At 38.7% G+C, this 912,657-nt stretch overlaps 7 protein-coding genes across 8 annotated transcripts; 1 reads left to right on the top strand and 6 right to left on the bottom strand.

Annotated features, from left to right (window-relative positions):
* Positions 1-6,400: 6,400 nt before the first annotated feature.
* Positions 6,401-10,943, bottom strand: FZD1 (frizzled class receptor 1). Its single transcript, XM_060157007.1, has one exon. The coding sequence runs from the start codon at positions 10,497-10,499 to the stop codon at positions 8,565-8,567; it is 1,935 nt and encodes a 644-aa protein (XP_060012990.1). The 5' UTR covers positions 10,500-10,943; the 3' UTR covers positions 6,401-8,564.
* A 42,392-nt stretch (positions 10,944-53,335) lies between these two features.
* On the bottom strand, positions 53,336-635,318 carry CDK14 (cyclin dependent kinase 14). Its single transcript, XM_060157002.1, has 15 exons — positions 635,189-635,318; positions 628,400-628,431; positions 490,897-491,142; positions 466,933-467,027; positions 433,745-433,824; positions 379,472-379,566; positions 350,727-350,789; positions 335,443-335,566; positions 281,970-282,090; positions 248,330-248,423; positions 185,627-185,690; positions 167,603-167,651; positions 139,808-139,947; positions 134,242-134,385; positions 53,336-56,712 (listed from the first exon to the last, which is right to left on the bottom strand). The coding sequence occupies exons 1-14, from the start codon at positions 635,277-635,279 to the stop codon at positions 134,270-134,272; spliced, it is 1,410 nt and encodes a 469-aa protein (XP_060012985.1). The 5' UTR covers positions 635,280-635,318; the 3' UTR covers positions 53,336-56,712; positions 134,242-134,269.
* A 29,167-nt stretch (positions 635,319-664,485) lies between these two features.
* On the bottom strand, positions 664,486-731,811 carry PTTG1IP2 (PTTG1IP family member 2). Its single transcript, XM_060156176.1, is given in 8 exon segments — positions 664,486-665,198; positions 716,387-716,452; positions 718,251-718,312; positions 720,983-721,076; positions 722,517-722,580; positions 722,582-722,611; positions 723,146-723,165; positions 731,664-731,811. Coding segments are annotated over 7 exon segments (432 nt in total). The 3' UTR covers positions 664,486-665,198; positions 716,387-716,438.
* A 24,258-nt stretch (positions 731,812-756,069) lies between these two features.
* Positions 756,070-766,685, bottom strand: CLDN12 (claudin 12). The gene is made up of 3 exons (XM_060157006.1): positions 766,590-766,685; positions 764,817-764,903; positions 756,070-759,356 (listed from the first exon to the last, which is right to left on the bottom strand). The coding sequence occupies exon 3, from the start codon at positions 759,321-759,323 to the stop codon at positions 758,589-758,591; it is 735 nt and encodes a 244-aa protein (XP_060012989.1). The 5' UTR covers positions 759,324-759,356; positions 764,817-764,903; positions 766,590-766,685; the 3' UTR covers positions 756,070-758,588.
* An 8,187-nt stretch (positions 766,686-774,872) lies between these two features.
* On the bottom strand, positions 774,873-794,728 carry GTPBP10 (GTP binding protein 10). 2 transcript variants are annotated; one of them, XM_060157005.1, is made up of 10 exons: positions 794,644-794,696; positions 791,734-791,927; positions 789,714-789,805; positions 789,145-789,289; positions 784,249-784,322; positions 782,635-782,687; positions 780,420-780,527; positions 779,783-779,860; positions 777,215-777,338; positions 774,873-775,362 (listed from the first exon to the last, which is right to left on the bottom strand). In XM_060157005.1, exons 1-10 carry the CDS (start codon positions 794,644-794,646, stop codon positions 775,100-775,102), a joined length of 1,134 nt encoding a protein of 377 aa, XP_060012988.1. In that variant the 5' UTR covers positions 794,647-794,696; the 3' UTR covers positions 774,873-775,099. The 2 variants fall into 2 exon arrangements, with proteins under 2 accessions (XP_060012988.1, XP_060012986.1); XM_060157003.1 differs by having other exon boundaries at positions 774,875-775,362; positions 794,614-794,728.
* A 4,089-nt stretch (positions 794,729-798,817) lies between these two features.
* On the top strand, positions 798,818-836,748 carry FAM237B (family with sequence similarity 237 member B). The gene is made up of 2 exons (XM_060156078.1): positions 798,818-798,845; positions 836,326-836,748. The coding sequence occupies exon 2, from the start codon at positions 836,329-836,331 to the stop codon at positions 836,746-836,748; it is 420 nt and encodes a 139-aa protein (XP_060012061.1). The 5' UTR covers positions 798,818-798,845; positions 836,326-836,328.
* Positions 836,749-842,486: 5,738 nt separating this feature from the next.
* CFAP69 (cilia and flagella associated protein 69) lies at positions 842,487-910,951 on the bottom strand. Its single transcript, XM_060156076.1, has 23 exons — positions 910,832-910,951; positions 894,094-894,153; positions 892,181-892,246; positions 889,811-889,920; positions 887,191-887,267; positions 884,318-884,416; positions 880,783-880,932; positions 880,497-880,674; positions 878,673-878,796; positions 876,367-876,415; positions 876,149-876,270; positions 873,683-873,899; positions 870,937-871,101; positions 867,950-868,068; positions 866,050-866,168; positions 852,447-852,528; positions 849,661-849,853; positions 848,520-848,657; positions 847,866-847,942; positions 846,476-846,673; positions 844,671-844,757; positions 843,270-843,374; positions 842,487-842,773 (listed from the first exon to the last, which is right to left on the bottom strand). The coding sequence occupies exons 1-23, from the start codon at positions 910,949-910,951 to the stop codon at positions 842,603-842,605; spliced, it is 2,826 nt and encodes a 941-aa protein (XP_060012059.1). The 3' UTR covers positions 842,487-842,602.
* Positions 910,952-912,657: the final 1,706 nt, after the last annotated feature.

The following is a 912,657-nucleotide window of genomic DNA, read 5'->3' as shown; positions in this document are numbered from 1 at the left end:
TCCTGCGTGCATTGTGAAATGGTTTGTAGCCTCCCTGGCCTCTACTCACTAGATGCCTGTAGAAACCCACCCACCCCCAGTCATGACAACCAAAAATGTGTGCAGATATTGCCACATGTCTCCTGGGGGGGCGAAAATTGCTCCCTATTGAGAACCAAGGTTTTAGAGTCTAATGTGTAGGTATCTCCTGAAATAACTACTTTATCTGCCCATCTTTTTTATTTCTTTACCTCGAGTTTAATTAAAAGATAGCAAGAATAGTGTTTTGTTTCAACAACAAAGGCAGTGAAATTTTATGTGCATTTATAAGAAGATTGAGAGGAATGGATGAATCAGAAGGATGACAAGAAGGATGAAGTCAATATAAAAAGGGGTGGACCCTGTGGAGAACAGTATGGAGGTGCCTTAGAAAACTACAAAAGAGCTACCATATGACCCAGCAATCCCACTACTGGGCATATACCCTACCCTGAGAAAACCATAATTCAAAGAGAGTCATGTACCACAATGTTCATTGCAGCTCTATTTACAATAGCCAGGACATGGAAGCAACCTACATGTCCATCGACAAATGAATGGATAAAGAAGATGTGGCACATACATACAATGGAATATTACTCAGCCATAAAAAGAAACTAAATTGAGTTATTTGTAGTGAGGTGGATGTACCTAGAGTCTTCCATACAGAGTGAAGTAAGTCAGAAAGAGAAAAACAAATACTGTGTGCTAACACATCTATATGGAATCTAAAAAGAAAAAAAAATGGTTCTGAAGAACCTAGGGGCAGGACAGGAATAAAGATGCAGAAGTAGAGAATGGACTTGAGGACACGGGGAGGGGGAAGGGTAAGCTGGGACAAAGTTAGAGTGGTAGTGTATATATGGATATATATACACTACCAAATGTAAAATAGATAGCTAGTGGGAAGCAGCTGCATAGCACAGGGAGATCAGCTTGGTGCTTTGTGACTACCTAGAGGGGTGGGAATAGGGAGGATGGGAGGGAGACGCAAGAGGGAGGAGATATGGGGATATATGTATATGTATAGCGGATTCACTTCATTATAAAGCAGAAACTAACACACCATTGTAAAGCAATTATACTCCAATAAATATGTTTAAGAAAAAAGAAAAATATGTGGAATATATATACAAAGAAATATTATACAGTAATGAAAATGAACAAAGTATTGACAAATTCAACAGTATAGATGACTTTCAGAAACATAATATTGAGTAAAAGAAGCCAGATAAAAAAGAACACATACTACAAGATTCTATGTATATGATATTCCAGATAGGCAGAACTACTTGATGATATAAGGATAGAGACTGTCTTTGGAGAGGGTTAGTAGTGCTCAGGAAAGTACATGAGAAGGATACTGGTTATGTTCAATTTACTTATGTGGGTCATGTTTTTAAAATTGTGTTACTTTGTGAAATTTGATCAAATACACACCTTATATGAGTATACGTTTCTTTATATGTTTTACTTTACTAAAATGTACCTATAAGTGAAACAGAAGTAAAATGGAGAAGTCATTAATTACAACAGAATTTATCCAATGATAAGATTTTGGAAATGAAATGGCCTAGAGCATCAGTTTTCAAAGTCTGAGACTGAGTCCAGAATCTGTATCTTTAATTAACTGGCTTCTGCTATAACTCAAATAGTAATATGTGATAAGTACTTGGAATTTGTAAATGGAAGTTTACTTTTTTTACAATAAAATTGTATAATCTTTTTAAAAATAAATAAATTAATTAAAAGGGGTGGACCAATTCTAATAGAAGAGTTTCATGCAAATAGAAACGTGAATGCCATGGATTGCTTGGTCCACACCCTACATCCTACAACTCCCAATAATCACTGTAGAATTTTAAGTTTATTTACTTCTTTTTCCTTTCTGTAGATACAACTTTTCATTTTGGGGAAAACATACGTGGTAAACCTACTTACCTCTGAGAAAAAGTATGACAGTTAAGTGCTGATATATAGCCATTAGGGATAAACCCTGCTTGAGTTTGTAATCTCATTACAGTGGACTGTTCCGACAGAGAAATAAAAGAGATCTAAACATAGGCAAAAACCTAACAGTTCCTTACAATCTGATAAACCTTAACATCAATTTAAAAAAATGCATTTTATTCCAAAGGAATACTTTTGAGAGTCTTCCATAAAAATAGCTACTTGACCTGGTTTCATAAGCAGCAAGAACAGGGCTCAGTGGCCACTTAGGTTCCTGTATCTATGCCTCATTTCTTCAGGAGGCAGAAGACAGAATGGCCAAGATATCAATGTGATTTATTCCATTATACCTTTATGTTGCACTCAGCTTCTGGTGATTGGTACTCACTGTCAAGATCAGTTACAGGGCTTCCCTGGTGGCGCAGTGGTTGAGAGTCTGCCTGCCGATGCAGGGGACACAGGTTCGTGCCCCGGGTCCGGGAAGATCCCACATGCCGCGGAGCGGCTGGGCCCGTGAGCCATGGCCACTGAGCCTGCGCGTCTGGAGCCTGTGCTCCGCAATGGGAAAGGCCACAACAGTGAGAGGCCCGCGTACCGCAAAAAAAAAAAAAAAAAAAAAAAAGATCAGTTTCAAAGGGCTTGTTCACTGGCTTTTCATCTGGTAATGAACGAGACGAAAACTACAGTGGAATATTTTTAGTGCTGGACCAGTGACCACTACAAAAGCTTTTACTCTATCTTGGAAGCTCAATTTAATCCATGGAATAGGGTGATTCATCTTTCCAGTTTGCCCAGGACTTTCCTGGTTTTACCACTGAAAATCCCACATCCCAAGGAACCCCTCAGTCCTGGACAAACCTAAACAGTGGGTTACCCTGTTTGAGTTATGAGTTTTTGACAGAATATTTATTGAAGTTAACTTTTAGAAAGTGTTTTCCAAGAGTTGGAAATATAAGGTCAAGAATAGTCTCTAAATCTACTTTTAAAGGAAAAAAAAATTCTGTTTTGTAACAATCAAGTAGCACTTGGCATTTGGAATATACATTTAACTAGCCTGTATGACTTCCAGGTATTTGCTGCTGCGTTTGTGAAGACGAGCATTTCAAGGGCAAAAGAACAATCTTTTTCTGAGTGCTTCCTTTAAGCAAGGACACGCTGCCAACTTGAAAGGAAATAAAGGCCACACTTTGTCTATGGGGGGATCCTACAGTTATTCCCCTGCAAATTTAATTCAAACAGGTCTTGAGATCTGAAACATGGAGATATCCACAAATTAGAGGATACTCGGATTTTAAAAAGGAAAGAAAAGAAATCCAGGCCACAGAGAACTATCTCAAAGCAGCAATAGTGTTTCATTTTCATGTTAATCACTCTAGTCCTGAGAACATGTTTTGAAAGTCTATATTGTGAATAAAATTTCTTGAGATTGTCTCTATATGAAATATGCATACTACAAATTTTAAAACCTAAGTTATTGTTTTCCAGCAAGTCAATTTCATTAAAAAAATAGCATGCATGTATAACATGTGCAAATCAATGTTATTCTAATACTTCGCTTTTAGAATTATTAATTATACAAATATGCCATTCAACTAATGTATTAATGATTCCTTTAGAAAATGCAGCATTATTTTAATTTTATCACTCAAAAATATTTAAAGAGGTAAATATACCTCTTTAGAATATCACTATCTTAAAATAAAAGGATTTATTTAGAGAAGTTGCTATTGGAAAATGTTATTTTACTTTTTCAAACAATTTTAAGAATCTGCTTGACTTATAAAACTGATAACCTTCAGAACATTTATTATATGTTCATTGTAGGATGTACTTATAGATTATACTTAATCCTGTCCATTACATGAGAAAGATTTGTGATAAATCCTTTTACTTGATCCGTTGTTAGGGTCCCAAATCAACTTATAAACAAAAATCCCCAACGTAAGTGTTATTGTATTTAAACAGGAAGTTGATTCTGTAATGGAGTAGAGACACTTGTCACTACAGATCATGATAAAACTTAAGAATATTAGTGTAGAGTCTGTTTTTATATCACCAGGTTACAAATAAGCTATTTTGTCACTATAGTTATGGTTTAACACATCCATTGTCAAAGGTATGACCGAAGTGAATAGAAATATTTAAGCCCCAAAAGTTTTAGGGAATTCTGAGTCATGAAGATAAAGTAATGTTTCTCAAATTCTAGGGGCTATTGGTATCTGCCAACAGTTCAAAAATATAGATATAAATCTTAGGAATCACCAAAATTAATTTTACCTTGTTTGGCACTTCCCTTGTAAGACCCCATTTCAAATGTAAGGGTCTTAAAAGTCTTGAATTTAAGGTGGTAGCACAATTCCTTTTTAGTAATGTAACTGGAGAACTCTTATATGTAGTCCACATCTTAGTTTGGCACCTACAGGTTAATCCTGCAAGACTTTGATGTTAGTATATTCCATGAAGTATTTTTTTTTCCTGTGAAGTATTTAATGACAATATTACTAGTGTCCACCTCAAGATGTATGTAATGGTCACATTTTGATTATCTCTCAGGCCCCAGTTAACACAGAACATTATAATCAGAAATGTATCAGAGACGTCCAGTGTCATGACACTGGTTTCAATTAATTGCATGTACATTGCGTAAAATCTGGTTTATAGCCAAAAGATGGATTATAAAGCAATAAAAGGAAGAGTAGCTGAAGTTGAACACAAACACACACACTGAAAATATGGCATCTTTAAAAAAAATAAATATGTACCAAGATCGAAACATGATACCAGGGAAAGTGATCTGAAGCCACCCAAGTCCTGAAATGGTTTGTGGTTTAGGCAATTTTTTTTTTAATTGGCCATCAACTCTTCACTGTCTTCTCCTTTCCTAGTTCAACGCTGGAGTTTGGGAATGATGCAACTACAGCGGAAGGCTTCAGTGCTCCGTGGAGACAAAAGAACCAAGACAGTTAACTCAGGCTAACAAGTGAGTGCCTCAGACTAACTGAAAAATCCGGTCCAGCTGTTTTGCATATGTTTGACACTAACTGGCTTTTAGATTAAAAATATGACTTTCTGCCCCCGCAGAAAGTTTAAGTAAAAAATGGCTTTTTTTTTTTTTAAAGAGCATCAGAAAGCTTTCATACTATGTATATATTTACTACAAAAGCTGAACCAAGCACACACACAGTAAGGGGGAAAATTGACTCCAATTGATAGCTGGTTTAAAAAAATAAAATAGGCAAACCAAATAATCTGAAAATAGGGTTTGTCATGGAAACAGCATATTAATGGGACCATATTCCCAGTAGCTTTATGGTTTTTCAGGCAAGTCTTATTTTGCCATCACTGTTGAAAGAAACAAAAGAATACACTGGCTTTCTATATGCTACACAATTTAAAACAAGTTGTTTTGTAAAAACAAAGCCTGCTGGTGGCTTAAAAATGTCTTTTCAAATTACTTAAATCCAGCATTTTAAAACCTGTCTGCATCGAATTTTATAGTTACATCATTTTAAGGACACCCACAATAAGAATGCTTTGTATTTATTCTTAGAATAGAGACTAATAATCTTAAAAATTTTTTTCCAGAAACTATTTGTTGAATAATCTAGTGAGAAGACCTGTTTTAATTTAGCCTAAGAATTGCTATTTTTTGTGTGCCTACACAATAAAACCTTCTCCAATATCTACTATATTAGATTAATGTAACAAAGAAAAAAAGAACATAAAGTTGCACCTTGCTAATTAAAACTGAATGCTCTATTTTCAATTAGATTTAAGTTTTTCATTTGCCTTAAAATAAATAATGATGATGACTTATAAGACAACTGCCTTATAACCATGAAAGTAACTCTATTTTATTAAAGGTCTTCATTTTAGCCCCTTGTCATTTTATCACAAAATGTTTTCATGGGAAAATTTAATATAGATATTTTTAGTGTATAAAGGAATAAGAGACTTGTCTTCCAAAGGTTTTTGAGGTTTTCCATCTGGCATTCTCCTTTTCTCATAACCTTATTTCCATATTGTAAAATATATAAGTAAACTTTGTAATTTTATAAAAATTAGTATGTGTATACTTATGTGTATATTTTATAGAGAGATATAGACATATGTATATATACAGTCTACATATTATACACTTACATTAATTCTAACTAAGAGTAGACCAACCAGATAATTCCTCTAGGGAAGGTTCCTTGAACAATATAAAAATGGATCTTCAGAAGCAAACAACAAAACAGCCTTATACACCCAACTGCTGCTTAAAATGCTTATAAACACACAGGCAGTTAACCATTTATTGATTGCCTATTTATGGTTTTGGAATATCCAAGATTATGGAAAGTATAAGATAATACTTCATAAAAATCGTGACAAAGATGATGGTTGATGATTTAAAAATAAACCTCCATATTATAGAAAGATACGTAAATTTACCCTTTAAAAGAAAAAAAGCTGTAATAAAATTAGAGTTCTCTTTTTAATAATCTTCTTTGAGTAAAGAAATAATTTGCAAACTTCTGTTTTATATTGTTACTGTCATGGAAACAGATCTTTCCTAGGGACTTCACAACATCAATCACTACATTGCAAGTCGGTTAATTCTTTGGAAGGACTGATCTGAAGGTTTAAAGATAGACTTTTTCGTTGAAATTCCTGAATTTGTATACTGTGGGATTGGCTATAGACACTATAAAATGTAAAGGTAGTTCATAGTGCATACAGTTCCAGCTCTATTATTTTCAGGCACAAAGACCATATAATTTTGTACAAAACTTTGATTTTTTTATTTGCGAAATTAAAAATATGGTATTATATATATAAACTTCTATTCCTCTATAAATATAGATGATTTTGTGATAATGAACAGAATAAATGCATACCAAATTCAAAGACCATTGTCATTTTAGGGTATGACAGACATAGATAGATTTAGGTCCTAAGTACCGGCATTTTGATAAACTCTTAAAGTTTAAAACAATACATCAGGAGGATTGCTTTTCTCGTCTTTTTCACAGAGAACTAAAGTGAATATTTTTAAATGGCTTTGAAAGATTTACATTTGACACATTTCTGTAAATCCAAAAAGGAGCACACAGGATTTAGTGCAGTAGACCTGCACACATTCTCCCTTTAGCATGCATGCCCATATTTTGTTTATTTCAGGAGCTAATCCCATCAATTATTCCACCTCCTTTACCTCCTGGAATCTTACCAGGTTATTATTAGTGATGTGGATTGTTTCTCCCTCAGAATGTGTTGTTGAATAATAATCGTAGTAATATGTTGAAAGTGTACAAGTTTTACATTTTAAAGTTTCTGATATATGTCTAATTATTATTTGATTGAAAATAAGAAAGTAGCACTTCATTTTGAGGACGTCCATTACACTGAAATCTCCTTCAAGTTTTCATATTCAGTTTACCGTTTTGCTGTCCTGTTAAGGAAAGCAAAGATCAGCTCCTTAACAAAGCTTTCCAGGTGACCTAACATTTCCATTTTACAGAACGGTACATCTTTATGCAGGCTGTCTCAATCCTAGAGGCACGTTGCCAGGCATCCGTATGCAATTAGAATTAACATTTTATAACTCCCATCTTCAGTCTCTCCCAACCCACACAAAGATTCATGCCTCTTCCCAAATCTCAGTAACCACATCTTTCCATGACGCTGGGCGAACCCATACCAGGTTTTAGACACTGGAGAATGAAATGAGCTCATCCACCAAAAATTAGACTTAAGAAAAGTTTGGCATTGGTTATCCCACTCACCCTCTAACCAACTTAGGTGGAAGAAGGGAGTGTCTGGGCGTTTGAGGCCAGAGCGAGGGAGGCTGCAGCTGCCAGTGCCCACATCCGTGGGCCTCCTCGAAGCTAGGGGTAAGGTTCTGGACAGTGAAAATTTCAGCTTCGGATAGTCTAAGGGACAGGCCTTTGCAATCTGGCCCCGGACAAGGGCTGACTTGGGATGGGCGGGGTTCCACTCTCGGACTTGCAAGCTTTGTGGAGTTCTGTACCTTAAGATCCCAGACCCCAGCAAGCATGGGGAGGGAGGGAGCAGACAGAGGAGCAGGAAAGTGATCCGGGCGGTGCAAACCCAAGCACTCCCCACCCCGCGTCAGGGAGGGGCGGGCCAGCACCAACAGAAGCAACGAGCAGTGAGCTCTGGTTTTCTCTCTGCGGTACTCTGCAAAGGGCAAGAAGAAAAAGTCTCAAATGGTTAAACCGCCCTAAATAATTACAATTTAAACCAAAAACAAAAAAGGAAAGTAAAAGAAAAACCCGTGAACGGTCGTCATTTAAATACAAATATACTTACAAAAATCTTACACAGGCTATTTACAATCATAAAAGCATACAGTCCCGGTACCAGAGCAAGAGAGGTCTGTCCATCCTGCTCTGGCAGTTGGGCCCTCGAGTCCCTTTGCCCCCAGGGACAGAGCTTTTGCAGGAGCCTTGTTGTTAAAAGGAGCCCGCGAAAGTGAATGGCTACTGAGAAAGCTTCGAGTAGCCAGACTTGGCAAGGATTCCATAGGGCCAGCATTTTGGGGTGGCTGGGACCAGGCTGAGGGCTGGGAATGGGCTGAGTCCCCAGTCTCAGACGGTGGTCTCCCCCTGTTTGCTATTGGTGAGCCTAGTGTAGAACTTCCTCCAGGAGTTGAGGGTCTTGCCGGACCAGATCCAGAAGCCTGACGTGATGCCCACGATCAGCGTCATAAGATACTTGATCATGAAGACTGTGAAGTCAGGGCTCATGGGCGGGTGCGGCGGGGCGCCGCCCGCCTGGAGGTGGGGGCAGGGGATAGCATAGCTCTTGCAGCTCTGGGCCACCCAGCTGCGCTCCCACTGGTCCCGGAAGGCCTGCTCGTAGAAGTAGCAGGCAATGACGATAGTGGCTGGCACCGTGTAGAGCACGCTGAAGACGCCGATGCGCACCATGAGCTTCTCCAGCTTCTCGGTCTTGGTGCCGTCGTGTTTCATGATAGTGCGAATGCGGAAGAGGGACACGAAGCCGGCCAGTAGGAAGGACGTGCCGATGAACAGGTACACGAAGAGTGGCGCCAGCACGAAGCCGCGCAGTGCGTCCACATTGTTGAGCCCCACGAAGCACACCCCGCTCAGCACATCGCCGTCCACCTGGCCCAGCGCCAGGATGGTGATGGTCTTAATGGCCGGCACGGCCCAGGCGGCCAGGTGAAAATACTGCGAGTTGGCCTCGATGGCCTCGTGGCCCCACTTCATGCCGGCCGCCAGGAACCAGGTGAGCGAAAGGATCACCCACCAGATGGAGCTGGCCATGCTGAAGAAGTAGAGCATCATGAAGAGGATGGTGCAGCCCTCCTTCTTGGTGCCCTGCGCCACTGTGCGCGCCCCGTCCTCCGCGAATTTGTCGTTACACACCACCCGGTCCTCCAGCAGGAAGCCGGCGATGTAGGCCACGGCCACTGCCGTGTAGCAGCCCGACAGGAAGATGATTGGCCGCTCCGGGTAGCTGAAGCGCCGCATGTCCACCAGGTACGTGAGCACCGTGAAGAGCGTGGAGGCGCAGCATAGCACTGACCAGATGCCGATCCAGGTGCGCGAGAAGCGCAGCTCCTCCGGCCCAAAATACATAAGCCCGTATACCTTGGTCGGCTCGCAGGGCGCGCCGCAGTCCTTCTCCCCCAGGAAGTGGTAGTTGAGGTAGGAGGGCACCTTGAGGGCGCGCGGGCACGAGAACTTGCCTCGTTCCGACGCGCCGGCGCCCCCCGCGAAGCCGCCCCCCCGGTACCCTCCGCCGCCGTGCTGTGGGTTGCTGGTCCAGAACTCAGGCAGCAGCGAGGGCGTCGGGGTGCCCTTGTCCGACGTGTTCTGGCCCACGCACAGCTCGCCAGCGCCGTGCACCGGGAACTTCTCGCACTTGAGCGTGTCAGGCCACTGGAAGCCGAACTTGTTCATGAGCGCCTCGCAGCCCTGGCGCGCGCGCTCGCACAAGGAGCGGCAAGGCGGCAGAGCCTGCTCCAGCACGGTGCACACGGGCGCGTACATGGAGCACAGGAAGAACTTGAGCTCCGCGGAGCACTGCACCTTCACTAGCGGGTAGAACTGGTGCACCTCGAGGCCCGCATCCTCCTGGTTCGTGTGGCCCAGCAGGTTGGGCATGATGGTCTGGTTGTACGCGATGTCCGTGCACAGCGGGATGGAGATGGGCTGGCAGTAGCCGTGGTCCGGTATGGAGATGCCCCGCTCGCCGTTGTACTGCTGCCCGCTCTGCTGCTGCTGAGGCGGCGGGGGCTGCTGCCCCGGCCCGGGCCCCTGGCCGGCCGCCTGCGCCCGGACCCCCAGCAGCAGCGGAGCCTCCAGCAGCCAAATCAGTAGTAGCACTCCGCGCGCCAAGCGCCCGGAGTCAACTCGGGGAGGACGGCGGCGGCTGCCCACGTCCCCGCTCCCCTCCGCCACCGGTCCAGTGCGGAGCGTCCCGGCACAAAGTTCCCAGCTTGCGCCGCTGGCGGCGGCGGCCCGAGACTTCTTAGGCGCCTCCTCCTCAGCCATACTTTCTCGGCTCCTTTCTTGGCGCCTCTCGGCTGGGGCTGGCTGTGGCGCGGCCGGCGGCTGCTTCCCCTGAGGCCGGGGCGATCTCCTCCCCGCCGGTGCCCTCCGTCGAGCCCGAGCAGTGCTCGGCCCTCTCCACCGGCTCCCGCTCTGCGTCCCGCAGCCGCCGCCGCCGCGGAAACTTGCGATTCATGAAGCGCGGGCTGCGGGGAGAGCCCGGGTGGCTCGGGCGCGCCGGGGTCGCGTCCCGCCTTCCTGGCCCTCGGCTAGCTGGCTCCCGGCTGGCGGCGCCGCGCTAGTGGCGGCGGCCGGGTAGAGCGCGCAACTCTCGGCAGCCCAGCAGCCTCGGCTCCCCCCTGCGCCTCCGCCTCCTCCTCCTCCGCCGCCGCCTGACCATTTGTGTCAATCCCTCAACTGGCTAGCTCTCCTCTCCCTCGCGCGCCCTCGGACCGGTTTCCAGGCGCCCCGCAGTCTGTCTTTCACCGGGAGGGAGGAGCCTTGAAACAGACGCGAAACTGGAGGCTCAGGGACCGTCGCCCAATCTCTGTACTGACTTGCCGGCGCAAAGGGCGCCAGCCGCGGTGTTCCCAGAGCGAAAGTCGGAGGCGGGCGGGTGAAGGAGGAGGCGGGAGAGGGAGGAAGTAGTATTGGTGCAGAGGCACCTCTCGGCACAAAGAGTGGGTTTGCTATGAAGCGGGACAGGCTTGGTTGCTTTTGCTTCTGCGGAAGAAAGGGCGAGGACAAGTAGGAGAATGGTCCCATATGCTGCTGGAGATAATGAATAGGAGTCGGCGGACCGCGCGATTTAGCTTTTCTTTTATCCATTTTTGTGTTTAAAAATTCTGCTCTTAGTGCTGGTTACAAACAGCAAACCAAGTGCTTCGATCAGAACAGATACCTTTGACTTAAGGAACGCAAGGCTTCCTTTGAGTTTATATCTGTCGAGGTTTTGTTTTAAATGTTACTCTCAAATCTAGAGCTCTCAGGCTGGGCTTGGCGGGCTTTGGACGCGCCATTTCCCCCAAGGAGAAGTTCACGGGATCGCTATCAAAGGAAGAAAAACAACAACCAAACACAAACTTTGATGGAATTTAAAAAGTAAAGTCAGATATACAGTCCGCTATTACTATCTTTTCTGTGGTCGAACTCCTTTTTCTCCTCTTTATCAATCCAGAAACAGAAGCAAAGAGAAACTGCCCGTTAAATATTTAGAGAGAAAAACTTGAGAACCCGACGACCTCTCTGAGGGAGCAGAGGAAGCCCGCGCTGCCTGAGACCCCAGAGGTGGTTCGGGGCCGGAACTGCGCCTGGGGGCAGCCTGGGCCCTGGGGGAGCTCCTGGGAGCCTTCCAAAGCCCGGAGACGCCCACGGACCTGTGGGAAATCCTGGGAGGGTCAGACCCGGGCCAGCTGGGTGCCACAGGCCGGGCTGCAGAGTGGTCTTCCACTCAGACGCAGAACTGCGGATGCCGGTTCACAAAACAAACAAAACAACACAATTCATCTCAGCCGACTTACATTCTTGTTGTTTTCGTGTAAGATTTTTTAAAGTGATGCTTTGACTATGTGACTCAGTTTTATCAATAAAATGCCACTGTATTATTAATTCTACCTAGGATTGGTTGACCTATGATTAGACTCTCTTGGGATACTTTTCTACAGTTATTTTCTATCTTTTGTTTATCCATTCATTTGTTTAATAAATACTTACCAAGCTCATATTATGCTATAAGCACTGTTAGGTAGTAGAATACAAAGATAAGCAAGACATGGGCTGGCCTTACAGGAAGGCATAGTGCAGTGGGGCACAGAGATGTAGATCAGTTCTCTTGATGCCCATCCCAAAGCTAAAGAAGCACTGGAAAGCAGCCAGCCAGTGGAAATGGGTAGGGAGGGTTCTGGTGGAGAAGTGGGTGGAAGGTGCAAAAGACAGGAGCTCTGAAGTGCTTAAATTGCTGCAGGGGAAGGGGGGTGGGTGTGGCTGACATATTATGAGAAAGGCAGGAGAAAAATTTTAATCCATGCTAAAAAGTCTGGGTTAAATTATATAGACAACAGGGCGCTGTTGAGGGTCACTTTTTCCCACATAAGCAGGGGGTGGCTGAACAATATTGTTATAATTTATATCTGTTTGGTATGTTAAACTCAACTAAAATGCAGCTTTTTTGGTCTTTTTTTAAAGAGCAATGCTCCTCAAACTGTGATCTCTGAACCAGCAGCAGCACCTGGGAACTTGTTAGAAATGCAGATTCTCCAGCCCCATCCATACCTACTGAGTCAGACATCCAGGTGAGTGTGATGCACTCAAAGTTTAAGGACCATGGCTCTAGAGAATAACTGTTGTATCCTTTTCTACACTGAGCACTATATTAATCATTTTGAGGTTAATTCTGTCTTGAAATTGTCATATTAGTGGATACCAAATGGTATTTTATATTGGGCCTGATCATTTACTGTCTAATCAATCTGGTCATCAGATCTACAAAATTGAATTGATCATCTAATTCCTGAGAATGAATCAGACCACCGAACTGCCTAAGGCCACAATGACTGAACATAGAGCCCTCATTCATAAATCATTTAAATCATGAAACAGGAAAGTCAACTGGAAGTAAAATTCTTCATTCTCACATAATTCATAGGATGGATTTTAAAAGACAATTCCAGCTGGATAATGTACCCACTAAAAAAAGTTCAGTTTATCAATATTCGCAGATACTCTCTTAAGAGCCCCAGAGTTTTTCAGAGCTTTGCAGTGGTTCAGCAGGTGGCTTCAGGATGATTGGGAAAAAGGGAAGCTGGGGCAAAATGTCATTGGGAAGCTTAAACATTAGTCTACATGTACTACTTTAGGTGAGTGTCACTTGTCGTACATACTAAAAGGTCACTGTAAATTTCATCACCGTGCATGTTGGTGTCTCTAAAGATTGTGCAGTCATATCTTTACCTGTTGAAATGAAATGACATCTATTTGTTTCAGATACATATATTATCATTTTTCAAATATTCATGGATGTAGTAAATTCATAAAATTCATATTTGTTTTAAAGCATTTCTGGATTCCTATTTTTTTAAAGAAAATGCAACAGATACCATAATGAATGTACAACAGCTATCATATGTGAATGAGTGTGTGTGTGTGTGTGTGTGTGTGTGTGTGTGTGTGTGTGTGTGTTGACAATAATTCATGAAAGATTTTGGTATTGAAAAGGAGGTTGGGAAGCACAGGTGCTCTCTGAGGTCCTTAGAGCACTCACCATTCATAACTATTCATTTTATCCTTCAGCATCCTGGCCCACAGTCTCCCGGGGACACCTTTCTCTAGCCTCTCACCCTGATGCTCTTTCTTCTGCTGATAACGTCCCATGCTTAGAAACTTTACCAAGCCATGTTTCTTCTGCCACTCCTCTTGTGTAAAGACTACTCTGTCTTGTGTTCCATTCTCTCAAGGTCATTCTTGGTGACTGGGCTTGGTGAAAAGTCAGTTTATTCTAGTGTATTAATTACCAAGAAACATCCAGTGTATTAAGCATCCACCATCGCCATCACTTCAGATGCTTCCTCTTCTCCCCCAAGGGGGTAGGGCACAGGGAGTTTAGCAGAATGCAGTTCTGTTTCCCAGAGTAGGTCTGTCCTGCTTCAAAAGTTGTTCTCTTGAAATACGTGAGCTTGTTTTATCTTCCACTGGACAGTGAAGTTTACTAGGGAGGAGGCTCAGAAGTGCAGTCGGAGCTAAAAAGAAAAAGAAAGTCATTTTTGCCAGATCATGGAACCGGAAGGAACCCAAAATACCATCTAAGGACTAGTTAATTTTCTCCAGTTTATAATTAAGAATACTAGACCCAAAAATGTTAAAGGAAGAGATACAGGTTAAATGGCCTTGTTTGGCATGAATTTTGTTAAATGCTTATTTTAATCCTTTCTATATTCTTTTGAGTAGCTATCATTCTTTTTATTTTTTAAAAAAATCAGTTTTCTGTAGAAGTTTTCTCTCAATGGATTGTGTAAAAAAAGACCTTGTCAAAAAATTGTTTTCTGAGAGTTATTTTCCAAAGTTAAAAAAAAAAAAACCTAGATTGTCTTATCTATTTTTTATACCAATACGTTATTTCATTTATCAAACCTACGTGATACAGAGGAAGGTATTAAAATCAGGAACAGTTCAGGGTGGTAACCAATAAAAATTAGTGTTATGGAAGGTCTTTTGGGGAGGTGATAATAGCAGTGGAAACAATGTAAGAAGGAAAATATGAGCAGCATATTTTGACATTAATCTAAAATATATTATTTTCTCATATATGGTGGAAGGGGTTGAGATCCACAGATAAAAATTACTAAGTAAGTATGAACTATTATGAACTTGGTAATAAAAATATTTCAATTAGGTAAAAGCTATAAGCATAACCCAATTCCTCCTTGATACTGATTCTTCAAGCATCAGTCAAGTTTTCTTATATCGAAGATTTTGTTTTATCAGCCCTTGCCCAAATCTTCTGAAGTTTCTCCAGACTGCTTATGTCAGGTTGAATATGGATAATTACCAGTTCCAATTACGTACAATTGGGTGCACATAGACTCGCCTGGAGTTAGGTGACTGTTCCAGGTGCAACCTGGCAGATCTAATGATAGTTTAAAACTCAACTTTATAAGGTTGGACTCACACCTCTGTATCACTTTTGTATGTTAGGAATGGAAAGTGAGAACTTGGTTTACTATGCTTTGAGTGTCTGATGCTTATCTTTGAATTCCTAGTGAAGAGATATTGATTGGTTCAGGAGCTGGTAGTGATTAAGAAAGGCTGGGCTATGCTATTCCCACCTTCCTCGGAGGCATCACCTGAGGTCTGTTATATTGTCTTTGTAGAGACACTTTATCTAAGCTTTCAGCATAGATTTCTACTTCTTTCTTCTTGAATTTCTAACCCAGGAATTATGGCAGAAGCTAATTCTTAACTTACAAAACATCCGTATTCTTTTGCAAAAACTCTAAAACTAAATGTCTTTTCTTTCTTAATTTTTTTCTTCACTCTTACACAAATCTGTTCTTGACATTGGTGAGATTGTTCTTGGATTCATTTATACACAGAACCTCAATTCATAGGCACTTTTTGAAAGGTCCATCTTTTGAGAACATATATTGCTTTCCCTAAAACAGCTTATCAAAGGGGACTATCAGTTTGACTATCCTGACGTTTATCTTACAGGGCACTTATAGCCGATTAATATTAAGATCCTAAACTAACTTAGCTTTTGTGAGTCAGCCGTAATTTGTTAGAATTTACATTTTAAACATGGTTAAGACTCAAAGGTTGAATATAGATGGGTATATTCAGTAGATCTAGGTTCTAATCATGGATTACTTATACACAAATCTCACAGAACACATTTTAAAAAAATAGAAGTATGAAAGGGAGATCACCATCACTGAATTATCATCAATAAGGTAGGGTAGTTATTACCCCCAAATCTTCTTATAGTTCAAAGATTAAACTGTAAAAGAAGATTTTGCTAAATATATTACTTAAATCTTAGTTTAAAATACAAAGAGCTATCTCATGACTCTGCTTTAATGAGTTCTGTTGTCATCATGCAATTGGAAGTAGTGTATACTATCTGGGAAAACTTTTGCAAAACATGTACACATTTGTATTTGATCTAAAATGCAGTCCTTCTCTGAGGCCCTGGGAAAGAAATATAGATGATCCCTTGTAAATTAAAATGTTATGTTTCTTAAAGAGGCCTCTCTGATTGGCTAAGATGTGGGGAGCATAGTTTGGAGTCATTTTGGTGCCGAAAGAGGTTTTTAAGAGTTCAAGTAAAACTTGTGCCTCTGGAAGTGAGCATGTCTGCTCTCCCTTCTGGATGACTTGACATTTTGTGTGTGGGGGGGAGAGATAATATTATACATCTTTTAACATCATAGTCTGATCAAATTGTGTTTTTTTTTGTTTGTTTACTTGCTTCTTGCTTTAACCTGAAATCCTCTGGCTGAAGATACAACGTGTAAGTCAATCCATGGTGTCTAAAGTATTAGTAAAAATTCTTTTTAAAATAACATCTTTGGAATTATGATTAAGAACAAATGGAACAGGCAACCAGACATTTTCATTGAGATCCGACATTTCTTTGGACAGAGTAAAGAAAAGCACTGGGCTATTTGTGCTCTACTAGACATCTAAGGCGAAAGAGATCCTAATACTTGAAAAAAAGTGGAAAAAGAAAAAAAGATCATTTTCTTCCATGCACGTTATCGTCATATCATGTACCTGACTTAATCTTCACAACAACGCTGATGCAGGTAGTTAGATGATGACCCGCAGTTCGGATGCAGAAATGGAGGCTAAGATGTTGCCTTGCTCACCCAGCTGGCCATGGCGGGAACTAGAATTCAAATGCAGCTACTACATGCATTACCATGGCAGCACACCCAGGGAAACAAGATAGATCCCATAGCTTCTGTAACCTAATTAAGTTCATTAGAAAATCCAAAACTCTGCCAAGAATCTACCTCTAAGACAGTTATTTGGATGTTTTAGTATAAAGGATATCGAACACCACAGGTCACTGTCAGATGGCCACCCATGATAAAACCCGAGAAATAATGGTACATTTTAGATGGGGGAAGGTGTCTGTAAGGCGGCAGAAAAATAGATTCAAAATGTAGCTTTCCTGTGATCTGATCTGATCCATGGGTAGACCTTTAGGGGATATACTCGCCATTCTTACATCTATTTTGCATCAGAAGAAAAGCCCGGACACTGGGGTATTCTTTGTGCTCAGCAAAAGGCACTGTCATTTCTTTTATCATGGTGAGTTTTCTTGCTTTCCCGAGACTCAGTTTCCTCATTTATAAAATTAGGATGTTAATCTAATGAATACCCATTAGATTGGGTATCTTGCTGGCTTTTGCATACTGTAATTCTGATCACAACAAAGAAGTATGCATGTTTATATTTAAAAGTCAGAGTATTAATCAATAGGCAAATGCATTTGGTAAAACTGCCTTAGCACATTGATTTTAGGAATCTCTGCATTATTGATCTGATAGGTTGGAATGCAATCGGGGTCCATTTAAACCAAGGGCTTTTCTTTTCAGCTTTCATTTTCCCTCAGTTCTCTCAAGAACAGAAGTAAGAGAAGTCCATGTTTACATGGGCTCATGAGCTTCCCCTTGGGGCTCTGCAGTGTGTGGAGTTTGTATGTCATTCTGTTTGCTGCAGGCCCTTCAGATTAACACAGACTTAGCTTAGAAAGAAGAAAGTAAACTTTGCCATCATTAAAAACTGATAGATATTTGAAAATTATGCACACAGATCAAGGTTGTATCTGATGATTTTGATATGGTTAATTTTCCCTTTTACTCCATTGTTTCCCCCCAGATCCATTATTTTATGAATGTTCCATGTACTTATTGCTATATAACAAACCACCTCAAATTTAGTGGCATAAAATAATAGCCATTTTACATGTTCACGAGTCAGAATTATTATGTTCATGGAGTCAGAAATTTGGACAGGGACAGAGAGAATGACTTGTCTGCATGCCATGAGGTCTGGGAACTCAGCTGGGAGGACTCCAGCAGCTAGAGGTGACTCAGGCAGTTGAGGGCTGGAACAGTCGAAGCTGGAGGATCTGCTTTCAAAGTGCTTGGCCCCTAGGCAGGGACGCTGGACTCTGATGGGACCATCAGCCAGAGTGCTGACGTGGCCTCTCTATCATGGAAGTCTTGGGGTAGTCAGACTGTACAGACTGTAGTCAGACTGTACTGGAACTGTTGTTCCAGCCAACAACACGGAAGCTGCATGTTCTTTCATGACCTAGCTTTGGAAGCCACATAGGGTCACTTCCAACTTATTCTAGAGCCAAAGCAGTCACAAGCCTGATCAGATTCAAATGGAGGAGACCTAGACACCACTTCAGTGGGAGCAGTGTCAAAGAATTTATAACAATTTTTAAAACTGCCACACTAAGAAATCTGAATTTATAAAATAATTTTATGTTATGAGGATTAAAGATAGCTACAATAATAACATTTGCTGAGTGCTTGCTCTGTGCTAGTTAATTCTCATATTCATTCTTTGAGGGATGTCCTATTATTATCTCCATTTCACAGAGGAGAAAAATGAGGCTTAGGGAGGATAAGGAACTGGCCACACCCTACTGAACAGGAGAATGGAGGTTGAACTGAGATTGTCTGGCTATAGACTATAGGAGCTTCACCACTGGGCTGTATCATTCCTTCTTAGCTAATTAGAGCAAAGCCTTTTAAGAACTGTTAAACAAAAAAATTAAAGCTATGGGCCCTCACCAAATATTAAGAAATGTTTTGCATACAATTGTTACTAAGACAATTGTTACTAAGATGTGGTGGTCTTGGACCAATAGCAATTGAACAAAATGTCTCACCTCTACATAGACACCTGTACATTGGCAGAGTATTTTCCTGGCAGGATTGGACAAGCTTAAACTGGTAGAGCTGGAAACTTCCCCAGGAAGAATGAGATGAGTCATGGAGTTTGAAGGTTACTGTATTGTGACTACTGGGAAATCAGGCTTTCGTCTTTTACTCGTAGTTGGATATCATTACAAAGTTCAGAGATAGTTTTGCATCCAGAATTTGGCTGTTATCAAGACATATTCTGACACAAAGTTATTTCATCTTTCAGGGCAATTAGAAAGTTGATAGCTAAAGCACAGAGATACAAAGCTCCTGTTTTTGACCTCAGTTTTTACACATCAGACCAAGTAATCTGGCAGGTTCATGTCCTCCAAAAAATGTAAAATTGCAGAGAGACCCACCTCTGTAATGAATTAAAAATCTGTGTCCTGCAGGAACCCTGCTTCTTACTAGAATACCTCAGCATGCAGGTCAGATAGTGTAACCCTTGTGACACCAGCCTGGAAATGCTAAGAGCTTGGGGTGTAGTGAGCAACCCCAGAGTTCTGTGGCTTTAGAACCAATGTGGATACTGAAATTTCAACCCTGCCTGCCCTGTTTCCAGGGAATTGGTGTAGACTGGAAATGGGATCTCCTCTAGCCTTTCATTTCCATCCACCCCCAGCCACTCTCCCTGCTGCAAATGGCTGTCATGGCTGCTCTGTCCACACCCTGACCACCAGAGACTTCTGGCATTGTTCCTGCTGCAGAGCTGCCCTCTCACCAGTCAGTCTCTGATGGGACACACAGCCCTGCAGGGTCCACTGCTTCACAGAGCTACCGTCCTCCTCTCCTGCTCTGCCCAAGTTTAAAGAGATTTTTTTCGACTATGGTAAGAAAGAGCCTTCATTTAATCTTGGCATCCAAAGGTAAACAGGGTCTTTGTACTTGACTCTTTCTACCATCAGGTAATATAGGATGTTTTCCAAAACCTGAGCAATTCAACCAAGAGTCTTCACTCAAAGCATTTCTCACCAACATGGAATCCAAACCCACCATGGTCCCTTAACCCTCCCGCCCAACCATAGTAAAGTCTCATTCTTTCCCAGGCACTTCCCAAAGAGCTGCATCAGTCTTATATTTCCATTTATTCATTCATTCAGTAATTATTTATGGACCACTTACCATGTGCCAACTACTTCACTTGGTGTTCAAAATACAGCACCAAGCAAGGCAGGCATCCTCCTGTCTTCACAGAGCCTTCATTCTAGCACTGAAAAGGACACAAAACAAATACACCATTCATTATACATGCATACCTGAGTTCATTCCAGTTGGTATAAATTATTTTAAGTCTTTGGTTGGGAATTATAGACAATTCTGGATAGTTTCAGGAAAGAACAGAATCCATGGGAAAGTCATAGAAGTGTCTAACAATACAAGGAGGAGATAAACTAGTGCAAGAGTCAAATTAGCTCTACCTCTTTGGCAAGAGTTTATGGGTCTTCCTTCTGATGTGCTTCATTAATGTAACTTAATCATCAAAGCTTCGAGTCTTTCAGTTCAAAAGGGAATGTCTTTGGTCCATCTTAAGGTTAGTGTCTGCTCCTGGACTAATGGATCAGAGCCAGGGAAGCTGGTCTTAGTGTACAGACACTGTTGAGGGGCACCGCTGAATAATGGGTTAAGACCCCAGAGAAGAGGTAAGGCAGCCTCTGCAAAATTATTTATACAACAGAAGTTGGAATGGCCCCAAGAGCATCTGACCTAATTTTGGGAAGGGGGTGGGTTCAAAGAAAATTTCATTGTGGATGACAAAAATAATCCCATCACCGAAAGGATGAAGAGGATTTAGCTAAGGCAAAAGGAAAAGTGTGGGAAGGAGAGAGAGTGGGGCATAATGATAAACAGGAATGGTATCTGTAACTCAGAGGTAAGAAGGAGTAAGACACATCTGAGGACCCATGAGAAGGCTGGATTATAGCCAACAGCGTATCTGAACTGGTGGACTGGAGGTCTTATCTTCAGCCTCACATACCTTTGATCAGCCCTCCCAGGAAGCCAGTGGGACACCGGGTGGCCAGTAAGGGCACTGCTGAGTACCTGGACAGGGCATCGAGAGCAGTCTCTTTGCTACTGTTTAGTAATAGACCTAGTTGACACCTCTGATTTATGACTATCCTTGCCTTTCAGAAAAATACTCATCTTCTTTACAGTGTCAACTACAAATTGGCACTTGCCATGGGCAGTTGCCATCTACCTCTACAAGGTTAAGTCACGTGATTCTGCAGCTGCTGACCTTCAACACCCCCTGAAGGGAATTCAGGGTGGAGAGCAGGAATGAGGCACTCTGTGCTCTGGAAAAACTGGCAGAACAGGTCTTCAGATAGTTAGATATTTTTAGGAGCTGATTTTATGAGTGCAATTCTTGCATCTCCTCATATCTAGAAAAGCACTAAATTCCTTCATGGTGACGTCTGCTCCTTGTGACTAGCAGAGCCCTTCTGCAAAAATATGTGCTTGATTGCATGTACTCCCCCTTCACCAAAATCACATATATTCTGACCTTCCCCCCTACCTCTGTGGAGCAGTTTCTCAGAGCTATCTGAAATGCTGTCTCCCGGGATATAGTCCTCATTTTGCCCCAGATAAAACTTAACTCGCAACTCTCACATTGTGCATTTTTTTAGTCATCAACAGAAATATATTGGCTTTTTTTTCCGAAAAAAAAAAAAAGATTAAAATTCACTTCACCTACTTTCTCTAGATTTTATAGATATGCTACCTGATCTTTGTATCTATAAAACAGACCTATATAAATTCTAGCTGAATTTTAAATAGTTCTTAAAGCAGCTCTTGAATTTTAAGAGTCTATAAAATTACTTTCCTATTAACCTAAGGCCAGAAATTGAGCTGTTTTGTTTTTTTGGAGAAATAATAACCCTAGGAGTTACATAAGATGATCTGACCAAGATTTATTAACACTTTAGGGAATAATTCCAAATAGCTATTGTGATAACAGTGGTGATTTGAGCTGAGCAAATGTGGAAGTCTGTGGTGGATTAAAGTGAGCCACAAATTCCTTGCCGTTCCTCTCATTAAGAGATGGAGTCTGTTTCCCCTCTCCTGAACCTGGGTTGGCCTGGAGAGTTGCTTTGACCAGTAGTGTAATGAAGGGGAAGCGCTACTGTGCTAGCTTCAGGCCTAAGCCTTCAAAAGGCAGGCAGTTTCTGCTTTGTGCTCTTGGAAGCCAGCTGCCATGCTGTCAGGAAGCTCCAGGACTACTGAATGGTGCGAGAGAACACAGACAGGTCCCAGAGGTTGAGATTCCAGCACCAGCCATGCTCCCAACTGAGTGCAGCTCCTGGTTGATCTAAGTTACACCCTGTGAGCTGGAGAACTGCCCAGCTCAACCCACAGAATTAATATATCATAAATTTTTGTGTCTTAAGCCATTCAGCTTTGGGGTGGTTTGTTACACAGCAATAGCCACTGAAGAGGTTCCATGTGGATTGCTTTTCCATTTTTTGGGGAGGTAGTGGATTTTTTTCTGTGACTCTAATGTCATAGAAGCCAGCAAAGAGAGTGTGCCATGAAGAATGGAACAGCCTTAGAGGAACTGAAAAGACTTAAACCTCTTGGTGGTTAAAGGGAAGTATTCCAGGAAAGAGAGAAAGGCTGAGGTACACAGTAGGATGGGAATGTCAGGGAGAGATGTTTGTAATTGATGGAGTGAAATTCTCAAAAGGTGGTAAGGGAGGGGTTTCTAGCAGAAGAAGGGGTTGATTTAGCCTTGGGAGGGAGGAGGTCACCTCGTCCCATGAAAGTGGGACTGACTGGGGAAGAAAATCCAGGAAATCCTGAGGTGGCAGGGAGAAAAACTGAAGAAGCTAACATCAGAGGATGGGATCCCAGTCAAGCAGAGGTAAAGATCATATGCAGAGGAGGAGGGAAGCCAATGATTGCAATAATGACCTGTTTGGAAGAATACCAATAATAAATAAATAGTAAGTAGGCAGACTAAGTATGAAAAATCTTAAATCACAGGTGGTGATTCACTGCAATTGTTCTAGCAGTTAGAAGAGAAAAGTAAACATTTAATAGAGAAAGTAAAAGCTGGCAGATTTGACCTCCAGGGCCCAATGCCTTTCCCATACGTAACTCATCCGAATGAATTGCCTTTTCATTCCTTCTTTAGTGGAACTAATCCTTAGCACAGTGTCCACAACCAGGGGAGAAGGGACACGTTCCTGCAACAAGGGAGATGGCTCTTCTGAGACCTAGAGATTCCCCTCACTCAGGAAGTGGGCAGCATCTGGGCAAATCAGCGGGTATGAGTCCCATGTTTGGTAGAAGTGGCCACATGGAAGCTCTTCTCTTTTTGATGACCCTGGAAAGTCTATTTCATGTTCTCTCGAAAAAGGAGAAGGGAGCTGAACGTGGAAATCATTAAATGTTCTCAAGTGTCCTGTCTGCACCCCTGAGGAGGAATCACTCTTATATTTAAGTGTGTGATTTTAGCAGTGGTATCACCAGAAGTGTTAAGCTAAATATGAGATGAGATAATTTATAGGGTTTAGTAACACATGACACTGGATGTATTCTGCTTCTGTAGCTCATTAGCTGGGTGACTTTGGACAAGTTTATTTAATGACGCTGAGCCTCAGTTTTATCATCTGCAAAATGGTGGTTATGAAAATAGCTTCTCCAATTATCTCACTGGCTGTTGTGTAAGGATCAAATGAGATAATATATAGGACACTTTGAAAGCACTCTCCAAATATAAGGTATATTGCATAAGTCACTTGTGAAAAATACCTTTGCTTACTGTAGAAACTCATCCGAATCCTGAGACAAACTAGTAGGAGAATTTTACTCTTCCTTCCCCAAAGCACAAATGAAGAAAGGATTTTTTAATACTTTCGGGCGATACCTTGTTGGACTCTGCATGGAACGGATTTGTGATTTGCTGAGCTTCTGAAACCTTCTTTTCCAGTCACTCTGCTAAAGTACCAGTGAGTCATCCACCTAGATTATAAGCGCAGTGGGGTTGGGGTCAGGATGATTGGCTACATGGGAAGATTCTGTCTGGAATAGGGTTAAGTGGATAACCACTGACATAGGAAAAAAGCCTTTGAGTGGCATGAGAAAGAAATAGTACATTTTCAGACAAATAACTATTATAAGTTTGATAGCTGCACAGTGTTCTGGTTTAAAGACATAAACTCAGGGACCAGATCATGTGCATTTGAATCTCAGCTCTGTCACTTACCAGCTGTGGGACCTTAGGCAAGTTGTCTAACTTCTTTGGTTTTCCTCCCTGTACAATGAGGAACATAATGGCGCCTCCTTCGTGGGGTTATTGGGAGGAGTCAAGGAGTTAATATTTATAAAACACTTGGAACAATGCCGGCCACATGCAAGTGCTACATTAACAATTTATTAAATAAGTTATGGGGCAGATGGTATTTAGTACATCAGACCCCACTTAGACCTCTATGTTTGTTTGCTAATTAGATACACTGAATACAAATTTTAAAGAGCCTGTGTGTTTACAGACCTAAATGTAAATATTTTCAGAGACATCCCCTGTATTTGGTGTGAAACCTTTACACGAACACATTACAGAGACTTTCTTAAGACATCAAACCAGGTTTGAGAACCGTGATTGCACATGTGCTCTCAGATTGGGCAATGTGTTTAACCTTCACGCCTCAGCTGCTCTCTCTGTAGTAATGCTATAAAAAATGCTTGCTTCACAAGGGTGTCATGAAGATGAAAATGAGATAATGTTTGTAAAACTCTTAGTGCTTGCCTGGAGAGGCGCCACCTAAATGCAGACTGTAATTATTAACATCATCTGATATCCTAATGGTGACTGGCTTAAAGGCCATTATCTTACTAAATGACTAAAGCCAATCTCAGAAATTACAGTGTTGGGTGGTTGGATAGTTAGGAACATAGCATCAGGCAGCTTCCTGCATGAAGGCTGTTGAGAAGGCACCACCGCTTTGCTGTGTTAAAACTCACTAGCAGCGCTATCTGGATTCCCCTGGGGCAGACTCTGAGAGCTTCACCAGTTTGCAAATATGGCTCTCTCTGGGTTACCCTCTGTCATTCCTGAGTGGTCCCAAGTCCACAGGAATCTGGAGCAGGAAGATTTGGAGCGTGAGTTTCCTTCCTGAAATTCATTAGCCACGTGGGCTCACAAAGCTTTTTAGAGTGGTTTAAAATTTTGTGGAACCAGTGATATCAATCTTCTCCTGCCTGTTCCAGGTTTACATGAGATAGACAGATAGGTGACAAATGCTTATTGAGTAAACTAATAAAAACTGATAGAGCCGGAAAATCTTTCTGTAAAATTCCGCTATCCCTGGGGGGCAGAACATTCCAAAATGGGAGACATATAATTGGTAATAGGCAAGGTGATTTTAGGTGGTACACAGATGAATATTATATATATGTATATATACACAAACACATATATAGACACATACATATACACTTCTACATGTGTGTCTGTATAAAAATTAAATACTAGGACATAAAACCTGTGCATTCATGGATATTATTGCTTTGCCTAGGCAAAGACAAAGTTGGTAATTGAAAAAGATGGTTGGTAGTAACTAAAAAAATCTATTTGACTTAAAGGAAAAGATTAGGTAATTAATAGTAATAGGAAATAATAATGCAGTTTTTATAGCAAAAATCATGACTAACGTTAAGGAAGCTCCATCTTAGAAGAAAGATGAGAGAGCCCCAGTTCGTTTCAGATTTCTGAGTGCGGGATTTAGATCTCAGGGCAGAATCTAGAGAACAGTGATTTCTCTGGATTGATGGCCACTGTCTGCAAAGTCCTTTTACATGCTTTTGCTTATTTTCAGATCAGGCATAATTATTTCTGTTTCACAGACGAGGAAACAGACAGTGTCCTTGAAAAGTTGTGCAAGAACAAGCTGGCAAGTGAATAAAAATCTGCACATGTTATAATACTGTTTAGGGAAAAGAATCATATGCTAAATGGTTTTTACGAAGTAGAAAACTAGTTACTAAAACTAGCGGTCATTCATTTAACTCCTTGGAAACCGACACTGCTAATGGTGGTCCTGTTCTTCTGGGATCTTTCATGGATCATGTGCTGAGCGCTGTGCTAGAGCTGAGGCCTCAGTGGGCATTACCTGGTCTCTTACTTCAGGGGCTTAAATCTGGTCGTAGGTTACCCACTACTAGCCCAATTGGGCCTCCAGTTATGTTTTGCTTGAATAGTAGAGTGTTACAGTTTTTAAAAAATGTGTTGTTAGTATTTAAGAAGCTGGAGATTTTACATAAATATCTGGTGCCCGGCGTTGCTTAAAACCATGTGAAGATCTGGCAAGACCAGGTCTCGGGTTCTTGCTTAGTTGGCCTTGGGCAGGGACTCTGTGCTCTCTGGGCCAACACAGTCACTTGCTGGACTCACGTTTCTTTCCCTCCTTTACCTTGGAGAGCCCAGGTGCAAAGAGCGGTACAGACAAGTCAGCAATTCTTAACAAATGAGCCCTCGCCAGGGAGCAGCAAAATGAGCACAGTGGACATTAGCCTAAAGTGTAAAAAACACAAGTTGGGAGAAATCAGCCATATTTTCATGGAACCTAGGGTTAAATATTAAAACAAATGATATATCATGGTGCCTGCAAAATATTTTTACTGCTTTGGCTGTTTCCAGAATTCTTCCACACAATTTGCCATTCACACCCCAACTTTGGGAAATAGACTAGGCGGGAATTATTATCCACATTTTATTGATTAGGAATTTGAATGTCTAAAATTGAAAGAAGTTTCCCAGAAACAGAACCTGAGACAGGGATTTGGGTGCTGTGATCTCTTGAGCAAGTGCTCTTCAGGAAAATCCTGTGGGGGAAGGAGTGAAGCAGGAGAGGCAGGGAGGCGATGTGGTCTCAGATCAAGACCACCAGGACCTGCAACGTGGGGGAGGGCTCTGGAACTTTAACCACCCACAGAATTGTTCCTTCCTGGGGCCGTGGTGCCAGCATTTTGTACCACTTCCCAATCAGTCATTGGCTGTGAACTCCCCCCACCAACCTCCTGAGTGAGGTGGCTCCTCTTTTTAGCCCAGGACAACCTTCCCAGAAATGGGGGCACCTGTGAGCCTTCAGCAGCCAGCACTCAGAGCAGCAAGGGACCCCAGTAAACAGGATCTGGGAGGGGGTACCGCAACAGCATCTTTGAAAATACTGAACATGCAGAATCACAGTGAGTTCAACTAACAGCACTATCTACTCAGGCAGTGCACACACACACATACCATGCACAGTGTGTTTCAGAAAATACACCAGGGTTCCTTCCAAAACCAGAAAGTTCTCAGTCTACATTTTTTGAGAAATTGAGAGGAGATGGGTCCCACTTCTAAAAAATCCAATTTCACAGCTTATTCTGTGTAAACTGTGGAAATGATTGAAAAATGAAGTCTTAGAGTTTATAAATCAATAGATTAAAATATACATATAGATATACATATACAGAATATATGCATATGGATATATAGTGTATGTATGGCTATAAATATAGCTATAAGGTGTGATGGTTAATGTTTGGGAAAAATATCTTGCCACAGAAAATGGAAAAGCTTTGTGTTCAAAGGGTTTAGAAAATAAATTATCCTTTGACAGAGCCTAGCCCCTTGAGATTTGTCATAAGAAGGAAGAAAGAATTTCCAAGAAATATCAGGTTGTACTTCTGGCATATTCGTACTTTGTTCTGAAACAATTTGAGTCAGAAGCACGTTTCATCAAGTATAGAAGTTGTAGGTTTTGCTAAGTGTGAACAGAAGAGAAAAAAAAATGAGATGCAGGGTTACATTTTTAACCTCTAAAATGTTTAGATAAAGATTTAATAGAATTCTCCTTATTAAAGGATGTGAATTATGTGTCCATCCTTCACAACCGATGGGACGTTGTCAATACCCACAACTGTGGCAAATCAGGGAGAAAATAAACTGGCAAAAGTCCGAGGTAAAATATATTTTATTTTATTATTTTTCTTCTCTGATTTTTTTCCATAACACCTTCAAGGTGCCATCCCAAAGCTATTATCATAACTGAATATTTTGCATAATGGAAAGCACAGGCACCTCAGATCTCCTTTTGCATGACAAATGCTTAATTAGAAAAATAATGGGATGGAAATGAAATTGGTATTTACTATGACTGGAACAGAGAATTGTCCTGGAGAAGAAAATTCAGTTTTAATTTACCAAAGGCAAAAAAGAAAAACAGATTAAAAAAATAAGCAAGCAAGCAAGAAAAGAATCTTACATGATGGAAATAAATCAGAGACTAAAGGGTATGGCTTGTGCCTGTAGTTGGGATGGAATTCCTCTCTCTCTCTGTCTCTCTCTCTCTCTGTCACATCCACCACACACACACATACACACACATACACATACACATCACATCATAAAGGCCAACACAATTTTTTAAAGTGTGATATTAAAGTCCTTTTTAATTGCTTGTGAAAAAAAGAATCAAGCCCTCTAAATGTTACATTTCCATCAGATTAGATAAAATATATACCAAATTAGTGTATCGTCTAATTCTGCACTGCATTAGCAACCTAATTATAACTGTGAAATAATTCAGTGTAAAACCATATGCTAAAATATGGTAATTGCTATTTTATGGTTTTTGAAGAACTAGTTGTATTTTCCTATGTCTCTTTGAGTTGTTGTTGCTGATTTGTTGCCTCCGGCTAGTGAGTCAGAGGCCATAGGATTCTACTTTACCACAGAATAGGAGAATTACATTAATTCCCCCCTTTGCATTTATTTGTAGATTTTCATTCTTTAACAGCAGTACATCTCGTCATACAAAAGACGATAGGGTCCCACACAAGTTGGGTGCCTGAATCCTTTGTCCATCTCAGGCTTGATCTTGTGAAGCTATCTAAAAATGTGCATGGGATGTACATAGGTTCTCAAGATTCTTTTTTTGGGAACATGTACAAAAAGTAGAAAGCCTTGAGTTATTTGTTTGAATCCTGGGCCAGAGAATATTATGTGCATTTCCCTCCATTGCAGCTGATGTCATCAAGTTCACGCTACCGTTGTTGTTTGTTCTGATTTTGTGTTTTTAAATTGTGATGTACTTCTTTAGAGCAGTTTAGATTCATTAAAAAATTGAGAGGGAAGTTCAGAGACTTCCCATCTAGCTCCTACACCACACAAGCGTAGCCTCCCCCATTATCAACATCACTCACCAGTTGGTACAGTTTTTAATAAGGGTGAAGCTACATGGATACATCACAATTACCCTGAGTCCACATTTACATTACAGTTCACTCTATGGGTTGGACAAATGTATAATGACATATATGCACCGTGATGATATCATACAGACTATTTTTACTGCCCTAAAAGCCCTCCGTGTTCTGCCTGTTCACTCCCTGACTCCACAACCACTGATTCTTTCTTTTCTTACTGTCTCCACAGTTTTGCCTTTTCTGAATGTTAGATAGCTGAAGTCATACAGTAATTAGCCATTTCACATTGGCTTCTTTTACTTAGTAATATACGTTTGAGTTTCCTCCATGTCTTTTCATCCCTTGGTAACTCCTTTCTTTTTAACACTGAATACTGTTCTGTTGTCTGGATGTACTACAGTGGATTTATCCATTCACCTACTGGAGGGCATCTTGGTTGCTTCCAAGTTTTGGCATTTATGATTTAAGTTGCTATAAACATCCATGTACAGCTTGTTTTCTTTTTCAGTTTTTTACTCCTTCTAGGACAAGGACAAATTAAGACTGTCAGATGGGAGAAGCTACTCAAATTTTTAGCTATGAATTGTGTTGCCTTCAAAATGCTGCACAGTAGGTCCTCAACTCATTGGAATGTCTCAGCCATCTGTGTGTGTGTGTGTGTGTGTGTGTGTGTGTGTGTGTGTGCACATGTGCATGTGCACCCAGTTCAACTTGTCACCATTCCACCAGACTTGGCCCAACTTTTAATTGGGAAAAATGTGAAGAGAGGGCTCATCCCTGCCTCTATATCTAGGTAAACAGGAATTTGCACTGAGTTCCACTTCTTTCTCTTCTTGCTAAGGGGTCTGAGGTACACACTGTTTGACATCTTTTTTTCCAGAGTCAAATCCAAGACAGAGGAAATGATACTATATATTAATCAAGGATCACTCACACTTCATGCTTAATCAGAACATCCATCCAGCTTTTGTATCACCTTTGAATAAAGATAGCAACAAGACTGCAATGGTCAGGACCATGAGTTTTATTAAACAGGAAATTGGAAACTGTTCCAGTTCATTCATTCCTCCCGTCAACATTCCTTTGCTAGGTACCCATCCCGGTACTAGGCTCTGGGAGTTGAAAACAACATGAGATGCAGTGTAGGGTTGGGGAGGGTAAGGTAACTGCAGACAGATGTGAAGATACCAGGTCACAAGCAGCCCTAGAGCCTGAGCTATAGGTGCAATGTCAGAAGTAGGCATCCAGCAGATGGAGCTTTGTGGGAAAAGCAGTGGGAGGTCCCTTCTTTTCCATCCCTATTGTCAATGCCCAAATTCAGGCCAATGTCACTTCTTACCAGGACTACTCACCGTGAGGGGCTTTTACCTGATCTCGGCCACCAGTTCTAGCTCCTTAAATCCACCCTCCTCACTGTTACCGGAAGTCTTCCCCAAATGCATATCAGACCATTTCCCAGCATTACTTACCACCCTTAAGCATCTTGCCCTCACCTTGCAGACCAAGGCCAAGCTCATCAGCAAGGGCCTCCATGAGCTGGCCATCCTGCTTCTGACCACGCTTCACCCCACACTCATGTTCTGGCAAAGCAACCGCTTGTGTGCCTGTCACACTAGAGCACTTGGGATTCCCTCCTTCCACTCGGCCTGTGCTTAAGATCCTGGATTCTACTGTCACACGGCTCTGGGTCTGACTGTGGGCTCTGCTGCTTCCTAGCTCTGTGACCAGGTGTGAGAAATTTTGACCCATGCGCCTCAGTTTGTAAAGTGGGGATGATAATGGAATCTGCTTCATAGGACACTGCTGTGGGAATTAAATTAAATAATGAATGTATATCACATGTCAAGTTCCTAGTCCATAGTAAGCGTTCAGCATACTTTACATTATTCCTACTATCTTTTTTTAAACTTTTAAGACAGTTAGGCTTAACCTTCTCCAGGAACTTTTTCCTGTTCTGCCTCTGGTTTCACAGGCTGTATTAGACCCTTCTTTTACGGGGTCCTCATTACCCTGGGTGTAGCTCCTATTGCAGTGTACTATAATTATCGTCCTGCACCCAAATTATTGTTTCAGACTGTGAACCTCATAAGGGTAGGGACTGTCACTTCACAGTCATTCCCAGACCCACAGTGTTTGACATCGTGCCTAGTGCCAAGTGGTGCTTTGTTTGTATTTGCCCATCAGGAGGCCCTAAGGAGCCAACTGAGGCAAGAAGGAGCCAGTATGTGCTTTGCCAGGCAGAGCGATGCCTCTGTAGCCACAGCGGGGAATGCAGGCCAGGAGGTGGAGCCGCAAAGGGTCAGGCACCCCGGTGTGCATCCAGGAAGTGAGATGGCAGAATCCATCAAAAACGTCTGGGTAACGGGCTCAGGACCCGGGGGCAGGACGGTGGGCCCAAGGCTTCCTGACGCACATCCCTTCTGCTCCTATGGAGGGCGGTTGCTTGAATTCATCCTGGCTAGAGTTAGGAAGAGGGGCAGGAAGCAGGGCAATTTCTCACAACAGACACGGAAAAAAAGATATCCTGGAAAATCAGCAAAGCTTTCTCTACTTGATGACCATTTTCTTTCTTTCTTTTCTTTTTTGTTTTTTGTAAATAAGATTTTAGCTATAGTTTTTTTTTTTTTTAATATATTTATTTATTTGGCTGTGCTGGGTCTTAGTTGCGGCACGCAGGATCTTCATTGCCACGTGTGAGATCTTCATTGCGGCATGAGAGCTCTTTTAGTTGTTTCATGCGGGGTCTAGTTCCTGACCAGGGATCGAACCCGGGCCCCCTGCATTGGAGGCTTGGAGTCTTAACCACTAGACCACCAGGGAAGTCCCCATTTTCTTTTTGTTATTAGAAATATTGTGGAAAGAAAGAAGGTCTTCTTTTTAGGGAAGTTCCATGTTTCCCACAGAGAAGGAACCATTTTGGTGATGTGTCCTGCATTATGGTTTTGTGGTTCCAGATTTTGACTCGAAAGGAAAAGAGTTCTGAGGTGGTCATGGACCTTTGCAGGTGCTCTGGTTTAGCCCTAACCACACAGAATAAGGCAGCCGGTTGAGAAAAGGAATGTGATCTCAGCAGAGACAAGCCTCCCTTCCACTTAGGGGTCATGATATATATGTGCATCTTTTCTGGGCAGGCTCGGTTTGGCCATCTTTTTCTATGTGACCAACAGAAAACAGACAGACAGAAAAGCAGGAAGTTCTGAGAGCTGCTTCATGATTATTGTTACTAAGGAAACCAATTCTTTAGTATTCATGTGTTCGGCAGATTGTTGCTCTGAATCTCTGAGGCTGAGGCGATATCACAGAATAGCACGAGGGAGAAGAAGGGATGAAAACAGCCAATCAATATGGAAGCTCTTTAAGACTATGTTCCTAATTTAGCCATCATTCGTGATTACTAATGGCTTTAAAAATGAGATCACTGCTAGCATCAAGTGATTTATATAGTGATCAGGAGTACGTTTTCCTGCTGCATTTGTATAATCATATTCCCATAGTATCCATGCACTGGAAAAGCCTCTCTGAAGGGGACAAAGATCCTTGAAATCTCGTTCCATTTTGAGAAAATCATCTTTGTGTGAAAAGGGCATCTGAAATTTATCTCCATCTCTTGTCCCTATTGCAAAACGCCTTTCCCTTAGTATCTGAAGTTGGAGGTGGCAAGTGTATCGTTAATGACCACAAAGGCAACATTTTCTCTAGCAGAGGATGAGAGCATTCACCACAGCTGAGCATCAGTTCCCAAATCTAAGAGAAGTCAATCCCGCAGAAGTCACAGTCCCAAAAGGACACTCGTAATCCTGCGGGTGGGCCTGTGGGTGGCAAAAGCCTTCAGAATATTAAAGAGCCAAGTCAGGGAATATGGAACCCCGTATTGCTGATCAGATAGAGTGAAAGAGAAGAGCTAGAACTAGGGAGAGACAATCCACTTCAAATCCCTACTTGCTCCAATCATCAGAATGATGATCAGTGAATTTTGCAGCTGAGACTGTGGCTCACTAGTAATTCTAGTAATTCTAGTAATTACTAGTAATTACTAGTAATTACTAGAAAACTAGTAATTCTCATGATGCGAATCCGAGCAAGGGGATCGCTAAGAACTCTTTCTCTCATAGAGAAATAGTATAAACGGAAACATTTAAGTTCAACACAGAGTGTCCCGCCCCTTCTCTTTCACCTGCACGGCCGAGGGGAAAACACTGGGGATTCTAGGAGCGTCTCTTGGTTTGGGGATAAAAGTATCCATTAACTAGATCTCGTTAACCTCCCAGTGCAAGGTTATGTCACTGGCATCCTTTTCACATGTTCAATCACCGTTAATTGAGCACCAGATTATTGCATTCAAAGCCCTCTGCTGGATGCGGTCAGAGATGTAAAAAGGAGTATGATGCAGCCTCATAACTCAAAGAACCCACAATCTAGTTGACGGTAATCAGAGTGAAAAGCATCAACCTGAGCTGATCACAATCCTCCTTAAGGATTTTAAAACTTCGTTATGTGTCGTGAGTTTCCCCGGCCCTGTGCAACTGCCCCCCTTCATCTCTGTGGGCTCCGCATCCCCTGTACTCCCACACCGGCTTCCTCAGTTCCCCGGCTCCTATCTCCTCCTCTCAAAGTTCAGAGCTCAATTCAAAAGTCACTCCTTCAAGGAAGTTTTCCTGATTCCCCAGGTCAGGCCCCCTGCCATATTTTCTTGTGTACCTCCTTTTGTTCCTTTCCTGCAGTAATTGCAGTCTGATTATGTATTTTATGTGACTGTTTGATACTGTCTGCGCTTCTCTGTGTTAGACTCCAAGTTTAAGGGAAGCAGAGGCTGAGGCAGGGTGGGCTCATCACAGAGTCCTCAGGGCCCATCACAGAGCCTGGTATAGAGCTGGCTCTTGACAAATGTTTCTTAAATAAATAAATTATTTAAATTTATGAACAAATGTGCACAATGAAGTAAGTTTGAAGATAAGAGAAACAAGATCCTGAGGCAGAGGGCCATTAAACGGTGTGACTGGGGGCTGGTTTCTCCCCCAAACATTTGCTATGTACACAGTGCCCTGCACATAGGATGCTTGTGGGATGAATAAAATGAATGAGTGAATGAATTGTGAGCTGGGAAAAGCCACCTCTCATTTTCTTTTCTTTGTTTGTTTGCTTACATGATTATATTTCACATAAATAGCAATGTTCAAAAACACATTTTTGTGTATGCCACAAACATGTGGAAAGATAGTTAAAAAATAAATAACCCAGGATCTGGCTGAGTGACCCCTTTTGGCCATTCCTGTAGTAAAGCAGAGGTTTATGGGCCAGAGTCTACTTTTGATGGAAATGGCAGAAAGGGGTCACTCAGCCAGATCGTGGGTTATGGACAGCTTCAGTGTTCTAAGGAAGAACTCCTGGCTGCTTTGGCTGTGAATGCTGACTTGAGAGGTTTCTGTTTCATATGTGCTTAGACCTGGAGCTACAGTTCATTTATTCATTTATTAGTTGACTCCTTCATTGATTCACTCAACACACATTTCTTGAGTATCTACCATATGCTAGTTTCTGAACTATGGGTATCTACCTCTTACCAGGAAAAAAGATAGTTAAAGCCTCTCATGGTTTACTTGGGAAACTAAAGCTGTAAAAAGTTGATTCCACCCTAGCGTGAGAGTTGAGAAACAGATGCCTTTAGCACTAGTACTTCCTCATCTGTAGCATTGATCAGACTCGTTTTTGCACTTTTAGTGGCTATGAGCTCCGCAAAGGCAAGCCTCATTTTATCTTATCCATCTTTGTACCTCCAGCAACTGGCACTATCCCTGGAACATAGTGGACCTTAGTAAATATTTAACTACTGACTAAGCGTAGCTAATGTTTATCATAGGAGCCAAGCCCTAAGTTCTGCATGTTAGAATGCAGTGCCTCATTTAATCCTCATAACACCACTAGGATGTACTTGCTATGATTATTTCCATTTTACACATGAGGAAACTGAGACGTGGAGAAGCCGAGGAGCTTGACTAGGACACACAGCAAGCGAAGTGACAGAGCCAGTCTTCAACCTTGGTCTGTCTGACATATACCCACCATGGGCTCCTGCTTTTCTGTTAGGTTGGACCATATGAAATTGCTGATATTTGGTCCTTTTGACCTACAGAAATAGCAAACGTGTAAGTAGATAAGTAGCATAAGTACTTATAACCTAATATAAGTAAGTGAAATAAAATAAAGGAAAGGTTATATATAAGGCACTGGGGAAGCAAAGCAGGGGAGGGGTCAGGGGTGGCTTCCTGGGGCCAGCCTTGCAGGATGGCCAGGGATGAATTGGCGTTTTAGGTGGAAGGAGGGACACAGCATGGGTACTGACCCACCCCCTCACTCAACCCATCTTCCTCATGGGCTCACCATGCGCCAGGTCTCACGCAAAGAGGAAGCAGAGCATGGAGTCGTGCAGGGAGGACAGTTATAATAAAATGGGCGTATTTATTATGCTCTAGTAAAATGCCCTGAGAATACACAACAAAGGCCCAGATGTGAGAGAGACCAAGAACAGGAGGATAGTGGCTGAGACCCATGGGAGCAAAGCATACCAGGCTGGGGAGCAAGATGAGGGCAAGTGGATGCCATTAGGAAGAGCCCTGATGCCTGGCATGAACTGGACACAGAACGCAGGAGAAACCAGTGGAGGGTGTGCGCCAGAAGAGGGCTCCAGAAGATTCCCTTGGCTACAGCATGGTGGAGTGTTTGGAGGGGGATGAATGGGAGGAAGGAAGCGCACTTAAAGCTCTTTGGGTGGGGCTTCCTTGGTGGTGCAGTGGTTGAGAGTCCGCCTGCCGATGCAGGGGACACGGGTTCGTGCCCCGGACTGGGAAGATCCCACATGCCGCGGAGCGGCTGGGCCCATGAGCCATGGCTGCTGAGCCTGCGCGTCCGGAGCCTGTGCTCCGCAACGGGAGAGGCCACAACAGTGAGAGGCCCGCGTACGGCAAAAAAAAAAAAAAAAAAAAAAAAAGCTCTTTGGGTGGAAATATTGAGAGCCTGAGGCTCAAAGAGGAAGCAGAAATACGGATGGTCAAGTCCAGTGAAGTTTAGAGCTGAGTAAACCCTGAGAATTATCAATTGCTCTAGGTAGTCTGTGAGACACAGGTGTTCTGATTCAGTTGGTTTAAATCTCTAGAAAGGCTCCACTATCTTTCTACACAAAGGATTCTGCGTGCCAGAGGGCTCTTTGTGCTAGCTCCTCTCCTTAAAATCCCTCTTTGGGTATGTTTAAATTCAGTTGGGGTTCTTGGCAGTTAGAGGTTGCTTGTTTTAACATTTATGTTCATGGAGGAAGAGGTTTTTTTTTTTTTAAATTTAATTTATTTATTTTTGGCTGCGTTGGGTCTTCGTTGCTGCTCGCGGGCTTTCTCTAGTTGTGGTGAGCGGGGACCACTCTTCGTTGTGGTGCGCGGGCTTCTCACTGCGGTGGCTTCTCTTGTTGCGGAGCACGGGCTCTAGAGCGCAGTCTCAGTAGTTGTGGCACACGGGCTTAGTTGCTCCGCGGCATGTGGGATCTTCCCGGATCAGGGCTAGAGCCCGTGTCCCCTGCACTGGCAGGTGGATTCTTAACCACTGCGCAACCAGGGAAGTCCCAGAGGAAGAGGTTTTAATCAAAGATTATGGAACTTCATCTCTTCTGAATCTAGATCTTTTTCTCACTCCCACATGCCTCCTTGAATAGTGTCAGGAATCTCTGCTCTGGCTTTTAATGTTTGCAGTATGATTTTTGAATTGACTGCCTCATGTTTTCTCTGTTCTATCTCCTGAGACAGACATGGGTCACTTTTGCTCCCCCACTGGCACTCAAAACAGCTGTCAACATCCCGGGCACCAGGAAATATCATGAAGCCCATTCAGAGTACTGACATAGCTCTGTAACTCTTCCTGACACGTCAAATGCAGTAAAAGCTGTTAATAATTACAGAAGATATGCAGATTTGGATTTTTAAAATCAACCACAGAAAATGTTTTTACATAGAACAGACTAAATCCTAGCTATATCTAAAAAAGTGTTAATGTTATAAAGTATTTAGTGAAGCTCAAGCAACCAAAAGTTGTCACAGAACAGAAAAATGGGACATTAAAAAAATTAAGACAGTTCAGCAAAAGGCCATATTCTGGTTAAGTGCAGGATCATAAATTCAAATACGATTTTTGAGATTCTCTGATCAAAAACAGGGCTGACCATTGGGCTTTCCCTTGCTATAATTAAGGCTGTCTGTTAGCCTGGCCACTCTGTATGATCACAGCCAAACCTTTTGGATAGAGGTGGCCAGATGTAACAACCACATCTATTGCCCTGGGAGGCTGAGCAGAAAGGAAGCTGTAGAGTTGCTAATTGGTAAATTTCATTCCAGCCTCAGCATTCTGTTGCTGTTGTAATTCCCACAATCGCAGCCGACAAAATTCCCCCTAAAACAATGAAGCATCTTTATTTCCTGCAGGTGAATCCAAAAGGAGCCCTTGTGGGAAATAGTCACCACTGATGTCCCATTTACCGCAGAGGGCAACAGCGCTGGGAATCCTCTAAGGAAGCAACAGTGGAGATTTATGTTACCATCTGTCCCTGGTAGATTTAAATGTTTATGTCTCCATAGCCATAGGGTTTGGGCAGCAATATTGTTGATACCCAAGAAGAAAAGATGTGATTAAAATTAAGGGACTAAGAGCGGGAAGTTTATCTGATCCAATATGATATTTTGTCATCATAGCTTACTGCTTCTCTTTCTCTCTCTTTCTGCTCCACTGTTGACTTTTTTTTCCACTCATCTAGACAAAATCAGTGATCTCGGTGATTTACCTTAGCTGAGTCTCTATCAAAACTTCCTAGAGTCCAAACAACACTTGTTAACTGTGGGAAAGAGAAAGTGAGCCAGGTGGTGTGGAATGAGCCCCCCCTGGAACAATAGAACCTCAGCGTTCAAAACAACATAAGGACACCACTGAAAAACTTTGAATGAAAACTCCCCCTCTTAGCTCCCTCCAAAGCTTTATGGATTTCAGTCGTTTCTCTTCTGGTCCCAGTACAGTAATCTCTGGATTATTCAAAGATTTTTCACATTTTCTGTACAATTTCTTTTCATATAAATTATTCACTGCATAAAAAATGTATATGAAATCTCTCCTTTTTTTTCCTCTGGAGTAACTCACTCTCCCTAAGGATGTGAACAATAGGATTTGTGTTTGAGCACGTTGTTAAAAATAAGTCTTAAGCTTTAGGAAGGAATCACGTGTGACTCAGTTAGTTCTAAAAATAAATAAATAAAGCCTGGGGAGAGTAGGGGGCAGAGAGAGAATGACTTAGGGGAAAAAGAACAAGCAACTCATTTTCACGAGTTGCAAGACATGGTCTAAATATAGAAGCGGAGACTCTAGTCATCTCTGAGGGATGAGCATCACTCCCTTGCACCACCCCCTACACTGAAATACACTTTCATTTGTCAGCCTGCAAAGAAAAATCTCTGCACCCCTAGAATTTCTCTACACTTGGAAAATTGATGGCACACCATCTTATAGCTATGGCCACAGAATCAAAACCTTGTAGGAAAGAGATTTTCTTGCCTTGAATGAGTGGGGTTGAAAACTAGAACATCTGTCCTAGAAGATGTTATTTTAGTCCCCTGCAAAACATTTAAAGCTAGACAAGTGTTTATTTAATTCTTTGGCATAGCAGGGTTTTAAAAAAATTAGTATTAAAAAACTACTTACTCAGGCTAAGTCAAATCCACGCATTAATAAGTCTTAGAGACTAGAGATGGAGGGCGTGCTGATTGTTGGCTACTTGAGGAGGGTTCTTTTTCCTTTGGGACAGTGGCTGCCTGGCTTGGGGACGGAGGAAACTAATGAGGGACAAAGAACAAAACTCCTCTGTATAACACATGGTTTCCTGTGAGGAAAGTGGGACGCCAGGCAGTTATCACCTCCAGATTCAAAAGCAAAGGTTTCCCAAGTGCTTATGGGGGATAACATGCAGTTGGAGATATTTTTTTTTTTTACATCTTTATTGGAGTATAATTGCTTTACAATGGTGTGTTAGTTTCTGCTTTATAACAAAGTGAATCAGTTATACATATACATATGTTCCCGTATCTCTTCCCTCTTGTATCTCCCTCCCTCCCATCCTCCCTATCCCACCCCTCCAGGCGGTCACAAAGCACCGAGCTGATCTCCCTGTGCTATGCCACTGCTTCCCACTAGCTATCTACCTTACGTTTGGTAGTGTGTATATGTCCATGCCTCTCTCTCGCTTTGTCACAGCTTACCCTTCCCCCCCCATATCCTCAAGTCCATTCTCTAGTAGGTCTGTGTCTTTATTCCTGTCTTACCCCTAGTTCTTCATGACATTTTTTTTCCCTTAAATTCCATATATATGTGTTAGCATATAGTATTTGTCTTTCTCTTTCTGACTTACTTCACTCTGTATGACAGACTCTAGGTCTATCCACCTCATTACAAATAGCTCATTTCGTTTCTTTTTATGGCTGAGTAATATTCCATTGTATATATGTGCCACATCTTCTTTATCCATTCATCCGATGATGGACACTTAGGTTGTTTCCATCTCCAGGCTATTGTAAATAGAGCTGCAATGAACATTTTGGTACATGACTCTTTTTGAATTATGGTTTTCTCAGGGTATATGCCCAGTAGTGGGATTGCTGGGTCATATGGTAGTTCTATTTGTAGTTTTTTAAGGAACCTCCATACTGTTCTCCACAGTGGCTGTATCAATTTACATTCCCACCAACAGTGCAAGAGGGTTTCCTTTTCTCCACACCCTCTCCAGCATTTATTGTTTCTAGATTTTTTGATGATGGCCATTCTGACTGGTGTGAGATGATATCTCATTGTAGTTTTGATTTGCATTTCTCTAATGATTAATGATGTTGAGCATTCTTTCATGTGTTTGTTGGCAGACTGTATATCTTCTTTGGAGAAATGTCTATTTAGGTCTTCTGCCCATCTTTGGATTGGGTTTTTTGGTTTTTTGTTATTGAGCTGCATGAGCTGCTTATAAATTTTGGAGATTAATCCTTTGTCAGTTGCTTCATTTGCAAATATTTTCTCCCATTCTGAGGGTTGTCTTTTGGTCTTGTTTATGGTTTCCTTTGCTGTGCAAAACCTCTGAAGTTTCATTGGGTCCCATTTGTTTATTTTTGTTTTTATTTGCATTTCTCTAGGAGGTAGGTCAAAAAGGATCTTGCTGTGATTTATGTCATAGAGTGTCCTGCGTATGTTTTCCTCTAAGAGTTTGATAGTTTCTGGCCTTACATTTAGGTCTTTAATCCATTTTGAGCTTATTTTTGTGTATGGTGTTAGGGAGTGATCTAATCTCATACTTTTACATGTACCTGTCCAGTTTTCCCAGCACCACTTATTGAAAAGGCTGTCCTTTCTCCACTGTACATTCCTGCCTCCTTTATCAAAGATAAGGTGACCATATGTGTGTGGGTTTATCTCTGGGCTTTCTATCCTGTTCCATTGATCTATCTTTCTGTTTTTGTGCCAGTACCATACTGTCTTGATTACTGTAGCTTTGTAGTATAGTCTGAAGTCAGGGAGCCTCATTCCTCCAGCTCCGTTTTTCGTTCTCAAGATTGCTTTGGCTATTCGGGGCCTTTTGTGTTTCCATACAAATTGTGAAATTTTGTGTTCTAGTTCTGTGAAAAATGCCAGTGGTAGTTTGATAGGGATTGCATTGAATCTGTAGATTGCTTTGGGTAGTAGAGTCATTTTCACAATGTTGATTCTTCCAATCCAAGAACGTGCTATATCTCTCCATCTATTTGTATCATCTTTAATTTCTTTCATCAGTGTCTTATAATTTTCTGCATACAGGTCTTTTGTCTCCTTAGGTAGGTTTATTCCTAGATATTTTATTCTTTTTGTTGCAATGGTAAATGGGAGCGTTTTCTTGATTTCACTTTCAGATTTTTCATCATTAGTGTATAGGAATGCCAGAGATTTCTGTGCATTAATTTTGTATCCTGCTACTTTACCAAATTCATTGATTAGCTCTAATAGTTTTCTGGTAGTAGCATCTTTAGGATTCTCTTTGTATAGTATCATGTCATCTGCAAACAGTGACAGCTTTACTTCTTCTTTTCCGATTTGGATTCCTTTTATTTCCTTTTCTTCTGTGATTCTGTGGCTAAAACTTCCAAAACTATGTTGAATAAGAGTGGTGTGAGAGTAGGCAACCTTGTTTTGTTCCTAATCTTAGTGGAAATGCTTTCAGTTTTCCACCATTGAGGACGATGTTGGCTGTGGGTTTGTCATATATGGCCTTTATTATGTTGAGGAAAGTTCCCTCTATGCCTACTTCTGCAGGGTTTTTATCATAGATGGGTGTTGAAAGCTTTCTCTGCATCTACTGAGATGATCATATGGTTTTTCTCCTTCAATTTGTTAATATGGTATATCACGTTGATTGATTTGTGTATATTGAAGAATCCTTGCACTCCTGGAATAAACCCCACTTGATCATGATGTATGATCCGTTAATGTGCTGTTGGATTCTGTTTGCTAGTATTTTGTTGAGGATTTTTGCATCTATGTTCATCAGTGATATTGGCCTGTAGTTTTCTTTCTTTGTGACATCCTTGTCTGGTTTTGGTATCAGGGTGATTGTGGCCTCGTAGAATGAGTTTGGGAGTGTTTCTCCCTCTGTTATATTCTGGAAGAGTTTGAGAAGGAGAGGTGTTAGCTCTTCTCTAAATGTTTGATAGAATTCGCCTGTGAAGCCATCTGGGCCTGGGCTTCTGTTTGTTGGAAGATTTTTAATCACAGTTTCACAGTGCTTGTGATTGTTCTGTTCATATTTTCTGTTTCTTCCTGATTCAGTCTTGGCAGGTTGTGCATTTCTAAGAATTTGTCCATTTCTTCCAGGTTGTCCATTTTATTGGCATAGAGTTGCTTGTAGTAATGTCTCACGATCTTTTGTATTTCTACAGTGTCAGTTGTTACTTCTTCTTTCTCATTTCTAATTCTATTGATTTGAGTCTCCTCCCTTTTTTCTTGATGAGTCTGGCTAATGGTTTATCACTTTTGTTTATCTTCTCAAAGAACCAGCTTTTAGTTTTATTGATCTTTGCTATCGTTTCCTTCATTTCTTTTTCATTTATTTCTGATCTGATTTTTATGATTTCTTTCCTTCTGCTAACTTTGCGGTTTTTTTTGTTCTTCTTTTTCTAATTGCTTTAGGTGCAAGGTTAGGTTGTTTATTCGAGATGTTTCCTGTTTCTTAAGGTAGGATTGTATTGCTATAAACTTCCCTCTTAGAACTGCTTTTGCTGCATCCCATAGATTTTGGGTCGTCGTGTCTCCATTGTTATTTGTTTCTAGGTATTTTTTAATTTCCTCTTTGATTTCTTCAGTGATCACTTCGTTATTAAGCAGTGTATCGTTTAGCCTCCATGTGTTTGTATTTTTTACAGATCCTTTCCTGTAATTGATATCTAGTCTCATAGCATTGTGGTCGGAAAAGATACTTGATACAATTTCAATTTTCTTAAATTTACCAAGGCTTGATTTGTGACCCAAGATATGATCTATCCTGGAGAATGTTCCATGAGCACTTGAGAAGAATGTGTATTCTGTTGTTTTTGGATGGAATGTCCTATAAATATCAATTAAGTCCATCTTGTTTAATGTATCATTTAAAGCTTGTGTTTCCTTATTTATTTTCATTTTGGATGATCTGTCCATTGGTGACAGTGGGGTGTTAAAGTCCCCTACTATGAATGTGTTACTGTCGATTTCCCCTTTTATGGCTGTTAGTATTTGCCTTATGTATTGAGGTGCACCTATGTTGGGTGCATAAATATTTACAATTGTTGTATCTTCTTGGATCAATCCCTTGATCATTATGTAGTGTCCTTCTTTGTCTTTTCTAATAGTCTTTATTTTAAAGTCTATTTTGTCTGATATGAGAATTGCTACTCCAGCTTTCTTTTGGTTTCCATTTGCATGGAATATCTTTTTCCATCCCCTTACTTTCAGTCTGTATGTGTCTCTAGGTCTGAAGTGGGTCTCTTGTAGACAGCATATATATGGGTCTTGTTTTTGTATCCATTCAGCCAATCTGTGTCTTTTGGTGGGAGCATTTAGTCCATTTACATTTAAGGTAATTATCGATATGTATGTTCCTATTTCCATTTTCTTAATTCTTTTGGGTTCGTTATTGTAAGCCTTTTCCTTCTCTTGTGTTTCTTGCCTAGAGAAGTTCTTTTAGCAGTTCTTGTAAAGCTGGTTTGGTGGTGCTAAACTCTCAGCTTTTGCTTGTCTGTAAAGGTTTTAATTTCTCCATCAAATCTGAATGAGATCCTTGCTGGGTAGAGTAATCTTGGTTGCAGATTTTTCTCCTTCATCACTTTAAATATGTCCTGCCAGTCCCTTCTGGCTTGCAGAGTTTCTGCTGAAAGATCAGCTGTTAACCTTATGGGGATTCCCTTGTGTGTTATTTGTTGTTTTTCCCTTGCTGCTTTTAATATGTTTTCTTTGTATTTAATATTTGACAGTTTAATATGTGTCTTGACATATTTCTCCTTGGATTTATCCTGTATGGGACTCTCTGTGCTTCCTGGACTTGATTAACTATTTCCTTTCCCATATTAGGGAAGTTTTCAACTATAATCTCTTCAAATATTTTCTCAGTCCCTTTCTTTTTCTCTTCTTCTTCTGGAACCCCTATAATTCGAATGTTGGTGCGTTTAATGTTGTCCCAGAGGTCTCTGAGACTGTCCTCAGTTCTTTTCATTCTTTTTTCTTTATTCTGCTCTGCAGTAGTTTTTTCCACTATTTTATCTTTCAGGTCACTTATCCGTTCTTCTGCCTCAGTTATTCTGCTATTGATCCTATCTAGAGTATTTTTAATGTCATTTATTGTGTTGTTCATCATTGTTTGTTTCATCTTTAGTTCTTCTAGGTCCTTGTTAAATGTTTTTTGCACTTTGTCTATTCTATTTCCAAGATTCTGGATCATCTTTACTATCATTATTCTGAATTCTTTTTCAGGTAGACTGCCTATTCCCTCTTCATTTGTTAGGTCTTGTGGGTTTTTATCTTGCTCTTTCAGCTGCTGTGTGTTTTTCTGTCTTCTCATTTTGCTTATCTTACTGTGTTTGGGGTCTCCTTTTTGCAGGCTGCAGGTTCGTAGTTCCCGTTGTTTTTGGTGTCTGTCCCCAGTGGCTAAGGTTGGTTCAGTGGGTTTTGTAGGCTTCCGGGTGGAGGGGACTAGTGCCTGTGTTCCTGTGGATGAGGCTGGATCTTGTCTTTCTGGTGGGCAGGTCCATGTCTGGTGGTGTGTTTTGGGGTGTCTGTGGCCTTATTATGATTTTAGGCCACCTTTGTGCTAATGGGTGGGATTGTGTTCCTGTCTTGCTAGTTGTTTGGCATAGGGTGTCCAGCACTGTAGCTTGCTGGTCGTTGAGTGAAGCTGGGTGCTGGTGTTGAGATGGAGATCTCTGGGAGATTTTTGCCGTTTGGTATTATGTGGAGCTGGGAGGTCTGTTGTGGACCAGTGTCCTGAAGTTGGCTCTCCCGCCTCAGAGGCACAGCACTGACTCCTGGCTGCAGCACCAAGAGCCTTTCATCCACACGGCTCAGAATAAAAGGGAGATAAAGTAGAAAGAAAGAATTAGTAGAAGTAGAAAGAAAGAAAGAGAGAAAGAAAGAAAAGAGGGAGGGAGGGAGGAAGGAAATAAAGAAAGAAGGAAGATAAAGTGAAATAAAATAAAGTAAGATAAAATATAATAAAGTTATTAAAATAAAAGAATAATTTTTAAGAGAAAAAAATTAAAAAAGAAAAACGGACGGATAGAACCCTACGACAAATGGTGGAAGCAAAGCTATACAGACAAAATCTCACACAGAAGCATACACATACACACTCACAAAAAGAGTAAATGGGGAAAAAAATCATAAATCTTCCTCTCGGAGTCCACCTCCTTAATTTGGGATGATTCGTTTTGTATTCATGTATTCCACAGATGCAGGGTACATCAAGTTGATTGTGGAGCGCTAATCCGCTGCACCTGAGGCTGCTGGAAGAGATTTCCCTTTCTCTTCTTTGTTCTCACAGCTCCCAGGTGCTTAGTTTTGGATTTGGCCCCGCCTGTGCGTGTAGGTCGCCGGAGGGCGTCTGTTTTTCGCTCAGACAGGACGGGGTTAAAGGAGCCGCTGACTGGGGGCTCTGGCTCACTCAGGCCAGGGGGCGGGGAGGGAGGGTCACGTAGTGCGAGGGGCGAGCCTGCGAGGGAGGGGCCCGTAGTGCGCGGCGAGCCTCCGAGGGAGGGGCACGGAGTGCGGGGCGGACCTGCGGCGGCAGAGGCCGGCGTGACGTTGCACCAGTGTGAGGCGCGCCGTGCGTTCTCCCGGGGAAGTTGTCCCTGGATCCCGGGACCGTGGCAGTGGCGGGCTGCACAGGCTCCCCGGAATGGGGGTGTGGATAGTGACCTGTGCTCGCACAGAGGCCCCTTGGTGGCGGCAGCAGCAGCCTTAGCGTCTCATGCCCGTCTCTGGGGTCCGCGCTTTTAGCCGCGGCTCGCGCCCGTCTCTGGAGCTCCTTTAAGCAGCGTTCTTAATCCCCTCTCCTCGCGCACCAGGAAACAAAGAGGGAAGAAAAAGTCTCTTACCTCTTCGGCAGGTCCAGACCTTTTTCCGGACTCCCTCCCGGCTAGCCGCGAGGCACCAACCCCCTGCAGGCTGTGTTCACGCTGCCAACCCCAGTCGTCTCCCGGCGCTCCACCGAAGCCCGAGCCTCAACTCCCAGTCCCGCCCGCCCCAGCGGGTGAGCAGACAAGCCTCTCGGCCTGGTGAGTGGTGGTCGGCACCGACCCTCTGTGCGGGAATCTCTCCGCTTTGCCCTCCGCACCCCTGTTGCTGTGCTCTCCTCCACGGCTCCGAAGCTTTCCCCCTCCGCCACCCGCAGTCTCCGCCTGCGAAGGGGCTTCTAGTGTGTGGAAAGCTTTCCTCCTTCACAGCTCCCTCCCACTGGTGCAGGTCCCATCCCTATTCTTTTGTCTCTGTTCTTTATTTTGCCCTACCCAGGTACGTGGGGGGTTTCTTGCCTTTTGGGAGGTCTGAGGTCTTCTGCCAGCGTTCAGTAGGTGTTCTGTAGGAGTTGTTCCACGTGTGGATGTATTTCTGGTGTATCTGTGGGGAGGAGGGTGATCTCCGCGTTTTACTCTTCCGCCATCTTCCCCAGTAATCGGAGATAATTTTTAAAACAGAGACCTAACTCCCAGAATTTCAAGAAGACTGCAGCCTTGGATTTTCTCCCATTGTACCAAACTCATCCAAATCAGTAAGCAAACGCATGCTAGGCCAGTGCCTGTAAGAGGTGCGGTGGTTTTAACACAAGGCTGCATATGATTTGAAACACCTCCCATCAATAGGCCTAATTCCCCTCCCTTTAAATATTGGGCTGGTCTTAGTGACTTGCTTCTAAGTAAGAGTAGGTAGCAGAAATGATTCTGTGTGGCTTTCGAGGCTAATTCATCAAAGGTGATACAGCTTCTACCTGGCTGTCTCTCTTGAGGTGTATTCCTTTGGAGCGTGGAAACCACCATGCCAGGGAAACCCCAGAGAGAGAGCATGTAGAGACAAACAGGAGATGCCTGTGGAGAGCCAGCAGTTCCGGCCGCCAGCCATTCAGGTCTTCCCAGCCCATGAGCCAGATACAGGAGCACAGGAGCCCTTGATTTGGCTCCAAGCCCAGCGACCGCCGAGATCTCGAGCCAGAACTACCCAAACAGGCTGATCCCGAATGCTGGATCCACAGAAACCAAGAAAGAGAACACAACTGAATACTGTTTTTAGGCTACCAGTTTGGGGGGTGATTTGTTTCACAATAGATAAGTAGAAATATTTTGGTACCTAGAAGTGAGCCACTGCCATAACAAAACTTAAAAACATGCAGCAGCGGTTCAGGGCCTAGGTAGAGGGTGGACATTGGAAGAGCTTTGAAGAGGCTGTTAGAGAGGAATTAAAGGAAAGCGAGGAAGGTGTGTTGGAAGCTGGAGGAAAGGATTCCCTGGTTATGAAATGGTGGAAAGTCTAGGAATACTTTCACCAGTGGTAACATGGAAAATAGAAAATATACGTAATAAACTCATGATCCAGTAGGATTTCCAGGAAGAATGTTCAAGGCGACCTGATTCTTCCCGCTGCCCATAGGAAATACGAGAGGAAAAAGACGAGCTAAAGAAAGAATTGTTAACTATAAAAGAGCCAAGACTTTGGGTGTTCAAAAAATAAAACTATTCCTCAGTTTCATCTTCTCCAGATGGCAAATGCAGCTAAAATTAAAATATGTAATTTCTATCTAAAGATGAAGGTGAAGAACCCTTTAAGACCTCAGCCAGATTTGAGGTAGTGCTGCATAGATTCTTTCAGACCATCAAAAGTCCCTCGAAAGATATGAAAGGCATGCCTTTTAGATGTCTCCGTTAAACAGAAGTGCTTATAAAAATCTTAAGGGCACAGTCCTGCAGTAGCCTTAGAGGAAGTCTAAGGTAGAGAAAAGCTTATCTTGAGATTTGAGATAAGCTTTGGATGGATTCGATGTTTGTTTAATGGAGTGAATCCTAACAAGATTGATGAGAAACAAAATATTAAGGAGACTTGTACTAACGAAAACATTGTCAGCTCAGACTAAGAGGGACAGAGGGTATAAAATGAACAGAGGTTTTTGGAATCCCAAAATTCTATGGGAAAGAAGCAGACTGAGAAAACTACACAGCTATATATCTCGTGCCCAAGATAGCAAACAGAGGCCCCCTCCCTTCCCATCCCAGATCGTCTCTGCATTGTGGGGATATGGGAGACACACACATCCAAGCTCCGTTTCTACCCCATGCAAACAGCTGCCTCTTGCCTATTCTCTAGTGTGGGCTCAGAAGGTGGGGCATGACCCCAGGCTTCCCAACAAATCCTCTGCCCGACCAAGCGGAGCAGAGGGTAGAGGGGAGACTTGAGAGGGAGGAAAATAGACTGGTTAAGAGGTTATGCATCTAAACTTCCCTAGAGTGATCATCACCATGGATGACCGTCAGAATCACTTCAGGAGATTTTTAAAAGTACACGTACCTGGGGCTTCCCTGGTGGCGCAGTGGTTGAGAGTCTGCCTGCCGATGCAGGGGAGACGGGTTCATGCCCCAGTCTGGGAAGATCCCACATGCCGCAGAGCATGGGCCCGTGAGCCATGGCTGCTGAGCCTGCGTGTCCAGAGCCTGTACTCCACAACGGTAGAGGCCACAACAGTGAGAGGCCCGTGTACAGAAAAAAAAAAAAAAAAAGTACACACACCTGGACTGCCACCCCTGTGGCTGCGATTCAGGAGAAATGTTCAGAAAGCTCCCCAGGTGATTTTGGTAGTCAGCCAAGTGTACGAACTGCTTCAGTGAACTCCTTGAGGAGATCTTTTCCTCTGTGGTTTCCCTTTCTCCCATAGAGCCGGGCCATACCTTGTATATAATTGCATGTCATAGCATTTAGTATACGTGTAGTATATTCACATTGTTTGCAGGCTTCTAAACCCTTTCTTAGGATGGTAAACTTGTTTAATCTGTATTTATCCTTTAATCATTGATTTATCTAAAAAAACCCACTGTTAAACGTCTGTGCCTCGGTCACCATTTTCAGGCTTGAGGAGATAGAGATTGTAAAAAGGCCTGTATTGTTACTATTTCCAAAGTGATATGGGAACATGGAAGAAGGAGAAACTGTTTTGAGGGGGAATTCTGGGATGTTTGGCAACAGAGATAGTTTTGGAACAGGGCTTTAAAAGGATTAGTGGGAACTTGTTTGCTCGAAAAATGGGAAAGGGCATTCCAATCAGATGGAACAGTGTGTGCAAAAGAACAGGGGCACGTAGAGGTCTGGGATATCCAGGGATCAATGGGAAGTTTAGGACTTGTGCGTGGAGAGGTACGGGATGAGCCTGGGGAGAAAGAGGTCAAGAAGCAATGCTGTGCTGGAAAACAGGCTCTCTTTCAAAAACAAAACAAAAAACAGCAACAAAAAACAAAACAAAACAAACCCCAAACCAAAACCAAAATCAAAACCACAAAGGAAAAAAAAAAACCCTGATATGTAGAGTTTGCCAATTTCTGTGGTGTAAATACTCCCATCTGATTTCAAGTTATTAACGATTTAAGAACTGGCTCACAAAATTCCTAGGTATACAGTTGGTTCTGGTGGCCTGGTATCAGCTAGTTCCAGCACATGACTAACAGGAGGCAGATCCTTTAATTCCAAGAGATGTGCTGAAACAATTTTTTGCCCTTCCCCTTACGATGTCTGCTTCCACAGGATCAGAGTAGAGTGGGCAGATGAAATGCCCCATGGACCTGAAAACTCACAGTAGCTAATTCTCAGCCTCCTATTGCCCACCGGCAGTGCCCTTAGACCCAGGCAAGAGGGAGCTCTGTTTTGGTTCCCATGTTTAAAGGGCCTGGCTCTGATCCTCGGCAGGCATAGCCCTCCTCCAGAGGATGAGGGATCCATGGTGCCATGCCCAACAGGAGCCAATCTCCCCCACTTCTATTCATATTCTCCAGATGCCTGGGACCCTGGAATCCTCTCTGCAATTGGAGTCTTCCCCAAAAACCCCCTCCATAAGTGTATGCAGCTGATACCCGCGGGCTGGCCAAGGAGGGGCTGTTTGCCATAGGTACGGACAGAGTGTGGATGCGGAGGGCAGGGCGGGGTGCCCACACATATGTATGCTACACGCCGCCAAGTTTTGGTGAACTTAGAGGAGTCTGAGAATTCTAAGTGCAACCCTGGCTTTTCTAGGTCATTATGAAGACATATTTGTCAAGGTAAAATAATAGAATTTATTTAACATTTTGTCAGCTGGATTTATAGTTTGAAATATTTAGCTATGTGGTACATGGGCTTCCATTTTGGCTCTGTCCTGGGCCTGGCAACTCTCAGGGGTGGTCCTGGCCTAACCCCATTACCAGGGCGCATTCTAAGCCAAGGTAAGCAAACAACAGCCCCCGGGCAAATCCCTGCCCACTGCCTGTTTTTATACAGGCTGCGAGCTACAAATAGGTTTTACTTTTAAAATAGCTTTTAAAAATCAAGAGCAAAATATTTCATGACCTGTGAAAATTATGAAATTCAAGCTTCAGTGCCCCATAAATTGTTTAATTGGAACACAGCCATGCTCATTCATTTATATATTGGGCATGGCTGCTTTCACACTCTGACAGTAGAGTGAGTCGTTTTGACAGAGACTGTATGGCTCAGAAAGCTGGATCTATTTACTATATGGCTCTTACAGCAAGTTTGCGTGCCTGGTCCCTGGAGGAGCAGACAGACAGGAGGAAGGCAAGAGGCTAGCAGTTCTCACGTGAGGTGCACGAGAGAAACACCTGTTGAGCTCCCAAACAGACCGGTGCCAGGGACCCACCCTCAGTATTTCTCGAATGAATTGGTCTGGGGTGGAGGTGTTTTCAAAACTTCCCCATGATTCTAATGAGAGCCGGGGCTGCTAGCTGCTGGGCTAAGGGGATTGGATACCAGAGGGTTTGGATTTCCCCAATGTTGGGCAGAATAAGGGACTTGTGCCTGCTTGCCCCAGGGATCCGCAAGGTACCCAGTTATTCGATTTGTTTTAAGATGGCAAGAGGGAAGAGTCATTGTTTCACACTGTAGTAGGATGTATAAGCTAAGTTGCATTTGAACCTAAATCATTGAACCGCTGCTTCAAACATATGTCCCTGGATGTCCCCAGCATTGTCTGCATCTGTCAGGCAGGCACACCTTCGCCAGGACCCCCGCTGGGTCACTTCTCAGGATACACTCCAACTGGGAACCCTTACCCCATCTTTGCAGCATGCCCTCCGTAATTATTGGTGGTCTCACAGGGAAGGAGAAAAAAGACGACTCTATCAGAATCCCATTCTCCACCGGCACAGTCAGCACCATTGGCAGAGGCTGGCTCTGGGGCTGCAAGGCTGCTCCGAGCTATTATTGTGCCTGGCTCTCTCTCAGCATGACTCAACGCAGACAATATAGCACACCGAGAGCATGGGGGATGAACAGTAAATACGAAGCCTTGGATTTTTTTTTTAATCTTGTCAGTTTTCTCCTGATTTGTGTCCTTTATCCTAGCCCCCTCTGCTGTATAAGCTTCTCAAAGCTAATGCCCATAACGCCACCACCCACTGGTAGCAGCAGGCTGCTGGGCCACGGCGGGGTCCTCATGGCGGAGCTTTACAATGCCCGCCATTCTTCAGCGACGGTACGCGTTAACCTAGTGGCACCGGGTTGCTCCGACACCTTCCCCTCTGGTTTCTCTTTCCTCTGGGGGCCAATGGCAAGGCTGGGAGTACCGCCCTCCTGACTCTAACTGCTTGCCTCTGCGAGCACACACCACATGCTCCAACCTGGCAGAGCTGGAACAACGGCCCTGCTGAAAAAGAGCAAGGCAACCCTGGGCAATTATGGAGCTGAGAGTTGACTGTCATCTCTACTTCCACATTAAAAAAGTTAGAACTATTTCTCCAAGCTATTTCTTTGGCCTCTGGTAGATACCAGCCCTCCCCGTCCTCTCTTTTCTCAAGAGCTAGTGGGATTAAATCAACCCAGGGATGCGGTCAAGCCCACCGCCGAGGCTGCTGGAAATGATGTCAGCAATGGGCATCTGCGCTGTCACTGAAGTGGGACGATGGCATACATTTTGCTCCCTTGAAACAGCTCCAAGGAACAAGTTATGCTTTTGACATCTTTCTAGTTCTAATCAGTTTCCAGGGTCACTTATGGCTCCCATTTAACTAAGAAATGTGCCTGTTATCTCTACCTTGGCTACTACGACGTCTGCCTCTACGCCATCTCCTATCTCAGAATCCACTGGTGGTGGCAAGGCTGTGTGGAAGTGCACGTGCCTTTGGCATAGGTGACTTGCTACTTTAGGGGAGACAGCAGGGGTGGTGGAGGCTGGAGATGCGGTGGCTCTCACGAGCTTTTGTGGAATGCAATATACATCAACTGAGAACACTTACATTCGGTTCTGTGAGAGTGTCAGCTTGTGAGGGCTTCCAAACTAGGAAATCACAGAGGTTATAGGAAAGGAGCAAGGGAAGGGAAACCTGAGGTGGGTGCTGCTGGGGTGAGGGTCTGTGCAGGGGAGGGCTGGGGGTCGTAGGTCTTCTTAACATGAGATATGAATTTTGATTTTTACCTTCAAGGAGAAACATTTTAAAATCACCAAATAGCATATCTAGAAGTTGATGACTGTACCTGGTATGAACTTTATCATCCATTGATGGGGCTTTGTTTGGGGTTATGAAGCTGACAGATCCGACAAGAAGAGGTGATGATAGAAATGAAACTGGCCTCCCCAAGTGGCACTGTCCATCCCAGTGCGGCTCCCAGCAGTGCTGGGTCAGGTGCAGGCGCCCACTAGGCCGTGTTCAGGGAAATGTGCTCAGCTTCGAGAACACTAACGCTTCTGGCAGAATGTCAGTGTGCTCAGGCTTTGATTTGTGTTCAATGGAGGGTAACCTACTCACCTCATCTTAGTATATGTGCAAAAAAAAAAAAAAAAAAAGAGAGGAAGAGGCAATAAAAGATACTAGTAAGATTGTCATTAAACAAAACCAGATTGGCTCCAATGCACAGAACATGTGGTGAATGTCAGTAAGGAGCTGGGGGAATTGGGAAGATCTTGGAGCTCACAAGATTTGTTTTGCACAACCTCTAGTCCTTTACCTGCATTTGGCATAGCAAATCAAGCAAAGGGAGGGTTTAACAAATTTCTGGAACATGCCAGCTAACTCACTCCTTCCCACATCCAAGAGCATTGTGTGTTTGGTCTCTTGTTTGCATTCTTTTTTTTTTTTTTTTTTTTTTTGCGGTATACGGGCCTCTCACTGTTGTGGCCTCTCCCGTTGCAGAGCAACAGGCTCCGGACGCGCAGGCTCAGCGGCCACGGCTCACGGGCCCAGCCGCTCCGCGGCATGTGGGATCTTCCCGGACCGGGGCACGAACCCGTGTCCCCTGCATCGGCAGGCGGACTCTCAACCACTGCGCCACCAGGTAAGCCCCTCTTGTTTGCATTCTTTAAGAATGGTTGTGTCTAAGAGTTTTTAAGACAATGTTTCTTTGATGGAGTATATGGTGTTATTTGGTACCCACCAAGAAGATGTAACAAGAAAATGTACAGAGATTCTGCTATACTTTATTCCATATCATGTTACAAGAAAACGACAGTGACAGCTGACAAACCATTACGTCTTTCATAATACAGACAAATTACAATTGGTAACAAATATGCAACATGTATTATTCCATTCTCCTTACTATGTGTCATTTTGAAGTATAATAATTTTCTGAATAATGCTAGCTCATTTCTTAGGTACCAACCCCCTGTTAGAAAGTACACATCTCAGTGTATCATACAAAAAAAAGATAAAAGAAAAAATTTTTAAATCCACTCCCAACTAGAGAGAATGTAGATTTTGTATGTGCCTCTAAAATATGCTGCTGTAGGAAGGGAATGAGAATAGGAGATTGCTTATTTTATTTGAATTTTGTTTGGTTTGGTTTTTGGTGTATGAGAAAATTGCAAGGCAGTAACTTATATGGTTTCTTCTGCCTACAAGCTGGTAAGGGAGATGGGAGTTATATGCAATTATGCAGCATATTCCTATGTATAGGGGCAGGCAATAATCTACCCCAGTATGTACAGCCTAAACATCCTCTTATATAACAAAGATTACAAAACCAGTAATATTCACAGATGATTATCTTGTATAGATGCATTACCTAGGGTATTGATTACACTGGCTATCATGTACACACTGAGGAAAGGATACCAAGAGACCTTGCTTTCTCCACAAGCCTGGAGGCTCCTCTGGAAACACTTCTCGTCACCCTTGGGAGGTAGAAATAGCTTCTCATCCTTGTGTCAGGGGACAGACAGCCACTCCCGCCTTATGCCCCCGTTTTTTTTATCTGAGCACTGCAAACATTTTTTTTTCATGTCCTATGTATCTTGTATTTATTTTTAAGTCAACCAAACTCTTCCTTTAAGAAAACGGACATGAAGTCCCAAGTTGCCTTTCAAAATACTGTGTGTGCAGTGACGTCACACGGACACAGCTACCATGCTAACGTGTTCTAACTATTCCAGCTGTTTGAATTCAAGCTACTCCTTCATATAAAAATAATCTCACAAAACATTCCAGTGCTTTCTCAATAGAATAGTAACTCTGTTCATGAACACAGTCTGTAGTGATTTTCATGGCTGTCCTCAGCGAGAGGAGGGGAAAAAAAAGAAGGTGTTCGCAAATGGGAGAGGAAAGAGAGAGACAAAGTAAACTTTGATGTTCTGCACCAATGGCAAGCATGGGGAACCTAAAACCTCCTAAATGAGACCCTTCTGAGACATATGTCTCTGTAATAAAACAGATTTACCCCCCCACTGAGAAGTATTACGTTTCATTTCCCAAGAGAAGCTGCCAATGACAGGGACATATATCTCTGAATAACTCTAACATTTCTAATTGAAGTCTTTAAACATTAAATATTTTCAAATTTCAAGTTAGAAAGCTTATTACATAGCAAGACTGAATCATCATCAGCCCTTGGTTTAAACTTCATTAAGTACAAAAGTTATGCCTCTCCCCCAAATGAATAATTCAAAATAAATCACAGGAAAGGCCGTTTTTTGATTGCACGTAAAGTTTTCTCTCCACATTTACTTTAAGAAATCCTAATGTAAATACATGTTAAATCAAAATACCTCTAAAGACTGCCAAAGAGTTGGAATGTATGAAAGGAGAATGGGAAGTATTTCTAGGTAGTGAGCAGTAAGCATTCTGGCCTTGGATAACTTTTCCACTCTTTAAAATCAATCAGTAAATAATTCCTCGCTTAGCACTTAGAAGCTTACAATGAATACTACTTTGGACAAGATGGATTGTGACCTGACATCTATGCTCACACCCCACTCCAGGGGAAGTACTGTTTTAATGTTTAGAAATTCTGGGTCCAATTTCCTAGGTATACTGGGTGACTATAGAAAAGCTTTTCCTTCACCTGACTCTCAGGGAAAGTTTTTGTCAAACTGGCTCATAATTCCTACTCTTGATCCTAGAAAGTGCGACACGTTTCAAGTTCTCAGCCTCTCCTCCTCTCTACTAGGAAATGTAAAACAATGTACACGAAGGTATTTCCATAAGAACTGGTGTCCTCAGGAGCTAGGTTTCATGCTCGAGATGAAGTTTCCTAGCTGCCCCAGTGTTATTTGGGGTCTGCAGTGAGGCCTGCCCCACCGGGAACAGACCTGCGCCAGGCAGCTCTCCCTCTGGATCAAAGCACGCGCATGCCCAATCCACCTTCCCCTCCACGTCACATACTCGCCTTTATCCTCCAAGGTCTCTCCTAAACAAGGGAAGCCGGGCCTTTCCTTTTTCCCTTTTCCATCTATAAAGCAAGACTCCTGCCTTGTTTCTAAAACCTGCATCCGAACAGTTATTCCTGGAGACTGCTTAAAGTTAGGGTACCCAATGATGCCTTCCAATTAGCCTGGAATGTTTAGAAAAATGTAGTTCAAAGGTGTTTTGGTGTAAATGAGCAAATTTCAAACTCTGGATAGCTTTGTAATTTGCTTTTTAAATGTTGACTAGTAAAGACAGCATTCAGGGCTCATCTAGCAGATACAATTGTTTTGCACCCGTGCCTTAAACATTCTGTTCCTCACTCTTTTCACCATTTAGAAAATACTCACAAAGCGTAACAAAGTGGATGGAAAAAAATAAGATGTTGACAAGACCCAGAAAGCATTTAAAAAGCTACCTCAATTTCTAGAGGTTCAAAAGGAAGTGATTTATCCCTGTCTTTGTTCTTAATGCTTCATATTTGTTTCTTCACTTCCAACCTGCTCGGAGAACAGTCATGCTATGTGGCTTGAAAATGCTAAGCAGATTCTGATATCCTATATAAGTGTGCAGTTATTTCCAAGAAAAAAAACAAAACAAAAACACACATTTGCCAATGTCCTTAAAGAGACAAGTGGGGTCCCATGGCCAGGGACCAAGGTGTCAAGTCAGTCAGAGAACATGGGTGTTTTTTAGCTATAGTTTTCCTTCCTGGTTGTTGCAAAATGTGCATTGCTCTCAAAGAAAACACACATTGTTTTATGCCACTATGTGGCTTTCAAGTACAGACATTACTGAAGAAGTGTGAACACTGAGTGTGTTGTCTTAATGTATTTAAGACATGGCTGGTGAAAGCATAAAAACCTTTACAGAGACGCCGTGGTGCAGAGGGAAATCAAAAAAAATCAAACACAAAAGACTGAGAAGAATACATGCCATGTATCAGTAAGCAAAACTTAATCTTCACATAGTTCTTGGAAATCACAAGGTATCCAAATGCGTGCAAGGTTTTAAATAAATTGCAGAGAAAACAGGTCTTGCCAGCTTCAATTTTCTTGTAAGTGAAATCCACCACAGGGAGTGAAAGGAGACTGATCCGTGATTCCCTTCGTATTATTGGCCACTTCATTAATGTTTTTTTTTCCTTCCCAGAATGATGACAACTTAATCCTGGAAGGAGGAAAAGAGAAAATTGTTATATGTTAAAAACAAAACAACCAGAAAAACCTTACATCATTCATTTTTCCTAAATTACATGAGACATCAGAATTGGTCAGGCCAAAGTGAGCCTATCCATTCTTTCCACAGTGGCCTCAAGCACACATGTTGGAAGCAGAGCAGTCTCCTTAACCAAAACAGTCCTTATAATACGATAAACAAATGCTCTGATTGCATTTTCTACTGTTAAAATAATTTAACTCCATGAATTTAAATGGTCTAACCTCCTCTTGGATTATTTAGAGAAAAAGAAATTCAGCAAATTTCCTTCCCCAAATCATTAGCACTAATACTGGTCTTAATTAAATGCCTGTAGCATCATACAGACCATTAAAAGGATGTATCGTGTTCATTTTTATGAACATGAAATAGAAAAACGGATCACATACATGTTTTTAAAAAAATCCAGCTGTGTATCATTCCACAGTGCCGATTATCAGACCTAGTTTCAGCAGAATGAAAATTGGCCCGCGTGACCTGAATTGCCAACTTCTTCCCAACATCCTGCATACAACTGTGCATTTCCGATGATGCCTGCTTAAATTCGGTAACTACTTCCATGTGAACGGTTCAAGAAGAAAGAAGGAATGTTCACTCTGCTTCTCTCTCCGTTTCTTTTTTGGCCCTTAAGCATTTTCATTGAGTTTCTAGGATGGGAAAATAATGTCTTGCCAGGAAGGGTGAAAAGAAACACTGTCAGGGTCAAGTCGCACAGCCCAGAGATTCGATCCATCAGCTCCACTGAATCCCAGAACCAACTCATTATCTCAGTTTAGAAGCTTGAGGTCACTGAGGCCTGGTCAGGCCTGCTTGTCCCCTTACACACTGCCACACAGGCATCTTCTCTGGCAGACAAGGAACAGTGGTCTTTTGTCAAGACTTTGCAGTGCAGTTGCCCTACTGCTGCCCTTGCAGGCTAGGGTACCAAGCACATCACCCCTGAATGGCACTACCTTGACCAAGGGAGCAACAAGTTCCAATCTTACAGTTAAGAACCATTAAAACAGCATCCTCTCCACCCTCTAACTCATTTCTGCCACTTACTATGATGATTTTTGGAAGGTTAACCTTCCACCCTTTTTTAAAAAATTGAGGCTAAATTCATATAACACAAAATTAACCATTTTAAAGCATATAATTAACTGGCATTTAGTGCATTCACAGTGTTGTGCAACCATCACTTCTGTCTAATTCCAAAACATTTCTGTCATCCCCAAAGGAGACCTTATATTCTTTATTTACATATCTTATATGCTTCATTCTCATTCTTCTCTTGCTCCAGGCTCCTTGGCAACAGTGAATCTGCTTTCTTGTCTGTGTGTATGAAATATCCATTCATGAGTTGATGTATATTTGGGTTATTTTCACCTTTTGGCTATTGTGAATAGTGCTGCTATGAACATTAATGTACAAATATTTGTCTGAGTACCTGTTTTCAATTCTTTTGGGTAACACTTGGTAGTGGAATTGCTGGGTCATATGGTGATTCTGTTTAATTTTCTGAGGAACTGGCAATCCATTTTCCACAGTGGCTGTGGAAAATCCATTTTATAATCCCCCCAGCAATATACAAATGTTCTAATTTCTCTACACCTTTGCAAACGTTTGTTATTTTCTGTTTTTTTGTTTTTGTTTTTTCTTGATCATAGATAGCCTAGTGGGTATGAACTGGTATGGCACTGTGATTTTGATTCACATTCTCCTAATAATTAGTGATGTTTGAGCTTGTTGGCCATTTGTATATTTACTTGAAGAAATATCTATCCAAGTCCTTCGCCCAGTTTTAAATTGGATTGTCTGTTGTTGAGTTGTAGGAGTTTTTTTTTAAAATATATTTTGGATATTAATCCCTTGATTTGCAAATATTTACTCCCATTCTGTGGGCTGCCTTTTCACCGTATTGATAGTGTCCTTTGATGCACAATTTTAATTTTGATGACGTCCAATTTATCCATATTTTTCTTTTGTTTCTTGTGGGTTTTGTGTCACAAAGTTATGAAGATTTTCCCCTATTGTTTTCTTCTAAGAGATGCCAGCTTTTCCAGGAAGCCTGCCCACCCTGGCCAAACAGGAGTCAGGGTTTGTCCTGACATCTGCTTGCCTAGACACAGAGTTCCTACAGCCATGCCCGAATGAACTAGTCATTGCCTGGCTCTCCTCCACTCCACCACTTTAATCAGTAGGATGCAGACCTGGCACCCAAGCCTGACCTTTCTGAACTACAGACTTCATGTAGTCCCTGTGGTCTGAGGGCGTTTGCTGTGAGGGAGCATGTAGGGTGGCAGGTGATTATATTCTTGATTAATCTTGGTTTTGTTCGCCATTGTGTCCCTAGAGCATAGCCCAGACCTAGCTCAGGTAGTCAGTAGACAGTTGTGGAATGAACAGGAAGGGGAAAGGTAGAATCTGAGAACTTGGGAGTGGAGTATGTTCTCAGATGTTATTCCCTCCTGGCATGGTGACCAAGGGCAAATGCTGTGCCTATGCTCTTGCTGAAAGAGCACAGTGCTGGGAACAGAGGTGGCCATCCACAGATACACTACAGGCTGAGAAAGGTGGGTATTAACACCTTCCTGTAGGTCAAACATTTTTTTTTTTAACTCCATGACATTCTATTTGAAAAAACTGATTTGATTTTCAATATATCTGATTTTATGTAACCATATGTGCACACCATCACCATAGCATGTTACTTTCCTATTGGGTTGATTTAAGACTTTCTTTTAGTCATTCCTGGTGTTTGTCCTTGCCTTTGCGCTGATTCTTTGGGTATAATCTCTAGGAGAATCATGTACCTAACCCAGGGCATAAGCAGAGTTGGATAATAAAGGATAATACAAAATAACAGTAATTGGATAATAAAATGTGAACAGAGTGATTATGAGATGTCTATTACTTAGGTTTAGGTTCAGACATTTAATGAAAGGAGCCAATAATACGAAAAGAAGGGAGATGCCGGTGAGAGCTAGACCCTTTCCCATCTCTGTGAGCAGCTGAGCCCAAACTGTGCCCACTACCCTGCCTAATATTGTTCACCGGCAGCATGGGATGTCCTTTCTTCCTCCTTGGGTGGCATCAGCATCTGTTTCAGTTTTCAAGGACTGCATATGAGGTAGGTGAGTTTACTGCTAGAAAAATTCTTTAAAATCTAAATGTAATCATGCATTTGACAGGTGGGGATATAGGTGGAAGGAGAGGGCACACAACATTCATAGGGAAGCAAAGTATAATAGCAAAATCCTTCCTTACATTTAATTGATTATTAAAATGCACCACACACACAATACAAATGAAACTGAATATAAATTATAAACTATGTGCACGTCAACTCGTAAGTATATAAACCATAAGATTAATGGATGCCATTTATATCTTGCTTTCTGTTTTTACAGTGTTCTTTCTCTAGAAATGAATGTTTTAAAGAATTGGATTTTTATTGATAAAATCCTTATTCAGAAATATCTACATAGAGCTTCTCAGCTATAAATATTAATTAATTGGATTGCTAGTACCCATAATGCAACTTTGTTCTGACCCATGTGCCCTATGAACTAGATATTTTTTGGATTCAATTTTCTTAAAACCAACTGTCAGCATCATGTGATGGAGGAGATGAAAAATGAAAATGAGCAGCCCTGCTGTGCAGGTGGGTGACCTGTGGGAGAGAGTCTGCCTGGTAGGATTTTTACACGAACCATCAGACACAGACCAATTGATTAGATCATCTCATACCCGCCACCAACTAGGCTCAAGAGACTAATTAGAGAGAGTACTGCCTGCGCAGGCACCCCATTGACACCTAATTTGCTCAGCCAAAGCCTTTGGGGAAAATGTATTATCTCTGCAGCTGCACTTCATGCATTTCTGATTTGAGGCATAAGCAAGGAGTGCTTCATCACTCTTTTGAGCAAACTGAATGTAGAAGCCCTTAAGTGCTAAATGCAAGCAAACAGACCCAAATTAAAAATGGGCCAGGCTCTTTCTAATTCCCTCTGTGCTCCCTGTTAAATCTCTATGTGTACACATACACACACACACCCTTACACATACACAAACACACGCAGTTTACACGCCAGTGGGACAACACAGCCCAGTACCCCAGCTCAGGGTGCTTCCATGTAATCAGATGGTCTCTCTTTTGCTGGCCTACTTACCCACTCTCAGGTTTTGTGTTTGTTTTACTCTTTACTTTTTTAACCCTGCTGCAGCACTGCCCCTCCACAAAGTATTCTTTTTTCTACAGGAAGACTCTGGCCCCCCCCCTTTTTTTTCTCTCTCTAAGCCTCACTGGAGAGAAGTGATTATTTTGCTTCCAAATTAAAACAACTGTAGGTTTTCTTTCATGGCCTAAATTGTGAACAGGATATTCACCAGGATGTATGTGAAGCTACACATAGGGTAATCCGCTCATTTCTGTTTGAGGGACTTCTGTGTAAACCTAACAGAAAGGGAAGCAATTTGATGTAAATAAAGCTACCGCCCAGTAGCAAAGACAGTATAGAATTATAAAATAGTTAACCTCTCTTCAAGAAAAACAATGTATATTATTTGACCACCTTTAGCTTTTATCTGTTTCTAACCTAGAATAAAATTAACTCCACATTTCCTTCTTTTCAAATGTGGAACCCAAAAGACTGGTATATAAGGAGGAATTTAAAGACAGGTGTATAATTAATCACATGCTTTAAAAAAAGAAATAAAAATGAAAAATCCAGACAATATGGAAAAACTAGAGTATCTCTGTGCCAAATCTAGTGGCTAGGGGGAATGAATTTCCTTAATGCTGGAAAAGGAAAAAAAAATAGGACCTGCTGCTATGGTGTGTTTTAGAGTGGACTTAATGATTTTATGCCTTTCCACTCCCATACTGGATGAATTATTTTACCCACGTGTTCTGGTAAATTACAATTCTGCTTTGTAATCTTCATGTTTATCTTATTCTTAAGAATTCGGTGAAGATTCTGGGGGCTCATTTTAGCTGTCTACTTTTGAAATCAGCATTCATAGTTGTCCTAAATTGGGTGTTCAGGTAGTCAGGATTCCAGTGGCCACTGGAGTGACTGTCTTTCTGAAGGTGTATAAAGAGTGGTTGCAGGGGAGATGTTTGAAAATGTTAAAGATGTTAAAGATGTTAAAAAATCAGGGCCTTAACTAACACACATAACCGTTTACAGAATTTATTCTGAGTTGGTGAAAGAAAAAGTCCAGAAAGCTTCTTTTCCCCAAGTATCATATTAATAAGACTTCACTTAAAAGTATCCAGGAAAAAAGAACTACCAGACTGTGTGAGTTTGAGTTTGCTTAAAATACTAATCAATATTCAGGCAGAATTTGCTACTGTAGAAAATTAAGTCCACATATAAGATTGCTAAACCCCAAGCACCTAGGCAACTACAAACCTCTCTGAAGTAAAAATATCATGTATATATACAAATATATACATATATGACACATATACTTATTTGTATATATAATCAAATTTTATACTGTAGATTTGACATGAATGTTGGACTGAAAATGATACGTTTTATACTTCATAATGATTTTCAAAAATTTGGGGACGGCTTTATTTCTTCATTTTTCTGTGAGTTTAATTATGTTATGATTTGGCTAGAAATATAGGTTTTCTTTGAGAACATCTGAAATCAGTGTTTTCCAGTTGTTCTGACATTGCATTGAAGCTCCTCGGGGGGTGGGGAGAAATGGGATGAAACAGAAGGAAGTAGAAAATTAGTTAAACCTACTTCTGTTGCTTATTTCTGATTTATGATAATCATGCTTCTCCCCCCCAGAAGAGAATACTTTGAGACCAGCAAGAGAATATTAATTAAAATGAATGCAGAAATAGTCGGGCTTTGTTTTAAGCTTAACAGAAGGTCCATCACTCAAATAGCCCAAATCCTTTAAATTGAAAGCTGTTTGGTAACATCCATATGGGTGCACAATGCACTAATTGCAGCGACTCTGCACATTTTAAGCTTCTTGCCAAAGTGGTGATCATAATTAAAAATTTTTAGGCAAAGCTTTAAGTCTAACATTTCAAAACAAAGCATTTCTTATACATTAACATATCATTTTAATAATCATCGTTATCAACAAACATTTATTGAAATCCTCGTTAAAGACCAGGCATTATATGATGTATAATTAGCTGTGATTGAAAAGAATCCTCTATTTTAATGGTATGACTGTTTATTAAATCAGATTTATGTAAATATAAAACACTGGTCGTATTTTAATCCACATGTAGATTAAAGGATGGCAAGCCTGGGAGTATGTCCTATCTCAATAAAGGCCAAAAGTGTGCAGGGAAAGTACTGATCTAGGTCTTCTAAGAGCCACCAATACATATTTTAATCTTTTAAAAAACATATGTATATATATATTCAATCACACATATAATCATTTATATATAATCATACATAATATATAAAAATCACACATATCATATACACACATATAATCTAAGGTTTGAAATAGCTCATAGAAATAATTTTAATGACAAAGAATAGGAAAGCCTTCACCAAAGTGGCTTATTTTTTTCAAGGATTTCTTATGTGAAGCTTTATTTGCTCAGCATACCTTTATAATTGACTGGTTCCCAAGTGGGTATAAGTTAATTAAATAGAATTCTGCCCTTTCACCTTCCTTATATATTACAGTCTTACTAAACTATATTTAAATAAACCAAAGTCATGTAACTCAGCAGTGTGTGCATTTTTTACAACTTAAAACACACACACACAAATCTCATAAAACCACTTCTAAGTATTTAGCAGTCAGAGAAACACGAGGGTTCATGTCTGACTTTAATTAAAAGATCTGAGAGCAGATGTGACTTCATTTTGGGTGGATTTTTCTTTCAAATTAAAAGTTGTCTACTATTACTGTCCAAAGTGTTGAAGCGCAAGAAAATTTCATGCTAAGGGTTTTGAATTCAATACATATGATCATCTACAACTTTAATCTGTCTCATGAACCATGAGACAGAAATTTGCAAAGCTAAGATTCAGCAGAAATTTGCAAAGCTAAGATGACTTTCTGTAGTGAAAACTAGATCACATATGATTGGTAAACAGAGAACAGCGTCAGCATAAACCAGAAGTCGTGTTGGTTCACATGAGAGAATTCGTGCTCATGTTAGTTTTGAGCCACTAAGTCACAGCAGCCATGTGCATGAGACATAAGCACAGTCGTGTGCAAGCTGAAGGGGTCTGCAGTACTGTACATGCTGCCCACTTACCTCACATATTTCATCTTGGCTTAGTTCGGCCACATGATGCTCTGTCTTGGAATTGTTTATTGTAAGGTTCTCCTAGAGCTCTGCACATTTTGCTGTTTCAGCCAAAATTCGGTAGCCTCAACCCTTCCACCAAACATTTCACCTGTAAACTGTGCTAGTATTTTTAGTAGTGTTTTTACTGCTCTTGTGGGTGCCATGTGCTACAGACTGAATGTTTATGTCCCCCCTCAAATTCATATGTTGAAAACTAAACCTAATGTGATGGTATTCTGAGGTGGAACCTTTGGGAGAAGATTAGTTCATAAGGGTGGAGCCCATGTGAATGGGATTAGTGCCCTTATATAAGAGACCCCAGAGAGGTCTCTTGCTCCTTCTTTCATGTTGAGGACACAGCAAGAAGAGGAAGAGGGTCCTCACCAGGCACTAGATCTCCTGGTGCCTTGGTCTTGGACTTCCAAGCCTCAAGAACGGTGAGAAATAAATTTCTATTGTTTATAAGTCACCCCGTCTACGGTATTCTGTTAGAACAGCTCAAACATACTAAAATACTATGTTGAATACAATTTGAGTGGTCTGCCCCTTACTCTATTTCTTCCCATAAACTACAATTTTTACTGTGGTAGTTTGCCAAACACATGTAGGAACACATATGTCATATTATAGCAGAAACACTGATTCTTATGGGGCACAATTTAACACTGTCACAAAGTGACACATTGTGGACACTACCGTAGCACATCGTTTCTACCAGGAAATGTCTGCTGACAGCGAGGAAGGTCCAACAAGGTCATGCTGAGGGATTCAAGACATTGGACACCCAGCTAAGCTCCCCACCAACTCTTTCCCGTGCAGCAGCTTCACAATATGAACAGTGCCAATGAACAACAAATCACTGAGGGCTGATTCATGGAAGTTAAGACTCTATCTGCGTGTAAAGTTATCTGAAATGTACTCCCCACAAAATCCTAATAGGCTATTTAAAGTATTTTGATACTGGTTATCCCATCATAGCAAGTTGCTATATTTCTCTTATACCCAAGATAAGTACGAAAATATGGGATAGTTATGGAACACGTATCATTATGAGAAATAAATAGCAACCTTTTGTGCACATGTAGCATTTTCTCCTATCCCAAGTACATTTCATTTACCCTCTCATTTTTCTTTTTTCTTGCAGTACACGGGCCTCTCACCACTGTGGCCTCTCCGTTGCGGAGCACAGGCTCCACACGCGCAGGCTCAGCGGCCATGGCTCCACAGCAGGTGGGATCTTCCCGAACCGGGGCACGAACCTGTGTCCCCTGCATCGGCAGGCGGACTCTCCACCACTGCGCCACCAGGGGCCACCAGGGAAGCCCTACCCTCTCGTTTAAAGAATGTGCCTGGGGTCTTCCCTGGAGGTCCAGTGGTTAAGAATCCGCTCTTCCACTGCAGAGGGCGTGGGTTCGATCCCTGGTTGGGGAACTAAGATCCCGCATGCTGAGAGGTGTGGCCAAAAAAATAAAATACATAAATAATGTGCCTGAAAGACAGGACCATAACCTTAAGAGGAGAACAGATTTTATAAACTGGGCTTTTAAAGAAGTTATGATCCTTTCAGTCACTGGTTCAATGTCTCCTGGCATAGCAGCTGTGCGAGGTATATTCCAGGTGTAAGTACCCATAGCATTCAGTACAGGAACCACACCTTTACAGCAACTGGGTTGGCCAACTGTCCCAGTTTGACTGAGGGGGTTTCCAGGGTGTGGGACTTTCAATTTTAAAACTTGGGTAAACCAAAAGGAGTTGGTCACCCTTACAGGAACAACAGGGTCGATGTGCTGTTATTTCCAAGTTGATTATAAAAACAGAGCTAGCCAGCTTGGCACTTTACTACATGAACTAAAATATGCTGACGTTCCAATCTCAAATTGTGAGTCACAAAAGTAAGACAAAGGCTCACATCAGGAACGGCAAAAGAGGGCTTCCCTGGTGGCGCCGTGGTTAAGAATCTGCCTTCCAGTGCAGGGGACACGGGTTCGAGCCCTGGGCTGGGAAGATCCCATATGCCGTGGAGCAACTAAGCCCATGCGCAACAGCTACTGAGCCTGCGCTCTAGAGCCCGCGAGCTACAACTACTGAGCCCGTATGCCACAACTACTGAAGCCCATGCGCCTAGAGCCCGTGCTCCACAAGAGAAGCCACCGCAATGAGAAGCCCGTGCACCACAACGAAGAGTAGCCCCCGCTTGCCCCAACTAGAGAAAGCCCGTGCGCAGCAACGAAGACCCAATGCAGCCAAAAATAAATAAATAAATAGATAAATATTTAAAATAAATAAAATGACAAAAGATTTGTTGAAACGATGTTGAGATCTGAGCCTATAGCATTCTCTCCTCCCTCAAAGAATTTGTCACTGATCTTCCCAAATCTGTGTCTTAGGCTTTCCTCTGTAAGTGTTTTATTGACGCCATGGTGGATCACATTCTGTTCTAATGAGGCTGCTGGATTCAAGACCATCAACTTGCTCCTCACTGCAGTTCTCAGTTGCACTTCCAATAAATCCATCTGTTTAAATTCACACGTGCCTGCGCACCGTGGCATGAGGGAGACGGCTAAGGCCACCACTCTCAAATGACAAGAGGTGCAAATATCCCCCGAATCTCTGTGCAAATGACACCCCACTCAATGAGCTGTGGCAGAGCCAAACTATCAGCTGGCTTGCCTATTTCAATCCAGAAAAACACTGAACATCTCTTTTTTAAGGAAAGCACAGCATTTAGCAGGGAAGAGGAGACTATTCCAAAGACTGTTAAAGCAAGGTCCCTCTCAGTGGTGGTCTGAAGCTAGCTTGAACTGGCTTGTGAGAGCCCGATGCTAAAATTTTCAAGAATTTTGCAAGCTGTTATTAAACACAGCCACCCTTGAAATTGGCAATGGAAGGAGGTATATTTACACCATGGGATACAGACAATTGACCAATCAGGGCTTTCCTGCTCTTTCTGGAGAGATGGCTGCTAAATATTTACCAGCGCACCACTGCCGTCCTCAGGAGCCTCAAGAGTTTGGAAGGGGACCACAGGACAACAGCAACCTCTAAGTCAAAATGGAGAATGGAAGTGTTATTCTAGAGGTACCAATGCAGTGAGGAAGAACTGGGCTTTGAAAGATAAATAAAAGTTCAATGTGTAGAAAGGAGGAAGGAGGGCATTCTCGAATAGCCTAGGGCTCTGGGAAGCAGTGAGTGGCCAGTGGGGCAGGCACATATTTGGAGGTCAGGAAACAAAGTGCAGGGGAAGCTGACAGGGTAGGGGAGGCTGGTGGAGTGGAGGGCCTTACGTGCCCTGCTTAGGGTTTGGGGCTTTATTCTGTATGTAGTGAGGAGGTCTTCGAGGCTTTTAAGCAGGGGAGTCGCCAGGGCAATCCCCAACCAAGGGCAGTTGTGTGCTTTCCACACAGATGAAGTCACAGCTGCCTCTGTGAAATCTGTGGGTAAATAGTTGTTTTTTTCAGGATGACATCAAATGAGATAATGCAGCAGGTTCTTCGAATGTCTTGTGACTGCTCACAAAGCACCAGATTTTGCAGCACTTAATGTGGAAAGGTCTTATTCTGCCCGTGAGAAATATCTAGAGTGTCCTGGACTCAGGATGACACAGAAACTAAGCTTCTTCCCCAGGACTGCAATTTTCAAAACGTAGCCCGTGGGGAGAATTTGGACATTTTCATGCACCAGAAAGATGCCTTAGGTCCTTGATAAATTGCCTGTTCACTTGAGTCTCTATATTTGTCTACACATTTAAAAGGAAAAGGAAAAGAATATGCACTAACTCTGAGTTCTACTACTCTGCTGACCTTTATAAGTCAAACATGATTTACTGTTTTTGATGAGCACACAACCTTAGACAGGCTTTCAAATTGTGGCGTTTAGAATTCTAAAATACTGTCAAATCTTTTAAAGAGCAACTGCAATAAATTCGAAAACGTCATCACGGCACTCTTGTCTTGATTCACTGCGGGTGCATGCTGGGGACTTGGAGTTTCAGCTCCTTAAAAATGTGAAGCCTGTAATGTCCGATGAATAAGACATTCACATCAACACAATTGGTTTCCTCCTGGTATAAAACCATTAAAGTGCCAACAGCTCAGTGGTTTGGTGGCAGAGCAAAGAACAGTGGTTGCAAGCCTGGGGTCCATCTCTCACTTCCACTGGCAACAGAGCTGGAGAATGCAGTGACAGGAGCCAGCACACACCAGGCTCATGGGATTAAGGGATGCTTCACGCTTTTTTAACGTCCGTTTGTGGACGACTGAAACAAAAGCATGGAGTTAAGTGAATCGAGCTCTTACTGTGAGAGACAATGCAATACCCTGTCGCCTTGCCCCAAATCAGAATCCCACCCACAATGTGGTGAGTTGGGAACTGACATCTTCTCTTCCACACCTGTGAGTGGAAGCACATCCCAGAAAGATCTGATTTCCTCTTCACACAGATGCTAAAGAAAAAAGTTATGTCTTGTCTGGGTTTATGCTGTTTGTTTTCCAGTCTGTTGGCATTAAAATTGCACCCTAAGCACCTATCACGTCTCATGATGCTCTGTTAAGTCCTTTTCAAAAGATCTGACTTTGAACACGGGGGTCATTAGAAAGAAAGAAGAAAACCCCAAAACAGATCTAGTGACTTAGTTGCTTCATTGTCATGGGGGGAAAAAAATCACCAGTTTTGCTTGAAACATAATAATTAACTATAATGTATACTGCATGAAGTATACAAGTGTGAAAACAAAACAGCTCATCAGCTCCAATAAGCTGCTTGGTTTTGCTCCTTTTGCAACTCTTGGATTCAGTGGCTCGAATGAGCTGTCACCTACAATGAGCCGGGCCTGCGATGCTAAAATGGAAAAACTCTTTTGTTTTTTAATTAGTAACCTCCCAAGTTTTAGTGCCAGAGTTTATATGGTTCTCATGATCAATTATTAAGCACGTTGGTCCAAGCAGGATGTAAAACTACTCATGCCTGGATTAACATGGTAAAGTTAAATCTCATCTCGTTTAGTACTCTCTTATTAAGAAAAATTCTAACAGGTTGATTTTTAGAGACTGATATATGCCTGGTAAAATGTAAAGAAGAACACTGCACCTCTTTCTTTCACTCGCTGGGGTGTAGTGTGTTAAGCCTGTCTACATTACTAGAGATGGGTGATTCAGATAAGATGTATCTGAAGCAGACAGGTAGAGGAAAATTACTAAGATTCATGGTGTGCAATCAAGCAAAGAAACAGACTAGAAAATAATTGAAGGCAAGAAGAGCTTTGTGTTAGAACAAGCTCCAAATAAAACTATGCAAACCCTACCAAATCTGGGGAAAATATGCAATCATGGTCACTGTTCAGAGGGCTGTCTTGCTAAGCACACAGATACATCACAGTAATTCCTCTTGACCATAAATTCTCTGCACTTGAAATTTGAACATTTGTAGATTTACTTCTGTGTACTAAAGAATTACCTCTAAATTGAATCAATAAATATCAAAGTTATAAAATCAACTTCCATTCATTTCTTTCGATCCTTATTCTGTCTTCTGTATCATATACAGTTGTATGCACTCTAAATATTATGATTATATATTTTTCCAACATTTTATTAAACTTTTCAAGTATACAGTAAAACAAAAGAATTGTACAGCGAACATCCATATACCCGCTACAAAGATTCTACAATTAACATTTTGATGTGTTTGCTTTGTAACATAGCTATTCATCTGCCTATGCTTCTATTCATCCATTAATCAATCCTATTATTTTGATGCTTTCAAAGTAAGTTGCTGATATCAGTATACTTCACCCCTAAATATACATATTGTTAATTTGAGTGCAATATGTATTTATGGTGTTCAGGTAAATTTTACTTACAGTAAAATGTACACATTTTGCATACATTATTTAATGTTTTTAATGGTACTGCATAGGAACTGTTGCATTGCTATGTAATGGAGAGATCAGTTTTAAGTCAGAATCTGAGATTATGATTTTTCTTACGAAAAAAATTTCTTTAATGTCCTCCCTATTTTTCTACTCTTACCAACTCCTCAGTGGACAAAACACTGATAAATACAACTGCCAACAAGAGAACAGACACAGAGCACTCAGATTATGATCATTCTTAAACCGAGTCACTGCCAAATCTGAGAACCAGATGAACACCAAGGAGTCCTCTCCAGAAAACTCCATCTACACATATAACTACAGGCAGCTTTTTTCATACAATTTCAGTTGGCTCACAGATCTTCTGCATTCCATTCATAGACCCATGGACCGCAGGTTAAGAACCTCAGGATTGGAGAGTCAGAATGCTGAAGCATTAAGCAGCATTTCCATCATCTAGCCACAATTCTAGAGCATACTGCAGAGGAAATAACCTTCCCTGAAAGTTAAGTCCTTGAAGGTAATTCCTTTTGAACAAGGGACACAGACTATGGACACTCCTGTTAAGAGTGGTTAGAGGCTTATGTGATTTCCTACACCCTCCCTAGATGACAAGAATACAACCAACCAAACAAAAACAAAATAAAAATGTCACCTAGTCCACGCATCATGTTTCATCAAGAGAGGTAGAACCTAGCCCACTCTATTTGATGAAGGCAACAGCCAACAGGAGAAGCACAAATGGGCATTCTTTAGATCCCTAAGTAGGGATCTAAAGAGATGACCTTCAGAGTCTCTTCTCACAGCTTTGCCAATGATGCCGAACTCTTATCTTCCCTATTGAGGTAAAAACAATATCAGCCAAGATTTTGCAATTGTTCTTAATATGGCCACTCATATTTTCCCCCTCAGAAAGGGTCACAGACAACTCATTTGAGCAGCTGAGGAGGATTTATTATGCCTCTGGTCCCCGCAGCAACCTTCAAGGCAGCATTTCATCTTATGGATGAGAAAGCTGAAGCTCAGAAACATGTGTTGGAAAAGTACATCCCACTCCAACCCTCTGGACAAACCTTTGTCTCTCTTGTCAATACCAGTGTTTCTTCTTAAGATCAGAAAACGAACTCATGGTCTTTTATATCTGCACTTCACAGGCTGATCTGGCTTCTATGGCCTCACTTTGGTTCTGTCATTTCAGAGTTGTGGCATTCCAGGACTTGGCCTGGAAGCTTGGCATTCTGATGATTCTTGCTCACTTTCATCTCTCTGGTTAAACCTTATTTACACTTGTACCCTGCTTATCTCAGGCACATGAATAACTTGTGCCTTCCTTGCCATTGCTAGGGGACAGCAACCTCTGGCTGCACGGTGTCTCTCTGTGACCTGCCTTGGTAGCACTGAGACCCCAAGGACTGCAAATCTTTAGGGGCCAGTTAAGAAGAGAAAAGGAAAATGTGGAGCCAGGGATGAATCACGATTCCTCAGTCTTATTCCAATCAGCACATGGTTGCCATAGCAACCACACCTAACCGTCCCTCTACCTTGCTCCTCCCACGGATCTGCGTGCTGGTTTGGGTGATCAAGGGAATCTGCACAGAATTGCTTCAGTTCTCTGATCCACATAATTTTACTTTTATACAGCTTAATTTTATAAAATTTATTCCTTTGAGCATAAGATAAAGAGACTGTTTCAAAAAAAAAAACAACACATTTTTTTGACCACGGTTTTCCACTGATTAAATGCAACAAGACCATTCCCCATTTCCTTTTTTGAAGCTTCGCATTTCCTCTTCCCTCATGCACCCTTCCCTCAGTGCACTCACACACACGAAAATACACACCCACACCGTCCGATGCCTGGTGGTGATATTTTTGAAGGAATATTCTGACCAGAGAAATTCTAAACATATAGATACGGGATCCTAACCCTCTTATAGATTTGTAACCCTTCTACAATTAAGCCAAAGTAGAGGAATTTTAGGAAAAACTGGACTTGGAATAATGAAATCTAAACTATTTCCACTTATGTTGACATGCCTTCCTTATACACAATAAGGGAGACTTCTTCCTTTACTTTAAAGCACCAAGAAAATAGGATGCTCTTCAGAGGTTCTGAGGGGATAGAAAAAAAACCTTGCTGTGACTGTTTTAGTGGCTTGTGAAGCCTGGTGGCCATGGTGTTGCCACCCCTGGATTGGGTAGTGATCTTCCATGATAAAGAGCCCCCAGGAGCTGTGCAAAGGCCAAAACAAGAACACAACGCTAACAGTGAGACCAGATAGTAGAGGCAATACCAGGAACTGAGCTCAAAGGTGGAGTGAAGTGGCTTTGAGGTCTTCTGTGTGAGGCAGGCATCCTACATCTAATGATATATGGAGGGGATTGAGGAAGAGTTCACCTAGGCTGCAGTTTGCAACCCTCTGCAGATCTAGAAGCGTGGGGCTCAGTCTCTAGTCACACGAGACCCAGCTTGCTTCACTTTGATGCTGTCCCTTCCCTCACTTTCTTTTCTTGTTGAATTCCTCACCCTATGTTCCTTTCCACCATGCCTGACTCCCACACAAGGCTCCCATTTTTGTCCCCAGACTTGTTTTCCTTCCTTGGAAATCTTTCTTGAATACCTTTGGGATCAAAGAAAATAACAAGGAATGACTTTTCACCCTTCCCTTGAAATGCTTTACATTATCTCTAATGTTTGCAAACATTAGTGGTCATTAGTGCTCTTCACTAAGTTCCAGCTCTCTGTCTTCTGGATCCTGGGTGGAATGCCCTTTACGTCTCCCTTGGAAGTTAGGCATGGCCATTCCACCTGCTCGGACCAACGAGATGTACATATCCATGTGGTTGCCTTAAGGGCCAGTATTCCTCTTGCCAGGTCTCTTCCCCCTGCCAAGGTGGCTGAGGAAGACTGTATAGAGATGCAGCCTCTGTTACCCTGCATCCCTGAGCAGAGCCTCTCATGACTCATATGGACAGACCATGTCAACAAGAAATAAACGTTTGTTATATTAAGCCACAGCAAAACTTAGTCCATCCTGAATGACACAATGCTTATCATGTCTAGTTTGGATTACAAGTCTCTACTCTTCAAAACAATCCTAGTGAGGTAGTTGGGTTTGCCATTCCTTATTCCAATGAGGAAAATGAGGGGTAGAGAATACACATAATTTACTTAAGGACTCACAGCTAGTAAGTGGCAAAGCTGGAACCTGTACCAGATTTTATTACTCCAAATCCCATACTCTTTCTACTGTATTGTAACGGTAGTAACTCTTAAATGATGTGGGCAGGAGAGAAGACTCAATTCTGAAAAGCAATAGAACAGAATTTGATAAGGTAAAGAGAAGAATACCACAAGCCATACAAGAAAATCCATGCTTTTATATTAAAAAATGAATAGTAGTACGGGATACGTCTGTCAAGCTTTACAGTATTCTATTTTTGCTTGTATTTCTTCCTGCTAGCAATAGGAAAGTTGCCAGATACCTGGTGCAAAAATTGGAATTCTCATATGAATATCACTCTCAGGTTGGGTAACTTGAATTTCACATAATTTGAATCTGAGTAAAATTTAAGTAATGGTATTCTTTGAAATTATAAGCATGAAATGTTATGTATATCAAAAAGCATCTGGAAAGATAATATACCAGCTATTAATAGTGGCTACCTCTGGAAGGAGATCAAGATCTTCTGCAGGTTGGGAAATTTAAAGTTTTACTAGATATTCCTTTGTGTTATTTGAATACTTTCCAATAAGAAAGTTTTATTATTGAAATTTAATTATTGGAATAAATAACTTACTATTTGTATAATGAACATACACACAATGTGATGCATAACTGCTGCATAACTGTGAGTTCGTGAGATGGTTAGTATTTGGCAACTGCAATGAAAAACTAAACTTGCTCAGCACTGTTTAAAGCCTTGCTAAATATACTTGTGTTTAAGAGAAAATTGTTCAGAAAAGGAAGGAAGAAGTAAAGTATATTTCCTGCTTCACATTCTATATCGAAATTGAATTATTTTGATTTTTTTGGGTAATATCTTTTCAATGCATTAATAATGAAGTGAAATGATAAAGAGGAAACAGAGAGCTACGATATCTAAATAGAAAATAATCACGAATGTCAAATGTTGCTCAACCACTTTAACTACAAACACATAAGACACATGTATGAAGAAAAAATCAAATAGGTACACACTTTTAGGCACTAAAATTTGGTTATTACTAAATTAAAGATAAACCCTTCAAATTTAAAATGCTTTAATTTTATCCTCTTATTTACAGAAAGGAAACAAGGTTTGAATCTCTTATTTTCTTATTTCTAAATTGATCAACAATTATACAACATGTGGATAAACTTGTTCCACAGTCACATCTGATTTTAAGGTATGATATAATGTTGACAATAAGGCAATGGAATTACCTTCTTCATCCAATGACTATTTTTTTTTACAATCATATTTTATACTGAGCACTGAGACAAAAGATTTGGACTTGGTAATTTTTATCTAAAATTTTAACTACAGATTTTGAAAATCTTACTCTAAACATAACAGCAGCATGTTTCTTATGATTATTTGTCTATCATCTGATTATCTTATATATATCTAAGCTACCTATTTATCTATCTGCACACACACTACACCTTGGTCCTGAGCGTCTAGCTCTTAGCTGGTGAATTCAGAATCCAAGGGGAGAAACTGACAACTGATTACAACTCTATCCCCAGATAGATATTCCACTACCACGGAGGGCTCTGTTTCGTCTGGATAGTGGTTCCAATTGCTTAGTGTGGGAGGGGATAAACAATATATTCCCTCTACTACTTCTTTCCTCTCAATTCCATTGAGGGTTGATCAACACTTGCATTTTGTCTCACTGTTTGTTCATCAGTAATAAAGGGTATGAGTTAAAGTACATGAGGAATGTTTAAGTGATATTCCTAAAAATATTTATTTAACTACTGGAAATCAAATTTCTTTTTGAAAAGAATTACAATGAATCACAGAATAAGTCTCAGCACTCAGGGATTACTCAATAGACACTGGTTCCCTCACTCTTCCTGATTTGAAAATTATTACCATCCTCAACAAATGAAAGTAATACTTCATAGTAAAAAGGAAGAAAATTACCAGATTAATGGGGAAGGGAACATTACCTTGTTCAGAAATATGTTTGGAAGAAGTTACTGACCATCTGTCCTAAGAGATTTCCACGTACTCCCTGTGATACTTGCCCTCACTAAAGTATGGATGTAAACCTAATGCTGAAGTGGTTGTTTATTGATTCTCATGTGTTTTGACTACAATATGAAAAAGAGAGGGATGTCTTAATTGTGGCAAAGAGCTTACCAGAGTACTTAACTATATATACATATTTTTTTTTGACGTAATACATATATTTATTTATTTATTTATTTTTTAGGCTTTTTATTGTCCAATCCCTGGCCTGAATTGTAATATCCTTCTTTTTTTTTAACATCTTTATTGGAGTATAATTGCTTTACAATGGTATGTTAGTTTCAGCTTCACAACAAAATGAATCAGTTATATATACACATATATTCCCATATCTCTTCCCGCTTGCGTCTCCCTCCCTCCCACCCTCCCTATCCCACCCCTCCAGGCGGTCACAAAGCACCGAGCTGATCTCCCTGTGCTACGCGGCTGCTTCCCACTAGCTACCTACCTTACGTTTGGTAGTGTATATATGTCCATGCCTCTTTATCGCTTTGTCACAGTTTACCCTTCCCCCTCCCCATAGCCTCAAGTCCATTCTCTAGTAAGTCTGTGTCTTTATTCCTGTTTCACCCCTAGGTTTTTCATGACATTTCTTTTTTTAAAATTCCATATATATGTGTTAGCATACAGTATTTGTCTCTCTCTTTCTGACTTACTTCACTCTGTATGACAGACTCTAGGTCTATCCACCTCATTACAAATAGCTCAATTTCGTCTCTTTTTATGGCTGAGTAATATTCCATTGTATATATGTGCCACATCTTCTTTATCCATTCATCCGATGATGGACACTTAGGTTGTTTCCATCTCTGGGCTATTGTAAATAGAGCTGCAATGAACATTTTGGTACATGACTCTTTTTGAATTATGGTTTTCTCAGGGTATATGCCCAGTAGTGGGATTGCTGGGTCATATGGTAGTTCTATTTGTAGCTTTTTAAGGAACCTCCATACTGTTCTCCACAGTGGCTGTATCAATTTACATTCCCACCAACAGTGTAAGAGGGTTCCCTTTTCTCCACACCCTCTCCAGCATTTATTGTTTCTAGATTTTTTGATGATGGCCATTCTGACTGGTGTGAGATGATATCTCATTGTAGTTTTGATTTGCATTTCTCTCATGATTAATGATGTTGAGCATTCTTTCATGTGTTTGTTGGCAGACTGTATATCTTCTTTGGAGAAATGTCTATTTAGGTCTTCTGCCCATCTTTGGATTGGGTTTTTTGGTTTTTTGTTATTGAGCTGCATGAGCTGCTTATAAATTTTGGAGATTAATCCTTTGTCAGTTGCTTCATTTGCAAATATTTTCTCCCATTCTGAGGGTTGTCTCTTTTGGTCTTCTTTATGGTTTCCTTTGCTGCACAAAAGCTTTTAAGTTTCATTAGGTCCCATTTGTTTACTTTTGTTTTTATTTCCATTTCTCTAGGAGGTGGGTCAAAAAGGACCTTGCTGTGATTTATGTCATAGAGTGTTCTGCCTATGTTTTCCTCTAAGAGTTTGATAGTTTCTGGCCTTACATTTAGGTCTTTAATCCATTTTGAGCTTATTTTTGTGTATGGTGTTAGGGAGTGATCTAATCTCATACTTTTACATGTAGCTGTCCAGTTTTCCCAGCACCACTTATTGAATAGGCTGTCCTTTCTCCACTGTACATTTATATATACATATTTTTGTTTGTTTGTTTGTTTTTTGTGGTACACGGGCCTCTCACTGTTGTGGCCTCTCCTGTTGCGGAGCACAGGCTCCGGACGCACAGGCTCAGCGGCCATGGCTCACGGGCCCAGCTGCTCCGCGGCATGTGGGATCTTCCCGGACCGGGACACAAACCCGTGTCCCCTGCATCGGCAGACGGCCTCTAAACCACTGCGCCACCAGGGAAGCCCAGATCTGGATTTTAGTATGAGGTAGGCACACCAGCTTTTGACTCTAAGGTTTCCCTTCCTCTGGTCTTGACTTGGCTCCCTTTGGACAACTTCCCTGGTCCCTCTAGACAAAATTGTCAGCCTGATTCCTCAGGTGGAATCAGCACTTTCCTCTTTGAACTTAACCAGCGCACTATACAACCCCTGAAGGAACCTTGATCATATCATATTATGTTGTTTCCTTACATATTTCCACCTTTAGACTTTTGGAGCTTCTCACAGAAAGAACCATATCATATTCTTAGGCACTTAGCGCTGTGCCTGGCATATATACAGCAGGTATACAGCACATCAGTATGGAGAAAATGAATAAATGAAACATGGAGACAGCATCCGATCTGAGTAGAGAAGTGGGACTTTGGGGGTAGATTCTAGTAGGATGGAGTCAGATTGTGAAAGGCCTTGAAATCTAAACAGAAGAGGCTAGACTTGTGGTGGAAAGAAATAAAGAGTCCCTTCAGATCTCTGAGAAGGGAAATGACGTGATGAAAACAACATTTCGGACGACTTATTATATGTCACCATTCTGGGTGGAGGGGAACAAGGGGGAACTTGTAGTCACAGCAAGCACTCTATAAATGTTTGCTGTGTGATTGGCTGAGCCCAGAGGATCTCTTACAGGGACACAGGTGTGAGGTGAGAGAATGGAGAAAAGCACAGACATTCAAGATACGGTTCAAGGCAAAGATGGGCAGGCCCTGGAGGCCGATAGGAGATGCAGACGAAAGGAGAGCTAGAGCTCCAGTGAGCAGTGGGACCAAGGATGAGAAGAGAAAAGCTGGGAGGGGAAGCCGACTTGTACGGGGAGAAGAACCCAGCTTCGAATGTACTGCGTTGCAGTGGCTGTGACACAATCCTTGTGCTGTTCCAGTAAGTCCTCCCTCCCACTGTGCACCACACTTGCCCCGGGTTTAGCTTTCTGCCAACAAAAACAAAATTACTCATAAGATTAATGGAAACAATCTGCTGTTTCCTTGCCATAGAGAAGATTTTTCTTAATCACTTTATTTTTTGTCCTTTGAATCATATATCCTGTAGCTTGATTAAATCCCTTAGACGTCACCTAGGCATTAGAGGTTTGCAGCGTGAATCTCCGAGCTGGTGTTTACTTAATTCCTGGAAACAGATCTGCCTTGGAAAGCAGAACTTCAGCTATGGTAATGTGAGGGCATGCTTTCCCTCTCTAGTGCAAAATTTATTCCTCAATATATATTTTTTAAAGACAGCATCTAGTTAAATTCTTTATTCATTTAATTTATTTATTTTTGGCTGCACTGGGTCTTCGTTGCTGCACGTGGGCTTTCTCTAGTTGGGGTGAGCGGGGGCTACTCTTCGTTGTGGTTTGCAGGCTTCTCATTGTGGTGGCTTCTCTTGTTGCAGAGCATGGGCTCTAGGCACTCAGGCTTCAGTAGTTGTGGCACGTGGGCTCAGTACTTGTGGCTCGTGGGCTCTAGAGAGCAGGCTCAGTAGTTGTGGCACAGGGGCTTGGTTGCTCTGCGGCATGTGGGATCTTCCAGGAACAGGGCTCAAACCCGTGTCCCCTGCATTGACAGGCGGATTCCTAACCACTGTGCCACCAGGGAGGCCCAATTCCTCAACATTTTCAAGGAAATGGAATCTGGTTAAAATGTCAGTAAAAACCAAGTCTCCGCAGTCTGGTACTGGCACAAAAACAGAAATACAGATCAATGGAACAGGACAGGAAGCCCAGAGATAAACCCACGCACATATGGTCACTTTATCTTTGATAAAGGCGGTAAGAATATACAGTGGAGAAAAGACAGCCTCTTCAATAAGTGGTGCTGGGAAAACTGGACAGCTACATGTAAAAGAATGAAATTAGAACACTCCCTAACACCATAAACAAAAATAAACTCAAAATGGATTAAAGACCTAAATGTAAAGCCAGACACCATCAAACTCTTAGAGGAAAACATAGGCAGAACACTCTATGACATACATCACAGCAAGATCCTTTTTGACCCACCTCCTAGAGAAATGGAAATAAAAACAAAAATAAACAAATGGGACCTAATGAAAATTAAAAGCTTTTGCACAGCAAAGGAAACCATAAACAAGACAAAAAGACAACCCTCAGAATGGGAGAAAATATTTGCAAATGAAGCAACTGACAAAGGATTAATCTCCAGAATTTACAAGCAGCTCATGTAGCTCAATATCAAAAGACAAACAACCCAATCCAAGAATGGGCAGAAGACCTAAATAGACATTTCTCCAAAGAAGATATACAGATTGCCAACAAACACATGAAAGAATGCTCAACATCATTAATCATTAGAGAAATGCAAATCAAAACTACAATGAGATATCATCTCACACCAGTCAGAATGGCCATCATCAAAAACTCTAGAAACAATAAATGCTGGAGAGGGTGTGGAGAAAAGGGAACCCTCTTACACTGTTGGTGGGAATGTAAATTGATACAGCCACTATGGAGAACAGTATGGAGGTTCCTTCGAAAACTAAAAATAGAACTACCATACAACCAGCAATCCCACTACTGGGCATATACCCTGAGAAAACCGTAAGTCAAAAAGAGTCATGTACCACAAAGTTCACTGCAGCTCTCCTTACAATAGCCAGGACATGGAAGCAACCTAAGTGCCCATCAACAGATGAATGGATAAAGAAGATGGAATATATACAATGGAATATTACTCAGCCATAAAAAGAAACGAAGTTGAGTTATTTGTAGTGAGGTGGATGGACCTAGAGTCTGTCATACAGAGTGAAGTTAGAAAGAGAAAAACAAATACCGTATGCTAACACATATATATGGAATCTAAGGAAAAAAAAAAAAGGTCATGAAGAACCTAGGCACAAGACAGGAATAAAGACGCAGACCTACTAGAGAATGGACTTGAGAATATGGGGAGGGGGAAGGGTAAGCTGGGACAAAGTGAGAGAGTGGCATGGACATGTATACACTACCAAATGTAAAATAGATAGCTAGTGGGAAGCAGCCACATAGCACAGGGAGATGAGCTCGGTGCTTTGTGACCACCTAGAGGGGTGGGATAGGGAGGGTGGGAGGGAGGGAGATGCAGGAGGGAAGAGATACGGGGATATATGTATATGTGTAACTGATTCACTTTGTTATAAAGCAGAAACTAACACACCATTTTAAAGCAATTATACTCCAATAAAGATGTTTAAAAAAAAACCCAAAAAACAAAAAACCAAGTCTCTGGATAATCTCTCAGTGTAAAGTTAGGTTTTCTAATATGAATCTCTTGTATTTGGATAGGTCTTTTCTTAAAAAAAAAAAGTGCCTCGTTCTTTTTCTGTCAAATTGTCATTTAAAGGAGGCATGGCAGGTGGTACAATCCCCATTTGAAAGATATTTTCTGATATAACTGAGACATTAAGGAACTTTCCAGATGACCTAGCTTGTAAGGGCTGGAGCCAGGCCTCGATGGCAAGACAAAGTTCTCTCCACAAGCTCCCTCCCCCTAAACTCCTGAGGGCAAAATGTCAAAATACTTTTCCATCGTTGGAAAAGTTGAGAGAAATATGGGACAGAGGCTCCAGAAAATGGGGCACTAGACCATATATGTAGACCTTGACTCGCCCTCCTTCAGGCAGGTGAGTCTGGAGGCTACAGAGGTCAAGGCCTAAAGTGTATGCCGCATAAGAGCTTCATGGGATGGTTCACTTCTGTCTCCAATCTTTCCTGGCTTGCCAGCAAGGATGGAACCTGTTGCCAGAGAACACCTAATGGAAGTGGATCTGATGAGAGTGAGTGGATGGGTGGCTGGCCCTCTCTTCAGGTACGATTACCTCCGCTCTGACCTCCAAAAATGATCTTAAGGGATGCAGGTTTTCCTGTTTGTCTTAATAGTCTGTTGTCCTGTTCACAGCCCATAGCCTCACACCTAAAACCTAGAGTCACCCCAGGCCCAATGACAACAGCTTTATTACCAAAGGGATCGCCTCATTGTAGAAGTTAAACTGCGCAAAAAGGCAGTTAAACTACCGCACAGTTCTACTTGATCAAGAAAGACAAGACTGTTAACATTTTGCTTATAATTTTACTTCCTTTTTTTCATGCATATATGTGTATACTTCAGTTACTGAAATGGGATTGTACTATGCACAGCTGTTTTGCAACCTGCTGTTTTCACTTAGTGATAGGCATAGACCATACTTAAATATGTCATTAAATATTACTTTAATGACTATTTAATAGCCCTGGCATGGACTGCATTATTATTTAAACTTTTCATCAAAACTAGAAAGTAAACTCCTTGAAGGCAGGAATGATGTGCATTTGTGATGCATTTTGCATCCCCAAGCATCTAGCAAAGATTCTTTCATGATAAATGTTGATGTTAACTCTGAGGTAATCATGTGGCTGTGCTTTTGGTATCTCAGCTGACAGGGGGAATCTGAAAACTGTGGATCCATTAAAAATGATCCTGTTACACATTTAACCCACTGTCCATGAGCTCCTGGTACGTGAGCGCAATAAAAAAATTCAAGGCTAGAAAGTTGTATGTTTAATGACAATGTTGGATGTCATTAATTTCTCAACTGTGTAATTCTAAATCCCAATAAGAACACTGAACTCTTGCCCCAGCTTCTTTCATGCTAGATCAGCAGCAAGGACAGGAATTAATAAAGTTGGGAAAGAGTAGTCATATGCTTACTGAAGAAATCCAGTAAGTTCTGTACCCACTGGAGATTAGCGGGGCCCTTTGGCATAGGCCCAGCTACAGAGATGTGCAAAAGCCCTGGGTCCTTGGTGGCTACTGAGTAGCCTTTGGATAATACTTATTGTTTAGCATAATTAGGAGGAAAGTTATCTCGCCTACTTGTCTATTAATAACACTAAAGTAAAATAATTGTAAAAAACATCCCTTTTAAAGGTATAGGGGATAAACATTCCATACATTTGCTCAGCGTTTCTAGGACTGGAATCCGATCAGTCTAACTGAATAGTCTTCAATGTTTTTTGCTTGACTACTCCATAAATGTTTTTGTTAAACTATGTACTTTTCTGCACATTTTAAAGCTGAAATAGGATATTTTGATCATAAATTTAATAGTAGCAAAGAATGTAATGTTTGGCTTATTGAAAATATTGACATTTTAAAATAAAGATTTTATATCATTCTTTAAACTTGGTCCATTGTAATGTAAATATATTTGATCTCATCGTCCATTTTTAAAAGTACGTGATTATTCTTTAACAGTTGGAAATTTTATATCATACTTTTTTCTCCTTTAGTACTTCCATCCCACTTCCCTAAATAGAATTATATCCTAATATAATACATTCTTATCATGGAATTTATTTATTGTTGTACAATACCCCATAGCATAAATATATACAGTAATTTAAATTTAAAAAATTTCCCAAGACAAATTGGTCAAAGTGCCAAAATACTACAAAATTGAAAATAAGTATTAAACATAAGACTAAACTTTTTATTGGAAATGCATCTCTTAATAAGGTAGATGAGGGTGGCCTCCCTTCTCCCCAAGTTAGTTGATATGTCCCTAGAAGCACAGCATTTATTATTAGAATGAGTCTGGGTGCTTTAATTAGAGGAGGCTTTCTGGGTACCTAAAGTGGGTCCATCGCTTTGTTTGTTACCTGGAGATCTGTACAGCTCACAACAATTCTACGCAGTAAGGTTGGGATGGATGAGAGGATGCTCTCTAAGCAGGGAGTGACTGATCAGATTGGTTTTTTGGAAAGAAAACTCTCTTGGCAGTAAGGAAGATGGATGGCGGTGAGGGACAGCATGGGGAGTAACTAGAGGCAGAGGAACAACTTAGGATGAGGGATAAAGAGGGTCTCAGCTAAGGCTAGAAGACAGTGTGGAGTGTCGAAGAGAAAATGGATTTTAAGATAATATTTAGGAGGGACTGACAGGTCTTGGTCATTCACTCAACATCTGGTTAAGAAACAGGGCACATCATGGAGGATGCTGAACTTTATAGTCTGGGCAACTGTGCTGCTGCTGATATAATTAATGGATAGGAAAGGGAATACAGAATCTTCCTTTGAAGACAGTTCTCACTGTTTCACTCATGTTTGTTTCTACACCACCTAACAGGTATTAATGAATACATGAATAAAACTATCAGTGCATTTGACCTCACTAATTCCAAGTTCTGTAAGATGGTACTTCTAGGCAGGTTTTAAATTTTGTTTTATGATAAAATTTGTGGACTACATATAACTGACCCTTAATAATAAAACAATAATCTAAAATCTAGTCCAGTTGTTGAAAATAATAGTACACATTAAAAAAAACACCTAAATATATTTTTAGAAGACTAAATATATCAAATGAGGCAGTTAAAATTAAGCAGTTTGGCCTAAAATTATACAATGTCAAGAAAGTTGATTCCATGTGTAACACTTTAAAAGAGACTATAGTTTAAAGTGGCATTCTAAAAAAAGATTTTATTAAAAAATGTGTTCTATTTACTTGTAGAAGCATCTTTTAGCTCATATAACAACAGTAGTCATGGTAAATAGAGAGGTAAGGCCTGCTTCAGTTGAAAAACCACTTTAAAAAACAAAAGACTTTTGGGCTTCTCTGGTGGAGCAGTGGTTGAGAGTCCGCCTGCTGATGCAGGGGACACGGGTTCGTGCCCTGGTCTGGGAAGATCCCACGTGCCACGGAGCGGCTAGGCCCGTGAGCCATGGCCGCTGAGCCTGCGCGTCCGGAGCCTGTGCTCCGCAACGGGAGAGGCCACAACAGTGAGAGGCCCGCATACCGCAAAAAAAAACCGAGAAACAAACAAAAAACTATCTTGCTATTTGGATGGTACCAAGGTGTCTAATATTGGAGTCTTTAAACTACGCTTAAAATATTATTTTAAGATTAGCAAGCCTGAAAACTTACAATGTATTTTATCTATTATGCATGCATACACACAAACACAATTTATTTCTGCCATCATCAGAACTAAGGGGTCAATTCTGACACAGTGGAATCACTTACGATACTGAAACAATAAAATACTTAAAAGCAAAATTTTTCTGTCTATGTAAAATTAAAACATAAGTATGTATTTTTTAAAGAGTCCCCAGTCCAGCACTTTGGGAAGAAATATGCCAAAATGAGCATTTATCATTATTTTTAGGCCGATGATGAAATTTGGACTCTGGTCCTTTCTGAATCTGTGAACTCAAAGGGAACAACTTATCATAGCACCACTATTTGACCTCTAAGGAACAGCTCATGTCATCACAGAGCAAAAGTGCTGGCGAACATTTATCTAGATGAAAGACCTCAAGCAGTTAACCTGCTCAGCAGAGGCAATGCAACCAGGCAACAGGATAATGACCTCTATCCAAATGTGGAAGGTACATCAGTTTAATACCCTGACAGCTTGACAAAAGATGATGGCAGCTCAGCAGGAAAACATTAGCCATGATAACACAGGGTACTGTATGTGAAGAGAATGAATTATAAAAGCACAATGCTATTTGGGCCGAGTAGGGATTTTTTTTTTTTTTAACCAACTTTATATTTAGGACAGTAGTCATGCCTAAAAGCTCCTTCCATTTCTTTCTACCTGAAGAATACCCTGATAAAAGTAAAAAGGCAGTGTGGATTAAACTGATAGCTTAAACACAAATCAAGCTTCCCAACAAACCCAGGAGATGCTGCACATCATTTCTGGCATGCTTGTTAATGTCTCAGAGTAGACAAACCTGGGCATTGATGAACTGGCTTAATCCATTTGAAAAAGATAGGTAACTCAAATATGTGTGGATGGGACCAGGCTCACTGTGTCTGTTATTTTGTTTTATTTTTAAAAGGAGAAGGTACTTGGTGCACTTTGGGATGACTTGGATCTTCAGCTGTAAAATTTCCCCACTGCAAATTCAGTTTAAAAAAAGCAATTTAATTTTAGAATAGTAGCATGATCATGCTTGTATGTTTATTCAAGGACCTTTACTCTGCGACAGGGTTTCAGCCTGTGAGGTTTTCTCTACACATGGCAGGCAGCTGTCAGAACCAGTGTGAAGGGTGAAAGGGCAGCCCGGCTGCTCTGTTAAATCACGGGGTTCCATCAACATCTCAGAATTCCTGCCGAGTAGGAGCTGGGAGACCACAGATTAGAGTACACTGGAGTGTGTATATTAGGTCACTCAGTGTCTATCAAAGCGATATCATGCCGGTGAGCCGTACAATAGATTTTACTGTGTTCTGTTCAAAGAAAATGTAAGGAAAGTGGACATGTGTGTAGCAGACCACAGCTGAACACTGAATTCTTCTTGTCTTTAAATGGATGGATTTATTATCCACAAGATGAATAAAGAATAGGGGCACAATCAATAGCTTTGGAAATCATGCAAAGCTGGTGGTTTTATTCAGTTCTTGGAAATGACTGTTGGGCAGATGGAAGATGAGGCAGATAGAGTCTCTGGCCCAGCACAGTCAAGGGGCTGAAATCAAGGCCCAGCACGACCCAGAACTAGGTTATGGTTGTGGCCCTGGACCATGAACTTGTTTTATGATCTTGGATGGTCACTTCACCTCGGTTATACAAAACTTCAGTGTCCTCTTTTGTAAATTTAAAATAATAAGACCTGTCTTGTCTACCTCCCCAAATGGGTCAACAAACAAAATTTCCTAACTGAGAAAAGACTTTTAAAAAGTTGAAAGGAATGCAGCATGATGGTATAATATGTGGTATTTAAGAAATATTTAAGAAATGAAATGTAAGTTTTATTAATGGATATTTTTGGTCTACATATAAAAATAGAAAATACTCCTTCAATGCTTATTGTTCAATTTTTTTCTTTTTTTAATATATATATATATTTAAAATTTTCTTTTTAACAGAGTAAAATGTATGTTCCCCAAGGAATCTTGCAGTCTTTAACAAGGTAATGGATATAATATGGTTAGCACCATGCCTGACAAGTAAAGAGAAATTTTAAAAAGCTTAAACATTTTGTTTAATATTTTACTTCTCAATTATGACTTCTGCAAGGTACTCCTTAAGTGTAATAAGCATACCCCTGAATTTACAGTAATAACAATAGCTGACACTAACAAAATATTTACTATGTGCCAGGCACGTTCTAACCGCTTTATAAGTTAATTTATTTAATTCACATGACCATATATAAAGTGGCCCCAATTATTAGTTTTTAGGCTCAATCACCATCTTACAAAAAATATCAGGCTCTGCATTATGATCTCCTTTTGAGATAAATCTATTTTCTAATCTTGTAAAATGTGAACAAGTCAACTACCTTCTGCAAAACAACTTCATTTTATACCCTATGATATAGATACTACTCTTTCCAAATTTTTTTTTGTAGATGAAAATACTACACCCCAAGAAGTTAAGTGATTTCCAAAGCAACCAAGTATCAGACCCAGGATTCACACCCAAGTAGCCTGGCTCCTACCACACTGTACTTCCTCTTTGCATCAGAGGGGCCCAAAGACCTTGTTACTTGGGGGCAATGTCATGATGCCCACTTGGCCGATTTGGAATCCAAAACTGAGACATCAGGTTGAGACCTAATTAGTCACCCAGAAAATAACTCAAAATGCATCACTGCATTGAGACTGGGTTCACATTCGAGGCACAGCCCTGCTTACATTATAGCAATCGGCTGGGCAGTTAGTCATTTCAGTGTAAATGCAGCAATGGCTGCCAGGTCAAAAGTGCACTTCCCAGGTGAGGGAGGTGAAAAGATACCTAATGGCCTTCTGTCCACATTCATCCAGGTGAACTCCTAACATCTGCCACTCCGAATGCTGAGAAGATACTATGTAATAGGACAAATGTGGGGGGCTTTGTCTTTTCTGTTTTTAAATTAGAAATATTTTTCCTCACTGTTTGGAAATAAGTCCTTGAAGAAAATCTTTAAAAGATGGTAAAGAAATTCTTAGACTGAATTCCATTTTGTTTGTTACTGGCTGACAAAAGACAGTGTGAAATACAAATAGGCATATACAGAGCTGCATATAACAGCTTTGTAGCTTTCCTTTCAATAAATTCAGAGATTGTCTTTGTATCCAGTGACCTTTTAGGGGGAATTTAAAATCAAACTCAAAAGACACAGTATAATTTGTCTATACGAAAGACCCAATTATAATTCTCAGCTTCATCTTTTATGGTTAGTTCTCAAAATTCAGCTTAGGTGGCAAGAAGTGAAAAATACTCCTCTTTTCTGAATAATATCCTCAAGTGAAGTAGGGATCTTGGTGCTTCCTTTCCAGCCCTTATAATGGATGCCTTCTCTGGTGATTCTTTAATGGGCTTCACTGGCAGGCCCACGAGCACAGAGGCTGCCCACCGCTCTAAATTTTAATAACTGATCAATTCAGACGCAGACTGAGCTGTGTCGTTAAGACAGGTTAAAGAAACCAGTGAGTATACTTTATGAACAACAAAAACTGAAATCGAGATGCTTTTACAAACCCATTCACACCTACTCAGAGAACTTACAGATTGAAAGGGAAAATGCCAAATTGCTTAAGTGTGAAAACAGCCCAAATCATTACCTTCTAGGCTGGATCAGCATCTTACCAAAAAATATAAGGCTCTGTATTATGATCCTATTATGGATTATATTCATTTTCTAATCTTGCAAAATGTGAACAATCCAACTGCCTTCTACCAAACAATTTCATTTCATAGATTTTGTCATCAGTAGGGCAGCTATGCACTGCTTTAAAAAAATTAAGAGGCATTTCCAGTTTAGCCTCTTTGCAAGGCCATCCTATTTATTTATAAATTTTATTAATTCTGAAGCCAGTCACTCCTCAATGGTGTATTTATGTTCAACTAGGTCAGGTCCGTTGGGATGATATTTGGTCTTTCAGAGCAGACACACAGAGCCTGTCTGGGCAGCAGGCTCAAGCTACCAAACACACTTCTGTTCCTAAGATTTGACTACATGAATTCGTTAGACTTTTGTGAATAAAAAAATCTATCTATAAATCGAGATTTGCCTTTCATGAGTCTTTCTGCATGAGACGTTCTACACATAAGGCTGTCATTAACACGTGGCTTCCTTATTAGGCAAACAGGCATTTGGCAAACAGTCCATTTGGGATGGCTTGTGGGGCTTGGTGTAGTTACCAGTAAAGGGTACCCACAAATACAAGTAGAGGGAAACACTGAAAACTGTTCTTTCACGTTACATTAGTTTGCTCAAAAAGTACGCACTTGCTGACCAAACCTACAAACCACAGATTTTCAAGCATGTTGCAATAGAATAAAATTTAGTATAGTAAAGACTTAGGTGAGATAAAAAAAAAAATCATGTTTATATTTCCCAAGAATGCTGTGATTAACTAACTTTGAGAATGATTCCTTAGAGAGAATTTAAAAAATAAAAACAATGCAGAGGCATTTGACATTTAAAATGTTCAAATGCACATTAGCATTCTCATTTCTCCTTTTAGAAAAGGGGATGCATGGCTTACTTGGAGAACTATCTGAGCCATCGCCAGTTGATGGGTGAAGATTACAAGCATCTAAGAGGTACACTTTCTTGGTCTTCCTGTTCTCTGATTTTACTCAAGTGGAATGTGATGAATGAACACCATTCCTGTTTGAAACTGTTATTAGCTGGAACTCAGTGATGCCTTATCACAGAATATTAGAGTTGAAAGGGCTTCTGGGGGCCCAAAACTCTATCATTATTTTACATAAAGGGAACCAGAGGCCTCGTAGAGATGAAGTGACATGCTCAAGGTCACAGCTAGTCAGTGACAAGGTTAGATTTACTCCCAAACCCATGTCTTTGGACTCCTAATACGGTGCTCATTCATCCTATCACCTAAATGTGATGAAAGACAGATAAATGACACTGATTCCTTACAGTTTCTATGTCAGCACATGATTATGAGATGTATGCTGTGGACCCTGAGTTTTCTGAGGTTAGAAGAAATGTGCAGCCATCTAAATGTCACAGGCCTGGAAGTAATCACAAGGAAGCCGAATGTTAGTTACTACTGTGCATGATGCTCGCAACGTATCTGTGGTCGGTGGCAATGTATTATTAGAGCTCGGGTTTTTGTTGTGACTGTATGAACCAAGCCGCATAGGGAACGCAGAAGAGTGATCACAAAAATACCTTTCTTTCCCTACTGTCCCTCAAGCAGCAGGGATCAAATAACTGTTTCTCAGCTGTCTGTCTCTTAAACAAAAAATACCTCCTTCACTCTACATGTATCTGTGGCAAGTTGGTGTTTGCTTCCTTTTCTCTGTTCTGTTCTATTTTTTTAGACCCCAACCTTGGATCACCAGGGGATACTGGGACTAGAAAGGGCCTGACATGATGTTTTACAAATGTATCTTGGATTCCTTCAGTACATCACAGTTTGTGTTCAATAAAGGCAGGCAGTGTAGAGCAGGCAGGCAAAAAAAATGGTCTGCAATTGGATATTAAGCTTGCAGAATCATTAGCCGCCAATCTGGATACCTGAAGGGCTTTCCACTCAAGAGTATGGCAGTTTCCATCTATATTTTGGGCGGCTGCTATGCTGCTATGCCAACACTGCAATGATGGTGTGTTTCATTCATTGGCAACACGGCCAAGTCTTTCTACATTTATCCAGGAAATCACAGAGCTAGATGAGGTGTGGAGGAGCCATCTTTAATCCACTCTTAACTGCACACACATTCCCCAATTCCTTTATATGAACTCTGACCTGGCCACTTACTGGCCGGATATGTTTTTTAATATTACTTTGCCCCAGTAGCCTCATGTAAAAAATGGGTATAGATAATAATAGTAGCTCTTTCTTATGGGTTGTTCTGAGGATTTCATGAGTAGTTATAAGTGCAAGACTTACATAGGATCTGGCATACCAGCACTATATAAATATTAGTTATTATAATTATTATTTCCATTCCACAAAGTTAAGACTTCCTCCTAGTTTTGGACCTCAGCTGGCTGTAATTACTTTTATATCAGTGAAGGAATGGCTTGTGAAACTAATGAACATCATATGGCTCTACCATAATTGGTTCAACCATTCACCTATTATTCGATATTTAGTGAGTTTCCAAAGTTCTGCTATGCAGATAATGCTGTATGTCATCTGCCATTTCTAGAAATCTATCCTTACAGCTTCCCTGTGAGGTAGTGTTTAATATTGCCATTTCCCAAGTGGGGAAACAAAGACTTAGACAATATAAATACGATATGCTCACACAACTAGTTAAGTGTTATATGCAAGACTCAAGCCCATGATTTGGATCCCAAAGCCTGAATCTATTCCCTACACAATGGATACAATAACAACAAGTTTGTGCACCTAAAGTTGCAAACTCCATTTATCTAAAATTTTTCTTACAGTGTGGACCATCTAATTCTTCAACAATTCAGAATAACTGCCGTGTTATTTTCCCCTTGGGCCCAAACTCCTCAATTTAAAACCCTTCACCTGCTGTTAAAAATGGTTACACTGCAACCCCCCCAGCAGCTTCACAAAGCACTGCACTGGCTTCTAAAGGACCCGGACACATCCTTGCACCAATTCAGTCCAGACTGCCTGGGCCAGCAAGACACAGAGTGGACATGAAGAGCAATTTCAGGGGCCCAAGGAGACAACATAATTACATTTCAGCAGGAAGATCTTCTTTGCTGCTTTCACCTGCTACAGACTTATTGTACAACACATTTCATAAAATGTGACTAAACACCTTGTTGGTCAGGGGTGAAATTCCTGTCCTCACTACTGTGAGCACTGGGAATGAAGCACACAGGTGCTACTTTTCGGATGTGTCCACTTTCTTGGTCTTCCTGCTCTCTGATTTTACTCAGTGGAATCTGATGAACACCATTCCTGTCTGAAACTGTTATTTGCCACTGATGCCTTAACACAGAACACTAGAGTTGAAAGGCTTCTGCGGGCCCAAAACTCTATCACTATTCTACAGAAAGGGAACCAGAGGCCTCATAGAGATGAAGTGACATGCTCAAGGTCACAGCTAGCTGGTGACAAGGTTAAATTTACTCCCAAACCCACGTCTTTGGACTCCTAACATGGTGCTCATTTACCCTATCACCTTAAATGTGATGGAAGACAGATAAATAACACCGATTCCTTACAGTTTCTGTGTCAGCACATGATTATGAGATGTATGTCCTCAACTCTGTATCTGTTGATACAGATAAATTTGTTTTTTGGAAGACAGAGATGATAATTGAGGGACAATGATGTAGGTATAATAAATGCACACCCTGTATGTACATTTCCTAGAGAAAGGGGTCTAGAGATGGCTTTGGCAACACCACCATCCCAGCTGAGGCTGTCCTCTCTGACTGCATGTCCCTTCTCTAAGGGACCTATGACCATAATAACAGCTAAAATTTATCGATCGCTTACTATGTGCCTAACACTATTCTAAGAACTTTATGTATATTGACTCCATTTAATCCTCCCAACAACCCTATGAGGTAGATACAATTATTATTATTATCATTATTTTCTCCATTTTATACATGAGGAACCAGAGGTGTAGAGAGGGTAAGTATCTTCTCCCAGTTAGAGTCAGTAAGTGGTAAGGCTGTGATTTGACCCTCTGATCCTGGGGCCTTTGCTCTTTGTCACTACCCTATGCCTATAGGTGTCCTTGGTCCTTGGCTCCCTTGCCCTCTGCCCTCCCAGCCCAGTTCACAGCAGTCCATTTGTCCTCAATGGGGACCTTCACAGGGCCACCCTCAAGCCTGTACTCCCCAGTCTCCTGCCTCCTACTTCTTCCCTCCCTTTTCAAAGTCTCTCTACCTGTTCCATGAAGCTTTCCCCAGGAATGCAGAGGTATCACTGAAACAACCACACACAAAAAAATCACTTCCCTTCAACACAAGGCTTAAATGATTACTAGAAATACACAGAGAATAGTTAATATAAAAATGAAAAAGTACTCATCAATACAAATACATATTTTTAGAGAAATCAGTGCTTAAGGAGACTGTTGCACCCAGTGCAATTTCTTGTACATATAAGAGGCGATAAATAAATACATATTGAGTGACTGAATGAATGAAGTTAACTTGGGACTATGGAATTTCAACAGAGGCTTTTGAAAACTGACACTTGGATGTTTTTGTTGGATTGCTTTAAGAAGATGCTCTTCTGCAAGAAAGACCATTTTGTCAGAATATGTACAATCTAATGTTGTCACGTGTTATAAAGTCCTCCGTTGAGGGTTTTCGAACAAGTCTGTTATGCTAATGCCACACGCCTACCAAAGAAGGCAGTGACTGTTCTCTTTCATGTGCCTCTTTCACAAGTTTTTTAAAAATAACAAACATTTGCGATACCAAGAGAAAAGTTAATCTTTCTTAAGTATCAAGGTTGGAGAAGGGAGAATAGCTAATTTGCTTTGTCGACTTCTGTGGAGATTTTATTACTTCAGTGTTTTATAAAAAAATGTACTTACATTTCATGTTGTCGTGCCATTTTATGAGCTGTTAATAGAAATTACTGACTCACAAATTGAAGGAAAAACTAAGACTAATATTTTATTTATTATGTTCTAGCCAAGTGCTGAACGCCAAGAAGAATTTAGCAGTATCTACAGCTTTGTTGTTTTAATATTCAGCTTAACTGTTTATTTTGTAATCACATCTTAGATTTAAAAAGCCATTTTAGGCTCATTTGGTTTTATTTATTAAATAGAAGTTGTCTTGCTCAAACTCTTTTGAAACAGTAAAGGTAAGGATTTATTAACAGGAGTATAATTAAAATAATGAAGAGGTTGAGTGACTCAATTGTAAAAGCATGATTTTGGTACCTTCACTCCATAGCTGTTTCAGGATTAGCCTATCACAGAAACAGCTTGTGCTGTTACCTAGAATCAAAATATAAACTCATTCCTCACTCAGCTCTGGTATTAAAGAAAAATGCACTGCTCTGAGCAAGAAAACTTGCATTTCAGGAACCTCACCAGTCAGGTTTTTCTCAGGAAATACGGTAACTTATACAGTGAATGTCTTGATTTCTAAAAGAAGTGAATTCAGTTTTTCAGTTTTACCTTCCACTCTTTCGAAGAAACCCACCCCTTAGCTACCTGCCTGTGCTGCCCTCAAAGCACACCCTGGCCATCCCACCACTGATCCTATGTCTGCAGCTCCTGGCTGAATCCTCTCTGTCCACCCATCCACTTTTTTTTTTTTACATCTTTATTGGAGTATAATTACTTTACAATGGTGTGTTAGTTTCTGCTGTATAATAAAGTGAATCAGCTATACATATACATATGTTCCCATATCTCTTCCCTCTTGCGTCTCTCTCCCACCCTCCCTATCCCACCCCTCTAGGTGGTCACAAAGCACCGAGCTGATCTCCCTGTGCTATGCAGCTGCTTCCCGCTAGCTATTTTCCATTTGGTAGTACAATAGCCTGGACTTACATATACCACCACCCACTTTTAACCCACAGTATCCATAATCCTGCCGACTCGTCCAGATCAAATTCCACCTCCATTATGAGCCTCCCAAGCCAGAGGCAGTGTTTCCCTGCTGAAAATATAGACACTGATTGTTCGTATGTCTTCATGTTACTTTTTTTGAATTGTCTTTCCGTGGTTTACGTGGGTCTCCATATCTCTGTCCCCAACTAGACTGTTAACTCCTGGAGACTGGGGATTCTGGAGACAGTCAATAATTTATTTTATCTTTTGTATCATATATACATTTATGAGTTGCCCTCAATCACATGACAAATGAACTGTGGCATAAGTGTATCATGCTTATGATAGGATTATGAAATAAAGAAGTGTGGGTATGTTATGTATGGCTTATAAAAGCAATTGCATTATTGTGTAGTGATACCTTCTACTCTGTAAAATCCATAGCATCTCTGTACCTAAGTGGAGTTGATAAATATAATAATGGAAATGAAAAAAGGAAATACCAAGAGTGGAATATAGTAAAAGGAGTTTGAAATAGACAAAGAAAATCTTTAAAAATATATACCGTGTATAGTGAAGATGTGATTACCTATAAACCCGGACAAATAAAATCAATAGATAATGAGAAGCTAAATGCAGGCTATAGGGTTCCATCACCTGTTAAACTAAACATTTTCATACAAGTATTTATAGGCCACAAGTTGATTATTTGGATTTATTCCCACTGCCTGTCATAGCACAACCTTTATATGTATAACACCCACATGGTGGCTGAGGACATTTCTGTCCTTTAAGTCTGAGTAGAACAGGTAGGGACCCTGCCAATTTCTCAAGCCATGGGAGTCCACAGCCTTCAAGATTTCTGAAAACTCCAGGGATGTGGGTGATACTTATGCTTTCAAGGCCCGGGGTCTGGCACGCTCCCCACCTACTAGGACACACGCACTGAAATGCACGCTGAAACTCAGCTCGAGACAGATGCCCTTAGTGGAGTTTGTTGAACATTTGAGGAAGGCAGGGTCAAGAGCACATGGCCTTATACCAGCCAGATGGCTCCTTCCTCCTATTATCTTCTGCTTTTTTCCCTTTTCATTCTCTCTGTCCTGGATAAAGTCATTCAGATTTTCTAGAGGAAATCTTGGCCCCATCTCAGTTCCCCAACCTAAATGGATTTCATCTAAATGTAATCTCTATAATCATTATTTCTTCAGACAAAAGTAGTATCCTTCTTGAGACTAATTCTGATCCCAGCTGGTTAAATACTGTAAAAATGTCTTCCCATTACACTCATGCATTAAACAAAAAAAAAAAACAAAAAGCAAACAAAAAAACAGTACGTGGTCAAAAAACTGGAAACTAGAGGAAAGCCAGGAGCTCATCTGACCTACTGCTCTGCCTCTACAGCTCCCTCACTACCCGTGACTGAAGCTGCAAGTGTCCTATAAACACCACCATGGGCATATTCCACACTCCACAACAAGCTGCCCTGGGAAACTTCTGTTCCAGGCTGGCAACCCCAGTATCAATCCCACTGCCTGTCTCTGGATTCTTCCCTTTTTCCATAATACTCTGAATTCTGATGCACAGACTTATGCCCAGTTTTGTTTCCTTTTCTCTCTTCTTGAGACCACCATGATCTTCCACCCATGGGCCAGTTTCATTCTCTTTGCTCTCAGCACAGCCTCAGCTCACATCTGTCCAGACAGCAGGCTTGGGACAGTGCTTTAGATGATATGGAATTTGGATAGCTGGCCTATCGGTAATGGGTAATTAGATCTACTTAATAGTTCAGATATCATTTCTGAATGTCCAAGTGTTCATGATCCTCATGATGCTAAGTTATTTATCTCTACAGAATGCTCTCTTTTTCACCACTGAGGCAACAGGCAGGAGGGTTAAGTAAGCGGACCACAGTGTTATCATGCTAAGTCCTTTAGTTAATAAACCAACCTATGGATATGAGCACCAGAAGTACCCCATTCCATACCTTCTAACCACCTTCATTTTTCTTGGCAAAACTGTGTCCACATTTCGTTTTTAATTAGAAAACACAGTATCCTATAGTTATGACACCAAGACAGCATTTTCTCTGTTTCCAGTTAAAGGAAATATAAAGATGCCAGAAAATATCTGCCCAAACTGTGCTGGTTTTCATTAGAAGGGTACTTTTAGAACCTAGTTACTACAATATCAAGTCCGTACTGTTCTAGCACAGAATTGAAGCACAGAATTGAAATAGGTGGGTTTTTTTGTTTTTTCTATCAACAGCACATCCCATTTGCTGGGTATTAAAGAAAATGTTCACAGATATTAAACGTTTTTCTCCTCCTTGGGAAAGGCACATCATTGAAAATGCAACGTAATTTCCATTCTCTTTTGGAGCCCTTGAAGTATAAGAGCATAATTTTTCTGAGTTGCTTCAAGATAACCAGGACATTGAATGCTCCCTCCCCCTGCCCTGATCCCCCCGCTCCCCGCCCCATGACCTGACTACATCAGAACTGGAGAAAGATGTCAACCCTTTGGCCATCAGTTCTTTCCATCTGTCATGTCAGAAGGATCACTCATGCATACATCTGCCCTGGAATGGCCTCTCCTCCTTTTCCAAGGCAATGTTCATTATAATGTAACCTATCGTGGAAAGAACACATTACTTTGCAGACAAAACTACTCAGAGATTACAGAATATCTCATATTTCATTAACATGTAAATTGTGATCAATTCCATATCTCCAATGTAACAAGTCTGGAGTGCCATAGCCTAACTGGGTGTCAAAAACTTCTGTGTTTGGCAAATGGCTATCAAAAGAGAAAAAGAAAGTTTCCTGGGAGCTGTGTAACTCATAATGGCTTTGGAGAAGGATCGTAGCATCACAGATGTTAATTTAAGCACCAGACTAGATGCTTCTGTGGCCACGATGAACCCCAGAGTGGAGAGCCAGAGGTGTCTAATCAAGCATGCTCCTCGCGAGGTGGGACTCCACGCTGGATGACTTTTACATGACAGGGACAGTAGCCTCTACTTACTGTTTGTTCATGATGTGCCAGGAATCACAGGCATTAACGCCCATCTACCTGACCATTCTGCAAGGTCAGCATATGAGAGTATTGAGCACCTTCCAAATACTGGGCCAGTACTGGTCTAAGTGTCTTACATGGATCATCTCTGTCACTTCTCATCACAGCTCTGTGAGATGTGAATGTGATTAGTAGGCTATGCTTCCAAGGCCACAGAGTTTTAGTAAGTGTCAGAACTCAGATGGCTGACTCTGAAACCTGAACTCCTAATGGCCATGGCACAGTGCCCTGATGCTTCTCAGGTAACATGAGGCACTTGACATTGGTCCTCTCTCAACTAATTCTCCAACAGCTTTGTAGGATCAGTGTTACTATGCATACCTGGAAATGAAGAAAACAAGCCTCTGAGAGATTTAGGGACTTGCCCATGGACACAAAGCAAGAAATGACGCTACTGGGATTTGAACCTGGTCTGAGTGAATCTGAAGTACAAGCGAACCCACTGTGTGGCTTCTGACAGTGAGTCTCTTGCTTGTCACGAATAAAAGCTGATCATGGCCAGAGTTTAGGTGCTCATATCCCCAAATCCCACGGGACATGAGATCATTTTTAGTTAGACACTGCCTTTCATACTTACATCTTTTCTTCTTACAGAGAAAACATGAAACGTGTGATTCAGCAAGTTCCTGGATGAACCTTATCCTCCATCCTAATGTGGGCTCAAATTCGAAACTCTCTTTCCACATGTTTCCCTGTTTGAAATGTTTTTGAGCACTTATGGTCCCTAAGTCACGAGGGTAGATATTAATCACTGGAGACATGTAATGCACAAAATATGGAGATAATAGCTGCTTAAAATAAAATATAGGTTGTCTCATCCAAATGAAGGCGATCCAAAAATGGCAAGTCAAACCACTAACATTTCCTTAAATGCTATTTGCATGTTCTCTCGTCTTGTCTACAGCTCTTTCGTGCGTCTGCTCAATGCTCCAAGTGCAGGTCGTGCCAAGAGGCTCGGCATAAACGGTTTCAAATGCACAGAATGTGATGGGAATCTCATTTGAAACCATATGGCCTTTCACAAATGCTCCAAATGGCCACTACTCAAAGGTACAAGATTTAAAAAATAATCCTGCCACCATTAAAAATATATGAATAAATAAATGATGGCAACAACTTCCTTTCCTCTACTGGATTCGTGGACAGGTTGGGGAGTATGAATTGCTTCCGCTCTGTGGCTGATTTTCAGTTCAGATAACTCATCTTTATTCATTTCCTTTCAGTCATGATAAGCCATATTGAGAGCAGCTGTGGGCAGGAGGAAAATAAAAAGGATCTCCTCACTCCCTCCTTCAAATCACTGTCAAACAGCCATTATAAAGAATCCATCTGGGCTCAGTGCTGTGCTGAGCACCCACGAAATAATAGAAAACAGGAGAAAAAACAGTTTAAGTTGACTCTAACAAAGAGATTTAAAAATTACCCAAACACATGTTTTCAGGCAAAATCAAACTCAGAAATGATTTAATGCAAAGTCAGGTAGACCAAGACTAAAGGAAAATTACACTTCAAATTAAATTCAAAACCCAAACAAAACAAAGTGTACTTTAATGCTGACGGGAAACACCAATCAAATGTCTTGTTACTAGGCAGGTAACTAGTAAGGAGTGGTCTGGTAGCCACATCTAGTAAGAGTTACGTATAAAGTTAAAAGGTGGTAAGTGAGTACCAATAAGCTAAGCCTTAAAATAGAAGAAGAATGAAATGATCATGAGAAAACAACTTGCACAAAGTGGAAAGAAATAAGAAATGATTTACATTAGTGACTGAGTTTTTATATCTGAAAAGTCTTTCCAGGTTTACAGCAAAGCAAATGAATTGGGCATCAAAACTCAGTTTCGTTTCGTTTTTAAAAATTTTGGATGAATGATGAATATTTTTTGGATCAGGCTTGGTCTGAATTAGGAAGTAAATGCTTTTAGCATTTTACTTAAAATGATTTCATCTGTTTTAATATATAAACGCAATAGAAATCTTGTTTATAGATCATTCTACTATACTTCAATGACATAAAAATGGCTTCAGTTTCAAAGGGGAGACATGGCAAGTGATTACTGCATAAAATACTCAGTCTTGTTTATTTTATAGCATTTTTGTTCATGCCGTTTTAATGGTTACATGAACCAAATGCTTAGGCAACTGTGCCGAAGATGATTATGAATGAGAAACAAAGATATCTTAGAGGGCAAGCTGGAAGACTAACTGCTTTGCAAGTTTTCATGAAATGTAACTTATAGGGTAAAAAAGAATTCTAAGTAGTGTTTGAAAATGACCAAGAACACATAGTGACTAAAACTCACAGAGAAAGTTTTAAGATGTTAGGAGAAAAACCAACAAAAAGACCATCATAGAACACACCAAGAAAATTCAAACTTTCCTACCTTCAATTTACTAACTAGAATTAGTAATGGTTTTTATTTCCTGTCAATCTCTGAACTCTCTGCCATTTTGACACTGATGAGTACCTGTTCCTTGGTGACAGTTACCCTTCTATGGCGTCCAAAATCTGATTCTCTGTCCACCCCTGCAATGCCATCTTTTCACTCTCCTTGGCTGGGCTGGTCTGTCTTCCTTCCTGCCCACTCTCTCTCTCCACTTACCTCCAGCAGTCCAAGATCCTAAGCTTTGCTCTCTCCTGGGGGCCCTCTCACGTATGTTGACAGGTCGCTTCTGATCATTCCCAAATCAACATATCCTTCCCTCAGTCTCCACACTGTAACTGACAGACACCAGCCTATGTCCCTCTCCCACTGTGTCAACTTCAGTATGGTCATAGCCACCTTACCACTGAGAGATCCACTCCTCCAGGCTTAAAAACTTTGACTCTTCAATTTTTTGAACTTTTTTCTCTCCTTTGGCCAATATAGCCATCAGTCATTGAGTCCTACTGATTTGTCTCTCTCTGTATTTTTCCTCTCAGTACAATGCAGGCTCTCATCACATCATACCTAAGTTATTACCATAATAACATTAACAACAGCTCAGTAATGTCAGCTATTATGTGCCAAGCATTGCTTTAATTGCTTTATATGAATTATCTCATTACACAGGAAGAAATCAAGGCACAGAAGTGAATTTATCTGACTGAGGTCACACAGCAAGCAGAACCAGGATATGAACCAAAGTTCTTCAGCGCTAGATTAAATTGCTCCTCAGAGAATCTCTCATCCAAGCCATGCTGCACACTACAGCCACTTTATTTTTCTCAAATAGTGTTTTAAATGTGACAGTATGTACTAGCAACCTCAATTACCCATACGTGTTGGCTCAAAATTTGAGTAAAAATTTCTGGAATTTTATCCTAAGAAAATAATTAGTAACATATGGAAAGATGTATATATAGGGATCTTCATTACAACATGATTTATAGTAGTTCAAAACTGGAGACAACTTTAATGTTCAATGGTTGACTACAGAGAACTGTGGCACATTCACATGAGGGACTATACACCGTTAACAGTGCCACTGCAGAAGAGTATTTGATGACATGGGAAAATGTTCAAGATTTACTAAGTGGGGGGTCGGGGGGGAAGCAGATTGTAAGTTATATAGAGCCATATAGAGTATGGATCCAATTTTGTTAAAAAAGGAAAAAGCCCAAACCCCAAACCAAAGCAAAACCAAAAAATCCAAAATATACCAAAATGTTAACCAAAATTGTTTCTAAGGTATTGGGACCCTAAGGGAGTTATTTTCATGCTTTTCCAAAATTTTATAATGAATATATATGATACCTTGTTATCAGAGCCCCATCTTACGATAAACGTTATTTTAAAAATAATATTCAAATCCCACTATTTCTGTAGTATCGTTTCCCTGCTCAAGGACGTGAAAATAAATACTTAATGTCTGTTACCCTAGGTTGAAAGTTTCTCTGCCTACAATTGAAGTTCCTTTGTCTAAGGCTTCTTGTTGGTTCTTCAGTCCCAACCTCTGAGTCCTTCTAGGAGACCATAGCCAAATTGATCTCTTCAGTATGCTTCTCTTACCCATCACCCACCAGCTAGCTCCGTGATGGGTAAGGCCGAGCCATAGCACTGCTCTATCACTCACACCTCACTGCTACAGGTGCATCAGTTCCTCCGTTGGATTCTTACAGTATAACTTGGATTTATTTAGAAACATTTGGTACTTCTTTCTAGTTTTACCATGTGTGGAAAATGACACTCAACCTGGCGGCCATACAGTTATTATAAAAAGTCATCATTACCATATACAAGCCAGGCCAGTGCTATTAATAACATTTCCCACATTTATGTGCTGCAGTTTTATTATTTACATGCTGGCCTTAGTTGCTCTTCAGTGTCTCCTACATCACATTGTTCACACTTGGGCTACAACACTTCCCACCTCAATTAAACAGATATATTTACATGTATGTTTCTCTTGCTCAATCGTCAGTTCCTTGAGCTCAGTAATAATATCTAAGTAAGCTTTACAGCTGTGGCACATAGCACATAGTAGTTACTCAATAAATATTTATTGGATGAATTACAGATTAGAGGAAATGAGTGAATCTGTATCTAAGTTGCTTGAGGAAAATCCAGGAAGCAACTTTCACATAACTGATGACCAGAATGCAACACCAAACACCAGAAATGATTAAAATCTCCATGAGTGATACTGTTAAAACTAAAAATATGTCCTATGCCCACTTAGCTTTGCCAGATATCTAAGAGATGCATAAAAGTTAACCTGAAAATGTACCCATCATATTAATTTCTTATATTACATGATTGTTACTACCTAGAGATTTAGTGATAAAATAGGTGAGGGGAGGAGGAAGAGAACAGAAGAATTTCTGCTGGTTGTGAAAATTCCCAAATGGTAACTCTAGTTGCTACTTTCCCCCCACTATATCCTTAATTACTCTTAAGTTGCTATGTATCTGCAGAAACCAAAAGATCATACCACGATTCACAAGACACAATGCTATATGAATAAGTGGTCTAGATGGGGAGCTATAATTTTCTTGTGGGGCTTTGGAGAAGCTGTAACCACATGAGGAAAGTCTGACTGGTTAATATAGCCAGTCAAACCATTGCTTGCATTTAAGAACACTGTAACCCCAAACACACAGACTTGGTTTTATATAATGCATGGGTATAACTCCAATGAGTCTGCACACTGCAAGGATTTTTCCATCTCATGTTGGCCCTAATTTCCATTTCTTTAGAGTACTTCACTTCTCTCTTTGAGCTCTATGGGTCCTAACATTACATCCTAAGTGGGCAAAACTGAGACTCCTCTTTCCATCTTAGCTACGACCATGAAATGTAGATATTTAGCTACCAGTGGATTCCGTCATCCAGCTAAACATGAACCTGAATCAAAGGGAGAATATGCAGAAAGAAAAGGGAAGCATTTTTCCTCTTCACCTGTGAATAATAAACAAAAGTACCCTTTTGGAACCCAATGGGTAACTCCAGGAGAGAAGCCATTCAAACCAGTTTTTATTTAGACTGTGGCAAAAGCATAGCAAACATTATTTAAAATACAACTCCTAAGAAACCAACCAGAGGAATAAAAACCAGGAAATTAAAAAGGTATAGTTTAAAATGAAACCCTATCATAACATAACTCTAGAGTCAGGGAAACTCAGGTCCAGTCCCCCACTTTATAGACTAACCTCATTCCCTCAGGCTTTTCACAGGTGAACTTATGTTTTGCATGAATGAGAGCACGATGAGATCCATAGTTACCTGGATTTGAGTAACAACGAGCCACTGTGAGTATGGCCATTCTGTATGGAGGATATGATGTGCAGTGAATGGACTCTGGGATGAGGATGCTCCCCCTGGACCTGTCACTATGTTAGCAAATCAGACTCACTTTGTAACTGGGAATTTGAGTTCTGTCCCAAATTATCAGCCTGAAGATTGGGGTACGAGCAAGATGGGGGTGAGAATAAGGGCTGAACAGTATAGCAGAAGCAAATGGAGGAGTCTCCACAAGGGAACTCCAGTCTTAAGAACAAATTATGCTTCATGGGATATATGATCCTCAGGACATTCAGGCACTGAATAGGAAATATTAATAATGATACCTGTGTCCTTTAGTGCAGAGCTTTCCACATAAAATAAAAATACTTTATGTATTAATGAGGCAAAAAAATCAAGAAATATGACTCTTGTGTTCATTATAATAAAACCTAATTTGGATGAATGGCCTGAAAGACATATCTGAATCAAAATCTAAGCTGCAACACTCTTTAAATAGATACAATTGTATTATCTTTAAATAAACCAGAAGAGGGCTAAATTTGTCAAGTAGGGGTGTTTCATGGGCTCACCTGGACTTAGCATATTAACAGTAACTTTAACGTGCTTGAAAACAGTTTTCTTAATAGGATAAACACTGTCCTTTGTGTTCCTCTTCAGAACCTTTATTGCCTTAGCAAACTACTTTCCATAGATGGAGGAAAGGCCAAATTCACCAGGCCGTCTGCCTTACCAAAAATTATTATATACTAAAATTTAAATGTCTTAAAAGTTGTATAAATTTAGTAGTTCCATAAGTGTGTGTGTGCACAAACGCACCCACGTAACAAAACTAGCACCTTAGGCCTTTCTAGTTATCTTAGACCAACATGCAAAAAAATCACCAGCTGTCTGAAAAATAATATAAAAAGATTACATTATTTTGCTACAACAGCAAAAGTAAATGGAATGACAAGACTTCACCTAAATAGATAACTCATTAGCTGACCTAATATATTTTAATCTAAAAGGAGACTTGGAAAAGGGAAAATACATTTTTTAAAATGCTTTAAACACAAACTGTCCCCTTGTAAACAACCAGCAATCAGGAGGTCTTACATCCCTGGCATTAGAGGGTTAAGACTCCACTAAATGTCTCTTCCACTTCCTCCCAACCAGAAGGTGTTGTAATTTTTTGGATTTATGAATTGGCCAGGCCAATCAGCATCTTGAACACAACAGACTCTGTCTAGACCTATACCTTACCTGCTGGGAAGAGACAAGTCCCCTCACACCTGGAACCCTGAAGCCCTTTAAGCTGCCTGCTCTGTAACCGTGGCAGCTGGGCCCTACACAGTTCTTCATCTCCTGCTACCAGGGCCTCACTAAATAAAGACTATAGTGCCTCGTTAACCAGCAACTGAGTGTGAAATCACTACATTGCAATTCCCTACTCCCTGAGTCAATCAAAATTTTTTTGCCCATTATAGATCTGGATGCATTGGGTCAATAAAGAGATGGGGAAAAATGGAGTTGAATAAAATGAATGTTTCAGGGCAATGGGAACACACTCAAATGACATATAGTGAAATTAGTTAGTGCATTCATATAAAACAGTTAAGAACTAGCTAACAAGAGACTTCTGTGGTGGCCCAGTGGTAAAGAAAACGCCTTACAATGCAGGGGATAAGGGTTCGATCCCTGGTCAGGGAACTAAGATCCCACATGCCACGGGGTCACTAAGCCCGCGCGCCACAACTACTGAGCTCGTGCGCCTCAACCTGAAAGCCTGCATGCTGCAAACTACAGAGCCCATGCGCTCTGGAGCCTGCACACCACAACTAGAGAGAGAAAACCCGCAGGTCACAACTAGAGAGAAGCCTGTGCACCACAACGAAGAGCCTGCGTGCTGCAACAAAAGATCCCGCACATCTCAACAAAGACCCGACGCAGACAACAATAAATAAAATAAATAAATAATAATTTTTAGAAAAGATCTAGCTAACAAAACCAAAACATGGTTCCTTAATGTCAACATGGTTACTTAATGTTGTTAATACTAAATGCCATCACTGTGCTTAGAACTTGCACAGGATATATAATGGAGAAAAGTAAAGAGAGATACGCAGCCAAGAACAAGCTTTTGTCAGGTCTACAATTGCTAACAGATTAGAGTGTGTTTGACAAGGCACTGAGATTGTAACATACGTTCTTTTGAAGGAGTTTTAACACTTTATGCATTAGCTACACGCTGACCCAGAGGGCACAAGACCTTGAACCGTTAAGAACTATCGGAACGTCATATGCAATAATCAACAGGTCTTCTCGCCGCTTGGAATCCTGTGTGTGCATGTGCCCGAGGATTGAAGATGCAAGGAAGCTTGGCACAAGAGGAGGAAAGTCAAAAAGGAATGAACACGAAGAAACAGGCTGTAATGTGTGCTGAACGCAGTGCTTTTTTCTTGAAGAAGCTCCCAATGCGAGGGGCATGTTCAAAAGAAGGTTTCAGAAGAGGGAAGGAATGTTTTGAAATAAAGCTCTTTTCAACTTTTCATCCCACCTAAATAACATCTCTTATCTAGTACTACTTCTCTAGTTGCAGGGCTACTTACTCAATATCCTTTAATATCCCTTTCACTTATATTCTCGAAGATTCTTTTTCAAGAGTGCAAAATTGTTGTATGGCAAAAGTCAGAGTGTTGAAAGAATATTACTGTTAAAAATGAATTAGGACTATTGGGTCCATCCAGAGCACTTGAAAATCATTAGGCCATTAATACAGCGCAGTCTCCCTAAGAGTAAATTTTCATATATGGTGTGTTATGTCTTTATATAAAATTTCAACAACTTTTGCTGTTAGTCTGCAGACTCCTTATAGACAGCAGCTATATCTTGTCTCCCACAATGCCTGGCAAATAGCAAGAATTGAATAAACATTTGTTGACTTGTATTGCTATAAAGGAAATGGACAGCATAACATAATACTTCTAAGCAGGAGTCCCACCAGCAGCCATGTTTACACTCCCCGCTTCATTGCTCCTCTGGGACTCCAGGGTGTCCCTGACCGGCCGCAGTCCTCATGACTCTGGCCAGACTCAATGACTGTTGTCTGTCTTCCCCACAAGACTGCACCAGCACCAAGACTTACTTGACATTGTAGTCTAAATATCCAGAACAGGACTGTACGTATAGGGGGCACTCTGCTTTCTACCCTAAGGCACCAAAGCTAATTATTACCTCACAAACTTCATATTCACCAAAGAAGCTGCCATCGTATCTTAGTAAAGGGACTGGAAATACAGAATTCCTATATGAGTAAAATGTAATTATGTGCACATCACTATGTGATTTGCAAATTCTCTCTTAAAATGAATTATTTTGTATCATACAACTTAATTTTATCATTCACAAGTTATTCAGAACCTGGAGACAATTATTAGTTATATATGAACATATGTATATACATATATATCTGTAGACAGATAGATTGATATAGAAAATTTAACAGATATAGAAAATTTAACCCTTAGGTCTCTTTTTACTTCTTGACTGATTTCCTGATGGTGATTTTAATGCTAAACATGCTCATTTTAAGGTCAGACATAATTAGAAACGTAGATTAGAAGAATAAAGAATTCTATGAAGTATTATCATACCAAAAGAGAAATAATTTCAGAGTTGGCTGTTTTCCTGGATTGTTTATCCATTATCCAGATTTTTAGGGGAAAAAAGAGAGTTCGGTTTGGAGCCTGAGACTCATAGCCTCACTTCATATATGGCAAGTTGGTAACATCTACAATAAAGTATAAGATATTTATCATATATGCAAACATAATCCATTAGGGGAAAGGCAACATGGTTTATATACAGAGGGGGCATGTCTCTCCAATCATTTTGAGTTATTTGACAGGGTAAATAAGCAGAGCACATAATTTATGTAAACTTTCAAAACTCTTTGACAAGGTTCCACATCAAAGACAGTTTATAAAAACGAAGTTAACATGGGATTGGGGAAAGTGTTTTCTCATGGAGAGAGGACTTGATTAAAGATGGGAAATAATAAGTAGAACCAACATTTTCCATCACACAAGTGTTAAAAGTAACTAGTGGGCTTCCCTGGTGGCGCAGTGGTTGAGAATCCGCCTGCCAATGCAGGGGACACGGGTTCGTGCCCCGGTCCGGGAAGATCCCACATGCAGCGGAGCGGCTGGGCCCGTGAGCCATGGCCGCTGAGCCTGCGCGTCTGGAGCCTGTTGCTCTGCAACAGGAGAGGCCACAACAGTGAGAGGCCCGCATACTGCAAAAACAAACAAACAAACAAACAAAAAAAAAACAAAAACTAGTAGCCAGCATCAGCTGCATTTTCTTTTTAATATTAAAAATTATCTTGAGGAGAGAGAGAGAGAGCACACTCAAAAAAAAAAACAAAGCTAATCTGCAGAATCCATTTTATCCTCTTTCAGGTGATAAAATGCTTAAAACCCTGGGAAAATCTGTGTGTGTGTGTGTGTGTGTGTGTGTGTGTGTGTGTGTGTGTGTGTGTGTGTGTGTGTGTGTGTGTGTGTGTGTGTGTGTGTGTGTGTGTGTGTGTGTGTGTGTGTCTATCTGTATGTGTGTGTGAGAGAGAGACAGACAGAGGCTGAGAAAGAGAGGTGCTGGTGGAGGTGGGCCTGTTGGGGGACCAGAAAAGTGATAAGTAAATGATGCTTTTTATACCAAACTGGCTTATCTGCACCTACCCAATACGCACCGGTTTGATTACTATGTCCCACAACATACTTGATTAAGAAAGTCCAGTGAAACTGAGGAAATAAAATATTCTAGGTATTATCTTGGAAAATGGAGGGAAAAAAATCTCAATATTATATATATATGTATATATATGTGTGTGTGTGTGTGTGTGAGAGAGAGAGAGAGAGAGAGAGAGAGAGAGAGAGAGAGAGATCAAAGAAAAACAGGCAGACAGAAGACAACAGAAAAATGGAGGTTGTTCGGTTGTTCAGCTTGGAAAAACAGAAGTTGAGAGGAGCGACTGGAAAAGTTTATAAAATCACGAAGGACTCAAGTGGGGGTAGCTATTATACTCACTGTCTGAACAGTAAAGCCAGGTAAACCCCTTTGAAGTTTAAAAGGCTCTTTCAGGACACCTGATAGGAAGGGCTTAGATTCACACAACAGGTGGCTTTTCAAGAGAAAGCATCTAGTGAAAAACTGAAATAGGCTTAAGACTTTCGGGACATCCAGGGAGGCTAGATTCTTAACACGTTAATAAAGGAAATGAGGAGTTTCTTGTTGCATCCCCACCTTTTGAACTTTCCCTCCCCTACACCCATCACAGACAGGGGCTGAAAAGTAGCCAGCCTGGTGAGCCATTGCTTCCTTTCGCTTCTATTAACCAGAAAATGGAGCATGAATTATGAATGCTGCATTACCTATTGCTGTTGTCAACATTAACCACTAATGACTCAATCTGTGGGGAAGAGGGGTAGAGGAGAGAAGGTACCAGCCAAACAACGGTACTATCTAAAGATGTAAACGATCTTTTCTGAGGTAATTAAAAAAATTTTTGGCTGACTTTAAAGACTGACTTTCTTACGTGCAGTGCGGCATAGAACATCTTGCAGGCTGCAGATCAATAAATTCCACCTAACTTTCAAGTCACGTTGGCGTGCAGACCCCGCTGGTTTATTAATTTAAATTTCAGCCCTCTAAAAAGATATGTCTAAAGAAATAAAGCACTATATAGATCGCAGTGAGATTGCTCAATCAGAACAGGTCTTCACATTTATTGGTTATTAACATCAGTGGGAAATCTTAAAACACTAAAGAGAAGAGGTCACCCCTCCTTCCGTCTCATTCAGTTAGTGTTTTTCTTAGGACCCATTCCTTTTTGTTTTTAAGAGTACTTGATATCTGAGCAGCAAAAACCTATGGCTTTCCTCAGGCAAGCTTCAGCAACTAGTTAATTAAGAATAAAAAGGGTGTAAACAAAAGGACAGTAACTCTATCTCAAATTCAATCTCCATGTTCGAAGGACTGTCTGCCGTGGTTGCTCCACTTGGCTTACGGGATCTTAGTTCCCTGACCAGGGATCAATCCCAGGCCCCCTGCAGTGGAAGCACAGAGTCCTAACTGTTGGACCGCCAGGGAATTCCTCCCTTTCTTTCTCTTTTCCTTGCCCCTCTGTACCCAACACCTATTTAACTATAAGGATATAACCTGAAAGTCTGAGAGTAGAAATGAAAAGCTAGAAATAGCTTATGTTTTTTTCTTTCAGTCATCTCTCCTGTGCTTCTTTTCTTATATTTGATACTGCACTTTGCTTTCAATTATACATTTTTAAAAGCCCTCAAATATGTGTCAGTGGATTATTCCTTTTGTGGACTTGTTCCAGGTAACAAGACATTCTGGAATTCCTGCTTCAAAATGGTTACCATTTTAAGAAGTATAAACTAATTTTACTATTAGGCTATGACAAAAATTACTGTGATAGTACAGCTGCATTTCAAACAATGCATCCTCAAACTAAATGATTTCTGAACTATCTGTGTCACTTCTCCCTTGTATTGACATAAATAAGGGAAAGCTGCCTGAATCTATGAAAACTGGTCAGAGACTAAAGCTGCAGCTGAATTCTACAATACCTACTGCATTTTTAATTCTGAAAGAAATATTTATGAAACAACAATACCATCTGAATATGGCCCATAATGATAGTATCTTAAGTATATGTTTTTTAAAACAAGTGCTTATGTGGAAATCTCACATGTTTTCAGACCAACTGTGTCTTCATGAAGTTTATACAGAACATTATCATTTTATTAATAACTGTGATATGTATTTTAAAAGCCAACTGAAACAATATGAAACTTATGCCACATTTTCATGTCGAGAATTTTAGATAAAAGACAGATTTATACTTTTTATTTCTGACTGCACTCAGTTTTAATCAAGGTTCCTGGAGCTTCTCACTAACAGTGAAATTGTATTTAAATAGGGCCTTTAGGGTGTCCGAGTTACAGATTAATTAACTCAACTTAGACAGGGTTTTGGGAGCACTGTAGTTCTTGCAGCTCTAATTTTATCTCCAGAGGTGGTCAAAGTTCCTCTAGACATTAGCAACTAAATACTTGCCTAGGCTTGGACTGACTGTGATTGAAACATCCAAAATAAAGCAGGCTTGTCAGAAATCAGAATAAGACCAGTGACGAGTGCAATGGGAGGACCCATGACTTGTTTATATTTCTAGCACATTGTTGCATTGGGCTAGGAATGCAGCTTCCACTCAGCTGCGGGATGGTGGGGCTGCCTCAGTCTCCTGGTCTGCAAAATGGTGATAAGAACACGTAGAGGGTTGTTATGAGGACTAAATGAGAGTATTCATGTAAAGTGCTCAACACAATGCCTGGCACACAGTAACTCAATAAGTGAGATGTTGTCACTATTATTATTATATATCTGACTAATGTGCTTTATGGTATAGCAGAATTTTCTAGAAATAAAAAAGAGAAAAGGTTAAGGAAAAGATAAGTTTGTGGCTGTTCAGACATTATAGTGAATGATCTTCAGTTAGATTTTCTTTCCTGCTCCTCCCCAGGCACTCCTGTACCTACTCATCTACCCTGCTGTCAAGGTCATCACATTTCTTGTCTGGCTGCAAACATGCCCTGGACTCTCCAGCCTTTCTGTGCCTTTTGATGCCCCCTCTCTGGAAGCCTATTCCTGACTGTAAATATCCCACCTCGGCTTCAAGCTTTAGCTCAGATGCTATTTTCTCCATGAAGCATCCCCTGACTCAGTGAGGTCTGTCCCTCCTCTGTTTTGATTGCATTTTATTTATGCTTGTATAATAGTACTTTTCACATTTTACCTTGAGTTAATCATCTGTATCATATGTCATTTATTGCACTGTAAACTGCTTGACAAGACTGACCACTGTAATGGACTGAATATGTCACCTCAAAATTCATGCTGAAGCCCTCAGCCCCAGTGTGGTGGTATTTGGAGTTGGAGCCTTTGGGAGATAATTAGGTTTAGAAGAATTCACAGGGGTGGGGCCCCCATGTTGGGATTCTTCTTATAAGAAGAGTCAGAGCTCTCCCTGCTCTCTCTCTGCCATGTGAGAACACAGTGAGAAGGTGGCTGTCTATAAGCCAGGAAGAGAGGAATCAAATCAGTCACTTAAACACACCCAGTCATGGTCTTTTGTTATGGGAGCCTGAGTTGACTAGTACAACCATGTCCTGATATCTCTCACAAATCCATCTGTGGGATTTGTTGGCACTTAATAAATGTTTGCCAGTTGTCTTCTCGTTCATCTCGGCTATTTATTTCCACAAATATCTTTCTTCCCTGGAAAACTGTTATATTCTTTTCATTTTGCTTCTGGTTCCCCAGAAACTATATGCAAACATAAACACATATAATAGTAAACCTGATTAATTGCTAAACAATTAGAAAAGATTCTAAGGCCCAATAAGGGCCAAGAAGGCAACAAGTGAATGAAGTGGGCTATGTTATTTACATAAAGAAATATGTTCTTGCCAATTCTTCTTGCAACAAAAGCCTCCTTCGGGCTATTTTTACATTGGTCATTTAGGACAGAGATACAGTTACAAGAAATATTTCACTTTTCTTTTCCCTCTGCCATAAGATAAACAACAGACAAAAGGTGAAGGTACATAGCAACTGCCGCTGAGCCTCAGAGGCAGGAGGGCAAGTTGTGAGTGGCAGGGGCTGTAGCAAATTTCAGAGCACAGCCTTTTCTAAAAAGGCAGCCTCTGCTCACCCCTGACCCATCACTGTGATTAGAGAATGATCAGAATGGCTCAATCATCCTTTTATTTTTTTAATGAGATGCAGAAAAATAGGGATTTTTATATAAGATCTGCATAGTTTTAAATGTTGACTCTTATCAAGATTTAAAACTACTGTTTTAGGCAAATACAATGTGTACGGGTAGTATCTATTAAAGGTTTCCAACTGACAGCCTCCACAAGTGCTTTGGAAAATCAGAGAAAGGCAATACAGTCGCAGCCTGGAAAGCGCTGGCTGGGCATCATGGAGAAGATGGTAACTGGGGTGCACCTCCAGCTTACTTCTGTCTTTCTTCTGACCTTTCTCTCTCTGCTGTCACTGCTGATCTTTACCCACAGCAGTTCAGGAACAGTGATCCAGCTTTGGAACATTTATGTGGAGCTCATCAGAGTGTTATCGGGCTGGAGAAGACCAAATACTCAGTTCTGCTTTTGATTCCTCACTCTCTCTCTAATGATACAGCAACCTAGACTACAGGGCACTTCTTTGCAACCCCAGACTTGGCCTAGCCCTCCTCACCCGTGGCTTACCCCTTCAGAGCTCTTCCAGGCCACCAGGGAAGGTGCCTTTTGGCCAATTCGTTAGTTCCGCAATGTGGAAGGCAATTTTAACTCTTCTCTGGCCTATCTCCTCCTGCTTCAACCACATGACTACATCACAGTACTGATTTCTTTGCAATGGTTTTCAACGACCCCTACCGGGACCACAAAACTTAAATAATTTTCCTTAAAGACTGCAGTCTCAAGGCCCAGGTGGCTGGTCCAAGTCAGAGATCTTCATCCCTACCCTACACAGCTTCCCTGAGTTAAAGAGAGCTGCCTGTAGACCACAAGTGAAGACCACTGCTAACAGGACAGGTGTTAATGCAATGAATGACTAATAAAATGTTCACCAACATAAGGTCACATTTTTGGTGTGTATGCAAATAGGCAAAACAGAACTCATAATTAAACAAAAGAGCTTAACATTAGATCCCAATTTTCAGGACAGTCTGTGTCACCATAGAGATCCCCTCAACAGTGTCAAGGGCAGAAAAAAAGTGATTGCTAAACCTATTTCAACTTGCCAAAGGAAGTTCTATAAAACACCCCTTTAAGGAAGTCAGCTTTTTTTCTAATTTAGTCTTGTTTTCTTTTTTTTTTTTTTTTGCAGTACGCGGGCCTCTCACTGTTGTGGCCTCTCCTGTTGCGGAGCACAGGCTCTGGACGCGCAGGCTCAGCGGCCATGGCTCACGGGCCCAGCCGCCCCGCTGGGGATCTTCCCGGACCAGGGCACGAGCCTGCATCCCCTGCATCGGCAGGCGGACTCTCAACCACTGTGCCACCAGGGAAGCCCTTGTTCTCTTACTACTGATTTCTATTAAAGAGACTGACTCTCCCCAGGATGCTCAGTTCTCTGAGGACCATGTGAGGGGGCTGCCACCTCCTCCTCCCTCGTGTCACCACTGCTCACTTCTGCCTTTCATCCCTCCCTAAAGAACTGGACAGGGAAAAGTGCAGGGAGAAGGACTTGCTGATTTTCCCTTTTTAAAATTATAAGGCTGCTTAAAGTCCATTCGGATTTAGTGTTGTCCTGGTCATATGCTAAGTCTCAAAGTCTTCTATGGGATTAAGTAGGGAAACTGCATTTCAGCGTTAGAAAGACAGGAAAAAAAGAACATGGAAAACAACTGAGGGCTGGATGGCTTCCCAGGCCGTCCTTCATACAGAAAACCAAAATAATTCCTGATCTGGTCCTGGCGACTATTGGACTTAGCTCTAAAAATCCCAAGAAGGGACCTGGGAAATCACTTATTCAAACTTCTTGCCGCTGCATCCTTTGTTTAAAAGATACCTTAGGTGGAAACATAAAGTATAAAGCAGATTAAAGCGGAGTTGCTTTGATGGGGAGAATGATGGGCTTGGAGCCCTGCCCAGTGTTTCTCTCCCTCCCTCCCTTCCTCCACCTCTCAAGAGAAACCCTGAAGGGGATCCGAGGAGCAGTCACTGGCTTGCAAACTTGTTTTGGGCACAACTCACTGTCAAAACACATTTTATTAAATGACTCAGTATAGGGGCACTTGCACACACACCAACACACATGCGTCGCTGAAACAAAACTTGCATGAAATAATATTTATTCTTACTACATGTCATCATTTCTGACATATTTTTTTCTCATCTAGTCTATTCCATTTAAGAAATACTATTTTTCAGTCCACTAGATTGATGTCACCACCCATGTGGGCAGTTGAAAAACACTGCATTAAACGACTTCATCCTCAAAAGAATTCTAAAGATGAGGAAACTTTTGCTCACATCTGAATTTCCTCCCTCTCCAAGAAACTGATGGAGAAAAAGTATGGTGAGAAGTGGCAAGTGGAGACACTAAAATTTGGATGTCGGGCTGATTCACTTGATCTAAGAAGGGCAGATTCCCTTTTCAGGGAATTGGGAATGCTGACCAAGAGTGATGTCTGGTCTTTTTTCTTATGACAAATCAAGGGACAAGTAAACTTCGTTTCCACTGCATGGACCAGAGAAGCAGGGAAAGTCAGAATCAAGGCAAGTAAAAGATGGAGAAGGAGAGAGAGTGTGTTTGTACTTCAGTCCCTCCTATGGGCTTCTAGTTTATGCCCAAGGCCCAGTTTTATTTTTGTTCTTGGTTCCATAAGCATCTTGTATCCTTTTACTCTCCCATTTTATTAAAATGAAGAAAGAAAGGACAAGAAACGTAGCACAGCCTCTTGCCTTTTGAGACAGAGCACATTCTGTCTATGGAATATGTAAATAATTCTACTCTCTAAATAATTCTACTTCTTACCTATCAAAAAGAAAAAAAAAAGAAATCTAGCACAGTCATGGCAATAAGTTTGAAAATAAGTTGTCATTAATATACATAAAATCTGCTCATGCTACAAAAGTATCACTAACATAAGAAAAAAAAACCTCTTTAAAAGAACAGTACAGACAGTATTTTTGGTGGGTTTAAAGAAAGTGAAAGAGAATACAAATATATGCATTTACGGAAAGAATTCCCAATGTCTACTACTTTTCTACCCTTAGGATTGTCAACTCACTATGTCAATCCGGTGGCAGCCACAGGATTTAAAGGTTTTATTGAACTTTCTTCACTAACTTAAAAGATAAATCTCAAATGCCATCTATTTAAATGTGTGCCCCTTTTTACGTTGCATTTTAGCAAGAGGTTGTAAGAAATACACCTTACAAAAAAATCTGGCCATGGCAAACCTATAACAGGACTTCAAACATATGTACTTCTCCACACCAAATCACCAAATGGGCTTTTATAAGTTTCTTTCTCCAAAAATAAATAAGAGAAAGTAATAAAAAAAGATAAAGCCTTCATACAGAATTGCAGCAATTATATCCCCACAGCTACACTATAACCCAAAAGTTTGCAAAGGCTTTGATTATTGAACCATGGCTGAAGTGAATAATTTGCTTTTCACTAGGAAAACAAGCACATTCATTCTCACCACAATGGAGAGAGGCAGTTTTAATTAAACCTTATCAAAAGATGAATAAAGAATAAACTCAATACCCATTCCACAGAACTCTATTTTCATCTGTTTAGTTTAAGCTTGCCATGTTCATGCAATAATTATCCACTGTCCAAGGAACGCTGCAGTTGTGTTAATGTTGGTAAAGATTTAATTAGCTCAATTATCTGGAGAATATTGAATTGAGGCTCAGCACAGTACAAATTTCTTCAGGCTTTATACATACCTCTGATCAAAATACATGAAACTGAAATCTCAGTGTACAAAAGACTCTAACTTCAACAATTCTACTATTGAAACAGTTCCATACTTCATAATTTTATTACTCCAATTAAAAAAAAACCACAATATAAGTCTTTAGAAGTAGAACTCATAAGTGAAGGCTTATCTTGGTGCAAGAGTGTATGTGTGTTTGTGCGCGCGCCTGTGCCGACACAGTGCATACAGTTAACTTCCTGAATGTGTAAATATGTTTTTAGAAAGTTAATTAAATTTTCCTTTTAGATAAATATTAACACCCAAAGTCCAGTCCTTTTGAAAAATTTTATCTTTTCAATGGAGTCTACATATATTATCTTTTTCTCGGAAAACGAGGCATTTAAAAAGCATTGAAAGCGCAATAACACAGACAACTGTTTCAATCTGTCAGACACCAGGGACAGACAGTAGGGTTCATTTCAGAGAACAGATTGGCCCCCAGCGGCCTGACCTTCCTGGTGGGAAAGAGAACATAGTGCTGTGCTTGACAAGCTCAGCAACAAAGAGGTATATTCAGGTCCCCCCAGTTCAGACACGCTTCTCACAGGGAAAAATGCAAAGCAGGAGAAAGAAATGCACCACTTCCAGCAAAGCAGAGTTTACTCAGATCAGAGACCAGCAACTCACCACAACAAAAAATAACGTATTTAGGAAAGTAGCAAGCACCATTTTATTCACTCATTTTTAACTTCAGAAAGCTCTTATCTGGCCATTGTCAACGTCTTAGCTTTCAACCTCACCTGTGATCCAAGCTCACTGGCATTATCACATCAATTGGAACTCCCAAATATGATTATCCTGATAAAGGTTTTCTTAATTACTCTACCCATTAAGACAGCACAAATTTTCTCTTAGAAGCTGGCTCATGCTAGTTTCAAAGTAAGCACGTCACAGGTTTTGCCTTTATTTTGAAACTCAGATGGATATTTCCTTGTCTTTTAGACCCTTAGATAAACAGACTTTTCATTACTCATTTTTATTTTGAATGTGTGCAGGGTCTTCTACGCAGGTCTCCAAGTGAGCCAAAAATCCAGCAAAAGGATCAACAACAATAAAAAAAAAATCCATAAAGCAATATCCTTAATTTAAAAAAAATCTGAAGCTAAATTCGTTGCTATGTGTAAATACACGTATGTTTCCTAATTTCTAAGGTCAAGTTTTATTGTATATCCTGCTTGATCAGCTACAAGCAATGTTTAGTTTGTATGTTTTCAATTATACATATAATGTGGTAAGATACCACATTTTTTGAAGCTTTAAGCTCCACATAGAAGACCATAAATTTAAAAGGCACTCACAACTGGCCACATTATCCTTATAAACAAATACATTGCTAATTTTTAAAACTCCCATTCTGTGTTTTGAGTACATACTTTCCTGAACTATAAGGATTATGGGTATTTAACTACAAACCAACTAGTGAAGTTGAAATGAGCCCTGATTTCTGACCCATGAATACTGTGATGATTTAATATATAAGCAGGTATTACAGATACACACTCCTCACTACAGACGTGTAGACTATTAGAAAAACTTACGGTGAAGAGTAGACCATTGCATACTATCTAGTTCTTCTTGGGTTAGGAAAGAAGGCATCTTTTTGAAAACTGGACACAGACCATAATCATAAACTCATGTTGCCAGATAAAGGATAACGTTGGTTGGGTGGTGAGAAAACTTGCTCTGCTTAGTGGTCTAAATAACTTGTCTTAACGTTAAACACTTCAACCTCAGAACATTTTGTAAGGAAACAGGGCAAAAATGATGCATGGCGATCACAAACTGTATCTGCCACTTTTTTTTTCTTTGAACCAGCTTTTCTGGGAATTACATTAAGGCCTTCGTTGAGGTGGCAAAGACAGACACAAGTACGGGTTGGTTTTACCTCATTTTTGCTAGTGTGCAAACGCTTTTATGGTGTGACTCACTCAGTGTGGCTCGAAAAGACACCCTTGGAACTTCAGAGTATTCTGTGCAAGAACAAAGGGTGCTTGGGTTCAGTCTGCAACACGAGTCATTTTTACCACACAAATTCCCTTCTTTTGTGCTGGCGAAGGGGGATACTTTGAGCCCTTTGGGTTTTGAAGATCTTCAAACAGACAATAGTGTGCAAACAACGCTCGAGAACATAACTTTACGAGAACAACCTCAAGGCTGAGACCAAGGCTTTGAGAAAGGCTCCTTCAGCAGATTTCCTTCTGCTCTTCACCCCGAACAAAGCCTGCCTGACAATACTGAAATCTCTTTCTTTCTTTGGATTAAACCCCCTTGGCAGGAAAAGTATGCAAATGCTATCTGTGGCTCCCCTGTCAAAGGCTACTCTCACCGGCTATCTTTTCTGTGTCTGGCTCTCCAGCAGACCATCTACCCCCTGACATGGAGTCCAGCCTTCCAATTCAACACCTTTCACTGCTCTGACAGTCAGCTCCCTGGGCCTGCCACTGCCTCTAAAAGGGGCTCATTTAGTCGTAATTAACGATTCCCTGCATATTTCCTAAGGTATGGTAATTGTGCTAAACGCCAACAAGTGAAGCATTCATTCTCCTTCTCATTTAAATCTTTTTTTCCCCCTCAGCAGTCTCCCTCCCTCTGCCTTCTTTTTACCTCACACCACCACAAACCCCTCGCCACACACACACTTTTCTTTTTTCTATTCCTCTCTGGTAACATTTCAAGTAAAGAGATGGAATGAAGGTGGAAATTAGAAACTACAGGAAAACAGTTCAAAAAGCAAAGCTGACTAAATGGTGAAGGAGCGCATGAGAAGTCACAAAGAAACTGAAAGAGAGTTAAAAATGAAAGATTGTTTTTGTTGACACAAATAAATATATGCAAATACATATATTTGAATATTATTTATGTAAAATGGCCACATCATAAGCTGGTTTCAGGTCCCAAATATGTTGTGTACACACAAAATATAAAAATCTTACAAATTCATTTTTGGACACATACATTTTCTTCTCAAAATTGATTTTCACCCTGCGTTGCAAATAAAAGGTACAAATAAAAGGTAATGATTTTGTCTTTGTCTCACCAGCCTCTCTTCTTTATCTTTAAGTCGCAGACGAGAGAGAGAGAAGGTCAAAAATCTTAATTTCTGACCTCTTGCAAACATTTCAAGTCCTGGCAAGTGGGCAGTGGGCCAATGAGGACTGTATTATGTTCTTTCAGGCTGACCAAGGCTACCGTGATCAGGAGATGTTTTCTCTGCTACACCGGGGAATATCAGTTTAATGTATTTCCTTTGTCATTTCCCCTTACACATAAATTTTACACATACAAGAAGAATTAGTTTACTTTTTTCACATTATCACATGTATTTCTCCATGTTATTTGCCTTTATGACCATCATTTTTTTATTCTTGAACTTTATTTATTTATTTTTACACAGCAGGTTCGTATTAGTTATCTATTTTATACACATTAGTGTATATATGTCAATCCCAATCTCCCAATTCAGACTGCGTAACATTCCATCCAGTTTGGTATACTTTAATCTACTTAGTAATTCCTTTTTAAAAATATTTAAGTGGTCTATTCTAAAAAACTTATGTTCAATCTGTCTTATTTTAGCTGTCTTAACATTTTTTCTTTGCCATTATCATCATCATCATCAAAAAAAGTTACTGAATTACTAAACATTAGGTGGTTTTAAGAACTTGGTTAGACTCACTTTAAGATCTTCAAATAATTAACAGTTTGTTTGGATTTAGGCAAAAATGGACATGAAAACTAGAGTTAACTCTTAAAGTTCATAAACATCAGTATGAATATATTCATGAAAACACTTTTGCACACCTACAGAGTGCTAAGCATATTACAAGTTAGACCATGACGATACTAAATTTTTTAAAATATTTATTCACTTATTTGGCTGCACTGGGTCTTAGCTGCAGCATGCAGGATCTTTTTAGTTGCAACATGTGAGATCTTTTTTTTTTTTTCAGTTGCGGCATGCGGGATCTAGTTCCCTGACCAGGTATTGAACCCAGGTCCCCTGCACTGGGAGAGCAGAGTCTTAACCACTGGACCACCAGTGGTTAAGAATTTAGTCCCAAGATACTAAATTCTTAAACATTTCTTTCAACTTCAAAAATTGTCTTAAATTTTTATCCTTGGAAAATCTGTTATCTCATTCTTTAGTTTTTGCATTTCCCCTAAATGTTGTCAATGTGTCTTAATATATGGAATTTTACATATCCACAGAAGTTAAATTAAGGGGGTCATTATTCATTTTACAAAAAATATGCTAACAAAGAAGGCATATTCTTTCAAATAAAATAATGAATTTATGCATAATTTTTCAAGAAACACATTTATGTACATGTTGAAAAATGTATACTAAAGGAGCCATACCCATAATAGATTCACAGAATTTCAGGGCTGGAGAATGAATAGGTTTTCACCAAAGAGAAGGGTAACTGTTGGTACAATTTCTAATATTCTGATATTATGTTAATATAAGTATGAATGGAGTTTTACACATTTCTTTACTTGTTTTCAAGACATGATCTACCATAATAAGAAGTTCAAAGAAAAGGAAAAATACCACGTCTTCTTTCAAGGTTATTATATGATCCCTAAAGGATCTACCAGCTTTAAGATATTTTGACTCTCCTATGTCTGACCAGGAAGTCATATATATCGCCCGCCCCCTGGGCAATCACATTAAAATCCAAACTCTTTAGCATGTCATTCCAGCCCTGTCACAATCTAGCTTCAAATCACTTTTCAGTCCCAACTCTTCTCACTCCACCATCCCCACATCTTTCAGCTTTATCAAACCCTTCCTTAGGATGCTGCACTTTGTGACATGGCTTTGCTCAAAGTGTTTCTCTAGTCCCTCCTTTTGTTCAACCTCTTTTTTCTTTTTTTTTTTAAAGGGACATTTGGTTGGGTTGGGTCTTTGTTGCTGTGCACAGGTTTTCTCTGGTTGCAGTGAGTGGTGGCTACTCTTTGTTGCAGTGCGCAGGCTTCTCATTGTGGTGGCTTCTCTTGTTGCGGAGCACAGGCTCTAGGCACGCCGACTACAGTAGTTTTTGCACGCAGGCTCAGTAGTTGTGGCTCGCGGGCTCTAGAGCGCAGGCTCAGTAGTTGTGGCGCACAGGCTTAGTTGCTCTGCAGCATGTGGGATCTTCCTGGACCAGGGATCGAACCCGCGTCCCCTGCATTGGCAGGTGGATTCTTAACCACTGTGCCACCAGGGAAGTCCCCCAAACCTCTTCTTTTGTGAAATTTTCTCAAGCCCCTCTCGCAGAATTAATTTTTACCTTATTTGTCCTCCCATGTAGCTTTATGAAAATATACTGTAGCCTTTATCACCCTTCAATTTAAATGTTTGTATCTATGTCTCTCAATTGTGATTGTCTTGAAGCTAAAAAACAGTTTTATTTACTACTACTTAGAACAGCACCAAGATAATGGCTACTGAAAAAATACTTGTTGAAAGAACAGAAGATTATGTTATGGTGAGTAAGGCAGACATTCACTCCATTTAAAAATATTTAAGGGACATAAATTATGTGCAATACTAGGTGATGGAGACAAAATTGGGAAATAAGGATAAATCAGTAAACAAATGCCTGTATTCTGAGACCTAGATGCTAATGGGTAAGATGGACAAATACCAGGGGTCTTCAATACAGAGGGGCTGAAACTCTAGCTTTGTTCTCAACATGTGTAAAATAGCCATACATTTATTTGTGGAATAAAGGTATGTGAAAATGTGCTCGACATTACTAATTATCAGGGAAATGCAAACCAAAATCACAATGAGACATCACTTCATACCTGTTAGAATGACTAGCATCAAAAAGAGATAACAGGGACTTCCCTGGTGGTGCAGTGGTTAAGAATCTGCCTGCCAGTGCAGGGAACATGGGTTTGATCCCTGGTTCAGGAAGATCCCACATGCTGCAGAAGAACTAAGCCTGTCTGCCACAACTACTAAGCCTGCACTCTACAGCCCACAAGCCACGACTACTGAAGCCCGCATGCCTAGAGCCCGTGCTCCGCAACAACAGAAGCCATCGCAGTGAGAAGCCCGCGCACTGCAACGAAGAGTAGCCCTTGCTCGCCGCAAATAGAGAAAGCCTGCGCACAGCAACGAAGACCCAACATAGCCAAAAAATAGATAGATAGATAAATAAATAAATTTATTTATTTAAAAAAAAAAGAGTTAAAAAAATACAACCCTAATCTGACTTCTACTCATGCTGAGTAGTTACTTTCAATTCTGAACCCCATAATGCACTCAGATTTCCATGAGCTATCTCAAGGTAGTGGGCAGGGAGGGAAAAGACCTGAGTCCATTCTCCTGAAAGAAGTTGAACGTACACTGAGTCAGCACGCTGTACAGAAAGTCCTCCCGAGTCCTATAAACAAGCTATGTAAAACAGCCTGATGATTCAGTACTGTAGGATCAGAGCGTCACCATTAGGTAAGGTCAAACCTGATGCATATAAAAAAGGGAAAGTTACAGCCCCCCAAAGTAATATACAGCAAAAGTCTTTTAAGAGTTAGCCTTCTAATCATCAAGGACACAGATTTAAATGGCACTCAACTGTAATTTTCAGATGACATCTGTGTGAACAAGAATTGGGATTTTATTCACTGTACTCCAGAAAAACTGAGATAGTCAATTAGACAGACAGAACGGGAATAACTCTGTTGAGCAAAACAAAAAAATTGCAATGAAGAGTAATTTATTCAAGGGGGAAAATGTTACCAGCAAAATTAGCATATTAGAGTTAATGCATGACACTATGGGTATAGAGCAGCAGCTCTCACACTTTTGGGTCTTAAGGACTCTTTATACACTTGAAAATTATAAAGGACACCCCCAGAGCGTTCGTTTATATGGATTACAGCTGTTGGTGTTTACCATATTTGATATTAAAATTGATAATTTAAAATATTTATTAATTCATTAAAACTAACCCAATTGCATGTTAACATAAAAGCACTATTTTAATAAAATAACCATATTTTCCAAACAGAATTAGCAAGAGGGGTGGCACTGCTTTACAATTATGCAAAACTTTTAAATATCTGGCTGAATAGCAGACAGATGGGTTCTCCTATCTGTTTCTGCATTCAGTCTGTTCTACGATATGTTATTATGGTTGATGCAACTGAAGAAAATACCGCCTCTCACAGATATGTAGTTGGAAAAGAAAGAAGTATTTTAATAGCCCTTTCAGATAATTGTGGATATATATTCTTTTATATTATAACAAAACTCAACAAGTGGTAGTTTCTTAAAGATTAGTTGCACTGGGAAATTAGAAACCGTATCCATGAATTCTTTGTACTCTGTTACTTTAAAATTTATTGGTTTATTTTGCACTTTCAGTGAGTATTTTACCCATGCAGTGATTTTCTACAATCACGCACTGGTCATTTGGAAAGTATTGATTCAATGGGTTATACAGCTCTTTTGAACGTTGACACATTTCACTATACAATTTCAAAAAAATCACATTTGCTTATGTCACTACCCATCTCACTTGAAAAATATTTGGAAAGTTGTCAAGCCCACAGTGGCAAATAAAAGTTTTCTATGGTTTCCCCAAATTCTAATTTTCTACTGAAAGCTTTAATTTTATCTTAGGCAGCAAATGCTATTGGTTGTTTTCCTGGGGTGACAGACTCACTTTTTGTTCATTTTTAAGAAACGTCTGCCAAATACCCAAGTCTGAAAAACCATAACCGATAACCACTGTCAGTCATCCCTTAAAGACCATGTTTCAGGGAAAAACAGCCAGTTCCCCTTGCAACTCAAACACCTGCCCACAGCTTTCCCTTGAGAAATCCAGAGTAATTAGGTACACAGTGGAGATGGTTTATGTAAACTTCCCATTTAGTCACACTGAATATTAAAAAGACATTTACTCAAAGGGTGAGCTTTAATAAAATTAATAATCTTAACTGCTTCATCAAGAACATTATTAAGTGAAACTGTGTTTTAAAAACAATTACCATTGTGTGGCGGTAGAGAAAACAGTGCCTAGGACGACAGTTTGGTGCCCCTGCCTTGATTCACGCTAAGGAGCCAGCGGTTTTACTTCCATTGCTTTTGCGCCATTAGTGCAAATGTCAACACAGTCCAAAAGGCAAAGACCAGTTTAATATTATTAAGGAAACAGTTTTGACCCCCATGGAACTTCTGGGGATCCCCAGGGTATATGGACCACACGTTGAGAACTACTGATAAAGAGGACAATTATAAGGATGCCATTTCTTTTCTTTGGAACTAGGGAACTTATCTAAGGGGAACCCATAAATCTGACTGTGAAACTTTCAACAACAAGGTCACTCAATCCATAGAGCTGTGGAAAGATTCAACAAAGGGAATGATAAATATAATGTCAGTATGTATCAGATATTATTTTAGTTGATGGAGAGGAGATTAACTGAGAAGAAGGCAAAATAGCGGAGAGTCTACAATGTCTGTGAATGCAGGGCTGACTTTGGAAAGCCAAGGTGAGGGCAGAGCATGGAGGAAAGAGTGAGAAATGAGACCAGGTATGAACAAAGGCCACTAGTCACCTCCGGCTCTGCATGGCTGGACTCCTTCATCTGGCCCATCTTGACAGGTAAGGGCATCTTACTTCAAGCTTCTGAGACTGTGAAGTCCTTGGGAAGACAACTAGACCCAATCCTCTTATTAAAAATTTTATTGACAGTGTTTTCTTTCAAAATAGTTGACTTATTCATTTTTCTAATAAATCTGTCAGTTATTAACAAATTGAGTTACTGTGGAAGAATAAAACATCTTAACTTTAGATGAGCTATTTCAAAAGTCTTTCATAATTTTTTTTTAAAGGCCAGCTCCTGGACCACACAATAAAGCTCCCAAATAAGGGGATGAGTGGATTCACACTGATGTTTAAATTTTTAGATTTGACAAAAGTAATGCAGTATATCTTGACAGCTATATTCAGTAGCTTAATGCTAAGCTTTTCATGCTGAATACAGAACAGAATGAATTTTCCACCAGTGTTTCCACTAGGAGATTTTAGGATTCCTATTCACTTAAGACAGCAATCTGAGGCCGCTTGATAAAACAAGCACTGGTTATTTCATAACTGCCTCATAAAATGTCTCAGTATTTAAGAGAAAAGAAAACTCAAGACAAAAACATTTTGAAAATATATGTTGTAATCAAAATCTGGATGCTAAGTAAACATCCTTTAGTGTTCAGCCAGAAAGACTTGCAGCTGTGGCATCTGTGACTTAAAATAACAGAATAAAGATCTCCATGTAAAGGATAAATGATATCGTAAAAGTTTCTTATCAAAAGAAAATACATTTTCTGATGGAATTTATGTAGGAAAAAGCTTTACACTAAAGCCCATTTAATGCATTGTAAAAAATACTGAAACCTTTAAATTTGGAGTTTGGTTCGAGTACATGCTAGGCAATATTATTTTCTGTTTCGCCACTACATTCTCTTTTTACAAATTGCAGATTAATTCTTCCTGTAAGGACACTTTTTTATTTTAGTTTTGTTTGTAACTATGCTACTGTAAGTTGTTGACTTTATGATAAAATATCAAATTCTATCCAGATGAACTGACAACTAGGCTCCAGTTTCATTACTGGAGAGCTGCTCCTTTAAAAAAAAGATTAAAGTTTTCACATTGTACCAAAATATGATATAGTCATATTCTAAAATATACATGTATATTTTAACATGGATTCAATCTAAATCTCCCAAAGGGCAAACGCTCTCCTCTATAAATGAGATTTCATGAGAATCTGGAACCCTGGTTTGATTGTGTAGCCTAGCTAAGCACTGAAGATAAACACCAAGCCTGTTATAATTCAGTATGCAACTGAGCTAGTCTTCCACACCAGCAGAGGAAAAAGAAAAAAAAAAAATCCCGTTATTTTCTAAAGTTGCCCATCTCTATCCGTTTGTCGAGCTGCCACAATTGCCCAGATAAAACATTTGAGAGTATGTCAGCTTTAATTAATGTAACATGACCTGATCATTTCCACAGTTAAGAATAAAGAAGTTTGCATTCTTTAAATCCAAAGCGCAACCTGGAGATTATGCTAAATTGCTTCATTCATAGTCCACACTCCTCTGCTCGTGTCAGAAGGACAGCATTTGTCCCCTCTAGTGATAAACAAATTATACATGAAATCAATTCCACTTCACAATCATTTTCCCTATTGGGTATTATCTTTCCTTCTCTGCTCCCTCCAGTTAAGCCCGCATCCTGTAACTTGCTAATGAGCTGGGGGCTTTCTGTTCCAGGTGGCACCCCCTGCCTCGAAGTCATGACATTTCCCATTTCGAATGCTGCTGGCATTTTTCGACAGCTCCTGCTAACTAGCCTTTTTGACCTGCACTAAGAGGAACTCATCTGATCGAATCCTCTAACCTGCCAATCATTCCAGCAAATGATCTTCACAGTCACTCCCAAGGCAGGAATGGAAAAAAAAAAAGGAAATGCGAGTGAGAGAATGAGGGAGTAGGCAAGCGGCTGCCTCTGCAGCTACCTAATGAGAATGCTTTAAGTCTCTGAGGCAGCGGAAACACTGAAAAACTGGTGGGAAAATTAGGACACAACTGAATGCCTGGCTCTGTAATTACTGACTTCTTTCCATCCTGAGATCATTTTGAGAGCAACACCTCTGAGATGTGCCAGTTTCTAAAGAACACACAAGAACACCCTACCTTATGTAGAGAAAATAGATTTATTTCTCCTGCCACTATCAATATGCAATTCTCATAATCCCACTCTGTCAAACAGCATCCTTTGCAGAATTAATTATGTGCTGTAAGCTTGTTAAGTGTGCATTTGTAAACTAGGGATGATTATCATGTTGGCCACAGTGAAGAAAGGACCTCTTTTTTTTTCCCCAGGCATATTTTAAATGTTGCCACCATTTAGGGGGTGTTGATTTTCACATGTTTACATAAAAACAAATAGGTATGGTGAAAGTTGGCATTGGGCTCAGGGAGGATTTAACACTGACAACATAGGATAATCTGGACATTCTTGATTTTAATGAAGGTAAAATAATTTTTGTTCCTTCCAGATTTTTCTTGCCTATGCACAATCAGTTTATTTAGTGGGTTCCCAGCCCACAGAATAACCCAATACTTTAGGAAAAAAGATCTACTACATGGACCTTTGGCAATGGATCACAATTCTAGATATCTTAACATGAAGTAGATTTGTTGACCAAGGAATGATACAATATAATTACATGTGATCATTACACCATTTATATAATAATGTAAAATAAATACTGTACATGATTTAATTGCACATGATAATCACACATCTTTCCCCATTTATAGTAATTAGGCCAATAGCCCCATTTACAGTAATTATTATATGTAATTGAGGGCATTTTACTAATTGCATTGAAAATGATAATCCAGAGCAATTAAAAATCCAAGGGCACTATACATAATGCAAACTACATTAAAAGAATGGTGGTAATTTAAAGGGAAAAAATTCAGCCAAGTATGGAATTTAAGTGTACAGTATTAGATTCCATGCTTGGCATGCCCGCTAATATTTTTTATGAGATCAATTTCTCAAACTTGTGTATTGTTTCTTTTCTAGATCTTGTACACTATTTCATCAGCTGGAGAAGTTATCCTTTGTTTAATCTAAGACATTATTCTAACAACTCTAGGACTGTTGAAAAATTATTCTATTTGGCTGTGTGAGTGTACAGTGTGTGTGTGTGTCTATGTGTGTGTGTGTGGGGTAGAGGAAACAGCTATCCTAAATTCCAAAGGAGACCCACTAAATTATTCATTTGCACAACCAATTTGATGTTCTTAAAAGCTTTATTCATTGAAGCATCTCAGAGTATTGCAAACATTTTGTTAAATATACTTGTAATAATTTAGCTAAAATGTTTAACTTTGTTAGACTTGAAATACATTCGGGTTGTGGTTTTCATCACATTTGCTATCTGTCTAGAATTTTAATGTGTCTAAGGACCGAATCCCTGGCTTTTGTCCCAGGGCCCCAGTGTCTATCTCTCCTCAATCCCACTCCCCTATTTCTACCCAGACAAAGCTTGTCTGTGAGGAGCATCTCAGGAGTGATGAGCATTTGTGGGACAATGGCAATAGTTTCAAGTTTTTGCCTTCTCTTCTCGACATTGTCATTTAGACATTGTCCTCTATGCATTCAAATGTCATCCCAGACCATCAGCCCACTTCAACTCAAACAGCCTCCTTTTATGCTCAGACACTTCTTAGAGTATCCGCAGACCACAAAGACTGTCTAGTGGGACTCAGCTGCTATCCTGGTATTAATAATACAATACAGTGCACTTAGGGCATAGACGATTCCCTCTGTATCCCAAATTCATAAGAATCAACATTAAATGAAAAGGAAAAATAGAGCACCTGAACTGATTATAGTTATATGTGATTGTTAACTTCATAATAGTTTGGCCAAGCATTCTAATAGATATCTTGCTAGTAGCCCTATCACATCTATGCCCACTACTTATAAGAAAGCGTCACTCGTGTTATGCTGCTGGCTAAATAGTCCCTAAGAAATTAATTTCGGTTTTAAAAAGACGGAAGATGCAAGTTGCAGTGCTATTCTCACCCCCCGCCCCCCACACCGGCCCATCATCCTCAGTTTGAAAGCTCATCTGACCTGGAAACATTGAATCTCAAAAACACAGCCGATTTTTGAGCATCTGTAGGCTGATGAACCAATTTGTGGAGCATCAAACAAGTTTCTTCTCTTTTAGCCGTTTTGCTTTTAAAAACTCTCAGAGAAGGGTAAAGGAAAAGCAAGGACAAAAACCCCTCTATTTTTAATGTAAAAAATATCACTCTGAATTCTTTGTTTTTAAGAAAAACACACTGAAATATTTAAAGGTAATGGAGCATCGTGTGAGGAAAAACTGTGTTATGTGCACACATTTGTGTGTCTGTGTGAGAAAGAGAGAGAGAGGGAGAAAGAATATGATAGAGCAAATGTAGTAAAATGCTAACATTTGGGGGAAGTGGATGTTGTGTATCAGCCATTCTTTGTACTACTCCTGCAACTTTTCTGTAAATCTGAAATTACGTCAATATAGAGAAAAGTAAATACTTTAAAAAATGCACTCTGGATGAATGAAGCATGATATATTAAACTTCCTTTTCATTCTGCTTTGTGACAACCCAGGACAGAATTAAGCAAATTAGATAGTAAAGGACTTAGTCTTTGGCGAACCCCTTCACAGGGCTGGTGGACGGGGTGTGGGGTACAGATCAGAGGAGACCCAAAGGAAGGGAAGGCCAGAGGGGCAGAGAAGGGACTGGGAGAAGAGTCAAACTTCCTTGGCCCATTATTTTGCTAAGTAGTGGATTTAGAGGACGTAATAGACTCTCTTGGGCAAAGGGGAAGCTAAGGAAAGGGGGGTGGAGAAACTAAACCACATTCCAGCCTTTTCTCAATCAAATGTTCACAAACGTAGTCTGCATGTGTATGGTTCGAAGCACTGTCAAGTTCCTGAATAATATATATTTCTTAATCTGCAGCAACGTAGAGGTAACGACAAAAACCAGGGATTCTTTAAATAAAACCTGCGAGGAACACTAAGGTTTGTTTCCCCCTCTGCCTGTTGTTATTTCCACAACTACTGCTGTCAACTACATGAGACAACAGAGATAATAAACAGAGATAAAACTGTAGTTTGATAGGAAAAAAATTTGCAGAGTCATGCAGAAAATAACAGTTCTAGCAGGAGAAAAATAATAAATCTTTCTGCTACTGAAAGAAAACTAGATCCAACACTTGAATTTCTTATACTGTGATAAGTACTAATGGGTGTTATCTCCTTTTGTGTCTACAGTTGAGAAGACGCAACATGGCTTAAAAAGACCGTTAGTCAAAAATAGCACATATTGAGGATGTTGTTACTCCATGAAAACTGGAGTTTCCCTCTATACTTGTCTGATTTTTCCCTTGGTAGTGTACAGGCCAAGCGAGTGCCTTCCATCTATACTGCTTGCTTTCCTAGAAGCTTCAGAGACTGCTAAGCCCAGAGCCCTCTTCTGAGGGGTTCCTTAAGGAAAGGTTGGCCACACAGTTCACAGCTCAGCTGACTGGACACACCCAACAGCCTTGCTCAAAGCCTTGTTCTCTCTCCATGATGATGGCCACACCAATCAGAGCTGTTCTGGACTGGAGGAGGGTCTGAATCTGAAGAAAAGAGCTTGGCTATAGACTGCCCCGGGAATAGAGGGACAAGAGAAGCAATGATAAGCAGGATTCATGAATAAGCAGAAACAAGTCAGCAAAAGCCACGAGATGAAGAGAAGATAAAAGTACTGTTAGTCAATGCAGGGACAGAAGAGGTCACAGCATGACGGAGAGCTAGAGGGCGCTGTTTCTCCAGGGGCAGGTACCAGAGTTGAGATGGCGGTTGAGTTTGACAGCAGACAAACCAAAGCTCCTGTGGATCCTGACGGCCATTCAGGATTTGTGAGGCCTGCCATGCAGCTTTAAGAAGTCTAAGGACTGTCCACCTGTTCTTCCTTACTTCCCTGAGCAATCTCAACACAGACCACCATCCCTGAGGAAACCGCACCATGTTTCCTTCCCCCGAAAGATCCCCACGCCCGCTTCCTCGTGATGGCTCCTGTCCCTGTGACACAGCGCTTTCTGTGGCTCTCAGTCAACCGTCTCTGTCCCTCTCACTTTGCCACCTGCCTCTTTCCTCACTTGAGTGTCTCTCTTCTGCAAACGTTTTGAGCTTCTCTGAAGTGGCTATATTCTAGAACTGAAACATATTTTTACTGATTGAATTCAGTTCAATTTTCCTGATTCCTCAAAGGCAGGCAGGAGAAACGCTCTTCACCCGTGCTGTCCAGTAGAACGTTCTGTGATGCTGGAAAGGTCCTCGCTCTGCCCTGTCTCTATGGTGGCCACTAGTCATGGTGGGTAATGAGCACTTGAAACGTGTACTGCTACTGGGGGAACAAGGTTGTAATTTAGTTTAATTGTTTTTTTTTTTTTTTTTTTTTTTGGCGGTACGCGGGCCTCTCACTGTTGTGGCCTCTCCCGTTGCGGAGCACAGGCTCCGGACGCGCAGGCTCAGCAGCCATGGCTCACAGGCCCAGCTGCTCCGCGGCATGTGGGATATTCCCGGACTGGGGCACGAACCCATGTCCCCTGCATCGGCAGGCAGACTCTCAACCACTGCGCCACCAGGGAAGCCCTAGTTTAATTTTAATTAATTAAAAATGAACTTAAAATAGCTACACGTGGCTAGTGGTTACCCTGCTGGACAGCACAACTTTATATTAATCTTCCTTAAAAAAAAGGGAAGGGAAAGGAAGGGATGGCTTTTCCTATTTTGTCTTTATCCAGTCCTAGCCCAAATAAGTTGATTATTTTACTTCATAAATGTACAATTCTTAAATAGTTACCGAACAGGTCATAATATGTGGTTCAAAGGTTACCTACATCAACATCCTTTGGGGTTCTTTAAAATGCGGAAGACCCCAGGACCCTGGATTTTTAAAAACTCACCAGGGGTTTTGGCACTGCCCCCCACTTCCCCAGGGTGTGTGAACACCTCTCTAATGAACGTTCAGTTAGCGATGCCAGAGAGTCTTAAGCACCAATGAATTATATTTTGCCTGGAGTTCGGTTTTTTAAAAAATCTTTCTCTTATTTAATTAAAATTCTTGAGCAATTTATGCATCCTACTGTTTACCTGGCAGCCTACTTTTAGGAAATTATTGCTTGATGACTGAGTCAGACAGAAAGAGTCTACCACATTTTTTTTTCATTTTCATATGATACTTAAATAACATTGATTAGCAAAGATAATATACTAGAAAGCAAGGAGAGGGTCACCAAAATATGCATGCAGTTAACTTCTTGCACTTGAACCAAATACAGTTTTTGCACGCACCAGACAGGTATTTCTATATTTATTATGAATTTAATAGGGTTTGAAGACCAATTGATTCATTAAAAAGAGATGTTCCATAATGAGCATATACCATTTCAGGAAAATTATAAAACATCTATCTAAAAGATTAGAGGCCATTCTTATCCCCTGTATTCAGCAAAAGGAGAGCAGACAAGAGTGACTGTGCACTTCCTCTCTCAATTCAGAATAACTGGAAAATTAAGCTCAGCCTGGGGGTGTATTCAGTATCACTGTGCACAAATATAAGTGATACTAGTGGATGTGATATTCAATATAGTTTCCGGTCTTTCCCTTAGGGAAAATTTGTATGCGTATTTAAGGCGCTCTCAGACTTTAGGAAAGTCCTATCCTTTAATGCTGATAAAAAGGGTGGGGACAATCTATGCAATCTGTAGTCTATTCATATCTTTAGAGGATAACAAACTGTAGGAAGCACAGCATCTTGATCATCCATTGGCTGCATTTTTAAACTTAGGTGCATGTGGTTTTCTTTTCGTTTCATTTGGTTACAAGACTCTGAAACCAAAATTGCTCTCTGTTGCAAAGAAAAATGCTTCTCATTAGCTTTTCCAGTAAGGCCAGTTTATGTAAATCCAGGATTATTAACTAAATAACTGAAGTGACCTTAGTATATTCAAGTTTAGAAACAATTTGGCATTGTGGTATAAGAGAAAACTTAGGACTTGAAACGCTCCTCTCTACTCAGTCCTCTGTCATTTCAAAACCAGAAGTGATACAATGCATTTTCCACATTTACCTCTGTAACTCCCCAGAGAGAGGTGGCTAAAATACTAGGTTACAGTCTTAGGCTCTCTGAGCCCTCAACCTCTTGCCGCTTCCTCTCCTTCCCAATCTCTCTGCTTTACAAAGAACTGGGGCATTTGAGGAAAATTTAAGATGCCTCAGCTTGTTCTAAACTGTTAATTAATTCATCAACAACAAAATCAAAATCTAGGGAATTACATATTTTCTTTATGAATACCCTTATTTATGTAGACTTTTTGTTTGTTTGTTTGTTTGTTTGCAGTACGCAGGCCTCTCATTGTTGTGGCCTCTCCTGTTGTGGAGCACAGGCTCTGGATGCGCAGGCTCAGCGGCCATGGCTCACGGGCCCAGCTGCTCCACGGCATGTGGGATCTTCCCGGACCGGGGCACGAACCCGTGTCCCCTGCATTGGCAGGCGGACTCTCAACCACTGCACCACCAGGGAAGCCCTATGTAGACTTTTGACTCTATAATGTCTACAATATAGACACTGGTATTCAGCTATTGATTAGAATCAGCTCCACTGTGCAGGATGTATTAGGCCAATATATAGGCTATGCTATTTCATCTCTAAGATGAACCCATTTGATTAAAAGAAAACCCTACAAAGGTGAAAAATTAAAATGATTTCCTTTTTTGCTGACTGACAGAAAACTCTTAAAATCCAGCTTCCATGCAGCTTTTCTAAGAAAAAGAAATTTAGATGTTTCCTTAATATAATGTTGAATCAAACTGAGGTATCTGGATTTTGAAGAAAACAACAAAGGCAGTAATAATATTAAAGCTTTAAAAGTTGATGTGAAAAAGACAAAATTCATAGAGAACATATTTCTAGTATTATTAGATAATTCTAGAGGAAGAGGTTCTAGATAATACCCTTGAATCTAGTTTTAAAAACATACTACAAAGAAAAAACATCTTTGTAAAGGCTTTTAAATACTGATGACTGTAGTTCCGAGCAGCTCTTTAAAATCTCTTTTTCACTTAGCAGTTTTTCAGACCTTATGGGCAATGCTTCTATCCAGTGAGCATGATTTGATTTACACGGAAAAGCTGACCTGAAACACATTCTAGCCGTTTTGACTGGCCAGGCTCAGGTCACAGAGATCTCAAAAGAGCAGAGAAGAAAGGGCACAGACCTGCGATGGAAATTCAAGCTTGCTTGTGTGTATGTGTGTATGTGTGTATGAGGCAGCAGCACAAATAAGGTCCAATTTTTGTTTTGTTCTACTGAATTGGCTAAGGGATTTATAAAGTCAGGGGCTCTCATTATGGTAATGCAGGTCAAATACTCTCAATAGCATCTGCTGCAACCCTCATGAATTAAAACCATTCTCAGAACCAGGAGGTAACTGGTCAAAAACTCAGCCCCACTCTTTGTCTGACCAATTGAAGTGAGAGTACAAATGCTACTGGGTGAATAAAGTTGTGCTTCCGGGTAACTTTTTATCCAATAGGGAGAAATAACCAGAAGAATGAAGAATCTTATGTATGAAATAGCAAGTCTACTAGTAACACTTCCCGACTGGCATTTATACACCATCTTTTATCAATCTGGGAATCTTTTCTCCAATCATTCATAAATCACCACCATACTCCTGAGAGGCCAAAATTGACCTCCACATTGAGCATACACAAAAGCTAAGTCCAAATGTATTGACTAATCACCCACAAGACAATGTGGACATGTAATCTGCTGACAGTTCAGCCTGTTAACATTTCACATTAAGAGAGAGAGGAAGGAAGAGGAGCCCTTGCGATGCTGTCTGTATCTTTCAATTCACTGGAACATTTAATTCCTGAACAGCCACACAAGCAAGTAACAATATGGGCTAGCAAATAAAAAGCCTTCCTCACAAAAAAGTTGGTTCTCTGTTTGCTTCAGAGTTATGTTGCATTAAATGAAAAGATACATATAGGCGTAAACTTCCAAAAAACCCAGACATTTCCAACTGGCACTAAAGACACAGCCTTTTCAGAAGTTGCCATCTTATGCTTTTTTCTGTAAAGCCTGTGTGATGACCGGGACAGGCCGACAGGCTCAGAGACTATCTCGTTTAGGTTCTGCTTTACATCTGCAGAATAGCAGAGGCCAAAGAATCGAATAGGAAAAAAATAAAATAAATGCTTCACCACAACAAGGTCTGTACTAGGGGCCACCCAGGAATCAGAAATGAGTGAAGTGGCCCAAAGGGCCACTAAACTAAACTAGGGAGCCCATGTCCTTTCCAAAGGAGGCAGCCACAGTTCAGTTACATACACAAACTTCTGGCAGGAATGTGAGTTTAGTGTTGCCAAAGCTGCTGATTTCTCGAGAAAAGCCGGAAACCCAGACTTTGTGTAAAATCTCCTCATTTTAAAATGGGAGCAATCAAGGAAAATAATTGTGTGGGCCACACAAAGCAGGTCTGTGGCTTAAATATCCTCCGAGGTTAACCATTTTCTAGCCTCTATGAAGGATGGGTGAGTAGTGAAATGATCTGCTTATGACTAAAATGGTTTGCTTATGACTACATAAATAAAGGACCATTGTGGTTAGACTCCAGCAAGTGCCTAAAAATACAGAAATGACTGACAGCACTCTGCCTCACTAGAATCTGTAATGAATGCCATAACAAACATAAGAGATTCATAAGATACTTAGGAAAAAATAAGTCTGAAATATTTCATTTGAAAGATTGACTCAATGTCTTTTCACAATTACTTTCCAAGTAAAGTAGGTCATCTTACCTGTGCTCTCTTGAGACTGCTGTGCGCATCAGTGCTTGCTATTTGATAGACTTTTGCCATAACTATTGTTTTTCCCAAAGGCCCGCATACTTTCTCCAGCTTCTGGTTGCAATCTTACATTTGGGACGGTAAAAATAGAAGACACTGTGGACAGAATGAAAAGTTTTCATTTACATATTTATAGGTGTATTTAGAATCTTTTCTTTCAAAATTGGAGGCTGAGATGCAATGCTGGATGTCCCGCACATAAAACATCATGGTATGCATTGGTCTTTGAAATGTCGTCACAGCCACACACACACACACTCACACAGATTTACACACACATACGACAGGATAGTCTGCCTTCCCCTCCAAGCCACAGCTCAGCTGATCTCTCATACTTCTCTGATCTAGAACAATAAGCCTGAATTTGGAAACAACATATTTTGCCCTTTCTTTGTGCATTCTTTCATTCATTCTTTGAAGAAATATTTATTGAGCCCCACACTGTTCTAGGTTTTCAGAATCCTGTAGTGTATCAATCAGAATGAAAAGAAACCCTGGTTTTTGTAGATTCCACTTAGGGGAGACAGATGATAAACACTCAGATGAATATATCAACTAGTTGTAAGTGTTCTGAAGAATAATAAAGCAGGAAGAGAAACAGGAAGTGCCTGGGTGGAAGCAGGTCAGTGAAGGCTTCCCAGGTAAAGGTACCTTTGAGCAGAGAGCCAAAAAGGTGAGAGGGCAAGTCATGCATATATCTAGAGCAAGAGCAAGCACGAACTGAAGAAAGAAGAAACAGCAAAGCCTCTCTAAGGAGCAAGAGAAGGAGCAGGCAAAACAGTTAGACGGCTATTGTAGAAACACAGGTGAAGGAAGATGGTGAGTGACATGGGGCAGTGATGGCAGTGGAGAAGTGATGATGGTCTATTGATCTATTTTGAAGGTAGCATCAACAGGGTCTACAGAAGAACCGGGTTTGGGTACGACAAAAGAAGAGGAGTCAAGGGTAACTTCCAACAACTGGAAGAATGACATTGCCCCTTATTAACGAGGTGAAGACTATAAAATGAGCAAGTCTAAGGGAAAAGATAAGGAACTCAGTTCTGGTAATATGAAGTTAGAAACGCCTACTAGACGTCCAAATGGAGATGTTAAGTAGTCAGCTGGTATATGCAAGTCTGGAGTCAGGGAAGATGGGACTGGAGATTGAAATTTGGAAGCTGTCAGTGTACACAGATGATATCTAAATCATGAGATTAAATGAGATCATCTAGGCTCTAGGGAGCATATGTAGATAGGAAGATCTGAGGATTAAGCCCCAGGGCACTCTAAGAATGAGAGGTCTGGCAGATGAGAAATCTGCAAAGGAGTATGAAAAGGAATGTTTAGGGAGGCAAAAGGAAAATGGCCTGTCCTGGAATCCAAGTGAAGGAAATGTTACTACGAGGAGACAGTGGTCAATTGTGTTGAATTATGCTGATGGATCAAGATGAGGGCTGGGGAAAGACCAATGGATAGAGACTAAAACCAGCAGTTGTGGAATCTTGGGTATAAAAGCTCAGCTCAAAAGGATTCAAGAGAGAATGGAAGTCTAGAAACCAGAGCAGCAAATATGTTAGAACAGGGTGTGTTTTCTTTTTAAAAAGATGGCATGGAGCTCCATTAATGGCATAATGTTGCTTTAGGATAATATATAGGACATATATAGGAATAAGAAACCCTACCAACATTAGAGCTGAAAGGTCCTTAGGGATCACTGTGTCTCTATATGAGAAATTGGGAACCCACAGAAACTAAGGCACTTCTCCAAAGCTGCCCAGCTAGTTAACAGCGGAGCTGAAGCTGGAATCCAGGTGGTCTGATTCCCAGTTCAGTGCTCTTCACACTGCACCAATTTGTTGGCCTTCTTTCACTGCAGATCTGAGTTTTGTGAATTAGCAAATGAATGTAATAAAATCAAGGACTCTACGCTATGAAGTGTATTTTGTTCATTTACTTTGACAAGGGTGGTTCAGCTTCAATAATTTATGTAACTTGATAGTATACACAGGAGAATGCCCTTTGGTGTATTTGGGAAAAATAATGAATTTCTTCTAAATCAGCCCTCCATTTACTTCCCTGCAATTAAATCTTTGTGAAGAAGTGGGGCAAGGCTGTTCGGGTTTTGGGATAGAGGGAGAATGACAGGGTGCCACTAGAATTAGCCAGCTTTAACCGCCAGATCTCCAGGTAACTGTAACATAATTCTTGCTTGATGAATTTATAATTCCTGCTTCAGTGGCACACTAATACATTGCTTCTAAATTTTGGCATTTTGTAAACTGGTGAGGTTTTAAGGACTAGTACAATTAAGAAAGATATTATATTGTTATATGTTCTTCCAAAGCAAGTAACAGTCTGGCATCAGCATACAACTTCATTTTTATAAGAATTCATGGAATGATTGCAGTGCTCTGTGTAACCAAGGTTCTAATAACACTTGATACTCTTCTCAAAAGGTCTGATATATTAAAGTAGCCAAGAAGACTGGAGCCCACTTTGAACTTACTTTTGTTACAATCTTCTCCTTTTACCTGGGTTTGCTTTCTGCTTGCATAAGATTTTCCCTTTGTGGACATTCTTTAAAAAAAAAAATGCCATGACCCATCTTTAAGAATGTGACTGCTATGGACTTAACTGTGTCCCTCCAAAATTCATATGCTGAAGCCTTAACCCCCCATGTGATAGTTTTTGGAGATGAGGCCTTTGGGTAGTATTTAGGGTTAGATGAAGTCATGAAGGTGAGGCCCTTAGGATGAAATTAGTGGCTTTATATGAAAAAAATGAGAGAGAGAGAGAGAGAGAGAGAGAGAGAGAGAAAGAGAAAGAGGGAGAGAGAGGTGTCACTGTTTCTCTCTCTCTGCCATGTGAAGATACAGGGAGGTGGCTGTCTCATCAGGAAACTTGATTTTGCCGACACCTTGATCTTTGACTTCCCAGCCTTCAGAACTGTGAGAAATAAATGTTTGTTGTTTAAGCCCCGGTCTAAGTTATTTTGTTACTGCATCCTGAATAGACTATGTATTAATGTGAGGCTCCTAAAACTGATTAACAGAAACCATGACTTGGTTGATAAGACAATCCATTTATTGGTTCTGCAACACTTCTTTTCAGATGGATCTCTTTCCAAATCTCCTTGAAAAGGAAGCATATGAGGATACTGGCACTGCTGCTGCTGCTGCCATTTGCCAGGTGGTGAACTTTTACAAGATTCCACACTAATGTAAAATTTAATTTTAAGAATTTCAAGACCTTTTAAATACAGTTTGCAGAATATTAACCTAGATAACAGAGTCACCAAAACCAGTCATTTCACTTAAAAGAACTAGTTCCCAAAGTCTCCAAAGCCTAGGAATTCTTTGTTGTGTAAACATGTTTACAAGAACTACCATGTTGTTCGAAATGGAAATGACTGTGGTATTTAATACTGGGATTGTCCTTTCTTGCGACTGGATTTATGCTTCATGATGATTATCTACTAGACACAGAAATAGCATTTCTGTAACGCAAAATTGTTACCGGAGGCGTTTAGCAGAATCTTGCTTTAAAAATATAATGATTTTTCATCTTTATTCTCCCCCCTTCAAAAGGTTTCACTGCTCCTGATGTTTAACGTTATGCAAAGACGTGTTTCTGCCAATGAATATCGCCTTATGGTTATGCTTCTGCAAATAGCCTGCTGTGAGCTGATAAAGGGATTAATGCAGCCAAAATTCTTAATCTGTGAAATTACAAATTAAATTCTCATATTAAAAATACCACCCTGAGGTATTTTTTGTGGTTTTAATTCCCCTCTGGTGTTCTGCATACATTGTGCTTGTTAATGACAGGGACAAGGCTGTCTCCATTGGCAGCCTGCTGCCGAGTGATAATGTGTAGGCATTTACTTACTGATAGAAACTGGATTTAACCACTGGCTGATAAACTAAGTGCCAAGTGGGTAATAAGTCCATATTAACAGAAAAGTACTACTACAGAATTCAGAATTCATAGACCATCAAAATCCCGGCTTAAACTCAATCATCAAGTCAGATGGGATTGAGATGTCACCAAGGAGGAGTGATATCAAGTTGCAAGTTATACTGAATGGGAAAACAAGCCATATGTTTGAGTCTGACGAGCAATAAACTAATGAGTCCACTGGCATCATTTTTTTTTTTTTTTCAGTATGGGAAGATGTGTTACCAATTCATTATTTTTCTATAGGGATTTCAACTTTAATTTTTTTTTTTAATGGGGATAGTTGTAGTAATGGTCAGTGGGTAGACTTTCAGAAAGGAAGTAGTGCAGAATATGGGATAAATATGGGCTTGGAATATATGAAATACTGAAGAAGATTTCAAAGCATGGGGGAGTAGTGGGTTAATATATCTATAGTTACTTTAGAGTAAAAAAAAAAAGTAATTAGAATTAAATATGAGGTATCAGAAAAGATTTAGTGTAGGAATACCCAAGAGTTGTTACTTGGGACTTAGTTCCAAAGTAAAAGGTTATTGTTGTCGAGGAGACTCCAATGCTATCATGGGTGGAAAAAGTCTAAGGGAATAAAGAAATAAATTTTATGTATGTCTATGGTAAGTGATGTGTACACAAGGATTAAAAATGATATATCCATCCATATATGCAGTATATTAATTTTTAAGGCAAAAAGAAAAGAGTATGAGGAGAAATATCTTTCACTGGCATTTGGAAAGAATGCATCACCATTGAACAAAAGTGTTCTTACTGCAGTAGTGTTTTGCAAAATTTCACAAGAATTTTGTTTCACACTTTGGAAGAAAGATGAGATCCTCCCAGTCATAAATCCTCCCCCAAATATTTAAAATGTAATTGAAAAAGGCTGTGTAAATATGAACACTTTTGTAAAAACAAAACAAAAACCCACCCAGGAATGTGCTTTGTTTTAAAAGATCCAGAGAAGAGCTCTGTATGAATACCAAGAGCATCTGTAGTTGAAATGAATTACATGTCTTCAGTTCTTACATGTCAATTCAGCGCATTAGCCAATTGCCAACTCTGTTCGTCAGCTCACTGCATAGCAGCCCTTTTTAAGGTTATTGTTACAACCAAGATTGTCTCTGAGAATCAAATAGAAATGAATCATTCCTACTCTGTGTACTGCAGCCAGCTAAAAAATACTATATGCATAAGGCACTAAATATGTAAATCATATTTTCCTTTTCCTTTATGACTGCTTATATCATTTTTTTGGACACACACATAATCAAATACAAAGACATGCAGCTGCTGACTGCAGAGCAGAGATAGCAAAAAAGGAATCCATTTTCTTCCTGTGTCTGGTAAGCTAGCAATTGAATGGCAGGATTCCACTAAATATATACACACACACTACCCCCCTCCCCCATTCTCTCTCGCTCTCTCTATACACACACGCGCGCGCGCGCAATGCATATACAAGCATACGTAATATTAGAGAGATGCACATATAAACATGTGGACCTCTCTACATGTGTATTACACATAGATGCTAAAATCATGTCCCTGCTTCGATTGGATGTTTTGAATTTGTCATACTCACTATCAGTCAGTTCCCATAGCCGTGGGGGCAGGTCACTAAAATACTCGTGGCTCAAGGCGGCCTGTGCTGACAGTCTGTTCTTTGGGGAACACTGTAGGAGTTTGGAGGCCAGATCCTCTGCATGACTCACATAGCTGAGCCTGAAAACACAAGCAAAAAAGAGAGAAATCAGAACAAACAAGAAAATCCCCTAAGTAAGACATAAGGCTCACCTAATTTTTCAGTATTTATTTATTCCTGGCCAAGAAAACAAGTTGCCTGTTGAAAATAAAAAGAAGCAGAATTCACATTAGTTCCTAGAGTATCCGTTACTGTAAACCAGCTTTTACTCTCACTTTCCTCATTGATGTAACATATTTTACTATAAGCAAAGGATTGATATTTTCAGGATAGAATTAGGTCCCAAGGTAGAAAATTTCAGAAGATAATTTATCAAATAGTTGCCAGAATTTGTTCATAGAATATAGGTACTGCATACACATCTGGATACATTTACAGGAAAATTAATACAAAATAACCAGGAGAATTAAAATAAATCTACTATTAAATTCTCTAGTTACTAAAGTTACTTTTTCCTTTAAGAATTTACATTTTCTTACATTGAACAAAAAATTATTGGAATAAGTACCCTTTCAAATATTAATCATAATATTAACACGCAGGTTAACAAAGGGGATAGGCTTAAACCATATGGGACTGAATCAATTCAAGATGACCTTTAAAACGACAGCAGAGAGAAAATATGTGTCTCAAGATTACCAAAAAAGCAGAGGAGTAAAATCTTTCATGTGGTACTACTTTCAAATGGGTAGCAGACCACACTGTCCAGCCCAGCCTTGTTTTCCATGGAAACTCTACTTCACTGCTCAGGGCAATCAAACCCAAATAGTTAACATAAAAATGATAATTAAAGTCTTCCTAATAATGATTACCATTTATGAGTAGCTGAACATGTGTCAAGCGCTCTCCTAGGCGCTTTTCACACACTCTCCTATTTACTATTCGGACAAGATAACTCTGTTTCTGTCTAACAGCAGGGGGAGCGAAGTGGAAGTCAGAGAAGGTAATGGTTTGCTCAGTTAGCAGGTTGAGCAGATTCAAACCCACCCAGTGGTTTTGCATGTGCAAAGCTCTCAGGTCATTCCTAAAGGCTTTTACCCACAGATTCCTGAGTTTCTACAACATGAAGTAAGTACAGTGACTCTTAAGCACCCAGAAGAATGTGAAGAAACGTTGCACCTGCTAGTGGGTATTCTTTCAAAAGCCTTGAAGCTACAAAACAAGCCATGAGCCAATAAACATCTTTTCTAGTGACCAACAATTCTCTCCCTTCCCCTCCTCAAGCTACTCTTTAGCATTGATTTAAAATTGTTATGGTGTGGGGGGAGGGGGATGGATTGGGAGTGAGGAAGAGGAAAGTAGGTCATGAATTTGGGCAGAGGAAGAAAAAGGGAGAAGCGAAGAAAAATATTACTCCAAAGATCCAATCTAAGAGACCTTCTCCCTAAATCTTCATAGGTGAAGGTCTCACTCATTGGTTCAGTGTCTGGCTGCTGTAATGCTGTTTTTTAAAAAACTGATCAGTATCTTGGTTTTAAATGTCTCTACCTGGCAAAGAGAAATTTGTCTACAGGAAACGGAGGCATTCTTAAAATTCTGTTTTCTTTTTTTTCTTCTTTCTTTCTTTTAATAGGGTCCAGGGCCATCCAAATTATTCCTTCCTCTTCCTAAGACTCTTTTGCTATTAAATTTTTTTCATTAATATGTTTCTAAATATCAAATGCAAAGTTTGAGATAGGTAGACTTCATGGCAAAAACTGCACTTATATTGAACATACAGTTTGTATGTAACCATGGTGAACACATTGGTATCCATTTTATACAGCTTTGATAAAACACAACGACAGTGCCAGCCAGACTGAGACTAGATCTAAGTTTTAGGCCTGACTCTGTTAAAGAGTGATGAACCACATTATGTCTGCAGTCCTTCCAGCTCCAACAAGCCGTAAGTCATCCTTGAAGCATGGTTTCACTATTTTGAAGAATTATAAATATTTAAAGTTGTATTTGTTTTTGCAGTTGATTGTTGATCACATTTAGATTTAACACATATAGACCTAAATATAAGGAATTACCAAGAAGACATTTCCCCTCCCCCAAACTGACTAAACTTGTTAATAAAGTCAATAAAATAATCAAATGCTTATTTGTGCTATCTGGTTTATACATAAACATCTGAATTATCACACAAAATTTTAATTTAGAAAGTTTGCTATATCTTGCGATGTATGGGGTTCTTTTGATTTAACCTGCTTGGTATTCATAGTGTTTCCTGAATTTGAGGTTTCATGTCTTTCATCAATTCTGGAAGAAGATCTCAGCCACTACTTTCCGAATATTGCCTTTGCTCAATTCTCTCTCTTCCGTCGTTTTATAACTCCAATGTAATACCATCTTATTAAATTTTCCATGTGTTCACTTGTTCTTTCATGTTTTCCATCTGTTAGTCTCTCTGTTCTCCATTCTGAGTAATTACTTCAGAGCCATCTTCTAACTCAACTAACTCTCTAATCAGGTGCATCTAATATGCTGTTTTCCTTATTCATTTTGTTCTTATAAGTTCTTTTAAAATCTCTGACAAATTTTCATTTTCAACTTTAATGGTTTCCTATTTAAGTTTTTAATTTGATCTTTTATTTCTTTACAATATTTTAAATACAGTTTTGTTCTATGTCTGATAATTCCCAATAGCTGAAGTTCTGGGTGAGGTGGAGGAGTCCAGTTTTGTTGCTTTTGCTACTGACTCTCACTCACAATGACTTTTTCACGTTTTATAATTCTGGATTTTGGGCTCATGCTTGGCTTTGATAATCTGTGGGAGTCTTGAAGCACCTGGGTTGAGACTATGTTCTCTATAGGGATTTTCTTTTGCTTCTGCTAGGAGCGCTGGAGCTCTCTCAACACCTATGTACTCCAAGTTCTTTCTGTTGGCTTCTGAGACCAAGTGAGTTATGTAAATTTAAACCTAAACTTGTAGAATTCTCAGGGGAGTCTTTTTCATCCCCATTCAGAGTCAAGGGCAACACAAACAATTGTCCTTGAAGTCTCTCTTTGCTGGAAGCAGATTTTTTCTTTTTTTTTTTTTAGCCAGCCCATTACTGGCTGAAGTGCTTTGAGGGTCTTGACTCTCTGTGGGGAATCTCAACTCCTATGCCCTCCTAACTTTCTCAGGCCCAAAGCCTTGATTCCCCACCGTCAAGCAGCTCCACGTTTCTGTTTTAGCAATACCTCGAGGGCAGCTGCAACTTCAGCACTTACTTATCATTCTGTTTTTTTCATTCTTGGCCCCTGGAAATTTCAGTTAATTTCTTCTTGGTTCAGCTATGCATATGCATTTGAACGGATGTGCTTGTATTTTATCCAACATTTTAGGTGATTTTTAGCAGTAGCAGAAGAGACTGTTTTTCCCCCTACAGATAAATATTTATAATCTCTATAATCTAATTAGTTACTATAAAATCATCCACACTTACAGTTTTTAGGTCTTTCTCCCTGGAATAAGCACTAAATTGGTGGTGTTGTCTTGCCTCTTTTTTTTAAAACTAATTCTTTTAGGTTACCTCTATTAAGTCTCAAAAACTAGATAACTGAAGTTATTTCAGGCTAATGTTCCTTCCTTCACCACTTACTTTATAGATGACTCTCAAATGCATTATCCTAAGTGAAAGAAGCCAAAGGCTACACACTATATACTTTCATTTAGATGACATTCTGAAAAACGCAAAATTATAGAAACAGAAAAGTGATCAGTGATTGTCTGAGGCTGGAGGTGGGAGGGGTTAAGAAAGGGGTCCAGAGAATTTTTTCAAATGGCTCTACATCTTGATCAATAGGAATGGAGATCAGGCCATCTAGACATGTGAAAGGGCAGGGGGACTGGTCAAGGAAATTCAGCACAGGGAGCCGTCTGGAGAGATGGGGTGTTGCAGGTTTTTCACAAGGAACATTCAGACATCAGGGGTGGAGGCTGGCCCTCTGTGAGTGACTGTCACTGGGACTTCTGTGTCCCAGGGGAGCCTCAAGGGATGTCCCAGCAAATGAGGAGATGCAACTGCTAATGGTGAGGCTCTCCTATGGATTTCAGTGCTGGATGCCAGGTCACCGAGTGGGGGTTGGCCTCAGGCGGTCAGAACTGTGCCTGTCAGCTCACAGGGTGAGTTCAGCCAGCTCTACGTTCCTGGAGGTTCACATAAATGGGGAAGGGTACGTGGGACAGAAACCTTCACGTTCATTCCATATTCATTGTTTTTTTGTGTGTGTGTGGTATGCGGGCCTCTAGCTGTTGTGGCCTCTCCCGTTGCGGAGCACAGGCTCTGGACGCGCAGGCTCAGTGGCCATGGCTCACGGGCCCAGCCGCTCTGCGGCATGTGGGATCTTCCTGGACCAGGGCACGAACCTGTGTCCCCTGCATCGGCAGGAGGACTCTCAACCACTGCGCCACCAGGGAAGCCCCATATTCATTGCTTTTAAAAGATGTTGTTTGCTGTTTGTGGAAACTCCCTGGGAAAAACCTTAAGGAATTTAAAAATTATAAATCTGTATGAAAATGAAGAGAAACAATCTCTACCGAATTCAGAGTATGTTTGTGGAGAGAATCTTATCAGTAACTTTCAAACAAATGCTTTTAATACAGTTGAAAATAATAGTATTCTGCTATTCTAATCATAACAAATTTCATCGTTTTCCTAGTCCTTATCTATGTAACACACACACACACACACACACACACACACACACATACACTTTACCTGAGTTTTTTAAAAAAAAATATGAAAGAATGTAACATGAATAGCAAAAACAGCTTTAAACCATGACTATAGAGCAGGATATTTTCTTTATTCCTTGTGCAGGTCAGATTTTTGTACCTCAGAAATGAGGAAGATGGAACATATGGTCATTAAGGGTTGTCTAGCTCTAACATTACATGTCCTCTGATCTAGGAAGAACCTGAGTGTGAACTGGAGGCAGGGAGGGTGAGCAGAGCCACACTGGCCTGCCATCGCTCACCCAACACAGCTCCCCTCTCTGCCATCAAGGCAGTGATCCAACAGTACCTCTCACTTGTCTTCACTCAACCTGTCAACTAAATGCTTTAAAAGGTCACCTAAGTTTCTAAGCCATCTTGAAAATAAAGAGCAAAGCAAAGCCAAAGTCTGTTGCCACACTAAGGAAGACTGTCAACGTTGGGTAGAGAAAACTGAAAGTAGAGGATGAAAATGGTGGCACGAGAAAGAGGAAAAACTGGGCAATGGCAAGCCAAAAAGGGCATTTCCTATGAGGCACGGTTCCTGGTACAGAGTGGGGACATGGCATTTGATGAATGGCTGAATTTTTGATTGAGAACTGACTATATTAATTTTTATACTTACAAGAGGTTTTACTTTACCTGCGACACATGAATTTAAAAGTAAACAATCATTTTGGGGTAAAAACATCTTAAGGTTAAATTCTGGTCCCTAAGGAACATCTTCAAAGTATACATGTCTCAGAGGATGACTTTTTTTTTTGAAGTGGGAAGGAAATTCATCCTTGTCTTTTTAAAGTTACTTTATAAACTGGGACTGCAAGGTTTTTTTGTTTGTTTTTTCACGTTGTAGTGCCAAAAGACTCCCTCTAAAACGGATGATACATCTGCTTGTAGAACTAAAACAAGTTACATTTTGTTCCTAAGAGTTGACTTCTAAATATGTCTATAAAAATCTTCGCTGCGATTTATTAATATTTTAGCTCATGAAAGCTGGACATAAAGGGTAGAGGTGTAGCAGGTTCAATCTACTTATTAAAGCATTCAATGGAGATACTGACTTCCATATAAAGGCTTAAAAGGAAATTAATAAAAAGAACAAAACGTTCTACAATACTCCTCACTTGCAATTTATGATGGGAAAAAACGACATACACTGTGGGCCTATGTCTGAAGCATAAGAGTGTGCTTTGTCTCACAGAGTTGGAAATAGAGCGACCTGGAGTGAAAGATGGGGAGGGTCTCTATATTCATGCTTTACTCACTGTCACACTCATCACAGAGCAAAGACAAATGGACTGGGTCCTTTTATTTGACAGTGCACATTTTGTCTCTGTGCCAAGGATGCCAACATGGGCACTGGCCACTGGGTTAGATAACAATTGATCTCTTGAAAATAATTTGTGAAGAAGTCCACCCACCAATAAAAACAAGTCTGATTGTTTCCTCAACTGTACCGACTAGAACTGTCAGATACAGCACTCTTGTATATATATATATATATGAAAAGCTAAATGTGCATTTAATCACCTTCTTGTCAAAGTTCCAACTTAGAGGGAAGACTGCAGTCATAAAACCACTCTGATTTTTCAAAAAGTGACTTATTTTTAAAAAACAGGCTTGAATTTATTCATTTTGCAAAGAGGGGCCAGTAATTGGTCAAGCAGAAGATGAAGGGAATCCCTGACACTGGAATAAACTCCTGGGGAAAATAAAGACTAATTTAAGGAAAGATTTAGGTCTGTGCAGTGAATCTCAAGTCCACGAGCTGGGCTGTGCAATGAAATGAGAGGCAAGACTCTTGGGTATGTTAATAATGAAGACAGAGTTGTTTTACACTGAGACTTTCTTTGTCAACACACTGCTGTTAAAAAAAAAAAATTAATGAGAGTCCTCCCCTCAAGGTAAACAGGTAACATTTTTATATTAGCTTCCAAAAACAGGTTGTGTTTTGTTGTGCATAGAAAATTGTTCAGTTCTCATTCATTTATTCTAGCTAAACTGTTTAATAACACAATCTCCCCGGAAGACACTCATTCCCATAACGGTCAGCTTACTTGATTGTTAAAATGCTGTATCATAGTGCTACTTGTAGAGTGTTCTACAGTCTACAAAGTGTTTTCACACATATTATTTTATTTGATCCAGATAATCAAAGGGCCATACTTACAAAATGGAACGTACAGAAATTTCTGACTCTTTAGTGCCGATTACATGTCATGCCAAAGATTTACTGTATGTATATATGTGTACATACATATAGAGATAGATTACACACACACACACACACAAAGCCGTATGTTACTCAGTTTGTAAAGGGATTATTGGATTACTTTAAAGTTGTTTTTAAAGATACCTTACATGTTTCTATATTTCTCTCTCTTCCTTTAATTCTGAACTCTATTGTTATAGAGACTATTCTCTCTATATTCTTTTTAACACCTCCAGTGCCCTATATTAAATAAAGACAACAGGGAGAGTCCAGCCTTAATGTGAACAAGATGAATAATCCCCAAAGCCAGTCATACTAATCTGCACTGCTGGGTCTTTCCTTCAGATCTAACCCTTACTCAACACATAGTTGCCCTTGCAGAAAACTCTATCTGGTGGAAAAGTACAGAAAGTGCTGTAGAGCCCTCAGCAGGGTGTAAATGAATTGAGCTTTTGAAAACGCTAGCACTGACACTCTTAAGAGTATTATAAACTGCCAAAAGGTGAGCAGAAAAAGGAAAACACTAAATTCTTGCTTTGGATTTCAGAGCTTAGCTAGATAATATTTACCCCAAATTTCCTAGCTTTGATTTTATTTATTATAATTTTCTACCCTCCCCCCAAAAAAGACATGTCTTTGAATGTTTAAGTTCAGTCTGAAATCAAATGAAGAGTGGTCTGGCTTTTAAAAAATTGGCTAACTTATGCAATTATACTAGCCTTTTCCATGTGCTAATACGGAGCTATAGATTTTCATATTTACATCTCATAAATCTATAGATGCAGATATTATCATAAAATATTCACAAAGAAAAGCTAATATAAGTGAACTTCTTGTTATATTCTTTTCAACAAAAGCCCTGTGTATTTAAACTTATTTTCCATAAAGGTGGATCATGCTTGCATGCAACTTGCTTATAGGAAAGAAACTGTTTCACTACATTGTTATTGCAGAGACTCCACTTTAATCTCCTTTTCAATTCTTCTCCAGTACCTAGTAGCAGTGATTTTTTTGAGTTGTAAAAATTGTGTTTTTTAGTAGCTTATATAAATCTAATCACTTATAATTCTACACAACTATATAATGTAATTTAAAAAAATTTCTCTAAGATTTGTTACAAGCTGCCAATCACTGACATTTTTTATATATAGGAATAGCACAAATCTATCAGGCATTATACCGATATTTTGGAAAAGGTTCCCAGATTTTGTTGACTAGTGATCATATGATTCTATATTTTTGTTTAGTATTTTACTTTAATAATGTGGTTAACAGCAGAAGAGGCAAAAATAATTACTTTTCAATCCTCTGACTGAAGGACATGGTAAAAAATGATGTATCTTATTTCAGTAAAATAAATAAATGAAATACAGAAATAACAATTAATCCTTGTAATCAGGATAAAACTTACAGAATATTTAAAACAAAATCAGTGTATAACATCTTCAAAACCCAAAGGATGTGCATTCAACAGAATTGATTTCCAACTTCCCAGTTACTTTGTTAACTGTTATATCTGATCATAAACACTAGACCTTCCTAACGACATGACCTTCCCCCATATGGAATTCCATTGTTAACTAAAGGACATCAACAACTCAAACTTTCTGACTTCTGGATACAGATCAGGATAAAATTAGTAGCCCTCTCCTCCACAGGACTGCTGTAAAGATTGACCTTTTCCTACCATAAGTTGTTTAAATCAATTAAAAGGATCATATAATTTCACAAGTTTTCAAAACATTTTTAGTAAATCAAGAGTGAAGCAGAGTAAATTGTTAATGAGTTTTCTACCCTTGTGATGTTTTTGATATTTATGTTATTTAGAGAAGAGCGATTATCCAATTTTCCTGAATTCAAAGTGGTTGATTAGAGCACTGTTTCATCTGAAAAAGACAACACTCATTTTTTGATGATAAAAGATTGTGTCAAGAATTTAAATTAAAATCTTCATCTATCAAAAAAGAAATCAATCCACATTAAAGTTTAGCAATGGCTTATATTTTTACATTTAAGATGAATCAGTTACAAATATTTAGTCCAATATGAAAAACATTTTCACTCTAAAAGACTCCTGCAAAGTAGTTTACCTTACTGGTGCATCAATATTAGGGTGACTTGGGTTAATGGAAAATGGTAACTTCACAGCCTTTCATGCCTCTGAAACCCTAGAGAAGTTACAAATCTCATCAACAGAGGCTGGTTTTGGAAGGTGATATCTGCTTCACCATAATGGAACGGGTGTGTCCTTTGACTGTAAACAATGCTAAGAATAGCTCCTGAAAGGTATAATTTTGTGTGATATTATTTCACCAAAAGAGAAGAAAAAATATTCTTTAATTCTGAACAAAACCTCTTCAAAGTTTACCTTTTCAAAACCTCTCAGTAAACCTTTCACTGAGAACTGAAAATATAACTTAGTAATGCAATAAATGCCCTAACAAATATATCAGATTTTTCACTTAATGCTTTTTACAGGCTTAAACAAAATGGACTAAAAGGAAATCACCTTTTACAGTCCGACTCCTACAGGAAGAATGCCTTGCTGTTATGCTTTTTAAAGAAGGCATGGTGAATTTATATCAACTTTGGCAAATCTCGAGGCATGATAAAAGGAAGAAAAATACCAGTGCAGTTAACATTCCACAGAACTCTTTCTTCACATGTTTATTTCCTTAGAGACTGGACATGATCCAAGATAACAAGAAAAATGTAAAAAGGAAAGTTTATTTTTTAAGGCAAACAACACACAGTTTAGCATCCTGAGCTGATATAGAAGGGAGAATGTTTCCTTACCCCTTAAAAATAAATAAATAAATAAAAGAATTGTTGTCTTGTAGGTTAAAGATATTAGATGGTTAGGATTGGAGAAAATCACCAAAACCAGTTCTCCCATTTAAATAAATATGAACGAAAATTCAGTTAGATCAGAGCTTATGGGTTATTAAAGTTTGGTTCTGGGCAAATGAAAAATATATTTTCTGTGGACTATCATTTCAGCTTCTTTATCTTGTGACATTGCATCTGGAATTTGAAAATATATGATTTCATTATGATACAAGAAGAACTGGCCTGTGTGTTTATGTGTAAAACAAGACTTGGATTAAGACTGAAGAGTTGGGTGTCCTCTACAAGGGCCTGCTGATCTTTAGGAAGAAAAGTCAAATAGCATTTAATACTTACTGCTCCTACAAAGGAGCCTCCTATCTTCCCCGTCACAGACTTTCTTGTAGGCTGCACACTGAACCAACTACCTGTTGAACTATCTGATTTCCCTTGATTATCACAAAGGACATGATCAGCCAGCAAATGACACCCTTGTTCTCAATACTATGAGAAGGTATACAAAGGAGATGAAGTATCTATTGAGGATTTACTGTGTGCTAGAGACTTTTCACAAGTCGTCTCCCTTATTCTGCATCCCCAGCTATGAGATGAACATCATTATCCCTCCTTATAGATGAGGGAACTGAGGCTCAGAGAGGAGAAGCCATACAGCCAGAGTCACACAGCAAATGAGGGTAGAGCATGTTATGTGCTTCAGATGCAGATGCTCTCTTCTCTGTATCATCGTTCTTAAAGCTCTGTTTATATCTTTTTTTTCCTCATTATAAAAGTATGACATGATCATTCTAGAGAATTTAGAAACATATAAGAGAAATCCTGAAACATATAAGAGAAAATAAAAACATCTCATAAGTCTATAATTCAGATAAATGATTTTTTTATCAACTCGATGTTTACTTCTATGTGTATAGGTCTGAGCAAACACATCATTTTCTTTGTAATTTTTATCACGGTGTACATTTTTTCCACATAAAATTTCCTTTCAAAACCTGCATTTAAAAAGCTCTCTTTAAATTTCTAAAAGTCAAACTTAAGCCCATATTGAGGTCATATTAGTTTCTGGGGTTCAGGAATCCTGAAACAGCTGAACTGGGTAGTTCTGGCTCAAGGTCTCTCACAGGGTTGCAGTCAAGGTGACGTCCAGGGCTACAGTCATTTGAAACTTGACTGGGCCTGGTGAATCCACTCCTAGGTGGCTCCCTCACATGGCTGTTGGCAGGAGACCTTAGTTCCTCACCATGGGGGCCTCTCCCAGATGGAGGAACTATTCACATGACATGGCAGCTAGCTTCCCCAGAGTCAGTGAACCAAGAAATAGGGAGACAGCTAAGATGGGAACCTCAATCTTTTAGAATCTAACCTTGGAAATAATGTGCCATCATTTCTGCCATATATTGGTCACCAAGACCAATCCTAGTAGAATGTGGGAGGGACTACCCAACGGTATGAAGACCAGAAGACAGGGACCACTGGGGGGCCATCTTGGAGGCTGCTACACCATAATGATGATTATAGAAGAGATCTGGGGTTTTTTTTAAACTGTGGTAAAATATATGTAACCTAAAATTTGCCATTTTAAGCATGTTCAAGTGTACAATTCAGTGGCATTAACAGCATTCACAATATTGTTCAACCATCACCAATATCCATTTCAAAATCCTTTCATAACCCCAAAAAGAAACTCTATACTAATTTAGCAACATATTTTTATTAAAATAATGTGACAATAATACTAAAGATAATTTTTGTAAAGCAGAAAAACAATCGCCCAAAATTCTGTTACCCTAACACAACTATTTTTATCTCTTATATTACATTTCGATCACAGTTCAGACAATTTTAGAGTTAATATGCTAGTATGCATAAAATGTTTTATTCTGCTTTTTTCAGAGAACATATGAAGCATTCCCTATGTTTTCAAAGTCTTCATAATACTGTCCTAACATTGTTGTGTAATATTCCACTGGGGTTCATGAACCATGATATACTAAATATTTCCCCATTCCCTTAATCTTGGTTAAGTTGGTGCCAAGTCTTTTTAAATAGTTTAATATACAACACAGTAATGAGCATCTTTGGGCAACTAGGTTTTTACTCCATTGATTTGTTTTCTTGGGAGAAACACTATAAAGAGTCAGATAACTAGGTCATAAACTTAATTCCCCAGGCTTCCTATATCGGAAGTAACATCGCAACTGTAGCCTACAAGGCCTTTCCTCACCCCCTTTGCCTCCAGTCTCCAATCTCATCTCCTCTCACTCTCCTTACACTCACTACACTCTTACCACCTTCATTCTTCAACACATATTTCTTGAGTACCTACTATGTGATGGGCTCTGTCATAGGTACAAAGGATATAAAGGTAAACAACATAGTCAAAATCCCAGCCTTCGTATGGCTTACAATTTTCCAATGCTATTCCTCTTTTTAAAAAGAAATCATACTGCCATGTGTACATGTACTTATCACTCTCTGAGATTGCTTATTTTATTACTTGTTTATTTTCCTAGATACTCTAGAAGGTAAAGCCCGTGAGAATGGGAACCTCATCTGTGCCTTCCCAAGCACCCAGAACTTTTAGATGATGCCAAATCATATTTCTTGAATGTGCCACAAATGAGTATCTTTACAGCTTTTAACGTTTCCATGAAGTTTTCTACATTGTTTATCAGTTTACAGTACCATTAGCAGTAAATAAATGCATCCATTTCTCTATAACCTGACCAGCACTGGGGTTTAGGAAGGAGGAGGTTATGGATCTGGGGGAACGGGTGCTAACGAAGGGTTGTTCGATGGACAGCATAGAAAACATTGAAGCTATCTTTTGGCTTTTTAAAATATTGCATTAAAATGTAATTTATCTTGATTACTATGTTTTTTTTGGAGGGGGGCATCACCTTAAATTCTGAACCCAAGCTGAGTACCTTAGTTGCCTCATCCTAGCCTCAGTCCTTCTGTGAATAAAATGGCAAATGAGGGATATATTTACAGATTTGCTCTTGAGACTACAATATAATTGAGGAAGGGAAATAGACTTTCTAAAATAAGCTGAAATGTTACTATCAGAAAACGCAGACAACTATCTGAGAGCTATTTTCAGGATTAAACGAGATAATGCGGACAGAGCATTTAGTATGGTAGAGGCACATCCATGTGTACCATGAGCAAGTGCAGCTGTTGATATTTATAATAAATATTACTGCTGCTGCTCTACCACTTCTATGCATGTAAAAAATTAAACTAACCCTACTAAATGCATAAAAGGAGTCTTTTAAGACTATAATATTCTTTCCCAAATCAGAGTATATCCCTAAAACTCCTTTGGTAGGAAACACCTCATTGGGAGACTTACAACTAATGGAAAAAAGAGGAGAATCAAAGTTATGAGTAAATTTATACAAAAAAGATCTCATAATTTTTAAATGCTCACTAAAATAAAACGAAGAGCACCTTAAGTAAAAATATTTTCAATATTATGTTACATACCTTAAGATGGAAACGTTTTCCTGTTAGATACGTTGCAGGATCTGCCTCTTATTTTAAGATTTTGTAAATGTGTTTTGCTGTGTTACATACCAAGGCATACTGCCTTCTTTGCCAGTCTCCCCCTTACTGACTATATGTGTCCTCTTTCTAAATGCCCAACGTCTTCCTTGTTTTATGGCTCACCATATGGCCTGTCTTATATGTCTTGATTTCCTTCTGCCTAGCAGCCCTAGGGTGCTGACCTCAATTTCAGATTTATCAAGACAACAAAGTGAAAACATTTCTGCTTCTCTACCATCCTCATTCCTCCTTTCCTCTTCCCAACCCTACTGTTCAAATGATCTCCAAGTAGAGTGACTCACCAACATCTGAACCAGGGCCCTCAGAGCTGTAGAACATCAAGCTGACATGTACTAAAATACTGAGTAACTACAACGCGTGTTTGGAGAGGGATTACTGTAATTATTTACGTGGCCAGGGCTGATGCTAAGGTTAGTATGAAGAAAACATTTTTTTGGTGTGCTTGTTTTCATTTTGAGGTTCAAGACCTGGAAAATGATTTATCCTACTCTGTGATGTAACGTGTGCTACAAATATGAGAGCCCTCAGAGGAGAGATTTTTTAAATTTTTAGAAAAAATATTTCATATATTTCCATCCAAAGACAGCATTTCCTCCTACATTAGAATGCAATTTAAGGAGTGATTTTTTAGTAATGAACCTGCAGAGTGAATTCCAACTTGAGAAGAGTTAAGAACTGGTACCTTACATTCTTCTTCTAGTTCCAAGCTCTTGCCTTTTACCCTTCATTTTCTCTCTCTATACCTATATGAACCTGCACATGATTGCATCACTATTATCAAATAGTCTAAAGTGCTTCTGGAGGTTGCAAATGGCTGTTCTCAGCATAGTTACTACATTAGAGAGACTTTAGTCTAATGACTTCCCTGCAGATAACTCACATGTCCATTAACAGGAAGCTGACCAAGTCTTAAAATGGCAGGGAACTGGCTTTGTGCACAGGAGTCCAGTCTTAAAGCTCATTACTAACAGAGTGTTGACAAGAACTTCATGATCCCTTCCTATTTTGCTCTCTTGTGCCCTGTGGTGTGGGGCTGCCTAGCCTTTTCCAAGAGGCTGGTCTCTTAAAGAATAATGTGGCTACCAATCATCCTTGCTTTCCTCTCTCATCATGTGAAGAGGTTGTGGATCTGGGGGCACGGGTGCTATAAAGACTGGTTTGATAGTGAGCATACAATACGCTGAGGCTGTCTTTATTGAAAGTGAGCACAGCTTTTGGGTTGCACATTCCTTTATTCTTGCCTTTAACTCTACATTTGCCTCTTTATAGAAAATGATTTAAAATGAAGGGTGCCATTCCATATCCATTTGGGCTCAGAGGTCCCCCAAATCGGCATAATTGCTGAGCTGTTTATCTTCTTGAGCACTAATTCTATCTTTTCAGCTGAAATAAAACTAAGGTAAAGGAATAGAATTAAAAAGCTGCATATTTATTATCATCTGGGGTCCAACTACTTGTATGTGCCAGGTATATGGAGGGTGTTTTCAGTCATGTCTCTAACATGAGGTAGAAGCTAGTGGCATGACACAAACCATTAAAAAAAAAGTCTGCCATGTCTTAAAACCAACAATACCAGCATACTGTGGAAAACTAAAACATGCATTTGCTGATCATGTGTAAAAATATGGAAGCATTTAAAAAATGATTACTTGGGAACTTATAAGAAAATTTAAAAAGAATATTGAGGTCACTTTAGAGTGGATGGAACAAACATAGGCTTTCTTTGTAGTCAGTGTAAATAACTGTTGCATATGTATATGGGGGAACATTCCAATTTAAGAAATATGCTAACTTGTGCCAAGCTTGTATGCAGTTTGACACATTTTAGCACGTTCTCAAGTTTTATTTCTATATTTAGGAAAAACCAGATCTAGAGGTAACAGAGCTTAGATGGTAAAATGGCCAGTGCCCCCAGAATCAGTGCTGTCCAAATGCCATGCTTTGAAACTCCATTCTGGATACCCAGGAGAGATATGTTCAATATTCAACAAAACTGAAGAATTTGAAAATTGAAAATCTCTCAGATGTTCTCAGAGAAAGAAAATCCTTGGTCAGAGTCAGAGGATTTGGATTTAAGCCTATAGCTATATGAGAAAGAAATAAGCGAGAGAATAAAAGCCTGGGCAGTAGGTTTTTAGCTGCAAAATCTAATCCCCCTCACAATATATTCTGGTAAAACATTTGTTATAAACTGATCAGAAGTTATGCTCTATTCTGCACTGTTCAATTTGGCAGCCACAAGCCACAGATGACTATTTAAATTTAAATTAATTAAAATTAAATAAGATAAAAATTCAGTTCCTCAATTGCACTAACCACAATTTTAAGTTACTCAATGGCCCCATATCGGACAGTGCAGATATAAAACATTCCTATCAATGCATAAAGATCTATTGGACAGTACTGCTCTATATCTTTCAAAGATCTGCTGCAGCTTCTAGAAATTCTAAAATTAAAGAAAAAGAACTGTGTAGTTTATACACTGGGAGAATTTATTCTTCGGATGAAGCATAGAGATTGGATTGAGAAAATCAGTGAATGTAGCTATAGAGAAGAGGGCTAGGTCAGGGATTACTCCAAAGGTTTGCTGGCTGGTAGGAGAAACAGCCTAAAATCACGATGGGTGGAAGATGTCCCCGTGGAAATGTGTTTCACTTCCTTGGGAAAAATAAGAGACATTAGAATTCTTTCAGCATTACAACCTAAACGTAAGAGACATGTAGCTGAATTCTAAGAAAGGAGAGTAAAGCCTGATTTGACTGCCAAATAAAATTAGAACTGTGGGTACAATTTAACCTTCAGTCAAGGGTGACAAGAAATGAGAGATAAATGGAAAAATCCCATTTGTATTCATCTTTATAAATATAATGAGGCATTTGGAGGCAAAGGCATGGAACCTGGTATAATCCTTAATTAAATAGCCTCCAAGGTAACTGGGCCAATTCATAAAAATTGTTGGCCATCCAAGTAGATGCCCAAAATGGCAGATGGGGCAGCCAATCAAACCATGGGGCAGCACTGATTTTTCTACTTGAGATAGCTTACTTGCTTTGCTAAAGGGGAAAAAAAAAAAAAAAATCAGTTGGTTATCTCACATATGTTATGGAGATCAGTAGCTGGCCTCTAACCTTCCCCCCCACCCTGAACATGCTGCCCTCTAGAGGCCACATGAATATACACATATGTAAAGATAACGTATAAATAAGGTTCAGTTACATCCAAATTAATAGGATATGATGATCCTATTAATAAAGATATGGTGAAAAAGAGGGGAGGTGGTTGATTATATCTATTGTCTGAAAGGCTTTAGGATAAAGATGAGAAACAATCAACATTTATAAGCCTCTAGTAAGCGTTACCTCTTCAGCTGACATAAATATGAGAAATCATAAATAGTTCTGTAGTCCTATAATTGAATTTATGATCAAATGTTTTCCATTGCAGGAAGAGTGGGAAATCACTTATGGGGAATTTGAATAATTTAAGGGAAGTTCTCTATTTGGCATTATGTTTGTATATCAGGTCTTGAGGGATTAAATTCAGCTGAGGACTAGATGAGAATTCACATACAGATATACAAAGATGCGCTGTATAATAATGCAGTGAGGGCCAGAATATTGATCTCTTCGTGTTAATATTTCTATTCATTTATATCTCATTTATGGTCTGGGTAATAACATGCACACACATATACACTCACTATGAGACTTCAACTGTAAACCACCACTTGATTTTTCTAATATCCCCAAAATGTTGAAATGATCTAAAAATGCTCTTTTAGGTAAGACAAAAAATAACTGATTTGCAGGATTGTATATGTGTGTGTTTAAGGCATTTTAATGTATTTTGTTGTTTTTGTCAAAGACAAAATAAAATCTATTGTTAAAGTCACTCCCATGACGAATATAACATGGGAGTGACTTTAACAATACAAAGTAACATGGGACTTGTGCCTTAGGGTATGGACTTGGCTCAGTGTCTGAAAGAAAAAAGCAGTTTCCTTTGGTGTCCCCTACCCACCTGCTTGTCAGTGATGATATGTGAACCAGAGTAAGGCTATGCTCCCAGCCTTTATTCTCTGTGATTCTAGAGATAAGTCATCTACCTTCCCCATTTAGGAGCCATAACCAACAAGGATAATTACCTTTAGTATCACGAATGAAACCCTCGGGGTCAAGTGGACACCCAAGCTCTATGCACCTGGTTTAGGCTTACCCATCAGTTCAGGTACAGAGTTCGTGTACATGTATGGCAAAGGTCTAAAAGATGCTTTGAACTTGGTAACAGTGTTTGTCTAAGGGCTTCTTTCAATTTAATTAGGAAAACTGTCTAATAGATGTGTTTCAAGACTTAGGGTAAACCACACTTTTACATGAATTATGTACAATGCTATTTGCTAACACATCACTCTTAGGAAGGAACTGCTGGAAGAGGAATCTTGTTTCTACACATGAAATATTTTTTAAAAATCATCTGGTGACCGAGAAATTCAGCGCATGCTCCTAGAAAGGTAGAAGGAATATTCCAGATGTTTGGGGGCCCTGTGTCACAGCGGTATTCATGTTCAAGGACAATTACTTATCTCAAAATGAATGAAATAGCTGGACTGGCAGGAGAGGGCAGGGCATGCCAAAAACCAGAAGGGGGATAAGCTAACATTCCTCACAATAATCCTGCCAAGGGTCTTAAAGACGGAAAATCTGGGCTCAGATTGGCTAGTGAGCTTCCTGAGTATTATATGGTTCAGTACTGGATCTGTGATTGGAACTTGGCCCCTATCATACCAAAGCTTATGTTACTTTCAGGTGTTTTCTTGCCATTTGTAGTAATAATGAGCTTTCTCAGGCATCTTTCCTCTTTTCTATTCTTTCTTGGTTTTTATCAACAATATTTATTGACCGTGTATTTTTACAGGGTCAGTAGGACCAGTGTCTATACAGCAGAAGTCAGATGCACTTGTCAACATGAATAGTTCATTAACTGTATCTTCACAATGAGTGGAAGTTGAGCCCCAGTTTTATAGAAAGTCTCCCCAAAGTATAAGGAGGACCCCCTGTCCCCACAAATGATTGGGCCCCTTATCCTATCCTAATTTTCATGAAAATCAACCAAGGTAAAGTGTGGAGTGGGTGACAGTGGATACAAAAGATGACATTGTTGTTCAAATCATCTCTCTCCAGTGACGACTTATGCTTGTCTTAATTCTGAGGCTGACAATTCACCAGATCCATAAACATTTTCTTAATCAAAAGGAAATGATAAAAATAAATGTTGAGGAAAGGGATCTCACAGCCAGTGTTATTTTAATAAATAAAGAGCAGTAAAAATTTCTGCATTTCTGTTCATGCTTCAGTTTTTTTAAATGTGGAAAATTTCAATGTCCGGAAGCTGAAGAGTTAACATATGTACCCAAGGGGCCCATGAGAGGCTTATTTATGAAATGGAGCTCCTCTTGGTAGCATCTTGTATGTGGTGAAGGGGAAGCTGAGACTTTTAGTATTTTCTGAGCAGAGTTAGGGGAGATCAAGGGGGCTGGGAACAACAGCAAAGAGGTGAATTCTTCAGGGAGTTGAAAAAGGGTAGACAGCTGTGTGTCTAACTCCTAGCAGTTCCCCGCGAAACGAGAGAGAGAGAGAGAGAGAGAGAGAGAGAGAGAGAGAGAGAGAGAACAGGAGGAGGAGAAAGGAATGGAGTCGCCTGAAATAGGCAGTGCCCCTCAAGAAGGAACACCATGGCTCTTGGAAGCGAGGGGGAGGGGAAGGCATGTCTGCTAGGTGTTCTCTGATACCTCCACTATTCCCTCCTCAGATTTATCTCTTACTGGGTCCTCCAGAGCTATTATCTTCTCAGAGTGTTTACATATAAAAGACAGAGGTGAGAAGCAAACACATCAAGCAAGATCCCCAGACACTTGAGTGCAAAATGCAAGGACTCTTGAGCATAGAATTTCCAAAGAATCGGACACCCACACTTGGATTACACTGTTGGGCACCTAAAATAAATGGATAGTTTACCTGTTGATCTACAGTTGTGCTGCCCAATTTGGTAGCCACCCACGCCGACTATTTACATTTAAATTAATTAAATTTAAATGAAATTTAAGATTCAGTTCCTAAGCCACATTTCTAGTGCTCAATAGCCACAGGGGGCTAGTGGCTGCTGCCCTGGGTGGTGAAGATACAGATTTTCATCAACAGAGAAGGTTCTGCTGGACAGCACTGATCTAGAGGGGGACATAAGTATCAAGCCAAACTTTTACCATCTCAGAGACATCAGCTTTCCTGAGAATAATCTCTTTGTTTCTCTCTACAGAGGTGGAAAATGATTTCTTCCTCATACATAATTTTGAGCGTAGCTAATGTGAACCAGGCAACGTGGAACCATCAGAATCAGGGGCCTATGCTTGTCACCTGATGGGCCAGAGATCAGGCAAAACGGGCTGTGTCTGACTGGATGAGGGCTGGGTTCACCCCCTCTGCTCTGCCTCACCCCATGCCTCCTCACTGAGTAGGAAACCCCACTACAACTCGTGAAAAGCAGAATGGCCCCAAAGATGTCCTCTCACCCATCCCTGAAGCCTGTGAATATGTTACTTTCCAAGGCAAAAGGGACTTGGCAGATGTAATTAAGGTTACAGATCTTAAAATAGAAAGGTGAACTTGGATTATAGAATTTAGAAGCAGAGAACTTTCTCCTACTGGAGGCAGAAGAGATGGGGCAGAAGGGGAAGAGAGAGACTCGAAGGATGAGAAACACTTGTTGAACTGATGCTGCTTTAAAGACGGAGGTGGCAGGGTGATATGGAATACACGTGGCCTTCAGGAGCTAGGGGAGGCTCTCAGCCGACAACCAGAAAGGAAACAGGACCTCAGCCCGACAGCCATAAGGAACTGAATTCTGCAAACTATCTGAATAAGCCTGTCAGCAGATTCCCCCAAGAGCCTCCAGACAGGGCCCAGGCTACCAATACCTTGATTTTGGCCTTGTCAGACCCAGATCAAAGAAACCAGCTAAGCCCATGTAGGCTCCTGCCCAATAGGAGATGATAAATTGTGGCAATTTGTTATGGCAGCCACAGAATACAAATGTACCATTTTATATTGTGGAGAAGAAGAGAACTTCCTCAGTTCACATGTCTAGCATCTGTTCTGGGGAACAGTCTGAGAAAACCTAATTCTATCGTCCTTCTTTCAGGGAAACGAGCAGCCCAGCTGCTCCTGGAAACTCTGTGCCGCTTCAGAAACATGGTTGGGTTTTATCCCTTAATGAGCTGGATAGCAGAAGGAAGGTTTTAGCTGCACCAGAAGTGTGTACTTTTGGATGAGGAGTCCAACACATAATCTGAAAGGATGAAAAACAATGGCTGTTGCCAACTCCCAAGCCTGGCACATACTGCCAATTAGTAAGCGAGAAGATGGATAGTTTCTGCCTATCAGAAGGGGAACAAAAAACTCATGCCTGAAAGATAGCAAACAGCATGGGGCCTGCCCTTGGCCATCACCAGGGGTTATTAATGTCAGCGAATTCTTTGCTACGAAAAGAAAAACATGGACAAGAAATCTGGCAATGACACAAAACGACAGAGCATAATTTCCTGGGGCAGTGGGAACTGTGTGGAATGGGCAACAGATCCCACTATCAGGGTCTGTGTGGGTGGCTGGCAGGCCTGTCATCTCCAGTACTTAGCTTGTCACAAACCTGCCTCTATCCCAATGGCACATTACCCAGCAATTACCTAGGACAGGCCCTAGTTGATGGTGTGGGTGGCCAGCCTGCTGCAAACACTGTTCCCCAGGAGAGAGGAAATCAGGTTTGTACTCTAGCCCAGCAATGAATGACGTCAGGTCCCAGAAGAGATCTCCCGACCCAAAGTCACAGTGAGAACAAAATAAAGTCAGGTAATGATAAGCCCACTTGAAGATCAGGGTTTTTTAAATGATATTTCTTTCACAAGATTCACTCTGGGGCATGCTCTCCACGTTGTAATTCTCAATAGCACTAATCATTCGACCTCAGCAGGTTTCTTATTTCAAGCTCTAAAATGGAGACAATAATATCTGCCCTGACTACCTCCCAAGATTGGTATAAAGATATGAAGATGTGACAACATATGTGAATCCTACAGAGCAGAAGGACATCCAATGGTTTACTACACCCCTGTCAAGCCAGGACTATGGATTAACAAGTATACGTCAGGCCTTTGACTAGGTACGTCTCGCGTGTTATCACATTTATGCTGTTGCTACTGTTAGTGATCAGGGTTAGAGCTCTGGCAGATTGTCCATCTCTCTCTTGGACAGCTTTCTCTTTGTCCTCCTGGCATCTGCGTCCAACCTGTGTCTCTGGACAGACCTTTATGCTGTCTTCTTTGACTCCCACCAAAGCCTGGAAAGCATCTCCTGTTTGAGGACCTCCTCTTTTTCCCCTTCAAGAATCCACTCTTCAATTTTCTAGAATTGCTCTCTGTTCAGTGGCAAGGGGTTTAATAGATCAGATAAACATCACACCTACCCAATGCTTTCAGTGACTGAACTAATGATTCATTCTTGTGAAACTGAATGACCCAAGAAATTACTCTGAACTGCGACTTTTAAGCAGGCAGGTGAGACTTAGGGGCTTCCAAACAATACCCTGTGTGGGTGTCCAAGGTCAGGACAAGAGACTGGCTTGGATCTGATTGTCCAAGTGTTGAAAACTATACTTTCAGGGGTGTGGTAAGGAGCTACACCCCACGTAGCCTCCCAATGCTGAACTCAAGTCCCCAGAGCTGGGCAGTCGACAACTGCAGCTCCAGCTCATCCTCTGAGTGAAAAGAAAGGCATTCCAAAATGTCTGCTTTACTGTCTGCTTTAGAGCTTGTCACCCTCATAAATCCACCCCTAAAAAAGTACATGGATGATGTAAAGAATAATTTCTTTGAAAATATGGTGAGAAGAAATCTTCAGGCACTAAATAAATTGAAACTGTTACTTTGAAGTAAACAGAATTATAACAAAAATGATCAACAATGAAAAAAACGTGAAACTGGAGAAAGAGGATTTAAAGATCTGGCTCAACTCAACGGCTCCTCCTAGCGTCAGTAACTGTACTTACCTTCCTCTAACATTTCTAAGCAACTGTAGAGAAACTGAAAGCTTGAACTTACTTTGCAATATATTATTACTTTACAAAATTTTTGATCAACCTAGAACAATAAGGCAGAGTAGGAAACAGGGCTTTTCTTTCTTGAGAAGGCACCTATTTAAATCTTAATGGAATGCAATCAGACATGACAAGAAAAATACAATAGAGAACCACCAATATTAGTATAGTGAAATTTATGTTATTTCTCTAAATATTATTTTAAATACATTATGCTTTATGCACATGTAGCATGACTTTCTAGCAAGTCATCTTTTTAAAAAATTAATTTATTTGTTTTTATTTTTGGCTGTGTTGGGTCTTCGTTGCTGCACACCGGTTTTCTCTAGTTGCGGCGAGCGGGCGCTACTCTTCTTTGCGGTGCGCGGGCTTCTCATTGCGGTGGTTTCTCTTGTTGGGGAACACGGGCTCTAGGCGCACAGCTTCAGTAGTTGTGGCACATGGGCTCAGTAGTTGTGGCTCGCGGGCTTAGTCACTGCACGGCATGTGGGATCTTTCCAGACCAGGGCTTGAACCCATGTTCCCTGCATTGGCAGGCAGATTCTCAACCACTGTGCCACCAGGGAAGCCCAAGTCATCTTTAAAATATGTTTTGGAAGTTAATCATCGAATTAGATAAAACATTCAAGGAAAGCTCAAGTACGCCAAGCTGGAAAACACTTCTAAAGCTCCTAAATTAAGGTTTGTGACCCTGCTGGTACCTTCCAATACATGCAGGCAAACGTCTTCTCTCTTTTTGCATTTCCATAAGGGTAGCCTCATTATAATGTCTCTGAATTTACTGCACATCTTAAAGTATCGTCTGTTTTTAATTCTTAGGAGCAATCCAGTTGGACTTGCTAACCAGAGGGCTTATAAGCAGAACTAGAGCACTGGGTGGAGGGGGCAGGACAAGCTGGCCTACACCTGTTCAAAGTCTACGGATGTGCTTTGCTTTATCAGCTATGACCTGTGTTTTCCAAATCTGTCTTCTGTGACTTGGTGGTTTATCCTTAGTTCTCTTTTTGCTACTTTCAAACCTCCAAAATTGTTCAGCTGCTAAAAAGTTCCAAAACAAGCAAATGCATTCCTGGAATCCTACCCTTAACTTTGCTGGAGAGCATACACTAAGGCTTCTTCTCCAGCCAAAATAATGAAAGATCTTTTAACTGGCTGAAATACTTGGTTGATTGCACATGCATGCCAATGTCAGACAACTATAAATAGAGAGATCAGGAAGAAAAATAGGGAGAGTCTTTATAACTCCAAGGAAATAAAATGGAATGTTTTGAAGGCCATCAGAAAGAACACATATTTATAAAATTAAGATTTGTCTCCCTTTAGTCTAAAATCCTCTTCAAGCAGGAGAGAACCCACATGGATCATGCACTTCCAGTAAGAGGAAATAAAAGGACCTTCTTTTCTTTTTGAATATGTATTTATTATTCTCAATCCTATAATTAAGACTTCTTTGTATTATCCTTTCGAGTTTAGATATCTGCTGGATCTTCTGATATTTTTCTCCTATCACTGCTTTGCTTCCCCAGAATACTAAAACATCCTTCAAAGGATAAAATTATGCCCCATGGTTACTGGTATAAATGAAGTCAGCAGGGAATTGCATGGGTGTTACTTAGGGCAGACTTGGTCCCGAAATAAACTGGGTCACTTGTTACAGCTGTTCAAAGAGACTTGAGGATTCATTTCGCAAGAAATTTTACTCTCGGGCTTCCCTGGCGGCACAGTGGTTAAGAATCAGCCTGCCAATGCAGGGGACACGGGTTCGAGCCCTGGTCGGGGAAGATGCCACATGCCGTGGAGCGACTAAGCCCATGCACCACGACTACTGAGCCTGCGCTCTAGAGCCCGCGAGCCACAACTACTGAAGCCCAAGCGCCTAGAGCCCATGCTCCGCAACAAGAGAAGCCACCGCAATGAGAAGCCCGCGCACCGCAATGAAGAGTAGCCCCCGATCGTCACAACTAGAGAAAGCCCGCGCGCAGCAACGAAGACCCAAAGCAGCCAAAAATAAATAAATAAAGTTATTAAAAAAAAAATTTTACTCTCTTAGGCAGGTTCATCTATCCACTAGCTTCAACAGCTGTGTTAATACATATTTTTAACATTGTTACTTAATTTTGAACAGCAATTTACATGTGTATATTAACCTGCCCATCTTATATTAACCTATCTAAATTGAATTCAAATTAGTCCTTGCAAATTAGTTCCCTTTATTTTGAACCTATTACTGCTGTACAAGAGAATTTACCGATCACTTTGGTTTCGTAATTGTGCTGTTGACAAACAGATTAGCTAGCAGTAGGAAGAAAGCTAGCACTTGCTTAATAGTCTTTAAATGCAATTCTTCCGAATCTAGACCCCACTCTGAAGTGAGAGTTGTTGAAATGTCAATGATGGTTACAAGGTCACAAGTCGGTCTGTAGGAAGAATCAATAATATAATTAATGTCTGAATTCTCACTTCTCCCTAAATTGCATTGGGTTAGAACTGGCTGGAGGCTATAGCTTCGCTTTAAGGGTTCAGTACAAAACAGATACTAGAAAGTCATATTTTTATAATATTTTTAGTGATGATTTTATTACTTAGCTTTTTCTGAAATAAATCCTTAAGGCAACAAAAGAATAAGACTTATGGGGACTTGAAAATAGCATGGTTCTAAACAAGTCATGTTTATAATTTTAAAACCTTACTTCAGGCTCAGCATTTAATATTTTCTTTAAAATATTTAATATTTTTAAAGAAATCGAAGGGTGGGACTCTCTTAAATGACTTTGAATTAATTCTCGGGTTTTTAAAAAGCATATGTGATGGTAGAAATTAAAAGAAAGATATTAAAATGTAATATTTCCTTCAGTATTTTACCTTGTTTTTGGTAGAAAAAAATATAAATCCTATGTTCACGGAAAATGCAAATAATAAATATCTCTGAAGTGATATCTTAAAGAGAAACCGTGTTCTTATTTTGTGAAAAATCATATTCTGATGAACTATCTGCCCTCAAAAGTAAAAGCGTATTTACTGAACCTAGCATCCTTTAAGAAAATTCAGAGATGGAGCACAATGCACACAGCTTTTAAAATTTCTAAAGCAGCAACACCAGAGGATCACACAGCCTGATTTTTGTCAATGAAGTTAACTACTTCTGTTGTGACACGAACAGTACCTCTCACAGAAAGGAAAGCATCAGGTCTTAGGCGGTCAGAATGAAGCAAAGCAACGCAAAGCTTGAATACTACTTCAGTTGTCTTTTTTTTTTGAAAGACATGAGATAACCTAGTTTCTCCTGATATAGAGTAATGTAAATGGACAAAAGCATCTTCTCTGAGAGGCATCCCACCAGTCACTTCCAATGGTTGAACAAGAAAGGCCATTCGTCTGGGCATACAGATGACAGGTGCTGAATACAAGTTGCGAAAATGAACAGCTGGAGTGGGCCAGGTGTAAATGCTGTTGGGGTCACATCCACAAGGGGACAGTGGACGAACTATCACTCAGCATCGTCTACAGACCTCCCCCTCCCCCATCCTGTCTTTTGTAGACTACTCTAAGTGGATAAAAATTGCCATTTATTTTTCTGGGTGATTTGGACATCATTCTAGTCCTGTCCCTCTGAAGGAAGGAAACAAGAGGGTTAGCTAAATTGGAGGCTATTCTCCACAAACGTCACTCTGCGTGGATTTGCCAGATTTTCCTGTTACTTCAGAGAAAGGGTTAGAGATTCAATGGCTTTGTCAAGAATTGTTTCATAAAGTGGTTAGTGGCACAAAACTTTTTGAGCAATTGTGAGAAATGTGTTTGATCATTTAACGAAGACAGGAACTGTTATATGTATATATTACCTGGTATATGAAAACACTTAATTAAAATGTGTTACCACTGATCAGTGAAGTTAGGGTGAAGGAGGATAAAAGGGTGAGGAACACATAGAGAATGTTCCCTCCCAGCCGACGGCATGCTTCCTGTGGGAGATTCTAGATATTAAGAACTGACCCTTCAAATGGAAAATACGAAGTCTTGTGTTAGACAAAAATAATTATACTGGTGTGTTCTTCTTAGTATGAATTTAATCAAAATAAACTGCCAAATCTTTCAAATAATCCATGGAAGATTTTAATGTATTCATTCCATGAGTTCCTCACAGTAAGCTATCTGCTGTTACCTACTGACAGCATTGATTAAAGGCATTTTTATTATCAAAAGTTTTTCTTAGGCTTCCCTGGTGGAGCAGTGGTTGAGAGTCCGCCTGCCGATGCAGGGGACACGGGTTCGTGCCCCGGTCCAGGAAGATCCCACATACCGCAGAGCGGCTATGCCCGTGAGCCACAGCCACGGAGCCTGTGTGTCCGGAGCCTGTGCTCCGCAACGGGAAAGGCCACAACAATGAGAGGACCACGTACAGCCAAAAAAAAAAAAAAAGTTTTTCTTATTTGTTCCATAATTGATGGCATCTAAAATTAAACATGGCATAACGGTAAAAAGGGAGACAATAACACTAAATTCCCCATAGACAAAATTTTGTTATGACAAATTATAGTTTACTTAATCAAAGCAGATCTAGTTACCTTTTCTCTAATATAATGCTTGAAATGTGATACAGTCAGAGTGACTCAATTACTCTGCTTCCCAACTTTCAATGATTTACTAGCAGTTTGGCTTGCTATAGAAGACCTCTGAATAACTTGAGACACCCAGATCTTCAGATGTCATCAAATTTAGAAACCAATAAATAAAGCTATTTCAACAAGGTCAGATGAGAGATTAAATAAACAGAGTCCATGTATTCCAAGTGATACGTGTGCTTAGCTTCCCAATAAGGCTCAGGGGAAAAATAGGTAAACTAAAAACATTTGAAAGATCAGTTTTATCTCGCTCAAAGGTTGTCACCAACATTATTTAGATTAGAAAGTCAGTTGATATATTGTACTTAAGAAATGCTATTTTGCTGATGCTAAAACATTTCTTGGAATCTAGTTAGAAGAAGAGTGAGCACAGTGAATTTCAGGATTAACAACTCTGGGAACCCAAATTCACAGAGTGTTGGCTCAGGTGGAACATGGGGGCTGGTACACAGTTAGGGCTTAATAACTGTTTAATGGTTAAACGAATGGATGAATAGACAACTGGGTGAACAAATGAAAGAATGTCATGACAAATTTATCAAGAGAGTTTTAAAAATTAAGAGAGAGAAAAAGAGAACGAGTATAAGCTGTATAAAAAAACTTACTTATTCCATGCTTGTCTGAGGTTTTTAGAGCTGTACAGGGTAAAGCGTTCTGAAATGAAAAAGAAAAATGATAAACAATCTTTGTTTCAAAAGTCTATATTGCCAGTATGTTAAAAAAAAACTTTTAAAAAGCTACTGTTCGATTTAGCCATAGCTATGCTAGACATGCTATGTCTTCACCTTAGATTAAACAAAAGAGTAAAACACGAAGAGCTAAACATTTTAAACAATGAAGCATTGTTTTCTTTTGTCTAGGGTGATTTGTTTCATAATTTGGTTTCCTAGTAATTATTTCTTAGAATAACTAAGTTTTAAATGGGTTGAAAAAAGAAATGCAAATTCCAAATATGCAAACTGTAGGTAGATTTATAGAAGAATATTGCCACATTGGTCCAGTGAAACCTGCTGTTTTTTCTATGAAGACATCTCTGACCAAACACAGTAGTGCTGGTTCTCCTTGCTTATACTATATGGCATTTACACATACTCAAAGCCAAACCACCAACGTCCTATAGTGTATACTTACATTTACCATTGAACAATCTTTATATTTTTAAAATGAAAACACAACATGTTTGTTTTACCAAGTTAGACAATAAAGTGGCATAGAATATACATTAATAATCTCTTCTCCTGCTCCCCATTTTTCACTCCTGATGATATAGCAATTGTTAATGGCTTTGTATGTCTCTTTCCACATATTTATGTTTATAAATACAAATCTATCCATATATACAAATATATATATATACTATTTTAATTTTTAAATGCATTGTACAATAAACATTCTCTGAAATTTTTTAGGCATCTAATAATATACAGTGAATAGTCCTTCGAATAAAATAATATGTAACAATTGTTTTAAATCTGTCTAATATTCCATAGGGTAGAAGTACATAAATTATTGGACCATTCTCCTACTGATGAAAATTTAGGTAGTTTCCAGCCCCTTTTTTTCTTAAAAACAATTTTTCAATAAATAATCCTTGCACATCTATGTCTATATACTGATGCTTTCTTTTCTGTCAAATAGATTCCCCAATATAGAACTGCCTGGCAAATGGTATGCATATTTCACATTTTAATAGCTGCTGACAGATTACTTTTCATTTTCCCACCAGCAATAAAAAAATAATGTCTCTTTTATATTATGCATCCCTGGGATGCAAGGATGGTTCAATATATGCAAATCAATAAATGTGATACATTATGTTAACAGAATGAAAGATAAAAATCACATGATCATCTCAATAGATGCAGAAAAAACATATGACAAAATTCAACATCCATTCATGATATAAACTCTCAATATTTTGGGTATAGATGGAACATACCTCAACACAATAAAGTCCATATATGACAAGCCCACAGCTAACATCATACTGGATGGTGAAAGGCAGAACTCTTAGTGGAAAAGACAAGGTGGCTACTCTCACCATTCCTGTTCAACACACTATTGGAAGTCCTAGTCAGAACAATCAAGCAAGAAATAAACAAAAAAAACCCAAACCCCAACCAACCAAACAAACAAAAAAAAACACATCTTAATTGGAAATGAAAAAGTAAAACTGTTGCTGTTTGCAGACATGATTTTTTTATATATAGAAGATCTTAATAAAGACTCCACCAAAAACTTGTTAGACCTAATCAACAAATTCAGGGAAGTTGCAGGACATAAATTCAATATACAAAAATCGGTTGCATTTCTATATACTAATAATGATTAATCTGAAAAGGAAATAATCCTATTTACAATACCATCAAAAAATATAAAATACCTAGGAATAAGTTCAGCAAAGTAGGTAAAAGATCTGTACACTGAAAACTGTAAGACATTGATGAAAGAAATTGAAGAAGACACAAATAAGTGGAAAGATAGTCCATACTCATCACTGGAAGAATTAATACATTGGTAAAATGTTCATACTACCCAAAGGCATCTATAGATTTAACTCAATCCCTATCAAGATTCCAATGGCATTTATTTTTTTACAGAAACAGAAAAAAGCAATCATAAAATTCATATGGAACCACAAAAGACCCTGAATAGCCAAGGCAATAATAAGAAGAACGAAGTTGGAGGTATTACACTTCCTGATTTCAAGCTATATCACAAAGCTATAGTAATATACATACTATGGTACATATATATGCCAGTATGATACTGGCATAAAAACAGACACATAGACTAATGGAACAGAATTGAGAGCCCAGAAATAAACTCATGCATATATATGGTCAACGTTTGACAAGGGAACCAAAATACTCAGTGGAGAAAAGATAGACTCTTTAATAAACGGTGCTGGGAAAATAATGATACTCACATGCAAAAGAATGAAACTGGACCTCTATCACTCACAAAACCTGGAAGAGGATTAAAGACTTACGTAAGACCTGAAACCACAGAAGAAAACCAGGAAAAATCTCTTTGACTTTCGTCTTCATAATGATTTTATGGATACAACACCCAAAACACAGGCAACAAAAGCAAAAATAAATAAGTGGAACTACATCAATCTAAAAAGCTTCTGCACAGCAAAAGAAACAATAAACAAAATGAACAGGCAAGGTACAGAATGGGAGAAAATATTTGCAAACCACATATCTGAAAAATAGCTAATATCTAAAATACAGAAGGGACTCATATAACTCATTAGCAAGAGAACAAATAATCCAATTAAAAAATGGGCAAAGGACCTGAAGAGACATTTTTCCAAGGAAGATATTCACATGTCCAAGTACATGAAAAGGTGCTTGATCTCACTAATCATCAGGGAAATGCAAATCAAAACCACAATAAGATATCATCTCACACCTGTTAGAATGGCTGTTATTGAAGGGATGAGATAACAAGTGCTTGTGAGAATGAGGAGAAAAGGGAACCCTTGGGCGCTGCTGGTGGGAACTTAAACTGGTACAGCCATTATGGAAAAGAGTATGGAGTTTTCTCAAAAAAAGTAAAACTAGAATTACCACATGACCCAGCAATTGGGTATATATCTGAAGGGAACTAAAGAGATTTCTGCACCCCTGTGTTCACTGCAGCATTATTTACAATAGCCAAGACATGGAAGCAACCTAAGTGTCCCCTGATGGATGAATGGATAAAGAAGATGTGGAGCATGTACACACCAGAATGTTACTCAGCCACAGAAAGGAAGGAAATTTTGCCACAACATGGATGGACCCTGAGGGCATTATGCTAAGAGAAATAAACCAGACAGAGAAAGACAGATACTGTATGGTCTCTCTTCTAGGTGGAATCTAAAGAATACTTAAACTCATAGAAGCAGAGGACAGGCAACAGAAGTGGTTGCCAGAGGTGGGGCATAGGGTTGGAGGTGGGGCAATAGGTGAAAGTAGTCAAAGGGTACAAACTGCCAGTAATAAGATGAATAAGTTCTGGGTATGTAATGTAAAGCATGGTGACTATAGTTAACAATACTGCACTGAATATTTGCAAGTTGCCAAGAGAGTAGATTTTAAAAGTTCTCACTCAAAAAAAAAAAAAAATTGAAACTATGTGAAGTAATGGATGTGTTAACTAAACTTATCGTGGCAATCATTTTGTAATATATACACATATAAAATCACTGTGCTGTACAACTTAGACTTACACAGTGCTTTATGTCAATTATAACTCAATAAAGCTGAGGGACAAGACAGTGTTCTAGCAAAATAAAACACGGAGGTATGATGTTGAGTGACTAGTGTGAGAGGGACACTTCAGGTTGGGTGATGAAGGAACATGAGTTGCAAATAAAAGTCAACCAACACAATAAACAAAGTTCCTACTGGAAATCTGGTTGGAGTTTCATTAAAATGTATATTTATCCGAAAAGGCTGATATAAAATCTTTGTACATAACAATATGTTGTGTCTTTCCATTTAGAAAGGATTTGTGTGTACATCCTCCAGTAAAATTAAATGATCTCCTTTTCATATTGATCTCATTTCTTCTTAATCATTTAATACTTAATAGGCTTAATTCTTCTTAGTATTAGTTGGTGCCTTTTGTTAGTGTTGTCTGCTTTGATTTATAAGCTTTTAAAGAAAAGAAAGTGATTTATATTGCTTTTGTTATGGTATGTTTCACGTATAAGAATACCATTAGATAAAAAGAACAAAAAGAAATTTAAGAACACACTCAGGTTCCTATCTCTAATTACAAAGTTTATTCAAAAGAAATCTCTGCAATGATTCATTCATTCAACTATTTACTGAGCAACTACTGTGAGCCAGGTACACCTCTTGGAGCTGAAGATACAGAGAAAGAACCAAACAGAAGACCTTCCTGCCTATAGGGAGCTCTCATTCCAGTAGGGCATGTGCAGGGCTAGAGTGAGCCTGGAGGATGGGGTGTCTGGAGCAGACAGACAGCCCAGGAGAGATGGGCAGAAGACCGGCTCACACAGACTTTGTGGCCTTTAAGATATAATTTAGAATTTTTTTTTTTTAAGGATCACTCTGGCTTCTGTTTGGAGAGTATACTACCAGGGGAAATAGTGTACATTAGCTGAAGAGCAGGCCTGATTACAAATATCCATTGTTCTACAGCTACAGGCAAAAGTGCTCACCAACAATTACGTATTTATTTGTTTCAAAAGAATGCCTAACATTTGAATTTATTCTCTACTAGATTGCATTATATAAGACCCAACATAATTCAGTCAGTTGGTGTAGAACAGAAATGTAAAGGCATATTCTAGGTTTGAGAATTAACTGACAAAGAAAGGAGAAATGGGAAGAATAGTTTTTTATAGAGGTTTAAGAAATTATTTTTATCTAAAAGTCTGGTATAAAAAGCAAGATATATTTTAAAAATAATTACATCAAATGTCCTTGTAAAACAAATTTGATCTCCTTAACTTTGTACTCCCCACAAAGCAATTTTAATAATTTGCTATGATTTCAGGGAAGAACAAGAATTCCATTACAGATAAAATTAATACAATCTTGGATTTACAAGTAAATTATTATTCTTAGCAATTAATGACTGCACATAAATATGAGTTCTAAGAATTGCCTCTATTTAGAGCTTGACAGGATATGCTAATAGAAATTTTTTTTTCAGAAATACAATATGTCAGTTTTAGCTACGCATAAAAGAGCCAAAATTGATAGAGAAACATGCCATATGAAAATAGAAAAAATAAGGAAGAACAAAGTCTTCCTACCTTTACCTTCTGTCACTACTCACATAAACTCTTAATTCTTTTAGCAGATGTCACCTGGGCACCTGCTTGTATGCCAGGCACTGCACTGGGCGATGGGCACACAAAAATGAGGACGTCCCGGTTACAGTTCAGTGGCCCAGAAATGTAACTACAGAATTACCAACACGGGGTGAAAATGCTACAATGTGGATATGGACGCAGTCCCCTGGAAGCACAGAGGCAGAGCCACTAACCCCATCTGTTTTCTTTTCCAAATGAAGACAGGATAAACTCAAATATCTGAAGCTGGCTCCAGTAACACACAGGACCTGATCTCTTGTATACAACATCTTTCAGATCTTAACTGTCCAAGTACACAATTTCAAATGGAGCCATTTCTAACATTTTCTGCAATGAGCATGCGTAACGTTTATAATTAGATTTTTTAAATTCTATTTTTAAAACGATTTCCATCATGAGTAAAAGCAATGTTCCATTAGAATGTAAGCAACCTAATTTCACTAGGTAAGTTTTGGAAACAAAAAGGTGCTTAAATTAGTGCCCCAAAACAGTAACAGGTGTATTTAATAAAATAGTCAACTGCTTATGAATAATTTTAACAGATTATTCGAGTATTTGATTAGGAGTGTTTTATACTGTTCTCCTCCAGTTAGGTTTATTTTGTCACTATTTTAATTTCAGCTTTCTCTTTCCAATTATGTTTAAACTAGAAGTTTAGAATGCCGTGATTTAAAGCATAGACTAACTCACAGCATAACAGAAGTGCAATTAATTTAAACCTGCAGGCTGATTTTCCCCTTCTCCTCTTATTGCAGGGACACTGCAGAGGATGGTCGCACACAGTGGGCGGCCAGGGAGGAGAGCTGGTAGAGAAGAAGAAATCACTAACTCTGTAACATGGTGGGGCCGGGGACAGAGGCTGGAAGGGTTTTGCTCGAACTGCCATGCTTATACACAGCAATTCGTTGAGATTCCACAGGAAAACACTGGAGAACAATGCTATATATTCTAAAGTTTCCTAGCTTAAAAGAGCTAAACCTGAAATGGCTTGAGGCAGTGTGAAAACAGATAAAACCTAAATTGGAATTTACTCATTTGCTTATATATATGTACTGTATACTCTAGGAAAGTAACTTTAATTTTTAATACCCTTATCCCCTTCTCACCAATGTTTTTTGGATCTTATAAGATACTGCTGTGTTTTTAACGTCAATAACAAGGAAACATATGAGTAAGTAGTCAAATCAAGCAATCAATTAAAACCCCCAAGTACTGGATTGGCCAAGAAGTTTGTTCGGGTTTTTCTGTAACATCTTACGGAAAAAAACAAACGAACTTTTTGCCTAACCCAATATGTTCAAAGGACTTGAAAGGCTAAAGCAGGATTTGTAAGAACACTTTTCTTTCTTTTTTTAGGGGGGAGGGGTGCATGGAAAGGAGGGGTGGCAACAGAGACAAGATCTTTAAAAGTCTCAAACTTGTAAAGCAACTATACTCTAATAAAAATTTTTTTAAAAGTCTCAAACTTTAGTACACCTTTTACAAATGGATTTAATAGCATCTGATTTTTAAATAATATCATGGAATAACTATAAGTCAATACAAAAATGAGTAATGTCCAGGGACTTCCCTGGTGGTGCAGTGGTTAAGAACCCGCCTGCCAATGCAGGGACATGGGTTCCAGCCCTGGTCTGGGAAGATCCCACATGCCGTGGAGCAACTAAGCCCGTGAGCCACAACTACTGAGCCTAAGTGCCTCAGCTACTGAAGCCCATGCGCCTAGAGCTTCTCTTGTGCTTTGCAACAAGAAAAGCCACCACAGTGAGAAGCGCGTGCACTGCAGCGAAGAGTAGCCCCGGCTTGCCACAACTAGAGAAAGCCCACGCACAGCAACGAAGACCCAACACAGCCAAAAAATAAATTAAAAGAAAGAGTAATGTCCAAAATGCCACAGTAAATGTTTGATTATTTTATAATGAACACCTCTAAACTATATATTCAACTACTCACTATTTAAATTCTTTAGGATTATTTTGCATTTTAACAAATGCATTTACTCTTTTCTCCTGAGTTTGTAAGAAAGTAGTAATGACTTAAGTCAAGAGCTGTGACCAGACTATCATCTGGTGGAGGTGTTGAACCTGAAGCCTTTCTCAGGATTGCTTCAGTGGAGGGAAAAGAGTCCGGTCCTTTATGAGGATGAACAATAAACACAGTCACGAATCACTCTGGTGATGCTTCCAACAATCACTTTAGTTACTTGTTTATGTAACAGATAATAGCCTTCAATCTTTTAAGGTTAGAAGACATGAGTATTCATTCATTCTCTCACTCATTCTACAAATATTTCTTGTGTGCCTGTTTGCCAGGCACTGTGGACCCAGCAGTGCACAAAACGTACAAGGTCATCTGTAGCCTACAATGAATCATGGGATCCAATACTAAGGGGCCAGCAATGGAAGAAAATCTATTTACAAGTATTCACAAGAATTTTTATGCAAATGTGACTTTCTTATGGTTATAAGGAAAACCAAGCCAGCAGTCAACATTTCAGCTGATATTCTGACCAAGACATAGAAAAGGTGGATTTAAACCATCTATGGTTCTCAGACCAGAGTAAAGCAGAATTCATGCACAGTAGACGACAGTTTATCCCAAACAGAGAGGGCTAGACTTGTTCCAAAATATGGGGATTTTAGATATGTCAATTCCAAAAAAGCATAGGGATCCAAACAGGCATTTTAGAAATAAGATGTATGTCTGCACAACTGTAATTCACAGCTTTAAAACTCTTGCTGTCCCTCATATATATAACGGCTGTGATTTCACACAGCTCCAGCGTTACCAGCGAGAGGCTCTGACGTGACATGCTAACATGTAACAGAATCTCACTGACCTGTTGCTGTCACCCAGAGGGGTTTCCTTAAAATGCTGAGTAGTCATCTTCAGTCCTGAAAATAGGAGACTGCAGCATCCTGCCCTGCCCTGGCTGCAGCAAATCATCCTTCGATTACCAACGGTGTGTGTTTTAAAATGAGCAATCTCTGAGCAACTTCTAGAAACAAACGTCTACTCTGTACGTTAAACGTTCTTACTTCCTATGGCATTTGGTTTTTCCAACAGACATACAAATGGGTTTGTGAGCGCATATTCCCAGCTGAGGTCTTCAAACCAACCACACCTTTCTCAACCTAAAAGTCATGGAACACTTCTCTTTTGGTAAGATGTTTTTCTTTAGAGAAGTAAAGTTTAATCAGTTAGGTATTTATCACAGTCTAAAGTGTACTATTCACAAATGAGACTGAATCTTTACGGCTCCCAGAAAAGAAAGGAGAAGAATGATTTTGTGTCTCACTCTCCATGCATCCCGACCCATCCCTCCATCCAAACTCTCCACAGGGAGAAAGAGATCAGGAAGACAGCACTCAGCACCTTCTAGGGGAAATGTGAGCAATCAGGTAGTCTGACCACTTCATTCTACAAATGACTAAGCTAAGGTTAGAAAGGTTGAGTTGACGAGCCCATGATCCAGGCTAGTGGCAGAGGCTGAATCAGGACTCTATTCCCGGTTTATCACTTGTTACCAAAAAGCTGGGTTACCCAAGCTCTTTGGTAACAGTTCTTTCAGTACCTTGAAAATGATCTGTATCTTCATTTATGCTGATTTCCACTCATAGGTTGAAACTCTAATTCTTTTCTTAGATATGATTGTAACCAAATCACACAAATTGGACACTATACAAGGATTTTAATCCTCTTGGGGTGGGAGGGAGCATAATTACTGAAGAAGTGTTTGTTTGGTGACTGGCATTCTATATCAACTTTGGCGCGATGAGGTGTGGATAACTCCCAAACTGAATTTTTCAAAATTGCAAGAGTAGAAGTAATGAAACCAGTATACCTAAGGATTTTTTTGTTTTTGCTTTTGTTTTCAATAAAGCTGCAATCAGAAGAACTTCATTTCTCTTTGAAAATTTAATCTCACTACATTTTCTCTGGCATTTTCTGGACACTGTTAGTCTCCATCATTTGTGATGCCCTCTAGTGAAAATAAATGGGAAATTCTTCAAGCAGATACAGAGAAAGTCAGTACAGATAGTCCCTGCTTTGCACTGAAATGAATTTCTACAATTTATAAAGATATCTCCCCCCATAGGTCTGCCCACTGGGGAAGAGCTGAATTATTATTTTACATTTTTCAGTAATTATCATGATTTTTGGCCATTTAAAATTTTTATTTTATAGCGTTGGCTATATGTATGACTTTTTGCATATCAAATCCTTGGTCGGTTATGGACCTGTTGGGAAAAACCTATGCCCCATGTCCATGGCATCACTGTTAACTGGTGTGAGAATAATTTCCCCTGAGCCAGGACTTGCTATTACAGACCATTCTCAGCCCAGAGCTGTGGGCAGAAACTACCAATCAAGAGGAGTTCACACTTGAGATGAAGCCCCTTACCATCTCTGAAATAGGTCTGTGACTTTTTGTAGACAGTAGGTCCCTTTGCAAACAAAACATCAATTTCCTCCCCCGCTCAAAAACCCTCCATTGATTCCTTTCGCACTTCAAATAAAATCCTAGCTCTTCACCTTGACGTTCAGTGACCCACCCCTGCTGCTCTGTCCGTGGCCAGCTTCTCCAGCCACACTGATTTGTAATTTGTCTACTATTTGTCTCCCCTCTAGCACGGAAGCCCCATAAGCAACGGCTTTATCTGCTTTGTTCACGACTGTGTCTTCAGCATCTACAATGCTGCCTGCCACCTAGCGAGTACTTATTAAGAATCTGAGCTCATGAGAGTATCTGGCGCATGGTTCCTGCTGCTTGAAACGTGGCCACTCAACTCCAGCATTTTCTCCCCTGCTCTCAGCCAGCAGTGACCCCCAGCATGATTGCCACAATCAGAAAGTATGAAAGTCAAGACAGCCTGACCTTCTTGTCACACTTAACGTTGTTTTAACTTCCTCTGCTCTATAAAGTTCACTTATTTTATAAATTTACTAATTAACTGGCTTTTTCACTATGTGACCAGAGTGGTATTTACTGGTAGGATGAAGAACGGCAGAGTTGAAGAAGGTGGTGGTTGATGCTTGAGGGAGAGAGCTCTAAATGTCCTGAGCCTTGGGACAGGCAGACCCATAAGGTTTTTAGCAATAAAATCTGAGATAAGGGCCATATATTTGCAGATTAATTTTTCAAGTCGATTTTTATAACCATCACATAGTTTTACCCTTGTACATTCAGATGTTACCCATGACCATTACATTTGCTATCAATCGCTCAAAAAAAAAAAAAGACATATAAAAAGATTCTTGAGGTAAAGCATAAAGTGGGAAAGAAAACACCGGGCAGAGGACACAGTATAAATGGTACAAAATATTACTTTGTATGTTACATGCCCCTAACAGTTTAAAAGCACTTTTATACCAATTACACAGCCAGCTCAAATCTTCTTAAAAATAGGTAAAGTATAAGTATGTAAAATGTAATGAAGAGGACGTAAAAATGGATTATCTCATTTAACGTCCATAGGAGTTCCATGAGCTGGAGGGAGCAGACGGGATGCTTCTGGAAGAGGAAGGAAGATGGCCCTGCATGTCCACAGGTGTCTCCTGACAGCAGGCGTGGTCTGTGCAGGGCAACATCATGGCACGAAACCACCCTCCTCTCAACCGCCCTGCACTGAATATCCCACCAAACAATTTCTACTGCTTCTGCAGTTTTTCTATCACCTTCTAACAGACTAGGGGAAGTCCAGAGTGTGAACAAAGGCTACAGGTTCAGATCTCCTCTGGTGTGCAAATCATGGAACTGGGCAATTCCCATAAAATGTACCAAGGACTGTACATTTAAAACTAAACACCCACAGACGGTGTTTGGAGTGGACAATTTATTGGAAGCACAAGTTTTAAAGAAGATACCCATATTTAGCAGGTGGAGGGTGGGTTCTGGTACCTACAAGAAGATATATAGAGATCTTTTCCAAGATGCCACCAGGCAGGGCTGAGAAGAGGCTGACAATTCTCCCTCATCATACTCCTATGTTTGCAGACGGGGAAGCTCTCTCAAAGAGACTGGCAGGCATCCGTAAGAATGGCAGGCCAGGGACTGCAGGCCTGGGTTTGCGTTTGGGCTCCGCTACATACTGCAGATGTGGCCTTGGACAAGCCACACAATCTCTCCAAGCCTCAGTCTCCCAGTTTCCTTGTCCATAAATTGGGATAACAGTATTAGGACAATAACATTATAATAACTCAGGAGTTATTCTAAATACCAACTGAGATAATATGTTGAAATGCTTTGTAAATAATAAAATACAACATAAAACGTAAGGTGTTATCATCATGGTATTCTGTTTCTTTTTAATTAAAAAAATTTTTTTTTTAATTCTTTTGGCTGCGTTGGGTCTTTGTTGCTGTGCGTGGACTTTCTCTAGCTGCGGCAAGCGGGGGCTACTCTTAGTTGTGGTGTGTGGGCTTCTCATTGTGGTGGCTTCTCTTGTTGTGGAGCATGGGCTCTAGGGCACGTGGGCTTCAGCAGTTGTGGCACATGGGTTCAGTAGTTGTGGCTCGTGGGTTCAGCAGTTGTGGCTCACGGGCCCTAGAGCGCAGGCTCAGTAGTTGTGGCGCATGGGCTTAGTTGCTCCGCAGCATGTGAGATCTTCCTGGACCAGGGCTCGAGCCCATGTCCCCTGCATTGTCAGGTGGATTCTTAACCACTGTGCCACCAGGGAAGTCCCATCATGGTATTCTGAAAAAATTTACATCTTCCCTCTGGAATTAAGAAGTCTGAATCTACTTAGTTTGGGGGCCTCAGTTAGGCCTGTGAATAGCTGGAATTGAGGAGAAGTTTTTTACCTCATTACAGAGTCTGAGTACAACTACGTCCATATTTATATGTTGCCTTCAAGATCAGTGTGTCTGTGAGCTTAGTTTGGGGCACAGAATGTTTAAAATACTCCCTTTTTGCAATTTGCCTCCAACGGCAAATTTGTTGCTAGAAATTCTGACTTTAACAAACTTTCCTTAATCAAACTGCTTTTTGGATTAGATAACTTTCTCTTCAGAATAATATAATCACTTTAGAAATACTCTGTTCCCTTGCTTGATTTGGGAAAAATAGAATTATTTCAGTCTAAATTTCATTACTTTTAATTGCTTCCTGTCTAGCAACATTTTTCTCTCCCTGAATTTTACAGTGCCTTCCTTTTCTGAACTCCTGAATAACAACTGGTCATTAAATAGTTGTTGAATGCCCCTTTTGTTGGAAGCACTTAAGAGATGAAAAAAGTTTCATACATGGACTCCACATGTTATTTTGGGGCCAAAGTATTTCATACAAAGTGATGTTTATGGGTCCATGTTTTACTAAGTACAGAGCTCAGATCCTTCCTACTTTTTTGCTACTTTCTTGATAGACTAATTGTCAGTAAACTGTTCATTAGAAGAAGGTCAACGAGAAATTGTAATACAGATGCAGTAGCATGGTCATCCATGATTCATGCTGCAAAAAAAGGGCACTGAAGTGAAACCCAGGGAGACCTCCTGGGATCTACTTTCATCTCTGACACTGACTTTGGGGAAGTCCTTTAACATCTCTGACCTCAGGTTCCTAGCCTTACAAAGGACTGAGCAGGGCTATATGCCCCCTGGAACTTCTTCCGGCTCTAATGTTCAATTTGCTTAAATAGTTACCGCACAACCGAAACACCGCTCTTACTCCCAGCTCAAGCAGCCCAACCGTTTTCCTTGACAGTAGGAAACTGCAAAATCTTCTCAGAATTCTCAGTCCCTCACCCTGATTCTACTAGTCTGGAGAACCTCAAATGCCTACCTATATTCTGCCCTGATCTGGGGCTACCACAATTCTACAAATCCCAAACAACCCCTCCAATACATACCCAAGATGTGTTTTTAAAAAATATTAAAGCTAAGTCTGTCTTATAACAAAGAATTCCAAGCACCACTTCACCAGAGGTGTATGAGCCATGTGGCCTCTGTTGACATAAAGTAGCCGAGGGCAAAGCAGGCAGGGCAAAGTGGTCCTGGGAGTCACACAGGGAAGGCTCTTCCCATCCCAGAAGGAAATGGAGCAGAGGGCATTACGCAAAAGCATCCCAGTAGTGAGTCATGAAACAAGTGAAAGGGAAAATGTAGTAATTTTGCAGTAGACTCTTACTTTCTGATAGAGAATGGGGTTTGGCCTGTGATGAATCTCATCGAAGGTGACAGAATTACTGAAGTGCTAAGAATACCACGGTGTCACCTTTCACCTCCGAGGCTGGCCCACAGCAAGCATCCTGAGGATAGAGATAGAAGGAGACACTCTAGTATGAGAGGTGGGGAGAAGGGGGAAAGAGGGGGAAGGAAGGACAGAGAGGGACTAGAGAGGGGGAGAGGGAGAGAGGGAGAGACCCCTAATTTTGAGACCATAAACCACAGAAACTGAGGGTGAGGAAAAAGAAGTGAGAAGGCAATCAGGTTCAAAGAAGACACAGACCCATTTCCCACTTCTTTTGAGAGAAATTTAAATAGAAGTCAATGATGGGGAAGTGGCAGCTCCCAAGGTTAGATTTCTTATTATATGTAACACACACGTGTGTGTGTACGTGCGCATGTGTGTGTTACACATATATTTATTTATTTTATGCAGCTGTGGCCTGTCCCAGCTGCCTGGTTGCTATGGGAATAAGCTGAAGTTAAGGAATTTTGTGTTAGCATAAATATAAGTGCAGAAGAGGACACATACAGGCTAAATTCTAAAGAATCAATCCCAGTTGTTATCTAGTTGTTCTTTTAAAATCTTAACAATTGTTCTAAGCCAACACAGAATTTTTTTCTCTTGAGGCAAAACAAGTTAAACAAGACTAGTAAGATATGAGAGTGAGGATTACTTTCAAAATTCCTTAAAAATTAGAGTCAATTTTTAAAATTCCAGAGAAGCAAAACTTGTTTATAGAAAAATGATACTTTCTCTAATATATAAAGAACCCCTAGAAATTAGTAAGAATATGACAAATGACACGTAACTCTACTGTAAATTGGCAAAAGATATTAGTTGCTCACAGAAAAGGAAATACAAGTGATCCTGAAACATATGAAAAGATGCTCAGCCTCGTCATAAAAGAAGCATGTAAATTTAAATTATATTAAGATTTTTTTTGTCACCTAACAGGCAAAATTGAAAAGTTTGGAGTGGAGAAGAAGCGTGGAGTGGAGAAGAAGCGTTCTCATGTATTGCTGGTAACAGAGCCAACTGGTACCATCCTTTTGGACAACAATTTGACAGAAGTGTTCAAAAGTATAATTGTATACAGTTGACCCCTGAACAACACAGGAGGTAGGGGCGTTGACTCTTCTGCAGTCGAAAATCTGCCTATAATTTATAGTCTGTACTTGGTATCTGTGGTTCCACATCCCTGATTCAATCAACCGCCATGGAGTACTGTAGCGGGTATTAATGAAAAAAGTCCACGTATGATGGATCCATACAGCTCAACCCGTGCTGTTCAAGGGTCACTGTATACTTATTAATTCTTCAACCCTACTTCTGGTACTTTATCCTTCAGATATACTTGTACAGATGTGATGCGCCTATTTATGTGTGTGTATACGGGTTATAATATTTATAATGGCAAAAACACTGGAAACAACCCAAATGTCCATAAGTAGGGACAGGTTAAATCCATACAATGTGAAACAATGTGGCTGCAGGAAAAGAGGGAAGCCACACTGGCCTCCTCTATACAGTGACATGAGAGGACCTACAGGATGCATTAATGAGAAAAGCAAGACCCAAAATTGTTTTTAATATGGAACTATGAAAATATATATTCATAATTTATTACATTTACATAAAGGAAAGAAACATAACAGAAACTAATAAGTGGGGGCCTGTGGTTGGGGCAATCGTTCTGGGGAAGTAGGCAGGTGGCAGACAGGGTGGGGAGGCTTAGTACTGTGCTCCTTTTTTATATGGTTTGATACTTTGAATTGCTTAAATTTATTATCTACTCAAAAATTGGACAAAGTATAATTTTTCCCATCTATCAATCACACTCCTTGGTATTTACCCAAAAGAGTTGAAATCCACTGCCAGTGATGTTTAGAGCATTTTTATCCATAAATGCCCAAACCTGGAACAATCAAGATGTCCTTCAGTACGTGAATGGATACATAAACAGTGGCGCATCCAGACAATGGAATATTATTCAGTGGTAAAAAGAAATGAGCTATCAAGCCATGAAAAGACCTGGAGGAACCTTAAATGCATATTAGTAAATGAAGGAAGTCAATCTGAAAAGGCAACATCCTTTCAGATGATTCCAATTATATGACATTCTGGAAAAGGCAAAACTATGGAGACAGTAAAAAGATTAGTGGTTGCCAGGGCTTAGAGAAGAGGGAGGGATAAACAGGCAGAACACAGAGGATTTTTAGGGCAGTGATGCTACTCTGTGTGATACTGTAATGGTGGATAAATGTCATTATACTTTGTACAGACCATAGACTGTGCAACACCAAGAACGAATCCTAATGTAAACTATGGACTTTGGGTGATAATGATGTGTCAGCTTAAGTTCATCAAACTGTAACGAATGTACCACTCTGGTGGCGGATGTTGATAAGGGGGGGAGGCTGCACATGTGTCAGGGCAGGGGATGTATGGGAAATCTCTGCACCTTCTGCTCAGTTTTGCTATGAACCTAAAACTGCTCTTAAAAAATGAAGTCTATCAAGCAAAGCAAAAAAAGTATGTCCTCATGGCTCAGACTTTCTTCTTTTCCCTCAGACTTTCTAAGGCACTCTTTGGGGGTAGAATAAGGAGGTGGAAAGTGGGGTGGGACAGGTGGACCCTGGCACTAATATTTTCTCCTCTGGGAACGTGTATCTTCTTCCCCAGCACTCCCCTGATGGGTCTGCTTAAGTGCTGCATGAAAAGGCTCGTAGATTTGCTCCCTTTGCCTCAGTCTATTATCTTGTCTCTCCTTGACTCCTCTCAGGGCAACTCAGGAAGCATTTACCACATCTACTCTCATCCACAAGCACCAAGCACTGCCTGGAGTATCTTTTTTGCTAGTCAGCACCCATGCCTTACATTCATCTAAACACGTTATTCTTTTGGACCCCCATTACCTTTTATATATTATGTGTCTGTGGTTGCACTTGTACATAATATTAATAACTTATATATATATATATATATATATATACACATACCCTAATTTATATATGCCTACCAGAAGAGTCACATAAATAATGTGTTTTAAACATTCAATAAAATTCAGAGCAGCAGACATTCATTGAACCAAAATACATACTAGTCACAGCCTCTGATCTCATGAAGTTCCCAATCTGTTAGTTCAATTTGCATTACATCATAGTACTTTCCAGACACATTTAAAAAATGCTTTTGTGTGTTGCTTATTAAGATAAATTCTATTCACACCAAAATAAACCAAATACTCCATGCTTTCTCCTCTAGAAACTTGGTGGGCCAAATGACTATCTTAATTGTTCCTTTCTGCATCAACTTTATTCATTTACACCCTTTTCATATTCTCCTCTGCTTTATTTCCCTAGGACTTAAGATTTTAGATATTAACATGAAGAAGTTAGGCTTCTTTATGAACCCACACCTGGAACGTTTATAAAGAGCTGTGTTCTCACTTAAAATCCATTAGTGAGAGCACTTAGAGGATGCTTCTTGTTTAGTTAAAAAAAAAGAAAAAGAAAAAAAATCCATCTTAAATTAAGTATCTATAGTCTTTCATAACACAGAAGTTATTTAGAATTTTCAGTAAAAGTGCAAAGGGTCCTTGGGGCAGCCAAAGAAAATAAAAGAATTCTCAGCACATGGTGTACTTTCAGAAGAAAAATATTAAGAGTAACAATAGTTTCTAAACTCAGTCATTCTTTGGGATTGATAACTTATTCCTGATGGTCCCCCAAAAGAGAGGAAGGAGAGAAAAAGAATATACTTGGATCCTGTAACAGTAATTATTCATAGCTCTTTTCCCTCATAAAATAATGGACTATTAGATCTTCCATAAAATCCGTTTCAGTAATTTAATGGTAGGTCTGCATTTTATAATCCATGTTTTGTAAACAAGAAAAAACAAAAAGATTATTTTACAATAATTCATTCCACTAATTTTTATTAAATTCCAAACCTTTCATCCCTCCTATAAAAATTAAATAGCCCATTTTGAGATTCTTCTTCCATTAAGCATAATTATTAAAACTGAAAGTTTCTTGACTGCCACCTACTGGTAAGAAAAAAGTGACAACTTATTTTATATAAAAGTTCTGCGTTTTCCCTCAGATTTTCTGGTTTAGGGGTTTAAATATTTAACATTAAAAAAGATGGAATGTTGAACATACAGAACATTTTATATGTTTAAACAAATTAATTGATCATGTATTACTAGAGTTTTAAAAAATAAATAAAAATATGATTTTTCCTTTTTACAATGTAATACTTTCCCTAGTATTATTACTAGAAGTCACACAGATGGATTACAGTAGCTTGATTTAAAGTTTGTCTTTATAGACATGGATGCTAGTCTAACTGATGATGAAATGAAAGGTTACTTCAAGATTAGCCAGTCAAATCAAACGAAGAACATAGGGTGGAAAACTCTCACGAGGGTTGTCATTCAGTCTATCTTTGCCAACAAATAAACTGTGAAAACCAAAGGACAACTCCAATAAGAGGTTGAATACACAATGGCAAAAGTAACCAGAATTTTCCCAGGTAATATATTAGCTCGAGGGGGAATATTTATATATTCACCCTTTTCATAGCAGAAGCACTTAGTCATTTGTAATTAGTGAAACATACCTGGCTTAAAATGTGGTAAAGAATGAACTCCAGGCCACGTGTCCTCATTTGGCGTTCCAAGAACCTAGTGGAGAGCAGGAAATTGTGGAAACAGACTTATTATTTCCAAAGCACTCAAGATTCTCCAGTGCAGAAAACAGTACACTGCATATGATGAAACTCTGGATTTTTTTTCCCATTATCGTGTGCCAGGGATTTTATTTCAGTAAAACAAACCCAGCTAAAGAGCCACCCAAGTTGAATGTCTGTGTTTTAACAAATGCAGCTGAATGCGGTAAGACAAGTTAAATCTGCTGCATTTTATCAACTCCAAACTTAGTAAGCAGGCTTACGACTCAAAGAATGAGCTGTCATCTTCGTGGAACTGAATAAAGTATGTATGTGTCCCTCATGATTCTTTCATGAGCTTTTATCCTTCACTCTAGTATCAGACGTGTCATCATTTAACAGTTCTAAGAATTCTGTCATTTCTTCCCCCACATCCTCTGTCTGGGCATCAGAATGTTTCAAAGAAGCAGAACAGACAGCTTGGGATGCTCACATTCTTCACTGGCCATACTATTTGTTAGAGTTAACATCTCTAGTCACATGATATATAGTTTCCTCATTCCCAAATACTGTTCTCCCTACACTGTCTCTCTCTATCCATACTTCCAGCTTCTTTCCGCATCTACTTTTCTATCCCCACAATGTTTGATCTGGTCAAAGGCATTAAAAGGCAATTCCGATTCACGTATAACGAGCACACTTTATTCAAATTTTCAGTTCCATCATCTATTGCTATTATACTCAATGATCATGGTAAATCACTGATGGAGAACAGTGGAGATGAAAGGTTTAAGAACCCAGATCATGGAGACAGACTCCTCTGATCCCCTACTTACTAGCCATGGGACTTCGAGCTTCAATTTCCTCCTTTGTAAACTAGGGATGATGATAACAGCACCTTTTTCATCTGTGTGAGAATACTACCTGGTATGCAGTAAGCACTATGTAAGGATCAGATACTATTCAAAGCACCCACAGAAAATGGGGTCAGGTCAAGGAGGTGCCGGCAATGGAGGAGAATCCAGCCCACCCACTTTTTCCATAGGGATTCCCTGATCTGGGGGTCAGTGCCAAATGCTGTAACTCAGACTACGATGGACCAATATGACAGTCAAATGAGTTAGAAAGGGGAAGAGATAAAGCCAGAAGCTGGCAAAACTGGAGGAATGGCAGACATCATGGGGGGAAATGACACCTATTCACTCATCTCTGAGGATTAGCAGATACTACTAGGCAATAAGGAAATACAGAGCTCTGGCTCTTTATGCATAGACTTCCTAGCGGGTACAGGGCTGTGAAGGCAAGGCGGGGCACACATACAGCAAGCGACTCACTCACTGCTTCCTGCTCTGGCGAATCAGGGTTAATAAACACATGTATTACGTTCCTCACTGAAACACGGAATTCACTGAAACACTGGGTGTGAACACAGTGTTCAGGGGATCAGACAATACAGTTCTTGCAAGCACTAATTAACACTAACAGGCAGATCTACATAAACAAGGTCACTCTATTGATGGGCTAGGTGGGGATGCAAGGCGCTAGGTGAGAGAGGGCTCTAAGAGTTGTAAGATAGGAAAAGAGACAAAGACAAGCCTGACATAAACAACTGTGACAACAGTGTCTCTGCAAAAGGCATGTCCTCCTTTCTTTCCACTAATTCTGATCATTATTTCAAGAGAGGGAGACAGTCAGGTGTGCGGGCAGCACACAGCTCATCTGGGGGATGCTCCTCTTTTGAGCTCCCACTGAATTCTACATGAAGGACAAAGGGGTTTGACAGTATTAAACTTTAGCAACTAAAGGGAGAAACTCTCAGCTCAAAATCACATCTTGATCATGACAAATCCATCACGTATGAAATAGACCCTCTAAGGTTTTATAAACAATGAAAAGTCCAGCCAGAACGTGAAACTTGTTCTCTCACTCCTAGTAAAAGTATGATTGATACCCTGACTGTACCTGTTTCTACAATGTTTATGTTAACAAAGCTTTTTCAAAGGCACTATCCTCATCCAGATCCAGTGTTCTGTTTCAAAGTAATTATCAAATACTATGGCCATCCCATAAAAATTACCTGCAAAGAAAAAATACATCAGACTTTTTTTGAGTTATTATAGCATTGACTGATGAGATTCCACACCTCAAATTATTCTCCTGTCAACAACTACTAGGCCATTTGCACAGGAAATAGAAAGTAGGCAAAGGAAAATAAGAATTAGAAGTCAATGTTGCTTCCTGTAAAAGCCTTTTTGGGAAAGGCAATTTGGGTTAAATGTATGCTTAGAGATGATAGGCTACTTGTGCACTAGGGAAAGTGGGTGTGTACTGCCTCTGATGTCAGATTTTCCTTTGTATTAATAACTAAGAAATTCCACTACCAAGATACTCTGAAGTTAGAAGGAAAAAGAGGTACTCTCTAAAAGTCAAAAATAATCCTTTGCAAAAAAAAAACCCAAAAAACAAAAAAACAGTGCAGAAGATAATTACATCTCAACATGTAAAATGTGTGCCTCAACATTTAAAGTGTGGTCCCCATATCTGTAAATAAGCAGGCTTCTAATATCTGAGGTCACCCTCAGTCTTGAAACAACATGCTGTGATATGCGAAAAAGTCCTCTATGTGTTCATTTAAGCTGCTTCGCCTTAAACCTGTGCCCGTGGCTTGTATGTCTCCCTGCCCCTTTGCTGGTTCATCTCTGCACTCAGTTAACATTTACTGTGTTCACCACAGAAGACAGAAGGATGAGACTGGGCTCTGCCTTGAGGCGCTCGCTCCTACTCTGGTGAGACTGAGGAGCGGGACGGTGATGAGCTGCCTTCGACATAAGAAGAGCTCTCTCAGAAGTGTGAGGAGAAGCGGGCAAGAGCCCAAAGCAGGGTGTGCTTGAGGCTACCTGGGGGCGGGGAAAAGCTGCCAGGGAGAGGATCTTTCAGTGGGAGACGGAACACAGAGTGATGGTTGCCCAAGTAAAGAAAGTGGGGGGGGGGCCCCAAGGGGAGAGACAGCTGAGTATTCTGGTTATAAGGAAAGGCTATATTAAAATAATCTTGGGCTTCCCTGGTGGCACAGTGGTTGAGAGTCCGCCTGCCAATGCAGGGGACGCGGGTTCGTGCCCCGGTGCGGGAAGACCCCACATGCCACGGAGCGGCTGGGCCCGGGAGCCACGGCTGCTGAGCCTGCGCGTCCGGAGCCTGTGCTCCGCAACGGCAGAGGCCACAGCAGAGAGACGCCCGCATACCGCAAAAAAAATAAAAATAAAAATAAAATAAATGTAACAGTAAACTGTAAAGTGCCCTAAAGATGTAACTGTCACTGGCAGAGCCCATTAACAATTCCCAGGGAATAAAAATAGTATCTAGGTAATGAAATAAACTCTAACCTTTTTTCTTCGCCTTGGCGCTTCGTCTAGTTTCACTTGCTCACAGGGAGCCACGGGCAGAGGCCTCACACCAGCCCTTCGGCCCAAAGTTCCTGGTGCAGAACCGCCCTGCCGACACCTCGGCTCGGGACCGTGTGCAGACGCGCCGAGCACGGAACGACGCACGAAAGACGTGATTCAAGATGGCGGTGGCGGGCTGTGTGCAGAGAGTCTGCGCCCAGCACCGTGATGATCTGGAGCCTGAGCCGTGCAGCCCCGCCTACCGCTCGAGAGCTCCGCCTCTTCCCCCCCCCCCGCCCCGCCCTATAAAGCAACCCTGCCGGCGGCCTGTCGGGGAGTGTGTGTGCTCTAGAGCCGGAGCTTATGCCTCTCCATTCTCCGATCAAAAGAGCTTTCCAGGCTTCCCTTGTGGCGCGGTGGTTGGGAGTCTGCCTGCCGACGCAGGGGACACAGGCTCGTGCCCCAGTCCGCGAGGATCCCACATGCCACGGAGCGGCTGGGCCCGTGAGCCATGGACGCTGGGCCTGCGTGTCCAGAGCCTGTGCTCCGCAATGGGAGAGGCCACAACAGTGAGAGGCTCGCGTACCGCAAAAACAAAAAACTCCATTGTTTAAGTTCTCATGATGCTCCTGACCCCATGCCTTCCCAAGGTGGTTTCCTCTTCCGGAATGCCCTGTCTCCACTGGCCAGGTTAACTCCTACCTCTGTTTCTAGCTTCATGGGTCACCTTTTCCTGAAAGACTTCCTGGACTCTGGTCCAAGTTACCTGCTATGATCTCTGTGTTCTCTGAGGGCTTTGTGCAGACTTCCATTATAGGACCACTCACTGCCTCATAAGCCTTAGATCTGTCTCTCCACCGGACCATGGACCTCCAAGTAGAGACCATGACATTTTTCTCTGGATCCCTAGCGCCTACCATGTGCCTGGTACCAAACATGCACACAGTAAATGTTGAATGAATGAAGGAACGAATGAATGGTGTGTCTGGGTAACAGCGCGAAGTTTCGTGGGCTTTATTGTTGGCTGGGTTATGGGATGGGAGGCTAGGGCCAGATACTGAATGCATGAAGACTGACTGCATTTTCTCTCTCTTTCAAGTTGTCACAAACTGCAGGTCACATGACCCACTGGAGGACAGTAAATTTCATTTAGAGTGTTGATATCAGCATTTTTCAAAAGATGAAATCCAAGAGAAGATGTCAGAGGGTAACAGACACAGTAAAGATGCATGTTGTTTTTATGAAGCAACATTTTATTCAACTTTTATTCATGTTATATCTGTGCATGTACATATGTATATGTGCATTGTGAGTCATGATGTAAAATGCATTTCTTACTGTTTAAGAGCCAGTCGATAGGGAACGAGAAAGCTGAAATCAAGAATGCAAGTTTGGGAGCTGAGGGCAATGAGTTTAGTTCTGGGCCTATTAAATGTCAGAAATACCTGCAGGTCAAGACAAAGGGCCTTTAAAGGACAGGTGGAAATACAGATATGGATCCTGAGAGAGGGATTTAAGATCAAGAAAAACATTTAGCGTATATACATTTGTAGAAAGCAAATACCAAAATAGCTCCAAAATGGTCTCCCTTCCCTATATTGACATGTATACAGTTCCCAAAGGGTGTCTCTGTGATTTCCTGGACTTTTAGCATCTGTTAAGAAAAACAAGGGGAGCCTGAACCAAGATTGCAGAGTAGAAGGACGTGAGTTCACTCCCTCTTGTGAGAACACCAGAATCACAACTAGCTGCTGGACAATCACTGACAGGAAGACACTGGAACTCACCAAAAAAGATACCCCACATCCAAAGACAGAGGAGAAGCCTCAATGAGATGGTAGGAGGGGTGCAATCACAGCAAAATCAAATCCCATAACTGCTGGGTGGGTGATGCACAGACTGGAGAACACTTATACCACAGAAGTCCACCCACTGGTGTGAAGGTTCGGAGCCCTACATCAGGCTTCCCAACCTGGGGGTTCAGCAATGGGAGGAGGAATTTCAAGAGAATCAGACTTTGAAGGCTAGAGGGATTTGACTGCAGGACTTGTAAAGGACTGGGGGAAACAGAGACTCCACTCTTGAAGGCACACACAAAGCAGTGTGCGCATGGGACCCAGAGGCAGGAGCAGTGAACCCAGGGGAGACTGAACCAGACCTACCTGCTAGTGTTGGAGGGTCTTCTGCAGAGGCGGGGGGTGGCTGTGGCTCACCATGGAGACAAGGACACTGGCAGAAGAAGTTCTGGGAAGTACTCCTTGGCGTGAGCCCTCCCAGAATCTGCCATTAGCCCCACCAAAGAGCCCACAGGCCAAACAACCAACAGGGAGCCCCACTCATCAGCAGTCAAGCGGATTAAAGTTTTACTGAGCTCTGCCCACCAGAGCAACACCCAGCTCTACTCGCCACCAGTCCTTCCCATCAGGAAACCTGCACAGGCCTCTTAGATAGCCTCATCCACCAGAAGACAGACAGCAGAAGCAAGAAGAATTACAATCCTGCAGCCTGTGGAACAAAAACCACATTCACAGATAGATAGACAAGATGAAAAGGCAGAGGGCTATGTACCAGATGAAGGAACGAGATAAAACCCCAGAAAAACAACTAAATGAAGTGGAGATAGGCAACCTTCCAGAAAAAGAATTCAGAATAATGATAGTGAAGATGACCCAGGACCTCGGAAAAAGAACGGAGGCAAAGACCGAGAAGATTCAAGAAATGTTTAACAAAGACCTAGAAGAATTAAGGAACAAACAAACATAGATGAACAATATAATAACTGAAATGAAAACTACACTAGAAGGAATCAATAGCAGAATAACTGAGGCAGAAGAACAGATAAGTGAGCTGGAAGACAGAATGTTGGAATTCACTGCTGCGGAACAGAATAAAGAAAAAAGAATGAAAAGAAATGAAGACAGCCTAAGAGACCTTGGGGACAACATTAAACGCAACAACATTCGTATTAAATGGGTCCCAGAAGGTGAAGAGAGAGAGAAAGGACCAGAGAAAATATTTGAAGAGATTATAGTCAAAAACTTCCCTAACATGGGAAAGGAAATAGCCACTCAAGTCCAGGAAGCACAGCGGGTCCCATACAGGATAAACCCAAGGAGAAATATGCTGAGACACATAGTAATCAAATTGGCAAAAATTAAAGACAAAGAAAAATTATTGAAAGCAACAAGGGAAAAATGACAAATAACATACAAGGGAACTCCCATAAGGTTAACAGCTGATTTCTCAGCAGGAACTCTACAAGTCAAAAGGGAGTGGCATGATATACTTAAAATGATGAAAGGGAAGAACCTACAACCAAGATTACTTTACCAGGCAAGGATCTCATTCAGATTTGATGGAGAAATCAAAAGCTTTGCAGACAAGCAAAAGCTAAGAGAATTCAGCACCACCAAACCAGCTCTACAGCAAATACTAAAGGAACTTCTCTAAGTGGGAAACACAAGAGAAGAAAAGGACCTACAAAAACAAACCCAAAACAATTAAGAAAATGGTCATAGGAACATACATATCGATAATTACCTAAAAAGTGAATGGATTAAATACTCCAACCAAAAGACACAGGCTTGCTGAACAGGATACAAAAACAAGACCCATATATATGCTACCTACAAGAGACCCATTTCAGACCTAGGGACACATACAGACTGAAAGTGAGGGGATGGAAAAAGATATTCCATGCAAATGGAAATCAAAAGAGAGCTGGAGTAGCAATACTCATATCAGATAAAATGGACTTTAAAAAAAAGAATGTTACAAGAGACAAGGAAGGACACTACATAATGATCAAGGGATCAATCCAAGAAGAAGATAAAACAATTACAAATATATATACACCCAGCATAGGAGCACCTCAATACATAAGGCAACTGCTAACAGCTATAAAAGAGGAAATCAACGGTAACACAATAATAGTGGTGGACTTTAACACCTCACGTACACCAATGGACAGATCATCCAAAATGAAAATAAATAAGGAAACAGAAGCTTTAAATGATACAATAGACCAAAAGATTTAATTGGTATTTATAGGACATTCCATCCAAAAACAGCAGATTACACTTTCTTCTCAAGGGCGCACGGAACATTCTCCAGGATAGATCACATCTTAGGTCACAAATGAAGCCTCAGTAAATTTAAGAAAATTGAAATCATATCATCTTTTCTGACCGCAATGCTATGAATTAGAAATGAATTTGAGGAGAAAAAATGTAAAAAACACAAACACATGGTGCCTAAACACTACGTTACTGAATAACCAAGAGATCACTGAAAAAAATCAGAGGAAACCAAAAAATACCTAGAGACAAATGACAATGAAAACACGACAATCCAAAACCTATGGGATGCAGCAAAAGCAGTTCTAAGAAGGAAGTTTATAGCTATATAAGCCTACCTCAAGAAACAAGAAAAATCTCAAATAAATAATCTAATCTTACACCTAAAGGAACTACAGAAAGAAGAACAAACAAAACAAAAAGTTAGTAGAAGGAAAGAAATCATAAAGATCAGAGCAGAAATAAATGAAATAGAAACAAAGAAAACAATAGCAAAGAACAGTAAAACTAAAAGCTGGTTCTTTGAGAAGATAAACAAAATTGATAAACCATTAGCCAGACTCATCAAGAAAAAGAGGGAGAGGACTCAAATCAATAAAATTAGAAATGAAAAAGGAGAAGCTACAACAGACACTGCAGAAATACAAAGCATCCTAAGAGACTACTACAAGCAACTCTATGCCAATAAAATGGACAACCTGGAAGAAATGGAATTCTTAGAAAGGTATAACCTTCCAAGACTGAACCAGGAAGAAATAGAAAATATGAACAGACCCATCACAAGTAATGAAATTGAAACTGTGATTAAAAATCTTCCAAAAAACAAAGGTCAAGGATCAGATGGCTTCACAGGTGAATTGTATGAAACATTTAGAGAAGAGCTAACACCCATCCTTCTCAAACTCATCCAAAATATTGCGGAGGAAGGAACACTCCCAAAGTCATTCTATGAGGCCACCATCACCCTGACACCAAAACCAGACAAAGATACTACAAAAAAAGAAAATTACAGACCAATATCACTGATGAATATATAGACTCAAAAATCCTCAACAAAATACTAGCAAACGGAATACAACAACACATTAAAAGGGTCATACACCATGATCAAGTGGGATTTAACCCAGGGATGCAAGGATTCTTCAGTATACACAATTCAATCAATGTGATACACCATATTAACAAACTGAAGAATAAAATCCATATGATTATCTCAATAGATGCAGAAAAAGCTTTTGACAAATTCAACACCCATTTATGATAAAAACTCTCCAGAAAGTGGGCATAGAGGGAACCTACCTCAACATAATAAAGGCCATATATGACAAACCTACAGCTAACATCATTCTCAATGTTGAAAAACTGAAAGCATTTCCTCTAATATCAGGAACAAGACAAGGACGTCCACTCTCACTACTATTATTCAACATAGTTTTGGAAGTCCTAGCCACATCAATCAGAGAAGAAAAAGAAATAAAAGGAATCCAAATAGGAAAAGAAGAAGTAAAGCTGTCACTGTTTGCAGATGACATGACACTATACTAGAGAATCCTTAAGATGCCACCAGAAAACTACTAGAGCTAATCAATGAATTTGGTAAAGTAGCAGGATACAAAATTAATGCACAGAAATCTCTTGCATTCCTATAAACTAATGATGAAATATCTGAAAGACAAATTAAGGAAACACTCCCATTTACCACTGCAACAAAAAGAATAAAGTACCTAGGAATAAACCTACCTAGGGAGACAAAAGACCTTTATGCAGAAAACTATAAGACATTGATGAAAGAAATTAAAGATGATACCAACAGATGGAGAGATATACCATGTTCTTGGATTGGAAGAATCAATATTGTGAAAATGACTATACTACTCAAAGTAATCCACAGATTCAGTGCAATCCCTATGTAATTACCAATGGCATTTTTTACGGAACTAGAACAAAAAATCTTAAAATTTGTATGGAGACACAAAAGACCCCGAATAGCCAAAGCAGTCTTGAGGGGAAAAAAAGGAGCTGGAGGAATCAGACTCCCTGACTTAAGACTATACTACAAAGCTACAGTAATCAATACAATATGGTACTGGCACAAAAACAGAAACATATATCAACTGAACAAGATAGAAAGCCCAGAGGTAAACCCACGCACCTATGGTCAACTAATCTATGATAAACGAGGCAAGGATATGCAATGGAGAAAAGACAGTCTCTTCAATAAGTGGTGCTGGAAAAACTGGACAGCTACATGTAAAAGAATGAAATTAGGGCTTCCCTGGTGGCACAGTGTTTAAGAGTCCACCTGCCGATGCAGGGGACATGGGTTCGTGCCCTCGTCCAGGAGGATCCTGCATGCCACGGAGTGGCTGGGCCCGTGAACCATGGCCACTGAGCCTGCGCGTCCAGAGCCTGTGCTCCACAACGGGAGAGGCCACAGTGGTGAGAGGCCCGCATACCGCAAAAAAAAAAAAAAAAGAATGAAATTAGAACACTCCCTAACACCATACAAAAAAATAAGCTCAAAATGGATTAAAGACCTAAATGTAAGACCGGGCACTATAAACTCTTAGAGGAAGACATAGGAAGAACACTCTTTGACATAAATCACAGCAACATCTTTTTTGATCCACCTCCTAAAGTAATGGAAATAAAAACAAAAATAAACAAATGGGACTTAATGAAACTTAAAAGCTTTTGCACAGCAAAGGAAACCATAAAGAAGATGAAAAGACAACCTTCAGAATGGGAGAAAACATTTCCAAACGAATCAATGAACAAAGGATTAATCTCCAAAATATATAAACAGCTCATGCAGCTCAATATTAAAAAAACATATTACCCAATCCAAAAATGGGCAGAAGACCTAAATAGACATTTCTCCAAAGAAGATATACAGACTGCCAACAAACACATGAAAGAATGCTCAACATCACTAATTATTAGAGAAATGCAAATCGAAACTACAATGAGGTATCACGTCACACCAGTTAGAATGGGCTTCATCAGAAAATCTACAAGCAACAAATGCTGGAGAGGGTGTGGAGAAAAGGGAACCCTCTTGCACTGTTGGTTGGAATGTAAACTGATACAGCCACTATGGAGAACAGCATGAAGGTTCGTTAAAAAACTAAAAATAGAATTACCACATGACCCAGCAATCCCACTACTGGGCATATACAGAGAGAAAACCACAATTCCAAAAGACATATGCACCCCAATGTTCATTGCAGCACTATTTACAATAGGCAGGTCATGGAAGCAACCTAAATGCCCATCGACAGACGAATGGATAAAGAAGTTATGGTTTATATATAATGGAATATTACTCAGCCATAAAAAGGAACGAAATTGGGTCATTTGTTGAGACGTGGATGGATCTACAGACTGTCATACAGAGTGAAGTAAATCAGAAAGAGAAAAACAAGTATCGTATATTAACGCATATATGTGGAACCTAGAAAAATGGTACAGATGAACCAGTTTTCAGGGCAGAAGTTGAGACACAGATGTAGAGAACAAACATATGGACACCAAGGCGGGAAGCGGCAGGGGGTGGTGGTGGTGGTGTGATGAATTGGGCGATTGGGATTGACATGTATACACTGATGTGTATAAAATGGATGACTAATAAGAACCTGCTGTATAAAAAAAAAAGTGATCAAATGTATTCTATTGGAAAGATGCAAACATAGAGCATATTCACTGTCTAAAAAAATATATATATATATTTGATCTCTGAAAAAAAAAATCAACAGAAATTAAAAATACACCTTTGACCTTAATCAAAGCTAGATCCCTCTCCTGAGTTAATTACTGGTTTATTATGTAGCTTTTAAAGACCTTTTCTAATGCATTCATATACTTCTGAATGTTTGAAATATTAAATATTATTTTGTTTTATTGAGGTGGGTCTTTTCATATGTATGGATACTATATGTATTTCTGGAAATTGCTGAACACAGTTTTACTCTGTCTCAGGTTATATTTTAATCAATGCAACAAGTTGAAATATTATAAGGAACAATGCTTGGACTACCATATATTTTTCTTTTATTTTTTTAATTGAATTTTTTATATGTAAAAGTGATTCCCAAAGTCACTTAAAAAAGTTAGTGCCAGTTTGTACCAGCTTTCTAGCGAACACCTGGGCAATTGCAAGCATTGATATCCAGACTCTGTAATTCTCAAAATTCTGGTTGCTTTGGGAATGTTCGGACTTTATTAAGTTGATGACAAGATAAACTGTTATTCACTGCATATTATTACACAGACATATTACTGACTTTATTACTCTATTATTAATAGTAGAATTGGCAGTTTTATAATAAATATTATAGGGATTCATGTTAAGTAATAAGAATTTTCTTCTGGAATCAAGATTTTTGAAGCAAATTATGATGTTATAGAGAGAAATTATGTAAATCATTATATACTATCTTAGAATATTAAGATGCTGAAAGGTGACTGTAAATAGTGTCGTAAATAAAACTGTTCACTTTGTTTCTCTAAAAAAAATAAAAAGTGTACAGTGTGACCAAAAAAAAGAAAAAAAAAAAGAAAAACAAGGGACTATCTCACCTTCTCAGTAGAGGTTTATACTATCTGACTCTGAGGAACTATAATTTAATGACCTCAAACTTACTCTTCTGGTCTTACCTATGTGCTCACAGGTACAGCATAAATCCCACCCATCATTTCAGCCCCTATGATGGGCAGAGGAAGATGCTGAGAAAAAGAGGGCCTCTCTGCTGAGACAGCAAATAACAGAAGAAAAGTGAATTCTAAACTTCCAGAGCTCAGAGTTCAAGAATTAGTGTCTGTCAGAAACATTGACTTGCCCTTCCAAATTATTAATAGTTCCACTAATTCTCACATTTGCTAGTCTTTGCTTTTGCACAGGCCCCAGGGCTGCTAAAAATGAGTCCCTGGGCTTTCCTTGAACAACGCCTGTGGTTGAAGTAGAACAAGGAATCCTAATAGCTTTCCTGCATCCAGAAGTCAGGGAGGTCTCTAACAGAGACTCTAGCGCAGGGGGATTCTGGCCTATCGAGTGTGGATAAACCCAGCTCACACACATCTATACTAATGAAGTGATGGGGATGGAACGTGCTGGGTTCCCAGCTTGGAGTTTTCTGTTTTCTGATCTGGGAGCTCTACTGTAGTGTTGAAGATTTCAAACTGACTTAGCAATGGCTCTAAGGAAATGGAGAACAACCAAGTAACTTCCATGATTTTGAAACTGACACTCTGAAAGTCCACACATACAACGTCTCTCAAATCATGATTGCTTCACAGCTGTACTACTTTAGGTTCTTGAAGATTTTTTTCTGGTTCCTCAGTGAGAAGTCCTAAATGAAAGTTGTGAAGAAACTCAGCAGAACTCAGCTTGGATGTTACACACTCTGCTCTGGTGTAAACTTCAAAGATGAGCCAGGGAGAAAGCAGAACTTCCTAACTCTTACCCTGCTTGTGCGCCCTCTAGAAAAATAATTTATCAAGTGGGTGGAGCTGGAATTCAAAATCAGGTTGGTTTGATTGGAGAGACTACGTTCTTAAGAGCTGTGCTATTATGCTCCCAGGAGGATCAGAGAATGTGGCTCAGATGGTGTTAAATGATTCACAGCCAACTAATCAGTCTCTAGAAGGAGATTCTAAGCATTAGGAGCAAGGCTTTTTTTTTTTTAATTCTCTCTCTCTAGTCCAACGTGTGTGCGCGCGTGCACACACACACACACAGTGCCAATTCCAACCTCTCTGGCATTTTCATCAGGGACTTAAAGGAAGACATAGAAAAATATCTTACATTCTCAGGTGACACAAAATAGAAGTGATATGTAATATCTCTTCTATTAAAAAATATTTAATCAGGTAGGAACAACTGGCTGAACCTAACAGGGAAACCCAATAGCAATAAACATAAAGTCCAGTATTTAGGTTCTACTAATTAATTGTTCAAGATGGGAAGACCTGGAAGGCAACAATTTGTATAAAAAAAGATCCAAGGCTTTTAGCTGAGTACAAATTCCATGAGACCATCCAGTGGAAATGAAAGATGGGGGTGGGCTGACTTGAAGGTGGCCCCTTAATCCCTGACTCCTGGTGTTCATGCCCTTCCCCTTGAGTGTGGATGGGACCAGTGACTTGCTTCTCACCAACAGAATACAGACAAAGTGATGAGATGCCACTTCTGTGATTACATTGTGTGAGATGCTGACTCCCATTTTGCTAGGAGGCTCTCTCCCTCGCTGGCTTTGAGGAAGCAAGCAGTCACATGAGGAGGGCTGCAGGACATGGAACTCAAGGCGGCCTCAGCCAACAGCCAGCAGGGACCTGAGGCCCTCTGTCCAGCAGCCTGCCAGAAGCTGAATGTTGTCCACAACCACATGAGCGTGGGGGCAAAGCCTTCCCCAGGAGACCCTCACATAAGACTGCAGGCCCAGCTGACACCTTGACTGGAGCCCTGGAAGACCCTGAAGCAGAGCACCCAGCTGAGCCAGGCCTGGACTCCTGACCCACAGCAATTGTGAGATGGTAAGTGTGCATTCAGTCACTAAGTTTGCGGTAATATTGTTATGCAGCGATACGCAACGAATACCAATTTCACCCTTGAATCATACTATACACTAGTCAGAGCCCATCTGGATTGTTGCACCAGCACCAGGTGCTACCTGTGAAGAGGAACAATAATAAATAAGGGATGTACCCAGAAAGGTCAGGAAGTGGTGGACCTGTGTCCCATGAGGTGGACTGGAAATGTTCACCCTTGAGAAAGAAACAGTTTGGGACGTCATAGATCAAGTAACTGCAATGCTGAGGGGGGCTGGTTTACGCTGTGCTGAGGGCCAATGGGGTAAGATACTAGTAAAAGACAAAGAAGGGCATACTAATGACAAGAGCTGTATAAAATGGAGTAGACAGCCTCATGAGGCTTCATCAGATGAAAGGGTGGGCTGCACCACATTTTGCATCCAGATATAATAAGAATCAACTTCTGTCTCCCTATACACAAGGGCCGTGTGCAGTGAAAGTCTGATGTAACACTATGACCAAGAGTTTGGGCCATAAGATGAGGTCATGCATTTACATCTACCTTCATTTGTATTTGGCCGTAATTATAACCTATGGGGCAGATAGGGAGAAATGAGTTGATAAGGAAAAGGGTATATATATGAAAGGGGGTAGAGAAGGTATGGATGAAAGCTTTCCTTCCCCATTTTCTATCCAAAGTATATATCAATGGCAGTTATTTTGCAGGGAACCAGCACAATCAATGGCTGATATCAGAATATTTTCTAGTAGCAAGATAAGCAAAATATATGCATGTATATGGTGTGTGTGTATTATGTGTGTATGTCTGTGCATACACACACACACGTATATACAGTTCCTTTCCTCCATCACGCCTTAGGCCTTACCTAAAGTGCCACCGGATAAGGGGTTAGCGTGTTAGGACTTCATTTTTGGCAAAGGCCAACGACATACAAGTTGAATTGAAGTGCGATTAGAAAAGCTGCTTTAACATGCTGTGTGATTCTGGGTTAGAGCCGCATAACCTGCAGTGAGATTCTGCAGAGCAGGGAGCTTTACCTAGGACAGGCCAGCAGGAGGAGCCACTGGACCAAGAAAATGAAAAGCTGCTGGGGCTTCAGAAAGCTGCTTGACTATTTAATCAGCTGCTCAACTGAAGTTGCTGGATTGAAAAAGATGATGTTTCCAAAATATCCTGCAGAGTTTTCAACATGACAAAGGTTTAGATGAGAAGGAACCCAAATACATAAAGGACAGCTCTTAAGCGTTTTATTTAAAGTGAGATCAGTTCACCGGCTAGAAGATAAAGGTCTGGCTGAGTGGTGCTTGGCTGCCAAGTGGGAAGCATTTGGGAAGCATGAAAAAAATACAGATAAAAAAGAATACTAAAGACTGGGACCCACCTCAAAGTTCTGATTTAATTGGTTCAAGGTGCAAGCTAGGTATGCGGAATTTTCCAAACCTCCCAGTGATTCTAATGTCACAGCAAGGGTTGGGCTCGCTGACTGGCCCCATCTAACTAGGCCATCTCTCAGAGGCCCTCAGTTTAGTTAGACGGTATATAGATTTTTTTTTTTTTTTTAAGTCTTCAGCCTGGGTCCAGAGGGCTACAAAAGATTTTCAGTAGATGAATGAACAAAACAAGCAGTTGGCTGTTATAGAAATTAGAGGATACCTAGAAACTATATTGGAAACTACTCCACGAAACGCTCTTAACTGGAAAATTCTGCAGTGAAAGCAGCTCATTTAAAATGTTTCCCTCCAACAAAATTTTCCTTCTTTTCCCTCTCCCTTTCCTCCTACCGTTTCTATTCCCTGTCTCTCTAAACACTGACTCCCTCATTGATTTCACTCGCATCTCAACGGCTTCTCTCTTCTTTTCACTGAGTGATGTTATTCTGACAGGGCTTCAGACTGCCAGCTCCCCGCTGTGGGAGCCACAGGGATGGAAATGTCCCTGCACGTTGTTCAGGAGCCTGAGGGTGGAGGCTGCTGAGGCTGAAGGGGGCGATGTTGCCAAGCAAATGCAGCAGAACTAGGCTGGCTGCCTGAAGCAGTGGTACAAAAAGCAAAAAAAGAAGGACACCCAGGGAGAGGCACTTGGAGGTAGGAACACTAGATGCTGGATGGAGCCTTGCTGTTCGAAGTGTGGTCCATAAACTAGCAGCATCAGCATCACCTACAGAAAGAAGCTCAGGGCCCACTCCCAACCTGATGAATCAGAATTTATAATTCAACACAAACCCTGGGTGATTCATACACATACTTAAGTTTCAGAAGCACTGCATTTAAAGAAGTCATTCTAACTGGATTTTTCAACCAAAAAAGAGCAAGCAGTAGGTGGGAAGTAATCACTACAGGTACACCTTCATTCAGAGTACCTGTGGAAGATTATTTGTTCAGATAGCATTTGGAAGAGAGGTGGGCATCTCATATCGGGAGCTAGTACAGATGACAATGATTTGCGTGGAGGACTGGCTCAGCGTTCTATAAGTCAGAGTTCGCCCACCAGCACCTGCTTTCCTGTCCTTACTTTTACAGTCTTATACCCCAGGTGTCCCTTTCAGCAAGAGGCTTCAAATCATTTCTCAAAACTGGCAGGATGTGAATAATAATAATCATAAAAGAAATACTCCATTCATCCACTGATGTTCTTTACTTGGGCTGCAAACTTGAGGCCAATTAAAACTCGATGGCAAATATATGTGTCATATATGACATATAACACATGCCCAGATTGATCGCCATCTTCTTTTTCTTGCATGAAAGTAGTTTTCCTATTTACTGAGCATTGACTCTGTGCAAGGCAGTGCACTGATTATTGGGAGACAGAAAAATGTGTAACTGTAACTTCTGCCCTCAAAAATGTAGTATTTTAAATATTCATTTTTATTACATTAAAATTAAAAAGGACAAAGCTATTGAACTAATTCATAACATTATGAAACTTGGACATCCTTCAGAGTGTTTTAGAAAATTATATAATTTTCAAAAACATGTTAATGTGAATGTATTAGATTCCTGTGGATGCTGTAACAAATAACCCCTAACTAGGTGGCTTAAAACAACAGAAGTTTAATCCTTTTGAGAGTCTTAAGTCAGAAGTCAGAAATCAGATTCATTGGGTTGAAGTTACTGTCAGCAGGGTTAACCTCCCTCTGGAGGCTCTAGGGGAGAATCCCTTTCTTGCCCCTTCCAGCTTCTGGTGGCTAAAGGCATTTTTCACTCTCATTTCTGCCTCTGTCTTCATGCTGTCTTCTCCTCTTCTGCATCAAATCTCCTTCTGGCTCACTCTTATAAGGACACTGATGACTGCATTTAGGGTCCTCCTGGATAATCCAGGATAATCTCCCCATTTCAAGGTCCTTAACTTAATCCCATCTGCAAAAATACCCATTTTCTAAATAAGGTATAATTACAGGTTCAGGGATTAAGGTCTAATGTCTTTCATGTTTGTTATTCAGCCTACTACAGAGTAAAATGACCATTTACAAAATATTATTTCTAAATGACACTCAAAGTGGATATTTTATACATATAAAACATGAAGGAAACAGAAAAAAACTGTGAAAGTAAGTCTACTTGCAGCAATAACTTCACATAAGCTGCCTGACAGTTTGTAATGTTACACCTATTATTTCATACGAGTTGTGATCAACACAGTAAAATAGGGCAATATTGGCTACTCTGCAGGTGAGAAAACCATACTGCAAAGCAAGGCACTTGCTTAGGTGCCCTTGAAGAGAGGAACAGAGCCAGGACACAACCCGGATTTGTGTCTGGTGCCCTTCCTACCTTGTCACTTGGATGCCAGAGCAATTAACAGGACTGTTAATTCCTCTCAGGTGACTCCTAAAACAACTTCCGTACGCAGGACCAGCAAAGACCGAAGCCCAGCGGTCAGCCAGGCCATCTCACTAGCTACGTGACCCCTCTCCCCACAGCAGGTGCTGCCATGCTTCTGCTGACCTACTGGATGTACTGAGATTGGTTGCAAAGTCAAGGAATGATTCTCTCACAGAGCTATTTACTAAGAAAACGGATATTGTCATTTATTCTTATTCGATTCTATCCGACAATAGTAATGGAAGTGCTTATCCCTCAAACCAAAAAGAAAAAAATAATGTATTATTTTTTTCTTTCTTTGGATGTAGTGTACAGAATTTTGTTTATATTAGCATAATAAGCACCCATGAGCTCACCACCCCAGACAAGAGCTAGATTATTTAAAAACAACAACGTCAAATCCTCAGGCCCCATACAATCACCCAGCATCTCCTGCTCCCCACCTGCCGTAAGCTCCATTCTGAACCATGTTCATCACTCTACCTTCCTTTTAAATATAATTTTATTGTCCTTATAAAGATTATAAAACATTTTAATTATTTAAAAATTTCTATACAAGATATAGGGCTGTAGCTAATCTTTTGAGATTTTTTTCCCCACTTAACGTTATATTGCTAAGATTCATCCAAACTCTTGTGTGACTATTATGTGAACAGAATATTATTCATCCACTCTCTTATTGATAGACATTTGTGTTGTTATCAGTTTCTGCCCAGGATTCAGGAAGGAAAACTGCATTACGTACAAATGGCAAGTTGAAAGCTCAGCAGTCATCTCATTATCCTTTCACCACCATAAAATTCCATAATACAAAAATAAAACACTGGCACCTACAATGGAGTTGTGTTCCAACAGTTTGAGAACTGTTTGGGACTCACAATATATTTCCCCAAAGAAACAATTCTCTACATGGTGGTTAGTCCCCTGGCTGCTGCACAAAAGCCTGTTGAATTCATAACAAACCAAATAGCACTACGGAGCCAAACCACTCTGCACAACGGGGCTTCCGATAAAAATGCAGCCACCATGGAAATCACAACACTTCCTATGGAGGTGGCCAGGGAGCAGGACAGGGCTCCTGTCCCCAAGACTCACCAAGCTCTAGCGTGGGGCAGCAAGGCCAGCCCAGAGGAGGAAGACCAGGCTGGTCCGAGGCTTCCAGGCCCACGGAGAGGCTGGGATGGGGACTGAAACCAAGAGGAAGGGAGCTCTGACTTGGGAGGAGTGACAAGCACTCTAGCAGAAGAGGTGAGGGGTCGTCAAAAAGGGAATCGTGGGCTTCCCTGGTGGCGCAGTGGTTGAGAGTCCGCCTGCCAATGCAAGGAACACGGGTTCGTGCCCCGGTCCGGGAAGATCCCACGTGCCGCGGAGCGGCTGGGCCCGTGAGCCATGGCCGCTGAGCCTGCGCGTCCGGAGCCTGTGCTCCGCAACGGGACAGGCCACAACAGTGAGAGGCCCGCGTACCGCAAAAGAAAACCCAAAAAACAAAAAAAACGGGAATCGTTTTCTCTGTGTCTTTTGCACTGGTTAATGGGGGTGGTGGTGGGCAACACAACAGTAAGGTGGGGTCCAGAGGTTGCCCTCACGGTGTCTCCAGTGGGTGAAAAGGCTTGGTTGGCTTTTCTTTCTCCTCTTCACAACCTTTGTATCTCTTCTTTCACAGAGGCACCTACTTGCACTGAGGATGGGACTTCGGAGAGGCAGAACTGGGGGCGGGGCAGGGGGAGCTCCTGGAGGAGGTGGAGAAAACTGAAAGGAGGTGGCACCTCCGCTGTGTTATGTCTGCAGTGCTGGAGCGGTGGGGGAAGGAGAGCATTAGAGCCTCCCGAGCTGTAGCAGGAGCAAGGGCTGTGTCTGTATCGAGAATATGTAGGTCAGGTCCTGCCTATCAAAAGGAAATCCATACATTTACCTGTTCTAAAAAAAGAGGCTATTATTTTTAGAGCTTTGAATGGGCTATGCAGGAATTATGAGTTACAGCTAAACCTCTGGTAAGTTTACTGGCAAAAAAAAGAGGCTGTTAAAAAATTTAGGTCAAGATAGTTCTATAGAATGTCCTACATATGCAGTATTTTATTATAGTTTTGGCAGCTGTGTATATACTATTCAGATATATACAGTTACAGTTTCAACAGATATGTATGTTATTACATATTATTCATAAAAAGTTATTGTGAACTTGTTATTGCCAAGGACCGACCATGCTAGAAGTTAGGATGCAATTATGGAAAAGATAGTCCTTGATAAAGGTAATCTTCATGATAAACTCTAGGTCATCCAGGGCCCCACGGGCCTGCTCCTTCCTGATCAAGAATAGATTCACTTCATTATAAAGTAGAAACTAACACACACATACACACACAAAACAATGATGTTGAAAAAAAACAGTAAAATAAAAGAGAAATTGTTCCTCAAAAAAAAAAAGAATAGATTCCCAATCCCAAAGCAATGTTCTCTTGGCAATTGATATGAAATACCACAGATTTTCCCCTACAAAAGGGGTTACTTATTCCTAACAGATTCAGTGGGTCAAGAACTGGTATTTAGAATACCGATGTTAAACTTTAGTATTCATAACCTAAAATTAGTAAATTACTTAGAGTTGAAAATGAGGTATTCTATCAGGAAGTATGACTGCCAATGAAGTCCTGACAACTCTGGATGCCCCTGACAACCACTGGCACATCAAGAGAGCTGGGATTCTGCAATTCTCTGGACAGCGCTGAGCTAAAGGTTCATCAGTGTTTTTTAAATTCTAAACTGGTATTAATTTAGCTTCATTAGTACCAGATTATTGTGAGCTATCTTATTAACTTCACATTATATTTAACGCATTTCTGCATCAAGGACATACGTAGCCTATTATTTTCCAATAACTAGAAATTATGACAGTTGTGCATTATGGGTTATATGTGAATCAGCCAAGAGACTAAGGCTAAAGCAGATACACCTAATTCTTCTTCACCCCTTAATCTGTGTTCTTCAAATACTCATTGCTATGGACTGAATCTTTGTGTCCCCCAAAACTCAGAGGTTGAAACCCTAACCCCCAATGTGATGGTATTTGGAGATTGAGTCTTTGGGAGATAATTAGAATTATATTAGGTCAGGAGGATGAGGGCTTCATGATGGGATTAAGGTCCTTATAAAAAGAGGAGGAGACAAAGGATCTCTCCATGCGCACACTCCAAGGAAGGCCATGTAAAGACATAAACAGGAAAAGGGCCCTCACCAAGACCTGACCATGCTGGCATCCTGATCTTGGACCTCCAGCCTCCAGAACTGAGAAGTAAACCTTTGTTGTGCAAGTCCCCCAGTCTATGGTATTCTGTCACAGCAGTCAGTAATGACGAAGACACTGACATTTACTGTTTTCTCCACAGTTAAACAGGAAAGGATGGGATTGGTAGGCCAAGAGTTTACAGGGTTCAGAGGGGTTGGGGGAGGGGCTTCAGCACCTATGAATATGAAATGTGGTATAATGAATAAAAGCCCTAAACGGGGATCCCTGATTTATACAAAGACATACAAATGGTGTCTGAAACAGGTTGAGTGATTTGCAACGGCCAAACAGCCAATGGTGTAGGTGTGGGGAGGGGAGACGGGATGGTCTCTGAACTCTAGAGATCTAATGGGCTCCCTCCCATTAAATTATACTGTAAAAATAATTTAAACACTCATGATGACCTCTGACCACAAAGTTTATCCTCATGTGAAGGACAAAGCGGAGATTAAAGATACCCAGATAAATCAGGGGTTGGGCTAACAATGGTATCTCTTCCTCTCCTCCACCACGCTTCTCTAAGACCATCCTGTTTTGTTATTTCTTGAGAAGTTGTTTTCACTCTGGATGATCAACACATCATAAAATATTGCCATCATGGTTTATTATTTTCAGTAAAGGATAAAGTTTCCCAAAAGTTTGGGATCTCGATGTTGACATGTGTCGCCTCCTCACACAGGGGAAGCTGTCAGCAGCTGCTTTAGCTCTCCTCTCTCAAGAAGGCAGCTTCTCATCATTCCCTCTCCGCTGTGCCCCATTCTCCTGCTGACAGGTTACAGGGGACAAAGGACAGCCTTGCAAGACTGCCTGTCAACAAAAGGAGCAAAGGGCCAGTCCAAATAAAGCACAAAGCCTTCTAATGATCACAGTCACTAAAAAGGCAGGGAACTTAGTTCTTTCAAAGAGCTCACCTAGATTTTCTAATATTCAGCCACCTCTGTCTGTGTCTTATGATTAAAATAGGCTCACAGCGCAACAAGCTGAGGAACAGAGATTGAGGGTGGATAGGCATTTTTGAAAGATAAAAAGTGAAGATGTTGGCCAATGGCGCTGCTGCCTAAGAGTCCTAGGGACTCATTCTTTTAGTATAAGTGAAATTAAATTAAAAGCGGAAGGAAACACTCACTGCCGCTCTTATTTTCCTACGTCGCTTTAGAGACAGTGCACACGCAGTTGGCTCAGAGTCTTACTTGCACAAGATTGTCCTCAGCACATGCGTTTTCAGACTACACTGTACTTTACAAACAGAGCCATTTGTGCCTTTCTTCCTCCTGCTAGCCTTGTCAAAAGAAGGCAGCAGCCGTATGATCAAGGTCATCTACAGTCCCTTAAAGCACCGGACTTGAATCCAAGTCAAATCACCATCATTTTCAGCACTTTCTCATTCCAGGTACCATGCTTACATGAGTGCAATTTAATGAGACTTAAGTCATAAAACTCACTGTCCTCTACTAGCTTATTCACTGCCTAAGGCTTAAACTACCTCCTCCTTGAACTGACAAGCTAGGTTTCCCCAAGATGCCTTTGAAAATATACTTTTCCATCTTTAGACAATCCCTTGGAAGAAACACATCTCTTCCTTAATTGGCTCTTCTGTCATTGATTTCATAATTAAAAGATCCAAACTGTGCCAAGCAATTCAGTTTTGTTATGGTGTATTCATAACATAAAACAGACTTTGATTCTCTTATTCACATGTACTATGAAAAGTTCTATTACTAGATTAGAAACAAACACTTTGAAAATACTCAGACTCAACCAAGACCTCGCTTATTTTAGATGATGCCAGTGGTGATACAGGTGGACAAACAAAATACCTCAAAACACATATTCCCAATTCTTAAGTTACTTTAAAATTACCCAACAGTATTTGCATTTGAGGCCAGGCTGGACTTTGTTTGAAGTGAGGGTAGGGTAGAAAACTCTTAGTTGGTTGAGTACAAGGAATGTTCATGGTTGTAGACTTCAGAGGGTATGAATGCAAGATGAGAGCATGAAGTATTCAGGGGCTGCTACTAGGAAGAGGTGTTTGGAGAGTGCCCGCTGAAGGCTGAGGGAAAGGAGGGTCTCTGTCCCATTGTCAAGTGCTCCTCTTGTGCAGGACATGTTGGAAATCACCTTATTTAATCCTCTCAACAAAGCCTCCATGTGGGTCATATCCCTCCATGTTACAGATGAGGAAACGGAGGCTTAGAGATACTGAGAGACTTGACTAAGGCCTCACCATGCAGACAGAAGAGGCAGGATTTTAAAGGGGTATCCGGATCCAAAGTCTACACTCCTTACTTAATATGACCCTGTTTCGAGGTTCTAGGCTCAGGCTGTATCCTTCCTTCTGGGATGAAACTGTCCACCCCCACTCAGTCATTCTTCTGGTTGGGAAGCCACCATCACATCCTGGAGGTGGCTGGGGGAATTGTCGGGGGGCAATCCTAACAGGATGAGTGAACTCATTTCTTCCTTATCCTTGATAACCTCTGCGTGCTTTCTATTTTTCCCCATTTAGCTCTGAAAAAAGTACATAACCACGTCACATTCTACCAGACAATCCATCAAATGGAATTACCTTAACTAATCAGCTATACTGCTCAGTGATTAAGAGACTGTCTACCAGATCTGAGTTTAGGTCTTGGTGTACCATTTACTTACCAACCACATGGTCTTGGTAGGTACTAGGACCTCCAAAATCAATCTATCTGTACTCAAATCTCTACTTAAATATTTTGAATGCTATAACTTAACTTCTTTTATTCTAGTTAGTTAACTTCCCTGTGCCTCAGTTTCTTCTTTGGTAAAATGGTGATAACAAAGAGTACCTACCTCATTGGGTTCTTGGTAAGAAGACTAACTAAGGTAATCCATGTAAAGTCCTTAGAGTCCCATGTGACACACACTGGCACTCAGTGAATGTTAGGGGCCACCACTATCATCACCATTATCATTTATATGGGTTGATTAGCTTCTTTAAGACACACTTTCCTTTTATAGTTATGGGATAATAGTAACACGATTTCACAACATTGTGAGAGTTAGTGAGATAATGCATAAAAATGCTTACCATGTCACTTTGTTTAGCTAACAGTAATAGTGGTAGTATTAGTAGTGATGAAAATATTTATATATTTCCTCACTGTTGGACTTTTCTATTCGGAAATCTTTGTGTCCTTGTGACTATTTAGCAACTCCAGGAAGTCTTGTTTCTAAGCCAAATAATACGAATATTTAACATTTTTTCTAACTTATTCTGTAGAATCATGCGTCAATTTATAATTCCATCAAGAGTACGAGAGTACATCTTGTCAAGAGTAGGATTATTTTGAAAAATCTTCCCTGAAGGATTATATATCTTGCTGAAGCTGTGGAAGTCAACATTATGTGGTGATCTCCACAACCATGACTAGGACCAACAAAAATCAAATTGAAATTCTGTGTCACTATAATACAGAAAATCGATGATGGAGAAGCAGGAGCTACAAGGCCTTTGTTATGAAGATTGTAAATCACACATGCTGATAAATGAACAAGCCTGATGAGAACATCGTCTTCCCCTGTGTGAGAAGGTGGTGCTGTGATGTGAAAACTACACCCTCACAAAGTACATTGTGTCCTCAACAGGACAAGGAAATCAATAAAGAGCACAGTTCACATACTCGCAACAAAAAACCAGGGTTAGTACTTTTGAAGTATTCAGTTGTTTCATTAGATGAAAAATGTCTACTTCGAGGGCTTAAAATATCGATGCCCCAAAGAGTTCTTCCTTACTGCCACATGGCATCAGTCTTAGACGAGATCATGGTGAGAGGCTCCCGAGGCCACGGGAATAAGTTAAGGGGATGCAGCTTCTCACTGTGCAGGAAATAATTCTTCTTAAGAGGCCATATATCAGTCCAGAAAGAGCTGAGAAGCTTTTTAAAAGATACATCAGAAACAAACTAAAAGAGATTCATTCCAGTCATTTTCTTTTCATCTTGAACACAAATGAAAAAAAAAGTTGCTAATAAAAATATAATACACTCGCCCGTGTATCTTACAATAACTAGACACCCAATCTGCATTTATATGAATTTCAGTGGAGATCTCTTGTGACCTAAATTATGGTAACATGTTTGCCTCTGGAGTAGAAACCTGGTACTGTGGTCCTGGGGTAAGAGACATGTTTTTTACTGTTTACTATTTTGTACTGTTTGAATTTTTTAAAATTATGCATGTTTTAATTATTTTAAAGAAACTCATGAATAACTATGTAAATAAATACATATATAAAATGTACCGGGACATTTGGCAACACCTGTAGACATTTTTGATTGTCACAAGTAGGGGTAGGGATTGCCACTGGCATTTAGAGACCAGGCCCACTGTTAAACATCCTACAATGCATAGGACCGTCTGCTAAGATGAAGAATATCCAGCTCAAAATGTTAACAGTGCTGCTGTTGAGAAAGCCTCTCTCTAAATGATGGGCCCTTACATAGAGAACATAAACACACAGAGTAGGAATTCTACAAACAACTACTGAAGCTGCCTCTTGGCTCATCACTACTCCAGACAGAGGATATCATCCAGAGACAGGGAATGGGGCTGATCCTACAGGTGGCACACCTCCCCCATGCCCAAGCAGTTTCCTGCCTGACTGAGGAGGAACAGCTTTCATCAGTGGCTCTTAGCAGAGGAAGCATTAACAGCAAGATCGGGACCTTTCCTGTTGCCTCAAGACATCTTGGAGAGATGACCATAACGTCCTCTCCTCATGGGCCTGTGTGGGTGGAGAGGCAATTAGGGGGTGTCCTACTCCAATTATTCTTGTTTAAGCAAGTTTGGATAAAAGCCATTCACACTTTTACATTTTAAATATATCACTAGCACCTATATTCAATGATAATCCAGTGGCATCAACCAATGGTCTATTTGAGACTCATAGGCTTCAATTAACTTAGGGACAGTATGGTAACTAAAGGAGGAAAGTTTCTTACACAGCACTATTTGCTTAGAGGGACACTGGTCCCCAAAAAGATCCCTTGACAAGACAACCAAAAAACTTCAAATAGGCAATACTTAGGGAGGTTTCACTGATGGCAAAATAAAAGAGGAATGGATGACTCTTGCCTCCTTGAAACATATCGTTTATTTAGGTTCATTTCAACTTATCCTAATATTGTGCCTTCCCTCCCTCTCTCTCTCAGTAGATGTCCTATCCTTGCTCAGTTTTGCATTACAGTATATTGTAATAAGACCACATGTTTGAGCTGAAAGGGACCTTAAAAATCACCCAACAAAATCCTCACATTTTATAGATAACAAAAGTAGCTGACACGTATAGGGATTTTTATGTACCCAGCATTTTTTTCAGTGATTTACTTCTATTAATTCCTTTAGTCCTCAAAACTACTTGGTGAGTTAGATATTATTATTATCATTCCCATTTTACTGATGGGAAAATGAGACACAGAGAGGTTAAGTAACATGTTGTCAGAATTCTAAAATGACCTTCAGTTAGTCATGCCCTTGTATAACCCCCTCCCACTGAATGCTGAAGAAGCTATGACTTGCTTCTAGCTAATAGTATATGGCAATGGTGATAGGAGGGTCACTCCTATGATTATAAGACTCTGTCTTAGTAGACTCAGTAGACTGGAGAGAGATTCTCCCACTGGCCTTGAAGAAGCAAGCTGCCATGTTGTGAGAGGTACTACAGGACAGCCACACGGCAAGGAACTGGGGGGCCTCTGGGAGCCAAGAGAAGCCCCTGACTGACAGCAATAAAACAAGGACATCATCCCTACAACCATAAGGAACTGAATTCTGCCAATCACCACGTGAAACTGAAAAAAGATCCCAAGGTCCAGAAAGAAACGCAGTCTAGTCAACACCTAGACTGCAGCCTTGTGACACCTTGATCAGAGGATCCAGTTATGCTGTGTCTGGACTCTTGACTCACACAAGCTATGAGGCAAAAATACATATTGCTTTCAGACACTAAGTTTATTGGAATTTATTAGGAATCAATGGAAAAATAACAGCCATGTCCAAGATCACAAAGCAAGTCAAAGGAAGAGCAAGGATTCAAACCCCAGTGGTAAGGCTCCACTATCCATCCCCCTAACCACAAACACCAAACTGTTAACAGTGGCCATCTCTGGGGCAGGGGGCAGGGAGAGGTGAATTATTTTACTTACCCTATTTAATTTTTCTTCATTGCACTTTTTACTCTCTGACCTGTAACACACTCATGAACACATGCACAAATACACAATTTACTGTCTGTTTCTCTGATTAGAATATGAGACCCATGTGGGCAAGATTTCTGATTTTTTTGTTCACTGTTGTATTCCCATCACCTAGAACAATGCCCAGCACTAAGTATATGGCAGAATTATTTGTTGAATTCCGTGAATGAATGAAATCATTGAGAAGTTGAGGCTTAGAGACTTGCTCAAAGTCCCTCAATGGTTAGCAGCAAAGCCAGATGTGATCAATTGTGTTACTGATCTTGATTCCTCACCCCTTCCTATAACTGCACCCTCTGTCATGTGACTCTGCAGTTCCTCCATGGCACTCTAACTTGTCTGGTTAATGGGATGGAGCTGGAAGTGAAAGGGGCAGTTACCAACTTAGGAGGTAGCACCTGTTTCCATTCGCCCTTCACGCCCTTCTGCCATTGCCACAGAAAAGCACACCTTGATTAGCCCACTGGTCCAAGGAGGATAAAAAATATGCGGAGCAAACCTGGACTTCGATGAGCTGATCTTGGATCAGCCAACCTAACTAACCCATATGAGCATTTGAACAAGAATAATTGTTTTAAGCTGCTGAATTCTGAGGCAGTTTGTTATGCAGCATTATCATGGAACAGAAAGAGTTCTTTTGCACTTTTAGCCTACCTGAGGTCTTATTAATGTGGAATTTTACAGCATTGGCATTCTGGGGAAGAAAGCCCTAGCAGTAAAGGAAGACAAAATTGATGCTTTAATAGTCCTTTTGTTGGCTATAGGATACTTTGTAACCATTATGTTAAAAGCAGATTTTTAGGCTAGAACACATCAAAGATCATAATTCTACTAAAATAACAAAACCAATACATAAATGCACTTCTGAAATTAAGGCATTACAAAAAAAGTCGTTTTAGATTAAAGGGAGAGTGAAGGTGTGAATTGGAGCCAAGAGTTCAATAGCTAAGAAAGCCCAAGTCAATGTACAGCTGACAATGGTTAATCATCCAGTTTCAAGATCTGAAAAGACTAAAAAGGGTTTGGATTTTTGTAGCCTGCAGTCTCTGTCTATACTTTAAAATATAGTATTATTGTCCATAATTTAGTCAAAATGGAAAATAGATCAAAGATAAGTCTATTTGGTGTAATTTTCCCTGGATAAGGGTGTAGAAGGAGTGTCAAAGCTTAATATTACAGACATAAAAGCAGAAGTACCAGGAAGCTGTTAGCTGGATGGAGCTGTCCTTTCACAGGGCTGAGCTAGCCCACGGGCGGTGATGCAGATGATAGGAGTGGAAGCAGGCTTAGCACCAGGCTGCTACATCTCTGCCAATAAGAACAGCCGAGTTATTCTTACTTATTGGGACCTACTCTATGCCAGGCTCCCTCTGCTAGAATATATATATCATATATATATAAGATATATATATATATATCATATATATACAATCTTCAATCATCACAGTGATCCCAGCAAGTTAGGTACTCTTGTGTTCATGATACAGACAAGGCTCAGGAAGTGAAGTTCGCTGTAAGAGGGCAAACTGGTAGTAAGTGGAGGTGAGGAAAAAGAAAACAGAGCCCTGACCTCAAGGCCTAGATCCTTTCTGCACCATCACCTGCTCCTCAGGTTTCTAAATAAGGTGGCTTCCTTTCCTTTCTGTTTTTTCTTGCTTCTTTTGAGTTTATCCAGTTTGTATCTAGTCATCATTAATATCATGACTTACAGAATAAATTTACTCAGCAATACCACTGTCCCCATGCCTCTGTTCAGGAAACAGTGCCACATTTATTTGTCTGTTGTTTGCCAGCACAACCCCTGGCTGATGCAAAGCCAATCTAATTTGATTTCATCCAAGCCCTGAAATTGGATGAAGCTGGTTAGCAGCACCATTCTTTACTTATGGAAATAATCTGGAAGGCTGGCTAGCTTCTGCACTCTGGTGGCCCTGTAATTCAAAATGCTCTGTTATCTTTCTGCACAGATTCACCTACTCACAGAACACAAGGAATAACAGAATACACCAGTGTTGGCCCTTCCTCCCAGAGCTCTTTGAATGCAGAGCCCTTCCAGAAGCACTGATACTCATTCATCATAGAGCATTGCCTATTTGCCCCACTTATGTCAAACACGAACACCCACTCAGGCAGATGAAGTCATCAATAACAGCAACACCCACCCAAAGTCCAGCATTTGAGGGAACATCACCAAGCAGCCAGTACTGCTGAGCTGAAAGTTTCTATGAAAGCTCACCAGGAGATATCTTGTTTTAAAGGACTTGCCTCTCTAAAATCTTTGTTTCTAACTTTCAACTGTAAAAAAAGTTATTATGGACGATCATATGCAAATAGATAAATAATAATAATAATTAACAGTATCGGACCATATTTGACAAAAAGTGAGTGTGCTAGCAGAGGCCCAGTCCTTAACCTTGTAGGAAACTACCATCTGGAAATGCTCCCTGCACGCCCTGGACATCATATTATGTCCATCTTATCAGCAGAACGTTCTCTTTTCCTTCCACTAACGGGCACTAAGAACTGTTTCATACTTTTCTTTTACATATCTTGAAAATCTTTCCATATGAGAGAAAACAGTGGGGAATAAAATCTTAGGTCAATCTCTATTGAAAGTGAAATGTTTCTCACTAAGAAGCATTAACTTCAGAGAAAACAGACCTGTGTCCTTAAACAATTTTTGCTCATTACAAATGGATTCCAGCAGATAAAGTGAAGAAAGGAAACATCACAGGACCCACGAGTAGACAAACAAGAGCCCTGTAGGGATTCCGCCTGCCTTCCTTCTCGATATTGGGATTTTGCTTCTTATTTCCTTTTCCTCTTTTTCTCAACAGGAACAATAGTCATATTGACATCTGTGGGAAGCTTAAACAAAGGTCCCTTCTAGGTCACGGTCTGTGCCTCTACAGTACTGGCGCATATGGAGTTACTGTAGACAAGGCTTTGTTAGTTTTGTTTGAAAGTTTGACTGACGAATAAAAATTCATTCACACAGGGCTTCCCTGGTGGCGCAGTGGTTGAGAGTCCACCTGCCGACGCAGAGGACACGGGTTCGTGCCCCAGTCCGGGAAGATCCCACATGCCGCGGAGCGGCTGGGCCCGTGAGCCATGGCCGCTGAGCCTGCGTGTCTGGAGCCCGTGCTCCGCAATGGGAGAGCCCACAACAGTGAGAGGCCCGTGTACCGAAAAAAAAAAAAAAAAAAATTCATTCACATACATGCCCTCCCCACCCTCCGCTCCTCCTATAGAATCCAGCCTCCAAAACCTTAAAACCTGCCATAAATGATGAATGTAAAAGGCATCTTACATATAGTACCACTGGATTTATCACAGCAAGGCCTGAGATAAACTATATGCTACTTAGATTTCAAACGCACCCCGCAATTCTGCTTCTGACCTAGACTGAAAATCTCTCTAGAAGTCCTTACTAAATATACATGATTGGAGCCTGGGTTGGGTGGGCTGAAGAGGAGCAGTAAAAATGCACAACTCACATTTCAGCAGAACTTGTTAGTCCAGATGGAGCCACAGACCACACACTGAACAATTAGAGTATAACCTATAAAGAGTACAAATTAACACGTATAAACTATCCACCCAGTTGACTGCGCCAGGTATGCTAATGGCTTGATGGATTTTCATTAACGCTTGAGAGCATGTTTGGAATAGTCTTCCTTAAAATTGAGGGATATACCACATTCAGTCCTCGAGGCCTGAAGGGCCAGCAGAAATCATGGTAAAATGAGAGGAATGTGTAGAGGGTGGCTGGTAGAAACATGCTGAGTATAATTTTCTTTTTTTGCGATACACAGGCCTCTCACTGTTGTGGCCTCTCCCGTTGTGGAGCACAGGCTCTGGACGTGCAGGCTCAGCGTCCATGGCTCACGGGCCCAGCCGCTCCGCGTCATGTGGGATCCTCCCGGACCGGGGCACGAACCCGTGTCCCCTGCATCGGCAGGCGGACTCCCAACCACTGCGCCACCAGGGAAGCCCTCAAGTATAATGTTTTTGCCAGCAGAGAAAACATGTCAGATTTCAAATATACCCAAATCAAAATTCACCAGGGCAGAGGCTCTAACCTGCAGGCACAGGTCTGTAGGTGGAGATTGGCTGAAGGGCTGCTTTTCCCATAGGCAGCTCTCTAGTTCCACATAGCACCATGCAGGGCAACAGTAGTAGGAATCTGTTTAGTAGTGGTTAGTATAAGAATTGCTCATGCTAGGTTGGTAATCCATTTCTGAAAAGTTCTGCATGAAATTCTGCATCCATTTCTGCATGAAAATGCTATTGAGAGCCTATTTCCCATTAATATAAGTGAGAGTGAGAGGAATTTTGACATGCTACATGTCAAAACCCCAACCCCCCAATTTCCCCAAATGTTATTACAACACTGGAGTCTACTAATACATGTCACCAACTATCACTTTAGGATACTTCCTGTAAAGGCAAACAAATGTTTTACAGATGCTCATATACATAGTCTTACCTATATTCCAGGAAGTAGAGTATGAAAAGCCAATACATGTTCTACTGGGATAAAACAAAATAAAACAAAACAAAATAAAAAAGCAACCCTGTTCATTGGGAACAGAAATGCTGCTGATGTATCTGTAATTATCGTGAGCAATGCTGGCTGCAGATGGCATATGGGATACAACCTGTGTGATCTGAATGGTGAGTAATGAGGAATTAGTGATGGAAGAGCATCCTGAGGCTGCAGACAGCATAGCCGTGAAGAATGTACAGAACATGGATAAGGGAGTAAAAATCAGGGAATGGCTGGAGGAAGGGGTGATGGTTGGAGAAAACAAGAGATAAGAATGAGCTTGGTAAATAAGGAGGTTCAATAAGGAGACCAACCATATTTGACGTAAAGGAACAATGGGCAAGTGAGCTTGAGTCAGATAAGAAGAGATTAAGGTGTCTGGACTTCACCTAATGCAGCAAGACAAGCAAAAGCACAAACAGACTAAGGCAAAGTCAAAGAACACATGAAGAGAACATTCTGTCAGATTGAGATAACACGCTAGAAGGAAAATTACTAAGCATATTAATAAATCTCAGTGACAGTGGAAAGAACTTTTTAAAACTTAGTTTCAAGGATGTTTTAATATGAATAAGAAACTCAAAGACTTTGAGAACTGAAAGGGGCTTTCACAGTTGTCCCGGTCAACAATGAATCTTCATAAAGGGCTGGTCTGCATAGCCAGGCAAGTGGGCACTCGGGCAGTGGAACCTGAGCTAGGTTGTCCCCTCACACATTTGGGGGCACATACCATAATGGAATTGGATACCTATATCTCATATCAAACAAGCCTCTATTAGTAACAATAATGACCACTAACCTTTACTGGCAGCTAATCCGGTTTAATGACAGTTAACCACTGGCAAGTTTCTTTAAAATATTAGTTTGTTTAGTGCTCACAAAATCCCTATGCTTGGGTAGTCTACTGCCGTCTCTCCATCACATGTAACCTGGTGACAATATTTTAAAAATGATGAGGAAAAAAATCACCATTGTTGTATGTGATGGCATATTTAATGCCATAGAGTTGGTAACAATTATTTTAAATCTTGGAGAAAAAGAAAAAACATGGGCTAGCCCATCATTCTAAACATGATCTCATGCTTTGACTCCAAGAAAAGAAGGAGGAATTCACAAAGTAATTTCCACTTCTGTTCTGGATGACCTTTGTGTTTCAGTTTTCCCGTGTCTATAATAAAAGTCAGCATTGGATTATACTTAAACCGAAGGTGAAGTTTGGTAATAGAACCAGCAGAAAGACATGTTGTTTAATGCAATGTTTTAAAGTTCTAATATCTTGACAACTAACAAAAATGTCATCAGCTTAAACACTAAAAGAGTTTCTGTGAGATAATCTCAGTTATAGTTTCTGTAACTATAAAAGAAAATAAAATTAGGTCACCTACTTTCCAGTCCAATTTTCCAACTCTGAAGATCCAGTTCACTAGTCACACAGATTCATGCAGGGCTGGAAACACTCTCTAGCATTTTCAGCTGTGCAGAGCTGACCCTCTTCAGATTGAGTCTTAATTACATGTTACCTCAAATTAATCCTGTTACATAAAGTTTGTGATTATTATAGTCAGACACAAAGATTCTCCTATCTTAGAAGTGCCTTTTCTTACCTCAAGGTAAGTTAAGGAGAAGAAGCAAGAGTAAAAACCACAAAGATAATGAGACCGTGTGGTCTACAGAAAGATCTTCCCTTAAAAACACTGGTAAATTGATAGGATAGGAACCTAGGCTTTCACCAGACTGGAGTTATTTATGAAGAAAAGTTCAAATAGTCTCAATGCCAGAGGGACATTTTAAAAGAAAGAGGAAGAAAGGTCTCATGTCGGAAACAACCTGGTAGGTTCCTTTGACGATTTCTAGAATGTCTTTCCGTAAATCTTGACTCAGTTTCTGGGCTTATAAAATTTTGAGAGGCACAGGTAATAAAATACAAAGAAGTTCTAATAATTGGTAGAAGCAAGTGGACATAAGCAAAGAACAATCCACTGCCTGAAAGCAAAACTCAAAAGTAGGAGGACAATGAAAATAGATTAATTCAGCAGTAGCTGATGTCTCTCATAGAAGAACAAATCAGAAGGTCATAAGACCTCCCTGAGGGAGGCACTGGACAGGAAGCTGGGAAGAGGACAGGAAGGGAACAAAGAAGGTAGCAATGAATTTGAATTTTGTTTACTATGGAAATCTGAGCTTGTGTTTGGGACTTTTCTGGGGCTGGGATGACTTGATGCCTCTCCTGTTGGCTTTGATCAATCACGTTAGGCAATAAATTAAGTAGTTACATGCCCGTGTTATTTCTGCTATTTGGCAGTGCTGGAAGCAGGTAAAGTTCAGAGGCACTGGTGTCCTGAGTGACTGGCCAGGGCATGGTGCAGTCCAGGAAAGCCCTGATCAGAAATGCTCTGGCATCTGACATTTTTTACTTACTGTCATACCCTTTCTACAAGTTACATTTTTTTTTTTTCCACTTACACACCAGCCAGTTATTTCTATGTGGATCTATGTAAGTGACTATAGTCAGTCTTTGAAGAATATTTACTATGTACCAGCATGCTGAATGCTCGGGGGCATGAAGAAACAGTCACAACTTCCAGCCAAGATCAAGTAATAAAGGCTGAATAAAGAAAATATATGAAATAACGGCTCTCAAGTATTTAAATATCAGGCAATGAAGGACAGTGATTGCTGAGAAACAGGAAACAAACAAGGTGAAATCTACGACTGCTCTAATTGACTGTCTGGAGAAAATTTCTAGGTCATAATGTAGAGAAAGGAAAACCAGGGAGAGCTTAGTAACCTCTCACAGTTTAAAATATGCAGCTGGGAGTCCCGGGAAGCACAGGCTGCTAGAATTTGCAGAGCAGACTCTCAGAGAGGAGAAATTCGTACTAAGAGAAAACTCTAAAGATCTTAACTGATGACTCAGTTAATTAGTGATCAGTGCATAAAGTTAAGGAGAACTACCCAATGCTAGGGAAAGAACCACCCAGATGATTAGAGGGAACAATGCCCAGAGTTCACACTGGGAGAATAGTGCATATTCCCAATAGCCAGAGTGGAAAACCTCATAATTTATAAGGCACTAAGTTGAGAGTACTAAGAAGGATTGTTGACTTTCAGTAAAGTTTCAAAGGCAATTCAGTGGAGAACGGATAAACTTTTCTATAAATTGTGCTGGGACAACTGGATAGCTATATAAGGAACTTTGATCTCTTCCTGGCACCACATACAACAAAAAATGAATCAGAGACCCACCTAAAGCTATAACTTCTAGAAGAAAACACAGAAAAATATCTTTGTGACCACAGGATAGATCAAGATTTCTTTGGACTTCATCAAAATTATGTACTTCTGCTCCTCAGAAGAAACTGTTAAGAAATATTTGCAAATCACACATTTGATAAAGTCCATATCTAGAATATATAAAGAACTCTGAAATCTCAATGATTGGGAAAAAAAGTAACCCAATAAAAAATGAACAAAAGATTTGAACAGACACTTTCTCAAAGAAGACATACGGATGGCATGAAAAAATGTCCAATATAGTCAGTCATTAGAAAAACACAAATTAAAACCACTGTGAGATATCATTACACTCCAACTAAAATGTCTAAAATTAAAGATGTGAAGCTGGAACTGTCATAAACTGCTGATAACAATGTAAAATGATATATCAACTTTTTAAAAAAAGATAAACATGCACTCACCATATGATCCAGGCTTTCCACTCCCAGGTACTAACACAAGGGAATAGATAACCTTTGCCAATACAAAGATTTATTCACAGCAGCTTAACTTGTAATAACCAGAAACAACAAAACTGGAAACAACCAAAATGTCAATCAACAGGTGAATGGAAAACAAAATGTGGTATATTCACACAATGGAATACCATTCAGCAATATAAAAGAATGAACTACCGACACTAACAACACAGAGGAATCTAAAAATAGTTATGCTCACTGAAAAAAACCAGACCCCCCTCACATATATTTCCACTTATATGAAATTTAATAACATGTAAACTTTTTGTCTGTAATGACAAAAAGCAGATCAGTGGTTGCTTGGAGATGGAGGGGTTAAAGAGAAAAGGGATGGAGGAATTACAAGGAGGTATAAAGAAACTTGCAGGGATGCTGCATATGTTCACTATCTTGATTGTGGTGATGGTTTCATGTGTGTATACACATGGCAAAGCTTATCATATTGTATACTTTAAACGTAGTATATCAATTATCCCTCAAAAGCAATTAAAATTCTTTTAAAAGAGCCTCAAAAGGCGAAAATTTAGCATAAAGTGAAACTTTGCACTTTTGTTCTAGGGTAGTGTTTCTAAAACTTTAGTTCACTCAGTATCCTCCTATAAAGACAAAATCCTCATGCCTTCCATAAATGTTATTTAACATTTCAGAAGTAATCAAGTATTCTAACAGGAACAAAGAATAGGTAACTGAACATGCTTTTCCAAACTGCAAATTCTCCTTCACTCACTTTGATATGATCCAGTCCCTTTGAGATTATAATTTTTAAGTTTTTGAGAAAAGAATTACTGCCAAATGGGCATTGGAAGATATAATGCAGATACAAGGAAGGGAGGAAGGGAGGGTGGGAGGGAAGGAGAAAATTAACAACTAACACCAAACACACAAGAAACTTTAAAGGATGACCTCAAATGTAGTTTCCATTTAAAAGTTTCGTTTTGGGCTTTATTCTAAACTTGAATCAAAAGCTGCAATGCTTGTTTAGGTAGCTGTTTGTTCATTTTTCCTCACCCGCCTGTCCTTCTCTCACCCTATATTACTCTGATTATCCCTCCAGCTACACTAAATTTACAATTTCAGTTGCTAGCTGGCTTCACCTTGAGGTGCAGAGCTTTGTGAAGTGTCAGACAACAAATTCCTGAGTGGAACTGTTGCAACTAATGCTGCTGCCACCAGCCCTGTTTTCTGGCCTTCTCCCTCCCCTGGCTCACATTCCCAGACTCTCTGTAAGGCTCTGCTGTGCCCAGAATGAGCAATTCTAGTTCAGTAGTAGGACATGTGGAGAAGCCTAGGTCTTTTCTGGGGAGGCCACCATCACCCTTACCTGAACTAACACACAACGACCACAAAGGCTGCAGCTATTGGAATATCTAACAAAAAGTCAGCTTTAAAGTGAAAACAAAATCAGAATGTAAAGTTGTATATATAAAAGAATTTCAACCATGAAAAATATTGACAGATGGATAAAAATTAGAAGGACACGTGTAAAAATGAAAATAAAGTAGTCGTTAGGGTTTTGTCCCCTCCTTCTTGTTTTCACTATCTTTACTGATGTTATACTGTCCTTATAGAGGAAAAAAATGGTTTATTGACAGCTGCTGGCTTGAAGGCTTTTTTCATTCTATCCAGCTGAAATGAATCTGAGGCTTCTATTCATCTGGGAAAAAAAGGAAAAATAACACATTTATTTTGCTCCTGTGGTGGGTGGTTATAGCTTGGATTTGCTTGACTGCCAATTACTGGTAACAGTTATCTGATTGTTATACATTTTATAAATGTGTCTAGCAGTGTTCTGTCTGGAAATGTATACCGTTTAGGAAAAAAAAACTATTATAACTTTATCTCCCATTCCACAGGATGAAGAAAACTGACCCTGCTTAATTTAGTGAGATGGCCGAGGCCTCACTACAAGCACGGTGTATGTTATAATAACTCCCAGGAAGGTCTGGTCTGAATATTGTCTCCAAGGAAGGATGCTACTGTGGCAATTATCTGAGATAGGAAATAAGCTTTTGTTGGGTTTATTCAGAAGGGTGCAGAACATGCCGCTCCAAAACATGCCACTTTGGCACATGGATTATTTTTTGAGCTGTAGGCACTTGAAAAACAGCAAATGCAGGGGGAGGCTTTGTCTGAACTCATGGCCTAAAGACAGATCTTCTAAAAGGAACTCAACTGTCATAAATCCCTTCCCCGGAAAGAAGTTTCATCAACCAGGGGAGAGTGACTCTTACCACAGGAGGGGAGATTAGAAGTGGACACCAAACACTGACAAACTTTGTCACAAACTATCGTACCACCCACCTACTCTTCTAAGGGCCCATTCATCTTTCCTAAAAATCATCCACTCTCCCCTAGGAGCCTTACATCTCTCCCCTTCTCCTACTAAGAAGGTATTTAGGTCTGAATTCAAAGCCATATCAGGGAGTTATTCACTTTCCCCTGGTTATCTCCCCGTATACATGAGGTATATATGTTAATAAACTTTTCTTTTTCTCTTGTTAATCTGTCTTTTATTGCAGGGGTCTCAGCTTAGAACTCAGAAGGGTAGAGAGAAAATTATTTTTCCTCCTGTACAATCCTATCTCAGAAAAGCAAATCATGGGCTGAACAATGACAAGTTGTTGACTCAAGTGCCAACCAGTCCCAGTGAAGGGGAGGGCAGCTTCTAGAGGGGGAATCAGTGATATCAGCATTTAAAGTGGGACAGGAGAGCACATGCACCGTTGCTAATGGAGTGCAAACTAGTTCAACATTTTTGGGGGATGGTTGGTCAAAATCTATAAAAATGTTCAAAGGACACTCAGCAGTCTTCTTCTAGGAATCGTTTCTGCAGAGCTAATGTCTGAGTGCATAAAATGCATAAAGCAGGTTCTTTCCCCCATGACAGTAAAAAACTGGGAAGTTTCAGGACTGGTGAGATAAACGTGTATAAGCCACAGAGGATCATCATGCAGTGGTTAAAACAAAATGGAGCAAGTTGAAAACAATGTTTGTAACATGTTTTGGTGAAACACATCACTCACAAATTCATACTATTTATGTGAATGACTGCATAGGAACAAAAAAAAGAATGTACATGAAGTTTTTAATAAAACTTACCAGGGAGGGGATTATGATGCTGGAGAGAATTTTAACTTTTACATGTACATGCTTTCATAATATAGGAATCTGGAGTGCTTCATAATTTAATAAACCAAAAAAGATGACAAGATCAAATAAATTTAAAATAAATGGGACAGGAGACTGACAAAGAGAATAAATGGAAAAAAAGGGGATGGGATCAAATTAAGACAATGATTTTGGTAATACAGATGTTGGGAGTAAGACATTTCTATCAAGGAGAATATACAATGCTTTTTTCTGGAAAAAGCGAGCACATGTTAAATGACTTTCTCTCTCCTCCCTAACCCCATCAACTAGCCAGCATCCAAGTTTCTGGATAAATGCAGTCTAATCGCAGACCATGGAATATTAAAGAACAATTAAAAGAGAGGACCTCTGGGGAAGGGGAGTTTCAACATTAAGTTACACTTTTAAGAACTAAAGAGCGCTGTGGGGAGAAAAAAGTTCCAACTTCCTTTCCACATTACAATAGGTAAGGTTATGCTAATTCTGAACATTACCAGCAGGCTGAGTTCCCAGCTGCCCTGCAGTCTAGTCTAGGGTGCTGCCAATCTGCAGGGTCCAGCAGTGTCTGCCTACAGGGACAGCGACACAACCTTGTTCCCTGGACCAGCCTGTAGCCATCACTGCCTCTAGGGAGGGACAAGGACAAGACTGGGTGTCTTCATGAACTGCCTCAGATCTTAAACCACAGCCGCCCACAGCACCATCTGCTTAGTGCCATGTGGACCCTAAAAGAAAAATCCGGTCTGGTCCTAAAAATACTATTTGCTTCACCAGGAACCATCTCCTAGGGCTCATGCCTCACGGGCCTCTGTTTTACATAACATTAACTAGGGATGCTAATTCTGTGTCAGAATGGTACAGTGGCCACACCCTGGAATGTGAAAATGTAAACTGTAAAATTCTGCCAAAATGTGCCATCTTCTCCAAGCGTAGCAAACGCAGTTTTATATGTTCTAAGGCTCGCTGACCACGAGTTATAACTGGACTGGAGCCATCATCTTGTTCTTCCTTTGACTCACAATGTGCAAGATGTTTTTCTCCTGTATTTAATAATAAAACTACCATTTAATAATAAAATTCGCATATGTATTAGCACATGTGACTTAGAAGGATATAAAATCCCTGAAATTGTTAATACGTACTCTGTACAGAAGTCCAGAACTGCTTCCTTTATCAATGTAATGCCACTCAGCTCCAAATGCACTTTCCATTGCCCACCTGTGATACTGGAATATTTCTCCCTTGCCAGCTGGCACGATGTAAATTCTGTCAGTAGATAGAGCTGGAGGGACCTTGGAGGAGGAAGGATCTTAGCGTGATTCAGTGGCACATGAGCCCCAGACATACACCCTCTCTGCCGCCTAGTGGTGCTCACCTTCCAGCTTTCCAGCCCTAGCCAGAAGTTCCCTGCTTGCCCCTCAGAAACCAGGAGGGATCTCCTCCTCACAATGCCCTGCCCACCAGACTAGGCCCGCTGGCAACCTGGAGGGGGGCCTCCCAACTAGCTAGTCTTGGCTGGCAGTTCCATATAACCAACCTCTGTCCCATGGCCATGGACCAGCTCTGGCCCGGAGCAACCCAGGGGGCTTCTCCGCAATCCAGTGGGTTGCAGACACACCTTTTCCAATGAGGTCTGAGCCCCAAACTTGGGGAAGGAGACCCTTTCCAAGTTTGTTCCTTTCTTGAGTTCTCTCCCTCAGTCTTAGAACATTCTTTAGAATTCTCTTTTCTACCCTTTTAAAAGCAAATCCCTTGTAAATAGTTAATAACTCTCTATATTAAACCACTCCTCTTCAAATTTCAGTGTGGTTTGTGACTCCAGACTTGATCCTAATTGATAACTATCAATTGAAGAAGATAGCGACTTTCAACCTCAAGTTGCCTCAATGCTGTGTGTTAATTTCAGCATTCATTTCTCACTGGTGGTCTGGCACATCACTCACCAGGTCGTTTCAGACCTTCTCTTGTGTTCTTTAGATTCCAATTCATTCAACTTACCAATAAATTACTAGTAGAAGATGACATCAATTAATATTCTTTAAGGAAAAGTGGGAGCTTCCTTCAGAATCCAAACTTTATAATCCCTGTATTGTCCTCCTATTGATTTTGCTCACATTCTTTTCCACTTAAAAGAAAGAGTTGAAATTGGCCCTCACCAATACCATACCCTCCAACTTGATACATAACATGCTTGTTCTGTATTCCAGATTTCATCAGTCAGGACCTTCCTTACAGTTAATTGCCCTATCTTTTCTTTCTCTCAACAGATGAAACCTGGAGATCAATTTTGGAAGACTTCACAACAATACTGAGTCTACTAGTTGATGAACATGGTATATCTCTCTATGCAAATCTTTTAAAATTTCATTCAGTAGTATTTTATAATTTGCAGAATACAAATGTTGAACACATTTTATTGGATATAGGTATTTCATTATTTGGATGCTATTATAAATGGTATTTAAAATTCAAAAAATTTCAAATTGTTTGTTACTAGTACACAAAAATACAGTTGATTTTGTACATTGTTTTTTCTAGTAGCTTTTTGTAGCTTCCTTAGGGTTTTCTACATAGGTGATCATGTCTGTGAATAAGGAGAGTTTTACTTATTTCTAACCTTTATGGCATTTATTCCTCTCCTCTCCCCTCCTCTTCCCTTCTCGCCTCTCCTCCCCTCTCCTTTCCTTTTCGTCTTATGGAACTTGCCTCCAGTCACATGCTGAATAGGACTAGAAGGAGTAGATGACATACTTGCTTTGTTCTGAACCTTACAGTTAAAACACTGAGAATGTTACCGTTAAGTACAATAGTTTTTTGTAGATATCTATAATCAGGTTAAGGAGGTTTTCTTGTATTTCTAGTTTTCTGAGAGTTTTGACCATGAATGGGTGTGGAATTTTGACTAATTCTTTTTCTCTGTCTAGTATGATGACCTCATGGACCCACCAGCTTATACATGAAAAAGAAAACCATATATTTTTCTCTAAGACATGCTATTTTTGCCTCTTTTGAAGCAGCCAAACTAACATGCTAACTAAAACACTTTCATTGCCATTTGAAAGTTGCAGGAGTATTGTCAAGGGTTGGGGGCAAGATAGAGGCCAGACGGAGACTACTGCATTGACCAGGTGAAACATAATGGTGACTTGGACTAGCATGGTAGAGAATCATGGATCAACTGAAGATCTATTTTAGAATAGAAGTAATAAAATTAGCTGATAAATTTAATGCATGGGATGAGGAAAGGGTAGAAATTAAGAATGACTTCTAGGGCTTCCCTGGTGGCACAGTGGTTGAGAATCTGCCTGCTAATGCAGGGGACACAGGTTCGAACCCTGGTCTGGGAGGATCCCACATGCCACGGAGCAACTAGGCCCGTGAGCCACAACTACTGAGCCTGCGCGTCTGGAGCCTGTGCTCTGCAACAAGAGAGGCCGCGATAGTGAGAGGCCCGCGCACCGCGATGAAGAGTGGCCCCTGCTTGCCACAACTAGAGAAAGCCCTCACACAGAAACGAAGACCCAACACAACAAAAATAAATAAATAAACTCCTACCCCCAACATCTTCTTTAAAAAAAAAAAAAAAAGAATGACTTCTAAACTGCTGGCTTGAACCACTGGATCACGGATACTACCATTTACGGACATCGGAAAACTTGGGGGGGAAAAGATTTGAATGATTTTGCTTGTGATATGTCAAGAGCCATGATTTAGATGGATTATATCTGATTTTCTTATTAGTCATCCAAGTGCATGGATTGATCAGGAAACTGGATACAGGCTGGCACTCAGCGCTTATCACACAGTATCATAACTATCTGTTTCCTTGTTTTTCTCCCTGGCCAGACTGTGAGTTCCTTGAAGGTGGGGACAATGTCTTACTTATTTTTACATCCTGGGTTCTAACACAGTACCTTTCGTAAGGTTCACATTCAATAAATACTGGTTAAATTAGTCCATGAATCCTTTGCTTTAGTGAAAGGCAATTCATACTATGAGCTATACAAAAACTTGCTATGGGATTATAATACTTATCTATACTTCACACTGACCAAAATAATTAACTAAATAACTAAAGGAAATCAGAAGACAAGAACAAATATTTTAATGAAGGCAATACACTTAAAACTATTGAGGCATAAAGGGACCCTTTATGACATTAATGTTAAAATGTATGAGAGATATTATGCAACAAAAATAACTACAGTGGAGAAAACTGAAAATTTGTGGCAATACCATAAAGATCATCTAGTCTAGTAGTTCTCATACTATTGTTCCTTGGAGTTGTACAATTTCTTGGAGGCACACCAGGGCTATCTTGGGGACAGAGCAAGGAGGTCAAGCAGGTGGGATTTGGGATTTCAGGATTATAGGTGACATTTCACTTCAAAAAAGAAATTATTTTACTAAAAATTTTTTTGGAAAGTTATGAGTACTCTAGCCTCATTCCATAGGTGAAGAAACTGAATCCTATTTAAGCATGTCAAAATTCAAATAGAGACAGGACTAGAAGTTGGGTATTCCAAGAACCAATCCAGAGATCGTGAGCTTTCATTCCAGAATTCATCTAAGAATATACTTGACATACTTTTATATTTACTATCTATCGCCTGGTACAGTCATAAGTTTCATAAATCTATTACTGATGGTTATATCACTTACACTGTGCTTAAACACAGTATAATGCAAAGAGAAAGAGCTTTGAGGACAACAGCTGGGTTTAAGCTCTGCTGGCTACAGTTACAGGAAAGACTTAATGTGCGAGTTATTTTAATGGACGCAGTACGGAGCATTCAGGTCAACTAACTTTGTTGCTCAAACATTGCTAGGAGGTGAATACGCAAATTACTGCAACATATCCTAACTTTCCCCCTGAGGTTTCAATGGAATTAATTAAATACTAATCAGAAGTAAAGGACAAAGCAACAGGACAAAAAGAAAATCTCTTTTTATATTTACATTTGAAAAAGGTATTACCTTTTCCAAGAAAGGAAAAAACAGAAAGCAAGGGTACTACTGAAGGTACCTTCATGTTTTGTTTTCATTATCACTATATTATTTCTCCAGCAGGTTATGCTGCAACACACTGTGGATAAAATCTCTTCATTTGCTTTCTTCTTTCTTTTCTGAGTGATTTTTTTTATCTTATCTGAAACGACAGGCTGGTATTATCAAAGCTGTGTATCCTGAGAGTCAGTAGCAGGCCTGCATTTCCTTTTTTCATTATTTTTGGCAGAACACACAGACCGTAGGGGTAAGCTATCAGTGCCGATATGTCTTCAAATTCTTACTAGGCTCCCTTAAGGGTAAAAGAAGGTAATTAATCTGTCATCTTAGACAGTGTACTGGTCCTTCACAATATTTAAAAGCCTATTTTTTAGGGATGAAATGTTATCATAAACAGATGAACCAGAACAAAAGAAAAGGAAACATTTTTAACCAAAAGCTGCTGAAGAGCATAAAGGTAAGTACTGAACTTTTAGGAATTCTAAGACTAAAAACCAAAACCAATAACAACAATAACAAACAAAAGCAATATTTTTGCCTGCTTATTTTTACTTGCTATCTCTGCATTTAGTTACATATTTCTGAAAACTAATCTGCCATATGACTACCTTGCTGCTGCCATAAACTTTATTCAAGTGAAGACCAAACAAATATGAATAAAAAGATTTAGAAACGCCTTGCTTTTTAAAATGCATAATCCTCTTAGTTACTATGTTGATGTCTTGAAGAGTTTCCTGAAGCTCACAGAAGCATTCTGAATCATTCCCTTTACAAGCTGCTCTTTTGAAGTTGTCACTAAATGTGCAGATTCCCACTTAGAATATCTCCTTTTTTAGGGTTTTGGGGAAAAGCCTCTTAAAATGAGTTCTTATCTTTGTCTTTTTCTGCTTTCTAAAACTTGTCCTAAATATTGTCATAGGCAGCCCTGAAGCATGAAAAATTATCAAAGAGCAGGCCTGGGGTATGTGGGAGGAAAAAAGTCAGGGTATCCTTCTTTGTCACTGGAGCAACACCTTAATGAACTACTTACACCAATGGGAATCTCAGCATCTTTTTCTGTACCTGCAGGGGTAGCCACGTCCTTCTAAGACTTTCTTGGATCCTATCCCACTGCAATAAACATAAGGCTTGGCTTGTCAGGCCTGGCTGACATCAGTGGAAACAATCTGGAAAAAGTGTGCACATCAGCAAGAAGGAAAGCACAGATGCTTTGGAGGCAGGCATGAGAAAGGACAGTAAAATATCGAGCAGTGAAATGGAAGTAGCCTATAGTGGACATATTTGTAGTTCTTTTTACTTTAATATATAGGCTTTTGAACACTAAATTCAAATTATAGGCTAGATTCTTGACATTTGTCAAACTCATGGGCTGTAGGCCTACCAGTGGATGGTAAGTCAAAAGGCAAGAGGAAATGAGCGTTCTGTTGTGGTTCATTCAGTTCCCTAACTTTCTGAGCAAAGGAATAGCAAGCAGTTGGCTTATTTAAAAATCACAGCTTGCTTCTTGAAGCATTTTCATGAATAAAATCATCACTTTGGAAACTCCAAGACAAAGAAACACATATATCAGTACAGAAAATGAAACCATCGCATCGTATGCCTGAGTCATTATTTTTTTCTCAAATTGGTATTAAAGAAATGCTAAAGTGGTGGTTGAGACAATAGTTTGCTAGTAAGTAATAATTCAATATTTGTAAGTCAGAAATATGTATGTTTTAACCAATAGGCCATTCTCTATCTTAAAGCTCAAAGGTAAAAGTTTCATTAATTGCTATTAACGTCACGGCATTTTGTGTGTTAGACAATATTCTGTAGCACCTCTTATCTTTTTTTTTAAAGTAATGTTGACACAGGTTTATTCAAATGAATGAATGCTCCCATTGTAACTAACTCATACCACCTTAAATACACAGGAAGAGGACTGATCACCAGCAATGTTCCCCAACCATACTCTCTACTCCCAAAGTACCGATTATAGGTTTTTTTTAATGTTACTAAGAACTTTTATTTCCTTTTTAGCCTAAACACATACAGCTAGCTGATGTAAACTAATAACAAACTGATTATAGGTTTTTAATGCCTCACCCTGACCTTGTTACTATCCTGCTAGCCACTCTACTTCAGGACCTGATACTTACTTATCTTTCCATCTCCCTGCTCCACCTACCACAGCTTCCATTAAATTGCCAGGAAATAAATATTTTTATTGCCTGTCTACTCTCTTCCACATAGTGGCTCATTGACAGAAAAAAAGGTATAATTCCTAGAAGGGGAATCTTACTATTGACTCAAAAGAGGTGAACAGATTTTGAGAACAGTATTCTGCTTTATTTTAAAATAAATTTATTTATTTATGTTGGGCTGCATTGGGTCTTTGTTGCTGCATGAGGGCTTTCTCTAGCTGCAGCAAGCAGGGGCTACTCTTCATTGTGGTATGCAGGCTTCTCACTGCGGTGGCTTCTCTTGTTGTAGAGCACGGGCTCTAGGTGCGCAGGCTTCAGTAGTTGTGGCTCGCGGGCTCTAGAGCACAGACTCAGTACTTGTGGTGCATGGGCTTAGTTGCTCTGTGGCATGTGGGATCTTCCTGGACCAGGGCTCAAACCCGTGTCCCCTGCATTGGCAGGCGGATGCTTAACCACTGCACCGCCAGGGAAGTCCCCAGTATTCTGCTTTGATTCATCTACAACATCTTTTTTTTTTCCTGATAGATTTTATTTTATGGAGCAGTTTCAGGTTCACAGCAAAACTGAGTGGAAGGTACAGAGATTTCCCATATAATAGCATCTTTTATGATTTGCAAAAATTGAGCTTAATATTTGGAAAGATGAACAAATACTGTATTACATTTGTTAATATATATATATTTTTGGCCAGATAGAAGGTTATAATTTCACTAAAGTTAGTGCCTTTTCCATTTCACATCCAATTTGACATCATGGTATATCAGGAAGATCACAGTTACGAGAAGAGTCACTGTACATACTACTTGATTATTTGTCTAAAAACAATTTTCACTATAAGGAAGAAAATTAATAAGGAATGGGCCATCAAATTTAGTTCTCTTATGATTTTAGCTTCCTGATTTCCTCAGAGTGGCACTCCCAGTGCAAAGTACTAAAAAGAAGATTCAATGAAAATTTTGTCAAACTTCTTCAAAATAGAAATTTACTGAAGCCCACTTCCGGGCATATAGTAGGCACTCACAACTGCTGAATGAATTGAATCACATTCCAAGAGTCAATAATCAGATTAAAATGTGCAAACATCACCATTCTGTGTGAGAGACAAACAATATTTCCTTTTATTGGGAATAGGATGGGATCCAAAAATGAGCCTAATATTACTCTCCAAAAAAGGTTTTATTAACAACTTTCAGCTATTTACTTTTCACTTGGCAAACATGAAACATTTTTAATATTGAATTTTACTTAGAGCAAATTGATAGTAATTTGTTCTACTGAGCTTCAATAAAATGAACTCTGCATTTGAATGTTAAATATCTGCTGTGAGTGATTTACATATTATTAGAACAATGAACTGCAAAAGAAGAAATTAAAGGAAAATATGAACTCAGATCTATTTTAAAACAAACAAACAAATGAAGGAAGGGAAACTGCCTTTAATTTTGAAAGTGGTTCTTAATGTCATCTCCACAGAGTTCCCTCAAAAGATGCATTTTAACAAGAACACAGTGAAGTTTTAAAAATGCAATAGTTCTCTCATCATGAGTTTATTCCTGCAGCGTCAGGGAACACACTAATTCTTGATTTGCACAAAGTACTCCTTTCTTCCGCATCCCTACTCCCAAATCCTAAACTCTATCAGGGGAATAGGAGCAAAAACAACTGCAAGGCAAGGTTGAAGTTGAAGGGAGACAGCAGAGAGGATCCGGTAAAGAAACCAAGAGGTCCAAAAGAAGGAGAGATAATTTGTAATTGGGAAAACAGAGAAAAATTCATTAGAGGGGAAAACATTTCTAATGTTTACAATGGGTTAGATTTAGACATTGGAGATTGGAGGAATTCCCGGCAGGTGTAAAGGCATAGAAGTTTGAGAGCATAGGATGTATCCTTCTACCAATTCTTGCATCTTTACAAAAGACTGGACAAGATGAAAGGCAAAGTATGACAAGACTGCCATTTGCTCTGGTCACAGAGAATAATATCCTCCCAAGCAGAGACTCAAGTTCACTGATAATTTTAATACGTAAAGTTATTCAAAACTAACAGAAGCCTGAGTTTATATTAGACACAATACAAGAATAAAATTCATTGAACGGTACATTTAAAATAGACAATTCTCAAGATAATGTGGTAATATATACAACAAAACATTATTCAGCCATAAAAATGAATGAAATCTGGCCATTTGTGACAATCTTGGACCTTGAGGGCATTATACTAAGTGAAGTAAATCAGACAGAGAAAGACAAATATTGTATGATCTCACTTATATGTGGAATCTAAAAAACAAAACAAAACAAAACAACAAACCAAGCTCACAGACACAGAGAACAGATTGGTGGTTACCAGAAATGGAGGGGGGGTGTAGTGGGGGAGGGGTGGGCAAAATGGGTGAAGGGGGTCAAACTGTACAAACTTCTAGTTATATAATAAACTAGGGATGTAAAATAAATAAATGGATAAAAAACAAAATAAAAGACAGTTCTCAACCCTTTTCCAGTACAACTAAACTCACAGATAAAGAGATTTTAGGAAGAATTAAAAAAAAAAATGCCATAGTCTACACACTACCTGGAAAATGTATGCCTGTCATTTTCAAAAGAGGTGAGTGAAATAAGAACAAATTCAGCTCCAAGGTCAGATAATCTGTTAACCTGACTTAGGAGAAAACCATTCTCTAGTGGACATGCTCCAATGACTTAGGTGTATTATTTTATGTGATAAATTTTAATCAACTAGCCATAGCTTTCTATCAAGATATAAAATAATGAGACATGAGATCGATTTAAAACAGAATGTTTTGAGGATGCTCTTTTTCCTTGCAGGGGGTTTTGCAGGAGATGATACAAGGTCAGGTTTTAAATGAATTCACACCTCACAAAAAGATTAACAGCCCGGACAGATTTATCCTTTTGGGTAAAGTCTTCTGAGGCATAAGAAAACATAGGCTGCAAAATGAGGGAGGAAACCAGAATGTTTATCAAGTAATCAGGCCAGATAAGAAGTTATAGCAGCTGGAATATGATGATTACATGTGACGATTACAGATAATTGCTTGTGTACACAATTCTAATAATAGTTACATAACATTATTAATATAAAGCCATGTGAAAGAAGCCCCGAAATATCCTCATTATAAGACATGCCGCTTGAGAATCATATCAAAAGTATCCCTGTAAGAAACACAGGACTTGGTTGGACTGAATTTCTATATTCTGGATAGTAAGCCCATACTACCTAGGTTTTTAGGTTGCCACATGAGGCCAGAAAATTTAAAACATGCATAACATTTCAAAGTATGACATGCATCTTTTAAAGTAAGAGTTTCTTCACCAGAAGGACTCATCAACCAGGGTCTGCTCGTTTGTCTGAACGCACAGAGTCCCATCCCTGGAAACCTGATTCTAAAGGCCCTGAGTGGGGCCTAAGAATGTGTATTCAAGAAATGATTCCCAACTTGGAGACTTTGCTGTGGTATTACTGAGACACTAAACCAATGCCAGCATTTGCCTACCCCAGATTTCTCATGACATGAGAAAAAATAAATTTTTATATTGTTTAAAAAATAAATTAAAAACATAAATAAAAATTAAAAAAAGAAATGATTCCCATGTCAACCTCCTGCACACTCATGGTTATGAATCAGAGCAAAAACAACCAAACAAACAACTACAAAACAAGAGTATTTTGGTGGAAGAGTCAGCAGACTTAGGGTATAGTCTCAGTTCTGGCACTTACTGAACATATCTTCTTAGGCAAGTTCATATAATCTCTGAAGACAGTTTTCTCAGCTATAAAACAACAGGTATAGCACCTACTCTTTCTTGGTCCTGGGATCAAAGGAGATGTATTAGTTATCGATCGCTGTGGAACAAGTTACTCCAGAACTTAGTGCCTTTAAATAACAAACACTTACTATCTCCATACTTTCTGTTGGTAGGAATCCAGGTGTACCTTTGTTGGGTTGTTAGGCAGACATAAGCTGATCCCCACCCCATCCTGGACCAGGTCCTCTTTCTCTTCCCCGGCCCCACCCCTGCACACTGGTGATCAGAACACGCCCAGAGATCCTCCCTTTTTGTACTCAAGGACCGAAAAGTTTCCAGCCTTATCAGGACCAAACAAAATAAAACCCACCAGCACAGGTTGGCGCAGACGCACCAAGACCTAAAAGGTGACTCAAAGTAACCCAGGGTTCACTATGCTGTACTTGTAATAAATTAGCATTGTGGTTTTTGCCCCCCATCCCCAGTGGATTTCACTTTGGTGCTTGTGGGTAAGTGCCTGCACACTAGGAGAACAGTTATATAACCTAAAGCTGTCAATCAACTTGTCAGTTAAATGATGCAGGACACAGCGAGGGACTTTCCACCACTCTGAAACACCAACCCGACCCTCACTGTGGGGCTGCTTCTGGTTTCCAGAGAGCTTGCTCTCCCTCTCTCTCTCAGAAGCACACTTTTGCTTTGCTTAATAAAACTCTTGCTACTTAAAACTGCTCTGTCTCTTGATTGAATTCTTTCCTTTGGGGGACAAGGACCAAGGAAATTGCCATTTTGGCGGTAACACCTTAACTGTGTGCCTCTGGCTCGGAGTCTCTCATAAGGCAGCAATTAAGGTGTTAACTATGGCTGTGGTCTCACATATAAAAAGTTCAACCAAGAGAGGGACCCACTTCCATGCTCACTCACACGGCTGTTGCCAAGTCTCAGGTCTTCAGCGGCTGCCGGCTAGAAACATCAGTTCCTTGACACAAAGGTCCCTCCACAGAACAACTTACAACATGGCAGCTGGCTTCTCTCAGAGTGAGCCAGTGAGACTGTAAGAGAGGGTGAGCAAGAAGGAAGTAGCAACCTTTCTGTAACTTAGTCGCGGAAGTAATATCCCAATCTCTTTTGTCACAGTCTGTTCATTAGAAGCAAGTCTTTAGGTCCAGCCCACACTCAAGGGGAGGGCATTACACAAGGGCATAAATACCAGCAGGTGGGGGTCACTGGGAGCCATCTTAGATGCTGTCTACCACAAGAGCTGACATGTGATGTTCTGAGCAATGAAAGACTTATATGTGGAAACACGTTCCAAATGAAAAAAAAATTAAGCTAGAATTTGAGTTATAGAAGTCTACTTTATGGATAACATTCTGAGAATTTGCTAAGAAGTGTCATCACCTCACTCACCTCAGATGTGTCACACTATGGCAGTATTTCACCATTTTTTTTTTCAGTCTGACACATCTGTGAACTTGTTAGTCAAAAAAGGAAGAAAAGGAGAGTGAGCAAATAAGGGACCTCATGACCCACCAATTAACACTCTGTGACAATTCACACTTTCATATTTATCATGGGAGGCAGTATGGTAATGGCTATAAAGAGTATGGGAAAAACAACAAAACTTTTAGAAGCTTGATAAAACTGTTTCCCAGACAGTTTTTTCCTACAAAGCTGTTTATCAGCTCAAAATGGTGATATGCCCTAATGGAACTGTATCAATACATAATCAATGTGGCAGTTTTAAAACATGGCCCCAGCATTCTTGACGCTCTTTCCATCTAGAACTGGGGTCTACGTCCCTTCCTCTTGACTCTAGGTGAGGGTTTGTGACTGCTTTGGCTGACACAGTCACTGGATGAATTCTGAAGCTAAGTTAAGAGAAACCATGCAGCTTCTATCTGGTCCTCTTAGGACACCCACCCTTGAAACACAACACCATCCCATGAGGAAGCCCAAACTAGCCCACATGGAGAAAACTCACGTAGGGCCTCAAAGACTACGAAGAGAGAGATCTGGCTAGTCCCCAACTGCTCCAGCTTCTGATTGCTTCTGCTCCAGCCACCATCTGTCTTCAACCATATATCTGCAACCATGTGAGAGACCCCCAAGTCCATAACTGCCTGGCCCATCCCTTACTGAATTCTTGACCCTAAAACTATGACAAATAATTTTAAAACATGACTGTTGTTGATTTAACCCAGAGTTTTTAGGTGGTTACATAACAAGAGATAACTGCAAAAGCCAGTAAGTAATCCCATACTGACAATAGGTTAAAACATTCTCAAAACATTTAAGACTGTTAGACTACAGATATGAACCATTGCCTCCAGAAAAGTCTTCGTAAAAACTATTACAATTGGGAAACATTTATAGCTAGGATGGATATGCCTAAAAGTAATCTTATGTTAATAGGAAAGTAAACTATTATACATCATAGAAATTGGAAACAAAGCATTTCTATTTCTATAATAGGGTCTCAGATCAACAGCTGATTAACAAATGTGGTCAGCAATGACCTCCTTCTCTTGTCATATCACATATCATAATACCATTTGGTATTACATCAGCTTTGCATATATTATCCATTTCCTTCAACATCTACCCCCGCAGATGCACATTACTGTCAGCCACATCCCCTCCCTTTCATTTAAGAATCATGCAGATCATGATATCTTCAAATTCCTTTTTTTCTCCTCTACAACATTTATTTAAATCTTCCTCTCCTTCCTTTCCTTTCTTCTTTCTTATCTTCGAGAAAATCTTTTCATCCACATTTTCAAGGCACTGTCTCTTCCACCCATCCACTCTTACCTCCCAATACCCTGATCTGTCAAATATGCTTTCTTATATCTTTAGTGTCCTTTACCTTCCAAACATCCTGGGCTTCGCTATTTAAAACAATATTTATGACACATAAAATTTATAAATCTTGACTTAAAAAATACCCTTAAGGTGACATCTAATCCTATGTACTCAGCCAATACTCAGATTGTCTATACTCAATGTTTTCATTTTTTCACTGCACACTTACTCTTTAAACCCATCGTAATCTGACTTTAAATATCCAACCCTACTGGAACTATTCCCTCAGAAGTTACCACCTGTGGCCTTTTTTCAGCACCATCCTCCACTGACTTCACTGTACTATTTGGTGCAGTTGATAAAGCTTTCCTTTTTGAAATTCTTCTACTTTTGACCAAAAAAAAGTGTTCTCTGGCTCCCCTTGAATTCTAGATATTCTTTCTCTGTTCTCTCCTCCAAAGCACTGTCTACTGTCCAAATCTGAAACATTTCCCACTTTCTTGTATCTACACCAACATTTCTGATGAACTAAATCAGGAAGCCCAAATCTCTTGCTGCAGCATAATTCCAACTTGCAACATGCACACAGGTGGACTTCAAACTCTCTTACTGATTTGCTCAATCTGATGTTTGAATATTAACCTATACAGGAATTTAATGCTTTACAAAAAGCAAGGACTTCTCATATAAGAAAATGCTTTCTAAAAAGGAGGTCAAAGTAATAAGAGTATTAGAAATCTCTTTGATGCAGCGGGAAGAGTGATCATTAATTTGACAAATTCAGGCCTGAGAACTCTGATTTTAATACTCTTATCATTAAGCACAAACAGGTTGCTATCCTCTCCACCTAAATGCTCTGAGCCCTAAATCTGCATGTCTTGTGGCTTGACTAACTTCACTCAATGCACAAGTATCAGGATCCTTGAGAGAGACTTCCCCAGTATGCCATATGTAAAGTGGCATTCCTCATGCAACACTCATGAGATACATTATATATTTATTTGCTCATTGTCTATCTTCCCTCACAGGAATATAGGTTCCACAAGAGCAGGGACTTTGTTTTGTGCAATGCTGTCTCCCCAGAACATGGAAGAGTATTGAGCCCATAGTAACCACATAATAAATATTTGCTGAAAAATGAATAACAACGAGAAAGTGAATGATTTAATGAAAATCTTCTCATTTTCCATTTACAGAAAGTTTGTAACACTATAAAGTGAATGTAAGAATCCTCAAGGTAAAAAAATATTTTTTTCACCATGTGAGCCTATTCAAATCTGTAGGTAACAGCCAGCTAATCTTCAAATAAATGTTTCTTTGTAAAAAGTAATGTGACTACCTATTCTGTAGTGAAATATCCCTCTGTCTTTGTTTTCTTCTCAAGACAAATGACCTTACTGAAGTTTACTACAAAACTTTCGATAGCTTACTGGCACAGAACTTTCTTTATTAGAATACACATCTAATGTCTCCATATATGAATCACCCGATTTTTATTTCTCTAACATCTTCATTTTCACTGGCTCTGCATCATTTTTCTTCCTCATGGACGTCTGTTTTTTCATAGAACACTTGACCTGGGAAGATCCTAAGACAGCGTTAGTCCAGGGGTTTCGAACCTTTCTTTCAGCAGCGAGATCTATCTCACATACAAAATCTTGATGAAAGCAGAGCCAGGAGTGGAGGGGTCGGAGCTGGCCTCCCTTGAGGCTACACTCACCTTGACTCCAGCATCCCTGAGACACTGAGGAGGATCGTAAGCCTCCTTTGAAAATTCATGGATAGTCTAAACTTCCCTAATTAAACTGAGAGGCATGTTCTGTGTCGACCCTTCCATTTCTCCAGAAGGAAACCCTTCTCATCCTCTGGGCTAAAAGCATTAGCTGCAAAAGTACAGGATGTGTGCCACATACTATACAGGCAGTGGAGGCACACGCTGAGGGAGCACAGAAAGGAAGGGCCCTGACCCCAAATTCCTCACCCACCAGCTAACCAGACCTGAGCTGATCCACAACCTCCCTCGAGGGAGTGATTATTTTTCTCCTATTTTATCCTCACTTCTCTGTTGCCTGCCCTTACCTTGACCTTCGTGTAATTGTCCTGATTCTCTCCTACTTTACCTCCCTACCCCCATCCCACCCCCACAAACTATGAGCATCCCTAAAGCCTAGGCAGTGTTCCTCTGCTCCTCCCCCACTTTCTCATTATTTAAGAACCAGTACAGTTTAGGTCCCAACATTGTCTGCTTTGGGTCAACAATCCCTTGATCCTCATTTTTCTCCTAATTCTGTTCAGTAAGAGTTGTGTACTGGACGTCTCCACCTGGGGTCACCTGCTATCATATAAAGTCCAGACCCTGAGCTCTCTTCTTCCTCTCCCTCCACTGGCACTCCTTTTCTTTCTTTTCTTTCTTTCTTCTTTCTTTCTTTTCTTTCTTTCCTCTTTTTCTTTCTTTCTTCTTTCTTTCTTTCTTTCCTTTCTTTCTTTCTTTTTTTTGATAATTATGCCATCACTTCCATTAATTTTTATTTTATTTTTTTATTAATTTTATGGCTATGTTGGGTCTTCACTGCTGCGCACAGGCTTTCTCTAGTTGCTGTGAGCGGGGGCTACTCTTCGTTGCAGAGCACGGGCTTCTCATTGCAGTGGCTTCTCTTGTTGCAGAGCATGGGCTCTAGGCACAGGGGCTCAGTAGTTGTGTCTCGTGGGCTCTAGAGTGCAGGCTCAGTAGTTGTGTCTTGTGGGCTCTAGAGCACAGGCTCAGTAGTTGTGGCACATGGGCTCAGTAGCTGTGGCTCAGGGGCTCTAGACTGCAGGCTCAGTAGTTGTGGTGCACAGGCTTAGTTGCTCCGTGGCATGTGGGATCTTCCCGGACCAGGGATCAAACCCATGTCCCCTGCACTGGCAGGCGGATTCTCAACTACTGCAGCACGAGGGAAGTCCCAGTGGCACTCCTTTTCAATGTCCCCATTATTTTCCATGACTTCATGGAGCACTTAGTTCCCCAAGCTTGAAACTCTGAAGTTATCTTTGACTCCTTTCTCTTCCAAATCATTTATGTACAAGATGTATTACAACAGTTTTGCAACAACATCCTCCTGACCTGACTGTCTGGAAGCTGTTCTAATGTAGCACAGCTAACAGTACATTTGAGGTGAGCAGGGACCGTGTCTGTTGGTTTTCCACTGCCTGTAGGCACAGAGCCTGGCACGGAATAGATGCCTAAAAATTCTTGTTGAAAGTATAACTGAATGGGATAAAATTTACTGTAGCATAAAAACCGTAAGCAAATTACCTAGTACTGTAATAGGGTAATGTGTTAGTACACTTGGGAACATTAATAAGATATTATAGCATAATTAAAATGATATTTTCAAGCACATATTAATGGCTTGGAAATTGCTCCCTATTATGCTTTTTTTTTTTTTTTTTTTTTTTTTTTTTTGCGGTACGTGGGCCTCTCACTGTTGTGGCCTCTCCCATCGCGGAGCACAGGCTCCGGACGCGCAGGCTCAGCGGCCACGGCTCACGGGCCCAGCCGCTCCGCGGCATGTGGGATCTTCCCGGACCGGGGCACGAACCCATGTCCCCTGCATCGGCAGGCGGACTCTCAACCATTGCACCACCAGGGAAGCCCCTGCTCCCTATTAAATGTGAAAATAAAAAGAAGCTGAATACAAAACCCATAAATCTATTATTAACCCAATGGTGAAAATCTAGAAAAGAAAATACAAAAATATTTAACACTGGTTATCTCTAAATGGTGGTTTTAATTTCTTTTCATACGGCTTTAAAATTTTTCTAGCTGCCTCATTTTTTATAAGCTTAAGACTCTGAAAAAGATTTGCCACCATGGAAATAACCAGGACTATTGATGAGATTTGAAAGAAACGTGTATTAAAAGAGGCATTTATTTCAGGGTAGGTGGTATTATAATCCATCTCCCCGACTTTGTTTTTCTAAAATCAGCTTTAAAAAACATTGCTTAATATTTTCAGTATCCTTCACTCCAACATGTATTGCTTAGTTCTCTCCTTCTGTCAGCCTTTATATAGTTGAGTTTATCATTATATCATATTACATTAATTTTGCTGAAATGCCACTTTAACTTTATTATTCTTTTGTTAAAAATTGTACTGTCTCCTTATTACTTATAGACAAAATAAAATTAAAAGTCCTCAATCTATCAAAGTCCAAACTTCAACATCCTATCTCACCTTCCATGCATACAGGACAGACTCCTACTGTGCCTACTCCACTCCTGGACCGTTGCCTGATGTTCCCCATATCCTTTACTCCACTTCAAATCTTATACTTCCTTCCAAGCTTAAAAAAAATGTTCTTAGAAATTTCCTTTGAACACCCACAGCCCTTACGCATAATCCTGTAATATGCATTTTTAGAATTAAAAAAGGTTAGAGCCGCAAGACACTATTGAAATCATTTAGTTCAATTCCTCCCTTTACAGATGCAGAAACTACAATCCAATTAGAAAAGGTGACTTGTTCAGGGAAGAAAAACAATCTAGGATTAGAATTCAATATTGAATGCTTAGAGTTTAGTATTTTAACTAATACAGGATCTACTATATTACTGGATCTCCCATCTGCTGATCAATTGCTCAGCAATTTTTCATGACTCCATTCCTAATGGTATGTCTTGCCTGTCTATCTTGATTGCCCTCATTTGCTCCAGGGCAGATACCCTGGCACAGAATTCCTTTCCATCTCCATTGTACCTAGTGTTGCAGAGGGAGTGCTGAAGAAGTATGGCGGACGTCCACCTCAAGCAACCCAATGATGGAAGTGAAGATACAAATCTGTGACAGCAATATTCCATCTTAACAATGAGGCTGCTACATCCAATTGGATGGTAATGACCATCAAAGGAGGTGGTGTCAACTTTCTTTTACATTCTATATGGCCGTTCTAGCCAATCATGAAACCTCAGGGTTATGGTTCCCATTAATATCCTGGAAAGAGAGCCAGGATGGGGAAACAAGGACTGGAACTGGGTCTACAGGTTACGTCTCGGCAGTCAGTTCAATTGTAAAACACAGAGGCTTAAGGAAGGATCTGACTCAAAAGCCAGGCTGAGTAGTAGATTTCAAAGTTGCCAGAGGCTCTTTTCACACACACACAAATACACACACACACTCTCTTTTAAATTCTGAATGATATATACACGGAAGAGAAACATTCTAACAACTGTACCAATCAAATAATGTACAATATGTTAACAAATAACTGGTGGATGAAACTCCGTTGCAAACCAGAAGACCAGGAGACAGGGAAAAGTGAGCCTCTTGGGGTTAATCAACATTCAAAGGCAGGGAGAACTAGAACAGGCCCCCGGAACACAATCATGCCAGCCCCTCTGTCGTGGCTGCTGTACTCTGGGGCCATGAGCCATACAAACCCAGAAGCATCTGTCAAAGGTTGCAGACAGCTGTGCAAGCACTCTCTGCCATTTGTTCAGCTGTTCTGAAGTGGCAGAAGAATGCTCCCAGGGTTCCATCAAGTAAAGCTCTTTTTCAATTCAGAACAATATGATTAGAATACGATTAGAATATTAGTTCTGATTTTGTCACTCTGAATATATATATTTACCTGGGTGAATACATCTACTGCTTATTTTTGCAGCTAACAAAGGTGAATAGAAAACATCGTGACACATTAAAAAACGAGTAACGCTGAAGAAATGATATAAATCACTCTTTTACTGTAATAGCAGAGTTACTGCTTAGAGAAGTAGGTGCCCGTTCACCTGGCAATTCAAAATGTCTTGAATATAATTTGTCAAAATTCTATCACTTTCCTTCCTTTCTTGTATATGAGCATCACAATTTCAAGGAAAATGATTTAATGGTGAAATCTCAGACTGCAGTATAGCCAGCTCACCTTACATAGAGCAACACAGTTACTATGTTGTGGAAGTGAATGCACTGGACTTGTTAAGAATGTGAACTGCTCCTTCCCACCAAAGGAAGGAAAAAGAAAAAACAAGAAAAAGAAAACCTTCAAAAGAAAGATATAAAGGCTCTAGTGACTGATCTTTGTTGCTTTTCACATAAAGACTCAGTGTGTAGGAGTTAATTATATTAGTTATCTTGGGTAACAAGCTTGAATTCTGTGCTTCAAAGTTATTAATCAACCACCTTTCTATATACAGTTCACAGGCAAATGAATGGACTTAATCCCTGTATTAAAACACAAAACAAAACGAACAATTCCATGTTTCGTGACTTTTCAAAGTTGATTATCTCCTTGGCAATGCTTTACAAGAGGCCAGATACACAACTGTTGCTTTAGAAAAGAGTCTCTGGCAGTTTACATGAGAAGCCCGTGAAAGTGGATTTAATCACATTTAAAAGTTATTCCTCTTCAGACCAGACATAAAAGGTCACCAAGAAAAAGCATTTTTTTCCCAGTGATTCAACCACATTGGGTTAGTAAAATTTCTACTTCCAATGATCGCACAACTCCTGAGAGAGTCTGCTTGTTTAATGTGTCATATGGCTAACATTTGCAAATTTAAACAGTTCAGGGGAGGAAATAAAATATTTAAGATGATAACATTTACTGTCAAAAGAAGTTTGCAGATTTCTCTCTCTCTTTTCTTTTTTGGTCATGTCTAATTCTTCAGGGTAAAACATAACATTATTTAATTCTAAAGCAGCAATTTTATATAGATGAGGATCTTTATCTCCTAATTACCAAAGGACATTTCACTTGTAAAAATCATTACATGTGTAAAATAAACTACAGTAAATGAAGGAGTTATTACCATAAATCATGATGCTTATCCGCATTTAAGCGTCTCTGTGGTCTAATAAGAGCAAACAGTAGCTTGGTGTATCAATATTCCCATAGACAATTTACAATGATGTATTTCTCTGATTTATTAAAAGCCTAGTCATGGCTCAAAGGTCTCTGAATACCCATAAAATTAGGAAATAATTGTCATAAAATTAAGAAATAATAACAAAATCTCCATACAAGAAGCAATTCAACAAGATAGTACCTATTGGAAATGACTTACATTATAAAAATAATATTGAAAATTATAACTTTGACTAAGCTATATCAATAAACTATGTTTTCATGAAACAAAATTTTTGGTACAACTGCTATAGAATATACCTCATTTATACAACCGTTTCTTTTTCTTTTAAATTTACCCTGAAATAATGTGTATGTAGGGATATTTCTTTCTATATAATTTCCCTTTGAAGTTTTCTGATTTCAAATATAGTAAATTAATGATTTTAGCATTAAAAATAGGTAATTTGACAAGGTTATATAAGTATTGTTCAATAGCTATCACAGTGAATAGTTAAGTGGAATCTAAAGTTTAGAAAATTATTATCAGAATATAATTAAGTGGTATTATTATATTTAAGCTTTAAATAAATTAAAAAGCTTAATATTTAAAGATATGTTTTGGCATAAAGATCTATATGATGCAAAGTATAGCCCATTAAAATTCCCTCTCCTGTCATGTTTTTCACAATATGTGAACAAGTTTATTGCATTTTGGGGAAAATAACTGTGGAAAGTTACTTAAAATAGCTGAATGAAAATAAAGGCTTGATTAGAAAAAAGGAAAAGAGAAATATGTTTATGTTAAATTTATGCTAAGGGCCATGAAATATGAATAAAGAGATATTATTTTTTCTTGGCTGGGAAAGTTCATTTTATATCATTTCTTTGTAATATAATCTATAGGCTCAATACAATCTCAATGAAATCAGTAAGCGACTTTCTTGACAACAGAGAGAAGGAAGTGTTTCATGAGTTTAGATGGAGGAAATGAAGTATAGAATGGTCAATAGACTTATGAAAATGAAACTATTCAATTCAGGACTTTCAATTCTAATAATTTTTCTTAACTAATAGGATAACTGTGCAAAGAATATTTCTGACAGCGCTTTATAATAGTTAAAGACTATAATATCAGGCTGATTAAGCAAATAATTCTCATCCATACTATGAAATACTCATCACTAAGAATGATGATAAGTTTCTGGATTTATTTTCCGATGAAAGGTGTTAACTACCTATTGTTAAGTGAAAAAAGAAAGTTACAAAATAGTATACAAGATACAATTTAATTTTTTTAACATGTGTTGAAATGGAAGATATATACCAAAATACTAAAAGTAATTTTCTCTGGGTAGTAGGACAAAGGGGTTTTTCAACTTTTATACTTTTTGACATTGTGGGAATTTTCCATTATAAGGCTGCATTATTATAATCATAAGACATTATTTTAACACTCTGTGTGGGAATTTATGGATAATAATAATTAAGTAAAACTGAAAGGAAGTGGATACAGACAGCCTCTGGGAGAAGAAACCAATAAGATAAGACTTTGAAGAAAGTTTCTATAATATTAGAGACTCTGCTGTTTGTCCACCCACTGTGAATACACCGGGATGCCTGGGGTATAGGATACTGCATGGTGGAATCACGTGTGCTTTGATTTTCTAGTTTTCATATTCCTTTTCTTATCATTTAATCCTGACATCAAGGTGAACACAGCAGTGATGGAGTCTCAATTCATATCACTATACCCTCCTGTGGTCCTTATACTTAATATGAAAGCTACATTTTAAGGGTGTACTTGCATAATCCAATAAGTGCATGTCTTCACAAGGTCCATTCTAAAATGTGTCCCAGTGATTTCACATGGGAGATTTATTTTTAAAAAGTATGATAATGTGGTTAACTGCTACAATGTATATAGTCTGACTCCTTTTAACAAAAAAAATTAATTTGTCTAGCTCTTATTCCATGTTTTAAATAATAAGTTTATATGAATATTAGCTAATGTGGAAGTTCCACTGAATGAAAATATCTGGTATAGAAATGATTTGATTAAAATAATAACAACACATCTATTGGGTATTTATTATGTGTCAGGCATAGTTCTAAAAGCACTTTATGTAATTAAGTTAATTATTCCTCAAAACAATCTATGAGGTAGGTGTTATCATTATCCCTTATTTTACCCACAGGAAAACTAAGGTTCAGAGAACTAAGTCCCTTGCCCAAAGTGACCAGAGCAGGTGACAAAACCAGCTCATCTGGCTACAGAACAAATTTTATTTTTATTTTTCACAGATTTACAAAATTTTTTTAATTTAAAATTTTAGAATAGTTTTAGATTTATAGAAAAGTTGTGAACAGTAATACAGACAGTTCCTATATACTCCTCACCAGTTTCCCTGATTGATGAAATCTTACATTACAGGGAACTTCCATCACACCTAAGGAGCACACACTGCTATGCTGATACTAACTAAACTGCACACTTCACTTGTATTTAACTCATTTTTCCCTAATGTTCTTCTTCTGTCTCAGGATTCCATGGAGGATACCACATTACATTATGCTGTCATGTCTCCCTAGCCTCCTCTGGGCTGTGACAGTTTTTCAGACTTTCCCTGTTTTTCATGACCTTGACAGCTTTGAAAAGTACTAGTCAGGTATTTTGTAAATGTCCCTCAGTTTGGGTTTGTGTGATGTGGCTTTCCAGATTAGGCTGGGGTTATGGTTTGCGGAGGAAGACTACAGAGGAGAAGTACCATTCTCAATACATTATACAAAGGGTACATACTACCAATGTGACTTATCTTTGATGATCTTAACCTTGAAGACCGGGCTAAAGTACCATTTGCCTGGTTTCTCCATTTTGAAGTTACTATCTTCCCTCCCCTTCTTTCCATGCTCTACTTTTTAGAAAAAAAGTTACCAATCAAAGCCCACATTTAAGTGGGTAGGAGTGGGAGGGAATAAGATACACCTACTTGAAGGGGGGATATCTATATAAATTATTTGGAATTTTTGTCAGAGCCTTTGTTTTTAACCCACTCTTCTATATTGCCTCTGACATCCTACCCTTTCTTACCATTTTGGCACATTATTCATGTGCAGTAGTTTAAAAACACAATTCTTCACTAATTTCCTGCTTTTGCAAAGATCCAAAAATATGTTAGAATTAAATGTGACAACCAACAAATTTGTTTGAAATTATTTTCCACTACCACTGTAGGATTTGTCACTGAGGGATGCATTCAAGTCCAATTTTTTTCAGAAGTATTCTGTAAATAACTTACCAGAAATATTCGTTCAAGTTGATCCTGAATGTCTTTCATTCCTGGAAAAGCAGCAACTCCTTGGATCATTTCAACAAAGATGCAGCCGACTCCCCTAAAGAGAGAAGAAAGAACTGTTACTAAAACATCAATATACTCTGCTAAGAATACTAAATCTGGAATTAGAACATCTAATTAGAACATCTAAATCTGAAATTAGAACATCTACTCCTACAAAGGAGAAACAATGAACAAATAATATTCTAAATAAGTATAAAGGGCTGTGCCACATGTACCTAGATCCCTTAACTTTCCTTTCCCTTCTCTGTCTACTGCCCAGAAAGGACTCCAAGTAGATGCAACTACATAGGCTCAGAAAATGGTGCAAACCAATACAATATAAGCCTCACTGACTACGTTACTCACAGGATATGGCAAAGAAACTCCTTAGCTTGATACAGAAAGCCTCCATAGTCTTGTTCTAACATCCTTTTCCAACTCTATTTCACAAATTCACAATGTATTATCCGCTATAGCTGTCCAGGGCTCAAAGCTCTCTTTGCAACAAAATCATTTGGGGAACTTTAAAAAAATGCAAATGATCTGAACACAAACCCCAGAGACTCTGTTTCAGTCAGTTAGAGGCAACGCATTGACTCGGGCTTCTCAGGTGATTTAGGGCAGCTACACTGAGGATCTCTGAGCCATACTGATCTGTCCACAGGCCAAGCATAAACCTATACAACTTGGCTCAAGTTACTCTAATACCTAGAACTCCCTTTTTCTTCATTTGTTTGCTCTTGACATGTAAATCCAACCCAACCTATATAATATAATTTAAATGTAATCTCTTCTACAAAGCCTTCCATGAACATTCTGCCAGACAGGACAGCTCCCTCTATGAGTTTATTTCTTAAGCTCTTATTCATTATCAGTCATCTACTATGGTCAAATTCTTCTGCCAGGCTCACAGTTCCTATCTGGTAAGGCAGTCGAGCATACCAGGAGACCTTGCCTCCCAGACCACAGAACCCAACAGGAACACCGAATCCATAGTACAGGCAGACAGCCAATCAGATACTTCTACTGAAAGTTTGGAGATAAAGTCACCTGGGACCAGGATGGAAAGAAACTAGCATATGTTGATGAAATAAGTCACATTAAAGGCAAAGAACTTGCAAGAATGGCCACCTTCCTGCAGATGAAGTTCCCTGAATTGACCTGGTTCCCACCTTCTTAAGGCCTGGATATTTTGATAAACCAGTGTTTTTGCTAGATCTCTCTAACTTCTAGCAATTCTCTAAGATTTTTTTTTTTAATGGTTCTACCTTTAATGGGTTTATGTTGCCTGAAAGGATACTAATAAAATAATCAACATATTGGGACACTTCGTCAACTGCTGCACTCGTATTCAATTTAGAGTGAGCAGTCCCTTGTGTATTTATTTCAGATCCTCTAGAGGTTAAAGACAATGCCTTACTTCTCTATACCTGCCCCAGTTGTATGTAAACAATACTTTGAATTAAAGAAGTAATCCATTAGCAGAAATCTCTTCTCTATTACACCACATAATTTTTATCCAAATTAAACACCAATAGTATATACAGTGAAAATGACTGAAAACAAATGGTACTTTATATCATTAAAAATTCCATTTAATAATGAATTAATTTCAAAATCAGTATTCTAGGGAGATGAGTTTTTATTTATTGTAACATCTTTATTGGAGTATAATTGCTTTACAAAGTTGTGTTAGTTTCTGCTGTATAACAAAGTGAATCAGCTATACATGTACATATATCCCGATATACCCTCCTTCTTGGGTCTCCCTCCCACTCTTCCTACCCCACCCATGCAGGTGGTCACAAAGCACTGAGCTGATCTCCTTGTGCTATGTGGCTGCTTCCCACTAGCTACCTATTTTACACTTGGCAGTGTATATATATCCATGCCACTCTCTCACTTCATCCCAGCTTACCCTTCCCCCCCTCCCCGTGTCCTCGAGTCTATTCTCTATGTCTGCGTGTTATTCCTGTCCTGCCCCTAGGCTCTTCAGAACCATTTTTTTTTTTAGATTCTATATGTATGTGTTAGCATATGGTATTTGCTTTTCTCTTTCTGACTTACTTCATTCTGTAAGACAGTCTCTAGGTCCATCCACCTCACTACAAATAACTCAATTTCCTTTCTTTTTATGGCTGAGTAATATTCCATTGTATATACGGGCCACATTTTCTTTATCCATTCATCGGCCGATGGCCATTTAGGTTGCTTCCATGTCCTGGCTACTGTAAACAGAGCTGCAATGAACACTGTGGTACATGACTCTTCTTGAAATACGGTTTTCTCAGGGTATATGCCCAGTAGTGGGATTGCTGGGTCATATGGTAGTTCTATTTTTAGTTTTTTAAGCAACCTCCATACAGTTCTTCATAGTGGCTGTATCAATTTACATTCCCACCAACAGTGCAAGAGGGTTCCTTCTTCTCCACACCCTCTCCAGCACTGTTTGTAGATTTTTTGAAGTTGGCCATTCTGACCAGTGTGAGGTGATACCTCATTGTAGTTTTGACTTGCATTTCTCTAATGATCAGTGATGTTGAGCATCTTTTCATGTGTTTGTCGGCAATCTGTATATCTTCTTTGGAGAAATGTCTATTTAGGTCTTCTGCCCATTTCTGGAGTGGGCTGTTTGATTTTTTGATATTGAGTCGTATGAGCTGCTTGTAAATTTTGGAGATTAATCCTTTGTCAGTTGCTTTGCTTGCAAATATTTTCTCCCATTCAAAAGACAAAGAGGGTTGTCTTTTCGTCTTGTTTATGGTTTCCTTTGCTGTTAAAAAGCTTTTAAGTTTCATGTGGTCCCATTTGTTTACTTATTTATTTATTTTTATTTATTTTATTATTTTTTTTGTGGTATGCAGGCCTCTCACTTTTGTGGCCTTTCCCGTCACAGAGCACAGGCTCCAAACGCGCAGGCTCAGAGGCCATGGCTCACGGGCCCAGCTGCTCCATGGCATGTGAGATCTTCCTGGACCGGGACATGAACCCGTGTCCCCTGCTTCGGCAGGCGGACTCTCAACCACTGTGCCACCAGGGAAGCCCCATTTATTTTTTATTTTAATTCCATTGCTCTAGGAGGTGAGTCGAAAAGGATCTTGCTGTGATTTATGTCATAGAGTGTTCTGCCTATGTTTTCCTCTAAGAGTTTTAGAGTGTCTGGACTTACATTTAGGTCGTTAATCCATTTTGAGTTTATTTTTGTGTATGGTGTTAGGGAGTATTCTAATTTCATTCTTTTACATGTAGTTGTCAAGTTTTCCCAGCACCACTTATTGAAGAGGCTGTCCTTTCTCCATTGTACATTCTTGCCTCCTTGATCAAAGATAAGGTGACCATATGTGCGTGGGTTTATCTCTGGGCTTTCTATCCTGTTCCATTGATCTATCTTTCTGTTTTTGTGCCAGTACCATACTGTCCTGTTTACTGTAGCTCTGTAGTATAGTCTGAAGTCAGGGAGCCTGATTCCTCCAGCTCCGTTTTTCTTGCTCAGATTCTTTTGGCTATTTGGTGTCTTTTGTATTTCCATACAAATTGTGCAGTTTTTGTTCTAGTTCTGTAAAAAATGCCGTTGGTAGTTAGATAGGGATTGCACTGAATCTGTAGATTGCTTTGGGAAGTAGAATCATTTTCACAATGTTGATTCTTCCAATCCAAGAACATGGTATATCTCTCCATCTGTTTATATCATCTTTAATTTCATCAGTGTCTTATAGTTTTCTGCATATAGGTCTTTTGTCTCCTTAGGTAGGTTTATTACTAGGTTTTTTTGTTGTTGTTGCTGCAATGGTAAATGGGAGTGTTTCCTTAATTACTCTTTTCAGATTTTTCATCATTAGTGTATAAGGGATTTCTGTGTATTAATTTTGTATCCTGCTACTTTACCAAATTCATTGATTAGCTCTAGTAGTTTTCTGATAGCATCTTTAGGATTCTCTATGTATAGTATCATGTCATCTGCAAACAGTGACAGCTTTACTTCTTCTTTTCCGATTTGGATTCCTTTTATTTCCTTTTCTTCTCTGATTGCTGTGGCTAAAACTTCCAAAACTATGTTGAATAAGAGTGGTGAGAGTGGGCAACGTTGTCTTGTTCCTGATCTTAGTGGAAATGCTTTCAGTTTTTCACCATTGAGGATGATGTTGCCTGTGGGTTTGTCATATATGGCCTCTATTATGCTGAGGAAAGTTCCCTCTATGCCTACTTTCTGCAGGATTTTTATCATTAATGGGTGTTGAATTTTGTCAAAAGCTTTCTCTGCATCTATTGAGATGATCATATGGTTTTTCTCCTTCAATTTGTTAATATGGTGTATCATGTTGATTGATTTGCATATATTGAAGAATCCTTGCATTCCTGGAATAAACCCCACTTGATCATGGTGTATGATCCGTATAATGTGCTGTTGGATTCTGTTTGCTAGTATTTTGTTGAGGATTATTGCATCTATGTTCATCAGTGATATTGGTCTGTAGTTTTCTTTTTTTGTGACATCTCTGCTTTTGGTATCAAGTTGATGGTGGCCTCGTAGAATGAGTTTGGGAGTGTTCCTTCCTCTGTTATATTTTGGAAGAGTTTGAGAAGGATAGCTGTTAGCTCTTCTCTAAATGTTTGATAGAATTCGCTATGAAGCCATCTAGTCCTGGGATTTTGTTTTTTGGAAGATTTTTAATCACAGTCTCAATTTCAGTTCTTGTGATTGGTCAGGTTAAATTTTCTATTTCTTCCTGGTTCAGTCTCCGAAGGTTGGGCTTTTCTAAGAATTTGTCCATTTCTTCCAGGTTGTGCATTTTACTGGCATATAGTTGCTTGTAGCAATCCCCTATGATTCTTTGTATTTATGCAGGGTCAGTTGTTACTTCTCCTTTTTCATTTCTAATATTATTAATTTGATCTTCTCCTTTTTTTTCTTTCTTGATGAGTCTGGCTAATGGTTTATGAATTTTGTTTATCTTCTGAAAGAACCAGCTTTTAGTTTCATTGATCTTTGCTATTGTTTCCATAATTTCTTTTTCATTTATTTCTGATCTGATCTTTGATGATTTCTTTCCTTCTGCTAACTTTGGGGTTTTTTTTGTTCTTCTTCCTCTAAATGCTTTAGGTGTAAGTTTAGATTGTTTATTTGAGATGTTTCTTGTTCCTTGAGGTACAACTGTATTGCTATAAACTTCCCTCTTAGAACTGCTTTTGCTGCATCCCATAGGTTTTGGGTCTTCGTGTTTTCATTGTCATTTGTTTCTAGGTATTTTTGGATTTCCTCTTTGACTTCTTCAGTGATCTTTTGGTTATTTAGTAGCATATTGTTTAGCCTCCATGTGTTTGCATTTTTCACAGTTTTTTTTCCTGTAATTGATATCTAGTCTCATAGTGTTGTGGTGGGAAAAGACACTTGATACTTCAATTTTCTCTAATTTTCCAGGTTCAAGTTGTGACCCAAGATATGATATAGCCTGGAGAATGGTCCATGAGCACTTGAGAAGAAAGTGTATTCTATTGTTTTTGGACGGATTGCCCTATAAATATCAATTAAGTCTATCTTGTTTAATGTGTCATTTAGAGCTTGTGTTTCCTTATTTATTTTCATTGGGGTATTAAAGTCCCCTACAATGATTGTGTTACTGTCGTTTTCCCCTTTTGTGGCTGTTAGCATCTGCCTTATGTATTGAGGTGCTCCTATGTTGGTGCATAAATATTTACAATTGTTATATCTTCTTCTTGGATTGATCCCTTGATTATTATGTACTGTTCTTCTCTCTTATAATAGTCTTTGCTTTAAAGTCTATTTTGTCTGATATGAGAATTGCTACTCCAGCTTTCTTTTGATTTCCATTTGCATGGAATATCTTTTTCCATCCCCTCACTTTCAGTCTGTATGTGTCCCTGGGTCTGAAGTGGGTCTCTTGTAGACAGCATATTTATGAGTCTTGTTTTTGTATCCATTCACCCAGTCTATGTCTTTTGATTGGGGCATTTAATCCATGTACATTTAAGGTAATTATCAATATGTATGTTCCTATTACCATTTTCTTAATTGTTTCGGGTTTGTTTTTGGAGGTCTTTTCCTTCTCTTGTGTTTCCTGCCTAGAGAAGTTCCTTTAGCATTTGTTGTAAAGCTGGTTTGGTGGTGCTGAATTCTCTTTAACTTTTGCTTGTCTATAAAGGTTTTGATTGCTTCATCGAATATGAATGAGATCCTTGCTGGTAGAATAATCTTGGTTATAGGTTTTTCCCTTTCATCACTTTAAATATGTCCTGCCACTCCCTTCTGGCTTGCAGAGTTTCTGTTGAAAGATCAGCTGTTAACCTTATGGGGATTCCCTTGTATTTATTTGTTCCTTTTCCCTGCTGCTTTTAATATTTTTTCTTTGTATTTAATTTTTGATAGTTTGATCAATATGTGTCTTGGCGTGTTTCTCCTTGGATTTATCCTGTATGGGACTCTCTGTGCTTCCTGGACTTGCCTATTTCCTTTCTTATATTGGGGAAGTTTTTGACTATAATCTCTTCAAATATTATCTCAGACCCTTTGTTTTTCTCTTCTTCTGGAACCCCTATAATTCGATTGTTGGTGTGTTTAATGTTGTCCCAGTGGACTCTGAGACTGTCCTCAATTCTTTTCATTTTTTTTTCTTTATTTTGTCCTGCAGTAGTTTTTCCCACTATTTTATATTTCAGGTCACTTATCCGTTCTTCTGCCTCAGTTATTCTGCTATTGATTCCTTCTAGAGAATTTTTAATTTCATGTATTGTGTTGTTCATCATTGTTTGTTTGCTCATTAGCTTTTCTAGGTCCTTGTTAAACATTTCTTTTATTTTCTCCATTCTATTTCCAAGATTTTGGATCCTCTTTACTATTATTACTCTGAATTCTTTTTCAGGTAGACTGCCTATTTCCTCTTCATTTGTTTGGTCTGGTGGGTTTTTACCTTGCTTCTTCATCTGCCACATATTTCTCTGTCTTCCCATTAACTTAACTTACTGTGTTTGGGGGTCTCCTTTTCGCAGGCTACAGGTTTGTAGTTCCCATTGTTTTTGGTGTCTGTCCCCAGTGGGTCAGGTTGGTTCAGTGGGTTGTGTAGGCTTCCCGGTGGAGGGGACTGGTGCCTGTGTTCTGGTGGGTGGGGCTGGATCTTGTCTTCTGGTGGGCAGGGCTGCACCTGGTGGTGTGTTTTGGGGTTTCTGTGAACTCAGTGTGATTTTAGGCAGCCTCTCTGCTAATGGGCGGGTCTGTGTTCCTGTCTTGCTAGTTGTTTGGCATGGAGCGTCCAGCACTGGAGCTTGCTGACCGTTGGGTGTAGCTGGGTCTTAGAGCTGAGACGGAGATCTCTGGGAGAGCTTTCTCCAATTGATGTCCTTAACTCTACTCTCCCATCTGAGAGGCTCAGGCCTGACACCAGGCTGGAGCACAAGACCCTGTCAGCCACACGGCTCAGAAGAAAAGGGAGAAAAAAATAAAAAGTAAAAACTAAATAAAATTTTAAAATTTTAAAAATTCGAAAGTAATTTAAAAAAAGGAGAGAGCAACCAAAGCAATAAGCAAATCCTCCAACAATAACAAGCACTAAAAACTGTACTAAGATAAACATAAAAATCAGAAACAAGTCAGTCACAGACAGCAAACCCCAAGCCTACAGTTGCTCCCAAAGTCTACCGCCTTAGTTTTGGGTTGATTCATTGTCTATTCAGGTATTCCACAGATGCAGGGTACATCAAGTTGATTGTGGAGATTTAATCCACTGCTCTTGAGGCTGCACAGAGAAATTTCCCTTTCTCTTCTTTGTTTGCACAGCTCCCAGGGTTCAGCTTTGGTTTTGGCCCCACCTGTGCATGTAGGGTGCCCTCATGTTCCTCATGTAGGGTGCCTCCTCATGTAGGGTGCCTTATGTTCCTACCCAGACAGGATGAGGTTAAAGCAGCGGCTGATTAGGGGGCCCTGGCTCACTCACGTGGGGGTGGGGAGAGGTACGGTAGTTATAAGTGGAATGCAGGGCAAGACTGCCACAGCAGAGGCGGGTGTGACATTGCAACAGCTTGAGGCGCATCGTGAGTTCTCCCAGGGAAGTTGTCTCTGGATCAGGGGACCCTGACAGTGGCGTGCTGCACAGGCTCCCGGGGGGGCTGTGGACAGTGACCTGTGCTCGCTCACAGGATTCTTGGTGGCGGCAGCAGCAGCATTAGCGTTTCATGCCTGTCTGTGGTGTCCAAGCTGATAGCCATGGCTCGTGCCCATCTCTGGAGCTCAATAAGGCAGTGCTGTGCCTTCTGTGGGCAGACAGGGAAGGAATCCCCTCTCCTTGCACACCCTGAAACAATGGTCTCTTGCCTCTTAGGCAGTTCCAGAGTTTTTCCGGACTCCCTCTTGGCTAGCTGTGGCGCACTGGCCCCCTTCAGGCTGTCTTCATGCAGCCAACCCCAGTCCTCTCCCTGGGGTCTGACCTCCGAAGCCCGAGCCGCAGCTCCCAGCCCCCACCCGCCCCACCGGGTGAGCAGACAAGCCTCTCAGACTGGTGAGTGCTGGTCAGCACTGATCCTCTGTGCGGGAATCTCTCCGCTTTGCTCTCTGCACCCCTGTTGCTGTGCTCTCCTCCGTGGCTCCGAAGCTTCCCCCCTCTACCACCCGCACTCTCCAACCGCAAAGGGGCTTCCTAGTGTGTGGAAACCTTTCCTCCTTCACAGCTCCCTCCCAGAGGTGCAGGTCCTAACCCTATGCTTTTGTCTCTGTTTTTTCTTTTTTCTTTTGCCCTACCCAGGTACGAGGGGATTTTCTTGCCTTTTCAGAAGTCTGAGGTCTTCTGCCAGTGTTCAGTAGGTGCTCTGTAGCAGTTGCTCCACACGTTTATGTATATTTGGTGTATTTGTGGGGAGGAAGGTGATCTCCACGTCTTACTCCTCCGCCATCTTGAAGGTCCCCCTTGGCAGATGAGTTGTAACACATTGTTTTCATCAAATTTGAAGGAGATTAAGAGCAAGAAGGTATACCAGGAAGACGTGGAACCCAACAAACACATCAAAAATATATATACACGTGGAGCAATTCTCACTGAAAACTAACTAAAAACTCGCAGAAAGACTTATACAACCCATAAGAGAGACAGATATGTAATCAGATAGGAAGGGAAGAGAAGCAGTCAGGTCGGGACCTGTGCTCTTGGGAGGGGACTCAGAAGAGGAGGGAGATCTTCCCTGGGGAGTGAGCTGTTAGAGCCACATATTGGGCCGCCAAGCCCTGAGTTCCAACAGTGGGAAGAAAGACTCCCCTCAGCTGGTTAGAAAACCAGTATGACTCACACAGGGGCTGTAAGAAACCTGGACTCCACTTGTGAAGTGTGAACACACACTTGCTTACTCACAAAACAAGGTGGAGAAAGCAAATTGAAACTACACCGGACTCTGGCCAGTTTCCCATGACCACTCTGGCGTGCGACCCACCTGAGCCAAGTGTTCATTCTGGCCCCACTTGCTTTGCAGTGCAGCTCCACACTAGGTGAGGGCTGCTACGGACAAGCAGAGTGAATTGTTGTGAAGGATGGAGCCAGCTCAGAGCCAGTCAGCTCAGATCCCAAATGGCACCTGAATGGGGTAACAGTGGCCACTTCTGGCACCTAAGGGGGCAATGCACCAGAAGCAGTTCAGTACTCTGCCACAACCCACATCCAGATCCACACAAAGAATCTAGCCAGCCCCTCTTGATCCAGCACTATGCCCTCCTGGGGCAAGGGTGCTAGTGCTGGAAGAGGGGAGAACACAGTCAGATGGAGTTGACCCAGCTCAGACCTGACCCTCACAGCTTCTGCTCCAGCAGCTTGGGACCTGACCTTGCCCCCAGTAGACTGGAGTTTGCCACTAAGAATAGGGGAAGCCCCAGCTCACACCTAGCTCTTGCTCTAGCCACTCCATCTCTAGTCCTTCCAAGTCCTACCAAGGTGATAGCTGCCAGTACGCTCTGGGGAAAGAGAAGACTCATGTTTACATCAGATCCAGTTCTCCCACCAAAGCCAATGGGCACAGACAGACTATATAAGGATGCTTCCACATAAGGACACCCCTTCAAGAACACAATAAGTAATGGTTTCACCTAATTTCAAAGAGATGGAGAAAGATAAGCAAAATGAGAAGACAGTGGAATTTGTCTTAATTAAAAGAACAAGAGAAAACCCCTGAAGAAAACAATAATGAAACAGAAATAAATGATTTATCAGATAAATAGTTCAAAGATTAGTAATAAGATTGCTAATAGAATTAGGGAAAAGAATAGATGAACACAGTGAGCATTTTAACAAGGAAGTAGAAAATATAAAAATAACCAGTCAGAAATGAAGAATACAATAACTGAAATGAAAAACACACTAGAAGGAAGTAACAGCAGACTAGGTGATACAGAAGAACACATAAGTGATCTGGAATATAGAATAATGGAAATAATCTAATCAGAACAGCAAAAAAATTTTTTTTTTCTTAAATGAGAATAGTTTAAGGGACCTCTGAGACGTCAAGCATACCAACATACACATTATAGGAGGACTAGAAGGAGTAGAGAGAGAGAAAAAAGGGTTGAAAATGTATTTGATGAAATTATGGCTGAAAAATTCCCAAACCTGAAGAAGGAAAACAGCTATCCAGGTACAGGAAGCACAGAGAATCACAAACAAGATGAACCCAAACAGACCCACACCAAGACATATCATAATTAAAATGCCAAAAGACAAAGAGAGAATTCTAAAGGCAGCAAGAGAAAAATAAAGAGTCCTATACAAGGGAACCCTCATAAGGTGATCAGGTGATTTTTCTGCAGAAACTTTGCAGGCCAAAAGGGAGTGGCATGATATATTTAAAGTGATGAAGAGAAAAACCTGCAACTCTACCCAGCAAGATTACCATTTAGAATCAAAAGAGAGATTAAAAAAAAAAATTCTCAGACAAGCAAAAACTAAGAGTTCATCAATACTAAAACTAGCCAAAAAAAAGTTAAAGGGTCTTCTCTAAGTGGAAAATAAAAGGCTACGTCAACAAGTAAGTATCCAGGAAAGGAAAAATCCCACTAGTAAAAGCAAATACTGTAAAGACTGGGGATCAACCACTTAAATAAGCTAGTAGGAAGATTAAAAGACAAAAATAATTGTAAAATCAAGTATAACTACAATAAACAGTAAAGGGATAAACATGAAGATGCAAATTATGACATCAAAAACACAAAATGTGAGGGAGTGGGGTAAAAAGATGTAGATTTTTTGAAAGGTGTTTGAACTTAAATGACTACCAGTTTAAAACAAGTAGATAGGGACTTCTCTGGTGGTCCAGTGGTTAAGAATCCACGCCAATGCAGGGGACATGGGTTCGAGCCCTGGTCTGGGAAGATCCACATGCCATGGAGCAACTAAGCCCGTGTGCCACAACTACTGAAGCCTGCATGCCTAGAGCCCGTACTACGCAACAAGAGAACTCACCACAATGAGAAGCCCATGCACCGCAACAAAGAGTAGCTCCCGCTCGGTGCAACTAGATAAAGCCCGCGCACAGCAACAAAGACCCAATGCAGCCCAAAATTTTTTAAAAATAAATTATAAAAATAATTAAAAAAAACATTTGCATTTCCATGGCAAGATCCTTTAAAACAAAAACAAGCAGATATAGTTATAGATCAACATATATGAACTCCATGGCAATCACAAACCAAAACCTACAATAGATACATGAAAAATAGAGAGAAAGGAACATAGGCATTCCACTAAAGAAAATCATCAAACTACCAGGAAGAAACTAAAAGAAGAAAAAAAGAACAGAGAAGAACTACATAAACAACCAAAAAAACAAGTAACAAAATGGCAATAAGTACATATCTATCAATAATCACTTTAAATGTCAATGGATTAAGTGCTTTGATCAAAAGACATAGAGTGGCTAACTGGATAAAATAACAAGACCCATCTATATGCTGCTTCCAAGAGACTCACTTCAGAGCTAAAGACACACACAGACTGAAAGTAAGGGGATGGAAAAAGATATTTCATACAAATACAAATGACAAGAAAGCAGGGGTAGTAATACTCATATGAGACAAAATAAACTTTAGCCTTTAACAAAGGCTAAAATGAAATACAAAGAAGGGCATTATATAATGATAAAGGGATCAATAAAAGAAGAGTTTATAACACTTGTTAACATATATGCACCTAATACAGGACCACCTAAATATATAAAGCAAATATTAACAGACATAAATGGAGAAATTGACAGTAATACAATATTAGTAGGGGACTTTTAGACCCCACTTACATCAATGGACAGATCATCATCTAGACAGAAAATCAATAAGGAAACAGTGGTCCTAAGTGACACATTAGACAAGTTGAACTTAATAGATATCTACAGGACATTACAACTGAAACCAGCAGAATACACATTATTTTCAAGTGCACATGGACTATTCTCCAGGACAGATCACATGCTAGGCCATAAAACAAGTCTCAACAAATTTAAGGGAATTACATAAAATATTTTTTCTGACTGCAGTATGAAACTAGAAATCAATAACAGGGAGAAAAGTGAAAAAAACACAAACACGTGGAGATTAAATAACATGCTACTGAAAACCAATGGGTCAATGAAGAAATCAAAGAGAAAATCAGAAAATACCTCAAGACAAATGAAAATAAAAACACAACTTTCCAAAATCTATGGGATGCAGCAAAAGCAGTTCTAAGAGGGAAGTTTATAGTGATACTGGTCTAACTCAAGAAATAAAAGAAAAATCTCAAATAAACCACCTAACCTACCATCTAAAGAATTAGAAAAGAAGAACATACAAAGCCTAGAGTCAGCAGAAGGAAGGAAATAATAAAGATCAGAGAGGAAATAAAATAGAAACACAACACACAATAGAGAAGATCAATGAAGCCAAGAGCTGGTTTTTTTGAAAAGATAAATAAAATTGATAAACCTTTAGAAAGGCTCATCAAGAAAAAAAGAGAAGATCCAAATAAGCAAAGTAAGAAATAAAAGAGGAGAAATAACAACTGATATCACAGAGATACAAAAAAATAATAAGAGAATACTACAGTCATATGCCAACAAATTGGACAACATAGAAGAAATGAACAAATTTCTAGGAACATACAAGCTTCCAAGACTGAACCAAAGAAAGAGAGAATCTGAACAGATCACTAGTAGTAAAAATGAATTTGTAATTAAAAAACAAAACAAAACAAACTCCCAGCAAACAAAACTCCAGGACTGGATAGCTTCACAGGAGAATTCTACCAAACATATAAAGAAGAGCTAATATATATTCTTCTCAAACTATTCCAAAAAATTGAAGAGGAGAAAAAAATAACAAAGCTCCCTGATATAAGACTATACTATAAAGCTACAGTAATCAAAGCAGCACGGTACTGGCACAAAAACAGACACTAGATCAATGGAACTGAATAGAGAGTCCAGAAATAAACCCATGCACTTACAGTGGGGTCTTTTTTTTTTTTTTTTGTACTTTGAATCTTTATAAATGAGTGGTTAATGAGGAAAAATTCAGTTTTCTTTAAAAATATATTTAAAGATATCCTTCCTGACTAATATTAATACATTTGCATCTTCACCAGAATATCTATCACATGCTTTAATTTCACTGTTTTTGACCAAATTGACTGAAACCAAGGTTATTAAAGAACTGGAGCCTCAGTTTGAAATAATCTATGACAAAGGAGGCAAGAATATACAATAGAGAAAAAGACGGTCTCTTCAATAAGTGGACAGCTGCATGTAAAAGAAGGAAATTAGAACCGTATATGAAAACAAAAGAAAACACCTCAAAATGGTTTAAAGACCTAAATGTAAAACCTGAAACCATGAAACTCCTAAAAGGGAACATAAGCACAACACTCGTTAACATAAATTATAGCAATTTTTTTTGGATCAGACTTCTCAGGGAAAGTAAACAGAAATAAAAATAAACAAATGGGACCTAATTAAAGTTAAAAGCTTTTGCGCAGCAAAGAAAATCAACAAAACAAAAAGGCAACTATGGAATGGGAGAAAATATTTGCAAATGATATGACTGATATGGGGTTAATATCCAAAATACATAAACAGCTCATACAACTCAATATCAAAAAAACCCCAAACAACCTGGTTAAAAATTGGCAGAAGAGCTGAATAGACATTTTTCCAAAGAAGATATACAGATCACCAACAGGCACATGAAAAGATGTTCAACATCACTAATCATCAGAGAAATGCAAATCAAAACCACAATGAGATATCACCTCACACCTGTCAGAGTGCCTATCATTGAAAAGTCTACAAACAACAAATGTTGGTGAGGATGTGGAAAAAAGAGAACCTAGCGCACTGTTGGTGAAAATGTAAATTGGTGCAGTCACTATGGAAAACATTATGGAAGTTCCTCAAAACACTAAAAATAGAACTACCCTATGATCCAACAATTCCATTCCCACGTATATATCTGAAGAAAACAAAAACTCTTATTGGAAAAGATACATGCACTCAATGTTTATAGCAGCATTATTTACAATAGCCAAGATATGGAAGCAACCTAAGTGTCCATCAACAGATGAATGGATAAAAGGGATATATATATATTTCACAGTATGTATGTACACATACTATGAAATAACCATATAAAGAATGAAATTCTGCCATTTGCAACAACATGGATGGATCACTAAGCATAATGGGTATTATGCTTAGTGAAATAAGTCAGAGAAAAACAAATACCCTATGTTATCACTTATGTGTGGAATCTAAAAAATAAAGCAAATAAATGTATGTAACAAAACAGAAACAGACTCACAGACACAGAGAACAAACTAGTGTTTTCCAGTGTGGAGAGGGAAGTGGGGGAGAGGCAGGATAATGGTATGGGATTAAGAGATACAAACTACAATGTATAAAATAAACTAGAAACAAAGATATATTGTACAACAAAGGGACATATAGCCATTATTTTGTAATGGAGTATAATATATAAAAATACTAAATCACTATGTTGTACATCTGTAAAACAATACTGTACATCAAGTACACTTTAAAAATATATAAAAAATAATGATAGTAATAATAATAATAAAACGTTAAAAAGATTTGAGAGACAAGAACTATTTTATTTGTGTATTTATTTATTTGTGTATTTATGTATTTTATTTGTGTATTTATTTATTTTGTGTATTAAAATGCAATGATATCCTTATAGATATTGGGGCTTCAGACATCCAGTTAGATCTAAAATTTCAATTTGATGGGTTTTTACATTTTTTATACCAAGAATTCTTTTCTAAGACTACTGAGCTACATTTCTATTGTTTTATTATTTCAGTTTACATAAAATATCTTGAATCTTTAATAGCTACTGGCACCTTCCTTTTCTCTATTCAGAATATACCCTCTATTCTCCACCTATCGGCCTTAGTCTTTCCCACCACAAGCTGCAACTCTGAGTGTGAAGACCTTCAGCAGAACCCACATCCACCCCCATGGTGCATCTGCTAAGCTGGCTGGTGAGGTAACCTTTACACTGTCAGAACCACTTATGGAAATTCTTTTACCACTACTTGTGCTTGGTCCATAACATCTCCATAATATGATACTTAAAACAAAAGATAAATCTATGCTGCAATTCTACTCAGTTGGAATGAGATGATATAGCATTTCTATAGGCACTTATCTGCTTAGCTGGCTAAGGGATTTGGACTTTCATTTCTCATGGATGTTTCCTATGCTGTCATTTTTCAAAGATGCTTGAGGGTATACTAATGAAGCTGAGAGAATTATATTTAGAGGATTTACAAAAAGAGATAGAAAGCACAAAAAATAAAAAAGTAGAAGTATAAAACATATCAACATCTTAACATAGCAGAATACTTTATTACTGGAGCTTCTTTATTGCTAAACAGCAATAAAAAGCCATTCAATTTAATATGGAGGGAGTATTGCCTGCTTTTCTTTTTCTTTCCCCCCCCCACCTTTTCTTTTGCTACCCTCCATTAACCCTGTGCTACCTCTCTCAATGGATTAAGTTGACTGCCCTGAGTGGTTTACTGAGAAAGAATTCATCCATGTAAGCTCTATACTTATGATATATAATTTTATTTCAGGAAATAAAATTTATGTATAAATAAAATAAATGTCTCCTTTAATCTGCTTCTATTGGGAATTTGAATCACTGTGTAATTATCAAGTGCTTAGACTAAATTTTTCAAGAAAAAGAACTGGTCACAAAAGCTTACAATTAAAGGTGTCACAGGATGCAGTGTGTTCAAAGTCTCATTTTAGGATTACTTACCAGGCAAGGTAATATATAAAACACCCACCCATGCTCACACATCTTTAATTCTTTTGAGCTCAAAATTTCCTAATTTAATTTATGCCACAACTGTGTAAATATTATTTTCATTATAATTCAAATCAAGATTTTAAGCAGAATTGATAACGCTTTGTCATTATGAGCAGAGACAGATAATTTTTTTAGTCCCGAAGGTCATACAATTTGGGAGTTCTCATTATGAATAAAAAATTAGGTACAAAAGTGAATTTAGGGTGAGAAAAAATAATAAAAAGAAACCATAAATTTTTTAAGGCTAACGAATATGGCAATAATACATAACTTGGAAAAATAATATAACATACTTATGAACTATCTGACATACCTCCCTAATACTTTTCTTTTTACAGTTTTGGCTGTATAATGTTCAATTACCTATTCTATGATAATTCTATAATATATTTTTCTATAAAAAGAACACAGAGATAATTTAGTCATTCCTCTAGCATAATGATAACTTTTATCTTTTCCTGATAGTATGGAAAAAGTGTGTGTGTGTTTTTTTTCTCCCATCTTCACTTATTATTGGTACAGTCATGTAAACGTTTAGGACTGTCATCAATTTGGGCAAAACGTCTATCACGTGTCTCTCAAGTATGTATGCTATAAACACAATAATTCTAAAACATTCTACACAATTCCCACGATATTGGGTAATGAGGTGATGGACCCAGGAATGGGACCTGTGCATTCCAGGTAGAGAAAACAGGAGCCAATAACTGAGGAATATTGAGAGAGCCAAGTGCTAGTGTTATGGCTCTGCATGGAAAATGGAAGAAAAAGTTAAAAAGAGAGCCATAGACCGTATTCTACTCTAAGAGGTTTGTGTCTTATTCCTAGGCTAGAAGTTCTCGATTTTTGTCTATATCCCAATATTCGTGGTGAATAAAGTTGGACATAACCGTGGAGAACCCAGTTGTTTTACTAGCTTTGAGGGCAGAAGCAATTACAACCACTAGTTGTCAAGCCACCAGAGTGACAGCTGAGCTTAGTGACCTGTTTCCAAAGAGTCAGGTGGGGGATGGAGAGTAACATTATAATGGAGGAACCAGAAAAACAGTACCTTAACCATGTGTTCAAGGTTAACATCATCAATGATAAGTCATGTTGATAGCATAGAGTCTTGACATGATGTGATGAGACTCATGTCACTTCACCTCTATGGTCTTCCTTCCCAAAACATGAGACAAACCCAAACTGAGGGACGTTCTACAAAATACCTGACTAATACACCTCAGAACTGTCAAGGTTAAGAAAAATAGGGAAAGCCTGAGAAACTATCATAACCCAGAGGAGGCTAAGGACACATGGCAACTACATGTAATGTGGTATCCTAAATGGGATCCTAAAACAGGAAAAGGAAATTAGGAAAAACTAGTGAAATAAAAATAAAGTTTGATTAATAGTAATGTACCATTGTGGGTTTCTTAGTTGTGACAAATGTACCATAGTAATGTAAGATATTATCAATAGGGAAACCAGGTGAGGAGTATGTAGGAACTCCTGTCTTTGCAAGTTTTCTAAATATAAAACTCCTCTAAAGTTAAAAGTTTATTTTAAAAAAGGCGAAATGAAGGAAGGCAGCCATCTCCTTGGGACCATATATAGAATCAGTCATTTTAAGTGGAAGAGCCATGGCATTTTGAGTTTTCCCTATATGAGAAAAAAAGAACCTGTGTACATTTTTATAAACTTTTTCTTGGAATCAACACGAGCTGTCTAGAACTGCAGGCTAGAATGCGAAATGTCAAAGTTCGATCTTAAATAACTTGGGCAGAAAACTAATTAAAGATTAAGTAAGCTAGATATGAAGGTATTTGAAAACTGATGTACAAGCTCTATGGCAAAAGAATTCAAAATGAAAACATTTATCTAAACTACTAAATTTGGGTCAATGGTGAGGAGAGTGGAACGCAGAGAAAAAAAAAAAAATTCCCAAGGAGGGGGCAAGAACTTCTCTCCATCAGAGTAGGAAACATCAAGTTTAATGTCACTTCCTTGGGAAGGTTTCCTGATCAACCACTAGGTTAGGTCCCCTAACTCCATACTTCTCATATGACTTCCTCCAACTGTAATTTATTTACTTGTAAATATAATGGGCACTATCATCTTTCTCAGAACAAGAATTTGGTCTTTCACTTTTAAAGATACAGTTTAAATGAATCAGAGAGGTTTTTGCAATATAGCAGCCCTCCCAGACCTGAATCAAACAGAGTTGGTCACTACAGTCCCCAGCTCAGATGCAGTGTAATGCATCTGATTATTAAAGTCCTGTTGGGATGATATGGTGCAAGATAACTTTATATCTTTCAACTAAAATAGGTATTAATTAGATCCATTACCTCCCATATTCAAATAATACCTGCATTTGACACATGACATTGCAAGTGGAGTATACTCAATTTTCCCAAAAAACATTGTTACAAGATGCTAAATAACCCAATAAGCAATTAACCCACATGAAGAAGTACAAAACAGAACCTAGAGGTTATTATTTATCTACTTGGCATGAACCTTATTTTGGTCATCAAAAAATAAAATGTTGCTCTCCTTCTTCCCTAAGTCTCAGGGCAACAGTTTGGTTGAACCTCAATAGATAATGTAGAAAGACTTTAATATTTTAAAATATGGTGCAATTAAAATCTCAAAAAGAAAAAAAACCCTCCTAAATTTTAGCTTCCAATTTCATCCATTTATTAGCAAAGGCTTGAGATTCCTTAGGATAGAGAGCTTTAGGCAGAGAGTAACAGTTTCACCCTCAAGTGGCAGCATTTAGCCACAGAGACCGGGAGGGATCACGACACAGCACAGCCCATGCACTGGAGAGGGTGCAGAGGGGACAGCGACCCACCCAGCTCACAGTATGACCATGAGGGAGACCAGCTCCTTCTCCTACAGACTTCCCTAATTGAAAGTTATGAGGCTTCAATCAAGTTATCATTTAGAGCCATTCAGAACCATCTGCACTGTCAAAACATTTGGAAAGAGGGCTGCAGATAAAGCCCGTGTCGGGCTGCATCTGACAGGAGGACAGCAGATGAACAGAACCATAACTCGCCACAAGTCAGTACTTTTGCCTTTCTCTTCTTCAGCACTATGATGGCACCAGAAATCTCCTCAAAGCCTATGTGTTCATTGAAAAAAAGCATCTGAAGTAGTGTTTCTCACCTTTTAATGTATATACCAATCACATGGGGATCTTGTCAGAATGCAGATTCTAGTCACCTAGGTCTGGGTTGAAGCCTGAGATCTTGCATTTTTAACAACCATCTCAGCAATGCCGATATTGCTGTTCAGAAGACCAGAAACTGAAGAGCAAGAATCTAAAGGAATCTAGGCTAAGTCTGTGTTGAAAGGAGTTTTATAACTCAGATGAATTCTCTAAATATGTATTCAGGCTCCATCCAAGGGAACCACAAAGAAACAGGAGACTAATAAAATAAGTTAGATTAAATGCTAAACACAATCTGAATTTAACACATAGGGATGCAATACTAACTCAGAAAGGTTTCATGTTAATTAACCTAATAGGTAATTTTATTTAGCCATGCTTCACTGAAATACATCATTATGTAATTAAAGGTAGTGCAATTTGATGCACAAGGTGGCCATTTATTTATCTTTTCTCTGTTGGAATATATATATTTGTAAAATAGAACAAAGAGGTTTTTTTCCCCCTAGTTTAGCGTCTAAAAGATCAAAGTTTTTTAAAAAGTGGGTTTTTTTGTTAAACTTGTATGAAAATGTATTACACATAACAAACATGATCTTTTCATTTTGGCATCTGCAGTATTTGAAAAGTGAAAGATTAAAAAATTACATTTCACATGTCCTTGGTAGCTACTGAAGGGACTGAACTGATTCAACTGTCACTCACCATTTACTGTGGTTAGTGCTTCATTAGGCACAGACAGGCACAATATATCTTAGTCAGATACTTCTATGGAGCACGCAGCTCTCAAGGAATGAAAACAAAACCAATCCAAACACTAGACTGTGGGTGAAAGCCCATCTCAGAGAACATTCAGTTCAAAACAATAAACTTTTTATATATGGAGATACATTAACATTTATTTTTCAAACTATGAAACAGAATTGTATCTCTAAGAATTGTACTTACAAATGAGGCATAAATAAAAGATAAATAAAAGATAAACAAAAGCAAAGAATGAAGTACAGGAACCTAACGTAGTTCCATAAAGCCAAGGCCCAGGGTGGCCCGCTGCTGACTGGAGAGGAGGGACCAGGCAGTGAGAGGGAGCCCCTTACCAGCATCCACATCTGAAATAACACTGACCAGAAAGATCTAGAAGCCTAACCACCTTAAAGTACCCACTGGCAACAATGCTCATTAAGTTACAATGATAACTCTTGCTCATACATTTTAATATGCAGACATCTATGTTGATATATTTTAGTGTATATATTTCAGTATACATATATTTTGGTACATATATATTTTAGTGTATATGCATGTGTGTACATATATACTTTATATATATTTATGCATAAATATATAATATAAAAAATGTATACTTAAAATATGTATATATATATGTGTGTGTGTGTGTGTGTATATATATATATATATCATATATATATATATATGATATATATATATAATTTTTTTTTTTAAATCACATTGCAAAGCTGTATTTTTGGTTTCTGGTGCAGTTACCTGAGCCAGAAATCCAGGAATCATCTGAAACCCTTGCCCTTCCCCTATCACTCTCATTCAATCGAGTTGTCACATCCTAACTATTCCTAAATATTCCTCCATTCTGGCTTCCAACCACTTTCCCCCACTCTCCATTTTTTCCTTTTTCTCTACCTGTTCTTAAACTCTGTCCCTCTTCCCTATCCACAAATATCAGCTGTTTCACCCCTTGGTGGGGTACTTTTGTCCATGGCCTGGCCAATGTGTCCTCAACTCTAGCTTTGTTAACTTTGAAAGATGGCTCTGACGAGTCGGGCCAACTAATTACCACTTGGTGACACCTTCCGTGACCATCCCCCCTAACCTATCCTCAACTATCCACCAAGGATAAATTTATCACCTTCCCCTCTGAGCCACCACTGTACTGACTGTATATCTGTGTTACAGCTTATTACACTGTTTTTCCTTCTGATCTTGAAGGCATGGAAGGATCTTTCTCATCTTTATAAGCCCCAGGACCTAACTGGCACCTGGTACAAAATAGGTGTTCAATAAATATCTTTCAAATAAAAGAATGAATGAATGAATGAATTATACAAACTATTCTGAGGAGTGTACACAAGAAACTGAAGTAGAGAAAGGAATTTGATTTAGAACTAATATCATCATATAAAATTAAACACTAGAAAAAATCAGTTCAGTCATTACATCAAAATATCTAAACCCTAACTTATTTATGTCACTCTGAAGGAATTCCAATGGTCTCCATGGAAACCTCTGGTTCAGCAGTACAATTTACTCGATTGTTAAAATTTAGAGATAGAGGGACTTTAGAGAGTGCCTAAGACAATGCCTTGATTTTTACATGTAAAGAAACCATATTACATGTTTAAATGTCAGCCCCAGAACCTGAAGCTGTGACTCAGAATCCTGGGCCAGTGAGCCTTCGTTATGCCATGCCGCCTCCCCAGTTAGAATGACGCGTCTTTATTTGATCAGTCTGGTCAGATTAAAAAAGAAGAAACGGATATGGCAAATTCGTTCTCATTCCTTGTGACACAAATGCTAACAAGGATAAAAATATCAAAAGAAAGTCTATAAAATTAAGGTTTGGGCAGAAAAAAACCAATAAAACTAATCCCTGAAGACTGAAGTCTATCACCATTGATAGTGTACTGAAAGAAGGATGGGTGTTTAAAGATGCTTGAAAATTTAAAACAGACTTCCATAGATAATGAAAACCCCAGAGATAAAGTCTTAAAATAACAGCCACACAGGACTTCCCTGGTGGCGCAGTGGTTAAGAATCCGCCTGCCAATGCAGGGGACACGGGTTCGACCCCTGGTCCAGGAAGATCCCACATGCCACGGAGCAACTAAGCCCGTGCACCACAACTACTGAGCCTGCAAACCACAACTACTGAGCCCATGCGCTGCAACTACTGAAGCCCGTATGCTCTAGAGCCCATGCTCCTCAACAAGAGAAGCCACCGCAATGAGAAGCCCACACACCACAAAGAAGAGTAGCCCCCACTTGCCATAACTAGAGAAAGCTCGTGCGCAGCAACGAAGACCCAACGCAGCCAATAAATAAATAAATAAAAGTAACAGCCACACGTTATATAGATACCTGGGAATATTCAGACAGGAACATCCAAAAACCATTAACAATTGATACAAAAATTTAAATAGGAAAGGCCCTTACTGAGGACTACAATAAGGAAAAAATATAAAACTCAACATATTGCATTGAATAGCCGAGAAATATTATTTCTTGCACTATGGAACAACAAAGGAAGAGAGAGGTTCCATTCGGTTAGTCATTTAAAATGCTACCACAGAAAGCACTTCTCCAAGGAATAACTGTAGACCAGGCAGGACAAGAAAAAACAAATTAATAAGCTTTGCACATCTTTAATTTCTGTTTATATGACAGCTGATGCAAAACAAGGAAGTCATATTATAAGATTCCTCCCTGCAAATTTATTAATCGTCCTGCAATAATGTGGGGAATTAGGAAAAAATCGTTCATGGGTAATTATCTTAAAGATCAGAGTAAATGACACATTCAAGCAATCTTTTTAGAGAAACATATCTAGCATATCACAAAGACAAATCACTGCTGAAATCATGTAAATTACTCTCCTGAAAGAAGAATTCTGAACTTCAGTTTACAGAGTGGTAAGTTGATACATTTAGTTCCAGTCATCAAATGGCATAGCTGTACTTTAGATGGTCTGTGGTTAAGAATGCTGGAATGAACACCACTAAGGTATACGACTAGATGGATGATACTTGACAGGGAAATGTTTGACACCCATCTGCTATGACAACCCTCTCAGATAACACATGGAAGACCTGAAGGCAAAAACCTTCCCACCCTAAATCCTCATTGTCCATTTTTTGGTGAAGTCTGTGGCCTTCTTGGAATACACTCAAGGGCTTGCCCTGGAATGTGGCTGTATAGATTAGACAATGCATACAGACTACAATGTGAAGGACGCCCCCGGAGTTGTGTGATGCTGTAACACTAGTGGGTGCTGCTGAAGGACAGGGACCAGGTCTTTTTCACTCTTGAACCTCTGGACATTCTGTAAGGTGTTGTTGAATGAATGAATGAATGGCTGAACATAATCATGTTGTGTAAGGGAGATCTTAGTGGGAAGGGGGCTGGCCCTGAGACTCTAGAGGTTCTTTTTCCCTCTGTGCCACCACCAACCAGGTAGTGTGAACAGCATAACCAAGAATCTTCAGATTTGGGAGGTTGGGGTATAAAATGGCCATAAAACCTAATAAAACAAAATTATGAATTGATTTCACTGGGTTGCTAAAATTCTGAAACAGTTTCTAAATTAAACATGTTAGGATTAAAAATGACAAACATGAAAATTTTTATAGTTGATATAATAAAGTTTTTCAATTTGTTGAGTCTACATTAGGCTATGAATATACTCTGTCTTCAGAAGCAAACATGCTGTAAGCTAGCTGTCAAGGAAGAACCACTGAATTTTCAATGAGAAAGAACAGAAATGCCTTGCCAGGCTCTACAGAAAATGCAATTATGTATCTCATTCTTAGAATCTACTGTCTCACATGGAAATACAGAGAAATATAAATGCCATACCAAAGATGAACAATCCACATGTGTACAGGAAAACAGGAAGCTACTCAGATTCTGTCCTTAGTAATTACTAAGTGCCTGTCACAGACTATAATTAAGTTTTGTTTTATATTTTAATGGAATTTAAAGCAGGCTGTTTCTTGGCCACTGATAGGCTAGTTTAGTTAAGTTTGACTTTCTTTTTCAATTATTGTACTATTTCTTTTTTTGCCCAATGTCATCTTTACCAATAGGAATCTAAGGACATTCAATTTGAAGAGCAAAACTGGAAAAAAAGAAAAACCCCAAATATCTAAGTTTATTGATTACATAATATAGTATCTAAAATCAAGAAAGCTACTAGTATATTTAAGTTACATTAATTCATAGAGCAGAATACCAGTAAATGAAAATGTGATGTCTAATTAAAGTACATGCTAGATAATGCAGTGTCCTGAGGAATTAAATCACAAACGTCACAATAGCACAGAGGTCCCCACTTGCGTCCTTCGATGAACAGTATGAAGTAGACACCCAAGTCCCTTTACCAACAATGATGTTTATATAAGCCCCTAGCTTCTCTCCAATCACATTGTCATTCAATCACATCTTCCCTGTGCATGCAAGATAACAATCTACTTTTTCACCTTCATTGGATTAGAAACTTCATATTGACTGGAACATTTGTTGAAAGAGTTTCACTGATTGCTTTTGCTTGTTTTAATAGTAAGCTCATGGTGGATTCACGCATTGCCATTGATCAGAGAACTACCTTCTGCAATCACTTCTTTCAATTCATGTAAAATTTTTATCTTTTAAAAAACTATCATTTCACATTCTATTCCTTTCCATCACTAGCTTATCAGAAAGTGCTCGGCTTTCTTTTCACATTTGTTTTCATAAATAAAGTTGTCATCACTACATTAACAGTTAAATGGTAAGGATTATAAATTTCCACAACCACACTAAGAAGCTGGCAGTCAAGATGCTCCTGCCTGCACCATGCTGTTGATTGGCTCCCACCCATCAGGACTTGCAACTCAAATCTGTGGCCAAGCAAAGTCACAATTTTCTCTAGGACAAGAACCTTAGCAGTCAACTGTCCATAAGTAAAGCCACGAATATTAAATTATCAACAAGAGTAGGACATTCGGTAAAATGTACACAAACTCCCCCTCCCTCCCAAAAGTGACTGAAGTGTCAGTTAAGGAGTAACATTTTAAACAAGGATAAAATAGATAGATGAGGACACACAAGAAGATGAGAGAGAATTTTTTTCATAAGTTGTGGATGAAGGTGTAGCAATCTAGGCAGACCATAGGCAGCTACAACTTCTCAAGTTATAGACTGAGTATTTACCTACAACAACTTAGAGAAGGCACACGACTTGGATACGTAAGTTCTAGAAAGTGTAAAGGTGAGTCTGACAACTGGAAATAGGGTGGAGGATTGAATGTTTGTACAAACCAATTGTCCCATAGGCCTTCTCTGACCATCTCTCACCCCAACCCACCAGCAGGACACTGAGTGTTTATCCTCTGGAGAAATTAAATCCAAAAGTCCTCAAATTGAGGATAAAAGGTGAGAGCAGAGTGAGGCACAGAGCTGAAAAAAGGGAAATTAAGTAAAAAATGTGTTTAATTGGTCTGTGTATCTAATTGGCACCAACAGAAAAAGATACAATCAAAGCTCATTATCAAGCAATTTCAGAATACCAGGGACAGATATAAGAAGCTAATACTTGCCAGGGAGAAAGTATGATGAGGCACACAAATGCTTGCAAATCTGAACGGAATCAGACTTTTCAGTAGCAATACTAGAAGCTCTAAAGAAAGTAAGCAATACATTCAAAATTCTGAGGGAAAAAAAACCCCTCATTATATACTCAACCAAAGTTTATCAATCATGTGTGGGAGCAGCATAAAGACATTTTGAGAAAACTAAGAATTTGAAACTTATATTTCTAACACATTCTTTCTTAGGAAACTAAAGGAGGAAGACAAGGAATCCAGGAAACAAGGAATCTATAATCAGTAAAGGTCAGAAGGAAAATGAATCCAACCCAGAACAGACTCTGATGAATTTACTACTTACAGAGGTGTAACAGAACTAATAAGACATACTGAAACACTAAGAGGCTAGCAACAGCAGGAAGTCATTACTTGCCTTAGAATTAAAAGCCGGGAATTCCCTGGAGGTCCAGTGGATAGGACTCCATACTCTCACTGCCGAGGACCCAGCTTGCCATGTGGCACAGCCAAACCCCCCCCCCCAAAAAAAAAACCTAAAAGCCATTATTGCCCCTAGGATCATAAAGGCCAAATGTTATGGAAATCTACTGACAGCTAGAGCCATGAAAAAGTGCTTCCGCACAGAAGCTGTCGTTAGCCATTCCGAGAAATACAGGTTAAAGCAGGGAAGAAGTAGGGATGAATATATTCAATCCTCATACTTTTCCATTGCCTGAACTCGATTGAGAAGCAGTAGCCAAGGCAGCTTGGAGGATGTATTCCCTAGGGGTTATTCATCCAGGACATAGGGCAGGGAAGAAGAGGGTAGAGAACAGATTTGTAGGGAAACAGAGAACAACTAGCTTAGGACCTACAACAACAGGAGAGGGGGGAAACGGAAGTCCTAAGATGACAGATGTTCAGCTGTGCTAAGGCAAGAAATCAGAGAGCCAAGAGAGGAAAGTTTCAAGGAAAAGGTTGAGGGAGGGAGATGTCAAGAAAATTAAATGGAATTGACAGATTTGCTGATGTGTTTGAGCATTTGGAAAATATTTTCCATATATAATCGACAGATCTTTTATGACTATAAATAACAGTACAGACAAAGACAACTAAACTAATAAAAAGCAGAGACAATCATAAAGTACAGGAAAAACCAAAGGTTATACAAGAAAGAATACATAATCATGAATACTACTTGACTTCACCATGAATAATATTAATATTTACATATTAATATTTCAAAATGTGATATAGATTCTATATTGGGAGAATGAGATGAAGGTGGAGTTGGGGGAAGGTTGATGGAAGAAAGTTAAATCTTTGTCTACTATACACCTACTTAGTAGCAATGTCTAAAATAGTAACTTAGAGATGGCAATATAAACAATTATTTAAGACATGTGGAGATAGATCTTAAAAGAGTTGAAAGTAGTAGTTACTTCTGAGAAATAGGATTAGAGGATGAGAATGAGTGAGGCAGGAGATTACTACTTTTGTTATTGTTACTACTGTGGCAGCTATTAGTAACTAGTTATATCTGAAATAGGTTTAATTATTAAAATTTTCTGATTTGGAAACTGAAGATAAGGATAGTTAAGCGATCTGATCAACTAAATTCACACAGGTAAGGAGTGGCAGAGCCTAATTTAGGCTTTCAACGTATTTTCTACCATAACATGGCCTCCTTTATACAGCAAACCACGGTTAGTTACCTTGTTCAGAGAATCAATAGCTACATGAAAAAATACACAACTTGTAAAACATAAAAGGCACTAGTGAACATCCAATGCTCTCCAAACTTGGAGTACTAACATATATTTCCGAATTAAACGCACGTGCACACACACACACACGCGTAAGATGAGAACATCCTGGGCCAAAATTTCTAATTCTCCAGATATAGACAGTATGTGAATCTCCCTAAAACCAAATACAACAGCTTCTATTTCTTTGATATATTCTATAGCACCCTTGGATTGTATACTTTAATAGAAATACAAAATATTTAGCTTGGCTGGTTGATGTTCCAAAAGCTGAATAAGAACACTATTTTCAACATTTATGGACTCATATATTTCTTAAAGAATTTCCGCATTTATCCATCTCTTACAGCTATGAACCAGTGAGGCAGCTAAGTATACCAAGGGCTATCTTAGTATCATGAAACTTAGTCATTGTGATTGGCTATTTAAATATTATCCAGGGCTTCCCTGGTGGCGCAGTGGTTGAGAGTCCGCCTGCCGATGCAGGGGACACGGGTTCGTGCCCCGGTCCGGGAAGATCCCACATGCCGCGGAGTGGCTGGGCCCATGAGCCATGGCCGCTGAGCCTGCACGTCCGGAGTCTGTGCTCCGCAACGGGAGAGGCCACAACAGTGAGAGGCCCGAGTATCACAAAAAAAAAAAAAAAATTATCCAAAAACCAGTTGTGGGTGACCAATTACTTTGCCAACTTTGATACAAGTGGGGGGATTTTTATTTGTTTTAAAAATATTTAGTAGTGAAAACTACATATACAATGTCTCATTTTATATGTTATGATTCAGCCAGCCCATCATTAACAAGTGACCAAAGACATCCATTGAAAACACACATACACTTTCTCTTACAAACACACACTGATAAACAACATGGGATGTAATAACCATAACCACGCTAAGCTTCTGATAGGATAAGAGAACAGGTTCCCTTAAGCATTCCAAAGCCATCACTAAATGCAGCACTGTGGCAGCCACTCCATGTCATAATAATCTAATATTAGAGAACTGTACTTCTGGAGACAATTTGTTATAAAGCAATGTAACAGAAGTTTTCCACAAGGAATAGTTTGTAGCCAGCACTCCTTCGGTGTGAATTAAGCACTCAAATGCATTGTCTCTTCTGACTACTAGTATTTAGCAAATTATTGCTCCAGTGCTTTATGAGTAAGAGGACCACACGTCACAGTTATATCCCTGTTTTACACCTATTGTCCTAGCAGAATTACTATTAACTCTAAAAAGTATCCTGGTATGGACAATATACTCTATGGTCATCGCAATTTTAAGGGACTTCAGTAGTGGGAGTGGCTCAGAAAGTACGGCTGCCACCAGGAGCTCAGCTTTTGTCCCCCAGACACCCTTCTGACTATCCCTGTTCTTTTGTCATGTTCCATTGCATTGTCAGTGGCTACACTGGCAAGTCATTTGGATCATGTATTATTTGAGCAGCTCTCAAGATCTCTTAAAGAGTTGTTACTTTTGAGAGTGACTAATCTGAATCCCCCTTGGTCTCATGACCTGATTAATTAGAAAATGTGTAAATAATGTTGATAGATGATTTTATGTAGCCCATGAACTCAAATTCTCAGTTTTTACTAGCATTCTTTTTTAAATGGACACATTCGTTTTAGCAGAAGCGGTAAATGAGTAATGGTTAGAAATTGTGAAAATACTTGCCAGTATAGATATTGGTCTCATGAAAATGTATTCAATCCAATGATTCATGTCTTAAGTTTATTTCAAAAAAACTCCACCCTGAATAAAATTATATAATATAGACTATTGATGTGAGGAGAAAAAGCAGTCTGCAAGGCTGTTGTGTGAGAGGGAAAGCCATCTACTTTGTTTGAAATATGCAAAGGATCCAACATGACTCAGATCATAACCTAAATTCTCAAAGAGGTATTTTACTTACTTGTGTTTTGGAATCACTTTACTAGTAAAATAAAAAACAATTGCTTATAAATCGTCTTAAGAGATTATGTAATATGTTATAAGGAGAAAGTGCTTTTGAGTAGGTTAGCTCTGAGTTTGAATGTCAGCTCTATTTACTAACTATGACCCTTACTCTCTTATTTGGTCTCCCTGGGTTTTGTTTTCTTTCACTGTATCATAGAACAGTAGGTAAGTAATTAAAATGCATAAGAGGACTTAGAATACAGTTTGTGTTCAGTAAAAGTATCTATTATTGTTACCATTGTTATTACTATTGCTTAAGACAATTTATGATTCTTTCTCTTAAAACACTGGTAAACAAGCCTGAGTCCTTAGGAAACTTTATTTTATTACATAAATTTCCTTGGTTCAGGAGAGATCATTAAGGATGATGGCAGAACTCTATATTGCCAGTATGTATGGTGATTACGCTTATTTAATAAAATGAAATGCTAAGTGGCCTTATAATACTCAATAAATAGGCAATTTCTTTTCTGATATATGCAAAATCAATTTTGATGCAGACATTTTTCTATATATCAAGATCGGTATGGAAATTTTTTTCTAACCACCCAGCTGCTACAATGTTAAATAAATTAATTTTAATCCTAAATCAGAAATGCTATAGAGAAAAGGGTGATTTAATATGCAATCTCATTACATTTGACAGGTTTATTTATAAATGATTTGCCCCACATTTTGACAAGCATAGTTAATATGTTAATTAGCTTTGAAAAAGATGATGAAAGGGAGAGACTGACATGCTATCATTCTTTACACACCATGTTGGGGAGCACTGGAACTGACACAAGGTGGTATCACTATATATTGTGCCCCCCCCAAAGCACCATGATGATGAGATATTTATTAGCTACAGATTAATTTAGTCACTATGCTAAAAATTAATCCCTTAAAATAATCCCAAGTGACCTTCTGCTTTAGAAAACAAATGCCATTCTAAACATATTTATGAGCTTCTATAAAGGAATATAAGGCTTATTAAGAGCAATGACCTCGACAGCTAGAGCAGAACTCCTTGACAAGGGAGGAACTACACAGATAAGCTCCTTTTCACATTTGCACTTCTCTTAATGTGGTTTTCAGTACTTGGTAAGCCTTTTTGGTTTAGAAGCTTAAAGATGATGTCCTATGCCTTGACTTTCAAAGAGTTATAAAATCCAAGAATTAAGGGAAGCTATACATGACACAAAGTCCAATTTGATTCCTCTGCTTAAACCCTCCTTCACAGAGGCAGACAAAGGTATCATAAAGCTATCTTTCTTGATGAGTTCTCAAATCACACACTATATTCATACATCACCACCATGCTGGAGACCTAGAGCAGTAAATCATAACAGGGAGAGCTCTGACTTCCATCACTTGCTGCCAATGTTAATGAATAAGTGTCTTCATTAATATGTTTATTGCCCGAAGCTATTTAAACAGAAAACTGGAAATTGTAACACTGTGTAGGGATCGTTAGTTTTTAGTTACTACCCCACTGCCCCAGGATGGTAAATGAACTGTAAAAATAGCCTGAAACCACTGCCACCTGCCCCCCTGCTACTGTCTATGGGTTAATATTTGTACTTCTCTTTGGTGCAGCTGAGCCATGACTAAATTATAGTCCCATTTCTAGATCTTTGAATACCCAGCATCAAGGTCACTAATTATGCAAAAATCATTGCCCTGTGAACTTTTCTCTAACTGGAAAAATACATACGTTTTACCTGACTCATAGGAAAATAACAAAATGGCTTTTAGAAAATGGCTTGGAATGAAATCAGATTCAGAGTGACAGGCATAGCACAGACATAACTCAGATTTTAGGGCTTAGAAATGTAGAGCCAATAAGCATGGGCAACTGCTCCAACATAACACATTTACTATTTGCTTTTGGCAATGAATAATATTGGCATGCAGACAAAAGGGCATTTGGGGTCTATTAGTTTATATCAGTTTTCCTCCCTTCCACTTAAATAACCATCTTCTTCTTATGCTTCATTATGTCTCTGCTTAAAGCAAATTGGCAGAAAGCAACCAAGCCTTCTTCCTTAAGAGAATGGACACCAACAGGCACATACATGTCACAGAAAGGTTGGGCGCAGGGCGAGTGGAGAGGCACAGACTGGAAGTCAAACATTATATATCACAAACAGACATATTAGCAAGTCCCAATCCATGCGGTTCTCTGTACTTTAAAGAGCACTTTCAAAGGTTTGGGAAAAATTAGCCACTAGTGTATAAAAAATAGCTTCTCCTCATTCTGAGGGTAGAGTCTTAACTGCACTGCCAAGCAACTAAGACAAAACTGGCTCCAAGCCACAAATATTTCCAAACTATGTTTTATTAGCAGAGTCCTTAACTGACCTCACTGAAAAACAATCTAGAATTTCCATTCTCAAAACGTAGAGAAAAACACTCTATAACTCATACAGATCTACACCACAGAAAAATAAATATATCCACGTGTACACAAAATGTTGCATATATTTTCAGTGGCTTTACAGATGCCCAAATCCCATTCCTAAGGGGTTGTTGGAATCTAAATTAAGTAAATCTACACTGTACCCTACATCACAAGGAACTTGATTATTTTCTCTCCATAAAATGTTCGGATCAGGGCTTCCCTGGTGGCACAGTGGTTAAGATTCCGCCTGCCAATGCAGGCAGAATGGGTTCAAGCCCTGGTCTGAGAAGATCCCACATACCACGGAGCAACTAAGCCCATGCACCACAGCTACTGAGCCTGTGCTCTAGAGCCCGTGAGTCACAACTACTGAGCCCACGTGCCACAGCTACTGAAGCCTACATGCCTAGAGCCTGTGCTCTGCAACAAAAGAAGCCACCGCAATGAGAAGCCTGCGCACCACAATGAAGAGTAGCCCCTGCTCGCTGCAACTAGAGAAAGTCCGCATGCAGCAACGAAGACCCAACGCAGACAAAAAGAAAGGAAGGAAGGAAGGAAGAGAGGAAGAGAGGGAGAGAGGGAGGGAGGGAGGGAGGGAGGGAGGGAGGAAGGGAGGAAGGGAGGAAGGGAGGAAGGAAGGAAGGAAGGAAGGGAGGAAGGAAGGAAGGAAGTTTGGATTAAAAATATCAGGGAAGAAGCCAAGCCTCATCACAGCCTAATTTACTAAAAGTCAAGATTATTTAGGGTAGAGCAGTGAAGTAAGTACAGGGCAAGAAGATAAATGACACATGCTGAAGCTTTACTGAGGTCATAAACATTATGTGAACATGTAGCTGAATTCTGTATGTAGGGCATCATCATTCATGGAAGATAATTCATGCTATCCAATAGCCATGTGCTATGTGAACTGTTTTACTCTGAACACAATTGTGACTCTAGAAAAGGGATTTTTCTATTAATAAATGACCTTTTCAACATTCACTATTAAGCCTTTCTGATTGCTAAAAAGAAGGTTATTCCCTTATTTGATTTAGATCACACTAGACTGGAAACTCATCATAGTTTATCATTAATAATAATTACACATTAAACCTTGCCACTCTTTGGGCCTCCTATAATAGAATTTTAAGTTTTGCTAAACCACTGTGTAAAACTGTGACTCTATTGAAATTAAACTTACTCTGATATTTTTAAAAAGTAATCATTTAATTTCATTTTGGATAATTGGTACCAACAGTTTTCAGGGGTATATTGTACCAAATTTAGTACCTTACAGTCACAGCAAAATTTTCAGACCACTTATCTGATTTCTGTTGTGAATTTAAACATGCTCCTACAACTTCCAGCCTATGCTGATGTTTGGAGATATACACTTCCTTGTTATAAAATAAATCTACAAACTAAGACCCTTAGGGAGAAAAATCACCAAACTGACAGCTAGAAAAATGTCTCTGCCCCTGTCCATCAAGAACCATTAGCAGACACCATCTGTAAGGGAGTCCCTGATTAGGGAACATTCCCAATTATGTTTTCAAAAACTCCAGTGGTATTGCCACACACAGGCCAACACTCCAGCACCATTAATCTTCATTCAGACTGTTAGGATGTTTGTCTAGGCTTGACCCAGACCAAGCACTATAGATAAATTAGCTAGAGTAAAGCTTCCATTTCTCACCACATGTCAAGGCAGGTGGAATATTCTGTCGAGCCCAGGAGGACATCTGGAGGTCTGTACCACAAGGTAACCACTTCATTGGAGTATGTGTGGCTAGGGACGGATTTTGCTCTTGCAAGACCTGTGGGTTACATGAAACATAAAGAAGTTTAATAGGCATTAATAAAACAAGGGAATTTAAATTTGAATGTTCACAGTTTTAAAAGGTCAAAGGTGATATTATAATACAGAATCACGAATGCAATGTCAAGGTTACTAGAAAGGTTGGGGAAAGCATTGTTGTGGTCTACCTGTTTCAAATACATGCTAATAACCAATAAATCATTTATATTTCCTAATACAGCACCAAGAATCTAAAAAAAAGTATCCCAGGAGAGTAAACAAACAATTCATAAACTATTTGATACTATGCAGAAGCTTGGAAATCTCCTGGACTTTCCAAAGAACGTCTCATGGTACTTTAGTTCTGAGAGTTACAAATAAGTGTGATATGGAAAAGTCCCAAGGTCAAATACCTTTGAGAAAAGATGGTTTAAAAAGTAAAACAGGTTTCCGTACTGTGAGACTTCTCAGTGCCCTTAATTTTTCTAATGTGTACGGTGAATCTGAAAGATAAGAATATGACTCTTTTCTCAAAGGGTTTTTCCAAAACTTCTTTTGGTTTTAGGGTTCTGTCAAACACTCACTAAGAAATGCTTATTCAGGAGGTTCACTTGAAAACCACATAAAAAATAATTATAAAGGAACAGTTAAATAAATCTGGTATGTGGAAATGATGAGATACCATATAATAAATTAAATTGTTTTCTAAGAATGTTTAAAAATTGGGAAAGTGGTCACAATAAAATGTTAAGTGATAAATTACATGCAGTTTGACCTCACAACCATAAATATTTATGCACTGAAAAAAGACTGGTGGAAAATATATTTGAATAACCTTAGTGGTTAGTTCTGGAATACAAGATTATCTGTTTGTTTTTTTTTTGCGGTACGCGGGCCTCTCACTGTTGTGGCCTCTCCCGTTGTGGAGCACAGGCTCCGGACGCGCAGGCTCAGCGGCCATGGCTCACGGGCCCAGCCGCTCCGCGGCATGTGGGATCTTCCCGGACCGGGGCACGAACCCGTGTCCCCTGCATCGGCAGGAGGACTCTCAACCACTGCGCCACCAGGGAAGCCCTGTTTTTTTAATTTAATAAGTTTTTCTGAGTTTTTTCCAAGTTTTCTACAATTAATACATAATTCCTTTAAAAAACACAAAATCTATAGATATTATTTTTTTAAGAGAAAAAATCTGTGATAGCTTTCTATCTGGGTATGTTCATTAATGACAAGTGTAAAGTATTATTTATCACTGTGATGCTCAAAGCGAATAAACATTTTTACAGTGAACCTACCATAACATATTTATTTTAATGTTCTGATTATTTAAATTTTTATGTAGTACTTAGGAACATAACTTTTCTCAGTTTATTAAACACGTGGTATTCCCTTTACTGTATTATATGTAAATGTTAAAATTAATAGAGCATCTGGTGAGAAGATGAATTTCTAATTAGTTCAACTATGGTTACAATAACTCGATTTTTCCTACCATGCAGTGTTTATAACAACACAATGGCATATTATAAATTGACTAATGTTTATAAGTATTCCATATTAAAATATACAGATTATACACACACAAACATACCTACACATGTACAGTCCCTAACTTTTCTGCACATGAATAGAATAACTATTTCTGATAACAGATTTCCATAATAACCTCTACTCCTTTTCTCTGCAAGGTTTTATCCTACCTCAAAGCAGGCAAAACTGAACAACAGATAAAACAGGGTGGTAAAGTGTTTCCAGAGTTTAGTAATCTCATCAAAAAGTTTAGTTCCTCAAATGAGCATGTTTCTATACAGACTAAAGAGCTAATAAGCACAAGTCCTGAAGTAGGTTCTGACTCGTTCCATATGCTGTTGTCAAGGCAAATGGGATGCCAAAAACATTCAGGCTGGATTCCCTTGGTTTTGCCAAGTCCCTGTTGACAGAAAGCTAGGCCAGAGGGATAGGAGAATTTAAGAATATGAGATTTTCTTTGACAGCTCAGAAGACCAGACTGGTTACAGAAAATTGTGATACCCCCAGTATTTTTTTTTTTTTTTTTTTTTTTTGCGGTATGCGGACCTCTCACTGCTGTGGCCTCTCCCGTTGCAGAGCACAGGCTCCGGACGCGCAGGCTCAGCGGCCATGGCTCATGGGCCCAGCCGCTCCGTGGCACGTGGCATCTTACCAGACCGGGGCACGAACCCATGTCCCCTGCATCGGCAGGCGGACTCTCAACCACTGCGCCACCAGGGAAGCCCAGATACCCCCAGTTTTAAAGGGAGAACCAGACCTCAAAATTACCTAGAAATAGTATAAATCTAAATAATGATATGTGACTTCAGGTCAGTTATGCCCACTCTGAATGTAAGTTTGTAAAACTGATTAAATATTTCTGAAAAATATAAACAGAAAAAGCTCTTCATCTACATTATTTTTCTCCATCTCATGTTTCAGTCAAGGACTGCCCAAACTCCATTCACATGGGTCACACAGCTTCCCAAATGAACAATGAAAATGAGTTTTCAATATCTAACTCTTCAATGTGTTAAGACAGTTTCTTAAAGTGGTTTGCATGTAAATGTGTCATATTAAAGCATGTTATTATATTTTTAAGATACATTCTTCTTTATCACTTGAGAAGAACTCTCATATCTCAATTTAATAGTCAATTAAAACATAATCTTGTAGAGAGTGTCCTGTATATTGTTAAACAAAAGGTTTTTACCCTAAAAATATTTCTGTTCAGTTAAAAAGATAAATAAATGCCAAAACTTTTCAGGGAGGGAGCACATTATTAAAACAATGACTCAAAAGAAAAAAAAGTACACCTTGAAGTAGAAATATACAACTGCATTTTTAAATAAATATATTTAGTAAAGATATTGCTATGTATTTATACAGTTCATGCATCAAAACATGCTCACTATGCAAAATCTATTAAACTGCATCCTCCGGCTGAAGGAAAACTGTAGGACAGGATTAATTATCACAGCATGTGTGAAAGCTTTCTTTCTCTGTTCCTTGTCAGTTGCTATGGTTACACTACAGGAAGAAAGCTACAATACCTTCTAAAAAGGATGAAGTTCATGGGTTATTATCAAAACTTCTTATATTAATGTTCAGTTTGAATTAAGAGTCAAAAAGCAACGTGAAATGCTAACTAGATGACTATAGGTTATTTATACACTGCTGCTGTGGCTGAGTGTGTACATATGAAAGGGTGCATGTTCCTTAGGGCACCTAAAATGGCTTGCCTAACGATTCAGAGTATCCAACTTGAAGATGTTACCACTTCTAACTAAGGAAAGACCCTAAGAGTGGAGTAAAAAATCCTATCATTCAAGCCCTCTTGCCAATTATTCAAAGTTGGACAACCTTGATTCTAGCTAGCATAGTAGAATCTTAGATTTCCAGAAGAGTTAAGAAGCTTTACAGGTAAGCTCTTACCCAAGGAAAGAATTCCTTTTCATATCTCTATAAGATGGTCTAACTTCTGCTGCCACCCTGAGCCTGGTTCTACCCTCTGGTAGGGACACAAAGTAAATCATGTGACAGTTCTTCCAACATTTGCCTCCAGAAGCCCAGCCCTTTGGCGCCAACCAATGGAGATTCTTCAGTCTTTATCTTAAAAGTTCTCTCAGCTGCAATGGATACAGCTGACCACTCCCATTCTTTTAAATTTACTCCCTTGACTTCTCAGTTATGGAAGAGATAATAGGAGTGACTTGGTCTGCTTCTGGAATCTTCCTCTATCTGCCCCATAACTGCTGGACTTGTCTAGAGTTATATATTTAAAACAGTGCTTTCTAAATGTATACACTCTGTGGGTAACTGGCTAATGCTATGTTTTAACTGTCATCCCTAGGTGACTTCTCTTAAGATTTTATCTCCAGCTCATACTTGTCTGTGGGCTTCAGATCTGGGTCTACCCAATTCCTCCCTAGACATAGGGATGAGGATGTCCTACAGGCACTAACCACAAGTTACAACCACTAACCACTGGACCCCAACCACAAGTCTCTATGGCCAATTGCACCGTTAATACAGGGAACATGCTGTGAGTCCAGGGTCAAATGCAATTTACTAGTAAACTGTTTTAGGTTCCCCAAACAGTAAAAGTTCTTTTAGCTGTACACTCATGTTCATTAGATTTCTATTCTATGCACATCTAATTATTCTTTCAAATTCTAATGCATCCTTTTGGCAGGCAGTAACATCGGTTGGAGACTTGAGTTATCCCTCTGACTCTATGGAGAAAATTGCTAAAACTAGCATTGGTGTCCAAGAATACTAATTCCCATGTCTTTGCTTTGACTAAGGAATTGAGGAAGAACTGGCAACACTGACTTGTTTCTTTTGAATTAAGTGGAATAATGGCAAAAGGTAGATGGACTTGCGAAAGCCAACTAAAATACAATATAAAGGAATATCTCTCACCACTTCAGTCTTTCCAGAGGATGTGCCACTGTTCTGTGCTTGTCAGTGGTTTTGTATTTTATATTAGAGCAACTCCCACACGTCTCTCTCACACCTTACCTCATTCCCCAAAGTGAATGATCAGAAAAAGAGTGTCTTGCTCTTAATCGCAAAATCAATATTTCTAGGAAAGGGGCTCCTTTCTTCACAGCTTGATACCACACAGACATGACATACTTGGGTAACAGTTTACCATTAGGCTGTCAGGCTGAAAAGGGGAAGACTTCTCTATTCTGTGAGCTAGTCCACGGAGTAAGGCTTTTATATTTCTTTCCCATTCCGCAGTCCTGAGAACTGGCCTGGAATTTATTTTAAATAGACATTTTTAATGGTGTCCTCTCCCTCCTAGAGGGTTTACATTAAGTATCTGATGATGTACTAAAGCTATTTTTAAAAATTCATTATTGCTGCTCTTACAGTGTATCAATAAACAACCATCAATCAAAACAAAACAAAAAAGCATTTTCTTCTGGTGTTGTCCAGAGTTTTGGCTTTAACCTTTTGTCTCTGCACTTGACAAGTTTTCCTGGAGGATCTGATTTACTCCCATGTGTTCAGTTACTATCTGTCTGCTGAAGATCCCAAATACGTATCTCTACTATCAATCTTCCCCTAAAACTTTAGATTTCTAAATAAAAAATGTCAACTTAGATCCTCCATATGTATCTTTAAGATTTTTATTGTCCCCAATTCTCCAACCATTACTACCCCCTCCAGTGTTCTATAACTCACCACTAAACATCACCATCCATCCATTCTCCAAAGCTGGAAGTCTTGTTTCGTTATAGGCTACTTTTGAAACAGGAGGGAAGGGGACAGGGCACAACCTTTAAAAGAATGACATAGCCAGAGGACACGACATAAACTGATTAGAACCAAGTAGGTCCAAGATGGCGGACTTCCACTAGACCTTGAGCCTCAGTATACGCTGATTGTAACACATCAGCAAGCTAAATGACACACCCACAGGTGCCATGACAGTTCCAAGGCTGACTCTAAAAGTCAAAGAGTGGGTAGTGGCCCAGTTCCTGGAAATTCCCACCCCTTCCCCCAAATAGTTGGAATACTCCCCCCACTCATTAGCCTATGAAATTACCCACCCCAATAAAAACTGACAACCCCATACCCTGGGCCGCTCTCCCCTTCTGAGATGGACCATACTCTGTCTGTGAGGTGTGTTTCTCTCTAAATAAATCTACTTCCTACCTATCAACTTTGTCTCTCACTGACTTCTCTCTGCAATGAGAGATCAAGAACCTGAACTTCATTAAGTCCTGAGACCAGGTGTGTGATCTCAGTTGAAAGAGCGTGGGTTCAAGTCCCAATCTCAGTTGCACAGTTTCACTTTCACTTAAAAATTTAAAAATTCAATGGATTTTACTTTATAATTGCTCTCTTTTCTTCCTTCTCCTTAGGTCCTCATCATCATCTCTTGCTAGAGTATTGCACTAGCCTCAGGTCTGTCCATGGCAAATAGTTATCAACTTCGAAAGACATCCTAGACAATAAATGACCTACATTTATTGAGATTAATTTTACTGAAAATTAAAGTTTAACTGGAACACTCTTCAGTGTGAATAATAAAAGACTTGAATGCCCAATCTTCCCCTATAAGCATCCTCCAAACCTCTTGCCCCATATTTGCCATAACAGAAAGCAGGAAGTGTGAGCATTTTAGGGACAGGTCTTTGTTTTTTATACACTTAATATCACATGGTGTTGCTTAAAGTGGAAAAAAAGTTTTGAGATAAGTTATAATCTCCTTTTCTTTCCTTTAAATGAAACATCTTTGTTTTTTTTTTTCTGTCCAGATTTCTACTTTAACAGAAGCTACTCTTTACAGAATACAAAAATCCCTTTAAAATGTTATGACTGGCATTTGTCAGAATCTTTCAACTGAATAAGAGTAACCTCTGAAAACAAACTCTAATTAAAATGAAATTAAGTCCAGAAGACATTAAAACATGTTAAGGCAACATTTTATTTTGTTCTGATTATATATATATATATATATATATATATATATATATATATTTTTTTTTTTTGCGGTACGCGGGCCTCTCCCTGCTGTGGCCTCTCCCGCTGCGGAGCACAGCCTCCGGACGCGCAGGCTCAGCGGCCATGGCTCACGGGCCCAGCCGCTCCGCGGCATGTGGGATCTTCCCAGACCGGGGCACGAACCCGTGTCCCCTGCATCGGCAGGCGGACTCTCAACCACTGTGCCACCAGGGAAGCCCTGAATTTTTTAAGTTAATAAATTATGCCTAACTTCTGTCTATCCTCAAGGGTACTTCTTTTATATCTTTCATTTGAAATAACAGAAATGATCATAATATTTTAATAAAGACATTCTAAACAAGAAAGGAAATTTTCAAAGAATTAAATTTTTTATATAGAAAGACTTTATTTTCTATTTTGCATAGAAGATAAAAACAATATATTCCTCTGGGAAATACTGCTTTACATGAAATTAATAGGAGTGGTGGTAAGACCAATTAGTCAGAGTTCTTTGGCTGCCTACCATATAAGAAACATGCTTTTGCTACCAGAGCAGTAGTCTGCATATCAGAAGACTTGTGATAAGAAAAAAACGAAATGCCTGACAGTCGTTCTGACACTAACGAGTTAGTTGTGTCTCCTTGATTAAGTCACTTAAGCTCTCTTGCTTATGTGTACAATAAGGGGGCTGAGATCAGAGTCATCAAACTACGGCCTATGAGCTGGCTACCTGTCCTTGTAAATAAATTTTGCTGGAACACAGCTACGTCTGTTCTTTCACATATTGTCTATGGCTGCTCTTGTGCTCAGCAGCAGAGTTGAGTAAGTACAACATGTAAAGCTACAAAATTTAGTATCTGTCCTTTAAGAAAAAGTTTGTTGACCCATGGGCAGACTAAGGAAACTTTAAAGTCCATCTGGGTACTAAAACTCAGTGATCCTAAGAAAATATTACTAAGAACCTTGTTCATTAAATGTATGAAGGTCATATATGCTCAACTTCTTAAAAAGCCCTTTTAAGTAAGTAATTCCACCTCACTGATCCCATCACATCACATCTGCATTAGCAGAAAAATGCAAAATCATTTTCAAGAGCGTATACATGAATATATCATCATTTTCACAGTTCACTGGTTTACATTTAATTTTCTAGTTTCTGCTTCTCAGTTAATGAAACTCATAGTTATTATTCCAATGCTAGATGACAACACAATATAGAAAATGAATTTCATAACCTGACTAAATTGGCAATTTTGATGAATTTCCATATCCATGATGATTTGTTTCCAGTTTTTAAAAATTAAAGGTAAAACATACTAAATTCATCATAAGAATCTAAGTTTTAAATCAAGACATAATACTCAGAACTTTTAGGCCATTTGCTTATAAATATGTATTTATATACCAAAAATATTATGAGCATGCATTTGTATATGTTAAAGAGAGATTATTTATTGAACTGTAACTATAATTAGGTCAAATAAACTAAGAATAATTACAATTTTCTGCCAGAGGTATGCTTTGTGCTTAGTATGAAAGAAGCCAATGTATAAAGATGAAATTATCATACATACATAACATTCGAAATAACAACCTATGCTCATTAATTTTTTTAGCTTTGAAGAAAAATAATAAATCAGAGTGAGTGTTCCTCTTGGAGACTTTATGAGAAAATCATTCCCATTTCCTTCCTAAACCACCTAAAATTTTGTAAAAAGGAGGGGGGACAATACCCTTACCTAGTCTTATCATAGGTAATATAAAAATATGAGAATCTGTGGATAATATGCTCGTGATTATAATAGAGGCAAACTTGATGAGAAATTCTTGAGCAGTTACAATCTGTTGGGTATTCTGAGGGTTTTAAAGGTGTGATGTCATTTAATCATTGCAATAACCTAGAAGGTAATATAATTATTAGTATCCCAATTATACAGACAGGAAACTAATTTACCCCTTGGTCGACAGTAATAAATGGCTATGCCCGGATGTGAATGCAGCCAGTGTCACCGCCTCCCCAGAAAGACTGGGCATCTGGGAACAAACATGCTCCTGGGCTCCAGATGGGCAGTGGCATAGACTGAGTGGGTCCAAAGCCCAGAGCGGTGACAGGTCAGTCTTGTGAGAGAGGGAGAGGGATGGGGTGAGGACAGGGGACAGAGGAAAGAGAAGTGGGGAGAAAACACAGCTGGTTTTACTGAAAGGAGGTTCCAAAAGAATAAGTAAACTCAAGAGAAAATGACTGACGTTGTCTAGAGGGCCTCATAGAACAACCAGACAAAAAGCCCTCAAGGAAAAGAGAAGTTTGATAAGAGAAATGCTCAGGAACCTTCAAATTAGGGTTTGGTTGCTTAAATAAGAACAGTTCTTATCAGCTGCTTTGTTTGTCTGTTTTAAAGTGGAAGTTGGCAGAAAGCAGTAGCCCCAGAAACGGACTAGTTAGCCAGAAGGCTGCGGTAACTTGGAGAGTAACTGCTAGGAATTCGATTGTTTTTGGGGGGGATGCTCTTTATCGTACAGGACCCCAAAGGCTCATTGTTTTTTTCCAGAAACCTCAAACTTGGGTGTGGTTAAAGCTAATCTGAAGTATATGCTCTTCTGAGGTGTCCTTACTGAAGTGAATTTTTTAAATGTTCCATGAGATGAAAATAGGCAACTATGCTCAAACTTGAACTAAGAGGTTTCTATGTTTTTATAAGGGTAAATGTCCAACTAAATCAGTCCAAATTAATGAGGGAATCATTGAGCCAATTCAAGGGAAAAAAAGGTTTAGGTCATGCTAAGTCATTATGATATTTTAAAAATTTTATGGTTGTTGCCCAATTTTTGTGAATTATTGTCTCCCATGCTTTTACTTTTCTTCTTTTCTCTTTTCATACTATTTGAACAGAGGTCAAGTTATAGTTTGGGGTCTCAACACTGTACTCAGTACAGGATTTCAGACATCATAATGAGAAGAAAATGTCTACTAAAAGACATGAACATTATTTTGATGATTTTCAAACTTTATTTGGATGATTTTAAAACATGTTTTGTGACATCTGGTGACAATCTTGGTTGTCCTGATACTGGAGTTGGGCATTACTAACATATAAATAAACTTTAAATCTCCAAAAGGAGGTATACTGAGCATTTGGGGAATATTTTCAAAGATACATTAATTCCATGAAACAAATATATATCACAATCACTGCAGAGATGAGTCATATAGCTTTTGTGCTGGAAAGAATCTAAGACAGTCTGTCATCTATATTATCATTTTTTATACGGAAGTTGAGGTCCACAGTTGTATCCATTCTGCCTCTACTGTTTCAAATCCATTCCCTTCTTTTTGTGCTCACTGCACTGTCATTTTAGGCCTTCATACTTATTCTTCTGGGTCTTGAATCTTAGAGCTCCTCACTGGTTTCCCAGCTGCCACGTTTGCCCTTCCTATTCCTTCTCCATAGTCTGAGGAAGAGACAGTTCCCTGTAGTGTGTAAGAGCTTCTTCCTCTGTGTGCTCATGTGGGACCACCACTTACAAGCTGTGTGATTTGGGGCAAGTGATTAACCTAGCTGACTTTTAGTTGCTTCACGTGTGAAATGCATGTGGTAACTTTGCTGGATATTCTCTATTTGCCTCTCCTGATGCATTTTTTTTTTTTTTTTTTTTTTTGCAGTACGCGGGCCTCTCATTGTTGTAGCCTCTCCCGTCGTGGAGCACAGGCTCCGGACGCGCAGGCTCAGCAGCCATGGCTCACAGGTCCAGCCGCTCCACAGCATGTGGGATCTTCCCGGACTGGGGCATGAACCCTTGTCCCCTGCATCGGCAGGTGGACTCTCAACCACTGCACCACCAGGGAAGCCCTCCTGATGCAGCCTTGACTCTTCCTCCTTCCTGTTCTCTGCTGACCTTAATGAGCTTGTAATTACAGAGTTGTTGGTCCCCTGGCCTCAAGTGCAGTTTGGCCAGTGGGAGGCACAAGGACCAAAAATCAGAGGGAAGGAAAAAAGTGAGGTTGGTGTACATTTTTACCCTTGGCTCCTTCCCAGCTGGACAGGAAAATGGCTGTGGCTAAGTACTCCCTTGGAAGGCTACCACTCTTTCTTTTCTTTTCTTTTCTTTTTTTGGCCACACTGTGCAGCAAGTGGGTGGGATCTTAGTTCCCTGACCAGGGATGGAACCCACGCCCCTGCAGTGGGAGCGCCGAGTCTTAGCCATTGGACTGCCAGGGAAGTCCCGGAAGGCTACCACTCTTGCTCAGTGGGTTCCAGAATCTATTTCTCTCATAATCCTGCAGAGCAGAATGGTAAAGGCTCCCCACTACTGCTAGCCTGGAGGGCTTTTACATCTTTAAACCTGCCCACAGTTTCATAAACAGTCCCTTCATCCAACTCTCCTCAATCACCCTGCTTGAGTTGCCCTTTGTTTTCTTCTAGGATCCCTGATACAATGACCACACCTGACTCCTAGGGCATTTGTGTGATTAAATGAGAAATGCATGGAAAGTGATGAATAGTGCACTTGGCCTATAATAACACAGTACATATTGGCTATTATCATTAACTAAAACACCAGCTGATCAGGTCACTCCTCTGCTATAGAGCTTAATGGATCCTCTGGGCTTTATTCTGAAAGTCCAAACTCTGAGAAATAACTTCCCCTGCTATTATTACCCCAGCCTTTTTTCTTCCCCTTCCTTTCTATGCTGTTATAGAACAGAACATAGGCAACTGTTACCTGCCTATCAAATTACCTGTAATTATCTGATTCCATGTCAGTTTCTTTGCACAACATGGTCTCATTCCTTGGAATGCCTTACTCAGCTGATGGATTCCTACATGTCCTTCATACCTATACTATGGCCAAGTCCTCCAGAAGCTTCCCTGACTTGCCCTCCCTCCCTGGTCCAGGCAGTGAGCCTTCCTCTGTTCTCTGAATGACAGCAGCCCTGAGCGTGCATGGACATCCCAAGTCATTCATTTACATATCAGCCCCCCAGACCCCCCGCCCCACATAAGACCGTAGTTTCCCTGAAAGAGGACCATGCATCATTCACCTTGGTAGCTCCAGCTCCTGGCAGGGCGTCAGCCCACAGTGAGTCTATTGTTGGACTGACATAGAGAAAGAGAACATCACCTATCATGAACCCCTGAGACAGTGTTCCCATAGCAGGTGGTACGTGTTTGTCATCCTGGCCAACAGGGTGAATAACCAAACCCACCTCATCCAGAGCACCTCTACTTTTACCTGTGTTATAGCTTGGGACTTTGTGTCAGATTTCAACAGAAAAATCTGTTCCTGGGTTTAAAAATTTTAAAAACCTAATGCAAGTAAGATTACATTACCTAAAAGCTCATGGTTTTTTTTTTTTTTTTTTTTTTTTTGCCACAGCATGCGGGATCATTGTTCTCCAATCAGGGATCAAACCCGTGCCCCCTGCAGTGGAAGTGTGGAGTCTTAACCACTGTACCGCCAAGGGAAGTCCCCTGATTCTTTTTTTTTTTTTGGTAAGAAGTAAACCCAATATATATATATAGTGCTTTAATCTCTTTATGATGTTCATAAATATGTTAAATAAAAATATAATATCATACCATAAGGCTATTAATATACAAGCTACTGGTTCTTAATATAAGTGATGAACTTATTTTCCTAACAAACTCCATGATGTCTCAAACTTTATCTAATGTGATATTTAAAATTTAGATGGGGATTTCCCTGGTGGTCCAGTGGTAAAGAATCCACCTTACAATGCAGGAAACGCTGGTTCAATCCCTGGTCAGGGAATTAAGATCCCACATGCCGCAGGGCAACTAAGCCTGTGTGCCACAACTACTGAGCTTGTGCATCTCAATTAGAGCCCGCGTGCTGCAAACTACAGAGCCCACGCCCCCTGGAGCCTGCACACCACAACCAGAGAAGAGAAAACCCGCACACCACAACTAGAGAGAAGCCCACGCACCACAAGGAAGAGCCTGTGCAGCACAACAAAAAGATCCCGTGTGCCTCAACGAAGATCCCTTAGTGCTGCCACTAAGACCCAACGCAGCCAAAAATAAATAAATAAATCTTAAAAAAAAAATTTAGATGAATGAAACCTCAAGAATTAATCAATCTCTCCTCCAAATTTTTATATCACATCTCATTCTCTATTCAACTCATTTGGCAGTAAGTACATAAAACTGTTTTATTCATCTGTTTATCTCTGTTTATCTCTCCATCTATATTATAAGCTCCCTATGAGCAATGATCATTTCTTATGATTGCCCCATTTCTTACCATCACGTCCCACCCCTTCTGCATCCCAATATAACAGTCTTTTGTAAAACATAGGACTTAGACAAGACGGTCTAAAGCACATTCAGACAGGAGATCAATTTGCCTCTACTTACTGGAATCCCTGCCTACGAACTGACGTGCTTATATGTGTGAAACCAGCTTAGATCCCAACTACAACAATAGCAGGTGTCTCTTATTCTGCATGGCACCTTAGCTGCCTCTCAAAGAGCTAACTTAAGCATAGAAAGAGGTGTGCCCAGACCTGAGAGTTTCTTATAAAAAACCTTGATGAGCAGAAGTACAAATACACTCATTTCAAAGCTTCCAGCTGTTTAGTTTTACTGACAGGAAGAGACCTGAATTTACCTTAGCTGCTGACTGTTCCTTTATTCTAAGAAAAGCAACTTAATAGCAATTTCTGTTATATAAATGTAAAGCAAGCCCCTACCACTGTTCTGGGGCAGGCTGTGAAATTAATTTGCATCTGGATGCTTCAAACAGACCAAAGGGTTTAATGTAAACTGGGTGCCTGTTTTGGCAGAGCTAATAGGTTTCTGCGGCTCTGCAGTTTATTTGAGGGAGACGTTTGCTGCCTCAAGGAACACAAAGGCAATGTACCAATGCCTCTCCCAGTTCTTGATCAGAGGTTTTCAGGAACCCAAAGGACTGAAGAAAGGGTAGGTGGTGAGAGCTATTCTTCACCCTACAAAGCACAGGACCAATTAAGCCCAACTTAATAACATTTAAGTCTAAATCCTACTGAGATTACTGATATTGGACTGTTGGTTGTGTTTTGGTGTAAATATTAAGTGCTATGATTGTTTATTTGGGCTGCAGGTCAGAGCACCCAGTCCTGTGGCTAGGGGATGCAAGGGGGACCCCAAGATCTGAAATTAGACCTCTCAGGAGACTTAGATTCTCACAAGGAGGAAAATTCCTCTTTCTGAAGCCTTAGGGCCTGAATTCCAGGTAGCATCACTGGGGTACACTCACTTCGGGGAGAGGAAAGCCAGTCCTAGGCAGAGAGAGGGACGAGCAAGAGATAAACAGAGAGAACCCTCTCTCCAATGCTAAGCAGGGGTCTCTAGGTTGTGAGCCAACCACTTGGAACAGAAGTGAGTAGTACCACTACCTTGCCCTTCCCCAAATTCTCCACTTTCATAATTGTTGTTGGAAATGATACCCTGATGGTGGCTGCACTGTAGCAGTCTAAGGGAAGGGCCTGTTTTGCCCTTGAGCAGATGGCAAAGGAGGCCAGAATGGCTGTGGGAGTGCCAGTCACCAGGGAGGAGCCAGCTGTGCCAGAGGCCATCGTAAGAGGCACTTCTACATGGTGGCACTGAGAGGAAGAGCAGAGCGCAGGAACATGAGGCACTGGACAAGACCTGGAGGGCATGGGCAAATAACCAGGGCCCACAGTGAGGAGCTCTGATGACCTGTGGGCATCCCTGCAAAGGGAGCAAGCCATCAAAAAATCTTGGTGAAGTATTACAGGCAGAAGGCACAGCAAGTGCCTGCATTCTGAGGCAGGAGGGGGCCTGGCACATGGCAACTGTGATGAGGAGGCCCTGTGTGGAGGGCGGCACACCCAGCATGTGCTTTGGTGCACCCACGCTTCCTGAACCCTCTCCCCATGCCTCCTCTGCCACTTCCCACATGGAATTCTAATTCCAACCCATCCTCAAATTCTTCCCTGATCCCCAAGATCAGAAGTCATTCCACCCTGTTGTGTGGATTTCCACAAGGTTCTGCTGCACTTCTGATCTGTCACCCAGCACTTTACCTTGAAGCAACAGTCACTGGAGAGCGACGCTACCTTATTTAAGGCAGGGACCACGTCTGATCCTTGAAAGTCCCCAGGACCAGCCTAGACAGGGCCCAGCCTAGACAGGATGAGTAATGTGTTCACCAAGCTGGCTGGCTGGACTGAACCTGGAAGTCACTGAGTGTGTTTCAGAAGTTTCAGAAAGTGATCAATGGCACCTTTAACCTGTATTTATACACAGAAAGACTTATGTGCATGGATACCTATTGTGACATTGTTTATAGCAAAAGACCAAAAATAACCATAAATTCCAGGAGGAAAATAGCTAAATAAATTATGGTACAGCTTCAAAATGCAGCCGATGAGGCCATTAAATCTGTATGTACTAATATGGAACCAACTATAATATACTGCTAAGGGAAAAGGCAAAATAAGGAACAGTGGGCATGATATATACTATTTGCATAAAAAGAAACATGCTTATACATGTGTATTATGTCTCTGAAAAGAAACGTAAGAAACAGGCCAAGGTGACCTGTCTGTGGGGAAAGAAACAAGGAAACAGAAGAAGGAGGATACAATTTTCACTATACTCCCATTTTGTAGTCTTGGAAATATCTATTACTGTTGTGCGCATGTTACCTACTCAACAAAAATACTTGTTTTTAAAAGAGAGAAAGAAAAGGGGTCATATAAGCCCTAACCCAGTCCTGTGCAGTCTTAGCACCCCCTCCCCCTTTTCCGCCTCCGCTGTAAGAACTCAGCGTATGTATTCTTTATACTTTATAGCGTGGGTCCTAAAATAGTCATGGTTTGTAAACAACAGGCTTTCCTGGTGCAGGGAACCTGATGGCTGGCAGCAGTGAGTTAATGACTGGGTAGAGCAGGCTGAAATAAACTATTATTTAAATATTCTCACCACTATAACCAAGTTGCCTTCTAAAGCCCTCGCTTGTCTGCATAATAACCAGTTTAGCTACTAAGACAGAGGATAAGCTTGCATGAGTAATCTGAATCATCAGGCAGTTCTGAAGTTACAAACAAAAAATCTTCCTTGAAGGGAAACATGCTTTTGCAAGTATAATACTTAGAACAGAGTTCCCTCAGATGAAAGTGTCAAGACTGCCCAAGGAGTTAGGATTTTATTTTAAATTTTTACAATTCATACAATAAAGGCTTCATTTCTATATCCAATGTAACCACATGAAGGCATGATGCTCTAAATAACTAAGAACTAACGGAGGTAAGACTATCAGGTAGATTTTGAGAAGTTCGAACTCAGAATCAGCAGCCTGACAATCTATTTATCCTCACTTGTCAGCAAACATCACACATGCTGAATTTGAGAGGACCAAGAGTGTTCCCAGAAGACTGCCATGGTTTTAAAAGAGCTGTCAGCAATAAAATGTAAACTCATCTTGTGCTATACTAGACAACTGTCTTATCCTTTAAGAATTAAAGACAGAAACCTAACATCTGAAGCACATGTCCTTTTTAGAATCTGTTAAATATACTTTAAATATCCCCATCTTGTCAGTCCAAATAACTTGTTCTTCAAGGCATTTATCTTCACCAGTGAAGCTTTATTTGAAATCTTACAATGTAACTGAAGGCATTTTAAATTTAGAAACTTTCTTCAAACCAAATGTGAGTTCCGGAATCATGAATTCCTCTCTATTTTGCTATCCATTCTTTTATTGATCCTACTCATTCCTTCATTAAACAGTTCATTAAAGGAGCACAGAGGGGTAACTATACTTGAAATATATGTCTGGTGGTTAAGTAAAATTTAGTACATGTATGGATTGACTCATCTTTGAAATGACTGTATATTGAAATCCAAAAGTATTTCAAATCCAAAAGTATGAGACAATACCTCATGGGCACTAAATGACTCTAAATGTATTAACATGTCATTAAAGATGAGACTACATAACATCAAATGTTATGAACAAATGCAGTATATATTTCTAAAAATAAATTTCAAGGGAATTAATCTTCAAAACAAAAAAAAGCCCCACAGACTTTTAAAAAACATATCCTTTACACTATATCATTTTCTATAAACTTGTTTTTTTGTCTTAAAAAATGGCAACTTGGGCTTCCCTGGTGGCGCAGTGGTTGAGAGTCCGCCTGCCGATGCAGGGGACACGGGTTCATGCCCTGGTCCGGGAAGATCCCACATGCCGCGGAGTGGCTGGGCCCGTGAGCCATGGCCGCTGAGCCTGCGTGTCCGGAGCCTGTGCTCCGCAACGGGAGAGGCCACAGCAGTGAGAGGCCAGCATACCACAAAAAAAAAAAAAAAAGGCAACTTTACACATTTCTCACTTTTAAGTAAAAAGGTAAGCCATCTTATGTAACACTTTTTTCCCAAAACACTTTTTCCTGTTAACATCCAGTTTTTGCAATGTTTCTATCATGAAGTCATAAATGACTATTTTCTATTACAAATTACTGACTTTACCTAGTTCCTATGATAAGCCCATTCTTCCTCAATGTGTGAATTAGCAAATTTGGGCTGGTTTTTTTTTACAATATTACTAGGTTTTAACTTAAAAATGGTTTGGTAAAGACAACATAACATTATAAAGTTGGATTTCTTAGGAAAGAAAAGATACATATGACAAAGGCCATATGTTCAGAGGTTAAAACTCCAACATGTAGAAGTGCTCTAATCACAGCCCAGTCTGTAGGTATGCTCAATTAGCCCAAAGTGTTCTTCTTCCACGATAAGCTCTCAAACCCTCAGGATTTATTTAGTAAGACTCTTCAAATGGGTATGAAACACTCACAAAACACAGGTAGATTAGTCATTAAAAAACAAACAAATAACTATGCCATTTAGAGCAACAATATTACAAGAAAATACAACATGACATATGTCAACATTTGTAAAACTTTTGTAGGTTAGTGCCATGATATAGGATCTACAATTTACGTTTCAGTTTTTGGTACTAATACTAATTTTAACTACTCTTTTTTTCATTAACTATTTGTTACTACACAAAAAGTTGGACAACATTATCTAGAGCATGGGTTGGCAAATTACATCTCATGGACCAAATCTGGCCACACCCATTTGTTGAAATAGTGTCTGTAGCTGCTTTTTCACTAAAACAATAGATTTGTGTAGTTGTGACAGAGACTTCATGGCCAAAAATATTTATTATCTGTCCTTTTAAAGAAAGTTTGAGAGCCCTGGTCTAGAATATCTCATAAGACAGAAATTTTGTTTTCCAAGCAGTGTTCTATTATTTGGGGTCCCACTCTTCCAGGCTGACTAAGGTCTAAAAACAATTTAAAAATAATAGTAAGAAAAATAATATTTACTTGACTGCTATAGCAAGGGGACTTTCTGAGGTGATGAAAGTGCTCTAAAACTTGATTGGGGGGGTGGTTTTACCATTACATACCTTTATCAAACTCATCAAATTGTAACTGGTAAATTTCATTTTACATAAAATACCGTGCAACAAACAAAGACACTAAAAGATAACATTTGAAGTAAATTCACCTCATTGTCACAGTTGGATAAAATATTAAAACTGAAAGGTATTAGAAGATCATAAAAAGGAAATCAGCTAATGATTTGATTTTGTGATTTCTGATAGGAATGTTTCTACAGTTTATGATATGAATTACTAAACACAACGCAATGTAGAATTATGAAAACTTATTCTTAACTATTATTTATTAATGCCCTACACTTTGAATTATTAAAAATACTTTAATTTAGATGCCAGACTCAACATGAGTATTCATCCATGTACCAGAAAGTAGATCAGCGAGTGGTAATTATTTTGTGATGAAGACTATTCTCTTCCTGAGGACACCCAAGCTAAAGTTTCAGAACTGAAGGGTTTAAAGAATTATTTAGCTTGAGATACACATTCAAAATTAAAATAATGACCATTTAACAAGACTGAACAAATCTATTATCTATTAACAGAATCTAATGACTACGGTGAGCTCAAAGGAAAAAAAGAGAGAAAAAGCATTAATAATAGGAGACCATCCAGGTTATCTGCACAAAAGTTTTCATTAAAAATCTGAGTAGTATGCTTTATGTATATGGATGTATAAGGTAGCAAAGGACCTATTTGTGTTGGAATACAATATTACTGAATTTCAATATAAAGCTTGTGACCATTTTAATGGAAAAACATTTGTCCATTTGTCTACTACATTTCTGATATGTCACATAAATCTCCACGTTACCAAAAACATCATTTTGGACAACTAATAAACTGGTGATTGTTGAGAAAATTCAACAAATTAATAAAATCATATGCCCTTAAAAAGCAATGTATGTGCCATTAAAAATTAAAGTAATTTACCTTTTTTAAGAAAAATATGTCATTATGTAAGTGTACAAGAAAAGCATTGAGTTATGTTAACAGGGGCTATATTATCGAAAAAGGATGTTAGATAATGTTTCTCTTCCTCTTTAAAGAAGTCCATAATGTCTATTTTAAAACAAAGAACATACATGACTTATAGCTATAAAAGTTAATACACAGGGGCTTCCCTGGTGGCACAGTGGTTGAGAATCCGCCTGCCAGTGCAGGGGACACGGGTTCAATCCCTGGTCCGGGAAGATCCCACATGCCGCGGAGCAGCTAAGCCCGTGCGCCACAACTACTGAGCCTGTGCTCTAGAGCCCGCAAGCCACAACTACTGAAGCCCGCACGTCCAGAGCCCATGCTCCACAATGACAGAGGCCACTGCAATGAGAAGCCCGCTCACCGCAACGAAGAGTAGCCCCACTCTCCCCAACTAGAGAAAGCCTGCGCGCAGCAACGAAGACCTAATGCAGCCAAAAATAAACAAATAAAATAAATAAATTTATTTAAAAAAAAGTTAATACACAAAATCAAAATACATGGGCTTCCCTGGTAGCACAGTGGTTAAGCATCTGCCTGCCAATGCAGGGGACATGGGTTCGAGCCCTGGTCCGGGAAGATCCCACATGCTGTGGAGCAACTAAGCGCGTGCACCACAACTACTGGGCCTGCGCTCTAGAGCCCGCAAGCCACAACTACTGAGCCTGCGCACCTAGAGCCCGCGCTCCACAACAAGAGAAGCCACTGCAATGAGAAGCCCGCGCACCGCAAAGAAGAGCAGCCCCCACTCACCGCAACTACAGAAAACCCACACGCAGCAACGAAGACCCAACACAGCCAAAAATAAATAAAATAAATAAATTTATTTTAAAAAATCAAAATATAAAAAATCTTGCTATGTTAGTGATTAAAAACAGAATCCATGTTATCAGTGATATAATTGCTACTATGTGAAGATATGCATGCATGTCATCAAAGAATTGAAGGTATTTAGAAAATTTTAAAATAGCTACTGTGACTAGGTTTACAAGTTTATGATTTTAGATTTGTTTCCTTTGGCATTGTTACCTTATTCTCAATGTTCAGAACAACAAATATAGAGAGGGAAAGAGGGAAAGGATTGCGCATTCTCTTTTGGTGCAGTGTAAAGATTTGCCTTGAATTTACTTTTAAAAATGAGACTTTCTACAAGCCTTAGAAGTTCTTTGTTCTTTTTCCTTATTTCCTAGTTACAGTCATTAGAATGATTACACTAAGAAAAGCAATAAAATCTCCACTCTAGATAAGGCTGGTAGTCAATTCTATATATGTTGGGTTTACATTTTCATGGGCAAAGCAGTTTACTTTGAAGTTGACAAAGGTATTTATAAGATAATGACCACAAACTGTACATAGATGATAGAGAATAGAGTAAACCTACTTAGAAGAACAGTTGTTAAGGGACATTTAAAAATATTAAAACCGGGAATTTAAAGCTTAAAGATCATTAAATCCAGTCTTACTTTTTTTTTAATTTTCAGAAAACAAAACTGCCTGTTTAAATGACTAGTCCAAAGTCAAACGTCTAGTTAGTAAAAATGTTGGAACAAGCGCTTGGACTTCTCACTCCTGCTACCATGCTCTTTTTATTAAATTTCACTGCTAAATGAGCAGAGCTGCCATCTCTGCCCAAGGGAGGGCTTCCAGAGAAGACACAAGTGTCGTAGTTTTTCACCCTCAGCCTTTGCTGTGGGCTTGGCTGCTACTCTTCTAGCCCAGAGGACTGGGAAACCAGACCAGGACTTACTCTCGGAGCTTGGGCCTCCCCAGATCTGTCAGGTGGCTCTGTGTGGCAAACTGAAGGTTGCAGGCAACTGGCTCATTGCCCTGCCACACTCCCAGGGGCCTATCTGTGCAGGGATGGGGCCTGGCCCAGGTCCTGGCTGACTGGCAGCAGGTTCTAGCTGACAGGAGCCAGAGAAACGAGTGTGCTGCAGCCCGGGAGGCCTCCGGGCCCTGGCACCAAGTGCCTTTCCAGATACATGTGACTGAACGTGAAACTTGGAGACCAAAACTGGAGAGGGGGAAGTGGATGGAAACAAGTCTGCCTAGAACAGCCTGCAGGCTAAAGAAGAATAAAGCAAGTGGACCATCAGATCAGCAGCTGTTTCAGCACCATTTTGGAAAGCGGCCTGGGATAAATAAATAATAAAAAATATAACCAAAGAGTTGCCATCTGCTGCTGTTGCCACCACTTAATTGACATTTAATCCACTCTCTGACTTTGTTGCCCATATGTCCACCATCATCTCTGCCCGTGGCTAAACAGTCAAAGCTCTGTCCTTTGTCATGGTACTTGTAGAGGGACTGTAAATATTACCATTATATAAACCTACTTATCTTTACTTATATTGAACCCTGTCCCTGTCCTTGTCTCAGAAACCTCATAAAATCCTACTCATCCTTTGAAAAGACTTCTTTACGTTGTCCCCTCTAAGTCTCCCAAGCAAAAAGTGTGGCACCCTTTTCTGGCCTCCCATTCTGTATAGAGAAGTCACCTATTGGAAAATATTATAATTAGTGGCATAAATTGTCTATTTTCTCAGTGAGCTGCTTGAGAACAACCTATAGACCTATTGTTTACTTAACTTTCTAATCTTCTATTTTGGTTTCTGGAAAAAGGAGGCTTATGTGAGGATCAAGTAAGATACTACAAGCAGAGGGCTCACCCAGTGTCTGACACAAGCACCAATCAATAAGGCTTACTTATCATCACCATTTATCATCATCATCATCACCATCACCATCACCAATATCCTTTAAACATCTTTACACCCTAGCATAAGGCTTTACATGCTCAGTTCATTACTCTTTATGGAAAATCATATCAAACAGTACAGCCACCATGAAATAACTGGATAGTACTTTTTACATCAGCAGTGGTTGGCAGGCTCTAAGGTAGTTCCCCTGACCCCCTAACTCCTGGTTTTATGCACTTGTGGAATCTCCTCCCCTTGAGCATTGGTGAAACCTGTTACTCGTTCCAAAAAAAAAAATGGAACATGGCATAGATAATGGCATATCATTTCTAATATTAGGTTTACATAAGACTATAACTTCTGTCTTGCTGTAGTCTCTCTTCATTGCCTTCTTGGTTTGCATGCTTTGGTGAAGCAAGTACCCACATTGGAGAGCTCCACACAGCAAAAAACTGAGGGTTGCCTCTGGCCTACAGCTAGCTTGGAACTAAGGCTCTCAGTCCTATAGGTGGCTAGCAACTGAATTCTGCCAACAACTATGTGAATTGGGTAGATCCTTTTCCAGTAGAACCTGCAGAAGACACTATGACTGCAGCCTCGTGAGAGGCCTTGGAGCAGAGGCACCTAGCTAAGCCATGCCCAGATTCTGAATCCACAGAAACAGTGAGATAATAAACTTGTGCAGTGTTAAAAAGCTTAGTTTGTGATAACTTGTTACACGGCAGTAAGTTAACTAGGACACCAACATTTCCCCAACGTACGTTCCATAAGTCAAAAAACTGTCCTTAATGAAATAAATCTTGGAGATATAATGTCAGACTTTAGTTTAACTGCAGCAAGGTCAAGGATCTTTAATCACTAGTTAATATATGCTGTGATTCCACTGGGTAGGGGGAAGTGGGGAAAACACACACATGCAGCTCACCTGAAACTGATCTGACCAAGAAAAATTTTTGTAACTTAAAAAATTATTTTTCATTAATGAATGTTCAATGGACCACAATTTTTTTAAACGTCTTTTCAGGTTTACAGAAGCAGTTGAAGAAATAGCAATCAAAAGCTCTCTCTGCCTTTTTACTGCCTCAGTAAAAAGAAGGCGAGTGTACAAAGGGGACAAGAGCCATCAACTAATTGAGGAAATAACTGTCTGGCTCCTTCAAGAAATAACACAAGGATGAAAAAGTTTCACTTCCAATATTTCTATAGTCTTTTCTGGTCTTTTATCACTCTAAGTATACCAAGCATGATATTTTTATGAGCAAAACAAATTATACACCTGTGTTTCTCAATAAAACAATTCACAGCTATAAAGAAGACCAAACAGTAGTTCTCATTCTTTCTTTCCTCATATTTCCCCATCACATCAGTGACGTACATCACCTGTTACCAGCATCCACAGTGTCTGTCAGTGAACTGACAGATTGAATGGGATAGGGCAGCTTGGAAAGAGGAAGGGAGGTGGTAGATGAAAGTCTAATGAGCACCTTGCTTGGTGTCGCATATGTTAAAAAAAAAAGGCTTTGAGTTTTGTTTTTGTTTTTGAATGCCCTTCTGATTTCCAGAAATTTTATCTTTGGCAATGAAAGGGCAAGTAGGCAGATAATAGAATGTTTTACTGCCTTTAATGTTTGTGTTTTCAATTTATAGATGACCCTTTAGAGCCAGTGGGCAAAAGTGCTACAATTATTTTGGCATTCACTTAGTGATTCAAAGACAATTTCAAATTTTCATTAAAATTTCTCTACTTCTCGGAGGGATACCAAAGAGTTTATTTATACCTATTCCCCTTGACAAGTGCTGGACAGCAAACTGTACTTATCTATAATTTTCAAATTTAGCAGATTACTGATCATAATAAGTCAGAACAACTTGAACACCCTTCACTTTGTTATTTAAAAGATATAAAAAGTCATATGATCTTACAAGATGATTTCAAGACAAATTATTTTCAAGCCTACAGACTCAACAGAAATGCCACTGTTACAATGTCAGTCATTCTGATATCCAAGTTGAGTTAATATTACAAGCACAAATCAATATTCCCATATTAAAAAGAGGGTAAAGAGACTTGTACCGTCTACTTCACAGGGTTATAAGAATGAAATAAGAGTTATGAAATCACTTCATGAACTATAAAGCACTGCTATTATTATTATTAGAAATAACAGAGGTTTGAATCAATTTCATTTCCTAAAAGCATTCTAATGTCAAGTGCATCAGATAAAATGTTTCAATGATTCAACCACTAGAATGCTTCAAATTGTTGAATTTACTATAAAAAAATAAGAATGCTTTCAGATACTGGAGTCTGCAATGACTTCTACATCTTATAATAGACAAAAATATCATCCTCTGCTTCAACACTGCACAGCACAAGTGCCCATACCCAAAGCATAGACATGTCACTCACAAAGAAGTTACAACAAGCAATTCTTAAAATTTAAGAAGTGACTGAGTTTGTTGTCATGGCCAAGGCTGACAAAATGTAAGGTATTGACATTTTTATTGGAATGAAGGATACATGCTACAATGCAATTGATTTATGAATTTGCTAAGGAATCTGCAATCTACCATTATCATAAATCATTCATTTTGACAACCTACACATACTCCTTTTTGACAATTACAAGTATATTCCTTAATTTATGCATATTTCTAGTTGTCTATATTTCCTCTTGAGATTTTTAAAAGATTGATCAAATGAACTTTGACATCAAGGCTAACTTTCAAAAAAGCTGCCACAAAAGTCTTAGAAGACAAGTTATAATGGTCCCACACAGTTTTCTTCTCAACTAATTTCACTGTTTTACAGAGCAGAAAACCTCTGAAGATGCTTAATAGATCAAAATGCCATTTTTCTTTTAGATTTCTGCATTACCTAACAATGTAAAAGTAATTCCTGCAGTAAGATCATCTCCTAAGAGACTCCCAACATTGACACTGGACCGAAGTAGTCTTCATTCTAGCAATTTCAAGGGTTCACTCATTCCTTTACTAAACTGTACGCTAAGGTGTAATTGTATTTTTCATTAGGACTGATTTTTCTTGTGGTTCATAAAATTTTCTCATCTCACAGGTCTCTCCTAATGATATATTTGACAGAAGCATTAAGATATTGTTTATGAAGAGAAAATGTATAACACCAGTGAATTTTTGGTTGGTTAACCAAGTGTTCTACCTCTTAAAGGAATTAACATGAAGTATAATTTTATTCTCAAAGAATGACACTAGTGCTACAAATCTATCATAAAATTTTTTATCATAAGATTCCCTTTTATTCAATTATCCTTAGTCCTTCTACCATGGAAGCTAAACATAATGGCACTGTGATAGAGATATTTTAAAATCTGAACTACAAACCACAGGAAGTTTTTAACTTTAGTTTGTAAATAATTATTTTTAAAATCTTACCTTAGCCGCTCATGCAGCTCAATATCAAAAAAAAACAAACAACCCAATCCAAAAATGGGCAGAAGACCTAAACAGACATTTCTCCAAAGCAGATATACAGATTGCCAACAAACACATGAAAGGATGCTCAACATCACTAACCATTAGAAAAATGGAAATCAAAACTACAGTGAGGTATCACCTCACACCAGTCAGAATGGCCATCATGAAAAAATCTACAAACAATAAATGCTGGAGAGGGTGTGGAAAAAAGGGAACCCTCTTGCACTGTTGGTGGGAACGTAAATTGATACAGCCACTATGGAGAACAGTATGGAGGTTCCTTAAAAAACTAAAAATAGAACTACCATATCATCCAGCAATCCCACTACTGGGCATATACCCTGAGAAAACCATAATTCAAAAAGAGTCATGTTCACTGCAGCACTATTTACAATAGCCAGGACTTGGAAGCAACCTAGTGTCCATCGACAGATGAATGGATAAAGAAGATGTAGCAGGCTTCCCTGGTGGCGCAGGGGTTGAGTGTCCACCTGCCGATGCAGGGGACATGGGTTCATGCCCCGGTCTGGGAAGATCCCACATGCCGCGGAGCGACTGGGCCCGTGAGTCATGGCCGCTGAGCCTGCGCGTCCGGAGCCTGTGCTCTGCGACGGGAGAGGCCGCAGCAGTGAGAGGCCTGCGTACCACCAAAAAAAAAAAAAAAAAAGAAGATGTACCACATATATACGATGGAATACTCCTCAGCCATAAGAAGAAACGAAATTGAGTTATTTGTAGTGAGGTGGATGCACCTAGAGACTGTCATACAGAGTGATGTAAGTCAGAAAGAGAAAAACAAATACCATATGCTAACACATATATATGGAATCTAAAAAAAAAAAAATTGGTTCTGAAGAACCTAGCTGGAGGACAGGAATAAAGACAAAGACGTAGAGAATGGACTTGAGGACACAGGGAGGGAGAAGGGTAAGCTGGGATGAAGTGAGAGAGTGGCATGGACATATATACACTACCTAGTGTAAAATAGATAGCTAGTGGGAAGCAGCCACATAGCACAGGGAGATCACCTCAGTGCTTTGTGACCACCTAGAGGGGTGGGATAGGGAGGGTGGGAGGGAGACGCAAGAGGGAGGAGATATGGGAATATATGGATGCGCATAGCTGATTCACTTTATTATACAGCAGAAACTAACATACCATTGTAAAGCAATTATACTCCAATAAAGATGTTAAAAAAAAAAAAAAGAAACTTACCTTGCCCAGTAATTACACTTTAAAATAGACAAATGAGGGACTTCCCTAGTGGCACAGTGGTTAAGAATCCGCCTGCCAATGCAGGGGACACGGATTAGAGCCCTTGTCTGGGAAGATTCCATATGCCTTGGAGCAACTAAGCCCGTGTGTCACAACTACTGAGCCTGTGTGCCACAATTACTGAAGCCCGCGTGCCTAGAGCTTGTGCTCCACAACAAGAGAAGCCACTGCAATGAGAAGCCCGCACACTGCAACGAAGAGTAGCTCCCGCTCGCCACAACTAGGGAAAGCCCGTGTATAACAACAAAGACCCAATGTGGCCAAAAGAAAAAAAAACCTTGAAATAAATAAATAAATAAAATACACAAATGATAATATCCATAAAATATATGAGACTGATTTAAAAATCAGATCCTTTAAAAAAGATTACTAGCCCCCAGGGCATCTCTGTACAATGCAATAATTAACATTCAAAATGCTGACTGCAAAACGGTAAGGAAAGCTTAGAGTGGGATTGTAAGAACCATGTTGCCTTGATTTACCACTGTATACTGAGCCATGAGCATAGCTGTGGGTATATAGTAGGCACTCAGTAAAAACTTGTTGAATGAACTATTGAATAACAGCACATATTATAACCTTGTTCAAGAAAGCATCTTATACATTTTAGGGAAATAAATCACATTAAAAATAAATAACATTTTGAACACTTAAACCCTTAACCCAACCTAAGTGTCCATCAGCAGATGAATGGATAAAGAAGCTGTGGTATATGTATACAATGGAACATTACTCAGCCATAAAAAAGAACGAAATTTTTCCATGTGCAGCAACATGTATGGACTCGGAGGGTATTATGCTAAGTGAATTAAGTCAGACAGAGAAAGACAAATACTATATGATATCACTTATGTGTGATATGTGAAATCTAAAAAATACAGCAAACTAGTGAATAAAACAAAAAAACAGACTCATAGGTATAGAGAACCAACTAGTGGTTACCAGTGGGTGGCGGGAAGGAGAGTGGGAGATACAAACTATTGGATGTAAGATAGGCTACAAAGACGTATTGTATCACATGGGGAATATAGCAAATATTTTGTAATAACTGTACATGGAATGTAACCTTTAAAAATTGTATTTTAAAAAATATATACAGAGAAAAAAAATTAAAAGCTTAAAAAAATTTTTAAATTAAAAAACCCCCCTAAACTCTAAAGGTTAAAAATAAACATGACATTTATATGGACTGTCTATAAGCCAGATACTGTCCTTTAATAATTTGTAAGTATTAACTTATTTAATTAATTCTTCTTATAATTTTGTGAGGTGCCCAGTATTACCATCATCATCCTCATTTTCAAACAGATAAATTAAGACAGAGAATTTCAGTAACTCACAATTTGTAAACAGCAGAGACAGGATTCAAACTCAGGCACCTGACTCCAGAATCTGCACGCTAACCATTCTGGGATATTTTACTTTATTTTGTTTTTTCGTGTGGTTGTATTTGCTTCCATATAAAAAGTTTTCTCTATCAGACTTAGTGTTTTACTTACTACTTCTGTTACAGCCCCACCTGCCCTGCAGTTGTGTACTGTTTCTTTCCAACCTTTGGAAAAGGTAAGATTTGAACAGAAGTTTCCCCCCACTGGGAGGCATCAAGTGTATTTTTCAGCCACTACCCAGCACTGCTGCGTTGTTAAGGGGAACACTGTTAAAACCAATTCAGCCTTCATTTGCCCACAGGGCTTCTCAATGCTTTAATTTATCCCAGGAATGTAATGAAAGAGGGTGGTTCCTTCTAATTCATAAATTACCAAGGCTTTATTCCAATTTGTGTTTCCAACAAGGCTTCCTACAGGTCTACTGTGAGAAACATTCTTTATGTTGTTTCTTGCAGTTTCCTCAAGACTCGTGTTCTAGTTCCAGTGTTTAGGACTGGGTGATCTCACTGTTCAGCTGACACAGGTCACCAGGCCAGCAGAGGCTATTTTGACCTGGACATTTGTTTAGCACTTCTACCTTCTCACATGTTTGGGCAACTAAGACCACCCATGCATGTGTTAAGTTATCAATAGTCTGTTGGAACTATACTAGAGCTGTAGAGACACCAGTGATAATAATATTAATAATAATTAAACACAACACTAAGTAACAGGCACAATGTTCACTTAATTTTCCATCTCTGGGCCAAAGTATATACATTTTTTAAATGAGAGGTTTGGACTAGATAATGTGAGGTTCCTTCAAAATCCAGAGAAAATCTAAAATAAAACATTCTGAAAATGTGAATGACAGGTTTTCCTTTTCTTTTATACAACTATAACAGATTTCAACTTTCCCCTCAGAGTTGTTACCTTTATTCTGAAAAACAATAACAAAATTCTCCCAATGATATGACTCTATGAACAGCTAGATGATGACTTCAACAATATTATACTCTGCTTCCAATTCTTTGAGCAAAATCCTTGCATATCGTATTTATTTTGTGTTGTTCTTGTAATCTTAATATTAGTGATTCTCATTAGATGCTCCCAACTTATTTTAAGTAGGTTGAGAGCTTACCGGTAACTTTTCAGAAACCATCATAAATATATTATCCTGAAATCGTCCAACTTTTCATGTGCCTCTCTTTACACCTCTGTGGTCCCATTCTATTGATGGGGGCACTTAATTGAGCCAACTCATTGATCCCTTTCACCCTCTGCTCTCCAATCTGTGACTTCCAGGCTGGTTCTAAGCACACTTTCCACATATAGGATGGGCTGGTCATTGTTTCACACAATAGATTTCTTTAGCTGACAACTCTACTCCAAGACTGGAATAAACACTTCAATCTGCCTTTGATATCAGTATCTTTCCAGATTAAAAATGAGAATGTCAAATAACTTGACAGATATTTAATAGAGCGATGCTCCATTTTTAAAGTTTGAATTTCTGCAAAAAGTTATATTTTAGATCTGTAAGCTTGATTACGCACATCAAGGTTATTTTATAGTATGTGATAAAATAAACAGATTTTTTTTAGACATGTATCTAAATTTCCTAAGCAGTACAGATCATTAGTTCTCAATTATATCTTATTTTTAAATTTTCTAGTACTTTATTTTTTCATTAAAATGAAAAAAGTCTTAGCTTCCTATGTTTATCTACTGTCAAGGAAGAAACCATTCTAGGTGAAAAGGAAATGTTTTTTCCAAATATATATGCCTTTTACTGAATGTTCTTTTAAAAATTATTATTAAAGAACATATTTGTGACCACCCCAGGAACTTTTGTCCAGCCCTCCCCGACTTCCAGTCACTACTCACCCCCAAGGGGAACCCCTGTCTTGATATCAAACAGTATTGATAAATAAAGAACAAAAAGAGACAAAACTTAAGTAGAATCATACAACATACACTCTTTTATATCTGGCTTCTTTCCTTTGTATCACTGTGCGTAGTTGTAAACTGTATATTGAAATTTTAAAATATTACTATGAATATGCACTATTTCAAAAGTAGTAAGCCAGCACACACGGCATTAAAAAACAAAAACCTTAGAGAACAAAAGAGGAAAGCAAACTAATATTGAACGGACAGTATTAAAGTAAGAAAAAAAATCAAAATCACAAATCTTTCAATTATGTCTAACCTTCAGAATTTACAGTATATCTTGGATTTTCCACAGTAGACAGTAAGTTTTTTTTGCTTCCAGTAAAATTTTTAGAAAACATGTGCTTTAGACTACAATGACTCACTGTCATCCATGATATTAGAGTAAATCAGCAGTATTGATATATGTATCAGTCAAGTCTGGTTTTAGCTGCATTTTAAAATGCTTCTTGGAGGGCTTCTGGGAAGACGGCGGAAAAGTAAGATGCGGAGATCACCTTCCTCCCCACAGATACACCAGAAATACATCTACACGCGGAACAACTCCTACAGAACACCTACTGAACGCTGGCAGAAGACCCCAGACCTCCCAAAAGGCAAGAAACCCCCCACGTACCTGGGCAAAAGAAAAAAGAATAAACAGAGACAAAAGAATAGGGAGGGGACCTGCACCAGTGGGAGGGAGCTGTGAAGGAGAAAAGGTTTCCATACACTAGGAAGCCACTTCGCGGGCAGAGACTGCGGGTGGCGGAGGGGGAAGGCTTTGGTGCCACGGTAGAGAGCGCAGCCACAGGTGTGCGGAGGGCAAAGCGGAGACATTTCCGCACAGAGGTTCAGGGCCGACCGGCACTCACCAGCCCGAGAGGCTTGTCTGCCTGCTCACCCGCCGGGGCGGGCAGGGCTGGGAGCTGAGGCTAGGGCTTCGGTCGGAGCGCAGGGAGAGGACTGGGGTTGGTGGCGTGAACACAGCCTGCAGGTGGTTAGTGCGCCACGGCTAGCCGGGAGGGAGTCCGGGGAAAAGTCTGGACCTACCGAAGAGGCAGGAGACTTTTTCTTACCTCTTTATTTCCTGGTGCACGAGGAGAGAGGATTGAGAGCGCTGCTTAAAGGAGATCCAGAGACGGGTGCGAGCGGCGGCTAAAACCGCGGACCCCAGAGACGGACATGAGACGCTAAGGCTGCTGCCGCCACCACAAAGAAGCCTGTGTGCGAGCACAGGTCACTATCCACACCCCGCTTCTGGAGAGCCTGTGCAGCCCGCCACTGCCAGGGTACCGGGATCCAGGGTCAACTCCTCCAGAAGAACGAACGGCGCGCCTCAGGTTGGTGCAACGTCACGCCGGCATCTGACGCGCAGGCCCGCCCCGCACGCCGTGCCCCTCCCTCCTCCCCGGGCTGAGTGAGACAGAGCCCCCGAGTCAGCGGCTCCTTTAACCCTGTCCTGTCTGAGCGAAGAACACACGCCCTCCGGCAACCTACACGCAGAGGCGGGGCCAAATCCAAAGCTGCGCCCCTGGGCGCTGTGAGAACAAAGGAGAGAAAGGGAAATCTCTCCCAGCAGCCTCAAAAGCAGCGGATTACAGCTCCACAATCAACTGGATATACCCTGCATCTGTGGAATACCTGAATAGACAACCAATCATCCCAAATTAAGGAGCCCTGTGGATGAAAGGCTCTTGGTGCAGCAGCCAGGTGTCAGTGCTGTGCCTCTGAGGAGGGAAGGCCAACTTCAGGACACTGGTCCACAAGAGACCTCCCAGCTCCACATAATATCAAAGGGCAAAAATCTCCCAGAGATCTCCATCTCAACACCAGCACTCAGCTTCACTCAACGACCAGCAGGCTACAGTGCTGGACATCCTATGCCAAACAACTAGCAAGACAGGAACACAAACCCACCCATTAGCAGAGAGGCTGCCTAAAATCATAATAAGTCCACAGACACCCCAAAACACACCACCAGACGTGGACCTGCCCACCAGAAAGACAAGATCCAGCCTCATCCACCAGAACACAGGCACTAGTCCCCTCCACCAGTACACATACACAACCCACTGAACCAACCTTAGCCACTGGGGACAGACACCAAAAACAACGGGAACTACGAACCTGCAGCCGACAAAAAGGAGACCCCAAACACAGTAAGATAGGCAAAATGGGAAGACAGAAAAACAACACAGATGAAGGAGCAAGATAAAAACCCACCAGACCTAACAAATGAAGAGGAAATAGGCAGTCTACCTGAAAAAGAATTCAGAATAATGATAGTAAAGATGATCCAAAATCTTGGAAATAGAATAGACAAAATGCAAGAAACATTTAACAAGGACCTAGAAGAACTAAAGATGAAAGAAACAATGATGAACAACACAATAAATGAAATGAAAAATACTCTAGATGGGATCAATAGCAGAATAACTGAGGCAGAAGAACGGATAAGTGCCCTGGAAGATAAAATAGTGGAAATAACTACTGCAGAGCAGAATAAAGAAAAAAGAATAAAAAGAACTGAAGACAGTCTCAGAGACCTCTGGGACAACATGTTTGACGCACCAACATTCGAATTATAGGGGTTCCAGAAGAAGAAGAGAAAAAGAAAGGGACTGAGAAGATATTTGAAGAGATTATAGCTGAAAACTTCCCTAATATGAGAAAGGAAATAGTTAATCAAGTCCAGGAAACACAGAGAGTCCCATACAGGATAAATCCAGGGAGAAATATGCCAAAACACATATTAATCAAACTGTCAAAAATTAAATACAAAGAAAACATATTAAAAGCAGCAAGGGAAAAACAACAAATAACACACAAGGGAATCCCCATAAGGTTAACAGCTGATCTTTCAGCAGAAACTCTGCAAGCCAGAGGGACTGGCTGGACATATTTAAAGTGATGAAGGAGATAAACCTGCAACCAAGATTACTCTACCCAGCAAGGATCTCATTCAGATCTGATGGAGAAATTAAAACCTTTACAGACAAGCAAAAGCTGAGACAGTTCAGCACCACCAAACCAGCTTTACAACAACTGCTAAAGGAACTTCTCTAGGCAAGAAACACGAGAAGGAAAAGACCTACAATAATGAACCCAAAACAATTTAAAAAATGGGAATAGGAAAATACATATCGATAATTACCTTAAATGTAAATGGACTAAATGCTCCCACCAAAAGACACAGATTGGCTGAACGGATACAAAAACAAGACCCATATATTTGCTGTCTACAAGAGACCCACTTCAGACCTAGAGACACATACAGACCGAAAGTGAGGGGATGGAAAAAGATATTTCATGCAAATGGAAACCAAAAGAAAGCTGGAGTAGCGATTCTCATATCAGACAAAATAGACTTTAAAATAAAGACTATTAGAGGAGACAAAGAAGGACACTACATAATGATCAAGGGATTGATCCAAGAAGAAGATATAACAATTGTAAATATTTATGCACCCAACATAGCACCTCAATACATAAGGCAAATACTAACAGCCATAAAAGGGGAAATCAACAGTAACATATTCATAGTATAGTTTCACCAATGGACAGATCATCCAAAATGAAAATAAAAAAGGTGACACAAGCTTTAAATGATACATTAAACAAGATAGACTTAATTGATATTTATAGGACATTCCATCCAAAAACAACAGAATACACATTTTTCTCAAGTGCTCATGGAACATTCTCCAGGATAGATCATATCTTGGGTCACAAATCAAGCCTTGGTAAATTTAAGAAAATTGAAATTGTATCAAGTGTCTTTTCTGACCACAACACTATGAGACTAGATATCAATTACAGGAAAAGATCTGTAAAAAATACAAACACATGGAGGCTAAACAATACACTACTTAATAACGAAGTGATCACTGAAGAAATCAAAGAGGAAATCAAAAAATACCGAGAAACAAATGACGATGACACGACGACCCAAAATCTATGGGATGCAACAAAAGCAGTTCTAAGATGGAAGTTTATAGCAATACAATCCTACCTTAAGAAACAGGAAACAGCTCAAATAAACAACCTAACCTTGCACCTAAAGCAATTAGAGAAAGAAGAACAAAAAAACCCCAAAGTGAGCAGAAGGAAAGAAATCATAAAAATCAGATCAGAAATAAATGAAAAAGAAATTAAAGAAACAATAGCAAAGATCAATGAAACTAAAAGCTGGTTCTTTCAGAAGATAAACAAAATTCATAAACCATTAGCCAGACTCATCAAGAAAAAAGGGAGAAGACTCAAATCAATAGAAATAGAAATGAGAAAGAAGGAGTAACAACTGACACTTCAGAAATACAAAAGATCATGAGAGATTACTACAAGCAACTCTATGCCAATAAGATGGACAACCTGGAAGAAATGGACAATTCTTAGAAATGCACAACCTGCCAAGACTGAATCAGGAAGAAACAGAAAATATGAACAGACCAATCACAAGCACTGAAATTGAAACTGTGATTAAAAATCTTCCAACAAACAAAAGCCCAGGACCAGATGGCTTCACAGGCGATTTCTATCAAACATTTACAGAAGAGCTAACACCTATCCTTCTCAAACTCTTCCAAAATATAGCAGAGGGAGGAAAACTCCCAAACTCATTATACAAGGCCACCATCACTTTGATACCAAAATCAGACAAGGATGTCACAAAGAAAGAAAACTACAGGCCAATATCACTGATGAACATAGATGCAAAAATCCTCAACAAAATACTAGCAAACAGAATCCAACAGCACATTATACGGATCATACACCATGATCAAGTGGGGTTTATTCCAGGAATGCAAGGATTCTTCAATATACGCAAATCAATCAACGTGATACACCATATTAACAAATTGAAGGAGAAAAACCATATGATCATCTCAATAGATGCAGAGAAAGCTTTCCACAAAATTCAACACCGATTTATGATAAAAACCCTGCAGAAAGTAGGCATAGAGGGAACTTTCCTCAGCATAATAAAGGCCATATATGACAAACCCACAGCCAACATCATCCTCAATGGTGAAAAACTGAAAGCATTTCCACTAAGATCAGGAACAAGACAACGTTGCCCACTCTCACCACTCTTATTCAACATAGTTTTGGAAGTTTTAGCCACAGCAATCAGAGAAGAAAAGGAAATAAAAGGAATCCAAATCGGAAAAGAAGAAGTGAAGCTGTCACTGTTTGCAGATGACATGATACTATACATAGAGCATCCTAAAGATGCTATCAGAAAACTACTAGAGCTAATCAATGAATTTGGTAAAGTTGCAGGATACAAAATTAATGCACACAAATCTCTGGCATTCCTATATACTAATGATGAAAAATCTGAAAGTGAAATCAAGAAAACACTCCCATTTACCACTGCAACAAAAAGAATAAAATATCTAGGAATAAACCTACCTAAGGAGCCAAAAGACCTATATGCAGAAAATTATAAGACACTGATGAAAGAAATTAAAGATGATACAAGTAGATGGAGAGATATACCATGTTCTTGGATTGGAGGAATCAACATTGTGAAAATGACTCTACTACCTAAAGCAGTCTACAGATTCAATGCAATCCCTATCAAACTACCACTGGCATTTTTCACAGAACTAGAACGAAAATTTTCACAATTTGTATGGAAACACAAAAGACCCCGAATAGCCAAAGCAATCTTGAGAACGAAAACGGAGCTGGAGGAATCAGGCTCCCTGACTTCAGACTATACTACAAAGCTACAGTAATCAAGACAGTATGGTACTGGCACAAAAACAGAAAGATACATCAATGGAACAGAATAGAAAGCCCAGAGGTAAACCCACACACATATGGTCACCTTATCTTTGATCAAGGAGGCAGGAATGTACAGTGGAGAAAGGACAGCCTCTTCAATAAGTGGTGCTGGGAAAACTGGACAGGTACATGTAAACGTATGAGATTAGATCACTCCCTAACACCATACACAAAAATAAGCTCAAAATGGATTAAAGACCTAAATGTAAGGCCAGAAACTATCAAACTCTTAGAGGAAAACATAGGCAGAACACTCTATGACATAAATCACAGCAAGATCCTTTTTGACCTGCCTCCTAGAGAAATGGAAATAAAAACAAAAATAAACAAATGGGACCTAATGAAACTTCAAAGCTTTTGCAAAGCAAAGGAAACCATAAGCAAGACCAAAAGACAACCCTCAGAATGGGAGAAAATATTTGCAAATGAAGCAACTGACAAAGGATTAATCTCCAAAGTTTGTAAGCAGCTCATGCAGCTCAATAACAAAAAACGAAACGACCCAATCCAAAAATGGGCAGAAGACCTAAACAGACATTTCTCCAAAGAAGATATACAGACTGCCAATAAACACATGAAAGAATGCTCAACATCATTAATCATTAGAGAAATGCAAATCAAAACTGCAATGAGATATCATCTCACACCAGTCAGAATGGCCATCATCAAAATATCTAGAAACAATAAATGCTGGAGAGGGTGTGGAGAAAAGGGAACCCTCTTGCACTACTGGTGGGAATGTAAATTGATATAACCACTGTGGAGAACAGTATGGAGGTTCCTTAAAAAACTACAAATAGAACTACCATATGACCCAGCAATCCCATTACTGGGCATATACCCTGAGAAAACCATAATTCAAAAAGATTCATGTACCAAAATGTTCATTGCAGCTCTATTTACAATAGCCAGGAGATGGAAACAACCTAAGTGTCCATCATCTGATGAATGGATAAAGAAGATGTGGCACATACATACAGTGGAATATTACTCAGCCATAAAAAGAAACGAAATTGAGCTATTTGTAATGAGGTGGATAGACCTAGAGTCTGTCATACAGAGTGAAGTAAGTTAGAAAGAGAAAGACAAATACCATATGCTAACACATATATATGGAATTTAAGAAAAAAATGTCATGAAGAATCTAGGGGTAAGCAGGAATAAAGACACAGACCTACTAGAGAATGGACTTGAGGATATGGGGAGGGGGAAGGGTAAGCTGTGACAAAGCGAGAGAGAGAGGCGCCAATCGTAAGGTAGATAGCTAGTGGGAAGCAGCCACATAGCACAGGGAGATCAGCTCGGTGCTTTGCGACTGCCTGGAGGTGTGGGATAGGGAGGGTAGGAGGGAGGGAGACACAAGAGGGAAGAGATATGGGAACATATGTATATGTATAACTGATTCACTTTGTTATAAAGCAGAAACTAACACACCATTGTAAAGCAATTATACTCCAATAAAGATGTAAAAAATATTAAAAATAATGAGAAAAATAAAATAAAATAAAATAAAATGCTTCTTGGAAGGTAAAGAGCAGAAGATGAAGGAAGATCCATAAATAAGGGACATTAGTGAATTGCTGAACTCTAAGCACTTCTACGCTTACCTAAAAGTTATGAAAACTCATGTTCAAGTGTAATCATAGTTGTCTTAAATAGCATGTGAGTGTTACATAATTTTAAGTTTCATTCCAGTGCTATTCTTGACAACATCACTTATAATTCTTCCACTCTGGTCATCATTGCCAGCACTTAGGTTTCCAGTCATCCCATATGCAGATTTTTAAAGGATATATTAGTGTATTTCAACTCATATCTGCATTACTTATCTGATTTGCTGCCTACAAGTTTGCCCTCATATTGTATAGAACAAAAAATATTTTGCATATTGAAATCTTTTTGCCCAGAAAGTTTCCATCAAGAGTAGAGAATGAGATGATCAGCCCTATTTGAAGCAGTCTGTTATGCATTTTAAGATGTCTCGTTACCTCACATGCATGATTTGGCTAAAAATGAACTAACGCTTTTGCATTTTCTCATTTACATGGAGTTTGAAGCTGCCATTCTTAGCAATCAACCCCTAACCACATTGCTTCAATCTGCTTTATGGTGACTGAACAGAGATTTCTCATACATAGAGTAGAATATGCTTATTAAGTGCAGTTCATATGTTTCTTTCTTGTCACCATTTACAACTTAAAAAGAAACAGCGGGGATATTTGTATAGCTGATTCAGTTTGTTATAAAGCAGAAACTAACACACCACTGTAAAGCAATTATACTCCAACAAAGATGTTAAAAAAAAAGAAAAAAACATATAGCTAACTTTTTTAGAAGATTTTTAGAGCAGTGAAACTCTTCTGTATGACACAATAACAGCAAATATATTAATGGCATTATAATCTTTCAAAACCCATAGAATGTACAACATCAAGAGTGAACCCTGGGCTTTTCTGGTGGTACAGTGGTTAAGAATCCGCTTGCCAATGCAGGGGACACAGGTACGAGCCCTGGTCTGGGAAGGATCGTACATGTCGCAGAGCAAGTAAGCCCGTGCGCCACAACTACTGAGCCTGCGCTCTAGAGCCCGTGAGCCACAACTACTGAAGCCTGTGCACCTAGGGCCCATGCTCTGCAACAAGAGAAGCCACTGCAATGAGAAGCCCGTGCACCGCAATGAAGAGTAGCCCCCACTCACTGCAACTAGAGAAAGCCCGCGTGCAGCAATGAAGACCCAATGCAGCCAAAAAATAAAATAAAAAATTTTTAAAAAGAGTGAACCCTAATGTAAATTATGAACTTTGGCTGATACTGATGTGTTAATTCAGGTTCAGCAATTGTAATGAATGTACCACTCTAGTGGGGGATGTTGATAATGGAGGAGGCTATGCATGTGTGTGTACAGGGGATGTATAGAAATCCTCTGTACTTTGTTAAATTTTACTGTGAATCTAAAACTGCTCTGAAAAATAAAGTCCATTTAGGCTTAAAGACTTAAATATAAGACATGACACCATAAAACTCTTAGAGGAGATCATAGGCAAAACATTCTCTGACATAAATCCACCGATGTTTTCTTATGTCAGTCACCCAAGGCAATAGAAATAAAAGCAAAAATAAAGAAATGGGACCTGTTCAAACTTACAAGCTTTTGTACAGCAAAGGAAACCATAAACAAAACAAAAAGACAACCTACAGACGGGGAGAAAATATTTGTAAATGATGTGACTGACAAGGGGTTAATTTCCAAAATATACAAACAGCTCAAACAACTCAACAACAAAAAAACAAACAACCTAATGGAAAAATGGGCAGAAGAACTAAACAGACATTTCTCCAAAGAAGGCATACAGATGGTCAACAGGCACATGAAAAGTTGCTCAACATTGCTAATTATTAGAGAAATGCAAATCAAAACTACAATGAGGTACCACCTCACACCAGTCAGAATGGCCATCATTAAAAACTCTACAACTAACAAATGCTGGAGAGGGTGTGCAGAAAAGGGAGCCCTCCTATGCTGTTGGTGGGAATGTAAGTTGCTGCAGCCACTGTGGAAAACAGTATGGAGGTTCCTCAAAAAACTAAAAATAGAGTTGTCATAAGATCCAGCAATCCCACACCTGGGCATATATCCAGATAAAACTATAATTGGAAAAGATAAGGGGAGACCTTCAAGATGGCGGAGGAGCAACATGTGGAGATCACCCTCCGCCCCACAAATACATCAGAAATATATCTACATGCGGAACAACTCCTATAGAACACCAACTAAACTCTGGCAGAAGACCTCAGACTTCCCAAAAGGCAAGAAACTCCCCACGTACCTGGGTAGGGCAAAAGAAAAAAGAAAAAACTGAGACAAAAGAATAGGGACAGGACCAGCACCTCTGGGAGGGAGCTGTGAAAGAGGAAAAGTTTCCACACACTAGGAAGCCCCCTCATTGGCGGAGATGGGGGGTGGGTGGGGGGAAAGCTTCAGAGCCATGGAGGAGAGCACAGCAACAGGGGTGCAGAGGGCAAAGCAGAGAGATTCCCGCACAAAGGATCACTGCCGATCAGCACACCAGCCTGAGAGGCATGTCTGCCCACCTGGTGGGGTGGGTAGGGCTGGGACCTGAGGCTCGGGCTTTGGAGGTCAGATCCTAGGGAGGTGACTGGGGTTGGCTGCGTGAACACTGCCTGAAGGGGGCTAGTGCGCCACAGCTAGCCGAGAGGGACTCTGGGAAAAAGTCTGGAGCTGCCGAAGAGGCAAGAGACCATTGTTTCGGGATGCGCAAAGAGAGGGGATTCAGAGTACCGCCTAAACGAGCTCCGGAGATGGGCGCAAGCCGTGGCTATCAGTGCAGACACCAGAGATGTGCATGAAATGCTAAGGCTGCTGCTGCAGGCACCAAGAAGCCTGTGTGCAAGCACAGGTCACTATCCACACCTTCCCTCCTGGGAGCCTGTGCAACCCACCACTGCAAGGGTCCCATGATCCAGGGACAACTTCCCCAGGAGAACACACCACGCGCTACAGGCTGCTGCAACGACACGCTGGCCTCTACCGCTGCAGGATCACCCTGCATTCCATACCCCTCCCTTCCTCTGGCGTGAGAGAGCCAGAGCCCCCTAATCAGCTGCTACTTTAACCCTGTCGTGTCTGGGAAGGGAACAGACGCCCTCAGGCGACCTACACGCAGAGGCGGGGCCCGATCCAAAGCTGAACCCCAGGAGCTGTGCAAAGAAAGAAGAGAAAGGGAAATCTCTCCCAGCAGCCTCAGGTGCAGCAGATTAAATCTCCACAATCAACTTGATGTACCCTGCATCTGTGGAATACCTGAATAGATAACAAATCATCCCAAAATTGAGGCAGTGGAGCTTGGGAGCAACTGCAAGACTTGGGATTTGCTTTCTGCATCTAATTTGTTTCTGGTTTTAGGTTTATCTTCGTTTAGCATTTAGAGTTTATTATCATTGGTAGATTTCTTTATTGATTTAGTTACTCTCTTCCTTCTTTTTTAATATAGATATATATATTTTTTTCCCTTTTCTCTTTTTGTGAGTGTGCATGTGTATGATTCTTTGTGTGATTCTGTCGGTATAGCTTTGCTTTTACCATTTTTCCTAGGGTTATTTCCAACCATCTTTTTTTCTCTTTTTTTATTACTTTTTAATTTCTCTTTACTAATTTTTTATTTTTATTTAAATACCTTTATTTTCTTTATTCCTTCCTTTCCTTCTTTCCTTCTTTCTTTCCTTTCCCTCCCTCCCTCCCTCCCTCCATCCATACTTTCCTTCCTTCCTTCCTTTCTTTCTTTCTTTTTTTCTCCATTTGCTTCTGAGCCATGTAGCTGACAGTGTCTTGGTACTCCAGCCAGGTGTCAGGCCTGTGCCTTTGACGTCGGAGATCCGAGTTCAGGACAATGATCCACCAGAGACCTCCAGGCTCCATGTAATATCAAATGGCAAAAGCTCTCCCAGATCTCCATCTCAATGCTAAGACCCAGATCCACTCAACGACCAGCAATTTACAGAGCTGGACACCCTATGCCAAACAACTAGCAAGACAGGAACACAAAAACACCCATCAGCAGAGAGGCTTCCTAAAATCATAATAAGGTCACAGACACCCCAAAACACACCACCGGATGCAGTCCTGCCCACCAGAAAGAAAAGATACAGCCTCATGCACCAGAACACAGGCACCAGTCCCCTCCACCAGGAAGCCTACACAACCCACTGAACCAACTTTAGCCACTGCGGGCAGACAACAAAAACAATGGGAACTATGAACCAACAGCCTGCGAAAAGGAAACCCCAGTAAAGTTAAGCAAAATGAGAACACAGAGAAACAGAGAGGAGATGAAGTAGCAGGTAAAAACCAACCAGACCAAACAAATGAAGAGGAAATAGGCAGTCTACCTGAAAAAGAATTCAGAGTAATCATAGTAAAGATGATCCATAATCATGGAAATAGAACACAAAAGATACAAGAAATGTTTAACAAGGACCCAGAAGAACAAACAAGCAAACAATGATGAACAACACAATAAATTAAATTAAAAATTCTGTAGAAGGAATCAATAGCAGAATGAGGCAGAAGAAAGGATGAGTGATCTCGAATATAAAATAGTGGAAATAACTACTCCAGAGCAGAATAAAGGAAAAAGAATGAAAAGAATTGAGGACAGTCTCAGAGACCTCTGGGACAACATTAAATGCACCAACATTCGAATTATAGGGGTCCCAGAAGAAGAAGAGAAAAAGAAAGGGACTGACAAAATATTTGAAGAGATCATAGTTGAAAACTTCCCTAATATGAGAAAGGAAACAACAGTCAGTCAAGTCCAGGAAGCACAGACAGTGCCATACAGGATAAATCCAAGGAGAAACATGCCAAGACACATGTTGATCAAACTATCAAAAATTAAATACAAAGAAAAGATATCAAAAGCAGCAAGGGAAAAACAACAAATAACACACAAGGGCATCCCCACAACAGGTGATCTTTCGGCAGAAACTCTGCAAGCCAGAAGGGAGTGGGAGGACATATATAAAGTGATGAAAGGGAAAAACCTACAACCAACATTACTCTACCCAGCAAGGATTTCATTCATATTCGATGGAGAATTTAAAAGCTTTACAGACAAGCAAAAGCTAACAGAATTCAGCACCACGAAACCAGCTTTACAACAAATGCTAAAGGAACTTCTCTAGGTAGGAAACACAAGAGAAAGAAAAGACCTCCAATAACAAGCCCAAAACAATTAAGAAAATGGTTAATAGGAACATACATATTGATAATTACCTTAAATGTAAATGGATTAAATGCTCCAAAGATATAGACTGGCTGATGAATACAAAAACAAGACCCGTATATATGCTGTCTACAAGAGACCCACTTCAGACCTAGGGACACATACAGACTGAAAGTGAGAGGATGAAAAAGATGTTCCATGCAAATGGAAATCAAAAGAAAGCTGTAGTAGCAATTCTCATATCAGACAAAACAGACTTTAAAACAAAGACTATTACAAGAGACAAAGAAGGACACTACATAATGATCAAGGGATCAATCCAAGAAGATATAACAATTGTAAATATTTATGCACCCAACATAGGAGCACCACAACACATAAGGCAGATGCCAACAGCCACAAAAGGGGAAATTGACACTATCACAATCATAGTAGGAGACTTTAACACCCCACCTTCACCAATGGACAGATCATCCAAAAATGAAAATAAATAAGGAAACACAAGCTTTAAATGATACATTAAAGAATAGGGACTTAAATGATATTGAAAGGACATTCCACGCAAAAACAACAGAATACACTTTCTTCTCAAGTGTTCATGGAACCTTCACCAGGATACACCATATCTTGAGTTACAAATCAAGCCTCGGTAAATTTAAGAAAATTGAAATTGTATCAAGTGTCTTTTCGACCACAATGGTATGAGAGTACATATCATTTACAGGAAAAAAACCTGTAAAAAATACAAATACATGGAGGCTAAACAATATACTACTAAATAACCAAGGGATCACTGAAAAAATCAAAGTGGAAATCAAAAAATTCCTAGAGACAAACAACAATGAAAACACGACAACCCAAAACCTATGGGATGCAGCAAAAGCCGTTCTAAGAGGGAAGTTTATAGCAATACAAGCCTACATCAAGAAACAAGAAAAATCTAAAATAAACATCCTAAACTTACACCTAAAGCAATTAGAGGAAGAAGAACAAAAACACCCCAAAGTTAGCAGAAGGAAAGAAATCATAAAGATCACATCAGAAATAAACGAAAAAGAAATGAAGGAAACAATAGCAATGATCAGTAAAACTAAAAGCTAGTTTTTTGAGAATATAAACAAAATTGATAAACCATTAGCCAGACTCATCAAGAAAAAAGGGGAGAAGACTCAAATCACTAGAATTATAAATGAAAAAGGAGAAGTAACAACCGACACTGCAGAAATGGAAAGGATCATAAGAGATTACCACAAGCAACTCTATGCCAATAAAATGGACAACCTGGAAGAAAGGACAAATTCTTAGAAAAGCACAACCTTCTGACACTGAACCAGGAAAAAATAGAAAATATAAACAGACCAATCACAAGCACTGAAATTGAAACTGTGATTAAAAATCTTCACACAGGGCTTCCCTGGTGGCACAGTGGTTGAGAGTCCTCCTGCCAATGCAGGGGACACGGTTCGTGCCCCGATCTGGGAAGATCCCACATGCCGCGGAGCAGCTAGGCCAGTGAGCCATGGCCGCCGAGCCTGGGCGTCCGGAGCCTGTGCTCCACAATGGGAGAGGCCACAACAGTGAGAGGCCCGTGTACCACAAAAAAGAAGTCTTCAAACAAACAAAAGCCCAGGACCAGATGGCTTCACAGGGGAATTCTATCAAACATTTACAGAAGAGCTAACACCTATCCTTCTCAAACTCTTCCAAAATATAGCAGAGGGAGGAACACTCCCAAACTCATTCTATGAGGCCACCATCACCCTGATACCAAAACCAGACAAAGATGTCACAAAGAAACAAAAGTACAGGCCAATGTCTATGATGAACATAGATGCTAAAATCCTCAACAAAATACTAGCAAACAGAATCCAACAGCACATTAAAAGGATCATACACCATGATCAAGCAGGGTTTATTCCAGGAATGCAAGGATTCTTCAATATACGCAAATCAATCAATGTGATAAACCATATTAACAAATTGAAGGAGAAAAACCATATAATCGTCTCAATAGATGCAGAAAAAGCTTTCCACAAAATTCAACACCCATTTATGATAAAAACCCTGCAGAAAGTAGGCATAGAGGGAACTTAACTCAACATAATAAAGCCCACATATGACAAACCCACAGCCAACTTTGTTCTCAATAGTGAAAAACTGAAAGCATTTCCACTAAGATCAGGAACAAGACAAGGTTGCCCACTCTCACCACTCTTATTCAACATAGTTTTGGAAGTTTTAGCCACAGCAATCAGAGAAGAAAAAGAAATAAAAGGAATCCAAATCGGAAAAGAAGAAGTAAAGCTGTCACTGTTTGCAGATGACATGATACTATACAAAGAGAATCCTAAAGATGCTACTACCAGAACACTACTAGAGCTAATCAATGAATTTGGTAAAGTAGCAGGATTCAAAATTAATGCATAGAAATCTCTTGCATTCCTATACACTAATGATGAAAAATATGAAAGAGAAATTAAGGAAACACTCCCATTTACCATTGCAACAAAAAGAATAAAATACCTGGGAATAAAGTTACCTAAGGAGACAAAAGACCTGTATGCTGAAAATTGTAAGACACTAATAAAGAAATTAAAGATGAAACAAACAGATAGAGAGATACACCATGTTCTTGGATTGGAAGAATCAACATTGTGAAAATGACTATACTACCCAAAGCGATCTACAGATTCAATGCAATCCCTATCAAACTACCAATAGCATTTTTCACGGAAATAGGAGAAGAAAACTGCACAATTTGTATGGAAACATGAAAGACTCCAAATAGCCAAAGCAATCTTGAGAAAGAGAAATGGAGCGGGAAGAATCAGGCTCCCAGATTTCAGACTATACTACAAAGCTACAGTAATCAAGACAGTATGGTACTGGCACAAAAACAGAAATATAGATCAATGCAACAGGATAGAAAGCCCAGAAATAAACCCACGCACCTGTGGTCACCTTATTTGTATTAAAGGAGGCAAGAATATACAATGGAGAAAAGACAGCTTCTTCAATAAGTGGTGCTGGGAAAACTGGACAGCTACATGTAAAAGAATGAAATTAGAACACTCCCTAACACCATACACAAACATAAACTCAAAATGGATTAGAGACCTAAATGTAAGGCCAGACACTATAAAACTCTTAGAGGAAAACATAGTCAGAACACTCTATGACATAAATCACAGCAAGATCCTTCTTGACCCACCTCCTAGAGAAATGGAAATAAAAACAAAAATAAATAAATGGAACCTAATGAACCTTAAAACCTTTTGCACAGCGAAGGAAACCATAAATAAGATGAAAAGACAACCCTCAGAATGGGAGAAAATATTTGTAAATGAAGAAAGTGTCAAAGGATTAATCACCAAAATTTATAAGCAGCTTATGCAGCTCAATACCAAAAGAACAAACAATCCAATCTAAAAATGGGCAGAAGACCTTAATAGACATTTCTCCGAAGAAGACATACAGATGGCCAACAAACACATGAAAGGATGCTCAACATCACTAATCATTAGAAAAATGCAAATCAAAACTACAATGAGGTATCACCTAACACCAGTCAGAATGGCCATCATCAAAAAATCTACAAAGAATAAATTCTGGAGAGAGTGTGGAGAAAAGGGAAAACTCTTGCACTGTTGGTAGGACATACATTGATACAGCCACTATGGAGAACAGTATGGAGGTTCCTTAAAAAACTAAAAATAGAACTGCCATATGACCCAGCAATCCCAGTACTGGGCATATACCCTGAGAAAACCATAATTCGAAATGAGTCATGTACCACAATGTTCATTGCAGCTTTATGTACAATAGCGAGGGCATGGAAGCAACCTAAGTGTTCACTGACAGATGAATGGATAAAGAAGATGTGGCATATATATACAATGGAATATTACTCAGCAATAAAAAGAAACGAAATTGAGTTATTTGTAGTGAGTTGGATTGACCTAAAGTCTGTCATACAGAGGTAAGGAAGTCAGAAAGAGAAAAACAAATAACGTATGCTAACATATATATGGAATCTAAAAAAAAAAGGAAAAAAAATGATTCTAAAGAACCTAGGGGCAGGACAGGAATAAAGATGCAGATGTAGAGAATGGACTTGAGGACACGGGGAGGGAGAAGGGTAAGCTGGGATGAAGTGAGAGAGTGGCATGGACTTATACATACTACAAATGTAAAATAGATAGCTAGTGGGAAGCAGCCGCATAGCACAGGGAGATCAGCTCGGTGCTTTGTGACCATCTAGAGGGGTGGGATCGGAGAGTGGGAGCGAGATGCAAGACTGAGGAGATATGCGGATATATGGATATGTATAGCTGATTCACTTTGTCATAAAGCAGAAACTAACACACTGTTGTAAAGCAATTATACTCCAATAAAGATCTTTAAAAAAAAAGAAAGTATACATGCACTACAATGTTCATTGTAGCACTATTTACTGTAGCTAAGACGTGGAAACAACCTAAATGTCCACTGACAGAGGAATGGATAAAGAAGATATGGCACATATATACAATGGAATATGACTCAGCCATAAAAAGAATAGAATAATGCCATTTGCAGCAACGTAGATGCAACTAGAGATTATTCTACTAAGTGAAGTAAATCAGGAAGAGAAAGACAAATATCATATGATATCACTTATGTGTGAAATCTAAAATATTACACAAATGAACTTATCTACAAAACAAAAACAGACTCACAGACATAGAGAACAGACTTTTGGTTGCCAAGGAGGAGGGGGTTGGGGGATAGATGGTCTGGGAGTTTGGGATTAGCAGATTCAAACTATTATATATAGAACGGATAAACAAGGTCCTACTGTAAAGCACAGGGAACTATATTCAATATCCTGTTTTAAACCATAATGGAAAAGAATATGAAAAAGAATGTATATATATGTATAACTGAATCACTTTGTGTACAGTAGAAATTAACACAACATTGTAAATCAACTATACTTCAATAAAATAAATTTTTAAAAAATAAAGTCCATTTAAATGGAGGAAAAACACAGGTATGTTAACATACCTGGGAAAAGTTACATTATGATAACACAAAACAGAAAGAACGATATAATGAAATGTCATCAACATCCCTTTTGAATCCAAGAAAACTTCTGAATGGATGAGCAGGGATATTAAACAAGATTTAAATAATGACGCTAAGTGATATTTCATGATCCTAGAGAAGACAATTTGAAGTATCAACACTCCTTTTCAAAAGGGTTACTACATCTTTAAAATAATGAGTCATGGGGATTAACTTTAATTCACATGTTAATCAAATTATTTCTAACATGGAATGTTGATAATGTATTTGATACATTTTAAGACATGTACATTTTGATTTGGAATTTTAATGAAGCCCAGAAAAATTAGGTAGAAAAACAGCCCTTTCTTTGGTTCATATTGCAGCACAAATTATTATAAAAATATTCTTTAGTTTTCAGAGCTTCATGAAAGCAACTGCCTAAACTTTGCATTAAAACTGCTTATGTTAAAATTCAAAGGACCTTTCTAAAAGTAGATTGATACCTCACGTTAGACAATAAAGATATTTTTGCTAATAGAAATTATATTCTAAACCAAATATACAGTAAAATTGAATCCTACCGGTCAAAGCATGGTTAGTTATATCTAACATTTAATTTATAACTATGGCTTCCATGGTGAATTTTATAGGCTAACGATAAAAAATAGTTAAAGGTTTGTAATTTGGGGACTAACAGGCTTTTATTCAGAGACTTTATATTTATCACACAGACAGACTCTACTCTGCATCTGAAAGCAGTTGGTTTCTTTCTGTTTTCTACTATTCCCTACATGAATTCTGAGAGACACATTACAAACAAACTCTGCACTCACCATGGCCTCTGCAGTTACATCTCTGGTGTGTTCTGCAAATTAATCTAAAATGTGATTTACAATAATTCCTTTTTCAAATTAAGACAAGGAACAGCCTGGAGGAGGAAACTACCAACATTAGGAAGGTAACATTTTAGACCTCTGGTGGGAAAGAGACCTGTGTAATTTTACTTGATTAAAACCACAGAGCTGTTTAACTTGGTTCCTACATTAGGAAAGCCAGTAAAATAAGCCAAGACCTTAAATGCTTACATTACAGAGTTTGCACTGTCTCTTTTTTTCAGGGGCAAATTTAACCCAGCTGTCTTTCCATGTAGCAAGGCCCTGACCCCTAAAAATAGCAGAAGAATGGCTGGAAAATGTGGGTGACACAATCATCAACATCTTGCAAGAACTGCAGAAAGCTGCAATTCTACAGACTCATCTATTTTGTTTTCATCTCATTTACATGGAAAAATACCTTTAAGTTTTCATACTATCATGCTGCAAATGAACATTAACTTCTTGGTGAGCTTATTTATGCATTTACTTGTCACACTACGATAATTTTCTTTTAATGTGATCTCAACACATATCATAAAAGTGTGGCTCTCATCTACTTGAATTTCTAGAAGCCAGAATAAAAAAATTAGACCATAGGAAGGGATGGTATAGCCTTGATTATGGATTCAATTGACTGATTTTTATCCAACAGTGAATATCTGATCATCAGAAAGTAAGTTAATAATTTCAGAAATGTACAACATAAAAAAACAACTCTGAGAAGAATCTTAGACAGTATCTGTTCAATGCACTTATTTTTTAGTTGAGGAGTATAAGCTCAGAGGGGATAAATGACTTCCTGAAAGTCGTAAGCTAGTTATAGACAGAGCCAGGTCTCCTAATTCAAGGCTCAACACACTTTGATTTCAACAATAGTACAACCAGACAATCATTTAAGGTCTGCAGAGTAGGAACTTCAAATCTTATACATCTTTTCTACATGTTTACGTTCACTCAGTGATATTTATTTCTGCAGCTTTAGGCTATAAATATAATACCAAGCAGATATGTAGAGCCAATGTATAATAGCCTCAAAGCAATCCTGAGACTCCAACACCATCTGAAGTCATCTAATTCCATCTGCACTCTTGACTATGCCAGGCCAGGACAGCACTGATGAAGAGAAAATTAATTTGTAAACTGTTGGTTTGCTAAAGCGAATCAAGCAGAAATTAGTAAATTCACTAGTAATTAGTAAATTAGTGGGTCTTGGTCTTTACATTAATACTCAATTTTGTTATGCATATTGTTTCTTCATTCAACCAATATTTACTGAGCATCTCCTATGATCTAAACATAGCACAGACAACAGTGAGCAAGACAGGACTTCCCTGGTGGCCCAGTGGCTGAGACTCTGCGCTCCCAATGCAGAGGGCCTGGGTTCCATCCCTGGTCAGGGAAATAGATCCCCCATGCATACTGCAACTAAAGATCCCTCATGCTGCAATGAAGATCCCGCATGCCACAACTAAGACCCAGCACAGCCAAATAAACAAATAAATATAAGAGTGAGCAAGACAGGCCATGTCCCTGCCCTCATGGAATTTACAATCAAGTAGCAGAAGCAGAAAATTAACCAATAAACAAATGACAAAATAATTTTATTGTGCCATAAATGCTACTGAAGAAGTTGAACTGGGTGATCATGGTGGTAAAATTCTATTTTTGGAAAGGTGGCCTTTTTGAACAGGTAACATATGATCTATGATATGTGTGATGAGAAAGAGGCAGCCACGTGAGAAGCAGGAAGAACAGTATTCCAGGCAAAGGGAAAGGCTAAGTAAGAGGCTCTGATGTGGGAATGCGTTTGGCGTTTGGTTGTACTACAGTAGGCAAGGAGGAGCAAGGTAGTGAAGACATAGGCTGGGTAAGGGATTTGAAATAGTTTTTCCTAAAAATAATGTAAACACGAACCCTTTTTTAGAAATGAGTCTAAACACTACACAATTTTATTATCTTATTATACACAGGTGGGACAAACTTCTGCATTAAGAAAGCCATAGTGATTCTAAATCATGTGTAATTTACTTATTTTTAAATGCATATAGAAAACAAGTCTCAGGTAAGTGCTTAAATATGATTTTGTTTACAAGGAAAAAAAATAGTACAGCATTTTGACCACCTGGAATTCAGAACTGCATTCCGTTTAAACATGAATGGGTCTATGGATACATTATCATCTGGTTTACCTTGTCCAGCAGGTAAAATCTCCAAAGGACTAAGGCTGAAATCACTCATTACTACTGAATTAGTCAAATGACAAAATGTTCTTTAAATTATGTGATGCATTTTTTTGGTATTAGTGCAATCTATTTTCGTAGCACGAGTGTCATATTTGTCATATGTATAAAATACATAGAATGGTTAATAATTTCCTATAATTATTAAAATATAAATATATACAATGAACAATAATTTACTGGAAGATTAGGCAGGTCTGTAAGATAAAATATCTATGTATATAAATACAAAGATCCTGGGCCACCTGAAATTGAAGGATGTGGATCAAGCATCTGAATTCCAGTTTTGTGAGCAGCTACCGTCATATAATCAAGCCTGTGAGAATTTCTAACCCTCTCTGAAACTCATGTCTCTCTCAAAAGTATAGGTTACTATACATTACTAGGTTTAAGAGACAATGAAACAAGAATTTCTAAGCGTCTGGCACACAGAATAAACTCAATAAATTTTAGTGCTTCTCCCTCCCCCCATATATTTCCTCTAATAAAAACAGTAGCATCAATGATACAGGAATTATACTCATACAGATTTCATTTGTACCTCTGAATCAAAATTTTATGATATTTTTCACATAAGAGATATAGGTAGGACAAAGGAACTGCTGCTAAAGCTCTTTACACATCAAACCTGAATTAAGACCTAGTGTTTCTAATTGTTCTGTTGCCTGGAACCGTCCCATTTTGACTGTCTAGCTCCTCCACCTCAGACTGTGTTTCCTTCATCTCAGACACAAACACGTGCCCGACCGCAGTAAATCACAGCTAATCGCATGTCTTAAATTAAAAGACAAAAATGATGCACAATTGGGAGAAACTGTCAGTTGGTGAATGAGTCTCCCTCATTACACTTCGTGCACAGGATGCATGCCAAGTCTGTGTTCCAGGCAAGAAGGTTCAGTCTATGACACTGAGGTACAACCTTTGTGCAGAGCAGTCTGGTCCAAAGAATCAAATGCTTTAAAACACGCAACACTGTAATTGCAGCATATATGGAACATTCAATACAGGACTGTGCATAATCATGAACAATTAGAAGGAACCAAAATATTCACTGATGAGGGACTCAATAAAAAGACTAGGTCTTGGCTATTAAAGGAAAAATCTATGCTGTTACAAATGATTTTTTCATATTGAATAACAGGAGAAAATGTCCATGAAATATTCTTATGTGAAAACTGCTTACAAAACAATGTGTTTTTTTTTTCAGGATTATCTAATTGATGGAAGAAGCAAGAAAAGAGAGAGAGAAGGAGGAGAAAGACACTGGGAAAATATACAACAAAAATGTTAACATTTGTTATCTCTGAATTGGTCATACTTTCTAAATTTTCTAATTTTCTAAAAAAGTCTTTCTAAGTTGTTTAAAATTACACTTGAATTTATCTCTGAATCTATTGCAAAATGTCAGTTTTAAAGATCCATAAGAATCTTTTAAGGTGAACTTACCTATTATAATAAAAACGTCATCGTAAAATTAAAAAATAATCCCCCAGTAAGCACTTGGATACAATTCTATTATTTCCTTGGTTATACAGACAAAATAAACTTTGTAAAAATGTATTCTATAAATACACAAGAAAACCATGTTCAGCAAAATTAAACGTTCAATACAATAATTTATTCCAACATATACCTTATATTAACATACTAGAAAAAAATCATTATAAATTCTTACTAATTTAATAGTAATACCGACAAACTATAAAATATGTTCACAGCAAACCCAACAGCCTTGAATTTGAGGAACTGAAAATCTTCTCTCCTCCACCCACCTACTCTCCCATTATTTTCTACACTGTAATAGAAAGACTTTACATCTAGCCACCTAGTATTATTCTGATGCTAAAACCTGACAGCAAACAACATATACACACACACAAATAAGATGAGAACAAATAAAGTTTTGCAGTATATCACCAATCATGCTAACTTTTGTTTCATTTCAATTTTAGAAGAAAAGAATATAAAAAACCCAAGAGTAGAGTCATTCCAAAGATACTGAACAGTCTACTAACCTTGAAATAAGAAATAAACATTTCCTGCTCTCTTTTATTTCTCAGGGGCTGGGGTGGGAAAAGATAATCATATTTCGGTAAAAGCCCATCTCTCAACCTCAGGCGTCTTTGTGTCCCAAGGGTAATATTTCCATTCCATTCTTAATGGAACAAATTTCTAATCAGAATATGTATTCAGAAATAATTGAGGCAATGCAATGTCAACACATCATGCTGCCATCAGCGTTCCTGGTGCTGGGAATTGACTTGGCACACTCTGGTGTGACAGGGAGTCAGGGCAGTGCAGACACATCAGACATGATGATGAAGTGAGGGGAGCCAGCAAGGACAACACAACAGCTCTGCTCCTCTTTGGGTGCTTAAGTCAGTGTTGGATGAAAGCTTCTAAGCTGTAAGAGGCCAACCTTAAAACCTTTAAGGAAGGGATGACTTTTAATGGATCCAGGCCAGGACCTCAACTTTTAAATCAGCATCAGTGTCTACTTTTATAAAGTTTTTGAGAATTTTTCAAACAACAGTCACTTTCAGAAAGGTTAACACTGCCCCTAGATTTTTAAATTATTAAAATCTCAGGACAACATACACTACTGAATATATTTTGTGATGCTCTGAAACAGTCCCAAGGTTTAAATCCAGGCTTCTTCAAGTTTGACAATATATTGGTAGTTGTTGAAGCCGGGTGATGGGTAATGGGGCTCCTTATCGTATCCTTCTACTTTTGACTGTGCTTGACATTTTCATAATAGAAAATGGAAAAAATAGATTTCTTTCAATGTATTTTATATTCAAAATTTTACTGACTTTTCCTTTGGAAATATATGAGATCTGATTTGTGCTTATGATTATTTAATGCTTTAACAAGCAATGTGGATTTTTAAAAAATCTACCAAGCATGATGTTGATCATAAAAAAAATTTTTTTTTCGCTCCTGAAAAAATGTTACCAGGATCTGGAATGATAGAAGTGCACCTAAACAAATGCAGTGCCACCATCTGCCTGGCATTCTCACAGTGTGACAAAATAGACTGGTAATTAACTGCTTTCCTACCGAAATCTGCCAGCTTTAACTCCCCCGTGTCACTGATCAGAAGGTTCTGTGGTTTCAGGTCTCTGTGCAAAATATAACGCTGGTGGATGTAAGACAGCCCTCGCAGCAACTGAAATAAAAACAACTGAAAAAATAGGGAGACAAAAGTTAAAATCTGAACACAGACAAATGCCAGTTTCTACATACAGTCTGCCAAGTACTTGTGTTTAGTGAAAATGGGTACCCATCACTAAATTTCCTACCAAACTATTTAACCAGAATTTGCATAAGGGTATGGAAATTCCTAATTCATTAAGAAGTAAATCTGAAAATTTCTAACCTATTATGTCAACCCAGAGTGATACCTCCTCAGCCAGAAAGATCTATAATCCAATCTGTGTTCTATAAATTAAGCACAATGTAAAGAATCATTTTTTAAATAATATTTTATTTCTTCAGGTCTAAATTGATGCTTGAGACAGAGGAAAAAAAATCTATCCAGAATATTATAAAAAGAAGCAGAATTTTTTACTAAGTTTATGTAAATGTGCATGTATTCAATTCCATAGAAATGACATAAACATGGTACCCAAGGATTCACCCATTAACATGCTTTAAGGAATGGAAAGATAAGATGATTTCAAGTAATTAAAACAAAAACAGTCACATGGTCCAATTATTACTGGATTGTAATTATATTGCTTTTGCATATATGGCCATAGAGATTAGGCTGTTGCCTAAAGACAGACAGGTACCTTCACTAATTACAGAACAGACCCATCCTAAAGGGAAAGGAAACACAGAAAACAGAGAAATCAAGGATTCAAGAGCAATGGTTTTATAAGAAATAATTTTAAGAAGTGACTGATGGCCTTCCCTCTTTAGTTTCATATTGGATCCTATCAAATGTTCCCAATTTTGATAACAAAAAATGTGAGTCACTAGGCTTTCCAATATTTATAAAAATGTTTATAAAAAAGAGACTATCTTTAAACAATTTACTTGCCAAAATAATTCTAATTGACATAGTTTTTAAAAATCAATCTCCTAAAACAAAAATAAAAACAAAAGGTTTTTTTTTGCATGTGGGAGCTTCCCTAACTAGGGCACAAACCCGTATTCCCTGCATCGGCAGGCGGACTCCCAACCACTACGCCACCAGGGAAGCCCAAAACAAAAGGTTTTAAGTGCCATCAATACCGGAGTCTATGTAATCAGCTGGTAACAAAATGCAGTTTCAGGGAAATTTTAAATGAATTAGATGCCAAGTGTGGGCAGTATAAGGATTCCAGGATCTTCAAATGGAAAAGACTGGCAACTCCTTGAGGGCCCTGGAAGCTAGCATTTCTGGAATATTTTCCAACTAACTAGGGGCTCTGAAAGCCAAGTAAATTTTTTAGAGAGTGGATACCTTGAAATAGCAGTAGATGAATTCATTTCAAAATCTCTGTATGTGATAATATGCTGTGGAGCAGTGAAGGCCTCGGATCATTATTTCCAGAATCTAAGTACCAGAAACTAAAAACCTGTTCTGTGTTAGCCTGGATTAAATTACTGGCTCAAGAACCTCGGGAAGCAAATGTCTCCTGGACTCCTCTTTTCAATCCTTTCTGTGTAGCAGATGGAAAGACTTAACGCCATCACCAGCAGCTTCCAGCCTCGTTCCTCACTTCTAATACCCCCTGCATCCTGAAGCTGAAAGCTTACAATTTGTAAGAAAATCCATATCCCTTCAGTTTAGAAGGGAGAAAGGATGAGCAAATAAAGCCGCTTTGCGTTTTCAAAATCTTTTCATCAATCAATCAATCACAGAGGCAGACCACATAACAAACTTAATTTCAAAAATAAACTGATTTTGAAAAGAAAGTTTGCATTCTGCAAGGTGCTAGCAGAGACTTACCAGACTGCGATTATCTATTTAACCACAGCAACACATCTTAGTTGAACAAGCAATGACACGAAGTGCCAGCTGCCGTCCTATGCATCACAGAATACGAACTCATTTGATCTCTGTAATAATTTTAGTGGTGAAGGTACCACTATTAAATCTGTATTAGTGATGAGGAAACTGGGATCAGTTTAAGTGGCAGAGCCAGGACTCAAACCCAACAAGTTTGACTCCAAACTCCATGCCCTTAACCACTCTACTACAGGAATCTTGGCCAGAACACAAGTAGGGAGTGTTGATATAGCAGCTGCTTCCTCCAACTAACAGGATAAAGTCTGGGCATCTAACAGCATGGCCTTCGAGGTTGCTGAGCTGAGCCCTGATTCCAGCTGGGTGCCCAGGCATCATCACTCTACATTCCCTGACTCCAAGCAGTCTCACGCACGCCCATACGCAGAGCATACTGCTCTTCAGCCCTTTACCTTTGTTCTTACCTATTCTCTGACAGAAAAGCGCTGTCTCACCTTTGCCTGCTAATCTCCGCGTATTTCTTAGGTCTCTCCTCAAAAACCACGCCTCCCTGGAGGCTTTCCTGACCCTAGGCCTTCCCTCTCCCTACAGGTCTGTGGGAGGGGTTCCTCCTCTGTGCTCCTGGGGCAGCCGCTACATCTGTCTATTGCAGTTATGGTATTACCCTATCTCCCTCAGACTGTGTGCCTTAACTACCTTCCTAACCTGGGTCCACAGCTGACACTCATACACCAGTAATGTGACGACTGAACAGAATTTAGGCACAGCTGGACGAAGTAGATACAGAAATAACAGACGCCTGGAATGGGAGTCTCTAGAAGCTAAGGGTAGAAGTGGGTAGTCTCAAAGGGCTCTTCTTTTAATACCTTTACCAATTAGTGAAAATATATAATCCTCATGCTAATCCAGAAGCTATTCAAATAGGGTAGCGTATTAAAGAGGATTAAGAAAATCAGTGATAGGAAAGGATGCAACCACACGCTCCAACTACAGTTGTATACATGACAAACTAAGCCCCAAACAAGACAAGTAGAACCCCAAACATTGAGTTGGAGCCCCAAACAAATTTTTAAATCTTTGATCAATGCACAAAGTCAGAACAAATCCCCACAGAAAAAATTCATTCAGGATTTACTAAGTGCCAACCATGTGCCAGGTGCTGTCATGTAAGAGGGATGCAAAGATGAACAGGATATAAGATGTAGTCCCTGGACTCGAGGAACTCACAGCCCACTGGGTATGACAGACACATAAACAGATAACTACCACCTGAAGAGGTCTGCACTGTGACAGCAACGTGAACTGAGTGTACTGAAGGCACAGAGGAGGGAGGAAACTTGTCACTCTGAAAACAGAATTCATTACACATAAAATTTTAATAGGAAAACAAGCATTCACTAGATGCACAAGATGAAGTGATGTATTATATGACAAACCTCTTGCTGTTCTGAGGGAAAAAATTGAGGAGACCAAGCAAGCAGATCACTAAGAAGACAAATTAAGAAGAAAATTTTAAATAAATGAAAAGAAGACAATATATGAAATAGTAAAATTATCAATGCACCATCATAATAGTAATGGTGGCAAGGGGGCAACAGTATACTTCACTGAAACCATTAGTAAACTTGGTGTTTTAGAAGTAACATTTTAATGTGTTTAACAGAAAATATACTGCTAGCTAGGGGTGGGAAGGCCACAAGGAATTAGCACTGAGTTTAACAGAATGTCCCATGGAATATTCTTGGAAGTGTTTTGAGAAAGGCAAGTCTTGGGCATTTCTTCCTTTAGGCAAACAGGCAAGTATCTAACTCGCCCATGTAAATTTTTCAGAAAGCCACTTCACTTGGTTGTTGTATACATCACCACATAACAAGCTATATTTGATCTCTGTGAAAACCAGAGGATACTATGAAAACAAGAAGGACCACCAAAGAGGGGGCCACATGCAGAGAAAGAGTAAAAATCAGCTTTGCTACTCGCTAATAAAACTTGGTGAACATCAATGCAATCTCAGGTACTGAGAAAAAAGGAAGGGAGAGTAATACTAATTGAAGGCTTACACTCATTTAAAGGCTGTTTTAAGTAATTTTACATATATTTTATAATCCTGTATTTTTCCTTTTCTTTTAAACAAATGAGAAAACTAAAGTTCTAAAAGCATGAGAAACTTAAAGTCATCCAACCATCACACAGCACTTGTGAACTTTCCACTACACTTCATTATCTTAAATGAGGTTGATGCTTACTAAACGCATGGATGAATACAGTTATACACCCAATATAATCAAAGTGCTCTGATTAAGTGAACCCAAGTTTGTAAGCCTCAATTAGCATATTATGTAATGAGCATATGATTCCTGAATGTCTATTTTTGCTACTTAAAATCCTCTTAGAAATAAATAACATGGCAGAAGACAGCTTTATGTCCTGAAGCTGATAAACTAACATATTTTCATTTCTATCTTCTTATTTTTCTACTGTAGTAGCCATAAGGTCTTCCTAAGAATACCTTGTCCCCTCAGGATATTCTATTCAACTTTGTAAAAGGAGATATCTTCAAATCCTACAGTATGATCACTGAAGAGTTATACTCTAGTTCGAATATATTCACTTTTTGCAATAAGAATCCCCATGGGAAAATGCCTTAAATAGCAACGATACGATGAACAGGGACACTTTTACCAGCAGCAGATCTATCTATAGCCACGTTGTCTTGCCATCCCCCGCAGAAAGCAGCTCATATTCTCAGGGCCATGGCATATACTTCTTGGGAATATCCTTTAATACTCCTTCTATTCCCTTCTGAAACTCTTTAGACTTTAAGTAGGTAAAGAATATGAAGATAAGGCTTTTTATCAAAACATTTAGAGCAAGCTGGTAAAAAGCACACACACACATCATTGGACTTAATATATTTGTTACTCAATAGAATTATTGCCACTTGCAGTGAGCAACAAATTTTATACTCCTCCACCCCCGTCAAAGTCTAAAGATGTATGATCAGATGCTCTTTGTCTCAGTGCTTACAGTCATGAGATTCCATGAATGGTCTGAAATCCAGGCATTATTTAATAAATGTGGTTCCATTTAATATAAGACTAAGCACAGTGAACATCTTGCAGATTTTCCAGGCTTGGGTCAACTATCTTCAAGGGATGTCCACTGTCTCTTAGGGCTTATTAGAGTGATTAGCAATGCACCCTATGCCTTATGGCACAGCAGCAATTCTTACAAAGAGAGTTAGTTAAGCTACTTTTCTGTCACCTGGGGACCAAGTTTAAATCTTTGTATCTTAGGTTTTTCATCTTAAAAATGAGATTGTCTCAGATGCCCTTAATATTCATTCATGCTGTAAAACTGTATCCTTTCATTTTATGAATAACAGAAATAGAAGGGACTCTACAAATTGAGCAGCTGTAATAACTGCCATTTACTAAATACCAGTAAATTAATCCTTCCAACACTTCTGCTAGGCAGATACTATTATCTTTATTTCACAGATAGAGAAATAAAGGCTCAGAGAAACTAAATGAATTGGGAAAAGGGACCCACAGCAAGTGTAGTAGAGGTAGTAGAGATAGTTCCCATTTTTGTCTTGCTCTGACACCCACAATTTAAAATACTGCTACCCAAAAACCACGTATACTATTTGATTAAAGTAGTTACACATTGTGTGAATCCAAGGCTAGAAAATGTGACATTGGCAAATAAACCAAAGTTGTACATGGCTAATACATGCTTCAAATAATATGCTCCATGTTTAGCACCACATCATTTAAAACTCCACAGGATGCACAAACATTAAATTACTCATGCATCAAACTTTCTAGAAATGAAAAATAATTAGAAAATTTGAGTCCTCAAAATATCTACTGAATGTAAAAATACATTAAAATATGCATCAGATAATGATTTTACTGCAGTACTAGGTCTTCTTCAACTTTCAAAAGTATGATTCATTCCATTTAGTTGAGTTTCAAATTTGCAAATACCTAATGCAAATATCAAATCATAATTTGTAATACAATGTACATAATACATTCCCAAATAGTTTATATTTTACAAAACATCATTGCAATTTTATGTGTTGAATTTTTTAAAAAGAATACTAAGAAGGTTATATGGAGATATAAGGGAGATAGAAATAAAAGCCCAGATAGTAAAACATTATGGTATAATTTACAGTATTAAGTGTACTACTGGGATAGTGTAAGACACAAACATTCATGACAGGGCATCAGGTCATAGATGTGTCCTTTTTTGCCCTGTACTACAGATAGATCTGGGTCTTAGAAAATCTGAGTAGTAAGGACAGTTTGTCTTGCCACGTTTTGCCCTTTTTGAGTTCTTTCATTTAACTTTCTGCTTCTTCATTCTACTCCCTCATAAGTCTTAGATATGGAACATGTTCCACCATTTCTAAATAATGTAACAAAAATTTAATTTTCAATCTCTATGTTATTTATACATTAATATTCTATTCTTAAAGATGATAACTTTCTGGAAGGGAATAACTCAAAAAATAAGAGTTTCAAATACTTGGGCAAACTCTTGGGAAAAAGCTCTTGCACGCTTTCTGTGATCCTTAAGTTGGCCTCCCATTCCGCCCTCTCCTCCTGCCTCAATACAATGGTGGATATCAACAAGGTGTTGCTCTAGGCACCGAGATGCCCACAGTGAGCAAGTTGACTGGAGCCATGGGAACCAGAACTGGGATACTTACAAGGAGTCAAATGGGGATTGTAAAACAGATCTGTGTTTTGCCATGTTCCTTGAAAGAAGCACATTAGCTTCTTTAGTATGTTAATATATTATAATAATATGTAATATTATATAATAATATACAATATATTATAATACTTAGTATACTAATACTAAGTAGATTTCCAAGTTATTAGAGTTTGTATGTATGATGAAGAAAATGTGGAGGGCTGAGGATGAGAAACTTCCATTTAATAAACTTGGTCAGCAGCCTAAAATTAGTGTTAGAAATATTCCTTAGCTGAGTAGAAACAAGATGATCAAATTTAAGCTACTGGCTTTAATAGTTGCCCAACATAATTTTCCAAGAGAAAAACTGAAACACTTATTCCAAGGAATTCTAATAATATAATAATATTAAGTATACAACTGACCTTACTGATAGGCACTTTTTGGAACCAAAAAGAAATAGCATGAAATACAAATATTTGCTCAACTTCATTTGTGAATGTATGCAACACTCCCCCAACTACAGGCCATTCTTTTTACACACAATGAAAAGGAATAAATAGAATTTAAAATGGTTGTATTGCCTAAAGTAACACCTTAAACACTATCAACATGAACTGTCTTAATATCAGTTGATAAGGCCAATGCAACTTTTTTTTTTAAATTGAGAGACAGATGCAGACTGAAAAACTGACAAAGGTGATGAATCTTGAGTGTAAGACTCTTAGAGAAAGATCACTTCTGCAAGCTATACAATAGAGAAAAATATGTTTCATATGGAATGCAGTAAAGACTCTGAGTTTGATAGGTATGATCAATAAACCTCTCTCTCTCTCTGCATCTTCTTAGAGAGATCTCAAGTAACAGGGATTTATATATTAATGAGAAAATATCTATGAAATGTACTGGCTACTCACATGAAGGCTGAACTTGTCTAGGACTTTCAGAAAAATCCCCGAAAGTGTGTACATACTCTGTTACTCAGCTAATTTCCCCCCTGGGTCCTCATGTTTGTCTTGGAAAACATGCAAACAAAGGGGTCGAGTGCAAGATCCATCTTAAATGGGAGAGAGGCAAGGTGAATGGCTTGAAGCTTGAAATCCAGGAGGGTATCTGTCCTATTTCCACTGGATACCACCGCCCCTGCCCCACCAAGCTGGGTAATTCCATCTAACAAATAAAATATCACAGGGCATACTTCTAACGACTATCTGTATTTCATCTACCTTTGGGGTGATTTCTTTTCAATCTGGGTTTTAAAGCACCGCTAGGAAAGAGTGGGCTGTTCAGTTAGCTGCCTTGATTCCTTTGTCTGATTCAAATCATTAACAAGCACATCAGCAGATGATGCCAAGCATACAAAAGACATGTTCTAAACAACGGAACGCACGCCCCACATCTTAACCAGAAATTCACTACTCAGACCCTCTCTGAACATCCAACACAATATGAATTGACACATGAATTTCACTTTCTTTTACTGTTAATCCTTCACTGTCTAGATATGGAAAATCATTTTGTTATAACAAAAATAGGATGAAAAGGCTCAAAAGAAAACTGGACAGGTGCTGAGACTAGGTGTCAAATTTTTAAAACACTCTTGAATGGCTCCATGAAATAACCGTATTTCCCAAAATACAGAATAATGAAAGGCTCTATAATATTCACTGTAATGCATAGTAGGAAATCATTACCAGCTAAATGAGAGTTCCAACGCAAAATATGGAGAAAATCAGGTGTTATCTGATTTTCTATCTCAACATTAGATTTTCTATCTCAACATCTATCTCATTCAGGAATCAATTCTCAGTGCCATCTGTATGAGACAGTCTTAATTTGGCATAACATTATTCTGACTGTTATACACCTGCTTGTTCTTGGAAAAATAGCAATTTTTCAACCTTAATAATCCTCATATCTTTTTAATTAATATAGATATTGAGATAAAAAATAAAACTCAGCTTTATGTCCAAAGAATTTCAGATACTTCAGAGAACAAGGCAGATAATTCAGAATTACTTTATTTTGGATTACAGTTCTTTAAAAAAAAAGACAAATGTTTTTACAAAAAAATCTTCTAGAAAAGTCATTAAGATGACATGGCAATGAAGGTAATTACATAAAAACACAGGAAGACCCAATGTCATCATGGTAATAAGATTCAAGCACCTATATTTCTGGATATGAGCTGGAGACAGCATCAATTAATCTTCCTTTTCTTTAATGAACCTTAATTTTCAGTCTCTCATGCTTATCACTTTTTAAAGAACACATGAAAAGCTGAATGAAAGACGGAATTTAGACTGTTATGGTCATTTTTTAAAAAACTGATCAATCTGTAAGTCACTGAGAATTATAAAATGAAGAACTCCAATACAAGTCTGCCTTCAATTCAGCTACGACAGTCAAAACCCAAGAAAATTCATAGTGAATGGTTTGTAAAGGGGGCAAAAATGAACTACCTTCTGCCCCAAATTCTAACCAGTTTCCTACATACCAATTATCATGTTCTAACAACTGGTTGTTATACCTTTAATCATCATAAATATTTACAACAAGGCCAATGTCCTCAGGCTTTCGATTCAGGCTTTAAATTGTCCTCTAAGTAATTAACTGCTAAAATTACCCATTTGTCTAAAACTGATATAATACAGACCATTAGTTAATAGTGAATATTTATTTCAGAAGGCCATACTGAGAACAGACACATTTTGTGGGCAATTAAAGTAGCAAAGTGATTACAGCAATTTAGTTAACACTGACAATTTTTCTTATGAGTTTATTCCAGTGCTTACAAGGAATATACAGCACGAAAGATAAAACTTTAACAGATGTTTTGCTGGGATTTAATACAAAATTACCATAGACTAGCCTATGCTTTACTATGAAATCATGAGTTATGTACTCTTTCAATTGTTCTTTTCTTCCCCCTCATTCTTCAGTGATGCATCACCTTTGTAACACTTGCAAGTCTACCTGATTCACAGTAAAGAACAATCACCTCAATTCTCAGATGCGTGGCAACCCACCTTTTCACAATAAACAAGTATATATGAAATCTAAACAGATATGTACATTTTTATAATCCAAGATGAATGTTTAAAATATTTCCATATACTGTCATGCTGCATAGTGATGAAACCAAAAGTCAAAACTGTCAAATTTAGAAGCAAAAGGACTTGATCGCTATGTTTTCCTTCTGTTCACCATAATAAATATTCAGTATTTATTACATTCCTATCCTTTAATGATCCATGAACTATTTAACCAAGTGCAGAGCTTCAGAGTTATTACAAGAACATGCTCTTTTAAAGATAATTGCTTATCTCACCTGGTTTTCACATCTTACATTTATAGAGAACCATTACAAGGTCTTATTTTAGCTCAACTGTTGTTTTTTTTGGTTAATCAGCATCTAGCACAGCATTATGAACAGTTGTTAACTTAGTAAATATTATTCTTATGTTCTTCATTTTGCATTCATCGATTTAAGTGACAAGAAGTATCACCACATGAAAAAAAATGTTAATCCATCACACAGCAATACCCATGGGACATCTGTCACTATGTCATAGTCAGACTTCTTTGAGAATAATTTCACCTGCAGTGCAGATCCTAAACGTAACCCTGGAGGAGTGCACTGTCTCTAAGCAGACAAAACTGTGAAGAAAAGCCAGTGCATGATTAGCTGAGTGGCCTCCCATGGAAACCAACATGGTAATGAGGGCTGTCTGCTTTCATGCACTACAATTCAGATGCCAAAACACAGGCATTAACAAGATGCATTCTATTTTTGAACTTCCCATACCCTCAGAGAAGGTATAACTATTATCTTCAACGTGAAAATGATGAAAAACCTATGTGAATGAGTACATATAAAGTCAGGTAAACAGGCTAATTACTGTAATTTAATATATGAATCATGCAATGTAAGGAAAAGAACATTGGACAAAGAATCAAAATGCTCTTTGACAAGTTCTTAATCTCAATGATTCTGATCTTTATATAAAAGGTGGCAGCTGAAATGGATGACTGCTTTAGGATGCTAATCCTGGAATGAGCCTGGCTATAGCAGAATCACTTAAAGAAGTGTTTTTCTAACTACATCAACATGTAATATTGATTACATATTATATTTTATAATATTACATATTGATCATAATATTGTACTGTATTATAATCATGTAAATGTTATTTACAGCTGAGCCATTAAGTTTTATATGACTACTTTCTTCCCCTGCACAATAATTGTTTTTCCTGGTGTTAGTAACTATCTAGTTCTTTTGTTGGTTGGTTTGCTTGCCTTTGTTGAATTTTCTTTGTGGTTATCACTAATTCAACACCAAATTCTTCTTCCATCTTATAAATCTGCTCAAACACATTTGGTATTCTATCTAACCCTTTCACCTTCTTAGAAATCTCTCCTGGAGACTTCTGACCTGTGCCAATCAGACTGACTGGTTACCCTTTCAGCTCGATGCACAGTTGTTATCCTGGGATTCTTTTCATCATTGTCTTGAGGATATCCATCTCTCTTTTGTGGTAGCCTCTACTACCTGGTTTCCTTTTCTTTTCTGCTTTGGTTTATTCCCTGAGTTATAGTGCAGTACATCTTCAAGTAGCTTCCTGAGAAAAGATGCAAGGTATGCAAACTTTTCGACTCCTTGAACACCTGAAAATAATTATCCTACTCTCACACTTCATTGATAGTTTGTATAGAATTGTAGATTGGAAACAATTTTACATTGGAATTTTCAAGTTGTTGTCCCACTTCCATCTCCATTCCAGTGCTGCTGTTGAAGTTTAACACCACTGTAATTCTTGATCTTTAGTAGTAAACCTGTTCCCTTTCAGTAGGATCTTTCTTTGAAATCAGTGTTCTGAAAATTTGCAACAATAAATGTTATCATTTATCTATTATCATTAAATTGTTCTGGGCATTTAATGGACCCTCTTAATCTTGAAGTTCACATCCTTCACATCTGGAAAAAGTATAGTTTAATGTTTATTGCTTTAATGACTCCCTCCTCTCTATTTTCTCCAGTCATTCAGATGGTTGATCCCCTGGACTGGACTCTAAATTTTCTGATACCTTCTTTCTCATGTTTCAGATTTGTATTTTATGCTCTATTTTCTGGCAAACTTCTCCAACTTTTTCTTCCATCCATTTTTACTGTTGTTTTTAATTTCTGTCATCATATTTTGAATTTCCAAAGCTACTTCATGTCCACTAATTTCTCCTTTTTAAAAATAACATAGCATTGTGTTTTATAGATGTACTATTTTCTTTTACCTCTTGGAGAATATTATTGATAATTTTTTTGAAGTTTTCTTTCTTTCTTTCTCTGTGTAATCAATGCAAGCAACTTTGCTTCCTCTGAGTTACTTATTTGTCAATTGGGGTCTTCATTGTAGAATCACCTAGATTCTTTAGGTCTTGGACTGATCAGATTCTCCACAAAGACACTTACAACTTTCTACCTTGAGGCGTGGGTCTGATACCTGTTTTCTGAAGCACCACAGTCCAGGCCCTGTCTCTCATATATATATATATTAAAGTTTTACAGAAGACTCTGCTGTGGAGCCTAGTTTGAAGACCTCTTTGATGATGACCAAAGTTTCTTGCACCCTTAAATATTCCAAGCACTGAGACAATCCAGTACATTTTGGCAAAACCTCAAAAAGCCAAGACGTCAATAGGTATGGGGAAATGGAAACTTATATACCAACACCTATCACTGCCTTTCAGTTATTCAGAAAGGTATAAAAAGAGGTAAATCACATCATGCACTTTTGGAGGCAAAAATGTAGTAGAGTATCAATCTGTAACCATGTGAAACAATTTCTTAGTGAGAGTAGTTCCTGCTCCATATGACTAATATCTAGACTCAGTGTTGGCATCATATCTAATTTCTGTGACATTATTTATGCTAACTGCACATCTCATTTACCAGTGAGTTTCCATCACACCTTAGGAGGTATGAGCTCCGGCAGTAATAAACCTTGCTTAATGCCCCAGTACAACCTGAACTTGAAATAGGTAGCAAACACTAAGTATTTTAAGTACGAGGAATGATCGTAGGGTAACAGCTGTTGAAACACAATTTCAAGGAGTGCAACCTAGTAACTGAAAACCAGTAACCTAGAAGCTCAATCTTTCCATGACCATTAAGAGATTAAGGAAAAATAAAATGTAACGGATGAAGCAGAATTTACAAAGGCTACAAAAATCACCAGTGATACTGGCAATGCTTTGTGGAATGAGCTCTCTTTATTTCACCAACTTGCCCATAACTCATGACACACAGTGTTGGTGAAAAGACCAAACAAGGATAATGGAAATCCAGTGATGCCATGGTTTTTTGAAAAGGCTCAGGCCAGTTCTTTAATCTTAATCCTGTCACTGAATTTAAAGTCTGGAAATCAAATTTAGCTCAAAGTAGCCTCTGATTTCCACTGAGGCTGGTAGGCCCTGGGCTTCCACTAGCTGGCCTCTCTACAGATTCCCCAGGCTAAAGTGGGAAAAGGGGGCGGGGAGGGGGGAAGGAATTTGGAGATTGGGGTTGACACATATACACTATTGATACTATGCATAAAATGGACAACTAATGAGAACATACTGTATAGCACAGGGAACTCTACTTAATGCACTGTGGTGACCTAAATGGGAAGGAAATCCAAAAAAAGGGGGATATATATATATATATATATGTATAGCTGATTTATTTTACTGTACAATAGAAACTAACACAACATTGTAAAGCAACTATACTCCAATAAAAATTAATTTAAAAAATAGATAAATAAAAATAAAGTGAGAAACAGGAGTAAGGATGTACTGTACTGTTGATTGTGAACCCAATCAACCCTAAGAAGAGAACATTAAATGCATAAATGAGACAATTTGAGATGTTTTAATGTTAAAAAAAAGAATTATGTATTAATTATAATACTAATGTTTAAAGTTAAATTTGAACATGAACAAGATTAAAAAACAAATCTCTTCATCTGTTAAAATTTCTTGCCCAATCTAACCACTAAAAAACTACCTATGTCAATGGATACAGATTTTTAAGAAAAGTGAATAGTCAAACAATTTAAAAGAAATCTAAATGAAACAAAAAATCACAACAACAAAAAAGGAGATATATGAAAAAATCAACAAATACTGTAAGTACCATATTGACTCTATTACTTATTTTAAAAACAATGTTTTGTCAGATTTCCTATAAGTTCCTACATTTTAAAATTGTACAACATAGATGACCACCATAAAAACCCTCATTATTAAGTTCATATTAAAAAGCACCTATAATTCATTAAAGAAAAAAACCAACCCAATAGAAAAATGAATATATAAGAACAGGTTAACTTGTAATAGCGGAATTACAAGTGGTCAAGAGACATGAAAAGATGCTCAATGTCACTAGCAGTCAAGAAAATGTCAACATAAAAAATATTTCATTTTTACTCATCAGAATGGCAAAAATCTAAATGACTGGTTAGTCAATCCTAGGGAATGTAGAGAAAAACAGTCCTTCTGTAATTTACAACCTTGTGGGCAAAGGTTCCAGTTAAATTCATTAAAACTGACATAACGTCTCTAATTAATAAAGAAAACCCATTAACTAGATATTCAAAAGAAATGAGTATAAAGGTTTTATACTAATATCTACTCTAGAATCATTTTTAATAGGAACATTTTGGAAACAACCTCAAGATCCATGAATAAAGAACAGTTGCAAATTATGGTTTATTCATACTATGGAATAATATGCAGTTATTAGAAAGACTGAACTACATAGTCATGTATTGATTTTAAAGGATATCTATGACATATTCTAAGAGGAAAAAAACCTTATACAATATATATATATTATTTTTATAAAGCAAAATGAAATAAACACATGTAATACCATACGTGCAAATATATCTCTCCTAGCAAACGGAAAAGTACAGAAGAAAAAATATGCCACATTGCAAGAAAGGTGCAGATAATGAATGGGACGAAATGGAGACAAATAATTTTACTTCAAATACATTTATAAGTTTAGCCTTCAGATAAACTTTGGTATCTTCTAACTCCCTAACATATGCCAAGAAAGAATCTCCTGTTTTAAGCTTGAAATTTTTGGACAATTTCCCAAGATGGTTGCTAGGTCAAATCTTAGAAAAACTTAGCTCTTTTTATACACAGTAATCCAATTTCTGGTAAAAGAAATGAAAAAAAAAGCAGTAGGAAAAACCATTTTTATCTGTTTGTACAAACAAGTGAAAAATATGCACCATGAATTCACCACAACACTGTTTTGGATCATAATAGTACTTTATCTTGAAACCAATTGGTACTGCAGTATGGAGCTCCAAGCTAGAGCTACTGGAGATTCCCCTCTTCTGAAAACAGTGTTATGACAGGATTCCAGTGGATTTTACTCATTACTGGCAAATGTTTCTCCATGAAGAAAAAACAGGATAAAGTCTAAATAATAATACCACAGTGAAAATATTTAATGTCAAAGCATGGCTTCCAATGTCAAACCATAGCAATGACTATGGTTCACTTCAATATTACTTCTCTTTACACAATTTTTTTAAGTTATAGTAGAGAGATTAGATTTTCGCTCAAAACATGCACATGAAGAATGCTAACCCTTGACTTAAAAAGATCTTTTCCTACCTTCACATTATCTGGATGCAGCCCCCCAGGGTGCTTGTCCATGTACTGACATAAATCAGTATGCTAGAAGAAAAAGGGGAAAATGTATTAACATCCCTCTGGCTGTAACACAGTGAATCAATATTTTTTTTACTTCAAAGTCATCATTACTTTCTAAACAAAGCAAATATAAGGCAAGTGGGTGGATTTTTTAGTGTATGCAGTTGCATGCTCCTCCGTCCCCTGTTTTAACCACAATCGAATCATTATCTTTGCCTCTAGGCTCTGTCTTACATTAAACATATCTGTGTATTAGAAGGAATTCATATCCACAACTTTTTACTTTGTTAAATGCCTAATTTTCTCCTCATTGAACATACATCTCTTAAATGGAAAAAAAAAAAACCCTACCTAAAAATATAAGCCTTAACTTAAAAAAACTAAAGCACATACACACACACAATTAACCAATCCAATTACAATTTCAATTATCTTGTATTTTCCAAGTGGAAACGCAGGTTATGATTATTTATGTTATATGAGATGAAAATACTACAAACAGATCATTACAGTAAAATTAATCATTGGTTTTATTTGAGTTTTTCATAACTATATTCACTAAAAAATAATTTTCAGATTCTCAGAACTCTTGAATATATTTGAGAAAATATTTATTTATAAAACTTTATAAAGATTTACTTTATAAATCAATACAAATACTTTCAAAATTATAAATTAAGACAAATACATCCAGATATAACTTAAAAGGAATATCCCTAGATAGCAACTTACGCTGTTATTCCTTCAAATATCCCAAGCTTAATTTGCACACAATTATATATTTTCTTTTTAATGCTTTTTCTGTTTATATTATGAGTTACATAAAACTTGGAAAAAAACATGTAGAGTTGCTATATAAATTTTTCTAATCTTATTGGAGGATACTGTAAGATTTGTGACATTGAAACATTTAATCATTCTGTAAAAGCCAGTGATCATGATTATTCATGACCCATTATCAGGCTTCAATTATTCAGGAATAATAAGGTTTTGATACCTTCAAGAACCTGTACCATGGCTATCGCCATGATGACAACAGTTCAGATTCCTTTACTGAGTTTTTATTGCATGCCAGGTGGTAACTCCCAAGGATACAAAGCAGAATTTAGCATTCATTCATTATTCATCACGTATTTCTTGAGTACTTATTATCTTCCAGGCACTACACTAATCACTAAAGGCATAGAATTCAATGAAATAGATGCTGGTGGAAAAAACCAGGCATGTCAGTAATTACAGTAGAGTATGTTGTATATTAAGAACAGTACTGGGTAATGTTTGAGGACATAGCAGGGGGGAACTTATTGTGGTCCAAAGATTTCAGAAAGGCCTCCAGAAAGCATTACTTCTAAGTAACACCTGAATAGAGAATGAAAAAGGTCAGCCAATGGAAGAACAAAGGGAAAGAAGATGGGACAGAAGAAATACTCTTAGATATATTTTGAGACAATATTGCCTTTATCTTGCACCACACCCAAGGTGTTTAGCTTCCAAATGAAAGTCAAGTTCCATGAGGACAGAAACTACATTTGATTTGGAAATTATTGTCTCTCTGGTCCAGTCAATGACAGCGAAGAAGAACTAAATAAATACAGGTGGAAACAGTTTTACATATAGTATAGCTCATTAAAAATGAGCCTAAAATATAATTATAATGGGTTCCATGGAGTTTTTCCTGACTATATTAAAGTTTTATTTCATGCATTTAATTAATTGAGGACTGATTTCTGGATCCCAAACTGCCACTTTGTAACTCCATACAATTAACCTCTCTGTCCTTTCAACTAAGGCTAACACCTTCCCTAGAGATTTCTGAAGAACATATAAAATAGTACATGAAGCACTGATATACATACACTACCAAATATAAAATGGATGGCTAGTGGGAAGCTCCTGCATAGCACAGGGAGATCAGATCGATGCTCTGTGATGACCTAGAGGGGTGGGATAGGGAGGGTGGGAGGGAGGCTCAAGAGGGAGGACATATGGGGATATATGTATACATATAGCTGATTCACTTTGTTTGCTGTACAGCAGAAACTAACACAACATTGTAAAGCAATTATACTCCATAGATATTAAATAAATAAATAAAACTAAATAAAATAGTACATGAGAAAGCAGTTTTTAATCAATAGCATGATACACAAAAATAAGGTAGTATTTAAGATACTGTCCATTATACAATAAGACCCGTGAGGGGAAGAACTGTAATTTGCTCATTGCTTCACACACAACAAATAAAGTGGTAAATAGAAAGTACACCCAATCATAACAATAATCATATAGCCACATGTTAAAATTCCTATTAAAAATATATATTTTCAGTTTACAAAACAAAATCAAACTCACACAAGCTAAATATACACAACAAAAAATAACGCAAAACCTGAAAATAAAGAAATAATACATCATATTATATATTACACATTTACATTATTTACGTTTTAGGATATTTATACTGGTAAATATCAATAAAAAAGCAAAAAATCAGCATATCAATATTAGACATATTAGAATTCAAGGAAAAAGTACTAAACATTTATGCACCTAGCAACATGGAATATCACTATGAAGCAAATATTGACCAAAATAAAAGAAGAAACTGAAAATTTCACAAAATCTTGAAGGGTTTAGCTTACCTCTTTCAAAAACCAACAAATGGAATTGACAAAAAAATAAGAATTCTATAAAGGATATGAGTAACACAGTTAAAAAGCATGTTTAATTTTGTGCCCAATAAACTTACGCTACACATGCTTAAAGAAGTGGTATGGTGTTGGGGACAACTTTCACCATATTTTATACTTGACATAAACGTATTAAATGCCGATTGTGCATAAATAAATAAGAAAAGTGTCTGCTCGCATAGAGCTTACATTCTGTGGATTTTTACATACTTGTGATTATTGTAATTTTTTTCCAAGATTAAAGTATTCAAGCTTTTTGTTTAAAAGTAAACAAACAAACAAATAAAAAACCCCACTAAACTATGAGGAAGGAAACATATCAGTAATGGGGAAAAAAGCTCCTGATGCTCATGGTACACATGACATCCTTCCGTGTATGTATGCATGCCCAATGACAGTGTAACATGAATTAAAGGAAGGAGGCCTCTCCAGAAATGAGATCTTGGGAAATTTAATAAAGATTTTTCCAAACCTTTTAAATTTTAAGATTCATATTTCCTTAGCTGTATAGCATGAAAATGTGTGTATGCATACACGCATGGCTATCTCTAGCTGTGTAGCCTTAGGTTACACAACCTCTGTGTATCAGTATCTTCATCTATGTAATGAAGATAATCCTAGTATACCTACCTCATATGGATATTGTGAAAATTAATAAGTAAATATCCATTACGGTTTTACTACACTGCCCAGTACATGGTAGATGCTACAGGTGATGATGATGATGATGATGATGATGATGATGATGATTTTCTGTAGTGTGTTTAGAGTAGGAAGGGATATTTGGGAGGACTGCAATTAAAAATGGAATGATAAATACCATCAGGAAACTGGAACTCTTAGAAGTAACATTTCATCCTTATATATGTGTTCTTCCTGTCTACATGCCCAGACATTCTCATTCAAACTCCACAGCTCTCTGCACACAACCTGAGACTACTTCTAGCAAATACACCATTAACCTCAGATTGCTCTGGGTGATTAGGGGCAAGAATCTGGAGAATCTCAAATGGAGGAAGAGACAAGAGGTAGTACCAGGTCTTATTTTTATACCCTAGCAAACTTCTGTTCTGCCTGCATTAAAAACTGTTTCTTTTCCCTCTCTCTTTTTTAATACACAGTACTATGCCTGGAACTGCATTAGATGTGCCTAAATTACAAATTTCATCACATCTCTTCTTTCTTTTTAACTTATCTCCTTAGTTCAACTCATTGGCTTATGTGACCTTTATGATTTGCACTGGTCCCGAAATACAGAACTAAACTTAACAATAAATCCTGGGAGGTACTTCTCTGTCATTCCATTTTTTAAAGTCATCCTACACATACAAGTTCTGAACAGAAGGCCCCTATGGCACATGACCAACAGATCACTATCCACTGATGAGACACAGATAATCTCAGGTCCATCTGACTTCATCTCTATTTCTTGTTCTAACACTAAAAGGAGTATCTTTAGACTAGGTGCCTGGTGACTATAGATCAAACCCAGTAACTCTTCCTCCTCCAATCTCTATCTTGGCTCTTGGCTAACATCGCTTCTTTCCCTCACTACATTACGCCTCACTTCATCTTCCTACACCCTCTTATTCACTCTATCACTGCTGCTGTTCTTCAGGGGAAGGCCTTCAGAAGCACTTGTGTCTGACAGGTTTATACCTGAATCCCTAAGAATACTTCATCAGTCTTCCGTGGAGTGCATGGTTTTAAACGAAGCTATCAAGTGTGGCTAGATTTGCAGACCAAGAAGAGGAGTGACAGTAAAAAGGAGCTGTTAAGGTTCAGTCCCCACACTTGCATACATTTCTTTCAAAATCAAGTTCCTCCTTCCTCACTGTTGATTACCCATCAAGTAGCATTTATTTGAGAATTTACATAGGTGCAGGAGTGTTTCAAGGGGAAGGAATCTGAAGAACGTATCTGAAACCATAACACCCTAAACATAAACATTCTCTGTAAAGGAGCCACATTTACAGTTTAGGTTTCTCCATGTTGATTTCATTACTCTGTGGCTGGATCAATTTAGAAGGCAGGAGACAGATCTCTCTTCGTAAAAAGGCAGGATACAGAAAGACCACAAAATATCGAAAAGACTTCTTACTCATAAGCACTTTCACACAGTAGAATCTGTTAATTTCAATCATATGTAGACCTGAGAACTGCATGACTAACAGTACACAGCCATGAGTCTTAAAGAGAAAGACATAAAAGGAAATTACAAAGATAAATTATAGATATGATGACAATTTCAAAACAGGCCTGAGTGGAGAACAGCCCTTCAAAAGAGTACCAGGAAAGAAAGTCCAGCCAAAGAAAAAGATGAGAAACTAGCTGGACCATGACATTCACCTTTTCATATTTTCCACTCTCCATTCCTTACTCTTTTTGAAACTGACTTTGGGTGAGGGAAAAGAAGCAATATACTGCCACTGAAAGCCACTGGTAAAAAGGCTCTCTGAAGACCACAGAGTCAGAAAAGCTCTTGGACATGAAAGTTTACCCATATTCCTGGGCAGAAACAAGTATAAGTCAATTATTAAGTAGGCTTCATCATTTAGTATGTGCTTATGTTTCTTTTTAATCAATGTATCATCCATGAAGTGAGGTTTTCCAATTTTTGGCCCTTCAAATGATCAGACCTCTTACTCAAGAGATATCAAGTTCCTCAGAGAAATTATGCTTTTGTATTAGCACTGGTCTTCAGACTGGACTTTTCTCATTAAGCAGGAATCTAAATAGAGCCCCTTCCCTAAAACATGCATTTTTTCCACTCTCTTATGCTAAGCATGGTGTCTACAATATTTGTCAGCTAATTTTGATGTTTTTCAGAAGCACTGACAAAATATGACATTGAAAATAGCACAGCCCTATTTTCCAGCATCTAGGCTAAAAATAAGGCTGTCTTTCCATGGGGATAACCATCAGAAATCCTCATTTTGCAGTTATGTTACACACAGCCTCCACATTCTTTACTTCTTTTCATTTAGTTTTCCATTTTGACAGCAAGAGAAGAGTCAGTATATTCAGGCTTAGTGTAATTTTTAAAACATTAAAAACAAAACTGCTTCGCAAGAATAAGAATATGGAAAGATTCCAGAAGATAATAAAACTAATTCTGAATTTCTTTCTTCTTAAGGAATAGGCTTATTTTATGAATAAATACCAAGCCTCGGCTATACTTTTATTTTGAAATTAATGAAAAGACTTATAAAACAAAAAACATTAAGTGAAAACACGTGATTTAAAAAAAAAAAGATGGGATATGTTAAGAACTAGTTGATAACATGTACAACTTGAAAGCATAAAAATATAGAGCCCGCCTTTTCCGGACTGACTTTGATTGTTTAAGGAGCTCCCTGGTCCTCATCTCAGTTTGATTACACTCCAATTTCTTCCTTATAATGAGTAAGTGACCCATTATAAAAAAACCTTTAAATAGTACTCTGACTGGTAAGAGAGCAAATCAAGAAATCTGCAAATATCTAAAGGACAAGAGCAATTATTTCCACTCTTCAGTGGTACCACACGGGGTCCCAAAATTAATGGCAACGATGGCAACTTTCGTGTCTCCAAGGCAGCAAGTGTGGCAGACGCTTACTTGTTATGCTTAATCTACTACTGGCTAATGTCACCTTAATTACCATTGTCCCATGTCTGGGACACACCACATGCACTCTAACTAAAACCACACTTTAAGAATAGTTGCGCATTTTGGTAGAACTCACTATGGTTTTAGTTTTTAATCTGTTTCACCTGTAGCTCATTAAAGTTGTGTGATTCACTGGGGAATAGCTGCTGCTAGAGGCAACTGAAGAAAACTTATAGAAGTTGAGCCCTCCTTCCTTCTACAGCAGTCAATGCCATTTCCTCTGGCTACAATCTCTGTTTTAATCAGACTGCATTGCTGTAAGAATTAATACATCAAATTACTGAGCAGCTAGTTTCAAACTGCTTTTATACGAAGTCCACAGGCTTAAACCGACTTTGCATTTTTTTCCGGTAAGCTTTATAGTACTCATTTATTTATTCCCAAATCATAATTAATAAAATTTTAATGTTGTGAGTTCCAATACATAAGCACTGTTCATTAGTGAGAAAAAATGGAAAGAAATATTAATCAACTTCCCCTTTAAAACAAAACCATAGCCGTTCAAGATGCTTTATAGAGAAGGTTTGTACCCGCTATATACCACAGGGACCCACTTTTAAAACAGTGGTTAAAAAATAATTTATTTTAAAGTTTGTAAGTATCCTATTAAATGTTATTTAGGCTTTTTGCAAATGCACTGAAATCCCTTTTCTTTAATGACAAAAACAAGACATTCATGAACAAGTACAAAAGTACTATCTCTTCCCTCAGAAATAAAAATTCTAATGATGATTACTGTGCCTTAAGTTGCATCATAGGACGTGGTATGACAATAGAGAAAATATGGTCTTCCAATCTGTTCCATATACCCCAAATTATGTTCTTAAATGGAATATTCTCAAATATTCTACTGTTCTTGTAAAGACTTATTTTATATATTCCAAAGCCTGTTTCTAGGTTATTTTATTTTCACCTGTTTTTACGCCACTTAGGAAATGTTTGAAATTCTGCCAGTAAACCACACACATATTTCCTGGGGAGGGCAAGGGTAGTTAACATAAACAAGAGTTAAAACTATATAAAAATCCTCTCATAGTAATCACACTGCCTTGGCTTATTCCTAATTAAATTAGTCATTTCTTTTTTTATCATATAATGTATTTTTCTCCTTTTGGGACATAACAAACCTAAATGTGACTTAGTGATCCCATCATTCTAACTAATTGGTTTCAGCTGTCATTTCTGAATCTAAAATGCATGGGCAGCCTGGGGATGGTGACTGGAACAGGAAGCATTTCCAACCACATTCCCATTGTGTAAAACCAGCAACCTGAAAGATCTTTTCCATTAAAACAAAAAACTTACTATTTGGCTTCTGGCAATGACACTACGGGTAGAGAGATTGTATAGGTCTACCCAGGCGGTAAGACTGTCATGAGTCATTTTTCTCACATAAAGAGAATGCAGACATTTATTTTCCAGTAGTTCAAGTGTCTGAAGTAGTTTCAATATTGTAGGGGGTAATTCATAAACCAAACACATATCTATATCCATATATCTATGTCCATATCACTTCATAATACTTATAGGGGGGTATAAATGATAGTCCTTTTTTAAATTAAATAAATTGAAAGTATAGATTTGGGAAGTTTCAAAAATGGTGGAAATCTTCTAGAAGAAGAACACTGTGGTTCTACAGAACCAAACGCTATTACTGCATTAGAAGACTGTATAAACGTGCTCTCTTGAAACAGTGAAGGAAAGACTACTCAGCATGGTTTATATGCCCTCTGGCACACCATTCACAAGCCTAAAACATATAATAAATTTTAACAGAGTCAAATAGACACTTTAAAAAGATTTTCATGCTATTCTGAAGCCACGTTTAAAAGGAAAAATAAAAGGCCAATGGGTATAAAGAATGGAAAGCTCTGATCATCCAACATCCTCAAGAATTTGAAAAAGAAAAGGTTAACAAAATGGGCCACAAAAAATTTTGTGGAGTCAAAGTATGAGATGGAAAAAAAAAAAAAAAAGGAACTGGAATAGTTCTCAGGAATATATTAACTCTGAAAACCCTTCTGGAGCTGCCCTGCTGGAAATATGAGAGATCCTGAAATTATAAGGTAAAAGTAACATGAGTGAAAAGATTAGAAACAGAGGAAAAGAGGAAAGAGGGAGGAGAAACAGAGGGAGAGAAGACAGAGGAATCAAAGGTGGCTATCCTGGAATAACTTTTTCTGGCTACAAAGTAGAAAAGACGAGCCTTTTTTATAATCTGGGTTCTAAGGGTTAAGAATAACACCCACATAGGGACTGATCATACCAGATGTGTGTTTCAGAAAACTTTATGAAATATACTGTATAATGAGCTTCAGGTACATCTTTTTTTTTTTAATTTTTATCGCAGTATAGTTGATTTACAATGTTACATGTTATTCTTCATTTTAAAAATAGTAATTCTGGAACACATAATCACAAGGAAAACATTAAACAATTATAACTTGGTAACGCTGTCACCCTGTCTTTTTTTTTGGCATACCAACTGATATTCAAAATATATTTTCAAACTTATGGTGGGTAAAGTATTGCAAATGTATAAAGACGGATAAACAGTATTCACTATTCAAGAGCTTACTGATGACCAGGGGGGAAACAAGAACGATAACTCAATAATAGTCTCTCTCTTACTTTAAATGAAACATTTATAGCTTTGTTCCTATCATTTGACCAAGTAGTGACAACTTTAGGTGTTTTTTTTCCCCAAGGAAATACAGAAGGATGTATTAGAAGGAATGTTATTAAGATTTTACAATGCAAAATACCTTAAAGTTATTAAACACGGTTATGAATATCTGATTATTTATGGAACAAGAGCTGTGTGCTACAGACTCCAAAATGGGACAAATCAAAATCTCTTGAGCGGGCGAAATAGTTTGAAAGATAAGTTTATACTACAAATGTAAAGCTCATTTATAGCTTCAATTAAATCCCTGGCTGGTGGGAATACAAATAATTTAGAATGATAAAGCTTTCGGGGAAAGTCCTGACAAACAGTGAAGTATACGAAATGTATGTTTGTTATATATGATGAAAGAGACAACTTATATTGCTATTCCTGTGGCACACCTGAAGCATAAGTACATTATAAGGTAATGTACTTACATTTAGCTAAGATCTATTTTCTTCATTAAGTTAAATTATTTCAATATAGTACATAAAGGGGCAAAGATAGTTTAGGTTTCCTCAAACTCTGTGAGTAAAAGGATCACACCAACATTATTTTTTTTAATGCAACTTTTTACCTACAGGGTCTAATGCTCTGAAGCATGAGAAATTGAAGGGTAGTGAAACATATTGTTAAGGATCCACAAAAAATTGTAAAAGTTTTGTTTGAAGTAGCTCTTTTAATAGCAAAGAATAAAAAGACCTCAGATCACAGAGGGGGTTAAAAAAAAAAAAACCCATGAATTCTTGTATTCTGAGTACCGCCAAAAGTTAAAATGAAGTAGAGATTCCAAAGTATCTTTTTTTTTAGCATCTACAGTCAAAAGTCAAATTGCTGGCTTACCTGACCTAAAAAAAATTTACCAAAGAGTAAATCATCACTCTTTTTCTTTTCTTTCACTACTTGCTTTTGCTCAATCCATGTACAAAGGAAATGTGCTTAATTCCTTGCCATGCATGAGTATTAAATTAAAGATACCCTGGAAAAAGAACTGCTTTATTTTTCTTTCTCCATCATTAGACACTTGCAAACTTGCCAAGATAATAACTTTCCCAGGAGCTTGACATATTTGCCAGATATAGTTGATATTCTGAATATGAATTCCGAAACTTCAAGAAGTGAAGACCAACATTATTGCTCCTCATGATGTTTTAAACTTTTATACCAAAATCTAGTTATATATTCAGTGAATCAGAGCTAAAAATATCTTTTCATTTTCCTGACTGTACAATTTGCCATAAAAAGGTTACTAAAAAATATTTCAAGAGAAAGAATAAAGTCTCACTGAGTTTGTCTGGGATGAATTCAGGAAGTGCTTTCCTGATGCTGTGGTTGAAAATACCATTTGAAAGTCAGTCTTAGCAAAATTTAATAGAAGTTATTGGAGCTTAAATTTTAAATCAGTCACTAAAAAATTGTTAGAAAATCATAGTGGAGAATTTTGGGCAAAACATTTCAATATTTACTTCAAAATAAATTAGTAGGCCTAGCACGTAATTATTATAATCAACATATAAAGTTGGTTGTCATAATTTGTATCAAGAAAAACATAGCAAACACCATTCTTGACATAGAAGGTGACCACATTTGTACTTGACCCTTGATGCTATGTATGATACAAAAGCTTGTCGTAAGCAAGCTGATTTAGTGCCCTTATTGATAAAACATGTAGTTTTTAAATGTTAAAAAACCAGAATCAAGTGTTTAATATTTTAAAATAATCATTATTTAAAGTTGTTTTATTAAGAATTTTAAATTTATCCAAAATTTAAAATGATATCAAAGAAAAGCACGGGATTTTTATACTAATGCAAAGGGTGCATGAATTTTAAAATGTGGATAAACTTTGGTACATAACTACATTTATTGATTTGGAACAATGGTAGCATTAACTTCTGTAAGTTTTTAAAAAGGTTAAAAAACAGCATATGTACTACATAAGTATAGTGTACACATAAATATGCATATATACATGCATACAACATGCATGTGAGTATGAATCATAAAAGGAGTCTTCAAAAGAAAAACACATGGTAGCACTGGCTTTCTCTAGAGTAGCTGAATACTAAGTAATCTGGGATATGTCCGTCAAGACAGGCCAACTTATGCTGCTGTGATAACAAATAACTCTTGTTCACAATTTATTGGCCAAAGCAATCCACAAGGCCATGCCCTAGTTTAACAGGGAAGGGAGGTATAATCTTCCTGCAGGGGTTGGGATCCAAATACCAGAAAACAGTAATACAGTCATTTACATTAAGCAAATTATACTCAATTTTTTTTTTTACTCTACAATAGTGAGAATGATAAATACATATACATATATATTTGCATTGAATTTTATTTTTAATACTTTTTTTTGATGTGGACCATTTTTTAAGTTGTTATTGAATTTGTTACAATATTGCTTCTGTTTTATGCTTTTTTTTTTTTTTGGTTTTTTGGCCCTGAGGCATGTGGGACCTTAGCTCCCTGACCAGGGATCGAACCCGCACACCCTGCATTGGAAGGTGAAGTCTTAACCACCAGGGAAGTCCCTTGCATTGAACTTTAAAAGAAACTTTTGTCAAGGATTTAATAACTTCAAAAAAGATGCTACAGTTTTATGAACTCAATTATTTCTCATCCAAAGTTAACTTTTCTAGAAATTCTTGCTATACCAGGTTATCTTTTTCCCCTCTGAACTCTGAAAATCTTTTGATTTTCTGGTATATGTCTGATATATTTGGATATGTAAATCAGAACCCCATATTTTAACAGTAACTTCCCTAAAAGATAACAAATCCCTATTAAATTAAAGGGTTAAATTGCATTTTAAAATTAATCTTGGGCTTCCCTGGTGGCGCAGTGGTTAAGAATCCACCTGCCAATGCAGGGGACACAGGTTCGGGCCCTGGTCCTGGAAGATTGCACTTGCCTCAGAGCTACTAAGCCGGTCTGCCACAGCTACCGAGCCTGCGCTCTAGAGCCCGCGAGCCACAACTGCTGAAGCCCGCACACCTAGCCCATGCTCCACAACAAGAGAAGCCACCGCAATGAGAAGCCTGCACACTGCAACGAAGAGTAGCCCCCGCTCACCGCAACTAAAGAAAACTTGTGCACAGCAACGAAGACCCAATGCAGCCAAAAATAAATAAATAAATAAATAATTTAATTAACTTTAAAAAAAATAAAATTAATCTTTATGACACTATGCCATAGGTTGGGTTCTCCAGGTGGAGTTTGGGGCTACAGTATGCATATTATGTAAAAGGAATGAAATGTTTATTAGGTGAAAGGAATGAAAAGAAAGCAGGATTGGACAAAGGACGTGAAAATGTGATGCAGGCCAATAAAGCCTCGGCCAACCTAGCCCCAGATTTGCCCTGTGTTCACCAGAAATGTCCAGGCCTTTATACCTCCTCCTCACATAGTCACCAGATACAGGATGCCTGTGGAAAGTCACGACCTCATTCAAGATGGGTCCCTGAAGCTGAACCAGATCCCTATTTGCTGACGGAGATGCATTCTGGTGACCATATAGCTATGCTTGCTGTAGCTAGGCAGCAAGTTCTCCTTTAAAGAGGATATGGACCCCATATCTTTGTGTCTGTTACGCTCTGTAAGGGTGTTTTAATGAAAACCTTGAAAAATGACTCTACATTTATAGTACACACACACACACACACACACACAATCATATCTGGTGCACCCACTTTATGGGAAAAAAATACCAATTTGGCAGAGATTTATAGAGTTCCTAGTGTAACTGTACTAAGAGACACACCAAATGAGAAATCAGCCCCTGCCCTCAGGAAACTAGCTGCCCATGCATCTTACACAGATGTCACAATGATAGAAAAATAATCAAGTTGTCCTGCTCACCCTTTGCAAGATACCACTCAGTTCACTGTATTTTTACTCAGGTAAAATCTGATTTAAAAAAAAACAAAAAAAACTTTAATCCTCTCTTCTTTTCTTCTAATAAATATTCCGTTACTAATCATCCCTCCCCACACCTCTTCTCCCCAGCATTGCTGACTTTATGTCTTGTTGTTAGAATTAGATACTGTTCCCCAATACATATCCTAAAAATCCTAGCTAAAATACTCAACATTTTGGCTTTCCCTGCTGCTTCTAACTTCCCTATCCAAGTAGAAAGGGCAGAGAAATATAAAGAGGAGAAAAGGGAACCAATTCAATCTTCCAAATGTTCCTGATGATGGCTGAAATGAGATTCAAAGCTTTAAAACAAAGATCACATATTCAAGAAAAAAGGAAAAACCCAGAAGAAGGAAAATTCCTATTTAGCAAATAGCTGCCATGACAAATTTGTTTTTCAGCTTCTCAATTATGAAATAAAAACGAGGCATGAGCATCTGTTGGGGATTTATAACTGGACTCCTATCTGCCAGGGAAAAAGGAGTAATTTACTCAGTTGAAATTGGAGGTTAACTTAGAACGATAAAGTTCATATTTTCAAAAGGAAGTTTCTAATCATACACAGCAATCAAAAGCCTAATGAACCTGCAAAATAAGCAACCTATACATTCTTAATAATTATGTTTTAAAATCAGAATGCGTCACAATTTTTTATTCCATATACATACACTTACATCGTAAAAAGCTTCTTATTGGCTTTAAAATGCTCTCAAATGTATGAGTGTGTGTTTATACAGCCCATCAACATCCCACAATCATCATAACAAACTATAAGAAAAAACAAACAAAATGACTAACTGACCAATTAACAATCATAAATATTTTCCATCAAGACAGGACATCCTAATAAAGGCATGGTCACACTTTAGACACTGCTTGTGTGCCTAAAACTTTACCGATGGGATGATAATCTAATAACAGTTCATTCAAATATCTTCACTCTCACTAGCCTTGTCACATCTGATAAACTCTGATAATTGATAAACAGCAAAGATTTATATACTTCACAACCATTAAAGTAAAAAAATTATCTAGTTACACAGTGGTTTACACAATGACAAGCTCAAGCATTTGCTCATGTTTAAACTTATTAAGAATGGATGCAATTCCAAGGTAAAGATGGCAAACTGGACATATGTACCCATCCTGTACTCTCTTGAATCCCCACTCACCAAAATTTTAGAAGCTCCAAAACAGATGGTAGCAAGTTTAGCATACAAAATGCAAACAAACAACAAATGATTATTAAACTGGCAGCAGGGAAAGCCTAAAAGCAGCCTTATTTATATGACAGAACAACCAAAAGGCTCAGGGCTGACACCAGGAAGTGGGAATGACCAGAAGGTCTATATATAGAGGTCTAAAATATGAAAGCGTGACTGGAAGTCTTTTCAGTAGATATTTAATCCTTATATCCCTTATCCCCCTCTGCTGACATAGGTAACTGCCTCTACCAAACCCAAAGAGGGTAAAACAGAGAACTGGGAAACCCAACCAGTTAGGAACAGGGATACCATCCTGCAACAGGAGGACTAAGTGGATTTCCATCTCCCACTCTGCTTCCAGAAGATTGTCAACTAGGACTCTATCTTCTAGGCAGGAGTTTAGGAGAATTTTTACCAGGACTCTTACAGCACTGCAGGAAAGATGGATAGTGATATATCAAGGGCTTCTCAACAAAACGGCTTCATCAGTTCCTACAGTGAAATTCATGGTGAACCAGCTACCCAGCACACTTGGAGCACCCAATCAGGTTGTTACTGCACCACTTTTAAGTTATGGCCAGACAACTAAGAATCACCAGTTATCACTCCACAGCCTCTAATATTAAAGACAGAGACCAAAACAAACCAGAAGAAAAAAAACTCAGTAGAAACAGAGAAAATACTATTAAAAAAGCTTCAAAAAAAGATCATTAATATTTTCAGTGAGTTAAGAAAACATATTGCAATCTTGAAACAAGAAAAGGATATTATAAAATGGAATATTCTGGGAACAAAAAGGTCTCTTAGAAATTAATAATATTAAAAATTTTAAATTTCAATAGAATAGGTGAAACACAAAGTTGAGAAAATGTCCCTTAATGATGAGCTAAAGGAAAAAATAATTAGAATATAAGAGAGAAAAGATAAGAAAATTAGAAGAGCAATCCAGGAGGTCCAACATTTACATAATAGAAGATCCAAAAAGAAAAGAAAAAGTGAAGGGAGGAACTCATAACAAAATAATTTAAGATACTTTCCTGGAACAGAAGGACATACGCACATTAAAAGAGCTTGACCTCATTAGTCACCAGTCAGGAGGGAAATACAAAACAAAATGACAAGAAGAAACTATTATACACCTCCTATCACCAAAAAGGCATACAATAACAAGTATTGGAGAGGGTGTGGAAAAATCGGAAACGCCACACACTGCTGGCTACATTGTAAAATGGTGCATGCAATTTGCAACATAGTTTAAGACAATCCCTCAAAAATTTAAAGATCGTCATCAGATGACTCAGCACTCCCATTCCTACGTATATACTCAAAAGAATTGAAAACAGGGACTCAAAACAAATGACTATACACAAATGTTCATAGCAGCACTATTCACAGGAGCCAAAAGGCGAAAACAACTCAAATGTACATCAGCTGATGAATGGATAAACAAATGTGATATTATCTTGTTAACCAAGATTTCAGAAATCGAAATCTAATTGAAATAGGCTTTATTTGGGGTGTCAGACTACATGTAGGAGACACAAATTCAAGAAACACTTGAATTGTGTTCTGTAGCACTACAAAATGGAGGAAGCTTATAAAGGCAGAAATTGCAAGGCCACAGTTAGCTACCTAAATTGTTTGTCAAGAATTATAATTGGAACAGGCAAGAAGTAAGGGTGCTTGTTAAGCAAGGACTGGTTGGGGTCTGAAGTGGTTGCATAGCTACAAGGGGTGGGGACCTTGAGACTATACAAAGTTGCAGCTGAGGGATGTTGTTCTAAACACAGCTGGTGGTATCATAGGGTTTGATATAGTTCAGAGCAAATTCAAATGCTCAGTGGGGCAGAGATGTGTCTGAAACCAGAACCTCAATGACTGCCTGACACCCTTTTTGTATGCCTGATCTATGATTATGCCATTATAATTTCAATTTGTCATCAATCCATATACCATGGACAATTATTCAGCCACAAAAAAGAATGAAGTACTGATACAGGCTACAACATGAATGAACTTTAAAAGCATTATACTAAGTGAAAGAAACCTGCACAAAAAGTCACATATTAATGATTCCATTTAGATAAAATGTCCAGGCAAATCTATAGAGATATAAAGTATATTAGTGATTGCTAGCAGTTAGAAGGGTAAAGAATTCAGGGTGACTGCTAATGGATATGGGACTTCTGTTTAGGGTGATGAAATTTTCTAAAATTAGGTAGCAGTGATGGTTCCCAAACTCTGAGAATATACTAAAAACCACCGAATTATACACTTTAAAAGAGTGAATTTTGTTATGTGAATTGTTGTATTAAAAAAAAGAGAATGGAAAGACATGAGTTTCCAGATTGAAAAGGTGCACTGAATGAAAACAAAGCTACATCTTGGTCAACTCTTTGCTTCATCATGAAATTTCAAAACACTGGAAATAAAGAGAAGTATTTTAACAGAAACAGTGGAAACTAGACAACAATGGAGCAATTTCATTGAAATTCTAATGAAATTATTTCCAACCAAGAAACCTATATCTAGCCAAAATGTCAATCGAACATAAGTGCAGAATAAAGATATTTTCAGCAATGCAATGTCTCAAATAAAAAAATGTCCCACACACTCTTTCCTAGAAAGCTACTAGAAATTGTGTTCACCCCAAAACAAAACAACATGAGATGGAGGAAAAAAGAGCTCCAGCCCAGTAGCGAGGGGAGGGGCACCGCAGGAAACTAGTGACAGGAGATGCACCAGGCAGAGGCTTGGGGAGGTCTTGAATTAATGGTAGAAATGAAAACTGGGCAATTATTAATTTCAGGGAAAACAAAAAAGCAATCACAGTATACTACATGCCTCAGCTATAAACAAGATTTATATTGACATAATAATGTAAATTTTGAATTTCTGATCTAATCAAAATTATAATATACCTATATTGAGAGGATGGAAGGTTGGGAGGGTGGCAGGATAGGATGTTCACTTGTTTCAAAGCGGAAACATTTTTTAAAAGACCACTAAATTCCCATTTTTCACTGTAGGAATCAATGGATGATGCCAAAAGGCGAATAATCAAGAAGTGGCAATAAAAGAAAGTCTTATTAAATATTCAGAGGAAAATCCGAAAGAATCAGTTAAAAGAGCTGAAAGCAAAAACTATTTTTCATAACAAACCACAGAATTAACTGACTCTTTGTATGCGTGTGATGTACAACTTGCATAAAAACAACAATCACAGCAACAAAATGAATGATTTAACCCTGGTGTGGGTTTAACTGCCCTTTACCAATGCATAAAGTGCATATTAAACTAAAATATTATGTGATGTTAACTGAATGAATTTGAAATAAATAAATGTAAGAAATAATAATAATCATATGAAAGAAGACCATTCATTATAATGGTCATTATAATGATATGCCTTTATCAAATTACTGATTTTGAAAATTGGTGAGAAGTTAGACACTCCATTTCGTATGATATATAATAATGTATACTTCGCTTAGAGAGAAATCTGCTAATGATTTTTTTCTCCAATTACTTCATGGTCTATTCAAACATAATGTGAAGGTAATTGGAATTATTGATCATCTTCATCCTGAACTTGGGCACTTTCATCAGACGGCAACTGTAGTACTTTAGCTGGAACGTTTGTCCAATTTCTCCAAGCTGATCATTACTGTCAGTCTTATTAATGCATCGCTCTCCTGCTTCCACCTGCCCCCTGAAGTATGCACAGTTTTTTTAAGATTATTATTTCCTTAACTAAGGAAACTTGGAAATGATTTTTGTGAGGAAAAACAAACGATTAATACGCGAAATATGTTTTTTCCTTTCTGAAGGAATTCTCTTTTTTTACTACTGTTATCTTCCCTATGACTTCCTTCTACAAATGAAGTCTTTTTTTTCAGTCCATTCTTTTCAAATATCACAGATTATACCAGCTTCACCATTAAACGTCTATAGTTTAAATGATTAAATTTGAAATTAAAGTAATAAAAATAATTTTTAAAGAAACCATAGGGGCATACTGTATTGTCATAAAAACAGTCTAATCTGTAGTGGAATGTACTCATAAACTGTGTGTCTTTGTAAATAAGCAGGCATTTACTATCACAACAGTTAAAGATCAGACACACTCCCATCTTAAATCATGTGGATTAAAATACTGAACTGTAATCAGGACTTCCGAATAAGGAAAGGCAACCATATGAAATAAAACTAGAACACAGAGAAGATAGGTATGATGTAAACAGAAAAAAATACACTAAAATCTCAGCACCCAACATGACAGTGAACAAACACAGTTTAAAGTGACTAAAGGAGACCATGACTCCCTATTAGATGAGAAAAAGCCATTAGGGAAAAGGATAGAAAAGAAGATAATTGACTTTGTCCTACCAATTAGAGAAATAAGACATTCATAACAGAGCACTGATTGAAAGCTGGCTTGTTTTCTTTTTCATTTCTTTAATTTCTCCTTATGGTTCAAAATTCTTTTATCTTTAGCTGCCTGCATGTTCTGTCATCCACAACGTTTACATCTGTTCACTTGCAGTACTTGGTTCTGCATGGCAACCCACCCCTTCAGAATATAAGATCATAGTATTACACTGCATAACTAGCTCTCCGTATATGAAACTAAAACATCCTTGAAAGTCTTCCATAAAGAAAAGTCCATGAGTCAAATCCAGTTTTCCTACTGTTGTCACTAAAACACAAATATATTCCAGTCCATGACATGTGAAGATCTATGACAGCGACTTATAACTCAAATGGCACATGAAGATTATCTAGTCTAAGATCACAGTCCTCCACCAGATTTCAACCTTGTTAAAAGTAAGGGCTATATATTTGTATCCCTAGAGCTTAAGGATAGTCCCTGGCACAGAGAAGACAGGCCACATACGTTGGAGGAAAAAAAAAATGAATGAATTATTAAACGAATGACCATAACAAGTTGTGTTTCTGCTTCCCAAAATTATGCCAAATGGGATGAGTTTAAATAACAGTGCAAAAACTTGGGCAGTCCTTTGCTATGTAAACTTGGAGCTATCCAGATTCACACTCGACACAGGAGATGATGCAGCTACTGGAAAGGGCATGCATGGAGTACTGAATATCTAAGCCTGAATTTCCTCATCTGCAGAATGGAGGCACCTTATATCCACTTCACGGTTTCAGTTGGCACTATATGACATAACATCTAAATGACATACTTCAATCCCTTGCATAAAGTACAGGTTAGGAACCCTCTCTACAATATTTCTGATGGAAATCCACTTATCCTCTACTGAATGTTCTTAGTGATAAGGTGTTCATTACACAAGGCACTGAATTTAATTTATGAGTAACACAAAACATTTGAACATTCTTCCCAGGATTAAACCAAAACTAGCCTCTCTAGAACTCTCACACTTGGCTTTCTTATCCTCTCTGGAATACTTATGTTACCTTTTCTCTACACTCTTCAGTATGGCTTCAATTCTCCTGAGTAAGTCTTCCTGGCACCTTTACTGGTTCCATGTTGTATCCGTTCACATGCCCTTCCAGGTGCACTCTCCTGTTTGCTTCAGCTCTTTGAGCCAAAGAAATTACTAGTCTTTTTCACATAAACTGTTTTTAAGTTAACTTTCCTCCACCCTGTTTATCCCTTTTTTTTTTTGATGTGGACCATTTTTAAAGTCTTTATTGAATTTGTTACAATATTGCTTCTTTTTTTTTTTTTTATGTATCGGTTTTTTGGCCACGAGGCGTGTGGGATCTTAGCTCCCTGACCAGGGATCGAACCCACACCCCCTGCATTGGAAGGTGAAGTCTTTAACCACTGGACTGCCAAAGAAGTCCCTGCACCCTGTTTTTCTGTATTAGGTTGGGCTGCCTTTTTTTTAAACCAAATACACTGTTTTACTTAGCCCCACAGCAATTCACCTTGTAGGTTCTGCTCATCATTTCACCAGATCTTTTTTCACCCCTGATTCCATCACTCCAAGTGTTAATTATGACTCCCAGCGACAACACATACACAAATAGGTCAAGCACATCATCTCAATGTCTTCATCTGAGTCATTAATAAAAATATCAAATAGGACAAGGTCAAGGACAATGCCCTCCAGCATACAGCGATAGACTTTTCTCCATCCCAGTGTCGATTCATTAATCAATAGGCTTTGGGTGAAGTTGTTCAACCAGCAATAAACTGAAAGAATAATCTTCTAACAACTGAATTTCAATTTTATGTTGATAAGGATCTCATGAGAGTCCCTGCCGCAACCTTTGCTGAAATAAGAACTAACACTGTTTCTTATTAAAAGGGAATGATTAGGGCTTCCCTGGTGGCGCAGTGGTTGAGAGTCCGCCTGCCGATGCAGGGGACGCAGGTTCGTGCCCCGGTCCGCGAAGATCCCACATGCCGTGGAGCGGCTGGGCCCGTGAGCCATGGCCGCTGAGCGTGCACGTCCAGAGCCTGTGCTCCGCAATGGGAGAGGCCACAACACTGAGAGGCCCGCGTACCGCAAAAAAAAAAAAAAAAAAAGGGATTGAATAGACTTGAATGTCTAAAAATCTTTTTTTGCATTTCACTAATGTTCTACAGTAAGCTTACATGTCTACAGATTCAGAGGTGTGTTCCCTACCACCTTTGAAAAACCAGCATTCCTTATATAACCTTCATTCTTGATGATTTCTCAAAGATTATATGCAATGGTTTTCTTTTCACATTCTAGATGTAATTTACCTGGAACTACATAATGAACTCATTGTAGTAGATGTTTATATGAGTGTGGGTTTTTTTGGAGGGGGGGTTGGGAAGAGCAGGGAACTAAGGAAAGCATGTCCTATATCTGAAATTATTCCCTATATTGGGAAAATCCCCTGCTTTATGAATTTTGGTGGGAGGCAAGACCAAACCGTCGTTACAAAAGTCAAAAGGCCAGACACTCACCTTCTCAGGGGCCTGTGCAGTCAAAACATGGGCATGGGACCTAGTGTCAGCTAACCAAACACAACCAACCCTCACTTAGCATTAGGAGCTAACAACCCAAAGAAGCAGGGAGAATGTCGACACCATTTTGACATCATCAGTGAAGGTAATAACATCCAGTCACACAGGGCAGCCACGCCAGTCAAGTAAGAGACAATATATCTGCAGCCAGCAGTCCTGGGGGCAGCAGGATGTGCAGTGGGCAGGTCCACGCATGATACTGGTTCTGGGTCTGGCTCTCCAGCCTCACACTGTTCCTGCCCATTTTTAAAGTCTTCTCAGCAGGTCTGTCAGCCACACGTTAACCTCTTGATAAACTTTTCAGATTAATTCAGCTAAAGAGGATGTCTGTTGCTTGAAATAGAGAACTCTGACTGGTACATTTTTCAGAGCAGCCAGGCACTTTAATTCCTTTGACACAACTAGGTGGTTTCTGACTATCTCATTGTCTGCGGTCTGCTCTACCCGTTATGGAGTAAGATTTGCTCTACATCTTCTGCTTGGAAGAGAATTGTTTTGAGAGAAAAAATAAAGACTACAAAATAGGAGCTAAAGATGGAATATAGATAAATAGAAAAATAAAGAAAAAAAGGTTAAATATGAATTAAGTAGTTCTGCTTTCCCTAGGTTGTTCGCAATAAGTAGTAAAACTATTAAGAGTCTCTTGCCCTTCCTGCTTCAAATGTCACTCATTCACTCATATAAAACTTACTGGCTAAGCACCTACTATGTGCCAGACACTCTGCTAGGCATTGGAGAGGCAGCCTCTGCTCTTGTGAAACCCCAGTCTATCTAGCTCAGAGTCTCAGGTGAAATAGTTTTATCTGGTTTCATAAATAATCTCCTTTCTTACAGGTACTTCCTTCTCAGTATCCTCTGTTGGTGTTCCTCATCACGTTACAGTGCCTTAATGTTATGCTGAATGTTGAAGTGTCCCAGTGTTCAGTCCATGAAACTCTCTTCCATTTCTATGTCCATTTGCTCATACAGTGTTTTAATTATTGATTGCTGGACAAGAAACTAACCCAAAACTTCGTGGCTTGAAACAACCACCGTTATATTATCTCTGACAATTCTTGGGTCGAAAATTCAGAAAAGGCATAGCAGAGGACAATCCATCTTGGCTCCATGTGACATCTGTGAGACTGGAATCTGCCCCTTACCCCCACCCAAGAAGCCTTCTTCAGTCACATGTCTGGCACTAGCCTGGAGGGGCAAATGGCTTGGCTGGGGTCCTATGTCTCAGGCCTAACTAACTTCACACTGTCTTCTGGGTTCTCAGTGCTCCTCCATGTAATCCAGGGCCTCTCCCCATGGTCTCTCCAGCAGGACAACTGGAATTCTAACATGGCTGATCAGGATGCTCAAGAGTGCAAAACAGAAGCTGTCAGGACCACAACTGGCAGAGTGTTCCTTCCACCATGCTCTTTTATTGGTTAGAGCAAGTCACAAGCCCAGCCTTAATTAAGGGGCAGGGACTACACAAGGGTGTGAATATCCAAAGGCATGGTTCATTTAGCGCCACCAAGGTAACAATGACCACACCTGGTGATCTCATCTAATCCCCTTGTTAAATATTATCTATGACCCAGACAACTTCCAAATCTCTACGTTGGACCTCTCTCCTAAATCCCAGACCCATATGTCTAACTGCCTTGTGACATCTTCACTTGCATATATAATAGGCATCTCAAAGTTAACCCCTTCAAGGCTGAGTTGCATCTTCCTGCAGTCTGCTTCATCTCTCCTCACAGCAGCTCCACTGTTACAGTTGTTTCAGCCAAAACAACTTGGGATCATCCCTGACTCTCCTTCATTTCTCAAATGCCACATCAAATGCTATCAGCTCAACCTTAGAAATACATCTAGAACCCAACCACTTCTCACAACCTCCACTGCTGACATCATCCCACGCTTAGACAGCTGTGACAGCCTCCTAACTGGTCTCTGTTTCAGAACTTGCCCATCTTCAATCTATTCTTGAGAAAGCAGCCAGAGAGATTCAATTAAAATATAAGCCAGATCAGATCATTTCTCTGTTCAGCATCCTTTAGTGGTTTCCCATCTCATTCTGAGCAAAAGAAAAGTTCATCAAAATAAAACTTTACAAGGCCCGACACAATCTGGACCCCATTGTGTCTTGGATTTTGTCTCCTCCTCCTGTCCTCCTTGCCTGCTCCATTCCAGCACAGAAGCCCCGCTGCTCCTCACATAAGTCTTCTATCTGGAATGTTCTTGCCTTGAATATATGTCTTCCTGCTACACCTCCCTCAGATTGTTACCTAAACACCTTCTCAGCGAGGCCTTCCCTGATCACTGTCATTTAAAGTTGTACGTGCATGCACGTGTGCACATATATCATATCTCATAGGAAAGCAGAAAACTTTTCAATTGCCTCAGGATACTTTAATCTGGAAACCAGAATACTGATGGAGAGCTACAGTTTTTGAGAACAGATGTGGTATAAAATCATGCAAATTAAAGCATTCTTTGTAGATTTAGAAATCAAAATGTATGAGGCATAGAAACCAAATAATTAGGTAAATTGTGTGGCACGGTGAAAAGACAGAACATAACTTTCAGCTGCCAGTCCCATATCCAGCATCACACATACCTCAGGCCATCAAATAAAACTATGAAGATGGTTAACACCAGCAGGCTGCAGAGTGAAATGGAGTAATGAGGAATTTTAGGCACAGCAGACTTGGGCTAAAGTCTTATCTTTACCTTTTTAACTTAACCAAATGATTTAGTAAATCTTAATTTCTCTAAGCATTCTTTTTCCTCATCGAGTATAAAAAAACTGGATAACAAAAACACTTGCCTTATGTACTTCATAGGGCTAAAGATGGAATCTAATGGAATAGCATTTATGAGAGAGTGCTCTGTAGAATGTAAAACACTATAAAAACATATTATGTGAAAAAAAAGAAGAAAAATACCTTATGTGATTTTTGGTGATTCATAAATCCCTTCATATGACTTTTGGTGACACAGTTTTTTTTCATGTGGAATATAGATTTTTGTATTACATAACGGTGCACATTAGCTTAGAATATTTCACAGTAGAAGAAATAAAATTATTGCTCCAAATAATCATGATCAGTTATAAGTTTGTTGCTTTTCTTCTTATATTTATATGTTATTAAATATGTAATTACATATTTAAATATGTAATGAAAAATGTAATGTATTATTAAATATGTAATGAAAAATGCTGCTATACACACTTTGCCCTCATGCAATTTAAAACAGAACAGAATGGTTATGCACTTTAACTAATGTAATATATATTTACATAATCATGTTTACTATTAATATTCTTATTTCCACTTACAGAATCTGTTTTAGATATTTCAGCATGGTGTTAAGCAGGGTAATGTGGCACTTATTAGTCTTTGGCAAAAAATAAAAACTAAATTGCTTAACTTTTTGTTTAAGTAGAAAAAAATTTTGCTAGCATTTTCACATTTTTTATATTTCTCTTCCATGTCTCAAACCCAGGCAGGAAAAAAAGATGGCTATAATAATATTTTAGACCATTATGAAACCACATACCTTTTCAAGCTAATAGAGCCACTGCTTGGATAAAGATACTCCTTCACATTTGACAACAACTGGAGAAAGGAAGTACCCAAAAGAGCCCCCATCACGAGGGCCCGAAGGTTACACCAATGAGCCATGAGCAGCTTGGGGGCACATTTCCCAGTGTGTGTCAGCCTTGCAGCTTGCAGACCACTATATCTACACATTTTGAAAGTGTGTAAGAAACTAAATTTCAGATGTTTCAGGAGTTTTACCCAGTACTTAAGAGATAGCCTACACAAACAATATCCTATTATACACTGAATCACTTTAATAGTGACCTCCAAAGTCATTTCCTCGAATATTCTTTCACATCAATAACTTCTCATCACTTATTTCATTATTCTGGCCCTCAGAAGGCTTTTATGTAATCTAAAATGTCATTCATGGCAATAATATAAAGCAGCCAGGCTTAGAGTTCTCTTTTAAAGCAAAAAAAACAGAAATATATTTATACGGTGTATACACTATCATAAATAAGAATCTCTTACATTGTGGAACCCAAATTACATAGGTACCTCAAAAAATGCTTGAATACTTAATTAATTCTAACGTCCAAAGGAAAAATTCAATAGTACCTAATGTATCTTAAATTATGTTACTTTTCCTGCATATCTAGGGTTTTCATGAGTATGAGGTATGAATTTTCCTATACTGTTTAACATACTCAGTCCCCTCCCTCAAAAAATATGCTGTTAATTACATGGAACTACAAAATCAACATTTTTTAGAAAATAACTTTGACGTTAACAATTTTTAAATATGGCAATATCATCATTAAGTTTGGGAAACTGTAGATTAAAATGTTTGATACTGATTTTAGGGCTTGCTAAATAACAAGATTCTGTGTGTGTTTGTGTGTGTGTGTGTGTGTGTATTTAAGTAGATCCCAGTGAAATAAATGGGGCAACACTCTAACTTACAAGTTTCCTTTATGGAAACTTAAAACATTTCATAATTAAAATAAAATTTTAAGTGGCTGGGTTTTCAACCAGTCTACAAAACTTATTCAACCTATAGAGCAGTTTAACTGTATTTAGGATTTAAATACAGTTACATCTTAAGTGCAGAAGAGGGAAGGTTGTGGAAAGAAAAGAGGAAGTTTCCTTTCCCCCTTCTGACCAAAAGCTCAACCTAAGTAAAGCTGAACATCAACAGGAGACACAATATTGCAATTAGGATTCAAAGTAAGATGAATCTGAGTCTATCTTTCATGCCACAAGACCCTAAAAAGCATTTCATCTCCCAAATCCTTAGGTTTCTCCTTTGTAGGGTGGTGACAGTCACAGATCCATAAGACTGTTGAGAACATCAAAAGTGAAAATGAATGCAAAACCCCCAGCACAGTGCCCAGCATAAAACTCAATACATTTTAGTTGTTGGTTTTTAGTATTGTGGTCATACTTGTCTTAAACATTATTTCAGCTCCCTTTCTGATCCCTCACTCATCATCTCAAATCCACAAGTGCCCTCCTGTTTCCTACCCTGTGCCCCTCCACTAGATCTGCTCTAATTCCCATGGCATGTCATGCTTTGAAACTTCTATCACCTTCCCACTGCTGTGAAACATGCAAGAAAAGAGTAGAATTTATTTCTGCTAGATACTGTGAGGAAAACAATCTGATTAAATTAATCCATTAAAGTATGTAAGAATCTTAATTTTCCTTGAGATACTGGCATATGTGGGGGAAAAAAAGGCAAGCAATGAAAAAGCAGTGTAAGAAAAGAGAAACTTTAGGAAATATTCAGGGAAGTTATTTTTGTACTGGGCAATAGCCACAGAGGCAGGTTAATACTGTCAGGGAGTCTACACCTTCCCCACTCTAACTGGGAAGACTCTGAAAGGAATTTCTACAGCATAGAGCTCCCCTGCTCCCACCTCCCCAACTCTGATTTCAGAGACTCACTGGACCATTTTACTTAAAATAAGCCAAACAGGGGCTTCCCTGGTGGCGCAGTGGTTGAGAGTCCGCCTGCTGACGCAAGGGACACGGGTTCATGCCCCGGTCTGGGAAGATCCCACATGCCGCGGAGCAGCTAGGCCCGTGAACCGTGGCCGCTGAGCCTGCGCGTCCGGAGCCTGCGCTCCGCAACGGGAGAGGCCACAGCAGTGAGAGGCCCACGTACCGCAAAAAAAAAAAAAAAAAAAAAAGCCAAACAAACAAGTGGTAGCAACAAAAAGCACTTCACTAGAGAGAGCAAAAGGATAGGAGATGAAGTAAATAGAAAAAGACAAAGAAAGTCGGGGATGAGAAAGGCAAAGAAATACTGGAAAAGTAAAGAAATAAAGGTGGAGTGGAGAAAGGAAGAAGAGGCAAGGCAGGGCAATCATAAGTCATGAATGACACCAGTGTACCTCATTCTCTAAAAGAGAACAGGTTAAACTATGCCTTAGCTCCCCCAGAGAAGTTAGGCATGAAATGCCCACAGAGTACTGCATATATGCACCCTATTTTGTGGTTTATTGAAGAGGACCTGGGATGTCTCCAGAAGAATTGGGACCAAGGGGAATTTCACTCGCACAAAGAATAATTTTAAAAGTCAGTCTTAATCAGTTGACAAATACTGCAGGACAGTGAATTTCTTTCCTTTTATGTGGCAACTTCCACAGAATATAAAATGATCAAATGACATCTGATATGCACATTTTTAGCTTCACAAATATATTTAATTTTCTTTTAAGATTTGAAAGACACGTTTTCACATTATTTTTGTTCATTTCTCTATCAATGTTACTGATTTTAGGGGCCAAACTAATTTTTCTTCCTCTCAATTTAATTAACCAGTTTCGAGGGAGGGAACAAGAATATTTTTGAAATCTCTTTTGTAATGTTTTGTGGAAAAGTTAGTCAAGTATACTAAGAAAAAATCTGGATTTAACTGAAATATTGCAACTAGACATACTACAAAATACGAAACAAAAACTCCAATTCTAAATCAGCTGAATACATTACTGACCCCCATATCATCAGTTAAACAAAAGAAATTATATTTGCATTGATGTGTGAATCTGCATCCATTCTTGGTAGCATGTAATATATGCAACTGCTTGGCTCTAGCTGTCCTTGTAGCCACATTACCATATTATTCAAATGTATCTATCATTTATATGTAAATAGACAAGATGAATGGCTTCTTCATAAGACAACAATTTTCAAATGACAAACAGACATAGGCAGACATTAGCAAGATAAAAATGTTGTAAATATTCATTCTATTATATATTTTTAAGGAAAAATGGACACTATTTCAAATGTTTTAAAAAGTAGGGTGGTAATTACAAAATGGGATCTTAATACATTCACAATACCAACAGCTATTCTTCTCAATAAAGGTCTCTACCAATGTCATTTGTATCTTGTAAATTACATGTTCTCAGATCCATCTGTGAAAATTGGGATGTTAATTATCATGGTTACATTTCATGGTTCCACAGTTAAATGCTGAAGTGGTGCTACACAAATACCATATGTTTTTCTAAGAGAAACGGAGGAAGATTAATTATGAGTTCAAGTCTAAGTCTCAACACAATAAGATCATTACATTGTGTGCTACGCAAATTGGAAGTTTTAATTAGTAGCTGAAATACTAACCGAGGGGAAAAACTATGCAGTCTAAATTGTATGTATCAGGCTTTTCTCCACAAAAATCATCCAAATAAGGATGCTTTTGAGAAACCAAGTTATAAATCCAAAGAAAAAAAATTTTTGTTGTCTGTGAACTTCCTTGATGGAGTGATCACCATCATGTTGTTTAATCCTATTTGATAAACCTACAAATTACAGTGTATACTAGTGACACATAGGTTATAGACAATATACCTGATGAAAATTCAACTGAACATTTTTTCTGGATTTTTCTTTAAGATACATTATCATTCAAAATTATGCAAAATTACAAGTCTCATGTACTCAGATAAAATACTCACTTCAGTATAGCTAACTAAAGACAAAACTCTATGATAATACTATAAGAATTTTATTCATATTTATAAAACCTGAATTCTCATTTTACTTACCACATATTCAAACACAAGTGTCAGTGTCTCCTTGGTGTGGATGATGTCATGAAGCAGCACTATGTTAGCATGTTTCAGTCCTTTTAACAGAGAAGCTGTAAAATAAAGTGGACATAGAGACAATTTATCATGGGTAACAAGCAACTGATTTGTTTCATTATCATTTTGGTACATCATCAGATGAAATATACCTATTTTCCAAGCCAATAACAATTCAGAATCAAGGGCAGAGGAACAAGGTTTTCATTTAGATTAAGTTAACTCAAATTAATTCACCTGTTATTTGTTATTAATCTTTAGTTAGATTCCATTATGGTCAGAGAACATACTTGGTTTGATTTCAATTGTTTTAAATTTGGGTTTGTTTAGTTACCTAGCATATGGTTTATCTCCATATGTATGAAAGATATATTCTGTTGATATTGGATGGAGAGTTCTATAAGTGTCGATTAGAGCCTGTTGGTTGCTGGTATCATTGAATTCTTCTACAGTATGTATTTGCTGATTTTTCTGAATAGTGGGTCTATCAATGACTGAGAGAGGGACGTTGACACCCCCAACTGCAACTGGCAATCTGTCAATTTCTTATTTGAGTTCTGCCAGTTTTTGCTTTGTGTGCTTTGAAGCTCTGTAGTTTACTATATATACATTTAAGATTGTTATGTTTTCTTTGTGAATTGGCCCCTTTTACCAAGATAATAATGCATCTCTTTGTCCCTGGTAATTTTCTTTACTCTGAAGTGTTTTGTCTGATATTAACACAGCCACTCCAGCTTGACTCTGATCAGTGTTCATATGATATATCTTTTTATATTTTTTTTCTTTTGGCCTACACCAATGGCCATTCAGGTAGAATACTCAAAGAACAGAAGCTTCCTCTATCATTGTTAATTATTTTAGTAGCACCGTGTCTTCGATTTTGGTTTTTGGTATACAACCTGAAGAGAAAAAAGAAACACAAAACACATTTTTGTGTGTGTGTTCTGTCAGGAACTTGTAACTGCTCATTTATTCATGAAATATTTATTGAGAACCTAGTTAAAAGCACAGGTGGCCCTGGACAAACCTCGAACTCTTGATAATAATACTGCAAGACCACCTCTTTAAAAAGAGATTTATAACACAAAGCATGAACCCTGCTGTAAACTCTGGACTTTGGGTGATAATCACGTGTCAAGGTAGGAGCATCGCTTGTAACAGATGTACCACTCTGATGACACATGTTGATAGTAGAGGAGGATTGGGGTGGAGGGTAGGGAACGGAGTATATGAAAACTCTCTGTACTTTCCACTCCATTTTGCTGTGAACCTTAAAACTGCTCTAAAAACTTAAGTCTATTTTAAAAAGTAAAAAGATATATCTATGTTTTAACATACTCAAAGAAAAAGCAAGTTTAGATTGTTTAATATTTTACTGAAATAAAATGGTATTTTAGATATGGAATAATCATGTAAAGAAGCTATACTGGGCAGTCCCCAGAGAAGGCAAAGACAAAGCCTGTAGACTGTTACATTCTCATATGACCCCAATTAATGTGAGCTCCTGTTTTTAGAGTTATTATTGCTATGAATTTCCACTGTCTTCACCAGGTAAACCTATTTCAGGACAATATAATATATCTTTAATCCAAAGATGAACTTCAACAAACACTTAATTGATCCAGAGAAGGCCATTCAGACTGAGAATACTTGGTGTGGCTGGTTCCAACACCAGAAGACAACAAGAAGTGTGTTTCCTCTGAAACTGAATCAGCAGCATCAGCGTGTCGTCCAAAGCCAGAGAGGTCTAAGCTAACTATCATGGGGAGGCCCTCTCTTCCGCCTCACATATATCTGCCGTGGGCAAGTTAGTTTTACACACTAAAAACCTTATAGTAAAAATATCTACAAATTTATTTTATCTGAGCTTTGTAAATTAGCACTCATGAGAAAATAATTACTAAAAATAACAATAACAATAAAATCACAGCACACAAACTTCGAAGAAACAACCACTACATAGACGTACGATAGAGTTTAGTACCGTTAATTCCAATAATTTACAATCTTCCTTCTTTTAATTATTCAAATATTTAATATTTTCATTATTCAACCGTCAGCCTCAAACAAGTAAAGCTTTATTACATAGCTAATCCCCAGGCATTAATCATTAATCCGTTGGGGAACCAACTGCACATGTGCTCAAGTTTTAAAAGGGACACTTGGACCTACGCTAGTCTTCTGAGGCAGACTCATCCTCAAAGATCAAGATTGCAAACCACAACAGGGTATTTGGAAGTGATGGTCAGGTACAGTACTTCACACCTAGCCTGTGCACGAATATGCATAAATGAAATGAATAAAGGACCTAATGAATATTATGTTTATGAAAGGAACCTAGCTTTGTGAGGCAAGTTTTGGAAAGATATAGTATCTTTTGTAATCCTGTCTGATTTCATTTTTCAAGTTATCCCTTCAGTTTGTCAAATTCAGTGATGATACTTATCAGCAACAACTCCAAAAAGGTACTGAAGCTTACAATTCATTGAATATCCCATCCCCAGAGAATCGTTTGTTGTTGTTTTTTTTTTTTTTACTTTTCTCCCATTGCCGCCTTTCCTCTCTTACCATTTAGACCTAAACTGTTTCTCAAAGTAACATCTTCACATCCATCATTTCCCATTGTGTTTTCCCTACAATTTCAGTAAAATCAATTCTCTGCCATTATTTATCCAGGGGAAAAAATACATCTTCCTGATGATGACCAATATTATAGCAAAAAAGTCATGTCATTTTTTACATCACATTTTTTGTGTGTGTGGTACGTGGGCCTCTCGCTGTTGTGGCCTCTCCCGTTGCGGAGCACAGGCTCCAGACGCGCGGGCTCGGCGGCCATGGCTCACGGGCCCAGCCGCTCCGCAGCATGTGGGATCTTCCCAGACCGGGTCACGAACCCATGTCCCCTGCATCGGCAGGCGGACTCTCAACCACTGCGCCACCAGGGAAGCCCTACATTACATTTTTGACCATTTCTACATGAAGACTCAAAGCCTCCACATTTCGTTCTATTAACTCTCAATTATTACAGATTTTAGATTTCTAACTATATTTACATACACTGCTAAAACCACACTATCAGTCAAATAACTACCAAGAACTGTATTTGAAAATAAGCGCTTTTTCTTTTGAGATTAACATAACAAATTTGTATTTGGAAAAGTCTAAAGCCACTAATTTCAAAGCTGATGGCAGAAAAATGACATTGAAGGGCAGAAAACCAACCACAATATCTACCAACATGAGGGTAGGTGACAGACCTGACTAACTTGGAGGCTGCCAAGGCAACAGCCGCTGCTCCAAGCCAGGTGCGAGATACTATCACTCCTGCTGTTACCAAGGCAAGTGAGTCTCCTGGGCTGCCAAGTCGGTCCAGCGATTAACACCTACAAGTCCTAGAGCCAGTATGTCTCCCTTTTCAAGACAAGCACTGTCAAAATACTACTCCATGTCATCCTAATAATATCTCAAATATACCACGTTATTTTCTCATCGTTTACATACAAAACAAATCCTGTAACACTGGCGTTAGTAATTCTAGCACGCTTCGTTTCCCCACAAGTTTTAAGCAAACATATGGCAAACATTTTAAATTCATTTCACCAGTGAGGCTTGAAAAGGTACAAACGTACACGACATAAAAGAATTGTAATTAAGGGTGAGGGTAAAAATGCTAACAATAATTCTGGGGCTGTGATGTCGAAATACAGAAACAGAAAAACACTTGCTCATAAAGATAACTGCCTTTGACAAAGTCCCAGTAGGACAGGCGGACAAAGGGAGTCCTCCCTTAGTGCAGTAGCAGGATTCAGACACCCACTGTCTGAAGGCATATAGAAACCCTGATCTCCCACTTTCAGAATAAACATCCTAGGTTTCCACTCTGAGGTGGAAGAGTTAAATTTCTTCTAAATGCTAATCTCATCATGATTAAAATAAAACCCTTCTTTACTATTTCCAACAGTCTTGTAGGTCATTATTTGACATCCTACTACCAGGAAAGGAGAGATCACAAGTAATCACAACCCATCCTTGCTCACTCTCCCTTAGCCTCTGGGAAGAACTAGTGCATTCACGTTTTCCTCTCATCATTTTTATGTTTTCTTTTTCAGTGGGGTAAAAGGGGCTGCTGAGGGGCTGCTACTTGATTTTTCTAGAAGACAAAGATTACTACCTATTAAACCCAAGAAGCCAACTGTATTTCAAGCTACAACCACAACAGACATAAACCTTTCCTTGAAGTCCACAGCTAGATAGCTCTAAGGCTGCTGAAATTCACTTTATACTAGAAATAATAGTATACTTTCTTTTTTAAATTGAAGTATAGTTAATTTACGATGTTGTGTTAGTTTCAAGTGTACAGTGAAGTGATTCAGTTATACATATATGTGTGTGTTATACATTCTTTTTCATATTCTTTTCCATTATAAGTTATTACAAGATATTGAGTATAGCTTCCTGTGCTATACAGTAGGTCCTTGTTGTTTATCTATCAATATAATATATAGTAGTGTGTATATGTTAATACCAAACTCCAAATGTATCTTTTTCCTTATTTCAATAAGTTCTACTTCTCACTTACTTGCTAGTGGATTCTGAATATTTTCATAGTGAAAATATTCTGAATGGGAAATACAAGGGTGAACAACAACAACAAAATACACAGAGAAAGACAAAAGTGCTTGTTTAACTGTGTCTGTGATGAGGAGGTGGTCTAGACAGAGAAAGGCACTTGTGCCTGCCCTGAAAACCAATACGAAGCTCCAGGTTAACTTATGCATGGTTCCAGAAGGTATGTTGCCCACTGTGGCTACATACTAGGAGAAATGCTGTAGTTCTACACATTTCTGGACCTTCCCCTAAATGAGATCTGATCTGATAAACACACACACACACACACACACACACACAACCATAAACTAATAAATGAAAAGGTAAGCAAATCAGGTTAAAAAATGGAATTGTATCTTTGACTCCATTTTTACTTTTTATACTTTTACATACATACATACAAAAGAGTCAACTCTTTGTTATGGGGAAAGAGGTCACAGCTAATCCAAAACACAAGGTTAAAACACATGTGATGTCGAATAAACTTAACTTAGCTAAAATCACATGAAGGATTTAGAGACATGTTTTTTGTTCACCACATGCTATCCAAATGTGGAAAGATAATACAAAAGGTCAGGAATACTTTATACATATCACATAACTTGTTTTCTATCCGCCACAAAGTCTACTGTTTTTACTTGCTCCGTAGCTGAGGTTTTCTATTTGAGGATGGACAGAACTTCAGTCCCACTGCATATCCCCCCTGCTCTGCTCCCCTCCTAATTTCCCCATCACAGACCTGAAAAGTGGTATTGGAATTACAGCCTCAGCCAGCCGCTCTGCCATCACTCCCTGTGCATCCACCACTTGACTACTGGCAAAGAGCAGTCAGCTGGGGGCTATTTCCATGTTGCAGCCTCATAGGACCACACTCACAGCTTGCTAAATCACTCTGAGAACAGGTTCCTCTAACAGTATAGCTTAACCACGTGAAACTGCCAATATTTGACATCTTTGACCTAACTAACACAGAAATTTCGAGTGGTTCAACCTAATAGAGTTTACCCGGTTCAAAGCAATTTTAAATTCTTCACAAATGCATGGTTACTCTTCCCACTGTTAATATTCAATTATTATTCATTTAATTATTAATATTCAATTAATCAGCCAAGAATTGACTCTGAATAGAAAGAAAAAAAAAAGGAAGAATCTGTTCATCAAACTATGGTTATAGATGAGGGGAGGGATATAGAAACAATTTAATTTTGTATGAGTACCTTTCTATATCATTTGAATTGTTTATGATAAAGATATATTCCTTTTATAATAAAAGAGATACCTGGAAAAGTTCTTTATTAGAGTGGATTGGCTAAAGAGAACTGAAATAACACTATAAAAGCTACACTGATGTTTACACAATTAATGTGCAGCTACAATAATGAATCATTATAACTACAGTGTGATCCTTCACCACTAATTCCTCTTCATGAAGGTACTGGTGCAAATCCTTGCATTATAAGGGTCTATTTTCCTGTTCTGGAACGTGACACGCCCTGTGTCAGCCTCTAATTTGCACTCATGTCACACATTAATCAAAAATGTTGAAACTGGGGGTTTCCCTGGTGGCGCAGTGGTTGAGAGTCCGCCTGCCGATGCAGGGGACACGGGTTCGTGCCCCGGTCCGGGAAGATCCCACATGCCGCGGAGAGGCTGGGCCCGTGAGCCATGGCCGCTGAGCCTGCGCGTCCGGAGCCTGTGCTCCGCAACCGGAGAGGCCACAACAGTGAGAGGCCCGCGTACCGCAAAAAAAAAAAAAAAAAAAAAAATGTTGAAACCATTTCTCGTCTAAATGGTTACTTCCCCGCATTAAGATTAATTTACTCGTTGCAAAGATTCCTAGTTTTGTCTCCAATTACTCCCAGTTGAACCTGTAAATGAGCCACCAGCTGCCTTTCCGTGCTCTAGCTAATCTTGTTCCGATTTGCCAGTGGAAAGATCCACACATATGTAGGCAGTACATGAATGCGAGATGTGGTTCTTCTCAAGTGTAAACATCTCACTAATAACTTCAGCAGAAACACATCTTGCCAAGCAACAGGGCTGGCGATAGTGGTAGTTATGCTCCATGGACTGTCTTTAGGCAGGAAAGAGACCATTTAGGAGCCGAGGGTTCCTGGAAGACTTGACAACGCAAGAGTTGTTTTTTGTCTGGCTGTAAAAACTAGGCTGAAAAGCTGTTAGGCAATTTACTTTATTTGAACTATTTTATACTTTGTTACAGTGGGTTACATGTACAGTCAGTAAGAATACTACAAAGTACGCAATAATTAAAAAAAAAGATAATGTGGTTTGGCACCAAGCCCCTTATGTATTCTGGTGAAGAAGAATAAACATTTGTATCATAATAGTTATCTCTGTTTGACTAGACTTAAACAACCTCTCCTTACATGAAACTATGTGAATAGCTATTATTGTATTCTTTTTCTTTTTAAAGACACCAATTGTACTTGAACATTTGTTACTTTTTTTTTTTAATTAATTAATTTATTTATTTTTGGCTGTGTTGGGTCTTCATTTCTGTGCGAGGGCTTTCTCTAGTTGTGGTGAGCGGGGGCCACTTTCATCACGGTGTGTGGGCCTCTCACTGTTGCGGCCTCTCTTGTTGTGGAGAACAGGCCCCAGACGCCCAGGCTCAGTAGTTGTGGCTCACGGGCCTAGTTGCTCTGTGGCATGTGGGATCTTCCTGGACCAGGGCTCGAACCCGTGTCCCCTGCATTAGCAGGCAGATTCTCAACCACTGCGCCACCAGGGAAGCCCATATTCTTTTACAAAAATAAGATAAGTTGAAAATCAGAAAATATATTCCTTGCCATGGCTGCAAGTCCCAGTGCCTAAGGGCCTGACCTTGAGAGACACCAGTCAGTCACTATCAGGCTCCTCCACAGAGCAGGGCAATTTTGCAGACACAGGAGGTTCCACCCCCTCCACCTCACAGCCACAGCCACAGGCCCGCCACGAGGTGCTTCTCAAAGTGTGGTCCTTCAACCACCCACATCAAAGTCAACTGAGGCGCCTGATATCAATGCCAATGCATCAGGTCCTATCCCAAACCTACCAAAGCCAAATTGATGGGGGTGGGGCCCAAGAATCATCCAACAAATACTTAATATCTCCCATGTGCCAATCACTAAGCACAGGAGAAACACAGACAACACTTTTGTTCCCATGAAACTTATATGCTGTATTTCCACAAAGCTTTCTATTCAATCCTTACGTATTCTAAAGTTTAAAAATCACTGCTATGTTATGGTTTTGTTATATAGGAATGGGTAACATACTTACGGAGTGAGTGTGTGTGTCTCTTTATGCACTTAGTTACACTGCAATTTACTCACTGTTCCACAAGCAAATCAATAGAAACAACCATTCAATCAATCATTTCATTTACCTAGTATCTACTTCTGTCTGTCTCTGTCTCTGTGCGTGTGTCTCTCTCTCTCTCACACACACACATGCACACAGCCAGTGAGATAGATTCCACTGAAAAATATAAACTCTTGGGCTAGAAGACAGAATTCTTTATTCTGAAAATTTGATGGTATTTGATGTGTGCGGATTTTCTCCTGCATTTCAAAAACCCCCAAACTGTGAGCTCATATTTGCAACATGAATAAAATGTTAAGGTCATGGTAATAAGACCTTTTCAATCCCACAAAAATTTCTAATATCTGTGAAAGAGTAAAGTTTTATGTAAAATGTCTGCAATACATACTGCCTCAGAACCAGTGCTTTGATAAACAGATACAATCAGCAGGTCTGGAGATACTGTAAACAGATTATGAGCAAAGAAGGAAGAGAAGTGAAGACTGAATGAATATGAATCTTGGTTGGGGTTAATTCCTACCCTTGAATATCCCCTGACTTGAAATTTCAAACATAATACCACTTCATTTGACTGAATAACAAAGTCAAAGCTATAAAAATGACAAATGAGAGCATAACTCAGTGGAAAGTGCACAGCCCCAGAGCACCATGTTTCTCACAGAATTAGTTCACCTTCAGGCAGTCACGTCACCTTCACTTCTACCTCCCCAGGACAGAACTGAGCCAGCTGTCCCTAGGCCTGGACGAAGCCTTGAATTCCTTCATGCGGCCTGTGATCCATGGTGGCCCAGGCGGGAACCCAAGTTCAACTCAGCAAAGTGAGCTCTGCCACTTCTGGGAAGGTCGCTAACACAACGAGTCCCAGATTGCTTCCCTCCCACCAGTGCTCCCTCCTGCTCAACGTCCGATGATGCTCAGCTGCTAATGACACAACATTTGGCCGGCTCTAGCACCACGTACATGTTCAGGAGTTTTACAAGATACTTAAAAAAAGCAATTAAGGATTCATTCAGGAATTGCCTTCCAACTGCATGGAGGCAGGACTGGCAAACGCCATCTCTGAGAGCTCTCACTGCTCTCTTGTTTCATATAACCTCAGCTATGGCAGCATTTGAAGGAGACTTTTCTATATTTGGAAATACATGAAAACAAGACAGGAAAACAAACATACCTATAAAAGGTAGAGTGACATCTTAAGTGTTCAGTATTCAGAATCCTATGATGATGATAATAAAACTGTTTATGCAAAATGGTATTTAATGAGTTTGGGGAGCAGTTCCCAAACTTTTCTGAAAATAAGAAACTTCTAAGTCTCTTCTACACTAGGGAAGTCACTTCAGTACAAAAATAGTAACTTTTAAAATTTTTATTAGTCTCATCTTTTTAAAGTCACTACTTGTCAGAAACTGGCAACATCTTAGAAGTATTAGATTTCATGCAATGTATCACAGTTGCTTAAGATAAAACACTAACCACTGTGATAACTATACAAGTCAAGTAAAAGACAAGTAAGTTGTACATGATATATTTTATGTTTCTAAATTAGCAAGGTAACTTCAGACTGTCACTATAGTTAAAAAAAAAAAAAAAGCCATGCAAGAAAATGACAAAGGGAAAGAAAACTAGTACCATGGTGTCAAATTTTCTAGGAAATTTGTATCTCTGTCTCCACCACCACCAGCCAGAGGAACTCGGGGAAGGGATAATTTGGCCCTGCATTTATCAAGGTAGGCTCAACATTTGAGCCTCAAATGTTGTGACTGTGGAGGGTTTTTGTTAGTGTCTTTTCAAGGTGTACACTTGTGACTGGTACCAACAATAGCTCCTGCTCATACAACCTGCCTTTCCATACATGAAGGCAACTCCTGAGGACTATGGAGAACATCCACCCATGATTAGCGTGACTGCCATTTTCTCAAATGTATTTTACCTCCTTTGACCCATATTTCCCTTTTTAATAAAACTTCATCTTGTTTCATATACATCATACACAAGCACATACACACACATATATATAAAACCTTAGTGCATTAAAGACATCTCTGTTTAACTTAATACAGGGTGACTGAATCATCACACACAATTCAAACAGTCCTCATAGAATTTCAAAGTGAGTGTCATCTTCAAAAGCATCTAAATCCAACCCTTCATTTGACAATTGAGGAAACTATAATAATACACAGAAGTGTGGTCATAGGATTCAAACCCTGGCCCCCTGACTCCTGATACAGGAGGATTCTGTTTCTGTCAAAGTAAGCATTATCCACTCTCATTGTCTTGGTTTCCTCCTCTTCATTCCTAGTGTTTTGCTGTGATTGTGGTTTCCCTTTATCTTTGTATCTTCCCAGGTGTTGGGGGCAGAAAAACCTGAAGCTAAGAAGACTAGAAGAACATCAGATATGACAGACATATCTGCACAACTCTTCACTTGTAGCAACACCACCTGGACTACAGAGGTTTCAAAAGAGAGTAAGAAGAAGAAAGCTGGGGGAGAAATGCTGTTCAACTTGGCTTTTTTAAATCGCCTTTATCTGATCAAGTCACTTCTCTTCTTGAAATCTTTCAATGGCTCCTTAACAGGACTGCCAAGGACCTGCGCAATAGGGCTCTTGATGGAGCTCCCCACGCCCCCAGCTGCTCCAACGCCCTCCACACTGTGAATTCCAGCTATGCAGCGCTTCCTAGAGATCTCCAATTCACCACTTCCTCTCAGACCTCTGGGATGTTGGCTCTTCTGCTCCCTCCCCCATAGCCTCTGAGCCTCACACATCCCTACCATGTCTTCAGATCTTAACTTAGCTATCACCTCCTTTGGAAGTCTCTGCTGACCCCAAGCTCAAGTTAGAAGTGTTTTCTATCAGTCCCTGAGCACCTTGAGTTGTCCTGTCCCAGTGTTATAATTACCTGATGACCTATCTCCACCTGTCTGTAACCCCCACTCACAATATGATTTGCTCTCAATCCTGCTGTGCTCATAGCACTCAATGCAGTGCTGAGTTTATAGAAGATGCCTATTAAGTGCAGCTTGAATAATGTATGCATGAACAAGAAAAATAAAATCCTTAAATGATCTTCCATAAGTCGCCGCCAGCAACGCAAGTTCTTAGGATTGCGCTCTGCTATGGATTGGTTATCTTTTTATAATGTGTTTAGTTCAGCCTGGATATGTGGATCAAAATAAATCCACTCTCAGTTTTGTAATAACTGACAAACACACTGAGGCTATATATTTCACTGAATTTAAAAAGAAGCAAAGAAACCTCTTACAGGGTGTTATTAGGAGTTTTCCCTTCGTAAGTAGGCAAAATGCTATATACAATGCTCTACGTAAAAAGGCATTTTATTTATTTCCACTCATATTTCAGATTATGGAAAGATGGTACAAGATGTGTTTGAAACTGTAATTTATTTCTAAAAACTCATATTAGAAACTAAAATTACATCCTAACACTTTTACCCAGCGTGAGATAAGTTCATAAGCAATAAGGTGGTAGCAATGAGAAAAGGAAGAAGATGTTCTCAACCATACGTGGGTTTACAGCAGAGTCAAATCCAACCCACGGACTTGGTTTGTTTGGTCTGTGCAATGTCTTAGATATTTATGAAGTATTTAAAAATTGGAGGATTTCATATAAAATGCACAACTTTGGCTCTTCAGAAATAACAGATGTGGGTAAATGTTCTGTGTCTGGAGCTACACAACTGGCCCCTTACACAAGACATCACTATAATGGTTCCCCATCCTCCTTTCTCCCCCAAAGTGATAGAGGCTCTTTCAGCCTGTTATTTGATGAGCCTCTACATTTGTGATCTCTGAATTAATATTTTGTGAGTAAAAATACAACATCACTTTGATTGCCTGAGCTAAAGTACAATTATGAGGAAACTGGAAGCAGTCAATTCAAAGAGGGTTTTATGAGTCCCACAAACCAACAGAGTAAGAAAGGGGACTAGAAGGAGAACAAGAAGTTGTTACTACAGGAAAATCACAATTACTACCAAAGAAGAATAGACGGAAATGAAATTATATCCATTTCAAATTGTTCATCTCAAAGCTCCAATGAGACCCACTAGGTGGAATAGGAACCCCTTAAGGTTAGCAGCACAGGACTTTCTTTTCACATCGTTTCAAACATAGATTCATTGACTGAAAGATCTAAACAGACTCTGGAGGACATTTAGTCCAACTGATGCACTTTTCTCAGGTAAAATTTTGTGGCCCAGAGAGACTGTCAAAAGCCATACAATTTGGTACATCACTTCCCCTCTCTAGCCCCTATTTCTCCAATTCATTCTCAGATACTGATAAAAAATGTCAGGTAGGCATTAAACGTCTGATATTTATATCCTAGGAAAATGAGAAATAAAGAAACAAAATGGACTTATTAAAGGTAGCAAGCTGGGCCAAGAGCCATATCTCTGATTCCCAAACCATTATGCCAGGCTTCTACCCATAAAACTGCAGAGACTAACGTCTGCCAGAACTACAGGCAATGCTCGTGATGGCCTGATAGCCCCTACCCACAACGCACAAACAAAAGGGCTGAATGGGGAGGGGGGCAATTATCAGGGAGGGAACCTAAAGCATGAATCTCAGAGCAAATTAATCCAAATAATATTTCATATTGACAAGGCTGTAAGGAAACAGATAGACTCATACTCTTTGAGGTCAGATGTTATAGGGGTGGGAAAGGAGATTGGTCAAAATCTATCAAAAGTTAAAATATTTCTCATGACAGGGAGCTTCAAGATGGCGGAAGAGTAAGACACGGAGATCACCTTCCTCCCCACAAATATATCAGAAATACATCTACATGTGGAACAACTCCTACAGAAAACCTACTGAATGCTGGAAGAAGACCTCAGACCTCCCAAAAGGCAAGAAACTCCCCACGTACCTGGGTAGGGCAAAAGAAAAAAGAAAAAACAGAGACAAAAGAATAGGGACGGGACCTGAACCCGTGAGATGGAGCTGTGAAGGAGGAAAGGTTTCCACACACTAGAGGCCCCTTCGTGGGCAGAGACTGCGGGTGGCGGAGGCGGGAAGCTTCGGAGCCTCGGAGGAGAGCGCAGCAACGGGTGCGGAGGGCAAAGCGGAGAGATTCCCGCACGGAGGATCGGGGCGAACCCGCACTCACCAGCCCAAGAGGCTTGTCTGCTCACCTGCCGGGGCGGGCAGGGGCTGAGAGCTGAAGCTCGGGCTTCGGTCAGAGCGCAGGGAGAGGACTGGGGCTGGCGGAGTGAACACAGCCTGCAGGGGGTTAGTGCACCACGGCTAGCCGGGAGGGAGTCCAGGGAAAAGTCTGGACCTGCCGAAGAGATAAGACACTTTTTCTTGCCTCTTTGTTTCCTGGTGCGCAAGGAGAGGGGATTAACAGCGCCGCTGAAAGGAGCTCCAGAGACGGGCACGAGCCACAGCTATCAGCGTGGACCCCAGAGACAAGCATGGGACGCTAACGCTGCCGCCACCAAGAAGCCTGTGTGCGAGCACAGGTCACTATCCACATGTCCTTTCCCGGGAGCCTGTGCAGCCCGCCACTGCCAGGGTCCCGTGATCCAGGAACAACTTCCCCAGGAGAGCACACGGCGCGCCTCAGACTGGTGAAACGTCATGTTGGCCTCTGCTGCCGCAGGCTCGCCCTGCATCCGTACCCCTACCTCCCCCCGGGCCTGAGTGAGCCAGAGCCCCAGAATGAGCTACTCCTTTAACCCTGGCCTGTTTGAGCAAAGAACAGACGCCCTCAGGCGACCTACACACAGAGGCGGGTCCAGATCCAAACGTGAACCCCAAGAGCTGTGCGAACAAAAAAGAGAAAGGGAAATCTCTCCCAGCAGCCTCAGAAGCAGCGGATTAAATCTCCACAATCAACTTGATGTACTGTGCATGTCTGGAATACCTGAATAAACAAGGAATCACCCCAAATTGAGGGGGTGGACTTTGGGAACAACGATACATATTTTTTTTCCCCTTTTTCTCTTTCTGTGAGTGTGTATGTGTATGTTTCTGTGTGTGATTTTGTCTGTATAGCTTTGCTTTTACCATTTGTCCTAGGGTTCTGTCTCTCTGTTTTTTTTTGTTTTGTTTTATTACTTAAAAATTATTTTCTTAATTATTTTTTATTTTAATAACTTTAATTTATTTTACTTTATTTTTATTTTATTTTATTTTCTTCTTTCTTTCTTGTTTTTCTCCCTTTTATTAAGAGCCATGTGAAGGACAGGCTCTTGGTGCTCCAGCCAGGTGTCAGGGCTGTGGCATTGAGGTGGGAGAGCCAAGCTCAGGACACTAGTCCACAACAGACCTCCCAGCTCCATGTAATATCTAACGGCGACAATCTCCCAGAGATCTCCACCTCAACACCAAGACCCAGATTCACTCAACGACCAGTAAGCTACAGTGCAGGACACCCTAGGCCAAACAACTAGCAAGACATGAACACAACCCCATCAATTAGCACAGAGGCTGCCTAAAATCATAATAAGGCCACAGACACCCCAAAACACACCACCAGACGTGGACCTGCCCACCAGAAAGACAAGATCCAGCCTCATCCACCAGAACACAGGCACTAGTCCCTGCCACCAGGAAGCCTACACAATTCACTGAACCAACCTTAGCCACTGGGGACAGACACCAGAAACAACGGGAACTAGGAACCTGCAGCCTGCAAAAAGGAGACCCCAAACACAGTAAGATAAGCAAAATGAGAAGACAGAAAAACACACAGCAGATGAAGGAGCAAGATAAAAACCCACAAGACCTAACAAATGAAGAGGAAATAGGCAGTCTACCTGAAAAAGAATTCAGAATAATGAGAGTAAAGATGATCCAAAATCCTGGAAACAGAATGGAGAAAATATAAAAAACGTTTAACAAGGACCTAGAAGAACTGAAGAGCACACAAACAGAGATGAACAACACAATAAGTGAAATTAAAAATTCTCTAGGAGGGATCAAGAGCACAATAACTGAGGCAGAAGAAGAGATAAGTGACCTGGAAGATAAAATACTGGAAATAACTACTGCAGAGCAGAATAAAGAAAAAAGAGTGAAAAGAATTGAGGACAGTATCAGAGACCTCTGGGACAATATTAAACGCACCAACATTCGAATTATAGGGGTCCCAGAAGAAGAAGAGAAAAAGAAAGGGACTGAGAAAATATTTGAAGAGCTTATACTTGAAAACTTCCCTAACATGGAAAAGGAAATAGTTAATCAAGTCCAGGAAGCACAGACAGTCCCATATAGGATAAATCCAAGGAGAAACACGCCAAGATACATATTAATCAAACAATCAAAAATGAAATACAAAGAACAAATATAAAAAGCAGCAAGGGAAAAAAACCAAGAAACACATAAGGGAATCCCCATAAGGTTAACAGCTGATCTTTCAGCAGAAACTCTGCAAGCTAGAAGGGAGTGGCAGGATATATTTAAAGTGATGAAAGAGAAAAACCTACAACCAAGATTACTCTACCCAGCAAGGATCTCATTCAGATTTGATGGAGAAATTAAAAGCTTTACAGACAAGCAAAAGCTAACAGAATTCAGCACCACCAAACCAGCTTTACAACAAATGCTAAAGGAACTTCACTAGGCAGGAAACACAAGAGAAGGAAAAGACCTACAATAATAAATCCCAAACAATAAGAAAATGGTAATAGGAACATACACATCAATAGGTACCTTAAATGTAAATCGATTAAATGCTCCAACCGAAAGACATAGACTGGCTGAATATATACAAAAACAAGACCCGTATATATTCTCTCCACAAGAGACCCACTTCAGACCTAGGGACACATACAGACTGAAAGTGAGAGGATGGAAAAAGATACTCCATGCAAATGGAAATCAAAAGAAAGATGGAGTAGCAATTCTCATATCAGACAAAATAGACTTTAAAACAAAGACTATTACAAGAGACAAAGAAGGACACCACATAATGATCAGGGGATCAATGCAAGAAGATATAACAATAGTAAATATTTATGCCCCGAGCATAGGAGCACCTCAATATATAAGGCAAATGCTAACAGCCATAAACTGGGAAATCGACAGTAACACAATCATAGTAGGGGACTTTAACACCCCACTTTCACTAATGGACAGATCATCCAAAATGAAAATAAATAAGGAAACACAAGCTTTAAATGATACATTAAACAAGATGGACTTAATTGATATTTATAGGACATTCCATCCAAAAACAACAGAATACACTTTCTTCTCAAGTGCTCATGGAACATTCTCCAGGGTCACAAATCAAGCCTTGGTAAATTTAAGAAAAGTGAAATCATATCAAGTATCTTTTCTGACCACAACGCTATGAGACTAGATATCAATTACAGGAAAAAATCTGTAAGAAATACAAACACATGGAGGCTAAACAACACACTATTTAATAACCAAGAGATCACTGAAGAAATCAAAGAGGAAATCAAAAAATACCTAGAAACAAATGTCAGTGAAAACACAACGACCCAAAACCTATGGGAGGCAGCAAAAGCAGTTCTACGAGGGAAGTTTATAGCTATACAAGCCTACTTTAAGACACAAGAAACATCTAAAATAAACAACCTAACCTTACACCTACAGCAATTAGAGAAAGAAGAACAAAAAAACCCCAAAGTTAGCAGAGGAAAGAAATCACAAAGATCACATCAGAAATAAATGAAAAAGAAATGAAGGAAAAGATAGCAAAGATCAATAAAACTAAAAGCTGGTTCTTTGAGAAGATAAACAAAATTGGTAAACCATTAGCCAGACTTATCAAGAAAAAAAGGGAGAAGACTCAAATCAATAGAATTAATATGAAAAAGGAGAATTAACAACTGACACTGCAGAAATACAAAGGATCATGAGAGATTACTACAAGCAAATCTATGCCAATAAGATGGACAACCTGGAAGAAATGGACAAATTCTTAGAAACGTACAACCTTCCGAGACTGAACCAGGAAGAAACAGAAAATATGAACAGACCAATCACAAGCACTGAAATTGAAACTGTGATTAAAAATCTTCAAAAAACAAAAGCCCAGGACCAGATGGCTTCACAGGCAAATTCTATCAAACATTTAGAGAAGAGCTAACACCTATCCTTCTCAAACTCTTCCAAAATATAGCAGAGGGAGGAACACTCCCAAACTCATTCTACGATGCCACCATCACTTTGATACCAAAATCAGACAAAGATGTCACAAAGAAAGAAAACTACAGGCCAATATCACTGATGAACATTGATGCAAAAATCCTCAACAAAGGATCTAACAAGCAGATCCAACAGCACATTAAAAGGAACATACACTATGATCAAGGGGGGTTTATTCCAGGAACGCAAGGATTCTTCAATATACACAAATCAATCAACGTGATATACCGTATTAACAAACGGAAGGAGAAAATCCATATGATCATCTTAATAGATGCAGAGAAAGATTTCGACAAAATTCAACACCCATTTATGATAAAAACCCTACAGAAGGTAGGCAGAGAGGGAACTTTCCTCAACAAAATAAAGGCCATATATGACAAACCCACAGCCAACATCGTCCTCAATGGTGAAAACCTGAAACCATTTCCACTAAGATCAGGAAAAAGAAAAGGTTGCCCACTCTCACCACTCTTATTCAACATAGTTTTGGAAGTTTTAGCCACAGCAATCAGAGAAGAAAAGGAAATAAAAGGAATCCAAATCGGAAAAGAAGAAGTGAAGCTGTCACTGTTTGCAGATGACACGATACTATACATAGAGAATCCTAAAAATGCTACCAGAAAACTACTACAGCTAATCAATGAATTTGGTAAAGTAGCAGGATACAAAATTAATGCACAGGAATCTCTTGCATTCCTATAGACTAATGATTAAAAACCTGAAAGTGAAACACTCCCGTTTACCATTGCAACAAAAAGAATAAAATATCTAGGAATAAACCTACCTAAGGGGACAAAAGACTGTATGCAGAAAACTATAAGACACAGATGAAAGAAATTAAAGATGATACAGACAGATGGAGAGATAGACCATGTTCTTGGATTGGAAGAAGCCGCATTGTGAAAATGACTCTACTACCCAAAGCAATCTACAGATTCAATGCAATCCCTATCAAACTACCACTGGCATTTTTTACAGAACTAGAAGAAAAAATTTCACAATTTGTATGGAAACACAAAAGACCCCGAAGAGTCAAAGCAATCTTGAAAAAGAAAAACGGAGCTGGAGGAATCAGGCTCCCTGACTTCAGATTATGCTACAAAGCTACAGTAATCAAGACAGTATGGTACTGGCACAAAAACAGAAATATAGATCAATGGAACAGGATACAAAGCCCAGAGATAAAGCCACACACATATGGTCACCTTATGTTTGACAAAGGAGGCAAGAATCTACAGTGGAGAAAAGACAGCCTCTTCCATAAGTGGTGCTGGGAAAACTGGACAGGTACATGTAAAAGAATGAAATTAGAACACTCCCTAACACCATACACAAAAATAAACTCAAAATGGATTAAAGACCTAAATGTAAGGCCAGATACCATCAAACTCTTAGAGGAAAACATTGGCAGAACACTCTATGACATCAATCACAACAAAATCCTTTTTGACCCACCTCCTAGAGAAAAGGAAAAACATAAATAAACCAATGGGACCTAATGAAAGTTAAAAGCTTTTGCACAGCAAAGGAAACCATAAACAAGATGAACAGACAACCCTCAGAATGGGAGAAAATATTTGCAAATGAAGCAACTGACAAAGGATTAATTTCCAAAACATACAAGCAACTCATGCAGCTCAATATCAAAAAAACAAACAACCCAATCCAAAAATGGGCAGAAGACTTAAATAGACATTTCTCCAAAGCAGATATACAGATTGCCAACAAACACATGAAAGAATGCTCAATATCATTAATCATTAGATAAATGCAAATCAAAACTACAATGAGAGAGCATCTCACACTGGTCAGAATGGGCATCATCAAAAAATCTACAAACAGTAAATGCTGGAGAGGGTGTGGGGAAAAGGGAACCCTCTTGCACTGTTGGTGGGAATGTAAATTGATACAGCCACTTTGGAGAACAGTACGGAGGTTCCTTAGAAAACCACAAATAGAACTACCATACGACCCAGCAATCCCACTACTGGGCATATACCCTGAGAAAACCATAATTCAGAAAGAGGCATGTACCAGAATGTTCATTGTAGCTCTATTTACAATAGCCAGGACATGGAAGCAACCTAAGTGTCCCTTGACAGATGAATGGATAAAGAAGATGTGGCACATATATACAATGGAATACTACTCAGCCATAAAAAGAAAAGAAATTGAGTTATTTGTAGTGAGGTGGATGGACCTAGATTCTGTCATACAGTGAAGTCAGTCAGAAAAAGAAAAACAAATACCATATGCTAACACATATATATGGAATCAAAAAAAGAAAAAAGAAAAGAAAATGGTCAGCGGAACCTAGGAGCAAGATGGGAATAAAGATGCAGACCTACTAGGGAACGGACTTGAGGATATGGGGAGGGGGAAGGGTAAGCTGGGACAAAGTGAGAGAGTGGCATGGACATATGTACACTACCAAACGTAAAACAGATAGCTAGTGGGAAGCAGCCGCATAGCACAGGGAGATTAGCTCGGTGCTTTGTGACCACCTAGAGCGGTGGGATAGGGAGGGTGGGAGGGAGGGAGACGCAAGAGGGAAGAGATATGCGGACATATGTATATGTATAACTGATTCACTTTGTTATAAAGCAGAAACTAACACACCATTGTAAAGCATTATACTCCAATAAAGATGTTAAATATATATATTTCTCATAGCCCCTGAACCAACATCTCTCCCAGGAATTCACAGACACAGATGCAGAAATAAGGAAAGATACATTACCAGAAATGTTCTCTTCAATGTTCTTAATAAACAGTGAAAAACTTGATACCAGCCAAAGAGCCCATTCCTTGTGTTCTGGTTAAATAAAATATGGCACATTCATATAACAAACGAATTGCAGAGCCATTAAAATGAATGCAATAATCTACTATAAGTAGTAATATTGAAATCCCTAAGATATATTTAGTGGGAAAAAAAAAATCAAGTTGAAAGTAGTCTGTATTTAAAAGGGGAGTGGAGGAATGGATAATACTCCACAAGCTATGTTACCTGTGCCAAATGGCACTGGGCTCAGTAGATGAAGTGTGGGCAGAATGGGAGTTTACTTTTCTCATATATTTATTATTGTTTAATGTTTTTTATCTAGATATCTAGTATTTTATATTATAATTGTAGGTAATAAAAAATCATTTAAATATTTTTCAAAATCCTTTTGTTCTCTACTCTCTTCTTAGGTGGGCATCTCTTTAACAAACTACTTATTCATTCATTCAACTAACATTTAGTAAATGCCTGTGATGTGTTTGTGACTATCCAACCTTGGAAGTCATACTATGTGTAGGTTAGGTATGCAGTAGACAAACATCCAAAACCAACTCCATATTGCTTGGTATGATGTGCCTAGAGAAAAGTTTTGATAAGTACAATTACTTGCTCTGCTTCTCAAAGTAAGATAAAGCAACTGAACCAAAAATAAATAAGTATCCTTGCCAGGCCCTTCCCCAGCCTTTCCCAAAAATTCTTTGATGGAGTCTTGGAAGGAAAGAAGGTAATGAGAAATTAGGTTCTGTTTGCCCTTCCTCCATTCATATACAACAGCTCTGAGGAAATGGACTAGCCAGAAAGCAAACTGCTCCTGACAAAGGGGAAGGGGAAGGAAGAGGTGGAAATGGCAAGAAATCAGTCTATATGTAAGTGGGGTCCCAAAGTGAGACTGCTGGGTACCATTTTGGTTATTCACATGATGCTCATTTCTTTCCCAATGAATCACCTCATAAAAACCAAGGTAAGTGATGGGCCTACAACCAGGTGATGACTGATCAAACCCACAGTTAGCCACACCTATCCTCTGCCCAGATCACAGTCCTAACCTACCCTGGTGTGGGAGACTGGGCAACTGATGTGTTTGTATCTTTTTCGCCTTTCCTGCTACTTCAATAGATGAACAGATTTCTTTTTCCCTTTTTAGCACCTGAAGTACTGCTCAGTTTGATGGAAATGTGCGGTAAGCTACCTTCGGCACACTGAGATGGCCTCCGGCCAACAGTCCTAGAACATTCTAGAGAATGTTCAGCAACAGCACAGACAGTGGCGTCTCCAAGAAGAATCTTACCTAGATCCTCACTTTAAGTAAAACTTCTACATGCAAGGGGATGAGAAGAAACACACAAGTTACCTTTACTACCACAGATCTGCATTAAGTGTCATGAAAGAGTAATAACTGAACAACTGAAATACTCAGGCAATGAAGAGGAAGGAGAGATAACTCCCAACTGGAGCAAAGTGTGGAATCTCATAAGATAGGTATCATACGGGTCACTCCAGAAGAGCCTATGGATGTGCTACGAGGAGATGGAACATTCTAAGCTCAAGGAACTTGAGTGTAGGGAAAGAACAAGACTCATAAATAGGGAAATAGTATATAGTTTATTTTGGCTGAAAAAGAAGATGTTTGAAGAAAAGTAATGGAGACAAGGTTAGAGACAAAGGTTTGGGTCCTCACAGCTTTTGTATATTATTGTATACAAAAAAGGGGGGAGGGTGAAAGAGGACCTGCACTTCTAAAAGATTCAGAAATAGAATGAACTGCCATCTGAAAAGAGGGAATCCTTTCACATAAAACTAACTTCTTGAATGTACTATTCTAGTGACAATTTGACAGAACAGCTGCTAATGGATAGAAACTAGATTACTAACTGCCATTCTAGCTCAGTGACATAACAGTGTCACCAAAGGGGAAAAGAATAATTCTCATTTTATTTTTTCAGAAAAATTCATATAGGTATTATATTAACTGAAATGAAAATGTACATGTCTAATAAAAGGTTAGCACTGAGTGGTGCTTGTTACTTGTCATATAAATAACATAACTTACTACAACAAGTCTTACGAGGTTTGTTGGCAATGTATTCAAATGAGTGGCACCAGAAAAGAAAGCTAGCAAAAACAATCTCCACTCGCCTACACATTGTACATTTGAAATTGGATGTATTATTTCCTGCTAGTTTTAAATTACCACTTCATTCTTGAAGAAAAATGGATTACAAAAGGAATTCAAAAAGGAGCCCACTCAATTTTGGGATGGAAATTTCCCCTAGAAAATAATGTTTCCATTTAATGCTTTTAAAAGATGAAGAATATAACGAAGCCTTAAGAATAAGTGGGATAAAAACACTGATGTCAAAAAATGTTTAACCAGATTTACTTAAAGTAATTTCTATCATTTAAATACCTTAAAATATAGAATACATGGCTTTAAGGCACAGAGATGTAATGCAATACTTGCTTATAAAATGTCACGTGAATTTATTCATTCACTCAATGAATGTTTATTGAGTGACTACTACATGAGAGGCACTGGAGACACAGCAGTGAGCAAAAGACAAAATGAGCAAAACTTCTGCTTTCATGATGCTTGTATTCTGTCGGGGAGAGAAAACGAAGAGAATAAAGAACAAGAAAAAGGGGAAACGTGTAAAATATGTAGTTTGTTAGAGTGTGATAAGCGCTAAGGAGAAAATGAAAGGACCTTAAATGGCTCTGAGACTTTCTCAGCCATCATTTGTTGACTTCAGAGAGGGCTAAGATCACATGAACCACGATCTAGAGCTCAGAAATGAAAACTGGTCATCATTCCTAACATCTCTTTACAAATTTGTGCAAACCCAGCACAGGAATTTAGAATCCTTGCCTCTTAACTTTAAGACCTGTACTCTTTTCACTATCTGTTCTAGATGAACACAATATGAGCTGAAAGGGAGCTTTCGGATGATTTAGACCAAGCTCTTCATTTTGTAGATTAAAACTTGAGATCCTGGGAAGTTAAATCCCTTGGCCAAAGTCAGGGTTTACTGAAAACACATTTCAAACTCACTTCTCCTAGCATCACCTCCTGACTATGCTTCCACAGGCCCACTCCCTCCAGGCTCCAGGATTAACTGCCTGTGCAATTAGCAATTAAAGTGCTTTTCTACTTTTTCAAAATCCTTCTGAATGAGCTTGCAGAGCCTGGCATTGCTCTGCTGCTCTGTTATATGCCAGTTGCGGAGGGTACTCCAAGGCTCAATGGGAATTTTTTTGAAAAACCCATTACATTTTTTTTTCTTTCACTTTTTTTTTTTTTTAACATCTTTACTGGGGTATAATTGCTTTACAATGGTGTGTTAGTTTCTGCTGTATAACAAAGTGAATCAGCTATACATACACATATATCCCCATATCTCCTCCCTCTTGCATCTCCCTCCCACCCTCCCTATCCCACCCCTCTAGGTGGTCACAAAGCACTGAACTGATCTCCCTGTGCTATGCAGCTGCTTCCCACTAGCTATTTTAAATTTAGTAGTGTATATATGTCCATGCCACTCTCTCACTTTGTCCCAGCTTACCCTACCCCCTCCCCGTGTCCTCAAGTCTATTCTCTAGAAGGTCTGGGTCTTTATTCCTGTCTTGCCCCTAGGTTCTTCATGACCTTTTTGTTTTTTTTTTAGATTCCATATATATATGTTAACATACGGTATTTGTTTTTCTCTTTCTGACTTACTTCACTGTATGACAGACTCTAGGTCCATCCACCTCATTACAAATAACTCAATTTCATTTCTTTCTATGGCTGAGTAGTATTCCATTGTATATATGTGCCACATCTTCTTTATCCATTCATCTGTCAATGGACACTTAGGTTGCTTCCATGTCCTGGCTATTGTAAACAGAGCTGCAATGAACATTCTGGTACATGCCTCTTTCTGAATTACGGTTTTCTCAGGGTATATGCCCAGTAGTGGGATTGCTGGGTTGTATGGTAGTTCTATTTTTAGTTTTTTAAGGAACCTCCATACTGTTCTCTAGTGGCTGTATCAATTTACATTCCCACCAACAGTGCAAGAGGGAAAAACCCATTACATTTTAAACTACAAAACCACAATCATAACTTGGTAGCTCTTTGAAAAGAGAGTGGAAACTCTTACCTTTTCTTGACTAAAAGTTTTCAAGATGCCATAACAATAGAAGATTGATGATGGGATATAGTTCTGCAAAAATTACACTATCCTATACATGTCATAGTCAAAAACTTCATTACCTGAGGCAGAAATAATATAGGAGCTGAACAGATTTATTCCAGGCTATTGGGTCTTCCTATACCATGCCTTCACAAGGATTTTCCTCCCTCTGATCAGGAGGTGAGCTTTGACTTCCATACCGGAAAGTTCCTGACAGACTCTCCTGGCTCTCTCATGCACAGGGGACCTCTTCATCTCCAGGGAACTGGGCTTCTGCTTCAGGCAGCCTCCCCTACCATCTGAGTCCACACAGATCCCCTGTCACCATCCCAGCACTAAGGAGGCCAGAGTTTCAGTCACTTTCACATCCAGATGCTTTTCATTCAAGAATATGTTTAGATATGCTGCTTTTCCTAACAAAGGTCATGCTTAAAATTCAGAGTCATACAAATATCTCTCTATATAGCTCATATATATACATATACGAGATATAGTCAATCTACTCAGGTGGAGACAGTTAGTTCCTAGGGGCTTAAGAATGTCACCATCAATTAACTTTAGAGAATAAAATAATCGCATCATTCATCAATCTTCTGAGAAAGCTGCAAAATTAATCTCATAATATCAAGATAAATCACTACTTTTAAAATTGAAACTTGCATCTCTCTGTGTGACAAGTACATATGACTTACATTAAACTAAGAATGTACTTTTTAAAGGAAAAAAGGACTGAGACTAATGACCGCTGAGCTGAAATATTAGGACTGAAAGAGAAATCGCATTATTTGGTGTCAACCTTTTGGTTTATATCAAATGCCTATGACCTCTAACCAAATATCAGCAGCTCCCATTCTTGATGAAGAAAATATATGTTTAAGGAGCTATTACAATTTGCCTCACCTACTTAAAACAAGCAAAATAAGTAACCAACAGCAGAACACGCCTTACAATACAATAATAATGCCTTGGTCCAATAAAACCAAGTGGGAAAATTACCATCGCTGCGAAAAATCTCTCCAATAAAAGCAACATTAGCGATAAGGCTGTTTGGTTTTCCTGTGAAAGTTCTGTGCTACGACCCAGCAATGTCACGACACTTCTTCCCTCAGATCCTCATCCAATGCAGACACTAACAGAAGGATTAACGGGTTTACAAGGTAGGGTTTCAGGTCCTAACTGTTATCTTCTGGTTAGCCACTTGTTAACTGTGATACCAGCTTTTATTAGAGAGTGCCAATTGTGTGCGTGTGTGTGTGTGCAAGTGCATGTACAGACACAAACAGATATGTGTGTTTAACTATCAGATTGTGTCTAACACAGTCTGATTCTTCCGAGTGAGAAACTTCTTTTTGTTCCAAAAGCCTTTTCTAGCAGCTACTGCTTTCTCTAATTTGTGTCACTTGTTTCTAACTCCCTTCCTTTCTGCCTTCATTTTCCTTAGCTGTGTTACCAAGTATTAGCTGGCCCTCCACTCTCAATTCCTTCTTTTGCACAGCTCACTATTAAGTGAGCATTTCCCTCCTTAAGCTGGCTTCTTTCAAACTCTTCACAGAGTCCCCTGGTTGCCTAGTGGTTAGGATTCTGGGCTTTCACTGCTGTGGGCTGGGTTTAATCCCTGGCCAGGGAACTGAGATCCCACAAGTCCCGCAGCCAAAAAAAAAAGGAACCAGCAAACTCATCACAAAGCCCTAACATTATTGCCAAAACATCAAATGATTGTTTTGTAGGATCAAAATGGCATCTTGTAAGAAAATACATAATAAAAGGTGCTAAATTTGGCTAGTACACAACTACGAATTAGAACTATAATAAGTCAAAAGAACTAGGGTGGGATAGATCTGAATTTTAGGCTCTGGTCTCTGCTAGCTTATGACCTTGCTAAAGTTCTTCCTCATCTCTAACAGAGTATAATAATATCTATATCACAAGACTGCTACACAGGCTACCTGAAGACATGGGCAACACCTAGCACAGTACCCAGTATGGAGTGGGCACTCTGTAAAAATTAGTTTCCTCCTTCCTATAAGCAGGTGTCTGGAACTACCACAGGTATAAGAAGTACCCTCAACTAACCACAATCCAGCTTCTAATCCTTCCAGCTCCCTTCATTCCACTGAGAAAAGCTGATAGCATAATTTTCATTGTGTACAATGAAAATACCATTACCCCACCAGAAATTTCACATATAAGTGCTACTGTGGGTGAAGTTCCGTAACAGAGGCAACTAAGCAACATGTTCGGTTACCAACAAAAATGTAACGAAATTCTATAATACTTTCATTTTTAAATAATGGACTTTATATTTTAGGTAGTTTTCGGTTTATAGAAAAATTGAGCAGAATGTTCAAAGGCTTCCTGTAGACCCCTTCTTCTCCCCCAACTTCCCACAATTTCTCCTATTATTAACATCTTGCATTAGTGGGCTACGTTTGTTACAACTGATGAACTACTATTGAGTATCATTATAAATTAAGGTCCATAGATCACATTCACTCTTTTGTTGCACATTCTGTGGGTTTTGACAAATGTGTCCACCATTACAGTATCACACAGAATAGTTTCACTACCCTAAAAATCCCCTGTGCCTTTAACTTTTAAAATAAGAATATGTTTTACTCTGGTTATGAAAGTAAAATATAGTCACTGCAAAAAAATTTTTTTTCAACAATTTCAGAAGGTAAAAAAGCAAAAAGATCCATCATAATCCCAGCTGGTATATAACCATAATTAAGTTCCTTTCCGCCTTTTTTTCCTATATGCCACCATATACGTATGTAGGTGTGTGTGTGTGTGTGTGTGTGTGTGTGTGTGTGTGTGTGTGTGTGTGTGTGTGTGTGTGTGTGTGTGTGTGTGTGTGTGTACGTACTCTCTTGTATATTCTCTTTATTCACTGTAAGTTAAACAGACATAATGTCTATAAAAAAGGAAAGGAAAATTCCTCAGAATTTCTACAGTCTTGGTTAAATCTCTCAAAGGAGACCAGCTGTAGTCCTTCAGTATATGAGAATCCATTTGTTAAGTGGCCTGACTCAGTCACAACTCTTCAGAGCTTCTGCACCGTCCTACTTTGATCTCAGGCCACAAATTTCCATGTTGTTTCCAATTCCCTAACCCACCAGCCCTACCTCAACAAAGCAAGGGATAAGACAGACCACAGTTAAAAGACAAGGAGTTATTTCAAGTCCTGTCCTTCCTGCCTTCCTAAGTCTCAATATATCAAAAGGTGTTTATAATTAATTTTAGGAGAGTGCCCTGTTCTGGTTGTTCTGCTGGACACTTTTGGCAAATCACTATAAGGCTTTAAAGAAAACTAAAAGCCTTCTTATATTTTTATTTTTAAGGATCATAAACTTTCCAAACTTTACAGTTCAAGTGACAGGTAAGACTTGAGTTCCAATCATCCCTTCGTTCTTGAAAATCACTCTGCCAATCTACCCAGTGGGGATAACTGCACTCGCTATCTTTTTTACTCATTTAAAATAAAACAGGGCTTTGAAAGGAAGATAGGGAGGCGCTAGTCTAGAAGAGACAGGAGCAAAGAACATCTTAGCTTGAAAGACTGACAGCTTCCGGTGACAGTAACAAGGTAATAAGTCCTTCTTAGCAGGAAAATAGATGTAGCCTGTCCTCTGAAACAAGTTATTTCTAGCCTCTCATCCATCTATCCCAAAGTTTAAATGACAGCTTAACTCTCACCCTTCATTCTTTTTATATCTTTCCAGATGTCTATAGTAGGTACACAATAAGTATTGGCTGCATTGAACTGAATGTCCCAGCAAGCAAACCTGTGTGTCAGTACAGAAAGGAGGGATGAAGAATCACCATAACGCTAGGACACAATTTCAAAAGGGGAAAAAATTCACTATCCACAAGCATTCAGGAACACATTTCACTTTGATTCTGAATGAAAACAGTGCATAGAACTCTACTGTCTATAATAAATTACATTTCAGTAAAACCAATGGTTTATGTTAGATACATAAAAGTAAGCATAGCATCCAGTGATGTTATTTGGAAGAAGTCTAAAAGATGACCAGAAAATACAAGTGTTTGTTTCTTACATGTAATACATAAGGTTTCTATCAGTACAAGACCTCTCTAAGACTCCTGAGGCACAAATATGCCATTCGTTTCTGAATCTTGAGACATACCTTGCAGCAAGTAGAGACCATTAAAGTACTGCGCTCTAAGGAAATGAACAGTTGGGGTGCGAGGAAATAAGCAAATGGGCTTCCCCGCTTATGACCTTTGTTACTAGAAAGCTATCTTGCTGTGGATTCCACCACATTGGAAGAGCAAGTTCATTATGACTAATGAACTTCGCCATAGGGAGGCAAGGGCATAAGCAGAGTGGGAAAAAGCACAGGGCTAGAACTCTGGAGGCTAAGCTATAGTCTCCATTCTATACTATTGGCTATGGAATCTCGGGTAAGTCAGTGCACCTCTGAGACTTGATTCATTTCCTCACTTCTTAATATGAATGGGTGGGACCAGAGCTCAACATTTTTTTCATCCAAACTTTCTGCCAAACTTTCTCACTTGACTGCCAGCACATCTGTCACAGCCAAGGGAATTCTGATCAGTGTATGTTCTGTAATTTATATTATGGAAACAGGCACACTACACAGTAAGTTCTATTAGTAGTACCACCAAAATACATCCAGACTCCATTCACTTTTCCCCTTCTCCACACTATCACCCTAATTTAAACTACCAACATTTAAATTTACCAATATTTAAACTTCCTGGTCTACTAAAAATACAAATGCAAAGTAGTCTCTTAAAACTTAAATCTGGTTATACCATTCCCCTGTAAACAAACAAACAAATCCTTCAATTTCTTCCCAATTACTCCAGTGGCTTCGCATTGCACTGATAATAAAGTCATAACTTTTTACACACAAGGTCCTACTTTACCTGACCTGTCCCTCTGCCTCATTCTCTACACTTTACCTCCAGCCTACTTGCTTTTCACTAATCTTCAAACAAATCAATCCATATCTATATTCAGACATATTCCTATTATTTTAACAAACTAAATCTATGTGATAAATCAAGGTTTTGTTCTCAGAGAACACCTATTAGCATCTTTGATTAATATATTTTTCAAAGTAATTTCTAGGAAGATACATTAATTATATATGCTAAGTAAGAGATACAAAGTAGAAATATGACCTCTAATTGATTCCATCTCATTTTCAGATCACTTGCTTATAAAAGCCCTTACATTAAAGCTTCATAAAATCACTGATCTTTTTAACCATAAGGACAAACACCAACAACTAATAATTGATTTCATTACCACCGAGGGGTCTTTTAGTCACTGCCTGAACAGTTCATAATAAAGCAACTGGGTAAAACAGTCTCCACAGTTTTAAATTGTTGTTAAGATCATGGCAACTATTATACAATATCCAAAGTTCACATTCTTAAGGAATCTGAAAGGAGATGCAACTTAAATCTATAAAACATGTGGGGAGGGGTATTTATTTTCACAACAAAAACAGATTTAACTAAATGACTGGGTCTATTTCTAAGTCCTTCTTGAAAAATCTTACCGGCTTTGGGAGGGGCGGGGATATTAATACTTAAAAGTCTACTAAACAATATACATGCTTGGAAGCCAAACTAATGATTGACATACTAAACTAAATCTTGCTATACCAGTCAAACCATCTGGTACATTTCTACCCAAACTCTCTACCCCACCAATAAATCAAGGACACCCAAACCCAAGCTGTCTTATCTAGACTTCCCTCCATTCACATCAATCAAATAAACAAAAAAATCAACTCCATTACATTGTTTAATTATGCCATTCATGTTCATTTTCATTTTCTAACTAGATACAAGCATCTTGAATGCCGAGATTATTCCTTAAAATTCTTGTTCTGTCCCCAGAACAGTGGTTTCAAACTTCAAAACTTTACAAATGAGATCCCTTGTTCATAAGCCTCCAAGATTCTGGTTCAGCATAGCTGGGGTGAGCCATGGAATCTGTGCAGAGCCATATTCCCATTTCCCCAAGGGATTCTGATGTGTGGGATGTTGGCGAATCAAAGCCACAGAGCCCTTACATTGCGCTCATATCATGGCCAGTTTCACAAATTTTAGAAATGAGGTGGTTTCCAATATCAGTCAACTAATAGTTGGGAGGGAATCCCATCTTTACAGAACATGAAGGAGATCTGAAACGGAAATAAGCCTGTGAAATGGTAAGTGGTAGAGCTGAAGCCATACCCAGGCCCAGTGATTGTGAGTCCCACAATCTCACTGCTCAGCTACTTCTCCAGAGAAAAGACAAGGGCAGTGTTCAGAGCTAAGCACTGACATGGTGGATGACAAGGTGAGGGTAGGAGGTGTGGGAAGCAGATGGCTAAGAGCACAAGAAGAGACTGTACAGGCACGACTGACAGCTCTAGAAAGTTCACCAAGTCCTAACCCATGCGACCCTTCTCATCTCCACTGACCACCCTAGGGATACGAGCCAGATACTAGCCCACTACTCTGAGTACCTTCCTCTAAAAGAACTTCTTCAAAGTCTTTTATATAAGCTCCTCTTCATGACCTACATTCTGAAGTGAAAGCATTTTTATCATACTTGATCTCAGGCCCATATCTGCTTAAGATAAAGTAGAGGAGAGTGCTTCATGCACTGTACAGCACTATTAAAACATACTTCGATACTTAGCAACACATTCTTTTTTTTTTCATCTGAGGTGCTATTTTAAAAATTCAAATTTATTTAAGGGATTTTCAGGTATATATTTTAAGCACTGTTATCTTTTTTAAAATACTAGGTATTTTACTATAAACTACTCCGTATGTAAAGTGACTTTTAAAAAAAAACTATAAATGGCAATGTCTAATGTACATTCCATGCTGAGGATGACAAGTTACTTTAGCAATTCTAAGTCCTCAAATAATTTCAAGTATTCCATTTTATTCTCAGCTTTGTGCTTACGCCACTAATTTTACTTCTGTTTTTTTTATTATTATTATTTTTTTTTTTTTGCGGTACGCGGGCCTCTCACTGTTGCGGCCTCTCCCGTTGCGGAGCACAGGCTCCGGACGCACAGGCTCAGCGGCCATGGCTCACGGGCCCAGTCGCTCCGCGGCATGTGGGATCTTCCCGGACCGGGGCACGAACCCGCGTCCCCTGCATCGGCAGGTGGACTCTCAACCACTGCGCCACCAGGGAAGCCCTACTTCTGGTTTTATATAACATAAAACAGCACAAGAGGAAAATGAAATCAATCAGCTAAGGGCCCACTGGCAAGTGTTTCAATTAGGCTCTCTTATGTGTAGCTTACAAAAGACTCCCTTCAGCCACTTCATCATTCGGGAGGGGTGCAAGCAGTAAGGGAGGTGGGGAGGAAGGTCACTGTCAATAAGTAAGACATGGGGCTTCCCTGGTGGCGCAGTGGTTGAGAGTCCGCCTGCCGATGCAGGGGACACGGGTTCATGCCCTGGTCCAGGAAGATCCCACATGCCGCGGAGCGGCTGGGCCCGTGAGCCATGGCCGCTGAGCCTGCGCGTCCAGAGCCTGTGCTCCGCAACGGGAGAGGCCGCAACAGTGAGAGGCCCGCGTACGGCAAAAAAATAAATAAACAAAATAAGTAAGACATGGTCAAGGGAATCTAAGACCAGGAATTGAAATGCCTCACAGAGACTTGAACCCAAATCAGTCCATCATTCACTCAATAAATATTTATCTAGTGTGTGCTATGCGTCAAGCCCTGGGGATGCAGCTATAACTCAAGCCAGGCATAGCCCTTACTTTTATTGGGCTTTCATTCTAATGAGAAAGTCATTCATTCATTCATTCAGTATGTTGTATTACAAGTGTTACTGAGCACTTACTTGTGCCAGGAACTATTCTAGGTGCTGGGGTTATAGTAATGAACTTGTAACAATAAATGAATAAATAGACAGGACAATGCCAATTGCTGGTGAGGACTATGAATAAAAATTAATCAGTAAGAGACCATAGTGACGGGGACTACGGTACAGTGCCGGTGCCAGGGGAGTGAGCAGGGATAGGGAGGTAGTTGAAATCAGAAAGGGTGATCAGATGGTCAGATGTACTCCCTGAATACGTCTCTGAGGAGGTAATTTTTGATGTGAGGGACATGTTAATATTACAGAGTAGAGAGTTGCAGGAAGAGGCACAGTTAAGTACAAAGGTCCTGTGGGAGAACCTCAGGTCAAGGAATAGCAAGGAGGCCAGTCTGGCTACGGACACTTATTGGGCACGAGGCTGGAGAGAAGCCAGGATCTAGGACATATAGGTAAAGAATCTGGATTTCAGTCTATTATGATTAAAGCCATACGAGGGCTGATAGTGGTACCTATCTGATTTATGTTTTCAGATCAAGCCAACTGCTGTGTGGAAGACAGACGATGGACAGGAGTGGGGGTAACTGTGGAAGCAAAAACAAACAAATAAACAAGAAAAAAAACCACTAAGAGGCTATTTAACAATAGAGCTCAAGCTAGATATAACAACAGCTGAGGTGGTGGTGAGAAGCTGTTAGATTCCAGATCTGATCTGCAAGTGGAGCCAAAAAAATTTATCAATGGACTAGATGTAGGAGGTGAGAGAAAGAGGCAAGTCAATCCTAATACCCTCATCTCAAAATTGTCCTTCACGATGAATCTTTTGTGAAAAGCCTTTAGTTGTACTTGAAATTCACCCTGCCACATTTATTTTTTTATTTTCATTTTTTATAAATTTATTTGTTTGTTTATTTTTGGCTGAGTTGGGTCTTTGTTGCTGCACGCGGGCTTTCTCTTGTTGCGACGAGTGGCGTCTACTCTTCGTTGCGGTGCATGGGCTTCTCACTGCGGTGGCTTCTCTTGTTGCTGAGCACGGGCTCTAGGGCACGTGGGCTTCAGTAGCTGTGGCAGGCGGGTTCAGTAGTTGTGGCTCGCGGGCTCTAGAGCGCAGGCTCAGTGTTGTGGCACCACACGGGCTTAGTTGCTCCACGGCATGTGGGATCTTCCCTGACCAGGGCTTGAACCCGTGTCCCCTGCATTGGCAGGTGGTTTCTTAACCACTGTGCCACCAGGGAAGCCCCCTGCGACTTTTAGAACAATACATTTACATGTAATATAAATGTCACACAAGACCTCAAATATCTGAACTCTAAAAGGATACTACTTTACCTTTCCTTACCATGATTCACGGTCACTGTTTTGTCAGTGAGTCATTCAATAAGCAGATAAGTATCTCAGTCAGACATAGCTGGAAACTCAGCATAGCTGTCATGAGCCAGATTCTAGTGTTGCGGCTTGAGACAGACAGGTATGAGAGATACAGAGAATTCAGTAGTAGTAGATCAAAACAGCTTTAAGAGTTCTGACCTAACCAGACAAGAAAAGTATGAAAAGAATATAAAATTCCACAACAAGCAGAAGAGATTAGCTGAAAGAAGTTAAGTGCCTCTGATTTGTAGGACTGCAGATTCAAATGAGGTAAAAGAATTATTTAAGAATAGAGACCTGGAATCCTCCAGGTGTGGTACTGACTATACAAAATTGTGTAGCATGTCCTCCGGTGGCTGGGGAGGAATATCCGTGACATCCATGCCCTCCACCAGGTCTCAGACCTCTGGCTGGTAAATTACTTAAGTCGCTTTATATAATGAACCTGCTCATCCTGGGATGACAATTCTAAATCACTCTGGGTGAGAAGAACTCCAGGAATGTTTAGTTTTAAATAGAGACACAGGACTTCCCTGGTGGCGCAGTGGTTAAGAATCTGCCTGCCAATGCAGGGGACATGGGTTTGACCCTGGTCCGGGAAGATCCCACATGCCGTGGAGCAACTAAGCCTGTGCGCCAGTAGTTGTACTGAGCCTGCACTCTGGAGCCATGAGCCACAACTACTGAAGCCCGCGCTCCTAGAGCCCATGCTCCGCAACAAGAGAAGCCACTGCAGTGAGAAGCCTGCATACTGCAATGAAGAGTAGCCCCCGCTCGCCGCAACTAGAGAAAGCCCTCACGCAGCAAGGAAGACCCAATGCAGCCAAAAATTAATTAATTAATTTAAAAAATAAATAAATAGAGACACAATGATCAAATCGAACCCGTAGTATTAAAATCTCTGATGTTAAGTTTAGGAATCATTGTGTAATCATCTGGACAAAGTTCAATATTTAACTGATAAAATGTTTATTATGTTTAAGACAGTTTGATATATTAACAGACTATACTCGTAATTTCAAATTAATTTATTTTAAATTTGTGATTTTAAACTGAAAGGTGTAAGAGAATTTTACTAGGTTCTCCTTAGTATTGGAATTCTTAAGATTAACTTTATAAATTTTGTATTATTGGGTTTACGAGAATAGTTTAGGTACTTCGAGAAGTTCTGGTTATTAGATCAAGGCACTCGAATGCTTAAAAAGAACAAAATACATTAAATTTATACATGCAATTTAAAAGTGTTTATGGGAATTTAATTAACTAGGTCTGTAATTGGGACTGATTAAGGCTGTTTATTAGTACTCCTCTCGATTGTTTTGAATGGTAACCAAGCAGGAAAACATCCTTCCAGCTTCTCCCCGAAGCCCGCTTACCCACTGGCAGGAGAAAGGCTGGAGTTCGCAAACTTTGCTGGACTCATACTTTAAAGTGAACAATCTTCCCCCCTCCTAGCCTCCCACTCGCATAAGAATGGTGTGTTTATCTTGACTTTCATCTATATACTCGGTGTCTACTTGTTCTCTAGGTAAAAAGAACTGAAGTACCCAAAGGAGTTGAAAACTCATGTCTGCACAAAACCCTGCACAAGAATGCCTACAGCAACTTTATTCATAGTTGCCAAAAGTTGGAAGCAACTAAGATGTCCTTCAGTAGGTGAATGGTTAACTATATGTTATATCCATACAATGGAATATTATTTAGTGCTAAAAACAAATGAGCAATCAAGTCCTGAAAAGGCATAGAGGAAATTTAAATGCGTATTAGTAAATGAAGGAAGCCAATCTGAAAAGGCTACATACACTATGGTTCCAACTATAGGACATTCTGGAAAAGGCAAAACTATAGGGACGGTAAAAGATCAGTTACTGCCAAGGGTTGGATGGGAGTGAAGGTAGTGAGGTGATTAACAGAGCACAGGGGATTTTTCAAGGCAGTGAAACCATTCCGTAGAAGACTGTAATCATGGATACATGTCATTATGCATTTGTCAAAACCCATAAACCTGTACAACACAAAGTAAGGTCTAATGTAAGCTATGGACTTTAGTTAATAATGTGCATTTATCAATTTAACAAATTTTGTGCCACGGGAGAAGGGTGTATGGGAACTCTCTGTATTTTATGCTCAATTTTTTCTGTAGGCTTAAAACTATACTAAAAAAGCAAAGTATGTTAATTTTTAAAACACACGCAAAAAAGAAAAAACACATGCGTAAGTAACTGAGTATTCAAGTTTAGAGAAAAAGAAAATTTTAAAACAATAAAAAATTTACAAATTAAGCCTTTCTTTTTCTCTCTCTTTTCTTTCTTTCTTTCTTTTCTTTCTTCTTTCTCTCTCTCTCTCTCTCTCTCTCTCTCTCTCTCTCTCTCTCTCTCTCTCCCCCCCCTCCCCTTCCTTCCTTCTTTCCTCCCTCCCTCCCTTCCTTCTTTCTTTCTTTCTTTGACCTTCCCCAATTTTGCCTTCAAACTTCTCCACAGATATGGCCAGCAGTGCCAGGGATACTGAGCTCATAAAAAAAGAAATGAAGAAATCAGTGCTTCATTTAAGAATTTAATCAAGTAAGTGGACAATGGCATACAAGGCTTTTGGGTTGCTAAATTATAGCATTTAAGAGCTTCCCCCTAAGTTCCTAGAACTTGAACTCAGACATTCACATACAGTTCACTCCAACAGCTGGAATTAATTGGCATCCTTGCTCAATTTCTCTGAAAGGAATTCTCCTAAGATAGCTATAATTGCAAAAGCAGTTTCTTGAAATTTCTATCCAGATGACTAATCAGGTCTTTAATTTAAAAAATAAAACTGCTAAGAGTTTTGACTAACAGAAACATAACTACCACACTCTGTGTGATCATTCTGATGTTAATTTACCCTTAAGGGGTCCTTTCCAAAATATAAGTAATAAAAGTTTTAAACAATGATAAATTTATGATATAGAAATTTAGTCAAACAGAAGTAGTCCTATTAGCAAAAAAATCCATTAAAAATAATTCACACTTATTTCCCAAGTCCCTAATATTAAAATTCATCCTATGTGAAAAATTCTGTTAGTAAGAACTATATTTGCTATACTTTGTGTATCAAGCTATCTTTTTTTTAAAAAAGTCATCCAAAAAATTTTGATCTAAAAATAATCACTTCTAAGTTATCAGCTTTATACACGTCTCCACTACTTATACCACAGCAAGAAAGGCAAGGTCAACCAAAACAATAAGTATGAAATGTTTTCTAGCTCTGAAAAATTCCCTCTAAGAGTACTTGAATTTAATTTTTAGAAATAATTATATGGTTTTAGTGGTTTTCATAAGGCATTTTACTTAAAAGAGATGATTTTCAAATGACTAAAATGTTACCATTATCTCTCATTTATACAAAAATTTTCCTGGAGGGCCCTAGGGACCCATTACAAATCTCAATTGCTAAATTGGAGGCATCCTCCACTAAATTAGCAAGCTCCGGCCCAAATCAGATGCTCACTTACATATAAACACAACTGCAGACTCACTCAGATGACTACATTTCAGCCTGTGACTTGTAGTACAAAGTACAGAAGTAGTCTCTACCTCCTGGCTACACTGTGAAACTCACACTTAACAGCTAAGTACATAAACTTTAGTTGTGTACATAATCCTATTCTTTATGAATAGACCTTAAGTGATTCAGATATTAATCTGGCCATGAATTGTGAACTGAAGCCAAAATTTCAACAGCATAGGCTATACAACCAAAGGTAACCTTTCATGATTTCCTGAGGAGAATATAATTGCTTGTTTGAGCCAAGAAGGGCATAAACTGCAAATCCACCAAAACAACTTAATCAGCAAATATTTGACATATTGCCAGCAAAGGGCAGTTCAATCCTTGTGGCCATTTGATGCAAAGCTGTTACTGTCTATTTTTATTACTATTTTAAATTATTATTATTATTATTATTGGTATTATATCATCATCACCATATTATTATTATCACCACCATGTGTATTTCTTTACACTGTTAACAAACATAACTTCTTCTGTAGCACCTGACAATTCATAAACCCAGGAGAACGTTACAGTAGTCCCAGAGGGCAAAACGGAAAAGTACGGTATTTCTCAACCCTTTTTAAAGATACTTTAAAGAAACTGATGCCCTGCTTTGCTGAGTACCTTGTCCAGGACTACTGAAAAGCTAACCAGTGGCAAGGGCTTGACACCAGTTCTTCTCACTCCACACCCACATCCTTTCCACGAAACCATGCTACCTTTTATTAGCTACTGTTCCACTGGGATTTAAAAGAGCAGAGGTAGAATTATTGAGAAGGTAGCTTCCCTCAGAGCAGTTGTTTCCAAAACAATTGTGGTACTATCCTCTACAAATACGTGTTCACTCTTAGGATGATGCAGACAGCTACAAGGGTTTTGGACACCTGTCCCACTCCCTCACTAACTGTGTGGCTCTGGGCAAGCTGCATCCCTTTTCCTGAAGCTTTGTTTTTTTCACCTATAAAATGGAGGTTATGGCAGTAGCTATACCTCACAGGGTAGTTGTGTGGATTCGATAACATATAAAGTAGGTAGTCAAGTGCCCAGCTCAGAGTCCGTGCAGAATTCCTAAAAGGGGAAGAGAATCACAGGGAAGGAACTCCAGGCTGCGCTGGCCCCAGTACAGTGAGAGAGACTGAACTGGGAGAAGAGGATAAGGAAACTGCTATTAATTCATATTGTACTAAAGCTCATCCACTAAGGAGCCACACAAACTCTGTGACTCTGAAACTCTGAAACTTTCTTTCAGAAAATTTCATCCCTTGAGCTCAAATACAATCTTTCTGGCAAACTCCTTCCATCTCATCACCCTCAGTATTAATTTTTTCGGCTGTGTCACCTACAAAAATAATCAAGGAATAAAACAGCCACTCTCTGATCCTCTACTATGAGGCTAGCATTCTGCTGGATTCTGCCAAGAATACTAAAGAAATGAAATACTACGTGCCACCTTCCAAAATAATACAGCATTGAAGACAAGAACAGCTCACACAAAGCTGCTGAAGAAATGTGATAAAATATACAATGAAGTACAGAATTGTACAGTACTAACTATAAGCAGGGCTAATAGATTGGGTATGAAAGAACAGAAGACTTGGAGGAAGGGACATTGCAGGTGGGGGGACAACAGAAGCCAAGGCCTGAGGGTGACAGTGGGCAGTGGAGGTTGTGGGCAGGGATCTCAAGGAGGCTACAGAGCAGACTCTACACCGAGGATAATCCTTACTGCACTGGAGGGCAGGCAGGGGATGGTGAGAAACCGAGTTCAGCAATAGGTATGGTAGGGCCAGATAATGGACGGCCCTTCATAGTCAGGCAGAGACATTGACCCTGATGAAGCAGACAGGAGGGAAGCACTTCAGGTTCCTACACAGGGAAGGGCAATGTTGAATGTGGTTGGAGCGAACCCCGTAGGGCTCAGCTCACAGCCCTCCTCACTGTCAACACACCCATCTCTCAGCTACTGCTCCACCGCTGTGTACTTTAGTGGGAAGAGCCCTTGGCTGCAGGAACAGCCTCCCCCAGTTCATGCCTCCTCTCAGGGGGTGACTTGCTCAGAACCAGGCACTTGGGGAGGCAGAAAGGGAGAGAATAACACATGGTTACAGGGAAAAGGAGAATCATACAGGAGAGGAAATCAGAGACTGTGAAATGAGTCACATCAGGCGCCTCTTGGTAGAGCTGAGGGTGTTGAAGGGTCTGGCCCTTTGCCTCCATTTGTGAGAGCTCTGAAGACCCATCCCAGCTCTGAAGCACTCTATAGGATCAGTTACACATTCATTGCAAGTGAACTTCTCTCTGTTCAACCTGCCTTCCTTACTTCCTTGCAGGTGAAAGTACCTGCACTTCCCATTAACCTGCATTCAGCCCTGCCGCTGAGCCTGTTTCCAGGGAACCTGACCTAAGACTGTGCTTAAAGAGGATGAATCCAACAGCAGAATGTAGAAGAAACTGAAAGGCTGGACCCATGAATCAGAGGAGCCCAGAATGAAAGTTATTTCAAGACCTTCACTACTTTATATCTGGATAGGAAAACAGTAAGGAAGATGGAAAAGTAGAGGATGAAAGCGGAAGTCATTTTGATGAAACTCTGCAAACATGGAGACCGATTACATATATGGAGAGAGAGGAGTCTAACGTAACATGACCCCAGCACAGATAAACGAATTTCTCTCAGTCAGTGAAAATACTGTTATGCCTGAACACAATGAGATAATTGGTCCTGGGGCATCCAAAACACTTTGGTTGAGTTGGGTTGAGTTGGAGAGAGTAGCAGCACATTCAATGAGTTATACTAGGTTGCCTGAATTTGGGGGCATGAATAGTCAAGGCTAGAGATGTGGTTTGGGAAATCGGCACAGAGAAGTGACAGCTGGTACCATAAGGGTCATGAACTCTCGTGAGGAAGTGAGGAGAGTCCAAACCATGGATTTCAGGATGCCCTCAGGAAGCACAAAGATAAGGCCTCTGCAGAGAAGAAAGGGGTCTTCAAGATGCCAGATTTAGCAGATAAAAATACAACAGAATGCCCAGTGAAATGCTGCAAGGGACACACAATTCTTCAGTGATAGCAGCAAACAGTGTCAAATAACAAAATAGTGTTAAAGATGACCAAGAATTTGAAAAGGTCATGAGTTTTTGCTAAGTGGAATTCACTCGTAACCTTTAAGGGAAAACATTCTAGTTTTTATTTGAAAAATCCTATAAAAGATTTGATTCCTGTGTTTGAACAACCGTGTGCGCTTTCTTAGCATTTTGATTTCTGGTTAAATTATTCTTTTACCAAAACTGCTTCCAAGGGGGGAATTTCACTGCTCCTCAAGAGAAAGGACAAATGTTCAGCATTAGAAATCCTCCTCTTCCAACTGAGAGAAGGTTAACATTCCTCAAAAATCTGGCAGCTCTCAAAAGGCTGGTTTTCTACATTAATATATGCATTTTAAATGACCATTTAAAACCTTTAAAAAATGTCTTCTCTCTCTTCTCTAAAAACTACAAGTTGCTTCGAGTGATTCCATGAACTCAGGGGACCCACAGCAATTAAAAGGAAGACAGTTCCCTACATGTTTATGTCTATGTCTTTTTTTAAAAAATCACACTCACCAGGGAAATGAAAAACATGAATTGCACTTATTAAACAACATGAGTTACCTAAAATAAGCTTTAATTCGGAGGGATGTTTCGATGTGTATTTTCATGTGCACGTATACAGAAAGGGTTGTAGTCTGGAAATATTAGCATTGAAGAAAGCTTCCTAGATATCCTATGGGCCACATATGCATAACAAATCATTTCAGTTACTTACTTGCAAGCAAAGAAAAATAAACATTCTTCATAAGAAAAGTCTATAGGTTTGAAAACCTTAGCTCTTGACTGTCATCTCAAATTTGCTTTTGCATTATAGCCCATCTCTGAAATACAAAAGGCCATGTACTGCCCTCCAATGACGCATAAAGCTTCCACTAACAACTCCATGCAAAGACCAAGGCAATATATCACCATACTTAAGGATTTGCCTAGATGCTTTATGAAGGCCAAAAGCAATACACGGGTTTATCAAATCACTGAAATATTTCTCTGGTCATATTTTTGCTCCAAGTACAGCAATATGTATAATAACACAACAACAAATAAAGAAGTTGGGTAACAAATTATACGTCTATACACACACACACAAAAAAAACTGTCCATTTGTTCTTTGTGGGTTTTAAGATTTTTCTTTACTCAGAACATTATAGATTGAAGAAGGTTTTACTTAAAGAAGGCAGGAACTTGTCAGCCGAGTATTTTCAATAATCTACTACTGAGGTAAAAATCTTCTGGAAACATAAGAAGTATCTGAAAGTATAGTTTTTCAAGCTGTAGTTAAGCTACCAGCGCTAATTCTGAAAACTTTCAAGCCTGCATTTGAAAACAAAATTGTATCATAAGCAGCTGTGTTTTCATGTTTTTCTATTTTCAGTTTGATTTAGCTCCCCTGATAGAGCAACATTTTAAAAATATTTTCTTTTGCACTAATTATTCCACGATGAGCAGTATCAATAAGTTCTGCAATATTAATCAACTTAAAATTAGCAGGATGTCTAGTATTTGGTTAATCTATGTTCCAACAGTTAATAGGTTATGGGTGAATCCTGCCAGGCAAATTTCGATTGTTTTCTAACACATTCATGATTCTGCTAGAGACGGCTGCATGTGTTAAGCTAAGAAAGGAAGTTTGGAGCATGAATTGGGTACTGATCTATGGCTCTGGGCCAGTCAAGTACAAATCACTTAAGGGTTAAGTCTTAATCTCTCCGATCCTGCCTCTAGCAAGTGGTACATCCTCGTGTTAAGAGCTGTGCTGTAGGGTCAGACGCACATGCATTCGAATCCATCTGGTTATCAACTCTGTGGTTTACAATCTGCTGGTTAGAATGGGTCAGTGGTGGAAGTTACTGGTTCCCTATAACACCATCAACCATCTGTAATATTCCAAATGTATTAATATAACAGGGGCAGAGGGAAAGAACTACTCCAGATGCACATCAACCCTGGAAGTCCCAGGGAAAGTAGAAATGTTTAACTGTTTCCCACAGGCTTACAATTATTTTAATACATTTAAAGGCACTTGGAGGGGTTTCCCTGGTGGCATAGGGCTTAAGAATCCACCTGCCAATGCAGGGGACATGGGTTCGAGCCCTGGTCTGGGAAGATCCCATATGCCGCGGAGCAACTAAGCCTTTGTGCCACAACTACTGAACCCGTGCGCCTGGAGCCCGTGGTGCACAACAGGAGAAGCCACCGCAGTGAGAGGCCCGCGCACCGCAATGAAGAGTGGCTCCCGCGTGCCACAACTAGAGAAAGCTGGTGCACAGCAACGAAGACCCAACACAACAACAAAAAATAAATAAATTAAAAAAAAGTTTAAAGGCACTTAGAAAGTCATGTAATAGATAACTGTTTATTAAATGCCTATTATGCATTTAGAATTTTTAAAATACTACCCAGGCCATCTTAAATAAACAAACCCAACAATCTGCTGCTCATCATGGAAACTGCCTCAAATCTCCAGAAAAAAAAAAAAAATGCCCCTCCAGAAAAATTAATCCTGGCCTTCAACAAGAAAATTTTATAATCATAAGTACTTCTGTGAAACCAAGTTGTCATCATTAAAACTGACCCCTGCTGCTGGTTCCTGCCCATACTAGCCCTAAACTTCAGGACAGAAGGAAGAAGTATCAGCTCACAGACAACAGAACCACTGCCAATTTCTTGCTTATTATTTCCTTTAATTCTTTTTCTTGGGCCCTGTTCAAATTGTTACCACTTTTAAAAAGTGCTATTATCAATTCAATTCTTGTGAGTATACTCAGGGACTTGACTGAGATGGCATGTATCCAAAAATACAAATGTCCTACACTAAAATTTCCTTTAACTTTCTACTTCTAAACTTTTCCCACAATAAACCGTATGGTACATTTTCTCCACATATGGTATTAATCTGCTTTTTTAAAAATTAAAATAGGAATTATTTGATGGGTCTTCTGAAGAGTTCTACCACATTCCAAAATGTCAGAAGAAAATGAGAAATAGAGAAAAACCAAAATGATGTATCTTTTTGGCACTTCCCACTGAGATCAGTTATAATCTGTGGTGAGAGCTGCATTTTCAAGATGTGATTCACCGCCAGATCTCCGACCATCTTCTCTACAATGATGATTCAACATGACTTTCACTCCAGGCCTAGCTCTCCTGATCCTGGTAGTTCAAACTACCTACTGAACTCTCTAGGACGCAGTTTGTTCTTTTGTAAAATGAAGGAACCAGATGACATGGTCACTAAAATTCTTCTCAGCTCTAAAATCCTATGGTTTGGTGACTTCTAACTGGTATAAATGGCTATCACCTCAAGTTCAGCATATGTAACATCTATTCAACCCCTCTGACCATAAAACTGCTGCCACCTCTGGCTTCCTGTTTCTATAAATGGTTCTGTCAACCTCAAACTCACTCTAAGACACTCAAATTGTTCTTAGCTCCTTATTAATCCCCCTCAACTGGACACAGTCTTCCTTTTCAGTATCTTGTTCTAGCTCCCCTTTCTCAGGCTTCATGGCATTCTCTTGCAGATCCCTGGGTCTCTTGGTTTTTTTCCTCACCAATTATCCCAGATGCCCCAGCCACATTAATGATTCAGGGTCAACAATGAAACACATAGTAACAAATATTACAGTAACAACAACAAAAAGTTAAGAAAAAAAAAAACCAGAAGTTTCCAGAACAATATCCAAATTATCTTTTTAGTAGACTATCAAAGAACACAGGAACAGCTAGACTTTTCATAAGAAAACATTTAGGAACTACCTACACACCCCACTGTCAAGAGATTTACTTCCTCAATGGCTGTCAAACTGGTGATGGGATTGAGGTGGAGGGGAAGAAGTGATATTTACCTTAGTCAGCTACACTAGCGGGCATGCCTTTCTCTGTTCATTTCTCCTTACATGAATCCTACCTATCTGCTATGGTCTAAATGTTTGTATCTCCTCCACCCCTAACAAATTCATATTTTGTAGTCCTAATCCCCAAAGCCGATAGTACTAGTAGGTGAGGCCTTTGGGAGGTGGTTAGGTCATGAGGGTGTTGTTGCCCTCATGAATGGGATTAATGTTCTTTAATTTTTTTTTTTTAATTTTTTGGCTGTGCCACACGGCACGCAGAATCTTAGTTCACCAAAGATCAAACTCGTGCCCCCTGCAGTGGAAGCCCAGAATCCTAACCACTGGACTGCCAGGGAATTGGGATTAATGTTCTTTAAAAAGAGCTTCCACAGAGCTCTCTAGCCAATTCCACCACATGCGGATACAGTGCAAAGTCTCGACCTGGAAGAGGGCCTTCACCCAACCATCCTGCCACCCTGATCTGGGACTTCCAGCCTCCAGAAATGTAAGCAATAAATTTCTGCTGTTTATGAGCTATGCAGTCTCTGTATTTTGTTATAGCGGCCCAAACCAACTACGACACTATAATTTAAGCTCAGCCCAAATCTCTTCCATGTCCACACCAGAGCTCTCTTTCTTTTTAATCCAGAAACCACTATGGTCCTTTTCATTACTGTTTAAATTCCATTCAAACACTAACTGGACTCTTGGTTAGTTCCATTTTGGTGGCAGCAGAGAAAGAGCTGGGACATGACTAGTCAATGCTGGCTTCATACCACAACCCTCAGAATACAAAGGCCCCAGAGGTTATCAATAGTTTACAACTGAACACAACTGAGCACATCATAAAGTATAATGCAGAAAGTGCTAAGAGATAAGTTTATAAAGGAGAAAACAACAACAACAACAAAAGCAGAGCAAGCAAAAAGAGCAGAAAAGGAAAAAGATTATTTCTGTGAAAGCCAAAAAAGTTTCAGGGAAAAGATAGGACTTAAATAAGGTCTTAGGGTTTCCATGGTGGCACAGTGGTTGAGAGACCGCCTGCCGATGCGGGGGACATGGGTTCGTGCCCCGGTCCGGGAAGATCCGACATGCCACGGAGCGGCTGGGCCTGTGAGCCATGGCCGCTGAGCCTGTGCGTCCGGAGCCTGTGCTGCGCAACGGGAGAGGCCACAACAGTGAGAGGCCCGCGTACCGCAAAAAAAAAAAAAAAAAAAAAAGTCTTAAAAGATGGTCAGAGCAGAGTTGGGGAAGGATCGGGAGGACGCAGGCTTGAAAAGGGTAAAGGACGTTCCTTCCTCCAATATATAGCTGCTCTGGCTGCTTCTCCACTATGGAGTCACAAAAGTTCAACCTGTCGATCGCCATTTACAATAAGCTTCTTGGCTGCATAAATTATACAACGACTTTTTGCTTCTGTTGGGTTATTTTATCTCACTGAACAAATAGTGTGTTGTGATTAAAGCTATTTGTCAAAAACTGACAGCAATGACATGTGGCTTCAAAGGTTCTTTAGCACAGCTCTATAGGCTGTCTCTTTCCTTCTTCCATGTGCTTAGGGCAGCTCAGTTCAGCACACAGAGACAGCTCCTATCCCTCACCCTCTGCCTTCCTGGAATAATGAAACATCCAACATCGCTGATGTCAACACTGTTAACTAGAAGACAATTTCTGGCACGTGAGTAGGAGTAATTTTTTTTTAAGTTCTGATGTAGAAGTGGCCCATGTTTCTTGTAATGACAGGACAGGCTGGGTAACACCAACAGAAGACCCTCAAAATCTTCCTTGTGACTGTCTGAACAACATCACTCAGGCACCACCTCTTCCATCATTAATTTAAAGGCTCTTTGACTTATCAACAGTTTCCCTCTCACTCTTTCCCCTCTATAGACATTTATAATTAGATCCTATAATTCAACTGATAACGTATTTATCTTTCTCCACTAATCAATTTTAAGATCTTTGAGAATAGGAGGTGTCAGTTTTTATATTCAACAAAATAAGTTTTATTTCTGATAGTAAAAATAACAGAGTTTAGAGAAGTTGGGATAAAGAGGAATAAAGATTTTCTAGATTTAACAATTTAATGATTAACTTATTATTAATTAATAATTAAAGATTTAATCATCACTAGTGTTATATTAATTTTCTTCTATTTTTTAGCTAAGTGTATAAATATACATTTCAACAGAATTAGGAAAACATTTATTTGAGGTATAATATAAACCATAAAAGATACCCACTGTAAATATAAAATAAAATGACTTTTAGTACATCTGTAGGGCTCTGCAGCCATTACCATATCTCAGATTTGTCCAGCCATAATCAAAATCCAGTACTGGAATAATTTTGTCTCACCAGACAGTGGTGACAGTTTGCAGTCAGTCCCCTCTTCCAAACCCAGCCCCAGGCAACCACTGATCTGCTGTCTTTATAGATTTGCCTTTTCTGGGAATTTTATGTATATACAACCAGGCTTATATAACTGAGCATAAATGTTTTCAAGGTTCAAATGTGTTTGGTTGTTTTTTTAAAAATATTTATTTATTTATTTTTATTTTTGGCCGCATCAGGTCTTAGTTTCGGCATGCAGGCTCTTCGTTGCGGTGCGCGGACTTCTCTCTAGTCGTGGCGTGGGCTCCAGAGTATGCAGGCTCAGTAGTTGCGGTGCACAGACTTAGTTGCCTCGCAGTATGTGGGATCTTAGTTTCCTGACCAGGGATGGAACCTGTGCCCCCTGCATTGGAAGGCGAAGTTTTAACCACTGGACCACCAGGGAAGTCCCTCAAGGTTCAAACATGTTGAAGCATATTATCAGTAGGTAGCTCCTTTTTATTGCTATATGAATGTTTGACATTTTGTGTATCAATTCAACAGTTGATGGACATTTAGGTTGTTTCTTGATTTTGCCTATTCTGCATAGTAACATTAGAAACATTCATGTGTACGTGTCTTTGCGTGGAAGTGTTTTCCTTTCTCCTGGATAGATTTCCGGGAGTGAAAATGCTGGGTCATATGGTAATTTAATATTCCACTTTTAAAAAAGCTGTCAAGGGCTTCCCTGGTGGCACAGTGGTTAAGAATCCGCCTGCCAATGCAGGGGACACGGGTTCGAGCCCTGGCCCGGGAAGATCCCACATGCTAAGAAGCAACTAAGCCCGTGAGCCACAACTACTGGGCCTGCACTCCAGAGCCTGCGAGCCACAACTACTGAAGCCCGCACGCCTAGAGCCGGTGCTCTGCAACAAGAGAAGCCACCACAATGAGAAGCCTGCTCACCGCAACTAGAGAAAGCCCACTCGCAGCAATGAAGACCCAACACAGCCAAAAATAAAGTAAATTTATTTAAAAAATAAAAAGCTGTCAACATGTTTTCCAAAGTGAGTATACCACTTGATATTCCCACTAGCAATGTATGAGGGTTCCAGTTACTCCACATTTTTGAAATATTTGGTATTATCTGTCTTTTCTATTACAGCCATTGGATTAGGTGTACAGTCACATCACACTGTGGTTTTAATTTTCATTTTGTTTATGACTAACAACTTTGAGCTTTATTTCATGGGCTAATCAGCCACTGCTATATCTTCTTTGGTGAAATATCTATTCAAATCATCCATTTAAAAAATTTGGGGGAGTTTTCAATTATTGAGTTTTGGACCTCTTTATATATTTTATGTATTTTGGAGATAAATCTTTTATCAGATATATTATTTGGAAATATTTTCTCCCAATTTGTGGCTGATGTGAAAATGTCTTTAGCCTTCATTTTTGAAGGACAGTTTTGCTGGATACAGAATTTTTGGTTGACAGGCTTTTTGTCTTGTCTTTGAACATTTTAAATATGTCATTACATTGCTTTCTTGCCTCCACTGGTCTGGATGGGAGATTAGATCTTAAACGTATTTTTTTCTCCTGCACGTAATGAGTTGCTTTACTCCTGTTGCTTTCAAGATTTTCTTTTTGTCTTTGTCTTCCAACAGCTGGACAATGATGGGTCTAGGTATGGGTCTCTTTATGTTTCTCCTAATTTTGGTTCATTTATCTTCTTGGATAACAGATTAATCATATTTTTCAATAACTTTAGTAAGTTTGGGCAATTATTTCTTCAAATATGTTTTTGCTCCTTTCTCTATCCTCTCTTTCTGGTACTGTCAAATTCCTTTCTAATATACATGACCTATCAATTTTTTTTAATGAATATTAAAAAGTCTCCTTGGGCTTCCCTGGTGGCGCAGTGGTTGAGAATCTGCCTGCCAATGCAGGGGACACGGGTTCGAGTCCTGGTCCGGGAAGATCCCACATGCCGCAGAGCAACTAAACCCGTGTGCCACAGCTACTGAGCCTGCCCTCTAGAGCCCGTGAGCCACAACTACTGAGCCGTGTGCCACAACTACTGAAGCCCGCGTACCTAGAGCCCACACCCTGCAACAAGAGAAGCCACTGTAATGAGAAGCCCGCACACCACAGGAAGAGTAGCCCCTGCTCGTCACAACTAGAGAAAGCCCACGTGCAGCAATGAAGACTCGATGCAGCCAAAAATAAAATTTAAAAATAACAGATAAATAAATTTTTTAAAAAAAGAAAAAAAAGTCTCCTTGTTTTCTGTCATCCTTTAAAGTTCCTTCAACATTCAGGAAATTTATCTTAAATTACAGCTCAAAGGTAAATAATACTAAATCCTGTCAGTGATCATGACAGTGGTCATGAATTAATTACTGTTTAAAGTTTGCCATCTTTTGACTATTTCTAAGTCACTAGATTAGAACATAGCTTAAGCAGCAAAACGGTATAACAGTTTCTCAAATACTGAGAAGTAACAAAGGTATACCAATGGATTGTATTTTTATAAAGCAACTGATAGTAGCTATGATAATTACTATCATGACACGTAGTTGATATGTAGATTATGGATTCCCATCACTTTTTAAAAATTAGCCAAGAAATTTTGAAGGGAGGAAGGTATCACCTTTGAAACAAACTCTTCACTTAAAAGACCCCAGTTAAAACCCAAACTTAGCTGTTTCCTAGTAAACTGTGTGACACAGGATAATTTACTTATCTCTAGGCTTCAATTATCTCATCGGTAATATGGAGATACTAACATCTATATTTAACACAGGATTATTGTGGGAATTAAATGAGGTAGCATCTTTAAAATGTTATTAGCATGACAGGTACCAAAAAAGCCTATAAAGATTTTTAGCCAGTTATAAATGCCTTCAAATTAGAACTAGTTACATAGTTCTTCTAAATGTGTTTTAAATATAAATGTATCAGAGCTTAATTTATATTTCCAATAAAATACTTATGTTTTCAAATACAAGTTGGAAACTGTATTTCCAAATAAAATAAGACATAATACAAAATTTTTTACAAATTTAAAGCAGACAAGAAATAAGTTATTTCATTAAAAAAACTTTATCCTTTAAAATTAAAAACATGAAAAAGAAAATACATGATTTTTATAGTTTTTAAAGTCACATCATCTGAGAGCTTGGAAATTTTTTGTTGATATCAATTGGCAGACATCCATCAAATTACTCAGACTTACAAAGAATAACAATTTTGGCAATTTACATAAGCTTACTTACAATCAAAGTCTAGACTCACAGATTTTTATCTTCCACCTAAAAAATTTTTGTCAATTGTTAAATGCTCTGAAGCAATTCATGTTAATTTCTTCAGTGACAGACATAAAGGGTTATTATTAGAAAGTTTAAAAGAAATATTCTAAGCACAGTAATGTGCATCACACTAGAGCAGGTGTGAATGAGGAATACTGATGATACAATTATAGATCCTTTATCCAGGAAAAGATCCACGCTGGTACTATTATTTTAATCATGAAGATATAAGATCATATAGTCCAACCCCTCCATTTCCAAGAGAAAGAAACTAAAGACAAAATATGTTAAGTGACTTGCTCACCATCACATAGCTAGTTGCACAGTCTTCATCAAGACTCAGAATTTTGCTGTATGGTGCTTTCCCAACTTCACCTGTCTGCTTCTTAACAGCCGGAAAGTCTCTATATACAATTTTGATCGTACAGGTTTCTGTGTCAACAGTAATGCAGTATAGTAGAAGAAAAAGTAAGGATTTGGAATTTATTCACTCATTCATTCACTTATTCATTCAACACATACTGAATGGCTAGCATGTGTCAGCGTACTAGGTAGAAGACGCAAGCTGAACTCCATACCTACCACATAATTATTTGTGTGACTTTGGACAAAAATTTCTTTAGATCCCAGCTTCATAATTATTAACATGAAGATAGTAACATCAACCTTTCTCACAATGTTGAAAGATTGAATGAGATCATGTACTGGGAAGTGCCAAGTAAGGTCCCCAATTTACGTACAACTGGCCTATTATCTGTATTGCACACCATATGAACAATTGCCACATGAATGTTCAACCTCAAACTTAACATGTTGAGATTGAACTTACTATCTTTCCCTTCCTGTAACTGCTACCTTTCTTGTATCCTAAGACATTTCATCTACTTCCTTTCAAACCTTTCTTGTATCTCCTGACTCTTTATCAGTACCATCAAAAACCATGATGATATCATATAAAGATTTTAAGTTAAAATAGAAAAGCTGGCCTCAGCATGGCTACTTAATTTCTCTAAGCTCCCATCAAAGACAGAACAAGTTTCAAAGCACCTGAACCTGAATTAAGCCATTAAGCACTCTAGCTCTATAAGATAAAATTCAAAGTCCATCTTTAGACATAAAGCTGGTAAGATTAGGGTTGCTTACAAGTGTTTCCACTTTAGGTGGAAATTATGTGTTAACATCTGAATTCCCAGGAAAGGTTAGAAGTGGCAAGCAGCCACTTGAAAGCTACTTTACTATGCACAGTGCTTTCCTACTTTGAAATCTTCCTTCTATTGACGTTTTGTGAATGAGGAAACTGACCAAGCAGCAGAAAAAAGGCAAACTCAAATTAAAGTGCTTCCTCTCAACTGAACAAGCCATGCCACTCCCTCATCAATGTAAAAAATGTAAAAATGAATATATCCCAAGCATCTACCACCCTCATCCTAAATATTTCAAGTTCTACCACTAGGTACACAGAGGAGTTATTGTGCATGGATTTCTAGTATTAATAATAGCAAAAGAGAGTGAGCAATGGTGCTAGCTTTTGCTTCCACACATAAATAGCAGAAAAATAAGACTTATGAAAGGCAAGAGAGCAACAAATAACCAAAACTGCCCAGAGTTTCTTCTTCTTACTATATGGTCATTTATCTCCATTAAAAATCACTCGGAAGTCAGATTTTATTAGGAAAAACGTAAAATATTTTATTCAAAGGAAAATACAATGTCTTGTTGTGATCAGTTCCTTCAGGCCTCAACAATTCTTGTACCATTCATCTCCAGAGCATTCAGAACTCTGAGTTTAAAGACTCCTTGGGAAATCAAAACCATAATGCAGAGGTAGATGGTTCCTGATGGCACAAACCAACCCCTGTGTTCTGCAAGTAGGGTTACTGAGGCCCAACACCATTAGGTGATGTTACAGATTGAATTGTGTCTCCCAAAATGTATATGTTGAAGTCCTAACTCCACCACCTCAGGATATGATGGTATTTGAAATCGAATTTTTTTCAGAGGTAATTAAGTGAGGTCATTGGACCCTAATCCAATATGACTGGTGTCCTTATAAGAAAAGGAAATTTGGACAAAGGCACAGAGAGAAGATGATGTGAAGACACAGGGAAAAAACAGCCATCTATTCACCAAGAAAGGCTTGAAACAAATCCTTTCTTCATGGCCATCAGAAGGTGGGCCCTGACACCTTGACCTCAGACTTCTAGCCTCCGGAACCATGAGATGCTGTTTGAGCCACTCAGTCTGTGGTACTGTGTTATGGCAGCCCTAGCAAACTAGCATGGTGATGAAAAACTGTCAGGATCAAAACCCAGCTTTCCAGACTCTAATATGAGGCTTTCTAACTCACTACACTGTCTTGCAATTTAGCTCTCTGTTTTCACTCAAAGTTCTCTCCCATAAAAATCTTACCACTTGCTCAACTTGTTAAAGACCATGTTAATATATACTGTTCATGCTGGCCTCTTGTGAGCTACACTTCCACATCACAAAAAGACATTTTTGTATAGATGTCTCGTGAACTCAAGCCCCAATGTGTAAAACCCCAATCAACTACTCCACAAAGTTAGTATGGACACTGTTTCATAATCTAAGAAAGTCTAGGTCCAAGATTCAAGTCCTTGGACAAGTCATCTAACCTCTCTGAGCCTCAATTCCATATTAGTAATACGAATTCACAAACAATATAAATTCTACACCCCCGAAAAAAGAACCTTCAAAAGGCTAATGTGAAGGTTAAATTGGATAATTGCCCTTTCAAACTGCAAAGTATTAAAAGCAATTCTCCATGCAATCAAAAACTATTTCTCTCTCTGGCACCACTGTTTTTACTCATTCAAACTCAAAACCATTGATATTTCCCTCTCAAATTGCCTATAACTAATAATTCACCTAGGTTTGGCATTTCTTTCTCAGCAACATCATTTTTTCTCACTGCTTTCTAATAAATCCTCATGATTTCAAATCTGCACTGCTCTGAATGACTGATTTTTCAGCTTCTGGCTTCCTCCTTATCTAATCTATATCACATCCTAATATCAGATTTATCCTCCTAATACACTCAGCTCAAAACTCTTCAGAGGCTCTCTAACCCACAGAACCAGGTCCCACCTACAGAGCCCTGCAAGCTTATCTCAAGGTTTACCATGTGCCCAAGGGCCTTGCCTCATACCCAGCCAGTATGAACAGACAGATCATCAAAAACTTTAATATAACCCTACTTGCTTCTTCCCTTGAGCTTCCCACTGATGGACCCAACTGTCAAAGCCGGATCCTCTAATATCATTAGGAACTTCCTCTTAACCTTGAATCTGGGAAGGCACCATTAACAAGGTTAGGCTGGTTAATTCTAGTGCACACCCCACATGCTAAGGAGCATGCCTGCTGCCCAGTATCATTTTCCTTCTGCTTCTCTCTTGGCCCAGCAACTCTTTGCCCCTCTCCTACTCTTTAACATTGAGGGTCTACCATAATCAAATTCACAGCTCAATGGGAACCCATTGCTCCATCTCAGCCAGTGGTTTCCAATCCCATCAGACCAAATACAAATATTTTATTCCTGGAATAAACCTCACTTGAGAGTGATATATTATCATTTTTATATATTACTGGATTCAAGAGGAAATGCCAGGTAGGCAGAAGGATGTGTGAGAATGGAAACAAAGACAGGGTCTTAGCTAAAGAGAGGCATGTGTAGGTCATCATGTTATAGCTGCTATTTAATTCATGAATAAAATCACATGGGAAAGAGTGCTGATTAGAGAAAAGAAGGCCCCTTCCCTGTCCTAAAACTCCATAATATTTAGAGAAGGAGACAACACAAGAGAGAGAGAAAAGCTACCCACTTGGAAAATCTGATGTTAGCTAAACAGGAATGATAGAAACTAAACTGAAGTGGTATGAAAAGGAGAATGAAAGGTGAGAAAGTGAAACAGAAAGTAGACTTCTTGGGAGTTCCCTGGTGGCCTAGTGGTTAGAATACCAGGCTTCCACTGCTGTGGTCCAGATTCAATCCCTGGTCAGGGAAACAAATCAGACCAGTGACAGACTACATTTAGTTCATCAATATCTTAACAATACTATTGAAGTAAATCTCTGTTATTTATCTTGCTCTGGAGCAGCAGAAAAGTAACTGTGGTTCCTTCAATGCAAAAATAAACTGAAGTCTTATTTCAAGATTTGTACTTTTAAAAATGTAGTAGAGGTGAAGTTATTAATACTAAAATTTCTGAAAGTGAACTGAAAAGATCCCACTAATAAAAGAAGGTATTTCATTCTCTTGAAGTAGAGAAACTATGCAGGAAGTAATAAAGCAACAGACAGAGCAATTTCATCTCATAAATATTTAAAATTCATATGTATCAAATAACCGTTAAAAAGACTTTTTAGAAAAATGACAGAATGGAAGAAAATATTACAACATACACGATGCTGATATATAAAGAGCATCTATAAATCAGTAAGAAAAACCAATAGAAAATATATTAAAGAACAGGAACAAAAATCAAGAAAGAAGAAATACAAAAGACTAATAAGGTAGCATAATCCCCTCATTTTTAAGAACTTTCCTTAAAAGTCATGAATATAGAGTAACTCTAGATTAATATGTGCGTGGAGCTCTGCAAACAAAATCAGACATGTAAGATTCCTCAGTTAGTGACAGTCTCACCATCAATGCACAGCAGTTTTTTTCTCCACACCTCAGTATACAGCAGGATAGTTTTATTTTATTTAACATGAATTGCTATGATCGTAAGAGGTACTGATTTTTAAATTTCAGTTTACACATTCCAATTAGAAATATAACTATGTAATTTAGAAATGCAGCATATTCAGAGGTGCATAATAGTTAAACAGCTATGGGCATCATGCAAACACAAAAGCAAAGATAACAAGCGAAAATGCCTACCTTCCCTGATAGCTGTGAAAGGTGTACCTTCTTCTTCTTGCAGCCTGATCACCTTCAGGGCTACCAACTTCCCATTTACCCTGGAGAAACAAAACAAAAGATGAGAAGCAAATCCGTGAAAATATGTTCCCGTTATGGTTCTAATTGTCTTCCTTACAATTTATATGTTATGCATTTTTGCACTGAAAATGTCAGGACTCAATTATGCCACCACAACAAGATTAATTTCAGTAAGGCTGGGAATCCTGTATCATCATCATAAATAGTCACACTTTAAATATTCACATTTTAAATATTCGCACTTGCATAGTCCAAGATTTAACTGAAGTTTTCTGTGATTCACTCTGTGTTCTTTCCAAAATGAAACTAGTGCTTAACAAAAACACCATGTTCGATCAATTATTCACAGATTAATTAAAACTCAAGTCGTCAAAATAACACTCTCCCTTTGTTTCTCCAATAGCGCCTCTGTTTCTTTTGCTGAAATGTCTTTATCTTCAGTCTTAAGTTGAAGTCATTCAATCCCCAAGGACGGAAACCTGACACTCAGTCTTCTTCCTTCTCTCTTCCCTCTTCTTTCTCTGTCTGTCTCTGTCTGTCTCTCTCTCAACATCACCCATTCCTCCCTTTTTCACTATTTTTTTTTTACTAGAGCCTCCTAAAATTACATTAGTCTGATTATGTTTTATAATGCAGTATATCATCAAAATAAAAGTTAAGAATATTTTACTATTACAAAATTACACAAGACCTATCCAAAGCAGATGTTTCTTCTAGACACATTCCAAATGTGTATTAGCTCTAATTAAAAGTAAGATTACGCTAGGCAGGTAACTTTTTATCCAATCTATTCTGTTAATAAAATAAAGACATGATTATCTATATTGGTCTTCTAGTTGACTGCTCTACTTTCTACCTTGACTAGGCTTACCAACATACTTCCTTAATTAAAATAAGTAAAAGAAACACAAAGCATTTAATGAAAAGTAAATCTCCCCGCCACACCCAGTTCCCACCCTCTGAGGTCACCACTTACCTCAGAGAGGTAACTTAGCTTAACATATATACTTAACACACACACACACACAAATGGTAATATGGCATACAGGGTACAGTGTATATTATTTTTATCACTCGATATACTTTGGTGACTTCCTCATAAATTCATAGAAAATTGTCTCTTGCTTTTCAAAGACCACAGGGTGTTCCTTTGTATGAGTGTAGTATGCTTAATTTAACGCCAGTCCTCTACTGATAGGCATTTAGCAGGTTCCCAATTTTTGGCCATAAAACAATGATATAATAAATATTCTTGGACATAATTTCATCCATGTAAAAATACATCTGTAAGACAAATTCCTAAAAGTAAAATGTGGATGGACCTAGAGTCTGTCATACAGAGTGAAGTGAGTCAGAAAGAGAAAAACAAATATCGTATGCTAACACATATATATGGAATCTAAAAACAAAAAAAAAAGGTCACGAAGAACCTAGGGGCAGGACAGGAATAAAGTCGCAGACCTACTAGAGAATGGACTTGAGGACACGAGGAGGAGGAAGGGTAAGCTGGGACGAAGTGAGAGAGTAGCATGTACATATATACACTACCAAATATAAAATAGATAGCTAATGGAAAGCAGCCGCATAGCACAGGGAGATCAGTTCAGTGCTTTGTGACCACCTAGAGGGGTGGGATAGGGACGGTGGGAGGGAGGGAGACACAAGAGGGAAGAGATAATGGGGATATATGTATATGTATAGCTGATTCACTTTGTTATAAAGTAGAAACTAACACACCATTGTAAAGCAATTATACTCCAATAAAGATGTTGGGAAAAAAAAAAAAAACAAAGTAGGGTGTGGACAGCCAAAAAAAAAAAAAATGTGTATCTCTAAATTCTAACTCTGATGACACTGAGAAATTATCCTACGTACAGGCTGTACCAATTTATACAACCTATAGAAGATAGGAGCTCCTGTTTCCCCTTTACCAGTATATACTATGTTATCAACCATTGATTTTGCCAATCTGATAGGTGAAAAATGGTTTCTTACTGCAATTTAAATTGCAACCAAAAATCTTTAGAGGCTATGGAATCAGCAAAGGAGAGCTCGTGTGGCCCAGAGAATCCAGTGCCTGAGTCTGAAATAAAGAATTTGAATGTCTCTTTGTAAAGAACTGCAACCAATTGGTCTGTTTTCGATAAAAAACAAACAAACAAAAAAGCAACTGCCACAGGCACAAAGGTCAAGGGAATCATCACAGCCCAACCATCCTAGTGGCATCCCTCATCAAACGGATTGTTGAAATATATTATTGGTTACAGTAGTCAAAGGACATCCAGTTATAACGCTCCACAATGTGCCGTCTCCTCAAGGCTAGGAGTCATGTTTATTTTCCCCTGTGTCTCTCAGCTGGGAGGACAGGCCTGCCGCTTTTCTGCTCTGCAACTCTCCTCTCATGAGTACATCACCTTGATTTTCTTCTAATCCTGATTATGCTCTAGGTACCCAGGTGCAAGCAAAAAATTAATATTCACATGGGGTTCAACTGGTGAGTGTGACTTGTGCTGGCCATTTTGCCCTTTATGACTAAGGGAGGCCTCTGGCAGGGCTTGGGGCTGGGATGCAGTCAGTACTCACATCTGCACAGATTTTCTCAGCCCAGCTGAGCTCGTCACTGGCTCCCTGAGGAGGCAGGAACTGATTCCAGGAACTGCTTGGAATTTTGCCTTCATTTATCGATATTCTCCCCTCACCCATAAAAAACACATACAAACTTCTTCCCACAAAGCTTTTCCCTTTCCCTTGAGATCACTGGCTTGCATATACCATGAACTGAATTCTAGAATACAGGAATTTGTGATTTTGGAAGGCTATCTGCTTAAAACACACTCTGAGACCATGAAACTATGAGTCCCCTGTAATACACTGAAAGGAGAAGAGCCTTTAATTGAACCAGCACTCATGCTTTAAATGCAACTAGAGAAGGAACACCTTTAAGCAATCTCGTAGGCTAGTGTGCATTATTTTTGTGGCGAAAAAAATTTTGAACATATTTACTATGATAAACTGCATAAAAGAATAAGATCCAAGTTAATGGGATCCTGATTCTGAAGCACAACTCTCCGTGAGTTAAAACCTCCAACTATCAATTTCTTATAGTTACGATAATCACAGCAGTTAAAGGCATTTAGATTTTATGTATTACATCATATGAAACTAAAAAATTCCTTAAAATTTATACTAGATTATTAGCTCCAGGAGAATACAGAAAAGGAACTCTTTTTCTGTTTTGTTAACTGTTACATGCCCAATGCCTAAAACTGTCTGGCACAGAGTAGACTCTCAAAATACTTTTTTTTTTTTTTTTTGCGGTACGTGGGCCTCTCACTGTTGTGGCCTCTACCGTTGGCGGAGCACAGGCTCCGGACGCACAGGCTCAGTGGCCATGGCTCACGGGCCTAGCCGCTCCGTGGTATGTGGGATCTTCCCGGACCGGGGCACGAACCCGTGTACCCTGCATCGGCAAGCAGACTCTCAACCACTGCGCCACCAGGGAAGCCCTCAAAATACTTTATTGACTGAATATTAATAATGTTAATATACTGATATTTCTTTCCTCATACCTATAAGTATCTCAAGAATAAAGTATAAAATTATTTTCAATAATTTCAAAAATATAAAATTTATAAAAAGATTTCAATATCTTCTTTCATGTTTATTTGTTTTCTTTTTTCAAATTAAAGGTTCAGTCTCTTTGTTTTTGATGATGCATGAAGATATAGAAAGTTTTCATTTCCTTAAGATTTTAGAATTTATAGAATGCTTTGTTAATTAACCTTTTTCACCCAACAGACATGTTTCAGAACCCTCACTATCTTTAATAATCTGAGCCCAGACTAGTAACCAGTATTTCCCTCTTCTCCAACTGCTTCATTGGTTTCCCATTAAGAACCATATTGATTATCAAATAGCCTCTAACCTAAGAGTCATTGTGACTCTCTTTTCTTAATTAGTTTTTCTCTACATGTCTAGACACTCACCAACTACTGAATCCCTCAGTTATAAAGTCTAGAAAAAACATAAGTCACTGGCTCCACTTTTGGAAAAGGTACCTTTTGAAAAAATAACATTACACATTTTCTAATAGTCTACCTTTGGGGCATATTTTTTTAACTTTAGTACCGACTGAAACACTTCAAATTCTAAGTGACGAACTCTAACAAAATGTCATTTTTTTAGAGATATCAAAAGAAGATACCTATTATTCTATGAAAAAATAAACATGGTATCTAATAATTACCTTGTATGGTTTAAACTATTTTATTAAGTATTCAAAACACATACTTCAAACACTGAAGTTCTTTAGAATAATTACAAAATTCAAATTGAATCAATAAATTAGAGCTGTTTACAGGAAAACACTGAAGATTTCTCTTTAACAGTTTTATTAATTAAATCAAAGGCTAATAAATAGAAGGTAATCAAGGCTTGATTGGCAATGGAAACATTAATTCAGGTAAATAATATAGCAAAAAAAATGCTTTCAATTGTGTTAATATCACCACAGAACTTTCTATTGGAGATATTGCCAGGTTTGTGTCTAGTTATTCTAAGCTATCTAGGGAGCTGTTTTAATTTCAGAGATTCTTTACTATTTTCTAATTCTTCCAACCACTGCCTTTCCCAGCGTGTCCTCACTGTGAAGCTCACTTCAGGCCCAAGGACAAGTGACACTGCTTTAGTCCGCATGTCACACAGGAACAGCTGTCAACTGCATCAGGAGGAAAAGCCAGGGGAACGTCCGAGCACAGAGCTATCCACGCACAGACATGGAGAGGCTGGCTGTCCTGGCAAAGCCACACTAGAGTGGATCCAGCTTTCAAACCGGTCCTAGCCACAGATCCAAATCTCTGCCAACTTCAGAAATTCTGTCCACAAATCTATGTGCCCTAAGTTTGTAAATAATAAAATGATCTTGTGTGGATTACGCACGATCGAGAAGTTGTGAATAAGGAGCACAGCCTACTCATTTTTTCATGCATTTGTTACTTTAACATTTTGTGAACCCTATAAAGGAAAACTCGCCACTTAGGGTAAACTTGTCCGGCTCAAAAGACGATGCACAAAGAGAATTTCCTTACAGACAGTCCTCAAAGGAAAGCCTAAAGGTTTTCTATCACATTAGTTACCTCAAATTCATAAGATAACTTAGTACAATAAAACAAAATAACAAATATTATCTAGGTCATCTTTGAAAATAGTGTTCATGTGCTTACACCTAGAAGAAATTATGTGTAGAGGACATAAAGGAAATTAAGGCAATACACCTAAAAGAAATTTAATATACTCTGGTAAATTTAATATATTCTGCCTCTCTCTTCCATTATGATTTTCTCAAGAGAAACTGCTATGGAAAACAATACTGAGTGCAGGGAGATACAATGGTTTTGTTTCCTTACTGTATTGGTTTAGAAGCAATACAAGGAAATGTAGTTACTACTGAGGGAGTGACAATGGCAAGGCGGAGTACGTCAAGGACAATATTTTGAGCTGAACTTATGAATTTTTGGCAAAGTCATTAAAAACATTTTAAAGGTTTTACCATTAGTGCTTCTTTTATTAATTCCCTCTTAGGACACTGTTGGAACGCTGACTATACTGTCTCACATACACACTTCAAAAATTAAAAACAACTAAATATTCATGGCCTTGCTATTTCCACCTAAATTCAATTTATATTCAGGTATAAATGAGAAATCATCTCAATACTATTTAACCTCTGATATTCTGAAATATTCTAAAAGTGTTATCTACAATACTTTATTCTGGAAAAGTAAATTTAGAATTTCAAGGTAATTTGTCAGTAATCACACCTCACCCTAATTTTTTTTTTTTTTTGCGGTACGCGGGTCTCTCACTGTTGTGGCCTCTCCTGTTGTGGAGCACAGGCTCCGGACGCGCAGGCTCAGCGGCCATGGCTCACGGGCCCTGCCACTTGGCGGCATGTGGGATCTTCCCGGACCAGGGCACGAACCTGCGTCCCCTGCATTGGCAGGCGGACTCTCAACCACTACGCCACCAGGGAAGCCCTCACCCTAATCTTTATCAATATAATGCAGAGAGAAGAGGAAAAAGACTAATGCCATTTCTGTTAAATTAATTTCTTTAAAAAAAAATCCAAAGATTTATAAGAGAATAGCATAATGGCTACTTATTAGGATGTGATTAATAATGCAAAAAGTCTAATGATTTAATGTACTGAGAAACAGGGTGTGCTCAACCAACAATTATTATGAGTTTGTACATTTGACAAAATATTGATAATGATGTTTTATTAAATGTAAAACCTCATAATACTTTGAAACATAAAATTAGAGGAATATATATTGTTCATGGGAGAAAATAAAATAATTACATTTCAATAATTTAAAACTTGTACCTTTCCAAAAATAAAATCTGTCAATAAAGGATTTGAGAGTCGTATTACCTTAAAAAGTAGAAGTAACCTCAGTGATCATTCAAGCTCCTAAACAGACAAAAAAATCCTAACTGGCTGGATTGTCTTTGTCCTCCCACTCCCTGGAGCAAAGTAGCTCCTCAAGACTTTGGTGGAACTCAACCCCTCTAAAATACCCAAATTACTTAGTCCTTTTTTATGCTGAGCCAAAATTTGCTTCCTGTAACTTCTACTCTCTGATTCCAGGTCTGAGTACACCAAGACTAAACTAAATGCTCTTCCACAAGACAGTCCTGCCCTTAATTAAGTTTTAATATCCTGCCTCCTAGTCAACAAATACTAATTGAGAGACTGTGATTTTGTGCTTGGGATAAAGAATAAACAACCCAGACATGGTCCCTGCACTTAAGTCTCACCGAGGAGACAGACGTAAAACATGTAACTACAAAGACGGCTGACATACACCAAAGGGAGACAGGAGGTGCTCGCTCTTCAAACAGGGGACAATTTAAGCATCACTAAACTAATACCTGTGATTGAAAGGAATTAAATGTTTAAATCAATAAGTTTATAATGAGACTTTAAAAGAAACTCATGAGTCACATTTGGAGAGTACTACGGAACCATCTCATTAGTTTAAAAACTGTTAAAGAGAATATGTCAAGCATTTACCTTCCCTTTTCATATACTTTCGCATACACTGTACCTCAGTGTAAACAGATAGTTCATAAGTGAAGTTTCTCTGCATAGATGCACTGCATGTAACAAATGAAGAGGGAATGACAGAATTTGAATATCACCATTAATGGTTGCTAAAGTCACAAAAAAAAGCTACCAGATATTATGTGCCCCCTGATGGAAGTATTCATCCCCCTCAATGGAATCAATCCAACTGGAATCTGACCACATCCAAATCTAACTACTTATTTCAAGGAGATAAGGGAACAAGTTAAATAACACCATTGGGATATAATCAGAAAACTCCGGACTACAGGAAACCATAGGGAAATGAACCTGTTTCTTCAACAAATGAATTTCAAGAAAAAAAGGAGGGGAGAACCCATAGATTAAAAGAGAGAGATGAACTAATGGCAATTAATTGCAATGTATGGACCCGATTTTATCTTGATTCCAACAAAGTTTATTTTAACACTGACTATATATTTGATGATAAAGAAATCGTTAAATTTTTTACATGTGATAATGGCATTATGGTTCGGTGTTTTAAAATAGAGGCCTTATCTGTTAAAGAAAAAATTATAAAATGAAATAATATGATGTTTGGGGTTTGTTTCAAAATAATTGGAAGGAATGAATACAGATGAAACAAGATTAGACACAGGTTGTCAGTGTTGGAAACTGATGGGGGTTTATCAAAACTCCATAAGAAGTTCTTTAAAAATTAAAAAACATACCCAATACAAGTTGGGATAAATGCAATGAAGGAAAATCACAGCATGCCATAAAAAAGATAAAGAACCTATTTTAATGATACTAATGAACTTATTTACAAAACAGAAATAGACTCACAGACACAGAAAACAAACTTATGGTTACCAAAGGGGAAGAGGGGGTGGACAGGGATAAATTAGGAGTTTGGCATTAACATATACACACTACTATGTATAAAATAGATAACCAACAAGGACCTACTGTATAACACAGGGAACTATATTCAATATCTTATAATAACCTATAATGGAAAAGAATCTGAAAAAGAATATATATACGTGTGTACAACTGAATCTCTTTGCTGTACACCCGAAACATTGTAAGTCAACTATACTTCAATTAAAAAAAAAAAAAGAAGAACCTATTTTAGATTAGACAGGGAAGGATTCTCTGAAAATGTGACATTTAAGCTGAAACAAGAAATATAGAAGAGTAAGCAAAGAACATTCCAGGCAGATGGAACAACCTGTACAAAAGCCCAGGGGCAGAGAACACAATGTGTTAATAAACAAAGCTTATAAGAAAGAAAGAGTGGCTGGAGCTTGTTGGCCGGCAGGGGGTAGGAGAGGGGGACGTGCAGAGAGGGACAGGAGAGCCAGATCATGCAGGCCCTTAAGGGCCACAGAAAGGACTGATTTAAAAAAAAATCACCGGGAAATCTTAAGAAAGGGGATAATATGATTAAATTGTGTGTCTGCAGCTCCCTCACTATCGTGTAGAGAACAGCCTGAAGGAGCACAATAGCGGGAGCAGGGAGGGCGGTCAGGCAGCTACTACAGTGGTCCAGGGGAAAGATGGTGGTCACAAAGTACCAGGGTATTGGTAAGAGCAATGGGGAAAAGGAAAACAATATTCTGAAGACAGAATCAAGAGACTGTTAGGATAAACTGAATTGGGCATAGGGCAAGTGGTAAAGGATGACTCCAAACGTCCTGACTTTAGTTTCTGTGTGGATGGAGGCACGTGTACTGACTCAAGGGAAACTAAAGAAGAAGAGATTTAGACAGAGAATCAAGAGTCCTATTTGGGAGGATCTTAGTCTAGACATAGAAGTTTAGGCTAGACATAAAAACTTGTGAGCCATTTGGAGGACTTCAAGGGAAGCAATAACTTCAAGAGACAGCCAATTTTCTGTTAAAGCAGAAGTAAACACTCAGAAGAAAGTCGAACACACGTAAGCACTTGTAAATCAGAAAACAGTATTCTAGATCTAGATCTAGGCAACATAAAAAGAGCCTGAAGGACATGCGGACGGGACAGAGTAGGAGATACAGTGCGAAACACGGGGGGTGAGGTCTGAAAGATAATAAACCACCAGGGCGTTTTATACCATGCCTGTGGTAAACAGTGGTGTGAGGCAGAGGAGATTCCATCCTGACAGCCTCTGGAAGCAGGTAGAGCAGGGACTGCTGTTTTGGCTGCCCTCTGCGGGCATCAGGCAAGGCCTGGAGCTGGCACCTGCCTCTGTGGCTGCACAGAAACCAAGGTACAGGTTCTCACCCGACTACATCTTTAAATCAACTGGAAAGCTTTAAAACATACCCATGCCTGGCTCCACCCCGATTTAGTTGGTGCAGTGTGGGGTCCTAGCACCCGTATTTTTTAAAAACATCCTGGGTGACTGTAAAGTGTAACCAGGGTTGAGAACCACTGTGTTAAATAAGCCTTCAGGTTCCGACATCACGTGCTCGTTGTCTTTCTTCCTTTGTCTGGTCTCTCCAACACTGAAGTCTCCTTTTTCTCGGTAAACGTTCAAATTTTTTCAACTATTTTGAGCGCCCTCACAGTCCTAGTTGCAAGCCTTTGGTAAGTCGGGGCTGGTTAACCCCTTGTGAAATGTGCTTGCCAAGGTGTACACACTACCAGATGTGGTCTGATAAGTGCTGAGTGGACTGGGAGACTACCCTGCCCCATTCCAGAAACTCGACTGGTACTCATTTGGCCTCAGCATGTATTCGCCTGTGATCAGCACAAAACACTATTAACTCATGGATCTTGCCAACAATTACAACCCCTGAGTTTTCTTCATGGGCCCCGCAATCACACCATCTCTAACTTGCCCTAGGCCTAATAATTCACTTTTTAAACATAATTTCAGGAGTTTGATTTATTCCTAATAAGATTCCAACTTGTCAGCAGCAACCAACTGCTCCAACCTCTCCTGTCTAAATTCTAATCTTGTTTTTGACAAGCACTGGCTAACTATCCTTCTGTGTGTCCTTCTCTGAGGTAGCACAGAAACACTGAACAGGATGAGGTCCAGGGCAGTGCTCTTGGACACCACACTCTTGACACATACACCATCCACCTTTGGGGGACGTGGCTTCATTGACTGTCTTCTCTTTCTCTCTCTTTTCCCCCCTGCCTCCTTCCCTTTTCACTTTCAAACTCTCTAATCCAGCCCTTCCTCTCCATGGCCCTCTGTCCCAAACCACTGCACTGACCTTCTGCCTCTACCATTGGACTGTGCTGGAAAAGCTGCATCTGGCACACAGTTAGAGCTCCATGGTGAACAAATGAGTCAACCCTTTACCATGTAACAGAGGTACTAAGAAACCCTACCACTCTTACCAACCTGTTTTAAATCCACCGCCAGAAACAGCGCATCACTCAACTGTCGATGGCTCTCTTACCTACCAGAACATAATCAGAACATTTACCCGTGTTTGAAAAACAAGCAGATACCCAGCATCTACAGTGTTCCAGTCCACTAGCTTAACAATCTCATCAGAAGAGGAATTAAGGTTATTTAGGTATGACATAATTTTTTTATGAACTCCTAGATCATTATTTTTCTTCCTATTTTGATTTACTCAGAAATAATCTGAGTGATAATCTGTCCTAAAATTTTCCACTGGAGGAGGGGAAATGAGAAGAGCATGCAGGGAGGAAGCCACACCATTTCCATCTTCTTCTGTGAACATTTGGACATCTCAAGGCTGCTAATGTCTCTACAATTTTTCATAGTTCCTCAAAGATGACTAACAATTATGGGACAATCTCAACTCCCAATTTCTTTAAAAGTCTGTGAAACAGTCATCTCAGGTCTTAAATCAGAACTCCTTAGAAAAACACAGTACTGTCAGACTTCCTAAGACATTTGATAATTTAATTCACTCCTATGTTTGCTTTGCACTTCAGTGCTTAAAGCAAACTCTCCTTGGTAGCAATGATGTAAGCAAAACAGAAGGTAATTTGTACTGGTTTCTATCCCAATAGCATCTTTTGTGTGTAAACTTCAACCTAAGCTTTTCCTGAGTTACTGATGCTTCCTCTCCTTCCCTCACTCAGCTGGACTGTACTGTGGTTATCTGGTCCGATATTTGTTTGCATTTGAGAGACTTTTATCATCCATGTTCATCCATGTTCATACATTAACCTTCCAGAGTTTTAGGGCAAGGGGCTGTACACGTGTCGGTATTCTTCTGGAATACCTCCAGGAACCATTCTGGGGAGAGCAAAAAGTAACATGCATACAGCCCTTGAGGAGATTACCAGCCAAAGAAGAAATAAGATAGTATCAAACAACTAAAATGCATAATAAACAAAGGTAAGTTTCTTTAAAAAAAAAAAAAAGATAAGCAAAGTTATCAAAGACAAAGAATGGAAGAATTGTTAACTTATCAAGAAAAGGCAGGAAGCATAGAAAAGATGCCCAGGACACCCATAGATGTAAAGGTGGTTGGTTATACTACCCCTAAAAGTACTAGAGAAGAGCCGTATTTATTTGATGAGATGGGAGGGTTTCATAAAAAGTAAGTAGGGCTTCCCTGCTGGCGCAGTGGTTGAGAGTCCGCCTGCCGATGCAGGGGACACAGGTTCGCGCCCCGGTCCAAGAAGATCCCACATGCCGCAGGGCGGCTGGGCCCGTGAGCCATGGCCGCTGAGCCTGCGCGTCCGAAGCCTGTGCTCCGCAACGGGAGAGGCCACAACAGTGAGAGGCCCGCGTACCACAAAAAAAAAAGTAAGTAAAATGTAGTTTATTATGAGAAGTTTTTAGAGATTGATTTTTCACACATAGTGAGATTTGAAGCTTCCTGTATTAGTTAGTTCTATAAGTTTTCAGCTGTAACATACAACAATTCATATCCCTAAACATACATCTCTATACACTCATATGCACTGAAAACTAGGAATTAAAGGATAGTGTGAAGGTAAAGAAAAAGAAGAAGTAGGAGAGTTTTTTTGTGTTGTTTTTCTCTAGTCCCGTTTTCAAGCACACTTGTGTGGGGAAACATATTACTGAGGTCTTTGGAAAGGCTGCATTTTATATTTCTAGAGAAATCAAATGTTCTACTTCTGAGGTCAAGTTGCCACTTCAAATAGATTTTTATCTTCAGTAGCTTTTTTCCCCCATAGAAAATGCTTCAAACAAGCAGAAAAGAAATGGATATACTTCTTGATGATATTATCATTTTTCCCTATCTTGGATTACCTATTATCTTCTGGGTAATTCTTACATGCTATACCTTATACTACATCCAAAAATAAAAATAATTCACAATTCTCTGTTTTAAAAGTCTAACTACAGCACCACAATCACAGTGAGTCATTACATGAGCTGGGATTAAAGAAAAGAGGATGAAGTCCGATGCTCAACCTTAGAGCATTTCAAGCTTCCTGGTTCAAAGGTATGTTTAAAGCATGATGTTCCCATTTCTCTAGCAGAGTTGTAAATGTTCCCCTTCCTCTAGTAGAGACATACATATTCAGCATCATGAGAGAGAGGTCAAGCTTCCACTCTCAGGAAAAAAGCATCTCCAAATAAGTTAATTGAGATGCACCAAAAAGCATGTCACTGATTCACCAAGAGACTTTGAAGAGTCCCCAAATACTCACTGCCAAGTAATGTTAACCACAGAGATCTTGCATTTTCCATTCAAACACAGCCTCACAAAATCAAGTGAAGTTTGGAACAGCAGGATAAAACAAAGCAGCCCAGGAGAGCCATTAAGGTAGGGGTATTCAGAGTTCAACCCATTCTCAACCCATTCTCCCATTCTAATAAAGATGCACGCACGCACACGCACACACACACACGCACACACACACACACACGCACACACACACACACACACACACACACACACACACACACCTCCAGTTTATGTTACAAACAGGACAGCAAGTTACCGTTTTCTTTTTTCATTTGGCTGCAATGGCCCATGAAGAATCAACAAAGAAAATTATTATAAATACACAGCAGCTTGGTTAAAGGACTAGGGGACTTATATCAAGTCATAAGGATTATGAGCGACTTTAATTTGCTCCAATTAAAATATATTACTTTCATAATTATAGAACATATGTCATTGTTAAATACCTTTTAAATGAAACTTTAAGATAATATCAAGCGAAGCCAAATGTATCTAGTTTGATTTGTCTTTTATGACAAAAAGGACTGGAGAAAAATGCTATAGCATCATGAATTACCTAAAAGACTGTACTCCAAAAATAAAAGTGACACACTAAGGTGGACTGCTTTATATGCAAGCAGAGTGTCAAACTAAAAAATGATTCGATTAACTATAAAGTTGAAAACAATCGACCTACACATGTTGAAGAGCAGGGTTTATATTAACTCATATATAAGTAAAGAGCTGATTACATAAAGAAAGACCTTTATAAAAATCATATATAATTGGTATGATAAGATCTATGCTAGTATTACTTCCAAACCCTAGCAATAGAGCCAGAGTACAAATTAGTCAGTCTGATTTGGAGTAAGATGACTTTATACACAGCCAATAAGTTTAAGATCAAGACAGTTGTCTTTAATTCAAAACTAGCACTCATGTTAAATAGCCCTATTGTTAAAGCACCTATAGTGTGGCAGGCCTTCAACAAGGACTTTATTTACACTAATGTGATCACTACAGCACCTCTGTGTGGTAGATACTATGGCTATCTCCACTTTATGAAGAATCTGAGGCACAGTTCTACATCACACAGCTAGAAGCAGTAGATCCACAGTTTGGTCCTAGGAGACTGGGCTTCACAGCCATACTCATAAATTCTCTGTGGAGTAGCAATAATTAAAGTGTGAACCACAGAAGAAAGGTGTGTGGTTCACACCCTCCTATTTCCCCTTCATTCAAAAGAGGCACTCTGCTTATACCAGACACTTGTGATCAAATTACTTACTCTCAAAGCAATGTCATTCTTCTTTGCGTTTTCTAATAATGTTTTATAAAACTCAAAATAAATCAATATATTTTAGAATGGCATTAATAAGTCTTACTCTAATTATAAAAGTAATGCATGCTTATGGCAGAATAGTTGGAAAATACAGAAAAAAATTATTTTAAAGAAAGTTTTTTATTTTATTTTATTTATTTATTTATGGCTGCATTGGGTCTTTGTTGCTGTGCACGGGCTCTCTCTAGTTGCAGCAAACGGGGGCTACTCTTTGTTGCGGTGCATGGGTTTCTCATTGCACTGCCTTCTCTTGCTGCGGTGCACCAGCTCTAGGCGTGCGGGCTTCAGTAGTTGTAGCACACAGGCTCAGTAGCTGTGGCTTGTGGGCTCTAGAGCGCAGGTTCAGTAGTTGTGGCTCATGGGCTTAGTTGCTCTGCGGCATGTGGGATCTTCCCAGACCAGGGATCAAACCCATGTCCCCTGCCGCGGCAGGCGGATTCTTAACCACTGTACCACCAGGGAAGTCCCAGAAAAATTTTTACATCAACAATAATCCTACTATTCAGTGATAAATTCTTCAACATATGTATGTATCTTTTAGACTTTTTTTCCTATGTGTAGATTTTTATAAATGGTATCCTACCATATTTGGTCATCTACTTTTTTGTTATGGTTTAATAATATATCTTTTTACTGGATGGGCTGAGAAAAGAACCCAGGAAGCCTCAAGTTCAAACAAGCTCACACTTTCCTTTTAAGGAAAATGGCCCCAGGACTTCTTTATTTCATAAAATCTCATGACTCTTGTATTTTGATTTATTGGTGAAAGCAACCCTGCTAGCCAAGCAATAGAGGCCTGAATGTGGAGACAGTATATGGGGCTGACAGCCACAGGGGGGCAGAGGTGGGGTGGTCAGCAGGGCCTATGGGGCACAGGATCTCTGAGTCGCCCTGGCCGGAATTCAGTCTTCTGGGAGTGCTGCAACCCAGTGACAGGAAACAATCACTCAAATCATCTCCAGGATAGACACTCTAGCAGATTTTACTCTATGAACCCAGATATATAACCTTACACTCAGAAAAACTGAAACCCATGATAATCAAATGTATAGCTGAAGAAAGAACTTCATATGTCCTGACTACAAATCTCTACTCCCAAGGGCCATATGTCAAAGTCTCTTCTCACACTTAAAGGGCCTGATGAGAGCATTCCTAAACATTTTCCCCAATCATTACATAGTTAATGTTTGTTAAGCATCTATTAATAGCACTGTAACAGGTGCTGAAGAATAAGTTATATACATATGATAATATGTTACATACATATGAGGTAAAGGAGATATCAAGCAAGGCAGTAGCTGAATTAGGAAAAAGAAGAAAAAAAATATTCTGACATTTGTTAAAACAGTAAGATTTTATTCAAGACTATTGCAACAGTGGAGACAGATACAGGGCTCAACTCTGAATACCACAAGAACAAGTGGAGATTTATAGCCAAGTAGCAGGTTAGGGGATCACTGGTGGATGGAAAATTACTAAGAAGAGAGATCACAGGTAGGGGATTCTTGCTAAACTCACCTAACAAGATTCCGGCTGCATACAGGCCAGAGCCATCAGATATCAAGGATGGGGGGATTTTCTCTAAATTGACTTAGCAGGATTCTTGCTAAAACTGGGTTATGCAAGCCTGGCAAGGACAGGGGTGGAGGGGTGGGGGTGAGGCAAAGTCAGGGCCTAGTCAAGAAGAGGGCTTAGAGGAGTATAACTGAAGTTTATTCAAAGAGAGTATCTTGTCAGAAGCCAGGAAAGTTTCATAATATGAGTGGGACTTGAAGATGGGATAGGATGTGGACATGTAGAAAGGGGAGGCAAGCTAGTTACATAGAGGGATCTATCATAAACAGAGATACAGAAGGGGTGGGGACAGGCACATTTAAAGTACAGAGAGTAGAAACTAGGGAAGCAGTAGGACATAAGGAAAGAAAAGTAGACTCGAGAGGGATTTTGATGCCAGGTCCACTACAAAATTGATCCAATAAAGTAATTAGATATTTGATCTTGTTAGACACCAATATTTTCATTACCTGCCTACATTTTTTTTAGGGTAGAGCTCTGAATGAAGCAAAAGCTAATATGTCAACAACGTTCTTTTGAAGCTAAACATACATTTTTATTCCTAATCAACAAAGGTAAATTAACTGAGCTTATAAGTCTACTAACTATAGCTCCATGATATAAGCAGATTAAAGCAGACTATAAAGTGAATATATTTACAAATATAAATTAAAACACACTAAAAATTAATAAATTTCCAGGATTTACATATTATAGTTACATATACATATATAACTATAAAATATTTGGTGGCAAATCTTTACTGTAATGACAAAGAAAGCTGAATACACAATTTGTTAAATCCAATTATGCTACTTCCAGGGCTTTCCAAGCAATAACATGTGTGTTTAACACATCAAACAGGACATTAGCATCCTTTTTTCTACAGAGCAATTTGTTTTGCTAGGTTTAGGGGTACAAAGTAAGGAAAACTGACAAAGTCTTAAAAGGCTATTCAGTCATGCTAAGGCTCGGCCACCAAATCTAGTTCCAAGAAATCTAATTTCTACTCAGTGAGACGACATAATTTAGCCATTTTGGGGAGAAACCATGTTTCATGGCTTTAGTGGAGTCTGGCTTCAATAACTGCACGCATGAATGAATGAAGTCAACCATCTCAAACAAGGACTAAACAAGTAACAGCTAGCTAGAGATAGGACAGATTACATCAGCCCTCCCTGATAGAACAATTTCTGGAACTACTAAGAAATCCCCAAACTCAGCTTTCCTAAATGTCTCTCCTTTGTGTTACCAATCTTCTCAGTCCTTATAGAAAGCCGTCTGAAATGATTTTCATTTAAGATCAAGGTGAGTGTTAAAGGGTAAAGTCCCTGACTTCAGGGGAAACATACACTCAAAAGCAATTAAATATTTGCTGGGTTTTCACCTAAAATGAGGGATGAATGCAACTGCCATGACTCTTTTCCAACTGAAGCAGATGGGAAATCATCAGTAGTCATCCAATTGAAGAACTCTTCCATAACAGCACCTTATTTACAAATCCTAGCCCAGAACATAAAAGAGACTTTAGCTAGTGTAACATGTTACCTTAAAGTGAGTTTAAAAAATAGTATGTCTGTAAATTGGGTAAATTAAATACATACACCTAAATCTTTCTGTCAAAGAGCTGCAGATATTTGTTCACTTGTAACTATCATTTTCCTCTTTTCTAAGATTTATATTCTTTTCTTCTTTAAAAAAATAGAATGTAGCTATATAAAAAATGCAAGTAAAATGGACCCTAGAAAACTAATGTCCTGTGTCCGTGGTAGATAAACAACTTGGTCTGGTTATAACCCACAGGATTGCCTTTCCTTTTTTCTTTGTTTTTAAATACTCAAATATTTAAAGAAAAATTTTTCTTCTTTTTAACCATGATCTGAAAAATCCAGAGCTAATTAGTCAGCTGGACTCAGTTTATGAACTTCAGAAAGTGAGAGAACATAATTAATCATGTATCAGGTAAGCATTCAATCATTATGCTCATAGCTTACTCATTTTGAGTGACTAAGGAGAAAATATGACCAAATTATATGAGACTTGAAAAAACAGGGAGATTTACTCATTTTGGATATACGGAATGACTCCAACTCTGAAGTACAGTAAGAAAGTGACAGATGAGAAATGGAGACATCCAAGTTTTCAGCGCAGCATGTTACTACTCAGGGGTATAAACTTACACCCATCTTTCAACCTGTCAACTCAACTTTCTCCAACTTTCAAAGACAATCTCTGCTACCTCTTTGTATTTTCTTTTTCATATATACACACATATATGAATATCTGTATATTCATATGCTACGTGAATATATATAATACAAAGGAAAGGTTTTGAAAAGTAGAAAGGGAAATAAAACTATACAGGCTGATTAAGTAGCTACTGACATTGTCTCTACATAGAAATCTGGCCATGTCAGCTTCAATAATTGCATTTGTGATGAACCATCATCCACATAACCATACTTATTAGACAAAATAACCTTAACTACAGTTGTTCTCTCCAGGTCTTATTAATTAAACAAGCCTTTTTTAACAGATGGGTCAACGGTAAATTACCTCAGGTCATGTCAACCATCACAAAAATCATTTAAAATTAATGAAGTCATCTGAAAGTTTGTGTGAGTAAATACATACAAACGATATAAAGGAACCTGCTTAGATACAAATCCATAAGGAAGTGACTAAATATAAGAAAAAGGACCATGAAAATTTGACAAGACTTTCAAAGGACATAACAGGTAGAGAGAATCATTTTCTCCTCTTAATTCAACGTTGAATGCTTAACTGCATTTAAAACTGGTGCCGGGAGTACACTTTGGATGGGGGCACAAGGGTACCGAGTTTCTGATTTACTCAAAAACCCATCTGAAAGCATTTTATTTTGTTAAGGTACAATTCTTACTATAATATTAGTTCCTCCATTATTTATGAGAAGGATCAAGGGGTTGTAAATGTACTGGCAGATCAGGAATTACGTTTGCCATATGAATAGAATAAAAGAAGTAGTAAGAGAAATGGGTACCATCAAATCTTGAGCTGAGGTCCGCAATGAAAAGGTAGCAATGGCAACAGTGTTGTTTCATTAGCTACATAGGACCCTGGAAAGAATCTAAAAAAGAGTGGATATATGTGTATGTATAAGTCATTCACTTTGCTGAAAGTAACACAACACTGTAAATCAACTATACTCCAATAAAAAAATTTTTTAATTAGCCAGACTCTTCAAGAAAAAAAGGGAGAAGACTCAAATCAACAGAATTGGAAATGAAAAAGGAGAAGTAACAACTGACACTGCAGAAATACCAAAGATCATGAGAGATTACTACAAGCAACTCTATGACAATAAAATGGACAACCTGGAAGAAGTGGACAAATTCTTAGAAATGCACAACCTGCCAAGACTGAATCAGGAAGAAATAGAAAATATGAACAGACCAATCACAAGCACTGAAATTGAAACTGTGATTAAAAATCTTCCAACAAACAAAAGCCCAGGACCAGATGGCTTCACAGGCGAATTCTATCAAACATTTAGAGAAGAGCTAACACCTATCCTTCTCAAACTCTTCCAAAATATAGCAGAGGGAGGAAAACTCCCAAACTCATTCTATGAGGCCACCATCACCCTGATACCAAAACCAGACAAGGATGTCACAAAGAAAGAAAACTACAGGCCAATATCACTGATGAACATAGATGCAAAAATCCTCAAAAAAATACTAGCAAACAGAATCCAACAGCACATTAAACTGATCATACACCATGATCAAGTGGGGTTTATTCCAGGAATGCAAGGATTCTTCAATATACGCAAATCAACCAACGTGATACACCACATTAACAAATTGAAGGAGAAAAACCATATGATCATCTCAATAGATGCAGAGAAAGCTTTTGACAAAATTCAACACCCATTTATGATAAAAACCCTGCAGAAAGTAGGCATAGAGGGAACTTTCCTCAACACAATAAAGGCCATATATGACAAAGCCACAGCCAACATCGCCCTCAACGGTGAAAAACTGGAAGTATTTCCACTAAGATCAGGAACAAGACAAGGTTGCCCACTCTCACCACTCTTATTCAACACAGTTTTGGAAGTTTTAGCCACAGCAATCAGAGAAGAAAAGGAAATAAAAGGAATCCAAATCGGAAAAGAAGAAGTAAAGCTGTCACTGTTTGCAGATGACATGATACTATACATAGAGAATCCTAAAGATGCTACCAGAAAACTACTAGAGCTAATCAATGAATTTGGTAAAGTTGCAGGATACAAAATTAATGCACAGAAATCTCTGGCATTCCTATACACTAATGATGAAAAATCTGAAAGTGAAATCAAGAAAACACTCCCATTTACCTTTGCAACAAAAAGAATAAGATACCTAGGAATAAACCTACCTAAGGAGACAAAAGACCTGTATGCAGAAAATTATAAGACACTGATGAAAGAAATTAAAGATGATACAAATAGATGGAGAGATATATCATGTTCTTGGATTGGAAATATCAACATTGTGAAAATGACTCTACTATCCAAAGCAATCTACAGATTCAATGCAATCCCTATCAAACTACCACTGGCATTTTTCACAGAACTAGAACAAAAAATCTCACAATCTGTATAGAAACACAAAAGACCCCGAATAGCCAAAGGAATCTTGAGAACGAAAACGGAGCTGGAGGAATCAGGCTCCCTGACTTCAGAGTATACTACAAAGCTACAGTAATCAAGACAGTATGGTACTGGCACAAAAACAGAAAGATAGATCAATAGAACAGGACAGAAAGCCCAGAGATAAACCCACGCACATATGGTCACCTTATCTTTGATCAAGGAGGCAGGAATGTACAGTGGAGAAAGGACAGCCTCTTCAATAAGTGGTGCTGGGAAAACTGGACAGCTACATGTAAAAGAATGAGATTAGATCACTCCCTAACACCATACACAAAAATAAGCTCAAAATGGATTAAAGACCTAAATGTAAGGCCAGAAACTATCAAACTCTTAGAGGAAAACATAGGCAGAACACTCTATGACATAAATCACAGCAAGATCCTTTTTGACCCACCTCCTAGAGAAATGGAAATAAAAACAAAAATAAACAAATGGGACCTAATGAAACTTAAAAGCTTTTGCACAGCAAAGGAAACCATAAACAAGACCAAAAGACAACTCTCAGAATGGGAGAAAATATTTGCAAATGAAGCAACTGACAAAGGATTAATCTCCAAAATTTATAAGCAGCTCATGCAGCTCAATAACAAAAAAACAAACAACCCAATCCAAAAATGGGCAGAAGATCTAAACAGACATTTCTCCAAAGAAGATATACAGAGTGCCAACAAACACATGAAAGAATGCTCAACATCATTAATCATTAGAGAAATGCAAATCAAAACTACAATGAGATATCATCTCACACCAGTCAGAATGGCCATCATCAAAAAATCTTGAAACAATAAATGCTGGAGAGGGTGTGGAGAAAAGGGAACCCTCTTGCACTGTTGGTGGGAATGTGAATTGATACAGCCACTGTGGAGAACAGTATGGAGGTTCCTTAAAAAACTACAAATAGAACTACCATATTACCCAGCAATCCCATTACTGGGCATATACCCTGAGAAAACCATAATTCAAAAAGAGTCATGTATCAAAATGTTCACTGCGGCTCTATTTACAATAGCCCGGAGATGGAAACAACCTAAGTGTCCATCATCGGATGAATGGATAAAGAAGATGTGGCACATATATACAGTGGACTATTACTCAGCCATAAAAAGAAACGAAATTGAGCTATTTGTAATGAGGTGGATAGACCCAGAGTCTGTCATACAGAGTGAAGTAAGTCAGAAAGAGAAAGACAAATACCATATGCTAACACATATATATGGAATTTAAGAAAAAAAATGTCATGAAAAACCTAGGGGTAAGACAGGTATAAAGACACAGACCTACTAGAGAATGGACTTGAGGATATGGGGAGGGGGAAGGGTAAGCTGTGACAAGGCGAGAGAGAGGCATGGACATTTATACACTACCAAACGTAAGGTAGATAGCTAGTGGGAAGCAGCCGCATAGCACAGGGAGATCAGCTGGGTGCTTTGTGACCACCTAGAGGGGTGGGAGGGAGGGAGACGCAAGAGGGAAGAGATATGGGAACATATGTATACGTATAACTGATTCACTTTGTTATAAAGCAGAAACTAACACACCATTGTAAAGCAATTATACTCCAATAAAGATGTTTAAAAAAAAAAGTAGCAATGGAATGGAAATCTTGTCCAAAATAAATTTATCCAATAGAAAAGGGAAGGGGAGCAGTGAGTGTTCTATTTCATGCAGGCACCTCCTATATGGAAAGCCACAAATCACTTTGGTGAAATAAGGGGAAAAATAACTATGATGTCACCTGTGAAGTTGCTTAGAATAGTGGAGAATACAAATGATAAACAACTAAAGAGAAACTACAATACTGGCACAGAGGAAAGACATGAGAATCACAGGGAAAAAATGGCTATGTACCCCTAGAGTTTATCATTAACAAAGGGCATAGTAAGCATAGATTTTAAGAAAGCAGATTATAACAATTTCCCCCCCCCAAAAATAAAAGGAGATAAAAATTAAGAACTCAGCTCTGGAGTTGGACTGACTGTATCTAAATCCTGGCTCTGCCCCTTAGCTGTGTGACTGTGGGGAAGTTACTCAAACTTTATGGGCCTCAGTTTCTACATCTATAAAATGAGGGAAATAATCTCATCCCAAAGCTTTTCCAGAACTGGTAAAAGAAACAAAGGAAAAAGTAATAGGTGACATTCATTTAGCACGTGAGACACGGTTCTAAGCGCTGCAAAGGTATTCGTTCATAAATACTCTTCACAGCTGTGTGAAACCAATTCCATTATCAGCCCTATTTTAATAGGTGAGAAAATTGAGCTTAACCTAGAGTTCAATAAATATCAGCTTTATTTCATGACCCTAATTGCCAAGGGAAAGCACCAAGAGAGACAGAAGATTCACATAAATAGACGTTATTTTAAAATTACAACTAGTATCAATGAAGAAAAAGTGGCCAAGAGGAGAAACCAATGTGTTACACAGAAAGTTTAATGGTGTGTTTGAAGTTTTAAAGAACACCAATAAAAAGAGAAGAGATATTTAAGATGGATAATGTTCTCTTAGGACTAAGTCCTAAATGAGATGAAGCTGGCAAGAAAAATGATTTCAGATTTATATATTATCAGAACAAGAAAGGGGGAGACCAATTGTCAGGGACATATGAATAGAGATCAAGTGACAGAGAAAGGAGAGCTCCTCAAATTTCTTCATCCAGAATATATTTCAAGTGTTTTCTTAATCATTTTCTCTCTCCCTAAAAAGAGAGTAAAATCCGACTCCCTTGTTATAATCCATATACGTACTCAATCCCCTCCCATTTAGTTTAAAGCCAAAACAACAAAAACACTTTTGCCCCTTCTTCTTGTTCTCCTTTCCTCCTCTGCCTCACTCCTCAAAAGAATAGCTTGCATTTCAGCCTCCATTTTTTTTCCCTTTCTCTCTTGACCCAAAGCAATAAGGTCTCCAGCCCCACCAGCTCCCTGCACATACTTAAGAAAAACCTTCCTAATTGCAAATTTAATGGGTCCTTTTCAGGACTCATCTGATTTGTCTTTGCTGAATATCTGACACCATCATCTGCATTTTCAGCAACTCTCTTCCTTCCTTGGTGCTTGGATGGTTTTCTTGTGCTCTCCCTAGGCAATCCCTCTCATACTATTTGATTCTTCCTTTGTCCAACTCTGTTGGTGTTCTATTCTTTCATCTCTTCTATTTCACTCAGAGATGAGATATATTCTATTTTAATTTAACCATCTTCCGTGCTTTACTTTGAGCAGTGTCCCAGGTGCACTCAACTCTCCAGAGCTTAACACTGAAAGTTTCCCAGGACATAAAGTGGGGAAAAAAAAAGTGTCACTGTTTAACCCAGCCCATTGCCTTCTCATTAGGAATTCAGCTTCCTCTAGGATCCCCAACAGGCCTCGTTTGTAACATTTACTTAGTTTCCCAGTATCTCTTCTTTCTCCTAAGAGGTTTAATCAGACACACAACAAAAGCCATTGGTTCCTTTTCTGCTTCCTCAGGGGCTTTTTTGTCTGTCAGTACCTGTGCTGCGCGCTAAGCTGCTTCAGAATTCACTCTCTTGTCTCACCCATCAGGCCAACTAGGAATGACGTCTATCTTATTCTCAGTTGAGTTACAACAGGGCTTTCGACTGTTAACCAAAGTTCCTAGTGTTTACAATTTTCCTTGGCTCAGTCTGTGCTGGTGGATCTGTAGGATCATTGATTAAAATCCCTGAAAACAGAGATAGTTAAAAACACAGCAATCCCAAGGAGACCATTTTGAACTAGAGACAGAACTATCTTTTAAATTTTCAAATAATTTGTTTATACAGGGAAATATATGTTTCCTTGAACCACAGAAGGAAGGGAGCACATATTTGCTTGGAATCAAACATTAAGCATGAAAAATGTCTCATGCCTGAGATCTTTAAAATAATTTCCGGTCTATTTGTTGAGCTCAGATATTTTTCTGAATAAAAGCCACTGAGCATGTATTATCTTTCCAGTTGTCAGATTTTAGTGACAAAGGAAGATATCACTCTCCAGTTCATTATGATGGGGCAACAAACAAGAGCCTGAAGTTAAACTTCGGGGGCAACCCAAGCATACTTAGGGAAAGAATCAGATCAAACCCCACTCCTTTTTTCCAAAGACTTCCTTTTTGATCCTGGCCTACCAGATCTCATATTCCTTAAAAAGCAGCCCAAATCGACAGTGTCTACAATCCAATTTTGCACTTGATTACCCTATGCAATTTGGAGTCCTAAATTTTCAAATACATGCCATCTCTCCATTATTATAATTGCTCCTAATGGTATAGTATACTCCTTTTGTATGCATCAGTGCTAAACAGACTGCAAGCATTTGACTAAAATTCACTGACACTACAACGCATTAGCTTTGGGCTCTAAAAGCTCCTGGTTTCACCCAAGCCCCGGCTTACTCATTAATTCATGTTTCAACTTTCCAATATTTCTGCTACCTTGAGTTACTCTGAGCCTATCATTTATGTCATGAGTAGTAAGGGATCTGGTTAAGTCATCTGCATTTTAGACTGATCAGCTGCTATTTCACAAACTTCCTGAAGTCTAGTCTCCATACCTTGCTGTCCAAGAGCATGTGCTGTACCTGAAACTCATTAATTGGCCACAAAACTTTTTAAATTAATTGACAAATCTTCATTAGAGGTTCAATGATAATCACAAACAATTCAAAAAATCTCCCAAACGTTCACTACAATTAATGCTTCTAAATACTCGATTGGTCTCCATAGTACAACACTTTAATCAAATTTTGTTTTTTGGCAAAATGTTTTAGCAAGTTCTAGAGGAATAAAGCACTACATAAGGAAGGTGATCATACATTTTATCATCCAAATGGAGACACCAAATAGTAAAAACACTGAATTAGCAAAAAGGAGCGCTATTAATAATTACACAAAGACAACAAGCATAAACCAGGACTGTCCCAAGCAAACCATTACATAAGGTCCCCCTCTACACAAAGCACCTTATACCAAACTGGATCTTTATCCTTCTTGGGAATATCATGTAAAAGAGTGAGGTTAATCCAAGAAGTAGTCAATGAATATGTGGTCAGAAAAGATAAGTGAAAGAGCTCTGTGCAAAGGTAAGAGCAAAGATTTAATTCCCAACTAAAATGAAATCCAAACTGTATTGTGAGGTATTAAAACATGGCCCAAAGATTATTTGACATTCTTCACTAAGAGGTACAGTCTGTGTTCCCCTCCCCTTGAATCTGGTCTCTTCAAATACTTGATAAATAAAGTAGGTGAAAGTGACACTGTGCCAGTTCTGGGCACAGGCCTTAAAATATAGGCAGCTTCCACTTTCTGTACCTTGGGATCTTCCCAGACCGGGGCACGAATCCGCGTCCCCTGCGTCGGTAGGCAGACTCTCAACCACTGCGCCATCAGGGAAGCCCTATCACTTTACTTTTAACCTAAGTCTTTATACTTAAGGTGGGTTTTTGGTAAACAACATATAGTTGGGTCTTGTTTTTTATCTACTTTGACAATATCTGTCTTTTAATTGGTGTATTTAGACCAATTACATTCTAAGTGATTTTCATATAAGTGTATTAATAGCTATCCTGTTTGTAAACTGTTTTCTATTCATTGTACGTCCTTTTCCTTCTTTTTCTGCCCCCTCTGATTTTAATTGAGCATTTTATATGATTCCATTTTATATCTTTTTAGTGAATCATATATGGATCCCTCATATCCCAGTCCAGCTGTGCAAAATGATACCACATGGAGCAAAAACAAGCTTTTCCTGTCCGGCCCTTTCCCAAGAGTAGGTTCATGAACAAAATAAATGATAGTTGTTGTTTTAACTCTCTAAGCTTTGGGGCGGTTCATCTTGCAGTAATATGTAAGCAGAACATTCCTAAGACGGTCCTCAAGGCCTTGCCAACTTTTCAAAACTCAGTTCATACCGATCTCCCCTGAACTCCCAGTCACATGGGGCTCTCCAAGTCTGTAGAAAATACCAAGCTCTTCTTAGGGGTCTGGCCTGAAACACTCTTATCCGTGCTCTTTACCTGGTTGGTCACATCTCCTCCTTCAGATCTAAGTGTAAATGTCCCCTCATCAGCAAGGCTTCCACTGTCCATCCAACTAAGGTATACTCATTGCCCACCTCTCTCCCTCACATAAACATATATAACCCACCGCTCTCTTAGTTATTTTTCATAGCTCTCTTTTCCTCTTTGCAATTTAAAATTACAGATGTATCTGCTGACTCGAGTAATCTTTGCCTTCCCCACTAGATGACAGGTTCCATGGAAAGAGAAACTCAGTTTTGCCCACCATTACATATCCATTGCCTGGCCCAGTACACAGAACACAGTATGGGCTCAGTAAATGTCTCCGACGGAAAGAGCTCTTTTAAATGCGCAATGCCTCTCTGCATTGCTTGTTTAGACCAGGGCTTCTCAACTTTGGCACTATTGACACTTTGGACCAAACAATTCTTTGTTGCGGGAGACTGTCCTGTTCATTTGTACGATGTTTCACAACATCCCTGGCCTCTAGATGCCAGTAACACCACTACCGCTCCCTGAGTTATGAAACCAAAAATGTCTCCAGATAGCAGCAAATGTATCCTGGTTTAAAATAAAAGGATGACAGTAACAATGAACAACTCAGGAATGTGGGTTTGCTTTAAACTGAAACCAATCTTATCGTCATGTCCTTCCCCTGGTCCTCCTCAAAAACCACTTAAACTGAACTAAGTGGTTTAAGTGGGAGAGAGATTCTAGGAGCCCTGACATTATGATAATTGGAAATTTCTACACTAACTCTTTCAAAATATTCCTCCACTATCCAAGGAATGCCTCCATTTTCACCAGCTGGACTACAACTCTGAAGACAGGAAATATCACTGATTGTTTTGAGGGTCTCCCAATCAAATGATCAAAGACCCTGATAATAAAAATGGCTAACAGAGGCCAACATTAAAACACTGTCTAATACAAAAGTTATCCCTGTACAGTTTGGTCTAATAATTGAAATCATGGTTCTTGCTTAAACAATATACTCATTGTCACTTTTGTCAAAAAGATTAGGTATTGTTTGTTTATCTGCTGCAAGCTAAATGGAACCAGCTGTACCCATGAACCAGCTCCTAATGCCTTACATTCTTCCTGAAAAGGAAGTCAGGGCTGAATCTGCAATTTGAATAGGCTTTAAGGTTTTTGAAAATAAAATTAGCAGATGTTGGTGGGTGGGCTATTATCCTCCTTGGAGTAGGTAAGGATAAGAACTCTACTTTCATCTGTACACAAGGAGCACCAGATCTGAAAATCACATGACACAAAGTCCATTCATTTCATTAGGTTTTTTTTAAAAATCCAGTTTCTCTTGCACACTGTAATGCCATATTTTATGCATTAAATTACAAAGTTAACACTGATTGTATTATCATAGTATGATGCCATTTTCATATCCTGTGACTAATAGTGTGGTTACAGGCTTGATCTTTGAAGTGAGCTGTGATAATAAGCCTATGGACCCAAAGTCTAAAAGAAATCAGAGCAGACCTAATGAGAAACAGAGAGTGCAGCAGAGCCCGTAAAATGTAATCAGATTTGCCTCTCTTTTGTACAGAGTTCCTGTTTCTGGGTAGATAACCTCTCAGGATGCTGGAAGTCGGCATGACAGTCCAGGTGTCAACACTTAAGATTGAAACGTCAGTGAACCAGGAGTCCAGTGTTTTCCATCTGGGGATTTCTGACTTTCAGAATTCTTCAAACTCCTCCTGATAGTGTTTCAGTGGAGCTGACCTTCAGGGCCAGCAGTAAGAGCCACCTCTTCAATCTCACAGATTCTGAAAAGGTGGGTGACTGCTGCTGCCTTTCTTCTTGCTGCTGCTTGTTTTAATTAGCAGTATTTCTTCCTCCTATTTCTCAGGCGGCTTTGAAGAGCTCTTTGAAATGTATTTAGTGTATTTCAGTCTTGGTTTGGCCTAGTCTCTCAATTTATGAGGTCGCTGAATTCAAGTTCAATGATTCAGCACACACTGGCAGAATGAAATGCTAAGAGAAGACTGGCATTTTCAGTCACATAAATCTCGTGTTACATAAAGTGACCAAATTCCTCCATTGCTCTTATGGACCTGAGATAACAATTTACAGCTGGCATAGACCAGTTTGGGCCGGCTCCTCTGTTTAGCGGGCTCCCGCAGGAGTAAGGTTTTGGCATCTTCACCTCAACAGAAACTGAAGATAAGCAGGAAAAAATGACCAGAAATCAGGATCATCTGTGGGAGGACTTAGTCTGAGTAAGTCCAATACTCTAATTCCAGAGACGGAACAAAGAGCAAACTTTTTCTTTCTGTAAATGACACTAGAAGCATGAGAAAGGCAAAGCAAGCAGCTGCAGCCTCACGATCCTTTACAGTAGGAAGGAAAAGAGAGGAGTCTGTCCCAGGCAAGAGTAAAGGTTTATAGCTTCTCACCACTCGGGGAAGGGTGTAGAACCCGGGAGAACTGGGGGTTCAGGCATGGGGTCGGGAGGAACTCGGGTGCACTCCAACTGCAGATCCCAGTGCGCTGAGGAACACACAGGTCCCACCGTACTCCGAGTTTGGGAGTTGAGATGGCTGGTGCTCATAGCTCTTAACTACAACAGCCAGGCATCCGTGGGTGCTCACATATAAACAACCCACCAACCTGTCCAAATTATATTGTCTAATGCCAATCCCACTTGAACACTCAAACATAACACTTTCGCTTTTATCAAAATTTGCACAATAATTCAAATAAATAATTAATTTTACTTTAAGGCCCTCAGGCTTTAACAGATTTTGTGAAGAGTCTGGTGAAAATTTCATTATACGTGGTTAGAGGACCAAGTCCCAAAAGGGAACTCTCCCAAGGAGTCCTACAAATATACACAGTGATGAGGGAGGCTTGATTTAAAAGCACATGAGGCTGTGAATTCAGTCACCACTGGAGAGCACACATTTAAAATACTTTATTCAACCTCATCTTCTCTTCCTTCCTTTTGAAACCCCACAGCATTTTACCTGGGCCTTTCTTACTGCATTCTATCTTATATAGAATACACTACGTTCTAACTCATACAGAGTTCTTTACATATAGGGACCGTCTCCCGTCCAGACTGTTAAGTTTCCTGAGGGCAGAATCTGTATCTAAATTCCCTCTTTTTCACCTACAGCATAGAAGGGGCATAAAAACAACATAACAAACACTCGTCATTAATTAAATAAGCTAAAAAACTGTTAACCAGTCTCTTAATGTATTGATACAAATGTCCTTGGGAAACAGATGATTTCAAGGGGCTGAACTAAAGACATTTTTAAATGCCACATGTTTTAAAATGTAGCATATTATACACTGCATGATTTTTTAAAATCCTAAATTAAATGCTACAGGGATTTAGAAGAGAGAACATAACCAGGAAATCAAACTAGGATAAAGATTAGTAGCAAGAGTGATGATAAACTGCCTCCCTTCCCCAGACAGAAACACACACATGCACAAAGAAAGTATTAAGAAGCTGGAGAACACTGGTTTCAAAACAAAACAAAACAAATCTCTACTCAAATATAAAACCGTGGGAAGTTCAAAGCTTTTTTTTTTTAAATAGGAAAACTTATTTGTGAGTGTTGTATGTTGAAATGGTTGCAGTTAACCAGCCACATTCTTCAGAGGCAAGCTCATTACCAAGAGGGCTACACAGTACAGGAATCTCAGTCAACTTCTCCCCAACCTATGTATCCCTACAGGAATAAGAAACTCAAGAGAATTCAAGAGTAATAAAAAGTCTTTGTACTTCTTCTCAGGTTTCTAAACAATGGCTGGCAGCAACTGTATCAAAGTCAACAATTACACAAATCTTTTGATGGGGGGATATCCTTTGCTCATATATTTGAACCATGAAATAAAAGACGACTTACATATATCATAAATGGAGATGAAGAAGAATATTATCATGAACACAATGCCAAATTAGTGAGGTTTGAAATTAATGAGTGTTATAGATTGAACTGTATCCTCCAAAAAAGAAATGTTGAAGTTCTAACCCCTAAAACCTCAGAATGTGACCTTATTTGGAAATAGGGTCTTTATAGAAGTAATCAAGCTAAAGTGAGGTCATTACAGTGGGCCCTAATCCAAAATGACTAGTAGTCTTATAAAAAGGGGAAATTTGGATGTGGAGACAAACACACCAAGAGAGAGAACACCATGTGACCACAAAGGCAGACATCAGGGTGATGCATCTACGAGCCAGGAATGCCAAAGATTGCCAGTACACCGCAGAAGCTAGGAGAGAGGCATGGAACAGATTCTCCCTTACAGGACCAACCCTCAGAAAGAAACCAACTCTGCCAATACCTTGATCTTAGATCTAGCCTCCAGAACTAAGAGATGATAAATTTCTGTTGTTTTAGCCACCCACTCTATGGTATTTGTTTTAGCAGTCCTAGCAAACGAATACAATGAGGTTTATTGCAAAATCCAAACTTGACACCTGTAATTCAATACACATATATATAAAATGCTCACCAACTGAGTATCATGGGTATCTCTACAAATGCCATGCAGCTTTGTTGCAAGATAATGATAGCTGCTCTTGGGGTAGATGCTAAATATAACGTTTAAAGATGGAGGCAGGGATGCAGACAGCTATGGGAAAGTGGTGAGGCGTACTGGAACAGGGATCCTAACATTCAGTTGACTCTTTAAATTACATAGTGCTTTAGGAGACACACCAAATTCAGCTCTCTTAATGTTGCTAGATGGCACGTAACTGTTGTTCTTTGGCCTGACCTTGCCACCATAAAGCAAATAAGCACAAGCAGCCTGCCATCTCCTAAAGCAGGTGAGTGGTCAATGGCTTTCATCTCCAGCTGGAGGAAATTAAATAGTACATGTGACCAGCAAGATTTAAACTGCTTGAGAAATGCTGACAAGATACATTGAGACCTGATGGAGTGAAAAGTATTAACTGTCCAGAACTATCCTTCTCAAAGATTGCAGTCTTTCTTTTATTTGGGCATAATAAATGGAGAATGTTTCAACTATCTTTCAAGATTTTGTCATAAATCTTAAAGTTAAACATTTAATAGTTATTATCTTGCATCTGGAAATTAGCTGAGCATATCTCTGGTGGGAAGGCACTTCAAAATGACTGGTTTGTTTCCTTATAATGAAATAGTACGTTTGCTTCTGTTTGATCCACCATTAAAACAAATCAGAGCATCTGGGAGAACCATCTGGAATACTCAACAAGGACCAAGTCTTTCCAAGAAGGCCTTATCCTGTGGAAGCAGTATGTAAAATGGTTAGGAAAAGATGACCTCAAACCATAAAGACATGAGCCAAGACAAGTTCTGTCACTAATAACCTGTACTGACTTGGACAAGTGACTAAATTTCTCTAAGCACCAAGATGTCTGGTCCAGCAGAGATTATAATAATATAAAAATGGGACCTTTCTTATAGAGTATTGTGAAGAATAAATGAGACAATGAATACAACATATTTTACACAAAGTAATTGCTTAATCCAGTGTAGTTATCTTCACCTTATTAACATGAAAGGTTCAAGTAATTTTTACACAGTAGAGTACTATTTTTCCTTAGGAAAAAATACAAAAACTTGGGACACCACCACTATTGAAATTAACTCAACCATTTATGCCATTACCATGACATTCCATAATGCTTAAGAGACACAGTGAAGTCATTAACAGCCCTCTAGATTTTTTTTTTCCTTCCCCATCATATTTTTCTTCTATTCAAATTTTTTAAAGGCTTTTTTTTGGGCAAATGTCTAAGAGTCAAAATTAATACTCAATTTTGATCTACAGCATTTCTGAATTTCCTTACTTACATATCTTCCTTTATCAGGAATGTTGCTTCATCTTAACTTGAAAACTATGAACAAAGGTATAAGACTGCATTCCAGAAAAGCCAAAGAATACCTAAATAAGCACATAGTCAAAATTTCCAATTATGTGTTTAAAATGATCCTTCAGAGAATTGTCTTCTCTCTTTAATTACTTAGCTTAGTTAGTAATTCAATTACTGCTGAGTAATTAGTTAGAATTTCCTATCTTACACAATGACTTAAAAGGGAGACAATAACAAGGATAGTTTAGAAAAAAATTTCTCAACACTGCTTGGTACTGTTATTAAGGTAAAATGAGGCTTTTGTCTCCTGTAGTTATTTCAGGAAGAGTATTAAAAGTTTCTACAAGCTACATGCCACCAAATCTGTGCTCTTATTCAATATGGGAGAGGGAGGAGGCCTATCAGAAACATATAGGGGCAAGCTTTTTAAGAACCCAAATCTGTGCCCTGACCCTGAGAGAATGTGGGGGAAGAGGACAAAGGGGGGAAGAGTTGTTTCTCTGTGTGGAAATATATGCGGCATGACGCCAAAGGACACAGGAAGAAAGAGTTTGCAGTTTGTTTAATTAAGTGACTTCTGAAAGATGGAGTAAAAGCTCAAGTTAAAAAGATGTCAGGAATAATCAATACATTTGGCTTTGTCAAATCAGTACTCTTATTCTTAAGCAAATGCTAAACCTCCATGAGAAATTAATCACATCATTCACCTGGAAATGAATTCTCATTTGAGGGTTCCAATGAGAGAAAGAGAAAACAAAGTTGGAAGAGAGGAAGGACAGAAAAGATAAATTGGACAGGTCTGCAAAACTGTTTGCTCACGGAGAAAAGCAATTCTTTTACAACTGTTAAAACAATGACAACAACGATAACAACAAAAAACCTGAGGGAGGAAAATCTATTGTGTATTAAATAAAAATTATTTAAACATACTGTTACTTATTAGTAAGAGAACAGGTATATTTTACATGTGAAATATTCAAAAATTTATGAACTTACTTGCTTTTTCCTTTGTATACTGTAGCATAAGATCCTTCTCCTAGTTTTTCCAGTTTTTCATATGAGTCAGCTTTTCCAAATTTGGGACTTGTTGGCTAAAAATGAAGCAGAGGGTAAACAAAATAGATTGTATCAGACAAATTAACAATGAATAGGGGGGACGAGGGGAAGATGGCGGAAGAGTAAGACGCAGAGATCACCTTCCTCCCCACAGATACACCAGAAATACATCTACACGTGGAACAACTCCTACAGAACACCTACTGAACGCTGGCAGAAGACCTCAGACCTCCCAAAAGGCAAGAAACTCCCCCACGTACCTGGGTAGGGCAAAAGAAAAAACAGAGACAAAAGAATAGGGATGGGACCTGCACCAGTGGGAGGGAGCAGTGAAGGCCGAAAAGTTTCCACACACTAGGAAGCCCCTTCGCGGGCGGAGACTGCGGGTGGCGGAGGGGGAAAGCTTCGAAGCGGCAGAGGAGAGCACAGCAACAGGGTGCGGAGGGAAAAGTGCAGAGATTCCCGCACAGAGGATCCATGCCGACCAGCACTCACCAGCCCGAGAGGCTTGTCTGCTCACCCGCTGGGGCGGGCGGGGCTGCGAGCTGAGGCTCGGGCTTTGGTCGGAGCGCAGGGAGAGGACTGGGGTTGGCGGCGTGAACACAGCCTGAAGGGGTTAGTGCACCACGGCTAGCCCGGAGGGAGTCCGGGAAAAGGTCTGGAGCCGCGGAAGAGGCAAGAGACTTTTTCTTCCTTCTTTGTTTCCTGGTGCGCGAGGAGACAGGATTGAGAGCGCTGCTTAAAGGAACTCCAGAGACAGGCGCGAGCCGCGGCTAAAAGCACGGACCCCAGAGACGGGCGAGAGACATTAAGGCTGCTGCTGCCGCCAGCAAGGGGACTCTGTGCGAGCACAGGTCACTATCCACATCCCCCTTCCAGGGAGCGTGTGCAGCCCGCCACTTCCAGGTTCCTGGGATCCAGGGACAACTTCCCCGGGAGAACGCACGGCGAGCCTCAGGTTGGTGCAACGTCGCGCCGGCCTCTGACGCGCAGGCCCGCCCCGCACTCCGTGCCCCTCCCACCACCACCCCCACCCCCACCCCCGGCCTGAGTGAGCCAGAGCCTCCTAATCAGCGGCTCCTTTAACCCCGTCCTGTCTGAGCGAAGAACAGACGCCCTCCAGCGACCTGAACGCAGAGGCGGGGCCCAATCCAAAGATGAGCCCCTGGGAGCTGTGCCAACAAAGAAGAGAAAGGGAAATCTCTCCCAGCAGCCTCAGAAGCAGCGGATTAAAGCTCCACAATCAACTTAATGTGCCCTGCATCTGTGGAATACCTGAATAGACAACGAATCATCCCAAATTGAGGTGGACTCCGAGAGCAAGATTAATTATTTTTTCTCCTTTTCCTATTTTTCTGAGTGTGTATATGTATGCTTCTGTGTGAGATTTCGTCTGTATAGCTTTGCTTCCACCATTTGTCCCAAGATTCTATCCGTCCATTTTTTTAAATTTTTTTCTTAATAATTATTTTTTAATTTAATAACTCTATTATATTTTACTTTATTTTACTTTATCTTCCTTCTTTCTTTTTTCCTTCCTTCCTGCCTTCCTCCCACCGTCCCTCCCTCCCTCCCTCCTTTCTTTCTTTCTTTCTTCTTTCTTCCTTCCTTCCTTCCTTCTTTCTTTCTTTCTTTCTTCCTACTTCTACTAATTCTTTCTCTCTACTTTTTCTCCCTTTTATTCTGAGCCACGTGGATTAAAGGCTCTTGGTGCTGCAGCCAGGAGTCAGTGCTGTGCCTCTGACGTGGGAGAGCCAACTTCAGGACACTGGTCCACAAGAAACCTCCCATTTCCACATAATATCAAACAGCAAAAATCTCCCAGAGATCTCCATCTGAACGCCAGAACCCAGCTTCACTCAACGACCAGCAAGCTACAGTGCTGGACACCCTATGTCAAACAACTAGCAAAACAGGAACAGAACCCCACCCATTAGCAGAGAGGCTGCCTAAAATCATAATATGTCCACAGACACCCGAAAACACACCACCAGACGTGGACCTGCCCACCAGAGAGACAAGATCCAGCCTCATCCACCAGAACACAGGCACTAGTCCCCTCCACCACAAAGCCTACACAACCCACTGAACCAACCTTAGCCACTAGGGACAGACACCAAAAACAAAGGGAACTAGGAACCTGCAGCCTGCAAATAGGAGACCTCAAACACAGTAAGATAAGCAAAATGGGAAGACAGAAAAACCGCAGATGAAGGAGCAAGATAAAAACGCACCAGACCTAACAAATGAAGAGGAAATAGGGAGTCTGCCTAAAAAAGAATTCAAAATAATGATAGTAAAGATGATCCAAAATCTTGGAAATAGAATAGACAAAATGCAAGAAACATTTAACAAGGACCTAGAAGAACTAAAGATGAAACAAACAGTAATGAACAACACAATAAATGAAATGAAAAATACTCTAGGTGGGATCAATAGCAGAATAACTGAGGCAGAAGAACGGATAAGTGACTTGGAAGATAAAATAGTGGAAATAATTACTGCAGACCAGAATAAAGAAAAAAGAATGAAAAGAACTGAGGACAGTCTCAGAGACCTCTGGGACAACATCAAACGCACCAACATTCGAATTATAGGGGTTCCAGAAAAAGAAGAGAAAAAGAAAGGGACTGAGAAAATATTTGAAGAGATTATAGTTGAAAACTTGCCTAATATGGGAAAGGAAATAGTTAATCAAGTCCAGGAAGCACAGAAAGTCCCATACAGGATAAATCCAAGGAGAAATACGCCAAGACACATATTAATCAAACTGTCAAAAATTAAATACAAAGAAAGCATATTAAAAGTAGCAAGGGAAAAACAACAAATAACACGCAAGGGAATCCCCATAGGGTTAACAGCTGATCTTTCAGCAGAAACTCTGCAAGCCAGAAGGGAGTGGCAGGACATATTTAAATTAATGAAGGAGATAAACCTGCAACCAAGATTACTGTACCCAGCAAGGATCTCATTCAGATTTGATGGAGAAATTAAAACCTTTACAGACAAGCAAAAGCTGAGACAGTTCAGCACCACCAAACCAGCATTACAACAAATGCTAAAGGAACTTCTCTAGGCAAGAAACACAAGAGAAGGAAAAGACCTACAATAACGAACCCAAAACAAATTAAGAAAATGGGAAAGGAACATACATATTGATAATTACCTTAAATGTAAATGGACTAAATGCTCCCACCAAAAGACACAGACTGGCTGAATGGATACAAAAACAAGACCCATATATATGCTGTCTACAAGAGACCCACTTCAGACCTAGAGACACATACAGACTGAAAGTAAGGGGATGGAAAAAGATATTCCATGCAAATGGAAACCAAAAGAAAGCTGGAGTAGCGATTCTCATATCAGACAAAATAGACTTTAAAATAAAGACTATTACAAGAGACAAAGAAGGACACTACATAATGATCAAGGGATCGATCCAAGAAGAAGATATAACAATTGTAAATATTTATGCACCCAACATATGAGCACCTCAATACATAAGGCAAATACTAACAGCCATAAAAGGGGAAATCGACAGTGACACATTCATAGTAGGGGACTTTAACACCCCACTTTCACCAATGGACAGATCATCCAAAATGAAAATAAATAAGGAAACACAAGCTTTAAATGCTACATTAAACAAGATGGATTTAATTGATATTTATAGGACATTCCATCCAAAAACAACAGAATACACATTTTTCTCAAGTGCTAATGGAACATTCTCCAGGATAGATCATATCTTGGGTCACAAATCAAGCCTTGGTAAATTTAAGAAAATTGAAATTGTATCAAGTATCTTTTCCGCCCACAACGCTATGAGACTACATATCAATTACAGAAAAAGATATGTACAAAATACAAACACATGGAGGCTAAACAATACACTACCTAATAACGAAGTGATCACTGAAGAAATCAAAGAGGAAATTAAAAAATACCTAGAAACAAATGACAATGGAGACATGACAACCCCAAACCTATGGGATGCAACAAAAACAGTTCTAAGAGGGAAGTTTATAGCAATACAAGCCCAACTTAAGAAACAGGAAACATCTCGAATAAACAACCTAACCTTGCACCTAAAGCAATTAGAGAAAGAAGAACAAAAAAACCCGCAAAGTTAGCAGAAGGAAAGAAATCATAAAAATCAGATCAGAAATAAATGAAAAAGAAATGAAGGAAACGATAGCAAAGATCAATAAAACTAAAAACTGGTTCTTTGAGAAGATAAACAAAATAGATAAACCACTGGCCAGACTCATCAAGAAAAAAAGGGGAAAAACTCAAATCAACAGAATTAGAAATGAAAAAGGAGAAGTAACAACTGACACTGCAGAAATACCAAAGATCATGAGAGATTACTACAAGCAACTCTATGACAATAAAATGGACAACCTGGAAGAAGTGGACAAATTCTTAGAAATGCACAACCTGCCAAAACTGAATCAGGAAGAAATAGAAAATATGAACAGACCAATCAACAAGCACTGTAATTGAAACTGTGATTAAAAATCTTCCAACAAACAAAAGCCCAGGACCAGATGGCTTCACAGGCGAATTCTATCAAACATTTAGAGAAGAGCTAACACCTATCCTTCTCAAACTCTTCCAAAATATAGCAGAGGGAGGAAAACTCCCAAACTCATTCTACGAGGCCACCATCACCTTGATACCAAAACCAGACAAGGATGTCACAAAGAAAGAAAACTACAGGCCAATATCACCGATGAACATAGATGCAAAAATCCTCAAAAAAATACTAGCAAACAGAATACAACAGCACATTAAAAGGATCATACACCATGATCAAGTGGGGTTTATTCCAGGAATGCAAGGATTCTTCAATATACGCAAATCAATCAACGTGATACACCACATTAACAAATTGAAGGAGAAAAACCATATGATCATCTCAATAGATGCAGAGAAAGCTTTTGACAAAATTCAACACCCATGTATGATAAAAACCCTGCAGAAAGTAGGCATAGAGGGAACTTTCCTCAACACAATAAAGGCCATATATGACAAAGCCACAGCCAACATCGTCCTAAACGGTGAAAAACTGGAAGTATTTCCACTAAGATCAGGAACAAGACAAGGTTGCCCACTCTCACCACTCTTATTCAATATAGTTTTGGAAGTTTTAGCCACAGCAATCAGAGAAGAAAAGGAAATAAAAGGAATCCAAATCAGAAAAGAAGAAATAAAACTGTCACTGTTTGCAGATGACATGATACTATACATAGAGAATCCTAAAGATGCTACCAGAAAACTACTAGAGCTAATCACTGAATTTGGTAAAGTTGCAGGATACAAAATTAATGCACAGAAATCTCTGGCATTCCTATACACTAATGATGAAAAATCTGAAAGTGAAATCAAGAAAACACTCCCATTTACCATTGCAACAAAAAGAATAAGATACTAGGAAAAAACCTACCTAAGGAGAAAAAAAGACCTGTATGCAGAAAATTATAAGACACTGATGAAAGAAATTAAAGGTGATACAAATAGATGGAGAGATATACCATGTTCTTGGATTGGAAGAATCAACATTGTGAAAATGATTCTACTATCCAAAGCAATCTACAGATTCAATGCAATCCCTATCAAACTACCACTGGCATTTTTTACAGAACTAGAACAAAAAATCTCACAATTTGTATGGAAACACAAAAGACCCCGAATAGCCAAAGCAATCTTGAGAACGAAAAATGGAGCTGGAGGAATCAGGCTCCCTGACTTCAGACTATATTATAAAGCTACAGTAATCAAGACAGTATGGTACTGGCACAAAAACAGAAAGATAGATCAATGGAACAGGATAGAAAGCCTAGAGATAAACCCACGCACATATGGTCACCTTATCTTTGATCAAGGAGGCAGGAATGTACAGTGGAGAAAGGACAGCCTCTTCAATAAGTGGTGCTGGGAAAACTGGACAGCTACATGTAAAAGAATGAGATTAGATCACTCCCTAACACCATACACAAAAATAAGCTCAAAATGGATTAAAGACCTAAATGTAAGGCCAGACTCTATCAAACTCTTAGAGGAAAACATAGGCAGAACACTCTATGACATAAATCACAGCAAGATCCTTTTTGACCCCCTCCTAGAGAAATGGAAATAAAAACAAAAATAAACAAATGGGACCTAATGAAACTTAAAAGCTTTTGCACAGCAAAGGAAACCATAAATAAGACGAAAAGACAACCCTCAGAATGGGAGACAATTATTTGCAAATGAAGCAACTGACAAAGGATTAATTTCCAAAATTTACAAGCAGCTCATGCAGTTCAATAACAAAAAAACAAACAACCCAATCCAAAAATGGGCAGAAGACCTAAACAGACATTTCTCCAAAGAAGATATACAGACTGCCAACAAACACATGAAAGAATGCTCAACATCATTAATCATTAGAGAAATGCAAATCAAAACTACAATGAGATATCATCTCACACCAGTTAGAATGGCCATCATCAAAAAATCTAGAAACAATAAATACTGGAGAGGGTGTGAAGAAAAGGGAACCCTCTTGCACTGCTGGTGGGAATGTGAATTGGTACAGCCACTACAGAGAACAGTATGGAGGTTCCTTAAAAAACTACAAATAGAACTACCATATGATGCAGCAATCCCACTACTGGGCATATACCCTGAGAAAACCATAATTCAAAAAGAGTCATGTACCAAAATGTTCATTGCAGCTCTATTTACAATAGCCCGGAGATGGAAACAACCTAAGTGTCCATCATCAGATGAATGCATAAAGAAGATGTGGCACCTATATACAATGGAATATTACTCAGCCATAAAAAGAGACGAAATTGAGCTATTTGTAATGAGGTGGATAGACCTAGAGTCTGTCATACAGAGTGAAGTAAGTCAGAAAGAAAAAGACAAATACCGTATGCTAACACATATATATGGAATTTAAGAAAAAAAAAATGTCATGACGAACCTAGGGGTAAGACAGGAATGAAGACCCAGTCCTACTAGAGAACGGACTTGAGGATATGGGGAGGGGGAAGGGTGAGCTGTGACAAAGCGAGAGAGAGGCATGGACATATATACACTACCAAATGTAAGGTAGATAGCTAGTGGGAAGCAGCCGCATAGCACAGGGAGATCAGGTGGGTGCTTTGTGATCGCCTGGAGGGGTGGGATAGGGAGGGTGGGAGGGAGGGAGACACAAGAGGGAAGAGATATGGGAACATATGTATATGTATAACTGATTCACTTTGTTATAAAGCAGAAACTAACACACCATTGTAAAGCAATTATACACCAATAAAGATGTTTAAAAAAAACCCAAAAAAACAATGAATAACCCAATTTTGCTGAAAATGTAGATTCTGTCAGTTTTTAAATAACTTTTTTCTGATACAAGAATGTTTATTTTTAAAAACAACATAATAAATATTCAGGGTACAAAACTCAGAAAATGCAAATGAACACAGTACAGAAGTTTAACTTTACCCATAATCTAATCACCAACAGGAAGCCACAATTAATATTTTGATAGCTCTTCTTCTACTGCTATCTGTATACTGATGATTGCTTTTTAACATAAATTTATTGCTTTTTAACATAAATTTGTAACCTGCTATTTATTAACTCAATATATTATAAATATTTTCCATGTTATTATACAGTCTAAATTAGGGGCTGGAAACCAGCCACTACCGATGTTCATATATCCCATAAACTTAGAAAGGTTTTTATATTTTTTTAATGGGGGGATATCTAAAAAAGAATAAAATTTCATAGCATGTGAAAATTATATGAAAAACAAGTTTTAGTGTCCTGAAGTTTACTGGAACACAGTCACACTCATTCATTTACATATTGTCTTATGACTTTCAAGCTACAAGAAAATTATACTTGCAACAGAGATCATATAGCCAACAAAGCTGAAAATATTTACCTGACCCCTGTCGTAAATCATGACTATAAAATTCAGTCATACAAAGTTACTCCTCTGTTACCTTTTAGCAGTAATGCAAACAAATAATCAAAATATTCAGATAACACTAATTAATACAAAAGAAACTCTCTTATGCTTACATACACCAATCCTTAAGCTGCAACAAAATCCCTCTTCCTTAAGAAACTGTACATTCCATCATGACCACAAAAGTGCTAAGAGTGAGTGGTCTCAGAACTCTTGCTGTGCTAAACTCCCATCCCAACGTTCACCAGAGAGCAAGAAAAAGGGAGTATTGTCCTCCATGAGGACAAATTGCCTATTATTTTAATGTCACTATAAAAAGATAATATCAAAGCATATTAAAAATGATAATTGTATAAGGAATTAATAACATTTTTAAAGGATTATGTAATCACAGTTATAACTATATTTATAAAAAGTTACTAATGCTTATGATGCTCCGTGAGAAACCAATTTTAGAAACTTAAGGAAAGAACTCCTTGCAGAAAGTTTATAGTACACTATTCTTGACCCTGAGCTCTTATACCACTTACGAAAAAACACAACATACTCACAATGCATCTGACTCCCATGGTTTATAAGGATTCTATTTGGCAAATTGAGCAATGCTGCTTACCTTCGTCCCCCCGCCCCCCGCCCAATGCCACATAGTGAATGAAAAGATATTTTTCAAAAATAATAAATTAGGAATAGGAATGTGAAACAAAAGAGTGTCAATATCTAACCAGATATTTAGAGGAATTCTAAAAGATAAAAAGTAATCAGAATGAAAACTTCAGAGAAAAGAATGGGGGAATTTAAAGCCCTAACATGTAGGGGAAGACTAGTACAGATAAAAGAAGCAGGAGTCTCTAGGTAAATATGAGACTTATCAACACAGGAGAACACATGATGTCCTCCCAAGCAAACTGCAGGAACTTGTGAAGAGGAGACAGCAGAGAATGTAGGTATTCAGGCTAGAAGGGCAGAGCAAGGACTCAAGTAGCCAATACCAGAGAAAGGATGACATATCCCATCCCCAAACTACAATCCCTGCCTCTCTCACACAATCACTAGAGACAATTTACAGAAAACAGAATTAGCTGATAGCAATTCTAAAATACAAAAATGAGTACACAAGCAAAAATCACGAATCATTTCAGGAACACCAACAACTTGAAAGAAAAGTATAAAATTCAATGGGCAAAGAGATAAACCCTCGCACCTATGGTCACCTAATCTATGACAAAAGAGGCAAAAATATACAATGGACAAAGACAGCCTCTTCAATGAGTGGTTCTGGGAAAACTGGACAGCTACATGTAAAAGAATGAAATTAGGACACTCCCTAACACCATTCACAAAAATAAACTCAAAATGGATTAAAGACCTAAATGTAAGACCAGACACTACAAGACTCTTAGAGGAAAAAGTAGGCAGAACACTTTTTGACATAAACCACAGCAACACCTTTTTTGACCAACCTCCGGGAGTAATGAATATTAAAACAAAAATAAACAAATGGGACCTAATGAAACTTAAAAGCAAATAAACAAAAGCATATAAACAAAATTGATAAACCATTAGCCAGACTCATCAAGAAAAAAAGGGAGAAGACGCAAATCAATAGAATTAGAGGGGCTTCCCTGGTGGTGCAGTGGTTGAGAATCTGCCTGCTAATGCAGGGGACACGGGTTTGAGCCCCGGTCTGGGAAGATCCCACATGCCGCGGAGCAACTAGGCCCATGAGCCACAACTACTGAGCCTGCACGTCTGGAGCCTGTGCTCCGTACAAGAGAGGCCGTGATAGTGAGAGGCCCGCGCACTGCAATGAAGAGTGGCTCCTGCTTGCCACACCTAGAGAAAGCCCTCGCACAGAAACGAAGACCCAACACAGCAAAAATAAAATAAATTAATTAATAGAATTAGAAATGAAAACAGAGAAGTAACAACTGACACTGCAGAAATACAAAGGATCATGAGAGATTAATACAAGCAACCATATCCAATAAAATGGACAACCTGGAAGAAATGGACAAATTCTTAGAAAAGCACAACCTTCCAAAACTGAACCAGGAAAAAATACAAAATATAAACAGACCAATCACAAGCACTAAAATTGAAACTGTGATTTAAAATCTTCAAACAAAAAAAGCCCAGGACCAGATGGCTTTACAGGCAAATTCTATCAAACACTTAGAGAAGAGCTTACACCTATCCTTCTCAAACACTTCCAAAATGTAGCTTTTGACAAAATTCAACACCCATTTATGATAAAAACCTTCCAGAAAGTAGGCATAGAGGTAACCTACCTCAACATAATAAAGGCCACATATGACACATCCACAGCCAACATCGTTCTCAATGGTGAAAAACTGAAACCATTTCCACTAAGATCAGGAACAAAACAAGGTTGCTCACTCTCACCACTATTATTCAACATAGTGTTGGAACTTTTAGCCACAGCAGTCAGAGAAGAAAGGAAATAAAAGGAATCCAAATCAGAAAAGAAGAAGTAAAACTGTCACTGTTTGCAGATGACATGATCCTATACATAGAGAATCCTAAAGATGCCACCAGAAAACTACGAGAGTTAATCAATGAATTTGGTAAAGTAGCAGGATACAAAATTAATGTACAGAAATCTCTTGCACTCCTGTACACTAATGATGAAAAATCTGAAAGAGAAATTAAGGAAACACTCCCATTTACCATTGCAACAAAAAGAATAAAATACCTAGGAATAAACCTACCTAAGGAGACAAAAGACCTGTATGCAGAAAACTATAAGACACTGATAAAGAAATTAAAGATGATACAAACAGATGGAGAGATACACCATGTTTTTGCACTGGAAGAAGCAACACTGTGAAAATGACTATACTACCCAAAGCAATCTACACATTCAATGCAATCCCTATCAAACTACCAATGGCATTTTTCACAGAACTAGAATAAAAATTTTCACAATTTGTATGGAAACACAAAGGACCCCGAATAACCAAAGCAATCTTGAGAAAGCAAAACGGAGCTGGAGGAATCAGGCTCCCGGACTTCAGACTATACTACAAAGCTACAATAATCAAGACAGTATGCTACTGGCACAAAAACAGAAATATAGATCAATGGAACAGGATAGAAAGCCTAGAGATAAACCCACACAGATATGGTCACCTTATTTTTGATAACGGAGGCAAGAATATACAATGGAGAAAAGACAGCCTCTTCAATAAGTGGTGCTGGGAAAACTGGACAGCTACATGTAAAAGAATGAAATTAGAACACTCGCTAACACCATACACAAAAATAAACTCAAAATGGATTAAAGACCTAAATGTAAGGCCAGACACCATCAAACTCTTAGAGGAAAACATAGGCAGAACACTCTATGACATAAATCACAGCAAGATCCTTTTTGACCCACTTCCTAGAGAAATGGAAATAAAAACAAAAACAAACACATGGGACCTGATGAAACTTAAAAGGTTTTTCACAGCAAAGGAAACCATAAACAAGACGAAAAGACAACTCTCAGAATGGGAGAAAACATTTGCAAACGAAGCAACTGACAAAGGATTAATTTCCAAAATATACAAGCAGCTCATGCAGCTCAATATCAAAACAAGAAACAACCCAATCCAAAAATGGGCAGAAGACCTAAGTAGACATTTCTCCAAAGAAGATATACAGATTGCCAACAAACACATGAAAGGATGCTCAACATCACTAACAATTAGAGAAATGCAAATCAAAAATACAATGAGGTATCACCTCACACCGATCTGAATGGCCATCATCAAAAAATCTACAAACAAAAAATGTTGGAGAGGGTGTGGAGAAAAGGCAACCCTCTTGCACTGTTGGTGGGAATGTAAATTGATACAGCCACTATGGAAAACAGTATGGAGATTCCTTAAAAAACTAAAAATAGGGCTTCCCTGGTGGTGCAGTGGTTGAAAGTCCGCCTGCCAATGCAGGGGATACGGGTTCGTGCCCCAGTCCGGGAAGATCCCACATGCCGTGGAGCGGCTGGGCCCGTGAGCCATGGCCGCTGAGCCTGCGCATCCGGAGCCTGTGCTCCGCAACGGGAGAGGCCACAGCAGTGAGAGGCCCGGGTACCGCAAAAAAAAAAAAAAAAAACACTAAAAAAAACTAAAAATAGAACTACCATATCACGCAGCAATCCCACTACTGGGTATATACCCTAAGGAAACTATAATTCAAAAAGAGTCATGTGCCACAATGTTCTTTGCAGCTCTGTTTACAATAGCCAAGACATGGAAGCAACCTAAGTGTCCATCGACAGATGAATGGATAAAGAAGATGTGGCACATATATACAATGGAATATTACTCAGCCATAAAAAGAAATGAAATTGAGTTATTTGTAGTGAGTTGGATGGAGCTGGAGACTGTCATACAGAGTGAAGTTAAGTCAGAAAGAGTAAAACAACTACCATACACTAACACATATATATGGAATCTAAAAAAAGAAAAAAATGGTTCTGAAGAACCTTGGGGCAGGACAGGAATAAAAATACAGACTTAGAGAATGGACTTGAGGACACGGGTAGGGGGAAGTGTAAGATGGGATGAAGTGAGACACATGTGAGACGCATGGACACATATACACTACCAAATATAAACTAGATAGCTAATGGGAAGCAGCCGCATAGCACAGGGAGATCAGCTCAGTGCGTTGTGTCCACCTAGAGGGGTTGGATAGGGAGAGTGGGAGGGAGACACAAGAGGGAGGAGATATGGGGAGATATATATATATATGTATACGTGATTCACTTTGTTATACAGCAGAAACTAACACACCACTGTAAAGTAATTATACTCCAATAAAGAACTTTAAAAAATAAATAAATAAAGATATCAGGTATATCCTAACTCTAAAAAACAAAGGCCATGAAACTGGGTCATTTGTGAGACGTGGATGGACCTAGAGAGTGTCATACAGAGTGAAGTAAGTCAGAAAGAGAAAAGCAAATATTATATGATAACGCGTACATGTGGAATGTAGAAAAATGTTATAGATGATCTAAGTTGCAAAGCAAAGAGACAGAGACGTAGAGAACAAATGTATATGTATATGTAAATGTATATACCAAGGGGGGAAAGGGTGGGGTGGGAGGCATTGGGAGGCTGGGATTGACACATATACATTATTGACACTATGTATAAAATGGACAACTGATGGAAACATGCTGTATAGCACAGGGAACTCACCTAGCACACTGTGGTAACCTAAATGGGAGGGAGGTCCAAAAGGGAGGGGATATCTTTATGTGTATGGCTGATTCATTTTGTTGTGCAGTGGAGTCTAACACAACATTGTAAAGCAACCATACTCTATTAAAAAAAAAAAAAATTCAGGGACTTCCCTGGTGGCGCAGTCGTTAAGAATCTGCCTGCTGATGCAGGGGACACAAGTTTGAGCCCTGGTCCGGGAGGACCCCACATGCCGCCGAGCAACTAAGCTCGTGAGCCACGACAACTGAGCATGTGCTCTAGAGCCCACGAGCCACAACTACCAAGCCCGTGCACCACAACTACTGAAGCCTGTGCGACTAGAGCCCATGCTCCACAACACGCGAAGCCACCACAATGAGAAGCCTGCACACAGCAACTAAGAGCAGCTCCTGCTCGCTGCAACTAGAGAAAGCCAGTGCGCAGCAATGAAGACCCAACGCAGCCAAAATTAATTAATTAATTAATTTTAAAATTCAATGGGCAAATGAGTTAAACCCTGGTAAGAGAGTTGACACTGCAAAAGTAATAATAACTTTGAATAAAAATAACCAGTATTTTTTTTTTTTTTTGCGGTACGTGGGCCTCTCACTGTTGTGGCCTCTCCCATTGTGGAGCACAGGCTCCGGACGCGCAGGCTCAGCGGCCATGGCTCATGGGTCCAGCCGCTCCACGGCATGTGGGATCTTCCTGGACCAGGGCACAAACCCGTGTACCCTGCATTGGCAGGTGGACTCTCAACCACTGTGCCACCAGGGAAGCCCAATAGCCAGTATCTTAGAGATTTAAGAAGATATTATATCCTTTGAAAAGAAACAGAGATTTAGAGATTAAATATTTCATCAGCGAAATAAAACATGTATGGTCAGTGACTAAAAGAACGTACATAGCTGAAAAAGGAAAAAGTTCAATGGTTGAACAGAATTTTCCCAGAAAGCTCTAGGGAGAGGTTACATCTAAACAGAAAAAGTATTCAACAGGCATAATATTTTTATACACAACAATGGCTGCAAAAAAGACAACTAAGCAATACTTTTAAAATGAAAAGGGAAAATGGTTTTGGATTACTAATACTCAAGATAGTTCCTCATTTGGGATGGGAACGTTGCAGTTTTACCACCTACAGGAAGAAAATAGGTATAAAATTCCATTTTATCTCAATATAAGATATAGTTGGAGTGATGGGTGAAGTGCAGGAAGGCAAATAACAGTAGAAAAAGAGAATAAAAGCATGTTGGGATTTATTGGATTGTTAAGGACAGACTGCAGATACTGATTAACTCCACATTCATAAATTTTAGTGTATTTCTTAACACTTAAAAAGTAATTACTAGAATAAATATGATGTACAAATCCCAAACAAATTAAGGAAGGAAAGAATGGAAAAGTGCAAGGAAGAAGGGGGAAGAGGGTAAGGGATGGGAGAGTTAGAGAAGGGGCATACTCAGTAAGAAAGCATACAAAGTAGAAAATCACAAAATAAGGAAGTTAAGTCCAAATATATCAATGCTTACAATAAATATAAATTTTAAAATTTCTCTATTAATATAAAGTTCTCAGATTGGAAAGACAAAGAAAATCTAGCAATGCGCTATTGAGAAGAGACAAAAAAATTAAGACAAAAGAGTAAATCTGAAAATAAAAGGGAAAATATAGCAAAAAAAAGTATTTTTGCGAAATCACGCATTATAGCAATACTGATGGCAGAGAAGACAGAATTTACAAAACAGCAAATAGATTAAATTAGTACAGCCCATTAAAATCCACCAAGAAATTTAATAATCACAAACTAGTATGAGCCAAACAACATAGTTTTGTGGTGTATGAAACAAATGCTGGTAGCAATAAAATGAGAAATTGTCAAATCCACAGTGATAATGGGAGACAGGCATACATCACTCAGACATCAACAGAGCAAGCAAATGACCAATAAGTGAGATATATGGGCTTGAATAGTAGAATTAATATTTTAACCTAATACGTATATTAATATATATTCTTTTCAAGTACACATTAAACATTCACAAAAAATGGCCATAGATTAGGCCACCAAAAAAACCTCAATATTCAAAACTGAAGAAACATTTCAAGTTACTTTTTCTGAACACAATGCAATAAATTAAAAATTAAGAATAAAAGGAAAACTAAATAGTCTAGCCATATGGGTTAAAAAGAAAATCAAAATTGAAAATTCATAAATAAATATGTGGCACGGAGGACATGACATTTTAAGACCCATGGGATGCAGCTAAATCAATACATAAAATAAAATTTAAATAAATGTGCACATACTAGAAGAGAAGAAAGGTTGAAAGTATTATGATTTTAGACATTTAACTGCAGCTAGAAAAAGAACAACAAGGGACACTGTAGGAAGGAATTAATAGACAATGGACTACCTATTCTTTTCTTCAAGAAACTTGTGAAGTACCAACCATGTGTTGAGTTGAATCAAGTAAAACTTAATGGAAAACTACATTCAAAAGAGCCTGACTAGTCCTGTGTGGGTTACGTTCTCATGCATTTTTCATCACCAAGAAACAGCTTGTGAATGTCGCACTTTACCATCACCCTCCTGAGCCCAAGTTTTAAATAGAAATTTTTAAACCTATATTAAACTTCAGTATAAAATGATCTTCAATGGGGAAAATATTGTGTTCACAGTTCCATTCTAAATTATTTAAAATCATAATGAGAAGTCTGTATGTTTGCTTTTGTGCTCCTTTAAGAATAAATTCAATCTAAATTAAAGAAAAAAAGCAGCAGCAGAAAATGACCTGTTTAGTCTTATTAGAAGATAAACTGCTAATGCATATTTACAGCAAGGACAAGACACAATCACACAAAATTGGTAATAGATTAGGAAGTTATTATTTTCTCTTCCTAGAAAGGCACAAATAATTTTCTAAAAATGATATATTTTACTCTTCGTAAACTGCCTTATATAAGCTTATGTAATCATTTTAAGACTTAGACCATACTAAAATTACTACCTGAAGAAACTGAATTGAGGAAATTAGAAAAGCAAGGATAATACTCTTTTTTAGAATATATCCCATTTATCCACTAGAAAAATAAAGAGATGCTAATGGCATCTAACTGAATGATTTGGAGGTATTAACTGCCATCGTTAAAGTACATCCTATTAACAATGTGATGGCAGAAAATTAATATTTTGTCTCATTTAGTGGAAAAACAGTCAATGTGATCTGCCTTTGAAACTGATATGTACACACTGTGGAAATATACTGTAAGTTACAGATCTGTAAAATAAGAAGAATCACACACATGTAATGCCTCTCTAAAAGTTATTCTGGTCAATGAAAGAATGGGTCTATGGAACAGGACATGTCTATGAGATAGTCTGCGCTTTAAGAGTTAGATTCTTGTAAAGTTCATCTCCTATTTTAAATACACAGAAATGTTCTGATCTGTAATTACTATGCATATAAATAAGGAAGCTAAATGCCAAGTGTTTAAAGAGGCCAATAATAAAATCCTTCCAATCAAATGACTAAGAATAATTCAGAAGGAGAGGTCCTATTTTGTTTGATAATTGAAGTGCAGGCCTTTGGTTTGCCTTTCTTTTTTCTTGCAACTTTATTAAATCATCACATTTAACTAAAGATGCTAGATCAAGCCAATAGGTAGTCAACCCTAACATTATCTTTGGCTCTTTGATATCAGGTGCATGCATGGATGGGAAACAGATTTATGGAGCCACTATTCTCTGCTTACCACTTCCCTACTTAGACTGCAGGTTTGAGACAGCACTTTAGAGAAATGGAAATACAGAGAGCTAATCAGCAATTATTAACAGACACTAACTGCAAGAAGATGTAGAATTTAATGAGATAATGTTAATACATTTTTTTAACAGAATAAAGGTACAGAGAACTGTCAATTGTCTGGACCAGTGGAGGGGAACATTGGCATGGATAATGAAAAAGCCAAGATAATATTCCAGCTGAATGGTGTTTGTCACCCTGCCCTGAAGGAGATGCTCCTGGCGTGCTCCAATTCATTGTTTGTGCAATCAACAGAAACAACCAGCTAATATCAAGTGTTTACTGTGTTCCATGCTTTGAGTTTATCACTTTAAATACATCACCTAAGTTTAATCCCTATAACACCACCCTAAGGTTGGTTCTATTAGTGTTCCTATTTGAACATGAAGAATTTAAGACTGGAGAAGTAAAGTTACTCATCTAAGATCCTACAGCTAATGGCAGAGTTACAATTCAAGCCAAGTTGATTGGAATTGAGAACATATTTTCTTTACCACTACTACATTGGCAGACACTTTCCATGGAGACCTAACTCCCACCCAAATGGAGGAGTTATTAAGTCATGCTTGTCTATCGTCCACTGAAACCCCACTCCTAGAAACAAGGATGGGGTTTTTTAGTCAATTTTTATAAACTGCATGAGTATACCTCAGTGTTCACTATAATGATACCATGATATGGTTACAAGAATGTCAACAGTTTTACACTGAATTCATTGAAAATTTACTTTAACCTTCATACATAACCCCTTACTTAAGATTGTTGATGACCCCCTGAATTGTAGGAAAACCACAAGTAAGAACCACTTCTCTATCACATTATACTAATAATTGTGAGAGTGGGTGTGAGGGTAAGGTGGAAAGGACTCAGTCAGAACTATCTGACCTCATCAAACAACAAGGATTTTTGAAGTCAAACCTTCCTGGGCTAATTTTTCTTCTGCCTTTGATCTTCACAACAGGCTCTATCATCCTGCATTTCTAACCCTTTTAGACACAGCCACACTGAGATAATTCATAGTTGATGGATAACTTGGTTACAAAATAGATCTAGATCTAGACAGAGGGAGAGACCCAACCACCACACATGCTAACAACCTGACAAGCGGCTAGTCCCCACAAGAAGGAAGCAATGCCAAAATGAGATCCCCAAGGATGAGCATCTGAGGACTGAAGCGGGCCTCTCATTTTCAAGTCCGCACCATCCTCCTCTCTCTCCAAATTGAGCCTGACTGTCATGGGATGCACATTTTTTTTTGGTAAGGAAGAGAGGTAAATTTGGAGAAATTTACAGAATGTATAGAGGACCTCAATCTAAACCTGAATTTCTGAAAATATGGTCTCTTGAAGCACAGCTCAATGAAATCCCTTCTAAATTGGGCCAGCAAGACAGGCGAGACTCTCCTACAGCACTGCCCATAGTTCTCGCTGTTGAAGGGCACAGCTGAGTCGGAGGAGATGGTAGGAAAAGGGGAGCAAAAGCCTGTCCTGTCAGTGACAGTGCTAAGTATGACCCAGGGACTAGGCCCAGGAAGAGTAGGCACTCAAAAATCATCCGAAACAAATAGGATCTGTCAAACACCTCTTGAAATATACCAATTTAAATAAAATCACATTCTTTACATTCTGCCTGAATTTTGAAATGCCACCGTCTGGACAAAATCAGGAAGTCCAGATGATTGTGATGGTCACTGAGGCCAAGGCACTCTTGATTCCTTGATTTGAGGCATGACTCCTCACATAGACACGACCAGTATGTGAACAGCAGAGAGATGTACACACAGTTGGGAAGATGTGATATTGTACAGTAGTTTCTACCACAGTATTCCAAGAAACAAGAGTGACTATCCTGAGTTCCTCACCAAAACAGGGGCCGGATTGCCACACTGCTACTCATTTTCTCCTTCCTTCTCAACTGTACTCTTGGAGCCTATTCAAGATAACTAATACTTTCAAAGAAATAACAATAAAATAAAGCTATAACATTAATCCTGGTTGCCCTTAGGTAAAGGGTTTCCTTTGATGCTTATCAGCCTTTAAAAAATCTTTAAAAATAACAAAACCTATGTCATAAAACTCTCATGCCACTGAGTATGAAATGATCAAACCCATACACTGCTGGACAGGATGTAAAATGGTGTTGCACAAGAAGTGTAATCACGTCCATTTTCGGCCCAATGAGGAATCGAAAGGAAAATAGTCTTTCCATGAAAAAGAGTATAATAAAATCCCCCCCTCCCCCGTCACTGCAATAGGGGAGAGAACAAAAAGGCAGTAGACAGAAAGGACTCAGAATAAAACAGAATACTGTAGCATCGTGCTAAAAGAGAAAAAGAAACTATTTCCAGCTTGATCAGGAAAGAGCAAAGACCTTTTTCCAGGGCATACTGAATGGAAGCAAAAGTTCCCAAAATGAAAAGAAAGCAAAGCACTTTCCACACAAAATAATATAAGCGCCCTGATATACAAGACAGACATCCCAGATTGGATCAGAAAAGGGTAAACCCAATAAGAAACTCTCAGGAAAGAGGATCTAAAGGAAGTTAATATAATAGGAGAGAAACAGTGGACATTTCCAGTTCAACATGGGGGCTTGAATACAAGTATTTATCTCTCCCCCTTACCAATCTGTACTAAAATGACAGTACTAAGTTATAACTCAGAAGGGCAAATAAAATGAATAAGGAGAAGACTGAAGACAAGATACAAACAAAAATTTTGAGATGGGAAACAAATGGACAGGAGGTCACTGACAAGGATGATGACTAAAGGTAGAAACCAGTAAGAACTAAGTCAATTCATACTTCAGAATCCCAGAAACACTCAAGAATTGGAAGTTGAACTTTAAGGAGGGGCTAAAACCAAAATGATAAGTTAGAGTGGATTTAAGGAACAGGTCCTTTCCCCTAGACTCTCCCAGTCAGGTGTCTGCCTATCAGTGATCCCAGCAGAGGTTTAGTCTCTGAAGAGGTTGAACTTGAGAGGCTCAGAATTAGGACATCAAGCATAATGAAAACCAGGATGAACAGTGAGACTGAACAAAAATGAAGCATAAAAAAGGCACTGAGCCCCATCTTGATCATCTCATGAAACAAACTGCAGCTAGGCTTACCTATCCTCAAAACTAGATTGGTCCATCAGCTTTGGAGGAATGAAGGGATGTCTCCTGACAGCAATTTGGAGATCAACCAGTCCAGATTGGATTAGGACAATGGAGAACCACAAGGAAAATTTCAGGGGGAAGAAAAACTGACAGATTATCTGATTCTGGTTTATTTCAGAGGAGTTTTCTAGTTTTATCAAATAGTTTGAGGCCTCAATTTGTGATTAAAATTCTATTAATTGTATTAATTATGAACAAATGAAGAGGCAATTATAACTAGGAAAATCAAAAATTTTTGCAAGGAAAGAAAGTTAATCATAGTACACTATGTGATCTCACTAAGAATAGTATTTACATCATCTTAAGATTGTAAATACTGTATACAAATTAAAGCCAAAAAGTAGGGTAAACATACTTGGGGATAGGAATAGAGCAGAGAAAATCCCGTCTCGATGTGTTCCTTTGTACCCTGTAACTCAGGTAGTTACATCTAGAGCCTTGTTCAGATTCAGGCTTAATTCTATTGGTGGTTATTGCATACTCCCATGAGGACATCATAACCTCTGGATGTCCCTCTTTTGAGGATGTTAGCAGGTATTGATAATCTTTGCCTAGATGTATTAATTCTTCAGAGGTTGCCAAATGGTGATTCCTAAATCTATTATTCTTTCTTGATTTATTAGTGGGATTACTCCTAAAAGAGAAATTTCCCTTCATCAATGACTAGATTACCATGAGGTGAATTTCATATAGAAGTCACTGAAAATAAATGCTTAGTTATTTGATTTATTTGCCAGTTTTCAACACTACTTCTTATTTGTTTTTATAACGGTATCTATTGGGTTTTGTATATTAATGTTATAACCTGCAATTTGGCTAACTTCTCTCACTGTTTGTAGTATTTCCACTGATTCTTTTGGTTTTTCTAGATATATCATCATAAATCTGCAATAACGATAATTTTGCCCCCCTCTAGCTTGCTTTCATTATCTGTAGAGATGGTATGCTACTCGTTACTCTCTCTCTCTTTTTTTCATAGTTTTGTATGGGATTCAACCAATAATTTTTCTATTGGTTATTTTTAAGTAAAATGAATTTTTCAGTAATTTGAGAGGCATATGGCCAAGATAGCTTTTCTAGCTTTATGGAATGAAATTCTTTTCTCTGTTCCATGAATTGAAAAAGAAAAAAATGACAATCTCATACACACTGAGCTTTCCCCATTTGTTTCACTTCAACACTTCTTTCTGGACTTTCTCTTTCCCTTTTGCCCTACTGAACCTTCCCTGCACAGAAGTCTACTCCAGCACTTTCTACTCAGTGCAGGGCTTTGTCCTGAAAAGGTGCTTCAATCTGATGTTCTAGGGAAGTCACAGGAGGAAGACCAGCAGACACCCCATGGTCTCCGTGCACTCATGCACTCACAGGTGCCATCCAAGTCCCCACCCAGGTGCTGTTGCTGTCCTAAGAATGGCCCAATGAGCCACCAGTATGTACCTGATGGCAATTTTGGGGTTTCCTGGATCTGAGAGTAGGCCCTAGTCCCCTGGCCTTCCCTGAGCTTCCTCCCTCTCACTTTCTGATACCACATGGTTCTTAAAATTGTTCATGGTTTGTTCCCCTCACTCCTAGTTTGAGGTTCATGGAGAAACCTCGTCACCTATATTTGTTGTTGATGTTATCCATTGGTTTTGGTTTTACTGCACTAGTTGCTCTCTCTAATTATATGAAGGGGTTTCTAACCCTATGCCACTGCCATGCTCCCTGAGTCCTCTCCTATCTGACGTGTACACACTGCTATATTTAAAATGGATAACCAACAAGGACCTACTGTATCGCACAGGGAACTCTGCTCAATATTATCTGACAATCTAAATGGGAAAAGAATTTGAAAAAGAATAGATACATGAATATGTATAACTGAATCACTCTGCTGTACACCTGACACTGACACATTGTTAACAATCACCTATACTCCAGTATAAAATAAATGAATAAATACAGAGAGAAATACAGAACGCATCAGACAAGTCTCAGCTTTCTTTGACAAGTATTTTAATTAACTCCTTATTAAACATTAAAAATAAGTATCAAAAAAAAAATAAGTATCAAAATCCCACTGTTATTATTCATACTATGATGTACACACTGACTTGATGACCCCCAGTAGCAGTAAGCACACCCAGCACACAGTCTTAGTTTCTAAATACCACTCTTCAATCAAAGGAGACAGGGATCTCTGGAGAAATGGCTGATTCGAGGTCTGGGGCTGGAAAAACACAGTGTAAGCCAAGAGCAACTTGTAGGACAAGAAAGTAAGAAAGTGTTCAAAAAACAAAGGGATGAAGACATCTCAAAAGGACACAGGGGCCAAGCTAAAAGAGCTCCCAGTGACCAAAGCAGGAACAATTTGAGTAACAAAAGAAATAATGTACCACTGGATAATAACTAGGATTGCAGGTACAATACAGGATAACTAGCTAAATTTGATTTTCATATAAACAGTGAATCATTTTTTAGTATAAGTATGCTTCGTTGCAATATCTCAAGTGCCAATTTCTATATATCACGTAGACTGACATATAATAATATTAAGATAACTATATAGTAAAATGTATGTAATTCTCTTTCCATTACAGAAGCTTAATTATTCTTCAATGATTCTTTTCATTTCTTCTAAATGATACTAAATCTAAAAGTTCTCCCAGGAGTTAGTGCTGTATCTGTGACCTAAATGGACACTACCTTGCAATCATAGACAAGATTACAGGGGCCAATTTGGGGAAAGCCAAGATAATCAATTCTCCTCATAAATGTTGCATTAACGAATTTATTTTCGATTCATTAACAAAAAAATGTGACACAGGATTTGTGAGGTATCACACACTTTAATTAAACTGAATTAAACTGTCAATATTCTCCCAGCAGCTGACATCTCTTGCTCTGTTTCGGCCCTCATGGAATTTAATATTTAAAATTTGTGAAGGAGTATGTTTCTTAGCAAGATGACAGAATCAAAATTCTCTTAGCTTTCTTCACTTACCCTTTAAACTCTTAGACCATCTATGTCAAGAAGTTCTTAAGTGTGGGTTAAATTAGAAAATTACTTAATTTCAAAAGATCATAAGTTTTTTTTTTTACAAAAAACTGTTAAATGCAGGCCAGTCTTGGAAATATGAGTTTCAGTAAAACTTCTACAGTCAAAAAGCAGCAATCACCTCAGAACTTTATACCTCCTTGGGTCCAAAGGCAAGACTTGCTTTGATATAGTTTGGGTGTAGAAAATTTCACTGTGATGAAAAGGATTTCTCTTTAAGAAGATCAGTTTCAATGTCTAGCTCCTAATTTGTAGACTATTGACAATGAGAACAAACTGGAGTAAGACAAGTGAACACATTCTAACATGCACCCTGGAATGAAATTCTTTGTGAATCTGCCAAATTCAAAACGACCCTTACTGCCCGCAAACACAGTGAAGTTCAAACATCCTGTCCAGGTGTTCAAAATAGCAAAGGATTTTTAATTATAAATTCCTCTAACTAGAAACAACTAGAAAGAAAATAATCTTTCCCAAAATAAGTTGAATCATTTCTCATTTGCTTGTTGGGTGCTTATGAATAAAGAGTCTGTATATAGTTGGCACTTGCGCGTGCCTGCGCTCTTTCTTCCAAAAACATTAAACCACCTAAGGAGACAATGCATAATAATGTACTGATAAAGCCACCTGCTGTCTTCCTGCACAGCATGCCACTATTATAAGAGGGACACTTGTTCTGTTCACCCACTGATAAGTGACCAAGACTGCACTTACCGAGCTGGGGCTGGAGTGCCGCCGAACTTTAGGAGACTCTTTGCCAGTGGAGGAGGCCTTAAAGTTAATGCAAGCATTGTTCTCAGAATGCACCCTCTTAACTTGATTAGTTGGTTTCTCAAATGGGTCAAAAGTGCTCTGTGTCCTCTGAACCCTGACTTTTTTATCCTCAGGAATTGTGTCCAGGGGTTTGATCACTGAGTCCATTCCCGGGCAGTTCCGTGTAGACATCTTTGTGACACATATCTGGGAAAAAAAAGAAATTAAACTCAACCTCTCCACTGAAACTTTAATATCACTAAACATGCTGATTTGTTATCCTAGAAAGCATGCCAATTTTGATTCCAGGAAATACCCCGAAAGGCCACAGTTTAAAAGCTACACTAGCTTAAACCTCAATATGAAAAATTCCTCAAAATCATTCTGCTTATACTCACTTAGGGCTGACACTAAAATTGCTATCCCTAAAACAGGAAGCTTAAGGTCTCTACTGCTAGCGCCCTAAGGTGGTTCTTGAACTCTGTCACACATTTTACCATCTGACTGCAACTCGGATTATTTCTGAATCATTAAAAGTTGGATAAGTTGCCTTAAAACAAACAAACAAAAACAGCTGAACTAAATCAGATGGGCATTTTAACTGATGCGCCACCATGGAAGCAGCTAACACAGCTAGAGAAAGTCATTATGTTTGTCAACACTTTAATGCTTGAATACATGTTTAAAATCTATTCCCATCTTGATTTCATCTCCAAACTAGAATGGAGCATATGAAAAGGCTAAAAGGTAGAGATAGTAAAAGTTGAAAACAATGTTTATTCTTTTTTCTTTTTTTTTTAACATCTTTATTGGAGTATCATTGCTTTACAGTGATGTGCTAGTTTCTGCTGTATAACAAAGTGAATCCGCTATACGTATACATATATCCCCACATCCCCTCCCTCTTGTGTCTCCCTCCCACCCTCCCTATCCCACCCCTCTAGGTGGTCACAAAGCACCGAGCTGATCTCCCTGTGCTACGCGGCTGCTTCCCACTAGCTATCAGTTTCACATTTGGTAGTGTATATATGTCCATGCCACTCTCTCACTTTATTTTGTTCATATTACTCCACTAAACTCCGATTTCCTTCTCAACTTCATTCATTCTCTTACTGCATAGTCTGCCCCCCTCTCTCATTTTATTTCAGTCTCTTTGACTTTTGCTCCTTGTTTTCCACTTTACGTTCTAACTCTTTCATTCTCCCTGTATTCTGGAGACTTTGTTTTTCTTTTTAAGTAATTTTATGGCCTCTAGCTTGCCTGTAAAGCTAGGTAACTTTATTATGCTGGTTAGAGAAAAGACAACTCTGAAAATGCTTTTAAAGTTTTTTTCTTCTCGTGTAAAGTTTCCATATCCTTATTTAAGAAGGCAGGAAAACAGAAAGTATCTAAGAAAACCCCATATTGTTAAAATAAACATATGAAGTGTCTGAGTAATATGTATAAGATGATTCCATATCGGAAAGAAACGTATGTGTATGGATAGATATAGATACAAATATACATACAGACATAGATATAGATATTTGTATGTGTATGTATGAGCACATAGAAAGGTATACAAGGAAACACACCAAAGTGTTAACATAAGATACCGCCAGATATGTAGAACTGAACAGATAAAGGGTAAGATCACTTATTTTTTACATACCCCTATATTGTTTGAATTGTATAATTAACATGTCTGACAATGTAATTTTTGAAAATACTAAAGTGGGAAAGTATGTATAATAAATTAAGGTCTTTTAAGTTTTTGAAACAAACAAAAAAATTTTAATTAAATATTAAGCATCAACTCTGTCCTATGAGTGTGTCTCAACTACTGCTTAGTAGTTGAACTTTAATTAAATCAAATAAGAAGGATATCATCACACCTTTTAGCATACCACAAAATTGCTGAAGATATCTTTAAAAGACTTAAGGCAGAGTCCTCTAGTCATGATCAAAAACTAACAATTTATCACAAGATTAGATGCACTGACGTGTTTCACTCAATTTTCACTCAAGAGTTCACGTGTTTCTCTTACAGATGTGAAAGCAAGAGGCAATAGATGTGATATGGATACAAAACCACCCACACCACTGAGACAACTGAATTATAACTATAAAATATAAACACACGAACCTGAGGAGTCAATGAACCCTAAACACAAGAAATACAAAGAAAATAACATGTAGGCACACCAAAATCAAGTTGCTTAAAACCAGTGATAAAGAGAATATCTTAAAAGGGAGCCAGAGGGAAAAAAGTTACTTTAAAAGATAAGTAAGACAGCAAATATTTGGAAACTAAACAATACAAAAGGGGAATTAGAAAGTATCTTGAACTAAATGAAAATAGTTAAACAGAATATCAAAATGGCAGATACAGCTTAAATAGTACTTTAGCTGTAGAAAAACTTAAAATGGTAAATGCATATAGTGGAAAAAAATTCAAATCAATAAGATTACACCTTAAAATACTAGTAGAAGAAGAAGGGAAATTAAAACCTAAAATAAGCAGAGAATTAAAATGATGAAAAAATATCATTATGGAAATAAATGAAATAGAAAACGAAAAACAATAAAGAAAATCAATGAAACTGAAAGCTAGTTTTCAGAGAAGATTAAAAAAAAAAAAAAATGATACTCCTCTAGCCAGACTGATAAGAGCAGAAAGGTAAAGAACTTATACTGCCAATAACAGATATGAGAGAGATGACATCACTACAGATTCCACAGATATCATCAACAGCTTTATGCCAATAGGTTCAGCAACTTAGATGAAGCAAATTCCGTGAAAGATGAAAACAACCCAAGCTCACTTGAGAATAAATAGATAAGTTGAATAGTCCTATGTCTACCTATGTCTATTAAAGAAATTAAAAGTGTAACCAAAAATGTTATCACAAAGAAAATGCCAGGGCCAGACAACATTACTGGTGAAGTAAACCAAACATTTAAGGGAAAAAATAACATCAATTCCACAGAAATGCTTCCAAAATATTAAAGAGAAGGGGATACTTCCCCACTCACTATATGAAGCCAGCATCATTCCAACACCAAAACCAGACAAAAGCATTAGAAGAAAACTACAGATCAATTTCTCTCATGAATAAAGATGCAAAACTTACTGGCAATTTTTAAAAAGTTGAATCCAATAATATATAAAAAGGATAATAAATAATGAAAAAGTAGTATTAATCCCAGGAATGCAGGGTTGGCTTAACACTCTAAAATATGTAATTCACCACTTTAGTATACAATGTCAGGCAATCTCTAAAATGGCTCCCAGTGATAGCCACTTCCAGATAGTCACATTCTTACTTATACACAGATCTTGAGTTTGGGTTGTATTTGTTGACTTATATCCAATAAACAGAATATGGCAGAAATCATGGGCTATCACTTCTGAGAAAAGATTATAAAAAAACTGTGGTTTCTGTGCTGGTACACTCTCAGTCCTATTCCCTTTCTCTTAGATCACTATCCCAAGACAAAAGCCAACTGCCATGTTAGGAGGCAGCTCTGTGGAGAGGCACATTTATGGAAGGACTGAGGACTGCAAACAACCACAAGAGTTGAGCCTTCAAATGCAACCACAGCCCCAGCCTCCTGCTTGACTGGAACCTCATACAACACGCTGAGCCACAGGCACCCAGCTAAGGCGCCCTGGATTCTAAACCCACAGTAACTGTTAAACTGAATGCCTTTCTCCTAAGTACAGGAACAAATCAAGGATATCCACTCATTATGTTGACTCAACATTGTATTACAAGTTCCAGACAATGCCACAAGGCAAGAAAAAAAAAAATCTACACTGGAAAGGAAGAAATAAAACCAACTTTATTCACAGAAGACATTATCATCTCTGTTGAAAATCCAATGAAATCTACCCCCCCCAAAAAAAACACTAGAATTAATAAGTTTATCAAGGGTACAAGATATAAGATCAATATACAAAAATCATTTGTATTTCCAGATACTAACAACAATCAGAAATTTAAATTTTAAAAACACAATTTACAACAGCTTCAAACAATTTAAAATATTTACTGATAAATCTGACAAAATATGTGCAATATCTGTACACAGAAACTATGAAGTATGGCTGAGAAAAAGAAAAAAAAAACAAAGGAGCCAATCAGGGACTTCCCTGGTGGCTCAGTGGTTAATAATCTGCCTGCCAACACAGGGGACACGGGTTTGAACCCTGGTCCGGGAAGATCCCACATGTCGCGGAGCAACTAAGCCAGTGTGCCACAACTACTGAGCCTGCGCTCCAGAGCCCAAGAGCCACAACTACTGAGAGAAGCCACCACAATGCAAAGTGCACACACTGCAATGAAGAGTAGCCCCCCTTGCTGCAACTGGAGAAAGCCTGTGCACAGCAATGAAGACTGAACACAGCCAAAAATAAATAAAATAAAAATAAATTTATTTTAAAAACCCAGCAATCTTGACACAAAAATAATAAACACATATATTCATAAAATGCTATCATAAAAGTATTTTTAAACTACAAGTTCATTGTGACAGGCAGAATTCTACAATGACACCCAATGTCCAGCCTTTGAATAATCCCCTCCCCTTTGAGAGTGAATATGTTGAGATATCACATCATGATTCTATTATGTGATATGGCAAATGGGCGATTACCCTGGGTGGGCCTGACCTAATCAGGTGAGTTCTTTCTTTTTTAAAAAAAATTTGTTTATTTATTTATGGCTGTGTTGGCCTTTGCTTCTGTGCCCAGGCTTTCTCTAGTTGTGGCAAGTGGGGGTCACTCTTCATCGCAGTGCGCGGGCCTCTCACTGTCGCGGCCTCTCTTGTTGCAGAGCACAGCCCCCAGACGCGCAGGCTCAGTAATTGTGGCTCACAGGCCCAGTTGCTCTGCGGCATGTGGGATCCTCCCAGACCAGGGCTCGAACCCGTGTCCCCTGCATTGGCAGGCAGATTCTCAACCACTGTGCCACCAAGGAAGCCCCTTAGGTGAGTTCTTTAAAAGCAGAGCATTTTCTCTAGTTGGTCGCAGAAGAGAAAGTCAGAGGTGTGATCTGGCTAGCCTGGAAGAAAGCCAACATTTCATGCTGTGATCTTCCTATGGGGGCCACACGGCACAGAAACGGGGGGCAGGCTCTAAAGGCTGAGAGTAGTCACTGGCTGACAACCCGCAGGAAAACGGGACCACTGTCCTACAACCACAAGAAAATGAGTTCTGCCAACAGCTACAAGTTCTGCTTGTAGGAGGATCTTGAGCCCCAGGTGAGACCAACACCTTGATTTCAGTCCAGTAAGACCTAGGGCAAAGAAACCAGGTATGCCGTGCCTAGCCTTTTAAACTACAGAAACTGTGAGATAATAAGCTACTAAGTACATGGTCATGTGTTACACACCATTGAAAACTAATACACTCACTTTACTGAAATTGCCTATAAGCACTCTGATATTTGAGCACAATGTTCTTAGGAACATGTTGCAGATACCACTTTCTGTATTTGATACACTGTATCAGATCCAGGATAGATAAGCAATGATTCCTAGGACTGCTATCAATAAATGACCATGTACTGAGAGTTTTCTGCACGACATAACTCCATCAGCACTATAAAGCCCACGAACAAATTCTCCACATAATTAAATTTATACGCAATTTATGGTCTCCACTTCGCCTTGGTTTGTGCGAATAAAACCAGTATCAGGGACGAGGGGAAGATGGCGGAAGAGTAAGACGCGGAGATCACCTTCGTCCCCACAGATACACCAGAAATACATCTACACGTGGAACAACTCCTACAGAACACCTACTGAACGCTGGCAGAAGACCTCAGACCTCCCGAAAGGCAAGAAACTCCCCCACGTACCTGGGTAGGGCAAAAGAAAAAACAGAGACAAAAGAATAGGGACGGGACCTGCACCAGTGGGAGGGAGCTGGGAAGGAAGAAGGGTTTCCACACACTAGGAAGCCTCTTCGCGGGCAGAGACTGCGGGTAGCGGAGGGGGGAAGCTTCCGAGCCACGGAGGAGAGCTCAGCAACAGGTGTGCGGAGGGCAAAGCGGAGAGATTCCCGCACAGAGGATCGGTGCCGACCAGCACTCACCAGCCCGAGAGGCTTGTCTGCTCACCCGCTGGGGCGGGCGGGGCTGCGAGCTGAGGCTCGGGCTTTGGTCGGAGCGCAGGGAGAGGACTGGGGTTGGCGGCGTGAACACAGCCTGAAGGGGTTAGTGCGCCACAGCTGGCCGGGAGGGAGTCCGGGGAAAAGTCTGGACCTGCCAAAGACGCCAGAGACTTTTTCTTACCTCTTTATTTCCTGGTGCGCGAGGAGAGGGGATTCAGAGCGGTGCTTAAAGGAGCTCCAGAGACGGGCGCAAGCTGCGGCTAAAAGCGCGGACCCCAGGGACGGGCATGAGACGCTAAGGCTGCTGCTGCCGCCACCAAGAAGCCTGTGTGCGAACACAAGTCACTATCCACACCCCTCTTCCGGGGAGCCTGTGCAGCCCGCCACTGCCAGGTTCCTGGGATGCAGGGACAACTTCCCCAGGAGAACGCACGGCGAGCCTCAGGCTGGTGCAACGTCACATCCGCCTCTGCCGCCGCAGGCCCGCCCCGCACGCCGTGCCCCTCCCTCCCCGGCCTGGGTGAGCCAGAGTCCCCGAATCAGCGGCTCCTTTAACCCCGTCCTGTCTGAGCGAAGAACAGACGGCCTCCGGAGACGTACACGCAGAGGCGGGGCCAAATCCAAAGCTGAGCCCCTGGGAGCTGTGAGAGCAAAGAAGAGAAAGGGAACTATCTCCCAGCAGCCTCAGGTGCAGCGGATTAAAGCTCCACAATCAATTTGATGTACCCTGCATCTGTGGAATACATGAATAAACAACGAATCATCCCAAATTGAGGAGGTGAACTTTGAGAGTAAGATTTATGATTTCTTCCCCTTTTCCCCTTTTTGTGAGTGTGTATGTGTATGCTTCTGTGTGAGATTTTGTCTGTATAGCTTTGCTTCCACCATTTGTCCTAGGGTTCTTTCCATCCGTTTTTTTGTTTTAATTTTTTTTCTTAATAATTAATTTTAATAACTTTATTTTACTTTATCTTCTTTCTTTTTTTCTTTCTTCCTTCCTCCCTTTCTTTCTTCCTTCCTCCCTTTCTTTCTTTCTTTCTTTTCTTCCCTTCCCTCCTTTAGACAACAAATCATCCCACATTGAGGAGGTGGACTTTAAGAGCAAGATTTATGATTTTTTTCCCCTTTTCCCCTTTTTGTCACCGTGTATGTGTATGCTTCTGTGTGAGATTTTGTCTGTATTGCTCTGCTTCCACCATTTGTCCTAAGGTTCTATCCGTCTGGGTTTCTTTAAATTTTTTTTCTTAATAATTATTTTTTAATTTAATAACTTTATTATATTTTACTTTATCTTCTATCTTTCTTTTTTCCTTCCTTCCCTCCCTCCCTTCCTTCCTTCCTCCCACCGTCCCTCCCTTCCTCCCTCCTTTCTTTCTTTCTTTCCTTCTTTTCTTCCTTCTTTCTTCCTTCCTTCCTTCCCTCCTTTCTTCCTTTCTTTCTTTCTTTCTTCCTACTTCTACTAATTCTTTCTCTCTACTTTTTCTCCCTTTTATTCTGAGCCATGTGGATGAAAGGCTCTTGGTGCTGCAGCCAGGAGTCAGTGCTGTGCCTCTGAGGCGGGAGAGCCAACTTCAGGGCACTGGTCAACAAGAGACCTCCCAGCTCCACATAACATCAAACGGCGAAAATCTCCCAAAGATCTCCATCTCAACACCAGCACCCAGCTTCACTCAATGACCAGCAAGCTACAGTGCTGGACACCCTATGCCAAACAACTAGCAAAACAGGAACACAACCCCACCCATTAGCAGAGAGGCTGCCTAAAATCATAATAAGTCCACAGACACCCGAAAACACAACACCAGACGTGGACCTGCCCACCAGAGAGACAAGATCCAGCCTCATCCACCAGAACACAGGCACTAGTCCCCTCCACCACAAAGCCTACACAACCCACTGAACCAACCTTAGCCACTAGGGACAGACACCAAAAACAACGGGAACTAGGAACCTGCAGCCTGCAAAAAGGAGACCCCAAACACAGTAAGATAAGCAAAATGAGAAGACAGAAATACACACCGCAGATGAAAGAGCAAGATAAAAACCCACCAGACCTAACAAATGAAGAGGAAATAGGGAGTCTACCTAAAAAAGAATTCAGAATAATGATAGTAAAGATGATCCAAAATCTTGGAAATAGAATAGACAAAATGCAAGAAACATTTAACAAGGACCTAGAAGAACTAAAGATGAAACAAACAGTAATGAACAACACAATAAATGAAATGAAAAATACTCTAGATGGGATCAATAGCAGAATAACTGAGGCAGAAGAACGGATAAGTGACCTGGAAGATAAAATAGTGGAAATAACTACTGCAGAGCAGAATAAAGAAAAAAGAATGAAAAGAACTGAGGACAGTCACAGAGACCTCTGGGACAACATCAAACGCACCAACGTTCAAATTATAGGGGTCCCAGAAGAAGAAGAGAGAAAGAGAGGGACTGAGAAAATATTTGAAGAGATTATAGTTGAAAACTTCCCTAATATGGGAAAGGAAATAGTTAATCAAGTCCAGGAAGCACAGAGAGTCCCATACAGAATAATCCAAGGAGAAATATGCCAAGACACATATTAATCAAACTGTCAAAAATTAAATACAAAGAAAGCATATTAAAAGCAGCAAGGGAAAAACAACAAATAACACACAAGGGAATCTCCATAAGGTTAACAGCTGATCTTTCAGCAGAAACTCTGCAAGCCAGAAGGGAGTGGCAGGACATATTTAAAGTGATGAAGGAGATAAACCTGCAACCAAGATTACTCTACACAGCAAGGATCTCATTCAGATTTGATGGAGAAATTAAAACCTTTACAGACAAGCAAAAGCTGAGACAGTTCAGCACCACCAAACCAGCTTTACAACAACTGCTAAAGGAACTTCTCTAGGCAAGAAACACAAGAGAAGGAAAAGACCTACAATAACGAACCCAAAACAATTAAGAAAATGGGAATAGGAACATACATATTGATAATTACCTTAAATGTAAGTGGACTAAATGCTCCCACCAAAAGACACAGACTGGCTGAATGGACACAAAAACAAGACCCATATATATGCTGTCTACAAGAGACCCACTTCAGACCTAGCGACACATACTGACTGAAAGTAAGGGGATGGAAAAAGATATTCCATGCAAATGGAAACCAAAAGAAAGCTGGAGTAGCGATTTTCATATCAGACAAAATAGACTTTAAAATAAAGACTATTAGAAGAGACAAAGAAGGACACTACATAATGATCAAGGGATTGATCCAAGAAGAAGACATAACAATCGTAAATATTTATGCACCCAACATATGAGCACCTCAATACATAAGGCAAATACTAACAGCCATAAAAGGGGAAATCAACAATAACACAATCATAGTAGGGGACTTTAACACCCCACTTTCACCAATGGACAGATCATCCAAAATGAAAATAAATAAGGAAACACAAGCTTTAAATGATACATTAAACAAGATGGACTTAATTGATATTTATAGGACACTCCATCCAAAAACAACAGAATACACATTTTTCTCAACTGCTCATGGAACATTCTCCAGGATAGATCATATCTTGGGTCACAAATCAAGCCTTGGTAAATTTAAGAAAATTGAAATTGTATCAAGTATCTTTTCCGACCACAATGCTATGAGACTAGATATCAATTACAGGAAAGATATACAGACTGCCAACAAACACATGAAAGAATGCTCAATATCATTAATCATTAGAGAAATGCAAATCAAACCTACAATGAGATATCATCTCACACCAGTCAGAATGGCCATCATCAAAAAATCTAGAAACAATAAATGCTGGAGAGGGTGTGGAGAAAAGGGAACACTCTTGCACTGCTGGTGGGAATGTAAATTGGTACAGCCACTATGGAGAACAGTATGGAGGTTCCCTCAAAAACTACAAATAGAACTACCATATGACCCAGCAATCCCACTACTGGGCATATACCCTGAGAAAACCATAATTCAAAAAGAGTCATGTACCAAAATGTTCATTGCAGCTCTATTTACAATAGCCCGGAGATGGAAACAACCTAAGTGTCCATCATCGGATGAATGGATAAAGAAGATGTGGCACCTATATACAATGGAATATTACTCAGCCATAAAAAGAAACGAAATTGAGCTATTTGTAATGAGGTGGGTAGACCCAGAGTCTGTCATACAGTGTGAAGTAAGTCAGAAAGAGAAAGACAAATACCGTATGCTAACACATATATGGAATTTAAGAAAAAAGAATGTCATGAAGAACCTAGGGGTAAGACAGGAATAAAGACACAGTCCTACTAGAGAACGGACTTGAGGATATGGGGAGGGGGAAGGGTGAGCTGTGACAAAGCGAGAGAGAGGCATGGACATATATACACTACCAAACGTAAGGTAGATAGCTAGTGGGAAGCAGCCGCATAGCACAGGGAGATCAGCTGGGTGCTTTGTGATCGCCTGCAGGGGTGGGATAGGGAGGGTGGGAGGGAGGGAGACGCAAGAGGGAAGAGATATGGGAACATATGTATATGTATAACTGATTCACTTTGTTATAAAGCAGAAACTAACACACCATTGTAAAGCAATTATACCCCAATAAAGATGTTAAAAAAAAAAAAACAGTATCAGGCCTGCTTTATGTAGGCATCTTCATCCAGGAAAGTCATCTATACTTGAGTTTTCCACATACGGCAAAGTGACTGTTCTGGAAAAGTTTCAAGTTTCCAATATTTGGGACAAACAACTTAAACATGATCTGGCCATCTCTGTTAACCACAAGCACAACAGAAAGCAGACTCCAGGCCCTTCATAAGGCTATGGGGAAACAGCCTCACTGACCTCATGGGCTTGTCAGACCCTGAAGAGAAGAGGGAGGGCTTGGGTGTGGGGAAGGATCCAGACAAGGCGAAGTAAGAATGGCACTCATTCCCCTTAGCTGCAATCTCTGGCATACTATAGAATAAAATTATTGAAGTGCACAGGGTACGTGAAGAGAAGAGTGAGCTGACTAGAGTCCTAGCAATGAAAGAGGGTTCTAGATAGCAGATTATACATTGGTGCTACTCCCCAGTGCCCAGATCTTCATTTGAATCTTTCCATCAACCTGTCAGCAATCTAAATAAACATTTCCCCTCCCCAAATAGAATCTTTCTTCCTACAACAAGATGCTTGTGGTCAGTGCAGATACAATCTCATAATATAAGAAAACTAGAGGACAAAAGCATGTATGTCAAATTGGAAAAAAATCAGTAGGAACCCATAACCTCAAAAAGGCAGATTTTTTCAACCACCCAATAGTAGCCCTTTGATCCACTGCTAACTTTCATGTGTACCCCCAGTGCCTAGATTCTGGTCTATGTTCCAGTTCCCCACTATGAAAAAAGAGGAATCCTTGGAAGTAACCTGAGTCCAGTTCACAGGGCAGGAAGCGCAAAACAGCTGTGAAATATCCAGCTGTTACCAGAAAACTAGGATCCTTTCAAAAATGTCAGTGACCATGCTAGAAGGACAAAGGAATCTGGCTATAGGGATTCCTACTGGCCAAACTGTGATTACATATTTGAGCATCAAAAGGAAAATAAAATTCTGGTTAAATGGAACAAGAGAGTTATTGAAAGACCCTGAGTTCATTATGATTTTGAGAAAGAAAAGTCAATATAAACGACAAATGGCAGTTATATGGAAGGATGAATATAACAGGATATATAGTTGGTTTTCACACATAGAACTGTGAGTAAGCCAAGTAGTGCCAGAAAAAGTAGGAATTGCACCAAGAATAGGAATGATTGCTCAAAGCTTGTGGAGAGGGGGTCTACACAGCGCAAGTGTAGAAAGAACAGCAACACGGATGTTCCACTAACAGACCAGGTCAATATAACACAGTAATAAACAAAGGGTATGTGATGTTGCCTAAGCAACATTTTACAAAGAATACATTTAGTGGAGAGACACCAGATTGTAAAGAAAATGTATTGTGAAGTCAATGTGGAATGCATTTTTTGGAAATAAGTTAAATTTTAGTAACTAAGTGAAATTTAACCCTTAAATAGAAAATTCAACTTGACTGCTAACCAATGACTTAGATCTGAATCACTTTGGAAAAATCAACCAAGGCCCCAACAGTCTACAACTCAGATCCTGTAATCCCAGCTATTCGGAGAAGGCATTGTTTTACTTGTGGATTTGTAAAGATTACACAACTCCAAGAAGATTCAAAAATATTACTAGTGAAACCCCTGGAAGGAATCTACTAATTAGATCTATAACCCTAGGAAGGCATAAAAAGAAATATAGAAGTAATATGAAATTAATTAAACCCACAGTGTTGGTGTTTTAAAATAGGATGAGTGTAAGTGTAGTAATATTATGTGCAATAATCATATTTGTGCATGTTTTCTTTGTTTAAAGTATCTGAAATATGTTAAAATAATCAGTCACACTAAATTAGTATTTGAAATTAAGGGAATTTAGTTAAGTCAGTCATCCATGCTTAAGTAGACTGAGACAAATTGTTTTCCAAAATTACATTTATTAGCTACATATATTTTTAAGGATGTGGGCACTAGCTGTGGATGTTCCAGGCACAGAATACTCTTGGACATGACATTCACCATCAGCTTTCACTGTCCTTTACACATAGTTTATTAGTGCCCTCTGCACAGGGCACAACAAGCCATAGACTTCCCCCTACACCAAGCCATGGACCAAGCCAGTCACAATAAATAGCTATAGTAGCAGTACTGCCTGAAAACCACAGACATTCCAGTATCAACGGGAAACAGGATATGTTTTCTCTATAATGGCATTTTTTCACACTTCCTTGATCCATTTAGAAACTGAAGTGACAAGATTTATAAAAGCAGGGATGTCTGATGGTACTTGAAAACCATCAGACATAAAAAGAAGAAATAAAAAGATAAAAAGAAGAAATCATCACAAATACCAACATAAACTTCTGTTCCTTTATTTTTTCCAGTAAATTCAATAGAACCTAGAATTTCAAACATGGTTAGAGATGCACCCACACGTTTAGGTGTTCATCTGAATCAATTATTTTGGTTCACTCATCATTAACAGGGGTCTGTACATTACCTGGCAGACTCAAAACTCAGTAAAAATTGTTAGCAATTCAAACAGTGTTGGAGGCTCCAAATGTCACAGTTTGACCTACAATTTTAGCTTGGAGCTATGTAAAATCCAGACAACTGTCCCCCAAACTCACAGCAGTGGATTTGAACGAGCACAACTTAATTCAGTTAAGGTTGGCACTCATTTCCGGCAAATTCATTGGGGCTGAAAATTGTCCCTTTGAATCAACCATTTTCTGATGATTGGCATTTTACTGGGTTCAGAGTGTGATCTTCTGTACTTCTTCACTCCACCCTCTTCATGAAGGCAAACACCATAACAAGAATCGGTTTAAGTCATGATCTTTTGCCATTCATGAAAGGAATATCCGTGACAGGCCAATGCAAAACTAAAACAGCAAAATTCTTGACACTGAAACAACCTCTTATAATTGTTTTCCCCTCATCTGTTACCTGATGAGGGCCTGACAGACAGCTTTCTCTTACTCAATATCTTCTCTCAAAATCTGTTCCCAATTAAAAAGCCACCATCTGTCATTTACAAGTTTGTGAACACTTAAATCAGAGCATTACCTCTCCCTGGATTATCTGAACTTGAAGCATTATAGCATTAAAAAGCTCCACCCCTTATAAAAGAAATTCAGCTTTCAGGGGTAAGTGGACAAGGTGTTTTGGTAGGAGCGGGGAATGAAGGGGGTGAGGGTAGGAGAAATTTCTAATGCCACTAGAATCATAACCCATGACAGCTGCCTTCGCCTCTAACCTAAACCTGCAAGATCTAAAAGTACCTTGTCCTCTCTTTGGTTGTAGTCTTCTCTTTTCTCACCCGTGTGTGTGTGTCTGTGTGTGTACAGAGGTGGCAGTGTGAATAGCTACATGGAACAAAAAAATAGAATGTGTTGTCTATGTATATAAAGGGATATATGCCTGAATGTACTTTTACTTATAGCTATGTTTTATCAGAACAAACATCTTGCCTAAAATCACCTTCAGAACATTAGCGAATATACGGGCAAGCCTGCGGCCCATATTATGTCAGAACTAAGTGACTCAGAACAAGTCACTACAACTCTCTGGGTCTCAGTCTTTTCATCTGTAAAAAGACACAGCTGGAGTAAACAGCTCTTCAGGCCTTTCAAAGCTCAACTACTACAAACTCCAGGCAGCAGCTTACAGCTGGTAAATGATTTTAAATAGAGCAACTAGAGAGCTAAGACCAGACACATAAATTCACTTCTTTGTGCTTCCTTTTACTTCCCCTTTGCCTTAGGATTTTAGGGTTTAGAGAGGAGGCAGTCAGGTTCACACCATAAACACCTCTCCTGAGAGCTCCAGCCTCTGCGGGTGTTCCTTAACTCTAAAATCCTGGCATTGTCTCTCAGTGATGGCATCCTGGGCCTTTTGACTGAGGGATTATTTGTGAGCAGCATGGGGTAGCAGTCACACTGTGGGACGCTGGCAACACTAGTTCTGTCTACTAAACACCAGTCATGCCCCTATGTCACTGTCACCGTCGCAACCAAAAAAGCCCTAAGAACTACATCGTTTTTAGACTGTACCTCATAACCCATCACTTAAATATACACTGTCTTACGTGCTTTCATATAAGCTACTGTGGAGTTTGTTTTGATGCGTTTGGTTTATCTGCTGGGGTGGGAGAAGGTCTTTGTCTTGCTCTGTTTCTCATGTGTTTGTATTTCCACAACCAGACTGTAAACACCAGAGCACAGAAACCGCGTCTTCCATTTCTTTCACGTTCCCAAAGCTCAAATGGCAGCACAAAACTGGGTGCTCTGGTAATATTTACTCAAAGATGGATTGTTTTCCTTATTATAAGCCTTCCCCTTTAACTAAACATGGACCATTACAAAAATGAGTCCTAAGAAACTACGTAACGATGAGGCACCTTCTGAGCCGAGATCGTTTCCAGTCAACAAAAAGGCTTAACCAGCTGTTCCCACTTACCAGAATTCAATGTCCACTACTGGGATTTAATTTTAAAATGCTTATTTTTCTACTGACTGGTTTCTTTGGGGTCTGACCTAATTTCATTCAATCCTGAATCCATCAGCTAATGGACACAGTTGAATGGAGAACTCTTGAGGACATCACATTCCTTACATTCCTTTATGCCGCTTCAGTGACTGTAGTTTTGTTACAACCTTACTGGGCTTCAGTGCTTATCACCAAGAGACTTGATCGTTGTTTTGCTGATTCTATTATGAAATATTTAGGTGGTCTTCCCAGGAGCTTGTACTTTAATATGCATTACTAAAATAATTTTATTTAGTTGCTTTCCCTTCTGTTACAGTGAGACACTTGATTTAGATATAAGAGATACAGTTTGCTTAAAGGCTGGCATAGATAGATGCATATATTTACTGACCTCTAGGTTCTTTATTTTACACTACTTCCACTAAAAAGTAGTCCATGGGCTTCCCTGGTGGCGCAGTGGTTCAGAGTCCGCCTGCCGATGCAGGGGACATGGGTTCGCGCCCCAGTCCGGGAAGATCCCACATGCCGCGAAGCGGCTGGGCCCGTGAGCCATGGCCGCTGAGCCTGCGCGTCCGAAGCCTGTGCTCCGCAACGGGAGAGGCCACAACAGTGAGAGGCCCGCGTACCACAAAAAAAAAAAAAAGTAACTAACCCAAAAAGGTAAGGGAAGAAAGAAGATATGTGAAATTTTCTCACTCCCACTTGGCATCCATAATTATATGCTGATTAAAATTCCATGATTTCATAATGATAAATTTAACATGAAGTTTAATGAATACTCACAGTAAGGGTTGAAATGCCCTCACTCTGTTGTTAGTTGTGGCCTATTTAGGTTTTTTGGAATGTAGTTATTTTGGGCGATCAGGATTTCATCAGGAATTCTTCTTTAACCCCTGACTGCCTTTGGACCAGCAGCACAGTCATCACCCAGGATCACAGCCCTCACCTCACCTCAGTCCTACTGAGTCAGAATCTGCATTTTAACAAGATCCCAGAGGATTTGTATGCACACTGAACTTTGACATGCAGTGCTCTAAACCATATAATAATAATAGGTTCCGCTACTACGGTCAAATAAAGAGTTGAGATTGTGAAAGAGGCAAAATTTGTTTGTCTCTGGGTACAACATGAGTGATAATCATTTCAACATTCCTTGGGTAGCATTTTTGCTCAAACTTCCCACAAAAGATCATGGTAATTTCAGATAATTCTTTAATATAATTTTGAACTCTGAAATAAAATTTTCCAATAAGCTACCCCCAATATATTCAGGAATTTTTAAAAAGCAATGGGATTGGAGTGTGTGAGGAGTAGAGAAAGAAGACTATACATAGGTTATAATAACATATGTAACATTACTTCCTGCATAGAAACTTTTATTTGTTTCTAATACAGAAGCATTGTTTTACCATGGACCACCATATCTATAAAAAAAAAATGACCACAAAATTATTCTAAGGCGAAGTGAACCCAGAATTTTGCTTTACTCTTTATTTACCAGAGTTTATGTAGTAGCTTTGAAAAAAAAAATTCAAAGGAAGTCACTTCAGGATCCAGAAATGAAATTTTAGAAGGAACTTACATGCATGAAGAGTGCCATGTACTGTAAAACAGGTCCTCCCTTGCCTGAGAGGCATAACTGAACATTTCCCACCCTGGTCTGGACAAGGACCCAAACCCCTACTCCCAAGCAGAAGGACAGGGCAATTCTGTGGAATTCTGGGCCTCTTTCAGTCACTGCTTCCACTAAAAACTTACTAAATATCCCCAAGAAGTCAAGGGGAAAAAGAAGACGATGTGTGAGTTTTCTCATTCATGCATTGACATCCATAATCATATGCTGGTTAAAATTTCATCATGGAAAAAAAGAGAGTCAGGAGTATAGCAGTCATATCATATGGCCCAATGAACATACTGGGAGGTGAAATATTAGAATCGACATCTACATTACTGCCCCCCTCTCATTTAGAGCCAGAGGGCTCAGAAATGGGGCTCATGACACAAGAATCCCCACACACAGCACAGGAGTGGCTTTGTTGAGATTCCACAAAGCAAAAGCCTATTCCAACTTACGAAATCCCCATAACTGCAGTGGGGAACTGGAATCCCCATTCTCAACACAACAGAAGACTCGAGCTACAGAAAGTGGCTCACGCTGCATGGCTAATTAGTTTCTTCATCAAGACAATATTCCCTTATAGCTCTTGCTCTAGAAAAGAACAAGTCTGTTCCTGCAAATAGGGACTTTTCCCCCTCTCTCATAGATTTACAGTTTAAATATAGCTTTTCTTTTTATTAGGTTTTGTTTTGGGTCCTATCTGAGAAGGAGAAACCAGGGTGTTTTCAAAGGACCCCACACCATGCAGAGGTACAAAATAACCTGGGAGGGGAGCTGACTAATATTAACTAGGGCAATTTTAAAACATCCACTGTGTCAGAGCACTAATAACCAATAAACAGATCAGGCTGAACTTAGATTCACAGATGTTTAAAATCAGTAACATGGTCCAGAATGCTTTCTGTACACATATGCTTAGCGTTTGAGGGCTTTTTTTTTTTTTAACATCATGAGGACAAGAGAAACTGTCATTTGTCTCAGAGGCTGTGCAAACAAGAGTCTCGGGTGCCTTCTGAATTCTGTTTTCTGTTCCTAGTTTCACTGCACCACCCACAGCTTCTTTGTACTAAAGTAGCCTAGTTCTTCCTTCATGTTTATGCCTTTCAAATATCTGTAGCTCACTGTTCTGTCCCTCATGTAAGATAAAGCATCCAGAAGGTAAAATAACATTAAAAATTGGAAACTTGTAAAGAAGACACTACTGGAGGTTCTGACTGATCCATTAAGACCTGAATTTCTTTCCCCTGGTAACCACATGAACAGCGTTTAAAAATAAAGATTGTAAATATTTTTAAATTCCTTCCCTGAAGGAGAAATAAAATTGTGTACTCTCTTCTTACTCTGAAACAGATGGTTATATAAATAAATACAACCTTTATCTCCTCACCTATATTAACCATCTTTTTAATAACATTTAACTGCATTATTAATGCTTGTAAAATAACAGTGATTAATGTCAAGAGTGATGTTAGAAAGTTTAAAAGTTTAATAGTTTTATTCTAATAAAATAAATCTAGATGCAAACCCCACCAAAGAATTCAGAAAAATATAGGGCACCACTCAATATAGGATTGACTTTTGAAGCTCTTAAAATTTTCAGAGAATCATATATGGGTCACTAACCACACAGAGCTTATGAAGAGAAACACAGGGAACAAAGAACGCGTGGGGAGAAAATGGAAGTATCTTTCAATGTAGCTTTAACAACTGGCCCATCTATTGTAAAGAGCTAAAATTTCAGTGATAATAAATTTGACAGAAATCCATTAATAATAAAGTCCTAACTGCTTCCATGAGGAGTGGTTCTTTAAACCTTGCCTATGACTGAGAAAATTCAATAGTGAATCCTAACTGAGATATCCAAGGTGAACAGAGCAGAACAGTGGGATACACATACCCTGCTGTTTGTCTGCCACCTGAAAACAAACCCCAGTGCTTCCAGGAGCATTTTACAGTCATCTTTGTATCTTTAGCAAGATCTCATTTAGCTGTGGAATAAGCCACTGGGGCAAGCTTGTATCAGTTGGGCCGAAGAGGAAGTCTATAGAACATATAATCCTTCCCAAACCTGCCAGATGATAACTAGAATACTGGAGCATTCTTTCACACCCTCCTTTTATCCACTCAAACCCAATAACATTAAGAAATTGTCATATATGCTCCATAAACAAGCAAACTGGAGAAGAATCTTGGGCAAGATATAAGTTGATAGAAAAGAGAGATGGAAATTAAGGACTTCTAGATGACCATGACAATGATGATGATAGCTATTATTGAGCTCTTATTATATGAGTTACTATTAAAAATACTTTATAAGTAATTTCTCAATTAATCTCTACAACAACCCCATGAGGTATTATTATTGTCCCAATCTTACGGATGATTAAATTGAGGCACACAAGAGTTAAGTAACATGTCCAAGACCACAAGAGAATTCGCACAGGAAACGGGATTTATTCCAAGACTCTGATTACAAAGCCCAAGCTCTTGACCACCAGGCTGTCTTCCTTACATGTCCCCTGGGACTTACATACTGCGAGAAATAAGGAAAGCAGAGACCTGATCTGCAACACTTCTCTCATTCTTTCTTCTCCTGATGCAAAAGAAAAGCATTTTTAAAACTGAGCAAAATCACCGCTCTGTGTTTTAAGGTTTTCTGACCCATCCTCCCTGCCTGCTCACCACTTCCAGAATGTAAATTTAACATGCTTTTGACTAATCTGACTCTCAATCAGCCTCATATCAAAAGTCAAGCCTGAACATCAAAGTATTAGGGGGTGGGGCAAGGGCAGAAAGCAAAAAGATTTCTTTAGAAGGACAGGCTGACGGGGAAGATGGGAAGTCTCAGGCATTAGACACTGCCATGTTGAATCTTCCTCTTCTCATATATGTTTGTGTTTCCTGAATAGTATGTTAAAGGCGTGGATATAAACTGCTGATTGATCCCATCTAAGAATCATCAAATCAGTCAATGATAGATAGACAGCTCTAGGGCCTTAGCTTGGCTTTCTAAAAAGGACCTTCTATCAGAAAACCATCTGGATTTAAAAGCAGCAACAGGAAGAAATATGAGAAAGAGAATGCTATATTGATGAAGCCAGGCTTACCTCATCCAATGGAAATCTGCTTAAGACGGCATCAAGCTAATACCCTCTCTCACTCCCCTCTAAGTCAGAGGATACCTGGGATTTGGGGATTGAGTGTCCACTGAAAACAGCAGTGGGGAGTGACAGAACGCTTGCAGTGGGCGTCAGGAGACTGAGTGGAATCTCGCTCTCCAACTGGCCAAATGAAATGAAGATGAGCCAATCAGATAACACAATTGCTGAAAAACCTCCCAGTCCTAAGAGTCTCTGATTCTGCAAGAGGACTTCAACATGATCAGTCTTTGCTCATAAAGTTAGATAAAGTAAAAGACTAGAAGTAGAGTGGGTAAAGTGAATGTTAATGACAAAAGCTACAGTCCAGACTTCCATTGAATATTTCAGCTGATAGTTGCTTTCTATAAGCAAAGAAGTGACATGAAAATCTAACTAGCCCAATTACCATGCTCAATTACTAGCCCACGTAAAGAATCCAAATGAATACATCCTTAGATCATTCCCTCAGTGCATTTCTATTCTTCATTCCTTTCCCTTCCCCCCCAGACTTTTATTTTTAGTATCTCTAAATTATCCGTATTTATTAGATGTCTGTAGAGGTCCACATGGGAACTTGATTCAGTGAAATCATAAGGGGGGTGGGGAACTGCTGTCTTTTCCATATAAAAAAATCAAAGCATACATTAAAAAGGAATGAAATTCTGATACATGGTACAACATGGATGAACCTTGAAAACATGCTGAATGAAATAAACCAAACACAAAAGGACAAATACTGTATGATTCCTCTTGATATGATATGAGATACCAAGAAGAGGCAAATTCTTAGACCCAGAAAGTAGACTGGAGAGATTACCAGGGGCTGGGGAGACGGAGAATGGGGAGTTATCATTTAATGGACACAGAATTTCTATTAGGGATGATGAAAAGTTCTGCAAGTGGGCAGCGATGATGGCAGCCAAACACTGTGAATGTACTTATGCCAATAAATTATATACCTAAAAATGGTTAAAATGGAAAATTTTGTGTTATGTATATTTTATACCACAATTTTTAAAATGGAAAAAATCTAAGCATATAGCGTCTGTTTCATAATTGCTCAAAATGAAAAAAACTTGCCTCCAAATTCTTCTTGAAATATTTTAAAAATAAGTAGATTGTAAGTTTTATGAGGGCAGGGACCAGCTCTGTTTTACTTACTGTTACACAGCAGTTACACTGTTACACATTAGCCTCTCCATAAATGTTTGTATAATAAATAAATGATTAAAAGAAAATAGAGGACGGAGTCTCCTAAGGAGGAAAATATAAAAAACATCAAATTTACTTATTCATGAGAAAGTATAATGGGGCATATTCCTGAGAAAAATACCAAAGCTACTATATCTAAGCTCCTTCAGGGAAGGGAGTGTATCTATTTCATCTATACTTCCTTCACAGCACATCTTATGATGTCTTAGAGTAGATGAGTGATAAATGTTTGCACAATGAGGAATAAAAACCTGACTGTAAAATCAATGTCATATTAATGCTCTACTACCCCTTTTTTAAAATTACTTACTTTTTGCAAATGTACAACTCCTTTTGTCACAGGGTGAAAAAAATAAACCTCACAGCTTACACAAAGTGAAGGTAAAAATATAAATAGCCAGAAACATCACTCTCAGAAAAAGAAACAGCAAACACACGGCACATCATCTTCTGAGTAGAAAAAAAGTTTGTTTTTTTAAGGAACAATTGAAGTATAGAAAAGAATAGTTTATAGATCATCTTGATATTTTAGGAAATAGTAAATGGTCAAAATAAAAGAAAATTTGAACTCTCTTTGGAAGAAAATCCAAATATTCATTCCCTAAAATCAATGTCCAACCTTTACAATAAATAGTTGAGTGAATACAGAAAAATATTTAAGGCTCCTTCACTCCTCCAAAAAAATTCTAGTGAACCCAAACATTATCAATATTTCTCTCAATAAGCCTATCAAGTAATCAGGAGTTCTTTCTTAAAAATACTTATGTCACAAAATTATATACAACTGGCTTGTGGCCAACATGCCACATCAAGTTACTGATGCTTTTCTCAACTAATATTCACTAGCTACATCATTTACATTTTACACGAAGTACTCAGTTCTAGTATACATAAGAAGAATATTTTTAAAGCAAAAAAAGAAATCAAATGCTGACATCCTTAACATTCAGTACCTGTATAATAGATGGATCCTTATAAACTCACCAGGACCACGTAATGTAGTAGTCTCACTTTGAACAGTATTAAAACACGTCCTTCAACTTCAACCACCTCCAACCCCAACACAGTGTGCCCATTAACAAAGGATATAAGGAATTCACCCTCTGCAGATATCAAGGTTTACATTTCTGTCTCTCAACTGTTATCTTCTCCGCGAGCAGGTAAGCATCATTTTGGAGGAGGCTGTCTGCTGCCCCGGTCCTTCATGCATGCAGGAGTTCTCCATTAGCATACAAAACGCTAACAGTCCACTCTTTGAGTCAGCACTTCAAGCAGAACTGCATGAAGGATTATCACTTCTGTACACGAAAGCATAACCACTACAGGTGTAATGATGCAAAATACCAGCACACTGACCTCTGCCAGGCAGCACACACTTAAAGCAGGTGCCTTTCTGTGCCAGAAGGGAGGGGGCGGGAGAAGCAGGGAGGAAGCCCCAGATCCCTAATATATTAGAGATGTTTATTGCGCTCAGAGCCAGTCCAGCTAATTCATGGACATCAGTTTACCCAAATGAGAAAAGTCGTATCCCGTCCTTCACTGGCTTGACTCAGAGGGCATTCGGCCAAGCATAGCCAGGCAAAACAATCTGTCAGATCTCTTTAAGCTATAATAAATAAGACGAATCTCAGAAGAAATAAGATTCAGCTATGGCAAAGAAGCACAGTCGCAAACCTTTTCTTCATCTTATCGCTGCTACTGGTGTTTACAAACTACAGGCAGCAGCCTCGGGAACCTCAAGAGACTTCCGTGGGTAACCTCCTGTCAGATCTTTAGTTTAAATAGCCCCTTGATCAATCTGTGATGTTTTGGGCAGTTAAATAGAAGGGGGTGAGTAAAATGACATGCACAAAATGAATCCTTTTCAAGTTGTAAATGAGTGAGTCAGGATTCAGTCTTGCTGAGATGCTCCAAATTAAAACCCCTGCTCTGATTTTAAGCATGCTCGGTCTTACCGTTTTGCTGTTGTCTCTCTCAGGCTCGAATCACCTGGAACTCTTTAACATGTCTCTAGCAATGTGCTTGCACCAGACCAGGCCCATACAGCAACTGAATTCACATCTTTCTGCACTAGCAAGCTGAAATGGTACGGCCGTACTACAACCAAGAAAGGGGGAAGCAAAAGCAAAAAAAAAAAAAAATTCACCCAGAAACCACCTACAGAAGCTAATCTCCATGGAATAAGACCAAATATGGTTCAGAAGAACACAAAGGACATGCTAACATTCAGTATCAATAGCTTTAAGAGTTCAATTTTTTCCGAAAAGAATCTTTTTTCTTTTTCTCCAAACACGATGGACTTGCCTCTGGAGTTCCCAGGAAGGCAGTGTAACCAGGCTCTGCAGCAACATTGCAGCCAAAGTAACCGTGCATATGCTGTCCAGGCAATTCACAACACACTGTCCCTTCCGAAAGATATTGATTTGTAATGCAGGGCTGCTTCAAAAGAATACAGAATGGGAGCCAAACAGCTAATGGTGATTGCATAGGAGGAAAAACATTTAATCAAGGGGATGCACCTCATCATGCTCAATTCAATTTTTTAAAAGCACTGGTGAAAGCCAGTAAGTGTCTTGAGTGACAACCCCATTAAACAGTAATCTGAGGTCCTATAGAAGGCCAAGTTTAGGATACCATCATTCATGCTGCAAAGCCACTAAAATGGTTTAATATGTCTATGTGCATAGATTTCTCATATGCAAATGGGGCATGATGAGAACTCTAAAATAACCATGCGCCAAATACGTGAGGTAAAAAAAAAAAATGCACAGGTGTAGCATTTACGGAACCAAAGTGATAAAATACATAGTTATGAGCCTGCAGAATTCTTGATGGAGTTAGAGCTCATATCACCCTCAAAAGTAAAATATCAACACAAACCAGAGCTCACAATCCTTAGACTAATTGTGTCAAGTCATACCACAGGGTGCTGAGTGGCAAGGAAGGATGCCAAATTGCTACTCTCATAGCGGCCCCTACAGGAGAGTGGTTGATCTACAATTCATCCTTGCTTAAAGTTATTTCCTATCCTTAGAGAACAGAATCACAAAAGGGCACAAATTAGATTAAGACATAAGGATACAATTGAAAAATACATTAGGCAAGAAATCAAAAAAGTCAGGCATGAAATATGACCTCACAGATATTCATTTAATTAAGAAATTAAGTACAAGAAGAGGTAACTACGGTGTCAAATATTCATTTAGCTCCCAGGACTAGGTGCACACTTATAATCAGAAATCTCAAGGAAAAGCGCTTTCCTTTCACATCGTAATTGGTTTAAGGGAATCATCTCCCGCATCCCCTATTTCCAAACCATCTTCACTTTCATCCTTTTGAATGCCACTGGGAAGATACTGAACTTTATTTTTTTCTGCAACACAAAAGCTCAGCCCTCAGTACTTGTTATATACATAAATATTAGGAGGATCTGCTGATGATAATAGTTCAAACAAATTCTGTGGACTCCTGTAGAGTGGAAATGGATGGGGAGCTTGAGAAATGTGTGAGAAGAATGTGTGGGGAAAAAAGAGTGTCGACAAATGTATAGAATTATACAAGAAGTTTGACCATAGGACAGAAGTAAAGATAGAGGCTGACGGTGAAGCTGTGGGAAATAATCACTATGTTCATGTCTTAGAAGCTTTGCCACCTACTGCTATTAAGAATATCTTGGGCTTCCCTGGTGGCACAGTGGCTGAGAATCCGCCTGCCAATGCAGGGCATATGGGTTCGAGCCCTGGTCCGGGAAGATCCCACATGCCACGGAGCAACTAGGCCTGTGTGCCACAACTACTGAGCCTGTGCTCTAGAGCGCACGAGCCACAACTACTGAGGCTGAGTGCCACAACTACTGAAGCCCGTGCGCCTAGAGCCCGTGCTCCGCAACAAGAGAAGCCACCACAAGGAGAAGCCCGCACACCATAATGAAGAGTAGCCGGGCTTCCCTGGTGGCGCAGTGGTTGAGAGTCCGCCTGCCGATGCAGGGGACGCGGGTTCGTGCCCCGGTCCGCGAAGATCCCACATGCCGCGGAGCGGCTGGGCCCGTGAGCCATGGCCGCTGAGCCTGCGCGTCCGGAGCCTGTGCTCCGCAATGGGAGAGGCCACAACAGTGAAAGGCCCGCGTACCGCAAAAAAAAAAAAAAAAAAGAGTAGCCGCCACTTGCTGAAACTAGAGGAAGCCCGTGCACGGCAACAAAGACCCAACGCAGCTGAAAATAAATAAATTAAATTAATTAATTAAAAAAGAAAAGAATATCTTTATTAGGGGACATTGAGATGTATATAAAACCACACCACAGAAGAACAATAGTAGAGATTAAAATAAGGGGTCCATCTTCAAAGAGAAGAGACAAAAAGTCTTTTGTAAAAACACCATCTCAGTGGATATAGAGAAGAAGATGGGAAAGAAACTGACAAAAATACTAGATACTAATATCTACTTCGGTCATTTTTGCAAGTAAACAAAATTTGATCCCTTGAAATGCCTGCTTTTATAATTTTTTTTTAATTCTAAAAAGTATTATGCACTTCTCTGACATTTTAAATGGCTTATAATAAACAACATCTAATCTTCAATTGATGATGGAGTCAATTACGAATACCAGTGACAACCATGAGGGTCTAAAGGCGGGTATACAGGAGCACTGTCTCCTAATCTCAATAACCAACATATGTGAGTTCCACCGCTTCATTGTGATGGTCCAGCCTCTCTTTGCCTTCAGTCTTTCCTTCTTATGGCTGTAAATGTGCCACTTCCTTCTAACACCACCACACCCTTCTCAGTCTTGCCACAGCTTCTTCAACCATCCCTGTCCTGGGCATCCTAGATAAATAGACTGATTAGAAGACTGTGTGAATAAAGGTCTGAGTCAAATGGTGGGTTCAAAGCAGAACTAGGAACTTTCTCCTGAGTGGAGAAATACTAGCCTAGGCACCCAATGACCACGGCTTTACCATACAGGCTTTGTGGTACTTCTCATCTGTGCAGAAACCCTTTGTTTCCTATCATCCTACATGGAGCTATCTCAGACTTATGAGGCTGCCAGATGTCTGACCTTCACAGACAGATGGGGCCAAAGAAAACTAAACCTGGAGAAAAAAGTACTTGGAAAAAGGGACAGAGAAGGGCTCTTTTTTTTTTAACTGAAAAAAGACAAGAAAACATTAAATAAGAAAACTTTTCAAAGGTTAGGAAAGGGGTAAGAGAAAAGGCTACTTTACACATATACATTTAATACAATAAGTCACCTACGTTATGAATTAATTTCATTAAATCTTTAAGTCTAAAGGAGGGAATATATTTTATTTTATTCTGGAAAGTGATAGAGAAAAGATTGAAATTTCCCCAAGAGGTTCAATTTCAAATTATAATAGTTCCATGTAACCCTAGCAATTTCTTCTGATTGTAAACTTTTACAGTGAAATGTTTACATTATGATTTATTTTTAAATATTCATAATGTTCTAGTAAACCTAAACCCTAATTTTTTAATAAGCCCTAAAATTTTTGACTTAATTTTTCTCAGCTGGTGTCAGTCATTACTTATATTCCCATATATTCAGAGAAATGTTATTCACTTAAAATGCTTTCTCAAATGATGTTACTGACAAGGGATTAATCTCCAAAATATACAACAGCTCATACAACTCAGTATCAAAAAAAAAACCAAACAACCCAATCAAAAAATGGGCAGAAGATCTAAACAGACATTTCTCCAAAGGAGACATATGGATGGCCAAAAGGCACATAAAAAGATGCTCAACATCGCTAATTATTAGAAAAATGCAAATCAAAACTACAATGAGGTATCACCTCACACCAGTCAAAATGGCCAACATCAAAGAGTCTACAAATAAGAAATGTTGGAGGGGGTGCAGAGAAAAAGGAACACTACTACATTGTTGGTGGGAATATAAATTGGTAGAGCCACTATAGAAAACAGTTTGGAGGTTCCTTAAAAAAACTAAAAACAGAGCTACCATATGATCCTGGAATCCCACTCCGGGGCATATATCCAGAGAAAAACATAATTTGAAAAGACACATGCACCCCAATGTTCACTACAGCACTATTTACAATAGCCAAGACATGGGAGCAACCTAAACGTCCATCAACAGATGAATGGATAAAGAAGATGTGATATCCATACATACATATATACATACATATATACATATATATATATACACACACACAATGGAATACTACTCAGCCGTAAAAAAGAATGAAATAATGCATTTGCAGTAACACTGATGGACCTCAAGATGATCATACTAAGTGAAGTAAGCCAGACAAAGACAAATATCATATGATACTGCTTATGTGTGGAATCTGAAAAAAAAAATGATACAAGTGAACTTACATACAAAACAGAAATAGACCCACAGACATAGAAAACAAACTTATGGTTACCAAAGGGGAAGATGGGGAGGGATAAATTAGGAGTTTGGGATTAACATATATACACTATTATATATAAAATAGATAACCAACAAGGACCTACTGCATGTCACGGGGAACTATACTCAATATTTTGTAATAACCTATAAAGGAAAAGAATCTGAAAAAAATCGATATGTATGTATGTATAACTGAATCACTTTGCTGTACACCTGAAACTAACACAATATTGTATATCAACTATACTTCAATTAAAAAACAAATTTCTCAAAACACTGTGAAATTCTGGAGGAGTTTGAATTGCATGTTTAAAAGCCATTTCTTAACCACATACCAAAAACATCCACATGTCATTCATGGCATTTCATGGAAACTTTGGGATTTTCTTCTTAACACTACACAATTTTCAGTGTTTTCTAGATTCTGGAGGGAAAAAAATGAACTAATTTTATCAGTAAATATGAATAATTCTATCAACCAATATATTTGTTCCTGAGAAACGCTGCATTCTATTAAATTGCACCCTGAAAGCAAGGTAATTTACTGGGAAAATAAGACTGGGGGCAGACCATTCAAAACCCATGCATCCAGAGCACTAATTAAAAAAAAAAAAAATCCTTACAAACACACCCACACAGGCCATATCCTCTTCATCTCTGCATTCCCTACGGGGCTGATATTAGGTCCTGCATACAATAGATGCACTATAAGTGTTTCTTGGCTAGAGATAAATCCTGTGCTGATCCCTGTGAACTGCAGAAAACATGTCCAGGTGAAGAAAGTTCAGTTATGAACTTCACTCTAGGTTGGAAATTAAAAGTCCAAAAATAGAGAAGGGGAGCTTTAGATTGTGTTTGTTAAAAAGTGGCATGGAAGGTTGAGAATCATGAATCTAAGAACAGAAACAGATAGATGCAGGTTACAATAGTTAAAAGACAGACCTTATTTTTGCCTATATTCCAAAAATCAGATATCTGTTCACAGTTCTGCTTCTATTCAAGGTTTCAGCCTAATTCTTTTTAGGGAACAATTTTCCTCCTTCCTGTATGTTGTGTTTCCTGGTTGTGTGTCCTGAATTACCCTGGGTAACAACCTGTTTGCATCTCAGTCTTTGCTTCTCCTTTTCCAATCCCTGTCACATAAGACTTGTATTTGCACTAAAACATATATTACATGGCTTCTACATACATATACATACACATTTATGTACTCAATAATTATTAAGGTGATATATAAAAAGCATGGGCATTTACATGGCCCACTATAGTTTTTTCTATTAACACACAAGCAGAAACATAACAGGATTTTGATGTGGTGTGAAATAGAGCAGAGGAACCCAGATGTAAAAGAGATTTTATTATGACCGCGTTCACAAAAGGACAGTATCAGAGAGTTCCAAACATGTACAACGTATATGTTCTGACAAATGTGAATTAAATTACAAGATTTCAGAGGCCGACACAAAATCCTCAGGTAGCAGCAAGAAGAAAGGCAAAGGCACTGAGAAAAGATGTGAGGGTTTTCTCTCTTCATGATGCCAAGATTCCACTAAGGACAGAGACTACAAATCCATGATTATCTGAAGCTTCTTAAGGAGCTAACTCTCTTTTTTTTTCTTTTTTTAACTTCTCCAAGTTTTTTAGCTAACCATAAAAAGAAGAGAACAAGTTTTCTAGTTCAGGGTTATAAGTCAGCTTTATTATTTTAGGGACTTTATCCCAGCTTTCTAAAATTTCACTTGGTTAGAAAATCAGAAAAATCCCAAAAGGAAGAAAATTTTCTTAAAAGAGCTTGCCAAATAGACATACAGAAATAACTTTAATGAATACTTTTTTTAAATTATGTTTTGCATTTTTAAATCTAGAAATACCCTACCACTGATCTAGTAAGTACTTTAAAATATTAAAACAAAAGGTATTCATTAAATAATTTGCTCCCTTTGTCTCATCTACACACTTAAGAACTAAAATGAAATAGGATGCTGGACCATGGGAAAGAATGGATAACAATGCTGTACATTCAACAATAAACACTCATGACAATGAAAAGATAACCAACTGAAGAAACTCACAATTAAAATGAAAATATGTGCTCCTATGTAATCTAAATAACTTTCCTGTAGAAAATGTCTTAGTATTTGCCATTTCAAGCCAATACAGCTATAGTTTAGATAATTCTAAAACCACATGGACACCACCCTCAAAGAAGAGAAAGCAAACCAAAGTGATCATTTGTCTAAGGAAGAATCATCATGAGACCATATAACCAGTCCAATCTCACTGGTGCAACAGAGGATGAGGTTTGCTGCAAAAATGCATGAGTAACAGGGATATTAACAACTCTGAAAGGCTTTAACTTCCCCCTACACTCATTTTGTATCCAGTAAAACAGTGACAACAGCAGCACGCAAATATTGGTTGAATCCTTTCTACTACTCCTAGTGAAATGTTTTTCTTGAGTGGTTATTAAAATAAGATAGGTTCCTATTTCTAAAAAGAAGTAGCACCAATTGTTCTGAATGGTCAGCACATCTTTTCTCTTTGCCTGGAATGACTCCTGCCCTGATGCCATCCACCACAGTCTAGGGAGGGCTGAGCCCTGTCTAGGAGCAGACAAGGGATCCAACGTAGGCCACTCATTCCCTGGGACTTTTCCAACCAGAACTGCACCCCACCTCTGCACCCCTGATGGTGGCAAAACAGAGAAAACACCAGCTTAGAAGCAAGTGTCTCTAGCTCTGTAGAGAAACTGGACAGGGATCCTGAACTACCAAGTACTAAGAGTAAAAATGAGGATAAGAAAGACAGCACAGATAACATGGGATCCTTGGTCCTAGCCCTTGAGGACCAACTGCCTGGTTGCCTGACTTTCTAAAGCGTGGCTGTCAAGTTCCTATTTCTATTCTGTCACATTATCCTCCCAATAAATTCCATTTTTTTCTTAGTGACTTCAAGTTGATTTTCAGTTATTTGTAACCCAGAGTGCTAACGTTGGTATACGTGAAAATACATGTACAAAAGGATGCAGAGCTACTGTGAAGCACTAATGTCAGAGCTAGAGCTAAGTAACAATAGATGTGTTGTTTTAAAATCTAAGAAAAGAGGATTTAAGGTTGATTTTGACTTATATGATGGCAGGAAAGGAGGGTTTAATAGTAGTTAAAGGTTTCACAAAGCTACCTCACAAACCTACTATATATAATATTCTATAAATTTTTACTAAATTATCATATATTAAAATTATTTATTTATTCTTATAATTTACAGGGGAATTTATATAACTGCCATAAGTCATGCAGCATGACCTATTAATCAGTTATCTGCACCTGTAGGATGCCTGAATGCTTGGACCAATTACTTTAATCTGGCATCCAAGTTGCTATGATAGCATGTATTCAAATTTTAGGCATAGCACCTAGAGGGAAACAAACTGACTTGGCCTTGTAGACACCACTTATAAATTGATGGCACCCATAAGCAGCCAAGAAATGTCATAGGAATTACGAGAGGGAAATCAGTTTGTTACACCAACACTGGCTTTAAAGATTTCTGGCCATGAGGGAAAGAGGGTTATTAAAAATTAAAGAACTAACAGCAAGGGGATTTTGGAAAAAGCCACAAAAGTACACTAGGGACTGATGGAATATGTAAAGAAACTGCTAAGAAGACATAAAGTAAACTACATTTTCTGTATTTCATTACCAAAGGATTTTTTTTCATGTTCAGTTCATTTACCAACCATTTATTGAACTTGATATTAAGCATTATGGGGGATATCAAGATGAATGAGACACAACTGATACTCTCACAGATACTTACACAAATAAATACAATACAAGAAGTAATTGCCAAAGAACAAGTAAAATACTATGGGAGTTCAGAATGAGAGAGACCTCAGAAAGAGGGAGGCCTCTGAATGATGGATCAAGCAAAACTGGAAGACTTTCATTTTAGATAATCAAATTCTGAATACTAGAGTCACAAAGAATTCAATAGGTAAGATGTTGGGGGGAAATGTATATCCAAAGACCAGCAAAGACCACTCGTAGCATAATAATTGTTATCGATATTTGGATGTAATTTGTTAATTTAACAAAGAACCTTTGTAATATTGTAGGAGCACAGCCTAGAAGAGTTGAACAATTTCCATGATTTGAACCCTCATGAACAATGGTTCTTTTCTACACTCTGGTGGAAGATTATTTGGATGGACTCCAGGGACTCCATGTACACTGCCTGCCCATACGGTTCAAAGATGTGTTTTTTCCTAGTTACCCTGGACACAGACAACCAAACTCTTTCTTCATATTGCTTAAGGAAAACTGAGCTTTGAGAATTGTTGCAACAGCAAGTCACAGGGAACTGAGAGATCATCTTTACTTATCATTCCTCTCTCCAATATTGATTCTAGTTTAGGGAAGGTGGGGTTTTACTCATTCAAACACAAAGGCCCAATCGATCAACTTAGTTTTATCAATCCTCCCCTGAAGCACCTGATTCCCTCAATAGTCACTGTTTCTCCTAATCATTCAAGGAAGACTCAATCCATATAAAAGTTTTTAAAAAATAATAATTCAATTCATACTTCTTGACTGACCCCATCACAATTAGTTCCTTCTATGGGCACAGAGTAACTACGGCATCGGCAGGACCACCTGACTTTAAGGAACGACAACCAGGTGGCTATCCACCCCGGTTCAAATGTTTCCTCTCATATCAACCACAGGCCCTTTAATTCAGACCCCTGAGAGATAAAACAGGTTTAATAAGGTCGAAAGAGACAGCATCATAGATGAAACCATATAAACAGACACACTGAAGCATAATTTCAACATAAGCTGCAGAACAGCTACATGGAGAACATGAGCTCAAGAAGCAGACAAACCAGGTCTTGGGCAAGAAACTTAGGCGGATGATAATAGTTTGTATACTTTAGAGGGTGGTCGTGAGGCTAACTCGTGTACAAACTGCTTAGAATAGTGTCCAGTAAAACAAAGGCTTTTACAACCCAGTGATAAGGATAACGTATATTTAGAGGGACCAGGTACTAAGCCTTTAGGCATCACAGACAATCCTTTATCCTGGGGCTCCGACTCTGCCTGAGGTCTGGTACTGGTCTTGGTTCTCTTGGTTCAGATCAACGTGGGCATTTCATTCTGTATCAGCTGTGGGCTGTTAGGCTCCTTTGCTCATTCACTTCTTAGGTCCATCAGTTCCTATTGATTCTTCTCCAGTACTTCTATTTCTGTTGTGGCTTATACTGTGCTTTTGCACCATTCCATGAAATTCAACCACTTATTCAAACACTTTTTTTTAACAGCTATAGGTACTACCCTACAGCCTTTCTTGATACTTCCTTTGGCTAAAGTAAAAGGAGCTATGTATTTACAGTTCTTTATGCGTTTTACTGAGAATGTTTAGTTCATTCCCTATCTACCTATGTATCTATCTCTATCAATTTTCTTCTCTTTCTCACTATCTATCATATTTCTCCATCGTAACTACAAAGCTGCCTCTAAAGAATCAAATCAGAACAGAGAGCCCATGGTTACATACTGACACTTTCAACATAAAGTTTATTGAACAAGTGTCCTTGTCCCCATGGTGAGCCATAGCCACCCCCCACCTCTGCAGAAGCCCGTCCAACACTAGCAGCTGTGTGGCTAACAGGGTCTTAGTGCTCCAATCTGGTGTCAGGCCTGAGCCTCTGAGGTGGGAGAGACAAGTTCAGGACACTGATCCACCAGAGACCTCCCAGGCCCACATAATATCAATTGGCAAGAGATCTCCCAGAGATCTCCATCTCAACGCTAAGACCCAGCTACATCCAACAGCCAGCAAGCTCCAGTGCTGGACACCCTATGCCAAACAACTAGCAAGACAGGAACACAACCCCACCCATTAGCAGAGAGGCTATCTAAAGTCATAATAACTTCACAGACACCCCAAAACACACAACCAGCTGAGGCCGTGCCCACCAGAAAGACAAGATCCACCCCACCCACCAGAACACAGGCACCAGTCCCCTCCACAAAGAAGCCTGCACAAGCCACTGAACCAACCTCACCCACTGGGTGCAGACACCAAAAACAACAGGAACTGCAAACATGCAGCCTGCAAAGAAGAGACTGCAAACACAGTACGTTAAGCAAAATGAGAAGACAGAGAAATATGCAGCAGATGAAGGAGCAATGTACAACCCCACCAGGCCAAACAAATGAAAGGAAATAGGCAGTCTACCCGAAAAAGAATTCAAAGTGATGATACTAAAGTTCCAAACCTTGGAAATAGAATGGAGGAAATACAAGAAATGTTTAACAAGGACCTAGAAGAACTAAAGAGCGAACAAACACTGATGAACAACACAATAAATGAAATTACAAATTCTTTAGAAGGAATCAATAGCAGAATAACTGAGGCAGAAAAACGGATAAGTGACCTGGAAGATAAAAGAATGGAAATAACTACCGCAGAGCAGAATAAAGAAAAAAGAATGAAAAGAATTGAGGACAGTCTCAGAGACATCTGGGACAACATTAAACACACCAACATTCAAAGTACGGGGTCCCAGAAGAAGAAGAGAAAAAGAAAGTGTCTGAGAAAATATTTGAAGAGATTATATTCGAAAACTTCCCTAACATGGCAAAGGAACTACTCAATCAAGTCCAGGAAGCACAGAGAGCCCCATACAGGATAAATGCAGGGAAAAACATGCCAAGACACATATTGATCAACTATCAAAAAATAAATACAAGGAAAAAATATTAAAAGCAGCAAGAGAAAAGCAACAAATAACATACAAGGGAATACCCATGAGGTTAACAGCTGATCTCTCAGCAGAAACTCTGCAAGCCAGAAGGGAGTAGCAGCACATATTTAAAGTGATGAAAGGGAAAAATCTACAACCAAGATTACTCTACCCAGCAAGGATCTCATTCAGATTCGATGGAGAAATTAAAAACTTTACAGACAAGCAAAAGATAAGACAATTCAGCATCACCAAAGCACCTTTACAAAAAATGCGAAAGGAACTTCTCTAGGAAGGAAACACAAGAGAAGGAAAAGACCTACAATAACAAACCCAAAACAATTAAGAAAATGGTAATAGGAACATACATATCAATAACTACCTTAAATGTAAATGGATTAAATGCTCTAGCCAAAAGACATAGACTGGCTGAATGGATACAAAAACAAGACGTGTATATATGCTGTCTACAAGAGACCCACTTCACACCTAGGGACAGATACAGACTGAAAGTGAGGGGATGGAAAAAGATATTCCATGCAAATGGAAATCAAAAGAAACTGGAGTAGCAATTCTCATATCAGCAAAACAGACGTTAAAATAAAGACTAACAGAAGAGACAAAGAAGGACACTACATAACGATCAAGGGATTAATCTAAGAAGAAGATATAACAATTGTAAATATATATGCACCCAACATAGGAGCACCTCCATACATAAGGCAAATACTAACAGCCATAAAAGAGGAAATCGACAGTAACACAATCATAGTATGGGACATTAACACCCCATTTTCACCAATGGACAGATGATCCAAAATGAAAATAAATAAGGAAACACAAGCTTTCACGATACATTAAACAAGATGGACTTAATTGATATTTATAGGACATTCCATCCAAAAAAAACAGAATACAGTTTCTTCCCAAGGGTTCATGGAACATTCTCCAGGATAGATCATACCTTGGGTCACAAATCAAGCCTTGGCAAATTTAAGAAAATAGAAATCGTATCAAGTATCTTTTCCAACTACAACACTATGAGACTAGATATCAATTACAGAAAAAATCTGCAAAAATTACAAACACATGGACGCTAAACACTACACTACTAAATAAGCAACAGATCACTGAAGAAATCAAAGAGGAAATCAAAAAATACCTAGAAACAAATGACAATGAAAACACAATGACCCAAAACCTATGGGATGCAGCAAAAGCAGTTCTAAGAGGGAAGTTTAAAGCAATACGATCCTACCTCAAGAAACAAGAAACATCTCAAATAAAAAACCTAACCTTACACCTAAAGCAATCAGAGGAAGAAGAACAAAAAATCCCCAAAATTAGAAGGAGAGAAATCATAAAGATCAGATCAGAAATAAATGAAAAAGAAATGAAGAAAACAATATCAAAGATCAATAAAACTAAAAGCTAGTTCTTTGAGAAGATAAACAAAATTGATAAACCATTAGCCAGACTCATCAAGAAAAAAAGGGAGAAGACTCAAATCAATAGAATTAGAAATGAAAAAGGAGAAGTAACAACTTACACTGCAGAAATACAAAGAATCATGAGAGATTAATACAAGCAACTATATCCCAATAAAATGGACAACCTGGAAGAAATGGACAGATTCTTAGAAAAGCACAACCTTCCGAAACTGAACCAGGAAGAAATCGAAAATATAAACAGACCAATCACAAGCACGGAAATTGAAACTGTGATTAAAAATCTCCAGATGGTTTCACAGGTGAATTCTATCAAACTCCTTCTCAAACTCTTCCAAAATATAGCAGAGGGAGGAACACTGCCAAACTCATTCTACTAGGCCACCATCATCCTGATACCAAAAGCAGACAAAGATGTCACAAAAAAAGAAAACTACAGGCCAATATCACTGATGAACATAGATGCAAAAATTCTCAACAAAACCCTAGCAAACAGAATACAACAGCACATTAAAAGGATTATACACCATGATCAAGTGGGGTTTATCTCAGGAATACAAGGATTCTTCAATATACGCAAATCAATCAATGTGATAAACCATATTAACAAATTGAAGGAGAAAAAAAATAGGATCATCTCAATAGATGCAGAAAAAACAAAATTCAACACCCATTTATGATAAAAACCATCCAGAGTAGGCATAGAGGGAATGTACCTCAACATAATAAAGGCCATATTTGACAAACTCACAGCCAACATCATCCTCAATGGTGAAAAGCTGAAACCATTTCCACTAAGATCAGGAACAAAACAAGGTTGCCCACTCTCACCACTATTATTCAACATAGCTTTGGAAGTTTTAGCCACAGCCATCAGAGAAGAAAAGGAAATAAAAGGAATCCAAATCAGAAAAGAAGAAATAAAACTGTCACTGTTTGCAGATGACATGATACTATACATAGAGAATCCTAAAGATGCTACCAGAAAACTACTAGAGCTAATCAATGAATTTGGTAAAGTAGCAGGATACAAAATTAATGCACGGAAATCTCTTGCATTCCTATACACTAATGATGAAAAATCTGAAAGAGAAATTAAGGAAACACTCCCATTTACCATTGCAACAAAAAGAATAAAATACCTAGGAATAAACCTACCTAAGGAGACAAAAGACCTGTATGCAGAAAACTATAAGACATTGATAAAGAGATTAAAGATGATACAAACACATGGAGAGATATACCACATAATAGGACTGGAAGAATCAACACTGTGAAAATGACCATACTACCCAAAGCAACCTACAGACTCAGTGGAATCCCTATCAAACTACCAATGGCATTTTTCACAGAACTAGAACAAAAAATTTCAAAATTTGTGTGGAAAGACAAAAGACCCCGAATAGCCAAAGCAATCTTGAGAAAGAAAAACGGAGCTGGAGGAATCAGGCTCCCAGACTTCCGACTATACTACAAAGCTACAGTAATCAAGACAGTATGGTACTGGCACAGAAACAGAAATATAGATCAATGGAACAGGATAGAAAGCCCAGAGATAAACCCTTGCACATATGGTCACCTTATCTTTGATAAAGGAGGCAAGAATATACAATGGAGAAAAGACAGCCTCTTCAATAAGTGGTGCTGGGAAAACTGGACAGCTACATGTAAAAGAATGAAATTAGAACACTCTCTAACTCTGTATACAAAAATAAACTCAAAATGGATTAAAGACCTAAATGTAAGGCCAGACGCTATAAAACTCTTAGAGAAAAACATAGGCAGAACACTCTATGACATAAATCCCAGCAAAATCCTTTTTGACCCACCTGCTAGAGAAATGGAAATAAAAACAAAAATAAACAAACGGGACCTAATGAAACTTAAAAGGCTTTTGCACAGCAAAGTAAACCATAAACGAGATGAAAAGACAATCCTCAGAATGGGAGAAAATATTTGCAAATGAAGCAACTGACAAAGGAGTAATCACCAAAATGTACAAGCAGCTCATGCAGCTCAACATTCAAAAAACGAACAACCCCATCCAAAAATGGGCAGAAAACCTAAACAGACAATTCTCCAAAGAAGATATACAGATTGCCAACAAACACATGAAAGGATGCTCAACATCACTAATCATTAGAGAAATGCAAATCAAAACTACAATGAGGTATCACCTCACACCAGTCAGAATGGCCATCATCAAAAAATCTACAAACGATAAATGCTGCAAAGGGTGTGGAGAAAAGGAAATCCTCTGACACTGTTGGTGGGAATGTAAATTGATACAGCCACTATGGAGAACAGTATGGAGGTTCCTTAAAAAGCTAAAAATAGAACTACCATATGACCCAGCAATCTCACTACTGGGAATATACCCTGAGAAATCTATAATTCAAAACCAGAAATGTACCACAATGTTCATTGCAGCACTATTTACAATAGCCAGGACATGGAAGCAACCTAAGTGTCCATCGACAGATGAATGGATAAAGAAGATGTGGCACATATATGCAATGGAATATAACTCAGCCATAAAAAGAAACGAAACTGAGTTATTTGTAGTGAGGCGGATGGACCTAGAGTCTGTCATACAGAGTGAAGTAAGTCAGAAAGAGAAAAACAAATACCGTATGCTAACATATATATATGGAATCTAAAAAAGAAAAGGTTCTGAAGAACCTAGCAGCAGGACAGGAATAAAGACTCAGAGGTAGACGATGGACTTGAGAACATGGGGAGGGGGAAGGGTAAGCTGGGACCAAGTGAAGGAGTAGCACTGACATATATACACTACCAAATGTAAAATAGCTAGTGGGAAGCAGCTGCATGGCACAGGGAGATCAGCTCTGTGCTTTGTGATCACATAGAGGGGTGGGATAGGGAGGGTGGGAGGGAGACACAACGCAGAGGGCATATGGGGATATATGTCTACGTATAGCTGATTCACTTTGTTATACAGCAGAAACTAACACAACTTTGTAAAGCAATTATAACCAATAAAGACGTTAAAAATTAAATAAAATAAAGTTTATTGAACAAGTTAGAACAATAATATAAGATTGTACCTTCGGGACACACAAGAGAAACTATGAAGCAGCGAATGCTAAAAGAAAACTTTACATTTACTAACAGGATAATCAGCCACATGATGTATCCACACCTGGCTGCTATCCAAAACTGGACAAGAGAAGATTTTAAAACAAACAAACAAACAAACAAAAAACCCCATCAAGAATCAATTTGCCAGTAGCAACCAGGTAACTTTTCAAATAAACAGTACTAAATTGGAAGGTGCACATTTCAAAAAAAATTGGGGGCGTTTTAAGATAACTGATGCCAATCAGGAAGCAGTCTTCTGAGACTGTCTTCTGAGACTGTACTAAACAAAATGTTCCATCTGATCAAAGAAGGAATAAAATTCTGAGGCATCAGCTTTCAAAATACACACAAATAATTGCCTTTCTTATAAAAGTCTGGGAAATCATCCATGATAATATCTATGTAGAAGCAGAGTCTACCCACATGTGCTAAATCTCAGTCAGAGGAACCCACCACCATTCTGCTCTTTCTCACATTTGCGAAAGTATTTTCCTTCTATGCGCACTAAAGTAGCATAAGATAGTACAACTAAGAAACTGTATTTTAATAGTAAAATGGAGAGCTAGTGGGAAGCAGCCACATAGCACAGGGAGATCAGCTCAGTGGTTTGTGACCACCTAGAGGGTGGGATAGGGAGGGTGGGAGGGAGGGAGGGGGACGCAAGAGGGAAGAGATATGGGAACATATGTATATGTATAACTGATTCACTTTGTTATAAAGCAGAAACTAACACAGCATTGTAAAGCAATTATACTCCAATAGAGATGTAAATAAATAAATAAATAGTAGGTAAGAAATTTATAGGTAGAATTCAATATTGTGCTATCATTTCAATTAGCATGAAATTAAAATGAAAATATAAACACTAGTAAAAAGCAATTAGTGGTAGAACAGTATATGCAAGTACAGGTGAAAATACCAGCACCACAGCGATTCCGAAGAAGACCTCTTCTCCAAGAGATCCACCCCCCCAACACTGAAAATGTGAGATAAGCGTGTAAGTGTGGAGGCAATTAATTTTAACTAAAACTAATCCTTCCTATCAGAACAAATATCAAGTAGCATGTATCAGATAATTTTCTTCAAGTATTTAAGTACTTCTCAATTTTTTTTTTTAACAATTGGCACATCCATCCAACACTTCTTTTTATTGGGAAAATGTTTGATTCTTTTAATCCATGTAGTTATTCTAAAAGAACTAGAATATTACTATAACTGCCACCAATTTTGTTTCAGACATAGAAGTCCTAAAATTTTTATTCTGAAATTACTTCTGGCTCACAGAAAATCTCACACAGGGCAGTTGAGCTTTATACCAGTTCAAAGATACCATCTGACATCTGAAAAGTTACAGAAGAAAGCCCTGAAATCTGATACTTTATTAAAGATTTTAACACCATAGAGAACGTAAAAAGCTCTCTCTCTTTCCATGACAATTTTTGTCATGTTTATAGGGACTGTAAATATTAAAGCTAAGGAGTGCTTCAGCTATGCATGTCTTCTTGTTGTTGAACAAAAGAAGAGGTGAGGGAAAGAAATTGTAATTATTCCCAAAGTTATCTTCTACCTTAAATCTCCCTTGATCTCTGAACCCCTCCCCCTTTCACTTCTCTGTTCCCTTTACACCAAAATTCCTCAAAAAGTGTAGTTAATCCTAATTGGCTCCACGGCCTCTTCTCACTGTCATTCTTTTTTTGTTTGTTTGTTTTTTAAATTGAGATATAATTGACATATGACATTTTATTAATTTTAGGTTTATAACAGAATGTGTGTGTGTGTGTGTGTGTGTGTGTGTGTGTGTGTGTGTGTGTGTGTGTGTGTATAAGGCAAAACAGTTACCACACATCAGTATTGGCAATGATTTTTGACACCGAAAGTAAATGCAACAATCATTTCATTCTTAAACTTATTTTAATCAGGCCTCTGTCCTCTCACTCCACCAATGGTCAGCAACGGCCTCACTCTGCCAATTCCATGAGCACTTCCCTGGATCTCTCAGCAGCAACTGACACACCTGACCACCCCCCTCCATCCTTGGACTCTTCACTTAGGCTCCAAGGCTAGTTTTCTTCCTACCTCACTGGCTCTGCCTTCTCAGTCTCCTTTGCTAGAGGCTTCTCTTCCCAACTTCTAAAGATGGAGTTGTCCCAGGAATGGGACCTTGGACCTCTTTTCATCTCTGTCTATACTCCTTCCTTAGGTGATTCAAAAGTCATGTCTCAAATGGTTTGAATGCCATCAATGCACTGAGTGTTCCCAAAGTTATACCTCCAGGCCCTACCTTTCCTTCATCCTCAGACTCATATATCCAACTACTTATCAATGCACTGACAATTCCTTACAGATATCTGATAAGAATCTCAAACTTGACAAGTCCAAAACCAAATTCCTGATTTCATACCTTCCCAACCCTGCTCCTCCCCCCACCATTCTCCTTTAGGCTCTACCATTAACACACTCGATGATGTCTCTAGTCCAAACCTTGAGAATCCTTGATTGCTCTGTCCTATATCCTACATCCAATCCAATGGCCAGTTCTCTTAGGTCTACTTTCAGAACATATTCCAAATCCAACCAGTTCACAGCACCTCCACTGCTTTCCTCCTAGTCCAAGCCACAATGTATCTCTGGATGATCACAACAGCTTCTCAGCTTGTATTTCTGCTGCTACTCTCCTACTCTTTCCCCTGCCCCAATCTACACACAGCAATCAGTTTTTGAAAATACCACTGCCTTGACGAAAACCTCAGTTTCTGACTTAGAATAAAATGCTACACTCTAACCATGACCAGCAAGGTGCTATCTTTCTCACCAGTCCCCTTGTTTTCCGTATCTATGCTCCTTCTTGTTTCTTAAGAACATTAAGCCCCTCTAGACCTGCACTCTTTTCCTCCAGATACTCCCAAAGTTTACTCCCTCCCTTCTTACGTATCTGCACTCAAACATCACTGCAGAAGCACCTTCCCTGACCATTTTACCAACACTCCCCTCCATGTTGCTCTTTCCCCTTACCTTGCTTTCTTTGGTTTATATTCCTTGCACTTCTGCCTGACCATTATATTATAGGTGTTTATTATCTGCTTCTCATCCCCACTAAAGTAAAAGTTCCATGGTGACAGGGATTTCTCTATTTGCTCACTCTTAAATGTCCAGGGCCAAGAACAATGCCTGGCAAATAGTAGGTGCTCAAAAAATATTTATTGAATGAATACATGAATGAATCATTTCTATACTCTTACTCATTTCTTACTGGGGTAGAGAATATATATTTCAATTTTTATTACTTTAATACATACAGTATAATGCCAAAAGGAGCCATTAAATATTTTCAAGTTATATTTTTAGAGCCTCATAATGATAGCAAGGGGATTTTTAGACAGAAAGAAGAGCATGGGTGCAACAAATAAGGTAGGAAATATTATAACATATTTATGGGAAGATAAGTAGTGCCCTACAGGAAATCTGGGGAAAGTTGGGGGAGAAGAAAGCAAGGTAGGTAAAAGGTGAGGCTTGGAATAAGGCTGAAAGCAGACAAAGGGCAATCATGAAGGGTCCTATGTGCTGGCCTGAGTTTTGAGTGTTATCTTGTAGGCGATAGAGAGTCATTAAGCAGGGAAACAGCAATTAGAATTTCATCTGAAAAAAATTACTCTGGTCACATAGTTTACATGACCCACATAACCATGTCTGTTCTTAGTTGAGGTAGCAATTTTGCTGCTCGAGGTCTACACAGAAATAAGACATGCCACATAAGTCTTAAATAATTATTTAACCTATTTTCATACCGAAAAGGTATTCATAGTTTCTTGATCACAAACCTTTAACTAATTTTCCTAATGAAACATTTTCTCAACATGTTCCTATTTGAATATTTTCAACTTTAAATCAATTAGCTCTCCAATTCAAGAACACTTACATGACAGTCTTTAATTAACGCACACAGAGCCTCATGTATACACAGTGAATCAGTTAACTTACAACACTAAATGTTAATACTATATTGGGTATTCAACAAGAAAATTCAGTTATGGCTTTTTTTAATGAGTGAAAAACTGGCATCTGATCATTCAGATAACAAAACAGTCTAAACTTTATCCAATACAAAACTCCAGACTAAAGTAAAAGAGGGCTTTCCTGGTGGCGCAGTGGTTGAGAGTCCGCCTGCCGATGCAGGGGACACGGGTTCGTGCCCCGGTCCGGGAAGATGCCACATGCCGCGGAGCGGCTGGGCCCGTGAGCCATGGCCGCTGAGCCTGCGTGTCCGGAGCCTGTGCTCCGCAACGGGAGAGGCCACGACAGTGAGAGGCCCGCATATCGCAAAATAAATAAATAAATTAAATAAATAAAGTAAAAGAGAACTCAGTTGGTCTAGACAAAGGCATATAAAAAGTCCTGTTTTTTTTTAGATTAAAACAGCACCTTGATTTAAATGTTCAAGAAGTAAAAGAACTTTAATATTCAAGGAAGCAAAATAACTTAGCTAAATGAACAATGTACGGTATCAGAGCCAGCTTAAATATCTTTTCTCTGCTTAGTAAGCAGGTTTATGATTAATACCAAGTCAGAGAGGATCTAGAAAGGGAATCATTAGGAAGAATAAACAAAGACAGGACCCAAAGTCCATGAGCAAGTGGATATTCTCTCACTGGGACTTCTTCATGTGTGCCTAGGACATTCACTGAATTGAGTCTAGGGACAAAGAAGTAACACACCACAGTTACGCCGTAGCGCAAACTAGCTCAATGTCTGCCTTCCCCATCCACTTTCTTAATAAGCCTTTTCTGGAAGTTCCCAACAATACAACCATGAGTGTACGGCTCTGCATAGCTATTCATTACAAAGATTCAAATTACAGGAGAATGGGGAAACCCCTAAAGATGTCTGTCCCCAGCTGGGAACACTCACAGAGTAGGTGTTAATCTTGGCCCGTTTCCTCCAACTCTATGTGGGCATCACAGACGAGGGTCTATTCCAGGACTCACCACCAGTTTATATAACTTATACAACTTCTGTTCCATAAATAAATTTAAGTATGAAGGAGCGGCATAGACGTTTTAAATTTTAAAAATGACCTTTAGACATCAACCTTAATATTTACATTCCTCAGAAGTCATCACATTTTAAATACCTTTGGCAAGAGGACACAGAGCAACCATTTCAAAATGGAAAAAAGCAAATATGTACAAAATCTGAAATACTTCCTATAATAGCATGAAAAGGAAATCTGGCTTTTCACACACAGGCTAAATGAACTATTCTTTCCTTCACGTGCTTCACATTTTCATGAACCCTTTCCTAGTACACCCCACAAGCTGTAGAACCCTGCTGGCAAAATGCTTCTCTCTGGGGAGAATTTTTTTTTAACTTGATAGAAAAAAGGCCTTGAATTTAAAGCAGTTTTTCTTTCACATCATAACAGTGCAGTGACCTCTATGCAAAATATGATGAAAAATGCAAGTCAGTGCTATTATATAAGGTAGAAAATGAAACTTGGGTTTGTGTCTACAAAGATATCAGATCTATAACTTTAGAGTTCACACTAGTGAAACAAAGAAAATATAAAATAATCCTATGAATGTAGGAACCCCTCCTGATCTCAAGGGAGACCCATATACTGCTGGGAAGCCAATTCTGATTACCAGCCTTCATCCCAAATTTCCTATATTGTCAAAAGAGATACATAGAAATGCTGGTGGAATCAAAATAAGATAAAAATAACTAGTACATAAACTGTACGTGCTATAACATTCCAATAAAATTTCCAACCCACAGTAAATTCAAAAATTATTTAAATGAAAAGGGCATCAGACTGAGATTCAGAAAGAACAAGTCTAGTCTAATTTGTGAAATTCATGGCCAATAGTCCATAAATGCTTACTGACTTGGCTAAAGAGCTGTATGACCATGAGCAGGGAGGAGGTATCAAGATCATTATCTCTCCTTCATAAGACTGGAAAACGTAGCAATGAGGAGTGCTCAGTGGTTGACTTTATGATCTAAAATGTAGCAAGGAAGCAGAACCCTTTGTCCCTTTCTCCAAGACTGTGAATGGCAGTCTGTAATAGCTGAAAATAACCACCTGGGGCTTAAACCTAAGGAGAGACTCTCCTCCTGCAACTATGAGAAAGATCACCTTTATCTTGAAGGCTATAAAAAACACTGAAAGGGATTTAGCAGTGAGGGGCAATGTCACATTTGAGTTTTAAAGTGATTACTAGCTAGAATTTTGAGGATGGATTTCAGAGGTACGGAATGAGTCACTGAAGCCAGACAAGACATTACTGCAGCAGTATAGGTGAGAGATGAAAACTAAGACTGAGGTGACAGGGGAGAAAAGAAATTTGAGAAACACTTGCAAATGAAATCAACAGGGTGAGTATGTGAAGGAGAGGGAGATGTTGCTGCTGATGATGACGATGATTGCAGCTAATACTATTATCACTAAAATGTACTGTGTTTCAATGTGTCAGTCATTGTACTACATGCTTATTCATATTATCTCATTTAATCATATTGACATCCTAGGAGGTCTATACTATTATTCTCTCCATTTAACAGATGAGAAGAATGAAGCTTAGAGTGGTCGAGCAGCATGTCCAAGGTCACATTAAGTGGTGGAGCCAGGATTCAAGCCTGAGTCGGCTGATGCCAAAGCCTGCAGGCCAAATCGTTCCTTATACTCCAAACCTCCCAGGATTCTGAATTTGTGGGTAACTGGAAAGTATTATTTACCTAAACATACCTAGTTTTTATTGTAAAACACTTAATCTCATACTATTTTTCATATTCTGTTCTTTCCTATGAGTATCTTGATGGTGCGATCTTTCAGGATCATGTTAGTCTCTCCTTAACACAGCACATAGCGGGCGCCATGCTGGCTTTAGACACAAACAGGGGTATTCTGTATTTCTGTCTGAGCCCTGTGAACTTGTAGCTATAGCTGCTCTGGGATTAAATTGTGGAGAGTCTTCAATCCAACATACTCTTATCTTCTAACGTAGGAACCAGATAATCTGCATTCCCTCACTGCCTAGAATGCTTTTTAGTTTTCTCCAGGTTGATACAAGATCTGAGTAATCCTGATATTTACTGCAGCCCTACAAATGCGGGAAGGATCCACCATCATGCTATCAAAGTCTAATGCCTATGTGCACATATTAGGACCTCACAAAGAGAAAATAAAAATATTCCAAGTTGAAGGCATGAAAGTTTCTTTTATCACTTCTGAAAAATGTGCTCTTCAATCCATTCTCTCCTAGTCAGACAATGCGGATGGTTACAGAGAGAGTAGAGTGTAACCCTGTGCTAAAGGAACCCATTAGGTTTTGGTCAACAATAAATACCTTTGAGATATTTAAGGAGTCACACCTCCTGCCTTCTGTGTGGTTCACTGCCTATGGAGGGATAAAAAAATCTGCCAGGTTACCACCAAACGAGATTTGGTTCTGTCTGCTTTTAAGATATCCAAAGGGTCTCAATAATTACTAAGAAGGAGTCCTGTCTCCATGAGTACTAGCTGAAATCACAGTAGAACTGCTGAGTAGTACCTGCTCTATACCCTTCCTACGTCCAGAGAGGTTTTATAGATATAAATAGTTTAGACAGGTTCCTGCTTTCCTTTTTCAGGATCATTAAATGTAAAGTTTGACATGGTTCTTTGTCATCTTTGTTGTACTAGCACCAAGACAGTCAATAGGCTTGGAGTTTTTTTGTTTTGCTTTTTCTTTTGGTAGGCTTTTACTTTACTTGGAATCTTACGGCTACTCCACAACTTCTTTAATGAATATCATGGTTCAGATAAAGACTTGAAGGGGAGCTGTAACAGCTTTATGTTGACACAGAGTGATCATTCTGGTATGAGTTACTATTTTATTTCATAGTGGTCAAGACCATGGACTCGGGAACTAGACTGCCTGGGTTCACATCATGACTCTCGTTTACCAGCTGTGTGACTTCCAACAAGTTCCTTCACCTCTCTGAGATTTCCTAACCAGAAAATGGAGATAATAACAGTACCAACTTCAGACAACTGTTGTAAGAATTAAATTAGTTGATCTTTGTAAAGAACTTAGAATAATGCCTTGAACTTTGGTAACACTATATATGTATTTATTACATAAAATAAAAATAAAAATACCTCTGGCCAAATACTGAGCTTTCGCCAATGCACTATGCAGTGAGATGGAAAATCCAATTACAATGTGCTCAAGAGCTAATTAACCTTCAAATAAAATGTTTTACATCTATATATCATTATAAGAAATACACTCCAGCAAGGAAACTGCTCTTGAATAAATGCATTACTCCCTGTTTAGGAGATGTATACAAAAATGTACTAAATCTACTTAATGTATAGAAAACAAATATAAGGAGGATTTGGTCTATTTATTATTAGACTCCATATAAGTAGATAACCTCAGTTACCCTATTTGAGAAAACACAAATATAAAATAGTTCTTGTACAATTTCACTTGCCTACCTAAATTTAAGTCACATGACACCAAAGATTAAATTTATCTCTGAAAATTAACAGGGTCATAATTCATCACTGTGAACTTTCATGGAATAGTTCTGTCAAAAATAAAAATACATACAGATCAGACCTAGAAACTACAAAACCTGAATTCTTTTTATTTTACAATCTATTTTTAGTAATAGAAAAAATTATAGTGGTCACCAAAAATATCACACTGCTATTTGTCAAAATCCCCACATCTCTAAAGTACTCACAAAGCAGGGAAAGAGAGGGAGCAATGGAAACAAAATGTGCCTGAGAGGCATACTCTATTATTCTTTGGCATTTTTTCCCTTTTTTTTTTTTTTTTTTGAAGATAGCCTGGGTAGAAGGAATGGTGATAACATACTTCAGACAACTAAAACTACAAAGGTTGTCTTTAATTATACTAAATTCTGTTCACTATATATCACTATCTTAAGGTTTCATGGAACTCTCAATTCTGTGTTCTGTTGCATCTTGAAGTTTCATACCCACTCACAGCACTATCCTTTAAAAGGAGCTTTTAAAGCATTCTGTACCCAGCTGTATTCCAGAAATGACTTTTAAGGTAGATAGTAAAATACTTAGACTATAGCAAGATAAAATGAAAATTTTAATAGTTGAGTAGGACATCTGATAAAACATGGCAGATTAACCACCCAGACCTTCTGTCTTCTCTCCCTCTCAAAATACATGCCAGTAAAGGAAGAGAAAGTATGTACACCCACCAGGACAAAGAGAAAGTCAGAAACATTCAAAAATGCCGGAGAAACAATTACAGGTTTGACAGAGCTTAGAAAGCTGCTGGTCAAGTGCCTGTCAGGGGGAAACCAGTGAGATGTGAGCCAATTCACACACAAAACGCGGACAGGCCAGGTTAACCAAAGACAGAGTGAGGAGCAGAAGTGTAAGCAGGAGGGCTGGGTAAAGTCTCCCTATGGAGCACATGAAACCCCCAGGCCTCCACCCTTAGTCAATGCAGCCAGCTTATTCTCTGGAGAAAATAACCTTTACAGGCTTGAAGATCAGAGTTATCATCAAGTGAGAGAGGATTGAGAATCAGCATTGAACAAAGAGGGACCGAGTGAAAATTTGCAAATGGAAAAACACTAGAACTCTCAGATCAACTCCCTTGATCTGCTTCAACACATAGGGCCCAACTTCCCCATCTAAGAGGTTAAAAGAGTCTCCTCTAGAAAAATTAAATCTTTCTAAGAAAAAACAGTCTTTACATACTGACATTTAAGAGTCCCCTGATGAAGCACCTTGCTTACCACTTCATCACCAGCCAGAATGACCTGCCAATAACCTGTACGCAAAAAGAGGGGCGCTAGTCATGTCAGGACTCACTCTTAAAAAACACCTGAGACTTCCCTGGTGGTGCAGTGGTTAAGAATCCGCCTGCCAAAGCAGGAGACATGAGTTCGGGCCCTGGTCCAGGGAGATCCCACATGCCGCGGAGCAACTAAGCCCGTGCACCACAACTACTGAGCCTGTGCTCTGGAGCCCACGAGCCACAACTACTGAAGCCCGTGCACCTAGAGCCCGTGCTCTGCAACAAGAGAAGCTACCGCAATGAGAAGCCGGCACCCTGCAACGAAGAGTAGACCCCACTCACCGAAACTAGAGAAAGCCCTCGCGCAGCAGCAAAGACCCAACGTACCAATAAATAAATAAACAGATAAATAAATAATTTTATTTATTTAAAAAAAAGGGAAAGAAATTATAGGGAATATTGAAGAGAGGTGATTAGCAAAGTAATAAAACCAAAAAATTCCCAGAAGTCTCCAGATTCATCCCAGAACCAAATGTTATTATAAGTCTCCAGATTCAAAGAGCTCACCAAGTGTTCAGCAGAACAAATGAAACAAAAAGAGACCTATGATAAGGAAAATTACTATGAAATTGTACCATACCAGAAATAATAATATACAAAAGACTCCAAGAGCGTCCAAAGAAAAGAAAATGTAAAATACATATATACATATCTAATTAGCAATCACAATGGCAAAGATCTTTGAAAGTAAAAATGGAATCTGGAAGACAATATAGAACAATGATTTTTAAATTCTATAGGAAAAAATTACTTTCAACGTAGAATTCTATTTCCAGCCAAACTATCATTTAAGTGTGAGAACATAAATATAGGTAGCTTTAGCCATTTAAGGAACAAAAAATTAGCGTCCAATATTCCTTTCCTTAGGAAACTACTGATTGAGTGTTCTATCAAACAAGAAAGCACAAGGCATGGAATCTTATTCAGGCAATCCAACCTGACAGAGCCTGAAGGAAGTCCCAGAGTAATGAATATTCTTCTGATCTAAGGGATAAGGCATCTAGCCTGGTGCTAGAAAAGTGGGAGCTATGAGACAGAGGTCCTCAAAAGCATTTAATCATTTAAAAGATTGCCATCACATTTGGTGGGAAAAAAGAAGGGTAGGGATTTAGAAAAGTAACCAAATGGGCAACAGAGTCTTAATTATTAACAAATTGAAACAAGGAGTTGTACAAGAATGGCAACATATCACAGTCTACCATTGCACTGGATAGTAAATACTAATGTAGTCTTCATAATGAAAATATACGCTAATTATTTAAGTAAGAATGGTGATATAAGCTAAAAATACTTGAGAAACAACATAAAAAGTGTTGAATTTAATTGTCTACATAGATTAAGAACTAGTAGAGGAAGACAGTAAACTATAGATATATGGAATATACCTATACATGGAAAATAGGAAATTACTGTTTTTTTCACAGTCATCTGATATTTAGTATGTATGATTTCACACATTTTAATGCTCTGTGTACATGTGTTAGATTTTTTTTTTTAAGTAATCCTTAAAACTAAGTGGATGAGAGGGAGGGGGAAAATGGGAATTGTTCAACAGATGAGAGTTTCTGTTTTGCAATTTGAAAAAGTTCTAGAGATCCTTTGCACAGCAATGTGAATAGAGATAACACAACTGGACTGTACACTTAAAAAAAGTTACGATGGTAAGTTTTATGTTATGTGTTTTTTTACCACAATTAAAAACTAAAATTAAATTGAAAAATAACTGCATGAGAAAATTAAGTCAAAGGAAAAGTATTTCACATTTTCTAGGTGACAAATTTGACTAGGCTTTTTAGCAGCCATGATAAGTGACATGATTTAGTGTCCATAAAGATTTTTTAAATAAAGACATAAAGCCATTATTTTCAAGAGAATTGTTAACTAAATCCTGATATAGGAAATTAAAAAAATTTGTGGCAAGGATTCCACCAAGATGATACTATATAATTAAAGAATCATACAAACGTAGCAGTATGCCTCACTTACTTTAAAAGAATCTACTGGGAGTAAACAGATTTTTAATATATAATATCCATTTCAGAGAAATAAGAAGGTATTAAATGCCGAGTAACAGTTCCTGCAGACCCCCTCTATCCTTGGCCCCAGAGATGAGAATAGTCCTGGTGCCCAGCAGTCCTGGGGCAGGAGGCAGAGGGCAGGAAGGGCCCAGCACCTTCCCCAGCACAGGCTCCAGCAGGCAGCGTCTCATGCAGGCTCATCTGTGCACATCATTAGGCTACTGATGAGTTTAAGACTGAACTTGGCACATGAAAAGTTGTCGGCTCGTAAGGAGTATCAATGTACAATGTGCCAAAGCAGAGGTTGAATGAAAGTCAATGTCCAATAACTGAAACTCTCTTTAAAAGACCAATTTTCCTGAGTGGTTTATAAGCTAGTTGTGAATTAATATAAGAACAGAATTCCAAAAATATTTGAACAATTATGGCATCATTTGGGGATAAACACACAGCTATCCAACGTAGATCATACTTGAAAGATAAGTCCGTGAAAGATAAATATGCAGTGGAATGTTTGGGTATATTTGTCTAAAACCACACAAACAAAAACATACACTCTTGGCTTACAAAAAAAGGAAGTGTTGGAACAATGACATAAGGAAGCAAACCAGAAGAAATATGGCTTCCTAAATATCTGCAATCAAGTGAAGCTTTAAATCTTTAAAATAATTCCAAATATAAGATGCATATATTTCTCAAATTGGAGCATGCCGTATCACACTTTATTTTTTAATACCTCTAAGTGTAACAACACATGTGCTATGGGATTATACACAGAAACCTGCACCTCTCCCATCAAACTCAACACATCTGACACTAAAATGCTGAGCCCCTGCCCCACAACAATCCTAAAACAGACTCCTCCAACAGTTTTCCAAAAGGTCCATTAATAGTCATTCCATCGTTCAAGCTGTTCAGACCTAAAGCTTTGATAATTCTAATTTGATATCCAATCTGTTAGCAAATCCTGTTGACTCTACATCCAAAATCAAGACTCCAACCGCTTCTCAATATCTTCAGAGCAGCCAGCCTAGTTGGATGGGGATGTGATCCACCATCATTTTAACAGATTACTACAGGGGCCTCTCAACCAGGCTCCTGTTGCTCCCTACCGTCTTTTCTCAGAATAGCTCACAAAGTGATTCTTTTAAAACGGAAGCCAAATCACTTTACTCTGCTCAAAAACTTCCAATCGTTTTCCATTTCATTAAGAGTAAAAGTCAGTTTTACAATGGCCTACAAGGCTCTATACAATGTTGCTTATTTTTCTGATCTCATTCCTACTACTCTCCCCTTCGTTCACGCTGTTCCACCCACAGAGACCTCCCTGCTGTTTCCTCTACCTGAAATACTCTTCCCCCATGTACCCACATGGCTCCATCTCTCATGGCCTCCAAGTCTATGCTTAAAAGTCACATTTTCTGTTGAGGCCTTCTTCGACCATCCTAATTAAAATTACCACCTTTCCTATGTACTCCCCTGCTTTATTTCTCCCCATAGTACTTACGCCATCAGACAGACAAAGTTTACCTATGGATTTATTATCTGCCTCCCTTCACAATTCAGTTCCATCATGGCAGGGATTTTTGTCTGCTTTGTGCACTGCTGTACCCTTCTTGTTCAGCACTGAGATAAACATATACTAGATGTTCAATAAATATCTGTGAATGAAGTAATTTCTATCTGCAAATCACCAAACTGCATGTGAGTACATTTTAGAGGGTTATTTTAATATTTTCAAGTAATTATTACCATGAATAAAAATAAAATAGAAAAATCACAATACAGAGTACACTGAGGGGCTTCCCTGGTGGCGCAGTGGTTGAGAGTCCACCTGCTGATGCAGGAGACACGGGTTCGTGCCCTGGTCCGGGAAGATCCCACATGCCGCGGAGCGGCTGGGCCCGTGAGCCATGGCCGCTGAGCCTGCGCGTCCGGAGCCTGTGCTCCGCAACGGGAGAGGCCACAACAGTGAGAGGCCCGCGTACCGCAAAAAACAAAAAACAGAAAAACAGAGTACACTGAGGACTTAGAAATCTGAGTTGAGCATCAAGAGTATCATGGTCACCTTTATAATCAAACTTGCAGGTTTTTTCTGTTTTTGCTTTTATTTGCTTACTTTCTAAAGTAATCTTTGTCAAAATAAGCCCTTACAAGTGTAATTATTTTAATGCTTTTTTTTAACATCTTTATTGGGGTATAATTGCTTTACAATGGTGTGTTAGTTTCTGCTTTATAACAAAGTGAATCAGTTATACATATACATATGTTCCCATATCTCTTCCCTCTTGCATCTCCCTCCCTCCCACCCTCCCTTAATGCATCTTTTTGATGCTCTTAAAATACGAAAATGCAAAAATAATTATTTACAACTGAGTGGAAAATTCTATACAGTTGCCATTATCGATTTTTTAATTCCATATTAATTTCATTTGAAAATAATGTATGTGATTGCTCCTAAGATGACACACAGCTAAAGGATTCTTTATTCTGTAGCTAGAGAACGCCATCTGGCTCAATGTGAGAGAAACCACACTATTATACTGAATATTGCCATAAGTACAGTATTTAGTGTTTCTAAAAGAATTTCCTTCTAAGATGAAATAAATTACATTGTGGTATTTTATTTAATTCATTAAATAAACACTTTCTAAATAACAATTACATAGATACATAGCAAAAGAAGTTAATAATAATATTAATAATAACAATATTAGGTAGTTCTAAGCATTTTACATTAATTGCCATTCTTAATCTGTACAACAATCCTCTGAGGTAGGTAGGTACTACTGTTTTTCTCATTTTATAGATGAGGAAACTAGAGCACTGAAAAAATAAGCTACTTAATTGGAATCCTTGTAGAGCTAGAATTCAAATTGGAGCACACCATATCTGGAGCCAGGGAGTTTGGCTCCAGAGCCCACAGACTTAACTGTTACAGCATCTGCCTCTTCTAAGACAGCAAATACCAAGCAAAACCACCTTGCATGCCCTTCAGAGCATTAAAAATAGGCTGAGATCTACCTTAGAGGGTTTGTAGTCTAAAGATGTGGGCCTTCAATTTTGGTGACACATAGCTTTATCAAAAAGTAAGATGTGGGGCTTCCCTGGTGGTGCAGTGGTTGAGAGTCCGCCTACTGATGCAGGGGACGCGGGTTCATGCCCTGGTCCGGGAAGATCCTACATACTGCGGAGCGGCTGGGCCCATGGGCCGTGGCCACTGAGCCTGTGCGTCCGGAGCCTGTTTTCCGCAAAGGGAGAGGCCACAACAGTGAGAGGCCCGTGTACCGCAAAAAAAAAAAAAAAAAAAAAGTAAGATGCTCAGAACAAATGATCAGATTCTTCTAACGCAGTTTCATATGTATCCATAAAAAAGTACATTAACTTCAGAAATTTTAAATAAAAACCAAAACTGTAGGTTCAAGCATCAAGAGAGCAGTTATATAAAAAAAAAAAAAAAGAGAGCAGTTATACTACATAATCTCCTATAACAATCATGAATTCTAAAATTCTATAAAAATTTTCTTAAAGAAGACCAAAAGTTTCTCTTCTTTTTGGATCATCAAAAACTGACTTCCAAGTGATCTGCAATTTATTAGCAACCTTCAAATTCTTCCATCCGTTCAGCAAACAATGATAAGTGCCTAGAACTTACCTAGGGAGGAATCTGAAAATAAGTAAGACTACTTTATGTTTTCAAAGTAACTGAAGCAAATACCATAGGTTTTCAAATATTTTGAGATAAGACGCATTTCATGTCTTCAAAGTAATTGAAGCAAATTCTGTAGATTTTCAAAAATTCCCTAAGTTATGGAAACCAAGTTTCTGAACACTGAATACACAAAAGCAGTCTGTCCCCAACAACCATGAACTTGCTATGCTTTCGCAAGGCAACTAAATGACTCTGGGTTAACAGTTCTCCCTCAGGGCCAGAAGGCGAAGATCTGAATAGTAAAAATGCCTTCAGTCTATCTCCTCAAAGGAGACCAGGGACTCAAAGACCACAGGCCACTTAACTAAACATTTTTATTTTAATTCCTGCGTACCCTCTTACTGTAATATAATCCCTTTCCTCCATTCTCTGTCATTTCTTGCTTAACAACCTAAACAGCTTCTCTACCCATGCCCAGCCTCCCTAAACACCCCTTCAGGCCATATATAAAACAATAAATGATCCTGATGACAACAGATAAAAATAAAGGTAGTGTTTAATCTGTACCAATACCAAAATTTTTAAAAATCATAAAGTTGAGATTAAATTAGTCATTAAAACCAGCACCATCATCTTCTATGGTTCCCCTAAGTATCCACAGGTCCCTTTTAAGAACTCTACAAGTCTCTTGCTAGCTTTTCAAGCACATTTAGGCATACTTGCTTCTCCTAGAGTGCCAGAATTCAACATGATTATATAAATGACTCCAATACTCATGTTAGCGTGAACCAAGAAAAACAAAGAGCGTTGCTCACCACACAGTTCTAGAAGGGTTAAGTTGTAACCCACTGCAGCTGCCCACTGGCAGTGCACCCTGAGAGGAATTCAGGATGAGAGGATGAGGCATCCTGTGCTTTCCATACACAGGCCCCATAAATAGTTAGATGTAGATCTCAGGAAGAATTTCAATGACCCCCAGATTCTTACATCTGCCCATGCATAGAAAAGCACTAACATCAGTAACTTGAGATATCTGTTCTTTAGGATTAGCAGCAATTTTTTTTCTACCAAGATGTATGCCCAGCCATTTTGATGGGTGGGACAGAGGAAAGGAAAGAGGGAAGGGGGGGGGGAGGGAAGGACTCTGCAAATTCACTATGGCATACAGGTTGATATAATAATATAATCACATTGTAAATATTGTTCCTACACATGAATGCTATTCTAAACTGTCTCTGAAGTCATCACTGACTCCACCAATGTAGGTATTTATGTCTGCAGTCTCAGAAATCCCGTGTTAGGGGCTTCCCTGGTGGCGCAGTGGTTGAGAGTCCGCCTGCTGATGCAGGGGACACAGGTTCGTGCCCCGGTCCGGGAAGATCCCACATGCTGTGGAGCGGCTGGGCCCGTGAGCCATGGCCGCTGAGCCTGCGCGTCCAGAGCCTGTGCTCCGCAACGGGAGACGCCACAACAGTGAGAGGCCCACGTACCACAAAAAAAAAAAGAAGAAGAAGAAATCCCGTGTTAGGACACTCTTCCACTAGGTCACTATGTAGGACATTTTTTACTACATGATAATAAGACATTTTCAATATATCACGTTTACTTGCAATATATTGTATTCTCCAGTTTACTTCTGCAATAATCTGTTAGCAGTGGGGCTTTTTTTTTAACATCTTTATTGCAGTATAATTGCTTTACAATGGTGTGTTAGTTTCTGCTTTGTAACAAAGTGAATCAGTTATACATATGTTCCCATATCTCTTCCCTCTTGCATCTCCCTCCCTCCCACCCTCCCTATCCCACCCCTCTAGGTGGTCACAAAGCACTGATCTCCCTGTGCTATGTGGCTGCTTCCCACTAACTATTTATTTTACGTTTGGCAGTGTATATATGTCTATGCCGCTCTCTCTCTTTGTCACAGCTTACCCTTCCCCCTCCCCATATCCTCAAGTCCATTCTCTAGTAGGTCTGTGTCTTTATTCCCATCCTACCCCTAGGTTCTTCATGACCTTTTTTTTTTTCTTAGATTCCATATACATGTGTTAGCATACACTATTTGTTTTTCTCTTTCTGACTTACTTCACTCTGTATGACAGACTCTAGGTCCATCCACCTCACTACAAATATCTCAATTTCGTTTCTTTTTATGGCTGAGTAATATTCCATTGTATATATGTGCCACATCTTCTTTATCCATTCATCCGATGATGGACACTTAGGTTGCTTCCATGTCCTGACTATTGTAAATAGAGCTGCAATAAACACTTTGGTACATGACTCTTTTTGAATTATGGTTTTCTCAGGGTATATGCCCAGTAGTGGGATTGCTGGGTCATATGGTAGTTCTATTTTTAGTTTTTTAAGGAAACTCCATACTGTTCTCCATAGTGGCTGAACCAATTCACATTCCCACCAGCAGTGCCAGAGGGTTCCCTTTTCTCCACACCCTCTCCAGCATTTATTGTTTCTAGATTTTTTGATGATGGCCATTCTAGGAGTGGGTTTTTTATTAATGCTGTTCTTATCATTGCCATGAGTTATTCACTTGGTGCTTTAACACATACGATTGTTATGCCATTTCCATGTGCTATATAAACAATGAAAAACAATTTTTTTATTAAAACCAATTATTAAACAGATTTTAATTAAGTAATTTAATAGTAGTGACATATGGGGAAGGCTAATTATGACATAAGTGAAAAAGATTAAGTCTTTAGATTGTTAGGTTTTTTTTAATATGATCACAAGAGACATGCTATTTCCACTTATATGTCTATTTCTTATTTATTTTCTTAGGTGTCATTACTGACTTCCATTAGAAATCTGTATTCACTGGTCTATTACTGATCCCAGGTGTCAAAACCAGATATTGGATGTCCACAGGAAATGTGTGAAGCAGTAATTGTATTCAGTTCATTTTAGATTCAGGAAAGGGCCATAGGAATGTGTTATACATGTGTATTCTGACTGTTCTGTGATTACCACAATCCAACCTGGATTTCGTGAACTTCCTTCCTAATACCTCCCTTGCGGCCTAAGCTTTTTAACTTTATACTTTGTTATTCTAATATTGTTGGTATTGATTCAGGTGACACTGAGAGAAAAGAAATCATAATTCTAAGTCATATTTCTCGGTTGTTAAATCTGGTGACTTAAATCAAGTGTTAATTGGCTGTCTTTTCTGTCCTTCAGCAGTTATTGCTTTAAGCTGCAGCAACTGTTCCTATTTGTTTTAGATCATCAGAAAAAGACCCCACCATTTCACAATTTTATTTATCAGAGTATCTCAGAAATTGCTTTTTTAAAGCAAGTTAAGTTTCTTTGTGACTAATAATGTCTTTCTCTTTCAAATTCCTTTGGAATAAGTTAATTAAATTTTAAAGGTAAAATGTTATGCTTAAATAACTGCCTAAATCCTTCTTTGGGGGTTGGGAGCGGGGAGCTGCTACCCAAAGTACCACGGGTAAAAAACCTTCCTGGCAATCAAGACACTCCAAAAATCTAGTACATGGCTTCCCCATCTCCCCATCCCATTACACATTTAGTTGTTAATATGCATCTAAATAGATGTGTGCTCTGATGCACCATTATTCCTTCTACTTTCAGTATCATCACCCCCAACTTTTCCCCTTGGCCAAAAAGCCCCCCTTTTCCACCTTCTACCCAAATCCTGCTCAACCTTCAGAACCCAATTTAAATCCCATCTCCTAAGTAAAGCCTTTTTTTTTTCCTCACAGTTCTTGGTTTAATTAGCCTCCCTCAACCCCAAAATTCACTATCGCACAGCTTCTTCTTACCCAGCCTGTCTTTGAAACCCTTAACAATGGATGACGGACTTCCCTTGTGGAGCAATGGTTAAGAATCCGCCTGCCAATGCACAGGACACGGGTTGGAGCCCTGGTCCAGGAAGATCCCACATGCCGCGGAGCAACTAAGCCCATGTGCCACAACTACTAAGCCTGCGCTCTAGAGCCCGCAAGCCACAACAACTGAACCCGTGTGCCACAACTACTGAAGCTCGGGTGCCTAGAGCCTGTGCTCTGCAACAAGAGAAGCCACCGCAATGAGAAGCCCACGTACCACAAAAAAGACCCAAAGTAGCCAAAAATAAATAAAGTTAAAAAAAAAATGGGTGAGTAACATAACAGACCCATGTTGAAGATGATATCTTTGGTCTATAGGAAAAAAAAAAAAGGAACACATTCCACTGCTCTAGCCATCCCTTAAATCTTCCTATTTCTCATGTTTACATGGGGTTTGCAACCCACCCAGATCATGGATTGAGAAATACTGAAATCCATTTTTGAATAAATGATCCCTTCTGCCCTGATGCGGATGGTTTGATTCAGTTGCAAGTTAATGTTTCTAAATTGCATAAGTCACAGCTGCTGCTTTAAAAAAAAAATTCATTCACAATTAGATCATGCATTCACTCATGAGAGGCAATCATGAGGAATGGATTTTTAAGTCAGTCTTCCTTCCTTGTCTTTAGTTCACGAACAGTTTGGTATCTGGTTAGAGTTTTTCATTTTCTCTTCTTCATACAATATAGTGGAACTGCATTACTCACTTAAAATTCACTTTAAGCATGACAGAATGTTTAACACATGGAAGATTTTAATTGGAGACAAAATAATATTCCGCTGACTTTCTCAACAAATCTGTCTCAGGATTGATGGCTTTAGGAGCAATCTGAATTTATCATCTTTTCCACATCTTACTTTTAGAAAATAATAACAAATAATTTTATATCATCTTATGCACCCCATATAATAATTTTCTGGTTAATCCATTTAGTTGATAAGATTTACCAGTACTCATGAAGGGATATGAGATACAAACAAGGGAACAAAACAGAGTCCTTCTCTTTTAATAAGATAATGTTGCCTTCAGCTTTTAACTAGGGCATTCTGGAGAGCACACTTGCTTACAGACCATCTCTTCCAAAAGCTTCTCGAAGAAATAAACAAAGCCAAATTATATAATTCATTTATCACAAGTTAATTCCCCAAATTCATTCACATTAAGAGATGGCTGACATTTTGATCAGTAAGTCAAAGACAACTGAAAATGGTAATGATCCAGGACACCTTTTCCCTGAATTAAACTGCTTTGCAGAAAGGTTCTTTGAAATCTTACCTAACTGGAAAGAGAAGGCAAAAGATTTATATAGGAGTAAGTGACTAAATATTTGGAAATTATCAAAAATCAACTGAAAGAAACTACTGGAAACAATAAGAAAATGCAGAAAGAAACCTGTCAAAAACTAAAAATCCTAATAACAGCAGTTAACATTTGTTGAGAACTACCATGTGCAAATTCCTTTTAAATATCATCTCATTTAAACTTTAAACAATTCTTATTAAGCAGTTACAACTATTAAAGATGAGAAAGTTGGAGCAAGTAACCCAAAGACACACACTATGCTCTACCGTTTATTAAAATTCATATGTAGACTAAAACAGCTTTCAACATTAAAACAGACAAAAAAGATAATTGAGTAAAAAGTACAATCAAAATATCAAGAAAAGGAAGCATAGACTATCAGGGAGTAAATATTAATAAAAAATCCATAGTACCTACTTGAGGAAAACTAGAAAATACAAATAAGAAACAGAGAAGAAAACAGATAGTTGGAAAGATAACTTAGTTTTGAACAGAAAGTTTTCAATACTTTTAATTCTTCCTAAGTTAATTTCCAAATTCAATGCCACACTAATCAAAATCTCAGTAGGAAATGTTTTCTATTTTGAAGAAAATATTCTAATGTTCACTTGAAGACTAAATGTATGATAAATGTATTATCATGCTTCGGTAATTAAAAGAGTGGTACTCACACAGGTAGAGAAAGACAAATCAATGTAGTATCATCACCAAGACATAGGCCCAAGTATATATTGAAAATTAATTTATGATAATGGTGGCACTTCAAAGCAGCGGGGAAAAAATGGATTATTCAGTAAATGCTACTGAGGCAACTGAAAAGCAGTCTGAAAGAAAGGAAAAGATGAGTTCCCTCCTCAAACGTTATACTAAACTAAATTTCAGATAATTAAAAAATATAAATGTAAAAAATGAAATTATCAGAAGAAAATAAGAGTGAATATTATTCTCATATAGTATAGGGAAAACTTTTATAAACATGATCCCAATACCAGAAACCATAATAGGAATGACAGATATGATTCCCTTAAAATGAAAAAAAAATTGTACATTAAAAACATTATAGGGCTTCCCTGGTGGCGCAGTGGTTGAGAGTCTGCCTGCCGATGCAGGGGACGCGGGTGCGTGCCCCGGTCCGGGAGGATCCCGCATGCCGCGGAGCAGCTGGGCCCGTGAGCCATGGTCGCTGAGCCTGCGCGTCCAGAGCCTGTGCTCCGCAATGGGAGAGGTCACAGCAGTGAGAGGCCCGCGTACCGCAAAAAAAAAAAAAAAAAAAAAAAACATTATATAGGACTTCCCTGGTGGCGCAATAGTTAAGAATCCTCCTGCCAATGCAGGGGACATGGGTTCAAGTCCTGGTCCAGGAAGATCCCACATGCTGCGGAGCAACTAAGCCCGTGCGCCACAACTACTGAGCCTGTGCTCTAGAGCCCGCGAGTCACAACTACTGAGCCCACGTGCCACAACTACTGAAGCCCGCGCACCTAGGGCCCGTTCTCCGCAACAAGAGAAACCACTGCAATGAGAAGCCCGCGCATGCAACGAAGAGTAGCCCCGCTCGCAGCAACTAGAGAAAGCCCGCGTGCAGCAACAAAGACCCAACACAGCCAAAAATAAATAAATAAAAAATAAATTTCAAAACAAAACTAAACTACATTAAAAAAACATTATATATATTTGAAGGCAAGATGACAAACTGTAAAAAAATTATTCGCTATACAAATATGGAAAGCAAAGATCGCTGTCCCTAGAAAAACAATTAGCTCTTAAAGTAATAAGAAAAAGTACTACCCCAATGGAAAAATTGGCAAAGGTTAGGAACAGACTAGTCACACACACATACACACACATAAAAGCAAATGACCAATAAGCAGTTGAAAATAACTTCAACCTCAGTAGAAATCAAGGTAATACAAATAAAAACTAAATATTTTCATCACATCAATTTAGGCAAAGAAAAAGAAGATCCAGAAATTGCAATGGTATGAGGCTCCCATACAATTAACTTGGTACAATCTTTCTGGAGAACAATTTGGGTATTTCCATTAAAATATAATTTCACGTTGACTTAAAAATTTTATTCTGAGAGATGAAACATATATAAACATATATGGATGCATATTTACAGCCTTGATTTTAATAGCAAGAAAAGCAAAAAGAATCTAATTGTCCACGATCAGGGAATTAGCTAAATAAATCATGATGCATCACAATTGTGACTTTAAAATGAAGTATTCACTGGCTTTAAAAAATACGCTTGGCATTTCTGACAAAAAAGCAGATCTCTAGCTATTATATACAATGAAAGTTACACCCAAACAAGTAGGTGGGAGGATAATGGAGTAAAAAAGAAAAAAACAGAAGCAGAATTTAATGGATTTGAAAGGAAAAAGAAAAAAAAAATACAAGAAACACTAAGTACTAAACTTTGGGGAAGAAAAGTAGAAATAATAGATTAAATGGAGGAGACTGCAAGAATATAAATTGCCAGAATTAATCCAAGAGACGTAAAAAAGTTGGTATATAAGAAATTGTAAAGTCATCAAATATCTATCTTCCTAAAGGATACTTTGGGGGCAAGTGCTATTGAATCTTCATGGAACAGATAATCCCTTAGTCACTACCAGAGCCCTCATATCCAAACATGATAAAAGTAATGCAAATTTTTAAAACTCTAAACCAATCTCATTTATGAATATGAATACAAAATTCCTAAAAACACTGGCAAATCAAATTAAGGTGAAATAGGATGTACTTTACAGCTGTCCAACATTAGGTAATACATCAAAATAATATATTACACTAATAGGCCAAATCAGAAAAATCATAGGGCATCCAGAAGTGTAAAAACGGCATTTGGAAACTTTCAAGATAGTCCTGCTACTTCAAAAAATAATCAGTCAACTAGTAATAAAAAGAAACTTATTTAACATGATGAAAAGACGTATAAGAAAACAATAGCAAACATCCTACTTAAAGATGATAGCAGAACAAAGTTTAGTTGTGGGAACACTAGTTCCTTAGGAAAATTTTTAGAAGTTAAGGGTGGGGTAGGGAGAAATTTTATGGTCAAGGTCATTTTAAAAACTTGAGATTTAATTCTAAAAAGTTTCTCAGAAACTTTAATATGCTCATGTGCGCAGTACATTATAAATTTTAAAAAGCAGGTATAGGACATAGATAATCTCATTTGTGTTACAGGACATAGATGACCTCATTGGGTATATGTGTGTACGATTGGAATCTGAAATTAAACAGACTGTACTAGATAGACAAGTCTTAAAGAATCATAAACACAGTATGGTGGTTTTAAAATATGTCCCGCAACTCTTTGACATGCTTCCCTTCAAACAGTAGATCCTAATTCCACTCCCCTTCAGCGTGGACCACACCAGAAAACAAGAAGCTGGTTGCTTATATGGGGGTTGAGGGGTAGGAACAGAATGGAAAGGATGCTAGAGGGGGTGGAACTTTTCTGAGTGTACCTTTTTGTGTAGTTTTGACTTTGGGAAGCACGTTAATGTTACTGACATTTGAAAAATAAAATTAACAAGGATGAGGAGGGAGGAGTAAAACTGAAAGCAAACCAGAACAAATCAACCCTAAGTGTATTTGAAATGAATAATATAAGCACACTACAAACATCAAAAAAGAAGGAAGAAGAGGAGGAGAAGGAGGAAGATTTATATAATGTATGATCACGGAATTCTTGGTTGGAGGGAGGGAAGCGGCAGAGAACTGTAAACAACCCTAAACTCTTTTATTAGGAGTGATTTGTAGAGTTATGGCAAAACAATTCTGAAACTATTTCAGATACATTACAGATTTTAGCAAATTAGCAAGTACACTGAAGTCATTAGGAGCTAGGTTCTCACCATGGAAGAAGAGAGATACAAATAGGAAATGGGAGAAGACAAAGAAAAACTCCGTGGGGATGGATTAGAATTGGGATTTGGTATGGACTCAGGATTTCTATATGTATGCTTGAAGAGGCTCCCATTGCTGATTCAGACAATTGGAGCACCAAAATAATTTTTAAAATAGGAATGAATTATGAACCATTGACGAAAAATGGAAATCTATGAGTTCACACCAATAATAAATGGATAAAGAAATAAAAGAGAAAAATAAAAGAAGGGTTCTTGCTTACATGAGAAGGTGAAGTATTGATGGGTCAGTATGGGGGAAAAATCATCATTTTGCAACCTCCACAGTAAAGGATAATCCATGAATGCTAAATCTAGGGGGGAGTATTTTGATAAGAAGAAAGATATTTATATAGAACTAAAATGTCTTCCTACATATTGCCTATTAGTAGGAAGGGGAAAAGATAGTATACAGAAATCAGCTAACACCTTGACTGGATGATCAAAATTAACATCCAAAGTAAGGTGCAGATGGATATCACATGCCTCCAGGTGTGAGACCCTGAGGACACACCAGTTATGAAATATTCCAGCAGGGAACAGAACATGTAACCTGAATTTAAACAAAAGGAAACATCACACAGACATAATGTGAGGGATATTCCATTGGGGGGGGGAAAATGCCTATTATTAAAAATGTCATTGTCATAAAATATAGAAGTTGAAGAACTGTTCCAGGTTAAAGGAGACTAAAAAGATATGGCAACTAAATGCAATGTGTGATTCTAGGCTTGGTTTTGCACTGGAGGGGAAAAATGCCATAAGAAGATGTTACTGGATCAACTGGCAAAATCAGAAAACAGACCGTAGATTAGATAAAAACTATTATATCAATGTTAAATATGCTGAAGTTGATAACTGCACTGGGGTGATGTAAGAGAATATCTTTATTCTTAGGAAATATACACTATCTTATATGTATCTTACTCTCAGATAGTTCAGAAAAAGAGAGAGAGACAGCGAGAGAGTGTGTGAGAGAGAGAAAGAGAGTGATTGTTGTGTGCATCTATATTTATCTATCCATCTATTTATAGACAGACAGGCAGGAGAAATAACAAAGCAAATGGTAAATGCTATTTAAATATTCTTTGTACTATTCTTACAACTTTTCTATAAATTTAAATTATTTCCAAATAAAAAGTTTTAAAATGTATTTGTCTTGCTTTTACACATACAAGAAAAGCCTTCTTTTAGATATTTATACATTCTCCCTACAGGTTTAATATATTTTTTTAGGTTATTGCTGTTTTCTAGGTATTTTCTCACTAGATAGTGAAATGTAAACTTCAGTATTTGGGGGCTCTATATGAATTATTAAAAGCAACCAATGAATGAGACTCAAATACAAACTCAGGGCATAAAAAGACAGAGGTATATTAATGTGAAGCAATAATCTACCACTAGTGGATGCTGCTACTAAAGGTACACAGCAAAAATGTTATTTAAAGTAGCAGTTCACCCAGAAAAAAAAGTATAATATATGCTTAAACATTTTACCTAACTTAAGTCTTATAAATACACATTCACCCAAGTATTTTTCAAAATAGAGTGAAGTAATTTTCTTTGAAGACGATCCAGAATTCAGTCTTTTTCCCCCCACATTAACCATAACCGTATAGCATCATCTACAAATTCCAGTATTGAGTTTCATAAGGGGAAGATTTAAAGACACTTGGGCAAAAGTCTTCTAAATTGGTACATTCTTTAGAGCTGTCTCTCCCACACCAGAGTCAACAGGGGGAAAAAAAAGTTTAGAACATGCCTGTGTCATATCTTTCCAACGTGTTTAATTTACTTTTCATAAAACAACCACACTCTATCTTTATGCACTTATATTTTACCAGTTTATTGTTACTCCTTTATATTGTATTATTACAAACACAAGGATGATTAGCAAAAATAAGCAGCTCGACCAATAAAAGCAGAGGGCATGGGCATCCTAGACGGTAGCTGAGCACTGCCAGTCAGAATGTTCTCAGAAGCAACAGACAGTATCTATCAGTCCCACGATACTACTAGGTAGAGTTCGGTTATGAGAGTGTCTGATGAATATCCAATTGGACTCACCTCTACCAGGTAATTAAAATACTCATCTCAAACAAGTGAACTAAGCACTTCATAAATAGCTCTTAGTTTGTCAGACGTGTACAGGGATTAAAGTGACATTTGATCAAGTTTATACATAAGTAGGTTCAATTTAAGACCCTCCCTGTTTTCTTTATAGACCAGCAATATGAGAGAGCAGAAATGTCTGGTGCTAGATAATATACAATAGTTTGAAATTCATACCCCAACTAGCCAAGTCTTAAAGTAGCTCGTTAAAAATAAATATACAAATCAAAAATGAATAACAAGAACATAGGACAAGAGGAGAGTTAAAACTCTGACCTTGATACTCTCTTACAAAACAAATCCAAACATCCATACTTTTGACATGTACACTACTTCCAAATGCAGGAATTTACCTCTTTGCAGAATCCATAAAAGACGCTTTAATTTTCCAACAGGGTTTTCAGAAAACGTGTTACTTGCATACATGGTCACATTCTAAAGCATACCCAGGCATGGCTGAAATCTGGTTGGCCCTACAAAGTTTCAAACCTTTAAAATTTAGTCTTCTAATTTGGGATCACAATTGTATCTCCATTAGAAATGTGTCAATAAAATAATGATCACCGTCAGAGTAACTGGAGCTAACTTCTATCACACCCACCTCTTCTCCATCTTCAAGGACCCAAAGGAACAAAAGTGTCCAAACACTCCAGCAGCTGATCTGAAACACTACATATTATGCATATCTGATACGTGATGACAACAAGACATGCAACTTAATGCACTGCCTTGTTATGAAGAGCCGACAGAGAGAATTTGATTAACTTACCCAACAGATTTCCATATAACATATAACAGGGCCTCCGAGAGCAAAACAAATAGAAACTCATTTTGTCTGACCCCAAGTCTCATCTGGCTGCTTCTATACTGTGATTTTAAATGTATTATTCTTGCTATATTTTATTTCTCCAACCAATGAAAAATTGGTGCTCTTCTGTCCACATTATTTCATGGATGGAGAATTTTAATTATATTAAATAATACTTGATAACCTAAGATAACATCGAAATAAACTATTTTTAAATCAGATATCAGAAAATATATCTAGGACTTCCTTGGAGGTGCAGTGGTTAAGAATCCGCCTGCCAGTTCAGGGGACATGGGTTCGAGCCCTGGTCCAAGAAGATCCCACATGCCGTGGAGCAACTAAGCCGGTACGCCACAACTACTGAGCCTGTACTCTAGAGCCCGCGAGCCACAACTACTGAGCCCGTGTGCCACAACTACTGAAGCCTGCGCGCCTAGAGCCTGTGCTCCACAACAAGAGAAGCCAGCGCAATGAGAAGCCTACGCACAGCAACGAAGAGTAGCACCACAACGAAGAGTAGCCCTCGCTCGCCGCAACTAGAGAAAGCCCGCGCACAGCAACAAAGACCCAACACAGCCAAAAATAAAATAAATAAATAAATTTTAAAAAGAAAATGTATCTGGGCTTCCCTGGTGGCGCAGTGGTTGAGAGTCCGCCTGCCGATGCAGGGGACACGGGTTCGTGCCCTGGTCCGGGAAGATCCCACATGCCGCGGAGCGGCTGGGCCCGTGAGCCATGGCCGCTGAGCCTGCGCGTCCGGAGCCTGTGCTCCGCAACGGGAGAGGCCACAATGGTGAGAGGCCTGCATACCACAAAAAAAAAAAAAAAGAAAATGTATCTAACAATACAACAAAATTCCATTTCACCTCAAAGAGGTTGTCATAAAATCCACAGCCGATATAAACTGGTGTCCTTCTAATGTCATTAGTTGAGCTAATATTTCACAATATAAAGTCAGATGCTATGAGATTGCTATCTTAATATAGACACTCTATTTAGTCCTCAAATTTCTCTATATATATGTATGTATATGTAGTGTATTTGTGTACACACAAATATATATATAATATACATAAACATATATACAAATATATATAAACTAAACATATAAATAAAAATTATATTTTATATATATGTATATATATAAAAGGGGAATACTAATGCTATAAACCCCTCATACTCAATTACACAGAATCATATTTAATCACATCTAAAGCACTAGGAGAAAAATAATGAAGATAATGGCCTCTGAGAGCCACCACACATTACTGAGTTGTAGACATCCATCCTCACTATGAGGCAGCCTCTTTAATAGCCTGCGGTGACTATGAATCTATATGACAAAAGATCACTTTAAAGAGTCATTCTTAAAAATGAGAGCTTCACAGCTGCATAATAGCACAGGGAAATCAGCTCGGTGCTTTGTGACCACCTAGAGGGGTGGGATAGGGAGGGTGGGAGGGAGACGCAAGAGGAAGGGGATCTGGGGATATATGTATACGTATAGCTGATTCACTTTGTTATAAAGCAGAAACTAACACACCATTGTAAAGCAATTATACTCCAATAAAGATGTTAAAAAAAAAGAGAGCTTCAATGATTTATAAAACAAATCATATAACAGCTGCACTATGCCAACAAAAATGGGTTGACTTGTTAAAAAAATAATAATAAAAGAAAATATTTTTTAAAAACCACCTGCCTTCTCTCATCCAGTAAAACTACTGGGGTCACTTAATAGTATTTCTTGCATATCCACAATATACAGAGTATTTTAAGAGGTTAAAAAAATTAAATCAGTTGGATTTCTCACCATTCTTTGCAACATTACCTATAATTCTCTTTTAAAAGAAACTGCTTTGGATGAAGGTAGTCAAAAGACACAAACTTCCAGTTATAAGATTAAAAAAAAGTACTAGGGATGTAATGCAGGGGACACGGGTTCGAGCCCTGGTCCACAAAGATCCCACATGCTGCGGAGCAACTAAGCCCGTGCACCACAACTACTGAGCCTGCGCTTTAGAGCCCGCGATCCACAACTACTGAGCCCGCATGCCACAACTACTGAAGCTCACGAGCCACAACTACTGAAGCCTGTGCGCCTAGAACCCACTCCACAACGAGAAGCCACCGCAATGAGAAACCCGCACACTACAACGAAGAGTAACCCCCACTCGCCGCAACTAGAGAAAGCCCATGTGCAGCAACGAAGATCCAACAGTCAAAAATAAATAAATAAATAAACTTATTTTTTTAAAAAAAAGTAAATCTTAAGAATTCTCATCACAAGGAAAAAAACTTTTTTCTATTTCTTTAATTCTGTATCTATGTGAGATGATGGACATTCACTAAACTTACTGTGATAATCATTTCATAATGTATGTAAGTCAAATCATTACGCTGTACACCTTAAACTTACGCTGTGCTATATCTCAATTATATCTCAATAAAACTGGAAGAGAAAAAAAAGACAGAAACTGCTCTGGGGACTGGTGTTTCTAGAGGTCTTTGTAAGAAGTAAATGATTAACAATTTGACAGTGCTTCCCTGGTAGCACAGTGGTTAGGAATCCGCCTGCTAATGCAGAGGACACAGCTTCGAGCCCTGGTCCGGGAAAATCCCACATGCCACGGAGCAACTAAGCCCGTGCGCCACAACGACAAAGCCTGCGCTCTAGAGCCCATGAGCCACAACTACTGAGCCTGCATGCCACAACTACTGAAGCCTGTGTGCCTAAAGCCCGTGCTCAGCCACAAGAGAAGCTAACACAGTGAGAAGCCCGCGCACCGCAACAAAGAGTAGCCCCCGCTCACCGCAACTAGAGAAAGCCTGTGTGCAGCAACAAAGGCCCAACGTGGCCAAAATAAATAAATAAAATAAATTTATTTAAAAAAAAACAATTTGACAGAATACACATTTATTCAGTTTCGAATAACTTCCATTACAGGTTTTTAAAGAGACAATATATTACCTACCCTAATAAGTCATTAGTTTTATTATACAAAAAGAAGTACTTTGAGTAAATTATCAGAAAAATTTATCTAAAGTAACAAGCTTTAAAATGTTACGTCTAAATATGTAACTGAAATTATTTTGTTAATTCAAGTTGCTATCAGTTAATACATTTTAAGCTGATCACACAAAATATCTCTGAGCTACATTTAAGAACTGTTCCCGACTCTCCTTCAACTCTACATAATACAATTCCTTTGGAGATAATTTAGGTGGATAATTATTCTCTTGCTCTTTTTATTTCAAATAAAGAAACCTGTGAGCTCCTTCGTAAGCCACTGATAAGGCTGTGTTTTGTATCCCCAGCACCTGGCACTTAATAGGTACTATCCAGTATATGTCTGATGAATGAATGAATGAATGAATGAATGAATGGATTGATGTACAATGAACCAATGATAATTTCTTCATTTATATAAAGATGCTCTTTATATAAATGCAATCCTCTGCTCTTGCGCAACCCTTCATCATTAAATCTCGTACCTTTTAAAAGGGACAAAAGTAAATTTACACACTGTGGCCTCCTCAGAACATATCTGAATAACAAGTTATCCTCAAATGGAAGAGGTTAAAAAAACGACATTAAAAAGAGAAATTCATCCCACCCTTCAGTTCATTTCAGTAAACAATGCTGATATAAGATGAATATGCACGATCACCACTCTGAAGGCATCCGTAGTCCAGGGCAGGAGACAAAAACAAATAATAATACTGATACATGCATGTGGCCACTGTACCCTCAGTTCCTGCTCCTCCTCCTCTCCCCTAAAGCTTTGGGTCAAGTTAATCCATTCGTGTAGCACAACTAGTGTGACTGTGAAGGGTCTTGGCAACCAACACCCTGCTTTCAGCCCAAGCATTGGCCAAAAATGCCAGGCAAACCACTTCCACTCTCTCCTGTCTGCTATCCTTCTACTCAGCCTTGTTGAACCCACCAAGAGCCTGTCCTCCAACACTGTGGCTTTGCTTGATATTCTGAACGTAAGTGGCTTCCCTTAAAGCCCCTGCATTATTGGCTTCTAACAGCACTGTTCTCCAAAAAGGGCTGCAGCTTTCCTCCACTTCACTCTTATAATCAGCTAATAACAGAAGACCAGAAGCTTTGCTCCTAATCATTCAAACTAAACGAATGTTTACACTCATTGCTGATTCACAGCCTTTCTGGCCCAACTGTTGACTCCGCCAAAGAGGCGCCTCCGCGGTCCAGCTGCTTGCCAGCCACACAGCTGGCACCGCTGGGCATCTTCCTAACCCATTCCCCTGACAGCCTAAAACAACAACACGGCCTGGAGTGGGGCACTAATGCTCAACCACAGAGACCTGACATTTCCAACACTCGCCCCCATCTCCCCTTTCCATAAACAAAGTAATAAACTCCTCCTATTCACATGAAGAAAGAACAGCTTCCAAGCCGTTCTTACCTTATGTATTCCTCCCCCATCACCTCGAAAATGCCAAGTGATGTGATGTTTTCCTCCTTAGTGAATACATGGAGGAGACCTCAGTAAAGTGACTACCAGGTTAGATTCTGGAACCAAAACCATGATTTTATAAACCTTGCTCTATTTTCTTTACATAAGCAGATAACAAACAGCCAACAACACAATGAGACAGTGTGAAAATGACTACAGGACTTGAACAACATAATCTGTCTGGAAAAAAGTATAAAATTAGTCTGAAATTGACTGTTACAAGCATCTTGAGTTTCACAGTAAGTTTTATAGGAACCCATAAATTTAGAGGGAAATTGGCAGGTAGGTGAATGACAGGAAATTATATTTCAGGGATCATTATTTGCAATTCTGACTGTTTAAACAAGATTGCAAACCACAGAGTTCACCAGCTTAGAGCACAATACTCTCTTAGTGGGTATTCATAATGTCAAATAGATCCAGAAAGGTCTTTTCTTATTTGCTTCCAAAAGAAACAGTGATGTACCAAATGTAGAAGTACATCCTAAAATGTCTGCTAAAATTTCAAAATGGTCTATGTCGAAGTAAATAGAAAAGAAATTGTAAACCTGTACCTGTACACATCATTACCTCTTTTCATTCTTCAGTTAGAAATTCTGAGCACATAAAAAACTTGATATATAACTGAATAAAAATTAGAAAGTTTGGCAAGGCTAATTTCCTTGCTTTTATTTGTGGCCCTGCCCTTTCCTACCCAAAAAACCTTGAAGGCATCCAGGCCTGGTCCTGGGGTTGCAGGTGCTAACCATGACCCCTGCCTCCCTCTATCCAGGCTCTTCTCCCTCCATGCTCCTTCAAAGACACCAGGGCCTTTGCACTAACTGCTCCCTCTGCCAGCACCTTCCCCTGACATCCCTACCGCTCCTTCATGGCCTTCTGGCCATTTTTCCAAAGTCAGTATCTCAGGGACACCCTCCCTGACCACTCCATCAAAAAGGTAAGCACCCTCCCTAACCTCCTACCTCCCTTCCATGTTTTATTTTTTCTTCTCAGCTATTATTAATATCTAACATTCCACATAGATTATATATTTTGACTACTATGGCTCCTCCATTAAAATGTAAGCTCTATGAGGGCAGGGATTTGTGCCTGATTTGCTCACTATTCTATTTCCAATGCCTAATGAGTGACAGGCATATAGCAGGTGCTCAATAGATATTTCTTGAATAAATGAACGAATCTGCATAAAGATTGTCCTTAGACTGGTGTACCAGTTTGCCTTCTAGACAAGCTGTAAAGTTTGCTAACTCCACTTCACAGGACCTTTGCCTAGCCAAAAGTTCTTGATAGCCTCACCACTCACTCCTTCCTCTTCCAGTTTTCTTCTTCTTTCATGCAGTCATTGTTTTAGGTCTTATTGAAAATGAACTTTCATTGTAAGCAACCTGAAATTGTTGGTGAAAGAAAGCGGGATATAAAGAAATCAATAAATAGAAGAAAGATCATGGTTGGCATGGAAGGTTCTCTCTCTCTCTGTGCCTTTTTGCAATTTTTGAATCATTTTATAAAAGTTCACCAAGAGGTGGCTGATACATAACTGATGTAGAAAACAGCTGATTTGTATATATGCTTACACATATAGAAAAGAGAATAAATTGCGTTGGTGCATTGAATCAGTTCTATTTCTGAGTGTAATTCAAGAAGGTGCTGATTAAAAGTGAAGCGTAAAAGACCTTTAATAGAGTTACAGCTGGGATAGTTAGGGAGTTTGGCTGGTTATTTTATAGAGCACGTCCCTTCCTATCAACTTCACGATACCCCCAAATTGGCTAGTGTTACTTTGCTAGCAATAGCTAAATTTATATTTCAAGAAAAAAGCTCTAAATAGTCTAGATCAACATTCACTTGGCATGGTGGGGGGGCCTATATTCAGACCTTAAAAGCAAAGCATTCAAACAGATGAAAATAGTTAAAAGAAGTCTGAAAACAGAATGAATTAAGGCCAGCCTGGCCATACCAGATATCAGAATGTCTTATACGCCTACAATAAACAGCACAGTATTGGGACAAGAACATACAAGCAGATAAATTGAAAATAATATCTCAAGGGGGAAAAAAAACCCTACTATATATATAAAAGGTTAATATATGGAAAAAGAAGGTTGAATGGACAGGATTCCAAGCTTTCTGATCCTCAAAGCCATCCCCAACCCCAAACCATCTCAATATTAATAAGATCTACATTGTTGATAAGTCAGTATGGTTTCCCCACCACAGCCAAAAACACCACATAATGAGAATGAACTATACTCAATAAATGGGGCTCCCTAAAATTGACTATTGCCTGGGGGGTGGGGGGATGGGGGAGATGAACCTATTTAAATCTTCTACACCGTATATCAAAATAAATCCCAGATGGACAGGGCTGGGCTCTACCTTCAGACTGGGGTGGCATGCCCCATCCCAGTGGGGAAGGATTGGTAAGAGAAGCGAAATGTCTGGGTTGGTTGCACAGCCAGATTGGGAGTGCAGGGAGGGGTCTCGGCCTGCCCCAGGAGGTCTGGAGCTGCCAGTGTGCAGGGTAGGAGTGGGCGGTGCTTCCTCAGTGGAGGCAAGCGTGTCACTGTGGTTTCTACCCACCATTTGTAAAACTGCTTAGACAAAATGTTTTGGAAAAAAGATCCTTGCACAAACCATAATTATGCATTTTAAGATATTTTCTTAGCCCTCTGAGAAGAGAACCATCCCTTAAACAGCTAAATCTAAGGGTTTAAACGTGTTTTACCTTCCCATTTCCAAGTATAAATATGGAAGTAAATTAAGCTGCTGAGGTTAGTCAATAGTTCGTTTCTCTTCTCACCTTGAACATGCCTTCATCTGCAGAAATTCATCTTTCATATTCTTCTAGAGGAATTTGTGGTCCCACCTTTCCTAACTGATTGGTTTTCTCTAGCTATGACTAGGCTCTCTCTACACTGATATGATTTGTTCAGGCTGAAACTACTAATCCAAACTCTGACAATCCCACCAAGTGATCCCCAGCCACCTCCATTAGCCAGAGGTCTCCCTCGTGATCCTACCCTGGTGGACCCATCACCCATTAACACGTGACTGTGTTTTTCTTCTTGCTACACAGATAACTATATTCTTAAAAATACTGTTCCATCTTTGGAAGCAGCCCTTTCATAAGACTCATTCAAAATTTCCTCACAATTTTATATCCTTCTTAATTACGAACAATAGGCCATCTCACTAAGGAACTAGGGCCCAATACAGCCAACTTCGTTAAATGCCCAAATGTCAAAGAGTGTTTCCATAACTAAACATTTATCCCAATGCAATCAGAGTGATTGAACATTCTATAAAGGCAATAAGTGGCATGTATTTGGAGTAACAAACAAGCTGTTAATTCAGTTTATTAGATTCTTGGTATCTACATAAAAATAAGTCTTAACTTTGATATAAAGTTAGTGGATGCCAGAATACTTAAAAATACATCAGTTACAGTATTCCATCATTTTACTGGTGCAATCAGTAGTAACCATGAAAGAAAAGTAAGGATGTGTTACATAACAAATAAGGCCTGATATTTATAGTTTTGTGATTTATAAAAGATGGATTTGTGGTTATTCACATACAAATTATTCTCAGTGCAATGATGCATGTTGGAATAATTATCATACTGAAGTCAGAAGACTTCTGGAGAAAATTTTGTTAATAAGCACCATCTACTGTGTCTCTGGGCAATGAATTAATCAATTTTAAGAGTTTCTTCCAAATTCCATAGCTTTTAATATAACGAAATAAGCAATTTTCATAGCATCTATAAATAAGACAATAATTAATTGTTCTTTAAAAACTAACCCAGACTTCAAAATATCATTTGTGTAGTAAAAATATACTGAGAAAACTTATGCAAAAATTTGTATTAATTATAACCCTAGAACTAACATTTTAAACTCTAGTAAAATATATGATTTCAACACTAAAAAGTCACCTTTCCACATAAAGCTCCACCTATTCTACTCCATTAATATCCAAGTTTTCTGTTCAATAGATGGATAAAAAAAACAAAAAAGCTTATCAAAATATAAACATAAAATAGCTCAGAAGAAAGGAGCAATAACAGAAGTTCATAGAAAAAAATTTTTAATTCTGTGCACCTGACAAGGTTTGGTAGTTTATGTGAGCATGATTTATTTTATTTTGTTTCCCTAATAAAAAGGGGAAGGGTGGTATTAGAAAAAATAAAACATGTTGAGTGCTAAACAATAGTGATTATTATGATGGTAACAACAAAGTAGAGAGCAAAAATATAAACTGTTTTATATTGTGGCAAAAAAACCAACAACATATAAAAAAAACAAAAACAGATTCTCATTCATTTTTGAAAAATTCAAATTTGAATGTGACCACATCTGTGAAGTGCAGTCTTCACTGATCCTTCCAGGATGAAGCCATCAACCCTCTTCTTTCTCCAATAATGGCTTCCCACAATGCTATCTAACACACTGAAGTCTATGCATGTGTTCGTTCCTCTACTTACTGCTCCTCCGTGCTCCTGGAGCATCACTAGCACAGAGCCAGCCCTAGTGTCTGACGGGAGAAGGTCCTATCCCTTAGGCAGAGTGATATGATAGGAGTGTGAGAACCACTGTCTTGAAAGTGATGTGTCTGAAGGAACAAATTTAATAATTCCTTAAAAGAGAACCAGTTGAAAAGTTCCAGCTCCATAACTTGAACTAAAACCAGACTTCTGAATTTTTTATAACTCCTTAGAAGTAAATACACAATTTCCGTGTTATAAAAGGTCAACCAGAATTTAAACCATGGTAAGCTAAAATGCTTCTGACATCTTTGTTACAATAATTTCCCACTGACCTGTGTACTACATCTGTGCAAAAATAAAATGTATAAATAAACGCTTAGAGCAACATTATTCCTAATAGCCAAAAGGTGAAAACAACACAAATGTGCATCAACTGATGAATGGATAAACAAAATATGATATATCTAAACAATGAAATATTATTCAGCCATAAAAAGGAATAAAATACTGATGCCTGCTTCAACATGGAAGAATCTTGTAAACGTTAAGAAAAAGAGGCCAGAAATATATAAATGTGTCCGGAATAGGGAAATCCATACACAAAGAAAGTATATTAGTGATTGCTTAGGGTTGCAGGGTAGGGCAGGGAGAGCAATAGAGGGGTGATAGGTAAAGCATACAAGGCTTCTTTCTGAGGTGATGCAACATTCTAAAATTGACTAGGGAAGTGGTTGCACAACTCTGTGAATATACTAAAAACCACTGAACTGTATACTTTAAACGGGTGAATTGTATGGTATGTGAATTATATCTCAATAAAGCTATTACTTTAAAGAATATAGGATTTTCTATATTCTTATACTCTATATTCTATATGCCTATATTCTTCTCCCCCAGCTTCACTCAGATTTCACCTCTCCCAGTCACCTTTCTATACTAGGCCCAAGTAATTCCAAAAGTTGTACTTTCCTCCCACTTCACTTATTCCCCAAAATAAACTACATTCGGCGGTGAGTATAACTGACAGGCTATTCTATTTCCCAAGCTCTGGCAAATGGTTCCTGGACACCAAAGGGAACAAAATAATTTGCAGCTAGCTTAAACACAGTTGTCTGTTTGTGTCATCTTCAGTTTTAGACAGCAAACTTTTAGTGAATGTACGTCATGTTATTTCATTTTTCTTTTGACATACTACTAGTAAATGTGCCAAAGGAACTTCCTGTTTGTTAGGCTTAGAGCAAGTTTCATAACCACAATAGCGGCAAATTCACTAGAAACAATTCCATTGAGCAACAGGAAAGATATGAAAAAATAACCAGTGGTGTTAAATACCAAAGTCTGCTGGAGGAGAGGGAGGGAAGAGCATTGTCACCCTTCCTCCCAAGATTCCATCAGTTGCCCCCTATTCAGCCACCCCACATAACGTACAAAATAAGAAATTATGGGCTTGCTGTCCAAATGAAACTTCAAGACTTGTCATCTTGACTGCTACACAAACAGATTTCCCCTTCTTTTCTTTGTTTTTTTAATATCTTTATTGGAGTATAATTGCTTTACAATGGTGTGTTAGTTTCTGCTTTATAACAAAATGAATCAGCTATACATATACATATATCCCCGTATCTCCTCCCTCTTGCATCTCCCTCCCACCCTCCCTATCCCACCCCTCTAGGTGGTCACAAAGCACCGAGCTGATCTCCCTGTGCTATACGGCTGCTTCCCACTAGCTATCTATTTTACATTTGGTAGTATATATAAGTCCATGCCACTCTCTCACAGATTTCCCCTTCTGAGCCTATTCTATGTAAAGATTTTGAGTGCCCACTAGAAAGGAGCAAATATTAGCATCAACTTTTCTTAAGAAAAAAAAATTCTAACTTTATTTTGTCTGCTTACATCTTAATAGTTTCATACTTACCTCTGATAATCTTATTCGAAGCTACAGTGAGTCTGTACAACCTTCTTATTACAGAAGTTGCAGAGGGGAGGAGACAGTGGCTCAGTAAAGAAGATCAGAAAAATCATCTCCCGAGAGTTAGAGAAAAAGAATATGTAACTTCTAATAATTGCTTGATCTCAAATTCAGTATGCTGGAAATCCTGAATGCTGGAAATAGGTGTGCTGAGAATCTGCACAAGGACCACAGCTTCCCGCCTGAATTAACAGACACAGGGAGCACCATCTGGATGAAAGGTGGCAGCCATCCAGCCATTCCAGCGGAGTCTGGGTACCAAACTCAGAATGATGAAAACATCCAGCTGGCAATCTGCGAAACAAAAGGCTCATCCACATAAAAACCTCCCCTATTCTTTACTTTTTCCTCAAGAATTTTACTGCAAGCCCCACCAGCTTCTGTTCTTAAGGAAGTGATTCTTTCTTCAGAAGAAGCCTCAATAGGAGAAGGTATGAAATAGAAGAAAGACTGCACTAGGAATAAAGAAACCAAGATTACAGTTCCTTCCCTGCTGTGTGACTTTGGATACATTCTATAGTCTATATGAGCTATAATTTTTTTCTCTGTGAAATGAATGAGTTGGACTGAATGATCTTAAGTCTACAGAGTTAGAACAACATAAAGCACAATACTACACTGGGCCTTTATCTCAAAAATACACTAAATAAACATAATTAGGTTCTGAAAACCTTAACGCCACTTCCCAAATTATGAATTTTCTAACTACCTGCTAGGTTAGTTCCCACCTTCTCTTCGTGGCTGTTAGAAAAGTGCCATGGTATGGCCCATCTGACGGTCAGTTCCATACCATTGATAGAGTGTAACAACGTGTCCTTCTTCGACAGCAAAATGGAAGTGACTTCTTTAAGCCACAGTGGAAAAATCGGTTTTGTTATCTGTAGAAAGACTTAGTGAATGTCAATTCATTTTTCAACCCCAAGTCAGTAATTATTTTTTGAAGACTTTTTCCAGTTCCCTAACCCCTCCCTAATAGTTGTGCTGTTTGCCTATTTTATTCAGATGTCTAATCTTGCATTTGCCATATATTTATTTATTTGTCTCTCTGTTTCCCTTCTAGGTTGTCAAGTCCACGAAGGCACAAAGCATCTCATATATCTTGTGTCTTCAGCTTCTATCATTCTATCTGCGTCAGAACCACAACTCTTTCAGCTGCGAATCTAGAAAGGAATATACATGTATCTCATGTATTTGAAAGGTCCAGAAATAGTCTAAACTTCAGGCAAAGCTGGATTCTGCTGTTCAATGGATAGTTAAGATCCAATCTCTCAGCTCACCTTTCCTCATGTTGGTTTTATAAACAGACAGACACTGCTTTCTGGTGATAAGACATCAGAATTTCCAGGCTATACCAGTTAACTTTCCCACTAATTCCCCATATGTCTCTGACCCTTTTTGGGTCTGTATTCATCTCTGAACCAATCACGATGGCTCTAGAGATAAAATTCTCATTTGTCAAGTCAGTACAATTTGCCCACTCCTTGAGCAGGAGTATGTGTTGTAAGTTCAGCCTACAGACAGAGACTGTGGGAAGCGGACTCCACAAACCAAGTGCCATTTCCAAAAAAACAGAAAGAGTAGGCAAGTAAGGCAAAAACACCAGATGTCTATTACAACTTGGTTGTTTGCTTAATTAAATGCAATCCCATTTGTAATAAAGACTTTGTCCTCTCATATACTCTGATTATACTACTCCCTAGTACACAGACAGATTCTAATAAATTATGTCATGATTAGCTAAGGATGGAGGAGTTGGAGTGGGGGATGGGGTCCACAAGTACATGCAGGCAGAGGGAAAGCAACTGTCTTTCTAGGTCACCCTGAAAGTTGAAACTAAAATTTTACTTTTAAAAGTGTGACCCCTTCCTTACATCATAAGTGAGCTTGAAATGTATCAAAGGCCTAACTAAATAAGAGCTAAAACTATAAAACTCTCAGAGAAAAACAGGCATAAATTTATATGACCTTGAATTAGACAATGGTTTCTTAGGTATAACACCAAAACCACAAGCAACAAAAAAATCGGTAAATTGGACTTGACCAAAATTTGAAATTTTTGCTATTCAAAGGACACCATCAAGAAAGTGAAAGACAACTCGAAGAATGGGATTAAGTACTTGCAACTAATATATCTGATCAGGGACTAGTATTTAGAATATATAAAGAACTCTTGCAATTCAATAATAAAAAGACAAACAACCCACTTAAAAGCTAGGGAAGGATTTGAATAGATATTTCTCCAAAGAAGAAATACAAATGGCCAATACCCAAATGAAAAGCTGCTTAATATTCGTCATTAGGGAAATATATAAAATCAAAACCACCATGAGATACCACTTTGCACCCACTAAGATGGCTAAAATCTAACAGACAGACAATAAATAACAGGTATTGGTGAGGATGTGGAGAAATTGGAACCCTCATAAGTTGCTGATGGTAATGTAAAATGTTGCCATCACTTTGAAAACAGTTTGGCAGCTCCTCAAAAAGTTATATATAGAGTTACCATATGACCCAGCAATTTCACCCTTAGGGATATACACAGAAGAAATGTAAACATATGTCAACACAAAAACTTGTACATGAATGTTCATAACGGCATGTCTCGTAATAACCAAAACATAGAAACATCCCAAGTGTCCACCAACTGGTGAATAGATAAACAAAATGTGACATATCCATACCATGGGACATTACTCAGCCACAGAAAAGAATAAAGTACCAATACATGCTACAGTGTGAAGAAACTTGGAAAACATTAAGCTAAATGAAAGAAGCCTGTCATAAAAGACTACATAATGACCAGAATAGGCAAAATCTAGAGACAGGAATTAGATTAGTGGGGGGAGGAGAAAATGGGGAGTGACTATTATGAGTATGGGTTTCTCTGGGGGGTGATAAAAAGGTGCTGGAATTAGGGGTGATGGTTGCATAGGTTTTTGAATATCCTACAAACCACTGAATTGGCCATTAAAAGACTGAATTTTATGTTATGTGCATTATATCTCAATATTTTTCAAAGTTTGAATATGGACTGGGTAATAGACATTACCAAGAAATTATTATAATTTTGATAAGTGCAACATTATTGCAGTAATGTAAGGCAATGCCCCCTTTTGTGAAGACGCACACTGAAACAGTGTAAGAGTGAAATGATATGATGTCTTAGATATGCTTTAGAACAGTTCAGCAAAAAAGGAGGGTAGACAATAAAGAAAAGAATGAAGCAAAATTTTAATAACTGTTGAATCTGGGTAATAAGTATATGAGAGTTTAATATACCCTCCTCTCTACTTTTGGGTGTGTGTGAAATTTTTCAAATAAAAAATTATTAGATGAGATTGTGATACAAATTTTCATTTCTTGTGGTTGGACTATGTGACAATTAGGCAAGCCATGACTTTAAAGGACCTGCACTAATAATGGTGTAAATATTGAAATACTGAAAGCAAGTTGGGAAATCCATTCAGAGAAATGGACAATACTTCCATTACTTTGAAGACATTCTTTCCTAAGATATTTCCTCTTATTAAGTAAAACCATGTTGTAAGGCAAGATTTTCCCCAAACTACCTTCCCAAATCAGACTTTCCTCAAGACTTTAACAGATGTTCTCAAACAAAAGTGTTCCATTGTCAAATAAGTTTGAGAAACAGTGAATCAAACAAAGCTAATGCATTTGCTACATTCCGAGTTGTTAATATGCTCACATGCACTGTGAGTCGTCCCAAAGGAGCTATAATATGCCTCATTTGGGAAACTCCTGTAAATCCATTTATTTATACAGCACATCTATTAAGCTTATGAAATACTTATGTTGCAACCCTGGCAGAGAGACAGAATCACTTCTAGTGCCTGATATAAATACAATTTTCTCTGTTTTTTTAAGATCCACTTGAACCAGAGTTTATGAAATGCTAGTTTAGAGATAAGAAAGTTTTTGCTTAAGAAAAGGTATTTGAGCTGAGTCTGGAAATCAGAGAAGCTGATCAGGCAACATTATATTCAAGACAAAGGGAATAACAAGAATAGGGATGCAAAAGCAAGAAGCATTTGGGAACTGAGAGTAGCCCCCTGTTACTGGGAAACAGGAATATACGAGGGCAAGAGGGCTGGCAGAAGATGAGGTTGAAGAGGCAGGCAGAGGCCAGGCTGGGAGGGACTTTGCTAGGCTACTGAGTTTAATGTGTGAGCAGTGGAAAGCCACTGAATGACTAAACAGAGGAGTGATGTGGTAAAACATGCAATTCCTTTCAGTGTCCCCAAATGTAGATGCACCCACCCTGAAGCATGATGATTTGCTCTGGATAAGTCACGTATCTGTATTAAAACTGATATGCCAAATGAAGTAATTCCCCAGTCCACATTGCCAATTATTCCAACTTCAGCCTAGGCACGATTCACTTACGCAATACTACTACTGTTCCAACTCATCCTACTATTGGCTGCAAATGCAAAAAATTTTTAATGTGTGATTCTCCTGTATTGCACACATGGAAAATACGTCTCCAAAAATCTCTCTTTTTTTTCTCTGATGCTTGGATTTCTAGAAAAAAGAGAAAGCTTCAAGGATATGCTGCAACTTGAAAGAATTTCCCCTCATTACTTAAAAGCTACTCTGCAATCATTTCCCAAGTTGCACTTTCAATTATCGACCCAGACTGCAGCTGAGGTTAAAAACGGTCCCCTTACTGCGTGGCTGGGGAATTGTTTTTTAACTGGTTTGTTTGCCATCCTGTGTGCTCTTAAAAATAATCATCATCATCATCATCATCACCATCATCATCAAAGTATTTAAAGATCTAGTGATTTAACATAAAGTCTGGATTTCGAGAGTTCCCTGATATTTTTATAGACCTGACAACACTGAGCTTGGATTTGTGTAGGATACAATCAGCTAGAGATGAACATAACAGCACCCCCTTAGATGAGCCTTCCAAACACACCAAGCACCCACCCACCCTGCACTTGGCACATTCACATTCATGCAGTACGGATTGTGCTGCCTGGTTTCATTTTTATTACATAGGTTTATACTGACTTACATTACATGCAAAAAAAATTAAGCAGTTTATCAAATTAAATACATAACATAGGATCATTAACAATAAAAACAATACCCACCAATTAAATGGAACAAGCAAATAGATTTTCCAGGCATCGGGTGAATGTAATTAGGTAAAATGCAGTAAGTAATTACTGCAGTTGAATCCTGACTTTGCCTAAGTAAAATATTTTTTTAACATCTTTATTGGAGTATAATTGCTTTTCAATGCTGTGTTAGTTTCTCCTTTATAACAAAGTGAATCAGCTATACATATACATATATCCCCATATCTCCTCCCTCTTGCATCCCCCTCCCACCCTCCCTATCCCACCCTTCTATGTGGTCACAAAGCACCGAGCTGATCTCCCTGTGCTATGTGGCTGCTTCCCACTAGCTATCTATTTTACGTTTCGTAGTGTATTTATGTCCATGCCACTTTCCCCTTTTGTCCCAGCTTACTCTTCCCCCTCCCCATGCCCTCAAGTCCATTCTCTACATCTGCGTCTTTATTCCAGTCCTGTCCCTAGGTTCTGCAGAACCTTTTTTTTTTTTAGATTCCATATATATGTGTTACCATACAGTATTTGTTTTCCTCTTTCTGACTTCCTTCACTCTGTATGACAGTCTCTAGGTCCATCCACTTCACTACAAATAACTCGATTTCACTTCTTTTATGGCTGAGTAATATTCCATTGTATATATGTGCCACATCTTCTTTATCCATTCATCTGTCGATGGACACTTAGGTTGCTTCCATGTCCTGGCTATTGTAAATAGAGCTGCAATGAACACTGTGGTACATGACTCTCTGAATTATGGTTTTCTCAGGGTATATGCCCAGTAATGGGATTGCTGGGTCATATGGTAGTTCTATTTTTAGTTTTTTAAGGAACCTCCATACTGTTCTCCATAGTGGCTGTAACAATTTACATTCCCACCAACAGTACAAGAGGGTTCTCTTTTCTCCACACCCTCTCTAGCATTTACTGTTTGTAGAAGTTTTGATGATGGCCATTCTGACTGGTGTGAGGTGATACCTCACTGTAGTTTTGATTTGCATTTCTCTAATGATTAGTGATGTTGAGCATTCTTTCATGTGTTTGTTGGCAATCTGTATATCTTCTTTGGAGAAATGTCTATTTAGCTCTTCTGCCCATTTTTGGATGGGGTTGTTTGTTGTTTTGATATTGAGCTGCATGAGCTGCTTCTAAATTTTGGAGGATAATCCTTTGTCAGTTGCTTCATTTGCAAATATTTTCTCCCATTCTGAGGGTTGCCTTTTCGTCTTATGGTTTCCTTTGCTGTGCAAAAGCTTTTAAATTTCATATGGTTCCATTTGTTTATTTTTGTTTTTATTTCCATTTCTCTAGGAAGTGGGTCAAAAAGGATCTTGCTGTGATTGATGTCATAGAGTGTTCTTCCTATGTTTTCCTCTAAGAGTTTTAGAGTGTCTGGCCTTACATTTAGGTCTTTAATCCATTTTGAGTTTATTTTTGTGTATGGTGTTAGGGAGTGTTCTAATTTCATTCTTTTACATGTAGCTGTCCAGTTTTCCCAGCACCACTGATTGAAGAGGCTGTCTTTTCTCCACTGTATATTCTTGACTCCTTTATCAAAGATAAGGTGACCATATGTGAGTGGGTTTATCTCTGGGCTTTCTATCCTATTCCATTGATCTATATTTCTGTTTTTGTGCCAGTACCATACTGTCTTGATTACTGTAGCTTTGTAGTATAGTCTGAAGTCTGGGAGCCTGATTCCTCCAGCTCTATTTTTCTTTCTCAAGATTGCTTTGGCTATTCGAGGTCTTTTGTGTTTCCATACAAATTTTGAAATTTTTTGTTCTAGTTCTGTGAAAAATGCCATTGTTGGTTTGATAGGGATTGCATTGAATCTGTAGATTGCTTTGGGTAGTAGAGTCATTTTCACAATGTTGATCCTTCCAATCCAATAATACGGTATATCTCTCCAACTGTTTGTATCATCTTTAATTTGTTTCATCAGTGTCCTATTGTTTTCTGCATACAGGTCTTTTGTCTCCTTAGGTAGGTTTATTCCTAGGTATTTTATTCTTTTTGTCGCAATGATAAATGGGAGTGTTTCCTTAATTTCACTTTCAGATTTTTCATCATTAGTGTATAGGAATGCAAGAGATTTCTGTGCATTAATTTTGTATCCTGCTACTTTACCAAATTCATTGATTAGCTCCAGTAGTTTTCTGGTAGCATGTATAGGATTCTCTATGTATAGTATCATGTCATCTGCAAACAGTGACAGCTTTACTTCTTTGCTGATTTGGATTCCTTTTATTTCTTTTGCTTCTCTGATTGCTGTGGCTAAAACTTCCAAAACTGTGTTGAATAACTGTGGTGAGAGTGGACAACCTTGTCTTGTTCTTGATCTTAGTGCCTAAGTAAAATATGATTTCAGATTCTTTTTCCTCAAGTAAAAGATTTTAGGATTCCAAGATAGAGCTGAGCTGATCATCAACTGAGATTTACCAGAATTTTCCCCCAAGACTATAGTTCCTTCAACTAGCTTTACTCTTCAGATCTTTACAATTTCTCTCAAGCACAGAGCAGACTCCATATTTCTTTGATCTTGCCATGGGTTACCAATCTGAACCATGTAGGTAATGTCTAATAAAAGATAAAGGCCATAAATCATTTATGATTGGTAAACTTTATCAAATGTGTTAAGTTCTGTTGGCTCTTCCTTTAGCTAACTCAGTCTTAATAGTCAATCCTCCTAACTGCTTTCAAAAAAGTGAAAGAAAACATTTTACACTGGATGTGTATATAGCTTTCATAATATCATCAAGCTGTGAAGAAACAGGGGAACTTGGAGAAATTATTTGCTCATGCTTTTTTGCCTTCAGGAGGGTAACTGTCTGTGATAATTCAGCATTATAATTATCAGATAAATCTAGCACAGAGTAAAGGCATCCAAAATTTCATCTAAATGTGGAGTTGGGGACTTCCTTGGTGGTGCAGTGGTTGAGAATCTGCCTGCCAATGCAGGGGACATGGGTTTGAGCCCTGGTGTGGGAAGATCCCATATGCCATGGAGCAACTAAGCCCGTGCGCCACAACTATTGAGCCTGCGCTCTAGAGCCCACAAGCCACAACTACTGCAGCACGCATACCTACAGCCCAAGCTCTGCAACAGGAGAAGCCACTGCAATGAGAAGCCTGCACACCATAATGAAGAGTAACCCCCATTCACCGCAACTAGAGAAAGCCCATACGCAGCAACGAAGACAACAATGAAGACCCAATGAAGCCATAAATAAATAAATTTATTAAATGTGGGGTTGTCCATTTTCTGATGGAAACAGAAGAGTCACCTGGTCTCTCCCTGTGGTCTTGTGTTTTATAGAAAGATGCTTTTTCCTTTCCCTTGATTTGCTTCACAGTGAAGCTCAAACACTCTGCTTCAAGGGGTTAAATTTGTTGTAGATGTCAGATGGCCACACGATAATGTCTAAAACCCTTCGGGTTCTGTGCCACATAAAGTTTACAGATAATTTATTACAGTCCTTGCAAAAGTAAACAATCACAGAGGGGAAATGTATTCGTCTTGACCTATTTTCACAGTCCATCACATCTTGAACGCTTTTTAAAAGTATTCATTAGTTTCAGTAGTAGTATAATTTAGCAACTTCTGCTGACTTTAACCCTTCCTTACCCATTACTTCATTTGAAAGCTACTTTTTTTCCTACTTTCCGCTAGATTGTAAACTCCTCAAGGGCTAAAACCAAGTTTGTGTCATTCGCTATTATATTCCCAGAATCCAGCATAGCACCTGCCATAGAATGCATAATAAATACTGAAGGAATGAATGTTCCTTAAATACTATTAACAATATAATTTTAAGCAACATTCAGAGAAAAAGATGCATTTAGAAAGTTTTTAAGCAAAATATGAGAAATAAAATGTAAAAATTTATTACAAAAAATATTTAGAAAATACTATATTTAAAAGCACTCCAGATTGAGAATGTACCTACTTTCTCCACCGGCTTCAGACTCTGCAACTGTAAAAACCCAATAGTTTTTAGAAAGCAATTTCTATTCTGCAGAGAAAAGGTTCTATAAAGTGCAAGCATTACCAAGGAGCTCCTGAACCATGAAAATGACGGAAATTTGGTTTTGTTTTATTAAAGGTGACTAAAGGTTGCAATGAATTTTTAGAGAGACTTTCTGAATAGAAGACTATGGCCAAAAATCTTACACAGAAATTTTTCTATTAACAAGTCAGTGACTGAGAACATCTCTAGTTTCTTACACTAGAAAAACAGAGACAAAGAAACAATGGCTTCTCAGAGATCAGAAGCAGAAAGCACTAACATAGAGGTACTAAGATTAAAAATAGTGACTGAGAAAAAGAAAGCTGAAGAGGGCAGGTTCTCAATATGCTGGCAGAAGAAGAGCCACTCCCTGCTTACTTCGATGAACTTTTCCATCAACATCAACAGTTCCTTCCTGAGCAACTATTACACACTCAGTACTGAGGTGAGTGTGATGCAAAATAAGCACAAATCTTTTTTTTTGGCTGTGTTGGGTCTTCATTGCAGTGAGCGGGCTTCTCATTATGGTGGCTTCTCTTGTTGCTGAGCTCAGGCTCTAGGCTTGCAGGCTTCAGTAGTTGTGGCATGCAGGCTCAGTAGTTGTGGCACACGGGCTTAGTTGCTCTGCAGCATGTGGGATCTTCCCGGACCAAGGATCGAATCCATGTCCCCTGCACTGGAAAACAGATTCTTAACCACTGTGCCACCAGGGAAGTCACCAAAATAAGAACAAATCTTAATGCTCTTTCTCAGAGAGAGAAAGTGGATACACGACAAACTTTTTAAATAATTCAAGACAATATACATGAAGTGAAAGAAAGCGAGGCAGGTGTGTTATAGTTTATATGAAGAGAGATTTATGAAAGTTGGAGAGTAATGGGGAAAGGGGGACATCATAGAAGAAACAGAACTCCACCTGAGTGTATGTGTGTGTGTGTGTGTAGACATTCCACTCAATGCAAAGGGAACAAAAAGCACCTGCCACCTGTGTGCTAAGGCTGGTTTCACATCCACTTCCTCTAACCTTCACAACCTCATGAGCATATATCCCCTTAGGAGATGAACAAACTGAACAGGTGGCATGAGATGAATCAGTTTGCATGGCTAGAAAGTCAAGGAGCTCCGACTGAAATCTACAGTTATCTGGTGCCAAGGTCTCTCCCCTCCTCAACCTCCTAATACAAACAAAGTCTCAAGATGACTGTTTAAGCTTCTCTACAGATACTTCCTCTCTTACACATGGGTTTTAAAAAATTAAAAAGGGGGCTTCCCTGGTGGCGCAGTGGTTGAGAGTCCGCCTGCTGATGCAGGGGACACGGGTTCGTGCCCCGGTCCGGGAAGATCCCACATGCCGCCGAGCGGCTGGGCCCATGAGCCATGGCCGCTGAGCCTGCGCGTCTGGAGCCTGTGCTCCGCAACGGGAGAGGCCACAACAGTGAGAGGCCCGCTTACCGCAAAAAAAAAAAAAATTAAAAGGAAACTTTCAACACATAATCCTATCAGCTCATGATTGCATAGCACCTACTCTATGCCAAACGTTGTAGTAAGTACTTTACAAGTATTCACGCACAGCATCCTTTCATCTGTATGAGGATGGAAATACGATTTTTCAGATTAGAAAACTGAAGCACAAAGAGGTTAACTAACCAACCGAGGTCACTCTTCTATTAAGTGACAGGGCCTTTTATAAGCATACTCCACACCATTCCCATAAAGTGTTCAAATGAGAATCACCTCAATTGCACATTGGGGTTCCATAAGTAACCCCTGGCAGGTCTCTGGCTTCTCCAAGGGCACCTGACCCAGGAGAGAAATGAGCAGGACTTGCGTCTCCCTGGCACAGCATGGCCTGAGTGCTGGTTGAGATTCTACCACCCATCAGTTCTGTCACTTTTGCACAGTTATTTAGCTTCTCAAGGTCTCAGCTTTGACACCTGTAAAATGAGGAGCTTTTGATAAATGATACCAGAATTCCTTCCAGTTCTAAACTTGTCTGTGGTTTAAATCAACCAGACTTTGCTTTATACCAACACTCCTAACTACCAAACATGTGAAAAAGAAAAAAGAAGGAAGGAAGGAAGGAAGGAAGGGAGGGAGGAATCAGGGCATAAACAGTGACCTAACTAGTGGATGAGTAAAGACAAATTCATAATAACCTACATGAACAAAATGTATCATCCTGGTTCCAATCACCCCAAAGTTAATAGAGTTATTTTTCTAATCCCTCTGTTAGAATCACAAACTTAAAGTATTCCTCAAAGTACCTAGAAAATTGGTTAAAATAAGGAGAACACAAACTTTCTGTCCCGAGTGAAGTGACCTCATGGAGATAAGTGCCAACATTTCTTACTCCTTTGTGGAAATACAATTTTGCTTTTCTTTCCTGGAAGTGTTCTAAGACTCTTAGCAGACACAGCTCTAGCAGATAGCATATTTAATCCTTGTGCAATGCAGGAGAGTGCTTTGCAGACTCCTAGGCCAGCTGTTGCAGCTGCTCGAGACCCCGCCTGGAGCAGCTGGAGGCAGGGCTGGCCTTGTATGAGAAACAGCAGCCTCTTACACAACCATCAATACATTTATAACCTCGCAGACCTTCGAGAAGGATCGATCCCAGCAACAACGGCCGTAGGAACACAAATCAGGCTTACAAGTGAAGAATGCTTAGTGAAGTCCTGGCACACAAGGGTTAGAATTCCTTTAAACCAGTCACCAGATGACTTACAGTGATAAGACATGTCATAATAACCTGGGTGATAACAGTGAGAGTTTGGGTTAATGCCAAACCAGACATGGAAGGCACGTGGGTTATCTGAGTATTTGGAGTTCAAGACCTTGAACTTGTCCTTAACAAGACCTTGAACAAGACCTTAACTTGTCCAGTTAAAGGTCCAATTTCATCCATAAGACCAGGACACATTCCAAAGAACTTGTAACAACAGGTTCTAAGAACAAAACTAAGAGTCAAATTCAGCACTAGGTCTGTCTTTAGCAGCTGTGCAGCCTATGTTCTGCACAATTTCAGGGAGTGCACTTTACATAAACTATCTAATAAATATTGTCCCCTGGAGTTGTGTACTGCAGTGGCCCTGCTCAGCACACTTCTAAAATAGCAACAAAGCCAGAAAAAGAGCAGCAGCAGCTACGAGCACCTTTGGCCAACAGAAATTTTGCAAAATACATCGGTTCTTAATTTCACCTTAAGAAGACCTCAATAGGCAAATCTTGGCCTCTCGAGTTTTCACAGGATTCCGGTAGCAGACACAGAATTCAATTTATCTGTGTCTCAACATTCTATCATGAAAGGTTTCAGAATCCTTGGAAAATGACTCAATGACCAATGTATGTCCCGTCTCTAGGTGCCAAGTGGTATGGCTGCGGGCACCTCAGGCAGTGGCTTCACTCCATGGTTTTGCCAGTTTCCACTTCCTTAGACTCAGGAGCCACTGTTTTGCAGCTGGGCTGTAAAACAACAGTCAAGAAACATGAGCATCGCCTCCTAATTGGTACATTCACCAGAGACATAAGGGTAAAAGTTAGTGTGCATTTCCCCAGTGGGCCAAATAGTCCAATTTCAGTAAATCAATCCAACTAGGAGAAGGTCATCAGAACTTATGGAAAAGTCTAAACCACAGAACATGTTATAAGAAAAGTTATTACTTTTATGTTGTCTGAAGGGATTCAAACTAGGTTTTTGAAAGTCCACTGAATTAATTATAATTGTTAAATTGCAAACTAGAAAGAAAATATGCACCTGTCTGTATTGTATTGAAGATGTATATACATTATATATCAATATATGTTATGTTACCTGCTAGTCTGAAAGATCTCTGACACCAGAAATTCTCTTATATCTCCCCACTGCACTTAGCACAGTGCTAGGAACACATTATAATAGTCAATACTTAATGAGTGTTTATCAGGCACGAAACTCGGATCTAAGCATTTTACATTCAATCCTCACAGAAATGCTACAAGGTAAGCAAAACTGTTGTTCCCCCCTTACAGAACAAGAAACTGAGCCTCAGAGAGGTTAAGTAATTTGCCCAAGCCACAGAGCTAGACAATAGTAGAGCCGTATTTGAATCCAGGGAGTCTGATGCTAGAATCTATGCTCTTAGTCATCACACTATTCTTTCTCAACATTCTACATACTCAATAAATGTTGCTGGAATGCTTATGTATGGGTCCTTCATTACAGAAGTACTTTAAACCATTATCTTCTCCTAAATAGGTTAAACATTCACTTTATGTCATTGATGCTATTAATTTCTTGGAAAATCCTATCTAAAGTTCAATCCTTACCCAATATTTCACAAAAATTTCCTAATTAGTGGAGTGCAAACTAATGAGGTTGTGCTTTTACTGTAAAGAGTCAATTCAGTGTTCCTTCTGGTAAAAAAAAAAAAAAAATGTACCATTTTGGTGAGTGATGTTGATAATGAGGGAGGCTATGTGTGGATGGGGACAGGGGGAGTGGTTTGCGGGAAATCTCTGTAGCTTCCTCTCAATTTTATTGTAAATCTAAAACTGCTCTAAAAAGAGTCAATCCAAAAGATTTACAAACACACACTGTTCCCAGCTCCAGGATTCCATCCCCTCCAAGGACCCCAGACTGCTGAGCTCTTTCTGAACTACTGAAACTTTCCCACAGCCCTCCGTAACATTTGTGGAGCCTTTCTTCACTTCTGCTTTATATCATTATTTGCATAAGCTCCTTGAAGACAAGAACAACATATACAGGGACTTCCCTGGCAGTCCAGTTGTAAAGACTGCGAGCTTCCATTGCCGGTGGCACAGGTCCGATCCCTGGTCGGGGAACTAAAATCCCACATGCCACAAGGTGCAGCCAAAAAAAAAAAAAAAAAGAACAACAACAACATATACACTTTTATGGTCTCCTTAACACCTAGCATACCAAAATAGCAAATATTTGGATGAAACAGGGGAAATCGAAGCAATATCACAAGTGTGAAGATTCTTATCACAAGACTTTTTTTTTTAACCAACTGTACTGTAATGCAGGGCAATATTCTTGCAGGCCAGAGGACTTCATAACCGTATTTTAATAAGATTACTTCTGGCAACATTCACAGAGTTAAACTACGTGTATTTTTAAAGAGTAGTTTCAGACTTCTGTCATCCCAGCAAGAAATGTCTATTTACTGAACCAGAAAAAGCTATGTTGCTTTACAATTCTGCTGTTTCTTGCAGACAGATCAGCAGGGGGGCATGCAGTCCAACCCTTTAGGGTCTGAACATAATAATGCCTAGGAAATGCCATAAACTAACAGAGATTATCCCCAGCTATCGTTAATACTCAAAAGTGCAGAATCTTATTTCAACTGGTGTTCTACCAACAATCTGTAGACTCCAGTTGTCCATATTACATTAGGACCACACATATAAATACCAACATATATATATATATATACACACACACATATATATTTTCAAATGTTAAAAAAGACGTAAGAAGGAAGACTGTCATGCATTTTTAAAAATCTCAAATGTATGTGCAGAAATCTGAAAATAAGTATTAATTATTTTTATAAATGTTTTACCTGGCGCTAAGGGAGAATACGAGATACACTATTATTGTTGTCTTGAATCTAAGTCCACTGTAACCCTAATTCACTAGTGGATAGAAACCACAAGAAACAATAAAGAATCAAACACATTTATCAAAAAGGAACCACCCCTACCTCAGAAATGCTAAACACAGTTACCATATGACCCAGCAATTCCACTCTTAGGTATACACCCAAGCAAAATGAAACCATATGTCCCCACAAAAACTTGTACGTGAACACTTATAGCAGCATTATTCATAACTAAAAAGTGGTAACAACCGAATTCTCTACCAACTGATTAATGAATAAACAAAAGACATCATATCCATATAATGGAATATTATTCGACCATAAAAAGGAACTAAGTACTGGTACTGACATACTTCAACAGGATGAACCTTGAAAACATGTTAAATGAAAGAAGCCAGTCACAAAGACCAATATAGTGTATGATTCCATTTATGTGAACTCTCTAGAATAGGGATATCTATAGAGATAGAAAGTAGATTCCTGGTTGCGAGGGGCTGGAGGGAGGGGAAGATGGGCAGTTTCTGCTAATAGGTACAGGGTTTCATTTTAGGGTGATGAAAATATTACAAAACTTCAATCCAATCATAAGAAAACAGCATACAAACCCAAATTGAGAGATTTCTACAAAATAACTGATGCTACAGTTTGAACCAAAATTAGATCCTGTGACAAAATAGAAAGAGCATGCCTGGTGCACTAGCTGTATGACTTCTGCCAATACTTATGCTCCCCGGGCCTTGCTTTCCTCACAGTGAAACAGGAGCTCACAGGGTTGTTGTAAGTTGTGAAAAGTAAATACCCAGTGACATCTCCAGCACAAAGTAAACAGATGCTCAATAAATTTTTATTTTTGTTGTTGTTGTTAAGTATGCCAGGACGTTAAGATAAATTAGAGACGAGCCTTTAGCAACCAAATGACTCGCTTGAGCTGTGCTGTCCAATACAGTAGCCACTAGCCACATGTGGTTATTTAAATCCAAATTAATTGAAATAAAAAATTCAGTTCCTCAGTTCCAGGAGCCACTTTTCACGTGCTTAATAGTCACAAAAGTCTAGTAAGTACAGTAACAGCACAGATCCATAAAAATATCAAAAGATGAATTTCTGTAGATCTAGAATATGATTATCATCACTGCACTAGAGACCTGAAGACACTCCAATGAACACACGTTAAACCTAAAAATAAATAAATAAACAAACTTTACATCCAGCTTTAAACTTTCACATTTAGCCTAAAACACTGTAAGCAACAACTACAAAAAGTTCTCTCAAGACAATTATAAGATGGAGGGAAAATTAAGTTAAGGAATGTTCACAGAAAATATTTGCAAAATATATTTCAAACTAGAAGAAATAATGATAAATCAAACTGCAACCAAAGTCCTTATCACAGTGAATGGTCCGGGCTGTTAAATAAGCACTTTCCAAGTGTGAAAGTATGACAGTCTACTACTATTACAAAGTGAAAAGGAGAAGGAATAAAGTAAATGAGCAACAGCGAGCTCTGAAATCAACTAAATGTTTGTGACACCAATTTCTCATACATAAATTACATTTTTTAGAAAATATTTTAAATACCTATTTCTCTGCAACTATTTCCAATTCATTCTATCAGTTGATGTCAACATAAGGAGGCTTAAATCTCCACGAGATGCTGTGTCATATTTTTAAATACAACAGTATTTAAAAATGCTTTAAAAACATGGGCTCATCACCCTTTATAATATCCCCAGGCAGCAGAGAGGCTTGGTACTCTTGACAACACAAAAAAGTTGAAGTGATTTCCCTGACATTATACCATTCAGACTTTGGTGATTCAAGATGGGAATTTATATGCTCTGGCTCAGCACCCACATACCCTGAACCAGAAGCTTTAAACAGACCACTAGAAACTCTAAGGGCATGAGTCAAAATCTCTGAAGAAAGACTAGTAAATTCCCAGTCATTTTCTATGAAACAAAAAATAGATACGATTTACAGACATAAAAATCTTGTTTATGATTTTTATTAATAATTGAAAGAAATTAAAAAGTCATTCCTCAATGTTTCTCACTTTTATTATCACACCAGATGTAGTTCAACTACATGGAGAATCTGCAGACTGGAATGGTTCCCCTAAACAGGCAAAACCAGATCAAGAAGCTTAGTCTACTAGTACTCTTCAGAAACAGGAAGGAAAAACACCTGTCCACTTTAGATTAAGGAAGATTCTGGGCACTGTGTATGATGCCTTTACGTTCAGATACCAAAATGATAATGAGTCCAAATTTTTGATGAAATGTTCAATAATAATTAAAATCTCTCCCACTGCAACTCAAATGCTCTCACATTCAAAATATATTACCCCTATGAAGGAACTAAATGGAGTCCTCAGAAGAAAAGGGTCGAGCATTTGGCTTTAAAGTGACTGCACTTTGCTTGCCTTATTCCAGCTGGAATACACCCAGTAATTATGCCTGGAAGTTGCAAGGCACTTTCCCCTGGGGAGCTTTAAGTGCTTTAAAAACATGGGCCAATCCACCTTTATAATATACCCGGCAGCAGCAGAAAGAGGCTTGTGGTACTCTCAAAAACACAAAAAAGCTCAAGTGATTTTTATGAAGTTACACCACTCAGAGTTAGGTGATTCGAGATGGGAATTTGTATGTTCTGCCTCAGCATTCAAATACCCTAAACCAGAAGATTTAAACAGACCACTAGAAGCTCTGAAGGGTGTTTCAGAATGAGTCAAAGTCTCTGAAGAAAGACTGGCAAATTCCCAGGACGTCAGACCCTTTGGCAGAATTATTGGTGCCCACAGGAAGTCTGGAAAGAATGGCTCTTTGCTTACTCAAAAGCAAGGGAGAGCCACATTAACATCCCAAAGATGTGTTCATACGTCAGATACGCATTTGTAATGTGTCTACTTTCCTCAATTAGAAATAAAAGTCATTGGGTAAATTCCTCTTATAAAATTATAAAACAGGTAAGTATTTTATACTTGATTTATTATGTCAGATATTCAGTTTGTATTTCCCCTCTAATTCTCAGGTCATACGTAAGCATGTGATTAATTAAGTGATTAATTAAGACTCAGTGTGTCTGGCAAAGAAGCCAGTATCTGCCCTTGGCTCTGACTAGTTCAAAGAAACCCATTTTCAGGATTACTGCCTGGACTTTACATCTGAGAACAGGTAGTATACTTCCTTTTCCTGTGTTATCTTTTGATGTTATGTCTTTGCCTTAGTGCTTGTTTAATCAGCCAAACCATTATAACAGGGTAAAAACTGAACGTTAGCAGAGGAATAATGGCATTTCTCCTGGCTGTTAAAAAAAATAAATAAAAACACCTGATAGACCTTCCCAAACTCCAGTTACATCTTAAATCCTGGGACACCAGTTCAAAACTTAGGTCCACACAAAAATCTACACACAAATGTTTACAACAGCTTTATTCATAGTTGCCAAAATTTGGAAGCAACCAAGATGTCTTTCAATAGGTAAATGGTTAAACAAACTGTGGTACATCCAGACAATGGAATGTCATTCAGCGATAAAAATAAATGAGTTGTCAAGCCACACAAAGACATGGAGGAACCTTAAGTGCATATGGCTTAGTGAAAGAAACCCATCTAGAAAGGCTACATGCTGTATGATTCTAACTGCGTGACATTCTGGAAAAAGCAAAAGTACGGAGACAGTAAAAAGATCAGTGGTTGCCAGGGGTTCAGGGGAAGAGGAGAAGGAATGAATAGGTGGAGCACAGAGGATATTTAGGGCAGTGAAACTATTCTGTATGATGCTGTAACAGTGGATACATGTCATTATACATTTGTCAAAACCCATAAAACTGTACAACGCAGTGAACCCTAATGTGAACTATGGACTTTAGTTAATGAGTTAATATTGGCTCATCAGTTGTAATAAATGTACCACACGAATGCAAGATGTTATTAGCAAAAGGGGAAATTGGAGAGAGAGGGGATATAAAAACTATTTTCTATAAACTTAACATTGCTCAAAAAAATAGTCTATTACTTTAAAAAAACAAAAACAAAAACCTGATAGACTTTCCCAAACTTCATATGCATCTTAAATCCAGGGACACAAGTAGATAATTTTATTTGATTGACAACTCTTATGGTGAACTTAGCTTTTTAGTGAATATGGTGAGTTCTAAAAACCACACTTCCGGTTACTTTTTGAAAAAGATTTTGTCCCCTCCTTGATGTTCTTCTAGTAAACTTAATAAAGATGAGTTTTTCAAAATTCTGGGCAAGGGACAAAGCTAACATACAGGTAGAAAGAATAAGCGACCAGTTTGTGAATTGCTGGTGACATTTCACCTTCAGTAAAACAACTCATTTTATGTGCTAGATTGTCTCTTCGGTCACTCAGCTTCTCAAATCCATTACAAGTTTCTTTTCCATTACTATTAATTGAATTTTAACCTACACTATAAGTTCCCTGAGGGCAGGGGCCATGTCTTAGCTATTTCTTTTTTTTTTTTTAATTTTTATTGGCGTATAGTTGCTTTACAATGTTGTGTTAGTTTCTCCGGTACAGCAAAGTGAATCAGCTATACGTGTACATATATCCCCTCTTTTTTTGGATTTCCTTCCAATTTAGGTCACCACGGAGAACTGAGAAGAGTTCCCTGTGCTATACAGTAGGTTCTCATTAGCTATCTATTTTATACATAGTAGTGTATATATGTCAATCCCAATCTCCCAATTCATCCCACCCCCCTTCCCCCTTGTTATCCATATGTTTGTTCTCTACATCTGTGTCTCTATTTCTGCTTTTGTACCCCAATGTTCATTGCAGCACTATTTACAATAGCCAGGACATGGAAGCAACCTAAATGTCCATCAACAGAGGAATGGATAGAGAAGATGTGGTACATATATACAGTGGAATATTAGCCATTAAAAGGAACGAAATTATGCCATTTGCAGAGATGTGGATGGACCTGGAGACTGTCATACACAGTGAGATAGTCAGAAAGAGAAAAACAAATATTGTATAATATCGCTTATATGTAGAATCTAGAAAAATGGTACAGATGAACTTACTTGCAAAGCTATTTCTTATCCTCAATGCTGAACATACTGAGAAAAGACAGAAGCAGGAAACCAGGAAGAAAGGAAGGGATGCTTTGCAAATATTTGCCCATACCAGTCTCAACAGGAAACATATCACACACACACTCAAACTGAGTCTAATACATTCAAATTGAGTTTGATCAAGAGACAACTTTTAAAGTCAGGGCAGGGTTAGCGCTACGTTACCCACCCTGTGGGTAGGGAAGGGTCAAGGAGTGAGAGTGATTCCTGGAATTCAGAGAAAGAGAGAGAGAAAGACAAAGAGGGGAGGGAGGCAGGAAGCAGCGGAGGGAAAGAGAAGTATGGCGCCAACAGGCTGGGACCCAGTAGAGAAGAGCTGAAGGAATAAACACCCAATATCACTCTCGACCTGCCCTCAGATCTCCTGATTTCTTCCCACTGTTCGAATCTGTCTGGAAGCAGAAAGGCAAGGGTGTTCACTAGTGTAATCCAGGTCAGCCACCCAGGGCACAGAGCAGGATGGAAAGGATGGACCCAGAATCTAGGGGAGTAAACAGAAGATACCCAGCACATCTCAAAACACACATGCACAGGAGCATGACCCAAGTGCTCCCAACCTCCGCTTCTACCTATTATAGTCTTTAGACTCAGACCAATCTAGGGTTCAAATCCTAACTTCTGTCACTTTGTAGATGAGCATCTGTGGGCAAGTGATTTAACCTCTAAGACTCAGATTCACCACTTGCAAAACAGGACTCACTAGAGGAACTGCTTGAGGGTTATAAGGATTAAATGAGACAACAAAGAGTGCTTAGTGGCTGTGTACAGGAAGCACCGTTACTACATGTCCCACAACACACACTTAAGTACAGTTTCCAGCACATCATCTTCCACTTATTTTGGTCCCTTAGCTGTTTAATGTATGTGTTCTATCTCCCCGGGTACACAGCATAGTCTTTCAAGACAGGCAAAAGGGACTTCCCTGGTGGTCCAGTGGTTAAGAATGCAGGGGACGTGGGTTCGGGCTCTGGTCCGGGAAGATCCATGTGCCACGGAGCAGCTGGGCCCATGCGCCACAACTACTGAGCCTGTGTTCTCGAGCCCGCGAGCCACAACTACTGAGCCCACGTCCCACAACTACTGAAGCCCACAGCCCGTGCTCCACAACAAGAGAAGCCACCGCAATGAGAAGCCCATGCACCACAACAAAGAGTAGCCCCCGCTCAGTGCAACTAGAGGAAGCCCATGCACAGCAACAAAGACCCAACGCAGCCAAAAATAAATAAATAAATAATAAAAATAAATTAATTATTAAAAAAAAGAAACAGGCAAGAGCTGGGTCATTTTACTCCTTTGCTACCCCCCAATGCACCTACCTGATATAGTGCTGTGTAAACAGGGCAACAAAATAAATATTTACTAAAGAAACACATAACCCCTCCAATAAAAGTAGAAAGGCTTAATTAATTTATTAACCTGCAGAACAGAAGTATCACTAATGAAATCACTTTCTGTCTCCTCTGGTCTATAAAGTGCTCACTTGATTCATAAGTGGATATACCTTTTCAGCATGTGCTTCAAATTTTAATATACACAAACTTGGCATCATTCCAATCGGGGATAATAAGAAAAAAAGGGACCTCGAATTGGGAATAGAAACAGAAAACAAAGCAGACGGCAGAGCAGGAGTAACAGTCTTGGGAAAAATTAAGGAAGATGAGGGAAGATAAGTGCGGGTCTCACAGGTGCCCACTGGTGGGCAGCGTCTGCGAGGATGGAGGCCACTAAGAAGTGTGCAGAAAAGGCTCAAACAGCTGGTGCTCAGGCAAGACCTGTTAGAGCCAAGGCTATTCAGTGGATACACCTTTGTATTGGGAGGGAAAGAGAAAAGTACTGGGGTTAAATAGATTAAACTACTCAGGCATCTCTGATAATTCCCATCTCTAAGACCACTATGGAAACAAGGAAGTAGGATCCCAGAGGCCTGCCCATGCGTGCAGATCCATAAAATGAAGTCAACAGCTATAAGCACTAAAAACCAGAAAAACACTAAACATCTGGACAAAGAACCAGATGAAGAAAAACAGCGGCCTCCAGCTCTGACCTTGCAAGCAAGAAAATAACTACAAACAGATCACAACAACTGTGAGGGAGGACATATCTAGCAACCCGAGTGACTGTTTCAGTCAGTGAGAATGCCGAAACATTAGGTATTTTAGAGGTCAGAGAGTTAATAGAAGAAATTACATGGGTATTGAAAGACTAAAAAAGTAAAAAGGGGACACAGAGATAACCATGATATTAGTTACTGCAAGAAGCAGCCACAACCTTAGGGCTGAAGAAACAAAAGGGAAGATGTGGGGTTACCAGGACCTGGGTGCTCAAAGGAGGGACTGATAACAGGTCTCAAAGCAGGGTGGGGAGAACAGGACACACACAGTATAACTGATACTTGGACCTTGGTTGGCGCCATGGCAGACTTGATGCCAAAAATTCTTAAATAAACTACAGACTAGAGCTGTAGCGACCACAGGAGAAACGCTGACAGGAGCTGAAAACAGCAAAGCCCTTTCTCCCCCTTGCTCCTACATTTCAGTCTTCTGCCAGTGCCTCCTACTGCCAGAAACCAACAGGAATCTAGCTGGCAAGGGAATCTGGGAGATGGATTTTGCAGAGCTCCAGCCCCAGCCTCACAAAAAAAGGCAGAAAATGGTGGGCTTGAAGCTGAAACCACAAATAAACAGCCGGCGCAGTTTGATATCCACATTTTCCCTATTAGGTTTCAAGTTCCTCGACTGAAAACTCTCCAATATTGGTTTTCCAGGAACCTAACCTTGAGAACCAGTGAATGTCATGAAGCTTTTCTGACTAACAATAAGTTGAAATACTTCACTAAAAGTCCTTTCCTCTGTCCGGACTGTAAATATTTCCTATCTATTTGGGACAGAAATTTCATAGGATAGAGCATAAAGAAAGATTTATAATTGAGAACACTGGCCAAATACAACAATTTCTTCCAACATAGGAAAATTCTTCATAGACTCCTAGCATTTCCAAAATCTGTTTAAATGCATGTCTCCTAATTCTCCTACACAAAGAGTTGGCCTCTGTATTGGGATGAGATTTGGGGGTGCTGAGAGGAACGAATGTATTTGCTTGGCAGGTTAGAGAGGTGTGAATCTTTGGGGCCCAGGAGGTGAGTAGTCACTCCGAGAAAGCTTCCAGTGACCCCAGTCTCCTAGAGCTCAGACTTGTGGAGGCCTCTGCCATACTAAATAGGGCTGACCTGTGTAACCACAAGGATATTACAGAAACAACCACGTGTGATTTCCGCCGGAAAGCTGTAGCTGCCATCTTGCTTTCTCTCTGATTACTCACTCTGGAAGAAGCCAGCCACCAGAATGTGAGAACCTTCTCTGTAGCTCTACAAAGACATTTATTTAAATGGCAAGGAACTGAGGCTTTCTGCCAACAGCCATGGTACAAGCACACCCTCCAGGCCCAATCAAGCCTTCAGATGACTACAGTTCCAACAGCTTAACTACAACCTCTGAAACACCCAGAGCCAGCACCATCCAGCTAGGTTGATTGCAAATTCCTGACCCCCAGAAACTCTGTGAGATAACAGATGTTTATTGTTGTTTGAAGGCATTAAGATCAGAGGCAACCTATTATGGAGCAATAGATGACTAACATACTCTCAAAGAGCCCTCCCTGGGACTTCCCTGGTGGTGCAGTGGTTAAGAATCCACCTGCCAATGCAGGAGACATGGGTTCAAGCCCTGGTCTGGGAAGATCCCACATGCCACAGAGCAACTAAGCCCATGCGCCACAACTATTGAGCTCACGAGCCATAACTGCTGAGCTCACAAGCCTCAACTACTGAGCCCACATGCTGCAACTACTGAAGCCCATGTGCCTAGAGCCCGTGCTCCACAACAAGAGAAGCCACCGCAATAAGAAGCCTGTGCACTGCAACGAAGAGTAGTCCCCACTCGCCACAACTAGAGAAAGCCCACATACAGCAATGAACACCCAATGCGGCCAAAAAATAAATAAAATTTAAAAAACAAAAGGATCCACCTGCCAATGCAAGGGACACGGGTTCGACCCCTGGTCCAGGAAGATCCCACATGCCACGGAGCAACTAAGCTTGTGTGCCACAACTAGTGAGCCTGCAGTATAGAGCCCGCGAGCCACAACTACTGAGCCCGTGTGCTGCAACTACTGAAGCCCACGTGCCTATAGCCCATGCTCCGCAACAAGAGAAGCCACCGCAGTGAGAAGGCCGGGCACCGCAGTGAGAAGGCCAGGCACTGCAATGAAGAGTAGCCCTTGCTTGCTGAAACTAGAGAAAGCCTGCGTGCAGCAACGAAGACCCAACGCAGCCAAATAATAATAAAAAATAAATAAAAATTTTTAAAAGAAGAGCTCTCCTTAGTCATATTCTCTCATTCCTTAGTCAAGTGGACAAGAATTCGTTTCACATGCATTGCTCCTGGTCCCCTGATTGGGCCTGAAAGCATCTTCTAGTTTCATTAATGTGGTTTATTTAAAGAGTCCAGCTGCTCCCACCCTCTACACTAGTCTTTTAACATATCTTGAATTTTCTGTCAACTAAGCCAACGGAGGAATTAGATGACCATGAGGTTTTAAGCCCCTTTAATACTGGAAGCATTCAAGCAGATGATCGAAGGTTATAAAGTACTTCCTATACCAACTGGAAGGTGGGACTAGATGACCGGCAAGGTTTCTAATCACACTAAGAAGGTTCTAAGACACAAGTCTCTGGGTGTGCCCCCTAAAACTGTGCAGTAATTCTCATCAGGTATAACTCATCAGGTATAACTAAGTATTGAAAGTAGCCTTTTTTTCACAGGAAAAAAAAAAAAGAATTAAAATGGCTTATAAACTTAAAAAGAAAAGATGCTCAGACTAATAATTAAAGTAATGCAAATGTAAGAGAACTAGTAAAGCATTAATTTACATGTGCCAGATTGGAAAAATCTACAAGTTTCAGAAAAGACATCAGGGCAAAGGGTAGAGAAACAGACATGGGGTGTGGGGGAGTGAATCAGTGCAAGCTCTTTGAAAGGCAATTTGGGCAATATTAAAATTTTAATTCCCCTTAGCCTGAGTGAGTCAGCACTTTCAGTTGAAATTATCTATTCTGTGTGTAAGGACAAAATCCTATAAATGACGTAAATGGTGACCAATTTTAAAAACGGGTAAATAAATTTTAGTGCAACTATGCAATGAATAGCATGCAACCTATGAACAGAATGAGTTGTATCTATATATGGGCTGATATGAAACATTCTCAAGATATATCGTTAGAAAGAAAAATAAGATACGTCTTAGTATAAAACTTCTGCAAGGAGTTTTTAAAATGCTGTTCATATTTGCCACTAGGAAGGGGTACTAGGGACTTGGGAGAAGGAAACCTCTTTGCTGTATGCTCATTTGTTCTGCATGAGTACACTCTATTTTTAATTTTTTTAAAGTGGCAGGGGGAAGTTTAATGCAGAGAAAAAGAACAAAAGAAAAAAATACAGGGTTAAGTTATAGCTACTTTGCAAGTAATTTAAAATGCAGTCCATCAAAGTAGCCAGAGTCTGGCTTTGGGCTTAAGACACTCACATGCACATTCAACCGTTGAAAATCATCGCGGAGAAGAAAGGTCCTTCGCACTGTCAGTGTGCCTCTCACTAATTGGGGAATGAGAGCTCTCTAGCCATCATAATGCAAACCACTAACTCAATGACTGGAGGGATACATGAGATGAACACCTTCCTGCCCTCAGCTTTGTAAATCATGAAATGTGATAAAATTGCCTTTCTTTGAATGTTTAGGCAAAGAATGGCAAGGTTAAAGAAATAAAAAGTAGTCAGCCTTCATTTTACTGACTGGTGGGGGTCATCCAGAGCACACAACTGCTGTTAAAAAGCTGGCTGCCCCCCCACCCCCCCACCCCCGCCGACTGCCTCTGCCCATAAATGTCAGCCGTGATTTTCTTCTCCATTGACCAAACCCTTCCTGAGACTAAGCGAGCACTTCCCAGATCAGTGATCTGCGTAAAAGAAGTCTAGTAAGTGGCGGTTAATTATTCTCAGGGTGTGTGACACAGAAGGGAAACTGCATTCAAAAAGAACATTCTTTTTCTCTTTGGGCCAATATGTTAAAGATGAGACCTTCGTGTCTTAGAATGGGCTTGTATTTGCTAACAGGTGAGGCACTTTTGTTCATCTCGTGACAAATAAATTGTAACTGTCTAAAAACATTCATTTAAATGTTATCAAATATGACCTATGTTATGACCTATTTAAAAAAGAGGAAAATACCCAGAGTTTCCTAAAAACTTATTGAAGCAATGCTATCGTGAGACTAGACTGAACCCTCCCAAAAACAACTTTACCAAGGCCTTCACCCAGATGTTCAGATTCTTTTTCAATTCAAACCTGACAAATGTCTAGAATTTTAAAAACTCGTTTTGAGTTACAGAAAAAGAGGGGGGAAAGGTGTAGAACCAGTTTTAACCAGTCTCTCTGGAGATTTTTAATCATTTTAAGATTTAAAGAAAAATCATTCTTTTAATAATTAGAAATAAGTTTTAGTTGTAGATGATAAACTGTCAACCAAGCACAGGCCCAAAGTTAGTTTCTGTAATCAAAACACTAATACCTGAACTGAAGACTTATTTATCCAGAAGAGGCCAAGTGCCCAAAGTCGTAATAAGTAGAGAACCTTCCAACTATAAGAATTTGTCAATATGTATATAAACATGTTAAAAAGGACACATGTAACCCCTAATCACCACATCTCTGTACAATGTAAATTCCATAAGATCGGGACCCTCATCCTTTCCTACAAAATGCCTAGCCCATGCAGGTGCTCACTAAAATCAAAGGAGCTCATTTTCATAAAGGTATCTACTTTCTTTTCTTAGAATTAGGATCTTGAAAGTTCACAACTATGTACCTTGTGAGTTTTGCCTAATCTTTATGCAAAAATAAAAGCTAAATTCAACTGAATTTTTCAAAGTAACATGAACTTTTAGTCTCATTATATGTTTAAATTCAGTAAGTTGTAATGTGTCCATGATCATCATTTAGGTACATTAGAAATTAAACAGGCCTTTGGTGACCACTGCAGGAATCTGATGACCACTCTGGGCTGCACTGCCCAAATGGGTGCCCATAGAATGTTCCTCCACATTGAATCACTGGGGGTGCCTCTATGAAGTGATCTAAGGGACATGAGAGTAAGGTTAAAACCAGTTTCCTCACTGAAGAATTTCTCAGAAATTTGAACATTAAATGTGCATCCATCAAGCAGAGGAGGTAAGTTTCCCAAGATTTGAACAGGAAACACTTTGTAATCTATGTGTGGTTATTGTTGGGTCTTTTTTCCCCTTAACATATATAAATGAATTATAGAGCTGTTTCCTCAAATTGGACGTAAGCTCAACAGGGATCCACAGATTCCCTTCCCAGCATTGAGACCTGAGACAAGTTATTTAGTCATCAGATTCCCCACCTGTAAAATGGAAATAAAGATATGACTTAATTCATACTTTGCTGTAAGGAAATCAAAAACTAAAATATATTAATCAATCAATAATTGTTTTGACTATATCATCATTCCTGTTTTAGACTGCTTGGACTGCCATAAGAAAATACCAAGACTGGGTGGCCTAAACAACAGAAATTTATTGTCTCAGAGTTCTGGAGGCTGGAAAGTCCAAGACCAAGATCAGGCAGGGTTCAGTTTCTGGTGAGGGCTCCCTTCCTGGCTTGTACCTTCTCATTGTGTCCTCACGTGGTAGAGAGAACAAGCTCTCTGGTGTTTCTATAAGGACACCAATCCTACAAGATCAAGGCTTACCCTTATGCCCTCATTTAACCTTAATTACTTCCATAAAGGCTCCATCTACAAATACAGTCACATTGGAGGTAAGGCTTCAATTTAGGAATTTAGGGAGGACACAATTCAATCCATAGCAATTCCTCTTCCATTTGATTTCTATTCTTTCACTCCTTAGTATCTACTACATTGCTGAAAGAATAAAAATCTCAGGCTGTTGAGGCGTGAACAGGTTTGTCCCTTTACTGTTGCCACAGACCCATACAGAGTAAGGCTGTTGGTTTGACTCTCTGGGTCAAATAAATGAAGCCACTCGACCTTGAGAAGACAGAAGAAAAAAGAGAGAGAGAGAAAGTATCCCCTGGCTTCCTGACTCAGCCATCAGAAGAATATCAGGCTGTACAGCAAAGTGATTCAGTTGTACATTAAATCAACTATACACCAATAAAATTAAAATATTTTTTTAAAAAAAGAAGAATATCAGGCTGTTTATCATAAAGGGATCAGACATGGAAAGAGTTGGGTGTGGGAAACATGGGCTCCACATACATTTTACAACTCCTCTCATCACCTAGTGGGGAAACCACTTTCAGACACAAGATTTTGCTGCTGTTGTAGCTGCTGGATCAGCCAAATCCATAATTTTATGAATTAAGAAATTTCCATATGGTGCCCATCAAAACAAGTAATCATAATCCTATGTGATGAGAATGTAAAAATGAAAAGTAACTAAAATTAAAAGCCAAAAAACAGACTAAAATAAAATGTTTGTCTTAAGCGTGACAATAACACTAATATTAACATTTGAAAGGAATACAAAGAATGGAAGCATATTAAAAACAAAAACAACTGCATGTACTAATGAACAAATAGGAAACACCAAGGAGCCAACAACTCTTCAGCCAGAGGGAACCTCTGGGAACTCCTTGTCGGCACCACAGTGTTTGATGGCTGTGTCCATAATTCACACTCTCCTTAGGATGCCCTCCCTTTGCCCCTCATCCTTCCTCCAGGCAAAGACTGGTCCATCTTTCAAGCTGCACATATATATAACCTCGCTCCTATACTGGCCACATCCCCCAGGTTCCTCCTCAAACACCTTTTTATACTTTAATTGAAGCACTCATTTTACCTACTGTAATTAATTATCTCCTCATGAGATGCGGAATTTTTTTGAGTGCATGGGCTAAATAAGTCTTTCTCATCTTGTACCTCTAGTATCTGGCACAAGGCCTGACAAAGAGTGGCTATTCAGTAAATGTTCATTGAATAAATAAAAATGTCCATCTGGGACTTCCCAGGCAATCCAGTGGTAAAGGCTCTACGCTTCCAATGCAGGGGCGTGGGTTCAATCCCTGGTGGGGAACTAAGATCCCACATGCTGAGCCGTGTGGCCAAATAAATAAATAAATAGAAATAATTTTAGGGACCTCTCTGGTGGTGCAGTGGTTAAGAATCTGCCTGTCAATGCAGGGGACACAGGTTCAATCCCTGGTCTGGGAAGATACCACATGCCGCAGAGCAACTAAGCCCATGGGCCACAACTACTGAGCCCATGGGCCACAACTACTGAAGCCTGTGTGCGTAGAGCCCATGCTCCACAGCAGGAGAAGCCACCACAATGAGAGCCCATGCACTGCTATGAAGAGTAGCCCCTGCAACTAGAGAATAAATTTATTTTTTAATAATTAATTTAATAATAAAAATAAAAATGCCCATCATTAATGAGGTAACTGCAGGAAACAAACCCAAGTTTAAAAACAATTTATTTAGTCAAAGAAATACCATTTAAAGCAACTTTGACTATGGTAGGGGACACTGTACTTAACAAAGCAGTAAAATTTTATTTTAAATGTTAAATATTGTTCAACCCTTCAGAAAAATAACATGGCACTACTTATTTAAAGTCTCAGCAATCTATTAATTCCTGAGAGTCAGCTAGAATTTTATCCAAGGAAAACAGCCAATAGGGGAAAAAAAAAAAACTCGTACAGAAATTTTCATTATTTAAAATATCAAAATATGAGAAAATCCTTACATAGGAGGAGAATGAGCAAAGTATCCTTCATCAACTCAATGAAATATTATGCAACAAAAAAACTGATAATTTAAGATTGCAGAAATATGGGGCTTTTTCTTTTCAGTGTCTAAGGTTACATCTGGAACAGTTCACCATAAATTTATGTAAAGGATAAAAAGTATGTCATTTCTGGCATACTGCAACCATTGACATTTTAAAAATAGAACTGTTACATTATTGTTTAAGCAGCTCTATTGAGTTATAATTCATATGCCATACAAATTACTAATTTAAAATATACAACTCCAAATACATTCACAAAGTTGTGCAAACATCAACATAATAAATTTTAGAACATTTTCATTGCCTCAAAAAGAAACCCCACACTCCCTAGCTGTCAGCCCCCAATCCTCCCATCACTCTCCTACCCAGCCCTAGGCAACCATTAATCTACTTCCTGTATCTACAGGTTTACCTATTTTGGAAATTTTGTATAAGTGGAAACATAAAATATGTAGTCCTTTGTGACTGGCTTCTTTCTTTTAGCCTAATGTTATCAAAGCTCATTCATGTTTTAGCATCTATCAGTACTTCACTTCTTTTTATTAACAAATAACATTCCACTGTACAGGTATATCACTTTTTATTTATCCTATCAGTTGACAGACATTTGGATTGTTCTCATTTCTTATTATGAACAATGCTGCTGTGAACATTTGTATAGATGTTTGTGTGTGGACATGTTTTCATTTCTTTTGTGTATATACTGAGGAGTGGAATTACTGGACCATACCATAACTTTATGTTTAACAATTTGAGGAACTACAGACTGTTTGCAAAAGCAGCTGAATCACACGTCTTCGCCAACACTTGTAATTATCTGTAGTTTTTATTCTAGTCATCATAGTAGGTGTAAGGTGGACTCTCACTGCGATTTTTACTTGCAATTCTGATAGCTAATGATGTTGAGCATCTTTTTATATGTTTATTGACCATTTGTATATCTCCTTTGGAGAAATGTCTACTCAGATCCTTTGACAATTTTTAATATGATTATTTGTCTTTTTATCATTGAGTTGTAATAGTTCTTTATATTTTCTGGATACTCACCCCTTATCAGACATATGATGTGCAAAAACTTTCTCCCATTCTGCGGGCTGCCTAAATATCATGGAGATTTCATTCCCACCATAATCCATATAAAACATACATGAATAAGGACTAGGAAATTTTACATCATACCCTTTTCTCTTTGAAACGATATTTCATTCCTCTTTTCCCTCAGAATTTCAACTAACATATTTATGCTTGAAAGTCTTCTTATTTATTAATTCTCTATTGTACTTCTCTGCAACAAAGAGTTTCATACGTACTTTAAAATTTTAAATGCCTTTGATCTCCTGTGACCACAAAACTCTAAGCTTTAATGTTTTTCTTCTGGATTCAATTATAATTATTTTTATATTTTTTGTGTTTTTATTATAATTACTTATAATTATTGTATAATTATTAATAGGACACAGTAAGCATAATATTTACCACGATAAATACTTATTAAGTATAAGGAATAAATTTCATTGGTAATGCATCGCTTAATAAGGTGAATGGGATTGGGGAAAATTAAGAGGCATTAAGATTCACCTGACATCAAAACTATGAACTGGTCCTTTGTTTGATTATCAGGGCTTTGAAAATCTTAGATCAATATGCCAATAGTAAGATTAGAGATGGAGGAGAGTGTTTTTTGTAAAACAGAAGGCTATAGTAGAAGAAAAGGTGAGAAAGAAGATTCTGCATCATGCCCAGACCATGGATGTGTTTTCAGGGAGAGGAGTTTCCCGAAAGAATACATCAGAAGTTAAAGATCTGGAAAGAAAGTCCCTGGATAGTTTTATCCAGGCCTACATACCTCTTGGAAAGTCTTTTCGTAAGTGTACATGTTACCCAGTTGGGAGACAGCTGCATCAGAGGGTCTTGTGCTCCTTCGGATGATTATGCATAATAAATACTTACTATATCACACAAAGTCTCTCTTTGCTAACACCTCTTTCTATACAGGATAGAAGTGGTACCTTAGGTGGAGAACGCAGCTTACTTTCTCCAGTATTTCTTAATAAAATACGATGGGTCAAAGCAGTCAAGATAATTCAAATAATCAAGAAGGTTTATGTTAAGCAGTTGGTAAGAAAAGATCCAAATGCTGATTAATTTTATGTAATTTTCTTTTACTCTAAAGTTTGATGGCTTCAAATCAGTTGCTACACTAGACAACAACATATAATAAGCCTAAAATAGCTAATTTTAAAATCAGGCTTAAGTTTGACAAGAGCTTATGAGTGGATTAATATTGCTTACACTCACTTTGACAAACTACATGTTTGTCTTGATGACATCTCCCCCAGGCATATGGCGCTTCCATTAACTCTGGTGTTATCTTTGCAGCAGGAGAATATGCCTAATTGTTTTCAGAATATTCATAAATTACAAGGCCTCTCGTTGGTCATGATTCATAATTGCTTATAATATTGAGGGGAAAGATCCCTACACAGATGCTATCCAGTGTGTGGGTTTTTCTTTTTTAATTATTATTAATTTCAAAGAACAAACTGTTCTCTTTGAGGCAAACATTTAACAGTCATGATCCAAATTTTAGATGAAAATGTTACCTTATAAAATGTAACACAAAAAAGATGTTAGGCTGAATTTTATCATGGCAACCTTGGGCAACTGAGAGAAACTGCAAATATGAAGTCAAAGAAGAATATAAATTCATGATATTCAAAACAATTCCATTCAAAAAGTATTTATTAGTAACTCTCCTTGCATAATACTCTATGATAAACATACGCAAGATAAACACACTTCAGCCCTTGATTATATCACCTAACTGGCAACATGAAATACACAAAGAATGTGAGGATTATAAGGGGATGTGTGATCCAAATATTCATCCCCAAACTCAGGTCATCATAATGCAGAACTATCCTCTGGGGAACGGATGACTCATAAAATCAGTTCCATGGTCATATTCCTCCCCATCCACCTTTCCTGCAGCAACACAAAAATTCAAACAAATCAACTACAAATCCTGCCAAATAGACAATCTTTCATGAGATTAATTAAAGTAACTTTGGAAAACTGCTTGTCACACACAAGACCACAGAAAATGATGATCTCGAGATCCTCTTTATAATTATCAAAGATTTTTAAATCTACAAGTTTACAGATGCTTTAAAAGGGAATGAAATGACTATCAACTTTTTTTTTTTTTTTTGGCCACACCACGCGGCTTGCAGGATCTTAGTTCCCCGACCAGGGATTGAACCCGGGGCCCTGCCAGTGGAAGCTCGGAGTCCTAACCAGTGGACCACCAGGGAATTCCCATTATCAGATTTTTTAATCCCCTGGAAAAATATAAATAAATAAATAGGACCCTCTTTATGATTATACGTAAACAAAAGATAGCATATGTGTTATACAATTTCAGAAATGATTATTCCCAAAAAACTTAATTCATTTCTTTTTTTCTAATTATTCGCACATTTTTTCTAATTAGTTGCAAACAAAAACTAGAATGAACTTAATCTTATGATTATCAGTTAACTTTCTAAAAGACCAAATCCCAATCAAGCCTTATGTGCATAGTAATCATGAAATGTTGTTCTTCATTGTAAGTGGATTCACCTTCAGTAAACTTTTTCCAGTGCCAATCATCCTTGAGCCTCCTATATCTTTCTAGTTCCAATTAATGAGCAACATTCTAGCCAGATCTAAGCCTACTCGAATTATCTGGGCTTAAAGGGGTTTTCTGCTGCAGAACCTGCTGCCATCTTTCTCCAACGCAGTCCCAGGAGCCCTTCCTGGCACCAAGTGTATGCTGTGTACTCCTCCCCCACCAACTTTGGCCTTTGTGCCCAGTGGCCCACACAACCCAACCACTGAGCAAGACACACAAGCCTCCCCAGACCATGAGTCTTCATGGATTCCGTTGTTAATCACTCTGGAGTAGACAAATGTATAACTGTCAAAAATTCTTACAACAGTGGACCCTGGTCTAAGAATCTTAAATTCTTCCTGGAAAGCTAAAACATATTCTACTTTTACTCACTTGACATGCTTGAACTTTAATTCACAAAACTACCCCCCTACCACCACTACCAGCACTCTCCACCCCTTCACACCTCAGCATTTTGCTAATCCCTTTCTCCAAGGTGGTCTGTCTTCCCAAACTAAAACCACAAGGGAAGCAAAACAGTGGGTCTCAGGTAGGCACTCTGCCTTTCTGAGGAGCTCCAGGCAAGAAGTCACCAAGTAAGCTAGGGCACTTTACCACATGTTCAGTCATTCACAAATCATTTACCACAACTTGTATGATACACAGCATCTAGTGAATTCAGAGATGTTAAATGAGCAGCTTGGAGAAATAAGCCAAAGCCAGAATGTAAGAATCCTTGATTCCATGATGTTCCCATAAGAACAGGGATTTTTGACCCTACCAGACCACAGCCACATTTTGATAGCAACCTTTGGAATCCATAGACACGGTAGACACAGAGAAAGAGAGAAAACTGTAGTATAAAGGCAAATAAACAGGAGTAGTTTTTACCATCTTTCATATGTGTAAATTATGTGTATACATATTTTAAGATACAAATAGGCATGACTACACTAAATGATTTAATGATGTAAGATGCTTGCAACTATCTTTAATGAGTAAATTTGAATTTAAAAAGAGTAAAATTCATTCACCGGACTGTTCAACACTTTTTATTGGATATTTTAAAATAAAGGCAAAGTGTGTGTGTGTGTGGGGGGTGTATTCATAATCATATATTGCCCACAGTGTGTACTGGTACAATTCAAATACCACAAGCAGGGCTTCCCTGGTGGCGCAATGGTTGAGAGTCTGCCTGCCGATGCAGGGGACACGGGTTCGTGCCCCGGTCCAGGAAGATCCCACATGCCGCGGAGCGGCTGGGCCCGTGAGCCGTGGCCGCTGAGCCTGCGCGTCCGGGGCCTGTGCTCCGCAACGGGAGAGGCCACAGCAGTGAGAGGCCCACGTACCACAAAAAAAAAAAAAAAAAAAAAAAAAACAAATACCACAAGCAGCACTGCTACAGGTGAAGGGATTTGCCAAAATGGTGGACATGTCTTTGAAAAGTTGCCAATAAATCAAAGTACAACTTTTGAAGTATTCAGCAGTTATATTTCTGAAAATTTCAGGATATATTAAAACTGGGTCAAAAAAAATTTTTGTATGTTAAATGGGGTTAGGTTTTTGGCTCAGATAATTATAGACAGATATTTCACCAACAGAAGCTCTGATTGGGCTATTCTAAGATTTTGCAGGATGCACAGGATAAGCTTTCACTTGTTTGGTATTGTTCTGTATACTACAGAATGTCTAGCACCTCTGGTCCTCCACCCACCAAACACCAATAGCGCACTCCATTCTTTTGGACAACTGAAGTCAGTTCCCACCAATTTCCAAAACACTACTTGTGAAAGCAGTGCCCCCCCACTGAGACCCACTGAATAAAGCTGTTCGAAAAGTACCGGCTGGGGACTAACAGGCACCAGACCCAGTGAGAGGCACTAGGGACAAAGTGGTGAAAAAAACAGAGCTTAGAGCATAGTGGAGAAAGTGACATTAAACAACATCCAAGGGCTTCCCTGGTGGCGCAGTGGTTAAGAATCCACCTGCCAATGCAGGGGACACGGGTTCGAGCCCTGGTCCAGGAAGATCCCACATGCCGCGGAGCAACTAAGCCCGTGCACCACAACTACTAAGCCTGTGTTCTAGAGCCCATGAGACACAACTACTGAGCCCGTGTGCCACAACTGCTGAAGCCCACATGCCTAGAGTCCATGCTCCGCAACAAGAAAAGCCACCACGATGAGAAGCCCGCGCACCGCAACGAAGAGTAGCCCCCGCTCGCCACAGCTAGAGAAAGCCCGCGTGCAGCAATGAAGACCCAACGCAGTCAAAAATAAAATAATTAATTAAATAAATAAATGTATTTTTTTAAAAAAACCCAAGTAATTATGTCAATACAAAACATTCTAAGTACTATGAAAGAAAATTAATAAACTAATAGTTTAGATGGTGGGGTGGCATCTGACTTCAGAAGTTTGTGGATCAGTGGAAATATTCTATTAACTTGGAGACATAAATAGGGTTGTCAGCTTTTTGATTTTGTTATGAAAGATCATTTTTTTAAAAAAATAAGAACTACCATTTACAATCACCGTGGTAACAAGAAGGCAGGAAAATTATTTCTGAATTTTAAAAAGTGGATAAAACAAGAACACTTTTAGTGTAGTGGAAAGCCTCACTCACTACATTATTATTTTTCTCTTTTTGTTGCAGGCTAATAAAAACTTATCAAAGATTGGCATTTTTGTGACCATAGCACAAAATCCTTGCTGCTCCAAGTGTGGTCTGTGGACCAGCAAAATCAGCATCACCAGAACATTTTTGAGAAATGCAAAATCTCAGGCCCCACCTCAGACCTACAGCATCAAAATCTGTTAACAAGACCCCCAGGTGATTCACATCCACATTAAAGTTTGAGAAACACTGTCCTAGAATAGACACTGACCCTCCAATGGCTGAAAATCAGCCATACCCATCTACACTGAAGATTCAAAAATGATCTTTAACACTCGAGAACCATTTTTCTCAAGGAAGGTAACGGAAGGATCCTGGAAAAACCAGGGCACAGGATGAAATATAAAGCAGATGAGCTGGCATCCTAAGGATCAAACATCTTTCACCTTTTAAACTTGATGATCTTGAAAAGTAATGGGGGGCATGGTCAATCACAAAAAAAAAACAACAGTCACAGCTTTGCACTAGACTTCAGGAGCGTGAAACAGAGTTCCCCAGCTTCCGTGCAAGATAGCGCACCCAGGGAGTGTGCTAAATGCTGAATCTTGTTAGGACTGCTAAGTCTTGCCATAAGACAAAGCAATTTTTATCACTAGCTATCAACAAGTCAACCAACTGTTTACGTAGGTTGACACCTGCTACATTTTAATTCATGTTTTAGGATATTTTATCCCACAACTGGTTTTTCTAACAAAGAAAATCTCTCTAGATACGTGTTAATTACCGGCAAAGACATGAGGCACAGACTCATGCCTCTTTTCTCAGCCACTTGGTTGGGAAAATAATTGCCAGTACAGTGCAGCGCTTTTTCAAGACAAAAGGAGAGTTTAAGTATAGATCCCTGCTAACCAATAAGGCAGCTGTGAGTCACATATGGCTACTAACCACCTGAAATGTGGCTAGTCCAAACTGAAACATGCTGCAAGTGTAAAATACATACATGGATTTTTAAAACTTGCTCCCCCAAAAAGTTAAATAACACAATAATAATTTTTATACTGATTACATGTCCAAATTATGATACTTTAATATATCGGGTTAAATAACATAAAATTAAAGTAACCTATTCCTTTTACAGTTTTAATGTGACTACTAAAAATTTTTCATTTTCTAGTAAATTTTAATGTGGCTTGTATTATAGTTCCACTGGATAGTACAGGTCTAGAAGCACATGAGATTTACACATGCATTGACCTTAAGTTTAAAGAAAGTATGGAGATAACTGCAGAAAACATGTATTTAGGAGGTAGTCAAATTTAAAAGGGGAAAGTGTTCAGCAGATCTTTTTTATTTTAACAACTGCTGAGCAAGAGAGCCCTTTCTGAAATGGGGGGAGGTCCCTGAATTTACATCCAAAGAAGAGAGAAATAAAAATAATATTTAATAAAAATAAAGTATTAATATTTAATAAAAATAGAGAAAGGGGAGGAGTTCATACAAACTGAAGCGCAATCCCAGTGATGATGAGTTCTCTCAGAGTCTAGGAATGCAGAGGAGTGGAAAAGATAAACAAATTCCACTGACAAGAGCCAATAATTTCCTGGCCTGAGCCACGCAAATCACTAAACTTTCCCAGCCCTACATGGGGAAGGTAAAACCACAATCTCAATACTTGAGTCAGATCAAGAAAGGTGCTACATGTGGAGCACAGCCAGGGGCTAACCATGTTGGTTTGCAGAGATGACACTATAAATGGAAGTGAACTCACACTTCTTCTTCCGTTGTACAAAGAAAAGCAGAAAAACTTCCATGAGCTTAAAAAGTAGATTCAAAACTTACTTTTTTTTAACACGAAGACCTTACATACCTGCGTTAAAACAGCATCCCCAACAACTGGAAAACGGTGCTGGTCGGTTAGTTCAGGGACGAGGCTACGAATATGAAACAAGCAAAGGAGCTGAAACCATCTCCAATCTGGGCAGATTCCTCTCATTCCTGTCTCGGGAACAATCCCATCACTTAGGAAATCTGGATCTCTGCCAACATACTGCCTGTGCAGTCGGCTGGGGGATGGGGGAGGAGGGTGGAAATGTCTGGGCAGCTGGCTTTTATCACAAAGCCTTCTCTCTTTGAAAGGCTTACAATGAATTTCCTAGACATGATATAACACAATATTTTAAGGGTTTAGTAGTACAAAAATATCACATTTAAAAAAAAAATGTATCCAAGGTATAAGAGGCCAATAACGACATAAACAGAGTCTGATGCAAATTCCAGCGGTTTTTAAATTCCTTTCATTAGGCTTAACCTCAACACATCTATATGGGAGAAAAAGAAACTAATATATTGAGAGCTTAATAGAGGCACCAAGTACTTCCCTACCTTATCCCACTTAAGAATGACTAACTTCTGACAGGAAATTTACTGTGAGCCATTCATGTATTGAAACTCACGTGAACCTAACAACCCTATGAGGTAGGTATTATTAGTATCCCCCTGTTTCAAGATACACGGAGAGGTTAACTATCACACAACCAAGAGGTGTTGGAGCCTGGACAGGACTGCAGGTTTATGACGTCAGGCAGCTGGGCACCAGCACCCTGAATTCTCACCTAACACATGAAACTGCCTCACAGCCTTCACTCTCAGAGAAGGAGACTGAGGCTCAGAGAGATTAAGAGACGTCTGTTCATCGTAACAAAGGGACTGCATGGTGGAGCACGGACTCGAATCCATATCTAACGCTGAATTCTCATAAGCAGCTTCCTGTTTTCACCAAACCTTTGCCCCAGCTTGCAATACTGTCAGAAGTCATTTATCCCTATTCCTCAAGGGAGGGTTGCTAGCCAGGTCGTCTCCCTTCTCTTCTCTTAGCCAAACTGCCAATATTCCTACTGTAGTATGAGCTTTTGGCCCTTGAGGCATCTGAAAAATACAAAATAGGATTTACGCTCTTCACAGCTATGTAAAATTAAGTATTCAGGTCTATAAATCTGTGATGGAATACGGAAAATCAAATGCATTTGTCTGAATGGAGAAATTAGTGGCTGATTCATATTATTTCTCATTAATATTATAATATTCAGGAAATTAAGTACTATTTTGAAATCCACATTATTAGAGCTTTTAGGTCACACACCTTGCCTGATTTGATCCTCAATGCACTGTCCTTAAATCCTGACTTTCTTGGGTGAAGCAGAATAATGGGGTCAAGGTAGGAGGACAGGAAACTTTGGTTCCAGACCCAGCTCCACTGTAAGAATAGAAAATTGTGGCTTGGGGCACCGCACTCACCTTCTTGGAAGGCAATTTCCCCCTCTACAAAACAGGGATGAAAATATTTATCCACTACCTCACAGGGCTGTTGCAAGAACTGACTGAGATAACATGTGAAATTGTTCTGTGAACTCTGAAGCCCTGCAAAATCTGTTATGAATATGCAGTGACGCTCTTGCCTGACGTTAGCCAGCAGGAGAAGGGGCTTCAGGACCTCTGATGATGGCAAAGAGGGAGACAGCAGTCTGTCCCCCTAATCCCACATGCCCAATAATTCACCCTCCAGGTGAAATCATCACTGGATTTTCAGGGTCAGGAGCTGTGTTCTTAAACAACAGTGAGAGATAATAAGCACTGATTTAAATAAAAGCTTGAGAACTCCTGGAAGGCACAATCACCACTGCAACTCTTATCCAAACAAGTCTCCAAGGGACATCTGAGGATGCTCTAGGGGAGCTTTCATTGCTAAACCCTTTGATCAAGTGCAAGATGGGTGAAGATTTTAACCTTAAAATTACTCAAAAATGAATTGACATGCATAATTGCTTAGGTGTCTTACTTTTTTTTTTTAATCCACTGGAAAAAAAAACTTAAGAAAAACAAACCTAATACCTTAAAATCTAATGTTCAGAACACTTCAGATATTCCTTTTCAGATGTTTTTACTTTCCCTTCTTGTGTCACATTATCGACATGCCAGTATCCAAGTCTATTACCAAACCTGCCAAAGAGATGCATATATGGAGAATAGCCCTTTTTTAAAAAGGCGCGAAATAGCTAAAGATCTTCAAATTCAACTACAGTAACAGCTGCCCCTCTCTTAAAATAAAAGATGCCTAATTATTGGTATTCATGTGGTTAGACTATACCCTCAGAAGACACAGAGCCACCCTTTCAGACCACAACAGAAATCCTTTTAAGCCATTTGACATCTTGCACAGTACAGTTTTAGACCTGCACATATGTCTCAGTTAAGGGCAGAAAATTCACATGATTACAAACCCTAGAAAAAAAAATGTTTAAGACAAAGAGGCCAAAATTTTGAAAATAAATACATAAAAGAAACAGAATTTTTAAAAATTATAGTACAAGGAAGCCAGTGCACTGACGAATGGCACATTACTACATTAATGATGGAAACTATGAATATTCATTGCACAATAGTCATAAATAGAATGAAGGGATACCAGAGAGTGCAGATGGGGCAAAAACTCAGATAGCTTTTAAAAGAAAAAAAAGAAGAAGAAAGAAGGAAAGAAAACACATACAGCCTTAGACAATGCTATTTAAGTAAGGGTCCCTGGGTGGAAACTTTGATCTAAGATAAGATAGGACAGTAAGGAAGGAATTTCCTTTCAAAAAGGTAAATAAATAAACAGTATAAAATACCCAGAATGACAGGAAGAGCTTTCAGTAAAAACACACTCAGGGTAGTCTTTGCTTAGGATGTTTGGGATAATCACTACTAAGGTTAGTAAGTACTGCCACACCCCCTCACATCCCCAACTCCCCACTTAGAGAAGGAACAACCCCAGATAAAAATCCAACGCACTGATGTGCAATCTTGAATGTTTAATTTGTATGTATCTTGGGAATAAGGAGGAAAAACCAAAGATGCAAATAGAATTAACCCCAAAACACGTGCTCATGAATCACAGATTGTGTTTCTCCCATTAGAAGCTAGAGACTTCTGGGAAAAGTTACCACACTGGACAGACAGTTGTTCTAAAGGACAGTTTCAAGACATGGACAGAAACCCCATAAGCTCTAGATGAGCAAAAACACTACCACACAAATGGACAGTCGTTACCTGTTTTTAAAATATGTGCACAGATTATTCTAAATTGCTGTCTCCAAACTAACCATAGGGGCAAAAAGACATGGGTACTAAATTATTGAGAACACATAACATCTGGCCTGTACTGTTTAATTAGATGAGAAAGAATCCTTCCGGCAAATGCCACAGGATGGATGGGACTGGAGGAAGCACCTACTCTAAGTAGGAAAATCCATTTGTTTGCAGCACTTTCATTTTGTTTCTCAATTAGTCCCACAGCCAAGGGCTACCCTAATACACTCTTAGCATTCATTTGCAACTTCAGAGTCACAGAATTCAAGTAAATATAATTCAATCGTCATTTAAATGCAAGGAACTTTCAGCGTTCCTTTCAGAAGGCCAACGATCCAGCAGGTCCCTTCCAGCGGCTACTTTAGCCGTCAGGAAGGGGGCTGTCTAGGTTACCCACAGTTCTGCCACTTCACCAGCCCTGGAACCCTGGGCTGGTTTCTTAACTTCTCTAAACCTTAGTTTCCCCGTCTGTAAAAGTAGAAATACTAATGCCAATTATGGGGAAGACTAAATAATGTGCACAAAGAAAAATCATTTAAGGGTTTATCATTTATTTTTTCAAGTCTCATCACCAATAAATGACTGGTGGGACTTCCCTGGCAGTCCAGTGGTTAAGACTCCATGCTTCCAAGGCAGGGGGCGTGGGTTTGATCCCTTGTCAGGGAACTAGGATCCCGCACGCCACAGAGCGAGGCCAAAGGATTAAAAAAAAAAAAAAAAAAAGTTTGAAAAACATTTTTTAAAAAATGATTGGTGGGCTTCCCTGGTGGCGCAGTGGTTGAGAGTCTGCCTGCTGATGCAGGGGACACGGGTTCGTGCCCCGGTCCGGGAAGATCCCACATGCTGTGGAGTGGCTAGGCCCGTGAGCCATGGCCGCTGAGCCTGCGCGTCCGGAGCCTGTGCTCCACAACGGGAGAGGCCACAACAGTGAGAGGCCCGCGTACCACCAAAAAAAAAAGATTGGTGAATTCTAAAAAAGAGAGGGAGAAAGAAAAAAGAAATGTTATGTCTGAATTATGGAAATAAATTCACCAAAAAGACCAAAAATATGTTCTGTTTATTCTTTCAAGCAACATTTATTCAGCACATACTAGGTGCAAAGCACTAAGCTGAACAAACGAGTATAGAGAAAGGAAAAAATGATCTCTGCCCCCAGGAACCAAACACCCCCGTTAAGGAAATAAAAGATGATTTTAAGGACGCGAATATCTGCTCAGACAACAGGTCCCAAGATCTTGATATGCAGCGCCTATGAGGGGATAACATACTGATGGGGAGAAAAAAAAAAACACCAAAAAACAATTCCTCAATACATGGGCACAGGACACACAGATAGGGACAAGGGGTCTACCCCTGCCAAGACAATGAATAGGTTCCAGGAAAAATGTTGGTAACCAAGAAAGAAGAACCAAATAGACATCACCAGGAGAACCTACAGGGGAGGCATCGACCCAGAAGTGAGAAAGCACGGGATGATTTTCCTCCCTCTATATAAGAGGTAATTACCGTAGATCTTTCTGGCAACTCCTGTCAACAGATGCACACTGTAGATGTGATGTATGTGAGCACTGTTTCCTACTAAAACATTAGTTAAGAATGCTCACAAATGGACTTCCCTGGTGGTGCAGTGGTTAAGAATCCGCCTGCCAATGCATGGGACACAGGTTCGTAGCCCTGGTCTGGGAAGATCCTACATGCCACAGAGCAACTAAGCCCGGGCACCACAACTACTGAGCCTGCGCTCTAGAGCCCACAAGCCACAACTACTGAAGCCCGTGTGCCACAACTACTGAGCCTGCGCTCTAGAGCCCACAAGCCACAACTACTGAAGCCCGTGCGCCACAACTACTGAGCCCACATGCCTAGAGCCCGTGTTCTGCAACAAGAGAAGCCACCACAACGAGAAGCCCGTGTACCGCAAGGAAGAGTAGCCCCCGCTCACCACAACTAGAGAAAGCCCGCACGCAGCAACAAAGACCCAACTCAGCCAAAAATAAATTAATTATTTAAAAAAATAATAATGCTCCCAAATGCAGAGCCCCTGACTGTCTCCTAAAATCCCATCCACGCATGGAGCTGACAAACCCCACCAGTGGACATTCCTTTCCGCCAGATCCAGTCAACACAGGGTCATGGCAAGGCCACTGAGATGGGGGAGAAGGGGAGCAGTGGCAGGAGGAAGACTCAGCTTGGACTTCACAGTTTCCCCATCTTTAAAATGAGGAGGTTCCTAAAATTTGATCACTGGTGTTCCACGACCAAGTCAGCCATCATGTGACCTACAGACGTGTGAGGGCTCACATGGAGAGAAGCATGACACAAATGTCACTGAGCATGAGGGACGGTGGCCCGCTATGTGCCAAATCTGTTATAGGGTTTACAAGCGTTATCTGATTAATCATAATAACATTGCCAGGTACATGATCCTTGATGTACAGATAAGGAAAAGGAAGTGCACAAAGATTGTCTGGAGGGTGGGAGTGGGGAACCCCAGCTGGACTACAGGAGAAGTGAGATCCCAAAGCTCCTGTTGTGTTTTCCTGCTCTCCACCCAGCTTCAGAGAGAGCTCAGGGTGGAGATGTGCAGCTACACAGCCCTGGAGGGCACACAGAGTAACAACCAGGACAGCCAGCACCAACCACTTGAAAATAAAAGGAATCTCGGGAAAAAAAAAAATACCCAACGCATCAACCATTGAATCAAAAGTTCCTGACACTCATCTCCAAACTGGTGCTCTTCGCTGACCCCCAAAACAGTGGTAGGGGTCCCACTAAAAGTTCATAAACATTTTTCAGGTTTCTAAAAATACCCTGCGCTAACGGCAACATCTTGCAGGACACACTTGTGGCTTTCATCACAGAAACATTTAACATGCAGACTTTTAAGACCAAAGGAATGTCAAGAAGATAACGAATAGAAAGGCATCTCTCGATCTTTCAAAAATAAATGTAAGAATTCCTCAATACAACCTTCAACTCATTAAACATAATTGGCAGTTCTCTAACACAGAAGGCTTAAAGAACTCACCAACAAAAACTATGACATGTATCTGAGGACCCTCTGATTATTAAATATCTAGAGAAGTAGAAATAATCACTAGCTTATGCTCATTAAATTTTTTAATTTGAAAAAACACTCATCTGAGACCTAATAAAAATGATAGCCTTCATTTAGAAAGTAACAAGCATCAAGAGGAAAAAAAAATGATAAAATCATTCTGTGTAATACTGGAAAGTAAGAGCTAAAAAAAATCATTTGCAGATGACATGATTATATACCAAGAAAACCCAAAGGAAACCTCTGAAAAACAGTGGAGCTAATACAGTTGAGTAAAATAACAAAACGCAAAATAAACATGTCAAAATCTACAGGAGCAAAGCAGAAACAAGAGAAATTCATTCTCATCCTTAGTTAGCAATTATTTTCTAAAAGATGTCTCAAAATAGCATTATTGACAAATACAAAAAGCAGGTCATAAAAATTTTTAAAACTACAATGCTTTACAAAGAGATCTTTAGCTTTAAAAAAAGGCTTAAACGATAATAAGAATATCCTATGTTCCGGGATGAAAAAAAAAATGCAAACTTATGGAAAGGATATTTTTTAATAGCACTGAAAGAAAACTTTTTACTAAATGTACAACTTAAGTTTTTAAACTTCAATTTTTTTATATCATCTGTATTTTTTTAACTTTTTCATTAACGACCAGGTGTTGTTTTACAATGTAAAAATATAACAGTGTTAGAATTAATAACAATAAAAACACCAAAAGTTTTCAAATGCAATCTTTGAGTTTTGAGGCTGTATTTTAATCGAATTTCCAGTTTCCTTAAACCCCTAAATATGTGTCAATTGAGTTATTAGAAATCAGTTTAACAAGACTGAGCAGCAGGCACAAAGAAACAGGGAAGAACTAAGTTTCACTTCTTTCTCTTCCTTTAGTCTCAAGATAAATGTAATTTGAAGTTTAAAAAAAAAGACAGGTGTTAAAACAAGGAGCAGCACATCATACTAGTCACTGGCCTCCGAGGTCACTAGTCACTAGTCACTAGTCACTCCACCTCCACTGGAAGTGGAAACCAGTTAGAGGCTCTCACATGTGAGTTAAATGGTCCCCAAGCAAACAGCAGGAAGGGCTGGCAAATACATTCATTTTAAAAGTAAATATTAACTTAATGAGCTTGCTGACCGGAAAACTGATACTGCTCTCCTGAGATTTGCACTTCCCTGCGCCTTCTCATCAAAAAAGAAATAAATACTAAGAAGGCACACATACTCCTATTTCTGAGCCCACTGACAAGTACCAGGGAAGAATCTAAAAATCACTCTTTATGTCTGTGTCCGCAAAACTTCCCATCTCGACTGGTTGTAAAAGCAGAAAGACAAAGTAAATCAGACAATATACATGCCACAACTAGTCCATGAAACGCAGTAGGGAGCATAAGGAAGTTCAGGTCTCTTTTTAGGGGCCATAATTCTGCTATCCCATTGCAGAACCAGGGCCAGTCATTATAAAGCATCTGTCTTGCTTGCCTGCCTGCCTCTTTGCCCTTCTTCTACCCTTACCTGTACCAGTCACGCACCAGAAAAGAATCATGTCTGTCACAATGGAAGGATGGCACAGGCAGCCACAAAGGTCACTACATTGGCTGGACCCAGTGCATGGATTGTGAAAAAAGCTCAGGGCAAAAAAAGCCCAGTGGCTGGCAGCTAGACCATTTGCTTCAGAGAAGATGGACATGACTGTCCCCACCAAGATCAAGCAGTTTCAGGATAAAAAGGAAAAAAAAGAAAAAGAAAACACAATGATATTGGAAGCATAAGGAAGAGGAGAAAGAAAGAAATGCTCTGTTTCTTTTCTCAGCACCCACCCTACCAATAAAATGGAATAAGAAGCATTCAATGTCTCTCTCCATGCCCACCTACTAGTTTTTTTTTTCTTACTAAGATATAACTATTGAAAAGATCTGCCTGTTTCCTCTATAGTTTTAACCTTCACAAACATTTCAGTTGTCACAATATGAAATAAAAATGAAGCTAGAGTCACTTCACATGCATGAGCTAATAATCCAAGCGTATACATAGCCAGGCCTTGAAGTAAAGAAATGAATTTCTCATCTGACACTTTCTGTTCAATATTAACTTTTTACCTTGTTTAAGGAAGGCAATGTACACCCATTGAAAGATGTCCTGACATTATGTTCTGAACATGCCACTTAAAACACACACTCTCATAATGCCTCCCAGCTCCAACCAACCTGTAGGCAGGCCGGTTGGTGATCCAGGATACCTCATCCAAGAGTTAACGTTCCATAACCTTCACTGTGGGCAGTGCCCTAATGTCTAACTGGAAATTTGTATTAAACGACCAAGGATCAAGCTTGTATCTCAAAACAATTCCACCCAATCCCCATCCATATACATATAAAAATGGCAATACAAGCACAGTTTTAACATAAGCATGAAATTGAAATCTAAAATGTAAAGAGTAATTGAGAGAAAAGACCTCCTTGATCTCACACTAACCAACCACATTCTCTTTGGCAACTTATTTAATCTGCCTGGATGGACCTCACTTTCCTCTCTGTAAAATGAGTATAACTTGACTCAAAAATGACCTAGCTCCACTGAAGGAATCTTTTAGGTTCACTCACTCTTGTGCCTTATTAGGAAAACCATTCAACTGTTAGAATTATTACCAAACATCAGTTGCATCTTTGTAAGAACGCTGGGTCCTTTCTCCATCTACCCGCCATACACCACACCGTACCACCCGTGTATTGTTTCTCCCTTCTCCTGGGAAGCAGCCTAGTAAAATGCCAAGCACACACTGCAGTCAGAGTGACTAGGCTGGAATCGCGGATTAATGGGCTTTCTAGCTGAGGGGCTTTGAGCAAGTCGCAACTTCAATGAACCTCAATTTCCATATTATCCTTCTGTTGTTTTTCCTTTTTTCAGATGTTTCCCCCACGCAGAGGAAACATATGCTTTACAAAGCTGAGATCATACTTACAGTTGCTTTCACTTAACATTGTAATTTTTATTTTTTGCTTTTTAATATTCTATAAATTTTCTGCAATGTGCATACTTACTTTTCTTAATAGCAAATATTTAAATTATTCAGTGAAAAATATGTAATTGTGATAGAAAGGGAAAATTCTGAACCAGAAAAAAAGTCCAGGGTGATGCCAATATGCTGTGTTGCCTGAAAAAAAATATTCAAATGGAGAGAAATGTGTGTGTGTGTGTGTGCGTGTGTGTGTGTTCATATAATAACATAATAAGTGAAAGAAAAGGAACACTGTAGATACTAAAAGTGAATCACCCAAAATTGTGGTCATCCAATGTCATTCACATGGGTTTTAAGATTTTTATTTTCTAATAACTGTAGAGAAAGTAATGTAAAGGCAGACTTGTGTATCTTGCAAAGTACATATTTATTTATTTTTTCCTTTTATGACCAAAGCACCTTTTTGTTGTACATGTAACACACCATCTAGATAAAGTAATGCAAACCTCTGGGGAAAGTTCTGAGCTAAATTAGGGCACCTGGGGACAGGCCATATGTTACCAAGCCTTCTGCACACCTGAACCCCAATATCTAAAGACCCAAGGATGCTCATTTATAAAATTAAATAGTCTGCCTTTTAGGAGAAGAGAATCAAGCACTACAGAACGTTCTCCACCATGTTCATTTGAAGACAATATAAGGAGAGCTATAGAGCTGAAGAAGATTTAAAATAAATGAGCAACTATAACACAAAAGATGCTGTAATTCATGCCCTGAATGACTATTACTAACATACTATTTTATCTCATCAATCTTACCTCTTCTTTACCTATAATGTTTTTAATTAATGCAATTTCCATTAAAATTGAAAAATAATCGTTACTGTTATTCATTTTTATCTGTTGTAGAATATTATCTACCTAGCCCCTTCTTTGTTAAACATTTCTTTATCACTGTCTGAGTTTTTCATTTAGCTAAAATACCTAAAAAAATAAATGTGATATTAAGAAATATACAATTGTAGAACTAGGACTATATTTTCGGAACCAAAAATCAGGATGCGTGATCTGAAATCAAGAGCTGCTCAAAAAAATTCAGACTGCATGTGATTGTACCAATATCTATCTTCAACTCACTTCTAATAGTTAGTAACAGATATGTTAGAAGAGTGGTCCTCAATCATTTTTATCATCAAACCCACTTGCAGGATATGACACACTGTCAAAAAATAACCTGTGCTAAGCTAACTGCAGGAGCAATATTCTTAAGGTGTGTGATTTGGGGTAGGGGGAAGAACCCTGCACCAAAATCTTCATTCAGGGAGCATTTAGAAAACTTCCACCCTCCACACCATCACTGTTTTATAGAGCGGGTGCAATTCCCTATTTTGAAAATCGTTTAAAATAGAACAAATAATGCTCTGAGGTAACTAAGTTATGGCCACAGCCCAGCCTTAAGGCAAGGAACAGGCGAGAGGAACATAGTTCATTTTGTTTCCACCAAGACATATGTCATGCGTGATCATTTCATACTTGGTACATCACCATGGGCAAACTCTGGAATATGCCAAATTCCTGGTACTCTAACTGCAACTCAGCCCCTTTCTTTCCCACTCAAGAAAATATATCAAAATACAATTGAGAGACTGACATCAATCTGCTCTATATTTTTTTAAAGGAAATGATTTGCATACTTCAATATTTCAGCTGATGGAACACAGAGTTGTAACAACGTGTTTGACGCAGGCTAGGCTGCACTGAATATGAAGATACATTCTAGACATCACACTTTATAGACATCTCACATGAGGGTATCCATAGATTGAGAAAACACAATCAGCAGATTGAAAAACACATGGAATTGACGACTCCAAGAGACTTCCACGTTCTCGGTCCAATTCCAAGTCCCTTTCAATACTTAAAAGTCTGATTTGCCAGGCTGGAAAAAACTATCAGTGGAAAGTTAAATAAGTACTCTACCTGATACAATTTAGGCTGAGTATACAATTACGTGTTGAAGCAGTTTTTTCTACTTTAACTATATGGCCATGAAAGCCTTAAAGTTTTTCCCCACACATCCATTAGCATGCATATAAGATTTAATATCATGGAATTTAGAGTAGCTATTTAAAAGACACAAGAAAAAACTATTAACCTCATTATTAAAAATTAAGCATATAATGTTGTGGTGCAAGACAGCGAAACACTGTAGTAAGAGTACTGTCATACTTTCAGATCATAAAAAATACATATTTTTAAGAAAATCCCCAGGCTCATATGCTGGGAAGGAAGGAAGGAAGGAAGGAAGGGAGGGAGAGAGGGACACAGGGAGGGAGGGAGGAGGGAGGAAGGGAAGAGGAGAGAGACAGGGGCAGGGAGAGGAGAAGAGGAGGAGACAGGGAAAGAAAGAGAGAGAGGAAGGAAGGAGGGAGGAAAAGAAAGAAGGGAGGAAGGCAGAAAAAAGTAAAAGAGAAAATAAAATTTAGAAACTAAATAAAGAATTGAAGAATAAGCAGAACCAACTTTATACATTGAAAATAAGATAGATTCAGAAGGAAAAAGTGAGTATTCCTTCAATTACTGTCTTTACATGGGAAGAGCTCCTTCAGGAAGCCTGACATTGATGCATTCTGGAGAAATCAAGCTTGCAAAATTAAGAGCATTTTGCTGGTTCCAATTTTTGGTAACTGTGCCTTTTGTAAATTTTATGACACAGAGAATAAGAAGAGTTAAGTGTGTTTTGAACTATAAAAAAATATTTAATAAATGTATCCCTCAGAGAAGGATCATTTAGAAAGGAATGTCTGTCACAATGCCCTAAAGGTCATCACACTCCAGATCGAGTGGAGACCACGATTCCAGTCCTCAGAGAACCCTCACCCCCTGACTTAGCTGATTTCAATTATCATTATGGCTCCATGAAAAACGGGCCATCTCAAACACAACCAAGCAATTTAAGGATTTGAGGATTATGAATCAGTGGCTCAATTTCAGTCAGAAGGAAAATGGGTATAATGTGCTGCCTATAGCTGGATTCATTTTGTACCTGTTGAAGAAAATCCTAAGTACTTGGGTTACGTAGAGAGACTTCCTAAGCCAAAGGTCGGCTTTCTGCAAATGAATTCAAACATGCAAATGAAAGCACTGCCTAGAAGGGAACACCAGCCACCTTACAAGAGAGGCTTCCTACACCCTAATGGGCCTACTTCTCAGGATATGCACTGCCCACAAGAGAGACAGGACGCTACTCAATGCTTTCAACTTCTGTAACATTCTGTCTTTGGGGAATGAAGAATATAAATGTGACTGGTTCTCCCAAATGTCATACATTTTGCATTTTGTGACAGGCACCTCCTCTCTGAATCTTTAAAGCACTACCCAGACATTTTAGCCACTGTCTGGGACTAGATATAATTATGGTAATTATGTCTACCATAATTAGGGAGAGGGTAAATATGATCAAACATTTATAGAAAGGAAAAACTGAAGTGCAGAAAGTTTTAAGAATCAGAAAATTTCAACTAAATTTCCAAAGAGAGAATTAAGGAGGAAGTGAGGTTCTTTCTCAGCCATCCAAAATGTTGAATTTTAAATATAATGACTTACCAGATTACTGGCATGATCAGAGAACAGTCTGTTAATTTCTAGACCTCTCTCACGCGATGGGTTCATATCATCCAGGGTTGGCAAACATGACCATCGTAAGAGTAAAATAGAATATAAAGTAATGTAAAATCTTACTATAAAGAGAAAGTGAGATTGAATCTGTGCCCAGGCCCAACGCTGCAAGATGACCAGAGCTGGTCAACCTGCGAATGCCAGCGCGATGAAGTCTTGTGAGACTGACTAGACTGAGAGTCAGGTTCTGAGCATATCCAGAGACTAACATAAAACAGACATCAATACAGTTGTCCCTCAGTATCAGCATGGATGTTCAAGACCCTTATATAAAATGGCACAGTATTTGCACATAACCTACACACATTTTTCCATATACTTTATATTTTTATACATCTTTATTGGAGTATAATTGCTTCACAATGCTGTGCTAGTTTCTGTTGTACAACAAAGTGAATCAGCCATATGCATACATATAGCCCCATATCCCCTCCCTCTTAAGCCTCCCACCCACCCTCCCTATCCCACCCCTCTGAGTCGTCACAAAGCACCAAGCTGATCTCCCTGTGCTACACTGCTGCTTCCCACTAGCTATCTATTTTACATTTGGTAGTGTATATATGTCAATGCTACTCTCACTTCCCCCTCAGCTTCCCCCTCCTTCCCCTTTAAATCATCTCTAGATTACTTATAATACCTAATACAATGTAAATGATATGTAAATAGTTGTAAATACAATGTAAATATTATGTAAATAGTTGTATATACAATGTAAATATTTTGTAAATACAATGGAAATGCTATATAAATAGTTGCCACCATGCAACAAATTCAAGTTTTGCTTTTTGGAACTTTCTGGAATTTTTTTTTCCAAATATTTTCAATCTAAGGTTGGTTGAATCCATGGACACAAAAGCCACGGATAGCGAGGGCTGACTGTAAATACCTGATGTACAAATCTCTGATTAGGTAAGGATAATGACAAGAAAGATGTTTTGGGAAGGCTGGAGTGGAGGACTGAGAGATGGAACAGCAAGACCAATTAAGAGGTTATTGGGATAAAACAGGTAAAAGCGATAAAGTTCTGAACTGAAGTGCTGGCAGCTGGAATGATGATAAAGGTGTTAAAATAAGAGATTACTGTTTGATAAGGGTAGAAAGGTAGGCGAGAGATGGATGATGAAAGGCCTTGAAAGCCAAGCTAGGAATTTAGACTTGAACCTGCAGTTGACAGGGAGTTGTTCTTTTTGGTTTTTTTTTTAATTTTTATTGGAGTATAATTGCTTTACAATGTTGTGTTAGTTTCTGCTGTACAGCAAAGTGAATCAGCTATACGTATACATATATCCCCTCTTTTTTGGATTTCCTTCCCATTTAGGTCACCACACAGTAGAGCACTGAGTAGAGTTCCCTGACAGGGAGCTTTTAAAGTATTACGCAGGAGAATAGCACGATCTGTATTTCAGATCCGTCATTCTGTTGGAATAGGAGGCAAGCTGTAGGCAGGGACGCCAGTTAGAACACTACCGCAGTCCAGACAAGAGAGGCTGAATGTGCACTTCAGCAGTGGGAATGGGCATGACGGAGGGAACAAGAACTAAGCCAAAGCTTGGATGTGGGGCTTGGAGGAACATTTAGGATGGTATCAGGTTTTTGCCTTGAAAAATCATGTGGTTGTGAAAGCCAATCACTGAGATAGGAAAGAGAAAAGGTGCATGTTTAGAGAATATAGGAACTAGTAATACAGATGACCCTTGAACAACTCAGTGGTCAGGGATGCCAACCCTCCGTGCAAAAATTTGAGTATAACTTTACAGTTGGCCCTCTGTATCCACAGTTATGCATCCACAGATTCAACCAACTGCATTTGTTGAAAACAAATCCACGTATGAACCAACCTGCACAGTTCAAACCCATGTTGTTCAAGGGTCAACTGTACTTTATTTATTTATTTATTTATTTTTGGTTGCACAGGGTCTTCGTTGCTGCACGCGGGCGTTCTCTAGCTGTGGCAAGCAGGGGCTACTCTTTGTTGCAGTGCGCAGGCTTCTCATTGCAGTGGCTTCTCTTCTTGCAGAGCATGGGCTCTAGGCATGCAGGCTTCAGCAGTTGTGGCACACGGGCTCAGTAGTTCTGGCTCGTGGGCTCTAGAGCGCAGACTCAGTAGTTGTGCCCCACGGGCTCTAGAGTGCAGGCTCAGTAGTTGTGCCCCACGGGCTTAGTCGCTCCACGGCATGTGGGATCTTCCTGGACCAGGGCTCGAACCTGTGTCCCCTGCATTGGCAGGCAGATTGTTAACCACTGTGCTACCAGGGAAGTCCCAATGGTCAACTGTTTTTTGTATGCACTGAAATCAAGGTGACTATAAGATACAGAGGCAGAAACATCTAATGGGCAGCTAGATATCTGGGTTTGGAGTTCAGAACAGGAAGCTGAGCCATCCACACTGACGTGAGTATAATAACAGAGCAGCCAAAACCAAGGGACAAACTACTAAAGGAGAGCAAGAAAAAATGACCACAGAGCACAGGGGTTTCCATTACAATGGAAGAGACGGGGAAGACTTAACTACGCTCAGAGCCTCGGCTGAAATACCTGTAAAGGGGAAGAGACAGGAAACGTAGATAAGAAAGGAAAGAATCAATTACACAAGCTTCTGGAGTGGAAAGGAGGGAAAGGAATCAAGAGGATAGGAGGAGGAACCAGGCCAGCAGAGGAAAAGACACATCCTCCTCTCAGGGAAAAAAAAGAAGTATGATTAGAGCAAATAAGGTATATATGTAGGCAAGGAGCTGATGTGTAATATTATTGTGTTCTAAGGTGAAGGCTGTTATCAGTTGAATTGTATCTACCAAAAATTCCTATGTTTAAGTCTTAAGTTACCCCAGTACCTCTGAATGTGATCCTATTTGAAAACAGGATCACTGCAGATACAATTAGTTAAATTAAGATGAGGTCATACTGGAGTAGGGTAAGCCCCTAATTCAATATGATTGATGTCCTTATAAAAAGGGGAAATTTGGATACACAGACACTCACTGAGTGAAGATGATGTGAAAACACATGGAGAAGATAGCCATCTACAAGCTAAGGGAAGAGGCCTGAAATAGATCCTTTCCTCACAGCCCTCAGAAGGAACCAAACCTGCCAACACTTTGATTTCGGACTTCTGGTCTACAGAATTGTGAGAAAATAAATGTCTGTTGTTTAAGCCACCTAGTCTGTGGTATTTTTCTATGGCAACTCTAGCAAATTAATAGAGAGGAAAAGTCATCTAGTAAAGGAAGGAGGGGTGGAGGAGGGTAGCTAGAATGTTTGAGGGAAGTGGAAATGTTTCAGCAGGAAACAGCCCAGCCACACAGTGCAAGACTGTGCACAGTTGCCTCGGGTTCCAGCGAAGGCTGGAAATGATAAATTTATTTGCAGAGTGATTTCCTCAAGCAGCTTTTGGCAGCCACTGGGTAAAGAAGGAAAAGATGCCAGGTCAAAATCGAGACCTGGCAGAGTAGATTACAAGCAAAATACAAAGGGGTAAGGCCACTGAGGATACTGTCAAGGGAGTGATATATCATGAGTGAACAGAAAAGGAAATCAAAGAGGGAGGATGGGTTGTGGGACAGAAGAATGGGACAGGGCAGGCAGAGGAGGGGTCCTCTGGAAACTGAGAGCCAGCAAAGAAGAGATAGAGGGAGTATAACAGGAGCAAGAGGGCTAAGGAATGACTGTTACTGAGATTTAATATTTTAGATGAGCAAGTCAGGGAAGTCTGAAGCTGGAACACTGTATACAACAAATACATCATTCACAAGACACTGAGGCCTCCAGTGATGAAGACAGTTAGGGTGAGAAAAGACTGCAACAGCTTCCACCATCCTCAAAAGATGGAAAAGAATGACCAGGAATATCCCCAAATCATATTTGTACCTAACCCCTAGACTTTGGTTCTCATAAAAATCACTGCCGTATTTATCATCTTGGGTATTAGTTATCTCTTTATACAAAATAACAAAGAGGGACATGGACTAGAAACTGAGCTCAGTGTACATTGCCCGCATCTATCTCCCAATCTGGGTTGGCTGAATCCGTGGATGTGGAACCCCAGATATAGAGGGATGACTGTAAAGTTCTGTGTGGATTTTTGACTGTGCGGGGGTCAGTGCCCCTCACCTTCACATTGTTTAAGGGTAAACTTTATGCAGAGACTAAACAACATACTACTGAACAACCCCAATGGATCAATGAGAAAAGCAAAAGTGAAATAAAAAAACACCTTGAGACAAACAGAAAAGAAAATACAACATATCAAAACTTATGTGATGCAGAAAAGGCAGTTATAAAAGAGAAGGTGGGGAGGGGTAAGGGTAAGCTGGGATGAAGTGAGAGAGTGGCATGGACTTATATATACTACTAAATGTAAAATAGATAGCTAGTGGGAAGCAGCCGCATAGCAGAGGGAGATCAGCTCGGTGCTTTGTGACCACCTAGAGGGGTGGGATAGGGAGGGTGGGAGGGAGGGAGATGAAAGAGGGAAGAGATATGGGGATATATGTATATGTGTAGCTGATTCACTTTGTTATAAAGCAGAAACTAACACACCATTGTAAAGCAATTATACTCCAATAAAGATGTTAAAAAAAAACAAGGCAAGGATGGCCCTTTTCACCACTCTTATTCAACATAGTACTGAAAGTCCTAACCAGAGCAATTAGGCAAGAAAAAGAAATAAAAAGCATTAATTGGAAAGGAAGTAAAGCTTTCACTACTTGCAGATGACATAATGCTAGATATGGAAAACTCTAAAGACTCCACCAAAAAACTGTTAGAAGTAATAAATGAATTCAGTAATGTTGCAGGATACAAAATCAATGTCCAGAAATCTGCTGTTTCTATATACAAATAATGAACTATCAGAAAGAGAAATTAAGAAAACAATCCCATTTACAATTGCATCAAAAATTAAAAATGTTGAGGAATAAATTTAACCAAGGAGGTGAAAAGACCTGTACACTGATAACTATAAGACACTGATGAAAGAAATAAATGGAAAGATATTCTATGCTCATGATTGGAAGAATTAATATGTTAAAATGTCCATATCACCCAAAGCAATCAATGGACTCAAATTCCATTGGCATTTCTCACAGAAATAGTATGAACAATTCTAAAATTTTTATGGAACCACAAAAGACCCTGAATAGCCAAAGTAATCTTGAGAAAGAAGAACAAAACTGGAGGTATCATGCCCCCTGATTTCAAACTGTATTACAAAGTTATAGTAATCAAAACAGTATGGCATAAAAAGAGACACATAGATCAATGGAACAGAACAGAGAGCTCAGAAATCAACCCACACATATATGGTCAATTAATGTACATCAAAGGAGCCAAGAATATACAGTGAGGAAAGGACAGTCTCTTCAATAAATAATGTTGGGAAAACTGGGCAACTACATGCAAAAGAATGAAACTGGACCCCAATCTTATACCATACACAAAAACTAACTCAAACTGATTAAAGACTTAATATAAGACCTGAAACCATAAAATTTCTAGATGAAAACACAGGCAGTAAGCTCCTTGACATTAGTCTTTACAGTAATTTTTGGATTTGACACCAAAAGGAATAAAAGCAAATATAAACAAGTGGGACTACATCAAACTAAATAGCTTCTGCACAGCAAAGGAAAACATCAACAAGGCAATTGGATTGTTGAATTTGCCAGCAAAGGAAACCATCAACAAGGCAACTGGATTGCTGAAAGGAATTAAAAGGCAATCCACTGAATGAGAGAAAATATTTGCAAATTGTGTATCCAAAAGGGATCAGTATCCAAAATATATGAAGATCTTATACAACTTAATGGCAAAAATCAATCCTATTAAAAAATGTGCAGAGAATCTGAATAAACACTTTTCTAAAGAAGACATACAGATTACCAACAGATATAATGTAGAGCGTTGTGACTATAGTTAATAATACTGTTCTGCATATTTGAAAGCTGCTAAGAGAGTAGATCGTAAAAGTGCTCATCACAAGAAAAAAATTCTGTAACTATGTATAGTGACAGACATGAACTAGACTTATTGTGGTGATCATTTTGCAGTATATACAAATATCGAATCATTAACTGAAACTAATATAATGTATTATACTTTAATAAAGAAAGAAGGAAGGTAAGGAGAGAGAGAGGGAGGGAGGGAAGGAAAAGGAAAAATAAATAAATAGTTCTTTCAAACAGGTCCATAATTCTTTTTCTCTTCTGTTCAAAGTCAAACATTTACATACACCTAGAGAAATCCTCTACATGAGTCAGGAAATAGCAACTACACTCCCTCTCCAGGCACTCTGGAGAAAGCCACTCCTTGAGATAAGGGGCCCTCCAGCTCATAAATACTGAGTTAGGAGTTGCCACACCTCCATGCATATCTAAGAAGCTGACCCAGCCTCCAGATTCCAAGACTCAAATCTTAACTGGATTCCAATGGACTGTAAGGTCCTCCAACTCTGACAGGAAAAGTAGAAGACCAAGAAACGAATTCAAGAAAACATCTACCATTATAATATGAAGATGATCACAGAAGAACTCAGTGACTTCCTGTTCATGTAATCACAGATCTAGTACTCATTTCTGATCTTGGTAAAATTGTAATTTTATGTTGATTGTTTTGTATGCTGCATTTAAAGACAGAAAGCAACTTGAAGATCATAGTTTTACTGATTGGTTTTACAAATGAGAAAACTGAGTCTTGGGTAAAGTAAATGACCTGCACAAACAGCTAGGAAGTGGCCAATGAGAATCCACATTGGCTGACCCTGGGATGAACACTCTCTCTTCATTTGCAACAGATATTCATTCATATTCAATAGATATTTATTGAATATTAACCATGTGCAAGACACGGAGGGACTACAAAGCAGAACGCAGGCAGTCATTCTCTCAAGGAATCTAAAAACTGGTGTGTTTTAGTCAATATTTTTTACAGTTTTAATATGCAAATCATCACATGAAGTCTTACATGGAATTTTAGGGGAATATCTGAAAAGCAATTCTCCTCAGATCTAATACTTAACTTTGAACTAAATCTTTCCATCCTCCTTGCAGCCCTTCAACTACAGAAGGCAGATGTCACGGTAAGAGCATCAATAATGATGGCGAGGACAAACACAAGGACAATGACAAGACCAAATATAAGACATTTACTGTGTGCCAGCGACTATTCTGGTACCTTTATACACTTAGCTTATCTAATCCTCTCAGTAACCTCAGAAGGGAGGTATTATTACACCTCTATTTTTTATAAAAGGCCTGGGGAAAGGAAGTCGATTGCCCTTGAGAGGGTGGTTGAGTTGGGGTTCACACTCAAGCATGTCTTTACTAAGACTGTCTCTCAGGCTCCTGGCCCTGGGCCTTCCCTGATTAACTGCAAATCACCTGTCCCCCCGCCCCCGACCTCAGTGCCTTCACCTTTGAAATGCTGAAATCGGTCACATGATTTCCAGGGTCCCTTCCAGATGGAACATTCTGTGATTTACTGACTTGAGGTATCTAACAAATCTCTTTCCTTTAGCCGAGGAAGGAAAACACTTTATAAAAGCTAAGGATAATTTTGCCCCAAATTACAAAATCCAGGCCTTCAGCTTTACAGAAGTTTGGGGGTAAGGGAGGGCAGGTAGTTACGGGTTTGACTCATACATTCTTAACTTCCATCTAGGTTCCGGCCTCAGGTGTTTTTGAAAGCTGATGTCACAGCCACGTGGCAGAATAACATACAATCATTAATGGTGGTGTTTAAACAAGACAAAAAGTTTTTTAAATTCCTAATAATGATTAGGAGTCATCTGTAAAAACATGCAAAAATGTATTATAGGTTAAAAGAAAAAAGTAGGATGTAATACATGGGCTATAGTTTGGGTGGGGGGGTTGATTTTGTTTGTTTTTTACATGAGGAAAGAGGCAAGAAGGACATTCAACAGTGGTTGTAATTGGATAATAGGATTTGGGAGTTTTTTTCTTTTCCTTTTCCTTATTTTTTTTAATGTAAACTTAAATTACCTACATAATTAAAGGGGAGACTTTTCCTTATGAAGAGAGAAAAGGTGCCCAAAATTCTCACACTGAATTCTTCTGAGAAGAAAGAAAATACTCTCCTAAAAACATCTCAGTAACACTGCAGAAATTCCAGAAATACAGGTTTAGAGGGGAACATCATTATTACCCACTACAGATGGGAAAGAAAAGACTCCTTTATTGCTTCAGGTCTAGAATCACTAAGTTTCACAGGATGTTTCAGGAATGCTGGCAGGGGAAGTTGCTTTGGAGTCCAGGGACACACAGCTTTGTAGAGCTGGACCCGGGGGAAAAAAGAACAGGTGCAGCAGACAAAGCAGCAGACCATGAGAGCCAAATGTCATGGGCCCCGTCCAGAAATCCCAGTCTGGAGCAGGTTCCCCCTCAGTGCTCTTGCCCTGCACCACAGCCAGCCACATGGCCAAGGGGACTTTCCATGAGCACAAATGTTCTTTCCTCTCTGAAGCACTGCAGCAGAGGGAGGACAGGTAGCGTATTTCATGGAATCTGCAACTGTTAAAACAAATCAAACCACAACCAAACTAATCTATGCTTTCATCAAGCTGCAGGATAAGCACATTGTGTAGATACATCTGTGTTCATACATAAACACTCAATATATATACATATATATAAATACGTGGCCCAGTTTACAACACAGATCAGTGACTGTGGCTTTGGATGGCGACAATCAAACACTTCACTCTACAGCACTCTTGAGAACATTCTGTAAACACATTATTCCTCTGGTGATTCCCACTGATACTACCAAAAACTCAGGAAAGAGTACAATTGAAAAATCACATTCAGAATGTTATTAATTACATAGGAACCCTCTGCCTTTCTTGAACAGGCTTTTTTGCTACTTTGTGGCAAGTAGATAAAGACAGATCTGATATACAAAGAATAGGAAAACTGGAACAGGAAAAGTCAGCTCCTCCTTTGGGAGTCTGACAGACAATATGTGGCGTCAACATCGTATCATACCCTAGTTCAGAGGAGGACTGCAAGGGAGCCGTGGAGCCCAACTTGCCACAGCTCCAGACATGCCCTGAGTACACACATCACACTGGGCTTCACCAGCACTAACAACATCAAGAAAGGAACAAAACAAAGGCCTGCGGGTGCCTTTTGTTTATTAATTTCAAAAGACACATTTCTGTTGATTGATACCAAAATTCAATTTGAACAGTTATTTAAAACTGGAAAATAACATAATGTAACTAAATAAAGAGATGCCATGGCTTGTTTTTTGTTTTAGGGCATTTTTTTGTTTGTTTGTTTCTAAGTGCAAAGTTGGCACCTACTGACTTTACCTGGCCGTAATTAAATACTTCTAACATTAGATAAAGAAATTTAACCTACCTCATCAAAGGTGTTGTCGTCTTTCTTCAAAGCTATAAAATAAAAGGGGAAAGGAAACAGTTATTGTGAAACATCTCAAAGACACTAAGTATCTAAGTTCTAAAAAACAGAAAAAAAAAACCCAAAGCAATATGGTGTTTTCATTTCAAAAAGTAAAATCATACCCCAACCTGAATAACAATGTTATGATACAAATGTGAAAATTGCAAATGAGAGAGAGAATTGCACAGCACGCATCTTTGTGAGACAGTTTCATAAATATGTAAATGGAACTATCCTCCCAGCTGTGGAAAAGAAGTATGCATATCTTTCCTCTATTTCTTCTTTAGTAGGAAAATGTTTTAATGAAAGTATTAAAGAATCAAAAAGTAATCTTAAAAAAATTTCCCCTTAAACTTCTGGTGTTTGTTGGTCTATCATTAAGCATGGTGGCTGGACCTCCCAAACCAGTTGTCAGGAAGACATCCACTCTGCACAGTGCCCGGAATGAGATTTTCATACTGAGAGAAGTTTAAGTTTGATGATGAAAGATCAAGCGTGTAAAATAAGCACTGCAGAAACATAATTCAAACAGTTTCAACATGATAACTATTCTAACAAAGTATCACCAAAGGAAACAATACATGTGGAATATTTTATAGGTACTAGCAAATACTTAAAATTTATTTTAAATATTCATGACTTCAGAATTGAAATTTTATTACTCTAAAGAGAAAGAGAAGTATTTCATATATATAGTTGGCAAACACCTAGTTCCTTAAACCCTACAATTATTTAGAATGTTTCAGATTAAGGAGAATGCACAAAGGAGTGAATTTAGCTGAAAACACAAGTTGGAGAAATGTTTCAGAGGTACAGAATTGTGCATAAGTGCCTCCTGGTCTATACTGGATAGTTCTATTCAGGATAGAAGTGCTTGGGTAGCTCTTACTTGGAAAGCTATGTTCTGACCAAAGCAATGGAAAACAAATAGTTTGGGCAGTTAAGCTCTGAGAGAAGTCCTGTGCCTAAACTGAAGCCATCACATCAAAGCTTATATTATACTGTCTAGCAATCTTGCAAAGGTTCTTTTCTCTGTGTCATACTATAAATTTGTCTTTTTAAAACATCAAGAAGTCTGTGGTTGTGGTGATGAGTTAAGGCAGAAAAGGGTAGGTCAAGAGAGATAAAATGTTTCTCAAAGTTTAATTCTTAGTCTTCCCCTTTTGCCTAAGAAACTGATCTTGTAATAATTTTCTCTACTTCCTTCATTAGAGAACCATTTCTTCCGAATGGAAAATAAAAAGACAGATCTTTGTCCCAGTTTCAAATGGTTTATCTTGCATCCAATTACTCACCCATATTACATAATGTATTTGACTTAATTTATATTAAATCTAAAATAACCTACTTTGGGGAATTCCCTGGTGGTCCAGTGTTTAAGATTTAAGACTCCATGCTTTCACTGCCAAGGGCACAGGTTCAATCCCTGGTGGAAGAACTAAGATCCCACAAACTGCTTGGTGTGGCCAAATAAATAAATTAAATTAAATAATCTACTTGGATAGAAAGGTAGAAGATCCTAGGTGATTCTTAATGGTGACATTTTAAATTCACAATATAAAACTTCTAATCCAGAAGGCTTTCTTTAAATATCAGCCAACAATGTTACTAGACTATACCCCTCACTCTCTCAACCCAAGGCGTGTCCTTTAATTAACATACTTGACTAGTGATTCCTTTATAAAATATTAGTGACCTACGTAAATATAAACAAGTTGTTCCATCTAAAAAAAGAACAATTTTTTAGAATAAGAAATGATTAGCTCACTGATTTCAAATACAAAGTGAATTATTGTACAGCCTCATACCTCACTCATTTAACAAAGATTAAGGTAAAACACATTACGTTGTTGCCATGCAAAGTGCAAAGCTACAGCAGCAAGCTTATCATTCACAGCACAGACGTTTAAATATATCTTCTTTACTTGGGACATGATAAAAGTTCTGGAGATTGAGCCATGGGTTTTCCTAAGCAAAGTAACCAGTAAGAACTACAGTTGATAACTTCTCTCAGGGAATTTGCAAACAAGGAACGAAGACCCTCAAGTTGAGAGATTAGGAGAGTAGAAACTAGAATGTCTTTAACACCCAGACTGGACTATTTCTCTCTTGCCACCTAAGTCCTGCCAATTCCTCCAACATTCTGGATAAAGGGGTGGGATCAGTAGGTAGAAAGAAAAGGAGGAAATAGAAGGGTCATTGCAGGTGTATTTCCTAAGATATAAAGAGCAGGAAGCCAGATTATCTCCCCTGTACACTATTCTCAAGCCCAGGACACCAAAGGGGAGAATATTTTAAGACCAAGAAGTCTACCCTTTCATTGAATTCTTCATTGCCAGATTGACACCTCGCATAGTTTCTTTAAATATTGTATCCTTTCCCTGAACAGCAGTCAGTGGTAACAAAAAAGACCAATTAAAGATATCTTTGCCAAATATTTATCAGGTCATTGATGAATAAACTCTGACCTAGACAAGCACACAACATCTCCTTATTGATTACATTCTCTGATTGTCATTAATTATTCATGTAAATACAAACCCACAATTGTCTTCAAGGATATCATGGAATAACAAGCATATTACATTTTTCTGGGTTAACAAAGGGGCATATATTAAGCCATCTAAGATAATCAGATATTCTATTCAGTCCTCTGCTCAGACATTGCTCCCAGCAGAAGTTTTTCCATGATCTCACCAAGACTAAAATGGTATCCCCTCCTATGTTCTTCAACAGCAAGTTATGCTAATCTTCATGGTAGAATGTGTCCATGCTCATTCATTGGCCTGTCTTCCCTTAAAGTCCTTGAGGACAGGGACCAGTAACAATGGTCACTGAATCTGAATTCCAGCACAATATCTAGCACATAGGAGGTACTCGATAATTACTGGCAGAATTAATGAGTTGCACTTCAAAGGCAAAAGGATAGCATCTTACCCTTTGAGATACACTAAAGTTTTGGCATATGAAAACCATGTACTATTCTCTCTTATGAAAGAATCATAAATTCCATTTCACAGTTTTCAAATTAAAATCTTTTGAAACTACATTGGGAGAGGATATGGCACAATAGTTAAATTTTGCCTCTGAACCTTTAACCTTACATTTTTCTTTTTGACAGAATGGATTTATCAGGTGACAGCTGGACTCTAAAATTACACTCTTACAGAACAAGGTAACAAACTCCCAAATTCAGTGTAACCACAGCCTCTTCCTTTTATTCAGTTATCTCACAAACTGCATCTTTCAAAGAAATGGTATACGTAGGGTTCATCTCGTATATCGCAGAGTATAAACTTCCTTTCTCTGGAAGATCATCCAACTAAGTGTGAAGAAATGCATTCAAATGAATATGAAGAAATGTCAGTTCGACCTTAATCTTACACGGGATATTACAGAAAGCCTTTCTCCTTCTAGGCAATCATTCAAAAATAAAAAAGAAACAATGAAAGAAAAGAGGAAATGAATTTTAATATAAATTTTTTAAACAATTTCCCATTTGTCTTTGTTTATGCTAACCTAAATTTTAAAAAAAAAGCATGAGACAACTATAGTAATTCCTAATAAGTGAACACACTGACACTATTTAGCAGAAAACCATAAATACTCACTCCTGAAATCAATGGATGACTTTGAAATTCAATTACACCCATCTTATAAAAGAACCATAGCTGTGTTATAGTCACTCCCTGGCAGATGTAGTAAATCAGAGTGCTATGGCTTGAAAGCCAGTGTGTTTTTATAATATAGTAATCTCAGATCAGCTGCATTTGAGGTGGGCAGTGACAAAGTTGGCCTGAGCTTTCATGTGTGAGTAAATTAAACATTAGCATTGTCGCTTTTATATAGTTAGAATTATTATTAATCTTTTATAATAATGATTAATCCATAATTAATGAATATCATAGACTTTCAAAAATTGTCCTCATTTTCTATAGATGATCACTAATTTTTCATGGCTAAACAATGATACTGTATATTTTACCATTTAACAAACTACACTTCTGAATCATACTAAAAAAGCAAAATAAAGTCAGTATGTTTATTTCAAAAGCCGGAGTAGATTGGTTAAAGGGAATGAATATACTGAGATGTTGGATTACTCAGCAGGAATAAACCATTCACTCTTTGATCTCCTCATGAAGTACCAACGAAGAAATGAGGAAGATAGGAGATAAACAGAGAAATCAGAAGGAATAATAGCCTCCAATACTGATCTTCACCATGTGACAGATATTGCACTAGATATTTTATGTATTTTATCTGATATAATCTTCACAACAACCTTAAGAAAACTAACAGATAAGAACTCTAGGATCTAAGGAAATTCTGCTAGTTGTTGCCCAAGGCACACAGCAGGCAAGGAAAATGGGATTCGAACCCAGATCAGCCTAACTCCAAAACCCATCCTGTTTTCAGGTTAGCCACACTGTAAAGTCAGTGGTCACTTCTCTTACTTCTCTTGCTTTCCACCTAGAAGATCCATACGTCAGCATGTTGTAATCACCAATAATGATAATAACACATTATGAACATCTATTGAGTCTTTATTCCATACAACACAGGACATCATATGCATTATTTCACTAAGTGCCAATAACAAAACTGACCTGAAAAACTGAAGCTCAGAAGGTGAGGGACCTGTCCAAGGTCACTCCACTACAAGTGGCAACACCAGAAATCCTAGTCCATCTGACACACAGCCCACACCTTTAAATCCATGCACTACGTAATCCCACAGTAAAGCCTCAATTCAACAGCCTCCAGCACCTTAAAAATCCTTAAATAATCAGATTGATTGCATGCTTTTTGATTTTACAAATAAAACTTCAAAAAATAAATAGATAACAAAGACTTATTTTCTGTAATGCTACTCTAATGAATGTCTTGAGCTTGTTATACAATCATAATCATTTAAAACCTCTTTATCTCCTTTTACAGTATTCCGGAATGAGATTTGCTATTCGAATCATGACCCTCCATCAATACGAGAAATAATCAGTTATGATCACTTCACTGTACTGTTTCTGAAAGGGAGGAAGTAAAATCTACTAGAACTTAGAAGACGTTTTAACAAGAGTTGTAATCAAAAGGAGTTTCATATCACTAAATCTCTGTAAGCTAGAAAATCCAATTAACTATAATACCCCATTTGCCAGCATTGTAGTTAATCTAAATTTTACTGATTGTCCATCAAAACCTTGAAATTACCTAAACATAAGGAATTTTTATATTAATGTCCTTGGTTTCTTACTGAGATTCAATTGCAATGAATTATTTAACACAAAACTGGAAGAGTTCCAACAGAGTCATTAGCATTAGTAAATATACAGTTAATGCCTTATAGAACAGGGCTTAATGGACTCCAGAACCCGCCTCTGTGATAGTTTGGGTCAGGGACTGAAACATCCTCCTTAATAAAGCACAGCTACTCAACACCTTGCTTTCTCACACTCTTCTTAACTTCAAACTTCATTTGAAAGCAGGGGCTCTTCATACACATCCCTAACTCCTAAGAGTAAAATTGCAAATATCCCATACACAAAATAAATAAAACCAGGGCTAAATATTGGTTTCACACCATAACTTTACAGTCATCTTGGGAAAGATTATGTATACCAATATGGAATTTTCAGTTTAAAAACAACAAAGAAAAGTAGGCTAAACATTTTTTTGACTTGAGGAAAGTTTGCATATTTCACGATGCACTTATACAATGATTTTTAAATGAATGGATGGAAGGACAAGGACAATACTCATATGCACTCCAGGGTTTTATTTTAAGGAATTAAGCACCTTATGCTTAATTTCCATTAACACCTTCATTAACATGGATGACATGTTAAACAAGTGAAACAAAGGCTAGAGGCTCCTTAGGGACTCTGAGGGGTTATTTTGTACGATTTTCTTGCTGAAAGCAGTTACCTGTGTAAATGAAAGTTAAGATGTTAGAGAAGATAGCTACCGTCTTAAGGTTAAAAGGGGTTTTTATGGCCAACCCTAGAAATCTAACCACCCATTCCACGTGACACTGTTGTCACCCTGTTATAGTCCGTGACATGGATTTATTCTTAAATGTCCTAAACATTTCTCGGTCGGTTATCTGTCGGTCAATTGGTTGGCTGAGTTAAAGACAATAGCCTTGGTCTAGTAAATGGAAGAAGTTTGGGAGACTTATTCCTAAATGTTCAGACAAGTTCACGGCGCGAATTTCTCTGCAGCAATGGAAAGATTCAGAGGACTCGAGACTGAACGCCCAAATCTCGCTTTCGAGGACCCGAAGTACCGAACAAAAGGTCCCAAGGTATCTGTCCCACTTCTCTTTAGGTTGGATGTGTTAAACAATACCAAGGTACAAACTCAACATTTCACCAATTTCCAAAGCTAAATTATTGACCAAACACCCAATACCAAAGCCTGCGTGCAAAAAAATAGGTGACCCAGGCGGCCGCGCCGCCTGTCCCCGGCGTACGCGAAAGCAGGAGCGCTAGTGGCGAGGAGAGGGAACCCAAATTGTAGGCTTAAGACCATGCACAAATGAACCCTCAGGTCCTGAGGGAAAGAGGTGTCTCTCGTTTTTGTCGTCGCCCTCCCGCAGGTCCTGGGCACTGTTCCCTCCACCCTCCGCGCGCAACGCCCCCCACGCCAGTCCCGGGTGGCCGCTGCACCGCCAGTGCCAGAAGCGCGGGGCCGAGGGCGCGGGCATGGGGGCGCCGGGCCGGGTGCCCGGCACAGCACGCCACTCACCAATGCGGCTGAAACTATCCGACAAAGTTCTCCGCAACTTCTTCATCTTGCCGATCTTCTCGGGCGGCTGCGGCTCAATGAGGTCGCACATCTGGGCGACACGGGGCTCGACCAACTTCCCCAAACTGGTCCAGAGCGAGCGCAGACAACGGCGAGGACGCGCGGCGCGGCGAAGGCGGCGCCTCCTCCTCCTCCTCCTCCTCCACCTCCTCCTCCTCCTCCACCTCCTCCTTCTCCGGCCGCGAGGCGACGCGCAGGGCTGGGGAGGCGAGCGGCGAGAGGCAGGCTGCACTCCGGCCTGGGCCGCGGCTGGACGAACGGGGGCGTTCTACGTGGTGCCGGGGGCGGCTGCGATAGCCGCCGCAGTGGTGGCCCAGCGCCGTGCCGCCGCCGCTGCCGCCGCCCGGCTCATTTTCCCTCCTTTGTAACCGAGAGAAGCGCGGCCGGCGGCCGGCTGTGGGGGTGGCGCGGGCGGAGGCGGGCCGGGGGCGGGCCGGGGACTAGGTGCGAGAGCTTGGGGTCGCCGAGGGCGCGGGGCGCGGGCGGGAAGAGTTTCGGGCGCTCGGGAGAAAGAGCCGCGGCGCGTAACCGCCAGCCGCCCCGCCCTCAACCCCCTCCCGCCGCCGCCGCCGCCGCCCCGCCTCCCCCTAGGCCCCCGGGCGCGGGACCCCGGAGCGACCTCGGCCCCCCGCTCGGAGCCCGAGTCCTCTGCCACCGTCCCTGGCCTGCTCGCGACCCCGCGCTGCTCCCTCGTTTGCCAGCACAGCCCGCGCGCTCGAGGACCCGGGCCTGCGGAGGGCCGCGAACGGGCAAGGCTGGGAGCGGGCCGCCACTGGGGACCCGGTTCTCGCGCTGTGGGGAGGCCCTGAAAGGAAAGGGGCTGAGCCTAGGTCGTTCATCGTAGTGGTTTTCTCCCTGCTGCGATCGCGTGTGAAAAGAGCTTGTAATTGGGGGTGGGGGGTTGGCCGAGACCAATGCCTCCGGGTCAGGGGAGTGGAAAGGCCTCGGGGATGCGCTCAGGTTTGACGTTGACTTTTTGTTTTTCTTCAGTTTTGCCAAGGAAACTGAAGCGAAAGAGCTAAAGGGAAAGATGGGCCCGTTTCTTAGGAGAGTCAAGTGCAAAAGCAGAAGCGTCAACTGTAACTCCCCAAGGCAGGGCTAGTGCTCTGTTTCCTTCATCCCTCTGTCACACTGAGTGACGGACGGTAATGTAGCTGATTTCTGAAATGAATACCCAGTTCTATAGTAAATAGCAAACAGAAGCCCTTAGTCTATTTACCATTTTTAGAATATATTTCTAAACTGGAAGACTCAGAGGCATAAACATTCTGACCTCCTCGTCCCCTACCACAAAAAAGCAACTTTAAAAAGCGGGGCTGGGGGGAAGCTTTATAAAATCCCAGAACCTACAGTTCGGGCAGCAAACACACATCGTCTTCATTCGGCTAAAACACGATGCAGCAAGCCTCCAAAAGTCAGTCTCCCAGGGGAGAGAGAAGGAAGATGGGGGAAAGCCTGAATGTGTTGATTTGGGGCCAGCAAACTCCTTATGAATAGAAATGTAGTAATCTTGAGTCATCTGGCTGTGTAAGTAAAAAGAGCTTGTGAGCGTGTGACAATGTTGTTTGGTTTAAAGGAAGTTTTGGGGAGTTTATGTTTTATTAATAGATTTTTATCTGAAAACAAAAACTAGCCCCCTGCCTTCCTTAAATTGTGAGGTAGAACACTGATTTGTTCTGCTCTGCACTGAGCACATTATAGGGACTTGATAAATTGCAGCTGATTAAAGCCAGGAAGTCAAGCCAAGTGGGGGCAGAGGAGGGTGGGGAATTCCTCAAGAAAGTCCGTATGACTTAAAATGGATGTTGAGTCCTGGGGACTATAACTAGATATCACTGACAGCACCAAGCATGGCCTCAGAAAGGAAAAAGGTTGACTTTCACCACTTACTCAGGTTAGTTAGGGAGAAAGGTATCAGCTGCTTTGAATGAAAAGACAAAAGCAACCAGTCAAAATACTGATGGGCTCTACCTATCCATCAACAAAGATGAAGAAGTAGTCATTAACTGAATGAACTTTGACAACTATATATCTGTGGTTATCCTATTAATCATATTATTCACTCTGATAATGGCTGTTTCATATATACATGTGTGTATGTGAGAATATATATAATATATTCATATTCTGTTTTACCTTCCCAGTGTTTAGTATTATTGACCTTTTAAAAGATAAACTTCTGTTTGAATAAATTATGGTATATGCATACTATGGTACACAGGTAAACATTTTCAAAAATGAGATAGATCAATATGTATTGTGTAAATATGTCTAGAGTAAGTGAAAAAATATTTACCATTAACCCGTTTTCATATTTATAAGAAAAAATTAGACATGTATATGTTTCTATATGCTTAGAAATTTTCTGAAAAAGAAGAGAACAACAAACTGTAAGTGTGTACACCCAGAATACAGTAAGTCCCCTACATATGAACAAGTTCCATTCCGAGACCACATTTGTAGGTCCAATTTGTTCGTAAGTCCAATGAACTTGGACTTGGAGGAAGAGGAGGTGAGAGATGGTACAGCTGAAGGATCGTTTGCAATAGGAGATGGAGGGCAAGATGCAATTTCACTCATGCCTGATGTTGACAGCACTGGTTTTGGTTCCTTGCTGGATTCAATTCTATCTACCCTCTTGAAAAAATGATCCAGTGATGTCTGGGTAGAAGCTCTTTTTCTTGTCATAGATGATGTGGTAGCACTGGATTGCATTCTGAAGAGCTGCTGCAACCTTCGTGTATCCTCCTATGTTCAGGTCATGTGCCTCAAGGACTAACAGTGCCTCCTCAAATAAAGAAAATCCCCTTGCCATTTCCTGCATCATGAATCTCTTTGGTTCTTCAGTTACTTCTCCTTCCTCTTGTCTCTCTTTGTACCTTCTCTGGGCCTCCAATTCCATCAGTAAGCTCCTCATGCTGCACAGCAAGGAGTTCAATGAAATCATCCTCTTACAGATCTAGCTTGAAATAAAGATACTGTACTACTGTACTCTATACGGTACTGTACGGTAAAGTACACAAAAGCACAACCACTTGTAGAGGATGCACACACGTGACAATGTATGCCAGACACATGAACTAACTTACATGATTAGACATGCAAATACATGTTTGCATCTTTGAAAGTTCAGAACTTGAAGGTTCGTATGTAGGGGACTTACTGTAGAGAGACCATTTTCTTTGTACCTTTAAGTATAATTTGAATGTTTTATCCCCCCAAAATGCATTGTTTATAATAATACAAATAGTAATTTAAAACATAAACATAATATTTACTTCATTTTAACCTATCCCACTCCACCTAATTACAATGGTATACCTTGCAGGAGAAACAGTTGTTAGTAATGGACCAAGTAAACCTTGGCAATTATGAATAACCAACTCCCAGCACATGCTTATCTGCTTCCTTTGTTGGTTATAAATTAAAATGGCTAATTTTGCAAGAAACTGTGATACAAAGAAGGAAATTTTTAACTGGATGCTTTTAATATATGTACACTTATGTTATAGGATTCAACTTTTTTTTTTTGGCCATGCCGCCCAGATTGTGGGATCTTAGTTCCCCAACCAGGGATAGAACCTGTGTCCCCTGCATTGGAAGCCTAGAGTCCTAACCACTGGACCACCAGAAAATTCTCAGATTCAACTCTTTATATGGTTATTCGTTTCACATTTGCCTTCATCTTAGATTGTAAGTTCCCTGAGGGCAAGAGCCCTAGATACAAAAGGTATAATGCCTGTTTCATAGTGGACGTAAATTAAATGTTTGTCAAATGATTAGAGAATATATTGCTGCCACTGAGAAGTAATGTGTTGTCCTCAGAAACAAAGATGACTATTCAGCATCTGTGTGGCATATGTATTTTCAGTGGGAGGATGGATCTGTGCCAGTTCTCCCTCTGAACTTCTCATTCACAAGGTTATAGTTTTGGCTGGCCTGAATTAAAGGTGCAGTGTCTGCCTATAAACAGATAAACTTACCGAGGGGCTGAACCCAGCATGGGTTGAACTGAATCGAATTCATCAATTAAAGCATGTGTGTGTATTAATTAGGCCTAGAGTGATAGCAGCAGTGGCTGGAGACCCAGGACTCATGGGTTTTCGTCCCTACTCTATCACAAAGTGTTGTGTGGCCTTAGACAAATAAGTGATTTACCCACTTCCTTATCTGTAAAATGAGAGTCTTGAACTAGCTGACCTCTAGGGTTATCCATAGCGGCCAAATTCTAAGTTGAATGGTGAAATTTCTGCTCTCCCAGCTTAAACACTGGGATATATTAATGAACAGTAATTAATACACAAATAAGAGAGACAAGGATCCAATGATAAAAATTATGAGAAATTTAAGATACATTATTTCTACTCATGTTATACATAAATTATGCTTTTCTTATGAATGGATCTTGTCCATGTAAGAAAAATAGCAGGCTCATATGCTGGCAGTAAATTTTAAGGGAATGAATCCTAATCTAAATCAGATGAAATATAGAGGATTTGATTAGAATCTAAAGTACCAACAAAAGCAGAAGCAGATTTACTGACCTGAAATAGTATCAAAAGATATTATCAGAGAAAAGAAATCTATGAAAAAATGATGCCAAGGATGTGGGGACTAGAGTTGGGAAGTGAAGTTAAAGTGAAAACATATGTTAATTAATGTAAAATTTTAGAATTTAGCCAGTGTAGATAGCTAAAGATTAAGACATATTGTTGACTGTAATTACTAAAGTGGTAGAAACTAACGTAATTCAATATCCTCTTAGAACTCTAAACAGTTACCCCAGTTAATTATTTTAACACTTTATTTTTTAATTTTCTTTTACTAAATAGAAATCTAATTAGTCCAATTACTAAAATGCAAGCATTTACATTAGAAAACGAGTTCTCTTCAATCAAAATTATGTAACAAGAATTTAGCACTTTACAAAATTCTGTAATATGTCACATGACATACATAGCTATAACTTTTTATGTTGTAGCAACAGGTACTTACGTCAAGACTTCAGATTTTATTAAAGGACAATCTAAAACAATAGTAGAGTACAGATATAAGAAATGAAAAGGACCTCATGAATGGCAGTTAAAATAGATAACAGGACAAAAGCAGGTAAAATATAATGCTCCAACTGGCCTCTACATTTTGGTAAAAGATAGAACTATCTGAGAAAAATTATTTTTACTTTGAAGAAAGTTATAAAATTACATTAATTTAAAAACGTTAACAGATGCATGATGTATGCAACTTACTTTCAAACAGTTCAGAAAAAAACAGACATACGTAGAGTGGAAAGATCAATAGAGAAAGCATACAAAAATGATAAAGCCAACAGTACAAAATGTTAATAGGCAAATCTAGGTAAAGGGTATATGTACGTTCTTTGTGCTATTCTTTTTTTTTTCTTATTAGTCATCAATTTAATACACATCAGTGAATACATGTCAATCTCACTCCCCCAATTCATCACACCACCACCACCACCACCCCCGCGGCTTTCCACCCTTGGTGTCCATACGTTTGTTCTCTACATCTGTGTCTCCATTTCTGCCCTGAAAACTGGTTCATCTGTAGCAATTTCTAGGTCCCACATATATGTGTTAATATACGATATTTGTTTTTCTCTTTCTGACTTACTTCACTCTGTATGACAGTCTCTGGATCCACGTCTCAACAAATGACCCGATTTCATTCCTTTTTATTGCTGAGTAATATTCCATTATATATATGTATGACAACTTCTTTATCCATTCATCTGTCAATGGGCATTTAGGTTGCTTCCATGACCTAGCTATTGTAAATAGTGCTGCAATGAACATTGGGGTGCATATATCTTTTTGAATTATGGTTTTCTCTGGGTATGTGCCAAGTAATGGGATTGCTGGTCATCTATGGTAATGGCAATTCTATTTTTAGATTTTTAAGGAACCTCCATACTGTTCTCCATAGTGGCTGTATCAATTTACATTCCCACTAACAGTGCAAGAGGGTTCCCTTTTCTCCACACCCTCTCCAGCATTTGTTGCTTGTACATTTATTAAGGATGCCCATTCTACCTGGTGTGAGGTGATACCTCATTGTAGTTTTCATTTGCATTTCTCTAATAATTAGTGATGTTGAGCAGCTTTTCATGTGCTTCTTGGCCATCTGTGTGTCTTCATTGGAGTAATGTCTATTTAGGTCTTCTGCCCAGTTTTGGATTGGGTTGTTTGTTTCTTTAATATTGAGCTGTGTGAGCTGTTTATATATTTTGGAGATTAATCCTTTGCCCGTTGATTCGTTTGCAAATATTTTCTCCCATTCTGAGGGTTGTCTTTTTGTCTTGTTTATGGTTTCCTTTGTTGTGCAAAAGCTTTCAAGTTTCATTAGGTCCCATTTGTTTATTTTTGGTTTTATTTCCATTACTCTAGGAGGTGGATCAAAAAAGATCTTGCTGTGATTTACATCAAAGAGTCTTCTTCCTATGTTTTCCTCTAAGAGTTTTATAGTGTCCAGCCTTACTTTTAGGTCTGTAATCCATTTTGAGTTTATTTTTGTGTATGGTGTTAGGCAGTGTTCTAATTTCATTCTTTTACATGTAGCCATCCAGTTTTCCCAGCACCACTTATTGAAGAGACTGTCTTTTCTGCATTGTATATCCTTGCCTCCTTTGTCATAGATTAGTTGACCATAGGTGCGTGGGTTTATCTCTAGGCTTTCTGTCTTGTTCCATTGATCTATGTTTCCGTGTTTGTGCCAGTACCATACTGTCTTGATTACTGTAGCTTTGTAGTATAGTCTGAGGTCAGGGAGTTTGATTTCTCCAGCTCCGTTTTTTTCCCTCAAGACGGCTTTGGCAATTTGGGGTCTTTTGTGTCTCCATACAAATTTTAAGATTTTTTGTCCTACTTCTGTAAAAGAATGCCATTGGTAATTTGATAGGGATTGCATTGAATCTGTAGATTGCTTTGGGGAGTATAGTCATTTTCACAATATTAATTCTTCCAATCCAAGAACATGGTATATCTCTCCATCTGTTGGTACCATCTGTAATTTCTTTCATCAGTGCCTTATAGTTTTCTGCATATAGGTCTTTTGTCTCCCTAGGAAGGTTTATTCCTAGGTATTTTATTCTTTTTGTTGCAATGGTAAATGGGAGTGTTTCCTTAATTTCTCTTTCAGATGTTCCATCATTAGTGTATAGGAATGCAAGAGATTTCTGTGCATTGATTTTGTATCCTGAAACTTTACCAAATACATTGATTAGCTCTAGTAGTTTTCTGAAGGCATCTTTAGGATTCTCTATGTATAGTATCAAGTCATCTGCAAACAGTGACAGTTTTACTTCTTCTTTTCCAATTTGTATTTCTTTTTCTTCTCTGATTGCCATGGCTAGGACTTCCAAAACTCTGTTGAATAATACTGGTGAAAGTGGACATCTTTGTCTTGTTCCTTATCTTAGAGGAAATGCTTTCAGTTTTTCACCATTGAGAAAGATGTTTGCTGTGGGTTTGTCGTATATGGCCTTTACTATGTTGAGGTAGGTTCCCTCTATGCCCACTTTCTGGAGAGTTTTTATCATAAACCGTTGTTGAATTTTGTCAAAAGCTTTTTCTGCATCTATTGAGATGATCATATGGTTTTTCTCCTTCAATTTGTTAATATGGTGTGTCACATTGATTGATTTGCATATATTGAAGAATCCTGCATCCCTGGGATAAATCCCACTTGATCATGGTGTATGATCCTTTTAATGTGTTGTTGGATTCTGTTTGCTAGTATTTTGTTGAGGATTTTTTCATCTATATTCATCAGTGATATCGGTCTGTAATTTTCTTTTTTTGTAGTATCTTTGTCTGCTTTTGGTATCAGCGTGATGGTGGCCTCATAAAATGAGTTTGGGAGTGTTCCTTCCTCTGCAATTTTTTCAAAAATTTGAGCAGGATGGGTGTTAGCTCTTCTCTAAATGTTTGACAGAATTCACCTATGAAGCCATCTGGTCCTGGACTTTTGTTTGTTGGAAGATTTTTAATCACAGTTTCAATTTCATTACTTGTGATGTGTGTTCATATTTTCTATTTCTTCCTGGTTCATTCTTGGAAGGATATACCTTTCTAAAAATTTGTCCATTTCTTCCAGGTTGTCCATTTTATTGGCATAGAGTTGCTTGTAGTAGTCTCTTAGGATGCTTTGTATTTCTATGGTGTTTGTTATAACTTCTCCTTTTTCATTTCTAATTTTATTGATTTGAGTCCTCTACCTGTTTTTCTTGATGAGTCTGGCTAATGGTTTATCAATTTTGTTTATCTTCTCAAAGAAACAGCTTATAGTTTTATTGATCTTTGCTACTGTTTTCTTTGTCTCTATTTCATTTATTTCTGCTCTGATCATTATGATTTCTTTCCTTCTGCTAACTTTGGGTTTTGTTTGTTCTTCTTTCTCTAGTCCTTTAGGTGTAAGGTTAGATTGTTTATTTGAGATTTTTCTTGTTTCTTGAGGTAGGCTTCTATAGCTATAAACTTCCCTGTTAGAACTGCTTTTGCTGCATTGCATAGGTTTTGGATCATCATGTTTTCATTGTCATTTTTCTCTAGGTATTTTTTGATTTCCTCTTTGATTTCTTCAGTGATCTCTTGGTTATTTAGTAACATATTGTTTAGCCTCCATGTGTTTGTGTTTTTTATGTTTTCTTCCCTGTAATTCATTTCCAGTCTCATAGCGTTGCGGTCAAAAAAGATGCTTGATATGATTTCAATTTTCTTAAATTTACTGAGGCTTGATTTGTGACCCAAGATGTGATCTATCCTGGAGAATGTTTCATGTGCACTTGAGAAGAAAGTGGAATCTGCTGTTTTGGGATGGAATGTCCTATAAATATCAATTAAATCTATTGGTCTATTGTGTCATTTAAAGTTTCTGTTTCCTTATTTATTTTCCTTTTGGATGATCTGTCCATTGGTGTATGTGAGGTGTTAAAGTCCACCACTATTATTGTGTTACTGTTGATTTCCTCTTTTAGAGCTGCTAGCAGTTGCCTTATGTATTGAGGTGCTCCTATGTTGGGTGCTATGTTATAGCTTCTTCTTGGATTGATCCCTTGATCATTATGTAGTGTCCTTCCTTGTCTCTTGTAACATTCTTTACTTTAAAGTCTATTTTATCTGATATGAGTATGGCTACTCCAGCTTTCTTTTGATTTCCATTGGCATGGAATATCTTTTTCCATCCCCTCACTTTCAGTCTGTATGTGTCCCTAGGTCTGAAGTGGGTCTTTTGTAGACAGCATATATATGTGTCTTGTTTTTGTATCCATTCAGCAAGCCTGTGTCTTTTAGCTGGAGCATTTAATCCATTCACGTTTAAGGTAATTATTGATATGTATGTTCCTATTACCATTTTCTTAATTGTTTTGGGTTTGTTTTTGTAAGTCCTTTTCTTCTCTTGTGTTTCACACTTAGAGAAGTTCCTTTAGCATTTGTTGTAAAGCTAGTTTAGTGGTGCTGAATTCTCTTAGCTTTTGCTTGTCTGTAAAGCTTTTGATTTCTCCATCAAACTGAATGAGATCCTTGCTGCGTAGAGTAATCTTGGTTGTAGGTTCTTCCCTTTCATCACTTTAAGTATATCATGCCACTCCCTTCTGGCTTGTAGAGTTTCTGCTGAGAAATCAGCTGTTAACCTTATGGGAGTTCCCTTGTATGTTATTTGTTGTTTTTCCCTTGCTGCTTTCAATAATTTTTCTTTGTCTTTAATTTTTGCCAATTTGATTACTATGTGTCTCGGTGTGTTTCTCCTTGGGTTTATCCTGTATGGGACTCTCTGCGCTTCCTGGACTTGGGTGACTATTTCCTTTCCCATGTTAGGGAAGTTTTCGATTATAATCTCTTCAAATATTTTCTCTGGTCCTCTCTCTCTCTCTTCTCCTTCTGGGACCCCTATAATGCGAATGTTGTTGCATTTAATGTTGTTCCAGAGGTCTCTTAGGCTGTCTTCATTTATTTTCATTCTTTTCTCTTTATTCTGTTCTGCAGCAGTGAATTCCACCTTTCTGTCTTCCAGGTCACTTATCTGTTCTTCTGCCTCAGTTATTCTGCTATTGATTCCTTCTAGTGTAGTTTTCATTTCAGTTATTGTATTGTTCATCTCTGTTTGTTTGTTCCTTAATTCTTCTAAGTCTTTTTTAAACATTTCTTGCATCTTTTCGATCTTTGCCTCCATTCTTTTTCCGAGGTCCTGGATCATCTTACTATCATTATTCTGAATTCTTTTTCTGGAAGGTTGCCTATCTCCACTTCATTTAGTTGTTTTTCTGGGGTTTTATCTTGTTCCTTCATCTGGTACATAGCCCTCTGCCTTTTCACTTTGTATATCTTTCTGTGAATATGGTTTTTGTTCCACAGGCTGCAGGATTGTAGTTCTTCTTGCTTCTGCTGTCTTTCCTCTGGTGGATGAGGCTATCTAAGAGGGTTGTGCAAGTTTCCTGACGGGAGGGACTGGTGGTGGGTAGAGCTGGATGTAGCTCTGGTGGGCAGAGCTCAGTAAAACTTTAATACGTTTGACTGCTGATGGGTGGGGCTGGGTACCCTCCCTGTTGGTTGTTTGGCCTGAAGCAACCCAACACTGGAGCCTCCCTGGGCTCTTTGGTGGGGCTAATGGCAGACTCTGGGAGGGCTCATGCCAAGGAGTACTTCCCAGAACTTCTGCTGCCAGTGTCCTTGCCCCCCCCCCCCCCCCCCCCGTGAGCCACAGCCACACCCATCTCTGCAGGAGACACTCCAACACTATCAGGTAGGTCTGTTTCAGTCTCCCCTGGGGTCACTGCTTCTTCCCCTGGGTCCTGATGCACACACTACTTTGTGTGTGCCCTCCAAGAGTGGAGTCTCTGTTTCCCCCAGTCCTGTCAAAGTCCTGCAATCAAATCCCACTAGCCTTCCAAGTCTGATTCTCTAGGAATTCCTCCTCCCATTGCTGGACCCCCAGGTTGGGAAGCCTGACGTGGGGCTCAGAACCTTCACTCCAGTGGGGGACTTCTCTGGTATAAGTGTTTTCCAGTCTGTGAGTATCCACCCAGCAGTTATGGGATTTGATTTTACTGTGATTGCACCCCTCCTACCATCTCATTGTGGCTTCTCCTTTGTCTTTGGATGTGGGGTATCTTTTTTGGTGAGTTCCAGTGTCTTCCTGTCGATGATTGTAGAGCAGCTAGTTGTGATTCTGGTGTTCTCTCAAGAGGGAGTGAGAGTACGTCCTTCTACTCCGCCATCTTGGTTCCAATCCTCACCCTAGTTAATTATTTTTAGGATCAAATACTATCCTTCTTTTTTGAACACATCCAGGAACTGAAATAGTACAAGGTTAGGTGACCTATACCAAGTTCCCAGTGAGTCATCAGTGAAACTGGTACATGGAATTCAAAACTCTTGTCACCAACTTTTATGTTCCAACTGTTGGATAACGTCCAGTCTTAAGGATTTCTTTTTGTTGTTGTTATTGTTGTTGTTTTGACAATGAGAAATTTAAAATCAAAAAGGGAGGCAAATGGAAGATTGGAGAAACCAGTGTATTCTCACAGGTAAATGGAGGCTCTCCCACTTCTTTCCTCCCTGTTCTATCAGCCATCTGTTGCCTAGTCACTCATAATTCAAATCCTTTTCACTTTTACAGAAATCACTCACTGCTGACACAAATCTCCAGGCTTGTTCAGGAATAAGGCCTGACTGTTTTATAGGGAATTCTATATTTTTTCATCATATATTTCAAGAGACCTTGGGATGTAAGTAAATTGACCTACTTGCAAATGACTGTAGGAAGAACAAAGAAGTTGCAAACCCATCCAAACGGTGTCAAGTATAAATTAGCTCAGAATAGTTTTGAAGAAAATAGACTACCAAGGTCAAAGTGTGCATTGAAATACTGGTAAATTCCCCTCTCCTACTAAATCATACTTAAATATTACAATGGCCTATCATTCCTGTTTTTCATTTTGTATAATTTGTAAATAGAATTTTATATGAGAAAACATCTACTACCATTTCAAACTAACATACAATTCACTCAGTTATCCCTTTGGTGTTATTTGTGTGTGTGGAGAGATGTGTCATTACTAAAGGGTCCTCATTTATGATTGTCATCAATTTCAATGCATCATTTTGCACCCAGAAGAATTAAAATTCAGAGGCCAGTCCTGTAATTGAACTGTGGACATGGATGGAAAAGTGGTCAGAAGCTAATACTTCAGGGAAACCAAAACTTTTGGTCAGTCTAGACAAGTCCTGTTAGGAGCAATTAAATTCAGAAATGTAGCTTTCTATCAAAAACATCCTAGTCTTTCTTCCCAATGCCCTTGACAGTTCATCTGCATTCACACGCCTATTCTTTATTTTTTTTTAATTTATTTTTGGCTGCATTGGATCTTCGTTGCTGCATGTGGGCTTTTTCTCTGGTTGCGGCCAGTGGGGGCTACTCTTCGTTGTGGTGCACAGGCTTCTCATTGTGGTGGCTTCGCTTGTTGCGGAGCACAGGCTCTAGGCATGTGGGCTTCAGTAGTTGCAGCACGCGGGCTCAGTAGTTGTGGCTCACGGGGTCTAGAGCACAGGCTCAGTAGTTGTGGCTCACAGCTTAGTTGCTCCATGGCATGTGGGATCTTCCCGGACTAGGGATGGAACCCGTGTCCCCTGCATTGGCAGGTAGATTCTCAACCACTGCGCCACCAGGGAAGCCCCACATGCCTGGTTTTTTTATTAATTTTTTTTTTTTTTGGCTGCATTGGGTCTTCATTGCTGCACGCGGGCTTTCTCTAGTTATGGTGAGTGGGGGCTACTCTTCGTTATGGTGTGTGGGCTTCTCATTTCAGTGGCTTCTCTTGTTACTGAGCACAGGCTCTAGACACGTGGGCTTCAGTAGTTGTGGCGCACGGGCTTAGTTGCTCCGTGCCCACATGCCTATTCTAATCAAGTGCTTACAAGCCAGAAAATGTATCCATAGGATAACTATATTGATGATGTTGTTGGATATATCATGTTCCCTAGTTAAAATGGCTTACTATTTATAATTTTAAAATGTAACTAGAATAACTTGTGGCTTTATAATGGGCTACAAATTGATGATCTCATCTTATTTTAACCCATACTACTCCAAGAGACATTATCATTATCACTATGTCACAGAAAGGAAATGGGCATAGACATGCCAAGAGACTATCCCCAAGAGGTTCCAGTTTTAGACTGAGACACACTTTGGTTACCAAAATCTTTTCTTCAATAAAGCATTTTTGTAGCACGATGTATGGCATTTTCTTTTTCTTTTGATATATTTTGGGTATAATTATTATTGTCCTTATTGTATAGAAAGGAACTATTCTGAAGCAGAGAGAGTGCAAGGAACTGGCCAAACTCAAACAGGTTTATGGATGGGTCAAAACTCCTAAACTCTAGCACTGTAATTTGCCTTTTTTTAACCTTATGGGAAGAAATTAGAAGGGTGCAATTAAAAGACGTACAATTGGGGCTTCCCCCCGTGGTGCAGTGGTTAAGAATCCACCTGCCAATGCAGGGGACATGGATTCGAGTCCTGGTCCGGGAAGATCCCACATGCCGCGGAGCAACTAAGCCCGTGCGACACAACTACTGAGCCTGCACTCTAGAGCCCGTGAGCCACAACTACTGAAGCCGGCGTGCCCTAGAGCCCATGCTCCGCAACAAGAGAAGCCACCACAATGAGAAGCCCGTGCACCACAACGAAGACTAGTCCCCGCTCGCTCGTCGCAACCAGAGAAAAGCCCGAGCACAGCAACAGAGACCCAATGCAGCCAAAATTAAAATAAATAAAAATTTTTAAAAAGATGTACAATTGACTTTGAAAAAGAGGCTCCTTTCTACTCTAATTGGTGTTTGTAAATGAACTAAACATTCTAAAACTATCACTTGAACCACCGTGGCATGTGTCATAAATGGATTAGTGCATTTTTGCTCATAACTAATATTTAATCCAACATTCCTCACCTATGAAGATTAGTCATATCAAAATTAGTTGGTGTCTTAGTCTGTTCGGGCTGCTATAACAAAATACCATAGACTGGGTGGCTTATAAACAACAAAAATTAATTTGCCACAGTTCTGGAGGCTGGAAGGCCAAGATCAGGGTGCCAGCATGGCTGAGTTCTGGTGAGAGCCCTCTTCTGGGTTGGAGATTGCCGACTTCTCACTGTGTTCTCACATGGCATGGCAAAAGGGGTGAGGGAGCTCTTCAGGGCCTCTTTTATAAGGACACTAATCCCATTCATGACAGCTTCACTCTCATAACCAAATCATCTCTCAAAGACCCTTCAAAGTCACATTGGGAATTAGTTTTCATTGTATGAATTTTGGGTGGCGGGAGCAGGGAGGTGACACAAATATTCAGTCTATAGCACTTGGGTAGCATTTTCAAAGAACCACTATAGAACACCTTAGGCAGGGACTGGAGGGACAGGAGGAGGAAGGGGTACATATGGATGGATCCAAGGTGATTCTTGTACAACCCCCACCAAGTGAGAATCGCTGATTTTGTCCCTTAAATAGCAACATGATAGTTACTTGATGAAAGACAGATATAGAGAACAACACAGAAATACCCGTGAAGCATAAAAGACAATAAGGTTGGAGACGTAACGTCCTAGATGTGTTTCAAACAGTAAAAAAGAAAACAGTATTAGGAGCCAGAAGATACTAATTCTCAGTTCTAGAACCTTCTCTCATGCGTTGTATAATATCACTAATCCTCTGCTTCCTAACTTATAAACCAGAGATAGACAATTATCCTGGTACGAACCACCTACAAATTTACGAGATCATTACCTCCTTTTCCTAATCAAGACTATCTTGATTTCTTCTAATTGCAAACCAAGAAAACAGGGATAGGCCGATACAGTTGAACAGAAAGGATTGATTGAATCAGTTTCCAGTACTATCTCTGTTTTCTTATCATAAGCAAGTCCTTTCACTTGTCTTCATTTGTTTATTCATCAAATGCACATTGAGCACCTACTATGTCCTCGGCACTCTGCTAATGGCTGGATATACTGCAGTGAAAGAAGTGGAGCATGGTCACAACACCTACCTCCACAGAGCTTACAGACTAGTGGGGAAAAATAAAAGGTGACCCATTTTAAAATAGGGGAAGGACTGAGTGGTATGGATACCCCACAGCAGGGAGATTTCACCCTAATATGAGGGTCAGAGACATCCACTCTGAGCAATCACACCTAAACTGAGACCTGAAAGATCCATAGAGGCAGTCGGGGGGCAAACAGGAGCTCCTGGCAGAGGTATCAGCACTTGTGGGGGCCAGATGGCAAAGGCAGAATGTGGTGCACTCAAGAAACTGAAAAGGTAGTCTGAATATAGAATGGACATGAGATAAGGTTGGTGAATTCGACAAGGGCCAAAAAGTAGACACTTCAATAATCATACAGTAAAGACTCTGTATGCTTTAATTCCTATTAGAAATGTCAGACAACACTCATGGGAGTTTCTGTTCCTCCTGACAACCCACTAAAACAATAATGAATGGATTTTTTTTAAAGTAGAAATCCCCAAGCACATAGATAATAAAAGAAGAAACAGCACCAACACAATTTTGGAAGCTGGAAAAATTATGGTTGAGTAGTAACTCACCTGTCCATCCCAAGAAAGCTGAATCCTAAGCCAGCAGTTGGCAAGGCTGGAAGGCAACCTACTGAAAGTTTATAACTGACTGTCAAGACACCTAACCTTCTTTCTTCACTTTCTTCCCATACTTCTGACCAACAGATTGCCCTACAGTGAAACCCACAGTTGACAAGCCAACCATGTAAATTGAGCTTGCCCAAAGCTTTCTAGTGCCTCTCTTCTAGATATGGGCAGACAGTCAAGGATCTCTATAGACAGTTGATGGAATATTCTAATAAGAAAGACAGAGGCCAAAACAAACTAACATAGAAAAGCAACAAAGAAGAAATAAAGACTATGCAGGAGGAAAAAAATAACCTACTATTAATATCTTCAAAGATTCAAAAATAGTGAAATATTATAAGATATTGCAGTCATCAAACAAGAACCAGATGGTATTAGTGTTTTTAAAAGTAGCAGCCAGAGGGCAAAAATGAACTCTTGGATATTAAAAATATCACAGTATAAAAGAAAACTTCCAGTGAAAGTTTAAAATATAAAGTTCAGGAAACCTCCCAGGAAGTAAAACAAAAAGATAGAAAGAGAAGAAAAGATAAAAGATGAAAAAGGTACAGACTAGTCCAGGAAGTACAATATCTGAAAGTTCTGGAAAGAAAGAACAGAGAAAATGAAGGGGGGAAACTATCAAAGAACCAATTCAAGAAAATTTCCTACAATGAAAGGACATGACTTTCCAAATTAAAAGAGCCTATCGAGCTCCCAAGACAATGGATGTCTTGGAGCTACATTGAGACACATCACAAACCTACATTGAGACACATCATTATGAAATTGCAAACCCTGTGGACAAAGATAATATTCTAGAAACTTTCAGGAAAGAAAAACAGGATTCTAAAAAGAATCAGGTATCAGAATGGCTTCAGATTTCTCAACAGCTGCACTGGATGCTAGAAAATAGTAGAAGGAAATGATTTCTAATGTAGAGTTCCCCAGCCAAATTATTAATTAAGTGGGAGGGCAGAATATAGATTTTTTTTCAGACATGAAAGGTCAAAAACAGTATCTGACAGGTCCATTTCTCAGGGAGCTATGAGAGAATTTATTCAACTAAAATAAGAAAAGAGAAAATGGAATCCAGGGAATGGGATTCTGATACATGAGAAAGTCAGGGTGATGGTGAAGGGAAAATCTAAGACCACAGCTCCGAAGGAAGCCTAAAGATCAACCAATCTGCTGGACTGGAGCAGGGCAGATGCCCTGGAGAAAGATCACCAAGAAAATGACATGGATAGAATGACTGGCATTTAAAGAATGTTGAAGGAAGATTTCTTAAAACTGGGGGTGGGGCAATTTGGGAATGTATTGATGATAAGTATATATCAATACATAGATCAGTCTGCCCAGAGGTGAGCGTGATCTCCCACTTAGGAATTTATTTGGATGTCCAGACACATGACACAATGCATCCACCCATGACTATAAATAAAGTATACTTAGTACTAATACTAAGCTAGGGGTTCCCAGCAGGGAAAGGGCTCATGCAGGAGTTTGATGAGAAAATGACAAAGGATGAGGGGTGATTTGGGGCTTTCACTGTGGTTAAAAGGTGGAGCCAGCATGGTGGGGAATTACCCTAACATGGGCTAAAGTCTGCCCTGTTTGAAATTCCCATCAGCTCTTAGAGGTAAAGGCCTACACAAGTCTTCTCATCTTGGCTGCCCAGATGTGGGAAGATAGGGAAGAGGGATGGAGGTTGAAAGCTTCCAATAGTCAAATATCAAAAATGGAGTTAAGCCTCTTTATTACAAAAACCAAGTTACAGGGGGGAAAAGTTATTAACTCAAAAAAAAAGTTATAAAGAAAAAGTATTTGTAGCATAGTATTCTTTGGCTCAGATGTGAATAACATTTACAAAGTCATATCAGTGTAACTACTGAAGGCAACATAGTTAAGTCATGGCCATGTTGAGAAGATGAGGAATAAAAAGTGTTTATGTATGTGGTGGGTATCATAGGGTTTCATGAAAATAAGCTAAATCTTCATCTTCTAGAGTGGAAGTCACTGAAATTTTTTTAAAATAGCAATGTAAACAAATTCTTTTGAGATACGGAGATAATCCCAAAAGAATCAGGTAAAATAGTTGATAGCGGTTGCCCCCGGGGAGGCTGAAGCACGAGAAATAGTGAACAGTGCTGTAGGAGAGGGTATGCTGGAGGAATGCTGTTTTGTTTGTTTGTAACAAGCCTGCCAGTATAACTTCTCAAACATATATAATTAAATTGCCCCCCAGATTTGACTTTATCTTAAAGGCAATAGGGAGCTACCCATCACCTTGGAGCTCTAAGCAATGAGGCTCTGAGCATGATAGTGAGATCAGATTTGCATTTTATTAAGATTACTCTTGGGGCCTCCCTGGTGGCGCAGTGGTTAAGAATCCGCCTGCCAATGCAGGGGACATGGGTTCGAGCGCTGGTCTGGGAAGATCCCACATGCCCATGCACCACAACTACTGAGCCTGCACTGAGCCCACGAGCCATAACTACTGAGCCCGTGTGCCACAACTACTGAAGTCCGTGCGCCTAGAGCCCGTGCTCCACAACAAGAGAAGCCACCGCAAGGAGAAGCCTGCGCACCACAACAAAGAGTAGCCCCTGCTCACCACAACCACAGAAAAGCCCACGTGCAGCAACGAAGACCCAACGCAGCCAAAAATAGAAAATAGAAAAAAGATTACTTTTGTTACTTTGTGGAGAAGTAGAGGAAGGAAAGAATGGACACAGTGGTGTCTATAAGGAAGCTTAGCTAGTCTAGCCTGGAATCTAGACAGGAAATTGGCCTGGACTCAGGTATGGCAACAGGGGTAGGTAGAAGTATGCAGATTGCGACTGATTGGATTGTGGGATGGAAGAGGGAGGACTCAAGATTGATACACACTGCATTTTCTGGTTTGAACAATGGGTGAGTGGGGAGCCGTTTATTAAAATAGGAAATTCAGAAGAGGAGCAGGTTTGGATGAAGTAGAATGATTTTAGCATTGGATATTCAATAGCTGAATGGCTATAAGGCCATTGCAGATACAGCCTGGAGCTCAGGAGAGAAAGCCAGGCTGGTGATGGAGATTTGGAATCAGCAGCATAGAAATGACAATTGAAGTCCTGGGAGTGGGTGAGATTGTTCAGGGAGTGGGCGTAGAGTAACCAGCATCAAAGACAGAGACTGAACTAATATAAACAAGGGAAGGGGAAGAGCAGTCAGCAAAGGGGAGTAAAAGGGAGTAGGCAGAGAGGCAGTAGAAAGTTCTGTGTACTACAGAAGTCAGGCTGGAGAATGTTCAACAGTATCCAAGGAGCCGAAAGGGAACACATACACTGGAGAGGCAAAGAGGAGGGACTGTTAGTAACCGTGACAAGAGCAGTGTCTGTGAAGCAGTGGGGCAGGTTGAAGAATACATGGGAGCCAAGGCACTCATTTTAATCACTGTTTAAAAGATAATAACAGGAAATTTTCTTGAGTGCTTTTTATGGGTGGGATACTGAATTAGGTACTTAACCTACTTTATCTCATTTAATTCTCAAAACAACATCATCTCTACAAAATGGATGCTACTGTTGACAACCACATTTTTCAGATGAAGCACCTAAAGTTTAAAGAAGTTAAGTAGTTACTCAAAAGGACAGAGACAGTAAGCAGACAGTCTGGAATTTGATCTCAAAGAGCCTGACTCCAGATTGTACACTCTTAAACACTGCACTATACCCTCTAAATGATCTGCCAAAGAAAACATTATCACTCATCTATTCAACACACCTGCTGTGTGCCAGGCACTATTCCAGGTGTTGGTGATCCAACAGTGTACAAGACAACGCTCCTGCCCTCATAGATCTTACTTTCTAGTGGAGGAGATAGATAGTAAACAAATTTTAAAATGCATGTGTACTTTCAGTGTTTAGTGTAATGAATACCAAGAGATGACTCTGGAGAGTGGCTAGAGAGGAGAGCAATTTTAGGTCACAGGCCTTCCTGAGATGACATTTTGGCAAAAACCTAAACGAATTCAGGGACTGAGGCAGGAGAAGATGCATTCCAAGCTGAAGGAGGCGGAAGTACCACAATCCTGAGATGGGGGCGGGGACAGGGGGGCGCAGAATGAGTGAGGGGGAAATTGGTAGGTCAGATAGTTGTTAAGGAAGGTGGGGCTGCATCATGCTCAGCCTCAGAGATAAGAGTTTAGCTGTTGTTTTGGGAGTGATAAGAAGTCAGGAGGATTTTGAGCAGGATAATGACAAACTCTGACTCACATTATATTGATATTAGCTTGCAATAAAGCCCGGACTTTGGATTCTATGACCATCACCCTTTCCATATTCTCTAGAATTGAGATGCTATGTGGCTACTGAGCCCTTGAAATGTGACCAGTCCAAACTGAGATGTGCTCTAAATGTTAAATGCACACCAGATTTCAAAGACTTAGTACCAACAAAAGAATGGTATAGCTCTCATGGCCAAATTTTACATTCATTATATGTTGATACGATAACATTTTAGATATATTGGGTAAAATATAATATTCAAATTAATTTCACCTATTCTTCTTACTTTTTTTAAAAAGATGTGGCTACTAGAAAATTTTTAATTACTATTTATGTGGCTCATATTTCTTTCGGATAGCACTGGTCTAGACAACTTCCCTTCTGCTTTTGGCTTCAGCATGTTATAAAGAAAATGACATAACTTGTGTAGGGCTCTTTGAGTTTTCTTAAGGAAACATATTATGTAACAACAAGACAAATTATCGAGGATGATAGTCGGCCAAAAAATGTACTGTTCTTTATAGGCCAAAGATAACGTTATTGACTTGATCGTGGTTTTGTGTTGTTTTTCCAACAGTGCTGATGAGTTTACACAAAGTCTTCTGTAATGTTTCTCTCCCTACCCATTCCACCCCCTCCTTGTGCTCTCTTACGACCGAAACAGCATGTTTTTGAAATACCTGGCCCAGGTTAAGAATGCAGTTCTCAGTCATGGAAATTTTTCCCTGTGCAAAGCATTCAGTCTTGTATAGGTTTGAACCTCAGCTTATTTAACATGATATTCTAATTATCTGGTCCACTCAAGCAAGCAGATTCCAAATATCAGTGATTATATCTGTAATCATAGTTATAGAATACTTTGGCTCTTTTATATTTAATTCTAAATATGGTCAATTAGAATGTACTATTTAGGACTTCCCTGGTGGCGCAGTGGTTAAGAATCCGCCTGCCAATGCAGGGAACACGGGTTCGAGCCCTGGTCCAGGAAGATCCCACATGCCGCGGAGCAACTAAGCCCGCGCACCACAACTACTGAGCCTGCGTTCTAGAGCCCACGAGCCACAAGTACTGAGCCTGCCTGCCACAACTACTGAAGCCCGCACACCTAGAGCCCGTGTTCCATAGCAAGAGAAGCCACCACAATGAAGAGCAGCCCTTGCTCGCCACAACTAGAGCAAGCCCATGCACAGCAACAAAGACCCAACACAGCCAAAAATTAATTAATTAATTAATTATTTTTAAAAGGGGAAGGACACCTAATTAACTCATCAAGATGAGAGATTACTAAAAATAATCTTGATGATATATTACCATGTAATTTTTGGTATATAACTGAGAAGAATTCAAAGAACTGAGTCCCATTGCTATCACAAAACTCCATCAGGGACTTCCCTGGTGGTCCAGCAGTGAAGACTCTACACTCCCAATGCAGGGTGCCCGGATTCAATCCCTGGTCAGGGAACTAGATCCCACATGCATGCCTCAACTAAGGACCCCACAAGCTGCAACTAAAGATCCCACATCCCGCAACTAAAAGAAAAAAGATCCTGCACGCAGCAACGAAGATCCTGCATGCCACAACTAAGACCCTGCACAGCCAAATAAATAAATAAATATTAAAAAAAAAAAAAAACTCCATCATTCCTATTTACTTATTTAGGTGAAGAGCTTCTCAGCACCTCTATTTGCCAAATCATACATTCAACATTGACACTAAATCCTGTATATTTATCCCTGGATACATGGGGGAGAAAGGCTTTACTCATGTCATTAAGATCTGCAATTCCAATACAATTTTACATTTTATGTTTAATAATTATTCATCAGTATTTGCAATATATTTATGATGTTTTGAGAAATTGTGCAGAATTTTCTAACACTTAGAACCTTATGATCACAGGAAATTTTAAATTATTTCCCTATTTCTGTTGCATAGAAGTATGTTATTCATGAAATACTTTAAAGTATAAAATATATATTAGGAAATGGAATGGAAATACAATTTCAAGAAGAAAAACGAACAAAGAAGAACTTATTTTTGTGTATTTTAAAAGTATTATGGGGCATCAAATTGTTATAATATTTAGATTCTACTGGATAGATTCAAATAGAGATGTGACAGTTTATTTTTAAATGTCATTATTCATAATGTACTGGAATATATATATATATATATATGTAACCTAACATGATAAAAATTTTAGGCATCAACTTAAAAATGTGGTGAGGAATGTATTACTTCTTAAAATATTTTAGGAGTACTTGAATGAACATGTCTGGAGACAATGAAAGGAGAAAATTGTGTTAGACAAGAAAATGATGAAGGAAAGAACAGGCCAGCTGTTGAGACTGACTGCACAATGAAATATGATGACAAAGGACCTGTCTCCTCACATTTGCTTTTGTGTCCTTTATTAAAGAGAAAGATCTAACGAGAATGATTGAATGGACATTGTGAAAGAGGAAGAGAAGTTCAAGATGGAAAAAGAAATTGTAACAGTGTACCCATCTCTTTGGCAGCCAACAGAAGGTGGTGAGACTAGCAAGGATTTGAGTCCACCAGGACTGACTCAGAATTCTGACTCTGCCAGTATTAATGATGTGACCATGGCATGATGCTTAACCCACCTCATCTGTATAATGGGCATAAAGCGATTTACCACATAGGGTTAAATTTCATAAATTTCAATGTCAAGTGCTTTGCATAGAGTCAAGCATAGCCATACATAAATAGTGGCTATTTTAATTATTATGTAGCTGTGGGCCTTGGAGCAACTTATCCTACTTAAGTCTCACTTTCCTCCTCCATAACACAGGAATAATAACATCAGCCTCCTAGGATTACTATGAGGATTAAATTGATAATAAACCTGAGAGCACTTATAACACAAAGAAGGCATTCAATAAATATCAGTTCTTTCCGCACCCCTTCCTTCTAGCTTCCTATTGATTTAGACAATCCTATGGTACACCTGATGGGACGTGATGAAAAAGAGTCTAATTCCAAATACCTGTTTCTAGAATAGTACATTACTTTTATTGTGTCTACTAATAAAAAGACTAAAACTGAAATGATTCTCTTTCTTGTTAAGAGACCAGGGTCTCATATTACAAATGACTCTGTCCTTGTGGATATGACCTTTCTGTTTTACTAGCAAATCTCATTAATGACAAAATTATTTTCCTGAAGTTGTGGAAGATAAATATACTGCTGATCTATGACCATGTAATCAATCCTCTCACAAAGAGGACTGCCTCACAAAGAAAAAATTCTTTCCAAGTGTTTCCTTTTCTCTCATGAGTGAAAGGACAAAGCATTTATTAATCTATGGGAATAAACACTGTTGATTAATGTGATTCACATATTTTGAACGGTACCAAGTATGCCCTCTCTTTGCAGCTTTGTGTACGAAACAAAGCCTGGTTTAAGATGAGCTAGGATGCCCGGGAGGGAGTCAGGGAACCAAGTTTCACTGAACAGGCAGGAAATATGTCTAAAGCCACTTCCTCCATTTTAATCTGTGGGATAATTTGGTTCTTTTCAGAAATAATCTGAATAGTTGCTGTCCCTGTTGAAGAGAGGGGTGTAATGACTCTGAATAGTAGTCCAAATGCATAGGAAGGCCCTATATCAGCCAGGATCCCAGCAAGAAACAGATGGCACACTCCAAAGGAGTGAAAGAAGTATCGCTGAACCCGGATAATGGCTATGTGGGCATCTATTATACTAGTTTCTCTATATATGTCTATGTTTGAAATTGTCTACAGTAAAATATATGAAAACAGAGGCGTGTAAAAGAGGGACTGATGGGGCTTCCCTGGTGGCACAGTGGTTGAGAGTCCGCCTGCCGATGCAGGGGACACGGGTTCATGCCCCGGTCCGGGAAGATCCCACATGCCGCGGAGCGGCTGGGCCCGTGAGCCATGGCCGCTGCGCCTGCGCGTCCGGAGTCTGTGCTCCACAACGGGAGAGGCCACAACAGTGAGAGGCCCGCGTACCACAAAAAAAAAAAGAGGGAATGATGAAAGTGATTTACAAAGGTGTGGGCAGAGGTTAAAAGAAAACAAGGGAAGGCGATATCTCCCTCTTTTCCCTCCATACCCCTTCCCTCTCACCCGCACCGGACTGCAAGAGTGGCAGGTGCTACCAGCCGCAGGCTTGAAGGAGCAAGGGAGAGGGACCAGCTCTGGGCACCCAAGGAGACCTGTAGCTGTAGAAAAGGGCCACCATCAGGAATTGTGGCCTTGGGTGGAGGAACGCAGACACCGTTAACCAAGTACATAAATTTGTGAAGCCCAGTGCAAACTGAAAAATCAAGAAAAAAATGTAATTAAAGGTCCTGAAATATAAAACTTTAGCTTTTCTTCCACAGTCTTTCTTTCCCTCTCACTTGACTGGTCATGTTTTAAATTTTTTCCATTTAACACCATTTAAAGTAAAGAAAAGAATTAAAAGTTTAAATTATCAGCACAAACTTTACCACTTACATTGTGCAATGTCAGTTTTAAATGCAATATAAGAGCATTTAACTTGTATGCAGCAGAATCACCAAAATTATCCAATTCACATTTCAAAGTTCATACATAACATATGCATTTGTTTTCTTGCTGGAACAGTGGAAACACCCCTCAGAACTAACTCAACTATTCCATTTAACTTCTTTATACACACACATTGTACCAACCCTGTCTGCCTTTGGCTTACTAATGAGTAAAGAGGGACTGAAAGGAAAAGGAACTATGGATTGTCCTGTCCTCCCTTTCCTTCTATGGCATCATTTTTAGTGTAAGTGGTTGGCTAATATAGGGACGTAACATGAGTAAGAAAGGATATGATAGAGTTCCTTGGTTAGTTGGGTTTCTTAGCATGCCACAGCCTTTTGTTTGTTTGTTTGTTTGTTCTGGTTCAAGTGGAAGGAGAGGCATTTCGGGCTTAATCAGTCGCAGAGGTTTACCTTGACTTTGCTCTGAGTCTCAGTGAACTCCCAAGTGTCATGGATGCACAGGAATGCTATGCCCGTGGAGCACTGGAAATGCTGTATGCAAATGGGGCAATCAGAAATGGCATAACGTGTATCACGTGTATCTCCTCTTTAGTAATCAGACTTTACTAACGAAACACACATTCAGAGATAAAATTAAGAATTTCAAAATGGTGTCAGCAAAGCATTAAATCAAATGCAGGACCCCTCTGAGTATGGGGCCCTATTGACTGCAGAGGTCACACACCCATGAAAGCTGCCCTGCTGCCAACCCATGGTCAGGCAAGGAAGAAGCCAGGAGAATTAATGTTCTTTCCTTCAGTCCTCCCACCTCCTGCACCACTTACAATAGGTCTTCGTACATGTGAGATATAACAGAAAATATACATATATTGGTCTCTACCCCTAGTTCATGGTACAGAGCTCCTAAAACACTTGTAATTTCCTAAGTGATAAGAGCTTAGGAGCATCTTTTGCTCTAAAATTTGGTCTTTGACCCCAGTTCCTGACACCGATCTCCTAAATCCTTTGGAATTTCCTGGATGATAGCAATGTCCTTTGTTCTAAGAAGGTGACTCTTTTTTTTTTTTAAAACAACTCTGAATTTTTTTTAAATAAATTTATTTATTTATTTTTGGCTGCATTGGGTCTTCATTGCTGTGCAGGCCTTTCTCTAGTTGTGGTGAGCGGGGGCTACTCTTCGTTGCGGTGCATGGGCTTCTCATTGTGATGGCTTCTCTTGTTGTGGAGCACGGGCTCTAGGTGCATGGGCTTCAGTAGTTGTGGCATGAAGGCTCAGTAGTTGTGGCTCGTGGGCTCTAGAGTGCAGGCTCAGTAGTTGTGGTGTACAGGCTTAGTTCTCTGCGGCATGTGGGATCTTCCCGGACCACGGCTCGAACCCGTGTCTCCAGCGTTGGCAGGAGGATTCTTAACCACTGCACCACCAGGGAAGGCCCTAAAAAGTTGACTCTTGGTGGGCTCTTGGATGGGGCCTGGTCACCAGAAAGACCAAGCCATGATTAGAAGCTTGGAATTTTCAGCTCACCTCCCATTCTCTAGAGAGGGGAGAAGGGCTGGAAATGGAATTAATGGTCCATCATGCCTACATGATGGGGCCTCCATAAAAATCCCAAAATATGAGGTTCTAGAAAGCTTCTATTCTAAGTTGTTGAATACGTGGAGGTGCTGGGAGATGGAGCATTGGGAGAGGGCATGGAAGCTCCGTTCCCCTTTCCACATGCTTTGCCCTTCATATCTCTTCCATCTGGATGTTCATCTGTATCCTTTATCATACCCTTTAATAAACTGGTAAACATAAGTGTTTCCCTGAGTTCTGTGAGCTATTCGAGCAAATAATCGAATCTAAGGAGGTCACGGGAATCTCTGATTTGTAGCCAAGTTGAACACAAGTTGTGGGTAACCTGGGGACCTACTACTTGCGATTGGCATCTAAAGTGGTGGGGAGGGGGGCAGTCTTGTAGGACTGAGTCCTTATCCTGTGGCATCTGATGCCATCTCCAGGTAGATAGTGTCAGAATTGAGTTACACTGTAGGACACCTAGCTGGTGTCTCAGAAAACCCACATGTCTGGTGTCAGAAGTGTTGTGAGTGTGGCAGTAGTGTGAGAACAAAACAGATATGCAGGAGAAGTGTAGGTTTTGCCTACACAGTACACAATTAGCGCTTGGTAAAAGTGAGAAATTATTATTATGCAATGGCTCGAAATATAGCACTTATACACATTTGGGCAATATTGAAGTTGTAACATTTCTGCAACAGATGAAGACTATGATCCATTAGTTTTTACTATGTATAATTTTACAAAAACTATGATTATGAATGGGTGGATCTTTCCACGTTTAATCTCTAGCCAAAGATAAGTATTGTGAAGTTTTCATTAACAAAACACAGTCACTTCTGAACTTTTCTCACCAAAAAGCAGAGGTACACCTTACCTTTTTATACCTTGCAGATAAATTGTCCTACTCCACCATTCCCAAACATTGAGGAAAGATTTTTTTCTCTTTAACCTTGGTCAATTTATACACTAACATAAGGAGATTAGATGGAATACCAGATCCCACTGAGCAAGTAGCTAGGTGGGGCTCTTTTCTCTTTAAAGGCAACTTTAGATTAGAATCAAGTGTGAATAAAATAAACAGTTTAGAAAATGTTAGAGAGGTTTGGTCGTCAGTCTTTCTTACTTCTAGAGGTCAAGTTGAAATAAAATAGTAAGAGTCAGACTTTCTGCATTCCTGTGCATATCCAAGCAAGCCCATCACACAACCTCACTAATTTCCATGTCCTCATCCACAGAAGAATCATGTGGAAAGTGCTGCCCAGCCGCACTCCTAAGGTTCTTGTGAGGATTTTAAAAGATTTTTTGTTCGTTAAAAATATCCTGAGAAACAAAAGCACTCTACAAATGCAAAAAAAAATTTATTCAAATAACTTTCTTCTTACCCAATTTCTTTTTTGCACATCATTCAATAGCAGGTAGACTGGCTTATCTGTCAGGAACAACAGTCCTGAATTAATCCCATTCACGTCTTTGAAGTGTTCTTACCAGTATCTGTAAGAAAAAAATCATACTTGATTAACCAAATAGTGTTCTTTAATGTTCATTATAAATAAATGGTGTCTGGTCAATAACAGGTTCTCAATAAAAATTTGTTGAATGAATTCGGAAGTTCTATAACGTAAACCATTTGACATGATTTTACTCCCAAGGCTGTTAAAAGTCAAAACAATGGCTAAAACAATTTAGTTACTAGGGAGACCTAATTTTCATGTAGAGAGAGTTGAATAATAACAAGAACCAGAGCCTTGCAGTAAACACTCTTCTTCTGGCCGACTTGATCACTGTGGTGACTGTCCAGCATGAATGTGTAATAGCAACATATTTATTTAGTATTTCTGTTTAAAAAAACAGTGAATGGTAAAAGTAAAAATCTGAAATGGTATCAAACTCTTAATTGAAACATATTACAGCATAACGTTGGCAAAAAAAAATGCACGTGGATTTCATAAACTCTGTGAATAAGCAGGACATTTGTAATGTGAACAGTGGAAGAAGAAGGGAGAAAAGGGTCAAAGGAGTCATTATAGATTCAAGATATTGGTAAATGCTGTCTATAATTCATATAGAAGGCTGAGAAAGGAAACAGGGATTCTTTGTGTTTTATTTCTTTGGTTTTTTAACATCATATTAGCAGAGACTTTCTACCATCTGTCTTTCTTCAATATTTGTCTCAACATTTTGCTATTTGTTAGCATTTTTCTTTCTTTAAACAGTTTTATTGAGATACCATTCTCACATACCACATAATTCACCCATTTGGAGTGTACAGTCCAATGGTTTTTAGTATATTCACAAGATTGTACAACCACTACCACCATTTAATTCCAGAATATTTTCACCACCCCTAAAGAAGCCCCTACCTATTAGCAGTCACTCCCCATTTCCACCCCTTCCCCCAGGACAACCATTAGTTTACTCTCTTACCTCTATAAATTTGCCTATTCTGGACATTTCACACAGATGGAATCATACAATATGTGGTCTTTTGTGATTGGCTTCTTTCACTTAGATAATGTTTTCAAGGTTCATTCTGTTGCAGGATGTATCTGTGTTTCATTTCTCTTTGTTGCTGAGTAATATTCCATTGTGTGGAAATACCACATTTTATTAATTCTTTCATCAAGTAATAGACATTTGGGTTGTTTTCATTTTAAAGCTGTTTTGAATAATACTGCTGTGAACCTTCGTGTGCAAGTTTTTGGGAGTATACATCTAAGAGTGGAATGGCTGGGTCATATAGCAGCACTGTGCCAACTTTTTAAATCAACTTTTAAAAATTTGAGATACAATTCACATACCACAAAATCCACCATTTTAAAGTGTACACTTTACTGGGTTTTAGTATATACACAAGGCTATGCAACCATCATCAACATCTAATTCTAGAAAAATTTCACCACTGCAAATAATGTACACATTACCCTTGAATTAACATTGGATCAGTAAGCCTAGATGCCTCTGATCTTTCTTTTGCCTTGGAAAAATGATTTAAAACACATTGTCATTTTTATTAAAATCAAAATTTCAAGTGGGTATTTGAAAAATAAGCACACTGACTTTCTAAAATAATGGGTTTATTGAGATGTAATTCACATACCATAAAATTCATACGTTTAAAGTGTACAATTTAGTGGTTTATAGTACATTCACAAAGTTGTGCAATCATTACCACTGTCTAATTCCAGAACATTTTCATCGTGCCAAAAAGAAACCCTTTACCCACTACCAGTCATTCCCCATTCTCCCCTTCCTCTAGCCTCTGGCAACCACTAATTTACTTTCTGTCTCTGTAGATTTTCCTATTCTGGACTATGTTTAACTTTCTGAAGTGTAAAAAAGAATTTTTATACCATTGTCCATTAACCACTTCTTTGAAGCATAAATCATTTGGCTACACACACGTGCATTCACACATACACATGCACACACACCTATTGTTTTTGTCACTACTGACATTTTCGCACCTCCATCCCACTTTGTTGTACTCACAGGTGAGCTCAGCACCTGTTAAAATACCAAAGTGGGGAAAATACAAGCAGCATATGGCAAATTATTGGTATCCTCAATAGAGAGATTTACTCATCTCTCCAGTGACCATATAATTACAAACTAAAACAAGATAATTTTTCTTTTTTAATATATTTATTTATTTTTGGCTGTGTTGGGTCTTCGTTGCTGTGCGCGGGCTTTCTCTAGTTGTGGTGAGCGGGGGGGCTACTCTTCGTTGCGGTGCGCAGGCTCCTCATTGTGGTGGCTTCTCTTGTTGCGGAGTACGGGCTCTAGGCACACGGGCTTCAGTAGTTGTGGCATGTGGGCTCAGTAGTTGTGGTTCGTGGGCTCTAGAGTGCAGGCTCAGTAGCTGTGGTGCATGGGCTTAATTGCTCCGCGGCACGTGGGATCTTCCGGGAGCAGGGCTCGAACCCATGTCTCCTGCATTGGCAGGCGGATTCTTAACCACTGCACCACCAGGGAAGTCCAAAACAAGACAATTTTTAAATCAAAAACACCTCTTCCAAAAGATAATCTAAACACTATAATACCCAGAATTGCTGAGGATGTAAACAAAGAGGCACTCTCATACACTGTCAATTGGAATTTAAAGTTTTATAACACTTCTCAAGCCCAATTTGGCCACATGTGTCAAAAACCTTTAACATATGTGTCTTTTTGACCCAGAAATTCCACTTTAAGGGATTTATTATTAGGAAATTATCTTAGGAACCCTTAAAGATGTGTGTGTGTGTGTGTGTGTGTGTGTGTGTGTGTGTGTGTGTAGGGTTGTTCATTATCTCATTGATATTTAAAATATCAGAAAACAGGAAAAAATTCTAAATATTTTTTAAGAGAAAGAGGTTAGTTACTTAGCTTACCAAAGAGCCATATGATCAATTACCAAGCTGCTGATAAAAATTATATTGAGGACCAGTGATGAACAGTGGATTTTAAATAAAAACCACATCATCATTTACATTAGCACCCCGCAAAATGAAATACTTAGGTATAAATCTAACAAAATATGTACAAGAGCTATTTGAGAATAACTCCCAAACTCTAATGAATGAAATCAAATAAATGGAGAGATAGTCTGTGTTCCTGAATAGGAAGAGTCAGTATCATCAAGATGTCAGTTCTTCCCAACTTGATTTATAGATTCATTGCAATCCCAATCAAAATCCCAACAAGTTCATGTGTGGATATTGGCAAACAGATTCTAAAGTTTATATGCAGAGGGAAAAGATACAGAATAGCCAGCACAGTATTGAAGAACAAAGTTGGAGGACTAATACTATAGATTTCAAAACTTACTACAGTAAAGCTACAGTAATTAAGACTGTGTGAAATTGGCAAAAGAATAGACAAATAGATCAGCGAAACAGAATAGACAGTCCAGAAATAGACTCACATAAATATAGTCAACTGATCTTTGACAAAGAAGCAAAGGCAATACAATAGAGCAAAGACAGTCACTTCGACAAATGGTGCTGGAACAACTAGACATCCACACACAAAAAATGAATCAAGACATAGACTTTAGGCCCTTCACAAAAATTAATTCAAAATGGATCACAGACCTAAACATAAAATGCAAAATTATAAACTCCTATAAGATAACATAGGAGAAAACCTAGGTGGCTTTTCTGATACACAAAAGGCACAATCCATTAAAGAAATAATTAATACTGGATTTTATTAAAATTAAAAACATTTGCTTTGTGAAAAATGATGTCAAGATAATGAGAAACAAGCCACAGACAAGAGAAAATATTTATGAAAGACACAACTGATAAAGAACTGTTATACAAAATATACAAAGAATTCTTAAAATACAACAATAAGAAAACAAACAACCCAGTTAAAAAATGGGCCGAAGAATTTAACAGACACCTTGCCAGAGAAGATATACAGATGGCAAATAAGCTATGAAAAGATGCTTCACATCATATGTCATTAGGGAAATGCAAATTAAAACAACAACGAGATAGCACTACGCATCTATTTAGAGTGGCCAGAATGTGGAACACTTACAACGCCAAATGCTGGCAAGAATGTGAAGCAACAGGAACACTCATTCATGCTGGTGGGAATGCAAAATGGTACAGCCACTTTGGAAGACAGTTTGGTGGTCTCTTACAGAAGTAAACCTACTCCTACTATATCATCCATCAATCATGCTCCTTGGTGTTTATCCAAAGGAGTTGAAAGTAAATGTCCATACAAAAACCTGCACATGGATGTTTATAGCAGCTTTACTTATAATTGCCCAAACTTGGAAGCTACCAAGATGTCCTTCAGCATGTGAATGGATAAATAAACTGTGGTACATCCAGACAATCGAATAGTATTCTGCAATAAAAAGAAATGAGCTATCAAGCCACGAAAAGACATGGAGGAACCTTAAATGTATATTACTAAGTTAAAGAAATTAACCATATAAGTTAACTATTTATATTTGTTCTCTATGTAATATTGTATTTTAATTTTTAAAATATTATGCAACTTAGCAATAAATACTTTTATAGTTAAAAAATGCCACAAAAGTGGCAATGAATTTTTTTTAAACTCTGAAATATTACAAGATAAATAACATAAATCTTGTGAAAGAGGAAAGGCTTCATCTTTCACTTTGTCAAAAAGTAGTTACTAAAAAGCAACCAGAGGTTTCAAGAGGGAAAAAAAGGAAAATAAGTCCTTATGTACCCTTTTGCCATGGCATTGACCTACAGGAAGAACTGAGGAAGACTGTCAGTCTTTTTAAAACGACGCAGCCCCCGCGGTAAAGACTATTCAAGCGATTTTATGTGTTCTCGGAGGAAGTCTTTGAACTAGGGATTCTTCCCTGAGAAAGTTCCTTTTTCAATCACCAAATAGAAAGGAACCCTTTCTGAAGATTGTCTTGGAGGATTAGATGTCTGTGGGGAGGGAGGGATGGATAGATGGATGGATGGATGAATTGATAGGTGGATGGATGGGCAGATGGACAAGTGGACAGATGGACAGATGGATGGATGGATGGAGGGATGGACAGATGGACAGACACAGGGATAGATGGATGATGAATGGATGGGTGGATAGGTGGGTGGATGGGTGAATAGAAAGCATAGCTGTTGACTACATGAAAACATGGAATAGTCTCTAGAAATGTTACTCCCTTAATAATTTACAGTTAATTACATAATTAAATCAACAAATAATTATTGAAAGCCAACTGCTGGACACTGCATTTGGCAAGGTCCCTGAAGTACATGTCCTTGACCTCATGAAGCATTCAAACTAGAGGCAGAGACAAAGAGCATGCAAATTAATACATCAATTATTAAAAATTATGAAAAGTACTTTCAAGAGAATTATCATTATCATCCTAATTTTTAATTCCATTAAATTAGAAACAAGTTAGAGGTGCCAATTCCTTCTTACAGGAGGAACATTGGCCACCACAGAGAGAGGGGGACCTAAGATCACATTTTAAAAATGTGAATATTGGCCAAGTTGCTTGACCTCTGGGCCAACTTTGCTGCTGCCAAAAAAAAAAAAAAAAAGTGAGAAAGATAAATTTAATTCACATTTGTATTTGAAGATCAACTAAAAAAGTGCACTGCATATAAAATATATTGCATATATATCAACTCAGAAATATTTATTATAACTGAAATTTTAAAATATTTTTATTAAATATATCTCTTTTCACTTTGTATATCTATAATATCTAACTCTTGGAATTATTTTTAAAATACTGCTACCATACTTAAAAGTATTCAATCACTATTGTATTAAGCTGCCCTCTGCTGGCTTTTAATTTAGTATATATCTTTAACTACATTAGTATCTGATGTGAAGTATATTTAAGGTACTGTAGTTTGTTTAGTACCATATTAATTCCTACTTTCTAAATGTACTTATTTGGCAGAGGCTTTGAAATTTTCATTTAATAAAAATAGACACTGGCTAATGTCTAGAACAGGGAAAAACAGTTAGAAAATTCATGAAGCAGAGTTTCTACATCCAGTGCAATGAATCATCACTTATTAGCATTGTTTCTCTTATTATCATTATAGTACAGGAGTGACTGATATGAGCCTCAATCATAAAGCACAGAATATAACAATCAAAAATGCCTGAAAACTAAAATACATTTATTAAGTAATGGTCCCTCATACATACTAAAGGCTCTCGTATCACACAATACAGTTAGCCTTGGCAATGAACGTATAGAATATTCTCATTAATGAATTGGCTAAATGTTTGTCACTGCCCCAAATAATTTTATAGAGCTGTCTTTTAACTTCCTGCCAAAGATAAACGTGATGTACCTGTTGAAAAGATACTTTTGGTCAAACCAGTCTCGTCTTTTGATAATAAAATGGAAACTGTCAATCACTTTTGTTTTATTTTGTTGAACTTTCTCTAGTATAATGATTGTAATGTACAAAATGACCTTGATTACAAGAACAATATATTTAACCATAAGTGTTTGAAAGTTAGAGTATCATTCAAATTTTCCTATTATTATTCTTTTTAGATAAGGCAAGATCTATTTGGACACAAATTATTTATCTTACATGTATACTCTTTAGATCAGGGAAAGGAGATCCACATGACATGAGATTAAACATTTTTTAAGTTCAGATGTTTATTTAGGTATTTGAGTACCTTCTGTGTGCCTAACCCTGCACTCTAGAAAAAATGTCCATTCCAGAATAGAAGCTCCAAATACATTTTAAGCTGTTGCAAGATCATGGGAATTAGCACTTGAGAGGAAAAGTGCTCCAATGGTTCAGGAAAGAATTGAGAGCTATATTAGCTGCAGGGGGGAATAAAAGCCTCTAGAGGAAATGGCACTTGAACTGGGCTGTGATAGATTGATGGGATTTTGGTGGCAAAGAATCAAATGTTGAACACATTTCAGATCAGAAAATAAAGATGAACAAAAAGATGTAAGGGGATCACATGTTGGTGAAAAACGTTGAGGGAACTGAGCTGAACATCAGTCATCTTTTAAAACAAATCTACACAGTGTTGTAGTTGAATACAGAAATAAATCTGCAGCTATGTTTAGCAAAATTCAGAAGATTCAAAGCAACAATAGTTTTACCTAATTAGGTAACACATATGAACTGCTATTCGTCAACACCATTGAGCAATTGACCATTATTAGTAGAATTAGTAGGATCTATGGATCAATGGTTATAACAGAGACTAAGTGCAATTATTATGTTATTTTAAGCTGCTTAAGTTTTTCAGAACTGAGATACCATTTAAACAGAGAAATGCACAGATCTTATGTGTACAATTTGGTCAGTTTTCACAAAACTGACACAGGTTTCTGTTCTGACACCTGTGCTCATCCACACTCCCATCAAGATAAAGACTGTTCTATCACAGCAGAAAGTTCTCTCAGCTCATTCCCAGTTATCCCCATCACCACCACCTGCAAGCAACTGCTGTTCTGATTTCTGTAACCATAGATTAGTTTTGCCTGTTCTTGAACTTCATGTAAGTGAAATCATAAAGTATGTACTCTTCTCAGTCTGGATTCTTTTACTCCGCACAATGTTTGTGAGACTCATCCTTGTGGTTGTATCAGTAGTTAGTCCCTTTTTATTGCTGAGTTGCATTCCACTGTATGAATATATCACAGTTTATCTACTATCCTCTTTATGGATACCTGAGCTGGTTCCAAGTTAAGGCTACCAGGAATAAAGCTGCTATGAACACTTACGTATAGGTCTTTGTGTAGTCATCTTTTCATTTCACTAGGGTACATATTTAGGAGTGGGATTGCTGAATTGTATGGTAAGTATATGTTTAACTTTATAAGAAACTGCCTAACAATTTCCCAGAGTGGTTATATCATTTTATACTTCCATTAGCAAAACATGAGGGTCTATAGAGTTTTTATTCTCTTTAGTTTCAGTCATTCTAGAGGGTGTACAGTATCTCATTGTGGTTTAAAATTGTATTTTTATAAGAACTTAATGATGTTGAGCATTTTTCAAGTGGCTATTGGCCATTTCTTGTCTTTTTTGTGAAATGACTGTTTAAACATTTTTAACTGTTTTTTTTCTTTAATATTTTTTATTTTATTTTTTGCTGCGTAGGGTCTTAGTTGTGGCATGCGGGATCTTCTGTTGCGGCACACAGGCTCCTTGCTACGCTGGGTGGGCTTCTCTCTAGTTGCGGCATGCAGGCTCCAGAGCACATGGGCTCTGTAGTTGAGGCACACAGGCTCTCTAGTTGTGGCCCGTGTGCTCATTAGTTACAGTGTGCGGGCTTAGTTGCCCCGCAGCATGTGGGATCTTAGTTCCCTGACCAGGGATCAAACCCGCAACCCCTGCATTGGAAGGAGCATTCTTAACCCCTGGACCACCAGGGGAGTCCTTTGACTATTTTTAAGATTGGATTTTTTAATATTCTTATCAAGTTGCAGGTATTCTTCATATATTTAGGGTGCAGGTGTTTGGTCAGACACGTGTTGTAAACGTTTTCTCCCAGCCTGTAGCTTATCTATTTGGTCTCTTAACATTGTCTTTTTGAAAATGTTTATTTGTGTATTTATTTATTTATTTGCCATGCTGCATGGCTTGTGGGATCTTATTTCCCTCACCAGGGATCGAACCTGGGCCCACAGTAGTGAAAGCGCTGAGTTTTAACCACTGGACCACTGGGGAATTCCCTGCAAGTGTTTAATTTTGATGAAGTCCAATTTACCAATTTTTTTTTCCTTTTGTGGTCAGTGTTGTTTTCCTCAGGAAATCTTTGCCTACCCCAAGGTTGCAAAGATATTGTCCTATGATTTCTTCTAGAAGCTTTATCGTTTTAGATTTTATGTTTAGGTCTATAATCCATCTTGAATTAATTTTTGTGTATGGTGTGAGGTGAGTTGAGTTCCATTTTTCCCAACATGAATATCTAGTTGTTTCAGCACTGATGAAATGACTTTATTAAGTTTAATTTCTCTGAAATTATGTCAAGACACAGGAAACTTTTAAAAGATTACTGAAAAAAGGGAAATTAGGAGTAAAAAGGGCACTTGACTCATACTTGAGTCATTCTTTGAACTCATATAGAAAACATGCACAAATGACTGTTAATATTTTTAAAAATACAGCCACCACACATATGAATTTCTGACAGCTCTATTCCCTGAATGAACTAACAAAACTATTTTATATGGAAAGGGTGCTCAATCTGTAGGAGAATCCTGACTTGTTTGAAAATTTGCAGCATCTTTCTATTTCACTAAGTGCCTCTGAAGCCAGTTAAATATTTTGGAGGTAGGGAGGAACCTTGAGTGGACCTTTTGACCGTGCAAAAATAAAACCCAAATCTCTCTAAATAGAAGTGTTAAGGACTCCTAGGAGCTAGACTGCACATGATGACACACAATGGGCTGGGGCAGGCTTTAGACCAGGACAAGACAAGAAAACTAGATTTTTCTCTCTCTTTGGTCCTCAGATGAGATGGAGGTTTGTGTTCTGGGTAGGTGGTAATTTGGAGGAGGCATAAACATGGAGTAGAAGGAAGGGGTCGAGGGTAGGGTCGGTGAGCAGCATTTTATCAACAAGTCAAGGAATAAAATCAAAGGTCAGAATCCCCCCTTGGGAAAGGTTTAGCTGTGAACCCCTGAATTACTCATTTCCAGTGGCTGGTTTCCTGCATGTTTTTCCATTCCATAGACTCCCAAGTTCCTGGTAAAGTTATAGCTAGATCTTGCTTAGGGAAGTTAAGAGAGGGGCTGTGCTTCAGCTTGGAGTGAAATTGAAAGGGTAGGGGGCAGCAACCTCAAAAAAGTGACCTGTGAGAAGCTGAAAGAATAAACGGAAAAGCTTTGCAAGCAGAATATAAACCACAGAGAGAATACCAAGTGTTTGTTTTAGATGTAACATATTCCAACTTATATGAGGCACCATGTATTTACTGTGAGGATTTCTATGTTTTCAAGTAGAAAATTTAGATTTAGAGAAGGATTAATTAATGAAGCAAAGAGTAGGGTCACACACGATTTGACTCTTTTTTAAAAAAGCAGTTTGAAAGATGAAAGCTAAATGAAGGTATGAGTGTAATTCTACAGCACAAAAGTTATATTCATGGGGTCACCTTGGAATTGTCTGACTTACACAAAATCATCTAAATGAGTGCTTCTCAAATTTTAATGTTCATTCTGAAACGAATATACGTCAATTATACCTCAATAAATTAAAAAAAGAACTTTAATGTTCATACAAATAATCTGTAGATTCTGATTCAGAAGAACAAGGATGGGACCTAGGAGTCTATATCTTTAACAAGTCTAAAGCAGCGCTTCTTCAAGTTCTGTGCCTAGACCAGCAGCATCAGTACCACTTGGGAACTGGTCAGAATCAAAATTCTCAGACCACACTTCAGAACAGCTGTCCTGACAACTCTTGAGGTGGGGCCCAGCAATCTGACTGAACAAGCCCTCCCGGTGATTCTGATGCACACTCAAGTTTGAAAGCCAATGCTCTAGAGCTGCACTGTCAGTCATATGTATAAATTCAAAATGTATAAAATTAAATAAAAGTAAAAATTCACTTCTTCAGCATCATTAGCCACATTTCAAATACTCAATAGCCACATGGGGTAATGGCTACCCTATTGGGCAAAGAAGACATAGAACATTTCCATCATTGTAAGAAGTTCTATGAGACACGGCTGCTCTAGAGTACTATGTATTTGCAATGCTGGCTTCACATGAGAATCACACAGTGGGATTTTTTTAAAGTACCATTTCTTGGGCCCACACCAGACCAACTGAGTCAGAATCTCTGGGAGTGAGATCTTAATCCTCAAAAATTCCTTCTGCACTTGCCCTAAGCTATGAAGATCACCAGCAGCAGAAGTGAGAATAGGAGGTTGGGTAGATAATCCCATCTACTGCAGTATCAAGGAATGAGAGATGGGTTTTTCTAAAATCCCACACTGGGACTTTGAATGTTTTACCTCCATAAACTTCCTTCCTATGAACAAAACAGAAACAGTACCTTCCTTCAGAGAGTTTATAATTTAGCTGGGAAGTCAGTCCTCAAGTAAACTATAAATAATACAGAGAAACAAGAGTTATGAAATGAGGTATACTATGTGCTTTAGGAACCCACAGCAGAGGAATCTAGGGGTCAGGAAGGATCTTCCCAGACAAGGGACATTTAAGTTGAGTCCATAAGGATGAATAGGAATCTTTCAGAAGAATAGGAGGGGTGGAAAGTTTCCCAGGCAAAAACAACAATATGTCCAAAACCTCGAAAGCAAGAGAGACTCTATGGTGAGTTCAAGGAACTGAATGAAGTTCAGAATGACTGGAGTGTGTGGTAACACAGGAGATGGGCTGCAGAGATTGTTGGGGACCAGACATTACAGGTCTTTATAAATAAGGTGATCTTTTATCCCATTTTCTCAGACAGTCTCAGCTTACACACCTGTTCCTTCATAATTATTAACAGCACTCCCTTTCACTCTCCAAAGTGCCCCGTTTGGACGATAAATTAAATGGTCATATTTCCTACAGGTAAAACTTCAACTTTATCCTAATGGGAACATATTGACGAATTTTAGGCAGAGAATTGACATTGTTAAAGTGTTTTGAAACAATTCCTTTGGCTGCAGAGAGAACAATGAATTGAAGACCAGTTAGAAGGCTGTTAAAATTATACAGGCAAGAGACGATAGTGTCCTGGAGTTGTGGCATTGTGCATGGAGAAAAGTGGACAGAACTGTGAACTACTAAGAAAAGAGGAAGATAACAATTGAGTGTATGGACAGATGGGAGTCAAGTTGACCACTTTTCTACCTTGGGCAGAGAGTAATATCATTTGCTATGACAGAAGAGGAAGAAGGAAGGAAAACATTTTTGAGAGAAATGAGGTGTGCTGAATGATTCAAAAATGTCAAGTAAAATGAGGTCTGAAAATTCACTGGCCACACTGATGAGAGAAGTTTTTCTGGATTTTATGGGGCTAATGACTACATTGCAATGGGATGAATAGGAGGTGAATGGAATGGAAGGGAAATGAAGGGAAGAAATTGAGTGGAGGTAACTCAAGAAGCTTGGCTTTAAAGAGCAGGGGAGGGCCTTCCCTGGTGGTGCAGTGTTTAAGAATCCGCCTGCCAACGCAGTGGTCATGGGTTCGAGCCCTGGTCCGCGGAGCAACTAATCCCGTGCACCACAACTACTGAGCCTGTGTTCTAGAGCTCGCGAGCCACAACTCCTGAAGACCGCATGCCTAGAGCCTGTGCTCCACAACAAGAGAAGCCACCGCAATGAGAAGCCCGCGCACTGCAACAAAGAGGAGCCCCCGCTCACCGCTAGAGGAAGCCTGCGCACAGCAACGAAGACCCAGCACAGCCAAAAAATAAATAAATTTATTTTTAAAAAATAATTTTAAAAAAATTAAGAGGAGGGGAGAAATTTAGCTGTGGGAAATTGAAATTGGAGGTTTCCTTTCTTTTAAATAGTTTTTCCATGTGTAATTGCTAATTAGAAGGATCAGATAGAGAAGATTTGAAGATGTGGAAAAGAGAAGCAAGAGAGAAGGATCCAGAGCATAAATGAAGGTTTATTAGTTATCTATTGCTACATATGAACTTATCCCCAAATTTAGCAGCATAAAACAGTAAATATTTATTATCTCACAGTTCCTGTGTGTCAGAAACCAGGGCACAGCTTAACTGGCACTTCTGGCTCAAAATCTCTCATGAAGTTGCTGTCAGGCTATTTGCTGGGTCTGTGGTCTCATCTGATGACAACAATGGGGGAAGAGGAGGGAAGAGGATCTGCTTCTATATTTCCTCATGTATTATTGTCACCATTCAGCTTCTCACAGGCTGTTGGGCTAAGAGCCTCAGTTCCTTGTTGGCTGTCAGCCAGTGGCCTCCCTTAGTCCATGAACCTCTCCATAGGGCACCTCACAACATAGCAGCTGGCTTCCTTCAGGGTCAGTAAGTGAGAGAGGAAGAGGGAGCTAGAAAGTACCCAAGACAGAAGTCATAATGTTTGTTAACCTAACCTCAGAAGTTACATTCTATTACTTTCACTGTATTCTATTTTGGCGGAGAAGTCACCTATGTCCAACCTTCATTCAGGGGGAGGGAATTTCACAGGGTATGAATAACGTTAAGTGAGAGTCATTGGGAGCCATTTTACAGACTGTCTGCCACAGAGTAATAAAGTATCAACAGAAGAGGGAGACCTCTTCTCCGGTAATAGAAAGAGGAAAGAGTTGGATGTAGACTGGGCAGTTTTGGATAATTGTAGTGCGAATGGAGAGAGTACTTTTCAGATGGCTTCTATTTTCTATGCCAAGTAAGAGGCACCATTTTTTTAAAAATTTATTTATTTATTTTATTTATTTAGTTTTGGCAGCGTTTGGTCTTCCTTGCTGCGTGCATGCTTTCTCTAGTTGCGGCGAGCGGGGGTTAATCTTCGTTGCGGTGCATGGGCTTCTCATTCCATTGGTTTTTCTTGTTGCGGAGCAACAAGGCACGTGGGCTTCCGTAGTTGTGGCTCGTGGGCCTTAGAGCTCAGTCTCAGTAGTTGTGGCGCACGGGCTTCGTTGCTCCGCAGCATGTGGAAACTTCCCAGACCAGGGCTTGAACCCGTGTCCTCTGCACTGGCAGGCAGATTCTTAACCACTGTGCCACCAGGGAAGCCCCACACCATCTTTTTTTGAGAATTAAGAGGAAATTGTTGTTTTGATAGTAGAAAAGCTTTGAAACAACCACTGTTGGGTATAAGAGAAAGAAGTGAGCTGAGAAACAGAGGACTGACTGGGAATATTATGGGCCCAGCTGAAGTGGAGATCCACAAAATTATAGTAAAATCAATGTGCCCAGAAGGGTGATTTTTCTCCAGCAGCACTTAATAATAGGCAAGAGGAAGTTCTCCATGGCTACTTTCTGATGATTGCCCACTTTCCCTTAGGGTGACATGGAAAGCATGAAAAATTGCTGAGGCTGACACCAAAATTTATATAACCATAAAACTGAGCAAAATAGCTTCCAGTGTCAGAGTCTAAAAAAGGAAACTGTCACACAGAGTTTCATTTGCCACGAAATTCATGGAGAGTCAGGTTAGCACAAAATAGGCCAGGTTGCTAAGTTATTGGGTTAGCCAAAAAGTTCGTCGGGTTTTTCCATAACATCTTATGGAAAACCCCAATCTAACTTTTTGGCCAACCCAATATATGCCATAAAGTTGATTATCTGCCTTCACTGGAATTCATGCTTGCTAAAGATAGTTAAACCCATCGACCACAGGAGAGTGTTATAAGTCTTTCATTGCTTATTTTGGAAAAGATTTTTTTTTTAATGAAAAATTCCCAAAATGAATTCTTGAGAAACAGGTTCACTGGTTTACTCTGCCTTCTGAACAAAACCTAATTAAAGCTCTACTCTGATGCTTCTATTTCTTATATATAAAACTTGACCTATTCTAAGAAGAATGAGAACCTTTCCCTAGACTGGAGGCCTGCCTAGTGTCTGGGAGGGGCTATCAACCTGTCACGGTTGGCCCTCTGCCAAGTGAGCTAATCATGTGTCAGCTGCCTTGCCGACACTTGGCCACTGCAGTGGAGGGAAGGCCCTGACAAAAACAGGCATATACAGCACCATCTCCCACCCTTGTGTGCATGTGTTGTTGGACCATGAAAGTGAAGATATTCAGGTTCCCTAGGCTGACTCCACTCAGCCTTGCCTCACCTCTTTCTTTATATTCTAGTACCTAGGGAACAAAGGACGTCCAAAGAATAGAACATAAAAAGGCAACATGGGACTTCCCTGGTGGCGCAGTGGCTAAGAATCTGCCTGCCAATGCAGGGGACACAGGTTCGATCCCTGGTCCGGGAAGATCCCACATGCCGCGGAGCAACTAAGCCCGTGCACCACAACTACTGAGCCTGCGCTCTAGAGCCCGTGAGCCACAACTACTGAGCCCATGTGCCACAACTAGTGAAGCCCGTGTGCCTAGAGCCTGTGCTCCGCAACAGGAGAAGCCACCGCGATGAAAAGCCCGTGTGCCTCATCAAAGAGTAGCCCCTGCTCGTGCAACTAGAGAAAGCCCACACGCAGCAATGAAGACCCAACACAGCCAAAAATAAATAAGTAAAATAAATAAACTTATATTAAAAAAAGCAACGTAAGGCAGGAGATAAACTTTTGCTACTCCAGAGACAGTTCAAAGCCAGAACACAAACATGTTGAGATGATAGGCGTTGGATTTCTCCATAGTTGAGATTTTCTCAGACAGGAGAGTCTGAACAGCAGAGAAACAAGGAAGTTTAGGGTTAGCCAATAAGCATGGTTGACACATTGACCGTGATAGGGTAGGATCTGGAGACCGGAGGGCCTGAGAGATGTGAAGAGGGCAGTATTGTCGATGAGTGGGTGGTGTTGATAAAGCAGACCAGAGGTGCCAAGGGTGACTGAACCACTGAGCTAGAAGGAGAAGCAGTTGTAGCCCTAAACTGGGCTTTGAATTCACTCCCTCTGGGAGGTTTACAGTGTTATCATGGTATAATGGCTTTTGCCCACTAACTGCTATGCATGACATGATTTATACAGTAGAATGCTTTCCAGATTCCAGTGTTTTTACAGAGATTTAGTCACCTCTCTTCTGTAGAGTGGAGACTCCTACCTAGATCTTGTGGGAGGAACAGAGCAGCCGAAACACGCCTGGGTAATCACTAGATATGACAACTGAGAGAGATTAAGTTATGTAACAGGTAAAAGTCCTTCCTGGTACAAGATTGCCCTTCAAGCAACAGATTCCTTCTAAATATCTTTTCCTTACTATTGAAGGGGAAATGCTCGCTGTAGAAAACTTAGGAAACTGATCCATCCACTTACCCATTCATTCAGTGAAAACACAGAGAGCCTTGGTGGCTTTGTTGGAGTCACAGTGATACAACAACAAATATGGCAGATAAGGTCCCTGCTTTCATGGGCCCTGCTTCCTAGTGAGGGAGACTGCTAATTAAAAAGCATATTTTAGTTAAGGAAAAAATGATCAGGGCAATGAGATGAAGAATGACTGCTGGGTGGGGTGGGGAGTGGAGAGACAGCAGATGGGGTGCTCAGAAAAGGCCTCCTACAGGAGATGACAGTTGAACTGAGATCTGAATAACGAGAAGGGATCAGTCAGAACTGGGAGAAGGGCATGTTAAGTGAAAGTAATACTTGCCAAGCCCTTAAAATGGGAGAGATGTTAGCCAAGGCTAGGAACTGACCACAGCCCACTGGGGCTGGAGTTGAATGAGCCAAGCAAAGAGCTGTCGGAGATTCAGTTAGAGTAGTCGGCAAAAGCAGGACTGTGAAAGACCCTGCGGATGGTGGGAAGGATTAGCATTTTGTTCCAGATGCAATGGAAAGTCAAGTTGGGATTTTAGTCAAGGAAGACACATGATTTTTCTACATTTTTAAAAGATGACTTTGGAGAAAGGAGGGGGGATAAATTAGGAGTTTGGGAGTAAAATATATATACTACCATATATAAAATAACCAACAAGGACCTATTTTTATATATGTAAATAAACTGAATAACTGTGCTGTACACCTGAGACTAACACAACATTTTAAATCAGCTATACTTCAACAAAAATTTTTTTTTAAAAAGATGACTTTGGCTGCTTTGTGAACAATGAATAGGGAAGGTATAAGAAAGTATTAAAAAGAAAACAAAATCTATGAATATGTTTCCAGAATCATAATTCCAATGCACGTACAGTTTTTCTGTGTTTGTTTTTATGGGGCTTTGTTTGTTTGTTTGTTTTTGCTCCAGAAAGCTTTATTGTTTCCATTTGGTCCCTGGCTTGGGAAAGGAGCAGGTACAGTTTTGTGTCTACTTTTATCATTCTATATCATAAGGATATGACCATGTCATTAAAAGTGATATGAAATAATTTTTCAAGTGAATGCATGAAACTCTTGTCTGTGTCTTACCTTAATTTGTTTCACCAGTCCCCTATTGCTGGGCAATTAACTTATTTCCAATTTTGCCTGTTTTAACTATGGCAGCTATAGTGATCTTTTTATTTAATCTTCGGCTACATTTTCCACCTCATTAGGATCCATTCCTATATGTGGAATGGGACTATAGGATCAAAAGATACGAGTGCTGGATTGTTCTATTTTCAACTTGGTGAAGCTGGGAACTACAGTGCCCAGAATTCCTTTCCCTGCATGCTTAGAGGTCCAGTTGGCCAAGAGAGGAACTCATGTGAGAGGAACTCACCAGGAGTGAGGCAGCAGCTTTGCTTACTCCTTGGAGGTCTCTGTTGTCAGAAGCTGGGCTGCCTGGTGGGCTCCAGGTTGTCCTCACTCTTCTCTTGGCATCCAGTTCTTTTTCCTGACTGCTGGCCCTGCTGATGGACAGTGGCCCTAGATTGGCTGCCCAATGCCCAGCTGCAGATCCCAAGAGTCAATGGCCTCCCAGAGACCTCCCAATGGATCCGAATCCCCTTTTGCATGCCCACAACAGTGTCTCAGATCTCCTCTCCCTTGTTCACTCACCCCAGTTCTTGAGGGTTGGTGTGTCGCTCTGACTCAAACCCGTGTCAGGGCTTCACTTCCCCAGCTCTCCCCACAGCTGTATAAGGTCCATTCATATAATAAATCCCATACTCTGTAACACTCATAGTTCTGCTTGCCTGACTAGTACAATATATGAGTATTTTGATGGTTCTTGTGACATATCGCCACATTGCTTTCCTGAAAACTCATGACCAGTTATACACTCACCAGAAGTTTATGAAAATGCTCATCTCATCACCTTCTCAACAGTATTGATATTTTCAATCACTTTCAATTTTATGGGGAAAAGTTGGTATCTAGTTTTAGTTTACTTCTCTTTGATCACTAATGACATTGAACTTTTTGTGTGTGTGATACTTTGATACTTTCCCTTTTCTTTCCTACTAGGGACAGTTACCATGTTTGTAAAGATTTTTGAAAAATTTGAGAAAACTTAGTAGCAACTTTATACTTCTCCCCTTTTGTCCATTTTGTTGGCACTTCCTGCCTAAGTTTGTTCAGATTATAGACTATAGGTTATTGTTGGTGGTGGTGGTGGCAGTGGGGTGTATGTGTGTTTTAGTCTTATATCATAGCTCAGTATGGTCAATTTATAGATCAGTACAGAAAAATGAATCAGTTAGGGCTTTCAGATTAAAAACAACAGACATCTTATCTGCTGGAATTAAGGAAAATGGAATTATATGGGAACTCATGGAATTTATGCAAATCTTTAGAGGCCTAGGCCTAAGTTTAGTGATCAGAGTGCTAGTGAAGGAATGAGTAAATTCTACCAATGTCAGTTTCATTTTCACTCTGTTCTAGATTTAAATTCCCAGGAGTGAGCTTGAAATTGACCTAGCTTACACTGGAGCACTGGCCCCTAGTTCCATCTGGTTGTTGAGTGAAAGGATCTGGGTGAAAGAACATCCAAAGGCCCCTTTCTCATCCATAGTGGGAGGGAAGGCACTTGAATTTACCATTTTACCAAAAGTATTTCCAAAGCAGCGGGAGTAATTTCCCAAGGAAAACTGAAGTGTTTTTAAGAAGCACCCCAGTGCTTCCTGAATGTTGGGTGGCCAAAGTCCAAATACACATAAGCAAAATCTAGCAGTGTCGGGTGAATTTTCACTGACATTGATTATGTAGTGAACGCATTCTGGAATCTCATATTTCTTTTTAACTACCAGTATTCTATGAACCATCATTTATAAACCTATCTTGGAAATATACAAGTGAATTTCCCTTTTAAATTTTTATAATATTATCTGAGCTTTATGGCTTTCAACAACCACTAGTAGATCAAGACTTTTGATTGGGACGTATTACCTGTATTTATCATCCCATATAGGAAAGGCTTATTGCTTAAAAAACTATACAGTCCTGGAGTAGCAATTTTTAATATGTGTGAAACCTTTTCCATGAGGATTATTTCTTTAGAAATATGTTTTACTAAAAAATAGAAGGGATTAACAGAAAGCCCTACCAACAACTTTCAGCATCTTTTACACATGCTTTTAAAAATATATACATACCTTCTTTTGTGGTTATACAGTTAAAATACCAATATATATTATCAAGCAATTGTGGAGCTGACTTCTGTCCCATTTGCTTTTATGGCAATTACTCTCCAGTAAAAACTCTCCTAGTTTTCTGAATTGCTGGTTGAAAGCAAGTACTTGTTTGGCTGGTAAGTGGGCATTGTAAATAGGAAAGCCACTTTGAAAAAAACTAAAACATGAATTTATAAGCAATTTAGGACTAAAAAATAAGGAACAAGAAAGTGCTCCCATAATATAAGGGATTCGAATCAGAATCTAAAAAGCTCTGGGAACCCAGGCAACTTCCTTCTCAACTGCCCTCTCTGGTCTTGGGTCTCTGGTTTCCACTTTTCTGGACTTCTCTGACTTTTTCCATTTCTTTCTTTATAACAGCCTTTTCTGCTTCTGTACATAGTAGCCCCTTCTCACTTACTACACTATATGAAGTCATTGCCTGTGATTATAGTCTCTGTCTCCATTAATTGTCCTCTAATATTCATTTGCCCTTTTATCTACAGTAAATCATGTTTTAGCTAGGCCCATGACTACTTAGATACACACTACATTTTTCAACCTTCCTTGCAGCCACCTGTGGATTTATGACTCTCTTTTGACCAGAAATAATAAGTAAAAATTCTAGGTCAAACTCTTAAAAGGAATGTGCATTTACCTTTCCACCTTCCCGTTGGTTGTGAGGTAGAGATGTTGAGAGCTAGAGAAGCTGACCTGTGCCTAGAGAGGAAGCTGGGTCAAGATGCACAGCCATCCTGTAGGCCTGGCTGTCTACCTCAGGGCTCCAACGTGGGAAAGAAATTTCCACTTCTTCTACTCTGGGGTCTCTCTGTCACAGAGGCTTACATAGCATTCTAGATAGAATACACCCTTCAAGATTTGAACCTCTGCAAGGGTGGGTGGCAGGACTTTTCTTTTTCATAGTTGTCCCCAATCTTTAGAACAGATCATATTTGGCACTCAAAAAATGTTGGTTAAATGTTGTTAGGAGTTGAATTGTGTCCTCCCAAAATTAGTATGTTGAAGTCCTAACCCTCAAGTACTGCAGAATGTGACTGTGTTTGGAGACAAGGTGTTTAAAGAGATAATTAAGGTTAAATGATGTCATTAGGGTGAGCCCTGATCCAAAATGACTGATGGTCCTTAGAAGAGGACATTTGGACACAGGCACAGGGGAAAGACCATATAAAGATACAAGAAGAAAACAGCCATCTACACCAGCTACAAGTCAAGGAGAGAAGCCTCAGAAGAAACCAACCCCACTGACACCTTGATTTCAGACTTCTAGCCTCCAGAATTGTGAGAAAATAAATTTCTGTTGTTTAAGCCATCCCGTCTGTGGTTCTCTGTTATGGTAGCCCCAGACAACTAATACAAATGTTTAAATGCTAGGGAAGTTTTTATAAAAGTTTTGTTTTGTTTTGTTTTGTGTTTTAATAAAAGAAGACCTGGGGGATTAATCAAGGTTAGAAAAAATAGGTAGATAGAAAATGTTTTTCTTCTTTTACTCAAGGATAACTTCAATGTGTGCTAGAATCACTTGAAGTAAAAAGAGACCATTAAAGCTAAAAGGCAAAGTTCAATATTTTCAAGTTTGCTGATGATTTGAGTCACTATGGACTTAGCAATTGACTAGAAATCTAATTACTGCTAAGAAATTCAGAGGAAAGATCATTCTGTATTTTAAAATCCCCAAGAACATTGCAAATTGCACCACTCACATTATCCACAGTAAAAACGACTGCTTTAAATAGAAATTTCTTATGTAGCTGAAGAGCAAATTCTTATTCAAGCAACAGTAATAGCAGAATTTCAAGATGTGCTCAGACCAAAAAAAGTTACCCCTAAGATTTTCTTTAGAGCTTAATGAGCTAAAAATCTATGACTGCACTCAAGTTAGAAGATAAACTTTTATAAAGTATGTGTTTGTTAAGAACTTTCATTTAAAGTAGTAAAAACCTAAAGAGTAAACAAAAAACATATTTTACTCGAAAGTTACGGGGAGTCTCTCAGAACCAGTAGGCAGAAACCGAAGGTGGCCTCAGGTGAGAGTGGAACCAGGAACTGGATAGTAGTCAAGATCTTCGGCCATCACTCTTACTTTGTGTGTGTGTCTCTTTCTCTGGGCCCTCTTGGTCTCTCACTTCTGTTCCTTTATTCACTTTACTCCCACTCCTATCCTCTTCCTTCTCTCTTGCTCTCTGTGGCCAAAGGTGAAAGTAGTAGTGGTGAGGCATGTTATATAAATAGAGCAGACATACCTTCCATCTACAGGAGCAGGGAAAGTTGTTTCTTGGAGAACTGGGGATGAGTTGTTTTCAGGCTAATATATGTTATCATATTCACTTTAAAAAAATCCACTTGACTTCTCATCCTTGACATTTTCCTTGATTAGAAAAATCACACACTTTTGGTACCTGAATATAAATACTTTAAAAAAATTCACATCATTGTCTTCCTGTTTTCTTAATGAATTGTGATTTGAAACAAGATGAAAATGAGCCAGGCATTCTAAAAGATCTTGCTTACAAATTAAGAATTTTATCTTAAACCAAATAAGAGATTAAATAGAAGAAAAATTAATTTAGCTTGCATTTCTGTTACCCGATATCAAGAACAGAAGGTAGGAGAAGGCAGTCTACATTTATGATACCTGTAGGCAAAACATGAGGAAAATACTATGTTTTGGAAAAAAAAAAGTGAAGTCCCATTTAGAGTTCACTGAGGAGTCTATATTTAGAACTTTTTCCCAAGGCAATTTCAATTGTATTTATGAGGTGGTTTTGTTTTGTTTTGTTTTTATCATCTCAGTGTGTGTTTTAAGTGTCTTTTATGTAATGCTAAATATGAACTTTTGGACAGTTTCAAGAATTTAAAAGACTAAGTGGCACTGTATTTTTATAACGTCACTGAGAAGACTAATGAAATATCATACCAATTTGTTTACACTTTTCTTATGCTTCAAACAATAAAGGCATTTTACCTTTTAAAAAAACCACACACTTCATTAGGGCATGATTTTATAGGGAACATAGTGATTAGTCATTGAAGTTGATAAAGCTCTATTCTCATGTAGTGTTCCATATGACCTTAAGAAGTTAGTTTCTGGGGTTTAGAGTCTCTGCTAGGGGACTAGAATTCTGAGCTGAACCTTCTTAATCGGTACTAAAATCAGACAGGCCTGGAGATGGGGAATGAGAAACAAAGCTCTTTGTACACATATATACATCTTAAATGTTGACACAAACAGAATAACCAGTTTTCAAAGTAGGAGTATTTCCTTCCCACATGTTTAGACTGTCCTTACTGAAGAAGCTGATGATGAAGAATTGATGCTTTCAAGAATACAGAGTTTGGGGCTTCCCTGGTGGAGCAGTGGTTGAGAGTCTGCCTGCCGATGCAGGGGACATGGGTTCGTGCCCCGGCCCGGGAAGATCCCACATGCTGTGGAGCGGCTAGGCCCGTGAGCCATGGCCGCTGAGACTGCGCGTCCGGAGCCTGTGCTCCGCAACGGGAGAGGCCACAGCAGTGAGAGGCCCGCATACCGCAAAAAAAAAAAAAAAAAAAGAATACAGAGTTCATTAAATTGTTTGAGTCTTTCTCTCACATTTATCACATTGTAGCATATTTTCAATTGGCCCAACTGTTGGGTGTTATAAATTTAGCAATAATTTCATGAGTAGATTATTGTTTGGCGGTTTATAGCTCCTTCTCCTTGGAAACTAGGAGGATGCAGATATGAGGCAGGTTGGTACCTAGGTAAAATGGGGCTGACAAAGAAGAGAATTTACACTGACATAGGACCCCTCCCTACCAGGGTGCAGGGGAGGGAGATGGGGGAGCTAATCCACATCCTTAGGAAGCAGAGCAGCCCAGACATGGGTCATTCACAGAATACCATCAAGAAGCCTATCAGACATGATTCTTTCAGTCATCAAGTGACAGAAACCTCAGCCCAAATTGGCTTGAGCAAAACCCAAATGAATTAGCTCATAAAACTGGACAGTCCCAGGAGAGTGTTGGCTGTAGGTGTGGCTTATGTGGAAACTTACATGATATAACCATAACCCAGTTCTCTCTATCTCTTGGCTTGGTTCTTCTCTGATGTGTTGGATTTATTCTAAGACAGGTCCTACCCTCATGGTTGTGAGATAGTTGTCTGAAGCAGTGCCATCCTTCAATCCAGATAAAAGGGATCCTCCTGTGGACCCTGTACTATAGGGAGTTCTTCTCTGGCTCTCCTTCAGCCATGCCCCTCCCCATGGGGCAAAGAGCCTCAGGAGCCAAAGGCACATACTCCCCCAAAACCCTCTCACATCCCTCTAGATCACACTCTGGATACCACAGACCAAAGGATTCCCTGCCCAAAATCTCCAAGCTAGTTCTCAGCCCTCAGTGGACCTCTCCTTTTAGCCCATCCCCCTGAAGGTGAACTAAACTGACAATCTGCATACCTTTGGGCCCAAGAGTGCGCTGTTTGCAGATGATGTGTATGGAATTTAGATGAGCAGGCTGCGGTGTTCATACATATCTTATGAGTCCCCTTTTGGCAGAGAATTGAGGCTGGAGTGAGAAGAGAAGGAGTTGGGCCAAAATGTGTGTGATCCCTTCATCCAGCCACGTTCCAGAGCAGAAATCTGAAGAGTCTGAGAATTTGAACATTGCCTTCTGGGCCATTATGAAAGTATATTCGTCCAGGTAGGAGAAAAGAACAATTTGTATATAACATTGTGTTGGATTTTATAATTTTTACATTTTTAAGCATATGGTTCTATGCTTAGAACATAGGCCTCCATTTGTTTCCTTGCTCTGTGAGCTACAAATATTAGAGTCAAATCTGATTAGGTTACAACCTTATAGGTTTAAGTTTAACCAAAGAAGAGGGAACAACTATCCTACAACTTCCAGAGGAAGTCCTGACATTTTCTCTGCTTGGGTCATTTTAGGTCACATTCCCACCTTTGAACCAATCACTGTGGAAATAGGATATCTTGGGTCCCAAACTCCATCCCTAGGGCTTAGAACAAAGGCCCACCCAGTCTACTTGAACTAAAATGGGGGAAGGCTGAATTCCAAGCAAAAGTTGGAACTGTCGCTAGAAGGAGGAATGGGTGTTTAAGCTAGAAGGCCAGCCATGATCCTGGGAAATTTTATCTGGTTCTCAGTTGTAAGATATTGATGACTTGTTTTACAGGATGGCCTGGCAGGAATTGTTTGATCCTAGGAGGAGGGCCATCACTATTAGGTAAGGAAGGTGAGAAGGCAGACAGGGCAACTGAGGCAGACCCTGTACACATGAGAAGCAGGAAGGGGAGAAAGAAAGCTCTAGATAAGGAGTGCCTAGGCATCCAAGGCACACCAGAGACTCTAGGTTTGTCAGAGCAGCCCAGGGATCCAGATCTGGTACGATGAGTTAATTTTGAAAGTTTGCAGATAGTCTGAGGAACCTATGATTGGACAGAAATGGGTGAAACTGTGCCTATGAGTAGAGGGCATCTGTGGAAAAGACAAAGGAAAGGAGATGAGGCAGGGAGGTGAAACCAGTCTGGCTTTCCCTAACATTACTTCCAGAGAGAAAACTGTTCAAAGAAAAGCTGGTCTCTTGAGTGTGATATTTGCAATACTAGAACCATTAAGACCAAAACAGAGTTTATACACTTTTTTAAAAAGCATTAGATGAGAATATTATTAGTTTTAAGATCTCCAAATCATGTTTATGTTTGCTCTGCCATAATTCATAAAGTTCTAAGCCCTTTATAAACAGGTGGTTTTTATTAATAATCAAATATATTCAATTTACTATCATTACATAGATGGGGAACTAAAGCACAACTTAATTTAAGTCACAAATTGCAGGATTTACTCCCAACCCCTTCCCTATCACTTGCTTTCTTTGCAGGGTTTCTAACGACGTTTCCATTTCTATTGGCTTAATTTTCTGGTTATAACGTTTTAAATGTTTCATGAAATAAAAGCATAGTACCTCATATATTATAGGGACTCATCACATATATGATTTATATGGAAGAAAGTAAGATAGCCTTTACTAATGTCCTAATTCATATCATATTGACTCATAGAAATTTGAACCTAGAAAAATATTTGCCTTAACACAGGCATTTCAAACGCAGGTACTGGATAATGGGAACATCCCAAGATACCTGAAAATCAACCACTTCTTTGTCAACACATAAGAGTGGCTTTAGATGGGTGAAGGCTAAAAGACTTCCTTTTCTATCAATAACTGAGAAACATTAATAGTTGTTTGTGAAAATAGAAAAAATTCTATTGGGAGAAAATATTTACTTCTCAGGAAGTCAAGGCCTGGGAGATCAGTTAACTTAAAACCCCATTTGATGCAAGAATCCTTTTTCCTCTTTTTTTTTTTTTTTTTTTTTTTTTGTGGTACGCGGGCCTCTCACTGTTGTGGCCTCTCCCGTTGCAGAGCACAGGCTCCGGACGTGCAGGCTCAGCGGCCATGGCTCACGGGCCCAGCCGCTCCGCGGCATGCAGGATCTTCCCGGACCGGGGCACGAACCCGTGTCCCCTGCATCGGCAGGCGGACTCTCAACCACTGCGCCACCAGGGAAGCCCCCTTTTTCCTCTTTTATTGCCTTGACAATAAATAAATTATTGCAAGGTCAGGCAATTCTGAAACATCATTAACAAAGAGCAAATGGCTATGAAACACTGGATGTAAGTTAACAGTCAGGTAGTAGCAGCAACACCACAGAAAGCAAAAGAGATAGACTGGTCCTGGAATGTTGGGAGTCCCAGTCTAGATTCTGCTACTCGGCACTTACTCAAGTTTCTTACCAATTATTTCTCACATTATATCAACACTGGGCACATATCAGCTTTTGATATTTGAAATGCCTGGAAATCTTTTAATAGCTTGGCCCTAGGCAACTTTTAAAACTTGTGTTCCTAGAAATTACACTGAAAATTATATTAGCACTCACTGATGTTTTCATTTTCCAGGTTATATATTTTCACCAGTAAGAAGTGCTCAGTAACTTCACTGCCATGGTTTATGGATTTCAAGAAGCATGGAATGATGATAGAGCTGAAGGGTCCCAGATGGATCAAATCAAAAAATCATCTTTCTCATTTTATAGTTGAGGAAACTCAGGCCTAGATCACTTGGCTGGTTAATAGCAACCCCAAGGATGGGTAAATTAGTGGCTTAATGACACCACTTAAGGACTTAGGTAATTTCCAGTTTTCAGTTCTGCCTCCTTCAGGGTATCACCTTTTTCCACATGCTTATCTCAGGATAGGAAAGTAGCTGAAGCAGCTCTGGGAATCACACCTAGATATAATATTACCCAACTAAAGATGAGGAAGCTGTCCTTCTTGTGTCTTGTTTAAGTGTAAGAAAGCCTTTCCTAGAGGCTTCTAACAGATTTCTCATTTCTGACTGGGTCACGTGTCCTTTCTAAAACAATGGCAAGTAAAATAAGAATGCCATAGAGCAATTAGGATTTACTTTCTGGGGCTGGAATAGGGCCAGCCTCTCACTAGTATGTGGCCACATGGAGGAGAGTGGCTATTTGAACAAAATCAGAGTCATGGTTTTAGCACATGTGTGTAGAGAAATAGATATTGAGTAGGCAACCAATAAAATCTTCTGTAATTAGGAGCCCAAAGCCTCAAGTAACAGCTAGAGATCACTGGAAATGATTTATTTTAGAACCTACAGAGCATTTCTTCTGCTGTCTCTTGCTCTACTGCACCTACATTTTCCCTCCTCTTTTCTGTCTGCCTTATCATCTTCTCCTTCCCTATCCTTTCCCTAAACTGGCTATGAACTAAAATTAGTCTACTCCACTTTGAGGGCCTACCGTATGCAAAGCTTCTTACTAATATAACAATCTTTGGGGAGTGTATATTAAAATGCTATAAGCCATATTTCTTAAGTCAGTTTAATTATTTTATCATATTAATCAATTTCTAAACTAAATTGCTATTTAACGTCAAAGACTTGTTTCTTTTTCCTTTTTTTTTTTTTTTTTTTCTTAAACCGGGGTAATCAAAGATCTTCCAAGAGAAAAGATTTACACTGAGTTGCTGCCACCAAAATACAGAAAAATCCACATCAATGCATGGAGTTTTTTCTTAAGTGTTCACTGTATCTCAAAAGGCTGATGAATATATTATTTTCTCTACTGGTCATTTCATCCTATGATCAGAATGACATTCTCCACTAGTGGGAGGTCTTTTGTTTCCTTAAAATCCTTTTTTATTACAGTTGATTTTCCCGAAGACCATATTGGTACCATTGTACTAACTGAGAAGGGGTCAGTTGCTTTGTTTTCCAAAATTTGCTATAAATATTGAAATGAATATTATTCTTTAGCTCTGAAGGAATCTAATGTAATCATCATGAATTATGATATAAATGTATAAGGGATGACTATAAAAGAATAAGGCCTGTTATTTTTATTTTTATTTTTTGGCGGTACGCGGACCTCTCACCGTTGTGGCCCCTCCCGCTGCGGAGCACAGGCTCCGGACGTGCAGGCCCATTGGCCATGGCCCACGGGCCCAGCCGCTCCGCGGCACGTGGGATCCTCCCGGACCGGGGCACAAACCCGCGTCCCCTGCATCGGCAGGCGTGCTCCCAACCACTGTGCCACCAGGGAAACCCGGCTTGTTATTTTTTAACATAACAAACCTTTGTTAAAGATAAGCCAGTTTGTTCACTGGGCAGAAAAGCATAGGAAAGCACCTAGATTTTTCAGGAAAGAAAAACCTATCTGAAGTCTCCACTGAAATATTTACTATTTTTGTGGCTTTTTACAAGGTGTTTCTAACTCTTAGTTTTCTTTTCTCTAAAGCAGAAAAATTAAAAACACAAATAGGGTCAGCCTATAATTTATTGTCCAACTGGGACACTTTCTGCATGTTGCCCTCAGAAATTCTTTCAGGTCCTTTGCAGGGAAGTTTTGGTTGAAGTTTAACATATACACAGAAAAGTGTACATATCATAAATGGATTTTCAAAAACTGAATAAATCTATGAAAACAATAACCAGATTTAAAATCTATAAAATTGGAGGGGAAGGAGGAGAGAAGGGCTGAGAGCCACGGTGAGAGGTGGCATTCCTGAATTGGTTGTATGGACGCCTCCCCTTGGGTCCTAGCCCAGCCGAAGCCCCCTGCCTCAGCGGGGAAGGTTCTTTCCCTGTTGGATTCCCACTGCCATCAAGGAAACCTAGGCTGAGATACTAACAGCACATGCCTGAGTCAATGGCCAGAGAATGGAGAAGCAGGAACTTGGTTGGCAAATCAACTTCGCCTCCGGGGGCTCACAAGGAAGGAAGTTTAAAGCCATGTGGCTGACAGGGTCTTGGTGCTCCGGCCTGGTGTCAGGTCTGAGCCTCTGAGGTGGGAGACCTGAGTTCAGGACACTGGACCACCAGAGATCTCCTGGCCCCACATAATATTAATCGGCGAGAGCTCTCCCAAAGATCTCCATCTCAACACTAAGACCCAGCTCCACCCAATGGCCAGCAAGCTCCAGTGCTGGACAGCCTGTGCCAAATAACTAGGAAGACAGGAACACAACCCCACCCGCTAGCAGAGAGGCTGCCTAAAATCATACTAAGTTCAAAGATACCACAAAACACACCACCACTGGGTGTGGCTCTGCCCACCAGAAAGACAAGATCCAGCCCCACCCACCAGAACACAGGCACCAGTCCCTTCAACCAGGAAGCCTACACAAGCCACTAAACCAACCTCACCCACTGGGGGCAGACACCAAAAACAAAAGGAACTATGAACCTGCAACCTGCGAAAAGGAGACCCCAAATACAGTAAGTTAAAGAAAATGAGAAGACAGAGAAATATGCAACAGATGAAGAAGCAAGGTAAAAACTCACTAGACGAAACAAATGAAGAAGAAATAGGCAGTCTACCTGAAAAAGAACTTAGAGTAATGGTAGTAAAGATGATTCAAAATCTTGGAAATAGAATGGAAAAAATACAAGAAATGTTTAACAAGGACCTTGAAGAACTAAATGCAAACAAACAATGATGAACTACACAATAAATGAAATTAAAAATTCTCTAGAAGGAACCAATAGCAGAGTAACTGAGGCAGAAGAATGGATAAGTGACCTGGAAGATAAAAGAGTGGAAATAACTACCACAGAGCAGAATAAAAAAAAAGAATGAAAAAATTGAGGACAGTCTCAGAGACCTCTGGGACAACATTAAGCATGCCAATATTCAAGTTACAGGGGTCACAGAAGAAGAAGAGAAAAAGAAAGTAGAGACGTAGAAGAAATGACTTGACTGACATAAAGAATGGACTTGAGGACATGAGAAGGGGGAAGGGTAAGCTGGGACAAAGTGAGAGAGCGGCATGGACTTATATATACTACCAAATGTAAAATAGCTAGCTAGTGGGAAGCAGCCGCATAACACAGGGAGATCAGCTCAGTGCTTTGTGACCACCTAAAGGGGTGGGATAGGGAGGGGGCGGTTAGGAGATGCAAGAGAGAAGGGATATGTGGATATATGTATATGTATAGCTGATTCACTTTGTTATAAAGCAGAAACTAACACACCATTGTGAAGCAATTATACTACAGTAAATGTTAAAAAAAACAATCTAAGGAGAAGGTGAGAGGTGGTGTAAGTTATTTCATGCAAGAATTTTTCTTAGCTTAATGTGTGAATAAACATGTACTATCTAGGGGGCTTCCCTGGTGGTGCAGTGGTTGAGAGTTTGCCTGCCGATGCAGGGAGCACGGGTTCGTGCCCCGGTCCGGGAGGATCCCACGTGCCATGGAGCGGCTGGGCCCATGAGCCATGGCCGCTGGGCCTGCGCATCCGGAGCCTGTGCTCCGCAACAGGAGAGGCCACGGCAATGAGAGGCCCGCGTACCGCAAAAAAATAAAAATTAAAAAAAACATGTACTATCTAAAGAAAAAAAAAAGGAAAGCGTCTGAGAAAATATTTGAAGACATTATAGTCGAAAACTTCCCTAACATGGGAAAGGAAATAGTCAATCAAGTCCAGGAAGCACAGAGAGTACCATATAGGATAAATCCAAGGAGAAACACACCAAGACACATATTAATCAAACTATCAAAAATTAAACACAAAGAAAAAATATTAAAAGCAGCAAGGGAAAAGCAACAAATACCATACAAGGGAATCCCCATAAGGTTAACAGCTGATCTTTTGGCAGCAACTCTGCAAGCCAGAAGGGAGTGGCAGGACATATTTAAAGTGATAAAAGGTAAAAACCTACAACCAAGATTACTCTATCCAGCAAGGATCTCATTCAGATTTGACAAATTAAAATCTTTACAGACAAGCAAAAGTTAAGAGAATTCAACATCACCAAACCATCTTTACAGCAAATGCTAAAGGAACTTCTCTAGGCAGGAAACACAAGAGAAGGAAAAGACCTACAAAAACAAACCCAAAACAATTAAGAAAATGGTAATAGAAACATACATATCGATAATTACCTAAAATGTAAATAGATTAAATGCTCCAACCAAAAGACATAGCCTGGCTGAACGGATACAAAAACAAGACCCGTATATACGCTGTCTACAAGAGACCCACTTCAGATCTAGGGACACATACAGACTGAAAGTGAGGGGATGGAAAAAGATATTCCATGCAAATGGAAATCAAAAGAGAGCTGGAGTAGCAATTTTCATGTCAGACAAAATAGACTTAAAATAAAGACTATTACAAGAGACAAAGAAGGACACTACATAATGATCAAGGGATCGATCCAAGAAGATATAACAATTGTAAATATTTATGCACCCAACATATGAGCACCTCAATACATAAGGCTAATGCTAACAGCCATAAAAGGGGAAATTGACAGTAACACAATCATAGTAGGGGACTTTAACACCCCACTTTCACCAATGGACAGATCAACCACAATGAAAATAAATAAGGAAACACAAGCTTTAAATGACATATTAAACAAGATGGACTTAATTGATATTTATAGGACATTCTATCCAAAAACAACAGAATACACTTTCTTCTCAAGTGCTCATGAAACATTCTCCAGGATAGATCATATCTTGGGTCACAAATCAAGCGTTGGTAAATTTAAGAAAACTGAAATTGTATCAAGTATCTTTTCCAACCACAATGCTATGAGACTAGATATCAATTACAGGAAAAAAAACTGTAAGAAATACAAACACATGGAGGCTAAACAATATGCTACTAAATAACCAAGAGGTCACTGAAGAAATCAAAGAGGAAATCAAAAAATACCTAGAAACAAATGACAATGAAAACATGATGACCCAAAACCTATGGGATGCAGCAAAAGAAGTTCTAAGAGGGAAGTTTATAGCAATACAATCCTACCTCAAGAAACAAGAAAAATCTCAAATAAACAATCTAACCTTATACCTAAAGCAATTAGAGAAAGCAGAACAAAAAGACCCCAAAGTTAGCAGAAGGAAAAAACTCATAAAGATCAGATCAGAAATAAATGAAACTTGAGGACATGGGGAGGGGGGAGGGTTAGCTGGGACAAAGTGAGAAAGTAGCATTAACATATATACACTACCAATGTAAAATAGATAGCTAGTGGGAAGCAGCTGCATAGCACAGGGATATAAGCTCGGTGCTTTGTGACGACCTATAGGGGTTGAATAGGGAGGGTGGGAAGGAGACACAAGATGGAGGGGATATGGGGATATATGTATACATACAGCTGATTCACTTTGTTATACAGCAGAAACTAACACAACATTAAGAAGCAATTATACTCCAATAAAGATGTTTAAATAAAAGAAATAAATGAAAAAGAAATGAAGGAAACAATAGCAAAGATCAATAAAACCAAAAGCTGGTTCTTTGAGAAGGTAAACAAAATTGATAAACCATTAGCCAGACACATCAAGAAAAAAAGGGAGAAGACTGAAATCAACAGAATTAGAAATGAAAAAGGAGAAGTAACAACTGACACGCAGAAATACAAAGGTTCATGAGAAATTACTACAAGTGACTATATGCCAATAAAATGGACAACCTGGAAGAAATGGACAAATTCTTAGAAAAGCACAATCTTCCAAGACTGAACCAGGAAGAAACAGAAAATATAAACAGACCAATCACAAGCACTGAAATTGAAACTGTGATTAAAAATCTTCCAACAAACAAAAGTCCAGGACCAGATAGCTTCACAGGCAAATTTTATCAAACATTTAGAGAAGAGCTAACCCTTATCCTTCTCAAACTCTTCCAAAATATAGCAGAGGGAGGAACACTCCCCAACTCATTCTATGAGGCCACCGTCACCCTGATACCAAAAGCAGACAAAGATGTCACAAAAAAAGGAAACTACAGGCCAATATCACTGATGAACATAGATGCAAAAATTCTCAACAAAATATGAGCAAACAGAATCCAACAACACATAAAAAGGATCATACACCATGATCAAGTGGAATTAATCCCAGGGATGCAAGGATTCTTCAATATATGCAAATCAGTCAATGTGATACACCATATTAACAAATTGAAGGATAAAAACAATATGATAATCTCAATAGATGCAGAAAAAGCTTTCAACAAAATTCAACACCCATTTATGATAAAAACTCTCCTGAAGCAGGCATAGAGGGAACCTACCTCAACATAATAAAGGTCATATATGACAAACCCAACGCTAATATTATTCTCAATGGTGAAAAACTGAAACCATTTCCTCTAAGATCAGGAACAAGACAAGGTTGCCCACTCTCACCACTATTATTCAACATAGTTTTGGAAGTTTTAGCCACAGCAATCAGAGAAGAAAAAGAAATAAAAGGAATCCAAATCGGAAAAGAAGAAGTAAAGCTGTCACTGTTTGCAGATGACATGATACTATACATAGAGAATCCTAAAGATGCTACCAGAAAACTACTAGAGCTAATCACTGAATTTGGTAAAGTAGCAGGATACAAAATTAATGTACAGAAATCTCTTGCATTCCTATACACTAATGATGAAAAATCTGAAAGAGAAATTAAGGAAACACTCCCATCTACCACTGCAACAAAAAGAATAAAATACCTAGGAATAAACCTACCTAAGGAGACAAAAGACCTGTAGGCAGAAAACTATAAGACACTGATGAAAGAAATTAAAGAGTATACAAAAGTTTCAAAAAGTTTCCTACACATACACACAGATACAGTATGTATCAAGTAGTATACATAGTATATATGAAATAGTACAATACAGTAACTATCTCATAACACTGTACTTAAAATGGCTCACTTTCATAGGACATTGTAAATGGTTCCTCCTCCTAAAACAATTCTAGCCTTTCTTTTTCCCTTAGTGCAACAAATCAGAAAGTGTAATATTATAGAATGCTGAGGGCTCTTTTGGAGAAAGTTTGCCAGTCATCTTTGAGACAATTGGGAGAGAATGAAAGACACTTGATTATGCATTTTGTTTTTTCTCTTTGCAGTACGCGGGCCTCTCACTGTTGTGGCCTCTCCCTTTGCAGAGCACAGGCTCCGGACGTGCAGGCTCAGCAGCCATGGCTCACGGGCCCAGCCGCTCTGCGGCATGTGGGATCTTCCTGGACCGGGGCATGAACCCGTGTCCCCTGCATCGGCAGGCAGACTCTCAACCACTGCGCCACCAGGGAAGCCCTTGATTATGCATTTTGAACTATGGATGCTTTGTTTTTCTGCCCTCTTCTTTTAAAAAACAAAACAAATATTGGCTTTTTAAAAAAAATAATTTTTCCCCTTCTAGTTTTTTTTTTAATTGAGGTATAGTTGTTTTACAATGTTGTGTTAGTTTCAGGTGTACAGCAAAGTGATTCAGTTATACATATCTATTCTTTTTCAGATTCTTTTCCATTATAGGTTATCATAAGATCCTGAATATAGTTTCCAGTGCTATACAGTATATCCTTGCTGTTTATCTATTTTATAATATATAGTAGTATCTGTTTTAAAAAATTTGATTTAACTCTCATTTCTCAACATAAAAGTTGATACAAGATTAGGAAAAAAAAACATTCCAGTTGTGAAAAGACTGAGACTAGCCACAGTCTTTATTTGTTGTGTTTGTTTTTTTATGAAAATCTTGGAAGAATTTTCAAGTAAGAAAAATCAAGTCAATAAGATTTCAGAATTTAAAAAAAGGGAGTTATATGCAACAAAATGTCTTTATTATTAGCTAAAAATACATAAAATTAGAAAAAAATATTGGCAATTGCTAATGTTTATATATACTCCATTGATTTTTTTCTATTGTAATTATCTTTTCAAATGAAACAACCTCTGTCTGCAGGATAGAGCATGAAGTTTATCCAAGAGAACATGAAAACATCCTATTAGCTAGAATCTGTATCTACAGTAAAAGATGTCCAGGGGTATTGTGTCATAGTTTTATATGAAGTGTTGTTATTGCGATTATTCTGAATAACCTATAATGCTCTGTACAGAGTAGGGTCTCAAATGTTAGGATTAAACACTGGACACAAAATTATTCTTAAAAATGGAACCTGTTTCCCTAAGGTTTTAGTATTTGATTTCCAGATGACTAGAAGACTGCCTTTGTATAATCTTATGTGATTTGGGATTTTCACCGTGATGAACAAAGTAAACATTTGAGCTGGAAAGCAGTGGAAGTGTTTGAACCAACTAAAAGGATAATAAAAAGCATACTTAACTTTAAAACCAAGCATGGGTTTTTCTGGTTTACTGTGGTACAGTTGAAAAAGCATTTTCCTCCAGAATTGTTCAGTTTCACTGACAGGGATGCCTTTTCTAGCACAGTAACCTCTTTCTTGTATGATTTTAGACAAATTGAAAGAAAATTTCTGAGCTATTATCTCACAGAGAAGCAGCTTTTTTATGAGACAAAAGTTGTATCCTTCCAAGCCTACCTCCATGTCTTAAACCCATTATGATCTTGGACAATTCATTTTGCTGTGGCTGGCTTGTTTAAATTCCTTATCTAACTCAAAAGATCAATTTAGAAAATGAGAAAAACACCATTTTCTTTAATTTGTCACGATCACAAATACTTTAGGGTCAGAACTGAAATTAGGACTAGGTTTCCTAAATCTAAGACTTGATCTCCTCTTCCAAGCATACCACTCAATCTCATGAGGTAAGACATAGAGAAACTTCGATAATTAGTATGAAATTTCAGTTAGCAGCTTGTATTAAGTTGCTCATTTTTGATCCCTCTCCAGATCGTATCTTCCTAAGGTGAAAACCACCCAAAGTTCTGGTTAGAATGCAGACTCTCTCTGAATCCAGGCTCCTTTCCTCTTTTCTAAATTTACTTTGCTTCCTCTGTTCAAAGCTGACGTTTCCTGAAGCCATCTTGATTCAGCATTATCTATACAACTCAAGAGTTTTCAGAAACTCAACAAAATCTAAGATGTGGGAATTCCCTAGTGGTCCAGTGGTTAGGACTCAGGCTTTCATTGCCATGGGCCCGGGGTTTGACCCCTGGTCAGGGAACTAAGATCCCGCAAGCCGAGCAGCACAGCCTAAAAAAATAAATAATTAATTTTTTAAAAAAACCACAAAGCTGCCTTCCCAGTAAGAACCAAACAGGATGGTACAAGGTGGAGAATAAGGCTTTTGTCCAGACTGATGCCAGATGAGTGAAAGAGCCTTAGGAAGAATTAATCAGATTCAGTTTTGAGTTATATGCTGTTTACTTTAAATCCCAAAATGGATATGAGCTCAGAAGTACAAATGAAAATCATATAAAACCTCAGTGCTTCAGGGGCTGCCAGTACTTCCAAATGTTTGCATTCTTTCAAAACAGTCACCATGGAAAATTCAAGGAGTTTTTCAACAACTGCTAAAATCTTTTTGAATTTTTCTTTTCAAATTGCTATCCTATCATAATCAATTTGGGCCCCTCCTTTTCCTCCCTGCCTTTTCATTTTTTCTCTCCCAAACACACAACGAGTTCTTTATAGCATATCCCTGACTTGGACCAAAAATGGATTATCTGAAACAATCAGTTACCTGTTCTCATCACATATGGCTCTGAATGCCTGTCTGCCATCTCTCAACCATCCATAAAAAATGAAGATGTATTTTATATGTTCTGCCGGTTTTTAAAGACATTTCAAAGGAATAGGTCCAAAGACATTTTAAGTAATATCAGCAGGAGTGAAATAAGTGAATAACTTCAAATGGTGAATATTCTCAAGGGAGAAAATTAATTTTGGTTTAGTGTTTGTTAAAAGATGAGTCAGATTAAATTATAGCTATACTTTATATATGTATACACACAAACTACGTGTGTGTGTGTGTACATAATCTTGAAATCTCTTGTGTAGTTTTAGAAGGAAAGTTAAAATTGAAAGACAGCAAGAGAAGAAAAATCAGCATGTAAAATGCCATGGGAGGAAACACCTGCTGGGAAAACATAAATGTAAAAAAGATCTGACAGGCTTCTTTCATAATTTCACCCAGTAAAGCAGTAATATTTAGTAATAAAAATGTGCGGAAAAGCAGTAACATTTCAATACTTTAACACATTTAAAGGCTCTGGTTCCATTGTCAACTTGTCAGGAATCTAAAAACCTTTAAGAAAACCTTCTGTTTTTCCAATAATCAATTTCAATATGCATTTTACTCCATTATTTTACTTGTTTTATTTGAATCAGTGAATTTTTAAGAATAAGTTTTAACTTTATAAACCTCAAATTTTGTCTTACTGATATGCTTGTAAAAACTGCATTTATACTTTATCTAGGTGTTTCATTTTGTTACATACTACTGAAAATCCAGTAATCATAAATGCACAACCTTTTATTCCTGAAGCACACACGCAGGGTCTCTTTAATAATTCAAAGTGCTTTCTATAATGATGAAGTCATACTGATGGACTCAGTAGGAAAATTCTAATACTATTAAGTATAACTTAAATAATTCACTGTAGAAACCAGGCATAATAGAGCAAGAAAAATAAATTCTAAGTGCTCAAAACATTTTGCTTTTTCTTACACCAATGTATATTTCTTAAATCACAGTGACAGCTCTCCTCTCTTTTGTTGGAGTACATGACAGCTATTCATATACTGGAGCAGGTGCAAAAGATAAATGCTTTCCTATTAAAGTCAAGAATGTCAGCATTCTGTGTGCAGTGATGGGCAGACCTCCATCATTTTTGCATAAGATGTCTCCTGGGAAAGCTATCACGAGACCATTACTACACTATCAACTTACTCTCATTTCAAATTATTCTTCTTCAAAGACAGCCAGCTGAGTTGCACTTTACTTTTTTAGATTTCCTGATAGGTGATGAAAGGAAAATGTCAAACAGAGCACAGAGAACAAGGTTATTCATAATTTCACTTAACACCAAACAACTCCAAAATCATTAATCCTATAAATATAGTATTGTTCATTTTGGAATTATGATATATTGATAATTATTCAATCTGACTATATAAAATAAGTGATTGATAAAAAAGTTTAAAAAAATAGTCAGTAAATTTTTTTTTTTTTTTTTGCGGTACGCGGGCTTCTCACTGTTGTGGCCTCTCCCGTTGCGGAGCACAGGCTCCGGACGCGCAGGCTCAGCGGCCATGGCTCACGGGCCTAGCCGCTCCGCGGCATGTGGGATCTTTCCGGACCAGGGCACGAACCCGTGTTCCCTGCCTCGGCAGGCGGACCCTCAACCACTGCACCACCAGGGAAGCCCGGTAAATAATTTTTGTAAATACAGAATTATGGCAAATTCTAAAATGAATTAATTAGGACCAGTAATGAAGAAATTAATTGAAACAATCTATTAAAATTAAAATAAAATAAATTAAATATGGCTTAATATTTTATTATTTCCTTTGGTATTTATTTATAAAAGCCTTCTTTTTTTAAAACTAGATTAAAAATATTTTAATTGTTTATTTTTGTTTCACAGAGATATCTTAAGTGTACACACACAAAACATTAACTTACATTTCTTAAGTGCTACATTTCCTAAATGTTACAGGTAAAGAAAAAAAAATGTAGGCTGATTCATTCAGTTATTCTTGTGCTCATTCTATAACTTAAAAACAAACAAACAAATAAACAAACAACAAACAAAAAACTACTGTATAAATTGCAAAGGCCCAGGTCTTGAAGATCAACATTGAGCAAACAGGATTAGTTATAAACCTTATAGAGATTAACTTGTTATTTTAATAAACTGATAAATGCTATGATATAAGCAGTGTGGGTACTGGGGGGAAATACTACAAAAGTACCTCTCTTAGTCTAAGGAGGATCAGAAAACCTTCCTGGAGGAAATAACTGAGAACTAAGGAATAAGTAGAAGTAAAACTCCATGGTGTTGGGGAGGGAGTAAGGGGAAAGGATATTCTGATCAGAGGGAAGTAAATGTGTGGAAGATGAGAGCAAAAGACAACTTGACTGACAGAAGAAACTAAGTGAGGTTCAATGTGGCTAGAGCATAGAAAGAAGAGAGTAGGGTGATTTGAGGAGGCTGAGGGGAAAGAGACTAAATGACAAGTTAAGGAAAGAATAATGTTACTAGGGTTGATGTAATTTAGAGTTTCTCAACTTGGGCAATATTGAAATGTTGGGATTAAAAGTCCTCTTTTGGATGATTGAAAATCAAAAGCCATACTCAGGTTACATAACTAAAACATGGGGCTTCCCTGGTGGCGTAGTGGTTGAGAGTCCGCCTGCCGATGCAGGGGACACGGGTTTGCGCCCCGGTCTGGGAAGATCCCACATGCCGTCGAGCGGCTGGGCCCATAAGCCATGGCCACTGAGCCTGCGTGTCTGGAACCTGTGCTGCGCAACAGGAGAGGCCACAGCAGTGAGAGGCCCGCATACCAGAAAAAACAAAACAAAACATGATTTGTTTTTCACAATTTAGTAGCGGTGACATGACATATAGAAGACAACACAGCCTATACTGAATTGTTTTGAACAAAGAAGCAAATTAGAATTTATCTTTGTGAAAGGAGAAAAAAAAGAAACTCTCCCCAAAATATGAATTAATGAGATTTTAAAAGATTTGTGAAAATGCCCATATGTATTAACAAAAAATGAATATATTTTTAACATTCTGAAACTTAGCATGCTATTGAGATATGAATCCCTCTAATGAAAAAGATATATTTAAATCTGGCAAGTGTAATTTTATAAATACTCAATATATGTTATATGTGTGTGTTATGTGATATGTATATATTATATATGTACATATAACAATGGAATATTATTCAGTCATGAGAAAGAAGGAAATCCTGCCATCTGTGATAACATGGATGAACCTGGAAGATATTATGCTACATAAAATAAGCCAGACAAAGACAAATACTGTCTTGTATTATCTCACTTATATGTTGAATCTTAAAAAAAAAGTCAAACTCATAGAAACAGAGAGTAGAATGGTGGTTACCAGAGGCTAGGGGTGGGGGGAGGTCCTCATCAAAGGATACAACCCTTCAGTCATAAGATGAATAAATTCTGTGGATATAACGTACAGTATGGTGACTATTTAATAATACTGTATTTTAACTTGAAATTTGCTAAAAGAGTAGTCTTAAGCATTCCCATCACACACACACGCACATACACACGTCACTATGTGAGGTGATGGATATATGAATTAACTTGATTATGGTAATCATTTCACAATATATATGCATATCAATCATCATGCTGTACTCTTTTATACAATTTTTTTTTTTGGCCATCCCACCCAGCTTGTGGGATCTTAGTTCCCCAAAGAGATTGAACCTGGGCCCTCGGCAGTGAAAGCACAGAGTCCTAACCACTGGACCGCCAGGGAATTCCCTATATATGTAATTTTATTTGTCAATTATACCTCAGTAAAGCTGGGTTGAAGGGAATAAAGTGAGGACAAACACCGGGAAACAAGCTAAAGTGCAAAGAAAGAGACAGACAGGAACAAGCTTAGGCTTATTACTTCATGGGAAAAAAGACAGGACGTTCTCAGATTTTGGTGGAACAAAAGAGATTACTTATTTCTGCATTGCTGTTTCAGTTCTCTAATCAAAGTCAAATTTTCTGCCTAGCATAGAAATCAATCTTTGATCAAGTGTAAGGTCTGTCTTGCTGGAGTTACAGCCACCTCAACTTAAACAAATTTGGTTTTTCCTAGCTCAAGTTATTCCAGCCTTGATAGCATGGGAGAACACTTCTTTTTTGCTTTTTTTTTTTATGTGTCTTTCTTGGCAATTTTACATCTTTATTGGAGTATAATCGCTTTCCAATGTTGTGTTAGTTTCGGCTGTATAACAAAGTGAATCAGCTATATGTACACGTATATCCCCATATCCCCTACCTCTTGCGTCTCCCTCCCACCCTCCCTATCCCACCCCTCTAGGTCAAGCATGGGAGAACACTTCTAAATATATATAGAACCAAGTTCTATTCCCCCCATTGTGATAATCGATTATTTTCTTCACAATTTTTGGTATCACATCTCCCACCCCCAGTTTAACTGAAGCCATATTAGTTTTATATTAAAGTACTAAAAGTAACAAAAATATCAAATATAAGTTTATGCCTTCTTTTTCCAAATTTTGCCCAACAGGGAGAGGTTAAAAAAAAAAAAACTGGTGAAACATACTTATTAATGAATATATCAGATCATTACTGAATTTTAATGAAGAAATTATTTGGTATTGAAAGAAGCCTGGCATAATTTGGCTGTATTAAAAAACCCTCTAGTATTTTTCTTACATTGTTAATAATCATTACCTCTTTTATTTGAAGCTATCTATAGCATTAAAAATATATTATCATTGATATATATTCATCAACACAGATTCTAATAATATTGATCATTACCTAAAATTTACTATTGTACGGAAGATTCTGAATAGTGGTGCATTTTTTTAATAATAAATGTAAACAGATAAGAGTATTTATTTATCGTCTGGTCATACTGATGAGAAAACAGCAACGTCAGACATAATCATGGGGTGTAGCCTCTAATCCTTCTGCCATATATAAATTTATATGCCAGGTGCTTGCACATTCTATTTTTATACCGCTTTATGTTCAAAGGGAAGAATATTAAGATTGTAAAGCTAGCTAGGAAGGAGATTATTCAAAAGTTTTTAAAAAATCTTTTAAACTAACCATAAAATCTTGTTTCAAGAGCTTTTTAACCCTTATAATCACAAATTACTGCACAAGTCACAATGTAAAAGTAATGAAATACTCTACAAAAACGTTCAATAGAATTTAAAATTTTAACTTAAGGGAATTTGGAAGTTCAGTCATTCTCAAAGAGACTGTAAGGATTATTAAAATCCTGAAGGAAATCTGAAAGAAAAAGGACACAGTCATTACTGGAAATGTAATACAGCATTAACTCTCAGGTTTCACGTTTAGACTAGAAAGCTTAAGTTCAAGGCCATTACACCAATCTTTATAGAAACGTAATGTTCTCCGACTCATGGTCCTTCCCTTGAAAAGCTGTGAGTGGGTAACCGTGATTATCAACTCAAATTAGTCACACACACTGGGGTAAATTGGAAATGAAAAGCTGCTACAATTACTCGAGCCAACATAAATGATTTATTTCCTTCTGCTGACATGAAAGGAAAAGAGTTGAATGCTCGTGAAGGATAGCATTTACCCACCCTGTACTAAGGTCAAAGAGCTCACTCAGCACAAATATTCCCAGAAAAGGTTCAACCTGGCAGAAAAGAAACCATCTATTCCAAAAGGTCACCACATCAGCTTAACTTTTCGTCTGCTGTGAGAAAAATCTGTCAAAGTCCATTACTGTAAGGCAGCAGCTGTTCTGTAGAATGATAGCCTCCAAAAGAGAATAGTTTCTCATATGCCCCCATGCAACTCCTCCACTTCACAGACTACTTGTCTCCTCCTACACCATTCTCCCTCACAACCCCATGGCTTTGCTCTTCCACCTCAGATGCCTACTCCCAAATATTTCTCTACATTTTACAGTCTTAAACCCAGCTGAAAATCCAACCCTCTCAGTCAAGTCTAATGCAACCCACACTGCTTTTAGCGGCATATAAATCTCTCCATAGTCTGACCCCTGCCTATGTATCCAGCTCAACCCTTGCTCACTCCAGCCACACTGAACTTCAGTTTCTCCAACACCCCAAGCTCTGGCTCACCTTGGAGCCTCCACCTGGTACTTCCTTCGCCTCACTCTGCTGCTGACTGACTCCTCATCATATTTGGGTCTTTGCTCAAACTCCACTCCCTCGATGCCTTTGTTATTTATCTCAAGTACGTTCCCTACCTTCCTTTCCCCCAATTTAAGTCCTTTTGTTTCTTTCCAGCAGTGTCACAATTTTTAAATTATTTTCCTTTGCTCCTCACTTCTTTTGTATTTATACTGGGATCATTATCTTTTTTTTCCCATTATTGAGATATAATTGACATATAACATAGTGTAAGTTTAAGGTATACAATGTGTTGATTTGATACACTTACATATTGCAAAATGATGATTACCATAGCATTAGTTAATACGTCCATCACCTCACATAATTATCATTTCTTTTTTTTTTTTTTGGCGGAGGGGTAAGAACATTGCAGATCTACTCTCTTAGTAACTTTCCAGTATATAATATGGTCTTACTAGCTATAATCACCATACTGTATATGAGATCCTCAGAACTTATTCTCTTTTAACTGGAAGTTTGTACCCTTTGACCAACATCTCCCCTTTTCCCTGATGTTGTCTGTCTTGTTCACATTGTATCCCCAGTGCCTGGCACAAAGCAAAATGCAATAAATGCTTATTCAATCAAATCCACCCTACCCTGATCTTTTTCTAACTCCCTTTGCTCTTACTGGAATCAGAGCAAAATGAACTCATCATTTACTCAATTTTATCATTATTATTCAAATCAAAACATACACCCTACTATATGCCAGGAACTGTAAGCTGTTGCCAGAACAGTCATTATTTACTGAGTATTCATTACGTGTTAGGCACTGTTATAAGTACTTTACATATGTTATCTCATCGTATCACCACAGCTATGTAAACAAGCAATTATTTTTATCCCTATTTTAAAGATGAGGAAGCTGAGACAGAAAGAGTTTAATATGTGCTCCAGATATCACAAACGATGACAGAGCCAAGATTCTGTACTCTATCCAATAAAACACCATTTCCACCTTAAGATAAGTACCAAGAGAGAGCGGAAAGGAAAGTGATCTGAAAAAAGACATAACAGTTGCTTAAGGGAGATCAGGAAAATGTGTTTGAAGGTGGCATTGAAGATGAGATTCGAAAAAAAAAAAAAGTTAGCATTTTGACAAATGAATATCAGGAATTGGTACAAGAGCCCCTCACCAGAAAAATAAATAACAGTGAGAACAGAAATACAGGGAAAGAGACAGTAAGTGTGCAAAGGAGATAGTAATAGTAGAGTTACTATATGTTGTCATATCTCTTGAAAGTCCTTGCCTACATCATTGAGAATTTATCTGTGGCTGAAGAAGGAATGAAAATGAAATCAAGGTTTTGAAATATCAATTACTGTGGACCTATTCTCTAAGTTATTAATTACCTCCTTTGTTCATTATCTATTTCTGGTGACTATTCTCTCAGCAACCGGATTTTAAGTTTTTTGATGGCAGATACCATGTCCCACACCTTCATCAGAGGGGTTATGAAAGCTGACTCTTGAAAATGTTAGTGGACAGGAAGAAAAGTCAGAGGAGACTAGGGACAGGCACTACACATAGCGATGTCAATGGTATAGTGATGAAATACTGCCCTTGCCCTCAAGGAGTTATATTATGACACAGAGATGAAATGATTTGTGTAAATTCATATAATACAGTAGATATGTTAGAAGAAATACAAAGGGCTACAGCTCTAGGATTCTGCAAAGCAAAATTGTTTTTAAAATTAATTCCAATAGGTATTTAAATTACAATGGCATTTTCCAAAAGTGTTTATGGACAACTTTTTCAAGACTAAGAACAGTAAATTTCTATGATAATGAATACTTATAAAATAAAAGCTTCTCTGCAATAGTTATTTACATACAACAGTGAAGAGGCTCATCTAAAACTTTATTAATGTGGTTACTATGAATTCTCCTCAGTGAATAATCCAGCTCAGCATTGGCTTTTTATGTTCCCCGCCTGTGGCTTTCTATAATCAAAGTTCTTGACTGGAGAAATTTAAATAACTTTTTCCCTCTTTCTGTAAAAAGCAATTACTTTCAATTCCTTCACATATTACCACCATACTCCCATTAGAACATTTATCTGAAGTCCCAAACAACTGAATACACACACACACACACACACGGTAACCCTTTTATTAGGAACCAGCTGAGTTGAAGGTGTGTGGTGACTTTTCCTTATTTACCCTATTGAATGCACATAATTTTTCTTCATTCATTCACTCTAGAGTACCTGACATTCAGTCTCATTTTGCAAGCCTCATTGGAAAATTGTGCTACAAAATCATGAGGAGTCATTTGCCTTTTTTAAAAAGGTTGATGTGTATGATAAACTAGGCTCTGATGATCACAGAAACTTAGAGCTTTAACAATACCTTAGGAAGCATCTAATCCAGAAAAGACCAACTTTGACACAGTATTCCCCACTCCCACCACAGAGGGTCAATATTGCTAATAGATTCTAATGTTCTTTCCCACCGAGCCAGGGCATTACTCAGATTTCTTCTCTACATGATGCTCCAGGCAACCTCTGTCCTGTAAGATAAATCATTTATTACACATGACCCTTCTCATAGGATAGAAAATGCACTATAGAAAGCTACAATCTATTTTCAGCTACCATAGTACCTAATATGCACCAAAGTGCTCCTTAGTACCCTGAAACATCCTAATTGTTTAAAGGCATTGTTGCAGTTTACAAAATAGATTATGTGTATGAGCAACTTTGCCTGTGCCACACATTTGGTGTTCCTGACCACCCCTGTCCTATACCTTAGCTCTGCTCTATTCTGACTTGATTACTCTGGGCCGCTGCTCCATCTTCTTGGGTGACACCATAACTTCTTTCCACACTCTAGATTAAGGCTATCCTGAAGGATCCTTTCTTGTCCTGCTGTTCTCTTGACATACTCCACAATTGCTCTCACCCACACCCATGGCTTCATGTAGACTCTTTCTTCATTTAGCTCTTCAGCTCAAATTTCCCCAGCTCCACACCCACAGTCCTAACTCTTGGTTGGAGTTTCTACATGCATGTCTTGCCATTACTACAAATTCAACATGAAAACTTTATCCTTCTCACCAAAATGTCCTTGCCCTTCCTCCTGTTTTCCTTCTTTATCTTAACAGCATCATTGTTTTCCAATTACCCAAGTTGGAAGCCTTGAAATCTCCTTCAGCTCCTCCTTTTGACACTCTACTTCTAAATCAAGAGGGTCTGTGAATTCTAATCTAAAATGTCATTCAAGGCTCCTCCCAATTTCATGCCACCATTCGCATTTGGGCTTTCACCTGTGCCCACTTGAATGACTGGCACTCTCCTAACTTGTCTTCCTGCCTGAATCTCCCCTCTCTAAATCATCCACCCATCCCATTTCCCTGTCCCCACCCCAATAATACCATCGATATATTTCCTAACAAATAAATGATTGTTATTCCTCACCTTTGCTAAAAAGTGCCTCTACGTTTCTTCAAAATAAAGTCAATGTCTCCTTTTACTTTTAAAACAAAGCTCAAATTCCTAAGTGGGGATTTCAAGATTACCCACAAATAAGGACCAGGTACCTTTCTCATCACATAGCATCATGATTAAAAGCTCAGACCCTGGACCCAGATTGCTCAGCTTTAAGACACTAAGCAGGACTGCTGCACGCACTAGTGTAGGCTGAGGGGTCCTGAGTGAAGCATCTGGCTGAGGGTGAGGGGTGAGCGGGGGTAGAAGTGTAGCCCATGCACCACTCACCAAGCTGTGTCTCAGCACAGGGCTGCTACAGGCTCAGAAGAAAGGACATCATCTTCTATTTCACATATAGGCACTATAAAGGCTCTATTTCCTTATCTATGAAGTACTAAGACTTTTCTCATGGGACTGTTGTGAGGACTCAATGAATTAAAGCCCTTAGAACAGTGCCAGGCACATGAGTGCCCAGTAAGTATCAGCCATTAATCCTGCACCTTCCCTGTTCCTTATACTTTAAAGAAATAGCAGAATTTATTTACTATCTTACTCATGTATAACTGCGCTTATTCACCTTCATGACTTTCATTGCTCCTTCTGCTTCCTTTCTCCCAAACTCCCTCCCCCAACAGCTTTAATCTCTGTCTGTTGATAATTCTGACCACTCTTCAAACTCAGCTGAGCTGACATGACTGCTTCCATGAAGTCTTACTTGACCCCTATGAATATGAGTTATATAGACTTTAACTCAACACTTAGGCACATGTGGACCCCTGTTGTGGAACTTACTATACTATATTTTGTACTACCTAAACATACTTATCTCAAGGCCTTCTCTTCCTTGAAAGATTTTAAGTGCCTAAAGGTAACCTGTAAGGTTCCTCTATATGTTCCCATAGTGCCTACAGACCTACAGTGACATAACAGGCAATAATAGAACCGTTTACTGAGTACCTACTATATGCTAAGCACTATAAAAAATTACTTCTCACACAACCTTTATAGTATTGTTATTTCCCTTTCATATGGGGCGACAGTAGATAAATAATTTGCTTAGCATTAAACAGTTCAAAAGTGGTAGGCAGAGATTAGAACCTAGGATCTTGCTGGTTCAGGGACTAGACTCCTACTTCATTGTAGTATCTTGCCTGGCTCCTTCCCTTGCCCAGGAGCTACCACATATTGACTGTATATTATATTCCAAGAGCTTTTCCTACATTTTTCCTCAATTTCCTTGCAAAGTGGTTATTATTACTCCTATATGCATGAGGAAATCAAGGCTCAGAGGTATTAAGCAATTTACCTGAGATCTTACAGTGAGTAAATTCCAGATGCATCTTATAAACCTGACCACAGAACTCCCCCATCTTCCAGAAAGCACTTGTCACATTTTAGGAGGAGTCCCTTGAGAAAAATGTTATTGCCTTCACTAATTTTTAAGAATTACTCACAGGGTCTCATTTATATGGTTCTATCTCATTTAGATACCATTCTGACAGAAATCATCACTATATACACTTATAAAAAAAAGTTATTCCTACATTATATTTTATCAATGTTTATCTTTGTATAACTATTAATCCTACCTATTATAAATAACTTGGCAAAAAATGCTTGTTCCCCAAAGAATTTGATGGAGGTTTACATAAAAATAATCTTGATATCAGAAAGACAAAAGTTACTGATATAAAATGATTGCTTAAATAAGTACTAGGTCAGGAATATGTTGAGATTCATATTTAATACTTGTCATTATTAATTTCACCAGATCATTAGGTTTTGTCTGGTATTTCTATTGCATTCAAGTTATTTGGAAGGTCAAGATAAAATATTAAACCTAATGAAACAAGTAGGCACTGATTTGAATACCAAAATGAATCTTGAACTAAATACCAAGCACAGAGAGAAGAGGGGAAAAAGGAAAGATGCAGGATCAGAGTTAACCATAGATTTTTTTTTAATTTATATTTTATTTTTGGCTGCGTTGGGTCTTCATTGCTGTGCGCGGGCTTTCTCTAGTTGCGGCAAGCGGGGGCTACTCTTTGTTGTGGTGTGCGGGCTTCTCATTGCGGTGACTTCTCTTGCTGTGAAGCAGGGCTCTAGGCTCACAGGCTTCAGTAGTTGTGGCATGCAGGCTCAGTAGTTGTGGCTTGTGGGCCCTACAGCGCAGGCTCAGTAGGTGTGGTGCACGGGTTTAGTTGCTCCACAGCATGTGGGATCTTCCTGGACCAGGGCTCAAACCCGTGTCCCCTGCACTGGCAGGTGATTCTTAACCACTGCGCCACCAGGGAAGGCCCTATCCATTAGATTTTTCAAAAATATAAGAATATAATTTTGAAAAGGGAAAAATGGGCAGGGGGGGATTTTACTGGAAATTAGTCTGATTTATTTTTGGGAAAACAATAATACCAAATTAATATGCAACTACCAAGGTAATTAAAAGATATTTAAAATAAAGATATTATTTAAAGTTACATGACTTGAATATCATTATTCAATTTTGCCAGGGCTCACTATTTGATTGGAAAAATCCTATTGGTTTTGAGGGAAACAAAAAAAAAAAGGACAAGTGAAAGTAGAAAAAAATTAATAGAACCAAGATCTTCCCAAGCAAAGAAATAACTCCAAAAGAGTATCCCTCATTATGAAAGCACTAGTTTCTAGAGCTCCCAGAGGATTCTGAGTAAAACTGGACATAATTGCAATGCATTATAAATGTGTAATTACCATTTAAATGGAGGGAGAAACTGGTGAGTGAAATGAGAAAAAGGCATTTTCTTACAGCCAACCAGAAGCTGGCATTTTGGGCAATGATCATCTAATCTACAGAGTCAGGTTAACAAAGCTATTGTCATTCTGCCACTCACCCTCAGCCTTTTAACTGTTTGTTCTCCTCTACCAGGAGGAAACAGAAGGTTAAGTCTGTCTCCACGATTTTCAGTCACAAATTTTCTCATTAGCCTCTGGCATGCTCAACAGATAACTCAACAGCATGTGTTTACCAAAAAACACAAGCAACATAAACGCGTCTCTTTAATTCTCCCTTTTTATTGTTTGGGCACCCAATTTGTAAGAGTAAATGAAATTTTGGAATAAATTTCTATTGGTTGTACAGTCGTGTCGATTAGGGTCATCTCATCTCACCTACAGTCCAATGAAGACTTTCCTTAATAACATCCCTGTTTGTGGATTTGGCCAGGCAGCAACTTGGATGTGGAAAATACTGCCTTACTCCAAAAAGGCAATGAACATCCTTTTCAAAGAAGTTTAAAATTTGTCATGTAGATTTCAAAACTCTGGAAAAGTATCAAAGGTGTTTTTATTGGACAGCTGCATAATAAATGATAAAGGGTAAAAGATTTGTCAAGAATCCACACCAATTTCCACACAAATTAAGTGGAAAGACCCCTGTCACATGTATATTTCAGAAGTCTAATCTATTCCTTTTGGATTACTGCTACATTTCTCATGAGATTAGTTACTTTTTATGATGTGTTTCTCAAAACCCCTTTGGATTTATCAGGATGGCATATGTTGGCTGGATTAATTGTTGCTTCCATCTCAAAAAACTCAGTATTTAGAAATAAGAATATAAATGTGAAGGATGAAAAAATTAGTGAAAGGCTGTGCATACTGTGATCAACCATGTGACAAAAGTGATGGGATTATTAGTTACATAATGGTTACTTTATTCTAGCTTTCCCTTTGTATCTTCTTTTGGATATTTTATTTGGAATCTTTAAACACATTTGTTACAAGTCAGCGTAACAAGATAGGCAAACACCAGTTAGCCATTCAATGGTCTTTTTCATCATCTAAACCAGGGTTCCACAAACTATGGCTCACAAACCAAATCTGGCCCTCTCATGTTTTTGTAAATAAAATTTTATTGGAACACAGTCACATACATTCGATTATGTATTGTCTATGGCTGATTTTACACGACAGGTGAGTAGACCAGAAGACCCCAAAAGCCTAAAACATTTACTATCTGGCGCTTTATAAGAAAGTTTGCCAATTCCTGACCGAAGCTGTTCCATCTCCTAGTGTTCTAGGAGAAGTTTTATTCTCTGGCGACAACCTTCTACTTCACCATTTTCTGTCCCATTAGATCTGCTTTTTTCTACTTCTCCAAGACAACCATTTTTCAATTACCTTCTTTTCTTTATAAATCTACCATCTTCTGTTTGTATATTTTTCCCTTCTTGGTTACCATCACAATTAATTCTATTCCAAAATTTATTTAACCCAGAAATAAAGCCGGTCACATATGGCCCAATCTCTGCATAGGGTCAATCAAATAATAATAATAATAATAATTTCAACAACAATGGAAAGATATAATTGAAAGAAATATTAATGTTCACTTCGGTTGTAAAGAAAATGCTAAAGTGGAGAGGGAAGAGTGTGCTCTTAACAAGTAGTAGAACATTTCAAATCCTATCTTCCTAGCATCACTATTCTCAATATTCCCCCAAATGAATGACAGCTGCTGTGGTAGATGCCTGGACTTCCCTTTCCAGAAGAAGGCACTCATTCCTCCAGCTGCCAGGCTCTCTTTGATAATTGCCCTCAGTCAAAGGGAGCTGCTGCACTCAAAGTTAAGTCTCCTTTTGGAGAGCATCCCACATATAATGATAGTTGATATGAAGGTTTGGGCCCCTTTGCCTCAATTAGGGAGGCCATCTAGATTCCAGAACTCTCCATTAAATTTACTGAGGTCTCTGTTGTGACTATATGACAATTCAATTATTCCCCCTGCCCAAGTCTGCTTCTCTCTCTCTCCCTTATGTGTGTTATTCCTAAGAGCATTCTCCAATAAATTCTTGCAGGCAAAGCTCTGCCTTGGAGCCCACTTCCCAATTTAAGATAGTTCTCCCTTCAAATACTCTTTCCCTCATTCCATTCTCATCACTCAAACAAAGCCTTTCCTGAATCCCAGTCTTTCCAGCTCTTTATTCCTCTCTCCTCACAGCCCTGTTTCCTCAGAATCCTGGGTGAAAACTCTCAATAGAGTTCACTACCTTTTCTTTAAATATACTGATTAGATATGAACAAGAATAGAAAACTAGGTTCCATAATCTGTCCTAGTATATTTTTATGTCTTATTCTAAGATTTCAAAATATTGTTTTATAGAAGACAGTTTTGGGCTGGAATGTCAGGTCTATTTTTTTAAATGCTTCACTGTTTTATTTTTAACAGAATATGTAAGCAAAAAGCATTAAAAATTATAACTTTTACATTATGCATTTGAAAGTCTTTCTATGATTATTATATGGTCAACTGTATAGTAAAAGCTTTCCTGCAACATTTTCCCCCTGCAGTAGCATTTTATTCAAAATGAAATTCTCTGGTACAAAAGTTGGACAGCAAGGCAGCATATGAAGACATAAATTTTTTAAAAAAATACTAATATCATCAAGTTCTTCTTTGGTAAGTCTGCTCTAGAAGGAAGAGATGAAGGAAGTAAGGGAAAAGAAGACAGAAAGAAGAAAAAGAGAAAGAGGAAGAGGAAGAAAGACAGGACGGGGAGGGGAGGACAACCAAGATGAAACAAATCAAGAGGAAATCACTGTAAATTCATGAATTACTTTACATGGAGAACCTCTGAAGTTCTAGAATGATTATCTTTTCCGGAGAACAAATGTTTAACTTTCTGAAATTTCCAGCATTGGCACAAGTTAGAATAAACAACTCATCTTTATTATGCTTGAACTTAAAATTAAGAAAAAATGGAAACAAAAAGAATAATGTGAGGTGGGAAGAAGTTTAATACATTTTCCAGATATTAAAATAATTTATACATCCTCCATAATTAATTATGGTGTTAGGGAATGATTAGCCAGACAAACCAATGGCAGTGAATAGAATAAAAATATACTCAAATGTGTATGGAAATTTAATTTATGAAAAAAATTCCATCTCATCACTTGCGTAAAGATGGGCTTTTAAAATAAATTGTGCTTGATAGCCATTTGGAAAAAGATAAAATTGGAACTGAATCTCACACCATATATCATGCTTAATTCCTAATGGATCATAGAGCTACATGTTAAAAATGAAACTATTTTAGATTATTTTCATAGGATAAATTCCTAAAAGTGACATTATTGGGATTTAAAGAGTAAAAAAGGGTTCATGCTCTTGATTCATATTAGCAGACTAATTTTTAGAATTCTTTTTTTTTTTTTTTTTTTTTTTTTTTTTTGCGGTATGTGGGCCTCTCAGTGTTGTGGCCTCTCCCGTTGCAGAGCACAGGCTCCGGACACGCAGGCTCAGTGGCCATGGCTCACGGGCCCAGCCGCTCTGCGGCATGTGGGATCTTCCCGGACCGGGGCACGAACCCGTGTCCCCTGCATCGGCAGGCGGACTCTCAACCACTGCGCCACGAGGGAAGCCCTAATTTTTAGAATTCTTATACTAATTTATACCCCCAAATGTATGACAGTTCCATTCTTATTCAAGTCTAGACAAGAATGTGTGTGATGTGTGTGTCCTATTTTTAAAATATTTAATAAAAGATGTGTGGTATAGCTTAAGCTTTAGGAGCCCTCATTTGCCCTAGGCCTTTTAAGGTTCTGGGAATATGTGTTATCAGAGTCAAACATTTTTGTAAAATTAACAAAAAGAAGATTTAAAAACAATTTTTACGAGGGTCTCAAAATTTCATAAGCTTCAGGTCCCACAACACATAAATCAACTCCTGACAATTTTATTAGTTTGAACTGTATGAAATTGTATGTCACAAATGGACAAATCTAGAAATTCATCTCATTCAACTAATACACATAATTTTGGTGACTCATAAGGGGAAAAAATCTCTAATAACAGAATTACCAGGTCAAAGAGTACCCAAAAGATGTTTTAATAGACACTGTCAGATTGCCTTTTTAAAAGTTTGTATAGATACCCAATCCCTCCAACTGCAAATAAATGCACACATTTCCCTCACAACAGTGGGTGTTAACCAGCGTGACTACATGTTCTCATTTGCGCAAACTCCTGGTTTATAACTTTTCTCCCAGAATAATTATTAATAGTACCCCCTTTTACTCTCAAAATGGTCCCAGTTTGGATGACAGATGGTCATCCTAGCGTCACTGATCTTTTAAACTCTAATTTCTCTCCTGGAGATCATTCTGGCCTCTAGGGGCCTGCAGGCTTCTGGGAGTTACCTGCATTCTCCTTCCTCTCATTTCTTATTCACCTGCACTGACAACTTCAGGAGCCATACAATTATGGAGCATGCCTCTAGCTAGGGTCTTCCTTTCTGTGTAGGTGGATGTAGGAAGTGGCAATAAAAGTATGCCTGTGTGTTTACCCTGTTGAAAATCAAGCACCTGTGCGTGCACACAATATTCATATACACACGCGTGCACACATATACAAAGCCAAATTAGTCATTGTTTTCATACAAGTGACAGTCTCCAGCTGTTCACCATCAAACATGCCAGAGATACAGGCAAGAGGGTCCTAGCACTGGAGGAGGGGTTGGGCAGGTAACCTTCATATGCCTCCAAGGGCTGAGATTCTGTACTCCAGGAGTAACGATTAACATTTATTAAGAACTTACTGTCAGGGAAATTCTAAAAATTTTGCCCATAAAATCTCATTTTGTCCCTCAGAGCTACCCACTGATTTATTCACTATTACTGGAGAATATTAACAAATGAGTAAACTAAGACACAGACAGGTTAAGTTAGTTGTCCAATGTGACATACTTAGTAAATGAAGCCCAGATTTCAACTAAGGCAGCCTGACTGAGGAGCTGTTACAGCTCCATTTTCTGCTGCCTTCTATTACATGTGTCAGGCATTGAATATCAGTTTACATTTTACAGATTTATTTCCACTTCCTTTCTTAATGATTCTGATTACATTTCTGAAAAGTTACATAATAGGAGGGAGGGAAGTCATGCAGAAAATTCATGCAATATAATTTGAAAGCTTACCATTGAAGAAACTTCCTTCTTCTCTCTCTGGATGATCTAGCTTTTCAGTTATCTATTCATTATATACTATGAGAAGAGAGAATCAATTTACCTTTTCAAAGTCTTTCTAAGAAAAGTCAGTGATGACTTACCTAATTTTTAAAAAGTGCTTAACATAAAATATCTAGAAATAATCATATGATTTCTATTCTGATACTGCAATATTACTGCTATTTTAATATTTAGGGCTCAAATGACTTAAGGTATTATCAACTTGGGTATGAGTTTAACAAAGAGGAAAAGGGCAAACATTTGGTGGTGACCACAAGACTAGTTGTCTCTGCTGACAGAAAACCTGTGGATGCTCAATGATTCCCTAATCCCTTCAAATCATCTTCTGAATTCATTTTCTAGAGAAGTTTGGACCAAGGACCAAGAGGGGCGATATTACTATCACTCCAGGAAAATAACTCTGTGGGTGAGAGGCATCGTGGTCAAATGTGCATAGTGTATGACATTTTTCAGGTTCCATATTTTCTTCTTCCACAAGTCAGAAGTCTGTTTATACTGTGTCTCGAATAAACACTCCTAAGACTACCACATGCAGTTAGGGTATCAGTAACCTCCCAATTTGTAAGTCTAAAGGACACTCATACATTCAGACCCTCCTTTCTTGATCTCTATGACACCACGCTTCCACTTTCCATCTTCTTCTCAATTCCTTTTGAAGAATCTTGTTTCCTTTATTCAACCTTTTAATATAGGCTATCCCTTGGGCTTGAGATTTTTCTCCTGGGTGGAAAATAATCCTGCTTTCTGAATTTGATCACATTTTATTCCCTACAATGAATCTAGTGTAACTAACTGCTCTCAATCTGTGACTAGATAACGGTTTCTATCTGAAATGAATAAATATCCAACCCTGTGCTCTCTTCAAAGCACTTCTCCTGGTTCACTTTGCTGTGGAATTGAATATGGAGGGAGACAAGTTGAAATGCCGCATCGTCCTCTGCAGCCCTCTGGTGTGATTTCAATCCTAGGAAGCAGCAATCACCCTGTACTTCAGCTCCTCTCCTCAAATAGCTTTTTGAAACAGTTCGTGATCCTGTTACCATCAAAACAATTTCTACGTAACAAGATCTAGAAGTTAGCAATGGAGTATGTACATGCTTGACAGTTCATCCTTGCCCCTACAAGGTTTACCCTGCTTCTCATTCAGATTTAGTATCATGTCCCAGAGGCCCAGAGCAGCACAATAATATGGATATCCCCTGATGTTATTTTTAATGGAAATTATAGAGGACCTTGCAGTACCCTTTCATCAGTCAATACTTCATGGTTCAATTACCCAGGTGAACAAGGGGGCTATGGTTCTGACTTCAGTTGGGTTCCCAGGATCTAGGCCTGGAGGAGTGTGAGGATCTGCCCAGAGCTGTGCATGTTGAGCTGAAGGGAGCGAAGATCTGAGTTCTGGGTAAGCAGGAGCCTTGTAAGTACAGGAAGGTTTAAAGAATCAAGCTGAAAAGAGTGGAGAGAGGGTCAGTCAACTAGGTAGGATGAATTGATTTGGGAAAAGGCTTCAAGGATTCCTTAAAGCAAAGTGAAACTTTTGTTGAGTTGCTTTTGTGGAGTGGGAGTTGGGGTAACTGGGAAAGGTATTAATATCCAATTTAGGCTGGAAATTTTAAACTCTTCTCTATCAATATTATGGTTTTTACCCATCCTACACTAGCTACTGAGGTTATAAGAATGTGTTTTAGAAATGAGAACAGTGTTTCCTACTCATACTTTAATTTTGATGCCTGGGATAAGTAAGAGGAAGACTTCCAGCTGTGAGTTACTGAAAGGGTCTGGGGCACCTCATCAAACAAATTATAATACTTGCCAGGAGCAGTCCCACGAGGAATGTAAATCGTGTGTGGTCTTCCAGCAATATAGACTTGAGTTCTGTTCAAAAGGATGGTAAACTTAGAGTTAGTGAGGCTTATTTTCAGAATAAAGTTATAATTGGAATTATCTTATTAGATAGACTACATTTATGTAACTTTTTATTACCATTGCTTTATTACATTAAGTTCTCCTTTTATTTATCCACCAGGAGAATTAAAGTGTTTGATTAAGAATACAGTAATACAATTAAAATAAATGAAATATCAGTAAGTTAGCAATAGAATTAACAATTGCTTGTTTATTTCTCTGTGTCTTCTGTTAGTAGGATGTAAGCTCCACGAAGGCAAGGATTTATCTTTCTTGTTATAATTATGTCCCTAGTGACAACCACACTACTTAAGGCATAATAAATACTCAGTAAATATTTACTAAAATAGATGAGAGTCAAAGGAGGCAGTGAGTACACGAGCGGTTAAACATTTATGTTCTCTAACACTTGGAACTTTAAAAAGTGCTTTAACTTAAAATCATATCTGCTAAATAACAAGACTATTAGATCAGATGTAGTAATCAATCTTTTGATGCCCCATTAGTCATTCATTTTTTTTTTAATGAAAGATGGATGTTTCTGGAACCCAAGCAGCATCTTTGGATTATGAAATACAAGAAGCCCTTAATAAGACAAATTCCTCTAACAGAATGCAGTGCTCATGGAATTAACAAGGTCTAGGAGATCTCTAGAAGAAATCAAAAAAGAAGAGATAGCAGATGAATAGCAGAGCTAAACCAGAACTGAGGGCAGTTGTTGGCCCATGTTTGCAGAGATACTTCAGAGTTTTCCTTCTAAACTGCAGAAACTTCAGTGATGGATTATTTGCTCAGGCCCCTATTCTCTTCTGGGAATAATTAGCCACTTTACTGATAAGCACTATGCAAAAAAGTGATAACACTTATAAGAGACCAGGATCCTGGGGTGGGTTGGGGGGGAATATATATATATATGTAAAGCAACATGTTTGTCACAGACTCTTGCCACATATGTAATGTACCCTTACTGGTTCTTCCTTCTGGGTATATATTTTTTCTAAGATGTAAAGAATAAGGAATTATCTTCCATCTTACTCTTTCTTTTATCTTTATATGTTAATAAGAAAAGGATATAAGGTCTCATAGCCAGAAAAATACAAAGTCCTAGACAAAGAAGTGGTCTTAAGTAAGCAAACAGAACATTTGGCCAACACTTATCTTTTCATACAGGCACATTTTACTTACAGATGGGCCTATTAAAATGCCTCTGCCTCATCTATGGATCTTTCTATCTTGTCTCTGGGTCCTTCTTGAAAAAGGTATACAATTTAAAGAAAGAAAATAATACTGTGTTGGCCTGAAGGAGAATGAAGAAAAACAAACTTCTCAACGTGTATGGACTATGAAAATATTTTCCATACCTCTGTGAACTCCTTTTGAAAAAGTTACTTGAGAATATACTCCAGTAAAAGGGAAAAAAAATGAATCTTAAAAGAAAGGAAGATATGGGATCCAAAAATTTCTTCTCAGTAGAGCAGTGAAAAGAAACTAATTTTTGTAAATTATAACAGGAAGTCACAGGACTTTTAAAAAAATATCTATAAGAAGACAATGAATATATTTTACCAAATACTAGATGAGTAATCACAGTGATAGGAATAAAGATACCGGTGTCCTGTGTCCTTCTTGACAAGAAATAATGGGGCTTCCCTGGTGGTGCAGTGGTTGAGGGTCCGCCTGCCGATGCAGGGGACACGGGCTCATGCCCCGGTCCGGGAAGATCCCACATGCCACGGAGCGGCTGGGCCCGTGAGCCATGGCCGCTGAGCCTGCACGTCCGGAGCCTGTGCTCCGCAACGGGAAAGGCCACAACAGTGAGAGGCCTGCGTACCACAAAAAACAAAAACAAAAAACAAAAAAAAACAAGCAAAATAATAATATCCCCTAACAGCAAAATAACAAAAAAATATGGATAGTGCAAGACAAATTTTTCAGCTTTCATGATGGGGAGTTGATAGATACCATGTAAAGTTAAGAAATCATGAAAAGGAGATAAAACCATATTGTTCAAACACATGGAGGTAGCCAAAAAAAGAAATACAAATAGAATCATATTAAAAGGATTCTTTTTGGAGAGGAGGTGTCAGAGGTGGAGTGGGGAGTGGGAAAAACAAACTTTTTTTTTTAATAAGGTAAGGAGTTTACTTTTTAAATATTTATTTATTTTTGGCTGTGTCAGGTCTTAGTTGAGGCACGTGGGATATGCAGCACGCGGGATCTTTTGCTGCGGCATGCAGGCTTCTCTCTAGTTGTGGCACGCAGGCTCAGTAGTTGTGGTGTGCGGGCTCTCTAGTTGTGGCACACGGGCTCCAGAGCACGCAGGCGCAGGCTCTCTAGTTGTGGCATGCAGGCTTAGTTGTCCCGCGGCATGTGGGATCCTAGTTCCCCAACCAGGGATTGAACCCGTGTCCCCTGCATTGGAAGGTGGATTCTTATCCACTGGACCACCAGGAAAGTCCTGGAATAACCTTTTTATTTTATAATTTTCTGTACCTTTTGAAAATTTTTTCCTTATCATATGGATGCATATACTATTTTTATTACATAAAAAAGGTAAAACATTTCCTGATTACTAGCTTAGCATTCTCTTCAATGATACTATCCTAAAGTGCATTCTTACTAAGGATAAAAGGAACATACATCTGCAGGTAATATTGATAGATGAAGCATTGACAAATGAACACTATAATCAATACTGCAATGAGTAGAAGCATCAGGAATCCAAACATGTCAACTGAAATGTATGAAAAGAAAAGAAATATATTTTAAGCTAACAGAAGGTTAATAATTTCTCATAGTTTCATCGTTCCTAATATCATGCAGTCTGATTCTTAAATACAAATGCACTGGTCATTATTAAAAATGATACAGTAACATACATCATACGCTCCAATAAAACTACTCTTAATGCAATAATCACTAACATTTGAAAATAATCTGGGTTGCTAAAAAGAGGAAACATTTAATGTCCTTTATCTCCAGATAGGTAAACTATTAGGCCACAGGCTTATTTTTTCCTTTATTTTGTCTCTAGACTCATTCCAGGCAATATCTCAACAGAAAGAATAGATCTCTCAGGTTGCTGTTTCTATGAAGATAAAATAGTAGGTAGCAGGGGATGGTTTGTTGTTTGAGTTTCAGCAGTTCCTTATCAAAAAGGCAGCCAACGCTTGCTGGGAAAGCAGATTTCCAGCACACCTGTAAACTGTATCCCCTCTCAATACTATTTAACTTATCAGCCTGGTGTACCTGTAAAATGAAACTAGCAGGGCAGAAGATGAAGTAGGAGACTAGGGTTCCCCATTCATACTAAATACATGAAGTGTCACTTGCTATATATAGGTTCTTTGCTACAACTATGATTTAAATTTACCTGATGGTTTCTGAAGAAAACATGGATTTGTGAGCAAAATTTATATTTTTTCACTTCAATTTTTTAAAAAAAGCAAAAATACAACATTACAGATATAAAATTAAAGATTCTTTAATGATTGAGATGAGTTCAGTCCCAGGGAGTCATTGTTCTGAATGTCAATTCTCAGTATTGAACACATTAGCTGAGGAAATATAAGTTATTAATAATGCTATTGGGCTCAATATGTCCTCAGGACTAGCTTACAAGAAACTCCTGGAGTTTCTAAAACAACTTAAGAACACAAACCTCCCTTTACTGGGTTATGGTTATTGTACATCAGAGTACTTTAGAGATGAAATTTAAAGTATTTAACAATTGGTATGGTAAGGCACCCACAAATCAGAATGAATGTTGACCTAGTTTGAACCAACACTGGCTGGAAACAATCAGTATCAGTCTGTATCAGAGGAAACACCAATGAACAGACTTGCTATATTTTAATAAAGCAAATATAATAATTTATAATTCTTCAATTGTAGCAAATCACTAGTTTGCAAATCAATTGTAAAAAGTACAGGGCTTCCCTGGTGGCGCATTGGTTGAGAGCCCGCCTGCTGATGCAGGGGACATGGGTTTGTACCCCGGTCCGGGAAGATCCCACATGCCGCGGAGTGGCTAGGCCTGTGAGCCATGGCCGCTGAGCCTGCGCGTCTGGAGCCTGTGCTCCCCAACGGGAGAGGCCACAACAGTGAGAGGCCCGCATACCGCAAAAAAAAAAAAAAAAAAAAAGTACATAAAATTCAAATAAGGACAACTCACCACGACAGTTCAACCAAAATATAGAACTGAAATGACACCCGAAATATGGAAAACAAATTTTTTTTGCAAGCCCTTTCTTCACTGCACCAAAAACACTGTATTTGGAAAGAAAAAAAATAAAAGCAGTGTCCAAGTATAATAACCACAATCCCAGTAAGTTTCTAGTACTAGTTCAATAAGTATTCAATATATAATAGCCATCATCATCATCATCATTATATTATTATTATTTGTAGTTGATGCTGTTGGTGGTCTGCCGCTTTACCAGATCCACTTTACCAGGCCCATGCACACAAACCTAGCTGCAATGAGTGCTGACTGCCAACGGCTCAAGCTGCCCTTCTTCTTGCAATGATCTTGTGGATAGGGACCATCTTGCCTGTGGTCAAGAATTGACCTCTGTCAGGAATTAACCAGTATATGGGGTTCCAAACAATGGACATCCTTGCCTCAAGGCAGGCACAACTCTGCTACGTAACTTTTTGCCCCAGGGCTGCCCATGGTTCAGGCCAGTGTAGGCTTTGGCTGAGATCACATCTTTGCTTGGCTCTTGTCCCTTAGTTTCTCTGGGTCCCGTACTCCTTCATAGAATTTTGCTGAACAGCAGTCACTCAAGAAATCACATGTACCTGAATCACTTTCTCAGGCTCTGTAGTTAGAGAACAAAATTTAAGACATTATTTCACAAAGTAGTAATAATGACTTCAGAAGATAGGGTGTTTTTTGTTGTTGTTGTTGGTTTTTCCCCCTCTCTCTTTCTAACACTCTTTCCCATTCCCCTTGTCTGCAGCATTCACACTTTCCTCTGGGGATTCCTCTTCTGTTACATGTGGGCCTGGTGGTGCTCTCAACCAGCCTTGCTTTACCCCCTTTCCCCTTTTTGCTCACTGGTGGCCAGATGATCATGTGGAAATAGGAATATTGAATTCTAAGTCTCTTGCTGAAGCAAGCAAAAGCAAGGTACAATGGTGGTAACCACCGTGGAAGATAAGACTAGAACCTGGAAGAGTAAAAAAACTGAGGACAGAGTGGTAAAAATGGCTGTCACTTACATAGGACCTACCACGTGACAGGCACCGTTCTGAGCCCTTTATATATATTAGCTCATTTCATCTTCATGACAACCCTGTAAGCTAGGTACTGTTATATCCACTTTATAGAGGAGGATACTAAGGCACAGAGCAGTCAAATGACTCTCATAAGGTCACATACCTAGTAAATAGGGAAGCTTAGGTTCTAATGTAATCAATGTGGTTCTATGCTGGTAACCAATCCTATAAGACTGATCCCAGACCCCTCCCAATCACTTCTTGCTGTATATCCTGAGACCAGCAGGATACACATTCCATTGTAAAAAGTCACCCCTTAGACACTGCCTGAGAGCAAGAGATATATCACAGGCCAACTTTTGTTTCATGTTAACCAAGATCAAAGGTCAAATGAAGGCAAATTTAAGATTGAAGCCATTTTGGCTAAATGGATCCTGTCCTCTTAGACTACTGCTTAAAGACTGGAACTTCAAAGTCAAAGTCTACATTCAAGGATTACAGCCCAGAGGCTTCAGGCCTTGGTTATTAGATCTCAGAGTTTTTAGGAATCAAGTTCATGCCATCTAGCAGGGTTTTAAGGGAGATGAAACGCCAGAAAAAACCTGAACCTGTCAGAGAAGAGTTTGTGGTCACTTAGTGCTAAGCTGATTCCCTGGCCCCGATAACCAGGTTCACAGCACATGAGCTCCTGAAGCAGTGCAGTCCCCAGAAGAGACATTCTTCCCTGTGCCTCTCTCTGATAGGAGCTCAGAGAACAACGGAAAAGGGAGCTCCTTCGCAGGTTAAGCCTGGGGCAGCCAGATTGGTGACCAATAACTCACTGCTTGGCCAGGGAAACTCAACAGAGCATCTGCACACCACGTACATCTCTCTGACATTCCAAAGTTATAGCTGGGGGGCAATAACTGACAACGACTCTGGGTAAGTACAATTTTACTTGAGGGTTGGTTGCATTAATTAACAGGAGCATTTTTTTAAATGTAGGGATGGAGAAAATACTTCCTGAAAGGTCAAAGGGTGAAACACAGTAGCCTAAGGTAGTTTATTTTTTTACTCTCTGTCTGCCCAGATTGTGTCACCATCCTTCTTCCTATGGTAACCCACACCCTCTTACCTTTTCGGATCTCTTCCCCACCTTTATGTGGGTCTGCAGCTATCAGTCAGCTATGCTCCACCACTTTCCTCCTCCTGGAATCACCTGACCCAGGCAATGGCACTCAGAGTAGCCCATGCCTCTGGCTCAGTAACTAGTGCGGGACTGGACATAAGACCCAAATAGGGTCAATCAGAATCCTCTGTGCAATTGTATACAGGCATTGGGAGAGGTCTGCTGGGAGCCTGCCTCTTCCCCAGCTATATGGAAAATGTTCATTTGCCATAGAAGAAAATGAGGTCAATACCCAGAGTGAGGCAGAGCTGGGAGATGAAAAGAGAGAGAGGAAATGGGAATAACATCCTTTAAGACTCAGCTGTGCATGATGTCAAGGCCACACTGGACTTACCAGTTTTGTGAGTTAATAAATTCTCTTTTTTAATAAAGTAGTTTGAGTTGGGTGTCTGTCAGTTACCTCAAAAAGATTTGACCAATTCCTTTTATTTTTTTTAAGATTATTTTTTTATGTGGACCATTTTTAAAGTCCTTATTGAATGTGTTACAGTATTGCTTCTGTTTTATGTTTTTTTTTGCCTGGAGGCATGTGGGATCTTAGCTCCCCATCCAACGATCGAACCTGCACCCCCTGCACTGGAAGGTGAAGTCTTAACCACTGGACCGCCAAGAAAGTCCCTGACTAATTCCTTAATTAAGGCTAAAAAGTCTTCAAAGAGAAGAACTTCAAATTAACCAGAGGAACAGTAGAATATATTCAACATCTCTAAATTAGTAATGCGTAATTTAAGACAAATTACATGAATTTTTTTCTTGTAGCTAAGGAAGATGACCCATATAAATACAAAGCCATGCTAACCTCAGACCCTTAAGAGAGTGAGAAGTGAGAAGTCAGCTAACAGACTTTAGAATGATGGTTAATATCATTAAAATGAAAAAATGCAGAAGGGGGGAAGGTACATAGTAATGTTTAATGGTTTGTTAACATTGTATAAACTAAATGGTTTAATACTTATACTGGCCAAAAATATTAAATAAGTGTTATTGTGCAAAGAGGGATTTTAAAGTAGTGGACATAGAGAGGATAAAAAGAGCATTTACTAATTATGGGCAAATGCTAGATATAATGGAAGTTAGGTTACATTGATATATAAAGCATTGTTTTCTAGAGGTTGAAAATTTAACTGGCAGGTATAATATTTCCACTGTATAAAAAACAAATGTTTCTAAATGGAAGAATATTAGAATTTCAAAAGGAGTGGAACAGATCATAAATGTAATAGGAGTTCATAGCGAAAGTACTCACTTCTAGTTGATTGGTTAAGATTTTTTTCAGAGAATAGGAAGAATTTGTCTGAGCTTTGAAGAAAAGGTAAAATCTGTGCAGGAAGGAAGGGCTTTAGATACAGAAGCTATGGTAGAATAAAGAACAGGTTTCCACTGTGGCAGGAGTGAAATCCGTCGGCATGAAATTTTGTGGAATTATTTGGAAAGGTAAACTTTTCTCAGATTGTGATGGGTTTTGAACCAGACTAAAGAGTGTGTTTTTTCTTTTCTTTTTTTTAAATTGAAGTATAATTTTTTCAAACAAAAAATTGTTTTGTTTTTGAAGTACAATTTTCTAGAAGCAAGTACATGTTTGCACTAAACTTTTCCTTTATTTCTAGATTCTCAAGGAACGGTTTGAAATGCAGAAATACTTCTTAATAACCACTATTAGTCATTCCTACTATCAAAAAATTGTGTAAAACAAAGTTTGGCATATCTTTTAGACTACAACTGTAAACTGTGTGACTTTATAATGTTCCCAAGACAATTTCCTCACATAAAAGTTAACTTACTTTATTATTTTCTGTGCACAATTGACAATTTTTCCATACAGTACATGCTGCAAAAAAATTAAGTACAAAAATATAAATACAAAGCCTATTTATTGCTCAACTTTATATAAAATGCGTTTCATTAAGTCATTCCTGTTTCATGGCAAATGTATCCATACCCTGAGCATTTTCCTTTATTATTTTCATATGTCTAGACACTTTCTCATTGATACCATTTCTCACTAATCCTAACTCCTTACTTTCTCCTGTTACTCAGAAAAATATGAAATAGCATCATCCAACTTGGATTAGCCAAGTAAGTTCTAAAAATTAACTTTCCTCTCCTAAACTAACTCCCTGGTCCCAACCAGGCATCTAAAGCTACGCACCTGAATCAAACTGGGCTAATCCCACACCACACTCATTGATCCAGGGAGAAGCAATCTGAGCAAGTCAGCCCAATCAGAATCCTCCTTCCACGATTTACAGATTGGAACTTGAGGGTTAGGGGTAGTGCGGAGACTCTGTCTCCAACTTTTCAAAAATTTAAACAGGATTGTCTTTATGTAGTTATAAAAGTGACGCATGTTCAATATAAGAAATAAGTATACATAAAAAAATAAAAATCAGCTGAAATTCCACCATCCAGAGAAACTCTGATGCTTCATCTTACTTTAAACAAATTATTTCCATGATCTAAACTTGGATTTTGCCATCATTCCAAATGACTGCAACCATGAAATCTTAAATACCAATATTCTAGTCTCTGACTAGAATCTTCTCTCCTTTCCTCTCTTGTTTGCCTTTTGACATGACTCAGACCTTCACTCTTCTTGACCTTTCCATTGTTTTCCAAATCTGTTTGCCCCTCATGGCCTCATTCCCTTCTCTTTAGCCTGAACTTCATGTCAGTGAATGACCCAATCTGGGTCCATCTCAGAGATTTAGACTGAGTATTTGTATAACTAACCAGCAATCTTTCTTATAGTCTTTCTTGCTATTACTGAAGAACCAATGAGGGACAGCTGACCTACATGACAATGTGCTACATGAAGCAATAGTTTCTTTTCTTCTTTTACTCTGTTCCTGAAGAAAGAGGTACTAGCTATTTCCACAGCATTCTCAGGACCAGATTCTTCCTATACCCTCTTAAAGACCCAATTTTTTTGTGTATTTTTCTCTCCAGTCACTTCCTTCCTCTTGATTACATTTTCATAATTTCTGCAGCATCATTCTCTCCTAGTTCTCTTGGAACATCTCTAGCCATTCCTTTTTGAGTTTCCTGACTGGTTCCATTCCCTCTATCAATGTCTAAAATATTGTTATTACATAAAATTCCATCCTTGTTCCTCTTCTCTTCTTCCATGAGGGATCACAATTTCAAATACCTAGAGATGCCAGGCGTCAATGTATATTATACCAGATATCAAAACAAAAACTTTCTTTTTGATTGGCAGTGCAAAGAATTAATTAATAATTTTAAAAAATAGAACAACTGAATCAGACAAGCTGATTCTAAAGTTTATCTGGAATTAAAATTTTTTGATGAACAGCTAAGAGAAAAATTTGGGGGGAAGATAACAAGATTTCATATATTACTATTCTCTATATTACATCCTTACATTTACTTTGTTGATTTCTGATATAGGCATGTAAAATGAGTCCATATGGCTTTTAATTTGTTAAATGTTCTTTTTATTTCTATCACCTTTGACTGCATCTATTTCAAAACTATGTTGTTAGGTGAACAAAGTTTCATAATATGTCATCTTCATGTATTGTGCTGTACATCAGTATGGAATATCACTTATTCGTCTACTTAAAGATTTTTTTTTAAATTCGATGTTATCTAACATTAATATTGCTACACTTGCTTTATTTTTCATTAGCATTTGCAAGGTATATATTATTCCATCAATTTATTCTTTGTTGCTTTATTTCCTCTAGTCACACCCTGAAGTCACCCCTGTTTCTGTTTCTATATGAGCGGTTCCTTAAAAATTTTTGAGAGATATATTTTATCTTCTTCTTTCTATTGCTTAATCAGGATCTACATTCTCTACCTATATAAGGATCCTAATATGCTTTAACTTTCTTCCTTTCCCTTCCCACACCATTCCCCAGGTAGGAATCATCTGGAATTTTAATTATTATTAAGTCCTTATCAATTATTATTAGACTGTTAATGTATTTAAATTGCTATTGACTTGTAATCAATCATTTATAAACGTTTTACTGGTTTCTTTGCTTACTAATCTTTCTTGAATCCCACATTTCCCCTTAGTTTATATTCGTTTGCTGAATAATATCCATGAGTACACCTTTCTCAGAAAGGGTCTGTGAGTGACAGAAATCACTCTGATTATATATAACATAGGGAACTTAGTACTGGGAATCAGGTATGCAGGTGATAGAAGAGACTGAGAAATCTACCAGGGGAAAGACAATGTAGCCCCACCTCCCCCCAGATATCAGCACACGCTAGGCTAGAGGGCAGAGGAAGGAGGCAGCTTCCAGAGTCCAATACAATAAGTATATGTAGAGTCTGCATGACAAATATTCTTGGTGTGTTCACCATTACAGAAATAAACAAATGGGTACTACAGAAATAAAGAGAAAACCTGGAAGCCTTGCCTCATGTTCAAATTACTTAGCCTTCATCTCCTTGGAGAAATCTGCCTTTTCATCTCATTCTGATATCTTGACTTTGACATATGTTTCACGGAATCTATTTCTCATTTGGTGGTTCTCTAGCTCAGCACTTGTGGGGAAATTTTCATCTGTTCCTTGAGTTCTGTTTTCTTCTAGGACAGATTAGCTGTTTTTCTGCATGGGAGTATATATATACTCAATTATTTATTCTGTTAGCTATGCAGTGTTTGCATAGGTTCTATATTGTCTATTTTCATCTTACTAATGATTAGATAGTTCTGTTCAGACCTTCTATTTGTGTTGACACAGTAGAAGTGACATTTTGACCACCTTACCACTGTCCTTGAAATTTTTTTTCTGACAAACTACAGTTTTACTGTATTTTATGCTCTATTCACTTGGTCGTTCTCAGTATTTGACAAAGGGAGAGAACTCAGGTGAGTCTGTGCCAGACTGTGTTAGACTATCTGGGCTCTACACTCTCTTCTGAGGTTTTATCATTTTCCACTGCCAAGGTTCACGCTAGCTAATTGGAGATATATCCCATTTCCATACAGGGAATATTTCTGGATTGTAGATCTGCCCCTAAATCCAGTTTGTAGCCCAGGAACTTGTGTTTCCATCAGAGTCAGATCCACTGTTCAGTTTCTCTGTTTTTCTTATTTCTCCTCCGAAACCATTTCTCTGTAGATCTTCAGAACAGGTGAAGAACAGGACACCCACTCAATTTGCATGTCTCTAGATCTGGGAGTACTAATGAAAATTCTTGGAATTTAGTGACAGTCATTTCTAAGGGGTGATGGTGGCATTTGGAGTGTTACCATGCTGTGCTATTCTATTTTGATCTAGAATCTTCTATTTCTTTCCTAGTTTGCCACTTGCTTTTTAGGCCATACCCCTTTGTTTTCTGGTTGCTCCCAGTAAGAGAATTTCTCTACATTTTAGTATTTTTTAATGCATTCATTAGGTATTGGAAAAGAAGATTCTTAACCCAAAGTTCCAAGAGCAAACTACAACTTCTTGGGATATTGCTTACTAAGCTCTCAAATATAAATAAAACATCAGGCTTAAAAGCCTGGGGAATCAAAGCAACCCGCTTAGTAGGGGATCTCACTTGACGTGGTATTATTAACAAAGTTCTGTGGGTTGCCTGTGGGAAAGGTCTATCACTCAGACCACCAGCAGGGATGTAGGTGGAGATCTCAGTGAAAGGTTAGAATCCCTTTCGCAGTTTTGGAAGTGAAAGAATCGTAATGTCTAAGAAACCATATCCTTATAAAATAGGAAGGTTGAGTGCAAGTTCAAAGGGGAAGTTACCCCAGGCTAGGAAGCAAACACTCAGGGGAGGCCCAGGACAGGCTGACCAGGCTTTCCCTCCCAAAGGGAAGCTGTTTCCTCAGAAACACTGACTGGGTTCTTCAGCCCTAGAACTAAGCTAGCTAGAAGACCAGACTATGTTATCCATGATTCTTGATTTATTTTTGTTTACTCCCTTTTTGTTCTTCCTCAACATTTTAACAAGGTTTTTTGAAAAATTCTAGTATGACTCCAATTTGTTAGGGAACAAAAGGAGGGATTTGTATCTATGTTTGGCCTGTTTTTAGGCACTTTTCCTGGGAAGAACATGGCAAGGGATGGTATGAGAACGTTGTTCCTCTTGAAGTATGTATGGGAATGACTGAGAGGTTAAATGAGAGAAAAATGTATGGGAAAGATAAAACCAAAGGAAACAAGCCAGATCTTTTGATTCAGCCTCTCCTTATCCTCCACCCTCTCAAAGGAGAGTCTCATTTCAGTGCAAAGCTAAGAGCTTTGGGTTTGGATTTAGGAAGGAAGACACTCACAGATACTATCTTTTTGACTCTGAAAACCAGAAAGCGGTAATTATTCTGTCTTAGAGTCTTCATAAAAATGGCAGTCTTGGCTTTACAGGGCATTTTCCAAGTAGTTCAAATCCTGTCCTTATTCTATCTATACAATTCCAGTTTAGGATACTGAAGACATTATCTCCAGGTTCATGAATTTAACTCAGTACAGCTTTTAATGTTTCAGAATTTCTTCAGTTGGGGAGGGGAACAAAAGAAAGTCCCCAAACCAAGTAATTATTTCTTAAGATAAGACCCAAATTAAGTACTTTATTAACTAAAACCGTACAACACTCAGAAAGACTAGCTATGGCCATTAAGTGGGGTCTGATTAGAACAAAACCCAACACCTTATTCACAGCACAAAGCTTTGGGCTATAGGTCATGCAAAATGAAGGGGGTGGGGAACATGCTTTCCACATTTAAAACTGTTTTAATCCACTTTTCACACTTCAGATAAAGCAAATGAATTTGAGTCCAATTTAACTGGATTTCACCAAAAACGTTAAGATCCTTTAAAAATGTCTTCCTGCCAACACCAAAAGGCAACTTTAGAGATGAAAATCTCAGCCTGCCAGCGTGCCACAACCAGTAGGAAATACAACGGCGGCCGCACACCTGGGGCAGCAGCTTCTGGGCTCAGGATGGCTTACCGTCATCCATAGATTTTGGTCTGTGCTTGTTCTTGTGTCTGGAGACTTGGGAAAAACTATTCTCTGAGAAGCTGATAAACAGTTGGACGAGAAAGAGGGAGAAGAATACTGGCAGGAGGATTTGACTCCACGACTGCAGCCGGCACATGGCTCCTTGGCCCTGGGTTCCACCGGTTGCCGGCCAGTGGGATTGCGGTGGGCACCAGGTACCGAGCTGGACCCGCGGACCCACTCATGGACTGTGACCTGTCCCAATTCCAGCCCCTTCTGAGGCAGCCCCTTCCGAGCCCTGGACCCCAGCATAATTCGAAGAATTTTAGTACCCCTCATGTTCCGGCCAGAACGCGAAATGTTTGTAATGCAACCCTGGTCCGCACTGGCCTCGGGCTCGCGAGGGCCCTGACCACCGCCTACAGTTTGTCCACTGGTCTGGATGGAGGTCTATTTCCCTCCAAAGCCCACAGCTTTTCCCTGCTTGGCCGTTGCTTTTGAAGAAGGCCTGGATTCTAATTTCCACCATTCAATAGCTGGAAAGCAGTAGCAGCTTTCTGGGCCGCTTTCCTCAGATGTAAGGGAACCTACCATCTACCACGCACCATGGGAGTTATCGTGCGATTGATAAGTGATGAGGTCCTGAAACTCACAACTCTCTCAATCCTTGATCTTGTCTTTGACTAGTATGTGGCCCTGTGGCATGCTCTAATGTAGTTTCCCAAAGTATGGTGTATTTTCAGTGGTACGCAGATGAGTATCTTTTATTTTCATAGTTATGAATTTGGTTTTAATGTGTATGGGGAAAAATATAACTAGTAGTTATAATGATATAATGGCAACAATATATGCTTTTCTTTTAAAGTAAATCTATGTAAAAATGTCAGGTTTCAGAAATGTAAATAGTAGCATAATTTAAAGGGTAAGGCAAAATTGTGAAGGTGGTTCCAGAATGACTGAAATTTGAGCAACACTGCCTCATTGTGGACGGGGTATGGTAGGGAGGAACAGGGCACAGAGGTTTGTCCTTGCCCGGGGTCTATCTTGGTCTGTTTTTTAAGGCCGAATGATGGAGTTGTCCCACGGCACCTTTGACACATTGATCTAGACTGCACCCTGAGGACTATGGATCCAGTACTGACAATAAAGATGGTGAAGGGGAAGATGTACAGAGTCCCAGGCTGCCTTTTCCTTGCCTCTCTGTAATGCAGAGGACAGACAGAGCTATAATATGAAAAGTGCTCTTATAAACTGACAAAAGGACAAAAAGAAAAACAATAGTCATTTCAGAAGAAGAAACATGTTCCTGCTGATCCTTTTGGACACTGTATCAGACTGTCCCTGGAATCAAATTCTTCTATCATCTAAGTCAATAATTCCCCTTTTGCTTAAGCCAGTTTGAGTTACGTTTTCTGTCTCTTTGAGCATTCCTCAACAGCAACATATCAAGATTCCTCATAGGAGGACTTCCCTGGTGGTTAAGAATCTGCCTGCCAACGCAGGGGACACGGGTTTGAGCCCTGGTCCGGGAAGATCCCACATGCCACGGAGCAACTAAGCCCATGTGCCACAACTACTGAGCCTGCGCTCTAGAGCCCACGAGCCACAACTACTGAAGCCCGCGCGCCACAACTACTGAAGCCTGCGCACCTAGAGCCCATGCTCCGCAACAAGAGAAGCCACCACAATGAGAAGCCCGTGCACCACAATGAAGAGTAGCCCCTGCTCGCTACAACCAGAGTAGAGCCCGCACACAGCAACATTTATTTAAAAAAAAAAAAAAAGACCCCTCATAGGAAGGAAAAATGGTGATAACATATTTGTGATAATCGTTCTTAAGCGAAGTCCCTGTACTCCTTCCTGGTGCTGATGTAAATATCTGCAATGAGGAAAGGGAATATTTAAGTCTACAAATCCCGTGTATAAAGCTCAGTCTACCATAACAAAATACTAGACTGGTGGCCTAAACAACAGTTAATTTCTCACATTTCTGGAAGCTGGAAGTCCAAGCTCAAGGTGCCAGCAGGGTTTGTCTCTCCTGAGGCCCCTCTCCTTGGCTTGTACATGGCCACCTTCATACTGTGTCCTCATATGGCCTTTCCTCCCTGTGTGCACACACCTGGTGTCTATTCCTCTTCCCATAAGGACACCAGTCCTACTGGATTAGTGCCCCACCCTTACGACCTCATTTAACCTCAAAGGCCCTATCTCCAAATACAGTCACATTAGGATTAGGGCTTCAACATATGGATTCTGGGGGGCACATTCAGTCCCTAACAGTCAGGCATAGCACTTTTCCCTCATCACGAGATTCACTCTTTGTCCTTCAGAATTATTCCTGACAAAAAAATTCATTCCTTGTGCACATGCAAACTTTGTTGTTTTCTCTCTACTTTGCATTTTTTCCAAATCATCATCATTCTTGCCTTTATCAAAAGCAAATGTGTGCCTATTAAAATAGTTTTTTCAGTACTTTCACTGCTTTTGTGTTTATCGGGTAGAGAGTAAATGTTTGTAAAACATTTAAAAAATAGTAAAAAAAAAAAAAAACAACTCTTAGGGTTTGGTAACTAATTTCAACATGTGTTGCTGGGGGATTCCCCACACAACAATGCTCTGGACGACTGCTGGGTGTCCCTCAATTCAACTAAATTCTGATGCTGTCTACCCAGACGTAGCATTAGATTCTACAGGGTAAGGGTTTAGTCCCACACGACTGCACCCCTACCCCTGACACACTTCTGACACCAGCTGAAAGTCCACATTATCACCTAAGTTACTGACCAACCCACGATAAACTCGAGGTTCCGACAACCTTCTCCTCAGGTTCAATTAATTTGCTAGAGTGGCTCACAGAATGCAGAGGAACATTTTACTTTCAAAATCACCAGTTTATTTTAAAGGGACACAACTCAGGAGCAGCCAGATGGGAGAGATGCATAGGGCAAGGTATGGGGAAAGGGTGAGGAGCTTCCATGTGCTCTCCAGGAGTACCACTCTCCTTGCATTTCCTTGTGTTCACCAACTAGGAAGATCTTCAAACCTAGTCCTTTTCCATTTTTATGGAGGCTTCATTACATAGGTGTGCTTGATTCAATCACCGGCCACGGGCAACTGATTGAACCTCCAGCCTCTCTCTTCGGATGGGGCGGGGGGGGGGTAGGGGTAAGGGATGACTGGCAATCAGCCCCCATCCTTCAATGGGGGCTCCAAAAGTCACCTCATCAACATAACAAAAGACACCTTTATCACTGTCCTCACTTAGGAAATTTCAAGGGATTGACTGAAGTACAGTTGAGTTCCAATAGTATGTTAGTTTCAGGGATACAGCATAGTGAGTATTTTTATAGATTATACTCCATTAAAACTTGAGTATTTTTATAGATTATACTCCATTAAAACTTATCATAAAATAATGGCTGTAGGAAATTCCAAGGGTTTTAGGAGCTCTGTGCCAGAAATGGGATGAAGACCAAATATGTATTTCTTATTATAAATCACAGTATCACAAGAGCCAACAGACTCAAGAACAATGCACAGCCCTAAAGGACTGACATGACTGCTAATGCCATCTGTTGGTGGCAACAGAAATGACATGTTTATAGTCTGGATAATAGCTTTGCTCAGATCTATCAAAGTGTATACACTGAACATTTGAAGGTAAAGGAACGTCTATATTATCTTTCTTGACCTTCTGTATTTTGTTCTGTGTTAATCAAGGGCCCAGGAAGGCTAACTGAAGGGAATTCAATGAAGGAGTAACGAAAACAAATAAAGGATGGTGGAGCACACTGGGACATCAAAGGGAAGCTATTACCAGAGAGGCTGATATCCAGAGAGAACTGAAGAGAAGCTACCTGACAGGAGCTGTGGCCATAAGGTAGAGAAAATACAGTTTGGCTGAGTAGTGAGAATAAATACCCTGACCCCTCTTTTCTCCTACTAGCTAGGCTCCCAGAGTCAAAGAGGTAAAGAAACTAAGGTAATGCAAACTATAGAGGTCAGGGCAGGGCAGAGAAGGGTGGAGAATGGATTTGGAAGGTTGGCTGGTGAATAATCCACAGCTTTCCTTCACAAAATAAATAGCCCTCTCCTCTGATATACATTTATACACAAATATGTATTTGCATATAAAATCACCTCGTATTATGGATACTCATTTTATGTGTTTGGCTCCCTATACTAAACCAAGGTTGAATTCTTAAGTGTCTCATTCATGGCGTTAAGTATTCCATTATAGAAGGAACTCATAAATAAATGAGTGAATACTTATTGTCTGTCCCCGTGGCTTAAAATTTTGCTGGGGGAAAAAAGGGCAAACGTACCCTATTTTATGTTATGTCTTAATGCCCTCCTAAGTATAATAAGGACATCAATAACACAAACAGGGGCTTCCCTGGTGGTGCAGTGGTTAAGAATCCGCCTGCCAATGCAGGGGACGTGGGTTCGAGCCCTGGTCCGGGAAGATCTCACATGCCGTGGAGCGACTAAGCCTGTGCACCACAACTACTGAGCCTGCGCTCTAGAGCCTGCGAGCCACAACTACTGAGCCTGTGTGCCACAACTACTGAAGCCCGTGTGCCTAGAGCCTGTGCTCCACAACAAGAGAAGCCATTGCAATAAGAAGCCCATGCACTGCAACGAAGAGTAGCCCCTGCTCGCCACAACTAAAAAAAGTCCGCATTCAGCAATGAAGACCCAATGCAGCCAAATATAAATACATAAATTTATTTTTTTTAATTTTAAATTTTATTTATTTTTTTATACAGCAGGTTCTTATTAGTCATCCATTTTATACACATCAGTGTATACATGTCAATCCCAATCTCCCAATTCATCCCACCACCATCCCCACCCCCCCACAGCTTTCCCCCCTTGGTGTCCATACGTTTGTTCTCTACATCTGTGTCTCCATTTCTGCCCTGCAAACTGGTTCATCTGTACCATTTTTCTAGGTTCCACATATATGCGTTAATATACTATATCTGTTTTTCTCTTTCTGATTTACTTCACTCTGTATGACAGTCTGTAGATCCATCCACGTCTCAACAAATGACCCAATTTCATTCCTTTTTATAGCTGAGTAATATTCCATTGTATATATGTACTACAACTTCTTTATCCATTCGTCTGTCGATGGGCATTTAGGTTGCTTCCATGACCTGGCTATTGTAAATAGTGCTGCAATGAACACTGGGGTGCATGTGTCTTTTTGAATTATGGTTTTCTCCGGGTATATGCCCAGTAGTGGGATTGCTGGATCATATGGTAGTTCTATTTTTAGCTTTTTAAGGAACCTCCATACTGTTCTCCGTAGTGGCTGTATCAACTTACATTCCCACCAACAGTGCAAGAGGGTTCGTCTGTCGATGGGCATTTAGGTTGCTTCCATGACCTGGCTATTGTAAATAGTGCTGCAATGAACACTGGGGTGCATGTGTCTTTTTGAATTATGGTTTTCTCCGGGTATATGCCCAGTAGTGGGATTGCTGGATCATATGGTAGTTCTATTTTTAGCTTTTTAAGGAACCTCCATACTGTTCTCCGTAGTGGCTGTATCAACTTACATTCCCACCAACAGTGCAAGAGGGTTCCCTTTTCTCCACACCCTCTCCAGCATTTGTTGCTTGTACATTTTCTGAGGATGCCCATTCTAACTGGTGTGAGGTGATACCTCATTGTAGTTTTGATTTGCATTTCTCTAATAATTAGTGATGTTGAGCAGCTTTTCATGTGCTTCTTGGCCATTTGTATGTCTTCTTTAGAGAGATGTCTATTTAGGTCTTCTGCCCATTTTTGGATTGGGTTGTTTGTTTCTTTAATATTGAGCTGCATGAGCTGTTTATATATTTTGGAGATTAATCCTTTGTCCACTTGCAAATATTTTCTCCCATTCTGAGGGTTGTCTTTTCAATGTGTTTATGGTTTCCTTTGTTGTGCAAAAGCTTTGAAGTTTCATTAGGTCCCATTTAAATTTATAAAAATTTGTAAATTTATAAATTTATTAAAAAAAGGATCAGTCATGGCTATATACTAGGAATTAAAAAAAAAAACACAAACAGGATAATTTTTCCTGACTGCTGGCTATAAGTGTACATGAGAAACAAATTCAAATAGCAGAATCTAAGAGATTTTCCACCAGAATTTAGCTTTTAAAAATTAAATTTGCAATATTTAAAAAATAATAAGACCAGTTCACTTATCTTTGCTTTGCTTTTGGCTTTGGAAGTCCACACTTTTATTTTTTATTTGTTTAATTTAATTTTTTATTTTATATTGGAGTATAGTTGATTTACAATGCTGTGTTAGTTTCAGGTGTACAGCATAGTGATTCAGTTATACATATATCCAGTCTTTTTTCATATACTTTTCCCATATAGGTTATTAATGGAAGTGAATTGAGTTTATCTCCAATAGAAACACTGAAGTCAAAATTTATAGCATTTGAATGTTGTCTAACAGCTGAACTTTAATAACTAAACAGCCTGTTGAAGGCAAGCAGATGAAAAGTCCCCAGGATACTACAGATTAATTAGTGAGTACTGTCAAACCTGGTGTCTATGCCCCTTTCCCCCAAACACATAGAGAAATTATGTTTTGGTGACCAATGTTCTTTTGTTATTTTTATTTTTTATTTTATTTATTTATTTATTTTTACATCTTTTTTGGAGTATAATTGCTTTACTATGGTGTGTTAGTTTCTGCTCCATAACAAAGAGAATCAGCCATACATATACACATGTTCCCATATCTCTTCCCTCTTGCGTTTCCCTCCCTCCCACCCTCCCTATCCCACCCCTCCAGGCGGTCACAAAGCACCGAGCTGATCTCCCTGTGCTATGCGGCTGCTTCCCACTAGCTATCTACCTTACGTTTGGTAGTGTATATATGTCCATGCCTCTCTCTCGCTTTGTCACAGCTTACCCTTCCCCCTCCCCATATCCTCAAGTCCATTCTCTAGTAGGTCTGTGTCTTTATTCCTGTCTTAACCCTAGGTTCTTCATGACATTTTTTTTTCTTAAATTCCATATATATGTTAGCATAGGGTATTTGTCTTTCTCTTTAACATCATATCGGACAACGTTTACAGCTCAGTGGTCTGCAGGTAAAATGGCCTGAACAAAAGAACAATGGTGTTTTGGTGACCAATGTTCTTTTGTTCAGGCCATTTTACCTGCGGGCCACTGAGCTGTAAACGCTGTCCGATATGACGTTTAAGACAAACCCGCAACTGTACTCATCGCTTGCTGTCTAATTACTACAGTTGGCTTAATGACAGGGCTGCCATCAATATTTCAGTAGTATTGCAGTAATAGAGCAGATAGTTCTCCAAATGTCACATTCTTTTTTATGTGCTCAACCAGGGGAAAGAAAGCATGGTGGGGATTGATTTCTTGGTACTTTGTTGTTATAGAAAAAAGGAATGTTTATAATCTATTAGACATTTCTGAGGGCACGTATAACATGAAAAGGGCATTTCAAGGGAAAATGTACATTCTGATTGGTCATTGTTATTAAGTGCATTGTTCAGCAAATGTTCCGCGATATTGAGTTTCAGGCATCAGTTGAATTGTATTATGGTGAAATTTGTGATTAAGGTAAGCTAACTCAAAATGACAAGCCAAGGGCTTTTAAAACCCACATTTCAATGAAATCTGGCAGCACAAAAACAGCTGCTCTAAGTCTGCTCCTCTAATATTTCAAAGGAAGAATAGCAATGGATTTCTGATACCATATGTGCCAACTGCAGAAATTCTAGAACAGCCTGAGAGACCCTGGGTGAAAGGTCACACTCTGCCTTATACAGATGGCACATTTAATTATTAAAGAGCAATTTTAATCATTTAATCATTTCAAGCCCTGAAATGAAAGGTCTTCTCGGATACCTCGAAGCTTGTTGCAACCTAAACTCTGCTGTCATACTTCTATGGAACCAGTAAGAAGCATATGTGATTTCATATCCTAACTTGATTTACATTCTCATGTGAGTTGAATTTGTTTTGCGGGATCTAAAAGACATTTCTCAGAAAAAAAGAAAAAAAAAACTGAAGGTCATGTCTTTGGCAGAGAATTTACCTACCCCTAGCAGGAAAATTAAATCTAAATCCTTGCTTCAGACTTAAATCAGGCTCAGATTCCTCAGGAGGATGGCTGAATGGCCCCTTCTTTCAGCAGACTGTTTGCAGTTCTGCTGGAAATTTTTGCATCTAGCCTCGAAAAATTTTTCAGAAAAATCTCCTTAGCTTTTGTTCATATCGTTGCATATCTGGTATGCAATGTTCCGTCAATGTTAGGCCCTCCTCTCATCCTCTCACCAAATGCGTGCACGCACAGGTTTGCATGCATACATTGGAATTTAAGTTTATGTGACTTGGCAAGAACCATGGAATAAAATCAAGGATAATTCCACCAATTGATAAAGGCAAAATGAAATGCAAATCTTAGAATTAGCATGTCCATTAGATAAAGAAAATGATACTAGCACTGAACCAATAATAATAGCAAATATTTATTGATTATTTATTATGTGTCAGGCACTGTCCTAAGCTCTTTACATGTTAAAACCATAACAGTTTGATGGAAAGGTGTTATAATTATCTCTATTTTACAAATGAGGAAACAGGCACAGATAGGTTAAGATGTCTATAAGGTCATATGGCTGGTAAGTGGTGGAGCCAGGATGCCAAACCAGGCCACTGAAATTTCAAAACCCATGAGTGTGTCAATACTCTCCAGTTAAAGCCCACCAGGAACACATCTGTAGTTGAACAAGTTGGGTTTATTTCTTATTACAGAGAGGGAGGATGCACAGTATGGGGAAGCATGGGGTATCTCAGTGAGTGTGTGTTTAAAAGGACTTATTAAAGGATCTGGCCTTGGGAAGAGCTTAAGGAAGCAGGATTTTTCTCTGGATTGGATGCTATCAGGAAATGGGGGTAATTCTATGATTGGCTATCTTAATAAATCTTATGTAGAAAGGAGGAGATTAGAGAGCTGTAGGTGGTAAAGCAGCAGCAGTCACTCATATTAGCCAAGATAGGGGCACTGAAGGTCACCCAGAAAATAGGTAGAGGAGTCTGGATTTGAACCCAGGCAGTCCACTCTGGAGTCTCCACATTTACCTGCTCTACAGGCAAAGGCAACAGGAGCAGCAGCAGAAGCAAAACAGGGGTGATGGGAGAGAAGTTTTAGGAAGAACCTTGGCTATATCGTCAAGCCGAGTGTCAAAGTGGGAGACGAGCACCACAGAAGTCTCCTATGGTAGCTAACTGCTCTAACAATAGGCTGAAGTGTTTTGTTTTTTCTTAAGTCCCTTTAGGGTACCTCTTTGCTTTCCTGGAAGCCTTACAGTTCAGCCTAACCATAAGTACTCACCGAATGGGCTCTTCTCAGTTTTGAAAGCTCAGTCCCATTATTCATGTGCGTCATAAGGCTACTTCCTCTAAAAGGACTAAGGTCCATGCTGATGGCCTGATGTCCCCAGTGGACTTGATGGAGGCTCCCTTCCCAGCATCCTCAAGCCTATTTTCCACAGGAGTCATCTCCTTCTGGGGTCCTATATGCCTTTCCTGCAATTGCCAGGAGGTTCTGCCGGGAGACTGCTATATTAAGCTTTCATAAAAAGCAGACTAAGGAGGAATGAAATGGACATCTGTTGTGTGCTCCTGTACAGCGATTTTCCTCCTTTCTTGGGTAAGAAAACCCTGATTTCCCTTGGGAACTTCCCCAGTACGTGTAGTCCTGGAAGGACTTGGAAGTGAAGGTGACCTCCCTACTACCCTCCTTCGGCCACCAACACACATACCACCTGGCACAAGTCAGGCAAATCGGTCTCTCTTTTCCAGGGGTCTGGATCTTGAGTGGAGTGACACAGACAGGAATATGTGTAAAGCTGACACGTGGCAGTTATCTGCAGAGACTGTCCGTTCGTGCCTGTTACCCAGATCCCCAGAGCTGCCTTCATCCCTTTCCTTCCTGAAGCCTAACTGTTCAACATTTTCTTTGACTCTCTGAGCTACCTAGGATATTTCCAATAACTTTTTCCCTTAAGTTAGTCAGTTCCTATTGTTTGCATCCAAAGAATTCTAATGGACACACAGAGTTTATTAGACAATATTTTCTATTGAGTAAAGTTTGGGGGGAAATGTCCTTTAACAATGTCAGTTCAGGGCTTCCCTGGTGGTGCAGTGGTTAAGAATCTGCCTGCCAATGCAGAGGACACAGGTGCAAGCCCTGGTCCGGGAAGATCCCACATGCCGCGGAGCAACTAAGCCCGTGTGCTACAACTACTGAGCCTGCGCTCTAGAGCCCGCGAGCCACAAATACTGAGCCCGCGCACCACAACTACTGAAGCCCGCGAGCCTAGAGCCTGTGCTCCACAACAAGAGAAGCCACTACAATGAAAAGCCCGCGCACCGCAACTAAGAGTAGCCCCCGCTCGCCACAACTAGAGAAAGCCCGTGCACAGCAGCGAAGACCCAACACAGCCAAAAATAAAATAAATTAAAAAACAATGTCAGTTCAAAATAATAAGAAAGGACATACAGTTAAATCTCTGGCTTCCAGTTCACATGGAAACCAGACTATGTTCTCCCAGGAGACTCTTGCTTTATTAAGACTACTGATCATTTTGCCCAGCACTGATAGGTGGTCAGAATAAACGGCCACAAAGATAATGGGTCTTTGACCTTGATTTTCATTATGTGACTATTTTTCTTCTCAATGGGAACAGATGATGTTGACTTCACAGCTCTTCTCCAACTTGTTTTTACTGACAAACAAAAAGAGAACAGCTTTGTTTCATTCTGTTTACAGAGAAATGTGATTAGGAGCTTCATAAATCTAAAGACGATTTCTCCACAAAGTCCACTGTTCTATAAAAATCACAGATATTAAGTGGGAAACTATGCTCTTCCTGAAATAAAAGTCACCCATTTGCTTCCAATTCTTTGGCCTTGTGGTGCTCCACTTGTAGTCACACCAAGGAATAAAGCCTTTGGGCAACACAGCAAGAAAAGAACATGGTTATAACTATACTTCTAGAAAGACATTTGGGATGGGGACTAGAAAGCACTTCCTGAATATCTGCATTGGAACATATGCTTGTAGATACTGGAGACTGATTTTATTTTAGAAATCAGATATCCTTAGGAGCTCTTTATTCTGCAAAACAGCAGGTCACACTGAGAAATATGATCATTCTAAAAATGCTTGCCTGTTCTTATTTTCAGATGATTGCCCACATGGAAAATCCAAGAGAATCTACAAGCTACGAGAATAAATGAGTTCAAAAAGTTTTCTTGATTCCAAATCAATAGTGTTCTCATATGCTAGTCATAACCAATTGGAAAATGTAATTGAAACGAAGGTCCCATCTACAATATCATAAAAGCTAAAGGTATAAATCTATCAGCTTCAAATATCAACATAATTCCCAAAGCAACACTGAATGTAAAAAATAAACTGCAGAATGGTAGATACAAGATATTTATATAAATGATAATTTATCTTTTTACATAGATACAAAACATATTTAAAAATTTAAATGCTACAGTATTATATAAACATTTATGGATTAATGTAAAAATTTTAGGTTGCTGGTTACCTCTGAGCAGTGCAAGAAAAGAATGGGACGGGGGAAACATTCACTGGGACTTTATTACTTAAGAAAAAACCTGAAGCAAACATATGGTAAAATGATAAGGTGTGTTGTAGCTGGATGGTGAATATCATTATTATTTTCTTCAGGGGATCATCATTATTTACTATAACTTTATTTATATGTTATAAAAAATGTTTTTAAATGCCACTGTAATTGTAAGGAATAGGACAAAATTTTTTTTATTGTTCTCTTTTGCCAAGTGGAGAATCCAAGTATGAAGATGTGAATGGTTTTGTTTTCCTTAGGCACTTAACCAGCAATTTAGTCAGAGATGAAACATGCAACAAGTTGGAACCTACGTAACCAGAGTTGATGCTCTTTAGACAAATAACCTTCTAAAAATTCCCCTTATTGAGAAAATTATCTCTCCAGCTTTTTTAAAACAGAAGTGGTTTTCGTGGCCCTGGACTAGGGAGAAAAATGTCCTGAGTCCTGGTGCCAATTTTACCACTATTTGGTGACCTTGGAAAAGTTACTGTCTCTCATCCTCAGTTTCTTCTTTTGTACAATAAAATGCAGGCTTCTCACAGGCTTGCTGTGCAGAATAAATGAGGTAATGCAAATGTGAGACTGTTTACTGTTGTAAAAATGTTAGAGCATCCTGTGTACACAGTTTTCATTGACTCTCAGACTGAATGTTATGAAAAGCCATGTAGTTAAGACGTTGGGGGAGTGCAAACACAATCACTTTTGGGGGAAAAAGAGTAAACTCTGCCTAATATCAAAGGCTCGATATCAGGGGAATGATAATATACAAAGAAGATTTAATCCTAAGGATTCTCTTTAGAAGAAAGTGTACAGAGATGTTATTTTAGTGCTTTTTTTCCTAAGTTACTAGAGGATATTATTTGAAAAATTTCATTCTTCTCTTATCAGACTGAGATGTTTGGTAGAAATTAAGATGATTTAGGTTATTTTTGTTGGGATAAAGGCTATCCTCTGGGAGTTACTTTAACTGGAAAGAGAATGTCAACTATTTTTAAATTTTTATCTACAGATGTAGAAAGGCAGTGGTTAAAAGCAAGTACTCAGTAGTTCCACTGTCTGGGTTTGAATCCAGACTCTGCCACTTGTAACTGATGCCAACTTATTAACCTCTTTCCCTCAGTCTCTTCCTAAGTAAAATGGAGATGATGACGGTACCTAACTTTAGGCTATCGGGGTTTTAGAGAAGGCAATCGTACCTCTCCCCAGGGGTGGACCTAGGTTTTGTGGGGTCTGAAGTTTATATTTTTGAGGGATCTCTTTAAGAATATAAAATTATAAATACACAGTTATAGGGCCACAGAAGGAGCCCTGAAACTTAAGCTTTATTACCTTCGTGGTATATCTACCTCTACCTTTCTCTACCCTCCAAGCCAGGAACCAACTGAGAAAGTAGACACAGTTGGAGATCAAAATACAGCCAAACAATCCTTTATCTACAATTCAAAATTCGAAAAGTTCTAAAAACCAGAAGTGTTTTTGTAACTCATTTGGCAGCAAAATCCAACATCATCTGAACTCATTTGACAATAAAATCTGATCTGACTTAATATGATATAGTCTTAATTTATCCAACTCTGTGTGAGTATTCATACCTTTTATTGCAGAAATAACAATCGGTTTGACAATGAGGAGTTGTCCCAGAACCTATAAGTGAAACATATAACCTTTCTAAAATCTGAAAATTTCTCAAATTTGAGACCCACCTGGTCCCAGGAGTTTCAGATAAGGAATTGTGTACAGTGTCAGGCATATTACAGATAAAGCTGAATTGAGGAACACACTGGAACCCCAGGAGTACAGGGGCAGGGTTCTCCAGTGTGTACGGAGGGGCAGAGAACCCCCTGGACTAGGGAACAGGTCTCCCTGGGGAATGAGCTGCTGCTGCTTTTCCTTCTCTCAAACTTACCAACTCTCCCAAGCTCGTCCTGAGGAGGAAGGAGTTACATGAGGGGCACATTTGAGAAGCCCAAAGAGGCACTTCCAAGGAAGAACCTGGAGAGTGGAGAAGAAACATGGCAAACAGGAAAAAATGTCCCCCACTGAGAATAGGGTTATTGCGAAGACGAAATAAAACCATGACTTAAAGAGCTTAGCCTTGTTCCTGACCCATAGGAAGCCTCAGTACAAGCTGGGGGCACTGTTATCGTCATACATAAACCTCATGCACCGAGTAATGTCCCTTTGGCCTCACTCTCAGGATAGCTTGACCCTTCCCAACTCTGGTCTCTTTCTTGGAGGGTGAGGGAGCTATTTAGAACAGTTAGATCACCCTCAAAACAGTGACGGCTCTTAAGGGATAGATTTCATCTTGTGGTTTCATTTTTTTTTCTCCTTCTCTCATATTTTCTTTGTCCTGATTTCTTCATCCACTTATTTTATATTTTACTTTATCTGGTTACATTTTACTTATTTTTAAACTTTGTGTGTTTTTACTAATGATTTTAAATCCTTTCTGGAACAAGGCTGAGCATAATTATATATATAATTTTAAAAGAATTCAAAGAACGTCAAAAGTATTTGCTACTTATTCCACATAAAGTATAGATGAAATCAGTCACGTACAGAGGAGAAATCCTAGGATTAAGAGGTCTTGCATGACTGAAATTTGGTGGAGGAAATAACCTTCATGTCAGATATTTTTGTATCCAATTATCTCCTGGCTCCATGAACCAGAAATTTCTCCTTTTAAAACTATTAAGGAGTATATCATCTTATTTTATAAGAAATGCCTGATGAATCAAACTTCTTAATGATAAAATAGGTTGTTGGAGTAGGGAAGAGAGAGTGGACAGTGCTAGGCTTTTGGGTAAGTAAATCATAAGCTACACGAAATTACAGTTAATGTATCTTACAGAGATCTGTACACAGGAATTAATCAACTCTAGTATAGATATATTTTTTTACTTTTTATAATCACAAATATAATATGTGTCCACTGTAAAGTATTTGGGAAGTAGAAATTAGTACAACAGAAAGCAATAAAAATTACCCAAATCCTTCAACTCTGAGATCACTGTTAACATTTTGGTGTATATCCACCCAGTCTTTTTTCTTTACACAGACATTCTTCTATTTTCTAAAGTGGGATCATGTTTTACTTATCATTTATAACTTGGTTTTCAGTTAACTACAGATCCTAAGATATCTTCCCATGTTACTATTACTTTAAAATAATTTTTATAACATACATAATACATGTTCATGGTGATATGTTCAAGTTGTAGAAAACTGTGCCATAGAGACAAAAGTAAAATTCTACTTATCTCACCAATATCTCATGTGCACTCCCTAGAAGTGTCCACTGCTAATAGTTGTATGTGTGCACATGTCTAAATGTGTGTACTATATATCCTTTCAGATATTTTCTGTGCCTTTGCAGGGAAATAATTTTTCTACATAAAATGAATCATATTATCAATATTATTCTACCCTTTGCATATTTTTGACACCTTTTCTCATCAGTATGGATACCTACCTCAATATTAAGAGCTATATTTACATTTACCAATCTCCTTTACATTGTTCGGGGAAAACAAAGTTACCTACTTTACTAAAATACCACATAGATAAAAGACTAAATGTAAAAAACAAAACAAAAAACTATAAGTAACATACATGAGTATGTTCCATAACTAAACGTACACAATTTTTAATTTTTATCCTCTGGGAGAGGAGACAGCCTTTTAAAATATGACATAAAACAAAAATTATAAAGGAAAAAACTGATATACCTGACTACATAAATATTAAACCTTTCCAAAGCAAAACAAACAAACAAAAAAATCACAAAGTATAAATAATAAATGACAAACTGGGAAAAATATTTTCAATGCAAATTACAGATAAATGACTAATTTCCTCAATGTGTGCTGGCACTTCACTGATAAAGAAAAAAAAGGCCATACGAAATAAAAAACAAAAGAAAGAAAAAGGAAAAAGAGCCATAAAAAGATGAACTGCCCATTCATAAAGAAACGAAAATTAAAACAAAAATGAACTTTTGGTAATTGTCATTGTTGGTATGATGTGAAGAACTATGTATTCACAGTTACAGTAGGAGTATAAATTGGTGCAACCTTCTTTGGAGGGTGAATTGATAATATCAACATTCTAAATACACACATCTTTTCACTCAGGAATTCCATTCCTTTGTCTTTATCCCATATAATTAAGTATGTAAAAGGTGTGTATAAGAATATTTGTTATAGTGTGGTTTATATAGCAAGTTCTCACATTTAAATGAATTTAAGGAAAACATGTGAAACCATTTCTTAGAATTACTTAGAATAACCACTAGATGTCACAATTGTTCCACAAAAATAAAGCTATAGCCAAGGTAGATCAATCAAATTTGAAGGCTAGAAAGAACTTTCTATATATAGTCCTTCACTTTAAGATAATTGGTATGTATACATGCCACCCAGTGCAACTCTACAACAAGGACAATTTAATATATCACAAAGTACTTTGCAAAACAGAACATTTCACAAAGTGATCTTCAAATTACTTTTTTTTTTTTTTTTGGTACGCGGGCCTCTACTGCTGTGGCCTCTCTCGCTGCGGAGCACAGGCTCCGGAGGCGCAGACCCAGCGGCCACGGCTCACGGGCCCAGCCGCTCCGTGGCACGGGGGATCCTCGCAGACCGGGGCACGAACCCGCGCCCCCTGCATCGGCAGGCGGACTCCCAACCACTGCGCCACCAGGGAAGCCCCTTCCAATTATCTTTTTAAAAAATGTTTTTCTCATAAATAAGTCTCAATGAATTTTAATATGTTTTTACAAAATTTTAGCCCAAAATGCACTAAAATGAGGTAGGCTTATATGATGTGATTTGGGAGCTTCCAGGAGGAACTCAGGCTTCAAAGAATCTCACCACAGACATGCATAATACCTTAAATTCCACCACTGAAGATTAATTTTGAAGAGTTTAAGATTTTCCAATCTTTAAAAGTGTTAACTGTAAAATACCTCTGGATGAGGTGACCCTTCAAGTACTATTGCTGAATAGTTTTAAAGATTCATTGGGTTTAAACAAGAACAAGGCCCACTGTGAAAGAACCATAAAAAGAGTGCCTAGAAAAAGAGATGGGGTGGGGTGACAGCACACTAGAAAGCAGTGGCTCTTAGCCTGGGCTCTGCATGTCCACTCTATTGTCCTTTAAGCTAAATACAACACAATTCAGTGTGATCTTACTTCTGAGAAATGTGAATACTTTGGGGAACCTATGACCCTAGCTACCATTTGGCTTATCAAAATCTGTATTGTCACAGATATTTCCTAATGCTCTTATATCGAGCTGTATTATTTTATGTTGATAAGAAAATAAGCACAAATATATTAGTAAACAGATATCATTTATTTGTTTCTGTACTCATAAACTAACAGCTAAAGCAAATATTGAAACCAAATCCACATTTAGTTCCAATTAAGAAGTTCCATATATAAGCAACTGCGTGTAGACATAGGGCTAAATAAATGTTTGGCTTTAAAATAAGAATTCATCAAAGAAAGAAGCAGGAGATGCAAATTAAACAGGAAAGTGAATCAACAGTGTTAGGTGTTAACTTTTACAAATAGTTGCTCATTAATTTAGTTTTATATCAAATATAAAATACAATCATAGTAATGAAAAGGGCTAAGAAGATCTCACCTTGCCAAAACAAAATATGGAATATCAAACCTGAAGATGCAGCTGCTTTTTAAAAATCTTTCATTTGCAAGGAATTACATTAACAAAGTGATATGTGTAAGGGTATTTAGCTATAGATACCAGTCAGTTCCTAATACCTTCAGTCCATGGTGCTTTCTATAATTTTCAAAGCAGGTTTACATACTTTATGTGATTTTCTCCTATAGAATTACTTTTTTTGGATTGGTATAAAAAATACTAACAGCCTATTATCAATTTTCTCTATCCAATCTACGGGTCAAACTAAATTAAGTATCTTTAACCTTAGGCACTTCAAAGAGAGGAAAATAAGTCTGCCTATTGAGTTTGTGGACAAATTTTTTAAAGCTAGAGATAACATCAGCACCCAGGCCCCTAGCCACCTACCCCCCAGCTCAGAGTAGAACCCACTCACAGATCTGGCACGTGTCTCTTTCAGATGGACATAGTTTATAACTGATGAAATAGTAATACCTTTTCCTGGACCATGCCATGTTCCATTTTTCCTGTCCTAGAACTAAAGGGTAAGGGCTGCATCTTTATCCTAACATGATGGAAGAACAGTGTGGTAGCTCTATACTGTTCAAGGGACAGGTCTCTTTTTTCCCCTAATTTATTTTATGTCATATTATTGGAGAACTGTGCAAATACACACCCTTCTCTCTTATAGACCAGGGGTCTTCTAAGTGGGATGCACCCATGATGATCCACTAGGGCAGTGGTCCACAAATTCCAACCCAGCCAAGTCCAGCCTACCACTTTTCTTTTCTCAAAATGTTTTATTGAGGTAAAATACACATAACATAAAATTTACTATCTAAACCATGGTTAAGTGGACAGTGCAGTGGTATTAAATACATCCTAATGTTGTGCAACCGACACCAAGGGCTGAGTTATTTGTAGTGTCTCCTCCACCCACTCAAATTCCTGTCCATCAAAGCAGTGTCAACTTTTCACTGGGCCCCTTCCCCAAGTTAAGTAAGTTGTTTCTCATTACCATATTTGCCCCTAAAATTGTAGTAAAAGCCCCAACATTCGGTAAGAGTGAGCAGAACTTAAAGAAAAATCCATTGCACCCTCACAACCACCTTTTAAAAGAAGTAAGGTGGGCCTTCCCTGGTGGCACAGTGGTTGAGAATCTGCCTGCCAACGCAGGGGACACGGGTTCGAGCCCTGGTCTGGGAAGATCCCACATGCCGTGGAGCAACTAGGCCCAAGCGCCACAACTAATGAGCCTGCGCTCTAGAGCCAACGAGCCACAACTACTGAGCCTGCACGTCTGGAGCCTGTGCTCCACAACAAGAGAGGCCATGACAGTGAGAGGCCCGCGCACCGCGATGAAGAGCGGCCCCCGCTCGCCGCAACTACAGAAAGTCCTCGCACAGAAACGAAGACCCAACACAGCCAAAAATAAATAAATAAATAAATAAATTTATAAAAAAAAAAAAGAAGTAAGGTGGATGTTACTGGTCTCAATGTACAGATGTAGAAACTGAGAAACAGAAGCAGGGATTTTCATATGCCTGCGCAAGGTTGCCCACTTAGTGAGACAAGACCTGGAACTATAGAGATCTCAGCGCTCCTGACTCCACATCCAATGCTCTCTCTGCTACATCCCACTGGAACAAATTAAGAATTTCAAAACAGCAACCAGACTATTAAACCAAGGGTAGCGCCCTGCTGAGCACAGGGCCTCACGTGACTGCACAGGTCCCATGAAGCCAGTCCTGCCCTCATGACACAATTCCTTCCAAAAGCACAGATCCAGCGGGAGCTGGGGGAGCGCAGGGGGGTGCTTCTTATATGTCCTTGGTATAATTTGTCTCTATGCCATAGTAAAAGCATTGCTAATTTCTCTTGGCAGTGAGAGTGACTTTGCTTCTAACAAAAAATTCAGAGGCATCTGTAGAAACAAAAACAAATATATAAACACAGAAAAAAAAGGCTGCCAGTCTCTTAATAAGTGACTGACAATAGCAGGCTTTCTAAGTAAAGATGATTTTTCTTTTTTCTTTGCCATTTTTCTCTTTGGAACATCTTAAACTTTGATTCCTTTACTTCCTTAACAATCACATACTTTTGTTCTCTGAATAAACTGAATTTCTGTTCATCACTCTTTCATGGTATCACTTCTAAAAGCAAGAATTTCACTTGAGCTGAACTACAGATAATTCTCATTTACCACAAGGTGTTAGGTCTTCCTTAATTCTTGCTCTGTTCCTTGTCAAAGCTAGTTTAATTCCACTGGCATTGCGGTTCCACCCGGGGCGGGGGGCGGGGGGGAATTTACTAGTCTCTCCCTACTCCACTTTAGCATTAATGGCTTTCTCCACCTTAGTGCCTGACAAGTTGTACAGGCTGGGTGGGGAGAGAAGCAACCTAAAAAGAGTAGGGAAAGTTGGCTTCTGATGCTTTCCATTGCTGAGCCATCCACTGCCGCCCGCCATCCCCAACCCGGGTCTCATTTTCTCCTCTGAATCTCTTTTATTCCCCAACCAAGGAGCTCAGTGTCCTTAGGCTCCTGCCCTCTGGGCATCCTAAGCCACCTAGCTTGCCCCCTTTACAGGCCAAGTGTTAGGAAAGCAATCAGATTAACTTTACTGCACTGAAATATCAATACAATTCAGCTTCCCTCTCCCAACGCTTATCTCACAATTGCTGCCACAGGCTTTTATCTTGTTATTTGTTCTACCAAAGGGAGGTATTACTTGTCAACTCAACAGCCTAATGAGTCTATTTCCTCATCTACCTAGGAAACTATCAGTTTTATGTTCTTCCTGAAGGGCTGACCCCAGAAATAATTGGACAGTTAGATAAAAACAAATGATTTTTTTACAGGTATGGTTTAGTTGTTCCTGGTAACCAGAGAACAACATAACCACTATGTATATCAGATTGACTGTAAGTGCATTTAACATCTATTCCAAACTCCATGAATGTTTATTCTTCAGTTTATTTCCCTGACAACCAAGGCAGTCACTTATAACCTTACCACAATTAGAGAGAACTCTGCTCCCAACCTAAGCTCAGATCTTTCTCACCTCCCACCCCCAACATACACACTTCAGATTAGGCTCTTTTACCACATTTTGGCAAAAAATATTCAGCACTTTCCAAGGGAATCTGGGATCATGAGAGAGATTTTTTTCTGATATGGAGCAAGGAAATCTCACAATACCTCCTCATAGCATAAAAACAAATATTCCTCAAGATTGCCCCCCTGCATTTGCTTTATGCTCTTTGTATTAGTCATCTATTGCTGTATAACAAATTGCCCCCCAAACACAGCATCTTAAAACAACAATAAGCATTATTTCACACAGGGTGTGTGGGTCAGGAAGTTGGGGGCAGCTTGGCTGGGTGTTTCTGGCTTGGGATCCTTCAATCAGGTTGCAGTCAAGATGCTGGCCAGGGCTGCAGTGATCTGAAATCTGCTTCCAACATGGCTTTCTTACATGGCTGGCAAATTGGTACTGGCTGTTGGTAGGAGGCCTTGGTTCTTCCTAAATTAGCCATAGGGCTGTGTATGTCCTCACAACATGGCAGCTGGCTTCCCCTCAGAGCAAGTGATCCAAGATAGAGAGGCAGAAGCTACAACATCTTTTATGACCTATAACCTCAGAAGTCAGAGACTATTATTTCTGCAAAATTTTATTGGTAACACATGTCAGCCCTGTTCAGTGGGATAGGACTGCATAAGGATATGAATATCAGGAAGCAGGGATCATTGGGGGCCATCTTAAAGGCTAGCTATCACATTCATCATGCCATACAGGAAAGAGAAATTCCTTGAATAAGCTATGTAACCAATCTAGAGGTCCCTGAGAAGGGATATTCCCTATTATTTATTCTTGAATTTGCATTGTTACACATTACACTTGTGAGATATTGTGTCAATAATTGCTAAAAGTCTGATCAGCTGTGGACACAGTGAAAAAAGTCCTCTTTCTAGATAACTTGTGTGGCTGTGCTATGCCAGGCAGTTTGTTTTTCCTGGCTCTATATTCTTGGATGTACTCTTACCTGTTCTACTGCACAAGACCTACCACTCAGACTTAAAACAAGAGTTTAGACTCTGTTCTGAGAGGTAATTGCTGAATTATTTTAAGTAGAGGGGAGACTAGGTCATACTTGCATTCATTAGGTTCCTTCTGTTGTCTGTGTACAGGATGGGTTGGTGGTGGGGAGGGACACAGAGCAATACTGGAGGTAGAGAGACCCATTGAAAATCTATTTCAGAGAGTCCCTTTCTCACAGATAAGGTTTTACAGCTCTCAGCACTTGCTATAATTCCCAGTTTCCCAGGAGAGGAGGGCAGGGAGGGAGGGAGGGAGGGAGAGAGGAAAGAAAAAAAAAAAGGAAAAAAAACCCAAACTCTAACTTGTAGCATTTGCCCATTTCTGTGGCATCAATACTTCCACCATGGCCAATTTCAAACTACCAACATGATGTCATAGGGCGAGGAGTTGGGAAGAGATGTGCACAACCAGCCAGTACAACCGGGCTCCAGCATCCACTGCTACCTTCGAGCTGTTAAAGCAGAAGCAGCCAGGAGCAAGTTAGCAGGTCAAAACATGAGCCAAAGCCCTCGTTCACGTGGCTAGCAAAGGGAAAGACAGGCTTCCTAGGCGCCTGCTCACCCCAGAGGGGGACTGCCAGGACCCAGGGTCCCCACTATCTGCAGAAACCTCCTGGTGCTAAACTCCCCACCTGGACTGTCCAGAACACAGGATTAGCCTGAGAGTGAGGACAAGAAAAGGCACATGGGGAGAGAGGCAAAAATTATTTTTAAATTTAAATGAATTATCTGGATTTATTTACTACAAGTACCCTTTCAAACTGTTAAAGAGTGAATCTTGGAGCGAGGCCACTATATATAAAGCAGTTGATGTATCAATAATGCCTTTTCTCTTAATGAGAAGCTGTTAACTTTTTTCTATAAAGCAAAACCCTGGAGACATGAATCTATATTTTTTTTCTATAGAGGATTTTAATGAACAAGGACCACTCAAAATCATGATTACTACATTCCTGCTAACAGGACCCAGTCATACCGGGTTTTTCATACAAAATAAGAAAAAATTTCTCTCCTCATTCACCATCTCATTTTCTTCGTCAAAATTTGCTGAAGGATTTGTTTCACATAACAGTCTGGAAAGCTGGAATATTTCCAAACAAATTAAAACAAACCCAAATTTCCTGTTAATAGCAGATTTGGATATGACTATTAGGCAGGCTATAGTTGTGCTTTTTCTCTCTGAGTTCCACAGTCCTGCGGTGAGGTTTTAAAGGGCTCTGGCATGCTATGTCACTGACAGAGAACCTTCCTGGGCTGGAGGGTGGTGAGACACCCACCAGGGACAGGGAGAATGACCTTCTCCTAGAAAGGTTACTCCAGTGTGGGGGAGGGGAAAGAAGGGGAGAGAGCCCTTAGGCTAACCTATCAGTATACTTCAGGACTGAAGATACTGCTAAGCAATGAAATGGCACAGCTAATTAAGATCCCATGAGTCCTGTGGTTCTGTCACTTTGATTTACATCTCTTCTGCAAGGACCTTTCCTTTTTTCTTCCCAGAGAAACCTGACACAAGCTCTTCAAATTCTCTCCTAAAAGAGTTACTGTAGGAAATATTTTAGAGACAACTTAGACTGTAAGGTTTTATGCTTTTCTATTAAAATGAAGAGGTGTGAGATGAGGAGAGGTAGAGAAGGAGGCAAAAAGTAAAAGTGGAACTGACAAACTGCACGTTTCCTCAAGATTAGTCTCAAGCTATGTACTTTTAATGGAAACACCACAAAAGCAATGATCTGACCTTCTTGTTGCATCATATTAGAAGGTGCATGGTGTTGGTTTGTTGTACTGGTGATAAATTTAATCACTTGGTTAAGGCTGCGTCTGCCAAGTTTATCCACTAATAAAGTTACTACTTTTCCCTCCGAAATTAGTAATTTGCGGAGCAGTATTTTGAGACAATGTAAATATCCTCTTTCTCATCAAACTTTCATCAACTAGTTTCAATTCTATTGATGTTTTCCGAACTCCATCTATTTTTCCATATTTATTATTTGGTATTTTACTGTAAGAAACAACTTTTCTTTCTTCCCATTTGTATCAGTAGGGATGCATGGATTTTTGCTTTATTCAATGGATTATAACCCATTACTATTATTTATTTTGATGCTCAGATTGTCCCAGATTTGGCCAGTGGGAACCTCTTTAAGCCGGCTTCTGTGCAATTGGGTAAATCCCCATCATTCTTTGACCGTTTTCTTTACGGAAGACGCTGGGCTAATCTTGTACTTTCCCTACCCCAGGAGTAGAATCAGTCCTTTCTCCAAGGAGCTCTGTGTAGGGCGTATTTTTAAAACACTGGTCTTGGATAGTGGTTGCAAGGCATCTATATTTCTCACTTCTGGTTGGTAAATCAGTCTCTTGTGAATTTGGTTAGCATGAAGAGTTTCTCTGGCATTTCAGCCACCCTCAGTGAGACTGTGCAACCAAGGGGCAGACTCCGGACTGTGGTACGTTAGTATAATCAGCTATGGGGATGGCCAGCTTGAAGCAGCTTTGGATTTCCAGTGCAACGTACGGCTCTGGCATCTAATCTCCCACCAGAGAGCCTTGGGTTCAGTGAGGAGTGCTTGTGAATGCTCTCACCAGGAGGCAGAAAACTAAGAGCTCATTCCAGGCTCCAGAAATTGAGGTGACTTACCTGTTAGGACTGCTTTTCCTGTTAACCTCAGGTTCTGAAGAATAAGGAAAGATCTGCCACTTAACCATCTGAGAAATCCCAATCTCCAAGATCACAGGTCGCTGAAACACTCCATTGATGAGGCAAGTCTGGCACATTTGACTTTATTTGGTGTTTTTTTTGTGGAATGTTGAAATAGTCCAGTAAACTCCTAAGACCACTCTTAGAAATGAAGGGTCCTGATGCTCCTGAGATAATAATGCCAAGTTTTCCAATTCTGTTCCAATTGCTATTCTACAGGGCTTTAAGTGGTGCTGTCTTTTTCAATTTGCACATATTTGAGAAACATGTCTCGAAATATTTCAACTTAAAGCACTGACGAAATGAGGATAGAAACAGAAACTTGTAAAAATACATCTTTTAATAAACATCAAGTACAGTGCAGTTTTATCGAGGTTTTACATTGCAGTTTACAGCAAACATATTATCTATTATAGTGTATATTTATTTACAAGTAAAGTAAGCTCAGGGTTTTGTTTTCTCCCATGGTTGGATAAACCAGACCTGGTGGATCACACTACATTTAAGGTTTTCCAAACTTCTGTAAAAGGCCTTTAACATTAAGAGACTTGTAACAACAAAAAAAGATATCCCGCATCACAATGATAGACTGATGAATGCTCAAAAGTTATTAAAAAGAATGATAAATACTTGATTTCCTTTGATAGCTTTGAAGAATAGCTCCTGATAGCAAATCTGAAATATTAACAACAATAAGGGAAACTGTTTCTTTTGCCAAGTGAATCTATAATAAATACTAATTAGAGGCTACAGATTATGAAAAGAATCCGAAAGATTCTTACAGGAAAAGTTTAACATTTTATATACATGATCCCATGGACTAAAAACTGTCTAGAATATTAATGGCTGAGTCTGCTTTTAACATTGTTTATACAAAGAATGGTGGAACTCTTGACACTTTTGGACAACTTCAGTGAGAGAGGGGACAGAAATTAATTAGCAAAGGGGGAAATTAATATTAATCTCAAAATTCTACCTGCCGCTGTCTTGGAATGATCAAGACTCAGCTATATCAGAGAAGAATTAAAAGAACTGAAGGAAATCAGAAGCTATAGCTAAGAAAACCATAGTTTTGCGTGCTTTCAACTGATGGCATTTAAAAATTATACAACTGTATTTACTTGCTATATACATAAACTAGTGTTTGTAATTAGAAACAAAAGTACCATTTACATCCACAGAAGTACCAGAAGCATACTCAGATTTGCAAAAGAGGCACAATAATCTGTTAGCCATGCAACTAGCTGTCTGTGAATTTTGTAATGGGTAATAGAACAAAATCCCCATGAACATAGCACTAATGTGTAGCAAATTACATCAAATAAACAGCTCAAATTCGTAAGGGTAAACACCCAATATCCCTGAATTTCTAAGCATTCATCTCGGTGTTAACATGGTTTCCTCTAAATGTTACCCCATTAGAAGAGAGATTTTAAATATTCCTCCCTCTTTAATACATCGTCATACTTTCAGAGGTGAAAAGGGAACAATTTAATCTTTACCACTTTTGCCCATCCATTCTTATGAATCTGATATCATGTTATTACAGTGTCTAGGCTAATGTAGGTGCTCTAAAGGAGCTAACAAACTGAATTTCTGGGTTCTAAATATTGCTGGTATTGTACAATAAGCCTGTCTGCCAGAAAGCCATGTCTCTGGGTGAAATATATTCCTAGATCAATGATTGAGAAGTGAAGACCAGCTGTCACTGAAGTCAGACTGTTCCCTAATTGTCAGATAACAGTTTGATCTTCTCTATTAAATTAAAATTTCTTAGTAGATGGGACCAGATCTCATTCTTTGCATGTATCCTCTATAGCACCTAGTAAAGTGTTGGGCAAAGATATATCCGCAAGGAAATAATCAGTGATGGGGGCAGGAACTGAATCAAGGGTGAATGCAGTCATGGTGAAGTCATGCCTCACTTCACCCAAAAGGCAGTCACCAGAATGAATCTCTGATGTTGTCACTGAAGAACAGATGCTTGTCCCCTACCACTGTCTAAAGGAGAACTAACCACTCGGGCCTCTTTATTTCTTTCTCTTAGTCACTAAGAGATTATACGTGGGCATGAGTACCCCTTGGTGGATGATATCTGGGGAAAAGTTTTTCTGACTCAGAGGAAGCACCAATCCATCGCATGGCACACTTTAATAATACAACTTATAGAACTATTAACTTTTAAAATTATGTTAAATGTTATCCATACTAATAGATATTTTAAATGTTAGGTTTATTCTCTCTGACATCATTTAAAATACATTTTATTTTTAAACACAGGCATGAGGTAGAAGATAAGAACTCACAAAAGAAAGTCATCTTCAAAATACCGAACTCTATTCAATACATTTTGCCCCGAGAAAGAAGTAAGAAAAGTTACAGCCTAAGCTGGTAGACTGGCTACTGTTAAAATATTACCCTTACGTGAAAAAAAATTTTTATTTTGAAATTGCCCTTTTTTCCCAATTTAAGGTATTATAGCAAAAGGACAAAACACATTCTGAAATGCTCATAAGGATCGCTTATAAGAGCTTCTCTTAGAAATCATTTTTTACTATGTTGCTCTAAATCACCTCAATTGAGACACAGGTCCTTTCCACCGAAATAACTGATCAGATATCAACCTGGAGGTTAAAAATCCTTCTAGCATAAGAAGATAAAAGGAATGATTCACATTTAAATATTGTACTTTTCATAAAAACTAGCAGCACTTCATCCTACTAAGACATACTAATTTGGCTTCACTGACTGTGATCAAAGGAAAATGTATATAGGTCCAAAATAGCTCCTTGCACAAGGGAAATGTGAGGCTACAAGTTTTCTTTAGCAACTATTTCCCCACTAGGTGCTGTGTGAAACTACTGGAATGTCGATTTCTATGGCAGAGAGGCGGGAGCGTGCTGAATAGGGCTGTGAATATGTATGCATACTGGGAGGATGGGAGTACAGCGGTTGCCAGAAAGGAGAAGGCAAAGATTTGCATGCACAGTACCAAATAAACAGTAGAAGGGAAGTCGTAAACAAGCCCCCAGCACTAGCAATAGTGACATACACTGCATAGTCAAACATAAAGACTGGCTCGAACTTCCTGTTCAGATGGATATTATAAAAGATGACCCAGATGGATGGGGAGAGGCTCACAGTTCCTGCCAGGAAAAACAGCAGCCCGGCCACCAGATGGCAGCCGGCACTATTGACCAGACACTTGGCCAGTTTGATGTTGGGCACCGAGGACCTGAAGGCGGTGTTACACATTCCAATCAGGCAGAGCAGCAGGGCCCCCATTGCAATCAGGATGCTGAGGGGCAGGGCAAACTGGAGGACCCGCAGGTCCAGCTGGTCAACTGATGAGTACCAAGTAGTGTCGTACATCAGGCAGTCATTGCCCCCGTCGTACCGGGCACACTTCACCCACAGGCCTGTGTAAACAGTCAGGTTCTTCTCATTTCTGTTGAACGAGATCAGTCGTAATTTTCTCCAGTTGGGAAGCAGAGTCCCCGCAAAGAGGCCTGCTACCGAGGCGATTCCACACAGGAAGGAGAGGACCGTGGCTGCATGGACATCCCGACAGCCCATGGCAGGCAGGCTTGTGCAGTGCTGCCAGTCAGACTAGGGGGTGACACACAAGAGGACAAATCATGAGGGGACAATAGGAGAGCATGGTGCTGACTGGAAACACAACCAATGACATCAATGCAAACAGGGAAATTCTGTCCCTTGTCTCCCCTCCATGTACAATATCAATGTATATAAGCACACATGCATGTGACCTCAGAGCACAGCTGCACACACACACGATCGCTTACTACTGCCTGGGTCATATAGCAACTAAAGTCTTCACACATGAGTATTTTTCTACAGTGAATCAGAGGAACAACCAAAAGAATTTCAGATTCTCTTAACGTCGCATCAGGAATTCTCTCAGTTGTCCAAAATCACTCATTCGACAACCACGTATCAAGCACTTTGATGTGTCAGACACTCAAATATATAGGGTCAAAGCACTCATCAACCGTCAACTACAAACAACACAAATTCGGCTTCAAATGCTCACGCAAATGTAAAATGAGACCAGCATAAAAGACAAAGGCATAGGGGAAGAAGCACTACAGGGCAGCAGAGTGGTTGAGGGCAGACTCTGAGCCAGACTGCTTGGGTTCCAATCCGCAATTACTCACTTACTAGCCAAGTGACCAAAGTCACCTTGGGTCAACAATACTTCTGTGTGCCTCATTTTCCTCATCTGTAAAATGGGAAAAGTAACTGTGCCTACCTCACAGGGTTTTCTAAGTATTCAATGAGTTAATATAATGTCAAATGCTTAAAGTTACATCTGACGCCTTATAAGTGTGATGCAAGCGTTAACTACGTCTTAACACTCAGTGATCAGCTCAGTGCCTGGCATCCTGGAGCAGTTCAAAGAACATCTGTTGAATAAACGTTAAATTTAAAAAAAGCAAACATCTCATTCCTATATACCAGGCATACCAGAAAATCACAAAACATAAATAGACTCCTCTCCAATGAGTTACTCAAACGAAAAAGAGAACAAAGGTCCCTGAAATTATTCTACTCATCTACTTCCTGACTGGTTCAAGATGACGGGCATGCATTTCAGGTTATTAAACTATTGGTTATTGGTTATTATACTAATATACTATGATTGGTTAGTCTACTATTACTGCTCATATAAAATGAACACAGAGATTTCTGAAGTAATGACAACCTATCTCTATTAATGCTATTATAAGGAAAAAGAAAAAAAGTAGCCAGGCCTTTCATCTCAAATTAAAAGGCTGTGTTCTTTTTCTGTATATGACAAATTATAAAAACCAGTATATTATTCAGCTTTATTTATTCAAGAGTTTGAAACTCACTCTCCAAACACCACTCAAATGTATTTTCTCTGCCTTCCATCATGCCTCCTATGAGACAACAGAACAGACTATTTTAATTTACTATATATTTAATGCAATCACATGAACTAGGAATAATTTTACTAGCAGAAAACATACACGTATGTGTACATACCTATACACACACACATATATATAAGTGTACAATATAAAAATCAGAGTTTAAGCACAAGTGACCATTTTTTAAAGTCCTCAAGTTAAGCATAACTAGTTCTAAGTTTCTCTGTTCTTAGTTTACTACTTGTTTATCGTGTTGTCTTCTGTCAATATCACCAAAAGTAGTAATTGTTTAAGAAAATGTTATGGATGAAAATACTTCAGAGGAATTATGGTCCTAATTTATTTTTTTCCTGCAAATTTTAAATGCTTAATTTTAGCAACCAACCGACCACCTTAGTCCAACAATGGAAACTCTGGTGCAAGTTTGAGGATGTTTACCCTGGAAAATGCCACTACTGTTGTCAGTCTCTAGAATCCAGCTTCCTGTTGGTTTCTGCTCATTCGCCTGTCCCCCCAGTATACTGTAAGTAACCTGCACAGTGCCTGGCACAAGAGTCATTTTAGGAATATGTGAATAAATAAATACTGGGCCCCGACCCAAGGCCACAGCAACTCACAAAGGTAGGCTATTAATGACGCAGAACTGGACAAGGAAGTAGCCATTACTAAGCAATCATTCATTCAACAGGTATTTACTGAGTATCTAGCACATGCAAAACACTCTGTTAGGCCCTAGAGGGACACTGAGGCCATTAAGATCTGGACCTTGCCCCAGTGTGTTAACAGTCAGACTGAGGGAAAAAATATGCTGTTTTATAAGAACTCAAAATGCTGATAATGAAAGAGATGTCTGATTATTACACATCAAGTGATTATTGTTAGGTATTAAGCAAAGTGACCCAATAAGATACCTGTTCATAAAAATGTATCATTCAGTGTTAGAGAAAAACTGAGCAATGAAAGAGAATGAAGATTTAATCAATGTTGTGAAGACGTAAGGAAAAAGGTTCCCCCCGTTTCTTTCAAAGCTTCAGAACTCCTTCACATAACCCATACAAAGTCCTAACCCAATCACAATTCCTTCCTGCTTTCAGAGGTAGGGGACAAATACTTGGAGTATCAATGTAATTGAGATTTCTTCAATCAAGCTGCCCTGTACCCCTAATTCCTACAACGCAACTGAAATGAGAAACAAGATCAGTATGAATGACTTTGTTATTGATAAATAATTTCTGTAGTTCTTAGCCTACAGACTATCAAATGACACTAATAAACAGAGGTGGGTCAATAGTCAATATCTATTTCAGTATCAAGTATGTTCAAATTTATCCTGCATCAAATCAATACAAGTGTTATATCAGTCCCCTGAACTTGTGTCTGCTGAAGTATTCTTAGCTCAGATCCCAGAGACTAACGAACAGTCCTGTTTTATTTTATTTTTATTTATTTTTTTTTTTTTGCGGTACGCGGGCCTCTCACTGTCGTGGCCTCTCCCGTTACGGAGCACAGGCTCCAGACGCGCAGGCTCAGCGGCCACAGCTCATGGGCATAGCTGCGCCATGGCATGTGGGATCTTCCCAGACCGGGGCACAAACCCGTGTCCCCTGCATCAACAGGCGGACTCTCAACCACTGTGCCACCAGGGAAGCCCAACAGTCCAGCAAGTATTCCATGGCATTTCTCAGAAGGGAAATACTATTAACCTCTATTTAACTAAATTTCAGTCTCAGTGCTGGAATTAATGTCCTTGCTCTTTGTAACTTTCTTTGGCTGCTGTACTTTTTATACCCTGCTCTTAACTCCACATATGTATGATTTGATGGTAAGTAGCATATCTCACTAGAGGGATTAAGTAACAATTTTATAGGGATAGTTGGGAAAAGGAATATGTTTAGTGATTTAAAACTGAAAGATAATGCTGACTCTTAGAGCTATACCAATTAATTTCGAATCTGGTATAATTTTTTCAAATGCAAATCTGATCATTTCACTTCATTTCTTACCATTCAATAGCTTCCTATTGAAGAGCTTCCTCAGAATAAAGTTTTAAATCTTTCCCATAGTTTCCAAAGTTTTAAATCCCACCATTTGGTTCCTGCCAGATTCTCAGTCTCCTTATTGTGTCATTCTCCCACCTTACATATTACAGTCTATGCAGCCATACTGCTTTTCCTTTAACTTCTCAAATTTTGTTTTTCAATTTGGCTAAGGGCTTTTTCTCATGCTGTTTTTCCTCCTAGAACTTTCTTAATCCCATCCTATTCTTTGCTTAGCTAACTCGTACTCATCTTTCTGGTTTCCAGGGAGTCTGACCCTAAACCTCCTCTCTCTTCCCACACCCTTCACCTTCCGCCTGCCCCTAGTTACACCTTCGTACTTTTTCTCTGGTAGCAGTGATTATACTTATATTCCCTGTTCAGTGTTTATCTTCCTCACCAGACTGTAAATTTCAGGACAGAGAGCCTTCTGTTTTTTTCACTGTGTCCAACACTGGCACATAGAAGGCACTCAATTATTTGTTGAATGAATGAACAAACAAATGGAAGGTCCATGTGAGTATGGTCAGGACACAGAAAGTTAAAAATTTGCTCTAGGATCAGTTCCACTCATTTCATTCATTCATACTCTGTGTGTTGAAGCCTTCAAACTGCTTCTAGAATGTGCCCCTGCTCTCCATTCTTTATTGGCCAAAGCCTCTCATTTTTAAAAATAAAGTTCATTTTCTTCCCCCAGAAACTTCCCAAGAAAGATGAGGCCATTCCCAGGTATTTATATACAGTCTATGCTTGTAGAAACACATATCTAAGTTTGGCAACACTGGTTAACTTCCACAGTGGTTAGAGATTCGATCAATTATGGCTCTGTTGATTCTCATGTTTTCAACTTAACAGGTATGTTACATACGGGATTCGCCCCTTGCCACTAAGACTGGTTCATATATCAAATTAATGTTTGCTTATCAAAGTTAAACAATTTATTATATTTTTATTTCCTCTTTAAAATATTTCTCCCAATGAGGAAAAAAACATCTTTTTGCCATATGAAAACCCCTTATTAGCGACTGCAGCAAATGTGCAAGGCTAAGAACACAGTTTAACAATCTGAGGAGCACCCATGAACACTAGCTGGTTGACAGTCTTGAGCTGGGTTGTACATACAGATGTATCAGCTTGCTGTTTCCATCTGGGAGGCAGCTTGGTATTGTAACCCAGGCAACCCCAAGACTCATATGCCAGTCATAAACTACTATTTGCAAACTGGGAAAGTCACCTATGTCCTCTGCATCTTAAATTTCTCAAATGTCCCTCAAGGTAGCTGTGAGATCATAAATAGTAAAGCCCTTTGTAAAGCAGAATAGGGTCAGGAATTTAAGTCTGTAATGATTATTGGTAGGTTTATCTGAGAGCATTCTCTTTGAGAGTAGTTACTGACCAAATCAGACAAGAACTCTGTTCAAAACACCCACTTCACATTTGTCATCTAACTGTTCCACAATGACTTGCAGAGAAGTAGACGGATAAATTTTTGTACACAATTAAAGGTTATCAAAGATATTTCAAATAAAAATATTTTCAAAAGAATATCTTTCCTGTGGTTTGGAATAGAGTTCAAAGAAGTTTGGAGCAGGAATAGTGGCTAAGAGCTTAAAGAATTACCAGATCCACTATTATTATTTTTTTTTTTTTTGGTACGCGGGCCTCTCACTGTTGTGGCCTCTCCCGTTGTGGAGCACAGGCTCCGGACGCGCAGGCTCAGCGGCCATGGCTCACGGGCCCAGCCGCTCTGCGGCATGTGGGATCTTCCCGGACCGGGGCACGAACCCGTGTCCCCTGCATCGGCAGGCGGACTCTCAACCACTGCGCCACCAGGGAAGCCCCAGATCCATTATTGTATTGTTTCAGGAACAATTCTAAGGAATAGCTACGTAAGAATACATCTGTGATAGCAGCTACATTAATCCTTGGTAGTAACACTAGCAGTCCCTTCTACCGTAATTCTACCGTAATTTGGGTTTTCTTAGAAACTGTAGATCATCAACATAGCACTTGCAATGGAGGTCTGTCCTATAACTTTATTTTGTTAAACAAGAGAAAAAAGTGTCATCTGATATATGGTAGCAAAAGGAAGAGATATAATCAAGGAATGTACTTACTCTTTGAGGTACTTGATAGTTCTAAAACTTTAATCAACTTAGAAGAAATATATGCACATCTGAACACACAGCACAGATGATCTGGACCTAAAGAAATAGGAAAAGTACTTCAGATTAAAATGGTACTAGTTTAAAAACTCAATTTGAATTCACAGAGCATTAGGAGAAATAATTAGCAATCATCTGAAATCAATGAAATCTTAAACCAAAAAAGGTGGTCAATGAGTTAAAAAAAAAGGCAGTTTATTCTTAAATTCACACAATATCTATATGTGAGATACAGAAGAAAAAATTAACCCTCATTTTGTGATTCGAGAAGATAGGAAAAATGAGGATAAAAGTCACTTTACTATCCTAGAAATAGATGATCAATATTTAATGAATTTTTTAGATCCTTTCATGACTATAGTGAAAGAATGGAGGGCCAATGAAACACTGTGTGATTAGTTGTCTTGGCATAAAAGACATTCATGATGTGTTTTTTTTTTTTGCGGTACGTGGGCCTCTCACTGTTGTGGCCTCTCCCGTTGCGGAGCACAGGCTCCGGACGCGCAGGCTCAGCGGCCATGGCTCACGGGCCCAGCTGCTCCGTGGCATGTGGGATCTTCCCGGACCGGGGCACGAACTCGTGTCCCCTGCATCAGCAGGCAGACTCTCAACCACTGCGCCACCAGGGAAGCCCCCATGATGTTTCTTTAATACCTTTAAAAAGGATACTGACAACAAAACTAGTCCAAGCTGATTCGCACTGTGCCTACTAAGATTTGCATCTAGAATGTTTTTTTGAGTTTATAGCTCCACCAATAGCTCAACCCGCCATTTAAACGTTTCCATATATCTTTCTTAAGCATCAACAACTTCATCTTCAAATACTATTTACCTCAAATAGGAGGATGAGAAAGAAAACTTGTAAACACCTGAAAACTTCCTGGGTTAAGGCTGTATCACTAGCCCTACTACGCTCATTAAGTAGAATGATGTTCCCAACAGTCTGCACAGAAGTGATTTCAATCAGGGGGTTTTTTTGCTTTTGTTTTTGTTCTTCTCTTTTCCAGATGTATGTCTAGGTTGGTTTCAAGCACAACTGCTCAATCCAAAGTTAAGTGAAATCATTTTTACAATAGAAAACACACAACAGGATCTCTGAGCAATCATTTTTAAGTGGGGTCACCAAGTCTGGCTTTCTAATGTCATGACTAGCCTCTTGCAAAGCCTATAACACAGAACTTGGGCTTCAGAGGAAAGCAAATCAAGCTTCCAGAGAAGCCTCCCCTCCCCCACACCCTCCTCTCACTCCCTTTGAGCTGTGTCCTCAGGAGCACCAGAGCGAGCAGAAAAAAAGAGAGAGAAAAAAAAAAGAGCTTTCCAGGTTAGAACCAATGGAAAGAGACCGCAACAGTGACCATGAACGCTCTCAGAAAAACCCATCTCTGCAACACTGAGTGGGCTGAACAGTGAACAGGTCATCATTACACAACCAGCATGAGCTGCTGATTCAAAAATAGCAACCTGCAGCTCCACACCGCACACCCGGCCAAGCAAGCCCCAAGCCCCTGGCTGCCCCGACCAGACACCTAGACATTTTCATACTCCTGGGTCCAAAATAATTTTTTAGAGCTCTACCAAATACCTCCTCACTCAGTGTTCACGTCCGCAAATGTGGTCAGCATTTTTCAAGGCTAAATGACTCCCGTCGTTTAAGCAACCTTACACAAAATCCTCAGCTACTTATGCAAAAGACCCAGAAATTGTAACATTCTTGACCAGACCTACCTGTTTCTCACATCCAGAGCATTTTACTCGCCCACACTGAGGAAGCTCTTAGAGCGTCTACCTCTCCGCGTCCCAGGAAGTGCGTTCCCAGTGAGCCACACCGGAGGCTTCTGGGACTCGTAGTCAGGTTCCCTAAACCAGCATGTCCTGGATGACTGGGAGACTACAATTCCCAAAATCCACTGGGCCGGCAGTCCCAGGCAATATCCTGGGACCACCTCCCGCCCTCTGCTCCGCTTCCCACCTCCACCATTCCTCTAGCACCTTCAGTTCCGTCCAGATTTGTGTTACAGGTCTAAAAAACAGTTAAAGGAAACAAAACTAAAAATAGTTTTGAGTTGGGTCCCCAAGTAAATATTTCCCACTAAATGATTTATTTACCACTTTCAGTGGGAAAGGGGGAGGGTCAGAGTGTTTTTTTGTTTTTATATCATTTTTTTTTCCACCTGCTGTTTCTCAAGTAACTTTAATTCAAAACAATCAATATGCCATTGAGGCATATTTGGAGGTGGCCTTGCCCTGGGCAGATGCTGAAGTGTCATGATCACACATACACATAAATGGAGATAAAGTAAATGTGGTAAATATTGATAATCGTTAAATCTAGAGAGAGTAAGTATACGGGTGTTCATTGTACTATTCAAATTCTCTGTACCTTTGAACATTTTCAAAATAAAAAGTTTGAGAGAAAGCATCATAGTTTTAAATGAAAGTAAAGGATGGCATCCATCCCTATCCCACTCTGCCGCTGTATGACCTTGGGCAAGTTAAATAACCTCTTTGTAGCTCAGGATCTCATCTGTAATAATAATGTATTTATATCAGAAACTATGGTGAGGATTAAATGAGTTACTATACATAGACAGTATACGTGTCTAACACACAATAAGGACTTTACATATTTGCTATTTCCATTTGATATTTTTGTGTTGCTCTAGTAACGGGACTATGTGTTAGTAATGAAAAAGGCTACTATCTCTGCACTGCTACCACTTTCTCATCTTCCATACTGCTTCAGAGGATGTAAGGTGATTTAAGGCCAGAAGCAATCCGATCCCAAAGCCAGACCTAGAGATGTAACAATGAGAAAGAGGGACAGCATTGGGTGGTAAAAGGATCTCTGGGTACAAAAAGGCTCTGGGCTCCAGGCCACCTCTGGCAATAGCAGATGGATGATGACGATATGACACAGGATTCTTTGCTCTGAACTTCAGTTCTCTAATCTATAAAACTGAATTGAATCAAATAACTGTGTACAAAATCATTTTATAATTTATTTCCCAGTCATTGATGACTACCTTGTTAGCAGACTTTAGCTGAGATGTATATGTAGTTGATAATATGTTTTTTTAAAGCTATAAAAGGAAGGGAAGACAACCCTATTTTTAGACTTATTGATCAAGTTCAGGTCTATGTTTAGCCTGCCTTTGGTATGGAAAAGATGAAGTGAAATACTTACATGCCCTAGTGGGACTAGAATGTTGGAATATCATTCTCAGAAGTACTTTAGGTAAGACTTTGAGCAATTAACAATCCTGGCTTCCAAGTTCACTGCAATATACCGTTCATCTCCAAAATTCTACTAAGATTCTCATTTATTCTATTAGTTTCCTATTGCTGCTTCAACAAATTACCACAAACTCAGTGGCTTATAAAACACCACAAATTTATTATCTTACAGTTCTGGAGGTCAGAAATCTGACAGGGTCTACCCTGGGCTAGAATCAAGGTATCAGCTGTGTTTTTTTCTGGAAGCAAGAGCTCTGTTTTTTTCTGGAAGCTCCAGGGAAATCTCCTTTTCCTTCTACTTCTCCAGTTCCTGAGGACACCTTCATTCCTTAGCTTGTGGCCCCCTTCCATCTTCAAACCCAGCAATACTGGTTGAGTCTTTCAACATCTAAATCATTTCACCCTACATTCTTCTGCCTCCCTCTTGTAGCTTTTAAGAACCTTTGTGATTAAAATTGACCCATCTAGACTACCCAGGATAATTTTTCTATTTTATGGTCATCTGACTTGCAACCTTAATTCTGTAACAGAGCATTTTCAGATTCCAGAGAGGAGAAGGAGGACATCTTTAGGGGACTATTATTCTGCCTACTACAGTCACTAATAACCTCTTTCTGCTTGAATTCAAAGGCTTCTTTTTGGTCCTAATTCTCTTCCACCGGCTTCAGGTCCACATTACACAATTCAGACCACCTTTTTTCCCTAAACTTGTCTTCCTTGAATATGGAAACATCAACATTTCTACCTTTCTTCTAGTTTATCTGATTAATTCACTGTCCACCAGCTGCTTTCACTTCTTCACATAAAGATATTTTAACAGTTTCCTTACATATATTATCAATTAAAAAAATAATAGATAACACTGAATATATACCAAGCACTTTTTCATTTAATTACCATAACCTCATATTAATGACAAAGAAATTGAGATGCAGAAAGGTTAAATAATTTGCCCAAAGTCAAGAAGTCGTTAAGTGGTAGATCTTCCTAAAAGATGGCTGTCACTATTCAGAATTCTCCAGACTCAGGACAGTTTCCTATTTTTGGATTTCTGCCTCTAAGATCTTACTTAAATCTAACTGCTCATTGAAGCTATTCCTGAACTTGAAATGACCTCATACTATCCTCTTTGCTCACTCAAATCCTACCTACCTCCCCACTGCTCTGAATATTTGTATCTTCACTAAACTACATAGTAAACTACACAGTTCAACCTCAAATTGTAAATTAACTTGCACACACTGTTCCTTTTCCATGTTAGTCATATCTCACCATAGTATTTCTCCAACTCCATGACTGAAATTCAGCAAACTTAGGTTAACGAAAAAACCCATAAACTTGTTTTTAGACGAGACTGTCAAATAAAAGTAATAGATAACATTATAATTGGGAAGTTGGCAAGTATAGTTGGGAAGTAAATTTATACTATCAGTTGGGAAGTGTAGAAAGAAAAGAAGGGAAGCATTGTGGGTTGAATATGTCCCTCAAAAATTCATCTACTGAGGTCTTAACTCCCTCAGCATACATCAGGATATAACGTTATTTGGAGATAGGGTCTTTACAGAGGTAATCAAGTTAAAAAGAGGTCCTTAGTATTAGCCTTAATCCAATATGACTGGTTTCCTTAGGAAGAGGGGAAATCTGAAGACAACCTCACACACAGAATGCCATGCAAAGATGAAGGCAGAAATTGGGGTGATGCTTCTATAGGCCAAGGAATGCCAAAGATTGCCAGCTAACCACTACATGCTAGGTGAATGGCATGGAAGATTCTCTTTCCACAGCTCTCTGAAGGAATTAACCCTGTTGGCACCTTTATCTCCAACTTCCAGCTTCTAGAACTGGAAGAGACAGAAGATTTCTGCTGTTTAAGTCCTCAGTTTGTGGTACTTTGTTATGGCAGCCTTAGCAAGCTAATACAGGAAATAAGGGAAGAAGGTTCTGGATAAATCAAGCAGTGAGATGTCACTTTAAAAACTGTTAGGCGAGCGAGCAAGGGCACCTGTTTCTTGTTTTCGGTTCCTCCTGCTGCAGCACACAGAATGAGCTCCCCCTTGCTTGAAAAAAAAAACTGTTAGGAATGTGTCGTCTACTATAACATAGCTAGGACGACAGCACTTGTTCCTGATCTTTAATAAAGTTACTAGTGAAGAGGGGAGGGAGCCAGAAGGGGATGGAACTGTACAACAGAATTGGCTTAAAGTACAATAACTGAAGACTTTTTCCTGGAATCGCTTGCAGGTGTTTTAAATCTTTTGTCTTTTAACATGCCTATTACCCCTCCTCCCACCACCACTATTATTTGTATGGATTTTTTTTTTAACATCTTTATTGGAGTATAATTGCTTTACAATGGTGTGTTAGTTTCTGCTTTATGGGAAGCCCATATACCCCATTTTTAAAGAGAAACGTGTATGTTAAACATTTGATGAACGTGTTACAAATTTGGGATTATGACATTAATGGTTCTTTTGTGAGTTTTCTGGTTCATATTTTTATAGGAAAGGCCATGTGTGCTCAGTATTGTTCTTACTATTTCTCTTGACCCTGGGAGTAGTACCAGTTCACAGAAAGATTTGTTTTTGAAGCTGAGGCTCAATTATTATGCAGTACTCTTATTTCCCTCCATTAGGATTTGGTTGACCAGGGGCTTTTATTTACTCTATCATTTAATCATGCTTCAAATCCATCCAAAGCCATAAGCTTTTACTCAATGTCTGCTCTTGATTTAAGATATTTTCAATCTCCCTCAATTTGTAGCACACCATAAACAAATAAAACTGAAGGTATGTTTTAGCTTTATAATCATATCCTTTTTCTTAATATAAGAATATTACACCATGGCCTTTCTAAAGCCTTTTATATAGAAATAATACCAATAACAATGTTTGACAACAAATCAGAAAATGAAGGCACTGGTCAGAAGATACTAACAATTTCAGAAAAATGTATTGAAATAGGTCCCATTAACAAAGGAAGCTCTTGTCCTTTGCTTTCAACTTTCAATGCACTCAGAGTTTACAAAATAAATAGGAAAAAACTGCCTTGCTATATTTGCTCCAGAGTTAGTTGTAATATAAATTGCATATCCTGTTCTTCAAATTCCAAGTATTTCAAAGGAAAGGACATGATTCAGATAACACCTATGCTTCACATAGCTTGGTATCTGGGTACCCCAAAAGATTTCATTTCTATTATGAACACATTAATAATATACACAAAGGAGATTACTTCCTTTGAAGTCTTCCAAATACCCAACAACTATTAATTAAGCAACTGTCTTACAATGAGAAACAGAAAAATTTTTTTTTTAAATTAGGACACCCTAAAATTAGTGGTTATAGTCAGAAAAGGTAGTTGAAATTGCTGCTGGCTTCTCATCCAACTAAGGCAATGAGCCCATCTTTTACTCCTAAGTTATCCACAAGGAAATACTCCAACTTTCCAACATACATACTTTTCTTTCTCCTTTTCTCATTTCTATTACCTATTTGATTTTGCTTTTCCTTCAGCTGGCTTGTGACACTCAAGCTAAAAAGCTAAAAAGAGTCCTGTGATACTTTCCTTGTACTTGCTACCTCCGATCACAAAACAGGAAATAAATAGAACGCTTCCCTGAAATATCTCTAAGAAAAAAAAATAGATATTTTTCATTATTAAACTCTGCAGTAAAGATTGTAGCATGTTGTCTGCCAATATTTATCAACTATGTTTACCTCTTAATTCCCAAGGTATATAAACTTTTGTAAGGCAAATACTTTTTTGTAATTATAAAATATTTTAGATCACAAAAAGGTTAAAAAAAAACCCCAAACACTCATGTACCTACCATCCAACTTAACAATTTGGACTTCAAAAAAAAGTTGCCATATTTTTGAAATTGTCTTTTGTATAAAGTTTACCAATTTATATTATTCCTCATTTCATTTTGTTTTTTAAGCTATAACTTGTAAGTATACTTCTATGCTGTTGCTTTGAAACTTTTTTTTTTTTTTTTGGCAGTACGCGGACCTGTCACTGTTGTGGCCTCTCCCGTTGCGGAGCACAGGCTCCGGACGCGCAGGCTCAGCGGCCATGGCTCACGGGCCCAGCCGCTCCGCAGCATGTGGGATCTTCCCGGACCAGGGCACGAACCCGTGTCCTCTGCATAGGCAGGCGGACTCTCAACCATTGCGCCACCAGGGAAACCCTGAAACATTATTTTTAATGTACCTTAATGGTATTACAAATTTCTTGATGGAACTTAACTTTGTTAACTGAATATTTTATCTGAACTTTGCAAAAACCCTATGAAACCACTTGGAAAATACTCCACATCTTTGTGTACTTTTAGCAAGAAAAACAAATCTGTAGCTTTCATTAACCTTCTCTGACCTCTATCCTCACAAAGCAAATGAACACTGAGCTAAAAGAAAACATAACTTTACAGGAAAACTAACTGGATAAATCCTGAAATAAAACACCCTTGACCTAATTTTACCCATTATGAAAGCAGATTTTCCCTCTTGATTATATAATACATGTTTACCACTTAAAAGAAAACATTTATTTTACAAAAAGGTCATTTCGCTATGATAAATAATATGGATATATATTACAAAAAGAACAATAGGTTTCTGAAATTTTTTTTTTCATAGGTGAAATCTTCAGAGCACAGATCCAACCTCACAGTTGGATACTTGACAGTGTCTGGTAGCATAAATTTGTAATTTATGATGGTAAATGACTCTGAAATAGCAAGCTCTGCAAGAATGACTGGGACTTGGTAAAAATTTGTTAAACACAGTGTATTGATACCCTGGCCATTCAGTACTATAACAATTAAGGATACAATTAAGGATTCAGTACTACAACAATACTTTTTAACAAAAAAGTATTAAGGACAAAATAAATGGCAGTTAAAATATTTATTTCAAAATAAATCTTTAAGTGTTTAAAATTTATTTTTTATAAAATAAAAAAGGAATTCAGATTTTCTTCTTTCATTTAGAATAAAAATCAACTATCAGAAAAAGGTACATAGAGTACACTTTTGGTAAGAAGAAAATACAAATAATGGAACATTTTAGTGAGTTACATAAAATGTTTCAGTTAGTTGTGGAGTAGTAACCTGGGCAATACAGACACAACAAATAAGCTACAATTCCTCTTAGTCCTCAACACACATCTACTATCCTTTGCCTTTGCCTATCCTTTTCCTTTGCAAAAAATAAGATTATCATGTCAGAACTTCAGAAATTCACCTGATCAAACTGTCATCACACTGCTACTTGTTCATACTTAGGAAATAATAGAAGTGAAAAAGAGAAAAATGACACTCAAGTTATAAATGTAAAACATACCCAATATGAAACATGGTCACTATGATCAGTAAAGATGTTCAAATTCCAAATGCTTTCCTCACTCTTACTCCTTTGCTGTAAAGTGCTCTAATCCCCTGCATCTTCTGATGTTGAACGTGAGATCCATGAGGGCAGCAGGTCCTGTCTATTCTCCTTAACACTGTACCTGCAGCGCCCCGCACAGTGCCTGGCACAGGGGAGACACTCAATAAATAGCCGTGCAATGAAAAGAAACACAAGAAAAGCCAGTGATCTGGGGACTGGGATGGGAGGTGGGAGTGGGGAATAGAAAACAGAACAAATAAAAGTGAAATAACAATTGTAAGAAGTCACTCACATTGTCATATCAGAAGAAATTTAAGTAGAATGATAGTGCCATTTTTATTTAATACTTACAGCCACATGTTAAGGCTTCACTTAGCCTTAAATTCCAAGACAATTCCTAATAGTTTAAAAGTAGCACTGAAGAGTAATTTTTAGAAGCTCATTAACTTGCTCCTATTTTGTAAAAACCAAAAAACCTTGGAAAGTCTTATATAATGAACTCATTTAGGCAAAAAGATATATGCATTAAAAAATTCTGCAAGAACATGTGGTTTTCTCTGAGAACTGGAGAGCCTGATGCAGAAAGATGGGAACTTTTCTTTTTTACTTTATATGCTTTTGCACTGTTTAAATTTTATTTTATTTTACAATTAACATGTATATTTTATAATAAAATGCATTAAGAGAAAATGTATAATATGTAAGTATTTTTGAAAGTCAGGCAGAAATTTAGAAATTATAATCTCCTGAGAATATACTGATGATGGATAATACTGTTTAATATTGTACTTCCTATTTATTCTCCTTACTAAAATATGAAAGTAGACAGTGAAACGACTAGGACACAATAAAATGAGACATACATCAGTGTGTCCAAAGCAAGAAAAAAACACTCTTATACTTGGGGCTTCCCTGGTGGCGCAGTGGTTGAAAGTCTGCCTGCTGATGCAGGGGACATGGGTTCGTGCCCAGGTCTGGGAAGATCCCACATGCCGCGGAGCAGCTGGGCCCGTGAGCCATGGCCGCTGAGCCTGCGCATCTGGAGCCTGTGCTCCGCAACGGGAGAGGCCACAACAGTGAGAGGCCCGCATACCACAAAAAAAAAAAAAATACTCTTATACTTAAGAAAGAAAAATTTCCAAAAGCTGAAATCGCAAAGATCTATCTACTGATTATCAATGGTCTTTATTATCACTGAATATGTTCAAATTTAGGGTTTGAGGTTTTCCAAAAAAGAGAACTATTATATATTTAGTAGAACCAGGTACATGACAGACTTAAAGACAAACAAACAAAACCTAGTTGCTCATAAGGAATCCTTTATATAATTAAAAAAATGATCTCACTAGAGACATACGTACAGGAGTATTATAGGATTTTATTACAGGTGAATTGGCCATAAAATTATAAACTGTCTTTTTTAACCCTCAGTTACTTTTTTTTTCCAGTTACTTTTTTTTTTACTGTTGATAGACTTAAGTACAAAACATCTTTAAAAAGTATGGTTTTTGAATGATGGCATATACACCAGGTTAGTAACAACTAACCTTCTAAAAAGTATGTCTGTGGAAAAGCTTCCAAATGAATGCAATTTCAATATCACTTTTAACAGATTCAAGTTATATCTATTCTGGCACTAGTAACAGCATTCTTTGATGGTAGCTCACTATAAGATATTGTATTGGAAATACGTAAATTAAGCAACTGCTTCTTATGATATGCATCATTTTCCTGGTTGGTGTGTTCATCTAGAGATTTCCTTATACAGTTCTTTAGTTCACCAATTCCTTCTCCAGTAACTGCAGAGATGGGGATGATGTGTTGGAACTCCACGGTCCTCTCTGGAATCATGTTTTTTTCAAATAAATGCAAAAAATCTGAAACAAAGAACACAAAACTAGGCTGATTTTCACTGTCTCTGAAAGTAAGTCAAAACTATGCTAGAGGTTTGATTTTGGAACCAGTGAACCAAAAACTAAGCATTTTAAATTTCTTTTTTCCTTCTCTTTCTAATAAGGTCTCAGAACCTTTGGTTTTTACTAGTGACAATGGTAAGGTTCTTGGCACATGACAGTTACTTAATAAATATTTGTTGCATGAATATATTTTAAACAAAATTAAGTGTAAGTAAAAGATGAATCACAGAAGATGATTTACTTACAGAAGCAATAAATTTTGTTTTGGGGCGGTTCAATAAAGTAAGACAGCATAGATTTTCTGAAAGAACTTTCCTATAACATAACATCATTTGTGATTTGGGATATTCTAGCTTGCTTCAGCACACAGGTGGCCTTTAATTTGCCTAATGGCTTATCATCACTGGTGCTATGAGCCATACTAAAATTGAAAAGAGTTCAAGGAGTTCAATTCATCATTTTAGATGAATCCAATCTATCACCCCACAGTGATATAATGGCTGACAGCCATTATATAACTTTTCGTTCTTCCCTGCCACCAAGGCAACAGAAGTAGGGATGCCATACTGATGGGATGGATCAACACTGACATGAACTGGAAAGGCTGCCTAAAAGAGGTTAGCCAAACAAACACAGAGCTTGGATTCTGAGATTCATTTACCCCCAAGGAAGTCTGAGAGGCTAACTCAGGAATTATCACTGAGGGGACTACATTGTTTTATGATGGTCCAAAATAGCCGCAAACTCCTGAATTACCCTCCCTTGTGGTACCTCCTCTGAAAGTTCCCTTTTCTGCAAGACCAGCCAGCAAATAGATCTAATGACCTCATAAAGCAAATGACATTAAGGAATAAAGGTTTATTTATAAATATTCCAGAGAATATTTATATCCCAAAGTAACTTATTAACTCAAGGACAGCCCAATATATAAATTATACGGGCTGTGGGGTAGATTTTGAGAGGGGAGAGAGGATCTTCTGGTGCTGCCTGGTAGTCCTAGTACATTATAATTTAGTTTCCCCAATTTTTATCCCAAGGATAAAAAGAGAGATTAGGTCTATTTAAAAACATGTTAACTACTTACCTTCCACCCTACTTTCCTCATTTGTGCAAAAGGTCCTCTACTAGACTCAGAAAAATGAAAGCGTCATCACTGTACGACAGAGACTGTTCTGCAAAGGTCAATACTCAAAACTATGGAGAATCCCTTTAAATTTCTTTACACATAATGGTCCATTTAGGAACAAATTTCAAACAAATCCTTTTGGAGTAACAGCATCTATTATTCTGTACCACACATACATAGTGACTCAAGTTCTTTTTAGAAGATTAGTACTCTTCGGAGATCTACAGACCTGGCACTGCAAAGATACATACCTCTTTTTAGAACTACTAGCTCTGTTTTAAAATTCATGATGTACTAGGGGAATGAAGTTCTAGAACTGGTGAAATATGTTAACAGACTTCACAGGTAGATGCTGACTTTATTCTCTTCTGATCCAAATTCCATTAACTCTTTAAGAGCTCACTTTAAGTTTTACCTCTTGATGATGCCTGACATTTTCAGCTCAAATTAATCTTTCTTTCCTTCCGTCTCCTCTAACTTATTGTCCATATCACACATTCTGAAATGGGATATTATTTTTTACAGTGTTATTTAGAAGTTTCATATGGTATGTGTTCTTTCTTCAAACATACTTTTTTTTTAAGAGTAGCAACTCTCAGTTTTCTTTTCCACTGATTATAGTACCTAGCACTCTCTGCAAATAGCAGGTATTCATTAAATTGGCACTAAATGAATGAATGGGTTTACCTTTAGGATTCTGGAGTTGGTTCATCAGTACATGGAATTTATCTTGGGCATCTGGCAAGTCCATTTTATTAACTGCCAGGAGCACAGGTTTTGTCTGAAGTTCCTCTCTGTACAACTCCAACTCCTTTAAGCCAAAGAGAAAAACCAAATAATTTTATTAAAATATCTATATAAATGACCTATTTGGTAATGTCTTTCTTTACTTTATAGGCCTGGGTAATCTAGGGCCCATTCTCACCTCTGAAATGCAGTAAGTCCCAATAACCACAAAACTAATTAACAAAGAAAATGCAGAAAATGCTTACTAGTTAAGTCATATGTTAATACATTTTAGCTCATATGACATCCTAGAGACAGTTGTGATTTTGTGCCTAGAGCCAAATACAGATATCTGGACGTCTAGTAAGCACATAAATAAAATTCAGAACTAGATAGTGACAGCTTAATGCTATACCTGTATTATTCTTGGAAAAAGTTAAGTATGCTTAGAAATAAATCTTTGTGACTATGGATTACACAGTGGTTTCGTATATCTGACAAAAAGCATGAGCAAAAGAAAAAATAAACAAAGGGGACTTCATTAAAATTTAAAATTCTGTACTTCAAAAGACAACCTAAGGAAAGTGAAAAGACAACTGAAAGAATAGGAGAAAATATTTGCAAATCATGTATCTGATAAGGGATTTGTATCTAAATTATAAAGATCTCCTACAACTCAACAATTAAAAGACAACCCATTTTAAAAATGGGCAAAGAATGTGAATAGATATTTCTCCAAAGACATACAAATGCCTAATGAGCACATAAAAAGATGCTCAACATCATTAGTCACATTTCTCAACATCATTTCTCATTAAAGAAATGCAGGGCTTCCCTGGTGGCGCAGTGGTTGAGAGTCTGCCTGCCGATGCAGGGGATGCGGGTTCGTGCTCCGGACCGGGAGGACACCACATGCCGCGGAGCGGCTGGGCCCGTGAGCCATGGCCGCCGAGCCTGCGTGTCCAGAGCCTGTGCTCCACAACAGGAGAGGCCACAACAGTGAGAGGCCCGCGTACCGCAAAAAAAAAAAAAAAAAAGAAAGAAATGCAAATCACAACCACAATGAAATACCACTTCATTCCTACTAGGAAGGCTAAAAGAAAAAGACAATAATGAGTATTGACATTAAAGTGGAAAAATTGGAAACTTCATACATTGCTAGTAAGATTGTAAAATGGTATAATGCTGCAGTCACTCTGGAAAACAGTTTGGCAGTTCCCCAAAAATGTTAAACATAGAATAACCATATTATCCAGCAACTCCACTCCTAGGTATATACCCAAGAGAAATGAAAACATATCCACACAAAAACCTGTACACAAATGTTCACAGCAGTGTTATCAATAACAGGCAAAAAGTAGCAAATGAAATAGGATATAAAAGTCCTGAAGATAAACAACATCATGTTGTGTTAGAGAGAAATCATTGGCTGGATATAGAATGTATGGGGTGTGGCCAGGGGTGGGGGGAGGGAGGAGAACAATAGAGATAAAGTGCTTGGTAAGAACCCAACCTTGCCAGACCTCGTAAACCATGTTCATGTTAGACTTAACCTAACAGCAATGGGAGACCATCAAAGTGTTTTAAGCAGGGAACAAACATTTGCTTGGTTCTTTAACAAAGATCACTCTAGCTGTGATATAAAACATGGCCTGGAGAGAACTAAGACTGGAAGCAGGGAGACAAGCTGGAGGGACTTAGAACATTCTAGCAAGAGGGGTTGATGATTATGACAGTGTGGGTGAAGACAAGTAGTTGCATTTCAGAGAAATTTAGGATATAAAACTGTCAGGGCTTGATACAGGTGGTAAGAAAGATAGAATCACTACCACCGAGGTTTCTGGCTTACATATTCAGTAAAGTTCTGGGGGAGGCTGGAGAATTAAAAAAATAATAATAATAAATAAAGGAGTTCAGTTCTATACATATTACATTTGAGAAGTTAATGGGACATCCAATCAAAGATGTCCAATAGGCAGCTGATCTAAAACATAGCAAAATATCTGAGTATCAGAGAACCTAAAAAGTAGACTGAGAAATAGTCTAAGAAGTAGGAATAAAAGTTAAGCAAGATACAGTCTGAGACGTATGTAACAGGGATTTGGAATCAAGGAAGGTTTTAATGATTACACCACTTTGAGGAACAGGTGAACATCGCAAAACTGGAGACAGCAAGTTTAGATAATTTTTTAATTAACATCAAAGCTTTAAAAAGTAGAGGCAGGGCTTCCCCGGTGGCGCAGTGGTTGAGAGTCTGCCTGCCGATGCAGGGGACACGGGTTCGTGCCCCGGGCCGGGAAGATCCCACATGCCGCAGAGCAGCTGGGCCCGTGAGCCATGGCCGCTGAGCCTGTGCGTCCGGAGCCTGTGCTCCGCAACGGGAGAGGCCACAACAGTGAGAGGCCCGCGTACCGCAAAAAAAAAAAAAAAAGGTAGAGGCAGACTATATATTCATTCGAATTATCATACGTTATTCCATACAGTCCTATGTGCCTACGTATTAGACCAGATATAAAACAGAAAACCTACTTTTGAAAGCAGTAGTATGGTTTCAAAGGCAGTTCTGTACTGAGTTTGGGAAGAAAGCTGAAATCCAGAAACATCAACCTAAAAAAAAAAAAGGGAAAAAGACTGCTTTTAACATAAGAACAACAGCTATACAATTCTGTTTTGAAATGTTTTACTTGCTCAAGCTAAAAATAATTTCTCAATCTATACTCTACTGGTAATTTAGTAATTCGAAATGAGAGAAACTGATGTTTTAAGATAATTATAATTATTCTGATAAAACCACAATCATTAATGAGAAACTAGTACAGATTAAACAATTGATACCAATACAGACAATCTCATATATAACTGAACACCAGAAATGAAGTAGGAAATTGATCCTATATAATTTAGTAGTATATTGAAAATCTTAATGAATTAAACCTGCCAAGTATGGCGAAACTTTAATCTGACATAGTAAACAATGCCACTTCCATCCCCATATTATAAATAAAGATTACTAACTGTATCTGACCCCTATCTAAATAGATTTAGTGGAATAATATATGCTGCTACTTTATCTTTAAATGTTATTATTATAAAAAATTTCTAGGAAAACTAAATTCACTGGTTCTCACATTCATTTAAACATTACATTGATATGCATATGACTTACAACAAAAAGTAGTTGTTTAGTTCTTTCTATATGTTTGAGGAATTTGTGGCCCATTCCTTTGTTCATGTGTGCTCCTTCTATTAAACCAGGAAGATCAGCTACTGATATCTAACACAAAATTAAATGGTATGATAATAAAAAAAAATGAAAACCACAAATACAATTACATCCAACAATTTTCATGATATTTCAATTATAAACAGTTCTTAATTTGTGATTACCACTGCATCTCTGTAAAGTCAGGATACCTTTATAACAAAATAAATGTATTAAGAATCAAAGTCCTTTGTTATCAGAAATTAGTCCCATTTTTTACTTTAACAATCTAGGAATTTTATGGCTTAGTTTAACATTTACTAATTACATAAATTCTTTTTAGAATTCCATAAATTATATTGTTCAGTATGAACTTTTCAAAGAATTTCAATTTTCTAAATTCTTAAAAATATACAAGGATATTAATTCAGAAGACATTGACTTAGTATAGCTCTGTAGTTTTAAGTTTTATTCTATATGTAAATGGTTATTTGGTACCATTGTTTCTTTATTGTTCATATTCTACCAGAACTATTAACCACTCTTAAAAAGTAAGGGAAATAGTGTTACTATACTCCTTTTGGAGGTTATAAGAGTTACTAACCATTATTCTACACTTGTGGTTTTCAAACCTCACTGCACATCATAATTATCTAAGAAACTTTTCTAAACTACAGATGCTCAAGCCCTATCCCCAAGGGGTTTGGTTTCAAATCACTGGGGCCCAGGCTTCATTTATCATTGTTATTCTTAAGCTACCCAGATGATTCTGATGTACGGTAAGGGATGAGAAACACTGCTCTACACATACTGCCTGTGTGGTTAAAAATTTCAGTTTTAAAGAAAGTTGGAGCTATGTGACAAAGCAATGTACATGTAGGTCTCATGTCCTGAAATTCTCTTCAGAGGTTTTCTACTGATTTCCCTTAAAAATTACCAATAATGTTGTCTTTTCCTCTAAATATTGTTCTCTAAATTCATATTATCCTGTACTTATAATTTTAATTATTATTTAACATTCTATATAATTGTCGAAGTTTTAAAAAATTTTTACTGTTATACCACTATTATAAATATACATCTTCTATGTCTTTTGAATTATGTCAATGGATTATATGAAAGTATACTGATACATCATCACTTTAAGCCCATACTTTACATTAGGGTTCACCCTTGGTTTTACACATTCCATGGGTTTTGACAAATGTACGACATGTATCTAGTATCATACAGAATAGTTTCGCTGCCCTAAAAATCCTGTGTGCTGCTTGTTCAACCTTTCTTTCCTCCTAATCCTTGGCAACCGTTGACCTTTCTGCTATTTCCATAGTATTGCCTTTTTCCAGAATGACATATAGTTGAAATCATACAGTATGTAGCCTTTACAGATTGGCTTCTTTCACTTAGTAATACACATTGGAGGTTCCTTTGTGTCCTTTCATGGCTTGATGGCTCATTTCTTTTTAGTGTGAATGACATTCCATTATTGAGATGTACACAGTTTATTTATCCATTCACCTACTGAAGGACATCTTGGTTGTTTCCAAGTTTTGGCAATTATGAACAAAGCTGCTGCAAACATCCGTGTGCAGGCTTTTGAGTGGACGTAAGTTTTCAGTTTATTTGGGTAAATACCAAGGGATGCACCTGCTGATCATACATTAAACATTTTTAAAATTTTGTTACTTTCCTTTTTAATTTGTTTTTATTCTAATTATTCAAAAGTTCTTCCGTAGCAGGGAAAAATAAATTTTAATAGCTAGTTAAGACGAGGATCCTATTCAATTAAAAAAAAATTTTTTTTAAACAGTAAGTTGGAGTAAAATTACATCCATGAACTTTAGAAAATGTTTTTAGGAAATGAAAATCAATAATCAAATATGGCAGTAAAATACGGACTTGCAATGAGGACAAACTGATTAAGGCAATTAAGATACAATAAATGTTGTAACGACAAACTAGACCCAAACTTTAGAAGAACAAGAAATTATATTCTAATACAATATTTTTACTCTGATAGTGGTCAGCAGAATTGATTTGATCATGGTTTCACTTATCAAAAACAAAATCCTGCTACTTTTGCCCCTAACACCACAGAAACTCCCAAATATTATAAAATCTAAGCACTAAGGCAAGTACTTTCATTACTAACCAAGTGTCTTATTTTAAAAATACCCACCTGTTTGAAATCATTATACATAATTTTTCCGAGTTCAGGCTTTAATGTTGTAACTAAAAGAAAAACAATAATAAATTGAGGCTAGAATAAAGGTTTATACTCTCAAAATTGTCTTAGCGTCATGTATAAAATAAATAATATTTCGTTTCTGTGAACAACCTAATTCAGATTATGTTCTCATTTGTTGAAGTTAAAGGTATAATTATCTTTGCTATTTATCATATACTTGGAAAAGGACAAAATATAGATTTTTATAATCTTCGAAAGCACAGGTGTAACTTAATTAGTGGGCCTCAAAGTCCCTGTCTCAAACTTTAAGGAGCATGGTAAAGGTGCTGAGGGTGGGGGCAGAATTTAGGTTTCTATCACTTGGGCTGTGGGTGAAATCTCTCTATGGTCCTTTCTCATTTAGTTATCCTCACGCTTCATCAATCCTGCCCTAGCCTCCTTCCTAGGACTTTTGGCTTTTCTTCTTCTTTCCTTCTCAAGAATCCCCTGTATTGTAACAATAAATATTGGCCATGTGATTTATAGCAGTTAGTACAAAATTAACTCTACTTTATCAATTTTAGAATGGTTTAATTTTATTTTCCATGTTAATGTCATTCTGTGCCATTTTGTTTAATGATGGCAAAGATCCTATCATATTCATTCACTACTCTTAGTCTAAGCTTCCATTATATCTCATCCAGCTACTGCAATAGCCAGTTCTACTAACTGTTCTTTCCAGATCCATTTATGTCCCACACCAATCCATGTTCTACATTACACGCCAATAGATCTTTTTTGAAAAGCATATCTAATCACTGTTTTCCCTTGTTAAAAAGCTATCAACTGCTCTTAAGCCACAGAGATCAAATACAGCCTATATGGCCTATATCACAGGTCTCCACCTGCATCTCTAGCCTCATCTTGATTCCCTCTTCCCCTTACTACATGTTCTCTAGACAAACAAATCTACTCCCTGCCACCACAGAGTCTTTGTGTACATGCTATTTCCTTTGACTGAAAGACTCTCACCTCCATTGTCTGTCACCAATTAACTCATATTTATTGCTCATATCTCAGCCCCACCATCACACTTCCCCAAAGAAATCTAAAGCAGTCACCTACACTCTTTCATAGAACCATATTATATTCTCTTATATTCATTAGTGAGATATGTGCCTTCCCCCACTTGTCTGTAAGTTCAATAAAAATCAAAACAAAAGAAGTATTCACTTCTGCTTACCAGCCTTTGTAACTCCAGAATTTATTGTTATTGATAGTTCCTAGAAATAAATACTTGCTAAATGAATGAAAGAATTGATCTCTGCCTTCGTAGCATTTATCACAGTGTTTGATAAAGGGTAGGTGCTCATAAAATTGTTAACTAAACTGAATAATGATTATACAATAGACAAATAAATGCAACAAAGTGTCTAATAAGCAGTACTAGGAACTCTGCTGAGAGCTATAAAGGTTTCAAAGATTAATGGGAAATACATGTACTCTGTCTGCCAAGAGTTTTCAAACTAAGGTTACCCCAGTTATCATTTTTTTCACACTCAAAGAAAGATTAGTCGTTAAAAATTTGCCTCTACACATTAAAAAAACAAAGCAAATTATACTTACATGCATAATCTGCAATTGCAGGTTTTGCATGAGAAATCTTACTTAGCAAAGAGGATTTTCCAGCATTTGGGAATCTGAAACAAGAAAATAAATTTATACATTACAACAAATATCAGCATTATAAATACTTGCTTATCTCTGAATTCCTAACATTTCAAGAAGCAGACTTCTTGAATATTGCTGGGATTAAAAGTAGACTATAAATTTAAAATAATCTTGAAAAACTTGAGGAACAAAATATACTTATAGAAAAGGTAAAGATAAATTTATGGTGAACACTAAGGATGTTTCAGTATTGACAGTAAATAAAATAATGTGAAAAAAAACAGCTTGTAAATCATAGAAAAACATAAAGAAACTAATAAAAATACCTGCAATTCACTATCTCTAGCCAAATACTGACAAAATATTTCATATATTGTTTTTTGTATTTTTTAAAACAAACATTTTATATGGACATTTCACTAGCAAAGTAATGAATCCTATTTAGCCATCACCTAGCTTAAACAAATATTAATACATTCTTAATAATTTTTCTAAAGTTGGTTTCTTTAAACAGAGACCCAAATAAGGTCTGCATATTACAGTTGGTTGATGTGCCTTTTAAATTTCTTTTGGTACAGGCTCCCTCTCCAGGTTTTTCCCCTTTGCAATTTTATTTTTAAAGAAACTGGGCCATTTGTCCTGTAGCTTCTTTGCCATAGTCTGGATTTTTCTGCTGATGCCCATGATGTCAGTTAACATGCTCCTATAAATTGGTAGATATGAAGCCTTGATCAGATTCAGCTTTGATTCCTTTTTTTGCTGAAAGACTATTCACAGTTGGTCGGCCTCCTTTTAAACTGAATTATATAAGGTGAATGCATTTCAAGGGTGTAGTGCAATTTACTTAACTAATTTCTTATTGTTAGGCATTTAGGTGGTCTCAAATTTTTTACTGTTATAAATAACTGCAAAAAATACGCATACAGCTAGAAAGACATACACCAATGTTAAGTCACCTTAACATCAAATGGTGCGATTTTAACATTCAACTCTTTTTTTTCTTTCTGCAAATGAGCACTAATTATTTGTCAAGCTTTTTTTTTTTTGCAGTATGCGGGCCTCTCACTGTGGTGGCCTCTGCCGTTGCGTGCTCCAGAAGCGCAGGCTCAGCGGCCACGGCTCACGGGCCCAGCCGCTCCGCGGCATGTGGGATCTTCCCGGACCGGGGCACGAACCCGTGTCCCCTGCATTGGCAGGCAGACTCTCAACCACTGCGCCACCAGGGAAGCCCTGTCAAGCTTTTTTAAAAAAACTTTAAACGCTGAAGTGAACCTTTACATATACCTTTAATTTCTTTCTTGAGGTAAATTTCTAGATAAGGAAATACTAGATTAAACTACCTGGCTGTTTTAAAGGCCTTGATTTTATTGCTAAATATCCCTCAAGAAAGGCCCACACTACATGAAAGAAAGTACTAGGAATGGGGGCCACTTAAGAGATGATTTCCTAAATTTCATTCAGATATTTTCATTAAATTTATTCAACCAATGGGAATGTAAATTGGTGCAGCCACTATGGAAAACAGTATGGAGGTTCCTCAAAAAATTAAAAATAGAACTACCATATGATCCAGCAATTACACTTCTGGATGTTTATCCAAAAAAAATTTAAAAAAACACTAACTCAAAAAGATATATGCACCTCATGTTTACTGCAGCATTATTTACAACAACCAAGATGTGAAAGCAATCTAAGTGTCCATCAATGGATGAATGCATACAGAAAATGTGTGTGTGTGTGTGTGTGTGTGTGTGTGTGTGTGTGTGTGTCAGCGGTGGGGGGAGAGGGTTACAAAGTGGGCAAAGGTGGTGAAAAGATAAAAAAAAAAATCCAGTTGTGGGGAATTTCCTGGCAGGCCAGTGGCTAGGAGTTTGCACTTCCACTGCTGAGGGCTTGGGTTCGATCCCTGTTTGGGGACCTAAGATCCCGCAAGCCACATTGTGTGGCCAAAAAAAAAAAAAAAAAAAAATCTAGTTGTAAAAAAAATATCATGGGGATATAATGTACAGCATGGTGATTATAGTTAATAATACAATATTGTAGGTCTTCCCTGGTGGCACAGTGGTTGAGAGTCCGCCTGCCGATTCAGGGGACACGGGTTCATGCCCCGGTCCGGGAAGATCCCACATGCCGCAGAGCGGCTGGGCCCGTGAGCCATGGCCGCTGAGCCTGTGCGTCCAGAGCCTGTGTTCCGCAACGGGAGAGGCCACAACAGTGAGAGGCCCGCGTACTGAAAAAAAAAACAAATAATAATATAATATTGTATATTTTAAAGTTGCTAAGACAGTAAATCTTAAAAGTTCTCATCACAAGAAAAAAAATTTGTAACTATACATGGTGTCAGATGTTAACTAGATTTATGGTGGTGATCTTTCTGCAACATATACAAATGTCAAATCATTACACTGTACACCTGAAACTTATATAATGTTACACATCAATTATATCTCAATTTGAAAAAATTATCCAACAAATATTTATTGAGCACTGCCTTGGGCCAGGCAATATACTAGGCAGGAGAAATATAGCAATCAATAAGACAGACGTGATCCCTGTCTTCACAGTTTTCATTCAAATCAAGATTTTTCAAAACTCTGCCACATTTTCATTTGGAATAATGGTGCAATATTTTACAAATATTAATTTGGAATTCTATAAAAATGTATATGCTCTTAATGGAGATCTTTAAACAATTTTTCTCATTAAAATATTTCTATAATAAATTTAGAATAAAACTATGTGAGATTTCTTAATGACTCGTTTCCCCTAGAAATACAGTATTTTCTTATATCCTGTTACACTTAGGCTCTTGTAATTTTTTGAAAAGCAAATTGCAATCATTTTTGCCATGATTATCATTAGTTGGACTTGCTTATTTCTTTCTAATATCCTCATATTTTCATAACAATGATTAAACACAGAAAAATGCAAGCAACTATTTCCAAAGATATCAAAATATAAGAAGAAAAAGGAAGCTACCAGGTGAAGAACAGATACCTGAGATTTTTATTGACAAGTACCTAACGAAAATTTTAGAGGCTGAAATCCAACCTATGCAAAGACCAGATTTGAAAACAGCGGTACAAGTGTATTAGTTATATGATATCTTTCTTCTAATGTTCAGTTCATTCCTGAAACCGGCTAAAAGGACATCTGCTTATGCTGGTATTCACATTAGCAACTTTTTAAGAATAGTTACCTAATTTAAAAGCACTAGCATACATGTTAAACATTGTGCTCTAGAATCATGATGCTTGCTATTGACTAATATCAAGTCCACTTCTGAAAAGCTTAGTGTATCACTATATGTGGTCTCCAATAAGTTGGCAATGATGATGATAATAGCAGCTACCATTCATTCATTGAGCATTCATAAATCCAAGGCATGTATTATGCTGCAAATGCAATATCTTACTCAGCAATAACATTTTAAGGTGAGAACTACTGCCATCCACTATTAAAGATGAGAAAAAAAAAAAAAAAGGCTTTAGAGAGACTGTATCCAAAACCATCCAGCCAGCCTCCAGAGGATTTGAGATTCTAACCCAAACAGTCTCACTTGAGTCTGCCATCACCATCCCACTTCTATTCACTACTCAGCCTTGCTATGTTCTTCTTAGGCTGTAAAGGTGTCTCTATGGAACCTGAAATACATTTTCCTACAAAATAAGAAAGTGAATGGCTGGATTCTCAGTCTTATCCACAAAACCCTATTAAGTCCATAATGTTCCTAACAATATATATTATTACAGAACCTATGACTCATAACCCTCATAACTATGTTTCATTGAAAATATTAAATGCGAATGGCAAGCTTAAATGCCAGGATCACATCTTTCTCTGTTACAATTTCAGCAGGAATGAGGCCTCTGTGAACTCTAAGCCACTGCTAGTAAGACCTAAACAGGCATGGAAAGAGGTGAGGGATTCAGAGTGAAGAGTGTGGTAAAGAAGCAGTGAGATGCGGGAAGAGGAAGATGAAAGAGCTTAGAAAGAAGCTATGGAAAAGCAAGGCATGGAACTGGCAGCTGGAGTAGAGCGGCTGTTTCCCCTCCCTTTTCCCAAGGCCTTCCATCTGTCTATTGTGTAATGCTATAGTGGGACTTGGGAGAGGAAGACAGAGAGGGAGGGGAGACATGCAAAGCTGAAGTTTTCCCTTCCTTTATCTACTTTCTATCTTGCTATTTATCTCCCTCCATTTATGTGCCAGCACTGCAAACCCTATAGCTAAGTAGCATTGTTTGATGAAAGAATGGAGGCTGGTGGAAGAGGAGAACATTGGAAGGTCTGCAGCACCGAGAATGGACAGCTCCTAAACAGAGAGTGAAGGATAGGGAAACGGTCATAGCAAGATCCAGCTTAGTGCTCAATAGTGTGTAAAGTTGATGGTTGAGATCATCTGTACCGGCCTTTAGCCATCTGATTAATGATACTTCAATACCTCTATTAAGACTTGTAAGAATATCTTGGTCATTTTTCCCCTACTTTTTATTTCCTCCATACACTTTTTAATATGTGGCTTGTTTGGATTTCTAATTTTATTCTTTAATACTTGGTAACATTCTTTTGTATTTGATTGACTTTTCTGTGTTTATTTATTTTCTAACATTTCCACTGCCCTATTCAATTGCTATGATCTTCGACAAATGAATAGTGACTATGAAACTCTATGTTGGCAATATTAGCAGCATATTCTTTTTTTTTTAAGCAGCATTTTCTTAAAGTACACAAACAATACACAAATTCCATGAACTAGAAATAATGCTAGCCCCAAATTAACATTTATATTTACTTCCTATTCATGTACTATCTCTCTGAAAGTATAAAAATAAAAATATGAATGATACTTACCCTACCAAGCCTATATCAGCTATAAGTTTTAGATCAAGGTGAATTACTCGTTTCTGGCCTTTCAATGGTAAGAAATTTGTAAGTAATTTACCACCAAGACCTCCTTCAGCTACCAAAATTCTGTCTTTCTCTTTATTGAGTTCTCCTTAAAAAGAGAGATAAAGATACTTAAAGCAAAGATTAGTAAGTGGAGCTAATCACTAATGACATTTTTCTTTTAGAAACAGATGCCAGGAAATTCCAGTTTACAAATCTAAAGGGCTAAACGATAGCATCAAGTTTCTATTAAAAATCTGACTCCAAGAAAACACTTTTGCAAGTGGTTGAAAAAATGCTAGTTATTTGTTTTAAAACCGAGTAAATACTCTTACATCTTTAAAATAATTTTAAATCTAGCAGCTAATTCTGAACTGTTATATAATGTTTTTAAAAGCTGTTTTATAAACTAGCAGCTAAAATACTTAATGTTTAAAAAAAATCCTGAAACTTAAGAGGTGCTATTCCCCACAGATCTCAATTTTAGAAAACGTGCACATTTTTCACAACCTTAGAATCTACAATACACTTACCTATAATTTTACCATTTTCATCAGTTATTGAAATACCCAAAGGTACAGGAATTTCACAGTCTTTTCCTTTGGAGCCTTTCAGTGCACTAACTCTATAAAAAAATAAAGCTAAATTAACATAAAGAAAATCTGCTAGATTAAATGGTTGATGTTTCAAGCAAATACAATGGTATACAAAGAAGACTAGCAACCAATTCTTATAATGCAATGTTAAATGGCGAAATAATGGAGAAAAAACAAAATTATCCCTATTTATTTATTTGCATTTTAGACTACTGTATCTCAATAAAAATAATATTAAGTAATGATTTAAGTTACTAAGCTAACTACCAAAAGTCATTTTAACTCATAATGAACTAAAATATTGTACGTTTGAAAGGAAGAGATCATTGCAACATGAATAAACTAGAAAAAAAAAGGAAAATCCAGTGAATAACAAGGCTTTTTAAAAAATGACCTGAAATGAGAGTACTTTAATTATAGGAGGCTCATATGGCGATTCTTAAACTGCTCAAGAGAGGATAAAGTGGTACAAGCTTCTAACTAGTAATTCCACTTCTGGGAATTTATCCTAAAAAAAAAAATTGAACAACCATGTAAACTATTATATACACAAGGATGTGTACTGCATTGTGACAATAACAGTAAAAAAAAAACAATACCTAAATAGGTGAATGACAAAATAATTTATTTTATTTCCAATATATCTTTCCTATAATGCTTTTTCCTCCCCTTCATCCAGTTGGCTCCTATTGATCCTTTAGATTTAAGCCTCTACATTCTAAAAATTCCAACACACAATCGCAGTAACTGTTCTATTTAAATCTTTCTTAACATTTAAACGTTATACACCATCTTTAGCATACCACTTATCTAAACACAGAATAAGGTTGGAATCACAGCAACCTTAATTTTCAAAAGAAATTATAAAATGATGAAAAATTTTACTTTAGGATATAAACTGCAGTTATTTTCTACCGGTAACATCAAAATAATAAAACAACATTCTGATCTTAAAGCTTTGATTACTGAATTCTAATATAGGGCTCTCAAAATTTGCCCTGTAAAGATTATTCATAAACAAAAATGCTCAAAAGAAATTTAAGGGGTTTCTCCAAGCATTCCTTTACCAGCAGAGGATGCTGCTAGATATTTGGGGCAAGATAATTTGTTGTTGTTGTTGGGGGCATTCCTCACCCTGCGTTACAGGGTGTTTAGCCTATATCCAGGCTCTATCCTTTGCTTACACTCATCCCCCAAGCAAGCGACACATTCCATCCTCTACGACTGTGACAAAAAAATATACCCGAACACTTCCTTGGGAAGGGGAAAGAAAAAAGGAACAGAAAGCCTAACTTTTATACCAACACCTCCTAAGGAACAACAGAATGACAGAGGCCTGAGGAACCATAGACTGCATTTTGATGGAAGCTTTAAGAATTTTTTTTCTTCTTTTTCTTCACAATGAAAGAAAAAATTCTTCTCATATTTTGAGGTGAACATAATATGTTCCACAGAAAATAGCAAACATTAACAAAAAACAAAGGGAAGATTTTGCTGTCAGAGAGAAAATCAAAACAAAGTCAAAAGGAAAACATTCAAGAGATGTAGTAGCAAACAGGCTCTAAATTTTAAGTACTGCCTACAAGATGCTGGCAGAACTATGGGTGGCAGTGGGGTGGAGTAGCCAGTTAAGATTCTAGAAAGTTTCCTAAAGACTGTCAAAGATAATTTTAGAAGAAAACAGTGGGGATTCAGATCATTTTCTGGTTCTACAAAGGAAGTATAAAAGAATATAAACAGACACTGGGAGAAGAAAAGGATAAAAAGTTTAAAAACGTCAAAACATTCCATAGTACCTATCTTTTATATTTACTAGAGACAAAAATAGTAGATTTTTGCTCAGTTACAAATCCAGGATATTATTTACTTCAAATTACCAATTAAACTTTTATCTCAACTTTTTTTCTTCTTCCGGGGGCAATTAATTTCATACAAAACCATTCAGTTAAATACTTACCGACTGTTTGCTCCTTCTCCAGCCACAAACCGTTTCTGAGGATATTTATCTTTAAGTTGTTTTAAAGTCATTTTGTTATGGGCTACAACCCAGACGTCACCACCTTTTCCACCTTCTCCACCTAAGCGAGGGTAGCCCATTCCACCACTTCCTCCCCTGGTGAAGAGTCTCAGGTTATCAATGAAGTCTCCATACTTAAAAAGAGAAAGAGGACATTTGTATACCACATGTGCTTACCAATTTTGAATTCCTTTCTAGTTCTTTGTTGCCACTAAAACTCCTAAAAAAAAAAAAAATGGCTTTCCGTATGCCACATTTATTGTCTTTTCTTAGTTTACCTCCTGTCTGACCTCACTTTCCCATTAGATTAACTCTCTTAAGACCCTGTTTTTCACTATCAATTGTTGTCCTTCCAATCCTGAAGGTCTCTGACACTGGCCCTCTTTTCAATCTAGACTTTCCCCCCTGGGTGATCTCAGTTTGTACCAGTAACTATCACCTAGGTGAGATATTCTCTATCCCAGTTAGTTGGACATCTCCACCAGATGTGAGCTTAACAGTCTAAAGCAACTGAGAACGAGATCAGTATTTAACTTATATTTGAAACCCCTCAAATATATAACTTCTTAGGTATTGAAAGGATAATAGTCACCTAAATACATGTTATATAACAAAACCAAACTTTTCCCTAGGTAAATTCTGTTCCTCCAATGTTCTCACAAATAATGAAACGATAGTTTATCTACTCACTGAGACCACACGTGGGGATCTTAGACTATACCTGCTTCTCTTCCTGAAGCCCTACTATCTTTCCTTTTTTGGCACAACTAACTACCCTAGTATCTTGATCATTACATTAGCTCCTAACTGGTCTTTCAATGTCTAGTCATTCCTTCCTCAACACATCCTCTGTCTCACTGCCTGAGCGATTTTTCTGACAATGGATCTGATCTCTCAACATGTTTCTCCCTTACTCAAAAACCATTCATGGTTTTTTGCTGTTTATGAAATAAAGTCTAAAATTCTCAACGCTATATTCAAATCTCTTAACCTACCCTTCATGTTTCATTTCCATTCATTCAACCCCTCCTATATCCTCTTCCTCTCTTTGCTCTATGCTACACAATATACTGTCACTTCTCCATGGCATTCTGCTCATGCTTTTTCATCTACTTACAATGTCATTTGTTCTTTTCTATCATAAACCCACCTGAATGTCATATTTTCCGATGTCTTTAATTCCTTTAACCAACACTTACCATTGATTTTCCTGGGCTCTCAGTAATTGGATTATATCTCTATTATTAGATCTCTAGAAATCATACACTGTATTTAGGGTGTATTTCTGTTTCCCTCACTAAATCAAGAACTTCTTGCAGGTAAGATCCTATGTCTTAACCCCCTGGGCTGTCAAAATTCCTCACAAAGTAATTTCTTAAATTCATAATCTTCACATCTTTAATCATTTAGGATAGTTTTAAGTATCGAAAACATCTGGGAACTTTTTTCAAAAATGCATACACTCCACTGACCATTCTGATACTCTGGAGGAGGGGATGAGAATAGGGTAAGCCAGCACATTTATCAAAAGCTCCTTTGCTGGTTCTGATAAATCTGTCTAGACTTGAGATTGCAGTGGATAGTTACACAGCAAAGATTCAAAGCACAGCTTTTCATTTGAGTATGCAAATATAATCACGAAACAGAGTATTGTAAGGGTGGAAGGAATATAAAAAACATGAACTTAAGCGCTAGCCAGAGTATTTTTCTCTGGAGGCTGACGAACTTATGCTTTGGCTGGGTAGAGCTAGATCAGAAATGCATCACAGGTAAGTGAAGACGTAGATTCCCCTTGCAAACAACATTGACTGGAAGTGACTGTTATGGCAGTAAAGTTACACAGCTAGCATTTAAAAACGTATCCAGCAAAAAATGCAGTAGTTCATTTTTTTAGCTTACAGATTAGTTATCCTATATGCCCAAGTACTATCCTTCACAAGTCTCTCTTCTTCTGACCACCTATTTTCTGGAAAATAGAGGGTTAAATAAAGTAAAACTTTACTAACCATGGTATTACTAACCATGCCTTTCCTCCGACAAAAAGAAACCTCCTGTTTTTGAAGTTCCTTTCAATATGTGACACATTTTTTACTGCTCTAGATTTATCAGATTCATAGATTTAGAACTCAAACTCAAAAGTAATATCTCAATCTCGTCCTTAGTAATAAGGTAATGACCAAACCTGATGACAGCAGGTTTCAAAAAACATTGCTAGTAAGGATCTTAAAGAGGTTTTTAAATTTGAAAAGCAACTGTAAATTTTTTACAGAAACGATTCTAAAACCCGCACTGCACAAAAGCTGACCTAGTTTCTTGCAAGAAGGCAAGTCAGTTACCTATTTTCGTTTACTGATGAAAAGTTGTCTTCAGAAAGCTCTTAATAACAATGTACTCAACGAAAAAATATGTAAAAACAAGTTATGGATATTATTATTTAAAAGGAGGAAAATACACTATTTGAGCCAAAAGAAAAAGTCAAACCTACACTTCACATACACCGTATTGCATGTATAAACAGCAAGCAGTTACCCCAGCTCTTCATCCCACGTGCGCACAATTCCCTTGAAAAATCTCAAACCCTGTTCCAAACAACCGTCCTAACCATGCCCGGTAGACTAGACACGCCCTTCTCACCCCTACAGGCCAAGCCCGACTCCCTGAGGAGCGAAAAGGAGAGGACTATGGTAGGAAAGAAGCAGGAAAGAGGCCCCCAGGAAGAAAACAGTAGGGAGGGATGGAGGCGAAGGAGAACCAGAGCCCTCAGGTGGGGCTAGAGGCACCAGGTGTCGGACATCAGGCTGAGGGGCACCAATCACGGACCTTTCTGAGCAACACCCGACTGCAGCTCACCATGCCCGCGACGGTCGAGAATTCACTCCCGCGGAAGCTGTTCGCACCGAAGTGCGGCGCGCTCTTCTAACGTCACCACCACCCGCCGCTGCTATTTTGTATCCGCACGCTGCCGCAGGTTAGCCTCAGCGGCCGTAAGGCGCGCGCGCTCACGGAAACGTGCGCATGCGTTTTGCTGTGCCCCACGGGAAGGGGAAGGTGGTGTCTGTTAAGAAGCAAGCGGAGTGAAACGCTGAGGAAATGTTGAGCGGCAATGTGACAGGGGACAGTCAGGTGCGGAGTAAGTGCCTCAGGAATATTTTGAATAGGATGGCACTGGAGACTCTACTGCCTTGGAGGAGTTTTTACGCTAATTAAGGAAACCACAAGATACCTCAATCTTTACTCTCGGCGAAGCAGAGTGGAAAAACTAAACAAAACGCCTCCCACGGACAGTAAAAGCAAACTCGTAAAAGACTCAGAAATTCAACTGGGAAAAAAGCTGTTAATTCATTGACCAGCTGAGTAATATCCAGCAAAATCTTCCAAGAGACAATGAATTTAAAATTTGGGACCCAAAGGTCAGGATCTGAGATCTGTAAGAATTTCACTGTGTTCTGTGGGGAAGGAATCTTGTAACTGTTTGTCAGATAGTAGCTTCTAGGGGTCCGGTAGATACTATGGGTCATTATTCAACTCTCATTTGCAGCGCGCCTTTGTGAGAATTAGATTCCCTTTTCTCGAGCTGGGCAGGACCAGCAGAGTGACTGGGTCTCCGTCCGCCCCACCCACCCTGTCTCCCCCTGCCCTCGCGCGGTGGACAGAGGTACACAGCCCTGCTAGGCGGCCCTGCACTACGCTGCCAGCCTAATAATCTTTCTGAACTCAAAACTGAGAATCCTTCTCCTATTTCTACCCCTCACTTATGACAGTAATTGTTAGGAAATACACGGTGTAAGAACTATCCCTTTCAGTCTTGATTCCCTTCCTGCTACTGAACCTCCCTCTACCCCACCCCCATCAATAAAACTATAATTGTCACTTAACCTGTAATGATTAATTAAGCAGGAAATTAGGATGGGAATTCCCTGGCGGTCCAGTGGTGAGGGCTCGGCGCTTTCTCTGCCGAGGGACCGGGTTCAACCCCTGGTCAGGGAACTAAGATCCCACAAGCCACGCGGCAGGGGAAAGAAAGAAAGAAAGAAAGGGAGAGAGGGAGCGGGAGGGAGAGGGAGAGGGAGGAAGGAAGGAAGGAAGAAATTAGGTTGTTACTAAGTAGGTGTTTAGTTTAATCTTAATAACATTTGCTGCCATTTGGATTATTATCTTTACTAGGTCTTACAATCTCAGAATTATGCTGAGCCCAATCTGTTTATTTATTTTCTAAGGTTTATTTTTTTTATTAGTGAACACAAGCCCAAACTGTTTTCCTTGTCATAACATTTACATGGGAACATAATAACAGCAGATAAAAATAAATGGGAAGTTGATATAAAAACATCTCAAAATACTGAGGAACATTAGGTACTATAAACAAATAAGAAAACATAATATTTTTCTTGAACAAAACACCATCAGTGCCTGAAATATTTATTACAGCTCAGGTTACCAGATAGTAAAAGAAACATGAAATGTAAATCATCCCCTTTAAATGTTCGGCTAAAATGAACATGAGGTGAAATGACCCTGATGCATAAGTCATTACTGACAGAAACTATTATTACTTCTGCCACTGAATGGATAGAATGCCTTCCCCATGGCTGCTCAGATTAAAGTACAGGCAAACCATTAAACTCAGGCACTAGAGAATTTTGCATAATAAGCGATAGTCTCAAATGAGCCAGTGGCATACATACAATTTGATTTTTTTTAATGTTGTAAACTAGAGTTATTCTAATAAAAATAACTAATAAGCATTCTAATAATCATTTTATTTTGGAATAATTTAAATTTACAGGAAAGTTACAGATAGCCCAGAGTCCTATATACCCTTTACTCAGCTTGCCCTAAAGTTAACGTCTTATATAACCATTTGTCAGAACTAGGAAATTAATGTTGCTACAGTGCTCTTAACCAAACTATAGACTTTATTTGATCTCACTAGTTTTTCAACAATAACCTTTTTCTGTTCCAGGACTCAATCCTGAATACCACATTACATTTAATCTAATAAACATTTTAGTGTAGCTTATTACTTTAAGCATAAAATGAACAAATATAATTAAGAAGTCTACCACTTTATAATGCTGTTTTATAATCATCCCGCTTCTCTCTGTTAATATAGTTACTCAAGAGGTAATTTACCTCAGCATTTGCTGTGATATTAACTTTCTGATACTCTTCATCATCTGTAGTTTTGGTTATAATGATATAGGTTAGCAAGAAGTAATCATTAAATTGGATTTACTAGTACGTCCTAAGAAAATGCTTCTTCTCTGCAGTTCCTCTTCTGGAGCCACCCCAAGGATAGAACGCTGAAATAATTGGGGTTTTTTTTTAGTTCTTAACCTCCCTTTTCTGCATCCCCCACTCCCTTTCTTTTAATTGCCTCTTCTTACTACAGGTACTAAGTACCCTTCTGCTTTCCCCTCACAGTACCTATCAAAACTGGATCTCGGGCATAGCTTCGATACCTGCATTTTACAAGCTGATGTGATTTTAAGTCAGTGTGTTGATTCTCAGGGCATTTACTTTTAGTTTTTATCTCTAATTGTGAAATGAATAAAAGGCTCTAGCTTCTAGTAAAAAAATTCAAGCGTGGGTGTGGGAGATCCTTCCATGGGGGGGAATATGTGAAAGAAGCGGAGGCTTTTTGGTATCCTTTGTATAAGAGAAGGTAGCAGCTGACATTGTTTCTATAAGATTCAGTCTAACTTTAATTACTTTATTGATTCTATAACCCAACTTAGCAGGTTTCACTAGCTTTCATGTACAAAGAAAATAATACAACACAACGGTCTTGTTCACTATAGTCCTTTATCCGTATGATCTCCAGAGGAGTGTGGGGTTTTTTTTTCCCTTTAAACATACAGATTTAATCAGATCACTGAATTCAAGATCCCCTCAGGGGCTCAGCATGACTGCTGTATCCATGTCTCAGATGGGAACATTTATAAAGTTCCTTTCTTGGACATTCCATCTTTATATCTTATTGCCACCTTGATCTTGAAAAGATTTTTTTTTAAGGGGGATATTTTACCATCAACTATTCAGATGTCTACACCTTACCCTTTTTTATATTTCCTAATAGGTCCTTTGGCTCAATATGTACTCTCTGAATATTTGTTAGTTAATTTATTTTTTTTAGGAAAGACAATAGCTGGATTGCTAATTCCTATGACATATGAATTACCTGAAGTGGGGCATAAAGTTATTCTCACTCACAGCCTTATAATCCCCAAAACTAACGTCAAATATTCTTTTAGTTTCATACTGTTAAAAATATTGTTACTCTGAGAATCATTATAAATTGGGGTCTTACACTCTACGATAAAACAAAGTTCTCCTAGATGATGAAAGTAAATGGACTGAACGAATGAGAGCTATATACCATCTAAGTTCTTCATCTCTAAGTTAAAATGTAGTATTGTCAAAGTAAGGGCCTCAGATCATGTAATGATTGTCCTGAAACAAGGCCTATGTGAAGAAAAAAAAAAAGTGGATTTATTGCCTTTCTTCCTAAGGATCTATAGTTTCTTCATTTATTCATTCATGTAACAATTACCAAGTTCCTAATTTGTCCCACACACTCAGCTATGTGCTAGAACACTGCCTTGGTTACTGGAATAACTAAGTAAGAATAATTAAGCACAGTAGTTGTGTTAATGAAAGAAGCAAATTTTAATATTATTGATACCTGAATTCATAGTGAGTGGAAAAAACTTATTTCTATTAAACATGATTTTGCTTTGCTTTTAATGCACCCTGTTTTTAATTTGAAGGGTATCACTGAAAGGTTATTTTCTTAGAAATATATATATAGAAATCCTAAGAAATAGTTGAATCATGTTTTGAAGACCCCCATTGTCAACCATTTGTACTAGAGTAAGAAAAATGTTTTAAGGGGCTTCTGCTATACTATGAGTCACTGAGTGCTCTTTTTTTTTATACTTTCTTTTAATCATTTACAGGTATAAGAATGGCAGTGGAATTATCAGAAGGGCCTTTGATAATGATGCTTCCTGCTTGTCCAAAACAAGGGTACTCATGCAGCAGGAAAGTTGGTAGTGTATTGAATTCTCATTTACCTAAACCATTTTCTTTGTTACTTATTACTGATATTTCATAAAGCAGTAACCACTTACTGAGAAACAGAATTCTCAGATAATTTGAATAGTAATTCAAAATAAGGAAATTAATGTTTATATTAGCTTATTCCTGTATTATTTTGTTTATTACTACCACATCATAAATTAATCAGCTAAAATATTCTCTTCTAGAAAAAGGTATTGTAAGAATATGTAAATCATTGTCCTAGGCATGTGTGTTAGACTATCACTCTGTACATGGTAAGCTAAGCTACAGCTTTGGAATGAAACAGCATTTGTACACATTGCACTCATTATATAGCCTACTTGGACTCATGGCAGAGAATATACTCTGAGATGGTGCAGAACACATAACTTATTGGAGGATATGGTTGGAAATGAAGTTTATTGAGAACTCATTTTGTTCAAGAGTTTTATAGAGTATAACTACCAAATATAGAATGGATGGCTGGTGGGAAGTAGCTGCATAGCACAGGGAGATCAGCTCGGTGCTTTGTGACCACCTAGAGGGGTGGGACAGGGAGGGTGGGAGGGAGACGCAAGAGGGAGGGGATATGGGGATATGTGTATATGTATGGCTGATTCACTTTGTTATATAGCAGAAGCTAACACACCATTGTAGAGCAATTATACTCCAATAAAGATGTTAAAAAATAGTTTTATAGAGTACAAAATATATACAGTTTTTTGAACCTTTCTTAAGGGTCATAGACACTTAAAAGAGATATACTTTTAAAAAATTAAATCGGTAATAATTCCTTTTGACCTTTGAATTCATTTACTCATTCAGTCTAGTTCTTGCAACAGCACTAAATCTTTCATTTGGTTACTGCAGAGCTCCCAGATATTTTAGTATTAATTTCTTATATCTATTTCCTTATCTCCTATTCAGTCTTTAACTCACTAGAACTTTAATTCTGTTCTTACTTTTTCACAAAAATTGCAGTCACTAGGTCCTTTTCTCAGACCGTATTTTATTTGACTTGGAAATATCTATTAGAGAGGATATTAGATATATTAGATATACCCCATTTTTGTTGACCAAACTCAATGCTAACAAAGGAGAAAAAAATGAAGATATCAAAAGCTAATATAATCCATAGAACTTTTTATTCTGTGTAATGCTTTTACATACTTCTTAGTAAGAAAGGTTAGGCTCAAACCCTTGTATGTGACAGTACTTAGGCTGGGGGAAACCCACAATGTTTTGCAATTACACTAAGCATAGCGCCCCCCCCCCCCCGCCATCCCTTGACCTAACAGAATGCTAAGACAGTTTCTGATGAGTTAGAAGGACATGGCAGTAGTTGAACAAAGGAGAGGATAAGGCTATGTCTAGAGAGAGTAAAGAATAAGTTGTTTACTCTAGGGAGCATTATAGGATAGAGCTGGTATAAGCTTTATATGTGAATGATTTTTTTAAATTACTTTAACATCGAACAAATCCTAAGCATAAAACCGAATAAAACACATTTTTTGGCTTCCCATTATCTCTTTAAATTAAATATTTTACGCTTTCATTACATTTTACATTGAGCAAGCCCTAAGCATAAGACCTAATAAAACATATATATATATATATATATGGGGGGTTTTTTTGCTTCCCATTATCTCTTTAAATTTTTTCAATGATGGAAGCTTCCCCCCACCATTTAATTAGAGTTCTAAGATTTCCACTCACTCTTAGATAATAAGCATTCCTGAAGACACTTGAAGGCCCCAAACACTGTATGGATTCAGAAATTAGAGTGTTGGCTCCTGTATAATAATTGAAACTCTGCATTTAACTTGAGTTACATCTTTTCCCCTCTCTCAGCTATTGCTGGATTTAGTTGCCAGCTTGCTAACCTTGGCTTTAGACCTTTCCAGGTTTGGTTGGAGCATGAAAGGGAGAAAGAAAAAGATAATAAGAAAATCCTTACTTGAACTTTGGTGGGCTAGATATGAGGTCCTGGGATCAAGAAATATTTAGGGTTGACTCTTATAGGTGCTTTTGTGGGTACTTGGAAGAGTCCCATCACTGGAGCCTCTCACCTCGGGTTTCCTAATGGATAGATCTCTATTTGAGTGGTAGATTTAGACTCTCCTTGCCCTTGCTACCTCCAGAAATCGGGGTTCCTCATAAATCTTATCCTTGTGGATCACGCCCCTTGATCCCTTTCTGTAGCCCTGTTGGACTGAATCCAAGGTGAGCTCTTCCTCATATACTACCCACCTCCAGGCCATGGGAAACCCTCATGTAGACTTTACCTGGGCAAATTCGAGAGTGCAGGCCAATCCCCAAACAAAAGAAACTCTCCGCCATTACCATCAAAGCAGTTGGTGAGCCAATCTCTTGGCTGCTTGACTTCTCTGGACAGGAGTCAAGACTACAGTCATTTTGCCTCACCACTGCAGAGGCAAGGCAGTAAGTTCTCTCGGTAGGCTTCTCGGAGGCACATCCAAATGAGTATGAGGAAAGGGAACAGGCACTCTAATCCCTGCCCATCGGGGATGGAGGACCTGAGAGGTCCAGGAATTTTGTGAACGTTTCCTTTAAAAATCTGAATTTGGGTCTGGCACCTTACTTTGGTAAGAAGTATCTCCGTTCCCTTGATGTGTCAGCTGTAACTTGTCATTCAATATCCTAAGATATTCCCTTTTTGAAAAATAAGAAATTGGGGGCTGGAATTGAGTTTGACTAAAACATTAACACATTATTTTCTATTCTTTCTTGCTTCTCTGAGTGATCCAAACGTTGTCATTTCTCTTCTTAGTTAATTAATAATTTAGTTACAGGGAGCTGGAGAAGGAATTAATATGAATTTTTCTCTTTACAACTTTTGTATTATAATAACTGATATATATTTGGGGGATGATATTTCCCACCTCTTTTATTATTTTTCCCCTTCTGATATGTAAAAGAAATAATAATAATCCTTCAAGTAAACCTCTGAGGGCTGATCTTGGACTGTGAAAACTGCTCTCGTGTGCCATTCATTTCAAATTTGGACTTCTCTTTAGCTACTGTGTAAATTGTCTTTCCAACAGATAGGAATGATTGCATAACTTCATTAAGGAAATCATCTCACATGAGATGTCATCTTAGAAAATAATGTTAATATTATCAATCTTGCCATATAATATTTTTGACAGAAAGTTGAGTTCATTGAGTTATTTTGTCCCATCACACTCCATATACTTAAATACATCCAACCTCATTTCATGTCTTTTTTTTTTTTTTTTTTTTTTTTTGCGGTACTCAGGCCTGTCACTGTTGTGGCCTCTCCCATTGCAGAGCACAGGCTCCGGACGCGCAGGCTCAGCGGCCATGGCTCACGGGCCCAGCTGCTCCGCGGCATGTGGGATCTTCCCAGACCAGGGCACGAACCCGCGTCCCCTGCATCGGCAGGTGGACTCTCAACCACTGCACCACCAGGGAAGCCCACTTCATGTCTTTTTAAGTAGGGCCATAATTGGGGTCAAAGTGAATCACTGCCTTCTTTCTCATGGTATGTTTGGTGAAGAACATGACTGTGGTAATTTAGTACTGTGTCAAATCATCAGGAACTATGGCTCCCAGAATTCCCTTCCCTTTAGTAGTTTCAGTTTAGAGTTGGCCATTAGAGAAATTTGCACGAGATTTGGAAGGGAGAAGCAGCAGTCGTTACTCAGGAGGTTACTGCAGGGTCCCAGGCATTGCTCAACACATGCTTGCATATGTGCACACACCTCAGTGTGTGTGTGTATGTGTGGTTCCTGATGTTCTGGCTCACCTTGTTCACATGGAGCAGCACCCAGGCCCATAGCTTCTCTTATTCCTATGAGATCTCCTCCTTCAGCTTTTCCAGTTCCTGGGCAAGTAGCATGTGTAGCAAGGCCGTCAAAAGCATCAACTTTTTCTGCAGGTGGCCTGCATCCTTGGAGTTTGACATAATGAGTGACCAGTGTAGGTTCCAGTTTGTCCTTGTGGAAGAAAAATGTGCCCGTGCTCTACCCAACTGTCTGTCCAACTTTTCTTCCTGACTCTCTGACTTACTAACTTATGGTGACTTCAGGCCCACTGCCAGATGCAGGGGCAACAGCCTTCCACAGCTCTCTTTATGGTCCCTTGTTATTGGCTTTTCTCTAATCCTCCAGGTATTCACATTCACACCTGTATTTCCTCAGCTTCTCACACAATCGTGTAAGTTCTAATACCCATATTAGTCCCTTACTCCATTCTATTCATTGTGTTGTTTCCTTGGCTGAACCTCATCTGATAAAATGCCTATTTATAGAAAGGAGTGCAAGAGTTACCCTTAGCTGTACCTCAGTGGGAGAGCTCAAAACACCCAAGGTATAAGATGTCCCTTGGACATGGCAAAGAAGGAGAAGATATGTGTTTGGCCTAGTAGGAGAGCCCAGGAATGCTACAGACTAGCCTACACCTAGGACTGCCAAGGGATCTTAAATGTAGCAAGGAAATTAAAATGGAATCCAGAAATCTTTTCAAGTCTACCCTGTATATGTACTTATATTCTCAATGAAGTAAAATTAAAAAGAGAGCTAACTTTCAAAATGTGTCCTTTTCTTTACATATATTTTTCTTTACTAACAATTCAGTCTCTACTCTCTTTTCTGCTTTTACATAATTATAAACAGAAAAGAAAGGAAGAAGAAAAAGAAAATCCAGAGGGTAATATGTTAGGAATTGCCTAACTTTGCTTTCTGGAGATAACTTTTCAAATTCTCTTAAGAATTTGATGAAACTTGTGTATGCTCCCAACCTGAAGTCCCTGTGAATATATGCCAAAAATTTTCGTTCCACTTAAGGGCATTCAAGGCTCCTGCAAAACTCATCCATGTAAGCATAGGTAGTTTATGGACCCCAACTCCCACCACTTCCATAACATCATCTTTCCCCAGTTATCCCCATCTTAGTTATTAGAATCATCATAACTAACTGATGAAGCCCAAACCCTCAGAATCAACCTCAGTTCCACTCTTCCTGATTTCTCATATCCAATCCTGATTTCTCATATCCAATCCTGATTTCTCATATCCAATCCATCAAGAATCTAGTTGGCCAAACCTCCTAAATATTGCCCAGTTCCAATACCCTCTTACCATCTTCACTCTTACCTTTATTTATCCTCTGCCTGGACTGTAGTAAAAACCTCTCAATTGATTCCTGCTTACACCCTTGACCTCTTTGGTTCATACTCCACAGAGTAGCCTGTGGGATCCTTTGAAAACATAAATCAGATTATTTTCTTTTGTAGCTTAAAATTCACCAATATCTACTCATTGCTATTAGAGTAAAATCCAGAGCTATAAAGCCTCACATGACTTGGTCCCTGAAAATTTTTTCATGACGTTCTCTTGACACACTAAACATGTACCGAATTTAAGGCCTTTCTGCTAGCTGTTCCCTCTGCCTGACATCTTCTTATCTTCTTGGCCAACTTTTTCATATCATTTTAGTCCCTGCTGAAATGTCATCTCTTCAGAGGTGTCTTCCGGACCACCACGTCTAAGATAGTAGCCACCTCTTGGTCATCTTCTATTTTATTATTTTCATAACACTTGACACTATCTGAAACAATCCCTTTTCTTTATGTATCTGTTTACTTATTTACTGTCTGTCTCCCACCTCTAGGGCCTTGTCTACTTGTTTTCCACTGCAACTCCAAACCTAGCTCAGCACCTGACAAGCAGTGAGGGCTCATCAGATACTTGTTGAATGAAGCATGTGATGGCTTTATTTTGTAAAAACATTATGAAATTAGTTGATGTCACAATTATACTCCTAGTTTTTATAACATATGCTTATAGAAACATTTACTGTGAAGACATATATTGCATGCCTGAATTGTACATGAATCTGGATTGCTTGGATCGCAGTGATGAGAAGTAACAATAATCCATAATGCCCTTTTCCAACTGCTCTCTCAATGCCTGCCGTACCAGCGTACCATTCTTTCTGTAACTGTCCCCTTCAGGAAGCTGGTCCCTCATTATGGTAAATATCTAACCCCCTGAGCCCTAAAACTTTCCTTTGGCTTCTCTACCCTTAAATTCTCCATGGTGTTGCCTGGCCCACAGTAATCCCCAATTAGTCATATGTTATTTTTATTGGCTGTGTTTTTGATGATGTCCAGTTTACCTCGGGTCTTCTAAATGGTGTAAATAACACCCCCAAGCTAGATGTAGGGGGCCAAATGTGCTGTGATTCTAGCTAAAAATTAACAATAAGATACAGATTTAAAAACATATTTCCTCTAATCTCAAAAGGACGAAGCATCAAATTGTCCTATATCTCTGTAGAATTTAGAGGAATAATAGTCTACAAAGCAGTTCCAGAAAGCTTCTCTATATCTATTATTTCAGAATTCACAGGTGGATCTACACCCCAGTTACCCCTAAGAAAATCCTCCACATCTAATAGGGAAACTCCAATATAAAGCACACTATTCTTATTAGTGTAACAGAGATAAAATTATTAACTAATTGTGTAAGGAAGTCATAATTACTAATTTACGGACATTCATAGCCTCCCTCTTCTCCTTGACAGTCCACCTACACTTAAAAGAAAGGATTCTGTCTTTTTGGCCTCTTGGGGCTATTGTTTGCTATCCAAAATTCAATTATAAGTCTAAACAAATAAACAAAACAAATGAAACCAGAAAGGCTACATGGAGCTACATAATAATAAGCTACAGAAGAAGGAAAGAGAGAAGATAGAGAGGAAAGGCATATGGGGAAGCTGTCAGAGAAGTTTTGGAGGGCAGGGAACTCTGAAAAGTTAGAGTTTCTGGGAGTAGCTATGGTGCTAGAGAATATTAAGAGGAATGATGATGGTCTGAGAAGATTTTAAAGATGTGCTGTTTATTAAGAATGCACCAAGACCCCGAATAGACAAAGCAATCTTGAGAAAGAAAAATGGAGCTGGAGGAATCAGGCTCCCTGACTTCAAATTATACTACAAAGCTACAGTAATCAACGCAGTATGGTACTGGCACAAAAACAGAAATCTAGCTCAATGGTACAGGATAGAAAGCGCAGAGATAAACCCACCCACATATGGTCACCTAATTTATGACAAAGGAGGCAAGAACATACAATGGAGAAAAGGCAGCCTCTTCAACAAGTGGTGCTGGGAAAACTGGACAGCTACATGTAAAAGAATGAAATTTGAACACTACCTAACACCATATACAAAAATAAACTCAAAATGGATTACAGACCTAAATATAAGACCAGACACTATAAAACTCTTAGAGGAAAACATAGGAAAAACACTCTTTGACATAAACCACAGCAAGATCTTTTTTGACCCACCTCCTAGAGTAATGGAAACAAAAACAAAAATAAATAAATGGGACCTAATGAAACTTCAAAGCTTTTGCACAGCAAAGGAAACCATAAACAAGACGAAAAGACAGCCCTCAGGATGGGAGAAAATATTTGCAAATGAAACAACGGACAAAGGATTAATCTCCAAAATATACAAACAGCACGTGGAGCTCAATATCAAAAAAACAAACAATTCAATTAAAAAATGGGCAGAAGACCTAAATAGACATTTCACCAAAGAAGACATCCAGATGGCCAAGAAGCACATGAAAAGATGCTCAACATGACTAATTATTCGAGAAATGCAAATCAAAACTACAATGAGGTGTCACCTCACACTGGTCAGAATGGCCATTATCAAAAAAATCTAGAAACAATAAATGCTGGAAAAGGTGTGGTGAAAAAGGAACCCTCCTGCACTGTTGGTGGGAATGTAAATTGATACAGCCACTATGGAGAACAGTATGGAGGTTGCTTAAAAACTAAAAATAGAACTACCATATTACCCAGCAATCCCACTACTGGGCATATACCCTGAGAAAACCATAATTCAAAAAGAGTCATGTACCACAGTGTTCATTGCAGCTGTTTTTACAATAGTCAGGACATGGAAGCAACCTAAGAGTCCATTGACAGATGAATGGTTAAAGAAGATGTGGTACATATATACAATGGAATATTACTCAGCCATAAAAAGAAACGAAATTGAGTTATTTGTAGTGAGGTGGATGTACCTAGAGTCTGTCATACAGAGTGCAGTAAGTCAGAAAGAGAAAAACAAATACCGTATGCTAACACATATATATGGAATCTAAAAAAAAACAAAAAATGGTACTGATGAACCTAGGGGCAGGGCAGGAATAAAGACGTAGACGTAGAGAAAAGACTTGAGGACATAGCGGGGCAGGGAAGGTGGGGTGAAATGAGAGTAGCATCGACATATATACACTACCAAATGTAAAATAGTTGGCTGGTGGGAAACAGCAGCATAGCACAGGGAGATAGGCTTGGTGCTTTGCCATGACCTAGAGGGGTGGGATAGGGAGGGTGAGTGGGAGGGAGGCTCGAGAGGGAGGGGATATGGAGATACATGTATGCATATGGCTGATTCACTTTGTTGTACAACACAAACTAACACAGTATTGTGAAGCAATTATACTCCAATAAAGATTTATTAAAAAAAAAAAGAATGCACCCTCCCTTCTCCCTTTGACATTCCTGTCAGAAGACCTATAATACTTCTAATTATTTTTTGGTTACTGAATGTGTACCTGTTCTGAGTCATGTGGAGTACCGATGACCTAATCCAACCAAAATAAATGTGGTCTTCATGTTGTTAGTTTGCCTTTTGATTTTGCAGAATAGGTCTTTGTGCCTGGCATATTTTTCTGTTGCTGGACCGTGTTCTTTAGTATTTTGCACTGTTTTTCATTCTCTCTATGGTTCCTGCTGTACAGCATTCTCTTGCTCCTGCACTATGGGCTTACTCAGAGGGTGTATGAAGGGAGCTGCATCCCTCAGGGTATAGAGGCTTCCCTTTCCAGAGTACTGGTTGGTACATTCTATTTTCAATCCTTATAGTTCTAAACAGATTTAGCAGCAAAGGAAGGTTCTAGGAAATTATTTTATTCTTATACAATATTTGCAGTTTTTTAGACATTTCCCCAGAAAATACCATCTACTTCTCATTAGTTCTCTCCTGTTTAATTCAAATAATTATGTTTTAACTACCTTTTATAAATGGGTCATTTACTGCCCTGAATTCTCTACCTCATCATGCTGGAAAATAATCCAGATCTCCAATGTTTATTAAATATGGACATAAAGATTTAATTGTTTCAATAAAATGAGAAAAGAGGCACAAATAAAGGCCCCTGGAACCAATATTCATCTTTGTATCTCTCCGGTTCAGTGTGTGGCTGAACTCAGAGCAGGTGCTGGATACCAGTTTGAAGGAGAGAGAATTGGAAGGAAAGCTAGATGGAAGGAAACGTAGAAAGAAAGACAAAAGGGAAGGAGAAAATCGAGGAGGCTGTGAGGGGCACCTGGTGGGTGTACTTTTAAAAATGTGAAGAGCGTCTGAAGATGGAGTGAAAAGGCTGTCACACCTGGGAAATGTGGCCTGACTGACATTCACCTGAGTACTGGCTTCTGCAGGCCCACAATTGAGTGAGTGTTATTTGTAAATTTCACCTTGCCCACCTTGCCACAACATGGGATTCTCTTGGTCATACCCATTTATAGGACATAGTTATTAATTATTGTGCAGGACAAAGTGAGGTGTAATGTTATGTCTTTATATTTGTATTTAATAATAATTAAAATAAAATCAATAAAATATGTATATATTTGTATAAAAAAAGATTTGTTTCTTACTGAACATTGCATAGAGTTGGATTTTCCAGTAGAAAGGAAAGTTCGATTGTGGTAAATATGGAGATGTAACACCAAGAGCCCCCTTCAAGGAAAGACTTAGCTCACCTGCTGGAATTGATGTTAACAAGCAGCTTTTAGCAGTAGGCTCCTTCAAGAATTGTCTCAGCTGCAAGAAGCCGCACCCTTCTGGGGGTGGTCCTCCATTGACTAACAGAGGAGAGAATACAGGGCCGACCAGCTTGACACAATGTGAACAAATCTGACAGACCTTTCCAGCTTCAGCACTCCCTGTGGGGTTCTCTGAGGACTTCACTGGAAATTCATCACAGCTCAGCTTCTCTCTCTGCTTAATCCTGCTTCCTTCCCCTCTCTTCTGCAGGTATGGATCCCAGATTCTTATTTCTCTAAGAAATATTGTGCCCCCTAAATGCTATCACAGAACCTGCTTCCTGGAGAAGCCAGCCTATGGTAATGATCCTTAAAGCTTAAAAAATATTCTACTAGTTGGAAAGAAATGTAAAGCCTGAAGTTTTCTTCAAAATCTAGAAGTTATTATTAACTTTTGAGTACAACTAGAAGGTTAAAATGTTACTAATAGAGATCTTTGCTTTCAGAACATCTGCTTATTTACTTTTACATTATTCTCCATATTTTTCTTACATATAACATTTTTCCTATAAAAATTAAGCATCTTAATCCTTTCACTGTTTAAAGATTTTATGGTATAAGGACATAATTAACTGCAAATATCTCAGATGTTTGCTTTTATTTTAGTAGTATTTTCAAAACCCATAGTAATTTAGAATTTCTAGTGATTTGGATGGAGCATTAAATGCACAACCTATGAGAAAAGCAGGATAAAATTTTTAAATGCTTTAACGGGAATAAAATTTTTTATGATTTATTTTATTTTTAAATCACTCTTTTCCTTATTGCAAAGCAATACAGGCTCAAAGTTGCAAACAAAGGGGAAAAAAACACCCTAAATTCTATCATCCAAAGAAGTGATTATTGTTTGTTTTTGTGTGTATTATTTTAGCGTTTTTTTAACATCTTTATTGGAGTATAATTGCTTTACAATGGTGTGTTAGTTTCTGCTTTATAACAAAGTTAATCAGCTATACATATACATATATCCCCATATCTCCTCCCTCTTGGGTCTCCCTCCCACCCTCCCTATCCCACCCCTCTAGGTGGTCACAAAGCACCAAGCTGATCTCCCTGTGCTATGCGGCTGCTTCCCATTAGCTATCTATTTTACCCTTGGTAGTGTATATATGTCCATGCCACTCTCTCACTTCATCCCAGCTTACCCTTCCCCCTCCCCGTGTCCTCAAGTCCATTATTCATGTCTGTGTCTTTATTCCTGTCCTGCCCCTAGGTTCTTCACAAGCATTTTTTTTCTTTTTTTTAGATTCCATATATATGTGTTGGCATACGGTATTTGTTTTTCTCTTTCTGACTTACTTCACTCTGTATGACAGACTCTAGGTCCATCCCCCTCACTACAAATAACTCAATTTCATTTCTTTTTATGGCTGAGTAATATTCCCTTGTATGTATGTGCCACATCTTCTTTATCCATTCAACTGTTGATGGAAACTTAGGTTGCTTCCATGTCCTGGCTATTGTAAATAGTGCTGCAATGCACATTGTGCTACATGACTCTTTTTGAATTATGGCTTTCTCAGGGTATATGCTCAGTTGTGGGATTGCTGGGTCATATACTAGTGCTCTTTTTAGTTTTTAAGGGACTTCCATGTTCTCCATAGTGGTTGTATCAATTTACATTCCCACCAACAGTGCAAGAGGGTTCCTTCTTCTCAACACCCTCTCCAGCATTTACGGTTTGTAGATTTTTTGATGATGTCCATTTTGCCTGGTGTGAGGTGATACCTCATTGTAGTTTTGATTTGCATTTCTCTAATTATTAGTGATGTGGAGCGTTCTTTCACGTGTTTGTTGGCAATCTGTATATATTCTTTGGAGAAATGTCTATTTAGGTCTTCTGCCCATTTTTGGATTGGGTTGGGTTTTTTTGATATTTAGTTGCATGAGCTGCTTGTAAATTTTGAAGCTTAATCGTTTGTCAGTTGCTTCACTTGCAAATGTTTTCTCCCATACTGAGGGTTGTCTTTTCATCTTGTTTATGGTTTCCTTTGCTGTGCAAAAGCTTTTAAGTTTCGTTAGGTCCCATTTGTTTATTTTTGTTTTTATTTCCATTTCTCTAGGAGGTGGGTCAAAAAGGACCTTCCTGAGATTTATGTCATAGAGTGTTGGGCTTATGTTTTCCTCTAAGAGTTTTAGAGTGTCTGGCCTTACATTTAGGTCTTGAATCCATTTTGAGTTTTTTTTTTCTTTTGTGGTACGCGGGCCATTCACTGTTGTGGCCCCTCCCGTTGCGGAGCACAGACTCCGGACGCACAGGCTCAGCAGCCATGGCTCACGGGTCCAGCCGCTCCGTGGCATGTGGGATCTTCCCAGACCGGGGCACGAACCCGTGTCCCCTGCATTGGCAGGCAGACTCTCAACCACTGCGCCACCAGGGAAGCCCTTGAGTTTATTTTTTGTATATGGTGTTAGGTAGTGTTCAAATTTCATTCTTTTACATATAGCTGTCCAGTTTCCCCAGTACCACTTATTGAAGAGGCTGTCTTTTCTCCATTGTATATTCTTGCCTCCTTTATCAAAGATAAGGTGACCATATGTGCGTGGGTTTATCTCTGGGCTTTCTATGCTGTTCCATTGATCTGTATTTCTGGTTTTGTGCCAGTACCATATTGTGTTAATTACTGTAGCTTTGTAGTAGTCTGAAGTCCAGGAGCCTGATTCCTCCAGCTCTGTTTTTCTTTCTCAAGGTTGCTTTGGCTATTCAGGATTTTTTGTGTTTCCATACAAATTGTGAAATTTTTTGTGAAAAATGCCAGTGGTAGTTTGATAGGGATTTCACTGAATCTGTAGATTGCTTTGGGTAGTAGAGTCATTTTCACAAAGTTGATTCTTCCAATGCAAGAACATGGTATATCTCTCCATCTGTTTGTATCCTCTTTAATTTCTTTCATCAGTGTCTTATAGCTTTCTGAATACAGGTGTTTTGTCTCCTTAGGTAGGTTTATTCCTAGGTGTTTTATTATTTTCGTTGCAGTGGTCAATGGGAGTGTTTCCTGAATTACTCTTTCAGATTTCTCATCCTTACTGTATAGGAATGCAAGAGATTTCTGTGAATTAATTTTGTACCCTGCTACTTTACCAAATTCGTTGATTAGCTCTAGTAGTTTTCCGGTAGCATCTTTAGGATTCTCTGTGTATAGTATCTTGTCATCTGCAAACAGTGACAGCTTTACTTCTTTTCCAATTTGGATTCCTTTTCTTTCTTTTTCTCTTCTGATTGCTGTGGCTAAAACTTCCAAAACTATCTTGAATAATAGTGGTGAGAGTGGACAACCTTGTCATGTTCCTGATCTTAGTGGAAATGGTTTCAGTTTTTCACCATTGAGAACGATGTTGCTGTGGTTTTGTCATATATGGCCTTTATTATGTTGAGGTAAGTTCCTCTATGCCTACTTTCTGGATGGTTTTTATCATAAATGGGTGTTGAATTTTGTCAAAAGCTTTATTGAGATGATCATATGGTTTTTCTCCTTCAATTTGTTAATATGGTGTATCACATTGATTGATTTGCGTATATTGAAGAATCCTTGCACTCCTGTAATAAACCCCACTTGATCATGGTGTATGATCCTTTTAATGTGCTGTTGGATTCTGTTTGCTAGTATTCTGTTGAGGATATTTGCATCTCTATTCATCAGTGATATTGGCCTGTAGTTTTCTTTCTTTGTGACATCTGTGTCTGGTTTTGGTATCAGTGTGATAGTGGCCTCGTAGAATGAGTTTGGGAGTGTTCCTACCTCTGCTGTATTTTGGAAGAGTCTGAGAAGGATAGGTGTTAGCTCTAAATGTTTGATACAATTTGCCTGTGAAGCCATCTGGTCCTGGGCTTTTGTTTGTTGGAAGATTTTTAATCACAGTCTCAAATTCAGTGCTTGTGATTGGTCTGTTAATATTTTTTATTTCTTCTTGGTTCAGTCTTAGAAGGTTGTACTTTTCTAAGAATTTGTCCATTTCTTCCAGGTTGTCCTTTTTATTGGCATATAGTTGCTTGTAGTAATCTCTCATGAACCTTTGTATTTCTGCAGAGTCAGTTGTTACTCCTTTTTCATTTCTAATTCTATTGATTTGAGTCTTCTCTCTTTTTTTCTTGATGAGTCTGGCTAATGGTTTATCAATTTTGTTTACCTTCTCAAAGAACCAGCTTTTAGTTTTATTGATCTTTGCTATTGTTTCCTTCATTTCTTTTTCATTTATTTCTGATCTGATCTTTATGATTTCTTTCCTTCTGCTAACTTTGGGGGGATTTTTTTTGTTCTCCTTTCTCTAATTGGTTTAGATGTAAGGTTATGTTGTTTATTTGAGATGTTTCTTGTTTCTTGAGGTGGGAATATATTGCTATAAACTCCCCTCTTAGAACTCTGCTTTTGCTGCATCCCATAGATTTTGGGTTGTCGTGTTTTCATTGTAATTTGTTTCTAGGTATTTTATTATTTCCTGTTTGATTTCTTCAGTGATCTCTTGTTTATTAAGTAGCATATTGTTTAGCCTCCATGTATTTGTATTTCTGACAGATTATCTCCTGTAATTGATATGTAGTCTCATAGTGTTGTGGTTGGAAAGATACTTGATACGATTTCAATTTTCTTAAATTTACCAGCACTTGATTTGTGACCCAAGATATGATCTATTCTAGAGAATGTTCTATGAACACTTGAGAAGAAAGTGTATTCTGTTGTTTTTTGATGGAATGTTCTATAAATATCAATTAAGTCCATCTTGTTTAATGTATCATTTAAAGCTTGTGTTTCCTAATTTATTTTCATTTTAGATGATCTGTCCATTGGTGAAAGTGGGGTGTTAAAGTGCCCTACTATGAATGTGTTACTGTCAATTTCCCCTTTTATGGCTGTTAGCATTTGCCTTATGTATTGAGGTCCTCCTATTTTGGGTGCATATATATTTACAATTGTTATATCTTCTTCATGGATTGATCCCTTGATCATTATGTAGTGTCCTTCTTTGTCTCTTGTAATAGTCTTTATTTTAAAGTCTATTTTGTCTGATATGAGAATTGCTACTCCAGCTTTCTTTTGATTTCCATTTGTATGGAGATCCCCTCACTTTCAGTCTGTATGTGTCCCTAGGTCTGAAGTAGGTCTTTTGTAGACAGCATATATATGAGTCTTGTTTTTGTATCCATTCAGCCAGTCTGTGTCTTTTGGTGGGACATTTAATCCATTTACATTTAAGGTAATTATCAATATGTATGTTCCTATTACCATTTTCTTAATTGTTTTGGTTTTGTTATTGTAGGTCTTTTCCTTCTCTTGTTTCCTGCCTAGAGAAGTTCCTTTAGCATTTGTTGTAAAGCTGGTTTGATGGTGCTGAATTCTCTTAGCTTTTGCTTGTCTGTAAAGGTTTTAATTTCTCCATCAGATCTGAATGAGATCCTTGCTGGGTAGAGTAATCTTGGGTGTAGGTTTTTCCCTTTCAGCACCTTAAGTATGTCCTGCCACTCCCATCTGGCTTGCAGAGTTTCTGCTGAAAGATCAGCTGTTAACCTTATGGGGATTCCCTTGTGTGTTATTTGTTGTTTTTCCCTTGCTGGTTTTAATATTTTTTCTTTGTATTTAATTTTTGATAGTTTGATTAATATGTGTCTTGGCATGTTTCTCCTTGGATTTATCTTGTATGGGACTCTCTGCTCTTCCTTGACTTGATTGACTATTTCCTTTCACATATTTTCTCAGTCCCTTTCTTTTTCTCCTCTTCTTCTGGGACCCCTATAATTCGACTGTTGGTGCGTTTAATGTTGTCCCAGAGGTCTCTGAGACTGTCCTCAATTGTTTTCCTTCTTTATTCTGCTCTGCGGTAGTTATTTCCACTATTTTATCTTCCAGGTCACTTATCCATTCTACTGCCTCAGTTATTCTGCTATTGATTCCTCTAGAGAAGTTTTAATATCATTTATTGTGTTGTCCATCATTGTTTGTTTGCTTTTTAGTTCTTCTAGGTCCTTGTTAAATGTTTCTTGTATTTTCTCCATTCTATTTCCCAGATTTTGGATCATCTTTACTATCATTATTCTGAATTCTTTTTCAGGTAGACTGCCTGTTTCCTCTTCATTTGTTTGGTCTGGTGGGTTTTTACCTTGCTCCATCATCTGCTGTGTGTTTCTTTGTCTTCTCATTTTGCTTCACTTACTGTGTTTGGTGTCTCCTTTTCACAGGCTGCAGGTTCATAGTTCCCGTTGTTTTTGGTGTCTGCCCCCAGTGGCTAAGGTTGGTTCAGTGTGTTGTGTAGGCTTCCTGGTGGAGGTCACTAGTGCCTGTGTTCTGGTGGATGAGGCTGGATCTTGTCTTTCTGGTGGACAGGACCACATCCGGTGGTGTGTTTTGTGGTGTCTGTGACCTTATTATGATTTTAGGTAGCCTCTCTCCTAATGGGTAGGGCTGTGTTCCTGTCTTGCTAGTTGTTTGGCATAGGGTGTCCAGCACTGTAGCTTGCTGGTCATTGAGTGGAGCTGGGTCTTTGCGTTGAGATGGAGATCTCTGGGAGAGTTTTTGCCGTTTCATATTACATGGAGCCAGGAGATCTCTGGTAGACCAATATCCTGGACTTGGCTCTCCCACCTCAGAGGCACAGGCCTGACACCCAGCCGGAGCACCAAGACCCTGTCAGCCACACGGCTCAGAAGAAAAGGGAGGAAAAAAGAAAGAAAGAAAGAAGAGAGCAGCCAAACCAAAAAATAAATCCATCAATGATAACAAGCGCTAAAAACTATACTGAAAAAAACAAGAAAAAAAAAAGAACCCTAGGACAAATGGTAAAAGCAAAGCTATACAGACAAAATCACACAAAGAAGCATATGCATACACACTCACAAAAAGAGAAAAAGGAAAAAAAATATATATATATATATTAAGAAAAAAAAGGAGGAAGAGAGCAATCAAATCAATAAACAAATCTACCAATGATAATAAACTCTAAATACTAAACTAAGATAAACATAAAGCCAGGGATAAATTAGATGTAGAAAGCAAACCCCAAGTCTACAGTTACTCCTAAAGTCCACCACCTTAGTTTTGGGATGATTCGTTGTCTATTCAGGTATTCCAGAGATGCAGGGTACATCAAGTTGATTGTGGAGGTTTAATCCGCTCCTCCTGAGGCTGCTGGGATAAATTTCCCTTTCTCTTTGTTCGCACAGCTCCTGGGATTCAGCTTTGGATTTGGCCCCGCCTCTGCGTGTAGGTCACCTGAGGGCATCTGTTCTTCGCTCAGACAGGATGGGGTTAAAGTAGCAGCTGATTCGGGGGCTCTGGCTCACTTAGTGGGGGAGGGAGAGGGCAGGGTAAGGAATGCGGGCTGAGCCTGTGATGTTGCAACAGCCTGAGGCACACCGTGTGTTCTTCCGGGGGAGTTGTCCCTGGATCACGGGACCCTGGCAGTGGCGGGCTGCACAGACTCCCGGGAGGGGAGGTGTGGATAGTGACCTGTGCTTGCACACAGGCTTCTTGGTGGCAACAGCAGCAGCCTTAGCGTTTCATGCTCGTCTCTGGGGCCCACACTGATAGCCGCGGCTCGCACCCATCTCTGGACCTCGTTTAGGCGGTGCTCTGTATCCCCTCTCCTCGCGCACCGCACAATGGTCTCTTGCCTCTTCGGCAGCTCCAGACCTTTTCCTGGACTCCCTCTCTGCTAGCTGTGGCGCACTCGCCCCCTTCCAGCTGTGTTCACGCAGCCAACCCCAGTCCTCTCCCTGGAATCTGACCTCCGAAGCCCAAGCCTCAGCTCCCAGCCCCCACCTGTCCCGGCGGGTGAGCAGACAAGCCTCTCGGGCTGGTGAGTGCTGGTCGGCACCGATCCTCTATGCGGGAATCTCTCCGCTTTGCCCTCCGCACCCCTGTTGCTGCGCTCTCCTCCACGGCTGCGAAGCTCCCCGCCTCCGCCAGCCGCAGTCTCCACCTGCGAAGGGGCTTCTAGTGTGTGGAAACCTTTCCTCCTTCACGGCTCCCTCCCACTGGTGCAGGTCCTGTCCCTATTCTTTTGTCTCTGTTTATTCTTTTTTCTTTTGCCCTACCCAGGTACGTGGGGGAGTTTCTTGCCTTTGGGGAGTTCTGAGGTCTTCTGCCAGCTTTCAGTAGGTGTTCTGTAGGAGTTGTTTCACACGTAGATGTATTTCTGATGTATCTGTGGGGAGGAAAGCGTTCTCTGTGTCTTACTCCTCCTCCACCTTGAAGGTCTCCTTTTATTTTAGCTTTTGAAATAAACATTTATGTTAGATTTTTTGGTTTGCATAGGTGTAGATACTAATTTCAAACAGTTTTTAGATCCTCAATAAAACATATCTTTTAGGAACTTTTACTTTTAGCACTTTGCTAGCCAAGTCCTTTAAAAATAATAAAAAGTTATAACATTTCTTTTACAATATTTTAAAATATAGAATTTTGATTAACATTGACTGTGTGTAATGCCAATGAATTCAAACTAGTGATGTTTATTAAAATTAAGGAAATTGCCCGATAACATCTATCTTACTACAACAACTCAGCTCTCATGGTGGCAAGCCCCAATTCCAATAAATTCCTTATGAACCGGGAAACACCTCCTTAGGACTCAGTTTTCTTAACCTACAAAATGAGGGTGATGGAGGAATTCTGACATAAGTTGCTCTTGTCAGATGATGCTTCTACATATAACAATGATAAACTGTAAGTTTATCCTTAGAATGACCAAAAGTAAGCAGATTCTGGAGGGCCGTTGGCTGTTTGTAAGAAGGGAGATACTCAGATCCCTGTTTTCACAGTTTCTAGCCTAAGAACTGGCCTCAGTCTGCTCCCTGCAGGTTGGCTAAAGTTCTGCTGCAAAACGCCGGGTATTTTGGCTTGAAGAATGAGAGGTATGAGTTTGGGATAAGTATAGTTGCTGGAAAGTAAGTGGAAGATCCAAGGTAGGAGGGATCCAGAGAAGGGAATCCTAAAATCTTTTTAATAAATCTTCTGCTGATGCCTGAACCATGCCTGCTCAGGACAAACTTTAAGCAACCAAGCCCAAAAGATATAGTCCAATTAAGTCAATTGCATGCTAAACCAAACCAACCAAACATACAAAAAAACTAACTTTCTTTGGGAAAGTATTACAGACTCCAAGATGTCTGGAAAATAACATTTACAATGTTAAGGATACAACCTAAAATTACTTAATAAATCTTAAGAAATATAAATATAAATACTTAAGAAATATGGGAATGTGACTCATTTTTGAGACAAAAGACGATCAACAAAGATCAACCCGGGGATGCCCCAGATGTTGAAGCTAGCAGACAAAGATTTAAAGCAGTTACTATAAAACAGCAGTCTCCAACCTTTTTGGCACCAGGGACCGGTTTCATGGAAGACAGTTTTTCCTCAGGGGGGTGGGGGTGGATGGTTCCGGGATGATTCAAGCACTTTACATTTATTGTGCACTTTATTTCTGTTATTATTACACTGTAATATATAATGAAATAATTATACAACTCACTATAATGCAGAATCAATGGGAGCCCTCAGCTTGTTTTTCTGCAACTAGATGGTCCCATCTGGGGGTGATGGGAGACAGTAACACCCGAAGTGTGTTGCTTATATCCAGTCTACTCTGTAATCTTGTTTTGGTGGCTGTTGCTGCAGAAAACCCTGCTTCACAAAGATAGGATATTGGAAATGGAAGCAGGCTTTTCAGTGCTTTTGTGGCAGTCTCAGGATATTCCGTCTTGACTTTAATCCAGAACATATGGAGATTTGAAGTTGTCTCAAACATACTTTTAAGGCCACCATCATTTGCAATCTCAAGCAGTTGATCCTCTTCTAGCATGGACAAAGTCGATTCACCTGGCTTATTTACAAATGGGTTGCGGATCCATTCCTTCCCAGTTCGGGGGTCTTTGCAGTTGGGAAGTAATGCTCAAACTCTTTTGAAAGCTGAGACAGGTGATCATGCACCAGCTGGGAGAAAGAAGGCCCTGGTTGAGTCCCTTTCAAAATCTCTGCTAATGTTTGAAACATGTCAAAAATCCCAGTGTTCACTCATCACCCACATAATTTCAGTTTGGCTTTGAATGGAGCCACTTTATCTGCAGACTTGAACACAGTTGTTGTTCTCCCTTGAAGTGACAGATTGAGTTCGTTCAGCAGGTTGAATATGTCACACAAATAAGCAAGTTTTGCAACCCATTCAGTATCACTGAAATGTGTTGCCAGTGGTGACTGTTTTTCTAAAAGAAATCTCTGGAGTGGCTCTTATAACTCAGATACTCTGGCCAGTGATCTACCTTTAGAAAGCCACCTCACTTCTGTGTATAAGAGAAGACGTGTGTGCTCTGCGTCCATCTCCTCACAGAGCTGCGTGAACAGATGTGAGTTAAGGGCGTGTAGTTTAATGTGGTTGATAATTTTAATCACCTCCTACAAAACGTTGTTAAGTTCAGGTGACATTTTTCAGCTGGCCAGCATTTCTCTATGGATGACACAGTGCATAGACTCACGTTCAGAAGCAACCTCTTTGATCCAAGTAGTGAAACCAGAAAACCGTCCAGTCATGGCAGCCGCTCCGTCCGTGCATATACCAACACAAAATGACCAATTCAGTTTTCCTGATATGTAATCATTCAAAGACTTGAATAGTTCTGCAGCTGTGGTGTTGCTTGGCAACAAAAGAGCACAAAACATATCCTCCTGCACATCCTCCTGAAAAATATATCACACAAATACAAGCATTGTTGCCTTATTGCCAACAATGGTAGACTCGTCAACCTGGACTGCATACCACGGTGACTCATTAATCCTCTCTAACAATTGTGCCTCAATATCCTCTGCTATTTCCTCAATTCGTCTAGTTATGGTGCTAGCTGAAAGAGGAACATGTGCCACCTTTTGAACTGCAGCCTTTCCTAAAAGTTGTCCTTAGCAGCAGGCAGGATCAACTCTTCACCAGTAGTGAAGGGCTTCTTAGCTTTAGCAATGCAGTTAGCCACTAAGAATGATGCTCTCAGGGCAGACACATTTGATGAAGTGGTGGCCTTCAATAATTGCTTCTGTTCTTTGTGTGCACGTTTTTTTCTTTTGAAAAACTCCAAAGGCTTGTCTTTTAATGCAGGGTGCTTGGTCTCCATGTTGCAAAGCAGTTTTTAAGGTTTCATGTCTTCGTTGGATAGCTGGTTGCCACATATTATACAAAGCAGGCTTGGAAAATGTGAATCACCTGTTGCAATGAACCCATAATTTAAGTAGGACTCTTGGTATTTTCTTTTAAATGCAGCTTTCTTTTTGTTGGCAGTCTTAGAGTCTTCTATCTCATCACTGGGTCTTTCCCCCTTTTCAAAGAAGCTCTCCAGAGGTGTTTGTTTTTTACTCATTTTGGCTAGGGTTAACTTATGGGGTTACCAAAACTGTGAGTGAGACAAGTGCACAGTGTGGGGAAAGAGGCACAGATGGAAGTGATAAATAAAATAATGGGCGGGCCCTGCATGGACTAAAATAAGTGTCAGATTCTGACTTAAAGACTGCCTCCAGATGTAGCTTAATTGTCATTTGCCACTCACTGATAGGGTTTTGATATGAGTCTGCAAGCAATTGATTTATTATGGTCTCTCTGCAGTCAAACCTCTCTGCTAATGATAATGTGTATTTGCAGCCGCTCCCCAGCACTAGCTAGCCTCACCACCTCAGTTCCACTTGAGATCATCAGGCATTAGATTCTCATAAGGATTGCACAACCTAGATCTCTCACATGCACAGTTCACAGTAGGATTGCACTCCTATGAGAATCTAATGCAGCTGCTGATCTGACAGGAGGTGGAGCTCAAGTGGTAATGCGAGTGATGGGGAGGGGCTATAAATACAGATGAAGCTTTGCTCACTCACCCACCGCTCACCTCCTGCTGTGCAACCCTGTTCCTAACAGGCCACGGACCAGTAGCGGTCTGTGACCTGGGGGTTGGGGACCCCTACTATAAAACATATTCAAGGATGTAAAAGAAAATATGTGCATTATGAATGAAATATAGGATATTTAACAGAGAAAGAGAAACTATAAAAAAGAAACAAATGGAAATTCCAGAACTAAAAAATGTACTATCTGAAATAAAAACGTACCAGATGTATTTAACAGCAGAATGCAAACGAAGAAAGAGTCAGCAAAGCTGAAGATATATTAATAGGAATTATTGGGACTTCCCTGGCAGTCCAGTGGTTAGGACTCCACGCTTCCAACACAGGGGGCAAGAGTTCGATCCCTGGTCAGGGAACTAAGATCCCGTATGCTGCACAGTGAGGCCAAAAAAAGAAAAAATTAATTAATTAATAGAAATTATCTAACCTGAAGAACACAGAGAAAAAATATTGAAGTAAAAATGAACAAGCCTCAGGGACCATATTGAAAGCTCTAAGAATGTGTAATTAGAGTCCCAGAAGGAGATGAGAGAAAGGAATAATGGGCAGAAATAATATCGAAAGAAAACATGGCTGAATATTTTCCAAATTTGGTGGAAGATGTAACTGTACATTTTCAAGAAGCTTAACAAACCTGAAATGAGATAGAAACAAAGAAAACCACACTGTTGTATAATAAAGAATTTGGCTGGTCTTTGTCCCTAGTTCCTGGGAAATAACCTCTAAATCTCTGGAATTTCTTGGAGTGATAGAAATGTCTTTGTTACTCATGGTGAGCCTCTAGACCCACACCTGAGTTTATGCTAATGAGATGACTCAAAATGGGGGCTAGCCACGCCAGAAAGACCAACCAGGTAATTACAGGGTTGGGGCTTTTTAGTCATGTGATATGAGCCCAGCCTCTGAAGAGGGCAGAATTGGCTGGAGATTGAGTTCAAGCACATGGCCAATGATTCAATCAACAAAGTCTATGTAATGAAACTCCAGTAAAATCTCTGGGCACTGAGGTGAGAGAGCCTGACTGGTATTTATACCTTAATGTGCCTGGAAGTTGAGGCATTCTGAGGACACAAAAGCTTTGTGTGTGGGACCCCCAGACCTCACTCTATGGGTCTTTTCACTTAGCTGCTCCTGATTTACATTCTTTATAATAAAACTATAATTATAAATGTAGTACTTTCCTGAGTTCTGTGAGTCATTCTAGTGAATTATAATACTTCAGGGAGTACTTGGAACCCCTGAATTTGTAGCCAGTTGATCAGAAGAATGGTGACCTGAGAACTCTGGAATTTACATCTGGCTTCTGAAGTGAGGGTAGAATTATGCTCCTAACTTCTGAAATTTGACCTAATTCTAGCTGGTTAACATCAGAATTGCACTGCACACACCTAGGCACATTATCATCAAATTTGATAAAACTAAAGGTGTTTTGAAAGCTGTCAGAGAAAAATGACACATTGCATACGAGGGAACTATGATTTGAATTATTGACGACCAGAACGCAGTGGAACAACATCTTTAAAGTGCTGGAGAGGAAGGGAGAACAAGCCCACATCAAACCAGAATTCTACATCCAGTGAAAATGATCTTCCAAGAATGAAATGCGTTTTCAGAAAAAGAAAGCTAAAAGGATATATTGACAGTGGGCATGTACTATAAGAAATACTAAGGGTCTTCCCTGGTGGTGCAGTGGTTGAGAGTCCGCCTGCTGATGCAGGGGACATGGGTTCGTGCCCCAGTCTGGGAAGATCCCACATGCCGCGGAGCGGCTGGGCCCGTGAGCCATGGCTGCTGAGCCTGTGCATCCGGAGCCTGTGCTCCACAATGGGAGAGGCCACAACAGAGAGAGGCCCAAGTACCGCAAAAAAAAAAAAAAAAAAAGAAATACTAAGGAAGTTCTACACACTAAAGAGAAATAAAAACAGATGAAAATTCAGATCTTGACTGTGGGGGGGATGAGAGCACTGGAAATTATAACATTGTATCATAGAGTTTTAATGTATGTAGATGTTATACATTTGACAACTTTACCAAAAACAGGCAAGGGTGAGTAAATGAACTCCTACCTTGCAAGATTTCTGTATTTGACATGAATTGATTCAATATTAACCCTAAGTAGGCTGTTAAAAGTATATATATTGTGATCCTTAAAGCAACCACTAAAAAATAATGCAAAGAGGTAAAGTAAGGATCCTGGAATACATAATGTTTATACATATGCTATGTTTCAGCTAAACTAAAGGTAAACAAACCTAAGCTAAACTTTTTATTTCTTGTTCTTCTTAAATGATGACAACAAACTATTTCTATTAATGGTCTTTTTTCTCAGGGGTAAGGATTATATGATATTTTTTCGACTTCTCTCTTGAACACTTTTTCTCCTGTCTCAGAGTCAGTATTTTGTTCTTCTTTGTCTCCCGTGTTCCTGAAAAATATAATGTCTACTTTCCCTTCAATTACTCAGCAGTCAACTAGTGCTTGTTTTCTCTGCAGGGTACTTGTTTGTTTCAACTTCATTTCCTGCCCTCTTTCTCCCCAAGGTCATTGAATCACACTTTGATAAATACATTGTTATTAAGGATTACTAGAGGCAATTGCAATCATAGATTTTTTAAATTAATGTCTTTCATTATAATGAGTCAGAAAGTCAGTGAATTGAAAAATTATTCTTTTTGTGGGTATTCAGCATTAGTCAACATGTCCTTGCTGTCTGTGGCATGCTCTTCTGAATTCTCTGGGGGTGTGATTATGGCAGTATTTCCTGGAGAAACAAGCTGTATAAAGAAGAAATGGGATAAATAGATAGCTAGTGGGAAGCAGCCGCATAGCACAGGGAAATCAGCTCTGTGCTTTGTGACCACCTAGAGGGGTGGGTTAGGGAGGGTGGGAGGGAGATGCAAGAGGGAGGAGATAAGGGGATATATGTATATGTATATCTGATTCACTTTGTTATACAGCAGAAACTAACACACCATTGTAAAGCAATTATACTCCAATAAAGATGTTAAAAAATAAAAAAAAAAAGAAAAGAAACGGGATAAACAAAAGTGTGACAGAACTTCAGCTAAGTGACTGGAAGGTAGGAAGAATGGGGGCAAATGAATAGGCCACTGGCCTGACTAACCCAGGAAGTCTTCACAGGGAGCACTAGAGTTCTGAAAGACTTGGGTTTGCCTTGTGTAAAGCTGACAAAACTCCCTAAGTGGAGGGAATATCATGGATATGAAGTAGAAATCAGCTAAAGATATTTATTGAGTGCCGATTGTGTCATATGCCAGTCACTAGAAGAACAGGAAGTAAAGATAGTATTATTATAAACTAGTAGGGAAGATTACATGTTCTCATAGAAAGAAAAAAAAAGACAACCAACGTAGTAATAGATGCCAAATATTGTAGTGAAAACGAATACCTAATTGCAGAAGAAAGGCTGAATTAAATGGAAGGGACTTAGAAGTGGGATCAGTGCCTAAATCGACAGAGAAAAGGAGAGATATGATATAACTCAGAGATGAAATCTGGGGACAATGGGAATATTCTGGGAACAGAAGTATCATGATAGGGTGGTGATGAATATGTTGCTGCTGGTGAAGATGATTTTATTTATTTATTTTTAAAAATACTTATTGGTCATCCATTTTATACACATCAGCGTATACATGTCAATCCCAATCTCCCAAATCATCACATCACCACCCACAGCCCCGCCACTTTGCCCCCTTGGTGTCCAGACGTTTGTTCTCTACATCTGTGTCTCAATTTCTGCCCTGCAAACCAGTTCATCTGTACCATTTTTCTAGGTTCCACATATATACATTAAGATACGATACTTGTTTTTCTCTTTCTGACTTACTTCACTCTGTATGACAGTCTCTAGATCCATCCACATCTCTACAAATGACCCAATTTTGTTCCTTTTTATGGCTGCGTAATATTCCATTGTCTATATGTACCACATTTCTTTATCCATTTGTCTGTTGATGGGCATTTAGGTTGCTTCCATAACCTGACTATTGGAAATAATGCTGCAATGAACATTAGGGTGCATGTGTCTTTTTGAATAATGATTTTCTCTGGGTATGTGCCCAGTAGTGGCATTGCTGGGTCATATGGTAATTCTATTTTTAATTTTTTAAGGAACCTCCATACTGTTCTCCATAGTGGCTGTATCAATTTACATTCCCACCAACAGTGCAGGAGGGTTACCTTTTCACCACACCCTCTCCAGCATTTGTTGTTTATAGATTTTCTGATGATGCCCATTCTAACTGGTGTGAGGTGATACCTCATTGTAGTTTTGATTTGCATTTCTCTAATAATTAGTGATGTTGAGCAGCTTTTCATGTGCCTCTTGGCCATCTGTATGTCTTCTTTGGAGAAATGTCTATTGAGGTCTTCTGCCCATTTTTGGATTGGATTATCTGTGTTTTTAATATTGAGCTGCATGAGCTGTTTATATATTTTGGAGACTAATCCTTTCTTCATTGGTTCATTTACAAATATTTTCTCCCATTCTGAGAAGTGTCTTTTCGTCTTGGTTTATGGTTTCCTTTGCTGTGCAAAAGCTTTGAAGTTTCATTAGGTCGCATTTGTTTATTTTTGTTTTTATTTCCATTACTCTAGGAGGTGGATCAAAAAATATCTTGCTGTGATTTATGTCAAAGAGTGTTCTTCCTATGTTTTCCCCTAAGGGTTTTATAGTGTCTGGTCTTACATTTAGGTCTCGAATCCATTTTGAGTTTATTTTTGTGTATGGTGTTAGGGAGTGTTCTAATTTCATTCTTTTACATGTAGCTGTCCAGTTTTCCCAGCACCACTTATTGAAGAGACTGTCTTTTCTGCATTTTATATCCTTGCCTCCTTTGTCATAGATTAGTTGACCATAGGTGCGTGGGTTTATCTCTGAGCTTTCTATCTTTTTCCATTGATCTATGTGTCTGTTTTTGTGCCAGTACCATATTGTCTTGATTACTGTAGCTTTGTAGTACAGTCTGAAGTCAGGGACTCTGATTCCTCCAGCTCCGTTGTTTGCTCTCAAGACTGCTTTGGCTATTCGGGGTCTTTTATGTCTCCATATAACTTTTAAGATTTTTTGTTCTGGTTCTGTAAAAAATGCCATTGGTAATTTGATAGGGATTGCATTGAATCTCTAGATTGCTTTGGGGAGTATAGTCATTTTCACAATATTGATTCTTCCAATCCAAGAACATTGTATATCTCTCCATCTGTTTGTATCCACTTTAATTTCTTTCATCAGTGTCTTATAGTTTTCTGTATACAGGTCTTTTGTCTCCCTAGGTAGGTTTATTTCTAGGTATTTTATTCTTTTTGTTGCAATGGTAAATGGGAGTGTTTCCTTAATTTCTCTTTCAGATTTTTCGTCATTAGTATATAGGAATGCAAGAGATTTCTGTGAATTAATTTTGTGTCCTGCAACTTTACCAAATACATTGATTAGCTCTAGTAGTTTTCTGGTGGCATCTTTAGTATTCTCTATGTATAGTATCATGTCATCTGCAAACAGTGACAGTTTTACTTCTTCTTTTCCAATTTGGATTCCTTTTCTTTCTTTTTCTTCTCTGATTGCTGTGGTTAGGACTTCCAAAACTATGTTGAATAATAGTGGTGAGAGTGGACATCCTTGTCTTGTTCCTGATCTTAGAGGAAAAGCTTTCAGTTTTTCACCACTGAGAATGATGTTTGCTATAGGTTTGTTGTATATGGCCTTTATTGTGTTGAGGTAGGTTCCCTCTATGCCCACTTTCTGGAGAGTTTTTATCATAAATGGGTGTTTAATTTTGTCTAAAGCTTTTTCTGCATCTATTGAGATGATCATATGGTTTCTATTCTTCAGTTTGTTAATATGGTGTATCACATTGATTTGCGTATATTGAAGAATCCTTGCATCCCTGGGATAAGTCCCACTTGATCATGGTGTATGATCCTTTTAATGCGTTGTTTGATTCTGTTTGCTAGTATTTTTTTGAGGAGTTTTGCGTCTATATTCATCAGTGATATCGGTCTGTAATTTTCTTTTTTTGTAGTATCTTTGTCTGGTTTTGGTATCAGGGTGATGGTGGCCTCATAAAATGAGTTTGGGAGTGTTCCTTCCTCTGCAATTTTTTGTAAGAGTTTGAGAAGGATGGGTGTTAGCTATTCTATAAATGTTTGATAGACTTCACCTGTGAAGCCATCTGGTCCTGGACTTCTAATCTAATCCTGGATTTCTAATCTCATAGCATTGTGGTCAGAAAAAATGCTTGATATGATTTCAATTTTCTTAAATTTACTGAGGCTTGATTGGTGACCCAAGATGTGGTTTATCCTCTAGAATGTTCCATGCACACTTGAGAAGAAAGTGTAATCTGCTATTTTAGGACGGGATGTCCTATAAATATCAATTAAATCTATCTGGTCTATTGCGTCATTTAAAGCTTCTGTTTCCTTATGAATTTTCTGTGTGGATTATCTGTCGATTGATGTATGTTAGGTGTTAACATTCCCTACTATTATTGTGTTGCTGTCGATTTCCTCTTTTATAGCTGTTAGCAGTTGCCTTATGTATTGAGGTGCTCCTATGTTGGGTGAATATATATTTATAATTGTTTTATCTTCTTCTTGGATTGATACCTTGATCATTATGTAGTATTCTTCCTTGTTTCTTGTAACATTCTTTATTTTAAAGTCTATTTTATCTTATATGAGTATCACTACTCCAACTTTCTTTTGATTTCCATTTACGTGGAATATCTTTTTCCATCCTCTCACTTTCAGTCTGTATGTGTCCCTAGGTCTGAAGTGGGTCTCTTTTAGACAGCATATATATGGGTCTTGTTTTTGTATCCATTCAGCAAGCCTGTGTATTTTGGTTGGAGCATTTAATCCATTCACGTTTAAGGTTATTATCGATATGTATGTTCCTATTACCATTTTCTTAATCATTTTGTGTTTGTTTTTGTAGGTCCTTTTCTTCTCTTGTGTTTCACACTTAGAGAAGTTCCTTTAGCATTTGTTGTAGAGCTGGTTTGGTGGTGCTGAATTCTCTTGGCTTTTGCTTGTCTGTAAAGCTTTTGATTTCTCCATTCAATCTGAATGAGATCCTTGCTCAGTAGAGTAATCTTGGTTGTAGGTTTTCCCTTTCATCACTTTAAGTATGTCATGCCATTCCCTTGTGGCTTGTACGGTTTCTGCTGAGAAATCAGCTGTTAACCTTATGGGAGTTCCCTTGTATGTTATTTGTCATTTTTCCCTTGCTGCTTTCAATATTTTTACTTTGTCCTTAATTTTTGACAATTTGATTACTATGTGTCTCAGCATGTTTCTCTTTGGGTTTATCCTGTATGGGACTGTCTGTACTCCCTGGACTTGGGTGTCTGTTTCCTTTCCCATGTTAGGGAAGTTTTTGACTATAATCTCTTCAAATATTTTCTCAGGTCCTTTCTCTCTTTCTTCTTCTGGGACCCCTATAATGCGAATGTTGTTGTGTTTCATGTTGTCCCAGAGGTCTCTTAGGCTGTCTTCATTTCTTTTCATTCTTTTTTCTTTATTCTGTTCTGCAGCAGTGAATTCCACCATTCTGTCTTCCAGGTCACTTATCTGTTCTTCTGCCTCAGTTATTTTGCTATTGATTCCTTCTAGTATAGTTTTCATTTCAGTTATTGTATTGTTCATCTCTGTTTGTTTGTTCTTTAATTCTTCTAGGTCTTTGTTGTACATTTCTTGCATCTTCTCGATCTTTGTCTGCATTCTTTTCCCGAGGTCCTGGATCATCTTCACTATCATTATTCTGAATCCTTTTTCTGGATCCTTTTTCTCCACTTCATTTAGTTGTTTTTCTGGGGTTTTATCTTGTACCTTCATCTGGTACATAGCCCTCTGCCTTTTCATCTTGTCTATCTATCTGTGAATGTGGTTTTTGTTCCACAGGCTGCAGGATTGTAGTTCTTGCTTCTGCTGTCTGCCCTCTGGTGGATGAGTCTATCTAAGAGGCTTGTGCAAGTTTCCTGATGGGAGGGACTTGTGGTGGGTAGAGCTGGCTTTTGCTCTGGTGGGCAGAGCTCAGTAAAACTTTAATCCGCTTGACTGCTGATGGGTGGGCTGGGTTGCCTCCCTGTTGGTTGTTTGTCCTAACGTGATCCAACACTGGAGCCTACCCAGGCTCTTTTGTGGGGCTAATGGCGGACTCTGGGAGGGCTCACGCCAAGGAGTACTTCCCAGAACTTCTGCTGCCAGTGTCCTTGTCCTCACGGTGAGACAGAGCCACCCCCCACCTTTGTAGGAGACCCTCCAACACTAGCAGGTCAGTCTGGTTCAGTGTCCCCTGGGGTCACTGCTCCTTCCCCTGGGTCCCGATGCACACACTACTTTGTGTGTGCCCTCCAAAGAGTGGAGTCTCTGTTTCCCCCAGTCCTGTCGAAGTCCTGCAATCAAATCCCAGTAACCTTCAAAGTCTGTTTCTCTCGGAATTCCTCCTCCCATTTCCGGACCCCCAGGTTTCAAAGCTTGACGTGGGGCTCAGAACCTTCACTCCAGTGGGTGGATTTCTGTGGTATAAGTGTTCTCCAGTTTGTGAGTCACCCACACAGCAGTTATGGGATTTGATTTTATTGTGATTGCACCCCTCGTACTGTCTCATTGTGGCTTCTCCTTTGTCTTTGGATGTGGGGTGTCTTTTCTGGTGAATTCCAGTGTCTTCCTGTCAATGATTGTTCAACAGTTAGTTGTGATTCTGGTGTTCTCGCAAGAGGGAGTGAGAGCATGTCCTTCTACTCCACCATCTTCGAAGATGATTTTAATAAAAATGGTACATAGCGTGGAAAACATAGTTGCTTATTACTTAGGGATTGTTTTAGATATAATGATAATTAGATGGATTAGTTAACTTGACCTTAACCACCTGTTAAATCTAAGCTTCCACATGAATTTATCATGGCTATTTTTAAAGGTACTGTGTACTTTTGAGTTTCACCACTACACCTTCTTTTTGCCAAATGAAAAATATTATTTCAAGACCAATTCTCCAAGTGTTTGACCTATAGCAGTCTTCTGATTCTTCAGCTGTATCTTCTGTCTTAGTCTATTCAGGATAACATAACAAAATACCAGAGACTGTGTAGCTTATAAACAAGAGAAATTTATTTTTCATTGTTCTAAAGTCTAGAAGTCCAAGATCAGGGTGCCTGCATGGCTGGGTTTTAGTGAAGGCCCTTTTCTGGATTGCAGACTACCTACTTCTTGCTGTGTCCTCACCTGGTAAAAGGGTCTGGGGATCCCTCTGGAACCTCTTTTATAAAGCACTGATCGCATTCAGGAGGGTTCCACCTGCATGACTTAAACACTTCCCACTTGCTCTACCTCCTAATACCATCACCTTTGGGGATTAGAATTTCAACATATAAATTTTTTGGAGGACACAAACATTCAGACCATAGCATCCTCCCTTTAGTTCTGTGATATCATACCACCCTGGAGCTTGTATAGACTGATTGTTCTATCTCTTCTTCCTTCACTGATTCTATCTGCAGTTCATGGACCCCTAAATTTGGACATAGTCTTCCATCTTCATCTCAACTTTCTTTTATCAATGTATACTCTCATAGCAAAAGTAATTTTCTATTAAAACAGAGACCTTTCAACTTAAATTTCTAGCTAAATTTTAGATACTTCAGAAGATCCAGAATCAAATCTAATGCAACACATCCTGAATCAAATTTATCCTCCCCACTAGTCTTCCTTTCCATTTTTCATATTGTCACTGTCACCCCCATAAGGATACATGCCAAAAATGTTAGTTCTCTTTTCTTTCCATCTTGTATCAATATGACCAGTCACCAAGCTTTGTCTTTATGTATTTGAAATATGTCTTGTCACTATCCTAGAAGTTTTGACATGCATTATTTGACAGTAGAAAAGAATATACCTAACACATATTTGTTGGCAACTGTAATCATAAAGACTAGTAAATTTACCATCCATAGAAGCTCTCTGTGCGTTCTTCTACATCTCATTCCCTCAAACGTAACCACTCTCCTGAATTTTGTGTTAATCACTTCCTTACCATTAAAATTACATTATCATATATATGTATTTATAGAGAACATGTGGTTTCATTTTGCTTGTCTTTGAAATTTATAAAAATGGTATCTTCTGCAATTTGCTTTTTTCGTCTATAATGCATATAGCTGCAGTCTATTCATTTTCACTGCCGAATTACATCCCATTTTGTGAATGTACCATGGTTAATTTATCTATTCTCCTGTTAACCATTAGGTCATTATGATTGTTTCCATGTTTCTGGCTTTTATGAAGAGTGCTACTATGAACATTCCATTATAGTGTATGTCTCTTGGTGCCCATGTACAAGAGTTTCTTCAAGATCTTTCCTGGGAGTAAAAAGATTTATTGCAGATTGTGTGCTTGTTCAGACTCACAAGATAGTGCCAATTTGTGCTCTAGACTAATTGAACTAATTTACACTCCGCCTAGCACTGTGTAAGAAGAGTCCCTGTTGTTTCATGTGATGGTTAAGTATATATGTCACCTTGACTGGGCCATGGAGTACCCAGATATTTGGTTAAATAGTATTTCTGGGTATGTCTGTGATGGTACTTTTGGATGAGATTAGCATTTGAATTAGCAGACTGAACGAAGATGGCCCTCCCTTGCTCTCTCTGCCTGACTGTTGATCTGGGACGTTGGTCTTCTCTTTAACTTGGACTATGATTTACATCATTGGCTCTCCTGGTTCTCAGGCCTTTGGACTTAGACTGGAACTACACCACCAGATTTCCTGGGTCACGAGCTTGCAGACAGCTGATCATGGGACTTCCCAGCCTCCATAATCATGTGAGCTAATTCCTTATACTAAATCAGTCTCTCTCTCTCTGTCTCTCTCTCTCTCTCTGTCATCTCTCTGTTTATTTAGCCCATGTTTCTCTAGATAACCCTGACTAATACCCTTCATATGCTCACCAACACTTGATTTTGCTAGACTTCTTAATTTTTGACGACCTGATGGGTGTGAGTTCATATCTTATTATGGTCTTTCACTATTTGAACTTCCTTGCTTGCAATGAGGTTATGAATATACTTATTCAATCATTCATTATTTATGTTTCCTTATTTATGAAATGGCCCTCTAAGCCTTTTGCCTAGTTTTCTGTTGTGGTATTTGTCTTTTTCTTGTTGATTCCTTGGAAGATTCTTATATCTTGGATCCTAATTCTAATCCATTTGTGGTTATATGTGCTGTAAATGTCTTCTCCCAGATTATACTTATCTTTTATCTTTATTTATGGTGTCTTGTGATTAACAGATTTAATTTTAATGTAGTCAAATGTATTAATTTTTCTTTTATGCTTAGCACTACTTGTATTTTGTGTAATGCTTGCCAACCTCAAGATCAGAAAGTTATTCTGAATTTCTTCTTAAAGTTGTAATGCTTTGCTTTTCACATTGAAATTCTTAATCTACTTGGGATTGATTTTTGCGATTGTATGAGGTAGGAATCTACTTTTTTTTGGCCACACTGCAGAACTTGCAGGATCATCGTTCCCCAACCAGGGATCGAATCTGAGCCCTTGGCAGTGAAAGCAGAGTCCTAACCACTGGACCTCCAGGGGATTCCCAGGAATCCACTTTTTTTTTTTTTTTCTCTGTATGGATAACCAATCTTCTTAGCCTCAGTTAGTGAAAAAGACACTGTTGCCTTACAGATCTGCAATGCTGGTTCTGTCACATATAAGTCTATAAATGTATACGTCTGTTTTTAGGCTCTCTAATCTACTCAGTTGGTTAATTTCTCTTTTCCTGAGCCAATGACCTCCTGTTTAATCACCAGTGAGTCCCCTTTCCTTATTGTTATTCTTTAGGAAAAGCTTAGCTATTTTGGATCTTTTCTCTACCATATACCTTTTAGAATAACTTTTCATTAACCCTGGTATGATTTTGGTTGAAAATTTGTGTATTATTTTGGGAAGATAGATATCTTTAGACCACATATTAGCATTCTTTTTGCTGAAATTTTTTTAATGCCTTTCAAGAAAAAAATTCTCCATAAAGGATTTAATGTCCTCGTTGCATTTATTTCTAGATATCTTATATTTTTTTCTTATTATAAATAACATCTCTTTTCTAATTTATATTGTTTGTTTCTCAGGTATAGAGATGCAGTGGATATTTTAGATTGAGCTTATATTCAGACACCTTACAAAACCTTACAAAACTCTTGTAAAATAGTTTGTGGATATAATTTATTATTTAAAAAAACAAACACATACATAGCATTCTTACTATGTGTAGGCACTATTCCAAACACTTCACAAATATTTATTTAATTATCTCAACATCCCTATGAAACAGGTTTATTTATTATTTATTTATTTATTTATTTATTTTGCAGTATGTGGGCCTCTCACTGTTGTGGCCTCTCCCATTGCGGAGCACAGGCTCCGGACGCGCAGGCTCAGTGGTCATGGCTCACGGACCTAGCCGCTCCGCGGCATGTGGGATCTTCCCAGACTAGGGCACGAACCTGTGTCCCCTGCATCGGCAGGAGGACTCTCAACCACTGTGCCACGAGGGAAGCCCCAGGTTTATTTTTTAATCCCCATTTTACCGGTAAGGAAACTAAGTCACAAAGAGATTAAGTAACTGCCCAAAGTCACAAATTTTCATTTGAACCTAGAAGGTGGGATTTAAATCCAGGCAGTTGATCTCTAAGCTCCATGCTAAACCAATAGCTTTGCTGCCTCCCCACTAGACTGAAAAGTTCTGTTTCTTCCTTTCTAATCCTTATCTTCCCTCCTTTTTTTTTTTAACCTTTCTTTGAGAGTGTTGTTTTGAATGTTAACAAAGATAATCCTTGTCTTGTTATTAATTTAAAAGATAATACTTTTATTTATTTATTTATTTTTAACATCTTTTTTGGAGTATAATTGCTTTTACAATGGTGTGTTAGTTTCTGCTTTACAACAAAGTGAATCAGTTATACATATACATATGTCCCCATATCTCTTCCCTCTTGCATCTCCCTCCCTCCCACCATCCCTATCCCACCACTCCAGGTGGTCACAAAGCACAGAGCTGATCTCCCTGTGCTATGTGGCTGCTTCCCACTAGCTCTCTATTTTACGTTTGGTAGTGTATATATGTCCATGCCACTCTCTCACTTTGTCACAGCTTACCCTTCCCCCTCCCCATATCCTCAAGTCCATTCTTTGGTAGGTCTGTGTCTTTATTCCCATCTTGCCCCTAGGTTCTTCAGCACCTTTTTTTTTTTTTTTTTTTTTAGATTCCATATATATGTGTTAACATACGGTATTTGTTTTTCTCTTTCTGACTTACTTCACTCTGTATGACAGACTCTAGGTCCATCCACCTCACTACAAGTAACTCAGTTTCGTTTCTTTTTATGGCTGAGTAATATTCCATTGTATATATGTGCCACATCTTCTTTATCCATTCATCTGTTGATGGACACTTAGGTTGCTTCCATGTCCTGGCTATTATAAATAGAGCTGCAATGAACATTTTGGTACCTGACTCTAAAAGAGAATACTTTTAATGATTTACCATAGAAAGATGCTTGCTGTAGGGTTTTGGTGGATAACATTTGAGAGGTTAAGGAAATTCACTTCTATTCTTAGTTTACTAAGAGGTTTTTTATTGTTTTTTATCTTGAATGGGTGTTGCGTTTAATCAAGTGGTTTCTCTCTTCAGTTTGTTTTTGTGGTGAATCCACTAATTGATTTTCATATGTTGATCTTTGCATCCCTGGGATAATCCCAGCTTGATACTGATGTGTATTTTCCTAAATCCTGCTGAATTTGGTTTGATAATATTTTGTTTAGGATTTTTCATCTATCATCATTAGTGAGATACTCTTGTGACTTTACTCTTTTTCACACTGTCCTTGTTCCTGGGTCTCGGGACTGGGGAGGTGGGCAAGGTGAGGGCGGGGCCTTGAGAGCGGCCACACACTCTGCCCCCTCACTCAGTCTCTAGAAGGGGAGCGTGGTTCGGGCTGCAGGGCTGACTTCGAGCCCCCAGCGGCTGCAGCAGATTCCTCAGCGGCGGCAGCAGATTCCGCAGCGCCGCTCCCGGGGAGCCTGAGCCGCTTGGCTCCGGAGCGCGGTGCGGCCGAGACGGTTCCCTAGGTCGAGTTCAGGGCGCCCGGGGTGCGCTGGCGGCAGGTCGCAGAGCACCGCTTCCACCTGTCACCAGCCTGTAGGGGTGGGTTCGGCTGGGCAGGGGTTGGGAGTCCGCTCAGAGACCTCTTGTCCCTTCCAGTCAAGAGCCGCCCTCATCCCTCGAGGGAGCGCAGCGCACGCACGACATCGCACCCGGACGCTCGCCTCCGCTGCCTAAGAGAGGTACCATTCCCCGCGGGCTCCCTGTCTGCGTCCAGGTGACCCGACCCGGCAGGAGAGCACTGATGCGGAGGGTAACCTGAAATTCTTGAGGAATAAAATTCTCTGGTCCCACTCAGTCCTTTGTATTATAAACTGACCACTGTCAGCTCTGTTTGGGAAACCTGCACAATTTTCCACAATGTGAAACGACCCGACTAACCTAAGTTTAAATTTGTTTCGTTGAGTTTGTCTCTTTAACCTAACTTCTTTTTTTTTTGGGGGGGGGTGGTGGTTAGGGAGGAGTGGAGGACGGTGGTTTACGGGGAAGAAGGTGAGTACTGTCTTCTGGGTCTGTCCTCGCCGCTCCACTCCTCCGACCTGGCTGTCAAGGTTGTGTCAGGGACATTTCCAATGCCAGCCTGGAATGGTAGGGCCATTCAAAGCGAATTTAGACCTTGACTTCACCTATAGGCTTCAGGCCGATTTACTGAGCAATCAGTTTTCAGGGAAACTTGTGCAAAGAATCGTGAGAAAATACCTAGATTTTGCTGAATGTTATTGGTGCTGCACCATGTCATATTGGCTTATATCACTTTTCTTGTCTTCGTGCTCCTTTGTGTATGTATGTTAATCTTCTCTAACCAGCTCCTGAACAACCTGAGAAAAGTCAGGGATCCACCAGATATCAGTGTATAACAAATATTTTTTCAATGAATAAATTTCATCAGTAACTTTGAAACCTAAAATGGTGCTTGAGCATCCAACACTTGATAGATTGGAAAGCGTCAATTTAAAGAAAACCGCACACACCATTTTTTATGGTTACCTGTAGAAAGGGCTGCATTTTGATCTTCTTGGTTGAAATGTATTGTGGTAGGAGTCTTGGATAGAGAGACAGGAGACCTGAGAACTTGCTGAATCGTATCACTGAGAATTTTTCTAATCTGTGAAAGTAGAAGGTTGGAACACATGCTTTTTAGAGTTTCTTTCCGCTCCAAAGGTCTTTGATGAAATGAATGTATCACAACTTCATAAACGTGTTGGATTTCAGTGGCTTCTGAAGACTGTTTATCAGAATGTTGGTAAAGCTGTTTGTTATATCCTTTCGAAGGAAAGTCTGAGAGTCAGCAACTTAGAGGAAAACCAATAAATACATAGTAGGCAAATTTGACTTGATCAAAACCAAATATGTATTTATAATTTTTTAGGTTTGATAAAAACCAAATACATAAGTAGTTATAACTTTTTAGGTTTAAACAGATCATCAAGTAATTGAATAAATATTATTATTCAATTTATAATATTTAACTTAAAATAAGTTAAAAATATATCTTCATTTTTTTTTCTGTATAGAATATGAATTTTGCCACAGGAAGATGGTTCTACCTACCTCTGGGCTGCATGATGCTGATAAATCTGATTAACGCGGATTTTGAATTTCAAAAGGGGGTGCTTGCCAGCAACAGCCCAGGGATCATGGAAGACATTGATCTCCAGTGCTGGAATGCTTGCTCTTTGACACTGATAGATCTCAAGGAAATCAAGATAGAGCACACTGTGGATTCTTTCTGGAATTTCATGTTGTTCCTGCAAAAATCCCAGCAGCCTAGACATTATAATGTCTTCTTAAGCATAGCTCAGGATTTCTGGGACATGTATGTAGACTGCTTGCTTTCAAGATCCCATGGAATGGGCAGAAGACAGGTGATGCCTCCCAAGTATAATTTTCCACAGAAGATAACAGGAGGTAATTTAAATGTGTACTTAAGAGACTAGCAGTTTAGTTTTCTTAAAAATTCAATATTTAATCTTTCTGATTTTTAAAGTTTATCTAATAAGCTAACAAATTTTCCATATTTTTTCCTAATATGATCAGCTTTGATTTTCATTTTTACTGATTTTTATATTATTTAGAAACCAGAGGAGCTCTGATGTGCGAATACTAGATTCTAAATGATCTTGGAATGATATATTTTTGTAGATCATTAGATTATCATCTTATTTTTTCCCCATGAGTAGTTCATAAGAAAGCCATTTAGCCATGTAATTATTCATATTACATTTGTTGAAAAAAATTTTAAACATCCACATGTATTTAGGCTTTTGAAATTAATTGTTTCAATAGGGTTGTTTAAAGGGAGGGAATCTTAAGAGTTCATATTAGAACAAATGTTAACAATTTTTCTTCTCTAAACTTACAGGACTGGCTTTTACAAAACATGAATTTTACATTTAAGAGAACACAGAAAATACCTCAAGCAAGATGACACCAACCTGAAAATTTAACCCTGTGTCAGTATTTATGAGCTCGAATATTTCCTGTAGCATTTATCAAAATTTTTTCTAATTCTTTAATATTGATGAAGATTGTATTTTTGTTGATATGTAATTGTTTTATGGCTATTGAATTATCATTTCCATATTTTGGGGTATTTTGTCAATAATTTTTTACTTAGAAGGCATCTTTGTAAAGCTTTTTTTTTTAAAGAAAAAACCACTTAAAATGCAAATACAACATATTTTTTAATACAACAATCAGTGCAGTAAAATTGTAACCAGTTTTATCAGGTATCTTCTACATAATTTAGACTTCAAAACTGTGCCAAAACTAATGCCAGTATTATCCTAAAAAGTAATATTTAATCTTGATGTAGTGTACTGTGTGGCTTCTGATATATGTATCCCATCACCAAGCTATATATTATTTTTCTATGCATTAAGGCCTAAAATTTTGTTTTATGTTCTCATTTTTATAGTCCTCATTTAAAAAAAGGAATAACAAGCAGAAAAGCAGTTAATTTTATTTCTTATTTTATTTATTTATAAATTTATTTATTTATTTATTTTTGGCTGTGTTGGGTCTTCGTTGCCGCATGCGTGCTTTCTCTAGTTGCAGCGAGCAGGGGCTACTCTTTGTTGCAGTGCGAGGGCTTCTCATTGTGGTGGCTTCTCTTGTTGCGGAGCTCAGGCTCTAGGCACGCGGGCTTCAGTAGTGGTGGCACGAGGGCTCTAGAGTGCAGGCTCAGTAGTTGTGGCGCACGGGATCAGTTGCTCCGTGGCATGTGGGATCTTCGCAGACCGGGCTCGAACCCACGTCCCCTGCATAGGCAGGTGGGTTCTTAACCACTGCGCCACCAGGGAAGTCCCCATCTTAAACCTTTTTGATGGTACTTAGATATAATGTTCTGTTAAATCCCCCCAGTTTTGGGCACAAATCATGTCATTTGTATATAGAAAATTTTATTCTTTTTTCATCATTTATTCATTCAAAAAAATTCATTGAGCTTGGAGGTACACTGCTGAGCAATCCAGACACAATCCTTGACTCCCAGAGTTGTCATTGCTGTGGGACAAAGATGCAGCAGGAAATAATATAATTCAAAAGCACTATTATGATGTCAAAATATGTTTTTTTTCCAAGAAAGAGGAATTGTAGCCAACATAGGGTTGAGTGGGGAACAATATGTATTTCTCTTTTGCCCTATTCAAAATCATCAAACTAGATCAGACAGATCATCCAAAAAAAACAAAACCCCAAAACCCACCAATTCTTGCAGTGCTATTATGGTAAAGACTCAGTCAGTTTCTCAGTTTGGGGTTTATGCTGAACTCATATAGCTTAACTTATAACCAGTTATTTTCCAGAGCACTGAAAGCTGAAAAAAGACAGCGAATCATCTAATATTGCTCCCAAAATATTTCTTCATGAGGTGATACAATGGATAAAAATTGAGCATCTATGCTTAAAGTTCCTCTGCTCTTCCTATAGAATTTTTTTTTCTTTAAATAAAATTTTTACTTTAGAATAGTTTTAAGTTTGCAGAAAAGTTGCAAGGCTAGTGCAAAGACTTCTTGTATATGCCTCACCCATTTTTTCTTATTGTTAACATCTTACGTTAGTCATATGTTTGTCATAACTAATGAACCAATACTGATACATTTTAAATTAAACTTCATATTTTATTTGAATTTCACTAGTTTTTCCCCTAATGTCCTTTTTCTGTTCCAGGATCCTATCCAGGACACCACTTACAATGAGTTAGGCTCTAAGAAGATGTTTTTGATGACCTTGACACTTCCCGATGCTGGTCAGTTGTATTGCAGAACGTCCCTCAATTTGGGTTTGCCTAATGTTTTTCTCATGGTTAGACTGGGGTCATAGGATTTTTGGGGAAAACTACAGGAGTAAAGCACTGTTCTCAGCACTTCCTATCAAGGGTACATGCTGTCAACCTGACATAACACAGATGGCGTTGAACCCTGGCTGAGGTAGTATCTGCCAAGTTTCTTGGCTGTAAAGTTACTTTCCCTTCTCTTTCTATGTTGTATGCTTTGGAAGCGAGGCACTAAGCATTACCCACACTTTAGGGAATGGGGAGTTATGTTCCACCTCCTTGAAAAGGAAATATCTACATAAATTAAAATAAATACAAGCGATTATGAAACATGGTTGCCAATGAAACTAATGTAAGCCCACGTTATGTTGGCAGAAGGTGTGTAAAAATGAGAGGGACTAGTTTCATTATACCCTCCATGTGTCCTGTTACACCTGTAAATTGTTGCTCGGTTCTGTTGGTCTCAGTATAGAGGAATAATCACAAACTGTAGCACTTCAGAAAGGGCTGGCCAGGTTCATAGTCTGGAATGACTAAATAAACTGGATATTTGACCCAGAAAGACTGAGGGTGAACATTATAGTTTTTTCCTGTGATATGAAAGGTACCCTGTGTTTCAGAAGGCAGACTGAGAACCAGATGAACAAAAGTTGTTCAGCTAATTATTCACTGGTTTTCATCCAATATGAGCAAGCACTGGCTAACAGGGTCTAATCATGGAATGAACTCCTCCCTCATGTGTTAAAAATCTCATTACCGAAGAGTGTTGAAGCCACTTTCATCTGTGCTCACTCAACTCCGTTTTTATTTTCTTGACTTTCTTTTCGTTTAGTTTATTAGCAGAAGTCTGGGAGCTGAAATTTTGTATCAGTTGACTCATGGAAGGAAATATACTGCCCACCTTTCAGCCAGGCTGGATGGGAGAGGCACAAATCCCCTAGGGCTTAGAAGTGGTATGGTGGGAGCACAGGATGTGAGGAGAAATGGAGACGTGTTAGAATTAGTGACCCTGTCAGACAGAGGGACTGATTTCACTGGCTCGCTGCCGGGTAGCTGGAATTGTAATATGCGAACTTGGGTATTGTCTGTCTACCAAGTGCAAGTGTCTGGATTAAGCAACCTTACTACCCTCCATCTGTGTACATTTCTTCCTCTGTTAAATGGCTGCTAGGTAATAACCTGCCCTATTTTACCTTTCCTCTTCCTGATGGGTAAGAGCTACAACAGCAGGGAGAAGTTCTACAGAACTCACAGATTATTTTGACTGCAGTCAGTCCTAATCAGTCTGGAGATACCAAGTTGTACTACATACAAAAAATAATGTTCAGCCAAGAAATATCAATTCTGTTTCTACCCACTGGTTATATTAATGTAATAGTATTTATGCCTCATTTTAGAGAAAGTCTATCACTGTTACGAAGCACATACATTTGAACTACTTTAACATGTCCATGTTTAGCATTCCCGGTATAGTATTTTGTTGGCTGAACCTTCCCTTTGAGCTCAGGACTTTGCTGCCTTTGCAGAAGTTGAGGGGAAGGTTGCCAGGAGCTGAGGCCACCATCACACTTATTCAATAATTTATTTACTGAGGTGTTGGTTACAGTAATGAATGAGATGTGGTTTCTATCTTGTCTTTACGGAGCTTAGAATCTGAGGAAGGAACTTATAGTCTACAAATTGGAGTAAACATTCATTGCTTTTAGCCATGGACACTTCATCTCGATTCTACGTGTATCTCAGATGTAACTGAACGTGTATCTGGTGCTTTTTGTATGGGCATCTCATCGTTGCATGTTCCTACCCACATCCATTCTTGTGTCTCAGTAACTCCCCTTTACATGGAACCTTTGTGCTTAGGGCTGCCTGTGAAGAAGAGGAACAAATTATGCTGTCTACTATCTTCTTGGGGGTGGTGGTAATAGAGAAAGGGATTCAAGAGAGCACAAAGTTCACTGATAAGCTGATGCACATTATGTACTCCTGTGAGCCACAAGGAGAATGGGCAGCTGGGCCAGGGTGAGAGGCCGCTCGTAACTCATTCTAATTAGAACAATAACAACAATTGCAATTTCTCCTCTCATGGCAGATGCTACTATCCTCAGAGACAGAATAATGAAAAATTCCTGGAGGAATGTGAATTGGGGGAGGAGGGGTGAGGGGAAGAGGGAGGAGAAAGTAAGAGAAGGTGGGCCCAGTGGGGTGTTGGAGCCGTCTTTTATCTGATAATGAAAGTGGATTCTATGCATGTCTTCCCAACTCTGCATTCAGTAGCACCATGTTGGTAGCTTGAAACTGGTCATAGTGGGATTGGCAAACACTACAAATAAGGGTCTTTTCCCCTTGCAGAGCTGGTTGTTATACATTTAACCAGTACACTGCTGTGTGCACACTATGGGCCTAGAGTCTAGACTCAAATTCCAGTATATTTTCCTTTCTGAGAAAACAGATTCTTGTCTCTCCCAGCCCTGGACATGAACTCAATTTTGCAGCTTCCTGAGTGGAGAAGGGGGTTGACGGAAATGGATACAGGCTGTGGAAACCGCATAATGCCATACAGTGACACAGACACTTTGCTCTACATCTAGCATTAAGGCATCTACCTCCTATTTGGCAAGATACCTCCACCACCAAAAGAGTTTCTCCCTACTCCCCCTTTTCCTTCCCCATTAAGGAAGAGAAGTAGCATTAGAATTTATTTATATATTAAGAGTTAAAACATGTTTATTTTAGTTTTATTGTTTAGCTTATGAATAACATTTGCTTTTTATAGGAGAACTTATTTTACTTTGACCAACACATTTGTTGCAAATATTTTTGCTGCCCAGTATTTATATATACTTATAACAACATATATTAATAATATCCTGATTCCCTACTCCATCCATATGCTTTGGATGGGATTGGCTTCCTTCTGTCTCTGAGTGCAGGCAGTTCTCAGATCTGGCCAAAGTCGTGATGAATGGTTCAGGAGTGGGCATATGGCCAATCAGGGGTCCCAAGATGCAGAGACAGTTGCAGAGACTGTTGAGAGATAGGCATGCACTCTTTTCTACTGGATATCAACCTGGGAGAATATAATTCAGGAGCTGCTAGGGAAGGAGAAGAGCCTACTCACAGAGTTTCAGTTCCTAGATCCAACAATGCCTGTAGTTTTAATCAGTCCTAGATTTGATAGCCCCAGAGCCTGTAAAAGTTGGTTTTTTTTGTTTTTGTTTGGTTTTGTTTTTTGGCTTAAACCAGTTGGAGTAGTTCACATCAATTGAAAGAGTCAACTGATACAACATGTTTTACAATTTTCAGTTAAGAGAATTGTAATCTTTAGAAAGTAATTGATGATAACTCTTCTCACAGTATGTGTTGATATTTTCAATAAAAATACATTATATGTGCTTTTATTTTAATAGTATTTTACTAAGATATTTATTCTAAAATATTTGCTTTACATTTATATATACAGATATTTAACTAAAAAATTATAAGCAGAATTTATTTCAAAAAGTCTCCAGAGTATTTTATGCGGGAACGCTCTTCTCTGGCTCATTCACAGTTTTTACTGCTTTTACTCTCTGTAAGGCTCCTCCTCGAATAGGAAGTTTTTTAAGAGCAATATCTGTATCAGCCAGAGGTCCTCCCACTAATCGGGCAGGAGTGCTTTCCACTGTTACTACATCACCAGAGGGCACCTAAAAAAAGCAAAAGTAAATATTTACGAGTCCATTTACAAAATTTTTCACTAAGAGGAAAACCCACTCATCCTTCAGCTAACTTTGGAAGAGACACAAAATGTACATAGTAACTAGGAGACAGCATGGACTAATGGAAAAATAAGGGCTTTGGAGCCTTTGCAATCAGGGCCAAATTATGTCCATAATAGGACACCAGGAACACTGGAATATGGCATGGATCTATTTGCCAGGCAAAGGACGCACTGCACACTTTCTGTCAAAGAGATGTAGAGATATATTTTGACTAGTGTTTATAGCAGTTTCTTGGGAATCCTGGAGGGCTGGGTCTGGTCTAAACCAGAACTAGGCAAGGGTAGAGATAAATATGCCTTAACTATTTGATATTTGAACAGCAAAAAGAAAAAATATGAGACAAAACCCCATAGAAATAACACTCTTTGGGGATTAAATTTAATATCTACTAAGAAAAGTTATGGAGAAAAAAAAATCTTACTGTTGTGTGAAGGCCTTTAATATCTGTCGGGTGAAATACTGCATTTGGTGGATGCTCACTGTATCTAGAGGATTCTATACCTTTCTCTTGAAGTCTTTTTGCTTTCTGAAGATTTTTAAATTAGAAAGAAAATAAATTAATTGCTATTAAAGCATTAACTATGGTACTTACAATGAAGTATACAAAATATATTTAATTGTGTCTGTTTTATGCTTTATTAGTTAGCACTAGCATTTACTCATTTACTCATTTAGGCTAAGAAAATAGTTATTAACAAGTTATATCCTTTGTACATTGCAGAAAACACCTGAAAATGTTACTGAGATTTCCATAGGTACTGGTAATATATGACCAAGGGATAAAGCAGGTCCTAAGGAAATCAGGTTCAATTTTTTGTACATAATTGAATAAGCTACTAAATTTACAATAGATGATACATGTTTTCAAATTATTTTGCATAAATTAAATACTAATTCAGTACACTTAAATGTTTCAAGCATTCAGGATAATGCAAACTATATAATTTGCTGCAGTTACAGTCAAGCTCAATAGTTGAGGCACTAGAACAGGCTAAATTCGAGGTAACAAATTATCTGCATGGAGGGGGCTGATTTTAAAGTTGGGAAGAACTTTTAGTGACAAAGGGGAGACATGGTACCTTGAATAAGCTTGTTCTTAATTTTGGTTTTGCTATTTTAATGATTCCACTATTTTCGTGTGCTAATATAACATTTAACAATTTCATATCTAGAGGAAGAATTGTAACATTATATAAAAGTGTATCCCAAGTATTAATGAAAAAGTTGGGAAAAAAGTAATGAGATTTTGGAAATCTATGCTGCTTCTTACATATTTCAAGTGAACAATTAGCATTATAAACTGTTTAGATTAGTTTCCAGTTTATTGCTGAAGCAGGTTATCACATTTTCCCAAAGGGGTGTTTATCCCAAATTCCCACTTAAGCTTTAATATAATGTTTCTTTTGGTGGTCACAGAGGGGAAGCATCCTTGAAGGAGAGAGTAATATGGACAGTTGTTTTTTGTGTCCTTCACTCTGCTTCTTACAGAAAGGATCAGTAAATAAGAAGGCTCAGAATGGAAAGTAGGAGCACATTTCTCCTGCTTATTCCTGGCTAACTCTCATCTCTTTTATGGAAACCAGGAACACCATCCTTGCTTCGCTCCCCCCCACTGCTAAGCCAAATGAAACTCAGAGTGGTATCTTCTGTAACTGTGAAAAATGCAGAGTTTCAGTTAACGCCCTAAACTGGAAATGAGGATCAATAGTGTTGGTATTCCACAGAAAGATCAACAGAAAAAGGTGAATGAATAGTTATCCCTGAAAAAGTCTGTCAGAGTTGACTGTTTGTTGTGGATATTGTAATATTTTAAAAATCCTACCTTTAAAGTTTTAACATTTGATGTTCTAGCCAAGAAATTTTCCCATGATTTATTAGCCAATTCTCTTTGCTTGTGTGTGGCTTGTACCTGAAATAAGAAAGATAATTAAGAGTTCCAGTTTCTATGAAAGGATACCAAAGGGCTTGAATACTTGTATTTTGAAGGAAGACCTAGTTTTTGCCAACGTAAATTTTAAGGTCAACTAGCAAAAGGGTTAGAGTTTAACAACTTAAAAAACCAAAGTCTTAAAATGGAAAAAAACTCCTTCCCGCACTATGTGGCCAAGGTTTGAACTGCTTCCCATGAAACGTAATGCAAAACTGTTGCTATAAAAATACAAAATATGAAAATAACAATAATCCTTCTCAGCAAGACTGATTGTTTCATGTGATTATCACTTGTGAAGACAGATTATAACCCAGAACAAGCTACATAAATGACCCAAGAGCAAATTCACAGGAGAAAATAAAGAGTTTTCTGCTGCCACTGATAAAAGTTTAGGCAAGATTATATTGGTAAAAGTGCTTCTAATTTACACCTTCAGCAAGACAGCAATTTTGTGAGAGTGCTGAGTTTGTTGTCGTGATGCAGTCTAGGGAGGTAACTACTGACAAAGGACAAAGACTATGGTTCACAACAGGCTCTCCACTAAATATATATATATAATCCGAGGACACATGCCCTTGGTTGGTATATAATAGACTATTAAGTTTAAATTATGAACCTAAGAGTATTTAATTAAACAACTGCTAAAAAATAAACTGGGTCAGAGCCATGATAACAAATCAACGATAACCAACAAATCAGCAATAGCTAGCCCACACAGCAGAATCCTGCCAATTCAATAGAACGAATGAGGAGCAAGAACTTCTAACGGGGTACTCCACTTAAAAGCAAATGAATGGGTTAAACGGCAGCATCCTGGGAATAAAAACTCTTCACAAACAAAACTTTTAAGCAGGGAGTTATCTAAGAATTTATAGGTGGATGCTAAGTTCCACTAGACTGAAGATGTAGACATTTAATAGTAGATGTAAAAAGATCAGGCAATAGAAAACACTTTGGAAATCACCTTAAAGTGTTTTAAATACTTAAGTTTAATCATAAAAGATCACCAAGCAGAAGTGGAGAATCTACATCATCTTTGTATCTGTGGACAAGTTCACTTAAATAGTCACTTAACCTATTTGCTCAAAAACTTCTGATGTGTTGTTTCTTACCTGTGTAAAGCTTTGGGAAAATGGCTTATATTTTCCTGACAGGCTTTTTCTGATTAGCTAAAGTCAGAGACCAGATTTGTAGAGTGCTCACAGTATGTTTTGGCACTGAGGTGAGGAGAGGCTTGTCGGTGTGCCTATGATTGGCATGCTAGTAAGGGCCTATCACAGAGTGAGGGACGAGGGCCAACTTTCTCAATGAGGTTATACATACAGTCACAGAGAAACACCATTTGTCAGAATTTGCTAAGTGTATACATTTAAATAGACCACAATTTTTGGAACTCTGTTTGACCTTTCAAAAAATGGAAATGTCTCAGGTGTCTACCTTTTAAAATGTAAGCCTGTAGAAATCAAATTATAATGCCATAAAGCAGCACTGAGTATAGTAATTGAATTTCAAGCTATTAATTCCATGTTTTCTTTAAAAACTATACAAAGACACTGAAAGTAACTATAAAAGAAAATTACAAGGTAACTCTAAGTGCTGAAGCATTCACAAGTAAGGCAAATACAACTTATGGATAACTTCAACTAGTTTATACATTGAAATTATTTTCTTGTGCCTCAATGGCATCTGTGGCTTACTTTTGTATATACTTTTTGTTCATTTTGCACATCTTGGCATGCTTGGCTTTCAATCATCTCGCTTTGCAGAGAAGCAACCATCTTTCCAATATTTTCTGATGCTGTTATAATAGATTCCAAAATTTTTTTGTCTGTAGTGACTGGTCTTAACTTTTCTAATTTTATTTCTTCATATATTTCATTCCATATTTCTCCAATCTGTTATAGCAAAGTTTAAAAGAGTTTTAAAAAGTTAAATTAACCAAAAATAAATAATATAATTTTACATAACCTAAAATTTATTTGGGTGATCATTCCAAAGTTAACACTTAACTGAACCAGCTTCTCCTAACTTACTCCTTGGGAATAAGTTAAATGCATTGACAATGATTTGGGGCAACAGTTACATTTGAGTATTCAGAAGTAATTTACCTAGTGTTTTTCAATGATAGGTACTCACGGGTAAGGTTCCACTACCTAAGTGTAGTTTATTGCTATCATCACTGCCCTCTCCTTTATAGACACTGTTTTCACAGCTGCACAAGTTGTTGCTTTAGTCTCATCCTCCTGAAGTACAGATGCTTTCCTTCCTAAAGCCCTGTTTGAAGGCTAGGTCAAGCTGAATTTGTAGAACAATGAACATGGGGATTCCCGGGACTCTAGTACCCAGCCACCCTGAGAAATAGGGCCTTGTCCCTCACTTTCCAGCTAAGGTAATACTTGAATCTAAAACTCTTAGCATGTTGGTTTCATCATGCTGTAGCTCCATCTCATATTCTGGGTTATCTGGAAATTACTGTGCTTGAGTATGTTTAAATTTAGAGAAAAAACATACATCCAGAATATGGATAAAATTCAGCCTTGTTTTCCTTTCTTATAGAGGTTTATTCATTTACAGCATTCAAATACATAGTACTAATACTAGTAGAAGAGAATGTTTACTTGGAAAGACTTTCCTAAAATTTCAAAGGCATTTATTTACCAAAAAGTATATAACCAGCAAAGTAAGCAACTCCTTAACTGATATTTGATCATCATACAATGTACTGATAAAATAATACTTTAATAAGTATAAATCATTTATTTTAATAAGTAATAATTCATTCAATTCTACCTCTTAATACCCTAGCTCTTAATGCCCTCTAAAGAGAAGAAATTATATTTTAAAGATTCTGTTAGGCTTCTATGTCAGTAACTTCCATCTTCTTTTATAAATTAATAGTTGGATGAAATCTTATCCCATGGAAAATACCCAATCAGTTAATTGTATGTTCTTTGAATAGTATCAGATGTAAAATGAGAAATAAAAACTACACAGTTCATGGATGATTGCTCACAAATAAAAACAGATCTTTCCCAACTGATGTCTTGCCATACTAGATTTTAATAACAAGGTTAAGAAGGTACTCACTTTAAAATCAAGGTATCTATGTATGATACAGAGGGTAACAAAATCTTCAGCAGATAAGCCAGGTAAATTTTCAAAATCTAAAGGAAGTTTATAAAGAGAGATTTACTTTAACAGAGCAAGTGATTCCAAAAGGCATATATTTATCATAAAAACAAATGCAAATGATTGCTTTTGATTTCATCCTGATTTATGAAAAAGTTACTTCTGTGAGCTTCTGGCTTCCTCCTATAACAAACAGCTGCCAGGTCATCCTTATCTAGTCATTAGAAGAGGAATACTTTCTGTGCTGTGGTCAGACCATGATATTGTACTTTCACAATCTGAAGAGTGAGGACTTTTTCTTTAATAAGAAGCAAGGTCAAGTCCTCAGGTGATTCAGAATTCTAGTGTTTAAGCCTAACCATCTAAAACTAACTGCCTTTAATCCTGGCTGCACTCTGGAATTACCTGGGGAGCTTAAAAAATACTGATGCCTGGCCCCAAACCCAGAGCTTAAGGGAGTAGCCTGCGTATTGGGATAACAATAGAATATGCATTTATCTGTATAAAGGGAATTTGTTCATCATATATGAAAAATGGACTCCAAAGTGAAATCAATTTACAACACTCAGCAAAAAAGAGAGGCTCTTGTGCATTTGACGAGTAACTTCTTACCTAGTTTGCCCAACACAGCATAAATTTTTGCTCTGATATTCTCAGCAACATCCATAACTGCAATGGTTGGGCAGTTAGCAGGCAGTGGTGTGATTTTTTGCTCTTCTTGAAAACTAGTAAATAGAGGTTTCTTTGTATCTAATCATTGGATATCATGAAAATATAGAAAGGACAGATAAAAACTGTAGTAAATTAATACTTCATTTTAAGATTTTAGTCTAGACATCATAAAATATATAAAAATATTGTAAGAGTACAATACTGCCTGATACATGGTTACTCCTTTAAAAGCATAAATAATCAATAATTTCTTCCCCATTCTGTTGCAAAACTTAAAGCTTTCATTTTTAACTATTTATGTAAAATATAAAAATTTCACAAAATTACTTTTTTTAAAGTAAAACTTTCACATAAAAAACTTTTCTAATTTTGAGATCCAGAAATTGAACACTGTCAGTTTAACAATGATGTAATTTGCTTTTGGTTTCTATATATTATGCTATGAATATAAAAACTATTTTATGATGTTATAGATCAAAAGTTAGAAACAATAAAAATGGTTTGAAGGTAGAAATCATCAGAAGTTAAAGGAGAAAGTATTTTCACTTAAAAATAAACAATACTAACAGATGAAACTATAATAAGAATTGTAAGAGGTTTAGAAAATATAATGTAGCATTATAAAATAGATAAATGAAATATAAATTCTGGTACTATTAACTTCATTAATTTAGAGTCTAGTAATTAAAATTTATGACCATTGGATTTATTTTTATTTAAAAGTTTCTTCTTTCATATAAAAAGTAAACTGTATAAATATGAATCAACAGAAATGTACAAAATACAATAAAAATTGTTCTCAAGCACTCAACTTATGTCCCAAATTTTATTGGTAAATGAAATATTACTGAATATACTTACAAAAGCAGGTAACTCAAAGAAAGTTCTTTAAGAAGTATTGTTAAGTTTTTTATTTTCAATTTAAAGAATATAATCAAATACCATTTCCTGAAAATATTCTATAAAAATATGAACCTGCTACTAATTTACTTAGTATGGTGTAAGGCCCCATACTTTCCTAAGATTGCTTTTTAAAAATACGGATCTAATTGCTTTTACAAACAATTATAAATACACTTACCAACGATCTTCCCATGTTTATCACGTTTTACTCCTAGTTCTTTCTCTTCCTTTCTCCACAATTTAATTAAAAGACTAGCAGCTGTTTGATCCTTCTTCCCTCGCCAAGCATTGACATAAGCCACAGTTTTGGGATTATCACAAAATTCAACCATTATTCCAAGTATTAGATTACAGAATTTTTTTTGGTTCAACTTTTGCAAGGAAACAGAAAAAGAAAAATGTTGCAATTAATATTTAGAATTATTGTCTTAAAAAAGAAAGGAGAAACTTTTATATTAATCAGTTGGATTCTTCTAAATGACTGCCTTATAAAATTAAGACTCTAAGTATGATTTGTGACCATCTCCTATTAAAATAAATACCATTGTAATGAGTCCATTTTCAAACATTAGGGATTCTTAAAAAATAGAAAGAAAAAGATTCCATATAATTCTGATGTAGTCATAAACATATGTCATGAACAAAAATGTAATTGATTTAGCTGAGTAGGAAAAAGAGAGATTGTCAAAATAAGTGAAAATGTTCATTTTAAGTGGAGCAAGGTAAATGGTGCTATGCATAGGACTCTGTAATTACAGGATCTTTCCAGTTTACCTGCTTAATTAAAGTTTGTAAAGTTGTCTCATCCTAGCTATAACCTCATTGTTACTAAGATACCAACTGATGGTAACTCCAAGTGGCAGTCACATGTGAAAATAAATCAAAATGAGGTATAATTTTGTATTTTGAAACTCAGCATCCATAAAAGAGTATTTAAGCACTTAAGAAAAATTATCGTATTAAGCATATTTCCTCTGTTTTCCTGCAAACAGTTTTCAGCAAACCAAAATTTAGGTATAGAGAAGTCCAACCAGAGCAATGGCCTCCACACAGTAATGGTTTCTGTGTGAAATATTTTTGATTGATTAACTCCTACAGTATACTGCTAATAGAATATAGTAAAGGAAACATGTAACCTGTTGTCTGAATTGCAAACATTATCAGTTTCCTCTTTCATTAAATTAAGGGTAATAATATTACCTGCTTTAGAGAGTTATTATGATGAGTTATATGAGACTGCCTGTCACACAGTAAACGCTCAATGATATTTAACCTTTACTAGCAACTACCATTTCACACTGAATAAATATTTTAGCAGATTGTATTAAGCAGAATCCTCAATCAAATGAGTTTTTTACTCCGATACTTCACATTCAGGAGGAAGAGGCAAATGTCAAGGGTTGAAGTTTATACAGGAACTTCAGTAAAGAAGATTTGTAATTTGTAGTTAACTTGGTTGGTTTAATCCATGTTAAGTGCAATCTAATAATTACATTCATAACTATAGAAAACACAACAAAAATATCTGTCAGGAACTATTCTAACTAATGCATGTATATGTGTACACACACACACATAATCACTCACATAATCCTTCCACCAATGCATAAGGTAGATAAATGTTATCTCTGAAGAAATTGGTAGCAGAGATGTTAAATAATTTTTCAAAGTTACACAGCTAACAACTATTAGAGGCTTCAGTCAGACTGATTCCAACCTGTGCTCACAACCACTGTGTTATATGGCCTCTCCTACCAGCCTTCATGCCTTTCCATCCAAGAAACCCTGATGGTGAAGGAGAGTGGACACAAGTAAGAAATGTCTTTTATGTCTTCTATATAATATTAAAATAAAATATAATTGTTTATTATGTACATGCATAATATCATTCCTTGCTTCCAAATCTTAAGTATAAGTTAGATTCCAGAACGATATGCCAAATTAATGTTGTAGCTTTGAGAATCCCTGACACTGACCATGTGCCTCTGGGCATACTTGTACACTAGTCAGAGAAACACGGTGAGCTGTATGTCATTTAGGACTACATACGTCCTTCTGTATTATGTTCAATTTTCTGAACTTTCAAAGGGTTTCTGGTTATGACTCATTCAAGGTGGGTTATTTTTATTATTATCATTATTATTTACTTGTTTTTTGTTTGTAGTGTTTTATATCTAATGAGTTCACTCTCATCTCTAGTGTAAACTAATTTTCTTTCAGAGTTAAAAGGACACAGATAACTTTAGTATCTTTGCTAAGTCAAAGTAGGTTTGTTATTCTGTTAATAAAATCAAGAATGGTGGCAATCATAGGCAGTGACATAGCTAGAACTCTGCATGAGAATATCTCCCAGAGTTTTACTGAAACAAAAGTATACTTTCTCTTTCATATCATCTTAACTATGGACCCACTTAGAATTGAGGCTAGTAGGGGATTACTGTAAGGATCTTTGCCATTCTTCTCAGCTGCCTTCCTGGAAGGCTTAATATGCTCACTTCTGCTCATTCTGTAAAACAGTATATGACACACTAGATTCTTCACATTACCTACAAACTATACACAGTTTTTTAAAAATGCTGGTCTTTACTCCTTTGTCTAAGGTGACCCTTTTAATACTAAGAGAAGAAGCTAGAAGTTATTAATAAATGATTATTGATTTTTAAATAATCTAGCTGTTACTTTAAAGTTTCATGGGGAAAAACAAAACAAGACAGAACAAATTCTCGGCTGTCATGTGTTTGGGAACACTGACCTAAGTAAACTGGTTTCTTCACTGGAGGAATTTTCAGACTCTACTATGCCAATGCATACTATGAAACTCCAGGAGGGATTTTTGTTTAAAACAAATATTTGAACACTATTTGAGGGCACATTTAATCACAGAGTAGTGTTCTGTGATACTCAGTTTGGAAAGTTAATAAAGACATTTATTTTTTGTTTCACAATTGTTATAATCATACTTACTGCCATTAAATCCAAAAGGAGAAAAATGCCTTCCTTTTCAAGAAAGTAATCCTCTGAGGGGTAACATCCCAAAATGCAGCACCTTAAGTAAAAAGAAAGTTATTCATTTAACAAGGCTTTATTGTTCAATTCAAGTTGTGAGTCTATTTCTATTAAAAAATCTTCTCAAAGAATATTTTTTCTTCATTTCCTTAAATCAAGTAGTTAATTTCTTTGCTTAAAAAATTGAACTTTGGGGCTTCCCTGGTGGCACAGTGGTTGAGAGTCCGCCTGCCGATGCAGGGGACACGCGTTCGTGCCCCGGTCCGGGAAGATCCCACATGCCGCAGAGTGGCTGGGCCCATGAGCCATGGTCGCTGAGCCTGCGCGTCCAGAGCCTGTGCTCCACAACGGGAGGGGCCATGGCAGTGAGAGGCCCACGTACCGCAAAAAAAAAAGAAAAAAAAAATTGAACTTTAAAGAGACTTTGTCAGTGTAGTTTAATTTCAACTATTTAAACACTAATATTGTTTAATTATTTTTCATAACTGCCTATTTCTTTTCTGTAGATGCAATATTCTCCTCTGCTTTCCTGATATTAATTATTCTTAAAGGTCTCCCCTGTTGCTCTATTAACTTTTTCTTCAAGATTTATTCACTTACTGTCTATCTTTTACAGTGCTAGCATGCCTGAAACATTTGTTGTTTTTAATTACATCCCTTCTTTGCGTATGATATTATTTGCTGAAGTGCCTGCTGCTTAGGCCTGTGCAGCTCATATGGAGTGAGGGACTGAAGCTGCTGTCAGGGCTACTTTCACTGTTTTCCTGGGTGGGGGGTGGATATGGGCTGAATAGGCTGGTGCTGGTGGTGGTGTTGGTAAACAGAGCCTAATCTCCCTCTAGCCCTCCCAGGCCTTGCAAGCCTGCTGGGGTCAAACTGTATTGTATACCCTTCCTATTTAACATAGTATCTATCTATCTATCATTCAATAATAATGTGATAATTATTTAACATGGATCCCTCTTCAAAAAAAAAAAGAGACCCGGGCTTCCCTGGTGGCACAGTGGTTGAGAGTCCGCCTGCCGATGCAGGGGACACGAGTTCGTGCCCCGGTCCGGGAAGATCCCACATGCCGCAGAGCGGCTGGGCCCGTGAGCCATGGCCGCTGAGCCTGCGTGTCCGGAGCCTGTGCTCCACAACGGGAGAGGCCACAACAATGAGAGGCCCACGTACCGCAAAAAAAAAAAAAAAAGAGACGCTGTTTCTGCTGGCTGTTTTGTGACGGTGGTTGTGTGAGGGTCAGTGCATAAAGGCCATCAGCTTGGCCCCTCTCACTCTGGTGCTTCCAGGTTTTACAATCTATGGCTATGAATCACACTTTTTTTTTTCCCACTTTTGAAGTAGTACTGTCTGATGCCTATCATGGGCTGCCTTTAGACTCTTTAATTCATAACAATTACAAAAAGAGAAAAAAATAGAACATGCTTCTCTGTTCAGAAATTAAATAATATACTTCTAAAATTCACATAGATTGAAAAAAAAATCACACTGAAAATAGTTTGAACATAATGATAATACAAATAGAACATATGGAAACTCGGCTTACAGGAGATTTTACAGCCTTAGATGGATATATTAGAACAGAAGAAAGGTTGAAAACCAATGATCCTGGCATCTATCTCAAGAAATAGAAAAGGTTGAGATTGGTTCAAGATGGTGGAGAGGAAGGACGTGCTCTCACTCCCTCTTGCAAGAACACTGGAATAAAAACTAACTGCTGAACAGTCATTGACAGGAAGACACTGGAACTCACCAAAAAACATACCCCACATCCAAAGACAAAGGAGAAGCCACAATGAGATGGTAGGAAGGGCGCAATCACAATAAAATCAAATCTCACAACTGCTGGGTGGGTGACCCACAAAGTGGAGAACACATTCCACAGAAGTCCACCCACTGGAGTGAAGGTTTTGAGCCCCATGTCAGCCTTCTGAAACTGGGGGTTGGGCAACAGGAGGAACAATTCCTAGAGAATCAGAATTTGAAGGCTAGCAGGATTTGACTGCAGGACTTTGACAGGACTGGGGGAAACAGACTCCACCCTTGGAGGGCACACACAAAGTAGTGTGTGCATCGGGACCCAGGGGAAGGAGCAGTGACCCCACAGAGACTGAACCAGACCTACTGCTACTGCTGGGGGGTCTCCTGCAGAGATGGGGGCAGGTCTGTCTCACCGTGAGGACAAGGACACTGGCAGCAGAAGTTCTGGGAAGTACTCCTTGGCGTGAGCCCTCCCAGAGTCCGCCATTAGCCCCAAAAAAGACCCTGGGTAGGCTCCAGTGTTGGGTTGCCTCAGGGCAAACAACCAACAGGGAGGGGACCCAGCCCCACCCATCAGCAGGCAAGCGGATTAAAGTTTTACTGAGCTCTGCCCACCAGAGCAAAAGCCAGCTCTACCCACCACTAGTTCCTCCCATCGGAAAACTTGCACAAGCCTCTTAGATAGCCTCATCCACCAGAGGGCAGACAGCAGAAGCAAGAACTACAATCCTGCAGCCTGTGAAACAAAAACCACATTCATAGAAAGACAGACAAGATGAAAAGGCAGAAGGCTAGGTACCAGATGAAGGAACAAGATAAAACCCCAGAAAAACAACTAAATGAAGTGGTGATAGGCAACCTTCCAGAAAAAGAATTCAGAATAATGATAGTGAAGATGATCCAGGACCTTGGAAAAAGAATGCCGGCAGAGATCGAAAAGATGCAAGAAATGTATAACAAAGACCTAGAAAAATTAAAGAACAAACAGAGATGAACAATATAATAAATGAAATGAAGACTACATGAGAAGGAATCAATAGCAGAATAACTGAGGCAGAAGAACGGATAAGTGACCTGGAAGACAGAATGGTGGAATTCACTGCTGCAGAACAGAATAAAGAGAAAAGAATGAAAAGAAATGAAGACAGCCTAAGAGACCTCTGGGACAACAATAAACGCAACTACATTTGCATTATAGGGGTCCCAGAAGGAGAATAGAGACAGAAATGACCTGAGAAAATATGTGAAGAGATTATAGTCCAAAACTTTCCTAACATGGGAAAGGAAATAGCCACCCAAGTCCAGGAAGCGCAGAGAGTCCCATACAGGATAAACCCAAAGAGAAACACGCTAAGACACATAGTAATCAAATTGTCAAAAATTAAGGACAAAGTAAAAATATTGAAAGCAGCAAGGGAAAAATGACAAATAACATACAAGGGAACTCCCATAAGGTTAACAGCTGATTTCTCAGCAGAAACTGTACAAGCCACAAGGGAGTGGCATGACATACTTAAAGTGATGAAAGGGAAAACCTACAACCAAGATTACTCTACCCAGCAAGGATCTCATTCAGATTGAATGGAGAAATTAAAAGCTTTACAGACAAGCAAAAGCCAAGAGAATTCAGCACCACCAAACCAGCTCTACAACAAATGCTAAAGGAACTTCTCTAAGTGTGAAACACAAGAGAAGAAAAGGACCTACAAAAACAAACACAAAATGATTAAGAAAATGGTAATAGGAACATACATATCGATAATAACCTTAAACATGAATGGATTAAATGCTCCAACCAAAATACACAGGCTTGCTGAATGGATACAAAAACAAGACCCATATATACGCTGTCTAAAAGAGACCCACTTCAGACCTAGGGACACATACAGACTGAAAGTAAGGGGATGGAAAAAGATATTCCATGCAAACAGAAATCAAAAGACACCTGGAGTGGCAATACTCATATCAGATAAAATACACTTTAAAATAAAGAATGTTACAAGAGACAAGTAAGGACACTACATTATGGGGAAGGGATCAATCCAAAAAGAAGATATAACAATTATAAATATATATGCACACAACATAGGAGCATCTCAATACATAAGGCAACTGCTAACAGCTATAAAAGAGGAAATCGACAGTAACACAATAACAGTGGGGGATTTTAACACCTTACTTACACCAATGGACAGATCATTCAAAATGAAAATAAATAAGGAAACAGAAGCTTTAAATGACACAATAGACCAGATAGATTTAATTGATATTTATAGAACATTCCATTATACTTTCTTCTCAAGTGCGCAAGGAACATTCACCAGGATAGATCACAACCTGGGTCACAAATCAAGCCTCAGTAAATTTAAGGAAATAGAAATCATATCAAGCATCTTTTCTGACCACAACACTATGTGATTAGAAATCAATTACAGGGAAAAAAACGTAAAAAACACAAACACATGGAAGCTAAACAATACGTTACTGAATAACCAAAAGACCACTGAAGAAATCAAAGAGGACATCAAAAAATACCTAGAGACAAATGAAAATGAAAACACGACGATCCAAAACCTACGGGATGCATCAAAAGCAGTTCAAAGAGGGAAGTTTTTAGCTATACAAGCCTACCTCAAGAAACAAGAAAAATCTCAAACAATCTAACCTTACATGTAAAGGAACTAGAGAAAGAAGAACAAACAAAACCCAAAGTTAGCAGAAGGAAATAAATCATAAAGATGAGAGCAGAAATAAATGATATAGAAACAAAGAAAACAATAGCAAAGATCAATAAAACTAAAAGCTGGTTCTTTGAGAAGATAAACAAAATTGATAAACCATTAGCCAGACTCATCAAGAAAAAGAGGGAGAGGACTCAAATCAATAAAATTAGAAATGAAAAAGGAGAAGTTACAACAGACACCGTAGAAATACAAAGCATCCTAAGAGACTACTACAAGCAACTCTATGCCAATAAAATGGAAAACCTGGAAAAAATGGACAAATTCTTAGAAAGGTATAACCTTCCAAGACTGAACCAGGAAGAAGTAGAAAATATGAATAGACTAATCACAAATAATAAAATTGAAACTCTGATTAAAAATCTTCCAACAAACAAAAGTCCAGGACCAGATGGCTTCACAGGTGAATTCTACCAAACATTTAGAGAAGAGCTAACAGCCATCCTTCTCAAACTCTTACAAAAAATTGCAGAGGAAGGAACACTCCCAAACTCATTTTATGAGGCCACCATCACCTGATACCAAAACCAGACAGATACTACAAAAAAAGAAAATTACAGACCAATATCACTGATGAATATAGATGCAAATATCCTCAACAAAATACTAGCAAACAGAATCCAACAGCACATTAAAAGGATCATACACCATGATCAAGTGGGACTTATCCCAGGGATGCAAGAATTCTTCAATATATGAAAATCAATCAATATGATACACCATATTAACAAACTGAATAAAAACCACATGATCATCTCAATAGATGCAGAAAAAGCTTTTGACAAAATTCAACAACTATTTATGATTAAAACTCTCCAGAGAGTGGGCATAGAGGGAACCTACCTCAAAATAATAAAGGCCATATATGACAAACCCATAGCAAACATCATTCTCAATGGTGAAAAATTGAAAGCATTTCCTCTAAGATCAGGAACAAGACAAGGATGTCCACTCTCACCACTATTATTCAACATAGTTTTGGAAGTCTTAACCACAGCAATCAGAGAAGAAAAAGAAAGAAAAGGAATCCAAATTGCAAAAAAAGAAGTAAAACTGTCACTGTTTGCCAATGACATGATACTATACATAGAGAATACTAAAGATGCCACCAGAAAACTACTAGAGCTAATCAATGTATTTGGTAAAGTTGCAGGATACAAAATTAATGCACAGAAATCTCTTGCATTCCTATATACTAATGATGAAAAATCTGAAAGAGAAATTAAGGAAACACTCCCATTTACCATTGCAACAAAAAGAATAAAATACCTAGGAATAAACCTACCTAGGGAGACAAAAGACCTGTATGCAGAAAGCTATAAGACACTGATGAAAGAAATTAAAGAGGATACAAACAGATGGAGAGATATACCATGTTCTTGGATTGGAAGAATCAATATTGTGAAAATGACTATACTCCCCAAAGCAATCTAGAGATTCAATGCAATCCCTATCAAATTACCAATGGCATTTTTTACAGAACTAGAATAAAAAATTTAAAATTAGTATGGAGACAAAAAAGACCCCGAATAGCCAAAGCAGTCTTGAGGGAAAAAAACGGAGCTGGAGGATTCAGACTCCGTGACTTCAGACTGTACTACAAAGCTACAGTAATCAACACAGTATGGTACTGGCACAAAAACAGATACATAGATCAATGGAACAAGATAGAAAGCCCAGAGATAAACCCACGCACCTATGGTCAACTAATCTATGACAAAGGAGGCAAGGATATACAATGCAGAAAAGACAGTCTCTTCAATAAGTGGTGCTTATTGTGGTGCTTAAAACTGCACAGCTACATGTAAAAGAATGAAATTACAACACTCCCTAACACCATACACAAAAATAAAGTCAAAATGGATTAGAGACCTAAATGTAAGGCCGGACACTATAAAACTCTTAGAGGAAAACATAGGAAGAACACTCTTTGACATAAACCACAGCAAGATCTTTTTTGATCCACCTCCTAGAGTAATGGAAATAAAAACAAAAATAAACAAATGTGACCTAATGAAACTTCAAAGCTTTTGCACAGCAAAGGAAACCATAAACAAGACGAAACGACAACCCTCAGAATGGGAGAAAATATTTCCAAATGAATCAACAGACAAAGGATGAATCTCCAATGTATATAAACAGCTCATGCAACTCAATATTAAAGAAACAAACAACCCAATCCAAAAATGGGAAGAAGACTTAAATAGACATTTCTCCAAAGAAGACATACAGATGGTCAAGAAGCACATGAAAAGCTGCTCAACATCACTAATTATTAGAGAAATGCAAATCAAAACTACAATGAGGTATCACCTCACACCAGTTAGAATGGGCATCATCAGAAAATCTGCAATCAACAAATGCTGGAGAGGGTGTGGTGAAAAGCGGACCCTCTTGCACTGTTGGTGGGAATGTAAATTGATACAGCCACTATGGAGAACAGTATGGAGGTTCCTTAAAAACCTAAAAGTAGAATTAACATATGATCCAGCAATCCCACTACTGAGAAAACCATAATTCAAAAAGACACATTCACCCCAATATTCATTGCAGCACTATTTACAATAGCCAGGTCACGGAAGGAACCTAAATGCCCATCGACAGACAAATGGATAAAGAAGCTGTGGTAAATATTGACAATGGAATATTACTCAGCCATAAAAAGGAACGAAGTTGAGTCATTTGTAGAGACATGGATGGGTCTAGAGACTGTCATACAGAGTGCAGTAAGTCAGAAAGAGAAAAACAAATATCATTTATTAACACATATATGTTGAACCTAGAAAACTGGTACAGATGAACCAGTTTGCAGGACAGAAATGGAAACACAGATGTAGAGAACAAATGTATGGATACTAAGGGGGGACAGCGGCAGGGGCATGGGGGTGGTGGTGTGATGAATTGGGAGATTTGGATTGACATGTATACACTGAGGTGTATAAAACGGATGACTAACAAGAACTGCTGTATAAAAAAATAAATAAAATTAAATTCCAGAAAAACAAAAGAAATAGAAAAGGTGAAATTGAATGAAAGAAAAAAACCTACAGAAATTAATTAAATATAAAACAAAATAAAATAGAAATAATAATGCACACAAATTGATTCTTTAAAAAGACTAATAGGGCTTCCCTGGCGGTGCAGTGGTTGAGAGTCCGCCTGCCGATGCAGGGCACATGGGTTCGTGCCCTGGTCTGGGAAGATCCCACATGCCACGGAGCAGCTAGGCCCGTGAGCCATGGCCGCTGAGCCTGCGCGTCTGGAGCCTGTGCTCCGCAACGGGAGAGGCCACAGCAGTGAGAGGCCCGCGTACCAAAAAAAAAAAAAAAAAGACTAATAATATTGATCAACTCCTGGTGAAACCCATCAAGAAAAAAGCCAGAAGGAGAAGGCAGAAATGATTAATACCAAGAAAGGAAAAGAAAGCATCACTTGGTATCCTACAGACATTAAAAATCCTAAGAGGATATTACAAATAGCCTTATGAGAGTAAATATGAAATTTCAGACAAAATAAATGAGTGCCTAGGAAAAGACATCAGAGCCTATGCTAGAAAACCTTAATAGACACACACATATTAAAGAAATGAAATCTATACTTCAGAATCTTTCTACAAAGAGAACTCCAGGCACAGATATGAAATCTATACTTCAGAATCTTTCTACAAAGAGAACTCCAGGCACAGATGACTTAATTGGTGAATTCCACAAATTATTTAAGAAAGATATGAAAACAATCTTACACAAACTCTTTCTAGAAAAAATATTTCCTGTTTTCTGAGGTCAAAATAAACTAAATACCAAAACCATCCATGGAACATTAATAAAAAGGAAAATTAAACTCACATTACATGGTACCAAAAAAAAAAATCTAAAAACATTAGCTAATTGAATCCAACAACATAGAAAAAGAAATAATACACCATAACCAGATCAGACTTATTCAAGGCATACAATGTGATGGACCACATTAACAGAATAAAGGAGAAATACTATATGATATCTCAATAGAAGTAAAAGTGTTCGATAAAATGTAAAGTCCTTTCATGATGCAAACGAATAGACAAGAACTCCTCAGTTAAGTTCCTAAGAAAAGGAAAAAGATCCGATGCCCAGTGTTACTAATTAAACATTGGACTTATTACTTATCTCTTAGCCAAAGGGATTTGAGTTGTGCTGTAATAAAAGACACAGATAAATAAAATTATTTATCTTTATCTTAGTATAACTGTGAGGTATTAAATAAAAAAGGGATAAAACATCAAGTCATTTTCTGCAGTAACTACTGAATCCCAATGTACTGGTAGATAGTAAGGATGGTACTCATTAATATTCATCTCTAAATTTTTTACTATGCTTAATACAGCACTTTGGTCAATAAGACTTTGCTATTGAAACCTAAGATCAGGTTATCATTTTATCACTATATCCCTCTCTTCTCTGCAGTAAAAAAGAAACTAGATATTTGATTAGCCCCATTGTTTATGTGTATCTGGAAGAGAGCTGAGTATTCTAGCTCTCTATATAAACAGAGAATTTGCAGGGGATAAATCTAGTTACTTCATCTTATGGAAAGTAATATTCATCAGAGTTTCCCCCCACCCCATGTTTACTGAAGTATAACTGGAATTTTTTAATCTGCATATAATTATTATATATAATTTGGTGAGTTTCCACATACGTATATACTTGTGTTACTATCACCACAATCCAGGTAATAAAAATATTCATCACCTCTAAAAGTTTCCTTGTATCCCTTTGTGGTATTTTTTTTTTTTTTTTTTTTAGTAGTAAGACCACTGAACATACTAGATCCATGCACTTAACAAATGTTTAAGTACACACAACACCTTACCTTAATTATAGCCGCTATATTATAGAGCAGATCTATGGGCAGTGTTGTACTGCAGATCTCTGGAATTTACTAATCTTGTATGACTATAACATTATACCTAGTGAACGATAACACCTCATGCCTCCCTCACTCCATCATTCCACTGTCTACGTACTGTTATCTACTTCTACACTTTTGACTATTTTAGATGCTTTTTTTTTTTTTTTTTTTTGGCGGTACGCGGGCCTCTCACTGTTGTGGCCTCTCCTGTTGCAGAGCACAGGCTCCGGACGCGCAGGCTCAGTGGCCATGGCTCACGGGCCCAGCTGCTCCGTGGCATGTGGGATCTTCCCGGACGGGGCACGAACCCGTGTCCCCTGCATCAGCAGGCGGACTCTCAACCACTGCACCACCAAGGAAGCCCTTAGATGCCTTTTATAAGAGAAATTATGTATAAGAGATATCCTTCTGTGAATGACTTATTTCACTTAGCATAATGTCTTCTAGGTCCATCCATGTTCTTGCAAATGGTAGCATTTCCTTCTCTTTTAAAGCTGAGTAATATTCCATTGTATGCATATACCACATTTTCTTTATTCATTCATCTGTTGATGGACATTTGGGTGGTTTCTGTATCTTTGCTATTGTGAATAATGCTTCAGTGAACATAAGATCTCTTCAAGATCCTGATTTTAATTCTTCTGGATATATACCCAGAAATGAATTACTGGATCATATGGTAGTTCTAGCTTTCATTTTCTGAGGAACCTCCATACTGTTTTCCACAGTGGCTGTACCACTATGTCTTTCACCCCTTGGTTATGTTTAAGTATTTTATTCTTAGAAGTTGCAAATGTGATTATTTTCCTAATTTCCTTTTTTTGGAGTAGTTCATTATTGGTGTATAGAAATGCAACTGATTTTTATATGTTAATTTTGTATCCTACAAATTTACTGAATTCATTTATTAGTTCTAACAGTTTCTTGGTGGAGTCTTTAGTGTTTTTTACGTATAAGATCATGTCATCTGCAGAGATAATTTTACATTTTTCTTTCTGATTTGGATGCCTTTTATTTATTTATTTTTTCTTGCCTAACTGCTCTGGGTAGGACTTATAGTACTATATTGAGTAGAAGTGGTGAGAGTAGGCATCCTTGCCTTATACAGATCTTAGAGAAAAAGCTTTCAGCTTTTCACCATTCAGTGTGATATTAGCTGTGGCCTTTTCACATACAGCCTTTATTGTGTTGAGGTAAATTCCTTCTCCACCTAATTTATTGAGAGTTTTTATCATGAAAGGGTGTTGAATTCTGTCAAATGCTTTTTCTATATACATTGAGATAATTATGTGATTTTTGTCCTTTTGTGATATACCACATTAATGTGGTATATCACATTGACTAATATGCATATATAGAACTATTCTTGCTTTCCAGGGATAAATTCCACTTGGTCATGGTGTGTAATCCTTTTAATGTGCTGTTGAATTCAGTTTACTAATATTTTCTAGAGGATTTTTGCTTTCATGTTCATCAGGGATATTGGTCTGTAGTTTTTTCTGTTTTTTTTGGCCACACTGCATGGCTTGCAGGATCTTATTTCCCTGACCAGGGATCAAACCCAGGCCCATGGCAGTGAAAGTGCTAAGTCCTAACCCCTGGACTACCAAGGAACTCCCAATTCTTTTTTACGATGTCTTTGTCTGGCTTTGGTATTATGGTGATGCTGGCCTCATAAAATGAGTTCAGAAGTGTTCCCTATTCTCCTACCTTTCAGAATAATTCTTCTTAAAATTTTTGGTAGAAATCACATGTGAAGCTCTCTGGACGTGGGCTTTTTTGGCTGGGAGGTTCTTGATTACTGATTCAATCTCCTTATTGTTATTGATCTGTTCAGGCTTTTTATTTCCTCTTGATTCAGTGTCAGTACATTGTATATTTCTAGGAATTTATCCATTTCTTCTATGTTCTCCAATTTGTTGGCAGATGGTTTATAACGGTCCCTTATGATCTTTTTTATTTCTGTGTTATCTGTTGTGATGTCTTCTCTTTCATTTATATTTTTATTTCAGTCTTCTTTTTCTCTTTGTTTAGCTAAAGTTTTGTCAATTTTCAAAAAAGTTTTATCTCTTCAGAGAGGCAACTCTTGGTTTTGTTGAGTTTTTCTATTCTCTATTTCATTTATTTCTGCTGTAATTGTTATCATTTCCTTTGTTCTGATAACTTTGGGCTTGGTTTGTTCTGTTTTATAGTTCATTAAGGTGTAAAGTTAGAATGTTTGACTCTTTTTAAACATAGGGATTTTTCACTATAAACTTCCCTCTTAGTGCTGCTTTTGCTGTATCACGTAAGTTTAGGTATGCTGTGTTTTCATTTTAGTTTTTCTTGAGAAATTTTCTAATTTCCCTTTTATTTTTGTCTTTGACCCAATGGTTGTTCAAGACTGTGTTGTTTGATTTCCATGCATTTGTGAGTTTTTCTGGTTTCCTTTTGTTATTGATTTCTAGTTGTATTCAGTTGTGGTCAGAAAGGAATGATTTCAGTCTTCTTAAATTTCTCAAGACTTGTTTTATGACCTTACATGTGATTTACCCTAGAGAATGCTCCATTTGTGTTTATAAAAAAAAAAGAAAAAAAACTCTGTGTCTCCTCTGAAAACTACTCTAAATACTTCACTTAGGGCCACCAAATGTGTAGGTTTTTCCTATACAAACCAATTCTTCAATTCTCAGTGGACATTAACTGGGTGTCCTAACAATTCAGTTCAATTCAGAAACTATCTACCTAGGTTAGCATCAGATCTCACAGGTTAAGGGTTCAGTCCCACAAGACTGTGCTTTCCTTCCCAAACCTTAAATTCCGGTCCAGTTTGTCACCTGTGCTTCTGATAAAACAGCTATAGAGTAGCTCACAGATCTCAGGAAAATAGTTTACTTACTAGATTACTAGTTTATTATAAAATGATCCAACTTGGGAACAGCCTGATGGAGGAGATGATCAGGGCAAGGTATATGGGGAAGGGGCATGGAGCTTCCATGACCTCTCTCAGCACCTCCAAGTGTTCACCAACCTGGAAGCTCTCTCAATCTCATAGTTTAGGATTTTTATGGAGGCTTCATTATGTAGGTGTAATTGATGAAATCAGTGGCCATTGATGGTTAAACTCAATTTTCAGCCTCTCTCCCCTCCCTGGAGGTTGAGGGTGGAGCTGAAAGTTACAACCCTTTAATTAACCATATAGTTAGTTCCCCTGGCAACCAGGCTCCCATCCTGTGGTTATCTAGGGGCTTTCCAAAAATCACCTCATTAACAAACTCAGATGTAGTTGAAAGGGGCTTGTTATGAATAACAAAAGATACTACTTTCATCTTTATTACTCTGAAACTATTATAGGAACTGAGGATAAAAGAGCAAATATTGTAACAAAAGATGTTCCCATTGTTCTTATTAATTAAGAAATTATAAGAATTTTAGGAGCTCTGTACTAGAAATGGACCAAATACATATTTTAAAATTATAAATCACAATATCACAGTGATTAAAAAAATGTGTTTTCTGCTGTTATTGGTAGAATGTTCTACATACATCTGTTAGGCCCATTTGGTCTATAGTCATGAGGGTTTTTTTTGGTTTGTTTTTAAACTAATGTGTTGTAGTGTGGCTCTCATGAATTCTACCCAAATAGAAGAAATGTGTTAAGTGTTAATGATATAGGAAACTCAACTAATTTTCCCAAAGGCAAAATTTCATAAATTAATGTTAAGAAAAGTAGTATATATATATATATATATATATATATATATATATATATATATATTTGCCCTTTGGAATGCTAAAATGTTTGGGAAACAATATTGATTAGGAAATACCTAATCAACTGGTTTTCCACTTTTTAAGATAAGATGAGTGAGGAATTCAGCAGTCTTCAAGAATAAGAATAGTGTATGAGTAATAGTAGATGCTTGTGTTTTCCCAGGCCAGGGCAAAATGGAACACATTCAAATCACAAAAAACAAGGATTTAAGTTTAGATACAAGAATGGTTTTATATTTGAGTGATGGACAAGACTACTTTCCAAAGGATAGTGTCATTTCTGGACTACTGAAAAGAAAAAGGCTTATCTTTCTGCTGTAGTTTTGAGGGAAGAAAATTGGCATACATAGCTACCAAAAGAGGTAATTTTCTTTTACTGTGATTCTATCTAACATGGGTACAGTAATACTCACCAAATGCTGTCCAATGTACTAAAAAGAAGTACATTATAGCCTAATCCACTCTGTAACTTCTTGGGGTCTGTTTTCATTACATGAAGAATTATATCCACTCCTTCAGTTCCAAAAATTTCCTAAGAGATTTATTTAAAAGTATTTCTTGAAATAAATAAATAATCCTTTCCTTTCCCATTTCATCCTGTCCCCTAAAAGTTTTTCTACCAGAAAAATACAACATTTTTAGGAAAATAGTACTGTAATACAATTTTTCTTTTTAAAATTTGTACTCACTTGTTCTCAGGAATTTAAGACAAATTGCTGTAAAGCTAGTCATTTTAGAGAGGATATCAATCAACATGCCAGCTTAATGCCCCTTTATATTTTTTCCCTTTCTCTTTCTTTAAAAAAAAGTAAACCATAAGACTTATCCCATGGTTTTCTTCCACATTGTAATGAATGTAATCTAACATCATGTCAGATGAGTACTAGATAGCAACAACTAATTTAAGGGGTTAAAATTCTATCATGGAAGATTTTCCAATGTTCCCAAGAGAGAAATAAATTTATAAATAGCAGTTAAAACCTTTAATAATTTATGTGATGCTTTCACCAATTAATATTTGTCTGTTACCAAGTACCTTTCCTATTGTCTTGTCGTTCAGTTCTGGTTCCCAGTAAGCAAGACTATGAGTATTTTCCAGAAGAACACAGGCGCAGGGTGATAGAATATAAGAAGTTCCACGAAAGCTTGGAGCTAAGTATGTGTTTACTGTTCTTTTTGCCTCTCCCTCAAATCACTCTATTGAAATCTTCATAATTCTTAATTTTTATCTTTCCAAATCTATGTCTTGCTATTTAAGTTATTAATCTCTGAGACTCAGAGTTTGCTATGGCATTAAAAAGATCAAAGGGAATTAAGCTCTTTTTCTAACTTTTAATTTTAGGTATGAACCGAATTCAAACCCTAAACATCATTTATAATGGTACAGCCTCTCTGGAAAACTATTTGCCAGTTTCTTCAAAACATACACCTACCTTATGATCCATTAGTTGCACTCCTAGGTATTTATCCAAAAGAAATGAAAGCATTATGTCCACAAAAAGACTAGTACAAGAATGTTAATTAAATTTTAAACATAGTAGTCCCAAATGGAATCAACCTAAGTGTTTATCAATAAGGGAATAGAGAAACAAATTTTGTTGTATTCATACAATACTATTCAGCAATAAAAAGGAATGAATTATTGATACATGCAACAACATGGATATATTTCAGAAATATGGTGCTGGCTGATAGAAACCAGAACTAATAGAGTAAATAATTATGTGATTCCATTCATATAAAGTTAAAAAATAGGCAAAACTAATTTATGGGAATAGAAATCAGAAAAGTGGTTGCCTGTAGGCAAGTGGGGGCATGGCTGCTAAGCGGCATGAAAGAATTTTACAGGGAGATAAAAATATTCTATATTTGGGGCTTCCCTGGTGGCGCAGTGGTTGAGAGTCCGCCTGCCGATGCAGGGGACACAGGTTCGTGCCCCAGTCCAGGAAGATCCCACATGCTGCAGAGCAGCTAGGCCCATAAGCCATGGCCCCTGAGCCTGTGCGTCTGGAGCCTGTGCTCCACAACGGGAGAGGCCACAACAGTGAGAGGCCCGCATACCGAAAAAAAAAAAAAATTCTATATTTTAATTGTGATATTGGTTAAATGGATGTATATATTTGTCAAAACCTATCAAACTATATACTTAAGATCTATATACTTTACTGTATGTAATTATACTCTTAAAAAAGAATATTAAATCTTCATAAGATTAAAAAAACACCAACATTTATGGACATTTACTAAGAAAAAGTTCATAGTGTCATGTGATTGAGAGATCTGAACAAAACTTTGATTCACAGGCATACATACCTTCCTAGGAATATGATGTTCACAAAGACCAGATAAAATAAGTAAAATATCAGATTCAATTTCCAAAAGAATGGCCTCTTCCTTATCATTATACTTGCTTATTATATTTTTAAAGATTCCTGATTGAAAAAAGTTAAAGAATGTAAAGTTATTGAACATTGTATTTTTATTTTGATCAATTACTGTTCTGAAATTCTTTCTTATAAAATTTCAACTAGAAAAATTACTTTTAAAAGGGCTATTTTCATTGTATGTTTTCCTAGAAGCTGTAGACAGAAGATGATAAATGGATTCGTTGGGCTCTCAATACAATCAGTAGCCCCATATATATAGAATTTCTAGTACATAATTAATGGCGTGTCATTAAAAGAAGCCCTTAACAACCTGATACTTCACCAAGCAAACAAAACTGTTTGAAAATATGCAGTTTCATGAGGCAAAGATGTGTGCCTTTGCAAATATATGACCAAAATGCCTGATCATAGCTTGCCTCATCTCTTCTTGTCCTTGTGGTTAACAGGGTCAATCTTAAGCAAAGGTGGAAGACATCCCTAAGTACGTTTTCTATTCCTGTTACTTCTTTCTGCATTGTCTCCTTATGTCCACTCGAAGGCATCTTCAACAACTTAGGTAGCAATATTCCCATGTTCTTTAAAAGCTCTTCTTCCAATCAAAATTTTAAAAGACTTGAAAATAGCCACTTACACTGATGGAATGTCATTCACAATAAAATTTTGCCTCAAAAAAGGACTTTTCCTTTAAGCTTTGTATAAGGAACAAAAGTCATTTTTCCTCAGTTACTAAGGGATCACTGGCATTAGCAGGAAGGTGTGGAGCTATATTTCAAAGTAAAAGGACCATGGAAATCACAGCCTATTTCCACTGTTGGCTCTGAATTCTTGGTCCTGTTAGGATGAATTACAGCAGGTGAAGGATCAGAGGCTAGGAAGGCTAGGTGAGCATGCTGGAGGCCAGGGCAGAGGCATGCCATGGACAGAGGGCCTATGGTCCCTTATTAGGACACCTTCTAGGAATCCAACCTGGCTGGCCTTGCATCTGCTTCTCCTTTCTAGATTATCTCCTCTTCTTCCTACCTGTGTACAGGGATGTCACTTTCCCTGTTGTCTGTAATAAATGTTATGTTAATACTGAATTATTTTCTTAATATTTTGGTATCCTTTAACTCCCTACATTTACCTTCTCCTTGCTCTATTCTAACCATTGGATATATTTTTCAGATTTCCTCTTTCTAAAATAGCATTGCACATATAAATTCCCTAATCCAAACCACTAATAGCTCCCCATGCTTAAAGAGAATGAAGTTCAAACTCTATTATGGTATGCCATTCAAAACTCTTTCTAGCTTGGCCTCTGACTAGACAATTAACTTTATCTCATATTATTTGTCTTCATAAAACTTTGACTCCACTTAAGCTAGCTCTGAACACATCATCATGTATATTTTGGCTTCATGTCTCTGTTTATGCTGTCCCCTTGCTTGAAAGACCATCTCTCTCTCTCTCTCTCTCTCTCTCTCTCTCTCTCTCTCTCTCTTTCTCTCTTTCCTCTTGAAACCAGCCTTACCCTCACACCCTAACTCATAAAGATTCTTGTTAAGATTGCCCAGCATTGAAAACTACCCTGTGGCATTTACTCGCTGTATTACTCACTAGGTGCCTTACTAACAGTGCAGGGTAATGCATGCTATCTTTCTATGGCATACATCTTTCCTTTTGTTTTCATTAAGGCAAGGTCCTGAGAGTTCTGTTCTATACATGTTTATGACACCAGTGCCTACACAACAGGTGTATAAACATTTACATTTACAGTGCAATTACTATTTGTTGAGCTTATTTCTACTATAGAGCCTCTGTTAGACTCTGTAAGAGAAGGTTCCTGCCCCTAGGAACTCACATAATAAAGATCAGCTTCTTTCAAGTTAAAGGGAAAGGTCCTGAGAAGAAAAGAACCCTTGCTATTTGCTTTCCCTTCCCCACTTGCTACCCAGGTAAGATTAAGACTTCTTCTTGGATATATGGAAAACTGTATTCATCCATTTAGGCTGGGGCCTTCACACTGAGTTCTGTATCATGAAATGTGCACAGAAGTGATAAAATCTACTTTCAGGTTTGGTCATCCCCCCGTAAACTCATCAAGAAAGTGAATGTTTTTGCCTAGCCCCCTTTTCAGTATCCTCATTTTGCTTACTAGTATTATTATTAGAGGGCACCACCCCAATCCACTAATGATGGAAGAGCAGGCACTGAACAGGTAGAAGAGTTTTTGAGTAAGCATTTGTGATTAATTGACATCCAGCAAATGATATCACCTTCTCATAAGGCAGTCACTGAACATGGATATGACAAATATAGCTCTTACTTCTCAAAGTCAGGAAAGATTAGGGCCAGAGAACTATTTATTTTTTAAATAACAAAAGGTAGAAAGCTTTTGCTTAGGGGTTCTGAATTTTACACTGAGCTCGCATGTATGTATGTTGGAGATAAAGTGACTTAGCACAGTCAACTCTTTAAGCTGAAAATTAAGGATATCCTGATATTTCACATCAGAAAACCTATGTACATTTCTGTATACACCAGTGTACCAGTGTTCTGGTAATGTCAAATGCACTGGAAAATGTAATGTTATCCTCTTTTAAAATGACTCCAAAAGGCCTGGCCAAAAAGTGGTGATCTTACTCCTAGAAGAGTGAAATATAACACTAGCCCATTAAAAAAAAAAAAAGATAAAGATAATCCTAAATGAAACAGTATCTGAATTAAGTAAACAAATGTTTAAAGGATAAGTGATCATGATGTTTCAGTAAAGACAAACTAATTTATAGCAACAGTATGAAACAAAAATCAAGAAAATATTCAGGAGTTTGTCAGATATAGGACAAAATAAATGTGTAGAAAAACATTTCAAACAAAAGTTCTAATTTATAAACATTCTACTTTCATCAGGACACAAACATGTTACGTTTTTACCTATCAGTTGCTGAATTGCTCTCTTTTCACAAAGATCCTTGTGTATGGTCTCATGCTCAAGGTAGACCATGGCTCTCAAGAGTCTTAAACTGTAACGCATCTGGGCAAACTTGTTTCCACGGCCACCTGTACCATGAAAACTGTTCCCATGACTAAAGAAGGAATCTGTAGAGAAATATTAATAGTTACTTTACATCAAGAAATTTAGATTAGACATCTTTTATATCTATATAAGTTTAAAGAGATGTTAAAATTTTGTCATACTTTAGGGGTTTTTTTTAGAGATGTAAATATGATTCCATCCCCCTCCTCTTTCTATTTCCAGTACAGAAATATGTTTTTAAATTTTACTCAAATGTATCATTATTGTATGTATCTTCTGTAAGTTGTTTCTGTTACTCAATGTTGTTTTTTGTTTTTTTTTTTTTTTTCTGTACGCGGGCCTCTCACTGTTGTGGCCTCTCCCGCTACGGAGCACAGGCTCCGGACGCGCAGGCTCAGCGGCCATGGCTCACGGGCCTAGCCGCTCTGCGGCATGTGGGATCTTCCTGGACCAGGGCACAAACCCGTGTCTCCTGTATCGGCAGGCGGACTCTCAACCACTGCGCCACCAGGGAAGCCCTCAACGTTGTATTTTTAAAATTATTCACATTGTTACAAGTAGATCTAGGTCACTCAGTTTTAACTGCTTTCTACATCCAGTTTATAAATAAGTTTATCCATTCACTAGTACAAATTGCTACAATGAACATTCTAGTTCATGTCCTCTTGTTCCCACTGAGAAGTGTTTCGCCTGTGACACCAGAATCATATACCCACATGGAATTTTATTAAAGTTGCCAAATTGTTCCCCAAAGTGGTTATATGGATACAATGTATAAGAAATAGATTTTTTCCCAATCTATTAAATGTGAAATGGTAGTTCATTGTTATCTTAATTTGCAGAGTGATTACATTTCTCTGATTACCAGTGGGGTTGAGTGTCTTTTAATTTTTTTTGAAAATTTGAAATTTTCTCCAAAAATTTTGAAGAATTTTCTTGGCAATCTCTATTGTTTGCCTACTTCTCTACTGAGTTATTTTCTTTTTGATATGGAGGAGTTCTTTATGAACCTGAATTCTAATCATTTATCAGTCAGAGTGGTGAGTAAATGTCTTCCCTCAATTTATAGATTATCTTATTCAGATTTTGTAATACAGATATTTCTGTTTTACAGTACTTAATACATTTAATAATCTTTAATAATCTTTTTTATAGTTAAGCTCTTCTGTATTTAAAAAGTCTGTTTCTACCCTGTTATCATAAAGATAATTTCCCATGTTTTCTTCTAAGATTTTTACAGTTTAACTTTTTGCATTTAGGGCTTTAATTCATTTTGCAATTGACTTTTTTAAACAAGTTGAAAGGATCTAATTTTTATTTTTTCACACGGAGGGCCAACTGCCCGAGAACCAACCTTCTCTCATTGGTTGGCAGTATCATCTCTGATGATGCCAACCTGCCATATATTCCATTCCACTGGTCTATGCCTGGTCAAGTACCATACAATTTTAATTACTATAGCTTTATGGTCAGTCTTGATAAATAACAAGGCAAGTTCTCTTTCTTCGTTATAATATGTTTTCTTTGAAAGGTTCTTTTAGAAGTAGCTTTTTGTTTAATGCTAAAAAAAAAAAGTTCAAAATACTGTTCTCAGTAGTATGTATAGGTTTAGAAATGTGGATTCTGGAGCTAGACTGCCTGCATTAAATCACTTACTATGTGGCAAGGAACAAGTTATTTAACTTCTCTGAATTCTACCCACTGACCAACAGGGCTAATAATAGAACCTATAACTCCTAGATTTGTTGTGAGGCCTAAATGGTTTAATACTGCTGAGGGGGTTAAGGCCTATCACACAGTAGGTACTCAATAACTGTTAGCTATCAGACTTCTTCTTGTTAGGCAGCATTTCCTTTTTTTTGCCTTATAGACTTCTGTAAACATAAATAATATAAAGGAGAGACAGGAAAATTGTTTTATTTAATGCACAGTAATTTAACATGACTAAATTTAGTAACTCAGCATATTAAAAACTAGAGAATAAAAATAAGCTATAATTTTTTCTTCCTCATGGATGAGTGCTATTCTTGACCTAATGAAAATGTACCATACAAAATTATTTCCAGAGCAAAGTTACTACCAGAGAAGAATACAGTATCTTACTTACAATTTTTTTTTTAAAAAAGAATGTATTTCTTATTTCCCTTCTAAGAATTATGAGAATTGAAATGAAATATTCATACAAATTGGGGCTCTGCTAACTTGGCAGACTACATGTGGCTAGAGATCTAGATCTGAAGCTCCATGAAGGTATGGACTTCATTTATTTTGAACATAAATGTTTCGTTAGTAGCTAAAACAATATATGGTTACTAGTAGGCATTCAATAAATATTTGTTGAATGATTAATTAAAATATTACAGGACAGTATAATTATTGGATGGGCCTAATATAAAAATTTAAATCAGTTTATATGAATGATTAATTTTACTGAAAGGTATGCATCAACTATGCTAACATTTACTAATGTCTGACTATAAATGAAATCTCAGGCTTTTTTCCTTAAAACACCATTTAAACACATTAAGATCACAGAAGGCCAGATCTACTAGTTCTCCTTTTAATTGTATTTCTTTTTCTACACCGCCATTCAGTTGAAATATGTAGATTAGAATTTTGACAGGAATCTGAAAGGCCACTTACCTTCACTGTCACACCATTCTAAAAATGCAAGGACGTGAGCATTTCCCTGATACAACATGTACTCGTCTATTAAAAAAGGAGCCACTGATGACAAAGTGGCAATTGCGTGCAGTTGTAATTCTTCATACTGTGCTGCAGACCATTCAACTATTTTGTGTTTCTCAGGCTTTTTAACATAGGTAAACAAAGCCAAAATAACTTTACCATCAATTAATAGCTATGAGAAAGGGCAAAAAGTACTATGTTAGAAACATAATTAAAACAATTTTATTTAATATAAGAAAATTTAATAAAATATTTCCAATTTGATGTGTTATTGATGATCATTTCAAAATACTTTCTTCCTAAAGATTCCAAGCTATGTTAAGTACCAGAAATTAAAAAAACCCAAAACCAAACTCACTAATAACAACAGTTCACTATGATCCCCCTTTCTGGGATATACACTCTATGGCTGACAATAATATAAAATAAGTATTAGTTTTTTTAATCTATGCTGCTTATATATGCAGTTTACCTCCCGCTTACGATAAAACCACAGGAGTCGAAAATTTAGAGCAAATAAACTGGTGGTTATTTCTGTCTTCCTTACTTTTGTTTCTTAAAGGAAACATTTCAGAGACTCAATTGTATATATACTTTAAGAAGTCAATTTTGTCTGAAGTTATGATAATAGACTATGGCTATTTTTAAGCATAGGCAACAGAACTTATACAAATACTCTATCCAGTGAATACCAGTCAGGTCACAAGCCATAGTTAATTACACGCCAAGAATTTTAAAACTGTACTGAATCCATGATGTCAATAAAAATAAAACAAAAATGCAAAGCTATTATAATATGACAATCAAGTTAATATTATAGCTGATTCTGATTGATATATATTTTATGGTTCACAAGATAGTAACACACCATGTGCTATATTCTATTCAATTTTCTTTTCATCTGGCATTATTCTACAAAGATTTTTTCACAATAAATCTATGAATTTTTCTAAATTTTCTACTATTCCACATGGAAAGAGCACAAGATTTAGAACTGAGAAAACAAGAATAACAATTAGTTCTAGCACTGCTGTAAGTAGTAAGTGGATAATTTTTTTGAAATACTCTGTGAACTGCATATAACAGTACACGTATTCATTATCACTACCATTACTGAGCCACAAACACAAACATATGACAGAAAAAAAATTAGTTGATTCCATTGCTCACATAGTGCTTTAAGAAGCTTATCAGTCTTTGTGCCATTCGACTTTGTTGTCAAATAAAATTGGTTTATAAACTATAGTGTAAATGTTCTTATCTTTGTATCTGTCATTTTAATAGTTATATAGTACGCCACTATAATAATAAACCATATTCTATTGAATGATTTTCTATATTGCATTTCAGAAAATACATTTAGCTTCTATGGAGTGTACATTTTTGATATGAATAATAAAGTTATAACTGTAAAGACAGTTTTTTTCTGAGCATTTTTTAGTATATGCTTCAAAGTGGCATTACCAAAAAAAATTGTTTTTAGCTCTTTTAATCCTCATAATAATTCCATGAGATAGGTGTTTTCCCCACTTTGAAGTTGAGATAACTGGAATTTAGAGACTCTAAACTATGTATTCAAGATCCCATTGCTAGAAAGTGACAGCACTGGATTCCACCTGACTAAAGCCTTAACCACCATATTATACCACATTTATATTATCACTAATGAAACTGATAGAATGAATCCTCCCTTGGAACTTGAAAGAGTTTTAAGACTAAAATGAAATTTCAATTAATGCAGTAATAACTAAACTAATGGAATTGTTAGTAAGTAGTATATTTGTTTCTGTTGCTTTATAGTTTAAAAAGCCTTTATCTCAGTCTCACAACAGAAGGAGGAACTGAGCCTCAGAAAGTTTAGGTGACTTTGCCAAGGCCATACAGCTAGTAGGCAATAAGACAGAAGTAAAATTCATTTCCAGTGCTCTTCAAATTACACCATGCTTTATGTAGGATATAAAGTATTAAGATAATTCATGAGTAATAAAAATATGTACATAAGGAGGTTAGATTTGTGTGGAGAAAAAGCAGGTTCATACAGTTTGAGATGGGCAGCATAGAGATGAGCAATTTCCTCCAGCATTAAAATCATCCCTCATTACTATGGTCAAAGATAGACTATTAGGCTGGGTGGGCCTATATGGATTTTCTTTCAGTTTATGTTCTCTTATTCAGGAGCTCTAAATATATAAATAAATCTCCACGGTTTTCCTGCTTTTCCTTGGTTTATGTGGTTTAAATTTAGGTAAATTCACTGTTCATTAATAGATAAGAATTTTGAAAAAGTGAAATTCCAGTGAATACGAGTTTGTTACCTTCTATGGTAAATATATGGGCTGATGAAAGATTTGCAGCCGTGGCTTTTAAAAAGTTATACTACAAAGTGAGATAATTTTAATTTTTATTTTGATTACTTTTTACCTGTATAGTAGATAAATCTTTACAAAAGGTCACAATTATATTGAATAGCAATTTCTTCAACTCAAAATCTTCATAGGAATTAGAAAACTTAAGACCTTTCACCAAAGGATTTTGGCTTTTAACTGTGAGAGGGGAAAAAAAAGGCAGAGTAAAATAAAAGCTGAAATGATGTATGACTCATTAAGATGATTATAAGTTGAAAGTTTTATGGTTTTTACCTTCATTAAATGTTGCAAATAATATCAAATCCCTGGTAAAGCCACACTCCTAATATAAATACACAAAATAAACAGAAGGATGAATTAATTATATGGAAATTAAGTTACAGATGCCCATATTTACTTAATATATAGGTATTTTTTTATCAGACTCTCCTTGTCATTCATCTGAGTTCATAAAGCACTAATAATAAGGGATGAAAGAAAGAAAATAAAAGCATATAGCCAGATAAACTTGTAATTTATTTAATATTAAACTTACTTCTGTAGGTTCTAAAAAATATATTACATTATTCTATGAATATTTTACAAGATACTGTTTAAAATTTGGTAAGAACCCAAAACGTACTGCTAGAAGTAACTTATGTAATTCATTATCTATACCTTCAAGGGACGAAAGAAGGGAAGAAAACAGTTATTTTCAACAGCTTTTCTTCTTAAACACCCCCTGGCTCCCCACCCTGACCCCAACCACTCTCAAATATGTCAAAGGTTTGGTCAAGAGACAACAAACAATTCCTACTTAACATGAAAAGCCCTGAAGAATGACCAGAAAACATTTCAGCGTGAGGGAACTCATTCCTGACAGAGATATCCTAGTTGGACTTCGGACATTAGGGAGAATTTATAGGGACAAACCTTGGGCTTTTGAGTTGGCAACTATATATTCCTACTACCTTAAGATCCATATGGTTTCTTTAAAATGAGAAGATGTTATTCCTATTGACTCACATTCATGGAATTCACCTGAATGTTTGCAAGGATGCTAATGAGAATTTATTGACTGACCAGGGGCTTCCACAGAAACATAGGCCCATCTACACATTACAACCTTGACTAGGAAGCTATGTAGGACGTTTTCCCCATTTGCACAGTATAAATTCCTTGACTGTTTGGTGTTTTAAAAAATTTTATTGAAATCTAGTTGATTTACAATGTTGTGTTAATTTCTGCTGTACAGCAAAGTGATTCAGTTATACATATATTCTTTTTCATATTCTTTTCCATTATGGTTTATCATAAGATACTGAATATAGTTCCCTGTGCTATACAGTAGGACCTTGCTGTTTATCCATCCTAGATATAATAGTTTGCATCTGCTCATCCCAAACTCCCAATCCTTCCCTCCCCCACGCCCTCGGCAACCACAAGTCTGTTCTCTATATCTGTGAGTCTGTTTCTGTTTCATAGGTATGTTCATTTGTGTTGTTTTTAGATTCCACATATAAGTGATATCATATGGTATTTGTCTTTCTCTGTGTGACTTAGTATGATAATCTCTAGGTCCATCCATGTTGCTGCAAATGGCATTATTTCATTCTTTTTATGGCTGAGTAGTATTCCATTGTATATATATACCACATCTTCTTTATCCATTCATCTGTTGATGTCTTGGCTATTGTAAATAGTGCTGCTATGAACACAGGGGTGCATGTATCTTTTCAAATTATAGCTTCGTCTGATATGTGCCCAGAAGTGGGATTGCTGGAGCATATGGCAACTCTATTTTTAGTTTTTTGAGGAACCTCCATACTGTTTTCCATAGTGGCTGCACCAATTTACATTCCCACCAACAGTGTAGGAGGGTTCCCTTTTCTCCACACCCCCTCCAGCATTTGTTTTTTGTAGACTTTTTTTTTTAATATTTATTTATTTTGGCTGCTCCGGGTCTTAATTGCAGCACGTGGGATCTTCACCAGGGCATGCTGGATCTTTAGTTGCGGCATGTGGGATCTTTTTAGTTGTGACATGCAGACCTCTTAGTTGTGGCATGCGAACTCTTCATCATGGCATGCATGCAGGATCTAGTTCCCCTACCCCCGACCAGGAATTGAACCTGGGCCCCCTGTATTGGAAGCACAGAGCCTTACCCACTGGACCACCAGGGAAGTCCCTGTTTTTCTGTAGACTTTTTAATGATGGCCATTCTGACCAGTGTGAGGTGGTACCTTACTGTAGTTTTGATTTGCATTTCTCTAATAATTAGCAATGAGGAGGATGTTTTCATGTGCCTGTTGGCCGTTTGTTTGTCTTCTTTGGAGAAATGTCTATTTAGGTCTTATGCCCAGCTGAGTAAATTATATTTGTGAGCAAATTATAATACATGAGGAGGATCTCAACCTTCCAAAGGGATGCAAAGAATAACTGGCAGAGTGCAAGTATACTGGTGACCATAATGACATTACAATATAACTTGGCATTACAACAAAGTACATAAATGTTACAACATAGTTCAGGACTCCCTCCTCCCCCCACATCCACCACTTCCACAATTAGAATTAAAATGCAATTTGATTCATACTTACAATCATTGGTGCTCCAGGATTTTGAGATATAATTGTTGTGATCACTAATATGTCATTTCTAAGCTGACGATCATAATGACTAAGACCTCTTGTAAACAGATTTTTAAATACTTTCTTCAAAGCCCTAAAAAGTGAAGTCATATCTTTAAAGCCATATTTCTATGGAAATACCACCTAAGTGTCTACCAACAAAATCTCCCTTTTTACATTTTACTACTCATTTCAAAATATTTCTAATCTTTTCTATACAAATCTGCCTCTAGTTCTCTGAGGGACTAGATAAGAATCCCTCAGTCCAATCTATACCTGGTGGTCAAAGTGACTGCTCTAAAATAAAGATTCAATCACGTCATTTTCCTTTTTAAAATTACTGATACTTAAAGGCTTTTCTTTGTTCTTAGGATAAAGTCCTACCTCCCTACCAAGGCTTATCAGGCCTTTCACGTTACAGTCCCTGCTAACATTGTTAGCTTCATCTCTCACTATTCTACCCTGTACTTTTTGCTCTCACTATATTGAATTTCTTTCAAATTTTTTGATTTTGCTAAATTCTTCTTTCACTTCTGTTCCCCTGTCTAGGATGCTCTCTGCATGCAGAACTCTTGTGTTGCTAAATCACATTTATCATTCAGATACCAGATTAGGGTTTATTAGGAAGTGCTGATTAACTCTCCAAGTCTGGGTCAGGTTCCCTGTACAATGGACATTTGTTGCTTTATCTTCTAGGAGCCACTTGCCCTTCTTGTGATAATAGTACCCTTATGTTTATTTAGGCATTCACTCTTTACCCACTTTTGGTCTTGCAAAGCTGCCTTCAACTAAAAGGAAGCGAGTTAGAGCATTCCTTCTTTCTGTCACTGTAACTCACTCTGAAATGGGCATATGGCCAACACCAGACCACTAAGGGTCAACAGGGACTCAATTATAAGGATTTTATTTGAGCTTTTGGAATAGCAAGTCTTATCTTCTGCTTGGTTTGGGGTTGTGATTATGTGAAGCTAGACCTCGTAGGTCTTACCATATGGATCTTGAGACTAAAGCCAACACAGTGGAAAATAGTACAGAGGGATGAAGAGGGCCCAAGTCCTGATATTTGCTGAGCCTTGAATACAGCTGCACATGAAACCAGTTTTATCCTTGACTTTGTAGTTACATGAGCCCATAAAATTTCCTATTCGGTTTATATCAGTTGGGTTGGGGGTTCAGTTGCTTGCAAACAAAACTGTCCTGATCCACCATCTTCAGGAGAACATGAAGGACCTTGCAGTAATCTCTTTCATAACATTTAGTATGCTCTCTTTTAGTTGCCTATTTACTTGTCTCTCTCTCTTAACATAATGCAAATGCTGTGAAAGCAGAGACCATTTCTGTATTGTTTTCAGTTGTATTTCCACAGCCTAGTACTGAACTTGGCACAGAGCAGACAATAATTATTTGATGAATATATGAATAAGTAACTCAAAGGCTCACTCATATTTTATTGCTAATGCTTACTGTAGTATCTGGAAGACAGTAAGTACTCAAAAATAGGTTTACTAAATGAACAAATGAAATAGTTCTTTTAAATATCTAATTTTACTTTATACATACTCAAGGACATAATTTAGTTTTGTTAACAAGCTACTTTAAAAGCCTTCCACATAGAAAAAAAAAAAGACTTGTTATTGTGCAGATGCATTTATACCATGGTACAAAAAAAATGTCCTGAAACATAGCCATTACATAAATCAAAAGCCTAACTGAACATAAATTAAAAAAAAAATTAGTTATGTCACTGGCTATCGTTTTAAGGTTAAAAATTCCTATCTAACCACATATACTTACAGCAAACATTCCAAGTTACTAAGCTGTTGTATGATTTCTTCTTTTGAAGATTTTTCCAATAAGTTCCAAAGTATTTCGGATGAACGAAATAGAAGCTGTCCAGAGGGATCTGGGTCATTGAGGTGAGCACAGATTCCACTGGCTGCTTGTGCTTTCACCATTAAAGTACAATTAACTTCTGAAAATAAATTTTAAAATTATTTATGCTGTACAGCCTTGACATTACTAGATAAAAACAAAAATAGTTGAGAATGAAGTGTTCAAATATGTACAATAATATACAAACCAGAAGCTGAGAGATGTTGTAGAGTTTTAAGTAACCAAAGTTTCTCAACAAGTTGATTTTCAAACAACACCAATGACTGGACCATTGTTTTTGCCAATCCTCCAACTTCAGCCATTTTAATCTTATATGATGAACCAGCCTGCTGGTAACCTAACAACAATTAGTGAATAAGTATGTACAGTTATTTCACATAGTAATCATCTACATTAAACAAAAGAATGAGTAAACATTAAACAACAGCAACACCAGAAACTTTTAAAAAGTGTATGGCATGTTAAAATGGTATAGCACAGGGATTGGCAAACTTCTATAAAAGGCCAGGTATCAGTATTTTAGGCTTTGTAGGTTATAAGATTTCTCTCTCAAATACTCAACTCTGCTACCATAGCATGAAAGCAGGCATAAACCATACAAAAATAAGTGGGCATGGCTGTGTTCCAATAAAAGTTTATTTACAGAGGGCCAATTTTGGCCTGGGGTCCATAGTTTGCTGATCCCTGGTGTAGCATTTGAAATAGGACTGCAGAGTTGGAGGCATATCTTAAATTCTAAAAAAGAACAATATTTCTTTTCTCTAGATATACCTTTCCATAAAGGAAAATGGCATGATTACAAATACTAAATGTTTTCACTATTCAAGTCAATACATTACTTTAGTGCTTTCAAGGGACCATAATTACGTAATTTGGTGATGAAATAAGAGGTGAAAATATAATGCTGTTCTGATAAATGCTAGTGAAAATGGTATCTTAGGGAAGTTTGATTCTTGGCGACATGTCTTATAATAATTTCCTTCTGCTGTAGCGCCTGTGAGAAACACCACCTCTCCTTTGATACAGCTGCACAGGTACCTGACCAGCTACACTCAACTAGAGAGATTAAATACACATCAGAGGGTACCTGCTCACGTGAGACGCAATTTTCTCTCTTAGTGATATACTTATCTACCTCCCTGACTTCTTGACTTTTGAGACCAACTAGATTCTTTAACTTTGCCATAGTTCTGAGATGTCTGTCAGTTTGTCTTGTCTTTCTGAATTTGATCTTTAGCCCTGGACAAGGCCCTGTCCACTCCTGTGATGGGTTCTCTATGGTAAGGCCCTAGCTACTCACTTTAGGCATTTAAAAAATATAAAGAGAAAACCACAAGTTGCAGAATTTCACCATCCAGAGAGAACAACCTTAACATTCTGGTATATTTCTTTTGTTTTTTTTGATCTATTAAGCAGCTACTATGTTACAGATTATTGTAAATCTGGTATATTTCTTACTGATATTTTTAATGTATGCATATAACTTTAACAATATACTATATGCAGAATTTTACATTCAACTGCAGCCACTAAAGATTTTATTGTAAGCCTTTTCTCATTCTATATTTTCCCAAATAGTAATTTTATTTGCATAATAGCCTGTCATATGCATGGACCAACCAAAATGTACTTTATACTTACTGTATCTTTATATATTGAGTTTACATTTCTACAGAAGGATATAGTAATATTAAGGCTCATGGACCTGATTCCTGTCTCCAGGGCTACGTCTCTTACTATTGCTCTACTGAGGACTTTTCAGCTGTGGTCCCAGCTATCCTGCCATGCCCATCACCTGAAACCAACTGTGTGACAGCTAGTGAGAGCATTGCCTAAGATTCCCAATTTTCAGAGCCTGGTCAAATTAAGATCAACCTCACTTCTCTGCACCTTAACTCCTCTGTCATATTTTATATATCATTTGTCTCCCTTTCTTTCTATTTTAAAAAGACTGTGTATATATTGCCTAGGTTAACCCTAAACTTGTGCTCTTAATTCCATCCTCTCATGCCTTCTTTGGGAATTCCACCCTCCAATTTTCCATGTACTAGCTTCTTATTCCTCTGCCTATAGGGGAAAACTTCATTTTTCCCTATCCTAAAAATTATAAATAATAACAAAACCAAATATCTTTGATTTTGCTACCAGTTGAATTGTTCTCCATCTTCCTTTTTTTTTCTTCTCCATCTGATTTTAATATATAAGTCTGCATTCACTGCCTCTGTTCTCACAATCCTCTCATTCTTTAGTCCTGTATCTGCCCTGACCACTTTATGGCAATAGATCTGCCAAAAATGAACTACAACTTTTCAGATATCACATCAGTTGGCGTTTTCATTCCTCAATTACAGAAGCCTCTACAGTATTTGACACTGAGACCACTACTTCCTTCATCAAACATTTCATTCACTGGCACACAAGACATGGCAGTCTTTAGCTTTTCCTCCTCCTCTCTGAACCTTCCTTCATTGCCAGTTTCTTTGGATTGCTTTTTGTTTTGTTTTGTTTTTCCCCAGATCTCAATATGGGCACTCTCCATGTTGCTGTTCTTGGTCCCTTGCTGCTTACATGCTTTATCTCCTGGAAAACTCAAGCACCCTGATGGTTTCAATTTTCATCTCTATTTGGGTGAATTTCAAACCTGTATTTCTGGTCTCTGCTTTTAGTATCCAATGTCTACTATCTACCAAACACCTTCTCCTGTTTATCTCAATAGCTCAAATCTGACAGTTAATAATTTCTTTACTCATTTCTCTACTTCATATGTCCTCCCATTTTTCCCTATTCATAAGTTAGCTTTCTTTTCTACCAGTCTTATTGCCACCCATTTAAAGGAACATATAAATTAAAAATGTATTTTATATCTTCTCTCCTTTCCTAGATTGATTATGAATTACAGAAACTATGAAGGTAGGAAGTATGTCCTAAGTAACATTATATCCTCTACATTGCAAGTGCCCTCTATCTTGATACCACCCATTTCAGTGTGACTCATTTTATCATTATATATTATGATCCCTTAGCTGTAACATGCAGAACTCTTTTTCCAAACATGGTAGAGAATGTTATTAGCATTAGGAATTTAACATCTAGTTGGGTGGGACAGAGATTATGAATAATTATAAATGTTAGAAAATAATAATATTATCAACAGTATTAAATAACATTAATAGTAATAATTATAATTAAACTAACTTGGGTATGACTTTAAAAATTCTGTTATATTTAGCATCAGAAAAATCTAAAGTTGAAAAAAATACATAAATTTTTTTGTTTAAAATGACTGAAGAGTTTGAGACTACCAAAAGAACTGTTTTGATGTGTTGCATTTATTTATTTTAAAATAATTAATTAATTAATTTTTATTTTTGGCTGGGTTGGGTCTTCACTGCACGCGGGCTTTCTCTAGTTGTGGTGAGCGGGGGCTACTCTTCGTTGCAGTGCGTGGGCTTCTCATTGTCCTGGCTTCTCTTGTTGCAGAGCATGAGCGCTAGAGCTCAGGCTCAGTAGTTGTGGCCTAGATCTGGGATCTTTCCAGATCAGGGCTCGAACCCATATCCCCTGTATTGGCAGGTGGATTCTTAACCCCTGCATCACCAGGAAAGCCCGATGTGTTGCATTTATGATCCCACTCTGTCTTTCCAAGTTCAAAGAGAAATGAGAAAGACTGTTCTATTTTATAAAGACATAAGTTATTACTGAAAGACTATTGAAAACTTTACCTGTAATATGCTGCTTTGGTGGTTTTGCATGATAAAAGTCAATAATACACTTACAAATTTGTATCCTCAATTCAGAACTTGGTATTATCATCAAGTCACCTGCCAGAAAGATAAACAAATGCTATTCAATAACAGTGCCGTAAGTTTATTTGCAGTTTTAAGCATACAGTGTTAGTAACATGATTAAAAATATCATCAGAGATTCAAACTGGATAATGTAATTTTATACACACACACACACACACACACACGTGCGTGCACATGCATGCACAAAACACCCTGAATATCTATCGTTGTAACACTTGGCCCCTCAATCAACTCAGTCTCTCCTTCCCAGGAAGAAAAGAATGGTAATTAGCAGCATAAATGCTAGAACTAGATTGTCTAAGATTAAATCCTGGCTCTGCCACTTACTACCTGTATAAACTTGTATCTTTTAGTTTTCTCATCTATAAAATGGTATAACAATAGTTACCACTTTAAAGATTGCTGTGAGAATTAAATGCGTTAGTATGAGAAAAGGGCTGAGACTTTTCCTCCCTAACTAGAGAGTCAGTAATCTGTTGCCTCTCATAATGCATCCTTTGCTTAGAGAAGTTCCAAGTGAGCTTTGCTCCCTCAGTTTATTGACAGACTGGAAGACAGTGAGTTTCTAGGCAGTCTTTGCCCTGCAGGTTTTATGTTCAGGTTATTGTGGTGGGGATGGAGGATAGGGAATATTCCTTTTCAGTCATATTTAAACTACTTCTGAATTGGCTTCAGTCTATATTTCAAACTGGATTGTATCTGCTCTGATGAAGTCCTACAAGTATGATCCCTAAGAGAATCTGAAAATGATCAGTAGGATTCTGGAAATGATCCAGAATGTCCTCTGGGAGCCTGAGGACAACTGGAGTCAGGAATATCAGCTTCAGGACTGAAGCAGATCTGCTTGGATTCTCTGAGGGAAAGAGATAATTAGGTGTGCCTTGAAGACTTGTGTTTTGCATTAGGCTTTGCATAATGTTTATCTCTGGGGGTAGCCAGTGGGTGGGGAAACAAGCAGACAGGAGGGAGCACGTAGGAAAGGCTCACCCTAGCTTGAGAAGAATCTATCAGCAAAAGCTAGCACTTAAAAAACCAGATAGGTTCAAAATTATTCTCTTAATTTTTTTGGACCCATCCTTTGAAGTTGAAAACTCACTATGTTTTGAAAAAAATTAGGCAACAGGAACAACAAAACTTTTCTAATAAAACTATCCAAACGTTCAAGTTTATGGGAAATTCTAAGGTTTCTCGTCTGCTTCACCACCCTTTTAGTTCCTGTAGGTTTAGATCATCTCTCATAGTTTCCTGTTTATAATCTCAGGGCAGAGTACCAACTTTTTCCTTCATATGTTTCCAGAATCCTGTTCTTAATTCAGAAATATCTATCATTTAGAAGAAAAAGTAATATAATTTACTAGTACATAGTAGAAACTGGAAGTTACTAAAAATGAATAGCCTTTGTTCAAAACTTTGTACTACAATTATTTTAGTTTAAACTCATGGTTCCAGCAATTAAAAAAATGAGGGACAGAGCAGCAGTACTTACGGTAAGTAATCAGTGAAAGGAGCTCATTTTAAGCTAAGAGTTCATACTGCCCTCAAATGAGACAGTAATATGTTCTGTAGGCAGGCATTCAGCAAAGAGTAGACTGACACAGTAAAAAAGCTCCATGTATTTATTATACAAATGCATATTTACAAATAATAAGGGCAACAGAGATTTTTTAAATGTTATCAACCAAACCTACACTTTTTATCTGTTAATACTATCATATCCTCTTCTAGGTTGGCTTCTCACTGTAAATTTCCACTGATGAGAGATTCACAGAATTAAAGTTTCCCATTAGTTTCTAGTCTTCCTGCTCCTTAAGGTCATCTTACTGAACTCCCCATGTTTATTCTAATTTCCTTGATACCTTCACCCACTTTAGGCCATAATAATTCCTCCCAAAGTATCTACAGTTGAAGATTATGAAATTTATTTAGATATAAAAGTGTTAGTGTCTATGTTAAAAATTTTAAATGCCTTTTACTTATATTAGTTTCTATCATCTTTCAGTATGGAGTATAATGCTGGGAACATAACTATTCAGTAAATATTTATTTTTAATTTGTTAGGCCATTTGTGTATCTTTTATTTCTCCTGTACAAAGACCTAAATTAATAAGCATAAATTTAATGTGGGATTTGTTTTGGGAACATGCTGTTATGTCTCAGGGGCTGATTCAAGGCGCTATAGTGTTTGATCTCATTTCTAAAAAATTATTATTTTCTTTCTCTAGAAAACTGAGCAATAACCCAAATATGAAACCTGCTTACAATATTTTTCATATTTTTGTATACAAAAACACAGGCATCGTTATGTATATTATACTAAAGCTCCCAATATCCCACCATTTTATGATTTTATTTAAGACTTTAAATTATTTAATGAACAATTTGGCCCTTGCTAAATTGTTAGAATTGCTAACAATTCCAGCAATCAGTTAGGTTCAAGCAATGATTAGAGTTCAAAGATGAAAATATTTTTGTGATTACTGAAAGAGAGGAACACATACTTCTGATTTACAAAAAAAATGTCACCAAACATTTCATCAAACTAAATATATAACATCAAGACAAATAAGTGCAAATAAGTATCTGCCAGTCCTTAAAATTAAGGAACAAAAAATCCTGTTGGTATAATGAAACACCTGAGTAGAAGATAATACAAACAACGTCACCAAGCACACTGTGATTAATTCCTAACAAGAAAAGAGCCTAGATTTGGAGAAGAAGTATCCTTAGTGAAACTTTGTGCAAGAGCTATTTCCTTCTTGTCAGTAGGGCCTATCATCTCAACTCACCCAGAAGTGCAATTGAATTAGCAGTATCTTCAGCATATGTTATTTCATCCGATACTTTCTTTTTCAAAAATGGCAAGCTTCAATAAGAATGAAGAATATATGAGTTATGTTTAATGAAGTCCTTAATTGAAGCATTATTTGCAAAGTAGAAGAAAATTTCTTTTCTAAAGATTAAAACGAGGATAAATATCCTGTTTCTTTAGCCCTGGAGAATTAACAACTACCAAAAATATTTCTGTGTTTCTAACCAGTTGACCAAAATAAAATAAAATAAAACAAAATAAAATAGGTTTATAAAAATGAAGAGACATGGACATACAAGGCAAGGGTTAAGAAAGCCATATTGCAACAGTACATAAATAAAAAACTTAAGAATCTTCTTTCTCTCTGAGGGCAAAATAATACTAGATTATACCTGTACTATTAGAATTAGGAAGACATTGGAAAATCTGATACAAATTACAGATCTAGTCTCACCTATAACTTAAAGGCTGTTCAAGGGCTTTTTCTGAAGTTTTTGAAACTCCAGTTAATAGATCAATGGTCTATTTGTTCTTAAAAGTCAGTGACTTTTTCCTTATTAATTGGATCAGTTACCATCCATGAAATAACAAATATACTTTCTGAGACACTAAAGAATTTAACAAATATTAATTATATTAGAATTACATTTCACAGCTAATATAACCAAAGTTATCTGAAAATAATTTATTCACAAATCATAAAAGATAGGGCACTCGAACCTAGGTCATTAGTCTAAGTGTCAGAGGAGAGAGAAAAGTCACTTCCTAAACAAAAAATATAAACTATTTCAGCATTTCAGGAGTTCAAAATTTGAACTTTGTATCCTATTTAAAGATATTTAATATATCTTATATATAGGACTTTAAATTCATGTTTTTCAAGAAAAATTAACCAAATAGTTGAAAAAGAGCACTTGGAACTATCACATGTGGATGTATATAGGTCAACTGAAATTAAAAGATATTTCAAGGGCAAGTTATGAAAAGGAATATTTTATAAATACCATAGAGGTTCATTTCTGGTGTTTGTTAGAATTTTTCATTTGAAATAAATAACTTAATTACTTGATATCCAGCTCATTGTTGAATCTCTAAAGTGAAGAACTATAAAACGAATTGTTCTTGTCCTCAAATTTTTTCCTTTTTTACCAAAGGAAACAACCTAAAAGATAAAGCATCAGAATAGTTTTCCACCAAAAAGGTTATGAAAAAAAATAAGCATTATACTTCTGATGCACTGAGAGAAACATACTACTTAGAGGCCAAAACAGAAGGGTTTGATTTTATTTTTTAATTTTCTATGTTTTTATCTCCCAAAAATGTCCTGAAAAGAGAACCAAGTGAGGGTGTGGTGTGGAAAAATGCACGATGAAAGTAGAAATTAGGAAAGTATAAAGAAAAAAAAATGATGTAATTATGAAATATGAAGGAAAGTGAAGAGTGCATTTCAAAAGATTTCTCATATTATGCAATGAAACATTCAGTCACAGCTTTCATAGAGAACCAATTCTTGGTGGAGCTCTGTAGGAGTACTGATGTTGAAAGTAATGCTTGCAAATCTGGTGTTCTAAGACTTGCATAGCCTCAAAATCTGAAAGTGTTTTACATAATATCATCTCACATCAATATACAAATAATTTTCAGTTAGTACATTACAGTTCCTTGAGAGCATCAGAGCAATAATTTCTTTCTTTATTTTTCATGGTCTCTATTAAAAAGTAAGGTGTGGTAAGGGCATTCAATAAATTTTTTTTGAACATCTATTCAGATAACAAAATCTTAAATGTAATTAGTTACAAAATTGCAAATATTATTGCTACCAAATCTAAAAGTGAGAGATAAACCTACCACATATACATAGTCCTACTAATACTATTATTTATATATTAAAAGAAACTCACTATTTAAAAAGTAAATTGGTAGAAAAGTTTAGAAGGTTAAATTGTCAGAAAAATTTATTCCTTGTTTAAGAAATTTCCTCTACCATATTATATTGAAAACCAAAAACATATATTTTAATATATATCTTGATTAGCCACTATGTGGCTAGTTTCCCCAAATGGTTGAAGAAAAAATAGTACAGAGGATGGAATATATAAATTTTATAATTCTGATCTCTAATTTACATTTTGAAAAAAATATGCCAAAAATAATTTGGTGATAAATCATTCTTTATTCAAATTTGGAAGATCAAATAAAACATTTTGACTCTCATGTCTTTGAGAGTCAAATTTCTTAGAGAGATAGAAAAAAACTAGGCAGAAACTATTAAGTATTGTCCATAAATTTTCTCAAGGATTCTCTAAAAATATTATTTCTTTGTTTTATCTCATATTTATCATTCACTTGAGAGCAATTTATTATGAGAAAACATTCGAATATACTTACAGTTTAATCTCTTGTAGTCAGCAATCTCAGACTACAATAAAATAAAATGTACTACCTTTGAGATACCAGCTGCTGGAATCAAGTGATCAAGTGAAGTGTCCTGAGTTCTGTATCACTTTGCTATACCATAATGCATAATATTTTTGTAAGACAAAATAAAACAGAAAATACTGCATGCTAATATAAAACAAAGTTAAAAAAAAACTTACCCACATAATTTTAGGATATTACATGCAGGTTCTATAAAATGGGGCTGTTTTTTAATTTTTCCTGCACACAGATTCAGAATTTTAAATATCTGTGCTAAATCCCTTAGGGGCTTTAATATTTTTAGTTAAGAAATAAAATTAAGATTTTTATTAAAATATCCTTTACAGCACTTCTGTCAAGAAAAGTCTATAGAATTCCATCTATTTTGTTAAATGTGGTTTAATTATACCAATTTTGAAATCTAAAGAGGAAAACAGAACCATGTTTTTTTAAGGAATATTATTTAATTTTTGTATCAGTAACCTCTTATTCAAAATATTTTTTTCTCTTCTCACCACATCTTTAGAATTTGACTACCAACTACTACACCACATATTCAGTTGAACAATAACTTATTATTGGCAATGAGTAATAACACTTTGAAAACAAAACTAACTTAATGGCTCAATTATATCCTTAATCTCCACCCACATACAAAACATATATTGCTCGGGAATAAGCAACCCAAACCTACCTTACTTTTATGTGTTATTTTATTAACATTACTCAGGTGTGTGCTCTTGTTTTTAAGGTTTAAATTGGTTGAAAATTTTATTTAAGACTAGTTTATGAAAGCAAAATGTACCCTCTCTAGATCTTCAGGTAAAAGCACCTTTTATTTTACCTATTTAAAAAACCCAGTTGGTACATAAACAAATTTCACATTTTTTGTTTTGTTTTGTTTTTTAATACAGTTAAGGGGACATGGTAGCTGTGACTTGCACTTCTTGATTGAATCTGATCACTTCTAGTCTCTAGGAGCTTCTTAGAAAAAGATAGGAGAGCTGGATGTATTAGAAATACAAACCTCTGCTAACTTCCTAGAGAAATGATCCCTCTCTAACTTATGTTTGCTTTATGTGATTATAACCTCTAAACCCAGCCTACTAAAGGCATTCAGAAACAGTCATTTGCCACCAACTCTCTAGCCTGAAGAAGGAAAAAAAAAAGGGAGGTGTTGAGTTATTGGGTTAAGATAAGAAATCACTTGCTAGTAGACTTTCTTGGCTACCAGTAAACAATGCTTGATATCGACAAGCCCTCAGGTAACTGACTGAACAAATCCATATAAAACAAGGCTAAAATAAGGTGAGAAAAGAGATAAAATTATAAGGCACCACTTCCCTGAATTGGAGGCTTAAGACGTTTTGAAATCTTGGAACAAGATAATATTAGAGACTGCTGTCTTCTTGGGACCAGACTGGACAACTGTTAGAGATTAGTTAGATCAATACTACTGTTAAGTGTGGTCGGTGGACCATGCCAGTTCTGGAATTGTGTGTTACCAGTCTGTGGAAAAATAACTGCAGAAAGTGAATTTCCTGTGAAATTTCATTGCATTTTTACAATAGCATATATATGCAAAGGATAAAAAAAAAGAAACAACCCCCAACAGCAAACTGGTTCTTAATCACAGATAGTTTTGAGACATACTGGTTTCTACATATTCTGATCAGGGTGGTATCTTCATTGAGAATAACATATTTATAGAATGTTTTACAGATTATCAAGAAGTTGCTCATACATTATCTCATCTAGTCTTCCTAGCAACCTTATGAGGGGCTGTTATCCCTATTTTATAAGGGTGGAAAAGTTAAGAAGCTTATCAACAGTGCAAATACTCAGGTAAATTGGTAGAAACAAGACTTTGACTTGGCCCTGCTAACTGCATAAACTGTCTCTCTGAGTCTATAGAAACTGACACTATCTGCACAGTTAATATTGCATTATACTGTTTCTTCAAATTTATATTCTCTGATAAAAATATAATTTTGTAAAAAGCACAAAATGTTAGATATTTTCTGTGGTAAACAGAATAATGGCCTGTCCTAATCCCTAGAACTTGTGACTGTTACCTTCCTTACATGGCAAAGGGACTGTTCAGATGTGATTAAGTTAAAAGCGTTGACATAGGAAAGTTATCCGAGGTTATACAAGTAGGCCCAATGTAATCACAGAGTCCTTATAAGGAAAGGAGAGGCAGGAGAGGGTCAGAGAAGGAGATATGATGACAGAAGTAGAGGTGAGAGTGATGCTACTTCAAGGAAGGGCCCAGGAAGCCTAGGAATGCAGGCTGCCTCTAGAAGCTGGCAAAGGCAAGGAAATGGATTCTCCCCTAGAGCCTTCAGAAAGAACCAGCCCTGCCAACAACACCTTGCCTTTAGCCCAGTGAGACCTCCAGAACTATAAAACAAAAAATTTATGTAGTTTTAAGGCACTAAGTTTTTGGTAATTTGTTACAGCAACAATAGGAAGCTAATGCGTTTTCTAATAAAAATTCTCCCATTTCAGGATAACCAAAAAAACATACACATATAAGTAAAGGATACAAGTCCATTCTGATAACACTGCACCATTTTCTTGACAGATTTAAGTTGTTTTTCTTCTAAATCATCCTAAAACAAATTATCTATTTTAGTTCTTTTGTGTTATTAATTCTGTTGAGATTTTAAAATTTTTCCTTAGTGTAAAAAGAGAGTAGACATGTTATCAAGTAATTCTTAAATTACTATATTATAATGTAAGCATTAAAAATGTTTCATAAAACAGTGAAGGTAAAAATAAACTACCATTTATATTTGAATAAGAAACTGCGAATCAAAACTAGGTTAATATAAAAGCATTAATTGTTTCCAGAAATAATATTAATAATACTGAAGTATGTTGAGCATTTTTCTATGCCATGTACCATTTAGGCAAGGTATATACATATCATTTCATTAATCTTCAAAATAACCCTATTAGGAGGTACTTTTATTATCCTTCTTTTTCGGAATATGAAACTCAAGCTGAAACACTACGTAATTACCCAAATCACACAGCTAATAAATGGTGATGTAAGAAGTCAAATTTGACAATCTGACTCCAGAAATTGTATTTTTAACCTCTAAAATATACCCAATGTAATGGCTCAAACTAAACATCTTCAGCCAATTAAAACAAAACAAAGCAAAGCAAAACTCTGTATACTGATGCATTTTCATGACTGAATCACTTTTTTGTGTGTGTGTGGTACGCGGGCCTCGACTCTTACTGTTGTGGCCTCTCCCGTTGCAGAGCGCAGGCTCCAGACGCACAGGCTCAGCGGCCATGGCTCACGGGCCCAGCCGCTCCGCGGCATGTGGGATCTTCCCAGACCAGGGCACGAACCCACGTCCCCTGCATCGGCAGTCGGACTCTCAACCACTGTGCCACCAGGGAAGCCCCCATTTCTGTTCTTTTAACCTTCTTGTTTGTGAGAAACTGTGGCGTGTGTGTGTGTGTGTGTGTGTGTGTGTGTGTGTGTGTATCTGTGTATATAGACATATGTATGAACATATACATACACACACACACATACATATTTTGTCTACCCTTATTTAACAGCTAGTAGGAGCTCTACATAGTTGGGTTTCCTTTTTTAAAAACTGCAGATATATTCACAATTAAAAATAACTTTCACAATAATCATAGCCAACAAAAGATAAATTATTCTTATAAAGTCATTATTCTTAATGTGTTTTTTTCTTCTTTCTATGTAAAAATGTAGAGACTAAAAAATGTTAAAACAATGACTAAATTTTTGCACCTGCTAATCACAGGACATTGTTTTGATCTGTTATACCATGGTCAGCCCATTTCCCACTTACTGAAAGTATGCAATCTTCATCCTGTAGTAATTTTATAGTGTATACTGGCTTTTTAGGCATTCAGTCAATTCTTGGGTAACATCAGGAGAGTGTCATATGAACATGTATGCATATGCATTTATTATCCTTTCTCCTAATGCCTAAACTTCAATTTTGAGTCTTGTATCTTTATTTCCATTACATTCTGTATAAGAGTTCTCTCAAAATAAATTACTTATGACTGGATATGAGTATGTACATATCCTAATTTCTTATCAGGAAATTTTTAAGTACTACATCATGATACACTTTTTCTACCCTTGTGCCCATATCCTACTTGGTAATAAGCTATGAACAGAGGCTAGATCAGTCTTTCTTTACTCTTATGATTTCTTCTGTTTATATCCACCATGGATTTGTCCATCCCATGTAATCAAATCTATTCTTTTCCAGCCTCCCTACCAGGTTAAATATATTCATACTAAATTTAAATAGTTCTTCAAGATGAGACATATACTATTTGAAATGTTTTCAACAAAAGGAGAGAAATGAGACATATTTAGGGGAATACATGTTACCTTTCAGGGAAATCACAGTTTCTAAGTGAAATAGAGAAATTTTCTCTCAAAGCTTACTTTACCAGTCTCTTCGAGGAGTTTGATGACACAATTTAGGTCCATAGGCTTGAAAACACCCTAAAAAACATAAAACTCATAGTATTCTATGTCATGAGAAACAAGAAATCACATCAAACACACTATTTTTATATGGCATTATCTCTTAGCAACTTAAAAATATCTTATGAAAAAAGATAGTAAGGGATAATGAAAAGCAGATGAGACTTATAGGAGTAAATAAATTTTGGAGTGAACCCCCCCAAACCTCTTGAATTCTAGTATTACCTTACAATCTTTTTTTTTCATTTTATTTTTCTTTATTATTATTATTTTAACATCTTTATTGGAGTATAATTGCTTTACAATGGTGTGTTAGTTGCTGCTTTATAACAAAGTGAATCAGCTATACATTACATATACATATATCCCCATATCTCCTCCCTCTTGCATCTACCTCCCACCTTCATATCTTACAATCTTAATGTCTTTAAATTTCTTAGTCCTGAAAGGCCCAAGAGAGCATCTGGAATAATAGCACCTCCATGCTTTGGAAAATAAAACGATCTTATTCATACATATTACATATCTCATGCATACACATTACACTGAGTTTGCCTACGCAGATATACATAAGACTAGCTTCTAAACTACAGGTAGGCGATCGCCTTCTTGAACCAGGTATCCCCTCTCCCAGCAGTCTTACATCACCTGTAGTAGAAAACAGGAACTGCCAAGTTCTACAGAGTTTACATCTTAAATATTTCTTGAGCCCACTCCATCTTTTTTCTTTTTAATTATTATTGGAGTATAGTTGCTTTACAATGTTGTGTTAGTTTCTGCTGTACAACAAAGTGAATCAGTTATACATGTACATATATCCACTCTTTTTTAGATTTCCTTCCCATTTAGGTCACCACAGAGCACTGAGTAGAGTTCCCTGTGCTATACAGTAGGTTCTCATTAGTTATTTATTTTATATATAGTCATGTATATATGTCAATCCCAATCTCCCAATTCATCCCACCCTCCCCCTTCCCCCCTTTGGTAACCTTAAGTTTGTTTTTTACATCTGCGACTCTATTTTTGCTTTGCAAATAAGTTCATCTGCACCATTTTTCTAGATTCCACATACAGTATAAGTGATATTATATGATATTCATCTTTCTCTTTCTGACTTACTTCACCCTGTATGACAATCTCTAGGTCCATCCATGTCTCTACAAATGGCATTATTTCATTCCTTTCATGGCTGAGTAATATTCCATTGTATGTACATATGTACCACAACTTCTTTATCCATTCCTCTTTCAATGGAAATTTAGGTTGCTTCCATGTCCTGGCTATTGTAAATAGTGCTGCAATGAACATCGGGGTGCATGCATCCTTTCAAATTATGATTTTCTCCAGATATATGCCCAGGAGTGGGATTGCTGGGTCATATGGTAGCTCTCCTTTTAGTTTTTTAAGGAACCTCCATAGTGGCTGTACCAATTTACATTCCTACCAACAGTGTGGGAGGGTTCCCTTTTCTCCACACCCTCTCCAGCATTTATTGTTTGTAGATTTTTTTGATGATGGCCATTCTGACTGGTGTGAGGCGATACCTCATTGTAGTTTTGATTTGCATTTCTCTAATAATTACTGATGTTGAGCATCTTTTCATATGTTTTCTGGCCATTTGTATGTATTCTTTGGAGAAACGTCTATTTAGGTCTTCTGCCCACTTTATGATGGGGTTGTTTGTTTTTTTGATATTGAGCTGCATGTGTTGTTTGTATATTTTGGAGATTAATCCCTTGTCAGTTGCTTTGTTTGAAAATATTTTCTCCCATTCTAAGGGTTGTTTTTTCATTTTGTTTATCATTTCCTTTGCTGTGCAAAAGCTTTTAAGTTTAATTAGGTCCTATTTGTTTATTGTTCTTTTTATTTTCATTACTCTAGGCAGTGGATTGAGAAAATCTTGCTGTGATTTATGTCAAAGAGTGTTCTGCCTATGTTTTCCTCTAAGAGTTTTATAGTATCCGGCCCACTCCATCTTAATGATTTATTCAGTTCTCATTTCTCACTCAGTTTTGAAGGTTTCCTGCTGTTTGTTCTCCCCGCCTCTAGTCTTGCACCCTTAAGGTTCTACCCTCTGATCAGAACAATAAAACCCAAATCTGAACACAACACATCTAAATAATTCAATGACTCTCCACTAAGGCCTTTCACCCCCTCCTCTGTTTTCATTATGTTGTTACAATCCTATCTGTCTCCTTAGTTAACCTCCCCAGGTCCTTCAATACACAGTTCAGGTGTCACCTCCCCAAGGGAGGAAAAAGGATACAACAACTGTCCCTCCTGAGTACTCCTGTAGCACTTTGAATGTATATCCATCACAGTTCCCATCACCTTATTCTAAAATGGTTTACATCCTTATCTCCTATCCCAAAGTTTACTTTGAGGGAAGACTTTTGTTTTCTGGCATCCCCAGCACCAAACACTGGGTGTAACATATATAAGTTATTTGTAGGTAAATGGGGAAGGAAATAGAAGGTGTTATCCAAAGTTTAAGTACTTATGATAGTATAGAAATGTCAAAATTCTAAATGCAGTTTTGGCTATATTTATCTTGGGGATTAATGCTTTGCTGCATGGCGTTTTCTTTCATTCAAATGTTATATCAATACTGCTCACTCCTATTAGAAGGGTTAAGCTATCCCAGTCTCTTTTGTTTCCCTCTTCCCATCTCTCCTGCTTTCATACTTATTTCTACTTTAAAATAACTGTTTGAAAAGATGATGTAATAAAAAATATTCAAAAAGAAAAAAATCTTATTATCATCAAAATACATTTTTATTATTTTCTGCTTTATATATGTATTTTAATATTTTATTTTTTGTTTTTGTTTACATGTATAAATACATTACATAATTTCACTTAGTGTTAACACTACTGTATATTCTGATTTTTAAATCTATAATACATACCATTCCATATTCCTACATAGTCACCTTTCTACACAGTCATTTTTCCATTGCCTCTTAGGGCTAGAATTTCCTTTCCTTTTACAATTACAAACTCACATGTTCTGATCTCAAGAAATCTCTTTCAAAACCAATTTTCAGTTAAGCATTCTAACATTAAGTCTGCAGAATAAGTATCTGAGTGAGTTTATTTACTCAATATGATTTTTACTTCAAAAATTAACAATCAAAGAGGATTTACTCCCATAATTGCTGGGTGGGTGACTCGCAGACTGGAGAACACTTACACCACAGAAGTCCACCCACTGGAGTGAAGGTTCTGAGCCCCCACGTCAGGCTTCCCAAGCTGGGGGTCTGGCAATGGGAGGAGGAATTCCTAGAGAATCAGACTTTGAAGCCGAGTGGGAATTGACTGCAGGACTTCAACAGGACTGGAGGAAAAAGAGACTCCACTCTTGGAGGGCACAGACAAAGTATTGTGCGCATCGGGACCCAGGGGAAGGAGCAGTGACCCCAGGGGAGACTGAACCAGACCTACCTGCTAGTGTCGGAGGGTCTCCTGCAGAGGCAGGGGGTGGCTGTAGCTCACTGTGGGGACAAGGACACTTGCAGCAGAAGTTCTGGGAAGTACTCCTTGGCCTGAGCCCTCCCAGAGTCTGTCATTAGCCCCACAAAAGAGCCCAGGTAGGCTCCAGTGTTGGGTTACCTCAGGCCAAACAATGAACAGGGAGGGAACCCAGCTCCACCTATCAACAGTCAAGTGGATTAAAGTTTTACTGAGCTCTGCCCACCAGAGCAACAGTCAGCTCTACCCACCACCAGTCCCTCCCATCAGGAAACTTACACAAGCCTCTTAGATAGCCTCATCCACCAGAGGGCAGAGAGCAGAAGCAAGAAGAACTACAATCCTGCAGCCTGCGGAACAAAAACCACATTCACAGAAAGGTAGACAATATGAAAAGGCTGAGAGCTATGTACCAGATGAAGGAACAAGATAAAACCCCAGAAAAACAACTAAATGAAGTAGAGATAGGCAACATTCCAGAAAAAGAATTCAGAATAATGATAGTGAAGATGATCCAGGACCTCGGAAAAAGAGTGGAGGCAAAGATCGAGAAGATGCAAGAAATGTTTAACAAAGACCTAGAAGAATTAAAGAACAAACAAACAGAGATGAACAATACAATAACTGAAATGAAAACTACACTAGAAGGAACCAATAGCAGAATTGCTATTGAGGCAGAAGGACGGATAAGTGACCTGGAAGACAGAATGGTGGAATTCACTGCTTTGGAACAGAATAAAGAAAAAAGAATGGAAAGAAATGAAGACAGCCTAAGAGACCTCTGGGACAACATTAAACACAACAACATCCGCATTATAGGGGTCCCAGAAGGAGAAGAGAGAAAGGACCCGAGAAAATATTTGAAGAGATTATAGTCAAAAACTTCCCTAACATGGGAAAGGAAATAGCCACCCAAGTCTAGGAAGCGCAGTGAGTCCCATACAGGATAAACCCAAGGAGAAACATGCTGAGACACATAGTAATCAAACTGGCAAAAATTAAAGACAAAAATTATTGAAAGTAGCAAGGGAAAAACGACAAATAACATACAAGAGAACTCCCATAAGGTGAACAGCTGATTTCTCAGCAGAAACTGTACAAGCCACAAGGGAGTGGCATGATATACTTAAAGTGATGAAAGGGAAGAAACTACAACCAAGATTACTCTACCCGGCAAGGATCTCATTCAGATTCGTTGGAGAAATCAAAAGGTTTACAGAAAAGCAAAAGCAAAAGCTAAGAGAATTCAGCATCACCAAACCAGCTCTACAACAAATGCTAAAGGAACTTCTCTAAGTGGGAAACACAAAAAAAGAAAATGACCTACAAAAACAAACCAAAAACAATTAAGAAAATGGTCATAGGAACATACATATTGATAATTATCTTAAACGTGAATGGATTAAATGCCCTAACCAAAAGACACAGGCTTGTTGATGGATACAAAAACAAGACCCATTGCAGGGCAGAAGTTGAGACACAGATGTAGAGAACAGACGTATGGACACCAAGGGGGGAAAACTGCGGTGGAGTGGGGATGGTGGTGTGCTGAATTGGGTGATTGGGATTGACATGTATACACTGATGTGTATAAAACTGATGACTAATAAGAACCTGCAGTATAAAAAAACAAACAAACAAAACAACTAATACTAAACTTTCATTGGGTTATTTGCATGGAAATATGTTAATATAAATGTTTCAGACATTACATGAAATTTTAAAAAATCTTATATGTTCTGGTATAATATTATAAGTCATAATTCTAATTATTACTTTAAAATGTATATCTCAGAAATAACTAAATTTCCTTGTCAATTGCATTATTATGAACTTTCATCAAATCTTTAACTGTGGTCATTTTTAAGTCTTTTGTCATTTACAGACAGTTCTGGGTGTACTCTGATGCTTTTGCAAATACGTTCCTATAAAAGGGTTTCATCTTCAAGGAATTCATGGAAAAGACTGACAAGTACAGGTTTCTGGTAACTGACTGTACTGCTGAACTGAATGAATAAGCATTTTCAGAACTCTAATGGAAAACTGATGAACTCATAAAAGTGCTAACAAAAGATAAAGATGAAAAAAAAATTACATGGGACTGAGTGAACTGATGAGGATGATTATAATTTTTGTGACTTTATGTTTGAATAAAAAAAAAATCCCACAAGGACTCAGAGGCAAAAAATATACAAATCAATTTTCACTGCAAAGTAAAGGAGCTGTTACAGTGGAGTATTACTGGACTGAATGTCAATATTATGACATAGTATGAGTGTGTTTTGTGTTTGGTAATTGCAATCACTGTTGCTTTTGTTGTGGTCATCCATTTACAATGCTTGGTGTCAGTCTATTTATCTCTTGTAAAAATAAAATACAAGGTGTGTGTGAAAAAATAATTAATTAATTAACCCTACTGAAAAAAAAAAAAACAAGACCCATATATATGCTGTCTACAAGAGAGCCACTTCAGACCTAGGGACACATACAGACTGAAAGTGAGGGGATGGGAAAAGATATTCCATGCCAATGGAAATCAAAAAAAAGCTGGAGTAGCTATACTCATATCAGATAAAATAGACTTTAAAATAAAGATGGTTACAAGAGACAAGGAAGAACACTACATAATGATCAAGGGATCAATCCAAGAAGATATAACAATTATAAATATATATGCACCCAACATAGGAGCATCTCAATACATAAGGCAACTGTTAACAGCTGTAAAAGAGGAAATAGACAGTAACACAATAATAGTGGGGGATTTTAACACCTCACTTACAAGAATGGACAGATCACCAAAATGAAAATAAATAAGGAAACACAAGCTTTAAATGACACAATAGACCAGATAGATTTAGTTGATATTTATAGGACACTCCATCCAAAAACAGCAGATTACACTTTCTTCTCAAGTGCGCACGGAACATACTAGAGGATAGATCACATCTTGGGTCACAAATCAAGCCTCAGTAAATTTAAGAAAACTGAAATCATATCAAGCATCTTTTCTGACCACAACGCTATGAAATTAGAAATGAATTACAGGGAAAAAAACATAAAAAACACAAACACATGGAGGCTAAACAATATGTTACTAAATAATCAAGAGATCACTGAAGAAATCAAAGAGGAAATCAAAAAATACCTAGAGACAAATGACAATGAAAACACGATGATCCAAAACCTATGGGATGCAGCAAAAGCAGTTCTAAGAGGGAAGTTTATAGCTATACAAGCCTACCTCAAGAAACAAGAAAAATCTCAAATAAACAATCTAACCTTACACCTAAACGAACTAGAGAAAGAAGAACAAACAAAACCCAAAGTTAGCAGAAGGAAAGAAATCATAAAGATCAGAGCAGAAATAAATGAAACAGAGACAAAGAAAATAATAGCAAAGATCAATAAAACTAAAAGCTGGTTCTTTGAGAAGATAAACAAAATTGATAAACCATTAGCCAGACTAATCAAGAAAAAGAGGGAGAGGACTCAAATCAATAAAATTAGAAATGAAAAAGGAGAAGTTACAACAGACACTGCAGAAATACAAAGCATCCTAAGAGACTACTACAAGCAACTCTATGCCAATAAAATGGACAACCTGGAAGAAATGAACAAATTCTTAGAAAGGTATAACCTTCCAAGACTGAACCAGGAAGAAATAGAAAATATGAACAGACCAATCACAAGTAATGCAATTGAAACTGTGATTAACAATCTTCCAACAAACAAAAGTCCAGGACCAGATGGCTTCACAGCTGAATTCTACCAAACATTTGGAGAAGAGCTAACACCCATCCTTCTCAAACTCTTCCAAAAAATTGCAAAGGAAGGAACACCCTCAAACTCATTCTATGAGGCCACCATCACCCTGATACCAAAACCAGACAAAGATACTACAAAAAAAGAAAATTACAGACCAATATCACTGATGAATATAGATGCAAATATCCTCAACAAAATACTAGCAAACAGAATCCAACAACACATTAAAAGGATCATACACCATGATCAAGTGGGATTTATCCCAGGGATGCAAGCATTCTTCAATATACGCAAACCAATCAATGTGATACACCATATTAACAAACTGAAGGAGAAAAAATGTATGATCATCTCAATAGATGCAGAAAAAGCTTTTGACAAAATTAAACACCCATTTATGATAAAAACTCTCGAGAAAGTGGGCATAGAGGGAACCTACCTCAACATGATAAAGGCCATATACGACAAATCCACAGCAAACATCATTCTCAATGGTGAAAAACTGAAAGCATTTCCTCTAAGATCAGGAGCGAGACAAGGATGTCCACTCTCACCACTATTATTCAACAAAGTTTTGGAAGTCCTAGCCACGGCAATCAGAGAAGAAAAAGAAAAGGAATCCAAAGAAGAAGTAAAACTCTCACTGTTTGCAGATGACATGATACTATACATAGAGAATACTAAAGATGCCACCAGAAAACTACTAGAGCTAATCAATGTATTTGGTAAAGTTGCAGGATACAAAATTAATGTACAGAAATCTCTTACATATACACTAATGATGAAAAATCTGAAAGAGAAATTAAGAAAACACTCCCATTTACCATTACAACAAAAAGAATAAAATACCTAGGAATAACCTACCTAGGGAGACAAAAGACCTGTATGCAGAAAGCTGTAAGACACTGATGAAAGAAGTTAAAGAGGATACCAACAGATGGAGAGATATACCATGTTCTTGGATTGGAAGAATCAATATTGTGAAAATGACTATACTCCCCAAAGCAATCTACAGATTTAATGCAATCCCTATCAAATTACCAATGGCATTTTTTACGGAACTAGAACAAATAACCTTAAAATTTGTATAGAGACACAAAAGACCCCGAATAGCCAAAGCAATCTTGAGGGGAAAAAACGGAGCTGGAGGAATCAGACTCAGTGACTTCAGTCTATACTAGATAGCTACAGTAATCAGGACAAAATGGTAGTGGCACAAAAATAGAAACACAGATCAATGGAACAAGATAGAAAGCCCAGAGAGAAACCCACACACCTATGGTCAACTAATCTATGACAAAGGAGGCAAAGATATACAATGGAGAAAAGACAGTCTGTTCAATAAGTGGTGCTGGATAAACTGGACAGCTACATGTAAAAGAATGAAATTAGAACACTCCCTAACACCATACACAAAAATAAACTTAAAATGGATTCAAGACCTAAATGTAAGACTGGACACTATAAAACTCTATGAGGAAAACGTAGGAAGAACACTCTTTGAGATAAGCCACAGCAAGATCTTTTTTGATCCACCTCCTAGAGTAATGGAAATAAAAACAAAAATAAACAAATGGGACCTAATGAAACTTCAAAGCTTTTGCACAGCAAAGGAAACCATAAACAAGAAAAAAGGACAACCCTCAGAATGGGAGAAAATATTTGCAAATGAATCAACGGACAAAGGATTAATCTCCAAAATATATAAACAGCTCATGCAGCTCGATATTAAAAAAACAACAACCCAGGGCTTCCCTGGTGGCTCAGTGGTTGAGAGTCCGCCTGCCGATGCAGGGGACATGGGTTCATGTCCCGGTCCAGGAAGATCCCACATGCTGCGGAGTGGCTGGGCCCGTGAGCCATGGCCGCTGAGCCTGCGCGACCGGAGCCTGTGCTCCGCAATGGGAGAGGCCACAACCGTGAGAGGCCCACGTACCGAAAAACAAAACAAAACAAAAAAAACAGCCCAATCCAAAAATGGGCAGAAAACCTACATAGACATTTCTCCAAAGAAGACATACAGATGGCCAAGAAGCACATGAAAAGCTGCTCAACATCAATAATTATTAGAGAGATGCAAATCAAAACTACAATGAGGTATCACCTCACACCAGTTAGAATGGGCATAATCAGAAAATCTAAAAACATTAAATGCTGGAGAGGGTGTGGAGAAAAGGGAACCCTCTTGCACTGTTGGTGGGAATGTAAATTGATACAGCCACTATGGAGAATAGTTGGAGGTTCCTTAAAAAACTAAAAATAGAATTACCATATGACCCAGCAATCCCACTACTGGGCATATACCCAGAGAAAACCATAATTCAAAAAGACACATACACCTCAATGTTCATTGCAGCACTATTTACAATAGCCAGGACATGGAAGCAACCTAAATGCCCATTGACAGACGAATGAATAAAGAAGTTGTGGTACATATATACAATGGAATATTACTCAGCCATAAAAAGGAACGAAGTTGAGTCAGTTGTTGAGATGTGGATGGATCTAGAGACTGTCATACAGAGTGAAGTAAGCCAGAAAGAGAAAAACAAATATCGTACATTAACACATGCATGTGGAACCTAAAAAAATGGTACAGATTAACCAGTTTGCAGGGCAGAAGTTGAGACACAGATGTAGAGAACAAATGTATGGACACCAAGTGGGGAAAACCGTGGGGGGGTGGGGATGGTGGTGTGCTGAACTGGGTGATTGGAATTGACATGTATACACTGATGTGTATAAAATTGATGACTAATAAGAACCTGCTGTATAAAAAAAAAAGGATTTACTATATACTTATTTATCCTTGGTATTATGATTACCATTAAAATTGTTACATCTTACTATTAAATTGTTTAAATTATTAAATTTACTGTTACAAAGTTTTTTGATAAATTTTGCCTTTTAAGGTTTTGGGATTTAACAGTGCCATCTGCCACTACCTCAGTTGTCCTTTTTCTTCCTGTGTTCTCAGAGAAATAAATATATATAGTGAGTTTTTATTTTCCAATTTTCTGCAATATTGGCTTTGAGGGTTGTAAAAGATATTGAAATGTCAGAGCAAAAAATTTTTTTAATACCTGTATGTATTTTCAGAATTTTTTCCCCCAAATGAGCAGGTATAACTTTTCCAAGAAAGAGTGTATAAAGATTAAAGCATAGATTTATCTTGTATTATCTCTAACTTTATCTTATATTACTACTTCATGTTACCCTGTGTTTTACTTGCATGGCACATATTATATTTTTAAGGTTTCTCCCTCTCTCCCTCCCTCCCTTAGCCTTTTCCTCCTTCTATAAATAGTTATAAGCAGCTTCGACATTTCAGAAACTGTGCTAGGTGTGGGGAACGCATTGCCCTGATTTCAAGTACCTATCAATCTGGCTGAGAGGTGTGCTCTGGAACTATATAGATGGGGACAGAATGGTATGGGGAGGAGGGATGGGAATGGGAATGGGATGGGAATCTGGGACAGCTTCTGGAAGAAGTAATCTTCAAGCAGAGGTGAGACTGAGTAGGATTTGTGAGATGAACTGAAGGTTTGAGAAATGGAGCAAAGGAAGTAGCATGTGTGAAGGCCTGGAGACGAGAGAAAACATGGCATTTACAGGACTGGTGAGACATTCAGTAGGTTGGAGAAGATAGTTCAGAGGATAGTAGCTACAGATGATGCTGATAAGGTAAGTAGAGGTCAAATCATGAATAATAATGATGATAATAACAATAATAGTGATAGATAAAACTTATTAGACAAAGTCCATTTCTAGGTACAGCTGTAAGCACTAAATGAATTTACTAACTGAATTCTATGAGGTAGATACTATTATTAACCCCATTTTACAGAGGGCCTTGTATACTATGCTAATGATCATCAGAAGCTATTGAATGGTTTGAGAGACTGGATATAAAAACAGACAAAGGCCAGACTATATCTAGCAACAGAACTCTGTCCTACAACCTCTGTAGCAACCAACCTGGGGAGTCAAACCACAACTTCTGCAGCAACTGGCTCAGAAAAGTCAGTATCTGGTCAATGATTGTCAGATTCCCTATTTTTTACCCCAATTTGTCTCTCAGGGCCAACCAGAAAAAGACAAGTATGCTTCCCAAATCAATCACACAGGTTGCCTTGCTTCTAGCTAGCTCACTTCCAGCTTCCCCAAGGCAACAGCCTCCAACCAGAGCAATACAGAAGCCTCCCTTTTATTCACTGTAAAGCTCCCCTGCCTGTCTTGGGAGTCTCTGCTAAATGTAAGCAATGCTGGCAGATTCTCTTTCTATAGCAAGCTCCGAACAGCAAGCCCCTGTTCGTTCTCACTAGGGTGGTCTTCATTGATTTCCACAGGTTTTAACCAGAGGAATGTAACAATAAAAAAGATAATTCTGTCTGCTGAGACTGAGCTGGAAAGATCTAGACTGGAGGTGGGAGACCAGTCTGTGACTTCAGGCCTTGACTAAGGCAGTGGCAATCGGGATACACAACAATGAATGGAATGAAAAGCATCAAAGAGGCAGAATCAGCAGGACCTTATGAGTGATTTGATTTGGTGGGAAAGAGAAGGAAAAGGTAAGGAGGACTGTAGCTTGAGGAATTACATAAGTGGTTGGCACCATTTGCTGAGACAGGGATGCTGGAGGGAGAAGCTTGTGTTGAGGCTGGAGATGAGTTAAATTTGGGGCAGAGATTTCTAAGTCACAGGCTTAAAGTAATAATTGGAACAGTCTGGGTAAATGAGATCACACAGGCAGGGTGTAGAAAAGAGAACATACGGATGTAAAAATAAAAATAATTGCTGTTATTATCATCATAAGATGTTTATGGAGAAATTGTAAAAACATTTAACAAAACCTTTTAAGATCCAAAGCTTAATAAACTGCTTTGAAGAAAACTAGACCTCCACTTACATCAAGTTATAGAATGAACTTATTTTCCCACTTTACCAAGGAACATTTCAAAGGGGGAAAGTCCTGCTCCTTTGATACTTAGTTATAGGGAAAGGATCTAACATTTATTGTGGTCCATTAATGTGTCTGGTACTTTATACCTTAATTAATCCTCAAATATACCATATGAAGATAGATTATCCCTGTTGTTGAAACTGAGGCCCTGATATCTAACTTGTTAAGGTCACATAGCTAGTATATGGGCTAGCAGGGCTGTCTGATGCAGAAACACTGGTTCTTTGCACCTTCATTCTCTGCCTGACTTCTCAGCTGACCACAGAGGCTACTTCTAGCAATTACTCCAAAGCAGGGGTAGGCAATTTAAGGACACAGTCCATGGCAGTATTACAGATAGTGGCAGGATATGACATCAACTAGCAGATTGTGCAGGTTCTCAGAGGGAAAGCAAATTTGGGCAAGGAAGCTCAGCCATGATACTATGCAAGTGAAAATGAAAAACTAATCGCAATCATATTTATTCTACAAATATTACTGTGTGCCTCCATTGTGCCATTGTTCTAAGTACTGAAGATATGGTATTGAATAAACACAAAAAATCTCCTGCTTTTATAAAGAATTGATATGCTTTGGGGGAGACAATAAGTTATACAGTGTATTGCAAGATAATGCTCTGGAGAAACGGGAGTAGAAAGTGCTAGGATGCTTAAGCAGTGGTCGGCAAAAGACTCACAGAGTGGGTAAAATTTCAGCAGTCTTGAAGGAGGTAAGGGGACAAGCCATGGATAAGAAGGGGAAAACTTCCAGGCAGTGGGCATAGCAAGTGCAGAGGCCCTTAGGCAGGGTATACCTGGCATGGTTGAGGAGATGCTAGGAGGCCAGTGTGGCTGGAACACAGAAGGCTTTATCAGCTACTAATGAGGACTTAAATTTCTACTCTGAACTCAGAGTTGAGAGGGGAGGGACACGCAAGTATTAAGATATATGTTCTACACTTAAGGAGAGGGAGAGACAAAACAAGACACATGAAATAGTAACAAACATAAAACAACTGATAATTAGGTGAGAAACTCAGACCAAGGACTACACCCATTTATGAGAAGAAGGTCTGTGAGAGTGAAAATGAATGGAAAGTATGTCCTATTGGGGGTTACTTTATGGTGGAGAGGTAGGATCTAAAGGTAGGGTAAGATTTAAATTCAGAAAAGAGGGGAGGGCATTCATTCGATACATATTTAATATCCCCTCCTGTGTACCAGGTGTTGTGCTGGATGCTACTGGGGGATAATAGGGGACACTACAGAAAAAAACAACAGAGAAGGTTTCTGCCCTCATGAAGGTGGCACTAAGCAGAGTACATGGTACAGATAAAGTACAGACTATACATTGGGAAACCTCGCAAACAGGACAAGAAGTGGACCTGAGGCACTCTGAGGATGGCAGACCCCTTAGATACCATCTAGTTCAGTGGTTCTGAGGCTAAAAATCACTTAAAGGATTATGATTAAGTAAATCTAGGGAAGGACCCAGCTATGTACAGGTTTTTTTAAGAAAGCTCCTCAGATGACTGTGATGGTCACCCAAGTTTGGGGAACACTCATCTAGTACAGGCTTGTTTTACAGAAAAGGGAACAGGTTTAGAGAGTTGAGTGATCTGGTCAATGTGATGATATTAAGCGAGGGAAGCAATAAGGAGCTACTGCAGAAGCCTGAAAGAAAGAACAGGTGGGACTCAGAGGTAGCAAGGAGGATGGTAAAGTGGTGTTTATGGAGAATGGAGTGGGAAGCGAGGAAGAGGTGAGACCCAAAGGATGTGACATTAATCCAGAATTGACTGAGGCATTGTGGTGACAGGAAAGGAGAGCAAGTAGTTCTTTTTTTTTTTTTTAAAAAACAGAGTTTTAATTTTGTTTTACTCCTTTCTTTCCCTCTCTGCCCTCCTTTGTTTTTTTTTTGTGTGTGTTTTTCTTCTATATGCGGGCCTCTCACTGTTGTGGCCTCTCCTGTTGCGGAGCACAGGGTCCGGACGCACAGGCTCAGCGGCCATGGCTCACGGGCCCAGCCGCTCCGCGGCATATGGGATCTTCCCAGACTGGGGCACAAACCCGTGTCCCCTGCATCGGCAGGCGGACTCTCAACCACTGCGCCACCAGGGAACCCGCAAGTAGTTCTTTTAAAGCCCCATTTGGTACCATATCATCTGACCTGGCAGGGGGAGGGTTGGAATTTTTATTGTTGTTGTTTACTTTGTTTTATAATCTGAGTCCATGTAAAACCATCTCCTATGGCTTTCCAGGAGTTAGCTGCTATGAAACTGTCACACTGTACATACCATACTGCAGCTATGATACACTAAGTGTTGCTACTCTGAGTGGAAAATGGAGTCCTTCAACCAGTAGCAATGGCATCACCTGAAAACCTGTTAGAAAAGCAGAATCCAGGGCTCCACCCAGACCTACAGAATTAGAATCTATATCGTTTAATAAGTTCCCCAGGTGCTCCAAATGCACATTAAATTTTGAATAATCACTGCTCCAAAGGGCTTCTGATTCTTTATAATAAGAGGAACAACATTTAAATAAATAGGAAATAGATAAAGGGTGAACAATTTGTGATTTCTCAAGCATATGATGAAGCTGGCTTAATGGATTGAGGTAGACTCCACATTTTCACTTTAAGCTACTAGGATATACTGTACTGTCACTAGGAAGTGACAGTTTGGAAAGGAAACTGGAAAGGTTTGAAAAGATTGGAAACATTTAGAGTTCCAAGGCAGAGGTGTATAAAGGTTATCATTTTAAGTGGCGAAGAGCACTAGACTCCACTCCCAGTAAAGAAACTGAGTAACTCTCAGTTAACTTCTCGTGGCCTTAGGGTCCTCATTTGTAAAAACAACCACAAACAAAACCCAGGAAGGCTTAGAGACCATTTCTCCCAGCTCTAAGATGTCTTTATTCGATTTCCTTTCTTTTGGTAGAAACTGCCTTTTTCTTCAGTACTATAAAAAATGTTAATATCCCTAGAAGCAGTTATTAACAGGGTAGGAACTTTAATTAATACAAACTGATTTCTTCCCGGAGGAGAAACCTAGGCCCTGTAAGAAGAGGCAGTAATGAAAGAGGAAAAGAAAGGGAAAGGGAAGGGAGAAAATAAACACACATATACACAGGTATACTTGTTCTGCATTATTTGATACATTGTGGACTATTCTGGCAACAGCCTGTTAAAAGTATTTCCCCTTTTTTCTTCTTTTTAACCCACTCTTGCCTGCCTCCTATAACCTTGAGACCCCATCCCTTCTTTTTTTTTAATACCAAGTAAAGGAAGAATGACAGCCATCAGATACCAAATTCACCTACTCGTCAGTTTTGCCCCATGCCTGGGAGAACAGCAGCAGTGTTGAGCCCCCTTGCAGCCTTGGGAGTGAAGGGACAGCTGTTGTTCCTCAAAATCATCTGCACCTGGATTGGAATACGTCCACAAACCCGATTAGGTAAATTCCCCTAACACCTGCTCCTCCTCATGCAGAAGTGTTCTTTCTCTGTGGGTTGAATGTCTGGCCATCTTCAGAGAGTGCAACCCTACTCCCACCATAGAAGAGGTCCCCAGTCAACTAGCCTCTCCTAAGGAACTCTCCAAGCCTCCAGGATGTGGACGCAGGAGACAAGGTTCCTGACGCAGCCTGAGACTTGTGAAGCCTCAGCAGGAATTCCCATAGTAGCCCCACACCATCAGCGTGAGGAGGTAGGGCAAATTTCCTCCATAGAATTCACGTTAATTTAAGGCTTGATCATGGATCTCTGGGGAAGAGCAATGGAACCCTAGTATGAAACAAACGCCTTGGAGTTTCTAAACACCCTCGCTACGAGTGGAGATCCAAGCCAGGGTTCTGAAGTGAAACTTCTCAACAGAAATTCGAAAGAACTAGTTTTGTAAGACAAAGAGTAAACTAAAAACCAAATACAAGCACAATAAATCAATTCTATTCGATCCCAATTCTCTCCGACGCACTTCTAACCAGCTTCCAATTTCATATAAAAATGTTGCTAAATTTCTAATTTTAATAGTATTTCCCTCCCCTCCAGTGCAGGTTTTGGTAGCAGCAAATTTAAACACGGGAGGATTTACCCCTATATCAAGAACATCACACGATAACAGTGATCTACATATAAAAGCCCAGTGCAAACAAAGGGGTCATCAAATCCAAGTTTTCGCTAAGAATGTTTCCCTCCCTCTCAGGTCCTTCGTGGGGTCACACTTTTCGAAGAAAAGCCGCCAAACCTTGCCTACTCAGTTTACTGGGACGCTCCGGGAGGACCTCGAGACACGAGTCCCCAGACAGGTTGGTCGACGACAGCCAACTCCCCTCGCAGGCGGCGCAGTTCTCAAAGGGATCAGCTTTGAGCTTGGAACCACAGTCCCCCGGGCTCCCCTGGTTTCCCCTCAGGCCCCTGTTTCCTCCCTTGCTGCCCCCAGGCATCATCTCCGCCCACAGATCTCAACCCCCGCCCCCGCCTTCACACCCCCCAAAGCACAGACACCTGGCCATACCTGCGCTTCCTCGTCCTCCGTCACCACCCCGACTACCGGGATTTGGCGAGGGCTGCTGAACTTGATCGTGCTGCCGGGTGCCCGGGCCTGGGCCGTCGCCGCAGCCTCCGCTGTAGACATGGCTGTGCGGCGGAGTGAGGGGTGGGGGGGTGTCCTCCTGTCCTACATTGTGCCCGCAGCCGCGAGACTGCAAGAGGCCCCGCCACCGAGAAGTGAAAGCCGCCTGAGAGCCACTAGAGCCGCGAAAGGTCCCGGGGGTCCGGCCGTGGACTCGGCCACCGCGACGCCACACGCATCCCGCGGAGGCAGCCCACCGGCGTACCTAGGCAGCCTGCTTGCTGGCAGGTTGTTAACAAGCCAATGCGTTGCTAGGGGCGGGGCCAGAGGCTGCTGAAGCGCCAGCACCTACGGAAGCCCGAGGATCCAAACTACCCCAAACTCTTATCTGAACCTCTAAACTTGGAGGGGCTGGGTTTGCTTGCGTACCAAGGAAAGCGGGGGAAGACCTCGGTATGTAACAGTGGAGTGTTACCTTGGCGACATGTGCGTCTCAGTCTTTGTAGTTTGCGCTGGGCCTCCTTGAAACAAGCATGGGCGGGTGGAGGGATGAGGGATGGATGTGGGACGCAGGAATGATGGATGATGAACGGATAATGTTGGAAGCTGAAGCAGTTTATCTCACCCCGGAGAAGTGACTGGTGTCACCTACATTCCCCAGCCTTTTACCTCTTCTGTACTTCAGTGGCTCTCCCAGACAATTAAATAACCACCAAGGCATTGTACACAATGTTAGAAGGCTTTCGAGTCAAATTATTGAATCTAGAGCAAGTAAACCCCTGGAAGCCCCATTTTTCTCATAAGTTTTTCACTTTTCTCATCAATAGGATTGCCGTGAGAGGACAGAATGAAATGATAGTTTTGTAAAGTGGTACTTGGCACATAATAAGCAAGATGATCTGAATGACATTTCTGTCCCTACAAATAAAAAGAAATGGAAAACCTAGATTGGGCTTGGCAGCACTTGATGTGAATCACAGCCAAAGAAACCAAGTTTCTTTGAAAGAGTACTGAGCACTTCCAATCCCTATTTACTCAATTCTATTCATTCTTTGGCTTTCCTCAACTGCCCTAACTGAGGTCACAACACTTGTGGTAAAATTTTGTGGACACTTTCTTGTCCTCATTTTGGTGTACTTGTCTGTAGTATTTTACACTGTTGACCACTCACGCTTTCTTGAAACTCCCTAGCTCGGACTTCAGCATTCTTTTTGTTTTTGTTTTTTTATCTTTACAACTACTCATTGGTGCTTTTAGAGCTCCTCTCAGGCCTTACACCTAGAAGTGGTTCAGTAGGTCTAAGGTTGCTATTAACCCGAGAAAGTGCAAAGGGTGTGTCAAGTGTATTATTAACATAACCTTAATTGTTGTACATTCCAAGTATACTACATCAAGAGGAGACTAAAACCACTTGGATAAACACAGCGGAATCCTGTGAGAACAGCACCCAAGCCTAAGATGGTGGTGGGAAAGCTGATAATCTGATGATTTGCTATCCTTTGTGCGCTCATCTGGCATCTCAAGATGAGGAAGGACAAAGAGGAGGGATTGCCAAGGAAAATTTCCCACTTAAAGTGGAGCTTGCCTAGGAGATATCAACTGACTTTTGTGATTCAGCACAGTAGACTGAAGCTGATAAGGGTCCATAAATCTCAATGGCCCTGAGAAGTCAGACTCTCCTCACTGGACTTGACTGAAGACATTTCCCTAACGAATGAACAACAGGATTTATGTTTTATTTTAACCAACTGTGTACCGACCTATAGATT

The sequence above is a fragment of the Lagenorhynchus albirostris genome, chromosome 8 (assembly GCF_949774975.1).
Source record: "Lagenorhynchus albirostris chromosome 8, mLagAlb1.1, whole genome shotgun sequence".
NCBI lineage: Eukaryota > Metazoa > Chordata > Mammalia > Artiodactyla > Delphinidae > Lagenorhynchus > Lagenorhynchus albirostris.
Note: the sequence above shows the minus strand (reverse complement) of the source record. Positions and strands in the feature narration are given on the sequence as shown.

What these genes read in the sequence shown, in the direction of transcription:
- GTPBP10 (XM_060157003.1), bottom strand. Translation starts at nt 794,646, where the DNA reads ATGGTGAGCTGCAGTCGGGTGTTGCTCAGAAAG. An exon ending in TGAAAATGGTAAAATTATAG is followed by an intron (nt 789,290 to 789,713) that starts GTAAGTGTATTG and finishes TCTCTTTTTAAG; the next exon opens with GAGAACTCAATAAAGAGAAA. An exon ending in TGTATAATGATTTCAAACAG is followed by an intron (nt 780,528 to 782,634) that starts GTGGGTATTTTT and finishes ATTTTGTGTTAG; the next exon opens with ATATCAGTAGCTGATCTTCC.
- CFAP69 (XM_060156076.1), bottom strand. Translation starts at nt 910,951, where the DNA reads ATGTCTACAGCGGAGGCTGCGGCGACGGCCCAGGCCCGGGCACCCGGC. An exon ending in ACAACATCTCTCAGCTTCTG is followed by an intron (nt 880,675 to 880,782) that starts GTTTGTATATTA and finishes ATTTATTTTCAG; the next exon opens with AAGTTAATTGTACTTTAATG. An exon ending in AACAAAAAGTATATACAAAA is followed by an intron (nt 844,758 to 846,475) that starts GTAAGCCACAGA and finishes TTCTTATTTCAG; the next exon opens with GTACAAGCCACACACAAGCA.
- FAM237B (XM_060156078.1), top strand. Translation starts at nt 836,329, where the DNA reads ATGAATTTTGCCACAGGAAGATGGTTCTACCTACCTCTGGGCTGCATG.
- FZD1 (XM_060157007.1), bottom strand. Translation starts at nt 10,499, where the DNA reads ATGGCTGAGGAGGAGGCGCCTAAGAAGTCTCGGGCCGCCGCCGCCAGC.
- CLDN12 (XM_060157006.1), bottom strand. Translation starts at nt 759,323, where the DNA reads ATGGGCTGTCGGGATGTCCATGCAGCCACGGTCCTCTCCTTCCTGTGT.
- CDK14 (XM_060157002.1), bottom strand. Translation starts at nt 635,279, where the DNA reads ATGTGCGACCTCATTGAGCCGCAGCCGCCCGAGAAGATCGGCAAGATG. An exon ending in ACGACAACACCTTTGATGAG is followed by an intron (nt 491,143 to 628,399) that starts GTAGGTTAAATT and finishes TTTTTTTCCCAG; the next exon opens with ATATGTGTCACAAAGATGTC. An exon ending in TTTCACAGCTATCAGGGAAG is followed by an intron (nt 379,567 to 433,744) that starts GTAGGCATTTTC and finishes TTTATTTTACAG; the next exon opens with CTTCTCTGTTAAAAGGACTG.